This window comes from Phyllopteryx taeniolatus, chromosome 6, assembly GCF_024500385.1.
Source record: "Phyllopteryx taeniolatus isolate TA_2022b chromosome 6, UOR_Ptae_1.2, whole genome shotgun sequence".
Lineage (NCBI taxonomy): Eukaryota > Metazoa > Chordata > Actinopteri > Syngnathiformes > Syngnathidae > Phyllopteryx > Phyllopteryx taeniolatus.
Genome location: NC_084507.1, coordinates 31,304,609 through 32,425,765, shown reverse-complemented (window position 1 = coordinate 32,425,765; position 1,121,157 = coordinate 31,304,609). Strand labels below are relative to the sequence as shown.

The 1,121,157-nt window shown below is 46.6% G+C and overlaps 67 protein-coding genes and 8 long non-coding RNA genes across 211 annotated transcripts in view; 45 read left to right on the top strand and 30 right to left on the bottom strand.

Annotated features, from left to right (window-relative positions):
• Positions 1–5,442, top strand: part of prkd1 (protein kinase D1) — a 30,552-nt gene extending 25,110 nt beyond the window's left edge. For all 3 annotated transcript variants that reach the window (XM_061777107.1, XM_061777106.1, XM_061777105.1), the window contains 3 exons: positions 359–465; positions 4,284–4,369; positions 4,615–5,442. In XM_061777107.1, coding sequence (XP_061633091.1) covers positions 359–465; positions 4,284–4,369; positions 4,615–4,818 — 397 coding nt within the window. In that variant the 3' untranslated portion in view covers positions 4,819–5,442. The remainder of the gene's footprint in view (positions 1–358; positions 466–4,283; positions 4,370–4,614) is intronic.
• Positions 5,443–59,726: 54,284 nt separating this feature from the next.
• foxg1a (forkhead box G1a) lies at positions 59,727–63,116 on the bottom strand. Its single transcript, XM_061777792.1, has one exon. The coding sequence runs from the start codon at positions 62,330–62,332 to the stop codon at positions 60,812–60,814; it is 1,521 nt and encodes a 506-aa protein (XP_061633776.1). The 5' UTR covers positions 62,333–63,116; the 3' UTR covers positions 59,727–60,811.
• A 2,755-nt stretch (positions 63,117–65,871) lies between these two features.
• Positions 65,872–108,378, bottom strand: sptbn5 (spectrin, beta, non-erythrocytic 5). 3 transcript variants are annotated; one of them, XM_061775343.1, is made up of 79 exons: positions 106,942–108,378; positions 105,667–105,834; positions 104,657–104,773; positions 103,799–103,953; positions 103,500–103,728; positions 101,967–102,053; positions 101,774–101,881; positions 101,620–101,704; positions 100,909–101,042; positions 100,628–100,848; positions 100,405–100,543; positions 99,660–99,794; positions 99,490–99,578; positions 99,267–99,420; positions 98,969–99,172; positions 98,557–98,763; positions 98,364–98,490; positions 98,136–98,272; positions 97,858–98,067; positions 96,723–96,875; positions 96,483–96,613; positions 95,025–95,291; positions 94,124–94,199; positions 93,862–94,055; positions 93,185–93,431; positions 92,988–93,127; positions 92,509–92,608; positions 92,269–92,439; positions 92,009–92,173; positions 91,335–91,424; positions 91,139–91,275; positions 90,811–90,997; positions 90,066–90,175; positions 89,916–90,006; positions 89,710–89,826; positions 89,473–89,630; positions 89,256–89,388; positions 88,868–89,013; positions 88,673–88,787; positions 88,097–88,207; positions 87,591–87,770; positions 86,303–86,506; positions 85,585–85,734; positions 84,644–84,748; positions 84,387–84,575; positions 84,122–84,277; positions 83,848–84,039; positions 80,571–80,666; positions 80,363–80,484; positions 79,665–79,779; positions 79,320–79,433; positions 79,123–79,244; positions 78,891–79,053; positions 78,629–78,817; positions 78,176–78,253; positions 77,928–78,100; positions 77,763–77,853; positions 77,224–77,370; positions 77,012–77,149; positions 76,707–76,874; positions 76,093–76,181; positions 75,829–76,015; positions 75,554–75,622; positions 75,344–75,487; positions 75,017–75,213; positions 74,733–74,937; positions 74,473–74,652; positions 73,685–73,840; positions 72,444–72,661; positions 72,070–72,274; positions 71,454–71,630; positions 71,284–71,391; positions 70,135–71,211; positions 69,993–70,067; positions 69,830–69,913; positions 68,383–68,483; positions 68,043–68,171; positions 67,837–67,961; positions 65,872–67,702 (listed from the first exon to the last, which is right to left on the bottom strand). In XM_061775343.1, the coding sequence occupies exons 1-79, from the start codon at positions 107,053–107,055 to the stop codon at positions 67,584–67,586; spliced, it is 12,396 nt and encodes a 4,131-aa protein (XP_061631327.1). In that variant the 5' UTR covers positions 107,056–108,378; the 3' UTR covers positions 65,872–67,583. The 3 variants fall into 3 exon arrangements, with proteins under 3 accessions (XP_061631327.1, XP_061631325.1, XP_061631324.1); XM_061775341.1 differs by having other exon boundaries at positions 99,490–99,794; positions 106,942–107,075; positions 107,670–108,378; XM_061775340.1 differs by having other exon boundaries at positions 99,490–99,794.
• Positions 108,379–108,507: 129 nt separating this feature from the next.
• Positions 108,508–119,922, bottom strand: ehd4 (EH-domain containing 4). The gene is made up of 8 exons (XM_061775352.1): positions 119,491–119,922; positions 115,952–116,128; positions 114,214–114,311; positions 111,564–111,730; positions 111,367–111,500; positions 111,167–111,278; positions 110,371–110,535; positions 108,508–110,296 (listed from the first exon to the last, which is right to left on the bottom strand). The coding sequence occupies exons 1-8, from the start codon at positions 119,718–119,720 to the stop codon at positions 109,739–109,741; spliced, it is 1,641 nt and encodes a 546-aa protein (XP_061631336.1). The 5' UTR covers positions 119,721–119,922; the 3' UTR covers positions 108,508–109,738.
• A 3,463-nt stretch (positions 119,923–123,385) lies between these two features.
• scfd1 (sec1 family domain containing 1) lies at positions 123,386–139,226 on the top strand. 3 transcript variants are annotated; one of them, XM_061775349.1, is made up of 24 exons: positions 123,395–123,503; positions 124,175–124,245; positions 124,781–124,869; positions 124,940–125,030; positions 127,894–128,016; positions 128,103–128,190; positions 128,267–128,412; positions 128,658–128,743; positions 128,819–128,918; positions 129,998–130,137; positions 130,211–130,301; positions 130,374–130,447; positions 130,650–130,731; positions 131,539–131,635; positions 132,391–132,461; positions 133,512–133,591; positions 136,473–136,535; positions 136,681–136,756; positions 136,943–136,996; positions 137,265–137,317; positions 137,395–137,428; positions 137,937–138,002; positions 138,094–138,162; positions 139,005–139,226. In XM_061775349.1, the coding sequence occupies exons 1-24, from the start codon at positions 123,473–123,475 to the stop codon at positions 139,026–139,028; spliced, it is 1,899 nt and encodes a 632-aa protein (XP_061631333.1). In that variant the 5' UTR covers positions 123,395–123,472; the 3' UTR covers positions 139,029–139,226. The 3 variants fall into 3 exon arrangements, 2 of the variants coding, with proteins under 2 accessions (XP_061631332.1, XP_061631333.1); XM_061775348.1 differs by lacking the exon at positions 137,395–137,428 and having other exon boundaries at positions 123,391–123,503; XR_009788799.1 differs by lacking the exons at positions 137,395–137,428; positions 137,937–138,002; positions 138,094–138,162; positions 139,005–139,226 and having other exon boundaries at positions 123,386–123,503; positions 136,681–136,811.
• Positions 139,227–141,759: 2,533 nt separating this feature from the next.
• Positions 141,760–147,005, top strand: coch (coagulation factor C homolog, cochlin (Limulus polyphemus)). The gene is made up of 14 exons (XM_061775350.1): positions 141,760–141,848; positions 142,178–142,207; positions 142,787–142,828; positions 142,952–143,117; positions 143,413–143,546; positions 143,620–143,760; positions 144,193–144,340; positions 144,499–144,602; positions 144,921–145,147; positions 145,212–145,326; positions 145,555–145,698; positions 145,776–145,932; positions 146,002–146,096; positions 146,604–147,005. Exons 2-14 carry the CDS (start codon positions 142,186–142,188, stop codon positions 146,774–146,776), a joined length of 1,668 nt encoding a protein of 555 aa, XP_061631334.1. The 5' UTR covers positions 141,760–141,848; positions 142,178–142,185; the 3' UTR covers positions 146,777–147,005.
• Positions 147,006–147,145: 140 nt separating this feature from the next.
• ccdc65 (coiled-coil domain containing 65) lies at positions 147,146–151,542 on the top strand. 2 transcript variants are annotated; one of them, XM_061775354.1, is made up of 9 exons: positions 147,146–147,686; positions 148,233–148,411; positions 148,517–148,684; positions 148,761–148,933; positions 149,146–149,266; positions 149,339–149,488; positions 149,573–149,791; positions 149,866–149,976; positions 150,926–151,542. In XM_061775354.1, the coding sequence occupies exons 1-9, from the start codon at positions 147,614–147,616 to the stop codon at positions 151,139–151,141; spliced, it is 1,410 nt and encodes a 469-aa protein (XP_061631338.1). In that variant the 5' UTR covers positions 147,146–147,613; the 3' UTR covers positions 151,142–151,542. The 2 variants fall into 2 exon arrangements, with proteins under 2 accessions (XP_061631338.1, XP_061631337.1); XM_061775353.1 differs by having other exon boundaries at positions 149,146–149,488.
• strn3 (striatin, calmodulin binding protein 3) lies at positions 151,205–166,871 on the bottom strand. Of its 2 annotated transcripts, XM_061775347.1 has the most exons (16): positions 166,602–166,871; positions 161,360–161,463; positions 159,113–159,186; positions 158,712–158,790; positions 158,474–158,629; positions 158,264–158,399; positions 157,671–157,809; positions 157,458–157,597; positions 156,708–156,886; positions 155,915–155,962; positions 155,722–155,843; positions 154,275–154,442; positions 154,056–154,196; positions 153,457–153,564; positions 152,583–152,669; positions 151,205–152,488 (listed from the first exon to the last, which is right to left on the bottom strand). In XM_061775347.1, exons 1-16 carry the CDS (start codon positions 166,869–166,871, stop codon positions 152,319–152,321), a joined length of 2,121 nt encoding a protein of 706 aa, XP_061631331.1. In that variant the 3' UTR covers positions 151,205–152,318. The 2 variants fall into 2 exon arrangements, with proteins under 2 accessions (XP_061631331.1, XP_061631330.1); XM_061775346.1 differs by having other exon boundaries at positions 154,056–154,442.
• ap4s1 (adaptor related protein complex 4 subunit sigma 1) lies at positions 166,863–170,028 on the top strand. The gene is made up of 7 exons (XM_061775355.1): positions 166,863–166,995; positions 167,960–168,061; positions 168,314–168,499; positions 168,637–168,723; positions 169,550–169,618; positions 169,694–169,705; positions 169,774–170,028. The coding sequence occupies exons 1-7, from the start codon at positions 166,870–166,872 to the stop codon at positions 169,900–169,902; spliced, it is 711 nt and encodes a 236-aa protein (XP_061631339.1). The 5' UTR covers positions 166,863–166,869; the 3' UTR covers positions 169,903–170,028.
• A 1,173-nt stretch (positions 170,029–171,201) lies between these two features.
• Positions 171,202–216,404, bottom strand: hectd1 (HECT domain containing 1). 2 transcript variants are annotated; one of them, XM_061775344.1, is made up of 43 exons: positions 216,167–216,404; positions 212,224–212,362; positions 208,849–209,000; positions 208,543–208,777; positions 207,066–207,293; positions 205,703–205,984; positions 205,021–205,291; positions 203,944–204,020; positions 203,777–203,875; positions 203,585–203,699; positions 201,330–201,504; positions 200,599–200,737; positions 200,336–200,506; positions 198,503–198,725; positions 196,609–196,872; positions 195,330–195,541; positions 195,109–195,255; positions 194,920–195,014; positions 194,273–194,378; positions 194,053–194,187; positions 193,841–193,980; positions 193,563–193,775; positions 191,991–192,101; positions 191,742–191,908; positions 190,582–190,758; positions 188,457–189,365; positions 187,256–187,477; positions 185,548–185,684; positions 185,312–185,468; positions 184,143–184,213; positions 183,917–184,068; positions 183,768–183,822; positions 182,426–182,639; positions 179,670–179,880; positions 178,722–178,923; positions 178,518–178,655; positions 177,296–177,747; positions 173,643–173,801; positions 173,384–173,462; positions 173,211–173,304; positions 172,823–172,973; positions 172,584–172,728; positions 171,202–171,687 (listed from the first exon to the last, which is right to left on the bottom strand). In XM_061775344.1, exons 3-43 carry the CDS (start codon positions 208,986–208,988, stop codon positions 171,550–171,552), a joined length of 7,608 nt encoding a protein of 2,535 aa, XP_061631328.1. In that variant the 5' UTR covers positions 208,989–209,000; positions 212,224–212,362; positions 216,167–216,404; the 3' UTR covers positions 171,202–171,549. The 2 variants fall into 2 exon arrangements, with proteins under 2 accessions (XP_061631328.1, XP_061631329.1); XM_061775345.1 differs by having other exon boundaries at positions 188,457–189,215.
• Positions 216,405–219,475: 3,071 nt separating this feature from the next.
• heatr5a (HEAT repeat containing 5a) lies at positions 219,476–252,713 on the bottom strand. 15 transcript variants are annotated; one of them, XM_061775834.1, is made up of 43 exons: positions 252,132–252,713; positions 251,899–252,009; positions 247,581–247,755; positions 247,098–247,309; positions 246,910–247,018; positions 244,640–244,789; positions 243,960–244,131; positions 242,550–242,713; positions 242,195–242,444; positions 241,776–241,922; positions 240,422–240,672; positions 239,536–239,647; positions 238,318–238,470; positions 237,367–237,466; positions 237,167–237,276; positions 236,928–237,097; positions 235,356–235,510; positions 235,179–235,284; positions 234,350–234,540; positions 234,109–234,268; positions 233,370–233,559; positions 233,135–233,304; positions 231,403–231,429; positions 230,341–230,485; positions 229,646–229,840; positions 228,476–228,715; positions 228,114–228,292; positions 227,965–228,033; positions 227,672–227,851; positions 227,422–227,611; positions 227,251–227,355; positions 227,006–227,140; positions 226,807–226,934; positions 225,406–225,553; positions 225,175–225,348; positions 224,982–225,083; positions 224,780–224,863; positions 224,441–224,647; positions 224,221–224,369; positions 223,808–223,915; positions 223,632–223,734; positions 222,256–222,424; positions 219,476–221,384 (listed from the first exon to the last, which is right to left on the bottom strand). In XM_061775834.1, the coding sequence occupies exons 3-43, from the start codon at positions 247,704–247,706 to the stop codon at positions 221,222–221,224; spliced, it is 6,198 nt and encodes a 2,065-aa protein (XP_061631818.1). In that variant the 5' UTR covers positions 247,707–247,755; positions 251,899–252,009; positions 252,132–252,713; the 3' UTR covers positions 219,476–221,221. The 15 variants fall into 15 exon arrangements, 12 of the variants coding, with proteins under 12 accessions (XP_061631818.1, XP_061631819.1, XP_061631817.1 ...); XM_061775835.1 differs by lacking the exons at positions 251,899–252,009; positions 252,132–252,713 and adding an exon at positions 248,930–249,065; XM_061775833.1 differs by lacking the exons at positions 251,899–252,009; positions 252,132–252,713 and adding an exon at positions 248,192–248,369.
• hikeshi (heat shock protein nuclear import factor hikeshi) lies at positions 249,194–249,997 on the top strand. Its single transcript, XM_061775846.1, has one exon. It carries the CDS (start codon positions 249,194–249,196, stop codon positions 249,794–249,796), a length of 603 nt encoding a protein of 200 aa, XP_061631830.1. The 3' UTR covers positions 249,797–249,997.
• Positions 252,714–252,988: 275 nt separating the features above from the next.
• On the bottom strand, positions 252,989–257,911 carry LOC133479617 (SUN domain-containing protein 1-like). Its single transcript, XM_061776826.1, has 7 exons — positions 257,719–257,911; positions 256,183–256,235; positions 255,943–256,093; positions 255,293–255,411; positions 255,052–255,225; positions 254,898–254,987; positions 252,989–253,829 (listed from the first exon to the last, which is right to left on the bottom strand). Exons 2-7 carry the CDS (start codon positions 256,210–256,212, stop codon positions 253,716–253,718), a joined length of 678 nt encoding a protein of 225 aa, XP_061632810.1. The 5' UTR covers positions 256,213–256,235; positions 257,719–257,911; the 3' UTR covers positions 252,989–253,715.
• A 3,158-nt stretch (positions 257,912–261,069) lies between these two features.
• mdga2a (MAM domain containing glycosylphosphatidylinositol anchor 2a) lies at positions 261,070–282,035 on the bottom strand. The gene is made up of 17 exons (XM_061776825.1): positions 281,424–282,035; positions 275,459–275,598; positions 272,399–272,573; positions 272,019–272,215; positions 271,802–271,934; positions 270,347–270,619; positions 268,509–268,838; positions 268,099–268,425; positions 267,660–267,932; positions 266,339–266,487; positions 265,886–266,063; positions 265,779–265,799; positions 265,140–265,295; positions 263,393–263,536; positions 263,174–263,304; positions 262,320–262,419; positions 261,070–261,965 (listed from the first exon to the last, which is right to left on the bottom strand). The coding sequence occupies exons 1-17, from the start codon at positions 281,497–281,499 to the stop codon at positions 261,877–261,879; spliced, it is 2,892 nt and encodes a 963-aa protein (XP_061632809.1). The 5' UTR covers positions 281,500–282,035; the 3' UTR covers positions 261,070–261,876.
• A 2,073-nt stretch (positions 282,036–284,108) lies between these two features.
• Positions 284,109–293,202, bottom strand: LOC133479631 (amino acid transporter heavy chain SLC3A2-like). Its single transcript, XM_061776850.1, has 9 exons — positions 293,102–293,202; positions 290,259–290,650; positions 288,623–288,813; positions 287,988–288,161; positions 287,790–287,887; positions 287,547–287,689; positions 285,044–285,353; positions 284,692–284,754; positions 284,109–284,567 (listed from the first exon to the last, which is right to left on the bottom strand). Exons 2-9 carry the CDS (start codon positions 290,564–290,566, stop codon positions 284,217–284,219), a joined length of 1,638 nt encoding a protein of 545 aa, XP_061632834.1. The 5' UTR covers positions 290,567–290,650; positions 293,102–293,202; the 3' UTR covers positions 284,109–284,216.
• LOC133479633 (uncharacterized) lies at positions 290,590–294,559 on the top strand. The gene is made up of 4 exons (XR_009789027.1): positions 290,590–290,682; positions 293,047–293,269; positions 293,594–293,707; positions 294,424–294,559. It is a non-coding gene; the product is annotated as an uncharacterized LOC133479633 (long non-coding RNA).
• Positions 294,560–294,649: 90 nt separating this feature from the next.
• On the bottom strand, positions 294,650–299,039 carry LOC133479634 (uncharacterized). Its single transcript, XR_009789028.1, has 3 exons — positions 298,762–299,039; positions 296,179–296,265; positions 294,650–295,880 (listed from the first exon to the last, which is right to left on the bottom strand). It is a non-coding gene; the product is annotated as an uncharacterized LOC133479634 (long non-coding RNA).
• Positions 299,040–299,099: 60 nt separating this feature from the next.
• Positions 299,100–301,804, top strand: zgc:109986 (uncharacterized protein LOC553566 homolog). Its single transcript, XM_061776851.1, has 8 exons — positions 299,100–299,345; positions 299,492–299,613; positions 299,990–300,128; positions 300,206–300,327; positions 300,592–300,710; positions 300,861–300,968; positions 301,395–301,485; positions 301,611–301,804. The coding sequence occupies exons 1-8, from the start codon at positions 299,249–299,251 to the stop codon at positions 301,722–301,724; spliced, it is 912 nt and encodes a 303-aa protein (XP_061632835.1). The 5' UTR covers positions 299,100–299,248; the 3' UTR covers positions 301,725–301,804.
• A 5,073-nt stretch (positions 301,805–306,877) lies between these two features.
• On the bottom strand, positions 306,878–313,046 carry cfl2 (cofilin 2 (muscle)). Of its 2 annotated transcripts, none has more exons than XM_061777348.1 (4): positions 312,889–313,046; positions 310,669–310,980; positions 309,624–309,700; positions 306,878–307,572 (listed from the first exon to the last, which is right to left on the bottom strand). In XM_061777348.1, the coding sequence occupies exons 2-4, from the start codon at positions 310,929–310,931 to the stop codon at positions 307,460–307,462; spliced, it is 453 nt and encodes a 150-aa protein (XP_061633332.1). In that variant the 5' UTR covers positions 310,932–310,980; positions 312,889–313,046; the 3' UTR covers positions 306,878–307,459. The 2 variants fall into 2 exon arrangements, with proteins under 2 accessions (XP_061633332.1, XP_061633333.1); XM_061777349.1 differs by lacking the exon at positions 312,889–313,046 and adding an exon at positions 312,652–312,823.
• Positions 313,047–315,104: 2,058 nt separating this feature from the next.
• Positions 315,105–333,921, bottom strand: baz1a (bromodomain adjacent to zinc finger domain, 1A). 6 transcript variants are annotated; one of them, XM_061777301.1, is made up of 29 exons: positions 333,434–333,921; positions 333,049–333,179; positions 332,319–332,597; positions 329,564–329,713; positions 329,392–329,493; positions 329,221–329,308; positions 329,023–329,139; positions 327,445–327,651; positions 327,048–327,143; positions 326,842–326,980; positions 325,938–326,069; positions 325,307–325,627; positions 324,102–324,267; positions 323,914–324,029; positions 323,470–323,567; positions 322,112–322,350; positions 321,623–321,843; positions 321,169–321,299; positions 320,974–321,089; positions 320,324–320,424; positions 319,480–319,554; positions 319,281–319,363; positions 319,016–319,180; positions 318,756–318,955; positions 316,940–317,053; positions 316,741–316,862; positions 316,379–316,575; positions 316,211–316,298; positions 315,105–316,067 (listed from the first exon to the last, which is right to left on the bottom strand). In XM_061777301.1, the coding sequence occupies exons 2-29, from the start codon at positions 333,159–333,161 to the stop codon at positions 315,892–315,894; spliced, it is 4,152 nt and encodes a 1,383-aa protein (XP_061633285.1). In that variant the 5' UTR covers positions 333,162–333,179; positions 333,434–333,921; the 3' UTR covers positions 315,105–315,891. The 6 variants fall into 6 exon arrangements, with proteins under 6 accessions (XP_061633285.1, XP_061633284.1, XP_061633286.1 ...); XM_061777300.1 differs by having other exon boundaries at positions 333,049–333,921; XM_061777302.1 differs by having other exon boundaries at positions 316,741–316,850; positions 333,049–333,917.
• A 3,008-nt stretch (positions 333,922–336,929) lies between these two features.
• Positions 336,930–342,022, bottom strand: LOC133479853 (cofilin-2-like). Its single transcript, XM_061777347.1, has 4 exons — positions 341,804–342,022; positions 338,190–338,458; positions 337,233–337,309; positions 336,930–337,157 (listed from the first exon to the last, which is right to left on the bottom strand). The coding sequence occupies exons 1-4, from the start codon at positions 341,804–341,806 to the stop codon at positions 337,051–337,053; spliced, it is 456 nt and encodes a 151-aa protein (XP_061633331.1). The 5' UTR covers positions 341,807–342,022; the 3' UTR covers positions 336,930–337,050.
• A 4,162-nt stretch (positions 342,023–346,184) lies between these two features.
• On the bottom strand, positions 346,185–348,101 carry LOC133479852 (mucin-1-like). 2 transcript variants are annotated; one of them, XM_061777345.1, is made up of 4 exons: positions 347,994–348,101; positions 347,572–347,909; positions 347,045–347,149; positions 346,185–346,573 (listed from the first exon to the last, which is right to left on the bottom strand). In XM_061777345.1, the coding sequence occupies exons 1-4, from the start codon at positions 348,034–348,036 to the stop codon at positions 346,553–346,555; spliced, it is 507 nt and encodes a 168-aa protein (XP_061633329.1). In that variant the 5' UTR covers positions 348,037–348,101; the 3' UTR covers positions 346,185–346,552. The 2 variants fall into 2 exon arrangements, with proteins under 2 accessions (XP_061633329.1, XP_061633330.1); XM_061777346.1 differs by having other exon boundaries at positions 346,185–346,570.
• A 281-nt stretch (positions 348,102–348,382) lies between these two features.
• tg (thyroglobulin) lies at positions 348,383–365,337 on the bottom strand. Its single transcript, XM_061777289.1, has 49 exons — positions 364,966–365,337; positions 364,584–364,683; positions 364,108–364,205; positions 363,869–364,024; positions 363,541–363,709; positions 363,349–363,455; positions 363,118–363,261; positions 362,828–363,013; positions 362,028–362,518; positions 360,909–361,293; positions 360,652–360,690; positions 360,349–360,579; positions 359,884–359,988; positions 359,743–359,820; positions 359,532–359,638; positions 359,241–359,352; positions 358,716–358,877; positions 358,298–358,492; positions 358,092–358,219; positions 357,744–357,894; positions 357,511–357,666; positions 356,275–356,418; positions 356,028–356,192; positions 355,298–355,402; positions 355,110–355,213; positions 354,934–355,039; positions 354,689–354,868; positions 354,096–354,266; positions 353,856–353,942; positions 353,729–353,785; positions 353,503–353,640; positions 353,243–353,419; positions 353,008–353,122; positions 352,854–352,930; positions 352,644–352,790; positions 352,512–352,577; positions 351,978–352,112; positions 351,389–351,565; positions 351,048–351,258; positions 350,911–350,989; positions 350,677–350,827; positions 350,387–350,580; positions 350,140–350,304; positions 349,931–350,074; positions 349,657–349,847; positions 349,332–349,430; positions 349,122–349,262; positions 348,681–348,859; positions 348,383–348,607 (listed from the first exon to the last, which is right to left on the bottom strand). The coding sequence occupies exons 1-49, from the start codon at positions 365,036–365,038 to the stop codon at positions 348,516–348,518; spliced, it is 7,170 nt and encodes a 2,389-aa protein (XP_061633273.1). The 5' UTR covers positions 365,039–365,337; the 3' UTR covers positions 348,383–348,515.
• A 316-nt stretch (positions 365,338–365,653) lies between these two features.
• On the bottom strand, positions 365,654–369,457 carry LOC133479850 (uncharacterized). Of its 3 annotated transcripts, XM_061777341.1 has the most exons (8): positions 369,012–369,456; positions 368,223–368,245; positions 367,898–368,147; positions 366,978–367,244; positions 366,326–366,413; positions 366,188–366,242; positions 365,968–366,098; positions 365,654–365,870 (listed from the first exon to the last, which is right to left on the bottom strand). In XM_061777341.1, exons 1-8 carry the CDS (start codon positions 369,154–369,156, stop codon positions 365,810–365,812), a joined length of 1,020 nt encoding a protein of 339 aa, XP_061633325.1. In that variant the 5' UTR covers positions 369,157–369,456; the 3' UTR covers positions 365,654–365,809. The 3 variants fall into 3 exon arrangements, with proteins under 3 accessions (XP_061633325.1, XP_061633324.1, XP_061633323.1); XM_061777340.1 differs by having other exon boundaries at positions 365,968–366,095; positions 367,898–368,245; positions 369,012–369,457; XM_061777339.1 differs by having other exon boundaries at positions 367,898–368,245; positions 369,012–369,454.
• Positions 369,458–370,579: 1,122 nt separating this feature from the next.
• Positions 370,580–377,713, top strand: LOC133479843 (synaptotagmin-11-like). The gene is made up of 4 exons (XM_061777321.1): positions 370,580–370,880; positions 372,104–373,029; positions 374,333–374,453; positions 375,015–377,713. Exons 1-4 carry the CDS (start codon positions 370,847–370,849, stop codon positions 375,323–375,325), a joined length of 1,392 nt encoding a protein of 463 aa, XP_061633305.1. The 5' UTR covers positions 370,580–370,846; the 3' UTR covers positions 375,326–377,713.
• Positions 377,714–378,370: 657 nt separating this feature from the next.
• Positions 378,371–381,372, top strand: tmem242 (transmembrane protein 242). Its single transcript, XM_061777350.1, has 4 exons — positions 378,371–378,858; positions 379,099–379,199; positions 379,614–379,751; positions 379,838–381,372. The coding sequence occupies exons 1-4, from the start codon at positions 378,765–378,767 to the stop codon at positions 379,946–379,948; spliced, it is 444 nt and encodes a 147-aa protein (XP_061633334.1). The 5' UTR covers positions 378,371–378,764; the 3' UTR covers positions 379,949–381,372.
• A 614-nt stretch (positions 381,373–381,986) lies between these two features.
• Positions 381,987–387,009, bottom strand: zgc:153896 (uncharacterized protein LOC569930 homolog). The gene is made up of 5 exons (XM_061777335.1): positions 386,674–387,009; positions 385,370–385,515; positions 383,490–384,113; positions 382,436–382,664; positions 381,987–382,362 (listed from the first exon to the last, which is right to left on the bottom strand). The coding sequence occupies exons 1-5, from the start codon at positions 386,939–386,941 to the stop codon at positions 382,292–382,294; spliced, it is 1,338 nt and encodes a 445-aa protein (XP_061633319.1). The 5' UTR covers positions 386,942–387,009; the 3' UTR covers positions 381,987–382,291.
• A 1,739-nt stretch (positions 387,010–388,748) lies between these two features.
• Positions 388,749–391,577, top strand: mrps12 (mitochondrial ribosomal protein S12). Its single transcript, XM_061777352.1, has 3 exons — positions 388,749–388,902; positions 389,266–389,319; positions 390,742–391,577. The coding sequence occupies exons 2-3, from the start codon at positions 389,268–389,270 to the stop codon at positions 391,122–391,124; spliced, it is 435 nt and encodes a 144-aa protein (XP_061633336.1). The 5' UTR covers positions 388,749–388,902; positions 389,266–389,267; the 3' UTR covers positions 391,125–391,577.
• Positions 391,578–391,708: 131 nt separating this feature from the next.
• Positions 391,709–401,668, top strand: LOC133479842 (zinc finger protein 883-like). Of its 4 annotated transcripts, none has more exons than XM_061777317.1 (8): positions 391,709–391,882; positions 393,960–394,018; positions 394,348–394,697; positions 397,115–397,393; positions 398,665–398,719; positions 399,265–399,671; positions 399,776–399,938; positions 400,934–401,668. In XM_061777317.1, exons 1-8 carry the CDS (start codon positions 391,761–391,763, stop codon positions 401,596–401,598), a joined length of 2,100 nt encoding a protein of 699 aa, XP_061633301.1. In that variant the 5' UTR covers positions 391,709–391,760; the 3' UTR covers positions 401,599–401,668. The 4 variants fall into 4 exon arrangements, with proteins under 4 accessions (XP_061633301.1, XP_061633300.1, XP_061633302.1 ...); XM_061777316.1 differs by having other exon boundaries at positions 399,265–399,677; XM_061777318.1 differs by having other exon boundaries at positions 391,865–392,005; positions 399,265–399,677.
• tmem116 (transmembrane protein 116) lies at positions 401,660–406,986 on the top strand. Of its 8 annotated transcripts, XM_061777326.1 has the most exons (11): positions 401,660–402,646; positions 402,756–402,802; positions 403,231–403,297; positions 403,356–403,481; positions 403,625–403,729; positions 403,813–403,853; positions 403,926–404,009; positions 404,097–404,226; positions 404,786–404,930; positions 405,781–405,863; positions 405,938–406,983. In XM_061777326.1, the coding sequence occupies exons 1-11, from the start codon at positions 402,421–402,423 to the stop codon at positions 406,237–406,239; spliced, it is 1,356 nt and encodes a 451-aa protein (XP_061633310.1). In that variant the 5' UTR covers positions 401,660–402,420; the 3' UTR covers positions 406,240–406,983. The 8 variants fall into 8 exon arrangements, with proteins under 8 accessions (XP_061633310.1, XP_061633318.1, XP_061633317.1 ...); XM_061777334.1 differs by lacking the exon at positions 403,231–403,297 and having other exon boundaries at positions 401,810–402,646; positions 405,938–406,218; XM_061777331.1 differs by having other exon boundaries at positions 402,468–402,646; positions 405,781–406,984.
• A 280-nt stretch (positions 406,987–407,266) lies between these two features.
• On the bottom strand, positions 407,267–414,311 carry LOC133479839 (gamma-aminobutyric acid type B receptor subunit 2-like). 3 transcript variants are annotated; one of them, XM_061777306.1, is made up of 15 exons: positions 413,918–414,311; positions 413,679–413,816; positions 412,649–412,813; positions 411,879–411,980; positions 411,332–411,406; positions 411,070–411,255; positions 409,967–410,206; positions 409,837–409,897; positions 409,348–409,428; positions 408,986–409,281; positions 408,380–408,778; positions 408,110–408,313; positions 407,922–408,011; positions 407,706–407,839; positions 407,267–407,603 (listed from the first exon to the last, which is right to left on the bottom strand). In XM_061777306.1, exons 1-15 carry the CDS (start codon positions 414,173–414,175, stop codon positions 407,483–407,485), a joined length of 2,550 nt encoding a protein of 849 aa, XP_061633290.1. In that variant the 5' UTR covers positions 414,176–414,311; the 3' UTR covers positions 407,267–407,482. The 3 variants fall into 3 exon arrangements, with proteins under 3 accessions (XP_061633290.1, XP_061633291.1, XP_061633292.1); XM_061777307.1 differs by lacking the exon at positions 412,649–412,813; XM_061777308.1 differs by lacking the exons at positions 412,649–412,813; positions 413,679–413,816.
• Positions 414,312–414,461: 150 nt separating this feature from the next.
• Positions 414,462–424,360, bottom strand: pbx2 (pre-B-cell leukemia homeobox 2). Its single transcript, XM_061777338.1, has 8 exons — positions 424,009–424,360; positions 422,492–422,565; positions 421,734–421,978; positions 418,788–418,978; positions 418,583–418,718; positions 416,716–416,857; positions 416,346–416,425; positions 414,462–415,078 (listed from the first exon to the last, which is right to left on the bottom strand). The coding sequence occupies exons 1-8, from the start codon at positions 424,251–424,253 to the stop codon at positions 414,998–415,000; spliced, it is 1,194 nt and encodes a 397-aa protein (XP_061633322.1). The 5' UTR covers positions 424,254–424,360; the 3' UTR covers positions 414,462–414,997.
• Positions 424,361–425,412: 1,052 nt separating this feature from the next.
• Positions 425,413–432,097, top strand: LOC133479851 (G-protein-signaling modulator 1). 2 transcript variants are annotated; one of them, XM_061777344.1, is made up of 5 exons: positions 425,413–425,678; positions 426,953–427,227; positions 427,635–427,809; positions 429,636–429,862; positions 430,711–432,097. In XM_061777344.1, the coding sequence occupies exons 2-5, from the start codon at positions 427,018–427,020 to the stop codon at positions 430,849–430,851; spliced, it is 753 nt and encodes a 250-aa protein (XP_061633328.1). In that variant the 5' UTR covers positions 425,413–425,678; positions 426,953–427,017; the 3' UTR covers positions 430,852–432,097. The 2 variants fall into 2 exon arrangements, with proteins under 2 accessions (XP_061633328.1, XP_061633327.1); XM_061777343.1 differs by having other exon boundaries at positions 425,415–425,678; positions 427,014–427,227.
• Positions 432,098–432,654: 557 nt separating this feature from the next.
• On the bottom strand, positions 432,655–435,271 carry LOC133479857 (uncharacterized). Its single transcript, XR_009789088.1, has 3 exons — positions 435,167–435,271; positions 435,007–435,037; positions 432,655–432,795 (listed from the first exon to the last, which is right to left on the bottom strand). It is a non-coding gene; the product is annotated as an uncharacterized LOC133479857 (long non-coding RNA).
• Positions 435,183–440,062, top strand: dnase2 (deoxyribonuclease II, lysosomal). Of its 2 annotated transcripts, none has more exons than XM_061777337.1 (7): positions 435,183–435,382; positions 436,395–436,492; positions 436,662–436,824; positions 437,346–437,424; positions 437,520–437,684; positions 437,760–437,957; positions 438,444–440,062. In XM_061777337.1, the coding sequence occupies exons 1-7, from the start codon at positions 435,323–435,325 to the stop codon at positions 438,818–438,820; spliced, it is 1,140 nt and encodes a 379-aa protein (XP_061633321.1). In that variant the 5' UTR covers positions 435,183–435,322; the 3' UTR covers positions 438,821–440,062. The 2 variants fall into 2 exon arrangements, with proteins under 2 accessions (XP_061633321.1, XP_061633320.1); XM_061777336.1 differs by having other exon boundaries at positions 435,183–435,460.
• Positions 439,191–461,840, bottom strand: rgl2 (ral guanine nucleotide dissociation stimulator-like 2). 7 transcript variants are annotated; one of them, XM_061777309.1, is made up of 21 exons: positions 461,231–461,811; positions 458,213–458,367; positions 453,776–454,030; positions 452,201–452,248; positions 451,586–451,660; positions 451,111–451,280; positions 450,987–451,043; positions 450,470–450,666; positions 449,666–449,775; positions 448,873–449,088; positions 448,104–448,207; positions 447,282–447,366; positions 445,717–445,764; positions 445,233–445,325; positions 445,129–445,161; positions 443,624–443,745; positions 442,382–442,474; positions 442,216–442,309; positions 441,757–441,981; positions 441,262–441,376; positions 439,191–440,699 (listed from the first exon to the last, which is right to left on the bottom strand). In XM_061777309.1, exons 2-21 carry the CDS (start codon positions 458,348–458,350, stop codon positions 440,512–440,514), a joined length of 2,466 nt encoding a protein of 821 aa, XP_061633293.1. In that variant the 5' UTR covers positions 458,351–458,367; positions 461,231–461,811; the 3' UTR covers positions 439,191–440,511. The 7 variants fall into 7 exon arrangements, with proteins under 7 accessions (XP_061633293.1, XP_061633294.1, XP_061633295.1 ...); XM_061777310.1 differs by lacking the exon at positions 445,717–445,764 and having other exon boundaries at positions 461,231–461,810; XM_061777311.1 differs by lacking the exon at positions 453,776–454,030 and having other exon boundaries at positions 461,231–461,778.
• Positions 461,841–462,234: 394 nt separating this feature from the next.
• Positions 462,235–492,879, top strand: phf1 (PHD finger protein 1). Of its 4 annotated transcripts, none has more exons than XM_061777324.1 (15): positions 462,235–462,504; positions 467,675–467,753; positions 467,828–467,909; positions 470,463–470,549; positions 472,307–472,401; positions 475,112–475,260; positions 475,342–475,437; positions 476,703–476,771; positions 476,858–476,981; positions 478,250–478,317; positions 478,541–478,672; positions 482,058–482,136; positions 486,912–487,027; positions 487,957–488,043; positions 489,020–492,879. In XM_061777324.1, the coding sequence occupies exons 2-15, from the start codon at positions 467,676–467,678 to the stop codon at positions 489,327–489,329; spliced, it is 1,572 nt and encodes a 523-aa protein (XP_061633308.1). In that variant the 5' UTR covers positions 462,235–462,504; position 467,675; the 3' UTR covers positions 489,330–492,879. The 4 variants fall into 4 exon arrangements, with proteins under 4 accessions (XP_061633308.1, XP_061633307.1, XP_061633309.1 ...); XM_061777323.1 differs by lacking the exon at positions 462,235–462,504 and adding an exon at positions 466,937–467,324; XM_061777325.1 differs by lacking the exon at positions 462,235–462,504 and adding an exon at positions 466,937–467,324 and having other exon boundaries at positions 467,675–467,909; positions 487,957–488,036.
• A 1,703-nt stretch (positions 492,880–494,582) lies between these two features.
• Positions 494,583–580,225, top strand: syngap1b (synaptic Ras GTPase activating protein 1b). Of its 10 annotated transcripts, none has more exons than XM_061777294.1 (22): positions 520,497–520,844; positions 520,927–521,171; positions 522,664–522,769; positions 540,602–541,029; positions 541,810–541,931; positions 543,133–543,286; positions 543,399–543,497; positions 547,822–548,061; positions 548,382–548,720; positions 549,630–549,774; positions 551,048–551,192; positions 552,078–552,314; positions 554,300–554,501; positions 554,938–555,116; positions 555,429–555,633; positions 556,818–557,390; positions 558,442–558,903; positions 561,087–561,260; positions 561,701–561,912; positions 570,359–570,434; positions 573,720–573,781; positions 578,825–580,225. In XM_061777294.1, exons 1-22 carry the CDS (start codon positions 520,754–520,756, stop codon positions 578,943–578,945), a joined length of 4,617 nt encoding a protein of 1,538 aa, XP_061633278.1. In that variant the 5' UTR covers positions 520,497–520,753; the 3' UTR covers positions 578,946–580,225. The 10 variants fall into 10 exon arrangements, with proteins under 10 accessions (XP_061633277.1, XP_061633276.1, XP_061633275.1 ...); XM_061777295.1 differs by lacking the exon at positions 578,825–580,225 and adding an exon at positions 576,877–577,036; XM_061777299.1 differs by having other exon boundaries at positions 520,499–520,844; positions 540,602–540,693.
• Positions 580,226–583,782: 3,557 nt separating this feature from the next.
• smg5 (SMG5 nonsense mediated mRNA decay factor) lies at positions 583,783–606,388 on the top strand. Its single transcript, XM_061777665.1, is given in 23 exon segments — positions 583,783–584,220; positions 585,068–585,166; positions 586,525–586,648; positions 586,862–587,018; positions 587,379–587,468; positions 589,020–589,109; positions 590,643–590,721; positions 590,792–590,917; positions 592,745–592,813; positions 593,399–593,634; positions 596,733–596,870; positions 597,157–597,441; positions 597,444–598,010; positions 598,553–598,722; positions 598,804–598,879; positions 598,975–599,150; positions 601,130–601,288; positions 602,275–602,334; positions 602,418–602,577; positions 602,768–602,858; positions 603,776–603,850; positions 604,041–604,176; positions 604,493–606,388. Coding segments are annotated over 23 exon segments (3,312 nt in total). The 5' UTR covers positions 583,783–584,155; the 3' UTR covers positions 604,577–606,388.
• Positions 606,389–608,444: 2,056 nt separating this feature from the next.
• On the top strand, positions 608,445–629,176 carry paqr6 (progestin and adipoQ receptor family member VI). 11 transcript variants are annotated; one of them, XM_061777681.1, is made up of 8 exons: positions 608,445–609,421; positions 614,460–614,703; positions 619,305–619,432; positions 619,866–620,071; positions 623,170–623,296; positions 624,310–624,406; positions 625,467–625,611; positions 626,145–629,176. In XM_061777681.1, exons 2-8 carry the CDS (start codon positions 614,473–614,475, stop codon positions 626,393–626,395), a joined length of 1,185 nt encoding a protein of 394 aa, XP_061633665.1. In that variant the 5' UTR covers positions 608,445–609,421; positions 614,460–614,472; the 3' UTR covers positions 626,396–629,176. The 11 variants fall into 11 exon arrangements, 9 of the variants coding, with proteins under 9 accessions (XP_061633665.1, XP_061633667.1, XP_061633666.1 ...); XM_061777683.1 differs by having other exon boundaries at positions 609,004–609,421; positions 614,555–614,703; XM_061777682.1 differs by lacking the exon at positions 608,445–609,421 and adding an exon at positions 609,427–609,489 and having other exon boundaries at positions 614,555–614,703.
• A 3,563-nt stretch (positions 629,177–632,739) lies between these two features.
• LOC133480041 (S-phase kinase-associated protein 2-like) lies at positions 632,740–651,700 on the top strand. Of its 2 annotated transcripts, XM_061777689.1 has the most exons (9): positions 632,740–633,120; positions 634,753–634,867; positions 635,165–635,362; positions 639,359–639,493; positions 649,301–649,399; positions 649,488–649,615; positions 649,718–649,769; positions 651,066–651,167; positions 651,240–651,700. In XM_061777689.1, the coding sequence occupies exons 1-9, from the start codon at positions 633,000–633,002 to the stop codon at positions 651,442–651,444; spliced, it is 1,155 nt and encodes a 384-aa protein (XP_061633673.1). In that variant the 5' UTR covers positions 632,740–632,999; the 3' UTR covers positions 651,445–651,700. The 2 variants fall into 2 exon arrangements, with proteins under 2 accessions (XP_061633673.1, XP_061633674.1); XM_061777690.1 differs by lacking the exon at positions 649,301–649,399 and having other exon boundaries at positions 632,768–633,120.
• Positions 651,701–656,874: 5,174 nt separating this feature from the next.
• Positions 656,875–676,267, bottom strand: LOC133480038 (S-phase kinase-associated protein 2-like). 9 transcript variants are annotated; one of them, XM_061777672.1, is made up of 9 exons: positions 675,776–676,264; positions 672,205–672,319; positions 670,274–670,417; positions 666,618–666,872; positions 663,833–663,931; positions 663,624–663,757; positions 663,470–663,521; positions 657,660–657,767; positions 656,883–657,585 (listed from the first exon to the last, which is right to left on the bottom strand). In XM_061777672.1, exons 1-9 carry the CDS (start codon positions 675,894–675,896, stop codon positions 657,357–657,359), a joined length of 1,257 nt encoding a protein of 418 aa, XP_061633656.1. In that variant the 5' UTR covers positions 675,897–676,264; the 3' UTR covers positions 656,883–657,356. The 9 variants fall into 9 exon arrangements, with proteins under 9 accessions (XP_061633655.1, XP_061633654.1, XP_061633656.1 ...); XM_061777675.1 differs by having other exon boundaries at positions 666,738–666,872; positions 675,776–676,263; XM_061777671.1 differs by lacking the exon at positions 675,776–676,264 and adding an exon at positions 672,526–673,043 and having other exon boundaries at positions 656,875–657,585; positions 663,624–663,931.
• LOC133480044 (uncharacterized) lies at positions 658,505–663,849 on the top strand. Its single transcript, XR_009789159.1, has 3 exons — positions 658,505–658,688; positions 663,593–663,663; positions 663,764–663,849. It is a non-coding gene; the product is annotated as an uncharacterized LOC133480044 (long non-coding RNA).
• A 1,485-nt stretch (positions 676,268–677,752) lies between the features above and the next one.
• On the top strand, positions 677,753–695,389 carry LOC133480043 (S-phase kinase-associated protein 2-like). Of its 3 annotated transcripts, XM_061777691.1 has the most exons (10): positions 677,754–677,941; positions 678,026–678,235; positions 681,342–681,456; positions 683,556–683,699; positions 685,185–685,319; positions 688,942–689,040; positions 689,132–689,259; positions 689,962–690,013; positions 691,089–691,193; positions 691,266–695,387. In XM_061777691.1, exons 2-10 carry the CDS (start codon positions 678,115–678,117, stop codon positions 691,501–691,503), a joined length of 1,137 nt encoding a protein of 378 aa, XP_061633675.1. In that variant the 5' UTR covers positions 677,754–677,941; positions 678,026–678,114; the 3' UTR covers positions 691,504–695,387. The 3 variants fall into 3 exon arrangements, with proteins under 3 accessions (XP_061633676.1, XP_061633677.1, XP_061633675.1); XM_061777692.1 differs by lacking the exon at positions 688,942–689,040 and having other exon boundaries at positions 677,753–677,941; positions 691,266–695,389; XM_061777693.1 differs by lacking the exons at positions 691,089–691,193; positions 691,266–695,387 and adding an exon at positions 690,547–691,082 and having other exon boundaries at positions 677,753–677,941.
• Positions 695,390–696,949: 1,560 nt separating this feature from the next.
• On the bottom strand, positions 696,950–735,018 carry ntrk1 (neurotrophic tyrosine kinase, receptor, type 1). 3 transcript variants are annotated; one of them, XM_061777667.1, is made up of 17 exons: positions 734,725–735,018; positions 729,955–730,029; positions 723,561–723,632; positions 720,276–720,344; positions 719,061–719,215; positions 718,224–718,366; positions 717,338–717,476; positions 712,963–713,295; positions 712,056–712,073; positions 711,917–711,975; positions 711,736–711,838; positions 709,523–709,678; positions 708,527–708,657; positions 708,108–708,280; positions 705,189–705,429; positions 704,221–704,379; positions 696,950–702,944 (listed from the first exon to the last, which is right to left on the bottom strand). In XM_061777667.1, exons 1-17 carry the CDS (start codon positions 734,916–734,918, stop codon positions 702,759–702,761), a joined length of 2,406 nt encoding a protein of 801 aa, XP_061633651.1. In that variant the 5' UTR covers positions 734,919–735,018; the 3' UTR covers positions 696,950–702,758. The 3 variants fall into 3 exon arrangements, with proteins under 3 accessions (XP_061633651.1, XP_061633652.1, XP_061633653.1); XM_061777668.1 differs by lacking the exons at positions 729,955–730,029; positions 734,725–735,018 and adding exons at positions 720,424–720,493; positions 728,868–728,955; XM_061777669.1 differs by lacking the exons at positions 729,955–730,029; positions 734,725–735,018 and adding exons at positions 720,424–720,493; positions 728,559–728,691.
• On the top strand, positions 728,728–757,057 carry LOC133480045 (uncharacterized). The gene is made up of 3 exons (XR_009789160.1): positions 728,728–729,080; positions 729,172–729,263; positions 756,974–757,057. It is a non-coding gene; the product is annotated as an uncharacterized LOC133480045 (long non-coding RNA).
• A 7,080-nt stretch (positions 757,058–764,137) lies between these two features.
• rbm8a (RNA binding motif protein 8A) lies at positions 764,138–768,077 on the top strand. Of its 2 annotated transcripts, none has more exons than XM_061777538.1 (6): positions 764,138–764,284; positions 764,612–764,671; positions 764,744–764,821; positions 766,170–766,306; positions 767,512–767,648; positions 767,731–768,077. In XM_061777538.1, the coding sequence occupies exons 1-6, from the start codon at positions 764,191–764,193 to the stop codon at positions 767,777–767,779; spliced, it is 555 nt and encodes a 184-aa protein (XP_061633522.1). In that variant the 5' UTR covers positions 764,138–764,190; the 3' UTR covers positions 767,780–768,077. The 2 variants fall into 2 exon arrangements, with proteins under 2 accessions (XP_061633522.1, XP_061633521.1); XM_061777537.1 differs by having other exon boundaries at positions 764,194–764,290.
• Positions 768,078–768,946: 869 nt separating this feature from the next.
• otud7b (OTU deubiquitinase 7B) lies at positions 768,947–794,214 on the top strand. 6 transcript variants are annotated; one of them, XM_061776220.1, is made up of 13 exons: positions 768,947–769,174; positions 774,631–774,831; positions 778,209–778,271; positions 778,348–778,518; positions 779,643–779,873; positions 781,686–781,787; positions 782,714–782,841; positions 785,211–785,317; positions 785,398–785,525; positions 786,634–786,783; positions 786,912–787,026; positions 787,680–787,758; positions 788,243–794,214. In XM_061776220.1, exons 2-13 carry the CDS (start codon positions 774,786–774,788, stop codon positions 789,653–789,655), a joined length of 2,733 nt encoding a protein of 910 aa, XP_061632204.1. In that variant the 5' UTR covers positions 768,947–769,174; positions 774,631–774,785; the 3' UTR covers positions 789,656–794,214. The 6 variants fall into 6 exon arrangements, with proteins under 6 accessions (XP_061632204.1, XP_061632205.1, XP_061632210.1 ...); XM_061776221.1 differs by lacking the exon at positions 774,631–774,831 and having other exon boundaries at positions 778,038–778,271; XM_061776226.1 differs by lacking the exon at positions 774,631–774,831 and having other exon boundaries at positions 768,948–769,174.
• A 3,249-nt stretch (positions 794,215–797,463) lies between these two features.
• mtmr11 (myotubularin related protein 11) lies at positions 797,464–822,809 on the top strand. 3 transcript variants are annotated; one of them, XM_061775764.1, is made up of 18 exons: positions 797,464–797,982; positions 798,425–798,510; positions 804,560–804,629; positions 808,616–808,752; positions 808,829–808,898; positions 810,013–810,152; positions 810,236–810,320; positions 810,793–810,940; positions 811,634–811,721; positions 812,024–812,112; positions 813,151–813,278; positions 814,383–814,461; positions 814,605–814,675; positions 815,988–816,160; positions 816,490–816,660; positions 817,146–817,364; positions 818,002–818,319; positions 819,860–822,809. In XM_061775764.1, the coding sequence occupies exons 2-18, from the start codon at positions 798,484–798,486 to the stop codon at positions 820,220–820,222; spliced, it is 2,376 nt and encodes a 791-aa protein (XP_061631748.1). In that variant the 5' UTR covers positions 797,464–797,982; positions 798,425–798,483; the 3' UTR covers positions 820,223–822,809. The 3 variants fall into 3 exon arrangements, with proteins under 3 accessions (XP_061631748.1, XP_061631747.1, XP_061631746.1); XM_061775763.1 differs by lacking the exon at positions 798,425–798,510; XM_061775762.1 differs by lacking the exons at positions 797,464–797,982; positions 798,425–798,510 and adding an exon at positions 799,000–799,214.
• An 11,561-nt stretch (positions 822,810–834,370) lies between these two features.
• sv2a (synaptic vesicle glycoprotein 2A) lies at positions 834,371–859,005 on the top strand. 4 transcript variants are annotated; one of them, XM_061777050.1, is made up of 14 exons: positions 834,371–834,509; positions 837,809–838,536; positions 845,029–845,209; positions 845,277–845,428; positions 846,053–846,186; positions 846,596–846,685; positions 847,869–847,976; positions 848,455–848,543; positions 848,656–848,820; positions 848,899–849,032; positions 851,941–852,147; positions 853,035–853,194; positions 853,702–853,916; positions 858,672–859,005. In XM_061777050.1, exons 2-13 carry the CDS (start codon positions 837,930–837,932, stop codon positions 853,883–853,885), a joined length of 2,211 nt encoding a protein of 736 aa, XP_061633034.1. In that variant the 5' UTR covers positions 834,371–834,509; positions 837,809–837,929; the 3' UTR covers positions 853,886–853,916; positions 858,672–859,005. The 4 variants fall into 4 exon arrangements, with proteins under 4 accessions (XP_061633034.1, XP_061633033.1, XP_061633036.1 ...); XM_061777051.1 differs by lacking the exon at positions 858,672–859,005 and adding an exon at positions 834,591–834,714 and having other exon boundaries at positions 834,380–834,509; positions 853,702–858,180; XM_061777049.1 differs by lacking the exon at positions 858,672–859,005 and having other exon boundaries at positions 853,702–858,180.
• A 329-nt stretch (positions 859,006–859,334) lies between these two features.
• On the top strand, positions 859,335–861,279 carry bola1 (bolA family member 1). 2 transcript variants are annotated; one of them, XM_061777054.1, is made up of 2 exons: positions 859,335–859,483; positions 860,644–861,279. In XM_061777054.1, exon 2 carries the CDS (start codon positions 860,679–860,681, stop codon positions 861,114–861,116), a length of 438 nt encoding a protein of 145 aa, XP_061633038.1. In that variant the 5' UTR covers positions 859,335–859,483; positions 860,644–860,678; the 3' UTR covers positions 861,117–861,279. The 2 variants fall into 2 exon arrangements, with proteins under 2 accessions (XP_061633038.1, XP_061633037.1); XM_061777053.1 differs by having other exon boundaries at positions 859,370–859,483; positions 860,648–861,279.
• Positions 861,280–873,824: 12,545 nt separating this feature from the next.
• LOC133479175 (uncharacterized) lies at positions 873,825–942,153 on the bottom strand. 3 transcript variants are annotated; one of them, XR_009788858.1, is made up of 3 exons: positions 924,029–925,222; positions 922,685–922,838; positions 873,825–874,158 (listed from the first exon to the last, which is right to left on the bottom strand). It is a non-coding gene; the product is annotated as an uncharacterized LOC133479175 (long non-coding RNA). The 3 variants fall into 3 exon arrangements; XR_009788860.1 differs by lacking the exon at positions 873,825–874,158 and adding an exon at positions 942,094–942,153 and having other exon boundaries at positions 921,571–922,838; positions 924,029–924,138; XR_009788859.1 differs by lacking the exon at positions 873,825–874,158 and adding an exon at positions 926,162–926,992 and having other exon boundaries at positions 921,571–922,838; positions 924,029–924,138.
• nr2f5 (nuclear receptor subfamily 2, group F, member 5) lies at positions 892,826–913,628 on the top strand. Its single transcript, XM_061775768.1, has 4 exons — positions 892,826–893,985; positions 906,807–907,087; positions 907,334–907,580; positions 910,857–913,628. Exons 1-4 carry the CDS (start codon positions 893,583–893,585, stop codon positions 911,177–911,179), a joined length of 1,254 nt encoding a protein of 417 aa, XP_061631752.1. The 5' UTR covers positions 892,826–893,582; the 3' UTR covers positions 911,180–913,628.
• On the top strand, positions 941,775–954,022 carry il21r.1 (interleukin 21 receptor, tandem duplicate 1). 2 transcript variants are annotated; one of them, XM_061775767.1, is made up of 9 exons: positions 941,775–941,934; positions 943,612–943,698; positions 944,822–944,948; positions 945,618–945,793; positions 946,888–947,024; positions 949,129–949,321; positions 950,259–950,343; positions 951,040–951,133; positions 952,968–954,022. In XM_061775767.1, the coding sequence occupies exons 2-9, from the start codon at positions 943,644–943,646 to the stop codon at positions 953,550–953,552; spliced, it is 1,452 nt and encodes a 483-aa protein (XP_061631751.1). In that variant the 5' UTR covers positions 941,775–941,934; positions 943,612–943,643; the 3' UTR covers positions 953,553–954,022. The 2 variants fall into 2 exon arrangements, with proteins under 2 accessions (XP_061631751.1, XP_061631750.1); XM_061775766.1 differs by lacking the exon at positions 941,775–941,934 and having other exon boundaries at positions 943,490–943,698.
• LOC133479174 (uncharacterized) lies at positions 945,225–951,138 on the bottom strand. Its single transcript, XR_009788857.1, has 5 exons — positions 950,504–951,138; positions 950,223–950,405; positions 950,071–950,150; positions 946,394–946,473; positions 945,225–945,860 (listed from the first exon to the last, which is right to left on the bottom strand). It is a non-coding gene; the product is annotated as an uncharacterized LOC133479174 (long non-coding RNA).
• Positions 954,023–954,483: 461 nt separating the features above from the next.
• LOC133479173 (uncharacterized) lies at positions 954,484–958,742 on the top strand. Its single transcript, XM_061775770.1, has 4 exons — positions 954,484–955,147; positions 955,749–955,967; positions 956,934–957,009; positions 957,199–958,742. Exons 1-4 carry the CDS (start codon positions 954,790–954,792, stop codon positions 957,602–957,604), a joined length of 1,059 nt encoding a protein of 352 aa, XP_061631754.1. The 5' UTR covers positions 954,484–954,789; the 3' UTR covers positions 957,605–958,742.
• Positions 958,743–960,862: 2,120 nt separating this feature from the next.
• Positions 960,863–966,954, top strand: LOC133479039 (protein rapunzel-like). 2 transcript variants are annotated; one of them, XM_061775472.1, is made up of 4 exons: positions 960,863–960,964; positions 962,764–962,841; positions 963,784–964,278; positions 965,190–966,954. In XM_061775472.1, exons 3-4 carry the CDS (start codon positions 963,802–963,804, stop codon positions 965,397–965,399), a joined length of 687 nt encoding a protein of 228 aa, XP_061631456.1. In that variant the 5' UTR covers positions 960,863–960,964; positions 962,764–962,841; positions 963,784–963,801; the 3' UTR covers positions 965,400–966,954. The 2 variants fall into 2 exon arrangements, with proteins under 2 accessions (XP_061631456.1, XP_061631457.1); XM_061775473.1 differs by lacking the exon at positions 962,764–962,841 and having other exon boundaries at positions 960,887–960,964.
• A 2,084-nt stretch (positions 966,955–969,038) lies between these two features.
• LOC133479036 (protein rapunzel-like) lies at positions 969,039–973,720 on the top strand. Of its 2 annotated transcripts, XM_061775469.1 has the most exons (4): positions 969,039–969,129; positions 970,910–971,406; positions 972,081–972,399; positions 972,543–973,720. In XM_061775469.1, the coding sequence occupies exons 2-4, from the start codon at positions 970,913–970,915 to the stop codon at positions 972,813–972,815; spliced, it is 1,086 nt and encodes a 361-aa protein (XP_061631453.1). In that variant the 5' UTR covers positions 969,039–969,129; positions 970,910–970,912; the 3' UTR covers positions 972,816–973,720. The 2 variants fall into 2 exon arrangements, with proteins under 2 accessions (XP_061631453.1, XP_061631452.1); XM_061775468.1 differs by having other exon boundaries at positions 969,040–969,129; positions 972,081–973,720.
• A 6,909-nt stretch (positions 973,721–980,629) lies between these two features.
• Positions 980,630–986,196, top strand: rpz5 (rapunzel 5). The gene is made up of 2 exons (XM_061775470.1): positions 980,630–980,752; positions 983,655–986,196. Exon 2 carries the CDS (start codon positions 983,721–983,723, stop codon positions 984,900–984,902), a length of 1,182 nt encoding a protein of 393 aa, XP_061631454.1. The 5' UTR covers positions 980,630–980,752; positions 983,655–983,720; the 3' UTR covers positions 984,903–986,196.
• Positions 986,197–989,187: 2,991 nt separating this feature from the next.
• On the top strand, positions 989,188–993,603 carry rpz4 (rapunzel 4). Its single transcript, XM_061775471.1, has one exon. It carries the CDS (start codon positions 989,188–989,190, stop codon positions 990,358–990,360), a length of 1,173 nt encoding a protein of 390 aa, XP_061631455.1. The 3' UTR covers positions 990,361–993,603.
• Positions 993,604–993,935: 332 nt separating this feature from the next.
• On the bottom strand, positions 993,936–996,581 carry LOC133479040 (uncharacterized). Its single transcript, XR_009788812.1, has 4 exons — positions 996,353–996,581; positions 995,227–995,335; positions 995,052–995,127; positions 993,936–994,802 (listed from the first exon to the last, which is right to left on the bottom strand). It is a non-coding gene; the product is annotated as an uncharacterized LOC133479040 (long non-coding RNA).
• Positions 996,582–998,156: 1,575 nt separating this feature from the next.
• Positions 998,157–1,003,561, top strand: LOC133479183 (uncharacterized). Of its 2 annotated transcripts, none has more exons than XM_061775785.1 (6): positions 998,157–998,313; positions 998,928–999,233; positions 1,001,029–1,001,085; positions 1,001,255–1,001,473; positions 1,002,283–1,002,450; positions 1,003,243–1,003,561. In XM_061775785.1, exons 2-6 carry the CDS (start codon positions 998,937–998,939, stop codon positions 1,003,297–1,003,299), a joined length of 798 nt encoding a protein of 265 aa, XP_061631769.1. In that variant the 5' UTR covers positions 998,157–998,313; positions 998,928–998,936; the 3' UTR covers positions 1,003,300–1,003,561. The 2 variants fall into 2 exon arrangements, with proteins under 2 accessions (XP_061631769.1, XP_061631770.1); XM_061775786.1 differs by having other exon boundaries at positions 998,187–998,317.
• Positions 1,003,562–1,003,710: 149 nt separating this feature from the next.
• Positions 1,003,711–1,009,688, top strand: LOC133479186 (uncharacterized). Of its 2 annotated transcripts, XM_061775790.1 has the most exons (7): positions 1,003,711–1,004,460; positions 1,005,502–1,005,631; positions 1,006,354–1,006,464; positions 1,006,551–1,006,607; positions 1,007,006–1,007,161; positions 1,007,393–1,007,503; positions 1,008,578–1,009,688. In XM_061775790.1, the coding sequence occupies exons 2-7, from the start codon at positions 1,005,503–1,005,505 to the stop codon at positions 1,008,707–1,008,709; spliced, it is 696 nt and encodes a 231-aa protein (XP_061631774.1). In that variant the 5' UTR covers positions 1,003,711–1,004,460; position 1,005,502; the 3' UTR covers positions 1,008,710–1,009,688. The 2 variants fall into 2 exon arrangements, with proteins under 2 accessions (XP_061631774.1, XP_061631773.1); XM_061775789.1 differs by having other exon boundaries at positions 1,007,393–1,008,719.
• Positions 1,009,689–1,009,761: 73 nt separating this feature from the next.
• LOC133479180 (mucin-5AC) lies at positions 1,009,762–1,018,132 on the bottom strand. The gene is made up of 9 exons (XM_061775777.1): positions 1,017,865–1,018,132; positions 1,017,507–1,017,560; positions 1,015,883–1,017,205; positions 1,014,120–1,014,259; positions 1,013,422–1,013,523; positions 1,012,469–1,012,631; positions 1,011,839–1,011,891; positions 1,011,598–1,011,696; positions 1,009,762–1,010,701 (listed from the first exon to the last, which is right to left on the bottom strand). Exons 1-9 carry the CDS (start codon positions 1,018,091–1,018,093, stop codon positions 1,010,444–1,010,446), a joined length of 2,421 nt encoding a protein of 806 aa, XP_061631761.1. The 5' UTR covers positions 1,018,094–1,018,132; the 3' UTR covers positions 1,009,762–1,010,443.
• Positions 1,018,133–1,020,701: 2,569 nt separating this feature from the next.
• Positions 1,020,702–1,022,168, top strand: LOC133479184 (H-2 class II histocompatibility antigen, A-Q alpha chain-like). The gene is made up of 4 exons (XM_061775787.1): positions 1,020,702–1,020,903; positions 1,020,990–1,021,250; positions 1,021,520–1,021,804; positions 1,021,883–1,022,168. The coding sequence occupies exons 1-4, from the start codon at positions 1,020,846–1,020,848 to the stop codon at positions 1,022,011–1,022,013; spliced, it is 735 nt and encodes a 244-aa protein (XP_061631771.1). The 5' UTR covers positions 1,020,702–1,020,845; the 3' UTR covers positions 1,022,014–1,022,168.
• A 1,657-nt stretch (positions 1,022,169–1,023,825) lies between these two features.
• LOC133479185 (H-2 class II histocompatibility antigen, A-Q alpha chain-like) lies at positions 1,023,826–1,025,226 on the top strand. Its single transcript, XM_061775788.1, has 4 exons — positions 1,023,826–1,023,961; positions 1,024,048–1,024,308; positions 1,024,578–1,024,862; positions 1,024,941–1,025,226. Exons 1-4 carry the CDS (start codon positions 1,023,904–1,023,906, stop codon positions 1,025,069–1,025,071), a joined length of 735 nt encoding a protein of 244 aa, XP_061631772.1. The 5' UTR covers positions 1,023,826–1,023,903; the 3' UTR covers positions 1,025,072–1,025,226.
• A 140-nt stretch (positions 1,025,227–1,025,366) lies between these two features.
• LOC133479181 (H-2 class II histocompatibility antigen, I-E beta chain-like) lies at positions 1,025,367–1,029,741 on the top strand. 7 transcript variants are annotated; one of them, XM_061775780.1, is made up of 5 exons: positions 1,025,367–1,025,533; positions 1,026,651–1,026,879; positions 1,027,140–1,027,424; positions 1,027,979–1,028,089; positions 1,028,248–1,029,741. In XM_061775780.1, the coding sequence occupies exons 1-5, from the start codon at positions 1,025,435–1,025,437 to the stop codon at positions 1,028,328–1,028,330; spliced, it is 807 nt and encodes a 268-aa protein (XP_061631764.1). In that variant the 5' UTR covers positions 1,025,367–1,025,434; the 3' UTR covers positions 1,028,331–1,029,741. The 7 variants fall into 7 exon arrangements, with proteins under 7 accessions (XP_061631764.1, XP_061631763.1, XP_061631762.1 ...); XM_061775779.1 differs by having other exon boundaries at positions 1,026,585–1,026,879; XM_061775778.1 differs by having other exon boundaries at positions 1,025,367–1,025,940; positions 1,026,616–1,026,879.
• Positions 1,029,742–1,031,832: 2,091 nt separating this feature from the next.
• On the top strand, positions 1,031,833–1,045,664 carry msh5 (mutS homolog 5). 3 transcript variants are annotated; one of them, XM_061778021.1, is made up of 25 exons: positions 1,031,833–1,031,988; positions 1,032,282–1,032,367; positions 1,032,477–1,032,573; positions 1,033,258–1,033,338; positions 1,033,575–1,033,628; positions 1,034,094–1,034,215; positions 1,034,322–1,034,431; positions 1,034,518–1,034,553; positions 1,035,935–1,036,017; positions 1,036,108–1,036,153; positions 1,037,420–1,037,558; positions 1,037,641–1,037,703; positions 1,037,787–1,037,915; positions 1,038,001–1,038,073; positions 1,038,539–1,038,648; positions 1,038,790–1,038,870; positions 1,040,714–1,040,801; positions 1,040,876–1,040,943; positions 1,041,331–1,041,449; positions 1,041,525–1,041,651; positions 1,042,822–1,042,971; positions 1,043,161–1,043,235; positions 1,044,420–1,044,566; positions 1,044,722–1,044,933; positions 1,045,003–1,045,664. In XM_061778021.1, exons 2-25 carry the CDS (start codon positions 1,032,290–1,032,292, stop codon positions 1,045,118–1,045,120), a joined length of 2,406 nt encoding a protein of 801 aa, XP_061634005.1. In that variant the 5' UTR covers positions 1,031,833–1,031,988; positions 1,032,282–1,032,289; the 3' UTR covers positions 1,045,121–1,045,664. The 3 variants fall into 3 exon arrangements, with proteins under 3 accessions (XP_061634005.1, XP_061634004.1, XP_061634006.1); XM_061778020.1 differs by having other exon boundaries at positions 1,032,450–1,032,573; XM_061778022.1 differs by lacking the exon at positions 1,033,575–1,033,628 and having other exon boundaries at positions 1,032,450–1,032,573.
• On the bottom strand, positions 1,045,236–1,053,808 carry LOC133480219 (sperm acrosome membrane-associated protein 4-like). Of its 3 annotated transcripts, XR_009789223.1 has the most exons (4): positions 1,053,679–1,053,808; positions 1,046,748–1,046,915; positions 1,045,589–1,045,885; positions 1,045,236–1,045,359 (listed from the first exon to the last, which is right to left on the bottom strand). XR_009789223.1 is itself a non-coding variant. In XM_061778024.1 (3 exons), exons 1-3 carry the CDS (start codon positions 1,053,752–1,053,754, stop codon positions 1,045,662–1,045,664), a joined length of 468 nt encoding a protein of 155 aa, XP_061634008.1. In that variant the 5' UTR covers positions 1,053,755–1,053,808; the 3' UTR covers positions 1,045,536–1,045,661. The 3 variants fall into 3 exon arrangements, 2 of the variants coding, with proteins under 2 accessions (XP_061634008.1, XP_061634009.1); XM_061778024.1 differs by lacking the exon at positions 1,045,236–1,045,359 and having other exon boundaries at positions 1,045,536–1,045,885; XM_061778025.1 differs by lacking the exons at positions 1,045,236–1,045,359; positions 1,053,679–1,053,808 and adding an exon at positions 1,050,404–1,053,098 and having other exon boundaries at positions 1,045,536–1,045,885.
• On the bottom strand, positions 1,053,809–1,055,649 carry LOC133480218 (transmembrane protein 200C). The gene is made up of 2 exons (XM_061778023.1): positions 1,055,352–1,055,649; positions 1,053,809–1,054,563 (listed from the first exon to the last, which is right to left on the bottom strand). The coding sequence occupies exons 1-2, from the start codon at positions 1,055,362–1,055,364 to the stop codon at positions 1,053,809–1,053,811; spliced, it is 768 nt and encodes a 255-aa protein (XP_061634007.1). The 5' UTR covers positions 1,055,365–1,055,649.
• A 3,698-nt stretch (positions 1,055,650–1,059,347) lies between these two features.
• LOC133480216 (serine/arginine repetitive matrix protein 1-like) lies at positions 1,059,348–1,069,200 on the top strand. Of its 6 annotated transcripts, XM_061778015.1 has the most exons (16): positions 1,059,364–1,059,615; positions 1,060,142–1,060,209; positions 1,061,860–1,061,933; positions 1,064,205–1,064,265; positions 1,064,335–1,064,485; positions 1,064,553–1,064,624; positions 1,064,717–1,064,770; positions 1,064,870–1,065,025; positions 1,065,128–1,065,570; positions 1,065,867–1,066,268; positions 1,066,753–1,067,215; positions 1,067,303–1,067,355; positions 1,067,884–1,068,042; positions 1,068,239–1,068,399; positions 1,068,484–1,068,574; positions 1,068,967–1,069,200. In XM_061778015.1, exons 1-16 carry the CDS (start codon positions 1,059,587–1,059,589, stop codon positions 1,069,047–1,069,049), a joined length of 2,520 nt encoding a protein of 839 aa, XP_061633999.1. In that variant the 5' UTR covers positions 1,059,364–1,059,586; the 3' UTR covers positions 1,069,050–1,069,200. The 6 variants fall into 6 exon arrangements, with proteins under 6 accessions (XP_061634003.1, XP_061634002.1, XP_061633997.1 ...); XM_061778013.1 differs by having other exon boundaries at positions 1,059,361–1,059,615; positions 1,066,753–1,067,355; XM_061778014.1 differs by lacking the exon at positions 1,059,364–1,059,615 and adding an exon at positions 1,059,710–1,060,063 and having other exon boundaries at positions 1,066,753–1,067,355.
• Positions 1,069,201–1,071,252: 2,052 nt separating this feature from the next.
• Positions 1,071,253–1,082,945, bottom strand: l3mbtl1b (L3MBTL histone methyl-lysine binding protein 1b). 8 transcript variants are annotated; one of them, XM_061778002.1, is made up of 22 exons: positions 1,082,660–1,082,779; positions 1,081,306–1,081,434; positions 1,080,352–1,080,574; positions 1,079,954–1,080,149; positions 1,079,735–1,079,864; positions 1,079,609–1,079,660; positions 1,079,194–1,079,288; positions 1,079,026–1,079,130; positions 1,077,556–1,077,691; positions 1,077,377–1,077,468; positions 1,077,130–1,077,281; positions 1,076,606–1,076,709; positions 1,075,797–1,075,882; positions 1,075,029–1,075,139; positions 1,074,849–1,074,963; positions 1,074,537–1,074,633; positions 1,073,621–1,073,818; positions 1,073,444–1,073,545; positions 1,073,301–1,073,365; positions 1,072,343–1,072,515; positions 1,071,618–1,071,680; positions 1,071,253–1,071,537 (listed from the first exon to the last, which is right to left on the bottom strand). In XM_061778002.1, exons 1-22 carry the CDS (start codon positions 1,082,765–1,082,767, stop codon positions 1,071,409–1,071,411), a joined length of 2,661 nt encoding a protein of 886 aa, XP_061633986.1. In that variant the 5' UTR covers positions 1,082,768–1,082,779; the 3' UTR covers positions 1,071,253–1,071,408. The 8 variants fall into 8 exon arrangements, with proteins under 8 accessions (XP_061633986.1, XP_061633987.1, XP_061633989.1 ...); XM_061778003.1 differs by having other exon boundaries at positions 1,076,633–1,076,709; XM_061778005.1 differs by lacking the exon at positions 1,082,660–1,082,779 and adding an exon at positions 1,082,810–1,082,945 and having other exon boundaries at positions 1,079,026–1,079,288.
• LOC133480215 (putative transmembrane protein 244) lies at positions 1,081,545–1,087,598 on the top strand. Of its 5 annotated transcripts, none has more exons than XM_061778009.1 (7): positions 1,081,545–1,081,790; positions 1,083,701–1,083,926; positions 1,084,579–1,084,774; positions 1,085,212–1,085,285; positions 1,085,359–1,085,484; positions 1,085,563–1,085,607; positions 1,086,923–1,087,598. In XM_061778009.1, exons 3-7 carry the CDS (start codon positions 1,084,605–1,084,607, stop codon positions 1,087,015–1,087,017), a joined length of 510 nt encoding a protein of 169 aa, XP_061633993.1. In that variant the 5' UTR covers positions 1,081,545–1,081,790; positions 1,083,701–1,083,926; positions 1,084,579–1,084,604; the 3' UTR covers positions 1,087,018–1,087,598. The 5 variants fall into 5 exon arrangements, with proteins under 5 accessions (XP_061633993.1, XP_061633994.1, XP_061633992.1 ...); XM_061778010.1 differs by lacking the exon at positions 1,081,545–1,081,790 and adding an exon at positions 1,082,374–1,082,515; XM_061778008.1 differs by lacking the exon at positions 1,081,545–1,081,790 and adding an exon at positions 1,083,040–1,083,626.
• A 2,078-nt stretch (positions 1,087,599–1,089,676) lies between these two features.
• ptpn3 (protein tyrosine phosphatase non-receptor type 3) lies at positions 1,089,677–1,101,806 on the top strand. 5 transcript variants are annotated; one of them, XM_061775552.1, is made up of 27 exons: positions 1,089,705–1,089,815; positions 1,090,509–1,090,655; positions 1,091,242–1,091,357; positions 1,092,110–1,092,244; positions 1,092,343–1,092,385; positions 1,092,509–1,092,590; positions 1,092,971–1,093,015; positions 1,093,126–1,093,178; positions 1,093,552–1,093,669; positions 1,093,757–1,093,844; positions 1,093,951–1,094,039; positions 1,094,134–1,094,197; positions 1,094,315–1,094,517; positions 1,094,594–1,094,719; positions 1,094,810–1,094,962; positions 1,095,557–1,095,635; positions 1,095,710–1,095,787; positions 1,095,872–1,095,928; positions 1,096,260–1,096,416; positions 1,096,503–1,096,678; positions 1,096,900–1,096,990; positions 1,097,089–1,097,150; positions 1,097,224–1,097,370; positions 1,098,743–1,098,871; positions 1,100,808–1,100,953; positions 1,101,026–1,101,161; positions 1,101,237–1,101,806. In XM_061775552.1, exons 3-27 carry the CDS (start codon positions 1,091,289–1,091,291, stop codon positions 1,101,309–1,101,311), a joined length of 2,601 nt encoding a protein of 866 aa, XP_061631536.1. In that variant the 5' UTR covers positions 1,089,705–1,089,815; positions 1,090,509–1,090,655; positions 1,091,242–1,091,288; the 3' UTR covers positions 1,101,312–1,101,806. The 5 variants fall into 5 exon arrangements, 4 of the variants coding, with proteins under 4 accessions (XP_061631537.1, XP_061631535.1, XP_061631539.1 ...); XM_061775553.1 differs by lacking the exon at positions 1,090,509–1,090,655 and having other exon boundaries at positions 1,089,677–1,089,815; positions 1,095,713–1,095,787; XM_061775551.1 differs by lacking the exon at positions 1,090,509–1,090,655 and having other exon boundaries at positions 1,089,677–1,089,815.
• A 1,068-nt stretch (positions 1,101,807–1,102,874) lies between these two features.
• Positions 1,102,875–1,120,198, top strand: epb41l4b (erythrocyte membrane protein band 4.1 like 4B). Its single transcript, XM_061776434.1, has 20 exons — positions 1,102,875–1,103,566; positions 1,107,179–1,107,285; positions 1,108,815–1,108,984; positions 1,109,365–1,109,485; positions 1,109,750–1,109,837; positions 1,109,917–1,110,005; positions 1,110,754–1,110,823; positions 1,110,922–1,111,091; positions 1,111,872–1,111,981; positions 1,112,331–1,112,367; positions 1,112,594–1,112,615; positions 1,112,724–1,112,830; positions 1,114,999–1,115,126; positions 1,115,638–1,115,732; positions 1,115,828–1,115,947; positions 1,116,043–1,116,098; positions 1,116,622–1,116,774; positions 1,117,549–1,117,669; positions 1,117,768–1,117,901; positions 1,118,698–1,120,198. Exons 1-20 carry the CDS (start codon positions 1,103,312–1,103,314, stop codon positions 1,118,759–1,118,761), a joined length of 2,217 nt encoding a protein of 738 aa, XP_061632418.1. The 5' UTR covers positions 1,102,875–1,103,311; the 3' UTR covers positions 1,118,762–1,120,198.
• Positions 1,120,199–1,121,157: the final 959 nt, after the last annotated feature.

Here is a 1,121,157-nt window from a genome sequence, read left to right as displayed (position 1 = left end):
GCTTGAAATGTCGCGGCGACTCGACTCGACTTGCTTGAGTCGGCCCGCCGTGACTTGCGACTTACTTGAGACTTGAAGGTTATGACCTGAGGCTTACTTGTGACTTGCACATATGTGACTTAGTCGCACCTCTGTTAATCGGTCAGTTTGTTTGTTTGTAAGTTTGTTTCTTTCTTTGTTTGTGAAGTTACTCCGTTTGTTCAATAGTTAGTAAACCACCTTTGCTGTTACTTAGTTGATGAGTTAGTTTGTTAGTCAGCTCCTTAGTGTGTGTGTTTGTTAGTTAGTCAGTCGTTCAGTGTGTTCATTCGTTTGTCAGTCAGTTTGTTCCCGCCGTGTCATGTTTTGCTGTCTTCAGCCTCAGTGGAACGTTCCCGTTTAACGAAGACGAAGACATCAACGATCAGATCCAGAATGCCGCCTTCATGTACCCGCCGCACCCCTGGAAAAAAGTCTCCCCGGAAGGTATGTTACATCCCGTTTTAAAAATGGACACCATACCTCCTTTGTGTATTCCCCCAGAACTTTCGAGAACTTCACATCCCAAAAATACATCTCTATGACTCACAAGACTTTTGGGAGAGTATTACATGGACTGACGAGATGAAAGTTGAGCTTTTTGGAAGGTGTGCGTCTCGTTACATCTGGCGTAAATGCAGCAGAGCATTTCAGAAAAAGAACATCATACCAACAGTCTAACGGTCAAGTGGTGGTAGTGAGAAGGTCTTGGACTGCTTTGCTCCTTCAGGACCTGGACAACTTAGTGTGATTGATGGAACCGTGAATTCTGCTATTTAACAGAAAATCCCGAAGGCGAATGTTTGTGACCTCAAGCCGAAGCGCACTTAGGTTCTGCAGCAGGATAACAATCCAAAACACACCAGCAAGTCCACTTCTGAGTGGCTTAAAAAAAACTAAATGAAGGTTTTGGAGCGGCCTGGCCAAAGTCCAGACTTGAATCCGACTGAAATGCAGTGGCATGACCTTAAAAGGCCGTCCATGCTCGAAATCCCTCCATTTTTGCTGAATTCAAACAATTGTGAAAGGGGGAGTGGGCCAAAATATCTCCACAGAGATGTGAAAGACTCACTGCCAGTTCTAGAAAATGCTTGATTTCAGTTGCTGCTGCTGAGGATGGCCCAACCAGTTCTTTGGTTTACTTTTACTTTTACTTTATTACTTTATCACACAGGGCCAGGTAACTGAATAGTTTTTTTCCTTAAATGAAATTGACATTTCAAACATCATTTTATGTTCACTTGGGTTATATTTGTCTGTTATTTACATTTGTTTGATAATCTTAAACATTAAGGTGGGGAAACTGCCAAAATGTACGAATTTGAGAAGGGGGCCAATATTTCTTCACGGCACTGTATCTTGTTTCTCATCAACTCATTAGCTTTTCGTTTCCACCTGGTCTCGTCAGCCCTGTTCCCTGTGTCAACCAATCAGCTCTTTCCAGTCACTCGTGTCTTGTCCAGGTGTGCCTCGTTGTCTCGTCAATTTCTTTGTATTTAGTCCCCTGCTTTCTTTCAGTTGGTTGTTGATGTCACGTAGCCTTTGTTGTCTTCGGTGTTGAGTGTTTTGGTTCTTCCGTGTTACTTTGTTTCATGTTTTTGGACTTTTAGTCTACTATTTTTTTTTAAACATGTTGTAGCACTTTTTCTTTTGCCTTTTTTCTAATAAATCCTTTTGAGTACATCCTGCACTCTTGCTTTGCCTCCCTGCTTCCCTGCGCTTGGGACTTCCACTTTTGCATCCACACCAAAACCCAAATCTCTGACAAGTAGTGATTCTAAATCACTGACATTTGTACGTTAGGCAGAACTTTGGGGCAAGCGTGGACTTTTGAGGAACACCAAATGTGACCACAGTAGGTTCTGAATTTGTATATCCGATCGTTACAAACCGCATCCGCCTATTCAGGTACGCCTTAAACCTTTCACCAGCATGACTGTTTGATGCTAGCGTATGCAGAAGCTTTGCAATAATATTCATAAATCCCTTCTTTTTTTTTTTTTTTTTACAGCACTTTTCTTGATACTTTGCCAATTTCATACCTCAATGTATTCTGAGGTGAAAGATCGGAAAAAGCACTTTACATGACCTAAAAAAGAAGGCTTTAAACAATGGATCTGTGTTTGATATGTTGCTCCGAGGTGAAGCTAAAATCACTAACGTGACCTCCTGAGGTTAAACATTAGTTTGTTGATGAGCTTGATCTTTTGTAGTTAGATTATTCTTAGTTCTTACACTAAGTATGTAGTCAGTCAGTTAGTTAGTGTTGTTCTGATGCTAAGTTAATCCCGCTAACGTGAGTGCCTGTGACAGAATGTAGCATTTGACGTCGTGCGGTTTTGTTTGTTGCCGTGATGCTAAGTTAATCTCGCTAACGTGACTTCCCGTGACAGACTGTTTGACTGGTTTGTGACGCGGTCGAGCGTAACATGAATGAAATATGAAGGGAAGGACTACGCGGACTTTGCGTTCGCCTTTGTTAGCCGGCCTCCCTCCCGCTGGCTTTAATGAGCAACTTTCACATCCGCCGAGGTTGGTGTTAGCGTTAGCGCGCTAGCCCATTTCACGCCGCCTGTCGACCACCATTACGCTCATGCCTCCATCTTGTCCCTCTGAGATGCTTTGGTTTTGTTTTGTTTGATCATCGCGGCGACCTCCACTCATGGTCAACTTTTTTTTCGAGAGTAGCGTTAGTGAGTGAGTGAGCGAGTGAACAAGTTAGTAAATTGGTAAGGAAGAAAGTTAGCGGGTCAGTTAGTTGGTTCTTCCTTCATGTGTAATTTTGTTGGTTCGTTTCTTGGTTAGTTCGTTATTTTGTCGGGGTTTTGGTTTGTTGTTTTGTTCATTTAGTTAGTCTATTCATTAGTGAGTTTGTTATTTGTGTTTGTTTGTTAGTTAGTTAGGCCGTTAGTTAATATTATTTAGAGTGCTAATGGTTTTGTTTGGCTGTTTGGTTGGTTGTTTATGCGGTAGTTAGGTAGTTTACAGTAGTTTGCAGATTAGTTTGTTAGTTCGGAAGTTAGGTTGTTCTTTCGTATTTCGTGAGTTCATCGTTATTTCTTACATGAATTAGTTCGTAAGTTAGTTGCATTTTGTTGCATATCGTTTGTATCGGTGTGTGTGAACGGTGGAAATCGCTCGGCGTTCTTCTTCGGCTTTGCGTCGTCGCCGGCTCGTCTGCCTCGCGGTCGTTTTGGTCCCGAGGAGGCGGCAGGAAGTCAGAGAGCGAGCAAGCGAGTGACTCACGGGCGTTTAAGTCGGACGAGCGAGCGAGATGACAACAACAGCGTGACTCACGCGCCCAAATAGACAAAGACAAATTGATGTGGCGAGCAGGTGAGGACGTCGTCTCCGTGCGCTTGGCCTCCTGCGTCACGTCGAACGTTTTCCATGACTGAAGGCGTCGCTGCGGCAACAAGTCACTTGACGCAAAATGTCGCTTTAACTCTTCATGTGGTGGGTGAGGGTCTTTGCATAAATGAGTGAACGAGTGAGTAGTTAGCTAGCTCCTTTGTGCATTTGTTAATTAGTTGATGTCTTAGTTTGACTGTTCGTTAGTTGAGTGAGCTCGAAATGTTTTCCTAGTTAGTCAGTCAGTGAGTTAGTTGCATAGTTAGTTAATTTTTTTATTGGTGTCTTAGACAAGCTCATCAGTCAGTTTGTTAGCTTGTTAGTTGTTGCTTAGTTTCTTTGTTAACATAGTTAATGAGTTAGTTTGTCTCTTTTTCTCATCTTTTTTGTTTCTTAAGTTAGCTAGCAAGAAGTCGGAAAGAGAAACTGATGCGGTGAGCAGGTATGCGTCGAGTTTAATGTTTGACTGACTGTGTTGCCACGGCAACAAGAAATGTGATGCTGCGGACAGAGCCCAGAAAAAAACATTTTGAAAGTTGCTTTAATTCTTCTGCTGTCTTTGGGCGACATGATTGTTCCTCACAGCGCCCAAAAATGTGCGAGCGCTCGCAGGAAGCGGGGCTTTGGGGGGTCCATTGAAGCGGGGGTGCATTCATGTGCAAATAACAAGCCACGCTGACCCCACCCAACCCAGCCGCCCCCCACCCCTCGCCCCCACCACCACCACTGGGGGCCCAGCGCTGCCGGAGCCGCTCAGCGGACCGCTGACCCCTGAAGAAATGTTAACATCATGTTAGCTTTGCTCATTAGCCTCTGCTGACCCTCATGCCGTGGGGGGGGGGGTGGGGACACGACGGGGTACCCCACATCCTCCGTCTTGACCCCCCACCCCCCTTCTTCTTCCACTTCTACAGCCATCGACCTGATCAACAATCTGCTGCAGGTGAAGATAAGGAAACGCTACAGTGTGGACAAAACACTAAGTCACGCTTGGCTGCAGGTCAGAACCGTCCGGCGCCAGTGAACGAGTGAACAAGTCAATGAGTCAGTGAGTGTGTGAGTGAGTACATGAATCAATAAATTGCACGAATAACAGCGACCCCATGAGTGAATGCGTGAAATACTGAGTGCGTGAGCAACAAGTAAATGAACGGATGAATGAGTGAGCGAGCGAATGAAGCAAACATCCCACAGGTGTTTTCCTTCAACTTGTCGTCTGGCGTTTGTTTTGTTTGGCGTTTGCAGGACTACCAGATGTGGTTGGACCTGCGCAGCCTGGAGAGTCGCGTGGACGAGCGCTACGTCACGCACGAGAGCGACGACCTGCGCTGGCGTCATCACGCCAGGCTCGGCGGCGGCCACGCGCAGACCTACCAGCAGGGGGCCACGCTCTACCCGGCCCGCCAGGACGAGTTGGAGACCCTGAGCGAGCGCGTCAGCGAACTCTGAAGCCGGCAGGAAGTTCGCACTCACGCAACAGGAAGTTGATGGACACAAACAGGAACTTCTAACTAAAACAGCAGGAAGTTGAAAGGTAAACAAACAGGAACTTTCAATAAAAAATAACAGGAAGTTGAAAGGGACACAAACAGGAAGTTCCAACAAAAAAACAAGAAGTTGAAAGGTAAACAAAGAGGAAGTACCAACTATACCAACAGGAAGTTGATGGAAAGAAAATGTGCCAACCGACCTCATGACTCAGAGACTTTTCTCCTTGTTTTTATTGTTTCTTTTTTTTGACGTAAACAAGCAACCAGTAGCAGCTCGTCTGTGTGTGTGTGTGTGTGATGCTAACTCAATGCTAACTTCAGGCTAAACTGTTTTGCTGTCTCAAGCACCTGTGTATCAACACCATTAGCAATCCATGCTAACAGCACGTGTGGCTGTTTCTCTTGTTTTTTGTTAGCAATGCTAATGCAGGAATTTGTTTCATTCGAAGAAAATCCAAAAGTATGTTGTTATAGTGACATGCTACGTGTTAGCGTGTTACCTTTGAAACGACAAACGTTCGATGACAAACTCGATACACGTGGGATGAAAACATTTTTAAAATAAACTTTTTTGGTGTTATGACCTCTTTATGGATTTTGGATTTTCTCGGATTCTTTATGAGAGAGAAGGCGAGTTAACAGATTCTCACTTTTGCTCAAAGTTCAGCCTTGCCAAGGTCTTTGCTCTTATTTGGCGACGACATCATTTATTGTGCATGAGCGTGTGAATAAATCAATGAAAGAAAATCTGCCTTGTCATCAAATGGTCCTCGTTCGCTCGTACCGCTACGCTAGCTCATTAGCACGTAGCACGCCGATGCTACGTCAAGTTGCTTTCAGGAGAAAAGGTGCCGTGACCTTGGCTGAATGAAAATGGAATGAAATGAGTTTCCTTTCTGATCGGGAAGCTCTTTGAACATTTATTCGATATCCTACTAGTGTGCGCTGAACTTACTATGCTCTTTGTCTAGTAGAAAGACTTTCTAACTAGTGACGTTTTTTTCCATTACCAGTAGCACGCAGAAGTCAACTAGTACTTCGTTTTTTCTCACTAGTAGTATGTGTTTGTTCTACTCATGTGCTGAATTGCCTTACTAGTAAGGACAAAAGCATACTAGTACATGAACAATTCGGTGCACTAGTAGCATATCGAAAAAATACTTTTCATACTACCACTACCCATGTTGTTTGTGTTATTGTGTTGGATATTTTTTCTTACTTTGAATTATGATTTGTTTTGACATTATTATACACTTATGTATTTAAAACAAGAGTAGAAGATTTATCAAAATAAAACTGGATATTATTAAATATGTATGTAAAAAACATGAAATAATACACCGAAGTTTTTTTATTAGGTACTATAAATATATATATATATATATATATATATATATATATATATATTTGCATACATACATGGAAGAAAATGACAATAATATTTTTTATATTGCCATAATATTTTGAATATTATTGCCATATATTTTTATTGTTAGTTTTTTTTTTTTACTGTATTGGATTTTTACTTTTAATAATGATTTTTTTTAAACACGAGTAGATTTTACAAGTAAAACAGAATAATATCAAATATTCAAATACGTACTTAATAAATAAGATACGATTACATATATAATAAGATTTACATTATGTACTGTGTCTGTGTGTGTGTGTGTGTGTATATATATATTTGTCTATATATATATGTGTGTGTGTGTGTGTGTGTGTGTGTGTGTGTGTGGGTGTGTGGAAGAAAATGGCAATAATATTTTTTATATTATTGCCATATATTTTTATTTTGAATATTAGGTTATTTTTTAATTAAAAATATTACTATAAGAAGATTTAGTACAACTTATGATAATTAGAGTTAAAAAAACAATGAATCAAATATTTAAACACAACAAAATACACACACATGTTTAGGATTGAACACAATTCATGATGACTGGAGTAACATTTGAATTCACATTTCAAAAGAAACAAACAATAAATAGCAGGAAGTGTTTCTATTGATTTGACCATAAATCCTGTGCCGCTAGATGGCGCCCTATGAGAGGACACAGCTCCACGTGCGCGTGCGTGGGCGTGTGCGCGTGTGTGTGTGTAACACCTACCGCGGTGCTTGTTGGGACGCGGCAGGCCACATGAACACACACACACACACACACACACATTTAAGAAAGAGCAGACAACAACAACAAACACGTCCGTGTGACCAAACACACACACACACACACACACACACGATTAAAACAAAAAACAAAAAAAAAACGTAATTCAAGATAATTACAAGGCGAAAGAAAGCGAGCACGTGCGCACAATTTCATCTTTCATAAAACAGAAACCAGAAAATATTACAAGCCAGAAAATCATCGACGCAACTTGACCAACACGCACGCACGCACGCACAAACATGCACACGCATTTCTTGCAATGATCTTCACCTTCATAAATCTATTTTTACATTTGAATATTCAAGCTTTGATCTAGACAAAACGTAGTCACACTTAGTTTATTCATTAGTACATATTAGTACAAATAATGTATATTAGTACAAATAATGTATATCCTTCATAATAATAATAATCAGAATAATAATAATAGAAGAAAGTAGCATATTAATACAAATATGAAAGAATGACATGGTAAAACAGTTTGGACAAGAAATACATCCAAAAGGACAAATCAACTTTTATTCTAAAAGATTCCAGATCTGTCGCGTATAAATGCAAATCAATAAATGAACCTTTTTCAAACGCATATTTGCACTTTTGTTTGGTAAAATCACGCTGATGAATAACGAGGAGCTACTTCCAATAGCAACGCAAGCGATACTTGCATTGAACCCTTCAGAGGTCATATTTCACTATTTGTCATAAGAACATGGCCGCTATTTAAAGAAAAAGACCAAATACAAGCCTTTGTCGTTTTGTAGAATTGAGAATTTTGCACTTTTGAAGTGCCAAGATGAATCAAAACAACAAAATGGTCAGATTGAAAAAGATATTTGCATTATTGATGCTTATATTTGATGCGCAATCATCTGCCATTTGAATGCATATTAGCTCATATTAGCCAACGTGTTTCTATTGACGGCATAAAACATTGTTGCCATCCATGTTTGTTAGGAATATTCATGTCATAAAAACATTTGTGATGGACACGATGAAACGTCACGTGTTGTCGTTCCATTTTTGCTCCTATTCGTCATTTCCCAGAAAAGCGCGATATAATATCTAAAATGACATTGCCTTACATTTGCCTGACGCAATTCTTTGAGGTTGTTGCGCAATGAATTCCTCCGGGCGACCTTTTGGACAAATTCAACCTAAGAAATTCATTGGAATGCATTTGTAGGGATCCTGTTGCTCATTCGCTTTTATTGACAGCAAGAAAGCTTCCAACATTTGACACGTGATGAAAAAAGGATGATTTGATTTTGTTTTTGTCTTTTCATGTTACCTGCTGCCAACGTGCTCCTTTTTCTTCTTCTTCTTCTACTCTTCCTTTTTTGTTCTCCTTTTTCTTCTCGTTCTTGCGTTTCAACTCTCGGACTTTTCTTGTTTCTCTCAACTTTCTTTCTTTCTTTCGTTCTTCCTTCCTTCCTTTCTTTGTGTTCTCGCCGCTCGTTCGCGCTGCGGCTTTTTTTTTTCTTTTCTTCTCCTTTTCTCCCTTTTTTTTTTTTCCCCCCCAAACTTTCTCTCTCGCCACGACAGCGACGCTACAAATCATCGTGGAAATAAAAATGTCGCTCGAAACATTCGAAATGCCGCCGCTTGTTTGTGACAAGATTTGGTTTTGTAAATATAAGCTGCGATCTTTCATCTACTTTTGACGATCCGACGGGAAATTGCATTGAAACGCAGCAGACGATCGTTTTCATTGACATTTTACGAGGACAAATGTTTGGTATTTCGATGAGCTTTTGGGATGTTTTGCGCGGATGAAAACAATTGTCTCGTTATTTTATTTTTGCGCCTGCAAATTTGTCTTGCCGTTGTTATTATTACTATTTTGGATTCTTGGAGCACATGTTTGATTTCATCTTTTGAAGTGGAATGAAAAGCAAGTGAAGGCTTCGTTTGGCGCCTGCGCGAGGTCCTCCAATCAGCAAGAGGCGAGACTCGGGGTCAGGGGTCAGGGTTCGGGTCCGGATCCACGACGGAGGACCCGCGGTCGTCCGGTCGCCGTGGAAACAAACCTTCATCCGGTGGAACGCGGACTCGGATCTTGGCTACGGCGTCCGCTCGATCGGGCCCGCTCTAAACATAGCGCAGTAGCGTAGTGATGGGACATTGTGATTTCCTCGGAACGGTGACCTTTTGAAAATGGGAACAAACTGTCATCACATTGACGACAATTTTGAATCACGATGAATGATTATGAATTATTAATTATGAATGTGATTGGAGGAAATGTTTCGCGAAGAAGTTGCTCTCACGCGCGCACGCAAACACGCACACGCACACTCACTCTCGCACTGTCACACACATAAACACACATTCACAAACACACTTTCGTCAACACGCGCACACAAACAGTGCGTCAGGCGCGCTGGTGAGACGATGTCGCGGTTGCCGCGGTAACCGCCGCGACCGCTTCCTGTCTGCGTGTTGAATGACAAACACGTCGGCGTGATTGGTGTCGGTGTTTGGGCAACAGAAGGCGGCGGCGGGCGGCGTCCCTCCGTCTGTTGATGACACAAACGAGACGCACGCCAGACAACAGAGCAGCAAAAACAAAACAAAAAAACGAACAATTAACACGCCGCGTCTCGCGCGTCACGCGTTCCTCGGAAACACACACCGCAAAAAACATTTCTTGTCTTTCCCACTTCACACTCACGCATTTTGCTGTCCTCTGATTGGTCGTTCACAGCAAAACCGTTCGACGAGCAAATCCGTCTGTAGCGACGGGGGAGGAGCCGGCAGGCGGCCACGGGGGTCCCGAAACTGGGCCGCCAAACGTTTGTTGACGGGGTCGCCGACGGATCGGAAGCTAATCATCGGCCGGCGGCGGCCGCTGTGTCGGGAACTAAGCCGTCGGCGGGGGCGAGTGTCCCGATCGGAGCGCGGCCCGGTACCAAATGTCGGCGGCCAGATCCTCAGGTGAAGGACCTTGTGGCGCCTCTTGAGAACGATCTCCGAGATTCGGTGAAGTTTGGGGTCTTGCTATATGGGCTTTAGCTTGTTTGGCTCTTTTTTGCGCCGTCTCCTCATTCAGCTCCCCCTCGGCGTTGCATGAGGAGCAACTTGGGGTTCGGTCCTTCTCACTCAAGGACACTCGGACGCGGTCCGCAGGATGGAAACCGCAACCTTAGGGTCGGGAGACGACAGCTCTCGTGGACCTTGTAGTCGATACCATCGGGAACGATCTGGTGGAACGTGCCCTGATGATCTAGGTGATGACGTGGTGGATCTTCAAGATCTTCAATCAGATCCTCCAAGGAATGATCTAGTACATCGCCGTGTGGATCTCTAGTCCTTGATCGAGTCGATCCTTTCGTGGGCGAACCGCTGGAAGTTCTAGGGCATCCCCTACTCAATCTTCTAATGGATTTGCTCATCAATCAGCTATCAGATGATCAATGGATCCACTGTCAGATCCCCTTGTTGATCACTAGTGGATTAGTGGATTCGCTTGTGGATGAGCAAGGGGATCTTCTAGTGAATCTTCTGATGGTTTCTTCAGTGAATCATCATAGAGGATAATCAATGCTAGGACTCTCCCATCCATCCGTCCATCCATCCGTCCATTTTCTACCGCTTATCTGAGGTCAGGTCGCGGGGGCAGTAGCTTTAGCAGGGACGCCCAGACTTCCCTCACCCCAGCCACCTCATCTGGCTCCTCTCGTACGGCTCTACTCTGAGATCCTCCCGGATGACCGAGCTTCTCACCCTCTCGCAAAAGGAGAGCCCGGACACCCTGCGGAGGAAACTCATTTCGGCCGCTCGTATCCGGGATCTCGTTCTTTCGGTCACGACCCGCAGCTCGTGACCATAGGTGAGGGTAGGAACGTAGATCGACCGGTAAATCGAGAGCTTCGCCTTTCGGCTTAGCTCCTTCTTCACCGCAACGGACCGATACAAAGTCCGCATCACTGCGGACACCGCACCGATCCGCCAGTCGATCTCCCGTTCCGTTCTTCCCTCACTCGTGAACAAGACCCCAAGATACTTGTACTCCTCCACTTGGGGCAGGATCTCAGAGGGCACGCCACCCTTTTCCGACTGAGGACCACGGTCTCAGATTTATAGGTGCTGATTCTCATCCCTGCCGCTTCACACTCGGCTGCGAACCGCTCCAGTGAGAGTTGGAGATCATGGCTTGATGAAGCCAACAGAAGCACATCCTCTGCAAAAAGCAGGCGTAGAGGGGTCCAGTTTGGTGGCCTCGGTATTGCTAGGACTCTCCCGTACATCATTTTGTGGATCTGTTTGTAGGTGAACTAGTGAATCGTCTGGTGGATGAGCTAGCGGATCCTCTAGTCAATGTGTATGCAGTGGATTGTCTCGTAAATCTTCCCGTGAATGATCCATTTGTCCACTTTTGAATCCTCTAGTAAATCCTCCAGTGGCTCCTCCAGAGAATGATCTATGAAATCAGCGGGTGGATCGCTACAGTGTAATTTCGTTGATCCATTAGTAGGTGGTCTAGTGCATGATGAGTTTCAGGCTATATTGCATCTCCTAGTGGATTCTCTAGTGAATCATCTGGCGGACGATGTATGGATGGACTTTCAGATCAATTTGTCCATCATCTGGTGGATGAGCTACTGGATCTCCTAGTGAATCTTGAAGTGGATTCACTAGGGGATCTTCTGGTGGATCCCCTACTGGATCTTAAAGTGGGTTCTTTCAGATGGTAGATTCATCCACTGTCGGATCCTCAGGTAAATATTCTAGTTGCTCCTCAAGTGGATGAGCTGGTAGATCCGCCGGGGGATCGTCCGGAGGAAAGTCTGTTTCCATGGCAACCAGACAACGAGCAATTCAATCGACGGTTCTCTTCGGACATCTCGGTCATCTCGTCGACTCTGCGGTCGATCTCTGAGCGGGATTGAATTTTCCGCCGCCACCTGCGCCGCGGCGTTGGCCTCCCGAGAGAAGATTTGAAAAAGAATCTCCCGCAAACACACAAACACATCTGCGTGAAGGCGAGGGCGGGAAGCGGGCGGCGTGCTGGGATAATGATGCCGACATTAAAGCACCGTACACGAAGCAAACAGCCGCGAGCGGCCAGGAAACGCAAAGCGAGTTAGGCCACAAGCCATTAGGAAACGGCAAGAGTTCATCGAGTTGACAGACACGTCAACCTGACGCCGACCGGCAAAACGGCGTCAGTCGCGACAAGGCGCTCGCCGTTAGCCACCTGACCGGTTAGCGTCGTGTGTGTGCACGTGTATCCTTGTATGAGGGCGTGTGTCTTCATGTGCATGATAAAGTGTGCGTTCGTGTGTGCGTGTTGATGGTGTCACTGGTGATATTGGTGATGACGGGCGTGGGGAGGGTCGGGGGGTCATCACCATCCGAATCAGCTTTAATCAAGGCGGCGGCTGGCATCAAATCAGACAAATGATTGCCGCCTTTGAGCCGCCGATGGAGAGGGGGCCACCGCGCCGCAATCAGCTCGCCGCCGCCGCCGCCGCTCACTTCCTGGAGATTCTTTTGCCAGCTGATCGGCGGATGACTGACGGGCGCCGCGGAGGGAACTTGTGCGTTTTGCCGGCGTTTTAGATCAACATTCCCCGCCACCATCGAGTTCATTTTTACAACAGCGCAGAAGAAGATGAGCGCCGCAGAGATATTTTTCCCCCCCGCATGTTAGCATAAACCAGTCAAGTGTTCGATGCACATTTCCGGTGGTACGTGGGCTCCCCTAGTGGTACGGGAAAGAATCGCTGGATTCCATGTTGATGCTGTGCATACCGGTGCAGTGGCTTCTACGTTTTGTTCAAGATGGTACAATCCATTTGTAGTCGTCCAGTTCAATGAGATTTCCCTTTGAAGTGTGATCAATTTGCATTGAATCTGTTGCAACTATTATTTCAAACGTGTATATTTGGATCTAAATCCTTTGAATGGAATCGTGTCAAAAGTTTGACATCCTGAAGTGTAATTGTTACAGTAGGGGGCAGTGGAGAGCAAAAAAGAGGACGTGAAGGAGGAGGACAAAGAAGCCGCCTGACGACAAACATGGCAGGAGTGCGAGCGTCATTTGAAGCACGCGACACACTCGTTCGTACGTACGACTGTTCTTGAATTGGACGCGACACTTTTATTCCTTTTGCTCGGGCGCATATTGTGTGACGAGCGTGTTTTTACTGGCATTGGGTTCGTTCCTGAGGACGTGCAGACTCGCCACTTTTCTGTTGGCACGTGGTTTTTGTTCAGGCGCACGTTTTCTTGCATTGTGTTCATCCCGTAGGCCGTACAGGCCCGAATGTACTTGACAGCGCTTTCCTGTTGACGCGTGGCTTTCCCTTTATGCTACCGACGTGCAATATTGTCCTCCTGGCGTGATGTGCTCATTCCCGAGGACGGCGGCGCCACTTTTGCGTCGTGTCGTCACAATTGTACTTCGGATCAAGCAAAAGCTCCGATCCTTTTGCGAGCGTTGCTTTTTCCCACGCTCCACCCGCTCCCGCCGGAGCCGGCGCCGCCGCCGTCTTCCCCGGGGACGACGACGGCGGCGCTTTTTGTGGCAATTCGGCAGCTCGCAGGTCTGGGAAAGACCCGCGCCGCTTTTCCCAGACGCGGCGGCTCGTACGTACGCCGCGGCGGGACGACAGGCGCGGGCGGGCCGGGGCAGATCGGGTTTCTGGCTCATTGTGGGATCAGTGAGCAGAAGATGCGGACGCCCACGCCACAAAAGTGCATCAAGTCGACACGCGTGAATGCGCCCAAAATTCACGCTTCCTGCCACATTTCCATCGGAACGATTGAGTCCTTTCCCAACTGCGACTCGTCCTTCCGTTTGGCAAACCATTTCAACGTCACAAAATGTCCCCGTTTTGCCGGTATTCCACATTTTCTGTGCCAATATTGCCAAATATTGGACATATTGACTTCCTCCTTCCACATTTCTGAAATTCAAAGCATTCCAACTTCCAAATATTCCCAACATTCAGGTCATCTTGGTCATCAACTCTTTTTCCACATTCACAAAAATTCCCACATTTTTGCAGTGTCGCACGTTTTCCATTGCGACAACACAAACATTGGACGTCAAATTTCCGACTTGAAATTGTTCACGTGATTCCGGACATCGTTTCAATCGTTTCCACGTTCTCAGACGTTCGCAGTCCAATAGTTGGAAATTCGAAATCAATCATGAATATTTCGCAAGCAATTCAAACGCACTGTTTTGTGACATCACAAGGCGGATTTCTCATGTTTACAAAATGCTCCCATTTTTGGACTATTCCACATTTTCCATTACAAAATTCCCAAATGAAGGATACATTTAAAAAAAAAAAACAAATCTGCTTTTTGAGTCTCATTTTAATGATTTCCACAGCATTTCAGTTGCAGTCAGGAAAATCATATTTAGACATAAACACCATGATCATAACATGCTGCTGGAAATGGGATTCAACAACGAAGCACAAAGTACCAACAGGGAAAAAAAGAAAATCTAATCATGAATTCTATATTATTGTTTTGAATCATGGTTTTTTTTCGTGTGTATTGTCAACATTTCCACACTCAACATATTATTATATTATTTCAACAGTCACAGTTAAACAATATCAATAATTCATCAAAAACAGCAGGAGTCCAACTTGATTTCATTTTATTTTCCAGCTCTCCGCGAACAAGACGCACGGCGTCCTGATTAAATCTTGGATTTGGATTCGTGGTGTCGCGAATGTCAAAGGTTGAATTTGACGCATAAATGTAAAGTTCAACAAAGTGGCCCACCGCACATGAACAAACAGGTTTTTGGTCAATTGTCTTCAACAATATCAATCACAACTAACGTGTGTGAACATGTGAGAAGTTAGCTCACGTCAATATGAATAATAAAAACATTTCCAAAAGAGACGCACAGCTGGCCGATCAATAATCAATCAGGAAGCCGAGCGCCGCGCGACGGGCGGACGCGCGGCTCGGGAGCGCGGCAGGGACGTAAACAATCCCACGACCCGCCGCGCGGCCCCCGGCCCTCGGGCGGCGGCGACGGCGGCGCGGGCATACCTGCCGGCCCCGCCCCCTCCTTCCACGTTGACAGATGGCCGCTCCATTAGACGAGAATGATAAGTGGCTCTCCATTGGAGGAAAGAGCTTCCTCTTGACCCCTGACCCTCCGCGAGTATGACTCTTGACCCCTCTTCGGGTTCCGCTCCTCCCCCGCTCGCAGGTGCGAAACCTTTTTCAGGAATAAACACCAGAGTGACTTTGCAGTCGGCGAGGTGGCGGAGAGCCGACGCGCGGAACCGCCGAGCGTTCGGCGACTGGCGACGGACGGGCCCGGAAGGATGAGCCGCATGCTGCGTCACCACACACACAAGGCAACGACCGCAACGGAGAAACAACAATAACGGGCAAAGACGTAAGGAAGGAAGGAAGGCTGGGAGGAAGACGGGAAAGAAACAAAGGAGGTAGGAAGTGAAGAAGGCAAAAAAGAAATGAGGCAGGAAGTGAAGGAGGAAGGAAGGGAGGAAGTCAGGAACTGTCAGCCCGAAAATGGCGAAACGTCTTCAAGAAGAGTCCAGCTGCCTCCGTTCAACCTTTGCCGTAAAGTAACTCGGAACGCAGCCGTAGCCTTGCATCGTGAGCCACGTGCTGCTTCACCGAGACAAAATGCTTCATGAAAACGACGAGCTGATCACATGAAGAAGACGAGTTCCAAATCGGTTGTGGTGGCGCTGGGCGTGGTGCTCGGGGCGCGTGCTATTAGCGCTAGCGCTCGGCGCGACGGCGGCGGAAAGGAAAGGAGGCAGGAAGTGAGGGAGTGAAGGAGGAAGAGACGAACAAGAAAGGAAGGAAGGGAGGTGAGGAAAGAGAGAGAGAAAGGAAGGAAAAAGACAAAGGAAGGAAGGACATGAGGGAGGAGAGAAGGAAGGAAGGAATCGCAAAACAAAGTTGAAACGTCCTCAAACAGAAAGCGTTTGAAGAAACGCAACTGCGACCCTTCGCGGGGTCAAAGGTGAGCGCTGCAGTGGACGGCGTCACACTGCTGGAAGGTCAAAGGTTACATTCAAACAGGAAATCAGCTGTCCGATTGGCCCGACGACATCAAGGTGCTCATTTGAAACGCAGCAAGTCAGTCAAGAAAGTTTGGCCCCTAAATCGACCCCGTGACCCCCCATTAGCCGCAGCTTTGCCGGCGTAGGGAGTCGTTAGCGCAGCCGTGAGCCTCTCGGCTCCAAATATGGCCGCTTGTCACCACTGCGCTTGATTGGCAGGAGCCAGGGGGCGTTTACGTGATGGGAACGCCACTCGAGATGTGAATTGGCTCGGCCACTCCAATCAGGCCGCCGGATGACAAATGAAGTGTGTCTCCCTCGCCCAACCCCCCCCGCCCCCCCCGCCCTCGTTCGCCCCCCCCCCCCCCCCCAACCCCCCCACCTCCTTCTTCACACTTCTGGGCCGTCCGGGCTCAGGAAGAAAAGGCGAGTTCATGCGGGAGTGCTTGACAGCAACACAATCACATTCCCATTCAGCCCCCCCGACCCCCACCGCTCACCGCTAGCCCGCTAGCACGCTAAAGACGGCGACAAGGAGGAGCGGCGCGGCCCAATTAGAATCTGTGAAAGACACAAAAGGTCTTTAGAGGTTTGGACAGGTGTCTCATTTTGTCTGCTTTGGCCGCAGGACACTTTGGCAGCTTTTTCAATCGCGTTTGTGGCCAGCAAACGTGACGGAGTGGGAGGAAGAGGTTATTTGTCTCGCTGTCACGCCGCTCGTCTTCCCCGGCCTCCGTGGGAACGGCGGCGCGGGGAAACGAAGTCGTCTTCGTGTCGCGTCGCATCGTGCCGCACCCAAAAATACAAATCCCAAAAAAATACAGAAATAATTCAAGCTTGATTTGGGATTTGTTTCGCCTCCGCAAATATGCTAATTTTACGACAGACGGGAGCGCTAACCCTCCAACGGGAAGTACAAAAGCTCCTCTCGGGATTGTGGTTTTTGCTCGGGAACGTTCCTTTCCTATCTGCTCGAGACGACCCGGAAGCACTTGGAGGAAAAGCTCGTTAGCATAAGCAACCTTCGCCAAAGGAGAGGAGGAGATGTATTTACTAGACTTCACACCGATTTGATCGGGCTGATCGGCATCGGCCCGTATTGAGCGTTTTACGCCGAACGGCTTCGATGTCATAATTCGCCGATCCGATCAATGACGTCTGATCGGCTGCGCGAAAGACATTGACTCCGCGTCGCCGCGTGCACGGTATATTTGAATCCAAAAGCGAATTTATTTTTCGCCTTGTCGCGTGTCTTTTGACGTAGCACTGCAAATATCTGACGGCCAAAGACGTTATTTAAAACAAACCAAAACAAAACAGAAAACCTCGGCGGTGTGGGACCGACAACACGTCGGAGCCAGACGACACGTAACGCCCGGACCCAAATTTGCTCTTTCAGAATCCGAATCCGAATCCGAATCGTCTTCATTTGCCAAGTACGCAAGGAATTTGTCTCCGGTCGTCGGAGCCGCTCGAGCGCCACAACAGACGGTCGATTGACACGGAACGCTTGGTCGGACGTCAACATGCCGTCGTTCTGTCCAATCGCGGGTGAGCTCATTTCACGACGGTACGTTAGCACCCGTTATTTCCGTCATGTTGCAATGTTGCTTTGACCCCACCGATGAGAATCCACGAACTGACTCGAGCGGTGATTTCCGACCCTTACGGAGCCGAGGAACAGATTTGACAATTGAAAAATCTCACGGAACACCGACAAACAAAAATGTCACAAAACGTGGATCCGTGAACTTCCTGCCATCTAATTTATCCTTTGTCGTGTCTGTCACGATGCCTCACTGTGGCAATGTCAACATGAACATTTGCCTCAATAATTGGAAGATGAACACTAAAAACAGCTGTAAGCTATGTGCAAATATGTCAAATATGGACGAGGGATAAAAAAAAAACCTTCGAGACTTTTTTCATGCTTCAGAAAACACAGAAGACACAAACACAAACGCCTGCAGATTTTCACCTGATGAAAATACATTCGAAAGAGCAAATAGTTCCAAGGTTTGAATGGCGCTCGCTGTGTCTAAAGGTCCTCATATTGACTTTGACTTCTTTTTGCGATTTCTTTGGATTGAATCGTTGTAGAAACATTTGACAAGGGCAGAATCGCTGAATTATTGCTCATTTTCCTATGGAGGAAAAATCCGCAGGCTAGAGACTTAGGTCAGCAATCGTCGGCACACTCGGTCCCAGTTCGGAATAATCGATGAATTCTCATCAAAAGATCATCTTTTTTAATATATGTGTGTGTGTGTGTGTGTGTGTGTGTGTGTGTGTGTGTAGGGCAGCATGAATATGTTTGCGACCTCATTGTTGTTGTTTTTAATTAGTATTGAGGTGCTGTTGTTTGAGTCAGTTTTGATGTCGCTTTTGATTGTATAATCAACAAAATTGAAAGATCCTCAAACAGGAAGTAGAAATCTCCGATGCCAGGCAATAAAAGGAAGTACAAAGCCCCTGAAAGCAGAAATATAAGAGTTCAAAAAGTCCGGAAACAGAAAATCAAAGCTCCTGAATCACACAGTGGAAACTTCCTCAAACAGGAAGTCACAAAGAGCACGTCACAAGATCCGCAGAAAGGAAGTCAAAGTCCCCTCAAACAGGAAGTGGAGCGCTCCTGCAAAGCGGGTGCAGGACTCGATGCTTGTCTCTCGCTTCCTGCCAAATAGTGAGCCACCACACGCGTGTGACGGCCGCCACGTTGGAGCGACGGCGACGCGAGCGGGCGAATTGCAGGCCTCTGGCCAGGATAGCGGGGGCGGGTGCGGGTGCGGGTGCGGCGCGGGGCAGGGCGGGGCGGGGCGCGGTGGAGGGGGAGGGGGGCCGGGGGGTTTGAGAGGAGGAAATGTGAGAACGCTGGAGGTGACGGGCTTTGTGTGAAGGTGTGAACGCTGGAGACAAGAGCACAGAAAGTTGTTCTTGTCCTGAGAGGAAGAGGACATTCACCCCCTCAAAGACCCCCTCCGGATCCCCAACCCCTCGCGGCCCCCCCGCCCCAATTAGACAAACATTAAGGTCGATTAAGGGTCCTCACGGGAACGTTGGCTCTATATAATTACCTTAATGGGCGGACTCTTTCTCTCTTTCTGTCTCTTTCTTTGGACCCTCAATGTCTTAAACAAACTTTGGAGGGCCTGAGCGGGTGGGGGGGCTGGGGGGGGTCAGACAAACGTTGATGGGCAGCGGGGCTGGGGGCTGGTTTCCCATTAGGCTTTGTGGCAGCGCTCCATCACAAAGGCCTCGCTTGAATTGAAGCTATTGGCCCACAAACAAGGAGCCGTTCCCACCGAGGGAGGGGAAGCGAGGGGGGCACGAAACAGACCCCTGACCGGGAGGGGGTCAGGGGAGGCCAGTGATAAAGATGTCAGATTCGATAATGATGTCACTTGTGAGCGCCTCAAAATCGACTTCCTGTCAGCCATCTTGCTTCAAACGGCGGTGACGTGTCACATGACTTTGTGATTTGATTGATAGGTCGAGTTTTTGCCTCGTTTCATAACGACTCTTTGAGATTTTCACGTTTTCTGGAAAAGGAGGTTTCCACATGATTTGGCCCAAAATTCGATACCCATGGTCCCAGATTAGCCCAACAAGTCCTGAAATATGAATAGAATAAGGAATTATATTGGAACCTTGATAGAACGGACTAATAGGGGCAGGGGGTCGTCCGATATAGCCGATTGTGCCACTTTTGTTTTTCTTTTGAGGCCATATGCACCCATAGTACTGTACAGTTTTTTGTGGCCTAAAACTCCCAGTACAGTACAAGTAAGTGGAAATAAATATTTTTTAAAAAGCTTGAATGTTTGAAAGTTTCACATTTTATCCAAACTTACCACGCCGGCCGGTGTGCTTGGCCATGGTGACATTGTTGACGTAGACGACTCGTCGTAGGCGAGTCGCTTTCATGCGCCGCGAGGAATTAGTGCGCTTCCTTGTTCCAAATCTGTTGCCAAAGACGCACGGCTTGACAAAAAAAATGTTACTGAACCAAAAATAGCAAGTCAGAGACTCCAGAGACTTGTCGTCTCATGTCTCTTCCGTTCTGCCTCATTTTCGGTCATGTTTCGTGTCTGACGTATGCCGCTTGATGCCTCATTTCTTGTCAGGTCTCACGTGTCATTGTGTCTCATCACGTGGGATTTTTCACGTGCTCGTGCGTCATCGTGCTTTATGCTTCACGTGCCTTACATCACGGTTTCACCATGACTCACCCGCCGCGTCGCATCAAAGCCCGTCACGCGTCGTGTCACGAGGTCATCGTGTCGTACGTCTCTTACTTTAAGCCTTGTTTCTTCTCATGTCTTATTGTTTCAGATCTCATTTTGTCACGTCTAATCATGTTTTCGTGTCATCGTGTCTTATTTCATATTTCATATTTCATTTCTCATCATGTCTCACGTGTCTTGTGTTACGCCTCATTTCTTCTCATGTCTCATGATCTCAGGTCTCATCGCGTCTTATAACATTTCATGTTTCATTTCTCACGTCAGAAGTTCTCTACCGACCCGCAGCCACGCGATCGGGCGCCGTCGCCAACTTGGCCACCGCGCGAAAAAAAGTCTGTGTCAATCCAGAGAAGAAGTGTGTGGCGTCGGCAATGGCGACGGAGAACAAACAAACATTTGAGGTTTTCTGGCGGCTCGCCTAGCGCCTCGACGCTCGGCGGCGCCGCTGATTGACGCGCCGCAGTCCATTGTTGCGCCGCCAGCTGTGGCGGGAAAGTGAGCGGCAACCGTGGCGTCTGTTCGGGTCGGCGACGGTGCGAATCTGTTGAGTTTTTTTCCTCCGCGTCGGCCGATCGGAGACGAGGACAAAAAGCCCCGTGTTTGAAGGAGACGCGCTAAAAAGTCGCTTTTCCTGAAAATGCACGTCATTTGCATCTTGGAGCGACCCAGCCAATAGCTTCGCGGCGAGACTGGACAAAGTCACAGAAAGAAAGAACTACTTTGATGCCAAAGCGCTAATATGGCAGCACAGATTAGCATTAGCGGCATTAGCTTCTGAAAATAATGTTCTAATAAGGTTGCCGTCTCTTTGTATCTCACGTGTCGTCATATTTCATGTCTCGTCTTGTAACATTATGTCTCATGTTCCGTGTCTCATCATATCATGTTTCATGTCATCGTGTTGAATGGCTCATGATTTATTATTATTATTTATTATCCCCGAATTTCTCATCGTATGTCTCACGTCGTGTTTCGTGTTTCCTCAAGTCTCGTGTTTTTATGTCCTAATTCCCCATCGAACGAGCCAATTTCACCACGGCAAGAAACCTGCTGTCAAAATCCGTCCGAGCGGCGACCAAATGGCGACTGTCGCCACTTTAAGCTGTCGCCGCTTTTAACTCGCTTTTATGCTAATGTTTCACTCTTTTTGCCATGTTTGAGCACGAAGGTAATGAGACTTCTGCGCCAACAAAAGAGCGCCGCTGACGGCCTACTTTGACACCGCCTGCCCGGGACGCGGCGGGGGGGCGCCGCTACGGGGGGGAAAAAAAAACACAGCGCTGACAGGAAGTGACGGCGGCGTGCGAACCTTCGTTTTGCTTTCGGCGGACGTCGATCCGGCGATGATGTCGTTAACGGCGACCGAGTGCGGTTCCAAAAGTGTTTTTTTTCATTTAATTGATCAGTCAACTATATCGCCCACTTCATCCAAATCCCTATACGGCTCTTTTCATATCATATATATATATATATATATTTTTTTTTTTTTTTTTTTTTTTGGCCGTGTGTTTGTTTTCAATCTAATTGATCAATTTCTTGATGCCGCTTTGTTTTTCTCTGGGTTTTTTTTGGGTGTCCCATGTTGAAAGAATCCAGCTTAAATGAAATATTGTCGGCATTCCTAATCAAGGCAGCCCTTATTGACGGAGCAAACGGAGATCGACTTCTTTTTCCAACAGCAAAGACCAAAGTGCATAACGGCAAAGACGCAAACAGCTTCCTACAAACCCTGCGGGTGGCCCATCAAACTCTGCCGATACAAGAACATAAATGATCCCAATTACTCAGCCAAGCCGTGACGCTCAATCCAAATAACGGGAAATCAGAATCAGAATCAGAATCATCTTTATTTGCCAGGTATGTCAAATGGTGTGAGTGCAAAATGGCGGCCGCATCACAGATCCATCAGGAGCCTCCCTCCAGTGGCGATAACGCAAAAGACAGCTCGCGTCACATTTGTCAAAGAAGGCAAAACAAGGAACTGCATTTGTGTTCCGCCAAGTATTTGCTCAGCTGCCTTGACTCACATATGATTTCAAGCCACATCCCATTTGAGCTCCATTTGCTTCCCTATGACGCAGCTGTAACAGCTTCAACTCTTGTGCGAAGGCTTTCCACAAGCTTTAGGAGTGACTTTATGGCAATTGTTGCCAGAAGCGCGTCAGTGAGGTCACGCACCGATGTTGGACGAGAAGGCCCGGCTCACTGTCCGCTCCAAATCAGCCCAAAAGTCTTCTATGGGGTTGAAGTCAGGACTCTGTGCATGCCAGTCAAGTTCTGAATCAGAATCAGAATCGGAATCGGAATCGGAATCATCTTTATTTGCCAATTCTGTTCAAAAAACACACACAAGGAATTTGTCTCCGGTCGTCGGAGCCGCTCGAGTACGATTGACACAGAACACTTTGGGGACAGAAAGACATTGACACAAAACAAAAAACAGTCACTGAGCAGTAAATGGTTGGCGAGTTATCTGGTAATGCTGGTACCTTTTTATTTTATTTTTGACAATTGTGCAACCACACCAGCCACACCAAATGCTCTCATCCGAGTCTTTATGGACCTTGCTTTGTGCACTGGTGCGCTGCAGCATTCAGATTTCCTCTATTTATTATGTTTTGGACATTTCCAACTTTGTAGGAACAGTTTGGAGATGGCGCCTTCCTGTTCCAACATGCCTGTGCACCGATGCACAAAGCGAGGGGTCCATAAAGACCCGAATGACGAAGGAGTTCGGTGTGGATGAACTTGATTGGCCTTAATGCAGTCCTCGCCTTGAGCCGATAGAAGACTTTTGGATGAATTAGAGTGGAGACTGCGAGCCAGGCCTTCTCGTCCAACATCGGCGGGTGTCCTAGCCAATGCGCTTCTGGCAACAATTCCCATAAACTCACTCCTAAACCTTGTGGAAAGTCTTCCCACAAGAGTTGAAGAAGTTGGACCAATGTCATCTTAAATCTGATGAATTAAGACGAGGATGTCACTTCAATTCATATCTGAGTCAAGGCAGGTGAGCCAATACTTTTGGCAATATCGTGTAGTTTTCATGTACAAGAGGAGAAAAATCCGATCCATCCAAAAATGTCGTTAGCATCTTCAGAACGTTGGACCAGTAGAATACTGACATATGGAGATACAAGTACGTGGAGATGCAATAATATTGGTCGTTCCTCGCAAAGGATAAAGAATATATGCCTGTGAGTATTGCTTGTGCTAAAATATCCTTTGCTTAAAGGGATATAACACCACCACACTGACGCTATATGTTAGCTTTTCTATGGCGTTTTGCATGCTTTGTTAGCTTTAAGCTAAACCTTTCTAAGACAAAACTATGTGTTTTTTGTTTTTTTTTAATACATACTGTGTAATTCTCTTTGTTTGATGTTTAGTTTGACAGTAAACTTGAACTGAAGATTTGGTGAGTCGATGCACACACACACGCGCACACACACACACACACACGCTCGTCACATTGACAGCCAATCGTTGACCTTTGACCCGGGCATCATCGCTGACAATGAAAGGAAGGAAATGAGCAGTTGCACTTTTACAGAGTGGTTGTTTTGCGACACACAATACAACACAAAACTGCGTTGAAAACAACACAATACTACATGCACAACTGACACGACGCTCACGCGACACAAGGGTCACGTGGCGCAACACTGTTGCTAGGCGACAAACTAGCAGACAACCACTCAAATGGATGCTTTTGATGTTTGGAAAACGTCTGGCGTCCTTTGTCAAGCGTGTTTGCATGTTCGCCGATGCTTGTTTGTGAGTTGCTAGCTCCGCCCCCTCCTCCCTCTCTGCCTGCACCTGAGTGCGGCCGTCAATCATCCGTGGGTGAAAAGGGGGAGGGGGAGTGGGGACAGATGGAAGGTGAGGGAGATGCTGCCATTTGTCTATCTCGTCTGTCTATAAATACATATACATATACTACACACACACACACACACACACACGGAAATGCGCAGACAGTAATGTACGCATTTGACGCCTGCAGATGGAGAGCACGGCCAGGTCATGTCGCCATGGTGATGGCGCGCCACACGATAGGGAGGACGTGTGTGTGTGTGCGCGCACATCATTTGTTTTGTGTGCGTGTGTGTGCGTGTGTCTGTGTGATGTGGGCGCACGTTGTGTGCATGTGTATGTGATTTGTGTGTGTGTGTGTGTGTGCGCCAGATAATATCTCAAATCAACCGACGATCAATGATCTTCCTTATCGATGCGCAATCATTTAAGAGGAGTTTTCTTTACATCATCTCCGGCATTGTTGCTAATTTGCTAACATGTTCAGCAGTGGTGGCTAACGCTAAACGTGTGCTAGATTCATGAGTTCTGAAGCTCGCAGCCAGAACACGTAAAAACAAAAGAAAGACGGAAGAAAGACTCATGGAAGACGGCGAAGTTCAACACACACACACACACACACACACGCGCGCGCGCGCACACACACACACGCACACACGCGGCTGTCAAGTGAGGAATAATCGTCACTTCCAGAGTTTATTTTCTCAGCCCAGATTCAACTGATGGACCGCTTAGATCAACATCCACATGACCCCAAAACGTGCGAGTGCGTGTGAGAGCGAGTGCGCGCTGTTTAAAATAAACACACATACACAGAAACAGCTGGAAAGACGCACACATTGCGGGGAGTGCCGACAGCTAAGAGAACATCTGCTGATGCCGGGCTCATAACGTGATTTTTGTTCTTTTCAAGACACTTTGCCTATAAGAGGGGGCTGCTCACTTGCGGTTAGGTTAGCATAATGCTAATGCTAACTATCGCTAATGCTTCGCTAACCGTGTAACAAGTCTGCCCAGTTACACGTTGTTACTCAAGTTGAACTGTGTTTGTGTGTGTGTGTGGGTGTGTGCATATGTGTGTATGTGATGTATTTGTGTGTGTGCGTACGTACGTGAAGTTTCTGTGAGTGTCATGTGACTGACCTCTGACGTACATCATGCATTCAAAAACATCGTTGTCCAAGACACAATGGCACAACTCAAGTTCTCACTTCTTAAAGCAACGTGTGTGTGCGTGCGTGTGCGTGCGTGTGTGTGCTCTTATCACCTTTGCATCTAACACACCTCAAGGCTATCACACACACACACACGCGCACACGCACGCACACACAAGAAGAGCCCAGATGGCCTCACAATCATGTCTCCTGCCAAACAGATGGACCTGGATGCATTCATTCAACGAAGGACACACACACACTCACACACACGCGCGCACGCACATACACTTACATTTACCACACACACACACACTCACAGTTACACACACACACACACACTGCGGCGGCCGACCAATCACAGTGCCCTCTACGCACAGTAACAAGCACACGCCGACACACGCGCGCACACACACAGTGGCTGGTGTCCAGTCCCAGTGCCCTCGGTGTGTGTGCGTGCGCGTGTGTGTGTGTTACATGTGAAGTCTAATTAGCAGATCAGCATCAATATTGATGAGGGCCATTTTATTACAGTACATCCATTCACGCTCACAATACTCGCACTTCCTCTCAATACTTTACAATTTCTTCAGTCCACTCGGCGTGTACTTTGCGAGTACTCCAATTCTCATCCACCTCACACACACTTTTGCACTCCTCCGATGTACGCACGTCCCGCGCATGCTTTATTAGCGTAGCCTCTTTGAATCTTAAAAATGCACGTTTTGCCAATGAGCAGGCAAAGCGGTGTCTTTCCTGCTTGTGTAAACAAATCAAAATCCACAATATTGGAAAACCGTGCGATATGCGATATGGGTGTTGAATCATGTGATATTGATATTGTTGCCATATTTAACATGATGATGATATTTTTAGAATCGAAGGACACGAATCCATTCGTATTCGTGCATTCCTCTTCCATATCGCGTGCCGCTGGCGCCTCTCCCAGCCTTTAGCGGTCTTCCCTCGTTTTTTCACGGTTAATGGGGACCAGAACCCCCCTCGAATTAAGATTTGAAAAAATATCGTCATTGTGATAATAGCACGTCGTCTGTCTGTCGTCGGGTGAAAGCTCCTGTTGTCGATGTATATTTACAGCGGCTGAAATAAGTATTTTGCACGTCAGCATTTTTCTCACAAAACATATTTCCAAAGGTGCTATTGACCTGAAATTTTCACCAGATGTTGGGGACAACCCAAGTAATCCATACATGCGAAGAAAGTAGAACAAATCAGATCAGAAATGAAGTTGTGTGTCGTAATGTGAGATGACACAGGGAAAAAGTATTGAACACATGAAGAAAGGGAGGTGCAAAAAGGCACAGAAAGCCAAGAATCGAATATCAGCTGGTTCAATCCGACTTGATGGCCAACAAAAAGGTCTTATTGCCAAGGTGCGAGTCAAGACGCATCTCATCATGTCTCGAGACCATCGCAAACCAATTGTTGCAAAACCTAACAATGGCATTGGTTACAGGCGCATAGCTAAGCTTCTGAACGATCCAGTGAGCACGATCGGGGCGATAATACGGAAGTGGAAAGCCAATCGGACCACCATAAACTTGCCTCGATCAGGTGCTCCTGGCAAGATTTCTGACAGAGGAGTGCAAAGAATAATCAGAGCCAAGGAGCACCTGTGGAGCGCTTCAAAAAGACCTGAAATTAACAGGCAGCGTTGTCACAAGGAAAACAGTGAGTAACGTACTCCGCCGCCATGGCCTGTATGCACGCTCACCACGCAAGACCCCATTGCTGAAAAAAAGGAATGTCAAAGCTTGTTTAAAGTTTGCTGAACAACATTTAGACAAGCCGGTTAAATACTGGGAGAATGTAGCCGGCTAGGATGAGAGCAAAATTGAACTGTTTGGATGCTATAATGCACACCACGTTTGGACGAGAAATGGCACTGTACATCACCCTAAAAACACCATACCCACAGTCAAGTTCGGAGGTGGGAACATGAGGGCTGCTTTTCAACAAATGGTACTGGTAAACCTGACATTATTGAAGGAAGGATGAATGGGAAAACGTACCGAGACATTCTTGACAAGTCTGCTGCCATTTACGAGGATGATGAAAATGAAACGAGGGTGGACATTTCAGCATGATAATGATCCAAAACATTCTGCCAGAAACTCTCAGTTGGTTTCCAAGAAAAAAAATAAAGCTGCTAGAATGGCCCAGCCAATCAATCACCTGACTTGAATCCAATCGAAAATCTATGGAAAGATCTGAAACTCGAGGTCCATAAAAGAAGCCCACGGAACCGTCAAGATTTGAAGCCTGCTTGTGTGGAGGAATGGGCCAAAATCACACCAGAGCAATGCATGCGACTAGTTTCTCCATACAGAGGCGTCTTGAAGCCGTCATTGCAAACAAAGGCTTTAGTTCCAAGTATTAAATAAATACCAGTTGGCGTGTTCAATACATTTTCCCTGTGTCATTTCACATTATTACACACAACTTAATTCATGATCTTATTTGTTCTACTTTCATTGTATGGACGGATTATTTGGCTTGTTCCCAACATCTGGTGAAATTTCCATATCAATAGCACCTTTGGAAATATCATTAATGAGCCGTGTTAAATACTTATTTCAGCCGCTGTATAGGAAAGAGTTGCGATGTACAAATGAAAACTAAAGTAAAGATTGTCGTCGCAGTGACTTTGTTGTGACCAATTGAGACGCGTTGAAGTGACTCCACTCGGGAGCGCGATGAGGTTACATAAAACAAACAGCACTTAAGAAGTTGTTTTGTTTTCCGCGCTGAGGTGTTGAGCTCCTCAAGCTTTGAGCTGTTGAGGCTTTGCTTTGACACCACACGCACGCTTTTCCCATAATCCATCAGCACGCACACACGCGCACACACGTACACACGCACGCACACACACACACACACACACACACACTCGCCATCCATCCGTCGACGCGTCTGTCTTGTGGGACAAATGTGAAGTAATGCAGAGCGACCGGGAATTAGCAACGTTTGCTTTTTTCGCGGCTCGGACGCACACACACACGCACACATTCGTGTTGGCTGACACACACGCAAACACACACGCATGTGCACACGTACAAACATATACACATTTTTAAAGTCTGCAGAAACATTGTGTTCATACATTAGCTTAGCATGTCGATTGCATTGCGTGTGTGTGTATGTGCACTTTTGTGTGTGTTTGTTCTTTCATACGTGTGTGTATGTTTGCGTACGTGTGTGTATGTGTTTGTATTTAGGTGTGCGTGTGTGTGTCTGCCCATGTATTTGTGTGGATTTAGGTGTGTACGTGTGTGTTTTTACGTGTGTACGTGTCTGCATATGTGTGTGCGTGTGCATGTTTGTATGTTTGCGTGTGTCTGTGTGTATTTGTGCCTGTGTGTAATTGCAGTGCGTTGAAAGACGAGAGTGTTCATTTTCAGGCGGGCCGACACTGGATCGCGTGTGTGGGGCGGGGAGGGGTGCGCGGAGGGGTTGTGGGTTCAAAGTTCACGAGCCATCCTTCAAGCGTACCTGCCGACTGCGATGATGTCGTTGGCTCTGACTAAACGCTGGAGGACATTCTTCAATTCTTTCACGTCACAGGATTGTGTTTTTTTTTTTACTGACCCACAGCCCCCCTGCACGCATCTGGCTCCGCCCCCTTGAGTCCCCAGGGGTGTGCGATTGGTGGGCTGGGCGCAGATTAAGATGTCGCAGGAGAAAAGACGCGTTAAGGAACACACGTTCAGATTTAAGAGGATTAAGAGTCGCTATCGCAGCAAATAGACGAGGTCAAAACAAACATGCGCTAACATGCGAACAAGCAGAGGCGGGTCGAGTAGCCAAATATTGTACTCAAGTAAGAGTCAAAAGTAGTCCTCCAAAAAAATTAAAAGAGTTAGAGTAAAAAGTACACAGTGACAAAACTACTCAAGTAGTGACTAAATGGTAAGTAACTTCTGATTTTATAATCAGAGCATGAACATCAATAAAATGAAAATAACAAAATAAAATGGAAATGTCCAAATTCTGATATTGCTGTGTGTGTGAGCGTGTGTGTGCGCACGCGTGCGTACAGTGCGAGCGAGGTTAGCACGTCCCCCAAGCGATGATGATGTTTTACAGTTACTTGCGATCAAATCGGGCTAATGTGGGCTGATATGCACAGCCAAAACAACAACAAAACATCTGCAATTTTCTCAAGCTAGGCGGCACGGTGGACAACCGGTTAGCACATCTTTGCCTCACAGTTCTGAGGAGCGGGGTTCGATCCCCGGCCCCGCCTGTGTGGAGTTTGCATGTTCTCCCCGTGCCTGCGTGGCTTTTCTCCGGCCACTCCGCTTTCCTCCCACATCCCCAAAACATGCATGCTAGGTTCATTGAAGACTCTGAAATGTGAGTGTGAATGGTTGTTTGCGTCTATCATTGTAGCGGAGTAAAAGTACTGTTTCTTCTTAACATAAATACTCAAGTAAAAGTAAAAAGGATACAGTATTAAAACTACTTTGACAAGTACAATGTATCCAAAATGCTACTTGAGTAAATATAACAGTAGTAAATGTAGCACGTTACTACCCACCTCTGCTAACAAGCTGCACATGTGACAAATTAAACAAATCCAGCAAATTCTGGCAGCGGCGTGACGAGAGGCTAGCTAGTGGCACAGCTAGGAGTGAGGCTGGTAGCCAGGTTAACGGTGGGGCTAGTGGTAAGGGTACAAGTGAGGACAGAGGTGAGGCTAACAGTCAGGCTAGCAGCAAAGATAGCAGCCAAGCTAGTAAAAAGGCTAGCAGCCATGCTACAGGTGAGGTGAGAAGTGATGCTAGCAGCCAGGCTTGTAGCTAGGCTCGTGACGAGGCTAGTGTGAAGCCTAACAGCCAGGCCAACTAGTGTACACTTAACTATATTCTAAACTAGTGTAGAGGCTAGCAGCCAGGCTAGCAGCGAGAAGAATGGCAAGGCTAGCTCACTGCTAACAATAACTTAGCCCACATGAATCTTGTAGTACATGTGCTAACATGTATCTGTGTGTGTGTGTGTGTGTGTGCGTGTACATGTTTTACCTTCGCTAGCATTAGCAGGTTAGCACAGTGCGAGTTATTTAGTGTGGCGGACGGACACAAAGAGGCCAAACAAAGGCTAAGCTACGACTAATCTCTTGAGCGCTAATTAGCCCGGCGACAACAAACTAACATGGCCTCCTGCTGGCTCACTTCCTGAACGGGACACACGGGGGCAGAGGTCGCAGGTCAATCACTTTCCTCTCTGCGGTCATTGGAGATCGAACCTCGTCAAAGGAAGACTGCGGGCCGCTCGCCGGCATCCGCTCGTTCGTCTCGAGGGTCACGCCGAGGTCACGCAGGAAGTCGGCTGACCAATAGTGATGATGTCATCACAGTAAGCTCTCGACCGTGTTGCTTTTTACTTTTTCTTTTGTCTTCTTTTTGTTTGCTTTTGTTGTTTTGTTGTGTTTGATGTTTTTGTTCCTTTGTTTGTGTTTTTCACATTTTGTATGTTGCTCTTTTGTTTTGTGGTTCTTTCTGTACCTTGTTGATTTTTCCGTCTTGTTGATTGTTTTTTGTTTTCCTGTTTCTCTTTGGTTGTTCAGGTTTTAATGTATTATTTGTCTTTGTTTTTAGTGTCGCTGTTTGACTTATTTTTTTCTTTCTTGTTGATATTTTGTTTGTTATTGACCTTAGTTGTTTCTGTTTTTGTTTTTGTTGATGTGTTCTCTTCCAGGCACAATGTATTGTTAGTTGCTTTTCTTTTTTGTTTTGTTTTTCATTTGAAGTTTCCTGTTGTTGATTTTTTTGCGTTCTTCCTGATTTTTCCCGATTGTCGTATCTCTCCCGTAGTTTCTTTCCTTTTTTGTCGTCGTTTTCCTGGTTTGCGGCTCTCGTCGGCGTCCGTTTGCCGATGTTTGTGTTTGTTGTCCGTCCTCGCGGTGGCTTTCCGCTTCCCGTGTCGCCTTTCGCCTTTCGTTATGACGCCGACGTCTGATTGGATCAGGCGGCTCGAGTATCGCCGGCGAGGAGCCAATTAGCCACCTGGGTTGACCCGGCGCTGGCCCGCATCTGTCCGCGTATTAGCTGGCCGCCATTAAAAATGAATGCGGGCTTTTAAAGTGGAAAATATTGTTATTGATCCAAAGTTCTTAGACGTAAGAGGATCTCGGCCGCTTCCAAACATCCATCACGACGAACTCGACACCGCCGGAACGTCCCGGCGGCCCGGGTGGGGCGAAAGGGGAAGGTGGGGGGCGGCGGGGGGCGCTTGTTGTAGCGGCGACAAGGACGATGAGTGCAGTTATGAAAATGAAGTGGGCCTAATTGATCGGCTTGGTTACGTTTTTATTCCTGCGTATTGATTGGTCGGCAGCCACGACAACAACAACATGGCCGCCGGCCCACGAACAAGACGGCAAACATAAACACGGGGCGGGGGGGCGGGGCCACCGGCGCAGAGGACGCTCAAACGTGCCCAAAAAATTCTAATCAGCAGTCCAACTTGATTAGATTTTTTTTCCGGTAAATGTTTTTTCTTTTTCTTTCTTAGCTTTCTTCTTTGCTCTTTTGTGGTTTTCTTTTGTGTGCGTTGGTGACCTTTCTCTTTGCTGTCTGGTTCTTTTCCTTTTTCTTTTTGTTTTTTTGGTTGTGGTCATTTTTTTTCTTCTTGATTTTTGTTGTTATTTTTCCACGTCTTTGCTGTTTTTTCATTTTCTTTGCTGTTTTTGCTCTGTTTTTAATTGATCATTTTCTTGTTTCCTTTTCTTTTTCTTTTTGTTCTTTATTGTTGATATTTTTTAGTTTTTGTTTTCTTTTTCTCACTTAGTTTTGTTTTTCATTGTTTTTTTTGTCTTGCTTGATAATTTGAATGTTATTCACCTTTATTGGTTTTTCTTTCAGTTTTTGTTCATTCTTTGTGTTTTTTATCATTTTCGTCGTTGTTGTTTTACTTTGCAGGTTTTAGGGTTATTGAAGATTTGTTCTTGATATTTTTTCTCTTTTTTGTTTTGTTTTGTTTTGTTTGCGGCACGGCGGACGACTGGTTAGAGCATCTGCGTCACAGTTCTGAGGACCGGGGTTCGATCCCCGGCCCCGCCTGTGTGGAGTTTGCATGTTCTCCCCGCGCCTGCGTGGCTTTTCTCCGGGCACTCCGCTTTCCTCCCACATCCCCAAAACATGCATGCTAGGTTCATTGACGACTCTAAATTGTCCATAGGCGTGAATGTGACTGCGAATGGTTGTTTGTTTGTATGTGCCCTGCGATGGGCTGGCAACCGGTTCAGGGTGTACCCCACCTCCTACCCGATGATAGCTGGGATAGGCTTCAGCACGCCCGCGACCCGCGTGAGGAGAAGCGCGACAGAAAATGGATGGATGGATGCTATTCTTTGTGTTGATTTTTTTCTTCGTTGTTGATATTTTATCTCTTTGTGTTGATATTTTTGTGCGTGTAATTTTTTGTCATCAGAATCATCTTTCTTTGCTAAGTATGTCCAAAAACACACAAGGAATTTGTTTCCGGTCATTGGAGCCGCTCTAGTACGACGACAGACAGTCAAGTGACAGAGAACACTTTGGAGACAGAAAGACATTGACAAAACGAAAAGAAAAAAAAACAGTCATTGAGCAATAAAGGGTTGCTAGTTATCTGGTAATGCCGGTACAATATTATTATTTTATTTTTTTGATAATTGTGCAAAAGATGCAGAGTCCTCTAGCACTTAGAGCAGTTCGAATGACTAATCTCGCAATGAGCATTGTGCAAAGGGCGCCGAGACTTCAAGGAGTGGATGCGGTTTAAAGTGACGAGTCGCGCGATCATCTGCGACAATGTCGATTGTGCAAATGTTGCAGATAGTCCTCAGTCAGTGTGCAAATGGAGCAGATGCGACTCTGGCGTGAGTGGCCAATATCGGTCAACAACAGATATGCAAATAGTGCAGCGTGGCGAGACGACTACAGTGAGTGCACCGGTAATATAGAATTGGCCCCACAACAAACTCAAAAGACAAAAAGACCAAAAAATTGCCAGCATGTTGCAATAGAATTGTAGGTTAGCTGTTTAAGAAGTTGATCGCAAGATCTGCTAGTTCTAGTTTGCATCGATCGGTAGCGCCTACCTGAGGGAAGGAGCCGGAAGAGCCGGTGAGCGGGATGCGGAGGGTCCGAGAGGATTTTGCACGCTCTTGTCTTCGTTCAAGTTGTTCTTTTTTGTAATGATTTTTGTTTGTTGTTGAACTTTGTGTTTGTGACGATGTTATTAATGTTTGTATTTGGGGTTTTTTTTTGTTTGATGTTCAACATTTTCACTGGCACAAAGGTCGACCAAAATAATCAAATGAACCCACTAATCAATCAAATGTGTCTTGACCAAAAAATAAATGGACTAAAATGCCCCCGTTCTATTGAAACATCGAACTGACTTGGTCCTCATCGTCTGCGTGCGCGTGCGTGATTGCAGCTTAGGATTCCGTCCTGATGGTGGTCTTCATCATCTCGCCATCCTGCCAGCCAATAGCGGCGACTTTCATTTTCTTCTTTGATGCTTTGAGTGTTTCTGCGCTCGATGTAAATCTCATCTGCGCGCCACAGCACGCATTAAAGCTTCTGGAAGGAAGCGAGGAGGAAGAGTAAATATGGCGTCGGGTTTCAGTCGTTTGGAAATGTTGCAAAATTGGATCAAAAATGCGCAAAGTGACTCCCACAACAAGTTCATTTGGATGTGTGTGTACCCGGGCGCGCTTGTGTGTCTGTGTGTGTGTGTTAGAACCTGCTGTCAAAATTCGTCAAGGCGAACAGGAAGTGAGTGAAAAATGCACACGCGTGTGTGTGTGTATATATATATATATATATATATATATATATATATATATATATATATAAAACATTTCATAAAGCACAACCATTGTGTTGCATTATTCTCCGAATGTTAGTTGTTGAGCTTGGCTGTTAGCATGTTAGCATCGCGCTTGATGCAACATGGTGGACATTGTCAGGACCAAGGTTTTTTTTTTCTCAGAACATGTTGTCTTTGTGTTGTTTTGTTGTTCTTATCATGTTAGTAATTGATTACATGTAACGAAATAATATAATTGAATCACAAAATGTATGCAATTGTAATCCGTGACTTTACTGGGTGCGAAAACATGCCAGTTGCTTGTGGAAATTTCCGTGATTCCAATTTGAGTGTCATTTAAAAAAAGATGTATTTTTTTTTCATGTCACTTCCCCCATCATGTGATTGGTTGTCTCTGGTCATATGTCATCTGCTGTAGTCTCCAACGTGACATACGTTTACAAATATGACCTCCAAGTGCCACCTGCTGGTGCAATTGATTAGTTTGTCTTACAGACTTCCAGTTTTTGAACTCAGTCATTCAAAATGAAGAAAAGTCATCCAAATATAATCAAATGTATAGTTACATTACTTTGATAAGGTCACGGAAATAATTCCACCACTCTGACATTTTCAACCGGCTAACTTGTCACTGTGTCCTGCTTCCACGTCATCATCGTGAGCTTCGATGAACATGATCGTGTTAGCATGTTAGCAGTGATTCCGTGGACATCTTCTGCATTCAAAATCGTCATCGATCATTTAGTCGCAACAAGACAACACGACATGCTTGTGTTGTTGTTTCCAATGAAGTACACACGCGTGTTCTGTTGCGTGTGCGTGCGCTTGCCTTAGTGTGTGTAATGGACCCCCCCCCCGCATGCCTAAGTAGTGTGTAAGTAGTGCACGTGGCGCGTGATGAAGTTGCGGCGGTCGATTGGCCGGCCGCACTGTTGACTTCCTGTCAGGGCTGCACAAGACATTTATTAAAGCGAGAGAGCGGGAAATCAATGCTCATCGATGCTAACGGGACTAGCGCCACATTACTGCCCGGCTACTCGCTGTGCGTGTGCGTGTGCGTGTGAGTGTGTGTGTGTGTTACAAGTGCCTGTATGCATTTGTGTCAAAATCAGCATTGATGTAAAAATATTTTTTTAAAGGGCATTTCAAAAAATATTTCCTCCCACATCCCAAAAACATGCACGCTAGGTTGATTGAAGACTCAAAATTGCCCGTAGGTGTGAATGTGAGTGCGAACGGTTGTTTGTTTCTATGTGCCCTGCGATTGGCTGGTGACCGGTTCAGGGTGTACCGCGCCGGGATAGGCTGCAGCACGCCCGCGACCCGTCAGGAGGATAAGTGGGATGGGAAATTATATAAGATGCTTCTAAACATATAAACTTGCATATAAGATGTTACTAAACATGTGAACAAACCTGTTGCTAAACATGCAAATAACCATGCTAGTAAACATGCTCCTTAACATAATAATAAACACACTCATCAATGTGTTTCTAGCAAGCAAGCAGATAAACATGATTGCAAACATGCTAATAAAAATGACACTATAACATGCTAACAACCTGCTGCTAAACATGCAAAACAAACATACTGCTAAACATGTTTCTAAACATGATAATAGATAACCTAATAAAAATGCTATTAAACAGTCTTAAAACATAAATTAGTTGCTCCTAAAATGATCAAACACGGTCATGAACACTAAGAAAAGTACTACTTAACAAGCTTGTAAACGTGCTGTTAAGCATGTCAAAATACACGGCTAAACATGCTAGCAAACATCATAACAAAAAACAAAAACTGCTATCATTTCTTCTGTTCTTTATTTGTTTGTTTGTGTTTTTGTTTAGTTTTTTGCAGGGTTTTAATCGCGCACACGGGCAAACTATCGCCGTCGGTCACCTAGCAACAAGCTCGCCGCCGTCCTCCCGTTTACTTGAGATGTTTGTTGTCGTCGTGAAGCGGCAGCGGCGGGCGAGGACAGCCGCTAAGCTATTAGCAGGTGACAGTGAGTTCGAGTGACCCGTGCCCGCAAATCTATTATTATCCAAAACAAAGCACTCTCCAGACCGCCGCGGAACTCGCAGACGGGCGGTATGGTAACACCCCCCTCCTCGGACCCCCGACCGCGGCGAAGTAGCATTCGCCAACAACTTGTGATAATTAGCACTCTGAAATGCCAGAGCACGGCGGGGCGACGCTAGGGCGGCGTGCTAGCGTGTGCTAATGGCTAAACAACATGATGAATCCTTCAGGGACCACGCATAATTACAGCCTAGCTCACACAAACGCCTAGCATCGACGCCAGCTGGTTAGCCATTAGCTCGGCCTTCGTGCGGTCATCAGCGTTTAGCTTCTTTTTGCGTTAAGGTGGCGCCAATGACCTCGTTAAAGAGCTAAATGCAGGAAGTCGCCACCGCTGGCATGTCAGAGCTGACACATATGCAGCATCGGGGATTTTTTATTACCTCCACCAAGGAAAATAATTGCATTTAATTGTTTGATTTTATATATTTTTGAAGTCTAAAGACACTGTAAATGAGTGTCAAGTGGCCTTGATGGAGGTCTCTACCTTAGCGTTAGCATCAGCTGGTACTAGTTGTCATTAGCGCTTAGCATTTTCCATCAGGAAGCTTTAAATCTTTTCAAATCTCTTAAGTATGTAAATGTGTGTTTCAAGCCCTTGGGGGAGGTTTCTGGCTAAGTGTTAGCATCCGTTGGTATTGTTAACATTAGCACTTAACATTTTCCGTCAGGAGTCTTTTATGACCTCCGCCAAGGCGCCGTGTCCCTGCTGCAGTTACCTGGCAACCGCAGAATGCTGGCTGGCTATTGGTGCGCATAATTAGCATTCATCTGGCTAGCGTTAGCATCAGAAAAACTAGGACAGGTCGCAAGAAGTTGGCGTAAAGTTATGCTTTCATTGTTCTGTTTGCTTAGGGTTCCTGGATCCTTTTGGTTCAAGAATCCTTTTGGTTCTGGATCATAGTTCCATTTTGTTCTAGTTTATGGTTGTGATTGGTTCTTGATCATGGTTCTGTTTGGTTTTAGATCAAGGTTCTGGATCATGGTTCTGGACCATACTGCCATCTGGTTCTGTTTCATGGTTGTATTTGGTTCTTGATCATGGTTCAGTTTCTGGTTCATAGGTGTGTTAGGTTTTAGATGAAGGTTCTGGATCATACTTCCATCTGCTTCTGGTTCATGGTTCTGGATCATAGTTCCCTTTTTGTTCTGGTTCATGGTTGTGTTTGTTTCTGGATCCCGGTCCTGGTTGCGTTTGGTCGACTGGTTGTGTTCTTTTCCCGCCCACCCGCGTGTTTGTGTGTACCAGTCGCTGTGTGCGTCCTCGCCATATTTATTTGATACATGGCCATATTTGTGTGTGCATGTGCGCGTGTGTGTGCATGTCAATCTTTCTGGCAATGAGTGTGCATGTGTGTGTGTGTGCATGTGCGTGCGTGTGCGTGTGCGTGCCAAGTGTGAATTGAAGGAGCGGCGAGCAGATGGGCTCTGGAGATCAGGTTACCTGTTTATAGAGCAGCATCTGTCCATCCTGTCAATCAAACGCAGACATGAGGGGGTGCGTGGATTCGAAGTGGGGGGAGGGCTTAAGTGGCGCAATCTCCAAGCAGTCACACCCCACGTCAGCAGGGGGCAGCATGTTGCCAGAAAGTTGTCGCTTACATTGCTGTCTATCTTTCAAAGCGCTTCATGAATAAAAACATGCTATTAATCGTGCTAAGAAGCAGGGTTTAGCAACCGCTAAACACCCTACTCAACATGCTACTCATTTATATAACGACATGTGAAGAAACACGATCCAAAAAATGCTATGATGCATGCTAAAAACATGCTAATGAACAAGCTACTATACATGCTAATTAAATATTCAAATGACCATGCTGATAAAATGCTATCAAACGTACAGTACTTCCTGATGTGTGAATAAACATGTGATTTACATGCTAACAAACATATATATATACATATACATATATATAATTAAATGATTGATTGATACAATTCTTTATTTGAAACAATGATAATAAGAGTAATTGCAAGTATTCTGCTGCCGAACACGCCAATAGCATGTTGCTGCTAAAGTTTCTGTTCATCTTTTCCATATTGATTTTCCGGAAGCGCGCGCATATATCGGCCTCCGCCCCCTAACCTCCTTGAACTGCCCCCCCGCCCCCATGCGTCCACCCCCCCCACCCCCCCCGCCGCGCGCTCCATCATTATGCGGCTGATTGCTGCGTTTAGCCTGGTAATTGAAATAATGAGAGAAGATTACCAGCACGCTTTTAGTCACCGCTCTAATGCACCAATCAGCTGTCAGCAGATCAACATACAGCATGTACAGTGTGTGTGTGAGTGTGTGTGTCTGTGTCTATGCAACGTGTGTGTGTGTGTGTGTAGCGTGTGTCATGTTTGCCATGTTGCTGTGTTTGTATGTGCAGAGGCCGGAGGAGAAAAGGAGGAAATCGATGCATTCGCTGCCTTTGCTCAACTTGAAACAAACCGGTTGTGTGTGTGTGTGTGTGCGTGTGTGTGTAAACATGTTTTCGTGGCCTTGCGGAAATAGCCGAATGTTCACACGATCAGCACTGATGATGGACAGATAAATGGATGGATGGATGATGAGTAAGTGAATGGAGGATGGATGTTGGATGAATAGTGAATGAATGAATGGATGATTGCATGCATAATAAGTGGATGAATGGATGATGGATAATGGATGGAAGATGAATGATGATGAATGAATGGATGACTGGATGGATAGATGATGGATGCATAACAAGCGGACGGATGGCCTGGGTCCCCTTCGGTTGTCGGGCCGCAGAGAGATGGGGGTCTTGTACCGGCATTACCAGATAACTATTAACCCTTTATTGCTTTTTTTTTTTGTCAATGTCTTTGTGTCTCCAAAGCGTTCCGTGTCAATCGACCGACTGTTGTCGTACTCGAGCGGCTCCGACCACCGGAGACAAATTCCTTGTGTGCTTTTTGGACATACTTGGCAAATAAAGAGGATTCTGATTCTGATTCTGATTCTGATTCCGATTCAGATTTTCTCACATCCTGTCCTGTCCTTTTCTGTCCCCTCGGTTCGTTGTTGCATGTCCCTCGTCCACAAATAACGACACGATTTGACCGCTGTAACGTTACTTGTGCTCAAATATCTCGACTGTCCAACTGTTGTTCGCACCCCTGCTCCCCTTGTCCGTTCCGTCCCTCTGTCTGTCCCTTAAAACCCTTTTCTGTCCGGCTGCATTTTCAGTAAACATCAGAATAATAACAACAATTGTAAAATAAGCAGAAGGAGTATTTCAAACTCCCCTGTTGCGCAGCAAAACTGTTCCAGCACAAAAGGCATACAGAGCCGCCATTCTGCAAGGCCATGCAGCTAACAGGACAGGTTTAAAAAAAAACCAAAAAAAAACAACACTTCATCATCAAGTGGATTGGCATCATCATCATCATCATCATCATCATCACCAAGGTTGTGCTTGCAGTTTGAGACAGTTTGAACTCAAACGATATCGTGGAAAAAAGGCAAACAAATGGTCGCAGTGCGTTGATGACTTTTTGCCACTTTGGAGTCCGGCGTGCGTGCGTGCGTGCGGTCACGGCGTCCTCGCAAGCGTCCTCAGGTCGAAGGTTTTTTTCTTCCCTTCCTTCCTCCTCCTCCCCGCGGGGAGGAAGCTTTTAGCCACACGCTAGCCGCACGTGGCTAACCTCGCGCTAGCGGCTCTGAAAGGCTTCTGACTGTTCAGCCAAATGTCGACAGCCATCGAGGCGTAATTAAGAGCACGCGACGCCCGACGCAAAATGCGAAGCACTTTGAGGCGAGGCGAGAGCGCCCGCCCGGGAGCCTCCATCTAATTGAGCCGTATCAATTTATTTCACATTTGCCAAATATCACGCCTTGATGGCAAGTCATTTGCATAAGAGCGCAGCGTGTTGTTAGCTCGCCGCCGCGTGTGGAGCAAATACGCGCCGCCGCCACAAATAAATACACGAGGGCCCGAAATGCCACACCGGCGAGGCGTTTGCTGAGTGCGTGTCCGTCTCATCTTACATCTCACGAGTAGCGTCCACGTCTGCCAATCAACTCCCGTCATGACGCCACGATTCCTCCGGGATACTGTAGGAGGCGCTATAAAAGCACAAAGATTAAAACAAGTAAAGAAACACGGAGTGCAGTGGAACCTCGATTTAACGGACCCCGATTGCTGTTAACAAAGTCTCCTTTCCAGAATAGGCCGCGGTTGTTTACTGGCGCTGTGGCCCAATGCAGGCAGAAACTGGGACTGACATCGTTCCGGGTCACAGATATACAATAAGGCTAGATCCAGCCAACAGACGTGCCTGTGCCTATGCCGTTCATCTATGGCATCTAATTAATGGATTTGGAATTAGGAAGCACACTAATTCCTCGCGGCTCATGAAAGTGACTCACCTATGACAACGTTGTCACCATCAAGCACACCAATGTGGTACATTTGGATCCAATTTGAAACTTTACAAGCGCTTATTTACAATAACTTTGTATTGTACACGAAAAACAGTATAAAGCAATCATTTTGTACTGTACTAATATGGGAGCATATTGCCAAAAAAGGAGTGCTTCAATATAACGGACAATCGGCTGTACCGGACGACACCCCGCCGCGATTAGTTCATTAAATCGAGGTTCCACTGCACACAGCAGCCTAACTGTGCAAATGAACATTCTACTGAAATTGTCATTAAACATGATAATACTACTAAACAAGCAACCAAGCATACTAATAAACATGATACTGAACCTGGCAGTAAACACGATAATTAACGTCATCCTGTACATGCTATTAAACATGCTACTAAAATTCTCCGTCACATATTACACATGCTAGTAAACATGCAATTAAACACATACAATATACGTGCAAATAAAGCAGCCATTTAAAGCAGGGGTAAATATGTTACTAAACATGTGACCAAACATGCTAGTTCACATCAACTTAAACTAATCATGATGGTAAACATGCTAATCAACATGCTGCTAAATATGACTAAACATGCTAGTTAGCATAAACCTAAACATGCTATTTGTAATGCCCCTAAAATGCTATGTAGCATGATATTAGACGTGCTACAAAACATGCTTCTAAACCTACTAAAAACTTGAACATTCTAAAAAAAAACATGATACTAAACATGCTAATATACGTGTTAGTAAACGTGACTAAACATGCTAAGTAACATGATTATTGAATGTGCTACTAAAATGCTGCTCAACATTGTACTCGAAATGCTCGTAAACATGCAGCGAAACAAGCTATTAAACATTTGTGTGTGCGTGCATGTGCGCGGGTATGTTTATGTCGAGCGTGAGTGTGGTCAAGGTGAGGAAGAGGAGCGCGAGGGAACATTCCAACAGGACGAAGACGAAGAAGAGTCAAATGTTAAAGTGCTCTTAGGAGATGTTTGCTAAACACTCGCCGTAATCGCTTCACTCACGACCACCAGACGAGCACGCGCGCGCGCGCACACGCACGCGCGCACGCGCACACGCCAGGCTGTGGACAGAGTAGGCCACGACGTGCAAAAAAAGAAGGAAAGAATGAAAAAGAGAGAAAGAAGGAGAAGTCTGAGACGCACCACATCACACTGACGCATCAAACCGTGCGACATTTAACACGTTACAAGTTTGCGTGGAACTAGTAAAAGGGAAATCTTGCTGCATGTTACATCTCGTTGAAAGTTACATCTCATAACAAGTTACATCTCGTTGAAAGTTACATCTCATAACAAGTTACATGTCGTTACAGCCTGCAACTACGAAGCCCATTCCCAAACAAGTTGGGACGTCCATGCAAATGCAAATCCTTTTCAAGCTATAGTTGACTTTGTCAACAACTGCGTGGGCAAATAGTTTAAGACCAACATTCCTCAACGTACAATTGCAAGAAATTTAGGAGGGCTTGGGGGAAAAAAAATCGCATGACTCGGTTATGTTGATTTCAAAAATAGGTCGACGCAGAATTTCTGCCTCGAAGCGCAGCTGAGACCCCCCAAAAAAAAAAAAAAAAAAAAAAAAGCCCGGAACCATGTTTGGCCCACCGGAACCGATGTTTCACAAGAACATTGATTGCAGATGGACGCAGCGTTGGGCCACTGATAAACATTGCCCAAAACGACGTCTGTAAGTGATTTTTAAGTAACTGTTTGATGTGTAATGTAACATATAACATGATATATGAGTGAGCTGAATGGTAGTTAGTGTTTCTTTAATCTAAAATGGTCATCGCTAGCGTTCCATCTTGTAACGGGTTCAAGGTTCCAAATGTCCAGATGGGTCGTCTTCAGTTACCAGACTAACAAGTTACATGTCGTCGGACAAGTCCGGGAGAAGTCTCACATTTTGCTGCTCTTTGTGCTTCTTCGTGTCGTCTTTGAAGCTGCGCCGCCGCCGTACGGGGAAAGTCGACCCCGACGTGACACGACGAGGTCGCCCGGGAGCGACACGTGGCGCGCGCACGTGAGATTGGCCAAATGTTCCTCTTCGATGTTTTCATCCAGAATTTTTGTCGGCGCGTGGAGGACGTCACGTTAGCGTGTTAGCATCGAGCTGGGCGATGCTAACGATTCTGTCGGCACGCGCGCACTCAAACGTTCTCGCGCCTACAAGTCATTATTATCTTTGGTCATTCCAGCAGTTGAACACACACGCACACACACGCACGCACGCACACGCACACACACGCACACCTGTGCGCATACGGATCAGGTTCAGCTGTTGAGAAAGTCGACGTGTCAGATCTTTTCTTCTCCCCCTCCCTCAAATTCATCCTCCGACTCTTTTGTTGTCCAACTTTCCTCCTCCAGCGCATACAAACATGACCCCGACACACACACGCACGCACGCACACACACACACACACACACACACACAGTGTTACCTGAGCGGCTGTAATTACATGCAGGGTGCGAACAGCGATTCTCTCACCTCATCAAGATGCGACCAGCGTGCGTGCGTGTGTGTGTATGTGTGTGTGTGTCACATTTTTTTTGTGAACTTGGTTTGTGTGTGCACAACTTTGGAATGTTGTCTTTTGCGAAGAATCGCAAAACCAAGCGCTCGCTCCTTCGGTATCGTGTACATGTCGTGTTGTTTGTTGTCACACAAAGTTTGTGTTTGTGAAAACATCGCATCGTGTGTGCGTGTGTTTGCATGTATGAGTCACATTTGTTTGTGCGAACTCGCGTTGTGTCTGCACAGCTTGTAGCGAAGAACCGAAAATGAAGTGCTCCCTCCCTCACGATTGTGTCCATTTTGCGTTTGCGTGCGCACCTCTTAGTTCCCGACGACATCGCGGCGTCAACTTCCTGTTTGCGGCCCGTCGCGCGTTGCCGCCCGGTGGTCGCGCTCGCTCGAGGCCTCGAAGTTCACGCGCGTCGTCCTTCGCCGAATCGAGCGCTCCTTGTTGACATTCCGCCTGTCACTAATCACCTGACTCAGCTCAGCTACAAAAAAGTCTGCGAGTGCGTGTGCGTGTGCGTGTGTGTGTTTACATACTTGCTGTCACTAATTTGCCTGATTAATACCTCCAACAAGAAAAAGGAGAAACAAGCGCTCCCTTTGTACGCGTGCGTGTAGGTGTGTTAGTTCTGAGGGCGTGCGTGCATGTGTGTGTGTTGACATACTACCTGTCAGTCATTCACTTGACTCACACCCCCAACAACAACAACAACAAAAACAACAACAAAACATACGCATAGTTTGTACTTCATCACTGTCAGTACGTGTACGCGTGTGCATCTGTTGCGTGAAATTGTGCGCGTTTGCGTGAGTGTCAGCTCTTCAACGTGGCAATTTGACACACACATGCATGGATCGCACGCACACGCGCACGCACGCCCGCAGACCGAGGCACGAGGAAGTAAGTAAGCAAGCAAGTAGGCCCGTGCAAGGGGAGCGCTTGTTTGGTGTTTGTGTTGTCGCGGGAATGAACCGGAAGTGGGTTGACACACCCACGCACACACACACAAACACAGCAACACACAAACTCGCACACAGCTGCAGGGACAAAGCTTGTGTTGCTTTTCAGGTGCTCGTGTTACCTTCTTCTCTTCGAGTCGTTTGTAACCCCGCCCCCCGCCCCCCCCCCCCCCCCCTTTGCCCCCCAGCACCGTCATTAACAGCTAAAGTTACAGCAAAACACACTCATCACTGTCCCGTGTGTGTGTGCGCGCGGGTGCACGTGCGTGTCAGTATGTGCGCCCATGTGCAGCCATGCGATCGTGCGCTTGGAAAATAGGACATTACAAGTTTCAAAAGAATTTACCAAAACTGTCGTTAATCTTGAAAACTCACGAAGACGTCCTCATTAATATTCATCAACTTTTAGGAATATTCCTGAGCAAGGAGGCGGAGCCTGTAAAGACGATCAAGAAGCGCCTCCTACTGGAACAAATTAGGCTTTCAAAGTAGGGTTTTAAAAGGGTTAGGTTTCAAGTTCAGGTTACGAAAACGGTTTAGTAGAATTTCAAAATGGGATTAGGGTTTCAAATTCGGGGTTTTAATACAGGGTTACGGTTTCAAAGTACCGTTCCAAAACGGTTTGCATTTCAAGCCTGGGTTTAGGGTTTGAAATGTGTCAGGGTTTGACACTTTGATCGTGGCTTCAAATTAGGGTTTGAAGACTCCATTTAATGCCTGTGCGGTTGGGTTTGGTTATGGTTTCAAATCTTGGTTGCAAACAACGTTCCGTGGGAATCGTGTCAAACGAGAACCTGAAGACTCGACCGTCTTTGGAATTTGGTTCCTTGGCAAGATTCCAAAAAAAGGAACGAAGAAGAAGAAAGTTGATGAGCGAAGAAGAAAATCCAGTTTGATCTTTTCAAACACGACAACACGCAAAACGTCCCGCAGCGCAAAACACTTTGTGTCACGTACAAACGTCTTCAATCCACACACACACACACAACGATGATGATGATGACAATAAAGGTCAGCGCTAATCTGCTGTTTTTCTTCTCTTCTCTTTCTGTTTTGACTGCGTTAATCCTCAACACCTGCAGCGCCGCGACCGCACGCCCGACACACCTGAAACGCCGCGCTCGGTGCGGCCACGCCCGCGCCGCGCCCCCGTGCTCATGCTTTCTGTTAGCGCCGAGTTAGCCGCCTGGAAATCCCAACGCGGCTTCAAAGCGCAAACTCCAACTGTCTGCAGTGTAGCGTACGCGCGTGTGCAAGTGTGTGTTTGTTTCCATGCGTGTGTGTGTGTGTGTGTGTCGGAGGATTGCAAATGTAGGCCAATATACGCACACACGCAAACACACACACACTAATAGGGCAGGGTGATTTTGTGCGTGCGCGTGTGTGCGGCGTTTTTCCCTCCATCCTGTCGTCAAGCGAAGTCGCAAGATGAAAAGCTTTTCATTTAGCGGGTTGCCAACTTCCCGACACGCTCCACGCTAACACGACGCGCTAATGCGGCCGCGGTCGGACCGTGACGAGAGCCCGTCGTGCGACGGCGCCGTCTTTAGCCGCTAATTGCGTGCAGGGAAACGGGATTTCCGGGACGCACGCGGTAGACGTCTTTGCAAATCAAGTCTTTTCCGATTGTTTTGAAAGTGTTGCGTCGCCTCTGACGTCACTTCCTGTCCGCTCATGACACACAGGAAGCAGAAAATGTTGCTTGTTAGTCAGCTCGTTTTAAAGCCTTGCTTGAAACCTTAACGCGCGCTTGCTGGAAACCCAACCTTGAAACCTTCCCGATGACTTCAAACTCTTGTTTTGAAACCCTAATCCTTGTTTAAACCCTTGATTGGAACCCCTAAGCCAGGTTTGAAATCCTGACTTGATACCCTCTACCTTGTTTCAAACCCTAACTCTGGCTTGAAACATTAAATTGATGCCCTTGTCTTAAACCCCAACACAAGCTTGGAACTCCAACCCAACCCTAATTTTATAGTCTTAACGCTTGTTGAAAACCTTAACCGAAACCGAAGGCCACATTTGGCTTTCCGCTGATCGGTTGCCTCCGCTGTTTGTTCCGTCTCGGGAGCGGAGAGGTCGGCGGAGGTCTTCGCCGCTGACGTCAGTAAGCTCGAGGAATTCCAATCGGCTGATTTCAGGCCTTTCGGCACAAAAGTTCAGAATTCATATTTCACCTTTGCCGGGGCACCAGAGAGACAATATTACATCCCAAAGATTCGGGACCTTTCAGTATCGGTGGCTGATATCGGCGGCCTTCAGGAGTACCCGATACCAAACCGGAACCTGCTATCGGCGTCGCTGATCTAATCGCTAATAGCGATGATGATGCCGGCGACGCCGATGATGAAGACGACAAATACGACCGGCGACAACAATAACGACGATGAAGGCGTCTACGATCAAACGCACGTCGGTGTGTGCGTGCGTCTGCGGAGGTTTGATTGACAGCCGTGTGACAAAAGGCGCCCAGGAGAGATTTTTTTTCCCGCCGCCGCCGTTTGCGTGCTGTCAGCCGCTCGCATCCCGAGCGTGGAAAGCGTCTAAAGCGGCGCTAATGCATCAGCCCTCTGCCCCCGTACGCCATCCGAACCCCCCCCGCCGCCCCCAGGAGCGAGAGTGATCTGAATAGTCGCGCCATCACAATGCGGCGGCGAGAAGACGAGGAAGAAAAGCAAAGAAATTCACTCGATAATGGCGGCGGGAAATAGCGAAACATGTTTAGCGGGACAAAAGGGACGACGCCTGACAGACGACTCGCACGCGCACCAATCTTCCACGCGCCGCCGGGCGCCGAGACGGCGACAGACTGCGGCCGCCATCATCACCATCATCGCAATCACCATCATCGCCATCATCATCGTCGTCGTCGTCGTCGTCGTCGTGCCTCCACGTCTTCAAGCGCACGACAAACAATCCAAAGTTTGAGGATGGCGGCGTGACCGACATCACGATTTAGGATGAGGATGGTGATGACGACGATGATGATGATGATGTCATCCATTTTGTGTAGCTTCTCAAACACAAAACGACAGGCACCTTTTGACCCCATCAACGTCTTCAAATATTCATGTATTCACTGACTCATTCATTCATTCTGTATGAATTGATTCATACGTTCAGTCATATCCGCCAACGTGACGGCCGCGGTGTCCTTGAGCAAGACGCCGATACCCCGAAGTGCTCCAGTGTGTTCCACGAACAAGTGTGTGTGTTCACTGTTGATGGGGAAAATGCAGAGAACACATTTGGTGTGCATGCATGCAAGTTCATGACAATCAAGGTGATTGTCTGAGGACGCCAATTGTTGAAGCTTTGCAGGTGGAATTCTTTCCCATTCTCGCTCGACGTACAGCTTCAGCCGTTCAACGGTCCGGGGTCTCCGTGGTCGTATTTTACGCTTCATAATGCGCCACGCATTTTCAATGGGAGACAGGTCTGGACTGCAGGTAGGGCAGTCTCGTACCCGCACTCTTTTACTACCAAGCCACGCTGTTGCAACACGTGCAGGATGTGGTTTGAAATAAGCAGGGGCGTCCGTGAACAAGACGTTGCTTGGATGGCAGCGTATGTTTCTCCAAAACCTGTATGGACCTTTCAGCATTAATGGTGGCTTCACAGATGTGTAAGTTACCCATGCCATTGGCACTAACACAGCCCCGTACCATCACAGATGCTGGCTTTTAAACTTGGCGTCCGTTCTTTTCCTCTTTGGCCCGGAGGACACGACGTCCACAATTTCCCAAAAACAATTTGAAATGTGGACTCGTCGGACCACAGAACACTTTTCCACTTTGCGTCGGTCCATCTTAGATGAGCTCGGGCCCAGAGAAGCCGGCGACGTTTCTGGGTGTTGTTGAGAAATGGCTTTTGCTTTGCATAGTAGAGTTTCAAGTTGCACTTACGGATGTAGCGCCGAACTGTATTTACTGACATTGGTTTTCTGAAGTGTTCCTGAGCGCATGCAGTGATATCCTTTACACATCGAAGACGGTTTTTGATGCAGTGCCGCCTGAGGGATCGAAGGTCGCGGGCATTCAATGTTGGTTTTCGGCCTCGCCGCTTCCATGCAGCGATTTCTCCAGATTCTCTGAACCTTTTGATGATATTATGGACAGTAGATGATGAAATCCCTCAATTTCTTGCAATTGTACGTTGAGGAACATTGTCCTTAAACTGTTGGACTATTTTCTCCCGCACTTGTTCACAAAGAGGCGAACCTCGCCCCATCTTTGCTCGTGAATGACTGAGCAATTCGGGGGGAAGCTCCTTTTCTAGCCAATCCCGGCACCCGCCTGTTCCCAATGAGCCTGTTCACCTGCGGGATGTTCCAAACACGTGTTTGGTGAGCATTCCTCAACTTTCTCCCTCTTTTTTGCCACCTGTCCCAACTTTTTTGGAACGTGTTGCAGCCATAAAATTCTAAGTTCATGATTATTTGCTAAAAACAATCAAGTTGATCATTTTGAACATGAAATAACTTGTCTTTGTCGTGTATTCAAATAAATATAGGTTGAACATGATTTGCAAATCATTGTATTCTGTTTTTATTTATGTTTAACACAACGTCCCAACTTCATTGGAATAGGCGTTGTAAGTTTTGTGTGTGCGTGCGTGTGTGTATTTTTTGCGTGTTCTCATGTTTCCATGTCTGTTTGTGTGCGTGCGTGTCTGTGTGTACATGTATGTGCATGCACATGTGTTTGTTTTTGTGTGTCTCTATTTTTTGCGTGTGCGCATGTGTGTGTGTGCGTGTGTGCGTGTACGCTGGCCCCACACTTTCCCGCCAGAGGCCTCCATCCCCTCAGTCGGGGCCTGGAGACGGTTGCCGTGGAAACGATGCTGGAGGCTGCGCACCCGCCGTTGATTGGCAGGCTCTCTCTCTCTCTCGCTTTCTCTCTCTCTCTCGTTTGTTCGCTCGCCCGCTGTTTAATGCTCTCGATTGACAAAAACGCAGCGTCGTCTTCGGCGTCGTCGTCTTCCTCGTCGCTGACGTATTTGTGACCCCACGAGTGTTTGACTTCATAACAGGAAGCTTGCAGGAACGTTCAACACGCACATGCACACTTGCACGCGCACACACGCTTGCATGCACAGCACTCTGTACACTCATTGTAATACATTGATTGTTTGATATTAGTTTGTCTCAGTTGCTTGTTGTATAACGTGCAAGCTATACTAGCTTGTACTGCGCTATACTAGATAGCCAAGTATTGCGCTATCTTGACGGAAATGATGCTAGCTTGTACTATATCATGCCAGACTGTTCTAAATTCAAATCCATTGGTGTATATTTTACAAAATTGTGATACTAAATTGCTCCATATCATCCGAGATTGTTCTGTATTATAATAGGTCGTTCTCGATGATACTGGGTTGTTCTGTATCATGCTAGATTGTTATACACACAGACATAAATAGGTCGATACGACACGCCCTTTTTGGTGCTGTGTGCTGATGGCGACGCTAAGCTAGGGAGGTCAAAGAGGACAGCGCATTCCACGCGTCAATGGCAGGAAAACCGAAAGACCAAAAACATGCCGGCACATTGCGCTGCATAAGGTAGCGTACATCGTACAATTATGACAAGGGAACTGGCAGCAACCTCACACGGCCAAAAATTTTTGTTGAGCTTTTTAAAATGTTCAGTATTGATAGCACACACTTTGGCGTTGCCAAAAAAGTAAACCTCATGAAAATTGGTTGGGAAATGAGTAAGTTCCGACTGAATTTCAATGGCCGTGCTGCGCCTTCAATGATAACGTTGCCCCTCCCAACATGGCCGCCACATCACTATCGCGTCTCCAAATCTATGGTTCTATATCATAGGAGGTATACTAGCTTGTTCTATGTTGTACTACGTTGTACATTTCGCTGTATCATGCTAGCTTGATCGAGATTATAGAACCTCAATTCCAATGACGTTGGAACTGCCCCAACAGTGCGTCCGTCTGCCACAAATGTCCGTGCGGTAAACGTGGACAGTGGCCAGATGGTTCCGGGGGTCATAAATATGCTTTGATTCCTCTTTTTTATTGAAATGCTGGCGTCGACCAATTTTTGTGCCAAGTTAGACGGGGTGTTTTCAAACAGCCTTACTAGATTATGTTTCATGTTGCAATATATTTTCATGGTGGCACGGTGGGCGACTGGTTAGGGCGTCTGCCACACAGTTCTGAGGACCGGGGTTCAAATCCGGCCCCGCCCGTGTGGAGTTTTTGCATTTTCTCCCAGTGCCTCCGTGGTTCAGTGGTGTACCCGAAGATAGCTGGGATGGGCTCCAGCACGCCCGCGACCCGCGTGAGGAGAAGTGTCTCAGAAAATGGATGGATGAATTCTTTTCATCATACGAGATTATACTAGCGCGGACTCCTGCACATTTGTGGTTCGGCATTGGCAGATTCATTTGTTTGCAGATTTTTGGCGGGGAGCGTATCCCCGTCGACCTCGGAAACCCTCGCTTATTTGCATTTTTTTTTCAGGAAAAAGAAAATGTGATGTATTTTTCGTGGCGATTATAATGAGTGTCAATTATTCCCAGATTGTTTTTGCCGAACCTCTGCGTAGTCGTGGAATTTTTCCCGTAGTAGCATTTTTTTTCAAGGGGGAAGAAATGAGTAAAAAACGTTTTGGGTTTTATTTGTCATGGAAATGATCATGAGTGTCAATTATTTGTGGATTTTGGCAATTTGCAGTCGAGGGTGTTCAATACTCCCCACGAACTTCTGCAGTTATCATAGAACTCGGTCTACAGTTTACTCGGGTAGGAGTCAGCGTATGAAAAATGTACCAGCATTACCAGATTTACCAGATAACTATTAACCCTTTATTGCTCAGTGACTGTTTTTTTTTTTGTCAATGTGTTTATGTCTCCAAAGTGTGTTTTTTGGGACATACTTGGCAAATGATTCTGATTCTGATTCTGATTCAGATAAGGCTACATTCGGCCAGCAACGCTCAATGAGGAGTTTCTGTGACTTTGTTCCCATTTCCAATGAATTGAGACTCCCGTTTGAACCTCGTTCTGATTTTGCATCGCGTCTAAAGCACACTACGTTACCGTACGAATTGAAATGCTTGTTTTCCTCCGACTAGTCTTTCGATAGCCGACATCGTGTCCTACCGAAAGACAGCGGCAAAAAAAAAAAAAAAACTTCACCTTCTTTCAACTGGCATGAGGATGAGTAGGTGATGGAAAATTGTCAAGGAACCAAGAAGGAAGTACAGGGGGGATGAAGGAAAGGAGGGCGGGAGGAAGGGAAGAGGGGAGGAAAGCAGGAAGGAGAGAGGATGACAAAAAGATGGAAGGAGCGGAAGAATGAAGGCAGGAAAGGAAGAAGGGAGGGAGGAGGGAAGAGTCAAAACAGAATAGCTCATTTTGACCCTGTGAAGGTTAAATGGAGAAATGGGTATTCGAAATGTATCTTGTTGACCATGTATGGCGAGATTGGGGCGTGCGGCCTTTGAAAAGCTTTGTCGGCGTGTCGCCCGCTTCACGTCGAGCGCAGAGCTGCCGTTCGAACGCTCAAAGGACTTTGACCTGCTGGCGCACGTGCAGCCGAGCGTTTGCGCCGCTATTCTATGTCCGAGTGCTCCATTGGGCGTCAGTTACGACATCGAGCCGGACGCTTTTTTTTTTTCTTTTTTTCCACATACTTTGTTTTTCTTTATAATAATTGTATTTTCTTTTTTATTATTATTATTCAACATGAATATCTGCAATTGGTGAAGGCAGAAATACAGAATTTCTTCGTTAGCCTCACGGGATTACCCAAATTAGGTCAAGAAGAAAATCCAAGTTGGCGGAACATGTAAACAACAGCAGGCAAACAAAATGTTGCTTTTTAGGGGCTAGCCTGGCTAAATGCTAACCAGCGAGCGTCTTGTATTGTCCAACAAAAAAAAAACACTGTTGTTGTCGTTGGTGTTTTGTTGTTGTTGTTTGTTTGCATTTTTGTGTTGTAACACAAAGCATCACGGGAACACACAAACACAAGCACAAACACACAACAATACACAACAAGAAAAGTGTGCGTGTGTGCGTGCGTGGCGGCGTGTGAAAATTCACACAGTCGCACAAACAACAGTGGCAAGATATAATATGGCGTTGAGGGTATTGAGGGTGTGGATGTGTGATTTAGGGGGAGTGGGAAACCAGGCCGCCGCCACCTCTGGTGGATTGGATCATCAAGCGCATCCCGAGACACATACACGGTTATTAGCGGGAGCGGGTACATCTGGGACTTTAAAAGTCGGCGCCACCTGCCCTCATGCTCGCCTCGCGCTGATGAACACGCGCACACACAAACACGACGACGACGCTCCACTTGTTTTTTTCCACAAAAACAACGTCTGGCATGTAGCTCGTGTGTGGATACGAGCTAGGTGGCTAAGTGGCGAACTTTCTACATGGCTAGGTGGCTAAGATGCAACCGGGTCCACACCAGAAGACGATGGGCCCGTCAGAAAACGAACCTCCGAGCCGATCCCGCGGTCCGAGTGGATTCGTCCCGATTTCGGGCCGGCAATCTCAAACCGTCACGCGTGCGGCGAAAGCCGACGTCTTGAGAATCGTCACGCGGAACGGAGCGTGGCCGATCAAGAAGCCGCGTGACTCGGGGAAAACGAAGCCGATGAAGGATATTAACGGCGACCGTTCGCCTCGTTCGAGAAGTCCCCTCTCGCTCGCTAAGCAGACCGCAAAGTCCGCTTTCCGCTGTCTCCGGGATCTTTTCTTTTTGGGCTACGGGATTTTCCGGTTAAAGAACATTTCTTCTTCTCGTGTGTCCTCTTGTTTTGCAGTTGTTGCTACGTTTCTTCTTCTTCTTCTTCTTCTTCTTCTTTGTTTGGTCCCATTTGATCAAGCGAGATTTCTGTTTCGATTGGCGATTGGTGTTGGAGCAGAAACTTTTTCTGTGTTATGTGTTGAGATTTTTGGAGGACACCACACGCAATGCAACCCAAAGTGCTACATTTTATCGTCATGTGTGGGGTCTATCATAGATTTAAAAAAAATAAAGATTTGAAAAAATCCCTACGCGCGTACTAGGCCAAAGATGTCCAGTGGTGAAGTTGTAAGATTTGACTAAGATGCTCTGAAGCTAATTGACGAGAACTCTATGCAGCTGATTGTTTCAGATCCCGAATAGCGAGCGCTAAGTCGCATGTCCCGATTGTGCGAGCTACTGGTGGGCGTGCTACGTGCGATTTAGGAGGATTGCGCCGTAATTGGCCACAGGTGTAAAACAGGACCAAAGCGGTGGATACCGCCCTATTTAAACAAGAGCGCCATAATTTAGGGTGAGCGAAATGAAGTTTGAACTGATGGAATTGGAAGTGTTAGTGGAAGAGGAAAACAAATCGATTACTTAGTTAACCAAAAGAAATCTATGATTCTGAACATTTTGGGGGCGCCAGCAAACGCGTAAAAGCTTTTTGTCCTCACCTGAATAGGATTGTTTAGCAGCACGCTAACGTTAGTGTACTAAATAATAAATGGCGTGTGAGTGGTTGTGATTGCTAATGGGCTAATTAGTCGTTGCTCACATTAGCTGATATCGGACACTTGGCTCCTCGATGCTAACGTTGACGTCCGGGGCCCACTTTGGGGGGTTTGGAGACGGCGGGGGGGATACCATCATTTTCTGCTCCGCTGACGTGGAGGAGGAAGGGGAGAACACCGAGGGTGGGGGTGGACAAGTGGAAGTCTTTTCAGGTATCAAAGCGTCCAAATCGGAGCAGAAAGTGGACAAAGTGTTTTGGCGGAGAGGAGCTGAGGGGGCGGGGCCAATACAGGTGAAGCTTTGTTTCGGGACCGAGATCCTATCGGGACAGAGATCCTGTCACGAGCAGTTTCTCCCGCCGCCGGCCACCAGGAGGATCGCTTTACCGCAACGAGACTCACTGACGCCCGTGACGGACGGGCGGGAAAATGACAGGAAGCCGCACACAGGAAGTGTGTGTGTGTGTGTGTGCGTGTGTGCTAAGATTCTGGGTGGCTAATGGCTAAGATGCTAGGTAGCTAAGAGACTAAGATCCTAGAGGGCTAAGTTTCCTCGATGTTGGGCAGTAACTAATGACATGTAATGAGATTACATAATTAAAGTACAATGACAAGATACATTTGAAAAATGGCCGCAAAAGTTCCGACTTTCCTTTTTTCATAGCACTTCCAAACGTGAGCTCCAAACGCCACCTTGTGGCGCAATCTATGAGTTTGAAAAGGTCTATGTGGTTTGAATGCACTTGTTTCGGGGGAAGGGTCCTCAAATGTCATCAAAGCTATCAAGTTATATGACTTGGAGGAAGTCGCCGGCGCTATTTGATTTGCAAAGTCATCTTCTCGACAGACACTGGCGAGAGGCTACGACACTTGCAGCGAAGTGGCTCAATTGCTAAGAGGCTAAGCTACTTCCTCGCTCACATGCTAAGCGGCTAACATGCTGGTCGGCTAACTTGTTGAGTTCACGGTTCCGAGCGTCGCGGCTCTGACGTCAGAACGGTTGCCGTCAAAACGCGCATGATTTTTACTTTTTTCCTTTTTTTTTTTTTTTGTTTTTTTTGTTTTTTTATGTCCAATCATTTAGAAACAAAAAAAAATGGATCAACTTGAGACAAGTTTTCTTCTGATCGGTCAGCAAAGGCGGAAGTCCGACAGGCTTTCCGTGTGCCATGTGACTGGGGTCATGTGACTGTGTGTCGCCGTCAGCCCTTTTTTTTTTTTAAATCTCCAAGTTGAAGCGGAGCCATCGAAGCGGTCGCTCGCTTCTGCACCGCCCGAGCCGCCGCGTCCTTCTGACGGGCAAAGCGGACCCCCGCGCGGCGAGACAAAACGCGTCAGATCACAAAAACACATACCGACGTCATCGCTGCAAAATGATCGCCAAAAGGTGGAAGACGAACATTTTTTTTGTCAAACATTGTTACTAAATAAACGTTTACTTTTACTAACTTCCTTTGAACAAATATATTTTAGCTAAGAAAAATGTTGGCCATTTCTTTTTGCCCCCCCTGAGATGACCCTGTCAGCGAGGTCGCATACATACAGACAAAAGCAGCCAGAAATACTCAAATATTCCAAATACAACTAACAACAACAATAACATGTGCTCATTGCAGAATGTTCACAAACTTTGAAAACATTTGAGAACAAAAGAAAAAAAATGGTCAGAAAATGTCAACGCGGAACCTTTGCAAACATTTTTGCAAACGACTTCCGAACAAAAAAGTACAAACCTTTTCAACTTTTGAAAACTAACCTTACCTATAACTTTAAATATAATAATAGTACGTTTACCAAAACTAATGTTTCGCAAGCATTTTTATTTTTTTTTTCACTAGCAGCGTTTCAAAAACCACAAACAACACAACAAATTCCAAAACTAAACGGACTAAAAGTTTACGAACAGCGGTTTTACAGTGAATCAAAACGAAACATTTTCAAAATGTCTCAAAGCTTGTGCTGACGAAGAGATTGAAAGACAAAAAAATATAGGATTAGAAATAATAATAAGAGGAAAGATTTGGACTCGATTGAGGGGTTTCGATGAGTACTGATGATGATGACAAAGGTGGCGGAGGAGGAAAAGGATTTTTTTTTAAAAAGGACAAAGGAGGAAAAGGTATGGAAAATGAGGAGAAAGCGGGGGGAAACGGGGAACAAAGGGAAGGAGACGAGCGAAAGGGGAAATCGTTATAAAACAGTGAAAAGGGAAGAAAGGAAGATTGGAAGGGAAAGCGGAGGCTGGAGAAAAGGAGGAACAAAGGAGGAAGAAGGGAAACGAAGGCCGGCGGGGGGAAAGGGAAGAAAAAGGACGGAAGATGAGGCCCAAAAGGAAGAGAAAGGAGCGAGGCAAAGGTGGGAAAAGAGGAGGCGGAGAAAGGAGTGGAAATGTACGAAGGCAATCGGCCTGGAAAAGCTGGAAAGGATGAAAAGGGGGAAATGAGGAAGCACAAAAAAGGAGTCATGACTAACAAAAATGGTAGGGAGGAGAAAGAGGGAAAAGTAGGAAGAAAAAGGAGGGAAAGGAAGGAGGAGAAAGGAGGCGCAAAATGGAAGAGAGGGGGACAAAGTTGAGAGAAGAGGAGGAAAAAGGGGAAATGGTGGAAAAGGAGCAAACAAAATGGAAAAGAAGACAAAAATGCGAAAATCACGACAAAGTAGCAAGAAATACTTTCAATGATTCATGTAAATTAGTGTAAAAAAAAAGCGAGAGAGAGAGAGAGAGAGAGAGGGAAGGGGTGGGAAAGGAGCCAGAGGGAAAAGGGAAGAACAAGGGTGCAAAAAAAGGAGGAAAGAAGTCAAAAGAAGGAAGGAAAGGACTGAAAAGAGGGAAAATTGTGGGCGGGGCTCGCGACGAGTAAAACGAGGAAGCGCGGGCGCGGTTGTGCGTGCGTGCGTGCGTGTGTGCGCGGTGGCGGCGGCGCCACTTTGCACTCGGACAAAAGGATTAGTCGAGTTTGTTTAACCCGACAGCTGCTTTTCACGAACTCATTAAAAACATTTTTCACGAGCCGTCGACTATTTGCGCGCGCGCCCCCGCGCCCGCGCCCGCGCCCACGCGCTTCCTGTTGCAAGCACGTGACAACGATTGTTCGACTTCATCGAGGCTTTTCTTGAGCTCGTCGGCGTCTTCGCTCGCAAATATTGATCGCAAGTGCCCCTTTTCCCCTTTTTTTCCCTCCTTTGGCCACGCCGACGACTTCCGTTCGCTTGTGCGTTTCCGCGGCCCGAGGGAGGAGAAGCGCGAGACAAAATGGCCGCGTACATTCGTTCAAGTACAAGTTGAGCCGAGCGCAAGTGACAAAGTTGCAAATAGTCCCCTTCCGTGACAAAATGTGCCATTCCGTACATTAAACGCACGTCGAATGCTCGCCCAGTGACTTCCGCTCGGCCGTTTTCCTTCTTTTCCGTCCGCCAAATCCACGCGTGACCTCAAATATCTGAAAACTTGCCGTTATACGCAATCATCTTGTCGCTCCGTCCTTTCGACTTCACACTTTTTTTTCCCCCCTTCGTTGGTGAAGGTCGCTATTTTGAACTCACGCTTGCAAATATTTGTCATCTTTTTCCTTCCTTCCAGCCCAAATGTGGCATTAAATGCCACGTTAACTAATATACATGAACGACATACGTTGTTGTTTGTTAGCATGTTATTTAGAGCTCGCACTTGCAAACATTTGCCCCGTTTTCCTTCGTTTTGTGACTAAATGTGACGTTGCGTACATGAATTCTATAAATGACATACACCTGGATATATAGATATTTTATTTAATTTTTTTGTGTGTGCTCGTTGACCCCACCCTCGTCGGATGACGTCACGGCCAAGCTCGCCAAGATACAGAAGAGCTTCTGATTTTGAAAATGTGCCAAACGGAATTCAAATAAGATCATGAGATGTTTCCTCAATGTAAAAAAAACAAACAAACAAAAAAAAATGTTGTAAATATTGTTTTTGTTTTTTGTTTTTGTGTGCGCGCGTGTTTGAAGTTTTTGTTCAACGAACTCAAGTCCCGAATAAAAGCGATGGAGATGTTTCTTATGATTGCGTCCAAATCTCTTCAATCCCTGCGAGGAAACTCAAAATGTTCACTCGGCTCTTTGTTCATCTTTGAAAAAAAAAAATCACTTTTTTGTTCTTGACAAAAATCAAATTGCCACCAGAATAATAAACACGACGCAAAACATAATCATTGCCTTTGATAGTCTGCTTGTAGCTCGAGCTAAAAAAAAAAAAAAAAAAGAGATTTCTTTGACTCATATCTAAAAAGTGACAGTTAAGAAAAACTATGAATGTACTTTTTGTTGTATGTATTTTCATGACCAACAAAAAAAAAAAATAATAATAATAAATCAGCCTGACAAGAAGACAAACAAGCTGCTGCTGTTATGATGATGATGATGATGATGATGGCGATGGTGGTGATGATGATGATGATGATGAGCGGCGGGCGTACCAAATCAAAGCGTGAACGTTGTGATCTTGCAAAGTTCAGGAGGACGCCAGGAAGTACGACAGCGACCTTTGAACCCGGGATTTAACCCGTGACACCTCCACCACCGAACACCTGACCCCCCCCCCCCCCCACCCCCGTCCCACACGCACGCACACACGTACGCGCAAGAGTTCGACAACGTTTAACGAGGTGACAACAACATTTGAAGAAACGAGTTGGCGACTTGTATTTCAATTCCGAACATCGCCGTCCTCAAAAATGGGGACCAATCATATTTGGCCTTTTTCACATTTAGTTGGAGCATCGAAAATGAAGAATAACAACAGCGCTGAAATGAAATCAAATTGCAACATTTCTATTTGTTTGTAATGATGTTAATGTTCATTTTTCACATTTGACATTTTTCATATCGTGACTGCGTCGATTTGCTTCACAAATGAAATGCGATTTATGACGATGAGTTATTTTGCTTCAAAACATGACATTGGGAAATAATAATATCGATCATAATAATAATACGCTATCTGCGTTTATTGACATTCGACATATTTAATCCGATCAGGATATTACATACGGCACGCGCATTTCACATTTCATATTCATTATTAGTCATGACTTATTTTGGATGTAACCTTTATGAAATGCAACCATCGAAATATATATTATATCATATTATTACTGCTTTCTTGACGACTTCGTACGCGTGTGTCCTAAATCGATTCTTTTCGTACGCGTGGCATTGAATCAGAAAATCTAAAATAATCCCCCTTTCCCCCTTTTTTGCACATTTGTAACAATATTTGTACTCAAAGAAATCTATGACTAATTGCGGATTGCTGCGGAAAACGTCGACGTCGCCCCAAAGAAAAGCAAAAAAAAAACAACCACAAAAAAACATTCTTGCGCTCATCATCGCGTCGGAACCGATAAAAGCAGCAAATATCGCTTTGGGTTCGGCGCGCACCCCGAAAACCACCATCAATAATATTCATCAATAACATTCGGATTATCATTCGACTGAACATAATCTATAATAGAAGCTCGGCAAACTCGCTTTTGTTTCAACTCAAAGTTGCTTTTTGGTTAAATTCGAAACGAAAACGCGGGAGCAAAAACACACAAGTTCCTTCCCGGTAACGGAGAGCAAATGGGGAACCATTGACATTTGTCTTTCTTCTGTTATTTTATTTGACAGCAGCCTCGCGAATATTCAAAATATACTTTTACAATATCTACCAATAAGTGACTCCAAACATCATCATAATAATAATAATCATCATCATCATCATCATCATCACAAAATGTCTCGTTGAATTGCGACGTTTTACGTCATTTGTGAGCCTGAAATCAAAAGTTTCTGTTTGTTTTCATCTTTGGAAAAAAAAAAAAAACGACTTGCTCAAATGTTTTCTTTCAAATCTCGTTGGAACTTTGATATTTCTTCTCGTTCTTTAGCTCTTCCGGTATTTTTTTAAATGCATCATTTACATTCCTCGTCATGTCGACATTTTGTGGTGTGTTTTTTTTTTGTGTGTGTGAAAATCAGCAGACAATTAAAAATGCAATTAAAAGAACAAAAAAAATAATAATCCGATGTGGCACCGTGAGACAAAAAAAACAAAAAAACAAGTAGAGATTTGAAGTAAATCAAATATTTGAAGTCACAAAAGATACATTTAGATTTGTTTTATTCGGGTAAGTCAGACAAAATGTATTAATAATGTATTTTGTTTAGTAGCAAATGAATGCAGAATCATTCCAGAAGAAACTAAATCTATTGATTTTATTTTCAAGCTCAGGACAAACTATGTTGACATCAAGGACAATACGAATTTGTGAACAAAAAAATTGTCATAAGAGCACACTTTTGGAAACATTTAATTGTTTTGATTTCTGCAAAAGACCCCAAAAAGAAATAACAAGGTGACGTCATCACGCGGCGCAAATGCTCTTTCTTGCTCACTTTTTTGTTTTGTTGTTTTAATGTAGAAATAGGCTGACACAAATTCACGCGCACGCGCGCGCACCGAAACCGAGCGAGCGCGCGCGTTTTTTGTTCCACAAAACAAAACCGGAAGCCGTGTGACACACTTTGATGTGCCGCTAACCTACATACGAGGACGCGCATTGTTGATTTCTTTCTCGCTTGCTGAAACAAATATCAACATGCGCGTGCACGTCAGCCCAAAAAAAAAGGAAGAAGACAGAAGAATTTGAACAAGGTCAGCTAGCTTTATTTCGTCAAAATTGCAACATTTTCCGCTCCTCTCTCTTGTTTTGTTTTGAGGTCAAAGCGACACGAGACGAAAAAGAAAAAAGAGAGAAAAGAAGAAGACGTCGAAAGACAAGCAGAAGAACATTTGGGGGTCCACGAGACCAGCAGACAAAAAAGAACAAGAGGCTCGCTGCGCGTGCGTGTGAAGTTGGACATTTCTTCAGTCACAAATCGGAACTTGCCCAAATCCGAACTCCGCGTCACGTTTAATACTGAAACATGTTCAAGTGTAAATGCCGGGGGGCAAAAAAAGCACACGAAGCAAAAGTAACATTCTAGGAGACGCGACGCGACGCGCGCACTATCAACACACAAGTCCAGAACAGCAACAATAACATTAACAATCATTAGAATAATAATAATATTACAAAATACCTGGAAACTTCCCGGTTGTTTGTTTGTTTGTTTTTTTTTTTTTTTTTTGTTGTTGTTGTTGTTGTTGTTTCTAAATGTTCCACTTACAGTTGCCGGTTCCGTTCCGTTAGTGGATGAGCGGGTTGGGCGCGGAGGCCTGGTTCTGCTGCGTGAAATAGTCAGAGAGTCCGGCGGACAGTCCGGACGGGAAGGCCGGCAGAGAGGCGCCCATGGGCGGCCTGAGGGAGTCACAGGAGGCGGCCTGCGGGGAGCCCGAGGCCGGGGCCCGGCCGATCTGGGTCCCGCCGCCGCCGCCGCCGCCGCCGCCGCCGCCCGGCGTGCCGCTCACCGGGACGTGCGGGAAGAAGTAGCCGGTCTGGCCGGCGGTCAGCAGGTTGACCGAGCACGGGTTGAGGGAGTAGGTGGCGCCGGAGCAGGGCACCGACAGGCCGCAGGGCACCGCCGAGGCCGCCAGCGCCGCCGCCGTCAGGTGGTGCGTGGCGGCGGCGGCGGCGTAGGGCAGCTCCCCGCCCACCAGCCGCTCCACGCTCAGGCCGTTGGGCGGCGGGGGGAAGGGGTGCCCGGCGCCGTAGGACATGGGGTGGCCCGGGTAGGCGGCCGCCGCCGCCGCCGCCGCAGCCGCCGCCGCCGCCGCCGCCCCGCCGTAGCCGCCCGCCGCCGCGGCCGCCGCCGCCGCCGCCGCCGCCCTCGGGTGGTGCAGCGAGAGGAAGGGCGACACCGGCCAGTAGAGCGAGCCGGCCCGCTCCATGAAGGCGAGGCCGCCGGACGCCAGGCGGGCGCCGCGCTTGAAGGCCAGCTTGGCCCGCGAGGTGGTGGAGCGCCGGCGCAGCTTGCCGGTGGTGCCGCCGATGAAGACGTCGTCGCTGCTGGGGTCCAGCATCCAGTAGTTGCCCTTGCCCGGGTCGTCGTAGTGGCGCGGCACCTTGACGAAGCACTTGTTGAGGCTCAGGTTGTGGCGGATGGAGTTCTGCCAGCCCTGCTTGTTCTCGCGGTAGTACGGGAAGTTCTTCATGATGAACTCGTAGATGCCGTTGAGCGTCAGCCGCTTCTCGGGACTCTGGCGGATCGCCATCATGATCAGCGCGTTGTACGAGAACGGAGGCTTCTCGAACTTGCCGCCGCCCTTCTTGTCCGCCTCCTTTGCGTCTTTGCCTTCCTTCTTGTCTTCGGGCTTGTCCGCCGAAGCCGCCGAAGCCGCCGAAGCCGCCGATGCCGCCGATGCCGCCGATGCCGCCGATGCCGCCGATGCCGCCGATGCCGCCTCGGGCGCTTCCGGGCCGGCCGAGCCTAATTCGGGCCCCGCTGCGGGATCGCCGTCGGCTTCCGCCTGCTGCTGCGCGGCGGCGGCGGCGGCGACGGCGACGGCGACGGCGGCGGCCACCGGCTTGTGCTCGGCGTCGTCCCCGCGGTTCTGGTTGTGGTTGTGATTGTGGTTCTGGTTCTGGTTGTGGCTGTGGCTGTGGCTGTGGCTGTGGAGGTTGTGGACGTGGTTGTGCAGGTGGTGATGGTGGAGGCGGAGGCTGTGGTTGCGGTTGTCGCTCTGCACGGCCTCGGGCACCAGGCTGTGGATGGTGAACGACGGCTTGGGGATCATTTTCAGCTCTTTGCGTTCGCCCATGTCCAACATCACCGAGCGCGCCGAGTCGGAAGTGAGCCGCCGCCGCCGCCGCCGCCGCCGCCGAGTGCGCGAGCGAGGAGGCGAGGAAGAAGGTGGGGAGGGAGGGAGGGAGGGAGGAAGGAAGGAAGGACGGACGGACGCATGGACGGAGTAGCGAAGTTGTAGCCCAACAAACTATTTCATGCGCGCTTTGGGGAGAAAAAGGCAAACACGCGCGCGCGCGCGCGCGCAGAAGGCAGCAGTTAATTCGGCAGCCGCAGCGGCGCAACGCATCGGTTGGCCCTTCCTGCTCCTCGGCCAATCGGCGCCGCGTGAGCTCGCGGTCCGCAGCCAATCGCGAGCCGGCCGAGGAGGCGAACGGTCGCGCACGATGAGGCCGACGGAGTCGATTCGGAACCGACGCCGGGCGACCGAGTCGTCGGTTCCGAAAAAGAGCTCCTCGAAACGAGGAAAGCGCGTTCGTCTGATTCGACACGATGGAAGTTGCGCGTGCGCGTACGCGTGCGGGATGATGTCAAATCCGAACGCGGCGCGCGTGCCTGTGACGTCAACGCGGCCGCGCGCCTCTTCGGAACAAAACTTTGGACGGCTAAAAACTGGCGCCGTCATTTCTTGCAGTGAGGGAAACAAGCGATGACGTGCCGAACAGGTCAGACTCGGGAGTTCACAAAGTCCAAGTACTCATTCAACTCTTTATGGAACACCCCCCCCCCAAAAAAAAAGTCCAAACTCAGAAACCGATTTTCGACGGATTGAAGTTCTGAACTTTGAGAAAGTCAAACGTGCTCATTTGGAAATGTACTTCAGTACAAATATGTTTTCTAACTTACAGAGTCAAAGTAAAAAGAAAATAAATCACTCAAACTTAGCATGAACATGAACAATATATATATATATATATATATATATATATACATATATAAATTCATTTGCTAGCACAATGTTGTTGCTATGACAACTTCCCACTTCCTGTGTACACCTTAAATGTTTCCTCCGAGTTTCGTTCCCGTCGGAGGGCCTCAAAGGTCGTGCGTCGTCATGGCAACTGACGCGAGCACGGACGAAGATGACCTTTGAACCGTGGCGGCACGTTGCCAAAAGGCGGGAAAAGGTTTTCAAACGTCTCCACGAGGTCCGAAAAATACAAAATCCAAATCAGTCGGGAGGCGGTCCAGTCTTCGTCTTAAGTTTCTAGTCGTATTCGCTGGAACGAAGGGTTTTATGCCCTGGTTAGCTACAATAGAATTTAATTTATTGTAGTATTGTAGTAAACAATAATAATCAAAAAGATAACAGCAAATGAGGAATAGTGTCAGAAAGAACAAACATCATGTCCACGACGTCATTTTAGAATGTTTAGGATCATCACGAAATAAAAAATATATCCATCCATCCATTTTCCGTACCGCTTCTCCTCCTTAGGGTCGCGGGGGTGCCGGCGCCCGTGCCGGCAGACTCGGGGCGAGAGGCGGGCGACGCCCCGAACCGGTCGCGGCCAATCGCGGGCCGCACTCCTCAAAATCATTCAATCCCAGATTTCTTTTTTTGTTTCATTTTCTAAAACAAATCTAAACTTCTACACGTACCTTTTGTTGAGCTGAAGTCGTAGTTTGAACTCCGAACAAATGAGAAATGTGAATTGGGACCGCCCCTTGCGCGCTCAGCTCGCTTTCTTTCGCGACATTCGACAATTTGTGGCGGAGAAAGACGGCTGTCGTTTCCCCCCCCCCCCCCCCCCGGTGAGTACTGATTGTTTTCATTTGTTTTTTTACAAATAAGCTTTCCCAAAAGAGCGCGAAGACCGTTATGGGCTCGCTGGCTAGCTAGCTATGCTAGGTTTAACTGCTAAGATGGTCGACACTCGAACGGAGTTGGAGTAGGACTACTCGTGTTTGTGGTCACTCTAACTCGTGTTTGAACTGCAGAACGTGCACACGTACGAACGGGAATTATGAACTCATTTTATGCTGAACTTCTTTGGGCCGTATGAATGCAAGGCGGGTCGGGTCGTTTGTGGGGCATTTCTAGTCCAGTATATTGTATATAGCAGATTTTGTGTTGCGTGAAATATATCGGGGCGCAAAAAGAATTGATTTGAGACGAAGAAAACGGGTTTGGCTGACTCAATTGTATCACATTACACGCGAGTACTAAGTTTGAATTGGAGTTACACAAATAAAATGGATGGAAAATGTGCCCAAAATGTATTTGTGTTCATCCAATGAGTCATTTTTTTTGGACTGTAGAAACAAACAATCATTCACACCTACGGACAATTTAGGGTCTCCAATCGACCGAGCACGCACGCTTTTGGGATGTGGGAGGAAAGCGCAGCACCCGGAGAAAAGCCACGCGGGCACGGGGGGAATATGCAAACTCCACACAGGCCAGGCCGGATTTGAACCCCGATCCTCAGAACTGTGAGGCAGATGAAAACACACACACACACATATATATATATATATAAATAGTTATATACATATATAACTATATATATATATATAAAACTATATACATATATAACTATATATATATATATTTTTTTTTTTAAAAAAAGTTGTGCATTATAGCTTTAAAGTTATGTTATGTCCTTGTATTAAATCTTCCTAAGTCTGTAAAGTCTTCATATTGAGTCTTTGTAGTCTTCGTATTAAGTTCATATGAAGTTTAACTTTATATTCGGTCTTCCTTTGAGGAGTCTTCATTTTGAAGTATTTCGATGTGGTCTCTTGCATGAGGTCTTAAGCATTTTTCAAAGGTTAAATCTTCACATTGAGTCTTCCTGTTAAGTCTTCATCCACATGTTAAGCCTTTGAGTTAAATCGTGTTCAGTATTTGTGTCAGTGTTGATATGAAGAGTAGATTTCATTTCATCATCTTGAACATGTTCGGCCTCCATATGAAATATTTGCATTCCAACATTTGAGTTGAATCTTCGTGAAGTCGACTTCCGTGGTTTCCTCAAATGTTTCTTTTCCCACCAGGGCGTCGTTTCGAGCACAGCAACGGCGCCTCCCAGCGGCCAACGGAAGAACAACGCGCATCTTGGGTTCGACACTTCAAAAATATCATTGTTGATCAAATATTTTGTTCAAAAATATTTATAGATGTGAACGTATGCATAAACATGTGACTCCTGCAATTGTAATCACAACTTTTACTCAAATGATTATCATCTGGAATATAAATGATCCTCTTTCTGTCACTGAACATCACATTTCAGTGTTTCTCTAGCAACGTTGTGTTGCCTTTGTTTTAGATGCTCGAAAAATGATCATAAAATATGAAAAGTATGTAATATGTTTGCGTTGCCTATGTACAAGCGTCACCCAGGAGCTTCTGCAAAGGGCGACACTGACATCATGTGGCCAAAGGCTGAACTACACCCTGAAATGGACTTTTTGTCGTTGTTAAATATGGATAAAGACTGCCAAATAGCTAAGTTTCTTAAAGAGACAAAAGTGATGAAAAAAGCTGTTGTGATGTCATTTCTATGAATGATGATGTCACCCATGTGATTTTTGTAAATGAAGATTTCGTGACAAACGTTCAACTTTCATCTATGTTTATGAATGACAGGTCACGTGACCACGAGCCGATGACTACACAGGCGTGTTCCATTGGCACCGCCCACCATATTTGATTGACAGCGACATACACAAAGCCCGCTCAATAAAATCTTTAGGAGCAGTCTTACTAATAATGATAAGGATGATAACTATCGAGCGAGTGCATGAATTTTCATGGTCCGACTTTGGCAAATGTAACGACTCAGCTTATTTAAAAAAAAAAAAATAATAATAAAACATTTTAACCTGCCCTCTGATATTGGCTGGAAAACTGCTAGCTTGTTTCTGTGCTCATAGTCTTATTTTGGTGGCATCTCAGTGTCAAGGAACTATGTTGAAGTGAGTTGAGGAGTTCCATTCAGACACAAGTAGTGCCTTGCCGCCATTTTGAGGCATCTTGGTTCCGAGGAACAATGTTGAAGAGAGTTGAGTTTCATTTAGATATAAGTAGTACTTTGACAAAGGTAATTAAATTTGCGAGGAATAAATGCTGAAAAAAAACCTCGAGCTGTCACCTTATCGTGGTGGAGGGGTTTGTGTGTCCCAGTGACCCGAGGAACTTAGTTGTCTGGGGCTTTATGGCCCTGGCAGGGTCACCCATGGCAAACAGGGCCAAGGTGAGGGACCAGACCAAGCACAGCTCCAAAAACCCCTATGACGACAAGCAATTCAGGAAGATGTTTTCCCTTGTCCGGACGCGGGTCACGGCCTTCACGGTGGGGCTCGAAGGCGAGCGCCCGGTGGCCGGGCCTGCACCCGGAGGGCCCGGCCGGGCACAGCCTGAAAGGGTAACATGGGTCCCCCTTCCCCTGGGCTCACCACCTAGGGGAGGGGCTACAGGGGTCAGGTGCAATGCAAGCCGGGATGAAGCTCGGTCATCCGGCAGGATCTCAGAGTAGAGCCGCTGCTCCTCCGCATTGAGAGGAGCCAGATGAGGTGGCTGGGGCATCTGATTCGGACACCTCCCCGGTGAGGTGTTCAGGGCACGTCCCATTGGGAGGAGACCCGGGGACGACCCAGAACACGCTGGAGAGACTACGTCCTTCGGCTGGCCGGGGAACGTCTCGGGTTCTTCCCCGGAAGAGCTGGATGAATCGGCTGGGGAGACGGAAGTCTGGGTGTCCCTGCTGAGGCTACTGCCCACACGAACCGACCTCGGATAAGCGGTAGAAAATGGATGGATGGATTAATGGATAAATGCCAAAAACATTTTTAAAATGTTTTAAGTTTGCTTATATATGCTACAGGATGGCGCCAAGGCACTGCTTTTGTATTAGACAGGGGTTTGTCCTGAGCACAAAAACAGCAAAATTGGTGAGTTTTTCAACAAATAACAGAGGCTAGGTCAAAACAAAACAATGTACTGTCGTTTTATTGTTATGAATCATTCAGGCACTTGATAAGCTTTGTTGAAGTGAGTTGAGAAGTTTCATTGCTTTGACACTGCAATTGAAGTCAAGCTGACTGAACAGCAAAGATTTGCGAGTAATTAATGCCAAAACCCCTTAAATAGGTTTAAAATTGCCCCAAAATTAAAATTAAAAGCACAAATTTTGCTTCATTATGTGAGGTTTTCAGTGAACAATGAAGGGTGGGTTTAAAATAAAACCCGCATTGTTATGGTTAGGAAATCAGGAAGGCACTTGATGAAAACGTGGCTCATGTTTTAGACGGGTTATCGTCGGAGAGTTCTACTTCTTGGTAAAGAACCGCTGGAAGGCGGAAATCTTGGTTTTGCCAGCGTTGTCGTCGACGACGGGCTGCTTCGGCGGCGTGGGCGGAGCTACTGAAGGGGGCGGGTCACCTCGCCCTGGTGATTGACAAACGACAAAATACGCTAACACATTAGCATGCTAACACCCCCGCCTCTGCGGATACATGAAAGTCGCAACGACTTTATTCATGAATTAGCCGTTAGCCCGTGGCTAATCTCAGCTGTCCGACCTTCGGCGAGGGCCTCGCCGCCCTGCGGGTAGCGGTGCGTGCGGTAGTACGTGTGGGGGGGCTTGGGGGGGCCTCGGCCCTCCGGGAACGCTCGTCTCTCCGGGCTCTCGTCATGTCCGTGACGTCTGGGAAGGAAAAATATCAAGAAAAAGCAAAACAGCCGAGGAGACGCACTCGCCCATTGAATGAAAGTTACGGGTCGTCACCTCGAGGGGTCGGAGGGCTCCGAGGGGTCGGCGGGGTTGTGACGACTTTGGCTCTGCAGCGTCTTCAGCCAAAGCTGCCGGAGGTCCCGAGAGGACGCCGCGAACACAAACTGAGAGCCGTCGTCCAGGCTGGAGACACATACGCAACCGCGCACACAAAACAACACAACACACACACACAGAGATGCGCAGACACACGCACGGATCCACTCACAAATAGACAAGCGCGCACACACAGACACATGCATAAACATGAGCATGCGTGCACACACTGACAAAGAGACACACATATTGAAGGCTCTTGTGTGTGCGCGTTGCGCGGTTGTCGTGTTGTACTGACGTGACGGTAAATGTGTTGTCTTTGCTCCTGAATTGAGCAGCAACGGAGTTTTCCTTGCAGACGGCGCCCGGCAAGATGACAGGAGGCCACCTGGTGGCACCCTAAGGAACGACAGCACACACGTCAACACCCTGGCAGCGCCGCCATCGCTAGCCAGGCTAGGCTAGGAGGGGCGGGCTTTCCAACCAGGGTCTCAAATTTGGGTATTAAGAAAGGGTTCGGGCGTCAAATTAGAGTTTCAAGCCTGCATTAAGGTTTTAAGGGAAGGTGAGGGTGTGAAATTAGGGTTTCAAATCAAAGTTATGGTTTCAAATTAGGGTTTTAAATCAGAGTTTCAAGCTTGGGTAAATTTTTCAAACAAGGGTTACGGTTTCAAATTAGGGTTTCATGTCAGGGATAGGGTTGTGGATTAGGGTTTCAAACCTGGATTAGGTTTGTAAACAGGAATTGGGCTTTCAAACAAGAGTTAGCAAGGGCTAGGGTGAAACATTAGGGTTTCAAATAGCGGTATAACGATTCATTCGTTATATCGACGCATCGATTTCTATTCCTACGATCCAATTGGATCGGTCCGTGCTCAGATAGTTAGTCTTCCGGACGAAAAGGTATACATTTAAATCGTGTTAAAAGACAATCTATCGATTGATTATCGATTAGCATTTAAGCACGGCAGACTTGAAGACAGATGCGTGTGTGTGTGTGTTTTAGCACTTTTAATGAGAAAGACGTCACCGTTAAATTTCGTGTCTGTGACGTCACAGGGGATCGTGGGAGTATCAAACAGTGTTGTTTTTTTGGGGGTGGGGTGGGGTGGGGGGGGGGCGCTATTGAGTGGCAAACCACATCTCGCTGCACGGCGCATTGATCACAGTGCTAAACTTGACTAAAACATCCTGCGAAGCTTAAATCGGATATTCATTATATTGGTTGTTTATTGTATATCCGTAATTCATTTTAGCTGATACCTTCACAAGAAACAAAAGGAATTTAGGAAATTTCACCTGCACTGCCCAGGTATTTATTTCACCGTAACACTGCTTGAATTTTGGGCTGGAAAGTTACTTGAATCGATTTCAAGCCACTGAATCGTTTCGGCACGGATCGTTCCAAATGAACCGAGATTGTCCTTGAATCGAATCGGGAACCACGAATCGTGACACGGATCAAACAGTTGTTCAAACGTTTCGTTACACCCCGAGTTTCAAATTGGGGTTCTGTTTTAAGACTTAGTTAGGGTTTGAAACAAGGTTATGGTTTCAAACAAAGAGAGTTTCAAATGAAGATTTCAAGACAGGTTTGGTGTTTAAAATTAGGGTTTCAAGCCAGGGATAGGGTGTTAAGGAAGGTTTTCAAATTAGGTTTTAAAAGTTAAGGTTAGATTTTCAAATTAGGGTTTCAAGCAAGAGGTAGGGTTTCAAATCAAGGTTTCCAACTCTGGTTACCCGACCTGTTTGGCGGCCTCTCGGTCCTCGAATAAACGCAGTTGGTCTCCCTGCAGCACGGCAAACACTTCCTCCCAGTGGCCCCGCCCCTGGCACACCAGCAGCCAATCACACTCAGAGTCAAGCGGGCCAATCAATAAACAGGCTGCGTGCATAGAATGCTCTCACCTTGGCTCCGCCTCCTCCTCCACTGCCTCGCTTCAGTTTGATCTCCAGAGTTCCCTCCAGCATCCTGCTTGTTGCCTAGGTAACAACAGCTAAAGTGATGCATCTCCATGGCAACGAAAGCATCACTCAAATCCTGACTCACCTCAGCAGCTTTTTCTTCGGCTTCTTCTTCAGGAGGAACCTGAGCAGAATCCAGCAGATCAGGAAGTTGTCCGCCGAGTGCATCCTGTTCCTGGAGGTGTCTGCTAGTCGGACGAGCAAGGAGCTCTTTGATAGGCCCAGGGGAGTCAGGCGGGAGGGGAGGAGCCTCCCGGTGGATCGGAGGCTCACTGCGGCATCTCCACGCTGGAGGAGACACCCTGGGCTTGGGAGCCAAAGGAGGCTTAACTGAGGGACGAAGAGAGGAGGAGTGAGGAGGTCCAGGAGGTGTCATTGCGGATGGAACCAAAGGGCTGGTGTCCTCCTCGACCTTCTCCTCCTGGTCAAATGTCCAAGGTGGATTGGAGGGAACTCTGGAGGAGGCACTGGTCTCGCTTACTTGCGAGGAGGACAAGCTCTGTGGAGCTTTTAGATCGAACGTCTTCCGGCTGGCAGTAGGTCTTGTATCCGGCAGCTCCGCCTTGTCAGAGTCGAGAGTTGGACTGGACGAGGTACTGAAAGAGGTGCTGGTCTGGCTGACTTTGAACGAGGACATTTCTGGAATTTTTGGGTTGGATGCTTTCTGGAGAGATTGAACTCTGGCAGGAGGGCTTCTCTCAAGGTGATCCTCATGATCAGATCTGCAAGGTGGACAGAGGGCACTGGCGTCCTCCTCCATCTCTTCCTGGTCAAGACTGCCAGACCCACTGGAAGTAGTTCTGAATGAGGTGCCGGTCTCACTGACTCTGGAGTAGGAGGAGATCCCTGGAGTTTTTAGATCAGACATCTTCCGTAGAGATGACGTTCTGGCAGGAGGGCGTCTCTCAAGGAGATCCTCGTGATCAGATCTGAGATGTGGTCTGGAGGTGCTGGTGTCCTGCTCAACCACCTCCTCCTGGTCAGAGCTGCGAGACCAACTGCATGACGTTCTGGAAGCGGCGCTGGTGTCACCGACGCGGGAGGAGGAGATCCCTGGAGTTTTTAGATCAGACACTATCCTGAAGGACGAAATGCTGGTCGGTGGTCTTCTCTCCAGGATCGCCTTCTCCTCGTTTCCACGGACACCAAGCCTCCTTTCTCTCTGGGATGAGAAGAGGAGCAAGTAGAGAAGAGTCCTACCGGATGTTTCTTGATCGTGACGTAAGGAACAAACCTGCGTGGTCTTCCTTTGGAGGGTATCGAAGCATTCGCTCTGCGCAGTGATCATGGCCTCCAGGTCCTCCTGACGCTTCAGGAGGTCAACCACGTCTGACACGGAATCCTGGAGGAGGAACAGAAGACGTGAAGGAGATGACGGTGGTGGACTCTGGTTTTGAGACTCACGCCGTAGTGGCCGCTGGTCAGGGAGTCCTCGTAGGAGCTGAGCCAGCGTTCGGCCTGGTCCAGATCCTTCTGGAGGCGCTTCAGCTCCAGGTCCTCCTCGTACGCACGATGCGTCTCCTCCCAGGTCTTCAAAATCACACACTCAAGATCCTCCAGCTCACGCACACGTTCTTCCACCTGTAGGGTTTCAAACCAGGGTTAGGGTTGCAAATTAGAGTTTTAAACAAAGATCAAGAGTTCAAATTTTTGGTTTCAATTGAGGGGTCAAAATGAAGATTAGGTTTCCATATTCACTTTTAGGTTTGAAAAAAAGGTTCAAATTAGGGTTTCAAACAAAGGATAGGGTTTCAAATTTGGGTTTAAAGCAAACGTTTGGGTCGAATTAGTATAATAGTAATAATCAAACAAAGGTTAAGGCTTCAAATGGTTGCTGGTTTCAAACAAGGATTAGGTTTCCACATTAGGTTTAGGCTTTTAAAGAAGGGATAGGGTTTAGGTCTTAAATTGTCAAGTTAGGATTTCGAGCCTAGGTTAGGGATTCAAAAAAGGTTAAGGTTTCAGATTAGGGTTAGGCGACGTAGTTTGGAGGGGTTGTGGCCTCGTGATTGCCTCTTACCTCTTTGGCCATGAAGTTTCCGTCCTGCAGGAGGCGCCGAGCTTCACTCTTGACGTGGCGAGTCTTGTGGGTGTGTCTCTCCAGGTGGACTCGGTACTCTCGGTGCCTCCTCAGGCTCTGATCCGCTTCGCACCCATCGCCACCCGGACTCTCTCCGAGCCGGCCTTCGCCCGGCGCCGCCACCGACGTCTCCCTCAGCCACGTCCTACACATGCACGCACGCGCGCACACACAACATCAGAACTTCAGGATGTTTGTTCTCGAAAGAAAGTCTTTATTCTCCTAAAATTCCAACTTTTTATCCCAACAAAACGAGTCTTTGTTCTTGTCAAGATTCCGACATTTGTGCTTGTTCTCGAGAGAAGAGGACCTACATGAGCTGGCCCCACAGGGCCAAGAACTTGCGCGCGTCGTGGGCCTGCACCAGTACGGCGCGGCGCCGCCGGGCCTTGTCCTGGACGGCCGCGCAGGACGACCGAAGATCGTCCAGCCTGCGGCTCACGGACCCTTCGGAACCAGGAAGACTGCCCCGCAGAGCGGCGCTCGCCTCCCCGAACCGGGTCACCTCGGCAGAGATGAGCACAAGGTCTCGCTGAAGGAAACAAGGTTGGGGTATCATACTGGGGTGCAAACCGGGATTAGGGTTTCGGGATAAGGTTTGGGTATCAAATTGGGCTTTCAAACAAGTGTATCGGTTTTAAATTAGGTTAGGGTAAGGTTTCATCCTAGGTTTAGAATATCAAATGAGGGTTTCAAGTCAGGTTTAGGGTTTAAAATGATGGTTTCAAGCAAATGTTAGGCTATCAAATTCGGGTTTCAAGTCAGGGTTGGGGTTTCAAAATAAGGTTTAGGTATCAAACTAGGGTTTCAAGTCAGATTTAGGATTTCAAAGGAGGGTTTCAAGTCAAGGTTAGGGTTTGAAATCATGGGTTCAATCCAGGGTGAGGCTAGCAAATTAGGGTTTTAGTTTTGTAAGGGTAAGGGTTTAAAATGAAGGTTTCAATTTAGTGTTTCAAACAATGATTAATGTTTCTAGTCAGGGTTGAGGTTTCAAATTAAGGTTAGGGTATCAAATTAGGATTTGCAACTACGGTTAGGGTTTCAAGTGAAGGTTTAGGTATTAATTTAGGGTTTGAATTTAAATTTAGGATTTCTAACCGGGTTTAGGGTTTGAAATTATGGTTTCAATCCACGGTTAGGCTAACAAACTAGGGCTTCAAGTAACAGTAAGGATTGCAAATGAGGGTTTCAAGTTAGGGTTTCAAAGAATGATTAAGATTTCAAGTCGGTGTTGGCGTTTCAAGTTAAGGTTCGCGTATCAAATTAGGATTTCAAACAAGGTTTTCAAATGAGGGTTTGAAGACGGGATTTTCTGTCTTCAAATTAAGGTTGGAGGATACAATTAGCCTTTCAAGCCAGGGTTAGGGTTTTGAGTTTTGAAATGAGGACAAGATACATGATGGGAAACCAACATCAAACATTAGCATGCTAACATCTTAGATTAGCTGTGGAGTTAGCATGTGGACACAACGCCTCTGACAGTGACTTCGGCGTCAGCCGTGTTTGTTGCTAGCATTAGCATACGGACCGACCCGACCGGCGTCCGGTTCCTGACCTCCAGAGCCTCGTGCTGCTGCAGGCGGGTCTGGACGGCACCGAGGTCCCGGTCCTGCTCGTCCGAGTCCAGCGCGGCCTCCTTCTCGGCCATCCAGATCTTCAGCTCGTCCGCGTCGTGATGGAACTGGTGCATCTTCCGAGCCGACTGCAGGTTCTGGAGGAAGAGACTTTTTCAATGTGGTGAGATAAAATGATCGTGCAGGATGATGGGAAGTCCTGGATAATGTGGCCAATTGAAACCCATGAAGACTGCAGTTTTTTAAATTCCTTGTTATTTATTTCCTGGATGACCCATACAATCTGGGGTAGAATGGGTTTCATTGTCGACTTTCGCTTTTCTTTGTTTGTTTGTTTGTTTTCTCATTGATCCGTATTTGAACAAAGGAGCAATTTCATGTAATATTTGCAGTTTCTGAAAGAGGCGTTTCATGCCTGACTGCACTTCAACAAAGCAAATGAAGGACATGCAAGAAGAAGTAGAAAGATTGGAGTATTAGCAAAATGAGGGGTGAAAAAGGTGGTACTGCAAACGTATACAAAATTGTCCAGACAGACTGGACTTTGAAGTGTTTAAAATAAAAATGCATATTTGATAGTGAGCTCGAATAACATTATGCAGTAAATAAAATGTCACTGGGATGACTATTTTGAGTGGTGGATTGGGTAGAGGATTACTTTTGGATTTGTGATATCCTTCAGGTGGGGGTTCAAAGATGAGTGACTGGAGTGAACTTCTTTGAGGAGCACTGTTCTTCTGATCTGGGACCAGGTCATACCGGGTAGTACCTGTTCTCTAGTTCTGATGGCATCTTCCAGGTCATCCCACAGTCGACTCAGCTCTTGGTCCCTCCTGCGGGTCTGGCTGTCCTGCTCCAGGCCTCCACTGAGCTGCTGTAACAAGGCCAGCCGATTCCGACCAACACCTGAGACCTCTGACACCAGAACCTCCAACTTCTTCTGCAGAACCTGCGAGAAAACGAGATCAGAGCTGGTCCAACTCAAGACCAATGAACACCAATGTCTTTCTATTTCTGATGGTCTCAAACCTCCACGTCCTCCAGGTCTTGTCCGCAGTCCTGCGAGTCCACCGCTGCCTTCCTGGAGTCCAGCCATGTTTGCAGTTCTTGGGCCTCGCGGTGGAACACAAACACACGTAGCTGCTCCTCCAGGGCGGAGCGACGAGACACGCTAAGACGCTCGATTGTCTCGAAGAGATCCGACACGAGCGGAAGACACTCGCTGACCGCGTGACTGAGAGGGTGACATCGACAACAAAAATGTAAAGACAAAAACATTTGGTCATGATGTATGTGTCTGAGACGTTTGTGACCTGTTGGGATGCTGCAGGCGGTGCAGAGTTCGCCCTCTGTCACGCAGCTGGTCAAAAGTGGTCCTCTGGTTTTTCAGGTTGATGTCCATGACGTCCAGACGCCTGCGCAGAGCTTCCGTCGCCTCCTCACTGTGACCCACCTCAGCGCTCTCTAACACCCGCTGCTGCTCTTCTAGCCACACCCGCAGCTCGCAAACCTGCACGGAGCAAAATTGTTATTTCGCACTTTGGGTGATTGTTACATGTTGTTGTTTTCACGTCTTGACTTTAACAAGAATCCTAAGGTAATATTTTAGCACATTTTTAACGAGAAAAAAGCGGCATGACCTCAGCTAGGAAAGCATGGATGCTGATCGCGTGCTGGAGGAGTTTCCCCTTTGCCTCCGCGTCTGTCTTCAGGTCACCGTGGAGTTGTTTGAGCTGGTCCACGCGACCTTGGATGTCACGCGACGCAAAATGGCGACCTCTGACCTATTGGCGACCAAGAGGTGAGGAACGTCATGCCGAGCAAATAATTATAAACCATGCTTCCTTTACCAAGCTATGCCCTGCCTCGAGGACTGCTTGGACCAATGGGGCACGGCTGGAGATCTCCTGCACCAGCACCTGGAAATGTTTACTTCAGAAGTTGAACATGTTGAGAGTGAGCAAGATTTGACTCGACTTGCTTGAAATCTAGTGGGGATTCCACCTGACTTGCTTGATTTTTGCCACAGTAACCTGAGACTTGCTTGAAACTTGAAGGTTAAGACTTGGGACTTACCTAAAACATACACAAACGCGACTTGCTCAGTCTAGAGGATGTTCCTGACCTGGTGCTTATGGAGGAGCTGCTGGCTACCGGTCAGAGAGCCTCCATAGTCAGAGGAGGTGACTGTGGTCAGTCGCTGCCTGAGCCAGTCCAGCTCCTCCTCCTGGTCACGGCTGAACTGGAACAGGAGCTGCCAGGCCTCCAGCGTCTCCCGGCGACTCTGCAGCGGCTGGGACAGGCTGTTGTACCTGCTTACAAACACACATACACATTACTCAACAAGTCCAAATATGTGCACAGGAAGGACTCCAGCGATGTGTCTGACCTGTGGATGGTGTTGGTCACGCGGTTCTGGAGCTCCTCAGCCCGGAAGTTTCCCCTCGAGTGAAAGTTCTCCACCGTCTCTACCAGACCCTGCAGGGGAAAAAAATGTAGAGTCATCAAACTTTGTTGACAAGCTTCGCCCACACGCAATAAAAAAAAAAACAGAAATAGTCTAGTATCTGTAATGTGAATTTGGTAGCAAAAGGACAAACTCTCTCGGGCTAGTTCATCTTTATAGGAGCCTTATAAAGAAAATGGCTGCTTGAAACCAAACAGGGCAAACATCCTGTGACTTCTCAGGCATGGTTTCTTGAAGCTTTTTTGTGGGCTACTCATATCTAACACAATTTCATCGTCAAACTCGTTTCAGGGGCTGAATTTTAAAAAACAATTCTGCCATGCTCCATGCACATGCAATACTGAAACCACATTTTTAAGAGCAATTTAGTGTTGTTCATCTGTCTAGAGGAAAATGATTGGACTAAATCTCGAGGACAAAGGGTTTTTTCAAGGATACCTGGAAAAAAATGACCCTAAAATGGTTGCTTCAATGCAAAATTTCATGTCGCTAAGGGAAACTGGCTTTGGGACCTTAATTTATAAAGAAGACAACACCTGCAGTCTCGGTCGGAGTCCATCAACCTGGTCTTCGAGGTCCTGCAGGGTCTTCAGGAGCCTGTTGACTGATGGCAAGTCAGTCCCGCAGTCATGGTTGGCCATGTTCCTTTCCACTGAGTCCACCAACTGGTCCAGGTCATCCAGGGAGCGCTGGAACTGCAGTGCCTGGAAAGGAAGCACTGGATCGTTTGGTTCTGATTCACTTTTTTGTGTACGTGTGTTTGGCTGTTTGTTACATTCAATAAACAGCTGAAATTCCATCGGCGACTGTTGCTTTTTTGTCTGTTGCAGTATGTCAGTACCTGGTAGGCCTCCTGTAGTCGGTTCTTCTTGTCCTCACAGTTCCTCACCAAAATGGCCCAGGCCTCAGTCGCCTCCTTGAGTCGTGGTCTCACCTTGGCCTCAAGAGCACCACCGTCAGCCAGCAGTTTGTCTGCTTCCTGAAAGGAAAGGGCACGTGATAATGCACTTCCTGTCACTTTCACAAATGTGTTCCTCAAAGATGGCGGCAGACCTCAGTGAGAGCGTCCACTCGGTAGCGGTTGGCTAGGATTTCTGCCTGGAAACTTTGATGTTTCAACACTTTTGCCTGAAGGTTGCTTGGTTCCCTCCATATCTCATCAGATGCCAATATGTTACGCTCATTCAGCCACGCACACACCTAAAACACATACACACACAAATACATATACACATAGACCAGATAACACAAGTCCACTAGAGTAAAGGATCAGTCTGGTCAAGTCCACCAGAGTCGCCCAAAGTCTGCCCCATTAGAGTCCATTATGGTCTGGTAATGTCCTGTCGAGTCCACTAAGGTCTCATCAAGTCCACTAGAATCCACTTATGTGTGGTCGAGACCTGTCGAGTCCAGCAAAGTCTGTTTAAGTCTAGTTGAATATACTACAATCCAGTAAACGCTGGTCCAGTCCACTAGATTCCATTAGTCTGGTAAGTTAGCAAAAGTCATGTGCAGTAGAGTCGACTACAATTTGGTCAAATTCTGAATAGTATACTAGAGTCCACTACCGTGTGGCAGAGTACAGAATCTACCTGGTAACTGTTGGCCAGGAAGTGCTGCAGTTGCAAGGAACGTTCCAGATCTTGATTACGAGAGCTGGTCTTTTTCTGGAGCTGACTCTGCCTAGAGACAGATTGACACATGTGAGGGGGGCATCACTCTGGACCACCTGAAGTCAAATAATTCTGGTTGGTTACTTAGCAAAGAGTGCTTTGCTTCTCGCTCTGATGTTGTCAGAGTCAAAGTGTTTTTCCTGGATCATCTTCTGGGCCAATTGCTCCACCTGGTCCACTTGGTCCAGCTGAGCATCCAGCGCTTCCTCAAACTGGACCTGCTTCCTCTGCAGGGTCTCCACCTCGACCACAGAGCTCTGCAGACAGACCAGAACTTCTTTGGCCCAAACTTGAAGACCACCCGTCAAAGTTGTGGTTGACATCCACGTTACCCCAAGATCCTGATTGGCTAGGAGGGCTTCGATGTTACTAATCCAACTCTCACACAGATCCACCGAGGCCAGGAAGACCTGCAGGAATCGTGAACCAGTCAGCTCCAAACGCTCAAGGATCCACTTATTCTTGTTGGGCCAGTTGTATACCGAGCAATGCAAGAACTAGTCAGAATTAGACAATCGCGAACAAATTACACTCGGCAACCGACCATCACACACCCGGCAGTTGACCCTAGAACACCTACCAATTTGTTACAATGGAAAAACTGCGACCGCTGATATTCTTATAGGGAAACAATGTTTTGAGTTGCCACATATACTCTATTATTTTATTGAACCACAAAAAAATTTCAAGGAAAAAAAAAACAGCCGCTGTAGCTCTATTATAATAATATAAAGAGAGGAAACAGTTGTGCAGTGGCATTTAGTTAATCAGGACCTGAGACTGACCTGCAGGGTGCACGCTTGCTCCAGCCTTGTGCTGCGGTTCTCCCAGGCTCGGTCCAGTCTATCTTTGGCATCGTCCAACTTCTTCAGAGCCTTCTGAATCTCTGCCTGACAACTGTGGCCTGACTGGATCAGACTGAGGCCAAAGTCTTGGACACAGTTGATGCGCTCAGCCCGGGTATCTATCTGTGTCTGGACAACCCAAAAGGAAAGTTCTGAAACTTTCTTACAATTCTGAATAAACCATAAGCTGGACTTTGCTTACCTTCCGGTCCTGATGCTCCACAAGGAGCCGGTCAGCCTCAGCTCGTGTCCGTGGGAGCGCTTTCTCTGCCAGTTCACTGCTTTGTTTAAGCGTCCAGTCCAGTAGGAGGCGATGGTTTGCTTTGAAGAGCTGCAGCTGATGAGCCTCCTGAAGCTTGTCCTTCCTAATAAATACATCCACTAAGCAAACTAACAGGAACCAGAACAGAACCACAACGGAGCCACAGTCTCACCTGTGCTTGACCTCCTTGTCTAGCAGCTCCAGAGTCTTGTGAAGCTCCTTCTGTTTGTCTTGCAGCTTCCCGTTCATCACAGACTGAAACTTCAGCTGGTGGCAGATGTCCTTCTCCAGAATCTACATGGAGGAAGCATTCATGCCTTGTTCTCATTTCTTATTAGGACCACCATCTCATCACAATCCCAAGTGTACCTTGGACCTTTCCTGGATCACCCTACTTTCCCTCTCGGTCTCCTCGTGGCGTCTGATCAGGTTCTCCACGCTCTCCACATCCACGCCGCAGTCCTGGTCCAGCAGAGGCAGCATCTGGAGATTTGATGAAATGAAGATCGGCTAGTACCTTCTTTCATGACTAGAACCTCTTGGGATGAGACCTATAGCTCGGAACAAGAACCTTCTATTGGGAAGAGAACAGCTTAGGACTAGAACCATCACTTGGAACTAGATCATGCACTTTGGACTCGTACCTTCTTATACCTAGTACCTGGAACTGTTTCCCCAACTACCCAAGGACAAAGAAGGAGTTTAACGACTGACCTTCTCACTAGCTCGCTCTCGGACCTCCTCCAGTTCTCTGATGAGCGCGTGGACAACCAGGGCATCCTCCATTTTTTTCTTGTAGGCGTTCAGGTCCATGTGGAACTTACTCCACCTAAATGAGAGACGGAAAACGGTTTGGTGTTTGAGTGACAGGCCACGGGTCCTCCCAGATGAGAGGTGCTATAGTGGTACCTTGACTTCTAAAATTCATTCGTTATGTGACCAAGCTTGTAATGCAAATCAATTTTCCCCATTTAAATGAATTTAAACACCTTTACTCCTTTCTAGCCATCAAAAAAAAGTTACGTTTTTAGAGAATAAAAATAGCACAGTTTTGTATAGTAACATAATAAAAGAGAATGTAAAGACAAACGTTAAAAAAGTGGAATTACTGTACATTGTGAAAAGCCGAAAGTCACAACAACAGTGTGCGCGTTACACTATTTGTGATTATTGACGCAGTCTTCCATTTTCCTACATTCATGGTAATTTACCAGTTACTTTCCACTATGACATAGTTTCCATTTGACCACTGTTAAAGAATTCACTCCTTCCTAGATGGCTCCTCTACATTTGAACGGAATCACCACTAGCTCCCGAGCTGCGAGCCCCCCCAGCCTCTCTAGGCTAGCAGAACAACATCAGTGAACAACAAACAAACAAACATCGACAGTCGAGCCAAGGTATCACTGTACCTGTCGTTGAGTTGGCGTCTCCTCCGTCTGATGGTCTGCATCTCGTCAGCGTTCTGCCGCTTCTCCAGCCGAGCTGCCAGCCGGTCCATGGCCGTAATGTGAGCATTGTCCACTGTCACCACCTAGAAATCGAACAGGAACAGTCATTTTCACCGTCATCATAATCAGTGGGACATTCAGGTTCCTGGTACAAGAGGAGCTTCCTCACCCCGCCTCCTTTTCCACGGAACTCGCCAAGTTTCTTCAGAAGCTCAAGACCGTGTTCATAGTCGTTCCCCACGTCTCCCAGGTTGACCATGACTTCCTGATGGACGGGACCACACGCGAGGCAAATGCAAATAAGGTTAAGGGTTCTTGAACTTTTTGCGTCCAGGGACCCCTTATAAGGTATGTGCTCTCCTTGAGCTGTCACCTTATCGTGGTGGAGGTGTGTCCCAATGATCCTCTGAGCTAAGTTGTTTGGGGCTTTATGCCACTAGCAGGGCAAACAGGTCCTAGGTGAGGAACCAGACAAAGCACGGCTCCAAAGACCCCTATGATGTTTAAAAATATTGGAAGACGTTTTCCCTTGGCCCAACGCGGGTCACTGGGGCCCCCCTCTGGAGCTAGGCCTGGAGGTGGGGCTCGAAGGTGAGCGCCTGGTGGCCGGGCCTGCACCCATGGCACAGCCCGAAAGGGTAATGTGGGTCCCCCTTCCCATGGTCTCACCACCTGTGGGAGGAGCCGTAGGGGTCGGGTCCAGTGTGAGCTGGGCGGTGGCCGATCCGATCCCTGGCTACAGAAGCGGGATCTAGGGACGTGGTATGTACAGTGGAAAGGAACCCGAGCTGGTGTACGAGGTTGAGAAGTTCCGACTAGATGTAGTCGGGCATATCTCCACACACAGCTTGGGCTCTGGTGCCAGTCTTCTTGAGAGGGGTTGGAGTCCCTTCCACTCTGGAGTTTCTCACGGTGAGAGGAGCCGAGCAGGTCTGGGTATACATATTGCCCCCCGGCTCGGCGCCTGTACATTGGGGTTCACCCCGGTAGACGAGAGGGTAGCCTCCCTCCGCCTTCGGGTGGGGGACAGGTCCTGACAGTTGTTTGTGCCTATACACCAAACAGCAGTTCAGAGTACCCACCTTTTTTAGAGTCCTTGGAGGGGGTGCGGCCGCATGTCTTGGAAAGAGGGGCAGAACTGTCAACTGATCACCATCTGGTGGTGAGTTGGCTCCGATGATAGGGAAGATGGCGGTACGACCTGGCAGACCCAAACGTATCGTGAGGGTCTGCTGGGAATGTCTGGCAGAATCCCTTGTCAGAAGGAGTTTCAACTCCCACCTCCGGCAGAACTTTGCCTACGTCCGGGGGGAGGTGCGGGACATTGAGTCTGAGTGGACCATGTTCCGCGCCTGTTGCCCGAACAGAGCTGTGGCCGTAAGGTGGTCACTGCCTGTCGTGGCGGCAACCCCCGAACCCGTTGGTGGACACCAGTGGTGAAGGATGGCATCAAGCTGAAGAAGGAGTCATATCGGGCCTTTTTGGCCTGTGGGACTCCTGAGGCAGTTGTTGGGTACCGGCTGGCCAACCGGAATGCAGCTTTGGTGGTCGCTGAGGCAAAAACCCGGCCATGGGAGGAGTTCAGTGAGGCCATGGAAAACTTGTCCTGGTTGACATGCCTCTGGAACATCGCGTGGACATCGAGGTCAGTGCCTCTGGATTGGCAGATTTGGGTAGTGGTCCCCCTTTTTAAGAAGAAGGACCAGAGGGTGTCTTCCAACTACAGGGGTGGCGCTGGTCAGGTCTATTCAGGAGTGCTGGAGAGGAGGGTCTGTCGGGAAGTCAAATCTCATATTCAGTGTCGTTTTCGTCCTGGCCGTGGAACAACGGACCAGCTCTACACCCTTGGCAGGGTCCTCGAGGGTGCATGGGTGCCTAGTTCACCCAACCAGTCTACATGTGTTTTGTTGAGTTGGTGATGACATTCAACAGTGTCCCTCGGGGGGTCCTGTGGGGGGGTGCTTCAAGAGTATGGGATACCGAACCACCTGATACGAACCACCTGATACGGCCTACTCTGTACGACCAGTCTCAGAGTTTGGTCCGCATTGCTGGCAGTAAGTCGGATTCGTTTCCGGTGAGGCTTGGACTCTACCAAGGCTGTCCTTTGTCACCGATTCTGTTCATAACTTTTATGGACAGAATTTCTAGGCACAGCCGAGGCGTAGAGGGGGTCCAGTTTGGTGGCCTCAGTCTTCCATCTCTGCGTTTTGCAGATGATTTAGTTCTATTGGCTTTATCAAGGCGTGACTGGAGCGGTTCGCATCAGAGTGTGAAGCAGTTGGGATGAAAATCAGGACCTCCAAATCTGAGACCATGGTCCTCAGTCGGAAAAGGGTGGCGTGCCCTCTCCAGGTTGGGGATGAGATCCTGGCCCAAGTGGAGGAGTTCAAGTATCTTGTGGTCTTGTTCACGAGTGAGGGAAGAATGGAACGGGCGATCGACAGGCAGATCAGTGCAGTGTCTGCAGCGATGCGGTCCGTTGTGGTGAAGAAGGAGCTAAGCCGAAAGGCGAAGCTCTCGATTTACCGGTCGATCTACGTTCCTACCCTCACCAATGGTCACGAGCTGTGGATCGTGACCGAAAGAACAAGATCCCGGATACGAGCGGCCGAAATGAGTTTCCACAGCAGTGTTTCCGGGCTCTCCCTTAGAGATACTCGCGCTACTCGTCACTTTAAACCGCATACATTCCTTTAAGTCTCGGCGCCCTTTGCACAATGGTCATTGCACCGGACTATTGCAATATTAGTCATTCGAACGGCTCTAAGTGCTTGAGGACTCTGTATCTTTTGCTCAATTGTCAAAAAAATTTAAAAATTAAAAAAATAAAATGTACCGGCATTACCAGATAACTATTAACCCTTTATTGCTCAGTGACTGTTTTTTGTCAATATCTTTATGTCTCCAAAGTGTTCTCTGTCAATTGACCGTCTGTTGTTGTAGATTGTCTGTTGATAGGGTGAGAAGCTCGGTAATTCGCGAGGGCCTTAGAGTAGATTTGCTGCTCCTCCACATTGAGAAGAGCCAGATGAGGTGGCTCGGGCATCTGATTAGGATGCCTACTGGACGCCTCCCTGGTGAGGGGACGCCCCAGGACACGCTGGAGAGACTACGTCTCCCGGCTGGCCTGGGAACGCCTTGGGATCCCCTCGGAAAAGCTGGAGGAAGTGGCTGGGGAGAGGGAGGTCTGGGCTTCCCTACTAAAGCTACTGCCCCCGTAACCTGAGCTCGGATAAGTGGAAGAAAATGGTTGGATAAATTCAATATGTATCCATTATTGCTAGCTGTCGCCTGTTCATAAATAAATATTACTACACTTTGCTTTTTGAATAGAGATAATGAAAAACTATCACTTTTCAAGAAATTATTTCTCTATTCCAGAAATTCCACAATCCACGCTAAATACACACTAAGCACACGCTTCCCCGCCATGTGTGTCCTACTTTGTGTCGGATCCAGGCCTCCACCTCCTCCACCTTCTGCAGGAACTCCAGGAAGTCTCGGCTGTCTTCCAGAACTTTCCCTCGCTTGGCCACGGCCGCCTTAAGCTGGTCCCAGTGGCGTTCCAGAGCCTGTGCGCTCCTCCTTGCCTCCTTGGAATTTGGGTGGTGGAGGGAGACCAGTTTCTCGCCGGCCTGGAGGCACACCAAGTGAAGATCTTGAAGACGCTACACTGGCTGACCTGGTTCCATGTCACAGAGGGGGTCTTAGTCTTACCTGCTGCACGTCGCTGATGACCTGTTCGTGCGCCATGATCTCTGCCTCAAACACCTGATGCTTCTGAAGGAGCTTCATCTTGGTCTGCAAGTTGCTGAGATCGGCTTTTGCATCCTCGGACAGTTTGAGCATGCGCTCACTCACCCACTCCTCCGCCTGGAGGACCACAACCAGGGTGAGCACATAAAATGACATAGTGGGCCTTATTTGAGTTGTACACCCACGGCCAATCCCCTCTGATTGGTGGGATTGGTGGTCTCGTTACCTCGGCGACATCTCTCTTGAAGACACACATCAGCCAGGACAGATCCAGCTCCTCCCTCCACTTGACGGACAGCTCCTTAATCTTATCACGTCGCTGAAGGAGGGCTTTCAGCCGGCTTTGGGCCTGCCCGCTCTTCTCTCTGCTGAGTGCCTTGTTGAGGCGAGCGCCGAGGTCCCTCAGGCACGACACCTGCACCCACCACAGAGAATTCAAAGTTCACCCTGATCGAATGTGGAGAACGTCACATGAGCGCAAACCTTGTCCTCCTGAGATGTAAGCAACTTCTCAAAAGCTTCGTGATGTTTGATTAGAGCTTCTGTCTCGTCCACCGTCTTTCCCAGAGTGCTGTTCTTCAACAACACCTGCGGGGACGGAGCAAATAGCACAAACATAATCCTCTTTCACACAGCGAAGTGCAAGTGTTAGAACCTTCACTTGGAACGAGACCATCTTCTATTTATCATCACAGTAACAGAACCTTGTTTTGAGGCTAGAACCTTATCTCGAAACTAAAACCTCTCCACACTAACACAATCTCTTGGAGTGAGAATCATCTTTTAGGACTAGAACTTTCTCTTGGGACGAGAACCTCTTCTTGGAATTAGATCCTTCTCTCAAGACTACAACCTTCCCTTGGAACTACATCATTCTCTAGGGGCTAGAATTTTATCTCAGGACAAAAAAAAGCCTTCAATTGCAACGAGACTGTTCTATTTTGATATTAATATTACAATATTTATCACCAAAGTAACAGCCTTCTCTCCTCTCTTCTGCCACTTTCTCTCGGGACTGAAACCTTCTCTTAGCAATAGAACGGTCTCTTGGGATAACAATCTTCTGTCTGGATTATAACTTTCTCTTGGAACGAGAACCTTCCCTTGGAACTAGAACCTTCACTCTGGCCTACAAGCGTACTTGGGACTCTCTTGGGGCTTAAGCTTTATATTGTGACTATAACCTTGTATAATGCTTTCTGCTCTGCTGCCCCTCAGACCAGGAACTGTCTCCCCAAGCACCTGATACACTTTTTATTTATTAAAAAAAAAAGGCCAAAAGACAGGTTTTCAGCAAATGATTTTCTTGCCTTTTTAAATCTTACTGTTGTATGGTTGATTCCGTCTTCTACTGCTTTTCTCTCTGTAGCACTTTGAGATTTCCTTTTAAATGTAAAGTTGCTTATAAATAAGGTTCGCTGTACCTCGTGCGAGCTGCAAGTTTTGTCCATGCTGCTGACGTCTCTGTAGAAGATCTGCTCCAGATGGACCTTCTCCAGCCAACTTTGCTTGTGGTTCCACTGGTCCTGGAGCTTCTCCCGCTCAGCCTGCAGGGCATCCAGCTTCTGCAGCACCTGCCAGGACACAACGCCACCGTGATGCCACCACATCGATCACGCAGACAAACGGGGCCGCTCGAGAGGCGCCCTCTTCCATAGACAACAATCAGTGTAGCCCTTTTCTGTGAAGGTTGCTCTGGTTCCCCACTGCTTTCTCAGCACTTTATCTTCAGGAAATCTCCATAGTATGAGAAAAATTAGCGAAGCAACCAACAACAATCAGAGTAGTTCATTCAGGGGACTTCAGTTCCATAGGAGTGTAAAATGGTTGCGAGTCCTCCAAGCAGAACATGAATGAGGCAAATTCCAATTCTTATTATTTTCCACATAATTTAACAAGGGGGCATTACTTTTTCCCCACATAGGACCAGTTGGCTTTGAAGAGTTTTTTTCCCCCCTTAATAAATAAAATCCCCATTTAAAAACTTAATTGAATGTTTACTTGGGTTATCTTTTTTCTGATATTTGTATTTGTTTGATGATTTTATACATTAAAGTGGGAAAACTCAGCAAAAAAATACGAATTTGAGAAGAGGGCAAATGGTTTTTCACAGCCCTGTATGTTAGACGTCTACGCCCTCACCTGGTTCCGGTTGCTGGTGTCCTGCTGCTGTAGCTGCTCCCCCATGTCCACGGCCTGATGGTAAACTTCCTGCCGGGCCATCAGCTCGGCCCACAGCTGCTGGTGCAGCGCCATCTGGAGGTCTGCCGTGGCCACGTCGCTGATGCGCTCCTTGGCCGCCATGACGCCGGTCATCTGACCGCACCACAGCAGGTAGTCCTGGACCTGGAGTGTGGTCGCAATGGTTACCACTAGTGCTCTTATATTTTGTAGATCGGTTAAAAGAACAGCAGCAACCAAAGGATTACTGTCCATAAACTGGGAACGGGTATTAATTACACTGATCTTTGATGTGCAGTATCCAAACACCACATTGGTTTTGCTCAATCAGGTCAACGATTTGAACTATGGCCACATGTTGCTTGGTATAGGAATTTTCATTTTAGGAGTTCAAATAATGGAGGCTCATACCTGGAATTTTGAACAATGATGACCCAACTGTCAATTTACAGATAGTAGACATTGATAAAAGTGAGTATTAAATTTACAGTACGCGAAGTTTGTAACATTTGATTAATAGACTGTTCACAACTTGGCATAAAAACCTGACCTGAACAAGGGAAATGGATGTCATGTTCGGATTCAGCAATGCAGAATAGTCCTTAATCAGTTGAGAAAAACAGACAACTTACAAAAAAATCTTTCTGTAACCCAGTGTTAGCTTTAGAACATTTCCAAACCAAAGATTTGAAAAGAGTGACTTTATTTTGACAGAAAAGACCTAAACAATCTTCTCTCAGGACGAGAACCTTCTCTTGGGTGGCGAATCTTCTCGTAACTAGAATCGTCTCTCAGGGCAAGAACCTTCCCTTATGATCAAAATGTTCTCTCAAGAGTAGAATCTTCTCTTGTGACTAGAATTTTCTCTCATGATAAGAAACTTCCCTTGGGATTGGACTCCTCTCTCAGGACTAGAACCTTCTCTCGGGAGGAGACTATTCTCTTTGGACAAGAATCTCCTCTCAAGAATTGCACCTCTCCTTGTGACGAGCCCATTCTCTTAGGACTAAAATCTTTTCCCAGGGCTAGTCTCTTCCCTTAGGAAGAGAACCTGCGATTTTTAGTGACGTACTGTATGCTCAGTCCATGTCTAAATTTAAGACAGTGGAGGTGTCGTATTTTGCCCCAAAAAAAGCAGACATGATTGTATTTTCACCTAAGAATTTGCCAGTATCAAGAAAAAACAACAACCCTGGTTAGCACCAAGTCATTCCTCCATTCTCCCCATCATCCTCGTCCCCGTTCTGACCGTGTTAAGGAACAAGTAGCGCTGGCACGCTAGCGTTAGCACCAGCTCCCTCTCCTCGGCGTGAAGCCGTAGCTCCTCCCAGCACTCCGCCACGTCCTGTTGCACTTCCTGTAGGCGGAGCGTCAACTGTGGCGAGCAGAGGTCTAAGATGGCGTCCACCGTCTCCAACTGCTCCTGAAGCTGAAGGCAGGAAGACGTTATCAGCTTATCTGAGGTTCAAGGTCAAGTTAGTGTGAGCTCTCGCCAGTCTATGTCCGGGCAAATATAGACAACCGCATTCACATTCACACCTATGAACAATTTCTCGGTCTTCAGAGACGCTAACATGCTAACATGTTTTGTAATGTGAGAGGAAAACCCCACACAAGTATGGTACAAATATGCAAACTACACACGGGAAGGACGGAACCAAGATTTGAACCCAGAACCTCGATACTGTGAGGCAGACATGCTAACCACTAGAGTACCGTAGTGTCACGGTATAAAAATGGAGTTTGTGTGCCAACCTGCTGTTCGGCAGCTGCGAGTTCCTGGAGGAAAGCCTGGTGCTTCCTGAGCTGTGACATGACTCCTCGCCAATCCTTGGCCACGTCGTCCGGGATGCTCTTCTGGCGCTCCTACGCACGCACACGTTCAAACTGTTTGTATGTGTACCTTGAGGATTTAAGTTTTCTGTTTTACTTTTACTCCCTATATTGAAAAAAAAACATCTGTAGTTTCTACTCGTTACTTTGTCAAAATAGGCTCGTTACTTTTCATTTATGTACAAAAAACGTAAATCAAGAGAGGGAAAGTCAACCATTTGACTGACGTGTGCGCTTTCTAGTCCACTAAATAAAAATCCCTGTGTCGTGTTTAGGGAGTAATCATTCGCTCATTCCCTACTCCCTAATCACGACAAAGGGATATTTTTTTTTATTACGTTGAAGGCACTAACTATCTTGGGCCACTTTATAAAAATCACTGTATGATGATTAGGGAGTAGGGAATTTTCCAGTGGTCAGAATGAACAAAGTCCAAACACTTCATTACTGCACTTGAGCAGATTTTTCAAGTATCGGCGCTGCCACCTCTGCGTGTACCTGGATGAGCGCCATCGCGTCACTCAAGTCCCGATGAAGTCGGTGACATCGCTCGGCCTTCTGTAGCTGCTTCTCACGCTCGTTGGCCACGCCCCTCAGGTCCTCCCAGCACGCACTGCGCACACATTTCCACTATTCCAAACTGTTCCCAGGTGTCGTATAACGCCAAACGCGTCCTATCTTTAAGGAGCCCACCGCAGCTTCTGCAGCTCTTCCCTGACGGCGGCGCTCCGCGGGTGTTTGCCGGCGACGAGTCGAGCCGCCAGGTCGCCACACTTGTCCAGTCGCTCCTCGGCCAGCTCCAACTGCTTCAGGAATGCGTCAAACTTCCTCAGGAGCATCTGCAACATCAGGAGAGCGGCATCTTCACCAGGAAACAAGATATTATACTTATCGGCCGCTATTTGGGTGGAGTCTCGTGAATAGTGAAAAACCGCCAATTATGGAGGCTCCCTTAAAAGTGGTTAGAATTGTCTCTCTCACAGGAAGTGTGATTTCAGCATAGTTCCTTGGCTTTTGGTGCCACCTTGTGGCATCTTAGGGCATTTCAGAGAGAAAAACAATGCGCGAAGAGGTGAGGCACCTGAACCTGCTGGTAGTCGGTGCCCAGATCCTGGGTCTGCGCCGTCTTCCTCTGCTGCTGCATCCACTCGTCCAACTCAGTGGCCTCTCGTGTGAACTCGTGCAGGTGGAGAACTTCCCTCAACTTTTGAAGTCTGGTAAAGGACGAGGGGCTTATGCAGCGGCGTTGGTGACATCACAGGTCATGCACCACTCATCAACCAATCGGCGGGGCTCACCTGAGTGCCGCATGCTGCTGTAGCTGCTGCTTCAGGCTGCGCAGATGGCCCACGTGTCTGCGCAGCTCCTGCAGATCCCAGCTGAGGAGAGCCTGCTCTACCTGGTCCTCCACTTCCTCCACCTCCACCTGCAGAACCTCCAGCTGGCCCTGGAGGACCTGTGGTGGAAGGCCATGTTTACAGATGACAACTACTAGTCCTCCTTCTCTGAGAGGAGAGGTCAGGTGATGGTACAACCTCCTGCTTGCTGAGTAGAGTCTGTGTGGCCAGATAATCCTTGCCCAGGTCATCCATGTTAAGAAGGTCCAAAGTCTCTGTGAGCCGGACCTCCAGCTCAGAACAGTCCCGCAGTAACTGTCACAAAAGATGAGAAAGACACCTTAAGATTCAGGAGGAGAACAACCGGCCAAGCATAAACTCCTCTTCCTCTTTCTTGTCTTCACCTGTGCTCTGGTGATGGCCTGGCTCAGGTGAGCTGCTCGCCGGCTGCACGCCGCCTCAAGTTTTCCCCATTCTTCACTCAGGTGTCTGCACCTGGAACAACAACAGGAGGAGGAAAAGCCACCATTGAGCTTCACATGAATATGACTCACCTTTGAAGAACTTCTTCTGCATGTGATTGGCTGGAATTAGCCAAGCTCCGCCCCTTCTTAAGGATGTGGTTGAGGTGCTGCGAATGGGCGTTCACTTCTGCCTGAAGTTCCTACACAAGCAGACAAGTCCACAGTGACCAAACATGACTACAGTCTGACAGTAGTTCTCTTTTTGTCCTCTCTAGTGCTCCTCTACTTATCCTTTAGTCCCTTTCTAGTCATATTCGAGTCAGCCTCTTGTCCTTCTTTAGTCTTCCTGTTGTTCCCTCATCTCATATCCCACTCCAGCCCTTCACTAGTCCTTCTCTAGTCCTCCTCCACTTCCTCTGTAATATTCCTTAAATCCTCTTTTAGTCTTTTTCTTGTCCTCCTCTAGTTCCCTCAAATCCCCCTCTAGTCCTAGTCCAGTCTTCCTCCAGTTTCCTCTAGTCCTCCTCCTAGTCATGCTCTACTCCTGCACCCGTACCTCTTTAATCTTCCCAGTCCCCTCAGGGTCCCCATCTAGTCCCAATTGAGTCCTTCTCTTGTGCTCCCCCATTTCCCCTTTGGTCCACCTTGAGTCCATCTCTATTCCTCTAGTCCTACTGTGGTCTTCCTCTAGTTCCCTTGAGTTCCCCCTCTGGCCTTCCTCTAGTTCCCTTGAGTCCCCCTCTGACCTTCTCTACTCCTGCTCTAGTGATCGACCATTACCCATTTGGTCCACTTCTAGTCCATCTCTAGTGATGTGGTGGGTGGTGATGGGTACCTTGTGCTTCTGCATGAGGCTAGTGGCCCCAACCAAAGACTTGTCGTGTCCCGTGGACACCGAGGAGGGGACGTGTTCCAAGATCCAGCTAAGCTCTAGATCCACATCGTGGTAGAACTCATAGAGCAGCACCAGCGCCTTGAGTTGCACCCGCCGCCGCTCCAGCAGCTTCTGAAGGGACTTGAACCTAAGACACAAAAGTACACTGGTATCTTGACTTATGAGTGCCCCAACTTACAAGTTTTTTTAGCTATGAGCCGTAGCTCAGTTGTGTTTTTTTTCTTTGAGTTGCGAGCTCAGTCACGGAACAACAAACCACCATGCTTACAGGGTCAGGTAGGTGTCGGTCTCCTGCAAGATTCTCTGCGAGTTGAAGTGACTGGACCCCAGATTCTTGGCCCTGCCCACGATGACGCCGATCTTCTCCGCCAGCTCCTTGGCATCCTGCTCCAGCTGATAGTGCTCCTATGGACACAAAATGGCCGTGACGGTGAAGTCAGCTGTCTTTGGCATCCGGTGCTCACCTTGAGCATCTGCCGGCTGGAGCGCCGGTCGTGGTCTGTGGGGGCGATGTTGAGCGTCCACTGGATTGATTCCATCTTGACTTTGGCATCCTGGAGGAAGGGGGAGGGACATTTGGTGTTCTTGTTTGTATTTCATTTGCATACACACACACAAATACACACAGACACAAAAGAGCTTCTCTACAGTCGTCCTCCTCTAGTCTTTCTTTAGTCCTTTACTCATTTTCCTCCAGAAGAAATTCTAGTCCTTCTTTAGATCTTATCTAGCTCCCCTCCAGACATCTAGTCCTTATCTAGTGTTCCTCTAATCCTTCTCGAGATCTTATCTAGTCTACCTTAAGTCCTTCTCCAGACATTCTCCAGTCCTTCGCTAGACCTCCTCTTTTCCTTCGCTAGTCTTCCTCTAATCCTTGTCTCGATTTTATATAATCCCAGTCCAGTCCTTCTCCAAACCTTCTCTAGTACTTTTCTAGTATTCCTCTATTCCTTCTGTAGTCTTTTTCTAGTCCTTCTCTAGTCTTCCTCCAGTCCTTCTCTAGTTCTTATCTAGTCCTTTTCTAGACCTCCTCTAGTCTTTCCCCTACACTGTAAAACAGACCCAGACACACACACACACACATTTAGTGTTGTGTGCATGTTGTGTGCGTGCGTGGGTGTGTGTTATTGCCCCTTACCCTGAGAAGGTCCATGAGTTGTTCCTCTTGCCCCGCCTGCCTCAGCTTGTCTCCGCGGTCGGCCATCTTGTCCCGAAGACGCCTCCAGCGGCCGGTGAGCTGAGACGACATCCTGCCGATGTGAGCGCCACCTACGTGCTCCTCGGCCAGCATGTCGTGCCCCAGCTGGACACGCACGCACAGACACAGACACATAAACACACACATGCACACACAGTGGGGACAAGATGTAGGGAGCGTCATGTTTTGATTTTTTTTACCTGAACCAGTCTCTCCATCCAGGCCTGGTGAGCCCGCATCTCCCTCTCGGCCGCTTCGTGCCGCTTGAGCTTGGACAGGATGTTGGCGGGCTCGCGGCACGAAGCGTCCTCGACCATCTCGGACTTGTCGTCCATCCACAGCAGAAGCTCGTCGGCGTCGCGGCGGAACTCCTGCGCGGGAATCGAACACGCGTCACTTTGCCGTCGCGGCGCCGTACGTGAACGGCGGATAATGATGACCTGATATTTCTTGGAGGCCAGCAGTCGACTCCGCCTCTCGTCACTACTATCCTTCAACTTCCTGTTGGCCTCGTGGAGGTTTCGGATCCTCTGCTGGATGCTGACACACGCAACACAACGTGTATATGAAATGTGCACACACGCAAAACACAATCAATGTGTAAACAACACAATGCCAACACAATACAAAATCAACACACACAATCACGGTGGACACAAAACTCAAGAGACAATCAATGTGCACACATCATAAAATACACAACATAAAAATACACGATCGGCACACACCATATGCACAAAACACACAATACTCGTGTACACAACCCACTACACACAATACATAATATACAATGAATATTTTTGAATTTGAGGGGTGTCGAGATTCATTTTAGGGGGGCTTCAGAACCCCCCAAAATAGGCCTATGGCGGCCGCATTATGTTGCTGTCAATCAATGGATATTGAATCGATATTTGCTTACTGTGCGGTGGCGTAATGTTGCTGGCTGATGAGTTGTTGGCTGCTTTTGGAGAAAAGGTCCACGCGTTGGTCCAAAGTCTTCAACACGACTTCCAGATCTTCCTGACGAGCCAGGAGACCGAGAACGCCGTCCACCGAGTCCTGCGACGGCACATGGTTAGCAACTGATCATTAGCAACCGTTCGTTAGCGTCCTCACCCCGACATCTTGTAGCCTGAGCCTGGCTTGGTGTCCGGCCAACGCTGCCTCGATGCGGTCCCCCTCCTGGTTGAGTCTCTGCAGCGTCACCTGCTGCTCCACGCGCTGCTTCCTATTGGTCCACAGGTGCTCCAGCTTGGACCAATCAGCTCTCAGGTCATCCAGCGTCCGCTGGACTTCGACGGCGCCCAACTTTCTGTCCGTAGAGCTCAGAAGAGACTCGCCCAACATCTCAGTCTCCTTCAGTCTGGGATGCCGACAGGAAGTGATAACGCAAACAGGAAGCGATGACGCAAAGGGGAAGTGATGAGTCCAACAGGAATTCAGTGAACATTACAGTAATCAGATGACTTTTTATTCAGGTGAGGCATTGACAGTATTTTTGGGAAGTTTTGTTCATCTTGAATCAGACCAACGCCGTCTATCCCACACAAGGTGATATCAGATTATCGTCTCTACTGAGCGGACTAAAGGGGAGTATATTTGAGGCGAGGCGTTTATTTCCTCAAATTTTGGTCATTTGAAATCAGACTGAATGAATCGACACCAGAGACATCGACCGCACACACAGTTATATTGGATCATGGTCATTATTACACACAAAGAAGAGTTTGTTTGAGGTGAGGAATTTATTTTCTGACATTTTGGTCCTCCAAAGAGATCACTTGTTGCAGTACCTCCTCCTGTGCTCCTCCATCTCCATCCAGAGCTCCTCGTGCTCCTCCAGCAGGTCGACGGTCGCGCCGTCCCGCAGCAGACCCTCCTGGGTGGCCGCCGCCCAACGCTGCAGCTCCCTGGCCTGCCGCTGGAAGCGGTGAAGCCGTCGGGCCTCCTCCAGGTGGCGCTGGCGCTCCGCGGCTCGACACGTCACCTGAGGACCGTCGGGATGTAGCTCAGCGGACAGGATGATGAACGTCGCATTTTGAGAATGTCGCTGACCTGCTTCAGGAGCATCTCCAGATCTCGCACCTCCTCCGCGATGGCCTCACTCTCGGCTGGACTGCAGTCCTGCTTCCTGCCGCACAGGGAGTGAACCACCTAGTCCTCATCCAGTCCTCCTCTAGTTCTTTTCAAGTCTTTCTCTAGTCCTTCTCCAAACTCCTGCTAGTCCTGCACCAGTCCTTTCCTAATTTTCTAGATCTGTCATCCTCCTCTTGTCTGTAACTTGTGGAGATTTTTTTCCCGTTTTTTGTTGTTTTTATTTTGCTGCAGCCTGTCTTGGCCAGGTCTCTCTTCAAAAAGAGGGATTTAATCTCAATGAGACAACCCAATTACATAAATAAACAAATAGAAAAATAGCCCTTCTTTAGTCTTAGTCCTTCTCTAGACCTCGAGTAGTCATTTACTCCTTCTCTAGACATTCTGTATTTCTTCTCTAGTCCTTCTCTACACCTTTGCAAGTGCTTCTCTACTCCTTCTCTAAACCTCCTCAAGTCCTCCTCTAGTTCTTCTTTAGTCTTCCTCTCGGCCTTATCTCGTCCCTCTCTAGTCCTTCTTTAGACCTTTTCTAGTCCTCTAGACCTTTTCTGGTCTTTCTCTAGCCCTTCTCTAGTCTTCCTTAAATCCTTCGCTAGGCCTTATCAAGTCCTCCTCTAGTCCTTCTCTACACTTCCTCCAGTTCTTCTCTAGCCCTTCTCTGGTCACCCTCTCATCCTATGCTACACCTACTTTATTCCTCCTCCAATCCCCTTCTTGCCCTTCTCTAGTCCTCCTCTATTCCTCTTCTTGTTCTCCGCTAATCCTTATCTAGTCCTGCACTAGTCCTAATCCAGCCCTCCTCTAGTCTTCTTCTAGTCCTGTAGCAGTTATTTCCTAGACCATGATGCCAAAGTCAACTTACATCTTGGCGAGGTCCCTCAGGTATGCGATCTTGGCTTCCAGGGTGTTGATATCTCGCTGAGTGCTCGTTTGCTGCTGCTCGTCAGCCCGCAGTGCAAACTGACCACCTCTGCCACCCCCCATGTTCAGGTTCACGGAGTCCAGCTGCTCCATCTGGGTCTGCAGCTCTGTCCTGGTGTCCTGGACTTGCTGGAGGAAAAAGCGCACATCGGCCGCGCTCAGCAGCTCGCGAGCCTTCTCGTCCTTATGCCCCTGGAGACACTCCCACCTGACCAGCCGCACACCGAGCAAAGCGGGTGAGCAACACCGAGCTGGACCAGCGCGAACAAATTACTGTGGACTGTGTGTGGACTTGCGGGTTTCAGTCGTTCCATGACAAAGCGCATAAAATCATTTACTTGTTTATCAAATAACCTTCCTCTAGTCCTGCAGTATTCCTCCCCACTTTAGTGCTCTGGTCCTCACCCAGTACTCCTCCTCTAGTACTGCTCTAGTCCTTAGCTAGTCCATTTCCAGTCCCATTACAGTATAGTCTCCTTCAAGGAACTCTTTTTTTTCTATTCTCTACTGTCCTTCTAGTCCTCTTCCATCCATCCATCCATCCATTTTCTGAGCCGCTTCTCCTCACAACGGTCGCGGACGTGGTGGAACCCATCCCAGCTATCATCGGGCAGTAGCCAGGGGTACACCCTGAACTAGTTGCCAGCCAATCGCAGGGCACATAGAAACAAAAAAACATTTGCACTCACATTCACACCTAGCGGAAATTTAGAGACTTCAATTAATGCATGTTTTTGGGATGTGGGAAGAAATCGTAGTGGGCAGAGGAAACCCACGCAGGCACGGGGACAACATGCAAACTCCAAACAGGCGGGGTCGGGGATTGAACCCCGGTCCTCAGAACTGTGTGGCAGAGGCTCTAACCCGGCGCCCACCGTGCCGCCTAGTCCTCTTCCCTTCCTATTCAAATCCTAATTCAGTCCCCCTGTAGTCCTTTTCAAGTGCTCCTCAAGTTCCCCTCTAGTTCACTAGTAACTCTCAAGTGGCAACGTGCTAGTATTCAACTACACCTCCTTTAGTCCTCCTCTAGAGAAGATCTAGTGCTAGTGTAGTCCTCCTCCAGTCCTTTTGTTGTCCTTCTTTAGTTCTCCTCTAAGCGTACCACTCTGGTCAGCACAAGTTCCTCATCCAGTCCTCCACTAGTCTTCCTGCTGTCCCCTCTCTAGTCCTCTTTCTTTAAATCTCGAGTCCCCCTCACGTCCGGCTCTTGTCCCTTTCTAACTAGTCTTCCTGTAGTCCTACTCTAGTCCAGCTATATAGCTCCTCTAGTCCTTCTCTTCTTGTCCTTCTCTAGCCCCACTACAGTCCTCCCGTAGTTCCCTCAAGTCTCTCTTGGGTCCTCGTCTAGTGCCTTTGTAGTCTTACTCTTGTCCAGCTCTACTGTGTCCCGCTCTGGTACCTGCTGGAAAGGCTGTTGAGGCGTGTCTGGATGTCTCTGTGTTTACTGTGTCGGTTCTTCCCCATCTCCTCCGCCACCTTGATGATGTCATCCAACAGGCCACGCCCACTCATCAGCTCGGTCACAAAGTTCTGGAACACCACTTATTATTATTGTGCTTGATATGCAGAGGTGAGAGTCAGTAAATCCTAAAGTTGCAATTATGGGTTATCAATATGGAATGTGTGGTGAAGTGTGAACCTCATATTTGGCCTGGATAACGTGGAGGTCTTTGGCATGTGCACTGAAAGTGTCGAGGACCTTCTCCTTGTCCTCCATCCACCACTCAAACTCCTGGCAGCGGCCGTGGAAACGATGCAGGAGCAGAGCCTCCTCCAGAACTTTCACCTTAGACTGAAAACAATGACACCCAAAGAAGACCACACCTCAAACTACCTTTACCATATACCCTCCTGCACTGGTCTTTCTCCAATCTGGACTAATCCTTTTATAGACCTCCTGTAGACCTTCTATAATCCCACTTTAAGACACCCTAGTTCAGTATGTCTCAAGACTAATCCTTCTCTAGACCTCTTCTTGTCCTTCTCTAATACATTTCTTGTCTTCCTCTAGTCCTGTATTATACTTCTCCATTTCCCCTTCAATCCTGCACCAGTCCTTCTCTAGTCCTGAACTAATTATTTTCTAGGATTCCTGTAGTCATTCTATAGTCTTATATCCTTCTCTAGTTCTTCTCTAGTCCTCCTCTAATCCTGCACTAGTCCTTTTTTAGACCTGATGCTGTCCTTCTATAGTCCTTCTCCAGTGCCCCTGTAATCCTCCAGGGGTACGTTTCAAGTCCCCCTCTAGTCCTCCTATACGCCTTCTCTAGTCGTCCTCGAGTCTTTCTCTAATACTTATGTCTTTCTCTAGTTTTGTATTTGTCTTCTGAAGTTCCCCTCTAATCCTGCACTAGTCATTTCTAGACCTCCTGTAGTCCTTTTATGGCCCTCCTCTCCATCTAGTCCTTCACTAGTCCTCCTCTAGTCTTCGTCTATTACTGTTTGTCTTCCACTAGTCCAGCACTAGTCTGTCTCTAGTCTTGAAGGAGTTCTTTTACTCGAATTCCTGCAGTCATTCTATAGTCCACCGCCAGTCCACCTGTATTTCCCCCAATATGTCGTATGTCCCCAGGCAGTCCTTTTCTAGATATTCTCGAGTCGCCCTCTAGTCCTTCCTCTAGTCCTGCCCTAGTCCTTTTGTAGGTTTCCTGTAGTCCTTCTATAGACATTTTCCAGTCTCCCTGTAAACTCCCTGGGTATGTCTCAAGTCCCCCTCTAGTCCTCCACTAGTCTTCTCTAGAGATGACAGAAATTTCCCATAACGCCGTGCTCACCTGCAGGAGGCAGCACATGGACGTGTAGTCCTGGTCCAGCTGGGTCTGGGTAGCCTCCACTGTGACTCTCTGGTACTGAGGGTCCGGCACCCATGTGCTTTGGATCTCAGCCGTGCCGGGACGGGTCGAGCGGCGATGCCTCGGATAGTTGAACTTTCTGTTCTGGGGGTCAGCCACGCCATTGGTGGAGGCTGGTAGGGTGGGAGGATCCTAAAGAAAGGAGGACGTTAGGCACAGACCCAGAGTTCTGATGAACACCGTCTTGGATAAAATCGGACCGGAGCTGGCAGAGGTGTCAGGTACGTGTTGGGAACACGTCGCTGGTTTCCTTGCGCGCCTTTGACCACAACTTTGTCGTGATCGGGGTCGGTCCTGATGACCGTCACCGTCTCGTTCCGATCCAGTGCAAAGTCACCTGGAAGTGTCAGAGAAGGTGCTAGAACAGGGGGGGACAAACCTTTGAGCTCAAATAACCCGTGGACCTCGAAGGTGTCAGGATCAAGTACCTCTGAACCAGACCTTGGCCTTAACTTCCTGGTGCACAGAACCGGTCCCACTTTTAGTCTTAGATGGTTCCTCCTCATCATCAGATGAGTCGCCGGATTGGACCATGGGACTCGGCTGAGGCTCCGCCTACACAGAGAAGTGTCCAATGAGCCTCCGGAGTAGTGAGTGGTCCTAACGGGGCGGGGAACTCACGGTGAACGCCGTGAGCTGGGCGGCTTCCCTGGCCTGCTCTGACAGCCTCTTCATCTCCACGCCGTAGGCGGTCATTTGTTTGTCCAGGCGCAGGTGGCGCTGGAGCAAAATGGCCGAGCTGGACTCGTCCTTTCCATAATCCTCACTCATCAGCAGAGGTTTCTTGTCCCTCAGCCACGAGTTTGTCTCCTCCACGTCTGCAAAGTACTAGTGCACACAAGGACAAGCAATCAACACATGGGAGCAAGCTTCTTCTCACCAATCAGAAGAGAGAGATCGGTCTCTCCCACAGAGGGCCACACCCAATGGTAATTATGTCAATAGCAAATAATTGACACCGTACCTTAAAATGTGCCTATAGATGCCACAAGATGGTGGCAAAGCGCTACTTTTGTTTCAATAAAACATGTACTTGTTTGATGGCCGAGGCGGCGTCCAGTCTCTGCCTTCGCGCGCCGGCGTCAGCGTTGACTCGCACCCAGAGTTTGCTCAAAGTTTTGATGCGTCTGTTGACGAGTCGCCGCTCGTCTGGGCTCTGCTCGGCGGCGATGTTCTCACCTTGGCGCAACGCACGATCGTACGCGCACTCCTGAGAGTGAAGCTCCGCCTCCAATGCCTAAACACACGCACGCACATCCGATTCAGAACAAGCCAAATTTTGTATGTGTGAGTGTCGTGCGCTTGCATGTGTCTATGTGTGTGTTGGTCACCTTGTGCTTGTGCAGCGCCATCGTCACGTGATCGACGTCGCGTCCGAGCGCGGCGGCCTGCAGCTGCATTTGGCGCTCGCGAAGCCACGCCTTCAACTCGTCGCAGTCGTGGAAGAACTGAAAGAGAACCAACACGGCCGACAGACGGCGCCTCCTGTGGGCGCACAGGAAGTGGCAAGTTCAAAGAGGAAGTTGATGACCACGAGCAGTGTGTGCGTGCGACCTGCTGCTGCTGTGCGACACCAAAGCCGTGTACCGACTACGCAGAGCTCTCACTCTGCTCTCAATCTCATGACCGCCCGTCACGTTTCCCTGGAAGAGGTAACGGCAGCAAGCAGGTTTGAGTGTCAAACGATGGGATCGTCGTGAGCTCTTGTCTGACGAAGAACAAACTTTGAGCGCCGAGGCGCTGATGCTGCTGATGGTGTCGCCGTGGGCTGAAATTTGCGCTTCCAGGAGGCGGTGCTTCTGGAGGAGAGACTGCGCCTCCGTCAACTCTTTGCCCAACTCGGAGGAGGATGCCTGGACCTGCGAGCAACCGAGTCAACATTTGTCAAACTTGCAATACAGTCGCTCATTGCAACGTCCCTAAAATGTCAGCAGATAGCGCCAAAGCCGTAACTATTGGGAAATAATCGGTATCGAGGAAGTAGACAGGAAGTAGGGAGCTAGTCCTGATGCGAATAGCGAAAATCAGCAAGCAATTGACACCCGCCTAAAATGTTCAGAATTGCCAATAGATGCCACAAGATGGCAGCAAAGCACTAGATGAAGCTCCTCAACACCCTTCAACATAGTTCCTCGGTACAAAGAGGCAACCAGATGGTGCCAAAGCAGGAGTGCAAGTGGCAAATGTGCGGGGGAACGCCATGTTGAAGTGAGGCATCTTGACTGCAAAAGTAAGATCTCTGCATGCTGGGGAGGAGCAAAGTTTAGCCTGGGTTGTTAGCGGAATGTTTGGACGTCTAATGTTGTCAAATGAGTTTAAAATGATATTGCAATGTTTTGGGATCACAGTTTGTGGTACATTTCCGGTTTAAAGTATTAATAGAGGCAATTCTAAACCTTTTAAGGGTCAGTTTGTCAAATTTTGGGGTTTGGTCCGCAACAATCGACAAAGTTTGCTTGTTGCACACACGTGAAGGTCTTTGAGTTCCTGGGAGATGACGTCGATGTCTCGGAGGAGACTGAGAGTGGAGATTACATTTCCCAGCAGCCCCCTCTGTTGCTGCAGCTGCTGCAGAAGATCCTTCCACGCGCTGCCGATCTCCTCCTCCCTGGAAAGCACGCACACATGCGGACAGAGTCGGCAACTAAGCGCCAGCTCGCTCGGGGCCCCGCGGAGTCGCGGTCCGGCTCACCTCCTGCTGACGAGCTCCTTGCCGTGGTAGTTTCCTCTCCGGATGGCGTCGGCCATGTCTCGCAGGGCGGCGAAGCGGGGCTCCCTGGCTTGAGCGTCGGCGGCGAGCGCCTCCAGACGCCTGGTGGCCGCCTGAGCCTCCTCAAGGGTGTTCAGACCGGCAAAATCTTGGCGGCGGATCAAGCGCAGCGTGTCCTCAACGTAGCCTGCCCTCAGGGTGGCCTGGTCATCGACATCTCCTTAACATCTGGTCGACATCTCATCAGATTCCATCTTGTTTACCTTTCTGCCGAACTTCTGGGCCAGCTGTTCCAGGTTCTCTAAGCGCAGGAGCGCCTCTTGCAGGGCTCCTTCGCGCTTGTGTTCCGCTTTTTCCAGAAGAGTCCAACCTTTCTCGATGTCACGGAGGGTTTTGCCTTCACGAAGAACACACGGCGCAAAACATGTTGGACTTCCTGGACAGTCACTCGCTAGAGTTCACTTAAAATGTACGTCGAAAACTTCAGGCATGTCCTCGAGACTTTGCAAGTGCTATCAAACTTTATCGATCACCCACACACAATTATGCAAACTCAAATCCTAGGCCATTTTGCATAAGCCCTTGGTCTGCTGGACAGGATTCCAATTTGGTAGCAAATTCGTCTTCGGAAACGCTAAAAGTGACGGTAACATGGCCTGTTCAAACCAAAGCGGCTGACTTTACAAGCATGGCTTTTTGACACATGATAGACATCTGAGCCCATCCCAGCTATCATCGGGCCGGAGGCGGGGTACACCCTGAACCGGTTGCTAGCCCATCGCAGGGCACATACAAACAAACAACCATTGGCACTCACAGTCACACCTCCGGGCAATTTAGAGTCTTCAATGAACCTCGCATGCATGTTTTTGGGATGTGGGAGGAAAGCGGAGCGCCCGGAGAAAGTCTTGAGACTTTTTTGTGAGTCTCCTCACGATTGACCTGTCTACCGAATTGCAAGTTTGTGTGTGTACCTTCAGGTGGTGTGTAGGCTTTCTGGTTGCTGGCCGCCAGCTGAGTCTTCAGACTGAACAAGTGAGCTTCGATGGCTCCACGTTCCTGAAGAAGAGTGACCGGAGAGGAAGTTGACGTTTCTCCAAAGGTTTCCCGAAGCATCTGACTGCTCACCTGATATTTGGGCGGTTTCTCCTGCATCCTGAAGGTCTTGAAGCCCACCATCAGGACCTGGAGCTCTTTCACCGAGTTGGGAAAAGTTCTGTCGTTGAGGCGCAGCACCTGCAACCGTTCATGATTCGTTTTTTAGAATCTCCACAATCCAAATTCATCGTCTTCATGTTGCTCTTCTTCTTCTTCTTCTTACCGTCGCGTGGATCCAGCGCAGAAGCTCGGACACCATCTTGTCATAATGGACCTTCATGGTGTCCACATCCATCAGCATGCCCACAATCTGATCAGCGACAGGCCACCAGTTCATTTCATTTTCTCTCATTTAATGTGCTCCGACAAAATGTTCTCTAACTTAATTAGCTCGACTTTGTTTTCGAATGTGAGATTCTCGAAAGTAATGTTCTCCAACCTGTTTTCAAAGTTGACGTTCTTTCACTTGATATCCTCTAACTTAATGTTCTCTAATTTGATGATCTTTAATTTGATCTTTTCCCATTTAAACTCCGAACATGATGTTCTGACTTGATTTTTCCCGAACTTGGTGTTGTTGAACTTGATATCCTATCCTGTTTCCCAAAACTTTTCCTGTTTTCCCAAACTTGATTTTTTTCCCTAACTTGACCTTCCCGGAATTTGAGTGGGAAATGGGGTTGAACAAACCTTGGGCAGGCTCCATGTGGACGTCTCTCGTCTGTACGTCCTCTTTACCCATAATGCACTGAGGCGGCCCCCCGCTGACATTATGGACCCCCCCAAGCCCCCCCGACCTCACGGCACACCCGCTGACATCTCTCGACTGTCGAGTACGTCGTCTTCGGCGTCTTTGCCGGCGTCCCGCTGCTGCAAACCACCTGATTGGCTAAATATCCAAGCCCCGCCCACAAAGACACGCTCGCCATGGAACGCTTATCACTTTTGAATTCGCTGTCTCGTCCGAGATGACTCGTGTGTGCTGCACGTCTTTAATCCACATCGGCCGACGGATTACGTGACGTCACTGCACTGTGTGTATGTGGCGGTAAACGGCAGCGGTGCATGCGGACGATGTAGGTGTCATTCTCTTTTCCACCAGGAGAGGGCCGCAAACACACACAGGCGACTCATCGCGATTGGCGACAAAAATCCAGATTAGATCTAAAGACCATTCAATTTTTGTGTGTCTTTGATGTAAATAATAATTATAATAATAATACAATAAAAGTGCGTTGTGCTCCCCCCCCGGTAGTGCACCCCTCCCCCCGGAGGTCAGGAAGTCCTCCAAAAATTCTCAACGTAAATGTAACGGGCGTCAAGTATCTGCAGATTTTCGCGATTGTTGGTCCAGCCAGGTCCCTAACTCTCCCGCGAATTAACTGCATAGGAATAACCACGGACGTGACGACACGGCACGACGGCGCGCGCTCGTGGCGGCCATATTGGGGAGGTCGTCGTTCCCATCAAAGGCGATGAAATTAAGACATAACTTGCTCATTTCTCAAGCGATTTTCACCAGATGTACTTTTTCTGTCAAGGCCAAAGCGTATGGTATCAATACACGTCCTTTTGTTTTTTGGGGGGTTTCTCGGTGTCCACGCGCACGAAATGCACTGACGACTTTGACCTCCTCGGCTTAGTGTCGCCGTAGGCACGGAGCTCGAAAGGGGCGTGGCCCAGCTACCTATTCATATCTGTGGAAATAATATTCTAGTGCGTGTTCTGGCGCCCCCTGGAGGACGGAAGCGGTCACCTTGGCGATCCTCTTCTGCCCGGTCTGCTCGTGTTTGACCCTGGAGAAGTGATGGTAGAAAAGCGAAACGTAGGTCATGACCGACTTCTCGTCGGGCCGCGGGACGGCGATGTCGTCCGCCTCCAGCAGCGGCAAGATGCCCAGCGAGCGCTCGGCCACGCCGAAGGCCTGCCGGAGGTTCGCGCGGGGGTCGTCGCCGCGGAGAACGGCGAAGTCCAGCAGGTCGGGCCTGAGGAGAGGACGGGCGTGAGCGCGGGCTTGCGTGCGAGGTGGCGTGCGTGTGCGTGCGCGCGTAGGACCTGTGCGCGTGTATGAGTGCGTTGAATGCGAGTCCGTCTCTCCAGCTGCAGGAGAAATCCTGGACATCAACTCCGACGTATCCGGACGTCTTCCTCTGACACCAAATCAACAAAGCTTCTCTCGCCGACACACGGACGCTGCTCGAACCCGAGCCCTGCACACGCACACGCACAAGTAAACAAACAGGAAAGGAAAAGAAAGGAAAAGAAAGGACAGGGTCCTGATCTTTGCTGATCTCTTTCTGGTTTTGCTTGAGAGGATGGGCGGAGCCTGCGGCGCCCACCTGCTGTGCAAGACGATTGGCGAGGTTCAAAATTGCCGGAAAGATCTCGCCGCGGAATATCGTTGACACTTTGTTGTTTGCCCCGTCCCACCGTGTGCTTTTTCTCCGCCACGTTTCACGGAAGCATTTCCGGTTTAGCCATCTTTAGTGCTCATTTCTACTCTCGTGTAGTTTCGATTGTTTGTTCCGTTGTTTTCTGTCTCGTGTTCGAAAAATTTGTGGTTTGAAATCTGCTTCTCATCGAAGACTTTGTCTTTTGCGCTATTTCGTACAATTGTTTGATTATTGCTTATTGCTGCGCTTCCAACCATCCTTTTTTTTCCCCACTTTGCGAGGTCGAGTGGCAGAGAAGGCGGCTTAAGCGGAGAAGCCCACGCTTCCCTCTCCCTAGCCGCTTCGTCCGGTTCTTCGGGGGGATCCCGAGGCGTTCCCGGGCCGGAGACGGGTGTCGCTCGTCTTCCTCACGGCGGGACCTGCCCGGAACACCTCGGGCAGGGGCGCGCGGCCGCAAAGTCGATCGTGGAACCGCGGCCTCGGACAAAAAAAGGGAAAGAAAGCGGCAGTGCGACTGTACCTCTTCCAGGTTGATGTTCCCTATCTGGAACCTGAGGATGATGATCCACAGCAGGCCCAGGATCAGCGTGCGGTCCCCGTCAACCACGTTCTCGGGACCGATCGCGTCCACTCGCACCTCGCGCACGCACACAGACACACACACACACAACTTTTAGAAACTTCACATAGTTGATAAAGGGTCATCAAGTTCGTTACACAAGGAATCCCAAAGCCGTGTCTAGTATAAAAATATTGCTTTGGCGCCATCGTGTGGCATTGAAAGACAACTACAAACCTTTTCAGGGTGGGTGCCAATTGATGATCAATATTCATAGTGACTATGAATATATATTGATTCATATCTCAAATCATTCTTCCTCATTAAAATGAATGGAAACGCAATTCATCTGTTTCAGCCCCACAAAAAACAAAATTGGTGACCAGATGATGTGAAGTTTACTAACGCCATCTAGCGGCGGGGCTATGAAGCGTATCTCAAGACAAAAAAACTCACTAACTGAGACAAACTAAGATTATGCTGATGTAATTCTAAAAGTGACCACTTGATGGCGCCAATCACCCATCCATTTTCAACACCGCTCAAATTCCAGGAAGGTCAAGTAAGAAAAAAAAAAAAAAGTTTGGGAAAACATGAAGTTACAGAATATCAAGTCAGAGCACATTAGACAACATCAAGTTAGGATATCAAGTTCAAGAACACGCTGGAGCCTATCCCAGCTGACTTCGGGCGAAAGGCGGACGACACCCTGAACTGGTCGCCAGTCAGTCGGAGGGCACACATAGATACGGACGACCATTCGCACTCACATTCACACCGTCACCCGCACCAAAATCAGGCGAGTGGACCAAGTACACCATCAGCGACCCGACGCCAATCATCAAATAAAATACACAATTGAGCCGCTTAGGTGGTGGTGGTGTGTGTGTGTGTGTGAATGTTTGGGCGTGTCTGTGTGCGCACGCGTGCGTGCGTGTGTCAGGTGTGATTGGTGACAAGCAGGAAGTCACCTTGCTTCTCAGGAAGTTGATGGCGATGCCATTGTTCTCCAGGAAGTGGACCCTGAGCCGGCGGCGGCTGGGCGGCGCCAGCGTCTTGCCGGAGATGAGCTCCAGCAAGCGGATCAGAACCACGCCGCTCTTCAGCTCCGTGTACACGTCCGTCAGCTCTGCCTTCTCCTGAACACACGCGCGCACACACAGACACGCACACGTATACAGACACGCACATACATACATGTATAAACACACAGACACGCACATGCAAACACACACACGTATATACACACAAACATAAATACACACACATACAAGCACTCGAAAAACACAACACGTGCACACACACACACACACACACGAATGACGTCAACTTTGATATTAGTCAAGGTTAGCCAGGATGCTAATATCTGCTCTTGAACATGTTGACAATTAGTTTGACATGTTTTGACGTTTCCTTTCAAAATAAAGTGCGGAATGTTCCCTGAAGAGTCCAACAGGAAGTTGAGCCGAGTCGAGGCGGTCAGAGGTCATCCTACGAGAGGCCGCCGCGGCCACACTTCCTGCCAGTGTTACACAACTTCCTGTTGGCACGCGTGTACGCTAAAAGCTAAACACATCTCAAAGGCGCGTTATTGGAATCCCACTCGTGTCGGAGGCAGGGCACGCCCCCTGCAACGTGATTGGCTCCCGGATCGCAGGAAGGGCAAGCTACGTAGATGAGACGATACGACCATTCCAAATATCTACCACTTTGTGGAAAATAAAAACAAAGAAGTCTGTTATGGTTAGCGTTAGGGCTACTTAAGGTGATTTAGGATGGGGGAAGGGCTTCTGGTGGGTTAGGGTTAGACTTAGTGGGATTCATAATAACGCCACCACACTGAGCCACATACTTCTTTTCCCATCAGGAAGCAGTAGGGCGTGTTCTACCGGGATACAGCAGCCAATCGTATTGCAGCGGCGCGCGTCGCACAGCCAGTAATATTGGAGCAGCGCGTGTCTTGCCGAGAACACCAGTGGGATTGTAATGCTAAAGTAACACTAATGTATGTAATGCAAAAGCAAAAATAATGTCATACATCAGATCCCCCCCGGAAGAGCTGGAGGAAGTGGCCGGGGGGAGGGAAGTCTGGGGCATCGCTGCTAAAGCTACCGCCCTCGCGACCCGACCTCGGATAAGCGGAAGAAAATGGATGGATGGATGGATGGAGGATGTTTAGTGTCTGCGCTAAAAATGCGAACAGACACGCACGTGTATAGACAAGAGGTAGCGTGTGTGTGAGAGACCTGGTTCTTGGCAAAGACGCTGTTGATCCACTTGGTGAAGGTTTTCTTCTGGACCGTCATCCTCTGCTGCTGAAGTTCTCGGACCCGTCCGGCGCCATCCTCGTCGCCCTCCATCCCGATCGGTGGCGCTGGTCCTAAACCGCATTATTGCCGTCAAGCGTCTTGATATCGGTGATCAGACGATGACGGTCAGGTGCTTTGAGCTGTCAGCTGACCTCACGCTGTCACCCGATTGGTGCTGAGCACGCACTTTCGCCGACATTACGAGCCTGTAAACATTCCTCACGCACACCTCGACAAGACCTGCCGTCTTGTCTTCCATATTTTATATATATATAGTCTCTCTTATAGAAGAGAGACTATAAAAGGGACAAGTACACTTCCTTGAGGAATGCCACCATTGTCTTATTTGCAAATTCTACATGTTCACCTCTGACACACACACTTTCACAACCATTACACACTTTCCAAGTAGAACCTGAGCTAGAACCACAGCTGTAACCTCAATTCAAACATTACTTGTGTGTAGAACCACAAGAACCTCAAGAATGAATGTCGAATAGAAGCACAAATAGAACTGTACATAGTAAGCCCAACTTTCGGGAAAAGCTCAAGAAATTCAAGTTGAATCACACGTGAAACACCAAAGAGAAAAATCAGCAACAAGTAGCGCAGGTCAAACTGCAAGCGCAAGCGGGAGCACAACCTGCAAAAGCAAACATTCCTACCTTTTCCTCCGACAGCACACACGAGCCAAAGATGGAAGCATCAAGTGACTGACTGTGTGCGAGCGAGACCTTTGCATCCGTTTACGGCACCGCCAGCATCACCTGACGCTACAGGCACACACCTGAGGGTCAAAGTTCACACACCGACACCGTCTAACTCCTGCACACGCACGACGTGACAAACGCTCTTTATGCGGGAGCAAGCCGGAGCGCCCAGAGAAAAGCCACGCAAGCGCGGCCGCGGCCAAAAAAAAATGCTTACGACAAAATATATGACGGTCGCCAGAGATGCTGATGATTCAAAGTATTCACGTGCGCGGACGGCGACCGACATGTTTCGCTAGTCGAGACGACAGACGACGGCAAAATGATGCCGGCGCGAGGACCGAAACGGGAAACGGGACTGCTTGAAGAAAAAGGCCCATTGATACTCCAGTTGACGTAGTGACACAGCCACGCTAAAATGCGATTGGACAAAACACATGCAGGGCGGCCCGGTGACCGACCGGTTAGCACGTCCGCCTCACAGTTCTGCGGTTCCGGGCTCAAATCCAGCCTCAGCTGCGGGAAGTTTGTATGCTTGCGTGGGTTTTCTCCCGCATCCCAAAAACTTGATTGAAGACTTCAATTGCCCGTAGGTGTGAACGCGCGTTTGTTTCTATGTGCCCTGCGATTGGCTGGCGAGCGGTCCGCGGCGCAGCCCGCCTCTCGCCCGAAGATGGCCGGGATGGGCTCCAGCACGCCCGCGAGCCGCGTGAAGATAAGCGCTGTGAAAGACGGACGGAAAACAAATCCAACATCCGCGCACGCTAGCAAATGAACACAAGACGCTAATGAGTCAGGCTAGTAAAGATTTGACATTTTATTTCACGCCATCAAATCTCTTACTGCGTACATCGCCGATCTTTGGCCAGAGGCAGCAAGAAGGCACGGACGGACGTGATGAATGCACTTCCTCAAAGAACTCCAAGAGGCGGCGGTCTCTTCATGGGAAGAAGACAAATTAAACAAGGCACTAAAATCCATTGGCGTCTTCAAATAAAAGTGAAATGGACCGAATGAATCATCGGGGCGACACTTAACACAACTCGCAAAAAGGGTCTCATTTGGCGCTTTGGCGTGGAATTGATGCTAACATTTACAAGTGAACTTCTTTCGAGCTTTGCAGGTCAACTAAATTTGACCTCGAGTAAACTTTTGAATGCACGTCGAACTGTTCAATGTTTCGATACGTTTTGACGTTTTGCACAACTTGCTTGCTTCGATAACAAGGAGCCAACTCCCGCCACTATTCCGGTTTGTATACCACGGAAATGACAACGCCAGGCCAGCAGATGGCGCCGGCGCATCACTCGGGATTTCAGATCAGCGCAGCTTTTAAGTCGAAGAGGAAGACGAGGCGCTGAATCGCAGCTTTTCGTTGCTTCGATTACCGAGCGCGAGAAATGCCAAGACGGAAGTCGCACGAGTTTGGGCACCTCGAACTCGACCGACGTATGAAACGGTACGAAACGGTACGTGTCGCAGTTGCTAGTGGAAGGTGTGACGGTGACAAATGAGGATGCAATTCAAAGAGCGAATGGCGGATGTCGGGCAAATGTCTGCGTGAAGGAGTTAATTGCTTATAGGTGCCACAAGATGGCGGCAAAGCTTCGGCCTAACGAAACGACGCTCACTTCATAGCAAAAAGTCGCGAGCAATTGAAGCGCCCCTAAAAAGGTGCCTGTAGATGCCACAAGATGGTGGCAAAGCACTATTTTTGTCGAAATGAAGCTCCTCAACCCACTTCAACGGCCCCCTGGCACCGAGATGCCACCACGTGGCGCCGACGCAATATTTTTATATGAGACGCGGCTTCGGTCCGAGCACCGAAACAGTGACGAAGCGAGATTTTCGGCGAATACCAGACGATGGCCCCCCCCCCCCCCAAAAAAAAATCAGCAGAATGGCGAATGCTTTGCGGTTGACGGCCGAAAGCCCAAAACTGCCGACTTTTTGTGATTAGCGTAGCAAATAAAAAGCATGTGTGATATGTTGGTTAGCATCAGCGGGCAAGCGCTTTCGAGCGTCTAGTCTCGGTCGTGGTTGTACTCGGCCTCGGCGTCGGGGTGCTTGCGGTGGGCGGGGGGCACCAGGTGCGGGGGCAGTTCGGCGGGCAGCTCGTAACCCTCCAGTTTGACCTTGATGAGGTGCTGAGCCAGCGCGAACTCCTCGTCGTCCAGGCTGCCGTCCCGGTCGCAGTCGGCCAGCTTCCAGATTTTCCCCAGCACCGTGTTGGGCAGCCGCGAGTTCATCATCTCCTTCTTGGCGTTGACGCCGCTGATCTTGCCGTTGACGGGCATGAGCGTGTAGAAGATCTCGTCGTAGCGGTGCTTGTCCCGGCTCACGATCCAGTCCTCGGCGTCGGCGCCGGCGCCGATGCCCTCGCCGTAGCCGCGGCCGAAGGGCCCGTCCTGGGCGCCCTCGAAGGCGCCGCCCGAGACCATGGCGGGCGGCGCCTTGGACTCCTCCTCGCGGATCATCGCCATCAGCCCGGCGATCTTGGACGCCAGCATCTTGTCCACCGACTCGATCAGCTTCATCTTCAGCGACGGGAACTTGCTGAAGTCGTAGTGCTGCAGCATGTCCTGGAAGACACGCCCGCACGACCTCACCCATGTGCGGGGCTGACGAGAAACCTCAATGACGTCACCGTACGCACCTGCATCTTGGTGACGTTGGGGAAGTCTCCAGGACTGATGTGGTGCTCCCTCTGCAGGATGGCGTAGATCTCCGGCAGCCTCGCGATGAGCTCCTCCTTCTTCTTCTCCCGGCCGAACAGCGACGGCATCTCCTTCTTCAGGTGGCTGATTATGTACGCGTGCACCTGCGGCGGGCGGACCACACGACCGGCGTCAACGCCGGCGAGGTCAAAGTTCATCTCCCGGCGAGGCGGCGCCGGCCGAGGATTAACCGCAGGCGGGAACGTCCTGCCGGCGCACGGCGGGATGGAGGAAGGAAGCGGCCCGTCCATCACGACGCGAATAGAAGCAGCGGCGGCCGACGCCGTCCTCCCGCCGGGAGACGAAGAGCGGGAACGCGCCGATAATGCATCTGCTCGCCCCACGTTTGTTTTCACGGGAATATCGCATGACGCCAGACCGCATTCCACAAGGTTCTACAAACATTTCCGAGGTCGGGCGCTTCCGAGCTCAAGACGGGCCGGCAAGAGAATTTTGTAAATCCACGATACGTGCTTGGGTAACAAGGCTTTCGAGCTGGTGTGGCCGCTGGCTTTAGAGCGCCTCGTTGTTGCGACCCGGCGGGATATATTTTTAAGCGCTTATATATATATATATTTCTATTTTCCCGGCTCAAACATAGTTATGCGTATCAGAAAGATGCATTTTTCCAGCTCATAGAAGTGCTATTTGATTGACAGTTGAGCGGGGCGTGCTAACAGCACATTCAGGCAACGTGACTTCCTCCCGCCAACATCCAGACGTCACTTCCTGTACCTTTGCCAGCCTGGCCCGCTTGATGAGGTCGTTGAGTTTCCGGAGCGCCGCGTTCCTCGGAAGACTCTGGATGTCCCGGAAGAGGTCCTGCGACTCGGCCTCGAAGAGACGTCTGAGGGCGAGACAAAGACGGCGTGAAGCTTCCGACGGCTCACGTGACGACGCCGGTTACGGACACGCCGGACCGGACCGGACCGGACCTGTTCTCTGTGTTCTGCAGAGGTTTGGCCCAGAAGGAACCCAGATACACCCGCACCACCTCCGGAGTGTTGATCACTTTCCCCAGGGACCACATGAGGGCACCGTACACGCGCATCAGCTGCTGCGTGTCCACCTGCAACCACAGGACCAAGTGAGGAAGGTGTTAAGGGGGCAAGACGGGGGGGGGGATGCTGACCTGGTCCGCCTTGTTGAGGACCACCCTGATCTTGTCGTCTTGTCCTTTGAGGGCTCGGATGGCCTCAGAGAACTCGTCCGAGATGTCCAGTTTGTGGGCGTCGAACAGCAGGATGATTCTGTCCACTCGCTCGCCAAACCAACGCAGAACCTCGGCAAAGTCGTAACCTGAACCCAAATGTTGAAGGAACGTTTACTTCGCGGAACCAAAAGGTTACAGTCCGTTCAGCGCTGGCGACCACACCCCAAAATGTCCCCGGATCTAGACGTGAAATATGAATCCCAATCGTCCTCGCATTCCTGAGTTGCTGAGGTTTTTTCTGCCGAGAGACCCGAAATCAGCGGATCGGAATTTCTCGAGCTGATCGACGTCACTAGCGAAGATCTCCGCCTACCTCTCCGTCGCCGTCGACAGAACAAACACGTGCTCGTCTACGCAGGCGGCAACCAATCAGAGGAAAGGGGGCGGTCTTAGACAAAGCGGATACATAAGTGGGTCAAACACAAGTAGCTGTCAGAGGGGCCTCGTCTGGACACTCGCGGGACAAAAACAAGGCGTTATTTGAAATGAAATTGACACTTTGACATCAAGTCCATGTTTGAGAGTCGCTACGGAGGTCGAAATCGACACAATACGGGACCTTTAATGCACTGTGTCAAACCCAAGGCACAGGGGCCAGATCTGGCCCACGATATCATTTCGTGCGGCCCGTGTAAGTTAATCATGTGCATCAACTTCATGAATTTCAAATTGTCTGAGAAATTGCAAGCATTTTGAAATAACAAAGTTGGGCGAGAGGCGGGCAGCGGATGCTTTCACCTTTTCCCCCCCCCACATTTTCCTCACTCGGTCCCCTGAACACCCCCCCGCACGTCCCCTTTCCATCTCCCACCGTGCTACCTTCGGGTCCCTCGCAAGTCGGGTCATCTTTTGACCCCCACAATTCAAATGAGACAACACTTTTGCACCGACGCGAACCTTCTCACGGTGGTTCCAGCATTTGGGGTTGGTTAGGGCGGGCGCAAATGATTTGAGCGCCCCCGGGCCGTGGCCACCCTGACGTGCTTGAGTGTCTCTTCTTCATCAATAAATTACGGACGTGACAAAGACGACGCCCTCCGGTGTCATCTGGGGCTTCAAGTTTGTGTGTGTGTGTGTGTCTATTACAGGATGCCGAGTGATGACTTCACAGGTTCCATTTCCCCTTGTTTTTTTTTTATTAAACAGGAAATGCCTTCAGTCCAACAATCCCGCTTCCTCTTTCCAGCAGCAGTGAAACCAAATCATGTGTCAGCTGTCAATGCGTGTTGATTCAAGAAAGAAAGAAAACACACACTCACACAAACATGGCATGTTTGTCGCCACTGAAACGCATCCTGTGTCAATCAGGACGCGGGAGGCGGAGCTTGCGGCGGGCGGCACGGCGACATGAGACGCGAGAGTCAAATGTCACCCACTCAGAAACGTGTTTAAACTTGTGATGTCATCACGCTTAAGAGTCATAGCAGAGATGGGCGCCTCGAGTCACGTGACTGGACTCCAGTTGCCAATTGGAAGGTTTGGAAATCATCGGTGACCAAAGACTCCATTTGACCAAATGCATACAAAATACACACGCAATGACGAAATGACATCACTATGTGTGTGTGTGCAATTCAGCTGACCGCCGCTAAATGTTTGCAGATGGCAGGAAGTGAACGGAACGGCCCCCCCCCCCCCACCCCCCACACGACTCCACCCGTCTGGCCGAGACCTAGAACCGATGATGTCATCAAGTCCCGAGAGCGGCACGCAGCCAGTCCATTTGGACTCGGGAGCCAAACGTTGCTATTGTGCGCGAGAGGTACCGAGGGGACAAAACACGGTCGGCGTGTAAGAGGACCGTCCGTGTACAACAAGTCATTTTTTTGCCCCGATGGCATCGGCTTCCGTGGCGCTGCGTGAAAGCACGCACAAAGCCCGTTTCCCAGCTCCCCGTGCCGTGTGGAGGGATGGGCACCGAAATTGCCACGAATTGGACCGACTTCAGCGTCAAATCAATCGCTACCTTGTTTGCGTCAATTCCTTTCCCTTATTTAACGACCTAAGCGTGCGAGTTGGCCAATTTCCGTGGCGCGCGAGAGCGTAAAGACATGACTCGCAACAAACGAGCATGCGGATCCAACACGCTCAAGAGTGGAGGGGTCCCGCTCGAAAAGGTCCAGAGACGCAACACCTGGAGTCCAAAGCCGGTCGGTCGGCGCGCGGGCAAGGTCGTCTCCGACCGCATTCATTCGCGGGCAATGCGGGTGAAGCGTCTCGCCCAGGGGCCACGCCGAGCCACGCCGCCCGCAATTACAATTAGCGTGAACTGCCAGCATACCGGCTCACGTGTGAAAGGCACGCATCCCTGCCTGCGTGCGACGCACCAACGCAGAATTCGGAGGACAAATTTGCGGAGCCGTTTTCCCCTTTTCCCCCCCGTGTCTCTGTCCTGTGCGGAAGCTACAATTGGGCATGGATGTATTTATTGTTATTAATCAAATAATAAACACTAATCGTTTTATGTTGGCTATTTAGCATTTTGTTGCAGCTGCAGTTGTTTTTCGAAAGCGAAAAAAGAAACGTTGAGCGGACTTGTGAGTGAGACGACGCGAAAGACGGCGGCCACCTCTGCTGATGCGCTGCTTCTCTCCGGAGAGGATCCCCGGCGTGTCGATGATGCTGATGCTCTGCAGAACCTGATTGGGCATCTGAGAGCAGATAAACCTGAACACACAAGCAAATCATTTGTTAGCTTAGCTTCCTTAGCTTGTGAGGAGTCTCTGCGACATGCGCACAATCGACATTGTCCCAGATTGTCGCGCTACGCGTCACTTTAAACTGCATACACGGCTACCGGAGACAAATTCCTTGTGTGTTTTTTGGACATACTTGGCAAATAAAGACGATTCTGATTCCGATTCCGATCTTTTTGCACAATTGTCAAAAAAAACAAACAAACAAAAAAAAACCTTGTACCGGCATTACCAGACAACGAGCAAGCCTTTACTGCTCACTGACTGTTTTTCTCAATGTCGTTACGTCACAAAAGTGCTCCCCGTCAATTGGCCGTCTAAAGACGATTCTCATTCTGATTGTTACCCAACTGATGTCCAATTTGTGTTAGGCACCGATACACATACGAAAAAAGGAGTGAGGATTTTGTGACCCCGCCTGACATTTGGTTATTATAAATTGAAAAACACCTGTGGTGCTTTGTTAGCTTTAACGCTAGCAATTAAATTAGCATTCTTTCATTCTTTTCATTAAAACGCTCCGACAATGCTTCTTCAAAAACAATTTGGGAAGCTAATGCTACACTGGCTAGCAATGAGGAGATTGTTGTTACCATGGCAACTAAGGTACGGGTGTGACGTTAGCTTTAGCATTGAGTTAGCATTGCGTGTAGTTACACGGTTTATTGGTGCTAATGGTAAATGCTAATTAATTGAATTGTAATGACTTAAACAATTAATCATGTCATGTAAAAATTACGTACAATTATTCATTTTACTTTTTCATTTTTCACCAAATTATTTGATGCTAAGAAATTAATTTTAAAAAATGATCAAAAATAAATCAATGCATTAACACTCACCAAGTGTGTGGTAACAAATTGCGATGTTAATGCTACAAATATTACAGGACTCTTAATCGTGTAAATGTTTATTAATGCTTATTTTGACTACGCAGCTGTTGGGGGGCACAAACAGGAAGCAAAATTCTCCCGCGTCGACCGTAAATCACGTCTCGACCGTAAATCGAGCGGCGGGCTGGCAGGCGGGAAAAAGCAAGAGCGCTATGCGGCTGCGTGTGACGCACAAACACTTCCCCCTGGAAACAATGGCGACAATAGCTTATTGTCGGTGGGCCCTCGGTGGCACAAGATGGCCGCACAAATCTTTCTGGACGCCACGCGTCAGCTAAATTTTAAGGCTGCGATGTAAAACGCTGAGAGGCGACGACGCACGGTGATGACGTCACATCCTGTGGTGAGCGGTCAGGGCCAGCGAGGCCTTCACACCTGGCCTCTACGCTAAGTTTACAAGCTAAATTCTCATATTTATTCTCAATAGTCTATTTGTTTCTCTTTTAACGTTATGGTGGTACTTGGAGAGCCAAATTTGTTTTTAGGTGCTACTTGGTGTCAAACGTTCCAGAACCACTGCATTAATACCTTTAATAATCAGCGAGTATGACGCATTTTATTTGATGTGTTGGCGTTTTGTCATTTTCTAAGCTAAGGATTGATTGCTATATCGCGTTTTTGCGTATTTGCAAGATGACAGCGGTGGCATCAAGAAGCCAACCGAGTCGGGTAAGACTTCGCCGAAGGCCGGGTACCGACCCCACGGCGCCGCGGTTACCTGTTGAGGAAGGAGTTTCCGAAGGCGTTGAGCTTCCTGAAGGGCTTCTTGGGGTCCACCACCAGGGCGTTGCCGGGGACGACGCCCTCGCTGTCGCCGTGCATCACCGCGATGAAGCCGTCCGTGGTGGGCTCGGGTCCGATCCGCATGCCCGGGAAGTCCTGCTCCAGAAGATACCTGCCGGCAGAGAAGCTTCCTGTCGGTTAAACATTCCCAACGAAAGCAAAAAAAATACAAATAAATCAAAATCGGCGGCTGGCTGCGGGTCGGCTCGTCGGCCACGTTTTCCCCACAAGCTGCCGAACACCCGAACGTTACGCTAGCTTCCCTCCGGCTGACGCGCCGACAATAGGATAAGCAATCAGTTGAGCGGCCATCTTGTAGGCAGGTGACGCGACCCGTGACGCTCCGTCGCCGTGCGTGACGTCGACAAGCCGGTGCCCGTGTTCGCGCCGCTCCTCGTAATCCTTCTGGTTCTCACGATTGGCCGCATTCCTCGCGACAGGGTGGGGCCGCGCGGGCGCAACACAACAGCAGCTCATATTTCTCTGCAGCTGCTGTGCAAAAAATGTTAACACGCACACACGGATGGGATTCCTCCGCTTAGTCGGCAAAAAACTTTTCACTTTCTGTGTCCCAGTCTAGCCACAAATTGCACTCAAGTGAGAATGTTGTTACTTGACAATCATACGACTGCAATGATCTCCAAATAATTATTTAGGTTTTGAAAACTTTGTTCCTCGGCGACCGATCCAAATTTCATTGGGATTTCGATTTCGGCTTCTCACGATCACAAAAACGTTAGTCGAAGGAAAACGATGAATGTTCACACACAAACGCCGTAGTAACACATGCAGACAGACACAGTAACAATACTCACGGGCATGTATTACTTCTAATCTTGTCAAAACAAGTTTAATCAAGTTTTAGTGCAACTGTCTTCTTCTACTCTTTTTTTTTTAGCTTCCTGTAATACGCAGCTCCATGCACGCATCGTACCACACTGCCCCCGAGAGGCCAAAGCGCGCACAGCGGGAACAGCAGATTGTGTCTTTTTTTATACAAAGCCGTGACTCTCAACGCCGACTGTCTGACATGAAATCAGACTAAAATGTTCTCGTTTTAGGTCAATAAGGATTAACAACATTCATTCTATTTGCTAAACGGCAAAATATTGCGAGAAGGATTTTTTTTTTTTTTTTTTTTTAATATATATATAATAGACAGCCATCCCAAAGTTTTTAGCCATGGCTGTATTGATTTTTTTTTTAATTTATTCATTATTATATTATTTTACGGAGACTCTAAATTGCCCGTAGGTGTGAACGTGAGTGCGAATGGTTGTTTGTTTATGTGTGCCCTGCGATTGGCTGGCGACCAGTTCAGGGTGTGCCCCGCCTCCCGCCCGCTGACAGCTGGGATTGGCTCCGGCACGCCCGCGACAGATGGATATTATTTTACTTGCTAGTAACTTATTTTCTGGCTTTTCTATTAAGTTATATTTGAAGTTGAGATTTGGTCGTTAAATAAATACAAAGTTTAGAAATCAATGACTAATCGTGCTCATGAATCATGATTTCAATAGCAATCAAAATAACCGTGATGGTGACTTTGTCCATCATCGCCCAGCAGATTGATGAAACGGAGTCACGTGACAGCGTCCAGGCTCTCTGGCCAACCAAAACGTAGATTGCAAAAGCAATAACAGATGATTGGAAATCAAAGTAGCGAGCGGAACGCAACGCGGCTCAACGCAACGGACGCGAAGTAGCGTTTCCTCCGCGGCGTAACAAAATGTGCTCATGTAACGTACGTTAGCATTAGCGCAGTTAGCATGAACTTGAGTAGCTTTAGCTTAGTGCCGTACTTACCCTTTTATCGGAGACGTTCTCAAATGATCATTTGTACAGAATTCCTAGGAAATCACAATGTCCCTGGGGCCACCCGGTGCCCACACACACCATGTCGAAGACAGCCGGTCCAGTCGCGACTGAAGCAGATTACCACCAATGTCGAGGCTGCTTCGGGTTCAACTACATTTACGATTCCACGATATTCATACGACAGCTGCAAATATTTTTGGGGGTCATAAGCGAGTCCGCCGACTTCTTCCTTCCATCAACTGAGGAGGATTCCGTTACTGGTTTGGTCTGCAAAAATGTCGCCCATTGTTTTTGGGAAAAGCAAAAGCAGATGTTTGCAAATGTGACATTTGGATTCGGCGCAAACATCACCCATCCGCTTTCACGGACGACCGAAATCGGAGAATATTTACTGGTGAGCGGCTGAAATTCCGAGGATTTTGACGCGAAACCAGGGGTGTCAAAGGTACGGCCCGTGGGCCAGAACCGGCCGGTCAGGTTGTCCAATCTGGCCCGTGGGGAACGAGAACACACGAACGGCAATTTTTCAATCATTGCCAATTTTGTCCACTGGAGGTCGCGGTGACAACCATTCCGAAACTGGCCGCTACTCGGGATTGGACGCCTTGAGGCTAAAAGATGCCGACTTCATATAGAACGCTGCGCCACCTTTGCGCCGTGAACAATAATACAGTTGCGTTCAAAGGTATACTTGCGGCAGGTGTGTGCGCGCAGCTGCGGACGTGCGTGTGTGTATGACGGGCGGGGGCAGATTCAAATTATGTAACGCGCTGACTTGCATTTCTCTGCTTGATGAATACTATTTGATTGATAGCAAAAATATTTTCATGCATTGAATGTTGCAAAATGTTAGTCAACAGCCTCAGTTCCAAAAGGTCGGTTCGGCGGGAGGAAGTCTATTGTATTTGGAACGCTCATGAGGAGTGACGACGGCGGTCCGACCCTCGAGGGATCAAATCGGGCCGAACGTGGCCCCTGAACTCAAACGAGGAATCTCTGATCAAAATAGTTGCCGCTTCATTTGATAATCGATGAACGGATTCATTTTTGCACCTGTAATAGTCACGTCCACTTTTAAGGACGCTTTGTCCCAGTCAAGAAGCTGCTCCAACGTATAGTCGTACCCGGTTTCCAATGTATAGTCGTACCCGGTTTCCAATGTATAGTCGTATCCGGTTTCCAGTGTGTCAGTCAGCTTGCGTCAATGCGTCACATGGTGGAACTGTCTATAATGTGTCCCAGTCGATAGTCAGGTCCACTCGATACCGTGTCCTGCTCCAGTAAGGTCCGGTTTACAAACGCGTCACATCGAGTCCACCGTGTCCACTAAATCCACTTTGAGCCAGTCGGTTGCCGTTTACGATCAGGTGCAACGCAGCGGTCGCGTCCCGTCGAGTGCACGCGCGCGACCTTCGGGAGGTGGGAGACAACGAGGGCGTCGCGACCCAAAAGCCCAAACAATCCGCGGGAAGAGTCCACGTGACGCGCGCCTCTTCGCCGACGGCGACGCAAATCGCGTCCAGGTCGGAGATCTCGTCGAAGCAAACGCGGCCTCGAGCCCCGAGTTTCAGATCCTTCACCGTTGCGACTCGCCACGCGGCAATTTGCCCAATCCCAATCCCAATCCTAACCCTAACCCTGAAATAAGCGGCGTACCTGATGAAGGTGGTCTTCCCGGTGGAGTACTGGCCCACCAGCAGCACCATGGGCTTGCTCTGGAAGTCGGCCGGCTCCAGGGCGGGCGAGTGGAAGTCGTGGAAGAGGTAAGTCTCCTCCAGCGGCAGCAGCTTCTTGCTGTAGAGGCTCTGCAGACCCTCGGTCACCGTTTGGTACATCTCGCCCTCCTTGTTGCGGCCGCCTTGCTCCTGCCTCACCCAACTGAACATCGCCGCCCGCCGAGCACCGAAAGAAAAACAGAACAAGAAGAAGAAGAAGAGGAAGAAGAGCGGGCCACTTCCCCACTTTCCACGACCTCCGAGCGACTGGCCACCTGTGCACGCGCGCGCACACGAACAGTGGCGCCTCTGTCACGTTGTGCCCGCGCCTACCTGATGGCGGAAGGGGCACCGCCCTCCTCCCCCCCCCCCCCCCTCCCCCCAACACGGCGGTTGTTTCCGGAAACGCAGTGGATGTGTTCAGAATGCTCGCATGCGCCCACCCCAAAATATGGAAGCGCTGTTACGTCACCACGGTGACGTCACGATGAAAACACACTTTCGCCATGGCGCTTTTGACATCATCCATAACCGTTAGAACTTGTTGAAAGACGTCTCGGCGTCCCCTTTCGCCCTCTGCAGGACGAACAGGGGAAGATACGGGGGGAAAAAAAAAACAACGATTTTAATTGGTAACTTGAATTGCGTCAATGTTTAAGAACAGTTTTTATTTTTCTATATTTAAACACAATGTGAATGTTGTAACTGTGCATAATGTCACGGTGGCTAAATATTAAATATACTTCGTAGGGGGGGGGGGGGGAGGGAATAGAATAGAAACACCTTAATATATATTAAGTAGAACAGGTCCATGTCACTGAAAAGTGGAACCCACCAAAAAAATGTACTGTTTAAAAAAAGACTTTTATTAGGTTGTACGCATGTACCTAATGTTGTGGCAATGTCTATGTAAATTACGATAGACTAATACAGTTTCTTCAATTAAATGATGAGAACAAAATACTTTCCAGTAATGTCAGCTAAAAACGCCAAATATTCACCGCGGACGTGTCTTGACGTGTGTAATGATGACATCACAGACGAGCGACGCCGCTTCACGGTTTCTCTTTGTCACAATAACAACATAATTAACCCCTTTTTCGCCGCTCTGGTCATGTTCGTTGAGAAAATACTCTTCTTCGTATTTAGGGATCATTTCGCTTCAGAGCAGCGCCATCTGGTGGTTCAATTGCTCAACGTTCATGTCAAAGCCATTAAGTTCATCCATCCATCCATTTTCTGGTATTTTGCTTCTAGATAAATGTTATTTATAATAAATAAGGTCATGAATATGAACATTTTACTGAATATATTGTCAAATTACGTAATGTAAGGTAGTTGTTCGTGAGTTTCCAAATGGACGAACCTGATCTGTATTTCCTCTTTTCTTTCACAATAAATTACAAAGACAATGAACGACAAACTGCCACGTAAACTTTGGCTGCTGATGGCCGGATAAAGAGACTAACAGGCGTAAAATAATATAGCCATATATATTCTACAGATAGGCAGTACGTCGACTCGACAGATGGCGCTAGCGAGGCGAAAGCAACCCCGATCATCCGAGCTAAGCGGCGGAAGCGGAAATGAGTCTCTCTTATTTTGAAAGAGCGACATTTAAAAGCGTTGCCCGTCAAAACAAAAGCAAAAAAAGCACGACTATAAAAGACAACAAAATGTCCCCAGAAATGAATGCAAAGTGACAGATTCCGCACCGAGACTTAAAGTCGCTCCACTCACACTTCGTAAACTTAGAAACGCACATGTCGGAATACACTCAAGCCAAAAGTATTTGCGGTTTGGCATTTTTGGGGGAACCCGTCGTCTGTTATGTGCTGAAAAACACCGATTTGTATTATTTGTGCTTATGCTTTGGCCCCATCTGGTGGCGTTTATTAGCAATTACAGTACAGCTGCAGTTCTCAAACTTTTGACACCAAGTACCACCTAAAAAAAATTATTTTCTCTCCAAGTTCCACCGTCCTGGCCAGCATTGAAATACAGTCGCGTAGTAGGCCTAAGTGTTCGTCAACCGAGGCAGAGGTTTTAGTCCTAAAAAGTACATTGAATATTATTGAAACCCCACTGTAACATTATGCACAGTTTCAACATTAACACTGCGCTTAAATATAGCAAAAGTTTAAAAAAAAGTAACAAATATTTAAATGATTCATTTCAACAGTAGATAGTGTACAATACAGTGTACATCTACATACAACCTGTACATAAGTTATATACAAAATGTACATCATAAAAGTTTAAAAACAAACATTTTGTATTTTTTTCCAAAACACAATTTTGAGGGAAAACTGATATTTTCCATCCAAAAAAAGTCAATCTTACGGAATGAAAGTCGTATTGTTTTTTTTGTTCAAGAAAAATGTAATCATAAAATAAATTGCTTTTTTTTTTCTTTTTCTTTTTGCAGATGTAATTTTTTCCCAACAAAATAATAATTTTTTAGCCATATAAGCACCAATATTTCTCGTAAAATAAAGTCTTTTTATGACAAAAACATACATTGTCATTCACTTTAAAAACAATTTTTTTTTTGGGGGGAAAATAGTTTTTTAGGAAACTTTTTTGCGCACCACTGGAGAGCACCCGCGAAATCGCCGGTCGAAATGAAGCTCCTTCATTCACTTCAACGTAGGTCCTGGGCAGCACAAGATGGCGCCAAAGTATTACTTTATTCCTTTGTCCTGAGCATAAACAGCAATAGGTGAGTTTTTGGTGAATAATGGAGGACAGGTGGAAAATCAGATTAGCGAATGCAAAACCGTTCACTGTTCGATTTGTATGAATTGGATGCTTTTCTTTCTTTGATAACGTCTTCATCGGTCGGCATGTTTTGACTCAAGTGGCTTAGAAAGACACAATTCCGGAGCTCTAAATCCAAGCTTCTCAAACTGGGGTCCGCGTGCCAGCAATACATTTGGGGACCGGCGGCCAAAGAAGAAACTTCCACCGACGCTAAGCTTGGGATCTCAGCTTCGGGCCATTTAAAAGCGCTTATATGATTCTGACATCGGCGCATGGTATTATTGTGTGGTTTTTGTGTTTGTTTTCACAAAATGCATTTATTACAGGAGTAACGTCCTTTTTGGAGCAAAGGATGTATTGTTTTGAGAATATAGTCCTGTTTTTCAGAGACTAAAGGCATCTTATCTGCAATTTAAGACATAATATTAAAATATTAAACTTGTAGCGTGGAAGTCCCTTCATAAAATGACTTGTCACATTTTGACTTAAATATTATAATACTGTGACTTTATCTTGGAAAAAATGCTTTATTCTCAGAAGATTACGACTTTTTTTTGTGATAAAATACATCTTTGTTCTTGTAAAAGGTACTTTTTTCATGAAAAAAGTATGACTCCAGATAACTTTATAAAAAGTTTTTTATTGTAACATTGCAAAAACCTCGGAAATTCGCAACGTTTAAACTCATGGCATTTAGGACTTCTCTTTTTTTAACTACACATTGTAGTTATGTTTAAATGACGTTACGGTTATGAGAATATTAGGGGCAAAAATAATTCCCTTGTAAAGTAAAAAAGTTTGAGTACCCCTGATCTCGGACTACAAGAAGGAATTCTGAATCTATGTTTGCCTATAAATGAGACATCTGTCTCTCATTTCGGAAATCTTTTGAGGATTCATGTATGTGTATGTCATAGTGTTGTTTATTATGTAATGTGTTTTGAAATAATAAAGCCTAGTTTACACTTTTCTCAGTAAATGAAAAGTTTTCAAGTCACGCGTCAGTCGTTGTTCAGGGAAAAGGCAGCTGAGTGAGACCTCTCGCTCTTTAGGGCACGCTTTTGATGGTCCACGCAAATGGCGTCCGAGTGACTCATCTTCACTTTTTGTTTCTTTTTGTCTTTGTGTTGACACGTCATCTAAACGCCACAACATCCAAGATGGCGGCGTCCGTACGCGAGAAGCAGACAGGTCTGTCAGTCTTTCATTTGGCTTTTTTCAAATCATTGAAAATCTCTATCAGCCGCCGAGTTCCCCGCAGTCACACTTTTGACATTTGAACCCTCAACTAGAACGGAAGGCAAATTTAAAGGCGCTTCCGGCCTCGCTTGACGTCGAATTAGCCTCCGTTAGCTCCTGAACGGATGCTTGGTGTTGACGTTTGGTCTCCAAACACTTAAGATGGTCCCCACTGGACGTCAACATCAGAAAGGGAAAGTGAAGCCAAAAGCGACCTTGTCGAACAAGTCACAAAACAGTGATTGTGTGCCGGCTGTCACTTTCACGAGAGGAAAGGTTGAGAGTCCCAAATGAAGACGTCGCCTCATCAATTGAACAATTCGATTCGATTCGATTCGATTCAATTCAAACTCATCATTTTATGCGGCCCGCAAAAGCAAATTATGTGTATCAGCTTACGTCACCTTTTCTTTGAACAACGTTCAATAAACGTTTGGGAACCGAGGACACTAATTGTTAAGGCTTTGTAGGTGGAATTCTTTGCCATTCTCGCTCGACGTACAGCTTCAGCTGTTCAACAGTCCGGGGTCTCCGTTGTGGCATTTTACGCTTCATAATGCGCCAGGCGTTTTCAACGGGTTTGCCTTTTCACCTATTTTTGTTTGTGTTTTGTTGTCGTTCAGTGGCCCTGAGGCGCATGTTGAACTTCAACGCTCCTCCTGTGAAGAACGCCACAGCCGAGCCAGTATGGAAGGTAACTCACCAGATGCGGCAAAAGTCTTCTTGCTTCCTTCATTTCTCCTGGCTATTTTTTGCCCCACGACACGGCCGCGGGTGCAGCCGTCCCCGCGCGGGTCGCCGACGTAGTCGCGTTCTTGCCTGGAAACCGAGTTTTACCGTCAAAACTGATACCTTTCAAAAGAAATTCATCGGCGTCACTGCATGATTCATGTGATCCTTTTTGGGGTGATTTAGCACATGCGTTCACTTGTTCATTTTGACAGCGCCGTTACAGACGCAACATACAACACGTTCCTGTTTTCCAAAATGTTCTCCTTTATTATTTATTGAAGTCGACAACTAAGAGGACAATCGGCCGTTTTTTTTTCTTGCTGATTTTTGGGGGGAATTTCTCTTATGTTGTAATGTCTACAAAAAAAAATACATAATAGTAATAATAATAATATGCCATTTTGGGAAGGGCTAATATCGGCCGATTAAATTGTCCATTTATGAGCAATTTCTTCCAAAGACGTGCGTATAAAGCATGACGTTGAGTTGTTTTGCAGGTGTTGATCTACGACCGTTTTGGTCAGGATATCATCTCGCCGCTGCTGTCCGTCAAAGAGCTCAGAGACATGGGCATCACGCTGCACCTGTGAGACGCACGCACGCACGTGTATGACATGACGTGACGTGACGCGGCGCGGCGCCCTTCGTGTGTTCAGGTTGCTTCACTCCGACAGAGATCCGATTCCCGACGTGCCGGCCGTCTACTTCGTCATGCCCTCGGAGGAGAACGTCGACAGGATCTGTCAGGTGCCCTCACGCGCAAACATACATTCGGGTCTGGCTTGACCAATCAGGACACCCGGTTCACATCAGGTGACATCCTCTCAACTCGTTTACTGCCGTGGACGTTTCTATTGGAATCCAAGCGTTTGCTCGTTTTCTCCACTTGGGTCGGAAACCGGTGTTTTGGGTGCAACCAGCACACGTGCTCCTGCTGGCCCAAAACAAAGTTTGCGACTCTTTCGCACGTTCGGTTGGTTGGGTGCTTCTATTTTTGCAGAACGCAATATTGAAGATCCATCAAAATAGTCTTGACGCGGCTTCTGGCAATGTGAGGAAAACGGCTGGCAGTAAATGAGTTAAAGGAGACATACAAGTGCTATGCATTGCTGTTATTATTATTATTATTATTATAGTATGCATTTTTTCACAATTTAAAAACGTTGTTCGTTGCAGGGAAATAGTCCCATTTGGGTTAATTAGTCCGAGAGGTCTGATTTATTTACCACAAATAATGTGTATTGGTTGATACAAAGACAACATATTTCATGTTCAATCGGATAAACTTTGTTTTTTTAGCAAATAATCATGAACTTAGAATTTGCCGGCTGCAACACGTTCCAAAAAAGCTGGGACAGGATCGTGTTTACCACTGTGTTCATCATCATCACCTTTTCTTTGAACAACATTCAATAAAGGTTTGGGAACTGAGGACGCTAATTGTTGAAGCTTTGGAGGTGGAATTCTTTCCCATTCTTGCTCGACGTACAGCTTCAGCCGTTCAACGGTCCGGGGTCTCCGTGGTCGTATTTTACGCTTCATAATGCGCCACGCATTTTCAATGGGAGACAGGTCTGGACTGCAGGAAGGCCAGTCTCGTACCCGCACTCTTTTACTACCAAGCCACGCTGTTGTAACACGTGCAGAATACGGTTTGGCATTGTCTTGCTGAAATAAGCAGGGGCGGCCATGAAAAAGACGTTCCTTGGATGGCAGCGTATGTTTCTCCAAAACCTGTATGTACCTTTCAGCATGAAGGGTGCCTTCACAAATGTGTAAGCTACCCATGCCATTGCTACTAACGCAGCCCCATACCATCACAGATGCTGGCTTTTGAACTTGGCGTCCATAACAGTCCGACGGTTCTTTTCCTCTTTGGCCCGGAGGACACGACGTCCACCATTTCCAAAAACTATTTGAAATGTGGACTCGTCGGACCACAGAACACTTTTCCACTTTGCGTCGGTCCATCTTAGATGAGCTCGGGCCCAGAGAAGCCGGCGGCGTTTCTGGGTGTTGTTGAGAAATGGCTTTTGCTTTGGATTGTAGAGTTTCAAGTTGCACTTACGGATGTAGCGCCGAACTGAATTTACTGACGTTGGTTTTCTGAAGTGTTCCTGAGCGCATGCGGTGATATCCTTTACACACTGATGTCGGTTTTTGATGCAGTGGCGCCTGAGGGATCGAAGGTCACGGGCATTCAATGTTGGTTTTCGGCCTTCCCGCTTCCATGCAGCGATTTCTCCAGATTCTCTGAACCTTTGGATGATATTATGGACCGTAGATGATGAAATCCCAAAATTCCTTGCAAGTGTCCGTTGCGGAACATTGTCCTTAAACTGTTGGACTATTTTCTCCCGCACTTGTTGACAAAGAGGCGAACCTCGCCCCATCTTTGCCTGTGAATGAGCGAGCAATTGAGGGAAGCTCCTTTTCTAGCCAATCACGGCACCCGCCTGTTCCCAAAGAGCCTGTTCACCTGCGGGATGTTCAAACTGTTGTTTGATGAGCAGTCCTCAACTTTCTCCGTCTTTTTCGCAGCCTTTTGGAACGTGTTGCAGCCATAAAATTCGAAGTTCAGGATTATTTGCTAAAAACAATCAAGTTGATCATTTTGAACATGAAGTATGTTGTCATTGTAGTGTATTCAATGAAATATAGGTCGAAGACGTTTTGCAAAGGATTGTCTTGGGTTTTGATTTATGTGGAGCACAACGTCCCAACGTCATTGGAATTGGGTTGGCGATGGCAGGAGGCGCAAAGAACCTGCGGCCATTCATACAACTGAATTCGAGAAAAGTCTTCGGCGAAACACGCCCACATTTCACACCGCTTAAGTACATTTGTGAGAAAATCGATCATCAATATTTCAGTCTATACATTTTGATCTTTATCAATTTTGTTTGTTGGGAAGCAGTGCACGGGCCCGTGTCTTGTTTTTGTCCTGAAGGTGGCGACAAAGAGTCAATTTGCTATCAGCGAACAGTCTTGAGTTGCAAGTTTCCTTTTGATCCGTGTTTGCAGTTGACTTGTATCTCAAATCAGATTTTCTGTTCCGGCCCACCCCCTAAAAAACGTTATGTATTTTTAATAAAGGAAATACATCGTATTATAAAATATAAATGTAAAAACCAAATCAAAGAATAGAAAAAGAATGTAAATATAATAAATTGTTATTAAAAGGGGCGTTAGCATTTTTTGTTTGTTTCTTAGAAACCTTCATGCCCAGCAGTGTTGGGAAGATGACTTTGGAAATGTAGTTGCTTAGCATTACAAGTTACCCTGTTAAAAATGGAATGGCGATGTAACTATTTCAATTACTTTGAACCGATTCCATTGGAGGACATTTCTTTCAAGATGAAACCGTTCCAAATGTAATCTTGGATGTGTAACTTCAGTCTTACCCTTTTTAAAATCTCCGAAAATCTCATAGATTCGCACCACGAGGTGGCGCGTCGAGGTCACATTTGGAAAAATAGGACGCGTTTGATACGATGGCAGAAAGGCACACATGACCGGAGCGAGCCAATCGAGGAAACTCCTAAAGCGAGGCATTTGCAAGTCAGGGCAGGACTGTTCTTCCCGATGTCAGCGGCCTTGTGATGTGCAGGACCTGAGGAGCCAGCTGTACGAGTCCTACTACCTGAATTTCATCTCGGCCATCAGTCGAAGCAAACTGGAGGACGTCGCCGGCGCCGCGCTGGCCGCCAACGCCGTCGGCCAAATCGCCAAGGTCGCCGCGGTTACCCTTTCATGTAGTCAGCCGACGAGTGTCCCTTTGTGAGGAGTGTGTGTAAGTGGCGCGCGTGTGTGTTTCAGGTGTACGACCAGTACCTGAACTTCATCACGCTGGAGGACGACATGTTCATCCTGTGCCATCAAAACAAGGAGCTCATCTCCTACCACGGTCGGTGAGCCGCGCGCTTCGCCGCTAAATTGTCACGTGACCGCCGAGCGACTGGACTGACGCCGTCGCCCCGCAGCCATCAACCGAGGAGATGTCCAGGACACCGACATGGAGGCCATCATGGACACCATAGTGGACAGTCTCTTCTGCTTCTTCGTCACGCTGGGCGCCGTGCCCATCATCCGATGCCCCCGCGGCAACGCGGCCGAGATGGTCGCAGTGGTGAGTGGACCGGCACGCGCGCTTGAAGAAGCCCTTTCACGGCAAACTAATCAACATTTCTTTACAAATGCGCAATCGATGACGTGATTGTTTGAAGGCGAATAACCCGAAGTTGTTTTCTTTCTTGATGGCCGGTGTCCTGTACATGGATGTATGTACATGGATGGCATATCATTTATGTTTTGAAAAGTAAAGAAATGAGTAAGAGGTGAGTCATGGCGCGGCGTGCCCGCGGTGTTTCGTAGAAGTTGGACAAGAAGCTGCGCGAGAACCTGCGCGACGCCAGGAACAGCCTCTTCACGGGAGATAACATGGCCGCCGGGCAGTTCAGGTAAGCGCACGTCAAGGTCAACGCAGCGCCCGCTCCCGTGACGCACGGTGCCCGCGCTTGTCGTTCGCCGCGCAGCTTCCAGAGGCCTCTCTTCGTGCTGGCCGACCGCAACGTGGACATGGCCACGCCCCTTCACCACACCTGGACCTATCAGGCGCTCATCCACGACGTGATGGTGAGCTGTCAACCGTCTGCCCACAAGTTACATTTATTATTTGCAAAGAGTCGGTTTGTTTGTAAAAAAAAAAAAAAAAAAGGTTATTTTTAGTTATTAGTTATTGTCATGTTAAAATAAACCATTTTACATAAAACAATGTGACTTTAAAAAAAATATATTAGTCAAATTAAGTTTTATGCATTTAAGTTTAGCTATTAATTATTAAATTATAAACAATAGAAATAGACAAAGGAATTAGTTTATCAAAACCATTCATTTTTCATTTGTTATTTAGCTCTTATTTATCTGCTTGAAATAGTTTTATTGTAAATAAAATTGAAATAGATTTAGCGTTCATTTATTTTTTTCAGTTGTTGTTCAATTGTTCAATTAAATCAATTAGAAATCATACAAATAAAAGTTGAGACTGAATTCATTATTCAAAAAAGTTGTTTTTATTCATTTAGGGTTAATTTATGGTAAACTAAGTATGAGTAAAATTAACAAATTTACATTTAACATTTGTATTTGTGATACCGTCAATTGATTGTGACAAACTTTCATTTTTTAATTTATCGAATTAAATAATTGGTTAATGTATTGTATATAATAATCGTAATAATTATAATTTTAATATTATTAGGAAACTTTTTATTCATCTAATATATTTAAATTGGTTAATTGATTTCTTGTGAATAAAATATAAATAACAAAATGAAAAAATGTACACGTACTTTCAACAATTGATTTAATGATTGTGATTAAATAATGCAAGTAAAATGTTTCCATTATTATTAAGGTAAAGTAAGTTATTTCACTTCATGCTTTTATTGCTTTACTGTAAATAATGACATATCAGTAAACTAGACAATTGTACATGAGTTTAAATTTACAATTCAATAATTGGTTAGTCATTATTAAATTACAATGAACATTTTTTAAAATGAACTCTGTTACCAAGACTTTCTTTAAAAATTTTTTTGTTACTATGAATAATATTCTCTCGGAACACACTGGCCCACCTGTCCCGGTTTACAAATTCTCGAGCACCAAAGCGTGCAGTCTGAGCGAGCGGCACGCCTGCTTCCGCCCGCCAGGACTTGCACCTGAACAGGGTAATGCTGGAGGAGGGCGCGGGCGCCGAGGCGTCCCCCGCCGGCGCCAGACCCAAGAAGAAGAGCAGGCGGACGTACGACCTGACGGCCGCCGACAGGTTCTGGCAGAGGCACAAGGGCAGGTGAGTGAACCGCCCGCCCGCCCGCCCGCCCGCCCGCCCGCCGGCGGATTTTGAAAGCGTGTCCACGCCGCAGTCCGTTCCCGGAGGTGGCCGAGTCGGTTCAGGAGGAGCTGGACGCGTACCGGGCGCAGGAGGACGAGGTCAAACGTCTCAAGAGCATCATGGTAAGAAAGGCGCCGACGGGCCGCCCTCTCGGTGACCTCTCCCCGACCCCTCGGTGACCTCTTTGCGGGCAGGGCCTGGAGGGCGAGGACGAGGGCGCCATCAGCATGTTGTCGGACAACACCGCCAAGCTCACCTCGGCCGTCAGGTAACATTGTTGTGTTGCCGACTCGCTTTATTTGGGTTAGGGTCATAACAGCAGCTTAATAAAACGTATTCAATTATGCCTTCATAAAAAGATACATTCACATATATATATATATCTATCTCTCTATATATATATATATATATATAAATATACAATATTTTCGATACCTTTCACGCTGGCAGTATTTGTTGCCGTTGTGTAGTTCTCTGCCAGAGCTGCTGGAGAAGAAACGTCTGATTGACCTGCACACCAACGTGGCCACGGCCGTGCTGGACCACATCAAGGTACGAAAGCCTCGCACGTGGAACGCGTCGTCGTCCTTTAGTATGCCGGGGGACATAACATACGGGATGTGGGACGCAACAAGAAAGTCCCCAAATAGTACTTTGTGAGACACAAAAGTAACTATTGTTAGTTGGACGAAGTAACTGTAGTCTGGTTACTTGCCTTACTTTCCTCATGACTCAAAATGGCGGCGTAACGCGTCTGTTGCGTAACGCGTAGTCAAATACATCTGGTAACGCGTCGTGTTGCGTCTTATTTGGCGCTTTACACGAGTGTCCTGGTATCTGGCGTGTAGTTTGTCTGTAACGTGACGCCAAACGTGGCATGTAGTCGTCTCGCCGCGCTGCACTAGTTGCATATCTGTTGGTGACCGATACTGCCCACTCATGCCAGGGTCGCTCGCATCTGCTCCATTTGCACACCGACTGAGGAGTATCCGCACCATTTGCACAATCGACATTGTCCCAGATGATCTTCAAACCGCATCCGCTCCTCGAAGTCTCGGCGCCCTCTGCGCAATGCTCATTGCACCGGATCTTTTTGCACAATTGTCAAAAAAATTATCATAATAATTGTACCGGCATTACCAGATAACTAGCAGCCCTTTATTGCTCAGTGAGTGTTTTTCTTTTTCTTTGTGTCTCCAAAGCGTTCTGTGTCAGTCGACCGTCTGTTGTCGTACTCGAGCGGCTCCAATTACCGGAGACAAATTCCTCCCTTGTGTGTTTTTTGGACATACTTGGCAAATCAAGACGATTCCGATTCCGATTCCGATGTAACGTTGAACGTGTCACGTGTCTTTTTAGACTCGCAAACTGGATGTTTATTTTGAGTATGAAGAAAAACTGATGAGCAAGTCGACTTTGGACAAATCGCTGCTGGACATCGTCAGCGACCCGGACGGTACGTGCGCGTGTGGCCGTCTTGCAGGATTTGTGGCGTCTTTGTGCGTGATTTTACTTGAATGGTGTTTTGTTGGATTTATTAGTCGACGTGTATATCCATTTGATGTTTATGTGGATATGAAATGAGTCTTTGTGAAGCCCTTTGAGTCGCTCGGGCACCAGTGTCAAACACAAGGCCCGGGGGGCCACATCTGGCCCACTACATCAATTTATATGGCCCGCGAAAGCAAATCATTTGCGTCAACTTGTGTGATTATTGTAATAAATGAATAAACGTTGAGATATTGCAAGCATTTTTTTGGGTTACAACCCCCTTTTTTCAGTGACTTGAATAATCGTTGACTTGGAATTTCAAAAGTAGTTGTCATCAATAAGTTATCATCATATATGTAGTACTACGATGAGGCGATGAAACATCGATTTGACGGTTTCGCAGTCATAACGGATTAAGGGTATTATAGTATGTCAAATAGTTTGTTTTATTAGAACGTGCTCATTTTTCATTGTATTATATATATAGTTCATTTCATTATGACTAGCCAATTAATTTCATATAAAATTGGACTTTGAATAAAATAGTTTAGAAATAATTGAATGAACCAAAAAGTATTTTGAAATTGTGAAATCCATTTATTTCCCATTATTTGTTTCCATCTTGCAATGGATCAATAGCGGCTATTTTGTACGCTTTATAAGCTGTATTTGTCGGGCTGCTCGTGAGCCTTTTTTGAAATGGCAGTTTTGTGTTTTCAGCGGGGACTCCCGAAGACAAGATGCGACTCTTCCTCATCTTCTACATCACAGCTCAGCAGCCTCCTTCGGAGGTAATACCACCGCCCGCCACCAGCGGGCACTCCTACTTTGAATTAGTCAATCATCAAATCAATTATTTGAAAGGCCGCTGAAAAACAAAAACCACACCAAACATCTTGTTTGTCATTTTTTTTAAATCAATTTGACTGTGTTGGTCAAATATTTAAATACTTTATTTTATGACAAAAATATTTGTCATTGTATTATTTAAAATTAATAGTAACGAACCAGTTATTTAATACAGTGTTACCCTGCTTTGAGTGGCGGACGGAGCTCTGTCCTCAAACGATTAACCCCCCCCCAAAAAGATTAATTATTGCTTAGAGATGCCACAAGATGGCGGAAAAACGCTCCTTTTGTCGAAATGAAGCTCCTCAGTTCACCTCAGTATAGTTCCTTGGTACCACAAGTCAGTGCTAAAATGATTCTTGTATTGCGCTGGCAGCACGTAACGGGTCAAAAATCAGCAAATGGGTGAATGCTGAGCCACCAAAAAATTCACTGGGCAATCGGATCAAGATAAATACAGTAGAATACATTTGCAATCAATCATTTGAGCAATTATTGAGTGAGATGCATCGACTGAAAAGAAATGAATGGAGACATTTGAAGAAACCATGTCAAGGAATTCAACAAATGTGTCAATAATGAACAAAGTGTGCGGGCTTCCATGTTGGGCCGTGCTGGTCGGCGGGGGCCATTTTGTCTCCTTTTTGCGCTCACGTGGCGCGACGCTTGCGTAACGCACGAAGGAAACAAAAGAACTGCATCTGCATCTGCGTGTGCGTCCGGCTGTGTTGACGTACGCGCGCGCGCGCCTTCTCGTACGCGGCTGCGCTCGTTCGATGATGCGATGTCGATCGCAGGCGTCGCGCGGTCGTCCGCCTACGACGAAAGGCAGCGAGGCCGTCGTAAATCTCGTCGACTCGGGCCCAACGTTTCCGAAGCGCGCGGGAATTTGTGATTATATTCTTTGTTTTTCCTCGTCCTATTGACCTTGTGGTCAGTCCAAATATGCAAATGCGCGAGCAGAGCTGCACGTCTTTGTTCTGTGCCCGCAGTCGGACTTGGAGCAGTATAAAACGGCTCTGCTGGACGCTGGCTGTGACCTGTCGCCCCTCAGCTACATCAAACAGTGGAAGTGAGTGTGTGTGTGTGTGTGTGTCCACATCTGTGCGTGTACAGTGCTATGAAAAAGTATTTTAACCCCCCTTCTCAAATTTGATTTGCATAGTTTCCCCACTTTAATGTTGCGGATCATCCAACAAAGATAACCTATGGAAACATAAAATGCAGTTTTTAAACGATGATTTTATGCATTTGGAAAACAAAATATTCGGAGTGACCTGGCCCTGTGCGGAAAAGTCAAATCATGAATTGCTTGTGGCTAATCCCAATTGTTGGGCGATTATCACTGATCGCACCCGGCGGGGCCCGTTCAATCGAGAAGTCGCTTCAACAGAATCCGTCCCGACAAAAAGCCGCCACAAAATGACACGATTCAAAGGAATTCCGGAACGGTTGCGAAATAACGTCACTGACGTTTATCAGTCTGGAAAGAGTTACCAACAACATTTCCAAAGTTTTAGGATGCCAGCCATTATCCTCACATGGGGAAAACACGGAAGGCAAAGATTAGCCCGAGAGGACAGCGAAGACTCATCCGGGAGGCCGCAAAAGGAACCCGGGGCAACCCGTAAAGAACCGCGGGCCTCCGTTGCCTCAGTTAAGGTCGGAGTTCATGACACAACAGGCGGGAAGAGACCTGGGCAAAAATGGCATCCTGTGCAGAGTTCCAAGGCCAAAACCACTGCTGATCAAAAACATACCCGTCATACTTTTGCAAAAAAAAAAAAAAAAACATCTAAAGGATTCCCAAGACTTTTTGGTCGAATATTACACGGAGTGACGAGACTTTTTTTCAATCGTCCTTTGTTCTTGTGTGGCCTAGTAGCTAAATTGTTTCTTGGTCCTGTCCGATAGGCCGAGACCCGAAGCAATCGGATCCTGTCGTGACTCGGTCTGAGGCGCATGCGAAAGCAATGCCTCATTAAGCTGTAAACAAATGGGGAGGGAATAAGGGAAAGAAAGAAAGAGCTATTCACAAAGCGGTCTTATTTTGTCCTTGAGGGAAAAGGGAGGTTGGTAAAGCCACCGAGAAAGTATGACGGAAAGGAGCAAGAAACCGTTTAGCTCCTCGGCCACACAAGAACAAAGGACTATTCAAGTCATCAAATCATCAGCCGCGGCGTGAGGGAAGAGCGATGACGGATCAGGATGTGGGCAAGGCGCAAGATGCGGCTTTGCGGCGGCATGCGGCACGAAGGAACAAACGAAGGGCGTCAAGAAAGCCAACGGTCCGACCGTAGGAGGTGGAACGAGCAGAGGAAGTGGCCATGGCGTGCGACCGAGCGAGCTCGTCGCGCCAGGCGCCGAATTAGGTCGGCTGTCAAAGCGCACATTGATCACAATAATTACAGCAGTTAGAGCTCCAGCGCAGACGAGGAGTTGCAAGAGGAGCCGTCATCTTCTTCTGTTCTTCCGCTCACTTGCGAAAGTGCGCCCGTCAATCCGGACAACAGACGATTGGTCGTTGCTCGACTTTTATCCACGTGCGATCGGTTACCGGCGCTGATTGTAGCTAAATGTGTACGCGGAGGCCGTGACTTAGCCTCGTTAGGCCGCCGTCCGTTCCAGAAGGTGGAGGAGGAGGCGCCGGGACCGTCTTGCGGTGTGATCCGTGAAACTAGGAGATAACGTAAGAAAAGACGGGATTTTGTCAGAACACTGGCCCAACCAGCTTTTGAGCTTCTACTTTTTCACACAGGGCCAGCTCACTTTGAATGAAAAAGCACCATTTCAAAACAGCCTTTTGGGTTGACTCGAGTTATCTTTGTCTGATATTGACATTAGTTGGATCATCTTAAACATTCGAGTGGGGAATCTATGCAAAAAAAAAAAAAAAAAAGTCCGAATTTGAGAAGGGGGCAAATCCTTCTGCAATGTTCGTTCACTCGCGGCCTCCTGGAAATCACGTTAGCGCTTCCCCAGAGGCGCGCTGTCGACGTAAACATGTTCAAGACGAGCCGCCGGGAGGAGATTTCCAGCCGAAGACCTCGCGCGCTCTCCCGAAAACGCAGTCTGGACACGTCCTCAGAAAACGCCTGCGGCAAATCACGACGACTGCCCGACCGGGCCGGCCGGAGTTCACTCGTCCTTATTGGCGCTTTCGCGGCTACGCGCTAACAGGAAGTGCTCATGCGCATTCAGATAGCTCCTGTTACGCTGAAAACCTTCAAACCAAATTCCACTCATTTGTCACGGTTAATATTTTGGCTTTGATTTAGTCCGAATAATTCATTGAGTACATGGAGAAAGTTTCATCGGAATCTTTTTATTTCATGTGAACCATTTTTGGATGATGGAACAAACATTACCATTGTTAGCCAAAATGTTAGCTCTTCCTTACTCCCCTTAGCTTAGCTTAGCTTATCTTACAAACCAGGCAGTAACGTGCTCATACAAGCTTCACACAACGTTGTTATATTCCAACGTTGCATTTTTTTTCTCCTTTATGGGAGCGAAATACGGAGTGTACGTTTAAGCGGTAGCTCCGCCCCCGCCCCCCCCCCCGTAGGCTGACGTCTACCCGGCCTGCGATCTCCGCACAATAATGCGTCGGATTCGCGGGCTGAATATTACATCCGCTCGGGGAATGATATATTTTTTTTAAAGTTGAAATAACCGGAAGGTTAGCAAAATGCAAAGTTGATTTCTTTTTCGCATCCATGTCTTCGTCGCTCCTTCCGGTCTAAAAGAAACATTGAAATTTCAATAGTGCTTTTATAAATAAAGAAAAGGGAAAAGTTGTTTTTTGGTGGACCAAAAAAAAATGGTAGCATAAAAAGACAAGTTTATTTTGTCAATGCTGGAGACCTCCAGGTAGCTTGCGGTTGATTTTGCAAATGCGTTGCCCGAGAAAGCAGAGGAAATGACGCTTTGATTTTTGTCCCGGTGCGCAGGGCCTTCACCAAGATGGCCGGCGCTCCCGCCAACTACGGCAACAGTGGAGTGAAGCCCCTGGGGTACGTTGAGCATCTCCTGAAAAATAACAACAACAACATACTTTGTGCCGAACCCGATTCCCGGCCTGACCTCGTCCTCCCGCTCGTCTCGCCGGCGCTCTGCCCCTCCCCCTCCCCCTCCCCCTCCATCTCTCGCTCCGCTCAGGCTGTTTTCGCGAGTGATGAATAGCGGCTCTCAGCTGGTGATGGAGGGAGTCAAGAACTTGGTGCTCAAGCAGCACGTGAGTCGGCCCGTCTGACGGAAAACAACAAAACACCTGTCCAAGTCGTTTACAGGCAGCTTGTCCTTTCTTTGAGCGCCCGTTGCACTTTTTTTGCAGTCTTATGATAAAAAGTTTTTTTTTTTTTTGTAGCTAAAAATAATGTATATATATATATATATTTTTTTTATTGTTCGTGTCTTCCAGAACCTTCCAGTTACTCGAATTCTCGACAACCTGATGGAGATGAAGTCGCACGCTGTGAGTGTGACACACGCATACACACACACACACACACACACACACGCACACGAACAAAAGTGATGTTGTGAAAAAGGAAGTCGCGGGAGAAGGAATTTGGAACGAGGATGAAAGAATTTCCTGGATGGCGCGCTGGTGTGTGCGTATTGTTCGATTGATTTTTCCCTCCTCGACTTCCTGCGCTCATGCTAGCCCATGCTAACGTAGCATCGTGAGTTGACTCCGCCTCCTGTCTGTCAAGTGATCTTTTTTTTTCGTCACCTTCTAGGAGACGGACGACTATCGATACTTTGACCCCAAGATGCTGCGCGGCAGCGAAAGGTAACCCGTGAGCGCGCTTCCCGTTAGCCGTGTGATGTCATAGTGATGTCACGTCAGCGTTTCCGTGTCTTCCTCAGTTCCATTCCCAGGAACAAGAACCCTTTTCACGAGGTCAGTCCATCCGCCTGTTGATTATTTTCAATAATTCAAAAGCAAACGCGCCGCCGCCGTTGTTGTCGTCTTCTGGCGGCGCCACAACTGGATTGTTCAAGCGGGACTAATGGCCTGCCATCTGTCAACACCGATCGGAAAGAAATGGTCCAAAAATTATTACAAATTCTACTTTTCTATTTAAAAAAAATCCCCCAATATTGAAAAATAAATTCAGTGGAAAAAAGTGTAAAGTGACTCTTAAAGAAAAAAATAAGTTCTTTAAAAAAAAATCATCATTGTAAAGAAAGTTTACCAATAATGTCAAAGTAAAAAGCAGTAAAAAAAAATAAATAAATAAAAAACAAGTCTAAGTCAAAAAGAGTAAAATAAATGGGCAAAAATGATAGTTTTGTAAAAATAAAACATCTAAAAAATGAATTGTTGAAGTGTCATACAGATCTGTGGGTCGATTAGTTGATTATTTTGACTGACTGAAAAGTAAAAGTATTGTTGTTGTGGTCTCCAGGCGATCGTTTTCGTGGTGGGAGGAGGAAACTACATCGAGTACCAGAACCTGGTGGACTACACCAAAGTACGAAATCTCCGTGGCCACGACGTCGTCTTGCAACAACCAGCAACTCACTGTGTGTGTTTTTGTGTGTGTGTGTGTGCGCGTGTGGCAGTCAAAAGCGGGCAAGAAGATCGTTTACGGCTGCAGTGAACTCTTCAACGCATCGCAATTCATCAAACAAGTCGGTGTCAACTTTTAATGTCACCCGTGTCAAAGTCAACCATTCAAAAAGCTTTATTGTCAATGCTCTAAATACAGACAAACACAGCAACAAAATGCTCTTTATAAACGATAAAAAATATGCAAAATTTAAATTGAATATATATATGTAAAGAACAATTCAGATGTCACTTGTCAGGGAAAAGATTGATTCTTTTTAACTTGTTTTAATATTTTTCATTCATTCATTCATTTTTTTGTGCAAAAAAGTAACATTTTTGTCGAAAACGATTATATATTTTTTAAATTGAATTGTTTTTTAATCCTATTTGAGGAAAAATAATTTGGATCTCTTTTTTTATTTTGTCTTTTTTCAAGTAAAATTATCGAGAATAATTTTTTTTTAAATATATTATTTTGGAGGGGGAAATGTACTTTGATAGTACAAAAATGCTTTCAAATAAAAAACATTAAATCTTCCAAGAATATTCATTATTTATTTGTTAAAACAACATTTAATGTGACTGAATGCGCGCGTGAGAGAAAGTCAGATACACTCTCACAAAATCTTTTAAATGTAAGTTTAAATTCAAAAAAAGTTAACATTTTTTAAGTTTTCTTTTTTTAGAAAATTAATCTTTTGAGAGTAAAAATTATATATTTTGTCCAGTAAAATTGCATTTTTTTTTCAAGAAGTTCTTACTAGAAAATACATATTTTTTTAAATCACCTTTTTGACATTTTTTTTAATATGTTTTGGTAAGTAAAAAAAGCTGTACTTTTGTGATATTTATTGCTTCTACACTTCACTACAACTTAAAATTTCATGTGTGTGTGTGTGTGTGTGTGTGTGTGTTTTTGCAGCTCTCCCAGTTGGGCCAAAAGTGAGGAAGTGGACGGATGCGGACGAAAACTTGTTAACGTGTTTCCTGTCAGCGTGAATACATTTGACCAGTACAACCAGCCCCCTTTTGTTTTTGTTTTTTTGGTAGTTTAAAAAAAACTAACTTCTGTCAATCAAAAACAGACGCACACACCCCTCGTGCCGTGTTGCCATAATAAACTTTGAGCTACATCAAGTCCAAACACGTTGTTGTTTGTTACACACACACACACACACACACACACACACGGATGGGCACGTGTCATGTGACCGACCACATGAGCTCCGACAATTTGAGGATTATTCCGCTCGCTTTAACCTGCACTCACACGCGCTCTCTTCTACGTATGTGCGAGCGTGCATGCGTGAATCGAACTGCAGTGCATGATGGGAGCACGCTGATGTCATTTTATAAGGGAAAAATCCTTTTCAAGGATAACGCGTGTATCAATTTTTTTCTTTGAAAATATATTTGAAAAAATCAGGTTTCAGAATTTGATGAAAAAAGTCGTTTTAGGGAAAACGTGTGAATAATTTTTGGGGGTTATTTTCGGAGAATAGTATGCAAAAAAAAAATTATTTAAAGAAAATACAGGAAAAAAATAATTGAGAAAAAAATTGAGACTGGTTAGCACATGTGCCTCACAGTTCTTGGGACCGGGGTTGCCCCGCCTGTGTGGAGTTGGCATCTTCTCCCCGTGCCTGCGTGGCTTTTCTTCGGGTACTCCGCTTTCCTCCCACATCCCCGCCCCCTAAAAAACATGCGTGCTAGGTTGATTGAAGACTTTAAATTGCCCGTTGGTGCGATTGGCTGGGGACCGGTTCAGGGCGTACCCCGCCTCTCGCCCGAAGATGGCTGGGATGGGCTCCAACAAGCCCGCGACCCGTGGTGGTAAAAAAAAATGGATGCATGGATGAAAAAAGTCATTTGTTGTATCTTTTCATGTTACATTCTGAGAAGAAAAATAATTCTGATCACATTTTTCAAAGTAATTTAAAATGAGTTTGTTTGTTTTTTAAACAAAACAAAATGCTCCATTGCTTGGAGAAGGTCAAAGCTCATTTGAAAACGTATCTTTCGGCCTCTTCTGATGATGTCATCGGCAGCAGCAATGAGGAGTTTTGCGTGCGCGGATGAAATCCGGGCTCTTATTCTTATTCTTATTGTTATTGTTATTGTAACCTCGTCACCTCGCAGCGAGGAAGAAAGACGGCGGGTGTGCGCAGCCGAAAGCCGCTCGCTCGCCTGCTAGCCTGCTAGCATTAGCATGGTAACCGAGGAAAATCACCGGCGTGATCAATTTCCTGTCCTGGAGCGACATGACAGAAATTCTTCCACTTGCTTTTGGTTTTCGTCTCGGTTGGAGACGCAGCGGGAGGAAATCGTCCTCGGCAACAACATCCTGGCTCCCGTTGATGACGTCATCGGGCCAACAGCCACGCCGCTTTTTCATTGGCGCATGGCCCATTTTCTGGAGTGCTTCTCCTCACGCGGGTCGCGGGCGCGCTGGAGCCCATCCCAGCTATCATCGGGCGAGAGGCGGGGTACGCCCGAACCGGTCGCCAGCCCACCGCGCGTGTTTTTGGGATGTGGGAGGAAAGCGGAGTACCCGGAGAAAAGCCACGCAGGCGCGGGGACAACGTGCAAACGCCACATAGGCGAGGCCGGATTTGAACCCGCAACCTCACAACTGTAAGGCAGATGTCGTTGGCACTACATCATCATCATCATCATCCTATTTCTTAGGGAAGAAAAACAACAATCAAATAATCAGATGAAAGTCGCATTTGTCGTGGGAAATAACAAAGAAATCTTCTGAGCAAAGCAACATTTGTCATTTGCACAACTAAACGAATTTTAATTTTCGCATGAATTTCAGAATTTGGGGTGGTTTTTTTTTCTAAAGTTGAAAAATGCAGAAAAAGAATGTGAAAGGAAAAAGTTAAGAAAAAAGACAAAATCTCCAGTAAAATGATGTTTAAGAAAATATATCGAAAAAGTACCCCCAAAAAGTAGAATGTACTATCAAAAGATTTGTTTTCAATTTTGTGGAGACATCTTATTCTTTCAAGGAAACAATCTCATGCGAGAACAATTTGTCCAAATCCAAACTTTTACACAAGAACCTGAAACGTGTTTTCAGTAAAAAGTACTTTTTCATGTCAAAATTATTTCTTTTCATAAAACCAGAATGAGTAATACACGCATTTTGTTTTGACTTTTCCTCAAGTGAAAATGTTACAATTGGAGGAAAATGAATTCCAATTTGTGTAGAAAGCTAAGAAACGTATGAAGTCTCAAGTTAAAATGGGACAAACAAGTGGGCGGAGTTCCAGCAACCTTTCATTTCATGCATTTTTTCCTTTTTCACTCACTTTGTCTACACTGCAAAAACTCTTTTTGCTATTTGTGATTGCACTTCAAAAAAGACCATTTTCAAGCAAAACGTCACTTTGTAATTCACAAATTGGTCATTGTTATCAGAAAAAGAAAAGCAGGTTTTTCCACATCTTTGACATCCAAATTTCCAAAAGTGTCAATTGTCTGGAACGAAGTTTGTACTTTTCTTCCTTGAAGTGCAATCCGATGACTTTGAAATATTCCCGCTAAGCTTTGGAACTTTTGTGGCGTCGACAAAGAAGGCCAAGTGTTGTTTTTCTTCTGTCAGGTTTTCAAAGCCCCGCCCACCCTCGCCGTGCGCGCGCCCGCGCGCGCGCGCGCGTGATCTTATTTAAAGGTCCAGTCGGCCTGTGTTCTTCATCATCGTCTTCGTCTTCCGAGGATTAAAATCACTTTTGGATCGAACAAAACAAAACAAAAACCGGTCAGTGTGATTTTGAGGATTTGGACATTTTTCTGCATTTCAATTGATTGATTGATTGACTGATTGATTGATTGATTGAGTTTGCCTCTCGCATACATTCGAAGGCGATGAAGACGCGCTGCTCCTCTTCTGTCTTTTCTGTCCGAATGACGATTTGCGTATCATTCGCATAAATCCGCACCTTTTGTTCTCGCGTCTTTTGGACATCGGGTTAGTAATGACGACAGCTCATTTGCATACGAGCGTAATCGAGTGAAACGCTTGACGGCGACGATGTCATCGGACGTGATGCCGAAAGCATTTGCATATTTGTCTTGTTTGTCTTTCAGGCGGCGACATGTCGCTGCTGATTGCGATCGGTACGTTGGACTTGGATCTTCTGTTTTCCTCGATTGTGTTCGATTCCACTCGATTCTCCTTCGAGTCTGTCCGATTCCATTTGACTCCTACTTTATTGTACTCTGCCCCCCTGTAGTTTGTTCCCCTCTTCTATTGCACTTTGTTGATATTTCTATTCGACTCGATGCTACTTTATTGCACTCTATTCGACTTGCTTTTACCGTACTACTATGTTGTATTCAACTGTACTCAATTCTTCCTTTCATCTGCATTTCTGTTTGAGTCTCTGCTGCTTTATTGGACTGTATTCTAATGTGGCTTCTCTGATTTTCTTCGACTATGTTCTAGTGTATGGGATACTAGTTTCTTCGACTCTAATGTCATCTACTGAGTTCCACTTAATTGTAATGTAGCGGTCTCTCTTTTCCTTAATTCGGTGTAACTCTACCGTGTTCTCTTCTACTCTCTGCCACGCTATTCTTTCTATCCTGCCGCGTTTCATTCTATTCACTTCCACCGTCTTCTATTCGACCGCGTTGGATTCTGTTGCCGTGATCGGCCGATGACTTTTTTTTGTTTCTCTCTTTCTTTTGCTCCAGGCGTTTTCTACGCGATCTCGTCGTCGTCTTCGGAAAGCTCGGGTGCGTCCTCGCTGCCTTCGTTTAGCGCCATCATCCAAACCTCCGTTGACTCTCTGTCGGTTTGAAATGTTCCACCGTGTTCAAAGTTGTCGTGTGATGTCGTATTTCCCGCCGGCCGCTCAGCGACGCGGCCGCTTTCCTGCAGCGCCCGCGGGGCCGACCTGGACCCGGCGGCGGACGGCGCCGTCCTGGTGACGTGTCCGCCGGACTGCGGACGAAGGCCGCTTGCCGTGTTCGGCGCCGACGTCTACGCCGACATCTCGTCCGTTTGCGGCGCCGCGCTGCACAGGTAAACTCCGGCCAACGCCTTCAGTAGTGTGTGAGAACATTTCAGTAGTCGTGTCGGTAGTTCACGTGAGAGGCTCGTTTTCCTGTCGTGTGTGTGTGAGAGTTTCAATAGTGGACGTAGGTGAAGAATCTTTCAGTCGTGTCGCTAGTGTGGGAGAGCAAAGAATTTGTCAATAATCCCGTGAGAGCGTTTCTCTGGTGTTGCGCAAATTGAAGGCGGCGTCGAGGAATGCGAAGATTAAGCCGACGAGCGCGGCCTCGCTTCCCGTGCCGTGACGCCGCGCGTTTGTGTGCAGCGGCGCGGTGAGACACGCCGGCGGCGAGGTTCGCGTGGAGCGGCTCCCCGGGCGACACGGCTACGTCCGCTCCTTCGCCAACGGCGTCCAATCGCGGGCCTTGTCCAACTGGAACGCCTCCTTCCGCGTCAGCGGTACGTGTCGCCGTGGAGACGGGCCGCCGACCCCAGGCGCCGTAGAGGACTCACGAATGCTTTTGCGTCACAGAGCCTGAGAAGCAAGGACCTCAGGAGCTGATGCAGGACTCCGCCGCCGCCACCGACGCCACCGCCGCCACCGCCCCCGCCACCGCCCCCGCCACCAGGGAAGTCGAGAAGAAGACGCCTGTGAAAAAAGTTGGAAATAAAGGTGGCGCTGTCCTGTCTCTTCCCGTCCTGTCCCATCCCCATTCCGCCTCGCCGCATCCCGCCCGTCCCCGTCTCTTCCGGTCTTGTCCTTTCCCACCCTGTCCAGTTCTGTCCCATCCCGTCTTGTCCCTTTCTGCCCTCTTTCAGCCTATCCCGTCCTGTCCCTTCTCGTCCTGTCCCAAAGTGTCCCACCCTTTCTCGTCCTGCCCCGACCCTTCCGTCCCTTTCCACTTTGTCCCATCCAATCCTGCTCCGACCCGTTTGACCACGTCCTGTCCTGTCCCCTCCCGTCCCATCTCGCGCCGTCTTGTTTAGCTGTCCCGTTCCGCCTGGTGACATCCCAGCCGGTCCCGCCCCCTCTGGTCCTGTTCTGTCCTTTCCTGTCCCGTCAGGTGCCGTTCAGTCCTTTATCCTCCCGTCCTGTTCCGTCCAGACTGTCAGATGGACATCGTGGTGGTGACCGACAGCAGCGCCAACTTGGGCCGGCGGCGCTTCAACCTGCAGAAGAACTTTGTCACCAAGCTGGCGGCCATGTTGAAAGTCGGAGTCGACGGACCCCGCGTGGGCCTCGTCCAGGCCAGGTCGCGCATGCGCACACACACACACACACACGCGTGCAAGTGTGCACATGGAAACAGGCACGCAAACACACACACGTTGACATGAACACGCGGGACTCAACATTTGTCTCTCATGTCCAGCTGCATACAGAAATGTTGTGCGTTGTGCGTGTGTGCAGTGACGTTCCCAAGACAGAATTCCTGCTTAGCAACTATACACAACCCAAAGACCTTCAGTTTGCCATCAAAGAGCTCGCACACCTGGGAGGGGAAACCAACACAGGTACACACACACACACACACACACAATAAATCTGTGCACATTGTCAGTCACGCGAGTCACGTTAATAGGAAAACGTCGGATGGGGCAGCCGGACGTTCCTCATTATGACTCCCAGCATTCGTTCATCTTTACATCATGGACCTTGATAGTCCACTCAAATTAATTTCGGAACGATTCGGGAGTCGGGAATGAGCCAACGATTCCGAACGCGGCCGCTGCGGAATCGTTTGCTCATCATCCTCATCCATCACTCATTCCCAACTCCTGAATCACGCTAAAGTTTGAGTTTTTTCTTGTCTCTGTGTTGCGCGTCCTCAGGAAAGGCCATCACACACACGGCGGAGAATCTGTTCACTCAGCAGAGCGGCGCCCGTCGCGGCCGGCCGCGCGTCATGCTGGTGCTGGTCGACGGGTGGCCGTCGGACGACCTGGAGCGGGCGGCCGCGTCGGCGCGGGAGGCGGGCATCAACGTCTTCCTGGCCGCCGTCGCCAAGCCCGTGCCCGACGAGATCCCCGCCGTGCCGGACCTTAACTTCGCCAAGAAGGTCGGTCGGCCGTCCCGTTCGCGTGTCGCGGCGCTCGCGTGTTTGACGCGTTTGTTCGCTGCAGGCGGTGTGCAAGGACGACGGTTTCTTCAGCTATCAGATCTCCAGCTGGTTCGGCACCACCAAACACGTCAAACCTCTCGCGCAGAGACTCTGCTCGCTGAACGCGCTTCTGTGCAGTACGACACGCCGTCCGCCCGACACCGACGATACGACAAATCGACGCATTATGCGACTTCGACATGCCGCCAGCACACCGATAAAAAGCCGTCACGTGGCCAACACGCTATCGACACGCGGTCAACGCGTCATCGACACAATATCGACACGCGGTCAACGCGCCAGGCGAATGGTGCGAGTGCGTGCGTAGCGACGGCGCTGGTCCCGTTGTGTTTTTGTGGTTTCAGGTCGCACGTGTTTGAATTCGGTCAACGTGGTTTTCCTCATCGACGGCTCGTCTAGCATGGGCTCTCCCAACTTCCAATTGGTCCTGGAGTTCGTGGCGGCCATCGCCAGCAGGTTGGACGTCTCAGAAGTCGGAGCTCACGTCGGTCAGTCGGCCGTTCGTCGACCCGCGCGCCGATCGGCCGACGGACCGACTGACGGACCGATCGTGTGTCGCGCTCAGGCGCCGTTCAGTTCACGTACGATCAGCGCCTGGAGTTCGACCTTTCGGAGCACGCCAGCAAGGACGCCGCGGCGGCCGCCCTGAGGAAGATCCCGTACATGAGCGGCGGCACGGCCACGGGGAGCGCCATCACCTACGCTACGCGGAATGTCTTCAGGTGACGACGCCGGGCGACCGTCGCCGCTAGCTGGCTAGCTAGCGACATGATCGGCTTCTCGTGTGACAGGAAAGCCGCGGCCGGACGCAACTTCTTGATCGTGGTGACTGACGGCCAATCGTACGACAACGTGGGCGGGCCCGCGCTGGTGGCGCACAATCAAGGTGTGTACGTGTGAGAACAAAATGATATTTCTTCAATGTTCGCTCGCTATATTGCGCTTGAGCTATTACGGGTTCAGTTCATTGCAGATTTGTTCTCATATTCGCCCAGTCGTCCATTGTCGACACGGCTTTTGCTCACTCATAGCTTGCGTTTGCTGTCATTTTTGGTGCTAAAAGAAACACGTCCGAGCCTAAAACATTCAAACTGACTAAAAAACAAAAGAAATATTCATTAAAACGCATCCTACAATGGATACAATGTACAAAGCAATATCGAGACGTTAAGACTTCACTGTGGTCTCATAAGATTCAGATTCAACTTCAGATTTTGCGATGTCAGTATGACTTTTTTTTTTTGTCCTTCCCAAATATGACCTTTTTCTCATCACTCCACTTCCTCTCAAATTTGCTGTCGGAACATTTTTCCTTTATTGTAAATTGGCAAAGGTTGAATTGGTTGAATTGACGGGCGCGCCGAAGGTAACGTCGGCTTGTTGCGCGTGCCAGGCATCACCATCACATCGGTGGGCGTGGCCTGGGCGCCCATGGACGACCTGCAGGTGATGGCGTCCGCGCCCAAAGAGAAGCACACCTTCTTCAGCAGACACTTCGAAGGCCTCCAAGACCTCGTCGAAGACATCATCCGCGGAATTTGTCACGACTTCAACGCCAACAACTGAAAGCGTGCGCGCGCTGTACGATACGCGATGACGTCATCACTGAGTCACGACATGTAGTTGATTGATTGACAGGTGGCGTCACGCTAGAACACTTTGTCTTCTTTTCCATGTGTAACTTTTCCAATCTCATTTCATATTTTATACTTCAACAAACTGTAAACCTGTGACGATCTCATGATCTATTTGACCTTCTTATGTATTTATTATTAAATTGTTTACAAAAAAAATATTCTTTGACTATTTGCTGTTTATTAACCCGTCACACGAGAATGACTCCAAAATGTCTGCTGCCGTCTGGTGGACAAACATTTTACACGCTCACACTCAGGAATCATTTCAAAAGTACAAATATAAACAACAACTGCGATTGGCTGGCGACCGGTTGAGGGCGCACCCCGCCTCCCGTGTCCCGCCTGCCGCGTCCCGCCTCCCGCGTCCCGCCTGCCGCGTCCCGCTTCCCGCCTCCCGCCTCCCGCCTCCCGCCCGAACATAGCCGGGAAAGGAAAATGGATGGATGGATGGAAATATAAATATAAATACGATCTTCAGCAAATAAATCATGAATGTCAAAAATAATCACGTAGCACATAATAACAATAATAATAATAATAATAACGTTATAAACTACGGTTGTGGTCACTTCAAAATGTATTAAAATTTTATTTTTAGTTTTTTTATGACGATAACAAATTGATCATAAATACAGTGTACACATTGCTAATGTGTTTAAAAAATAAAAAAAAAAGTGTATATTTTGCCCCAAAGTGTGTCAGCGGACCGGAAGTAAAAAAATATTTTATTGTGGTTGCTCGGTAACGAGGATAAAGTCGCACCAAGATGGCGGATGGTGTGCTCGGTGGTCACCATGGAAACGAGACGCAAACATTGCAAGCCGGAGCGCGTGGACGAGGTAAGCTGACGATCACGCGCATTTGTTTTCCACACAATTGTAAAAAAAAAAAAAAAAAAACGTTTCTTCATTATTTTGATATTTGACTGCAAGTTGCAAATCTTGTATCACACTGCGGCCACTTCATTAGGTACACCAAAAGCACACGTTCGAATGACATCACGAGGCTCAAAATGAGAACCTTTAAAGACAACTTCTCAACATGCACAGTAATAAAGATGATACTGAAACATGTATTTTCAGTATATTTCATCTTTTGCTTCGTATATTTTCTAGTAATTTGACTGTACATACAGCACAGGATCACATATCATATTCTCTATATTTTCATACATCTCAATGTTGTCGAATATGCTATTAGTGCTTGTACGCACGATCTGTATTTTGTTGCTTTGTACTTGGGAAATGTAATAATAATAAAGTTGAATCTTTTCCAATCTTACTGTACTTACTTTCTGATTGGATGTCATGAGATGGTGTACCTAATGAAATGGCCGTCCACCGTGTTAGCTTAGCTCATGTTAGCATGATTCAACTAAAAAAAAGATTTAGGAATTGGTTGCGTAACAAGAGTGAGGAAGAGGAAGATGCCGAGGAAGGGGAAGAAAGGAGGCGGGGCGTCGGAGGAGGAAGGGGAGGAGCTTCTGCTGCGACGTCGCCGAGCCAAAGAACAACAAGCGGAAGTGAACAGGAAGAGGGAGGAGCTTCTCACACTCTTCCTAACAGTAAGGCTCAACGTGACGATGATGACGTCATGTTCGCGAGGACAGTGATGTCACAACTGGCGAATTCTGCACAAGGGTCTGAAGTGGGCGTGTCTGTGCGGGCAGGTCAAAGTGCAGAAGGAGGAGCACAACTCCCGCCTCAACCAGGCGAAGATCAAGCAGACCTGGCGCGTCATCCTCCGCCAGGCGCGCTCGCAACGGCTGCGCGATGACATCATCATCTCGAGACAGAGCTTCGAGCGACAGCTGGACGGCCTGGATGACGTCATCAAGGTGCTCGCGTGCTCGCTGGAGGAAGATGAGCGCCACACCGTGGCTCGGCATGCATCACTTCCTGTTTGTGTGACAGAGCTTATCAGGTGACCTCGAGGAGGCGGAGCGTCAGTGTTGCCGCGTGCGTCGTCTTCACCTTCATCACGTCGAGCGTCTGCGGGCTTCGCTGGACGAGCGCGCGGCGTCGGTGCGGCGCCGCTGGGAGGGAAATCTGCGAGACGTCTGCCGAGGCTTCGCGGCGGAAGAGAGGTCGGCGACGCCGTGTGTGGTTTTCCTCTCGCATTAACATTACGTAGCATGGCGACCAGTCAGTTTCTCATCCATATGTGACTTGCCGTTGACTGGCGACCAGTCCAGGGTGTACGCCGCCACTCATTCGAAGTCGGCCGGGAAAGGCCGCAGCTAATCTGCGAGCCCAATCAGGGCAAACGTGCTAGAAAGTGGTATGCATGCTAATTCAGGAACAAGATGGCGTCGCAGCGCGGCAGTCTGGAGGACGCGGCCGTCACGTTCGTCGCGCGTGACGTCCACGCAGTGTACGGCGACATCGTGGCGGCCCATCGCGTCGCTCAGCGGGAACGAGTGCGTCGCCGACCGCTTGCACTTCACGTCTTGGCGGCGGGCCGGTCACGTGTCGTTGTGGCCTCCGGCCAGGTGGCGGCGCTGCGCGACGCGGACGACGACGAGCTGTGCCAGAAGCGGGAAGCGGAACGAGCGCGCAGCCCCGCCCGACTTCTGATGTCCGGGAACCAAAGACTGCTCGACGACACCGGCAAGGACGTGGCGAGAGTGCGGAGGCTGCAGGTGGCGCGTGGCGAGCGTTCGGTAGCGGGGATCTCCACGTAGTCACGTGACCCATCCCGAACCGCCATCTCGTCTCCCCGCCAGGCCGCCGTCACGGCGCTGCGTGCGAAGCTGAGCGCGTTCCAGACTGAAACGGCGTCCGAGGAGCACGCGCTGGCGGCGGCGAGCACAGACGTGACGGCGAAGACTCACCGTCTCCGTGACGACCTGAGCGAAGCTCGCCAGGCGTCCAGGAAGCGTCTGTCCGTCCTGGCCCTCCGAACGGACGCCGCCGCGCGGAAGCTGCGGACGGTCGTCGCAAAGGTGGGCCGGCCCGGCTCTGGTCGCCGTGGTTACGGAGAGCGACGCCGCGTCGCTGACGTACGTTTTGTCCGCAGGGCGAGAAGGTTTTGCAGGCCGCCTCCGTCTGCAGCAAGATACAACGCGCGACGTCTTCTTGGCCACACGGTGGCGAAGACGAGCAGCCGGGAGCGGCGCGACCGCCCAAGGTCCGAAGTTTAGCCCGTTGCGGGGTCGTCGTGGCGACACATACGGTCACGAAATGTTTGCCGCAGCGCCGAGCATTTCTGTGTCCTTAAAGTGATCGTGACGACTGAAAGTTGACGTCATGAACTGACGTTCGGCAGCGTGGCGATGGAAGACATTTTGATGACATAATGCGTCATGAACTTCAATTTGCCGTAAACCGTGAACTGACGACGTACGTCATTTGCTGTTGTGAACTGCCGTTTGCCGTCACGAGCTGATGTTTGACAAAACCACGCATCAAATCTTCAACTTCAATTTGACGTAATGTGTCATGAACTCACTTAAATTCCAAACGCAACATGACTTCCAACATCAGATCTCAACGCCTCGCTGTGTCTGATTCAAGGTTTGACACGCCGTTACATCAAAACATCTGGTCATGACATGTCGTGACGCCAAATATTAGTTTCTGACGTATTCAACATCATTCACGACGAGTGAGTTGTTCAAGATCTGACGTGCCGTCCAAAATCAGGTCACGACACCACATCACACATCGTCCAAGCATGACGACGCGCCGGTGCGGCAAACGACAAGCAATTTTACGTCTTGATGTGTCACGCCTCTGCCGTCAAGGGTTTTACGCAACAATGTGTCATGAACTCATTTTTGACACAACACGTGAAACTTAAGCTGGAACAACTCGAAGCGAACTGATTTTATACATCACGCTGCGTACGTAATCCCGCATCATGAACAGTTTGCGTGTCGTGGCGTGTCGGACAAAACGGCGTGTCAAACCTTAACGCGTTTTGAACTTAAATTTGACGTTTTGCAAACTTAAAATTGATGTAAAAACGTGTCACGATGTTCAAACTCAAGTTTACGACATGACGTCTAAAACCAATTCACGGCTCGTTACGTCAATTAAGTCCCGATTCAGGACGTTGTGACCTTTTGCGTGTGCAGACATTTCCAGAAGTTCATCAGCTGACTCGCCGCCTCAACCGGGCCCTGCTGCAGCGAGACGCGCTCACCGAACGCGGCAGGGAGCTGCGTCGAGACAACCGTCAGCTCAGGGATCTGCTCCGCCGGCGCCTGGACGGCGTGACGCTCGGAGGAGGGCGCGCCCTCGTCGCCGTCGAGGGCTCGGCCGACCGCGTCGTCAAAAACTCGCTCGTGTAACGTGTGACGAGGCGGGCCTTTACTGTGGCGGTGCGACGTCCTCGCAATGAAAACAAATGCCAGTTGGAAGACTAGAAAAAATACTTTAATTGTGGTAATCATGCAGGACACCAACAGGAAGTAATAACGCGTCACGTGGTAAACGTGCTGCTCGCCACACCAGCAATCCCTCAAGTTAAAACAAAATACAAGCCAATCGGGAGGCAGCGTGGGCTCCAGGGTGGCTTCTGATTGGACATCTCCTCCTGGAGTCTTGACTGCCTAATAAGGACATCGAAGCGTGAGAATGGCGGCAGTGAACGACGTGGCTCCGCCCCCCAAGGCGGATGCTATGCGGTCAACCGATCGGCAGGGGGGGGCGGAGGGGCTCGTTGGAAAAATAAAATCAAATAAATAAAATATCAATGAGTTGGCAGTTATTTCCTGGATGTTGACTGACAGTTGCCATGACGTCGTCACAAAAACAGGAAGTAGATGAGGAAAAAGATTGTTTTTTAAAACGTCAAAAATCCATCAAATACTTGTGATATCGGTGACCGAATGGAGACTTGTGATTGGCCGCTAAAGTCCTGAGTCCCAAATCAATCAAGTCCAATCGTGACAGCGTCACACCGACTCCTGAGCGACTCAACAGAGACGTGCGATTGGCCGGCTGCGCGTGACGGCGGTTCTGAATCCCGTCCCGACCGATCAGAATCGTTCGCTTCAGGAACAGAACGGAGATGCTTTGAAAATATTTGAAAACCCTGCGCGCACTCGTGACGTCGGCAACTGAACGGAGAGCCGCGATTGGCGGGATCACACGACTGCGGTCCGAAGTCCCGTCGCCACCGATCAGATCAAACGCTGCTGCGATGTCATCGCGCGGATGTCGAAAAACGTTCCGCTTGGCCGGCGGCAGTCCCGAATCCTGTCCCGATCGATCTGGTCTGTACGTTTTATTCGCCGTCGTGTTCCGGGAAGCTTTGGTGAAGAAACCTCGCCGCCGTCGGCGGAGAGAGCCTGAGGACCGCCTAGCGACGGGATCGGACGCCATTTGGATAAGCGGCCGATCGGCGGGACGGGTGGCGTAGGAGGAGGGGCTTTAGTGTCAGGTGGACTGATGATGTCATCGGTCAGCTGCCCGAGGCGCGAGCGGCGGCCGTTCGGCGTCACGTCTCTACACGCGAGGGTCGCCCTACACGTAGACCCTGGCGAGGGCGTCGGCGCCGGCCGAGGCGATGTAGGCCTTGGAGGGGTGAAAGGTCACGTCGTAGATGGCCTCGTCGCTCTTCTTGCGGTGCGCCGTAATCTCCTGCACGCACGTCTTGGAGTCAAGATTCCACAAGCGCAGCGAGCAGTCGTGACCTGTAACCACGGCAACGACAGCCTTCAATCAATCGGAGGTCCCGCGCCTTCAACTCGGAGCCGCGACCGCTTTTAAAGGGACAGGCGCACTTACTTCCAGACATCAAGTAGATCCCGTTTGGATCCACCGCCAGGCTGGTCACGGCGTCCAGGTGGGCCACCATGGTGTGGATCACCTTACCTGCGCGCGCGCGCACACACACACGCGTATTCCAAACCGTGTGTGTGACACACAAATATGCATAACCATTCACACAAACCATGTATACACAAACAAACATGCACGTACACACACAACATGCACACAGAGTCACATGTCCAGTGGGTACGGAAAGTATTCAGACCCCCTTCAATTTTTCACTCTTTTTTATATTGCAGCCATTTGCTAAAATCATTGAAGTTCATTTTCTTTCCACATTCTTCCATTTCAGGATTACGGAGGCCACTGTGCTCTTAAGAACCTGAAGTTATTTTGTGACCTTGGCCAGATCTGCGCCTTGCCACAATTCTGTCTCTGAGCTCTTCTGGCAGTTCCTTCGACCTCATGATTCTCATTTGCTCGGACATGCACTGCGAGCTGTAAGGCCTTCTATAGACAGGGGGCGTGGCTGCTTTCCTAATCAAGTCCAATCAGGATCATCAAACACAGCTGGACTCCAATGAAGGTGGAGAACCATCTCAAGGATGAGCAGAAGAAATGGACAAATACTGGGCGGAATACTTCTGGCTGTGTGATATTTCACTTTTTTAATAAATCAGCCAAAATGTCAACAATTCCTTTGTTTCCTGCCAATATGGCTGCTGTGTGTGCATTCATGAGGAAGAAAATGAACTCAAATGATGTTAGCAAAAAAAAAATGGCGGCAAAGGAGTAAAACATTTAAGGGGATCTGAATACTTTCTGTACCCACTGTGTATATATAGGCGGGCACGCACGCACGCACGCACCTGGAGAAGCCGCGCGTTACCTGACTTGTTGTCAAAGAACTTGATGTTTCTGTCCTCGTGCGCCGTGATGGTGACGGGCAGCGTGGGATGGCTCGCCACCTTGTAGATGTGATGGCAGCCCGGACGGCCTGCACGCCAGACACAACGTGGCATCAGGAGACAAACGGCCGCTTTGTGCGCGCGCGCGCCGGGAAGTTACATTTAAGGGTGTAATGAGGCTCCAAATCGTATCGAATAATCCGAACGCTCCCAGACTGAAAGATATCTTTTTTTTTTTTTTTTTTTAAATCGAATCGCGACCCGTGTATGTAGAAATGAATCGGATCGGTCTCGTGGCACACGTTGCCAACGCGACGGGAGCAGATTTTTGCCACGTTCTGAATTTATGCTTGACACAACCCATCATGAACTGATGTTTGGCGTTTATAAAAAAAAAAAAAAAAAAAAAAGCGTATCGTGAACTGCTTGCCGTTTTGACACGTCGCAAAATAACGCTCGTCACGACCCGTCGACTGATGTTCTGGCAAAAGTGACGCCACGTGGCATCGTGACGACGTGTCGCCAAGTGACTTTTGACGTGACGTGTTGTGGACTCTTCGTTGAGCGTGTGCGCACTTACTTCCTTCGCCCTGGCCCTTGAGCACCAGTGCATTCTGGGACGTCTCCAAGTCGTAGACCACCACGTCGCCGCTGTCGAACGCCGCCGCCACGCGGGCGGGGTCGCAGCCGTTGAAGTCCACCGACGTGGGAACGCCGTGTTCTACACACAAACACGCGCGCGCGTGCGCATAACTCGACCGTGTCGTACTCGTAGGGGGCGGCGAGCTCGGCGGCTCACCTGCGGCGGTGTTGAAAGTGCTGATGCAGGGGTTCTCCTCCCGCGGGTTCCACAGTTTGATCGTCCCGTCGGCCGAGCAGGAGAGGAGGCGGTTCTTGATGCCGCTGTACGCTAAACCCCACACGGCGTCCGTGTGCCCCGTCCACGTGCCGGCCAGCGCGCTGGCGTCTAAGAGCGGGAAAAGAAAGTCAGCTTCCCGCCGTCGCCGGTGAAAAAAACACGAGGAATTGACGGTTACAACCATAAAGTAGCACAAACTGTCATCCCTGAACACCATTTCTGATTTTGTCGGAACTTCCTCTGCCGCTCGTTTCGGAACCACACCGGCACGACTCGGCGCCATCGGGCGCCCAAAGCGTTCATCTCCATAAAACGTGCCGGTCCTGTTTTCGGGTGTCTGGACCCGCTTCACCGAATGCACGTATTTTATTCGATACCCAAAAACTGTATTACTTCCTCGACACAATTTGGACACGTTCGCTTCACCGACATCCATCTGATCGAATATCAGAAATAATCCTTCATACTTGACTTACGGAAGGTTCGAAAAGGCTTGATGGAGTGATATTACTCGGACAGACAATAATAATCAGTATTAGTAAAGTATGAGAACAACGGACCCGTTTATGATTAACCAGTGGTTACATAAGCTAGCTTTAAAAATAAGAAGGCACTCCAATGGAATCAAATAAGTAACGATATTAGAAAATCCTGAAAAATTATTTGGTATCAAAAATATGTTTCAATAACTACTGCTTAATGTAAACAGAAGCATATTCTGCATTTGAATAAATGAAATGAAATAAAAAGAAACGAAATTGCCCGTCGGCGTGAACGCGAGTGCGAACGGTTGTTTGTTTCTATGTGCCCTGCGACTGGCCGGCGACCGGTTGAGGGTCCGGCACGCCCGCCACCCACGTGAGGAGAAGCGCGACAGAAAATGGAGAACGAAAACCAGGACAAATAACCAGTACATACAAATGATCCTCTGGGGGGCAGTGTGGTGCACGCAATGAGGAACAAAGAAAGAAGTCCCAATCGAATACGTTATTGGAAATCGTCTTTCACAGAATACATTCCAGATAGTTGTTTGTGTGCAAACAGTTCCATGCTAATTTTCGTTAGCTTGTCAATGGTGTTTATCATTCATTGTGTTAGCTTTGAGCTAGCGATTTTTGTGACCAAAACCGGAGAAAGTCGTTGAACCTGTGAGTTGAGTTAAAGTGCATCGAAAATGCGCTATAACCTATCGAAGTCAACTTATTTCGACGTTCCCTAAACTTCCCGTTTCTGTTGGGAACGGTCACGTGATACAACGCGGCATTTTGATCATCTGCGATGTCGCGATGCCGTTCAAATGTGGAATTTGACCAGCAGCACGTGACCGGCTCCTCGTGAAAACTCGGCGGCAAAACAATAAGACGAGCGAGGTCGGCTTCGCGCGTACCGTACGTGTCGTAGGGGTCCACGTTGGAGCCGGGAACGTTCCACCACTGTATGGTGGCATCCACGCCGCCGCTGAAGCACTGCTCGCCGCCGGAAGTCACGGCCAGCGACAGCACGGGGCCACTAGAGGGAGACGCACTGAGTTTAGGCGGCAGCAAAGGCGCCGTGACATCGACGTGCGTCGCCAAACGTACACGTGAGCTCTGAACGTGTAGACCGGCTCCACATCCAACGAGGCACTTCTGCTCAAACAAAGAGAAGTCACATGACATACCACAACCAATCACCTTTCTTTCCAGGGTGCGTCGCGTACTCACGTTGAACGCGACGGCTCGTGAATGGACGTTTGATGTAACGCTTTATCTTAATGTGCAACAACGCCTCATAAAATGTTTTATGTATATTTGATGCGGCGATGTTTCGTGAAATGATGTTGAACACGACGACTAGTTAATAAGTAATGGTAGTCGTGCGAAGATATCGTAAATTGATGTTGGGTGTAACGTGTCATGAAATGTTTTCACTCCGATGTTTGATGAAACGACATTCAGTTTGTTGCAACGACGCACCGTGAAAGGATACGTCGGCATAAGCTGCCGTTTCGCATTGTGTCGTGGAATCACGCCGACGCGTGGCGTGATGACGTCGTTGAAGGATTTGCGTCATAGACGAGAGCGCATCGTAAAATGTTCGTCGTAACAACGAGTTGTGAAACGACGTTTGGTGTAATAACGCCGTCGTACAATGAGGTTTGTTATAACGTCCTAAAATGGTGTTTGTCATCAGGCATTGTAAAAGAATGTTTGACGTCATAGCGCTTCGTAAGACGATTTTTGTTGTCAGATAAAGCCTCTAAAAATTGTTTACGCATTTGGAAATATTTGTCATCATGCAGCATCAAATGATATATATATAATAATGCTTCCTAAACAGATTTGTGTGGTTCCAGAGCTATTAGTGGTCATGAATGACGTGTGCTCGATGTACTTTTTGGCTGCGACGGTCTTGGTGAGGTTCCACAGCTTGAGCGTGTGGTCCTCGGACACGGTGAGCAGGCACGGCTCCGCCGGGTGGAAGGCGAGCGCCCGCACGCCGTCAAAGTGGCTTCGCAGCGTGTACTTGGGGTTCCACGTCTTCCGGAACGACGACTCCTGATTAGACAACAGCTGTGTGCGGGGGAGGAATGGGGGGGGTCAGTCAGCGGCCATGTTAAGGAGCGTGATGGTAAACACGCTGTACGGTTACTTGTGTTGACTCAATCACTCGTTGGTTAAGGCCGACATCTAGCCAAACAGTCGGTATAATATATATCTCTATAGACACAGGAAGTCCTCGACCTACGACGCCCGTGCCCCGTCCGCCATTTTGTCCCAGCGCCGTAGTGATTCAGCTTAGCTAGCGCATAGCGCCCGTCTGTGTTTGTGTGTGCCTTTTTTCACACTCTCAGCAGTAATGGGAAGTTCAGCATCTTACTTTATTTGTATTTGAGTTTCTTTATACGAAGCAGTCACGTGACCGCGGTCGGGAGACGCCTTCTCCAGGGCCGAGGTCGTCCTCCTCGGGGTTAACTCCCTTCTCAACAACAACGAAGGCACAAAGCGCCGATTCGCTGCTCGAACGGCTTCATGAGCGCCTCTGCGCATTGGACGTCGACGGGTCCTCCGCTAATCGCTACGCTTCCCCGCTCGCCGTCACTACACTTGCTACTGTGCACACTCCTTCCTCCTTCCCACTCACGTCATAGTTGAAGTCGACGTCATCGTTGGTGACGGTGAGGTCGGCCAGATCGCCCAATCCCAACACGCTCTCCAGCACGCGGTCGGCCCCGCCCATCAGGAAGTTCTTCCCCCCCCCGGGCGCGAACGGGAGCGGCTCGGCTACTCGTGACAAAACAGGTTAGCGTTAGCGCCGATGTCCGATCGGGGGAGACGGAACGCTTCTCGATCTCACCCCACTCGGTCCCGTCCCCGGAACTCCGCGCCTCGCCGGCGCCTTCGCCATCCTCCGCTGTCACCAAGAAGTCAAACTCCTTCAGCGCCTCCTCCGTATCCGCGTCGTCCTCCTCGGACGCCAGACCCTCGTTGCCCACCTGGGGAAGAAGACCGAGATGAAGATTAGCAGAGGAACAGGAGGTGATGAGAAGGACAAACAAGAAGATGAAGAAGAGGAAAAGGGGAACAGGAGGAAGATGAGAACGACGAAGGGGAAGAGGAAGAGGAGTAAGTAGTACGAGGAAGACGACGATAAGGAATATGATGGAGGAGCAGAAAGATGAGGATGAAGAGGAGGAAAATGAAGAGAACAAGGAGAAAGAAGATAAAGGTGAAGAGGAGGGGAAAAAAAGAGGAGGAAGATGAAGCTAAGGATGAGGAGGAAGAAGGGTGGAAGATGGAGGAGGAAGGGGAAGGACGATGAAGCGTGATGGACCGAGGCAGAAGATGGTGAGGAGGAAATGAAAAAGGAGGAAGGAGAGGACAACAATCGGGAGGTTGAGGACGATGAAGAGGAAGATCAGGATGTTGAAGACGAGCGCTGTTGTGGACCTTGTTCTTGGGTTTTTGCGGATGTCTGACGTCATCGCTGATGTCATCCATCAGCTCTCCGTCCTCATCCTCATCTTCGTCGCTGTCGTCGGCGTTCTCCAGGAAGTTGAACGTCTCCAGAACGTCACCCGGACCCCTGCACGCACACACGCACGCACGCAGTAAGCGTTCTGGTCGTGGCGGTCCCCTTCCCGCGTCGCCGTGGGTTACCGCTTGGCGTCGTTGCCGTTGATGAGCTGCTGCAGGTTCTTCTTCTTCTTGTCCAGCGAGCCGTTCTGCTCCGACGCGTTCAAGCCCAGCAGCGAGCGCACCCGCTGCGTGCGCACGTCCAAGATGGTGTCCGTGTAGCCCACTTCCTGGAGGTACCTAGGCACACGCGCGCACACGCACACACAGGGGTGAGCACTTCCTGTCGCCGCCAGATGATGTCACCACGATGTCGCCGTACTGTCTCAGGAGCTGCCGTCCTTGTTTCCACGTCAGCTGACTGTTGGCGGGAAGCGCCGACACTTCTGAGTCTTTGGCGTCTGGAACACAACACAACACAACACACACACGCGTGTAGCGACATGACACAACACACACACACACACACAACAAAGAAACACACACGCACATTTACAGACGCACGTGTGCACAGACACACAAATGTACACAAACACGCACGCACGGAGATGCAAGAAACACACACATGCAGACACGTACAGAGACAACAAACACGCACAAGCGTACACAGACACACGTGCATAGACCCAACACACACACACACACACACAGTTAACATCTGAATGAAAGGCAACATAACCCCGCCAAGCGGAAAGCGAGGGGGCGGGGCCCGAGTGATTTCACCTGGCTCAAAGCTGGGCAGCTTCAAGTCGCCTTGGTTCAACTCCGTCCCATAGTTCAACTTGTGATACTTGGCCCTGAGGAACACCAACACACACAGTTTACCCACAGTGCAACGCCACTGCAATGCTACTAGCGCAGAATGCTAATCAGGCTACAACACGCACACGGACACACACAGGCATGTCATGATCATTTTTTGAAGACAATATATTTTCCCAAAAGCTATCACCATAAATGATGACGTTGCTTTTTTGAATGCCTCTCAAATCATGAATAATAATAATTATTATTTTTTGCTTTTTCATCAGTATTGTTATTATTATTATTCCAATTTCCTGTCCTGCTTCTCTATTCAATTGTTTTTCTTGACTCGGTGGCGATAGACCCTCGTGGGTCTGAAATAAGGAATAAAGAGCGACAAGGCGAGCCTGGTTTACATGAAGCCTTCCATTCCTTTTTTTTTTTTTGGTTGGTCCTGTTCGGCGGTGAGGTCAAGCACAATGGAGGAGCTGGAGCCCTTTTATGCCGAAACAATTTGACTGTGTCACAGTGGAGTTTCAAAGCTTCCGCTGTGGTTTCTTCGGATTATAATTGATGTTTATTGAGAATCAGAATCGATCAGAGCAAAGTTTCTCGAGGAGAGAGAGAAACCAAGACAAAAGACACTAATTTACTAATTGTAAATAAGATGAGAAAAGTAAATCATGACACATGTACAACAATGAAACATTAGACGAGTGTCGGATGGGGCTGTAGCGCTCCACCCTGTGAGGGACGAACAGGACAGGAGCAGAAGCATGCAGGACCCGTGCAGTCGTGAACCCGACTGTACAACTTAAGTGTGGTGGGAGTGACTATGTCAATGAGAAAAGTCTGCAGGACGAGAGTGTGAGTGAGGGGATATACAAGCGAGTCACATATTCATGAGTTATTTGTCGCAATAAGTGCGTGGCCCCACACCCAGTGAAGGAGTCCCAGGGGTGTGCGTCTGCGGACACGTGCAAGTGAACTGACACCGGTTCGCATGCACGAAGACTGACAGAAGCGTCCTGTAATGGCTGTGGCCGCACCGCGGGGGCCGAGGACCCCGCCCGATCAATCGAGTGGCGGGATCGGGCCCAGGGGTCCGCCCGAGAGCAGCCGGGCGGACGGGACACGTCCCACACCGAGGGACCCGGGGCGGTCCGCCGGCCCCACCGAGGTGCCCTGACAACTGGCCACCCGGCAGAGGCCGCAGGGTCCCAATGCCTCACCCAGCACGGACGTGCTGAAACCCGGTCCGACACCCACCCCCTCCTGACCCCTACCAGGTGTCAGCTGGCAGCCACGGAACATGGCGAGTCGCCATCACACCACCAATGGTCCCCGGGAGGTCACCCCAGCGGTTCCCCCCACCCCCGAGATCGGGAAGGCGTGAAGAAAGTCCCGCCCCCCACAGACGCGGGAACCGCAAACACAGGGACTTCTATTGTGATCGACTCAAACATGTACAGTTTGACGATCCCAAGTGCAGTTGGGCGACAGGGCTACGTCGAAATCCTCCTCCTCATATTCCAACACTTTGCTCGCCATTGCGTTTAGTGTGTAGCGTGCCCTGTTTGTCACTTCTGGAAGCCCTCGTGGTGGCTCGAGTAACCGGTGTCTTGAGCTTCGGGGATGTTCGGGGAGGGCTCAATAGGAGTCAGAAAAAACTCATTTTTACCCAAACGATGGTTGAAAACCTGCTGGAAGTTATGTATTACATATCATATAAACAAAGCTAAAATCCATTTTAACAGACCCCATAACATCTTTGTCATCTGAACTTTAACTCATTAGCTCATAGGCTAGCTTGTTATCTGACGAGCTAGCGAACACAACAATCCGTTTGAAACATCGCCACAGTGAAGCGAGCCCTTTAGTTCCTTAACTCGTTAGCTCACAGGCTAGCTCATTACCTCCCGATCTAGCGAACACAACGTTCAGTTAACTGTCTATGTTGTGTGAATTTACACACTGCACGTGGCGCACGACTGCGGAATATTGGACGCAGCCAACACCGCCAAGCGTGTCCCGGTCTTCGGGGTTCCATGACCCCGCTAGCGGCTAATGACGCAGCCGTCAAACTGTCGGCTTGCCACAACAACGACAACTTATCAAGTCTAGAAAAACTATCGTGTCCATTTAATTTATCAAACGATAAGTCGATACAGTAATTATCATGACAAGCCTACCCACACACAGACACACACACACACACACACACACCTCTCTTGTTTGAGAGCGTACTCCAACATCTTGATTCTTCTGACCAAGTCATTCTTTAAGTTCTCTTGACCTTTCCTCTCACCCTGGAGGAACGCTATCCTTGCCTGAAAAAAAAAAAAACACACACACACACACACACAGAGCTGATGATCATCACACACACGTCAGTCTGACAGCAGCTGCTCCTGAAAGACGACACTAATGGTAGCTATTTATAAACATACTATTTTATCCACACACACACAGGGGGTGTCCAGAGCAACAGGTGGATCGAGAGGCAAAGCAGAGATGCGCCGGTAGCCATGGCGACGGGGGGAAACAGCCAGAGGAAGTGAGCGCCGGCCACCCGTCACACGTGTCGGCGCTGTCCAATTATCAAGACAATGTGCGGGAGAGTTTCCGAATTAGCCGTTACTCGATTCATCGTTTCAGCCCGAGACTCCACTGTAGGAAAAAAAATGTGATCTTGTAAACAAGATTTTTAATCTGAATGAGGTTGAGGGAGGAGAGAATGAGTGAATGATTGCGAAGGCAGTCTCCCGAATCACTATGTCACAATTTTTATATAGTAGACTACAGTGGAACCTCCATTTAACAGACTGATGGGGAGGGGGGGAGGGGGTCATCTGTTATAGCCAATTGTCTATTATATTGTTTTGTACTTTTTTCTTGGCCTAAAACACCCAGTACAGTACAAAGTTATTATGAATAAATATCGAACAAGCTTAAACTGTTTGAAAAGTTTTAAATTTGATCCAAACTTACCACCCTGGTGTGCTTGTTGTCATAGTGACTAGCGGCATGTCGAGGCGGGTTGCTTTCATGAGCCGCGAGGAATTAGTGTGCTTACTAGTTCCAAATACGTTGCCATAGACAAATGCCTTGACAAAAAAAAAAAAAAAAAAGTTCCTCTACCAAAAACAGCATGTTCCAGACTCCAGAGATTTGGGAGTCGAATTCTTCTTAACAGCGTTAACAAGTTAACGGCGCAGCCATGTGCGCTCTCTCTGCGCAAAGCTCTATGCCACAATAGATAGGACTCCTGCCATCACGACCGCCACTTCAATGCATTGGCTGGAAATGTCGCCACATTCAACATTGCCCCCACTTACGGGCCCGTCTGTTGGTTGGCTCTAGTCATATGGTGTGAGACCCAGAAATACGCGTCCCCCTTTCTCTCCGATATATTGCACCACAGCGCCTGTGCACAACAGTGGCCAATTCTGGAACTAAAAGACTTTGTCAACGCCGGTTTAAGTGACTACTGGAAACTATTTTTGAACACATGTCCAGACCAGGGTCTGAAATTAACACTCGCCAGGCGCCAAATGCGACTTAATCATCGATTCGGTGAGTGAATCTCAGAGGGCTAACACGCCACGTGGCGAGTGAATCTTTGTGCCCGCATACACAAACAGAAATGCAGCGGCGTGTGTCCTGGAGCCAGTAATATTGGCGCAGAGCGCGCCCTCCAAGGAAAGTGCATGGGATTCCTAATAATGCCAATCTCGGTTATCAGCTGTGTGCGTATTACCTCGATCTAACATGTCGGGAATGTGCGTGACAACAGCCAATCAGAGATATCCTTTTTCCGCTCCACTTCCATTTGCAAGTCGCGGGAGTAAACAGAAGTCGCGTAGTGGGACCGAGACGCCGACTTAGCCCTCGCCGTTTGTGTCGCAGCGTCTCCAAAGCGACATGGGGAAATGCCATTATAGCGAGCCGATGCGCAAGGTATTTGAGCGCCCTCAAAAACGGGCAACACTGTTTGTTCATTTGAAGTACCACCACCACCCAAGTGATAATGTGGAATGCAAAAATGTGACTTCAGTCAGTACAGCCTGTCACTCTCTGTTACTAGCATAAGCAGCATAAGCAGTTAGCCACTGCTAGCAGTGAAGCCACCAGCAACAACAATCATTATTCAGGTGGTTGGTAAAATGGCAAAACTAGTTATTCTGTATTGTTCTGAAAAATGATGCACATTTGAAAGTAGCAATAATGTTAACAGGGTATGTAGCATCATAATTGGAGAACGCGCCATCCATCCATTTTCTGTACCGCTTCTCCTCAATGCCTATCTCAGCTAACCAGTGGCGGGGTACACCCTGAACTGGTCGCGAGCCAATCGCAGGGAACATATAGACAAATAATCATTCACACGAGTTAGCACATCTGCCTCACAGTTCTGAGGTTGCAGGTTCAAATCCGGCCTCGCCTGTGTGGAGTTTTATGGCTGCTTGTTTATATGTGTCCTGCGATTGGCTGGCGACCAGTTCAGCGTGTACCCCGCCTCTCGCCCAGTCAGCTGGGCGACCCATCAGGACGATAAGCAATACGGAAAATGGATGGATGGATGTTACAGATGTTTGGTTCCTTTCGATATCCGTTAAATCCAGGTTCCACTGTATATAGTTGATGCTTGGGCTGAAACGATTCATCAAATAAGAGCTACCATAGCCAACGGAATCTCACTAAATAACTGGCGGCGTTAGGAATCATTCATTATTTCCTAATCACTACCATCAGGATTTTTAAGTAGGGTTGGGCATTGAGAATCGAGAACCGATTGGAACCGGAACTAACATTCCGGTTCTCCCGAATCGTTCATATTAAAACATTTCCGTTCCCAGTTTTGATGCCTAAGGTCCGCCGACCCCGAAGAAGAAAGTGGTGAAAACCAACGAAGAGGAACGCCTGCGAAGTCGTGCTTGTGCCCAATGGCGGTGAACAAAAGTGTCTTAACTTTTGATTCAAATAAATAACCAGTCGCCTCAGTGCAAAAATAAAATATTAATTATTTTACCATACTGGAAAGAAAGTACAGAGGAGTTGCATTACAAGCTTAACGTTGAGCTAAAACTTCAAAGCTCATACTAGCAACTATACATCACAACGAATTAGGACAAAATTCACATAAATGTTGTCTCACAGTGTCACAAACACCGACCTTGTTCATCATCGGTGGGTAGGTGAAGGAATCAACGATTTACACAGCATTTGGTTCCATTCATGACTCTTCTTCATGCAGTCGAGATTTACTTTTGTTTTCACCGGTGTCGTGTGAAGTTAGTTACCTTTTGTACCAAAATGCCGCGCTCCAGTGCGTACCCTACCAGAGAGAAGGCTACATCCTTAAAATTAGGCTTTAGACGATGAGGATTTTTGGGGCCCATCACCAAGTTTAAAAAGACAATCACCCGATCCGATCACAAGAGGGAGCAATGTGTCGATTTACATGACTTGTTCATTTATTGTATATACTTGTGTACTGTATCCTGAGTATCTTCAAATTTATTCTCTAGCATTTTAGACAAAAGTTACATCATGAATGACTTCTAGGGGGCATTCAAGGATTGGCCACTGACATAATTTTAGTTCAAATCAACATCACAACATGACAGAAATAATTGGTGCTAACTTATTGAATTAAATTACTTTATTGTAATTAAAGTACTTCACACACACTGAAACTTTACAGCATGATTCGACAGAACGCCGGCATGTTTACGTACAACCGTTAGTGCTAACACTAGCTTGCTTGGCTACATAACGTTTTGTTGCCTGCTTGCGAGCCGTATCGTATTCAAAGTACGTGAACATACCTCAAGCAATCGTTGAATTAAAGTCCCCTACTGAGCACCGGTGACCACCACCACACGTTTTTCCTCATTTTGTTCTTATAATACACGCGGCTCGATCCGGTGTTGTTGTCATCACCATGGTAACGAGTGTATACGGTGGCGTATGAGTTGATAAGATGAAGCCCTGTGATCGTAAAAGACGGGATGCGCTGGTATCGGAATACAAGATTGTATTGCAGTAGTCTGACAGAGTGCGATCGTGAAAGACCAATTTGTCTTGTAGTCTGAGCCACGCATTACGTGTTGTCTGTCGCACACCGCTGATATGTTTTTTTTTTTTTTTTTTAAATAACTTCATTGGCTGTCAGATATTTACAGTACTACGTCAAAAGACACGCGACAAGGCTAAACGTAAACTAGCTTTTGGATTTAAATATACTGTACACGATGGCAACGCGGAGTAAATGTTTTTTGCCGATTTTTTTTTCCAATGACGTCACTGATAGGATCGGCGAATTATGACATTAAAGCCGATCAGCATAAAATGCTAATTATTGGCCGATCAGATCAGTGTAAAGTCTAATAAATACTAAGCCAACTGGGTTAGTTCCACACGCATTGCTTTTTAGAGTTCACAGGTTTGATAATGATTCTGGTTATAGAGAACCCTGAGTCAAATCTTCGTTTTAGTTTATGCTGCGGGCTGCTAAGAAAATGGATGTTCATAATTTGAACACCCTTAATTTAAACCATGGAAACTTTTTTGACCCAGCCCCCTAAAAGAATCGGAATCGAGTATCGTTTGGAGCCAGAATCGAACTGAGGAACCGGATTTGCTCAAACTCACACGATGCCCAACCCTAATTTTAAGTTACCTACAAAGTCCACCATATCAAAAATGTCAATAAAGTGAACCAAGGAGTCTGTTTATAATACATGGATTAAAAATAGTAAATAACTATGCATCACTCAATCAAAAGGGTCAAAAGACGTTTAATATTAGAGTAATAAGTGGTAATTTTTCAATGATCATTACTCATACCGTACGTAGGTGGGTAGTAATGTTATACATGTCACACAGGCCCAGCTGTTGCCCGGCTAGGCTAGGCTAGCCTAGCCTCAAGCTAGCGTGACCAACCAAAATGGTTTGGCGTGTGCAAATTCGCGGACAGAGCACCGCGATATTCACGTCTCTCGGTTGAAACTGATCGACCTTCATCCCGAAAGGTCACAAGTTGAAGTGTTGGACGCACACGATTGTGTTGAGAGAGGTGAAATCATGCTAACGGCTACCGCGGCTCATGTCCGACGGTGACCCAGCGCCTCTCACGTTAGCTTAGCTTTAGCCCTCGAGCAAATGAAGCTTGAAAAAGAATCATCATTTTACTTTGGAGTTATCGACCCCGCCGTGTGCTGTGTATTATTTTGAACACGTGGAAAGTGTTGTTATTCGTGGTCTGTCCGTCACCCGCGAGGCACTGCCTCATATAGTCAAGAAATAGCGCACATCCAATTGATACTTCCGTAGTATTTGTCTTAAAGGCTCAAATGCTGCTTGACCTACTTTGTGAGTGTCGTCACGTCAGTAACAGTAGTGTCACGTCTATTATTAGCGAGGATGTTGACATGATCTCCCGTCCGTCCCCACCGAGGCTCACCTGCAGCTCGGCCCGCTCCACCTCCCAGTGGGCCCGCTCCATCTCGAAGCGGGCCCACTCGTGCTGGATGTAGTGCAGGATGCCCGGGACGGTGTACTGCTGCTGGGGCCGCGGCAGCTCGTCGTTCTGCTGCGGCCCCAGCAGCGTCCCCGGTCCTCCTGCGCCGCCGCCGATGGCCGGGTGAGCTCCTCCGGCTCCCCCCAGCTGGAGCGGCTGCTGCTGGGGCAGCGGCGGAGGTCCGGCGGCTCCTCCGCCGGGGTGCTCCTCCATGTCGGACTCGTTCGAATGTGTCCGCCGAAGAGAGGGAAAGCCGTGTCCGCTGCGTCTCTGGCTAGATCCCGCGGGTCCACCCGGGCTCGGCTCGCTGCTCCCCCCCCCGGGGGACTGCGGTGAGGTGAGTGCGGCCGATGACGGAGCTGCTGAGTGTGTGGAACTAACCCGCCGCCATTACTGCATTACTGAGCGAGCCTTCCCGCAACCGAGAGGAGCCTGCCGCGGTGCATGCCGGGAAGGGACCTCGCAGCCATCGAGCCGCGTTCAGGACATGAGGCGAAAAACGGATATCACAGAGCCGAGCACACTGAACAGAACACACGGGGAATCGACATGCGTCTGTCTGTCTGTCTGGCGATTGAAGTGTAAACATTTACAATTGAAAGGTTTCAATCCTGTGGTTAGCGACGTAAATTCGCGCACAGAACAGCCACCACCTACAACCTTACTTTCGTTGGCAATAACCCCTCACCAAACAAGATCAATTTCAACGTTTTTTTGTGCTACAGCAAAAAAAAGAAAAAAGGAATGTATTCATCAAACAAACATTGTAATCTTACTCATTTCGGAGGAAAGACAACTGATTTTGATACAGCAGCACCCCTACATACACATTAACCACATGGTTTTTTTTCTTTCCCTAAAGTAAACCAGCAACCCAAAGGGAGCGCTAGAAATAGCAAAAATTGACCTTATTTGTGGGACGTTTATATAAAGTGCAAGGCACACGTGAACACAAATGGACCTTTTCCAATTCTTTGACTACTACTAATATCTCAAATTTCAGGGGTGCCAAACTTCAACGCTGCTAATAATGAGCTCATGCCAAGCTCGAAAGCTCGATTGTATTTCATCAATAGATTTTTGCCACTTGCTTTCCAGTCGTTCACACGGACTTGAACGCCTCTTCAATGAAGCGAACGCGATGAGAATGAATGGCCAAACGACCCACTATTTGCTGTCCTTGAATGCACCGCGGGCGCGCGCTCAGGCTTCGGCTACACACAATCCGCGTTTTGACCCAATCCTTTGCTCTCAAATCAATCCTGATACTTCGTACAAACTACGGAATGTCTTTATTTTAGGGCACCCCAAAAACAACGCGGTACGAGGTCGACTGTCGCCCCCAAACCGCCACCGAGTCGTCTGACGAAGCTAATGTAGCCGCTGTAAGCTACCAACTGACCGTAAGTTGACAGCGTTTGTCAAATCAATGAGCCAAACTGTTGTTAATTATTATTACTGAGGATGTTTTGATCACATTCAGGTGGACCTGTAAATTAGCATTAGCATTGCGTAAATGTCCTACTTTTTATTTCTAAACTCGACAAAAAAATACAAAAGTAGAACTAGCCAAATTCCACTCAAACATGTATATAAAGTAACAAGGAAAATATCAAAACCCTAAAAAAAAATCACTTCCTGTTTGAAGTTGACAGGTGACGTCACAGGAAAGGTCAGACGGTTCCAGCCAATCGGCGTTGAGCATGATCACCTTCGTCCTGATGGTCAACCGCCAGGGTCAGACCCGACTCAGCAGGTACTACCGAGCGGTCGACATGCGCCGCAGGACGGCGCTGGAGGCCGACGTGGTCCGGGTGTGCCTGAGCCGCAACAGAGACCAGGTGACGGCGACACATCGCTTCCTGCGTGGGTCGTCAGTCGAGTGACGCCAAATCACATTTGGGAAGACGGTCTGGTCAATTTTTGGAACTATGGAGGACGGTCTCCAATGTGTGTTTAACGTGGCTGTCTTTGTTAGTGTTCCTTCCTGGAGTACGACGACTCGAAAGTGGTTTTCCGCCAGTACGCCGCTCTCTACATCGCCGTGGGCGTCTCCCACGACGAGGTGGGTCGTCTTCGCCTTGAAAATGCTGCATTGCAATCCAAAAATATTTCAATTGTATTATTTATGATACATGGATTCATAATTAAGGAGTGGATGATGGCATAAAGCAATATTAAATGCGTGTCAAATAGTTTAAAAAAAGTTTTCATTTTATCAAATTTTAATAAGTTAATCAAACCACTAAATTTCTCATTTTTAATGAACAGAACAGACATTGTTTTCAGTATGTACAATTTACAATAAACCAATTTTGAAATTAAATACATAAAACATAAATGCATGTCATTTTTACAATTTTAGTAACAAACATTTTTGATTTTTAAAATGATTATAATTGAGCATTTAATAAAACAAAATGATCATTTTTTAAATTCATATTTACAATAAATAATAACCAATGATCAAACTAAATACATTTTGGGGAAAAACGTAATGACATTTTTTTTTTTTACAAATGAAATCGTTTAAAAAATATTTACTAAAACCAAATAGTTCATACAGTAGGTAAAACTGTATTGTACTATTTTCATATTTACAACTAATCACATAACCAGTTCTCAAATTCAAAATATGGAAGACATTTTTTAAATGAAATTTTGTAAAATTATTTATACTATAACTGATCAAAACAAATCATGTGTGAAAGAGATAACTTTACCTGAATATTAATTTACAGTAAATCACTCAACTGATTCCATGAGATGACTGCAAATACATTTTGCGCAACCAATTTTACAGGAAGAAAATGTATCAAATTATTGCGGACTTTTGATAGCGCGAATGTGATTATTTTGCCGGACTGATCGTTTCCCGTCATCTCCCGCAGAACGAGTTGTCCGTCTACGAGCTGGTGCAGAACTTCGTGGAGGTTCTGGACAAATACTTCAGCCGTGTGGTGAGTTGAAAAGATGACATCATAAATACCTGAAGGTGGCGCGCTTGTTTACCACTTCCTGTTTTGCGTCAACAGAGCGAACTGGACGTATCCTTCCTGGTCACGTGACCTAAACCCCACCCAAAAAAAGTGGTATTCCTCAACTCACCGGGCAGATCATGTTCAACCTGGACCGGGTGCACGTGATCCTGGACGAGATGATCCAGAACGGCAACATCGTGGAGACCAACAAGAGCAACATCCTCGCGCCGCTCAACGCCCTGGACAAGATGGCTGACGGATGACGCCAACATGTTGATGTTACAAATCTTTTTTTTTTGTTTATTGGATAAACTGAGCCCCCGTTTATTGCTTTTTTACTGAATTAGTCCCTAAATTATTAATTTACTCCAATAAATATATGTATGGTAGCGATGACATGAACAATTCATTGCGCTTCCACTAGAGGGCGGAATAATTAACCGGAGTTGGGCAAAGCTCATTATTTTAGTACACAGTAACTTATTGCTGCATGACTTCATCAGTGATTTTGCATTGAAAGCAGAAGAGGGCTGATTCCTGGTACTTTGCAAACATTTTAGTCTGCATTTAAAACATATATATATACATATATCTGTTTAATATGGAGCCACTACAACGATATTTTTGGGTCACCAAGTGACAGAAAAAAAAGCTGAGACGTGATTTAAAGGAGACATTTTGCCGAAACCAACTTTTTCTAGTATTTGGGATGCACTATTGTCTCGATGGTGCCTCGGTAAACAATATGAATTAAAATCGTCCCCGCATTCCTGACTTGCAGACATTTTTGTGCCGAGAGGCCTGACGTCACTAGCGAAGATCTCCGCCTACCTCTCCCCTCCTGAGCCGGCACTGTCGACATAACAAACACGAAGGCAACCAATCAGAGGAAAGGGGGCGGTCTTAGCCAAATCTGGACAAAGCGGCTCAAACACAAGTAGCTTTTAGAGGGGGCCTTTTCTGGACACATGACAAAAACAAGTTTTTTTTGTTTTTGTTTTTTTTTTTTTTAAATGAAATTTACACTTTTATACTAAGTCCATGTTAGAGAGTCACTCTATGGCAGTTGAAATAGACAAAATACGTGACTTTGAAAGTCAACAATTGATGATCGCCCGGTAGATACGCTCTTGTCAATTGTTATAGGTTAACTCCGTTAAGCGGGAATCTCACGCCACGATGACTTTAAACCACGTCTCAGCTTATATTTGTTTCCCTCTCACTAGGCGACCTTGACGCCGTCGTAAGCCTCAAACATGACATGGGAAACTTTCAATTGTGGCCATGAAACTGGTATCTGTGCACAAAATACTCATTTGTGCGTTCAATCTTGGACGTCCGGCTAACCGAATGGAGCGCACCTTTGCTAGAAACGCCATGTCGTTTCGAAGCAAGGTGCGCTCCATTTGCTTCCCCAACTGTCCGGGAATGAGCATTTGTATTTTGTGGAAACAAAATCGTATTTCATGCACACCTAACCACTCATATTGTAGAATGAAATTCAGTGTCAATCACAATGACAAAGATTGTGTATCCCAAAGAAGAGAATTGAAGCTTCTTGGTACTTTGCAAACATTTTAATGATTTTTTTTCTTTTTTCGGAGCAAACACATTTTTGAAAATATTTGTTTAGCTCAAACTGCAACTTGAGTTAAATAAATGTTTATAATATACAAAGAAAATACAGGATTTTTTTTTCTTTTTCCCCCAGTGTTTGTGTCTCTGGAAAGAACCACGACGCACGCACGCACACGCACACACACACACACACAGACGCGCGCAAAGCAATAAAACAATAAAAACAAAAGAAAAAAAACCCAATATGGTCGCAGGACAACACACTGAACGCACGCACGCACACACACACACACACACCAGGTGGGTGAGGATGACGGCGGGCACGGGGCGGGTCAGTTGAGGTGGAAGCCTTTCTCCATGGTGGCGGCCAGCAGACGTTCCCTCATGATGTCCTCGGACGAATACTCGGGAAGCTTCAGGTAGTGCACGCACGTGTTCACCGACGGGTAGCTCGAGTCCGTCGCGTCCACCTCAAGAGGTCAAAGTTCACAGATCACGTACGCGCAAAAGAGCTCGTTCGCCTAATTGAATATCTATGCCAGTGACGTATTGTGACTAATGCAACAAATAAATGCTCTTCTTCCATTAGATGGCAGAAAGTCGAAAAGACGTTTTGTTTGCTGGTACGCTGTGAGATTTTTCAATTGTAAAATGCGTGCCTTGGCGTCACTGAGATTAACAAATACATTTTAATTGGAGGGAAAAATGGCTACATTCAAACAACAAAATAACTATTATTTATGATTATTTTATTATCTTAAATGTATATTTTACTCTTTAATTTGTTTTACAAGAAAACGTTTTTTCATCATAAAAATGACTACATTTTAATAAAATGTATTCTCATTTTCATATTGCTGAAAGCTTTTTTTTTTTTTTTTGCTAATATTTTCCTATTTCATTATTTACAGTAAATCAACAAAAGTAACAATGAAAAAAAAAAAAAGAACAAATACATATGATTGATCCAATTTTAGGGAAAACACCCCCTAAAACGACTAAATTAAATATTTCATGAAATTTGATGATAATGATCTGTGGTGCATTTTGCTGACACGCTACGTTTTGCGTTTTCACCCCCGCTCGTCGGACCGCAGACATCCGGACACACATCAAATTGTATTATTGAAAAACAATACGTGTACTGTGCATACTTTCAGAGTCGAGCGGCTGAATGTCGCTTAACACCTGGAAACATTTTGTCTTTTAACGTGATACGAAGCGACTTTTGATCAGCCGCTACGTCTGCGACGTTACGACGCCGCTCGCCTCCGATTCAAATTCGGAACGGCGGCGAAGCGGCGGCCGGCCAATCGCGAAAACGATTCGTCGAACTCCGCGAGCGGCCGACGGAGAAGCCGCTTACCTTCCTTACGATGGTGAGGCGGGGGTGCAGGTTGGCCAGGCCTCCGGGGGGCAGCGTGGAGCAGCCGGTGGTGAACTGCAGGAAGGCTTTCCTTTCGTCCGACGACATGCCGCAGAGGACGCGCACGAAGCGGAGGAAGCCCGCGCTGGAGTCGGTCGGGAAGGAAAAAAGAAAACTTTTACAACAACAAGATGACGATGCAGAAAAAAGCGTGCGGCGCTGCGCGGCGCGGCACGGACCTGTCTCTTGTGTAGCCCAGCTTTGGCTCAGTGTAGTTGATGATGTCGTCAGATGTCCACGAAGGTGATTGGTTCCCGCAGAGGATCATCTGAACTTCTTTGTGGCTGAACGAGCTCAACTTCTCCATCGGGAACACGCCGTTGAAACCCTCTGATGGCACAAGCGCACCAACAACAACAGTAACTATGTAAACAAATAAGTCACGAAGAAAATAAGTGATAAAGAAACTAAGCAAGAATCTAACGAATCACGGAAATAAGAAAGTAACTAATGCATGACGAAATGTATTAAGGCAGTAATAAAGTAAGAAACTAAATAAGTAAATATGTCGGTAACTAACGTCATCATGAAGGCCCTAATGAAGAAAGTAATGAAGTGTGCGCGCACCTCTGAAGGCCTCCATCTGCTCCTGGATGCCCGTGTGCATGCAGAAGTCGAACATTAGCTCCACGTAGTCCTCGGCGTTTTCCATGGTCACCATCTTCGCACGCGCACAAACAATAGTTACTGTTATCGTGGTCAGTGTTACCGCGGCAACCGGGAAAGGAGCGCGCCCTGACCTCGTCGTCTCCGTTGGGTTTGAGGTCGACGGCGGAGAAGCCGTGGACTTTGGAAGAGGGACAGAACTGGAAGTTCAAGCTGCGGGGGCGAGGACACACAAGTTGAGGCGCAATTTGGCCGCGAGCTCCATGCTAACACAGCGTAAACAGGCTAGCAAAACTAGCATCAACGTTGCAGTCGCTCGAACCAACCACAGGCATCCATTTCTGATACTGCACGCGAGTGACAGTTGTGCGGACCCATTTGACGGGGTCTTACCCGAGGTCTTCGATGCTGAGCGGGGGTCCGGAGCCCAGGGGGTTCCTGAGCATCAGGTCCTGCAGTCGCGTGTTCTTCTCGTCCTCGGACAGAACTTTACTGCTCAGGATCTGCCTCCTTTTCACCGCCAGCTCCTTAACCTCCTTCAGAAAGCTGGCCCTGTGATTGGCCGAGAGGGGTCAAGGGTTACAGTACGTCGGCTGTGTCTTTCCCACTCAGTCAGTTAAGAACTGTGTCCATCCATTTTTAGCAAAACAAGCTTACTCAAATGTACCTCACAATTTTCACTCGGTATTGTCTACAAAAAATCCAAACTTTCAATCTTGAGGCGACAAAACTGCGCACGGCTCCTGCAGAGTTTTACTTTATCTCAGTCAGTTGAGCGTTCGAGAACTAATACATTTGTTCTTGAGCTGTTTTTTAACACTTAATTGGTTCAAAAGACCGAAAAATTAGGGCCCGACCAAGATGGGCTTTTCAAGCCAATGCCGATTCCGATTATTTGGCAGAATAAATTCCGATAACCGAGTGATCTGATGATTATATATAAAAAAATAAATCAAATCAAATAACTTATTTTTGGGTCCTTTTAACGCTTACGACAATCAAGATCTGAATTACAAGCAGATAACGTGTCTGTTTTACCGTACATTGTCTTTTAGTATTTGTTAAACTTTACTATGGAGAGAAAAAAAACAGCCAAAATATCGGCTGATTTTTTTGGACAATTTTGAAATGTTTGTTAAATGCTATTTCCGTCTCCACCCGACAGCAACGAAATGTGAGACTTGTTTTTGACACCTGTACGTCACAAACGTGACTTCCCCCGCCCTAGAAAGACAGATGTACACAGTCGTACCTTGATTTCCGAGTTTAATTTGTTCACAACTTCATTTCCCCATTGAAATGCCATTCATCTCTTCCAGCCCACCAAATGTACAAAAAACGTTTTGCTTTGTTTTAAGAGACAAATAGCACTATATTGTATACAAATATTGTAAAAACAAAAACCATCTATAAAATTGCTTTTATTGTTTGACGAAATGCAATCAAGTGGAAAGTCCCAAACATGCTGTAGCATTTGTGCTGATGGGTGATTTTGAATTCTGCTCCTTGCGAATATCGTCATTGTGTGTTTGACCGTTTGTAGCGGTCAATAAATGTCTGAATTCGGTCTGCACAATATATAGTTAATAATATTATAACGTCCAATAATGTACGTGTGCGCAATAGGCACATCGCACGGTCCTGCGCAAAGTTGGTGTGTCGATATGCAGTCAATCAAGTGACCAGCAGAGGAACCTGCTTGGACATGTACACACACATTTAGACGTACACGCGCACATATACAAACAACCCCAATTCCAATGAAGTTGGGACGTTGTGGTAAGCAAATTAAAGCAGAATACAATGATTTGCAAATCATGTTCGACCTATATTTAATTGAATACGCTACAAAGACAAGATATTCAATGTTCAAACGGATAAACTTGATTGTTTTTAGCAAATAATCATGAACTTTGAGTTTGATGGCTGCAACACGTTCCAAAAAAGCTGGGACGGGGTCGTGTTTCGCACGGTGTTCATCATCATCACCTTTTCTTTGAACAACGTTCAATAAACGTTTGGGAACTGAGGACGCTCATTGTTGAAGCTTTGCAGGTGGAATTCTTTCCCATTCTTGCTCGACGGACAGCTTCAGCCGTTCAACGGTCCGGGGTCTCCGTTGTCGTATTTTACGCTTCATAATGCGCCACGCATTTTCAATGGGAGACAGGTCTGGACTGCAGGTAGGCCAGTCTCGTACCCGCATTCTTTTACTACCAAGCCACGCTGTTGTAACACGTGCAGAATGTGGTTTGGCATTGTCTTGCTGAAATAAGCAGGGGCGTCCATGAAAAACATTGCTTGGATGGCAGCGTATGTTTCTCCAAAACCTGTACGTACCTTTCAGCATGAATGGTGCCTTCACAAATGTGTAAGTTACCCATGCGATTGCTACTAACGCAGCCCCATACCATCACAGATGCTGGCTTTTGAACTTGGCGTCCATAACAGTCCGGACGGTTCTTTTCCTCTTTGGCCCGGAGGACACGACGTCCACCATTTCCAAAAACAATTTGAAATGTGGACTCGTCGGACCACAGAACACTTTTCCACTTTGCGTCGGTCCATCTTAGATGAGTTCGGGCCCCGGCGGCGTTTCTGGATATTGTTGAGAAATGGCTTTTGCTTTGCATAGTAGAGTTTCAAGTTGCACTTACGGATGTAGCGCCGAACTGAATTTCCTGAAGTTGGTTTTCTGAAGTGTTCCTGAGCCCATGCGGCGATATCCTTTACACATTGATGTCGGTTTTTGATGCAGTGCCGCCCGAGGGATCGAAGGTCGCGGGCATTCAATGTTGGTTTTGGGTCTTGCCGCTTACATGCAGCGATTTCTCCAGATTCTCTGAACCTTTTGCTGATATGATGGACCGTAGATGATGAAATCCCTCAATTCCTTGCAATTGTCCGTTGAGGAACATTGTCTTTAAACTGTTGGACTATTTTCTCACGCACTTGTTGACAAAGAGGTGAACCTCGCCCCATCTTTGCTCGTGAATGACCGAGCAATTCGGGGGGAAGCTCCTTTTCTAGCCAATCCCGGCACCCGCCTGTTCCCAATGAGCCTGTTCACCTGCGGGATGTTCCAAACACGTGTTTGATGAGCAGCCCTCAACCTCCTCACTCTTTTTTGCCACCTGTCCCAGCTTTTTTGGAACGTGTTGCAGCCAGAAAATTTGAAGATGATGATTATTTGCTAAAAACAATAAAGCATGTGTTCAGTATGTGGACAGTTAGGTTATCATTGCAGTATGTGAATCACTCGATTATTAATACTCTTTTTTTATTTTTCTCTTTCTGGAGCTGTACTTTATGGTTTTGTTCTTTCATGCACTTTCAATATGTGCAGTTGATAGCTAGTTTAAACGTTGGTGCCAAATAATAGTTCAGCATAATTACTATTAATTAGATCAGAATATTTATAGCGTGCTTATTTTGCCACATTAAAAACGTATTTCATTCGATAATAAAATGTCCTCTTTACGTACATGTCGAATATCGCAATATCGAAACTGCCATACTCAACACCGATATCACATATTTTTTCCAATATTGTGCAGACCTCGTCTGTATTATATGCTAATTATAAATGAGAACGTTTACTGCATCTCTCGTTAGAATGCGATGAACGAACCCATGTGGCAACAGATGACACGTGGGGGGAGGGGGAGGGGGAGGGGCAACGGCATTTTTGAAGGGATGAACTTCAGGTGTTTTTGCATAAAAACTAATGCACTCAAATATCGAAATGCTAATGCATATGTAAAATAACTGATGAAAAATAAATTTGAAGACGTCTGGCTGTGCTATTGCTCAATACTACAGTGCATTTAAATAATGGTAGAGCTCATACAAATGATACTGTATACTTTTGAACTCTACCGAGCAAAGTAGGGAAAAAGAAATGTGCTGGTTTTCACGTGACATGTATGTTATCCTGTATCTTTATTGTATTTCTTTTTTTAACATCGCAATATATATTGCAGGGTTAAAGAAAATCGAAATATCGCGCAACCCTCGTCCGAAAGCAACGGGACGCAACAGCTGACCTGTGCGGGTTGACCAGCTGGAAGTCGTCCCAGGTGAGGATGCCGTGGTACCAGGCTGGCGGTTTGGGCTTGGGCGGGTCCATGATGAACTCGGACTTGGAGTCGTCGTCCAAGCTCCCCACGGAGAAGGTCTCCCGGCTCTCCTCGGTGGACGCCTCGGAGCGCACGTCGGACGGCGGCGGGCGCTCGGGGTCGCCTTGCGGCGAGTAGAGCAGCTTGCTCATGTTGGACTTGATGTCGCCCATGCAGAGCAGCTTGAAGAAGGGCTGCGACACGGGTAGGTCCACCAGGCGGTTGTCCTGGATGCACTTGGCCAGGAAGACGCCCAGGAAGCGGAAGAGCTCGCCAATGCGCTCCAGCTCCTCGCTGTCCTGCGGGAACGGTGCCGGGAACAGGCCGCACGAACGCTGCACGTAGAAACCGGGGGGCTTCAGGCCGCCGCCCAGGTCCACCTGACGCACAGCGGAACACAACGTGCGCTGTTAGCTTAGCGTCGCTCCATTCACACATCCGCCACTCAACGAGTGAAACGTTTGAGAGCAAGTGTGAATGTTGGAGAATAAATGAGAAGAAAAAGTGAATGTGTGACAATCCAAGTGAGGGAGAGTGAGTGAGAAAGTGTTTTTTCTTATTCTATCTATATTTGCCAACTCTTGAGACTTTGGGCTCACCTGGCACCTTGGGTGTGAGATTTGGCGCCCAAGTCATGTTGAGGTGCAATGATTTAGCGATAACTAATCGTCTATCAAATTAATCGATAATGAATTTTGATCATCTTAACTTAATTGTCCAAATCCTCCGAATTTTAACCTCTCAAAAAAATTTTTTTTTAAATGTTAGATTTATTATAATAAATAACAGCAGACTGATTATCTTTGTAGTTTATCAAAATAGGAATTTTGCAAACATCGACTGCCTTGGGAAAATGATCAGCATTTGGCCGATTTTCTGTTTTGTGCATTTTCTGCATTGTCAATTTTGGAATAAAGGGAGGGACATTTTATTTATTATTATTTTTTTTTAAAAATCCAATTCATCAAAAAAAAAAAAAATAATAATAATAATAATAAACAGACTAGTGGATGATTCAAATAATGGTTAGCTGCAGCCCGTAATATGGTGTCGATGTGAACCGCTTGACTCAAATGACGAGGACACAGTTTTCATCTCAGTGAGGTTTTCCTGGCTGAATCAAGATGAAATGGGAATGCGTGCTAGCAACCTGTCTGGACTCGTCGTCGGGGAAGTCGTCGTCGCACAGCCACATTCCCAGCGACGTCCTCTGGAACTCCGCCGCCACCAGCGCGTAAAACTCCAACGTGGGCCCCAGACCGGTTCCCTCCTCTCCCTGGAACTCCACCTGGAGACGACAAACGCGCGCCGACGTTAAACATCCCGAGCGTCCGCTTTGGCGGCAACGGCTCACCTCCAGCACGGACTTCCTGTCAGCGTGAACGCGCATGACCGACTCGGCCCACTCCATGGTGGCGTCGCCCCGCGGGACCTTGACGCGTTCGTGCTTGAGGCGACCCATCCGGAAATCTCCGGGGTCGTCCCTGCGCACCGTGGCGGACGCCCGCGACCGCTCCATGGTGGCCTCGCGACGGTTCTGCAGCCACACGATGGCCCTGCGCGCCCCGGCAACAAAAAAAAGTTAGGGGAAGTTTAGCGACGGTTTGTCGCCTTCACACAATTCACAAAACATGACAATATTCCCAAACCAGCTCACACTTTTCCCATTTTGACTTTGTACATGCACATTTCTCAGCAGATTCAAACCATTCCAACTTCAAGCTGTTCACTTTATGGAATAAATTCACATATTGCATTGCAGAGTTTTTTTCATATTCATATTGCGCATAATTCCCAATATTTTGAGTGGATGCCTTAATTTTTGTGCTTAAAAAAAAAATGCCCCAGCCTAAAAAAAAAAAATTACCCAGGTCCTTTTTTTTTAAAGCACTACATACACTGATCTCTGGGGGTCAGGGGGGTAAAATGTACATAGCGTACAGTACTACTGTGCATTACTGTATGTGTAAGAGTTTCAATGTTTAATAGTAAACAACATGTTTCTAAGAGTATGGTACAAGTTACAAGGAGTGTGGTGAAGATTCATAAGTGTGTGAGGAGGTTCACACAGCATTAAAATGTATAAATGGCAAGAAAATGGTCTCTACTTCACAGATTTCACTTATTGCGGGTGTGGTCTAGAACCTGATAAACGAGGGATTATTTGACATATTTCACTTATTCTTCCCCATTTCTTGCAATACATTTGATTCTCGGGTGGCAATTGGACCGCTCTTGCTGTACGATTCAAATTCTTACGTCGGCTTGGAGACGGCGCATTTGCGGCCTCCGAGGGTCTTACCTGGAGGCTCCGAAGGCAGTGCAGGTGAAGAAGAGCTGGCGGGTCTCGAAGGGGATGAGGAAAGGACACTTGGAGGTAAGCTGCTCGCACCAGTCGGGCAGCGCGCCGCTGGCCAACGCCAGAGGTTCCTCGATCTGCTGCAGGATCTTCGTGGTGATCTTCTTGCTGGTGAACTCCTCCGGGGACGCGTTGAACTGCAGCTCGTCCGCATCTGCACACAGGATGTCGGTCGGGTGATGTCGCATTCAGGCGATGTGCTCATAGGATGTTTTGTCATGAAAATGAAAGATGATTTGAATGAATTTGTTTGTTTATTTATTTGATTGCTCAGACCGATAACATTGCATGCCGGGATGATCGCCGCCATTGTCTGGTCATTGCTTATCGAAAAAGCAAAATGACAATGACATTATTCAGATTTGGGGATTTGCTTTATTTTTCCTGATGACAAACAAGCTTTGAAACCATGTGGCCCTGAAATAGGTATAATGTGCAATTGATTGCCGTAACATGCGCACAAAATAAATTGTGACCAGAAAACCCAAAGTTGTCAGCGCCAAATGGGTATAACGGCCATGAAATACTACAAACCCAATTCCAATGAAGTTGGGACGTTGTGTTAAACAAATAAAAACAGAATACAATGATTTGCAAATCCTGTTCAACCTATATTTAATTGAAGACACTTAAAAAGATATTTCATGCACAAACTGATCAACTCAGCAAATAATCATGAACTTCGAATTTTCTGGCTGCAACACGTTCCAAAAAAGCTGCGACAGTTGGCAAAAAAGAGTGAGAAAGTTGAGGAATGCTGATCAAACAACAGTTTGAACATCCTACAGGTGAACAGGCTCCTTGGGAACAGGCGGGTGCCATGATTGGCTAGAAAAGGAGCTTCCCTCAATTGCTCAGTCATTCCCGAGCAAAGATGGGGCGAGGTTCGCCTCTTTGTCAACAAGTGCGTGAGAAAATAGTCCAACAGTTTAAAGACAATGTTCCTCAACGGACAATTGCAAGGAATTGAGGGATTTCATCATCTACGGTCCACAATATCATCATCTACGGCGCTCCATCTGAGAGTGCAACTTGAAACTCTACTATGCAAAGCAAAAGCCATTTCTCAACAACACCCAGAAACGCCGCCGGCTTCTCTGGGCCCGAGCTCATCTAAGATGGACCGACGCAAAGTGAAAAGTGTTCTGTGGTCCGACGAGTCCACATTTCAAATTGTTTTTGGAAATGGTGGACGTCGTGTCCTCCGGGCCAAAGAGGAAAAGAACCGTCCGGACTGTTATGGACGCAAAGTTCAAAAGCCAGCATCTGTGATGGTACGGGGCTGCGTTAGTAGCAATGGCATGGGTAACTTACACATCTGTGAAGGCACCATTCATGCTGAAAGGTACATACACGTTTTGGAGAAACATATGCTGCCATCCAAGGAACGTTTTTCATGGACGCCCCTGCTTATTTCAGCAAGCCAATGCCAAACCACATCCTGCACGTGTTACAACAGCGTGGCTTGGTAGTAAAAGAGCGCGGGTACTAGACTGGCCTGCCTGCAGTCCAGACCTGTCTCCCATTGAAAATGCGTGGCGCATTATGAAGCGTAAAATACGACAACGGAGACCCCGGACCGTTGAACGGCTGAAGCTGTACATCGAGCAAGAATGGGAAAGAATTCTACCTACAAAAGGTTCAACAGTTAGTGTCCTCAGTCCCCAAACGTTTATTGAACGTTGTTCAAAGAAAAGGTGATGATGATGAACACAGTGGTAAACACGACCCTGTCCCAGCTTTTTGGGAACGTGTTGCAGCCATAAAACTCAAAGTTCATGATTATTTGCTAAAAACATTGCAATTAATCAGTTTGAACATTCAATATCTTGTCTTTGTAGTGTATTCAATTAAATATAGGTCGAACATGATTTGCAAATCATTGTATTCTGTTTTTATTTATGTTTAACACAATGTCCCAACTTCATTGGAATTGGGGTTGTAGTTTGTGCTCATGAAATACTGAATTGTGACACCGAAATAGGTATAACACATGAGGATGCACATTGAGGTTGACATTTTCCGGGATTGCCACCGGGTCCCACGGGATTCCTGCGGGACGGGAGTGAATTTCGCCATCAATCGCGGGATTGGGCGGGAGCAGGAGTGAGGGTCATCGGGAACGGGGTGGGAGCGAAAAACCATGAAAGCAAAGTCGCCGGGAATGGACGGGAGCAGAAACCATGATGTTTGATTTTTCATCAAATTCATATTTGAACATTTCCCCTCAGCATCGAGCTAAACATTGCTACACTAAGGGACTAATATGGCTTTTGTTTATGTATTGATTATGGTGACGAAGGCCGACATGCGCTGGGACTCCCGTGTCAGCCTCTCGTGCACATGAAATTCTAAACTGTGGCCAGGACAAAATAAGTGTGACCACAAAATACTAATGATATAACATGCGCATGAAATACTAATAATGGAGTGCACCTTTGGCTGTGAATATTCTCATTTCACTCAGGTCATTGAATCGATTGCGACCGGACACTTCCGGTTGTTCCGGTTGCGATCGATTCAATGTCCAATATCCAATATCGTCCAAAATCCTCGACTTTAGCATTTCAATATAAGGGGCGCTTCATTTGCTCGCCCATTGATCCAGGAATTAAATGATACTATCCGGTGGAAAAAGTTCGGACGTGGTGTCAGCGAGGAGGCACTTTGAACTACAGAATTTAAAATAGAACTTTGACCTTCTTGTAGCGTGCGTGCATTGTAGGCGGCGTCTCCCCCGATGATGTAGAGGATGCGCAGGAGCTGCAGCACGTCCTCCACGCCGCACGCGTTCTGACCGCAGCCCGCCTTGGCCTGCGCCGCCTCCCTGCCGCAGCCCAGGATGTCGCTGCTCTGATTGGTCGGCAACGCGGCGGGACTCGAACCGCCTCCCACGCCGTGTTCGCAGAAGTCCTGAACGCGACAATGCCAACATTATCACTGTGGCACCGCGACTCGGAAGTTTCCTTCGTACAGCGAACGAGCCCGTAACTAGGGCAGTCCCGATCACATTCTTTTGCGCCAGAGTCTAAAGGCTTCTTTAGACTCGCGCAGATGGCGACCGCGCTGACGTCACTGCGGCGATAAAGAGTCCCGATCCGATACCTCGGCAATGCATTGAGCAAAAAAAAAAAAGAGAGTACATCCGAATTGTCACAACCATCTTATTTTTTTAAATCCCAATAAATATATCCCAACATGATACCTTTTTATAGGGTTTAAGTCAGTAGTTAAAAAAGTAAAAAAAAAACGGATGAAACGAAAACCCATAACTGGAAAACCTCGTAAATCGGGGCACCCATAAGCCAAGGTGCCCCTATAGAGAGACCGAGCACAACCGTGAATTCCAAAACATTGATGCTCATCATCACTGCCATGAAAATGTCTTGTATCCAAATAGAAATTGAAATAACCGAGGAAATATTTTGTTACGTGACTATTTCTGAAAACGTGTCTATAAATGAGCCCTTCTCAGTTTCCTGCCCACTATGACAAAACAGCATGGCTAATTTACATAATCCCGGCCGGCCCATTACTTGGCATCTAGACTGCTTGAAGATTAAGATTATGGCTATTTTTCATGCGATGACACAAACATGATCATGTCCAAGATAAACAGGTAAGCAGAGCTGCGGTGCTAACGCAAGCTTCTGATAGAGGCCGCATTCGAAAATATTCGGCCGAGTCGTCGACATGACTGACAAAGTGCAATCGCGTGATGAAGTGCTGTCTCCACCAGTGAAAATACAGTGGACCCCCGCATCCCTGTGGTTCGGCAGCCGTGGATTCACCTAAGCGCGCGTTTTTCTTTTTGTGGGGGAAACCAATCCTAAAAATGCTTATTGACAGTTTATACCCACTTATTCAAGATTTTTTGGGTTAAAAAAAAAACAACAAAAAAAAGTCTCTTTTCCCCCAGTGCAATTAGAGCCGTCAATTATATGCAGATTTTCGCTATACGCGGTCCCGCTCAGCCCCCCCCCCCCCCCAAATAGCGGGGGTCCACTGTACAATTAAAAATTTGTGGGTGCTAATAGTTACCATCTTGTCGCTTTCCTTCTCCTTGTCTGCGTCCTTCAGCTCTCTGTACATGATCCTGACGCAACGACAAAGGCAATCAACACACACACACGCGCGCGCACGCACGCACACACACACACACCACGGGACATTCTGGGCGGCGGCCTTACGTGTAGGTGGGCTCCCAGATCCGTCTGAGTTTGTCCATCTTGACGGCACCGTTACACGAGAGCTGTAGCAGCCGTTGGACGTAGAAGAAGATGGTGGACTTGTAGTTGGACAGAGGAAGTTCCACCTCCCGCGTCGTGCCCAGGCCCGCCACCTGCATCCCACAAAAGACTTTTAAAAGGGCTACAAGCCCGACTTTGGCCTTCGAGGCACGTTAGAAAGGGTTACCTTGAGGGTGAGGGCCAGGTGGGGGGAAGGAGCGCACTCCACCTCCTCCTGAACCTCCGAGCGAGGAGTTCCTGAAGGCAACAAGTCGATGAATACAGATGCTAACATATTTTCAGACATTCCGGTTTCAAACTTTCGGGGACACGAACACGCGCGTTTGCTCAAATGCTGTCTTCCTCTGCATCCCCGCAGTGAACACTTGGGAGCCTGCGCTCAGCGGTTCTTAAACGCGGATGCCCCCGTACTCCTGGGGTCTGTAAAATACTGTTTCGTAGCCTGGCTTGGCACCCGATTACAGGACAATCGGTTTTTTTCCTTCACGTTCTGGCACCCAAAAAGAGCTGATCTGAGATGTGACATTTGATCAAATAATTGAAAACTATTTTGATAATCGATTGTTGAGAGACCTTGTTCAACTTAAAATTGTCCAAATTTCGGAAATTCAGCCTCTCAACAGTTCATCTCTGATTTCTGTCGTCCTTCCATTAAAGCAGACTGATTGTTTTCATGCTGAATAAAATTAAGACCTTTGCAAACATCTGCTTTGAATTTGGTGGACAAAAAGATGGACATTTTTTGCCCATTTTCTGACTGATGTTACCGACCAAACCAGTGACCGGATCATAATCAATTTACGTGAATGCATTTTCTGCGCGCTCCATTTTGACCAGCCATCTGGACTACTGCTATGGGGTCCTGTTCGGTGTACACTGGAACTCAGCTGCCAGGATTCTCACCCACAGCAAGCCCTGGCATGCCATGTAGTGGAAGATAAAGGTAACTTTCTTACTTTAGTAATAATGGTATTCATCATCAAATATGCGAAATGGCCCCCCGTCTCTTCTTTAATGCCACACAGTTAATATAGCATTTTTGTTATGAAGTAGTGGATTAGGTCCCTGAAGGCCGAGGTACGAAATTGGCCGCCCGCCACTGCCGTACGGTAAACATGGTGAGTGACCAAACGGGTTTCGGGGGGTGCAATTTTGCAAATATGCTTTTATTCATATTTGTTCACATTACGAGGGGCTCCTTGGAAATAAAGGGTCCCCGAATAAAAAAAAAAAAAAAAAAACACTTACAATGACTTCGAGAGACGAACAGCATTCTGGAACTTGTTTGTTAGTCGGGTCGTGTCCGTCAATAAAGTTGGGGTGTGGGGGTCTTACCTGGCGGGGGGATCTCCAGGTCGGTGGTCTGCTGCACGTTTGTTCTTCCGGGTCGTGGGTCAAAGGCGGGAACCAAAGCGGAAAACTGCCTCTTGAGGACAAAGTCGTCGTCCCACGTCCTCCTGCGACCCCCTTTTGTCTCGTACTCCTCCTCCTCCTGCAGGATGCCGGCACAGCACGCTTACTTCCCGTTTGCTAGCTCATTTCTTGTTTGTAACAAAATGGTTTCTCCGTACCAGGACCTCCTCGTACTCCTGGTCCTCCTGATTGTCGTCCTCGTTCTCGTCGTCGTCGTCGTCGTCGGGCTCCGGAAGGTCCTCCTCGTCTTCCAGCTCGGCCAATAGCGTGTTAGCGCGGCAGCTGTCCAGAAAGTCTGCGCAAAAAGCAGCATTTCATCAAAACAACTGAAAGGATTCCGAAAAAGGGAAGTTTTACAATGGTCCAATTCTGAACTACTGTTGCTAACATGCTAACGGCTGCTATGCTAAGATATAGCAAAGTATCAGTATGGCTGTGTTGTGTTTACGTACAGATATGTGCTTTTTCTATATGGCTAAAAAAAAAAAATTAAAAAATACAAAATAAAAATACAAAAAGTTCATGAGTAGAACCCTCATTGAAATCGTAAATTTAGATTTTTAGAATTCATGATTGATTTTTGGGGTCGATCGCCAATCAGCAAGTTTAAAAAAAAAAAAAAAAAAACGATAACCGCTCACGAGATGGAGCAATGTGTTTATTTACATGCCTGGCTCATTTAATGTATATACTTGTGTACTGTAGCCATCCATCCATTTTCTGACCATCTTATCTTCACAAGGGTCGCGGGCGTGCTGGAGCAGGTCCCAGCTCAAATTATTCTCGAGCATTTGAGACAAAAGTTCAAACACCGATGACCTCTAGGGGGCTTTCAAGGATTGGCCACTGACGTAAGTTGAGGTCAAATCAACATTACAACTGACAGAAATAATGGGTGCTAACTTACTGTAATTAAATTACTTTATTGCAATTAAATTACTTCAATAAACTACTGTTAATGACATGCTTACTCTAACCTCCTCACTGTCTATATATGGACTATATATAGTCCATATACTCTGGTGTTGTCCAGAGTTTGAGTCCGTTTGACGCTTTTCTTCCCCCCCACGCTGCGTTGCTTGAACGCGGCACGCTCCTCCTCGTGTACATTCTTCAGGCGCTCGATCAAATTTGCGTTGAAGCATTTAGATGACGTTCCCCACGACGTACTTCAGTTGTGCACAGACTGCAAATAACTTGCGTGTTGTTTGTCTGAGACACCGCAAAATAGTCCCACGCCGACATGTGGTTTCCCACCCACAAGATTGAAAAAACTTTACTGGCCGTCAGATAGTTAGAGTACTGCGCAACAAGTCTAAAAATTAACTAGCTTTTGGATTCATACGTGATGAAGACGCGGAGTTAAACGTCTTGTGCGGAGCCGATCGATGACGTCATTGATCGGATCGGCGACTTATGACATGAAAGCCGAAGAGCCGATCAGCATAAAATGCTAATTATCGGCCGATACCGATAAGTCTAATTGAGACCAAGATAAAGATCGGAAGCGTGTTGTTGATTACTGTAAGCCAGAGAAGCACGCCTGAGAAAAAGCGATTACTTTCAACAGCGCTCCATTCATTTCCAATGTAAGCTTAGTCATAGTTTCTTGGGGGAATTGGGTCCCAATTGTAACAGAATAAAAAGAATATGATTAAAAATATATATATCCTACACCAAGCGCAGCAAAAACGGCAGCATAATAAAGAAAAATATAAATTGCGGCAATGTTAATCTGGGCTACTTCGCGCCACAATTGTCATCGATGCCAATTTCCATTTCGCAGGAATACATAAAAAATAAATAAATAAATAAAAAAAAAAATTGGGTAAAAAGTGTCTTTTAATGAGCTCAACTACCACTGACCATAGAGCGAAAACTCAGCCTCCTGTCCCGTGTCGCTCTCGCTGGACGTGGACGTGAGGCTGGCGGTCAAGGTGTTGCTTAGCATCTGTCCCACTGACAGGCCGGTGGTTGCCGTGGCGACGTTGTTGCTGCTGGTGACAATGGAGGTGGACATGGTGACGGTGGAGGTGGTGCCGGTGGTGGTGAGGTTGGGGAAGCTCTGGGCGCCCATGAGGGGAGACGCTGGAAATAAACATGACACGCATTAGTATCCACATTTCTTAACGGATTCAAACTATGCAACTTCAAAAATGTTCAGAATTCAACATCTCTCGAACCATTTTTTCCGCAATCGCCAAATTCCTACTTTGCCCATAACCGCACATTTGAAATGAAAATAAATCCCCCTGAAGTGACAGACATTTCACAAATTGAACTCGATTTTCCACATTTCTAAATCGATTCAAACCATTCATTCTTCTAAATATTTTTTACCTTCCCAAAAACACACACATTTTCAGTATTTTCACACATTTTCCAATTCTTATTATGTATATTTAATTGCTCAAAAAATATATATTTACAATCAATAATGTATCTTTGTTCATCTATGTATGCCAGTGAGGCATAGTGACAGACAGAACAAATGAATGGTCTTCAACTAGATAGTAGAAAGTAATTCATTCAGTAATTCATGGATCCACTTTTTTGTGACATTTTTGTTTGTTGGTGTGTAAAATATGTTCTTGGCTCCATCAAGTTTGGAAATCACTGCTCTAGTCACATCGTGTATTCTAATCAGTCAGGTCAAACCAACATTACAACATGACAGAAATAATGGGTGCCAACTTACTGTAATTAAATGACTTTATTTTGAATTAAATGACTTCATCCACAATTTTTAATTGAATGACTTCAGCATTCACAAATCACGTGACTGCTGAAGAGCTGACGCTGAACTGAAATGCTGTGGAATTCATTGAATTGTAGAGTGGGTGACTAAGTTGAATTGGTTAAGAAATGTGGCAAATATGTAAATGAAGGAACTTTGTTCCATTCATGTCTTGAATAAGCGTAATTGGTTTCAAGTTGGAATGCTTGGAATCAGTAATGTGGAAGGTCAACACGTAAAAAGTTTTCTCTTCATTTTCGAGGTGGCAATGTGGATGTTCAGTGGATAAGCTTTCAGAAATTGGGAGTTCTTTTGATGACTGTAACTTACTGGCCGTGCTCATGACGTTGCGGCCCAGCGTGTTGGTGTTGTTGTCGCTGCTGCTGCGGCTCAGGTTCATGTTGTTGGTGGCGTTGGTGCGCGACATGTTGGGCGCGCGGCGCACGAACGACTCCATGAGGCTGGCCTCGCGCGACGACAGGTTGGGCACGCTGGCGCTGGAGCTCATGGGGGCGCCGGCCGCCAGCAGCGAGCTGACGGAGAGGCGGGCGTTGGCGGCCGAGCACAAAGGCCTCTGGGAGGGCGCGTCCTTACTCGGGGACTCAGAGACGGAGCTGACGTCGGGCGAGCTCACGCTGACCAGGCCCATGGAGATGGCCGCCGCCGGGTCGGAGGAGTCATTGGGGGCCTCGGCGCCCGACGTGGAAGGAGCGCCGCCCTCTGTGGCGGAGGAGAGCGCCACGGCGGGTTCCTGTTGTTGGCTCTCGGAGCCGGCCCCACCTACTGCGACGCCGCCCGCCCCGCAGCCCTGGTCCAGAAGCGGCCCCTCGGCTCGCCTGTCCGGCCGCGCCCCGGTAGGAGGGCCGAGGGACGAGCCCAGGCTGATGTCCGAGGAGGAGGCCACGCTGCACACGGAGCTGTTGCTGCCCTTGCGGCTGGACGAGCCGGCTCCGCTTAGCGACGAGGCCCCGCCCTTGTCTGGACAGTTATTTTTCACCAGACTGCTCCACGAGGACGGCGTGGACGCGGCGTTGGCGGTGCCGCTGGCCGCCGGGGTCGGGGAGGGTCCCAGCGCGGCGAAGGCGGGGCCTGAAACAGCGGATGAGACAGGTTTGGGTGACTGCGCTGAGGCAGCCGACTCAGGGTCGTACCCTGGAGCAAGCTTGAGGTCAAACTTCCCTTCGGCACCCATACGGTAAGAGTTTGAGCCGCCGGCATCCCAGGTTACATCAATCCAGCCTGGATGGACAGAGACATAGGAGGACACGCACGCATGGATGTCAGAGACCCGGCAGAGACAGCGAGAGAGAGAGAGAGAGAGAGAGAGAGAGCGAGCGAGAGAGCGAGGGAAAGAGAAAGAGAGTAGAAAGAAAGAGGCGGACACGGCCGACACATAGCCGCGCACCGGACCACGGCGCCGGCCCTTTAAGACCGTGACCATAGATGTATACGTAGACGCTTGGCCCGATCGGATTCGTAATATTAGATGAAACTAACGCAAGTAAATTCAACTTCATAAATAGACAAGTGAAAAACTGCACAAAATGAATGAATGCCTCTCAGTCATTCATGGACAATGTTACCTTGAAATACGAGTGACCCGACGTTCTGCCCATTATTTTGCTTTGACTTGAGATGGTTAGCTGTTGGCAGCAAACTTCAAGACAAGCAGCAGTTTGGCAGATAGTTAACTTCGTCTTGTTTGTTGCCACTCAGTTGAAAATCACTGTCAAACTAAAAGCAAAGCAAAGAATTATACCTGCTATGTTAACTTAATACTAACAACCAAGCAAAACAGCATTGATAGTCGCGGTGTTAAAACCCTTTATGCAACGGATATAATAATAATGAATGGATTAATGGCACTTTTATTCGTGTTTGCATTGTACTCAAATATTTAATCTGCGTCTCTAATGACCAGATCCTGCAGATGATGCACTGTTTACCTTGAACGGATTTCAATATTCAGTGATTATATGAATTTTAATAACAATTGCAATCAAGAGAGAAAGTGTTATTCATTATCTGTTCATAGTGTTAGCCACAAAGTTATTAAAATGATATTATAATGGCCAAGTGCAATAAAGTCATAGCTTCTTCTTGAGTGTAAACTGGTTGCTACATGACTAAACTGCAAATGAGGCATCTTCACCCATCGTGCCGTGCCACTTGGCCACATCCAATATGGCGTCGACGTACGCACGTCTGCGGCCTTAAATAAACAAGCGGCTCGAGCGCCATTTTGGTCCGGTGGCGAAGAACGTGAAAAAAACACAGCAGTTCAGATCATCATTCATGACATAGCTGACCAAGAGGAGGAGCCTGCGGAACACAAGAAAAGCGGGCGCAGCTGATTGGCTCGTTACAATCGCATGACCTCAGCAGCCAATCGTCTTCTTTTCTTTTCTTTTTTTGCTCCGTAAACGTGACAGACCTTCATCCGAGTCTGCCTTACCGTTGTGGGCCTCTCCGGTGACGGTGCCCTCGCCTGCCGGGTTCCCGTCCTGGTCGCGCCACTTCCAGTCGATGCCGCGCACCACCCGCGCCCCCGGCACGATGTACTTCATCACCTGAGAGCGGAAAAGGCGGCGCTGGCGGCGCAGGTTGGCCTCGGCCTCCTTCACGGCTTTGCCTGCGGGATTCTCGAGTTAATTGATGGATGCCATCTGGAAGTACACGCTGTTCAGAAAGCTACGGTGCACTTTCGCTACTCACTAATCATTTGGGGTATCGGGCTTTTGGGTGAAATTTCAATATCACTTTTTGTGAGTAGTCGTACGTTTTTATTAACAAACATGTTTCAATATAGAATACGGGAGGTACAAGTGATACGAATGAGTGTTGTGGTGAGCCGGGAGTGAGTAGGACAGCTGTGCCATTAGCCGCTAGTGGACTCTTGGAACGTTGCCGGGCTGCCGGTGTTGGCTCTGTCAGATACGCCCACAGCTTTGCTTCGTGTGCAGCGCGTAGCACTCAACAGACACACTTCAGGGAAAGCTCACCGTTTATTCGGTTTGCTAGCCTGCAAGCTAATGAGTTAGCCCGCAAGCTAACATGCTAACAGCTTAATAGCTCGCTCCACCGCGGCGACATCATGTTGAACATCACGCCTTGCTCCAAGTTGTTGTCTGTGTAGTCCACACTCAACACACACACACACGGAGAAGTTTAGTGTTTATTATGTTCACTAGCTTACGAGCTAACAGGCTAGCGAGCTTAGAAGCTAAACAACATCCTCCACTGCGTTGTTTGAATCGTCAACAGTGGCATCTCACTCTGAGTTCTTGTGTGTGTTAGTCCACAATTAAGTGGTTTTGTGAAGTGTTATAAGTGTTTAACGTGCGTGTGCAGAGAGGTTTGGAGGTGACTCCAAACTGCACAAGTACACTCTTGCACAGTCTTGCAGCTCGAGGGCACGCCTTATTTTCATGATTTCAGAGGCATAAAAAACAACAATGTTATTGCTTATCAAGATATTTTTTTAGGAAAATTTTTGTTATCGTGAGAAGCCAAGTGAAAAATGTGGCAAATGTGGCCAGCGAGGAATGAGTAAAATTGATGAAGGTTTTTGTAAAGTGTTATTTCTCTCAAGGTTTCTTCATTTTGCGCACTCACCTAGTTGGTCCTCGCACACGGCGGTGACTGTGCCATAGAGCTCCAACCCCGACAAGGAGAGGTAGTGTGTCTGGGCGCTGGCGTTTTTGCCCATCTGCTTGATGCGGATGTGTCTCCAGCCCTGCTTCTCTTCTTTGGACGGGTCCAGAGGCCACGTGGCCGTTGACCTGGATGACGACAAATTTGTCACTGACACAACCTGGACGGTCATGGCCGGTGACACCGATACCGCTGGTGAAGAAAGCGTACCCTGGTTCATTGAGGCTGCAGTCGTCCACATGCGTGTAGACCGTGCTCCAGTTCTGGCCGTCCTTGGACACCTGGAACACCCAGTTCCTCAACGCCGAACGCCCATAACCCCTGAACGAGGACAAAAAAAACCAGGTGATGATGAGGAGGAGAAGACAGCATGTGACACTAAACAACAGCGTGTCTGGAGTTTGTTTCATGACCTGGAGTGACTCAAAGGGTACGCTTGGTTATTTAAATGGTGTTATTCTCTACACCTTTTTTTTTTTTTATTACATGGCGTGTCTCGGGGTATATGTTTGTTTTATCAGCTGCTGTGTTGTGACGGAAAATGTAATTACAGTAGAGCCGGCCTGGTATTGTTAAGAATAGAGGTCCAACAATTGATGAATAAACAACAAATCAATTATCAAATGAATCAACATCTGTTGGATAATCTGTTAACCGTTTAGGCGGCACGGTGGACAAACTGGTTTTCTACACCGCTTAGCCTCACGCGGGTATGCTGGAGCCTATCCCAGCTAACTGCAGGCAGGAGGCGGGGTATACCCTGAACTGGTCGCCAGCCAATCGCAGGGCACATCAACAACCGTTCACACCTCTGGACAATTTAGATTCTTCAATCAACCTAGCATGCATGTTTTGGGGATGTGGGAGGAAACCGGAGTACCCAGCGAAAACCCACGCAGGGACAGGAAGAACATGCAAACTCCACACAGGGGAGCCCGGATTTGAACCCGGGTCCTCAGAATTGTGAGGCGGATGTTCCAACCAGTGCCGCCGATTTCAATTCTTTACATCGCAATTCAATTCAACTTAAATTCTTTAAATCAATATTGAATCGAATCACAACTTAAATGCTTTGATATTGATTCTAGGAATGCAAATAACGATTATTTGAATACTGAATTAATCTGTCAATTATTTTTTGGATTATTCTATGAATAGAATGAAAAAAACCTTTTTGAATTTCCATCCCTTCATTCACAAATAGGACATAAATTGATGGTGATTCGGTTACTGGTTTGGTCCGTAACAAAAAAACGTTGATCATTGTTTTCAAGTAAAAGCAGATGTTTGCAAACGTCCTCTTTTGATTAAACACAACAATAATCAGTACGCTTTCATGGAGGACTACAAAAATCGGAGGATAACTGTTGAGAGGCTGAAATCGGAAGATTTGGACAATTTTATGTTCATCGATTAACAAAAATAGTTGATCAATTTGATAATCGATTAGTTGTCAATCAATTAATTGTTGCATCGCTAGTGTATTTAGTACTTATGCAGTATACTGCCGCCTGGTGGCCAAGGAATCAAAGCCAGAAATCAGAATCATCTTTATTTGCAGAGTATGTATCAAAAAAAAAAATGATGAAACACTAATTCTTTGCATTCTTTTTAATTATGTTATTACTGTATGATTTTATAAACTACAAACTACTATTTTTCTTATTAAAAAACCCCAAAACATTGACTGGTGTTTTTGGAACAGATTCATGGCATTTCCATTCATTTCAATGGGGAAAGATGAATGGAGAGGATTTGATTCGGGTACATTTGTTTCTTTACCTGGCGTGTCTCAAAGTGTAAGCCGAGGGGATGACCCAGAGGCCGAGGTCAACAGCGAACCAGGCATTCTTGTCGTCGTTGGTGTGACAATTGAGGGCGGAGCTGTCCCGACTGAGGATGTCCTCCAGGCGCCCGTAAGGCAGGTTTCGCCCCTCCGACGAGGTCACCACCACCAGACCGTAGGCGGCGGGGTTCACCCACTCATAGGCTGTCCTGAACGCAGAGAGTCCTCTTACACCGCTGGCGTCACGCTCGAGCGGAACCGGGAGCGGACTTACTTGGCGTTGGTTCCGACCCAGTAGATAATGCCGTTCTCGTCGAAGTCGTGTTGGTGTCTGAAGGTGAAGGTCTGTCCTTCCCTCAGCTTCCTGACGAAGACGAAGGAGGAGCGCTCAAAGTCGTACCACTGCTTGGCCACCTGCGGGGAGAATAAAATGAGAACCTCCCAAGGTTCCGGTTCTGATCGGCGCCAGGTGGACGACGGGCTGACCATCTTGAGCAAGTATTGCTCCAAAGACTCGACGGTGGCCAGAGGTTCCATCTTCAACATGCGGCCCGTCCGGTCGATCAGCGCCGTCTCGCCCGGCGCTCGCTCTAGGCGGAAGCGGAGCCTCCTGGTCAGGATCTGGAAAGACGAAGGGGAGGATTACGACGGCGACGGTGATGCAAAGTCGAGCCAGCGAGCGAGCGAGCGAACGAACGGCACCCACCTGCAGGTTGTAAGAGGAACCGGGAGTGTCGTAAAGGTGCAGAGGGAGACGCTCGATGGACTCCAGGACAGCAATCAGTTTGCGGATTAAGGCGACGGCTGGTCGGCTGCATAGGAACACGACGACGTAATCTTCACGGCAAGATTGTTCACCGACATTCACACATTCAATTGTTTAAAGGGACATACAGGTACATCTCAATCAATTGGAATATTGCTCTTCTCATTTATTGAGATGATTTACCGAAATAAATGCAGATGACTACAGATGTGATTTATTAGCTGGAAAATGCAAGCAGGACATAGCCTGAAGCCTCCCACATTTCCCCTCCAAATTGGAGAACAGGAAATCCCATCTATAGTCATCCGCAGGCTTCTGTCGCACTATTTCTTTAGGTATGTCATTCTATCAGCCAAAGTGCTGCTTGTTGTCAAGCGAGTGGAGCCCCCTGCTGCCATACAGCACTCCTTTCTCAAGTTTGGGCTCGCAAGTCAGAGCAAAAACTCAGCCAATCGACGGCTCGTATCTCGAAAACCTCCGAAGTCAGCTCACTCGTATCTCCAGCCACCACTGTATGTTCACATTTATTGAGATGTACCCGTATACGAAGTCCAAATGACTTCAGTTTTGTGTGATGACGTCATTACCTTTCGTCGTCTTCATTCTCGCTGAAAGCCGCCTTGAACACATTGATCCTCTCCATTAAAGGCTTACAATCGGCTTTCAGGTCCATGTCCACACTCTGAACAAGAACACAGCACAGCACAGGTCTGAGTGACTGACTGGGAGTGTCCGAAACTGACAACGTGAGCGCGCGAGTGAGCACAATGACCGACATTGTTGAGCACGGTGAAGAGGGCCTGAACCAGGCCGCTGCTGCACATCTCGTAGGGGGAAATGGTGTTCTCGTCTTTGAGCACCACAATCAGGTTCTCCAGGGCCGTCTTCATCAGGTCCCGCCACGTGTTCTCGCCTTCAACGCACTGACACGCACGCAAACAAGCACTTGATGACAAAGTCCATTTCTGTCAGTCGGCGACCGCGTCTCTGCGCGTACCTGTCTGTTGGTGTGCAGCTCCCAGGAGGACTCGAGCTGCGTGGAGATGTTCCTAAGGGTGACCACCACGCCCCTGGGCATGCTCTCCACCGCCTTGAAGTGGTCGTCGTAGAGCTCCCGGGCCATGCTCTTCACCTTTTGCTTGGTCTTCTCCAGCTTGGACTTCAGCTTGCGGCCCCGCTTGCCCGTCCAGCCCGTCACGAACTCCGAGCCTGGGCAAAGAGAAGCCGGAGCACCGAGCGGGTTAGAGGAGGCGTCGAGAGACAGAGGCTAAAATATTTGATGGAGAATATGTGGCTACTCTGTATGAATTGCTGCTCCGTGTGTATTAAAGTGGCAACTGTTTTCAAGTCCAGTTTTAACCTTGCAGCCACGCTAATTTCCGTTAGCCAGTCTACGGCGTTTTACATTACATGTTAGGATTAAGCTCATGGTGCTTTCCGTGGTTTGGTTGATTTTCCTCAAATCGCTTCAACTTCAAAATATTCAGCTCACTCAAGACAACAACAGAACTATTCGTATTCCCCAAATCTTCAAACTACAAGTCCCACAATTAGGAAGTTTGACACAGTATTTCCAACTTGTACATTTCTTGTCCGATTCAAGCCATTCCAAGTTGAGCTGGTTCAGAACATCTCGGGAACTATTCCCATTACCAAAAATGTTGGAAATAAAGCCCCAAATCTGCCGTATGCAGAACGTCACGTGACCAATGCGGAACACGTAATAGCTGACTTCCTGTGTATGCTTTGCTAATGATCATAACCAGGATTAAATGACACGATGGCTTAAAGCCCAACTTGATAAAATGGTCGTTTTCTTTATGGCTGGTGTCTTTGGACAAAGTTAAATACATGTATATCGTTTATTTATACAAATATGGTGTACTGGTTCTTTGAAACGGTCCCCTTCCCCATTAAGCCGAGCGAGGAGGAAGTGCTTTTACTCCGTTTAGTTTGTGCATATACCGAATTAATTTGTACCCATTTTTCTCCATTTCTTGACCGATTCAAACCATTCCAACTTCAAACTGTTCGTTTCAATCCTGTTCCCCAAATTCAAAATAAAAGCCCCAAATGAATGTTTTTGTTTACCTATCTGCCTCAATTTCCACAATTAATTCCACAGCATGTCAGTTCAGCTTCAGCATTCACCCGCAGTATCGACAGAAATTGCATCATCTAGTTTGAAATGTTTTGTTCCAATGGCGGCCAATCTAAATATTGCTCTACGTGAAAGCGAACCGTGGACCACCGTTTTGAATCCCTCTTATTCTTACCCAGAGACGTCTCGGCGGTGAACGAGTGTTTGGTTCCCCGGTTGGACTCGAAAACGAAGCCCGGCAAGTCCTCCTTCAAGATGGTGGCCTGCTGGCCGTCCGAGTTGTGGATGGCGATCTCGCCGTCCTTCAGGCATGTCAGGGACCAGTTGCCCACCGTCAGCTTGGTGGGACCCAAACTGGACAGGACGGGCTGGCTGGACGTGATGGGCTTCACTTGACTCCTGGCGCGCTGAAGCTTCTCCAGGAACTCGCTGCGGGACTCTGGGAGGCCAACAAGTTGAGTTGTTAAAAGTCAAAATCCCGCAATGAGCCTGTATCTGTGTTCCGTGCGTGTTGACTGTATGCGTGCGTGTGTGTGTGCGCACGCAATGGTAAATGGACTGCATTTACAGTGGGTACGGAAAGTTTTCAGAGCCCCTTAAATTTTTTACTCTTATATTGCAGCCATTTTTTTAAATCAGCAAGTTCATTTTTTTCCTCATGAATGTTCACACAGCACCCCATATTGATAGAAAAAAAAAACAATTTATTAAAAAAGAAAAAGGGAAATATCACACAGCCATAAGTATTCAGACCCTTTGTTGTGACACTGATATATTTGTCCATTTCTTCTGCTCATCCTTGAGATGGTTCATTGGAGTCCAGCTGTGTTTGATGATCCTGATTGGACTTGATTAGGAAAGCCACACCCCTGTCTATAGAAGACCTTACAGCTCACAGTGCATGTCAGAGCAAATGAGAATCACGAGGTCGAAGGAACTGCCTGAAGAGCTTAGAGACAGAATTGTGCCAAGGCACTGATCTGGCCATGGTTACAAAAAAATCTCTGCTACACTTAAGGTTCCTAAGAGCACAGTGGCCTCCATAATCCTGAAATGGAAGACGTTTGGGACGATCAGAAACCTTCCTAGAGCTGGCCGTCCGACCAAACTGAGCCATCGGGGTAGAAGAGCCGAGGTGAGAGAGGTCAAGAAGAACCCAAAGATCACTGTGGCTTCAGAGATGCAGTCGGGAGATGGGAGAAAGCTCTAGAAAGTCAACCATCACTGCAGCCCTCCACCAGTCGGGGCTTTATAGCAGAGTGGCCCGACGGAAGCCTCTCGTCAGTGCGAGACACACGAAAACCTGCATGGAGTTGGCTAAAAAATACCTGAAGGACTCCAAGAAGGCGAGAAATAAGATTCTCTGGTCTGATGAGACCAAGATTGAAATTGTTGGCCTTAATTCTAAGTGGTATGTGTGGAGAAAACCAGGCACTGCTCATCACCTGTCCAAACCAGTCCCAACAGTGAAGCACGGTGGTGGCAGCATCATGCTGTGGGGGAAGTTTTCAGCCGCAGGGACAGGACGATCCAGGTGTGAAAAACCTGTTGCATCATTTTCAAAAAGACTCGTGGCTGTATGAGCTCAAAAGCGTGGTGCTACTAAATACTCAGCAAAGGGTCTGAAGAATACTTATGGCTGTGTGATATTTCAGTTTTTCTTTTTTAATAAATCTGCAGAACTTTCAACAATTAATTGTGTTTCTATCAATATGGGTTGCTGTGTGTACATTGTGGAAAAAGTGAAATTATCTTAGCAAATGGCTGCAATATAAAAAAAGAGTGAAAAATTAAAGGGGGTCTGAATACTTTCCGTAGCCACTGTATATAGCGCGTTATTTACACCATCCCAATGCCCAAAGCGCTTTGCAAAGCCTCACATTCACCCATACACACATTCATACACCAATGGGCAGCTGCTGCCACGCGAGGGAGCAAATTAGGGTTCAGTGTCTTGCTCACACGCCGACATGCGGACAGTCGGAGCCGGGATTCGAACCGGGGACTGGACGACCCGCACTACCTACTGAGCCGCAGCCACCCATGCGCGTCGAGCACGTGCGCGTTACCGGAGCTGTCGGAGCCGCCCTCGGGGCTGCCGCTGGAGTACATGGTGGCCAGCTTCCCATCCAGAATGAACCGGAACCACCCGTTGGAGCCGTTGGACAGCTCCAGGGCGGCGGCGTCCGACCAGATGTACAGGCAGTCCCGGCCCCTGATGATTGACCAGTCCCGCCAATGGTACGGTTTCCCCTGCAGGATCTCCCGGGCGTCATCCTGGGGCTCCTCCTCCTGCGCGCACACATTTACCAGTCAAATTCATGGCCTCAATTCCTCCCACCTCACGAGTGGACCGAGATAGTGCCGTCAAAATCCCTCGTGATGATTAGGGAATGAGGAAATGATTAGGAACACAGTCAGTGGTACCATTTGTTCTGTGCCCCCGCTCTCAACTCAAGACACTCAATCTCCATTAATAAATAAATAAATTGTTGCAATGTGTGTTTTAATGATGAGGAAAAAAAGCACTCCATAATATTTGGGTTTCTTAAAACAGACTAACAAGTAGACTTGAGATAATTAGCATTTTATGCTGATCGGCTTTAATGTCATAATTCGCCTCCGCGGCGCCATCCTGCACAGTATATTTGAATCCAAAAGCTAGTTTATTTTTAGCCTTGTCGCGTGTCTTTTGACGTAGTACTGTAAATATCTGACTGCCAATAAAGCTATCTAAAAAAATAAAAAATAACGCGTCGACGGCGTGGAACAGACAACACGTCTGAGAAAGACAACACGTAATGCGTGGATCAGACGACAAGACAAATTTGCTCTTTCGCGATTGCACTGCATGTCAGACTACTGCAATAAAATCTTGTATTCCGATACCACCGCATCCCGTTTTTTACAATCATCGGGCTTTATCTTGTCAACTCAAATGCGACCGGATACACTCGTTACCGTGGCGACGAAAACAAGAGTGGATCGCGCCGACTGTATTATAGGACAAATGTGGAAAAACATGTGTTGGTGGTCAGCGGTGCTCAGGACAGGAGTGGAGGTTCGTTTTAGGCATGTTCACGTACTTTGAATACGATACGTGCTAGCAAGCAGGCAATAAAACGTTATGTAGCCTAGCAAGCTAGTGGTACCACAAACGGTTGGACGTAAACATGCCGTCGTTCTGTCGAATCGTGCTCTAACGTTTCGGTGAGGGTGAGGTCATTCAATTACAGTACGTTAGCAGCCATTATTTCTGTCACGTTGTAATGTTGGTTTGACCTGACCGATTAGAATCCACGATCTGACTCGAGCGGTGATTTCCAACCTTTATGGAGCCAAGGAACATATTTTACAATTGAAAATATTATGGCACACCAACAAACAAAAATGTCACAAAAAGTGGATACATGAATTACTGTATGTACTTCCTGCCATCTAATAGAAGACCGTTCCATTGTTCGGTCGGTCACGATGCCTCACTGGCATACATAGATGAACAAAGATACATTGCTTACTGTAAATATCTTTTGCTTTTGCAATTACCCATCAAGATCTCCCCTCTGGACGTGTCCAAACCATCCAAGTCTGCTCTCTCAAACTTTGTCTCAAGAACATCTACGCTCGGCTGTCCCTCTGATGAGGTCATTTGTAATTTTACCCAACCTGGTCATTCTGAGAGCGAACCTCAACATCTTCATTTCCGCCACCTCAAATTCTGCTTCCTGTTGTCTCTTCAGTGCCACTGTCTCTAATCCGTACATCATGGCTGGCCCACCACTGTCTTCATCCTAGCAGAGACTCTTCTGTCACGTAACATACCTGACACCCCTTCCTCCACCTGTGATTCCCAACACCGCCTTGGACTCCAAACTGAGACACTCGCCGACTACGTTACGCACCTTCTCGGGTTTGACCTCGTCTTCGTTCTCGTCATCTGACGCGGGTCCGGCCAACGTGGACACCTTGTTGATGACGCCTAGGCGGGCCAGCTGGTCCAGGAATACATCTCCCCCTTTGTCCACCAGGTCTCGGATGATCTGCAGGGCCAGCAGGTGTCCGTCGTCGTCATCCTAGGTGGGGAGAAGAAAATGTGTTTTCGTGAGGGGCCACTTGATTAGGTCCAGCTGCGAATCGACGCAAGGTCCGAGATGTACATATGTACCTCTTGGTCCAGTACGGTGGCGCTGATCTCCACCAGAACTGTGGGCAGGTTGTGGCCCACCTCACTGTCGCAGACCTCCTTCAGGAGCAACTCGCTGCTGTAGTGGACCATCTTACGGATCAGGGCAAGACTGGCTTTCCTAAAAACAAACAAACAAACAAACCTGAATGAGCGAATAGCCATGTTTACATGGAAACGTTTTTTTGTCATTCTGATTGAAGATTTCAGGTCAACTGTTGACATGACAATCTATTCCAATTGGTTGTACACGTGTGCACTATATGTAATCGGAAGAGCCGTGAACGTCACGTCATTTATCCGTCGTCAATTCAGCACTGAAGTTGGGATTGTCTTTCAACACTTATTAAAACCACCAAGAGAAAAACAAGTTACGAGATCGTCGCTTACGAGCTCTGGTCCGGAGCCGCCATATTTACGAGGTGCGTAAACGATGTCGGCGCGCATTTACGTTAAGACAAAGCGCTTCTCAGTTCCTTTCCAATTCAGCGTTTACATGACAAAAAATGACTTCTGATCAGTTTGGCCAAAAAGTAATATTCCACCACTGTGAAACTGAATGTAATTCCACTTGCATCAAGGTATTTACTGTATATGGAGCATTTTTATACGCTTTGGGCTTCTAGGCCAATTCTAATCGGAATAGAAGGCTCCATGGTAACCTCCCGAGTGAGCGAGGACAGGAGACGCGCTGGTCGTGTCGGCCGTGTCACCTTATGGAAGGCAGCATGGTTTGCTGAAATGTTTGTGCAAAAACAGGCAGAAGTCTCTTCAGGTAGATGGGCGCCATTTCGGGGTCTCCTTTGGGCTCGCCTCCTTCGTCCTCCTCCTTGTTGAGGTCCTTCTTCTTTTTGTCGTCGCTCTTGTTCACTGGACACATCCAGTCACCTGACACACACACACCACAGTGTTAATTTCGTCAAACCCTCACAAACACTGTGGGTGAGTCTGCTGAATGCGCTGAAACCATGCCCTGCTCAACAGTCAATCAAATACCGCGACTGCGACCTGGAAAAATGGATGAGACCTGTAACATGTAGTTTCCACAAAACTACATCCTTGAGCCACGAATATATTTTCACTTAAAGCCGCCGGTGGTTGGAATACCATGCCATGACAACGAGGCGCTCCAAAGCCCAAATCTCCGAATGCACTTGAAAGTGAGTCTCTGTGCATCTATATTCAAACTTTCATTTCATTTCATAAAAAGGTTAATAGATGTCATTTCATCCAAATGTAAAAAAATGACTTCAGAGATTCAAGCGCAGTCCCGATGCTACACAAGGAAACTTTGCCTTACACTTTCACTTTCAATGGTTGTTGACTAAATTTACAGTAGATTTAGTCAAGTGACACACATCTAAATTTAGTCAACTAGAAAGAGTTACAGCGGAACCTCCGTTCTTATGATTCATCCATTCCAGAAAGTCTCACTAAAACTGAATCATACAAAATCCAAAGCAATATTTCCCCGAGTAAATAATGGAAATCCAATTCATCCACTTGAGACATCCAAAAATATTACAAAAAAAGTATATTCAAGGGATCTCCTTTGATGCGCGTCTCGCGTCTAAGACGCATTCAAAACCCTGTACATACACTCACACCGGCGCGCACTCCTTCCTCCTTCGCAGTCCCGTCTCGCTCACACATCGACGCACACGCTGAGCTCGCTGTCACAATCGTGTGGGACAATACCCGGAACAGAAGCATTTCGCCGTAAATTTCGACTTGAACGGTGAAATCCGACTTACGCGGAAAATCGTGTTACGTTGCCAGCGCAGGAACGGAACTCGTTCGTAAATGGAGGACTTCCTGTACTACGTCAAAAGACGCGCGACAAAGCTAAAAATAAACTAGCTTTTGGAGTCAAATATACTGTGCATGATGGCGACGCGTAGTAAATGTCTTTCGCGGAGCCGATCTCAGCGGTCAGCATAAAGTGCTAAATATCGGCCGATACCGATCAGCCCGATAAAATCAGTCTAAAGTCTAGTGTGCACAGTCAAACCTACAACAAACCATCTGCAATTTACTACACGGTGAGCTGAAATATCCACGTTTGGGCAGACAGTACCAGACGGATACAATACATGAAATCTGTTGTTTTAGTTGGTCTAAATAGCGCGCCGTTGCCTTCACGGTCATGACGACCTTCCTAACATGGCGGCCATGTAGGCACGACGATCGGCCGGGCTGGCTTATTCAGTTTTAATACTTTAATACTATGTATTTATCTTGAATTCTTAGTGTTTCTCACCTTCTGTATCACATGCCCGGCACTCGGAACTTTCAGTCGTATTGTGTGAAATGGGTTCAACTAGCGGCAAGGTGTATTCCACAAAACGAGTTTTTATTAACACCTCAAGGCAATAACAAGTCTCCCGGTAAGCTCGGCGACAATCTGACTAATTGAGGCGACATCAGCGTAACATTGTGTTAAACGTCAGGCCTTCAAAATAAAGGCACGCCATTAAAATAGTTTCACCACACTTTATTTGGCCATATGGTGGCCTATTAAGAAGTTGCACTCAAATATTTTGCGCTTGTTCATTAAGTGTGATTGTAAAATAAGCCACCACGTGGCCCAAGAAACTATTATACTGCAAGCTTTGATTTTGAAGGTCCAACTTTTGACAGGATGTATTACGCAGATGTTGCCTCACTGAACTTAAGAGATGCTTTGAATGAATGTGCATTGATCCCAGGAACTGAATGGCTGACTCACGCATTTTTTTGTTTGTTTTTGTTTTGTTTTTTTGCACAGAAACCGAGCAGATGTGCAAAAACTGGTACAAAATAGAGACAAAGAAAATCAGTGCAAACCAAACCCTATGAAAACTACTGCATCCAAAAATGTTCCACCATATTCAGTGGACAACATTTATGACTCAAACTAAAAACCATTTTCGACAAACAACAATGACTGCTGTCAAAAGGAACAGTGACACACAAACACGAGACTGACCAGGAGACTGCAGTATGGCCACCACCTCGCTGTGTCCCCGCTCCCTGGCCTTGTCCAGGGGGGTCTTCCCGTCCTCGTCCCTCAGGTCAGGATTGGCGCCGTGACGCAGCAGAGTCTGCTCGCACACACAAACAACATTTAGCCCAGCGGCTGTTGACTGCCATCCTCCACCGGCGTGCGCGGGAGCATTGCCTTAGCGACTTGCGGCCGCCCGAAACAGGCGGCATAGTGGAGCGAAGAGGACCTCTGTCCTCGGTTGACATCGGCGCCGCGCTCACACAAGAACTCCACCTGATGGGGGCGAAAAGGAGCGGGATCAACAACCGGCGAGACTTTCAAGATGTTTGGGCGTCCTTTACCATTTCCTGCGTGCCGAAGGCCGACGCCCAGTTGAGGAGGGTCTGACCCACGTCGTCCATGAAGTTCACCTCGAAGGCTGCGAACAGTTTTCAAATCCCGTCAATCACAACAACATTTGCCTGTCCGTACTATTATAGTGAACACTCCTCAAGTAGTGCTTCACCAATGCCGGTGCCAATGCTGTAAGGTATCACGGCTCGTCAAAATCCACAAAACTGGGCCCAACGAGTTGCGGTGGCGGTTGCCGTCAAGCTCTGCGACGTTTTCATTACGATTGCAAGACGAAGGGCATTATCAAATATTGGTACTCAGTATCTGTGATGCAAGTTCATGTACTCGGTCAAAAAAAAATGATTATAATTGCCTAGAATAGATTCAACCCGAAACAGATCCCAAAATACTACAATATTGTTTTCGACCCTTAATCTGAAGTGCATTATACATTTAAAATACATATACCTGCACATACCAAAATAAATAACAAAAAGCAATATCATTACAAACATCTTATTCTTAAAAATAAATGGCCAACAGATCATTTGGTTTGGGAAGAAAACAAAAAATAATGCCCCATAAGTGTGAGAATACTTGCTGGTATCTGTCTTCACAACCTGTAAAAATACCAATTACTACTTTCCTATCATAGCGTCCCAGGTGCCAGGGCTTTTAAAGCCACGCTTTGGTTGACAAAATCTTTTCACAGAGCCTATAAAAAAAAGACTAAAAAAGGTTGGGGAAACAAAACCCTTCTGCAGGATAATGCAAACCCTTCCCTGTCTCTAATGTACTTGTGGGTCATTTGGTTTGGTTTTCCAATGAATGTGTCTTACTTAAGATGTCTCATTTAGAATATTTTGTATCTTTTAGAGCGACCCAACAGGGTCAGTTAATTTTCTCCAGTCACATGTTCAGCGCAACACAACGCTGTCACCTCTTGACTACGTCATCCTTGTGCCTCTGCATACTATGACACCATGAGGCACCATCCTGCGGCATCTTCCAGCATTACAGACAGAGCACAAACATAGGCCTGTTGATACTTTGGGTGAATAACTGAGGTGCTGCGGAGCGCTTACCTCCCGTGTCAATGGCGTCGATGAGCGCGTCCGTGTCTTTGCTGCGTATACAGTCGATGAGCTGTCGGTGGGAGCGTTCTCCCGAGCTGTCCAGGCGCCGCAGGCAGGGGATGCGGCTGGAAGAGCCCGCCGTGGACTTGGGCAGCGCCTTGCGGCCCTCGAACAGGAGCACCAGCAGCAGGTCCACCAGACGCATGGTGTCCAGGACGCAGCGCTCGTCCCCGCCCAGGGCGCACTCCATGGAGTTGGGCAACGCCGAGCGCAGCAGGTCCTGGAGGGGCACGGCGGGTACTTTGATTAAATTCATTTATATCCCGCATATTGGCAATATGAGTTGCCTCAATAGAGCAGAAGTCAAGTTCCTCGCACACCGAGGGGTTCAGGACAAGCGAACCCTCGTAAGTTCACAGGTTTGATATTGACACTGGTTAGAAAGAACCCCGAGTCAAACGTTCATTTTAGTGCTACAGGTTGCTCAGAAAACGGACGTTCGTAATTTGGACAAGCCTTATTTAAACCATGCGAACTTTTTTTGACCCAGCCCCCTAAAAGAATGGGAATCGAGAATCGTTTGGAACCGGAATCGCTCAAATTCAAACGTTGCCCAACCCTTGTGACAAAAATGCCAATTAAACCCCTCAAACAGGAGCAAGAAGAACACCGACGACACGGCGTGACGTACGTGCGTGACGAGCGGCGAGCCTCTGCACAACGTCGACAGCAGGCTGACGATGGTGGACACCTGGTTGCTGAGCTTGGAGTCGGGGGCGGAGGGGGTGGCGCCTGCCGACGCCCGGCCGGGCTTGCAGGCGGAGGACGGGCCCGACGCGGCGCCGCCCGCCGCCGCCATGCGCGACAGCAGCTCCTCCGTCAGACCGTGTTTGGCCAAAGGGGCCGGGTCCACGCCGCGCCGGGTGAAGCGGTCGGCCAGCGAGGCGAAGCAGCGCAGGGCGCCGTCCGACACCTGACGAGCAAATGGGAAACCTTACTCAGTAGATTGATTGATACGACACTTCTCACGGAAGGGAATCACAATGTGATTTACGAGATGAAAACAAAATCTAGAGTCAGAGACATTATACGGTCCGACCTTGGGGCCCCCCCCCTCAGCCATTTTTGTACATGGCTGTTAAATCATCATAAGTCAGTCAATATTTTTACATTTGTCCCTTCGATAACTTCATTGAGGATTTTATTTTTTGGGTCATAAAAACTCAATTCAAATGCCATTTCAAGTGTTAATTATATCTATATATCGATATATCGATATATATATAAAGGATTTAATGCAGGGGTGTCAAACTCCTTTTGGTCGTGGGCCACGTCATAGTTATGGTTTCCCTAAGAGGGCCGTTATGACTATGATAAAACACACTGATATTGCCCGACTGCAAATTATGCTCAGCAATATGGATGCAAAATTCTTTTTTTCCACTTGTGGTATTCACAAAAAGCAGTTTTTAAATTCTTCTACGTTCTCTTGTCTCTTATCTACTCTATGTGCCTACATAGTGCCCCCTAGTGTCTAGACTGAGACACCACATAACTGAAATGCTCTGTGTTAGAGGGTGCAATTGAGAGAAATGTGCGGCAAGACTGAAAAACGTGCAGTTGGAAATTAAAGTGTCAGTAATGACAAGTTGTGATCTAAAATGGATTATATTTGAGTCAAACTTGGGTCACTTTTGAGCAATATTTGCTGAACATAAAACACATTTTGATCACAAATGCAAGTTGTCATGAAATGATCAAGTATCGGCGATTACTCATCTGCAAGTACTTGTACTCTGTCTAAAAAAAATAAGTGGTATCGTTTATTTTTGTGAGTATCTTTAAGCCACATACAGTAGTAAATGTGAGGAGGAGTAAAGGTTCAAGCAATATTGATTAGACTTAACCGATGAATGGATTGAGAAAATAGTCGATTGGTTTGATATTCAACTAGGTGTCGATTAATTGTTGCACCTCGAGTAAAGCCCCTTGGGAGCTGGTTTAAATTGCGACGGAAACGGCATAAAGTGGCGGCGTAGCGCGAGTCCCGTTACCTGGTGGTCTTCGTGCTTAAGGAGGCTCGACAGAGACTCGACGCACGTCTCCAGCGAGGCGTCCTGGGGCTCCATCTTGCTGCAGAGGCGCGACACCACGGCCATGGCCGAGTGCAGCGTGTCTTTGTGCACCAAGTGCCCGCTGTCCCGGATGAAGCTCAGCACGCAGTTCAGGCCGCCCGCCTCGAACACGGCGCCAGACTCCCTGGTGCAGATCAACTCCAGAACCTGAAGACCACGCAAATAGCGTTCACTATAGCAAATCACCTCAAATTCATCAATAAAACATAAATCACCCAACCCCACTGTTGGGGTTTTGAGGCTCCACATGCAATACACTGCAAGTTCAAATATCAATGACCTCTAGGGGGCATTCAAGTTTCGGGCAAATCAACATTACAACATGACAGAAATAATGGGTGCCCACTTACTGTCATGAAATGACTTTATTGCAGTTCAATTACTTTAACAAATACTGTTAACTTTCTCACTTTCCCGGCTACGCGGACGGGTGCCGTCCAGATCGGCCGATCGGCATGAAATGCTAATTATTGGCCGATATCGATCAAAGCCGTCAGACGGGTGCGAAGTCGAGAATTAACCAATTGTCCCAATCGCTGACTGCACCCGTCCGGTGCATTTCGACGACGACTCTCCGTGCTTCGCTTTGCTTTCCAGCCACATGAAAATATCAATATGTTAAGTATTTTGGGAAAACACAATGTATACTGTATGTACTGTTCATTCTGATTCTGATTCGACGCTGCCGGCCAGCTTGGTCTCGCTTGCGCTTAAAACCTCAAATCCTATTTTTTGGTTTGTTTGCGAAACCTCATGGAATCGTAGCAAAACGAGTGGCCATTCTCTCTTCAAATGTATTTATTTGTATCTTATGGACTAATGTGATTGTTCATTGAAATCATTGATTCTTAACTGTTGTCAGCCATTTTCTTCTTGTGGCTAATTCACAACCCACTTTTAAAAGCAAATCAGAGCAACTAAGAGTTTAGCAGTGTGAATTATTATGCAATAAAACCACCAGCGGCATTTTTGAAGTGAGAGGCTCTTTCCATGCTGCAGCAGCTTAGACTACTTGAATCACTCGCACCCCAAGCCGTGCTTGCGACGCGTGCCTGTGACAATCACGCAATACAGTGGACCTCCGCTATTTGCGGGGGATGCGGACCGAGCAGAAATCCACGAGGTGGATGGTGGTGCCGAAGCACAAGTATGTGGGGGGTCCGCTCTCTTCCAAATAGAAGGCAAATCTGGCCTGCAACGCACGTCAAGTATTTCACTGCTCTTACAACGAACAGACCGTAGCGACGTAGTCTATCACTAATCTCATGTTAATGTTACAATTCAAAAGAGAGAACACATTCTATCAAAATGAAGCTAAATGTCTCCCATTTAACTACAAATGAGGCCATGTTATTACAGTACGTGTCATTTTTGCGACACATGTAAGCCCCCCCACCTTGACACACTGCTCGGCCAGGTCTCTGCTGGTCCTGTTGTTGAGCTCGACCACCACCAGGCGGTTGCACAGGGCTTTAATGGCGCCGTCCACGCCCACGATCCTCCGCGTGCACTCGGCCGACACGTCCAGGTAGTAGGTGATGGCGCGAGCCGTCACCTCCAGGACGTTGTCGGGGGCGCTCTCGTCCAGGAAGATCTTGCACAGCGCCGGGAGGAAGGTCCGCGGGGGGCACCTGAGCAAAAGAGCCCGTACCGGTCAGTCACGTGATTGCGTACGCGGTCGGCGAGGTCGGACGCGACTGACGTCTCAAAGCATCGATCCACGTTGTCGGACATGAGCAGCAGCATGCACAGCTGTTCGAGGGCGATGAGCTGCATGTCGCGCTCGTCGCCCTGACCCATCTGGAGCCACTCCAGCAGGGTGTCGGGGTCCACGTCCGCCATGATGACTCGCCGCTGAAACAGCGAAGACACGGGTCACGGTTACCGTTGGGGTTTTTGGGGCCACATCTGACTTTAAAACAGACGCAGATGCAAGCTCATTCATTTGAAAATAAACACAATTTTAAATTGTATTATTTACCATTTTTTTATAACATGTCAAATGTATATGTAAAATTGCGATTAGTTACAAGAAAGAATGAGCAAATGATTTCACGCGATAAATGAATACAAAATACATTTTGCCGAACCAATTTTAGGAAACATGACAAAATTAATGCAACAAATCTTTTTTTTCTGGGGAAAAGGAAAAGAAAAAGAAAAAAAAGATGGCACCTCCCCGAGTGGACACGTCGGTAACGCACTCTCTATTGTCGTCCGTCTTTCTGTCAACAGCGAACTCTCTAATTACAAGCAGCACATTGACTGTCCCACAACATTGTAGACCACTGCAACAGCACGCTGAAGGACTCGCACCGTGCACGTGCAGCTTTGGATGGAAATCCAGTTTGTTGCTAATGACTCTGCGTCAGTTTGGCGAGGAATACAATCGCAAACCAGCTCCAGGCGATTATCCCCCAAGCGGAGAACAACAAAGGCAACTGACAACTTGAATAACCTTTGACTGCAGATTCGAAAAGGACACATTCAGCCAGCCCGGCCGCAACACCGATGACCACAATCCCACCACTCCTCTCCTCCGGCTCAGCGTCTCGCCTGCCATCTCCCGGTGGATTTACAGCTTCCTGACAGGCAGGACACAGCAGGTGAGGCTGGGGGACACCACCTCATCCACATGCACCACCAGCACTGGGGTGCCCCAAGGATCTGTCCTCTTTCCACTGCTCTTCTCTCGCTACACAAACGAGTGCACCTCAACGCACCAGACTGACAAAGTTTGCAGATGACACCACGGTCATCGGCCTCATCAAAGACTGAGGTGGGGCGGCTGGAGCTTTGGCGTGGCCGACACAACCTGGCGCTAAACACGCTCAAGACCGTAGAGATGATCATGGACTTCAGGAAACATCCTTGCCCACAGCTGCCACTCACGCCGTCCAACTGCGCTGTGTCAACCGTCGAGACCTTCAAGGTCCTGGGAATCACAGTCGCTCAGGACCTCAAGTGGGCGACCAACATCAACTCCATCCTCAAAAAGGCCAAGCGGAGGACGTACTTCCCGCGGCTTCTGAGGAAGCGCGGCCCGCCACGGGAGCAGTTGAGGCAGTTCTACACAGCGGTCATCGAATCGGTTCTGTGTTCATCCATCACAGTCTGGTTTGGTGCTGCCACAAAAAACGACAAACTCAGACTGCAACGGACAGTCAAGGCTGTCGAAAAAACGATCGGTACCCATCTACCCACTGTTGAGGACTTGACAAAATCCTCTTGGACCCTCCACATCCTGGTCACCATCTCTTCCTTCCCTCAGGTCGGCGCTATTGATCAATGCAAACTAAAACCAGCAGACATTCCAACAGCTTCACCTCCAGGAAAGAATGGCTAATTCAGTCATAATTAATAGAATAAAGTTATCATGCAAACAAGGGTACATTAATGCAACAAATACAATTGTTAATTTTTATACAATAATGGAAGCTAATTGTTAAATTATATAATTTGTAAGTAATGTTCTTCTAATTTATTATTTTCGAAAATAATGCAAATGACGAATATGTAAGAAACTTCAAAAATACTTTCAGATAACCCAATAAGAATAGGAAAAATGCTTTTACCACTAGCAGGGGGGGCCGACTGGTTAGAGCGTCTGAGGACCCGGGTTCAATCCCCGGCCCCGCCTGGGTGGAGTTTGCATCTTCTCCCCGTGCCTGCGTGGCTTTTCTCCCACATCCCAAAAACATGCATGAATAGGAGACTCTAAATTGCCCGTAGGTGTGACTGTGAGTGCCAGGGTGTACCCCGCCTCCTGCCCGATGATAGCTGGGTTAGGCTCCAGCACGCCCGTGACCCGCGTGAGGAGAAGCGGCTCGGAAAATGGATGGATAAATATTTGAGCTAACCAATTTGAGGAAAAACAGCCAAATTAATGCAACTATTAACAGGATTTCTTTTTTTAAAGCAAATTTTGAAATTTTATTTTTGCAATTAATTCAACGATATAGTAAAATGTATATTTATACGCAAAAAATATTTATAAAGTAGTTTTACTTCATGCTTTAATGAGATGAATACAAAAATTAACATTTTAGGGCCGGGCGATTCATCGAAATGTAATGGTGCTTTCGATTTTGGCTTCTAACGATTCCAAAAACAATTCACGTGCAGCGGCGTGGGTTGCGCATGAAAGTCCAATGGGAAACCCTATTGAAGGGCTAGTTAACATAAGCGTGAGATCACGGGAGGGATTTGCCTTCAAATAACGAATATTCACACACAAACACCGTAGTAACACATGCAGACAGACAATATAACAAAACACACAGGCATCTAATCTGTGAAAAAACAGTTAAGAAAACTTTTATTGGGACTTAGCTGACTGTGTAATATGCAGCTCCATGCATGTGTTCCACCACACTGCCCCCAAGAGGCCAAGGCACGTACAGCAGGAACAGCAGATCCGGTCATGGCTTTGACTGTCTGACATGAAATCAGACTAAAATGTTCCTGTTTTAGGTCAATTAGGATTACTAACATTATTTCCATTTGCTAAATGCCAGAATATTGAGAGAAGGATTTTGTTTAACAAATATACTTTATGTGATAGACACAGTCATCCCCGGCGTGCCAATCTTTTTAGCCATGGCTATATAAATTTTTATTTATCGGTTTTTTCTCTCTTTTTTTATTGTACTTGTTACTGACCTATTTTCTGGTTGTTCTATGAAGTTATATTTAAAGTTGAGTTTTGGTGGTTAAATAAATACCAAGTTTCGAAATCAGCAAATAATCGTGATTTCAATAATCAAAATAATTGTGATCATAACTTTTTCCATAATCACTCAGCCCTAAAACATTTTAATTAACCAGAAGAACAGTCATATATTTAATGAGGAATTTTTTGTATTAATTTTTTTTTAATCCATTTTAGTTAACCAACTTTAGGGGGAAAAAAATGGTTTTAATTTTTATGCAACAAACAAAATGTATTTCTTGCATTATTTTTTTTGTAAGTTGAATTGAATAAAACAATTTATGGTCACTTTAATTGTATTATCTATAACAAATTTACTCATAATTTGACAATTCGGGAAAAAAAAAAGTTCAGGTGACCACTGACCTGGTTGGCCGTTGGGTAACGTGGTCCGGCTCTGGGCCAATCAGTGCTCGCAGTGGACCCGCTGTTTGGGATTCATCCAAGCACGTAAGAAGCGGGGAGTCGCTCTCGCACGGGATCGTGGGACATCAAGTGTGCGCGTCTGTCGTAAAAAAAACACACAGAGAATTATTTCAAGCTTCATCTTTGACTTTGAAATCGGAGGACATCTGCGCACGAATCAGCAGCGGGGCATGCTGGGAGTTTTGGATGGCGGCTTAGTTGATTCAGGACCGATTACAAGCTGATGCCCAGACAGATCCTCTTATTGCTACCCCCTCCCCCCTGGCAGACGCTAACATTTTTTTGATATATATATGCACACAATGTACTATTTCAATCATTGAAACCAAAACTATACCACAATGATCCCAAAACACTTGAATATCTTTTCAAACTCATTTTACATTACTAACCCTTCAAAATAAACCACCTACAGATGATTAAAACAGACACATGCGACAAAGTCTCTCAGTAATTTCCACTAACAACCCAGGCTAAACTTAGCTCCTCCCGAACAAAAAAAGTTTCTCGGGCCTCTTTGGGAAGCCTGAAGCTTGCCGCCGCCGCGTTCCTTAATCTTTGTCGGAATCCGTCACGGGGCGATGGAAAGATGAAAAGGTGCTTCCTTCCTTTTGACGTAGGAAAAGCAATTCCTAAATGACGTCGTCGCGCGACGTACGCCGACGAGTGCTGACCTAGGCCTCTTAGTCCAATATTTACTCCATAGGAAAATGAAAAATAATTCACAGATTCTACCCTTGTCAAATGTTTCTACAGCGATTCAATCCAAAGAAATCCCAAAATGAAGTCAAACTAAATATGAGGACCTTTAGACACAGCGAGCGCCATTCAAACCTCGGAACTATTTGCTCCTTCGAATGTATTTTCATAATGTGAAAATCTGCAGGGGGAGTGCAGGGTGGCGCTGTGGTGTTTGATAATTGATTTCTATCCTATTACATCATATACTCATGCAATAACTGTCCCGTGGTAAGTTTCTTGACATAATTCTAAAAATATGGAAATTCAGATATTGTTGTGGAAGTGAATTTCTATGAGTTGGCAGCTCTGCAGTCATAACCATAAAGGCAATTTTACTTGTAAGTGGCATAGTTTCATAATTATTAATTGGCAGATTTGATTTATTTGTTTATTTTAATGTAACGCGTTTTGTGTTGCATTCATGTATGAAAAGCACTTACAAATAAAGTTTGATAAGTCGATCGATAATTTCTTTCGGTGTCTCGGTTTTGGTTTTCGGTTAAAAAATGTCATTTCGGTGCATCACTAGTTCCAGAGCGTTTCCCCCCCCCCCTTCACTCGTACAAGCGATTGGTGGATATTTGTGAATGTCAGCCTATCGGCGAAAGGGTCCCCCCCCCCCCGAGTAGCAGACGAAACAAGAGAGAAGGAAATATGTTGCAACATAATCAAGTTACGCTGCTTTCCTCTAATTTGAAGGCTTTTTTTTTTTTTTTAAACCTGATTTCCGGTAGGCGCTATCACAAAAAAAAATAAAAAATTAAATCCCAAAAAGGGCATTTTTTTACTGACACACAAAAAAATAAATCCTTTTCCTGAGGGAACGTATCATCCGATTTTCTAAATTCTTGCTGCGCTGGACTCAGGTTCCAACCAGACTCAGCATTCTGACAATTATTTGGGGCAAATCTTATCACTAACACAGTCTGAATTACAGTTAATACGCCCATGAGTAGAAAAGCAATCAAATGGAAATCTGTAAGTCGTACAGCTATAGTGTCATAGACCAAAAACCCCCTGTAATTTTTTTTTATGGATTCAGCGATGCAATACAATATTTCTTCCCGCAATTCAATATCCATCCATCCATTCATTCATTTTGTGAGCCGCTTCTCCTCACGCGGGTCGCGGGCGTGCTGGAGCCTATCCCAGCTGTCATCGGGCAGGAGGCGGGGTACACCCTGAACTGGTCGCCAGTCAATCGCAGGGCACATACAAACAAACAACCATTCGCACCGACGGGCAATTTAGAGTCAACTCAGCAAATCTGCTGAATCGATTCGCGAGCTGACCACTGCGAGGGGCTTGTGCGTGCAGTTCGCGTTGTATGCTTGGACAAGTTTGTGTTCACATACTTGGCAAAGAAAGAGGTTTCTGATTCTGATGGCTACTCCAGCATGAAGCCAGCGACTTCTACTTTGAAATCTGAATTTTGAGCTCATTTTGGATTCCTCTGTAAATCCGGAACACAGAAACGGACAAAAGACACTCCAACCGTGATACGCAATTCCGACACAAAAACACATTGCCGTCCCGGAACTGTACACTGAGGTAAGATGGCGGTTTTGGAGTCATGAAAGTCGAGAGAAAGACCAACTGACGCCTACGTACGCAACTATAACTTGTTCGTGTCAAATATACTCCAGACTCGAGCCGCCACACAGCGAGGGAGCAATATTGACAGACGCAATAAATGAACTAACGGGCTTTGACGAAGAAAATAGCGCGATTGGCTTGTCTCACAATGCTGCAAACATGCTACTTCATTCGGTATTACTTAAATACCCCGCAAAAAAGGACCCTATTTAGTCAAGAAAGATTGTTTAAGTATACATGCATTTTACATTCTCATTACAGAGCTATCATCACATTTATTTTTGTATTCACATGAACAAATAAGTTATTGTACATTTTTATTACAATTTCTAAGATGAAATAAACAATTTAAGTTCACATGCACTTTACCTATTCAGTCTTTATACACAACCAAGATTTTCTTATTTTGTACTCCATGTATACAAATAGGTTGTGCGCACATTTTTATTTTCTGTTTTATTGCTTAAAAATGTGATGAGACAAACGACATTTTGTTACATGGCATCAAAAATAATTCAAAATTTACTCTTCGTTACCTGTGAATTATTACTTCTTACTGTCTTGATATCAGAACATTTAAATCAATATCGAGTCAAATTGCAACCCCAGAGAAACGATATTGAATCGCAACCCAAAGGATCAAAATCGAGTCGAATCGTGAGTTTGTTAACAATTCCCAGCCCTAATGTCAGCAAGCCACCAGCTGACAATCTCTGCTCTCCACGATTATCAAAATGATAACTGAACCTCTATACCCAACCATGAAATCAGCCAGGACGTGTGGCGAAGAACCAGAAATCCCAAAGTGTAACCATCCAGAACCAAAAAACCCTTCCAAGAAGCTCCAGAACTTGTTCAAGTGGCCTGATTTTGTCAATTGGATGAGATTAAGTATTCCATAGAAAGCACGCAGCCCCAGAAACTGGTGTAGTTATGCTGGCAGATTTTCATCATGTGTGCCCCGACCCCCACCGCCCACCTTCCCGTGTTCCCCTGACCGAGATCGTGATGTTTATATTGGTTCCAAACAAGCTTCAGCAGGCGTTTAGCTTTAGCAAGTTAGCATCTCAGCCTGCCAGGCCGCTAACGAAAACAAACAACAACCTGAGGTCAAAATCGGTTATATTACACCGCTTAACGAAAGTACGTGAAAACACTTTAAACAGCCGACGAGGACGATGGAACAATATTTTCTCTTAGGACATTTGAGGGCTGGCCGCAAAAGCCTTCTGTTAGCTGGTTAGCTCGCGGCTAGCACCACGCTAGCTTATCCGGCAGTAAGCTGACTTAACACTTTTGAACACTACGACGTAGATTCAGCACATTAGTGTTTAAAAGGCACGGTTGGGTTTTACCAGACCTGCCGACAACACCGACTGTGACCGCGACATTTGGCAGCGTGGAAGCGGTCACCCCCACGAAGACGACGAAAACACCCGCGGCCTCCGGAACAAGCCTCGGGCCTCGAGTTCCAAGAGAGCCGAAAGGCCGGGACGCAAAGCGGGATAGGAGGCACGAGCCGGCCCGGTCTCCGATGAACACTCACCGTGGCTCATTTCTTGACGGCGCTGGCGTGTGTGTTTGTGTGTGTGTGCGCGGGGCGGTGGGTTGTAGGTTTGTCGGTCCGTGCGCGGGGAACCAAAACTATCACGGACAGTTGGGGGTCGCGTCCATTTCCAGCGAACGGGTCCAAAGAGGTCAGAGGGGACCGACTGGATAACAGTGTACAACTACACACAAGTAGTACTCGCACACACAAACACACACACCGGGGAGGAAATGGAGTGGAGCACACTGGCCGTGTGACGTTCACGTACCGCCTCTCCGCTCGGAAATAATAAACACAGTGAACATCATCGATTATCGATGTGTCTTTACCTACTCAATTTTTTGAATAAGCGCATTTTAATACCTAATCTTGATATTTATCCAACGGAACAATGTGTGTGCCGGTAAGCAGTTGCGTCGTTCTTAAGCACCTTAAAATGATTTGTGGTTTTTTTTTTTACCCAAAACAAATCTTGAATAAACGGGGATAAGCCTTTCTCGGGATTGCCTGACTTTGAACTTTTACCCAGTATTTTATTGCTTTAAAATCTGTCCAAGAACATTACAAAGCCATTTCTAAGCCCCCCGCCCCCCACAACCCAGAAAACCAAGTGACGCCCCTGCCGGCAAGTAAACTTTTAGCAATATGTTAGCAAATTTGGGAGTAAGCATTGACACGTTGAGATTCATAATAATTTTTTAAAGCGTGTGTTTCATTATTGCGTGAAGCGGTGTGCTTATTGTGAAATTCAGACTAAATTTGAGCATGCGTGCTTTGCCTTGTGTTGTTTTACGGATGTATGGCTCTCTATTCAAGAGGTCAATTCTCCGACAGTACTTGAATGCAGCCTTGGACGTGATGTCAGCAGAGAAAAAAAAGTTGAAGTGATCAGACAAAACAAGAAACCAAAACACTAAAAAAAAAATAATAATAATAATAATAATTCCTCTCTCTCTTGTGCCTTTTCCCACTTTATTTCCCTCTGGTGCAAAAAATTAAAATAAAATAAGCGGTTCAGAAAATGGATGGATATTAATATTAGTCCTTTTATGTCAGTAGGTATGCATCTAAAAGTTTCAAAATATCCTTATATGAAAATAGGCGATATCATTAAAGAGAGGCGTGTTGCACAAATGAAATGAGCCTTAGTTTGTAAGAATCGGATAAAGATGAAGGATTTTCCAAATGTGCCCATTTTATCTGTCCAGAAATCGGTGGAAATCAATAGGAAATGCGGGACCCAAACTTTGACTCTTGGGTAGAAAATGCTTGCATGTTTCTGGCTGAGTGAGAGAATCGTTCTCATTTTTCAATGGCGTCCTCTCGAGCCTTCTCATTTTCCGCGTCCAACTGAGCAATTGCATCGCCGGAATGACTTCAAACTATCCATCCATTTTCTTCCGCTTATCCGAGGTCGGGTCGCGGGGGCACGCCCAGACTTCCCTCTCCCCAGCCACTTCATCCAGCTCTTCAGGGGTATCCCGAGGCGTTCCCGGGACGTTGCCGCTTCACACTCTGCTGCGAACCTCTCCAGTGAGAGTTGGAGATCACGGCTTGATGAAGCCAACAGGACCACATCATCTGCAAAAAGCAGAGACGCAATACTGAGGCCACCAAACCGGACCCCCTCTACGCCTCGGCTGTGCTTTGAAATTCTGTCCATAAAAGTTACGAACAGAATCGGTGACAAAGGGCAGCCTTGGCGGAGTCCAACCCTCACCGGAAACGAGTCCGACTGACTGCCGGCTAGGCGGACCAAACTCTGACTCCGGTCGTATCAGGGGGTTCGGTACCCCATACTCCCTAAGCACCCCCTGCAGGACCCCCCCGAGTGACACGGTCGATCGCGTTCTCCAAGTCCACAAAACACATGTAGACTGGTTGGGCGAACTCCCAGGCACCCTCGAGGACCCTGCCGAGGGTGTAGAGCTGGTCCGCTGTTCCACGGCCAGGACGAAAACCACAATGCCCCTCCTGAAGCTGAGATTCGACTTCTTGACGGACCCTCCTCTCCAGGACCCCTGAATAGACCTTACCAGGGAGGCTGAGGAGTGTGATCCCCCTGTAGTTGGAACACACCCTCCGGTCCCCCTTCTTCGAAAGGGGGACCACCACCCCAGTCTGCCAATCCAGAGGCACTGTCCCCGATGTTGCAGAGGCGTGTCAACCGGGACAGCCCCACAACATCCAGAGCCTTGAGGAACTCCGGGCGAATCTCATCCACCCCCGGGGCCTTGCCACCGAGGAGCTTTTGAACCACCTCGGTGACCCCAACCCCAGTGATAGGAGAGCCCGCCTCAGAGAACCCAGACTCTGCTCCCTCATCGGAAGGCGTGTCGGGGGAATTGAGGAGGTCTTCGAAGTATTCTCCCCACCGACTCACAATGTCCCGAGTGGAGGTCAGCAGCGCCCCATCCCCACTATACACAGCGTTGATGGTGCACTGCTTCCCCCTCCTGAGACGCCGGATGGTGGACCAGAATTTCCTCGAAGCCGTCCGGAAGTCTTTCTCCATGGCCTCACCGAACTCCTCCCATGCCCGAGTTTTTGCTTCAGCGACCATCAAAGCTGCATTCCGCTTGGACGGCCGGCACCCATCGGCTAGCTCAGGGGTCCCACAGGCCAAAAAGGCCCGAGAGGACTCCTTCTTCAGCTTGACGGCATCCCTCACCGTCGGTGTCCACCAACGGGTTCGGGGATTGCCGCCACGACAGGCACCGACCACCTTACGGCCACAGTTCCGGTCGGCCGCCTCGGCAATGGAGGTGCGGGACACGGTCCACTCGGACTCGATGTCCCCCGCCTCCCCGGCCTCGTGAGCAAAGTTCTGTAGGAGGTGGGAGTTGAAACTCCTTCCGACAGGGGATTCCGCCAATGTTCCCAGCAGACCCTCACAATACGTTTGGGCCTGCCACGTCGGACCGGCATCTTCCCCCACCATCGGAGCCAAATTGTTTGACAGCTCCGCCCCTCTCTTCACCAGAGTGTCCGAGACACGCGGCCGCAAGTCCGATGACACGACCGCAAAGTCGATCGTCGAACTGCGACCGAGGGCGTCCTGGTGCCGAGTGCACGTGTGGACACCCTTCTGCTCGAACACGGCGTACGTCATTATGGAAAATCCGTGATGAGCACGGAAGTCCAATAACAGAACACCGCTCGGGTTCTGACCGGGGGGGGGGGGGGGGGGGGGCAGGTCTCGCTGTCATTGCCCACCTGAGCATTGAAGCGTGACAAAATCCTTGGAGTGTCCCACAATAACCGCTTCTGGAAAGAAAACAAACAAAACACCATCACTGCCATGTCTTAAGTTTGAGCCATTTTATTCAGGTTTACAATGCAAAGTTTGTGTGTCTGAATGCTGAAATGGAATTCTATCACCAGAATTTAACTTCCCGTGAAACAGCACAAGTCATAAATAAATAAAACAACAACAAAAGTAGGAAGCAGAATGTAGCTCAGTTCCTTCTGAACAGAAATACTCAAGTGTGTGCTGCATTCAAACTATTCTGACATGTACAATTCCCCCCCCCAAAAAATGGGTGGTACTACCCACCTCTGGTATTCAATAGAATTGATCATCATAATAATAATAAAAAGTCTTTACTTTTGTGCCCTGGTACATATTTCAGACTCAGTCCTTTTTTTATTTTTTTTTATTTTTTTTACAGTAGTCCATGTGAAGACAGAGCCATCCATCCATCCATCCATTTTCTTCGGGTCACGGGGGCAGTAGCTTTAGCGGGGACGCCCAGACTTCCCTCTCCCCGGCCACTTCATCCGGCTCTTCCGGGAGGATCCCGAGGGACGTAGTCTCTCCACCGTGTCCCGGGTCGTCCCCAGGGGTCTCCTCCCGGCGGGACGTGCCCGGAACACCTCAGCGGGGAGGCGTCCGAATCAGATGCCCCGGCCGCCTCATCTGGCTCCTCTCACAATTCCCCCCACACTACTCAAGCAAGGAATTATTGTTATTATTATTATTATTATTTTCCCTCAAACACTACTGGCAACGCTGCTCGTAAGTTACTGTAAAAACCCCTCTGAAATGTCGACATGAATTTTGAGTGGGTTATTTCTTTCGCTGAAGAAGCCACGTTACAATCAATCAACTTTTTGATCAAAGTATTTATTAGACGAGCTTCAAAAGAATAAATGAGGAAAATAGCATTATGGGACGCAGAACTTGAACGGGACGCCTATTTGGGGACAAGGAAGCCGGCTCACGACAAACGTTCTGGGAAAAAAGATGATTTGAATGTACTGCACTCAAAGATCACCATTTGGAAATCCAACTTGATGTTTGACTTATCTTTGATGATCTGAATAAACTGCAAAAAAGTCTGAATTTGGGGAGGCTTTTTCCCAGCACTGCAAATGCAGCTCGTGCACGCGACGTCGAGGAAGTTGAAGAAATGAAAACAAAAGGGAACCAAAAAAACGCGACAGGATGAATTCCGCACGTGTTCAGTAGGAATTTGTCCAAAATGGCTGCTTCAACTTGGCGTTTCATTTCGGGCATTTTCCATGCGTCCCGCGATGATAGACGTACGGCAAATTTCACACCACCGCCACGAAACCAGTCCTGGGGGCTCTTCTCCCACCCCTCGAAGTTCCCAGGGGACTCAATAATCAAATTCACCCATAATGGCTGCTTCAAAGCAAAATGGCTGACTTCCTGTTGCAACTTTCATGACAGACATGTCCACATCATTTCGTGTCAATTGTTGAAACTGCTGCCGGGGCAATTTTTTGTCTCACCTTCCAGGGGGCGCTACTGAGTGAGTTTTGGGACGCAGTGTTGCGGAGCCCCGAAATCAAGAAACGTACACCGGCATCCACGTGGCTAGTTTTCGAGCATGTTGAAGCCCCCGACAAAAACATGGGAGCAATTCCAAGAAAACACAATCAAAGGCTCCTGACAGGAAGTCGGCGTCGTCTTCCTGTCAAAGACGAGTTGCGTAACTTCCTGTTGGACAGGGCAAGTAGTGTATTGTACAAGGGAGCGTGAACACATCGCGGGAGGCGGCCCACCAATCGGCCTCCTCGCCGACCTCACAGGAAGTTGGTTTTGAGCGTGATGGTGGGCGACGACTTGACCGCGCCGCCGGGCGAGTCAGCGGCTGCGTTAGTTTTAGCGTGGCTAGCGCTCTCCTGGCTTGCCTTGAGGGCGGCTTCCAGGCGGGACTTGAGGTCAGGGGACGTCGACATCAGAGACCTGATGCAAGAAAACAGCAAATTGGAGCTTTTTAGCTTACGCTAACAAAATGCCGAAAATCTAATACAGACGAGCTCGCAAACAAAAGCGCAGTCAGTGTTTACGCGTGAGCGATTTGGGCGAGTGACAAACTCAAAGTGACCCAATGCCGCGTGTTTCAAAACCTGATGAATTTCACGACGCGCCCACCCGTTGAAAAAACGAATATATTCGTCGGTGGCAGCAGACGCTTTGATTCAAGTTGAGCAACACGAACATCCACCGCCGTCAATGAGTTCTGTTTCATCAAATCCGCGTACACCTTTTTTTTAATTTTTTTTTTTATTTCTGTCGAAAAAAGATCTTAAAGCTTGTTTGTCGTCAGGAAAAAAAAATACCTACATTGAATCTCAGAAGGCAAAAGAAAAACAAAAAGCAAAACTTGATTCGAATGATGTCATTCACGTTTTGTAAAAGCAGCGTGGAATCAAATTGAGCCAATGAGACAGAATATTTTGAAACAGCTTATTGTCGGTTGGTTCGTATTAAACTCAAATACAAAAAGACTCGAAGGAGCTGCTGTAGGCCACAAGTCGCGCGCGCACGCTCAGACGGATTGAGTCCACCTCGTGACATCATGCCGGAGCCACGCCCCTTAAAGGCACACATCCGACACGCGGATAATGCAGTACGTGCAGTGATTACACGTAAAAACTGTTTATTTCTTAACGTTCCCATTTTCTACAACACAGCGCTGTTTTTCTCTTATAAAAAGATTGCCTTTTTGTTCTCATTCTGCATTTACATGTACGCAAATAAAAGGTAAAAACATTTTTTTTTTAAATATCACGTCACTGTAAATCAGTGTTCCCCCCCCCAATTTGTTGCCCACCTGAAGACGGCCGAGTGTTGCGGTCCCAGCCGCACGAGGTCCTCGAGCGCCGCCCGGTGGAGCGAGCGGGACGGCGCGGGGGCCGAGCTCAGCGCATTCTCGTCCAGCAGGAAGGCGATGAGCGCGGGAAACAAGATGGCCACCAGCCCGGGACCTGCGCGGGGACCAACTGCGACACGTTAGTGCTGCGACGTTTCCTCGCTTTTGAGTTCGTTTCCCCTTCGCTTCTCGAAAAAGAAGTCCATTGCCGAGAGAAGCCGCAAGACGCTGCCAAAACACTACTTTTACAGGAAGTCCTCGAGTTACGACGTTTCGACTTTACGACGCCCGTGCCTCGTCCGCCATTTTGTCCCAGCGCCGTAGTGATTCAGCTTAGCTAGCGCATAGCGCTCGTCTGTGTTTGTGTGTGCCTTTTTTCACACTCTCAGCAGTAATGGGAAGTCCAGCATCTTATTTTTGTATTTGAGTTTCTTTATACGAAGCGTTAACCTTTCCCGCTACGGTCACGTGACCGCGGTCGGGAGACGCCTTCTCCAGGGCCGAGGTCGTCCTCCTCGGGGTTAACTCCCTTCTCAACAACGAAGGCACGAAGCGCCGATTTGCTGCTCGAACGGCTTCATGAGCGCCTCTGCGCATTGGACGTCGACGGGTCCTGCGCTAATCGCGACCCTTCCCCGCTCGCCACTGTCCACACTCGCACCGGCGCGCACTCCTTCCTCCTTCGCAGTCCCGTCTCACTCACACATCGACGCACACGCCCACGCACGCCGAGCTCGCTGTCACAGAAGCATTTCGAGGTAAATTTCGACTTGCGCGGAAATTCGTGTTACGTCGCCAGCGTGGGAACGGAACTCGTTCGTAAATGGAGGACTTCCTGTATATGCTCCCTTCTGGATTTAGCTTTATTTCTCCTGATAGCAAATAATCTTTGGAACTGTGTTTATTCCACGAGTTAAGGATTGTTCTATTGTGGACCGAGATAGTGATCCTCAAGGGACTGCGTTCCGAATCATTCCCGTAAGCATTTTTATATAGTGGACAAAAACTGCTTAACCACTATCAGTGAACAAACAAATGTATATATATATATATATATATATATATATACATACACACACACACTTCTGTTCCTAGTTCACTGAAACGATGAATAGAATACTCCCTTTTTATATAGTTGAGGCCGCAGTCCAATGAAACTAGTTTTGGAACATTACACGGGCACCGTTTACCGATTCATGGTTTTGTTGAGTTTTTTTTTTTTTTTTTTTTTTTTTTGTAAACGAAGGACTCATCCTGGCAAACGAATGGATAGAAACCAATAACCGCCTCGCCACCGAGACAATTTCTCCAGAAGACGACGCGCTCGCAACTCTTACGCTGGTGTCGGTCCGCCGCCAGGACCAGAACCTCCAAGGCGGCCACGCCCTCCAGAACCGCCCGCAGCTCCTCGGGACTTTGAGGCCGGCGCCGCGCCACCTTCTGGCGAGCGAACGCAAACGTGAACGTCGACAAAAGGTCGCCACGCGGGCCGCGGGCGAGTCGGGTCGCGCACCTGAAGGAATTTGAGCAGCGGCGGTCCCAGCGTGCGGATGTACGGCACGGAAACTTCCGGCGTCGCCCCGAAGAGCGACGCCAGCAGCTGGAAACATCGACACGACACCTGGAAAACATCCACAAGAAAAGAAACAATCACTCAATCAGTCCAGTCGCTTTGGGTCCATGCAGAAATGGACGCTATTGCAAGAGTAAGGTTTTAAGGACGAGCAAAAAAGTCTGCTTTTATAATCATACGAGAGGGGACATTTATAAGAGAGTAAGGTTTTAAAATAAGGCTCCTTTTGTAATCAGATTTGGTGACAGCTTATAGAACTATACTTTTCCAAATAAAAGAGTTATGGTGCCAGGCCCATTTCTAGGAGTACGCTTTCAACGTGTCAAGTGTATGCGAAGGTCGCTTGCGCTCACGTCGGGGTCTTCGGCGTCCATGGCGTCGCTGAAGCGCCGCAGCGCGAGGGCGTGCAGAGAAGGCGCCGCCGCGCACACGTCCGGACCGGCGCTCAGCAGGAAGACCGTCAGGGCCGTCAGGAGGACCGTCGGGGCCGCGACGCTCGGCCCTGAACGCAACACGCGCACGCAATAAATGGCGACATTCCGGAAAGAAGAAAATAAGCCGACGTGCGCGTACCGGCGTTCCACATGTCGAGCAGCGCACGGAGAGCCGAGCGCAGTACGGCGTCGCGCGCGCCGCCACTTTTCTCCCGCCGAGCCGTCGCCGGCGCCGACACAGTCTTAAGCGCCCGCAGAAGCGCCCGCACCACCCGAGGGGGTCCGCTCCCGCCGTCGCCGGAGCCCGACGCCTCCGGGAGAGGACACGTGGGGAGCTCGCACTTCGCTGGAAATACACACACACCTCATACTCCAAATGCGTGCGTGTTTCTCACCGGCGTTTGTATTGGTGGCTTGAGTCACTCGTGTATTTGTGCGTGTACTGCAACTAGTGCGGTTTTGTATGCATGTGTGTTACCATTGTTTGCGCCGGGCTGTAGCACAATTTCTCTGAGCACTCCCAGCAGCAAGTAGAGGATTGCGGGTAGGACGGACACACTTCCTGCGTGACAACCAGCAAATCAAAGGCAGTCACGCACTCCGAGCGTTCTATTGGCCGCTCGGGATAACGACATCATCGGCATGACGACGACGAGGATTGTCAGCGCGTCGTTTGTAACCTTCGGGCGAGCAGACCGACGGCAGCTGGGAGAGGACACGCAAGGCCGACGACACCAGATGACAATCGCAGTCGCTCAGACGCCACACCGAACCGCCGGGACCTGCGTGCACGCGCACACGTGAACAATGTGCAGGCAGGCACGCGCACGCACACACACACACACACACGCGCTCGCACAAAGAGTTCCTGACCGGCACTGGGGGTCCCGGCCAGTTTGGGGCTGAGCGCGGGCAGTTTTCTGAGCAGCACGCTGAGGCAGATCTCCAGCGCTCCGAAGACCAGCGAGCGTCCCGGCACCAGGCCGCCCGTATCGCGGCCCTCCCCGAACTCCGGCAAGGTCTCCTTCTCCGACGCGCCGTCGTCCGCTGGGGGCGACAAGGTTCGGGTCCCCGTGCTTCAACCCGAGCGAACGCGGGGCTCACCTTCGGCGCTGTGTCGCTTCTCCCTGACGTGCTCCTGCGTGGCCCTCACGATCTGTCCCAGCAGGTCCGCCACGGCCGCCTGGACGGACGCCGACTCTCTGGTGACCAGCAGCCTGTGGAGCACGCTGAGCAGCTCCACGCTCAACAGCTAGCAAGACAAACACGCGCACACGCGCCACGTTAGAGCAATCGGACGGCTAATCGCCCCGGCAAGCAGCTGCTGAAGAACCATTCGTGCCCAGCAACATTTGACTTCAACAATGCGAAAGATGCAAGGACTCGGAACTCACTTGCTCACCGGTCTATTTCATGACTCACTGACATTCATTGATCAAGGTGATGATTTAGGCCGCGCAATTGGCCTTTGAATGGACTTCATTTGAACATGATTACAATTGTCTTTAGGAGAAGAGAGGTACATGCTGTCCTTTGAAAACATTTTAATCACATGTTCAAATGAAGTACATTCAAAGGATTATTATTATTTTTTTTTTTTAGCGTTCGCTTGTTGTTAACGCCGGTTTTCTTGCGCACCTCCACTTCATTGAGCAACTTCCCATTCAGACAAATGGTTTTTCTTCATGACCTTGCAGATTTTCCTTTTTTTCTGATCATGCGGAGATCGGATCTCAGGCGCGGGGTTCATTTAAATATGATTTGCATATTTGAATGTGGGAGGGGTCAGCTCCTCCGACACGTGCGCCAAGGAAATGTGCTTGGATTCATGCGTACGCGCAGATTTCCTACATCCGGATGTTTTTGCGCGTACGACGTTTTCTGGATTTGAACGTACGCCGTGTTTCAGGAGGAAGTCTTTGTACAAGAGGCGACTGACAATCGGTCTGAAAAGGGTTACGAAACCATTTCGAAAGCTTTAGGACTCCAGCGAACCACAGTGAGAGCTATTATCCTCAAATGGGTAAAACATGGAACAGTGGTGAACCTTCACAATGGCCGGCCTTCAAAAATGACCCTAAGAGCGCAGCAACGACTCATCCGAGGGGTCACAAAGGAACCCAGGACAACGTGTAAATAACTTTCATTCATGACTCGAGTCCGCACCTCTGCTAAAAGGCACACAAGGCAGACAACGGTGGAAAGCAGCAGAGGCAGTTTTGAGGCAAAAACAAAGCTTCAAAATCATAAATGATGGCGTTGATTATTCAATTGTCAATGATTTTGACTCATCTGAGAAGTTTCCTCACCTGCGTTGTCTGTGTCCAGCCACAGGTAGCTAATTACATTCGTTTGATTTGGACCCGCGCGTGGGTGGATGAGTGGCAGAGGGGGATTGATAGCAACTATGTAAAGCACCCGAGTTGCAGAAAAAGGGCTTTATCAATAAAGTTTGATCGACTGATTGAATCTCGGCAGCCCGACTGCGAGCGGCGAGGGACCGACCCGGTCACTCGCGATCTTGGCTCGGGTCCACGGGACGTCCAGCAGCGCCTGCAGAGCTTGCAGACAGGAAGCGATGTTCTCCATCTGCTCCTCCGAGCGAGGGGAACACAGGAAGTGCACGCTGAGGCCTGACGCAACACACAAGCGGGGTGAGCGAGCAGGCGAAGGCCACCGCGCGCGCGCACGTCGCACATCTTACCCAGGATGAGGTGCAGCCGCTCCGCGTTGACGTCTTCCGGACTCTCGGCGTCGTCCGCTGAACCGCTGTGCCCCATGGAGTTGGGCGTGACCGGGCGGGACAGGTTGCCAGGGGTGTCCTCGTACGTCACGAAACCTGGAGACACACGAAGATACGCGCGCACACGCATTCACGCCGGGCGCCGAGAAGAGGAGGAGGAAGAGGTGCGGGGGAGGAAGGGGAGATTCTGACGAGTACGACGTGACCTGTGCTGTGCAGCCAGAGCGCCGTGGCGTGCAGGATGGGCGCCCAGGAGGAAGCGTAGTGACTCCTGGCCTGATTGGCTGTCTCGGCCGTGAAGAAGGAACCTCCTGTGACGAGGAGGACGTTTCAAACGTGACCGCTAGGGTCCTCCAGAGCGCACCCGAGCCTCAAACCTGCCGCCGGCGCTCGCGGGCCGTCGCAGTCTTCCCGGGGCAGCGTCAGCACGCTGTAGTCCTGCAGCGCCGCCAGCCACAGGCGGCTCAACTGGGGCAGATCCGATTGGACCAGAGCCAGAAGGCCCGCCCCTCCCGACCCGGAGGGTCCGGCCTCCCGTCGGCTCCTCTGGACGGCCACGATGTAAACCTGAGACGAGCGCAGTCAGACTCCCTTCGCCAAAACTCAAGTCCGCTCAGTTTCGTTCACCTGGGCCCAGGCCTTCAGGACCGCCAGGGTCTCCATGGTAACCGTGGCCTCATTGTACAGCCGACCGCGCGGCTCGCTTCCCGTCTGGACCTTGGCCAACGAAGACGCCAGCAGCTGGTGCACGCGCTTGACGTCGCGCAGATCGCTCAGCACGCCGCTCGACAGCCACGTGCTGCAGACCTGCGCGCGGGCGGCGAAGAGGAGAAGGGAGGAGCGAGGGCAAATGAGGAAGAGGAAGGGTGAGGCGGCGTGCGGACGAGGAGGAAGATAGTAGAAGACGGAATGTTGGCCACCTGACAGGCTTTGGCTGTGACGTTAGGAGGAGCGTCTGCACCGAACGCCGGTCTGAGAGCGGCTCCGACCTACGCACAAACACGGTTCAGTTGGCTTCCATCCGCGCGCCCGCCGTTCTTATGAATGTGGCGCGTCGTGCGGCAGTCACGTTGGCCTGGTACTGCTCCAGGATGACGTGGCCCGGGAACTCGGGTTCGGCCACGTTCTCGAACGGCACGATGACGGCCAGCAGCGCCCGCAGCCCCGCCAGGCGCAGACGCTCGGCGTGGTCCGTGGCCGCCATGAAGGCCACGCGCACCACGTCGCCCAGGTGGAGCACCAGGAAGTCTGAGGGGAGCGACACGCACAAACGGCTCAGCGGCGCGCCCACGCAAGAAATCACGACAGCATTGAGGAGAGTTTACGTTTGAAACCACAAGTTTGAATTGGAGTTTCTCAGTTTACATTTTTGTTGGAATCTGAAATGAATCTCCAAAAATTCTCCCCGATAACCTTCCATAGCGGTCTTACCGGCGGACGCGTGCCGGCGTCTGTCCTGCGCCAACGCCAGGTCAAAGTGCGCGGGGTCGTCTTTCTGGCACCGCGCGACGATGCCGCACACGCACTCCACGGCGAAGCAGCGCGTGGAGCAGCGCAGCGCCGGGAACGGGCCCGCCGACTCCGCCTGAGCTCGGAAGGCCGACGAGTCGTCGTCACCCCTGGGGTCCCCGTCCTCGTCCGCTTGACCCGCCTCCGCGCCGGCGCTTCGATCTATGGGGGGGAGGGCAACCAATCAGGAGAACCCAACGGGTCCACTGCGGTCATTCACAACACTTTCTCATTCCGCTGTGTGACTTCGTGTTCCAGATGTGCGATTGGTGGGACAATTAGGAAATGTTCTCGTTTTACTCTGTGACACTTGTCGTTTTCGTACGATTCTTGGCGTCAGACGTCTGTTCTCGTTTTACTCTGTGACCTACTGTTTCAGATGTCGGATCAGATGGACAATGATGACATTTGCTCGTTTTACTTTGTGCCGTATTGTTTTGGGTGTCAAACATTTGATTGGACAATCCCGACATTTTCTTGTTTTACTCTTGGACTTTTACCGCTCTAGATGTCGGACGTTAGATGGCCAAATTGTGACATTTTCTCGTTTATATTGATTCGCGTGTTGGATGTCGAAGAACGGTTGTGACATTTTCTCATTTCAATCTGTGAGTTATTGTTCTGGGTGTCAGAGGTTGGCGAGACCATGATGACATTTTCAGGTTTTACTCCGTGATTTCCTCCTCCATGTGTCAAAACTTTGGCTGGACATCTATAAAATGTTCTCATTTTATTCTTTGACTTTTACGGTTTCCCGTGTTGGACGTTCGAAGAACAGTTGTGACATTTTCTGCTTTTTCTGCTCCAGGAGCCTCATTTGTCAAAGAGTGCTTAGAACGACTGAAATTTAGAAAGTGTGCACGCGCGAGAAAATCGGTATATCGTCAGACGTGCGGACGTGTCGCACGTTCTGGATGGCAAAGAGAGAGTTCAGGCTCATTGTTGCTGGTCAGACTCCGCCCACTTTGGTCACTTCACCAGCTTCATGAAACTTTTACGGTTTACGGCTGAGAATTTCTTTCCCCACGCTTCATTTTCTTTCTTTAGCGTGAGGCGACTTGGCGCTACATACAATCAAATTGAACGGCTCACCGTGAGCCCCAGCGCCGGACGCCGCCAGGACGTCCTTGCAGAGCTTCAGCCAGCGTCCCAGCATGCCACCGGTGACGCTGGACGCCATCATGTGGACCAAAGTCTCCTGGATGTCCCGCCGGAGTCCCGGCTCCGACTCCTGGTCCAGCAGGGAGAAGAGCGCCCCCTCCAGGCCCACCTCCTTGATGGCGACGTCTGTCGCCCGTGACGTCACAGCGCAGCAATATTGATGATGTCGTTAAGTCGCGCTCCCAACATTAAGGCCGATAATCACCGCAGCATTCGGATTGCTAAAACAATGCTGCAACCTCTCTCTCTCTCTCATCACTATCGCTCCTCTTATCTGTGTCTGATCATTCTTTCTCTTATCTACCTACCTTATCTCATCTCTCTCTCATCTTCGCTCTCTTCTCTTTCTATCCCTCTATTGTATCTATCGTAAGGCTATCATCTCTAGCTTAGCTTTTTCCTTAAATCTTTCTCTCTTACCTCATCTCTCATTTTCCTCTCACGCAACTATCTTTCTCTCGTATCTCTCGCTCATGTTAGCTCTTTCTTACCTCCATCCTATTGCTCTCTCTCTCTTTTTCTTCTCACACACACACCTCGCTCTCTCTCCGTCGCATCTAGCTCATCTCTATCAAAGAAATGACATGAAGTGTGCGCGCGCGGGCCCGTGTGTATATCTTACTGACCCAGTCGAGTGTTGTCCCGCCTCTGCGGTTCCTTCGCCTGCGTCACGGCGAGCTCGCACACCTGCGGCGCCTCCCGCTGGACCAGCTGCCTCAGGCACGCCACCGCCGCCCGACGCAGGCACAGGTGCGAGCTGCACAGGTTGGCCTGCGCGTCAAACACAGCGAGTTCATCGCGTGGACTTTGCGAGGTGATCAGAGGAACATGCGCTCCTCCACACGCTCGCTTATTAATTGTCTTAATCAACGCATTCATGAGGGCTAATTAGTGACAGCAGTGTGAGCATTTGCATGCGTTTGGTTGATTTAGAAACACTAGCAGCCGTGAGTTGGTTATAACATTTTGTTAATGGAAAAAAACTAACTTAAAGGAGACATATTATGCTACAGTCTTTGGTCCAAATACCCCAACAAGGAATACCTTAGTTTTTAGGGCTCCCAGAACTCAATCTGTTTTGATGACCGGAAGTGGAGCGAGCGACTTCTGATTTTTTTTAAGCCAATATTAATGCGATGAAAGCCTCGTCGACTCGTCTCTGACAATGTCATTATTATTATTTTTTAAATTTCATTTCTAAAAAACAATCATGTTTAAATCACAAAAGGAGGGAATGCTTTGCAACAACCAATTCGGTCGCTTGAAAATCTTCCTCATGTGTCGTCGGCAGGATCCGTTTGAATTGACCCCGCTGTTTCACCAAATTGAGAAGGTGCCACTCAGACACATTTTGTGAAATAATCCCATAACAAAATATGTACTCGGTTCTTTAATTTTACACTTAATGGGTGGGCGATTTGCTCCATTCCCTTTTTTTCCCCATTTTCATCACCGCTTGTCCTGGTTCCTATCCCAGCTGACTTCGGGCGAAAGGCGGACTACGCCCTGAACCGGTCGCCGGTCAGTCGCAGGGCACATCTAGACATGGACAACCTTGGGCTATTTGTGTGGAAGATATTCAAAAGTCACTTTGACATAATATGTCCCTCTAAGTGTTGATTTGTTGTAACGCAACCCAAACGTTGTGAATGTTTCCTCTCGTGAAGCAGCTCAGAGAGAGAACCTACCAACATGGAATATTCCAGTAAGATCTCCTGGAAGAGATGATACAGGTTTTAACACACACACACACACACACACAGCGTCTGACTTGAATCAGAACAGCAAATTGACCATCCCTTGGATAAGTGTATGCTAGCAGCCACATTACCATGGTAACGAGACCATTCTACTTATACCATTATATAAGCAGAAATCCGTGTTTCGTTTCTAAATACATTACATTTGTTTGAAGTGCTGAAAACATATGCAAAGACGAAACTATTGTGCTGGATTGTCGGGATATAGCAAAAGCGTCTTTTTCACCGTTTGAACTTTCCGAATTTTGTGGGCGGTGCTAAAACACAGCCCCGGCGTATACTTTCTAGCGCAAGTTCCATCCCCCACCATATAAGGACGGTTTCGTATGCTCAGTTGTGAGTTAGCTGTGCCTATTAGCTTCCATAACAAGCCTTATTTACCACTCCTGCATGCAGTTCGCACACTAACGATGGCTACGCCTCGAAAATGCGTCTTCGCCGGATGCCTCAATTTACAGAACAGCTCGGTCCCGTTATTTAAGCTCCAAAAAAACTGATGAAAGAAACAACACTTTTGCTTCGGTAGCAAGCTCCAGAATTTCTTTTTTAATTTCATCAGTTTGATTGAGCAACATGAAATTTGGTGGACATGTCCATGACGAGCAGACCCACAAAAATGTCCCAAGAACCGATGATCAAAAAGTCGGCCATTTTGGTTTGAAGCAGCAATTTTGGTTGGGTGGTACGCTCCAAAATTTGGGGGGGAAATTCATACCCTGAAGCCAGTTTTAGGAAGCAATAAGAAATTTGGTAGTACTAGACAAACCTATCAGGAGTCGACCCACAAACAAAAATACAATCTCAAGAATCGTTGACCAAAGAGACAGGAATTTAGCAATCAAGGAAGTAGCAATTTAAGTCATAATAATTTACGTAATGCCTTCTAAGATTTTTTTGTAATGAAAATTCCTCCCCTGAAATCAGTTTCAATTGAGCAAAATGAAATTTGTCAGATGTATATCATGAATAGACCCATAAAAAAGGTATCTAAACGTATCCCTAAGAAGACCATATCTTGGTTCGAAGCCACAATCTTGGGGCGGGTGTTGCTTTTTGGAAAATTCACCCCTCAAAGCCAGTTTGACTGAGCAACATGAAATTTGGTAGAGCTGTCTATCAAGAGACCCCCAAAAGTCTAACAATCCGATGACCAAAAGACACATGAAGTCGGTCATTTTGAATTCAAGAAGCAATTTTGGTTTGGGAGCGCCTTCTAGAATTTTGGGGGGAAATTCTTCCCGTGAAGTCAGTTTGACTAAGCGACATGAAATTTGGTAGTGTTGTCTATCGTGAGTAGACCCACAAAAAAGTCTCGAGAATCTACGCCCAAAAAGACACAGCAAGTTGGCCATTTATGTTTGAAGCGGTCATTTTGGTTTGTTAGCGCTCTAAAAAGGATTTTAGCGGAAAATTCATGCCCCTAAACCAGTTTGACCGAGCAAAGTGAAATTTGGTACACATGTCTATCGGGAGTGGACCCACAAAAAAGTCTGAAGAATGAAAGCCCAAATAGACACAGGAAGTGAGCCATTTTGGTTTGAAGCAGCACTTTTGGTTTGGCAACACCCTTTAGAGTTCTTTTGGAAACTCATCCCTCGAAGCCAGTTTGACTGCGGAACACGAAATGAGATTTGGGTGTTGTGTGCACGTGCGCGCTTACACAGAGTGCAGGTACGAGGCTGGCCAGGTGAACATGTTGCGGGCAGAACATGTGCAGCTGCTGCAGGCAGGAAATGGCGTGGGCCTGAACCAGACAGTGGGGCGTGGCCTGCATGGCGCCGCAGGCCACCAGACAATTGGAGCGCATTGCCGCCACGCTGGACCCCTCCCCTGACAAATAACAAAGGTAATGTCGTCTGTTTCCACCATGTGGCGCCGGCGAGCCGACGTCCTACCTTGCAGGTCCGGCCCCAGGCAGGCGATGAGGGCGTGCAGGCAACGTCCCAGGCTGCGATGCAACTCGGGGTGCGTGGGTGGCGCCAAGAGCAACAGGCGCAGCACCAGGGTAAAGGAGGGCTCCGCGTGGGCGCGGTACAGACCGCAGGACAGGTCCACCAACAGGGACAGACTGTGGAGAGACCATGTCTGAAACAAACCAAAATTAGTAAAGAGCTTGAATGTTGTTTTTTTAAGCATTCATCTTTGGGATGGGCGAGTGCTGCTACCACGTTTTATAGCGAGTACTCGTGAAGGCTGTCGACGCCAGCCACAAATACTTAAGGCAAAAAAATCTGAACCCTTACTTTGGATTCAGACAGTCCTCCCTCAAAGGTCTCCAGGTGGTTTGAAAATGAAGCTGATCACCTCTTAACCGGAGGGAGCACGCGATGAAAGTGTTATCATTGAGCGTGCAAATTCTTGCAGTCTTCAATTCAGTGTTTACCGTGACCATGAATTTTTAATAAACTCAAACTCAGACTGACAGACAATTGAAACTATGAATAGCGTTCTGGAGCGTAACTTGTTAATAAGACATCAAGAAGCACGTCGAGGATGATGAGCACGTCGCAGCTTTTAGGAACTGTGAGTTCTTAGATGGCTGAACAGGCCAATTGTGACCGGCGCGTCGGCCGATGTGGTATGTCGACGCATTCGCCGTTTAAGTAAGGTTCTGTCCGGCTTGCGTCTGCGTACCTGAACCTCGGGTGAGGTGGCGTCCTGACTCAGCGTGAAGATGACTCCCAGACACGTGGAGAGATGCTGAGGAGAGCTAATGCCTCCCACGTAGCGGTGCAGCGCCACAAGAGCCAGAGCGCAGCCGCTGCGAGACGCCGCGTCCCGGGCGCTCTTCAGCCTGGACGCACCACGTGGACACTGTGAGCTTGCTGACGCACTTAGCGTGACAGCGTTAGGAAATTCTTCAAGTCGCTCCCACCTGTCGAAGCAGAGGAGCGAGACGGCGACCGTGAAGCCGGCATCTCCGACGACCTGTACGAGCCGCGCCAGCCCCTCGGCCACCGCGCAACGCAGCACAGGGCTGCTGCTGTCCAGCGCCCCCAGCAGGAGAGACAGCACGGGGACACGAGCCTCCTCCGGGCCCAAAGAACCTCGGGTGGCGCACGGGTCCTGAGGACAACTGTTTGATTAGTATTTATTTCGGGTTAGGTTTAGTGTTGCACCAAGTACCGTTACAAGTACCGCACTGAGGAATTTTGACGTAAACAAAATTGCACAGTACCATTTCTTTTAGTACCGGTAGTTTAAAAAAATAAACTAAAATAAACATACATGAAAGGCCAGTACACAAAAAGCCAACAGTCAGGTCATTGGCTGCCTTTGAGTGTGGAGGGAGGGCTCGCGAGAATCAAATGGCTTCAAACTGCTGCTAACACGCTGTTAGCACGCGTTAGCTTTTTGCCCACCACCACGAAAACTCAGAGTCCGCAGCTCACGAGGCTATGTGAGTAAAGTCAGTGGATTCTCCCATGATGTTATAGGGAAATTTCATTGCAGTACCAGTATTGAGGTACTTTATGCGGGTATCGTATCGAGGTCAGAATTTTGGTATTGTGATACCAGTAGCTAGGTTTATTTATTCATTCCTTATTTATTTTAGTTTTATGTTGTATACAGTGTTCCCCACTGCATCACAGATTTTCTATTAATGTTAATGGGGAAAGATGATTTGAGATACAAGTGTGTTCACAGAACAAATACTCGTACCTTAAGGGACCACTGTATGGAATTCAAAGACAGCGTAGTACCTTGAGCAGACTACAGAGGGCAGCACAGACATGCATCTGGACCGTCTGCTGCCGTTGACTCCTCAGCTGCTTCAGCGCCTCGACAAACTGTTCCAGAATCTTCACCCTAGTCGACGGCACATGAAGCGTCACACTAAAACGCACCCGTGCTGCGATCTACGAGGACGTAAGACAAACCTCTGAGCGGCGATGATGTGTGGGAAGAGGAGTCCGAAGAGGCGACTCGCGGCAGCGGTCAGGGCGGCGGCGGGAAGAGTTGGCACGGGAGCCTCGTCGCCTCGGTCGCAGAGAGCGAACGGGTCGTCGTCCAGGGACCCTCCGGCGGCGTGCACCTACGAAACGTCATCGCATCATCGAAGCCGACAGCTAACTTAAGCATGTACTAGGGCTGCAGCTATCGAATATTTTTGGAATCGAGTATTCTGATTGTCGGTAAGAATTGATTTTTCATTAATAAACACAATAGCGTGCATGTGAGGTGTTTGGCAGAATGAACTTATATGTGAACCCACAGCAGAGAGGTTAAGGTCACTTTGCCGAATTGTGTAATTCTATGTAATTCTATTTACATGGCGAGCTTCCTTTAGCTGTATATCCACTTCATTGTTTTGAGTGTCCACACACTTCCAAGAATGCGAGCGGTTTCCTAGAAATGTTACTGAGCATGTACAAGAGCCTCCGTGGTCGCTAAAGAAAGCAGATCACTGACTGCAACCAGGTATGATTTGCGTCTACATCCTCACATTCTACTGTAGTATCTGTGACTTTAAGTGCATATGTTTTGATAAGGCGGGGCCAGGCCTGGTGAGTGACACGGGCGTCACCGAATGAGAGCGTAGAGTTGGGCGGCTGTTAACTGGCTAACTGTTCAAGTGTTTATTACAACACCTAACTGGCGGCGGGAGGCTGTATTAAATTAGCTAACCGACAAGTTTCTTCGTGTTGGCAATCGTAGATGTGCTGCTGTGGTTCCTATTCACTAACCCTTTAACGCCTAAGCCTCAAAATGTCTGCCTGGACTTTTTGGCTTATTTTGACTACGAAAGGGTCATAAAATGTCCTAATAATGGATAAGTGCGTTTGCCCGTTTTCCCAGAAAACTTGGACTTTTCAATATCCAGCAGGTTAGGGTTAGGTTATACCTGACGTGTCGCCGATGGAATACAAGTGTTTACTGCCACAGACGAAGGTATGTGTCAAGTACGTTTTTCAACAGGTAGGCGTGGTAGAGGGAGGGTCTTGGCTCGTCTGAAATTCAAGCTTCTATCTAACTGTAATGCTGGACAGACGCCACTAGATGGTGGCGTTGCATCTCTTTGGATGTGAGATCAGCACAGCTTTCAAGTAGAAGACAACGATTAGGTGTAGAATCTCAGCTCGTCACGTCGATTATGAGTGAGTGAAATCGCAACACGTTGGAAGTAGGACAAGTTAGGCACCTCCCACTCCAACGCAGTATGGTAGAAACAGACGGAGTATGTATCACAGTAGGTAGTAGAAAGTGTGTGTCATGATCGTGCTGATGCAGTGAATGAAAAACGCCGTGTAAAAAATCTCGAGCCATGCCGTGAGTCAGCATCGCTCAAGGCGCGTTTCATAGTTGTACAACTTTTTTTTTTCTGGTGAAAGAACAGAGTCTCGTCTTTCTTTTGGCAGCTTCAGTTCTTTTTTTTTTGGGTCACAGAACGCAATATTGTGTGGGTCTTGAGAGATCAGTCCAAATCCTGTTACACGGCTGCTGACCCTCACCTGATCTTCAATGTATCTGTGGCCACTTTCGCAGAGGGCAGGGCCGAGGAGCGGCAGGTCGTCGCGGTGACAGAGGGAAGGCAGGAAGGCAAGCTCCGAGCACGGCTGGTTGAGGTTCTCCTGCGCCAGCAGGTCCGACACCAGCTGGTTCATCACCAAACCGAAACTCTCTGACGAGCACCAACAAGACGATTGAACAGTGAGCGGATGAGGAGAGTGCGAGAAGATGGAGGCGCTACCTTGGTAGACATGCGGCGGCAGCGTGGCGAGCAGCTCGTACACTCGCAGGCGGTAAACCGGCGTCCACGCCGCCACGCGGGAACCATACGACCCGACGAGAGCGGGAAGTCTGCGGACACCGGGAAAGAGTCAGCGCGGTTCCGGTTCCGACTCGACTCGGGTTAGCGTGGACTCGAAGGATGAGCGAAGGGCGACTGACTTTGGGAGGAGGCCGACGGCGCACGCGATGGGCGTCAGGAGGTGAGCGATGACGTCGTTCGTTAACACATCCTGACAGTCGAGCAGCAGCTTCTTCATGGCTGACCACAAATACACACGCAGCATGGCAACAACAACAACACGTACGTCTGTGTGCGTTTGAGTCAGTGTTTGCATGTCTGTTTGTGTGTATACACTGTAAAGTGGAACCTCGATTTAACAGACTAATGGGGGCGGGGCTTTTTGCGTTACAGCCGATTGTCCGTTATATTGAAGCACATTTTTTGGAGCCATATGTACCCATATTACTGTACAGTACAAAATTGTTTTGCACTTTTTTTCACGGCCTAAAACACCCAGTCCAGTACAAAGTTATTGTAAATAATTGTAAAAAAAAGCTTAAAATGTTTGAAAAGTTTTTAATTTGATCCAAACTTACCACGCTGGTGTACTTCTTGTCGTAGTGACTAGTGGCAAGTTGAGGCAGGTCGCTTCCATGAGCCGCGAGGAATTAAGTGTGCTTCCTAGTTCCAAATCTGTTGCCATATACGAATGGCTTGACAAAAAAAATGGACTGTACCAACTGTAGCACGTTCCAGACTCCAGAGACTAGTGGGTCCTAATCATCTTTAAGTTAACAGCGCAGCCGTGTATGCTCTCTCTGCGCCACCACTGGCAATGCATCGGCTGCAAATGTCACCACATTCAACATGGCCGCCATATGTCTCGTCATGTTGTGTGAGACCGAGAAATTTCTCTCCAATATATCGTGCCACAGCGACCGCAAACAACAGTGGCCAATTCTGGAACGAACAGACTTTTCAACGCCGGTTCAAGTGACAACTGGAAACTATTTTTTGGACACAGTGTTCGGCCCCGATGGTCCGTTACAGCCGATATCCGTAATATCTGGATCCGTTTAATCGAGGTTCCGCTGTATAGAAGTACTGACCAGAGAGAGCCCCGGCTCGGCCCTCCAGCGTCACCTTCCACGTAAAGTGGTCCCCTCGCCTCAGCTCCATCTCTTGCTCCCGGAGGGAAGCGGGAAACACGCAGCGCCACAGTAGGAGGAGGCGTGGGAGGTGCTGATCCACAACGGCCGGACCTGAACACGCAAAAATGTGCGCACGCACACGTAAAATATGGGGAGAGACATGTCTCAAATTTATTTGCACGTCTTTTTCAGATCCACGGATATAGTCATGGATTTGAAAAATGGCGGATATCTTTGTGAATTTGAAAAATACATGCAAATAATTTTGATGCGTCTCTCTCCCCATAGTAAAACAATTTCCATAAAAGTGCAGCGCAATCAAACAAACACCCTTCCCCAAAAATGAACCTCACCCAATTGTGATTGGAACATAAGTGCAGTGCAAATTGAAAATTAAATTGAAAGTATTTCTTGTCAATTTGACCGACCATAGAACAGTGCTTTGTTAACAACCCCCCCCCCCCCCAAATTTCAAGGATTACAAAAAAAAAAAAAAAAAAAAAAATCAAGTTTATAAAATGAGACTTGAAAATCGTAATAAAATCAAGCCAATCTCAAACTCTGTGGGCGTGTCCACAGAGTGCACTCAAATCACAGCCCGCTCAACTGTCAACTTTCAATCAAATAGCACGACTATGACCTGGACAAATGGATGCCACTTTGTCGAGCATCTTTCTTATCCCTACACATAACTATACATTTGAGTCAGAAAAAAAATGACAAAAAATCTGCTTAAAGCCTCCGGTGGTTGGAATGATATCGCGTTGTCGGTTGGGGCTTTTCCTCACGGTGACAACGAGGCGCTCTACAACAGCCATGCCAGCGCAAAGGTCCAGTCCACATTCTGCCTGTTAAGTCTGACTTTTTTGTATTTGCTCTCCTCTCCTCACTCTTCCGTCTGTCTCTGAATGATGAACGCGTACTCATAGCCAACAATGAGGCGCTCTAACACGGACGGCCATGAAGACGCATTTTCGGAGTGTAGGTGCCGGTAGCTGGTTAACGTCATGTGGCAACTGCGCTGGATAACCGTTGATGCAAACAAAGACGCAGGAAAACAGGAAAACACACGATCGCCTCAATTCAGTTCTACATACTTCTCAGTCATTGCACATTTTCTACCCCTATCAAATTAACAAATCAATAAACACAATGAATGTCAGTGAAGTGCAGTACCCAGAGTGCAGACGGACGAAATGAGCAGCCAGCCGGATTGCGTCCTCTGCAGAGCGATGCGACTGTTCTGAGAGGCCGAACGCAGCAAGTCTTCAGCGAGATCCACCACCACCTGCACACATGCGCGCCCGTGCGGGATTAGAATGGACGTGGACGATACTGACGTTACAAACTAACTTAACACTAGGACCGATATGGAGTTTTGAAGGCAGATGCTGATATTCGGCAGGAAAAAAAATTCTGATGAACAATTAATTTGTGGATTCAATCAAATTTTTTGGGGGGGGTCAAAAAAGCTATTCGGTGTTGGTTTGGTCCATCAACCTACTGTGCATGTTTTTGGAAGTTGGGAGTACCCGGAGATAACCCACACAGGTGAACCCAGGTCCACAGAAAAAAAATAAAAGGGCAAAAAAAACAGGTCAGGGACGACAATCTTAAATAATGAACGTGTTGAATATTTACGACCAAAACACTTCATTGTGTGTGGGGAACACCGACAACTTCCGAATCAGGATGCCGACAATGGTGACGCGACACAAAATGTAGCCAATCAAAGAAGCACCAAAGACTGACAAACACGGAAACGAACGTAAATGAAAACAAATACGTCTCCACCGATGTCGATTTTTTTGGGAGAAAAGTGGCTTCCCCAGACGGCAAGAAGCATTTTCCAAAGCAAGTGGTTTTTTGAAAAACATTTTTTCAAGGCTCCTGGCTCCAGCAACCTCTGAAAACACTCGCAAAACATTGGCGCGGATCCGGAAGTGTTTCGTCTTCATTTTTTTTAGATCACGAGTGATCACACAACATTTCTAGATTTAAAAAGGGCTAATATTGGCCTTTCGGTCAGGCCCAACCTGACACAACCTCGGTGGCGACCAACCGTGCCCTTGGCGTGCGGTATCCCGGGGGGGCAGTGCTGCGCCGCTGCCACCAGGGCGGCGAGGGCGGCTGCGTATCCGGCCACGGCCTCGGGGCAAGACTTGAGCGCCGCCAGACGCTCCGCGCAGCGATCCAGCAGAGGGGAGCACTGGGACGGCATCGCCGTGGCGACGCAGCGCAGGCACCAAGCGGCGGCCAGGCGGACCGAGGACGTTGGGTGGAGGAGGACCGAAACCACCACGTCCGGGAGCCCTGCGCGCCCACACACACACACACACACACAAACTTTAGATATAAGCGCTGTACAGTGGAAGTGAACTCAACTGACTTAGGCAGCGAGACAACAATTCTTCAAAAAAAGAGGCTTTAAGCCGTTTATTGCCACTCCTAGTTGACGTTTGCGGTCAAATGAAACACTCAACAGATACATACACAGAAATACACACACATCGTGAATTTAAAACAACTAAACGGCTTTGCTTTCGAGAAGACTATTTAGCTTAATGCTAACACACAATTTAAAGCGCAACAGACGGGCTACCAAAACTAGCATCAATGTCTGTTATAACTCTAAGCAACAGATATTTGTTGCAAACAATATAACAATACTCACAGCCATATATTCTTTATTCTTTAAGATCACTGCGGCTTCCTGAGGTGTTGTGACTGTTTGCCTACCGTGGATGCGCGCTATTTGCAGGGGAGAGGGACTGGGCCAGACCGCAACTGACAGCCTTTATAATTGCATTACTGCGAACATTTTTGGTTTTGTCTTTTTTAAACCCCCACATTTCTTGAACAAGCAGGGATAAACCTCCAGGAAGTGTTTTCGGTATTGATTCCCCACCCAATAAAAGAGAGATTTGAACGTAAAATTCATGTCCACTGTGTATTAGTATATACTGTCCCCCAGATGGCCAAGGCCACGCGCACAGCAGCACACACAGCAGGACGATTTCGTCTGCGTGTGTGTGTGTGTGCGTGTGTGTATGCGTGTGATTCGGTGACGAGTCTGCATATCGACAGGAAGCGGAGCGGCCGGAGGTGCGGTGCGGCCGACACAACTTGGAGCTGAAAAGGCTCAAGACTGTAGAGATGATCGTGGACTTCAGGAGGCCCCTACCCACCCTTGAGGACTTGTACCGGCATTACCAAATAACTAGCAACCCTTTACTGCTCAGTGACGTGTTTTTTTTGGGGTTTTTTTGTCAATGTCTTTCTGTCTCCAAAGTGTTCTCTGTCAATTGACCGTCTGTCGTCGTACTCGAGCGGCTCCAAATTCCTTGTGTGCTTTTTGGACATACTTGGCAAATAAAGATGATTCTGATTCTGATATACGTGTATGTGTGTGAGACCTGTGCTTCCGTCACTCAAGAGAGGGGCAGCAGTGGAGCCCAAGCCTTGGATGAGAGCTCCCAACTCCAAAAGGCAGCAGACCAACCCGTGTTGACTGGAGGTGACGTCCGCACAGCCGAACTTGCCCTCCGTCTTCCCATCAGCCACTGCACCATCGAGACACACACACACACACACACACACACACACACACACACACACGCACGCGCACGTACGCAACATTACTAGCATGCGATTTGCTTAGGAGTGTCATTATTGAATATTTTTAGAATTTATTATCCTATCGATTAATCGGATACAAATTCATTTTACATTCAAGTTTATTTATGGCAAAATGTATTTTTTTAATGACTGTTTGTTAACCTATACCACGGCACTAAAGGAGAGGGCCACGTCCCGTCCGCTGACACGTCCTCACCAAAAGCGTGTTTGTGCGTCTCCACGATGGCGCACAGGTGTCTGGCGGCGTTACCCTGCGCCTTCTCGCTGAGGAGCGAGCCAACCGTGTTCCTCAGGATGAAGGAGAGGCAGCGGCGGATGACAGCGGCGTCGCCCGCCGTGGGTGTCGCCCTCGTGTTGGACGCCAGCGCCATCGACAGCGACAGGAAGGACGCCAAGTTGGCTTCCAGCCAGGCGCCGCCCATCGTGGACACAAAGACCACGCACGCCTGCAGAGGAGGAGGAGGATTGGCCAATCCAGTCTGACGAGTCAAGCCACGTGATCGCCTCTGGGGAGGACGCAGAGGGGGACGAGGAAGAGCGCAGACAAACACCTGTGTGACGCCGAAGCGGACCTCCTTGCTCACAGAGCTGGTCCCCTTCAGCATGTCGCCGCTGGCCCGCAGGAAGCCGGCGCCGCCCCTTACGAAGCCCACGGACAACAGATCCATGACTTCCTCCAGGGCTCTGCGGCCTCGCCCGCTTGGTCTGGGGGCTGCTGGGGAGAGAAAGAGATCATCAGAAACCAGGAGGAGTCTCTGGCTGTGTTGGGAATCACTCTGCCGACAGAACGGAGTGCAGCATACAGTAGTGGCTTGAGATACGGGTTTCATTTATTTTGGTTTTCATAAGGTCAATTGTAATGAAATACTCATATGGTGATACATTTTTTTCAGCCATACCACCCAGCCCTAATTGAGCATTGAGCTCGTCTTTCTGGTGTGCGCGCATTGGCTAATCCGGTATACGCGCAACCAACTTGGTCCGCATTCGGCAAAACCGGACGAAGCGCTTGCTTCCTGTTTGGGTGAATGGCGAAGGGAGCCGTGATAAAGCACGCGTAAAAACTAAAGGTCACGATAGGTCTTCAAGAGCTAGCAAAGATGACAATAGCCCATGTTTAGGCTTGTTCGCTTTTCCATATAACACCGTTAAATAAATAAATGATATACTGTACGTGTTTAACTTTTGTCCTAAGACACCAGCCATAAATAAAACAAAACTTGAGCAAGTTCAGTTTCAAACAATCATGTCATTAAAACCGTAGCCGTGCTCATTAGCGTGGCATACACAGGAAGTCCGCTCACCTGTTTTCTGCATATCGCGGATTGTATAATTCAAGCATAAACATTCTTCTACATTCTGTGCGCGGAGACGCTCTCAGCGCCACAGTAAGCCACACTCGTTCTTCGCAGAGGATAAAGAATACATGTCCGAGTATTGCTATATTATCCGTCGACACAAGATCAACTTTACGAGTCCCAGAAAAAGGGATATTTGAAATGAAAAACGTGTTAATGCACCATGTGTTCAAATATCCATTGAATAACTAGTGAGGCTAAGTGTTAGCCCGCCAATGCCGTTTTCCATTATTTGTTACCATTCAGCTAGCACGGGTATTCTTAAGGCACAGTTGTTTGGTTGTTTGAAATACACAACGTGCAATTGACTTAGTTTTAAGTTGACTTTTCCAGTATACTTCAACTGGGAGTGGCAATCGAGAAGAATTGTTCACAAACTGCTGCTTGTCGCGAAGCCAGTTGAGTTCACTGCCACCATGCAGCGCTCATGCAGGGACTGGGAACGAGTGAATGATTCAGAACGCAGCATTCGCTTATTCCCTACTCCCTCATCCCTATAATCAAGGTTTATAGTGGACTTTTGAAGTCATCCATGTAGTGCACTATATTAAAATCCTTATACAGTGAACGGGGATGACGACTATGACTAACTCGCTGTCGTACCGCCGTTATTCCTGGGTTCCAGCGCCGCCGCCAGCAAAGTTCCCAGCAGCTTGGCGACCGACACGCGGGCGTCACGGTCGGAGCCCTCGAAGGCCCGGAAGCACAGCGTGGACGCGTTCTCCAGCTCGCTGGTCCACAGGAACGCCGCCTCGCGCTGCAACTCCAGCAGGCACTGTCGGCAGAGCGGAGTGCTGAGACCGTCGACATGCAGACGCAGACGCCGCCTTTCGTGCAGAATTGCACGTCGATGTGGCAAAATGGAGCGATAATCATAAAAACCGCTTTACACTCAAAGATTATTTTTTGTCCATTTCTAACATCTAAAGATAAGAAAAGATAAGGTGCCGAGAAAGCAGTGAGAAGGACTGGAACAAGGGAGGGTTTGTCTGCTAGTTCCAACGTTCAAGTCCCACATAAGTCATAATCGTCTTTTGTTTCGAAGTACATAAGTTTAAAGTGTTGAAAACGTGCACACTGAACAATTTAGTCCTGAAATTGCTGAGGTATAGCGTCAAACATGATCGTATTACATTTGCTAGCCCGCAAACTAACACGCTAAGGAGCGCGCTCGACCGCAGCGAGGTCATCCAAACAGACACGCTGACATATCGCAGCAACGGGCCAACCTGCTCAATGAGTCTTGTATGCACGTCTATGAGGAAGACGTCCCCGGCGCTCACCCTGGCGGCGGCGCATCGCACCGCCATGGAGCGGTCCATCAGGCAGGTCCGGGCCGCCTTGTAGACATCGCGGTGAGCCGACACGGCGCCGGCGCCTGCGCCTCGCAGCATCCTCTCCAGCGAAGCCACGATCTCGTAGCGACCTTGAGACTGACACGACACGCTTTTAGAAGTGAACATCTGCCGGACAGGTGCAATGGAAGACCCGCCCGTGAAAGTCCACGACATAAAGAAACCATACAGAACTACATTTTCATACACACTCAAAACTCTTTTAACATCTTGCTTAGCGCTTGCCTCTTCTCACTCTGACTGCCAAGAAATGGCACAGAATATCATACATTACTTTGACGGAACAAAAAGACCGTCTCACTCACAATATTCTCCAAATAAAATATTTGAGATTTTATTTGTCACTCCCAGTCGATGTTTACTGTAAAATTGAAACATTGTGTATTCAAACACCAAAGTGTTCAATCAAACCATATCATTTCGTCAAACAAGTCCACGAGCTTGATGCTATCATACAGTGGGAAACGCCATAGACTGGCTAATGGAAGTAAGCATACACTGCCGTGAAAAAGTATTGGCCCTCTTCTCCAATTCTTAGATTTTGCAAAGTTTCTCCACTTTAATGTTTAAGATCATCCAAAGAAAGGTGAATATCAGACAAATATAACCTAAGTGAACGTGAAATGCTGTTTTTAAATGGTGATTTCATTTATTAAGGGGGAAAAAAACTATTCAAAAGTTACCTGGCCCCGTGTGAAAAAGTAATTACCCCTTTGTTAAATCATGATTTCACTGTGGCAAATGACAATTCTTGGTTAATTCTCACTGATCACATCCAAGCCTGATTAGCTCCAGACCTGTTCAATCAAGAAATCGCTTTAACAGAAATCTGTCCTGACAAAATCAAGTCAGACAAGAGATCTAAAAAGCCTGCAACAAAATTCCAGAACAGTTGAGAAATAAAGTCATTGACAGCTGTCAGTCTGGAAAGGTTTACAAAAGCCATTTCTAAAGCTTTAGGATTCCTGTGAACCATAGGGAGAGCCATTATCCTCACGTGGCGAAAACATGGAACGGTGGTGAACCTTCCCAGGAGTGGCCGGCCTACAAAGATTAGCCAAAGAGAACAGCAATGACTCATCCTGGGGGCCAGAAAAGGAACTTGGGACAACTTCTTAAGAACTGCAGGCCTCCCTTGCCTCAGTTACGGTCAGTGTTCATGGGACAACAATAAGGACGAAACTGGGCAAAAATGGCATCCGTGGCAGAGCTACAAGGCCAAAACCACTGCTGATCAAAAACAACATAAAGGCTCGTCTTACTTTTGACCTTGTTGATTTGACCCTCTAAATGATTCCCAAGACTTTTGGTCGAGTATTATATGGACTGACCAGATGAAAGTTGAGCTTTTTGGAAGGTGTGTGTCTCGTTACATCTGGCGTAAATGAAGCACAGCATTTCAGAAAAAGAACATCATACCAACAGTCAAACAGTCAAGTGGTGGTGGTGGTGTGATGGTCTTGGGCCGCTTTTCAACTTCAGGACCTGGACAACTTGTGATTGATGGAACCATGAATTCTGCTCTTTAACAGAAAATCCTGAAGGGGAATGTTCAGCCATCGGTTGGTGACCTCAAGCTGAAGCGCACGGGTTCTGCAGCAGGATAACGATCGAAAGCACACCAGCAAGTCAACTTCTGAATAGCCTAATAAAACAAAATGAAGGTTTTGGAGTGGCCTAGTCAAAGTCCAGACTTGAAACCTTAAAAAGGCCGTTCATGCATTTTTGCTGAATTCAAACAATTGTGCAAGGAAGAGTGGGCCAAAATACCTTCACAGAGATGTGAAAGACTCGTTGCTTGTTCTAGAAAACGCTTGATTTCAGTTGTTGCTGCTGAGGATGGCCCAACCAGTTCTTAGGTTTAGGGGGGAATTACTTTTTCACACAGGGCCAGGTCACGTTGAACAGTTTTTTTTGTTTTTCCGTAATAAATGGAATCACCATTTAAAAACAGCATTTACATTTCACTTGCGTTACATTTGTCTGATATTTATATTATATTAAACATTAAAGTGGGGAAACTATGCAAAATTTGCCACAACACGGCACACAACTCGAAATTCGGACTTGCCCGTATGCTGTACAAACTAATATAAGTACGGTCGCTTTAAAATCTGCAATGTAGCGCGGGTTCACTGTATTTATTTTAAGTGCTCTCGGTATTACAGTGTTTAAGTGCTTCTTTCCAAAACACCAACCTCGGCGTGCTTCAGGGCTTTCAGCAGGTTGGCCAACGTGTCCTTGAAGAGACCGCCCAGCATCCCGCCCAGCTGCTCGAACATGGCACCAAGACACGCTACGGCGGCCCTAACGCAAAGCCACACACACGGTCTCAAGACAGCGTCTGGAGTAAACCTGTCTGCCGTTTTGTGGCGGCGTGGCTCACAGTCTGTTGGGGAGACACGACGGCGAGTCGTCCTTGACGCGGATGATGTCATTGCACCGCTCCACCAGTAAGCTGGAAGGGACGGGGTCGCCAAGGCGAAACAACAGCGCCAAGCAGTGGCCCAGCAGCCTGCGGGCGGGCGGGCCGGGCGAGCCCACCAGAACGCCCGAGAGCTGGTCCACGAGGCGGCGCTGGTTCTGTTTGATGACGGCCTTCGGTAGAGGAGAGATGACATCCGACGATTATTCAGATCAAAATTTATTTCCTGTTATTAAACAATACCAACACAAAACCCGCTTGAGGTGCAGGTATTTATTTTTTTGTCCACTCGGGGTGGCCATCCTCACATTCTCTACTGTAGTATGTGTGACTTTGAATGTGTGCGGCTTCGGAAGGCGGGGCCTGGCCTGGTGATACGATGTGGGAGTTGGCAAATGAGAGTGTAGAGTTTCGCTCCGACTTGTTTTCGCATTTTGCACTCACCCTGTCGCTGGAAGGGAGGCGCTTCTTCAGGCGGCTGAGCCAATCAAAGATGAACTCGGCTCGCTGATGTTCACTCAGCTGACTGCATGCATCCTCATTTAGCAAGAGACTGTGGACGCTCGCCATTTTCTTTTCTTCTTCTTAGGAATCAGCAACTCACAGCCAATCACGTTGCCTACATTTCCCACAATGCAACGCACACGATTTGATGTTAACAACTTTACTTCTTTAACAGCTTGTTAGTATCAACGTTTCGTGTTGCGCAGTTAATTCGACTCCACCGGCAACATGGTTAAAGTCATTCTTTCTTGACACAATAGTTCATTATTTTAAAATGAAGCAAACACCTCATGAAGTCCATTCATTAAAAACATCGATTCTTTCATGACAGATTAACATCAAAATAGTAGCACAAACAAGTCATTAAACCTTTTCTAAACTGTGCCAGTCCTGGACATAACAAGACAACGACTTACTGCACAGAACTTGGGGACTTTTACGAACTTATGCCTTGACAAGAGCAACTCGCGTCAGTTAGCATCGAGCGGCTAACAAGTCGAGCTAAAGTCCAAAAGCTGACACACACGGAACAAAAAATGACGTGCAATTACCTGCGAGTCGCAATAAAACAATCCCCACAGGAGGACGTTGATGGTACACAAACGGTCGAAAAGAACAATTTCGCTTATTTACAATTGTTTTGACGTTGTAGTTGGTTTAAAGAGCAGCAGTTGTAGCAGGACCTGGAACACCGTGAACTTCCGGCGGCTTTTCGCCCCTTCAAAATAAAAGCATCATCAGCTTGTCGTAAAGGCCCCATAAAAATACAATAACACAGAACTACTAATACATATTATTTGACGTTACTTGCTGGACTTGTTTGGAATGTATATATAGCATTTGCTGAAAATATTACAAGTCACTTTTATTGCATTTCGTTCCTTTTATTTTGTTAAAAGAAGTGACAACAGCGCATATAAACGACCGAATAAATTAAAATAACGATTTTGCTTCAGTACTTACATCATATCTTATATCCAATTAAGTCATAAAAACAAACCTCAAACCTGAAAAGGGAAAATACTACTTGAGTTTTTTTTATGCATGTTTCTGAATAAACCGTATTCAGCACATTAAAATGGCTGTTTCATATGCATTCAAATAATTTAGAAAGTTAAACTTGTACAAATATATAGCTTTTAGAGCCTTTACTAGTCATAAGTTTGATGTTGGCAACAGTGTCATCGTGAAAGTGTGTTAAAGTAGGTTTTCAGATGTCCATATTTACATTTATAAATACAATATTTTGCCCTTATTATTATCATATTAATGATGACAAAATACATCACATTTATTTTCCCAGGGCGTGTAATCGATAGCCGAGCACAAGCGACAGTCAGCAACCTGGAGAGCTTCTGGAACTCTCCACCGTCGTTTATCGGTTGTGTGGCAGTCCAGCGAGCTAGCAGTCCTGAGTCCATGCGGAGCGGACGGCGGCTAGCTGTTAGCAGCTAATAATGCTAGACCCGTAGCTGAGCTACTATAGCAGGAACTCAAGCGGTATCTGACGTTAGCGGCTAAGCTAAGGCGGGGCACCGGGCAAGCGGCTCGCCATGTTCGGCTGCTTGGTGGCCGGCCGCCTGGTGCAGACCGATGCGGTCCAGGTGGCCCCTGACAAATTCGTCTTCACCCTCTCGGAATACGAGAGCGTCAACCATGTGGTGGTGTTCATGCTGGGCACCGTGCCGTTCCCCGCCGGCATGGGCGGCGCGGTCTACTTCTCCTTCCCGGACCCGGAGAGCGGCGGGCCGGTGTGGCAGCTGCTCGGCTTCATCGCCAACGACAAGCCGAGCGCCATCTTCAAGATCTCGGGCTTGAAGGCGGGCCAGGCCGGGGGGGCGCACCCCTTCGGCACCGTGGCCTCGGCCGCTCCGTCCGTGGCGCAGGTCGGCGTGTCGGTGGAGCCGCTGGAGCAGCTGGCCCAGCAGACGCCGGTGTCGGGGGCGGCGGCGTCCACCGCGGACACGCTGCGGCTGTTCACGCAGAAGATGTTGGACAGTTTGTACAACTTCGCGTCGTCGTTCGCCGTGACGCAGGCGCAGATGACGCCCAACCCCAGCGAGACCTTCGTGCCGTCCAGCTGCATCCTCAAGTGGTACGACAACTTCCAGAGGCGCATGAACCAGAACCCCAACTTTTGGAAGAACTCAACTTGAACACATCACCAGCAAAATCGCTTGACGTATTTTCACACCCAATGTATTCGACCTAATGTGCCAAAAGGAGACGGACGGACGAGTTCGGCGAGAGTTCGACTCTCTACGTGTGTCAAATCCAAAGTCAATGCTGAATCATGGAATTCCTTTTCCAAATATATTTGGGCCCAAGCACACTGTGCGAACGCCCTCTTGAACTTCCTTTGTTGTTGTTTTTTCCCTCAGGCTAAATAAATCCATTATCATAGCTTGCCCCTTTCTCACGAAATTGACCATTTTTCTCCATTCATCCTAACTCTTAAGTACGCTCAATTTATTTGGAAAAATTCAGCCCGAGAAGCCAGCCTGACATGAGTTGACTGACAAAAAAAGTCTCAAGAATCCATCCCCGAAAAGACCCCGGAAGTCTGAAGGGCCCATTTTCAGATTGCCAGGGTTTCTTCAAAAGCAAACTTGTCACTTTTGTCCCGATTGCTAGCAGACTTGTACAGTGGCACGAAGCAAAAGGCTGCGCTGCATTGCGGGAGTTGGCGGCCATTTAGGGCTAGCGGTGACCCCAGCGGGGTCGGCGCCGAGAGCGTCCGACGGGCAGACATTTGGTTGGCGTGGGGGCGCACGTTTATAACTCTCCAAAAAGGCGCATGCACACACAAAATAAGTTAGCCACAGCGCACAAGTCAGAGCCAACATTGAAACGGGTTTACAGTAAACCCCCGCTATATTGTAAATCATGCTTTATGGTCCTTCCTGCTATTTTGAGGTTTTTTTTTTTTAATTAATATTATTCTTCTCCTTTGTGCTTGTCCCGTCACGGGCCGCCACTGCGCGCCATCCTTTTCCACGTAAGCCTGTAAGTCTCCTGCATCCTCCTCTCCAACACCGACTGCCCTCATGTCTTCCCTCACGACATCCATCAACCTTCTCTTTGCTCTTCCTCTCGCTCTCTTGCCCGGCAGCTCCATCCTCATCATCATCCTTCTACCAATATACTCACTCTCTCTCCTCGGGACGTGTCCAAACCACCGGAGTCTGCTCTCTCTAACTTTTGTCTCCAAAACATCGAACCTCGGCTCCGAGAGCGAACCTCGACATCTTCATTTCCGCCACCTCCAGCTCTGCTTCCTGTTGTCTCTTCAGTGCCACTGTCTCTCATGCGTCCATCATGGCTGGCCTCACCACTGTTTTATGAACTTTGCCCTTCATCCTAGCAGAGACTCTTCTGTCACATAACACACCCGACACCTTCCTCCACCCGTTCCAACCTGCTTGGACCTGTTTCTTCACTTCCTGACCACACTCACCATTGCTCTGGACGGTTGACCCCAAGTATTTCAAGTCCTCCACCCTCGGTATCTCTTCTCCCTGTAGCCTCACTCTTCCCCCTCCACCCCTCTCATTCATGCACGTATATTCTGCCTTACTTCGGCTAATCTTCATTCCTCTGCTTTCCAGTGCATGCCTCCATCTTTCTAACTGTTCCTCCACCTGCAGATCACAATGTCATCTGCAAACATCATGGTCCACGGGGATTCCAGTCTAACCTCACCTGTCATCCTATCCATCACCACTGCAAACAGGAAGGGGCTCAGGGTTGATCCCTGATGCAGTCCCACCTCACTCGCACGCGCACACTAGTGATGGTATGATGACACCTCAAGGAGTGTATTGACACACTACACCAACTGTGTCAGCACTGTATTGACACTGTGTTGGTCACTCAACAGTGACCCCTGCAGTAGTTCTAAAATAATTGCAGGTAAACAAAATGAAAATAAAATGGACAAGCTTACATGCAGCAAACCCAACATCAGCCTGTCAAATCATATTTAATCGCTAATCCTTTACTTAAAATATGATCTCATGATTGTATAATTTCATTTGCTGAATTTGTTTGCTGATTTTTTTTTTACGAGAAGAGTTTCAAATTTGCTTCAAGCCTCAGCCTCATCCACTGCTCGCTTGTTAGGAACTGCACGCCAAAAGCAAATATTTTGTTCAAAGCTTATTAAAGGACTGTCATTTTTTACAAACAATATATCGCCTTTTGTGTGCAAGAAACTATTAGTGAAAATTCAAATTTTTGGGTGAGAATTTCAACATACCTGGGGTACTCACACGAGTATCTGCCAATTGTTCATTGGCACGCCGATCGGGTTCAATAATGCCTCGGCATCGATGAAGTGCTCTCATTGGGTCTGTGGCGCTCACTTCACCTACAACAAAATCTAAAGTTCATTTATCTGAAAACAATTCAAACCTCTTACCAGAAAAGAGTACAAACATATTTCGTGAAAAGAGTAACAGTAAACAATACTCAACGGAGACAAAGATTGACCTTATTTGGCGTCAAAAGATCCAAATGATTCCAGACGGGGAAAAGTTCTTGGAAGGATCCATGAAGTCAGTGGAACAAGGCGAGGCCAAGCAAAAGTCCAAAATCCAACAAATCCGCCACATGTCGACAGTTTGTTTCCTGAGCAACACAATTTGGCGCGGCACATCCAAACGACACACTCCCTGTATCGGTCACGTGATTTCTTTTTCTCTTAACGCCATACACGCGCCAATACGGGCTTTCACTCTTGTGCGCTCGGCACCGGCGTTGTCCGTCCCGTCGCTAGCGCACACACGCATTCAACATGAGGCGTTGGAGAGCAAAAGTTCACCGGGGTCAATTATTCTTAGCTTTAGCAGTGTTGAGCGGGCGTAGCGGGCATTTCGAAGCACACAATGATCAAAATGAGGTCAATAAAACGCCGTTGCGCGGCTGCAACGGATTCCTTGCGTTTCCGTTCATTCCGGCGGGAAAAACGTTAGCTCGGTTTGCAAACGTTTCGGTCCAGAACAAATGGAAATTGGTAACCTGAGGTTCTGCCGGACGGATGAATGTCCCCAAATTGCAAAATATTTGAGTTTCACGACCGCCGGGTCGTACGCGGACGGACAAAGCGATTGGGGAATTTCGCTAAACGAGTTTAGCTCCTATCCGGCGGACGCCCGCTATTGGCCGCCAATAACTGACGTCTGTTATTGAAAAAAACAAATTATTGAATAAGACAGGTATATATATATATATATATATATATATATATATATATATATATATATATATATATATATACCTGTCTTATTCAATAATTATTTATATATATATATATATATATATAAATATATATATATATACCACCGATAGGTGTTTCACACTAAAAATGGGGGTCGTGCCCCCCCTTTAATTCATTGTTGTTGTAATCCACCAATAGGTGAATCTACTGGTTTCAAAGCACAAACATGCTACATTTGCTAATTGGGGTCAAGCGCGACGTCTCGAATTTGGAGGATTTGAAGGAAACCACTGACAATCACCATGGGACTGTCTTTATTACACATGAAATATAATATTACGCCTGTCGTGATCGTGAGCAGTCCCACTTTATGACCGAGGTTAAAAAAAACTATGTACGACTACAATAATATAAACGTGCGAATACACAGTATTGCACGCGTTGTGTGTAAAGTGCAGCAGCGTTGGTGGCGGCCTGAACCGAACATCATCATCATCATCATCATCATCAGCATCAGCATCATCATCAGCATCATCATCATCATCATCACCATCATCATCATCAGCAGCAGCAGCAGCAGCAGCACCATCAGCATCAGCATCAGCATCAGCATCATCATCATCATCATCATCATCATCATCAGCATCATCATCATCATCATCATCATCATCAGCAGCAGCATCATCATCATCATCAGCATCATCAGCAGCAGCAGCAAAGCATCATTGGGACTTTTGAAAGTGCTTGTAGTGCATCGCGGGAAGCGTCGTGTCTTTGTGTGTGTGTGTGTGTGTGCGCGCACTCGTGCGTCCACGGCTGCGTCGTGTGTCCACAGCGTGTGCGTGCGCGCGCGCGCCTCAGGACGCCAAGCGGCCGTGCACCTTGAAGCTGTACACGCACGTGTAGGTGGCGTCGCCCCAGTTGCTGTGCACGCTCAGCGTCACGTGCGTCACTGCCGCATCCGATTGCTCCTGAACACAACAGCAAGTCAAGCGACGTCATCGTTCGACCGGCTTGTCATACTTTCAAATCAATACATTACGAAAAGACATTTCATTCTTTTTAATACCGTTGTCATACTTTTCATATTTTGTCATACGTTTTTCAAACTTTTTCAAAAACTTCCAAATCCTTTTTTGGAAAACTCAAATTATGTCAGATGTTTTTCATACTTTTGGTATAACTTTTGCTACTTTTCATATTTTACCTACTTATTCCTGATTTAAAAAAAATGCTTTTTCATATTTTTTAAATACATATTTTTACCTTAGGTATTTATTTAGTAATACATTTTTTTCACACTGCATACATTTGTCATCCTTTTAATAAGTTTTCACATTTATTATCATCTTTCGTCTTAACCTTTCTTGTACTTTTTAAATACTTTTTCATACTTTTCTTATTTTTGTCATACTTTATCATACTTTTAAAAAAATACTACGAATAATAATACTATACCAACTTTACCAGCATTTACATACATACCTTTTCACATTTAAAAAAAAACATTTTTTTAATTTACTTTTTCAACTTTTACATTTACACCCATAAGTTTTTCATATTTTTACTTTTAGGATACTTTTTTATACTTTCCTTACATTGGCATACTTTTTCATGTTTTCAGTCATTTTTCCATAGTTTACAACAAGTTAGCATCCCTTGATCATACTTTTTTCTTTCATACTTTTTTTTAATACTTCTTCATTTTTTTCAGACTATTTTTAAATACTTTTTTTCCGACTTTTATCACTCTTTTGCAATTCCTACTTTTTGTCTTACTATTTTCAAAAATACTTGATGATACTTTTATCATACGTTTTTTTCAAACTCTTTCCGACTTTTTTCATACCAGATTGATCCCGTTTTTGTCATATTCCTGAGGACTTTTTTTTTTATTTTTTTTTATTATTTTATTTTTTTTCTACGGCTCATATTTGAGAATGGAATATTTTCTGTGGCAGTTGACGCAAGTTAACGTCGGCAAAAGCGCCCGGGCCGTGCGTGCGTGCGTGCGTGCGTGCGTTGGCGACTCGACTCACAGATATGTAGAAGTTCTGGAACATGGGTCCGTTCTGGTTGTACTTGAAGGTTCCGAGTTTGATTCCGGGAGCTTCCTGCGACTCCATCCCCTAGAGGGCGACACCGGACGTCAGCCTCCACGTGGAAAACGCGAGCGGGGGCTGTCGGACTCACGTAGACGGAGAAATCTTTGGGCGCGTGCGGAATCTCGCCGGTGGGCGAGATGCTCTTGGACACGTGTCCCAGCGTGACACTCTTGACGACCACCGGGTGCGAGAGGACGACGGTCAGGTTGCCCCGCTGGCCCGCGAACGCCCAGCAGTTACCCGGATTCAGCTCCGACTTGCCCTGCGACGGGAGCGGCGTCGGCGCGTCAAGGAGCGGGCGCAGGCGTGAACGTGCGCGCGTTCGTTACCTCGATGACCACGTGCGACTGCACGGCCTTCTGGAAGCCCCACTCCAGGCCAAGGATGGCGACGCGAGCGGTCTTCAGCTTGTAGGGCGGCGACGTGGCGCTGCACAGCACGCTGGCGCCTGCCGACGCAAAGAAAAAAAAAACCCACCCTCAACAACACGGATGCCGCTGCGGCTTCACGCATTTAGATAAGCGGGCATGTCATACTTTTGTCACACGCTGTGCTCGGGAGTAACAGAGTACATGTCATTATGAGATCATATGTAATAATTGTAATCCATTACATTACCGGGAGAAAATGTGTAATTACAATGATGATTGTCGATGATTACAATTTGAAAAATATCCGCTTTCGAAGGAGGAAGTGATATGATTGTGTTTTGTACTAAAATCGTCATCCTGGGAATTTCCATTCGCAACAAGTTTTCTCCCAGTGAGTGAATTTTCTCATCAAATTGCGCAATCTCCTCCCACGGAATTCGTTACTCCCCCAAATCGCACGTCGTGCGTTCGTTTGTTGAATGTCTGCCACGTTTGTTTGTCTTACGTTCGGCCCAGCGCTTCGTTCACAGCTGTGGCGGCTTCGCATATTCGGATAATGAGAAGCGTTGGCATAATGAGATGATCGTTAGACTCATTGCGGTCCTCACCCGCTGACTCGAGGGCGTAGTTGGGAACGGTGGCCCAAAGTGGCGCTTTGCCGTCTCTGCGCATCATCTCTTCGTAGCTGTTGAGGCGTGCCTTCAACTCGTTGTACTTGGCGTAGAATTCCTCCAACAGCTCGTTGCCGCGGCCGGAAATCTGCCGGGGCAGCGGGGTCGTTAGAGGGGGTGGCGCGATACGATAGAGGGGCGGCCGGTGAGCGTGCCAAAACAGGAAGCGGGTCGTACCATGTTGGAGGGAGCGCCGCCGCCCTTCATCTGGCGAATGAACGGCTCGCACACTGAAAACAGGAAGTCGAACGCGCGTCACGCCTTCGACATACGTAGACAGATTGCGCGTTGATGTTGACGCCGTACTGGATGTGGAAAAGAGGATTGCCATCGCTCACGACTACGTCATTCTCCCTGGACTAGACAAACATCTCTCTAGCCTGGACTACAACCTTATCTCAGTACTAGAACCTCATCTCTGGACTACAAACAGTTCTTGGGACTAGAACCTTATCTTACTACTAGAACCAATTCTTAGGACGAGAACCTCATCTCTGGACTACAACCATTTCTTGGGAATAGAACCTTATCTCAGTACTAGAACCAATTCTTGGGACTAGAACCTCATCTCTGGACTACAAACAGTTCTTGGGACTAGAACCTTATCTCAGTACTAGAACCTCATCTCTGGACTACAAACAGTTCTTGGGACTAGAACCTTATCTTACTACTAGAACCAATTCTTAGGACTAGAACCTCATCTCTGGACTACAACCAGTTCTTGGGACTAGAACCTTATCTCAGTACTAGAACCAATTTTTGGGACTAGAACCTCATCTCTGGACTACAACCAGTTATTGGGACTAGAACCTTATCTCAGTACTAGAACCTCATCTCTGGACTACAAACAGTTCTTGGGACTAGACAAACATCTCTCTAGCCTGGACTAGAACCTTATCTCAGTACTAGAACCTCATCTCTGGACTACAAACAGTTCTTGGGACTAGAACCTTATCTTACTAAGGTTTTTGTTTTTTACTAAGACATTTTGTCAATGTCTTTATGTCTCCAAAGTGTTCTGTAAATTGACTGTCTGTTGTACTAGAGCGGCTCCAACTACCGGAGACAAATTCCTTGTGTTTTGGACATACTTGGCAAATAAAGATGATTCTGATTCTGATTCTGATTCTGATACTACTAGAACCAATTCTTAGGACTAGAACCTCATCTCTGGACTACAACCATTTCTTGGGACTAGAACCTTATCTCAGTACTAGAACCAATTCTTGGGACTAGAACCTCATCTCTGGACTACAACCATTTCTTGGGACTGGAACCTTATCTCAGTACTAGAACCAATTCTTGAGACTAGAACCTCATCTCTGGACTACAACCAGTTCTTGGGAATAGAACTTTGGCTTTGGAGTACAACCATTTCTCCAGACGCCAACTTTCACATTGGACTAAAACTTTCAGTCTGAACTATAACCTTTTTTTGGATGAGCTTTATCTTGTGACTAGAAGCTTTTACACTGATGTTGACGCCATATTGGATGTGGAAAAGGGGCTTAGCATCTTCTCGCAGGACTCGATCATTCTCCTTGGACTAGATCTTTCTGGACTACAACCTTCTTCCAGGACAATAACTTTTATCTTGTGACTAGAAGCTCATCGCTGGACTACAACCATTTCTCAGGACTAAAACCTTCACATTGGACTAGAAACTTGTCTCTTCAGACGAGAACCTTCTCTTGGGCAATTGTGTATACTCACAGATCCAGAGTACGGGGATGCAAATGGGGATGAGGTAATATCGTGCCAAACGCAGCACTCCGCTTCCTCTGCGCGCCGGTCTGACGTCTCCAACGGGACCGTCCGACAGCGGGACGTCGTCCTTGACGTCGTCCGTGGTGACCCTGCGGAGGCGCTGCTGAGTGCGACTCCGAGTCCACAGCTTCCTGTGAGGACCAGGTGAGCGGCGGCGTAGATAGCACATGCGTACATAGACACCGCCTCCATCGCTGTGATATGTGAGTGCGTCTGCCATATTGGATGTGGCAGATCTGCCCCATAAAATCATGCAATTAATGGATTTAGGAAACAGAACAACCAAAAAGAGTTTATTTCATTTTTCATCTGGTTCTTTTAAACGTGAAAAGCCCTACCTGCAGAAACTGGAGCGGCAACCGCTGTAGAAGTGTTTCAATCTCGATTGAAGACTTATTTTTATAATTCATACTATACTTTGTACTTCAACTACACGAAGGCCTGTTTCACCGCCACTTCTCCTCTCTCTTGCCCCCCCCCCCCCCCTCGCTATGTGGCGACGACTGAATCTGACGCTCTTGCTCTAAGGGTTCTGCGTCGACCGGGACAAGATCCGGAGTGGACCGCTTCCCCGGAGGCATCGACTGACCGGGTCAGGAAGAACCACTTTCCCGAAGGAGTCTACCTGCGGCGCTTCATCTCACGATATGGACTCTTATGCTGTCTTAACAAACGTTATAAAGGAACCGTGCTACAATACGAGATAAATGCTGCCCACTCAGCATCCACTGCGGGGGATCCTCAAGTTGCGCTCTCTTCTCGAGGGGTCAGGGGATGCCGGTGATCTTTTTTCTTTAAAAAAACCTGCGAGACTCTTTTTGTGATGAAGGGCTATCCAAATCAACTCGACTTGAAGTCAGAAAATTCTATTCACAAAATCACATTACAATGCCAAAATACAATCAAAAGTCATTGAGCACTCTTCTTGTCGTAATTTTCTCTCGGGATCTTTGCCCATCGCTCCCCTTTGCCACATCCAATATGGCGGCGACAACGCCGCTCAACATGTGGTCTGCGTCTGTATGTATGTCTCTGTCCGCCAACATGAACACACCTGCTTACCTGTACGGCGTCTCCTTGTACGAGATGACGGGCTGACCGTCACTGCTGTAGTAGCCCGACGACTCCAGGCGTGAACTCTTTCTTATCATGGCTGCCGGACAGCGGGCACAAACGGGACACGAGGGTTACGCCAATTGAGAAGGAGGGACCGCCCCTAACGGGTGTGCACTCTCACTGGCCTCTTTCACACCCGCTTCCCGGAAAACTGAACGGTGCGTAACGGGTAGAACCGTAGATTTAAGAAATGGAAGCACAACTCGCACAGCCGTTGCGGCTTCACCTTTTCAGATGATTCCACGCATAGCGACGACGGTGACAATTGCATACAACACAAAGGGGGAATAGTCAGGAGATAGTGGGAAGCCAGCGTGCGGACCGAGCCGTCAGACCGGCATGGCCGCTTTAGAGCGAGTGCCCCGTTGTCGGCCGTGAGTGCACGCACGTCACAACGATAAAGGCGGGATTGCCAGGTAGGGGGATTGTATTTGTTTTTCCCAAGTCCGACTTGACGGCCAGCTCGCGGCCGGCTGCTTCAGAGCGCCTCGTTGTCACGGGATGGAAAGAGGAGGAGTTGAAGGCCTTGAGTAGCGTAATGGCAATATGTGTCGCGCCGGTGGAAGAATTGACAATTAAATCTTTACACAACATCCTGTACATTTGACACTTTTCAAATCATACTCGCATCGATGTTACTCATGAGCAACACTCATCTGGAATTGTGTTTTGGAATTCCTGAATCTCGATTTGAAGGTTTTTACACTTTACACTTTCATCAAAACACGGCGCAACGTAAGCATAAATGTGAGCACACGTCAACAAAGTACCGCTTACATGAACACGCACACCCACCAATTAGAAGAATTAGCATCCTGATGACTGCAATGCATTCTGGGAACATGTTTTAGTTTTTTTACAGCCACTGGATTATTTGTGTTTTAGAACAACTATCTGTAAATTCTACGGAGAATAGATTCTCTTGATTTCTAATGTAAAAACGGCACGTGGAACTCGTCATGAATCCGAGATTACTGTGTGGTGAACACCGTTTCAGTGTTTTTCTACTTTGTCATGATTTGACAGCGTTTTGTTGTCAATTTTTGGAGCCTTGACAACAATTTCAAAAATGTTCACCGACAGCTTGGTGCTGGTCCATGGACAATTTAGCTCAATAGTAGGAAATGGAATCAATGTTCAGTTTGCCATAGTGTAAACGCCAGCTGTGAGGTCATCCGTGACGCCCCGCCCCGCAGCTCAACGTGCCAATCAAACCTTGAGAAAGTTCCGCAGGTTTTTGCAAAGTGTGCGTTCTTTCGACTCCCAGTTCGACTTGATTTGTGAGGTTTCGTCGCGTTGTGAACTTACTCAACCGGGAGGGGGCGCCATTTTGTGCCTGCCGGTCGCTCGCTCGGGAGGAAGAAGCTCGTCGGCGTCGTGGTGGACTACAAAGGCCGCCGGCGCCGACGCCGCCTCACCTGCCGCGCGTCGATGACGTCACGACGCGTCACCGCCAGTTGGCAGCCCTGTGGCGCGCGACGTCATCTCTTTGGCTCAAGGCGCGCGGCCGTTTCCATGGCGACCGAGCCACTCGGCCATCATATGTCAGCGAGCGGACACTGTGGAATCTGTTTGTTTGTTTGTTTGAAATTCCATCACCGTACTTTCTTCAGGAGCGAAAACGAAAATGGATCTTTACACGTTACGCAAGGGCGAATGACGTCATCACGGGAACGCCACTTGTTTTTCTTCTCAACTGTCATGTTCCTCATTTGAACAAAGTTTTTGCAGGAACGTCACAATGTATCTTGTTTTCGAGCGAAACCTTTTGTTTGGTTTAAGATTCAAGATGAACACACAAAAAGCTGGCATTTCAACGGGGGTGTGTACACTTTCTATAGCCACAGCAGCCGCGTTCCTGGTTTTGTAATCTGCCTGGCGAGCAGAATAGTTCAAATCATTTGGGATTTGGTGCAATTGTATTGATGATGTTTGAGATGCCAACCGGTGAGCACGTCTGCCTCACCGTCGTGAGGTTGCGGGTTCAAATCCGGCCTCGCCTGTGTGGAGTTTGCATGTTTGCGTGGCGACCGGTTCCGGGCGTACCCCGCCTCTCGCCCGAAGATAGCCGGGATGAGCTGTCGCTTTCCCCTAGTGGTGGGAAATGGCCATGGCCTATTCCGTCGTTCCGCGTTCGCCATTGGCGGAGATGTTCAAGAGATGACATCACGGCCTCAAAACTTGACAAAAATCCCTTTTATTGTCTGCAGTCCAACACTTTTTGTTTGTCAAACATGCTGAAGGAAGGAAAAGAGACGCAATCAAACTTAGCCGCCGTCGTCAACTTCCTGCCGAGAGAGGAAGTTGACATTTTCTTTCCTTCTGGCAGGATTGAGAGGTGGGAAAAAACTCTGGCGTTTGTCTTTTTTGTGCTTGTTGAAAAATAAATTCCACACTGTGGACTTTATCGGAGTGGCAACGCCCACTTTGGGAACGTCCGACCAATCGGGAAGCCTCGTTTCGGAAAAACGTCCTCACGTGTCGGAATCATCCTTTCGGGCTTTCTCCACGTCTTTCTCGCCGCCGGGATGTCCTTCCCCAGTCGCCGTGGCGACGGCAGACTCCCGCTCGATCTGAAGGCACTTGAGTGTCATGGCGGACGGACTCCGAAACAACAAAAACGCTCAAGACCCCGCAAGTACTCCTTCAGGATCTGTGTGTGTGTGTGTGTTTTGTGTCCGCCAGCAAGTGTGTCTGTGTCTTCTCGTTTGTGTGTTCAGGTTTGTGTGTGTTAGTGTGAGTTTGTCCCTGTGTGTGTGTGTGTGTTATTGTGCATATGATGTGTATGTGTTCTGCTGTGTGTGCGCGTGCCTTCTTGGCGGTCATCAAGTTTGACAGGCTCACGGTGGTCCGGGGGGGTGACTGGGGGTCAGCGGGGTCGCTGTTTCCAAATACCTGGGAAGGAACGCTAAGCTAAGCAAACAGCCGTCAAGGCGCGGCGGCCACGTCGCCGTCGATCGGCGCGCGAGGCCAAAGGTCATCGCGACGTCACCTCTGTCGGCCGATCAGAGTCAAACTCAGAGTGACGCGCAGCAGCCATAAAGCGGGCCGGCGGGGCGGGGCGTGCGAGATCAGGTCTGAAAGAGAGCGAGAACGAGAGCGACGATCACGTCGGCGTCTTGGGGAAGGTGAGCGAGAGCTCGCTTTCTTCGAGGTCCCTCCCGAGCCCATCACCCCAAAAACATTCCAAGGCCAAGAAAAAAAATGGCAACAAAACAGACAACGTTAAAAAAAGTGGGCAAAAACTGCAAAATAAGCTACTAAAAAAGTGTGGTTGGAAATTGGCACATGCAAAAATAAATTGCTAAAAAATATAAAACAAAACACACACACAAAAAACAAACAAATAGAAATTGGCCCCAAAAGAAGTTGGTCCAAAAAAAAGTGGCCCAAAGGGTCACACAGAGAAAGGACGCGGCGCTCTCGCTCACTGTTGGACGGCGGATCCTGGCATCGGCCCTCCTGGATGGTGACGTCGTCGACGGCGATGTCGCCCTCGATGCCGGCGCCGCGCACCCCCTCCAGGACCACCTGGCGAGCACGAGCGCACGCGCGCACACACACACACGCACGCACGCAGACAGGTTAGCTTAGGCCTGCAACACACGAAGATTTTCCAAACGCTTAAAATATTTTTTGATCTGCTTACATAACCCACGCGTACAAAAATATCGGGCTGGTTACTTTTAAAACCTAAAGTTAACGTAGACGCGATGTAAAACGCAGAAGGCCGGAAGTCGGCGAGTCAAGCGCATCGTCGCTACTTTGAGCCTACGGTGACGCTAAGCTAGTGGGGGCAAAGTTTCCTTGTTGGTGGAAACCAAAGGAAGAAGAATGCCTGTCGCACGCGTCGTACAATCACAACAAGGGAACGTTTTTGTTGTTATTTTTATTTGTGTTGTACATTTATAAGCGTGTACCTTTGGACTGTTACTTGAGGGCGTGTCCTCAGCACTTTTACCAGAGTTGAATTTTGGACAAATATAAGTACTTTTACTTCAGTACTGCATAGCGATACATCTCTGCTTAGATATGTTCAAAAAAGAACCCATTTTATGTATACATACTATTTATGTGGTTGGTTTAGTTTGTACTTACAGTACATTAGTAAAATAAAAAGACATATTTCATTTGGGCAATTCGTTAAACATTAAGGTAAAGAAGATGTTTTGTGTGCACATTTCTTGTTGTTGTTGTTGTTGTTGTTTTTGGGACCTGATCTTCGAGCGAGTCCGTTTTAAAAGTTCCCAAGTAAGCGGAGAGGCGGAAGCGGCTCGAGTCGCACCTGGAAGTCTGCGCTGGGGTGGACGTCGACGGCGGCGCGGCGCCATCGGTCGCCTTGGTTACCGCTCAGACTCCACACCGAGGCCTCCGACCCCGCGGCTCCTTTCTGGCGCAGGAAGGCGTTGAGCGCGCCTGCGTCACCAAACAGGAAGTTGAGGAGAAGTGTCGTCCCGCCCCCGCCCACTCACTCCCTCACCCCCTCACCCCCTCACCCACTCACCTATGTGCTTGCCGTACATGTGGTAGTAGAAGGCCAGGCAGTAGGTGGCGCCGCTTTTGGAGCCCGCGTTGAAGGTGGGCGACAGGAGGCGGGCCTGGTCGCCCTCCATTCTGGGCCGGGACGTCTCGATGTAAACGTAATGCCCTGCGGGACGCCACAATCGCCATCTCACGTTATTCGAGTCATCGCTTTTGCCCAACAAAAGACGCTAAAAAATATTGACTTGTTCAGCACACGATTTAAAAAACAAAACAAAACAAAGTCTTGCAGGTGTTTTTGCCACCCGAAGGGGGCAGTAGACACCAAAAGAAGGGCAGCCCTCTTTTTCATGGCCGCGCCTCGAAACAGGACAAATTACGATTACATTAAATCGAAACACTTTTTTCCCTTCACAAAATGACATTTTGCTTGTAAAATTAAAACTTTTCTCATATCATAACTATTTTTCCTGATTACATGAAGGCAGTTTTAATGTAAGATGACGTGTGAACTTTTTTCTCCTGTACTTACAATTAGTAAGTAAAATGAAGTCTTCTTTTTTGTCATATAAAACTGAAACTTTTTTTCTTAAAATTATGACTTTCTTCTTGTAAAGTTGACATTTTTTTCCATGTAAAATGACAACTTTTTTCTTGTCAAATTGAAATATTTTTTTCCTCATAAAATTAAGACTTCTTTTCCTGTAAAAGTAATTTTTTCTGTAAATTTGTTTAAAGAAATGTCACATATATTACAACTTTTCTCATGAAATTATAATTTTTCTTTACAGGTAAAACATAAACTTTTCTTGCAAAATGAAAACTTTTTCATATAATTACACTTTTTTCCCCCTCATAAAATTGTTTTTTTTTTTTCAGTAAAATGAAACCATTATTCCACCTGAAATGACTTTTTTTTCTCTTTCTAAACTCCAAAATGTTTTCTCGTAACATTTACATTTTTTTAGGACGTATAATTATGCCTTTTTTTCACGTGAAAGGATAACTTTATCCTGGTAAAATTCAGGCTTTTTTTCGACATGCCCCCCCTCCCCAATCTCTCAAATCAATTACGATAACTGGTATCGTTTTTTTCTTTTTACTTTTCCAATATCCTGGAAATGGCTTTGACGCCAGGCCCCAAAATACAAATCCGTTCACCGAGATACACGCGTTTGGCAAAACGCCTGACTTTTCGGCCGCGCTGAGCCCCCGATTCCAAGATTCCGATTGTCGGACTCGAAAAAAGTGGACATGTCAAATGCGAACGGGATTATCGGGACAAGGGAAGTGAATTCGATCCCAAAAGGTCTGCAAATCCACCCAAATCTTCCTCCTGTGTTTGGGTGTCATGTGACTCAACCGCAAAGCGTGTTTATAAGAGCAGGCGGGGTTAACATCAGCACGATTTAGCAGCTAAATCGGAAGTGATTCGATAACCTCAGCGCGTGCGTGAGCGAGATTAAAGTCCTCGCATTGTTATTTTGCTGCACTTAATCCCCTTTCGCAACACAATCTCACAGCCTTCACGTTTGTTTTTTCCTGCGCTCACACACGCCGGCCCGCTTTCAATCGCTCACGTTGACCAAAAGAGTTGCGATTCTTTGCAAAGGTCGCCGCCGGTGAAATTTGGGAGCTGCAAAGAAACACGAAGTCTTTCATTTTGGTGCCATTTTAGGCTCATTTTGAACATTTCCAATTTGTCCTTGTTGATGTTCTCCAATTGCAAGCGGATTCGAAGGCCGTGCGCGCGCGCTCACGTGCCAGACCTTGCTTGGAGCCACGACGGTCGGCGCCGGGTCCGGTGTTGGGCGTGTACTTGGTGTCGCGGGAGGCGGCGCTGTGGCGGGTCCAGTCGAAGTCGTCGCTTTTGTCCTGCGAGAAGAGACACAAGGTCTCGTCCTCGAAAGCACACTGGAACTCCCCTGCGAACGCGATAACGTCATCACAAGCAGAGCCGTGGAAAAATGTCTCCCTAAGAAGGATCCGAATTATTAACAGTCAATCTTAACTGTAAATATAACAAAATGATCATCCCAAAACACTTGGACGTCATTGCCGCCGTGCCGCTCATTTGCCGCTCATTTTTTTGGGAAAATGACAAATGCGCAAAGATATTTCCACAAAGTTGACGCTTAGCTCCTCCCCAATACACGAAGCTTGTGTATTAGTTGCGATGTGTCACTTCAACATACTTCCTTGGACCAATTAGTGTACTACTTTCCTATTTGCACGCCTTTGGCGCCATCTTGTCACACTTGAAAGTTCAGAGGGCGCGCACACACACACACACACACACAAAAGGTGCATTTTTTGGCAATTCACTGAGAATTAGTTTTCAAAAAATGCAAATAGTGAACCGTAAATGTGTGGGAATTACAGTCATCGGATTACAAAGGAGTACTCACTGAGGTGTGGATTCACTGGAGCTGCGGAGGAAACACAAAACTGGTTAAACGCACACACAAATGGCGTCGTGGTTGAGTCTCCGGGCTCTCATGCTAACAGGAAGTACCGCTGTAGGCGATGCTGCGCTCGGTGGCGTCGCCCTCGCCGTAGCGCGTGATGGGCGTCAGGCGGACCAGGTAGGACTCGGGTTTGACCAGCTGCGTCAGGTTGTAGGTCAAGAGCTCCCCCTTGTGGATTCCGGCCTCCACGGGGATCTCCTGCTCCCACCAGCGGCCCTGCCCCACCTGCCGCAAACACGCGTCGGATATAGTTAGCGTCAGCCGATACTACAGTGCGCGTGTGACTTTCTGCCTAATTCCATTTTATAAAACCAGTTCTTTGTATTGTATTGTTAAAATGTTGTTTTGCAAATCAAATCAACGTCATTAAGTTGAATTAGTACTTGGACTTTTACCAGGTTTTGTTTCCCCCCCCCTCCACACGAGTGTCTGCACTCGTACTTGAATACAGATTGCGAGTGCTCGTGCTCGTGCTCGTGCCCGGCGCCGGTCAGACGCACCTGACGTATGCCCAGCCTGTAGGCCAGGATGCGGTCCACGCCGGCGGGTTCCATCTGGGTCCACTGCAACTTGAAGCCGTACGAGCGAGGCCGGTTCTGCCACAGGGCGCCGCGCGTGTCGTAGTAGAACTCGGGAGGGTACGCCTTCCCTGGGGGAGGTAGCGGCACTGACGCTGGCTTTTCTATTCATACACGGCGCGCTGCGTAGTAGCGGCAGGCTCAAAGTCAGTTTTGTGGCGGGCCGCATCGCACAGTAGTTATGCTTTTCCTCTCAGGGCCCTTATGACTATGAAAACCATATCAACATAATATGACTGGCATTCTGCATGCGCACCAACGGCATCATCGCAACCGTCACCCGACACTCGGACCCGCATCGTAACCATCTTCCCGCACGGTGACCTTCGGCCCGCGACGTGACTCCGATCTTACGCGGCGCACGACGGCCGCGGACGCCACGGAGCCGCCGTCGGTCGCGTTCGGTGACCGTCCTGGCCTTCATCCGGCACGTGCGCTGAGACAGCTTTCTCCTCTTCAGAGGAAAAAGCTGCGCTGCGGTGCGCGGCGTTAAGAAGCTTAACTCAGGAAGTCTCTCAGCGCGCTGACAGGCGCACTCAAAAGCGCCTTCGCGGGGGGTCGCGGGCGGGGTCGGCGACGGGGTGTCGGCGTCTTGCCGAGACGGGACGCGCGGAGACGTCGTCGCTCCCCACATGAAAGCGAGCGACGACTCAAATCCTCGCGCGTGGAGCCGCAACGTGTGCGTGTGCGTGATTTAAGCCCCCCCCGGATAAATGTCGGATCTTCCGTTATGGATTTCCACGGAGCTTAATGTTCATCGTCAGCTAATGACCCGCTCGTGACGCTGTGTGTCACTCGTGAAGGACGCATCTCATTGGTCCAAACCTTAGCTCGCGGTCACGATTCATAAAGTCCCAACGAGGACGCGCTGAGTCAGAAACAGGAAGTTAGTGGAGTCAAACAGGAAGTGTGGAGTCACGAGCCGCAAGCGTCACAAACACGGTTATAAATAAAACGAGAAATGAGCAGTGTCTCAAACAAAAGTGGGAGGAGTCACAAACAGGAAGTATGACATCACAAACAGGACGTGGTCAGTGTCAATCAGGAAGTTTGCGAGACACAAACATGAAGTCTCGAGTCACATGTAAACAAGCAAACAGGAAGTTCTGAGTCACACACGCAAGGAAGTGTGCGGAATCGCCAACAGGAAGTGTCCCAAACAGGAAGTGTGTGGGGGCAAAAAACAGGAAGTCGAGTCAGAGTTGACAGTTTCCCATCATTCATCAGTTGCGTCGTGACTCACCCGTGACCAGGAAGGTACATCTGCCCGCTCCGGCATCATTGCTGATGTCACACGTGTACTCGCCGTAGCCTTCGCGGTTGAGCGCTCGCACCTGGTAGCGCGTGTCGTCGCTCTGCTCGTCAAACTGGCCCACGGTCAGGAGGCGGGAGCCCAGCTTCCACTCGTAGCGCAGCAGGCGGGCGGGGTGGGCGCGCAGCAGGCGGCACGTCAGGGTGAACGCCCGACCCAGAGCCTGGCGCACCTCCGAGAACACCGGCTCCACCACGGGCGGGACTACGCGACACACAGCGCGCCGGGTCATTGACAACAGTACAAAATAAAGCGCTCGCTACTGCTTGTAAACACCGGACGCGCGCTTCCGATCTCGCCGGGCATCGGCGAATTAGTTTCCGGATAACTTCCTGCTTCGTTTCATCGCGTGTACGAGTGAAGTACCCACACTGCACTGCGAGCTGTATGAGCGCCTCTCGGGGTTTGACGTTGAAGCCGTTGTACTGGCTGGTCCGGCAGCGGTAGGTCCCGCCCATCTCCCGCGTCACGTCGGCGAGCCTCAGGATGCCGTCGTAGCTTTCGGTCTGCGCGGCGTCCTCGGCCGCCGGAGGCGCCCCCGCCGGGACCTCGTCCGCCGCCTCCGGAGTGTCCTCCGTGCGGGACCAAAGGATGACAGGCTTGGGTTTGCCCGACACCAGACACTGCAGCTCCACTGTGTCGCCCTCCCGGGCGACGATGTGAGAGCGCCCCCTGGGCACCGTCAGCTCCGGAGGAACTGCAGCCGCACGCAGGAAGTCCAGGTAACGAAGTCCAACGAACAACTCGACGCACCCGGGCTGACCCCGCCCCCTCCCTCACCTGTGGTGGACGAGATGTTGACGTCGATGCTGATCTCCGGACTTCCTCCGTCCCTGAGCGACGCCGCGCACGTGTACGTGCCGAAGTCGGTGAACTTGAGGTCGATGATGTCCAGGTTGGTGACGCCCGGCGACATCTCCGCGTCCGTGTGCGTGATGACCATTCGCTCGGAGCTGCGCAGCGGGCGACCGTTCTTCATCCAGCCGAACTGCAGCTCCTCGGGGGGCGTGGCCTCCACCTGGCAGCTGATCTTCACCTCGCGTCCGATCCGGATGTGGTCGTCGTTGTGGTACGGGTCCGGAGTGATCCAGAAGCGAGCCTTGCGGAGACCTGACGGAGAAACAAGTGTGTGAAGTCACAAACAGGAAGTGGGTGGAGTCACACACCGGAAGTGTGTGTGGAGTCAGAAATGGCAAGTGTTCGGTCCTAAACCGGAAGTGGGTGGAGTCACAAACCGGAAGTGGGTGGAGTTAAACAGGAAGTGTGTGGAGTCAGAAATGGCAAGTGTTGACTCCTAAACCGGAAGTGGGTGGAGTCAGAATGTACTAGTTTGTGTGGTGTGTGTATACGCACGTGTGGTGTGTGTGTCAGTGTCTTTTGTGTGTGTATACACTTACAGTGTGCGTGTACGTGTACAAAAGTGTGAGTTTGTCCATAAATAGTTGCAAACGCCTGCAAAAAAAAGCGTGTGTGTCACTTGAAGGTCTGTTACATAACACGCGAAGACTTTGACGCATTCGTGGAGAAAATGTGAAGGATGCTAGGGATGCAGCGGGTTTTCCAAACCGGTCGGGTCGGATTACCATTTCTTTCTTTCTTTTTTAAATCGTAGCTACAAACCAAAATAAAGTCCATATTATCACAGTGTGATTGCAGCGTTTTAACTAAAGCATTCTCATACAAATAATCATTTCCCCATCATGTAGCGCATTACCAAACAACCAAAGAACACATTCGCTCTCATTTACGCAGCGTCCCTGAACGCACCTGGGGACCGAACGGCGGCTGCCAAACACGGCGTTCGTCCGCCGACATACGGAGCCTCGTATTCGCCGTGTTCAGACGGGCTTTTCGTGGACGTCCCGAACAAAAGCCGGCACTCTTAACTAAAAAGAAACTTTCATTCGTTCACAGACGGCAGAATGAGCGCCTCGTCGATTACGTTCGTCGGGCAGAAATGAATTAAGTCGAGTTCACGTTCGCCCAAAATATGAACGAGTTCGTGAACTTTCCCCCATCGAAGTGGTTCGGGGGCAAGACGAAATGGCGACAGCTGGACACACAGCGTGGCTGCGCCTTTCGCCATCCTGTCGCAAAATGCCGCTCACGTACCTAGACAAAAAAATGATTTCAATATCATACAAAATCAAACAATTATAACAACGCTGCCATGTGAAGATGTACTTTCAGTATATGAAAAAAAAAGTAGAAAAGAATAATGGCTAAACCGGAAACCGATACGAACCGAGCCGTGGATTTTGTGAACCGGTCCGCCCCGGAAGGGCGCCCGCAGCGGAGGACAGCGCCGGCATCGCGTCCTCCTGCTGGCCAACTACGGTACGACAACCTGCGTGTGCACGCGTAGACGTTTGCGTGAGCGTGTATCCGTGCATGTTAATAATTGTGCACGTGTGTGTTTGAATGTGTATTTATGTACACGAGTGTGTCTATGCGTGTATGCGTGTTTGTTTATGTTTACGCGTTTGTTCGTATGCACGTATGTGTGCGCATGTGTTTATGCGCTCGTATGTTTATACGCATTCGTACACACGTGTACGGCTGCTTGTGCGTACCGAACGCGTGTGTTTGTGTGTAATTAAGCACGCGCGCCGTCTTACCTCTGACCAGGATGTCGGTGGACTTCCTGGCCGCGTTGCCCACGTTGTTGTCGGCCAGGCAGCTGTAGGCCCCGCCGTCGTCCACGGCGACGGCGGGGATGGTGAGCGTGCCGGCCTCGGCCACGCTCCCCTTGGGGAGCGCCTCCCCCCCGGGGCGCACCCAGCGCAGGGCGGGCGGGGGATCCCCGCCGGACGTCACGCACACCAGCGTCACCGTCCGGCCCGGGTCGACCACCAGGGGGTCGTCCGGGAGCAGCTTGACGGAGGGCGGAGCTGCAGGGGCGAAACCCACCGTCGCGGCAGCGCGTGTGTATGCGAGTGTGTACGGACTGTGCGGAAGCAGCTGAAACCAGATGTTTACATAAAACATGGCCACTTTTCTCTCTCACTGTCCGTCACACGAAATCAGACGAGACACTTCCTGTTTGACGTCACTTAGGATTAGCAGAAAGACGCCAGCATGATGACAAAAGGATTTCGAACCCTCATCCTTTGGGTCGGGAGAGGACCGCTCTACCGGGTGATTTCTGTGATTTGTGAGCAGCCAACGCGCTGCCACCAAATCCACCGTCGGGTACAAAGAGAGTTACCTAACCTAACCTTCTTTGCGTAACATCATGAGAAAGTCAAAAGAAATCAGCCGAGATATCGGGCGAACAAATGCGGACTTGCACAAGAGCGGTTTCATCCGTGGGTGCAATTTCCGGATGCCTGAAGCCGCCGCCTTCGTCTGTTCAAACAATTGCGCGCAAGTATAAACCCGGCGATCACAGGAAGGAGACGTGTCCCAAATGTGCACGTCAAGCCGAGAAGAAAAGCAAAAACCCGGTGAAGATGCTGGCCGAAGCTGCTGTGAAGAGTGGGTCATTAGCCACGGCGAAACAAGTACCGTACCGACGTGGGCCGAAAGGCCACTCGGCCAGGGAGAAGCCATTAAAAACACGAACAACATTAACAAACGTTGAAAAGTCAGAATTCTCTTTGCAGTGCACACAAGGACAACGACTGCCATTTTGGGGGGGGCATGTCCTGCGGTCTGACAAAACTCACTTTGAACAGTTTGGCCAGAATGAGCATCGTTACGTTTGGAGGGGGAAGGGGGAAGCTTGCGAGCCCGAGAACACCGACCCAACTGTGAAATACGGAGGTGGCGGTATCGTGTTGTGGGGTTGTTGCGCTACACGGGGGACTGGTGCACTTGACAAAATCGTGAGGGAAGAACATGAAGTGGAAATCAGCCAGGAAGTTTGGGCGCTGGAATGGAAAACATTTGAAAAAAATAAAAAAAATCCTTCTCTTATTATGCTGGCATGTAGCAAATAAAAATAGTTTTGCTCATCAAAATTGACCTAAAACAGGAACAATTGAGTCCGATTTCATGTCAGACGGAGAAAAATCGATAGCACGCGTAAAACATCAGGTTTCAACTGTGTGTGCGCGTGCGTGTGTGCGCACCTGTCCGGTTGCTGAGGCTGAAGTGCGCCATCTTGTCAGCGATGTCGCACGCGTTCTTGACGGAGGCGACGCACGTGTAGTTGGCGTAGTCTTGAGGGCGCAGGTTCTTCAACTTCAGGATCTTGGTCTCGCCCTGCGCCCGAGAGAGTGTGGGGGTGAGCGAGAGGGGGAGTGTGTGTGTGTGTGTGTGCGCGCGGCGGGTGCGCGTGTTGCCCACCTGCGTGAAGAAGGGCTCATAGATGTCCACTCCGGCGTCCGCTCCCTGCGACAGCGCCTGGCGACCTCTCCTCCAGGTGTAGGCGACGGGCGGATTGGACGCGGCGACGCAGCGCAGGAAGACCGTCCGCTCCGCGTAGAAGCGATCCTTGGCGTCGCCCGCGCTCTGATGCACCGTGATCAGCGGCTCGTCCAGAACTGACCGCGCACACACACACGCACACACACGCGCCCATCATGCATCGCACGACAACGAGGGTCCCTGAAGGCAGCACGCCGCACACGCGATGCGTTCAAGAGCCTCACGTGGAACTAAAAGAAACCTCGGGAGACTGTCGAGGGGTGCGTTGTGTGTGTGTGTGTGCGTGTGTGTGTCCTCACAGTACACGTCAACTCGTATGGATCGTAAGGCGGGCGTCCCGATGCCGTTGTCCGCCTTGCAGTAGTAGCGCCCCCCCTGGTGGCGGCCGATGCTTTCGATCTTCAGAGTGTCGTTATGCGCCCAAGAGTCGCCTTGGCGCTCCCAACTTCCGCCCGCCGTTTTCGTCCAGTGCACCTGTTCACAAACCAAACGGGAAGTTTTGGGATGCAAAAGTGTCTTTGTGGCACTTTTGGCATCACTGACTTTGATTTCACTTTACACAAATGATTTGTGTGTGTGTGCCAGCAGCTGTTCTATTTTTAGCTCCAACACACCCGCAGAGAGAAATTCAAAGGCGGTAAAAGAGGGACGAAAAAAAGACGGAGCAAAGACAATCGTGGATTTCTGATTTCAAAAGTAGCAACGCATCAGTCGGTTGTGTGTCGTAATACGATGATGCGTCGCAGTCATAACGAGCGTCTGGCGGAAATCGGAACGACGGTGTGGCCCGCAACAAAAATGACTTTGACACCCCGGCATAATTCCAACACCAACCCACCGTATTCCCAATATGATTGCGCAACAATCCCACGATATTCCTACTATTGTCTACAATGCTCCCAGCCCGATCCCGCTACATATTCCCAGCATGCTCCCAACGTATTCCCATTACATCACCACCAAGATCACGCGACATGCCCACGATATTCCAAACATGGTCCCAGCATACTCCGGCATCATCCCCGCTATAGTCCCACTCTACGGCCACGACATTCCAACTCAATCCCACCGTATTCCAGTACTTTCCCAAAATGATCCAACTACATGCACACAACATTCCCACACCTATTGTCAACAAAACACCACCATAATACCACTATATTCCCAACTAAATCTCACTATAACACCACATTCCCATGACATTCCCAACAAAATCCCACCACACTCCCATGGTATTCCCAATAAAATCCCACCATAATACCATTATATTCCCAACTAAATCTCCCTATGATACCACATTCCCATGACATTCCCAACAAAATCCCACCAGAATCCCTCTATACTCCTATGATATTCCCAATAAAAACCCACTATAATAACACCCTGTTCCCGTGATTTTCCCGTAATGCCAACAAAAGCGCATTATAATCCCACTATATTCCCCCCAAAATCCCACCATAATCGCACTCTAGTCCCATGATATTTCCAACAAAATCCCACTATAATACCAACAAAATCCAAGCATAACCCTGTAGTGCGTAAGCGAGTGGTCGCCTCGGTAACAAGCTCTCTAGTACTGCCTATGTTTTTGTGTTTTTCATCCGTCTTTGGAGACATGACGCAATTTACTGACTTACTTGCTAAGACTACTCCGGAGTTTCTTTCAGGAACTTTCCCAAATTTCTTTCTCTGAGTTCCTCAGCGGTTGTGATCGAGGGCGCATGGAGGCGACACCACAGCGGGAAACGAGTCGGCGTTCAGATCAAGAGGATTCCGAATGCCGCTCAATTTGCAAATCTACGCTCCCTACCCAACAAAACGGACGAGCTTCATCTTCTCCCAAAGACCAGTAAAGACTTTGGACGTTCGCGGAGACGCAGCTTTGTGAACGCGTCCCCCATGGCGCCATAATGCTTCCGGGCCTTCCAACTACACCGAGCGGATCGTGTTACGGAGCACATCGACTGTCCTACCAGGGAAAACAACATTTTAGACCACTGCTATACGACGCTGAATAACGCATACCGTGCTAAACCTCGTGCAGCCCCGGGCTCGTCTGATCACTGCTTAATTCACTTAATAACAACATACAGGCAAAAACTGTAAACGTGCGAAGCCTACGGTGAAAACAGCGAAGAAGTGGACACATAAAGCAAAGTTAGAACTTCAAGACTTTAGATTGCACAGACTGGAGTGTCTTTGAAACTTCAACTGGCAGCCTGGATGAATATACGGACACTGTCACATCCCATATCGCGGATGTCACACTGTGACACACACGCGTGGACCAGCTCGCTCCAGTCTTCACACAGATCTTCAATAGATCTCTGGAACTGTGTGACGTACCATCCTGCCTCAAACGCTCCACCGTCATCCCAGTCCCCAAGAAACCTACAATCTCGGGTCTGAATGACATCTGTGGTCATGAAGTCATTTGAACGTCTCATGCTGGACCACCTCAAGAACGTCACGCGTCCCCTGCTGGAGTCCCTGCAGTTTGCCTACCGAGCAAACAGGTCTGCGGATGAGGCAGTCACCTACGCGAGGATCCTGTTCGTGGACTTCAGCTCTGCATTCAACACCATCATCCCCAAACTCCTCTCCTCCAAGCTTCTCCAGCTCAGCGTCTCGCCTGCCATCTGCCGGTGGATTTACAGCTTTCTGACGGGCAGGACACAGCAGGTGAGGCTGGGGGAGGCCACCTCATCCACCCACACGCACGCAGAAAACATCCTTCTCCACAGCTGCCCCTCACGCTGTCCAGCAGCCCCACGTCAAGCGTCGAGTCCTTCAAGTTCCTGGGGACCGGAAGTGGGAGATCAACATCAACTCCATCCTCAGAAGGGCCCAGCAGAGGATGTACTTCCTGCGGCTTCCGAGGAAGCACGGCCTGCCACGGGAGCTGCTGAGGCACTTCTACACAGCGGTCATCGAATCAGTCCTGCGTTTATCCATCGCAGTCTGGTTTGGTGCTGCCACAAAAAAGCACGAACTCCGACTCCAATGGACAATCAAAACTGCTGAAAAGATTGTCGGTACCCCCCTACCCACCCTTGAGGACTTGCACGCCGCCAGAACTAAGACAAGAGCGTGCAAAATCCTCTCGGACCCTCCGCATCCCGGTCAGCGGCTCTTCCAGCTCCTTCCCTCGGGTAGGCGCCATCGATCAATGCAAACTAAAGCTAGCAGACATTCCAACAGCTCCTTCAGTATTTATTGTCAAAATGGCTGTCTATTGTTGTGTTGTCAACCCAAAATCTGACCGTACACCGGTGACCCCCGTTTCAGGCGGCAACGGTCGCCAGCGTAATCCCACAACCTTCCCAGTCGCTTCCCAATGTGCGAGCGAGCGTGTTGACCTGCGGTCGAGGGTGTCCGGTGACCAGGCAGACGAGTTCCAGAGTTTCTCCTTCTCGGATGGTGTAGACTCGCTCGCTTTGCCGTTCCTCCTCCACGTCGCACGCCGGTCCGGAGTGCACGATGCGAACCGTAGGTGGCGCTGCCGAACACGTACAAGCATGGTTAGAAATGAGAAATGCTTCTCGCTCTGTGGAGACATCGCAGAGGTTTTTCCTATTCACCCGTCGCCGTGGTAACGTAAAGCTCATTTCCCGGAGGAGATAACAATCATCATTACGACATCAAGGACACGCCCCCTATGTGGCGTCGCCACGGCGACCGCACAATCCGAACCTCGGCGAGATTCGCCGTCATCGGGTGCAAAAAGTCAAGTTGACGGCACACTGAGACAGGAAGTGACTTCACGGGGCAGGAAGCAGAGAACACACGCAAACATGAGCACGCATGTACACGTGCACACACACACGTATGCACACGCCGATAGACACGTGCACACTAATAAAAAAATTGCACACACCAACAAAGAAATGAACACAAACATACACACACAATAGAAACACACACACATTATACACATGGACACACAGACACACAAAAAAGCCAGTGCACACATACGAAGACACAAACATACAAATGAAAACACAAACACACACAACATAAACACAAAAATGTGCACATGGACTCAAACACACATGAACACGCGCACACACACACACACAAATGAACACACACACACACACAAACACGCAGACACACAAAAACACAAATAAATGAACACATGCACACATAAACACACAAGCAAATGGACACCCACAAAGGCGCGCGCACACATACAAACAAATAGACGCACACATACACACTGACCTCAGGCTGACACTCATTGTGGGGACACACAAATGTAATATAATCCATGCATCCATTTTCTGAGCCGCTTCCCCTCACGCGGGTCGCGGGCGCGCCGGAGCCCATCCCGGCCGTCATCGGGCAGGAGGCGGGGTACGCCCTCAACGGGTCGCCAGCCAATCCGCACTCGCATTCACACCTACGGGCAATTTAGAGTCTCCAATGAATGCATGTTTTTGGGATGTGGGTGGAAACCGGAGCGCCCGGAGAAAAGCCACCCAGGCACGGGGGCAACATGCAAACTCCACACAGGCGGGGCCGGGGATTGAACCCCGGGCCTCGCAACTGTGAGGCAGACACTCTAACCGGTCGATCACCGTGCCGCCGGGACACACCAATGTAAAATAATATAATATAGGATAATGTACTGACGTGAGGAAGAGGAGGAAGGTGAAAGTGTTTGAAAGCAGGTAGGGGAGGGGCTATGAGGAGAGGATGCCCTAGTTTGCTTCGTCTATTTTTAGATGAGGAGTTTTTTTTTTTGTCTCCTCTGACTGCTGATGTCATCAAACACACACGCACGCACGCACACACCTGGCGTAAAGCGGCATTTCCCATTGTCACACAATTTGCGGGCGTGTGTTCACGATGCAGAATATGAGCAGCAGTGTTGTGCGTGCTGATCTGAGGTCAGATGCTTTCCTGCTTTTATGGGCGTCACACGTTGGCCTTCGTCTGTGGCGCCGTTACATAAGATGCTCTGACCCCCCCGTCTCCCCACCCACCTCCTCGACTCCCACCCCCCCCCCGCTCACTCTCATCTTTCTATTTGTGGGCCGCGGACGCAGTCAGTCAGTGGGCCGGACAAAAATAACCACTGGCGCCCTATTGGCCGGCAGCGCCGCACGCTCACGCATACGTAATGAGGCCACCGGAGGACCGAACGATGAATGGAAGCAACCCGACGGCGCCGTCGCATCACCGGGACGCGCGCACACGATTGGGTACAGCGGTTGGCCAATCAGAGAGCAGCTAACCCTGCACTGGCAAACACAGGATGAAGGTCAATGGATAATTGAGGTGCATTGATTGATTGATTGATTGATTGATTGAGCCCACATCAGCAACGTGAAGTACTCGACCACCAATGATCCTGCTGTGGGAGCCAATCAGAGCAGAGTATACTCGAAGCAGCAGCAGCAGTAAGTGAGTCACGCTCGAGAGCGGCGTGTTGATGCTGCAGGATGTTTCCTCTGACTCATGTACGCCTGTGCGTGCGTGTGCGCCCGTGTGTGTGCGCGTATCCCCCTAAAAGTTGGACCCATTAACACTTCGGAACACTATTTAACGCAAATGAACACGCGGGTCACCGGCGTTGTGCCCACAGGACCCAGGTAGCCCCCGAGGACCGCATGCCCGCGGTCCAGTTCCAAAAATAGCTCACGAGTGAAATGGTCTTTCTGCGTGCGTGCGTGTTTTATTGTGCCACTTTCCAGTGAGCTGCAGCTTGTTTATTTTGGAAATCAAGTTTGCAAATGAAACTGATCTTTGAAAGAAAATCAATTTTCATCGGTCACGAAAAGCACGCAGCTCCTTCGCCATCTTCGGCGACAGCCGAAGCTGAACGACCGCGTCGCATTCGACACTTTCGGAGGACTTTTCTCACTGCAAAAAGGCAAAATCGTACCGAGTGAATTGATCCCACTTCGAGTGAAAACATTCGTACTGTACTGATTTGAAGAGCGTTTTGACTTGCTTCAACAAGACAAAAAGACGTCTTTTTTAGATGGTGACACAACACCTCAAGTGAACTGCAGTCATCCGGAGACTCTGCCAGATAGAACTGCGCCACACCTGCACAGCTATCATAGCCAACATGAAGGTTCTAAAGAATTTGACCCTGGGTAGCATATACAGGCTGAACAGGACGGGTCCGAGAACCGACCCCTGAGGGACCCCGTAGATCATTGCCATACAATGAGACTGTACACTTCCAATGGTTAATGTTAAATAACTCCTTGCCTCCAGGTTGGACCGGAAACATTCCAGAACCGTTCCATGGTGTCACACCCACGTTTCCAACCTGTTCAGCGGCAGTGTTGATTATTTGCTGCAAATCAGCTAGCGCAGACGTCGCAATCGCTTTGAAAAAGTCAGATGGTATTGAGTCACGAGTCACTGATGGTGCAGTGGTACACTCGCCTGACTTTGGTGCAGGCAGCGTGGGTTCAGTTCCCACTCAGTGACGGTGTGAATGTGAGTGCGAATGGTTGTCCGTGTCTATATGTGCCCCGCGACTGACTGGCGACCAGTTCAGGGTGTGGTCCGCCTTTCGCCCGAAGTCAGATGGGATAGGTTCCAGCGTCCCGCGACCCTAACCAGGATAAGCGGCGTTGAAAATGGATGGATGGATGGACGGTATTGAGTCAAGACAGCTTGTTGATATCAGGTTTCAGCTGCTGAACCGTTTTCTGGTCTCTTTTGGTCAACTGTATCAAATTCTGGCACGGTAATCGAGTTTTTGCTGGGTGGCTTCAGCGTCAGCGTCGCGTCATCTTGCTTATTTAACCTGGATTGTATTTATTCACGAAAATCTTTGATCTGCTATGAGGAGTTCTGGAGCGATCGGATTTGGGGTTTGTGAGCTTGTCAAGCACAGCAAACAGAGGGTTCAGGTTCTTCAGAAAAGTGTTGCTGTCTTGCCCTGACTAACTCTTGGTTCAAATTACAAAGGCTTAGAGAAAAAGAAAAAAAACATATTTTGTCCTGAATATCAGTGAGGAAATCTGAAAATGGAACTAGCATGAATTGACTTGATAAGAGTCTCAAAATAATATTTTTGTCTTGATTTTCTTCTTCTCCTTTGTGCTTGTCCCGTCACGGGCCGCCACAGCGCGCCATCCTTTCCCACGTAAGCCTGTAAGTCTCCTGCATCCTCCTCTCCAACACCGACTGCCCTCATGTCTTCCCTCACGACATCCATCAACCTTCTCTTTGCTCTTCCTCTCGCTCTCTTGCCCGGCAGCTCCATCCTCATCCTCATCCTTCTACCAATATACTCACTCTCTCTCCTCGGCACGTGTCCAAACCACCGGAGTCTGCTCTCTCTCTCGAACCTCGGCTCCGAGAGCGAACCTCGACATCTTCATTTCCGCCACCTCCAGCTCTGCTTCCTGTTGTCTCTTCAGTGCCACTGTCTCTCATGTGTCCATCACGGCTGGCCTTCTGTCACATAACACACCCGACACCTTCCTCCACCCGTTCCAACCTGCTTGGACCCGTTTCTTCACTTCCTGACCACACTCACCGTTGCTCTGGACGGTTGACCCCTCTCATTCATGCACGTATATTCTGCCTTACTTCGGCTAATCTTCATTCCTCTGCTTTCCGGCGCATGCCTCCATCTTTCAGTGCATGTTCCTCCAGCTGCTCCCTGCTTTCACTGCAGATCACAATGTCATCTGCAAACATCATGGTCCACGGGGATTCCAGTCTAACCTCATCTGTCAGCCTATCCGTCACCACTGCAAACAGGAAGGGGCTCAGGGCTGATCCCTGATGCACTCCCACCACCATCTTAAATTCATCTGTCACACCTACAAGCACACCTCACCGCTGTTCTGCTGCCCTCGTACATGTCCTGTATTCTTCTAACATACTTCTCTGCCACTCCAGACTTCCGCATGCAGTAGCACAGTTCCTCTCTGGGTACTCTGTCATAGGCTTTCTCTAGATCTACAAAGACACAACGTAGCTCCTTCTGACCTTCTCTCCACTTTTCCATCAACACCCTCAAGGCAAATAATGCATCTGTGGTACTCTTTCTAGGCATGAAACCATACTCTATCCATCCATTTTCTCACGCACTAGAATTCTATTGAACAAGCTGGTCAAAAACTCCACAGCCACCTCTCCTAGATGCTTCCATACCTCCACAGGAATGTCATCAGGACCAACTGCCTTTCCAGTTTTCATCCTCTTTAATGCCTTCCTAACTTCCCCCTTACTAATCATTGCCACTTCCTGGTCCTCCACACTCTTCTACTCTCATTTCCCTCATGCATCAACTCTTCGAAGTATTCTTTCCATCTAGCTAGCACACTACTGGCACCAGTCAACACATTTCCATCTCTATCCTTAATCACCCTGGCCTGCTGCACATCCTTCCCACCTCTCTCCGGCCAGCTTGTATAGATCCTTTTCTCCTTCTTTAGTGTCCAACCTGCCATACATGTCATCATATGCCTCTTGTTTGGCCTTTGCCCCCTCTACCTTTGCCCTGTGTCGCATCTCAATGAATTCTTTTCACCTCTCCTCGGTCCTCTCGGTGTCCCACTTCTTCTTAGCTAACCTTTTTCCTTGTATGATTTCCTGTACTGTGAGGTTACACCACCGAGTCTCCTTCCTGCCAGAAGATACACCAAGTACTCTCCTGCCTTCTTCTCTGATCACCTTGGCTGCAGCGGTCCAGTCTTCTGGAAGCTCCTCCCGTCCACCGAGAGCCTGTCTGCATTTTTGTCTTGATTTTAGATTTCGAAAAGAAGTCAAAAGATTGTTTGTTGCAAATGTGCACTTAATTAGCACCGAATCCCAACTATGGAAATCATGCGATAAATTGCGATGAACAAATTGAACGGATTGACAGCTGGAGTTAGCGCACCGCAAGCATTTTGTCCTGTTAGCTTGGCTGCTAGCGAACACTTTGAGGATCCCGGGTGATGATGATGATGATGATGATGATGATGATGAAAATGCTAACTTGTTGTCGGAGTCACACGCGCGCGCGGCCACAGGAGGCATCTGCCGACTGGTCAACGCACAGATGTTAGCACCTAATCCCCTGCGCCCGCACACGCGCGTGACGTAGGGTGACATGTAATCCACGTGTGTCACCTGACCTGACACCGGAAGTGCTCAGCTGTCCAGTTGTGTTCTGCTCCTCTCTCCGCGTGCACGCGCATCACGGCCCACTCCACTTCCGGTGTGTGACAGGTGACCTTGACAGGTGTGTGGCCACGTGACACAGCGGAAGCGGCTGCCCTGTGGGCGCCGTGACGTCACAACGGGGATGACAGGGGCGCGGGCGTGCACAAGGTCACGTGCGTGCGTGTGTGGGCTTACCGTACACGCCCTGCGCGTGCACGCCGTGCACGAAGCCGCTCGCGAGCCACAAAATGAGCGCCACCAGCGGGCCCATCTTCACATCCTCGTCTGTCCGGCCTCGTCCTGCAGCCGCTGGGCCCCCTCCGCCTCCTCCTCCTCCTCCTCCCCCACCTCCCCCTCTTCCCCCTCTTCGTCCTCCTCCTCCTCCTCCTCTTCCTCAGCGCAGAGTCGTGCCCATCGTCGGCGTCTCATGCAAACATCCGAACCGAACCGATCGCGGGACCCCACGTACACGCCGGTCAGGTGGTCCTGCAGTCAGGAAGCCGGCGGAGAGACGCGCGAGGTCGCTGGCATGGTGGGAGGGGAAAGTGCCGTTCGGAAAAGCTGTCGCGCCGAGCCGCTCCGTGCATCCCGGCCAGCCGGATGAAGAAGCGGTACCGGGCTCCGCTGCGGATGTCAGCGGCTCGTCGCGCTCCGTCAGGCCGCCGAGGGGCGAGCGGAGTCGGCCTGGAAATGGACCAGCGTCCGCTCGCTCGCTCGCTCGCTCGCTGGACAATTTTACCGGTGAGACGTCGGCGAGAGAGCGAAGAGGCCAGCGGTGGGCCACCGACGTACTTCCGGGCTGCGCTTCCAAAATAAAAGCCACTTTCTTTCATTTGGAATCTCCTCCAGCGAAATGGCTGGACATTTGCGTTAGGCTCGCGCTCATTTGATGTTGCATCGAGGCATGACGTCAATAAACACATCGCTACATAATTAGCAACTAAAACCCAAATCTAAAAACACCATCATCACTGTCTGAAACGCTAACGGTGGTTTGAAAGCGAACTTGAAACTGTAACTCTGGCTTGAAACCTTATTGTGAAATCCTAATTGGACCCCCTCATTGTTAACTGGGCTTCAATCCAATTCTTGCAAACCATTTGAAACCCTAACCTGAAGGCTGGAAACCAGAATTTGATACGCCAACCCTCAACTGTGCTGGAAACCTTCATTTGAAACCCTAATCCTTGTTTGAAAGCCTACTTTGAAAACGTAACCATTTTCGAAACCGTCAGCCTCATTTGAAACCAGCACCCCTTGTTTGAAAACCGAATTCAAAAGGCTTGAAATCATCATTTGAAACCCTCATTTTTCCTTGAAACCCCAACCCTTGTTTAAAACCCTAATCTCGTTTTGAATGAAATCCTCCTTTGAAACTCTTGTTGGAACCCCTAACCCTGTTTTGAAACTTTACTCGCGTTACGAGACCAATCCTAATCCTGGTTTGAAACCCGAACTTCAAACCATAACCCTTGTTTGAAACCCTCCTCCTTGTATTTAATCAGACATTCCACATCAAGTTTGAATGGAGCGCCGTCAGAGCGCCACGATTATGACGACCGTCCACGCAGCCGTCAAAAAAACACTGGTGTCCAACTCAAGGCCCGGGGGCCACATCCGGCCCGCCACAAGATTTGATGTGGCCCGCAAAGGCAAAATCATGTGTGTCCACTTCCAAGATTCTTCTTCAAATCTGTACCAAAGTTTCATAAAGGACAATGTGGAGATATTGCAAGCATTTTTGTGTTAGCAAACATTAATAATAGTTGAAAAACCCATAACCCTTGATTTCAGATTCCAAAACCAGTTCATACATTCGGTGTGTAAATATGATGAGGCGATTCAACATTTTTATGGTTACACAGTCATAATGAACCTCTGAGGGAAACCGTAACAAAAATGAGTTTGACGCCCTGGTCGAAAAGAATGTGCACTGCCACTTGCTGGACTATTGGTTGAATTGTTTCCATGGTAACGCCAAGGCGGCAATTCGTCGTTGTGAGCGCTTGCAGCATCTTTACACAGGAAGCGTCTCATCCCAAAAAAAGCCAGAGGGGGAGGAGCCAAAGTACAAAGGAGAGGTGATGACGTCACGGACGGTGCTGCTGCCGAAGATGAAGATGAAGAACTCTTTTCTTCTTCTTGTGCTCTTGGCCTCTTCAAATCTTATTTGAATGGCTCGGGTTTTTTTTTTTTTGGTGAAAGGTGAGGTTATTTGTTTTCATCATTTCTAGACCTCCAAGACACAAAAGAAAATGTAGGGAGGAATTTCCAGAAGAACTATTTTGTCATCACAGTCGACTTCAACATTCCCATTGACACGTTTTTCCAAAGAACTCTCTGCTCTACTGGATATGCTTGGCAGCGCTCTCGACACGCAGAGAGTCGCGGTCGCATCTTCGTCTCGCTCATCTCTGAGGTTGTTGAGATTTCATCTGTCGACATTGAGGACTTTGCAATTTGTGATCATTTTTGTGTTCTTTGAATGACAGATTCTCCCGAAATTTCAGGCAACCTCTCTGCTTATTATTATTATTATTATTATTTTTTTTTTTTAAGTACACAAATGAGAATACCGGCTCTAAGTTTACGGAGTCCTGTGTCACAAACTGCGAATGCAGAGACAGTTGATGAGCGTTTGGATAAATTCGCCTGGAAAATGTCAAAAATATATAAAATATATAAACGTACGCTGTTTTTGTAATTGAATAAGCTGTACTTACTGTGAAATGTCTTTTGCTTGAAATGCTTTGAATCATGTAAAGCGCATCGAGTTAGCTTGCGTACGAAATGAATAAATCAATTGGCTTGACAGACCAAAACGTTCCCGTCAAGGATGAACATTGACGGGTGCCCGTCAAATGAACTCAAGACGACAAGTCGGCGCCACCGCGAGGTCGCATTAACATTTATTTGTCATTCTTCACAACGCAAACACCCGAAACCAACACGACGACATCACGCACACGCCGAGAGGCGTTTGAGGTTCTAGCCGGCGAAGGGGAACTTGAGCAGCACCGCTTCCCCGCCGCCCAGACGCAGCCTGGCGGGGGCCACGCGGGCGCCCGCCTTCGGGGCGGCGCCGGGGGCGGCGGCGAGGACCACCTCGGCCAGCGGCGGAAGCGTCGGGTGGCTCGGCTCCAGCCGGGCCTCGCGGGGGTCAAAGTTGAAGGCGGCCAGGAAGCGAGCGTTCCGGTCCCACGAGCGGACGAAGGCCAGCGAGGACGACGAGTTGGCCAGCGGCACGAAGTCGCCGAACAGCAGGGAGCGCTCTTTGGCACGCGCTTCGCTCACGCTGCGCAAGAACGCACGAGAGGACGTTCGGCGGGCGCGAGCCTCCTGCCACACACGGGCATCTTCATCATCAACCTCATCCTCATCGTCGTCCACACTGTGGACTCCACAGCTTCATCATCATCATCACTATCGTCATCGTCATCTTTTTGCGTTTGCGAGAGTTTACCTTCAGGGTTCCGTTAAGCTCGTCCTCCGGCGAGTCCCAAATCATTCTGGGAAACTTTGTGCCCTTCAAAAGACAAAAAGAAAACATGAAAACACATCTCGAGCGGCGACATCGTGCTAACCGGCAAATTCAATTCACTGCGTCGTCGCAATTTGGCTCATTTACATAGCCCCGCCCCCACAACGAGCTTCTCCGTCTGTGACTCGGCGAAGATACGACATTTGCGAGCTCCTACGCAGACACTATCACAAGACAAAAGGTAAGCAGTGCCGCAGCGTTAGCGCAGATCAGAATCGCCGACGAAGGGGTCCGACTCGTTCCGCCTTGTGGCGACACCAGGAAGCGCACTTACATCATCCGTCAGCCCGATCTCGTCGCCGTACTCGAGCACGGGCGTCCCGGGCAGCGTGAAGAGCAACAGCTGGTAAAGCGGGACCAGCGCCGGGCCCACCAGCGAGGCCAGGTGACCTCGGCCGCGCCCCCCCAGGTTCCAGGCCAGCCGGGTCTGAGCGTGGGCGGCGTACAAGTCCCGGACGGACCGCGCCAGCTCGGACGCGTCCCCGTCCAGGAGGAGCCCGGACGTCAGGAGGTCCACGCCGGTGGACGACAGAAGGGCCGACACGTCCGTGGCGGCGCGGCGCTCGGTCACGCCCATCAAAAGTCTGCAGGAAGGAAGTCAGAATGGAACCACGCGTCGGACCGGCGGCTCATTCGCACTTCAGGACATGTAGTAAAGTCGCACCCCGACATAATCGGGCATTCTCGGATTCACCTTTTTGGGGGGGAAACATATACATTGTTCAGAAAGTATTCAGACCCCCTTTTTATATTGCTAAAATCATTGAAGTTCATTTTTTCCCCTCATTAATGTACACACAACACCCCACATTCATCCATCCATCCATTTTCTGAGCCGCTTCTCCTCACGCGGGTCGCGGGCGTGCCGGAGCCTATCCCAGCTGTCATCGGGCAGGTGGCGGGGTACACCCTGAACCGGTCGCCAGCCCGTCGCAGGGCACAAAGAAACAAACAACCATTCGCACTCACAGTCACGCCTACGGGCAATTTAGAGTCTCCAATGAATGCATGTTTTTGGGATGTGGGAGGAAAGCGGAGTGCCCGGAGACAACATGCAAACTCCACACAGGCGGGGCCGGGGATTGAACCCCGGTCCCCAGAACTGTGAGGCAGATGCTCTAACCCGTCGGTCACCGTGCTGCCACACCCCATATTGAGAGGAAAAAAAACTGAATAGTTGAATTTTTTTGCAGCTTTATTTAAAAAAGCTTCTCCTCAGTGCGAGACACATGAAAGCCCGCATGGAGTTTGCTAAGAAACACCTGAAGGACTCCAAGAAGGTGAGAAATAAGATTCTCCGGTCTGATGAGACCAAGATTGAAATTGTTGGCCTTAATTCTAAGCGGCACGTGTGGAGAAAAGCAGGCACTGCTCATCAGCTGTCCAATCCAGTCCCAACAGTGGTGGCAGCATCTTGCTGCGGGGGTGTTTTTCAGCCGCAGGGACAGGACGACCGGTTGCAATCGAAGGAGAGATGAATGCGGACAAGTACGGGGACATCCTGGACGAAAGCCTTCTCCACGTTGCTCAGGACCTCCGACAATGACCCAAAGCACACAGCTAAAATAACGAAGGCGTGGCTTCAGAACAACTCCGTGACTGTTCTTGAATGGCCCGGCCAGAGCCCGGACTTAAACCCAATTGAGCATCTCCGGAAAGACATGAAAATGGCTTCCCACCAACGTTCACCGTCCAGCCTGACAGAACTGGAGAGGATCCCCAAATCCAGGTGTGAAAAACCTGTTGCATCATTCCCAAAAAGACTCGTGGCTGTATGAGCTCAAAAGGGGGCTTCCACTAAATACTCAGCCAAGGCTCTGAAGAATACTTCATGGCTGTGTCATATTTCAGTTTTTCTCTTTGAATAAATCAGCAGAAATTTCAACAATTGTTTTTTTTCTCTCAATATGGGGTGCTGTGTGAACATTCATGAGGAAAAAAATGAACTTCGAGGATTTGAACAAATGGCTGCAATATAACAAAGAGTGAAAAACTGAAGGGGGTCTGAATACTTCCCGTAGCGACTGTACATTCACGCACACACAACCCATTTGTCAAGAAAGAAGGGCGTTTCGGCAGCGTGGCCATTTGGAGAGGCGACACTGCCGCATTCCCGGACTCCACACATCGGATCCTTTTATGAAGACATTAACAGCTTCTTAAAAATGGTGCGAGTTGCACAGTTTAAGTGTTGTCCTTCAAACTCTGAGGATACTAGTGCATAAATGGTCCCAACTACTCATCTTTATGCAATTGGAATAACGGCAAAGACACGCAATCGCTCCGACAAGTCAAACGTATTCATTCATATCTCAAGAACAACAGCATTTATTTTGCTGCCCGCTATTGTGTGAATGCAAAAATGGCCGCCTCATCCCGGCACTTCGGCTCACAGATCCCTCTGATGTATCGCGACATCGTCACGGTAAAGACGGCTTGAGTCACGTTTGCCAAAGAAGCAAAGAAAGGAACTCTTCGGACGCGAAGACGCATTCGTGCGAGTTTCCAAATTAAGCAATCGGAGAAAAAGCCCCAAAATGTCGTGATTTGGGACACCTAACGGTAAAGACATGTTGGCATTAAAAGAATGAAAAACGTAACCTCTCCTCGAAACAATTCGGACCTTTCGATGGATAACAAAGTGGCAATCATTCAGTCAAAGTCATTGATTTTCAAAAGGAAATTGCGTGACCAAATGACGCACATGAAAATAACCCGCCAACACTTTCATAAAGTGACGATTCCCGCTTATGAACACCGATCGACGTCGCTCTGACCTCCTGGCGGGCCGCTCGTCGGTCCCGTTTTGGACGATGGCCCGGATGTCGGCCCACAGAGACGGTACGGCGGCGGCCACGTAGTCCACGTCCGCCAGCTGAACGCCGTCCACGCCTTCGCTGAACCAGAACACCAACGCAGACTGACCGCGCACACACACACACACACACACACACACACATATACACGGGGTCAGGGCCAGGCGGCGCCACCTGCTGGCGAGGGCGCCCCCTCCTCCTCACCTTCAGCTTCTCGGCCACCACGGTCACGCTGACGTCGGAGAACCAGGACCCGCTGGAGCCGCGGTAGTTCGGAGTCAGATCCAGAACCACAGACATGCCTGCACAACCCCGGAAAGAACTTTGAGACGCATTTCAAAGCAAAAGTTCTCGGGGAACAATAAAACGTTGAAAACTTCTGCATCGTGTGTTTGTGCTCACCCTTCCTGTGTGCGACGCGCAGAAGGTCCTTGAACTGCTCCAGACTTCCGGCCTCAACCGCGATCTCCTGCAAGCCGAGCGCGGCGGCGTCGTCGGGCGGGGCCACGTGGACCGGCCCCAGCACCAAACCGCTAAACCTCAGCTGGGACAAGGCATCCACCTTCTCGCTCACGCCTGACACGCACAACAACCTTAGCTTAGCACGAAGAAGGCTAACACGGTCGCTCCGACCAGGCCTCATTGAGTGGTTTGGCCCGTTGTTGCGATACGCCAACGCATCCACCATATTGGATGTGGCAGATCCAACGACGGCCCAAAGCGTGTACAAAGATAATACCTCTCATTCATTTGTACTGTATATTTGGGAGCCAAAAACGGGATACACTATTTTCAATATGACGATTAGAAATGTTGAGAGGACTTATAGGGAAGCATCAAACTAACGTGTGCATTTTTCAAACCATTTCATGAGTGTTAGCAGCTAGCAATGTGTGAAACACACATATAGAGAGAGAGAGAGAGATTTCCATGTAAAGCAGTCTCCAAGCAGCACATGAATGCCACATCCAATATGGCCGCCACATCAACCTACGCTTCGGGCGCTCAAGGCGGGGTCAACGCTGTGTGACGTCTACCTTTGATGTCTCCGGCGTCGGTGAAGGCCCGCACGCTGGGCACGCGGTAGAGCGCGCCCCGGTTCCACCAGTGGGCGGCGGGCAGGTCTCGGCAGCGCGGCGCCTGCAGGATGAGGAGCGCTGCGCCCGCCAGCGTGCCCAGCCAGCCCAGCCAGAACAGAACGAGCAGGGCCCAGCGAGTGCGCACCCACCTGCGGCCCGACACACAAGGTCACGGAACTCGAAAATCAGGACGGCAATTCAAAAACAAAAATGTTAAAAGTCGTATTTCTCTGTAGGATTTACAGATAACAGTTATAAAAGAAAAACAATCCTGTGAATCTACGCAGTTCCCAGAATGCATTGCGCCACGTCATGTTGAATTATTGCAATGAATAGAAGGATGTTCATTCTTGTCGTTCACGCAAGCAACACTTTGTTGACTGTCACATCTATCAACCGCATCTGTGGTTCAAAAGCTCCTCGGTGGAGGAGATGCGCCCGGAGTTCCTCAAGGCTCGGGATGTTGCGGGGCCGTCCCGGTTGACACGCCTCTGCAACGTCGGGGACAGTGCCTCTGGATCGGCAGACTGGGGTGGTGGTCCCCCTTTTTAAGAAGGGGGATCCCACTCCTCAGCCTCCCTGGTAAGGCAGAGCCGCTGCTCCTCCGCATCGAGAGGAGCCAGATGAGGTGGCTCTGGCATCTGATTCGGATGCTTCCCAGACTCCTCCCCGGTGAGGTGTTCCGAGCACGCCGGGGACGACCCGGGACACGCCGGAGAGACTACGTCTTTCGGCCGGCCCGGGAACGCCTCGGGTTCCCCCCGGAAGAGCTGGATGAAGTGGCTGGGGAGTCCCTGCTAAAGCTACGACCCGACCTCGGATAAGCGGTAGAAAATGGAAGGATGGATCTATGATTGATTTACGTTTGACTGCTTTTTTATGAAATGCGACTTTAGCTCGTGTGATATAGCGACCTCCTGCTAAATTCCACTTCTCAAGGCAACTAACTGTTCCAATCAAGATTCAGAATTCTAGCTAACTGCTACTCATTAGTAAGTAAGATTGATGCTATTATTTCTTTGGACAGAATGTATCATTTCCTGTATTGTAGCTCATTAGAATGCCATAATCTTTGTATCATGTTTTACAGGGTGAGTGTAAGTAAAGAACAAATATCAGCAAAACTTGCCAATTTGATCACCCTGCACTATTTGCATACCGATTGATTATCGATTACCACTGGCCGCTGCGTTGGAGAATTCTCTGCACCATTTGCACAATTGCCATCACGTCAGCATCCCCACACTCATTTCTCAATGACTCCCCATACTCGTGTTCTTCATGTCCTAAACGTATATTTTGTCAGTCGCTCCAATTAACGGAGACAAATCCCGCCCGGCCCGGCCCGTGTGGGGTTTGCGCGTTCTGCCCGTGCCTGCGTGGCTTTTCTCCGGGTACTCCGCTTTCCTGCCGCATCCCCAAAACAGGCGTACGAGGTCGATTGAAGACTTTAAATTGCCCGTAGGTGCAATGGATGGATGCGACGGTGGAGCCAATGAGCCAATTCCTCATTTGGGGTCATGATGCAAAGCATTTGTGATGACGCCCGAGTGGCGAGTGGCGACGTTGGACTATGTCCAGGGAGGGTTCTTACCCGGGTGTGCCGGCCACTCGCAGCAGCTCCTCCTTATTCAGCCCGGTGAACTCGTCGTCGTCCATCTTCAGCTTGACGCAGCCGTTCTTCTCCGGCTGCTTTCCTCCTGCTGCGCCTGCGCCTGCGCCTCCGGTCATGGGCTGCTTCTGCGAGTCGTCGTCGACGTCCTGCTGGTCCAGAACCACCTCGCTGACGTCGGCCTCCGTCGCGTCGGCGTCCGCAGCCTCGTCACGCCGAGCCTCGGGCCGCTTCGGTGCAGGCGCATCTTCTTCGACGGCCTGCCGGTCCCGGTCTGGGTTCTGGTCCATGGCGGCGGAGAGGAGACGCTGGCGGTGCTCGCTGCTGAGCGGACGATGAGGATGAAGACGAGCTGAGCGGTGCTGCGTTCACGGCTATCGGGAACACGCCAATCATCAACAATTGGGTCATTTCTGTCAAACATTTACTTTTTTTTTTTTTTTTTAATGTGACGACTAACTTTATTCATAACCCCTGATTTATGTTTAGTAATTCGTGGTAACTTAATTCGTTAACAGTAATATTACAGTGATGCTGCAAATCTATTCCGATTTACGCCTTTCCTTGAAGGCATCATTGAACAGGCTTGCAATTTAGTAGTTTATAATCATCATGACGTCACAACATACATTATAGAACTTGCAAAATTACCCGCCCACGACAAAGACTCCAAATAAATGTCATTGCATTCTGAACACATCCAATGCTGTGAGACCTCTAGCGGCAGCAGGATGAAACTACACTGGGGAGATTAATAACAGGAACGATAGCAAAAACAAACAAAGGATTTTTTGATGCCGCATTGGTAACATCAACAACAACAGTACACAATCAAGAGATAAAAACAATGTCATGGCGGTCCAATGCAAATATAATCTGAACAAAATTTTTTTTTTTTACTCAAAATACTCAAAGCGATCGCACTGTTGTCTTCATACAAATCACAATAACGGTAAAGACACAATAGTAAGCTACACTTTCACAAATTCATATGGCAGAAATAACAGCATTTATTTTGCGGTCTGCTATTGTGTGAATGCAAAATGGCGGCCACATCACATCACACGCTGGTGTATCGCCGTATCGCGGCGAGGCTCTCTCCGGTGGCTTTTAACGCTCAAGACGGCTTGATTGACATGTATAAAAGAAGCGCCCCCCCCAAAAAAAAAAAAAAAAAAAGAAAAAACTCTTTCAGCACAAAGATGCATTTGTGTTAGTTTCCATGGAAAAGGAAAATTAAGCAATTGGGAGAAAAAACTAAAAACAAAAAATGTGATTAGTACCTTCAGAAAGCATGTTGCAAATCATGAAACTTCATTTTGCCGCTCAATGCGCAAAAAATATGACTAAGTCATTATTACCTTTTGAAAAACAACTGCCAATAATTCAAACACGACTCATTCCTATCAATCAAATGACTTGCTGAGCAAAATGAAATTCCGTGGGGTATGTGGTCACCGTTATTCATCAAACTGGGATGAAAATCACGCATATGTATTTCAAAAATTCAATTGATTACAAGAAGAAAAAGGACAGAAAAGGGCTTGGCGGCCGGTGAGGTCACGAGGACGAGCTGTCACTCGACAGGCCGCTACGTGCGTCCTTCCATCGAAAAAGCTGATTGGCCAGCGTCTCCGCTTCGGAGGCCTGCGCTAAGAGCTCGGCGACGCACGTGTTCTGAACAAAATGACAAAATATACATGAAAATATGTAATTAAAAAGTGATTACCGTAATTTCTCTCTTTTCTTTCAAAAATTGTACCCATCTTACAAATTCTGCCCAGGTAATCAAACATGAGCACAACTGTGTTTTCTCATTTACTAAATGAAAGTCGGGCTGTGAATTTCAAATTAAGAGCAAGTAAATAAAAAAAGGATTACGTGTTCAAATAAAGTGCTTAACTTCAGAATAATTATTTGAAAAAAAAACTAACAAAATACAGAAAATACTTAATGTTTTGATCATATGGGTAGAAGCAAAATCATGCATTATACATAGGTAGAAGGGTTTTCCAGAATTTTGAGGGAGCGTATTATACATGGCTGCGCATTATACACGAGAAATTACAGTAATACTAAATACAACAAAACTATTGATAAAATAATTTTATATACAGCCATGGAAAAAAAAAAAAAAAAAAAAGATTATTGCACCCTTGTTTCTTCAATGTTTTGTTCATTTTTAATGCCCGGAACAACTCCATAAACATTTGTTTGGACCAATATAATGATGACAACAATAATAGCTTAAGAGTTTCATTTAAGAGCTGATAGTTCAGCATTTTCCATGGTTGTCTTGATGATAACCCAAATTACTGGGAGCACAATTACTGTACATTTAGGCATTTCCAACAGGACAAAGAATGACGGACTCCGCTATATTGTGTCGTGTTGAGTATATTCTTCAGGTAATACACCTTTAGCAGGCATTCAAAGGAACAAAAAAAATAATAATTTAACAAACTTTTTTTTACATTTTTTCTGGTGACTGTATGGAAATATTTTGTAGGTTAAATTTTACTCTATTATAAATCAAATTGTAAAATACATTTTATATATATATATATATATATATATACAGTGTATGTAAAAAAAATTTAAAAAAAAAAAAATTAAAAAAAGTTTCATTCTAGGAGATAATTGCTTTATTAATTATAATTGAATTATATGTCTGATTTAAAATGCTTACTAAAATAAACTATTATACATACAACTTTTAACTTTTTAAAAAATGTATTATTATTTTTTTTTAAATCAAACTGCACAAAAGCTTTCGCACGACGACGGCCACCAAAGAGCTCGCCGATCGTCGGGCCGATTCCTACCAGCTGTTCCAGGTCGTCTTCTGCGGCGCCGGCGCGTCTGCGGGCGGCGCTTCTCTTCTCGTCCAAAGTCTCCACGAAGTCCATCGCCCCGTGGACCACTTCCACCACGAACCTGGCACGACCACAGCCACGCAAAAGCCAGGTGGTCAGAATTCAGATCAGAAGCAGGTACGTCTCCTTTTGTATTCCTCCAAGGTCGAAAGAAATTCATTGCAAAATACTGAATGGGATTAATCCAGGTCATGATTTTCTACATTAAGGTGTAAGGTACGTTTTGTACTTCAGACATTGAAACTTTAGCCCCCTTTTTGTTTTTTTTTGATTGCGATGAAATTTTTACTTGTTGCTCTTCAAACGAAGAACAGAATTTCGGGACAATAACTAGATCATGTTGGCATATCTATTTTTAATCACAAATGCCGTTTTCTGAATACCAGCCCAGGATTTGCAGCGTACATAAATGAAGTGTAAAATACTCAAAGCTTTTTGTAGCCAGGGAGACGGACGGTACCGGCGCAGGTGGGCCGGGACGGGCAGGTCGGTGCGGCCCGGCGGCCTGGCGAGTCGGCGGGCAAGAAGATTGTGGTCCTTCAGGACGTCCTGCAGGTGAGCGCTGAAGGTCTGCAGCGCCTGCAGCCTCGTGGCTGATGTGGGAAGGAAAAAAAAAAAAAAAGTTCCAATGAAGTTGGGACATTGTGTTCAACATAAATAAAAAGAGAATAAAATGATTTGCAAATCATGTTTGACCGATATTTCATTGAATACACTACAAAGACAAGATATTTAACGTTCAAACTAACAAACTTGATTGTTTTTAGCAAATAATCATGAACTTTGAATTTTATGGCTGCAGCTCGTTCCAAAAAAAGCTGGGACGGGTTCATGTTTAGCACTGGGTTGCATCACCTTTTCATAAATAGATTTTACGTTTGTATTGTTGAGTTTCAAGTTGCACTTCCGGACAGAGCGCCGAACTGGATGTTTACTGATGTTGGTTTTCTGAAGTGTTCCTGAGTCCACGCGGTGATATCCTTTACACATCGATGTCGGTTTTGGATGCAGTGCCGGCTGAGGGATCGAAGGTCACCGGCATTCAATGTTGGTTTTGGGTCTTGAAATGACATGAAATATCTTGTCTTTGTAGTGTATTCAATTACGTATAGGTCGAACATGATTTGCAAATCATTGTATTCTGTTTCACACAACTTCATTGGAATTGGGTTTGTAGATGGTTCTGATCCAGAAACCCAACAAATGTGCGGGCGTCGCTCACAGAGGTGAACCGCGTGCGTGACGTCGGCGCTTTTCTTCTCCTCTTCCAGTAGCGCCGCCTCCAGTTGCAGCTGCAACACAACGAGACACGTCGATGACGTCACCGGGTAGAGCCCGACCGACCGATGGATCGAAAAGCGCTGCGCTACCTGCCGCAGCTCCTCCTGCATTCTGAGTCGCTGCTCGGCTTCATGCAGGCGAGAGGAGAAGACGGGTCGCTGGGATGAGGACGCATGTTCCAGTTCCTCCTGAAAGCAACGTCAGTTCGTCGACTGTTAACAGCTGCTCATACGAAGGGCAGTCAAGAAGACATGAGCCCAATTTTCTTATGTAGTAAGAAATATAATATAACATACGCATAGAAATCAAACCCAAAAAGTGGGAATTTGATGGCTACTTTTCAATGTCTTTTTTCTCAACACCAACTGTCCAGCCATGAACCATCATGCGTTTGCCAGCCTCGTCAAAGTCACTAGGCTGTGCATTTAACATGTTTTTTGTTTTTGTTTTTTTTGTTTTAAAAACAGCTTCCTTAACTTGTTCATCAGAGAAGTGCTGAGCTCCTCCTCTTAAAGGGTCCAAAAAGCTGATACGATCGGGTGAGCAGTATGGGGGATGTGTTCCCGTCGTCCAGCCAAAAGGACCTGATGACTTCACGAGCTCCTTTGCTCGTTAAGGCCTCGGATTGGCCCGCGCGGCCCCTCTGCGTCGCTTGACGCGCACACGGCTAAAATTGTTGCTGCGCGTAGAATGCTGGGAGATCATCTCTCGTGATTGGTGCGTTTTAGTCACATGCTGCGAGAACTGCAGCACACTTAAAAAAACAGCGCGTGTGGGTTGCGCTCGAGTATAAAGGCAAACTGCGTGCGGGATAGCCGCAGTGATCGTAGAAAAACAATTAATATGCCGCGGTGCGGGTTAGGTATGCAGGTTCCTGCGTTGTAAATGCACCCTGAACGCACCCTGTGTTGCTTGTAGCAAGTGTGCGGCGCGTGTTCTTTTGTTTTCCCCGAGCATGCTTGAAGCTGTTAATGGACACCCCAGGTGGAGTTGACTGTAAAACTAAACGCGCAACAAAAACCAATTGCACACGTTGTATATTTAAATACTAGATGCACATCGTTTTAGAAATCGGCAGCTTATGTTATCAGTCAACGGAAAAGACTATTGAAGGGCTCGCTAACATTAGCATTAGATCACGGGAGGGATTTACCTTCAAATAAAATATTCACACACAAACGCCGTAGTAACTCATGCAGACAGACAATAAAACGATAATATATATTTTTTATTTTAAAAATGTAATATACTGTCCCCGAGTTCAGAGGCTATTTTTTTTTTTTTTTTTTTTTTAAACAAACAAACAAAAAAAAAAGATTGTTCTTAACTTCGATGAAGGCGAGTTGTGACTTGGCAACAAAAGGAAAATGCGGGTCCCCAGGATGACAACAGTTGAGAACGACCGCTGGAGCCCATTCCCATTTTGCAATGTTTGGTGGTGGTTCCCCTTCCAAAGCAAGAAATTCAATCACAGCTCTGCTTATGACGGGCATCCAACAATAAAGTCATTTCCAAAATGGCTAACAGGCAGCAGAAAGGCTTTAAAGTTTTTCTGAAATCAAACTTCAAACAATTATTTTAACGACTAAACGTAGAAATGCCCCCCACCCCATCCCCCACATACACACAAAAACTATTGTAAGTAAGTTAAATTAATTTGGGCTCATTACTTTTGACTGCACCTCGTAGTAACATGCGAGAGACCTGGTAAAGAGTCAATAATAGCAACATGCTAACATGCTGACCTGAGACACGCCCCCACCGGACACCAATGCGGACACCAGCCTGGCCGATGACGTCACGAGGAAGGGAGACGTGGTCCACTGAGGCATCTTGGGGTAAAGACTATATTGTGATGTCACGCCCAATCACATACGCACGTCATCAGTCGTGTTTTTTTTTTTTTTTTTAAATCTTTATTAAACATTTTGCACGTGACAGTTAATCTCACATTTGCAATAGGGGAAATTTGCACATTTGGAGCACAACGCTGACAGGGGACATGGAAAAATATTACATTTTATTCTACATATACAAATATCATTTTACACACTGAAAATCTTTCTGGCCTTATTTTGGCAGATTTTGATCGATTGTAAATATAAAGTCCTTGTAGGATACTGAAAAAAGCAGTTTGTGATTCACAAATTTACATAAATTTGCTAATATAAGATTTATCATGTACTTTTTAATTGTCCCTTTTGTTACTCTTTACACAGAAATAAAAAAAAATTCTCAGAGTTTATCGCAGATAAATCTTGCTACATCCTTCCATAGTGAGCTCACAATGCCAGAAAAGAAGGGAAAGTTTCAGGACAAACAGAGCAAACCGAACAATAATCAATGCCAGCTTTTAAAAAAATAAAATAAAAAATAAAAAGATTTTTTTTAAATTAAATAAATCAGGAAATGCTTTACAGAATAGATTTTTTTTTTTTTTTTTTTTTTTTATAAAGGAAGCCCTTATTTTGTTGGTCATCTCAAACTTGTGGGCCAATAACAAAATCTTGGACCAAAGTATTTTGTGATGTACAACCCCAATTCCAATGAAGTTGGGACATTGTATTAAACAAATAAAAACAGAATACAATGATTTGCAAATCATGTTCGACCTATATTTAATTGAATACACTACAAAGACAAGATATTGAATGTTCAAACTGATTAATTGCAATGTTTTTAGCAAATAATCATGAACTTTGAGTTTTATGGCTGCAACACGTTCCAAAAAAGCTGGGACAGGGTCGTGTTTACCACTGTGTTCATCATCATCACCTTTTCTTTGAACAACATTCAATAAACATTTGGGGACTGAGGACACTCATTGTTGAAGCTTTGGAGGTGGAATTCTTTCCCATTCTTGCTCGATGTACAACTTCAGCTGTCCAACAGTCCGGGGTCTCCGTTGACGTATTTTACGCTTCATAATGCGCCACGCATTTTCAATGGGAGGCAGGTCTGGACTGCAGGCAGGCCAGTCTAGTACCCACACTCTTTTACTACCAAGCCACGCTTTTGCAACTCATGCAGAATGTGGTTTGGCATTGTCTTGCTGAAATAAGCAGGGGCGTCCATGAAAAAGACGTTCCTTGGATGGCAGCATATGTTTCCCCAAAACCTGTATGTCCCTTTCAGCATGAAGGGTGCCTTCACAGATGTGTAAGCTACCCATGCCATTGGCACGAACACCATCACAGATGCTGGCTTTTGAACTTTGCGTCCATAACAGTCCGGACGGTTCTTTTCCTCTTTGGCCCGGAGGACACGACGTCCACCATTTCCAAAAACTATTTGAAATGTAGACTCGTCGGACCACAGAACACTTTTCACTTTGCGTCGGTCCATCTTAGATGAGCTCGGGCCCAGAGAAGCCGGCGGCGTTTCTGGGTGTTGTTGAGAAATGGCTTTTGCTTTGCATTGTGGAGTTTCAAGTTGCACTTACGGATGTAGCGCCGAACTGTATTTACTGACGTTTGTTTTCTGAAGTGTTCCTGAGCCCATGCGGTGATATCCTTTACACACTGATGTCGGTTCTTGATGTAGTGCCGCCTGAGGGATCGAAGGTCACAGGCATTCAATGTTGGTTTTGGGTCTTGCCGCTTACATGCAGTGATTTCTCCAGATTCTCAACCTTTTGATGATATTATGGACCGTAGATGATGCAATCCCTTGCAATTGTACGTTGAGGAACATTGTCCTTAAACTGTTGGACTATTTTCTCACGCACTTGTTGACAAAGAGGCGAACCTCGCCCCCATCTTTGACTGAGCAATTGAGGGAAGCTCCTTTTCTAGCCAATCATGGCACCCACCTGTTCCCAAAGAGCCTGTTCACCTGTGGGATGTTCAAACACGTGTTTGATCAGCATTCCTCAACTTTCTCACTCTTTTTCGCAGCCTTTTGGAACGTGTTGCAGCCATAAAATTCGAAGTTCATGATTATTTGCTAAAAACAATCAAGTTTATCAGTTTGAACATTAAAAATCTTGTCTTTTTAGTGTATTCAATTAAATATAGGTTGAACATTTCCAAATCATTGTATTCTGTTTTTATTTGTTTAACACAACATCCAAACTTCATTGGAATTGTAGAAAACTGTTTGAATGAGTTCCATGTAGATTCCACAAAAGCCTTTTCTTGAATATATATTACCATTGCCAAAGATATTAAATATCGTATCGTTATAAAGTTCAGATGAAACTAATGACTATGAATATTGACAACTTAACTACTTGCCAGAGATACAATGACAAGTTCACGCTTCGTCTGAGCGTTTGTACCACTTTCAACATTATTTATTCGAAATAAGAAACATAACAAACGACTTACTGTGAAAACAACAGACTTGTTGGTTTGCCTGAAGAGCTCCAACTTGAAAACCTGACAACCATTTGTCGAAATACGAGCGCGCCCGACGGCTTGAGTTTCCGGTTCTTCTTCTTCGTGGATTTCAAGTGCCTGTAGCTGTTCCACAGCGCCCCCAAAGCAAAAGACTCCGTGAAAACTACACCGTCGCGAATGAAGTGACGTCAACTCGCACAGCTCTTTTCACGACGTGAACGAACTCTCTGTTGAAATTAAAACAATTGTGTTTGTGAATGTGCGTTAATGTGTCTATGATGTATTTGGCTGCTTATTTGGCAGGGAGGTAAAATTTTGCGCTGTTGTTTCATACTGCCTGTGATCATCCGGGCCTCTTTGTGTCACTATTCGGAGCTGACGAGCTTGGTAAATGGGGCCATCCGATTGGTCCACCAAGTGCAGCGGCAAAGAAGCCGGAAGTGTTGTCACATCTGCCTGGTAGTGGTGGCGCACGATGAATTTGTGTCAAGCTCAAAGTGAGCTACGGCAGCTTCTGAGCAGGGTTGAGCCTTCTCAGCTGCCGAAGCTGCTCGACTGGATCCGCAGCTCGGGTACGGTACGCTTCCCTGTCATGTCTTCTGCTCTAATTGTTTAGTTTGGCTAGTTTGTTTAGTAGCGTCACATGTGTGGAGTCGTCGGCAAGTGAGGTTCTCGTTTTTGACTACATTACCCACAAGGCCTTGGTTTGCTCGTGCAGAGGACCTGGACGAGCTGCTGGTGGACAACAGCAAAGTCATCCTGAGGTCCATCGCGGATGAAATAAGGGAGAGCCTGCCTCTGGACGCCATGCTGCCATGTGAGGCCATCGTCCAGCAGAAGGTTCCACAAGCACACGTACACCCTTTCAAACTGATATAGTCCCTCTTTTCACTAACATATACCCACTAAACATGTAACCGCTTGCACTTTAGGGTCATTCCCTTTTCACAGCGACCCCTTTCATATCATTCTGACAGCCAGCCCCTTTCACACCAGCATGCACCCCTTTTACGCTGGCAGATCCCCCTTAAAACATGTAGTCCCTTTCACACCGATCTCCACCCTTTCACATTGGCCTACACCTGTTTCACAACTGCATACAAGGCTGGAAAGAAGTGGTTTCGCATCGCAATTTGCGAGTCACAATTTAAATGGACGGACCGCGTACCCCTTTTCCACAAAGACGAGAACAAATGAAGATGTCTGCGTGTTTCAGATGCAGCAGCTCTCGCGTCCGACCGCCCACGTGGACGCCTTCCTGTACGAGGACGAGCACGTGGACGCCCTTTGCGAGGTGGGACGGATGAGTCGCTGCTACTGTCTCAAGTGCGGCTCCCGCAGCACGGCGCCTCTGGGTGCGCAAAACCGTCATTGCCGTCGATGAATTCCGCACCGTCGCTGACCCGCCATTCTTTGCTGTGCGCGCGGGCAGACTTTGTGTCGCACTCGTTCTCCATGTGCGAGCTGCTCTTCCTGTTCCAAAACGTTCTGCCGGATCTGAGCGGCCGCACGCTGGTGGACGTCGGATCGCGACTGGGGGCCGTGCTCTACGGGGTCAGAGGTCACCACACACATACAGTATACTTTCACGCTGAAATGCACTTCTTGCATAACCCTAACCCTAACGACGTCCACTTGGGTTATCTTTGTCTATTAATTTATTTGTTTGTTGATCTTAAACATGAAAGTGGGGAAATTTGAAAAGCGGCCAATATTTGTTTTCGCGCCACTCTTTTTGGCCTTCAAACCAACGTACTGCATACCCCTTTCACACTGGCCCGTACTTCTTTGAGACCGATGTAGCCTGGTGTCGCGCAGGGCTACGTGTACAGCTCAGCGTCCCGGCTGGTTGGCGTGGAGCTCAGCGAGGAGTTTGTTGACCTGCAGAACAAAATGGTGCACAAGTACGGGATGAACGTGAGAGTGGAGGTGGGTCCGTCTTCACGCACCGGTGCCGTAGTTCAGGTTTTCACGGGATGGTTTATTTATCCTAGATATGGGATATTACATTTACCTATGGGATTAGTTATTGAAATTTTTTATGTATTTGACGTCTTACCGGGATTTTGAGCGCGTTTGTGCTGCAGGTTGTCCACGGCTGACGTGTGCACGCAGGACGCTCTGCTGCAGAACGCCGACGTTCTGGTCATGAACAACGTCTTTGAGTATTTCATGGAGCCCGGCGAGCAAGTCAGGTGACGGCCAGGTCACACACACACACACACGAACAAACGATGACGATGATATGTTCAATTAACACAAGTCCAGATACTGAGTGCGAAGTGGCTAACGTAGCAATACTTGACTGCATATGTTGCGACTGAGCGAGCGTGTTTGACCCGCTGAACCCAAGTCCGACTTACTGCCGGCAATGCGGACCGAAATTCTGACACCGGTCGTAAAGGCACCAAACAGCCCGCATTGAGGGGTCGGCTACCTCATACTCCCGGCCGAGCGCCTTCGCAAAGTCAATAAAACTCGTGGACTGGTTGCGCGGACTACCGTGCACCCTCCAAGACCCCGCTGAGGGTGTAGAGCTGGTCCACGGCCTTTTTGAATTGCTATTGAGACTATTCAAATGTATTGAGATGCACCTGTACTTGTGACTTGCTCCCGTTCAGGGCCTGGAGGTTTATCATGCAGACGTTCAGGAAACGAGGTTCTCTGCTGGTGACGGTTCCCGGTCTGCACGACTCTCTCCAGCCTCTGCAGGTGAACTCGTGAACTTGATGCTCCTTGATTGACAGCAGCTTCAGGGATGGGGGCTTCAGATGGACTCCCCCCACATACACACACACACAATTTTATTTTCTGCGCTTCCCATTTTTGTACATCAGGAGGCGCTGCCGGCTGGCTGGGTGGAGGAGCTTCCTGTGGACTACAACGTTTACGTGGGTAAAGATGCGGACCCCGAGGATCTACGACAGATCCACCTGTACAGGGTCTTGTGACTTAAACTGTTTCTGTATGTGTAGTGTGCACGTGAAGTAAATCTCCCCAAATAATAAAATGTTCATGTTTGCGACTTGAATTTCGTCTTTTTCATGGACGACAGAAGTGTTAAAAATGATGCTGCCCATCCAGCGAACGGCTCGGGAGGAAGTAGGTGCTGCTCAATGTCCGTGAATCTCGATAGAACTGATGTGTATCCACGTATCCAGTTGGACTGCATCTATAGCAGCTTCTCTGGAGGGATCCGATCTACAGTATATTCACTCTCGATGAGACCGATGTGATGACATGGAGGCCGTTTCATAATGTTTGTGAACAATAGTGACTGTGGTACTTCTGGGTGACAGAACACAACTGCTGACCTGTGCTGAAACGAAAACAAAAACTTTTTGCGCTTGGTTGAGGTTGCGCTGCCTGACATACATCATTTTTTTGGGGGCTTTGTTTTTAACCCCCCCCCCCCCAAAAACAAAAAAAAAAGACCATTGTAACCAAAGTGTGAGGAGGATAAGGTGAGTGGACGCTATAAACAGCTTTCAGAGAAGAGCACAAGATTGGAACCCTAACCTCATCATTGGGTTGAAAGTTGAAGTTTGAAGCAATTTTGGGTTTCAAGTCGAATCCCCCCGACCCTCAGAAGTGTGAGGTGGAGGCACTAACCACTTGGCGGGCATTTAACAAAAGTCACAAATATTTTTTGCATTTTCCCAAAATTTGGATTCAATGTATTTTTTCCATTTGATCTATTTTGTAATCATTTCTCATAGAATTGGTAAAATGATTGAATATTAATACAATACATATAACGTTTATTTTTAAACCATTTCTTAATTTAGCTTGATACTAAATAATTACATTTTAAATTGAGAATTATTTTTGAAAATAAACATTTTTATTCATCAATATTTTGACACGTGGCTGAATGATTACCCCACAAGGTTAATACCGGGTCTTTTTAGAACTCACAACAAACGTGTTCATACGGTAACCTACGCTCAGCCCTGTGGGATCAAAGGTCATGCGGAAATGTTGCATGTATGGTATTTGTAATCAATCTTTTCAATTCAAATGGAAGCACATCAGCATATCAAAGAGGATATCAAAAACTTTGAGTCCTTTTTGATGACTCAATTTCTTATTTTAATACAGGACATGCACACTGAAAAAAAAAATTACGTTTTTTTTTTTTTTTTAGAAGAGGGGTAAATTAGGTCATTTAAAAAAAAATGTAATCATGTGCAACCAATGTACATGTTCAAATGAAGTCCATTCAAAGGACTCTTGTGAGGCCAATGGGCGGCATAAATGATCAATCACCTTGATCAATGAATAGGCGTCCTCACAAATATCAGTGATTCATGAAATACACTGGTTAACAAGTGAATTCCGAGTCCTTGCATCTTTTACATTGTTGAAATCAAACGTTGCTGGGCATGAATTGTTCATCAGTGCCAATTGTTCGTGTGTCTCTGATGTGCAGATTTACGATAAGTTTCCCAACATCACCTCGAAGTGTCGCCAATGCACCAACAGCTGCAGAAACGTGCGTACGCCAGCCACGCACTTGGCGTGAGGCACCGCACGTTTCCACGCTCATTTCACTCTTGATACATCTGAACTTTGCTGTGAAAAAGAACGGACGCCACGTTTTTGTGCGTGCGCACCTTTTGTACACGAGGCCCCTGGCCCATCTGTCCATTTTCAAAATCCAATGTAATCCTTTTGCTCTCCCCTAATTGGATGTCTTTTTTTGGCTTCCAAACGTAGCCCATTTAATTTACGCTCTATTTTTGAGTCTACAAATCAATGACACAAGTATGTAAATAAAATGATGTTGAATGATTTACTTTATTAATAAATGTCAATTGTATGATTAAATTGAATGCATGAAACTCAGTATTCACTTTTTTTTTTTAATAGACTATATTTTTATATAACTACACACCTTCATGAGCATGTCAAATTCCAAGGACGAAGTCAGTAACTGACATGTTTCTATCGGTTTCCACGGTGAATCGACATTTCGGGGCTCCATTGATGATGCCTTTTGGTTCAGACCAGCAGTTCTGGATCTGAATGATCCCAGTTTTGGAGTTGAGGGGAGGTCAAGGCGGAACTCGGGCTTAGATTAAGAGCATTTTGTACATTCTGAGCCTGCTGGCTGGAATGCAGTTTCAGTTTATACAACACCTTCACCGTGTCGATCAATCGTCAAAGCTGGACCCAACTAAAGTACTCGTTATTTTTAAAAGACGTCTCTGAAAACGGCCAGAAGCTTGTGTCACATGTGCTTTGATACAAAGGAAACAATATTTACCAGTTTGAAAAGCCACCAAATGGTTTGAACGCATTTGCAGGCGGAAAGAAAATCCAACTTTCGCGGCACTTTTCTTCTTCGACGCTCGTAGGAGTGACTTCTGTTTCAGCTACAGCGCCGCCAGTTGTCGTAACAGCGCAATTGCAGTTAAAATGACTTTCTTTTCAACCTTTACATTTATTCCAAAAATTTGCAATTAATACAAGCAGTTTTAATAGTCTTTTGTTTCAAAGAATGTCTTATTGAATATGTTTGAACTCGTTATTGAGCGCAATAAAACATGGCTTCCTTCTTCCAAACTCACTTTGATGGATATGAAAATTAGACTTTATAATAAGCAGATTAACCAAGTACAACTTTAAAATGACTTCTAACTTTCCCGGCTGAGTTTTTTTTTTTTAATCAAGTCAGAGGTTTTGTTTGTTTTCTCTCTTGAAACCGCACACACGTTCACTTAAATTTCATATAAATTAATAATTGATGAAAGTAGGCACGAGCATTTTTTTTTGAAACGCTGCTCAATGAAGAACATGCATGACTTGTGAACAAATATGAGCATGTTTATAATTCTAGCGAGCCTGCGACCACTGACCAGCACGCATGCGCAGAATTCTGGGAGATCAAGTCTTCTCTCTTGTGACTCTTTCACCACGAATTATGCATCATATTTATATTCTTCGAGATGACATTACACCTAAAACACATGCGCGCTAAAGTAGGCCATACTTGATGATTTATGATGTTTCTCATTTAGGTCTCCATTTGGGCATTTCGAGGTGACGTTAATGTGCTAAGCTAATGCTGCTAAATGTGAGGTTTGAGTCAACGATGAAACGCGTAGCAAGCTTCAAGGCGGTGTCGGTGTGCCGCGCCGCATTTGGGCCGCAAATAGAAGCAGGATCACATTCAGTCCGCTGCCGCCGCTCCATCTAAGGGCAGGAATGTGCAGCTAGCTGGGCAGGAAGTGACTCGCCTCACGCAGGAAGTCTGGACTCAGCTGTTGGCTGAGGTTCTGCTCAAGTCAGAGGTCACAATGAGGTTCTGCCTCAGAGAAAATGCTGTTCCACTCGAGGCCATTCCAATGACGTTCTTGTGTTTTGTCTATTTCCACCTCCACAGAGTGACTCTCGAACCTGGACGTAGTATCAAAGTGTCAGTTTCATTTGAAACAACACCTTGCTTTCGTCATACCAGAAAAGGCCCCTCTGACCGCTACTTGTGTTTGAGCCACTTTTGTATCCGTTTTGTCCGGAGTTGGCTCAGACCGCCCCCTTTCCTCTGATTGGTTGCCTCCGTCTTGCGCGAGCAGACGTGCTCGTTACGTCGACAGCGCCGAGGTTGGCGCAGATCTTCGCTAGTGACGTCAATAAGCTTGAGAAATTCCGACGATTTCAGGCTTCTCGGCAGAAAAACGTCTGGAACTCAGGAATGCGGGTACCATTTCAATTCATATTTCATGTTTACTGAGGCACCATAGAGACAATGTAACTCCCAAATACTAGAAAAGGTTGGTTTGGTCAAATATGGGACTTTTAAGTCAAAGTGGTTGTACCAAGGTTCTCCTGAAGTCAAAGTGGCTCTAATGAGGTTCTACTACAGTCAAAGTGAGTTTAAGAATTATCTGCTGAAGTGGTTCTAATGCATGCTGCACATACATCTTAAATGGTTCTTATGAGGTTCTACTGAAGTCACAGTGGTTCTAACAGGGTCCTACTTAAGCCAAAGTAGTTCTAATGTGGTTCGACGCAAGTCAAAGTAGTCCAAATGAAGCTCCAGTAACATCATAGTGAGTCTTAAGGTTCTACTGAAATGAAAATGGCCCTAATGAAGCTGTGGTCAAGTCAAAATGGTTCCAATGAGGTTCTACTGCACCCTTGATGATCTACTAGAGTCATTTCTAATGAGGTTCTACTGAAGTGAAAGTACTCAAAATGTCAACTCTAAATGGTTCTAATAAGGGTCTACTGAGGCCTCGGTGAGCCTAATGGACTTGTACTTACGTCATTGTAGTTTTAATGAGGTTGTACAGCACTCGTGTTTTTGCTGAAGTCAAGAGTCCGAATGAGGTCTAATGCAAAGTTCGGCTAAAGTCAAAAGTGGTTGTGACAAGGTGCTACTGACATTGAAGGGAAGTCAAAACTGCTCTGATGAGCTTCTAGTGCAGTCAAAGTGGTTCCAATGCAGCTGTGCTGAAGTCTACAGGGTTCTAACGTTGTTCTGAGAAGGTTCTACTGAGGCCAAAACCATATTCCAATGATGTTCTACTCAAGTCAAAGTTATCAGAATGAGGTTCCAGCCAAGTTCAAATGGTTCTAATGAAAATCATGTATTACAGTTATACAGTGCTAGGCACTCCAAGACGCTTTACAATTTCACACATTATTCATTCCCTCCTCGGCTACCCGTGTAGCCACAGCTGCCTAAGGAGGTTCTGGTACTGCCAGTGATTCTGATGATCATCTTCTGAAGTCAAAGTGTTTCCGATGCAGTTGTACTGAAGTCTCTAGGGTTCTAATGTTGATGTTCTGCTAAGGTTTGACCTAAGCCAAATCCTAACGAGGATCTACACAAGTCAAAATGATCAGAATGAGGTTCCAGTTAAGTCCACATGGTTCTTCTGCAAAGTGGTTCAACTGAAGGCAGACTGGTTGTAATGAGGTTGTGCTGACGCCTACGTGGGCCTGGCGGGCTTGGGGTTCGAATGAGGTTCTCCAGCACTCAGTGGGTCTACTGAAGTCGAGGTGGTTCTGACATGATTCTAACTAAAGAGGACAGATGTGTGCAGTGGGCGGGTCCGCGTGTGATAAGTGGAGGGAGGCAGAGACGAGGCAGGAGGCGGGGCCACAGGCTTTTATTGCAGAGTGGCTTCCTGTGAGCTCACAAACAAGGTTCCACTTTAAGGCTGCAGATGTTGTCGCGTTCGGTCATCTCACACCGGGACTTGAGGAGGGGGTCGTGGGGGTGCTTCCAAAATCAAAGTAGCCTCTAACGACGTGTGGTGGCGTTTACAATCCAAGCAAAACGTAAGGCGGCCAGGAGGGAGCTAACGCTAACAGTTCTGTGATGCATCGTGGAGCAACGCGGCGACAAGAATAAATTAAAGTCACGTTAAAAAAAAAAGACAAAGAAAAAGCCTCGTCATGGGAGGCGGAGGTCTTTTTGGCAAAACTCGGAGACGACCTTTCCTGTTGGGTCAACGCAAGTCATGTGGCAACAAAGTGGGAGGGGTTTGCATATTTGACCTTAACGAGATCTCCTTCATTTTGGGGGGGCAAAACAAACCAGAAGAAAAGCAACAAAAAAAAAAACGAGAAAACAAAAACGGGGCCTAACGACGTCGACTCCTTCACCACACAGACACACACGGCAGGCGGCGGCGCGGCGGGCTCGGGTCCAGATGGCACGGCGCCGCCGACGTCACAGCGGCTTCCCCTCCAGGGACACCACCACGTTGCCGCCCAGCTTCTCGGCCAGCGTGCTGCGGTCCTGGATGTCGTCCAGCCCGTTCACTTGCCACTCGTGCTTGATGCCTGCGGGCGGGGACCACAGCGTGACATCATCATCACGAGCCGACGACACGATCAGGAGACGGCGACATTGCCACGAGACAGGGGCGTCATCGCGAGACATTGACATCATGCAACAATGTATTAGTCACGAGACTGTGACATCACGAGACGGTGACGTCATCATCACGGGGGTGGTGACATTGTCGTGACCGATGACGTCGTCATCACAAAACAGTGACATCATCGCCACAAGACAGTGACACTGTCGCAGGATGGTGACATCACAAGACAATTACATCATTGTCGCTAAATAGTAACATCATGAGACGGTGACATTATTGTGGGTTGGTGACATCAAAAGATGGGGACATGGTCATGAGCAAAATGACATCATCATCATGAGTCGTGAAACGGTGTCTTCGTCATCACCAAATAGCGATGTCGTCACAAGACAGTGACATTGTCGCAGGATGGTGACATCACTGACGATGACGTCACTATTTGGTGACGATGGCATCCGAAAGCTTTAGAATTGGCTTTTTTTTTTTATTTTAAACTTTCCAGACTGCTAGATGTCAAAGACTTTATTTCTCGACTGTGCTGGAATTTCTTTGGATCGTGTCAATTTGTTGCAGCTTTTTTTTTTTTAAATCTTTTGTCCGACTTGATTTTGTCGGGACCGATTCTGTTGAATCAGACTTGGGTGTGATCAGTGAAAAGTAATCCAAAATTGTAATTAGCCACAATTAATTCATGATTTAATAAGGGGGTAATAACTTTTTCACACAAGGCCAGGTAACTGAATAGTTTCCAGTAATGTTCTTGACATTTTTAAATTATGGAAATGCAGACAAATTGTTCTGGAAGGGAATTCTGATAGGTTGGCAGCTTCGCAGTTGTCGCCATAAATGCCGTTTTTTTTTTTTTTTACTAATAATTGGTAGAGTCACTTCTTTGGGTTTTCGGTCAAGAACTTTCATTTGGGTGCATCGTCGTTTTCTTTTGATTTCTCCTCAACAAGTGGCAGGCGCGTTATTAGCATTCCCACATACCGTATTTTCCGGACTATGAGCCGCTACTTTTTTCCCCCCCACGTTCTGAAGCCTGCGGCCTACGTAACGATGCGGCTAAAATATAGATTTTTTTTCCGCTAACGGTTATCAAGGGGCGCAACAAGTGCAAAAACAAGACAGGCCCGACTCGTTTAAACGTACAACAAAAACATGTCCGAACGTAATGCTTAAAACATGACCGCTTCCGGGTTTGGGCATGCGCAGATGCCTCCTGCGTGTAGAAGACGACAACGCTACTTTTTGTCGCGTTCGACGCAAAATGCAGCGCGACACGCACGAACGCACATTTTTTTCCCCCCCACACCGTTCATCATGGAAAATACAAGAAGAAAAGCGTATGATGCAGCTTTTAAGTGGGAAGCCATCGATCGGTAAATATCGAATTTCGCAACATGTATATCTCAGAATCCGAATCCTCTTTATTTGCCAAGTATGTCCAGAAAACACACAAGGAATTAGTCTCCGGTAATTGGAGCCACTCTAGTACGATATCTGCGGCGTATAGTCCTGTGAGGCTAATATATGCAAAAATATATACGCAAAGTGGGCGCAGCTTATAATCCGATGCGCTCCGTAGTCCGGAAAATACGGTAGTTTCCAGGCAGGACATGCGCCGCTGCACTCTGATTGGCTGCTGTATCCCTGAAGAACACGCCCTCCTGCTTCCGGACGGGAAAAGTAGTATGTGACTTAAGTGTGGCGGCCCAGGAGGCGGGGTTTCTGTTCACGCCCGCAGCCCGCAAAAGGATCACTCTGATTGGCTGTTGTGCCGCCCATTCATTCCCTCCATGTTAGATCCAGGAAATACACACACAGCTGATCACCGAGATCGAGGGGAAATTTATCGGAAATCTCTGCTCTCGGTCATATAAATCGCTTCAGACTTAATCACCACATACGCATTTTTGGGTGGATCTTTTTCATGAACGTACATCAAAACACGTATCCAGTGAGTGACTGATTCCCACCGATGGCGTCAGAGGACAGGAAAGTGCTCACCTGTAAACTTTTTCTTGATGGCGTCTTTGGAGCTGGCGTAGATCATCTTGCTCTTGAGGGGAGCGCCCTCGGGAGCCCTGCGAGGAAACCAAACAGGAAGCGACATCAGGGGAAAGCGCTTCGGCCGCCGAGATGCCGGCTCGCTAACCAAACTAGCCTGTTAGCACGCGGATGCACAGCAGACGTCCAATTCTTGGTCTAACCAGGTTCTGCTGGTCCAAAGTGATTCTAATTGTTGCTAATGAGGTTCTACTGAAGTCAAAGTGGTCCTGTGGCGGTTCTAGTCAAGTCAAATTGGCTCAAATGAGGTGCGACTCAAGTCATTTGGTTCCTATTAGGTTCAACAATTGCCAAAATGGTTTTAACGAGGTTCAAACGAAGCCAATGTGTTTCTAATGAGGTTCTACTAAAGCCAAAGTGTTTTTAGTAAGGTTGCTGTCAAGTCAAAGTGTTTCTAATGAGTTTATAGTCATCCAGGTTCTAATGAGGATCTCCCACAGTCAAAACGGTTCTAATGAGGTTGTACCAGTCATTTTGGTTCTGATGAGGTTCTACTAAAAGCAAAGTGGTTCTAAGAAGGTTCTACCAATGAAAGTGGTTTTAATGAGGTTTTACGGAAATCAAAGTGGTCCTACGGAAGTTCTACTGAAGCCCTTCGGTTCTGTTAATGTCCAAACAGGTGTGACAAGGTTCAAATGAAGCCAATGTGGTTCTTATGAGGTTCCTCTCATGCGGTTCCAGTGGTTCTAATGAGGTTGTACAGGAGTCATCTTGCTTCGAAAGAGGTTCTACTACAGTCAAATATGTTCGAATAAGGTTCTCTTGTATGGTGTGAATGTGCTTCTAATTAGGTTCTACTGAAGTTATTTTGGTTCCAACGAGGTTCTACTGCAGTCAAATAAATTGTAATGAAGTTCTCCTGATGGAGGAAGCAAAAACCAGAGAGGCAGTGAAGTAACTTCGTACAGCCGGGAAGCACTTCCTGTTCTGACGAACGCCATGACATCCCCTAGCCCAATTAGCACGTTAGCATGAGGACACACACCAGAAGATGAAGACCAGGTCCTCCTTCTTGGACTCCTTGGTCTCGTAGGTGGCGTCGTAGAGTCCGTATCTGCAGTCGTTGAGGGGGAGGAGCTTGACGAAGCAGGCGTATGGGTCGTCCACCGTCTCGCCGATGTCGCCCACCAGGATCTGTTTGCCTTCCTCCACCACGATCTTCTTGCGGTCGTCGCTGAGACAGAAGAGCACCGCCTTCTTGCGCTGCTTCACCTCTTCGGGCGTCCGGTGCGACTTGCGCACCTTCATGTCGTTGAACACCTTGATGACCTCGTCGTTCACAGGTCACGCCTGACGCCTGGAAAAAAAACAAAAACACAAATTGTTGCATCGTGCTTTTCAGAAGAAAACCCTAACCATATTGTACTTTATAAAAACACAAAGTGATAACTAAATAGAATGTAGCGCATCCAAGCGTTTGTGCATCATGATTTCATGCTTCAATGCGCATTGATCTTGTGGGGCGCCCTCTAGTGCAAGCCGTGGCCACCAGGGGGCAGTCAAATACATATACAGTAATTAAGATGTTCACAACTGCTCAGTAAGCTGTAGTAATAGTTGCGACGGGAGCCGTGATGCCGGCACGCTAACCAAATTAGCGTGTTAGCTAGACTTTACACCGATCTTATCGCCCTGATTGGTATCTGCCGATACTTACCATTTTATGCTGATCGACTTTGTCATAATTCACCGTTCCGATCAATGACATCACTGATCGGCTGCGCAAAAGACATTTACGCTGCGTCGCCATCGTGTACGGTATATTTGAATCCAAAAGCTAGTTTATTTTTAGCCTTGTCGCGTCTTTTGACGTAGTACTGTAAATATCTGACCACCAATAAAACAATATAAAACAAAAAAAAAAACGTCGGCGGTGTGACAAATTTGCTCTTTCACGATCGCCCTGTCAGACTACTGCAAAAAAATCTTGTATTCCGATACCACCGCATCCCGTTTTTTTTTTACAATCATTGGGCTTTATCTTGTCAACTCAAATGCGACCGGATACACTCGTTACCGTGGCGGCGAAAACACGAGTGGATCGCGCCGACTGTATTATAGGACAAAATGTGGAAAAACGTAGATGAGCCATTAAGTAAATGAACAAGTCGTTTTTTTTTTTAAACTCGCTGATCGGTCCCAAAAATCCTGATCGTGTCAAGCCTCGTGTTAGCTTGGGGTCGCACGCACACGCGCAATATAACCTCTTGGTTTGAGCAGGTTCTGCTCATCAAAGTGATTCTACCAAGGTTGTAATTACGTTCAGATGCTGCTCGTAAGGTTCTGCTCAGGTCGCAGTAGTTCGACGGAGGTTCTACCGAAGCCATTTTGGTTCCATTTTGTAAATGTGGTATTTGACTGACAGTTGCCAGTTGAGCGGGCGTCGCTTGAGCGCATTGAAGACACCCACGCCCGCAGCAGTCGCATTCGAGAGGGGAGAAAATAGCTTTGGTTTTCACCATTGGGAACCTTTCATTCCAATTTGGCAGAGTTGTTAACAACACGCTCGAAAGCGTCCAGAGCAAAAATCTTGACCCATAAATGTGCTGATGCCAACTTGTTTTTCCACTCATTTCCATGTCAGTTGAATTAAAGACTTGAATGCTGCTCGCCTCCGGACTGGAGGTATTATTAGCTGAATATCTATCTGCACGGCCGCCGGAGGTCTGAGTTCTGCCAGACTGGGCCAGGCCTAAACCCCTGAAATCAAAACACTTTTCCAGGAGCTTTGCATGGCTCGAGTGTACGATTTCTCGTTTCTCGTACGAATTTGACCGGTTTGGCTACTGAATATGATGGCGACGTGACTTTAGTTGAAGTTGAGACTTTCCCAGCATGAAGAAGTTACACGCGCGGACATGCCCGGTCGGCTCCGGCCCGGCTAGCGCTGCCCGGGCTGCGGGGCTAAAATGGCCGCCCCGGGGCATAACGGCCCGAAGCGGCCCCGCGGCGTGGCTGGAAAACCCACCGGCGCGGACGGGTCCGGAGTGGCGCCGGTGTCGGTCAGCGGTCCGACCGCTCGAGCCGCGTTCGGTCCGGTGTTGACGAAGCCCAGCGACGGCCATGCTGGCTAACATCACGCTGACCGCCGCCGCTCAAGCTCACGCACACGCGCAACGCCGCTCACGCTCGGAACGGGAACCCGGGAGGCGTCACACCCCGGCCGGTGCCGCTCGGCAGCGGGCCGTCGAAGGCCGGTTCTTACCATTCTGTCCCGGACTTCGTCGGCCTAGCTGCGCCGTCACAAGGCTTCGGTGAAGGGGGGGAAGGGAGCGACTAGCAAGAGTTTGGACAGCGGAGAGGGCGGAGGGGGGGCCTGACTGGGTTTGGGCGGAGGGGCGTGGCTTCAGCGTAACAAACAGCAACTGATTTCGGAATATTAATGAGGCGCTCGTCCAATCAGTGCACAAACAACCTGCTCGTGTGTGTGTGTGTGTTAGGGTCAATTCAATAGATCAGGGGTGTCAAACTCACATTTGGTTCAAGGCCACATTTAACCCCAATTTGATAATAGGTTAGGGTACAAATAACTTCCACATTTTACACTTTGTTTTGGTGGAAATAATTACATTATGAAACGATTCAAATGTATTATATTGTTGCAAATCACATGCGCACTCTGAAGTTTCTCAACAAAAATGAGTGCAATCTCAATTCATTTCATTTCAGTGGCCATTGGGTAAAATTAGCAACAAGTTACTTTTGTTGAAAAAATGCAGTTCCAGCAGCGATTCATGATTGATGCGGAGGGCTACCAATTGATACACCCTTCGGGAAAAGCTAATTTGATCAGAACAAATCATTGGGGGTGAATCATCTTCTAAACATTGTCGTGCCTGCTAATCTGGCTCCACAACTACAATACTAACCTTTGAACTTTTAGTTTTTTCTTTCGGATAGCAACACAGAAAAAATTAAGACACGTCACTGGTGAGGCGACTGGTTAGCACATCTGCCTCACAGTTCCGAGGTTGCTGGCTCAAATCCCGGCCCGTGCCTGCGTGGCTTTTCTCCGGTTTCCTCCCACATCCCCAAAACATGCGCGCTAGGTTGATTGAAGACTCTAAATTGCCCGTAGGTGTGAATGTGCGCCAACGGTTGTTTGTTTCTATGTGCCCTGCGATTGGCTGACGACCGGTTCGGGGTGTACTCTGCCTCTCGCCCGAAATCAGTTGGGATGGGCGTCGGCACGCCCGTGACCCATCAGGAGGAGAAACGGTACAGAATATGGATTGATGGCTGGATCTCACTGGTGAGCTATTTTTATTTTTTTTTAAATAGGCACGCAGGTAACTCATGTGGTCACGGGTACCACGTTGGCGACTAGGCATAGGACGGCATAGCAGATTCTGACAGTATAAGATAACCTTGGACAAAAATACTGCGGTATCACAGTATTTTAAATACAGCCCTACAATCAATTATTTTGAAAAATTTGGGTAAATTAACTTATCCCCCCCATTGAACACACATTTTTTTTTAAACAATATAGAACATTTGGTACATTAACAAACATGTTCCATGTTAAATCTAAATAAATATGAACACTTAAGTCAATCTATTTTTAGAACGAGAGGCGTCGGCTCCTCGTGTTCCTCGGGGGCGACCTGGTGCCGGTGGGCACCGTGTTGGTGAGCCCTGCTCTTACACAGTGCGACAAAAAATACACATAACACAAAAACAAATGTCTTGACAATTCAACTTAACTTTTTTCCCTACTAAAATTTATAATGAAAATACAATCGCTACAAAACAAGAAAATATAATGAAAATTCTGTAAAAACCAAAGAAAACCGCCCCAGCATCCAGATAACTTGGAATTGAGAAACAACAAGTGCCGAAGTTGAACACTTTGACCAAATCTTCCTCACGGACTGGATTGGATACACCAACGGGCTGGTCCTGGCCCCGCGGGCCGTACTTTTGACACCACTGCCTTAGATGGTCAGGTGATTTTGAAAGTTATAAGATGTATACATCATTTAAAGTCCTTGTCAAGTAGAAACAAAAGTCTTGTAAATTTGACCGGCCACAGAGAAGTGTTGTTAACAACCCTGCCAAGTCAAGCCATTGTCCCTGCTCTCAAACCATTTTACACATAGGCTAAATATGTTTGAGCTGTGAAAATACTGGATATGCGCGTAAAGCCTCGGTTTGCTGGAATATACCGTAATCCCACCGGGTCGTGGCAAGGGTTAGGGCTTTTCTACGCCGCGACGAGGCGCTCTACAGGGGCCACGGCCACATTCCACTTTTTGGAATCTTTTTGCTGAAATTGCTTCAGATGCCAATTGTTGCGCAACTCGTGATTTTAATGGTTTGGTTGGCAGTGCCAACATGTCATCGAAGTGTTGATTACTTGGCCACATAAGACAGTTCATGCGTGAAGGTGCGGTTGATTGACAAGCTGAACGCAACACGTCATTTTATAAAAAGTTTTATTTTCACAACAAGGGGGCTGAACAACGCGGCGGCTCGTCTATCAGTCATAAATAAATAATAAGGGGGACGAACATCAACATTGAGCTGCGCCCCCGAAAACACTCGCGCCCAGAACAAAAGATGAAAGGAAGAGTTCTCATCAACAACAAGTTGGGCTCAATGCTAAGCTAAGCACCAGGATGCTTCCGAAGAACGTAAAGCAAGTTTTCAACATGGCGAACGCGAGCTCGTTTATGGTTTGAGGCGCACAAAGACCAAATTAAATGTTTATTTTTAACACCGACACGTGTGATTGACAGCTTGCGTCGTCAGTGTCATTTCGCCGTAAAATGATCACTTTGTCGTTTCGGGAAAAAATAGACAAGTCAAACGGAAGGTGGAAAAGAAATAGGAATTATGTCAGTGTGGTAGTCAGAAAGATCACGATTCTTTTTTTTTTTTTTTGTCGTCCCTGAGAAAGAAGACATGAACGTGTTTGGTGTCAGTGCAAAAACATTCCACAGTTTTGTTGTTGTTGCAGGAAACAGGAAGTGAGGCACCACAGGAAGACAACACCCTGAACATCAGTAGGTCAGAGGTCAGTAGTTGCAACTAGGCGAGCGGGGGCGACGCGCTGTAAACAAACCAGTGAAGTCGCGATGAGCTCCGACCCCTGAGGTCCCTTTAAATGTGGTCAACGAGTCACCTCGGTGTGTGCGTGTGTGTGTGTGTGAGGGGCGTGGGGGGGGGGGGGGGGGGGGGGGGGGGGGGTCAAGGAGCGACGAACTCAGAGGCGCGCTCGCTTGGCGGGCGGCGTGACGGCGCGCTCCGTTAGGCCCAGCTTGCTCAGCTGGGCGCGGAAGAACTGCTGCAGGCGGAGGCCGGCCTTGGCCTCGTTGCTGTTGCGAGCGTTGTACCGGAGGCAGTTGGAGAACATCAAGTTCACGTCCGAGATGAACGCGCCTGCACGCACAAAAACAGAAAAGCCCATCAATGAGGCTCGCCACCATGTTGTCACTCAAGTGAATGTTGCGCGAGTGTCGAGAGCGAGCGGGTGAGAGTTGTTTGCTGTATGTGAACGCGTTATGTGAGCGCGTTAGCGAGACCTGTGTTGAGGTACTGGCAGTTGTTGACTTTTTCTCTGATGGTGCTCAGCGCGATGGGTTTGCTGATGATGTCATAGTAGTCGGGCACCTGCGCAAAGAGAGCGAGACAGGAAGTAGCGTCGCGACGTCAAGGCCGCGAGCTCGCGGTCGCTCGGCAACCAGGCTGACCTGCGCGCGGGTCACCAGCTTCATGAAGGGCCAGCTGTCGTCGTGGCGCACCAGCTCCACGATCAGGAGCTCGCACGCCGACAGCTCGTGGACGCCTCGGTTCCTCCCGGACGAGCGGCGGGTGCCGGAGGACGCGGCGGAGGCGCGAGAGAGGGAGGGCAGGACCGGCTTGCGGGGTTGGGATGTCGGCGGCGCGTCTGTGGGACGAGCAGAGGAGGAGGGGCGTTAACGCTCGTTGACCGACTGAGGGTGTACCATGTAATACTTGACAGAAAAATTCTTTGAGCCAGTGGGGAGCAAGTGACGAAGACGTTGCCCTTCTTCATCATCTTTTGACCTCCAGATCGTCGACACGAGCGTACCTGCGGGAGGCGGTCTCTTGCGACCCGCCGACCGTCCGTCGCCGTCGTCGTTCTTGCTGCCCGACGCGGCGGCCTTGGACTGAAGGGGCGTGGCCTTCTTACCTGATGACCTAAGAGCAAAACTGCACGTTTGCAAAAAGTAGGACAGCGGAGCGCAATACACTGCGACCGCAAATGCTCGCCCACGAATGATACTCACTTGGATGTGCTTTTCCCGTTTGACGGCGCGCTGTTCTTGGGCGTGGCCTGATTGCTCTTGCCTTTGGGAGGCACGGCCTGACTCTTCTTGGTACTGGCGAGGAAAAATCGGGTGCTTTCAAACGCAGATAAGATAAGGTCATCATAGCAGCCGACAAAAGCAGCTAATAACCTAGAAGTGATACCGGGCATCGGTATCGGGCTCATTTCAAGACAACAGAAAGAGAAGGAATAAACAGTCGTGCTCAACATTACCGGCACTACGGTTGGGCATCGAGAATAGATTGCAACCGGGACGAACGCTCTGGTTCTTCCCGGAAACGTTCAAATTAAAACATTTCGGTTCCCAGTTCCGATGCCTAGTCCTCCAGCCACGAAGAAGAAGTGGCGAAAAGCAACGAAGAAGAACGTGCGAAAAAAAAAAATGCCCCACTGGTTAACAGTTCCACACATCTGAAGAGGCCTTTCACAAGAATTAGTATAGCGACTCATCGTTTGATAAATAAAATGGGCACAATAGTTTTTCAGGACTCGATAAATTGTTATTGTCGTGGTGACCCGACAGTGTTGGACAGCTGTGTCATTAGCCGCCCGCCGGCGGCGCTGTACACTCTTGGTGGTGTCGGCTCCGTCCGATACGCCGCAGCCTTGCTCCATGCGATTCACACGACACAGACACTTCGGGGAAATGGAACCGTTTGCTAGCCCTCCGGCTAACGAGCTAGCGATTTAAGGAGCCAAACGGCTCGCTCCGCCGCGGCCATGTCATTTAAAACGTCAGCACTTCGCTCAGAGTTCTTGCGTGTGTTATTCCCCAATTAACACACACGAAAGTGAACTGTTCATTATTTTCACTAGCTCGCTAAGGAGCTAAACGGCTCGCTCCACCGCGGTGAAGTCCTTTAAAACGTCAGGGCCGTGCTCCGAGTCGTCGTGTGTGTCAGTCCCCAATTAACACAAACACTGGAAAGTTAACGGTTTATTCAGCATAACCTCAGTGGCGCACGTTATTCAGGTAGTAGTCGGGTTTATGCCCCGGACGGGGGGCGGGACCTCCGGCAAAATATTTCTGGGGCCCGCACTCGCCATGGCGTCAAGGCTTAGATTTGTGTAAACGCTATCTGCCAGTCAACGAAACGGCATGCTGAAGCAAACAAAAAGCGCTACTGTCGATCATTGACGTGTACCCGGACGGCACACGGCACCACCGAGCAAAGCGGGGGTCAGGCAAAATGAAGAGCAGAGAACCTTTCCGATCGTACCAACAAAAAAATTCTATTTTGGAGCTTGTGGATGAGAATAAGGCCGACTTGGAGCCAGTCGGTCACAAAGAGTCCAGCCACGCTACCAAGTCACGTAAGTATGACGTAACGCCTTTCAACCGCGCATCTCTGTGTTTTTCCCGGTTGGCGGAGGAGGGAGGCGGCGGCCCCACGCGGAGAGCCGACGGCAACAGACCCCGGGTCGTGGCTCCGCGTTTGTACGGCGCCGACAGGCGTAATACGCAACGCTAAGGTCTTTCTTTCGACGTACACACACGGTCACGTGGGTACGCGTCCAGTCGGGTGCGCTTGCGCTGGAACGAGGACGTCAAGCGCTCTCGCAGCCCGGCTAAGCGGCTTGGCTTCGTATCGACGCCGCAAAGCGGCATTTTAAGCACAGCGGCTCATTATTTGATCCCGAGACATAACCGTGACAATAGAGCCGCAGATTTTTTTCACCCGATCTCGATTAGCTGAAAATAATGTAAACGACCCCGACTTTCGATCACGTGATCAGATTGGGATATCGCTACTCAAAATTGTCTCTATACTGACCTCACAACATCTTCGGGTTCTTCCTCTTCTGACTCCTCTTCGTCCTCTTCTTCCTCAAACTCGTCCTCGTCCTCCGCAGACTCTTCTTCCTCTTCCCCATCTTCCTCCTCATCCAGTGAAGAACGCTGGCGAGAAGGAAGGCGGCCGGATCTCTTTTTGGGCCGACAGTCGGGACAGAACCAGTCGCCCTCTGGAACACTCTGGGGAGCGGAGGAGCAGTTAGCACGCCGCTAACGCGCACACGGTCGGCCGCTCGGCACCTTGAGGCGTGGCCTGAGGCAGTGGGTGTGGTGTCCGCGGTCGCAGTGGTCGCACAGCAGCATGTTGTCGGCGTCGCCTTTGCGCCGGCACACGCGACAGCGGGCGTTCAGGATGGAGCGGGACCATAGAATGCTTCGCTCCAGGATGGATAAGTGAACAAATACCTGCCCGCGTAAACACAAACGCACGCTCGCAAGTCAAACGGGCCTATCGGAAAGCACGGGTACAAGTCGCCGATGAGGGCGGAGCGGCGGGAGCGATTACCTGAGACAGACTGGAAGACGACAGCAGAGATTCTCTCCAGCGCTCCAACACAGACTTCGTCGCACGACTGCTGTCGCTGCCGTCTGAGAAAGAAAATGAGCAAAAGAGAGCAAGGGAGAAAGAGAGCAAAAAAAGCAAGTGAGCTGTGGGAGGGGGCGGGCCTAGGTCACGTGATGGCGAGTGGGCCTGTCAATCATACCGTCGCTGGCCTGGTCTTCGTCTTTCTTCATTTTGCTCTTTTTGCTCTTCTGCTCTTTCTTGGGCTCGTCTTCACCTGCAGTGGCAGCAGCAGCTACACGTTACGCGCACGACGTTATCGCCCGCCACTTGCGCTAACATTTCTGTCGTCGTACCCGTCGAGCTCTACGCCGAGCCGCACAATAGAAGGTTTGAGCGGCATCGTCGCAATGTACGTGTTGTGCGCAATTGTCACATCACTCACACAGGATCCCGCGCAATGTTGCTGTATTGATATGGAGTCAATCAACTGTAATATTAGTAAGTGACCAGCAGAGGGACCCGGTTGGACATAATGAGTTGAGCACTGATGTTACGGTAAATTATAAGGCATCAACCAACACGCGTGGAGCAGCCGAGAGTTATCGTTATTTTTTTTTTGTATGATAACTGATAATCAATGAGGACACGGGAAACAATTCCACCCCTGCATTTACGCCATCTCTCTTTAGAATGTGACAAAACATGTGCGCGTCGCAACAGATCACGCTCGGGGGAGGGGAAGAGCAGCGGCCTCATCGACGGGATGAACGTTTTGCTTCAACTGATGCAAATATAGAATGACCACCGCATATGCTAAAACATAGGTGTATCATGCTCGAAAGTTTCGGCGTGGGTGAAGTCATTGAATGAAAAATAAAGTAATTTAATTAAAGTCAGTTAGCACCCCTTATTTCTGTCATGTTGCTTTAACCCGACAATATATATCACAGGGTTAAAGGTCACCCCCCCCCCCCCCCCCCCCCCCCCGAGTCTTCGAATTGACCAAATGAGTTGGTGGGGAGAGGTTGGACCTTCAGACCTACCTAGCGGAGCTTTGAGGAAGCGTCTTTCGATGCCGTGCTCGATGTGGGTCAGCGCCTGAGCCAGGCTTCTCACTGCCGCCATCTTGTCCGCCACCAGCAGCCTACGCAGAAAGACACACCCGCGCATTAGCAGCTCATCGGGGAGACTTGAGATATGTTCTTCCATTTTCTGATCCGGTTTTCATACCCGTCACTCCGCCTTCATACGTGACCGTTTCAAATGTTTTCACGCCTGTCTGTCTGGCTTTCCCCACATGTTCATTCTCTCGGTCTCCATACCCAACTCTCAACGGGTACGTGCCGCTCCAACGTTTTCACTTCCGATCTGATACCAATATTGCAGCCTTGAGTTTGTACGTGCTTATACAGCATTCGTTGAACAATATTCATTATTTTGAGAGAGAGTTCGATGCAAATGTTCATTTGCTTGTCTATGGTGTTTTTCATTGATTGAGTGTTAGCTTCGAGCTAGCGAAAGAAACAAAGTCGGATGTATTTGAACATTCAATTAAGTGTCATTCTTTTGTTTATATACCCGTCTTCATAACTACCTCTCTCTCTCTCTCTCTCTCTCTCTCTGTCTTCATTGCAGTCTGTATCTCAGGTTTTTACAGTCTTTGTTTTAAAAGCCATCTTTTACGCCTTCGTACCGGTCTCTGGCCTTCGGGTGTGCGGAGTCCACCTCCATGGCTTCGCTCGCATCGGGACTCAGCAGCTTGTAGCTTCCCGCCTCCAACGCCGCACGCCACACGTGTCTCTCCATCACCTGGAAGCGAGTCAGGCCGGTGTTGAGTGTGACATGATCAAATTGTGACCTCGGCACAGGGAGACCAAACGGGACTTACCTTGAGCGTTCCTAGAGTTCCTTGGTGGATGCGGTCCTCGATGTCCAGCAGCAAGTCTCTCAGTCTGACTTCCATGAGGGTCTCGGCTGCAGCGGTGCATTCCGGGACGGATCGGGAGGACTCGGGATCATCTGGACGAAGGTGATGAGAGGTGGGATAGTTCCGAGGGAAGGTTATCGTCACAAGAAATAACGTTCTAACGAAGATGCTAGTCCAAAGGTAAGGTTCTTGTTCCAAGGGAACGGTTCGTCCCAAGAGAAGGTTGTAGTCCAGAGGGAAGGTTCTAGTCGAAATACATAAGGTTCTAAGGAAGTTTCTTGCCCTGAGAGAAGGTTCCAGTCATAGTTCAGGCTTTACCCCCTGAGCTCTGGCTTTGACTGTAAAATGGTTGCTTAACGATTGACGCCACCGAGGTTTACACGTGCGTGTGTGTGTGTGTGTGTGTGTTTCGTACCCGTGCATGTGTACTTGCTGCGCTGGCAGTCCTGCAGAACCTCCTGCAGACGCTCACGCTCCTGCAGCAGCGCCTCCTTCAGGCCGCTTTCACGATGGCCTCGTGGGTTCAGCGCATCCATCAGCTGGTCCAACTCCTCCACCGAGGTGTAGAAGAACCACTGGTTCGGACGGTTGACCGGCGGGCCGCAGGAACGCAAGGGGGCCGGGCTCGAGCCGACGCTGCCGGGATGAGAACGGAGGACAGCTGGGTCATTTCGGACCACAACCAAAAGCAGAATTCACTTACTTGGTGACTTCTCATCTTTATCAAAACCAAAACCTTTTCAAACATTCACCATCTGTAGAACTGTATTTTTCCCCCAAGTTATTTTCTGTTAAGCTACTCATACTTTTTTTAACATACGGTATCGCTTTCAGGTACTTTATACGAGACTGCTGCAACGGGTGCATAAATGTTTACTTTCCGATTGACTCGCAGCCAGCCCACCTTCCCTCCGCAGGCTCCTCCTGGACATGATCGCCGTCCTCCATCTTGGTGGGGGCGTGTTGGGCGGGTTTAGGACGGGGTTGCAACATGTCCTCCGTCAGGCCAAAGCTGTCCTCCTCCACAAAGAGCGCAGAGGCCGAGGGGAGGAGCCAGTAGCGGCGATAAAGGCGGTCCCGGCCAAGCGGATGCAGGCTGGTGCACGCCGCCGCCTTCTGGATGCGCTCCTGTAGCTCGCGTACCTGCACGAGGGAGCGGACGAACACGTGAAGCCTCTTTTCACGATGCCCCACACGACAGCCCTCCCCGTCGGTTAAGCCTCCGATGCTACCGGCGTAACCGTCAACTTCAACCCGCATCCTTGAGTTCGTGTGGATGCCAAAAGGCCCGGTCCGACTGGGTTCGCCTCGGACCACGCCGCAGTGCTTAGCCAGTGACGGCCAGCCCACATGAGCAAATTGTGATGATATTCAAATACAGATGCTAATGTGCAAGCCACCTGCGCAAAGTTAGTCGCCGGAAAGCCTCAAATGTATGAAAATCTCCTTTTGCTTGCTTGGTATTTGGGCAACTACGGGTCTGTTGGATTTATCTTACCCAACATTATAAAAAATAGACACAAAATGACTTAACATCATCAAGTCCTGTCCACCTGTAAACGTTGCTGACTGCTGCAATAGGGCATGAGCCACCGCTAGTCTGCTGTAATTTGTGCTATGTCCTAATAATACTAGCACACTATTTTAGTGTATTTAGTGCATAGAGTATAGGCACTACATTACACAGACGTTTAGTGTATATCGTTGTGTCGTGTGGTTAGTGACAATATAAAGTCTATCTGTAGTGTTCTGTAGTAGTGACATGCATACACTCCTCTTGTAGTCTACTAATTATAGCAGCGACTGTTAGCATAACACAGCTACTATTTTGGACTAAGTACTCTCCATACACTGAAATATTGTGGTATTAGTATTTTGAGGACATACCATAGCATCAAATATACCAGTACTTCAAATTATCGTGCTGCTATATTCATCTACTCGTGTATCGAGGTGATGAATAAAGCAGGTTTCATTTCTTTCCTTCCTTCCTTCGTATCATCACATTTTCACACTGTACTTTAATCCTCAGAAATAGCGGGTGATAGTATGAATACAATATCATGTAATAACATGATAATACTTAGGATGTATCAGTCAATTGTTCCTACCGCTATATTGAACTGCATCAACAACATTCATGTTTATAGCTTTAACGGTCCCGTATTTTGGCTATTTCAACCTCCGCAGAGAGACTAATATAAAAGTGTCCATTTCCTTTCCAGTGCCCCGAACACAAGCTGGCTTCGGTGTGCATCTCACCTTCTCCTGTTCTTCCTCCAGTTCGTCCGCGGTCAGGCTGGCGGGGGCGCCCGTTGGCACGTTGGCATCCGAGGTCCTGGGTGATTCTTTGACTTCAGCTGAATAGAGACAAAGCAAATGAATATCGGCTCCAAATATCAGCTTTCGCCCTCCTCGACTGCCAATCATCGGTATCGGTCCATCTCTGCTTTTAACTCTTCGAATGGCAAAGCTAACAGTCTGAAATGTAAAGCAATGCCCAATGACGACTACAAATGCTTTCGTGGTGGTAATGATGCTTTCTTTCTTTGTTGTATCTCCGTGCGTTGCCTGCTTTTAATAGTCATCAGAATCATACATTTACAAATTGAAAGCATTGCTAAATATGAAGGCATCCAAAGGTTTGAAATGGGATTTTTTTTTTTTTTTTTTAATCTTCTTTCAAAGTCCTATTTGCAGCCCTACCGTTGGTGGTCTTCTGTTGTGACGAATCAGTCGCCCCGCCGTCCTGGAGTTCCTGCTCTTTCATCTTGAGGCGCTGCTCTTGCTCCCGCAGACGCTCCTCTTTGCGAAGACGCACCCTGGAGGACGCAACGCACATCAGTCGCGCTGGCTTGCCGTCGGCACGGCGCCGCGCGCGCGAGCGCGTATACCTGCGCGCCGCCTCCTCCCGCTCTCTGCGGTGTTGCTCGGCCCGAACCTCCCTCAGCTCCTGCCTGGCGGCGCGCTGCTCCTCCACGCATTCCTCGATCAGATCTCTGCTTGATGCCAATGTCAACAGCTTGCCCGCCAGCGCCTGCAAGATGCTCAGCTTCTCACCTGAACACAACCGCACAAACACAGGCTACAGTTACTTGTTATAACTAAGGCCCGACCGATTAATCGGTCAAAATATCATATCATCATATCGGACAGAGTTTTGCCGATTGAATGGCAATATATTCCGACTTTCTCATGAAACACTCAACGCTGTTCAGTGTCGGAGTCACTCTGAATTATGTCTTTGCGTCGTTCATCCACTGGATGGAGCGCTGCCTCCACGCAATGCAGTAAGCGTCTTTCCCGAGACAATGACGTGTTGTCCTAGTTCGTGCGCAAACACCGCCAACGTTTACAACGATTAACAACAGAAGCTCCAGAGACCGATATTGCTTTTACAGGAAAATCTTAAGTTAAGAGGGAGAAGAGAGCACATATAACACATGTTCTTAAATCAGTGTATAAAAGGGGAAAGTTTTAGGTAAGTTTCAGCTTGGCGTGACTGCGGACAACATTTCTTGATGGGAATTGTTTTTTTTTTTTTTTTTTTAAACAAGTAACCAAAGGATCAGCTGCCATTTCAGTTGAACTCTTCGTACATAGATTTCAAATGCAACTCTGTCAAAGATCACCTTTTGACATTCAAGAAAGGCGTCTCTGGTTTTTATCTTGACCTTATCACTTTATGGCAAAGAACATAATGGAGTACAACAAATGTGATTTAACGTTAAAGGGCATCATGAATAAATGTGTCAAATATAAACTGCAGCCTAATTAGTTGCAAACTGCTGGCCACTCAGGAAAGCTCGCTGCAGCTGCTGTTGTATCAGGCTACCAAAACGTTGGCACGTACATTTGCAAGAACTATTTTTTGCTGTCTGTTCCCAAGTCCGGCTAGAAATGGGGAAAAGGAGCTTTTTGAGATTATATAGGTTTATTTATATTTGTAGCTTTTTGGTGTTCTGTGACTACTTGGTGTCTTGGATCAGGACACAATTGCAAAGGAGATTTTTAATCTCAATGAGGCCTTCCTGGTAGACGGTAAAGCGATAGTTCACAAAAGAAGCACACTGGATTGCGTGACGGGCGGCCGGCTCACCTGGCGTCAGGTCGTACACGGCCGTGTGGGCCAGCCTCCTCACCAGCGCCGGTCGGGTCGAGCAGAGCTCCACGCACGGGTCATCCGTGGACGTGAAGCCGCCCTGCTTCTGGTAGCGGAACTTGGGGTTGCCGTGGTTGCAGTCGGCGCCGGACGCCAGGATGTGCAGACGCAGGATCTCCGACAGCGTGCAGCTGTCCAGGTCCACTTCCTGAAGACTGCAGCCCAGATGGAGCTGGGACCAGGCGGCGGCCGACGACACGGCGGAGCTCTCGGCCCGCTCGGCCCGCTCGGCGTCGTCGTCCGGAGCTTCTGGCAGCTCTGGCGCCACGTGCACACACACACACGCACAAAACATCTAAAACTGTGGTAAATTGTCCAACGCGACCTACTTGGTGCTCTAAAAGTGATAATAAATGATGCGTGGTTGTTCGTCTGCCGCACATGCGTGTATGCCAGTGACGGAGTGGCAAGCAGAAGAATTTAACAGATGACAGAAAGCACATTAGTCTGTGTGTCCACAGTTTCGATGCGTCAAGGTACCACTTGACGTACTTTGGGTCGGTAAAGCAGCACCGGTGTAAACATGTTGCACTTGAGCAGGCCTGATCGGGTTCAGAGTGCGTCTCACCTTCGGGCGCATCTTTGGCCACCTCCTCTCGCTCCTCATCCAGAGCCTGAAAGATGGCCGTGATGAAAAAGAAGAGCATCTCACAGAGAGGACCTTCCGGATCAGAGCCCACGAGGGCCTCCTCCAGAACCTCTGCAAATGGGAGAGAAAGCGAGAGAGCACTTTAGCACAAAACAATCCTGTAAAGCAGGAAACAGCAAACATTTCTGGCTCAGGGACTTCGAGCTGGGGGTCTTACCATTTTTCCTAGGTCCCCCTCGTATCCCCGACACCGATTAAACATAAATACCACATGTAACACTAAATGACACGAATGACAAAGTTGCCCATACACTTTTTTTTCCTCTCTGTCTTTTTTTAGAAAACGTTTGCAATTGTTATGAGAATAAAGATTTTTTTTATTTTATTTTGTCAGCATAAAAAGTCCTAATCTTACAAGAAGTCCTATTTTACCAAGATTAAGACAAATGAATTTCAAAAGCCCAACTCTGTTCCTCCCAACACAACAGCTTTTATTCTATTTGCATTCTCATTCATCTTTCTCCATGGAAATGAATGGCAATGCTATTAATCGGTTCCAGAGCAGAACCGTTCCAGTTCCGTGGTCTGGTTTAATGAGGCAACGTGCAATGGTCCTGGTTTTATGTTGAACTTTTTGGGAAGAATTGCTCACTGGCTGCAACTTGTGAAGTTCGCCGCCACCATCTCATGCTCGCAACGGCTGGAAAAGCTCGTCAGTCAGGTCACTTCTTAGGTCGAGGTACCGCTGCATGCACCTTTTTTTTTTTTTTTTTAAACGACGTAATTCAAAATGATACTGCGGACCCCGTAGCTCCAGCGACCCTAGTTTAAGAACCACCGCTTCAGAAGATCGGACGTGAAGCTCCGTGGACAAGAAGTGTACCGAGAGAGACTCCGTCCGGGAATTCGTCCTTGAGTCCAAAGTCCTCGCCAAAGGCCCGCAGGAACTCCAGGACCATCATGGCTTCTCCGAAGAGCTCCGCCGGCAGACGAGTCCTGACGGGCGTCGGAGTGGGCAGATCCTGTGAGGAGCAAACGAGAACGTGAGGGACCGGCGGCGCCGGCGGGACGTCGGCTGCGTTCACTGACCTTCAGATCTTCGCACTCCATATCCTCGCGGGGTTTGTTCCACAATTTCAGCCTCTCTGCGTATTTCTTCTTCTCCTCCTTAAGCTTTTCACGCTCCTGCAAAAGTCCAGTTGAGGTACTCTTAACTTTTTGTTCCCTTCATCGACAGCAGGAGAGAAAAAGTATGTGAACCCTTTGGAATGTTTTAACTGTCTGCGTAAATCTGAGCTTCAGTGAGCATTTTTAAAGCAGCTTTACCACACACACCTGCAAGCTTTTCTCATTGGTTAGACTCCTGGTTGGCTCACACCTGACCGATTAGCTCTCGGAGAATCTATACAAGATTTTTGTCCCTTTCCCAAAAATGCAATGTGGCCTTCAAGCACCAAGGTTTGCCCAGGCCCGGTCGAGGACTCACCAGATCCTTCTCCTGCTTCCTGCGCTCCTTCTCCTCTCTCCTCTTCTGCTTCTCCTCCTCAAAGCGCCTCCTCTGCTCCTCCTTCAGCTTCTCCTTGGCCCCGTGCGCCTCCTCGTCCCTCTTCAGCTTTGCCTTGGCCGCCATTTCCTCCTTGTGCTGCAGCAGTTTCTGCTTTTCTTCAGCCGCCTTCAGCAAAGACGTGCTCGCCTGACGTTTCACACAGTCGTGAACAAATTACAACAAACACCCCATTAACGTGTTTTTTCAAAACATCGGTGTTTAAGCTGGAAATACTTTCTGTAAAATGTAATGAAGTAAAACTGTTGAGGAATAAATTAGGACACCCCCACTTCAATTAGCTGAAGTTACACACAGCTGTGTCACATCAGGTGCACCCGGTTACACGATTGTTAATTATTGCCATGTTTATAAGCTCAGACATTCGGTTTAGTGCGCTGCCAACTGTGAAGACCATCTTGTGTGCTAAAGACCTGTCTTGGGACTTTAGAAAGAAGATTGTTGCCCGGTGCAGGGATGTAAAAAAATAAGCCATTCCACTGTCCGGAAAATAGCATACAAGTGGAGGATATCCAAAACAATTACCGACATGCCCAGGCCCGACCGCGAGATGCAAAAAGAAGTCTCCAAAAGAGCATGGGGGCTTGGACAGATGAGTCTAACCTGTAACATTTATCTACCAAACTGGAGGAGAAGAAACTCAGACCAACTGTGAAGCGTGACGGTTGTAAGTGTGACGGCGTGGGGATGCTTCGCCGACGCAGGTCCTGGACCGATCACCATCATAGAATCTGTCACGAATTCTGTAGTGTATCGGAGAGCGCCGAAGCAGAACTGGAGCCCCACAACATGACTACTCTCAAAATACTTGATCAATTCATGAAGGACTTGCTGGAACTTGAGAACCGGAGAGTTCTGGGATGGCATAGGCAAAGTCCAAAACGGATTCCCATTGGGATGCTCTGGGATGGCCTGAAATAAGGTTACAAGAAGAGTCCCACTGAAACCATTTCAGACAAAGGGGGTAACACTAGGCATGAGGGGCTTGGGGGTCCCAAACTTTTACCGCAGTAAGAATATGCATTTGTTGTCTCTTGCTTAATTCGTTAAACAATGGCATTGTTTGGTTTTTTCCCCTCAAATTAGATTACTTTCTAGTCCAGAGATAAATGAAAACGTTAGAAATTGAAATGTATAAATGTCTTCCTGAATAACGGAATATTTCATATTTAATTTCCTCATTTTTCACATGACGACAGTATGTCTCCTGATGGAAAAGTCAAGTCTATCTTAGTAGTTGGTCTGAGAAGTTAGTCTGTCTCAGTGGTTGCTCTCAGTAGTTGATTTGTCTGGTAATTAGTCAGTCTTAGTGACTGGGCTCAGTAGTTAGTCTAACTGCGTCGTTAGCGTGTCTTAGTAGTCAGTCCGTTTTAGTAATTAGTTAGGCGTTAGTAGTGGTTTGTCAAGGAATTAGTCGGTCTTCGTAGTTCTTGGCCGTCCGTCTTTCGGTCGCTCGGCCTCGGCGGCTCCTTGCGGAGTTCCCGTGCAACTTCCTCTCACCTGCGCAGGCGAGCCCCGCCCCTCCATCTTGACACCGCAAGGGAACCGGGGCGGCTCATCCGGGAAAAAGTGGGAGAAGTTCTGCTCGGAGAGCCGGTACTTCACCACGCTGGACGCCTGCCGCACGCAGAGGAAATCACATCAGACGAAGCAAAGCGTCGCGGTCGTGAAAGTGGGAACGCGGGTCGAGCTCCTCACTTTGAGCCGAATGACTCCGTTAGCGGGCTCGCAGTGCTGCTTGAGGAGCAGCTTGAGACGCTCGCGGGACATCACGTTCTTCCTGCGACTGAACACAACAAAGCCACGGTGTCAAACAGACGCCCGCGTCACCGCTTTTGTCCAAATATGGAAAGGTGAGGTGCGCGTCACCTTATCTGAAAGGCTCTAGCGATGAACGGCTCGCCGTGCCCGTCCTTCACCATCCTCACCTCGTACTTGAACGCCGACGGGTTTAGAGGCTTCTTGCTTTTCCTGTTTACACACACACGGTCATGTGACCCGTCGATTCATCTTAGGACTTCATGATGTAACAAACTTTGACCTGCTGGGACTTTGAAAGGCAGCGGCGTCTTCATCGTCGCTGTCGCTGATGACGATGGTGTCGCCGTCAGTCGACTTGTGTCCGTTGACAGCCGGCGCTCCGCCGGTGCTGGAATGCGGCGAGTGGACCTTAAGGACCTCGCATGTGTGTCTAAAAAACAGACGCATTTTACTCAAGGTTGCCATGTGCAAAAACAGGAGCAAACTCGATTGCACGTGTGAACGAGGGCTGGGGCTATGAATATCTTTAGAAACGATTATTCTACAGATAGCATCTGTGACTTTGAATGTGTGCGGCTTTAAAAGGCGGGGCCCGGCCTAGCGATTGGCATGGAAGTCAGCGAATGAGAGCGTAGAGTTGGCTGTTGGGAGCTCGGGTTAGCGGCCGGCTCTAAACTGGCTAACCGTTAGCTAGTCTGCACGGCGAGGGCCTGGGCATCGGTTGTGCGCAACACAACACTACAATTATTACATTAACAAAAACAACAACCCATTCATACAGTGCCGTGAAAAAGTATTGCCCCCCTTCTCAAATTCTTAAGATTTTTACATAGCTTCCCCACTTTGTTTAAAATTAAACAATGTAAATGTAAATAGACAAATATAATACAAGTGAACTTAAAATGCTGTTTTTTTGGTAATTTCACATAAGGGGGGGAAAAAAAAAATATTCAAAGTTACCCAGGCTTGTGTGGATAAAGTAACTGGCCCCTTAAACCTAAGAACTGAACGCCATTTTTAAGCTCATGCCACTGCATTTCAGTCGGATTCAAGTCTGGACTTTGACTACGCTACTCCAAAACCTTCATTTTTGTTTGTTTTTTTAAGCCATTCAGAAGTTGACATGCTGGTGTGTTTCGGGTCGTTATCCTGCTGCAGAACACATGTGCGCTTCAGCGTGAGGTCACGAAGTGAAGGCTGAACATTCGCCTTCAGGATTTTCTGTTAAAGAGCAGAATTCATGGTTCTATCAATCACAGCAAGTTGTCCAGGTCCTGAAGGAGAAAAGCAGCCCAAGACCATCACACCACCACCACCATGTTTGACTGTTGGTATGTTGTTTTTTCTGAAATGCTGTGCTACACTTGCACCAGCTGTAACGAGACACACACCTTCCAAAAATCTTAACTTTCATCTCGTCTGTCCATAAAATATTCTCGGGAATCATTCAGACGTTTTTTTTGTTTGTTTTGTTTTTTTTTGCAAAAGTGAGACGAGCCTTTATGTTGTTTTTCGTCAGCAGTGGTTTTGGCCTTGGAACTCTGGGGCCATGGATGCCATTTTTGCCCAGTCTCTTCCTGACTGTTGTGTCATGAACTCTGACCTTAACTCAGCCAAGGGAGGCCTGCAGTTCTGTACAAGTTGTCCCGAGATCCTTTGTGGCCTCCCGGATGAGTCATTGCTGTTCTCTTGGGCTAATCTTTGTAGGCCGGCCACTCCTGGGAAGGTTCACCACTGTTCCATGTTTTCTCCACGTGAGGATAATGGCTCTCCCTATGGTTCGCTGGAAACCTAAAACTTTGGAAACGTTATTTGTGACTCTTCCCAGACCGATAGATGTCAATTTCTTTATTTCTCAACCACTCTGGAATTTCTTTGGATCGCATCATCGGGTTGGAGCTTTCTTTTAGATATTTTGTCAGGACAGATTCTGTTGAAGTGATTTCTTGATTGAACAGGTCTGGAAATAATCAGGCTTGAAAATTTGCCAGAAGTTGTGATTAGCCACAATTATTTCATGCTTTAACAAGGTGGGTCATTACTTTTTCATACAGGGCCAGGTAACTAAATAATAAACGAAATCATTCAAAAACAGCATTTTAAGTTCACTTGGGGTATATTTGCCTGACATTTACATTTGTTTGCTGATCTTAAATAAAGTGGGTCAACGACGCAAAAATATAAGAATTTGAGAAGAGGGCCAATACTTTTTCACAGCACGGTAAATGCTTCCATTATCATTTTTACACTGAAGCTTATATCGCAACATATACCATTACCGTGAAGGGATTCAATTTACAGCGCGCGGCGTGGGAGCCACGGACGACAGACGGCGAACACAGCTCGACTAGGACGAGGAGGCAGCGCCGGGCGAGTTACGCCGCAATTCGTCAATGGATGGCGGATGCTTGTTGGAGCTTTCGCACGGCAACGAGACTGACTCGAACCCGGCGTGTTTGACGGAGAGCTTGGCCAGCTGTTCGTTTCGGATACAGAAGATGAGGACTTTGATGGATTTGTGGATGAAAAAAATAACGCGAGCACGTTGTTAAATACTTCAAGAAAGTACAACCGACCTCAGTTTTGCTCCCGCTGCCTTTTTAAAAACATCGTTTTCGCGTGCGTGCATGTTTTAAGCTAGCGCATGTGTCACCATGCCTGCGCCCAATAATGCGGCGCGCCTTATGTGTGTGTTAAATACAGAAGTCGAGCCCGTCACCGAGTCTGCGCCTTTGAATGCGGTGCGCCTTATGGTCGCGAAAATACGGTAGCTGACATAAAACAGCATTTGATTTGATTTGATTTGATTTGCGACGACGCTAGGCATGCTGGAAAATACCCCGACCCCGCATGGTCATATTGTGAAACGTGGCAGCTTGCGATACTATCAGACTATTTCTCGGCCAAAGCATCTTCTCCACACGTGGAAAAATGTTTGAAATGCCAGAAAAGAAACACGTGGGCGACATTACGTATTACGTGTTCGGGATGCCGGCGAAAAGGCCCGACACGTTGAGCTCCCGACCCGGTTGTACCTGGCCCCGGTGCGTCCACTGACATCCACCGTCTCGCCGGGGAAGAAGCGCTCCTTGACGAAGGCGTAGACATCCTCGCAGAGCTCGCTGAGGCGGCCGCGGCGACACAGCGCCGCCAGGTGCAGCAGCGGCCCGACCAGGACGGACGGGAAGTTCCGGAGGCTCCGCTTGGCCCGCCGCTCGCTCTCCGCCGCCTCCAGGTAGGTGAGGCCCGCGCGACCCGTCAGCGCGCAGCTCCACACCAGGCTGTTGCACAGGATGGTCCGCTCGAAAAATTCACTGTGGGGAAGACGACGAGCACAAAAAAAGTTTCAAGGCACCGAAAGACACTTACTAGCTCGTTGCGTGTCACTAAATGGCGACCAGATGGTGCTCGCCCGCTTTTGGCTACACGCTTCCGTTTCTCGTCAGCCATCAAACTAGGAAGACGAGCGTGCGTTCGTGCATTCATTCACTGTTCGGTCAAGTTACAATGAAGTGAGTGAGTGAAGAAAGGCTCTTGTTGTCCGTCTCCAAGGCGCTTGGCCTGTTAGCAGCTAGCGGCTAAAAGTAGCCAACAAGTGACAGCTAACTCGATAACAATACAACTGCCCTCAACTGCGTCCGTGCACACGCAGACTCGTACGATTGTACAACTACTTTTTTTGTGGAAGTTGATAGTGGACCTGCGCGCCGTGACGTCACGGCGCCGGTCTCGGGTGATGTCGGCGGCGGGACAGGTGAGACTCACTCGTAGCTGCGGAAGATCTCGTGCGTGATGCGGCAGAGGAAGACCTCCTCGTCGGGGCGCAGGTCGGCCGGAGGCTCCTGGCGGACGAAGGCTTTCCTGTGGAGGAGCGGCATCTCGAGCAGCCGGCCGCTCTGGAACGAAAAAAAGGGGGGGGAGGGAGCCGGGGACTATAAGCGGATGTCCCGGGCGGGGATTAGGGTTCTCCGGGCCTCCGGGAAGCATCTCGGCGGCTCTTTTGTTAACTAGGCGGCCGCGTGGAGGCCAACTATTGGCTCCGTGCCGCTTCTCTCTCTCTTTCTCTCTCTTTCTCTCTCTCTGTCTCTCTCTCTCTCTCTCTCTCTCTCTCCCAATCAAGCCCGGAAGAGCTCCCCGGCACCGGACTCACCTGTTCGTGCTGGGTAAAACAGCGAAGGTTCGGTTGTGTTGCTCCTCCTCACCGAGTGTGTGTATGTGTGTGTGTGTGTGGCGACGCCAAGCAACTGAGCAACTAAGCAACCGAGCAACTGTCCCGGGCTGAGCGGCTCACTGGCGGCTTGTTGACCAAGTTTGCATCCACTTCACTGACTGCAACAAAGCTCGGATATCTGTGTACTGTTGAGAGGCTGCGTCGCGTGACCAGTCAAGTGACGACCAAACGCCTCTTTGAATGAAAGCAGTGACGGTTTGGACGGCACCAATTGTCACGCTTTAGTTCATATATTTTCAAGACTTTTCACCCCAACACACGACCCCAATAACACAAACGAGTGAGCCTCCTTAACTGCACTCGAAACGACGTCGTGTTTCAAAATGTCCATCCTTATTTGGCTGTAATTAAATTAAGTAGTTGCTGTAACTGTCACTTTTCATATATGTAAACGTCTTCGGCAAACCGAAGATTTGATTAATCGTCAAGTGTTCACAACACAAGCGCTCATTGAACATCTTTTATTTAAAAAAAACAAAAACCTCTCACCTTGTCCGAGCTGTTTTGTGTCTTTTGAACACACCACACCGTGTGAATCAGTAGGCGGGGCTTACTCGCTACTCATAGCCGCGATTGGCTGGGCGCGCGGCCACCAACGCGCCACGCCAATGGTTGCTCGGGGAACCGCGATAATGAAGAAACTCCAGATAAGCATTGGTAGGCACGACACGACCATTTTGAGCGCCGTATCGACTGCGACGCTAAAACTAGGGAGGGCGAAGTCCTCAACGTATTCACTGTGTGTACGGCAGGAAAACCAAAAATGACCGTCCATTGGGCTGCAAAGGTTGCGTAAAAGGGAACTGTGAGGCCCTTTCAGTTAAAAAATAAAATTAAATATATATATTTTTTTTTTTTTGAAAATATTTATTATTGATAGCATACGCTTTGGTGTTGAGAGAACAGTAATCCTCATGAAAATCGATGGAGGAATAAAGCAAGTTACGACTTAATTTCAGTGTCCATGCATTGCCTTCTATGGGAAGCTCGACCTTTCCAACATGGCCGCTATATAGGCACGTTGATTAGCCATGCTGCTAGCGGACCTGCCCATTTATATCTATAGAAGAATCACGGTGGCGGTGGTGACGTAGTAAACGGCAAGAAGAGACGCGTTTCCTCAAAGACGGACATGACGAAACCGAGTACGCCCTACTTTAACTTTTAGAATGATGACAATAACATTTTACTGCACTATATTATTCTTTCGAGTGATTGTACTTAAAAAAAATTTTTACACGTTTGAAACAAATTTGGGGAGATCACCATCTTTGTGTCTGTTTAGCCCAATACCAGTTAGTCAGCATTCAACTACGCTTCCTGGACTGACCCCAAGCAGAAATTGATTTTTATCTTTATTTTCTTCAGTTACAATTGAATTATTTTGCATCGATTTTGTAGCAGTCTGTCGAATGTCAGTACCTGTCAGGTCCGAAGAGGGCGCTGTAACGCCACAATGGATCTCAAGGGAGAAGGTGACCGGCGGCTCACACAAAACAAAACAGGGCCTGAGCAAAGTGCGAGGTGCGGCCTGCCATGATGTTTTCACGGTGATCTTTGTCCACGCGGCGTCCTATTCAGCGATCACCTTTTTGCTCTTTCTGCCACCCTTTCTCAAGCTGTCTTCGTTTTTTTCTTCGAGAGGATGGAGGGATGTCGTTGGTTTTTGTCGACTGTGCGCCAGTCAAGCCCTTTATTGTGTATTAAAAATAAGATCGGTTAGCTGAAATTGTTATTCAGCCTAATGTAATCATAGCCTACTGAAGAGACATTGACAATTTCAGAGAGAGGCTTATATACAGCGCTTGCTCAACTTACGAGTGAAAAAGATTCTTCAAGATATTTCCTGGAAAACAAAGAAACACTACACGCATATCGAAGCACACTAAACGAACTTCGACGCTAACACACTATGCTGTAGGTCATTTTTGTCACGGGCCACATCGTAGTTGTGACTTCCCTCGGAGGGCCGCTACAATTCTGAAGCCACATAAATGAAAGATTACCTCCAATACTGTAATTACATACAGTATACACAACACATTGATGAATAGCCAGTTTTGAAATCAGAAGCCTATAAAAACCTGTTTTTCAAAGGGGGATTGGTAACGAAAAAAATGCTTGCAAATATCTCAATGGCATTACGCCAGGACACAATGAGCAATTTTGATTTGCTTTCGCGGGCCACATCAAATGTGGCGGGCCAGATCTGGCCCCCGGGCCACCAGTTTGAAAACCGCATCGAACGTCACGTCAATGTTGCGGCAATTACACACCTTGAAACAACTTCTACCTGGAAGACTTACAAACAGCGCATACGGCAATATTCACAGGTATTCCGTTTGTTTTTAAACGCTTTTAGTCATGCAAAGCACATTGAGTGTACGACACGTGCCATGTAAATACATTTGCTTTTCTTAATGAATCCTGTGGATCGTTTGTGCACTTGCATCTGCAGAGTTTGAAGGGCAACACGCGAATTGTGCAACTGAGCCGATCCTTATGAAGCTGCTTGTCTTTACCGTTATGCAGGAAGTACATTTCAATGGACATAACTGTTCGAATGAGGTTCCGCTCATTGCAAAGTGCTTCTAATTCCATTCTAGGGCTGTCGCTATCGAATATTTTTAGAATCGATTCTACAGATTGTTCCATCGATTCATTGAAGAATCTGATTCCAACTTTCTGTGCATTAAAGTTGACGGTGAAATCATTTTTCTGATTAGTTTATTAACCGATTATTGTTTAATGATGAAACAAAAGCAAATAAACGAAGCAATATCACACGAGAGGAAATGATTTTGTTCTCACCAACCTTTTTGAAACTGACAACTACTTCACCCCAACGAAGGGCTTCGAGTTTGATCTTCACTTCCGAGGCTGCTTCGGGTTCAACGACCGGTCAAATAGATTATTTTCCTAAGCGATTGAAGTGAGTCATTTTCCCATAAATTGATGACAATTCAGTTCCTGGTTTGGTCTGTAACCATCATCAGAAAATCTGCAAAAATGTTAACCATTGTTTTCCAAAGTAAAAGCAGATGTCTGCAAATGTAGTTTTGGAAAACAATAATAATAATCACAAAAGATGATCCTGTAAAGCGATGATCAAAATAGTTGTTGATCAATTTGATGATGGGTTGGGACGCGTCTATTCGATTCTTTTGTCGTCCAAGTGGTTCTAACGGGCTTTTGGTTGAGTCATTGTGGTTCCAATGAGCTTCTACTGAAGTTTAAATTGCTTCTACGAAGTCAAAGTGCTCAAAGCCAGCTTCTACTGTAGTCACGGGGCTTCTGACAAGATTCTACTGAAGTAAAAAAGTTTTTCTAATGAAGTTTTATTGAAGACAAAGAGGAGGGTTCTGCGGAGCGGGCGGGTCTACGTGCGATTGGGGAGGCAGAAACGAGGCGGGAGGCGGCGCCACAGGCTTTTATTGCAGAGTGGCTTCCTGATGTCACAAACGAGGTTCCACTTGAGGGGCTGGAGAGGACGTCACGTCGTCGCCGTCGTCCGTCGGGGGTCCGGCCGGCTCGCGTCACGGCGTCCGCCCCTCCAGGGACACCACCACCCCGCTCAGCTTCTCGGCCAGCCCTCGGAGGTCTTTGGCCTCTTCCAGGTCGGTAATCTGCCACTCTGTAACCACTGAGGAGGACAGGCGACAGTGACATGGTGGTCACGTGACAACGACAGGATGTGCACGTTGACGCCGCGACTCACATTGCAACTCTTTCTTGATGTAGTCTTTGGAGCTGGCGTGGACCATCTTGCTTTTGATGGGAGCGTCGTCGGGAGCCCTGCGTCGAAACAAAGCGGGAAGTGACGTCAGACCGAAGGGAAGCGCTTCGGCTGCCAGCGCTTCCTGTTGTGACGGACGCACGCCGTCGCATTAGCGCGTTTGAACGTGGAAGAAGAGGAACTCTTGGTACAAATGAGCTTCTACTGATGTCACGTGGGACCTCATGATGATCTGATGGTCAAAGCGATTCTAAAAGAGGTTGTACTGAAGTCAAAATGTTGCTAATGAGGTTCTACGTCTAAATGCTTGTAATTAGGGTCTACCGAAGTCAAAGTTGTCCTAAGGCTGTTCTATTGGAGTCAGAGTGGTCTTAACGAGGTTGTATGAAGTCAATGTGTTGCTAATGAGGTTCTAGTGGTCTCAAGCAGGTTCTGTAGGACTCACAGTGGTTCTCATGAGGTTGAACTGAAGTCATTTAGGTAACAATGAGGTTCTACTCGCCAAAGTGGTTCTAACAAAGTTCCAATTAAGTTAAAGTGTTCTACTGAAGTCTACGTGGTTGTAATTAGGTTCTAGTGAGGTCAAAGCAGTCTAAGAGAAGTTCTATTGAAGTTTTTGCAACTTGCCCCGCCCGAGTAAGATCAACCAATCAGAGACAGAAGGCGTTGGCCTACGAGGTGTCAATCATCTGTCGCGCGCCCTCGGACAGTCCGGCCACGGGACACACCCGCGGCCTCGCGCTGACGTGTGAGCTCGGGCTTCGGGAGCTTTGATGACTACTTGGGGATTAGTCACGTGTGGCTCAAAACTGCAATCTGGCCCTCGTGAGGAACCGACAAACAACTAGGAAGTGATGTCACACGGAGGGGAAGTGCCTCAGCTGCAACGCTTCCTGTCGCGACAGTTTAGCATTAGCATGTTAGCACGCGGACACCCACCAGGAGACGAAGACCAGGGACGCCTTGTCACTGGACTCTTTGGTCCTGTAGGCCACATCGTACACGGCGTATCGGCACTCCTTGAGGGGTAGCATCCCGATGAAGGTGGCGTACGCGTCCTTGTCGTCCGCCATGATCTGTTTTTCCGTATCCACGATGATGCTCTTGCAGTCGTCGCTCATGCGGAAGAAAACCACCTTCAGCTTCTTCTTGAACTTGAGCGCCTCGAACACACTGACGACCTCGTCTTCCACGGTCACGCCTGACGCCTGTCCACATGGGCACAGTTACCAAGGCAACCGAGAAGCTCCACCGGCGGAACATCCCACAACAAAAGAAGCCGTCAATAAAATAAATAGCTGCAAAATCACGTGGATGCACGCGCGTGAACGGGCAATTTGATTGGACCTGAATCAGCGCTAGTCCCGCCTACTGCCCGCCCACTGACTTTGATGCACGAGAATGACAATTATTTCACGAGGGACGGGGGAACAGGAGTGCAAAAATTGAATCGCTAATGGAATAATTAAATGTTGACATACATAAATATTGCAATAAATAGTGAAATACTGGCATAAATATTGAAATAATTCAAGCTTCAACCCAATAAATGAACACCCAAATAACTAAATACTAACATTTATTTATTGAATGTCGTCATTCCCGTGCTGGAGTAGCCTTTTAATTATTTTAGGGCTAAAAAAATATACAATTGGATTTTTTTTTTTTTTTTGGTACAGGAAATGTGGCCAGCGCTGACACTCGGGGTGGTCCCTTGATTCATTTTTTAAAATGTATTAAAAAGTTTCCTCGACCACAGCAGAGCAATTTGAAGTTGTGATAATATCATCCAACACTAGATAGCAAACATCGCTTGATGAAAAAAGAGCGCGTAATGACGCAATGGCAAAAAAGCTGCGGCAAGAGAAAACTTGAGTCGATAAAGGGCATTCAAAAAAATGTGTTCTATTCTTTGTTCCAGCCACGTTGCTCCGCACACGACAAAGATGTCTGCTTTTACTTTAGTGAACAAATAATCTGCCTCCCAGCTGTCTTGGAAGTGAACCGTTTTCCATCTTTCGTTTGGCCATTTTGGGAAAAGGGAAGTGTAAATTTGCCCAAGGAGATCGGTAGCATCGTCGCTAACGACAGCAACAGGAAGGGAAGGGGCGATCGCCGGTCTCGACCGATGGGCCAACACACTAGCAAAGCATTCTGGGATTTGGCATACGAGTGGCGCATGTGCTATATACTGGGGGGCCAGCTCTAATACACATTTGATACGGGCCTGAGGTCGACATATGCGCTTGACAATAAGCGGCGCTTTGGCAAAAAAGAGGCTTCAAGCTGTTTATTGCCACTCCCAGCTGAAGTCTACTCAAGAACAAAACCCAAAACAAAGAGAAGTACGCCCTTGTGTGTTCCAAACAACCGCATAACTTTGCCTTTTACTCCGCCGGCTGAATGCTAACGCTAACAGATAACTGGAAACATCCATTGACGTGCTAATGCTAGCATTAAGTAGCATTTATGTTGCAGCGTTGCAACCCTAAATGGCCTCTTTATACTCCCGCATTGCATCACGTGACCGACGCGTCGCCCCGCGCGGCCCCTCTGCGTCACGTGCCGCGCACGCGGCAAAAATAGTTGCTGCGCGGCGAAGATCATCTCTCGTTTTAGTCACACGCTGCGACGACGTACTCGGCGTGCCCATCGGTTCTCCAAACCATCTACGCCGCCGCCGTCTCGATCGACTTTGCAGCATCATTAAACGCATCATCTGGTCATCTAGGTCCATTTGTTCTCGCAGACGCGGTTCCACGGTCGCCATTGTTGTCGCTTTGTTCCTTGTTACTGAAAGGAAAGTAAAAACGGCTACCGGAAACGGCCCAAAAAAAGAGGAAGCGGCAGCCGGAGCGACACTCGGCCGACGTGGAAGTGAACTACCGCGCACTTTCAAAACTGCGCGCGTGCGTTGATAAAGAAGCCTTTGAAGATATTTGAACACAAACGGTGCAGTAACACACGTAGCCAGACAATTTAACAGTGCCCACAGTCATATATTCTTTATCCTCTGTGAAGAACGACACATTTTCGTGGTGTATTGAGCAGCTGAGAGCTCCATGAACAGAAAATCCATGTTTTATACTGCCCCCGGGTGGGCAAAGCGGGCACACCAGAAGAGCAGCATGTTGGCCATTCAATTAGTATAGAGTGAGAATTTTTTTAAATTACAAATTTTAAAGTACAATAATATGGAGAGCTATTTTTCACATTAAAAAAAAACCCCATCAAAAAGTGTTTTTTTTTTTTTAGAGGGTTGGCTAATATCAACTTTATGGAATGATCTTTATCTGCAACGAAGAGCTGGTTTCAGCATGCGGAAAAAATGCATGGTAAAGAATGTCATGGCGGCCGCTGCATCCTTTGGCGTTTCCGAACGCAGCCCTCGGCGGAAAAGGTTCGGACCGGCCGGGACATGCCTGGAGTCGGGAGGGCCGCAATCCAACAGTTATGATTCCGTGCACTTCCTTTCATATCGCAGAGAGAATATGTGGGGAGGAACGCACTTCGCTTAATCTGTTACATTTACTTTCGTCGTTTCGGGGATAAATTGTGCACGTCACAGTAGTTTCAGAGCAACAGACTTTGTATTTCCACTTGAATACTTCTGTTGAGACGAAACCCAACTTTTACGCGGTTACATCGAGCGCCATTCCGCTCGCTACTTTTATTTTTTCGTCGATCTCGCGCAATCGATACGAAGTTTTCAACGTGACTAATTGACGTCAAACGGAGCACAAACTGAAAAGAACGACCATGTAATCGCTACCCGGTGAATCTGTTGCGCTGGTTCAGCATTGACGATCATTTCTTGTGGCTACACGTGACTTCATCTTTTTTTTTTTTTTTTTTTTTTATACAAATGGAAGTATTGTTTTAGCTGACGTGATTTTGTTGGGGCATGTCTGAGTTTGCTCAATCCTATTTGAACTTTTTGTCCATTTGACGTTCATGCTTGGATTAAAAAGATCAATCCGAAGTGACTCACCAGTTACTACTCGAGTAGTGTTTTTTTTTTTTTTTTTTTTTCCCCACTGAAGACTTTCTCACTCAAGTAGTTACTTGAGGTCTGCATTTGAGTCGTATTAACGGTAATCTTATTTGAGTACATTTTGGGTCTCCTGTCCACACACACACACACACACACACACACACACACAGAGACACGCACGCGCACGCACACACACACACACACACACATACACACACACACACAGACACAAACACACACATTCATACATAAATAAATACATACATACATAGAGAGAGAGAGCGCGCGAAATCCATATCGCAAACAGCAATGGAACCAGGCGGCTCCACGTCACGTGAGCAGCTAGCCGAACCAGTTCGACCGAAGCGCCAGCTAATGTCTAGTTAGCAGCGAGCTAACGCTAACAAGTGGCGCTCAAGCTAACGAGTTCAAGTCGAGCGAGGCCGTCGCCTTCTTTTCGAACCGTCGAAGTCCCCGTCGAAGACCCCGTCGAAGGCCCCGCCGAAGGCCCCGCCGGTCCCGTCGACGCCGACGGTCGCCACGCAAAGGGCCAACTCACCATCTTGTCTGCTAACGGCTACTGGTGGCACGTCTGCTGCGGAGGCTTGGGAGCGTGCTGCCAGATCCAGGAAGTAATTTGTGAAGCGCGTCTACAGGCGTGACATTGCCGCCCCGGGGAGTGGTTTTGCCCGGCCGACTGGAATGACTCCCCGCTGCCTTGTGCCGACTCGCAGGCCACACCTCTGCGCCTCTCGCCCGAACAGGAACAGGTCCGACCGCTCCGAATGTCGGGGGGGGGGGGCGCTCGCCGCTCGCCGTTCGCCCCGCAATGCCGTCGAGTAGTTTGTCAGGCCACGATGCGGCGGTGGGGAGGAAGGTCGACACAAGTTGATTTACAGCCCCCCAAAAGTCTTTCTTTGTGGTCCGCAATGGATTGACACGTGACGCAGGCAATTCTGAGGCCTTTTGTGTGTTTTTTTTTTTTTTTTTTTTTTAATTATTATTATTATTATTTTTTTAAATCTCGTGTCTGTCCCTGCCAACAAGGCGCACCTGGATGCCAATGGCGATCAGTCATCGTCTTAAGCTCCTCTTTTCCACTTTGGAGCGTGTGCGAACCTGTTTGCAGGAATTCCTCTCAGGTCCTAACTTGGTCTCGGTGCTCTTCTGCTTTCTCGCCCCTCCCGAGAGTTTGCGTTGGATATTTGATCACTGTTCCTTTGTTCTCCAGTCGTCGACATTGTGGCGTTTTCTATTCTTATGCCGACCTGTTATCAACATTTTGGGTTCTTTTACCCGTTGGTCAGTGGCGCTTTCCGTCAAACACTCTTTTGTTTTGTACTTCGCCATTTGAGTTTCTCCTCATCCCCCCGCCACCTCGACCGCCGACATGGATTCTCGATGTGTGTTGCTTACGAGCTGGACAGCTTTATTTGCCGAAGTGCGAGTGACTCGGAGTTCCACCGACATGATTGTGTTCCCCTTTTTTTTTGGGGGGGGGGCGGTATCCTGTTGTGAAAAGCGCTAGACATCTTTCACTTTGGACGCTGGGGGGCGGTAGAGCGCTTGTGGAACTGAGGACCTGACGGACTGATGACTTGTCATGAAACTGACGACGTTTTCATAATGATGACTTCATTATGAACGGATTAACTTTCGTAATGATCCGACTTTTTATAATGAACCGATGACTTGTCTGAATGAGCTCAAGTCTTCATGACTTCATAGTGAACGGATGAATTTTCTGAATATATGTTCTCTTTATTTCAGACACAGGTCCCTATTAAACAAGAGCATACAAGGATAAAGAAATAAAACGGAAAGTCAAAATATACAACATAGAAAAGGCATGTTCAACTTTATACAAATATTGTGTTGTCGAGTCTCGACTCGGAGATCTAACGGAGAAACATCGTGGGGAAAAAATAATTGATCGACAAGGCACACCCATCTCGAACTTGTTCTTGTTCTAAATCAATAAATACTATCGTGTGATTACAAATATTTAGTGAACACATTATATAGTGTATAAAATACATCCGCCGTCGTGTACATTTGTCAAATACGTTTTTCAACGGGAAGGCGCAGGAACGTGGGTCTCGCCCAAGTCGGGTCCAATTCAAGCGTCTTCGTAAGTGTAATGGTGAACAGATGTCAGTAGATGGCGGCATCGCATCCCTTTGCATTTCAGATCAGCGCAGCTTTTGAAGAGAAGACAAAAAGATTAGGCAGCGAATCTCAGCTCGTAACATCATGAGAGCGACAAACGCCAACATGTCGGAAGTCGGTCAAGTTCAGGCACCTCCCACACCAACCGAGTATGTTTATGTCGTGCTGTAAACAGAGCACGTGTCGCAGTCGGCAGTCGAAAGCGTGAGTGAAAATAGATGATGCGCTTCACGGCTCACGGGGAGGATGGCCCCCTGACATTCAACTTGGTCAGCGTCGCTTATGGCTTAGTTGTTTATCTGTAAATACTGCCGTCAAAGGCCATCAAAAGCCCCTTTCCCACTCTTGTGGTATTTTATAGTTTGAGGTGTCAAATAAGCAAAATATGAGTGTCACAGTCCCTGTTCTGCTTGACATGTTTCTTTTCACACACACAAAAAAATCAGCTTTTTGGTGGTGAACCCGTGCTTCTGCTAGCTCGAAACCAACTTTTTGCGGGGTGAAAAAGAAAAGCGTCGACTCTAGAGTGGGTCTCTAAAACGGCCGCTGGCAATATGAGGAGCGCAGAACGACTAAGAATGAATGAATGTCAATGTAAAACCGAGTTGAGCTTTGTATTCCTGTCTACATTCTGTTCGACTACTTTCCACGGAGGGATTTTCTTTCTCGACTGCGAGTTGTGTTTTCTAATGTCGTTTGCCCGCCTTTTGCCATCAATTCCCATTTTGAACGACCGCAAGCTGTCCGCGCAACAGCGCCACTTAGCGTCTCCTGAGAGAATTGCCTCCGAGCGGCCACCGGAAGTGCCGGGAATACACATGCTGCGGGAGGTCACACGACTCGCTGAAAGAATTTGAAATGTATTTTATTCACCCATAATTGGCAAATACAGCTTGTAATTGCTGTTAAACCATAAACGAAGAAGAAGAACCTAACGGGTACACCAGTCGCCCGGCGTGCCACCCCACCAAAATATCATCAAATATCATGACTTATAGTACTTTGTTTCGTTTTTTTGTCAATTCCATTGGACTTCCGGTGTCCGATCGGTGAGCACGTCTGCCTCACGGTTGCGAGGTTGCGGGTTCAAATCCGGCCTCGCCTCGTCTGTGTGGAGTTTGCATGTTCTCCCCGTGCCCGCGTGGCTTTTCTCCGGGTACTCGGAGTTGACTTGACCTCAAGGCTCGATTGAAGCGTGTCGCTAGAGAGGGGGCCGGCTGAATTTCAACACTCGAATTTGGTGAATAATGAGGGAAAATAACGGCCGGCGTAGGCTAAGACGTATCGTTCCGTGCAATCCGTCAGCCGACAGGTGCTAGCCACTCTCAACTAGCGCTTTGACGTCATTTCAGCCCCGCAGCTGATAATGACTTCATTCTTCTTCCACAAACGCAATGTTTACGTGTTTTACGATGCATACTTGCTTGAAAGTGTGAACAAACCTTTTTTTTGCCCTTCGGTCACTGGACAACTCTCTTGATTTCATGTCACTGCTGTTACTATTGATGTAACTGTAGAAAAGGCCAGAGGCCCACTTTGAAAATATTGAATAAGCTGTACTCTATGTTGATTTCAAATGGTAATTACTTCTTTGTTATGAGACTAAGTTTTCGCTATTTTAAAAAGGAGAGCCAAGAAAAAAGAAATGTTTGTCGTGAAAGTCCCGTTTTCCTACAATGAGCCCGCCGCATGTGACGGATGGAGTTTGGGCGAATTCGATTTACTGGCGAGCTTCTTAAAGTTTCAAAACCTTTCCACGTGACTCAATGTTTGTTATTACGAGTGAAATGGAAAAAAAAAAAAAAAAAAACAATCAAGCTTTACACCCGCACGCACGCACACACTCGTAATATTGAAACGGTGACGTCATGACCTCGGCAAATACGATTTTATTCGCGGTGGCAAGTTTAGGAGCTGGCAGTGCAGTGTTGAAATAAGTAAAGCAGTGGGTGATGTGTGACGGGTTAGTGAACTATTTACTTTCAAGGTGTGGCAGTGGGACTATGTGAGCTAGCGAGCGAGCTAGCGAGCTAGCTCCTCCATTAGCCTCACCGGCAGTCGGGATGACAGGCATTTTTCTTCATAAATGTCATCCAAAATGAATAAATCCTCCGGTGAATATTTGACCAAAACAGCCACGTCCGTAATTGGCGTCACGTACATCGGCCGTGTCACTTTGTTGGCCGACAAAACAAAACAAAACTAACGTTTGCCTGCTTTCCTTTGAGACTCAAATCAGAAACCAGGAAATATTTCACCGAATCCAGAAAAAAACGCCGCCATTTTCTGCCCCTTTTTTGTGAAGTGAATTTAGCCAAAATCGTGTTTTTCTCGTTGTTTTGCACAAGGTAATACTTTTTATCATAGAAAAGGCCTTTTCCCACCTCAATTAGGATTTTTCAATTCGGTTGAGATTTTCTGCGGTTCTGACAACGATGAAAATGTTCCCGGATTGCGTTGCGGAAAACGACACGTTCCTAACATTCGCATCCACAATTGGAAACGGCCTGTCCTTGATTCGCTATGATTCCGATTCTTGTTTTCAGTTTGAAGTCATTCCGGCGATGCAATTGCTGTCAGTTTGACGGCGAAAATGAGAAGGATCGAGAAGACGCCATTGCAAAATCGGAAAATGGCCGGTTTCAACATCACGTCGCCGTCACGTACTCGTGGCGCTTTTGTCGCTCGTGACACGTTCCCTCAGGAACGCTCACGCACGTGGCGAGCGGACAAACGGGAATGTCGTCGTCGTAAATGGGAACGGCGAAAGCTCTGATACAAAAGCGCTTGTTTATTTATTGATTGATTGATTAACACGGTTGTCAGGGAGACAAACACCAAAGTCGACACGTCCGGAGTAATTCGTCAGCCGGCCGCTGACTCACCGAGCCGAGCCCGCTCGGAACATGCGGACTTCAGACCCGAAGAACACAAACAAACGCCTTCTTCATCCAAACCTTCTTCTTCTTCTCCTTCTCCTTCTTCTTCCTCTTCCGCTTCATCTTCTTCTTCTGCTCGTCAACATTGTCTCTGATTATCCTTATTACGTAATCTCAAGATCTGAATGAATCATTAGGAATCGATCCGAATCATGTTTTTGTTTCGTGGGCTCAAGCGCCGTCTCCTCGCTTGGTCATCTTCATTTTTTGTCCACATCCTGCTGGAACAAGAACAACAGCGTCAACCGGCACACGTACGACCTGTCCTAAGAACATCGACGGCACATTGTGGGACGCGTGACGTTGCGACATTTTCTTTTGTCATGTGACGTGTCCCGCAGCCACCTATGACGTGCGGCGTGTTGTCGTGCGCCCGGAGACACGTGGTGAAGTGACCTTGTGGTTTGGACGATCAGTTGTAGTGACGTGTGACGGCTCGACATGATCTTTTAACATGCGGGGTGCCCGAGTGACGTGTGGCATGACCCGGCGACATGTTTTGCTTTCTTGAAGCGTGGGAAAGTGACGTGAGGTGTTTCCTTGTGACGTGTTTGCCCTTTTCTGTGACATGACACGTGGCGCGTCCTAATGACCCGTACGACCTGCCGAGTGTCCCCGGGGACGTCTCTTCGTGACGCCGCGTGGCATGCGGCCTGTCCTAGTGACGGCACGCGACGTGCGGCGTGACTCACGTCGGCGAGGGCGGATTTGGCGTTCCAGAATCGAGAGTGCGTGGTGTAGAGCGGGATGTCGTCGGGGGAGTTGTAGCGCCCCCTGTTGCAGCAACACCACAACATCTGACAGGAAGAAGAAGAAGACGCCGTAAGCGGAAGTGACCTCCTCATCATCATCATCATCATCGTCATCATCATCATTACACATCCGTCTGTCCGCTTTATGCAGCGCTTCCCGCGACGGGTCGCTTTTGGGCGAGCTGCAGCCTCTCCCAGCTGACTTTGGGAAAGGGGCGGGCTACGCCCCGGACTGGTCGCGGGTCAATCTCCGGGCATGCGTCCTCACTCACATTCAGACCTTTAAACACATGCTACATGCTAACAGGTTTTGGAAATGCACAAGGCCAACATACGAAGTCCACACTGGGAGGCCAGAGTCCAGATTCCGACCCAGAACCAAAGAGCTGTGAGGCAGACGCGCTAACCACGTAATCACCGTGCTGCCAATAATAACATATAAATCCAATAAAAACGGAGGCGCTGACCGTGGTGACGAGCATCAGGAGGAGGAGCGTGAGGAGCACGGCGGCCAGAACCAGAAGAGCGATCCCCCAACCGGGAATGCCGCCGCCGCCGCCGGCTGGAGGAGGAGTCTTACTCGCAGCGCCCCACGTGGCGTTGCTCCATGTCGGCGTGACGGTCGTCACGTTGGCGGTCGTTGCCGTGGAGACAGGAAACGGGGTGTACTGTTGGGTATTGTTTGCCCGCCGTTGTGTCGTCATGACGCCTGTCGACGAGTCGGTGGACGCGCCGACCGTCGCCGAGCCCCCGGTCGACGGCGCCGGGAGCGTTGTCGTGGAAACCCCGCCCGTGATGATACAAGCTGCACACGTTGACAAACGGCAAACTTCACACACACACACACACACAGACACAGTGTAGCGTGAACTTTGACCTATGTGCTGACCTGTGATCCCCACGGCAAGCAGTCTTGTGGTCATCGTCCACATCCTTGTGCAGGGCGTGCGTCTGTGCAGGTGTGTGTGCGCGCGTGAGTACTCGGGTTTTTAAAGCCGTCACCTGCAGAGAGGCGGAGCCTGAGGGTGCGGCTGGGGCCACACCCCCATCACACCTGCAGGAACGGAGCGCCTCGCGGCGGACGGATGTGCACCTTCATGCGCATGCACACTTATAGACGCGTGCGTGTGTGCTGACACCACTCATTAGTGTGTGTGTGTGTGTGCTCAATAATGTGTGTTCACGCCACTTTTTTCACCGCTCTCGCGTGTGTGTGTTTGTGTGTTCACACCATTCATCCCCATGTGTTTGTGTGTGACAATGATGACAATCACCAGGTCGATATTTGTACTTTTTGTTTATTTGTGAATCGATTGAAGACAGAATTGATCATCAAAAATCATAACGTTGTTCTGACATGCGATTGGACGGAGAGCAATGACATCACACCGTGGCGACGGCGTCGTCATCCTCAGTTGTAGGCATCTTTGTCGCTCCGCGATTGGCTGTCGGGCGCGTCCACCGGAAGCTCGGGGTCGAACTTAGGCTCCGCCCCCGGCCGGCCTAGGAAACAGAAGGCGGTCGGGGTGAGAAGTCGTCTCCGCGCGACGGGTCGCCGCGGAGCGACGCGACCGACCGTGCGGCTCGAGCGCCTTTGCCAGATCGTCCCAGAAAGAGCAGCTGCGATCGCGCGGGCCTCGCTTCTGGACGAGGGCGGGGCTTAGCTCCAGGAAGGCGGGAGGGGCCAGAGAGGGCAGGACCGGTCGCCAGCGGGGAAGAGCGGTCGCCGGCCACGACGCTGACGGGTTTGGATCGCTGGCAGAAGAGAAAAACGCTCACATTGCAGACGGACGGGCCATTTCTTCGTGTTTGTCGGTTAGTCAGTGAAGTCGAGAGACAGACGGCGAAAGTTAGACAGTTAGCTAACCGACCCGTTTGTTCGTCAGTAAGTGAGAGAAGAAGAAAGGCAGGCACGCAAACTGACAGTCAGTCTTTCAGGCTATCACTTCGTCGGCCAGACAGACGGACAGACCGTGCGACAGTTAGCCGGTCGGCCTGTCTGTCTGTCTGTCCTCACCCGCTGGCGACAAAGTTGGCCACGTAGGTCATGGCCGCCAACGAGAGGCGGCGCTCGGCGGCGGTGAAACGGCGAGAGCCGATCGGCCGGTGAGGAGCCCCGAACACCAACTGCACGTCCAGCGGGACCGAAACGTCGGCCCTGCAAACAGGAAGTCGGCCTCGTCAGGACGGGAAGCGAGCCGGGCGCGGCGCGGGAAACGCTCTGCACCTGCTGCTGCCCGCCGGCAGGTGGTACATGAAGACGTTGGCGCCGCTCTTAGCGAAGTGGCGACCCATCCGCCGCGCGGGACACACGATGAACATGTCTCTGCAACACACGCAACACAACCCAACACACTAAGTTTCATTCAAGACTGCAAAACTCATTTGCTTGTAATGGGAAAAGCAATATGGAAGTAAGGCTGCGCGATATTGGACAAAAATGGCAAACGCGAAGACCTCTCTATGTTGTTCGGGCAGTTTACACTCGGAAATAAACGAAGTTCATCCGACCTCAGTGATACAACACACACGCGCACACGCACTGCTCTGACCTTGTGGCGTTGTCGAGTGCGCGGGAGAAAAGGTTGTATCCGGCGGGGGCGGAGCTATGGTCCAGCGAATAGAACCAGGCGGCCGCCTCCCTGAGCGGCGGACTCTCTGAGGCTCCGCCCAGCGAACGATTCAGCGCCTCGTAAAACGCCGCCTCGGCACCGCCGCCGCCGGGCAGCGTGGCCGCAAAGTCCTAAGAACACAACACGCACGCGTGTACTCGTGTGTCTGCGCTCACGTGTTGCTACGATGCGCCAACACGCCGCGACCTCTGACCTTGACACCGCGCGCTCGTCCAATGATTCCGTCCTGCTGCGACGTTCCGAGTAGAAGGTCGACTCTGCGCAGAGACGCCGGCGCTTTGGCGTCTTCGCGGCGCGTGGGCGACCAGGATCGGAACGGCCCGCTGGCGGCCAGCAGCTGAAAACGCAGGAAGTCACGTGACGAACGCCAACACGGACGCGGGCGGGGCTCGTGAGCCGTACCTTGGTCTGGGCGGCGTTGAGCGTGTGCACGGGCGCCGCCCTTAGGCACGCCGCCATCCGCCGGTCGTTATCCGCGGCGCAGTCGAGCTCGGCGGCCAACGCCAGCGTCTGACGTCTGGCGGCGGACGGCGTTTGGAACAAAGACGGCGAGAACAGAGAGCCGCCCTGCACGGGGCACACATGCAGGTACACACAAACACGTGTTAATAACACACAAAGAAATACACGCACGTCACATACAACTGACCATGAGCAGCATGCGTTGGAAAAGGGGCGTGTGATGCATGAGTCGCAAGCTGATGATGTCAGCGCCGCCACGCTCCGCCCCCACAGTCACTCTGCTCTTGTCTCCGCCCAGTGCTGAAATGTGGGCGTCGACCCAGACGAGCACCGCCTCCTGGTCCGACGCGCCCCAGTTGCCGCACGTGCCCGACGACGCGCCTGAACGCACGCAGAACAGATGCGGACACGCCATTCACGCGTGTGCGTGGGAACGCATGTTTGTGTACACGTGTGTGTCAGAGGGGGCGTGTCGACCTGCGCAGAGGAAGCCGAGCGCGGCCGTCCTGTATCCGGCCGTCACCACGACGATGCTCCCGACCGCCGCGAGGGTGGAGCCGTCCAGGATGGCTTGACTGTGATTGGTCGACGGGTTGACGAAAAAGACCAGCACCGGCACACGCCCCCTCTGACACGCACGCACACACGCACGGAAAGAAAGGTCAGCCGATGTCACGTGACCGCATTTGCATATCAGTTGCGAGGCTTCACCGTGGCGACGGGCTTGAAGACGTTGAGGTAGAGGCAGTCCTCGCTGGCGTCGGCTCGGCCCGGTTGGACGCAAGCGGACCTGAAGGACACGCGTGCGTCAGCCGTGTCGAGCGCGCATCGGGCACGCTCTCGCTTACCGCGCGTTGGTGGCGTCCCACGTCCCCGTCCAGTCCGCCGGCTGCGCGTCGCGAAAGCGGAGCGATCCGATTGGCGGGCGGGCGTACGGAACGCCGAGGAACTGAACCACCGACTTCCTGTCGGTGCCCAGCGCCGTTTCCGCGGCGACGCCCCGTAGGGTGCCGTGACCCGCGATGGTCACGTTCGTCACCGGGGGTGACGACGACAACGCTGACGACGAGATAACGGGGTGAACACACGTTACTAACACACACGTACGCTATACACGCACATATATGAATAACACGACACACAAACACCTGTGAAGTACACGCATGTACAAAGAAAGACACAAGCTCACCTCTCTTCAGGTACACCTGAGGGGCGGGCTCTCTGAGCACCAGCCGGCAAGAGGTGGCGGGGCTTGGCGAGGCGGAGCTTAGGCCGCACACGGTGGTGTCCGGGTAAAGGACGCAGCGGGTGGCCGACGCCAACTCGGCCAATGACACGGCAGCGCAAGACTCCGCCTCCTGGCAGACTGAAATGGGAAGTCGCGTGACCTCATTCAACATGGACGCTTTGGTACTACTGTCATGTGACACATGACTTGGACTGGCTTCCAAATCACTCCCTCGCCACTACATCGTCCACTTGGGAGTATTCATTATTAGTACCGATTCATCGTTTCACCCCTGAAGTCAACGATGTAGTCCACGATATAAAAATCCCGTTGTCGGGATTCAGGAGTATTCGATTAAATTGAGTGTCGTGATTGTGGAGTCAGGAATGACGAATGATTGGGAACGCTCGTTTTCCTCGTCACTACAAAGAGATTTTTACGTCGTCGATTCTACCAAATCGAAATTGTCAGCGGACACTTTTGTGAACTATCTAGGTCCACTATAGTCCGGTACATAAAAATCCCTTCATAATGATTAGGCCTGGGTTACCGTGGAGACACCAGTCTCTGGTCCGGACCGGGTCGGTGGCGATGTCGCGGCTGATGTGGATGACATCATAAGAAGGAGACGACGCGTCCAGCAGAACCGACGACTCGGGCAGCACGCTCCACTCGTCCATGGACACTGATGCGCAACAACACAACTTACACAACAACACACGTGTACTGCAAAAATAGAGCGAAAGTCAAACTTCTAATGGAAGCTAACCTTATTTCTCTTCCCGCCTCAGAAAAGTGGCTGGACAGATTGAGTGTACTGATACTGACTAGTAAGGACTTGTTAGGATAGTAACTAGTACTGACTCCTGGGATGACTGGCAGCGAGTGCACTTGACTCAGTTTGTCATTAACTGGCGGCAACTGACGCTGACTTGGCAGCGTCCGGTAGTGACTTGGATCCGACTTGGGCAGAGAACGGCGGTGACTTGCTGTACACTGGTATTAACTTGCCACGTACTGCGAGTGACGTGGCAGCGACCGGCCGTGAGTGGATGCCAACCTGTGTGCCACCGGTCCATCTTACCGTTATTTTGCAAAGTCGGCAGACTGAAGGCAGGACACAAGGCTGGAGATGAAGTCCACCGATTCACTGAAAACACACACACGGAACTCAGTGTGTGTGTGTGTGTGTGTGTGTGTGTCCTGTGTGTCTTACCAGGTTTTTGGTACCACCCAAAGGGTTGTGGCGCGGTGTGGACGTCATTTGGTGCACAATCTCCAACGGTCCAAGAGCTCTGCGGATCTTCAGCGCACGTTTGAATCCCGAGACTGATCAGAATCACACACGCGACCCCCGTGCCACCTGCACACGCACACACAGTTACGCGTGTGTTACAGATGTGTTACGACACACGTCGCGTGCTACCATTTTTGGAGTCCGCGATGAAGCCGAAACCACGGCAACAAGCATCCTCATCGCAACGACGCTCGCAATCCATGAACCTGCAAATACACACGTGAAACATGTGTTTGTGCACGTGTGTGTGCATAAAAAATGCGTGTGTTTGTGTGTGTGTTACCCGTCAGGCAGCGGTGTGTTTGCCTTCACGTTAACTCGATTGCGCACCGAATAAGAGACCATCTTTTTGAAGGAAACTCGCTCATAGAAGTTCTTCACCGGACCCCCGAGGTCCACTACATTTAGGACCAGGTACACACGCACACACACACACAGACACACACACACACACACACACACACACACAGAGAGCTGGTGTGTGAAGACATCACGCATGACATGTGACATGAGCGTACCATTCTTGCTGAAGGCATTGTTGGGCTTCCTGTCCAGCAGGGGGCGACAGGGGCGCCTGAGCGGCGCGTCGTAGGCGCCGCACACGCGACTGTCGGGAAACAGGAAGCACTTGAAGAAATCGGACGAGTTGGCGTCGGTCAGCTGTGCCACCGAGCAGCCGGGCTCGCCCTCGCAGCCTAACGCAAAAACACAAGGTTTGTGTTTGCGGGCTGTGTGTGTGTGTGTGTGTGCGTGCGTGCAGGTGTGCGTGGGCACACACGTGTGAGGCACCACAGCAAAGCATTCTGGGATGTGAAGATCTTCTTGTTGAGCAAGAAGGACAGCGCAGGAAGTGACCTCTCGCTGTCCACCGACACGTCGTCTTCGGACAGCGACGCGAACTTCGTCAGCACCGAACCTGGACACGCGCACTCACGTTATGCACAAACATGTACACGCGTACACACTAATACACACACACACTCTAAATACTTGAAGTTACCGACCATCAAGCGGCGGAGTCGAGTCAGCAGCAACTGCGCAGGAAGCAGCGTCTGATTGGTCTGCAGAAAGAGGAGAAAGGTCACACGACATCACGTCGTCGCGCGGTGTGAGGACAACGTGGCACTCTACCCGTCTTCAGGTAGACAGCTTGGAAGTCAACGATGGATGCCTGGTAGTCCTTCTTGTCCCCACTGGAGGCAGGAAGCGCCGACTCGGCTGTTGGCAACATGTCACACTTTTGTGTGCCTGTGTGTATATTTATTTATATGTATATGTACAGCTATAGATGTATAGACTCAACTCTTTGAAAATATTATTTTTGCTATACAGAATGTAGATTACGTGTCGTTGTTTGTGAATATTTCTCACTGATGGTGAATTGTTGTCCTCCAAAGTCAAACAGGAAGTGACGCCGGTGCTTGTTGTAAGCGAGCCCCGCCCCACAAATGCGATTGGCGGCGCTCCGTCCGATCACGTCCCAGTCGCGCTGGCCGCACGTCAGGACGGGTGGCGCTCTCAGCCAACCGCAGAGCAGAGAACCTGAGGGGGCGGGGCAAAGAGGCTCAGATGGACGACTCCGCCCACAAGTCGCGTCTCCGTGGAAACACACAGCGCAAGACAACGCCACCGGACTGCAACACAAGCGCACAAAAACAACAACAACAACAACACAGCCACACAACAACTACAGCTCATGACAACACAAACAGACCACAGGGACACAAGCAGCGAACAAAACATACACACAACTACAACACGAATACACAACCACTCAAAAGCACAACCGCATAACACAACAAGTACACCGTAACATAAGTACAAGCACAAAAGAACTAAACAACTCAAGTACACAAGCACACAACACATTGAACAACAACACAAATATATAGCCGGTCAAAAACACAACAACACAAGCACGCAACACAAAACAAGACGCACATCACACACACTTGATGTCGTACCGCCGTTCAGGCTGTTGCGGTTGAGTATGAAGCCGTGGCAACAGTCGTCACGACGACAGCCCAGCTCACAGAAGCGACGGGCGTCGGCCAGCGACGCGTCAGCGAATACCGACGTCCGAAACACGCCAGACTCCGCCTTCGACATCGATGACCTCATGAAGTCAGCAGTAGACTCCGCCCCTAAAACACACCTGACTGTGTAAAAACACGCACATGCATGCTGCCTGGTTGCCATGGTTACTCACCAATCTTCCTGATGACCAGCATATCGGAGGCCCCGCCCCTCACCTTCACAAAGCACCTCAACCAATCAAAGAGCTCGGCCTGACTGTTACCCAGAAACCCTTTCACCTACACACACGCACACACGCTCAGTGTTTGGTGTGTGTGAGTGTGTGCGTTCGTGCATGTGTGTGCGTACCTGCTCCGAAGTGTTGCAGCGTGTGTTCAAAGTGTGTGTGCTGTACACTTCACACTGGCTGCTGGACAGCGCCACATGGTGGCAGGATGCGTCCATTGCACATGCTGCAGAACAAACACAACGCGTGATTACACGACTGTACAACAATGCAACAACTGCTATTTGTACAAACAGTGTGTGTGTGTTACCTTCAGCACATGTTCTGAGGTCAGAGGTCATGCTCTGCAGGACTTGTGTGTCTTCAGCTCCGAAGGTGACCTCCGACTCGGGGACAGCCTGAAACCTGCTGAGAACTACACGAACAAAGAGACGCACGATACGCAGATGAGCTGGGCCCACTCGTTCCGAAACCGGATTGTATTTCTTTGAAGAATCAGAAAGAACAGAAAAGATCAATATTGTACCTAATTTTAAATATCTTTTACCAGCCTAAGTGCTCGAAATTCAACCCTGAACCCTTAATGGAGCTTTTGAGCATTGAAGTGGAGTTGCGAAGAGGCGCTTTGCGTTGGTCGAGTGCTGGCGAGTGGAACGCGTCTCGTCTCCATCTTTCATCTATAATATCGTCTTATAATTTCAACTGTCTCGTTTAGAAATCATCCGGAAAAACATCAATAACTAAATGGATATCGACTCCATGATGAACGTTGTTCTGTATTTAACTTAAATCCCAATTTGTTCCTGAAATCCGCTCTGAATCCACCTCACTGCTGGGATCAGAAGAATCCTGAACAACACAAATTGAGGGCTCGATCCAAAAAATTGCATTCTGTGATCTAATCCCATTTCGGAATACGATTTGGATTTGAAACAAGCAATTGGGAATTGATCCAATCCATCGGCCAAAATCCAATCAGATTACTTTTGAACAACGGGGACAAAGTAAATCCTCCCTCTGATTGGTTGTTTGTTTATTACCTGAGCACTCGTCATCAGTGAGGGCCGTGTCACTTGTGGTCCAGTTAAGCTCCGCCCCCTCGCCGGTAAAGCAGCTCCACTTGCCAGACAGGAAGTCAACCTGAGCCGGCAGGAAGTCGCCGCCGTCAGAGCACCGGAGGCCACGCCTCTGACAGTCTGTCTCACCTACACACACACACACACACAATCACTCACAGAATGAGTTCGTGCATGATGGTGTCAGTCCTGCAGATGATTGACAGCTCACATTGATGGACGGCGAAGGCTCCGGGAGAGGAGGAGCCTCTGGGACACTGGTTGCATAAGTCCCGCCCTTCTGTGTCCTGATAGGTTCCCTCGGGACACAGAAGACACGCCCCCTCGGCGGAGTAGCTGCCAGCCGGGCAAACAACTGCGCACAAAGATGATGTCATCAGATATTGTCGTGATTCCTGATGAGTCGGGAACGAGTTTGCCATTCCGAGCCAAACCGTTATTTAGTGGGACTCTGTTGGCTATTACGAAGATGTAATTCGATGAATCGTTTCAGGCCAAGTGCAGTCAACTATGTAGTCTACTCACTATCTCGTGATTCCAGAGTAAGGAATGAGTCCGAGCTTCCCCGACGCAGCGACTTAATGAGACGTTGTTGCCTATTTCAGCTGTTATTCGATTATTCGTTCCAGCCCTAACGTCAACTGGATATAGTCCATATATATACAGGAAGTCCTCCATTTACGAACGAGTTCCGCTCCGACGCTGGCGACGTAACACGAAGTCGGATTTCACCGTTAAAGTCGAAATTGAGACGGGACTGCGAAGGAGGAAGGAGTGCGCGCCGGTGCGAGTGTGGACAGTGGCGAGCGGAGTGACGCCGACCGGGGAAGGGTAGCGATTAGCGGAGGACCCGTTGACGTCCAATGTGCAGAGGCGCTCATGAAGCCGTACGAGCAGCAAATCGGCGCTTCGTGCCTTCGTTGTTGCCGCCGCCCGGCTCGGCTGTGCGACGAGAGAAGGGAGTTAACCCCTGCGTCTCCCGATCGCGGTCAGGTGACCGTAGTAGGAAAGGTTAACGCTTCGTATAAAGAAACTCAATTACATTCAAATAAAAAAATAAGATGCTGTACTTCCCGTTACTGCTGAGAGTGTGAAAAAAAGGCACACACAAACACAGACGAGCGCTATGCGCTAGCTAAGCGGAAACATTACGGTGCTGGGACAAAATGGCGGACGAGGCGTCGAAAGGTCGTAGGTCGAGTGCGTCGGAACACGAGGACTTCCTGTAGTCGGAATCATTCACTGAATAGGCATCAAAAAGTGAAATACAACTGAATAAACTGTGAAAATTTCTTTGTTTTTGGTGGATTTTTTGAGCGCTAAATATAAACAAAATATTAAATAAATATAAACAAAAATATTTTTTTAAATCTCTGCTGTGGTCATGGAGTAGAGAATGAGCGACCGATTCTGAACACATCCGTGATGTCGTCACCATCGAACTCACCGCAGCCTTCGCCGTCGTCGCTCAGGCGGTAACCACGGGAACAGCCCACCTGGGGCGCCGTCATGGAGACCAGCTGAGGTCGTGAGGCGACGTCGATGCGCTGAGTCAGCAGACGCTCGAAACGCTCCAAAAGACGCGAGACGTTCAGGAAGGCCGCTAGCGCAACGGAAATCATGGCGTGACGTCACAGGAAATGACATCACGCCACACGCGCCTCGCAGACGTCGACTCACCGATGTCGTGGAGGTCAGGCAGTTCAGAGGTCGGGAGGTCAGACATCAAGGCGGTCCAGCTGACGGTCACGCTCAACGACGTGTCGCCATGACAACGCACTCCCAATGAGGAGTCATCGCATAGAGACACACTGCGCCCCGACGCGGGGAGCTATACACGCACACGCATACAGACATGCACGCACACACAAACACTGTGTTATTCACTGTGTGGTTGTCGCGTTTGTGTGCATGTGATGTCACCTGACCTGTGTCACATGGCCAATAGGAAGCACTTTTCATTCATTCCTTTCGTGATGTTAGCGTGTCTACATGTTTGTGTTCGTGTGTGTGTGTGCGAGATGAGACCTGAGCTGAGCAGAGCCCCCTGCTGGTCATGTCGTGCAACAGCTGGGAACGTATCGCTTGAGGGTTCAAACATGGCGCCGCCAACGACCAATTTTGAGACGCCCACAGACGCTGAGGAGGCGTAATCACTACACGCACACACAATGAGTACGACACACACGTGAGGACTGTTCTGGAAAACACTCGGTCAAGTTCAAAGGTCGTACTCTGGCAGGCTCCAGGCAAAGGTCGGAGGTCGCCTTCCCACCGGCGAGCGGTCGTGTCGCACGTGAAGCTGCGGACAGCAAGCGAGTTGCGGTAACCGCGGTGACACACGAGATCACAGGTCTGGCGGCCGTTTTGCGTGGGGCGGCAGACGAGGGCGCCGCGGGCGACGGCGGTGGCGGGACAAACGTCGGGACCTGGAGATGCAAGATGCACTTCCTATCAGGTCCACCAGGTGGTGCTGGCCTCAATGTACACTTGGATTCATTTAGCACAATGCTAATTAGACGCTAGCACATTTGCTAATCACGTCTTCACATGTCCACTAGAGGGTGCTACAATGTGACTCAGCACAATGCTAATTAGGTGAACAACACTGCCGATGTCATCCAATCAGCTGACAGTTCGGGGAGCACTCACGGTCACAAGACGGCGGGCGTCCCGTCACTCCGAGTTGCCGGGTCGCCTCCACTTCCTGTCCATCCTCAGACACACACCAACAGGAAGTGACATCACACTGAAGAGGGACGAAGGAGCCGTCGGGACGGCACTGGCGACCCTGAAGCTCACACCGGCTGGGACCTGAACGCGACACACAAAAACAGTTGATTTCTTTACATTGAACTCACTCGTTAGAAAAAAATTTTGCTTTTTTTTTATGGGGGGGGGGGGCTGGAATGGATTCATGAGCTTTCACCTGTCTAGCGCTTTTCTACCTTCAAGATCCACAAAGCGCTTTTTGTGCCGTCTCCTGATGACGCAGCATCAGGAGCGACCGGAGGTTCAGTATCTCGCTCAAGGACACTTGGGCCGAAGGTCGAACCCGCAACCCTGGGGTTGGGAGGCGACCACTCTACCGCCTGAGCCGTGCTGCCCCACACCTGCTATAATGCCACACCTGTCTGTTGCGTGCGTGTGCGGGTGTGCGTGCGCGTGTACGCGTACACGTGAGCCGTCCATCCGCGCCCGCGACGGCGTTCCGCAGTCTCTCTCCGCTCACAGGGTGGACGCACCAGCCCGTGGCGCCCGCTGTCTGCAGCACGGAGAAGCCACCATCCTGACACACAAACACACGAACACTTCCTGTCACATGGTTCAGCTCTAGCCAATAGGCAGCCATCTTTCATTCTGTCCTTTCTGTTGAGGCTCTCCTTTGTCATTACCCACAATGCAACTCCAAAGAACACTTTGGACAAGTGCTTGTGTGTGTGTGTGTTTGTGTATGTGCACGCTAACCTTGTCACACTGCGGGCGGTACCCGGAGGGAGTGGCTGTGCTGTCAGAGGCTTTCATCCAACCAGAGAGCAGCGAGTGACTCTGAGCTCTCTCACAGCGTGTGAGACCTGCACCACAAACACACACACATTTTTATACCGTTGTGTCTGTGTGTGTGTGCGTGTGTGTGCGCGCGCGCATGCACACCTGTGTGTATTGTACGTGCGCTTACATTTGTGCAGAGGTCGTGAACGGCTGCTGAGAGATTCAGGAACATACTCGCCATCTTCATCAACACACCAACACTGACCTGAACACACACCCAAATACGTGAATGTGTGTGTGTGTGCGTGCGTGTGTGCGCGCGTGTCACCTGTGCTGCGGTAACACTGCGTGGGCCGCCATTCCCCGTTGTTGTCACACTGCGGACTGAACGGCCGATAAGAGAGACGTCCTTCAGGCTGCAACGTCCGCACGGCTGAAAAGCAGCCAGGAGAGATGTTCTTGAGAGCACCGAATGAAATCGCCCTCGAGTCCGTCACCTTGATTGGATTTCATTTTAGTCTATGTCTTAAAGCGCAACTTAAATCAACAGTACAATCAAAAATGTTGTATTCCTAAAAAGCATATTTAATATCATTGGAAGCCTCTGTACAATTTCAAACGTTAACAGTGGGGAAAAAAACTGCACTTACATAATGATTGCATTCAAAAATAAGGTACCCAAAAGTAGAAAATGTTTTGAAATCCGACACAGATCCCGCTGTGGAACGGTCAACTTGAACTCGATTTGAAGAAGACGCGATCAGCGTGTCACGCGTAGGAGGGCGGGACTCACTGGAGTAGGCGGCCAATCGCAGCGCAGCTTTGGAGCGGCTCAGGAGCCAATCGGAGAGGCGCGAGGCCTCCTCCGATATGGCCGCTCGCAGCTCCTCCGGGGTCAGACGCAGACCCTCGGCCAATAGGAAAGCGTATCCGGCGGGGAGGTGGGAGCAGTTGGAGAGCGCCACGATGTTGCTCACTTCCTGTCTGAAGGCCGTCACTTCCTGAAACGCCCGCGAGCACTCACCTGCGTGTGAGCAGGACAGGAAGTCAAGAATACTTTCAAAGTAATACAATCGTCAACGCTTCGGTTTCTGACCTGAGGGGGAGCGAGGCTGCTGAGGGTTTACGCCTGGACCTGGAAGACGAGAGGAAGAGGGAGAAGAAAGAGGAGGAAGAGGCGGGGAGAAAAAGAGAAGAGAGGATGAAGAAGAGACAGAAAAGGAAGTGACAGGAGAAAGAAGAGGTGGGGGAGAAGAAGGAGGAGAAAGAATTGGTTGGAGGAAAGAAGAACAAGGAGGATGAGAAGGAAGAAGAGCAGAAAGAGTCGCTTGCTAAATGTGTCTCCTGACTCACAGGCAAGGGCGCCCCCTGGTGACGGGCTAGTGATCGGCGCCCCCTGTTGGTCAACACAGAAGCACGTCGAGTGTCCGCACTGCAGCGGGAGAAAGCGCCCGTCGTCGGCGCACGCCGGAACGTGGACCTCGGCCCCCGCCGCCATCTTGTCCTTCACGTCGAGGGCGGCCGCCCTCGCCCTCTCGCAGCGCGACGGACATCGGGGCCGGCCGCCGGCCGCCCGCGTGCCCGCCACCTCTCGGCCTCGCGGGGTCACGCACCAGCACTCGCCGCCCTGGCACTGAACCTCCCGGAAGGACCCGTCGGACATACAGCTGGGAACGAAGACGGACGTCGGGGCGTCTTCGCTGCCGGCGGCGCAGGAACGCAACACAGGCGTCAGCACCTGGAAGACGGCGCCGCCACGTTACGATGGAGGCGGATTTACTGAAGGTGATCACACGGATACCTCGCCACATTAGCATTATTATTGGTTTTAACCACAACATTTCATTAACTACACAACTCCACCTTTCATGTTGTCATTGCCGATAGACTCACCCATAAGGTTTCTATACTACAGGCACACCACAAGGATGCGTCCTCAGTCCCAAGCCTCTACAACCACAAAGCTAACTGTGTCTAAGAATGGTTTCGCATTAGCATTAACATTAGCATGATTATTTACCATCTAGCAGTAACTTTAGCACGATTACAGTTTTTTAGCATTGACCTTTACCTTTGGCATTAGCATTGGTATTAGCATTACCATGAACATTTTACGTTTAGAATTTTATATTTAACATTAATTTTAGAATTAGCATGATCATTTAGCATCTAACATCAACAGTAACGTTAGCATTTAAAAAAATGCATTGGTGAGCATTTCATTAGCATTTTGCATTCAACATTGAACAGTAATATTAAACCTAGCATTATCATTGGTGTGATTATTTAGCACGTAACAGCAGTAGCTGTAGAATTAACAGTGGCAAAGGCGTTAGCATTTAGAATGAACATTTAGCATTGAAAATGTTTCATGTAACATGACCAGTATTAGCATTACAATTAGCATCAGCGCTAGCTTTCCACATTCAATCAAGTTGTGCGTGTTTTGTCGTATTTGTAATTCGCGCGCACCTGCCGCAAGGAGGCAGACCCCGAGCTGCCCGTCAGGGCGAGTCGGAGGCCGGCCAGGAAGTCCTGGTCCTCCAGGGCACGGCTGACGGCGAGGACCAGCTTCTGATGCCGGCGGGGGCGGGCGGCGGCATCCACGCGCACGACACCCCGCGTTCCCACCGCACCGCTGAGGTTGAAGCTGGCAGCGTTCTTCAGGAACTTTCCGCCAAAGAGAAATTCCTGCAGACGACGAGCGGACGGGCCGGCCAGAGCCTCCGAAGCCCCGCCCGCCGAGGGGAAGAGCCCGTGCAGGACGTCCGCCATGACGGACAGGAAGGACAGCGGGTCCGCCTCCGCGGGAAGGAGCGCCTCGATCGGTCGCAGGAGGGCTCGACAGGAAGCCGAGCGTCCCTCGGACGAGGTGGCGGGAAGACGAGCTTCGAGAGGACCCGAGAACAAGCGAGAGAGCGCCGCGCGACGAAGCGAGGCGCAGTCCTCGGACACGTCACCTCCTTCGCAGACAACAAGAAGAAGAAACATCACTTTCGTTGCTATTCACGACATTTCCATCCGCCCGTTCTTTTCCTATGGACTCTGTCCTGGTTAGAGTCACGGATGTCACGAGCTATCCCGGCAGCACACCCTGGACTGGTCGCCAGGCACATTAAAAATCCTTCGATGAAGCTAAAATGATGAGACGGCTTCGGCATGTGGGAGGAAAAACCCACTTAAGATGGAGGACAACCCAAACCCTGCCTCGGGTTGTCACGATGCGTTGAGCATTTTGACCCGGTTCCGAATCCACGTGGCCAGACACTCACCGCAAACCAGGAAGTCTCCGTGCTGCCGCGTCCCAGGAAGCTCCGCCCCCGTGGGGTCCACGCACCAACACTGGCCCCCCCGCTGGCACTGCACGGAGGAGAAGGCCCCGTCCTCCTCGCAGGACGGTACGAAAACGCCGGACGTGGCCGTCGCCGTCCTCCGCTCGTCCTCGCACGCCGACGGACCTGCCGGGATCGAAGCATTGCTCGGAAAGTCTGCCGCACTGTGAGCAACAGGACCTTCGGGATAATTAAAGCGGCGAGATGATATTCGTCTCTGCCTAACTTACATCGGAATCGTCCGCCGACGGCGAGGCGGAGGCCCAGCATCCTCCTGTGAAGAACTTTGAACACGGTCGACTCGGCGAAGGATCGAGCGACGCCGACGCCAGAGAAGGCAGAGTCGTACACGTCGGACAACAGGAGCTCCACACCTGCGGCGAAACGTCAACAAATCTCAATATCGTCGTCGTCGTCGGAGGAGGAGGAGGGGCGGGGCGAGGGGCGGGGGCGGGGGCTACCTGTGGCGGCCATCTCGCGCCCCCTGCTGTCAGAGCAGAAGCAGTAGGCGGAAACCAGCGGGAAGAACTTCCGAAAAGCTCGGAAGGTGGAAAAGGCCTCTGGGAAGCTGCAACAAATGAGGCGGACGAGTGCGATGAGCGTGTTTGGCGTTTACGTGAGCTGAGCAGCGTGCGCGTGGCCGTGCGCGTTACGTGTTGAAGGCGCGCAGCACGTCCAGCTCTCGCCCGTCCGTCACGTTGACGAGCCGACACTGAACGGGGAGGAAGTCGCCGTCTTCGGAACACTGCGGCAGCGAAGACCGAGACGACGAGACGGCCGCGTGAAGGAGACGACGAGCCAGCGCCGAGCAGCTGCCGGGACCTGCGGTGGGCGTCAGGTGTGCACGTGTGCGTTTCGGTTTAGGGATTTTCCAACACACACGGGGTAAGTGAACGCAGCACTGGGCCAATTAGTGGAGTGGAACGGAGCACACTGAACAAGTGTGTGTGTGTGTGTTCGCGTGTGTTCGCGTGCACGTACAGCTGTGCGCCTTCCCGGTCTGCCTGGTCCCGTACAGCTCCGTGCCGTCCTGGTCCACACACCAACACTGCCCCCTGCTGGAGTCGCACTGCACTGGCAGGAAGTGACCCGATGGCGAGCATCGCAGGGTCGACTGCAGGTGGCACGGCGACGCGCCTGTTGCCACGGTGACAGAGACACGTGCAACTTTCAGCCTTGGCCATCGGCTGGCGAGCAAGTCACGTGACCATCAGTCTTACACTGTGGAACGGATCCGTTGGTTCGAGTCCCAGCCACTTCCTGTCCTTCCGCGTCCACGCACCAACACCGCTGGCCCCGCCCACTGCACTGTACAGGTCTAAACGCACGCACACGCACGCACGCACGCACGCACGCACACTTTAAACATACATTTCATGACATTTATCCAGTGAACATATAGAAACATATAGAACGATCAATCAATAAGCACTACAGTTTTCGATTCATTTGAACATTGATTCAATTTCCACTATTCGATTGACTTGCGCCTCTACTATGATTACTGTACATATTCTAGTATTCATTTGTTGGGTGTGCGTTGAAGGGGCGTGGCCTAGCCGGCGACGTCAGGAGCCGAAGTCAATTAGTTGGCGCGTGAGCGTCTAGGCGTGAGTTGTGGCCCACAGCAGCCCCTGGCGAGTGTTGCCATTTTGCGTTGCGCGTCGGCGAGTGCGGCTCTCCCGCTGTCACATACCGAAAGCGTCCATCTTGTGCGCATTGCGGCCCGTGGTCCCGTCGCTCGGCTCCGCCCCTCAGCGCCTCGCACGCCGTCGCCGTCGAGTCCAGCTGATACTCTGAACAACAGCAACGATGAAAATGGCCGACCCGTTTGCACACAACTGACTCAAACTCTGTATTGGCGTAAAAGCATTGTCGTCCCCAAAATAAATACTCGAGTTAAGCACAGATGCGTGAAAAATGTACTTAACCCTTACACGCTACTCTTCACCTCCCACCGACCCGTGAGAATGCGCGAATGCCGTCGCTCACGTGACCTGCCAGATTCCCGCCACTTCCCGCCGGCGAATCTCAAATCCGTTTCACCCTGACCGACAACTCGTACTCGTGAGGCTCACCTGAAGGCCCGGCACCGAGTGTCGCCCAGCGGCACATGGCCAGCGCCAAGGCGACGCCCAGCGATCTCGCCATCCCGCTCGTCTCCGTGCCGACGGCGCCGCCGAGGGCCCCTTTTTAAGGTCTGACGAGCGCCGAGTCAGCGCGGTCCTCGTGCGTCCGTCCCAGCGGAACCGAGGGTCGGCCGACGGCGTGACGTCTCGCCATTGGTCCGGAGGGTCGAGGGCCGGCTCGGGATTGGATGAGAGCGTTTGAAGAGGAGGATGAAGAGTTCCGCAGGCGAGCACATGGAACCTGTTTGTTCAGGCCACTCGGGTCAAATTTGGTTTTTGGAGAACTGTGCACTTTCTGTATTTTGCTATTTTGACCTTTTCCATTTTGTGCCAGCGAACGCTCAAGACGGAAAACATTGGTACGCTGGCGCCCCGAGATACTGATACCGAATAACGAGAAGTGTGGCGAGAAGTCGGATTCCAGCGGCTGAGGCGTCCTGTCTCCGGTTCAAAGTTCACATCTCCCCTCTGATGGAAACTACGGGAAGGCGAGCTCGGCGGTTAGCTCGTTGGCAAACTTCCTGTTTGGATGAGGTTAAAAGGAAGCGAAGTGTTGACGAGCACTTGTCGTAACACGCGCCAAAGAGGAAGTCAGCGGGATGCAACAGGAAATGATGTCATGACAAACAGTCAACACTTGAATTATTCAACTTTATTGACACTCCAGTGTTGTTTGTTTTTTTTTTTTTGTTTGTTTTTTTTTTGCGACTTTCGCAAGTGCGGCATCGCGGTCGACGTGCACGTGACGTCACTTCCCGTTGTCGCGTGACGTCGCTTTGTGCCGGCCGAGCGCTCACACGGTCGAACGCGTGACGGACGAGTAGACCACGTCCTCCTCCTTCGCCGCCGCCGACCTCAAACAACAACAGCGACACTTCAATACCGACACAACAGGCGTGTGTGTTTGCCACTGAGTGTGTGTGTGTGTGTGTGTGTGTGTGTGTGCAATACCTGCTCACAGCCTTTGGTTTAAACTGAACGGCGGCGTAGCTAACTTCCTGTGCACTCTGACCCACTTCCTGTCCGTCGGGACCGCCTCGCTCGGGAGTCGGCGGTGTGTTATTGTACACGTGTTCACACTGCTACACACACACGCATTCCACGCACACGCACACACACTATGTGGGTGGACAGTTGTCCCAGGTGCATTATGGGATGTCAGCGACCTCACCTCGTGCTCGTTTTGTGCGCGTTTGACATCGTGACGCGACTCCGGCCGACGCCTCCTGGCGGAACAACAAACGCGTGCTAACTCCGCTCATGCTAACCGCTAGCACGGGGCTAGCTAATATCAGGCTAGCTGGCGCACCGTTTCACGATGAACAAGACGATCCCGACGACCAGGACCAGCGCCGCCGCGAGGCCGAGAATCACGGCGACCGTGGCGTCTTCGGACTCTGAAAGCAAATCGACATGTTGACGACTCGCCGGCCTTTTCGTGCGCGAAGGGGAGAGAAAAGCTTTTTAATTTGGGCGAAACACACGAACGGTGGCATTGAAAGCAAAATATATACAACAAGAGACAAATAGTCATGGAAGAAGGTAAAGAACAGAATCTAAAAGTCTTTTACACGTTAATGCATGGCGACGCAAGACAAAGGAAAATCGTTTATATATTAACATATTGCAACACAAGACAAAGATAATGAGATTCAAACCAACATTTTTGCCCATTTTTCTTTCTTTTGTAAAGTGAAATACTAAAGGACATCGTATTATCGTCAAATCTTCTGCCTGTAATTCATAAATTTATTGTAAGTGTTGAAGGACCCAAAAATGCATCGTATAGTTTTCAAATTAATTGGTTATTGGAATTTTATTGTGCCAAATCTCGGCCTCATGTTGGTCATGAGGAGCACATGAAATATTGCACAATGCTGTAGCGTTCCAGAAACATCTGGGGTCAGGGGTCAGACATCGAAGAAGAAGAAACAGCAGTGAAGGGCATCAGCGTAATTTACCAGAGCGCCGTTGTTCCACGTCGAGTCTGAAGGGCGGCGACATGGTGCGGGCGTCGACGGCGAGGACGCAAGTGTAGTTGGCTGAGGTGCCCGCCGCCAGGGGGCCCAGGCGCAGGGCGGGGCCCGACTCCGGGAGGGCGCGGCCGTCGCGATGCCAGCGGACCTGCAGACCGTGGAAGGAACACGTCGAGGCGCAGCTCAGCGTTACCGTGGCGCCATCCGACACCCGCCCGGGGGCGGAGCTCGACACCTTCATCCGCTCGCCGTCTGGAGGAGGACACTGTTACCGTGGCGACGACTTTCTTGGCCACGGCAAAGACCTTTGACATGTTTACACGGTTATTGAAAGTCACTTGAAAATACCGACTTTTGCTATCGGCCACTCCAACGTGGGCTTGTGTGTGTGTGTTGATGTCACATTGGTTTGTGTGTCTGTATGTGACGTTTTTGTGCGCGTGTGAGCGTTTAAATGTGTATGTGACGATTGTGTGTCTGCGCGCTGATGTGTAACAGCAAAGTTGCGCGGTTCTCGCTGCTTGGCAACATTTCACCCGGCTTCCAATAATCTCGGAGAACAATTCCAGTCAGATGGTGGTGTCCCCCAGGGCTCTGTCATGGGCACCTTTCTCTTTATCACCGACATATTTTTTTTTTTTTTTTTTACCAATTTCTCCATCAATTCAACTTATGCATGCCAGGGCATTACTGTACCTTAATTGCTCAATATTTTTTTCCTTCTCACACGGCTTTCGGCGTATCTGAAGCTTGGTGATTACTAAAAGTTTGGCTTTTAACACAGAGCAAAAATTGGAGCAAGTGTCAGCTCATACCTATAGAAACTTGTAAGTCGGGGCACTTGTAAGTCAAGGTACCTCTGTATGAAGTTTACGGTAATGACTCGAGTGACGTAAAGGTCATACCAATGACGGTGACCTGTACCCCCGTAGTGCCAGTGAAATGTCCGGCAGTGTTTTGCCCTTCCATCCGGAACCGGAACGTGGTGTTGTCAGCCTCCTGGACGTTGTGGATCTGCAGCGTGCAGTTTCCCTTCAAGTCTCCCAGGTAGAGGTAGCGGCAGTTGTTGCACCGCGGCGCGGCGCTGTCGTAGACGGACGGCGTGGTGCCTTGGCAGATGAGGTGATTGATGCACCAGACCGCCCGCACCACCGCCTGGGAAGGCGTGAAGGAGCACAAGAGCATCACGGTGGAGCCGCGCACCGCGCACGTCGCCGGCGTGTAACGCACCTTCTCCACCGCGCCCATTGAACCTGAAAAATAGCACTCTATAATATCGTACTTTATAAAACACACAGTAACGACATCGTTGACTAAAATGTCGAGCATTTGTCGTATATTTCGAGAGTACTGAAGTCAGACTTCCTTTGAGAGGGCCAAATGTTTGGACATCTGTATTCACGCCAATCATCTTTTCTTTGTAGTTCTGCCTCAAAGGACTTTACGAGGGTTTCCTTGTCCTCCCAGACCGTAGTAACGGCAAGTGTCTCGATCTAGTCTTCATTCAGTCCTGCCCAACGAAAGCCGAAGTTCTCCCGGGTGACCTCCGACTCGGGGAAAAAATAATCCACCTCCCATTCAACAGTTTCTGCTCAGTTCAATTGCCGTCGCGTCGCTCCTTCCGGTGCGTGAGCCTTGGCCACCAGGGGGCAGTATAAGACTGACGTCGTGGACACGGACGAGACGGTCACAAATCCTCAGTGAGTTGCAGTAAAACGTCTACATGTGTGTACATATACATAGAGGACTGAACATTTCTTATTTTGACTAAAGATTGTTTTTCCAAAGTGGAAACATTTACCTTTACACTCTCCGAAAACAAATATACATTTGTATTGTTTCTGTGAAAATGCATCAATGTTAATGCTGAGGAAAAGAAAAAAGGAAATACCAGAAGGGGCGAAAAGCTTTGTTTACGGTAACCTCATTGTCATTTGCTTTTTATTTCAGCAAAATCAGACCAAATGTGGAAGGGGGGGGGAAACAAAAAAAACCGATTAAAACCCAGAAATCACTCACCTGTCACAAGCAACAAGACCAACACGTTTGCCTGCGTCGGAAACATCGAGAAGTGAAGAGACGACAAGACGACAGGAGGAACTGACCGGAGAGAATGAAGAAGACCGAAGAGAAAAAGTTTGAAAAGTTCTTCCTCTTTTGTCATCTGGGTTAACCACACGGGAAGAGGGAAGCCAAAGGCGGCAGAAGGTCAAGCTGATGGCGACGGCGGGAACGCGGTGACGAATCTCATGTGGAAAGCAGCGAGTTCGCCATTAATATTGGTCATTTTCAAAGGCACACTCTTATTCATAAGAATGAGAATAATCGTGCTCACGTGATTAGCGGTGTGACGACGCGCCAGAGGGCGGGGCTTATGTCCTCTCGGTCCCAATGTTTGGAGGAGGATGTTGCGGCGAGGTCTCACTCTGCTGAACTTTCATTGCACCGCGGGGAACTCCAAAACAAACTGAAGATTTAAATGTTTGAAGAAATAATAAAGCATAGCGCTCCGTTATGGGCCTGAGGTTGCTCATTATACACAATAACATTTTCATGCTAGGTGCTGTTGTGTTTCTTGTAATTGTTGTCTTTTGTTGAATTACTTTTTCAAACTTGTATTTTTTTTGAAAACAATTGTCGACAACATTTAAAATTGCTGATAAAATGTCAAATAATGGTAATAATGGGACATAATGGGAGATAACAGGGGACATTAAGGGACACTGTGAGACGAAATAGGACACGACGAGTCACAATAGCTTACGTGCAAGGGCATTATGGGCCATAAAGTCACAGCTGCATTAATTAACACAATGGGACTCAATACAAACATTTTAAACAGAATAGACGACATTATAGGAAACCGTGCCCCAAAATGGCACATTACGAGACACAATAGGGGACACTGCCGATGAAATTGAATTCAGATTTTGTTTTTTACTGAGGAGACATGATTGGGTTATCATCCATCCATTCCGAGGTGGGGTCGCGGGGTCAGTAGCTTGAGCAGGGACGCCCAGACTTCCCTCTCCCCAGCCACTTTGTCCAGCTCTTCCGGGGCGATCCCGTGGGACGTGCCCGGAACACCTCACCGGGGAAGCGTCCGGGAGGCGTCCGAACCGCCTCGTCTGGCTCCTCTCGATGCGGAGGAGCAGCGGCTGAACTCTGAGCCCCTCCCCTGCGCAGGAAACCCATTTGGGCCGCTCGTATGCGGGAGTGCGACCCCTCTGTAGTTGGGACACACCCTCCCGGGTTCCCGTCACCCCAGTCCGCCGATCCGGAGGCGCTGTCCCCGATGTCCAAGCGATGTTGCGGAGGCGTGCCAACCGGGAGCGCAACATCCAGGGCCTTGAGGAAGTCCGGGCGAGCTTTTGAACCGCCTCGGTGACCTCCACCCCAGAGACCATCTCTATTCTAATCTATTATCTCTCCATTACAATGTATGTTTCGATCTCTTTTACTTGTTTCTGTCTTACATTGTGTTGGCATCCACGTGGACGACAAAGCAGGAATGTCGTAGCAGCAGAAACATGTTTTCGCCCTCGTCTGAGACGAAAAACTGGCCGCGAGTGAGATGTCTGCGCAATAAAGCATCTCGGGTAGGCCTCAGTGCGCAGACTCGCTGCATCCTTCGACGCTCGTCTGCGCTCGAGCATCACTCGGTCAAGAAGAGAAGAGACGACGCCCGATCCGAACAGGACCGGACCGTACCGGACCAAGCCCAACCAGAGCGCCCGGCGTCGTGTGGAGCTTTTGGGGGACTGGCTCGAGAGTGCGGATGTGAAGGAAAGCGAGCCTTCCTGGCCTTCCTCTTTCCTTCCTTCCTTCCTTCCTTTTTCTCTTCCCGTCACGAAATGGCGGACATGACAGAGCTGCGAGCCTCCTACGGTGAGTGAATCCGGCGTCGAGCCGGCCGGGCGTCGCCGTGCGGGGTGCCTCGGACGCCTTTGGCCTGTTGTCGTCTTCCCGGCTCGTTGCGCTTTGCGTCTGTCACGGGCGCCACCCAGTCGACGACCAGCCGCCATTTCGCCTCCCTTGTGCTTTTTTCGCAACATTTTTTCATCTCCTCGTCGTTGGTTGAACATCAAAATGTCGTCCAGATCACACAAGAACGCTTTGGGAGCTACATTGAGATATATATATATATATATATATATATATATATATATATATAACTATATATAGATTTATATATATATATATATATATATTTTTTTTTAAACCACCGTCGCTTTATTAGCTTCTCAAATGGCGGCTGTCAAAGGCAGATAATATATATTTCTTTCTTTTATTGACCCGCTCCGCACCTTAAAAATGTCGTCGTGGGCCTCGCGGTGACGTCATGTCTGTACGCGGCGGTCCCAGTGCGGGCGGCCATGAGCATGACGTCACCGTCGCTACTACACCGGGTGGTTTGTGCTGGCAATTATTCTCTCATTCTTACACTCCCCAATCACTAAATTGGCATTTTTATAAAAAGTGAGCTGCAAAGATGAAGGACAAAAAAGTCCGTTATGTATTTTGTTTCAATAATAGTTCAATAATAATGTCCACTAAAGTCCCTTTGTCGAGATGAAGGCGTCGGGAACGAGTGACTGATTCCGGTTTTATACGCACTTCTAAAAGAGCAAATTTGCGGAAATGTCCACCTAAAAAAATATATATTTTTTTTTGTGGCGACTTGGGAGTAGGAAATGAATGAATGACTGCGTTGGCAATCATTCACTCATTCCCTACTCCCCAACATTCCTAGGAAATCCCAATGGCGCATGACTGGTGAGTGTGGCCAGGAACCAAACAGCGGCGTGGAAAAGGGATGTGTGTGTGTGTGTGTGTGTTGCTAGGCAGCGAGCTGGCTCTTTGTCAGCACTTTGCAAAACATGTGACCGTGAATGAAGGAAGTGCTTGATTCTGATAGGCCGCAGACAAACTTGGTTTTGTGTGTCCGTGTGTGTGTGTGTGTGCTTCGCAAACGCATTCCCATCAGATTCAGAATCCTCTTCATTTTCCCGAGTTTGTCAAAAACACACGAGGAATTTGCCTCCGCGAGTCGGAGCCGCTCGCGTACGACACCGTTTGACGTCCCGGCTGACTTCCTGTTTGTCCCGCAGCCATGTCGCCGGTGCTGGCGGGCTTCCTGGGCGCGGGCGTTCTGGTGGCGGTGGTGATCGCGCTGCTTCTGCTCTGGTCCTTCTGCCAGCGCCGCTACCTGCGCGCGTCCGGACGCTACAAGCTGCACAGCGACCGCTACTGCGACGCCGAGGACCCCCCCTACAAGTTCATCCACATGCTGAAGGGGATCAGCATTTACCCGGAATCGCTCAGCGGCAGCAAGAGGATCGTGCGCGGCGGCAGGCGGGCCGAGCGGGACGGCGAGCGAGGCCGCGCAGGCGCGGCGGGGGGCGCGGTGCCGGCGGACGCCTCGAACAACGTCCTGGACGTCCGGGGTCAGCTTCAGATGAGCCGGTTGGCGGCGCCCGGCGGATCGGCCCGCGCCGGGTCCGGCCCCGCCCGCCTGGAGCGCGCGCTGCCCGTGCACGCCGACTACTTCCGCCAGGACGGCGGCTCGACCGGTGGCAGTCAGAGTGGCAGCGAGACGGCGTCGCCCTTCACGCCCGCCTCCTCGGAAGCGGAACCCGAAGCCGGTCTGGGCGCCGTCAGCCTCACCGTGGACTACAACTTCCCCAAGAAGGCGCTGGTGGTCACCGTGGTGGGCGCCCGGGGCCTGCCCGCTATGGACGAGCAGGCCGGCACCTCGGACCCGTACGTCAAGATGACCATCCTGCCCGAGAAGAAGCATCGCGTCAAGACCCGCGTGCTGAGGAAGACCCTGGACCCGCTCTTCGACGAGACCTTTACCTTCTACGGCGTGGCCTACAGCTCGCTGCCCGATCTCACGCTGCACTTCCTGGTGCTCAGCTGCGACCGCTTCGCTCGCGACGACGTCATCGGCGAGGCCGTGGTGCCGCTCGAGGGCGTGGACCCCAGCACGGGCCGGGTCCACCTGACCCGGCGCATCACCAAGCGGAACATGCAGGTGAGGAGACGCCGATCGTCGTCGCGTTCACGCCGACTGTGCCGTCTGCTGGCGCCTAGCTGCCTGTTCCCGTGGCAACCGTCCTCGAGTGACCAGACGATGTCGGGGTCAGACCGACGGTCTCGGTGGTCTCGGTCGACTCACCCGTTTGCGCCGATGACGCCCGATGCTATTGGACGGAACGCAATCGCATAAACAGCAGAAGTGACAACATCAGGCAACCGCACGCTAACCAGCAACCGGCTAACGAGCCGCTGGAAAAACGCCGGCGACCTCGTGCATCGAGAGCCCCTCGAACGAACGTTCCTCCTACACGCACCCCGACCCCCAAAGCGGCGCGTCGGCCAGTACGTGGAATGTTTTGAAAAATGTAAAAATGATGATCATAATAATAATAATAATAATGCGCTCAACGGGTTGGTTTCTACAATGATCGAGAAGAAATCCGTCCGACGTCCAGCACACGCGTCGGCGGAGCTCGCATATCCGTCTGCCCGCGTGCGTGTGCCCCCATCGAGTTCACCAAAATGACCTTAGATCACCTGCACCAAAAGGGGGGCGTGGTCCCGGTAGGGGCGAGTTTACACCGACACTGCCACCAAAATCTCACCGTGCCAAGCGCATCTCTGCGGGCATAACCTCACATGCGCGCCCAGCTCAGCGCAGGCCGGTCTGCCAAATTGGTAAACTGGCACGACAGCGCGACTAAAAAATAAGGTCTTTTTTATTTCACCAAAACAACAGCGCTCAAAGTACAAAAGACACTTTGAACACATTTCTGCAAGCGTTGCAACGCACGGGCCTTCGCGTTTGGCTTTCAGCAAAAAAAAAAGATGAAATAAGCATTGAAGCAAAATAATAACAATAATTGAAGCATATGACGAAATGACCGAAGTCGCTCGACTCACGGGCGCCCCAATTTACGAATTTTGGCAGTTTTGAACTTTTGCTTGGTTGATTTGTTTCGCTTTGTGTGGCGATGCCCTGGCGCGTGGGCAAGGAGAGCCGCAGTCGCGTTGATTGACTCATGAAGTGCTGCTGGAGGCCACAACTCACACCCAGATGCTCACACAAAGACTGAATCCACTTCCTGATGTCACTCACTATGCCACGCCCCTTAAAGGCACGCATCCAACAACGATCACACTTCATAAAAGCCGGTTTACGTCTCCGTGTTCTTTTTCGTGACATTGACGGCGGTTTGCGTTAGCGTCGTCGCGACGGCAGCGCTAACTCGTCGGGTCGCTCGCCGATGACATCGCGGAGACGGGAAGTGACTTTTTGTGCCGCGTTGTGTTGTCAGTGCGAGAGTCGCGGCGAGTTGCTGGCGTCGCTGTCCTACCAGCCGGTGTCTCATCGCCTGAGCGTGGTGGTCCTCAAGGCGCGACACCTCCCCAAGATGGACATCGCCGGACTGTCGGCCAGTGAGTCCGAACGCACACGCCTGCGGGAAATAAGATTCTGTCGTCCTCTGTGAAAGCAGACTGAATATCTTTTGTGTTTTTCAAAAGAAGACATTTGCGATTTTGATGTACCGGTGAAAGGTTTGGCGTACCTGTCGACAGTTTTGAAAGACTTACTTTCATGCGCATGTCAACCTATGTGGTAAGTCACGTCACCTTTTTGAGTAATTAAACATCGGAAAACAAACGTTTGTACAATAATGAAAGTAAAAAAACATTAGAGTTGAAAAGGTCAAGTGCATGTCAACTTAAATAATAAGTTTCTTTCCTCGTGGAAATTGGGATGTGAAGACAAATTCTGAATCAAATCCAAATTCCAAATTCTTTTGTCTATTTCGGCTTTTCAATAGGCGCGCCAAGCGCCCCCCGCTGGCCGGGAGGTGAATGGATTCAGAGGATTTGCTGAGTTGATATCGAATCGGGGGAAGGCGATATTGCAACGCGCGGACGAATCCGTATTTCGGGCCAGCTCGAGTCGGGAGCCCCGGTCGTCACGCTAACACTTCTCGCTGGCCTCCGCAGACCCGTACGTGAAGGTCAACGTGTTCTACGGCCGCAAGCGCATCGCCAAGAAGAAGACCCACGTGAAGAAGTGCACGCTGAACCCCGTCTTCAACGAGTCCTTCATCTACGACATCCCGCCCGAGCTGCTGCCCGAGATCTCCGTGGAGTTCCTGGTGGTGGACTTCGACCGCACCGCCAAGAACGAAGTCCTGGGCCGCCTGCTGCTGGGCCTGCACGGCGCCGCGCCCTCCGGCGCCGCCCACTGGCGGGAGGTCTGCGAGAACCCCCGCCGGCAGATCTCCAAGTGGCACAACCTCAGCGAGTTCTGAGTGCCGCGCAAAAGACGGACCGCTGTACAGAGCCCAGTGTGCGGCGTGCGCACGCACACACACACACACACGCACACACGCGCACACACACTTGTGATCCTACTCCTAAACACTCCACACACTCAACAAAATGCGCTTGTGCTCAGGAAGGTGTGTGTGTGCGCGTGTGTTGAAGAAGAAGAAAAGCAAGTCAGTGTTGTCCTCATGCAGTCGATTGCATGTCTTCATGAAGAGAAGAACAACATCCGCCCCCCACAAGCCCCCCCCACCACAGTCCTGACAATTCCCATCACGCTTTGCTGACGCCTGTGGTGAGCGTCGTTTTCCGAGCCCTTTGAGCATTTATCCGGATCCAGCTTAAGGGTCACGTACTAGTACACCCTTTGTCCTCACTAGTAAGACAGAGACTCTACAACTAATCGATCGTCAAATGAACCAACAGCTATTTTGACGATCGATGAATCGTTGACAGACCTTAACTTAAACTGCTGAGAGGCTGCAGCAGGAAATAGCCTCCGATTTCTGCACCGTCTTTTTTGTGTTTTTTCAAAATACGATAACATCTGCTTTTACTTTGGAAAACAGTGATCAACATTTTTGCTGATTTTCTGACATCTTACAGAGCGCAGCAGTCAAATTCATGCAAAACTAAATGTGATCTAAATCTGGTTTTTTCTTCTTTTTTTTTTTGCTGCCATCACTGTGAATAATGTAGTTCGTATTCGTACTAGTAGCCAAGAAGTCGCTCTCAGTTTCCAAAAGGTTACAAGGTCAAAAAACTCTATTGTTTTATTATACGATAAGATCAGATAAACAACAATAATCGGTTTATGAACAGTAATAAAAAAACAAACAACTTGAATGCAAAATAAATGTTGATCTGATCAATCGATGGAGTAATCGAGTGTAAAAATATTGGCTTGCCGCAGCCGTGTTTCCTCTCGTTGCAGTCGCACAACGTGGCGCCCGTTTCCTTACGAGTGAGGTCAAAGAGCGCGCTAGTACGCGGACATGGAACTGGATTTCCGGATAAATGCTGCAAGGGCTTTCGCGAGTGTCGGGTCTCTGGCGCGCAGGTAACAACGACGTGTAAATAAATTCCTGCGTGTGCTTGTTTGTAGCATGAATGACTTCCTCTCCGCTTTCTTTGGTCGCTTGTGTCGCAGCAAAGTTCGTCCGGGGCGCTCGGGGTCGCGAACCGCGATGCTAGTCGCCAGGCTAAGCTAACATCGCACGCGAACCCGCTCGTGAGCTCAAGGACAACTGGGGCGCCACCCGCAGGCGCATGACGTGACATGACGTGACTCCAAAGCTCATTAGACGCCCCTGTTCATATTGCGATGATGCTGTTGCTGATGATGATGTCATGACCGTGCGTGTGATGTAATGGCGTTGTTGATTCACTTCCGTGCTGACGAGCGGCGACGAGTCTCGGCTCGTGTGGGGAATCATTCCCTCGCCGCGACATCTTCACCGCTGTTGCGATGTGTAGTGAGTGTACCGGATACAAAATCCCGCGTAGTGATGAGGGAGTAGGGAATGAGTGAATGATTGCAAACACACCATCGAGAGATTTTGAAAGAGTGAATTGACGCTAGGGCTGAAACGACGAATCAAATACGCTCTAATCACTATAGAGGGATTTTTACATAATGAATCGAGGCTCGATAAGACTAACTGAGTTCAGTGGACCCCGCGTACTCTTGGCAAACATACTTGGCACAGAAAAGATGATTCTGATCCTGGTAAGGATTTTTCCATAGTGGACGCTAGGGTTGTAACACTTAATCGAATACTGGATTTTGACCGGAATACTCACTATGTCGGGATTTGGAGTGGACTTCGTAGTCACCTGTATAGTGCGCTATATAAAAATCCTCATATAGCGGTTCAGGAGTATTCCATGAATCGTTTCCACCCTCGAGTCAATTCGATATATATCCTGTTGTAGTGATTTGGGATTGGGAAATGAGTGAGCGACTCCCAACATCATTTGCTCCATTTGCTAGTGCGGCTCCAACGACCGGAGACAAATTCCTTGTGTGTCTTTGGGACATACTTGGCAAATAAAGACCATTCTGATTCCGATTCTGATGAACATTGTGCCAGCCGGTGGCGCTGTTCCCCTCTCGAAAAGCACACCGCGGCGTCTGTCCGCGCTCCCGCAAACATGACATCATCAGTCATGTGACTCGTGTTGATGGGCCTTTAAGCTCCTCCCCTTCCACGTGAGACGTGAACATAGAGACTCGACGTGTCGATTTTGTATCGAAGTTCTTCGAAACGCCTGATGGCCTGAAAGCTTTCCGTGCGTTGGAGCGCCCCCTGCTGTACACCCGAATGACGCTAACCTCCCCATTGACGTGCAAATAAAACAAGTTAGCCTGATGCCTCCTTTCTTCTTCTTCTTGCTCTTCTTTTTTGGTTTGCTCTGAGCGAGCCTATCTCAGCAATCTTCGGGCGAGAGGCGGGGTCCACCCTCAACTGGTCGCCAGCCAATCGCAGGCCACATCGAAACAAACGCACCCACATTCACACCTACGGGCAATTTAGTCTTCACACATAAACACACATATAATTTAAAAAAATAATTATTATCTGAACATTAAATTGATGGATAACTAGTTCTGAAATCGGAAGCCAGTAACAACTGGGCCACTATTATTCAATTTATTTAAAAAGGGGTATTGGTAACAAAAAAAAAAATGCTTGCAATATCTTATTATTTTGGCAAGTGTAAACAGTTTGCAATCTTGCTGTTTCAGCACAAAACATGAAGCCGATGCTGTCGATTTGCTTTTGCGGGCCACATAAAATGATGTGGCAGACCGGATCTGGCCCCTTGGCCTTGATTTTGACACCTGTGAGTGATCTGACCTAGTTTGTATTAACTTGGGTTGTTGTCCCCTTTAAATGCGACAAATATGCAAACAGAACAAATCAGAAAGGGCGCAAATACTTTTCACGGCGCGAACATAAGTATGACGCGTCAAGCTGAGATGTGAAAAGTTTCAAGTCGATTCGACGATCCATGTGAGGGGCGTGGCCTGACAAAGTGTGGCATCTCATAACAGCGCCACCCCGTGGCCATCGATGGAGTTACCATGTTTTGCGGAACGTTCCCGTCACGTGTGCATGCAGCGCTTCAGCAAGACGAAGTGATGAAAACAGTGGCCAGCGTTGCATCATGGGTAAAGCAAGAGGAAGTCAAGCCAACCAAGAAGATTGCGCGATGTGAATGAGCGAGCCCGCCACCCGCGGAACGATAACATAGCATACACGGTTTGCGTGTATCTGTCTCCTTTAGTTTTTTCCGTGAAAATTAAGGGTCAATAACGGTTGTTAGAAAAATAAATAAAGAGCGAGAAAGAAAGGAAAACGTCGGATTTTATTTTCATTTTCTATTGGTTCCGGGCTCTTGTTTCTGTCCGGTGACGTGATGCTGACGGACCAACTCGACATGTCTGCAGCGGATGAAAAACTCGTCAAAGTGTCTCAAAATGAGGACGAGGACAAACTGCAGCTGATTAAAGGTGAAGATTTACACGTTGAATGTGTGTGTCGGTTCTAAGGTTGACAGTTTGCTGCTCTTTGTTGACGTGTATTATTTTTGCGAAAGGTTAGCAGTGTCGCTCTTGACGTTTTCCATTTATTCTCGTGACACACACGTGCAGACGAACAAAAGCACACTTTGAGGAGACCTTGTGTTTTCAAAGTCGACGTGTTGTCAAAGGTGGTGAAGGTGTGCCACGTTTTGTGCTTGGCGTGTGCAGGTGCCGTCTTCCTGGGCACGGTTTCGTCTTTGGGCCTCATTGCGGGCTTCGGATCCACTTTGGCTTTGGCCAAGAAGAACAACCCCGACTGCTTCGCTAAGGTAACACAACTTGGATGCTGCATGACCACTTCCGGTTCCCAGCACGCCAGCTTTCAACGCCACTTCCTGTTTGGGTGAAACTTCTCGATTATTACCGCAATAATTAACGTGATCGTCACGATCATCATCGTCATGTCTGAGTAGTTTTTTTTGTCAGGATGATTATTATTATTTTTTTAAATCTATATTTTTAAGTGGGTTCCATAGCTCAAAATGTGTCCCTGCTGACGTGCACTTATTACACGAACAACATGGCTGCCAACAGAGTGGAGGTAGTTTTAAAACATTTTTAAAAAATTATCCTATTTAGTCATTGACTGGCAGCCATTTTCTAAGCAGGCTTCTCCATATTGCCAGCAGTTCTGAGAGATTTTGACCCACAGAATATTTTGTTCTGTGCGTTTTCCACGGCAGGGCGCCACGGCCACGGCGGCGCTGCCCGAGAGCGGCGCGGCGCTGGCCCTGCGAGCGCTGGGCCGAGGCTCGTTGTACGCGTGCTGCGGCGTGGGCCTGCTCGGCTTCGGCGTGTGGAAGCTGCTCGGCGTTCGCGGCGTACGTCGCCGTCCGCCTCGTCAACATTCCTGCGAGTTTTCGCACGGAAGGGAAACGATGACATGAAAATGTCCCTGTTCTTTCAGCTGTCCGACTTCCGACAGAAAATGTCGTCGTTGTTCCCGCCCGTCCCCAAGTCGGACGCGGTCCCGGGATCTGATCCGCAAGAATTGGACTCGCTCTTCAAGTCCAAGTGACGGAACCTGTTGGCATGCATCTGAAAGTGACTTATGAGAAGACTGGTGGTGCTTTCGAGGACTCGTGGTGCGTTCAAGGACTCGTTTGAGGACATTTTCTGTTTGTGGTTAACTTCACACCTGTCACACATCAACCCTTGGTTGCTTGTTGATGTTATCGTACAAATACGCGGAATATGAATACATCACTGTATACTTTGCAGTGGATATAAAAAGTCCACACACCCCTGTTCCATGCCAAGTTTTTGTGAACTAAAAAAATGAGACCAAGAAGAATCATTTCAAAACTCTTTCCTCCACTGATGTGACCTTTAACCTGTAGTACTCAAATATATTTTCGAGAGGGAAAGTATTGTACAAGTGTACACACCCTCTTATATATGTGGCAGTCTTCAGAATTAACCAATCACATTTAAGCTTCAGTTAAATGGCTGTCAGCCCACACCTGCCACCGTTTTAAAGTGCCTCGGATTTATCAAACTTTCTTTTACCCAAATGCTTTTGGGAGATTTTGTCCTTTTTTTTTTTTTGCCACCTTACCTACTTGGTTGCCCAGACATGAAGAAGACGGGAGATTGTTGTCACATGTAATGAATAGCCAGTTCGCCTTCTTGCCAGACATTTCTGCAGCACCTTCAATGTTGCTGTCGGCACCTTGCCAGCCTCCCTCACCGCTTTTCTCGTGGTCTGTCCATCAATTTGGAAGAGACGTGGAGTTCTTGGTAATGTCACTGCTGTGCCATATTTTCTCCACTTGCTAATGACTGTCTGTTTTCACTCTGTCCCATGGTCTATGTAACGCCTTTGAAATTATTTTGTATAAGGACCGTGGCTTGTGCTGTAAGGTGTGACTACAAAAATGTAAGGAAAAGCCTACCTGAACATCTGAACTTTAGTTGGGGTTAGGCCAATTATATATTACTGGTGCACTCACTGTAGTAGTCTCGCCACGCTGCACTATTTGCATATCTGTTGTTGACCGATACTGGCCACTCATGCCAGAGTAGCATCTGCTCCATTTGCACACTGATTGAGGAGTATCTGCACCATTTGCACAATCAACATTGTCCCAGATTATCGTACTACTCGCTTGAAGTCTCGGCGCCCTTTGCACAATGCTCATTGCGCCGGACTGTAGCTATACGAGTCATTCAAACTGCTCTAAGTGCTAGAGGACTCTGCATCTTTTTGCACAATTGTCCCCAAAAAAATTATAATAATTGTACCGGCGTTACCAGATAACTAGCAACCCTTTGTTGCGCAGTGACTGTTTTTCTCAATGTCTTTATGTCTCAAAGTGTTCTCTGTCAATTGAATGTCTGTCGTCGTACTCGAGCGGCTCCAACTACCGCAGACAAATTCCTTGTGTGTGTTTTTTGGACATACTTGGCAAATAAAGCCGATTCTGATCAAAGGCACTGTAATTGGTGGCAGATGTGTGCTGACTTTGATTGGTTAATTCTGAACATAGCCACACCCCCAGTTGTAGGAGGGTGTGTACACTTGTGCAACCACATTATGCCAGTTTATTTTTTACTGATTTTCTCTCGCAATTGAATTAGGTTATAAATCACATTTATAGTGCAAAGAGTTTTGAAATCAGTAATCTTGACGAATTTGATATGACAAAAAAGCTGGCATTTGAACAAGGGCGTGTAGACCTTTTCTATCCACTGTAGTGGCGGGCAAGTGAAGCCTCATGAAGCACTGAGACTTTCCTAACAATTGTGCCGCAAAAGATTCAAAGCTTCAAGACTTCAGTGACGGTGACATCTGGTGGACAACTGAAGCCATAGCAACCTCTAACGAGCACGACTGAAGCACTGCTGCTGCTGGCACCGCTTCCCATTACAGAAGTCAAAGTTCAGAAAAGTCTGTATGCTCATTCGTTTTGTTCAGTCATACCAAATAATGATTATATCGTCATTACAATAAAATATGCAGACGCTCTAGAACGTCGTCGGTCACGTGACACTGGTGTTTCGATACAGCGTTTTGAATCACGCCGCTTCAGGAAGAGTGACACAAGCTCCAAAGCCTCGCTATCATTTGCCCAGCGCAAAACAGCTGTTTTTATCTGCAACTTTGTGTACAGGAGTACCAAATAAATAATAAAAATCATACAAATCTCATTTCTGTCTTCACATTTGACAGCTCTTCACATGCAAACTTGTTCTGCTTGTTCTTTGATTGTTAGTCGATTATGTCCAGTAGATGGTGGCGTCATTGCGGATCTTTTGTTGGAATCTGGATCTGGAGAAAGGACTTCGGATCTTGCAGACTGGACCAGGGTATGGTAGCATCATCCTGGATCTGGAGATGGGATCTCGGAGGTTTGGCGTGTTAGAGCATCAGCGTGGAAATGAAGATAAAGGTTGTCATCATCAGTGACGTTTGAGTCATTTGAGGTCCTCCTGCCAGACAAGAGACAAGATTAAGACGGTTTTCATGAAGTGGCCGCACGTGGTCTAGTTTCCTGGTCCTCACCACTGTGGGACGTGATGAGCATGTTCGCGATGTGCTCCAGGGATCCGTTGTTGGGCTCTGCTCGGATGTCGAGCAGCTGGCACATGAGCGGATAAATGTGAACGCTGTCGAACGGCTCGGCCAGGAAGTTCTTCTTGAAGTCAGGTCCGAAGGCCCTGAAGATCATCTTCATGTCCATCTCGCCGTTGTGGAAGCCGTGGTCGCCTTTGTTCACATACACGATAAATCTCTGGCACGGGAAAAACGCCGTTGAGCGGTTAATGACGTTAGCGTTCTCAAGGCGAAGAGGCTACCTACATTAGCATGTTGATGTCAGAACAGTTAGCTACATTAGCATGTTGACATGGAAGCAGCTAACTACATTAGTATGTCTACATTAGCATGTCCACGTTACAGCAGTTAGCTACATTAGCATGTTGACATTTGAAATCAGTTAGCTAGTTAGGGGATGCAGTTAGCTATAATAGCATGTCTACATTAGCATGTTGACGTTGAGCAGTTAGCTACATTAGCAAGTTGACAGGAAAGTAGTCAGCTAGATTAGCGTGCAGCATTTTGAGGATGACACTGTTGTTAGGATGTTGACATTTTACCATGTTGACATTTTACCAGTTCGCTCCATTAGCTTAGCTAGAATGTTATGATAGTAGCATGTTGACGTGGAAGCAGTTTGCTGTATTAGAATGTACACATTAGTATGTTGCCATGAAAGCAGATAGCTACATTAGCATTTTGATGTGGTAAAAGCAGTTACATTAGCATGTTAACGTGGAAGTGGAAGCCCTCAGCTCCACTAGCATGTACACTACAGCATATTGCCATAAAACAGTTTGCTAGAGTAACATGTTGATGTGAAAGTGGTTAGCCACTTTAGCAGATTGATTTGAAAGTGAAAGCAATTAGCATTAGCTGACTGAAAAAGTTGAGGTTGAATGCAGCATGCTAATGTAGCTAACTGCTTTCCATTTTGACACGCTAATGTGACTAACTGCTTCCACATCGTGCAAGCCAACCTGAAAGTGAACGTAGTTAGCATGAGCATCAGCACACTGACCGAGTTGAGGTTGAAGCCGAGGTCCGCTACCACGACGACGGGCGGCAGGCGTCGGCTGCGCGCCAGGTGGAAACTCTCGGGCATGTCCTCCTTCCTGTAGACGGTCAGGTTGGGAGCCTTAGCTAGCGCCTCCAGTACTTCCCCCTCCTTCCCCGGCCGCGGCGTCAGGATCCCGAATCCGCCGTAGTCCAGAATCTCGAAGCTGGCTAGCTTGAGCAGATTCAGGTACTTGTTGAGCACAATTTCGTCCACCAGGGGGCGCTTCTTGATGGTGGTCATGCCGTGGTCGGACGTGATGATGACGTTGAGGCTGGCGTCCAGCTTGTGCCGCCCGATGGCTTCCCGCAAGTAACCCACCGTGCGATCGATCTGCCGGATGATGGCCTTCCGGTCCGGGTGGTCTGGACCCCGGGTGTGGCCCACATTGTCGGGCTCGCCGTAGTACAAGGTGACCAGGTCAAAGTCCTCCTCGGAGAACCAGCTCAGAACCGTGTCGATGTTGTGCTGCCACTCTGTCTCGTTGTCGTCGGGGTAGCCCTGCTCCTCCACGACGGCCCGGTTCACCGCCTGGCCACTGTAGTTGGCACCACCTCCGGGGTAGTAGAAAGAGGCCGTTTTCAGACCCTGGGACACACGAAAACTTTCATTTATGTTGCTTAGCATGCTAACTTGATAGGTTCAACATGCTAATGTAGCAAACTGCTAGCCCGGTACCAGACACATTCAGCATGCTAATGTAGCTTACTGTAAAACAGTGATTCCCATCTGGTAGGCCAGGAACCAAAGTGGGTCGCGGACCCATTTTCAGCGGGTTGCGGACAGTTAGTTAAAAATGACATGTACAGGAATCTTAGTTTGATTTCTCGAGTAGCCTACAATACAGAGGTGTACCAAGTCTCCACATGGGACATATTAGCTCAGCGACAGACATTGTAGCTGCCTCGCCCTTTGCCCACTAGTTTACGCCATAAACAAATACAGTGCAGCCTAGCCTCCGGCTAGCAGAGGTTATGGCGGGCAATCTTCTTTTGGCGGTAGCCTAAGTCAAACTCAATTTGAAACTGCATTTTAAAAATATATAATGTACTGTACATGTGTTTTTATATGCTATTTAAAATAAATAAATAAATAAATGCTTTACCTTTCTTAACTTCTATAAAAGTGGGTCATGACTTTACAACAATAGGAAAATGTGGGTCCTATGGTGACAACAGTTGAAAACAGTTCAGTTACGTCACTGAATGTCATTGGCAGGCTAATGTAGCTAACTGGTAGCCTTACACCAGTTGTTTTGCTGGTAAGCCAGGAGTGTAGAGTACATCTCGCCGCCTAAAACATCAGCAGTTGCCTCTCGTCTGGCAGCTGTCGATGTCCATTATAAATAGCCGAAGGTCAACACAAGTTCACATGGCTGTTGGATCATTATTGTAAAGAAATCCACTACACTAACATCATGCCATCAGCATGCTGCTGTTGCCATCTTTGACATGCTAATTTAGCTAACTATTAGCCTAGCTACAGCATACTGTACTGTCAACCTGCTAATGTGTCTAACATCATCATCTGACACGTTCATCATGCTAATGTAGTTAACATTATCATCATCATCATCTTGACACGATCATCATTCTAATATGGCTAACATAACATCCTCTTCTGACATGTTCATCATGCTAATGTGGCTAACAGAACATCATCAGACATGTTCGTCATGCTAATGTGGCTAACAGAACATCATAATCATCTGACACGTTCATCATGCTAATGCGGCTAACGTAACATCATCATCATCATCATCCTCTCACATGTTCGTCATGCTATTATGGCTAATGTGAGTCATTGATTGAGCGGTTAATGTTAGATTGACAGCTGTCTGTCACCTGGTTCTGCGCCGTTATCCAGAGTGGCAAAACGCCGTTGTCCCACCACTCGGAGCGCTTGAGGGTCTCCTTGTGAGGAACCTTCTGGTTGGTCCGCGGGTTGAACATCATGTTGTGGACCACCTCGTGGTCCTCCACCCAGCGGCCTGAACAAGAAGATGATGAAGAAGATGGACATGGTGATGAACATAAACCGAGGAACATTTGGGAGGTGCACATGAAGCTTGATGATGTCACACTTGTAAACCAATCAGTTAACACGGTTGATTTTCATTTGTTACCAAGCTAAGCTCACAAATCAAACCGCCAGGACAGGACAGGACAGGGCATGAACAGACAGGACAGGACAGGACAGGAGAAGGACAAATCTGATCAGAACACAACACAACAGGAGCTGGTGTGATGACAGGACAGGACGAGATTTGACACGACAGACAGGAAAAGGTGTGTCATCATATGACAAGATACGATACGTTTGATCATATTACTCCGATACTGTCCAACTTGCTTTGGCTGCCAGTCCACTTCAGATGCGATTTTAAGGTTTTGTTACTGACCCATAAAATATGACATGGCTTAGTACCCTCTTACCACGCTGATTTAGTTGTACCGTATGTTCCGTCCCAAAACCTACGCTCGCAACGTGCTGGGCTTTTGGTGACTGAGAGCCAGAAAGAAGTCTGCAGCTTCTCGAGCCAGCAGATATTAGAGCTGCTACCTCAGTAGAAATGTTTCAATCTTGACTTCAGTCTAATTTTTACACTTTGGCATTTAGTTAAAGTACACGGAGGCCTGCTTTCCTGCAGCAAGTCTTATCTCCACCCCGAGGTGACAATGACCGAATCCGAGGCTGTTGCTTCACGGATTCTGCAGCCACCATCTGGGACAAGATCGGTGGTGGACCACTTCCCCGGAGTCGCTGCTGCGGAAGATTCTGCTCCGAACGACTGGAGCGACCTGGTCGTCCTGAAAGAGGGGATCCGTCCGCCTGGTCCCCTCTCTAGCTTCAATCGTCATGCTTCAATCGACCCTCGAGGTCAAGTCAACTCCTGACAAGTTCAAGTCTGCTTTGTGGAAATGGCTTTCTTCTCTCTCTCTTACCCAACCGGTCTTAGGTCTGCTTGAGGTTTCTTCCCAAGAGGGAGTGTTCCTTGCTCATGTGAGGTTCAGTGGGTCTTCATGTGTAAAGTGCCCTGAGACAACTTCTGTTGTGATTTGACAGACAACCGGAGAGGAGCGGATATGACGCCACAGGACAGATGACAGAACGGGACAGGACTGAGTGCGTGAGATTGTGGGCCGACCTGTGATGGTGGTGAAATGCGACGGTGAGGTCATGGTGAGCATGGGCGGCGTGATGTACTTGGCCTTGACGCCGTCCCGCGCCAGCCGGTCCAGGTTGGGCGTGTCCACGTCCTGGTCGTAGTCCCAACGGAAGCCGTCGAAGGAGATCAGCAGAAGACGCTTCCCGGTCCCGGTCCCGGTCCCGGTTGTGCTGCCGGTCGGGTTAGCGCAGGCCCCAGCCAAAAAAGTGGCGAAGAGGAGAACGGCTCGCAGCCTGGCGCCCGCCATTGAGTTGCGATTGTGAGCGGGCGCGGCGGCTCACTGATAAATATCTGCTGATGATTCAACCGGACCTTGGACTCATCTTTGCAAGCACGCACACGATGACTGCATTCTCTTTGCACGTGAATCATCCATCAATGCGATGATGTCATAACCATTAGCCTTGACTCCGTCTCAAGGTCAAATTTGGGCTCCTTCCTTCACGTTTGAAGTTCATTTAATGTATTCATTAATGGCAGTTTCAATAATGCAATTAGGATTAATATTTTACATTTACAATTAAAATACCCAAATTAGGTTCTTATGTAGCCTTGACGCATTTCATTACATTTTAATGTATGAAATTATGATCAATTAAAGTTGATGTGATGCAAATTAAGTTTCTCACAATGGATTTGACACTTTTCCCATTTTAATATACAAAATTATAATTCATAAAATAATGTCATACAAATGAAGTTCATGGAAGTAGGTTCAAGACATTTGTAGTTACATTTAAAATTCTTGTTAAAAGTAAAAACGTGATCTTAAAAAAAAATCACACAAATTAAGACTAGATTCAACATAATTAAATGCGCTTTTAGTTTAATTAACATAATTCGTAGGGATGTCCCGATCCGATCGCGTGATCAAAAATCGGGTCATCGCGTGATTTTCACCTGATCGAGATGAGGTGAAAAAGGTTTTATACAAAACAATGTAACTTTTCGGGGTATTTTTAGTACCGATATAATATATGTGACTCACACACAAACATAGTCTCTGCCCTCCCTGAGTTAAACTGAACGCGCAACAAAAATAATTACATCGCATATTTAAATACAAGACACACATGATCGTTTTAGAAATCGCCGGCATAACGCTAACAGTTGAAAACCCCATCGACGGAAAAGCTAGATTTAGCATTAGATCACGGGTAGGATTTACCTTGAAATCACAAATATTTATACACAAACTCCGTCGTAACACATACAGGCACGCAATATAACAATACTCACTGGGATTTATTATTCCTAATGTGTGAAAAACTAGTTAAATAATTTTTTTTTATCGTGACGTTTTATTTATTTTGTTTTTTATTTTTTACTGCAAATGTAGCTCCATTCTTGCATCGCACCATACTGCCCCTGAGAGGCCAAGGCACGCACAGCAGGAACAGCAGATACAGTCATTTTCCCCACTGAGAGAGAGAGAGAGAGAGATACATATATATATATATATATATATATATATATATATATATATATATATATATATATATACATATATATATATATATATATATATATATGTGTGTGTGTATCAGATCAATAATAATAAATGTCTTAAATGTTTCTTTAAAAACTAGTTGAGACGTTATTTCCATAGATATGAATGGGTAAATACGTCAGCGCAAGGAATCAGCCCGGGAAACAGACGTGCCTATATATCGGCCATGTTGGAGAGGTCGAGGTTCCCATAGGAGGCAATGCATGGACGCTGAAATTAACTTGCCTATTCCTCAATCGATTCTTATGAGGGTTAATATTTGTCAACGCCAAAGCCTATGCTATCAATAAACAGCATTTTGTTTTTAAATAAAAAAGATTAAAATCAAATATGTTTTTTTTCATGACTTACAGTTCCCTTATCGTAATTGGGCGCCGTTTTACGCCATGCAGCGCAATGAACCGGCATCATTGGTCTTTTGGTTTTCTTGCCGTACACGCAGTGAAAACTTTTGCCTCCTGTTGCAGTCGGCGCGGAGCTCGAAATGGGCGTGTCGTATCTAGTACCATTATATATCTGTGGTTATTCCACTATGAGGCCATGGTTTCCTTTTCGCAATGACCCGGAAGTCATCGTGCTTTGACGACTGATTTCCGGTAACTTTCTCACTCGGCTTTCCCGGTCAAAGGAGACTTATGTTGTGTTTGGAGTGTGGACGTTTGATCGTGGTTCGAGTCCTGTGTAGACGTCACACCAAGGTACGTTGGTGCCGTTAGGACGACTTCCCTCGTCCTCAACACGAACAGAATATCAAAAGTACTTTGAGGACATTCCGTGAGACATACGCTCTGCTATCTTTTCGGAACTAATCATAATTGGTTTAGTAAGAGTAAGCGCAAATATGACATTTGTGATGAAATGGGATTCATTACGAGAATGAATGATGCAGTTTCTGACCATCTTTCTAAATTATGCAATGTTATACAAACGTTGCATGCCGCAGCTTGGATATGTAAATTGTGTATAAAACACGAGTCGTTTCATCGAGTAAAAGAAACACAATGTATCAATTAGTACCAAATGGAAGTTTGTGTGATGAAACCTATTTTGGTGTCTTCTAGTGATGTCGCTGTTGCAAGGTTTCCGGTTGACGGCGCTCACCACCTTCCTTCAAGGCAAGTCGCAATAGTCTGGCTTTTAATACTCATAATGTGTTCATCCTCATAATTGGTTTTTGCTTCATATAATATTTATGCAGCGGTACCTTGACTTACAAGTTGAACTAGTTCTGTGACCAAGTTGGTCACTCATATTAGCCGTGTGTATAAACTCAAATGTACACATTGCAAATAATTAAAATGCCATTCATCAAAAAAAAAAACACCATGACAATTAGTTTTTTTTAATAAAGAGAAATGGCAATGTGTTATATTAAAACAACAAGAGAGGATGTAAACAAATAAACTGGTTTATAAACGGTGATTAAGCCAAAAGTCACACACACTGTGATGTGTACCTTTAAGGGGCGTGTCCTAGTGAATGACATCAGGAACTAGGCTGGTTTGTCGGCATGTGAGGTCGGGTCGCGGGGGCAGTAGCTTTAGCAGGGACGCCCAGACTTCCCTCTCCCCAGCCACTTCCCCCGGCTCTTCCGGGGGGGGTCCCGAGGCGTTCCCAGGCCAGCCGAAGGACGTAGTCTCTCCAGCGTGTCCCGGGTCGTCCCCGGGGTCTCCTCCCGGCGGGATGTGCCTGGAACACCTCACCGGGGAGGCGTCCGGGAGGCATCCGAATCAGATGCCCGCGCCACCTCAGCTGGCTCCTCTCGATGCGGAGGAGCAGCGGCTCTACTCCGAGATCCTCCCGGATGACCGAGCTTCTCACCCTATCTCTAGGAGAGAGCCCGGACACCCTGCGGAGGAAACTCATTTGTATCCGGGATCTCGTTCTTTGGGTCACGACCCACAGCTCGTGACCAAAGGTGAGGGTAGGAACGTAGATCGACCGGTAAATTGAGAACTTCGCCTGTCGGCTTAGCTCCTTCTTCATCACAACGGAGCGATACAAAGTCCGCATCACTGCAGCGATCCGCCAGTCAATCTCCCGTTCCGTTCTTCCCTCACTCGTGAACAAGACCCCAAGATACTTGAACTCCTCCACTCGGGGCAGGATCTCATCCCCGACCTGGAGAGGGCACGCGCCACCCTTTTCCGACCGAGGACCACGGTCTCAGATTTGGAGGTGCCGATTCTCATCCCGGCCGCGTCACACTCTGCTGCGAACCGCTCCAGTGAGAGTTGGAGATCACGGCTTGATGAAACCAGCAGAACCACATCATCTGCTAAAAGCAGAGATGCAATGCTGAGGCCACCAGACCGGACCCCCTCTACACCTCGGCTGCGCCTTGAAATTCTGTCCATGAAAGTTAGGAACAGAATTATTGGAACAGAGGGTTATTGTTGGTTGTTTAAATGTCATAGTCTTTTTCTCATGTTTTAATGTGTAAAAAAAATAAATAAAATTGTCCGATGAATCGTTCGGGCCCAATTTGTAAGTCAAGGTACTGCTGTATTCATGCGCGTGCGTGTGTGCGTGTGTAGCATCCCAGCGTGGCTGCGCGTGGACACGCCCCCTCCTGAGCCGGCCCATGGCCACCCTCAACCAGATGCACCGGCTGGGCAAACCCAAGACGCCCCCCAAACCCTTGGGCGCCACCTTCGGGCAGCCGCAGATGAAGGCGGTCATCCTGAAGACCATGATCCGCAAGCCCAAGAAGCCCAACTCGGCCAACAGGAAGTGCGCCCGCGTGCGCCTCTCCAACGGCAAGGAGGCGGTGGTGTTCATCCCCGGCGAGGGGCACAACCTCCAGGAGCACAACGTGGTTCTGGTGCAGGGCGGGCGCACGCAGGACCTGCCCGGCGTCAAGCTCACCGTCGTCAGAGGAAAATACGACTGCGCGCACGTGGTCAAGAAGAAACAGTGAACGTGGCGCCGCCGCCGCCTGGATGCATGGAGAAACACTCAACTTGCAAAAAGTTGGGGAAATTGAGTAGAGGGGTGCGATAAGTCATCGATTAATTGACAACTAAGTCATTATCAAAGTAATGGACCACTATTTTGTTCAGCAGTTCATTGTTTCGAGACCCTCTCAACAGTCGCTGAACTTGTGTGTTTGACACGCTAAATAAACAGGACAACGTTTGGATGACTTGATGGTTTGAAGCCAATTTGTTTTCTTTATGGCTGGTGTGTTCAAACTTAAGTTTAATACATGTACTATATATGATTTATTTATACAAATGTGATGTATGTAAACACGAAGGAAGCCTAAATATCGACTGTTGTCATGTCATGGTACTTGCCGATGGAGCTGGGGAAACCCCTTCATACACACACGCACGCATTTTTGTTATGTGGTAATAAAAAGGTGACAGTTTGCTATGTAATTAAGTCATTATTATAAAGTCCATATAACGTTCCCTGCCATTGAATGGAGACCAGGCCAGGGTGTACCTCGCCTCTCACCCGAAATCAGCTGGGATAGACTCCAGCCCCGCCGCCGGACTGTTTACAAAATGGCTGGGCTACTAAACGTTAATATTGCACACTTGTAGAATTGATGGCGTCTTATCTGCGCGCGTGTACGTGCGCGCGAGTGGCACCGTGCGTGGAACGTGGCCGCTCACGAGCCGATGACGCGTCCAAACATTTCGTCCGCGGACGTTGCGGTGCGAGCCCAAGGTAACGATTGCACCGAGAAAAGCAGCAGAATCGCGAGTTTACGGCAAAGTTGTCGTCTTTCTTCTTTTTGGCTTGACTTGCACTTCGCGACGCCTTCAGCCGAGCTTGCGTGTGTCACGATTCGTAAGGAAAATTCACCTTGTTCTTTTTTTTTTTTTGTTTAAATTCCCTTTTGTTAGCTGCATTTTCTAAGGCGTCTTTAACCACGCATCGTCTCCCTTTTAATCAGCTAGAAACTAACTACATCTGGTTAGGAGCTGCCTTGAGCTGGTGTTAGCTCCCATTTGGTTTTACAAAGTTTTTTTTGTGCTCACATTAGCCGCTACTAGCTGGACACGGTTAGTGGAAAAGCTGATTTAAGGGTATATAAGGCAGATATTATTATTTTTACTAGCGTTAGCTCCCTTTAGCCATTGCTAACTGTCTGTGGTTGGTGTATTAGCCGAATTAGCTGGTGTTAGGTCCCATTAGGTTTTACAAGACGTTTTTTTTTTGCTCGCATTAGACGCTACTGACTGGCCGCGATTAGAGGAAAAGCTGTTTTAAGGGTATATAAGGCAGTTTTTTTTTGTTTTTTTTAACCAGCATTAGCTCCCTTTAGCCATTGCTAACTGTTTGTGGTTTGTATATTAGCCGAATTTAGCTGGTGTTAGCTCCCATTAGGTTTTACAAGACGTTTTTTGTGTTTTTGTCCGCTCGCATTAGACTCTACTAACTGGCCACGATTAGAGGATAAGCTGTTTTAAGGGTATATACGGCAGATTTGGTTTTATTTTTTTACTAGCGTTAGCTCCCTTTAGCCATTGCTAACTGTCTGTGGTTGGTGCATTAGCCGAATTTAGCTCGAGTTAGCTCCCTTTCGCTACTGCCAAGTTGTGTGGTTAGTGTATTAGCAGCCAGTAGCTAGTGTTAGCGCCCTTTACTGTCGTTAGGAGATTGGCTGCTCATGAAATCAAGAGTGCGCCTGTGTATGATTTATTAATTCCCTTTGTGGAAGCTTTAGTTTCGTCGTACGTGTGTCTCAGGCTCAATTTGTCGGTATGTGTGTCAAATTTCAAAGATTAATTGATTCACACGAGACAAGCATTATCTGACAGATGTTTTAACGAAGATCCCAGTCATTTATCAATTTCCAGAGACGTATTAAGAAAGTGCTGACTCTTTAAAACCGGCGAAATTGCAGCAATTTCTGGTCAACGTCTTAATACAAAGTGTCGATTTTTGGTGTGACCTTTTTTTTTTTTTTTTTGTTGAATCCGAGTTTCAGACTTTCATAACTTTCTTAATCTTTATCCTATCTTTAAAAGGTTATTGTTGGAAAGCTTTCTAAACACAGAAACAGACAATACATAACATCATAATGATGTATTTAAGAAGTGATCACAGAAAGCTCACGGGCCCATGTTTGCAAAAGTAATGATGAGCAGAGTTAAGAGGCATTTGTAGTTGATAAAAATTCATGAAATAATTGTTGGAAGATATGAGCCATCACAGCAAGTTTCATAACATCACAAACAACCTGGCCAGTGGAGGATCCCAAAAATGTTTGCAAATTAAATCCAATTTACATCAAATTTTGAAAAAAGAAGCTGAGAAAAATATATGTATAATACAGATGCGTTTATGGATTTGAAAGATGATCCTACTAACCCAGATGTTTTTGAACAATAAATTCAGGAAATGTTGCCCGACCTTTGTAACGCGTGTACTTGGCCGATAGGGAAATTTCAAAGTCGTGGGTAAAACTAGGACACGTGCACTTCCGACCGCCAGCCAGCGACAGATACACGCGTATGTACCTAAATCCAGAGGAACACAAGCGTGTGCTTGAGTACGATTTGTCTCACAAGCTTCCCTTTGTGGAAGCTTTTAGTTTCACCTAAAGTGTTTGGCAAGGTCCGTTCATGACTTTCGGCTAAGTTTACCGTCAATATTACAGTAAAATAAAACATTCAAACGTGACCAGGTACTTTAATTGGCTCATGCAAACGTGATGTGCTGTCGTTAGTCAAAAAGGTTGCAAATGAACATTTCCCGTTGTTGACGACTTCTTTTGACTGCTCTTCCTTTTGTCCAGAGTGGAGAGGATGGAAGAAATCAACGTGGAAGAAAAGCTTGCTGAATTGCTGGCTGCAGGTAATGGCTGAATCACTCCCCATCTGCCTCGACGGCTCCCGTGGCAGCTGCAGGAAATGCATCCTCTGCTCGGCCTTTTTCGGGGTGGAGTTGATGTTGGCCTGCCAACCGCACTCAGTGTTTCGACAGACTGTCATTTTTGTCAATTCTTGTCACGTTGCTAATTTCAGTGAGGAGGGAATGATGAACGATTGCTAACACAGCAATCGTTCTCGAATTATTACAAAGGGATTTTCAGTTGACATTTTAGGGAACTCCAGAGGGATTTATTGTGGACTTTTTAGTGCACTACTAAGTGGTTTTGTGTGTGTGTGCGTGTCTTCCCGCAGGCGACTCTGTCTCGGTCACGATGGCGGCACATCCCAAGCGGCGGCACCACTGCACGCTTTGCGAGCGGGACTTCTCGTGCCCATCGCGCCTGTCCGACCACATGGCGGCGCACTTTGGCGAGAAGCCACACGCCTGCCCCGTGTGCGGCAAGCGCTTCAGCAAGAAGATCAACGTGAAGGTGCACCAGCGCGTGCACACGGGCGAGAAGCCGTACGCGTGCCAGGACTGCGGCGCCTGCTACGCCCAGCTAGGATGCCTGCGCCGCCACCGCCTGCGCCACGCCCCGCAGAAGCAGCACGTGTGCGAAGAGTGCGGCCGCGCCTTCCTGCAGCGACGCTACCTGCTGCAGGTTTGGAACTTGCATACACGAATGACAAAAGGTTCGGGATACAGTGAACCCCCCGCATATTCGTGCTTTGGCATTCGCGCCACTTTCGCTGTTTTTTTTTAATTTATTTATTTTTTTTAAAGGGGACCTGTCCTCTGTTATTCGCTGTTATCTTAGATTTTGTTGTTAAGCATAAGTCATTGATGGTATTTTTCATCTGCGCGTGATGTCCTGTTTTGTTGGCTGTCCTTGAATGCATCTCGTGCACAGGCCAAAGTGAAAGTATATTTCCGCTTCTTTCCCAATGAAGCTACTATTAGCCCGTGCAGTTAGTTTGCTTGCATTCCCTAAAATTTATTGTGTACAAATGCCAAAAGATGACTTGGTTTGCTTGCTAATAATATTGATGACCCTCAAGTTAGTCATTTGTTTGTGTTGAATAATTTAACTACTGAATGCAGTAGTTTAATGTAACGTGGGTTCGTGATTGTATACATGGTAGATCATGGGTCACCGACATTGGTACCCAGTGAGCTGCATCTAAAAAAAAAAAAAAAAAAAATGTTTGGTTGCTATTTTCAGAATGACACTTGTTTGTTTAGACTTATACACAATACAATACACTATTTAAGAATAGTATAGTTCAAATGTCAGTGTTGTAGCGCATGAACAAAGCCAAAGCATTTGAGACAAGCAAGACAATAAGATGACATACCCTCTAATCATTTCAGCAAACCTATTTCAGAAGTGTGTCTTAAACTAGTAGCACTTCACAATCAGTACCTAAAAAGTAACTCTCACTTTGGAAAAAGGTTGGTGACCCCTGTGCTAGATGCATTGTGTTGATACTTTATGATCCTACCCGTTTTAAGTGCTTGGCCAACATCTTGATTCCTCTCTACACAATTACAAGCAATTTTTTGGGTGGGGTGTCAATTATTTGCAGCAGGGGCCGGTCCCTGTACCCCACGAATAGGAGTGGTTCACTGTATTGGGCTTTTGGGTGAAATTTCAGGATCAAGCTAAGGTGAAATAGGATAATTCTATTTATTTTTATTTTGTGAGTCGGGAGTATGAAATGATGACTGATTCTGAACACAGCCGCTAATCACGACAAAGGGATTTTTTATCACAATATTATAGTTGACTCAGGGGCTGAAACAGTTAATTGAATAATGGCTCATGTAACGAAATAAATGACTGTGTTGGTAATCATTGACTCATTCCCTACTCCCTAATGACTATATAAGACTTTTATGTAGTAGACTAGAAGAGATCTGCCTCGCCGTGTAAATCCCCATTTGCTAGCCGTATTGACAGTAACTAATGACTAGCGAATCACAATCGAATCGTTAACGTTTTGTACTCTCCTGAAATAAAGAGATTGTGCAGCAAATGAAAAATCCAATTTGATGATTTCAAAACTATATGTAGCCCCCTGGTTACCTCCTGGCAGCTTTTTTTGGGGGGGGATGCAGATTTTGTCACAGCACCAGAAAGAGGGTACACTGACGCATTTTGCAACTGCCAAAAGGAAGTTGCCAAAACACTTCTTTTTTGTTTAACATGGCTTACTTTAACCAGGATTCCTCGCTGTGTCTTGGCCGTGGTTTGTTTTGCCCAGTCTCTGTGGAAAATAAAAGTAAAATGCAAAACTCCATGCTGGCTGAGAACGTTAGCTGCGAGCTATGCAGTAAGTCGAAAAAGATTGTAAAAGCATCTATCCATCCATTTTCCATACCGCTTCTCCTCATTCGGCTGACTGGGCGAGAGGCGGGGTACACCCTGAACTGGTTGCAAGTACATGGAAACAAAGAACCGTTTGCACCTTCGGGCAATTTAGTCTTCAATGAACCTAGCACGCATGTATTTGGGATGTGGGAGGAAACCGGGGTACCTGGAGAAAAGAACATGCAAACTCCTGGTCGTAAAATAAAGGAATTAAATGCGGCGCGGCAGCATCTTGTCATAGTGTGTTGTTCAGTCATTCTTTTTCATTCAAATCCGTAAATGCAGACTTGGCGTTTTTTTTTAGCCCCGATTCGTTTATAGCACTATATACTATATATTGTTGATTCTAGGGCTGAAACTATTAATAAAAAAAACATCTAATATAGACAGACTACGTTGGAAGTCATTGACTCATTACCTACTCCCTAATCACGTTATCGGGATATCGGGATATTGAGTTGGCTGCGTGGCTCACCTGTTTACATTTTGCTGTTCAGCTCCTGGATGGAGAAACGTGCAGAAAGTACTGTAACATTCAACAGTGGGACAAAAATGTAGTTGACCTGTAAAGGTTAAAAGTGCATCTTAGGTTCATCCTGAAGCTTTACCCCAAAGCCCAACCTGAAGTGTTTTGAATGGTGCATTTGCAAACGTATCTAATAATCAGATTAAGGTGACAGTTTTTATTTCTTTTCCCTCGGCCGCAGCACCAGCGTGTGCACACGGGCGAGCGTCCGTACGCCTGCGCGCTGTGCCCCAAGCGCTTCGCCTCCACGGCGGGCCGCTCAGAGCACCAGCGCACGCACTCGGGCGACGCCTACACCTGCGCGGTGTGCCGCAAGGTGTTCACCACGCCGTCCGCCTTCCGCGACCACGCCACGCTGCACACGGGCCGCAAGCCGCACCCGTGCACCGTGTGCGACAAGAGCTTCAACCGGCCGGGCCTGCTCCAGAAGCATCTGCAGAAACATCTGGAAGACGCCATGGTAGGTCGCTACCGTGGCGGTGGTGATGTAGTGGGGGCGTTAGCCATACGCAAACACACGTAGACGCCGTATTGAGCGCTGAATTGTACGTCAATGCCTTATTGGATGTGGAAAAGTGGTTGAGTAGATGCGTCAGCCTCAATTTTCTTCCGTTTCAGACTCATGGTCACATTTTTGATTGGAATAGAAAAATTCAAGAAGGGAGATTTACAAATGGGCAAAATAAAAAAACATGTATAGGGTTAAAAATGAAATGGCAGAATCAAGTGAGAGGAAGCCCTCCCACGATAGAATTTTTTTTAAACAATTGTATTCGTTGACAACTGAGCAAACGGAATACTTCGTCATAGGTTTTAGTCAGGATGTGCATTTCGGATAGTACATAAAAATTGAAAATGAGTCAGATACATGAAATTTCAATATTTACATGAAAATGTTACAGTATGAGTAATGTGGATCAGGATAGATATTTTTCTAGGAGGGAGTTTGTTCAATTTTAGATTTGAAAATCGGACGATTTAATATTTTTAAATTGCGGTGTTGGTTCATTCCACAATGTGGTTCCATTAATTGGAGTACAGTGTGAGTTTAGTGCTCTGACACACGTTTGTCGGAGTTGGTTGAGTTGTGGTAGGGCTGCCAACATCAGCCGAGTAGTCACGGTTACGTTCAAAATCGTCGACACTGAATTTAATAGTCGGTCTTTTTTTCTTTTTTTTTTTAAGCTTTGTTTTTCTCTCAAAAGTTCCCGCATACTCCTGCAGCTTGCTTGTTGTCGGCCTTCTGGCTGTGACGCACGTGCGGCGTAGCGGGCATCCGGGTAAGCACGGTAACCGGCGTTAGCAACGGAGGCCGAAAATTTGCATTTCACCAAAAACGCTGCAGAGGAATGCAATGCAAAACCTGCGAGACAAAACACTTGCCACGAAAGGCAGCACAATAGTGATACACGAGCATCGAAAAAGGAACCTTGTGTCTGATTCCATTTCTGACGAAGAGGAACGGTCATCTCTCAGTAACTGTTACATATATTGCTAGCTTTAAACAAAAAAATATATAGGTTGCTTTGGTGCTTATCTATATTCTAAATATAAGTATGTATATGAGAGGCATTTAAGTTTGTGCAGTTTACAAGGCAGATGTGCCACATCCAATATGGCTTACACACTGCCATGTTGCCGCATTTGTCCAACCCGCTCAGTGACGAGTGTTTGTATGCGTCACCCATTTAATGTCACTAATGGTGACATCACGTTGTCACATGTCGACAGGATGACGAGCAGGACGGCGAGGAAGACGAGCGTTCACAGGACGGCTCTTCGCCAGGTGAGACGCACCACCGTGCTAACGCTATTAGCTTCATGCTAACTCGGCCTGCCTGAGGAGCCTCACTCGCGTGTGTACTACAGTAGCTTGAGATGACATTCTGATAACCAAAATCATCAAAATTATTGCTATTATCACTATTACTAAAAGAAATCACAGATACATGCCCTAACAACATTGTAAGAACAGTTTCTTTTAAATACAACAGCTACATCAGAAACCCTATGTACTTTTTGGCAGTTGACAAGTTCCACCATAATGACCAACATTAAAATACAGTATTGTTGTAAAAATAAAAAACAAGATGCATATTCAATTCCCAAAAAGAATTGTTACCATTATTCTAAGTAGAGGTGCAACAATTAATTGACAACTGTTTACCAAATGAATCAACAACTATTTTGCAGGGGTGTAACCATTCGTTTTAACAACCGTAACATGCACAGTTGGAACATTTGAGTGATGCGTTCACATTGCACTAGAGGGAGCCTGCGTACCGCACGTTGAGAATCAGTGCCCTAAACCCGTTTGGTTGGCATCTGCAGCGGAGCCTTCGTCCCGCATGAAGAAGAAGAGCAAGAAGAAGAAGGTAGTCCACAAGTGCGAGCTGTGCGGGCGCATCTTCTCCAGGCCGTACAAGCTGAAGGAGCACCTGGAGGTTCACGCCGCCACGCGGCTGCACGGCTGCTCCGTGTGCGGCAAAAGCTTCGCCAACGCCACCAACCTGAAGGCCCACGAGAAGATCCACACGGCGGAGCGGCCGCATCGCTGCCACGTCTGCGCCAAGTGCTTCCTCAGGCCCTACGAGCTGCGCAAGCACGTCAAGACGCACGAGCGACAGAGCCTCCTGGACCTGCCCGCCATACCCGCGCCCGCTACGCCAACGACATCGCTTCCTGCCCACGATGCCAACATGGTAGACAGAGACACGCAACCTCGGGTGGAAACACAGGTGGGGGTAAGTCGTGTGTTTGTCGACCACTAAAAGTTCGCTAAAAATCTTAGCGTGATTTTGAGCTAGCCGCACAGCTCAAGTGATGATGTCATCCTCAAAAGGAGGAGGAGCTTCCCAAAAAGGAACCTCCCCCTGGTCACCATGCCAACAAGGACAGCAGGGGGGAGCAGGAGGAGGGGGGCAAGGTGGGGAGCGCGGACGAAGCTGTGAACGGTCTCATCAACTCTGACGGCGAAGAAGAGGATTGGAAGCCCACGCTCATACGTACGTACGCACGCCGCCAAAAACCTCTTTATCTTCATGTTTGTCCCACGTGGATTTTGGGGGGATGCGGATTCCCATATTTGCCAGAAAATATTCCCCGAACAGATTAATCGGCCGATGAAAATAACTTCCTTTTTGCTCCCTCGATAGAACGGACTAATAGGGCCGGGGGCGTCGTCCAATACAGCCGATTGGCCGTTACATTGAAGCGCTTTTCTTTTGAGGCCATATGCACCCTTGTTACTGTACAGGACAAATTTTTTTGTAGATATTTTTGTGGTGTACTAAAACACCCAGTACAGTGCAAAATTATTGAACGTATATTAAAAAAAAGTTTCCCATTTTATCCAAACTTCCCACGTCGGCGTACTTGGTCATAGTGACATTGTTGACGTACAGTACTCGTCGTAGGTGAGTGTCTTTCATGAGTTGCGAAGAATTTGTCGGCTACCGAGTTCCAAATCTGTTTCCAAAGGCGAACACCTTGACAAAGGAAAACAGCTTTCAGACTCCAGAGACTAGTTTTGTATTCCTCGGAGTTAACGCCGCAGCCATGACGCTCTCTCTCTCTCTCTCTCTCTCTCTCGATGTACAATAGGCAATAGTCAGATGGCCGGCACGTCAATGCCCCACATTCAACATGGCCGCCACGTAGGCACGGTGCGAGCTAGTCATATTGTATAGCTGTAACCTGGAAATAACAGCAGTCCCATTCTCTGCCTACGTTGCCCCACAGCGCCAGTAAACAACAGCGGCCAATTTTGGAACTGACAAGACTTTGTGGAGGGCATTTAATTGATAAATGGAAAGTATTTTTGATCACATTTTTTTTGTTTTTGTTTAAATGTCTTCCTCTTTGTCTTATGTTGAAATGTGTTTAAAAAAAAATATAATAATAATAAGCAAAAAAAACAAGTGATTTGAAACTGGTTAATATCAGCCGATTAATTCGGTGCTAATCTTCATCACGTTTGTTCTCTTTATGTTATTTCCAGAATCGGACGGCACGACGTCAGCGTCTACGGACAAGCGCGGTTTCGTGTGCCCGGTGTGCGGGCGCGACTGCTTCAAGGCGTCGGCGCTGCAGAAGCACCTGCGCATCCATTCGGGCGAGCGCCCGTTCCAGTGCGCCACCTGCAAGAAGACCTTTACGCAGCGGGTGCACCTGAAGGAGCACCGGCGGATCCACACGGGCGAGAAGCCCTACGCGTGCCCGCTGTGCCCCAAGACCTTCACCTTCTCCAGCGCCCTGCGCCGCCACCAGCGGCTGCACGGCGACGCGCGCCCCTTCGCCTGCCGCGTGTGCGCCAAGACCTTCAAGCAGGCGGCGTCGCTCAAGAGCCACATGCTGGTGCACTCGGACGTGCGCCACCACTGCCCCGTGTGCCACAAGGGCTTCAGCCGCCCGCTGGAGCTCAGCTACCACGTGGACGTGCACGACGCCAGCCGCCCCTATTTCTGCCACCTGTGCCGCAAGAACCTGAGCGGGGCGCGCGCCTTCCGCAAGCACGTCAGGAGGCACCAGGCGCGAGAGGGCGCCGCGGCAGAGGCCGTTGCCACGACAACCGGGACTGACGCCGCCGATGCCGCGACTGAGGACGACGCAAACGACGTCGCCGCGAGTGAGGAGCCGCGCCGACGGGACGGCGGGGGCGAGTGACGCGCCCATCTCATCTTTAAACGCAAACGTCAACGTTTCCTTTCTTCAATAAAATGAATCAGCATAGCGACCTTTGAGTTTTTGATTTGGGACGGGAATGTAAAACGTCGTCGTCGTCGTCACTTGCTCCGACTTGAAACCCGACCCCTGAAACCAAATTTGAACCAAGCGTCAAACTGTGACTTGACCCCGAAAACGGTCTAAAAGCCCTACCCTGGCTTGAAACCCGACCTTGAAACCTACACTTAACCGCCGATGGAAACTTTCATTTGAATCCCTAACTCTATTTGCAAGCCCTAATTTGAAACCATAACTCCTGATTGAAACACAAATTTGAACTCTATACCCATTTGAAACCCTACCTTGAAACTTTACTGCTGTTTGAAACCGTAACCATGGCTTGAAGCTGTCATTTGAAACCCTAACCCCTGATTCAAACCTTTACTTGAATCCCTAACCCCGTCTTGAAGCCAAACTTTAAAACCCTAACCCTAATTTGAAACCTTGACCTGTGTTTGAAACCCTAAGCCAAGCTCGAAACTGCAATTTGAAAAAATAACCGTGCTTGCAATCCCTGATGTTGCTTGAAACTTGAACCTGAATCACTAACCCTGGTTTGAAACCCAAACTCGAAATCTTTAACATGGCCTTGAAGCCGTGTCTTCAAACCCTAACCTTCGTTTGAATCACTAACCCTGCCTTGAAGCCCTAATTTGCAAGTTTTACTTAATTTCACACAATAATGTGACACTGTTTAAAAATCTTGTCTGAAACCCCGAATCCAGGCCTTGAAACCTCATTTGAAACCCGACCCTACCATTTATGTGTGAATGTGTTTGCGCGTGTGGAGCACTCGGCGTCCACCGGGGGGCGCCGCGGGACGCTTTGTCCTCGTGTGGGCGGGGCCACGGGCCGTTCAAATCGGCGGCGTGCGCGCACAGGCAGCAGGCACACGGACCGGACCGGACCGAACCCGACCCGACCCGACCGCAGCATGGAGGGCGCGTTCGCGCAGCAGAACGCCAGCGGAACACAGGACTGGACCCGGGTACGGTGGTGGGCGGGGGCTTGAGAAGAACGAAAGAGGAGAAAATATGAAGCTGAAAGAAAAAGTTGAAGCGAGGGGCCGGTTCTGATCCGGTTTTGTCTGTGCGCAGGTTGGGAGCGCGCTGCCGTGGATCCACGTCATCACCGCGCTCGTCAGGTGACTTTCCGATTGGTTCCGATGATTTAGCGATTACTACGCACGCAAGCAGGGGTGCAACTCATGATTCATTTCATCATCGAGTCATCTGTTGATTCATTTTTCAACTCATCGATGAATCGGATGAAAAAAGAAGTTCTATCATTTCGATCCCTTCATTCAAAATCAGGCTATTGTTCCAAATTGATGACGAGCCCGTCACGTCGGGCAGAAAATCGGCCGAAAAAAATGTTGCTCATAGCAGATGTTTGCAAATCAATACACGGCAATCATCAGTCTGCTTTCACGGAGGACGACAGAGAGTGGAAAAGATTTACAACCATTTGAACAACGAGTTCTCTAAACAATTCTTCACTGATCCAAAAAGTTGTGGCTTGATTTGATCATCGTTGAGTTGTCGATGAACTGAGCCTCCGCTGTCATTGCAGCGCTCTGGGCTCCGCTTCCGTCATCACCCGTGTGATGTCACAGCGTGTGGGCGGGGCCACGTCCGAGGTAAGCGTCCGGGTCGAGACGGTGAGCCGTCGTCGTGACCTGTGCGGTGTCGTTGCAGGTGCGAGCGCTCTTCCTGCTGGCCGCATCCGACCTGCTGCTCGCCCTCTGCGGGCTGCTCGGGGGCGCGATGCTCGTGCGCCACGCCGGCGCCCTCGCCTGGTACCGCCTGCACGCCGCGCGACAGGTCCAAACCGCGCGTCGTCCAATTAGACGCGTGCAACACCCACACAAAAACCCGCCTGAGCCAAATGTTTTTGTATCTGCCACACGAATTGTCACATTGTTGTCCGCCTGACGTGCGCGTGCGTGCGTGTGTGCGTGTGTCAGGTTGTGTGTATTGCGTCCTTCTTCTACACACTCAACTACGTGTGGAACGTGTACGCTCGGCTGCGTCTCAACCTATGGTGCGTCCCTCACCCGCTTTCTGCGCAGGTAACCACATGCCACCTGTCGCGCACACACGCACACACACGTTCAAAGAAATCACGTGCGATTTTGCTCTGACGATTTCCAAGCACGCGATGCCAAGTGGCAAGATGACCGCACTGCTTTCTGGGTGAGTTGGAGCTCCTTAGCACGCTAGCGTGTTAGCGTGTGACGTGACGATCTCCCCTCGTGCCACGCTCAGCGTGGCTCCGCCTCTCCTGATGGCGCCCGTCTTCATCGGAGGAAGCGTCGGCGGCTGCGTCGCCGACTGCAGCGCCGCCTACAGGTGAGGAGGAGGAGGAGCCGCGTGGGGCCCGGCCTCACGTGCGGTTAACGTGCTTTTCCTGTCGCATACACGCACGTGCGATCGCAGATGTCTGTTGACGCCAATCGGCGCGCCTCCTGTCGCCGCCGGGCGACCGATCGCGGCCTGCCGCCCGTTGCGCGTCTACGGCGGCGCCGTCTTCCTCGCCGCCTTCTTGCTCACGCTCGTCGGCATGTTGGTGAGTCACGTGTCCCGTATGTTACGCGACACGGCGTGCGACGTCGTGCCGATGCGACACACGCTAACGTCTCGTGTGATACTGCAACACGGGTGTCAAACTCATTTTGGACCCCCGAGGGGGCCGCATTGTTCCCCTCGGAGGGCCGCTACAACTGTGAAACCGTTGAAATGTTTCATCACCTCATGATAGAAATACATATATACAACAAATTGATGGGTAACTTGTTTTGAAATCAGAAGTCAAGGATAACTGTTTGTCCAACTGTTGTTAAAGTTACTGTAAAAGGAGCCCGGATGCAAAAAAAAAATGCTTGCAATATCTCAACGTTATTATTTGTTACATATGACGATTGGAGATTTTGGCACGGATTTTAGCAAGAATCATGGAAGTCGACACAAATGATTTGCTTTGGCGGGCCAGAGAGAACGACGCGGTGGGCCAGATGTGGCCCCCGCGCCTTGAGTTTGACACCAGTGCTCGAACATGTCATTTGACACGCTAACGCACCCCAGGAGTGCATGCGTGCTAACTCCTAGCCGTGCTAATGCTGCCCCAGGCGCTCATGGGAAAGTGTCGTCGGACTTACCGGCGCGTGGTGACGGCTCACGGTTACCTTGGCAACCGGCAGCGGGCGTCCCTCCGGGCGCTGGACTTGCGGATGCTGGCGCACTCGCTTGTCTTCGCCGTCTGCTGGGCACCAAGTTCGTCTTCTTTTATTCTTTGGATTTCATGTATGAGGGTCACTTTCATATAGTTTAGTTCATAACGGTAAAGACACTTGAGCAACAAAAAGGTTGCTTGTAATTTAATAATGTTTTTTTTTTTGATGTCACCTCGGTTTTCCGTGGGTGAACTCTTCCCATCAGGGTACGGAAAGTATGGAATTTGAGTTCATAAGTTTGCAAGCCTGGAGAAGTATCAAATCAAATGGAAACTATTTTATGGGGAAACATTTTTTCAAAAAGGGGTTACGGTTTCAAAGTAGGGTTTTGAAACAGGGGTAGGGTTTCAAATTATGGTTTTAAGACAGGGTTAGGGTTTCTAAAGAGGGTTAGGGTTTGAAATTAGGGTTTTAAAACGGGGTTAGGGTTTCAACTTAGTTTTTCAAAATGGGGTTACGGTTTCAAAGTAGGTTTTCAAAATTGGTTTAGGGTTTCAAAGTAGCGTTTCAAAACAGGGCTAGGTTTCAAAATAAGGTTAGGGTTTCAAATTGGGGTTTTCAAATATGGTTAGGTGGAACGGTGGAAGACCGGTTAGAGCGTCTGCCTCACACTTCTGAGGACCGGGGTTCAAATCCCGGCCCCGCCTGTGTGGAGTTTGCATGTTCTGCCCGTGCCCGCGTGGCTTTTCTCCGGTTTCCTCCCACATCCCAAAAACATGCATGCTAAGTTCATTGACAACTCTAAATTGCCCGTAGGTGTGAATGTGAGTGCCAATGGTTGTTTGTTTGATGTGCCCTGCGATTGGCTGACAACCGGTTCAGGGTGTTTTCGTCATGACGTGGTCGCACGTCGATTGCCAGTCAGTGATGATGTCATCTTGTCGCGTCAGCGGCGTGCCTGGTGGCCGTGCGCGCGACGACGTCATCGACGGACGTCGGCGGCGCGTCCGTGGTCGTCTTGTACGTCGCGCAGGTGGGTTGCCTTCACGCGACTTTTGGTGTGAGCGCTCGGGTCAAGGGTCACCTGTACGTACGTGCGCACGGCAGGCCGTCACGTCGGCGTCGCCGGGCGTCCTCCGCTTCGCCGCGCTGGCGTGCGCGCGCGGCCCACCGGGACGGATTCCGGCGCGGCGCGACGCCGACGCGCAGACGCCGCTGCTGCGAGCGCAGAAGACGAGCGCGAGGAGCTACCGAACTTGAGGACCGCGCGCCGCCCGTCCGCCGACACCCGCGAGATTCGGCTCCGCTGCGCCGCTGTTACTGCGAGTGACAGGGGTGTGAAGACTTTGTCTTATCTAATTATTTTTCATTTTATTCAACACACTAAAACAATCTATCAGTGTAGCTAAAGCAACAATCTATTGCTTTTTATACATTCTGTGGCGGGGCCGCAAATGGCCCCCCGGGGCGTAACTTGGACACCGCTGCAGTGATTGTGTTGCTCATGTGTCACGTGATGAATAAAGTGAAAGTACTTTGTCATTTCAAACACTGAATGCGTGTGGCTTGATGTGGAGCACACAAACTGACCTCGATTTGCTTGCGACACGTTGAAAAAGGGCGCTGACCCGCGCAACGCCCGGACACGACCTCACTAGACTCCGCCCCCCTCCTGCCAGGACAACAAAGAACTTCCTGTTGAGCGGCGCCACCGGTGGACGCCGGCCATGTTGTCACGGCGACCCACGAATTAGTGCTAATGAGCCGCCCGCGCATACGTCACGTGCTGTCGCGAGCAGTCGGGGCCTGTTACGCAATTGCCATCCCACAATAAAAGACTCGTGCGACGGACAATGGCGCGCATCTCCGTGGTAACCACGTCGACCGCTCAGCCAATCGGTGCCGTTGAATGAGCTTGTGGCGCCCTCCAGTGGCGCAGGTTGCACAAGGCACATTTTCCAAAGCCTTTTCTGTCACATTCGCAATTCCTGTGCTTCGCATATATGACGATATTAATGATATATTACATGACTGGGACTAATTATTCCCACGGAACATTCATTAAACAGTCAAACATGAGTAATTTACTAAATAATAGATATTTAGTAATCATATCACTGAATAATTACAGTAAATACTAACATCAAAATTAAATGGCTGCCATATCTACTCATAAATTGTGTCACACAAAAATCAAATCATTTATTAATAATCAACAATTACTAATAGTAAACAAAACAATCAGTAATTTAATATTTATATAATACTGGCAAATATTTAACCCAATAAAATAGTACAAATATTCAATAATTAACAGCATCATTAAATAGAATAGTCACTCAATACTTAATTAAACTTTATATTCAAGACTTTATAAAATTGTTAATAAATATTAAACAAATATTTTTTAATACTAAATAGAAATAAACAGAAGAAAACAGTACAAATATTTAATAAATAAATGATGATAAATAGAACATTTGGAATATTTACTGAATATTTACCCACTAATTAAATTGTAAGAAAAAAAACAACAACTTTAAATAACAAAATCATTGAATAACCATGATGCAATAATAGCAAAAATGAAATAAGAAATATTTTTGCAGCTGCAAACGAAAAGAGGAAGCAGACGTCTGGGCGGTCCGGCGGCTAAGCGTCGGCGGCGTCCCCGCCGGCGAAGCGGGCGGAGCTACTGGCGCTGACGCCGCCCACGACGGGAAGGTAGGAAAGGTGGAGGATCGGAAGCTGCACCGACAGACGCCGACGCACGCTGAAAACAACAAAAAACAGCATACGTGCAAACGTCAATAACGACAGGAAGTTACGCTTCACGGGAAGTGACGTGTGACAGGAAGTCTGCGTGCGTGCTTACAGCTCAGGAGAGTTGACGTCGCCGTCGGCGAGGTCATGTGACGTCGTGTCGCTACTTCCTGTCTGGTGCTGGACAAGCTCCGCCTCCCGCGCGACACAGAGCTGTGTGGTTAGCGTGTGTATTTGTGTGTCCAACTGCCAGATACACACACACGCAAAGCGCCGGTCACTTCCTGTTTGTCGTCCACAATGCCAGCGGCCATCTTTGTTGCCTCACCTCAGCGCTTTGATGTTTCAGCAGCCGATTGCGTTTCTCACGCGGCCCGCCCCCCGCAGCCGGTGGGCTGTCGGCGCCCGAGTCGACCGGCTGCGATCGGATGACAAAAATCAATCAAACGATCCATCGATCGACGGACCCGCCAAACAATGCAAAACCGATCCCCAAACCTTGCGGCGTTCGCTCACATTGCGTAGGAAGGCGGCGGCGAGGACAATGATGTCACAGGCGAGTACCAAAACGCTGACGACACAGAAGTCAAGCGAAGGGTTGCGGGACAGCAGAGGAGGCGCCGAAGCCACCGACACGCTCGCCCACAAAGCACACGCCGGGCACGCGCACGTGCCGCGACTTCCGTCAGGCAGCAACCACGACAGCAAACAGCCGACAACCTGAAAACACAACACAGTTCTAGTGTGTGTGTGTGTGTGTGTGCGCGTGTGGGTGCGTGCGTGTACCACGAGAGGCGCTTTGTATGCGCATAGGGCGGCGGTCCAGGCGTCCCCGTTGTTGCCGCCGCAGCGTTTGGACGTCGTCCACGCGAAGGCGTCCGGTTGGGCCGAGTCGCTCTGAAAAAGAGGGTCGACGGTTTGAGGCGCTCGACAGACGCCGGGCGAGCCGAGAAGCTCCGCCGCCGCCGCCGCCTTTCCGGGGGGACTGACGTGTCGCGTCGCCGCACGCCCGAGAACTTCCGGCGTCTGCCAGGCGCACAGAAGGAGCGCGTCCACCGAGGTCATGAGGATCGCCAGGCGGAAAGCAGACGGGACCTCGCCGCCGCCGGACGCACGACGCCACGTCCGGGCCAAGAGCGACGCCGACGCCAGAGTGTGAGACGCGCACAGCAGACACGCTCGCAGCTGCAACCGCAAACACACAAATAAACAACAACAAACACTAACCACAATCAAAACAACCAAAACACAAAAACATTTTACAGAAACACGAAAAACAACAAACACATGCAAACCGAATATCTGTTAATTATCGTCAAACGTTAAATACTGCATGTCAAACGCGTTCGACAATGTCAAACACGAGAAAGTCGTGAATGTGTTCGGCGTGACCGAGCAGAGCGCGTCCGCCGTCTCTCGGGCCAGGAAGTCGTCGCCATCGGGGCCGGCGGCCACGACGGACGAGGCGGAGAGGAAGACGGCCATCGTCGTCGTCATCGGCGCATCCCGGGACGCCGTCGCGGAGGCGGCCGAGCCTTCGCCGAGGCGACGCCGCTTCGCGGCCGCGCCGCAGAGGACGCCCAGCGAGACGGCGGCCGTTACCGTGGCGACGGCAGACAGGACGCCGTAGACGAGGACGCCGACGCGGCGCCGCTCTCGGATGCCGCCGTCGGGCACCGAAGACGGACCTGCGCGACAAACCAGCCGTCAAGCGGGATTTACGACGCCGACCGATCGATCGAAAAGCCCGTCACCTTTGAACTTCAGCAGACGCTCGGAGAGTCGCAGCTGATCCGTCGTGGTGTCCACCTCGCCCACCGTCACGCCAGCGGAACCTGACAGCCAACACGCAAGGTCGACACGCATGTTTAGAGGTCACGTAGGTCAGCTGCGAACGAGCGGCTCAAAATTCTGATTCGCTCGCGATTTCGCTTGAAAAAACAAATCCCGAATCAGAATCTTCACAAGCGAATGAAATTGAATCAAAGTAACTGTTTCATTTTGCTTTTGTTTATTTCCGCCGCCATTTTGAATGACGACGCATGCGCATATGCGCAGTTGCACAGTTAGCCGCGTTCGTACCCGATCGCGCGCGGGCAACAATCACACCGCGTGTCACCGTGCATGTTAAACAATCGCATCGACATACAATCGTACGTGTCAGCAATCACGTCAACATATGAACGCGTCGGAGATCACGTAAAAAATGTGAGCCCGTTCAACAACCGCATCAACACACGCACCTTGAGTCTGGAAGACGAGCACGGAGGAGCGTCGTCGGCCACGGCGGAAGGAAACGGGCCCCTGAGAACGAGACGTCGCGTCATCGCGGTCACGTGACACGACCTCCGACCCCGCGAGCGAGCTCCTCACCGTGACGCCTTGGAAGTGCGTGCGGGCCACGGCGTCCCTCAGGGCGCCGGTCGCTTCCTCCTCGCCGATGTCGGCGTTTCTGTGGAATTTACGGCGCCGCTCCAGCGCCTCCGTCAGGCGGCTCAGGGCGATGGCCGCCGCCCACGCGGCGTCGTAGGCGTACGCGGCGAGGGGGCTGGCCCGGAGCCCCGGGCGGAGCCGGACCTCCCGCAGGTAGGCCCGCTCGAAGTCTTGACGAGTCTGCCGGCACGCGACGGCGGCCGCGGTGAGGAGTCAAGACCAGAAACGTAAAGCTGAACTAACGCATCATGCGAAACGCCATAAATGGACTCATTTGTGCTAAGTAGGGCCCGGCCGATTCATATTAGCCCCCCAAAATCAGCAAAACATCTGCTGGGGATCACATTCGCAAAGATACTGACATTCCAACAAACACAAGCACAATCCTCGACATTGGATTGTTCTCTCGGTTGTAAAGTGAAACAAATGCGAAGGGACAAAGTATTGCAAAACAACATTTGTCCGCCTTTTGAAAATGAAGTATATAACACGCATACAAACAGAGCGTCCGATCGTACTCATATCGGCATTCATTCGCTCTGCGCTGTTTTGGTTTGCTAAATTCGCAATCATCTTGGATCTTTTTTTTCTTTTCACACTTCCTGTTGGCCGGTCGCTTTATTTTGAAGGCACACATCAATTCACTTTTTACACGGAAAATGGAGATTGACAATATTTAGCCCGCTTGAAAGTGGCGACAAGTGAAAGACTAAATCAAGTTTCTCGACATTTAGGTTTGGGATCGGATTGTTTGGTTATCACGCCACGCCCGCGTGAAGCCAAACGTGCGGCGTTGTATAGACTGATGTTTGCCTTATTTGCTTGTTTGCTTGTTCTACATGAGAACATGCAAACTCCACCCAGGCGGGGATTGAACCCACACACACATACACACACATATATATATATATAAAATTGGCAAAAGAAAACGGCTTTTATCGGCCAGTTAAATCAGCCAGCCGATTCCAATTAATCGGTCGGGCCCTACATCTTTTTGTACATGAAGAACTGCGTGTACTGAAAAGTGTGCGCTGGTGACCAACCCGTCCAGAAACTCCCGGCGTGTCAGCGTGGGCGACATGCGTGCTCAGGAGCCAGATGGCGCCGTCCGCCGCCGCCGCGACGTCACGGGACCCGCAGCCGGGAACCCGCGAGCCGGACCTCCGTGTCGGCTCCGCTCCCGCCACCATCCACCGATGGCGTGCGCCAAACATCTTCAGCCCGGAGGCCTGAACACGCCGGGGTTGGCCGTCAACACGCCGTCGTCACCGTGTCGGGAACGCGTGCGAAGAACGTTCAACTTACGCAGCAGAAAACTCGAGCGAGGGAATCTTCGTCGGCTCGTGTGAGGACGATGACGACGACGCGCACATCGAGTTGCTGTAGAATCATTTGTAACTTCGTTACGTAACACTGTCGACGTCACAGTAACTTCTTGCAACATGTAGTAACGGTGATATACTGTGAAGCACAGGCGTCAAAAGTAGTCCCGCTCATAACTCAAATGGAAGCATAGAAATTCATATTTAAGAAGTAGAGACTCGCGCTAGTTACGCAAGTAAAAGCCTGAAAGTAAGTCAAGTCAAGTATAGTACTATTAGCACACTTTGAGAATCAGTGCGAGTTTCCAGAGTGACGGCGTCCCGACTCGTTCCCGCGTGAGCGCGTGCGCGTGAGTTGTGGCCCACAGCAGCAGCTCCTTGCGAATGCGCTCAGTTGGGCCGTCTGTCCCGTTCGATACCGTACGGCCGGTTTTGTTTTTTTTCTCTGTCCCAATTCGCCCGTTGCAACTTGAAAGTGCAAAAGTGAAGGTGGCACCGTGCACAGTATGAGATAGCAGTTGAACTTTGACCTTCATCTCCACGAGGCCGCCGCAGTCGTGGTCCGGGAGCGCCGTCGTGGACACCGGCTGGACTCCGGCCGTCGTCATGCGATTCATCAAGTCCTTCGTCATCTAAGCCGAGGAGGAGGTCAAGAGGTCAAGAGGTCACGGGGCGCTTGAACATCACACTTGTTTTCATCTTTCGACTTTATACACATTTCCCATGCAACTGTTTGGATCCAAAACAGAATTTGGGCATTTGAATCCAAACTCGTCAAAGAATCAAATACTCCTTACTTTTTTCTGACGAGCGCTAACGCAGCCGCGTCCGTTGTTTGCGGCCGCCGCTATTCTGACTCGGCGCGCATTGTCGCGTCTCCGTCTCTCATTCTCGTCTGGCAGATCTCCATAAAATTTTAAAAACTAAATAAAAAGGAGCTCTCCGCAGAAGGCGGCTTGCGTTTAGCGCCCCTTCCGGTTCCTGACATCGCGCGGCCGCGGGATGTTCCGACGTGACCGCAGCGAGGCTTGCCTGTTCAAATTGCCAAAGGACCCCCGACTTAAGCGGGAATCGACAAGACACTCGTGAATTGGTTTTGTTAACGATATATCGCGGGTGCGGGATGAGTCGCCGGGAGCGCGACGATAACCACGCGAGGTTTCCGCGCGGTTTTCGAGGCCGGAAGCAAAACACGAGGTCAGATCTCGCTTGTCGACGAGTCCAGACGAGCGCGACGTCGGCGCCGCCGCTAGCCTGACCTTCATCGCGCCGCACGGGGGCGCCACAGGGCCTCGCTCACCTCCGAGGACGTCTCTTGCGCAACCAGGCCGACGCGCGTCCACCCGAAGCGCCGCAGCAGCCGCACGGCCGCCCGGTTGACGGCCCGACCCGACGGCGTCGCGTCGAACGCGTTCCCGTATCGCTTCCGGTCGGACAGCCAGGTTGCCTCGGCGCCGTAAGACACCTGGACAGGAAGTGACACGACGAGATGACGTCACGACTCCTGAACCGGGCGCGTGCGCAGACATTGTTGGGGGCAGGTACTCAAGCTCAAAAAAAGGGCACCCATCCCCAAAATTATTCAGACAATTAAGAAAAAACACTAGTAATGGTATAAAGTTAACTGTTCACACAACCAACAGTCAACGATACAACTACTAACAAAAGAGGGGGACTATTAACAAATGTCACTTTTTTGTGGCATACAAAAAATCATTTTGAACCTTTTCTCCATTACTAGTTAACCTTTAACCTGCACAACTCCATCCATCCATTTTCTGTACCGCTTCTCCTCGCTCCTGGAGCCCATCCCAGCTGCCTTCGGGCGGGAGGCGGGGTACGCCCCGAACCGGTCACCAGCCAATCGCAGGGCACATAGAAACAAACAACCATTGGCACTCACATTCACACCGACGGGCAATTTAGAGTCTCCAATCAACCTAGCGCGCATGTTTTTGGGATGTGGGAGGAAACCGGAGCGCCCGGAGAAAAGCCACCCAGGCAGGGGGAGAACATGCAAACTCCACACAGGCGGGGCCGGGATTTGAACCCCGGTCCCAAGAACTGTGAGGCAGATGTGCGACTGCCCTGTACAACTCAGTTGAAGGTGGTTGCACAGCTAATGTTAAACGAGGGTCAGCACACACCTGCCACCATTGAAAGTGCCTCTGATTAACCACAAAAAAATGACGGTGGGCGCATATGTGCAATTCCCTCCAGAACTCAAATGAACCTTAAACATCAAAACATGCTGGGTGCATTTTTTAAATATTGACGAATGCAAAAGGGCAGGCGCTTGAGCACCGCTTCGGCTGTGTGTGTGCACGTGCCTGAACCATCCGGAGAGCCGGCAGAGCGCGCGCGAGCCGCGTCGCCACCGAGGGACACGCCCCTCCCAGCAGGAGCCGGTACCTTGGCCCCGCCCACATCGCGTCAAAGAGAGATCGGAGGGACGACGAAAGGTCGCACTGAAACGAACCACAGCACAGACGCCGCCATGGCTGTCACGTGGTCGCGCTAACGATCGTTCACGCGGGAGCACGCACGTCGGCAATGACGTCAGCACTACCTGCGCGTGTATGACGTGCGCTCGTATTCGGTACCGTCCCAGGGGCGCCGTCGCTCGTCCGTCGAGGTCGTCGAGCGCCATGCGGACGGCCAGCGCCAGCGCCGTGCCGGTCCCGGCGCTGGCGTTGGCCCTGCCCCCTCCAGAACTTCCCGGAAGCATCCACAGGACGGGGACCGGCGGCGGCGGCACCGAGCCCGCCGCAGCGCGCCACACGACGAGCAGGACCCCGAGGAGCGGCGGGACCCGAAAGAGCGCCATGCCCGGACCGACGACTGGAGCGCAGGATCAAAGGATCAGGATGAGGATGAGGATCAGCGCAGTTGCCCCGGCAACGCCGCGCAACGCCACCTGGACGTTCCCAAATCGTTTGCTTAAGCCGGAAGTCGACCTGTTCCTTTATGAACCGTGAACGGCGGCGAGTCCGTCGTTTGTCGCTCGTGCACGTCGACGCGAAAGCCGTCGGTCGTCTCCGAAGTTGCGGTGCGACTCGAGGCGGCGCGTTTTAGTCCAAAATTCTCTCGAGCTTTGTCGTCGTCGGCGGCGCTTGTGAATACAGAGTCTTTATTGTCAAAGAGGTAGAGAGAATACAGGTGTTTCACTGTACAGGAAGGGAAAAAAACACGACAGACACACACACACACACACTCCTCTTGAGAAAACGAATAAAGCAGGAACGAAAAAAGAAACGAGAGAAACAAACATACAGTCTTTGGATTTTCTCTATTGGCCTCTCATTCTCGCTCCTCAGCCGTCGAGTCGGGAAACAGCAAACGCGGATTGGATATTTGATCTTCTAGTGTGCTTCAAACAACAATAATGCAATCATCCGTCACGCACGCACACGCAGTGGAAAAAGACAAGCCCTGATGCTAATAGTAATCATACAAATTAAATCACACCCTGCATGCACCAAAAAAAAAAAAAAAAAAAAGCCAAGAAGGGGAAAAAGTCAAACAAGCACAGCCGAGCGGGGAGTGCGAGATCATTCGTTCGGTCTTTGTCGCGCCTCAATCTTTTTGTCCGGCAGGGGGCGAGTGTTCATTTTTGTTGTTTTTTTTTTTTTGGGGGGGGGGGGGTGAATCAGTCCGAGTTGTCCGACTGGTCGCTGTGGGGGGAGGTGCCCAGCGGGGGCGAGCTTCGAGCCTGCCAGCTCCCGTTGGCCTGGGGAGGAGGCAAACATCTTAGCAGGTTTGCCCATTTCGACACACACGCACTTTTAATATACTTGTTCTTGCTTCATTCACCTTTGCTTTTGTTGGGGTTTTTTTTTACCCAAGAAAAAAAATTATATCTGTATAAATTATTTTGTAATATTGAATTCATTCAACTTACATTTGACATTTTATGCATTTATTCCAATTTTTTATTTATCAGAATATTTTTTTGTGTTTATATAGAAACTCCATTTGTATACACGTTTATATAAACTGCTCAAAAAAATAAAGGGAACACTAAAATAACGAGATCTCAATGAATGAAATATTCCAGTTGAAAATCTTGCATCAGGGAATGCGTTGGGAACAAAATCAAAATGATCCCACGGATGTCTGGATTTGGAATCGTAGACAAAATCAAAATGGAAAATCACATCACAGGCGGCTCCAAATTCCCCGCGACAAGTGGAGATGAGGCTCAGTGGAGGGCGTGGCCTCCACGTGCCTGTACGACCTCCCTCCGCGCTCCTGACGTTCTCCTGAGGGATCTGGATTAAAGCATCGGCCGGCTCCCGGACAGTCCGCGCCGCGAGGCGGCGTCGAGACATGACGTCCCAGATGTGCTCGACTGGGTTCAGGTCTGGGGAACGCGCAGGCCGGTCCGCAGCGTCGATGCCTTCATCAAGCCGCGTGAGGCCTCGCATTGTCACGCATCAGAAGGGACCCGGCGCCGGCATATGGTGTCGCCACGGGTCTGAGGATCTCATCCCGCCGCCGCACACGGAGGGCTGTACGGCACGCTGAAGAAATGCTTCTTCAGCCTCCGTCGCGTGCTCAGTGTGAACCCGCTCTCCTCAAAAGGCCCAGCAGAGGATGTAGTTCCCGCGGCTTCAGAGGAAGCACGGCCTGCCACGGGAGCTGTTGAGGCGCTCGTCGAATCGGTTCTGTGTTCATCCATCGCTGTCTGGTTTGGCGCTGCCACAAAATAGGACAAAGTCCCACTGCGACGGCTGGAAAAATTGTGGGTACCCCCCTAGCCAACCTTGAGGACTTGCACGCTGGCAGAACTCAAGATGCAAGCGCGTGCCTCTCAGCACCTCTTCCAGCTCCTTCCCTCAGGTAGGCGCTATCCAACAATGCAAACTAAAACCAGCTTCGTCCCTCTTGCCGTTCAATTGCTAGAGGCTAGGTGGTCCCTTTATTTTTTGGAGCAGTTTATTTTTGTTCTTGATGGAACAGGGGGCGTGTAGATGCTTGTGGTCGTGCTGAGGTACCTGCACCCCCATTTGGTAGGCGGCCTCTCCGTTGACCGGCGGCACCCCGAGGAACAGGTCGGCGGAGAACGAGCCCGACCCTGCACGCATGACAACACGGCTCTCAGACTGCTTTTAGGTTACACAGTAACTGGACGGATGACAGTGACATAGCAACACAGAGGCTGAAATCTGATTGGACTCCCCAAAATTGAACATACTCGTACAAATAGACTGTCGGGAATAAACGGATCCAGTTTCATGGAACAAATATTCCGGTTTAGGTTGTAAATGTAGCCGAGTGCTACATGCGATAGTGTTTACAAGCACCCGCCACTGTGGAGCAATATCACGCAAACGTGTAGGCGTGAGGACGACGGAAGCGGGGTACCCGTGGAGTTGGGGGTGTGCGGCGAGTCGTCGCCCTGTCGCGCCCCCAAAGCGTTCTTCATGGCGTACAGGTTGGCCTCCTCCTGGAACTTGCCAATGTTTTTCTTGTAGCGGATCCTCTTGTTGCCGAACCAGTTGGAGACCTGCGAGGCGGAAGGAACAAAGCGCAGCTCACAGCCAGCCCGACCGACGCTGACCGGGTTTACAAAGTTTGTCACGAGTCCAACTAAAGTCACATTTGTCTTGCAGGACACCAACATCACAGGCAGAAAGTGCTTTTTGGGGGGGGAGGGGCTTCCGTTAGGTTCGGAGTCAAATTGTTGAACACTGAAAGTCTAGGGAATATTTTTGGAATAAAAAAAACACTGGATAAAACTGGACGTGTAAGTTTTTAATATTGTTTTTATTTCTTTACAAATTTGCAAATATGCCTACATGAAATGTTAAATGGTTTTGAGGTTGTTTTTTGGAATTTTTGTATATTTTTAAGAATTTTGGAATTTGCAAATACTCATACATAATGTATTTTCCACTATTAAAAACAAATCCCGTTCTAGTGATTAGTAGTGACGTTAGGAGATGTGCAGAGTCTTCGAGGCGCGTGTCAAGTCATGGAGGGGGCGTTTCCGCAAAGCGCGTATCGAGGCTTGCTTCATTTAGGGGCGGACCCGGAAGCGATGACGTCCGGAGTCTCGCTGCCCGGCTGTACCACGTGACCGATTCGGGAAGCGCTTCAGGGTTTTCCGCGAGGTTTGACAGCAATCTAAGCCCCCCCCCCCTCATGCAGGCTCCATTCAAACTGTGGGTGTTTTTTTTTTTTTTTTTATAAACAGAGTGGCGGTCAGCTCAGTTTGGATAAAGACTGTAGTTGGTATAGGCTAGTTTGGAGAGTGTTGACAGCAGTTTGGACGTAGCTCGGCGCTAACCCGTCCCCTAGCGGTTGGCGCACTCGACTCTCGACCCCGGGGGTACGGCGGTCGCCCGAGTTCGAAGCCCAAGCAGGACCGCGGCGCATAAGGAAATATCATTGAGGCTTATCAGCTACCTTTGTTTATCAAAAACTGCATATTCACCGTTTCTTATTTTAATTCATGGGGAAAGTATTTATTGTGTTCACAGAAAGCAAGGTCAAATAAAACCTCACCGGGAGAGGAGAAATTACTGTACCACAATTGAAAAATCTTGCCCCTGAAGGAATCACTTAACACAAAAATGATGATAAACTGTTATTTCTAAATAAGCACTTTCAAAATCCTCAGCCCTCTTAAGCCCCGTGCCATTTCCCCAAAGTGACTGAAAAACATTATACAACCCGCCATACCCGTGATGAAGAACATGTTAAGCACACAGAATACCTTCAAAAATAAGATCTTTTACACATTGTTTTGTAATACATAGTCATTCACGAGGGGCAAAAATGCAACGCAGCACATACTGTATGTGGTCGAGATCCAGCTGCCTGTGATTATGCACATGGCCAGCAGGGGGTTTCGTGTGCAAGGGACCATTACTCCAACCAATGGCTGAAGTGTTACAATGCTTCATGAAGCTTCATCGTGCCATCGCCAGTGATTAGGGAGTAGGGAGTAAGTCACTTAGTTATTTAGTTGGACTCCGTTGACTATGTTAGCCGTTATTCGATTAAAAATCAACTATACATTCCACTATATGAGAAAAATCCCTTCATAGTGATTCTGGAGTAGGGAGTGACGAATGAATGATTTGGAACGCAGTCGCTGCATTCCGAATCATTCCCTCCTTCTCTACTCCCAAATCATGACAAATGGTTTTTCTGACGACAGAAGCTATCTAGCTATCTAGCTCCGCTTGATCAAAATCTTTTAGCAGTGATTGTGGCTATGTTGTACCTGAGAGACGGTGATCCCGCACTGTTTGGCGAGTTCTTCTTTGGCTTCTTCGCTGGGGTACGGGTTGGAGAGGTGCGAGTAGAAGTATTCGTTGAGCACCTCGGTGGCCTGCTTGCTGAAGTTGCGCCTCTTGCGCCTGACGGGAGCCAAAACCGCAACGTTTGCCAACGTGTCCATTACATTGCGGGAGAGCGAGCGAGCTCACCTTGCGTCCAGGAAGCGTGACCTTAGGATCATGACGGCCTCGCAGGTGCTCTGCTTGAGTTGCGTCTGGATGGAGCTGAACTTGCGGTGGATGATGCCCACCATGCGCTCGATCTCGCGCGGTGTAACGGGACGTGTGCGTGATTGCTCCCGCAGCAAGTTCATCACGTGGGTGGTGAACTCTGTGCACGCCTGCCAGGGACCACAAATATTCAGGCGCATTATGCACGTCCCCTCACAAAACAAACACACAAACTACAAACGCCATGGCCACGAGGGATGCGCGCACTAGCTAACGGTTAGCCAGTTAACAGCCAGCTGCTAACGGCCAACTCTACTTTCATTGGCTGACGCCCACGTCACTCACCGGGGCTAGGCACTGCATTTTAAAGCCGTACAAACACACACTCAGTCACAGATAATACAGAGTAGAACATGACTACGGTGACTCCAAGTGAACAATAATAATGGCTGCCACCTGGCACACATTTTGCTGTTTCATCATGAAATTTCTATTTTGATCCAGTTCATTGGTAGAATAAAAATTCTTAAAAAAAAATGCTAATGCTCTGTTTGTACAGTATATGTTGCTGCTTCATGTGTAATAAAGTAGCTGTTGTATTAATGGCACCGGTTAGCACCCAAGGATGACATGAGTAGCCCACGGGCCCGTTCGAAGAGTAACTCGCCAGTGACGGGACGGACATTGTGATTTCCTCGGAATGTGATTCTTTTAAAATCTCAACGATTGCCAAGCTTCATAGAAATAAAGTGTTGCATATTGATACATTTCCTACCTCGTAAAATAATTGTGGGTAATTATTGGGAGAAATCATTATCAAGATCAGTGGCGCCACATATATGATTATTCATAACAAAGCAAATTTGAGCAAATGAGCTATTTCAGATGTATCACACTGGTAGCCCTTCGCATTCATCAGAAGCCAAGAAGTAGCTCTCAGTTTCAAGTTCAAACATCAAAAACAATTCTATTTTAAAATTCACAAAAAGATTAAATGTCTTCTATCTGAAACATTTTTTTTTTTTTTTTTTTTGCAAACACCCCTAAATATATTTGCCATTTTTTATTTTAAAAAAATATATAAAAAGGAAATAGAACTTCTTGAAAACACCCACACATGGCACATTAAAAATATTTGTAAGCACTCAAATTGACCCATTTTAAAGATGAAACAAGTATATATATTTTTTTAATGTAAAGAAAATTGACCCAAAGTTACAAAACCTAGAGAAAAGATTTAAAATGTAGGGGGGTTGAAAAAAATGACAATGTTTTCTCTTGAATATATATATATCCATCCATCCATTTTTCTCCGCTTATCCGAGGTCGGGTCGCGGGGGGCAGTAGCTTTAGCAGGGACGCCCAGACTTCCGTCTCCCCAGCCACTTCCTCCAGTTCTTCCAAGGGGATCCCGAGGTGTTTCCAGGCCAGCCGAAGGACGTAGTCTCTCCGGCGTGTCCCGGGTCGTCCCCTGGGTCTCCTCCCGATGGGACGTGCCCGGGAGGCGTCCGAATCAGACGCCACCTCATCTGGCTCCTCTCGATGTGAAGGAGCAGCGGCTCTACTCTGAGATCCTCCCGGATGACCGAGCTTCTCAGCTGTTCTCTAAGGGAGAGCCCGGACACCCTGCGGAGGAAACTCATTTCGGCCGCTCGTATCCGGGATCTCGTTCTTTCGGTCACGACCCGCAGCTCGTGACCATAGGTGAGGGTAGGAATGTAGATCGACCGCTAAATCGAGAGCTTCGCCTTTCGGCTTAGCTCCTTCTTTACCACAATGGATCGATACAAAATCCGCATCACTGGAGACGCCGCACCGATCCGCCTGTCAATCTCCCGTTCCATTCTTCCCTCACTCGTGAACAAGACCCCAAGATACTTGAACTCCTCCACTCGGGGCAGGATCTCATCCCCGACCCGGAGAGGGCATGCCACCCTTTTCCGACCGAGGACCAGGGTCTTAGATTTGGAGGTGCCGATTGTCATCCCGGCCTATTCACACTCGGCTGCGAACCGCTCCAGTCAGAGTTGGAGATCACGGCTTGATGAAGCCAACAGAACCACATCATCGGCAAAAAAACAGAGCTGCAATTCTGAGGCCACCCAACCGGACCCCCTCTGCGCCTTGAAATTCTGTCCATAAAAGTTATGGACAGAATCTGTGACAAAGGGAAGCCTTGGCGGAGTCCAACCCTCACCAGGAACGAGTCCGACTTACTGCCGGATATGCGGACCAAACTCTGACTCCGGTCGTACAGGGAAAGAACAGCCCGTATCAGGGGGTTCGGTACCCCGTACACCCGAAGCACCCCCCACAGGACTCCCCGAGGGACAGGGTCGAACGCCTTCTCAGAATCCACAAAACACATGTAGACTGGTTGGGCGAACTCCCACGCACCCTCGAGGACCCTGCCGAGGGTGTAGAGCTGGTCCACTGTTCCATGGCCAGGACGAAAACCACACTGCTCCTCCTGAAGCTGAGATTCGACTTCTTGACGGACCCTCCTCTCCAGGAACCCTGAATAGACCTTATCCAGCCTCCGGTCCCCCTTCTTAAAAAGGGGGACCACCACCCCAGTCTGCCAATCCAGAGGCACTGTCCCCGATGTCCACCCGATGTTGCAGAGGTGTGTCAACCGGGACGGCCCCACAACATCCAGAGCCTTGAGGAACTCCGGGTGAATCTCATCCACCCCTGGGGCCCTGCCACCAAGGAGCTTTTGAACCACCTCGGTGACCTCGACCCCAGTGATAGGAGAGCCCGCCTCAGAGAACCCAGACTCTGCCCCCTCATGGGAAGGCGTGTCGGTGGAATGGAGGAGGTCTTCGAAGTATTCTCCCCACCGGCTCACGATATATATATATATATATATATTCATATGCTATTTGCTATTTAGTGATTTTCTGCCCCATGTAGCGCACATACCTGCTCGTATTTCTCCAGCTCGGTGTGGTAGATGCCGCGTATCTGGCTCAGCTTGCTCTTGTAGTCCGAGTGCTCCAGGGAGCTGTCGGGCGACATGCCGCCCGAGCTGGTGGCCGCCGACACGGCCGCCGCCGCCCCGCCGCCCTTCTCGGGCCCAGCCACGCCCTCGGCCAGCAGCATGTTGTCCAGACGCACCAGCTGGGGGTCCTGGGGCTCCTCTTCCTGGTTGTTCCTCATGGACAGGCCTGTCCACAAACCACTCGTATGGATCCTCAACTGGCATTATTTTCCGTTCGGATACACCGAACCCCCGTTTATCGCGGGATACGGTACGTTCCAGATCGTTGGGAATCATTCACTCATTCCGAACTACCTAATCATTATTCCGGAATTTGTATACAGTACACCAACAGCATACAGCTGAGTCAAATGAAAACCACTTGTCGTCGACTGTTTTTCAAGACGCATTGTGGGATACATTGAGAGCACTATATAGGCGATAACCTGTGCTCACTACACATTCCAACAGCACTACAGAATGGCCGACTCACTATATATAGTGGATGCGAGTGATTCCCAACATAGCCGGAAAGAACGAGTGGCGGCCGTCTCGTGTTTGCATTACGCTCCAAGTCTGTTTATCCAGCTGTTGCCTATTTTTAAAGCTTGCGGCAGATACAGGAAGTAGTGGAGCTTTTTGGCCAGTGACGGGAGAGCACCACAAACACACACAAGCAACAACAGCGTGGTGTGTCTACCTGTTTTTTCTTTAATCTCGCAGAGCACGCTGAACAAGGCGGGCTTCATTCTGTGACAGTTGAGTGCGTGTTTCCTGTAAACGCAACGGCAAAGACACAAGTCAGTTAGCATTAGCAGCAGGCTAACACAACACAGTAAGTGATGTGGTCAATTTTATTGACAGAGCACTTTTCAAAGAAAGCACTCCAAGTGCTAATGCTTTTTTTTAATAATCAAATATTCTGTCAATTACTTTATTAATTGATGAATCGGATAAAATCCATCCCTTTATTAAGGAACAGGACATTATTTCAAATTGACAGTGCATTACTGGACAAACACAAATGAACGATTATTGTATTACTGCTTTAGTCCGTAATATCCGTCCGAAAATCGACAAAAACAGTGTTGATTGTTTTCCAAAGTAAAAGCACAGGTTTGCAAATGTCTTATTTTGATTACGCACAATGAGTCTGCTTTCATTAAGGACGACAGAAATCTGAGAAGATTAACTGCCGACAGGGTGAAATACAAGGATTTGGACAATTTTAGGTTAGGAATAATCAGTGATGAAAATCGTCGTCGGTGAATTTTGACCCCTCGGCTAGTCGTCGATGAATTTTGACCCCTGGACTAGCCACATCGGCCTATTGGAGTTGCTCGGGTTGTTTTGGACGGATCGATGTCGTTGCTGTCAGTGCCCAGTTGTCGGGACGTCGCTCGCTTGTTTTCTGACGAATGGACGTGCTGACTATCGAAGAAAACGCAATATAAGTTGGGCAGCGTTTGAAGCGGGCGAAGTAAGAACTCGTTCTTATTTATACATTTGGTACGCCAACAACTCGGGCACTGACAGCCAGTGCTGAGTGGGCGAATTTGGCTAGCAAGCTAAGCGCTAGCGAAGTCACTGGATTTTCACAAAATACGAAATAAGTACGGCAGCATTCGCAGCAGGTTAACGCAACACGGCCGCGAACAGGACGCCGCAATTGGGCTGTTTGCTTCGCCAGTGAGGGGCTCACTTCGCCGCCGACATAGCAAACAACTTGTTAGCATTAGCAGCGAGCTAAGTGCTAACATCACGGACACTGACAGCAGCCGAGCGGGACGTCGTCGGTACGCCAACACGCTAAATACGACAGCCCAGACGCTTCATTAAATGACTTATTTCGATGAATTGTCTCACATTTAAAAGATGTAAAGTCAATAAAATGATGTTTAATGTAGCTGGGCAGCCTCCGTTCGTGTTTGTAGCTTTCGGCTGTAAGCTTAGCCTCACCGGCTAACAACGGCTAAAAGAGCCACCAAACTAATTAAGCAACAAATGGAATAATTATTCAGTTTATTGTAACATATTCGCGTTTAAATGGTTTACTCTGCATGGTTACAAGCGCGCTGTGAGCATGTGGCTATAGGCTGCAAACACTAAATGTTAGTTGGAAAAACTTTGCCACTTAAGACTGTTTATAAAAACAACAACAACAACAACAAAACAGCGCAGATAAAGTTTGCAAAATTCAAATGGAATCCGACTGACTTAGCCTGCGCCTCGTCCAGACTTTGGTCGGTGATGGTCATAATCTGCTGCAGGATGTCGCCGATGTCCCGGCGGGCTTCGTGTCCGTTCTCGGCGCCGTTCTCCAGCAGGCCCGCCGGCTCGTCGGAGCGCTGCGGCGGTGGGGCTCGGTGCGCCATCCCGGGGTGGCCGCTCATGGCGAGGCCCCGGCCGTTCGAGGCCCCGTTGGCCGTCAGAGGCTGCGGCGGCTGCTGCTGCTGCAACATCTCGTCGAGCGACGCGCAGTGGCGACGGCGACGACTGCTGCTGCTGCCCGACTGAGAGTGAGGCGAGCGCACCCGCGCCTCCACCGCCGACACCAGCAGGGGGGGGGGGGGGGGGGGCGGGGGGGAGAGCGAGAGCGAGACAGAGCGAGAGAGAGAGAGCGAGAGAAGCAAGCAGCGCCACCTAACCACCAGCCAACACGCACCGTGGCCGGGAGGGAGGGAGGCCCCCTAGCGGCGGATAAGAGGATCTACGCGACGTGCAACACAGTCCCGCTCAGTCACAATAGTTTATTTACTTCTGCAAATGTACGCATTACAAAATATGATTACATTACGGTAGATAACCTTTTAGTCCCACAATGGGGAAATTTGCATTGTTCCAGTAGCAAATTCTAGCAATAGTGGATACAGCACAAAGAAAAAAGAAAGCGTGCTTAAACTTAATTTCCTCGTCTACATTAACACTACAAGCATCAACACTGGACAAAATGTATTTCGTTAACCCTCAAATTAGTGAACAACAGTGGGTGTGGAACAGTGGGCGACAGGTTATCACATCTGCCTCACAGTTCTGAGGACTGGGGTTCCATCCCGACCCCGCCTGTGTGGAGTTTGCATGTTCTCCCTGTGCCTGCGTGGGTTTTCTCCGGGCACTCCGGTTTCCTCCCACATCCCAAAAACACGCGTGGTAGGTTCATTGAAGACTCTATATTGCCCGTTGGGGTGAATGTGTGTGTGAATGGTTGGTTGTTTGTATGTGCCCTGCGATTGGCTGGCAACCAGTTCAGGGTGTACCCCGCCTCCTGCCCGATGGTAGCTGGGATGGGCTCCGACATGCCCGCGACCCGCGTGAGGAGAAGCGGCTCAGAAAATGGATGGATGCCAATTATCAGAATCGGCTTCGGGCTGAAAAACTCCATTTGGGTCGGCCCCTAACATCCATCTGCTCGTATCTCCAACCTCCATCCATCACTGTGCTGCCATCTTAAATACTTCTTGTAGTGAACACACAACTCCTCTTAACTGGTCGACTTCTCCTTTTTTAAAAATAAGCTGCGATTCAACAGGAAGCGAGGCCAAACCGCAGAAGCATCTTGCGCGCCTGTTTCAACACGTCTCTGAAACGGGGGCACGGGGGGGCGGGGGGGGGGGGGGTTGTTTGTCGCTTCTGCTTTTGTTCGACTGCTTCTCTGCCCCTCCGCCTCCAACAGGGGGCGGGCACGGGGGCGGGTTGCGTGCAGCCGAAACAGGAAGACGGCGAAGAGAGAGCAGAAAGAGAGAGTGTGAAGAAAGTCCCACACTGGGAAACGCCAGCAATTTGTTGTTGTTGTTTTTGTGAGCTCCGTCAAGGTTCCGACGAGATGTAAACTTGGTCCACCGTGGTGACTGCAAGATGTTCTAGAAGAGGTCACACAAGGCAAGAAGGTAAGATTTGATTGACTCACACGAGCCTCTCTCGGTCAACAACAAGGCGGGAATGTCAAAAGTTGCATTTTGCTGGCAACAAATGTGAGGCGACAAGCTCCGACCTGCTGCCGTGGCCCGCTTTGGGTTTTGCAAGAGAGATAGGCGAGCCTGCGAGGCTCATCTATGCCACGCCGGCTGGGAATTCCTCTTTATGATGTGGCCATTGAAGACTTGCACTGTTGAGAGGACTTTTTATGGGGCACTCTGTTCGCTGTATGATGGCGTTGTTTAAGGCAGAGATGACACATAAGCCAAATGGGAAAACTCACAGAGCACTACACTATACCGTCATTTGTGCTGTCGGGGAACATCGCCACACAGAAGAGAAAGGACAGGGAGAGGCGGCAGGAAACGGCAAAAAACGCCTCTGTTGCCATCTTGCGGGCATCTATAGGCAATTATTTGGAGGGGCGTTCATTATTTTGCACCATGTTGCTTGGTCTCAACACTGTACGACAAAATATTTGATTGAAACCTCAAATCAAATCCAAATTTGACCTGCGCGATGCCACAACCGAGTCACATTTGTGCCACAACTTTTGTACTTTGGCACAGTCAAATTCACAGTGCCGTTTCCCTAGCAACTTAGGGCACTGCCCCGCACTGACGACAGAGGACACGGTGAGCTCGTCGCAAATAAATGGAAATAAAATTTCCCCCCCCCCCCCATCGCAAAACATATAGCAGCTTGTTGCTCAGCAGAATTGATAGCGCTCCATCATTTGTGCCCCGAGTTCGATTATCCAACTCAACTTGATTTCTAGAAAACTTTGAAACAACCACAGCTGTACATTATATCAAGATAACACGTAAAAACAAACATAGCTCAAATCAAAACAAAACATTAATAGCGATGGTAAAAACAATACAAACACTAAAACAGTGCAGTCTCACGCTGAGTTGAAAGCCAAAGAATCAAATTGGGTTATAACATGAATTAAAATGGATTTGTTTAAAAATAATGATCATGAATCATTTGTTTAATTTCTATAAAAAAATAATTTGATTTAAAAAAAAAAAAGCCCTAAAGAGAAGTGATAGAGAGAGTCTGCACAAAAAAATAAACACACTTGTTGCTAGGCAGAATCCACGGGGCACCATCATTTCTGCCCCCAAGCCCAGTTTAGTGCCAAAAACGAACAAACAAAAAAAAAAACCTCTTTTGAGGAAGATCCTATTTGTAAATGTTCAAACTTTTTCAAGTCACTGCTCTCCATATAATGTAAAAACAGCAACGTCTGGAGGTGCACCCCGACCCTCCTTGACTCTCCTTCGTCTCCCGCTCGGCTCCAGATCGATGGCGTGCGCCGAGCCGAACGTGGTCGACATGTCTGAAGGTGCGGCCCGCACGGAGCGAGAAGGCGGGGCCCAGACGCAGGCCGCCGAAAAAGTCACAAATGCTGAAAAGAGCTTCAAACCCCACCCGGTGGACCAAGACGAGCGCCCAGAGGGGGAAAGTCCGGATGTGGCGTGTGACTTGTTCCAGATCCGCGTGGATCACGCGGAGGTTAGTGTCATCGCAATACGTACGGTAATCATCGGGACGCCGTCGCTGGCAAGTGACCGAGCAGGAAGAAAAATCACGTGGCATTCATTTGGAAGTATGCACTTAGAAATGTAATTATTGTTGAAAAAAAGACTCACAATCATGGTTGTAAAACTGCTTATGTAGCGTAGAGGGGCAACAATTAATGGTCAGCTCATCAATTATTAAAAAAAAAAAAAACAATAATCTGCAATGCAGCGAATCCACAATAGGTGAACCGTGATAGAGTGCGGGAACGCTGTATATTCAGAATCAAATGTCACTTGACGTGAAAGAGTTGTATCAGTACTTATACTTTTAGCCTTTGTTTTGTACTTGTGAGTATTTTTGCCATGTCAAGCCTCTTACCCTCTCAACGTGCCCGCCAGGCGGGCCTCCTGACGCCGGACTTCCCGGAGTCGCTGTACGAGTTGCTGTGCACGCTGCAGGAGGGCCGACGTCTCAACGACCAGCGCTGCTCCTTCACGCTGGAGGGCGGCGGCGCGACGACGACGAGGAGGAGATGCCACTCCGAGCCCAACGCCGCCAAGCCGACGCACAGAGGTGGCACGCACAGGGGGCGACACTAGGTTTTATGGATAGGATTTGAGCAAATGTAGCGCATCGGCACAACATTTCACATGCAGCTAACGAAGACTGAGAAATTGCTTTTGAACGCTTCTGGACAGATTTTTGAAAAAAAATAAAAATAAAAAATAAAATACTGGGTAAAAGTTCAAAGTCAGTTAGTCAGTAAGTGTTATTTCAGTCTCAGTCTAAGGTACACAAACACAGGAAGTGCTCTATGTTTCCAGCATTAACCACAAATACATTTACACATTGTTACAGTGTATGCGAAACTGTATGCAAAAAAAACAAAAAAAGTCACTGTGTTGTCACAAAGTCAGCCACGCTCATCATTTTCACATTACAAAAATGACAGCGAATCATTTCCCTTGGAGGAGTTCAAAAATGTCACGGAAATCAAATTAACAGCTGCAATTGCATCAACGACTGCCATCTGTTTTTAAGGATGGCAAATTGGGTCTATCACTCTGTTGCGACTCAGATGCTGAAATGTAAAAACAGTCAAGTTAAAAAACTGCTCCAGGACTGATTAAGTGGTGACAAAAGGCTTCTTTATACTCGCGCGGACGGCGACCGCGGTGACGTCACTGCGGCTGCCCCACGCGCAGTTTGCCTTTATACTCGAGGGCAACGCATGCGCGCAGTGTGGAAAATCTACTGCAGTTCACCTCCAAGCCGGGGGTGTCGCTACGACTGGTATTGGATAGGACACCACAGGGCGGAGTTTCGTCTACATTTTTGGGCCACTTCCGGTAGCCGTTTTTTACTTTCTTTTCCGTAACAAGGAACAAAGCGACAACAATGGCGACCGTGGAACCGTGTCTGCTAGAACAAATGGACCTAGATGACCAGATGATACGTTTAATGATGCTGCAAAATCGATCGAGAAGGCGGCGGCTTAGATGGTTTGGAGAACCGAGGGGCACGCTGAGTACGTCGTCACAGCATGTGACTAAAACGGACCAATCACGAGAGATGATCTCCGCGGCGTTCGACGCGCAGCAACAATTTTTGCCTCAAGTGACGAAGAGGGGCCGCGCGGGGCGATGCGTCGGTCACGTGATGCAATGTGGGCGTTGTCGGCCGTGCGAGCGCGGGAGTATAAATGAGGCCTTAACTTCTGATTTCTTTTTTTAATCAAAGCATGAATGTCAAATAGACAAAAATATAAAATAGGAATGGACAAATTAAGATATTAACCAACAATATCACTAACTAAAATGATAATTCAATTTTTAGAAAATAAATTCTGCTACAGAAAATGGTCTTAAATGAGCTTTTATTTCTCACTCATGAAGCAGCAAAATGGGCTCACCAGGCACAGATGACAAAGCCGATCTTTTCTGTAGCTTTCCAGTTTTCCAGCTCAAGAAAATGTCACTTGAAAAACTTTGTAGAGACGACGTGTGCGGTCATGTGACTGCCTGGCTCCCTTTGATAGGTCAACGGTCACTAGTCGTTCCATTAGATTGGTGAAACGCAGTCATGTGACACACTGCTCCGTGTCTAAAACTAAAACAAAATTCACGGAAGCATTAGTAGCTTAATAAAAGTAGCTCAAAGTGAAATTAGTGTTGTACAGTACTTGTGTGTACTAGTAGTAATTCATTCACTACTAGTACTACTACTACTGCTGCATAGTTGCGGTTTAGTACATTTTCAAATAGTTTCTGGTTTGTTTCCAATTTTGTTTCTTTTGTTGCGGAGAATGCTTTGTGGCAGTTCATCCCTGCTTATTCAAGAATGTTTTTGCTTTAAAAAACTGTCGTCGTCGCTGTGTTAATTGTCGTCTCCCGTGGCAGTGATCTTCTCGTCCATGACGTCGCTTCAGCGAGAGGAATTTTTCGAGCTGGTGGCGAAGGCGCAGGCTCGTCGCCTGGACGAGCAGCGGGCGCAGCTGCAAAGGTCGCCGCGAGGCAAGCAGAAAGGTCGGAGCTTCCGAGGAAGTCTCAAGCAGCTCTCGTTGACCAGGAGAGTCCCCAAGGCGCCTGCCAAAGAGGAGCTCTACAACATGATCCTCACCACGCAGGTACTGTCGTCGTTATGGGACGTAGTGTGAAGAATTGATATCATTTACAGTATTTTACCATTTTTTTAAATGTTTTTTTTACAGGACAGGTATCTATGCAAATTTCCATTACCCCATCTATGGCATTTCTAATAATATATTACAATGAAGCTAGTGGACTTTTGTTCGATGATATGGTTTGGTTGAACATTTTGGTGTTTACAATTTCGAATTCTTTTTTTTTTTTTTGCGTTACGAGCCAGTTTTGGACTCAACTTCAGCTCGGAGTGGCAAACAAAGAGCTTGAAGCAAGCGCACTGTGCCTCTTATTTGGAGAACTGTGCGAGTGGGGGTCTTCCTGTCATTTCCTCAAAGGGATACAGAAAATACTCTCCCATTTTTGTGACAGTGACAGAGTGAGACTCGGCGCTTAAGGAATACTTGAAAAAGTGTCCTTGATTAAGTTGAAACGTGTTGAAAGTGCGTGTGAGTCGTTAAACTATAAACCATGTTTTTTTAATATGGGTGTGTGTGTGTGTGAATATGAGCGGCTTCAACGTAGAGCAACAGCTAGCGAATATTGATTATTCCATTGATTAATCGGATACGCATTTATTTTGCGTTACGTTCTTGCCCGATCTTTTTTTCCCCGAAGACTTAGTTGGTATCGTTTAATGATTAAACCAAACCAAATCATCAACAATTGCGCAACATCACACAAGAGGGTCAGTTACAGGTTATTCATACTACGGCGGCCAATCATTATGTGACAACGGATTGAACATGTAACAAGATATTCCGATATTTCTGTAATGGATTCAACAGACGTGAATTTGTTTGCGTGTTCCCCTTGCCGTTCTCCCGGCAAGGCTCAAGGCAGGCTGGAGGATCAGCGCAGCAGGCCTCCCGGCCCCATGGATGACGACGACTTCTTCTCGCTGCTGCTGAGGGTCCAGGGGGGGCGCATGGACGAGCAGAGGACTGAACTGCCTCGCATGCTGCAAACATGAGGAGAACCAAAAAAAAAAAAAGCTTGAATGTGAATGATCGTTTTGCTTTCTTCCCAAGTTGCGCAGGTCACTGAATGTCGGTGGGGGGGGGGGGGGGGGGGGGGGGGGTTGTCTGGTGCCCTCCCGACTCCGAGGATTGTTCGCTGCCTAAAAATTCATTAAAGAAAAAGTGCACCCCAGCCGCTTGCTTGATTTAGAGATATAAAGTCACCCCTCGACATATCGCGGCTCACTTTTTGCAGTGTTGTGGCTATCTAACTTATAGCGCACATTTTTCACGACTGTATATCGCAGTCATTTTGCCATAAATACAAACGTCACTGCAGCCTCATTGTTGACATTTTTGCAGATTTATTAAAAAAGAACAACTGAAATATCACAAGCAGCACGGTGGACGACCGGTTAGAGCGTCCGCCTCACAGTTCTGTGGTCCGGGGTTCGATCCCCGGCCCCGCCTGTGTGGAGCTTGCATGTCCCCCCCCCCCCCCCGTGCCTGCGTGGGTTTTCTTCGGGCACTCCGGTTTCCTCCCACATCCCCAAAACATGCATGCTAGGTTAACTGAAGACTCTAAATTGCCCGTAGGTGTGAATGTGACTGCGAATGGTTGTTTATACTGTATGTGCCCTGCGATTGGCTGGCGACCAGTTCAGGGTGTACCCCGAACTCCATGCAGGTTTTCGCGTGTCTCGCACTGACGAGAGGCTTCCGTCGGACTGGTGGAGGGCTGCAGTGATGGTTGACTTTCTAGAACTTTCTTCCATCTCCCGACTGCATCTCTGAAGCCACAGTGATCTTTGGGTTCTTCTTTACCTCACTCACCAAGAGTCTTCTCCCCCGATCGCTCCGTTTGGTCGGACGGCCAGCTCTCGGAAGGGTTCTGATCGTCCCAAACGTCTTCCATTTCAGGATAATGGAGGCCACTGTGCTCTTAGGAACCTGAAGTGCAGCAGAATTGTTTTTTTTGTAACCTTGGCCTCTTCAGGCAGTGCCTTTGACCTCATGATTGTCATTTGCTCGGACATGCACTGTGAGCTGAAAGGCCTTCTATAGACAGGGGGCGTGGCTTTCCTAATCAAGTCCGATCTGTGTCATCAAACACAGCTGCACTCCAATGAAGGTGGAGAACCATCTCAAGGATGAGCAGAAGAAATGGACAAATATATCAGTGTCACAGCAAAGGCTCTGAATACTTATGGCTGTGTGATATTTCACTTTTTCTTTTTTAATAAATCTGCAGAATTTTCAGCAATTGTTTTTTTTCTATCAATATGGGGTGCTGTGTGAACATTCATGAGGAAAGAAATGAACTTCAATGATTATAATAAATGGCTTTCCGGATCCTCGGGGACCACATGGCACTTCCTGCCAACCTTTGACGTTCTTTTGGATTTTTTGTCTTTTTAGTGCAGTCAGCTGACAAGAGGAGGAAGTCCTGGGCCATCTGTTGGTCACTTCCTCAAATCAAAATGTCAACAAGCACATTCATGTTGTTGAGTGACAGCGACACGGCAGATAAAACAGTCACTCTACCAGCTCATCTGTCATTTCCTTGAAATCGGGCGTTAATATGCAATAAATCGTCAAAGGGGGCGAGTGTAAATACAGTTTCAACAAGAAAGAGGAACATGAGTGGGATCAAAAGTGGCAAGCAACCACATAGAAACGAAAAAAGAGGAAGCATCGCATGGCCTTAAAGGTCTCATGCAGTTCAATGATTTTATTTGCGCAGTAACATGAAAAGTTCTGGTTAAAAAAACAAAAGACAACATTATTGAGCTCATTTTTGGGCTTTTACTCCTTGGTAGGCAACTGACACAAAAAGGAAAACTTGCGCTGTTGAGTGAGCAGTCTCGCTTCCACTTGTTGACCGGGACTGCCGCCGCTGTGTGGGACAAGTCGAAGTTAACCAGCCGGCGTGCGGCCTTTGGAACAATTTCGTTTTCCTACACGCACACACACAAACCAAAATCAAAATAACAGCTGTGTCATGGTTAAGATATAATACAAAACAAATAAATAAGCAGACCCTCGCCAAGTCCAGGTGAAAATTATATAGCATTGCTAATCTTATGAGGAAATGTCCACGTTCATAAGTGTCTTCTTCTTCTTCTCCTTTGTGCTTGTCCCTTTAGGGGCCGCCACAGCGCGCCATCCTTTCCCACGTAAGCCTGTAAGTCTCCTGCGTCCTCCTCTCCAACACCGACTGCCCTCATGTCTTCCCTCACGACATCCATCAACCTTCTCTTTGCTCTTCCTCTCGCTCTCTTGCCCGGCAGCTCCATCCTCATCATCATCCTTCTACCAATATACTCACTCTCTCTCCCCGGGACGTGTCCAAACCACCGGAGTCTGCTCTCTCTAACTTTTGTCTCCAAAACATCGAACCTCGGCTCCGAGAGCGAACCTCGACATCTTCATTTCCGCCACCTTCCTGTTGTCTCTTCAGTGCCACTGTCTCTCATGTGTCCATCACGGCTGGCCTCACCACTGTTTTATGAACTTTGCCCTTCATCCTAGCAGAGACTCTTCTGTCACACCTGCTTGGACCCGTTTCTTCACTTCCTGACCACACTCACCGTTGCTCTGGACGGTTGACCCCAAGTATTTCAAGTCCTCCACCCTTGCTATCTCTTCTCCCTGTAGCCTCACTCTTCCCCCTCCACCCCTCTCATTCATGCACGTATATTCTGTATATTCACCACTGCAAACAGGAAGGGGCTCAGGGCTGATCCCTGATGCACTCCCACCACCATCTTAAATTCGTCTGTCACACCTACAAGCACACCTCACCGCTGTTCTGCTGCCCTCGTACATGTCCTGTATTCTTCTAACATACTTGTTTGCCACTCCAGATGTCCGCATGCAGTACCACAGTTCCTCTCCGGGTACTCTGTCATAGGCTTTCTCTAGATCTACAAAGACACAACGTAGCTCCTTCTGACCTTCTCTGTATTTTTCCATCAACATCCTCAAGGCAAATAACGCATCTGTGGTACATGAAACCATACTGTTGCTCGCAAATACTCACTTCTGTCCCGAGTCTAGCCTCCACTACTCTTTGCCATAACTTCATTGTGTGGCTCATCAACTTTATTCCTCTATAGTTCCCACAGCTCTGCACATCACCCTTGTTCTTAAAAATGGGCACCAGCACACTTTTCCTCCATTCTTCAGGCATCTTCTCACGCACTAGAATTCTATTGAACAAGCTGGTCAAAAACTCCACAGCCACCTCTCCTAGATGCTTCCATACCTCCACAGGAATGTCATCAGGACCAACTGCCTTTCCAGTTTTCATCCTCTTTAATGCCTTCCTAACTTCCCCCTTACTAATCATTGCCACTTCCTGGTCCTCCACACTCTTCTACTCTCATTTCCCTCATGCATCAACTCTTCGAAGTATTCTTTCCATCTAGCTAGCACACTACTGGCACCAGTCAACACATTTCCATCTCTATCCTTAATCACCCTGACCTGCTGCACATCCTTCCCACCTCTCTCCGGCCAGCTTGTATAGATCCTTTTCTCCTTCTTTAGTGTCCAACCTGCCATACATGTCATCATATGCCTCTTGTTTGGCCTTTGCCCCCTCTACCTTTGCCCTGTGTCGCATCTCAATGAATTCTTTTCGCCTCTCCTCGGTCCTCTCGGTGTCCCACTTCTTCTTAGCTAACCTTTTTCCTTGTATGATTTGCTGTACTGTGAGGTTCCACCACCAAGTCTCCCACGTTCATAAATGTAAATTATAAAAATAATCCTCACTACTTAAGTTATTTTTAATTCAACTAGATTTTATTTTAGATCGCTTAAATTAATCACAAAAAATAGATGCTTTGATGAATATTCACCCAAAGTTTTTAAACAATAATTCTCGTGGAAATCCAGTCAGCCACGCCCTTTTTTTTCCTTTGTATCTTGATATTGCCGTCATAACTCATGTTATTTCCCAATCAAGCTGCACTGACAGCTAATATAAAAAAAAAAAAAAGACGCTTCCACTTCCACATTCTCTAGCATTTAAAAACTGAAATGGAAAAAAAAGTAATGTTATTTTTCTTAACTCAAACAACCACAGTGGTGCAAAACATGCAATATCATCAGAGATTAATCAAGTGGGTTAAGGTTGGAAAGAGACTACAAATACAACCACTCACCACTCGCCGGGTGGCAGTAGCGAGCAGTCACCTGTATTTCAAGATGAGTACAAGAAGAAGAAGAAGAAGAAGAAGGTTGTTTTTATTTTATTTTTTTTCAACTTTGCCTCGCTGTTTTTTTTTTTTTAAATAACGTTTTATTTAGGAACACGAAACATACAAGTTCAATTCGCAGAAGGTGAACTAGAAATACAGGAAGCAGCAGAAAATCAGACGAAGGTGAAGAACGCTTCACTTCCGCATTCCTTGGTGTGGTCATGTCCCGAATAAAAAAAAAAAAAACGCAAAAGATGCGCGATTTCCAAGCAGGCAGCTGATGATGATGATGACGAAGCCGTCCACCGACCACGAAGAGCAACGACGCCGACATTTCGAGGCAAGTTTGTGTCATGAAGTGCAGAAAAGTGTTCATGGTCGCAGGCGGGCGGGCTGGATGGAGCGAACCATTTTGCAGGTAACAGAGGGGGATGTCGTAGGCTTCTGGTTCGAAGAGTAAAGTAGTGTGTATGGTTCTGTACACTTTTTGGGAAAGTAAAAGGCTTGAAAATATAAACGCTAATATGCCCTAAATTGGGCTTTGCGACTTGTGCGTACTTGACTTTGGTGTATGTTCTTGTGTTTGTGTAGTGACGTGAATATTGATGAACTGTTTGCCTTTTTTCGTTGCTTCCTGCTACGTCGTCGAGGTGGGCGTGGCTCGCCTTGGCCGGGTAGCGCGCGCAAATGCGGCGTTGCGTTGTGCGATGACGAGTGCAGAATGTTTGCATGAAAATGTTTCCTTACTTTTCCACGAGGGGTGCAAAAAATGAAGGTCGCGTCACCGGCACGCACCCGACGGGACCAAAGTCCTGTGAAAATAATGCCACGCGGGGTCAGAGAGTTTCTTTGTTACCGCAATTTTACATGCAGCAAATACAAGTTGTGAGATTTGAAATCAATTGAAATCTTGTCACGATTTCCATTTTGTGCACACGTACAGTCTGCAAAAAAGGATTCCACCGCTTTGTTCATTTTACTGCAGGCACCACGTCGCGCCTGGTACGCTCATGAGGATTTTGCACATTTGAAAAAAGGTTGATCGGCGATTACAGAATCAAATCTTTTTTTTTTTTTTTAAAGAAAATATATATTATATATATGATTTGACCGATTACTAATTCACTTGCTGGTTATTCTTTTAAGTTCGATTTAAAGTTGAGTTTTCAAATCAATGCAAATAATCATGTTTATTGATTGTGATTTCAATACGGGTCCAAATTGCTGATGATTTTGCAAAGCCCTCGGCCATTGTCACAAACGGAAATGTTACAAAAGCTTGCTGTGTGCAAACATTCAAAAGTCCCGCTTCCGTCCTACAACCTTTCAGAGTCTCGCGTGTTGCTTTCCAGATGTTTTACTTGTTGCTGCTGCTGATGTCCTGCTTGCCGCACGGGGGCGCCACATCCCCAATAAGTTGCTACAACGACCAGGGAGAGGCCACCGACTGGTAATTCCAATTCATCCAAACCATGTTGTTGTTGTTGTTAGCAATGTGCGCAAAAAAATAAATACAAATAAATAATAACAATTCCAAAAAAACACGCTTGTGACGGCCCCATGTTCAAGCATCACGTTCTTTTTTTTTTTTTTTTTTTTTTCCCGCCCTAATGAATGAGGTTTTACGTATACAAGCTGCCGAAGGAGCACGGCAACGTTTCGGGTTTGACGTACTTGCTGATGGAGGCGGGCGGCGCCGGCTGGGCGCCCGGCAAGGGGACCGTCAACGACACGGCGGGCGCCCTGGGCAGCACGCTCGGACAACTCTACTCGCAGGAAAAGGTACTTTCTTTCCCTACATTGATTTTCAAATTCCTCTCGATACACTTGTACAAACCCTAAATTCCCTTTTAACAACAACAATAACATTGAAATTGCAACATAAATACATTACATTTAATTAAGTAGAGTCTAATTATCGGGCGATACCGATCAGACAGTTGAGACGTCTTAAAAATGATATTTGAAACACACGGGGAGGCAATGCAGTGATCTTAACAATTGTGAGTGAGACGTTCGATGCTGAGCTGCGCTGCGTTTGCTCACCCACTCGATTGTCTGTGGGAACCCGCATCATCGCATCCCATAATCGCCTTTGCATTTGATGATGATGATGATTATTTTTATGACGCGCAAGTTTTGAACAGAAGTCCAAGAAAAGGTGTCACAAGCGTTCACGGGCCACGTAGAACGACACGGAGGACCGGGCCTGGCCCGCGGGCCTCGTGTCGGACACCCGCAATGCCGGCGACTTCCGAGTGCCGCTCAAAATGCGCCAAGTTCTTTTTGTCGTCGTCGGACAGAGCACGGAAGTGGCGTACGTCCTTTACAACGATCAGGATCGACCGAAATGGCGTCGCGGCAAAGGAGGACACACGAAAGGTGAGCGACGCCAAAATGAAATGAGACTTTTGAAAAGCTGTGTTCCCCCCGTTGCTATGACGATGACGAGGACGCGTTGGTGGCCTTTTGTTGAGGTGCGGTGCTGCTGGACAAGCGTCAGGGTTTCTGGCTGCTGCACAGCACGCCCGTCTTCCCCCCGATGCGCCGGGCGGGAGGCTACAGCTACCCCGACAGCGGCGTCACCTACGGACAGAACTTCCTGTGCGTCACCTTCCCGCTGGAGCGCTTCCACGCCATCGGTAAAGGCGACCCCCCCTCCAAAAAAAAATAAATGTGTGCGCCAAAGCGCCTTTTCTAACGCCACCCTTGTGCAGGCGAGCAGCTGCAGATCAACCAACCCAACGTGTACGACTGCGACGTCCCGCCGTCCTTCGCGGCGGCCGCGCCGGCTCTGGCCGCCGTCTGCGATAAAGGCGGCGCGCGTGTCCCGGCCGCCAATCGCAGCGTCGCGCTGATGTCCAAAGGCGGCGCCCGCTTCGTCAGCTTCGCCAAGGGGGCCGCGTTCGACGACGGTAGGCCGCGAGCTCCTTTTCACCGCATTTCGGAAACCCGATTTCACTGAGCGACATCGAGTTCGGTAGCCGTGTCCGTGATGAGCAGACCCACCGAAAAGCACCAAGGGGGTCGGCCATTTTGGTTTGAAGCAGCCACTTTGGGCCTGTTTTCCCGCCTGTCCAAGGATAGCAAGGAAGTAGTGTTTGGTTTTTGGGAAAATTCAGCCCCTGAAGCCAGTTTGACTTAGCGACTTGAACAGTGGCAAGACCCAGAAAAAGTCTCAAGCCGCCGTGCCCCAAAACACACGGGAAGTCTGCCATTTTTTTTTTTTGTTGCGGTCATTTTTCGGGGGTTCTTCAAAGACCGACTTGCGCTTGAGATTTGATCTGTTTGCCGCCAAGTTTGAAGCTCGTCCGCTAGCCAGATGGACGACGCTACTGTAACTCGCCAAACGGGAGATTTTTGGCCAGTTGGGCTTACGTCTTCTTCTCGTACCGGTGTAGACCTGTACCACTCGTGGGTGGCCCCCGCCCTGCAGTCGGACCTCCTGGTGCAGTTCTGGATCCACTCGGGCGGCATCCTCCCGTCCGACTGCACGCTGGGCTGGAAGGTTCTGGACATCACGCGCCTTTCCCCGGGCGGGCTGGCGGCCTACAGCAACAGCAAGGACCACTCCAAGTGGGCCGTCAGCCCGCTGCCGGCGGCGGCGGGCGGAGGCTGGCTGTGCGTGGGCGACATCAACCGCAACGAGGCGGAGGAGAAGCGAGGCGGCGGTGCGCTTTGTCAGCGCAACGCCGCCGTGTGGAAAGCGTACCGGGCCGCCGCGCTCCAGTACCAGCCGTGCGGGGACCCGGGGAACAAGCGCCTTCAATTTGCCTAACACTTTTTTAAAATTATTTTTTTTTTAAAACAAATAATCAATATTTCTACGTCAATTGAAAAATTCAATGAAAATATTTTATATTTGATTATAAAATCTGCTGTTTTCTCTTTATCTGAAAAAGTGACTTTTTAGTTTTTATATTTAACCCCCCACACCAAAAAAACAAAAAACAAAATCAGATGTGTGAAATCATCTCTGCAAAAACACCACTGGCTTGAGGCGGCCATCTTCCGTTGAACTCTTGACCCTTGCAAGGGGTGCACACCAAAGCGCAGTAGCCATACCTGGCCAGTGGGTGGCACGCTATGCGATGCGATGGTCTATAGGCTTCCACAGTACTTCAATAAATACTTCTCAATTGTAATAATCCATTTCTTTTCATTTTGACTTTATTTCTACAGCCAATCATCCAAAGTTCTTCACATGAAAACACAACAGCCAAAATGACGACAAGCGTTGTCGGCAGATGTTCTTTTAATGGGCGGCGTCCAAAATGTTCCGCTGTGGTAGAAAGTACATTTGTCGTGTACAAAAATAGGACATTTATTTGCAATATTTCCGCGCGGGTGGAGGTGGTGGGCACCTTGTTGAGGAAGGCGCAAAGAAAAGCATCGCTAGCAGAGCTAGCGTACGTCATTTAGCTTCACTCGTATCAGAATGATCGGAATTCGCTCCTCGGCGCCGCGGTCGCCTCAGCCAATCGGGAAGCTTCAGTGGCAAACGGGCGCGCGCGAGACCTCCGCCGGTCCCGCTGGGACTTTGACTTGGACATTTCCCAGAGCGTGTTGTGTTGAGACACGAGCGGAAAAAGTTCCGTTTTGCCTCGTTGACTTCAGCACACGTGATAATTGGATATTTAAAACGCCATCAAAACCCCAAAAATCGTCAGGGTATGGAGAAAAACAAAACAACGTTTTCAGGTAACAAAAAGTTGGAGATAATTATTTGGATATGGCCAAAAAAAAATAAAAAATAAAATAAAATAAAATATTCGACATACATCAAAAAACTAACACATTTGGAGACACATTTCCTCACAAAAAGCTTCGCGACTGACAGCCCAAATCAAAACTTTCTTTTTCTTCTCCAGCGCAGCTGCTGCTGCTGATGATGATGATGCTGATGATGATGCTGATGGGAAGACTTAAAGGAAAATGTTGCCGTTTCCAACACGTTCCAAAACAAACAAAACAATTGTATTTGATGGCTGCTTTGGGAAAAAGCTTCGCCATCCCCCCCCCCCCAAAAAAAGTTCAATAAATTAAAACAGGAAATTAAAAAAAGATGTACAATTAAATTATACAAAATACAGGTTGCTAGGAGGTGTGGAGAAATATTTACAGACAATAAAAATGAAAAAAAAAAAGATAACATTTGGTAGGAACTGTGGAAATAAAAGGACAAAATAAAATGTGGTAATATTTAAAAAATGAAACAATTGCTTTAAATAATAATAATAATAAAAAAAAAAAAACAAGATAAAAACATCCAGAGAAAATAACACAAAAATAAAATAAGAATGATGAAATAAAATATATTTGGTACAAGCTGTAAATTTTTTTTTAAAAAGAAAAATAAACTCAATTTCATTGATAATATGAAGGAGTTCCAATAAAACGGTGGAGGAAAATGACTTTCCTCTCAAACCAAATCCAAATCCCAAATTCAAAGACGCTCCTTTGTTTCTTTCAAAAGAGATTTCGGGCCAATCTCCTTCCCTTGGCTTTGATTCGAGGATACGTGGCGGCGCCGCTCTCCGATTGGCCGACGGCCGGCGACCCGAGCGACGCGTCGCCGGCTTTCCGTTGCAACAGGAAGTCCACGCTGGACGACGTCATGGCGTAGAAAACGTTTCCCGTGGCCGGGATCAGCAACTCTACGGAAATGAATTCTGACTGTCAATTTTATTCAATACATGTTTTCATAACTTGGCGGAAAATGGCGTGGGAACGGGACGGAGCCTTGCTGCGAATAGCCGAAATCCGCAAGCGATCGACACCCCCTAAAAGGGGTTACAATTGCCTATAGAGGCCACAAAATGGCAGCAAAGCGCTACTTTTCTCAAAATGAAGCTCCTCCCCTCAGTTCGACATACTTCCTCGGCACCGAAATACTTACACAATAATTATACCTTTGTGTGATTTCCACAGCCAAAATGGCCTTGCGAGGGAAATCACAATTATTCCAAATGCTGGCCGAAAAGCCACGAGTCGCTGACAATTGCATCGAGATGCCACGAGTTGGCGGCAGAGCCACGCCTACTTTTCTCGACACGAAGAGCCTCCCTTCCGTTCAACATACTTCCTTGACACCAATGACGCCTTCCCTGTTAGCCAGAGCTTTGCGCCACCTTCTGGTTGAGAATATGTTGCACACAAGAAACAAAGACAATTGGGTGTATTTGTGATGCGCAAGGGGCGGGGCTTAACTCCCGCTACCTTTTCCTTCAGGCAGAAGTTGGAGCAGCTCGTACGCGGACGCCTGCGCGGGGTCCTGATTGTGTTTCTCCAGGGCCGAGCTGATGGCGGTCGGCGTCTTGTCGTCGCTGGTCACCTGAGGACGGACGGACGGACGTCAACTCCTATTTTTCATATCGACTATTCAAGGGGCAATAAACTACTTCAAATTTGTTTTGAGAAATAAATATAGATTTTAAAACCTAGACATATCAAACTTTGCGGTTAGAATAACTGAAAAGGGCCGCAAAGTCAAAGTGTGGGACTCGCCCGTCTCGCCTCAGGACTCGAGACTTGCTTGTGACCCACCCACCGCTCATTCGGGATTACATCCCGATCACTAGCCTCTCGGACTCGACGCGAGGTCACAAAGGAATAATCGAATCCGCGCTAATCGCTTGAGAGGGATTTTTGTCTTTTTTGTCGTCAACTATTCCATCGTAACGCGTGGCGATGATTATCTGCGACTCCACTGACCAGGATGCTGCGGTACAAGTTGCCGTCGTGCAGGTCCATGCGGATCCTGATGATGCGCATGTCGGGGCCCGAACTGCCGGCGGCGGCGAGGGCGGGGGCGTTGCCGCAGGAGGCGGAGCGGCGGTGGGATTTGGGCGGCGTCCCGGGAGCCGCAGAGCCGTCGACGGGCGGCGGCGGCGGCGACGTGTCCACGTCCAGACACGACACCGACGGAGATCTCATGTGCTCAAAACAAACACACATGGATACATATTGGAACCATTACATAATAAAAGCATACACGCATAGAATTTATAATAACGGTACGAGTTGAATCGTAGCATTTTCACTTTTTCTCTCCAAAATCTAAGCAAGGCCGCTTGCCCGTGCGGGCGTCCGAAGAAAAAGCAAAAGACACAATCGTCTGTCAAAATGAGGCTGCGCGCTGTCGGATGCGCGCGCCCTTGTCGCCGCGGTTACCTTGGTGAGTTTGGAGAGCAGGTTGTTGACGGGCGACGAGAAGTCGAAGGGCGCGTCCGCGTCCGACGGCGGGCTGCTCGCCGAACCGCCCAAACTGGACACAACGTTTGGCGTGAAAACACTCGCAAGGAGCAGCGCCAAGCCGACGGGCGGCGCCGCGGCTTACTCGGGACACTGCGTGATGACGACCGTCGGGGGGCCGCCGCGGGGGGCCGGCGCCGCTTCGCAAGGTGCTTCGATCTCGTTGGACAGGCTGTAACTAAAACACACGCACACGCACAAGCACAAGCAGTGTTACAGTTGTCATCTTGTATAGTTTTGAGGTCAAATGGCAGCCATTTTAAGAAAAATCAATTGTGCATTCAAGAAAAAAGGTGATTTATTTTCATGAATAAAGTCATACATTTAAAAAAAAAAAAAAAAAGAAATTTTATGGGAATAAAGCTTTAAAAGTACATATTTTATTTATTATTTCCAAGGGAAAAAAGTTGCATGAAGTTGTATATGTTTGAGCAGAAAAAAAAAAAAATGGTTGCAGTTTTTAGTAGAGTGTAGTAATCTCATGCCAATAAAGTTGTATATTTTGGGGGGGGGGGGGGGGGGGGGGGAAATGCTACTATGCAAGAAAATTTTTTTGCATATATTTGAGAAAAAGTTGGCAAATTAATGAGAATAAAGCTGAATATATTCAAGATTTGCGAGACAAACAGTTGCATCTTTTCCAGAAAGGTTTTTGAGAAAACAAGAACAAAAAAGTGAAATTGTTTGCAAAATAAAGCTGAGGAAAAAAAGGTTTTGCGGGGAAAAAGATATTTTTGAGAAATGTTCATCTTACGAGAAAAACATGGTTTATTTTTGGGCAAAATAAGACATTATATATTTCATTAAAAAAAGTTCAGATATTTGAGAAAAAAAGGTATATTTTTATAAATAAAGGTGTATATTTCTGTGATAAAAAAGGTCGTACATTTTCCACAAAAAGTAAAGATTTTGAGAATAATCATAAAACTTTTTTTTCCCCCAGAAATAATGTAGACGTTAGCATATTTTCACAGATAAAGTTAAAGTGGAAAAAAAGTGATATTTTCAAGACAAAAGTTAAAATTGTGTCACACTAAAGTTGTATGGAGGATTTTCAAGCTAAAACAATGTATATTTCCCAGAAATTAGTCTTTAAGTTTTATATATTCATGTATAAAATTCGATATTTGGAGGGAAAAAAATGTCCTACATTTTCTTCAATAAAGTTGTTTATCTTTTGTGTGAAAAAGGGAAATATTTGCCAGAAAAAAAAAAAAAAAAAAAAAAAAAAAACACAATCAGTTGCATCTTGCAACCCAAAAAATGAAGTCATATTTTCATGGAGCTGAAAAGTAAATCGTTGTATATCTTGCAAATCAAGTTTGACCTTTGCTCCTGGGTCAGCGTGGGTACGCTGCGGTACCAACGCAGGAAGGTCTCGTCCGGGACCAGCGCGCAGTTTTTGCACGACGACTGCAGCAGTCGGATTTGAGCTAAAACCTCAAATTCCTGTCAAACAGAAAACAAAAACAACGAATGATGGCGCCGCCCCCCCCCCCCAAAAGTCCTCCTGCCGTTCCCAGAAGAATGCGGCGGACGCCATCGTTATTTTGGCCGATGCCATCATAAAGCCTTTCTCCTTCAAGAAGCGCGTTCCCTGTCTTTTGTCGCGGCGAGTAAACAAACTTGCGACCCCGAAGATGTTTTGATTGAAACTGGAACTCGCATATTGTGGAATTGAAATTGTTCCATTGGGCGTTATACTTGCACTGATTGCACACCTGGATAAAGTTGTTGGTTTTTACTTCTCTCAACAGAAGTAAAAAAAAAAAAAAAAAAAACCCACAGTGGATCCAAAAATTCTTTGAATCTGGCAAAAGTAATGTTAAATAAAGAGCCACTCTTGGCTGTTCTGAGACTGAGACCAAGCTTTCATTTCTCTCCAATACCTTGATAGTCTTCAGATTTCATTGAATCCTGCACAGATTCAAGACAACCTGTGCCAGGTGCAGCAAAGCAGCCCCAGAACATAGAGTGTTTCACAGTAGGGACGGTGTTCTTTTCTTGCTCGTATGCTCCATTTTTGCATCATAGAGCAAAAAGTTCCAGTTTTGTCTTATCCGTTCTCATGATATTCTTCTCCCAGAAGCTCTGTGGCTCGTCAACATGCAGTTTGGACAATTCCTGTCTATCTTTTTGATGATTTCCCTTCAACAGCGTCATCGTCGTCGTCCTCGGTCGTCTCGCGCGAAGTCCACTTTGGTCCATGACGTACCTTGACCTTGGAGTTCCCCTATTCATTTCTTTGGAGGTCGTTCCGGGCTCTTTTGTTACCGTTCGTATTATCCCTCTCTTCAATTTTCATCCAGGGAGGTTGGCTGCAGTCCCGTGGATCTGCAATTCCCGAATAATATGTGCAACTGTAGTCACGGGAGCTGCACATCAAGCTGCACATTTAGCCTTGAGCTTTACCGTGCCGGTCTAGAATTCTCTTTCTAACCTTCCGAGACAGCACTCTGGTCCCTGTTTAGTTTCACCAAACAGGACCGCGATGACTCGTCAGCCTTTGCAGACACCAAAATGACGCTAATGAGAGGACACGCCGTGTTTCAACACATCCCTGCGGTCAAATTAGTTTCAGTCTTGTCTAGGCTACCATCATTTTTGTCCAGGCCTGTTTCGTGAGTTTTTTTGTTTTTTTTAATCATTCTGTTAAAGCACAATTTCAAAGAAATGCCTGATTTCCATCGGTTTATTTATGATTACTTTTGTCCGCGACCACTCGTGCATTTTCTCTCACGAAAAGAAGAGCGGCACCCACAATTGTAGGTCAAAGGTCGAGCGCCGGCATTCGTATTCGACGGCTACGACGGCACGCGGCGGCTCACTCACCCGTCGCCTCTTGTCGAAGTTGACGTAGCCGTTCTGCAACGACACAGCGGCGGGACAAGTCAAAGCCGGGCGCTCTCCGGCGGCGGCGACGACGGCTAACTGACCTCCAGACGGTCTTTGACGGCCGCGTCCAGCATGGTCAGGTCGGTCAGGAACAGGCCCAGGTACGGAACCGTGCCCTGCGCGCCGACGCTCCACTGGCACGGCAAACGCAAACGCAAAACACACATTAGTACACGCGTGTCTATTAGGGGACATGCAGTATAGGTGAAAATATAAACACATACTCGTCATTTGGAATATAAACGTGTACACATACTGGAACGTGAACACTAACGACCATCTCTAGCCACCTGTCGAACTTTCCATCTCGACTCATACGACGACTGCTTTTGAATCTGCTGCTATTCAAAATCACGTCACGGCTCGTTTGACGTCAAACAACTCAACACATCGATTTCGAGTTATGTGTTTCGAAAGCATTTTCTGAATTCCCTTTGTGGGGATCAAATGAAGGGCGAACTGAACGGGTGTGATTTCATTTCACGCTATTTGGTGAAATAGCTATCGCTCGGCAATCGGACTGACCGCGCTCGTGTGCTTGTCGTCCAGGTTGGCGCACTTGGAGGTTCCTTCCTACGCGACCGCAAAACAAGCAAACAAACAAACAAACAAGCAAGCAAACAAAACTTCAGTGGGTGGACAAGTAAATAGTATTTCTAAAATTGGGAACTGGGTACTGGGAACTGGTCGCTAGCCAATCACAGGCCACATAGAAACAAACAACCATTGGCACTCACAGTCACACCTACGGGCAATTTAGAGCCTTAATCAACCTAGCATGCATGTTTTGGGGATGTGGGAGGAAACCGGAGCGCCCGGAGAAAAGCCACGCCGGCACGGGGAGAACATGCAAACTCCACACAGGCGGGGCCGGGATTGCAACCCCGGTCCCCAGAACCGTGAGGCAGATGTGCTAACCGTGCCGGCTGAGGGAAACTAGTAATCGGTATGGCACTAATACCAGTCGGATAACGAATATATGACTGAGTACTGTTATATTGTCTGTCTACACGGTGTTGCTGCACCATTTGTGTCCAACCTGTTGCTTAAAGCGGTTCGAGCAGCCCAACGTAGATGCTCTTTAGCATTAGCATGAAGCTAGTGGACTGAAAGTTTGTTTTAAATACACAAACGCTGTAATTGCCTCTGTTTTTGCTTGTTTAGTTTTCAAGTGAACTTCCGCTGGGAGTGCCAATAAAAAGCTCGAAGACTCTTTTTGGATGAATTGTTCACTGTTTGCCAAAAACTCCTGCTAATCCGCTGTGTGCAGAGCGTCACGTGACCGAAGCCGGAAAAAACGGTTAGCGGACTTCCTGTGTATGCTACGCTAACGAGCGTGACTACAGGTCGGGGCTCATGATTGTTTGTAGTCCAGTTTTCTTTATGGCTGCTGTCTTTGGACAAAAGTTCAATACATGTATTTATCCAAAAGTGATATGACAAATGCAAACAGGAAACGAAAACTAAACATGAAATATTGTCATCTTGTGTTTGTAAAAAGAAAGGGTTTCAAGTCCCTGCAGGTGCTTTGTGGCAGGATTGCAGGACAACTGGTCCTCGGACGAGCGGCCCTCGGGTGTGACACCAGTTGACTGGTCGTCGGGCAGGATTCAAAGAAATTTACTAATTGACATCATTCCAAAAAAAAGTTCAGATTTTTAAATGGAAATGTTTTTTTTGTTTTTGTTTGGTAAGTTTGTTCAATGAATGTGCACTAACTTGACTCCAACACAACTTCTTGCACATATATTACATTTCCACTAGTAGAGTTAGGGGGAAAAAAAGCGATTTATTTTGTTTCCATTTGTTGACAAAACTAAGTTGTTCAATTTATTATGAGCACCGGTTGTCCGCCCACCTCGTCCCAGTCCCGTTTTGCCATTTCGTTTTCACGTGTCACGTTTGGCTGCGAACACGAGCCCGAACGATCAGCGACATCTTCCTCCCCGGCACATCCCAAAACTTTGGACCGAATCGGGCGAGCGTCAACGGCAAACGCCGTCGATGGCGTTCTGCTGTTTTGTTTTTCTTCAGCGGTCAAATGTGTGAGGGGAAGCGCGCTAGCGACGCAAGCGAAGCCGCGACTTCACCTCCTTCAGCAACTCTCGGCTTTGCGAGTAGTTGTCCTTGTCTGAGAAGATCTCGCACAGTTCCTCGAACCTCCTCGTCGCCTCCCTGAAAAAGCACATGCAGTATTTCCACATTATTTGGGGGGGAAAAAAACACACACGAAAACTTCATTTTAAAATTTCTTAGTTGTAGTAATACACATATATATATATATATATATATATATATGTGTGTTTTTTAACAAAATAATTAAATATATTAACAACAACATAAGTATTCAATACATATATCTATGTATTTATTTTTTATATTTTAAGATGTAAATGAAAAATGAAAAAAAAATTCAAATCAATTATATTATATTCTTTTTATATTCATTTTATTCACTTTTGCTACAAACAATATCAATGTAAATAAAAAGTAATGATCATGAATTATATTAAACTCTTTAAAAAAAAAAAAAAAAAAAAAGATTATAATAAATAATGATACTTTTTAAATTGTTTACTGACTGTAATCCATACTTACTACATTCAATTACTCGTGCTAATAATGTAGTGGTCATGATGTTACTTTGAACATAGATGAAAATAAACCAAATATTTCAATACAGAAATGTTTATTATGTATTTTTTTCTATTTTGCATTTTTATCAGTTTACAATTTATACAAAATAAACATACACTTTCTACAGTTTTGCCCCGTATGGGAATAAATAGCGAGGATAAGCGGTACGGAAAATGAATGAATGGGAATAAATGGAATGAAAATTGTTCCCAAGATTGCGCGGCAGGGGGCGCTATTGCCCCCGCACAGCGGAGAAGCTCGACATGCTCTCGTACCTGTCGGTGTCCTGCCAGGTCCTCCTCAGGCGGTGGATGGGGTTGCTCTGCAGGGCCGACACGATGGCGTACAGCGAGGAGAAGTTCTTCCTGGCGCGACACGCCTTCCCAAAGCGCACACGCAAATGAAAGGCGACACACAAAAGCACGTTCTGAAAAGCTGCACGCGTGACCCCGCGTGGAGGCGGGTTAGACCGGGTTTTCGGAATTTAGAAATAAAGAAAAAAAAACGCAGGCGGCTGAAAATATGGTCGCGGACCTCACGTACAGCGGGACCTCAATTTAACGGACCCCCGGATTTAACGGACGGAATAGGAGTGTCCGGCTGGAATTCAAAACGTGCTCTCGTGACATACAAAGAAAAAAGGGCTTCAAACTAACGAACGCAAAAAAGTGCTTCAAATTCCATCCATGCATTTTCTGCCGCGCTTCTCCTCACGCGGGTCGCGGGCCTGCCGGAGCCCATCCCAGCTATCGTCGGGCGGGAGGCGGGGTACACCCTCAACTGGTCGACAGCCAATCGCAGGGCACATGCAAACAAACAACCATTGGCACTCACATTCGCACCTACGGTCAATTAACCTGGGAGGAAAGCGGAGTGCCCGGAGAAAAGCCACGCAGGCACGGGGAGAACACGCAAACTCCACACAGGCGGGGCCGGGATTTGAACCCCGGTCCTCAGAACTGTGAGGCAGACGCGTGCTTCAAATTAACACTGGAAAAAAGCGAGCACTCGCGTACGTAGGTGTTGTCGTGTTGGTGCGCTCACCTGGGCGACGCCGATCCACTTCTCCAGGAGCTTGGCGCGCTGCTGGCCGCGCAGCCCGGCGCTCCCCAGGCACGACGCCAGCACGGCGTTAGCCAGACGGTTGAACTGGCGGACCGTGGCGCGCACGGAGCCGCACGCGCCCTCGCGACCTTTCTTGTCGCGCTGGGACCACACGCAGCCCAGGCAGTCGTAGGGGACCACGCGCACAAACAGGTCCTGAATCACGCACACAGGAAGTGGATTTGATTTCTGTCACACTTTCGCAGAAATGACCCACAAAGGGCGTTACATAACTCAAAGACATTTACGAAAAACAGTAGCAACCAACAGTGCTGGCGAGTCATTAATTACTAGTGCAGGGAAAGAATGATTCGGATTCACTAATTCACTAAAGAACCTAATTCGCGTCATCCTAATTTGCGGCAACTCCTTTTGTTGACTTCCAGCGCCATCTCGACTCAATGCGCAGTCGCGCGGGAGCTACTAGCCGATCACGTGGATCAACGAGCCGCCGAGCATCTCCGCGGGACGGAGCGTCCGATGAGGAACACGCATTTATCTGGTTTACATATGAAGTGATCTTGTCTAAATATTTGTCATTAGGTCAACACGGTGTCATGTTTTCCGCATGCTGGCAGGGGCGGAGCCAAGGGGCGGCCGGGGCGTCGGCCACCCGAGACCTTTACGAGGCTCCCGGCTCCGGCAATCTTCAGGAGTGGTTTTTCGTCGGCGTAAAGGAATCGTTGCACGACACACAAAATACCACCAAAACGCCACGAACGAGCTCGCTCACCGTCTCGATGCGGGTGAGCTGCTCGGCGACGACGGCCGACGGGAAGCCCAGGATGGCGGTGGCCTCGAACTTGCGTGCGTCCGCGCTCGGGACACCGGAGATCTTCGCGTCTGCAACGGTTTGCAAAACATCACCGAGCGCATTTGGCCAGAGATGAGGAAAACAAGCACGCAATTGTCCAGTTCTCAAGTCTCTACGCTGCCTCCAAGTCAGCTAGAGAATAGACTTTGCAGTTCTGCTACCGGTCTACACGGCACTCAATGGTTTATGTCTTGAATGCATGAAACAAATGCTAGTAGAAGACAAAGCCGGCAGAATTCTGAGATGTGCGGACTCGGATCAGATAATGGAGCGAACGCGTCGAAGCGGCTTTTAGCCGCCGTCATGCCGCACACAAATGGAAACCGTTGCCAACAGAAGTCAAGTGTTTTCAAAAACTATTCCTTTTGGGCGTGCTTACAATTGAAGTCTGTACATTATTCAAAAATTGTTGAGGTTAAAAAACTAATTTGCTCATTATGTTTTCGTCTATAATTTCATTGGTCTCTTTTTTAGTTCAAGCCGCAGGCTGCCAAAAAACGACACGAGCCGTGATTTGGACGCGCCCGGATGACAGGACCGTTTGCGTGTTTGGACCACTGGAACCACGAACATGTGACGTCGAAAGCAGCCCGGCAAAGTACATAAAACAGCGGCGCCTGGAGATGCAAGCTGAATTGCTTCCGTGCTCCGGGAATCTTGAGCACAGGACAAATTCAGCGGGCGAGTCGAGGCGCCGCCGCGTTTTTTTCGTCGTGCGGCAACCTCGGTACGCGTCGGGCAGCAGGGCTTTCTCGCTGAGCTCCTCGGCCACGCGGAGGACTCGAGCGCGAAGGTCGGCGGCGGACGGCGAGTCTCGAGGGAGAAGCGGCGCCAGTCGCAGGAGCCGCGAAGGATCCTTCAGGCGCCGGAAGTCTTCGGGGTACTCGGACAGCCAGGCGCTAAATACCGAGCACGCCGCTCTGCGAGGGGGACAGCGCAGGTCACAACATTTCCGCAAAAACGCTGCCACAGATGGATTCTTAGCCACAAGAGAGATGCAGTGAACGCCCGCTAAATGAGAGCTGACATTATAAGAGAGCTTACGTTTACTTGACAGCTAAAGTTTACATGAGAACTGACCTCCACTGAGAGCTAACGTGAATGAGAGCCGATGTTCATGAGAGGTAACGTTTATATGAGCGCTAATGTGTCTTGAAAGCTGACGTGGCGTGAGCGCTGACGTTTACATGAGAGTTGACGTTCACGTGAGAGCTGATGTTCATATGAGAGCTGACGTGACCTGTTGAACGATTTCCCGCGCCGGCTCTGGTCGCCGTCACCGGGCGGCCGCTCCAACCTGCACAAAACAAACATGGCGCGCGTGAGGCCGCATCTCCGCGGCGACGGGGCGCCGCGCACGCTACCTGTCGGCGAGGACGTCCAGCACTCTCTGCGTGGAGCTGAAGGAGCGATACGTGGCGAGGAAGATGTTGACGAAGGACGTGTCGCCCAGCGCGAAGGCGCGCAGCAGGTGCAGCGCCAACTTGTCCTCCGTGCCCGCCTTCGCCAGCCGGCAGCGGGACGCGCCGGCCGACTGCCGGACGCCAAAGCGCACGCATGTTAGAGCTCACGGTCTTACTGGAATGCTCTTGCATTAGATTTCAAATACTGAAATTCTCTCTCACACACGACACGACTGAAAATTTTCTCGCGCACACTGCTGAAACACTCTTACAGGCAAAAGTCAAACAATCAGACACACGACCGAAATACTCTCTGACACAGACGCACACTAGTGAAATGCTCTCACACACACACACAACTGAAATGCACTCATATAAAAGTGTTTGCGTGAATGGCGTCCCTGGCGGCCTGACTGATAAAGATGGCCGATCTTACGGTGGGAGAGCCGGCGGCTTGTTTGAGGACCGCCGTGTAGATCATTCCGTCTTCTTCCTCCTCCACCACTGTCGACTGCACACACACACACACACACACAAACACACAATTTCCAGAGGGACCTAAATCCGGTCTTCCACAAAACTTCCACGCATCATATTCTACTTGAATAACTCAATGATATGTATTGAACTTTGATCTGAAGACACCAGCCAGAAAGAAAGCAAAATTTGAGTAGGTTTGGTTTCAAACCATCACGTCATCCAGCCGTAGTCAAGCTCGTAAGCAGGACGTTTGCTAACCTGTTTTGCGGGTTCGGTCACGTGACCTTCCGCATATAGTGGATTGCCCTCTGACCTTGACAGGTGACCTTAATTTGACCAATTTTTCAAAAAGGGGGCAGGACATTATAAGCTAAGCTTTCTCCTTCGCCTCTTTTTTAATGCCATGTCATTTTTGCATTTACAAAAGTGTTTTACTGTACGTATGTTCTACGGTTGTTGTATTGTTTGATCCTCAACCAACGTAAATAACCAAAAGTGAAAATGTGCACATTTGAGTGTAAAGAAGCCTCCAAGTGTTTTCCTCCTTGTCGGGCGGGTGAGCGGGCCTCACCTGCTCCAGGGGGCAGTACCACGTCGTCTTCATGGGCGACGACGCCACCTGAGCCGCACAAACACAGTCGCTGCGTCACAAAGACGTAGATAACGCGTCCACAAGTACGTAGCTACCGGAGCTACCGTCACTCCAGAGGACGTATCGCCGGCGTCGGGCCCAGACCGAGGACTACGCCCAATCCATACTTTCCGCTGTACGCTAAATTGTGGTTCCTCGTTCACGTCGCAGATTTCCGAGTGGCCCTTTGTTTGGGCTTTCGGCGGGACACGGGCAAATCCAAATTCAAAGTTTGCACCTTCGGTGGAACGCCACACTGTGCCACAACATGCCAGGCACTCCTGCTGGAGTGCCCGCTTTGGCCACCAGGAGGCAGTACTGTATAATACACTCATGCAGACACAAACGAAAAAGAATCTTCCTCTGCTAACTGTAAGTTAGTCAATAAGTTGCTGGAATATAATATCAGGATAAAAATATATGCCTGAGTATTGTTATTTGAGCTGTCTGCATGTGTTGCGCCACAGTTTGTGTTCAAATATCTGGTGCGTAAAGGGTTGTAAAATCACGACTATCAACGCTAACCAGTAGCATGTAAATGCCGCTTGCCTTATATGTTAGCATTAAGCTAAACGGACTTCTGTACTGCAGCGCTACGCGACGTAATTTAGCGTTATTTGATTCTCTCTTTTCTGTTATTCATTTTCTGGGAGCGGCATTAAACTACTTGAAGCGTCTTTTTTTTTTTTCCCCCCGATGAATTGTTCACTATTTGCCAAAGTGCTGCCAGCATAAGGCACTTTTACCTCCAGTCTGTATTTGGACGTATTTGCAAGGCCGGGCGCGCCTTCGCCACCAAAGCTGACTGCCTGCATGCGCTTCCCACCGGTGAGTCAACAGCGAGCAGCGCCTTAGCGACACTCTCCAAACAAACAAACAAACAAACAAACAAAGCGCTCGCCGTGCGCTCCCTCCTCAGTGACGAGGATAATTTCATTCGGGCCGCACGCTTAACGAGGCGCACGGAGCGCCCGCTCTCGCCTCGACTTTTCTGCTCTTATGCCGTCTTCGTGAACATCGTACAGCGCCGAACTATTTGATCCATCCTGGTCCATCCTCCTCGCCCCCGGTTCAGGGGGTGTCGCAAGTCTTTGCCGACGCGTTCCCTCCAACATTACAAGCCGTTTTTGTAACGGCAACCACTGCGTCAAAAGATCAGATTAAACAAAAAAAAACAAAAACGAATGGGGCATCGTGCCCTGCAGTGAGAACGTAGCTCTAGTCTCGTCGTTCCCATTCAAGGATTCCCCGGACTGGAGCAAAGGTCAAGCGGGCCGACGCGCGACGACTTCCGTTTGCATGTCTGACAACATCAGAAACAGTTTTGCCACTCACCGCTTCCACGCGGACATTTTATTTTTTTGTTCATTTTTTTTGACTGACGCTTCCATGAAATAAGCCTACACACACATGCATGCACACGCATTCACACATACTCATAGTAAGACGCACAAACACACTTCAACAAGCAGACGCGCGCACACACGTCTGCATGTCGAGAAGACGCTGGCCGACCTTTTGCGTGGCAAGTCCCGACAGGAAGCAACAGCGTCGCTTCCGGATTATTCCCAGGACGGCGGCGGCGCGAGAGCCGCTCGAGTTTCGACGCTCGCCATCTTGTCGCGCGCGTGCCAAGGGCCTCGACTCTCCCACGTGACGTCTACACGTCCCGGGATGCTTCGCTTGTGTGTTGCGCACACCTGAGGCAAAGGCTGAGGCCCCGCCCCCACCTGCCTTTATCAGCCTGCGCCACAGCCTTACACACACACACTTGCGCACACACACGCATTTACACCACAAAAGAAGTTCCTCGCATGTGACTGAATCACTCTTTACAATAATAATAATAATACATGTGAACACATTCACACGTTTGGAATACAAATGCGTCATTATATTGACGTTGAAAATGTCCCCAATTTTCTGGCACCCCCTGGAGGCCACGGCGCTCTTTGCATTTGCCCATACACGCGCACACTCACTTTTTACAATCAAACACATGACTAAGTTGCGTAGGAAGTGTATTTACAGAGCGTTCACACTCCTAAACACACATGCAAGCAGTGGACCCTACACACACACACACACACACACACAGACACACACAAAGCCCAGGGGTTATTTCCAGAACAATACCCCCTCTCTTCGCTTTCCTGCTCTCTGTTAATGTGTGTGCGCGTGTGTGGACTTTGCCATGGAGATAAACCAGTTTGACCGACGACACTATTTAGCACACATGGGCTGTGACTGCGAGCAAACATGAGATCATATTATGGGATGAGCGAATGATTCCAAATGCAGTCCAAGTCGAATCATTCATCATTTCTTATACTCGCCGATCCCCATATACGGATTTTTATACAGCGGACTCAATAGTAGATTCTTGGACGGAAACATTTAATCGAGTAACGGCTAATATAGCCAACTGAGCCGAACTAAAAAAAAAAAAAAAAAAAAAAACGGTGTGTTGGGAATCACTTACTCACTCCCTAATCACAATGTGGTCATTTTTACACTTTAAAGTTGATTCTTGGCCTGAAACGATTAATTGAAAACACGGCTAATATATAAAGAGATTTTTTTACACAGTGGACTACAGGGACAACACTTTCTTCTCATGTTCATTTCTTGTAAGAATTATAGTTCCAAAATAAATTACAAGTATTGAAAAATAGGGAGTTACTTTTCAATCACCCGGTATATAAAACACTGTACTTGACTCATCCGTCAAATGAAAAATACTTTTGGATTCCTAGTCGGGCGCCATTGATGACATCCTTGCTTTTGCATAATTACAACGTAACAACTGTGGACTTTCTGGAAGCGATATTGGAAATATAAATAAATGATAAAAACACGATATTGGCTCATTTCTTTGCTTGCCTGACGATTCCTCAAATGTCGACGCCACGTGCAAGAAGCGTATTTTGGTTGTGAAATTCAAGCACTCAAAAGTCTGGTTAAATTTCACAAAAGGGGGGGGGGGGAAGTGGCGGGGTTGTCTGACAGTTCCACAATTGGCCACTGCTGTTTACTGGCGCTGCGGCGCAATCAACAGGCAGAGACTGCACACAAATTTCCGGGTTGTGACGCCGTTGTCGCAGATATACAGTATGAAAACTAGACGTGCCTACGTGGCGGCCATGTTGAATGTGGCGTTCTTCCACCATCCATCTATTGCTGCCATTGACTGGAAAGAGCGACATTAGTCCATGAAATTGAGATTCCGCTCTATCGGATTTTCCTCCTATTGCGTAATTTACCTTTTCCATCAAAACTATCTGAAATGTATCTTTGTGGCAAAAGAGTTCCTTTCTTTTTTGTTTTCACATAAGTCTTTTGAGTCTTCAACGATAGACGATTCGTTCACTTCGAGAAGAAGTGCGTCGGCGCAACAACGGCACACGCAAACGTGGTGTCTGTTTGTTGTTGTGCTGCACAACTCAAAGTTCCCCACCGCCGCAAGCAGGATACAAGACAGGAAGTCCAAAATATGCGGACACAAACACAGGAAGCTGAGCAGTGCTGTAGCCTGAATTATTTTTTTCCCCCATTCGTCTTCCGTTCTCCTCCCGTCACCAAAGCGAGACACAGTACGTACATCCTGCACTGCATTTGTCCACAAAGGAAATTCACTCTTCCAAAAGTCGCCACAATAAGAACGAGCCAACAAAACACTGTAAAGCAGGCATGCCAAATTAATGCACACACTTAGGAAAGGAACTTCCCTGAATTGCTCAAAGATGGGGCGAGGTTCACCTCTTTGTGAACAAGTGCGTGAGAAAATAGTCCAACAGTTTAAGGACAATGTTCCTCAACGTACAGTTGCAAGGAATTGAGGGATTTCATCATTTACGGTCATCAAAAGGTTCAGAGAATCTGGAGAAATCACTGCATGGAAGCGGCGAGGCCGAAAACCAACATTGAATGCTCGTGACCTTCGATCCCTCAGGCGGCACTACATCAAAAACCGACATCAGTGTGTAAAGGATATCACCGCACGGGCTCAGGAACACTTCAGAAAACAAACGTCAGTAAATACAGTTCGGCGCTACATCCGGAAGTGCAACTTGAAACTCTACTGTGCAAAGCAAAAGCCATTTATCAACAACACCCAGAAACGCCGCCGGCTTCTCTGGGCCCGAGCTCATCTAAGATGGACCGACGCAAAGTGGAAAAGTGTTCTGTGGTCCGACGAGTCCACATTTCAAATTGTTTTTGGAAATTGTGGACGTCGTGTCCTCCGGGCCAAAGAGGAAAAGAACTGCCCGGACTGTTACGGACGCAAAGTTCAAAAGCCAGCATCTGTGATGGTATGGGGCTGTGTTAGTGCCAATGGCATGGGTAGCTTACACATCTGTGAAGGCACCCTTCATGCTGAAAGGTACATACAGGTTTTGGAGAAACATATGCTGCCATCCAAGCAACGTTTTTCATGGACTTCCTTCCTTATTTCAGCAAGACAATGCCAAACCACATTCTGCACGTGTTACAACAGCGTGGCTTGGTAGTAAAAGAGTACGGGTACTAGACTGGCCTGCCTGCAGTCCAGACCCGTCTCCCATTGAAAATGTGTGGCGCATTGTGAAGCGTAAACTACGACCCCGGACCGTTGAACAGCTGAAGCTGTACATCGAGCAAGAACGGGAAAGAATTCCACCTACAAAGCTTCAACAATGAGTGTCCTCAGTTTCCAAACGTTTATTGAATGTTGTTCAAAGAAAAGGTGATGTAACACAGTGGTGATTATTTGCCAATAACAATCAAGTTGATCAGTTTGAACATTAAATATCTTGTCTTTGTAGTGTATTCAATTAAATATAGGTTGAACATGATTTGCAAATCATTGTATTCTGTTTTTATTTATGTTTAACACAATGTCCCAACTTCATTGGAATTGGGGTTGTACTCCAGCATTATACCGCCCCCCGGTGGCCAAGTCGCGCACACCAGTCCGGTCGCACGAGATCTGACTTTATTTCATCTGAACGTCGCCATTGAAGATCAGCAAGAGGTCGTATCGGATTCCATTTTTGAGTGGAAGCGGATCCCGCCGTGAACGGAGCCGGGCCGCAGGTGTCGCATTCATTATTTAGCGTCGCGCCTACGGAGCGTGGAGAGGAAAGGGAGCTGTTTGGAGGGCCGTTTCGGGCCCGAGGAGTTCCTCAGGGCACCAGCCAAAGGCGCGCGCGGGTCTGTCCACTCGGGTAAAAAGATCACGCTGGGCATCAGTTCGCACAGTACAACTCTGATTCAACATTTATTTCTTAACGTTTTTTTATTACATTTTGTGGAGACAGGCAAACAATCGAAATCAGGGTTGGGAAAAGTACAAGGTATACTTAATCGTAATTGGGGTGCGGCGACTATTCGAGGGAGGACTATTATTTGAGAAACCATATTTATATATATTTTGTTAGGGTGAAGTCAATGGTAAAGTATGAATGTAAAATACCTGCCAAAGACAGTTAAAAATGTATTTAATTTGGGTTTTGGAGGTTCAAATTGTAATTTAGGGAGGGAACGACAGTGGGGGCGCTGGACTGTGAAACTCTCGACGAAATCAAAATATTGAGTAAAATCCTTCCCCTTTTCAAGTGTGGCGAAAACACGCAAATGCTAAACAATACTTGAAAAAAAAAATCCAGGCTGAAAAAAAACAAACAAACAATACAAGAATGACAAAATCCTTGCTGGAGACTTCCAGCTTCAAACTACAGGAAATAAAATACGCCGTTGATTTTTAGTCATGATGTCCAGTTCACACTACTTCACATCATCATCATCATCATCATCATCATCAGGTGGGTAAACATGAGCAGAGTTGAAAGGTCGTGGGAAATTCACACGCGCAGCCGAGCTTCTCGCTTCCTCCCGTCGGAAAGTGGAAATTGTTCCGTGTTCTTTGGGAACGAAGCTAACCACGCTCAAACGTCTCCAATCAAAACTCACCTGCAGAGCAGCGTGCGGGTCGCCGGCGTCGCCCGACGGGCGGCGGCCGAGAGGCCGGAAGCCGACGAGGGGAGCGGCGCTGGACTCGGACCCCGGCAGGTCGTAGGCGCCGCCGGCTCGCATGTGACGGGGCAGCATGGCGGTGGCGGCCGAGGCTGAACACGCACGCACGCACAAACACGCACACACGCCTTAGATTTGATCGCAGGATATTAAAAGCCGACTTGCACAATGTAGGATGTTCCACATCTTTTTAGTTATTAAAAAAAGGGAAGAAAATATATATTTTGAATTTGGGGGGGGAAAAAAAAAAAAGAGCTCTGAGGTGGGATTGGTTCCATCTGAATGGAAGGAATAAAAGTGAATGAATGAAAAGATATTTTTGAATAAAACTAAAAAGATTGATTCGCCTGATTTCAACTGGAGTCGGAATCAAACCTTTTTTATCTTTAGCTATTACCGGTAGTCATCGATTTTCCATCCCATTTCACCCCCCCAAAAAGTCAGATTAAAAAAACAAATGAAAATAATAAAAATAATGTTCAAAAAAAATACAATTATTGATGGGATTGATTTCACTTGAAATCTTACAAAAGATTCTTAATGTATGCTTGCAAACAACAAAATAAAGTACAAATACAAAATCTATGTATTATATCATAAAAAAAGAAGCTTCACAGCTGAGAGCTATCGAAGCTAGACTTTACAACGATTTGATCGGGCTGATGGGTATCGGCCGATATTTTTAATGTCATAATTCGGCGAGCCGATCAATGACGTCATTGATGGGCTCCGCAAAAGACATTAACTCCGTGTCGCCTCGTGCACAGGATATTTGAAGCGAAAAGCTAATTTATTTTTAGCCTTGTCGCGTGTCTTTTGACGTAGCACTGTAAATATCTGACGGCCAATAAAGTTAGTTTAAAAAAAAAAAAAAAACATGTCGGCGGTGTGGGACAGACTACAAGACAAATTTGCTCTTTCACGATGTCAGACTACTGCAATAAAATCTTGTATTCCGATACCGCCGCATCCCGTTTTGTACGATCATCGGGCTTTAGCTCGTCAACTCAAATGTGACCGGATACACCCGTTACCGTGGCGACGACAACAAGAGTGGACTGCGCCGACTTTGTATTATAAGGACAAATTGTGTCCGGTATGGTCGGAGCTGCTCTTGTACTACAGCAGACGAGCCACTCGAATTAAAATATGACTTTTGGACATAAACGCGTACACGTGCTATTAAGAAATATAAAGCGTCCAGCAGTGCGGGATTATTGATCGAAGCATTCTGCGAACAATGCAAAGATTGTTTATCTGCATTTGTTGATACGAGTTGATTTCATTTCAGTCCGTCAGCACAAAAGAGGACAACAACTTGCAGTGACGGTTATCCATTTTTATGCTCATCTTAAATCAAAGATCGATATTAAGTCCAAGCACGGACACACACACACACACACACACACAGAGACAACACGAGTGCAGAATTTGCATAGCAAGCCCTCCCCTCCCCCCTCACTGGCTGCAACATGAAGATAGACATCGAGTAAACATTGTCCCAGGAGGGGCAGGGGTGGCGGAGGAGGTCCGGGGGGGCCCAACGGAAGAAGGCTAATGCTCGTGGGCGTGAGACGTGAGCGAGCGGCATGCTAATGAAACCGCTCTTGCTTTTTTTTTTTTTTTTCCCTCATTACTCGCTCGCTCCTCACATACATTTGGACATTCCACCTCTGGCGAGCTGCATAAAGAGAGAAATTGATCGACGGATATCCAATCGATCGATTCAGCCGTAGACGAGAGGAGAGCCCGAATAAAACAACAAGGTCGACATATCATGTGTTGTGTACGTACGTGCGTTAAACTCGAGGCCAAGCGTGTTCGCTCGCGTAGGCCGCATTTTCATACAATTTCATATCATTTCATTACAAAAATTCTCATTTGGAATTGATTGGAGTTTTTGAATTATTGACAAAATGTCCGATAGTGATATAAAATGTCTTTCCCGTTAGGAGTGCCAAATTTGCAACCCGTTTTGTGAAGATGCAAATGACACTTGGGGACTTGGGCTGCTATGAATTGTGGAGAAAAAAAAATAATAACAATTGCCTGCCTCAGCTTACTAAAGACTACTTTTCCATTTCCCTACTTCCATTTTGTTATCGTTTGGGCGAATGTGGCCTTCATGCACGCATCGCGACTCACACGCAAAGCGCCCCCCGCTGGCCAGGAGGTCAATCGATTCAGCGGATTTGCCGAATGGATATTGAAACGACATATGGATTCATCGATATTTTCCCCCAGCTCTACTTTATTAAGAAACTAGAGATGAAGATGACAAATGTGTGGACACAAGCCAACAGAGTTACAAAATGCTGACGCAAAATTTTCCGCCGTTTTGCGCTCCTTCCAATTGAATCCGGTACTCTACATTTTACACTTAAAGCTTGAATGAAACAAGAGCTGTTCATGTACATCATGGAAAAGTGCAACGCTCTACATGAAAAGTGCAAAATGCACTGTACTGCACGTGCTTCACACTTGAAGCTTCATGTTAACGTCGGATTGCATTTCATGTTTGAAATGTAAATTGGACTTGTATTGAATTCAGTGATTCTGTTGCAAACCGCTAGAGGGCGCCCGCGTACCACGAGTGCTACTCGGGAGCACAAACTGTTTGGCGCTTTCAACTGCACAACGTTGAGTTTTGACACTAAACTTCAGCTGGGAGTGGCATTAAACATCTAAACATTGCTCACTCGTCGCCAAACGGAAGTTTGCTGTCAAGTTGTTTCGTCTTGCAAAAAAAAAAAAAAAGATCATCTTCTTTCAGCGTATCTTATTGCGACTGAAGTCATTGGAACGCACACTCACGTGACCCACACAGACAGCAGGACAGACGATGACGTGACAACAACAAACGTGACGGAAAAGAGGAAGAGGCTATCAAAAGAAAAGAAAAGACAAGACAAAAAAGAGCAAAAGAGAAGGAGGAAGCAGCTGAGCTCAACTTACGACATGTGGCAGCTCTCTCAGGAGGCTGCGCGACGAGCGCCCATCGGTAAGCGGAGGCTGACGGTGTCGGTGCCGGTGCCGGTGCGCGGGGGAGGGGGCGGAGTCGTCTTCCTTTCCCTCCTTTCTCCTTTCATCTGCGTGGCCGCTGCGCTCCTGCGAGCAGCTGATAGGCGATTCGCTCTTTTCCGCTCTCTCTCTCTTAATGTGACGTCACTGCCGCTGACAACAAGCAACCGACCGCTGGGGGACGCTAACGCATCCATCCGTTTTCTCGCTCGCTGATCGTTGACGCTGACTTCCTGCATTCGTCACGTGCTCCTCTTTCAGCTTAAGAAACAAAAGCAAACTTGCTGACTGAAAATGTCGCCAGACAAGACCAGTATGGAAACAACTTGCTTTGTGCATTACAACCATACAAATAAAACATTTGCGGGGTCTGCTGAGTGAACATTTTCATCTCGGGCGGCGTACTTTTCATTTTTTAGGCTGACTTGAACCAAACCTGTGGGGGGCAATCACCGTGTTTTACGGGGGTACTGCCCCCCCCCCGCCACTGCCATATTGCCGACGGGGTTCCCTTTATTCTTATTATGCTAATACAATTTAAATTGGGATTAGAAAGGAATAATTCACTCTACCTATATCACCGAAAGCTAAAAATCGATCGATCTATCTTTCTCATGACAAGTTGAAGGAAAATAGTGACTGAGTTCGGCAAGTTTTAATGAAGGAAGTAGGAAAAGGAAGTGAAAGTTAGCAATTTGGGAACGATTTCGGAAACTGCACTTTCGGATTGCAATAAATCATCAATATGCCAAGTTTGAACTGTTCATCAGAACTGTTTGAATTTCCCGCCCGACTTGCCCTTTAAAATGACCACTAACAATTTGGTGGTCATCACGTGATTCAGTAAATGAAAACAACAATAGTTTGTAACTGTGTGGTTATTATTAGAATAACCACACAGTCTTTAGTTTGCATTTGTAACTGTGTGGTTATTATTAGAATAACCACACAGTCTTTAGTTTGCATTTGCCAATCTTCTGAGCGCTGAGCGGGGTTCGCACGCCCCCTGGTGGAGACAATCGCATTGCAGCAGCGAGGACCACCGCCGATTGGGAGAACGCGCTTGCTGGCAGCCGGGGGGCCATTTTGAAACACGCGCGCACGCGCTTCTCGCCGGGTGGCGAAACTCACGTTCACACCGACGCGCACGCGACACGTGTGACGTCCTGTTCTGTCTGCCAATGAAACGGCGGCTGACGTGTGTGAGTGTGAGTGTGAGTAGACTCGCCATTGAACTTCAGTCGCAGCAAGTCAACATATTTTGCAGGTTTCATATCTTGCTAAGTTTTTCATGCTGTGCACGACTCAGTTCTGAATCATTGTTGGCCGACCTTTCTTGAGCCAAGCGACACAAGCGTTGGAAGAGAAAATCTCACAGCCCGCCACCAAACCAAAGTCCATTGCAATATGTAGCCTCCCTCGCGCAAGCTAGCGGGAGAGCGTTTCATTGTTCTGCTTGTCACTACACGTTGCCGGCATAGATAGGTTGATGAACGACGATGCGTTATTTCTAGTCAATCGTTTTGGGAAGACGAAAGTGAAATTGGATCATTTCCCACAAATGATGAACTACAGATCCTTTCAAAATGTACTAATAGCGTAGGATGATTCCTCTCTGACTCTAATTTGAATTATTATTTGAGAACTTGTCATGGCACAACAAGAAGTGCCAGTGAGAGACCGGTGCCATGGCCAGATGGTCCGTCTATCATTTGCACACAGCGGGCGCACGCGGCAGCCTCGCGCTCGGTCAGACTTTTTGGATTTTTTCCCCTTCCTGGTTAGCAAGAAAAGTTACAGAAGAAATTGGACAACTCCAGAGACAAAACATGTGTAACGATTGACGTTGGTTAGTGAGGGAGGGGCGTGGCTTCAGTCAGGGACGCGAGGGTAGGGGGTGGGAACAGTGAAGTGAGGCTACGTTCGAATCTTGCTAGCAGTTTGAAAACAGCAAACGCTACCTTGAAACAATTGTTCAGAGGAAAGTTAATTGTAATTTTGAGCATTTAGAGCTCTCATTTTTTTAATCCAAAATGGTGATGAGCTGTGCGCATATTTACTCGATCAAACTTGGCGGGAATGTGAGTGACAACAGCCAATCAGAGTCGAGCGTTCCGTTTGCAAGTTGCGGAAGCGGAGCGGAAACCCCGCCTCCTCGGCCGTCCTCCCGCGGAGCGCGTCGCCTCGCCCCGGGTCTCCCCCTGGCGGCAGAGGCCAGCAGACACAAGCAAAGCGGCAATCACTCGCGTCCTGTATCTCGGGCTTAACATGAACTTTTTGACGCACTAGTGGTTTCCCAGAGTTACTAACCACTCAGCAATTATTTGTTTTTTTATTAGCCACAGTTTTGGTTTCCAATTGTCAACAGAGGATGCAGATGGAAGTCTTTCCATTAAAATGTTCTTTTCCGTTTCCTCTTCCTTGGTCTCATCAGGTTTCCTCATTTTCTTTCGACGTCAGCAAAAGGCTTCATGTGGGAAAGCGGCGCTTATGGGAGTTGTAGTATTGCGGTCTCGCATTGCTATTGGTTTGCTATACAGAAAAACTGCAACGTACACAGGATATCAAATTCATCCATCCATCCATCCATTTTCTACCGCTTAGCCGAGGTCGGGTCGCGGGAGCAGACGCCCAGACATCCCTCTCCCCAGCCACTTCCTCCAGCTCTTCCGGGGGGATCCCGAGGCGTTCCCAGGCCAGCCGAAGGACCTAGTCTTACCAGCGTGTCCAGGGTCGTCCCCGGGGTCTCTTCCCGGTGGGACGTGCCCGGAACACCTCACCGGGGAGGCATCCGAATCAGATGCCCCGGCCAGCTCATCTGGCTCCTCTCGATGCGGAGGAGCAGCGGCTCTACTCTGAGATCCTCCCGGATGACCGAGCTTCTCACCCTATCTCTAAGGGAGAACCCGGACACCCTGCAGAGGAAACTCATTTTGGCCGCTTGTATCGGGGATCTCGTTCTTTCGGTCACGGCCCGCAGCTCGTGACCATAGGTGAGGGTAGGAACGTAGATCGACTGGTAAATCGAGAGCTTTGCCTTTCGGCTTAGCTCCTTTACCACAACGGACCGATACAAAGTCAGCATCACTGCAGACATCGCACCGATCTGCCTGTCGATCTCCCGTTCCATTCTTCCCTCACTTGTGAACACGACGACCCCAAGATACTAGAACTCCTCCAACTGGGGCAGGATCTCATTCCCGACCTGGAGAGGGCACACCACCCTTTTCCGACTGAGGACCATGATCTCAGATTTGGAGGTGCTGATTCTCATCCCAACCGCTTCACACTTGGCTGCGAACCGCTCCAGTGAGAGTTGGATGATGGCTTGATGAAGCCAACAGAACCACATCATCTGCAAAAAGCAGGGATGCAATACTGAGGCCACCAAACTGGACCCCCTCTACGGGGGGGTGACAAAGGGCAGCCTTGGCGGAGTCCAACCCTCACCGGAAACAAATCTGACTTACTGCCGGCTATGCGGACCAAACTCTGACTCCAGTCGTACAGGGACCGAACAGCCCGTATCAGGAGGTTCGGTACCCATACTCCCGAAGCACCCCCCACAGGAACCCCCGAGGGACACGGTCTAACGTCTTCTCCAAGTCCACAAAACACATGTAGACTGGTTGGGCGAACTCCCAGGCACCATCGAGGACCCTGCCAACTCTGCTCCCTCATGGGAAGGTGTGTCGGTGGAATTGAGGAGGTCTTCGAAGTATTCTCCCCACCGACTCACAACGTCCCGAGTCGAGGTCAGCAGCGCCCCATCCCCACTATACACAGTGTTGATGGTGCACTGCTTCCCCCTCCTGAGAGGCCGGATGGTGGACCTCGAATTTCCTCGAAGCTGTCCGGAAGTCTTTCTCCGTGGCCTCACCGAACTCCTCCCATGCCCGAGTTTTTGCTTCAGCGACCATCAAAGCTGTGTTCCACTTGGCCGGCCAGTACCCATCAGCTGGCTGCCTCAGGTCAAAAAGGCCCGATAGGACTCCTTCTTCAGCTTGACGGCATCCCTCACTGTTGGTGTCCACCAACGGGTTCGGGGATTTCCGCCACGACCTTACGGCCACAGCTCCGGTCGGTCGCCTCGGCAATGTTGGCGCGGAACACGGTCCACTCGGACTCGATGTCCCCCGCCTCCCCCGGAACGTGCAAAGTTCTGTCGGAGGTGGGAGTTGAAACTCCTTCCGACAGGGGATTCCGCCAGACGTTCCCAGCAGACCCTCACAATACGTTTGGGCCTGCCATGTCGGACCGGCATCTTCCCCCACCATCGGAGCCAACTCACCACCAGGTGGTGATCGGTTGACAGCTCCGCCCCTCTCTTCACCCGAGTGTCCAAGACACGCGGCTGCAAGTCCGATGACACGACCACAAAGTCGATGATCGAACTGCGACCGAGGGTGTCCTGGTGCCAAGTGCACGTGTGGACACCCTTATGCTTGAACATGGTGTTCGTTATGGACAAGCCGTGATGAGCACAGAAGTCCAATAACAGAACGCCGCTCGGGTTCTGATCGGGGGGGCCGTTCCTCCCAATCACGCCCTTCCAGGTCTCACTGTCATTGCCCGCGTGAGCATTGAAGTCCCCCAGCAGAACGATGGAGTCCCCACCGGGAGCGCTCTCCAGCACCCCCTCCAAGGATTCCAAAAAAGGTGGGTACTCTGAACTGCTGTTTGGTGCATAGGCACAGGCAACATTCAGGACCCGTCCCCCCACCTGAAGGCGGAGGGAGGCTACCCTCTCGTCCACCGGGGTGAACCCCAACGTACAGGCGCCGAGTCGGGAGCAATAAGTATACCCACACCTGCTCGGCGCCTCTCACCGTGGGAAACTCCAGAGTGGAAGAGAGTCCAACCCCTCTCGAGAGGACTGGTACCAGAGCCCAAGCTGTGCGTGGAGGCGAGTCAGACTATATCTCGTCGGAACTTCTCGACCTCGCACACCAGCTCGGGCTCCTTCCCTGCCAGACAGGTGACATTCCACGTCCCGAGAGCCAGCTTCTGTAGCCGGGGATCGGATCGCCAAGGTCCCCGCCTTCGGCCACTGCAACCGACCCCTATGGCCCCTCCCACAGCTGGTGAGCCCACGGGAAGGGGGACCCACGTTACTCTTTCGGGCCCCATGGGTGCAGGCCAGGCCACCAGGCGCTCGCCTACGATATATACATAGCAAATTCAAGCCGCCCAAGTGGCTAGCGGGTGTTGCGGTGTTAGCGGCTCCTGCTGAAGTTCACGCGCATTTGGCGAGTTGGCGGGTGTTCACGCCTGCAGGTGTGGCGCTCGAATATCGACCATGATGAGTGTCGCTGTGAGCTATTTTGAGTATTCAGTCCTCCTCATTTTTAGATTGTTAAACGTTTCGTGAATTGTGTTCTACTTGGACTTGAAACGATGTAATCATTATTTTTTTTAAAGATGATGCAAATTTGCAAGGAGCAATAATGTTAACACCGCATGACCATAGCAATTAACGAGGCCTTTCGAGGCTCCCTAATTGGCCGCTTAATTGACCGTTGGGAGCGAGTGCGCTGCCCCCCTCCCTCATCCGTCATCATCATCATCATCTTCCCCCAATTTGGGGGACCGTCCAGCCCTCGCCTCGTCTGTTTTCGCCCTCCCTCTCGATCTCCGCGTTTTATGTCTGCGTCACAACAAGTCGCTCAGAGAGAGACAGAGAGCGAGGAGGAGGAGGAGGAGGAGGAGGAGGATGAAGATGGCGTCTCTGGCGGCTCCATATACGCTGGCGCTCGCTCTGAATTAAACGGCAAACGCGATAGGTAGCGTTGAGGGGACGGGAAAAAAAACGAAAGGAGCTGCAAGCACGGCGGCGGAGGGCGCATGCTAGCTTCCTAGTTGCTCTTCCTCCTCTTCCTCTTGACTGACACTTGCACGCATGCACAGGCAGCCAGCGGTGACGATGATGATGGTGATGCACATGCAGCCTGGCCGGGAATCGGCGTGACCCCCACGGGAAAGGACGGAAGGAAGGAATTAGGAAGGAAGGAGTCGGACTTGAGCGAAGGTAGGCGAGATGTTGGCCGGGCAAGTTTTGCTGCTCATCAAAGTGTTTCGTCATCATCATCATCATCATCATCATCGTCGTCATTGTCGTCATCGTCATCATGCGGCGGCGGTCATCTTCGCTCGTCTATTCTTTCTGCTCATCTAAAAAAAAAAAAAAAAAAAAAAAAAAAAAGAGAGAGGAGGCGTTTAACCCCACTGACGACGTATCCAGCCAGGAGAAAGGAAGGGGGGGGGGGGGTGTGTAAACACCTCCTCTTCCTCCTCCTCGTCTTCCTCCTGGCACATCCTCTCGTCATCTAAGTGTTGAGCGCATAAATCCGATTTTCCATTTGCGTGCGTGTGTGTTAGGATGGGGGGAGTGAGCGAGGGGGACGACGTGCTGGCCAGATGGAGCGACGGGCTCCTCTACCTGGGCAACGTCAAGAGGGTAAGTGCGTGTGCGGGTTTTGTTTGTTGCCGTTGGAAGACCGCCGACCGGTGTCGATCGCTGTTCGCCCGCAGGTCGACGGCGTCAAGCAGTGCTGCCTGGTGAGATTCGAGGACAACTCCGAGTTCTGGGTCCTGAGGAAAGACATCCACTCCTGTAAGGAAAAACTCTCGTCAGCTGCCGATTATCAGCCCGAGCGATTTAATCGGCCGATATGGGCTCTTGGCACATAGCGCCGTGTCGTCGTATCCTCTTCCGGTTTGCCGAACTACGGCGGCCGTGTATTCGTAGTCGAGTAGTTGAGGAGAAGCCTTACAAAAGATCCATTTTTGGTGTGTTATTTTGAAAGCAGCACAAACAATACCATCAACATTGCGTTTCAATGTGCGAATGGTCATCCATCCATTTTCTGAGCCGCTTGTCATGACGCGGGCCGCGGGCACCTATCCCAGCTATCTTTGGGCGAGAGGCCGGGTACGCCCCGAACCGGTCGCCAGCCAATCGCAGGGCACATACAAAACAAACAACCATTCGCACTCACATTCACACCTACGGGCAATTTAGAGTCCTCAATTAACCTGCATGCATGTTTTTGGGATGTGGGAGGAAAGCGGAGCGCCCGGAGAAAAGCCACGCAGGCACGGGGAGAACATGCAAACTCCACACAGGCGGGGCCGGATTTGAACCCCGGTCCCCAGAACTGTGAGGCAGATGTGCTAACCGGTCACCCGCCGTGCCGGCTCAAATGGTCATGCGACCACCCGTTTCCCAGCGCTTGTACGCACGCATAGTGCTCGGTCATTCCACCTGCTTTCCTGGACAAAGGAGAAATGAGCCTTGTGTTCCGATTCGGATCGGTTTAGAAGCCCAAACCCAATGAAAACGCTCCAAATAAAAAACTCAACCGGAATAAACAGGCCGAATCTGAATGGAATTTCATTTGGATTCACATCGGCGGAATATTCCTATTTTTGTCATTTAAAGCGTGAATCGGAACGGCGCCGGGCTTCGTTCTGTCTACGCGGTGACGTCACGGTTTACGCACTTGAAAACATGGCGGCTTCCTACCAGAGCTGATCTGCGACGGAGATGTTTGAACCACTTGTTTTTCGTCGAGCTGTTACTCTCATAAAAGTATTCAAAACAATCACAACTACTGCGCTAACTAGAGGACACGATGTTTTACCTAAATCTGCGCCTGTAAAATGTCTGTTCCGATTCAACGTGTCAGACGTTTACACCCGATGGGAATCGATCTCGTCACATGTCAACAGTTGAGCAGAGATCTGCAACCGGAACGACAAGAACATCTCCATGTAAACCCGACAAAAGACTCGTTAAAGAAAGCAATCCAGCAACTAAGAACGAATTCTTCGTTGATTCGCCGTTTTCGATGACGACATTCGCTTTTAACAGGCAAGTTTATACGAACATTTAATAAAATACACTAACCGGCATCGTTTGTTAGCGAATTGATAACCTCATGTATACCTCACGAAAGCGCAGCATTAGGAAGAATTTTGACTTCATTTTGGCGGGCGTAAAAAGAGGAATTCATATTCTGGCGCTTCTCTGAATTGCCGATCGGTGCTTCGTCTGTGTTGGATAGTTGGTGTAGAACCACGCAATTGTTCAAAAGCCGGAAAAGACCGCTTTTAAAATACCCGTTTAGTGCAGGTGGAGCAATTTTAGAGCCCAGGCGGGGACAGGTGGGAGGGATTGGCTGGAGCAATGGGGGCTGCTGTGTTTTTGTTGTTTCAAAATGACATTTCAACCAAGTACTGTACGGTTGGACACTTCTCTAGCTTGTTCAAAATGGGCACACTGGAAAAAAAACATACAAAAAAACTTTTTGGAGTCGGGCAGTAGCAGTTATGATGCTATATACGTTACTATATTTTCTGTATTATTAGTCATTTTTACTAGGGATAACGAATATATGCATAAGTATTGTTAAATTCTCTCTCTACATGTGTTATGCCACCATTTGTGTTTAAATAGCCGTTGCTTAAAGGGTTGGAAAACTGCGACTATTCACGCTAACAATTAGCATGTTAATGGTCATTTCCATTATATGTTAGCATTAAAACACATACATACCAAAAACAAGCATGCTAGGTTCATTGAGGACTCTAAATTGCCCATAGCTGTGAATGCGAGTGGTTGTTTGTTTCTATGTGCCCCGCGATTGGTTGGCGACCAGTTCGGGGTGTTCGTTTTTTTGCGCCAAGAGACCTGAAATCAGCACATGGGAATTTCTCGAGCTTATCGACGTCACTAGCGAAGCTCTCCGCCTACCTCTCCGCCGCTGTCGACATAACAAACACAGAGGGAAGCCATCAGAGGAAAGGGGGCGGTCTTAGCCAAATATGGACAAAGCGGATTCAAAAGTGGGTCAAACACAAGTAGCTGTCAGAGGGGCCTTTTCTGGACACTCACGGGACAAAAACAAGGTGTTATTTGAAATGAAATTGACACTTTGACACCAAGTCCATGTTAGACATAGACAAAATACGGGACCTTCAAATACACAATGTGTAATTACAAGTATGCACGCATGAAAAGAAGCCATGAAAGAGGTGGTGCACGTGAAGAAATACTTACTGTACATCATCCTTTTTCTCCCCATGCACCTTTCTTTCGCTCTCTTTCTGTTTTGGTCTTCTTCTTGCTCTTTTTCTTCTTCTTTTGTTTCTTGTTCTTCTCCAGTCGCAGCCGGCGTGGAGGAAGTTTGCTGTATCTGCGACGCCCCGCCTCTTAAAGAGCCCCTCGTAAATTGTCTGAAATGTCGCCACGGTAAGGAGGAGCACCTAATCACGCGCCGTCAACTTCTCGCCGCGCCGACCTTGAAAATCTGACTAAGAAAGGAAAATAAACAAGGCGCTGTCATAAATGATCTATATGCCCCCCCCCCCCCAGAAGGGAGGCCAATGACTATAATATAAATAGGTAGAAACAGACGTAAATGTTGACTGTGTCAAAGTACAGCGATAGCTGAAGATGCGCAGACGCCTCAGCCGCTTGCTAGTTGCAAATCATCGTAAAAAATAGTCGTAATACATCTTTATTAACTCATCCACTGCCGAGCAGAGTTGCCCAAATTGCCTGCAGCTGTTTCGCAGCATTTGGACTCGACCTTCAAGGGCGACACGACCTTGTCTTCTTTGACAATGTGAAGCTACCAAAAGCAAGACCAATTCACATAATGAATCCTTCCTCTCTTCTTTCACTGGGGGAAAAAAAAGTTTATTTTGTCGCTTTTTGTGTTCTTTAGCGATCAGCAGTAGAACTTCACCCAAAAACACCGCTTTCTGACCAAAAAGTAGAGAAAAAAAACCAAAACCATGTCATGCACTTCTGTTTTTGGACAGGCAGAAATCGCTCGCTTAAAACCCGGAAATGTATTTTTAGAGTGAGTGGAAGCTTATGTGCATTTTGATTGGCTCGTTGCTACATTGTGCACCGGCGATTCAAATTTGGAATGGTGACAAAACCGGCGGCCGACTGACCGGCTACTCACGAAACCAGTTGCGGAACTGTGCAGTCGGATTTGGCGGCCTTGAAGTTGTGGTTCTCAACGCTTGTCATCCTGGCACCCCCATTTTCCTGTTGTTAAAGAAGTGAAGAGCAATATGCAAGACTTCTTTCGTTTAACAGCCTCTGACAACGTATGTATAATGTATATTTTTAATTGCTGTTTCAGATGAGTTTCCTCTTCCGCCAAAAAGTTATACTGCGTTCCACGATGTCGGGCAACCATTTGTTTACAGAGTAAACTAGTGGCTAGAGCGACTTTGCGACTATGTTCCCTGGTGGATCTTGGTATGCCGCTGTACTGTGCTGAAAAAAACAAACAATCTGACGGAATATATGTCATTTTCTTACGAGCTGTCTGCGCCCAGGGCTCGACAACGCGCCCGATGCGGGTGAATTTCGGCGGTGGCGGTGTTAACACGCCACTCCCACTCGCCACTCGAAGGGGTTTTGTTCGTGAATATATTCTGATTGGGATGAATTTCTGTCAGCACCTAACCCCTAAACAACAAGAACATTGTGGCTATTGAAAATGCTGAGTGGCTAGCAACTCTGGGAAACCACGAGTCACAGTGACTGGTGAGCTCAAAAGTTCACGTCGAGCCCTTTCCGTGACCCCACCCAAAGTGGGTCCACGGCTGCTCTGAACGATTAATTGATTCTGATCAAAATAATTTCGGATTCATTTGATAACCGATTAGTTGTTGCTTCTCTAATTGTACGTGTGCTATTGGAGCAAATCTAAACAAGGACGATAAGAATATAACGTTGCGCATGAGACTGCAAAGGCAGGAAATAAGCTCAGGTTTTGTCATCTGACAAACATGGCTGCTGCCAGCTTGCGTGTGTGTGTGTGGTGGGGGTAAAGTGATAAATAGACTTCCTGCTCCCAGGACGCAAATAGTGCTGTAAAAGGATGCGACGCGGCGCTAAACACGGGAGCCAGCCGCTCTGCCCTTATTGCCACTCAGGCCGTGTGTCATGCAAAGCGCCAATGAAACGTTGTGCCCTCGTTACAGGTTATCACGCCGAGTGCCACACGCCCAGCATCGAGCCCGAAGCTGACAGCGAATCGTGGATTTGTCGCCAGTGTGTCTTTGCTGTAGCAACCAAGGTCGGAACGCTCATCTCACACATTCGACCTGTAAATGCCCTCGCATTTGCTACACCCGCACGAGCCAATCACGTACGATACAAGAAGGGCAGCAGCAGCAAAAATACGCAAGATAATAATCATCTATGTAAGCACAATTCAGGACGTTTACTGTCTTGGTTGGTTACCTTATTTATAGACTTTACACCGATTTTATCGGCCTGATCGGTATCGGCCGATAATGAGCATTTTATGCTGATCGGCTTTAATGTCATAATTCGCCGAGCCGATCAACGACGTCATTGATCGGCTCCGCAAAAGACATTTACTCCGCGGCTCCATCGTGCACACTATATTTGAATCCAAAAGCTAGTTTATTTTTAGCCTTGTTGCGTGTCTTTCGACGTAGCACCGTAAATATCTGACGGCCAATAAAGACAGACAACACGTAACGCCCCGATCAGACTACAAGACAAATGTCAGACTCCTGCAATAAAGTCTTGTATTCCGATACCACCGCATCCCATTTTTTACGATCAGTGGGCTTTATCTTGTCAACTCAAATGTGACCGGATACACCCGTTACCGTGGCGACAACAACAAGAGTGGCTCGCGCCGACTGTATTATAAGGACGGAATGTGGAAAAACGTGTTGGTGGTCACCGGTGCTCAGGACAGGAGAGGACGTTCGTTTAAGGCTTGCTTGAGGTATACGATACGGCTCGCAGGCCTAGCAAGCTAGTGCTAGCACTGACGGTTGTACGTAAACATGCCGCCGTTCTGTCGACTCTTTCTCTAAAGTTTCGGCGTGGGTGAAGTCATTGAATGAAAAATAAAGCCATTGAATTACAGTCAGTTAGCACCCATTATTTCTGTCATGTTGCAATGTTGCTTTGACCTGACTGATTAGAATCCACGATCTGACTCGAGCAGTGACTTCCAACCTTTATGGCGCCAAAGAACATATTTTACAATTGAAAAATCTCACGGCACACCAACAAACAAAAATGCCACAAAACGTGGATCCATGAATTACTGTATTTACTTCCTGCCATCTAATAGAAGACCATTCATTTCTTCTGTCTGTCACTACGCCTGACTGGCATAAATAGAGGAACAAAGATACATTATTGATTGTAAATATAGTTTTTTGAGCAATTAAGTACACAAGTATATACAGTAAATGAACAGGTCATTTCAATAGACACATTGCTCCATCTTGTGATCGGATCGGTGATCGGTTATCATTTTTTTTTAAACTCGCTGATCGGTGATTGGCCCCAAAAATCCTGATCGTGTAAAGCCTACTTATTTCGGATGAAAGGGACAAAATATTAGCAATGGCTCTCATTAGGATTGTACGGCAGCGCGTTACTACTGCAACCACAATAAAAAGACTAAACTTGTTATTATTTCAGTCGTCCCTTGCGATATCACGCAATCAGTCAGCATCGTTGACTAATTGAATATAGCCTAGCATCGCTAGGTAGAATGCACTGTAATCGGTAACAGGTGGTTTGGATAGAGGGAGGATGGAAACAGCCGCTGGTGCGCTTTCAATCGCTTTATGAAACAAACGGTGACAAAATACAGGAATCAAATGCACGTTGTCAGCACACCTGCCGTTAGCTTCAGCGGACACCATCACTGAACACCACTTTGGCTAAAGCTAAAGCGTATGCGCTCAAATGTCCACTTCTACGTACCTCGACGGAGGACAGCTGCCTTCAAAACACGTACAAACATCCACAGTCTTAGTTACTCCGGTCAAGAATGTGTAGCTGGTGACCCCAAGTGGACAGAAAAACAATTCCTGCACCTCGCGTGCATACATTGTTTGTTTGCATGAAACTTGAAAGTATAAATAATAACATAAATACTATATCAGCGGATCGATTAATTGGTGCCTAACTACCAATAAGCAAGGCAGCTAAAGTACTCACGCTCTGTACGTAAGTACAAAGACAGGTACAAGTGGTACCTTGACTTACGGTCCCCTCCAAAAGTATTGGAACGGCAAGGTCAATTCCTTTGTTTTTGTTGTATACTGAAGACATTTGGGTTTCAGATCAAAAGATGAATATGAGACCAAAGTGCAGAATTCCCGTTTTTATTTCACGGTATTTACATCTAGATCTGTTAAACAACTCAGGACAGAGCAGCTTTTGTCTGAAGCCACCGATACCAAGTACGGATACCACTCGCACTTTTGATGCATCGAATTGCAGTGAACACAATGACAGATAATTGTGAAGGAAAACCTCTCTTTCTACGTCACCTGACTTTGGTGCGGGCAGCGTGGGTTCAGTTCCCGCTCAGTGACGGTGTGAATGGGAGTGCGAATGGTCGCCTGTGTCTATATGTGCCCTGCGACTGACTGGCGACCAGTTCAGGGCGTAGTCCGCCTTTCGCCCCAAGTCAGCTGAGGTGGACTTAATGTCCGATTTGTTTGCCTTAAGTATCGGTGGACTACCTGATACCTTAACTAAGGCCGGTATCGGCCCTATACTGATTGATACCTGGTACTCGCCCGTCCCGACTGTAGTCACATTTTTTATGTCACGTCGCCATCTAGAGAGGTTGAAAAAAGGACCCAGTTAATTTTAACAGAGTAAAGGAGTATAAAGTAGTTTTCAGTGAATCCTCAAGTACAGATTCTGGAAAATTCTATTTTTGACCCCCCCAACCCCCTCCCTTCTTCAAATTGCATTGTTGTTGTTGTTTTTTCCAGAGAGGCGGTGCCATCAAGCGTGGCCGCTTCGCCCGCCTCATGCACTTCATGAAGCTGCGGCTGCCCTATCAGCTGATGTCTTTGGACTGGGACGCGCAGCATCTGTCCAATCAGCAGCAGTGTTACTGCTACTGCGCCGGACCTGGAGAGTGAGTGAGACAAAAGGCTCGGAAAGTTCTGCAAATTCTGTGGAATGAAATCCATCCGTGTTGGTTTTTGCTGGAGTAAAGGTGGAACCTGAAGATGCTTCAATGTGGAAGCTGTGGCCAGTGGTTCCACGAGGCCTGCACTCAGTGTCTCAGCAAGCCTCTACTCTACGGGGACAGGTAAGGAAGTGGACCGCAATCCCGGGCTTTGGCTTTCCCGCGTGGAGTTCGCTGGAGTACTCGGGCCTCCTCCCACATTCCAAAAACACGCAGGCTCGCGTCGCCGGCGATTTGAAATTGTGCCGAGGCGGTCGTGTGTCTCGCCTCCAGCTCGCCCGCCGCTCTCTTTTCCCATCTTCGCAACATCACGGATTTTTGCGGGGGAATCACATTTACAGGTGCAACGATTAATCCACAGCGGATCGATGATCAAATGAAGCGATAATGATGTTTCATAATGCATTCATTGTTTCGAGAGTCCTCGGAATTTCAGCCTCTCAACAGTAAATACGAATAATTGGATTTATTCTAATCATCATTATATAAAGTCGACTGATTCTTTGTTTCGTCAAAATAAGAAACTTTCAAACATCTTACTTTGGAAAACAACGATCAACAATTTCTGCCGATTTTCCGACAGTTTGTCTTTGACGCTCCGAGCAAAAGGAGGAGCGACAACGCGTGCGGGCTGCATCTCTCGTTCGCCCATTCAATCAGCCAGCCGGGTTTCGTGCCCGCCTCGGCACGCCGTTATTAGCCGAGCGATCGGGAGCCCCGCTTGTCGTCGCGTTCTGATTGACAGCCAGAGAAAAGGCGAGAGAAGGCGAGCTGGCGTTTTGCGCCAACATCTGCCAGGCAGCTGATGGAGGAAGATTGAAGCGCGAGTCCCAAGCGGAATAGCAAACACGTTGCCGTACATCACGTGCGTTTCATTTGCCCCCGCCGCGTGACCTTCAGCCGACGCGTGCATTAATGAAGGTCTGATGCAACGCAACGTTGTTGCCATGTCAACCGAGACCCAGGGTCACCCGCTTGACGGTTGAAATCGAAGAAAAAGAGCAGCTTTGCGAGCGGGGTGATCTCGTTGGGCCGGAATGATGACGGCACCGCTGGGATTGAACTGAAATTGTTTTGAAACATTTACAAAACGCTACGGCGACCCCCCCCGCCCCCCCATGATGCTGCGTTCAGTGTTGAAGCCGTTGTGGTTTTATGGGATTTTACAGAACACAGCATGTTTGTCCAAAGTCCGGCCCGGGGGCCATTTGCGACGCGCTGCGTAGTTTTCATTGGCCTGCTGAATAACAAATGACATCAGATGGTTGTGAGAAAAATTTTAAAGATGTCACCTGATCAGTTTTAGGGTCTCCTGTATGTAGTTTTTCGTTGTTGTAAAATCCTAAATTTGATTGTCTAAGTGGGTGCTTTCTATGCATTTCTTTCAGGTTTTATCAGTTCCAGTGCTCAGTGTGTAATAAAGGACCAGAGAGCGTCAAAAGACTTCCCATGACCTGGTGACGTTGACGAGTGGATCACGTGACTGTGCGGCCGACCTCCCGTATATTAACCGTCTCGCCTCCTTTGTTTATTTGCCGCGCAGGGTGGACTTGGCCCACTTGGTGCTCTACCACCTGTCCCTGTGCTGCAAGAGGAAGTACTTTGATTTCGACCATGAAATCTTGTCCTTCACCAACGAGAACTGGGACTCGTTGCTTCTGGGCGCGGTACTGTGAATCCTCCGCTTAAAAGCAACATGATGAAATCGTGTGAAACGCTGCGGGCCTTGGTTTTTGTTTTTCTTTTGCAATGGAGACTTGAAGCGCATTAACTGTCATTAAAGTTGAATTCAAAGCATTATAAAAAGTGCAAACTTGACATCAGCTTAAAAAGAGAAAAATAGACCGTTCGGGGACGAACGTTTTTATCAATTTATTTTGGGAGGAATAACTCAAACAAAAGCCGTGGTTTTCCACCCTTTTTGGTACTACAGTTTACATACTCTAGGTAGAGCGCACGCACCCAACTGTGACGCTAACACCAAGGTATGTACCCAATTGAGACCCAAAAATCAGGGGACGTACCCAAGTGGGACTTCGCGACCAAGGGACGTTCCCTATTGGAACCCTTACACCGAAGGTCGTACCTAATCTGGCCCTCAAAACCAAGGTATGTATTGAACAGTGACCCGAAAACCAAGGGACGTCCCTGAACTGGACCTTGAAACCAACGCATGTACCAACGGCTTATTTTTGACTTGGCGTCCCACCCCCTCTCTCCAGTTATTTCCAGGAAATTCAGAACAAGTGACGCAAGCCCGTTTATTGTGGGGGACGCGTTCCACAACCACTTTTACCCCTCTCACACACTTTAAACACATTCAACACTTTCCAGAAGTGTTCCTTAGCCCACGTTTTCACTCGCTCACTCGCCGGTCTCCAAACGAGAGGTAAAGTGTGCTTGCTTCAAGCGTTTTCCTTGTTGGTCCAGTTGAACTTTACTCGAAACTGACCCACAAAATAAAAGACAGTTAAACACTGTCAAATTAAACATCAATATGTTCAATCCAAACAAATGTCATTGCTGACACATAATGTGAAATGTCATTGACGGGCTCACGGACATTAGCATAGATGTTATGGTAATTGTAAACCTTGTAAAAACTGCTGCTTTAACACGAACAGAGCAGCAACACATACGAACAACAAAACTGCCTGGCATATTATTCCCCCTGTGACATGGGATCTATTACTGTCGCTTGGTTGGGGACCTTCTCTGCCTTTTCTTTTCGCTCTAAACTTATCTTGCCGCCTGGCATCTCGTGGTGGTACGACACCGAAGGCCCGCAACCCTAAATTGGGACTCGCTCCTACTTGTGCGGGGGGGAAACGCCGTACGATAAACGTTCACGAGCCGGAAAGACGACGCTCGGGTTGTTTCCAAGGATGCGCTTTTTGGTCCGTGTCGAGCGTTTGTTTGACTTTTGTCTGCGCAGCTCTCCGACACGCCGAGGCAAGAACGATGTCACAACCTCCTCAACGCACTCAACTCCCACAAGGAGCGGTGAGACGCCCGCCGCATCACAACGTCAATTCTCACATTCTGCGATATATCTCAACAAGTCAAGGATGTCGGTTGCGAATTCACAGGCAATTTCGACAGGAATTGTTTCTCAGTGACGCAGTCGCAACGTCTTTTGCTTTGCGGCTTCGCATGTGTATGGCGTTCGAAAGAGAAGCGGGATCCGGATGACTGTGGCGACCTCACAAGCTGTTTTCTCACACAGGTTCGTCTCCGGGAAAGAAATCAAGAAGAAGAAATGTCTTTTCGGGCTCCAGGTCCGAGCCCCGCCGCCGCTGACGTCCGATGCGTCGCCCCTCATAACCGAGCCGCCCATCAACATCTCCCACCGCAGAAGGTCGCAGTCTGTTTTTGTCGATCCTAAAATGATTTCTCTGCAAGAGAATGCTTTTTGCGTTGTCCGAGAGTTAACATTGCAGCTGCCGTACTTTTCCGTTGAGCCTCCTGCTAAACTTGCTCTTGTACAGTTTTGCAGTGTAGCAACACAAACCAATGGAGAAGCTGCCTCAGCTTCAGTGATTACCAGTTTCCCCATATTGGCTCAATGTCTGGGTTTTTGCACGAATTTGGCACCCTAAAATTAACACACGGCAGCCGCCAAAAGTGAGTAAATTCACCATTTGGCATGTACAGCGCAGAGGGCCATCCGCCACATAGCGAGTCAATCTTTGTACCATCCATCCATCCATTTTCTGAGCCGCTTCTCCTCACGAGGGTCGCGGGCGTGCCGGAGCTAATCCCAGCGATCATCGGGCAGGAGGCGCGGTACACCCTGAACTGGTTGCCAGCCAATCGCAGGGCACATACAAACAAACAACCATACGCACTCACATTCACACCTACGGGCAATTTAGAATATTCAATTAACCTACCATGCATGTTTTTGGGATGTGAGAGGAAACCGGAGTGCCCGGAGAAAAGCCACGCAGGCACGGGGAGAACACGCAAACTCCACACAGGCGGGGCCGGGGATTGAACCCCGGACCTCAGAACTGTGAGGCAGATGCTCTAACCGGTCGTTCACCGTGCCCCCTGTTTGTACCATATTATTCATATATTTTGTCATCATTTTGGTGGATTTGTCCTTTGTTCCTCTGCTGTCTGCACATAACTGTAATTTCTCGTGTATAATGCGCACCCATGTATAATACACAGCCCCAAAGTGGACCGCAATATTCTGGAAAACCCTTCTACCTATGTATAATGCATTTTTACAATGCATCATTTTGCTTCTACCCACGTGATCAAAACATCTGTATTTAATTTTTTTTAAAAAAGAATTCTTCTGAAGTTAAGCACTTTATTTGAACATACAATACTTTATTTTTATTTACTTGCTCTTATTTGGAAATCCACAGCCCTACTCTTATTTAGTAAATGAGAAAACACACAGTTGTGCTCATATGTTTGATTACCCGAGCAAAATCTGAATGAAGGACCAGGCGAAACATTTAATTTTACTTTAATGGGATTCCAATTGAACTGTCAAGCATTTCAGAAAAGCACAAAACATAACCATCTAGCAATTAATGACGGTTGTTGTTCAGTTAAAAAAACAAAACAACATTTCACAAATTCTGCCAGGGTATGTAAACTGATGAGCACAACTGTACATCTATGCAGTCATACGTAACCCTGTCATTTTGGAATTAAAGCGTAGGCTACACCATTTTCATAACCTCCAGATGGTGGTATACATTTATAAAATGTGAGTCCCCCCCCCCCCCCATTTTCCTTATTTATACCTATGTATAATGCGCACTATTGACTTTTGACAATTTTTGCGAGGAAAAAAATGTGCACTGTACATGAGAAATTACAGCATATGAACGATGCGCATGTACACAAACAGACACGCATAGCGTAAACAGACGCACGTTCCAGACGAGGCTAACTGAGTCGCGGCGGGAACGTGGACATTTTTAGCAGGAGGCTAGCGGCCACGGCGACGCCCGTCCCTCGCGGCCGTCCGCAGCACTTCCACGCCGGACGCGAGCCGCCGCCGACCTGCAGAAGACGACGCGAGTGCGCATTGATTGTGCACAAATAACTCCCGCGATCAAACTCTTGCGGGATGCTAGTCTGAACTAGCATCGAAGGACACGACATCTAGCAGACGCCGTGATATGGACCAATCAGAGCCAATGTTTCCATATTTAACTGAAGGAAGATGAGCGATCCAATCAGGGAGTATGATCCCACTGAGGCTGTAATGCTGTGAGTCAGGAGCAAGAGCCAGACTTCATGGACTGCGTGAAAGCCAGTGGCCTCGTTAGGCCCAATGCTCTTCTTCAGCTCCCCACCCCCCGAAATGAAAAGAAATGAAGTTTTTTTTCAAGCCCCCTACAAATCTTGAATACGTGGGGATAAACCACCAATAAGCCTTTTAAGGGTTGCTTCCCCCACAAAAAAAAAAAAATCAAAAACATTGTAAAATTCGATTTTTTTTTTTAACAGTTATTGTGTTGTGAGCCAAAGTCATTTCATTAGTCTCCATATTCATCAGCTATTAATTGTTAGCTGTGAAATGATATATATATATATTTTGAACATGTTATAGTAATCGTATATGTAAAATGATTTCATATTTTCTCCGGTAAAAAATATGCTCGGCAGGGTGGATTGTTTTCATTTACCGGCCAAATCAAACAGTTAAGTTTGAACACTGCTTGTCATATAACATTTCAATTCAAACATAAATTAAATATTCAGTCTATACAGTTAAATAATACAAAGGAGGCCATGGTCCTTTCTCTCTCTCGGGTTTTAAACTTTACAATAACAAGAGGAGGCGTTTAATTAGCTCAAGCTTTTTGGTTCTTTTGGTACAATGAACTCGTGTGAAGACGTCATTGTGACCTGCATGAAAACATTTTTACTAGCGCTGTCACTATCCAATATTTTTACTGTGAATTATTCCATTGATTACTAGAGTTTAATATTTAATCATGTTTTCCGATTTCTTATTTTGTAACCGTTTTGTATTAAATGATGTTGAGACAAAACCATACGAACAACAATTGCGCAATATGACGAGAGGGAGCGATGTGGTACTCGTTAGCCTTTTCGAAACTGAAAGCGACGTCTTGGCTACTGATTAATGCGAACGAATGGCTACTAGTTCGACATACACTTTTTTTTTTTATTTTTTTTACATACGCTTCAGGTTCAACTACATGTCAGTTACCCGTTATTCATAATACGTCTGCAAATGACCATTATTTTCATAATCGATTGACTTTTATTTTTTTCCAGAAATTGATTAGGATTCAGTCCCTCCCTGTTTGGTCTGAAAATGGGCAAAAATGTTGATCATTGTTTTACAAAGTAAAAGCAGATGTTCGCAAATGTCTTATTTTGAAAAAAACAAAAAAACCCATAAAAGAATAATAATATTTATTGATCTTCTGAAGTTTGATTAATCAATTAACAAAATAGTCGTCAATTATTTTAACCAATCAATTGTTGCACCTCCGTTATCAAATGAAAAAAATGGCGTCTCGGTTCATTGTGTGCTATTCGTAACTTTGTAAGCGTCGCATGTCGACACCGGCGCGAATGGAAAGCCCCCGCGAACGAGAAATTGTCAGTCCGTATTTTCATCGTCATGCCTGGTACACAAAATAGGAGAATGTCTTTCTTCTCCCCCTCCCCGGGCCTCTTATTAGCATAGTAATGAATGTGCGTGTTGCTGTTTTTGATTTGGTGCGTTTGCGTTTCAGCCCGCTGTCGCTGCCCTGCCAGAGGAGGTCGTCTGGGCCCGAGTCACGCAAGTCAAAGCGGCGCATCGCGGAGACGCAGGTCAGTGCCTCGGCTGTCCAAATAAGCCATCAATCCGTCAGACGCGGCTCCTTTCGCAAGCCCCCCGCCAAGACTGATGCGCCACGCTTCTTTCGAGCGTTCGTCCGCCTCCGTACCGCCACAAACATCACGTCAAATTATTCGACAAAATGATTACAAACCATCAAATAGTTACCGTCAACTGGAAGCCGACTACTGCCACCAATGTATATATTCGTCAAGTAGGTCTTTTAACGGGTTGGCCGGATTGTTTGTGAAGTTCTAGCTTCTGCATAACTGTTATGACAAACGGATGCCAGTAGATGGTGGCGTTTCATCACTGTGGAAGCAAAAGTGGTGGTGGTGGTGCTTTTGAGGAGAAGCTCAAAATTAGGCGGTGAATCTCGGCTCGTCACGTCGATTTGTGCGGTTAGAAGTCAAACGGGCGAAGACCCCCACCCTCTCTTGGCTCTCTGCTCACCACGCATACCACCACCCACACTCACCCTTGTAGCAGTTTTATTCATTTTTGGTACGTCTTCCTCTGAATTTTCTGCAACAAACAATAAAACTCACCTCATTCGTCCCACTATCATTGTTAACAAAGTGAGTGAGGCAAAGGTTACGTAGATAAAATAACAAAATAAACAAACAGATAAATAAATGTTTCATGTAGCGAACGGCAAACGGCGTGTAAAAAAGCCGTTGACGGTCAACTGGAGCCACGCAGTGAGTCCCTGTTGCTCAAGTCACGTTTCCTAGTCGCATATCTGCAAATAAATAACGTCATTTCATGTGTGTAAAACACTTTTGAGTATAAGGCGCAACCCCAAAGTTGACGCCAGAAATTGAGATGTCTTCTACCTATGTACAATTGCCATGCTATAAATGAATTTGTCTTTATACCTCTAATTAATTCGAATCAGTTACACTATGTCAAGCTCCCGTAACTCCTGATGAATGTATTTAATATTGCGCCTGAGAAGCACTCGAGAGCAGTTTGATACTGCGGCTTCAAGGTGGCGGTGCAGTTTTCATTACATCGCGCAAGTCGTCTCATGTGTCAACGCTCACGTGGGACGGGTAAGCCCCCGCCTTAAAGCCGCAGTATCAAAACTGAACTCTACAGTGAACCACAGACACAATATTAAATACATTCATCAGGAGTTACGGGAACTCCGCATAGTGTAACTGATCAGAATTAATTACAGGTATAAAGACGAATTACAACTACCGTAGCTACAATATTCAACACATTATTCAGGAGTGAATAATTATCAGTTTATGATTAATTTTATAAAGGAAACAGATTACAAAGTGGCAGGATCTCAATATGAATATATATTGTTCAATGAGAAAGAGAAGAGGAAAGCACAGAGCCTAGAACTGAATGTGGGGATTTTGAATGTTGGGACTATGACGGGAAAAGCTCGGGAGTCGGTTGACGTGATGATTAGGAGAAAGGTTGATATATTGTGTGTCCAGGAGACCAGGTGGAAAGGCAGTAAGGCCAGAAGTTTAGGGGCAGGGTTGAAATGATTTGACCATGGTGTACATGGGAAGAGAAATGGAGTCGGGGTTATTTTAAAAGAAGAGTTGGCTCAGAATGTCTTGGAGGTGAAAAGAGCATCAGATCGAGTGATGAGGCTGAAACTTGAAATTGAGGGTGTTATGTGTAATGTGATTAGCGGCTATGCCCCGCAGGTGGGATGCGACCTAGAGGTGAAAGAGACATTCTGGAAGGAGCTAGACGAAGTAGTTCTGAGCAGAGAGTCGTGATTGGTGCAGATTGTAATGGACATGTTGGTGAAGGAAACAGGGGTGATGAAGAAGTGATGGGTGAGTACGGCATCCAGGAAAGGAACTTGGAGGGACAGATGGTGGTAGACTTCTCAAAAGGGATGCAAATGGCTGTAGTGAACACTTTTTTCCAGAAGAGGCAGGAACATATGTGACCTACAAGAGCGGAGGTAGAAGCACACAGGTGGATTACATCTTGTGCAGACGATGTCATTTGAAGGAGGTTACCGACTGTAAGTTAGTGGACAGGATGCTGGTGTGTAAGATGACTCTGGTGGTGGGGAGGAAAATTAGGAAGACAAAGGCAGAGCAGAGAACCATGTGGTGGAAGCTGAGACAGGACGAGTCTTGTGCAGCTTTTCGAGAAGAGGTGAGACAGGCTCTCGGTGGACAGAAGGAGCTTCCAAAAGACTGGACCGCTGCAGCCCAGGTGATCAGAGAGGCAGGCAGGAGAGTACTTGGTGTATCTTCTGGCAGGAAGGAGAGAAGGAGACTTGGTGGTGGAACCCCACAGTACAGGAAATCATACAAGGAAAAAGGTTAGCTAAGAAGAAGTGGGACACCGAGAGGACCGAGGAGAGGCGAAAGGAATTCATTGAGATGCGACACAGGGCAAAGGTAGAGGTGGCAAAGGCCAAACAAGAGGCATATGATGACATGTATGGCAGGTTGGACACTAAAGAAGGAGAAAAGGATCTATACAGGTTGGCCAGACAGAGGGATGGGATAGACATGGGAAGGATCTGCAGCAGGTTAGGGTGATTAAGGATAGAGATGGAAATGTGTTGACTGGTGCCAGCAGTGTGCTAGCTAGATGGAAAGAATACTTCGAGGAGTTGATGAATGAGGAAAATGAGAGAGAAGGGAGAGTAGAAGAGGCAAGTGTGGTGGACCAGGAAGTGGCAATGATTAGTAAGGGGGAGTTAGAAAGGCATTAAAGAGGATGAACAATGGAAAGGCAGTTGGTCCTGATGACAAGGTCAGAAGGAGCTACATTGTGTCTTTGTAGAGCTAGAAAAAGCCTACGACAGAGTACCCAGAGAGGAACTGTGGTACTGCACGCGGAAGTCTGCAGTGGCAGAGAAGTATGTTAGAATAATACAGGACATGTACGAGGGCAGCAGAACAGCGGTGAGGTGTGCTGTCGGTGTGACAGAAGAATTTAAGGTGGACGTGGGACTGCATCAGGGATCAGCCCTGAGCCCCTTCCTGTTTGCAGTGGTGACGGATAGGCTGACAGATGAGGTTAGCCTGGAATCCCTGTGGACCATGATGTTTGCAGATGACATTGTGATTTTCAGTGAAAGCAGGGAGCAGGTGGAGGAACAGTTAGAAAGGTGGAGGCATGCCCTGGAAAGCAGAGGAATGAAGATTAGCCAAAGTACGACAGAATATATGTGCATGAATGAGAGGGGTGGAGGGGGAAGAGTGAGGCTACAGGGAGAAGAGATAGCGAGGGTGGAGGACTTGAAATACGTTCTGCTGCTGATTATGAAAGAAGACAAAATGCTAAAAAAAAATTATAAATGTTTTTCTTGTGAAAAAGGAGAGTCTACTCTTTCTTTTGGTAGGTTTGGTACTTATATTGTCACAGAATATTCTGTGGGTCTTGAAAGATCTGTCAAAATGCTCTAAAGCAGTGGGGAACTGTCAAAAACGGCCAAACAACCAATCAGAGGACGTAAAAAGGCTGAATGTGATTGGTTACAGAAACATGGCAAATACAGTTTACCTTGGGCCAGCAGTACTGATCGTGGAGACAGTGGGCAGATTAAATTGACATGGCAACAGACAGGGACTGAAATATGATTGGACGAAAAAAAAAAAAATAATAATCCAACATCCACATACAGGAAGGACTGCAGCCAAGAGAACCATGACCAAATGAAGACAATGGACTATTGGAAATAAATGAACACAATTTTATGGAGCAAATTGTTGGTTGTGAATGTAGGTCAGTGCTTTTGATCGCATTTCGGGCGAGCTACATCAGACGTTTCATTTCAACGCAGAAAAAAAGCCGCCCGTGTGCGCTGCGCAACATCTCGTCGCCTTTATCATCAATTCCGCCCGACTCCCAGGTGACCGCGTTGACGACTCCACACGTCGGCTCTTCTATTTTTACAAACTTGTTGTTAACCGCCGCGCTTGACGTCCTCCCACACGCCGCTGATTGTGCTCATGCGGTAATCCTGGAAAAAGGCTCCCCTCCCTCCGTCTGGCTCCAAGCAGAAGATTGTGATGGTTTCAGTTTATAATTGCCTAGAGATGCCACAAGATGGCAACAAAGATCTGTTTTTCCTATTCAACAAGGCTATGGCCTGCCTAAATGAAGCTCCAAGCCTCACGCCAACATAGTTCCTTGGCACTAAGATGCTGTCAAAGCCATATTTTTAGACAAAGAGGTGAGTTTTTCAGCAAATAAGAGGATGGGGTTCCAAAAGAATTCCGCAAACTGTCCAAATTGCAAATATGCAGGGGATCACTGTATTTGTTTCATGAAATGTTATTGATTTTGTCTCTCTCTTCATTCCCTAGCATTTCTCTTGGCTGCACTGCTTCCAGTGTGGTGTGGATCTTACATTTTGTTGTCCAATCAGATTCCAGCCTCCTTGTGTTGCCACGCCAATCTAAACTGCCCTTGGCCTTTACAATCAGTTGTGCTGGCACGTGGAACATTTCTTTAAGCGATCACATTTCAAATTCATCTTCACGGGGCCGGAGCGCTGGCCATTGATGACATCATATTGTTTCCATCCTCTGATCGGTTCCTCGAGGAAGAACAGAGAAATAAAAAGTTTAATGTTTCCATTGAGGTAGTTTATAGTATTTTTTTCCCCCTTTGCTATACGTTTTGGGTCTGGAACGTACCCCCCGCGATAAATGGCTGTCGACTGTCTACGCAAATCTCCCCATTGCAAATATCGTCCCGTGTGCGCACGATTGACTGGTGTGATGACGATGCGTAATTCGTGTTTTGTCTATCTCCCTTCAAGGCTTGTCCGCCCCCAGTTTTGTCCAACCCCATGGAGCTGCTGCCTTGTTGCCATGGCTACGTGGGAGGGGACGGCCTGTACACCCCCGGGAAGTCTGAGGAGGAAGTCCACCTGAGGTGATGCGCGTTCACCTTCTTGTTTTAGACGCCTCGCTCACTGGCCTGGAGACCAGTTGGCCTCCACTGGTGACATCTCGCGGAGACTAGCCGCGTCGTGGCGAGATAAAACATATTCCATTTCAGTGGAGACCGTTTGGCGTTACCGACACAGTTTTCCAGGGAATTTTTCAAAGGATTCCTGCAACGTGACCAACATTTAACAACAGAAAATGTCAGCTCCATTTTCAAGGAGTAGTCGTCCCTCGTTTATCGCGAGACGACTGTAGCGACCATGTGTTAATTTGATTATTTATACATATATTTTTAAAGCTTTATGCATAATACCAATACAAAATATGCCTGCGAGGTGCAGAAAGGATTTTTGTCCACTTTGTGTCGCCATCCTCACATTCGACAGTGTCGTATCTGTGACTATGACTGTGTGCGGCTTTAAAAGGCGGGGCCTGGCCTGGCGAGTGACGTGCGCATCAGCGAAATTAGGCTTAGTCTATCCTTGACCATCTGTGGAGGGATTACAATTCCTTCTAAGTAACGGGGGGTAGGCGACTATATGTGTTTACTTCCCTGTCGACGCGCAGCTGTATAAGCCAGTTCTGCTTTGCAGTCGACAAATTGCGCGTTGTTGTCTTCTTTCTTGAAGTGTCAAATGATCCCAAACTTCTTAAAAGCGATTAGATATGAGATGATTCGATATGATGGCTTTCAAAATCCACCGTAACGTGAAAAGTCAACTGCAATATGGCCACTGTGTAAATAAAGTAGGGTCTCAAAAGTCATAGGAAAAGAACAATCACTGAGGGAAAACGGTCATCGCTGAAGCCAGCTTTTACGTTGATCCGTTTCCACTCGTAAAGTACCAAATGAAAAGTGAATTTGTGTACTTGCCTAATTGGATGGCGTGTAATTTGTCAATTTTCCTCCCGCAGTTCTCCCCCGAAGCGGATGTATGCGCTGTACCACACGGCGTACAACAGAAACACGGCGCTCTCCAGAGGTCTCCATCACTGTAACAGGTTTTTGCTTTTATCGTCATGCGTCATACCGTACGTGAATGTATGATATCTTACTAGTATATGGTTCCATGATGGTTTTAGACGATGAATCCGTGCAAAATTCCTTCTCCTGGTTTTCCTCATTTGGCAGACGCACGCAAGCCATTGTATTTATTAAAAGGAGGAGGGGGGGGAAAAAAAAAAAAAAAAAAAAAGAGGCGGTCTGCGGCATAGTCGGAGTGAACACAGCCACCTTGATTTGCCGCCAATCAAAGCGGCTCCTCTCATTCCCTTGAAACGGGGAGCAATGACGGTCTCGCATGGAGACGTCTCAGTGCGGAGGGGGACCATGCGTAATCGCAGCGATCCGTGCGTGGCAGACAACCTTAGCGGGTCCCCTTATTAAATACACAATGAGCTGGTGAAAACCGCTGGCGACTTGAACATGTCTGCGGACTTCACGGATCTATCCCCGCACCGGATCCTTCGCGTGCCCCCCGTGTCGGTCGGCCAGTGGGATGATTGAAATAATATGAGGAAAATGCCTTCACTGAATTGATTTCTGCAACGATTCAGAGTGTTCGATGCCCGCTGTTGAAATACGTCGGACATCCACCACACGTCCGCGGGGCTCGCGTGCCGGTCTGCCTCCATGTCAAATTCGCCAACATTGCATCAGACCAGCAGTCTACCTACTGCACCAGACTTAGACATGGTCCCAGCAGGCCTAGGTTTAGACTGACTTTCAGCCACCGAATTGTCAGATCCGCACCCTCCTTGCGCCAGTACGCCCGACTTGTTGCAGACCGGTCTGCCAAACTGGCAAATACGCGCAGCGAGCCTTGCGCTTGCAGGAAAATACATTTTTGCACTCCGCTGTAGATGCGCCAACTAGGAAAATACAGCCCATAAACTCGCTTTGCTGGGTGTACCGTACCGCTTGGTGGCCACTTCAGTTTTTCAGTTTACGACTCCTTTGGTTCCCCCCCCCCCCCAGCATGGATGACAGCTGCAGAGTCCCCCCGCCCTGCTTCCCGTACCCCCTCGACTCCAGCGACCACATCCACCACCCGCACCACCACCAGCCGGGACAGAAGCAGCCAGAACCCATCCTGCTACGCGATTTGCCGCCTCGGCCCCAGGCGGATGCCGTCGGAGGCGGCGGCGTGGCCGGGAACGGGGCGGAAGACGGGACGCTTACCAGGAGCTGGGGCGGAGGCGAGGCGGTGAGAATCCTGGCCAGACGGGTCACGCCGGACGGGAAGGTGCAATACCTTGTGGAGTGGGACAACGTGGGCTTGTACTGAACTCCACGCACGGACTCTTTTGTAGTCGCCACGAGGAAACGCCGGCTTTAAGATACTAAACGTGGAAAAGATGGGGGGGGAAAAATAGCACACGTCGCAAAATCCAGGTTGCTCTCATGGTACCGTCTCGATCCCACGTCCTTTTAACCTCACGACTCTTGACTCTATGTTCCTCTCGCTGGTGTTTCTTGGATATTTGTACTGTTAACTTTGGAATATGCCTTTGCATCTGCCATCTTTTACCAGGACGGGATTGTGTTCAACCTCCAGCTGGTTCGTTTACGTCACATCAAGCGGGGAGCTCGACTCTTAAGTTTTATATCAACCAACTGGTGGTCAAAAGCCAAACCTACTTTCGAAAGCTGATTATTTGGGCTCGCCTTGAGATATGAGATGAATTCATTCTGTGACGCTTGTACCTCAAATCATTTTTCCTCATTGACATGCATGGAAATGCCCAAAATTCGTGACAGCCTCCCTAGTAAAAAAAACCTAAACATTTTTATGTCTAATGTTAAAAAAAACGCTAAAATATTGAGCTTTATAGAAACATACAGGAATGACATAAGTGGAATGAAAACAATGGAATTTTGCCACACCTTGGCTTAATATTACTGCGCCAGTAAACCGCAGTAATATTAATCGTTCTTTGCAGAGGATAAAGCATATATGCCTGTGAGTATTATTTTATTAACTGTGTTTCTCCACCGTTTGTGTTCAAATTATCCGTTGCTTAAAGGGTCATAAACCCACCACATGGCTGTTATTCGTTAACCCATCAATGGCGAGTCAGGTCACTCGTATCTCAAGGCACCGCCGTATTAGCGCTCGGACCTCACGGGTCAGAAGGTTTCTGTGATGTTAAGAGGAGTTTTTGAAAGTCCGTTCAAGTTTGAAACCACTCGTGCTTATCTTCCATCACTTCACTAAAGTAGCGTTGACCTCATTTGGTGTCCTCGGTTTTCCCATGGAGCTCCGTTCCTACGGCGACGACGTATCCCCGGTTTGTTGTAACGTGCCGTTATGTAACAGAGTACTGTAGTAAAAGTTGGAATGACAGTAAATACTTGACTCACAAAATGTTTGGGGTATTGGGCTGAAATTTCAGGATAAACCTAAAATGAACTATAACCTTTACAGGTCAACTTGATTTGACCTTGCGTAAATGCACATGTCCAATTGTTCAATGTTTCACTACTTTTGAACAATTTTCATGGCAAACTTCACAACAGGTGTTTGAGCCATGAACACTTCCACTTCTATGTCTTTCTGTGACTCTTCTAGTCTCTCTGTAGCAAGATGCCGATGACCCTCAGCAGTTCAGTAGCCCTTTCCGGACCCGTGAGGCCAAAAATGTCAACAGCGTGATGAAGAGAAAAATAAGAAACATCAATTCTAATTCCAGTAGGAAATGTCAATTTGGCGCTCAGCTCTTTGTTGACAAAAAAATAATAACAAATCTGAAACATGCAACATTTGGACGTGCATTGAAATGTTTACACCGTCATCCTCAAATTTCACCCCAAAGCCCCAAATCACAAACTTTTTGTGGGAAGTGTACTTCTATAAAGAAGGAGAAGAAGAAGAATCACCTTGATTGTCATGAACATGCATGCATGCGCGCCAAATGTGTTCTCTGCATTTTAGCCACCACAGTGAACACACACACTTGTTAGTGGAACCGACACACCGGAGCAGGGGGCGGCTGAAGAACACTGAGGCAGGCCAATTAAATGGAAGAACAGGAAGTACGCGTGATGGACGTTTTCTTCTCACGTCGCGCGGCAAACTTGTTCCTTCCGCGCCATTCCCAACGTCCAAACATCGTAAAGCGAGGACCCCCCCCCCCCCCCGTGTGTTGGAAAGAAAACGAGTCACCTGGAGGTTCACGTACAGTTCTCTCGTTGTATTATGTCACTGAGATTGTAGCTTGCTTAACCAATATTTGATAGATTTTTGTCATACATCATTTACATTGAGTCTAATGTATTTGTCTTTTTTTTTTTTTTTAATTAATTTGGGTTGTGCAGTCACATTATACTGCTTTTTTTTTGTATTTATTTATTTTGCACTGGTTGCTTAATGGTTCTTCGGGTTGGACCAATCAGATCATCTTGCGATAAAAGACAAACATTGATTAAAAAAAGCTCGACTTTCCAAATTGATGAAAATATTTCTGGTTGCAGGAAATTATTGAGGATTTTTTTTTTTTTTTTTTTTTGTATTCGATGTTGGACACCCACTAACTACAGTGGGTCACTTTTTGTTTTGTTTCACCACTTAGCTATTTTGGTCAACCACATTGAACTCAAATACTCAAATTGAAGGCAACAGATTGTCATTTGCCGGAAGTTTCTCGGACCGCAAGTAGCAACTTGGTAATACTTCCAATATTAGTAATCCCGGGTTTGCAATCAAAAATGGGGGATTCAACCCGTAAGTGTTCTTTCGAGGGACACGATACTATCAAGGACCGCCTCTTTTGTCTTCAGGTTTGAAATGCAAGTGCCGGGGTTTTTTTCTTTATTTTATATTTTTGACTTTAGAGGTGAGAAGAATGTGGTTCAAAAGTTCCAGAGTTTATATTTTATACAAAAGCTTTATTTCAGCACTGAGTTTGATACAGCACGCGCAATGTTGATTTGAGTTCCCAGTTTCATCACCTACGTACGTATACAAACAATGGACAATTGGCCGTTTGTTACGACACAGCCCATTGCGTCGGTTTCCATCCCACTCGAGTGTCTTTGTTGCTTTGTTTTAAAAAGGGAAAAGGCGGCCGAGCGGGGCGATGGTGTTGAATGTATTGAGTGTTTTCTAATGGTAAATTTGTACCCGTCAAGTGCTCGTTTTAGGTTGTACTCTCACCGGAATGTTTCAAAAGGAGGAGGGAATATGGACACACGATTTATTTTGGGAGCCTTCTGTTGTTTTTGATGAGCTGTCAAATCCAGGAGCAGTTTGGTTTATTTTTGAAGAAATGACCTTTCTATAAATGCTCTCTCAATACACATAAGAAGAATAAATGCTTTCCCTTCATACGGTGCTTTTCCCCCCCCCCCACTCTTTATTCATGTGTAACTGGCGCTCCCCACAAAAAGTCTCGAATGCTTTTGTGAGCCTTCAAGTTGAGTCCATGCAGGTTTCCTCACAAAATATTCTCCCGTTTGCGAACGTCTGGAAAGGCCCGCGGCTGCGCACTTGCCTGGCCGCAGCCGAGACTTTTGCGTTGGCCAGATGACGACTCACGATGATCTCGCGAGGTCGTTATCGCGAATCCAACTCGCCGCAAGAGGATTGACCCGCCGCGTCGCTGGAAGGGCATAACGCGGATGGCGTGTCCTGCCGAGAACTCGAGTGGGATGCGGGACAACAAGCCGCCATCTTGGCTACCATTAGCACGACTGTAAACTGCTTTGCCAAATTAGTTAATGTGAACCGAACCGTTTATTTCCCTAAAGTCGATGCAAATCACAGTCGGCATCATTTTCAAGTCATCAAGTGTAATTTCCATATTTTTCAACAAACAAAATAAAACCCTTCCAAACTCCGTGGGTATTCTGACAGCCTCCAAAGAAGTTCAAGAAGAAACTCTCCAAAAACGTTTAAGGGACGCAAGACGTTGAAATGTAACGCGGCCCACGCTGCAATTTCAATTAATGACGATTATCGGTTCGTTCAACCAAAGCCTTCATTTAACCAGGAAAGTAAAACCCACTGAGACCAACGTCGGTTTTTCAAGGGTGATCTGGCCAAGAAGGCGAGTACAAGGCAGACGTCCGTTCTGTACACCGCTTTCCCAGTTCAGAGTCGCCGGGTGCTGGTTCCTATCCTGGCTGACTTCGGGCGGACTACAACAAACCCTGAACTGGTCGCCAGCCAGCCGCAGGGCACTTCTACAAACTGGCCACCATTCACACCGTCACTGCGGATTTTCGCTACTCGCTAATAGCGGGGGTCCACTGACTATATATATATATATATTTAGAGTTAAATTAATTCGAAATAATAAAATACAAAATGTGGATGATTATATATTTTCCCTCTAAAATTTTAGAGGGAAAATATATAATTACATTTTATTTTGCATTGATTTCTCTAAATAAATACTGTAATTTGTTAATTGAGTAATTAAAAAGGAAAAATATATTAACTTTGAGTAAATGATTTGCTTAAATTATTTACTTTAATTATGAAGTAAATAAAAATAAACAAAATGTAATTTTATGATGTACTTGCATCTACTCAATGTTTTTCTTTGTAATAACTTTTGTTGGGGTTATTTTGTAAAATACACAATTTCTTTCACGATTAGTTACTTAATGTTAATTAATTTAATTTAAAAAAAATACATATATATTTTTCAATATATTTTCAATATATTGAAAAACAAGTTGTATATATATTTGCAATGGCTCAGTCTCGACTGTGACAGTTTCTTACTTTAACATTTTTTTGTACCCTTATTTAAATGTGCTGCTGCATTTGACCGCTGAGTGGCAATCACACTTCAACAAAGCCCCATGCTGCGTTTACGTTCCCTCCAAAAATCGACGTTCACGTTGTAAATTTCTTGAAGCTACGTCATTTTTTAAATTCAAACCAAAATTTAAAAAAATTTGACTTCCGATTCAAGCCAGTTTCCCTTAACCTGTTTACAATTACATGTTTTTATTGGCAGTCCTACCTGTGGAAAAGCGACTCTCCCACGTCCCCCAAAGGCAGCACCACTCAAAGAAAACGACGCCATTTTGGCTCTTCTGTTTCTTTCGCCAATGGACTTCCGGTTTCACTCAAGCGTTCAAACGGAGGCAAAAAGCGGTGATTTTAGTCTTTGAAACTCCTGTAGTGAGTCAAGTGCACGAGTATGGCTCCTAACACGACACAATCCTACAATTTTACTGGCGCTAATGAGCTCTTTTTCGACAGCTGTGGCGAGAAAGTAGCCTCCTCCTCATTGCTGCTGGCAAAAGTCACCGATGAAACACTCACCGTGGTAACTGGACACTCTTATAGCGGCGCAATGTGAAACATGTCTGCTCCGTTGGTTATTGTGGAAATATCGACTGCTACTTCTTGGTTTAGTGGCGGGTGCCACCTTCTGTGGCGGCGTGTAGGTCAGACTCGGTTGTGACCGCGTTCAAAAGCAAAAACTGTTACATTCTCTTTATCATTCCAGTTTCTCTGAAAAACGGAAACATGATATAGTTTTTCAGTCTTCAGCACATTTTTAAGATAAAGTACTGCAACCCTACTTTTTCTTTCTTTTCTACCTCAGACGGCAGGAAAAACGCGCGCCCACTTTAAATCCATGCGCATGCGCAGTCGTGTCTCTCGCCCACTCGTGCCCCCTCCCTCACGCACACACATTTGTGCATCCCGTCTATTTTTTTTTATGCAAGGGAGGGAGCCGCGCGCGCTTTCGGAAAGCGGTGGTGGATTATTATTATTATTATTATTATTATTATTATTAATATGGTGCTTATTATTATGATGCCGATGTCGAACACGGCGGACTATTGGCATCATCATCTTCATCATCATCATCATCGGCTCCCATAGGAAGGAGTCCGCCGCCTGTTTTTTTTTTTTTTTTTTCTTTTTCTTTTAGATTAATTTTCTTTAGAATTTTTTTTTTTAATTTTTTTTTAGTAGAATATTTGCTTCCTGGAACGCCGAGACCTGCCGCAACCTCCGCTCAATGCCGTTGGAACATGTCCTATGTTCCCATTCAAGGTACGGCTCATTTCGCTCATTCTTATTCTTGCTGCATGTGGACATGTCGTACGTGTCGTCGTCCGCCCATCCTCCCTTCCTCCTCCTCTCCGGCTGACATGACGTCCTTAATATGCATTTGAACGCACCAGCACAGCCGACAGGTGCGTTGGTCCACCAAGACGTGCACGCGGCCGTGTAGTGCCTTTGCAGGAAGAACGGTGCACGCGCGTGAAAACGCAGCGTGGGTCCATGCGGCATTCGTAGTGATGCGTTCAAGTGCTGCCGCTGCTGTCGAGACGACATTCCGTCGTGTTCCTAGAATGACAAAGTAATCAATGAATACACGCAGACATGCATATGTGGATAGTTTTTGTTCAATCAACCCTGCCGCCTGAGAAGGAAGAGAATTTGCAGATCGACTTCAATATCAGATGTTCGAAATGTAATCTCGGGCATATGTGGAACGATCGATAGTTGGGGGAGGAGGGAGTACGTTCCAAGTCGATGATCTGTTGTAATGCCGATATTGGCTCCGAGTTCACCTCTCGGAGCAGGCCTCATGGCCAGCGGTGGCGAAAGTACGGATTGAGCTCCTTGACTTAAAAAGTCACAAAGTACTGACTCTGAAATGTGCAAAAGAACAAAAAATAAATAAAAAATCAATGTTTACTATGCCAATATACACTGGGGGGGGGGGGGAAGAAAAAAAAGAGTCCTTTAAATTGACTTAATTTGAACATGAACATCGGGTGCACATGACTAAAATGACAATTTGTTTTTAGGGGAAGAGGGTAAAATGTCATTTGAACACATTTCAATCATGTCCAACCGATGTACACGTTTAAATTAAGTCAATTCAAAGGACTTTTTTTTTTTTTTTTTTTTTTTTCCCAAGTGTACAGTACTCAAGCAAAACAAAACAACATAACAGAAAATGTTTTAGGTACAACAATCGACCCAAAAAAAAAAATCCAATTCGTCGATGAAGCGAAAAAATAATTGATTGTCCAAATAATCTTTAGTTGCATCCCTAAAGACAATTTAGCACACTAGTAGAATCACTAGGGTGCACTAGAGAAGAACTGCTTCCTACAACTACCGTGCGATATTGCTGCACACTAGCAGAACCAACTACGTTACTAGTGAGGCAAAACTACTAGTGGGCATTTTTGTGCTACTAGTAAGGTCAAGGCGGCTACTACTCTGGTGTGTGACATGCGTTAGTAGCTGGGCATAGTTGTGTTACTAGTGCAAAACAATAGTTTGCTAGAAAGGTTTTCTTTCATACGAGTAGGCCAAACGTGGCACTAGTAATGGAAAACACATGACTAGTAAAACGGGGATTCTGCTAGTGCACTGAATTGTCTTTCAAGTGAGGACAAAGCGCATACCAGTGCATCAAATTTAAACTGGATAAATCAATGCTTAAACAGCTAGTAGGACAATTAGCAGAAAGACTAGAGCACACGAGAAGAACGACTGTTACTAGTAGTGTTTCCCCCCCCCCACTACTGTTTGACATTTCTGCACACTAGTGGGGCAACTTTGGCATGCAAGTAGGACAACTGCATGTTACTAGTGAGGCGGAACTGTGCCCTTCTTGACATCTGTGCGCTACTCGTACCACTATGGAGGTGCCAAATGTTAACTGGAAAGATTCGATAATGTCACTAGTTGTATTATTAGCATCCAGTTGGCAACTAGTGCTCAGTTTTGCCTCACTAGGAACATGTAGTTGTGCTACTAGTGAGGAAAAATAGTGTACTAGTACAACCCCAATTCCACTGAAGTTGGGAGGTTGTGTGAAACATAAATAAAAACAGAATACAATGATTTGCAAATCCCGTTCGACCTATATTTAATTGAAAACACTACAAAGACGAGATATAAAATGTTCAAATATCATCAAAAGGTTCCGAGAATCTGGAGAAATCGCTGCACGTCAGCGGCAAGGCCCAAAACCGACATTGGATGGCCGTGACCTAAATATGGACTATTGTCATCTTTGGCTGCTCTGTGCTGACATCTTGTGTTAAAAAAAAAACAAAAAAACAATGTCGATGTAGTAGGCGGTTGCGCATATAGCGGATTGCGCAATATGAGGCAAGCAGGAGCGACGTCGTTCAACTTTGGGAAAGTGAGCGCGATGCGACTTCGTGGCTATCGGCCAATCCCGGCCCAGGGCTACTAGTTTCATGTCGACTTCTCAGGCTGCCCGAGATTCAAGCGCATGTGAACGACACATGAGTCAGACCACGGCTGCAAGTAAATTGTTTTTTTTTGTTTTTGTTTTTTTCCAAATAGATCAAACGAGGTGCCACCATTCATCGACAACTAATCGATTATTGAATTAATCAACTATTTTAATAATCGGTTAATTGTTTAGAGCCATTGTTTAATTTGAAATTGTTCAAATTCTCATTATTATTATTCTTTCCCCATGAATCGATTCTGATTCAGTTGCTGGTTTGGTCTGTAAAATCTGTCAAAAAAATCGGCAAAAATATTGCCGATTGTTTTCCAAAGTAAAATTTGTTTGCAAATTTTCTCATTTTGATTCAACATAAAAGTTAGTTCGGACAACAGAAATCGGAGAACATTTACGGTTGACATTCTGAAATTTCCAAGATTTAGATGAAACAAGGTCTCTAAACACTGAATCTATTATGTAAATAGCTGTCGATTCTTTGATAATCGATTAGTTGTCAATGAATCGATTAACTATTACACGACAACGACATGTAACTTGCGAGGCCAACGAGCGCACTAGTACATGGATGCGTTACGAAGCGGGAAATCGAGCGTGTTCACTAAACGAACTCAAGCGGCTGCCGCCGGTTCCGCCGCACGTGATTGTGCCAAAGGTGAAAGGTGAAGGCGGGTGACGAATGTTGGATGTGAGCAGGCGCGCTGCTTGGTTTGGTCACCAAAAGCACCGGTTTGTGACCAAAGCGTGGAGAAAACAGTGTTTTTTGTGAAAACAAACATGTCAACAAGAAGAGTGACATCGTCACGATTTTTGCTTTTGTGACGCCTCAAACTATAAAACAACAAAAGCAAGATTGACAAACGGCTTTTGATGGCAAAATAATTAAAAGCAACAACAACAAAAAATTCAAATTATTCTTTCAAGACAGGGTTAGGGTTTTAACTTAGGGCACGTATCAAACTCAAGGCCCGTGGGCCAGAGCCGGCCCGCCACATCGTTTTATGTGGCCCGCGAAAGCAAATCGTCTGCGCTGACTTCATGTTTCTTGCTAAAATACCAAAATTGCAAATTGTCTTCACTTTTAATAATGTTGAGATATTGCATTTAATTTTTTATTTTTTTTAACCACTCCCCTTTTAAAATAAATAGAATTATTGTTGAAATAAGAGTTTTTTTTTTAATTTTTATTTTTTTTTAGTGGCTTCTGATTTCAAAAGTAGTTATTCATCAATTTGTTTCCCAGTCATAAAGGCTCTCTGAGGGAAACCATAAGAATGATGTGGCCCGGAACAAAAATATGTTTGAACCCCCTGATTTAGGGGCTCGAGTCGAGATTAGGGTTTCAAAGGAGAGTTTCAAGCCTGGGCTAAGGTTTCAAGGTTGCTTTTAGGTTTTTAAATGAGGGTGTCTCAGCCAGTGGTATTTTTAGTAGACTTTACGCGATCAGGATTTTTGGGGCCGATCACCGATCAGCGAGTTTAAAAAAAAAAACGATAACCGATCACCGATAAGATCGCAAGATGGAGGAATGTGTCTATTTAAATGTACTTGTGTACTTAATTGAGATTTTTCAATTGTAAAATATGTTCTTTGGCTCCATAAAGGTTGGAAATCACTGCCCGAGTCAGATCGTGGATTCTAACCAGTCAAGTCAAACCAACATTACAACGTGACAGAAATAATGGGTGCGAACTTAAACTTTAGAGCACGATTCGACAGAACGACGGCATGTTTACGTCCAACCGTTTGTGGTACCACTAGCTTGCTAGGCTACATAACGTTTTATTGCCTGCTTGCGAGCCGTATCGTATTCGAAGTACGCGAGCATACTTCAAGCGAGCCCTAAACGAACGTCCTCTCCTGTCCTGAGCACCGGTGACCACCAACACACGGTTTTCCCCATTTTGCCCTTATAATACATTCGCCGCGAACAAAAAAAACATGGCGGCGGTGTGGAACAGACAAACAACACGTAATGCCCGGATTCACGTTTGCACTATGTCAGTCTACGGCAATAAAATCTTGTATTCCGATACCACCGCATCCCGTTTTTTACGATCATTGGGCTTTATCTTGTCAACTCAAATGCGACGGGATACACTCGTTAGCGTGGCGACGACAACAAGCGACTTTGTATTATAAGGACAAAATGGGGGAAAACGTGTTGGTTGGTTTGACTTGACTGATTAGAATCCACGATGTGACTCGAGCGGTGATTTCCAACCTTTATGGAGCCATGGAACATATTTTACAAATGAAAAATCTCACGGCACACCAACAAACAAAAATGGCACAAAAGCTGGAGACATTCATTACTGTATTTACTTCCTGCCATCTAATAGAAGAGCAATTATCATTTGTTCTGTCTGTCACTACGGTGATCGGTGTCGGTGATCGGTTATCGTTTTTTTAAACTCGCTGATCGGTGATCGGCCCCAAAAATCCTGATCGCGTAAAGCTTAATATTTACAGTACTACGTCAAAAGCTAAAAATAAACTAGCTTTCAAATATATTGTGCATGCGGCGACGCGGAGTCAATGTCTTTTGCGGAGCCGATCGATGACGTCATTGATCGGATCGGCGAATTATGACATTAAAGCCCATCAGCATAAAATGCTAAATATCGGCCGATACCGATCAGCCCGATCAAAATCGGTTTAATGTCTAATTGTTAGGCTTTCAAAATAGGGTTCTAAACCTGGGTTAGGGTTTCAAACACAGTTTAGTGTTTTAAATTACAGTTTGAAACCACAATTAGGGTTCACACTCTACAGACCAAACTATTTCGACACTATAATTCATAATGTAGCGATAAAATTTACCTCATTTCCTGGTTCTGTCTTTTTATTTTTTTTTTTGTAGTAACCGTGACAACCCAAGCCGGAGATATCTTCAGAAGCCTCATCAAGGGCCTCCTCGAATGAATCTAAACGGGAAAAGTCCGACGACATCGGAAGCGCTCATAATAAGCCATCGCGCTGGCAAATCGTTCTCACGACATTTAGCGGCCGTGAGTAAAAGTTGAAGATGGCTGACGCGTCCCGTCCGAGCTTTCCAATTGCACTTTCGAGACAAGGTTGGAGGGTTAGAGGTTCAATTGGGGTTTGAAACACACTTGCAACAATGAATCCATGAATGGACAACTATTTTCCGAATCAGTCAATCGTTTGGAGACCTCGTTTAACTTCCAACTGTCCAAATCCTCCAAATTTCAGCCACTCGTCCAGTAAATATCTTCTGCCATGGAAACAGAATGATTAGGTTTTTTTTTTTCCAGAATAAGACGTTTGCAAACATCTGCCGTTTCGTTGGAAAACAATCATTGACATTTTTGCCGATTTTTCAGGCTGCCAAAACCAGCAACTGAATCCTCATCAATTCATGTTTGTGTATTTTCGGCATTGTCAAGTTGTAATAATGTCCTGTTTTTAAATAAAGGGATGGGAAATAAAAAAAAGATTTGTATCCGATTCATCGAAAAAAGAAGATAATCCAGTTTGAAGCCCAGGTTAGAGTTTCACCCTCCAGAGACCAAACCATTTGTACACAACAATCCGTATGTATCCATAAAAGGAGTTCCTTAACCGTAACAACCAAACCTGGAGCTATTTCGAGAAGCCTCAAATAAATCCAAGCGGGGAAAAAAGACGGAGGCGACGTCCGACGCGCTCGCCATAAGCCATCGTGCTGGCAAATTCGCGTCGGTCCACTTTGTGGGGGTCAAAGGTGAAGGTGACAGACCCGTACAGAATCGGCGCCATGGTTACCTCAAGTCGTTATGAAGATGATGAAGAAGATGAAGACAATAAAGAAGGAGGAGAAGAAGATAAAGCATAAGAAGAAGTAGAAGTGCACAAAGAAGATGAAGAAGAATTAGAAGCCGACAGCTGATTTTGCCGAAGGTGGGGGCTGGGATGGATGTCGGTCGGGGTGCTGGCCATTGATCCGTGACGCTGGCGCTATAGGGGGAGGGAGAAGGCGAGCGCCAGGATCTGGCAGGTGCCCACGTTGCCGTGTGCGCGTGTGTGGGTCCATTTGCAGCCATGCCAAGTAGCGAGTGAACAGGCAGGCAGTGGGAGGCAGAAAGGCATTCTCGCATTTCTTGCCTTACTTGCCATCTCCGCATACACGCTTGTGCTGTGCCACCCACGCACACACACACACACACACACACGAAAACACACGCACGTGATCCTGGCCCAGCGGCGGGCGCTCACTTTGCTACCCGGGACTTACCCGACTTAATCCACCTCTTAAAGGGGAAGGTAGCAGTTGGTAAAAAAAAAAAAAAAAAAAAAAGAGTCATTTTGTCCTATTTGTAGCGGTGCAACAATTAATCAATTCATCGACACCCTAATCGATTATCAAATTACTACTTTGACTGATTAATTGTGTAGAGATTCTTGTTTAGAGAATTTTTTTTCAAATCCTCCAATTTCAGCCTGTCAACCGTAAATATTCTCAGATTTCTGTCGTTCTCCATGAAAGCAAATTGATTATCTTTGTGTTTTTTTTGTTTTTTTTTTGCGGGTTGGAGAAACAGTCCCAGTGGCGACACGGTTTGCGTTCCGCGGGTCAGCGCTACCGTGTCACCGTCGAGCTTCTCGTGCTGTTGGAGGGTTAGACGAAGACGTGGACGCAAACGCAGGGAAGCAAGGCGCTAGTTCAGGGCTCTCAAAAAAAAAAAAAAGAGGCATATGATGACATGTATGGCAGGTTGGACACTAAAGAAGGAGAAAAGGATCGATACAGGTTGGCCAGACAGAGGAATAGAGACGGGAAGGATGTGCAGCAGGTTAGGATGATTAAGGATAGAGATGGAAATATGTGGACTGGTGCAAGCAGTGTGCTAGATAGATGGAAAGAATACTTCGAGGAGTTGATGAATGAGGAAAATGAGAGAGAAGGAAGAGTGTGGTGGACCAGGAAGTGGCAATGATTAGTAAGGGGGAAGTTAGAAAGGCATTAAAGAGGATGAAACATGGAAAGGCAGTTGGTCCTGATGACATTCCTGTGGAGGTATGGAAGCATCTAGGAGAGGTGGCTGTGGAGTTTTTGACCAGCTTGTTCAAAAGAATTCTAGTGCGTGAGAAGATGCCTGAGGAATGGAGGAAAAGTGTGCTGGTGCCCATTTTTAAGAACAAGGGTGATGTATTTGTGAGCAGCGGTATGGTTTCATGTACCACAGATGCGTTATTTGCCTTGAGGATGTTGATGGAAAAGTACAGAGAAGGTCAGAAGGAGCTACGTTGTGTCTTTGTAGATCTAGAGAAAGCCTATGACAGAGTACCCGGAGAGGAACTGTGCTACTGCATATGGAAGTCTGGCGTGGCAGAGAAGTATGTTAGAAGAATACAGGACATGTACGAGGGCAGCAGAACAGCGGTGAGGTGTGCTTGTAGGTGTGACAGAGGAATTGAAGGTGGAGGTGGGACTGCATCAGGGATCAGCCCTGAGCCCCTTCCTGTTTGCAGTGGTGACGGATAGGCTGACAGGTGAGGTTCGACTGGAATCCCCGTGGACCATGATGTTTGCAGATGACATTGTGATCTGCAGCTGGAGGAACAGTTAGAAAGATGGAGGCATGCAGTGGAAGGCAGAGGAATGAAGATTAGCCGGAGTAAGACAGAATATACGTGCATGAATGAGAGGGGTGGAGGGGGAAGAGTGAGGCTACAGGGAGAAGAGATAGCAAGGGTGGAGGACTTGAAATACTTGGGGTCGACCGTCCAGAGCAACGGTGAGTGTGGTCAGGAAGTGAAGAAACGGGCCCAAGCAGGTTGGAACGGGTGGAGGAACACCTGACGTGTGTTATGTGACAGAAGAGACTCTGCTCGGATGAAGGGCAAAGTTCATAAAACAGTGGTGAGGCCAGCCGTGATGGACGCATTAGAGACAGTGGCACTGAAGAGACAACAGGAAGGTGGCGGAAATGAAGATGTCGAGGTTCGCTCTCGGAGTGACCAGGTTGGATCAAATTAGAAATCAGAGGGACAGCCAAGGTTCGATGTTGTGGAGACAAAGTTAGAGAGAGCAGACTTGGATGTCAACCCAGACTGACAGAAAACGGGGAACGAAATACAGGCAAAGTGACGAGACAACAAGGCACACGTGGAAAAGACACGAGTGAATGGAGGGATCCGATCGGTAGGAACAGGGTTAACGAGAAAACCTAACGAGCAAGCCCAGAGATGAACGCGGGTCACAAGAAAACCAAAATATAATCGAAACCACAAAAACACAAATCATGACACTACTGATTTGGAAGTTCCTGGGCAGATTACATTGACATGGCAACACAGATTGACTGAAATCCGATTGGACAAATTCCATAGAACAACTACTTGAGTTTGGACTGTAAATGTAGGTCAGTGCTTCTCATGGCCGGCAGAAAAGGCCTCACTCACTGCCGTCCTCGACGCGCTCCGACGACGACGATCCCCGTGCGGCCCGCTTCTCTAGTGCAGTAGAATGAACGCTGATGTCAAGCTGGGGCAGCGTGAGCGCCATGCGCATTTTCCACCCGCCACCAGGTGCCAAGAGCTGTTTTGTGTTGACGCGGGGCTGTCAAACGCATTTTCATGGCAGGCTGCGCCGTCGTTCTGCCATCGCGAGCGGGAAAATCGCCTGCAGTTTGATTGTTACTACAGTGAACCTCATCTACAGTTTGGCGCCGTTTGCGCCCCCGCTTTATTACACGCTTTTAAGCCTTTAAAAAAAAATACATATATATATATTTTTTTTTAACGTGCACAGGTGTACTGAGTACACAGGCAAGGCTGAATTTAGACTAGTGTGCCTTCAGTGTAGTACCAAGTTGTGCCACAAAATTGGGGGGCAGCACTGAGCTCAACTGGAAAAGGCGCAGTTGTAATTAACTGCAAGAAGAAGAGACAGAGAAGGTCCCCAATCAGTGACATTAGTCGTTCCCACAGAGCAGAGAGAATAATACCCGTGAGTGTTTTCGTACGCTCTGTTTGTATGTTTGTTTTTGGTAAAGTAGCAAAACTCACCCAAACATCTATGCTCACTTCTGTTAGCCTGTCTATGGCATTTTGCATTGTTAACTTTAAGATAGCAGATTTTAAAAATATATATTATTGATGGAACATTTGGTGCTTCAATATACAATGTTGAAGTGATTGACTAGCTACCCGTACTTCCATAATGCCAGCTTTTAAAAATATATATATATTGTTTTACAGCGTTTTGGCTAATCTTTCAAGACCCACGAAATATTGTGTCCTGCGCGTGAGAAAGAAGACTCCTCTTTCACCAGAAAAGTTAGCTTCTCGCGTTTTCCTTTAGTAAGCAGCAGTTTCTGATCGAAAAGCGGAGAAAACGAACTTTTGGTGAAAGCAAAAATGTCAAGCAGAACAGTGGCTGATGCCCATATATATATATATATATATATATATATATATATATATTTTTGTTTTTTTGTTTTGCATTTCTGACACCTCAAACTATGAAATAACAAAAACAAAACTCGAGAATGGGCTAACAACGAGCTAATGTAGACTTTAAAAAGGGTCTTTGAATATGTTTAAATGCGTTTAAAGCATATGGGAGGGGTGAAACAATTTTAAAAAATATGTTCTCTCTATATTCCGGGAGTTGAATGCATCCGGTACGAAATTGTGTTGTATTTTCCATCACGTTTGAAAGGAGGAAAATATCTGCTTGCGTTTTGTTTTTCAATTTTTTTGCTGCTGGTGTGATGCATATTCCAATTATGCCAATTGAGAGCAGGAATTCTTTCTTTTGTCACTTTGCATGCAGTGAGATTCGCCCACAAAATAAAGTTTTGGTCCACATTCATCTGGGAAGTAGATATATATATATATATATATATAAAAACAAGTTCTACTATCAGGAGTGTATTATGGGATGTGTGTTAGATTGCGGCGAGGCGTGTGCAGCCAAGGGAGTGATTGAAGCTGGATTGACACTTTGGCTGCTAAAATGTGGGCACTGGAGGACCTGTGAAATAAGAATCAAAGTCCTCAACCCAGTAGAGCTGCCGCTATCATCGACAGAATATTCTACGGATGATTCAATCCATTCGTTGTATGCAAATTGATTTTGCATTTAAGTTCACAAAATCCTTTTTTTTTTTTTTTTTTTCTCCAATGAGCGAAGATGACTGAAGGTTCAGCGTTCGCACGTGACGGAAAACGATGACATCAACGCGCGTGGAAATGGGCCGCTTTGGCAAAAGTAATATTTAGCCTTTGCGCAACCAAATGAAACTCCGATGGGATTCTGCCTGTTTGTTCCGATTGAGGTGTTTCTGTGGAGCGTTTTCATTCGGTTTGGATCTTCGAAACCGATTTTGAATTGGAGCAGAAGACTCCTTGTAATTTCTAAATTGGGCAACAGTAAAAATCCATCAAAAACATGGGCTTGAAAATGTGCCATACAGTCGGAGTGCCATCGAGGGCCCCGGGTATTGTTAAGAAGGACAGATTGAATTTTGATTCCTGACGTTGCGAGCCGAGCGGTTTGATTTTGGTTCCCCATGGTGAGATTCGATTTGATTCGATATTGACTGAAACGCTTTTTCGATTCAGTAAGAAGTGGAAACACCTGTTAACAATTTTGGGAACACGTGTTAGGTCACCTCACAATCAAGAAACGTCTGAAAACAAGTAACTTATTTGTGAATTTGGATAACAAAAGTCATAAAAGTGCTTGTAAAGTGAAATGTTTTTCCTCTTGGAAATTGTGATTAATAAAGAAAAATTTTGCCGGACATTTTTTTACCCCCCATTTCCATTTTGTTGTTGTTGTTTTTTTTTATACGCGGCCTTCGTCCATACGACGCGAACACGCGACGCAAGGCGCCCCCCACAGGCCAGGAGCTGAATCGATTCAGAGGATTTGTGCAATCGATATTGAACCCGCAACCTCAGAACTGTGAGGCAGTTCGCTACCGTTCCACTTTGTTTCTTGTGAAATTGTTTTTTTTAATTTTTATTATTTTGGCAGGAAATATGTTCCAAAATCCCCCCCCCCCCCCCCAAAAAAAAAAAATCACTTTTAACAAGAATTATTTCCCACCAAATCATTTTAAATGGAATTTGGTGTTAAAAAAAAATATAATAACAATTAAAAGGAGAGGCACTTGTGTATCTTAAGGTAGGGTGTCGACATTTAAACAAAGAACAACAACAGATAAATCTCTTAATGTGTGTGACCTGGAACTTGATTTGCTGCCATTTAGTTTGGAGACACAATCCCCCTTTTGTTGTTAATCACTCGCTTTAGGGGAAACTAACGAGCCGAATGTTATCAGACGTGAAACGGAATCATCCGCACTCAGCCCAACTGAATTCTGCGTGTCAAACGACTTCACTGGAGAAAGTCCACACAAACAAACAAACAAACAAACTCCAAATGCTTTTCAGACAGAAATAAAGCATCAGACATCTCAAAATTTAAAAAAAACAAAATAATTTTTTGGATGGGAAAAGTCGTTTGGAAAACAGCGCAAATGGAATTTGGGCAAGCCTTTGAGCTTGCGCTGCCAAGGTGACGTTAGCGTTGCATCGCTTGTCAGCCGTTCTCTAAAAGAAGACCCTAAAAAAAAAGGGCGGCCGCCGTCAAAATGTTTTTGGAGGGAAATGAATGCGGCGTGCTGCGTGCTGTGTTTATGAGCTCCTCTGATGCGCAGCAGAGGAGATGAAGGATGCTCATTCTGCTGAGCCCCCCCCCCCCCCCCAAAAGAAAAAAAAAAAAAAAAAAGGGCCAGGTGGCAAGTGGCGATGTCCAAACAAAGCGGGACTCCGCTCACTGTCGGCGGCCTGGCAAAGATGACAACGGGCCAACCCCCCTAAAATGTTTACTCATTGACTGGCAGCAGTTTTACAGCGTTTTGACTCATCTTTCAAGACCTGCAACAATAGAAACACCAAAACTACGACTGCTCTTCTTTCACCAGAAAAACAAAAAAGTTTGTTTCTAGCTTTTTCCAATCTTGAGTAATCAGCTGCAGAACATGAGCTCCTTTCACCCAAAAGCAGAGAAAAAGAGCTGGTTTCTTTTTGGGGAAATGCAACTTGTCAAGCAGAACAGTGACTTTGACGCTACTATTTATTTTTTTTTTTTTGCTTTTGTGACACCTCAAACTATAAAACAAGAAAAACAAGACTGATAAACGGCTCCCGATGGCAAACGAGTCGTTTACTTGCAGATATCCAACTAAGAAAGTCTGCGTGAGCGACACGGACTCGCCGAATGACTCGAGTTCAACGTCGGCGGCTTTTATACATTTACTCCATCAACTGCGTCATCTTTTGTGACCATGGCGACGCACGCTTCCTGCTAGCTACCACGACACATACTCTGATGAAAGCACACATACCCTTAGTTTCAGGTGCCCGATGTTGTCCGACTCGCCTAATCGTTGTCTTCTACTCGAAAGCTGTGCCGATCTCCAATCCAAAGCGATGCGACGTCGCCATCTGCGGGGATCTGTTCGCCATTACAGTGCTTTACAAACCTGAATTTCACCGACAAGCCACGAAAGGGAACGACTTGATATTGTACAAAAGTAAAAAATGACCTCTTCAGCGTCAAGTATTGTTAAAACATACCTGTTTGATAACTTGACACAAAAAAAAAAAAAATAATATATATATATATATATATTTTTTTTAATTTATTTTTATTTATTTATTTATTTTTGTTTTTTTTTAAACCAAGCTCTATCCGGTGCTGGCTCAGGCTTTTATGCTATATTTGCAAACTACATCACCTGACTAACAAAAATGCTAACTTAGCTAAAAATACATAAAAAAACTCACCTGTAAGTATTTATCAGATTACACACAGAATGTTTGAATGCTTTGTGCTTTTTTGTTTTCCCCCCATTACGCGTTCGCCACCAATTATTCTTGCAGCCGACAACGTGAAGCAATTCTTTTAAGCTCGGCAACGGGTGGGGAATATCTTGCTTCTCCCAGCCGTCGTTAACGCTCACCGGTTCAACTTCCTCCATCTGGCCAAAATGACCTCAAGTTAAAAATACGATTTTCTTTTATTTTGTATTTTTAGGACCGCACAGGCTTTGAATGGTTTCTGATCGGCAGTTGAAAAGTTGGCTCACATGTTGCACATTTTCAAACTCTTTATCTTATCTGCGGTTCAGAGAAATGCGCTTTGCAAGTGAATTTGCCTCAAACTCAAAGTTCATGATTATTTGCTAAAAACAATCAAGTTGATCAGTTTGAACATGACATATCTTGTCTTTGTAGTGTATTCAATGAAATATAGGTTGAACAGGATTTGCAAATCATTGTATTCTGTTTTCATTTATGTTTAACCCAACGTCCCAACTTCAGTGGAATTGGGGCTTGTAGTACCACGTTGTACCACAACATGCCAGGCAATGCTGAGCGCTACTGGAAGAGATGCAGTGTAAATAAGAGAAGAAGAAGAAGAAGAGGCAAAGAAGTTGTCTTCTCCTTTCATACCCAGTGAGATGTTGACGCTTTTATCTTTATTTTTATTTCCACTGGTTTTATTGCCCCTTTAATGACCCCTTTAATTTTGTGTCTTTTAATTGTATTTATCCATTTGCTTTGTTCGTATTTGTTGCTAGTCCGTGTGTGTGTGAAAGTTAACACGAACAAAGTTAAAGGTTTTTAAATGGGGGATCATCCATGCTAATTTCCATTAGCCCGTCTGTCCTTTCACTTTGATGTTACCAGTAAGCTAGCGGACTTTTGTTAGACAATGATATGTTTTGTTTAAATATATCGTACAATGTTGTACTTTTTTGTTGTACGTGTTGCTGCTCCATATGTGTTAAAGCGGCAGTTATTTGAAGGTTTATCATTACCCTAACCTCTATGCTAATTTCCTTAGCCTGTCTATGGTGTTCCACGTCATACAAAAGCATTAAGGTACGGGAACCTTCATTTTTATGTGTTTTTGTCGAACAATTTGGTGTTTAAATATATAGTGCTTAATTGTCTTTTGTTTTATGTGCCAGTTTCACAGTAAACTCCAACTGGGAGGGACAAATAACTTGAAGCAAGCACACTTTGCCTCTTTTTTGGAGAACCATGCGAGTGGGAGTGAGAACAGGCGCTAAGGAATACTTTTTAACTCTATAAATAAATTGTCCGTCTTTTACAAAATTTCAACCCCCAACTCTCAAATGCCTTGAGAGTTTTAGCCACTCCTACTTCTGCCTATATGACATGACATGATTTTCCCTCTTTCGAAATTACGCCGAACCAGAATTGTGTACTTTCCTTTTTCTGTAGCACCGCCATAATCTTTTCAGCTCGAGGAAGCCACTACGACGGCCACTACTCCACCGTAAACCGAGGACCCGGCGGTGTACTGTACTGTAAATAAACCGCACCCACTGTACGTCCCCGTCGCTCCCCAAACTTTTGTCCATATTGTATCCGTTGTCTTACGCCAGCATTTGCCAAACTTTCCGAGCCCCTTCCAACTCCCGACGGGGCGACAAGAATCCATGAAGGCCTCGGAGGCCGAATATGCCGATTGGCGCTTTGGCTGCTGAGCTGAGCTGAGCTGAGCTGGATTGTCTGTCTGCTGCGATGGCTGCCGCATCATCTTTCTGGCCGTTTAAAGCACACGGCGAAGTTAGCCTGGATTAATTTAACGTCAGCTTTTCGTTAGCACCCGCTCTCGCTCTCCCCCGACGGCCAGTCGTTTAGTCAGACAGTGGCGGGGCGGCGCGATAAGGCCGCCGAAGTTTCCACGACAACCCTTGGGTAATAAGGCATTGACACACTTTCTTCGTCTATCTCTGGATCCAGGACGCCGGACTATAATTGTTCTTTATCTCTTTGGGACGGCCTGGCCCGGCCTGCTTTAAGGCAGCCCGGGGAAACTAAAACACAAACAATGAGTCAATGAGTCGGGATCCAACCGGTGTCGCCAGGCCAAGTATCGGCTCGGTCGCACGCCGCCAACCGGTTTCACTTAGCAACATGTACGTTTTCAACCATTTGTCAACCTTTTTAGTGTCACGTTTGTCATCGTCAGTAGTCCTGCAAAAGGAGTCACGGTTTCAAAGGCGAACTTGATCACGACCACGTTTGAACCACGTGCTGTCTACTCGACCGGACGGGTGGTACCGAAATGTGTCATTTCATGTGGGCGGAGCCAAATGGACGACTCGCCACAAAACACCAAACTCTTACTTTGTTGGGCCTGTCTGTCATGAGTCGACCGTAGACAGTAGACAAACGCTGCACAAATAGGCCAATTTAGAAAAAAATATTTGTTTGACTGTAATTATCTTTGTCTTATGTTGTAATAAGTTATTGTGGGGGGGGGGGGGGGGGGGAAACCTCTGCAATGAAGATTTTGTATCGGTCAATTAAATCAGCCGGCTGATGAATTGGTCAGGCCCTATTTAAGTCATTATTCTTCATCAATCTCACACATTCATCATGGTAGGTTGTACTACTACTACTACTACTGATGATGATAATAATAATACATTTGATTTATAACACACTTTTTATTCCGTAAAATGTCAAAGTGCATCGGAAAAAGGCAAAAATGTACAGTCAGTTCAAAAAAAAAGAAGGGGCGGGCGCTTCGGGTGAATTAAAAGCCTCCTTAAAGAGGGGGGTGTTTTTTTGAAGACGTCCCTCGGCTGGTGGGCTCCGTGGTGGCTGGGCGGGAAGTTCCACACGTGTGGTGCGGAGGCGCAGAAGGCCCGGTCGCCCACGGCTCGAAAGTCGGTTCCGCGAGTGTGGAGGAGGTTTTGCTGTGTAGAACGAGAAAAGGTAATAGTGGTTGTGGATGACGATTGGACCTGATGAGGGATTCCGATAAGCAACGACTTCAGATTTAGAGCAGTTGAGGTGAAGGAAATGATAACTCCTCCAGGCAGGCGGTGGGTGTTGAGAGTGGTGTTGATGTTGACGGTGATGGAGCGGTGGAATCCGTCTTGAGGTACAACTGGGTGTCGTCGGCATAGCCGTGGAATGATATTCCATATTGACTGATGATATGACCGAGGGGGAGCGTGCATGGGACGAGAAGCATTGGACCAAGTACAGACCCTTGCGGGACACCACAGGTGAGAGGGAGTGTTTTAGACCTTGCAGGTCCCATGCTGACAAAGGGGCATTTTGCAAACCGGTCCAGAGCAGAGCAGAGTTTGAGGGTCCAATATCTTCACGGAGGCGCTTGAGAAGAGCGGGGTGGTCAATGGTATCAAAGGTAGCCGGTAAGTGGAGGAGGATGAGGAGGGAACGAGAACCGGCACGACACGGACCTGAGCGGTTTCAGTGCCGATTGAATGTTTTCACGTAGGCCGTGAACATGCAACAGCGTTTTCCGGCACCTTTGAGATGAACGGGAGATTACAGATGGGCGTATAATTGGCAAAGCCTTCTGGGCCGAGGGAGGTTTTTTTCAGAAGTGGCTTGAAAACGGCTGGAACATGGCCAGATTGTAAGGAAAGCTTTACTAGTATGATCGTAGCGACGAGAGGGACTATGGCAGAGAGGTCTCGGGCGCAGGTGCTTGGTTTTCATTTTCTTGATGAGGGCGTCCCGTGTCCCCGTGCGAGACCACAGAGAAGCACTGGACCGGGGAAGGTACCGTAGGCTGTGAAACGGATGACCGGTGTCGTTGGAGCCGGATGACTGAGGAGACCAGGGTAAACGATGTCGAGAAATTAGTTCCGTTGCCCCGCAGAGTAGACTGTGTTTGTTTGTGTGTTCTCCAGTTTAAGGAGAAAAGTTGCTTTGAATTTCCGCTACCGGTAGTAGTATTCTTCTTCTTCTTCTTATTATTATTATGGGCAACATCCAACAAAACCAGCGAGCCGTGCATTGTATCACTTTGGAACGCGGCCCGTGTTTTTGTCGAAAGCAGACGGCTCAAGCGTAAAGGCGACCGGCGCATTTGCGGCAGTGTGTAACACAGTCGGACCCCGAGGAAAACGTCGTCAGCCGCGGCGAAGGGGCTCCCGGCGCGCGTTTGAACCGAGCGAGGATCTCGAGGTGTCGCGCAGGCCTGCGAAAGTTCGGTGAACATGGCAGGCGAGCTGACTGTGAGCGTTGTGCCATCCAAGGCGAACCCGGCGGCTCGAGTGCACACGCGGTGACGATGAAGAGGCAAGTGGCACCGATAAACCTCCCCTGCTCCTTCGTACTTGATACCAGCTCGAATTTCTTGTTTATGGCAGCTGCGGAAGGTTATTGTGTCTCGCCTTCAGTGCCTCCATCAAGTCCCATTATGGCTCGCCAATGACAGCAGCGGAGCGTTTACGGGGGCCGTGATTTAAGCTTCGGGCAGGCCCGTTAGGCTGTCTCGGCTCATACGCGGCTGGCTTTTCAAAGCAGAAAAACAACAACAAAACCAAACACTCCCCTGATTCGGGATGACTCTCATACATATTTCTCAATAAAGCGTCGTGCAGCCATCTCTTATATACGGTTCAAATTTGGTCGCAGTCGGACAAAATCTGTGCGTCCGCTTTTGTCGGACCGTAGTTGAATGGCCAAATTGACTCTCCAATGGCCACTTCAAAAGCACCAGATGAATGGCCGCCAAAACGGCAGACCTACCGTGACTTTTCAGGCTCCTCCTCGTGTTAGACGTGCCCACCAAATGTCACGTTGCTCAGGGAAAATAGCTTTGGAATGGACCTAATAGAATGTACTTTTTTATGCCGCCATGAGCGACACGCACGCAATGGCAAAAATTCAAGATCCTTGCCGTGTGGCTTCGCCCATCTCTCGAGTATATGTGCTTCAAATTTGGTCGCAATTGGAAAACCATGGCAGGACTAGTTCCCTGACGAGGACACGTAGAAATGGCCAAATTGAGCTCAAAATGGCCACTTGGAACCAAAATGACAGCCTCGCGCCTTCTCGGGACTTTCTTGTTGGTCTCGTCATGATAGACGCCGCGCCTGCCGCATTTCATCTCGCGACGTGAAACTGGCTTCGGGGGCTGAATTGAAAAAAATCCCCAGAAAGGTCGGGTGCGTCTGAGCCCGCTGAGCGTAGAATTGCCGCTTTCGACCACAATGGCCACTAAAAGTTTATTTTGCTAAGTGAAACTAGCTTTGGGGGCTGAATTAAAAACAAAATCCAGAACTGAGCCAAGCGAGCCAAAAATGTCGTCTTCAACCAAATTGGCAGACTTCCTGATCCTTCCCCTGGATGGCATTTTAAGACTTTTTTTGATGGTCTCCTCATGATTGACATGCCTCCCAAATTTCCCTCTGCTAAGAGGAAATTGGCTTCAGGGCAGAATAAGGAATACAATGCGGGTAGCGGGTTCTGCCGAACTACTGAAAATGTTTTCTTTTCGGGCATCGCATCTTGATGCTTTTTTTGTGGGTCTACTTGTGATAGACGAGCCTACCAAATTTCATCTTGGGGGGCCGAATTTATTAAAAAAAAAATCAGGTTAGGTGCAACTGAGACAAGCGAGCCTAAAATGGCCGCTTTGTACCAAAATGGCTGACTTCCTGTGTCTTTTCGGATATGGCTTCTTGAGACTTTTTCACCGGTCTACACGTGATCGACTTGCCCACCGAGTTTCATGTTGCGAAGTGAAACTGGATTCGGGGGCTGAATTTTTCAAAAGGCTCGAGCGAGTACGTGTTCGGAGTCCGGGCGCGTGAGGCGTGCTAACGACGCGGGCGGTCGGCTAGGGAGTTACGTGAGGCGGCGCAGGGGAGCCGCCGCCGCCGCCGCCGCCGTCGTTTGAACAGCTTTTACGACACTATGTGGCGCCGGGTAGCGTGGCTATTCAGAGGGGATGCGGCACGCTGAAGCGACATGAAACCAAGGCGCGTCGCTTTCACGAGCCGCGAGGAATTAGTGTGCTTCCTCGTTCGAAATCCGTTAATTAGATGCCATCAACGAGCGGCTTGACAAAAAAAAAAACCAAAAAACTGTTACAGTGCCAAACCATAGCACGTTAGACTCCCGGGTCTTACGTGTCGTATTCCTCTCAAAGTTAACAGCTCAGCCATGCGCACTCTCACACCGCAGAGCTCGATGCGACAACAGCGAAAACTCCTGACATCATGGCGGCCATCACGGCAATGCTTGGAAATGTCGTCACATTCAACATGGTCGCCACCTAGGCGCCGCGGGCACGTTCGTTTGTTGACTCTCGTCAAATTGTATCATCTGTGACCCGGGACTACGTCCGTCCTCTGGTCTCTGCCTATATTGCGCCGCAGCGCCAGTAAGCAACAGTGGCCAATTCTGGAACTAACAGACTTTGCCAACGACGCTTTAAGTACCAACTGGAAAGTAGTTTTGGACACATGCGCCGTTACTTCCGATATCTGTTAAATGCGGGTATGTTAAATTATGGTCCCACTGTATCGGTTTCTACTTTATACATTTTGTCTATTATTGACAGTTTTAATTTTTACTTTTGTAGTTAAGTACATTTCAAAGATTTTTTTTTTGTACATTTTTTGTTATTACTAAAGTAAAGAATTGAATCAGTACTGTAATTTCTTGTGTATAATGCGCATGTTTTACCCCCCAAAATGGTCAAAAGTCATTAGTGCGCATTATACATGGGTATAGGTGAAAATGAAAAAGACTTTCACGTTTTATAAATGTATGCCGCTCCATAGAGGTTAGGAAAAAGTTGTACACTTTCATTCTAGTATGCCATCTAGAGGTTATGAAAAAACTTTCATTCCAAGATGACGTATGACTGCATACATGTACAATTGTGCTCATAAGTTCACATACCCAGGCAGAATTTGTGAAATATTGTTTTGTTTAGTTTTTTTTTTTTTTTTTTTTTTTTAATTTTAAATACGACTACGGAACTTTTGATATTTCTATTGTGCCGTGAAATAGTGTCCACACGTGACAAGTGATTGACTTGACGAGATGAGCTCCGAAGAAATATGAAACGAGAAACGCTGGCCGGGGACCAGGGAGGAAATAAAATGGCAAAGTGAGTGGGAGCCTGAGAGCGAGCAGAGGAGGATGCGGAGGAGGAGGAAGAGCAGGAGGTGGACGAGGCCGCTTTGCAGCTAAAAGCGGAACTTTGCTTTTGGCCAAAGCTCCAACGGCCTCCAGCCGTCGCCGTCATTCGCCGCTCGTTTATTTGCGAGTGGACTTTGACTGGCAGGATGAAATGCACAGTGATGAGGATGAGGATGAAGCGAATGGAGGCAGTCGTGACGAAGGCCGGCAATCGCCACATTTGGGCTTCTTTGCGTACACTCGGTACTTGTGCTACATTTTGAAACCATGAATAATGTCCTGTTTTGAAATCAAAGGAATGGAAATTGAAATGTCACTTTCGATTTGATTTATTGATGAATTGCAAAAATGATCGAGATCTTAATCGATGATTGAAATAATCCTGAGTTGCGGCCCGGCTCTGGCGCCGTGTGGACCAATTAGAAATCGGATCGGTTAAACACAGTCTCGTTATCCACATACGGCACATTGGCACATCAATTTTGGACGCGGGGCGCACAAGTGCGGCGTCAGCCTAACGGCGGCTACGACCTCGGCCGTCGGCGACATCTCGCCCCGTCGCCGCAGATGCTAGCACCCGCCCGCCGGGGATCCGCTAGCACCTCTTCTTCTGAGGCTTTCAGCGCCATAGCACACATTTTTGGCCCAAGCAGAAGCGCCGACTCAGTGTGAAAGTCAGATTATCGAGCGACCGCCCCGCGTTTGAAAATGTCTTTTCTATTTTGTGGAGGGGGAAGTTCTTCACAACTTTTTCTTTTCCCCCGTTATCCGTCGACATTTGCCCAAAGTGGTGTGCCACGTGTCAGACGAGTGGCGAGAAACCAGGTTTCGCGCTACAGTGGACCCCCGTTGATCGCGGGGGGATGCTTTTTAGACCCGTGGTCCTCGACCGTTGTCGCCCTGGGACCCGCATTGTCTGATTGTCCCCAAGTCGCGACCCTCTTTAACACAAGTCAAGAAGTAAGCGTGAATGTTACTTGCTTGCTGTCAAACTAAACTCACATAAGAAAAGAATAAATCAAAGACTTAGTTTCTGTCTTCATTTTTGTTCACAAAAATCGCTAGCTCAAAGATGACGCAACGAATGAAAAACACCATCGGCAAGCTAACGGAAATTAGCATTGAAGTCGCAGCACATATCTCTCTCAAAATAATGAATATTGGTACACAAATGCTGCATAAACACATACAAATAGGGAATATAACAATACTCTCTGGTATGTAGTCTTCAAACACTGTGAAAAACGAGTTCTATTAATAATATTTGATCGGGACTTGCAAGTGTGTATCTCATTGCGTGCACCGCACTGCCCCTCAGAGGCCAAGACGTGCACAGCAGTTACTTTACGTAACCCGTTGGTTCATATCAAATTGCTCATTTTTTTTTTTTTTTCCATCTCGTGTTGCTGATTATTGTTCTCTGTGCGACTAATAGCACTTGATCAAGCCTTTTCTAACAATCCATACTATCAAATAAGTAATGTATGTATGATTGTCGCTTAACTCTGATCGGTTCGATATCGGTATCGGTCATAACGCAAGGCTGCGGTATCTACTAAGTAAATAAGTATCTAAAAGTGAAAAAGTTAGATCGGGACATCCCGAAAAATCATGAATACCGGACCAATTGTTCTGTTGTAAGTGGGCATAAAAACGGAAATACTCATTCATTTTGGTGACGATCGCTCGCAGTTTTGGGACATTGAGCGACGTCACGCTTTTGGCCGGAAGGACCCTCGTCATCCGACGTTACGACGGCCAGAAAAACTCCCGTCTTGTTCAACCAAGCGATTGAAAGAGACTGTTTCGATCCTCCTCCTATCCAAACCACCTGTTATGGATTACAATGGGTTCTAACTGGCAGCTGAATGGTGTGTTTATTTTATTGTGTAACGTAAGCCAACAGGCACATTGCACTTAAAGTTTCTTTGAATGAGTGTGAAACGATCCCAAATTCGGACATTTGCCGTTGCAGTCGAAACGTTTCAAGAATCGGCGGTTGACTTCCCATCGAAGGGACGTTTAGCGCAGCTCGGATTCCAGCACCCTCGCGCCAACTTCACGCTACGTGTGCATGCGTTTATATATAGTAAGCGATGGAGAGATGAACGGGGAGAGACGAGCGAGTCGTCGGTATTTCACGGATGGCTGCGTTGCTATGGGAACAAGACACGGGCACCCTATTCCCCAAATCTCTCCTCCCTCCCTCCCTCCATCTATCCATCATCCCTCCCTCCCTCCCTCTTTTTCCCACCCTCTTCATCCCCTCTTTCCTCCGCTGCCCACTCTCCTCTCCTCTGTCCCTAATTCTCCCTCCCTCTCTCCTCCCCCCCCCCCCCCCCCCGTCTCTTCAACGCTCACTTCTATTCTCTTCTTTTCTGGGTTGTCATGGCGATAGGCTGGGGGCGTGCGAGAGCGAGCGAGCGAGCGAGGGAGAGAGCGGGAGTGGGCGTATCGGAAGTGACATCTCTCGGGCGCTAACCTCGTTTCCTGTGCGCCGGCGTCGGGGGCGGATCGGAGCCGGCCGTGCGGCAGCAGCGCCGCCGTGTGGACGATGATGGTAGAGCGGCGGGCCTGAAACGACAACAAGGAGCAAAAAAACCACAGCGCAGATGATGCGACCGAACCTCCCCATTTGTTCCCGTGACGATTTCCCCCCCCCCCCCCGTTGGAAACAATGGAGCAATTGTGGTTTGCGTGTCTGCCTCGCAATGCTGAGGTTGCCGGTTCCAATCCGGGTCTCCCTGGGTGGGTTTTCATTCCAGGCCCAGTGAAAATCCCAAATATGAACAAACTAGTTTTGCCCCTCCCACATGCTATAAACTTCTTTTACACTTATTAAAACATATGGTTGCCGCTCCGTCAGTCTGTCTCTGATATGTTGTTCTTCCTCGAGTGCGCTGGTTTCTTCAATTAAAACGAACTGGAAACTCCGCCTCAAAGCTTTTTTTTTTTTGGTTAAAACTTTTGGAAGTATTCATTAGCGTTCGCCACGGCATTATTGAAGGAACTAACTTCACAACAAGGTGTTTTGCTTGAACTAATGCGCTCAAATGCAGAAAGACTAATGCGTATGTTAAAACACAGGTGTAAAAAAAAAAAAAAAAGACTAGTGTTAGGAATGTGCTCATGGCTTTACAATGTAACTGGGCATGAGAAGAAATGTTTTGAACATCTCGATTCTCAGCTTGCTTCACGGTACGGCGTTCCGACGAATGGAAGTAATCGGCGAGGGCGCCACGAACCTCTCGGCCGCCCCCCCTGCGACGTATCGCCAAAACGCTCGTTCAGCAACAACGCTGACGTCCTCGCTGCTGACACCCGACAGGCTGTCACGCCCGTCAGGTCCGTTGCGACAGCAGCCCGACGCTACGGCACAACCGCGGCGGCTGTCGGCGGGTCCGGTGAAATCAGAGGGCGCGTGTCGCCTGGAAGGGAGGGGGCGCTCTTGCGCGGGGAATGTTGACGACGTGCGTGCTGTCCCGCGCGAAACGGAGTCGTCCTCATCCCGATGTCGCTAACCCCGCTAGCTGCTTTTTTCCCATGCCGACATGCTGCAAAATTGCCGCGTCAGAACTCGGAGCCCAGACAGGAACTGTGCTACTTTGACTCGGCAGTCGAATTTGTTCAACATGCTCATATATCAAATGAAGTGTTCTTATTGGAGTGACTTTAAATGCCGTTAATCGATCTCAGTGTTTCTTAACATTCAAGATGTTTATTTGTCACAATAGTAGCTCGTAGCGATGAAATGCGTACATTGCTAGCTTCCCTCCACTTCTACAGAGAATATAAAAAGATGTGGGGGAAAAAAAGAACACTTTGAAATCATGAAAGATCAATTCTGAAGGAAGGCAGCGGAAATTTAGGATTCCGATTAAAATTCGCTGAATTGTGCAGCCCGAGTCTACGTCCTCCCGTCTGGAAAGCGAAGACGGCGTTCGGACGCGGTCGGACCCGCGGGCCCCGGGCAGAATCCGGCCGGCCGGGCGGAGAGTGCCGTCTTTATTTTTAGCCGCTTTTTTGTGTGCAGATCGACATGGACCGAGGCCGCGTCGCCGCTTTGCTTTGTGAACTGCGAAGGATGGCGGAAAGTGTGCAAGGAGCCCGCGGGGAGGGAAAGAGAAAGAAAGAGAAGAGAGAACAGAGGATGTGAAGACGGAGGGAAAAGAGGCATCTCAGCGTTTGCGCCCGCGTCAAACGTGCGGAGCCGCGACCGTCCCGGACGAGGCCGCTCATCGGAATTCCGCGCTCGGACGGCCCGAACGAGAACCCCGAAAAGGGTCGGCCCGACAATCTAAACTATTTCACGTGTTCGACGTTTACCACCGAAAATCTGACGGCGAATCGTGCCGTGAAATGGAATGTGGCCAATCGAGAAGCGGCTGTAAATGAAATGGAAGCTGGGCGAGTACCGATACCCGGTCTTCCGTCCCGATCTTTTTTCAACGTATCGAGTACTCGTGAAGGCTGCCGATACCGCCCGCTGATGTGTGATGCAAAAACAAAATACCAAATCAATCAATCTGACATGGAGTACGTCCTCCTCGCCAGTAGTTGGCGCCACGCTGTGGCCAGTGTTCCACCTGAACCACGGCAATGAATTTCGATTGATATTTCCATTTGAACTTTGAACTAGTCAGTCAGTCAGTCAGTATCTGCACGTGATAGCTCTGTAGCAGATAACAAAGAAAAAAAAGGTCTTCATGTTTGGGTTTAGGCCTGGCACACACAAAATCCTAATCTTGAAAGATTTTCCATGTGCGACAGACTCGGCGGGCACGCGCCAATTTCCACGCCCGATGATGCTGCAGAATGTCGGATTTGTTCTTCTTCTTCTTCTTCTGCATTTTTAGCGTGTCCCAATTCACTGGAGTGAATTCTCTTAGTTGGAGTCGGTCAAAGTGCGCGAGGTCGTTCAATCGTTCAGCGGAGACAAATCCGCGCTGAAGTTCTTAAGTGATTCCCCCCCCCCCCCCCCTCCCCACTCCCCCCCCTTGCAATACTATTAGAATACTATTATTCTGTCCCCGTTGCTGGCAGTTATTAAGAAAATCCGCCGGCGCAGCTCATCAAGTTTTAATGCGTCCAAATGAGCGCGCCGTATTCGTGAGCGGCGGATGATTCGTTTCCAGGCGCGTCTTTGCCAACACGAGCGCTCGGATTAACCTTTTCCGCAGCACGCCGAACCTTCCCCTCGTTTCCATTTCGAACGCTTTATCCGTGAGTCCAAATAATAAATAATCAATGTCTCGCTTTCGGGGCGTGACGGCGGCGTCTGCCGTCGAGCTTACTTTTCTCATCTGTGTTTCTCTTTCAAAATCGTATACATCCCTTCATTCATCATTCTGTCCCCCCGCAAAAGGATTTTCAAGCAGCCGTCTACGCCAGGGGCGGTCAGACACGCAGCCCGCGGGCCCGACCCGACCCGCTGCGCTCGCAGGTGCGGTCCGGCCCGCGGGAGGAATCGGAAAGCGCAAAAGTACACGAGTGGGGACGAAGGATCATCGTGCAAATGATTCTGCTCGGGCTGTCAGCCTTTGAGGGGAAGTTAGGCCGCGCGTTGCCCCCTGGATTGCGACGAGTGTGTCGGATTGCAGTATTCGGTATTTGCAAAGGATGTCGCGTGGCCAGCAGGAAAATGTTTGCCGCTACTGCCGTGACCCGAACCCTTTTTGTCCCCCCCAGATGCAAGGTGTGCCGCCCCCCCCTCCTACCACCAGCACCACCGTCACCTCCTGCACCTCCACCACCACCAGCAGCGCTCCCAGCAGGTCCTGGCCTTCCACGGCGCCCCCCCCGCCTACGAGCGCCCCCCCTACGGCCGCCCCTCCTACGAGCACCCGTCCGACGAGCGCCCGCCGCCCGACCGCTGGAACGCCCGTCTGCGCGTGAGCCCCGGAAAGCCCTCACACATGTTGGACCAGGAAGAGGTACGGCGCCCGTTCGTAGCAATATTCATATTTTGCCCTCCTTAATACAAACGTGCGGTTTGTATCGGACTGCAACAGTAGCGATATTTGACGCGGGTGTATTGATACAGTATCATAAAAAAAGTCCATTTTTGTCCCATTCTTAATAGATGTTTACAGTTTTGGACTGTGACAGTATCAATATTGAAAAATAACGAAACAAGTGATATCATGACGGCAAGACTGTAACGCAATCGTGCAGATAGCAAAACAATTGCGATCGATATTCTTGTCCGGCCGATTGGGTTAGCAGGACGTCCTCGGGCGAGGGGGGGCGTGGCCGCTGAGCTTCGAGTGTCATTGGCAGGTTGCGTCAGAGAGACTGGAAGAGTCACAGAAAGGAACACAAGTATCAAAAACACCTGTTGTACATTTTAGCGTGGAGAAATTTCTCCGCCAACGGCCGACTAACTGTTTGGCACTGGTGTATTTCTGTACAAGTTGCTATCCCTGCTTTTGTCCTCCAGGGGGAGGAAGAGGGCCATGAATAATGCAAGGCTTCGTTCCGAAAGTGAGCTGCTTCTTCTTCTTCTTCTTCTTCGTCTTCGTCGCTCTCCAAGTAGCACCGTCCTGACAAACATTCAAATCCAGTATCGTAGTAGGCCTTAGTGCTCATCAGAAACATTTGGATTCCTAAAAAAAAAAATACATTTGATGTTATTGGAAGCCACTGTAACATGAACACTGTGCTTAAATGCAGGGAAGAAAAACGGATGCAGTTACACAGTACATGCAATGTACATGCATGTATAAATTGGACTGAAATAAAAATGTAACAAGTATTTGATTATTTTTCCGGAAAACTCGAGAAAAAAAAAAAAAGTCATAGTCAGAATTGTGACAAAAAGTCAATCTTATGAGATGTAATGTGTATTTTAATTCAAGAAAGGCGTAATATGTTTTTGTCAAGACCGTCATAATATTGAGGGGAAAAAACTATTTCACAAGAAGGAAGGTTACGGTGTGAGTTTAAATTTGTCCTCCAGGGGGAGGAAGAGGGCACACACACACACACACACAGTGGATGGCGGACTGCACATGACTCGCGGGCCATAGTTTGGACACCCCTCTATTAACGCATATTGCAGAAAAAGTTCAATCATTTACATTGCATTCAATGTTGTTATGACTGCAAGCTTTCAGTCATCCATCCACTTTCCGTACTACTTGTCCTCACTCGGGGGGCGGGCGTGCTCGCGCCCGTGCTCGCTTCCGGCTTCGGGCGAGAGGCGGGCTACACCCCGAAATGGTCGCCGGCCAATCGAAGGGCACATGGGAACGCAACAAACTCCGAATATAAAGTCGAACAATAACTTCCTAAGTTAAGCGTTTTTTGTCAACACGCGTACAACGACGTTTGTTTTGTATTCCGACAGACTCGGTTTGTGGCCGAACCTGAACGTGTTTCTGGCGCTTACGGTATTGTTTGCTCTTGTCTCGTGTGCGTGCGCAGGTGCACCCTCTGCTGATGCGCGAGCGGCGCTCCGAGTCGCACAGGAACAAGCTGCTGCGCCGCACGGTCAGCGTTCCCGTTGAGGGCCGACATCATCCCGAGATGGGTGAGCACGCGCCGCGGCGTCCGCGTTCACCGCCCTTCGCCCGTCGTCGCCTGGCAAAAGAAACACTGCCGAGCCTAAAGCCTTTTTCAAAGTGTAAAACGGAAGAGAAATGCATTCCAACTCACATAATGGACGGTACTACTGTGCATGACTGTATTCTTAGGCGTTTGAAAGGTGTTTAAGAGGATGGAAAGTGTTTCTTAGAGAGATGGTCGAGGTTCATAGGAATGCGGGGAAGATGAGTCAAGAGTCAATCCCGAAAAAAGATGCGGTCGCCGCTTCACGGGTGTCACCCGCGTGCGTTTCCTTCATGAAACTGAGTGAAATTCAAGTGACTAATCCGCATGAATGAATTTGTCCTTTCAATGTGGCGTGCGCGTGTGATTGTGTAAATGGACTTCTTTCTTTTTTTTGTAGTTATTACGAGAGCCGTAACGCGACGCAGCTCGCTGATTGTGCTGTTTCTTCTTATCGCTCGCATATTCTTTAACTTATTAATTGCATTTTTTTTTTTTTTTTTTTTTTTTTGGTGCCGCCTTTGACCTTCACTCTTTTGACATATGCCGCGTTGCAGCCTTGTAGTTTTTTTTGTCCTCATGTATGCGCAGCGAGGATTGTAAATATGCACGTCGGAAGCCCGATGAGTCATCAGTGCAATCTGTCATCTGGCAAAGTGGAGCACCAAAGACAAAAGGACAATTGACTTTTGTCCCTGGACGCTAACTTTTTAAAACTGCGCTTAAAAAAAGCAATATGTGTGTGTGTGTGTGTGTGTAAAAATTAAATAATGGTGATCTTGAAGCATTCTTTTTTCATTGCTCATGAAAAAATGTGTGATATCTATAGCATTCATCTGCTTTAAAATGTAACATTTTAAAATTGTTCCAATGAAATTAGTGTGATGTCTTTAACAAATATTAAGAAACAAAAATGTTACCATTAAAAATACAGTGCGATATCTTATTTTTTTACTTCAAAAAGTCGAAAGTATTATGAAAGTATGTTTTTTTTCTGATCCACCTAACACTTTTTTTTTGTGCATTTTTTTCACGTATATATTTTGTATTTTCTATATTTTATTTACATTTTTATGTTATACAGCATTTTTTTTTGTAGTTATCTATTTATTTGTGGTTTTTATATTTAGATTTTTGTCTGTTTTAATTAATTTTATAATTGTATTTTTAGATTGTATTCATTTATTTCGGACACTCCAAATCCCCATTTACCTGCTCAAATAATAATAATAATAATAATAATAATCATCATCATCAAGATCCCATGTTCGGGACCGTGTTCAAAAACAACGTTTAGACACTTTTTAAAGTGTCTTATAATAAGTTGAAATGAGTTGGAACCAAAACTCTGCAAGTCATTTTAAGATGTTTGTCTCAGATTTCCGACAGTTAATTGATGAATCGACAACTAAACGATCATCAATGACTCGTTTCCCGATGGGTGTTGCAGACCAAATCCGGGAACTGAATCATAATTGATTCAGGTTGGTTTGATTTTCGCCACTGTCAATTTAAAATAATGTGTTTTTGAATAAAGGATGGGAATTTGAAAGATTATTATTGTTTTTTTTTTTTGTTTTTTTAATTCCGATTCATTGATTCATAAAATAAATAAATAAATAAATAGTGACAGATGACTCGACTATTTGAAATATTGTTCGTGGCGGCCCTACATTTTATATCGAAATACCCAAAATGAAAACTGTTTTGTCTCATGAACACAAACGGCGCAGCAACGCATGTGAACGACAATACTCACAGGGTTATCTTCTGTCTACTCTGTGGCAACGCTTACTGGAGATTAGTTGGAGACCTTCTCTGCCCCTTCTTGCTGTAATTGACCCTGCGTGTCTGCAATTCGAGCTCAGCGCTGCCCCCGCATGGCATGTTGTGGCACAACTCGGTACTGCACTCGGTACTGTTTGCATGCTGTAAAAACCCAGAAGAAATGCAATCAAAGTCAGCGTGCGTCGTGCGTGGTTTATGTAAAGCGTGCGCGCGTTACATAACGAGGCTCGTCTTTGGGCTGCCTGCGATGTTATCGGACTTTAAGTGGGAAAGCGAGTGACAGCTTGACGACGGGAAAAAAAAACAAAACAAACCCCAGCGCATCTTCTCGTCGGCGAGCGCTTCTGTTGACTGGCTGGCTATTTGTGAAGCCTCCTTTCATTTCGCGGCCTTCATGGAGTCCGTCTCGATTGTATCGCATGAGACGGCGGTACGTTATATGACTTGACCGGGCGCACAATATGGCCACTATATACAAATCCCCTTTGCAGCCATTCGGGAGTCGAGAATGAGTGAACGATTCCGCCGCGCTCGCAATCATTCACTCGTTCCCGACTTCCCGTGGACGTTTTAGGAACTAACGAAGTCTGCTCTATAATAAATCTCGTCGTCGTCATTCAGGAGTCAGGAACGAGTTGAACGATTCCGAACGCGGTCCCGGCCACCGATTAAATAAATCAATCAAATCAAATCAAATCAATCCTCCTCGCCAGTAGTTGGCGCTCTAGCTGATATGTGTTAGAAAGTGTCTTTGTTCACAATGATCTCTTATTGACCATCCATCCCGCCATTTCCTGTCCCGCTTGTCCTCAGGCGGTTCGCGGGCGCGCTGGAGCCTTTCCCGGCTAACTGCGGGCAAGAGGCGGGGTACACCCAAAAGTTGTTGCCAGCCAATCACAGGGCACCTATATATACTGTACACAGTGTATACATATCACACTCACATTCGCACCTATGGGCAATTTAGAGTCTTCGCTTAACTTAGCACGCATGTTTTTGGGCTGCGGGAGGAAACCGGAAAAGCCACGGCTGGCCGGATTGGAACCCGCAACCTCACAAACGTGAGGCAGATGTGCTAACCAGTCGGCCGCCATCAGTGGTATCGCTATTGGTATGATGTGGTTTATGTGGCTAGCGGTGCGCTTTATCGGTGACAACTCGTAGCGCTATCGGTCTGAACAATAGTTTTTTTTCCAGACTCTTTCCGTGATTGTTATTCCTACCGCGGTGTGCTTCCACTGCACGCAGTTTGCATGAATGTGCACGTAAAAACACTTTTTTTTGTGCGGGTATTCTGTGAATTCACTCTTTTAATATTCTGGACGCCATCTGAGCAAAAAAAAAAACAGCTGAGTCTTGACTCTCTGCGCTGTCACTCAATTCTTATGCGAGCGCGCACACACGAACAGCGACTGAGTTTGCCGATTGGTGAAAAGATGGCATAAATTACAGTTTGTTTTTCTGCTGCCGCTGTACATATTCTTTTCAAGAAGTCTCCAGTGTGCCTTTTGTTTTGTTTTTTTATGGTACAGTACGAATCGTGATTTTATGAATCTCAGGCTGTGGAGGGAATTGTTCTCACATTTCAAACTCCTTCATCACGATGGCGTGCAGGCATACGGAACTTTATGCGGTGGACCCAGGTCGTTTCCGAAAATGTCCACTGAAAGTCACTTCGTGGTGATTGCGGAGTCGGCGACGAGTCTGTGATTCTGTGTTCGGAATCATTGACTCATTGCCGACTCCCCGATGATCACATTGATTTTGATATTGTGGACTTGAAGGTTGAAACGATGAATGGAAATTGAATCATTTTGTTAATTCGGGCCAAGTCGATTATCAGTAATGCAATTTCAAAAATGAAACATTCAAGTTCGAAGCGCCACACAAAATGGACGGACGGACTTTTGTCGACGCCGAAAGGCGACAAAGGCGTCCGACCTCGACGCGGCCGCTCCCGTCCGTATCCGCATCCGCTCGTTGCAAAAGAAGAATGAAAGTGGAGCAGGGGAGGCGGAGGCCTCGGATGCGGTCGGCATGACGACGGCCGGCCGGCCGCGGTCGCTCGGAGACGTCAAAGGATGCTCGTTTGCGCAAACGTCTTCGAGTGCAACATTCGCGCGGCTGTCATCCGCCGGATAATATTTACGCACACAGACTTGCACGGACTAAATGATTCTCCACTTTTGATTTGATTTGAATTCATTCAAGTAGATTGAATTAGAAACGATTTGATGGAATGTTGAATGTAAAACAATTATTTTTCCTCATCGTTTAATTTTTATTTTCTATAAATCAATTAACCGTTGTTTCTTAAAATCAATGAAAGTTGTTCAATGCAAAATTTCAAATGTTACTAGTACATTTCTTATTTTATTCATGTTGTTTTAAAATCATCAATTTTACAATAATTAATTAGTTAATAATAATTTTTTTATTTTATCCATAACAAAAATTTTTTTTTTTTAAATGTGACGTTACACTCACCCTCCAATGTTTTGAGCTTATTTTTACTATTTGATATCATTTAAAAATAAAATCGTTTTTTTTTTTTTTTTTTTTGCTAATATTCTTTCATTTATAATTGCAATAAATAAAAAAAACAAAATAGTTCAATTACATTGAAAAACGAAATTTGTTTGATCTTATCCATAATTCATCTCCGTGTGGCCCCAGCCCCTTTCTCGCATACACCACGGTACGGTACAGTACGGTACGGTACGGTACGGTACGCGAGTACAGCGGCTCTGCGGACTCTCCGATTGCAGTGGCGTCTCGGCGACAAATACCTGATTTCCACATCTCCCTGTGCGCCCACCGCTGTGCGATAACGGCGCCGTGTCATCTGTGTGTGTGTGTGTGTGTGTGTGTGTGTGTGTGTGTGACCATTAGATGTTCCAGTTTGTCGCAAATTAAAAGACAGCGCGAGAAGGGAGGAAGAGGAGCAAAAGAGGAAGGCAGCAGTTGTCAGGCCAACACAGCAGCTCCGTGCAAAGCCGTCACCTCGAGGCACAGCACACTCATGCGTGGTCAACGCGTGCGTGCGTGCGTGCGTGCGTGGAGGTCATTTGTGCACTGTAAGGACATTTGGACCTCTCTCGCTCGCTCTCTCTCTCTCTCTCTCTCTCCCTCTCTCACTCCTTTGCTCGCGCTTTGCTCGGACTGTACAAAGCGCGTTTTGCACGACGGCCATCGCGGCGGACTGTTGCTCTGCTCGTCATTCAAAGTGCTCTCATCTGCATCTTTTTTTTTTGCACAATGGTCCCCAAAAAATGTTTTTAGAAATTGTCCCGGCATCACCAGAGTACTCGCAACCTTTTATCGCAACCAGTTTTTCCTCAATGTCTTTCTGTCTCCAAAGTGTTTTCTGTCAATTGAGCGTCCGTTGTCGTACTCGAGCGGCTCCAAATTCCTCGTGTGTTTTTTGGGACACACTTGGCGAAATAAAGATGATTCTGATTCTGATTCTGATTCTGATTCCGCAGGGCCTGCGGGACACAATATTAGGTACACCCATGCAATTCAGCATTTTGCACCAAATTTCTGCTGTTTATTTGTTCACCCGCAGCGTGGACCGGTTTTTCTACATGGGTTACGGCGTTACTATAATTCCCCCACCACCACAACAAATAAAATCAATCCAATACAAGAGCTGTGCGATAAAGTCATAATTCAATTCAACTCAAAAGTATTCCAATGCTGCCAATACAAGCCAGATTTTCATTTAGTCCGCTGCAGAGTTTACCAGGCGTCTAATTGGGGTAAGGCATTTACTGACGAGTTTCTGTTATCCCCACCTTAAAATCCCAAAAGGTGTTAAACTGCTGCCTTGACAAGCCTTGTCATGATAGCTTATTTAGCCAGGTGCAGAGTTTACTCGGGGGGTAGGGCATTTACCCCTCCCACACCCACAAATAAATAACGAGACTTAAATTGACGAAATCCCGCACATCCAAATAGTGTTAAAACCTTAACTTTACGGGCCAAACCCTAACCAGGCACTTTATTTAGGAGGTGTTTCTTCAGGGTAAGGTGCTTGGATTTTCTGTCAATTTTTTTTTTACTTTCCCCCCAAAATTGACAGTTTGTGGTGCGTATTTGTGGGTGGGCTTTTATATATATATATATATATATATATATATAGACTCCAAGGTGTTTTCGTAGGCGAGCGTTCAACATATGTCACGGCAACTCGCGCTCACATCTTCAACTTCAGTGTGCGTCCCGCAATGGAGTGCGGCGCCACAGGATTAAGATGTCAGCGTGGAAGTTACACTGTTGGTCTTTGTCCCAAAGTGTCGGAAAGAAGGAAATGAGGTTTTCCTGGGCATTGGCTGCCGCTCAACTGCTTTGGCACGCTGACATCGTTGGAGCGCATCCCCGCCGTCGGCTGCAGCCGGAGTTGATTTTGTCGTTTGTCAAGAGAATTGTTCGGCTGCAATCTCGAAGGCGTCGCTGTAAAAAAAAACAAAATACACTTTTTGTAGGTTTCCCTAAGCTAGCTCAGTTAGCCCATTGGCCGCTTTCTTTGACATCGTGAACGGCGTCCTCCGCATCACCTTCGTTTTGTTCCGGTTGGTTCGAGCATGTGAACGTAAGGAGGGTTCGTTTTGAGCCTCAGGTTCTGCTCGCCTTTTTGGTTTGTTTTTTTTTTAAATTTCCAAATGCGTGCATCCGTGTCCTTATAAATGTCCCTTTTTTTTTTTTTTTTTTTTATAGCAGATCGCACACACAAAAGAGAGCGAGGGCGATTGCTTCCTAGCGTAGTACATCAGGCTTAATGGTAACCATGGAAATAATTACCGAGCAGGCACACAGTGTGAAGAGTGAGCGCCGCACGCACACGTCACAGAGGGAGAACGTTAACCCGATTCCGGCGAGCGTGTGACGGGACAGAGGCTTGTCGCTGGCCAATTTTCATTTTGCGCCGCCTGCGCGCCCTCGCTGCGGTAAGTCAGCAAATCGACTCGAGCCTCCCTCCCATCCGCGATGTCGTCATGTGGACATTTTGCGCTGCGTTCGGAATGTCTCGCGATCGAGTCGAAGGCGGTTCTCCGTCACGTCACACGTGGCAAAAACGCTCGAGCGGGGTAGCGCCGTTGCGACAACAGGCCAAATCGCCGGAATGGCAATTTTAGCCTTCTCCGCTTGGCGAAGTTTGAAAGTGTGACGTGTCCAGGATGAAGGGCGAAGTGCAGGACCGGGAGTTTGTCACTCAAAGCGAGCTGTTATTTCCGCCTTTGATCCTGGACACCCACTTTTTTTGGGGACTGCGCTGCATGTAGCCTATCGCAGCAACCTTGTGAAAACGCATCCCTCATACGGGCTGGCACGCAGCTACGTGACGGCGCGTGAACCATTGGGTGTCGGGTAGAGGCACGAGGCCGGCGGCTCACGGTGTATTTGATCAGGGTACCCGCAGCGGGCCGCCAGCGGCGACAAGAATCCAGTCGGGCGCGGATCGTTGCGTCCTCTTCCGCTAAGCGATGTCTCCGTGCGAGACTGTGAGCAGAAACCATGAATCGAATTACGGGTCTGAGTCCATCTTAAAAAAATGGTCTGTGTTGGGAATCATTGACTCTTTTCCCGACTCCCTAATCGCTATACGGTAAAAGGGATGTTTACGTATAGAGCAGAACTAGCTACTTCCAAAAATCTCCACGAAAAGTGCTTTTGTAATGATTCGGACTCCCGAATCACTACAAAGAATTTGTTATATCGCAGCTCGATTTTGTTCCAAAAATGTTCACTGAAACTCCCTTTGTAGTCATTCGGGAGTCGGGAATGATTCGCGTTTGGAATCGCTCAATCGTTCCCTACTCCCTAATTGTATACTTTTTGTATCGTGTATACTATCGTTGCCGCGTGGGCGGAATCGATTCTCCGAATAATGACTAATGTAAAGGCTAACGAAAAGAAGTGGATGTGGTTGGACTTACGCCGCTCATTCCTTATTTTTGTAAAGGACTTTTTAGTGAACGACTATATAAAAATGCCTATATCAGGGGTGTCAACACAATGGCCCGCGGGCCAGAGCCGGCCCGTAAGGGGGTCCGATCCGGTCCGTGCGGATGGAGAACACATTCACTGCTTTTTTATTTTTTATTTGAATTTTTTTTTTTCGATAAAAATGTGGCTGATTTTGTCCAATGGAGGGCGCACCGATGACACTGAAATGACATTGGCGTTTGGCACTGGAGCGGGCCAAACGATGCCAAGTTTCAGGAGCACGCGAATGTAAAAGGCCGTGCCACCTTCGCACCGCAGTTCTGTGAAAAGAAATACCTCCTGTAGAAATAATTGAAGACATTGAATATGACAAAATTTCAATCAAAAGCTTCCGTTTCAAAGAGGTTGGTTTGAGTTTTGTCTGCCACAACCCTTATTTTGATGTCTACATTTACATGAATGGTGCACGCTCACTAATGCATAATCCTGTTGAAATTGTTTTGGTTACACATTTCAGGTTGCTTTTGTATCCTGCATAAAACCAATTGGAAAAAAACAACAATAAAAAAATTGCAATATAAATATATATAAATATTTTCTGAAAGTACTTGTAATTCTTTGCAGCAAAACAATAGGGAACATTTTGAAGAGTTTTTTTTTTTTTTTTTTAAGGCTTTTTAAGATGCAAATATTGTGGTCCGGCCCACTTGAGATCAAATTGGGGCGAATGTGGCTCGAGAACTAAAATGAGTTTGACGCGACCGTGATGAGTGAACGAGTGAAGAACGAGTGAAGAATGAGTGAAAAACGAGTGTATGACTCCCAACATAGGAAAAGCTGTCGTCATGGAAACTCATCTTAGAGAGCCGTTTAGCTCTTCCGAGCTCAGTCCATTCCAGTGGAATCGACTTTTTTTTTTTGAATCATTCAAATTCAATTAACATATTTGGATGTGGATTCATCCATGCATGAATGTATGTATGAATTAAAAATGGGAATGATGTGATTGGTTTGTTCTTAAATGACTGGGGAGAGGAAGGGGAGGAAATGGAGGTTGGGAGTAAGCAAAACAGTTTGGGATGCAGCCCCGCCCCCATCCCCTATGGCGCGCGCGCGCGAGCGAGCCGTTGTAGTTGCGCCGGAGTTGACCTGTGCGGGATGCCGCCGTGCACGCAGACGGCTGCCGGCGGAGGACGAGCCCGCAGCCTCGGCAGCTCACGGGCGGATCGCTCGCGGTTGCGCTCGCCGGCCGAGCCGAGGGACTGAAAGGCGCGAGCGCATTTTACGCACGCAAGAGGACGAGCGCTTCATCTTTTTACACGTTGTGCCGGTCGCCCGATCCCGCCACCTCGGCGGACGCCCTGCGGATGGAGCTCGGCGAGAGGCCGGCGAGGAGGCGCTCGGGGCCGGGCAGGCGAAGGCGGCGGAGGGCGAAGCGCAGTGGCCGCGCCGCCTCCTCGGCGTGACAATTGAACGTCTCTGCTCGTGCCTTTGGCCGACTGCTCATTAAGATGCCACAGAATGAACAGTGGCCTACTTAAAAAGCGGGGAGAGGAGGTGTCGACGCGCGCCCTCGCCGCCGAGGCACTTTGGGGTCACCTCAATTTGCGGAGGTCTGCGGCTGCCGATGCACGACCTGTCCTGTCCTGTCCTGTCCTGTCCTGTCCGATCACACGTCCGCCCATCCGCAGCACTTTATGAACCTCTTCATATTTCTACTCATCCTTACGAGCCCTCTATTTTCTCTTATTTTTGTTGGAGAGAGCTATCAAATATTTGCTGCTGAATTGCAATCATCCAGACGCACTTTTTGGCGGTGCCTCGGAAGCGGAGGCTGGAGGTTTTCTCGTTTTTGCGCCCAAATTGGCGGGTGTGCCAGCGTGCAGATGAGCTGTCGACGCGCTGCAGTGTGGCGGAATCAAAACGCAAACTTTGGAATTACGCCGACCGCTAAAAAGGAAACTGTGGAACAAGTCAGTGACGGCATCGCCGCGCTTTGGACACCAAAACGAGCGGCACCTTGATCTCGAGGTAGAATTTTTTAAAATGTGTTTTATCATCGCTTCAATATAAAATGTCTTCTTTTCGAGAGAAGTGTAATTTTTTTTTTATGTCAAATCATTTTGCGGGGGTGAAGTTGTCTTTTTGAGAAAATTCACCTTTCCAAGAAAGTTGCAATCGTACTTGAGAGGAAAAAAGTGCCATGAATATATATTTTATATTTTCCCGATCAGACATGAAAACTCTTCGTTGTTTCCTCATGTTGGCAGGAGCGCTTTAAGAGCATTTTGACGGATCTGTCAATGTGAAAAGAAAAAGTAAAGCGCATGTACTGTAAAATGAACATTTTCTTTCTTCTTGCATTCTATGTTCCGACGTTACCGGGAATCCAAAACGTCGTATTTAAAAGTTGAAGGCTGGAAAAAGTGCTGTATTTTCCAGATGAAAATTGCAATCCTAAGAGAAGAAAATCATTCATTTAAAAAAGTAATAGTCCTATGAAAATAAAGCTATACATATTAGATGAAAAAAAAAAAAAAATCCAAATATATTAAAAGCCAAAATAAAAAGTTGTCTTTTCTGGCGGCCAACAGCACATCATCACACATTTACAGCCACGCCGCTCCGTCTTTTAAAGGCGTACGCGTATTCACGGTCGTAGTGGCTACAATGTACAGTGTGTGGATGGCGCCCTCGAGTGGCCAAAAAGAATACCTGCACCTCACATGCATATATTGTTTGTTGGCAGTGAAGTGCATGAAACTTTAAAATACGTCTAATAATAATTATTGCGGGGCGTGCTCTGTTTATGTTCTTATTTGTGGAACCTTCAGGTGTGATTGATAAAGTTCCAGGTGCAGCTGTGCCCTATTTCTTGGCATGATTCATTTGCAACTCATTTGCAGGACCGTTCGGCCCGCGTTTGTTTCCGTCCGCCGCTGACTCTTGCAGCTTTCGTGACTTTTTCCCGCCGCGGTCCTGCGGGCAAAGTCAGACGATTGATGGCAGGCGACACGAGCGTCTTTTCTGCGATCGGCGCCCACCGCGGCGCCCGCTTGCCGATCGGTTGCGACAAAGCGAAGCGGAGAACAAAAAAAAAAAACTCTGCGTCCTCCGTCTGTGCCGGGAGTTCAGCCGCCTCCGCTGTGGTAAAAGCCAACAAGTTTGCAATTCGTGACATCCGGTTCTAGTTTGGCATTCGGTTACTTTTGCTTAAAGTTCAGGGTTAAGTTTGGTTACGGTTGGATTAGAGGGGCAAAAAATTAGTCGATTAATGGACAACTAATCGATTATCAAAAGAATCGACGACGATTATGATCATCGATCAATCGTTTAGACTCGAGTCCTTGTTTAACTTAGCGTCTCGACAATAAATATTGTCCAATTCCTGTCATCCTCCATGAAAGCAGACCAATTATATTGGTGTGTTTTTGTTTGTTTGTTTGTTTGTTTGCGTTTTCAAAATAAAACATTTGCAAACATCTGATTTTACTTTGAAAAAGAATCTTACAAATATTTGCCGATTTCCTGACGGATGCTACGGACCAAACCGGTAACTGGATCATGATCAATTTACGTTTGTGCATTTTCCGCACTGTTAATTTGAAATCATGTCCCGTTTTGGACAGAAAGTAGACAATTTCTTTTGAATCCGTTTCATTGATTAATCGAAGACAACAAATGAATCGTTTTTTTAAAATAATATTTAGTTTCAGCGCCGGTCACGTTCAGTTTTCTTCATTTTGGTTTGTTAAGTTTGGTTATGTTTGGTTGCGTTTAGGCTAAAGCTTGGTTAGCTTTATCTATGTCAAGTTAGATGTGGTTCGGGTTAGTTGGTTAGGTTAACTTTGGCTAGGTTGGGTCAGCGTTCGCTTGGGTCGTGTTAAATTACGTTTGGTTACGTTGGGTTACGTCAGGCAATGTAAAGTTTGTTTCGGTGAGGCTAGGGTCAGGTTCGGTTACGATTGGTTATGTCTGGTTACGTTACTGTTTGGTAGGGTTAAGGTTCACTTGCACTGTCTTAGGGTTAGGTTAGGATGATTTAGGTCATTAGATGTGGTTCGGATTAGGCTAATTCTGGTTAAGGTTCTGATACGTTGGCTTAGGGTTAGGTTAGGATTTGAGAGAGATAATCACTTTTCACTCCTCACACAAATTTATCGGTTAACTTATTAAGTTGCTTTAGGTTGTGATATTTCAGATTGGTTGCAATTAGGCTCATGTTGAGTTCAGTTTTTCGGTTAGGTTAGACGCAGTTTGGGTTAGGTTTGGTTCAGTTGGACTCTATTAGCGATGGTTTGATCCGGGTTAGGTCAAACTCAGGTTAGCACTGGAATCGGCGTCTGAGAAATTGAAAAGCTCCCCGGGATCCGCTTGGGGTTCTGTCACTCGATAAAACTCGACCGGATGACGCGTTTTGGCCGCCGCACTAGTAGCCTACTGTCTTTGTCGTTGTTTTTTTTTTTTTAGCTTTTTGTTTGATGAGTATCGCGTATGGCCTGTTCTTTGTGTTGTCAACTTATGTTGTCACTGAGATCTTGCATCTCAGTGGGGAAATAAAGGATAAATAAGAAAATAAAAGCACAGCAAAGGCAAAAAAAAAGACAAATCCCTGAGCGCTTGGACGCCATGAAGACGCCCACAAGCTCTCCAGCCGCCATCTCTGCCCTTCCTCACCCGTCCGCTGTGGTAAAGAAACGCTTACCAGTTTGCTTTTTGTCTGTTTTTCACGACCTGACACTAATGCCGTCTTCAGTCCCCGGTCCTCCTACACAACCAAGCGCCCCTAAACAAACATCCACTCCACGCGTCCCCCTCCCACTCGTCCCTCGCTCGGCTCCCTCCGACGTTTGAGCCGGAAGCCGCCGGAAGCCGTTCGCCGCCCACACCTTTCCCACTTCAGCCGTTCCCGGCTCGCTCGGCAGCGCATTTGCATAAACACCAAAGCGCGGTGGCGCTTTCGCACGTTTCCCGGAGCATTTGAACGCGCCGTCCGGGCTGCTCGCTGCTGCCATGCCGCCTTCAAGACGGCGCCAAAGTACGGAAATAAAGCCGGCGGGAGCGCGGCGGCTCTCGCCTCCGAGGCGCGACGGTCAAATGGGAGCAAAAGACAGGAGCTCCCATTTTCTTGGTTTGTTACAAAATAACATCCTCCATCTTTGTGGGGTGTTTTGAGGTCATGTCCACCATCTTTCTGGAGTGTTTTGGAGTCGTGTCCGCCATCTTTCTGGAGTGTTTTGGAGTCGTGTCCGCCATCTTTGTGGAGTGTTTTGAGGTCATGTCCGCCATCTTTCTGGAGTGTTTTGAGGTCATGTCCGCCATCTTTCTGGAGTGTTTTGGAGTCGTGTCCACCATCTTTGTGGAGTGTTTTGAGTTCGTGTTCACCATCTTTCTGGAGTGTTTTGGAGTCGCGTCCGCCATCTTTGTGGAGTGTTTTGAGGTCGTGTCCGCCATCTTTCTGGAGTGTTTTGAGGTCATGTCCGCCATTTTTCTGGAGTGTTTTGGAGTCGTGTCCGCCATCTTTGTGGACTGTTTTGAGTTCGTGTCCGCCATCTTTCTGGACTGTTTTGGGGTCGTGTCCGCCATCTTTGTGGAGTGTTTTGAGTTCGTGTCCGCCATCTTTCTGGACTGTTTTGGGGTCGTGTCCGCCATCTTTGTGGAGTGTTTTGAGGTCAAATGGGAGCAAAAGACAGGAGCTCCCATTTTCTTGGTTTGTTACAAAATAACATCCTCCATCTTTGTGGGGTGTTTTGAGGTCATGTCCGCCATCTTTGTGGAGTGTTTTGGAGTCGTGTCCGCCATCTTTGTGGAGTGTTTTGAGGTCATGTCCGCCATCTTTCTGGACTGTTTTGGGGTCGTGTCCGCCATCTTTGTGGAGTGTTTTGAGTTCGTGTCCGCCATCTTTCTGGACTGTTTTGGGGTCGTGTCCGCCATCTTTGTGGAGTGTTTTGAGGTCGTGTCCGCCATCTTTCTGGACTGTTTTGGGGTCGTGTCCGCCATCTTTCTGGACTGTTTTGGGGTCGTGTCCCCCATCCTTGTGCAGTTTGTTGCTGCATATCCGCCATTTTTGAGGACTTTGACCTTCTCAGATGTTTGGAGAAGGGTCTGCCATCTTTGCGGAGTGTGTTGCGACTAAGTCTGCCATCTTTTGGAGTGTTATTTGGTAATGTTTGCTATTTTTGTGCAGTGTGCTACCATCTTTGTAGCGTGCGTTACCATTAATGTCAGCCATCTTTTGTGGAGTGTCTTGCGGTAATGTCCGCCATCTTCGCGGCCTACGCTACGTTAGTTCCGCCATTTTTTGCGGAGTGTGTTGCAACCGTGTACGCCACCTTAGTGGACTGTGTGGAGACGTGTGCCATCTTTGTCGGGTTTGTTGCTGCATGTCGGCCATTTTTGTGGAATGCTGTGTTGAGGAAGAAGCTGATACAACATTGAGTTTTATGAAACGAGTGACGCATAAATGCCCCTCGTGGAATAAACCTGAAAACGCTCTTTGATCGTCCTCTCCAAGAAACTCCAAATCATGTTCACGAGCTTTGTAAGGGCAACGAGGACAACGGGGTTCGGCGCCGTTCCCAAGACGTCGCTAAATAAACGAAGCCAAGTCGTCTGCCGGCTTGAATACGAGCGCCTTGCTCGCTCCTCCTCGTCCTCCCTCCTCGTCTTCCTCATCTCCCCCCCCCCCCGCTGAGCCCTGCTGCCAATAGTGAAAATGCGCAAGTTGTTGACTCTGAGGAAAAAAAGGCCTGTAGGTGCCACAAGATGGCGCCAAAGCACTAATTTAGGATTCTGGCATCTTAAGGCGTTGCAGAAGGACCCCCCAAAAAAAAGAATACAACTATGAAAAGACTTGACTTTTTCAGCAAATAACAAAGGATAGCTTCCAAAAAAATGGGGATTTCCACAAGTAGTGAGTGTTATTGTTTGCTTACTACTCCTTTTTATGAATGAACTGCCATTGGCTGGCGTCCAGTTCGGGCGTAGCCCCGCCTCTCGCCCGCAGATAGGCTCCAGCACGCCCGCGACCCCGCGCCACGAGAAGCGAAAAACGGAAGATGAATGAATCAACTTGAAGTACTTTAGTCCATTTGAATTGTATTTGTGTAGTAACAATCAGGGTCGCTACTAACGTATATTTGAATAATCAATGAATGTGTTTGGCGGCACGGCGGACGACCGGGTAGCGCACCCGCCTCACAGTTCCCGGCCTGGCCTGTGTGGCGTTTGCATGTTCTGCCCGTGCCCGCGTGGCTTTTCTCCGGGCACTCCGCTTTCCTCCCACGTCCCGAAAAAACATGTTTTCTTTCCAAAGTAAAAGCAAATGTCTTCTTTGGAAAAAAAAACACAAAAATCTGCTTTCACGGACGACGACAGAAACGTGAGAATATTTCCCGCTGAGATGACAAATCTCGAAACGCCGATTTGATTCATCGATAAATCCATCTTTGTGGAGTGTGTTTTAGCACATCGGACATTTTTGTGGACTGTATTCCAGAATGTCGGCCATCTTTGCGGAGTGTGTTCTCGAACGTCCGCCATCTTTGAGGAGTGCGTGGTGTCTACCATCTTTGTGTCACGTCCGCCATCTCCGTGTCGCGTTTTGTGGCGTACCCGCTAGATGCTCGTCTCCGTGTCGGTGAAGGCGCGTCCCGTCGTCGCAAGCGAGCCGTCGGCCCGGTCTGAAGCGGGTGTTGCCATGACAACCCAAGTAGAAAAGGCAACGAAATGCAGCAGATTGGCGCTTTCCCTAAAAGGAAAACTTCATGACTCCGACTAATTTGCGCTGACGATTAAGGTGGTCATCAAGGTCAAGTGAAAAACATTTTTGGGGGGCGGCGGGTTCGGGTGCGCTTTGCGATTCTCGGGGTTCAAATGTTCAAGTCGTCGTCTTCGCTCTCTCCGCCGGGAACGCGGCGGCCTGGCCTCTTCGGTGATTTTCCAACCATTTTTATGCTTTTGTTTTTTTGTTAAACCCCTCCAAATAAGGCGTCGTTAAAAAGGAAAAAAATGTCAGCGGTAATTGGACGTCGCCGGCGGCGCGTGGGCGTGAAAGCCGGCCGTCTGTCCGGCTGTCAAGAACAACGCCGCGCTTAATTTAATAGCGGCCCGATGTCGAGTCGGAAAAGAAACACGGCCGTAATGACACGCGCGCAATTGCCGCTTATCGCGCTGTACTCGCCCGCTCGGGCTTTGAAAGCTGCAAATTCCCACGTTTACGCTCAGCTGTGAACTGGTCTTTAAACTTGATTGGTTACACACACATTGGCGTTGTATTCCTTTTTTCTCCTTCCATTTTGCTCCTCCCAGCTGGTGCGCAACCGGAACTGGGAGACAAGTGCACTGCATCACCCGGTCCCCTCCTTTGCAGTTTTGCGGCTTCCTTTCGCGATAGCTTAGCAATTAGCACGGCTTCTCCGGGTCCTTCCTGTCTTCCTTTGGTGATAAGAAAACTGGTCCCAAGTATTGGAGGATTTCTTTCTTTCTTTATATACTTACTTACCTATTCATGTAATACGATGTAGTGTACACGAACGCAGTTTTGTTTTTTTTACTTGCGTCATCACAACATCCTGTTCTGGCCATCTTGTTTCGGTGACAAAAGTCTTTCGGCCCAAAACCAAAAATGCATTTTCGCCTGATGAACCAATGGAAGGTGTTGAAAGTAGCCGGAGGGCAAATCCATGAACTGTCTCGTAAGTGTTGTAAGACTCCGCCCCTCGCCTCGCGCTGCCGGAGGCGCGCGGCATGACGTCGAGATCGAAAGACAATAACAAGTTGAAATAGTTTGTGTAAACCTGTTTTGTTGAAAATGGATCGCTGTAATACTCGGGCGCAGAAGGAAGCGGTCAGCCCCGAAGGTCCGAGTAGATTCCTTTCGTCCTATTCCATTGCCGTCATCTCATCCGATTTCGAGTGCGATGCGAGGATTCTCCCGACGGCGACAATATGTATTTTTCAAATGTTTGCATGAGCGTTTACAGCTTCCAATGTATGGAACACGGTTACCGCGATAAGAAATATTCCAACACGCAGTACGTGGGAGTGAAAATGCACAATCATCAGGTTGAACTTTACACGCGTTGCTCTGGTATCTGTTTCCGAAACGTCTTCGTGTATGAATGAGAGGCGTCCGCTTTCGTTTCGTCCTTTGACTTGCATTCGTTTACAGGGCAGCTCTGCCACATTCAATATGGCCGACGCACCGATGTATCGCAGCAGCCGTGTTTGGTGGCGAAGCGGCACGTGGCTCGGTTACAGAGACATTCGGGAGGGAATCTGCTGTGTCAGGACCGTGGACAGTTCCCCCCCCCCCCCCCCCCCCCCCCCTCCGCTTGCACTCTTTTGCAAAAACAGACCTGAGCCAGGTCATTCGGAGGTCGGGTCAAACATTCAACAATCAAATAAATGTGTGGCAAATAGTCAACGCAATTCCATGCAACTATTTATGGAGCCATTTCAGGGCGACTGTTGGACAAAAGTGACTCCCTCGGCGGCCTCTGGCTTGTGTACGTTTTCGACGCGGAGCCACTGACTCCATGTCTCGCATGGTGTGTGTGTGTGTGTGTCTTTAAACGCTCCCGGCGTGGGCTGCAGAGAATGTTGGAATCGACGCGAGAGAGACGGAAAGAAAGAGAGTGGCGGCTGAAAGGAAAGCCAGTCAGGTGGGTGTTTGGGGGAGCGCAGATGCGTGCACTTGCAGCAGAAAAGGGAGCCGCGCTGCGTCGGGGGTCGTTCTCGACTCCCTGGTCGACAGGCGCGCGCAGACATAGAGCCCGAGTGGTGCTCAAGCACCTGCCCTTTTATCCAAGGGGAAAAAGTGCCTTCTTTTTCTTCATTCATTGATATTCAAAAAAATAAAATAAAAAAATCCCTTTCATCAATTGCACCCAAAGTGTTTTAATGTTTGAGGGGCATTTCTGTGAGTCCGAGGGAGTCCAAGTGTACATAGGCTCCCACCTTAATTTACTCGGGGTAATCGGAGGCACTTGAAATAGCGGGAGGTGCGTTTGAATGCCATCGGCGTTCTGTTGTTTCACTTTTCCTAACGTCTTTCTCGTCTTTGCGGTGCCGCCAGATCACCGACCTCGGCGGAAGAGCATCGCCACGGGGAAGCAGCCCAGCATGGACGTCCCCCCCACCGCCCCCCTTCAACCCTTCCGACAGTCCGTGAGTAACCCCCCCGCCTGTTCCCTCTCGCTGCCCCTCGCGCCCCCCCGCGCCGCCGCCCGCGCTCGGGGCCGGCGGGCCGGCGGCACCCCGCCGCTCGCCCCCTCGCCCCTCTCCCCGGCCGCGTCGTCGGCCCTCCGGCTGCGCCGCGAGAAGGACGGCGGCGCGCCCCCCCTTCCCCGCTCGCTGCCCCTCTCCCCTTGCCTGTCGCTCCCCCTGCCCCGCTCGCCCTCCTCCTCCTCCCCCCCCTTCTCGTACTGGGGCGGAGACTGGAGGGCCGCCGCTCGGAGTCCCGCGGCGGGAGGAAGCTTAACTGCAGCGCTGCCCCCCACGGAGGTATGTGCCCCCCCCCCCCTTCTTCGACTTCTTCGTGACTCGAGCCGTCTTTACCGTTAACGCCGCTCGTGATGTTGTCGCAGTGCACCAGAGGGATTTGTGAGCTGAAATGCCAGGATGAGGCCTTCGCACAATAGCAGACAGCAAAATAAATGCTCTTATTTCTGAGATATGAATGAATGTGTATGAATTTTGTCTATTGCATTTCTTTAGCGTTATTCCGATTGTGCAAAGACGAGCGTGTGACGGCTTTGGATCATTTGTGCGGTTTGCGTCCGCAGAGTTCGAAGGGCAACGCGTGGAAATTGTGCAACTCGCCCTTTGCGTCTTTACCGTTACGCAAGAAGTGAATTTCAATAGGGCCGCCACCATTTGCTCAGTCAATAAGGATTGCCTTGGCTAGAAATGCGACTTCCAACAAAAATGTTTTGGTTTTTTTTATGGATTCAATGATATGAAAATGACCCATAAATGCTAATGCTGTGCTAGCAAGCGGTCTTGTACAAAGTACCGGAAGGTGATACGTGAGTGCAAGTAAATGCATCTTAGAAGGCAACAATTTCGGTAGAAGTGAAAGTCTCGAAGTATCTGACATTTCCTGGGAATGAAGTATCCCAAAGACCTTTTCTCACGTTAAACCAGCTTGGGTGTTGCTAGTAAACGTACAAATATTTCTTCGCACGTTATTTGGTAGTCATGACGATGGTTATCATTTCCTGTTTGGCTACGTCGACAGGAAGTGATGCGTGTATCTTGTGCTCTTTCCCGTCACGCGCGCAGAGTTTCCTGAGCAGGAGGTTGAAGGGTTCCATCAAGAGGGCCAAGAGCCAGCCCAAGCTGGACCGAACCAGCAGCTTCCGGCACATGATCCTGCCTCGCTTCCGCAGCGCCGACCAGGACAGGTCGGTCCGTCCGTCCGTCCGTCCGCAACGGCGGCGCTTTTGCCGCGGTGAACACTTTGCCCACATTTGCGACTTGGACCAAATGGAGCACTCTTGCAACAATGTCATGCACGCTTTGGGTACTTCGATTTCCCGCATTTCACACTTAACCATATTTACGGTTTGGGTTAGGCTGAGGGTCGAAGTAACTTTGGGTTACTGACCCCCCCCCCCACGTGGTTAGTTTTGGGTTTCGGGTGAGAGTTGAGGTCAGGGTTCGGGTGGGTGTTATGCTTTGAGTGAGGCTTGCACGCTTCCACTTTGTGACTTTCGATGTTCACGTCATCCGTGCTGTCCTTCTATAAGCCACGCCCCTTGCCCTCCAAGGGGTGTTCCCTAATAATCGCGCACGTCTTTTCAGCCCTCTTCGTCCTCATCGTCATACGTGTGAAAAGTGTTCATTAAGTCTTAATTCATTGATAGAAAAAATATTTGAACATTTCTTACTGCCATACAAGTGTCAAAATAAGTAAACAACTGTTAACATAAAGACCATGAAACGCAATTTTACTCATTTACATTTTCTGGTGAAGCCTTTTATGTATTTTTTTTACGAACAAAATGGGACAAATGTCCTTTTTTTAGCAATGGAGTAAAAAAAAAAAAAACTATTGTTCAAAAGAATGTTTTGAAATTTTAGGACCGTGAATAAATTGCATGCCACCTCATTTAATTGCACTTTTTCACGCATTTTGAACTCCTGTAATTTTGCTGGTTTACACTTTTCTTACTCATATTGCTCTTTTGACTCATTGATCTTGTTTTTTTTTTTTTTAATTATTATTTCCACAAATAACTCTCCTCATGTTATTTGAACAAATGATACTCATTTCATTTGACCAACGTCCCAATACATTTGTACTCATTGACTTTTTGAAATGATTTGTACAATTGTTTTGATTACTTTAGAGTTATTGTGAATCCATCCAAGAGAATAATCATTTCCTCCCCAGTCAACAAAAAGTAACACATTTTCCTATTTTGGTATGAATGGCGGTTCTATTTTTCTATTTTACCTTATCGGTCTTTTCCGTATTATTTTCATCCAACATTTGTCTTTTTTTTTTTTTTTTGGTCCCTTTGTAGTGGGCAAGCAAAGAAGGGAACGCGTTGAATGTTTGCACGGTTTGCTTTGACGAGCGGCATCTCCTCATGCGCGCAGGACGCGTTTGATGCAAAGCTTCAAGGAGTCGCACTCGCACGAGTCGCTGCTGTCGCCCAGCAGCGCGGCCGAGGCGCTGGACCTCACGCTGGACGAGGACGCCGTCATCAAGCCCGTCCACTCCAGCATCCTGGGCCAGGAGTACTGCTTCGAGGTGAGCCCGCCGGCCGGCCGCGCGCCCCTCCCTCCCTGCCTCCCTCGCCGGCTCGCCGTCGCCACGGTAACTGCGCTAACTAACGGCTGTCGTGGGCGGGCGACCGCCTCAGGTGACCACGGCGTCGGGAACCAAGTGCTTTGCGTGTCGCTCGGCGGCCGAGAGAGACAAATGGATCGAGAACCTGCAGAGAGCCGTCAAGCCCAACAAGGTGAGGCGAGAGAACGCCACCGCCGTCCGCTCTCTCGCTCTCTCGCTCTCTCGCTCTCTCGCTGTGTCGCGTCCCACCGTGTTGCTCTCCTTCCTCTCCTCCATCTTCTTGTCCTCGTTGTCCTCCTCGTTTCGTGCGTGTCACCTCCATCTTCCCGGAACGCAGCGCGACCTCGTCGGCTCAAACGTTTACAAATAGCCCCCAAAATTCAAATTCTTTAAGAATATAACCTTATCCTCAACTTTTTTGTACATTTCTTTGAAAAAGAATAACTTTTACAAATGAATTGTTCTCATTTTACAAGTTAGTTCAGTTAGTTTTTGTTTTTGTCATTTCTGCTAGTTTCATTTTACTCATTGCGTAAGCTATACAAAAGTTTTTCCCTCGAGTTTTAGTACTCTGGCACACTTTTCAACTAGAGGTGCAACAACGACTCGATGAATCATGCGCAACTCATCGATGATCAAATGAATCGAAATGAACTATATTGATAAAACAATTGTTCAGAGAGCTTTTTCTTACTTCAAATTCTTCAAATCCTTGGAATTCAAGCCTCAACAATAAATATCCTCCGATTTGCTAACGTCTGCTTTTTACTTTGGGAAAATGATGATCATCGTTCTCCTGGATTTTCTGACGGATGTTGCGGACCAAACGCCAGTCATCTGATTCGTGGATTAATGGGAAACAATAACGGACAGGTCATTGATTGAGATTTTTTTTGTATTATTAAAATAATCATTAGTTGTAGCCCCATTTCAAACGTATTCAAACCTCCCTCTCGCTGTGAGGAAATGCGAGCCAATGATATAATATCACTTTGAGAACAAAAAGAAGACTCTCATGTTCTGTAACGGAAAGGCGACGCGTGCTTCAAGCTGCTTCCTCGTCACTCCCAGTTGAAGTTCACTGTGAAACTGACGTGTCAAACCAAAGAGAATGAAATATTTGAAAATGTTCAAGCAGACCCTATCATTTTGTGTAACTGAAGCTTAGCTAGCTTCATGCTAAACGCTCGCGGTAATTCCAACCCATCAAACGGCGAAGCGGCAGCACGTACGCTACAAAGCACAATACCGTATTCTCTCTACGCTGGCCGAACCACTAATACTGGAGTTTAGTTTGGGGCCTTCTCTGCCTCTTTTTCTTGCTGCTAATTACACTGCATGTCTTCCAGTAGAGCTCGTTGCTGCCCCCCCCCCCCCATGTTTTGGCACAACATGCTACTACACGGAATGCGCACAAATCTGAATTGAACTCTAATCTTGCTTGTATACTATTAAAAAAACAAACAAACAAAAAAACCACTTAAAAATCTATGTTATAGCGAAAGCGCTAACAGGTTCCATTTCCTGTCCTATGGCTCTCCTCGCTCTGTTCCTCTTTGTGTTAGCAGCACACACAAAAAACGAAAACAAGTCATTGTACAGGAGGCACGTACGAGCAGACTGTATCAAAATCTTCCTTCGGTGGAAAGCGGACACCAGAAATCCAAATCATTATTCAGATGAAACCGAGCTGACCAGATGTTCGACCGCGGGGGTCCCGACTCGCACACTCGCACACACGCAAACATCAGTCCGATCCCAAGCGGAGCTGAGAGTCACGGCAAAGACAAACAGCGTGAATCGTATTTGTGCAGCCTTTTCAGATGGTTCGTCGATCTCGGATGGAGAAATCACGTGACGTGCGCCTGCTCTCATCTAAGGAGCTTACTGGGACATGTGACTTAGATTTTCAGACACAAATTCAACAAGTAATACAAACTCTAAATCAAATGTTTCAATATGGTAACGCACTCATACATTGTAAAAAAAAAAACCATCTCCACCGTGGGCAGCATGATGTCGGCAGGACATGAATCCAGGTAGCTGGAGAACATCTGGAGAAGCTCCGAGCTCCAGATGGCCTTCCTTGGAATTCCCTCTCACTTTGACCAGTTTCCTCACGGTGACAGCGGGCGGGCACGCCGGCTTGCCCGCTTTCCTTATTGTTTTTTTTTTTATACATTTCAGCTGCGGTTTTACTTGTTGGGTTCTTTATTTTCATTGTTGTTCGAATCATGAGGGCGTCCTCGGGAAAAAGGTCTCCGCTGTACGGAGTCCCGAGCTGGACCCCAAAGTTTGAGAGTCCCTGTTGTAAACAGATAAATACTCATGGCTAGAAACGAAGCACTGTGAGGGTTTCACGATGAAAATCTTTTCGAAGGAGAAAGTTGCCTTTTGACAGTGCTAACTGCTTTGTGCTAACGGAAACAAATCAAGCAAAGTAAAAGGAATTACAAGCGTTTTTCTTGAAAATACAAACATACACCCCTCACCACACCAAAGCCTGACGTACCTAAATCCAGTGCGCTATCTCCTAGTATCGATGCGATCGATTGATAACCTTTTAAAACAATTTGAATCGATATAGTTACGTCCGGAAGGCTAACTTGTCAAGCGCGGATCGATCCAGTTGGATCGTAGGAATCCATCCATTTTCCGTACCGCTTCTCGTCACGCGGGTCGGCGGCGGACTGAAGCCCATCCCAGCTGACTCCGGGCGAGAGGCGGGGCACACCCCGAACCGGTCGCCAGCCAACCGCAAGCCACATAGAAACAAACGACCATTCCCACTCACATTCGCACCTAGGGCTAATTTAGAGGTTGCGTTTAACCTAGCACGCATGTTTTTGGGATGTGGGAGGAAACCAGAGTACCGGGAGAAAACCCACAGAGGCACGGGGAGAACGCCATAGGATATAATTCAGTAAATGGATCTAATGAATAAATGGTTACACCACTGGCAGATAACCTCCATGAGGGTGGTCAGCCCCTTTGCCGGAATCCCAAAGAAGATTTGAGAAATGAGAGCATAAGGAATTGCTTAACTTTTGAGATGGTAGGATCCGAGTCGAGTTCTCTCCCTTACGAATAAAGCGACCGGCCACTCATCAGCGGGAAAGTCCTTCCTCCGCGCTGTTTGATGTCAAATATATCAAAGATGTCATATTTATGCAGCGTTGCAAATAAATGAACACAAATTGAAACAGAAAAGGACCCATTCAAATCAGTATAATGAACGGAAAAGATCACGTTTTGTTACTACCACATCACAATCGTGTTGTGGCCTTGTAAGTGCTGTAATTAGTGTGAGCTAGCAGATGGCAGTCTCCTTTCAAACTATTAATTATTCATTCTTAATTACGCCAAAAGGTCCCGCGTGCAAATGCCTCTAATGCCTTCGAGGGGCGCCAACAGCAGCAACGATGACATTGCCGCCTAATTGACTTGACTCGGCCCCCACGTGTCGAGAAATAGCCGCGGGTCTTTTGTCATGGAGACGCCACGTTGACCTGCCGAGACTTCGAAATGCTGTATCTCGTGACTGCGATAGGTCTCGTTAGACTTGGACACAGCTCGTGAGAGTACGTAGCATATCTCGCAAGACCTCGACATACAGTGTCTCATGAGACTTCAGCATATCTTGTGATCGTTTGACAAATCTCACGAGATTTAGGCATCGTCTCGACATTTTGACATACCTCATGAGATTCGGTGTAGCTCACGGGATTTTGATCTCACGTGACTTCGGCATACCTCGTGAGATATGGACATTTCTCTTGAGACTTCACCGTGTCTTGTGAGATTTTGACATATCTCATGAGACTTGAATCTTGTGAGAAATCGGTATAACTCTATGACACTTTGGTGTGTCACAGAACACTGACATATTCAGTGAAACTTTGACGTCATGAGACATGAGGTCCCTTTCCAACGAGGCCTTGACATATCCCGTGAGACTTTGCCGTATCTCTCGCTATTTTCAAACATTTGTGAGAGTTTGACATCTGGTATGACACGTTGACATATCTCATGAGACTTTGACTTATACCGTGAGACTTCAAACCACGTCGTGGGACTTTAACGTATCTCACGAGACTTTGACATATTTCACGAGGCTTCAACATGTCTTCTGAGACCTCGACATATCTCGTGAAACGTTGACATGTCTCAAGAGACCTCACTACAGCTAGTGAGACTTTGACGTATCTCATGAGACTTCAACCTATCTTGTGAGACTTCGACACCTCTTTGTCCCCGGTACTAATGACGCTGACAACAACAAAAAGGACATTTGTGCCTAACTCAGCCCGGCGTTTTTAAAAATAGCTCAGCGTGTGTTCAAAATAGCTCAGGGTCTTTTGTGATGGAGCTGTCTGTCTGTCACCATCGTGTGTGTCCTTCTCATCTTGTGAGCCACTGCTCATCATATGCTGCGTGTCTCACGGCCTCGCCTGAGATCATTCGTACCTACGTAGCATGTCACCTCCCTCTTCCAGGACAACAGTCGGCGTGTGGACAACGTGCTGAAGCTGTGGATCATCGAGGCGCGCGAGCTGCCCGCCAAGAAGCGCTACTACTGCGAGCTGTGCCTGGATGACATGCTGTACGCGCGAACCACCAGCAAGCCGCGAACCGACACGGTCTTCTGGGGGGAGCACTTTGAGTTCAACAACCTGCCCGCCGTGCGAAACCTACGCCTGCACCTCTATAAGGAGACAGACAAGAAAAGACGCAAGGTGAGACTGCATCTAAGACCAAGAAAAGACGACTACCTGGTTCAGATGATGATGGAAGGAACTGGTGGGAACTTTGACATATTTTATGAGACTTTGACATACATTGGGTACGGAAAGTATTCAGACACACTTTATATGGCGAGACTCCTATATTTCCTGAGGCGTTGTTCTATCTCGCGTGAGTTTGGCAGGTCTCGTAAGACTTCTACACCTTGCGAGACTTCACGGCGAAGCAAGCTCTAACCATACCGACCGTATGATTTTCATGTACACACCGTATTTGATGTTTAATGACAAGTCTGTCTTGTGTTCTCTTCAAGGAAAAGAGCACCTATTTAGGCCTGGTGAGCATCCCCATCTCCAGCATCACGGGGCGTCAGTTTGTGGAGCAGTGGTACCCCGTCATCCAGCCCAGCGTCCTCACCAAGGGGACGGGCGTGGGCGGCGGCGGCAAGATCATCAACGCCTCGCTGCGCCTCAAGTCCCGCTTCCAGACCATGAACATCTTGCCCATGGAGCTTTATAAGGAGTTCGCAGAGTACATCACCAACAACTACCGAACGCTCTGCGCCGTACTGGAGCCCGTACTCAGCGTCAAGAGCAAAGAGGAAGTGGCCTGCGCACTGGTCCACATTCTACAGAGCACCGGAAAAGCTAAGGTACCCCAGAATTCCCAGGCTTCTCTTTGTTTGAGGCTTTTCTTTTTGGACATGACTGGGCGCATCACTAATTGAGCTCTCTCAGGGGATATGTCGAGGAGGATCACGAAATGTGTGGAATTCTTACGACATATGTCATTCCATGAGACATGTTGAACCCTCACGAGACATGTCAGTCTTATGAGGTGTGGGAAAATCAAACAATTCCCCCGAGATACGCGGAAGTCAAAGTCTCACAAGCCTTGTTGAAGTCTCACAAGATACATCAAAGTCTCATGAGATTTGTCAGTCTCATGAGATATGCCAGTCAAATGAGAAGTCTCATTATATACATTATGCCAAACTTTAACAAGATACGTCAGTCTCATGAGATATGTCAAATTCTCATTCTCATACATTAAAGTCCCGCAAGATGCGTCAATGTCCCGAGTTATGTTGAAGTTTGACGAGAAGTCTAATGAGATATATTAACCTTTCAGGAGACTTTTAGAAGCCTGAAGAGATATGCCAAAGTCTCACTAAAGTCTCATGAGGTATGTCATACTGATGAGATGTCATAGTTTCATGAAATATGTCAAAGTCTCATGAGATATTGCTTGGTCTCATAAGGTAGGTCCAAGTCTTTCTGGAAATGTCAAAAACCTCACAAAATTTGTTGACGTTTCAAGGGATATGTCGAAGTCTCCCAAGCAGTCTCATGAGAAATGTCAAAGTCTCACGAGATTGTCAGTCTTTCAAGATATACCAAGCTTTCGCAAGATGCAGTATGTCAAAGTCTATTGAGAAGTCTCAACAGGTATACGGAAGTCTCATATGTCGAGTCTGACTTGACATGTTGAAGGCTCACGAAAATGTTTTTGATGCTTGATTGTTTTTTTTTAAAGCCTGTATTTAATTTGGTACATCCAGGACTTCCTGTCGGACATGGCCATGTGCGAGGTGGACCGATTCATAGACCGGGAGCACCTTATCTTCAGAGAGAACACTCTGGCCACCAAAGCCATCGAAGAGTACCTCAAGCTCATCGGACACAAGTACCTCAAGGATGCCATCGGTTGGTACATTCCCTGCTACTTGTGCATCTTCAAATGTCACCTTTTCAAGCTATGCGGCACTCCGCATAGTCATCTTTGTCTCAAAAATCAGTAAGCACACCTCTTCCCAAGGTTGTTTTGTTCCCTTTCCAAAAATCTAAACTTAGCAAAATAAATAACAGGCTCTGGATGGAGCAAGTAGGCCATCCACAGCTATTTTTGTGTTAAAAACCCAGCAAACCTTTTGTGTGCTCCAAGGTTAACGATGTCTTTGTATCGTCTGTATGCTGCTGTTAACTAAAATGCTAACATTAGCTATGGTACGCGACTAGCTCTCTGCTCCCGTTTCGCCTCCGTCTCCATCGCCAGCTCGGCATTTTTGCTCTGCGAGCCGTATGCTATGTTAGCTTAGCATCTTAGTCTCGTGGATTTGCGTGATTTGATTGTGTGACTTGTGATGTCAACTTCTGTTTCAAAATAGTCAAAACTTTTATTTGGAGGAGGCATTTTCTAGGAGGGTCTGACAGAGAGGCGACTTGTGGCGACTTGTGTTTGATTTTCCAGCACAGTCAAAAGCTATTTTTACACATTTCTCCCTCGGGGGGGTTGACCGCAAATTGAATTAGGCGATTATCACGCCTCAGCACAAGTGGCAGATGTTTGATAGGAAGGCGAAAGGAGGCGCAAGGAACAGAAAGAGAGTGAGGTGCTCTTTTGTTTACATTCGTTCATTTGTATACAAACACATTCAACCGACATTTGAGTGAATTAGCATATTTCCTCAAAGAGACGTCTTAATCAGTCGCCGGCTGCCACGTGGAAAAAAATAAGCGCCTCTCCCCTTTTATTTGTAAAAATTGACAATTAGCATTAGCACGGCTAATTAACCAACTAAGCAACATCAGTGTGTCAAGCTCCACATGGATACTTGTACTACTAAACACCTCCCTCTATTAGAGGGAGCCTTCTTTCAAATAGACACTTGGTACAGCTGGCGACTAAGTAAATAAACTCCTCCCTTTTATTTTTAGGTGAGAAACAAAACATCAACCAATCATCAGCTAACATTTTTTCCGACCAAACACCTCCCACCATTAGATGCCTTCTTTCAAATTGGCAAATGGTACGACCAGCACTATTAATTTAAACATAAGGCCAATGATGATAAAAATAAATGAAAACTGAACTCCTCCCTCAAATAGATGCCTAGAAATGGAGTCAATAAAGGCCTGGAGCCACTTTTTGAGGAAATGTTTTGAGTTCGTTGGTGACGATCGCCTGCCGTTCCTCCAGGGGAGTTCATACGCGCCTTGTACGAGTCGGAGGAAAACTGCGAGGTGGACCCCATGCGAACGCCTCCCTCCGTGCTGCCCGACCACCAGGCCAACCTGAGAATGTGCTGCGAGCTGGCCCTCTGCAAGATCGTCACTTCCCATTGGTGAGTAACTCAGTGGCGGTTCGAGACCGTTTCTAGTGTGGTCGCCAGACTGGAGCCGAGGGCCGGACAAACCTTTTGCCAGACAAGTCCAGTCAGAAAACAACTTGCTCGGTCCATTCAAACCATGCATGTTTGGTGCTACATTCGAACCATCCAAATTCCATTTCACCAATGGGGGGGAAATTTGAACACACAACTACGGGGTCAAAACATTTTGCTTGCTGCGTCGAAATCGATTCACAGGGGGGCCAAGCACGGCGCTACTGGCGAACTCACCAATGGCGTGACGTAAACGGGACATTCTACGATTGGTGATGACGTCACAAGAAAAATTACAGGGTCGTTTTTATTTTTATTTTTCACATTTGTCTCCATTTTGTCTAATTAAAAAAAAAAAAAAAAAAAAATTTTTTTTTCAAATTTGGAATCTATTTGTCAAACGTTTGTTTTTTGTCACATTGATCATTTTCTGTCACATTTTTTTGTTTTGTCACATTCGGATCCGTTTGTCAAGTTTTATTTATTTTTTTGTCACATATCCATCGTTTTGGGGTCACATTTAAGATTATTTCTCACAATTTGACCCCCGTTTGCCCATTTGTTTTTTTTTGTAGCCTAGCGTTGAGTTGACTGATGCGGTTGAACTTTCGAATCTGTCCCTCGATGCTAGACGCACCATTTCCCTGTTATTTAACTAAACTGATGGATTAATGGAAAAGGAACATTGGCACCGTACTTCGGGGGCCCGATAACCAGTCCTCACCATCGGGGGTGGGGGGTTTCGCCACCCCTGGACCTAATGTTTTTGGGTTTTGCTAAATGGCTCGAAGACAACATGAGCAAAGCTTTTGTGCGTAGCCGTGAACGCCTCCCGTGTCCCAGCAGCGTGTTCCCGCGCGAGCTGAAGGAGGTGTTCGCCTCGTGGCGAGTGCGCTGCGCCGAGCGCGGGCGCGAGGACATCGCCGACCGGCTGATCAGCGGCTCGCTCTTCCTGCGCTTCCTGTGTCCCGCCATCATGTCGCCGTCGCTCTTCAACCTGACGCAGGAATACCCCGACGAGCAGACGTCGCGCACGCTCACGCTCATCGCCAAAGTGGTGCAGAACCTCGCCAACTTCTCCAAGTAGGTGAAAGCCCCGCGCTTTCTTCCTGCTTCGGCATTCGCCACTTCACACGCATTTAGGTTTTATTTTGGCGGACTTACGTCTTGTGTTATTCACTGAAGAACTGTTTTTGTGCTCTGGCCAAACACGGCCCCTTTTGGATATTTTCTGGTCACATTTTGCTGCCAGATTTTGATATTATTGTCAAATATTTTCTGGTCACATTTTTTTGTCAAATTTGCTAGTTTCTTTTGTCACCTTTTGTTGTACCTTCCAGATTTTGATAGTTTTTTTGTAGGCTTTTTGGAGGGTCAAATTTGCCTTATTACATTACATTACATGGCTTTACATTTCTGGTTTTGTTTTTGTTTTTTGCAAGAAAAATGCTACATTATCAGAATTGGATCTTTTTTGTTAAATATATTTTTTTGTCAAATTTAGATTTTGGGGGGGTTGGGAAAAATTCACATTTTGACAGTTTGTTTTTATCATTTTTTTGTCTTTTTTTTTCACTGAAACATAGACAAACGTTTTCACTTGGAAGCAAAGCAAATGTATTTATATAGCACATTTGAACACAATGTGCTTTACATGATTCAAAGCATTCAAAAAAGCATGAGAAAAGAGAAGTTTTTAACCTGGACTTCAAAACATGCCCACTTGGGGCTGACGTCACTTCTGTTGGCAACATAATCGCTAAATGCTGCTTCACCGTGTTTGCTTCTGACTCTGTGCTCCACTATTTGACCCGAGTCTGTCAATCTCAGACCCCTACTGGGTTTATATTCCATTAGCATTTCATTCATGTATTCAGGAGCTAAACCGTTTAGTGATTTATAGACCAGTAGCAGAACTTTAAAATCTATTCTAAAGCAGACTGGAAGCCAGTGTAGAGACTTTAGAATTGGAGTAATATTTATCTGACCTCTTTGTTCTGGTTAGAACCCGAGCTGCGGCATTCCGAATGAGCTGCAGCAGTATAATGCTCTTTTCAGGGAGTCCAGTCAGAAGACCATTACAATAGTCAAGTCTACTTGAGATAAACGCATGGATGAGCTTCTCGTGGTCTGCTCGACAGATGCAAGCCTTCACTCTGGATATGTTCTTCAGATGGTAAAAGGCAGTTTTAGAAATTGATTTGATATGACTGTTGAAAATCAGGTCAGAATCTATCAGAACACCAAGGTTTCGGACTTGGTCTTTGGTTTTTAAAGAGAGTGACTCCAGGTATTGACTAACAGCAATCCTGTTATCTCTGTTGCCAATTATCTCGGTTTTGTTGTGGTTTAAGTGAAGAAAGTTTCGGTTCATCCAGTTATGCATTTGTTTGAGACGGTGACACAACACCTCTATTGAACTGTAGTCATCTAGATATAACTGTGTGTCATCTGCGTAGCTATGATAGTCAAAATTAAAGTTCTGAAGAATTTGACCCCAGGGTAGCATATACGGGCTGAACGGGAGGTGTCCAAGTACTGACCCTTGAGCTACCCCTTAGGTCATTGCCAATCGATGAGATTGAACACTCCCAATAGTTACAAAATAACTCATTTACTCCAGGTAGGACCTGAACCATTTTAGGACTGTTCCATTTAGTCCTACCCACGTTTCCAACCTGTTCAGCAATATGTTATGATCTAGCAAATCAAAAATCGCACTGAGTTCCAACAAGACCAGAATTGAAACCTTTCCCGAGTCAGTGTTCAACCTCATATCTTTTAGCACTTTGATAAGAGCAGATTTTGTACTGTGATGAGTTCAGAAACCTGATTGGAATTTGTCAAAAAAGTCCATTTAAGTTCAAGAAATGGCTGAGTTGATTAAACAAAAGTTTCTCGACAATCTTGGGGGGGGGGGGGGGAAAAACGGACACATTTTGAAGAAAACGTAAACCTTTTCTTGAGACGGTACAGAATAGACGTTGGGCTATTTTTGCGGTGGTTCTGTCCAAGACTAAGAGCAGTGATGTATGTGCGCGTGCGCATGTGTGACTGCTCCCGTTGAGGTTCGGCAACAAGGAGGAGTACATGTGCTTCATGAACGAGTTTGTGGAGATGGAGTGGGGCTCCATGCAGCAGTTCCTCTTCGAGATCTCCAACGTGGACAGCGTGAGCAACGCCGGCGGCTTCGAGGGCTACATCGACCTGGGCCGCGAGCTCTCTGTGCTCCACAGTCTCCTCTTGGAGGTCATGGCCCAGCTCAGCAAGGTAGCCGCCGGCACGCCGGTACCAACGGACAATCGGACAAGTGGAAACATTTTTATGTCTTTCATCTTTTGGTGACATATTCATTTTTTGGGTCACATTTGATCAGTTTTAAAATGTTCCATTTTTTGTCATCTTTTTGTCACTATTTTCTTTTCTTTACTTTTTGCTGTCATGTGTTGATCCATTTGTCGATTTTTGTTGTTGTTGCATGTCGATCTTTACTTTTGGTAACAGTTTGTCAAATCTTTTTTGGTCGTATTTTGATACGTTTGTCAGGATTTTTAAACATTTTTGTCACATATTCATCTTTTGATGCATTTGTCAAATGTTTGTTTCTTGTCACATATTGAACGGTTTGTCTTTTATATTTTTTTCACCTCTTGCTGATGTTTTTTGTCCCATTGTGATCGGTCGGACGCGGGTACCCGTCCGCCAGGACGCCATCATCAAGCTGGGCCCTCTGCCGCGGCTGCTGAACGACATCAGCATGGCTCTGCGCAACCCGCACCTGCAGCGGCAGCCCAGCCAGCAGGCGGAGCGGCTCCTGTCCCGGCCCGCCTTCCACCGGGGCATCTCGTCCGAATTCCAGAACCTCCTGATGAGGGACCTCAACAGGTAGCTGCCCCTTCGCAGTCTCCAGTGTCGGCAAGTCTGGATGGATGCAAATGTTTATAGTTTTAATCTTTTTGGTCAAATTTGTGATTTTTTTTTTTTTTCCCCCTTACATGTTGATATATATCTGTTGTTATTATTATTATTATTATTATTTTTTTGTTTTTTTGTCAAATGTAGCTATTTGTGGTTAAATAGAGTTTTTTTTTCTCTCGCCAAATCGTTATCGTTTGTTGTGAAACTTTTGTCCCACGTTGATAGTTTTTCTCAGTCAAATGTTGCCTTCTCTTTGTCCGATTGGGACAAATCGGCCAGCTCCATGGACATCACCCGCCTGCCTTCCCCGACCTCCACCGGCGGGGTGATGCCGTCCCGCTCCCAGATGAGCTTTCAGGACCGCGACCGCCTCCTCCACCGAGCCTCGTCCAAAGACGTGTTCTACGTGTCCCGCCCCCCGCTGGCTCGCTCCAGCCCCGCCTACTGCACCAGTAGCTCCGACATCACCGAACCCGACGCCAAGGTGAGCGGCGTGGGCATCGCTCGCCATCCCATCGACCGGGAGATGAGTATGACCAGCATGCCGTCATACTCTGTGGAATCTCCCGTGATCGAGTCCACAGTGAGCCCCCGTTAATCGGAGGGATCCGTTCCAGGTTCACGTGCGATGTAGCACACCGTAAACAAAAAATACCAAAAACGTTCCCCCTCTCACGAACTTCAAACACATTTAAATTGATTTCAAAACACTTTTTTTAAATGTTCCTGAGCGCTTGTTCTCATGCTCACTCAAGTAGTTCTCCAAAGAAGAGGCAAAGCGTGCTCGCTTCAAGCTGCTCAATTGTCACTCCCGTTTGAAGTTTCCTGAAAAACTGACACAGGAAACGAAAGACGATTCAACATTGTGTACTTGCACACCAAAATGTTCTACCTAACCATATTATTGGAAATGCCTGCTCAGGTCATGCTAAAATCTAATGCAAAATTGATATCAGCATGGATGTTACGGTAGCTTGAACACAGAAAACAAAACAGAATTAGACATTGTATATTTAAAGAGCAAAACCGATCAATCAAACCACATCATTTCATAAGGAAATAATGAAAGTCAGCTAGTTTTGTGCTAAAATATAATGCGATCGATGGGCTAACGGAAATTAGCGTAGCTGTAATGGTAAACCTTCAGACAAGTCCTCCTTTAACATATACGGTGTTCGCGCTGCTCTGTACGAACGACGACGATGACTCGTCGGGGACCTTCTTTGTCTCTTCTTCTTGCTGTTAATTTTGCTGCACGTCTTCCAGTAGAGCTCGGCGCTGCCCGGCACGTTGCGGCACGACGCGGTACCACACTGAAGGCGCACACGTCCGAATTTCAAAACCGTCTCACCTAACACGGACGCGGTCATAAGTCTGAATTGTTTAGTGAATTTCGGGAATTGCCCGTAAACTCTAAAAGCGATCGCCGAATAGCGGGCGACATTGCGCGATATAGCGGGGGAACACTGTATCATGACATCTGCTTGTTTTTTCATCCCGGAGGGTATTTGCCGGCAAATACTCTGAGGCCGTAGCGATATCAGGGCCCGGCCGTGAACGCGCCCGCACCACCCTCACCCATATCACCCGCGCTCATGTCAAAGTTCGAGGGGCGGGGGCGGGGCGGCTCAGTGTCAGTAAAAGCCTATCTATATGATGGACCTCCAGGATTCCCGAATGAACAGCGTGTCTAACCTGCAGTCGGTGGACATGCTCAACTCCTCCCAGGCCTCCATCGCCGGCATGGGCAGCTTCGGGGGGCTGAGCGGCGGAGGCGGTGGCGGCCTGGGTTCGGGCCTCGGCGGCCAGCCGCGGGCCGGCGGCAGGCTGTCGGGCGGCTCCGGCGTGTCCGGCGGCCTGCGGCCGAGCCGGATGAGCGCCGCCGACTCGCTGTCCCAGCAGCAGCAACAGCAGGCCGCCGCCATGCGCTACCCGCTTTCCTTCCAGAATCCCCTCTTTCACCTGGCGACGGCGGACGGGCCCCGGCACCCGCACCGGCAGCCGCAGCACGGGCGCGCTCAGCCCCCCGCGCCCCTGCTCCTGGCCCCCGAGCCGGAGCCCTCGCACCCCAGCTACGTGCCGCAGTTCGCCCACGGGGGCTTCTCCCGCAGCGAGGACCTGTCCACCCTCAGGACCCGCGACGGCCACCTGGGCCAGCCCAGCATCATCCACTCGCACAGCTACAGCGACGACTACGGCAGGGCCGACTACGCCCGCCGGCAGATGTCCGTGCACATGCAGGTGCGCTACGGACGTACCGCGAATTCCCGTCGCCGCTGCGACGTCACGAGGACAAATGTTGTTTGAAACGTCACTTAAAGGCAAAAAGAGTCCAAGAAAGATCCATTCAGAGAATAATAATAATACATTGCGCAAAAGTATGCTGTACATTAGAAAATATGGTCCATTTTTTTTTCTCGTATACATTTTGACAAAATCTATTTTACTCATACAAAATACAGGTACAGCTCAATAAATTCGAATATATTTCTTGAACTTTATTGAGATGTATCTGTAATGTTGCATGTTAGACTCATTTATAAACTCAATTAAAATGTGTATCTTTTAAATATATATATATATGTACGTTGTAAAATCAATGATTGAAAACAGGAAACAGTCAAGTAAATCTTACATTACACATTTGGGAAAATTACAAAATGTTTGAAAATAAATATGAATTACGGAAAAAAGAAATGATTTCACTCATAAAAATAGTAAATACATAAGAGGTTGTAATTATACACTTACATTTTGAAATACATGCTGTATTTAGAAAATTATTAACACAATATATATATATATATATATATATATAAAATGGATGACTATGAAAAAATATTTTCAAGTGCATTACAATTATTATTTTTTTTAAATGCATCTTTTTATGTGGGAGAATGTACGCTACGTAAATTAGGAAACATGCAAATGAATGCAGGAATATATATAATAAGGTTAATTCTAAAATGAATACAAATGAAAATTATTTTAAATAAATATTTAGGGAATTAAGGTATACATATTCCATAGGAATATAAATGATGAAAACATTTTTTTTACATACTAAATGTCCCAAAATAGCAATATTGGGAAAAATATACATTGGGGAAAAAAATAGACATTTTGATCTTTGAGAATGACAATATAAATATACAATAATAATGAGGTGTTTATTGGACCTCCACATTCGAAGTGGAAGTACTTAAATTCAAATCTTTCGAAATGACGACGGTCTCGCTTTTGAGGGATGAAGCTAAGATGCTAACAAACCATTTGCTTTGTCCTTCGTCAGGACAACATGCAGCAGCAGCAGCAGCAGATGATGGGCCTGACCTCCCAGACGGGCACCTCCCACTCGTCCTTGGCCGCCACGCCTCCCTCCACGGTCCAGCCCCGAGGTCCGCCGCCTCCCGCCCAACGGGTCAAATCCCAGACGTCCCACCAGCTGTCGGTCAGCGCCGCCGCCGCCGCCGCCGCCCCGGTCAAGTCGCGGCCGCAGAGCGGAAACCTCCTCCAATCGCCCGAGTCGGCCTACGGGGCCGGGAGGCCGCAGCACGGCGGAGGCGGCCGGCAGCTGTCCGTCAAGGACAACGCGGCGCCGGGGCTGCCTCGCCAGCAGAGCTCGGTCCGGGAGTCGGGGAGCCCGCAGGGCACCGGCAGCCCCGCCGCTCAGACGTCGCCCCAGCAGCAGCAGCAGCAGCAGCAGCCTCAGCCGCAGCAGCAGAACCTCCTCAAGCCCAACCTCGGCAAACAGGCCAGTGAGACGGCGCTTTTCCATCCGGTATTTGCAGGGGAACAAATCTTTTGGCTAATTAGCTACACTACACCTCCACTGCAGTAGGTGGCGCTTGACGGAAAAACAATGATGCTGTTGCTGTGGACAAAGATGCTCATTTCCATAAATTAGTGTGTGTTTAATCCTGGAAGAAAAAGCTTCCTCGGGCTGATGAAGTAACGGCACTACACCTCCAATGCAGTAGATGGCAGTAAAAAACAGAAAAACGGTGATGTCGTTACTAGGGTCAGGACGCTCCTTTCAATAAATAACTTACAGGAAACAAAAGACGTCCAGCTCATCCCTCTCAGACAGAATTCGCCAAAATGCAAGTTCACATAGCCGTTGCAGCTTCACGCGTTCAGATAATAAGTTGTGTGGCAACAATTCCTTTCGACACAAATTCATCCATTTTCTCCCGCTTATCCGAGGTCGGGTCACGGGGGCAGTAGCTTTAGCAGAGACGCCCAGACTTCCGTCTCCCCAGCCACTTCCTCCAGCTCTTCCGAGGGGATCCCGAGGCGTTCCCGGGCCAGCCGAAGTGACGTAGTCTCTCCAACGTGTCCCGGGTCGTCCCCGGTTAGCCACCTCATCTGGCTCCTCTCGATGCGGAGGAGCGGCGGCTCTACTCCGAGATCCTCCCGGATGACCGAGCTTCTCACCCTACCTCTAAGGGAGAGCCCGGACACCCTGCGGAGGAAACTCATTTCGGCCGCTTGTATCCGGGATCTCGTTCTTTCGGTAGGTGAGGGTAGGAACGTAGATCGACCGGTAAATTGAGAGCTTCGCCTTTCGGCTTAGCTCCTTCTTCACCACAACAGACCGATACAAAGTCCGCACCACTGCAGACGCCGCACCGATCCGCCTGTCGATCTCCCGTTCCATTCTTCCCTCACTTGTGAACAATACCCGAAGATACGGCTGTGAACCGCTCCAGTGAGAGTTGGAGGTCACGGCTTGATGTAGCCAACAGAACCACATCATCTGCAATACTGAGGCCACCAAACCGGACCCCCTCTACGCCTTGGCTGCGCCTTGAAATTCTGTCCAAAAGTTATGAACAGAATTGGTGACAAAGGGCAGCCTTGGCGGAGTCCAACCCTCACCGGGAACGAGTCCGACTTACTGCCAGATATGCGGACCAAACTCTACACCATCGAGGACCCTGCCAAGGGTGTAGAGCTGGTCCACTGTTCCACGACCAGGACGAAAACCACACTACTCCTCCTGAATCTGAGATTCGACTTCCCGACGGACCCTCCTCTCCAGCACCCCTGAATAGACCTTACCAGGGAAGCTGAGGAGTGGGATCCCCCTGTAGTTGGAACACACCCTCCGCGTCACCACCCCAGTCTGCCAATCCAGAGGCACTGTCCCCGATGTCCACGCGATGTTGCAGAGGCGTGTCAAGCAGGACGGCCCCGCAACATCCAGAGCCTTTAGGAACTCCGGGCGAATCTCATTCACCCCCGGGGCCTTGCCACCGGGGGACCCCTATGGCCCCTCCCACAGGCGGTGAGCCCATAGGAAGACACAAATTCCACTTCTGAAATAATCACAGAAAAAAAAAAAAAACCCAAAACTTCCAGAAACCTTTCGCCCTTGAATCAAAAGGTTCTTCATGACGAAGGTGCCGCAGAAGTAATTGCGCTAAACCTCCAACGCAGTAGGTTTGCAGTCAAAACATTGGAAAGCCAATGATTTTGTTACCAGTAAAGCGATGATCACACGTTCCTGCGACTTGCAGCTCACCGAAATGTGTGTTCACACGGCCGTTGCGGCGTCACACATTCACATAATGAGATGTGTGACGATATATCCTTTCAACACAACTTCCGCCTCTGATAGGCGGCAAACACCCGGGTCAGATCCACCTGACACAACCTCTGAAGTTGGCAAATTTTGCGGGGTTCTGCGTCAAAAAGCCCATCCTGTGCGCGTTCCAGCGGCCGGCGCGGCTTTGCGCGTTCACATAATTAGATGCGTAGCGGATCGACGTTAGCGACTAAAAATGTAGCGGCAAATGCGGCAAACCGATTCACTTGCTCGCCCCTCTCAGACAGAACCGACGTTCACGCAGCCGTTGCGGCTCGTCTCTCGCAGATAATCGGATGTCCTCCGCGGGTTCCCGCTCCCGGCGTTGACGTTGTCTCTCCTCGCAGGGCTCGCAGGCGCCTTCGAGCCTCAACCCGCCGACGCCGGCCAATGAGCGGACGGTGGCCTGGGTGTCCAACATGCCGCACCTGTCCGCCGACATCGAGAGCTCGAGAATCGACCGCGAGGACTTCAAGCTCAAGGAGTACTCCAAGAGCATGGACGAGTCGCGCATGGACAGGGTGGGTCTCGCCGTGCCCGCCTTCTCGTCGCCCTTTGGTGCTGCCAGATCGCATTTCTGTTTGTTGTCGCTGCGCTCAAATCCATCAAACCGCATCGTTTTCATTGTGCTGCTGTCAGAGCAGATTTATGGGATGTCGATTTATGGTGCAGTCAGAGCACTTTTTCTTTTGGTTTTTGGTGAGTTCCAGTCTGTCAGAGGATTCTTTTTTTTTTGGTGCACTCAAGTATATCAAACTACATTGTCGTAATTTTGGTGCTGTCAAAGCTGTTTACTGTAGTCTGTTATTCTTGCTCCACACGCATCCGACGTATTCTTGCACAAAGAAAAAAAGCAATTGTAGGTTTACTTCCCTTTCAAAAGGTGGGCGATGAGTGACGTGTGCGTCAGCCGATGAGAGTGAGGTTGTCGTGCATAAAAAGAGTTGCCGTCGTCCGGCAGGTGCGCGAGTACGAGGAGGAGATCAACTGCCTGAAGGAGCGTCTGGTGATGTCGCACAAGAAGCTGGAGGAGTACGAGCGCCGCATGCTGACGCAGGAGCAGCAGACCAACAAGATCCTGCTCCAGTACCAGAACCGGCTGGAGGACAGCGAGCGGCGCCTGCGCCAGCAGCAGCTGGAGAAAGACTCGCAGATCAAAGGCATCATCAACAGGTAAACGGCTCGCGATGTAGGCCCGCGGCCACGGGGGGCGCTGCGGAGCCGGAGAAAGCGGGGACGGACCGGACCGCGCACGTGCCTTGCCTTAGGAGTTGACTTCCTCCCGTGATTAGGCTCGTAACCCAATGGACTCGGGCCGGGTCCGGAGCGAAACCTGCGAGCCGGCGGTGTCCAAACTACGGCCCGGGGGCCATTTGCGGCCTGCCCCCCGGCATATACTCCAAATAACATTGCGCATTTACAAAAAAAAAAACATTCTCCACGTACGACGCCCCTGACAACCACAACTATTAGCGTTACGGATGAATTGGTTTCGTATCGTTTTTCCAGAGACAAAGCAATCAAATTTCTCCATGACGGTGAATCAAGTTCATTTCACAAGCAAAAATGTTTTCCTCCGCTTCCTGCTCCGCATCAAGTTTCAGTTTGTAAACATATCCCGTTAATGAGCGGGATGGTTCAAATGTGTCAGCTTGACTACAAGTTACTCTCGTAAAAGATGACAGTCAGCTGCTGCTCTGCGCATTGGCGAATCTGCACCCCAAAAAAACCCTCAACCGTTTGCTTGATCACCCCTAACACAAAACTGTGACTTGGCAGTTTTGCAAAAACATATCCGAACAACGTGTAATTGCTTGACGGATTGCTTTGAGTGTGTTGAATACCTAAATGAAAGTTATTTTATAGTGGCCCTTGCACCGTTCCATTTTTCTGAATGCAACGAAGGTTTGGACACCCCTGGTTTCGAGTGTCATCGGCAGGTTGCGAGACAGAGACTGGAAGAGTCACAGAAAGGCACACAAGTAGACGTCCTTGCAAATGCATTTTGCACCTTGGGCAAAAAGTACTCAAACAATCGGACATTCAAAAGGTCAATCCAAAATTGACCCGGTTAACGCTTAAAGCGCATTTTAGCTTGATCCAGAAACGTCAACCTTTTTTGGCCGTAGTGCAGCTCACAGTTTCCTGTGTGAATGCAGCTAAGGAACTCTTCACAACTTTTCCAGTTACAGTAGCACGTGTGGATGCCTCCCAGTCGGATTTCATTGTTCCCGTTTCCACATTTTCCTCTGCGAAGGAGCCTTCGTGAAAGTTTCCTCGGCGTTTTCTGTGGAACCAAACAGATGCAAATAAAACAGCAGACTGGTTGAAACCAAAGCCTTTCCCTTGTTTGGACTTTGAGCGGGTTAAATCCACTCAAGCGGTCGCGCTTGTCCTTGCTCAATGTAGCATTGGAAAGGAATATGGGGAGCGACGGCGCCCTTGGATAGAGCCGCAAAAGTGCTCATTGAATTGTCTTCAAAATGGACTATTTTCTCCAAATGTATTTTTGGTTTTTGTTTCCTCCTCAAAAAGGATAGAAATTGCCTATTCTTATACAATAACCATTTTTCTTCTCCAGCAACTTTTTTCTCCATTAAATCTTAATTACATCTACCAAATTTACAGTTTTAAAAATAGTTTTACTTTAAAAAAAAAAAAAAGTATATTATTATTATTATTATTATTATTATTAATATTACCATATTTTTAAAAAAATGAAATTATCTTATTTATTTTCTTCCAAAGAAACATTTTCTCAATACAATCCTACATTAGTCTTGTAAAAATCTAGTCTTTTTTTGAGAAAGTATACATTTCTCCAAAAGCATGATGACATTACACTTTATTCCTAATAAAACATTGATATAATGCGACTCAATTCTCGAAAAAGCTGAAGCATACGTGAAGCTTTTTTTTTTGTTCTTTTTTCAGTGTGACCTTATTATTGTTTTGTCATCAAGACAGAACTCATCGATCATTTTCGATCAATTTGTATGCAATTCTGATCTGAAATTTCAAATGTTTGAAGTCAGACTTTAGAGTGCAAATTTTGACCATAAAGTTCAATATTTTTGTATTGTTGTATTGTGTTTATTTGCAGTGCAGTGAAAAGTATTGGCCACCTTCTCAAATTCTTGTTTTTTTTTTTTTTTTTGCATAGTTTCCCCCACCTCAATGTTTAAGATCATCAAACAAATGTCAATATCAGAGCAACATATCACAAGTAAACATAAAATGCAGTTTTTCAATTTTACAAACCCCAATTTCAATATTTGAATGTCCAAAGTGAAAAATGTGATTGTTTTTATCCAGATATTTTGTTCATTTTGAATTTGATGCCTGTAAAACATTCCCAAGAAGCTGGCACAGAGGCAACAAAAGACTGGTAAAGTTGAGGAACGCTCCAAAAACACCTGTTGGGAATATTCCACAGGTGAACACATGTTTCGGAGAATCTGGAGAAATCTCTGCAAGTAAGCGGCCAGGCCGAAAAGCAATATCGAATGCCCGTGACCTTCGATCCCTCGGGCGGCACTGCGTTAAAAACCGCCATCGTGTTCGGGATATTGCCTGCACGTGGGCTCAGGAACACTTCAGAAAACACACTTGGTCGCTATATTTACAAATGCAAGTTGAAACTCTACCGAGGCAAAGCAAAAGCCATACATCAATAACACCCGGAAGCTTCTCTGGGCCTGTGCTCATCTGAGATGGACTGAAGCAAAGTGGAAAAGTCTGCTGTGGTCTGACGAGTCCACATTTCAAATTGATTTTAGAAATCATTGATGTGGTGTCCTCCGGGCCAAAGAGGAAAAGCGGCGGCCGTATTGTTATTAGCGCAAACTTCAAAAGCCAGCATCTGTGATGATGTGGGTGTGTGTTAGTGCCCATGGCATGGGTAACGTGCACATTGGTGAAAACACCATTCACGCTGAAAGGTACATACGAGTTTTGGAGCAACACATGCTGCCATCCAAGCGACATCTTTTTCAGGGACGTCCCTGCTTATTTCAGCAAGACAATGCCGAGCCACATTCTGCACGTGTTACAATAGTGTGGCTGCGGAGTGAGTGAGTACTGTGAGCACTAGACTGGCCTGCCAGCAGTCCAGACCTGTCTCCCATTGAACATGTCTGCAGGCGCATTATGAAGCGCAAAATACCACAACGGAGATCCCGGACTGTTAAGCAACTGAAGTTGTGCATCAAGCAAGAATGGGAAAGAAGTCCACCGTCAAAGCTTCAACATTCAGTGTCCTCACGAAACGCTTGAGTGTTGCTCAAAGGAACGGTGACGTAACACAGTGGGAAACATGCCCCCGTCCCAGCTTGAGCAACATTTTGCAGGCATCAAATTCCAAAATGAAAGAATATTTGTAAAAATAAAACAAACATTATCAGTTTCAACATTGTCTGTGTACTGTATTCGGTTGAATACAACTGGCCCCGTGTGAAAAGGTTATTGGCCCCCTAAACCTAGTAACTGGCAGCAACAACTGAAATCAAGCGTTTCCTATAACTGGCAATGAGTCTTTCACATCTCTGTGGAGATATTTTGGCCCACTCTTCCTTGCAGATTTTTTAAATTCGGCATTAACTGGATTTCACTTTTACTAGCTGGTGTGTTTTGAATGGTTGTCCTGCTGCAGAGCCCAAGTGCGAACTGATGGCCGAACATTCATCTTCAGGATTTTCTAGTGAAGAGCAGAATTCGTGATTCCATCAAACACACCAAGCCGTCCAGGTCCTGAAGGAGAAAAGCAGCCCCAGACCATCACACTACCACCACCATGTTTGACTGTTGGTATGACGTTCTTTTTCTGAACTTCTGTGCTTCATTTACACCAGATGTAACGAGACACACACTTTCCAAAAAGTTCAACTTTCGTCTTGTCAGCAGTGGTTTTGGCCTTGGAACTCTGCCATGGATTCCTTATTGTTGAGTCATGAATCGTAACTGAGGCACGAGAGAGGCCGCCTGCAGATCTTCAAATGTTGTCCTGGGTTCCTTTGTGACCTCCTGGATCCATTTTTGTAGGCTTCACCAATGTTCCATGTTTCCTCCATTTGTGGATAATGGCTTTCACCGTGGTTTGCTGGAGTCATAAACCTTTAGAAATGAATCTGTAACCCTTTCCAGACTGATAAATGTCAACGACTTTATTTCTCGACTGTTCTGGAATTTCTTTGGATTGTTCATTTTGTTGCAGCTTTTTTTGTCCGAGGTGATTTTGTCGGGACAGATTCTGTTCAAGTGATTTCTTGATTGAACCGGTCTGGAGGTAATCAGGCTTGACATTGTGATTGGCCGCAATGAATTCAGGATTTTACTTTTTAACACGGGGCCAAGTAGCTTTGAATATTTTTTTTCCCTTAATGAATACAATTACCATTTGAAAACTGCATTTGATGTTTACTTGGGTTATCTTAGTCGGATATTTACGTTTGTTTGACGATCTTAAACAGCAAAGTGGCAGAAACTATGCAGAAATCTAAGAATTTGACAAGGTGGACAATCCTTTTTCACAGCGCTGTAATTAACGAGTAGGGCAAAAGCTGTCTGTAGGATTTCTTGTCGTTTCCTCTTGGCCTTAATATATCTTGTGTTTCACGAGGTCACTGTTACCCTTAATTGCATTTTTGCAGTTATACATAAAGATGAATAAGTATTTATCATATCATAAGTAGTGACTATTAAATACAAGTGTGTAGTGTTGAATCAAGGAGGGTGTTTGTTGTGTCGCAGTCAGATATAATCTATTTTTAAGACATAATCTATAGCACATATTGAAGTGTGTGTGTGTGTGTGTGATGCAGGAGCCATAACAATAGTAGTACTGTATAAAATGTGTGTGTGTGTGTGTGTGTGTATATATATATATATATATATATATATATATATGCAACAATTGAAATTTTGCAATAGACAACTTTTTAGCCGCAATAATCCATACAAGCCCAACTAGTTTTTGTGACTTGAAATAATTTTTAAAGACTGCACATAATATTTATTGAAGAGAAAATGATATGACTATAGTATATGTGTGTGTGTGCATGCGTGCGTGGCGGTTGTTGCCCCGAGCAACAGCCGAGGGTTTCGACTCAGGCCACGACATTAGGTAGACGCTCAGTGCGATCCTGTACTCGATGCTGGGAGGTGTTCCTAATGATTTGTCCCTGTCCTATAGAAACGTTAAGAAGCAGCTCTCAGTTTGATGCATTATTTTGTTGTTGTTGTTAATAGTTATTGGGAGGCCGGTGTACCTAATGAAGCGGCCCTTTCCATGTACATCCTCTTGTCTTATTTCTCTGTAGCCAAAGTCTTCCGACATTGTGACGTCACGACTTGAAAAGTGCTCATGATGATGACTTTGTGGTTGTTTTTTTTTCATGTAACAAACGTCACCCATATGCATCATTGCCCTTTTTACGCTCATGTCAAAACGCTTTTCAGTGACATTTTCTGTGTGCTTGCTTGATGACTTCTTTCTTCTTTCTTTCTCTCTATCTTTTTTTGTGAAAACAAAAAGTCTCAACGCTGTTTCTCCAATAAAACATCCAAACGCTCATGTTTGAAACTCCGCCTGTGGATTTTTTTGGTTTTCTTTACTTTGTGTGTCTTCACTGGAATTTATGTGTGTGTGTGTGAGTAAAATATAAATGCAGACCTCGGCCAAGGACATGCCCTTCCACTCTGATCCTGTAGGTGGCGAACATTTGAAGGACAGCATCCTTTTTGTTCTCCTCAGCTCCTTTATTTGAATCCTCATTCCAATTGGATGTACCGTGATATTATAATAAAAGACGATTCTTCTCAATCTTCAGTCATTCTAACACTGAACGTTTTCAGTAGTTTATTTTTGTGTTTTAGGGCACTTTTCCATATAATATTTTCCTTTCTTTCTATTTAAATGAACCAAGCTCCGTGGTCAAAATGTAAACAGACATAAAAGCGAATCAGTTAATTCTGTGCACATTGCAGGTTGATTTGAAACAGAATCCACTTCACTTTGTGATTCACTTCTGGTCTGATGGAGGCAAATTCAATAGTGAAGTGAACCGGAACCAATTTATGTTCACATTGTAAATGGATTTATAACCAGATCCATTTCTGTTTCTAGCCACTTAATCTAAACGAGCCTCGATGGATACAGTAAGAAAACAGTGCAAAAATGAACTTGGCCACTTTGCATTCCCATTGCAAATTGATTTGAAACAAAATACGTTTGTCTTTCTCGTCCACTTCAGGTCCAAATGGTCCCTGGTCAGTTCAATATAACGTAATAATAACGTGAACCTGGAGCCCTTTGCATTCCCATTCATCATTCTCATCAAAGAGGATCCACTTCTATTTCCAATCCGCAATGGCAAGTCAAGGCAAATGTCAACATGGACAACTTTGCATTTACATTGAAAACTGATTTGAAACAGGATCCAGTTTCATTTCTGACTTACTTCAGGTGTGAATTCAAGGTGAAAGTGAGCCAGGACCACTTTGCGTTCACACTGTAAATTGATTTGAAACAGGATTCAGCTCTCTTTTTGGTTCACTTATAAATGGACTGCTTTCAATGGAATGACAATACAAGGTGAAATTGAACCAGGACCACTTTGCGTTCACATTGCCAGTCAATTTGAAACAGTGGCAATCAAAGCATGGTTACATTGAAAACAATTTGAAACAGGATCCAGTTTAATTTCTAAACCACTTCAGGTGTGAATCAGTCAGTACAAGATGAAAGTGAACCAGGACCACTTTTCATTCACATTGCATGTTCATTTGAAACTGGATCCATCTCTCTTTCTGGTCCTCATAAGTTCTGTAGGGTCCTCAATCACCACAATGGTACTACTTTGCATTTACATTGAAACTTGATTTGAAATAGGATCCAGTTCTCTTTCTGGTCTCCTCCAGCTGTGACTCAGTCAAAGCAAGATGAAAGTGAATCAGGACCACTTAGCGTTCACATTTTGAATTGATTTGAACCGTGATCCAGTTCTCTTTTTGGTCCACTTAAGTTCTTAAGGGGTCTCAATCAACAAAGTGTCAAAAAAAATAGCTGAAAAGTAAAATTTGTGTTTACATTGAAAATTAATTTGAAACAAGATCCAGTTTGATTTCTGACCCACTTCTGGTCTGAACCGCTCACTAGAGGGCGAAAGTGAACCAGGACCACTTTGCATTAACATTGCAAGTTAATTTGGAACAGGATCCAGTTCTCATTCTGGTCCACTGAAGCTCAGAAAGGACCTCAGTCAACAGCGGTCAAGAGCAATACACGTACAATGCAAAAGTGAACTAGTACTACTTTGCGTTGACATTAGAAATGCATTTGAAACAGGATCCAGTTTTCATTTCTGACACACTTTCAGGTGTCAATCAATCTCAATACAAGATGATAGTTTTCAGTCCAGATGAAAACTCCTGCATGAGGTGATTGAGAAACTTCCCCGGTTGGTTTTTAGTGCTAACCTTCCTCTCACCCCTTGAAATTCAAATCCTTCCCTGGCACTTTGGATTATCTTCAGGCCTGGGAAAATCGGAGAATTAGTGAGGAGGGGGGGGAAAAGTGCATCCGTCAGCTTTCCGGGATCTTTGAAACGATTAAGATGAAGGATTTATTTATTTTATTTTTCTAAAACCCGCGAGCACCAATTCCCAGGGGACGCTGTTGATCCGGCAACCCCACAGTTGGTTCTTTGAAAAATATTGGCATCGCCTGCCACGTTTTTTTTTTTTTTCCTGATGAATCTGTTCATCTGTCACTTTTTTTTCCTCTCCCTCTGTCAGCCCAACCCCCCTTCTACCCTCTTCTCGCCACTTCTAGCACCAAGATGCATAGCTGGGGAGGATAACATACGGGAAGGACACGTCTTTGGGCCCAAAAGACCAGATTATTTCATACTATGCAATCGCGAGATAGGTTTTTTTTGTTTTTGTTTGTTTGTTTAAATTGTTGCCTAAAAAAAATGACTAGCATATCCCTTTGTGGTGATTTGGGAGTACGAAATGAGCGAATGATCGCTGCGTTCAGAATCATTCGTCGTTACCTACTCCAAATCACGGTAGTGGCATTTTCAAGTATACAGTATATATAAAGTTGTCTTAAATGATTCGGCGAATAATCTGAAATCACGAAATAGGGATTTTTATATTGTGGGCTAAAAAGTTGACTGGAAATCCCTTTGTAGTTCACGTTTGACGTTAGGGTTTCAAACCAGAATTAAGGCCGCGACACGTCACGCCGACGGTCGGGCCGATTCAACGTTGAGTTGGCAACGGCCATTGGTGACGATCGATCACTCTGATTGGCTGTCGTCGCTGACGTATCCAAGGACTCATCCGCCTGGTGCGGTTTCACCCGATTTTGCCGTATTCCTATTAGGAGTCCGCCGCCGCTTTAACCCGTCCCGACGTCGGCTGGTTCCGCATCAGCCCTTTCCGGTTTCAAATTCGGCTCCCGACCCTCGTTTAGGTTCTCAAGCCGAGGCGAAGCTTTCAAAATCAGTGAGCCTAAAATGTCGGCTTGAAATTCCAATGGTTTCCTTTTTCTCCCGTCATAATGCTGCCTCTCCTTTTGTTATCCCAACCCCTTCTACCCGCTTCTACTACCAAGACTCATGGCCGTGGAGGATGAGATTCGGGGAGGACACGTCATTGAGCCAAAAACAACCAGGATTTTCCCAGATCAGGTCTGTGAGCTGCCGCCTTGTCACCGACTCGTCTTCTTTCTTTTTCCCTTCTTCTTCTTCTTCTCTTTCCCAGCGTGGGCTGCTCTTGTTCATTTTGCGTGTGCGTGCTCCCTGGATTTTGGGCTTTTTGTGCACTGGCGCTGCGGAGATGCGTTTTCCCGTTTTGGCCGCCGAGCATGACTCCGCCCACTTCTTATTCGCACACACCGCACCGAGCGAGGCCGACACACACGCGTCCCGTGTTTCATTCCCCCCGTTTCGTTAACCTCCTTCACTGTGGCTGTGTTGGGAATCATTCACTCATTCCCTCCTCCCGATTCAACCGCCTGGACTTGCGCGTGCTTCCGATTTACGCCGATGCTCCCGACCGGACTTCTGTCGCTCAAAGCGCAGCTGTGAATGAAGGCGGCCTTACCGAAGAGGCCCGATTCATTGAGCGGGGTGTTGGCGAATGTCGTTGAAATCTGTGCAAGAGATAAAGACCCTGTTAAGTGAATTCCCAGATTTGCTACCCAATGCATTGCTGAAAGACTGAGAAATACGCGCTACTCAATTTTGAAAGTCATACTGTTTTCTCCATTTCAGTTTTCCAGATTTTTGGCCCGTGGCTAAAACGGCGCATAGCGACGCATTTCGTCCCGGGCGCGAACGTTCGCACTTTCATTCTTGTCAGCGGTTATCCGGTGCGATTGTGACATCCAGATAGCTAGCTAGCTAGGTCTAAACGCCAAAAATACATCTTCCCTTCGGATAGTCTGCTTGTGTCGCCGCTTTAGAGTGCCTCGTTGTCTGCCGCGGGTGTCCGCACGTCATGCAGAGAAAGACGTAAGAGTGAGGAGAAGGGAATGTTTTTGTTTTTGTTTTCTTTTTTGAGCCGGACTTGACAGTGAGTGTGTTAAAAGAGGCTTCAGGCTGGCGTGGCCACTTAAGAGCGCCTCGTTGTTGCCATGTGGAAAAGCCCGACGCGATGACCTGATGGCATATATTCCAACCACCGCAGGCTTTAAGCAGATGTATTTTCAGTGAGTGATGACAGTTGAGCGGGGCGTGAGTTCAGCAATTTTGAGCTTTCGTGGTCTCATTTTCAGAGGTGCAACAACGAATCAGGTCGTTGACAACTAATCGATTATCAAATGAACCGACAACTATTTTGATAGTCGATTCATCGTTTTGAGGTGTGGTTTAACTTACAGGCTCTCAACTGTAAATATTCCTCCACGAAAAGCAGACTGATTATCTTTGTGTTTCATCAAAATAAGACATTTGCCACCATCTGTTTTTATTTATTTATTTTATTTAGTTTTTTTTTTTTTTTTCATCATTTAAATTTGGCGGCGTTTTTAATCACACTCTTCTCTGCAGTGTGTCAAATTTACCAGACTTATTTAGCTTCACTTGACAGGGACTTTAAATTTCAAAAGGCAGTGTGACAAAAGGTACTTTTCGATTACCAGGAAGCGCTGAAAGCCGGCTTCCGCCCAAAAAGGGCGAGATTGTCGAGGATGTGGCTGCCGTGCACGGTCAGACGGCTACTGATAAAGAAAAAAACAACAAACTTTGCGGACCTCCGTGAAAAACAAAATCTCAAGGTGGCCCACCAGCGCCTCCGCTTGATAGGAAGAAGTAGCATCCACGCTAGCAACGCTGGATGTGCTCGGAGAGGGGCGTGGCGTAAATACAAATGAAGGTAAGCAACTACGGCGACAAATCCGAGTATAACATGTACGAGAACCTCAATAAAAGTTTGTATTTTTTTTGGGATTGTATTTCCCATTTCAAACAGTGGCAAGATAAACACACCTGGCAGTCTGCGCTACAATATTATTACCACGTGTGGCGTCAATTGTAACCACATGTGAACTTTAAGTGATATGTGAGGTTTTATATTGTGCATGAATGGAAAAGCGCAAACTGCCCAAAATCTCGTCGTAGCCATTCGGGAGTCAGGAATGAGCGAATGATTCCGGACGCGGTCGCTACTTTCTGAATCATTCGTTCTGTCCCGACTCCCCGGTCACAGACCTTTTTACGGGTAAGTCACATGTGGCAAAACCGCAAATGGCGCCATTTGTAAACAAACCCTTCGATGGCGTTGGACCAAAGGCAGAGACATTGAGAAAAGAAGGGAAATGGGGAATAGCCTTCTTGTCGTAGTTGGGATGTCGGTCGAAAAGATGTTACGTGAGGTCCGTTGTTTCCGGCGGAGACGTAACGCCGGCAGTGATTTCAATTTCAACGAGTGAGATGATTCAAAAATAGAAAGTTTGACATCTCCAGAATCCAGACAGGATCCACTTGCATTTCTGGACTACGACAGATATGAATGGCAGCGAAGTGAGTGCAATGGAAACTGTACTAAAGTGAATCTGGATCACTTTGCCTTCACACTGAAAGTTGATTTTCAAACAGGATCCAGCTAATGGTGAAAGTGAATCTGTACCACATTGTGTTTACATCACAAGGTGATTTGAAACGGGAGCCAGCTCAAGGTGAAAGTCAACCTGGACCACTTTGCCCTTTACATTCAAAGTTGTTTCGAAACAGGATCCAGCTCAAGGTGAAAGTCAACCTGGACTACTTTGTGTTTACATTACAAGGTGGTTTGTAACGGGATCCATTTCAAGTTGATTTGAAACACGATCCTGTTCACTTCAGGTGTGAATGGTGCCTCAGTCAAGAGAATGTCGATACGAGGTGAAATTCAACCTGGACCACTTTGAGTTCATCTTGTGACTTGATTTGAAAACACAATCCAGTTCCATTTCTGGGCCGCTTCAGATGCGAATGGCACCTCAGTTAGTACAACGGAAATGTCGAACTATAGTGACTTCGGATTGAAAGTTGACTTGAAACGGGATCCGGCTCAAGGTGAACGTGAACTCAATTTCCAGTGTAAATAGTGCCCCAGTCAAGGCAAAAGTGAACCTGGACCTATTTACATTCACATTGCGAGTTGATTTTAAATCAGGATTGAGTTCAAGAACATTTCCTCCCATTCTATCAGGGTGTGACATTCGTTGTGTTGCTGTTGTTGTTTCTTCTTGTTAAATGGGACCAAAGCATGTGGAGCAGATCTTTGGGTCATAACGGTCGGCCACCGGTTAGCGCATGTTGAGGCTGCGCCGCGCCGCGCCGCACTTCGTGCATGGCATGTCGTCTTGTGTTGACTTCGCTGATGACATCATCTGTGATTGTTGTGTTGTTGGTTTTGCGCCTTCCTCCTCCTCCTCCTCCTCCTCCTTGTATTTTCTCCTCTTGTTGACGAGATACGGTGGTTTCTCTTAGGGGAGGCGTCAGTCCATCCTAGTGCAGCCTCGTCTCGCCCCCGTCCCACCCCGAGTCTCCAGGTAATAACCCCAGCCGACAATCTCTCTTTCTCTCTGTCTCTCTCTCTCTCTCTATCTCTCTCTCTCTTTCTCTCTCTCTCTCTGTCTCTCTCTCTCTCTCTCTCTCTCTCGCTCTCTCTCTCCATCATACCCTGCAGTTCTCAGTGTGCGTCCCTGTTGTCACTCACTCACACAGTGTATTCCTCTCAAAAAGTCCCATCATAGAAACTTCTGGACGTCAGTTGTACCAACAAGAAAAAAGTTTGGAAGGTCCAGGTGTCAAACTCAGGGCCCGGGAGCGAGATCCAGCCCTCCACGTCACGAAAGTTTGCCACAATTATTGAAATCGAACCATAAAAATGCAAATATCCAACCCAGGGTTTGATTATGAGGGTTGTCACGTGGAACTTATGGTGGAACGCCGAGGGTTAGGGACCGCCAATAACGAAAATGTGGGTATAATTAACGCTCTACTATAAAAAAAAATAATAATAATAAGCAGCTGATCGGATAGAAATAACCACAAAGCGTGGTTTCCAAGAAAAACGGGATAGGTTCTCCCCCCAAAAATGTGAAAATAGGTGAATTTGTGAATCCCCAACCGCAAATATTTGTGCATCCACTTTGTTAGGTGAGGGACAAGAACTGGAACTCTCACGCAATGGCCAAACGCTAATTAAATTTGTTTTCTAATATTCATTTAATATAAAAATCAATGAATTGAATCCATTTGAGACCTAAAATATACTGTATAAATATTATATATATATATATATATATAAAATATTTTAGCAATACTAAGCTAGCTTTTGCACTGTTAACAAGCCGACGTTAGCCACGCCTGCTACATTGCTAGCATGACTGATTCGTAATAGAGTACAGTGTTAATACAACACCACTTTTTGTTTTTGTAATGTCCAATCACTTAAAAATCAAATAGCTGATTTAGGTTGAGCGTGAGGGGAAAATCGCTTGATTCGGCGGTGAATCTCCTCGAAGCGACTCGGGAACGAGTCTCATTCCCGACCCCCGAATCTTTGTAAAAGGACTTTCGGTGGACTAACTGGGTCTACGAAATCAAAATCCCTTTCGTAGTCATTCGGAAGTCAGGAATGAGGGAGTCAGAATCTTCGCATCCGACCCCGACCTCAACCTGGAGAACACTGATGGACGTGCACACGTTTTCGTGTCTTTGTGTCCTTTTTATGTCATTATGTGTGTGCGCTTGTGTGTGGGTGTGTTCGGCAGTCATGTGACCTTCTTGTGTTGTACTTTTAGTCGTATAAAAATTTTTTTTTGTGCTAATAAACAAAGAGCGGCGACCCCCCGCCCCCCGCCCCCCACCCCTCCCCCCCCCCCCCCCCCACGGAGTGTGAAGCTTACTTGGGTAAGTTTTGTCAGTAAACATTCCAAGCCAGCCGAGCGCCGCGCGTGTCTTTGTCCGGCGTCGCCTTTAATACGCATGTGTGCGCCCACCAACACACATCGGGTATTAAAAGCAATGCTTGTTGTGTTGAGGAAAAAACAAACAAACAAAGCAACAATTGCCGGCATCCGAGTTGGTTTGGTTCTGATTGAGAAGAGAAACTTGAATATTTGGAATTGATTTGCTCTGTTGTTTTCTGTTGCTAAAGCCAATGGACACACAAACACGCACACACCATCACGCCGTCAGATGATTTCATTTATTGATTTTGTTTTTTGTGATGCTTGTCCTTCTCTCCGCTGTACGCAAACCAACCCCCGCCTCCCCTCACGTCCTCCCCCTCCATCCCGCACCGCTGCTGCGTATCAGAGGCCGCCCTAAACCCGCCTTCAAGTACTTTTCCGTCTTCCTCTAGACGACGACCGCGCCGCGTATACCAAGTATATAAGGCAAGGGGGGGGGGGGGGGTGCAAGTTTGGGAACTACCACATCGTTTGGCCACAAACAAACAAAAGATTATTTTTTTCTCATTTCTTAAAGAGGGGAAGTCAAACCAAACAGCCAAGATAATGTGGTTGCACAAGTGTGCACACCCTCTTATAATTGGGGCTGTGGCTGTGTTCAGAATCAACCAACCACGTTCAAATTCGCGTCAGACGTTCTAGTAGGCTTTTCCTGTCATGTGTTTTGCTTTCTAGCAGAAGCTTGGAGGTTTTGTCCTAACACTGGCCGCTATTTGAAGTGTTCCTGACTATTCCTGATTTGTCTGGGTCTCATTCATGTATATAACCAAAAGCCTGCATTTGAACAGGGGTGTGTGGACTTTTTATAGCTGCTGCTGATGTAGGCTATCTGCGGTTATCAGAGCACATCTGTCTGAAATAGGATTGCAAAGCTACTCCACCCGCGAGGGAAATGAAAGAAAAGGAAATCAAGTTTAAAGTACAAAAAAAGGGAAAAAGGTGAATAGTGAATGACTTTAAATACGTCAAATTTCAAAAAAGGGGACAAAAACATAAAGAATCTGATTCAAATGAAAGAATAATCTTTGTTCAAATAAAACTTTTGCCACGAGCGATCATAGTGAGTAGATGACATCAAAATCTATGTGAAAAAGTTACAAAAACAAGTGAATAATAAAATAATAAAACTAATATTATAAGTAATTATTACAATTGATTAGAACGCTATAACAGCAGAAATGTTGTGAATATGAGTTGAAACTACTAAAAGGGGAAAGTTGAGAAATAACATTCGATGAAATCTCATATTTATAAAGAGGTGACAGGGAAACATAATTGAAAGGAAGGCTTAGGGTTAGCGCGCGCGCGCACGCACGCGTTGTTGTTGTTGTTGTTGTTGTTGCTGGTTCCGATCACGCGTCGCTGTGCTCGTTCTTCTTCTCATCCATCGGCATTTGTAACTCTTGTCCTCTTTCCCTCTCTCGCTTCTTTCTTCCTGTCTCTCTTTCATCGTTTGGTCGCGTCTGCCGGTTCCCGACCCGGACGGCCCCTCTTTGACTTCCGCTCTTCCCGTTGGTTTCCGTCCTCCCGTGTGGCGCGCCCCCTCGCCTCCCTCTCATCGCTCACCCAATGGCTTCCTCATCTTCTTCTCCTTCTCCTGTACGCCCCCCCCCCCGACCCCCGACCCCCGACCCCCGCCTCTCCCCTCTCTGTCTATCTGGCAATAGGAGAACCAGCTTTCCTCCTTGGGTTCAGCAGACCCCGGTGTGAAAAGCCACGAAGGAGGAAGCGGCCCTCGGCACCTCCTCGGCGTCTCTTCTTCCTCTTGCGACCGGCCGGCGGAGAGCTCCGTGGCGACCGGACCGCCTGACACGGCCCCGGGGGGGGGGGGGGGGGGGGGTCGCAGCGGGGTTAAACGCAGCACTGAGAGAGAGAGAGAGAGAGATGCTCTGAAAGTATTTTTCCTGCGCACACAAAAAAAACCAAAAGGGCTTTCTTCAACTTTGCGCTCTTGCGGGACAAGATAGCGACACACGCACACACGCGTTTCCCTGCAGGAGGTCTCGCACCCCTTGAGTGGTCCTCAGTGCCTTGAACTCGGCCAGTAAGACCCCCCCTGGTCCGCGTTTGACTGACAGCTGTCTGACTGACGAGCTTTTCTTCTCTTCTCAATATCAGAACCCAAACTGGTGCTAAACAACAAACGGTGCAATTGGTGTGTGCGTGCATGTGCGCGTACGTGACCGGCGCGCTTTTTGCGTTCATTCTGTGTCGTCGTCGTGAATCCTGTCGTGTCAAACGTGTCTTGTTTTGTCTTGGAAAACAAATCTGCTTGATTTGCTTCGCTTTGGGCAGCGGCGGCCTCGGCCCTTAGGGGGCGCTGAGCCAAATTGGATTTCCCACCAGCGCGTTGTCACCTCTTCTTGACGACAACTGAAACCGATATTGCGTCGGTGGAGACACACAACTGCGAGAATGTGCACAAAATCCACGAGCAATTTACACTTTAAAAAAAAAAAAAAAAAAGTGTTATAAAACCACTCGTTTTATATTGCACAGTGCGACAGCCTGATGAAATGAAATGAAATGAAGCTCCTCTCTTCACTTCAACATAGTTCCTTGGCACCGAGATGACACAAGATGGCAGCAAAGCAATGCTTTTAGATTAGACAGTGCTACGCACAACCTAAATGGAGCTCTTCAGCTAACTTCAGCGTAGTTCTTTGGCACCAAGATGCCACAAAATGGTGCCAAAACCCTACTTTTATATTGAGCAGCGCTACAGGCCTGACCTCTCTTCACTTCAACATAGTTCCTTGGCACCGAGATGACACAAGATGGTGCCAAAGGCAATACTTTTGCATTGGACACGTTAAACAAATAACAAAGGATAGGTTTAAAAAAAAAAGGGAATATTGAATACGCCGGGGGGGGGGGGGGGGGCGTGTCTAGGATGGTGATGTTTGTGGCACCTTTTTAATTTCTCGGTTTAGTGTGTAAAAAAAGACAAAAAAACTTTTTAGGACACTTTATAAGCAGCACCAACAAAATATAATCATAATAATGATTATTATTTTGAAAAAAACAAAACCCAGGATGTCCAATGTCCTTTTTCTCTGTTTTGTTCCAACGTGTTCCATGTTCATCGTGTCGTTGGCTTGTCGTTTGGAGCTTCACACTCTAGGGGGCGCTCCGGCAAAACGGGGTTGGGGGTTGGCTCGGTAGTGGAGTGTGGGTCGCCCACCATTGACCTTGGCTCATCGGATGAATCTTTTTGACCACCAAGGGCCACCGTAGTCCTTATTGCGCAATTCACAGATGAGCCAAAAAGGAGTCAAGAATGGATTTGTTTCAATACCATCAAAAATGTTGTTCATGTCAAATGTTTTTTTTGTTAGTTTGAAATTGAGCACTCCCTCCCCAAATTTGGAGCCCCGGGCGAGCGCCGCCCGTGTCACTCCCGACCCCAAATTGTGGTCAGCTGCTAAAATTGCTAACGGTTCTTCGGCTCCGAGGCATGCCACAACACGACACCGCTGAGCGTAAACCACCTCAGCGACTCACGTAACCAATCCTTAGGACGGAGCTCAAAACAAATTGAGGAGTTTTTGTTTTTGGGGAAGGATGCTTCATGAAATGACCCCCGTGCCACGCCCCCTCCCTGTGTTTCTTCAGCCACTCGCAAAGCTTCGTGGAGGACAGTGCGGAAGCTAACTGGCTGATGCGCCAACAGCGCCACGCGGCGGGCTGGCACGGCCAAATGTCTCGCGCGCTTTCCCGCGACGCTATTGGCTGACAAAGGGAGAACGCAGGCCACTGGTCCCGGTCTGTGCGCTGCGAGGACGGTCCGGAAGCCCAGCGGACCATGTGAGGAACCGCGGCGGGCTCCTTGCCTTTTTTGGGGGGCTGGCGTGACAGGACATTTGTGCATGACTATGCAGGAAAAGATTGAACCTGAGGGAGTGGAGGTGCATTGTGGGTATTGTATTTCCAAGGTGCTTGACCTCTCTTAACCCTAATGTTATGTTGGGGGTCAAAGGGACCCCTTTTTAAAGGTCACCAAGTCACCAATATGGCGGAGTCCCTGTTGAATTTAGCGCACGGCTCCTCGAGACTTTTTGGTGCGTTCTGTTATAACGCTCGCGTGTACAAAGTTTCGTGTGCCCGGGGGCTCATTTTTTGTTTTCAAACTTTCCAAGTCCCCTTTCCATGGAATTTCTCGGCAAAATGGCCGTTTCGCAGCAAAATGCCGGACTCCCTGTTGAATTTAGGCCGCGGGAACTTGAGACGTTTTGGTGGTAAACATTTGGTGTGCGTCGGAAGCTGAATTTGTCCCCAAAATGGCTGCTCCCAACCAACACCGTTGTCGGATGCTGGCTTCCGATTGGGGCTCGTTTGGGGCTCGTGGGAGTCCGCCGGAGTACGAGCCGTGAAATGTGTCCAAAATGGCCGCTTCCAACCCAAATTGCAGACTTCTTTTCTGTGCGTTCTGTTATGATTGACGTGTGTAACCAATTGTATGTCGATTAGCGAAACTGGTGTATGCGCTCGTTTTTTTTAACTTGAGTTTTGAGCAGGACCTGAAAAATAGAAATGTTTTCACCAGAATGCAAAAATTTCAAGTTGTTTTTTTGTTTTTTTTTGGGGGTATGAAACTTGCGTTTGGATGACTAAGCGTCCTCAGCAAATATGTACAATGGCCTTTTTTTGTCCTTTCTGACACTTTCGGGTCAAATTGACCCAGCAACATAACAGGAGGGTTAAAGTTGATTGACTTTCAAAGCATTGATGATTATGATTCTCTCTCTCTCTCTTTCTCTCTTTTTAAATGATCGCCCACGGAGGATTTGTCGCTATTTCATGGACTTTTCCGACACTTTTTTCTATTTCTAGCTACGACTTACTCCTGCTCTTATGCTAACGCTAATATATGGACTCGTCGTTTGAAATCTTCCAGAGAGTTTCTTTTATTGATGGATCTCTCTTTTTCTTCTTTTACGGAGACAATCTTGCCCACATGAGCGCCCGCAAAAAAAGGGACAAAATTGCGTGTCGGTCCCCAAAGACCCCCCCCCCCCCCCCCCCCCCCACCCAAAAATTAGCACATGACGCCGTCGCCATGGAGCTCTCTGTTTACAAACAACTGCTAGGACTGCTGTTTTCTACTCCGCCTCGATGAACTTTGGACGTTTTCCTTGCGGGAATTCCGACATTCCCGCTCCATTCCCGGACTGCTCAGAATGAAAAATTCCTCAGCCGGAATGAATGTGTGTGTGTGTGTGTACATATATATACAATATATGCTATGTACATGTTTGTTTGTAATAACATGCAGAGTGTACAGTTATTTTTCTCCCTCCCTCCACGCTCTCTAATGTTTTTCTTGTCTTTCTACCGATAAAGGTGATTAATGAAGATGTGGTGGTGAAAACACGGTCAAAAAATGGTCATTTGTGACACTTTTTTCTAACGTTTTTTCTTTTTTTTTTTTTTTTTCGATTGTAAATACAAACGTTTTGATTTGTCCATAATCAGTTCTGGCTTCCACTTGATTGGTGGTGGGGTTGTCGTTCAGAGATCTATATTTATTCCGACAACACTGATATACGATATTTAGTTATTATTTGGGATCTTTTTCATTTTTGGTGCCAATGCTTCTTTTTTTTTTTTTTTTTTTTTTTTTATAATACTAACTAAGTGTGCCTCCCTCTTATCTTATCTTATCTTATCTTATCTTATCTTATCTGATCTTTACTCCCTTATTTACTCCTCCCCGCCCCCCGTGCTCCCTTTTGACAAGCCATATAAAGCCCCACCCAACCATACGCCTCCTCTCTCGTCGTTTTTTTTTTTTTGGGACAGAATGGATATTTTTTGGTGTATATTATTGGAAGAGTGCTGTACATGAATGTGGGTGTTCTGATGATTTCATTATTGCTGTCATAACAATAATAATAATAATATGAATAATATTGATGATATTATTTGGGTTTTGTTGATTGAGTGGTTCGGCGCACGTGCGGTTGATGACGACGACCTCGTGATCCTTCTGATTTTTTTCTGTTTTTTTTTCTTTTTCCTCTTCTTTTCTTTTGAATACACCGGAAATGTATATTTTTCGGGTGGATGAATCTGGCGCTAGAAATGAAATAAATTGATTAATAAATGATTAAATTCTTAATTAATTCTGCTTTCGTGTCGTTTTCATGTTTTTTAGTTAACAGAATTATTTTGTGGCTACAAATAAAAAACCAAAAAAATGATCAAATGTAATGAAATGTTTTGATTTAACTTTGAATTTGAATCTAAGAATGTTTTGTGGAAAGGTTACTTTTTATTCTTGATGAAGTTTTTCAATTACTCTAATAACCTTTTTAATTTGAAACATGACAAACATTCAACAAAAAGGCACATGCATAATATATGACATGATATGAATATTATATGATGACTATCACACATATCAATATCAAGACAGTAACACTCATTTTTGATTATTAAAACCTTAATTTGACAACGTATGTATTATTGACGGTGTACCTAATGTTGTGGGCAGTAGAATCACTTCAAAGTTGAGCTTTTTTTTTTGTCACCGGTCGGATTATTTTCTAACACGTGAACACTTACTATTCCCCAATTCTAAATAACAACTAATGTGTCAGTCATAAACACATGACGCAAAACAAATGTGAGATGTTGGTGCGAAAACGTCACCGGCAACTTTGTTGTTGTCGCAAAGAAGAAGAAAAAAAGACGGGTCATTTCCGAAATTGCAGGGGAAAAGCCGTCTGTCCCCTGAGGGGATCCGTCGCCCTTCATTCGATGGCTCGAGGTCGTCCGCACAGGTGTTTTCATCACGCCGACGTTGACTGATTGGACGACGTCTGATGAGCTTCGGGCCAGCGGCGGCGCCGACAATTTGGGCAATTTCACATGCCAATCAAACGAGTGCATTTGTCAAAAATTGATTTTCGAGTTATTTCCATACACCGCCATCTTTATTTGGATCTTGGATCTGTCCAGATGGTGGCCCAGCAGACCCAGAAGTGGTCCGTCCCGAAAGTCCTTCCCAGCAGGTTGGATGACAAGATGCGACCCGTAAACTTCATATTCTCCGATATTATTCATGTCATCGTCACATATGCAGCGTCCGGTCAGGGCCGTGAATAGTCCCGGTTCTCGTCAACGCCGCCACAATGGATTGGAATTGAACGAAGCGCGTGCTTTAACTGCTGATTTCCAGCTTTCGTTTGCGAGTATTGACATGCAAATCGGGCGAGCGGTGTACGAATGACAACCGTTTGTTCGTGTGCAAAGTCCCACTTTTTCAAGGCCGCAAAAGTCAAGGCACCCGTGAACAATCCCAAATCAAACTTTGAATTCCTGGCACTCGCTTGCAAACGCCTCGCTGTCGCGTACGTGCTGAAGCGTGGACCGCGTCGCTGACGTTAGCAGTGTTGCCGCAGTTACTTTACTGATTACTGAAAAGTAACATCGTAACTTCACCGATTACTTGATTAGAGTAACTTTTTAGTGACTTTCCTCAGCTGCCGAGTGGCAGGAATATCACCGATCCACAGTACAAAAAAACCCAAAACATTAGCTTTACCGTACCCATTACTTGGTCAAATACGCCACACAAGTTACAGAATGATGTCATCGACGTCAACCAATAACCCAAATATAGCGATTATTAGTGTAGTTGAAGCCACATTAAATGAAGAATGAAGAATCAGCAGATGCTGAATTTCATCCCTGCAGACGCTCTGCCAGAACTGTCTTCACTTCCTGCTTGTCGTCGCTTGGGGCCTTTTCCCCACTTAAATGCATGCTCAATCGGATTCGGGTCAGGTGATTGACTTGGCATAACATTCCACTTCTTTGCCTTCAAAAACTCTTTGGTTGCTTCGGGTCACATTGCGAAACGCCGTCCGATGAGTTCGGAAGCATTTGGCTGAATATGAGCAGATCAGCGCATTGCCCGAATCGCTTCAGAATTCATCCTGATGCTTTTTGTCAGCAGTCACATCATCAATAAATGAAGGATGGTAAAATAGAACAATGTCAACATATATATAAAGAAAATCTTTTGTATAGGTGTAAGTAAATACAAGTCGCTAGTTTGCGCCTTTCTATGTGACGTTTCCTTCCACTTCCCGCTTTTCATTGCGGATCTGGCAACCCGCCGTTATACTGCGTGATGGACGGTGAATTAGCAAACTAATTAAAACACATTAAAATTGTTTTGCCAGAGTTTTCAAAAAATATAATTCATTCATTCTGCTACTGAATACATTAAATGTACTGAGAACGCGACTTTCTCCGCCGAAAGTCTTTCCCTCCTCTTCGCTGTTGTTCCTAGCGGATTTATTGCACCTGGCAACCCACCGGTGTCCTCTCACCGGGCACGCATTATTACCATAACTTGGTAAAGGATGTTCAATAGGAAAATGGTTCCAAATAGTAACAACAAAATAAAAATAAAATCATCACTTATTCTGCAGCTTATTCTGCCAGGAAATTAATTTAACATACTTAAAATGTTTGTACGAGAGGTCTCCTCCCGGTGTGTGTTAATTTGCGGATTTTAAGTATTCCAATCTGGCAACCCTTGGTGGGCGCATCGCGCGTTCTCCCAACTCTCGCGATAGCTTGCCACTGCCTGCGCGCTGTTCGGGAAGAATGGCCACCCTCGCATCACTGGCCGGAACCGAGCTCGGCACGAGAGGCACGCCAGGCCGCTTTAGCTGACCGGGGCGAGCGTCAATCAGCGGGCACCCCTCCTACCCGGTGCCCGGAACGGATGGGTAGAGGGGAGGCCGACAGGAAAGCGACGAGATTCGGGAAGGGAGAAGAGCTAACGCGACACCTCGGTAGGCTAACCGCGCTAGCTGGCCGCTTGTCACTACCGGGTCGGGCAGGGGGGCGACAAGCCCGGGGCAGCCGAGGCAATTGCGTGACGAGCGGGGCGTTTTTCACCCAAGAGTCGCAGACTCCAAAGTGGACATGAGCGGACCTGGACAGGACAGCGAACCGGAGGCCAAAGTCCTTCTCATCAAGCGCTTGTACAGGTAATCAATCACGAGGCCCTGCTAACGGCCGCTAATTGGACCTCATTGTGTTCTCAAGGCAGTTCGGTGCCTTTATTATGAATTATGAGACCAAAGGCTTTCTTGTCAACTCCGTTACGACGCCGATCTGGGAACGTATTATACTTCGCGACAACAATAGAGACGCAAATAAACATTGCCTCGTCTCCATTTCCTCCCAAATGTGGCTCTCTTTAGTTGAACGCTGCCATTAATCTGTTGTATGAATGGCAACAGGTTGGTTGTTTTTTTTTTTTGCCTGTCCAGCTACGTCGCTGGCATGCTAACAAAGCTACACGATTTCGACTTGGGTTTGTAATATGGGAAACCTTCTGTGGGAATTTATGGGAGTGAACGGCAATAGAACTGGATTTTTAAAATGTTATTCATTGACCAAATTGAGGGTTAGTGATTTAGAAGACTTCAAATGCTGTTTGTATTTGAGCATAGTCCTGAATAAAACGAGATGCTGTGCAAATGCAGAATTTGACTGTGCAAACCAACATTTGACTTGCGAGCAAGCTTCGGAAGTGAAAAGAGAGGTACTGCAATTCCCATAAATTCCCACAGGAAGTTGCCAAATCACAAATGTTTCCAAAATTCCCTCTTTCTTGAAAATTCCCTTCCCACCCCTTTGCAACTGTATTTATGCTAAATAAATAATAATTCGTGGACCAGTTGAATTAAATTGGATCATTTTGTGCGACACGCCCGATGAGCTCTCAGGGCAAACTAATGTGCTTAAAAACGTCCTACTACTCATGGTAGCTACCACGGCAAAAGAGAAAAGAGGATTTCTTCCCCCGTGCTAAAAAAGAATGCTCCGCAGGGCGGTGGTGGAGTCGGTGCACAAGCTGGACGTCATCATCGGCGGCAAGGCGTCATACAGGGAGGTCTTCAAGCCGGAGAACATCAGCCTGCGCAACAAGTAGGTTGCATCTGCCGCCGTACGTCCTGCCCTAAAGGAGACTCGTGCGTTTCCTGCACAGTTTAGTGGCTTCAAACAGCCCCGAGTGTTATATACTTGTCATGACGACTACTGATGAGGACTGGGCGCAATGCTCTGCGGAAAAAGGCTTTTTGGTGCAGTAATGCCTCACTTTACCTTCGCCCGAAGAATAGCTAATGCACATACTCGTAACAATGTTGACAGGCACAAATGCAAGTGAATAACAATGTTTAGCTTGATTTTCTACCACTTACAGTATTGTTGTTGAAAACATCATCACAATGAATTGTGGGTACTATAATGCTTTTTGCTGACTACCTGGCCAGGACTGGGAGTGTTGAGGAACGGCGCAAATGGCGGACCCAGGAAACGGCGTGTTCACACCACGTTCTTCATAGGCTGTCATTGCCCAATAGCCTTTTGTTGTGGCCACCTCAAATGGAGAAATAAGATATCAGCGCGCCTGTGCAAAGTGCACTTTCACAAATTAGTTTTGAAATGCGGATGCGAAACAAATCCAAATAATGGGTGGCTGCATTGCAGATTTCGTTGACCGCGGGGTTATTCTGGAATGTAACCCCGCGATAAACGAGCATGATAGACGCTATGGCGGGCAATCGGAAGGTTGCCCACTGGGGTACAACCGGAGACCTTTTGGGGAGCAGTTTTCTGTGAAAATGTTGATGAATGAAATCCGTCGAAACGTCAGTTTTAGTTCTTTCATTTGATTTGATTTGATTTTGATTTGGCTTTATTTTAAAATCTATTAAATCATTAATTTGATTTGTTTTTGTTTTTATTTTAGTTGTTCATTTCATTTGAATCGTTATATTTTAGTTTCTTAATTTTATTCTAATTTAATTTATTTGAATCTTACTTCATGAATGTTATTGTATTGGGTTTTATCTCTTAATTATTTCATTTGATTAGATTTCGTTGATTTATAATATCAAGAAATCAAATAGTTAGCGCTTTCGATTTTATTTGGCTTCATTTTATATTGTATTTACTTTTATTCATTTTTTGATGTGGTTTTATTCATGTTTAGTTTGTACTTTTTATTTTAATTTGTTCGATGTCATTTATTTGATGTTCCATTTACATTTGATTTGATGTTTTTTTTAATTTTAGATTTTCAATGTTATTTAGCTTACTTTGTTTTTTTAAAATTTTTTTTGAATGATATGAATCAATTTTCATATATCTATCTACGTTTCTCCTCATTGTACTTTTGCTTTTTTACTATTTGAAAAAACGGTTGCCTTCCCAGCCCTACCTCATTCTTGCCTTGACGGGATTCTTCTTCTTCTTCTTGGCTTTCTTGTTGTTGTGCTCAGGCTGAGGGAGCTTTGCGTCAAACTGATGTTCCTCCACCCCGTGGACTACGGCCGCAAGGCTGAGGAGTTGCTCTGGAGGAAAGTTTACTACGAAGTCATCCAGGTCATCAAGACGAACAAGAAGGTAACGTGTTTGTCGCGTGCAAGGCCCGCTGGGCAAGTTACTTCTTATTTGTTAGTAAATGACTACTTGGAAACCCTCACGCTGTCTTTAAAACCTTTTTTGACATCTTTACAATTTTCAAAACTTGAATTCACAAGATGAAAGTGTGTTTAATAGTTGTAAAGGTGTTTAGTTACCGTTAGTTTTTTGTGACGTGACCTCGTGTCTTTTCAGCACATCCACAGCCGCAGCGTTCTGGAGTGCGCCTACCGCACGCATCTGATCGCCGGCGTGGGCTTCTACCAGCACCTGCTGCTCTACGTCCAGTCGCACTACCAGCTGGAGCTGCAGGACTGCATCGACTGGACGCACGTCACCGACCCGCTCATCGGTCAGCAGTCGCAAACACGCGCTTGGGCGCAGTCAGGGAACCAAATGCAAAGTACTTTTCCGCACCACTTTTAATAGCGTTCATTTGAGAACGGCAAATTGTGCGAAATGTAGTGAAACGTTGAACGGTTTGCATGTGCTTTCAAAGGGTTACACAATGTTCAATGAAGTTGACCTGTGAAGCTTAAGAGTGAATTTTAAGTACAGCCAGAAATTGCAGCCCAAAGCCCAATAGCACAAACGTTTTGTGACTATCGTACGAGTGCGGTCGAATCCTTACTAATCACGGCGCCATGCGGGTGTTTCTTTTCTGCTAGCTAAGTAGAGGTTTCCTAAGTGCACGTTTCCATGTCCCCCGCAGGCCGGAAGAAGGCGGTGTCGGCCTCCCCCAAGGAAATGGAGTGGGCGCAGATGGCCTGTCACCGCTGCCTGGTCTACCTCGGAGATCTCGGTTGGTACCCTGGACAATAACCGCCTCCGTTCATCCATCCGTTTTCCTTTAGCGCTTATCCTAATTAGGGTGGCGGTTGAGCTGGCGCCGATCCCGGCCGACTTGGGGCGAGAGGCGGGGTTCGCCGTGGACTGGTTGCCCGCCGTTACGTCAGCTAGCATGAACAGCGGACAGTCTGAGCCGGAAATCGAGCAGCCAACTCTTCTGTCAGTCGACGACCCGCTCTAGCAACTGAGCCACAGAAAGGGGAGGGAGGAAAAGAAAAATGAGGGGAAACCACCATGTTGCCCAAATAACCACCAGACAAGTAGGGGTGGGCAGAAATATGGATGAATTCATGCATGGCAGTATTCCCCCCCCCCCCCAAAATCAATATTGATTCAGCAAATCCTCTTAATCGATTCACCTCCGGGCCAGTGGGGGGCGCTTTGCGTGTGATTCGCATATGGACGAAGGCTGCATTCAACCAAAACACAAGTAACCGATTAAATCAATATCAAATCAACTCACAATCTAAAAAATTGAAATTGAACCGAATTGTGAGGTTCTTAACAATACACAGCACGACATTTGCATTTCGTCCAAAAGTGGTGCTCCTTTTTTTTTTTTTTTTTTTTTTACAAAATACAGGCGGTACAAAACGGGTAGTAGTTTGAACTCCTTTGCTAACCAAAACAGCAGCACATAAACAGTCTTTCAGATAAATAAGAATATGGCGTCTCACCACGTGTTGTCAATAAGTTCCATTTCCAGTTAGTAACGATCTTGCGTTATGTCGAGGAGACGTCTTAAACTACGGCTCTTGTCATTTCTCTCTAATGCTTCTTTTTATGTCGGTTTCACTTGCCAGTGTCATGCACAGTCACGGGGAAAAATTTTTATAGCGACCTTGTTTCTTCCATTTCTCGTTCATTTGAACATCTGCTACCGCTAAAGTAGGTTACCTGAAGAATACAACAAACACAACAAAATATATCTGATTGCAACCCAATTGATGTCCTATTTGACATGCTTAAGCCTAATTGTATTCCCAGTGATTTTGGTCACTATAAAAAAAAAAACAACGCAAAATGGTGAGATATCAACTCTTAAGTTATTTTCGTTGTCATCATTGTATTTGTCCAAACAACTGTACATGTCGCTGTACCAGGCATTAGAAATGAACATAACCCTGTCCCCGCCTCTCGGTTGGACGGGGTGGGGTCCCTAGCCCCCGCGATTACAAGACACTTCTGACGGTTGCTGCGCATGCGAGTCGGTGTCATTTCACGTGCACGTGTTCGCGGACACACAGCCCTTGGACTTATTCGCCGGGTGTGAGGCCACTCGCTCATTGCAGCAAATTTTTCGGTCAGTCCCCTTTAAAAACTGTTGCGGCCTTAAATCCTTTCTGCTTTACCAAACGGCAGAACAGGACAAAGAAAAAAGAAAAAAAAGAACAATAAACTGAAGAAACAAGGGCGGTCTAATCGTTTTCCCATGACTGTATGAAGTATCTTTATTCATCTGTGACAAAATAATGAGTCTTAATATGTGGCCGCTCCTCTCTAGCGCGCTACCAGAACGAGCTCGCCGGTGTGGAGGCCGAGCATCTGGCCGAGAGGTTCTACCACCAGGCGCTATCCGTCATGCCGCACATGGGTGAGTGCGCTGTCATAAGGCGTCCGCCGTTTCAGATTTCAGATTTTTCACATCTGAACCAGTTTTAAAGATGTGAGAGAACGCACACATGACAAGGAAAAAATGGGTTAGTGTGTGCTCTCGCTCTTCGGCGCCCTCATTTATCAAAGTGTGTAGGAGTGAAATTTAGTATGTGAGTAAATACCAAAAAAAAAATGTGCATTTATCAAACGCGCGGGTCATCTGTCGCACGCACACCAGTAAGAAACGAGTGTTGATGAAACCCACCTGTTCTAAACCGCCACATTTGAAATCAGATGGTCCATGTAAAGTAGTAATGACATAATTTGTAAACTAATCGTATGCAGCATATTGTAGGCATCCAAAAGTGTGTGTGCGTGTATTACACCGGGTGATTGAAAAGTAACTCCCTATTTTTAAGTACTTGTGATGTATTTTAGAACTACAATTCTTCCAAGAAATGAACATGAGGAGAAAGTTTTATTTCAAATTGGATACGGCGCCAGCATTAGCCACCAGTTTCTCAACCGCATGAACCGATTTCACAAGGAACTCTTGTGGGATGGAAGACATAACTTCTCGTATTCGCCCTTCAAGTTCTTCCAAAGTCGTTGGTTTGGTAGAATAGACTTGCCCCCTTTAATCATATTACAACATAGGAATAAATTAATAATTAAAAAAAAGTTTTGTTTTTTTTTAAATTTTATTTTATTTATTTTTTTTCTTGACCTCTCTCACCAAGGCTCTTCTCCGCCGATCGCTCCGTTTGGTCGGACAGCCAGCTCTCGGAAGGGTTCTGATTGTCCCAAACGTCTTCCATTTCAGGATTATGGAGGCCACTGTGCTCTTGGCAACCTGAAGTGCAACATCATTTTTATTTTTTTTGTAACCTTGGCCAGATCTGTGCCTTGCCACAATCCTGTCTCTGAGCTCTTCAGGCAGTTCCTTTGACCTCATGATTCTCATTTGCTCGGCCATGCACTGTGAGCTGAAAGGCCTTCTATAGACAGGGGGCGTGGCTTTCCTAATCAAGTCCGATCTGTGTCATCAAACACAGCTGCACTCCAATGAAGGTGGAGAACCATCTCAAGGTTGAGCAGAAGAAATGGACAAATATATCAGTGTCACAGCAAAGGCTCTGAATACTTATGGCTGTGTGATATTTCACTTTTTCTTTTTTAATAAATCTGCAAAAATGTCAACAATTCCTTTTTTTCCCCCTGTCAATATGGGGTGAAAAATGAACTTAAATGATTTTAGCAAATGGCTGCAATATAACAAAGAGTGGAAAAACTTAAGGGGGGTTTTCTGCGTGAAGATTATGATTTTTTTTGTTTTGTTGCCTTATTGTACTCTTTAGACTCTTCCAGATTGCTTAATTTATGTTAAAATCCACAACATCTGCGGGGGATTCCCCCCAGGTGCCCCCCTGCATTTTTTGGGTTTTGTTTTGTCCCCTTTTTCATGCCTTTGATGTTTGCATGTCTGGTATATGTGTACCCCTCGTAAGGGTTAAACACTTTCCTACTGCAGGAATGCCTTTCAACCAACTGGGGACGCTGGCCGGAGGCAAGTTCTACAACGTGGAAGCAACGTACTATTACCTTCGCTGGTGAGTGGCGCTCGCCCTCGTCTCCCCTATGTGCCTTTTTTAGAAAGCTCTTTTTTTACAACCTCCGAAGTATCCAATCGGAGAGCCCCTTCGAGGGCGCCTACGGCAACCTGAAGCGCCTCTTTGACAAAGCCGCCAAGATGTACCAGCAGGTGAAGAAGCAGGAGATGAAGAAGCTGTCACCGTCTCGACAGAGGTGAGGACGCTCGCAATATGGCACGGTTATTTCCGCTGCAGTAAAATATTATTATTATTATTCAAATCAGTGGGGATTCGGATTCTCTCGGGCATCCCCATTAAAAAAAACGAATGCAGAATCAGGGTTTTTGCATTCGACTCAAAAGTCAAAGAATAAAATACGGCTGCAATGCTGCCCTGTCCGTTGTTTTACGTCCGCTGCCATTTTGACTTAGTGCGCATCGCTTCTGCGCATGTGCGCCTTCTAGCTTCTCCATCTCTCATTCTCGTTTTGTAGATGTCCACAAAGGTTTTTTTACAGTACACATTATATATATATATATATAGAGAGAGAGAGAGAGAGAGAGAGAGAGAGAGAGAGAGAGAGAGAGAGAGAGAGAGAGAGAGAGAGAGAGAGAGAGAGAGAGAGAGAGAGAGAGAGAGAGAGAGAGAGAGAGAGAGAGAGAGAGAGAGAGAGAGAGAGAGAGAGAGAGAGAGAGAGAGAGAGAGAGAGCGAGCGAGAGAGAGAGAATGAACAAGTCATTTCGACTCATTGCTCCACCTTGTGATCGGACCGGTCCAAGCTTGGCCACCGAGCAAATTAAACTCGTAAGTCAAGTACGGCTGCAACGAACACTCGAGTATTTCGAGGACTTTGAGGACAATAAAATGATTTTCTCCCTCTGAGATATGCCTATTTAACTCATTAACTGCCAGCCCTCTCACTTTGACACTATTTGTATATACAGTAGCTGCCTGTTAACGGCAGGAAAGAGCAGCGCAAATGCACGACGACGACGTGCTTACATCATCAATGCTAGGCGCACTCATTTGGTTTAAGGAGCAAAAATGCACAATTATAGTTTGCGTTGTTTCGCGTCGTTCCAAGCTACACATTACTATTAAAGTATTGGTTCGTGTTATGCCATTGTGTCACTTGTATATATTTGTGCTCCCTCTCGAGGTGCGTGCTTTCAATTGAGTTTAGTCAGCTGGTCTGTAAGCTCATGAACAGCCATGAACCTATACTAATTATATCAAATGCTAAAATGCTAGCTGCTCAAGTGAAGGTGCACAACATTAAGGCTGTTTATCCCTTTTTTCATTAATGCCTTATGTCTTTTATACTTACAAGAAATTCTAAGTTTAAACGGAAAGGTACTTTATTTGTATGAAATTGCCTCACTGAAAATGTTGAGACAAGAAAATAGTTTGCTGCTCAATGTGAATTGAAGGGGAAAAAAGTGATCTAAAAAAGAAAACCAATTGGTCGCTAATTATTAAGTGAAATGGGTTTTTTTTTTTTTTTTCATAATTGCTCTTTAACCAAACAAAAATGTAAAAAATACATTCAATTTAAATTAAAAAAAAATCTAAATTTTTCAAATACTCGATTGCTCTAAAATTTTTGGTAGGGCAGTCGAACACTAAAATATTCAATAGCTGCAGACCTAAATTCAAGATACCACTGTGTTTGTATACAAGCAATTAAGATTTTCCACATCTCGCATGTAAAACACGGCAACATTTTCATATACTTTGTCAAAATTTCTTAGGTCTTTATTGAGCATTAACGAAGGAGTTAATATCCAAATGTATGGGGGACCCCGAGTGTTAAGTGGCACCCACGGGACTAACAAGCTTCTAATGACTTCAAGATTGAACGTGACCGCCGCTCTTAAAACTCAATGGAACGGAACCCTACTTAATGTTATGGTTAACATCTGTATCTGGCCTCTGTGCTGCCTTCAACGCTACAAAAAGCCTGTCGGTCTGTGTGAAATCAAATGGGAGATATCAACTCTGAATCTTTTCTTTTTGTGCTCATAATTTTCGTTTCTTGCAGATACAGAGACATCAAGCGTCTCCTGGTGAGCTTCATGTACCTGACGAGTCTGCTGCAGCCCAAGAACAGGTGAGACTTGTCTTGCGACCCACATGCCCGCAATAGAAAAATTAGACACCGAGACATCTCTGCAGGAGGCTTTCAAAATGCTCCCCACTCAGCCCGAAACCTCTAAGCCGGGGCGGTCAAAGTCATTTTTTGTCACGGGCCACATCGTCGTCGTGACTTCCCTGGGAGGGCCGCTACAACTGTGAAGCCATATAAATGAAAGATTACATGCAGTATACACAACACATTGATGAATAGCCAGTTTTGAAATCAGAAGCCTATGAAAACATGTTTTTCAAAGGGGGATTGGTAAAGAAAAAAAATCTCAATGGTATTACACCAGAACACAATGAGCAATTTTGATTTGCTTTTGCGGGCCACGTAAAATGATGCGAGGGGCCGGGTCATCCAGTGGAGCTCCACTGAAGGTGCACGTCTCTTTCGGACTGTAAAAACCCATAAAACACCGTTCAAGAATCGGTGCTATAGCAAACGATGAATCGCTGTAATCCATTGCGATGCTACTATGGTTCTCTGTGAGCAAACAGAGTCCGTTTCGGAAATGAAAGTTTTCCCATTGTGGCCCGTTTCATTATGTGCCTCCAGCCTGATGGAGTCAGAGTTGACCTCGCTGTGCCAGTCGGTGCTGGAGGACTTCAACCTGGTGCTCTTCTACTTGCCGCCGCACGGCCACAATGCCGCCGTTCGCCACTCCCTCAGCGAGGAGGATGACGAGCAGCAGCAGCACGCCGCCGACGGCTCCTGTGCGGTGCTGCCAGACACGCTCGTGTTCAAGATGGTGGTGACGTGCCTCATGGTGGTGCACAGCCTTAAGAGAGGAGGTAAGACCAGTGAAACCATAGACAGATAGATAGATAGATAGATAGATAGTAGGCCTCCAACTAACGATTATTTCAATAATCAATTAATGTGTCGATTATTTTTTTTTCTAGGGATGCACGGTAACTATCGGACCGCTATTGGGGAAAAATGACATCACACTCTTCGGTCCGATTAAAATAAATAAATAAATAAAAACTGGACTGATAACAAGCCTATCATTCCGATATCATCCGGCTGCGCACTGGTCGTCGCTCGCCCGCCTTTTGCATTGGCTCCTTACAGTCGTGGATTTTATGAGCAAAATTCTTCGCCTACGACACCAAAGCAGTCAAAATCTGTCGTAAATTATCTTATGATCACCCGCACTTGCTGAAATGACAACCATCCAGTGACTTTGAGTTCGTAACTACGACCCGGCAGCCTACCAAGCAGCGGACTCGCTGAAGCACCTCAAGCCGACTGAGGAGCAGCGGGGGCGGCTAGGTCGGTTGTCGCGGTGCGCTAACAGCTAAGGTAACAACAGCTAACCCCTGCAAATGCCGCTCCTGCCTGTGCATCTTCCTTGACAACTTTGCCTCACTGGACAATGAATTAGATCAAATAGAATTAACATCAAAACACTCGGGATGTCCCGATCCGACTTCTTCCCTTCCGATCCCATACTGATATTGCAGCCTTGAATTTTGGCCAACACAGATATCGATTCAATATTAGTAATAATCATACATACTTGTCTTATTTTGTGGTATGGAATGTTAAAAAAACAGCTTGATTAAATGGTATGTATTACTCAGAGAACAATAATCAGCAACAGTAGGTATGAGAAAAACTGTCATTATTAACCAACGGGTTATATAAAGTAAGTAAATATGAATGTACTACAGTTGAATAAAATGTGTTATTAGGAAATCCTGAAGAACCAGTAACAAAAATTGAAATTGTAACATAACCACTGCTGAACTTCTTTTCTAACTTATATATTCTACATTTGAATAGATTCAAAATAAATTTGAAAACCAGGAAAAATAATTTCGATGAATACAAATTAGAGTTTTAAAGTGCAAAATAACATTTCAATTGTTTTGTTTTGTTTTTACTGTGAGTATATGGTGGGAACTTTGTCCACGTGTGTGGCAATACACATTCTTTGACAATCGCTGTTCCTGCTGTGCACGGTTTGGCCTCTGAGGGGCAGTGTGATGCACTCAATGAGACGCACACTTGCAGTAACGAAGAAAGTCGAAGTCATGATCGAATATTATTATAACTCTTTTTTTCACAGAGTTTGAAGAATATATGCCAGAGAGTATTGTTATATTGCCTGTTTATGTGTGTTTGTACAGCATTTGTGTACCAATATTCAATATTTTGAGAGAGAGAGAAGTGAAGAATTTTCCTTCGTTCGTCGGTGGTGGCTTTCGTTCATTGTGTGTTAGCGTTGAGCTTGTGATTTTCATGAACAAAAACGAAGACAGAAACTCCTTCTTTTCTTAGGTGAGTTTAGTTTTACAGTGAACTCCAGCTGGAGTGTCAATGACCTCAAGCAAGCAACAGTCACTCTTACGTCTTGCTAATATGTTAGCGCCTTAGCAAGCTGTTGTGATCACATGGGCTCTGCATGCTGTCCGGAGGTTTTTGATCCAGTCCGAGCCGATACCCTTTTTAAATGCATTTGATTTATTTTTGATGACGTCAGACCGCTAGCCCATCTCAAAGATCGGATCGGTACACTCCTACAAAACGCACGACGGCCCTCCTGCATTCGGCAGGGAAATGTGCGAGCGCCAATCCACTAATACTCGGCGCAACTGCTGGCATGCTCGATCAGCACCAACACTCCCTCGGCCACTCTTCGCCAGCCACAAATTCAAATGTCTTTAAATCAACATTTACATGAATGATCGCCCCTTCTTATATTGTTTAAAAATAATAAAAGACATGAATATTGGAACCTGTGTATTATTCAACTTTGAGAAAACGTTGTCGATACTGTAGTATTGATTGCACAGTAACAAAGCAATAATAAAAAAAGCATTGCTTTATTCTTACATTACGTTATATTTAGTACATATATATTAATAAAATACTATTTATTTTAATTGTTTTATATGAATAAAAAGATATTCTGTGATATGACCAGTGTAAGATAAAATACAGTTATATACATAAGTAGGGGGTCACCGCTCCAGCTTCCCATCAGTTTGGGGGTCCTCGGTCTGGAAATTGTTGAAGGCCCTTGATATCAACCATTTAAAAAATGATCAGTTATCGATATCGGCTTGGAGAAGCAGCAACTTATCAGTTATCGTTATCGGTAGAAAAAAAACGTCATGCAGCCCTAATTTTTTTCAATTAATCAATGAATCTTTTTTTTATTTATTATTATTATTATTAATTTCCATTCCTTTATTCAAAACAGGACATTATTTCAAATTGACCATGCACAAACATAAATTGATGATTCTGTTCCTGTTTGGTGTGTATCATCCGTCAGAAAATCGGCAGAAATGTTGATCATTGTTTTCCAAAGTAGAAGCAGATGTTTGCAAATGTCTTATCTTTGAAAATAAATAAATAACACTGGGTTACCAAAAAAATAAAAAATAATAAAAAACATTTTGTAAGTTGCCTGGTGGGATGGGGTGGGGTGTGACGTCCACATGTGAGTTTCTGGGCATGAGCTGTGGCTGACAGCTCTCCTTTCCCAAATGCGAGGGCATTACAGAAAGTATAGAGTCAAAACACTTTGAAAAACAAAACGAGTTGCACGAAAGATGAGCTGTGATCTTTTTGCACAATTGTCCCCCACATTTATTTTTTTACCGGCATTACCAGATAACTAGCAACCCTTTACTGCGCAGTAACTGTTTTTTTATTTTTTTTTCATTTTTTTATTTTTTTGTCTGTCAATGTCTTTCTGTCTCCAAAGTGTTCTGTGTCAATTGACTGTTGTCGTACTCGAGCGGCTCCAACTACCAGAGACAAATTCCTTGTGTGTTTTTTGGACATACTTGGCAAATAAAGATGATTCTGAAAAATGGCAAAATGAATGTTGATTTGTACTGACTTTAAATGCATATTTGTGTTTGTGTTGTAGGCTCAAAGCAGTACAGCGCGTCCATCGCTTTTACGCTGGCGCTCTTCTCGCACCTGGTGAACCACGTGAACATCCGGCTGCAGGCTGAACTGGAGGAGGCGGAGAGCCAGGTGCCGCCGCTCAACACGGACGCCACAGGTGAGACTTTACATCCGCCAGTGAACATGTACTTTCACTGCGAGATAACAAACGTGAACTGATGGTGGCTGAATGTTGTGAAGTTCACTGCTGCCATCTAGTGGCAGGGTGCCTGAAGCTCATTTGTAAGTCAAATTTTCAACCAAGCAACAAAAAACTCAAGGTGCCAGTGTACAACATAGCCTCTTGTGCTTTTCACACATGGTGGAGGAAATCACAGCTAAAGATGCAGAAATATTGTCCTGTGATGCTTCCAATGTCACGAAATGTCTTTCGTCTCATGTAGATGACGTGGGCGTGAAGGACACGGACGGCCCGAGCGAGCGACCTCTGCAGAACGGCTCCCTGGAGCGAGAGGAAGAGGAGGAGGAGCACGCCATCGTGAAGAGCTGCGTCAAGGAAGAGCATAAGTCGGGCGAAGACAAACAGAAGCAGCAGAGGAAGTACGCCCGCCTGTCACGCCTGCGCAGACGCCGCAAAGACCGCGGCGGTGAGGACGAGAGTGACCTGAGCGAGGGCTTTGAGAGCGAAGATGATGAAGGCGAGGAGGAGGACGTGGGCCCCCGCGGCGAGAGATCGCCCCGCTTCCCCCGGTTGCCCCCCAGCCCGCCGCGGCACCGAATCTGGCCGCCCTCCGGAAGGAGACGAAGGAGGCCTGCTGGGGGAGCGGCTCCGAGGAGGAGGAAGAGGAGGGCGGCACGGCATTCGACGTGGAGACGGACTCCGATATGAACAGCCAGGAGTCCCGCTCGGACCTGGAGGACATGGACGAGGCGGAAAACTGCGAGCACCAACAGACTCCGATCCGGGAGCGGCGGGACGGTGAAGATGAGGAAGCCAAGGAGGAAGGCGACCAAACGCCCCCCGCCGCCAACGGGCCTCTGGGGGCCAGCGACGCCAGCATCAGCAGCAACCTCCAGGCCATGTCCTCGCAGCTCTTCCAGGCGAAACGCTGCTTTCGCCTGGCGCCCACATTCAGCAACATGCTGCTCAGGCCTCAAGCCGCCGCCTCGCCCTCCGCCAGGCCCCCTCCCGCTGACGACTCCGCCGCTGCTGCATCTTCCCGGGAGACCCCTGCCGCCGCCGGTCAATCACCCTGCGAAATGAATCAGAGCGCCCCCAATGGGACCAATGAAAATGGTAACATCCTCTTTTTTGATGACAACTTTAGTCAGCGCTTTTTCGAGATTACAGTAAGTCCCAAATTGAAGAACGTGTAATTTTTCTGCCCGTCACTATACGTCGCTGTCATTCATAGATGAATAAAGATACATTTATTTGTAGGAAGTAAACCCTACTTGTGAAATAGTATGATTTCACACCTGCTTATCTCTCATGGCGTGGTTGTTGGAAATCACTGCTGTAAGTAAAGATGAAACGATTATTCAAATTACTCAAAAGATTTTCTTACAAAAAAGTCAAAGCAAAATCCCTGCTACAGAGCACTCTTCGAATTTAACAGTCAAACAGTGGCAGGCGAATAAATGTCGCTAGTGTTACATCTGTGATGCGGCAATTTGCTAGCAAGGCAGAAAATGGACGGATGGCGATGTTTTATAGACCATTTCGTTGGGTAGACAATAGGTGCCAGGGTACTTCTGCATGGCTCCCACTGACCTGAACTGAAACTGTACTCTATGTTAATCTCATAATGGAAATGAAGAATTATATTGCTGCTGCAGACTTGGACTCGGACTCGGAAGGAAGCCAGCTCAGCGCCCCGTCGGTGCACAGCGAGAAGACGCTCCTGGAGAGGCTGGAGATCCTGACCAATCAGGGCTTGATCCAGGTGGTGAAGGTGTTCATTGACTGGCTCAGGACCAACACCGACATCATCCTCATGTGTGCGCAGGTAAGCGTGGCGCCGGGGTGGCGTTTCCCCCTCCCGAGGCGTCCGCAAATCCACACCCACTCGTCTGTAATCTCTCTGCAGAGTTCCCAGAGCCTCTGGAACCGCTTGTCTGTGCTCCTCAACCTGCTGCCAGATGGAAACAAGATGCTCGAAGCCGGTGAGTCTGCGCCCACCGCAACATGTCTTCCCGGCCCGAATTGAGGCAGAGGCAGCACCGTCCTAAATTCTGCATCCGATGGGTGTGCTCGGCAGAGGCGGACTTGAACCCGGAGGTGACGGAGCTGCTGGGCGAGTGCGAACGTCCCGCGCTGGTCCAGACGCTGCTGCTGCCCGAGGACGTGGCGCTGAGGCACCTGCCCGCCCTCTGCGTCCCTCACCGCCGCCTCGACTTTAGCCGGCGCGGCGCCTCCCTCAGCCCGCTGCAGGAGGTACAGGCGCATGATACAGTCATACGCGCACTGCTGTACAACTGCCGCTACATTTTGAGCCCCTGAATTGCATCTCCGAATATGGAGCGCCAATCCTTTGGATAGACTATAGTTAACATAAGATTAGATTTAGTCCTGTGCAGGGAGCTCATTTACACAATGTGGAGCCCCTCTTCTGTCACCATATAAAATAGAAATGCAGTGGTGCCATCTCAAAGTAATCTTTCCTCGCTGAAATGAAGGCACATGCCTCTAATGCGTTCCAGCCTCACACACACACACAAAATATATGTCATGTGTTATTGAATTGCTTTTGCATTATTTTGGTTCAATTCAGTGGACATTGTGCTGCTCCTTCTGGTGTATGTGCCTTGGCCCCCTAGGGCAGTAAAAGCCAGACATACGCACATACATGGAGCCAATCAAAACTCCTCAGAAAGCTGCAGTAATATTAGTCATTCTTCACAGAGGATAAGTAAAATATGTATTGTTGTATTGTCTGTCTTCGTGTATTTCTCCACCATTTGTGTTCAAATAACCATTGCTTAGAGAGTTATAATACTGCTATTTGTTAGCACATCTATGGCATTTTGCCTTGGTGTTAGCATTTGGCTAAACGGACTTGATTATTATTAGTTATGTGGTTGTTTGGAAAACGTGTAATTCTTTGTTTTATGTTTAGTTTGACGGTAAACGGCTTGACGTCTCTTTTTGAACAATTCGTCACGATCTGCCAAACTGCGACTTGTCAAGTTGAGTTCACTATCCGCTATCCAGCGCTCGAATCTCGCATTTTTGCTCGCAAGTCAAAACAAATAAACCCTCGCCAAAAAAAGCGAGGAACAATGGCTCGTATCTCCAAAAACTCATTGGTCGGGTTACTCGTATTTTAGGGCGCCAACACCTGCGTAGTTTTCCTGCAGTGCCTCTGGGAAGTAGTCACAGCGCTGGACTTTTTGCACATTTTGATATGTTACAACCTTATTCCAAAAGGGAACACCTTTTTTTTTTTTTGTGTGTGTGTTTTGACTCAAAATTCGACACATAACGGCCCACAATGACGACATGAAAACAAATCTTTTTGGAAACGTTTGCATATGTATTACAATTTATTAAATTTTTTCCGATACAGTCTCTGAAATAGCCTGTACATACAGTCTTCACATCCTTTGCGCCATACTTTGTTTGGCAGCCTGAACGCTTCTTGTATATGATGCCACAAGCTTGGCACACCCATCTTTTGCCAGCTTGGCCCTTTCCTTTTTTTTTTTTGCTGCACCTGTCAAGCTCCATCAGCTTGAGCGGGCAGACATTTTCACATCTGTCCACAGACCTTCAGAGCATCAGAAATTGTCCGTACCCTTTCCTACATCTGCCTCCAGACAACCCTGTCTCTGTGGTCTCCACACAAGTCCTGGTCTGACATGTACTGTCGCCTGTGGGACCTTGTAAAGACAGGTGTGTGCCTTTCCAAATCATGTCCAATCAACTGGATTCAATCCAGTTTAGCTGTAGAAACATCGCAAGGTTGAGCCGTGGAAACGGGATCAGCACCTGAGCTCCATTTTCAACTTGGCTGAGAATGCTTTTTTTCATGTTGTCATTATGGGTTGTTTTATGCCGAACTTTGGGAGGAAAAATCATTTGAATCCGTTGTGAATCAGGCTGAACAACAAATTGTGGAGAAAGTCAAGTGCTGTGAATACATTCCATAGGCATTCTATGTACATGTGATTTCTTAGTTTTTGTTTCATAGATTTGCTCAAATCTCAAGGTTGTTTGTTACAAGCGGGGTTTTGTGAGTAGAATATTGAGAGGGAAAACAATTTGCAATGTCTTTTTTGCAATAAGGCTAATAGTGAAGCGCTTGTGGACAAACGTCTGTAAGATTAGGATGGATTCAAAAATCTCCCACACAAACCAACATGTTTCATAAAAGTCTGCTCCCTTTCTTTTTTTCTTTTCTTTTTCCCCTCCAGTGCGTGGTACGCGTGTGTTGCATTCGCAGTTTTGGCCACTTCCTCACCAGTCTCCAGGGCAACGTGCTGCACTTCAACCCGGAGGCGGGCATCTTCACCAGCGTCAGCCAGTCGCAACCAGACGACCTGCTGCAGCAGGCCAAGGCCCAGTTCCGAATGGTGAGAGACCAAATATGGGCGTGGTACTTGAAGGGAAGTGTTACGTCTAACACTGTGGGCTTGGAACTGGCCATTTGTGTCCACCTTACTTCCCTTTTTCCAACCGTTTTAGCTGTGTTAATGCCAATGGAAGGAAAGTCCCACAGGATGGGGATTTTTGTATAGTTTTGTCATTTACGACTTCAGCTCTTTAAATATGTCAATAATATTCGGATTGCATCACATCGTACCTTTTGGACTCTATCGTGGCTACCTTCGGTCAATTGAAACTGCATATGTTTTTGTTGTTGTTTATATCATAAAATTTGGGTATAATTCGTTTCATTCTAGATTTTAGTTTTTAAGATTTTCTACCGGATGACACCATTTATCCACTTTTGGTTTACGTTCCAGAAAACCCCCACAATTAATGGCAACCAATTATGTATTCTATTACGATATATATGTATAGGTTTCTTCTAGGCAGTTCAATGCCAATATGCGAAACTTTTGTTAACCATTGGCACCTGTCCCTCAGACTGACAAGTCCTGGCAATGTCGTCAGCAAAAGGATTTATGGGTACCCAGAATTCATTGCAGTGATGTTTTAAACTACGGTACTGTAGTTGTAGAAAATCAAGCTAAACATTTGTCTTTACTCTTTACAGACTGCAAATAACCTACGTGTTGTTTGTCTGAGACGCCGCAAAACAGTCCCACACCGACGACGTGTTTTTTCACCGACAATATTGAAAAAACTTTATTGGTTACAGCACTGCGCAACATGACACGTGACGAGGCTAAAAATTAACGAGCTTTTTTGGATTCATACGCGACGTAGACGCGGAGTTAAATGTCTTGAATGATGGATGACGTCATTGATGGGATCGACGACTTATGACATAAGTAAAGTCTAGTCAATAGATGAGTCAAATTCACCAAGGCCTGAAGGTTAACTTGACAACTGATGTCCTTTTAAGAGCGCTTTTTGCTTTGTGCGGATGCAGGCTGAAGAGGAGGCCCGGCGCAATCGGCTGATGCGGGACATGGCTCAGCTTCGACTGCAGGTTTGACGACCGTGTGACAATTTGCCGTTGGGTTTTTTTGAACGTCGCTCTAGCAGCTGACTGGCGCCCCTGTGCTGTGGCAGTTGGAGGTGTCGCAGCTGGAGGGCAGCCTTCGGCACCCCAAGGCGCAGTCGTCCATGTCGCCTTACCTAGTGCCCGACGCCGCCGCCCTCTGCCAGCACTTGGGCATCGTCCGACATCTGGCGGGCAGCGGCTGCTTCATCGTCATCATCCCGAGAACAGGTCTGACGTGATTGGCCGGGGTTTCCCCAGGCGCATATTTGACATGGGGACAGTTATTCTTTTTTGTCCATTTTGGGACCAATTGTGTGAAATTGGATCATTTCCTGCGGCACGACGCAGTGATTTGGAAATCACCGCATTAGCTAATATTGAGATCGTCTTTAGGTCACGTGGTCTTTGTGTCTCGCAGTGATCGACGGGCTGGACCGACTGAAGAAGGAAAACGCCGGCGCGCGTGACGGCATCCGCTTCCTTGAGTCTGAGTTTCGGAAAGGCAACAGGTTTGTTAGTTGTTTGTTTGTCACGTCAATTTTTCCAGTGTTTTATTTTTTCTTGTTCAATTACAAAAATGAAAAAATCTTTTTTCGGGGGGAACAACCCTGAAATCGCTCATTAGCGGTTTATCCCCACTTATTTAAAAAAAAATGGGGGGGGCGGGGGGGGTGTTAAAAAAATATATAATAAAGAGCATATATATATAATTTTTTTTTCTCAAAGCAATTATAAGTGGCGTGAGTTATCCCCCACAAATAGCAGGGGTACACTCTATGTAGACTTGGGCTCGCTAGCTTCCCACAAATGCTTCGCCGTTTTTCGACTGCCCCCAACATGCCAGACAAGGTTTGAATTTTAAGGGTCCAAAACACCAGGGGCCTCATGTACAAAGACTTGCGTGGATTTCCGCCTAAAACTGCAGTGGTTAAATACACTGGTTAAGAAATGAATTCTCAAGCCTTGCCTCAATTGCATTGTTGAAATCAAATGTCGCCGGGCATGAATTTGCTAATTATTCATGCGTCTCTGGTGTGCAGATTTATGAGAACAGTCGCCAAAGCACCAAAAGCTGCAGAAACGTGCGTACGCCAGCCACTTTTCCACGGTCATGTCACTCTTGATACATCTGACCTTTGCCGTGAAAAAGAAGCGACGCCACGTTTTTGTGGGTGCATGAGGCCCCAGGTGACAAAATCCAAAACTCGCTGAGTAGAAACTCCTGGAAAGTTCGAAGAACCCTCGACACCAGTATCGGCACAAAACTATCACAACAGGATGCACCAAATTGTCTCAAGGACCTGTGCCCAAAAATGAAAGGAGAGGTTGACCATTTGGGCAAATTCCACGGCTTGTAACTTTTACAAAATCCAAAAAGCGACTTTGCCCAAACTGCGACTTTGTGTTCTAATTACTTATGTTGCAGGTACATCCGCTGCCAGAAGGAGTCGGGCCGAAGTTTTGAACGAGATAAGCTAAAACGTCAAGACCTCGACGCCTGGTACGTCTTATTTCTTTATTTTATACATTTTGTTTTGCCACATTTGCAGTCATTGTTCCAGGTAGCATTCTTAACTGTCATACAATGAGTGAAGCATTGTATAATAAAACTCAAATATAGCGAGACTACTCACCCAAAGAAAAAGTTTCCTTTCGTAATGAAGACTGAGCAGCGAGTGCGCGTCTCGTAGGCATCTGTACAAGATGGTGGACAGCTGCCGCCAGCTCAGCGTCTCCCAGAGCAACGACGACGACACGGCCGGCATGGTGACCCTTCTCACCGGACATCGAGTGGACGAGCTGTGCGGCCGCTCCGCGGCCATGAAGGTCGGGCGCCACCCAAAAAAAACCAGAACACAAACTTCCAGCATTTGATTTGTCGCAGGGCTTGGCCGCATCTCGGGTCAGAACTTGAAGAGCTGCTCAGTACCAATTTGTCTTTTTTTTTTTTTTTATTATTACAAAAACTTTTTTCTCAAACAATTTTTCTTCCATATCCAACCTTTAAAAAAAAAAAAAAAAAACTTTTTCCCCCCAAAACAAAAATCTTCAAATATAACTTTTTGTTTGTATTTTCTACAAAATGTATGTTGTTGTTGTTTTTGATTTATGTATTTATTTTCTGTGTCTTTGCGTCCTTCAGTCTGCCGTCCAGGCGGCGATCTCGGCGGGCGTGGAGCTGAAGAACATCGCCGACTTCTACCGGCAGTGGAAGGAGATCGGCTGAGAGCGGAAAACGGAAAACGCCGCCAATGTCGGATCGATCGCAACACTCGCTCCCTCTCTCGCTCTCTTTCTCTGTCTCTCTATCTCGCTCTCGCTCTCTCTCTCTCTCTCTCTCTCTCTCTCTCTACCCCTTCCACTCTTTTTGCTCTGTGTGTATCTGCGTCTCCCCCCAAAAAAGTCAACATGAAGTCGGACAGATGAAAAGAGTTGAAGCTTATTAAGGGAGTTGAAAGACAATAAGAGGAACACGAAAGGGCAAACGCCTTCTTCCAAAGCGGGTGACGCCAGGCTCCGCCCCCTTGCGGCGGTTCGGCGGGCCAGAGTGCCGCGACGCCAAGCTAACTGGCTCGCTCGCTGGCGCGCCGCTTCCTTCCCGGCCGGGAGCGCACTCCGTATGTTCGGAGAGAGAGAAGACGCACACACACTCGCACACATACACAGATGAATTGAAGTCAATTAGTGTTCCCTCCCTCACGTTGTTTTTGGCAGGAGGGCGAGTGACGAGCATCTTTCCAATCCAGAGAGAGAGAAAAGCACAACCCCACTGCAAAAATGAGCGCCAGGCTGCGGTGGTGGCCCGGCAGGAAATTAAACCAAAAAAAAATTCGAAAAACAAACAAAAAAAAAAAGAGCTCCTGGAGGGTTGTTCAAGAGGTATACTTCTCTTGTCCTTTTTGTTTTTTTGTGCTGTTACTTTTTGTGACCAGCCTCTTAACAATATTCACTTGATGTTTGCGGCCTGATTTGGCTTTGGGCTGAAATTTTCAGGATGAAGCTCAAATGTATATAAATGTAAATCATCTTTACAGGTAACTTCATTTGACCTTGTGTGAACTTTGGAACGCACATCTCCAACGTCCGCTTGTATGCCTTTCTGTGACTCTTCCAGTCTGTAATGTAGCAACCTGCTGATGGCGCTCGTCCTCATGTTGGGAGAGGGAAGAGGCCGCTGAGCTTTGAGCATCATTAGCGGGTTGCAACAGAGACCGAAAGAGTCACAGAAAGGCAGACAAATGGACGTCCTTGGGAATCTTCATGGATCAAACGCCTGTTGTGAATTTTGCCATAATGATCCAGCCAGTTGTGCGAAAAGTACTGCATGCCAGAAATAGTTTCTCCTCCAAAAATAATTTCATTGTTCTAGGAAAAAAAAAATCAAACTGACATCAATTCCAATTATTGTTCTTAAGTACTTTTTCCCTCTAAAACATTCAACTTCATTCTTGAAAAAAAATGTAACGTTACTTCAAAATGTTTTCCTCAAAAATGGAACTTTTGTTCTTGGACAAATGATCCACATTCTTCTCAAAATGAGCCACCTTTATTTTCATAGGGATCATTCTTTCTAGTTGGAAAAACAACTTTTCTCTCTCAATATAATAAAGATTTCAAGTTTACGCAAGGTCAAATTAAGGTGACCAGTTGTAAAGGTTTTTGTGCATTTTAGGTGCGTCCAGAGATACAATATCCAGATTTTGTTTGTTCTGTGCTCTTGAGAAAAAGCAAACGGCAACCCTGTGATGAAGCTCATTTGGGTTTTATTTTTGTACCCAAACAATAATGGTGTTAATTATGCTTTATTTTTTTTTTTTTTTAAATGCAAGAATGTCTATGGGAAAGCCAGTTTATTTATCAAGGTGTCATTTTGTGGGGCGAAAAACAAATAATGGGTTTTGTAACCTCCAAGAAAGGTTTGAAATGTCTCCCGTCTACATGATGACTGTCTCCATATCCACGGTGAGCGTCCCGTCGTATACAACAAGACAAGCGGCATACGTGCGTTGAACAATTAAAACAAAGATCATTGAAATGATTGGATTGGGCTTTTTTTGTTCAGGTTGCAACACAAAGGAGAAATTGGAAGAATGAAAAGTTGTTTGTGGTCTTCCCGTAAGGGGGCGCGACGTACGACATGGAGTAGAGTATTTTCTATCAAATATGACATTATGCCATATAGCATATATACAGTGTCTGTATGTGCACTGTATATATGCAACAAATGGATACATACAAATCGACAAATTTTGTTTCCCAAGGTCAATTAGAAAACCGTTCTCATTAATTTTTAAAGGCCAGAAATATTTTTTAAGAGTAATAAATTCCTAAAAGGCCATATTAAAAATGGTGATATAATAAGTAACATTTCTAAGGGCCAGAGTAAAAACAGCTATTTTAAAAAAATGTAATGTAAATATACTGCTCGTGAAAATCCCCGTTTGTGCTGCATCTGCATTTTAGTATTTTGCATCATGACCCCCCCCCCCAAAAAAAAGGAAGAAGAGGTCAGCTGCTTCATTCGTCGCCCGTCCGATGTAACCGATCCGAATGTGTAACAACATTGTGTTGACTTGTTGCAGGGCGCCCCTTCTTCAGAAAAAGTGGTTCTGTAGTCCTTTCTTTTGTCCTCTCAGCGCGCACGAGCGTGGCGGCCAATCAGATGACAGCAGGGTGTGCGCGCGCCAGCCGGGACAGCGACTGTGCAAGCGTTCAACACGCAGCTCGCGGGCTGGGATGAAGAAATCGTGCACGGCGACTCGAAGTGACTTTTTGATGAGAAGTTTGACAAGACGCGTCGTGCGCCGAGAGACACGGGTGCTCGCTGGCCTCTTCGCACTTCACGTGTGAGTAGCGTTTGATTTCCTCTCCTGTTGACGACTTGTTTTCAAGTGCTTTGGCACCATCTCGTGGCGTCTCGATGCCAAGCGACTGCGTTGAAATGAGGGCAGGAGCTTCATTTAGTCAGGTCGCTGCGTTCCATTGACCTCTGAAGCAGGAAGTGGGCGCTGGGAACGACGTCACTGCTGAGTTACCGGCGTTCCAATGGACAAATATGCTGTCCTGCAACCTGCAAAGACGGTGGATCAGGAGTGCTAAACTCATTTTTGTTGAGAGCCACATTATAGTTTTGACTGTCAAACCATATAATTGCTCAGTCGCTTCTCTGTATTATTGCAAACGCTACACAACAAATTGATGGCTAAATGTTCACAAGTCAAGGATAATAGTTGGTTGAGCTGTTGTTCAAGTTACTGTAAATGGGTTTTGGTAACGAGATGTAATTATTCGTTACGTAGGTCAATTTGAAAATTTTTGGACAGATTTTAAGCAAGAATAATGGAAGTTTGCACACATGATTTGTTTTCACGGGCCGCATAAAATGATGCGTTGGGGGCCAGAGCTGGCCCCCAGGCCTTGAGTTTGACACCCACGCGGTAGCTGAGGAAACACAAAGACAAGGTGGCCTCGTTTTTTGTTTCAACCTATTTCATACTTTCATACATCAAATCAAAGGGTGTTTGTGTTGCTCTCTCGCTTTCTTGGCGTAGGTTTCAAATGTTGTCGTTTCATATTGTTCGCTGAAATATGTTTTGTCTCCCCATTCTGGAATAATTGCCGCACGCACAGCAAGCCGAAGACCACAACCGTGTGGGAGATCATGCCGAGTGCTGACCGCGGCCAACCAAAACAGCTGGCGGCGTGAGAGCTCTCTCGACTTCCTCATAATCCTGTAGAACTAGGACTTTATACAGCATCAATATACAACTCCGATTCCAATGAAGTTAAACATAAATGAAAAAAGAACTGGGGTGGAGGACTTCCACCAGACTGCAATGATCAGTATCCAAGGGCTGCCTGACAAGCCCGAGCAGCTCCAATTGGGAAACACGTGGGCAACCTCAAGTTCACCGTGTGTTAGCGAAGGAAGGAGACGGTCTCCTTCAGTCCCGCGATTCTGGACCCAAACACGGCCGGTCAACACTTCAGTCTGTGTGAAGATCTGACCGGTGTTAGTTTTGGAGGCGGACAGCAGCGTCCAAAGAACCCAGAGAGGTCGGACTGGAACGGTGCGCTCGGTTCTGCTTTGGTCTCGGGAACGCGCACCTGCGATGTCGATGTGGGAGGGATGAAACTCTGGGAAGTGGGGCTGGCACTCGGGGACCCTTGTTTGCCAGATTGAATGTCACTATGTTGGAAGCATAAATAGTCACAAATAAGTGACTAGACTATGGATCCTGGAATCCACCAATGAAACGGCAGAGGATCTGAGTTCATGAAAGATCAGTTTCATTCTTTGACTCTCTTCCAAACACGGAATTAGGTCAACTGAATCTTTCCGATTGGCCGCCTTTATCTGCTCCGATGAAAATGTTTCCTTTCCTTGACACAACAGAACTTCCTCTGAAAATAATTCCATGCACACTTCATGTTATGACTCCCAAGTCGGTCACTATTTTGCTCCCGCTATTGTTTTACGTGCAGCAACACCCAGTCCAGTAAAATTGAGAGATTAAAAATACATTGAAATCAGATGTCAATCTGTTTGAGAGATTTTTCTCCCGCACAGAGATTCTTTGCATGGATTGACCAGCTCAATTAACAACAATCAATAAATTAAAAAAACAACAACATTTGAATCACAATCGCTTTATTGTCATTGTCAGTGAAAGGTACGCAACAAGAAATTTGACTATAAAAAAGAATATGAAATGCGATGTATCAGTTCAACTTAAATGTATGCAGTTTTTTCCCCAGTGTAGCATCAGTCGCCGCTGCTGTGACGTCACCCCTTTCCACGCGCCTTTGCGGTCCATCCCTCCCGCCGTAGTCGTGACGTCGCCAGCCACAAACGTGGAATTCCACGAAGGCGTACGCGCGCACGTCTTCGCCAGGCGCGCGCACGCACGCACGTGGGTAATGTTGCCGCCACCGCCCTGCTGCTGGCAACACGTGGCGCGGAACTCGCTTCCCATTGGTCGACGGGGGCGGGGCCAAACTGCGACGAGACGCAACGACGGAGACTGAAGAAGCTGCTTTTCACGTCACGCCTTGATGGCCGACAGCCGCGGTAAGTGCACGCGCAACTGACGAAGATGATGATGATGATGGTGGTGATTGGCTCTTCTCACTTTTTGTGTTGAGTTTCTTTCCCTGATCCTTTTCTTCGGCAAAATGTTCATTTGCTCTGCTTTTTGAGTCTTGGTGGAAAGTCGTCCAAACTTAGTGACGGCTGCGCGCGCGTGTGCGCGTGCGCCTACCTAGAATGGTCGTGGACTCACTTTTTACACGACTCACGTGACAAATGGAATCCGTCCGCGTTTGCAGTTTCGTTGAAGCTCTCGTCGTGACGTCATTTTTGTCGTACTTGTTGATTGTTCTTGTCGTGAATGTTGCTGATTGTTTGAGTGATTTTGGCTGCAGCGAACGTTGATGAGAATCCAGCGTTTCTCGAGCTTTTGACACCAAGTCCCACAATCATGACCAACGTTGAAATACAGTAGTGTCATAGGTCCAAGTGTTCCTCAAACACAACACAGAGGTTTCATTCCTCAGGGGTGCATTTAATATTATTGTAAGCCACTCTAGCAATACGCAGTTTAATGAACACTGTGCTTCTATATCGGCAAATAAAACAAATATACTTAACTAAAGATGAGATTAAATTGTATTGCGCAAAAAAAACGTTTTAAATATTAGACGTTAAATACTACTGAATTGTACTTTTGTTTTCTTTCTCATTTTTAAATTCTTTTGCATACCACTAGAGGGACCACTAGTACCCTTACCATACTTTGAAAATCACTGTTTTAATTGATTGAGCTGTCAATTATTTTTCAATGAATCAGATAAATCAGGAAAAAAATGTTTTTTTTTCAATTTCCATCCCTTTATTAAAAGCAAGACGTGATTTCTAATTGACAAAACAGAAAATGCACAAACATAAATTGATTACTATTCAGTTCCTGGTTTGGTCCGTAGCGGCCATCAGGAAATCGGCAAAAATGTCGATGATTGTTTTCCAAAGTAAAAGCAGATTTTTGCAAATGTCTTATTTTGAAAAGAAAAAGACAAACATAATGGAGGACTACAGAACTCAGAAAATATTTCCTGTCGACACGCTGGAGTTTTTCCGCTTTGGACAATTTGAAGTTCAACAAGGTCTCTCAACGATCAATCGATGATCCAAATAGTTGTCAGTTTATTTTTCATAATCAGTTAGTTGTCAATGAACGGATGAAATGTTGCACCGCCATTATTGGCACTTGTCGATGAGTCTTGAGATTTTTGCTCCAATTGCTTTGGAACAGCTGCCGCGCTGATGCAATCGCGATCGAGTCGTTCCATTAGTGTTTCGCGAATGCGCGGACAAAAAATAACCCACGACGCATCGATCGGGTTTTCGTCTCTAATATTCTTTTCTTTTAACTCGACTTGTTTTCTGAAACTGTACAACTTTTTTCTTGACTTTTTCCTCAAACTGCAACTTTCTTGGTAATTTTATGCACACTTTTGTTATTTGTTAGAAGTGTACAGATTTTGTGTTTTCAAAAATGTCCAACTTTATTCAACTTCAAGCAAATGTATTGGTCTTCCCATATTTTTTTCTCAAACGTCTCAAACAACTTTCTGGAAAATGTTTCCACAAAAATATATAGTGTCTTTTCCCTGTATTAACTTTCTTCACTATGATTTATTTTATTTATTTTTTCTCCCCCATAAGATATACACCCTTCTCTCCAAAATATGTTTTTTGAACATATACAGCCTATTTTTGGAAATACTTTTTTCTCAAACAAGACTCAGAAATATACTACAAAGTTGTTTGCAAGAATATAAAATGTTTCCCCCACATGACCCTCTCCTCCCCCCCAAAAAATATCATCTACAACTTTTTTGCTCTTTGAATGTGAATCAATTATTTTCAGTTATGCGTTGGTTTTTAAATTTTCTCAATTTTATGATTTATTCATTAAAAAAAGAAATACATTTGGGTTTTTCCACTGTGCTAAATAACCTTCAATCTCCATCCATTTTCTTCACCGCTTCTCGTCACGCGGGTCGCGGCCGTGCCGGCGCCCATCCCAGCTATCATCGGGCAGGAGGCGGGGTTCACCCTGAACCGGCCGCCAGCCAATCGCAGGGCACATAGAAACAAACAACCATTCGTACTCACATTCACACCTACGGGCAATTTCGAGTCCTCAATTAACCTAGTGTGCATGTTTTTGGGATGTGGGAGGAAACCGGAGCGCCCGGAGAAAACCCACCCAGGCGCGGGGAGAAGATGCAAACTCCACACAGGCGGGGCCGGGGATTGAACCCCGGTCCTCAGAACTGTGAGGCAGACTCTCTAACCAGTCGGTCACTGTTCCGCCTTCAATCTACAAATGATCTAAATATACGGAGCGGACATATTTTTGGTCATTTTAACACTTTGTGAGTGTTCTCTGTGAAAAGTGTTGGATTAGAAAAACCCTCGACTTCGTTTGTTCGTTTGGCGGCAAGATGAATGAATTTGGGACGTCGCGAGGTGTAGCCGGTCGACCTTTGAGGAGCACTGGGCGGGCTGCGTTTGCGGAACACGTCGCAACTTTCGTGGGGGAAATGTCAACACGCGTGGTCGCAGGTGAGCAGGAACACCTTTTACGCAAACACGCCCGAAAGAGGAACTCGCTCGACCGCGCGCCCCTTTCGATGTTTTTCTCCGCCTCGTTATCGGAAATGCACCGAGAGTAGTGTTGGAGCCAAACGCGGTAGAAATCTCTTCCGGAGCCGCATGGAGATGAAACTCTATCGAATTCTCTTTTGGAGATAAATACAATTTAGAACATAGATAGATAGTACGGTCAAAAAAAGAAGCGCGCGATTGGCGGCGGGAGGTGTTGTGCATTTCTCGTTTTGGAAGAAGGCACAACGTTGATCTCGTGCTGGCCGGAAAGCAGAAAAAAAGCTCGTCACACCTTTTTGTCAAATATAAGCCCTCTCTTTTTCGAGGGTGGGGGGGGGGGGAAGTATCTCAAACTTAACTCAAACATCAAAAATACAACTTGAAAAATACCGGACTATTGTAAGATGTGTATTGACTTACTAACAAATGTACAACTCTTTTCCCTCAACAATAGAGAACTTAAAAAATAGGGGACTTTTTGAAAGTACATTTTACACAATTTTTCTTGGAATATAAAATGTTTGTCTCAAAACATTTAGTCTCCAAAAAATAGAACTTTTTCTTAAAAAAAACCAAAAGAACTTTTCACTAAAATATGACCCTTTTATACAACTTTAAAAAAATACTTTCACAAAGAGTTTGATTTGGAAATTAAATATAAATAATAAATAAAATAATCAAATAAATAAAATATGAATAATTATATAAATATATACAATAAAAAAATAAGTAGGTAAACAAACAATCTCAAATAGCCAACTAAAAAAAGTAAAAAAAAAAAAATGTCTCCAAAATTACACCTTTTCTCAAAAATACAAGTTTCATTTGTAATTATGCCTTTTGCAAAAAAAAAAAAAAAATAATAAAAAAATCATCCTAACCAATGTATAGATTTTTTTCTTGATATCAACTTTTGACGTTGAATGTTTCTGACTGAAGCGACGTGCCGTGTCTTGTCGGACAGGCGCGACTTTGGAATGTCGCTCGGCGAGCTACACGACCGAACGTTTGTTTGTTTGTTTTTTTCCATAGGAAATAACGTCGTTTTAAAACCTTCGTTAAGTGTGCAAAACGAAGATTTGTTCAATTTTGTTTCCTGGTCTGTGGTTGTCGTCACACTTTTTGCCCTTCTGTGGTGACATTACCAAAAAAAAAAAAAAAAAAGCTAAAGATTAAGACAGCGATATGATCATTTTAGTTCATTTGTGCCTTTTTATTTTTGTGTAGCACTTTCCTTTTTCATTTTTGTCAAACGGTTGTCGTCACACTCTTCCACCTTTGCCATTTCCTGTGAACATCTGTGCTGCCGTCACGAAAAAGCAAAAGATGTTTCGATCATTGTTGTATTGAAAGGATGTCAGTTAAGTCGAGTCTAAAATGCTTTGCGTATTTTTAAGCAGCAGTCAAATAACTTTGCATAAAAACATTTCAAAGGGCTCGATTCAAATTCAGTCACGCAGGACTTCACGACATTCAAATTCCTCATCCCCGACCGGCCCGCATTTTGTTTGTGTTGTCAATGCAGTGGCTTGTGCGTCCACACAAAGATGACTTTGTCGCCGACAAAGAGGTCGCAACCAGAACCAGGACAAGATGTGGGGTGGGTTGAGGGGGGGAGGGGGGGGCCGGGCTCAGAGAGGCTCACACACAGACTCGGCCCCCGTCGCTACGCGATTTTGACGTCCTCTATTTTCTTGATTATTAATCATTCGTACAGCACGCACAAACCTATGAAGAATATAGGTTAAAGAGGGTTTGTGAATAATTGTTTTGTTTTGATTTGTTTTTCACAACATCCCGACTTCATTCAAATTGGGATTTGTTCATTTCAATTACAAAAGGGGGGGGGGGGGGGACGGGGGACGATGTACGATGCCTTTAAAATGTCGTTTTGACAGAATCGGAATCCTCTTTATTTGAAAAACACACAAAGAATTTGTCTCCGGTAGTTGGAGCCGCTCGCATACGACGACAGACGGCCAATTGAGAGAAAATACTTTTGAATAGTGCAGCGTGGCGAGTGAGTGCACCAGTAATATAGAATTGGCCCGACAGAAATGTGACAACAAAGTCAAGACAAAATTGGCAGCATGTTGCAACGGAATTGCAACATTAACCGTTTAATAAGTTAATGGCCACAGGGAAGAAGCTGGTGGAATTGTCTGCTTGTTTTAGTTTGCATTGATCGATCGCCCCGACCCGAGGGAAGGAGCTGGAAGAGGCGGCGACCGGGATGTGGAGGCTCCAAGAGGCTTTTGCATGCTCCTGTCTTAGTTCTGGCAGCGTGCAAGTCTTTAAGGGTAGATAGGGGGCTACTGACGATTTTTCCGGAAGTCCTGATTGTCCGTTGCAGTCGGCGTTTGTCCTTTTTTGTGGCAGCACCAAACAGACTGTGATGGACGGATGACTAATCTGTCTGTCTGTCTGTCTGATGTAGTTGTACTAGAGCGATGAATTGTCCTACTCGTGAGTACAAGAGGATACTTGTACCTGGAAAGCTGGCATGTAACGGCGACTTCTCCCGTGTTGCAGTGTTTCACCCCGTCTGGCTGCTCATCTGCCGGCGGGGCGCCGCCCGCCTCGGGGAAGTTTGCCGGCGGGGCTGTGCCGCCGTCGGGTCGCCGGCCGCCGTACTGGGCGTTGAACTCCCGCCGCTCTTTGACGTCCACCAGGTGCCCAAGGTGAGCTCCTTAGCGTTTGTCCTTCTCATGTCACTCAATAAATGTTTTCCCCCGTAATTAACTCCTTCACTGCCGTGGAGGCTTATCTCGGTCAACGTTTACTGCCATCAACGAACATATTCGTCAAGTATGTTTTTCAGCGGGCAGCCCTGGAGGAGGCTATTTCCCAGCTTTCAGTTTTTCAAAAACTTGATTTAACTGACCCGGAACAACGAACTTTGAATATAATGGACAGAAAATGGTGTCAGGTTGGAACTTAAAACGCCCCCTTTAGTTTTAGTTTTAGAGTGTCCGCCGGTGACGTCTCTGTGACGTCTCCTGGAGACTAGCCGTGTCGCAGAGGAGTCGCGGTGAAATGGATTCCATTGGAGACCTTTTGGCGACTCCTCTAAACGCTCCCGATTGAGACAAATCTTAATGTCACAATCAGTCGTCATCAAAATGTATGTGGACATCTTTCCTTATGCCCACTTCAACCTCTGGCAATATCAGAACAATACCAATATTTTGGATTTTATGGACGTTAAAGCGTTTTCATGACATTTGACACTGCACGCACACACAAACATGCATAATACATGTTATATATTTATTTAAAGAATATATGTATAGTGTATATAGGCATACGGTGGGGCAAAAAAAAAGTATTGTCAGCCACCAATTGTGCAAGTTCTCCCACTTAAAAAGATGGAGAGAGGCCTGCAATTTTCAACATAGGTAAACCTCACCTATGAGAGACAAAATGAGAAAAAGAAAATCCAGAAAATCACATCGTTTGATTTTTTAAGAATTTATTAGCAAATTATGGTGGAAAATAAGTGTTTGGTCAGAAAATGGAAGACATACAAGACCGCTGATAATCTCCCTCGGTCTGGGGCTCCACGCAAGATCTCACCCCGAAAATGATTACAAGAACAGTGAGCAAACATCCCAGAACCACACGGGGGAGGGGGGACTAGTGAATAACCTGCAGAGAGCTGCGACTGAAGTAACAAAGCCTACCATCAGTAACACACTATGCCGTCAGGGACTCAAATCCTGCAGTGTCAGACGTGTCCCCTGCTTAAGCCAGTACATGTCCAGGCCCGTCTGAAGTTTGCTAAAGAGCATTTAGATGATCCAGAAGAGGATTGGGAGAATGTCATATGGTCAGATGAAACCAAAATGGAACATTTTGGTAAAAACTCAACTTGTCGTGTTTGGAGGAGGAAGAATGCTGAGTTGCATCCAAAGAACACCGGACCAACTGTGAAGCATGGGGGTGGAAACATCATGCTTTGGGGCTGCTTTTCTGCAAAGGGACCAGGACGACAGATCCGTGTCAAGGAAAGAATGAAGGGGGCCATGTATGGTGAGATTTTGAGGGAAAACCTCCTTCCATCAGCGAGGGCATTGAAGATGAAACGTGGCTGGGTCTCCAAACACACCGCCCGGGCAACCAAGGAGTGGCTTTGTAAGAAGCATTTCAAGGTCCTGGAGTGACTTAGCCAGGCTCCAGATCTCAACCCCATAGAAAATCTTTGGAGGGAGTTGAAAGTCTGTGTTGCCCAACGACAGCCCCGAAACATCACTGCTATAGAGATCTGCATGGAGGAATAGGCCAAAATACCAGCAAAAGTGTGTGAAAACCTTGTGAAGACTTACAGAAAATGTTTGACCTCTGTAATTGCCAACAAAGGGTATATAACTATTGAGATGAACTTTTGTTACTGCCCAAATACTTATTTTCCACCATAATTTGCTATTAAATTCTTTCCAAATCAAACAATGTGATTTTCTGGATGTTTTTTCTTTTTTCTTATTTTGTCTCCCATAGGTGACGTATACCCATGATGAAAATTACAGGCCTCTCCCATCTTTTTACAACCCCAATTCCACTGAAGTTGGGACGACATCATGTGTTAAACATAAATACAAACAGAATACAATGATTTGCAAATCATGTTCAACCTATATTTAATTGAATACACTACAAAGACAAGATATTTAATGTTCAAAATGATAAACTTGATGGTTTTTAGCAAATAATCATGAACTTCAAATTTTATGGCTGCCACAGGTTCCAAAAAAGCTGGGACAGGTGGCAAAAAAAGTTGAGGAGAAGGTTGAGGAATGCTCATCAAACCCCTGTTTGGAACATCCCACAGGGGAACAGATGGGTGCCGTGATTGGCTAGAAAAGGAGCTTCCCTCAATTGCTCAGTCATTCACAAGCAGAGATGGGGCGAGGTTCACCTCTTTGTCAACAAGTGCGTGGGTAAATATATTGTCCAATAGTTTAAGAACAATGTTTCTCAACGTACAATTGCAAGGAATTTAAGGCTTTCATCATCTGCGGTCCATAATATCATCAAAAGGTTCAGCGAATCTGGAGAAATCACTGCATGGAAGCGGCAAGGCCCAAAGCCAACATTGAATGCCCATGGGTAACTTGCACATCTGTGAAGGCACCATTAATGCTGAAAGGTACATACAGGTTTTGGAGAAACATGCTGCCATCCAAGCAACGTCTTTTTCATGGACGCCCCTGCTTATTTCAGCAAGACAATGCCAAACCACGTGTTACAACAGCGTGGCTTCGTAGTAAAAGAGTGCGGGTACTAGACTGGCCTGCCTGCAGTCCAGACCTGTCTCCCATTGAAAATGTGTGGCGCAGTAGGAAGCGTAAAATACGACAACGGAGACTCCGGACTGTTGAACAGCTGAAGTTGTACATCGAGCAAGAATGGGAAAGAATTCCACCTACAAAGCTTCAACAATTAGTGTCGTCAGTTCCCGAACGTTTATTGAATGTTGTTCAAAGAAAAGGTGATGTAACACAGTGGTAAACATCAGAATCCTCTTTATTTTGCCAAGTATGTCCAAAAAACACACAAGGAATTTGACTGCGGTAGTTGGAGCCGCTCTAGTACGACAAGAAGAAGAAGAATCACCTTTAATTGTCATGAACATGCATGCATGCATGCACGTGAAATTTGTTCTCCGCATTTTACCCATCACAGTGAACACATACACATGTTAGTGGAACACACTGGAGCAGGGGGCAGCTGAAGCGCCCGGGGAGCATTTCGGGGTATCAGTGGCAGATGGTCCAGTCGGGGTCTTGAACCTAGGTCCCCCACGGTGGCAGGTGATGATCTTAACCATTGGGCCACGGCTGCAAAGGCCCAACAGACAGTCAATTGACAACAAACACTTTTGAGACATAAAGTCACAGTCACAGCAATAAAATGTTGCTAGGTATCTCGTAATGCCGGTACCATTTATTTATTTATTTTTGACAATTGTGCAAAAGATGCAGAGTCCTCTCGCACTTAGAGCAGTTGGAATGACTAATATAGCAATAGTCCGGTGCAATGACCATTGTGCAAAGGGCACCGAGACTTCAAGGAATGTATGCAGTTTAAAGTGACGAGGAGCGCGATCATCTGGGACAATGTCGATTGTGCAAATGTTGCAGATAGTCCTCAGTCAGTGTGCAAGTGGAGCAGATGCTACTCTGGCATGAGTGGCCAGTATTGGTCAACAACAGATATGCAAATAGTGCAGCGTGGCGAGACGACAACAGTGAGTGCACCAGTAATGTATCATTGGCCCCACAGAAATGTGACAACAAACTCAGACAAAAGAAATTGGCAGCATGTTGCAATGGAATTGTAAGTTAGCGGTTTAAGATGTTGATGGCAAGAGGGAAGAAGCTGTTGGGAAGTCTGCTAGTTCTAGTTTGCATTGATCGGTAGCGCCTCCCTGAGGGAAGGAGCCGGAAGAGCCGGTGACCGGGATGCGGAGGCTCCGAGAGGATTTTGCACGCGCTTGTCTTAGTTCTGGCAGCGTGCAGGTCCTCAAGTGTGGGTAGGGGGGGTACCGACAATCTTTTCGGCAGTTTTTGCCACCTGTCGCAGCCATAAAATTCTTAAGTTGATTATTGGCTAAAAACAATCAACATGAAATATCTTGTCTTTGTAGTGTATTCAATTAAACGTAGCTTGAAGATGATTTGCAAATGATTGTATTCTGTTTGTATTTGTTTAACACAACGTCCCAACTTCAGTGGAATTGGGGTTGTAAGTGGGAGAACTTGCGCAATTGGTGGCTGACTAAATACTTTTCTGCCCCACTGCATATGAGCGGCTTCCAGGTGAATTGCTTGTCACGGTGTGTGGAGACGTCTTCCTGGTGAGCGCGCAAGCAATATTTTGCTCTCTCGTGTCTCTCGTGGTGCCCGCGACTGATCGCTCTCGGTGGTCTCGGCGATGTCTCCGTCAGTGAGACGGGCCCTTGAAGCTCAAAAAGCTCGGAACAACCTTTGGTTGGCGATTGAAAATGGCTGTCAGTCACGGAGTTAAAGCTACGTAACAACAAAAAATGGTGTTCCCTTTTTGGGCGAGACGCGACAGATATGACAGTGTTCCCTTTCGTATTTGGATTCACCTGTTCGTGGATGTCTCATGGGAACCTATCCTACGTTTTTGGCACAATTGGACGTAGATGATGCAGAAAACAGTCCCAGTGACCCATGTTTGGAATTGAACGAGAAGTGGGCCACTTTGCGGGATGCTGAAGCGGGCGTCCGTAGTGACGACGGTGGTGTTTGCCCGTCAGGTGTTCCGCGAGGACGGCATCCTGACCGGCTACCGCCACCCGCAGAGCTCGGCGCTGGACTGCGTGCTCAGCTGCTTCCGCTTGAACAACGAGACCGTCAACATCTGGACGCACTTCCTGCCGACATGGTGCCGATTCGACAACTCCTACTTTCACAAAATCCTAGTCGGAAAATACTTTCTTTTGTTAAGTTTGACCACTTCCACACACTTTTGAACACATTTAAGCTATCAAAGCACACAAAGCAACAAAACAAATGAGAATTATACATTGCATATTTAAACACCAACATGTTCAACCAAAGCTTTTAACGTCATCTTACAAAATTCCACGAGCTTAGTCAATTGACAGAGAATACTTTTGAGGCATAAAGACAAAAAAAAAAAAAGTCACTGAGCAATAAAAGGTTGCTCAGATAAGATGACAATAATAAAAAAAGAAAACAAAGTTTAAAAAAAATTGAGAAATAAAGGGGGAACAAATTTGGCTTTTCGTGGTTCACTGTAGCGTGGTTACGAACGATGAAGAACGATGTTGACTGCAAACGTGTGTGTGCGTCAGGTACTTCGTGTGGAGGCTGGCCTCGCTGTGCCGCGGCACGAACTTTGCGAGCGACTGCTACACGTGGCCGCTGCTGGCGTACATGCTGCTGGTGTGCGTGTACCCTTTGACCTCCTGCGCGGCGCACACCTTCAGCGCCATGTCGTCCGAGTGGCGCCACATCTGCTACTTCCTCGACTACGGCGCGCTCAGCCTCTACAGCCTGGGTGAGACTGCGGGCACGCCGCAATACTTCTCAACAGCGACTCTACAGAACGCGTCGACAGTTTTAGTAAGCAAACAAGCTTGGATAGTGATGATCATCCGTCCGATAGTCATGATCGTCTGTCCGTCGCTACACCTTCTTAAAACGTCGTTACGTAATCCGCAGAAGTGTCCAAATTCATAGCTTAATCCAGAAATGAGCAATCATCAAATGAATCAACCGCTATTTTGTAGAAGCAAAGCACATTTATTTATATACAGTAGCGCATTTCCTACATAAGGTAACTAAAGGTGCTTTACATTAATCAAATCATTTAAAAATAAGAGAGTTTAAAACATTTAAAAAAAAAAAAAAAAAAGAAAATATATATAAATAAAGATAAGAAACCTACAGTGCAAGAAAGATCATTTAAAAGTGGAAATCCTGAAACTAATCATAAGCGTGATGGGGAGGAAAAATACATTTGAATCTGGTTTTAAAAACCTTCCTACTGACTTGCCTTCTTTTGGCAACTTATTCCATTTGCATGTAGCAGAAGAGCTAAATGTTGCGTCACCATGTTTGCTTTGGACTGTTTGCTCCATTATCTGATCTGGTCCTGCAGATCTGAGCCCTACTGGCTTTATATTCCACGAGCATTTGTTTCATATATTCAGGACCTCCAGTGTAAACCATTAAATGATTTATAGACCAGTAGCAGAACTTTAAAGTCTATTCTAAGGCTGACTAGAAGCCAGTATAGAGACTTCAGAATTGGAGTAATATGTTCTGACCTCTTGTTCCGGTCAGAATCCGATCTGCAACGTTCTGAATGAGCTGCAGCTGTTTAATGTTCTTTTGGGGAAATCCAGTCAGAAGACCATTACAATTGTCAAGCCTACTTGAGATAAAAACATGGATGAGCTTCTCCTGCTCTGCTTGGCACATGCAAGCCTTCACTCTGGATATGTTCTTCCGATGCTAGAAGGCAGTTTCAGTAATTGATTTGATATGACTGTTGAAAGTCAGGTCGGAATCTTTATCAGTACACCAAGGTTTCGGACTTGGTCTTTGCTATTTAAAGAGAGTGACTCCAGGTATTTGCTAAGAGCAAACCTATTTTCTTACCTGCCAAAAACAATTACCTCTGTTTTGTTGTGGTTTAATTGGAGGAGGTTTTGGTTCATCCAGTTATTTATCTTTTTTAGACCGTGTCACAACACCTCAATTGAACTGTGGTCATCTGGAGAAACTGCTAGATATAACTGTGTTTCATCTGCATAGCTATGATAGTCAACATTAAAGTTCTGAGGCTTCATGGCAGCTACGTTGAGAGCTTTAGGAAACTCGCCTGACTGAAGTGAGCAATTGATTATTTGCTGCAAATCAGCTAGCATAGACTTGGCAATAGCTTTGAAAAAGTCAGACGGTACTGAGTCAAGACAGCTGCTGAACTGCTTTCTCTGCAGTTTTTTTGGTCCACTGTATCAAATTCTGGCATGGTAATAGAGGAATTCCTGGGAGGTATCATTTTTCATTTTGATGATTTGTGTTGATACTTGCAAGTTGGCGACTCTTCGCCGAGCACCGAGCGATTGAGTGCAGAATGTCTACAGATGACGTGGCTTCACGTATACTGTACTGTACTCTATTAGTCTTTTATTGAACCACAAAAACATGGCGCAATTGTCTGGAAAAGAGAGGAGAGAGCGTGACTTCTGGCAATGGTCGATCGCCCCGTTCGCTGACTCCACTCGTGCGTTTCGGTGACAGAGACTCTCCACGATTTGCTTCGGTAAATATGAAATTATAAATATGGTAAAGTATTACAGTAAAAGTATGTTAGTATTTGACTGTATTGGTACGGCTTTGGCTGGGCCTCACATACACTTGACATATGGAAGCTCATGAGTATTTTTCATTGGCTTTTACATCTTTGATGTTGTGATTGAAATTTCGAGTGTGTGTGTGTGTGTGTACTCGTACTGTAATGTACAAACGCACGTCATACTACACGTTCTAGAATAACATATGGACACTTCATTAGGTACACATGCAGCATCAGATGGGGTCCAATATTGCCAAGATGATAATACTCAATTTAATTAGCATTATCATTAGCTTATTTAGCAACACTGGAGGGTCAAAATATTAGAAATGTTGCTGTCAATACAAACTGAGCATATATTTGTTTCATTCTTATGTTTGGATTGAATGTCATTGGCTGGTGTCCCTAATAAAGTGGATTTACAGTATTGGTTTTTAAGTGTCTGCAAATCTTTGTCTTAAATTGTAAAAAATAAAAATAAAAAATGCCATATAATTTACAGTAGTATTTAAGACATTTGGAATTAGTCATACTAGATGTAGTGTCACGGTTAGTGTTTTTGTAGGCGAGGAAGGCAAGGCAAAAACGTGGAGGACCCAAGTGCAGGGAAGCAGGGAGGCAAGGCGTCTCCAAAAAATATTGAATTCCCAAAAAAAGGCAAACAAGGAACATGGAAAAAGCTAACTAAACAGAGTTCCACAACTGTTAATCAAAGTAACAAACACTCAAATGAACCTAAAACTGGAAACAAAACATGACTGGTGAAATAACTGAGCGACAACTGGCGACTCCGATGCGGCACAGACAGAGACAATGACACCAGACGACGACGAAACCAGGGAACTTAATACAAACAGATTGACGAGACGACGACGAACAACCCGGACGAGACGCCAGTGGCCGGAGAGAGCCGATTGGTCGACGCAAGGTTAGGAGGTTGACGAGAACAGGTGGACACAATAACTAGCACGCGATATGAACAACACGGAACACAGGAAACAAAACTAAACACAACCCAAACCAAAACACAGACCATGACGTATAGTATCAAAAACTAGAACCAAATCTGTTTTTAAAAAGCGGAGCATCCAGATGAATCGAAGAATATATCCAATAACATCGTTGTCTGCTTGTAACGGCGAAGGAGAGGTCTTACATTTGATTGAACCGAGACTCACTGTCGCCCCTATTGGCCACGTCGTGCTATTACATGAGGGGTTGACTTGGTGAAGCAGCATGCGACTCCTTCCCCAGTCCAACTCGTCCCTCTTCTTTTTGTTTTGTTTTTCCAGGCACCGCGATCTGCTACGGCTGCTACGTGATGCCCGACGGCTGGCTGAACGGCTGGCTGCATCGACACTTTGTGCCCATCGCCGTGGGCAACAGCTTGCTCTGCACCAGCCTCGCCTGCTACTCACGGTCAGCAAAAAAAAAAAACATTTTATTGTAATTATTATGCCGAGCTATGTGGATGTCGCTACGTTCCAAACGAGCCAAACCGGATAGATGTGGAGCTCTCGTGCCGGATGGAACCGGTTCGAGCAATGTGCGCTGCGCCAATATTGGCACAAACCTGAGATGACTCATCAAATACTCAAAAAAAGAAACATTTTTTTTTAAAATGCTATTTACCTTTTTGCTTAATTTTCTGCTAATACCAGACAATCTTTGAACCTTTTTTTTTTTTTTTAACTTGCATCAACTTCCACGGGAAGAATAGAAATCTAGCGAGCGAAAGTTGTCAACACTGACGCAACTTTTGCTGTTGGCAGCTACGTTGTTAGTGTCAGCAGTGACTGTCAGCCAGGACACGCTGTCAACTGGTTTTGTCAACCTATAGCTCATCTTCATATAATTGGATCAATAACGGTAATGACACCAAAAATCAGATTAAGCCCTTTTTTGGGATGCTGGAAAGTAATCCGATAGCTGCGACAAATTCAGGAATATTCATTCACATCTCAGAAATAACGACATTCAACTTGCTCTTTGCTATTGTGTGATTGCAAAATGGCTGCCTCATCCTGGCAACTGCATGGCAACAACATCGTTAGTCGTTAGCAGTAGAGAGAGTTGGGTTGACATTTGCGAAAGATGCTAAACAACAAAAAACCAGAACTCTTCGGACACTAAGATGCATTTGTGTTGGTTTTCATGGAAACCAGATCCAGAAATGGCACAAAACATCTTGCAAATCATCCAACTTCATTTTTGACAGATATTTGGGCATTTTAACTTGATCAAATATTACTTCAGAAATGTTTGATTTCTTTTTTTTGTCCTGAGAAACAATTATTGCCATTTGAATAATACCAAGTGGCAATAATTGAAATGGTCACATGGTTGAAATGAATTTGATTTTCCAAAGGCAATTGGTCGTTGCCCGTTGTGGGCGACGGGCATCTCACGCGAGCCGTGCGTTTCCGTGGCAGGTTGGTGGAGGTGCGCTTCCCGCAGAGGAGCAAAGTGCTGCGGACGCTCGCCTTCGCGGTGCCCTTCGTCTTCGACAGTTTGCCCGTCTTCTACCGGGCAAGTCACACGCTAACATTTTCCGCTTTCTTTGGAATATTTTGCTTCGTGATACGCTGCCAACTTACTAGTTTTAGGAGTAACGGGCTGCCAATTTTTCACCGTGTCTTGTGAGCCAAAATTTGAGTTGCCCGAGTTTCAGATTCGCTGAAGCGAAAGAAAAACGTTAGCAAGTAAGGTCACGAGATGCCCCGGCACGCGGGCAAGGGGAGCCGCAGTTGCCGTTTATTGAATACGAATGCAAACAGTAGGGCTTGACCGACTTCCGATTTTTTTCTCCTCGACGCCAAGGTGATGATTGATTCGGGTACCGTCGGAATTGATACACCTCCAACGACAATTCACGTAACACAACAGGATCGCTACCTGCTACATATGTGAGAGTTTTGAAACAAAATAAAAGAGGAGGCAACGGTTTTCTGCAATGTCTTTTCGAAAACCTTCAGTTGTGTCACAGGTAATGTTGTGGCGAGAGCTTTATAAAATCCGACTTTCTTTGACAGTCCCTGAATGTATCGGACGCACACGCGCAACCCGCGAGCGGGTTGAGACGAGCGGCCAATCTTTCACGGACACGTGAAGCGTTCATCCTGACAATCAAGATGTTATTCATCCATCGTGCCGCTGCGCAAGCAAACGCCGCAGCATCGGCTGCTCGAATAGCGTTAGCTTTAGCTTTAGCCTCTTCAGCTAAACACGTGACTGGCGATTGTTCGACCGCAAGCGATAACCGTCGTCCACTGTCAGCGCAGCCTCGATCGCTCCACTAATTGTTTGACACCTCGAAAAAACGCTCGCGAGCAGCTGCTGTCGACGAGGTCTCGCGCGCAAACGCTCACACGCGGACCAAGCGGCGAATCAGACTCCAGCTCCTGACATCGCTCACTCGGCCACGCCCCTTAAAGGCATGCGTCCAACAGACCCATAATACAGTACATGCAGTAATTACATGTATTGTTTCTTTACATTCTCTTTTGATTCTACACAGTAAAGTGCTATTTTTCTTGGTTGACAGCCTTCCGCTTTCTTTTTTTTTTTTCATGTTTTGGCGCACGTGTAGCTCCTCCTGTGCTGCGGAGGGCGCTGCAGCCCGAGCGAGGCTCTGCTCAGCCACTTTTACCAGGTGACCTTCGCCCTCCTCACCTGCTTCCTGTTCACCTCGCACCTGCCCGAGAGGCTGGCGCCAGGACGCTTCGACTATTTTGGTACGACCCACCAAATTCCTTTTTTGAATTTTTTTATTTTATTTCCCCCCCCCCCCCCCCCCCATTGTTTGCGTCTCTCAGGCAGGAGGCGGGACACACCCTGAACTGGTTGGCAGCCAATCGCAGGGCACATAGAAACAAACAACCATTGACACCTACGGGCAATTTAGAGTCTCCAATCAACCTAGCACGCATGTTTTTGGGATGTGGGAGGAAGCCGGAGTGCCCAGAGAAAAGCCACGCGGGCACGGGGAGAACATGCAAATGCCACACAGGGGGGGCCGGGGATTGAACCCCGGTCCTCACAACTGCGAGGCAGACGCTCTAACCAGTCGCCCGTCGTCACGTCCAGTCATCGTGTAAGATACGCATGTAAGCTGTCACGGCGGAGACGGCACACGTGACAGTCATCACAGGTGTCAAACTCAAGGCCCGGGGGGGCCAGATCCGGCCTGCCGCATCTTTCGACATGGCCCGTGAAAGCAAACCTTGGATGACAACATATCTTGCATGTCTGTTTTGTGTTTGTGTAGGCCACAGCCACCAGCTGTTCCACGTGAGCGCGGTGGTGGCGACGCACTTCCAGTTGGGGGCGGTGTTGAGCGACATGACCTCCCGCCGGGGGCGGCTAGAGGCCACGGGGGCGCCGCCCTCCCTGCCCGGCACGGCCGGCGCCGTGGCCCTCGGCCTGGTCCTCAACCTGGGCGTCGTCGCCCTCTTCGTCGCGCCGCTGCTCAGACGGTCGCCGAGGCGACCGGCGCCTAACCACGGCAAAGACCAGTGAGTCTGTTACCTAGGTAACTGCCCCCCGGTGGCAGGGAGCACCTGACAACGTTGACAAAAAAAAAACTCCTTGAAAAACATTTGGACTGACTGGCCGCCAGTACACTTTCTGGCCACCAGTCGGTGCTGCTGAGTCAAAAAACAAACCCAAAAAAAAGGACCAGTTTGTGGATTTTCGCATTCTGATGCGCAACAATTTCGAATCCCGCAGCTGTTGAATTCATTCCCTGACCAAAAAGTCTCATCAATCTAGTCAAAAGTAAGAACAATATGAATAATTGAGCCCCGCTTTAAAAGGTGTATAAATGCTTCAATGCCATAAGATGGGGCCAAAGCACTACTTTTAGATTAGCTTGAGCAAAAAAGAGCAAGCGGGTGAGTGCTTCCGTGAAAAAGAGAGGTTCCCAAAAAAAACATCAGCAAATAGGGGAATCCACACATCGCAAATATTTAAAACATAATAAAAGTGAATATCAAAAAATAGTGATGCATACAATACAAAAAAAAAATACTCAATATTTCTTCTTGCAAATGTGTTCATTTTGGGCCACTGGTAAGTCAGGGTGGAAATGTTGGCTATTTGGAAGCGGCAGTACACTCCTCATCCACTAGTCGGGGCCAGCGAGTTCCATTGATTGGTCATTCCTGCGTTTCCCCGGCAACTGAGTTTGTTGTCTTTGCCGTCGAGAGTAGAACGTTTCGATTTCATGTTATAATAATAATAATTATTATCCAGTGGAACTTCCGGCGATGATGTCATGCTGTGGAATTCGCACAAAATGTCGAATCGTTTCAGTTTAGTATTCCTGCTTCTGATTGGCCCAATTTCCTAATCAGAGTTTGTCCAAAATGGCCGACTTGCAGTCCCGTTCGGGGTAGGCGTCCGTGAGACGTTTTTGATTTGTGCGTCCATTTGTGAAACTGCTGTCGGGGCTCATTTTGTAACTTTCCAGGGGGCGCCACTGAGCCGCTTTTGGGTGTCTGCTTTTGCCACTAACACGTTTTCCTATTTATTGTTTTATCAAATGTCGAATGTTTACGTCAGTGAGAAACGACCGTCTTGAGTTTACGTTCAAATGTGCGATTCGTTGAAGACCCGGAGAATTAAAACATTTGAATTTGACATATTGTTGTGTAAAAAAATGTGCACGAAAATGTACAATTTTTGCTTTAGGGGTTTTGGCCCAAACTAAGATTTTTAAGAATTTAAGAAACATTAAGAAATATATTCTCAGGGTTATGAAATCCAATATTTGTGTTTTTGTCTTTTTCCACTGTCGAGGAGCGCATAAAAATTACTCAGATAATTTGTGAAGTAGTCCCAGGTTTTTTTGAAGTTTTTTGTTTTGTTTTTGTTTGTTTGAAATTATGAAACAAAATATAATTTGGGGTTCAAATTTTTGGTTAAATCTTATTTGGTATTTTTAAAATGTTTAGCCATCCCGATTAAAAAAAACACTGTTGACGTTTTATTTTTTCATACATACATTTTTTTAGTCAATCGTTAAATGAAAATAATGTTGTTTTGTTTGTTTCTTTGTTTGTTTTTCTTGAAAATACGTCAGCTACTTTGGTTTTTAGTCCAACATGTTACTTTGGGATTTTGGTCCAAACTTTTGTTCTTTAAGACTTTTAACATTTAACCAACAGGAAATAAACTGCAGCAGTGCCTTGACCTATGACCTAAACTCAATGCGGGACCATGCGCTGAACTCCGACTTCATATTTTGCCTTTGTTGAGCGAATGTTTTGGGGCGCTGGAAAAGTGCCAAACGAAGAATCGCTTTTATTTCGCAGAAGCGCCGCCGACGCTTCTGGGACTCGAAGCGAAGTTTATGTGAGCGATTCGATAACTTTTTGCCACCGCGGCGTCACTCGCACTTGCGGCAAGCAAAACGCAGATGACGCCGTTTGCGCGCAGATGCAAAGATTTGACACTTCTTCTCGTCTGCCGTCGTCGTTCGAATGTGTGACGCGTCAGTCGACGAGAAGACGTGAATTTCGGTAAACACCGAACTAACGTTTGTCATCGTTTCAGCCGTTGTCGCCCGTTCTTTGCGCCAGCCGGAAGTTGCCCGCACGCCGGCTACCGCATCTCAGGAAATGCTTTCAAGACGCGTGACAATTCCTTTGGGAAACGCGTCGCATGTATTCTGCACTTTCCGAGAAGGTGAAACGCACCTACCAAAAAAAAAAAATCTTTTTTCTATTCTTCCCATATTTCTTTAATTCATCGGCCGAATAATCGGAGATCAGAATTTCACGCTGCCAAATATCGGCATCGGCCTCAAGAAATCAGACGGGTGACGGCCGAGTTCAAAACGAGCATATTAGAGCACGCTTTGCAACCAAAACTTGCAGATTCAAAGCCAAAAAGTTCCCGGAAAAATCCACTTTGTATTAATATTTGCTAATTATTTATAGATTTGACAAACACTGTTGTTGTTGTTGTTATTATTATTACACATATGGAATGGGTCAGTCCATTTAGTGTCAATATTTCTGACTCGATCACAGTTACCTCCTTGCATGTATCCTTATACATTTGTGTTATAAATATGAATATTAATTGCGGGATGTCTTGACTGGAAAGAACCAAGAAAATAACTATGGGTGCTTTTTAATGTTTTATATGCTCTGAAAGTTAAAAAAAAAAAAAAAAAAAAAAAAAAAACGTCGAATGTATAAATAAAGACCTGTACGTGCTTTGTATACTGTGTCATTGATGCACTAAATTTGTGTAATAAATGCAGCTTCTTAAAAAACAAAACAAAAAAAAACATTTCAAGTTGTCCGTTCATGTTTGGAAAAACACTTCAAAGTTGATTATTATCACGGGGAGAACATGCAAACCCCACACAGGCGGGGCCGGGATTCGAACCCCGGTCCCCGGAACTGTGAGGCGGACGCTCTGACCAAGTAAGGTTACCAAGGTAAAGAAATAATGTGAATTAGTCTATTTCTACAAATAGAAACACTCTCCCAATACAGTCTTAAATACATGAAATAGGAGTGTACAAATGCGAATAGAACAATGACACTTTGCATCTTTTACCAAAACTGTACTAAAAGATCCCTCGTAGGAACACTAATACCTTAAGTTAATGCACAGTGTAAAAATTATGTTCTGTATGTAAATAAAATACATTTTTTTAAAAATGACTAGTATAGTGTAATAAGAAAGTTGTAATATACTGTAATAAATTAAAGTGCCCTTTTACAAAATAAACATTGCTAATATTATACTAAATTCGATATACCCTAAAAATACTGAATATATTCAAACACTTAGTGAAACACAAGTAAAAAAAGTTCATTAAATTTCCATTGCTAATACGAAAAATATTTTCTGACATTAACACTGAACTAAATAAAGATCTTTTATTAATCCACTGCAAATGTGAAAATACTATCAGAATATGAATATTCATCAAAATGCTGGCAGTTTTTTGTTGTCAATGATACATGACTGGTGAACTCGCTGCAGTCGTCTCGCCACGCTGCACGATTTGCTTATCTGTTGTTGACCGATGCTGGCCACTCTTGCCAGAGTCGCATCAGCACCAATTGCACATTGATTGAGGAGTATCTGCAACATTTGCACAATCGACATCGTCCCAGATTATCGAACTACTCGTCACTTTAAACCGCATCCACTCCTTGAAGTCTCGGCGCCCTTTGCACAATGCTCATTGCACCGGACTATTGCAAAATGAGTCATTCGAACTGCGGGTCGTGACCCAAAGAACGAGATCCCGGATACGAGCGGCCGAAATGAGTTTCCTCCGCAGGGTCTCCGGGGCTTTCCCTTAGAGAGAGGGTGAGAAACTCGGTCATCCGGGAGGATCTCAGAGTAGAGCCGCTGCTCCTTCACATCGAGAGGAGCCGGAAGAGGTGGCCGGGGCATCTGATTCGGATGCCTCCCGGACGGTGAGGTGTTCTGGGCACGTCCCACCGGGAGGAGACCCCGGGGACGACCCGGGACACGCCGGAGAGACTACGTCTTCCAGGTGGCCCTCGGATGAAGTGGCTGGGGAGAGGGAAGTCTGGGCGTCCCTGCTAAAGCTACTGTCCCCCGCGACCCGACCTCGGATAAGCGGAGGAAAATGGATGGATGCATATTTATATTGAATCATTACGCCAACATGAATTCTCATTCAATTAAACATTACATTCGATAACAGCACACACACATACCAGTAATTGGGGGGGAAAAAAATCACTTTACCACACAGAGCCATATTCCGATGACACGACCGCAAAGTCGATGATCGAACTGCGACCGAGGGTGTCCTGGTGCCGGGTGCACGTGTGGACACCCTTATGCTCGAACATGGTATTCGTTATGGACAAGCCGTGATGAGCACAGAAGTCCATTAACAGAACAGCGTTCGGGTTCTGATCGGGGGGGCCGTACCCTCCCAATCACGGCCTTCCAGGTCTCACTGTCATTGCCCGCGTGAGAATTGAAGTCCCCCGGCAGAACGATGGAATCCCCAGCGGGAGCGCTCTCCAGCACCCCCTCCAAGGACTCCAAAAAGCGTGGGTACTCCGAACTGCTGTATGGTGCATAGGCACAAACAACATTCAGGACCCGTCCCCCCGCCCGAAGGCGGAGGGAGGCTACCCTCTCGTCCACCGGGGTGAAACCAATGTACAGGCGCCGAGCCGGGGGGCAATAAGTATACCCACACCTGCTCGGCGCCTCTCACCGTGGGAAACTCCAGAGTGGAAGAGAGTCCTACCCCTCTTGAGAGGACTGGTACCAGAGCCCAAGCTGTGCGTGGAGGCGAGTATGAGTCAGATATGATTAACCACAATGATGTTCCGTTTTTTTCAAGGGGGGCAATCACTTCTTCTTCTTCACAGGGCCGTGAAGGGTTAGATAGTTTTCCTCCTTTAATCATACAAACCTTCAATTAAAAACAGCATTTTGTGTTTCCTTGTGTTCTCCTAAGTATTGAAATTTGTTTGAAGATGGGAAATTGACGTGTGACCAACATAAAACAAAATCACATCACTGTGTGTGTATATAAACATTTTTTTTTTAAATGTCCATTTCCTAAAGCTACAGAACTATTTATACCCTTATAAAGCATCCTAATATAGCCAATAAATCTAGCACCAAACCCAAAATAATCTTAAAGTCCTCGGCTTAAAGAGGTGCTCAACTGAATCGAACGCCTTGTGAAAATCGAGAAATATAATAAATCCCTCCTCCCTCCTGAACCTCCTTTATTCCTCCTTCAAAAACCGGATTGAGTCTCACTAATTATAGAGGCTAAGCCCTCCTTCAACCTAGCAGCAATTGCTCCAGAGAATATTTTATAATCCGTATTCAGTCAAGTTATCGGTTTCAGGTTATCAAGATATCTTTGGCCCTTCCTCGGTTTGAAATGAACGTGACTAAACCTTGTTTCATTGTCTGCATCAATTGCTGATTCATTCCTTCAATGCCTTGTACAAAAACTCTCTCAACCCCCCCCAGGAAAAAATCTATAAAAATCACTTGTGAGTCCATCTGTCCCTGGAGATTTCTTCGGAGCCATTTTCACACAGATTGAATCCAATTCCTCAATGTTCAAATCTGCCTCACACAAATCCTGAAATAATTCATGAATGCAAGGAATATTGCTTTTAAATCTCTCAAAGAATGCATCAGCGTCTTCTGCGGAATAATTGGAGGAATATAAAGTTGAGTAGAATGAGAGAACCTGTTCTTTTATCAACTCAGCATCTCTGCTTTCGATACCGTTTATCATAAGACTTCCTCTCCTGCTTACTCTTCTCTGGACTACAAAAAAGAAGAATTTCTTTCCCCTCCTCCTTCCATTTCTCCATTTCGCACGCGATCTTATATGGGCACCTTGAGCACGTTCCAGATGAAGCTCATCTAACTCTGTTTGCAACATCATGAATGTCATCTTCCTGAGAGCGAAATCCAGCATTACGACAACATTGGGGAATTTCCCAATACAAATAACTTTCACGTTCCCCTTTTTCCCTGTTCATTTGAGTCCATTAAGTTCGGTGTGTTTGCATTTTAGATTTTGTTATTCATGTGTTGTTGTTGTATTAGGGAAGTTCATTTTTGTGCAAATATTCCAATCATTGGTTGGACGAGTCTCTGCTTCGGTACAAAGCTTTGAAGTTTGTAAAGAAGAAGAAAAGCCTTCAACTTCTTCCTCTTCTTGGTAGATGTAACTTATATACAGAAGGTTTTTTTTTCTTCTTCCTGGATTCGACTGCAAAATTCCACATACGGCTCCTGATGTACAGTTTGTGTGATATTTTAGGAATGCCGTACGTTGTTCATTGTTTCTATTTGTTCTCCATTAAAAAAACAAAAAGTTCATGGCGATCGTTCTCTGCTCGTGACTTTGAAGTTGTACGACGTGTCGCGTCGGACGCATTCCTTTGTGACAGCGACTTCGACGACGCTGTGTTCTTTCAAGACTGATGTGAGCAAAGCTCCTTCGTACATTTGCCGTCCGTGCTTGGATGAACGTACTTGTTGTTTTCGCCATCCTCCGCATCTGGTAGCAGGCCACCTGGTTTACAAAACCAAAAAAAGCCCTTAAAACAACGCAAGAAGGCCGAACAAAATGGGGAAGAGAGGAAATAACAGCAAGAAACGCCGACGTACATCTGCCGAAGGTGGAAAAGGGCCAAAGAGAAAATTCCCCGTTGACAAAGCGGAAGACGACAATGCAAAAGAGGATGGAGGTAAAACAAAAAAAGGGAAAAAAAGACATTTAATCATACAAACAAGCTCACTGTTCGAGAACTATGAAATGAAAGGATTAAGTTATGAAGTTAAGGATAAAGTTACACCAAGACTTATTGAATATCTTCTCAAAAAGATTTCATGTTTAGCTTTAAGAAATAAAGAAATGAATATCAAATGTCAAATCAAACGCTCTACGCGAACTCTCTAGATCTACAAAGACACAATGGAGCTCCTTCTGACCTTTTCTGTACTTGCCCATCAAGACCTTCAAGGCAATTAATGGTTTTCTTTCAAGGCATGAAACCATACTGTTGCTCGGGCACCAGCACACTTTTCCTCCATTCGTCAGGCATCTTCTCACCCGCTAGAAATCTCTTGAACATGCTGGTCCTCGAGATGCTTCCTTACCTCCATGGGTATGTCATCAGGACCAACTGCCATTTTGAACATTAAATATCTTATAAGTGTATTCAATTAAATATAGGTTGAACGTGATTTGCAAATGATTGTATTCTGTTTTTTATTTGTTTAACACAACGTCCCAACTTCGTTGGAATTGGGGTTGTATGATTTACTGCACCGTGAGGTCCCACCACCAAGTCTCCTTCTCCCCTTTTGTGCCAGACCATGTATCAAGTGCTCTCCTGCCTCTCTCTCCCATCACCTCGGCTGTCGCGGTCTCGTCTTCCGGAAGCTCCTCCTCTCCACCGAGAGCTTGTCTCACCTCTTCCCGAAAATCCGCACAACACTCTTCCTTTATCAGCTTCCGCCACATGGTCTCTGCTCTGCCTTTGTCTTCTTCATCTTCCTCCCCACCACCAGCGTTGTCGTCTTTGCTGTGTAGCCACACGCTTCCCTACCACCACTACCGTAAGAGTTTTTAACCTCCTTCAGATGACATCGTCTGCACAAGATGTAATCCACCTGCGTGCTTCTGCCTCCACTCTTGCAGGTCACTTTGTTCCTGCCTGTTCTGGAAAAAAAGGGTTCACTACAGCCATTTCCATCCTTTTTGCAAAGTCTACCACCATCTGTCCCTCCAAGTTTCTTTCCTGGATGCCATACTTACCCATTACTTCTTCATCAAGGAGGCACTCCTGAGCCATTTTTTTAAATTGCGCAAAAAACTCACAAACTCAGAAACTTTGTATTGTGACATCACGAAGGCCTCAACAGTCTTCTGTGCAAATCTAAGGTGGATCGGCTTAACCTCTTAGCAGGAGAACAACAACATTTGAAACGGCATTTCCTTGTGCCCGTAGGTGACGCTATCAGTAAGGTAAAATTTGTTCCTATCGATGACTCGAAGCGTAGACCTTAAGTGTGTGAAACTTTGACAAGATATGACCATCTGGAGTCAAGCTCCATTCCTCGTTTGCTGTGGCTCAACATGTAAGTAACCTTCATCACATTTGGTGGTTGAGTCGCAGCCTTTCCCAAAAAGTGTTATGCTTTGCTTTCATGAAAATGTACAAAACGGGGAACCGGTCTGGATCTTGTGACCTTGCCGGAAAGGACCCCTGAACCTCTGAGCTGAGTGTCGCCCCTGGAACAGATCCTCTCTTAAATCATATCGACTGCCAACTGGTGTTAAACTTTCATCACGTGTTGAATATGTCCTTCTGCAGGCGTTCCAGCATGGGACCACCTTCAAGATGAGTTGATCCTCAGGATCTTCTTCCTCCTCCCTTTGCGGGACCTCGTCAGGACATCGGTCGCTTGCAGACGCTGGCATCGTTTGGCGTGAGTCTCGAGTTTTTTAAGGTTCCGTTTTTTAGGGCTTTTTACATGGCACGTGGCAGCAACGGCATGAAGAGATCATTGTTGTGATGAAGAATACCATTTCAGATCATTCAAATGTATTGTAAAAAAGTAATTAGTACCAAAATAAACATTAAATGCAACTGTATTGAATTTCAGTGAAGTGAAATACAACTCAACTGTCCCAACTCAGTGATTGTCTTGCATGCCACAAAAGGAAGCCCAAACTTTTGAGAATCACTGACGATGGTCTCACACTTCCCTGCGTGTGTGTTCTAGGTTTGATCAATCGCTGTGGCACAGTGTGGACTTGCACGGGGTGATCAATACGGGTCTAGCGCTGGAGCAGGTGCTGAAGGCGGGTGTGCGCAGGTTAAGCTTGCGGGGGGTGATCAATACAGCCCCAGAGCCAAAGGGAACCATTTTACTCTTACATAGCAAGAAGATGGACAACACCCAACACTTTGAGATCATGTGGTGAGTTCAGGCATTGATGTGGCCAAGTGTGCCTCACAGCCCGTGTTTTGCTATGGGCAGTTGCCATGTATTCCGCTGTTAAGGGGAAGTTAAAAATGTTGCAGCGAGGACGAGACAAATATGTGCGGTAGGTGAACTTTGAGTTCACCGGTGAGCGAGCAAGTGGCTGTCGCGTAGATAACAAGAGAATTCACTATTGGTGGCTTTGTAGACCTTTCAAAAAAAGCATTTGACAGTATTGATCATGTTATCCTAATGGAAAGAGAGATGGCATTCGAGGTCTGGCACCCCGTTAGATTAAAAGTTAAGTATGTGCAATTTAATGATGAATACTCCAATAAATGAAAGATCACTTAGGGGTCCCCCAAGGATCTGTGTTGGGCCCCAAGTTATTGATAATATACATCAATGATCTCTGCAATCTTTTCAAAATCGTCGAATGTGTCTTATTTGCTGATGACACGACTCTGTAAAGCGATTCCTGTTCCTCATTTTGTCTCTGGTTCCGAACAATCTTTTACGGGGCTGGGTCAAAAAGGTTTGCATGGCTTAAACAGAGGGTGTCCAAATTATGAACATCCATTTTCTTCGCAGCCCGCAGCATAGACTAAAATGAACATTTGACTCGAGGTTCTTTACAACCAGTGTCAATATCAAACCTATGAACTAAAAGGCAATGTGTGTGGAACTAAACCAATTGACTTAATTCTCATTCATTAATGTTTTAGCGAGCAGTTAAATATAGCATTGTTAAAATAGTTATTTGGGACTATTTTATCACGTCAAATGGTTTCTATGTGTAAGTTTGAACTTGTCCCCCTGTTTTAAGCTTGTCGTCTTTTTATTTTGAAGGGTACGCAAAGGAATGCACGAAAAGTAACTTCCCACAGCACAGGTGAATTTTGAAAAATCGAGAAGGCAAGAAAGAGAGTCATGAATGGAACCAAATTCTCTGTAAATTTCCTCCAACCACCACTAACCATTCAACTCGAGGCTAACATTTTCGGAGATTCGCACCGTATCCCGTGGGAGTCCCCCGGGATGGGAATGAATTTAACTATCAATCTCGGGATTGGGCAGGAGCGGGAGCGAAGTCATTGGGAGCGTGCGGGAACAATGAAAACAAAGTCACCAGGAATGGATGTGAGTGGAAACAATGATGGCGGGAGTTGACCAGAGTGGAAACCGTGATGGGAGTGAAGCCATGATGCAGTGATATTTTTAATTAAATCGATAATTGAACATTTCCCCTCAGCATCTGGCTAAACATTACCAAATGGAGTAATACGGCTTTTCTGTTTTGTTCCATGATCATTCCGGTAATCAATCAATCAATCAATCCCATCCCATCCCATCCCATCCATCCATCCATCCATCCATCTCCTACCGCTTATCATGAGGGCAGTAGCTTTAGCAGGGACGGCCGGACTTCTTTCTCCACAGCCACTTCCTCCAGCTCTTCCGAGGGGATCCCGAGGCCTTCCCAGGCCAGTCGGGAGACATTGTCTCTCCAGCGTGTCTTGGGTCGTCCATGTGATCGCCTTTCGGTGGGACGTGCCCGGAACACCTCACCGGGGAGGCGTCTGGGAGGTATCCTAAACAGATGCCCGAGCCATCTCATCTGACCCCCTCCCGGATGACTGAGCTTCTCATCCTCTCTCTAAGGGAGAGCCCGGACACCTTGCGCGGTCCTCATTTCAGTCGCTCGTGTCCGGGATCTTACTTCCCACAGCTTGTGACCAAAGGTGAGGGTAGGAACGTAGATCGACCGGTAAATCGAGAGCTTTGCCTTTCGGCTTAGTTCCTTCTTCACCACAACGGACCGATACAAAGTCCGCATCACTGCAGACGCTGCACCAATCCGCCTGTCGATCTCCCTTTCCATTCTTCCCTCACTCGTGAACAAGACCCCAAGATACTTGAACTCCTACACTTGGGGCAGGATCTCATCCCCGACCCGGAAAGGGAACGCCACCCTTTTCCGACTGAGGACCATAGTTTCAGATTTGGAGAAGCTGATTCGCATCCCGCCCGCTTCATACTCGGCTGCGAACCGCTCCAGTGAGAGTTGGAGATCACGGCTTGATGAAGCCAACAGAACCTGTAAAAGCAGAGATTCAATATTGAGGCCACCAAACCGGACCCCGTCGACACCTCGGCCGACGTTACTGCCGGCAATGTGGATGTCAACCAGGACAGCCCCACAACATCCAGAGCCTTGAGGAACTGCAGGCAAATCTCATCCACCTCCGGGTCCTTGCCACCGAGGAGTGTTTTAACCACCTCGGTGACCTCAGCCCCAGAGATAGGAGAGCCCGCCTCAGAGACCCCAGACTCTGCTTCCTTGTGGGAAGGCATGTCGGTGGAATTGAGGAGGTCTTCGAAGTATTCTCCCACCGACTCACAACGTCCCGAGTCGACATCAGCGGCCCCCCATCCTCACTATACACTGTGACGATGGTGCACTGCTTCCGCCTCCTGAGACGCCGGACGGTGGACCAGAATTCCCTCGAAGCCGTCCGGAAGTCTTTCTCCATGGTCTCACAGAACCCCACCCACACCTGGGTTTTTGCTTCAGCGGCCGCCAAAGCTGCATTCCGCTTGGCCGGCCGGTACCCATCAGCTGCCCCAGGAGTCCCGCAGGCCAAAAAGGCCCGATAGGACTCTTTCTTCAGCTTGACGGCATCCCTCACACGGGCTCGGGGATCGCCGACAGGCACCGACGACTTCACGGCCCTAGCTCCGGTCGGCCGCCTTGGCAAGGGAGGCGCAGAACACGGTCCGCTCGGACTCAATGTCCCCCGCCTCCCCAGGGGCGTGGGTGAAGTTCTGCCGGAATGGGAGTTGAAACCCCTTCTTACTGGGGTTTCTGCCAGACGTTCCCCAGCGGACCCTCACAATACGTTCAGGCCCACTAGTTCGGACTGGCATCTTCCCCCACCGTCAGAGCCAACTCATCACCAGGTGACTAAGGCAGACATGTACTGCATATTTTATACCAAAGAATAAAAACGGAGCAGAGTTGACTGGGGAGAATCAATTATCAAGTATGACTCGGGATCAATCTTTGGATCAAAAAACTCGTGATTGGGCAAAATGTTTTAAAAAGACTTAGGATTGGGAGTGACCTCTGGGAGTGGCAGGGAGCGCGATTTTTTTTTAACACTCACTTGGGATTGGGAGGGAGTGAGATGAACCTCTGCGGGAGTGTGGGAGAGACGAAGTCAACGTAGATTCCCGTGTCAGCATCTACAGCCAACCACATTCATTCACGGGCAATGTGGCTTCCATGTCTCGCCCAGGGACACGACGACGATATGTGCTCGGGCTCCGGGTGCACACTTAGCCTCTGCAACACGCCGCTCACATTTTCATGGAACAACACTGAAGAATTGAGATATTGCTACAATTTAAAATGTTTCAGTTTTCTACTTGCATCAGTGTAGCTTTACTGTGCCGTGAAAATAACTCAACACACTGCCGTAAGTATCTCTGCCGCTGGCAACATAAGTGAGTACTGCACACTCCTATGTGAAAATGTGACCTTGTAACACTTATTTGTAACGTGACACTCTAGTGTATGTTGAATCCAGTATATGTGCAAACTGCTTCGGGATTCGGCAAATTGGGTCATAGCACTTACACCTTTTAAGCATATGTCCGTTACTTCGAATGTTCATTAAATCGGGGGCCATTAAATGTATATTTGCGACTCGGGAATGCATGTGTCCCAGTCTCTGCCTATACTGCGCCACAGCGCCAGTAAACTGTGGCCAATTCTGGAACTAACAGAATTTGTCAAACTCTTTATCAACACATGTACTGTCCAGACAGTCCGTTACTTCCGATATCCGTTAAATCAAGGTTCCGACGTACCTACAAAAACGTGGACTCACTTTTGTGATATACTGTTCATGTCTGTTATCTGCAAGTGGACTGTAATTGTCACATAGTTGTCTATACTTGAAATAACATTGTTGCATGTTGTTCTCTCAGCAGACTGAAGATTACTGAAATGGACCTGTCCATGACCCCAATCAACACACTCACCCTTGAGAGGATCATCAGTTGCTGTACTCGTTTGGAGTGTGTCAGTCTGTCTGGCATGAAGCTCTCCTGCGCAATTTTCCTGTTAGTTCTCTCCTCACTGCGTGTAGTTGTAGGCGGCAACATCTTGCTACAGGTTGTATTTGAAAGAGATGCTGTATGCCTTAAATGGTTGGAACTCAAAATTTGCACATGGCGTCTAAGGTGAGGCATTAAATTAAGAATGATCGATAGAACACCCGCTATGTATACCTGTCCAAAACTCTTGTAATCAACTACATGGCTGTCCAGATGCGCAAGTGACCATGCAATGACAACCTGGTATGCAAACACTAGATACAGTTCAGAATCAGAATCATCTCTATTTGCCAAGTATGTCAAAAACACACAAGGAATCTGTCTCCGGTAGTTGGAGCCGGCGGCACGGTGGCCGACTGGTTAGAGCGTCAGCCTCACAGTTCTAAGGTGCTGGGTTCAATCCCCGTCCCCGCCTGTGTGGAGTTTGCATGTTCTCCCCGTGCCCGCGTGGGTTTTCTCCGGGCACTCCGGTTTCCTCCCACATCCCAAAAACATGCATTAATTGGAGACTCTAAATTGCCCGTAGGCATAACTGTGAGTGCGAATGGTTGTTTGTTTCTATGTGTGCCCTGCGATTGGCTGGCAACCAGTTCAGGTTGTACCCCGCCTCCTGCCCGATGACAGCTGGGATAAGCTCCAGCACGCCCGCGACCCAAGTGAGGAGAAGCGGCTCAGAAAATGGATGGATGGATGGATGGATAGTTGGAGCCGCTCTAGTACGAGAACAGTCAGTCAATTGAGAGAGAACACTTTGGAGACAGAAAGGCATTGACAAAAACAGTCGCTGCGCAATAAAGGGTTGCTAGTTATCTGGTAATGCCGGTACATTTATTTTTTTTGACAATTGTGAAAAAAGGTGCAGAGTCCTCTAGTACTTAGAGCAGTTCGAAAGACTAATATTGCAATAGTCTGCTGCAATGACAATTGTGCAAAGGGCACTGAGACTTCAAGTGAGTCATGCGATAATCTGGGACGTTGATTGTGCAAATGGAGCAGATGCTACTCTGGCATGAGTGGCCAGTATTGGTCAACAACAGATATGCAAATAGTGCAGCGTGGCGAGACTACTACAGTGAGTGAACAAGTAATATATAATTGGCCCCACAGAAATGTGACAACGAACTCAAGTCAAAAAAAATTGCCAGCATGTTGTAATGGAATTGTAGGTTAGGTGTTTAAGAAGATCGCGCGAGGGAATAATCTGTTGGAATGTCTGCTAGTTCTAGTTTGCATTGATCGGTAGTGCCTACCTGAGGGAAGGAGCCGGAAGAGGTGGTGACCGGGATGTGGAGGGTTTTGCACACTCCTGTCTTAGTTCTGGCAGCGTGGGTAGGGGGGTACCGACAATCCTTTCAGCAGTTTTGATGTCCGTTGCAGTCGGAGTTTGTCCTTTTTTGTACCAGCACCAAACCAGACTGTGATGGGAGAACAGGACTGATTCGATGACCGCTGTGCAGAACTGCCTCAACAGCTCCCGTGGCAGGCCGTGCTTCCTCAGAAGCCGCAGGAAGTACATCCTCTGCTGGGCCTTTTTCAGAATCAGAATCAGAATCATCTTTATTTGCCAAGTATGTCCAAAACACACAAGGAATTTGTCTCCGGTAGTTGGAGCCGCTCTAGTACAACAGACAGTCAATTTACAGAACACTTTGGAGACATAAAGACATTGACAAAAAACAACAACAAACAACAATTGTGCAAAAAGATGCAGAGTCCTCAGTTGGAATGGCTAATAACGCAATAGTCCGGTGCAATGACCATTGTGCAAAGGGCACTGAGACTTCAAGGAGTGTATGCGGTTTAAAGTGACGAGTACTGCGATAATCTGGGACAATGGTTGTGCAAATGTTACAGATACTCCTCAATCAGTGTGCAAATGGAGCAGATGCTACTCTGGCATGAGTGGCCACTATATGCAAATAGTGCAGCACGGCGAGACAACTACAGTGAGTGCACGAGTAATACATAATACAGAAATGTGACAACGAACTCGTCAAAAAATTGCCAGCTTGTTGTAATGGAATTGTAAGTTAGCTGTTCAAGAAGTTGATTGCAAGAGGGAAGAAGCTGTTGGAATGTCTACTAGTTCTAGTTTGCATTGATCGGTAGCGCCTACCTGAGGGAAGGAGCTGGAAGAGCTGGTGACCAGGGTGGGGAGGGTCCGAGAGGATTTTGCACGCCCTTGTCTTAGTTCTGGCAGCGTGCAAGTCCTCAAGGGTGGGTAGGGGGGGTACCGACAATCCTTTCAGCAGTTTTGATTGTCCGTTGCAGTCGGAGTTTGTCCTTTTTTGTAGCAGCACCAAACCAGACTGTGATGGAAGAACACAGGACTGATTCGATGACCGCTGTGTAGAACTGTCTCAGCAGCTCCGGTGGCAGGCCATGCTTTCTCAGAAGCCGCAGGAAGTACATCCTCTGCTGGGCCTTTTTGAGGACGGAGTTGATGTTGGTCGCCCACTTCAGGTCCTGGGAGATTGTAATTCCCAGGAACTTGAAGGTCTCGACGGTTGACACAAGGCAGCTGGACAGCGTGAGGGGCAGCTGTGGCGAAGGATGCCTCCTGAAGTCCACGATCATCTCTACAGTCTTGAGCGTGTTCAGCTCCAGGTTGTGTCGGCCGCACCACAGCTCCAGCCGCTCCGCTTCCTGTCGATATGCAGACTCGTCACCGTCCTTGATGAGGCCGATGACAGTGGTGTCATCTGCAAACTTCAGGAGTTTGACAGTCGGGTTCGCTGAGGTGCAGTCGTTCGTGTAGAGAGAGAAGAGCAGCGGAGAGAGGACACAACCTTGGGGCGCCCCAGTGCTGATGCTGCGTGTGGATGAGGTGGCCTCCCCCAGCCTGACCTGCTGTGTCCTGCCCGTCAGAAAGCTGTAGATCCACTGGCAGATGGCAGGTGAGACGCTGAGCTGGAGAAGCTTGGATGAAAGGAGATCAGGGATGATGGTGTTGAACGCTGAGCTGAAGTCCACGAACAGGATCCTCGCGTAGGTCCCTGCACTGTCGAGGTGTTCTAGGATGAAGTGCAGTCCCATGTTGACTGCATCATCCGCAGATCTGTTCGCTTGGTAGGCAAACTGCAGGGGGTCCAGCAGGGGACCTGTGACACTCTTGAGGTGGTCCAGCACAAGACGTTCAAAGGACTTCATGACCACAGATGTCAAAGCGACAGGCCTGTAGTCATTCAGACCCGAGATTGCAGGTTTCTTGGGGACTGGGATGATGGTGGAGCGTTTGAAGCAGGATGGAACTTCGCACATTTCCAGTGATCTGTTGAAGATCTGAGTGAAGACTGGCGCGAGCTGATCCGCGCAGACTTTGAGGCAGGATGGAGACACGTGGTCCGGGCCTGCCGCTTTGTTAATCTTTTGTTGTTTGAAGATGCGTCTCACATCCTGTTCATGGATGGTTAACGCAGAGGTCAGAGGTGTGATTGTGGTCGCGGGTGCGGCCGGGTTGGTGTGTGGTGTGAAACTGTCCTTTTCAAATCTGCAGTAGAAGGTATTCAAGTCGTTGGCTAGTGTGCTATTGTTCTCAGCTTGGGGGGATCGTCGCTTGTAATTAGTCAGCGACTGGAATGCATGCCAGACTGATTTAGAGTCGTTTGTGCTAAACTGTTTTTCCAACTTTGCTGTATAGATCCTCTTTGCAATGTTAATTTCTTTAGTCAGCTGGTTTCTAGCTCGATTATACAGGGCCCTGTCCCCGCTCTGATATGCGTCCTCCTTAGCTTGGCGAAGCTGCTTAAGTTTAGCAGTGAACCACGGCTTATTGTTGTTGAATGTGCGAAATGATTTTGTTGGAACACAGACCTCTTCACAGAAACTGATATAGGATGTAACAGTGTCCGTATATTCATCCAGGCTGCCAGCTGAATTTTCAAAGACACTCCAGTCTGTGCAGTCTAAGCAGCTTTGAAGTTCCATCTTGGCTTCATTTGTCCACTTTTTGACTGTTTTCACTGTAGGCTTCGCACATTTAAGTTCTTGCCTGTACGTCGGTATTAAGTGAATTAAGCAGTGATCAGACGAGCCCAAGGCTGCACGAGGTATAGCACGGTATGCGTTTTTTACCGTGGTGTAGCAGTGGTCTAAAGTATTATTTTCCCTGGTAGGACAGTCGATGTGCTGCTTGTATTTAGGGAGTTCGTGGTTGAGTTTAGCTTTGTTAAAGTCCCCGAGAATAATGAGGGGTGAGTCGGGGTGTTTTTTTTCAATTTCGTTGACTTGATCGGCGAGCGTTAGCAATGCGGCGTTCGTGTTAGCTTGAGGCGGAATATAGACGGCAGCGAGAATGAATGATGCGAACTCACGTGGGGAGTAGAATGGTTTACAATTTAAGAATAGCGACTCCAAATGCGGGCTGCAGTGTGTGCTGATCACCGTGACGTCCGTACACCATTTTTCGTTGATATAGAGGCATATCCCGCCGCCCTTTGTTTTCCCCGATGATTCCATGTCGCGGTCCGCTCGATGAATGTGGAAACCGGGAAGCATAATGCCGGCATCAGGTACAGCGTCGCAGAGCCAGGTCTCCGTGAAGCACATGGCCGCGGAACGTCCGAAGTCTTTACTTGTCTTTAACAGAAGATGAAGCTCGTCCATTTTGTTGGGTAGGGAGCGTACGTTCGCGAGGTGGATCGACGGGAACGCCAATCTGTGTCCTCTCTTGCGGAGTTTCACCTGAATGCCGGCTCGCTTCCCTCTGTGGCGCCGCTTCCGTCTCCATGCGCCGAAAACCGCGGACGCCGCTCCGGTGAGTAACTCGGGGAAAAAACTGAGCGGATATTCGAAAGTTGGTGACAGAAAGTCTGGAGTAGACTCCTTGATGGTTAGCAGGTCTCCCCTTGTGTAAGTGAGTCGTGTAAGGTCTCCAAAGACGGACGAAAAACACAAAAACAAAGACAATACTAGAGAGCGCGTTACCGAGGCGACCACACTGGTAGGCGCCATCTTTGCGCCATTTTTGAGGACGGAGTTGATGTTAATCGCCCACTTCAGGTCCTGAGAGACTGTAATTCCCAGGAACTTGAAGGTCTCGACGGTTGACACAAGGCAGCGTGAGGGGCAGCTGTGGCGAAGGATGACTCCTGAAGTCCATGATCATCTCTACAGTCTTGAGCGTGTTCAGCTCCAGGTGGTGTCGGCCGCACCGCAGCTCCAGCCGCTCCGCTTCCTGTCGATATGCAGACTCGTCACCGTCCTCGATGACGCCGATGACAGTGGTGTCATCTGCAAACTTCAGTAGTTTGACAGCCGGGTGCGTTGAGGTGCAGTCGTTCGTGTAGCGAGAGAAGCAGCGGAGAGAGGACACAACCTTGGGGCGCCCCAGTGCTGATGCTGCGTATGGATGAGGTGGCCTCCCCCAGCCTCACCTGCTGTGTCCTGCCCGTCAGGAAGCTGTAAATCCACTGGCAGATGGCAGGCGAGACGCTGAGCTGGAGAAGCTTGGAGGAGAGGAGTTCAGGGATGATGGTGTTGAACGCTGAGCTGAAGTCCACGAACAGCATCCTCGCGTAGGTCCCTGCACTGTCGAGGTGTTCCAGGATGAAGTGCAGTCCCATGTTGACTGCATCATCCGCAGACCTGTTCGCTTGGTAGGCAAACTGCAGGGGGTCCAGCAGGGGACCTGTGACACTCTTGAGGTGGTCCAGCACGAGACGTTCAATTGACTTCATGACCACAGATGTCAAGGCGAGAGGCCTGTAGTCATTTTGACCCGAGATTGCAGGATTCTTGGGGACTGCAATGATGGTGGAGCGTTTGAAACAGGATGGTACTTCGCACAGTTCCAGAGATCTGTTGAAGATCTGTGTGAAGACTGGAGCGAGCTTGTCCGCGCAGATTTTGAGGCAGGATGGGGACACATGGTCTGGCCCTGCCGCTTTGTTAATCTTTTGTTGTTTGAATATGCGTCTCACATCCTGTTCGTGGATGGTTAACCCAGAAGTCGGTGGTGTGATAGTGGTCTGTGGTGCGGCTGGGTGGGTGTGAAAGGACACTTTCAAATCTGCAGTAGAAGGTGTTCAAGTCGTCGGCTAGTGTGCTATTGTTCTCAGCTTGGGGGGATCGTCGCTTGTAATTGGTCAGCGATTGCAATGCATGCCAGACTGATTTAGAGTCGTTAGCGCTAAACTGTTTTTACAACTTTGCTGCGTAGTTCCTCTTTGCAATGTTACTATCTTTAGTCAGCGGGTTTCTCGCTCGATTATACAGGGCCCTGTCCCCGCTCTGATATGCGTCCTCCTGAGCCTGGCGAAGCTGCTTAAGTTTGGCAGTGAACCACGGCTTGTTGTTATTGAACGTGCGAAATGACTTTGTTGGTACACAAACATCTTGACAGAAACTGACATAGGATGTGACGGTGTCCGTATTCATCCAGGCTGCCAGCTGAATTTTTAAAGACACTCCAGTCTGTGCATTCTAAACAGCTTTGAAGTTCCATCTTTGCTACATTGGTCCACTTTTTCACTGTAGGCTTCGCGCATTTAAGTTCTTGCCTGTATGTCGGTATTAAGTGAATTAGGCAGTGAGCAGACGAGCCCAGTGCTGCATGAGGTTTGGCACGGTATGCGTTGTTTAGCGTAGTATAGTAGTGGTCCAAAATGTAATTTTTCCTGGTAGGACAGGCGATGTGCTGCTTGTATTTATGGAAATTTGGGGTTGAGTTTAGCTTTGTTAAATTCAAGACAAAATTGGCAGAATTTTACATCCATCCATCTTCCGTTCCGCTTCTCCTCACTAGGGTCGCGGGCGTGCTGGAGCCTATCCCAGCTATCTTCGGGGGAAAGGCGGGGAACACCCTGAATGGGTCGCCAGCCAATTGCAGGGCACATACAAACAAACAACCATTTGCACTCACATTCACACCTACGGGCAATTTAGAATCTTGAATGAATGCATGTTTTTGGGATGTGGGAGGAAACCGGAGAAAACCCACGCAGGCGGGGCCGGGATTTGAACCCCGGTCCTCAGAACTGTGAGGCAGATGTGCTAACCAGTCGTGCCGCCCAGCATTTTACCATGGAATTTTAAATCAACTCTTGGAACTTAATGGCAAGAGGGAAAACGCTGTTAGAATGTCTGCTAGTTTTAGTTTGCATTGTTCAATAGCGCCTCGCTGAGGGAAGGAGCTGGAAGAGGTGCTGACCAGGATGTGGAGGCGCCCAAGAGGATCTTGCATGCTCTTGTCTTAGTTCTGGCAGCGTGCAAGTCCTCAAGGGTGGGCAGGGGGGTACCGACAATTTTTCCAGCAGTCCCGATTGTCCGTTGCAGTCGGAGTTTGTCCTTTTTTGTGGCAGCGTCAAACCTGCAATGGATGAACAGTGGATCGATATCATGACCGCTCCTGTGGGAGGCCATGCTTCCTCAGAAGCCGTATGAACTACATCCTCTGCTGGGCCTTTTTCAGGATGGAGTAGATGTTGCCCTCCCACTGCAGCTCTATGGGGGGCGCAAGCCATTGCAAACTGTAGGCCGATCCCAAGCCCGGATAAATGCTTAAAACTTTGCCAAACATCCATCCATCCATCCATCCATTCATCCATTTTCTGAGCCGCTTCTCCTCACCAGGGTCGCGAGCGTGCTGGAGCCTATCTCAGCTATCATCGGGCAGGTGGCGGGGTACACCCTGAACTGGTTGCCAGCCAATCGCAGGGCACATAAAAACAAACAACCATTCGCACTCAGTCACACCTACGGGCAATTTAGTCTCTCCAATCAACCTATCATGCATCTTTTTGGGATGTGGGAGGAAACCGGAGTGCTCGGAGAAAACCCACGCAGGCACGGGGAGAACATGCAAACTCCACACAGGCGGGGCCGGGGATTGAAGCCCGGTCCTCAGAACTGTGAGGCAGACGCTCTAACCAGTCGCCTTTGCCAAACAAATAAAAAGAATTCCATACCAGATCGTTCGTTCGTTAACGACGCCCAACTCCGGCGGAACTTGGAGGGACAGATGGTGGTGGATTTGCAAAAAGGATGGAAATGGCTGGAGTAAACACTTTCTTCCAGAAAAGGCAGGAACATAAAGTGACCTCCAAGAGCGCAGGTGGATAACATCTTGTGCAGACAATGTCATCTGAAGGAAGTTAGGGGCGAGTGTGGCAAGACAGCAAAGAAGATGGATAACTCAGGAGGTGGGGAGGAAGATGAAGAAGAGAAAGGCAGAGCAGAGAACCATGTGGTGGAAGACTGGACGGCTACAGCCACGGTGATCAGAGAGACAGGCAGGAGAGTACTTGTATCTTCTGGCAGGAAAGGGGAGAAGGAGACTTGGTGGTGGACCCTCAACGTACAGGAAATCATACAAGGAAAGAGATTAGCGAAGAAGAAGTGGGACACACAGGATCGAGGAGAGGAGAAAGGAATAGATATGCGACGTAGGGCCAAGGTAGATGTGGCAAAGGCCAAACGAGGCAAATGATATGTATGGCAGGTTGGACACTAAAGAAGGAGAAAAGGATCTATACAGGTTGGAAGGATGTGCAGCAGGTTAGGGTGATTAAGGATAGAGATGGAAATGTGTTGACTGATGCCAGTAGTGCGCCAAACAGATGGAAAGAATACTTTGAGGAGTTGACTCATGAGGAAAATGAGAGAGAAGGAGAGTAGAAGAGGCAAGTGTAGTGGACCAGGAAGTGGCAATGATTAGTAAGGGGGAAGTTAGGAAGGCATTAAAGAGGATGAAAAATGGAAAGGCAGTTGGTCCTGATGACATTCCTGTGGAGGTATGGAAGCATCTAGGAGAGGTGGCTGTGGAGTTTTTTACCAGCTTGTTCAAAATAATTCTAGCAGGTGAGAAGATGCCTGAAGAATGGAGGAAAAGTGTGCTAGTGCCCATTTTTAAGAACAAGGGTGATGTGCAGAGCTGTGGGAACTATAGAGGAATAAAGTTGATGAGCCACACAATGAAGTTATGGGAAAGAGTAGTGGAGGCTTGACTCAGGACAGAAGTGAGTATTTGCGAGCAACAGTATGGTTTCATGCCTAGAAAGAGTACCACAGATGCATTATTTGCCTTGAGGATGTTGATGGAAAAGTACAGAGAAGGTCAGAAGGAGCTACATTGTGTCTTCGTAGAGCTAGTGAAAGCCTATGACAGAGTACCCAGAGGGGAACGGTGGTACTGCTTGCTGAAGTCTGGAGTGGCAGAGAAGTATGTTAGAATAACACAGGACATCTATGAGGGCAGCAGAACAGCGGTGAGGTGTGCTTGTAGGTGTGACAGAGGAATTGAAGGTGGAGGTGGGAGTGCATCAGGGATCACCCCTGAGCCCCTTCCTGTTTGCAGTGATGATGGATAGGCTGACAGATGAGGTTAGCCTGAAATCCCCGTGGACAGTGATGTTCGCAGAAGACATTGTGACATTGTGATCTGCAGGTGGAAGGACAGTTAGAAAGGTGGGGCCATGCGCTGGAAAGGAGAGGAATGAAGATTAGTCCAAGTCAAGCAAGATATGTGCATGAATGAGAGGGCTTGAGGGTGAAGAGTTAGGCTACAGGGAGAAGAGAGAGCGAGTGTGGAGGACTTCAAATACTTGGGGTCAACTGTCCAGAGCAATGGTGAGTGTGGTGAGGCAATGAAGAAACGGGCAAAGCAGGTCAGAACGGGTGGAGGAAAGTGTCAAGGTTTGTCATGTGACAGAAGAGTCTCAGCTAGGATGAAGGCCAATGTTTATAAGACAGCGGTGTGTCGATAAAATGTTCATTTCTTCGATTTAGAAGGCAGATCAAGAAATCGAACTGTAGACTACCCGTCAATAATGTTTTTGAAATGGTGAGATGTTGACACTTGAATTTCTCTTGCAGAGGGCTGGGCTGTAATCGCCACCTACGGCAGCTCAACCTCAGTAAATGCAACAGCTTCTCGCTGTACTCTCTCTGTCGCATGTTACGATCTTGCTCCAGGTCCCGTCTTCGTCCGGCTCCCCACCGACCTTCCCCCACAAGCAAAGCAATCGTCATCTTCATTAACTTTTTTGTCTGCTTCCTGCAGAATACAACAGTTGAACATGTCAGATTGCATCTTTCACGATAAATTTACGAAAACCGTATTGAATAATGTGAGTTCCACTGTTACACACCTCGACCTCAGTGGAAAACGTGGCATCTTCTCAGTAGATGGTGAGTAAAGGAGATCTGTCTGTTTAAAGTCCCCCAAAACACATCCAAAAATGTCATGTCAATTTGACACCTCATAGAAAAGACTGTTTCCTCTCTTTCTAGATTTGAATGCCTTGGTGAAGAGATGTCCTGATATTCGCACGCTACATTTCAAGTACGTTTGTGTTCATCCTGAGGCCTTCACACCAAGTATTTGCAGCCTCGCGTCTATATTCACTGAATGAGAAGATCAAACAGCCACACACTACCGGTTCTTGTTAATGCAAAGGAGTATTTTGGCCAAACTGCAAAAATCCCAAAATAGCAAAACAATTTTGTTGGTGGCTTGCCACGCCCTCCCCTCCAGAAGCATTGGAACAATGAGATGTAACTTGTTTTCACAGTCAAAAGACAAATGAGACAAGATGTCAGCATTTGAGCTCGTTGCGACTTTCGGCCCGTCCCGTCAGTCGGGGGTCGCCGTGGCGAGTTCCGTGTACGAAAGGCGGCGGCGTGTACCGCTACGCTGCAACCTTTTAGCATTTGGTTGCATGTGATGTATGTAAATCTGGATCTGAGACTGCAGATTTCAAACTGCTAGCAAGTTGCAGCCTCATTTCACGATACTTGACCAAAAGCCACGCCCTTCAGTTGTTTATATTGAAGAGCTGTCCCAATTCTTTCTTTATTTATTTTTTCTTTTGCTGTTAACTGAAGGTGAATAATCCGGCCAAATGAAAAAGTCTGCGCCAGGCTGCTGCCGCACCGACAGCGAGGCTGCGACGTCTCACGCCTTCTGTCTCTACATGCAGCCTAAGTTTGAAAATAATAATTCATTTAGAGGCATAACCGAGGGCCAAAGGGGGACAATTTTTCAAAAGATCATTTTAACATCCATCCATTCTCAACACCGCTTATCCAGTTCAGGGCTGCACGGGCGCTGCAGCCAATCCCATCTGACTTTGGGCGAAAGGCGGACCACACCCCGAACTGGTCGCCAGTCAGTGGCAGGCCGCATATAGACACGGACGACACTTCGCACTCACGTTCACACCGTCACGAGTGGGAACTGAACCCACGCTGCCCAAAGTGTACCACTACACCATCAGTGACTTCAGTTTTAACATGCATGACAAAGAAAGTCGTGTTTTTGTTGTTTTTTTAAACTGCAAATTCCGCCGTGGAAAATATTTGTAATCCTTTTCAGGAATCAAAAATGGTTGTTTTGCGTCCCTACAGTTAGAGAGTCAGGATTTATTTATTGAGTGAGTTTGGAATGGTGGTATGTTGAAAATTTCCCAAATAGCTGTGCGGGTTGCACAGTTGAAACGAGGGGAATGGGCAAAGCCCGAACCACCGCTGTCCCACATGAGAAAATGCTGCAGCATCATGTTGACTAAGCTGTAGTGGTGCAGTCCACGTACTGGAATTTTTTTGTGCCATGTTCTTCCTCTCTGTTCATGCGTTCCAGTCACAAATGGCACTTGACCGTTAAGTTCTTGCCCGCGCTCTACAAGCTCAAACATCTGGAGCATCTGTCCTTGAACGGCTGCTATTACCTTCACGCCATGACGTAGGTTCCGACTGCCTTCCACACGGCTCTCATTTTGAGCAGCCGTGGTGACTAACTTGTGTTCTGTTACAGTGACGCCAGGAAGACATTCCCCTCGCTGAAGTACCTAGATATGCGGGATTGCAAAAATACCAGCGGGATTTCCTTGATTGAGGCAAACCCCGGCGTTTGCATCAACCACTATCCTTCATTTGTCGTCGCCTCCCCCACGCAGCCATACGAAAGTGGTGGCGACCTCAGGATGTGGGACAGAAAATTTCGATTGAGGTTCCCATGAGGGCCTCGCGCCTGAAAATAGCTGGGCTCCGGCAGGCCCGCGACCCACGTGAGGAGAAGCGGTACAGAAAATGGATGGAAATTGCTTCACTAGAAATTTACACTTTACACCGATGTGATCGGTTTGATCGATATCTGCCGATACTTAGCATTGTATGCCAATCGGCTATTTTTAGCCTTGTCACGTGTCTTGTGGGGTAGTACTGTAACTGACGGCCAATAAAGTTTTTTCTATTTTGTCGGGGGGAAAAAACACATCCTCGGTGTTGGATTATTTTGCGGTGTCCCAGACAGACAACACGCAAGTTTTTTGCATGTCGTCGGGAACGTCATCTAAATGCTTCAGCAACAAATTCTAATGTACACGAGGAGGAGTATGCCGCATTCGAGCAACCCAGCGTGGAGAAGAAAAAACGAAGCCAAATGGACACAAACTATGGACAACGTCCGTCCATATAGCTGGGACAGTGAGAAAGTTGTTCTTAACAGTATTAAAGTAATTTAATTGCGATAGTCATTTAATTACAGTTAGCACCCAGTGTCAGTGACCAATCCTAAATGACCCCTAGAGGTCACTCATTGTACAACAGGACACAAGTTTAACCTATAAGTGAATAAGTCATGTAAATGGACCAGCGATTTCCAACTTTTCTGGAGCCAAGGAACATATTTTACAATTGAAAACTCTTCACGGCACACCAACAAACACTGTCACAAAGTAGCTTTAGGGGGGGGCGCCCAGACCTCCCTCTGCCCAGCCACTTCATCCAGCTCTTCCTGGGGGGATCTGGAGGCGTTCCCGGGCCAGCCGGGAGACGTAATCTTGGCGTGTCCTGGGTCGTGAGCATTGAAGTCCCCCAGCAGAACGAGCGGAACCCCAATGTACAGGCGCCAAGCCGGGGGGCGCAATAAGTACACCCATCAGTTCCTGCGTTGATTGGCTGTTAGCATAATTGGCTGTTAGCATAAGGACACCCATCAGGTCCCACGTTGATTTTAGCATAAGTACACCCATCAGATCCTACGTTGATTGGCTATTAACATAATCAGCATGCCAATAAGTACACCCATCAGTTCCCGCGTTGATTGGCTGCTAGCATAATCGGCATGCTTGGTAAAAGGGTGACGGCTGATGTATTCCTCTAAAACCGCAATGCTTTAACAAATTAGACATACGGCCTTTGACCGGACTTCAGTGAAAAAGTAGTCCTGGCATTTTTGTCGCATGACTTGTTCGGGGACACCTGTCGGCTCCATTAGGTGTCATATGGGCAACAAAAGGCATTTGTGATCATACCTGTGAATATGGTCCCCGTCCCGCCACGGCTTTTGGCAAGGCACCTGCAAAGAATGAGGTCGTCACGCGGCTTGTGCGGGTCATGTCCAGAGGTCACAACCCCACACCTGTAGAGAATGCGACACTCACATGGCTTGTGCAGGTGAGATGTTAGAAGATCTAAAAAAAAAAATGAGTAGCCAAGAACATGTTTTCGCTGACCAATGGGTTGTGGGATACGTTGAGCGGACCATCAGTCTGTGAAATCCCCAAGTCCACACATGGTCAGTTTCAAGGCTCTTATCAAAATACATGTCAAGGTCTAAACCATAAACATGAGTTTTAGATTTCGTGTGGGAGTTTCCGAGGTTCTTATCAAAAAACAAAAACCCGACTAGTTGGATGAACGCCGTTCGGGGTGAATGACGAAAGGTTCATTTTGCTGGACGAATACCTTTCTGCTCATCCATAATCATGGGAAATGTGTTGAGAAAGCTTTCGATTCTTCACTACAGGCGATGTCATTGGACAGACATTTTGGACAGAACCATCAGATGCAGATCTATATCAGATAGACATTGAAGTTGAGAAATTGTCATCAATTATGCAAAAAATCAGATCGTTGTATTCATCACTATTCCACCAACCTTGGGAATCTTGTGTGACTCAAGTTATCCAAGTTATAACCATGAGTAATTCATGTTTGTGTGATACATTTAAAGACATTATGGAAAATTGGGGCATTCAATGTTGGTTTGCTGCGATTGGCTGGCAACCAGTTCAGGGTGTACCCTGCCCTCCTGTTGATCTCCCGTTCCATTCTTCCCTCAATCATGAACAACTCCTCCACTTGGGGTAGGATCTCATCCCCGACCTCGAGAGGGAACGCCACCCTTTTCCGACTGAGGACCACGGTCTCAGATTTCGAGGTGCTGATTCTCATTCCAGCCGCTTCACACTCGGCTGCGAACCGATCCAGTGAGAGTTTGAGATCACAGAACCACATCATCTGCAAAAAGCAGAGATGCAATACTGAGGCCACCAAACCGGACCCCCTCTACGCCTCGGCTGTGCTTTGAAATTCTGTCCATAAAAGTTACGAACAGAATCGGTGACAAAGGGCAGCCTTGGCGGAGTCCAACCCTCACTGGAAACGAGTCCGACTTACTGCCAGATATGCGGACCAAACTCGTACAGGCGCCGAACTGCCCATATAAGGGGGTTCGGTACCCCGTACTCCCGAAGCACCTCCCACAGGACCCCCCAAGGGACACGGTCAAACGCCTTCTCCGAGTCCACAAAACACATGGAGACTGGTTGGGCGAACTTCCCATGTTCCCTCGAGGACCCTGCCGAGGGTGTAGAGCTGGTCCACTGTTCCATGGCCAGGACGAAACAACACTGCTCCTCCTGGATCTGAGATTCGACTTCCTGACGGACCCTCCTCTCCAGCACCCCTGAATAGACCTTACCAGGGAGGCTGAGGAGTGTGATCCCCCTGTAGTTGGAACACACCCTCCGGTTCCCCTTCTTAAAAAGGGGGACCACCACCCCAGTCTGCCAGTCCAGAGGCACTTTCCCCAATGTCCACGCGATGTTGCAGAGGCGTGTCAACCAGGACAGCCCCACAACATCCAGAGCCTTTAGGAACTCCGGGCGAATCTCATCCACCCCGGCCTTGCCACCGAGGAGCTTTTTAACCACCTCGTTGACCTCAACCCCAGAGATAGGAGAGCCCGCCTCAGAGAACCCAGACTCTGCTTCCTCATGGGAAGGCGTGTCAGTGGAATTGAGGAGGTCTTGGAAGTATTCTCCCCACCTGCTCACAACATCCCGAGTCGAGGTCAGCAGCGCCCACAACATCCCCACTGTACAAAGTGTTGGTGGTGCACTGTTTCCCCCTCCTGAGATGCCGGACGGTGGACCAGAATTTCCTCAAAGCCGTCCCGGAGTCGTTCTCCATGGCCTCACCGAACTCCTCCCACGCCCGGGTTTTTGCCTCAGCCACCACCAAAGCTGCATTCCGCTTGGCCAGCCGGTACCCATCTGGAGTCCCACAGGCCAAAAAGGACCGATAGGACTCCTTCTTCAGCTTGACGGAATCCTCACTGTTGGTGTCCACCAACGGGTTCGGGGATTGCCGCCACGACAGGCACCGACCACCTTACGGCCACAGCTCCGGTCGGCCGCCTCAGCAATGGAGGCGCGGAACATGGTCCACTCGGACTCGATGTCCGCCGCCTCCCCCGGCACATGAGCGAAGTTCTGTCGGAGGTGGGAGTTGAAACTCCTTCTGACAGGGGATTCTGCCAAACGTTCCCAGCAGACCCTCACAATACATTTGGGCCTGCCACGCCAGACCGGCATCTTCCCCCACCATCGGCGCCAACTCACCACCAGGTGGTGATCAGTTGACAGCTCCGCCCCTCTCTTCACCCGAGTGTCCAAGACATGCGGCCGCAAGTCCGATGACACGACCACAAAGTCGATCATCGAACTGCGACCTTGGGTGTCCTGGTGCCAAGTGCACATGTGGGCACCCTTATGCTTGAACATGTTCGTTATGGACAATACGTGATGAGCACAGAAGCCCAATAAGGCGCAGAGCTGGCGGGCAATAAGTATACCCACACCTGCTCGGCGCCTCTCACCGTGGGCAACTCCAGAGTGGAAGAGAGTCCAACCCCTCTCGAGAGGACTAGTACCCGAGCCCGAGCTGTGTGTGGAGGTGAGTCCGACTATCTACTCGGAACTTCTCGACCTCACACACCAGCTCGGGCTCCCAGTGAAAGAGTCCCTGGGGTGCGCGTCTGCGGATACATGCAAGTGAATTGACACCGTTTCGCATGCACAAAGACTGACAGATGTGTCCTGTAATTGCTGTGGCCGCACCGCGGAGGCCGAGGACCCCACCCGATCAATCGAGGGGCGGGATCGGGCCCAGGGGTCCACCCGAGAGGAGCCCGGCGGACGGGACGCGGCCCCCACCCGGACTTTTTTCTGATACGAAGACTATATGATATGGTTCGACCTCTCAAAACAGCTTTCCCGGTTTCCCACAACAGAGATGAGGATATGGTTGGGGAGTCGTTGAATTTCAGAAACTCATCCCATTCCTTCCTTACGAAAGAATCAAAATCCGCATCCTTCAATAGGGACGTGTTGAAGCGCCATGTTGGTGGGGGTCCCAAATTGGATTCGCGAACTTGGTGATTGGATGTGTTTTGGGAGCAATTCTTTGAGCTGCCGAATTGTTTGAAAGAAAGACATCTATTCTTGAGACGAGAAAAATGTGTATTTGTTTTTTGTGCAGTTTTACGGCCTCCATATGTCAACGAGACCAAAGACATATATACTGCTCTAGTATATTGGAGCATTGTGGCTGATTGCTATTTTTGAGATGTGAGCGATCTATTCGGGGATTTAGCGTAAGGTTACAATCACCTCCCATAATAATTGTAGAATTGGCTGACAAGTTTAACAAGTGTGAAAAGAGCATGTGGAAAAAGGCTGGATCATCGTTATTTGGAGCGTATTATACATTGACAATTGTGTAAAGCTTGTTAAATATTGCAGCCTGCATCATTATCTATCGGCCTTCTGGATCTGCTACTGTACTATTTATTGTAAAAAGTATCGTCTTTTATGGACTAGTATTGAGACTCCTCTTTGACTACAGTTATAGAAGGCAGACGTAACCTGAGTGAAATTAGTCAATGAGGCATTTTTCTTCTTTCTTGTAATAGGAGGAGGTCTGTTTTAAATTTAGTGGTATAATCCATAATCTTAATTCTCTTTGCCTGTGATCGAATGCCATTGACATTCCACGACACGAACGTTAAGTGTGACATATCACAATCATAATCATAATTTTAAATAGATTCAGATTTAAATAGATACACATTTAATTTCATGTAAATTTAGATTTAAATAGATAATCATAATTTTAAATATGGTACTATGCATTCTTTGTTTTTTTGACAGTTTTCGTGCCCTCAAGATGTCAAGTCTAACAAAGTGCATACAATAATTAATGTCGCCACTTTTTGTGACATTGTTTGTTTGTTGGTGTGCCGTGAGATTTTCCAATTGTAAAATATGTGCCTTGGCTCCAGAAAAGTTGGAAATCACTGGTCCATTTACATGACTTGTTCATTGATTGGATAAACTTCAGTACTGTACAGTATACAGAGTGAGTAAAAGTTAAAACCATCAATGACCTCTCGGGCGCACTCAAGGATTGGCACTGGGTGCTAACTTATTCCAATTAAATTACTTTATTCCAATTCAATGACTTTACAAATACTGTCAAGGGCATGCTTACTCTTCTCCACGCTCCTCCTTGTGTACATTCTAATTTGTTGTGTCGAAGCATTTAGATGACGTTCCCGACGATGTACTGCAGTTTTGCAGACTGCAAAAAACTTGCGTGTTGTTTGTCTGGGACACCGCAAAATAGTCCCACACCGAGGAAGTTTTTTTTTCCCCTGACAAAAACTGCCGATCAGCATAAAATGTTAACCGATCAAACCGATCAGAACGGTGTAAAGTCTAAATTTCTAGAGAAGCAATTTCCATCCATCCATTTCCTGAATCGCTTCTCATGCAGGTCGCGGGCGTGCTGGAGCCTATCGCAGCTATATTCGGGCGAGAGGCCATGGTGTGAACCTCAATCGAATTGTTCTGTCCCACATCCTGAGGTCGCCAACACTTTCGTATCGCTGCGTGGGGGAGGCGACGACAAATGAAGGGCAGAGGTTGATGCAAACGCCGGGGTTTGCCTTCTCCAAGGAGGACATCTTTCTGATATTTTCAGCGGTCATCACATCTAGGTACTTCAGCGAGGGGAATGTCTTCCTGACGTCACTGTAACACAACGCGCAAGTTAGTCACCATGGCTGCTCAAAATGAGAGCCGTGTGGACGGCAGGTGGAACCTACGTGATGGCGGCAACGTCAAGGCCAAGGCAGCCGTTCAGGGACAGGTGCACCAGATGTTTGAGCTTGGAGAGCACGGGCAAGCACTCGATGCTAATTCTCCAGTTGTTACTGGAACGCATGAACACAGAGGAAGAACTTGGGCACAAAAGATTCCAGTACGTGGACTGCACCACTACAGCTTAATCAACATGATGCTACAGCAGACGTCAGATTTTCTCATGTGGGACAGCAGTGGTTCGGGTTTTGCCCATTCCCCTCCTTCAACTGTGCAACCCGCACAGCTATTTGGGAAATTTTCAACATACCACCATTCCAAACTCACTCAATAAATAAATAAATCCTGACTCTGATCTAACTGTAGGGATGCAAAACAACCATTTTTGATTCCTAAAAAGGATTACAAATACTTTCCAAGGCGGAATTTGCAGTTTAAAAAAAAAAAACAACTACATGTTGAAATCCAAGATGACGCCTACCCATGTTCGTTCGTCTTTGGAGGCATTACACCACTCACCTACACAAGGGGAGACTTGCTAAACATCAAGGAGGCTACTCCGGACTTTCTTTCACCAACTTTTGCAAATCCGCTCAGTTTTTTCCCTGAGTTACTCACCGGAGCAGCGACCGCAGTCTTTGGCGCATGGAGGCGACGCCACAGAGGGAAGCGAGCCAGCATCCAAGTTAAGCTCCGCAAGAGAGGATACAGATTGGCGTGTCCGTCGATTCACCTCGCCAATCTACGCTCCCTACCCAACAAAATGGACGAGCTTCATCTTCTGATAAAGACCAGTAAAGACTTCGGACATTCCGCCGCCATGTGCCTTACGGAGACCTGGATTTGTGAGGCTGTACCCGATGGCGTCGTCATGCTTCCGGGCTTTCATCTTCACCGAGCAGACCGCATCACGGAGTTGTTGGGGAAAACAGAAGGCGGCGTGATATGCTTCTACATCAATGAAAAATGGTGTACGGACGTCACGGAGCTCAGCACACCCTGCAGCCCGCATTTGGAGTCGTCGTTTTTGAACTGTAAGCCATTCTACTCGCCGCGTGAATTTGCCTCAAGCTAACACGAACGCCGCACTGCTAATGCTCGCCAAACAAAATTACATTGAAAAAAACCCACCCGGACTCACCCTTCATTATTCTCGGGGACTTCAACAATGCTAAACTCAACCACGAACTCCCTAAATACAAGCAGCACATCGACTGTCCTACCAGGGAAAATAACATTTTGGACCACTGCTTTACTACGCTAAAGAACGTATACCGTGCCAAACCTCGTGCAGCACTGGCCTCGTCTGATCACTGCCTAATTCACTTAATACCGACATACAGGCAAGAACTTAAATGCGCGAAGAGGCAAAGACGGAACTTCAAAGCTGTTTAGACTGCACAGACTGGAGTTTCTTTGAAAATTCAGCTGGCAGCCTGGATGAATATACGGACATTGTCAGATCCTATATTAGTTTCTGTGAAGAGGTGTGTTGGATCTATCTCGCCCAACACCTATAAAAATAGACACAAAAAGAATGAAGACGCTGGTTTCTTTTTGCTCATGAGCAGGACGTATGGGAGATTGCTCAGCTCCAGTCTCCCATCACGCTCTAAACAATCTCCCCCGTTGCTCCTGTATTTTATTTGAAATAGGGTGGTATCTAAGTTACAAGACATAACATACTAAGGGGAGGGTTTCAAGGTGAAGACATGAGACCAACACCGGCAACGTGTCCTTGGTCAAGGCGCCCTTCTCTGACGATTCCCGCTGAGGCATCTTCCAGAAGGCGAGACATCTTCCTTTCCACCACGGTCAGCAAGCAACCATCAAAATCGTCCATAATACTAATGCAAGCTAAGCAAAACAATTATAACTTCTACAATTTATTTAACAAGGTGTGTGTACCAACAAAGTCATTTCGCATGTTCAGCAACAACAAGCCGTGGTTCACTGCCAAACTTAAGCAGCTTCGTCAGGCTAAGGACGACGCATATCAAAACGGGGACAGGGCCCTGTATAATCGAGCTAGAAACCAGCTGACTAAAGAAATTAACATTGCAAAGAGGAACTGTGCAGCAAAGTTGGAAAAACAGTTTCGCGCTAACGACTCCAAATCAGTCTGGCATGCATTCCAATCGCTGACTAATTACAAGCGACGATCCCCCAAAGCTGACACACTAGCCGACGACTTGAATACCTTCTACTGCAGATTTGAAAGTGTCTTTCACACCCACCCAGCCGCACCACCGACCACTATCACACCACCGACTTCTGCGTTAACCGTCCGCGAACAGGATGTGAGACGCATCTTCAAATTAACAAAGCGGCAGACCATGTGTCCCCATCCTGCCTCAGTCTGCGTGGACCAGCTTGCTCCAGTCTTCACACAGATCTTCAACAGATCTCTGGAACTGTGCAAAGTACCATCCTGTTTCAAAGGCTCCACCATCATTCCAGTCCCCAAGAAACCTGCAATCCCGGGTCTAAATGACTACAGGCCTGTCGCCTTGACATATGTGCTCATGAAGTCCTTTGAACATCTCGTGCTGGACCACCTCAAGTGCGTCACAGGTACCCTGCTGGACCCGCTGCAGTTTGCCTACCGAGCAAACAGGTCTGCGGATGATGCAGTCAACATGGGACTGCACTTCATCCTAGAACACCTCGACAGTGCAGGGACCTACACGAGGCTCCTGTTCGTGGACTTCAGCTCAGCGTTCAACACCATCATCCCTGAACTCCTTTCATCCAAGCTTCTCCAGCTCAGCGTCTCACCTGCCATCTGCCAGTGGATTTACAGCTTCCTGACAGGCAGGACACAGCAGGTGAGGCTGGAGGAGGCCACCTCATCCACACGCAGCATCAGCACTGGGGCACCCCAAGGTTGTGTCCTCTCTCCGCTGCTCTTCTCTCTCTACACGAACGACTGCAACTCAGCGCACCCGACTGTCAAACTCCTGAAGTTTGCAGATGACACCACTGTCATCGGCCTCATCGAGGACGGTGACGAGTCTGCATATCGATAGGAAGCAGAGCGGCCGGCGCTGCGGTGCGGCTGACGCAACCTAGAGCTGAACCCGCTCAAGACTGTAAAGATGATCGTGGACTTCAGGAGGCATCCTTCGCCACAACCTACAACTAAATGAATTATTATTTTCAAACTTCGGCTGCATGTAGAGACAGAAGGCGTGAGACGTCGCAGCCTCGCTGTCGGTGCGGCAGCAGCCTGGCGCAGACTTTTTCATTTGGCCGGATTATTCACCTTCAGTTAACAGCAAAATAAAAAAATAAAAAATAAAGAATTGGGACAGCTCTTCAATATAAACAACTGAAGGGCGTGGCTTTTGGTCAGGTATCGTGAAATGAGGCTGCAGCTTGCTAGCAGTTTGAAATCTGCAGTCTCAGATCCAGATTTACATACATCACATGCAACCAAATGCTAAAAGGTTGCAGCGTAGCGGTACACGCCGCCGCCTTTCGTACACGGAACTCGCCGCGGCGACCCCCGACTGACGGGACGGGCCGAAAGTCAAATGCTGACATCTTGTCTCATTTGTCTTTTGACTGTGAAAACAAGTTACATCTCATTGTTCCAATGCTTCTGGAGGGGAGGGCGTGGCAAGCCACCAACAAAATAGTTTTGCTGCCCCTCACGCTGTCCAGCTGCCTTGTGTCAACCGTCGAGACCTTCAAGTTCCTGGGAATTACAGTCTCTCAGGACCTGAAGTGGGCGATCAACATCAACTCTGTCCTCAAAAAGGCCCAGCAGAGGATCTACTTCCTGCGGCTTCTGAGAAAGCACGGCCTGCCACGGGAGCTGCTGAGGCAGTTCTACACAGCAGTTATCGAATCAGTCCTGGTTTGGTGCTGCTACAAAAATGGACAAACTCCGACTGCAACAGACAATCAAAACTGCTGAAAAGATTGTCGGTACCCCCCTAGCCACCCTTGATGACTTGCACGCTGCCAGAACTAAGACAAGAGCGTGCAAAATCCTCTCGGACCGTCCGCATCCCGGTCACCGGCTCTTCCGGATCCTTCCCTCAGGTAGGCGCTACCGATCAATGCAAACTAGAACTAGCAGACATTCCAACAGCTTCTTCCCTCTTGCCATCAACTTCTTAAACAGCAAACCTACAACTCCATTGCAACATGCTGGAAATTTTTTTGTCTGCCACATTTCCGTCGGGCCAATGATACATTTACTCGTGCACTCACTGTAGTCGTCTCGCCACGCTCCACTATTTGAATATCTGTTGTTGACCAATACTGGCCACTCATGCCAGAGTAGCATCTGCACCACTTGCACACTGACTGAGGAGTATCTGCAACATTTGCACAATCGACATTGTCCCAGATTATCGCACTCCTCGTCACTTTAAACTTGCATCCACTCCTTGAAGTTCAGTGACTGTTTTTATCAATGTCTGTTGTCGTACGAGAGCAGCCCCAACTACCGGAGACAAATTCCTTGTGTTTTTTGGACATACTTGGCAAATAAAGATGATTTTGACTCTGACTGATTGAAACTGAAGTCACTGATGGTGTGGTGGTACACTTTGGGCAGCGTGGGATCAGTTCCCACTCGTGACAGTGTGACCGTGAGTGCGAAGGGTCGTCTGTGTCTATATGCGCCCTGCCACTGACTGACGACCAGTTCAGTTTTGCCCAAAGTCAGCTGGGATTGGCTGCAGCGCCCCGTGGCTCTGAACTGGATAAGCGGTGTTGAGAATGGATGAATGTTAAAATGTGATCTTTTGAAAAATTGTCCCTCTTTGGCCCTCAGTTATGCCTCTAAATGAATTATTATTTTCAAACTTAGGCTGCATGTAGAGACAGAAGGCGTGAGACGTCGCAGCCTCGCTGTCGGTGCGGCAGCAGCCTGGCGCAGACTTTTTCATTTGGCCGGATTATTCACCTTCAGTTAACAGCAAAAGAAAAAAAAAAAAAATAAAGAATTGGGACAGCTCTTCAATATAAACAACTGAAGGGCGTGGCTTTTGGTCAGGTATCGTAAAATGAGGCTGCAGCTTGCTAGCAGTTTGAAATCTGCAGTCTCAGATCCAGATTTAAATACATCACATGCAACCAAATGCTAAAAGGTTGCAGCGTAGCGGTACACGCTGCCGCCTTTCGTACGCGGAACTCGCCGCGGCGACCCCCGACTGACGGGACGGGCCGAAAGTCAAATGCTGACATCTTGTCTCCATTTGTCTTTTGACTGTGAAAACAAGTTACATCTCATTGTTCCAATGCTTCTGGAGGGGAGGGCGTGGCAAGCCACCAACAAAATTGTTTTGCTATTTTGGGATTTTTGCAGCGGCACGGTGGCCGACTGGTTAGAGCGTCAGCCTCACAGTTCTGAGGTGCGGGGTTCAATCCCCGTCCCCGCCTGTGTGGAGTTTGCATGTTCTCCCCGTGCCTGCGTGGGTTTTCTCCGGGCACTCCGGTTTCCTCCCACATCCCAAAAACATGCATTAATTGGAGACTCTAAATTGCCCGTAGGCATGACTGTGAGTGCGAATGGTTGTTAGTTTCTATGTGCCCTGCGATTGGCTGGCAACCAGTTCAGGGTGTACCCCGCCTCTTGCCCGATGACAGGTGGGATAGGCTCCAGCACGCCCGCGACCCTAGTGAGGAGAAGCGGCTCAGAAAATGGATGGATGGATGGGATTTTTGCAGTTTGGCCAAAATACTCCTTTGCATTAACAAGAACCGGTAGTGTGTGGCTGTTTGATCTTCTCATTCAGTGAATATAGACGCGAGGCTGCAAATACTTGGTGTGAAGGCCTCAGGATGAACACAAACGTACTTGAAATGTAGCGTGCGAATATCAGGACATCTCTTCACCAAGGCATTCAAATCTAGAAAGAAAGGAAACAGTCTTTTCTATGAGGTGACAAATTTACGTGACATTTTTGGATGTGTTTTGCAGGACTTTAAACAGACAGATCTCCTTTACTCACCATCTAGTGAGGCGGAGCAAAATGCTCCACTGACGTCGAGGTGTGTAACAGTGGAGCTCACATTATTGAATATGCTTTTCATAATGTCATTGAAGTGGAGGAAGTGGCACCCTGACATGTTAAAATGTTGTATTCTGCAGGAAGGTGACAAAAAAGGTAATGATGTGCTTGCGGCGGAAGGTCGGTGGAGAGCCGGACGAAGAAGGGACCTGGAGCAAGATCGGAGCATGTAAGTGAGAGCGGACACAGAGAAGCCGTGGCATCCACTCAGGTTGAGCTGCCGTAGGCGCCGATTATAGGACAGAGCTCTGCAAGAGAAATTCAAGTGTCAACATCTCACTATTTCAAAAACATTAACGTGTGGTCAACGGTTCCATTTCTTAATCTGCCTTCTAAATCTAAGAAACGAGCATTTTATCGACACAATGCTGTTTAATACATTGCCCTTCATCCTAGCTGAGACTTCTGACATAACACACCTGACACCTTCCTCCATCCGGTCCAACCTGCTTGGACCCGTTTCTTCACTGCCTTATCACACTCACCATTGCTCTGGACTGTTGACCCCAAGTATTTGAAGTCCTTCACACTCGCTCTCTTCCCCCTGTAGCCTCACTCTTCACCCTCAAGCCCTCTCATTCATGCACATATCTTGTTTGACTTAGACTAATCTTCATTCCTCTCCTTTCCAGTGTATGCCTCCAACTTTCTAACTGTTCCTCCACCTGCAGATCACAATGTCATCTGCGAACATCACGGTCCACGGGGATTACTGTCAAACCTCATCCTCGTCAGCCTATCCATCACCAGTGCAAACGGGAAGGGCTTCGGAGCTGATCCCAGATGCACTCCCACCTCCAACTGTTCTCATTCATCAACTCCTCAAAGTATTCTTTCCATCTGTTCAGCACATTACTGGTACAAGTCAACACATCCATCTCTATCCTTAATCACCCTAACATGCTGCACATTCTTCCTAGCTCTATCCCCCCGTCTGGCCAACCTGTATAGATCCTTTTCTCCTTTAGTGTCCAACCTGGCATATATGTCATCAAATGCCTCGTTTGGCCTTTGCCACATCTACCTTGGCCCTACGTCGCATATCTTCTTTTCTCCTCTCCTCGGTCCTGTGTGTCCCACTTCTTTGCTAATCTCTTTCCTTGTATGATTTCCTGTACGTTGAGGTTTCCTGCCAGACGATACACCATGTACTCTCCTGCCTGTCTCTCTGATCACCGTGGCTGTATTGGTTCAGTCTTCCACCACTGGTGGTTCTCTGCTATGCCTTTGTCTTCGTCTTTCTCGCCGGCGGCACGGTCGCCGAGTGGTTATAGAGCATCTGCCTCATCTGAGGAGCGGGGTTCAATCCCCGGCCCCGCCTGTGTAGAGTTTGCATGTTCTCGCCGTGTCTGCGTGGGTTCTCTCCGGGCACTCCGCTTCTCTCCCACATCCCAAAAACATGCATGGTAGGTTAATTGACGACTTTTGCCCGTAGGTGTGAATGTGAGTGCTGCTGGTTGTTTGTTTGTATGTGCCCTGCTATTGGCACGACCCTAGTGAGGAGAAGTGGCTCAGAAAATGGATGGATGGATCTTCCTCCCCACCTCCTGAGTAATCATCTTTGCTGTCAAGCCACACTCCCCCCTAACTTCCTTCAGATGACATCGTCTGCACAAGATGTTATCCACCTCCGCTCTTGTAGGTCACTTTTCCTGCCTTTTCTGGAATAAAGTGTTTACTCCAGCCATTTCCATCCTTTTTGTAAAGTCCACCACCATCTGTCCCGATCCTTTTCCACTGGTGCCCTCCAGGTTAACGGCGTCGAGGTCGGGCGTCAACCCGGGCTATGTCCGATCCGGTATAGAATTCTTTAGATGAACACTCCGGGCTTGGGACTGACCTACAGTTTCCACTGGCTTGTGCCCCCATGGGGCTGCATTGGGAGACTCCATCCTGAAAAAAAGGCCCAGCAGAGGATGTACTTCCTACGGCTTCTGAGCCTGCCACAGGAGCTGTTGAGGCAGTTCTACACGCCGGTCATGGATCCACTGATCATCCATTGTAGTCTGGTTTGCCGCTGCCCCAAAAAAGGACAAACTCTGACTGCAACAGTCAATCGGGACTGCTGGAAAAATCGTTGGTACCCTCCTACCGACCCTTGAGGACTTGCACGCTTCCGGAACTAAGAAAGAGCATGCAAAATCCTCTTGGGAGCCTCCACATCCTGGTCAGCAGCTCCTTCCAGCTCCTTCCCTCAGCTCTGCGCTATCGAACAATGCAAACTAAAACTAGCAGACATTCTAACAGCGTTTTCCCTCTTGCCATTAAGTTCCAAGAGTTGATTTAAAATTCCATGTAAAATTTTGTCTTGATATTGTTGTCACAGCTCTGTCGGACCAATTACACATTACTCGTGCACTCACTGTAGTCGTCTCGCCGCTCTGCACGACCTGCAAATATCTGTTGTTGACCAATACTGGCCACTCATGTGCTTGAGAAATATCTGCACCATTTGCACATTTGACAATGTTCCAGATTATCGCACAACTAGTCACTTTGAACTGCATATAGCACAATATTGCACAATGGTCACTGCACCTGACTATTTGTCATTTCAAACTGCTCTAAATTGCCAGAGGACTTGGCATCATTTGCACAGTCAACATTTTTTTACTGCATTACCACATTACTGTTAACCTTTTATTTCTCAGTGACTGCGTTTTTATGTTTTTTAAGGCTCAAAAGTATTCACTGTCAATCGACTGTTGTCGTACTAGAGCGGCTCCAACTACCGGAGAAAAATTCCTCGTGTGTTTTTGACATACTTGGCAAATAAGAGATGATTCTGATTCTGAACTGTATCTAGTGTTTGCATACCAGGTTGTCATTCCATGGTCACTTGCGCATCTGTACAGCCATGTAGTTGATTACAAGAGTTTTGGACAGGTATACATAGCGGGTGTTCTATAGATCATTCTTAATCTAATGCCTCACCTTAGACGCCATGTGCAAATTTTGAGTTCCAACCATTTTAGGCTTACAGCATCTCTTTCAAATATAAACTGTAGCAAGATGTTGCCGCCTACAAATAGATGCAGTGAGGAGAGAACTAACAGGAGTGTTCCACAGGAGATGTTCATGCCAGACAGACTGAGACACTCCAAACGAGTACAGCAATCGATGATCCTCTCAAGGGTGGTTGTGTTGATTTCGGTCATGGACAGGTCCATTTCAGTAATCTTCAGTCTGCTGAGAGAACAACATGCAACAATGTTATTTCAAGTATAGACAACTATGTGACAATTACAGTCCACTTGCAGATAACAGACATGAACAGTATATCACAAAAGTGAGTCCACGTTTTTGTAGGTACGTCGGAACCTTGATTTAACGGATATCGGAAGTAACGGACTGTCTGTCAAACTCTTTATCAACACATGTCAAATTCTTTTAGTTCCAAAATTGGCCACAGTTTACTGGCGCTGTGGCGCAGTAAAGGCAGAGACTGGGACACATGTATTCCCGAGTCGCAAATATACATTTAATGGCCCCCGATTTAATGAACATTCGATGTAACGGACATATGATTAAAAGGTGTAAGTGCTGTGACCCAATTTGCCGAATCCCGAAGCAGTTTGCACATATACTGGATTCAACATACAGTTATTTTCACGGCACAGTAAAGTTACACTGATGCAAGTAGAAAACTGAAACATTTTAAATTGTAGCAAAATCTAAATTCTTTAGTGTTGTTCAATGAAAATGTGAGCGGCGTGTTGCAGAGGCTAAGTGTGCACCCGGAGCCCGAGCACATATCGTCGTCGTGTCCCTGGGCGAGACATGGAAGCCACATTGCCTGTGAAGGAATGTGGTTGGCTGTAGATGCTGACACGGGAGTCTACGTTGACTTCGTCTCTCCTACACTCACGCAGAGCTTGATCCCACCCCCTTCCCATCCCAAGTGAGTTAAAAAAAATCACTCCCAGAGGTCACTCCCAATCCTAAATCTTTTTAAAAAATCATGCCCAATCACGAGTTTTTTGATCCAAAGATTGATCCCGAGTCCATCCATCCATCCATCCATCCATCCATTTTCTGAGCCGCTTCTCCTCACCAGGGTCGCGGGCGTGCTGGAGCCTATCCCAGCTGTCATCGGGCAGGAGGCGGGGTACACCCTGAACTGGTCGCCAGCCAATCGCAGGGCACATCGAAACAAACAACCATTCGCACTCACAGTCATGCCTACGGGCAATTTAGAGTCTCCAATTAATGCATGTTTTTTGGGATGTGGGAGGAAACCGGAGTGCCCGGAGAAAACCCACGCAGGCACGGGGAGAACATGCAAACTCCACACAGGCGGGGACGGGGATTGAACCCCGCACCTCAGAACTGTGAGGCTGACGCTCTAACCAGTCGGCCACCGTGCCGCCTGATCCCGAGTCATACTTGATAATTGATTCACCCCGGTCAACTCTGCTCCGTTTTTCTTCTTTGGTAGAAAATATGCAGTACATGTCTGCCTTAGTCACCTGGTGGGGAGTTGGCTCTGATGGTGGGGGAAGATGCCAGTCCGAACTGGTGGGCCTGAACGTATTTTGAGTGGTCCGAACTGGTGGGCCTGAACGTATTTTGGGTGTCCGCTGGGGAACGTCTGGCAGAAACCCGAGTCAGAAGGGGTTTCAACTCCCACCTCCGGCAGAACTTCACCCACGTCCCGGGGGAGGCGGGGACATTGAGTCCGAGCGGACCGTGTTCTGCGCCCCCCTTGCAGATCGGTGCAGCGTCTGCAGTGATGCAGAGTTTGTATCGGTCCGTTGTGGTAATGAAGGAACTAAGCCGAAAGGCGAAGCTCCCGATTTACCCGTCGATCTACGTTCCTACCCTCACCTATGGTCACAAGCTGTGGGTCGTGACCGAAAGAACGAGATACAAGCGGCCGAAATGAGTTTCCTCTGCAGGGTATCTCCCTTAGAGATAGGGTGAGAAGCTCGGTCATCCGGTAGGGGCTCAGAGTAGAGCGCTGCTCCTCTGCATCGAGAGGAGCCAGATGAGGTGGCTGAGGCTTGTGATTCGGATGCCTCTCGGACGCCTCCCGGTGAGGTGTTCCGGGCACGTCCCACTGGGAGGAGACACCGGGGACTACCCAGGACACGCCGGAGAGACTACGTCTTTCGGCTGGCCCGCGAACGCCTCCGGAGCTGGAGGAAGTGGCTGGGAGTCTGGGCGTCCCTGCTAAAGCTACTTCCCCCACGACCCGACCTTGGATAAGAGGAAGACAATGGATGGATTGATGGATGGATGAATTCACGGAATGATCAAGGGACAAAACAGAAAATCCGGATTACTCCCTTAGTTTGGTAATGTTTAGCCAGATGCTGATGGTAAATGTTCAATTATCAATTTAATTAAAAATATCACTGCATCATGGTTTCACTCCCATCACGGTTTCCACTCTGGTCAACTCTCGCCATCATGGTTTCCACTCCCATCCATTCCCGTTGACTTTGTTTTCATTGTTCTCGCACGCTCACAATGACTTCGCTCCCGCTCCTGCCCAATCCCGTTATTGATAGTTAAATTCAGTCCCATCCCGGGGGAATCCCACGGGATCCGTTGCGAATCCCCCAAAATGTTAGGGTCGAGTTGAATGGTTAGTGATGGTTGGAGGGGCCAATGTTTTACAGAGAATTTTATTCCATTCATGACTTTTTCTTGCCTTCTAGATTTACTTTCGTTTTCAAAATTCACCCGTGCCGTGGGAAGTTATTCTTTTCGTGCCAAAATGCGACGTTCCTTTGCGTACCCTTCAAAATAAAAAGACTACAAGCTTAAAACAGGAGGTCAAGTTCAAACCATTTGACATGATAAAACAGTCCCAAATAACTATTTTAACAATACTATATTTAACTGCTATCTGAAACATTCATGAATGAGAATTAAGTCAATTGGTTTTGTTCCGCACACATTGCCTTTTAGTTCATAGGTTTGATATTGACACTGGTTGTAAAGAACCGCGAGTCAAATGTTCATTTTAGTCTATGCTGCGGGCTGCGAAGAAAATGGATGATCATGATTTGGACACCCTCTAGTTAAGCCATGCAAACTTTTTTGACCCAGACCCTTAAAAAATTGTTCGGAACCAGAATCAAAATGAGGAACCGGAATTGCTTTGCAGAATTGTGCCATCAGCAAATAAGACACATGAGAAGATTTTGAAAATATTGCAGAGATCATTGATGTATATTATCAATAACCTGGGGCCCAGCACAGATCCTTGGGGGACCCCGTTGTGATCTTTCATTTATTGGAGTATTCATCATTAGATTGCACATACTGAACTTTTAATCCAACTGTATGCCAGACCTCGAATGCCATCTCTCTTATGTTTCCATTAGTATACCATGATCAATACTGTCAAATGCTTGTTTGTTTTTTGTTAGGTCTACAAAGCCACCAATTGTGAATTGTTATCTGCGTGACGGCCACTTGGTCGCTTCCCGGTGAACTCAAAAGTTCACCTACCGCACATATTTGTCTCGTCCTCTCCACAACTTATTTAACTTCCCCTTAACAGCGAAATATATGGCAACTGCCCATAACAAAACACGGGCCAAACCTGCACACTTGGCCACATTAATGCCTGAACTCACCACATGTTGCTTAAGTATCTGTTGTCTATGTGCACGCCAGGGCAGCTTAACCTGCGCACACCCGTCTTCAGCACCTGCTCCAGCGCTAGACCCGTATTGATCACCCCGTGCAAGTCCACACTGTGCCACAGCGATTCATCAAACCTAGAACACACACGCAGGGAAGCGTGAGACCATCGTCAGTGATTCTCAAAGGTTTGGGCTTCCTTTTGTGGCATGCAAGACAATCACTGAGTCGGGACAGTTGAGCTGTATTTCACTTTGAAATTCAATACAGTTGCATTTGATGTTTATTTTGGGACTAATGACTTTTTTATGCAATACATTTGAATGGAATGATTAAGTACAGTTTTTTTCTTTTAAAACTGTGTTCATGTTCAAAGTGTGCATAATGTTACAGTGGATTACAATCATACTTTGTGTTCAATCTACTTTTTAGGAATGAAAACTTCGTCGGCCTCCTACACTACTTTAGTAATGTTGGTTATGATCAGTGTTGCCTCAGTTACCTTGAAAAAGTAAGTTACTTTACTGATTACTTCTGTTTAAAAGGAACTTAGTTACTTTACGGATTACTTGATTTCAATAGTAACTAAGTTATAAAAAAGTTACTTTTTAGTTACTTTCAGCAGCTGCCAAATGGCAGGAATATCACTTTTCCGCAGTCCAAAAAAACCGCAAGAACTTAACCGTACCCCTTACATGGTGACAACATTACGCAACTGTTTAAGTCGCAAGTCCGTGGGTGATTGACGGGGGGGAGAAGCACTTACTTACGTGACGTCAGCCGTGCAGCGTGTTCAACCGGCTCACAGTCCAAGACCAAGGTCAAAGTTCTCACTTTTCATTGTAAATATTATTTAAGCCAAGTATTGTAAGTCCTTCAGCGAGTCCGTCATTATTGTATGACGCGCACTTCGGTATGAATAATTAACCCACAATGCATTGCGAGTTTAACACGCCAGTAAAACAATTTTTCCATCCATCCATCCATTTTCTGTATCGCTTATCCTTACGCGGCTCTCGGGCGAGCCTATCCCAGCTATCTTCGGGCGAGAGGCGGGGTACGCCCTGAAGTGGTCGCCAGCCAATCGCAGGGCACATAGAAACAAACAACCATTCGCACCAATTTGGAGTCTTCAACCTACCGCGCCTGTTTTTGGGATGTGGGAGGAAACCGGAGTGCCCGGAGAAAAGCCAAGCAGGCGCGGGGAGAACATGCAAACTCCACACAGGCGGGGCCGGGATTTGAACCCGCAACGTCCGAACTGTGAGGCAGATGTGCTAACCGGTTTTTCACCGTGCCGCCCTAAAACTGTATTCTTAATGTGTAACTAAAAAAGCAACAACAATCAATACACCCCTGGTAAATAACAAAATTAGTGGGGCGATAGTGAACAATTTTATGGTACTGTACCGTCACTGTGCATTGTACAATCAACAATCACCTCCCAGTCGCTTTCTTGGGTTTGTTTAGAAGTACGCCGTCGACGTGACCTGTGAACTGCTACTTCAGGAAAGCCGGGTATTTTTTGAGGCAGTACTTTGTTAAAATCAGTCGGGTGGTCCTGTGACCGAAGGGTCACCGGCTCAAATCCTGGCTCCTCACTGTCTCTGTGTCCCTGAGCGAGATGCTGAATCCTAATTTGATCCCAGTGGATCTGGCAGCAGTCGCCCATTAGGCCCATTGGGCACTGTGATAGTGTCGATAAAGTGCTATCTGTGTAAGCGCGGTCCATTTACCAGTTAGAATAACGAACTAACTCACGTCGAGTTTCATGAAGGCCACGTCAGAATTTTGCACTCAGATTTGAGTGCAATTTTGATCTGAAATGTGATTCTTCATCACAACAATGATCTCTTCATGCCGTTGCTGCCACGAGCCATGTAAAAAGCCTTAAAAACGGAACCTTAAAAAACTCGAGACTCACGCCAAACGATGCCAGCGTCTGCAAGCGACCGATGTCCTGACGAGGTCCCGCAAAGGGAGGAGGAAGAAGATCCTTAGGATCAGCTCATCTTGAAGGTGGTCCCATGCTGGAACGCCTGCAGAAGGACATATTCAACACGTGATGAAAGTTTAACACCAGTTGGCAGTTGAATGATTTAAGAGAGGATCTGTTCCAGGGGCGACACTCAGAGGTTTAGGGGTCCTTTCCGGCAAGATCACAAGATCCAGACCGGTTCCCTGTTTTGTACATTTTCACGAAAGCGAAGCATAACAACCATCAAATGTGATAAAGGTTACTTACATGTTGAGCCACAGCAAACGAGGAATGGAGCTTGACTCCAGATGGTCATATCTTGTCAAAGTTTCACACACTTAAGGTCTACGCTTCGAGTCATCGATAGGAACAAATTTTACCTTACTGATAGCGTCACCTACGGGCACAAGGAAATGCCGTTTCAAATGTTGTTGTTCTCCTGCTAAGAGGTTAAGCCGATCCACCTTAGATTTGCACAGAAGACTGTTGAGGCCTTCGTGATGTCACAATACAAAGTTTCTGAGTTTGTGAGTTTTTTGCGCAATTTAAAAAAATGGCTCAGGAGTGCCTCCTTGATGAAGAAGTAATGGGTAAGTATGGCATCCAGGAAAGAAACTTGGAGGGACAGATGGTGGTAGACTTTGCAAAAAGGATGGAAATGGCTGTAGTGAACCCTTTTTTTCCAGAACAGGCAGGAACAAAGTGACCTGCAAGAGTGGAGGCAGAAGCACGCAGGTGGATTACATCTTGTGCAGACGATGTCATCTGAAGGAGGTTAAAAACTCTAAGGTAGTGGTGGTAGGGAAGCGTGTGGCTACACAGCAAAGACGACAACGCTGGTGGTGGGGAGGAAGATGAAGAAGACAAAGGCAGAGCAGAGACCATGTGGCGGAAGCTGATAAAGGAAGAGTGTTGTGCGGATTTTCGGGAAGAGGTGAGACAGGCTCTCTGTGGAGAGGAGGAGCTTCCGGAAGACTAGACCGCGACAGCCGAGGTGATGGGAGAGAGAGGCAGGAGAGCACTTGATACATGGTCTGGCACAAAAGGGGAGGAGACTTGGTGGTGGGACCTCACGGTACAGTAAATCATACAACCCCAATTCCAACGAAGTTGGGACGTTGTGTTAAACAAATAAAAAACAGAATACAATGATTTGCAAATCACGTTCAACCTATATTTAATTGAATACACTTATAAGATATTTAATGTTCAAAATGAAAACTTTGTTTTTAGCAAATAATTTTAAGGCTGCAGCACGTTCCAAAAAAGCTGGGACCGGGTCATGTTTACCACTGTGTTACATCAGCTTTTCTTTTAACAACATTCAATAAACGTTTGGGAACTGAGGACACTAATTGTTGAAGTTTTGTAGGTGGAATTCTTTCCCGTTCTTGCTTGATGTACAGCTTCAGCTGTTCAACAGTCCGGGGTCTCCGTTGTCGTATTTAACGCTTCATAATGCACCACACATTTTCAATGGGAAACAAATGGACTGCAGGCAGGCCAGTCTAGTACCCGCACTCTTTTACTACGAAGCCACGCTGTTGTAACACGTGCAGATTGTGGTTTGGCATTGTCTTGCTGAAATAAGCAGGGGCGTCCATGAAAAAGACGTTGCTTGGATGGCAGCATGTTTCTCCAAAACCTGTATGTACCGTTCAGCATTAATGGTGCCTTCACAGATGTGTAAGTTACCCATGCCATTGGCACTAACACAGCCCCATACCATCACAGATGCTGGCTTTTGAACTTTGCATCCATAACAGTCCGGATGGTTCTTGTCCTCTTTGGCCCGGAGGACACGACGTCCACAATTTCCAAAAACAATTTGAACTGTGAACTCGTCGGACCACGTAACACTTTTCCACTTTTCATCAGTCCATCTTAGATGAGCTCGGGCCCAGAGAAGCCGGCGGCGTTTCTGGGGGTTGTTGATAAATGGATTTTGCTTTGCATAGAGTTTCAAGTTGCACTTACGGATGTTGCGCCGAACTATTTACTGACGTTGGTTTTCTAAAGTGTTCCTGAGACCATGTGGTGGTATCTTTTACACATTGATGTCGGGTTTTGATGCAGTGCCGCCTGAGGGATCGAAGGTCACGGGCATTCAGTGTTGGTTTTCGGCCTTACCGCTTCCATGTAGTGATTTCTCCAGATTCTCTGAACCTTTTGATGATATTATGGACCGTGGATGATGAAATCCCTCAATTCCTTGCAATTGTACGTTGAGGAATATTGTCCTTAAACTGTTGGACTATTTTCTCACGCACTTGTTCACAAAGAGGTGAACCTCGCCCCATCTTTGCTTGTGAATGACTGAGCAATTCAGGGAAGCTCCTTTTCCACCCAATCATGGCACCCACCTCTTCCCAATTAGCCTGTTCACCTGTGGGATGTTCCAAACAGGTGTTTGATGAGCATTCCTCAACTTTCTCAGTCTTTTTGCCACCTGTCCCAGCTTTTTTGGAACGTGTTGCAGCCATAAAATTCGCAGTTCATGATTATTTCCTAAAAACAATAAGGTTTATCAGTTTGAACATTAAATATCTTGTCTTTGTCGTGTCTTCAATGAAATATAAGTTGAACATGATTTGCAAATCATTGTATTCTCTTTTTATTGATCTTTAACACAACGTCTTAAATTCATTGGAATTGGGGTTGTGCAAGGAAAGAGGTTAGCTAAGGAAAAATGGAACACAGAGGACCGAGGACAGGAGATGCGACGTAGGGCAAAGGTAGAGGTGGCAAAGGCCAAACTAGAGCCCTATGATGACATGTATGCCAGGTTGGACACTAAAGAAGGAGAACAGGATCTATACAGGTTGGCCAGACAGAGGGATAGATGGGAAGGACGTGCAGCAGGTTTCGGTAATTTAGGATAGAGATGGAAATGTGTTGACTGGTGCCAGTCAGATGGACAGATGAAAAGAATACTTTGAGGACTTGATGAATGAGGAAAATGAGAGAGAAGGAAGAGTAGAAGTGTGGTGGACCAGGAAGTGGCAATGATTAGTAAGGGGGAAGTTAGAAAAGCATTAAAGAGGATGAAAAATGGAAAGGCAGTTGGTCCTGATGACATACCCATGGAGGTAAGGAAGCATCTAGGGGAGGAAGCATCTCGAGGACCAGCTTGTTCAAGAGATTTCTAGCGGGTGAGAAGATGCCTGGCGAATGGAGGAAAAGTGTGCTGGTGCCCGAGCAACAGTATGGTTTCATGCCTTGAAAGAAAACCATTAATTGCCTTGAAGGTCTTGATGGGCAAGTACAGAAAAGGTCAGAAGGAGCTCCATTGTGTCTTTGTAGATCTAGAGAGTTCGCGTAGAGCGTTTGATTTGACATTTGATATTCATTTCTTTATTTCTTAAAGCTAAACATGAAATCTTTTTGAGAAGATATTCAATAAGTCTTGGTGTAACTTTATCCTTAACTTCATAACTTAATCCTTTCATTTCATAGTTCTCGAACAGTGAGCTTGTTTGTATGATTAAATGTCTTTTTTTCCCTTTTTTTGTTTTACCTCCATCCTCTTTTGCATTGTCGTCTTCCGCTTTGTCAACGGGGAATTTTCTCTTTGGCCCCTTTCCACCTTCGGCAGATGTACGTCGGCGTTTCTTGCTGTTATTTCCTCTCTTCCCCATTTTGTTCGGCCTTCTTGCGTTGTTTTAAGGGCTTTTTTTGGTTTTGTAAACCAGGTGGCCTGCTACCAGATGCGGAGGATGGCGAAAACAACAAGTATGTTCATCCAAGCACGGACGGCAAATGTATGAAGGAGCTTTGCTCACATCAGTCTTGAAAGAACACAGCGTCGTCGAAGTCGCTGTCACAAAGGAATGCGTCCGACGCGACACGTCGTACAACTTCAAAGTCACGAGCAGAGAACGATCGCCATGAACGGAGGATGGATTTTTTGTTTTTTTAATGGAGAACAAATAGAAACAATGAACAACGTAAGGCATTCCTTAAATATCACACAAACTGTACATCAGGAGCCGTATGTGGAATTTTGCAGTCGAATCCAGGAAGAAGAAAAAAAAACCTTCTGTATATAAGTTACATCTACCAAGAAGAGGAAGAAGTTGAAGGCTTTTCTTCTTCTTTACAAACTTCAAAGCTTTGTACCGAAGCAGAGACTCGTCCAACCAATGATTTAAACAGGGTTTAAGGTGCTCATTATGGACAAGCCGTGATGAGCACAGAAGTCCATTAACAGAACACCGCTCAGGTTCTGAACGGGGGGGCCGTTCATCCCAATCACGCCCTTCCAGGTCTCACTGTCATTGCCCACGTGAGCATTGAAGTCCCCAAGCAGAACGATGGGAGTCCCCAGCGGGAGCGCTCTCCAGCACCCCTTCCAAGGATTCCAAAAAGGGTGGGTACTCTGAACTGCGGTTTGGTGCATAGGCACAAACAACATTCAGGGCCCATCCCCCCACCCGAAGGCGGGTACCCCAATGTACAGGCGCCGAGCCGGGGGGCAATAGGTATACCCACACCTGCTCGGCGCCTCTCACCGTGGGCAACTCCAGAGTGGAAGAGAGTCCTACCCCTCTTGAGAGGACTGGTACCAGAGCCCAAGCTGTGCGTGGAGGCGAGTATGACTATATCGAGTCGGAACTTCTCGACCTCACACACCAGCTCGGGCTCCTTCCCTCCCAGAGAGGTGACATTCCACGTCCCTAGAGCCGGTTTCTGTAGCCGGGGATCGGATCGCCAAGGTCCCTGACTTCGGCCACCGCCCAGCTCACACGTCACCAGACCCCTATGTGCCCTCCCACAGGTGGTGAGCCCATGGGAAGAGATGAAAGTCATACTTTTGAAATTAAATCTTATAAGAACAGGCAGGTCCTAGTTCGGTGATTTCTTGATTGAGAACTGGTGTGGCAGTATCAGGCCTGGGTGTGACTCAAGAAATTGAAGTCAGATATGATTAACCACAATGATGTTACGTTTCAAAGGGGGGCAATCACTTCTTCACACAGGGCCGTGAAGGGTTAGATAGTTTTCCTCCTTTAATCATACAAACCTTCAATTAAAAACAGCATTTTGTGTTTCCTTGTGTTATCTTAAGTATTGAAATTTGTTTCCCTAACCCTAACCCTGTTCATTTGAGTCCATTAAGTTCGGTGTGTTTGGATTTTAGATTTTGTTGTTCATGTGTTGTTGTGGTATTAGGGAAGTTCATTTTTGTATTTTTTTTGTACTCACAAGTGCAAATATTCCAAGACAAAACCCTGTTTAAAACATTGGTTGGACGAGTCTCTGCTTCGGTACAAAGCTTTGAAGTTTGTAAAGAAGAAGAAAAGCCTTCAACTTCTTCCTCTTCTTGGTAGATGTAACTTATATACAGAAGACCCTCGTTTGTGTGGTTTTTTTTTCTTCTTCCAGGATTCGACTGCAAAATTCCACTTACGGCTCCTGATGTACAGTACAGACTTTGAAGTTGTACGACGTGTCGCGTCGGACGCATTCCTTTGTGACAGCGACTTCGACGACGCTGTGTTCTTTCAAGACTGATGTGAGCAAAGCTCCTTCGTACATTTGCCGTCCGTGCGTGGATGAACATACTTGTTGCTTTCGCCATCCTGCGTTCATCCGAAGATGCAACGACTTGACTGAAGCTAACCCCAAAACGTCCTCGTTTGCACCAGAGGACGAAAGAAGTTGCAACTGAAAGGGGAGGAGGGTAAAGCTGTCAATCATTTTCAACTACTAAGTGCTCGTATCGTAAGTTAGACGCTAATGTGGTTATTGGCATGTCTCTCCATAGAGATTCTCCCGGGACAGCATCTGGTAGCAGGCCACCTGGTTTACAAAACCAAAAAAAGCCCTTAAAACAACGCAAGAAGGCCGAACAAAATGGGGAAGAGAGGAAATAACAGCAAGAAACGCCGGCGTACATCTGCCGAAGGTGGAAAAGGGCCAAAGAGAAAATTCCCCGTTGACAAAGCGGAAGACGACAATGCAAAAGAGGATGGAGGTAAAACAAAAAAAGGGAAAAAAAGACATTTAATCATACAAACAAGCTCACTGTTTGAGAACTATGAAATGAAAGGATTAAGTTATGAAGTTAAGGATAAAGTTGCACCAAGACTTATTGAATATCTTCTCAAAAAGATTTCATGTTTAGCTTTAAGAAATAAAGAAATGAATATCAAATGTCAAATCAAACGCTCTACGCGTTCGTAGCACTGGATGAGTGAAGTGTGACGTCATTGGCATACCGTAGCTTTGTATATCATAAGGCTCGTTAGAGCTGCAAAATATTTTGCTGTGATTCTCAAGTCATTTTCGGAAAAACAAGTAAATTGATACCTGCAGGATCGAATATTATGACATCCACAGTCCCCTCCACAAGTATTGGAACGGCAATGGCACTTTGTTTTTGTTGTTGCGCGAAGCCTACAGTGAAAACAGTGAAGAAGTGGACAAATGAAGCAAAGATGGAACTTCAAAGCTGTTTAGACTGCACAGACTGGAGTGTCTTTGAAAATTCAGCTGGCAGCCTGGATGATTATACGGACACTGTCGCATCCTATATCAGTTTCTGTGAAGAGGTGTGTGTCCCAACAAAGACATTTTGCACGTTCAACAACAAGAAGTCGTGGTTCACTGCCAAACTGAAGCAACTTCGCCAAGCTAAGGAGGACGCATATCAAAACGGGGACAGGGCCCTGTTTAATCGAGCTAGAAACCAGCTGACTAAAGAAATTAACATTGCAAAGAGGAACTATGCAGCAAAGTTGGAAAAACAGTTTAGCGCTAACGACTGATTCTAAATCAGTCTGGCATGGATTGCAATCGCTGACAAATTACAAGCGATGATCGCCCCAAGCTGAGAACAATAGCACACTCGCCGACGACTAGAATACCTTCGACTGCAGATTTGAAAGTGTCCTTTCACACCCACCCAGCCGCACCACCGACCACTATCACACCACCGACTTCTGCGTTTACCATCCGCGAACAGGATGTGAGACGTATCTTCAAACAACAAAAGATTAACAAAGCGGCAGACCATGAGTCTCCATCCTGCCTCAAAGTCTGCACGGACCAGCTCGCTCCAGTCTTCACACAGATCTTCAACAGATCTCGGGAACTGTGCGAAGTACCATCCTGTTTCAAACACTCCACCATCATTCCAGTCCCCAAGAAACTTACAATCCTGGGTCAAAATGACTACAGGCCTGTCGCCTTGACATCTGTGCTCATGAAGTCCTTTGAACGTCTCGTGTTGGACCACCTCAAGAGTGTCACATGTCCCCTGCTGGACCCCCTGCAGTTTGCCTACCGAGCAAACAGGTCTGCGGATGATGCAGTCAACATGGGACTGCACTTATCCTAGAACACCTCGACAGTGCAGGGACCTACGCGAGGATCCTGTTCGTGGACTTCAGCTCAGCGTTCAACACCATCATCCCTGAACTCCTCTCCTCCAAGCTTCTCAAGCTCAGCGTCTCGCCTGCCATCTGCCAGTGGATTTACAGCTTCCTGACGGGCAGGACATAGCAGGTGAGGCTGGAGGAGGCAACCTCAGCACTCGGGTCGGAGGAGGCAACCTCAGCACTCGGGTCCCCCAAGGCTCATCGAGGCTGAGGCAGTTCTACACGGCGGTCATCGAATCAGTCCTGTGTTCTTCCATCACAGTCTGGTTTTGTGCTGCTACAAAAAAGGGACAATCAAAACTGCTTCAAGGATTGTCGGTACCCCCCCTAACCACCCTTGAGGACTTGCACGCATATATATTACTGGTGCACTCACTGTAGTAGTCTCGCCACGCTGCACTATTCGCATATCTGTTGTTGACCAATACAGGCCACTCATGCCAGAGTAGCATCTGCTCCATTTGCACACTGACTGAGGAGTATCTGCAACATTTGCACAATCAACGTTGTCCCAGATTATCGCACTACTCGCTTGAAGTCTCGGCGCCCTTTGCACTATGGTCATTGCACCGGACTATTGCAATATTAGTCATTCGAATTGCTCTAAGTGCTCGAGGACTCTGCATCTTTTTGCACAATTGTCAAAAAAAAAATGTACCGGCATTACCAGATAACTAGCAACCCTTTATTGCGCAGTGACTGTTTTTGTCAATGTCTTTCTGTCTCCAAAGTGTTCTCTGTCAATTGACTGACTTTTGTCGTACTAGAGAGGCTCCAACTACCGGAGACAAATTCATTGTGCGTTTTTTGGACATGGCAAATAAAGATGATTCTGATTCTGATTCATAGATGCTTCCATACCTCCCCAGGAATGTCATCAGGACCAATTGCCTTTCCAGTTTTCATCCTCTTTAATGCCTTTCTAACTTCCCCTTTACTAATCATTGCCACTTGCCTCTTGTACTCTCCCTTCTCTCTCATTTTCCTCATTCATCAACTCCTCGAAGTATTCTTTCCATCTATCTTGCACACTACTGGCACCAGTCGTCTCAATCCTTAATCACCCTAACCTGCTGCACATCCTTCCTATCTCTATCCCTCTGTCGGGCCAACCTGTATCGATCCTTTTCTCCTTCTTTAGTGTCCAACCGGGCATACATATCATCATCATATGCCTCTTGTTTGGCCTTTGCCACCTCTACCTTTGCCCTACTTCGCATCTCCTGTCCTCGGTCCTCTGTGGTTCTTCTTTGCTAATCTGTTTCCTTATATGATATCCTGTACTGTGAGGTCCCACCACCAAGTCTCCTCCTTCCCTTTACTGCAAGACAATATGCCAAGTACTCTCCTGCCTGTCTCTCCCATCACCTTGGCTGTCGCGGTCCAGTCTTCCAGAAGCTCCTCCTCTCCACCAAGAGCCTGTCTCACCTCTTCCCAAAAAGCCGCACAACACTCTTCCTTTCTCAGCTCTGCCTTTGTCTTCATCTTCCTCCCCACCACCAGAGTCGTGGTCTTTGCTGTCTAGCCACACTCTTCCCTACCACCACTACATTACAATGTTTAACCAGATGACATCGTCTGCATAACTACTACCCTAAACCTCTGAACTGAGTATCGCCCCTGGAACAGATCCTGTCTTAAATCATTCAACTGCCAAGTGGTGTTAAGCTTTCATCACGTGTTGAATATGTCCTTCTGCAGGCGTTCCAGCATGGGACCACCTTCAAGATGAGCTGATCCTCAGGATCTTCTTCCTCCTCCCTTTGCGGGACCTCGTCAGGACATCGGTCGCTTGCAGACGCTGGCATCGTTTGGCGTGAGTCTCGAGTTTTTTAAGGTTCCGTTTTTCAGGGCTTTTTACATGGCTCGTGGCAGCCACGGCATGAAGAGATCATTGTTGTGATGAAGAATCACATTTCAGATCAAAATTCTGACGTGGCCTTCATGAAACTCGACTTGAGTTAGTTCGTTATTCTAACTGGTAAATGGCCCGCGCTTACACAGATGGCACTTTATCGACACTATCACAGTGCCCAATGGGCCTAATGGGCGACTGCTGCCAGATCCACTGGGGTCAAATTAGGATTCAGCGTCTCGCTCAGGGACACAGAGACAGTGAGGAGCCAGGATTCGGTCGCAGGACCACCCGATTGCTTTTAACAAAGTACTGCCTCAAAAAATACCCGGCTTTCCTGAAGTAGCACCCATCATAACCGGTGATGCCGGAAACGCGTTACTCCGAAATGCCGCCGTTTTGAGTTACGAGCAAAGTAACGCGTTACTTTTCCCTCAAGATACGCGAGTTTTTGCGCTCCGGTGCAGCTATGCAAGCTATGAAAAAAGAGCCCATTGTGTTCGTATTGAATGAAGAAATATTTGCCAGACATTCTTTGAGTGGTATATCTGGGAGACTTTGAATTTATGATACATACAGACACTCATGTCCCACAACATTGACTGACTTTTCCCTGGCGTTACCTTTCGACTGCAGTTACGTCTTCAAACCAGCAAGAGTTACTTTTGAGTCATCAATGTCTGTCACCAAGGATTCATTTGAGGCTGGTGAGTTCACAGGTCACGTCGACGGCGTATTTCTAAACAAACCCAAGAAAGCGACTGGGAGGTGATTGTTGATTGTACAATGCACAGTGACGGTACAGTACCATAAAATTGTTCACTATCGCCCCACTAATTTTGTTATTTACCGGGGGTGTATTGATTGTTGTTGCTTTTTTAGTTACACATTAAGAATACAGTTTTAGGGCGGCACGGTGAAAAACCGGTTAGCACATCTGCCTCACAGTTCGGACGTTGCGGGTTGCCTGTGTGGAGTTTGCATGTTCTCCCCGCGCCTGCTTGGCTTTTCTCCGGGCACTCCGGTTTCCTCCCACATCCCAAAAACAGGCGCGGTAGGTTGAAGACTCCAAATTGGTGCGAATGGTTGTTTGTTTCTATGTGCCCTGCGATTGGCTGGCGACCACTTCAGGGCGTACCCCGCCTCTCGCCCGAAGATAGCTGGGATAGGCTCGCCCGAGAGCCGCGTAAGGATAAGCGATACAGAAAATGGATGGATGGATGGAAAAACTGTTTTACTGGCGTGTTAAACTCGCAATGCATTGTGGGTTAATTATTCATACCGAAGTGCGCGTCATACAATAATGACGGACTCGCTGAAGGACTTACAATACTTGGCTTAAATAATATTTACAATGAAAAGTGAGAACTTTGACCTTGGTCTTGGACTGTGAGCCGGTTGAACACGCTGCACGGCTGACGTCACGTAAGTAAGTGATTCTCCCCCCCGTCAATCACCCACGGACTTGCGACTTAAACAGTTGCGTAATGTTGTCACCAAGTAAGGGGTACGGTTAAGTTCTTGCGGTTTTTTTGGACTGCGGAAAAGTGATATTCCTGCCATTTGGCAGCTGCTGAAAGTAACTAAAAAGTAACTTTTTTATAACTTAAGTTACTTTTGAAATCAAGTTATCCGTAAAGTAACGAAGTTCCTTTTAAACAGAAGTAATCAGTAAAGTAACTTACTTTTTCAAGGTAACTGAGGCAACACTGATCATAACCAACATTACTAAAGTAGTGTAGGAGGCCGACGAAGTTTTCATTCCTAAAAAGTAGATTGAACACAAAGTATGATTGTAATCCACTGTAACATTATGCAGACTTTGAACATGAACACAGTTTTAAAAGAAAAAAACTGTACTTAAATCATTCCATTCAAATGTATTGCATAAAAAAGTCATTCGTCCCAAAATAAACATCAAATGCAACTGTATTGAATTTCAAAGTGAAATACAGCTCAACTGTCCCGACTCAGTGATTGTCTTGCATGCCACAAAAGGAAGCCCAAACCTTTGAGAATCACTGACGATGGTCTCACGCTTCCCTGCGTGTGTGTTCTAGGTTTGATGAATCGCTGTGGCACAGTGTGGACTTGCAGGGGGTGATCAATACGGGTCTAGCGCTGGAGCAGGTGCTGAAGACGGGTGTGCGCAGGTTAAGCTTCCCTGGCGTGCACATAGACAACAGATACTTAAGGAACATGTGGTGAGTTCAGGCATTAATGTGGCCAAGTGTGCAGGTTTGGCCCGTGTTTTGTTATGGGCAGTTGCCATATATTTCGCTGTTAAGGGGAAGTTAAAAATGTTGCGGAGAGGACGAGACAAATGTTCGGAAGGTGAACGAGCAAGTGGCTGTCACGTAGATAACAGAGAATTCACAATTGGTGGCTTTGTAGACCTAACAAAAAACAAACAAGCATTTGACAGTATTGATCATGGTATACTAATGGAAACATAAGAGAGATGGCATTCGAGGTCTGGCATACAGTTGGATTAAAAGTTAAGTATGTGCAATTTAATGATGAATACTCCAATAAATGAAAGATCACAACGGGGTCCCCCAAGGATCTGTGCTGGGCCCCAGGTTATTGATAATATACATCAATGATCTCTGCAATATTTTCAAAATCTTCTCATGTGTCTTATTTGCTGATGACACAACTCTGCAAAGCAATTCCGGTTCCTCATTTTGATTCTGGTTCCGAACAATCTTTTACGGGGCTGGGTCAAAAAAGTTTGCATGGCTTAACTAGAGGGTGTCCAAATCATGATCATCCATTTTCTTGCCCGCAGCATAGACTAAAATGAACATTTGACTCGAGGTTCTTTATAACCAGTGTCAATATCAAACCTATGAACTAAAAGGCAATGTGTGCGGAACAAAACCAATTGACTTAATTCTCATTCATGAATGTTTCAGCTAGCAGTTAAATATAGTATTGTTAAAATAGTTATTTGGGACTGTTTTATCATGTCAAATGGTTTGAACTTGACCTCCTGTTTTAAGCTTGTAGTCTTTTTATTTTGAAGGGTACGCAAAGGAACACCGCATTTTGGCACGAAAAGTAACTTCCCACGGCACCGGTGAATTTTGAAAACGAAAGAAGGCAAGAAAGAGTCATGAATGGAACCAAATTCTCTGTAAAAAGTAGACCACTCCAACCACCGCTACCCATTAATTAAATTGATGATTGAACGGCGGCACGGTGGCCGACTGGTTAGAGCGTCAGCCTCACAGTTCTGAGGACCCGGGTTCAATCTCCGGCCCCGCCTCTGTGGAGTTTGCATGTTCTCCCCGTGCCTGCGTGGGTTTTCTCCGGGTACTCCGGTTTCCTCCCACATCTCAAAAACATGCATTAATTGGTGACCCTAATTTGCCCGTCGGTGTGACTGTGAATGCGAATGGTTTGTTTGTTTGTATGTGCCCTGCGATTGGCTGGCAACCAGTCCAGGGTGTACCCCGCCTCCTGCCCGATGACAACTGGGATAGGCTCCAGCACGGAGAAGCGGCTCAGAAAATGGATGGATGGATGGATGATAATTGAACATTTGCCATCAGCATCTGGCTAAACATGACCAAACTAAGGGAGTAATCCGGATTTTCTGTTTTGTCCGTTGATCTGCAAGTGGACTGTAATTGTCACATAGTTGTCTATACTTGAAATAACATTGTTGCATGTTGTTCTCGCAGCAGACTGAAGATTACTGAAATGGACCTGTCCATGACCGAAATCAAGACAACCACCCTTGAGAGGATCATCGGTTGCTGTACTCGTTTGGAGTGTCTCAGTCTGTCTGGCATGAAGCTCTCCTGCGCAATTCTCCTGTTAGTTCTCTCCTCACTGCACCTATTTGTAGGCAGCAACATCTTGCTACAGGTTGTATTTGAAAGCGATGCTGTATGCCTAAAATGGTTGGAACTCAACATTTGCACATGGCGTCTAAGGTGAGGCATTAGATTAAGAATGATCTATAGAACACCCGCTATGTATACCTGTCCAAAACTCAAGTGACCATGCAATGACAACCTGGTATGCAAACACAAGATACAGTTCAGAATCAGAATCATCTCTTATTTGCCAAGTATGTCAAAAACACACGAGGAATTTTTCTCCGGTAGTTGGAGCCGCTCTAGTACGACGACAGTCGATTGACAGTGAATACTTTTGAGCCTTAAAAAACATAAAAACAGTCACTGAGCAATAAAAGGTTACCAGTAATGTGGTAATGCAGTAAAAAAAAATTGACTGTGCAAATGATGCCAAGTCCTCTGGCAATTTAGAGCAGTTTGAAATGACAAATAGTCAGGTGCAGTGACCATTGTGCAATATTGTGCTATATGCAGTTCAAAGTGACTAGTTGTGCGATAATCTGGAACATTGTCAAATGTGCAAATGGTGCAGATATTTCTCAAGCACATGAGTGGCCAGTATTGGTCAACAACAGATATTTGCAGGTCGTGCAGAGCGGCGAGACGACTACAGTGAGTGCACGAGTAATGTGTAATTGGTCCGACAGAGCTGTGACAACAATATCAAGACAAAATTTTACTTGGAATTGTAAATCAACTGTTGAAGTTAATGGCAAGACGGAAGAAGCTGTTGGGAAGTCTGCTACTTTTAGTTTGCATTGTTCGATAGCGCCTAGCTGAGGGAAGGAGCTGGAAGGAGTTTCTGACCAGGATGTGGAGGCTCCCAAGAGGATTTTGCATGCTCTTGTCTTAGTCAAGGGTCGGTAGGCGGGTACCAACGATTTTTCCAGCAGCCCCGATTGTCCGTTGCAGTCGGAGTTTGTCCTTTTTTGTGGCAACGTCAAACCAGACTGCGACGGATGAACACACGATCAATTCCACGACTGCCATGTAGAACTGCATCAACAGTTCCTGTGGCAGGCGGTGTTTCCTCAGAAGCCCTCTGCTGGGCCTTTTTCAGGATGGAGATGTTGCTCTCCCAATGAAGCCCTCCCAATGAAGCCCTATGGGAGGCACAAGCCAGTGCCAACTGTAGGCCGGTCCCAAGCCCGGATAAATGCAGAGGGTTGCGTCAGGAAGAGCATCCGGCTTAAAACTTTGCCAAACAAATAAAAATAATTCCATACCGGATCGGTCATGGCCTGCGGGGATTAACGACGCCCAACCCTGGCGCTGTTAACCTGGAGGGCGCCGGTGGAAAAGGAACTTGGAGGGACAGATGGTGGTGGACTTGCAAAAAGCATGGAAATGGCTGGAGTAAACACTTTCTTCCAGAAAAGGCAGGAACATAAAGTGACCTACAAGAGCCATGTGGTGGAAGACTGGACCGCTACAGCCACGGTGATCAGAGAGACAGGCAGGAGAGTCCTTGTATCTTCTGGCAGGAAAGGGGAGGAGGAGACTTGGTGGTGGAACCCCAACGTAAAGGAAATCATACAAGGAAAGAGATTAGCGAAGAAGTAGGCATATGATGACATGTATGCCAGGTATGTAAAGGAGGAGAAAAGGATCTATACAGGTTGGAAGGATGTGCAGCAGGTTAGGGTGATTAAGGATAGAGATGGAAATGTGTTTACTGGTGCCAGTAGTGTGCTGAACATATAGAAAGAATACTTTGAGGAGTTGATGAATGAGGGAAATGAGAGAGAAGGGAGAGTTCAAGAGGCAAGTGTGGTGGACCAGGAAGTGGCAATGATTAGTATGGGGGGAAGTTAGAAAGGCATTAAAGAGGATGAAAACTGGAAAGGCAGTTGGTCCTGATGACATTCCTGTGGAGGTATGGAAGCATCTAGGAGAGGTGGCTGTGGAGTTTTTGACCAGCTTGTTCAAAAGAATTCTAGCAGGTGAGAAGATGCCTGAAGAATGGAGGAAAAGTGTGCTGGTGCCCATTTTTAAGAACAAGGGTGATGTGCAGAGCTGTGGGAACTATAGAGGAAAAAAGTTGATGAGCCACACAATGAAGTTATGGGAAAGAGTGGTGGAGGCTAGACTCAGGACAGAAGTGAGTCTTAGTGAGCAACAGTATGGTTTCATGTCGAGAAAGAGATGCGTTATTTGCCTTGAGGGTGTTGATGGAAAAGTGGAGAGAAGGTCAGAAGGAGCTACTTCCTGTCTTTGTACAACCTCAATTCCATTGAAGTTGGGACGTTGTGTTAAACATAAATAAAAACAAGAATACAATGATTTGCGAATCATGTTCAACCTATATTTAATTGAATACGCTACAAAGACAAGATATTTAATGTTCAAATCGATAAACGTTATTGTTATTATCTTATATTATCTTAACTTAGAATTTTATGGCTGCAACACGTTCCAAAAAAGCTGGGACAGGATCTTGTTTACCACTGTGTTACATCACCTTTTCTTTGAACAACATTCAAGAAACATTTGGGAACTGGGGACACTAATTGTCGAAGCGTTGTCGATTCTTGCTTGATGTACAGCTTCGGCTGTCTGTTACTGAGGCAGTGCCGCCTGAGGGATCGGAGGTCACGGGCATTCAATGTCGGTTTTCGGCCTTGCCGCTTACGTGCAGCGATTTCTCCAGATTCTCTGAACCTTTTGATGATATTATGGACCGTAGATGATGAAATCCCTAAATTCCTTGCAATTGTACGTTGAGGAATATTGTCCTTAAACTGTTGGACTATTTTCTCACGCACTTGTTCACAGCGAGGTGAACTTCGCCCCGCCCCATGTTTGCTTGTGAATGACTGAGCAATTGAGGGAAGCTCCTTTTCTAGCCAATCCCGGCACCCGCCTGTTCCCAATGAGCCTGTTCACCTGTGGGATGTTCCAAACACGTGTTTGATGAGCATTCCTCAACTTTCTCACTCTTTTTTGCCACCTGTCCCAGCTTTTTTGGAATGTGTTGCAGCCATAAAATTCTAAGTTCATGATTATTTGCTCAAAGCAATCAAGTTGATCAGTTTGAACCTTAAATATCTTGTCTTTTTAGTGTATTCAATTCAATATAGGTTGAACATGATTTGCAAATCATTGTATTCTTGTTTTTATTTTTGTTGAACACAACGTCCCAACTTCATTGGAATCGGGGTTGTCGATCGAGAGCAAGCCTATGACTGTGTACCCAGAGGGGAACTGTGGTACTGCATGCGCAAGTCTGGCGTGGCAGAGAACTATGCTCGAATACTACAGGACATGTATGAGGGCAGCAAAACAGCGGTGAGGTGTGCTGTAGGTGTGACAGAGGAATTGAAGGTGGAGGTGGGAGTGCATCAGGGATCAGCCCTGAGCCCCTTCCTGTTTGCAGTGGTGACAGATAGGCTGACAGATGAGGTTCGACTGGAATTCCCGTGGACCGTGGTGTTCGCAGATGACATTGTGATCTGCAAGTGGAGGAACAGTTCGAAAATTGGAGGCATGCACTTTCTCTTCGAAATGGAACCGTAGACTACGCATCAATAATGTTTTTGAAACGGTGAGATGTTGACACTTGGAATTTCTCTTGCAGAGGTCTGTCCTATAATCGGCACCTACGGCAGCTCAACCTGAGTGGATGCTACGGCTTCACTGCGCCCTCCCTCGCTCGCATGTTACGATCTTGCTCCAGGTCCCTCCTTCGTCCGGCTCTCCACCGACCTTCCGCCGCAGGCAAAACGCAATCTTCATCTTCATTTACTTGTTTTGTCTCCTTCCTGCAGAATACAACATTTGAACATGTCAGGCTGCCGCTTCAACCGTCACATCGTGAAAAGCATATTCAATAATGTGAGCTCCACTGTTACAGCCCTCGACCTCAGTGGAAAATATTGCTACTCCTCGCTAGATGGTGAGTAAAGGAGATCTGTCCGTTTACGTCAATTTGGCACATCACAGAAAAGGGTCTCGTGAACAAGCTGAGAGAGCATTAGCCGTGGCGCCGGGACAATTTTTCCTCCCTTGAAATTCGGGGAGCAAAGGCAAAGGGGGGGCTGAAGGGGCCGAGCGGCGGTGCCCGTCCTTTTCGCTCGTGGGACCGGAAGGCACAGAGACACTGTAGCCCCAAATAACACAAAACACACAAAACTTTAGGGGGAAGTTGTGTTTTTCGTGTTTTGGGGCACACTTTGATGTCTTAATGCACGTTCTTCTGGTAGAACTGGCTGAAGTTATTTCTAAACAAGGAGGTATCAACAATTTGGGACTATATCGGAGCTCACACCCGCGTCGCATGACAATAACTATGGATCAGCTTTTACTGAAAAACAAGATATTGAAAAGAGTTCCAATCACCCAATATAATTTCTTTACGCTGAAATCAAAGACTTAAAACTGTCAAGTCGTTCCACCGGCGTCATTGTGACGTTAGCGGGTGTTTAAATGTGTTGAGCGTGACCTTTTTGTGTACCGTGCCGTACCCCTAACCAAAAGATGTGAAAAACGGCGGCGTTGATTTTTGTGACAGCGGTTCACGTTGTCCGCTCCAGTGGTCTCCTTGTTGAAAACAAGATGGATGGTGCACTTTTGAGCTGACTCTTTTCTCTCTTTCTAGATTTGAAAGCCTTTGTGAAGAGATGTCCTGATGTTTGCATGCTACATTTCAAGTACGTTTTGCGTTCATCCTGAGGCCTTCACGCCAAGTATTTGCAGCCTCGCGTCTATATTCACTGAATGAGAAGATCAAACAGCCACACACTACCGGTTCTTGTTAATGCAAAGGAGTATTTTGGCCAAACTGCAAAAATCCCAAAATAGCAAAACTATTTTGTTGGTGGCTTGCCACGCCCTCCCCTCCAGAAGCATTGGAACAATGAGATGTAACTTGTTTTCACAGTCAAAAGACAAATGGAGACAAGATGTCAGCATTTGACTTTCGGCCCGTCCCGTCAGTCGGGGGTCGCCGCGGCAAGTTCCGCGTACGAAAGGCGGCGGCGTGTACCGCTACGCTGCAACCTTTTAGCATTTGGTTGCATGTGATGTATGTAAATCTGGATCTGAGACTGCAGATTTCAAACTGCTAGCAAGCTGCAGCCTCATTTCACGATACCTGACCAAAAGCCACGCCCTTCAGTTGTTTATATTGAAGAGCTGTCCCAATTCTTTATTTTTTATTTTTTTATTTTGCTGTTACCTGAAGGTGAATAATCCGGCCAAATGAAAAAGTCTGCGCCAGGCTGCTGCCGCACCGACAGCGAGGCTGCGACGTCTCACGCCTTCTGTCTCTACATGCAGCCGAAGTTTGAAAATAATAATTCATTTAGAGGCATAACCGAGGGCCAAAGAGGGACAATTTTTCAAAAGATCATTTTAACATCCATCCATTCTCAACACCGCTTATCCAGTTCAGGGCTGCACGGGCGCTGCAGCCAATCCCAGCTGACTTTGGGCGAAAGGCGGACCACACCCCGAACTGGTCGCCAGTCAGTGGCAGGCCGCATATAGACACGGACGACACTTCGCACTCACGTTCACACCGTCACGAGTGGGAACTGAACCCACGCTGCCCAAAGTGTACCACTACACCATCAGTGACTTCAGTTTGAACATGTATGCAAAGCCCGGACCACCGCTGTCCCACATGAGAAAATCTGAAGTCTGCTGTCGCATCATGTTGACTAAGATGTAGTGGTGCAGCCCACGTACTGGAATTTGTTGTGCCTCTGTGTTCATGCATTCCAGTAACTGGAGAATTACCATGGGGTTCTTGGCCGTGCTCTCCAAGCTCAAAGATCTGGTGCACCTGTCCCTGAACGGCTGCCTTGGCCTTGACCTTGCCGCCATCACGTAGGTTCCACCTGCCTTCCACACGGCTCTCATTTTGAGCAGCCGTGGTGACTGACTTGCGTTGTGTTACAGTGACATCAAAAAGACATTCCCCTCGCTGAAGTACTTAAGGGTGATCCCTGCTGCACATATCAGAGAGATGTCCTCCTTGGAGGAGGCAAACCCCAGCGTTTGCGTCAACCTCTTCCCTTCATTTGTCATCGCCTCCCCCAAGCAGCCACGCGAAAGTGTTGGCGACCTCAGGATGTGGGACAGAACAATTCGATTGAGGTTCACATCAAGGCCTCTCGCCCGAATATGGCTGGGATAGGCTCCAGCACGCCCGCGAGAGAAGCCATTCAGGAAATGGATGGATGGAAATTGCTTCTCTAGAAATTTAGACTTTACGCCGATCTGATCGCTTTGATCGGTCTCCGCCGATAATTAACATTTTATGCTGATCGGAAGTTTTTGTCAGGGGGAAAAAAAATTTGCGGGTAAGTTTTTTGCAGTCTGCAAAACTGCAGTACATGGTCGGGAACGTCATCTAAATGCTTCGACACAACAAATTAGAAGGAGCGTGGAGAAGAGTAAGCATGAAGCATCGCAATATGCTTCAAGCTCAAGATGATTCTCTCTTCATGTAACACAATATTTGATCATTGTTCCGTTGGGAGTATCGTAGAACATGTTTAGTCATTGTTGTTCATTTGGTTCTTTCAGGTCATTGTGTGACAGTTTACTGACGATCCAACGAAGGCAGGTCTTATATGATATGTCATCACATATATCAAACTGGGTATTAACAGGTGTACTGGCATTGTCAATGTTTTGTTTTTGCTCACAAGGTGCCAGCCTTGCTTTGCAGTCAGACCTGCCAAATCTTTCCGGTATTTTTGTGCTCCCCTTGTTCTGTGAAAAGTCAATACCAAGTAAATGTTTTGAGCATGCAAATATTAACATCCATCTGATGTGTAATATATCATATTGAGCTGCCACTTGCATCAAAGTACGTACAGATGTCATGTTTACAGTTGGGACAATGTCTCCCTTGTAATCTCTTCCTTCCACCTGATTGTAGCCTTTTGCCACATGTCTCATCTGGTTTTTCTTTGATTGTGTGAACCCACCTGCCGCCCACTGTATGGTTACGCTCTGGCAGTGTGGGCAGTAGTTTCCTGAAGGGAATCCATTTCATCCTTCATAGCCTGAGCCCAAATGTTTGACCTTGGCGACTGCATGGCTGCACTGTCGACTTTTTTGTTGGTCCGCTCATGGTTGAAGGGTTCAGAGCAAGTCAAATGTATCACTACCTACTGCGCTACCTGGTGGAACCACTGGGCATTACAGGAGAAGGTCAAATGAATGCCGCCATGATTTGGGCAATTCTGTACCAATCTTTGGCGGGCCGGATGTGGCCCGAATCCCATCTTTTGCTTCTGGTTCTATAGGGCCAGCCAAATCTGTGTGCACGAACTTGAATGTGGCCTTGGCGCTCATCGGGCTCCCTGTTGACCAAAGGTGCCCTTTGGTAAATCTAATCTACACTGTGACGCTTGCACAATCTTACCCTTAATTTTCATTCCCTTTGTCACACGCTCAAGCTTTGACACATCCTCGTAATTACAATGACCCAGAATTTCGTGCCATGTTTGAATATCTAAAGTTTATGACGTAGATACAGTCGACAAGATGATTTTTTCACCGTGTCCACCGATTGGGAGGCCCTCGCCCAGGAAACCGACCACGTCCCATCATTGCAAAGCTTGAACACTTACATGAGCAAAAAGTGTTTGTAAAATCCAAAGGTCGGGAACGACCAGTTCCCCAAGGAAATCAACGAGAGGCATCAAATTTTGTACCCGTTGATGAGGATTACCGCGACAAAAGGCAAACGAGCGTGGTTACGGCCAACTGTTTGATGTTCCCTACTGTTTGGTGTGATCTATCCGAATGTCGTGACTTTGCAGTACCGAAATATAGCGTCTCTTATCACCCTCTAAATAACCTTCGTCAAAACTGTCAAAGAAAACTAAGAAAGCATGGTACCAAATCAATTTAAAATTATGATTATCTATTTAAATCTAAATTTACATTAAATTCAATGTGATTATCTATTTAAAATCACGATTATGATTGTGATATGTCACACTTAACATTCGATCACAGGCAAAGAGAATTAAGATGATGGGTTATACCAATAAACCTATTACAAGAAACGCACCTTAATATGGCAATGCCTCTAATTTCATTCAGGTTACGTCTGCCTTCTATAACTGTAGACAAAGAGGAGTCTCAATACTAGTCCATAAAAGACGATACTTTTTACAATAAATAGTACAGCAGCAGATCCAGAAGGCCGATAGATAATGATGCAGGCTGCAATATTTAACAAGCTTTACACAATTGTCAATGTATAATACGCTCCAAATAACGATGATCCAGCCTTTTTCCACATGCTCTTTTCACACTTGTTAAACTTGTCAGCCAATTCTACAATTATTATGGGAGGTGATTGTAACCATACGCTAAATCCCCGAATAGATCGCTCACGTCTCAAAAATAGCAATCAGCCACAATGCTGGGGGTGTGGCATTGGGTCCCCGCGGCCCGCCCCCGGGTCCCTCGGCGTGGGACGCGTCCCGTCCGCCGGGCTCCTCTCGGGCGGACCCCTGGTCCCGATCCCGCCCCTCGATTGATCGGGCGGGGTCCTCGGCCACAGCCATTACAGGACACATCTGTCAGTCTTTGTGCATGCGAAACGGTGTCAATTCACTTGCATGTATCCGCAGACGCGCACCCCAGGGGCTCTTTTCACTGGGGGTGGGGCCACGCACTTATTGCGACAAATAACTCATGAATATGCAAATCACTTGTGTATACCCTCACTTATACGCTCGCCCGCTAGACTTTTGTAATTTACATAATTAACCCCACCACACTTCAGTTGTACAGCCGGGTTCGCGACTCCGGTCCTGCATGCTTCTTCTCCCGTCCTTGTCCTGTTCTATCTTGTGCGTGTACCCTTTGACCTCCCGCGCGGCGCACACCTGCAGCGCCATGTCGTCCGAGGGGCGCCACACCTGCTGCTACTTCGCCTACGGCGCGCTCAGCCTCTACAGCCTGGGCGAGACTGCGGGCACGCCGCAATGCTTCTCAGCAGCGACTCTATAGAACGCGTCGACTGTTTCGGGGCGGGATCGGAGGTGCGACAGTCGGTTGCTTGGTTTTAGTAACCAAACAAGTTTGGATCGTGATGATCATGTTTTGAGCCAATAACGCCTTCTTGCCACGTCATGTTACACCCTGAACTGGTTGCCAGCCAATCTTAAATACTCATAAGGATGAGAAAACCTGGTTTTACAAAGGTTCCCGCTTGGGGCTGACTTGGTTTCTTACTACTTGACTTATTCCATTTGCATGCAGCCTAAGAGCTAAATCCTGTTTGCATTGGACTCTCTGCTCCATTATCTGATCTGATCTGAGACTGCAGATCTCAGAGCCCTACTGGCTCTATATTCCACGAGCTTTTGTTTCATATATTCAGGACCTACAGTGTAAACCATGAAATGATTTACAGACCAGTAGCAGAACTTTCAAGTCTATTCTAGAGCTGACTGGGAGCCAGACTTTCAAGTTGGGGTTTCAGCTGCTGAACTGTTTTGAGCGCCGAATGTCTCCCGATGACGCGCTGCCCCACAAAGAAACAACCTTGTATCAGGTTTTGAGGCTCCACATACATTATCTTTTTTTAATGAACCGCAAAAACATGGCGCAATTGTCAAGAAAAGAGGCGAGAGAGTGACTTCTGGCAATGGCCGATCGCCCCGTTCGCTGACTCCACTCGTGCGTTTCGGTGACAGAGACTCTCCACGATGCGCTTCCGTAGATAGGAAATGATCAATAGAATAAAGTGTTGCAGTGAAAATCGATTTGTATTTGACTGTATTGGTACGGCTTTCGCTGGGCGTCACCGACATTGCAAATCTGCAAATGTCTTTTTAAAATTGTTGATGAAAGCTTGTGCACTTTTGATTGGCTTTGACGTCTTTGATGTTGCGATCAAAAGTTCGGGCGGTTGTGGGTCAAACGCACTTTGTGTGTTGTGTGGTAAAAGTCAAACATGCAGTATATATTTTGAAGTGCCTGCAGAGCTTTGTCTTAAATTGCACAAATATCCCCCCCCCCCCACCCCCAAAAAATTGCTGTTCATTTTTGAAATGTAATTTAGAGTAGTATTTGAGATTTATTCGTCTTACTAGTTATCAAAAACTATAACATCTGTTTTTCTAATGTGTAGTATTCAGATGAATATAAAAATATATACAATAAAAAATATGATAATATAATAACATGAAAAATATGTAATTGTCTGCTTGTAACAGTGAAGGAGGTCTTAAATTTGATTGAAGAGACTCATTGTCGCTCCTATTGGCCACGTCGCGCTATTACACGATGGGATGTTTCGAGAAGTCTTTCGATTTGGTGAAGCAGCATGTGACTCCTCCACAATCTAACTTGTCCCCCGTTTTTTTCCCCCCCCCTCCCAGGCAGCGCGATCTGCTACGGTTGCTTCGTGATGCCCGACGGGTGGCTGCAGCGACACTTTGTGCCCGTCGCCGTGGGCAACAGCTTGCTCTGCACCGGCACAAAAAGATTATTTGACCGTAACTTCTTCGTCAAGTGCCTGTTGCTAAACAGGACAAGAAAAAAGTGTCGAGCCACAATCTGTTGGGCAGCATTGAGCTCGACGGCGTTATTTCCTCATTGGCTGTCGTGGACGTTTTCATCGGTCAAGTGAAATCCGAGCGTTTACCGGCACCGACGTCACAGGTGCCCTTTTTAGCGGGCAGGCGTGCAAGTTGGCGTCGCCTTTCTTAGTTGCAGATGTGTAAACAAATGATTCGTTTGCCGTTTTTCCTCATTTGATGGTTCCAAAATGTTAGCGCTGAGGTCGCCGTTGTGAGAGTTTGTGCTCGTATTGTGACAGAAGACAAAATGTTCGAAAGATCAGCCCAAAAGCGTAAAGTTCAAGTTCAAGTTTAAACCTGGAAAGTTCGCGGGGAAACATGCTCAGCGACCTTGAAAGGTCACACGTACATGAATTATTCTTGTGTGTGGAGGCCACAGCCGCCAGCTGTTCCACGTGAGCGCGGTGGTGGCGGCGGCGACGCACTTCCGGTTGGGGGCGGGTGTGAGGCGACGTGACCTCTCTGCCCGGCAGGGCCGGCGGCCTGGCCCTCGACCTGGGCGTCGTCGCCCTCTTCGGTTGCCTCGGCGACCGGCGCCAAACCACGGCAAGGACCGGCCGTGTCTGTTACCTAGGTTACTGCCCCCTGGTGGCTAAAAAAAGCACCTGACCGCGTTTACAAAAGAACAAAAAAGCACTGGGTGCTGACTGGCTGCCAGTTCACTATGTGGCCACCAGTAGGTGCTGGTGAGTCAAACAACAAACAAACAAAAAAAGGAGCAGCTTGTGGTTTTTCGCATTCCGATGTGCATTTGTCAGCACGCACACCTCCCGCAGAACTGTGAGGCTGACGCTCTAACCAGTCGGACCACCGTGCCGCCTCTAAAGAAATAGTGATGCATACAATATAAAAAAATACTCAATATTTCTTCTTGCAAATGTGTTCATTTTGGGCCAGTGGTCAGCCAGGGTGGAAACGTTGGGTATTTGGAAGCTGCAGTACACTCTTCATCCACTAATGGGGGCCAGTGACTTTCATTGAGTGGTCATTCCTGCGTTTCCACGGCAACTGAGTTTGTTGCCTTTGTCGTCAAGAGCAGAAGGTTTTGATTGTATCTTATAATAATAATTATTATTATCCAGTGGAACTTCCTACGATGACATCATGCCGTGGAATTCGCACAAAATGTCGAATCGTGTCCATTTAGTATTACTGCTTCTGATTGGCCCAATTTCCTAATCAGAATTTGTCCAAAATGGCCGGCTTCCAGTCCCGTTCGGGGTAGGCGTCCGTGAGACGTTTTTGATTTGTGCGTCCATTTGTGAAACTGCTGTCGGGCTCATTTTGTAACTTTCCAGGGGGCGCCACTGAGCCGCTTTTGGGTGTCTGCTTTTGCCACTAACACGTTTTCCTATTTATTGTTTTATCAAATGTCGAATGTTTACGTCAGTGAGAAACGACCGTCTTGAGTTTATGTTCAAATGTGCAATTCGTTTAGACCCGTGGAATATGAAATTTTGAATTTAACATATTGAAAAATGAGCACAAAAATCCGAAAATGTTGTAAAATTTCTGCTTTGGGGATTTTGGCGCAAACTAAGGTTTTTTTTTTTTTTCTTCTTGTTAGGAAATCAAATATTTGCATTTTTGTCTTTTTCCACTGTATAACAAAAATTACTCAAAATAATTTGTGAAGTAGTCATAGTTTTTTTTTTTTGTTTGCTCGAAAATATGACAAAAAATACCATTTTGGGGTCAAATTTTAGCTTAAATCTTATTTGGTATTTTTAAGATGTTTAGCCAGCCTGATTAAAAAAAAAAATTTTTCATACATGTATTTTTAGTCAATTGTTAAAAGAAAATAATGTGCAGCTGAAAGAAGTGTTTTTTTTTTTTATTATGTAAAATATTTTGGTGTTTAGTCCAACGTTACTTTGGCATTTTGGTCCGAACTTTCAATCTTTAAGACTTTTAACATTGAACCAACAGAAAGTAAACTGCAGCAGTGCCTTGACCTATGACCCTAATTCAGTGTGGGACCACACTCTTAACTCAAAACCCCAAAAATGCTGTTATTTTCCTCAGACTTCATATTTTGCCTTTCAAGTTTTTTTGCAGTTGTTGAGCGAATTTTTTGGGCATTGGAAAATTTTGGCAAATGTTTTGCTTGTAATTCATATCTTTATTGTTGTACGCATTTTGATTCTTCCTATATTTTCGAAATCGATCGGTCGAATAATCGGTGATCAGAATTTTATTCTGCCAAATATCGGCGTCGGCCTGACGAAATCCAGATGGGTCAGCGCCTAGTTAAAAATGAGCATTTTACATCACACTTTACAACCAAAACAAAGAAAAATCTACTTTGTCTTAATTGCTAATTATTTGTAGATTTGACGCACACTGTTGTTGTTATTATTAATATTACACATATGAAATGGGTCAATACATTTAATGCCAATATTTCTGACTTGATCACTGTTACCTCCTTGCATGAATTTTAATTCTGGGATGTCTTGACTTGAAAGAACCAGGCAAATAAATATGGGTGCTTTTTAATGTTTTACATGCTCCGAAAGGAAAAACAAACAAACATTTTGAATATATAAATAAATACTTGTACGTGCTTTGTATACTGTTTCTTTGATGCGCTAAATTTGTGTAATAAATGCAGCTTCAAATTGTCCAATTGTCCATTCCTGTTTGGAAGAAAGTTGCAGTGTTAAGCGTGACCAACAGAGGGCAGACTAGTACAACAAAAAGACTTGGCGCACGAAACCTAATCGTTTATTATTATTATTAGTAGTAGTAGTATTTCGTAAAGTTATGCGAAATATGATGGCCCAAACAAACATCAAATGTCTGACAAATGATGGCGTAGCAGATAGTCAGTGGCCACAACATTAGGAACACCTGAACACTTCCCATCCAACGCAACATTTGCATATTAAACATTGCTGAAACACTATCCTAATTTTTGATTAATTAGGATTTCTGATAAAAAAAAAATAAAAATCAATTGCTATGCAACATTATTCTGTCTGTGATAAACTACTTAAGGCTTAAAAAAATATTTTTTTGGAATTGTTATATACAAAATTATGATTGTCAATATTATAATATAGTATAAAAACAAACACAAAATAATTGAATAGCACAATACCTGTAGAAAAAATCTAAATAAATAAAACAAATGAAAATAGTCTATTTCTACAAATCATCCTGAAAACAAAACATTTTCCCAATACAGTCTAATGCATTACTTTTCATAGTAGTGTAGAAATGATGATTAAAAAAAAAACACAAAAAAACATTGCGCATCTTTGGCCAATACTGTACTAAAAATAACATTCACTTTAATAAACACTTTTTCACACAGGGCCGTGTAGCATTTGGATTTTTAATAATACAAACCTTCAATTAAAAACAGAAATATTGAAATTTGTTTGATGATGGGAAATTGTAGTGTGACCAACATAAATGTGTGTGTGTGTGTGTGTATATATATATAAAATAAAATAAAAATACATGTCCAATTGGTCAATTTTCATATTGAAAGAAAAAAAAAATCATTTTTCATCTCCTCATCTTTGTCCTGCTTGGATTGAGGGCTCATCATGGAGAACTTTGATTTGGAAAAAGCACAAATGGAGCCTGCGCACGCACTGCGCATGATAGCATTAGCGACCATCCATTAGCAGTCCCTGGAGACGTTTGTCGTGTTTCGTGTCTCGGGTTAGGGTTCTTTGTTCATTTGCAAACTGTTCAAATGTTTTGGTTTTTTTCGAGAAGCGGAAGACGACGAAGCAGAAGAAGCAGAACACAAAGCGGAATAAGAAGCAGACAAAGCGGAATAAGAAGCAGAAGAAGTGGAATAAGAAGCAGAAGACAAAGTGGAATAAGAAGCAGACAAAGTGGAATAAGAAGCAGAAGACAAAGTGGAATAGGAAGCAGACAAAGTGGAATAAGAAGCAGAAGAAGTGGAATAAGAAGCAGAAGACAAAGTGGAATAAGAAGCAGACAAAGCGGAATAAGAAGTGGAATAAGAAGCAGAAGACAAAGCGGAATAAGAAGCAGACAAAGCGGAATAAGAAGTGGAATAAGAAGCAGAAGAAGCAGAAGACAAAGCGGAATAAGAAGCAGACAAAGCGGAATAAGAAGCAGAAGAAGTGGAATAAGAAGCGGAATAGGAAGCAGACAAAGCGGAATAAGAACCAGAAGAAGCGGAATTAGAAGCAGCAGAATCGTGCATGCTCCTCGACGGTCATCACGAAAACGAGACGACCGCGTCTGGAAGTCGACCTCAAATCGACTTTGTTCCTTGACACTAAGACGTAACACGGTGGCGTCAGCGCACTACCTTTTGTCTAAATGAAGCTCCTCCGCTCAGTCCAACTTCATTCCTTGGCACAGAGAGGCCGCACATGGCTGCAAAGCGCCACTTTCGTCTTCATGTAACATGGCAGGACTGCGCCAAAGCACGACTTTTGGTCTCCACGAAGCTCCTGAACTTCTTTGCGTCAGTACTTTTGCGTTGGCCAGCATTTCTTTGTACTTTTGCCAGCGATGCAACCACCGACCAATGGATCGTCTCGTTCCAAATCCACTTTATTGTGAAGAGAAAGCACGCAGCATTGACAAAGACGTACAAGACACATTGTCTTCTTGTCTTCCTGCAACTCTGCAACATCTGCACGTACTTACATCCACTATTTACACGTGAGGCTTTGTACAGCTTTTATTTGGAAAATCTTTTCAACCCTCCGCACAATTTTGAAGGGCTTCACACTGTTTTTGGAGGGCTCGGCAGTAGCGCGCCACATTTCGTGCCCCATTTGGATGCGGCGCTCTTATTTTGAAGGGCTTTACAGGGGAATGTCGCACCTACCCGGTTTCACTGTCAGGCTTTTACTTTGAAAGCCCTTGCACGAGCACGTCACCTCGCTCGCCAGCCCTCGCTGCAGCGCTTTTATTTACACTAACGTCACGTCTTTCACAGCCGCGCTTTTATTTTGAAGGCCTTTACACTACTAGCATGTCACATCTAGCCAGTTTCATGGATGAGCCTTTATTTTGAAGGTCTTCTTCTGACCAAATTTTAACACGGCAGAAAAGGCTTTACCATAACAAGTCACACCTGTCATGACATCTTGAAGGTCTTAACACTGCAAAGCTTTTATTTTGAAGTGTTTTACACATTTCTAACTCCATTTTCACGGCTGCGATTTTCATTTGAAGGTCACGACAGCGCTTTTATTTAAGTCCTTTACGCTAGCTTTTATTCTGAAGGCCATTACACCCGCATGTGACATTTCCTATGGAATTTCAGAGCACTTTTATTTCAAAGGTCTTTACAACTGCAGCGCTTTTATTTTGAAGGTCTTAGCACTTTTTTTTTTTTTTTTCAAAAAAGCTTTCCACTGCAGCAATTTTATTTTGAAGGTGTTTACACGAGCAAGTCACATCTTTTGCCCACTTTCAACTGCACAACCTTTATTTTGAAGGTCTTTACAGTAGCAAGTACCTCCCTGAAATAATGGCCTCCACTCACCTGAATAAGTAAACACACCTCAAATAAAAACTTAAAGAACAGGGGCAAGTTGTACAAAATAGCCATGTACCCGCTGCAGTTGAGTAAATAGTCAATTGCACTAACACAAACAGGAACAGCTGAACTTTAGTACGTAGGTTTTTTTTTTTTTTTGGGGGGGTGGGGGGGGGGGGTAATATTTGCCTTCAAAAGTGAAGAAACGAATGCACACATTCTGCTAATATTGAAAAAAATAATCACGTGACACAAAGTTGGTTACATACACAAATTGTCGTCATCATCATCATATGAAAACTTTGCGTTTCAATAACTCGGGTGTCCTAGTAGAACTTCATTCTTGTAAAAAAAATTCCGCTCCTGCCTTCCACTTCTGTATGACATCTCTGCACACTAGTAGGATAACTTTGGTATACTAGCATGACAACTACCTGACTAATGAGGACAAAGAGTGTACTAGTACATGGATGTACCAGCCTACTAGTGCGCTGAATTGTCTTAATGGTGAGGATTTATTCGATATCCTTAATATCCATCTTAAGGTACATGTACTAGTATACTCTCTGTCCTCACTACTAAGACAATTCAATGCACTAGTAGAATGACTATGGTGCACTAGTAGCACAAATGTCTTCCTAGTAACATTCTTCCACTACTGTATGACATTTCTGACCACTAGTAGGACAACTCTGGCATCATAGTCGGACAACTACATATTTCTAGTAAGGCAAAACGACTAGTCATCATTTTGGTGCTACAAGTAGGGTTCAGGAGGCTACTAGTGCGCAGCTTGACACATGCCTACTTGTTGGGCCTAGTAGTGGATACAGTAGTTTACTCGCCAGGTTTTATTGCATACTAGTAGACCAAAAGTGCCAGGACTAGTGGAAATTTTTTTTACAAAAAAAAAGCATACTAGTGCATGGACATTGAGCTAGACATCAACGGACATCGAATAAATGCTCAAATGGCTAGTCAGGCCCTTTAGTGCACTAGTAGAAATACAAGGGCGCACTTACTAGTAACATTTCTGCTTTCAGCTACTGTATGACATTTCTGTATACTAGCAGGACAACTTTGACATAGGAGGACAACGACTTCCTGTAAGATAATGGTGAATCCAGGAGGCTACTAGTACACATCAACTGCTTACTCTTTGGGCCTTGTAGTGCAGCACAGTCGTTTAGCAGGAAGGTTTAATTGCATACGAGTAGGCCGAAAGTAGCGTTAGAAAGTTGTGGAAAAGACATTACTAGTACGACACAGTGGTGGTACTAGTGCGGCGAGTGGTCTCACTCGGCGGACAAAGGACAAAGAGCGCTAGCGCACGGACGAGGCCGGTGCGGCCTAAGCCAGGATGCGGAGGTAGACGGGCGGGTTCTTGACGAGGGCGAGGAGGCGCGCGTGGATGTCCTTGATGAGCGTCCGCTGCTGAGGTTCTCGCTGCCAGCAGCCGCGCATCAGCGCGTAAACTTGTTGCGGGCAAGTGCGCGGGCGCTCCAGCTCGCGGCCCTGCGTGATGCACTCGATGGCCTGCGGGGGGCGGCGCAGCGCAAGTTAGCCACAGGGAATTGTTTCGGCTTTCGTTTCAAGCCTCCGCGTGAAAACACGACAACTCCAGACCTTAACTCGAAACCCTAACCCTAGCTTGAAACCCAAACTAGAAACACCAACCCTCAATGGAAACCCTAACCCTATCTTAAAACTGAAACGTGTAACCCTAACCTGGTCGAAATGGAAACCGGAACACTATCTTCAAACCAAAACTTGAAAAACCTTAACCCTAATTGAAAACAAAACCTGAAACCCTAACCCTCAACTTTTTGTTGTTGTGTGATTCTCTTCGTTGTGGCTTCGTGAACGCTCGGCGGAGCCTGGACTTTTTGGGGCAATTGTGCGAACGAAGCAACAAGACCGAAACGGATCGAAGACTCAGTCGCTTTGTTTGAACCCGTCCCGATTCCCGCAAGATGGCGTCCCCCGGATTAGTGGGATTAATGGTGCCGAGACGCGAGGTGATCAGATTAGGACGCGGCGCTCGGGGAAGGCGATCCGGTCTGCCCTCGAAAGGCGAGACGCCGGCTGCGCTTCGCCCGCTCTCGAGAAGGACACGGCGGACTCCGCGGGGTTACCGCAGTCCACGTCGCTGTTATCCGACGGACTTAAGAGCCGCCGGAGGCGTCCGAGCGACACCTGCGCAAAACTCCAACGATCGGGCGGATGATTGCCATTTGTAGCTTGAGATTCTCAAACTCTTTCAAAACTGCTGAAACTTTCCATCTCTGCTATGAGCAGTTTTTTTTTTTTTAAGGTCGTCAGTGGAGGCGAAGTGACACGACCCCTGACCCTCACGCTTTTGGTGCGAGCAGTCAATGAGCCTGACGAAATTCCCCTTATGGAAATGCGAAATGTGCTGCTCCAGGAGGCCAGTATAATTTCCCATCGATGAGAGCGCCACCCGCCAAAGTTGAGATCACGTCGTAACGCCGGCTGTCTTGAAATGAACGCTTACATCTTAACCGTTAACGGTGTTAGCCTGCCGAGTTTTTTTGCTGTCGTTGTTTGTAACGCTAACACTTGATTCCGCCACTTTGTGTTGGTGGCAGATGTTGCCGGTAAAGCGCCATCGGTCCGTTCCGTACATCTCGGGCCTCACAAATTACGCCGAGGAATCCGAGAACGCCGCCTTCAAGTTTCAGCGCTACGCGTGAAAATCAAAAGTTCTCAAAGGGGATATTTGAAAAGACCAAATTTTGCGCTTTTGTGATTCTCGGTTGAAGCGATTAGCGTGCGCGTGTGCGCCACCCACCTCGCCGTTGGACAGCTGGTACCACGGCTGTTTGCCGTACGTGAAGATCTCCCAGAGGACCACGCCGAAGCTCCAGATGTCGCTCTCCGTGGTGAACTTCCTGTACATGATGCTCTCTGGCGGCATCCAGCGGATTGGCAGCATGGTGCGGCCCCCCACCTAACAACAAAAAAAGTCCACACAGCATCTGGAAGTGCTCCTGTAGTCCCACTTTGCTCCTCCAGGCGTGATTAAAAAGTCACGGTCACCTGACAAACTTGTCTTTCATCTATATTTAAAGCATTCCCACTCTATTTTGCAATTCATGGTTCCCACAAAACTAACCAAAACCTCCATCCCACTAACTCTAATCCTAACTCCAAATCCCAAAGATGAACCCACAAACACTCATCTTAATCCACGAACCCTACTCCTAACATAAACCCCCAATCTTAATCCCAAACCTAAACCCTGTAACTCTCGACCCACAAAGATTTACAGTAATCCCATCCTACCAACGCTAACCCCCTGAAGCCAATTCCAATCGCAGGCCTTACCCACGATCTCCAACACCTGAACCCTAACACCTAAAATCAATCCATAACCCTAAACCTAACACCAAATCCATTCACCCTAACCCACTTACTCTAATCTTTCTCCTAAATCGAACAGTAACCTTAACCGAGCGATCTTAACCCAAAAGCCCTAAACCTCATCAGAATCCAAATCCTAGGCTAGTAACCCCGAGCCCAACTGGAAACCACCATCTCGAAGCTTAAACCCTTGAAACCAATCCTAACGCAAACCCCTTAACTCTTAATACCAAATAAACCTGCGGTCCGCTCGAGGTGCATCGTTGCCTCCGTCGCCGGAAGTGAGGAGTGTGCTTCCCTAAACCCTAATCCTAACCCGAATATAAATCTGAATCCTATCTCAACGATGCTCATCCTCACCCACCCGGCGCATTTGTTTTCCAAGCCCTTCCTCACCCGATAGTAATCGGTGCTATAGATGTCCCGCGACATGCCGAAGTCTCCGATTTTGACCACCAGGCCTTCTCCCACCAGGCAGTTGCGCGTGGCCAGGTCTCTGTGGACGAAGTGCAGCGAGGCCAGGTACACCATCCCTGACGCGATCTGCGCCGCGATGTGCAGCATTTGAGGTACGGTCAGTTCGCCCAGCGCCGCCATCTTGGACTCCTCCAGGATGCGAGCGTCGGGACCGTGAGCTCTGCGGGACGCCGGCAGAGAACGGGATTTTGAACAACATCCGAGACAATTCTCCAACGTACAGTTTCTCGTCGACATCGGAGGCACGCCCACTTCTCTCGAACATTTGGCGACGTTGGGCTTCGGGTGAACTTTCAGGATGAAGCCAAAATGCACTAAAACCTTCGCAGGTGAACTTATTTGACGTTTCAGCTCTTTTGTTCTTTAACAAGTAGCAAAATTCACTTGAGGAGTTTGATCCACGAACCTTTCCAAGGATGTCCACTTGGATGCCTTTCTGTGACTCTTCCAGTCTCTCTGTCGAAGCTCGCTGATGAAACCGTATGACACTAAGCTCAGCGGCCACTTCCGGATTGGAGTCTCGATCGCGAGTGCCCGCAAAAAATCTCAGCAGCATCGTGAACACGACTATTTACGTACCGATTCTAACGGAACCAGCGAATTCATTGGTCCGTCCGTCCGTCCAGTCAACAGTCGGACATGCATTCGAAAATCGACACAAGGTCCAATTCAATTCACTTGTGAAGGTTGTAGTGCATTTCGGGTTGACCCCAAAGCCCAATGACCCTAAATTGCACAGTACAGTGGCTATTTGTTTTTTTTAACCTATCCCCCGTAATATGTCCCTTTTTTTCTTACCCACGCCCCCGTTTATTTGCATTTTCTTTTGACCCCCGCCCCATGAAAATGATAAGGGAGTGTCAACAATTTGCACATTTTCACGATTCGTAGGTGGTCTCGGTCCCTAAAGTACAACTGAGTGCTTTTATAACTGACTTCTTTGTTCGATAAGTATCGCGGAAGGTCAACCAGCTGAAGTTGAGCCGCTATGTCCAAATCATCAACGGTGTCCGAAAACCGTTTTTTTCTGCCTGATGACTCAACCGCCGAACGTCGTTCACGCAGTCGCTGCATTTGGAATCATTCGCTCGCTCGCTCCCGACTCCCGACTCACTCCAAAGGGATTTTTCCGACGTAGCAGCCCGAGTTAGTTCCTAAAACAGCCTCCGAAAATCCCTTTTCAGCGGACATTCCGCACGGTTCGGCAGCGACTGCGTTCGGAATCATTCGTCATTCCGTACTCCCTGATCCCTGAAACGGGATTTTTCGTCGTCTTTTCTGCGAACTACTGTTTCGAGTCCTCTGACTGAGTGAATGATTCCCAACACGGGCATGAAGTTTACATCGGTAATGAAGGTGGAGAAAAGGGGCTAAGGCGTAACCGTCACCCCACCCTATTCCGACTGATTGTCGATAATGCGTCCGAATGCGCTCGCTATTAGTTTAGCGGGCAGGTGGCGGTCGGGAAAGCAGCTGCACAGTGGGGCGTTCGAGGCCCAAATGTGATTTTTTTTTTCCCGCCTCGCGTCAGAGGACACCTGGCGTCGAGAACGGCTGATGCCGTCGACGTTTCCCAGGTGATGAGCTGTAATTGGCCGAGGTTGGAGATTCGCATCTAATGTCGCTAATGAACGGCCCGCCGCTCGCCGTCATCTGCTCCCTGACGCGTTGCCGCTCGCAAACCTCCACCCGCGTTGTTGTTTTGCAGGCCTTCGTTCGTCGGTGGAACGACCGAGGCCAAAATGACCCAAAACAAACTCAAAAATAGTGTTTGTATACAATTCAATGGCTTATGTTACCCTCGTGGTTGATTAAAACGCTACAGGAGCGAGTTTGCCAGAAATTCAGCCTCCAGAGTTGGTCTTGAAATTTGGTAGACATGTTTATCATGAGGAGACCCATCAAAAAGAGGATCAAAAAGAGCCACCAAGTTTGCCATTTTGGTTTCAAGCTGCCGTTTTCCAGGAAATCAAGTCAAAGTCCGGTCTTGCTTTGTCAAATTTCTAATTGGGTAGGCGAGACCATCGTGAGCAGACAATTGGTGAGAATTCTGCGTTGCAATGTGGCCGCACATGCAGGCACAAAATTGGCTGCAGAAATGTTTCACACAAACCTGCAGTTGCTTTTCGTCGTTTGTGTTTTTGGCGAAGGGCACAAATACAAAGACCTGCTAAGAAATAATTGCAGTTATTAAGGAGATTTGGAATCATTTTAGTACGCGTTCGATTCCTCTTAACGCGTTTACTCAAAATTCATAAATGTCTAGCAAAAAAAAAAAAGAAAGAAAACCAAACTTAATTAGCTTGCAAATGGCAAATACAATTCAATAGCTGGGCGCAAAGTTCTTCCATGGGATATTTTTTTTGGTATGATTTCATTTCTGAATACTACTTTAATCAAGTTTATCCTGAGCACATTTTTACATAACGTTTCACCTTGAAAATGTATTGATTAATATATCTTTTTTTCGTTTAATTGGGACAATTTTGGACATTTATACGGAGAGTTTTTTTCCATAGAAATCCATAAATGAATAATTACTACATTCAATTTCTCTTACTTTATTGTATTTGTGAGTAGTCCTTTGAATTGATTGTTTTTTTTCCAGGGATATGAATTGTTGAATCATATTTTAGGGAGCATTTTATTTTAGTTTATTAAAAATTGGGAAAAATTCATATTTGGTTGGTTGATTTTATTCTATTTGCAAATAGTACTTTAATGGAGTTCATTTGTGCAATTTTGCAACTCTTTCCCTATTATTTATGCACGATCATGAATTTCCCAATATATTGATTGACAGTTAATAAGTGAGGGTCGGATCCGGTGCGTCCGTACCGGAGGAAGCGGTTCAGGTCCCCGTGCCGCATGTACTCGAAGACCATGGCGAGCGGCTCTCCGTCGGCGCACACGCCGTAGAAGCGCACGATGTGCTGATGCTGCAGAACCGTCAGGAGCTCCGCCTCCCTCTGGAAGTCCTGCCGCGTCGACTCGTTGGCGTCCTTCAGGGTCTGGCGCCAAAGTGTATGTTTACCACGGGCGGGTCGGGCTCAGCTATAGCGCAGATTTTTCAGCAACTATTTTTGTTTTACAGCATACAGTCAAGCAAATCCAAGTTTCGAGGTGCGTGCCTTCAGTGTAGTACCACATTGTGCCACTACAAGCCGGGCAGCACTGAGCTCTATCGGAAGACATGCAGCGTAATTAAGAGTAGGACGAAGAGGCAGAGAAGGTCCCCGACTAAACTCCAGACTCACCTTGATGGCGACCAACATCTTGTCACTGTCGAGGCTGAGGTCGGCGCACTCGGCCAGGTAGACTTTGCCGAAAGCGCCTTCGCCCAGCTCCCACTTCAGCACGATGTCCGCCCGCTTGATGTGCTGCACACCTGAACGCACAAACGCATGCTTGGGAAAAGCAAGGGTGTTGAAACCTTTCAACAGACTAAATGTGGATATTCAACTCTTACATTGGGAAGAGTGGGGGTGTTGCAACACCTGCCCTGGCAAAAGTGCGGGTATTGAACCTTTTCACCAGGAAATGTGTGGGCGATGAACCCATTTAAAAGGAAAAATGTGGGTGCCTTTCACCAGTCAAAAGAAGGGTGGCGACCCACAGTCAGTCCCTCATGGGTGCAATGCCCCTAGGAAAAAGTGGGGGTGTTGTACCCTTTCAAAGGGAAACAAAATGTCGGTGTTCAAGCTTTTTACTGGCACAAGTCGAGGTGTTGCGACACCAGAATCCCCCACAGGTGCGACAACCCCGGGGAAAAGTGTGGGTATTGAACCCTTTCACTTGGAAAAGTGGGGGTTAGGGTTGAACCTTTTCACCGAGAAAAGTCTGGGTGTTGCAGCCTTTCAATGGAAAAGAAATGTGGGTTGCTTTTAACCACCAGCATCTCTCGTGGGTGCTACGCCCCAGGGGAAACTGTGGGTGTGGAACCTCGTCACTGGGGAAAAGTGGACCCTTTTCATTGGAAATGAAATGTGGGTACTTTCGACACCAGCATCCCCCACGTGTGCGACAGCCCTGAGGAAAAGTGTGGGTGTGGAACCCTGTCACCGGGAAAAACTGGGAAAGTGAACACCCAAGGGAAAAGTGCAACCTTTCATTGAGAGAAAAATGCCGCTCGCTTTCAATACCCGCATCACGCAGCGCAAAGTTGAGCTATTGCGACGGCAGCGTGCGTCCCGGGCGCGCCCGCCGCCCGGTCCGTAGCAGGTCCCGTTTTGAAGTGAACGTGAGGGACTCACACATGTCTTTGTCTTTGATGATACCGCAGAAGTACTGCGGGTTCTCCACGAAGCCGGACAGACCCGAGTCTTCGTCCGAGGACGGCGGGCTGCTCCCGAAGTTCATGAAGCGCAGCGACACGGCCAGGTCGTCCTCGGCGCCCAGCACGGACGAGCCTGACGCGCAACGAGACGGCGACACAATCACGCACCCGAGCAACAAAGTGCTCATACTTTTCAATTTGACACATTTCAATGTAACAAATCTTAACAACTGAACCGTTTTAGAGGTCACGTTTGTCCCAAACCTTTTGTTTTTGGTTCAGAACGGTGTTTGGCATACAGTAGATGCACTTTTTGTTTCCGAATGGGACCGTTTCCGGGTGCGGACGTGGACCGCGGTTTCAAACGATGTCGCCACGATCGATCGGGCCGCAGCGAGCCGTTTTAGCTAGTTAGCTCCCGGGCTAGCGAACGTAATCGACTTTCCCGAACGTCTCCAGAGCCAAAGCCGTTCCGCCGCCGGTTGTCTCCTACGCACATCAAACGAGATCCCTGGAGGTGCAACAATTCATTCGACAACTAATCGATTATCAAATCAAATTTTGATAAGGGATTCATCGTTTAGAGACCTTGTTTAACTTAAAACTGTCCAAAACTCTTCAGCCTCTCAACAGTAAATATTCAGATTTCTGTTGTCCTCCATTAAAGCAGACTGATTATTTTTTAAAGTCTTATCAAAATAAGACATTTGCTTTTACTTTTGAAAAAAAAACAACAACATTTTTTGCTGATTTTCTAACATTTTATGGACCAAACCAGTAACTGAATAATATTAAATTGATGTTTGTGCATTTTCAGCACTCGATTTGAAATATCAATAGAAATTGAAAAAACGTTATTTTATCTGATTGACCGATTAATCAAAATAGACAAAGGAATCAATTATGAGTTAGTTGCAGCCCTACTTGGTAGCATAAAAGATTGAGCCCTGGGTAGGGAGCTCTTAGTTTAAAAATAAACAAAAAAATGGTGGCAACTGAAAACAGGAATTGTATATTATTATTGAAAGTACTTTTTTTGTTTTTTTTTTGTTTACTTTTATACTTAAACTTTCAGGCCTTGTTTGATTTTTGAAGACTTTCAGCTTGTTCGTGGCCACATACAGACGATTTTTTTTGTTTGTTTACTTTCCTTCTACGAGTGCCTAACTGTCTACTTGTACATAAGCACCAAGTGCGAGTCCGTTCGCCACCCGACGTTGGCGATTGCGACGACGGCACGTGGCAATTGGGCATCGATTTCCGAAAAATGCGCCACCCGGCCTCGCTTTGTTGGCGCGGCGCGAATAATGGCCGCGATCAGTGTGGCAATCAGGACGCCATTGAAGCAAAAAAAAAAAAAAAAAAAAAAAAAAAAGATGTCACGCCGAGCCCGTAAAAGGCCAAACGAGCCTGGCCTAAACAACCTCCAGGGTCCGACACGCTCGCAAATGGAATCAACAAAAGCGAGCAGATGGAGCGGGCGGACGGACGGAAGGAACCACGCGCACTCCACTTAGGCAATCACAGCCACTTAGGCACAAGTGTAAATGCACGAGCGAGGGTTGGGCCGCGCGCCCGTCTCGCCGTCCGTCCATCCATCATCTTTAATGGCCCCGCGCCGCACGGCCGCAGCCGAGGGAGGTTTTCTGCTCTCTTACAGTAATTAAGGCACTTTAAAAGGCCAGCTGACGCAAACTTACAGCTCGGCCCGATATTAGTCCGACTCGCCACGCCGCCGGCCTTCGCCTACAATCTGACACTCGTGAAGACCGATTTCATCACCAACCTTGTTTTCAACTCAATTCCACAATTGAAAGTTGAATAATGTTACGTGAAGTAGGCGCATTACTTACTTCGCTAATCAGGCTTCTTACAACCGCTTAAGTGGAGCATTTGGAGCATATTACACTTGATATTATTTCCCGCTGAAATCAGACAGGCCTAAATTGTTGAACTTACGCTTCTTTCAACCACAAAATTCTTATATTTTATACACTTATTCCTGACAGATGCTGTATTCGTTATATCATCTTCTAGGGAAAAAAAAAAAAAAAAAGGCATGTTAAACGATTCTCATACAACCGCACAAAAAGTTTCAAATCACACTTCCGTTCTGTTACGTATTCTGAGATCCTGATCTAAATATGTAGATACAGAAGAGCGGAGCATAAAGTCGAGGCGTCGACTCACGGTGAATGCCGAATTTGGAGTTGTGTCCGCATTTGTTGATGACCAACACGGTGACCAGCAGGAAGGTGCACGCGAACAGAGCCAGACCCACGGCCGCCGACACCTGAGACGGGCAATGCACCAAATGAAGAAAAAGACGCACGCCATTTTGGGATCGTAACAAAGACGAAGGAAAACGGACCACAAAGACTCGACTCTCCAGGTTCTCGGTGACGTCCGTGACGGATTTGTTGGTGGGAACTGGGCACAAGACAATGGGGCACATTGGCATGCTTTTACGGGAGAAAAAGCAGTCGGGAAAAGTTCGCATGGAGACTCACTTGCGTCCACGTCGATGACTTGCATGTGGGGACACAAAGAACACGAGTAAGTGGACAAAACGCACGCGCACAAATGTCGTTCAACCAACAGTTTTTGTGGCAATAAAGGTGCGAAAACGTTGTTTTGCCATGAAAAGCCAAATCAAATTTGGTGTGATCTTTATCGAGTTCAAAACTTGTTTTTTTTTTTTCCATGTTCCACATTATCGATAATCTGCTCCCTCACTTGAGTAATTCTTGCTAGAATCACGACAACCTTTTATCCACAATGTGTCTGGTCTTTGGTGGCGTTTAGCGGGCACCAAAGGGGTGCTCGACTGGCTTAAAGGGGCGTGGCCTAGTGAGTGACAGGATCTGGATTCAGTTTGTCTGCGTGTGAGCGTCTGGGTGTGAGTTGTGGCCTACGGCAGCAGTTGGGTTCTCATTTTGCATTTGACCGTTTGTCCCGTCGGATGAACGGCGACGGTGGCTCTCCTTGCCCACATGCCAGGGCATCAACGTCATTTGATGGGGGGCACTTAATGGGGGCATTTGGCACACTCCGGTCAACGGAGTGTTATGGGATGATGAAAAAGATCGAAAGAATTATTATGGCAGGCCACCGGAACACTTTTAATCAGGCATTTTCGCTCGTGTCATGTCGCTTCATCGTTTGTCAACATTTAATTATCGAACCAAATACCAAATAAACAATCGTAAACCGCAATCACTCCGATCCAAATTGATTTTGCAACAAACTTGATTGCAAAATCAATTTGTATTCGATGAATCGATGGAATAATGGATTAATCAATCGATTCCACAAATATTCAATAGCTGCAGCCCTACGTTCAAGTATTTATGCGAGGATGGAAAAAAAAACAAAAAAAAAAACCTAAAAACAGCTAGGACACACGTGGGAACCCACCGGGAATGAGGCCCTCGGGATCGAAGAGTCCGAAGGGGTTGTCCATGAACATGCCGGCGGCGCTGGCCTGGTCTTTGCCCAGCTTGTTGTCCACCAGCAGCGTGTAGCGCCCGTTGTTCATGTGCGTGGGCTTGTCCAGGAACAGGCAGCCGTGCTTCTTGGAGCCGTCGGCCGAGTCGGGGAAGAGCTGCGTGTACGCGAAGGCCGTCTCCTTCAGCGCCGAGCCTTCGTACTGCCAGCTGATGTTGGCCTCCGGGTTGCCGTCCACGGCGAACGGGAAGCACCAGTGGTGCATCGGAACCGCGTTCCTCAGGTACAGGATCTTGGCCGGGACTGGCGGGGATCGCGTGGGCGGCGTCGCCGCAAAAAGGATGAAGAAAAAGCAAGACGCACTTTGACTCTTCTGTATGTTTCGTTACCTTCCAATATTTGTCTTGTTTTCAATCTTTGATATAAGTGTTTGAACACATAAAGGTGTTTTGTTTTTGTATTGACAAATGTATTGTCTAAGAGTCTTCAGCTGATTCGGGACAATTTGGATGTGCAGAATCCAAATGTCACATTGGTTTTGCTCAATCAGGTCCACTTGTTTTTGTTGACCTTTTCACTTTGGAGGTTCAAATTAAAATGAGGCAACATTCAGTGCACACGTATTGACGGTTATCAACGTCGATGGCAACAAAGATCCAAGAAATCGTAACCCACTCTTATCAAATGAACGTCAAGAAGCGTTAAACTACCGCAACTCCTTCCGCCTCGATTCAGCACGAGCTACGACAACGACAGATCGAAAAGGGCACAAGCGCTCGGCTGCCTTCTCCAGTAGGATCATGAACTTTGAACTTCCAAGCTGAGCCGAAGTCTCTTCTAGGAGATGCTGAGGAATTTGAGAAGAAATTCTTTGCGGTCAGACCAGCTCGGACTCGAGCCGCTTCCCTCCTGTTGGACTTTGGATTTCTTCTCTGACTTTCCCGACATCAGGACATCTTACAGCGATTCCGTCGCTTCGTTTGTCACGACATGACAAAGCTCGTAACGTGTCGCTTTTTGCCATCACCGTAATCAATAAGACGAGGAAAAGCTAAAGACACTTTCATACGACACCATACGCTCAATTTTGAGCATCTTTTCAAAAAAGCCACTTTACGACAACATTTCAAGTGTTTTGTGCCGTATTTCCCGATTGTGCACTTTTGCCTTTCGGTTTTCCGTGAATCGATGTTGTCCATCCGTGTTTTCAGACATGCGCTGACCCCGCCATGAATAATGAAGGCCGCTCAACACGTGGACGTGCAGACCGCAAAAAAAGCGCACCGTGAACTTTACAGGAAATGATCCGAGGGGAACCTCGAGAGACCCCCCCCCCCCCCCCCCCCCCCCGCCTGGGAAAAGTGCTGACGACTGAAGCAAGTGCGTGTAATGCAGAAAAGAGTCGAAAGAGCACGATTCGGCGCCGAATCTCCGCTCGTCACGTTGATCGTGAGGGAGAGAAAAGTCAGTCAAATTTTAGGCGACTAACACTCCAACAGAATACGTAAATCAATGATTATTTCCGTCTTGTTTTGGTTCTTTTACAGTTTGAGCTGTCACAAAAAGCAAACATATTGCATTCAAGTCGCTGTCACTCAACAAGTTTCTTTTGACAAAAAGCTCTTTTTCACCTTTTATTTTGGGGCGAGACAGCGGTGTTGTTGAAAAAAAACAAAAACTTTGTTATTCTAGTTAAAGAAGAGAGTCTTCACTTTCATTTGGTGGGTTAAACTGTCACAGAAAACAATATTTTGGGGGGTCTTGGAACAAAAAGCTCGAAAAACAGCGGCAGTGGACAAGTTGACGAACCGTGTCGGTGTTTCTTGCATCAGTCCCGCATTTAACTCGTGACCATTTCTCCGCAGCGTGAAAATGGAAGACGACAATTAGCTCTAATGAGCACGAAGAGTGTAAAGTTCTTATTTCCAAGTTTAAGGGAGAGAAGCGTGGGGGAAAAAAAAACCAAAAAAAATGGGTGCCGTTTGATGAGCAGCGGGCGAGCCGCAACGCGCGTGCCGATCGATGACCGGGCCGGCCGCTCACCAGGAAACGCCCACGCGGCTGTTCTGGGGGGTAATTAAGGGTAATTAAAGGGCCGGCGGTTAACGAGCGTCCGTCCGCCGAGGGGGGCCGCGTTGATGGATCGCCAGCATTTCCCCGCCTGCCAATCACGGCCAGATGAAGTTTTTTTTTTTTTTTTCTCCCCTCCGGAGTGGGAGGCAAGAGTCCATTAAGGGCGAGGCTCAAATCGGATCTGAGCACCGTTATCGGAGACATTCTTTTTTTCTTTTCTCCCCAGTGCTGGTTATCTGTCCCCGGGTGCTCGTGCACACGGCCTTCAGTCTATTGGCGCCCCCCCCCCCCCCCCCCCCCTTTTGGTGCTTTTGCTTTCCTGATGAGCATCACTCACTTGATGAGATATGACACCACAGTAATGCAGCACACTAATGAACGGCTTTTGGCTTTCCAAAGTCTCTGAGAGGAAGCAAACAACAACAAACAGCAACACTTTGATCTGCCGAAATATATGCACTGGCTGTTATGGCAGCCTTTTAAAAAAAAAAAAAAAAAAAAAAAAACGCCACGCCAGCCCTAACTCCTGATTCAACACGCTGGCTGTTGCGTCTGACTTAAAAAAACAAACAAAAAAACACCTCGCTCTACAGCCTACTCTCCGTGACATGCGCACACATAGGGCTGACAACGAGGCGCTCTAACACAGCCACACCAGCCCGAAGCCCTGATCAACACACTGACTGTTAAATCCAGTTTTTAAAAAAAAAACAACAAAACAACTTCTCTCCTCAGTCTTCTCTCTGCGACGTGCACACACTTACGCCCGACAACGAGGCGCTCTATACTGGCTACGCCAGCATCACTGAGTGCTGTTACTGCCACAAGTGAGTAGTACATAGTTGTTAGTCTTTGCACAGGTTTTACACTATTATCTTCATACATCTAGCATTTGTTTTGGAGGGTTTTAAGTACAGGAGTTAAATCAGTTCTTCTCCTGTATCTGTGTCTGTACTTGTACTTAAGTACAGAGTGCGAGTACTCGGATCAAAAGCGATGCAACAGGAGGTTCTTTGAGAGCGACAAGAGTCCAGTTGGCATTTCCCTTTCTGTCCTTTGCTTGCAGCCCGAGCATGAAATGTCTGCCGGCTCCACTTCGGATTTGTGCTGTTGTCTGGCATGAGTGGCGGACCACAGAGAGCTCCATTAGAAACACTTAGATTTGCGCGAGGGCCATTTGCTCCAGAAGCCGAGCGCCGCGCCGCGTCTCGCCTTCGTCTCGGGGCCCCTCGGAGAGAGCGCCATTGAGCTCTTCAGAGTGCGCATTGAAGCCGCGGCCGCTTAAGGAGAAGTTGCACAATCGGGAAAAATAAGCCTTGAACGTCGCACGTGAACCTCATGGCTGCGTTGGTATCGTTTGCTCATTCACGACTTTCCAATCACTATATACTGTCGGACCTTTCTATAGTGGACTCAAATAGTTCGACAAGAAATCCCTTCGTAGTGAGTCAGAAATGAGTGAATGATTCTAAACTGCATTCGGAATCATTCGTCATCACGAACAAAGATATATTTGTCATCAATAATCAGGGTTTTTGGATTTCCCACGGCAACCCTGATGCCTGAGAATAGAAAAGAAAGCCTTTGATGTCATTGTATGGTGCATTTGCAACGCAATTGCAAGTTGTGTGTTTTCGAAAACAGAAAAATACAGGAGAGGGTTTTCTATGGCCACTGATTCCCAAACGCGGTTTTGCGGCACGTAGGTGTGCTTGCGAGAGATCAGCAGGTGATCCCTGATGAAGTCGAGACTTTGTAAGCCTCGCCAAAGCATTGCAGCCTCTTCTAGCGGTACCACGGCCCAACCGTACTCAAGTAAGCTATACTGTTCCTCCTCGTCTGTCCACGCCGCCGCCTGCCAACACATCCAGGACCACCTCCAGAACCTTTCCTCAATAAACTGTTCATCGTTTCACATCTGCCTCCGCCTGCTCTTGGGTCCAGCCACTCCCCGCACGTGGCAGAATTACCTTCATAATTTTGCACTCTGTCACTTGACATGCAGTCAATCACTGTGTGACCTCATTTTTTATTTGAACACTTCTAACAACGCCTCGTGGAAGAAATCAGTTCTGCTGGTAATCGTTACATAACAGGCAGGGGGTCCAAAACGAAACGCAAACGTTACAATTTCAATGCACTTCATTATTTTTTTTTTTCTCAAGCGGCCTCTAAAAATATAGAAACCCACTGCTGTTGCAGTGCATTGTGGGACTTGTAGTCTCAAGAGTGGCAGGCATTGACATTTACACCCGGGTTGGCGGTTCCTTACACTCAATGTCCAGCTGCACGGCGTCCTCCCCGGGCCCGGCCTGGTTCTCGGCCTCGCACGTCAGGTTGTGCAGGTTGTCGCCGGACGAGACGTTGGTCAGGTACACGACCGCCTCCAGCGTCGAGCCCCAGATTCTCTCCTGCCGCACACGGACGAGATGATTGCCATCCTCAAAAAAAACTCAACAAAAAAATCGCTTTTTTTCCTACCCAAAAAATCTGATTTCTCTTGTTAATGGATTTTTGCTTATAGAAAAAAGAAAATTACGTTGACATTATTCAAAACGACTTTAGCTTTTAATATTGTTTTATTTGTTCCAAGCGCTGACTTCTTTTCAGCATTTTCCCCCCCGGCATTAACTCCAACCTCCACAGAAATAATAGAAATATGTTTTCTTTACAGATTATGTTGAATAAGTACACCACTGAATAGAAAACAAATAATAATAATACAAAAACATCTGACACACCCCTAAAATTGTTAACAATTTCCAGATGGATGGATGGATGGATAATCGCTTAAACCAAATTATTCCACAAACTCTCATCCCAAAACAGTTTGATATCATTTCAAGCTCATCTTATAACATTCCCCTAAAAAAAATTCCCGGATTTTTTTTTTCCTATATCAATTTTTGGCTGAGATAAATAAATAAATAAATAAAAAAGTTTATTAATCAAAATCAAACGCAGTCATTTGGTACATTTTTCTATTTCGTATTTTTGATCTGAGCCCAAAATTTAAATTTTCGTTTATTTGTGTGCGTGCGTGTGTGAGTGTTTAGTTAAAAAAAAAAAAAAAAACAACTGTGAAATAAAGTGTCGCAAAAAAAGCGAATTAATAGCTAAAGTGGATATAGTGGATATAGTATGTGCGTGTGTGTTACCTGAGGAAAGAAGCGCGAGTGGAGAGCGTCCGTGCGCCACTTGACTTGCGGGGTGGGACTTCCTGTCACGTGACACTCAAAGGTCAGGTTGCCCCCCTCCTGTACCTTGTTGTTGGAGGGCAGAATGGTGACCTCGGGCAGACCTGACAACAGCACACAATCCACTAAGACGCCTCTTTTGTTTCCTGGCAACAACATTGTCATTGGCCAGCAACCGTGCAAGACCTGAAATCCTTGTTTTATTTCTTCTGTGTTGTCATCCACCGCATGTATCAAATCAAATCACGTTTATTTATACGGCACTTTTCATACATTCAAATGCACCACAAAGAGCACGATTTGGGCATTTGTTTGTTGCCCAAGAACATGCGCCCGAAGAGTTTTCCTCATTCGCGCCTCCATGGCTCAGATAGTCTGTATTAGTTTTGATTGGAAAGACTCTTATCGCAGTTGTTTGTTTCCATTCAAACTTCAGCCTACAGCCAACGCGAGTGACGTCAATTCAATTTCAATTTCACCATCCCGGCGGCCCCGGAGATCGTTACTATTATTGTTGTGTTTTATGTTTGAATTTATGGACAGAACTTGGCTGTTTAAAGGGTTGTGGAAATGTTGAAAATGAGCCCGCAACGGCCACTTTAAACCAGAATGGCCCAATTCCTGTGCGTTTTACAGCATGGGTCCTCGAGACTTTTTTGGAGCGGGTCTACGCGTGATGGACATGCCTACCAAATGTCAAGTTGCCAAGCGGAACTGGCATCGATTTTGCAAAGCGATGCCGCTACGCGTGACGCCCGTGGCGCTCGCCGGATTTCCGACAAAGTAGCAACAACTCACTGCAGTTGTCAATGACGAGCGAGTCGAGCGGTACTTCGCGCCCGGCGGCGACGCACGTCAGCAGGTGGTCGTCCGGGTCGGCGCGCTCGCTCCGCTGCCGGCGCTGCAGCCAGTGGAGGTCGCACGAGCAGACCAGAGGGTTGTCCAGCAGAACCCTGGCGGGAAAATGACTTCTTCAAACGAATCTAAAAGCTTGCACGCAATTACCACGAGAAAAATGTCAACGCCGTGCGCTCAAAAGCCGCCTGTCAATCAAGCGCTGCGCTTTTTGTTGGAGGAAAAAAAAAGCGCAGCGAGCTTTCCTTAGACTTAGTTTAACCTTTAATTCGCTACTTGTTGTTTCTTTTGCGCTGCACTTAAAAGTCGGCGGTGAGCGGCAAAAGCTTCAGGAAATGACACACATGTGCTTCAAATTATAGCCACCCTTGCTTTTTTGCAACATTTATGGACACTCTTTCAACTATGACGGTATCTAGGTTAGATGGAATAAATACAATATGATTTATTCCAGAATTACACATATGACCTTTGGTGGGTGCAGCACTCTTGACTGAAAGGAACTCAACTCAAGTTTCCTTCTACAAGCGCTGCTTGTACAACAAAGTGTTACACATAAACCACTTGAAATATAAAATAATAATGGGCATTAAATTGAATAATCAAGAGATCAATGATCAAATTCTATTTTCAAATTAAAATGGATTAAGAGCTCCGTTCACATTGGCATTTGGCGTAGTCAAATGAGTAAATCAAACAAAAAGGATAATGATTCAGAAACATCACTGTAAAAAGTCAGAAAATGTAATCATTCGAAATATATTGGAAAAGTCACAAAAGTTGAATTTGTATGTGGATGTTAAGAATTGTTTTCAATATTGAATTTTGACTTTGTCCCCCCAAAAAGTGGGTGCAGCACTTTTTACTGTAAGAAAAGACGAGGAGAGAAAAGAAAAGAACAAGTACTGGGAAAAAAAGTAACAAAATTAATTACAAATATACTGAGTAAAAACACAAAAGTCGCAAAAGTGCGTTTTTGGGGGGGGCGCTTACAGTATGTCAGTATTTTGGATTCTGCACGACAATTCGTCGCTCAAAAAAAAAAAAAAAAGGCAATTAGTGGGAAATCATACAATATATAAAAAGCTGTTCAGGGTCGACAAATACTTGAGTCAAAGAATCCGCGAGTGTGGCGCTTGCGAACGGCGAGGGACTCACAGGTTGAGCAGGGGCAGAAAATGAAAGACCCTCCACGAGATGTGCTCCAGGGAGTTGGAGGCCAGGTTCCTGATCGAAGGACCACAAACAAACAATTACGGCAACTATTTCACGCCCCCCTTTTATTCAAAGTACACAGCTTACTCACACAGGGACCAAAATAAGGATACGTAATGGTGCAGTCCAGTCGTCTTCAAAGAATGTAAAAATACTGCAAACTACACAGGAAAAGAATTCAACGCATCTCCATATACATGCGTATTTATACATTGTTTTTTCTCCCACATTTTGTGTGTATTGTTCATTCAAAATGTGAGCATTGTGTAATATTTAGTATTATTGCCTGTTTTAGTACTTTTCATTTTGTCTTTCGAATCCATATTTTCCCCCCTTAATATTTTGGCCTTTTTGAGATGTTTCAGCGTGCGAGGCTCTCATAGGAATAAACGCATTTATACGCGTAATAACCCCGCGGCCTATGAAACGTCACCGCTTAATTTGTCCTCGTGTGCTGTAAGTCAAGCGTGAGTGAAGATGATCGCAACGGAGTAGAATACAAGACCGTACATATTGACGGCAATATGATCCAATGGAGTAGAAGTCAATACCGCGCGTAAGATTCAGCGAGGCGGCGGCCGGGGCCAAAGGTTCAACTACTTGTTTTGCTTGCTCCCAAAAAGTTGGTGTGAAGATGGGCGCGCCGCCGGGGGGCGTATCCGTTACCGGCTCGCGGGATAACGTTTCAGAAGCTTTGTGTCACCGTCTCAAATTGGAAGGGGCGTATGGCGCGTCGCCGCCATTGCGGTTGTCTTTTCGCCTTCGTGGCGAACAAAAAGAAAAAGAAAAAGAAGAAGAAGGAGAAGATGCAGCAATTAAGCGCACAAGAAGAATAACAAGTCAGACGCATATGTTACGCCAGCACACATAGCAAAAGGGTTTTTTTTCCATTGTATTTTCATCTCATATTTGGGTAATTTAGTCAAATATTTGACCTTTTTCTTAATTTTTTAAATTTTTGTCTACTATTTTTGGCTAACATTCAGGCATAATATTTTGTGTGTGTTTGTTGTGGAATAGTTTTCATTATTTTCTCATATTTTACCATATTTTATCCCATATTTTATACATATTTTTATACAATATGCTTATTGTTTTTGTCAAATATTTGGAATTATTATCGAATATGTACCTCTTTAATTTAAATTTCGACATTTTCTCACAAACATCATTTTTGTATTTGATTCTGCTGTTTGGTTAATATTTGTGCGTAATATTTTGTATTATTCTTGAAAATGTTTCTTATATTTTTCCATTGTTTCTAAATATCTATATTTCTCATCTAATATGTGTATTTATTGTGTAATCTTTTCCATTAGACGATACTACTTATCACATATTGGCTTTTTGTACAATATTTCTTTCTTTTTGTACAAAAATCCAATATTTTCTTCCTTAATCTAATTTTCTATATTTTCAGCTGTTTGAGGTTTATATTTGCGTAATATTTTGTATTACCGTTGAAAAAAAAAACAATCAAATATATATATTTCTTCCCAGTATGTCAATATTTATTGATTTATTGTGTATTTTTTTAGTATTGATAATATTTAGTATTTTTGTCCAATATTTGTTGTATTGGTTTTTTTTTTGGGGGGGGGGGGGGGGGGGCGTTCTATTTTGGTTTAAGTTTTTTGCCTAAAATGTCTGTATTCTTCCTAATTTACTGCCCATTTCATGTTTGTGTGTTGTGTTTTTGACTTTTATTTGTGTAGTTTTTCATCTAAAATTAGTTGGGTTTGATCTAATAATTTGTATTATTTTAAAATAATTTGGAATACTATTTTTGCATTTTTCATATATAATATTGCGTACAATTCTCTCATGTTTCAGTTTCTTTGAGATGTTTCTATTTCCCCCCAATATTTATAGAATATTTTTTTTAAAACAATTGTGCCTCCTTGTTTTTGTCTATTTTGTATTATTCCTTTTGCGTTTTTCCATCTGTAGGCAAACAGGAGCTGAGCAATCTCTCCCCCCCCCCCCCCCCCCCCCCCTCCCCCCCACTGGAATTATTGATTAAGCGATAATGGAGCCTGAGTGGAGTGTATTTATTATGCATCACTTGTCAATAATCCGCCAAAGCGAGCGAGTAAAAGGTGACTGACTGACTGCCTGCTGGATGCCTTCGCCGCGCTTATCATAAAAATGCAATCAAAACCCAAAGATAAGCCATAGCAAACATGGAAAAACAAATCGACAATATTTATTCTCTTAGGCTGCTCTACGTTTCTCAACTGTGCAAAAAAAAAATATATATATATTTTTTTTAAATCAATGCAGAAAGACCATCTGGCTGGCGTCTTCGTAGCTTTAACGGAGGTCAAGTTTCACGCACAATTTCTTGTCAAGAAAATGTAATAAGAGCGCAACAAATGATATTACCTGATGATGTGAAATATGATGTATATGATGTCTGATGGCGTCTTAACATCATAACACACACATTTTCTTTTTCAAATTGGAGTTTCTCATCTTCAAAAAAGATTTGCTTGTTCTTCATGTTTGGATTTTTTTCACGAGTTTTGATTATTTATCTTTGCATTATTTTTGTAGTCGTTATCTAATTACGTATTTGTATTTCTTGAATGTATAGTTATTTATAGTCTTTTTAATTTGCTATTGATATCATGTGCAAAAAGCAATGACGCAATTCTGAGGCCACCAAAGCGGACCCCCTCTACGACCTCGGCTGCGCCAGCACGCCCGCGACCCGCGTGAGGACAAGCGCTACGGAAAATGGATGGATGGATGAATTATAAACTCTTAGATATTTTTGGCGGCACGGTGGACGACTGGTTAGAACGTCAGCCTCACAGTTCTGAGGACCGGGGTTCAAATCCCGGCCCCCCCTGTGTGGAGTTTGCATGTTCTCCCCGTGCCTGCGTGGCTTTTCTCCTGGCACTCCGGTTTCCTCCCACATCCCAAAAACATGCGTGCTAGGTTGATTGAAGACTCTAAATTGCCCGTAGGTGTGAACGTGAGAGCGAATGGTTGTTTGTTTGTACTGTGTGTGCCCTGCCATTGGCTAGCGACCAGTTCAGGGCGTACTCCGCCGCTCGCCCGAAGATAGCTGAGATAGGCTCCGGCACGACTGCGACCGGCGTGAGGAGAAATGGAAAATGGATGGATGGTTATTAAGATTATATTTGATCTAGTCAACTTCTGATTTGTTCCGATTTTGTAACTTTTCTTCTTTTTTTTCCGCTAATCGGAAGCGACACTTACACATACTGCAGCTTGAGGTTGTGGCGGAAGGCGTCGGCGGCGATGCGTCTCAGCTTGCATGACGTCACCGTGCTGCAAAACACCCAAACATCAACGGGATTCATAATAATACATCAAAAATGTATTATTAGGAATCCTTTTGTTAACAGCACTCCCGATAGTCAATATTTAAAACAATGTCGATTTTAGCAATGAAAAGGGGGCGTCGTTCCAAAGGCATTTAGTTATTTACCAATTGCTCTAAAATGGATTGATGTTATTGGAAATGCCAGTTTCATTTTCTGGAGCAAAAAAAAATTAAATACATGAAATCAAATTGTTATTGAAATATGGAGCATTAAGACCCCAAACCTCCTTTCACGATGAGAAAAGGTGTTCAACTGATGATGATGATGATGATGATGCGAGAGCAATATTCGCGCCTCCTCCACACTGAGTAAAATGGACCGAGCCCTCCAGAATATTCCAAACGGAACTCCACAGGAAATCCACTTGACGGCTTTCAAAGGTTCTTATGCCGCGTTCCACACAACTGGGAAATATCGGCTCTCGTTACGGACAAACGCAAACGACAACATGTTTGTGAACGCTGGACTGCTGGAAGCCGCTTGTGCATTTAGTCTGTACCCTTAAGGTCCGAGTTAAGACAATTCAGCGCCTGTGTGTTCCTATTCACTTTTTTTTTGTATCCATTGCTCTATGACATTTGGGCACACTTATTAGGCAGAGATGTGGACTTGAGTTACATGACTTGGACTTGAGTCAGACTCTAGTCATGAATTTGATGACTTTAGAGTCCACTCGAGAATATGTTAAAAGACGAACTCGACTTTCACACACTGCCTAAAGTAATGGTTTAATTTTTTTAAAAAAAAGTACAATATAAAAACATCAATAAATGTGACAGCTAAATAAGGTATACATTCCAGGAACCGCTGTTAACACACAGAAATGACAACACAACAATCTTCTTCTTCTTCTTCTCCTTAGGGCTTGGCCCGTTAGGGATCGCCACAGCCCGTCATCCTTTCCCATGTAAGCCTGTAAGTCTCCTGCATCCTCCTCTCCAACACCGACTGCCCTCATGTCTTCCCTCACGACATCCATCAACCTTCTCTTTGCCACTGTCTCTAATGCGTCCATCACGGCTGGCCTCACCACTGTTTTATGAACTTTGCCCTTCATCCTAGCAGCGACTCTTCTGTCACATAACACACCAGACGCCTCCCTCCACCCGTTCCAACCTGCTTGGACCCGTTTCTTCACTTCCTGACCACACTCACCATTGCCCTGGACGGTTGACCCCAAGTATTTTCATCTCTCTCATTCATGCACATATATTCTGCTAATACTTCGGCTAATCTTCATTCCTCTGCTTTCCACTGCATGCCTCCATCTTTCTAACTGTTCCTCCACCTGCAGATCACAATGTCATCTGCAAACATCATGGTCCACGGGGATTCCAGTCTAACCTCACCTGTCAGCCTATCCATCACCACTGCAAACAGGAAGGGGCTCAGGGCTGATCCCTGATGCAGTCCCACCTCCACCTTTAATCCGTCTGTCACACCTCACCGCTGTTCTGCTGCCCTCGTACATGTCCTGTATTATTCTAACATACTTCTCTGCCACTCCAGACTTCCGCATGCAGTACCACAGTTCCTCTCTGTCATAGGCTTTCTCTAGATCTACAAAGACACAATGTAGCTCCTTCTGACCTTCTCTGTACTTTTCCATCAACATCCTCAAGGCAAATGATGCCTCTGTGGTACATGAAGCCATACTGTTGCTCGCAAATACTCACTTCTGTCCTGAGTCGAGCCTCCACCACTCTTTCCCATAACTTCATTGTGTGGCTCATCAACTTTATTCCTCTATAGTTCCCACAGCTTTGCACATCACCCTTGTTCTTAAAAAGAGGGCACACGCACACTTTTCCTCCATTCCTGCAGCATCTTCTCTCCTGCTAGAATTCTGTTGAACAAGCTGATCAAAAACTCCCCAGTCACCTCCCCTAGAGGCTTCCATAGCGCCACAGGAATGTCATCAGGACCAACTGCGTCTTTAGTGCCTTTCCAACGTCCCCCTTACTAATCATTGCTACTTCCTGGTCCACCACATTTGCCTCTTATACTCTTCCTTCTCGATCATTTTCCTCATTCATCAACTTATTTCCATTGATCCAGCACACTACTGGCACCAGTCAACACATTTCCATCTCTACCCTTAATCACCCTAACCTGCTCCACATCCTTCCCACCTGTATAGATCCTTTTCTCCTTCTTTAGTGTCCAACCTGGCATACATGTCATCATATGCCTCTTGTTTGGCCTTTGCCACCTCTACCTTTGCCCAACGTCGCATCTCCATGTATTCCTTTCACCTCTCCTCATTCCTCTCAGTGTCCCACTTCTTCTTAGCTAACCTCTGGCCTAGTATGATTTCCTGTATTTTGAAGTTCCACCACCAAGTCTCCTTCTCCCCTTTCCTACCAGAAGATACACCAAGTACTCTACAGCCTGTCTCTCTGATCACCTTGGCTGTAGCGGTCCAGTCTTCTGGAAGCTCCTCCTGTCCACCGTGAGCCTGTCTCACCTCTTCCCGAAAAGCCGGACTACACTCTTCCTTTCTCAGCATCCACCACATGGTTCGCTGCTCTGCCTTTGTCTTCTTAATCTTCCTCCCCACCACCAGAGTCATATTCTTTGCTGTCTAGCCACACTCTCCCCTGCCACTACCTTACAGTCAGTAACCTCCTTCAGATGACATCGTCTGCACAAGATGTAATCCACCTGTGTGCTTCTACAGCCGCTCTTGTTGGTCACCCAATGTTCCTGCCTCTTCTGGAAGAAACTGTTCACTACAGCCATTTTCATCCTTTTTGCAAAGTCTACCACCATCTGTCCCTCCAAGTTCCTTTCCTGGATGCCGTACTTACCCATCACTTCTTCATTAGCCCTGTTTTCTTCACCTACATGTCCATTACAATCTGCACCAATCACGACTCTCTCTCTGTCTGGGATGCACAGAACTACTTCGTCTAGCTCCTTCCAGAATTTCTCTTTCACCTCTAGGTCGCATCCTACCTGTGGGGCATAGCCGCTAATCACATTATACATAACACCCTCAATTTCAAGTTTCACAGCCTCATCACTCGATCTGATGCTCTTTTCACCTCCAAGACATTCTGAGCCAACTCTTCTTTTAAAATAACCCCGACTCCATTTCTCTTCCCATGTACACCATGGTCAAATCATTTCAACCCTGCCCCTAAACTTCTAGCCTTACTGCTTTTCCACCTGGTCTCCTGGACACACAATATATCAACCTTTCTCCTAATCATCTCAACCGACTCCTGAGATTTTCCTGTCATAGTCCCAACATTCAAAGTCCCCGCATTCAGTTCTAGGCTCTGTGCTTTCCTCTTCTCATTCTGCCTAAGAACCCCGCTTTTCACCCCTCCTTCATATTCAGCCCAAAGTAGCTGTACAGTAGCAGGTTAACGCGGCGGTAGTGAACGTTGTTAACCCGGGACCGACCGATCCGGTATGTAAATCTTCGGACGAACGCTCAAATTTGTTTGCCAAAGTTTTAAGCCGGGTGCCCTTCCTGATGCAACCCCCTGCATTTATCCGGGCTTGGGACCGGCCTACAGTTTGTACTGGCTTGTGGCCCCCATCGAGCTGTATTATTTCAGGTAACAATAAGGATGTTAATTATTGCAACAACAACAGGAAAAATCCACATTGCATTGTGGGAATCGCGCGGCTTGATGTAACGCATGCTTGTTTTCATTGGCATTAGCAACTAGCTTTGTGAACGATGACGCAAATAGTTACACGGCGGGCCTGCAGTGCACTGCCTGGAGGTCCTGTTCATTGCAGTTTGGCTTAGTCAGTGTAGTGTTCTCAAGAATATGTCTTGTACTGTATTTCTTTTTTTATTCACTTTATTTACCAATCGATCAGCACACAGCTAGCATCTATTTGACATGAAACTACATTCTTCATCGTGTCCTTTTCTTCGCCTCTTTTTGACGTCATATTTTTACACAGTGCCCCCGAGTGTTCCGACTGAGATACCACACTTGGATAAAATTGCACCTTAATAACAAGATGACAAACGTATGTTCCTCTTCTTTTTAAATGAATGCCTTATGTGTTTGATACAACAAATGCCTACTTTAAACTGACATCAATTTATACTTGTGCTTGAAATTGCCTCACTAGAAATGTTTGTAGACAGGAAAATAAAGTTTCAAGAATTCAAGAAAAAACAGTTGATTATCGAAAAGAGTCATTCATCATTCAGTGAAATGTTGCCTTTTTCTTGTGTATTCATAATTGCTCTTTAAGCAAGCAAAAATATATTTTATTCTTTCACTTGATTATTCTGATAGAATCGTGAGTAGAATACTCGATTACAAATTGCGGCACTGCTGGATCACGGATGAGGCAAAACTACTATTGGGGCCTGGTAAGCTACTAGTGCGTGACCCATGCCTACTAGTTGAGTCAAGCTGTTGTTGAAGTGGAGCACAACAGTTTCCAAATTAGGTCAAGTTCCCGACTAGTAGGCCAAATGTAGCACTAAAAGTGGAAATAAACTTTATTACGAAGAAGCAGTCGTTATACTACGGCGCTTTATACTGTGGACAAAGAGTATACTAGTACATGGACCTTAAGCTAGAAATCAAGGATATGGACTAAAGACTCAAATGGCTTTACACTAAGCTTTGCGTCCTTCATTTCCCAACACAGAAAAGGTTGCGTTAAATGCACAAAATGATTGTTTTTGTCGTCATTCGTGACGTTATTGAGGGGCGTCAAAAAGGTACTTGGTGGTGTGTTCCAAAATGCTCGGAAGTTGGAAATTGTATACCTTCCAGTAGGAAACGTACATTGGAATTTGACGTGCACGCAAAACGTCAGTTAAAGAAAAAAATGAACCACAGTCAAGTTATCTCAACAAAATGAGTTCGTCAGCCATGTTGTTTACCTCCAACCAGAACGCCGTGAGGCCGGAAGTCGTAAGCTCAAAATCAGATATTTCCTACTACTTTTCCAATGGTCATGAATGCAGCATGAGGCTGAACGCGACGGCTCTTCGTCCGGTATTTACATGCCTGTTTCTTAACTTGTTCAAGACGTCAAATTGCGCATGCGCATTAGGTGTCTCGCCAGCGCGCGAGAATAGCTGCAAGTCAGAAAAGGCGATCAATTCTTCTCCTGTCTTCTGCATGTACTATATTGAACCAAATATATATATATATATTAACTTTATATGTAACTATAGAGGTGTTTTTACCAGTTTCGAGTTTCCAACGTCTCCGTTGAGCAAGTGTGTGGCAATTATTTCGTCCAGTTAGCAAAACACCGCATGGATTGGATTATACCATGTCATGAGCTAAGCAAAGGGGTGTCTTTTATTATTATTATTTTTTTTATTTGTTATTTTTATGAGCTTGCCAGAAATGCGTTTTAGCACCGAACAGGTAGAATACGTTGATGACATGTTAAGGTAAAGGTAGTTAAATATACTTTTTGATATGAATGTTCTGCATGTTTGTTGTGGCTTATTTTGCTGATTAAATGTGGTTTGCCACGTTTAGGGGGAGCCACTAAAGTCAAGCAGACGGGCGAAAGCCTCAACTCGACCAAAACTGTCGTCGAAGAGCTGACCTGCTTGCGTGTGTCAGTTTTGGTAAGTTTGCAGCCAGAACAAGAAATATGAAAAAATGTTTCGTGAAAACCCAAATGGGTGGACATCTGGTGCCCCATTTAGGCAAAAATGTACGCTTTGATAATAATGATTATAACCTTACGATATTGAAGACATAGTGTTTTGAGAACAAACATTTATTCAAGAGAAAATTCTTGTTTTTGGGAGAGAAAAAAGTGTAGTCTAAGAGAATATAGTTTTTGAGAAAAAGAAGTCTTTTTTTAACAAAAAGTTAAATATTTTTTTTCCTCTCAGAAAAGGAAGTCCTAATCGTGCGGTAAATCAGATTATTATTCTTATTTTGTATTATTTTTTTTTTAAGTAAGTAGAATTTCTTTCGAGAAAAATCATTATCGCACGAGATGTAAGTTGCATTTTTAATTTAGAAAGAATTTGGTTTTTTTCTGGTAATGTTATGAAAATCTCAGATTTTTTGGGGGGGAAAAAAATAAAACTGTTCAACGTTTAGAGAGAAGTAAGTTTTATTTAAAAAAATATATTTGTTCTTATGAGAATAAAGTCATATTTTTTAGAGAGAAACCACAACTAGCACACAAACGAAAGACTTGCCAACAAATTGTGTCGGGCATCCTCAAAGCCTGAGCAGTTTTGCCTGTTTTAGTTTTATAACTTTATGAATGTATGAAGTAGGGAAATAAATAATAATACTTACAGGTTTTTTAGCTCTTTGTAGTTCATCAGTTCTGCTTGCGTTATATTTTCCAGGCCCGCTTGGTTTTCAATGTAGCTGCGAACAAAGCAACAAGTGGCAATTTATTGTGCAGGCATGAAACAAAAATGAAAAAAAGTCAAACTTCAATGTTATCCACTGAGTAACCGCATATGACTCCTCATCCTCCTCCTTTCGTATTATCACTGTTTTTATTTGTCTGCCACCCAGCTCGTCTGTTCTATGAAAGCAAGTGGGTGGGGGGTTGAGATCACAACAATGCCCACTGGAGAATTGGAAGACGATCACACACGAACACTTCTTATCTTTCACGAGTGAACATGGGGGCCAAACTGCAAAGGGATGACAAAACGTGACGATCCACAGGAATTCATTGGTTACGGATGGTTTCAGTGTCATTTGAAGTGCTCGTTCCATGTTTTTTTAGAAAATTCCACAAAGATGGCCACCGCTTGCCATGTCGCGACTAGGAAGTATTTCTTGAGGAAAACGCTGTACTACAGTATATGGATAGCGAATACTTCTATGCAGTGTGAGCCGAAAGAGCTGCGAAATATGCACACAAATACCTCCGGCATGTAGCTTAGTTGCAGGCGTCCTGCTTGTTCGCAGCAGGCCAAGCTTTTTGTGTGTGTGTGTGTGTATTCCTGTTTGATGGGCCCACGCACGCGGCCGTAATGTGATTACAGGGGCAGGTGGGCCCAGGATCGCCCGTCGCCTTTACTTATTGGATTGAGCCAATTGGGTTGTATATCATCTATTGTTCCCGGGGGAGGGCGGGGCGGGGGACTGCTCATTGACTGGCAATTCGCAAAATTGAATTTATAACTCTGCGTATGATGAATCTCTGCCTGCTGTTAATGGCCTCTCCTTTTTGTTCCACCCCTAATATACTGTGCGTTGTTGTTTTTGAAAATGCACACTTTACGATTTGCCGGCCCCAGCGAGCGCATGCCGTGCGAGGGAATACCGACGAGGGGGAAGGAGATGGCCGCCGCGACGGCCGTGGGTGGCTTAGATTGACAGCGATGATGGAGGTGTGAGTCATGCACTCGCGCCGCTCAAATAGCGTTTCAGAAAAGTTCTCGAGAATTGCTCGGCCGCCTAATTGCGCCGAACAAAGCCCGAAAGCAGCGTGGCGTTGCCGAGAGCGACATTTACAGCGAGACTTGCTGCTTTCATAACAATATGCTGACGGGGCCCTCCCGCAATCCCTTAAGTACACCTGAAAGTCTCAAAAAGCAACTGTTCATTCCGTCTCCGCAGCAAAGCAACTAACACACATTTTTTTCATCAATACTGTATTTTTTTTAGAGAGAACTTACTCTTACAAAAATGATGTAAAAAAAAAAAAAAACAACAACATAAATATATATATATATATATATATATATATATATATATAAATGTGTGTCTTAAGTAGTTTGAGATAAAGTATTTTTTCAAGAGAAATTTTTTTTCGGAAAAACATCATAGTCTTCAACAACTACTGATATTTTTCTAAGAAAAACAAATCATGTCATGTAGTAGTAATTATGTATTTTATTTTGAAGAAAAAAAGTCTTTGGAGAACAAAAAAAAAAAATCTTATTTTTTAGGTCGAATTAAAAAAGTCCGTTTTGCAGAAAATAGGATCTTTTATTGAGTCACATTTTCTTCGAAAATAAAGGCATTTTTGGGGAGAGAGAAAATCATGAGTTTACAAGAATATATTTTTTTCCCCAGAATTCATTAGTTAGAGGGAAAGCCAACTTTTTTTTCAAGATAATCAAAAAAACAAAAATATGCATGCTAGGTTTATTCAAGTCAAACAAACTGTCCGTCGGGGAATGTGAGTGCAATTGGTTGGCGACCAGTTCAGGGTCATGTACTTCGCCGCTCGCCCAAAGTCAGCTGGGATGGGCGCCAGCACGCCCGCGACCCTCCCGCTACAGGGAATGCATGGAAAATATCCCCCTCCCCCCCAAGTATGTCTTATTCTTATGCAACTACTCTAAGAAAAAACAAAAAGCATTTTTCTGAGAGGGAAGTCGTAGACTAAAGTGATTCAAGATGTTTTATTTTGAAGAAAAGGCATATTTCTATGAGGGGGGGAAAAAAAAAGTCTCATTGTAGTTGCAGTCGTCTGATAATTAAGTCCTTTTTTAAAATCAAATCAAAAGATTTTTGAATAAAGACATAGACTAAGCTAATTAAGGTCCTATTTTATTTAAGAAAATAAGTAATTTTTAACAAGGAAAAAAAAAGTCATTTAAAAAGAACAAAATTTCAGGTTGTATTTTTTTCAAGAAAAAAGTCAGTTGTCAAAAATATTTTTTTTATTGTAACTTTTTTTTAATAAAGTTGCATTTTTCATGAATAATATGTGAGAAAATCGTAATCTTACAAGAATGAAGATCATTTAAAAAAAAAGTCTCTCTTATGAGAATGAGGTAGTTTGAATTAAAAAAAAATCTCCGTCATCGTGTTATGTAAATGGTCACGTTTTTTTCGAAAAAATGTATCATTTTTCCGAGACTAAAGTTGTAGATGAACTTGAATAGAGTCCTATTCGGTCCCCCAACCCCCTCAAAAGTAACCTTGTAAGAAAAAAGGTCATTTGAGAAAAAAAGTTGACTTTGAAAAAACGGCATTCACATTTTCCTTTCCGTGTTGAAGCGACTTTCATAACAACATCCATCCGCAGCCCTCCCATCCGCAGCAATCACAAATTAGACAACTAACTAACTAACGAGGATTCCTGTCGGCGTGGAGAGCATCATTGCTTTTGTGTAAAATTAAAATTGTGTAAAAAATGATAAAATCGTAATCTTACTGCGCTTAAATCAGTTTAAAAAAGAAAAAAAGTTTTTCAAGAGAAAAAAACTATTTTTGAGAAATGGTGCAGTCTTATGATCATTTCTTTATTTCTGATTTTTGTTTTTGTTTTTTAAAGAAAAAAAAGTCTTACTAGAATAAAGTTGTTAAAAATATAGTTGTATACTTTGATAAAGTTGTATTTTTTAAGAAGTCATAGTCTTTGAAAAATGTCCTTTTTTGAGAAAAAACTAGTAAAATAATGTGATTAAAGTCTTATTATTTCAATAAAAAAAGTCATAGAAATGAAGAAAAATGTTGCTTTTTGAGAATGTCTTATTTTTTAGGTCAAATTCTTTTTTTTCTTTTTTTTTTTTAGGAAACGTTATCATTTTTCATTGTCATGTTATTTTTTAGAATGACGTAAAAGACGTAGTCTGAAGACAGTCATATTTCTCAAGAAAAAGGTGCATCTTTTATGAATAATTTAGCATTTTTTTAAAGAAAATAAATTCATCTATGAAAAGAATGTGCTTAAAAAGCATTCCAGTCTCATGACTATGATGTGAAGAGAAATGTTTGTTAGTTTGTTAAGAAAACTGTTTTTTTCCCCCTCCTTAGTATGTCATGTGTTACATGATTAGTCATTTTTATTCCAGAAAAACAGTAGCATTTTCCCCAGAATAATGTTGTAGACGTATGCGAGTATAGTCGTTTTTTTTTTTCCAAGAGAAAAGTCGGAATCTTTCAAGAATAAAGTCGTTGTATGAAAAAGGTGTTTTTTGTGGGGGGGGGGGGGTTCACAGCCAAATGAGAAAACAGTGTGGCGTTGATGAGTGACATTTCCATTTCCACGTTGGAGCAACCTTCATAACAATACGCCACCGGAGCCCTCCTGCAATCGCAATGTTGACTACTTATTAACATAACAAGTCCCGTTGATAGGCTTATCCCGAGTGCGGATAAGCGGCTCAGAAAATGGATGGATGGATGGAAATCCTGTTGATTCCCTCTCATCATTGGCAAAGCTATGAAACCCGAGCTCGTCTAAGAGTCACCGTTTCTCGCTATCGGTCCGAGCATATCCTGCAATGGAACAAACAAGGTCAGAGCAAACTTCAGCGGATTGTTTGCCAGGAATTCGCATCAGTCTCAGTAATTGAAAAATAGTTTTTGTATCAAAAATCATTTGTGCGGCGAGGGACCCAAGTAATGATCCGCTGACCTGAAGGAGTACAATCTATCCTACGAACGGCTCATAGGGAAAGGCTTCCCAAAATAGTCTCAAGATCACGTTGCCATCACAAAAGGCAACTTTGAAAGTTCACGTAACTCTCCTTGGAGAAAACTCTGGGCAATTTTCAAGAAGGGCCTGTGACACCAGAGGATGCACAAACATTTTCAACCCCTTGGGATGGATTTTCTACATGCGTCCGATATTTGCAACGATGACCGCAGAAGCTAAGTCACGCAACTCCAACGTGACTGCGGATATGAATTTGTGGAAGTTCACTTCAGAAATGACAATCGCGTCCATCAAAGTGGCGAAGTATAGATTGTTATCTACGCCGGTGATACACACATCTCCGTTATGATCGAGAATGTTGGAGTCGGCCCTTACAACTCCAAGACCCTAATCCCAAATCAACCGGTCGCTCCTAAAAACCCAAAGTAAATATAGGTACAAATCACAAACGGTTCCTTCAAAGTGGTCATTGGGTGAACAATCCATCTTCATCTTGGGTTTCGTCAACCACGCCAGCGATACACCTCCGTCACGTTGGAGAAAGTTGGACTTAGCCGTACCAACTCCAAGACCCTAATCTCAAAGTCACCAGACACTCCTCAAAAGCAAAGTGACTCTTCGTAGTCATCACTAACGCTCCTATCAAAGTGGTCATCGGGTAAGATTTCCATCTGGGAAAAAGGTTTGTCAAGCACGCCGGCGATACTCACATCTCCGTCACGTTCTCGCTCTCCTGCGGCACCAGGGCCGGGACGCCGGCGATGCCGTCGGGCTCCAGGCACTGCAGCATGGCGAAAGAGCAGCGGCAGGCCGACGGGCACCCTTCCGAAGTGGGCGCCGGTGCCAGGCTCAGGAGCAGGGGCAGCGCCAGCGCCAGAGATGCTGCGCCCTTTGCCACGGCCATTCTCGCAAGGGAGGGGGCGGGCGGGGGTCTTCTCTCCCCTCGCTCGGGTCAGGTGTTTGTGGAGAGTCAGCAAAGATGAGCGTTCACAAGCGGAGATTCCGGCCAGTCGGGGTCCAGGGCGGAGGCACGGCTGTACTGAGCAGCAGGAGGGGCCGGCTGGCGGCCAGGCAGGGAGGCGGGCGGGCAAGGGGCCCCTGGGGACATGGTGGGGTGGGGGCGGTGGTGGTGATGGGCTGATGTCTCTCTCTCTCTCTCTCTCTCTCTCTCTCTCTCTCTCCCTCTCTTTCCCATGGAAGGGAGGGGAAAGAGTCACCAGACACCTTAGAAAATAAGGGAGCGGGATTGTTGGGGGGGTGGGGGGGGGAGTTGGTCAGGGTGTGTTGATGATGAAGCTGAGGACATCTCGTCTCGACACTTAAATGTTCGCTGTCGGAAGGACGGATCGAGGAATCAATGTTTATCCATCCATTCTCAATACCGCTCATCCTGTCGAGGCCTATCCCCGCTGACTTTGGGCGAAAGGCGGACTACACCCTGAACTGGTCGCCAGTCAGTCGCATATCGACACGGCACAACCATTCGCACCGTCACCGAGCGGGAACTGAAGCCACGCCGCCCGCACCCAAGTCAGGCGATGGACCACGACATCATCAGCGACTCGAGGAAAGAATGTCAACTCGTCAAGTAGTTGCAATAGTTGTCGGCATTTTGAATGAGGAACGTTTTTGTGTGATATCGCCTCTAGAACATTCGGTCAAAAACACTTTCAAATTTGAGAAAAACAAACTAACTTGATTTTTACATATTACCTCAATTGTTTGCTCCTTGGGGAAGCCCTTCTCCGATTGGCTGACAAGGTTCAGTTCAAAATAGCCACCAATAAGCTCGTATGGGCTTAAATTCCAATGGAGCGCCTCACAATGATCGTTTCAAACGGAGTCCCTAAAAACTCACTTAAACAGCGCAAATGGGACATTATGGACGAGAATCGGTCATCAGTTGTTCTTTCGTGAATTCATTTGCCATAAAGTGTGTTAGAGGCCTCTGAAGTGCCGAGTCCACGCTTTGGAGAAAACTCGTCACGTTGTCATTAACGGCATTTCAGTTGATTTCAATGAGAAAATGAGTTTGGATTTCAAAGGAAATCGAGTTGAATGGCGCTCTCAAGTCAAGGTGGCGCCGTACTTATGCGCTTGTGCGCTCCCGCTCAAACAGCGACCAACATTTCCTCGGTCGAGGCTAAAACGGAGTCTCGTTACAAGCTCTTTGAGCAGCAACGGATGTCGAACACAAACATTCTGTCTGACAGATGGCCGCCGCATATTTCCCAGATCTTATCCGTGAGCGTCGGCTTTGGATTCTGACGTCGAGCTCCGCATGGGATCGAACACGTGAAGCGCGCAGCCGAAATGGAGCGTTAACGCCGCCGCAGACATCTATCTGATCAGTGCAGCGCTCCCAACGTCGTCTCCGTAAGTGGATGCTGCGTTTCCCCTGGGGACAAATGCGTTGCCCCTCCCGCTCCCTCCGCTCGCCGGCGAGGTCGCCGTGTCCCGACCACAATTACTGAGCGGGTGCTAAAAACCCCTTTTTTTTTTTTTTGCTGCTGTCATCAGGATTATCTGATGGCTTAATTACTCTTCCTTTCACACACGCTTCTCTTTTTTTTTTTTTTTTTTTTTTCTTTCTCGGCCTGAGCTCAGCAAAGTGCTGCGGGACAAAGTGCTTATTCACAGGAAAAGTGTTGCGAGAGACCGCGAGGAAGATGGAACGAGCTCCAGCGAGCGCGTTCTTCATTTGTAGAATGGAAAAATCCCGGGAAATTATCTTGACGTCTTTTACGCTACTCACAAAAAGTTTGGCGATTAGGCTCGGCGTGGAATTTCAGGATGAACCTAAAATGCACGTATCCATTTTGGTCTTGTTCTCAAAGGAACACCAGAGCTTGTTGCTTGCTGCTCATTGGATGAACTAAAAAGGTCCCTTGCCTTAAATGTTTCTTGTTATTATTTTCTATAAACTTTGATGTCCTTTTATCAATCAGGTTTACAAGATTCATTTGGGTTGGAAATGCCCACATTAATTAATGTAATCTGCCATATGGGTGTTGAATATTGTGATATCGATATTGTTGCGATATTTCACATGCCCGTAAAGAAATGATATTTGTATCTAATGAAATAAATGCATTTTTAATGCGGCAAAAAAAAAGCATGCTATATGTATTCTCCTATATTTCAGACGTGTTATTCATTTTAGGCACAAGTTGTTTGTTGTTTGTTGTTTGTTCCGTATCTGCCCGCTGCTGTGAGTTTCTCACTGTACGCCTATGGGTCCGCTCTAGCCAATAGGAGACGAGTATCTAGGGGGGGTGCGATGGCGATGCATATTTAAGGTCGCATCTGGTCGGTCAAACTCAGATAAACGCCACACGTGCAACAAAGCATACAATACTATATATGTGTTCATTTATTGCGATGCGCATATTGCACGCGATATTATCCCGATAACGATATTTTTTCGATATATTGCGCAGCGCTAGCCCACACTGCAAAGTCAAAATCTCACCAAGAATATTTGTCTTCTTTCTAGTTTCCTTCTGATGACGCCTTAAATAAGAGTCATCAGGCGAAAATTGTCTAACAAGTTACTTTTTAGGGGACGATTGTTATTTTAAATTTCATCCGATTATTTTTGACGAGAATTATTCTCGGCATATTCTCGATGGCGACGCAGGATCGCGTGAATTTGATTGAGCCGATTGTCAAAATTCACAATCGGTGTTCGATCCATGAAGATTTCCAAAAACGTCCACGTTGTTTGCCTTTCTGTGACTCTTCCAGTCCCTCTGTTGCAACCTGTGGCACTCCAAGCGCAGTGGCCACTTCCTGTTTGTTGGCGAGGGGACTGTTCATCGATTGTTAGGCGTCGTTTTGCTCTCGTTATGTTAGGTTAAAAAAAATATCTTACCCATAAATATGCCCCAAAAAGTTTGGGGAAAAAAAAAGCGTAAACAATGACAGTTTGAAAGGTACAGAAGTCTTTAAAATACCAAGATTTAAAACCAAAGTGATGGAGATGAGTATGGTAGTAAAAAGGAGTCAACTTATGGAAAGAATCACGAGTCAAGGTCGCCAGCCAATGGCAGACGGATTTAAATAGAGGCTGAAAGGGAAATTTCAATTTTTCCTGTAAAGTGGTGCAGAAAATGTTTTTCTCGACGCTCTTTTTTTACGGAATTGTATTGGTCTATTCATTGTGAATTTTGCTGTTCACCTCCTTGTTGTACCGAAACAGTGCTTGAGTGCATTTTAGGTTCACCCTGAAATTTCACCCTAAAGGCCAACATCCCCAATTTATTGGGCGAAGTGTATTTTTCCTTCGGATCAATCCCATGAGCCCATCTCTTGTGTTATTTGGAGGCCTTCAGAGGCAGACAATTGCGTGTGAAATTATTCATTTTTTTCTTGTCAATCTAACAACAACACGTGTTAGTTTGTGGTGGCGGGCAAGAAATGCGGCGTGGGCGTGGGTTGTTTGACGACAAGGAAATATGTCCGATAACGCGGATCGACTGGACGACACGACAATGAGCGCGTCTGTTTCCTGCCGGTGACGTCCCGAGCGGCGTATTTATCTTTACCGTGACAGCGGGAGATTGATTCAAAAGCCAAGTGTCGTAATTAACCCCTCCTACGGCCATCAATCATCGGGATGCACAAAAACGCTAATCTGGTTAAATACGCCAGGAAAAATGAGGCGGCCGTTATCTGTCGATCGCCCACTATTACCAGGAGCGAGCTTGTGAATTACTGCGAAGTTCTGAGCAGAATAGACCATCGCCACAACAGTCGTGACCATTTATTTCGCGATCACTTGACAATCAGACGGCAATCGCATAATGCCGGAATATTCCACGTATGCGTCGTCGTCGACAACACAAAACGGTGTACTGAAAGCTTTTCACATACTTATTCTGCTCATATCAAGAACAAGTACTTGGTTACAATATAGTTTGCTTTACAACCTCTGAAGGAAACTGGAATGAAGAGAAATGAGACTGTGCATTTATCTTTTTGTTTTTTTCTTGTCCTTTGTTCTGCCGCTGCCGTTAAACAACAGGCCGTCATTTTTCATTTTGATAAACGGCGACGAAGGAAGAGGAGGGAGGAGGAAGGAGGGGAAACAAAAAGCCAGGTCGTAACTCAAGTGACGAGCGGGGCGAGTAAAAGCTCTTTTGGACCGTGTACAAGGAAAGGCTTTTACACTCGCACAGCGCTAAACGTTAACAGGCTGCCATTAAGCGGCTGCGCCTGTATGTTACTAGCATGCGTGCTTGTACTGCGGCGCGTTCCTCCAAAAGTCTCCGTCGAGGTAAGCAAAAGTCGCGGAAACTCTTATGGGGCTCCGCTGCTCGTCATTACATTTCTTTGCTTCTCAGGTGTCCGCAAATGGCTGCGCTCGTTGCGCGCGTTTTGAAAGGCAGAGCGGGCCTCGCGACACTCAACGCATGCTACTCCCGACGGTGTTTTCCCAAAATAAAACCGTAATCCGCGGCCACGGGATTCGGGTCAAGTCAGCTGTGAAGCAGCCGTTTTAGGCTTCAGAAATTCAGCCCCCCCCGAAGCCAGTTTGACATGGCAACGTGTCATTTGGTAGGCATGTCTATCATGAGTAGACCCGCCGAAAAGTCTCAAGCGGCCGTGCGGGGAAAAGACGGAGCGAGTCTGCCGTTTTGCTTTGGCCACGTCTGCTGCAAATTTAGGAACGACCTGGAGTCCTTCCAAGAGATTCCCGAGATTCACAGGTGATCGGTGCCGGAGAAAGCGATGCTAAAAAAGCGGACCTCGGTCATGTTGAGCACATGTCAGCCAACACGTCTTATCAGATGAGCCAAGTACAACAAGCTCATGGAACAAGATCCACACAGTTTCTCCTTATCTGCGCATCTGAACATGGCCAAGCACGGCCCCCCCCCCCCCACCCCCCACCACTAAATTGCCCCCTCTAAGCCCTCATGCCGCCTCCTTTCTCCTCATCGAGCGGCCGTCTCTGATTCTTCATCGCTCCTCCTCTTCATCTTTTTTTAAAACACCAGCACGTCATTGTTTCCTTGGCATCGCAGGCGGAATCCACACCCTCCCTCTAATGCCCGCATTAGCCTGTGTTTATTACTGCGTTTGTGTGTGTGTGTGTGTGTGTGTGTGTGTGTGTGTGTTAGATCATTACGCTTTGGGCAAACCCAGAATCAATGAGGTGCGCACGCGTGAAACCCGATCGTCCCGTCCCAGAGCGTCATTAGTCGCCGTCCTGTGGACACCAGAGGCTCGCGTAGATGAGCGGAAACCCGAGGAGGAGTTTTGGGGGGGGTCACATTTTGGAGGGCTGCTGCTCAGTCACGCTTACATCTCACCTCCCACCATGCAGTATGCAGCCTGATTGCATATAAGCACTACAGAGAAGGGATGGATAGAAAAACGTACCGTAATGAGATCATTCAATAGAAAGTCAAGAAATTCAACCGTTTTTACATTTTTTTTGCTTCCATTCAATGGACATTGTGCTGTTCCTTCTGGTGTGTGCACCTTGGCCGCCTGGGGGCAGTGTAATACACACAATACAGATACACTCCACATGGAGACGGTCTCAGAGCGGCTGATATATTACTGTAGTCGTTTTTTCGCAGAAGATGAAGTATACAGTAATTTGCGGGCGTCGGGCGGAATCGGTGGCTCTCCAAAACCGTCACTTGTCAGGAAACCCAAAAAATGTTTTTTTTTTGTTTTTGTTTTTTTTGGACTCATTAACGTTACATTGCCAAAGAGAGCAAGCCATTTTCAACACTAAAGTGTTTGGTTAGCAATTTGTAAAAATAACATACCCACATGAGGGTTGACCAACAGTATCAATTTGGGGGCAAATTTAGAATTGACCAAATTTGGACACACGAGGTTTCAGCCTGACGCCAGTCATATGCCTGTGATTATTGTTATATTACCTTCCTGTCTAGGTTGTTGCACTGTTTGTGTTCCAATATCTCTTGTTTCAAACGTCATGAGTCCATTACACCGATGCTAGTCGTTAGCCCAGCTATGGCGTTTCCTTTTATGCGTTTCACATTCAACTAGCAGAAGGCAAAGTTGTGTGGTTGCTTTAAATACACAATGTGCAATTGTCTTTGTTTTGTTGATTTTGACAGTAAGTAACTTAACTGGTCGCGGGAGTAACGAGCTTGAAGCCTCTTTTTGGAACAGTTGTTCACGATCTGGCAAACATCTGCTTGTCGTGAAGCGAGTTGAGTCGAGTTCACTGCCACCGTACAGCGCTCGTATCTCAAGTTCTTGTGCGCAAGACGGAGCAAAAAAAAAAAATCATCCCAACGATGGCTCGTATCTTGACAAGCCCGCATCCCGAGGCTGACAGAAGTAGTAGTGATTTCCCCAAGCGCATAGTGTTGGGGGTAGAATTCCAAATGACAAAGCAACACCAGGAAACAAAACTTTCACCAAAACAGGAAACATGACGAATCTAGAAACGTGACATACAGCAGCAAGAATGAGCCGACGCACACCGAACAAACCCAGAGGACTGAATGCAAACAAAGTTTCGCGACAACGAGGCACACCCGGACAAGACACGGGTGGCTGGAGGGATCTGATTGCTTGACACGAGGAGCGGGGCTGACGAGAACAGGCGGAGTTGAAAACCATGTGAGCTGACGTGAACATGGGACACAGGAAAACTTGACAAAACATGACAAAAATAAATCTAATAACAATCATCGCCGTTATCATTGCTGTCATTATTTCCCTCTGTGTAAAAGTCAAAGATACATCATTGGACGCTCTCGGGTACAGGAAATGTTGTGCAGGGGCTGTTTGGGGGGGTCTTGAAAAGGCCTCGCGAAGTCGACAGTGTGATTTTGAAAAGAAAGAAAAAAAAAAAAAAAAAAAAAAGTCTGTACAACAGCACGCTAGCCAGCAAAGAGCGACAGACAGACTTTTTCAGTCGTATTGATTGAAGTTCAAGTCTCGCCTGCACAAGCGCGGGCTTGTAGGTTAGCGCTGATCCGCTATTGGAACAAAAGTTATTAAAAAAAAAAAAAAAAAAAAAAGGGTGTGTTTCTTTCTCGTGACTTTTACAGGACGGGCCTCTTAATATGACACAATTCGTGCGAAACCAAACAATGTAAGTACACGCATTAGCTGGGAAACTTATTGGTGCGCATTTCTTAGTCGTACTTCTGTCAATAAATGATTATATTTTGCCATCAAAAGCACTTTCTCACTTTTGTTTTTGTTCCTTTCTAGTCGGAGGTTTCACCAAAGCAAAGAACATTTGCGTCAATGTCTGCTTGACGTTTGTTTGTTTTTTTCACTAAAAGCTCATTTTCTCCGCTTTTTGGCCATAAACCGAGACCTTTTGGTGAAGCCAACCCATGATCTGCTGCAGGGAGGGTTTTTGTGTACTCTTTCTTTCGGCGGCTTCGGTGCTTCTACTGTAATTTCATAGGAGCCATTCTGTGGCTCTTGAAACATGAGTGAAAATGCTCTCAAACGGCTGCGGGCAATGTGTGCAACTCCGCTTTGAAAGCGGCTGCCAGTAAATGAGCGACTGATGAATATATCAAGATGAAATCATAATGAAATATATCATGCAAATATAAAATGGACATGAAAGCTTCTTGCTTTGCATTTGACCAGTTTTTCGAGGCACGCTCGGCACTGCGTTTTTGCAACATTTAGTTCAGAATTTCCCCTCAAATTCACCGCCCCGTTTTTCTTTCTTCCTTCGAAAAAGCTTCTTTTCAGGCAAACCTTGTCTGCGGTGCAGCATCCAATTGTGGAAAGGCAGTTTCAGGTTGTACAAAGTGCTCGAAAGTTCCCAGAAGTTTGCCCTTTCGTGCACATGGGAGGCGTTAATGCGCGCTCCGGAGTCCGTTTAGAGCTTTCACGGGCGCTCCGTCCGTCTGCAGCTCGAGGAAAGTCGATAATGAAACGCGCAGCGGGAACATTAAAATCGTTGGCCGCTTGCGCTTATTAGCGGAAAATACAGAAGAAACAAGACGGACGAGTGGATCGCAATCACACAGATGGAGCAAGCTTGCGTCCTCTGGGAAAATTGCATTTTTCAAAAAACGCCATTTTCTTTGTCAGGTTCGCTCTTTAAAAAGTGCTAATCTTACTGATGATTGGCCTTTCATTATCCGCACAGTTTTTTTCATTCCCATCTAGATATCATGTCAACTTGAACAAGCTACATAGCAAATAGGAAGAATCCAAACTGTTGCCTTGGTTATGAACTGTTCAGACAGATTTGATTAGAGCAATTTTAACTTTTTATACAAATGTAAAAAAGAAGTTGACCACTGCAGATAGAGGTTGGGGGAATATACTGTATGTAGATTCACAAATTCCACATTTTAATTCAATTTAAAAAGATACAAGATACTTCTGAGACACTTAAAAAAAATATTTTTTTAATAAATGCAAAAATACTGTTAACTAAAATTTGATGTCAATACACAAATATTTAAAATATTAATGTATAGAACATGGGGATAATAGAGATTCGCTATATTAAACAAAGACATCTACTTTGTATTTAAGTACACAAAAATAGAGACAAAAACAATTCCGACAATATAAAAAAGATCAAGTATACAAAGTATAGAAAAATAAAATTTAATCCAATCTTTTATAGAAATAAATGTGTGTGTGTGTGTGTGTGTATCAATGCACAAAGTACAACAATTTAACTTAAAAAAAAATGTAAAAGAAAATATTACAAATACATTAAATGTAAAAAATACACATTTTATTTTAACAATTTTTATTATATATTATTGCACAATTTTGTATGCATAACAACAAAATCTTGAAAAAGGAGTATGAAAAGAAAAGAAACATGAAATATCAAACAAATGGAGGAAGAAAAAAAAAGAACAGAGCCTCTATGTGTTTCTGGGTCCTCAAGAAACATGTTTTTCTTGAATGTCAGCCATTTTCCCCAGTTTTGAAAGAAAAGATTTTCTTTCGAGTTCAGTCTGTACGTAAGACGTTCCATGGCAAGTACGTATCTCGTCCACGATTGACAGCCATTGTTGGAATGATGGCGCTTCGGTCTTAAGCCCCGTTTTTTTCCTCTTCCCTTCTTCCCGGCCACCGCAAGAATATTGGCGAGGTATCGGTCTCCGTTATGTTCATCTTCATCCAAACGTTTTGGAGAGCTGAGTGACCCCTCCCCCCGCAAGGCTTGGATATTTGGGCACTCCCAAAACGTGGGTGTCATCCGGAGCCGTGAATTTAGCACGACTGTCAAGTCAGCGATTCTCAACTGCTGGGTCGGGACCCAAAAGCGGGTCGGGTCCATTTTGGGCGGGTCGTGGACAGCTAGTAAAAATGACATTGGTCACATTTTATATTCTGATTTTGCGTTTTTGTTGCATTACAGAGGCGTACCAAGTTCCTACATGGAGCATGCGTATTAGATCAACGACAGCAAATGTTATTCGCTTGTGCTCTCGTCATGATTTGACTCTGTAAACAAATACAGTGGCTAGCGGGCAACATGGCTAGCAATATGCTTTTGGCGATATGTCCAATTCATTTGAAACGCCATTTACAAAAATATAACTTACCGTACATGTTTTTAGAGGCTATTTTTAAACCAAAAAAATGCTTTATTGTTCTTAACTTTTGGGTTAAGTCACGGCCATTCCCGGCGTGATACCAGTTGAGAACCACTGCCTCAAAGCGCCAGTATAGTTCTCGTGCGCCGGTTCAGATTCGCCAAATCCGTCTTACATCAGTCGGAGAAGAAAAAAATTGCAAGACAAATTGGGTCTTTGTCAGACAGCTGACAGATGATTCAATGGCAGTGAATGAGATAAATGGGTTAGGCGCGGTTAAATGGATCACCAGGTGTGCCGCGGCAAATCAAAGACTTCAAACTCAAAAGCCGTTGAGACAAAAATAGAGCCACGCCTACTCGCAGACTGTCTATCAGGGCATCGTTCCGTGGTGCATTTGCTAACCCTGCAAAACGCGGAGCTCAAAATCTGTCTGTCTGCCTGTGTTGCGCTGAAATTCCCCAAAACCAAGATAGGAAATCAAATCTAAACCACGTTTTGAAACAAACACTAGAAGGAAACCTTCCGGACAGCACTTAAGAACCTGACTGATGGCCATGCGGATCCAGTGTGCGCAGGAGGCTCCGCCCATCCACACAACCAGGCAGCTGAAAAAAAAAATAAAACACAGCAGCCAACAGAATCACACAATCATGACAGTTTGCATTCATTCATTCATCGTTATTTTAGTGTATAATACACTTTTTGTGACGGTTTTGTTTGATGGTGTAGCGAGAGATTTTTCGAATGTCAAATATGTGCCTGACTTCTTTCAAGGTTGGGTAATCACAATTCACTAGAGCAGCGTGCTGCCCTCGACTCAAATGTATTTCTCATGATGAAATGTACAATTATAACTCTTCTCCAACATTGATTCATTTCCAGGACAATCCATTCCGCGCGGTGTCACGTTGTCATGTTTACCCCAGCGCTTGTTAAACCCGAGTCAGCCAGGTCAGACCCTTTCAACCCCGGCCGACAACGCTCGGGCTCTTCGGCCTCAGAACTCGGAACGCCACGACGACGGCTTCGACATCCAAACGGATCAATGTCAGACCCGAATCGATTTTGCTCCGAAATAGCATCGCGGCACGGAAAGAGAAGAGCGGCCACCGTTTGGTGACATTCATGAGAAGATGAACTCATCATTATGGCTGACTCATCACATTTGCTGTGGGAGGGAGGATTCAACTTTTACATCGAGCCGAAGTCGACATGAAAAACCTAAGCAATCATTACTTACCTCCTTCTGCGCACAAAGAAATCAATACACGAGAAGTTGTTTTTAATGTGATCCGGCACACAAATGAACAAATATGTCAATTTCAATGAAGTTGGGACGTTGTGTTAAACATAAATAAAAACAGAATACAATGATTTGCAAATCACGTTCGACCTGTACGTAATTGAATACACTACAAAGACAAGATATTTAATGTTCATAAACTTGATAGTTTTTAGCAAATAATCATTCACTTAAAATTTTATGGCTGCAACAGGTTCCAAAAAAGCTGGGACAGGGTCATGTTTAGCACTGTGTTACATCACCTTTTCTTTGAACAACATTCAATAAACATTTCGGAACTAAGGACACTAATTGTTGAAGCTTTGTAGGTGGAATTCTTTCCCATTCTTGCTCGATGTACAGCTTCAACTGTTCAACGGTCCGGGGTCTCCGTTGTCGTAGTTTACGCTTCACAATGCGCCACACATTTTCAATAGGAGACAGGTCTGGACTGCAGGCAGGCCAGTCGAGTACCCGCACTCTTTTACTACGAAGCCACGCTGTTGTAACCCGTGCAGAATGTGATTTGGCATTGTCTTGCTGAAATAAGCAGGAGCGTCCATGAAAAACATTGCTTGGATGGCAGCGTATGTTTCTCCAAAACCTGTATGTACCGTTCAGCATGAATGGTGCCTTCACAGATTTGTAAGTTACCCATGCCATTGGCACTAACACAGCCCCATACCATCACAGATGCTGGCTTTTGAACTTTGCGTCCATAACAGTCCGGATGGTTCTTTCCCTCTTTGACACAACGTCCACAATTTCCCAAAACAATTTGAAATGTGGACTCGTCGGACCACAGAACACTTTTCCACTTTGCGTCGGTCCATCTTAGATGAGCTCGGGCCCAGAGAAGCCGGTGGCATTTCTGGGTGTTGTTGATAAATGGCTTTTGCTTTGCACAGTAGAGTTTCAAGTTGCACTTACGGATGTAGCGCCGAACTGGATTTACTGACATTGGTTTTCTGAAGTGTTCCTGAGCCCATGTGGTGATATCCTTTACACATCGATGTCGGTTTTTGACGCAGTGCCGCCTGAGGGATCGGAGGTCACGGGCATTCAATGTCGGTTTTCGGCCTTGCCGCTTACGTGCAGCGATTTCTCCAGATTCTCTGAACCTTTTGATGATATTATGGAGCGTAAATGATGAAATCCTCAATTCCTTGCAATTGTACGTTGAGGAACATTGTCCTTAAACTGTTGGACTATTTTCTCACGCACTTGTTCACGAAGAGGTGAACCTTGCCCAATCTTTGCTTGTGAATGACTGAGCAATCCAGAGAAGCTCCTTTTCTAGCCAATCACGGCACCCACCTGTTCACCTGTGGGATGTTCCAAACAGGTGTTTGATGAGCATTCCTCAACTTTCGCAGTCTTTTTTGTCACCTGTCGCAGCTTTTTTGGAACGTGTTGCAGCCATAAAATTCTAAGTTCATGATTATTTGCTAAAAGCTATCCAGTTGATCAGTGTGAACATTAAATATATTGTCTTTGTTGTGTATTAATTTAAATATAGGTTGAACATGATTTGCAAATCATTGTATTCTGTTTTTATTCATGTTTAACAGAATATCCCAACTTCATTGGAATTGGGGTTGTCGTTTTTACGTAATCCGGCACACAAGCAAAGTAATAGATGAGCTCTTAGTAGTTTTTAATCTAAGCAAATAAAGAGATTGTTCAACGATTGCAAGTTTTTAACGTAACCCTGCACACAGACCAAACATTTGTTACACTGTTTTTCCATAAAAGTTTTTTTTTACATAAGTGACTCTGAGTTCCAGCCTAGCTACAGCGCTGTCCCTTTCACCATCCAAACGGGCACGTCTGCGCCATCAGCATCAGAAAATGTCCTCACCGTCTTCGCTACGGAACAGGCGAATCGAGCGTCTCGCGTAGCCAAACGGCATCAGTGCCCAAAAGAAGCACTCAAAGCTAAGCTAGGCTAGGCTAGGCTCATTTGCAAACGATGCTAATATGAGTAGCGATCTGGCGCATCCCAGAACAGAAATACGTCACAAAGTCAGACAACAGGGATGAGCCATACGACTTAACTCATCATAACTTTTTATCCGACTCGTGTAGATTATTATTTAGAAATATTTTTATTCTATTCAGGATATTGTCCACTTATTGATTTTTGTCTTAAAGGAAAGTGAGGCAGTGAGCACCGCGGGTCCTGTTGATGACCCAATCCTCTCTCAAGTTCTCTTTGGGTAGCTCAAAAGCCCTCCAACACCCTCGCCCGCCTTCCTCCTGGCGCCTGAGGTGCGACGTTGCAAAGGATCACCTCCTTTCAAGTCTTTGCAAGTCCACCAGTGAACTTGGATATTCTCGTAGTTGTGTCGGGGGCGGGGGGGAGACAAAACAGAGCGTTGAAGAAAGCGCTCGCGCCTCGGTCTGGGTGTTATGGCTGAAAAATGTAGCACAATAGAAGTATTTCATATCAGTCCATATCCATCATTATCTATTGTGTTGTTTTTTTTACCGACTCAAAATAAGGACCTGGAGAAAAAAAGGTGAATTTATATCATTTTATTTTAAAATGTAATCTATTACCTTTAAAAAGAGGCAATTTAGTAATAGGTCATTTATTATGACATATTTTATTATTATTATTCTTTTTAATAATAGCTTTGGTATGGCAAGACCTGTCTAGTTCTGGGGGACACTAGATTATTCCAGGACTCCACCAGGCCTAGTGTCCCCCAGAACTGGGCTGGTCTTGCGACACCCGCCGCACACTATGCGATCTCAAACCCGATTGGACCAGACCGACTGACCCCCCCCCCGAGTGTTGAGCAATTGGATATGTGGCCACTATGAACACTGAGCCTTCATGCGGTGTGGTTTTGTTTTTTTTTAAATTATTTTTAGTTTTTGTAATTTATGTTTTTAAATCAGACAGCTGCTGTATGAAGGAAGGGGTACAAAAAGAGCCACCATTAAGGAGGGGAGAAAAAAAAGGCAAAAAAAGAAAGTGGAGAGAGGAAAGAAAGTCTTGAGAAGAAGAGGAAGAGGTGGAAGGAGGCCAGCGAGAGAGCAGTTGCTGATTTGTCGCCGTGCGGCGCGTGGAAGGGTTCTCCAGGGCAGCGTGAAAATCCTCTTGATTGTCGGGAGTGCTCACCCAAGTGCCGCCGCAACTCTTCTCTACATTTTGCCTCTCCGCAGGAAAAACAAAGAAAATCATCAATATTTTACAGCACAGTCGACTACCGCTGTATCGCGTGGGATCCGTCCCACACACATTTGCAAATCCGCGATGTGGAGACCGTTTTTTTTTGTTTTGTTACTCTTTTACCCCTCCCGCACATTTAAATTTTCAATTTTAAATTGCTGTGAATAGGAAAAATGTGTGAGTAATTGACACCTGCCCAAAAAGGTTTATAATTACTGATAGATGCCACAAGATGGCAACAGAACACTACTTTTATATTAGACAGGGCTATGGCCTGACTAAATGAAGCTCCTCCCCTTTGTTCAGCACAGTTCCTTGACACATTATTAGGAATCGCACTGCTGCAGCCATGCTGCAACATGATTGGCTGCAGGACACGCACCACTGCACTATGATTGGCTGTTGCGTCCTGGTAGGACACGCCCTACTGCTTCCAGATGGGAAAAGACGTATGTGACTCCCACTAACCCCGACCCACCCTAAGCCTAGCCGTTACAAACACGATTGTTTTGATTTTGTACAAAAGTTAAACGCATTTAGAATGTTCATGTCGTTATATCTGCGTAGGCTGCCATTCCCGCAATGCACGAGCCAATTATATCGCTTCGGGGCTTCCTAATAGCGCTTCCCTGGCACCCAGATGGCTCCAAAGCAGTACTTTTATATTAGACGGGCCAAAGCAACTTCTTGAACTTAAATGGACTTTTTGACAAGTTTCAATCAGGTTTCCGTACTCCGTACTCACAGTACAAAATCTGCTCTTATCAAAGTGCAAAAAGATGTAAGGTTGAACACTGTCTCGGGAAAGGTTTCAATTCTGGTCTTGTTGGACCTCAGTGCGACTTTTGATGCGGTAGATCATAATATACTGTTGAACAGCTTGGAAACTAGTGTTCAATCTCATCGAATGGCAATGACCTATGGGGTCCCTCAAGGGTCAGTTCTCGGACCCCTCCCGTTCAGCCTGTATATGCTACCCTTGGGTCAAATTCTTCAGAACTTCTATCATCGCTATGCAGATGACACACAGTTATATCTAGCAGTGTCTCCAGATGACTACAGCTCAATAGAGGTGTTGTGTCACTGTCTGAAACAGATAAATATCTGGATGAGCCCCAAAAAAATTCAATTAAACCACAACCAAACTGAGATAATTGTTTTCGGCAATAAAGAAAAGAGGATTGCTGTTCGTAAATACCTGGAGTCACTCTCTTTAAAAACCATAGATCAAGTCAGAAACCATGGTGTTCCAACCTGACTTTCAACAGTCATATCAAATCAATTAGTAAAACTGCCTTCAAGCATCTGAAGAACATATCCAGAGTGAAGGCTTGCATTTGCCAAGCAGACCAGGAGAAGCTCACCCATGCTTTTACCTCAAGTAGACTTGACTATCGTAATGGTCTTCTGACTGGACATTAAACAGCTGCAGCTCATTCAGAATACTGCAGCTCGGGTTCTGACCAGAACAAAGAGGTCAGAGCATATTACTCCAATTCTAAAGTCTTTACACTGGCTTCCAGTCGGCTGTAGAATAGATTTTCAAGTTCTGCTACTGGTCTATTAATCACTAAATGGTTTAGGTCCTGAATACATGAAAGAAATGCTAATAGAATATAAACCCAGTAGGGCTCTGAGATCGACAGACTCGGGTCAAATAGTGTCGCACAGAGTCCAAAGCAAACGCGGTGAAGCAGCATGTGGCTGTTATGCTGCACACCAATGGAAGTGACGTCAGCCCCAAGTGGGAATGTTTTGAAGTCCAGGTTAAAAACTCTCCTTTTTTCCTCATGCTTTTTAGAGCATTTCCACTTTTAAATGATAATTCTTGCACTGCATGCGGTTTTAATTGTACTTTTATTTATTTATTTTTTCGCTTTGTTTTAAATGTTTATAAGCTGTTTTTCCCCCCCTTTTGTTTTTAAATGCTTTTAATCATGTAAAGCACATTGAGTTACCTTGTGGATGAAATGCGCTATGTAAATACATTTGCTTTGCTTTTTGCTTTACTCCGCGAGAACTATTACTGGAACGCCGTTGGGCACCTTCTGTGCTTTTTCGTCGCCGCATCTCTTCCAGTCCAGCTCGGCGCTGCCCGGCACGCTGTGGCACAACGTGGCACACTGCACTCGACCTAAATGTGGACTTGCCCGTATAATTTAAAAACCCCATTTAAAAAAAAATAATAATAATTTCTACACGTCACGCATCGGCCACCTCGCCTGTTGTTCTCCCGGCGGTGCGGCAAATGTAAAAACGAGCGGACGTCTTTCGTCTTTCGAGGTTCGCGTCCTCCTGCGTGTAATCAATGGCTATTTGGCCGATGTGATTGCATTACGCCGTCTGATTGAGCGCACAACCGCGTCTCGCCATCACCTCACAATTCAAAAGCGCGCAATTTATTTTTTTTTATTAACCAACGATTATTTTAATAAGCGATGAGTCTGTTGATTTAGTTTTTTAATTGACGAATCGGATTTAAAAAACAATTTCCATCCTTTGTTCAAAGACAGGACATTATTTCAAGTTGAAGATAAATGAAGATTCAGTTTCTGGTTTGGTCTGTGACGTCCATCAGAAAATGTGCAGAAATGTTGCTCACTCTTTTCCAAAGTAAAAGCGGATGTTTGCAAAGGTCTAAATGTGTTTTTAAAAAAAACCAAAAAAACCACACACACACACTAAGATAGTCAGCCGGCTTTCATGGAGGGCGATTGTGAAAATGTGGTCAACAAGTTACACAAGGTCTTTGAATGATTAATCCATGATCAAAATAGTTGTTGATTAATTGGATGATCGATGAGTTCTTAATTGATTACATTAGTGACAGAACGTAGTAGTAGGAAAGGAGGATGAGTGAATGATGTGGACCACCGTGTGCGAGTCTTAAGTGGTGCACACAAGCACTCCGTCTGTCCGTCCGTCCGTCTTACCTCTTGTCTCCTTCCGCCACTTCGGCTCGTGACAGCCATTAAATATGAATTTAAAAACCGCACAGGCCTCTTTGCCTTCCAAAATGTCATTACACATCTTCACGGCGGCCGGCTGTTGAGTAAGCAGTTTGCAGGGTTCCCCCCCCGGGGGCACGAGGGGGGGCAAGGGTGTGCGTGTGTGTGTTGGGGGTGTACAGATGGGCCAAGAAGACGAGCGGATGAGTGCATTGCGCGGCGGCGGGGGGGAATCGTCCAGAGCGGGAGGACGAGCCGCGTGGCGCGCGCGCGGCCTAATAGCGTCTGAAATGGAATCCGCATTACGGCCGAGTGCACCACTCCAGCGCCCGCTCCCCGAACGCACCGCCGTGCGTCCTGCTAATAACGCAAGAGCGCCCGCTTGCTGCGCTACTCAAGTGGCTGCTCGTGAGCTACTAGTGTACACCTTTTATTGTACAACCTGGAGGCCAAAAAGGAGACAAACATCCCGTGCGCGTACTGCATCCATTGCGGCCCAAATCCAAAATGTCCTTGGGCCGTTGAACGCACCGTTTGTCAGCAATTCTATCAGCTTCTTTTCATTGGAGTGCAATGAGCACGTGCGGCATGGTACAGTACCGTACGAGGCTAAACCTGGAGGCAGATGTGAGCAGGCTCAATACGTCACTTCGTTTTGCAACACAATCCGCCCAGATCAGGTTGGCAAAAACAACGCACGCACCCACACGGGGAGGAGTGGAATTTACTGGCAGTAGGACAATATTATTATTATTATATTATGAACAACATTTTGGGCTCTCAAAGCATTGAAGTCGTAATTGTCATCTTGACTGCACTGGCACGTGCGCACACATTTTTGGGGGCAGGTGCTCAAGCCCAACAAAGGGAACCCATCACCAAAATTGTTCATACAGTTGAGACAAAACAAACAGTCGTTGATACTTATTCGTTTCTGTCAACGCAATCAACGCAGTCAATGAAACAACTCTGAACAAAGGAGGTGAAGGGAAGCTATCGTAGGTATAAAAAGTCTACACACCCCTGTTCAAATGGCAGATTTTTGTGGTATTCAAAAATGAGACCAATCTAAATCATTGCAGCTTTTTCCTCTATGACTTACTTAACCTACAAACTGTACAACTCAACTGGAAAAAAACATTGAGAGGAGAAGTAAAAGGAAACAACTGAGATCACGTTGCACTCTTGTAAATGAGAATCTGCCTGTGTTCACTATTAAGCAATCACATTCAAACTCCTGTTAAATGGGGCTCAGCACACATTATTGAAAGGACTCAAATAAATCAAGGTGGGAGCGGATCGACAATTGACTCAAATAAATGACCCTCAAATATCAAAACACTTCAATTGGAATTGATGACAGAAAGGGTCATTTTTAATTTTTCTAATATATGAATGAAGCGGGGCGGGGGGGAAGGGCTGCAGCAAAAAGGGCACTTTTTTCATCCAGGGCAAAAGCGCAGGTGCTTGAGCACTACTTGGGGTCTATGTGTGCACTTGCCTTGTACTACAGTACGTTCATCACTCATGGTGCCTTTCTTAGTTGTATATTTGTACATAAATGATCTTTTTTTGCCTTCACAAGCCCTCTCTCTCTCAGTCTCATTGTTCTTGTTTTATAGTTTGACATGTCACAAAAGCAAAGAATGCATATTTAATGACATCTACAAGGGATCTAGAGGGAAACACACAAAGCGCTCTAACTAAAGAAAGAAAATAATACTAACTGTGGCAAAAAGAAGGAAATTAGGCACACGAAAAGGGAACTAGAACGCCGTGTGTCGGACTAAAGTGGAAATTAAGCAAATAGTTTGTTGCTGTCGATCGGTCCCTTTTGGCCTGTTGTGAGTTCAAACGCAGAAAGGACATTTTTGATGACTGTAAACCAAGATTTCGAGGGGACCTGCTAATCACTTGAGGGTCCGAAGCGCCTTGTTGTGGGAGTCTCACAGCAGGGCGGCTTCGAAAAACCGCGGGGAGCCACGGTGTCACCTCCGTTTGCGCGGAGCATGTCCGCTACGGCGTGTGTTCACCAGAAGGCAAACGCGTTCAAGCCCGTCTTCGCTCGCCTGCAGGCCGCCAAAAAGCACCGCGACTATTTCACCGCTGTGTGTGTGTGCGTGTCTGTGTGTGTGTCAGTCCACTTAGAGGCCTTTGGTTTCCGAGGAGGCCATTGTGTTTCCCGGTCGCCTAGCAACCGTCACCAAGGCCAGCACTCCATTGTTGAGACCTGAATTGCTCGCTGCCTGTTTCTACTTTTCCAAATTGTGCTGTAATTTCACAAAGCGGCGTTTGGCCATTAGAGAGAGACAGAAAGAGAAATGGAGAGAGAGAGAGAGAGAGAGATGGAGAGAGAGATATAGAGGGAGATGAGACAAACGGGAAGGAGGCGCTCGAGTGCTGATGACGAAATGTAAACAAAAATGAGGTGCTCCTAATATATTGGCGCCTCTGCAAATGTTTGGAAAAAGACGACAAAAAAATGTGCAAACATCTCTCGGTGAGGTTTTGTGGGTTCATTATTCATCCTTATGCTTCATGCTTTATAATATTTTGTATTGTTATTGTAACTTAATATTATATTGATGTGACTTTTTCGATGAATACATTCATGAAATATTATGGCGGCACGATGGGTTCAGGGTGTGCCCCGCCTCTCGCCCACGCCGGCTGGATGGATGAAATATTATTTTGAAATGAAAACACGTCACAAAGTACAGAGATAATTGATTTGAAGATAATACATTTACATCTGTAGATTCATATATTAAAATAACTCATTTTAAAATGTATTATTATTGCTTAAAGTTACATAGAACCTTTTTATCAATGCAATAATGTAATATTTTGAAATGAATATATTTTAGAACATTAATTGATCATTCATTCTAAATTAATACATTTACAATATCGAGATTTATATATTGCAATTAAGTCATTTTGAATTAATAGATTTTACAAAACTAATGCATTGATTCAACATCAATTTGAAATTAGTTTTTACATTTATTGAAATAAATATTACATTCAGTTTTAAATGAATAAATGATTACAATGATTTCAAATGAATTAATTTACAGTAAATGTATTCATATATTAAAGTACTGCATGCATGCATTTTACAAATAATAAATTAACAATTTTAAAGTAGTACAATTTACCCAAATGAATTTAAACAGAATTAAAATACATTATGTTTACAATAAATAAATGAAACATCAATTTTAAATTAATACCATGCAAAAGAAATGTCAACAGTATTTTATCCTTAATCAAAATATTTTTTTAAATAGTACATTTGCAAAAATACATTGATATATTAATTTTAAATCAATATCATTTGTAAAACCTATGCATTAAATTGACAAAATTATTAATTTAAAATTAATACTATTGACAAAAAATAAATAGCTACATAAATGTACCCTTTAAATTGTTATATTTGCAATATAATCCATTTCACAAAAATAATCAAACGACTACCTCTCTGGCTGTCAATCAAAAGTGAGCATTGGGACTGTTATAGAGCATATGAATGTGCAGGTGCACCTAGTTTATTCAGCTCAAATCTTTCAATCCGATCCCGTCCCATTGCCTCTGGCGTTCCCCAGGGCTCTTTCCTTGAGCCTCTTTTATTCATCATTTACCTCCTGCTCTTCGGCAGTATTTTCTGCAAATGTCGTATTTTTTCCCCCTGCTTTGTGGATGAGACCCAGCTCTCCATTTCTGTTCAGCCAAGTTCAACACTTCCTCCTCCTTCCCTTACCTCATGTCTTTTAGAAATCTAATCCTGGTTCACTTCCTATTTCTTGAAACTCAATAGCGATAAAAGTGAATTTCTCCTCATCGGAACCAAAACCTCCCTGTCCAAAGTTGACAGTTCCCCCTCACAATTGCCAATTCCTCGGCAGCTCGCTAACATTACCTGGTCATCATACTGTCACTTCCGCAACATCAAGCGCCTCCCTGACCCCCCACACTGCCGCAGTTCTCGTCCTCATCGCTCACCGCATGGACTATTGTAATTCTCTTCTTTTCGGTCTTCCTCAAAAATCCCTCCGCTTTAAAACTCTGCAGCCCGTCTGATTAGCCAAACACCCCAGCACCACCATGTTGCCCCCACCGCACAGCAACTTCATTGGCTTCCGCTTACGGACAGAATTCAATTCAAAATTCTTGTGCACACATTTGTGGCGATCTCCGTTCTCCTTATCTTCTCCGACCTTCGCCATATCGTCATTTCTGATCTCTTCACCTTTCTGTTCACCCCCCCTCGGCATCGCGGGAAGCAAAACGTTGAGCCGCTCTGCTCCCCAGCTCTGGAACATCCGCTCTTGTCTTCTTTTCAAAATTCACCTGTTCAAGACTGCTTATTCCTTTTCCTCAAGCTGCAATTCTACTGCTGTGTAATTCTGTATAGTTATTTATCATCTGAATGTATGTATGTTCATGCATATTTCCATGATTGTATTCCTTTTCTCTCTTTTAACCACTATTTTATTGTTCAGTGTCCTTGGCATCTCTGAAAGGTGCTTGAAATAAAAAGCATTATTATTAATATTGCGGGCCTGGCTTTGTGTGCGTGCGTGTGAGTTTGGTGAGTGTCCTCTGTTCAAATGTACCCGAGGACGTGGACAGGATCACATCTGGCTCACGCGCACACAAAGACGAGACGAGGGCGAGCAGAAAAAGAAAAAGGGAGAAAATTGAAAAATCAGAATTGAGCAACATGTGGTGGGCGGAGCACGCAAATGCCCACAAGGGCTCCGTGTTTCCTTTCGTTCGTGGTGACGTCACATTCGCACACTTCTTTTTCTCCTTGAGCAGCACCTGCGAGTCCGCGTGTCAGTCAGTCGCCAGAAAAACGGAAACCGGGTGGACACAAACGCCCCGGCTCGCCCGGCCCGCTCTTGGTCTTCCTCTTCTTTCTCCTCCTCCTCCTCTTCCTCTCAAATTGGCCTCCCTTTCACTGTACGTCCTCCCAACATTTTCTTGTGTTGATTTTAACAGGCGGCGTGTCGTCTTTGCTGCGGGGAAAAATTGCTCCTTTGACGAGGCCGACCCCCCCCGCCGCCGGGCGCCCGTTCACCCGGGGTAAGTGTCAATCATTTTCTGTCCAGCATTTTTTTTTCTCCCCATTTTGTCTCTTGCAACAGTTTGATTTCGAAGGCTATTCTGCATTGTGGTCAAAACATTCGGTACACCTCCTCAGATTTTACTGGCATATGGAAATTCTGCCCAGACAGAGGTAATAGCACAAAATGCAAAATGATTCAAATGGGCTACCACGGGTACCTAATGAAGTGGCGCGCATTGCGTTCAAGGCCAGTAGGAATTTGTCATTGTAAAGGTGCTCCCTGATGACGTCCTTTCTCGGGTTATGACAGGACCGCTCATATTACACTTGACAAAATGACAAAAAACGGATTCCTACTGACCTTGAATGCAGCGCGAGTCACCAGGACACTTCATTAGGTACCCCTGCTCGTCTCATTTCAATATTTTTGATCGCCACTTTTTCAATGTTTGCGATTGCAAGTGGTGTCCAACCAAAGCCAAAATGTCATAAACAACGAGTTTATGACATTTTGGCTTTTCCACATGAAATGGCAAATTATTGCGTCCTCTATAAAGGCAAAATATTTATAATATTTGTATAAAAATGACTCGCGCTGCATTCAAGGCCCAGTAGGAATGCGTCATTTTGTCTGTTTGTAGGAAGTCTTTCCTTATGATGAGATGCACTCACTGGGCCATTTCATTAGGTACACCTGCTGTACCTGAAGCGCTCCGATACAAAGAAATCTGCCTTTACAAAAGTGAAAATGGGGGCATTTGGTTGAAAAATGTGAAACCAAAATCTTCGAATAAGCTGCTGGTATGACGATGCGCTAATTTGAGACTCTTTATTGAACAATATACAGCCAAAATATCTGAAACAGCTAATGTGCTGTATAAATATCCATCACTTTAATGTGTCCGCGTATTAACAAGAATGGCAAAAAGCCAGCCAGAGAAGAGCGGTCGGCTGGCTCTTTGCCTTCAGCCCTATCATCATCATCATCATCATCATCATCATCATCCTCATTATTAAATGATTGATCATTATTGACCGCTTTTGTGTACCTGTGGAGTGGAATTGTCACGGAATGCAACAGGTGGCAGATCTTGGGGGAAGTAAGTCTCAAGTCATCTTGTTGCTATTTAGCGGCTATTTGAAATAAATATGCAATATGTATGATCTTGAATATGTGTAACAGACAACACGCTCCTGAAATGAAAACAATTATGACTTACATTGCCAATAGATAGCTTAATGCTAACATGTAATGGAAAATTCCATTTACATGCTACGCAATGGATATTTGAAGACAAACAGTGGAGCAACACGTAAGACAGACAATGTCTTAATACTCACAGTCATATATTCTTTATCCTCTGCGAAGAGCCGCTAGTTTTATTGTACAGCATATCTGTATTATACCGCCCCCTGATGGCCAAGCAGCCGAAGGAGCAGTGCGATGTCCATTCAATTGAACCAGAAAGTGTGACAAAAGAGTTTCATTCTTTTTAACTCTATTTAATGATGTCATTATTTTATGTTTTTAAAAAATATATGTGAGGAGATTTTTTTTTTCATTTAAAAAAAAAAAAAATTACTGTTGGCTGGGACAGATTGATGGTCTTTCCATTGGTTTCAAAGGGGAAAGATGTTTTCAGATAAGTGTCTTGAGTTACGAGCATGGTCACAGAATGAGTGGAACTCGTATCTCAAGGCACTACTGTATAATATATTTTTTCCGATAGTCTCTGTTTTGTGTATTTTCTCCTATGTGTGTGGAACGTATCCCACACGATGTAAGGGGGTAGTCCCGACCGATGTGGATTTTTTTGAGCCCGATTCCGATATTTGGGTCCACTGTACATTTAAAAGGCGATGTGGAAGCAATTAAAAGTGGCATATTCATCTCGGCGGCACGAGGAGAAGGCCGGGCCACGCCTTCGAGCGAGACCGACCCGGCCCGCGTAATCCTCGCCCGCCGAACTGTCGACCGACACGAGTGCGGCGGCCTCGCGTAGCGACACGGCCGCGACGGCGAGGGAGACGGTCCAATGGCGGCGTGGAAGACTAGTGATTTTGTTGTTTTGTCTGGGAAAGGACAGCAAGTCATTGTCTCCCGCACCGCTGTGGAGACAACAGCGCCCGCTCACTCGCTCGCCCGCCCGCCATGAAACGATCGTCAGTTTGCTCCACTTTTTCCTCTCGAATCAATACAAAGTGGAGCCTGCCCATCGATCCGGCACCAACACGCTATTTTTCTGCTAATTGTCTTTTTTTCTTTGTTTTGTTTTTTGTTTGTTGGTATCTGTGCACACACTCTGCAGACTTTAAGTGATTTTTTTTTTTTTTCTCTCGAGCTCCTTTATTGTCATTCAAAGTGACGCCATGTTTTGATTGTTGTTTTATTTCTGTCAAGGTAAGGTAACAAGAATGTGGGGAAAATCAGAACAATTCAAAGTGATTGTATTAATTTTTTTTAAATAATGTATATTTTTTATTGTTTTGTTACTGTCAAGATAAGGTGATGCAATTGTGGAGAGATTGAAAAATTAATGTTATTTTGATGTATTTTTTTCACTTAATTTTTACCAATTTTAAAATATTGTATATTTATAGTTTTGATTGTTTTATTACTGACAAGGTAAGAAGACGGCACTGTAGGATAAAAAGGGAATTTAAATTTAATGATTTGTATTTATTTTAAGTATTTTTTATTTTAAACTTTTTATTGATTTATTACTGTCACGGTAAGATTGCGGGGAGAAGTCAAAAAATTTCTAGAAAATTAATTGCTTTTATTTCTAGATTGCATTTTATTACTTGTATTTTTATTGATTTATTATTGTCAAGGTTAGAGTAATGTATTGTTTTATTTATTAATTGATATTTATTTACATTTATATATTTTCTATTTATAATACGGTCCAGGTCTGGTGCTGTGGAGAAAGGTAAAAAATAAAATTCTAAAATTAATTGGTTTTGTTAAAAAAACATTATTGTTAGTAACTATATAGTTTTTGTTTGATTGTTTTATAACTGTCCGAGTAGAATGACGACATGTAGGTCGGAAAAACCCTACCATTTTGGTGTGTTCATTTATTTATTGTTAGTTTTTAGTTAATGTATTTTGAGGTCAGGTGCTGGTAAAAAGGTACAACCCCAATTCCAATGAAGTTGGGGTGTACATAAATAAAAACAGAATGCAATGATTTGCAAATCAAAGCAAAGATGGGGTGAGGTTCACCTCTTTGTGAACAAGTGCGTGAGAAAATACTCCAACAGTTTAAGGACAATGTTCCTCAACGTACAGTTGCAAGGAATTGAGGGATTTCATCATCTACGGTCCATAATATCATCAAAAGGTTCAGAGAATCTGGAGAAATCACTGCATGGAAGGGGCAAGGCCGAAAACCGACATCGAATGCCCGTGACCTTCGATCCCTCAGGCGGCACTGCATCAAACACCGACATCAGTGTGTAAAGGATATCACCGCATGGGCTCAGGAACACTTCAGAAAACCAATGTCAGTAAATACAGTTCGGCGCTACATCCGTAAGTGCAAATTGAAACTCTACTGTGCAAAGCAAAAGCCATTTATCAACAACACCCAGAAACGCCGCCGGCTTCTCTGGGCCTGAGCTCATCTAAGATGGACCGACGCAAAGTGGAAAAGTGTTCTGTGGTCCGACGAGTCCACATTTCAAATAGTTTTTGGAAATTGTGGACGTCGTGTCCTCCGGGCCAAAGAGGAAAAGAACCATCCGGACTGTTATGGACGCAAAGTTCAAAAGCCAGCATCTGTGATGGTATGGGGCTGTTAGTGCCAATGGCATGGGTAACTTACACATCTGTGAAGGCACCATTCATGCTGAAAGGTACATACAGGTTTTGGAGAAACATGCTGCCATCCAAGCGACGTCTTTTTCATGGACGCCCCTGCTTATTTCAGCAAGACAATGCCAAACCACATTCTGCACGTGTTACAACAGCGTGGCTTCGTAGTAAAAGAGTGTGGGTACTAGACTGGCCTGCCTGCAGTGCAGACCTGTCTCCCATTGAAAATGTGTGGCGCATTATGAAGCGTAAAATTTATGTCAACGGAGACCCCGGACGGTTGAACAGCTGAAGCTGTACATCGAGCAAAAATGGGAAAGAATTCCACCTACAAAGCTTCAACAATTAGTGTCCTCAGTTCCCAAACGTTTACTGAATGTTGTTCAAAGAAAAGGTGATGTAACACAGTGCTAAACATGACCCTGTCGCAGCTTTTTTGGAACCTGTTGCAGCCATAGAATTCTAAGTTAATGATTATTTGCAAAAAACAATCAAGTTGATCAGTTTGAACATAAAATATCTTGTCTTTGTTGTGTATTCAATTAAATATAGGTCAAACATGATTTGCAAATCATTGTATTCTGTTTCTATGTATGTTTATTACAACGTCCCAAATTCATTGGAATTGGGGTTGTAGAAAAATCCCTCAAATTGTTCAATTTGTTATATATTTTGTTTTTATGTATACTTTCTTGTTAAATTTATATTTCTGTCCCAATAAGTTGATTGCATTGTGTAGAAAATGGTGGTAAGATCACTAAAATTACATTATATTTTTTGTGATTTTTTTTGTTTTTTTGTTATAATTTTCAAATGTGTCATTTATATTTTTTGAGTGCAGGTACACAGCGTTGTCATTGAGAATAATGCCACATTTGTAATTCCTTTTAATAAATTTTAGTTGCTCTTTTTAGTATTTTGTATTATTATACAGGATGTATGTGTTTATTTTTATAATTTATTTATTTTAAAGGCTTTTTATCGCAAACGTGTTTAACCAAATCTGCTTGGAATGTATTCGTTGGTGCAGGTGTACCTAATGAAGTGTCCCGTTGAGCTGCGTTTTTGTGCTTGAAGAATTATCGGCTTTAATTCCGTTAATTAACGGGGCTAATCTCAAACGAGACGAACCTTCCGTCACAATATTGACGCGTGACTGATGGCGAGTGACCCAAAGGTTAAGCAATGCATTTCTGATTCCACTGGCTCGCTCGGTGCTTCTCAAACTTTTTACGCCTCAAAATTAACATACTTTCTCGTGTATAATGCGCACCTGTGTATAATACCCACCCCCAAAGTTGACCTCAAAATTCTGGAAAACCCCTCTACCTATGTATAATGCATTTTTACAATGCATCATTTTGCTTATACCCATATGATCAAAACATGAAGCATTATCTTCATTTTGTTAGTTTTTTCAAAGAATTATTCTGAGTCAGTGGGGGTCACTTTTGACGCCACGTGCCCCTGTGTGTGCGCCTCTGAAAAATATCGTGCCCCCTCCACATTAAATAGTTCATTGTCGATCAGTCCCCCCGCTTGGAAAACTAACAAATTACGTTTATTTATAACAAATGTAAACTAATCACAGACAATCATATAACATCGCTTTGATCAAACGAAAAGCCAAGCTCACGGTTGACCAAGTAAGAGGCAAAGCGTGCTTGCTTTAAGTTGTTTGTCACTCCCAGTGGAGGTTTACTGGGAAGCTGACAGATAAAACAAGACTTAAACGTTGATTATTTTGCCACTTAAATGTTCATCCAAACTATATAATTACAGTCCTGATATGTCTTAAAGTCCGCGAGCTTGAACCCACATGGAGCAGCAACGCATACAGATGGATTGTTCGATACTCAGGCATATACGGTATTCTGTTATTCAACAAAACCACGAACTTCGCAATAAGTATTTCATGGAACGTATCCTACAAATCCTCTTACTCTATTATGTCTTACCGTGGGCCAGAGCCAGGAAAACGGCGAGAGCGGTAAACATGGAGAAGTTCATGACTGCTGTGGTGGGAGTCGGTGTTCTTCCTGGACCTGGACTTAGCAGTGTCCGGGGCATTTTATGGCCCTCCGAGGATGAGTGAATCTCGGCTAATCGGCGAACCATCAGCGCTAAAGACGTGATGGGATTAGCCCGGGGGAGGCCTGAGTGCCACCATCCTGTCGCGTGACCCTTGATGCGTGCTCGCTGACAGTCCACGACTCCAGTCTGTCGGGACTCCACGTATGGTGTTGCACTCACGAGAAAATGGCAGACGGCAAAGACCCCGCTATATGGTGTTTGTCGCACGGAGGCTGTTTGTATTTGCTGTTTCGTGTCGTGTGAATCGTCGTCGAAAAAGTCGACTGCACGAGAAGTCCGTTTTTAGCGAAAGGGACTCGGAAATTAGTGAATGATTGCGAACACAGCGACTGATATCATCATTACTCCGCAATTACGATCATGGGGTTTGTATATCGTGGACCATCTAGGAAATAACTAGATAGGGTTAGGGAGTTTTATATAGTTGACGCTAAGGCTGAAACGATTCATCGAATAACGGCTAATATAGCCAACAGAGTCTAAATAACTGTCTCTTTTGGGAATCATTGACTCATTCCAGACACCTGAATAAATAGACAGGGATTTTCATATACCAGTCTATATAGTTTTGACTCTTGGCCTGAAACAATGAATCAAATAACCACTAATATTGTCAATGGAGTCTAAATATCTGGCTGTGTTGGCAATCTTGTCTTATTCCCAAGTGCTTAATTGCTACAGTATACAGGGATTGTTTTATAATCCTACATTGTTTCCCGAGGGAGGGTGGGAGGGATGTTAACTCACCGGGTCATCGTCCTTAAAAAGGATGATACAATCAAAAACAAGAAACAATTAAGGGAAATGAGTTTAAACAAAGAAATCTTATTTAAGAATAATCCAAACACTTTTTTGTGAGTTTAAAAAAATTAGATATATATCGAGTATAAAAAATAAAAATGAAACAAAAAAAGGACATAAAAATAATAGAAAATGAAAAAATGACCTCGTTTTCCACTAATAAGAATACAAATGCAATTCCCTAAATATCACAAAAATGAGACTTTTTTTTTTTTTTTTTTGATGCAGTAGAAGTAATGCGAGCATTCATAAAAACCAGTCAGGTCAGCCAGTTGCGCCAGACCGCAACCGGCGGGCCTGGAGCCTGATGCAGGACCGGAAGTGGTGCTATAGGGACCTCTCCTGGAGAATATTATTATTTCTAAACCGAAACCTGCGATTTTCGTTCCTTCGCTTCCTGGCTGTGCGTGAGAACGTCACATTTTCACGCCGCGCATGCGCACTAACTCTCCCTCACTCGCAGACAACATGGCGGACGTTCTGGAACTTCACGAAGCGGGATGCGAAGACTTTCCTATGGATGAGGATGGTGATGGTAGCCTTCATATTTGCGCTCGCTGTCGAGCGGAGAATAGTTTAGTTTACCAGCGGTGTGTAAATACGGAGGAGTTGTGTCGCGAAATAAGACGAAAACGCAACGCGTGCGCGGAAGAAGGCCCGAGCTAACAAGCTAAAGCTAACAAGGCGCTGCCGGCTATTCGTTCAAACCGTGTTGGCTTTGCTAGTACACGTTTTACTTCGTGAGCGCGTTAAAAAGCCGACAAATTTGAATCTACTGCTAATAGCGCGCTTACGTAGGCTAAATAGTGTTGCAGTTAAACCTTGTGGAGTAACACGTAAACCTTTGCTCTCCCAGAAAGCATCCACAAGCTGAAGGAGAAAGCCAAGAAGAGGAAAGGACGAGGTTTCGTCTCTGGTGAGCAATGACTGCTAAACGTTGAGATCAAGCCGTGCGAACTGAGTGCCCACTGTGTGCTTGTGTGTGGAGATGAAGGCGCCAGGTCCCGCATGAAAGAAGACTACGACACCGTGGAGCAGGATGGAGACGAGCCAGGTCCTCAGAGATGTGAGTGCTGCAGGGTGACTGCAACAATGACATGGCTCCAAGGGGGAAAGTTGCTTTCTTACTGCTTGGAGACTAGTAGCTGGCTTTCTGGAGTGCCTGCCCACTCATTTAGTACGAAATTACCCCCCAAAAAAAACAAGTCAATAGTTTGCCAGCTGCTTGAAAGCGAGCACTTCTGCAATATGGATTACGGTCATACGCCATCGTATGGATCATTTGCATATTCACGTCCCCACGCTGTCTGTGCATCTATGATTTGGAAGCTCGCCTGGGTGATGCTTCACCATTTTCAAGCACTAGGATGTGGAAACTAAACGCTAAGATGAGCTTCACTGCTGTTGGATGCATAGACCGGTGTGGAGACTCGGCACGGCTCCTGATCTAAGCGTCGTAGTTTTGAGCGCCACATCGGGCGACTAGCTCAATTGTAAACCAACTTGTTGAAAATGGCAACCCGTTGTGGGAAATATGCTAGTCTGCCTCCTGACTACTGTCAAGGTGTCCTTGAGCAAGAGGCACCACTTTTTTTGCGCTCTGATCTGGTTCTCTGTGTGGTGCGGACTAGAACTATACAGCAGAATTTGACTTGGACATCTCTTGAGGGATTATAATTAGAGTAATAAATTAAAATCTAATTAGGTACAGTGCTTCGATTATGGGTTAAATTTATTTTGTGACCACGCTCGTAACTCCAAACAATCATGTGCGTCTTAAATTATCTGTCCCCATTGAAATGGTTAGAAAAGCCATTGATCCGTTCAGTGCCAAAAACAGATTTTTTTTTTTTTTTTTTAAATAAGAAAATAGCACCTACAGTATTGTACAAAGTATACGCGTAGCGTACTAACCTAATTAAATAGAATGTAAAATATTTAAACAGTTTGTGCATCATCATGTCATGCTTTAATAATTCAAAGGACATTTTGCGGGTCCTTGTGGTGTGTGTGCCTTGGCCACCCTGAGCAGTATAATACAGGTATAATAAATATGACTGTCCCAAAGATGTGACTCAGTAAGCTGCAGTAATATTGGTCATGCTTTGCATGAGAGTATTGTTACTGTCCATCTACGTGTGTTGCAGCAACATTTTTGTTCACATATCCCCTGCTTACAGGATTCGAACTACCGTAACATCGATGCTAGTTTCGTTAGCCCGTCTGTTGTTTTTTTTGCGTTGTGTTTTAGCATTAAGCTAGCAGGCGTTCGTAAATCCAAGTTACGTGGTTCGATGAAATATACGTTAGTCTGTAGTTGTTGATCATTTTGACCTCCAAAACGGTTTGAAATTGTGAAATAAATGCCTAATTATATACCTTAGCCCACGCATACGACTTGTTTTGTGTGTCAGCCGTGGAGGGTTGGATCCTTTTTGTGACGGGTGTGCACGAGGAGGCCACGGAGGAGGACATCAACGAAAAGTTCTCTGAGTTCGGCAAGATCAAGAACCTGAACCTCAACCTGGATCGCAGGACGGGATACCTCAAGGTGAGACCGCACGGATATACAGCTCATTTCCATCACCCTTTTAGTTCACTCAAAATACCTTTGGAGGGAATGATTCTTCGCTTCGTTCGGAATCTTTCATTCTCTACTCCAGAAACACTCCAAAGATTTTTTTTATATATAGCAGATCTAGCTAGTTCCAAAAATGTCCACTGACAATCCCCTTGTAGTGATTCAGGAGTAGGGAATGAGTGAATCACATTCGGAATCATTTGCTCATTCCCTACTCCCAAAATCACTAGATGGGGATTTATTTTATTTTTTTTGCGTGGGCTCGAGTTGAAAACAGTTATGGACCAGTCTTCTACTTCAGCGCTTCCACTTTGGAGCACAAGAGGGCGGCATTGCCTTTAAAGAAGACGTAACATGGGGCTTCTCGGGTGGTGGGGATATCCAGTCATGTCAACGTGGCCTGACCACTCACTATATTTGATTCTATTGACCATTATGGAACATCATCCATCCATTTTCTGAGCCGCTTATCCTCACTAGGGTCGCAGGATTGCTGGAGCCTATCCCAGCTATCTTCGGGCAGAAGGCGGGCTACACCCCCAACTGGTTGCCAGCCAGTCGCACTTAAATTCACACCTACGGGCAATTCAGAGTCTTCAATCAACCTACCACACGTTTTTTGGGATGTGGGAGGAAACCGGAGTGCCCGGAGAAAACCCATGCAGGCACGGGGAGAACATGCAAACTCCACACAGGCGGGGCCGGGGATTGAACCCCGGTCCTCAGAACTGTGAGGCTGACGCTCTAACCACTCTATTTTCCACTCTTGTTCCAAGATGTAGATTATTTTGTAATGTTTGCAAGCAATAGAGGGGGTGGCTACAAACTGGTGACAGAAAGTGAGTGACTACTGCTGACTTGAGCTGAAACATGACAAAGTCATGACTATTTTCCAATCAATTTATCTGATGAAATGTAAATTACAGCCTGCTTGAGCAACGTCTTCTTTACGACTGATACTTCACACATTCAAATGTCCAAAGTAGAGAAAAGGGCTAAAATCATCATTCAAGCCATTTCACCTGTTTTCTTAATGGCTCTGCTTTGGTCAAATGACTTTAAAAGTTTTGTTTCCTGGTGGCGCGATCTTCATTTTTTCCACCCGGAAGTACATGTGGTGTCATGGTGAAAAATTGTATCCATTTTGTTTTCTTCCTTCGCCTCCCTCCCCCCAGGGTTACGCTCTGGTGGAGTACGAGACCTACAAAGAGGCCCAGGCCGCCATGGAGGGCCTCAACGGCCAGGACCTGATGGGCCAGCCCATCAGCGTGGACTGGGGCTTTGTTCGCGGACCTCCCAAAAACAGACGCAGGTGAGTCCCGGCTGGTGGATGCTTGCACGAGGCTCTGGGGGAGTTTGTTAATCCACGTTTGTGCTTGTGTGCTTATTTTTAGGACCGGCGGACGGCGACGCAGCAGGAGTCCCGACAGGCGGCGGCGTTGAACAAGGAAATTAGCGCGGTACCGGAAGGGCTCTGGCATCTTCACGCCAATTTCTCCGTTTCTGTTTTCTTTTCCTTTCTGTTTGTACACAACTCTCGTCAACAGTTAAGTATCTCGATTGGCAATCTCAAACACTGAGATATAATCCACTTGAGCAATTTTTGTAACTTGATCCATGGGCTTCAAAAGGCTCCATTGTCATGTTGATTCCCATTTTTTGGATTGCATTGTGTTTTAAGGCAGTGTTTTTGTTTTATATGACTTATGAGGTGTATTAAAAGTTTTCAAAAGGAAAAAAAGTGTTGCCAAATGTTTTATTTTGAATAAATTTAAAGCAAACTATGAATATGCATAAAGATTACAACATAGCATTATGTAAGATACTATTTATTTTCTGTGAATGATTTTTTGGGGGTGAAGTTTTTTATAGAATTTATTTAGTTTTTCCTAGAATATTTAGGATAGTACATAGACTATTGTTTTTATAGAATATTTATTTTGTATACAATTTTATTTATTCATATCTTATAAAGATTAACGGCTTATTTTTCTTTATAAAATTCTTACTTTTTGGGGGGGTTAGGATTTCTATTTTTTTATTTTTAACGTGCATTTTTTGCGTCCAGTCCAGGCTGTACCTGGGATAGGCTCCAGCACACTTGTGACCCTTATGAGGACAAGTGCTAAAGAAAATTTATTTATATATATATATAAATTATTTTTTATAGAATTTTCATTTTATATAATTATTTTGAATCCATATTTTAATGAAGTAGTAGTTGAAGAAAAAACAAAATACATGTACTGCATTTTTTAAAATGTTGTCTGATCAATTTTATTTTCTTTCTGTTATTTAAAATAAATGGGATTTCATTTTTCAACTGGCGACGTAGCATTTGCATCATCCAGGATGACCTCACCGCCCGGTCCCGAAACACCTGCCTGTCATTCTCCCCGCAGCAACGCGCTCATAGGCTGGTCACGGAAAAACACCCACAGGCCCTTTTTTTTTTGTTTTTGTTTTTGCTCCGAGCCAATCAGCAGACACTCGTTCGGATCTCTCCCGTCCCCATTGGTCAATCACGACGTCGATCAAAACGATAGTCTTTCAGCCACTGGCTCGTATCGGTGTCACCGGAAGATGTTCTCGTCTCCGATTGGCCGTTTCACAGCGTGGGCGGGCTCCTCTCAGATTCGGTTGACGTTGTTGTTGTAAGTGGAGTGGAAATTACTTTGTGGCTGATGATGGTCCGGCTTGTTTGGGGATTTAACGCTCAGTTGCCCCACGACAAGATGCTCCAAAGTTAAACGCTGTCCATTTTCACCGAGTGGGGAAAGTAAGAGGACGGGAAGGATGGAAACATCTGCGAAGCCGCTCAAGCGAAAAAGCAATTTGGTGAGTAAAAGCTCTCGTTTAGCACGCGGCTAACGCTAGCTTCCGATTAGCCGCGGCTTCAAGTCGCCACAAAAACGGCGATGTTCAACCTGAACTAAAACCTTTGTCTTTTGGGGGCCAATTGACGCGTACGGTGGTGTTTAACGCGTGTCGGTAAACTTGTAAGACACGAAGAGGACGGCCACATGCACTTCAACGCCTCTTTTTATGAAAGCATTGTTCCTCCACATTCCTCCACCCGCCAAGCTCCAATACAAACATATCGGTTAGCATTACAGGTGCTAATTTAGCCAAGTTAGCTTCCGCGTGTGTCCTTTGTCGTGGTGCGTTTGGGTGCTTTTCAAATGTCCCCCAAATCCGAGTGGACGTCGACTGGGATGTGTCCCGATCACGCAGGAGGTGTGAGCGGCCATGTGTGTACGCATTCGTCTGCCGGTGATGTAATCCAGATTTAAGGCGAGCATACCCTGAGAAGTCTGTTTGTTTTTGACTCCAGGCAATAAAACAAGTGCACCCTCGCTTATCCAGTTATTGAAAAGTTGCGTTCACTCGTTGACTCGTGTGTCGGGGACGCCAGGACACACCGAAATGAGAAAACAAAACAAAAATAGGGACCTTGAGTCATCAACAATGCGCAGAGTGAGAGGAGGGTAAAGGTGCTGGTGTCACAACAAGCATTAAACCAAAATAGTATTTATTGTAGTAAAAACTGTTAATAAATCACATTTTGGGCATTCATTCCTTGACTGGCAGCCGTTTTACAACATTTTGACTTACACAATATTGGATTTTGTGACAATAGAAGAAATAGAAAAAGTAGACTCTCCTCATCTCAACAGAAAAACAAAGTTTTATTTTGAGCATTTTTTAGTGGTTACTTTTTTTTTCAGTAAGAACATGTTCAAAAACATGGGTTGGGCTCACCCAAAACACCGATTTCTGATCAAAAAGCAGAGAAAAATGAGCTGCTTGTGAAAAGAAATATATCAAGCAGAACAGTGACTTTGACGCAAATATTTTTTGCTTGACACTTCAAACTGTAAAACAACAAAAACAAGACTGGGAAAGGGCTGTTGGTGACAAAATAATCCTTTATTTGCAGACGTACAACAAACAAATGCGCTGGGAGCGACTCGGACTCACTGCACGGCACGAATCGAACGTCATTGGCTCTTTTGCATGGCGTTCACTCTGTCAACTGCGTCAGCTTTTCTCACGATAACATCTCTTTAAATCATACAGTGCTGTAAAACCTATTGCCCCTCTTCTCAAATTCTTATATTACGTTTCCCCGCTTTGTTTAAGATTGTCCAAAAATGTTTTTAAATATCAGACAAATATAACTCAAGCGAACTTAAATGCTGTTTTTATATGGTGATTTCATTTATTAAGGAAAGAAAACCTATTCAAAGTGACCTGGTCCTGTGTGAAAAAGTAATGCCCCCCTAAATCTAAGAACTGGTTGGGCCTTCTTCAGCAGCAACATCTGAAACCAAGCGTTTTCTAGAACTGGCAATGAGTCTTTCACATCTCTGTGGAGATATTTTGGGCCACACGTCCTTGCAGAATTGTTTGAATTCAGAAATAAAAGGGGTGGGCGGTTTGAGCATGAAACTTTATTATCATTATTATTTTGAAAGCCCTTCAGTAGTTGACTTGCTGGTGTGTTTTGTATCGTTATGCTGCTGCAGAACTTCAGCTTGAGGTCGCAAACTGACGGCTGAACATTCTCCTTTTAGGATTTTCGGTTAAAGAGCAGAATTCATGGTTCCATCAATCACAGCAAGTTGTGCAGGTCCTGAAGGAGCAAAGCAGCCCAGGTTTCTGAAACTTTAGGGTAAGAGAGAAGAAGTATGTACACGTGGGAGGTTTTGCGAAGTATGACTTGCGGTGAGTGAGTTAGGATCCAAGTTAAGGTCGGGCTGTTTGTTGTTTTGCGGTGGTTAACTTCTTTTACACTTGTGGACATATGCGAAAGTGTTCGCTCATCATTATTGTCGAAATAGTTTCCCTGAGGATACAGTATAAAGGTTTTTGAAAGGTGATAGCACACAAAAACTTTCCCCAAAAAGGGCATTTTCGATTCAATTGCCTGATTTGTCAACATTTCTGCTGCGTTGAAGTACAAATTCCAACCAGACTCAACTGTCATTTTTGGCGAATGTTGTGAAATAAGCTCCTGCTTGTCCGAGACACACAAATTCATCCGAAAAAGTTTCTTGCGGGTTTTGCATCATTTGATGGAATTCTTTCTGATGTGCGTGTGTTCACTAAAATCACATTAAGCGGAAACTTGGCTGCTTTGATGTAAATATAGGAACACTTTCAAAAATGAAAAATAAAGTAGCTCGCAATGCAAAATGGGGCAGCGACTGTTTGATGCAGTTTGGAGATGTCTTGTAAATAAGTGTAAAGGATACCAAAATAATGCCATTTATTTACATATGAAAACATCAAATGTCTTCCTATTGGAGGACTTTGAAAGCACAGCAGAAGGTTTTTGCTTTGCCTTCCGCAAACTATTTGAATGATAGCTCGCTTCCAAGTCAAGTGAACTCCTCGCTGCTCGGAATGTCAGCTCAAATTCGACACGACTGACACAATTCGTATCAGTCAAATACGGACCAATCGAGCGCATCGGCTCCTCATCACGTCGTGGACTTTTCCCAGCCAGTCACGTAATTGGCACACGTCGGACTGGTTGTTTTTGCTGCCACGGCGTCGACGAATCCACACCCAAGCTTGGCCGCATAGCTGGCCTAACCCTAACCCTAACCCTGATAAATATGTCGGCAGGCGGCCTCTCCACCCTTCCGGCCAGGGCCGTGTCGCGAGAGGCGGAAGTTGGGCTTGACGAGACGCAGCCTCGACCAAATTGTGCGCGAGCAAGTAGTCTGCGTTCTAGTGACCGTGTATACCCCCCCCCCCAAAAAAAAAAAAACTGTTTTGAAATGAATGTATTGTTATGAATTGTTTGATTAATGTGGTCTGCAAAGTACTTGAGGCCAACAATCGAGTGTGCTGCCTAAAGAAGCCAACGTGACAAGGCCCACTGCGGGATATTACGCTACACTCGCCAACACCTCCGCTAGCGCACAACTCCGCTTGGCAGTGCATCCCACGCGGCGAAAAGGGAGTTCATAACAGTCACGAGAGATTTTCCCCACACTGCTAAGGTAATAATGACAAATATTTTGCAAAGGATTTCTGACAAGATAATCGACCTGACATCATGTCCTGCATGAGCAAAAAAACAACTTAAGGTCTATACGTGCCTTGCCATCGTGTACCCCGCCTCCTCCGCAAAGTCACCCGGGACGAGACCCTGCAAATTCGTCGTCTGGAAAATGGATGGATGGATGGTCCTAATCCCATTTTCTTTGTCAGGAAAGAAGATTTTAGCTCCCAATTGTTCAAGTTCCCTGCTCCTTTAGCCAACGTGGACTTGGTGGTGTGTGCAGTACACGCGCGGAAACACACTGGAGTTGCACGTCTTGTGTCCTACTAACCCGAACGACTGGGCTGCTTACTTATTAATCTGCCGGCCTTTGAGCCTTCTGGCGGGAAACGCGGTCGAATGGGCCCCGACTCGGAAAGTGACACTGGATTCCTCGCGCTCGCAGGCTGAGCCAGCAGCTGTTCGCGGGTGTCCGTCGAGAGACAACTTTAACATTTTATAGCCTAACGCTTCCCCTGTGAAAGGCAATACACCAGCTGTGGCTTGTTATGTTATCATATTTATTACCAGAAGACAAAACACATTAGCCAGAAGAGACATGCTTTGAGTCCATTTAAATAACACAGTTAGTCACCCCCCCCCCCCCGAAGTATCATTTATTCTTTCTGTAGCTGCAGCCTCAATTCAAATAAGTCAGTCCTGTTTTCCTCTCAAAATGCTCATGCGGGACATTGAACAGGAAGTCAGCCATTTTGAGGGTGAATTTTAGGGCTTGTGCTTTGACAAACTCCTACTCGGGTGATTTGCCCAAAGGAGCCCCCATCGGAAGCGGCTCCCCTCGACCAGCGGTTCTCCAAATATGGTATGCAGGCTCCCTCTAGTGGTACACAAAACAATCACCGAATTAAGTTTTCAAACTGTGCATAATGTTTACAGTACATTTGGTACAGTACACTTAAGTTGTGTTTAACTTTTAAGTACAATACCTTTGCATTTAATCTTGTAAAACAGTTTTTAAACATTTGTGTACAATTTGTATTTAACTGTATGTGCACTAGATTTGAATTGAAACTGTTATTTTCCGATATTTAAGATCAGTGTTTTTGTTCAAAATGTGTTGGAGTGGTTTACAATAATATTACTTCTTTAGGAGTAAAACATGTCTTTATTTTTCAATGAACAGTTGGACCTATGACACTACTGTATTTTAATGTCAGTCATAATGATGGTACTTGGAGAGCTAAGTATTTTATGAGATGGTAATTGGTGTAAAAAGTTTGACAACAACTATCCTAGACAGATGGGCGAGGCTAATTTGCCACATTTAAAAAAAATATATATATTTTTTTGCTGATCCTGTCTAATATGGATGACATCGAAATTCGATAACCATTTCGAGGATTGTTTGAAATAATCATGCTGCGGCACACGTTCCGCCGATGGACATGAAATTGTGTGGGTGTGTCTCTCGTGACAGGACGCACCAAAAAGTGTGAAGGGCACTCACCCAATATTGAACAGCACATCTTCATTCGAAGTAGATTTCCAAGGCGTGTACGTTTCCAAACTCCCACGCTGGAATTCACCAAAATGAGCCCAATTGGAAGCAGGTCTCCGGGACAGATGGACAACACTAAAAGGCCGAGCCCCCACGCCATCTGATGTGGGCCAAGCACGGACTCGCATGCGGGCCTTTCACCCTCAACGCGCACAAAGCCATTTCAGTGCACTTGTTGAACGACTAGGGTGTACTAGTAGAACGGGGGGAGTGCTAATGTACTGTTAAATATGCAATACTTTATTTCTATAAATCTCTGCCAGTGTTTACATTTTCAAATAACCACTTCTACAACATTCCTAGAAAATCAAAATGTCCCATTAATGGTGAGCTATTTTGAGAACATTGCCGACGCCTTGTGTTGGCGTATCCCGCTTTAAGATTTCAGTTCTTGTCGCTTGTGGTTTTCCTGGCAGACTGGGGAAGAAACGCGACTCCACACACCAAGATGATCGCTCAGGATCATCTTTTAGATGCCGACTTCTGCCGGAAGGGGAAAATGCTCAACTTGGACCCAATTGTCAATTTGCGTGTGTGCGCGTGTGTTTCCCAGCCATCAGTGCGGCTAAGGAGGCCGCGGTAGGGAAGTTCCACTTGGCAGATTAACGTGTTCTGACCCAGCTGAAGCCTCGTTGGCATGCTGCAGACCGACAGTGGGTGTGTGCGGAATCTCTGACATCAGCCTGGTGTGTGTGTGTGTGTTTGTGTTTGCCGGACCAGGAACGCTACACGCTACATTTGTCACGCCGCCAGAGACGGCAAATGTTGTTCATCATGATTGGCGGAGAGGATCGGGGACGGGGCGGACTGGAGGGGTCAGCGAGGGGATTCTTGGTCCACATGAATGTGTTGACCCGGTCCACTAGCTTGTTCGCATGTCACGCTGGACTTTCTCACATCCTTCCGTGTTCCTCTGGCAAGGTACAGCGGCGGTAACCTGACTCACGACTTTCTTTTGTTGCCTCACCAAGCTAATAAGTCCAGTTACGCCATTTTCCATTGAAATGAATTGAAATGCTATTAATCCGTTCCCCCCCAAAAGCTACTGTATTTTTTTCCCCTTCATTCTTCAAAAGAGAGAACAATAGCATGGTATTAGGGCTGCAAGTAACAATTTTTTTTTAAAATCATCTCAACTCAACTTTATTTATAGAGCACTTAAAAGGGACACTGCGTAACATTTTCAGTTGTTTAATGGCTATAAGCGATGTCTACGTTTATATATGTGTTATCATTGGTTTATTATGACCTCTGCTAATAACCGGCTACATTCTCGTAAGCGAACAATACATAAGAGTGGTGACCCAGTAGGGGAGTGCCATGACAGTCTGCCGTCTTGAAACTGAAGTCTCCAGCTTTCTCCCCGACAAGAAATTCAACGCTGCCTAAATTAGCCTAAAGCAAAGAAGCTAAGCTAAAGAAAAAAAAAAAAGCTAACTTTTTTCATTGGGTTTTGTTAAACGGCGTCGTCGTTCTTCAAGGTTTTTTGAAATACGACAGCTACCGTTGTCGCAATACGTGTTTTGAAAAACTGAGGGTCCAAAGTGCACGATTTGTTTGGATGCAAAACACAATTTCAACGCTAGATGGGAGTAATTCCTACACGGTGTCCCTTTTAAACAACCACAGCTGCACAGAAAGTGCTGTACATTATATAAAAAAAATAAACAAATTAAAACATTAGGTTAATAGCAACATTAAAAACTATAAAAAAGACTAAAAGAGCCCAAACTCTCATTCTGAGTTGAAAGCCAAAGAATAAAAATGGATTTTAAGACAAGTTTTTCCAAAGTGAGGGACCGGCAGAAGAAAAAACTTGATCCCCTTTGCGCATCCGTTGAGTCCTCGGTACCTCCAGGAGCATCTGGTCAGCTGACCTGAGGCACCGGGCGGGACTGTAGGGGTGGAGCAGGTCAAGACCATTTCAAGATTTAAAAACAAATGAAAGAATCTGTCTATTATTTTCTCGATGAATTGGATATTTAATAAAAATAAAAATTCCCAAATTTTAAATTCAAATTTATTTAAAACCTGGACATTATTTCAAATTAACAGTGCAGAAAATGCACAAACATACATTGACAATGATTTAGTTACTCATTTGATCCGTAATATCTGTCAAAAAATCTGCAAAAATGTTGATCACTGTTGCTTTAGTTGCTTTGCATGTGAGCGTCTGGGCGTGGGTTGTGGCCTACAGCAGCTCATTTCAAGTGTTGTCATTTTGTATTTGTGCGCCTTACTGTTTGCCCTCTTCAAAAATCTGCAAACAAATGTTCTGTTCTTTTTAATAAGAGAAATAACACGCCACATTATTGTAATTTATAAAAACACACTAATGACATAATTAGATACAATATAAAGAATTCAAGTAGGGATGTTCGATACCACTTTGTATTCACTCTTGAGTACTCACCGATACCAAGTACAGATACCAATAGTACTTTTGATAGATCCAATTTGAATGAACACAATGTTGTGAAGTGAGTTGAGTTGACTGTCGCCGTACAGCACTCCTCTCAGATTTTTGCTGAACGGCAGCTCGCGTCTTGAAACTGAGAAATTTCACCCCTAAGGCCAATTATCCCCAACTTTTTTGTGGATTGACGGGGTGAAACCCGTTGCCAAATGGTTTATTTCGTCTCTCGGAGCATTCAACGGGCAGCCTCGCACCCTCTAAGCCTCGGGCACTATCCGTGGGATTATGTAAACCGTCTGGAAAGTCGCACGTTGTCCCCTAATCACCCTACGGCGCACACTCGTGGACAGAAAGTCGTTCTCTTGTGTGGAGCCTGTTTTGTTTTTGACCTTCCAAAAGTGTCGCAGTTGTGGATTAAAGACACCCGGTGGACAAACGGCTGGTCAGACATTCCCGAACAGGCCTACGCGGCGTTCATCCCGTAGCGTCCCGGTTACGTAACGACTGACGGGGGAGGGGGGGTGGGGGGGGGGATCTGAGCGGTTAACCAGATTAAGCCCAAAGGCGGCCAACGCACTCCACGCACCTTTTCTTGCTTTCTTCTTCCTGCTACGGTTTCCCTCAAATCGAAAACAAGCGCTACTGACAAGCGGTGGCCGGCGTGCGTTTGATACGTGGGCCTTCACTGCAGACTGATCTGACTTAATCAATGGCAGCACAGCTATACGAACCATCAATACTATTCAAAAAAACAAACAATAGAACAGCACACAGCTGTGCCACCTACATCGTTCACAATCAATACGGTGCTAATAACATGACGGAAACATCAAGCATTTCAATACAATGCATCATGCTCACGACAGATGCTGATTTTGAAATGTATTCTTGTGTGCAGATCGCGACATAGGAGAACAGTTTTGCTCTGACCAGCCAATCAGAGGACAGACAAATGCTGAGATCATTGAGGGCCAGCGCAATGGCCTTGTGATGACAAATTTGAAATGTGATTGCTTAAAGAAACGGTCCCATTGCTAATCTAGTTTTGCGTTCCATGTGTTCGACAACAACTCAGGACAGAGCACATTTTGTTTGAAGCTACCCACTTTTCACGTGAGCAAAAGTATTGCAGCACGTGACCGGTGGGTGTTTCTAGTTGCTCAGGTGTTGCCTTTTAGATTGATTACTTAAACATGAGCTTGGCTTTGGGTTTCACCTGTGAAAACTGCATTTGCTGTTAAGCAAACATGAAGGTTAATCTTGGTCTCGTTTGTCCATAAAACTTTGTTCCAAATGTCTTTAAGTATACAACAAAAACAACGGCATTGACCTTGCTGTTCCAATACTTTTGGAGGGGACTGTATAATACATATAATTTCCCTCACATGATTAATGAAGCATCTGTCCATACTGTATCTCTATGGCTTCCATTAACATTCTGACATTGCCCCCCAAAATCTTTCTTCCCCTACATTTTCTTGCAAATACAGAACTTTATTCCCATAACATTACCACATTTCGATGCAAAAATACAATTATTCAATACATGACTGTACAGGACTAAGGGAATTATAAAATGCCCGGACAGGGAGGGAAGTTTTTCATTTTTCTTGGACTATTGTGATACTTACGGGGAAAAAAGACATAAAGTGTTCCAAATAAACGCTACGGTAGTAAATGTCTCGTTTTCTGTCGTTGTTCTTTCCAGGTGTGACGGGAGACGTCCATTCGGCCTCCCGTGTCTCCCCACACTCCTCTGTTTTTGTCCTCCCTGTATTTTATTTTATTTTATTTTATTTTTTTCTTCTCTCTCTCTCCGGCCGGACTCCGACCACCACCGCGTGAATTCATGATCACATGACCGTGGATATGGACACAGTCCTATCCCACTTTGTCCAGTCCACAGGAGCAGAACCAGGATTAGCCAGAGACCTGCTCGAGGGTAGGTAGGCCGAGGCACACGGGTGTGCCTAATCTTGTGACCACATTGAAAAAAGTCCATTGTTTCGCTCCCGCAGGCAAGAATTGGGACCTGAACGCCGCCCTCAGTGACTTTGAGCAGCTGCGACAGGTGCATGCTGGGAACTTGATGTACTCCTTCACCCAGGAGAGGACGTACCTGCCCCCGGAAAAAGAGATGGCCCGCCTCGGACGCCTCGCACTGCAGAGACAAGACGATGTGACCCAAGGTGAGGCAAATAATAAAATTGACGTGATGCAACCCACCGCCACAGGTGACAATCAGGGAGCACACACACATTGTACGTTATTAAATGGAGACGACTGTATAACATCACTTTGAGAAAGCAAAAAGAAGACTCTCACTTGCACAGCGCTCCAAATAAGAGCATTGAGATGTTTATTGTTCACTCTCACTTGATGTTTACTGTCAAACTGATGCAAAAAAAAGAAAAAACGGAATTAAACATTGTATATTTAAACGCTAAAATTCAACTAAACCAAATAATGTTGTCTAACCAAAGTCTGTTAGCTTAACGTTTACATATAGTGTTCCCCGCATATTCGCATATATTTTTTAACCTATCCTCTATTTGTTGAAAAACTCACCTGTCGTAATTTAAAAGTAACAATGATAATACGTTTGATTGATAATGCACATCACATTTTAAATAAATCTCAGAGTGCGACAAAAAGTATTTAGAAATTACAGCAAATCGGAAGAGCGTGGTTATGACTGGAGATTAAAAGGGCTAATCGTTTTTCTTTAAAAAAACATTTAAAAAAGAGAGAAAAAGTATTGCTTGTCGCCATCTTGTGGCATCTTGATGCGAAGGAGCTAAGTTGATGTGAGGGGAGAAGCTTCATTTCGCTAGGTGCAACAGAAAAGTCGCGCTTTGCAGCCATCTTGTCACATCGCTAAACAATTATAAACCTTTTTAGGGAGAACACTGTAATATAAAATGCCGTAGACAGGCTCACGGAAATTAGCTAGATATTACAGTAATTCATCTTAACCTGAAAAAAACTGCTACTTTAACACACGGGGTGCAGCAACACATACAAACAGCATACAAAAAACTCACAGGCATATATATTCTCTGCCAAAGACTGGAGTTTAGTTGGGGTCCTTCTGCCTCTTTTTCTTGCTGTTAGTTATGCTGCCTGTCTTCCAGTGGCCCTCAGTGGCGCCCATCTCGTAGTGGCACAATGTGGTACTACACTGAAGGCTCACGACCCGAAATCCGGACTTGCCTGTATACTGTAAAAATAAAAAATGAGTTTGCAGTATAGCGGGCACATCAGCAATGAACGGCGTCACTGCCTGAGCCTCTTTTTTGAATTTTTCCCGCAGCTGCCGAAAAGCGTCAGCCGAGGGGGGTCCCGGCCCGCGCCGCCTCGCCCGTGGTTGCTTCCCTGACGCGCACTTATGCCTCCGGCCCCGCTGGGGGCAGCGACGAGCAGCTGCTAAACACGCCCGAGTTCACCTTCCAGCTGCCCGACCTCAGCATGTACCAGGACGACTTCCGGGTCAACGAGCGGGACCTGATTGAGAAGTCCATGATGGTGGCGCTGGAACACGCCGGTAAGACCGCAAACGCTGGACCGCCAACAACACTTTCCGTACCAACATTTGCAAAAATGTACGCCAAGAAATGTTTAAAAATTGAAATTATACCATATGGCTTCATTCTCCAAACATTTAGACTTTTTTTTTTTTTTTTTAAGTGACTTTAATCCTGTACTATTGTGACTCCTGGCAAAAATTCGACCTTATTCTACTAAATTTGACTTTCCTAATATAATATATATATTTCAACTTTTTCTTGAAAACAATCCACTAACTTTGACGATTTTATTCCCTTACATTCCGACTTTATTCTTCCAACATAACTACATTCTCTGGTAAAAATCCAACTCCTATATAACACTTTTTAGAGTAACAATTTGTCATTACAGCATCACAAGACTAACATTGAATAAATTCCATATTACAAAACAAAATGAATTATTACAACTGTGGTACAAATGTTAATTCAGCCTTGTAATCCGTTTGATAAAATTGTACAGAAAGTAATAAACACTTGTTTTCCGGGTGTTACAAGTGTTCCTGAACGCAGCTCACGCAGCCGTTATGTGACTGCTAGTGTAAACAAGAATGGCGGCTAAACACAACTGCAATCCAGCATTAACTACACGACAAACAAACAAAATCCAACAGGAGTGACACAGAGTTGCATGGAGTCACCTGCAACCAATATTGCCACAGTTACCTTGAAAGAGTAACTTAATTACTTTAATGATTACTTGATCTTAAAAGTAACTAAGTGAAATCACAAGTAACATTTTCAGTTATTTTGCCAAGTGGCAGGAATATCACTTATCCGGAGGACAAATGGAGGATTAGCTTAACCGCCGTCCCCATTACCTGGTAATGTTGGCCAAATGACGTCATCAACATGAACCAATAAATGAAATAATAGTCTAGTTGAAGCCACATTAAATCAGCAACTTAGTGCAGACTTGACAAAACAATGCAAACAAGCACACATTTCTCAAGTACAATTTAGCCGATAGACAGACTGGAGCCACCCTGCATATTTTTTTTTTTACTTCTGTGTCACGCGACAAGGCTAAAAATAAACTAGCTTTTGGATTCAAATATACTGTGCATGCGGCGACGCGGAGAAAATGTCTTTTGCGGAGCCGATCAATGAAGTCACTGATCAGATCGGCGAATTATGACATTAAAGCCGATCAGCACAAAATGCTAAACATCGGCCGATACCGATCAGCCCGATCAAATCGGTGTAAAGTCGATGAAAAGTAGCAACAAATCCACTTTTTACGAAGGGAAATAAGAAAAATGCTGCGGCAACAGTGAAGCCGTGTATTTCTTTTCACATGAGTTGAACGTGGCAAAAGTGCATCTCCGTGCGCAAACTGTCACTTGAAAGGCGACACGAATAACAACGAATGAAAGCTGTTCTGAGATCATTACGCGGTGAAATACAAAACCCAAACGAATATGAAGGAGCTCATCATCAAGTGTTGTCATCCTTTAGTGCCCTTAAAGTACCGGACAAGCGTTCTGTATGTCAGGCTGGTTATGTGCTGTTTGTTGGTGTGTACAGTAACAGACAAGTTTTCGAATACCGATACTGTACGGAAGTACAGTCTGCACCGATGCTTGTATTTCCCCAACATTACCACTTCATTCCCTAACATTGACTTTTCCTTGCAAAAATTGCAAATACGACAACGACATTTTCTGTATAACTTCATTCCTTTACATTGCAACTTGAATTCCCTTCGGTGACAACTTTTATCTGTGACAAAATCTGAATTGTTCCCCATCCATTTGCTTGTGAGTATAGTTTGTGGTGTTTGTGTGCAGGGCGTCTGAACTGGTGGACCAAAGTAGTTCCCAACTGTCAGAGTTTGCTGCCCCTGACGACCACGGGAGACGGAAACTGCCTGTTACACGCCGCCTCGCTCGGTCAGCTCTCGTTCTTGCGTGTGGCGTACACGTAGTTACTTTCAGTATTTCCATACTTGGATTTGGCATAACAGTGTTGCCGTGACACACAGCTGACCCGACTTACGGCCGACCTCAACTGACTTCACAATAAGCAGCAGTTTGGCAGTTAGTGAACAATTCTTAAAAAAAAAAAAAAAAGGCTTCAAGCTCTTTATTGCCACTCCCAGTTGGCGTTTACTGTCGAACTGAACATAAAACAAAGAGAATTACACCATATGTATTTAAAACAAGCACATAGCTTCGCCTTAGGACTGTCTGCTTAGCCTAAAGCTAACAAACAATGCAAAACGCATTTGACATGCTAATGGTTAGCATCGGTAGTTGCACTTTTAGAAGCAACAGATATTTGAACACAAACAGCGCAGCAACAAATGTAGACAGCATAATATAATGACACTCACAGGTGTAAATTCTTTAACTTGTGCGAAAAACAGCTAACATCTTACTGAGTGACACACAGTACTGTAGTTGTCTTTGTTTGTGTTCATGACAGTATTACACTGGACCCCCACCCCAGTTCAAACACCAGAAGGAGCTGCAATGAATTCATCATGACCCACAAACTGTTTCGTTGTTTACACTGTGTTTGTTATTACTAAATGTTTTTTTTTAATGAAGTACAATACTATAGAGTGCTAGTCTGAGTATTAAAAAAACAAAAACACATTAGAAGAATAGTTTTTTTGGGGACGAGGCTGAAACCGATTGAATGTCATTTCCATTCACGTGAGCGGGGAAAGATGACTTGAGACACGAGTGTTGTGAATTGCGCGCATGATCACGAATTCAACTGGTATCTCGAGGCGCCCGCGCCACATCTTTACATTGGTCATAATCCGAGACTATAACCACAATTTGTACTTTTTGGGGGGTTTGCGGCTTAGGCATGTGGGGCTGTCACGACCGCGACCTGTCATTGCGCAAGGCGCTGCGCGAGCAGATGGACCACGGTGCCGAGCAGAACGCCCTCAAGCACCGCTGGAGGTGGCAGCTGACCCAGCAGAACAAAGAGGTCCGTACCAACGGGCGTACGACGCCGCACGACTCATTGTCTTGTTTTGACACTTCATAAGTACACGTGCTGCTTGCCAAATAGTGAGCATACTTTTTGTTGCCTTTAAATAGCAGAAGCTCATTATGAATGATGACAGGTTTTCAAGTTAACAATTTGCTTGTAAACGCTGGCAGTTCACCGTGAGTGCAGTTTGCATGTTCTCCCCGTGCCTGCGTGGCTTTTCTCCGGGCACTCCGGTTTCCTCCCACATCCCAAAAACATGCGTGGTAGGTTCGTTGAAGACTCTAAATTGCCCGTAGGTGTGAATGGTTGTTTGTTTCTACGTGCCCTGCGATTGGCCGGCGACCGGTTCAGGGTGTACCCCGACTCCGGCCCGAAGATAGCTGGGATAGGCTCCGGCAGCCCGTGACCCGCGTGAGGAGAAGCGGTTCAGAAAATGGATGGATGGATGTCTGGCAAAAAGACAAACGTATCCCCTTTCTGCGTGACTTTTTCCTGCAAAAATACTTGATTCCAATACCATTCTTTTTCCCCAAAATATATTTCCCTAAAATGAATTTTTCCAAAACTACAAAAAAAACATTATATTGCAGTTTTTCTTTTGCAAATCTACTGTTTCCACTCATTTTAACTTTTTTTTTTCTTAATAAAAATGTAACATTTTATATCTGGGGAAGAAGTAACAACTTTCTCAGAAATGTTTTTTTTTTTATTATTCCCTGAGTCTTCGTTTTTTTTCTGCAAAAATACAACTTTGTGCCACTAACGTTCACCCCCCAAAAATCTGACTTTATTCCACTAATGCTAAATGTTCTTGCAAAAATGCAACTTTATTCCCCCACCATTCTGACTGAAAAAAAATCCCTAAATGAGTCTTTCTAAACATAAGACTTAATTCCCCTAACATTGCAATTTTTGTGGCAAACAAATTTATTCCACTGACTTTGACCTTTTTTCTCTAACTTTTTTTTTTAATATGAAAAAATGACTTTCTAAAGACCACAAATTTATTCCCTTAGCATCACTATCTTTCCCAATTTTATGCCACTAACTTTGTGACTTTTTTTTTTTATTATTTCATTTTGCTGTCAAAAATGCCACCCAACAATGTGACTATTTCTCCATTAAAAATACAAAATGTATTGCCACACATTTTGACTTTATTCCACTAACCGCTTCTTCTTAACATTATAAAATGTGAGGGCATTTTCTCAAATAAATAAACCTTTATACCTGTAATGTAACAACTTTTCTTGTAAAAATGAGACTTTAAAAAAAACCCAGCAGAAAGATAATGGAATAAAGTAGCAAAAGTAGTATATGAAAATTCCAAAAATGGAGCCCGTTTTAAATGTTGTTTTTTTTTTTTTTTTTTTACAATGGATTATTTAATTATAAGAGGTTATGATTTTAAATCGTATTTTTAAGGGTGGCCTTTGAGTCAAATGACAGGCTAAAGTGAATTTAGCCTGTGCGTGCCGTGCCTTTTGTGCTTCTTCAGTTGGCTTGTGGCGTCGCAGCAGCAGGTAATTATTGACTTTGAAAACGTTGTCTCATTTCCATTTTAAAGGCCTCCTAACGCCCGCCACCACAAAAATGATAAAAAGTTTGCGCTGCAGGTTGAGCAGGTCTTTATTGTGGCAAGCTGCCCGCTCACACGTGTTTGACTTTGTGTTTGTTCCCGCAAAGTTTGATCTTATCTGTGAACGTAGATATGGACGTCTACTACTCACATTACCGTTGGACGGCTGCCTTTACAAAAATATAGCCGCTTTTTTGTTTTGGTTTTTGGGGGCAGGAAACTAGGACTCCTTCTAACAGCACATTTGAGTGAATGAGTCACAGAGGACATTAACTCCTTCACTGCCGTGTACTTTTCCCAATATTTGTCTACAGGAATCCCAGCGACGTATATACACTAATCATCGAGTCCATTTTTCAATGGGTAGGCGTGGAAGAGGAGACCCAGGTTGATACTCGTGACTTGCACATACAGTATATGACTTACTTCCCCCTCTGGACTCTTGAGGGCTCACAAAAGCACAAAAATAGCATGAAAGTCAAAAAAGCTCTTTTTCTCTGCTTTTTGGTCAGTGTTTTTGTTGAAATCAAACCTTGTTCTATTGCTGAGTAGTAAAGAATGGAAAAAGCTAGAACCAAACGTTTTCTTTCCTCTTTGGTGAAAGAGGAGAATATACTTCTTCTTTTGGTAGGTTCGGAGCTTGTTGTCCCAAAGCAAAATATTCTGTTGAAAAATATACGAGGCAGAATGCTTTCAAACGGCCGGCGGCATGGGGATCTCCGCCAGTGACGGGGTTGATGAGTGTCGGGGATCGATGCCGTGAACGTGCGCGTTTCTTTTGCAGTCGGGCCTGGTCTACAGCGAGGAGGAGTGGCAAAAGGAGTGGAACGAGCTCCTGAAACTGGCCTCCAGCGAGCCCCGAGTCAACTACAGCAGCCACGCCAACAACAGGTGAGCGAGCGGCCACGAGGACGGCCGTCGATCCGTACGTCTGCGGCCCGCCCGACGCTAAAGCCCGCCGTCGCCTCCAGGGGGGAGTCGTCGGACGAGCCCGTGTACGAGAGCCTGGAGGAGTTCCACGTGTTCGTCCTGGCGCACGTCCTCAAGCGGCCCATCGTGGTGGTGGCCGACACCATGCTGAGGGACTCCGGAGGAGAGGGTGAGATGTTTGCGCTCGTAACGTTTGGCCACGCAAAAGGCGGGGAAAACAACTTTCAAAGATGTGCTCATATTTTGCTACGCCACTGTCATAAAACATGACTAACATTTTTGGATGGCTATAAAATTGTAGGCAAAATAAGCTTTATCATATTAAGACATTAGGTCATGTCAGTCCTAAACGGCGAGAGAGGGGCATCACGTCTCGATTTCTACCGTTCTCGCCAACGCAAGGCTTTATGTATATAGCATATTTCAACTCAATGTGCTTTACCTGGTTAAAAGTACAACATTTAAAAGCATTTTAAAAAAGACCAAAAGACATTTTGAAACAAAAAACAGACTGAAATGATTAAATGAACCTAGAGTGCAAGTAAAAGATTTTAAAAGAATATGAAAATGCTTTAAAAGGGCTCAAACGTAAGCATGAGAGAAAAGAATCGTTTTTACTGGGATTTAAAAACATGAACACTTGGGGCCGTCTTCTCTTCTGTTGGCAGTTTATGCCACCATTTTTTTACCATCATAAAATAAAAAAACAAAACAATGTACGCCTTGTTATATTAAAACTTCAGGGAACGTCGGTCTTAAATGGAAAGAGAGGGGGCCTCACAGTTCTCGATTTGTAACATTACACTATTTATAATCATGAAAGTGTCAAAAATAACGTAAGCCTTATCATATTAAAATGTAAGCCAAAAACATCAGTCTTAAATGGTGAAACGGGGTCCTCGTCACAGATCTCCATTTGCAGCATTCTACCATTTTTAACCGTCGTAGAAATAAAAAAAATAAAAATTAGTCCAACCTTATCCTATTCAAATTTAAGGTAATGTTAGTAAGAGAGGGGTGTCACCCGTCACTCATTTGTAGCATTCTACCGTTTTTAACCATCATACACGTGTAAAATGAAGTCAACCACTGCCACCTCGCCACGTTTTTCCATCCAGTGATTGTATTAGTCGGGCAGGTGTACTTAACACATTCACTGCCATTGACGGCTTTAGAAGTCAAATATCCATGTTAACTGGGAAGGCTGGCAGTGAATGAGTTAATGCTGTGGCCAGTTTGTAGGCTGTTTAGCCACGTCCTTGTTTGTCCCGCCACAGCCTTTGCCCCCATCCCGTTCGGGGGCATCTACCTGCCACTGGAGGTGGCGTCCACCCAGTGCCACCGCTCTCCGCTGGTGCTGGCCTACGACCAGGCTCACTTCTCGGCGCTGGTGCCCATGGAGCAGAAGGACGGCTCCGACGAGCAAGGTGCTTCATTTTCACGCTCCGTCTGCTCGAGTACTGCTAAAAGCGGACGCACCGATTCAGTCAAAGAAAAATAAATACAGATTACAGAAAAAGTAATGAAGTATTTGTACTGGGTTTTTGCGTTCCAGTGGTGATCCCGCTCACCGACTCTGAGCACAAAATGCTTCCTCTGCACTTTGCCGTGGATCCAGGAAAAGACTGGGAGTGGGGCAAGGACGACACCGACAACACCATGCTTGGGAGGTACTCGCATTATTAATATCATTGTTGTTGTTATCAACTAACCTTGAAATCCTGTTAATAAAATATGACTTCCACTATTGTAGCGTATGTTCCGTACGAAACAAATCAGAATTGGAATACATGTTCCGTTAGCCCCCCACTAGGCCTACAAAAAAACTAAAGCAATGAAATGTTTGGAATTTGAATACAAAAACCCTTCCCTCACCAGTTGAGCGTTGAAAATAATCAGATAAAAAAAACACCTCGAAACTTTCCAGTGCATAAGGCCGTAGTGTGTCCCTATTTAGGGATTGATCGCCGACTCCAGATTAGCGCTACTCGCTCACCAGATTAGCTCTAAGTAGTTTCTATGAATGGAGCAGAGAAACTAGTAGCTTGGTAAATAACCTCAGGCTTTATCTTCCTTTGCCTGAGAGCACACTTGTTGTCCATTACAGATGATTTAATACTTCCTTTTGGAGCTGAAACGATTCTTAGCAAGTGTCTTGACACACAATTCATCAGAATCGATGGCAACTGGACTGTTCTGGTTGCCTTAGACGTTTGGCTTCTCATCCGAGCGGGCTTCATCAGTTTGTGCAACAAGGCTTAGTTAGGACAGCACTAGCAATTCCGTAGAATGTAATAACAGTGACAAATCTTCTTCTTCTTAGCGTGGCTTTGTCATTGGAGGCAAAGCTCCAGATGTTGCACAGCTACATGACCGTCAACTGGCTGCCGCTGCCCTGCGAGGTAAGGATGTCCGCAGGCACATTTTACACAGTCCGGTCTTAGTGGAGATACTTGAAAAATCGACATGTACAGTAACTGTAACAGGTGCGTGTAGAACTCAAACGCAGTCCGCCAAACCACAGGAATAGTTGGTAACAACTAATATTCTAATATTGTCTTCAACAGGTCCCAAAGCAAACGGGTTAGTAGCTTTGCAGTTCGGATAAAGAGTCTGTGCAGGTTTGGTAGTGGTTCAGGGCCCTGGACAGATAAGTGTCATAATGCTCTGGAATCCCCAGGTCACGAGACAGGGAAACTCGTACTGAGATGTTGTTACAGCAAAACACCAAACAGATAGGAGGAAAAAAACAGTGGGGGAGCAGTACACTGGTTAACAACGGAGCAGAACTGTGCCAGTAACCAAGTATTTGTACTTGGTTACTTCCCACCACTTCACCCTTATTCCCCCACCTAGTCCACTAACCTGCATTTGCTCTCCTTCCAGCAAGCGCCACTGGCCCAGCCCGAGTCGCCCACCGCGTCTGCCGGAGAGGACGCCCGTACGCCTCCGGACTCCGGCGAGTCGGACAAGGAGTCGGTCAGCAGCAGCTCCAACGGCAACGGAGACGCCGCCCCCGCGGGACCCACGGTCAACGGTTGCGGACACCCGGCCAAGAACAACTCATCTACCTCGTCCACGTCATCCAACGGCGGCTCGGCGGAGAGCGGCGCGCCGGCGGCGAGCGCCGCGCCCGCGACGGGTCAAAAGAACAAAGCCAAGAAAGAGAAGGATAAAAAGAGGGCCGAGTCGGTGGCCAACAAGCTGGGCAGCTTCGGCAAGACACTGGGCAGCAAGCTGAAGAGGAACGTGGGCGGTCTCATGACGGGCAAGAACGGGGGCGCCGGACACGGCAAGAAGGAGAGCGGGATCAAAAAGAAGGGCTCGTTCCGAGCTGAGAAGGATGCCAAGGAGGGCTCCCCTTCTTCACCCCACGTGTCTGAGGACTCCGGCAAGGGCTCGCCCTCTTCGGGCAGCGAGCGTCTCAACGGGACAGGCGGCAGCGTGAGCAGCAGCAGCGGCACGGAGGGCGAGGTGTACAAGTACAGCGCCGACGTCAAGGTCAGCCTCGGCATCATGAAGGCGGCCATGCAAGGCGAGAGGAAGTTCGTGTTCGCCGGCATGCTGACCACCGACAACCAGCACCCGCTGCGGGAGCAGAGGATCCGGCGCTACTTCACCGAGGTGGAGGAGCGCTACCGGGCCGAGCAGGAGCAGCGGCGCGAGGCCGAGCGCAAGGGTGTCGCTTACGCCGTCGCGCCGCCCAAAAATGGGGCAGCGGCGGGAGCCGTTGAGCTCGCTCAGAACCCGGCGCCCACATTCAACCAGCTCAACACCACCCTCCTTAGCCCGTCCATGTACTCTGGCGTGGTGCCCATCCCGCGGCCCTCCCTGACAGATCAGCCGCCCTCTTCGGTGCCCCTCCACGTGCACTACACGGAAACTCGGCGTCAGTTGGCCGGCGGCTCTTCCGCGGCCTCCTACCCGTCGTACGCCACCCTTCCGAGGCACTGCTCCACGGTACAGGGAGGCGCCCTTAACACCCCCAACGCTCAGTGTAATACCTCCCAAGGCCCCGCTCCCCTTATTCCGGCCCCCGTGGCACCCTCGTACCCGCCCGAGCTCATCCCGCCCGACTACCCCAGGTGTCACCCCTCCAACGGCTTCCTGGAGCCCGGTAGCGGGCTCCCGCCGGTGCGCCACTACTCCCTGGGCAGCGTGGGCGCTCTACCTGGCATGCCGTCCGGCCACTGTCGGACCCCCAGCTGCGACTTCTACGGACACCCCGAGACGGGCAACTACTGCTCCTGCTGCTACCGCAAGAAGAAGGAGACGGAGCCCACCGTCCAGAGGTTCTGATCCAGATTCCCCCTGACGAGTGGCCTTCTTCAGTTCAGTCGGGACTCAGTCGGCTACCGCTTCCTGGCTCGGGAAGAGACCCGGTCCCTAGAATCAAACAGGGCTGTCTCAGACCCATAGAAAACTGCACTTCTGTTACATTTTTGCTGCGGCTCTTATGCAAGTGTACGTGTGTGCGTGAAAGTGTCTGAAAGTGTGTTTGCTGCATGGTTGCCCTCCCGATCCGAGTTCAAGTCCTGGCCTCTGTCACCTCCTAGTGGAGAGAATGTAAACGACAGGGCAGGCGCCCCACAGTAATAAGCGCGGAGACACAGGGATGCATGAAGATTGTCTCCGCAAGGTTCTAGCAAGCCCTTTGAGCGGTTTTCCAATACCCACCAAAGCTTAACTGCAGCCGCTGCAGAATCCTCCAGGGACAGGAAAGAGTAAATGGCTGCTTGCACTGAACTGTCTTACTGGTGAGGACAAAGAGTGTACTAGTGCACAGACCTCGTTCTGGATATCTTTTGGAATAAATGCGCAAAAGGCATTGTGGAAAGCCGTTTGAGCATTTATTCGATATCAGAATCATCTTTATTTGCCAAGTATGTCCCAAAAACACACAAGGGATTTGTCTCCGGTAGTTGGAGCCGCTCGAGTACGACAACAGACGGTCAATTGACACAGAACACTTTGGAGACACAAAGACATTGAAAAAAACAATCACTGAGCAATAAAGGGTTGCTAGTTATCTGGTAATGCCGGTACAATTTTTTATTTTTATGTTTGTGCAAAAAGTCCTCTAGCACTTAGAACAAACAGTTTGAATGACTAATATAGCAATAGTCCGGTGCAATAAGCGCCGAGACTTCAAGGAGTGTATGCGGTTTAAAGTGACAAGTAGCGCGATCATCTGGGACAATGTCGATTGTGCAAATGTTGCAGATACTCCTCGGTCAGTTTGCAAGTGGTGCAGATGCTACTCAGGCACACGAGTGGCCAGTATTGGTCAACAACAGATATGCAAATAGTGCAGCGTGGCGAGACGACGACAGTGAGTGCACCAGTCATGTGTCATTGGCCCCACAGAAATGTGACAACAAAGTCAAGACAAAAGAAATTGGCAGCGTGTTGCAATGGAATTGTAAGTTAGCTGTTGAAGAAGTTGGAATGTCTGCTAGTTCGAGTTGGCATTCATATCCTTGATATCCAGCCGAAGTTCATACTAGTAGGCAAAAAAGTGGAAAAATATGTTACGGGTAAGACACTTGTTCTACCGGTGCGCCCTAGGCATTCTACTAGTGCGCTGAATTATCTTACCAGGACAAAGCGCGTATTAGTACATAAACCTCAAGATGAATATCAGGGACATTAAATAAATACTCAAATGGCTTTGCGTCCAAGAGGTAGGTTTTATACTACTGCTTGTGAAAAATGCACCATGGAAAAGGTCTCGAACCGAAACACAGAAATGACGACGATGGCTCTCCGCTGATCGTACTTGGTGATCGAGTCCCGCTCGACCGGACCAAATGATTCATAGCTGCGGTTGTTCACGACGCGGGTCCAGTCTTCCGTCTTGGGCCAAGCCAAGGGTATTAAAGTCACGTTTCCACCGAGAGGTACACTTCGGTGCACTAGGTTTGGCGAGGCTTGGAGTACTTAAGGTGGGTCCTGGATGTAAAATGGTCTGCAGAGCACTTTGGCAGGGTCCAGATCGCAGCGCAGAATTGGGATCGGACGATCAGACCAGACTCAGGGTTTATTATCAAGACCATGGAAGACTTGATAACTTCCAAAGCTTCCAATCCTAAAAGTGTCGGTCTCAAGTCTTCAAAGTCGTGGTCTTGACTCTGTCACAAGTCCTCAATGTCGCTCTGGACTTAGTTTTTAGTCCTCAGTGTCTTGGTCTCAAGTCCTCAAAAGTTTTGATCTTGAGTTGTTCTCGAGGCCTCAACGTCTTGTTCGCAAGTCCTCAAAGTCTGGGCCTTGACTTAGTCTCGAGTCCTCAATCTCTTGGTTTCAAGTCCTCAAAATCTTGTTTTTGACTGTCTCAAGTCCTCAAAGTCTTGGCCTTGACTTGGTCACGAGTCTTCAAAGTCTTTGTCTCAAGTCGTTAAAGTGATCTTGTTTTGGCCTCAAGTCCTCTTAAGTCTTCATAGTGTGTCGATTGAATTTGTGCTCACTTTGATTTATTTGGCAATGAAGTGATGGTACGGCACATGAAACGAGAAACAAGGCCCGAGTCTTCTCCCCCCCTAAGATGAAAGAATACAGTTTGATAGATGGATGGATAGATATGAGGGCCAGTCAAAAAGTAAGAAATCCAATTTAATTAAACCTATTCATGATTTTTTTCAGAAATGTTCACACTGTGTATAAGTGTAAATACTAGTTTGAACAAGAGTTTTGCACTATTTGCGGGATCTACTGCTCCTTTGCTTTGATCCTGGACACCCACTTTTTGACACATTTTAGTGGCGGTTCCGCTTCCAAAGCCAGAAATTCAGTGGCAGCTCTCTGCTTCTGATGGGAATCCAACGATGACGTCATTTCCAAAATGGCGGACAGGAAGAGGACAGGCTGAAACAAAACCGTTTTTTTTTAATAAACCATAACAAGTTTTCAAACTAGAAACGGTGAACATTTCTGAAATCATTCTCAAATATTAGTAGGTCAAATTAAATTGGGCTCATTGCTTTTTGACCGAACCGCCCCCATTTGGAGCTCCTCCCACTGGGATTTTCTGACCGCCCCGCCCCCATTTGGAGCTCCTCCCACCGGGATTTTCTGACCGGACCTCCCCAAGGCTTTGGAGTGCCTTCCACGTGGGCCCGGATTCTTGGTATCCATCTTCAGCTCCATGCACTAGTGCACTCTTTGTCTTCACTTTTCACCGCACTAGTAGAACAACTAGGGTTCACAAGTGGAACAACTGTGTCCAAAAAATACATTTTTTTTCTACTGCTTTATCTTTCTGCACAATAGTTTGACAACTATGATAGGAGTAAGCAAAGGTTACAAGTGGGCATTTTGGTGCTACTAGTAGAGTCCAGGAGGCCACTAGTGTCTTACTAGTGATCACAAAGAGAGTACTAGTATTAAAACAGCATTGTGGAAAGCTGTTTGTGCATTTATTTGATATCCTTGATATGCAGTTTTAAGATTCATGTACTAGTAGACTATCCTTACGAGTAACACAATTCAGCACAATAGTAGAATGACTAGGTTGTACTAGTAGTAGAACTTTTTCCCCCACTCATGTATGACAAATCTTTGCACTTCTTGGCATCTGCATGCTATTAGTACCACTAGTGAATTGCTAGATGTTAGCTAGTAGATTTGTATGGCACTAGTAGTACAAATAGTGCACAATTGCCAAATGGTGTAGTTTAGTCTCACTAGTAACATAGTCGTGTTACTGGGATGCCAAATTTGGCCTCCAAGTGCGGAAAAAAAGTGTACTAGTACATGAACTTTCAGCTGGATATCCTTGATCTGGAATAAAAGTCATTTAGGCATTTATTCCAAATCAAGGATATGGAATAAATGCTCAAAGAGCTTCCTGGAATTAGTATGCCAAAAGTTGTCCTACTTGTCAGTACAAAGAGCGTACTACTATCGTCATTAGTGGACTCTACTTTTTGTGTGGGCCTTTGGGGGTTTGAAAGCACAAAAAGCAAAAAGGCTAGCATGCGGTTCACTGCCACGCCTAGCAGGGGGCGCTGTTGTGCTTTTGTGTGGTTGCGTCAGCCTCGTGGAGTATTTCAAGCGACAGTACGCCCGTGTTTCAAAAAACAAAAACAAGAAAAAAATAGCAAAGTTAGCGTTTGCTGTGTCTTGTGTGCGTTTTGTTAACCCTGCACTAGAGTTTGAATCACTCACGGGAAAAGTGAGGGCTGTTCGTTGTTTTGTTTTGTTTTGTTTTGCTTTTGTGAATACTCCAAAGAATGAGCAGACGTTGGAAGGACTTTGCAGGCTTAATGAAACAAATTATTGTTTTGTATTTAAGTCAAAAGACAACAGAGAGCGTGTGTGGTTATTTTTGTAAGCCCAAAGTTTTCCAGTGTTTATAAAATAAAAGAATGGTAAAGAATGTATTTTGTTGGATCCTATCAAGCGGTACAAAGAGCAGACAGCAATTTCAAAATATATATTTATAGCCAGATCTCTTTTAAATAGCTTTCCTTATGGTGTTTTTTGTTTGTTTGGTTTTTTTGCTTAGTGCTCTGCCTTTTTATATATTTTTTCCTTTCAGTGGCATTTGTATTTTTTATTTTTTTTCCTCTTTCCCCCTGCAGTTACACAAAAACAAAGTGGCTGCAAATCGTTTCTATTTTTCTACAGCAGAATGGACAAACTGCATGGGAACGGCGACCCAACTTTAACCAAACGTGTGCATTATTTTTAACACATCTGGGTTTTTTTGGTTTTTTTTTTTATGCTTTTGAGAGTTCTCCCACCCTCATGAAGGCTGCAGAGTGTGCAATGTGGATGGAAAAAGCATCAGATTTTATTTTGATTATTATAATTTTTTTTTTTCTTTTTGCACCATTTAAATAAATTGTCATTGTATTTGAGGACTGCTGTGTGCGACTTTTTTGTCTTGCGAGTTGAAAAGGCGACTTTTGCGCCTGTGTGGGCCGACTCGGCTCCTGTCCAATGGAAGCGGCTCCTCTCGTTCCTTTTAAAGGTCCCATATTTTACCAAGCCAACTTTTTGTAGTATTTGTAATATTGTCTCTATGGTGCCTCAGTAAACGTGAAATATGAATTAAAACGTTTTTCTGCCGACAGGCCTGAAATCAGGCCATTGGAATTTCTCGAGCTTATCTACGTCACTAGTGAAGATCTCCGCCTACGTCTCCGCTCCCAAGCCAGTGCTGTCAACATAACAAACATGGAGGCAACCAACCAGAGGAAAGGGGGCGGTCTTAGCCAAATCTGGACAACCAACCAGAGGAAAGGGGGCAGTCAAAGGTGGCTCAAACAGAAGTATCTGTCAGAGGGGCCTTTTCTGGACACTCTCATGACAAAATTATTTTTTTTTTAAATGAAATTGACACTTTTATATTAAATCCATGTTCGAGAGTCACTCAATAGAGGTCGAAATAGCCAAGCGCGCTGACAGTCTTCGACAAGGCGGAAGAAGAAATGGATTTGCACGAGTCCGGAAGGTCGAAGCGCACTAAGTACTTTTACAGTAAACCCTTGTTCATCGCGTTACCGTCCAGAAAACCCTCACAATAAGTGAAATCAGTGAAGTAGCAAGCAATTTTCTCATTATTATATACTTTTATACAGTTCATATATGCAATCCAATGCCAGTATGTGTTACTTTATTGAGGTGCGTGTGTTTTATTTGTCCACACACTTTACACAAGCACATGCCTTTTAAAAGGTGGGTGTGCGCTGCTTACATCACATAAGTCACAGCCCATAAGGACATGGTCTGAACAGGCGATTTCCTGCCTTAGGCATTGGCACCGTTCCTCACACTGACAGTCTTGGCAATGCAGTCAGTAAATAGCGATTTGGGAACCCAGAATTTGTTGCGGAAATTGTTTTTAACTACACTACTGTAGTTGTAGAGAATCAAGCTGAACGTTGCTCTTTACTTGCATTTGTCCCTGTCGATATTATGTGTGTGTGCATTAGCTATTATAGGTTTAAGATTGGTATTTGTGACTTTATTTAAGAAAACTTTTTTTTTGTTTTAGTCATTGGAGTGTGGAGTTTGCATGTTCTCCCCGTGCCCGCGTGGGTTTTCTCTGGGCACTCCGTTTTCCTCCCACATCCCAAAAACATGCATGTTCGGTTAATTGACAACTCTAAATTGCCCGTAGGTGCGAATGGTTGTTTGTTTATATGTGCCCTGCGATTGGGTGGCAACCAGTTCAGGGTGTAGTCAGCTGGGATAGGCTACAGCATACCCGCGACACGTGTGAGTTTAAACGGTGTAGAAAATGGATGGATGTATGCAATACATATAAATATAATAATAACATAATAATTCTATATTAAATAGGAAGAGCGACGCCCCTGCTCCATAGAACAGGTGCTAATGAGTACTCTAAAAGGTTTTTTTTAATAAGTTTAAATGTGGTTGGCGCATATATTGCAGTTTTCCACCAAATGTGAGGGGGCCTGGTACGTATCCCCTCGCGATCAACGGGGGTTTCGCTGTATTTCCATCCCAATCCTGGAAGCGTCCTGTGCTTGTGCCGATGCGTCGCCGGGCCTCATTGAAGGTTTGAATGCGGCTCACGTGATGCCTGCCGCCTCCTTTGTTTGGCATCTGAGAAATCCGAGAGCCTGATGCAATATTGAACGGGCACAAATCCAAATCCTGACGACCCTCCCCATTAGCGAGCGTCCTCACACACGACACTAGAGACAAAGAAAGAAAGAGAAAAAGAAAGAACTCGCTGGTCTCACCTGTGCACCAGGACCTGGAGATTATTGGGGCCACTTTTCCTTTCATGTCTGGGAAGTGCTTTGTTGTTATCCGTGCGCAGGAGGACAACATCAGCTTCTGGAAGTTTCTTCGGGTGAGATACGAGGAGCCAAACTTGCCGAGGGCTCCCAAAAAGGTAGCGAATGCGGATTTGGGCGCAAAAGCCGTCGGTGTGAGTGGGAGTGCGAACGGTTGTTTGTCTTTATGTGCCCTGTGATTGGCTGGCGACCAGTTCAGCGGGAAATAAATGAATGAACTTTCTGTTATTATTTTCTATTCTATTTCCACTTTTTATGTTCTACATCACCGGAACTGCATCCTAAAAACTTTGACGATTGATTTTGTCGTGAATGTGAAACAAGCTTTGGTTGCTGTTCAAGTAGGTCAAACATAGAGTTAGTTAGTTAGCTCCCCCAAAACAGTTGAATCAAAATGGACTTTTCGGGGTTTTGAGGCTATTACGTAATGCAAGGAAAGTGGGGGTTGTACATACTGTAGATTTACTGATACTGATGCATTTACCTTTTACATTAGTAGTATTCGTCCATCCATTTTCTATACTGCTTATCCGAGCACAGGACTGGTCAATCGGAGGGCACATACAGTAGTTATAAAAAGTCTACACACCCCTGTTTAAATTCCAGGTTTTTGTGATCTAAAAAAAAAAAAAAGAGACCAAAAAAAGCACTTTTGTTTACATGAGGCAAACGCGACGACCTGACTAAATGACGTCGAATGTGGGTGCTTGACGCCAAGATGCCGCCAGATGGCGACAAAGCAACATTTGTATATGAGATACGGCTTTGGCCTGAGCGCGCACACGCACACACACAAAACGCAAACAGGTGAGTCTTTCAACCATTAATGGAGGATCGGTTGCTCAGACGAATTTCCAAATAAGAAAATTCACGAAGGCTGAACTGTAAATATTCCTGGCTTCACTGTATTGCACAGGATGTGACATAAGTGTGTGACATTAATATGAATCCTAACTTTAACCCATCCTAAACCGCTTTAGCCCCAAGCCTAGCCCTAAACCTAACCATTAACGAAGGTTTTTGTTCTTATTTAGTACAAATCTGATCCATGTTTGGCCAATCGTGTTGCAGCGGGGGCGTGTCCTGTCAGGAACGCGCGTGGGATACCTAATAACCCTTAAATAATAAGAAAAACACCGTTGCCAATAAACTTTGCTTGAAAAAGAATAAAATTAGTTAGAAAATCAATAAATTAAAAAAAGAGAGAAAAAAGAAACTGTTGCCACTGTTTTGCCACTACTTCCGGGTGTGCTATCCTTTTAAGACGCTCAACGTCGCTGTTTTCCTTTCGTCGTGTTTGACGATGGCAAAAAGATGACGAATAAGAAAAAGAAGAAACAAGAAGAAGAAGAAGAAGAAGGCGTCAACACTCAACAGTCACTTCAAGTCAGCTTCCACTTGGTTCTGCGTGGAGGCAGCAGCAGCAGCAGCTGCAGCGGCGCGGCACTCTTCGCTCCTGACGAGACTTTCTTTTCTTTTGTTTTGTTTTGTTAAATTTTGTTGCCTTTGCGAGCGTCCACGCGCGGCGATGACAAGCGTTGTCGCGGGCTCGGCGGCGCTGACGTGCGCGGAAGCCGCCGCCGGTGCCGACGCCGCCGCTGGATGACCGCCGCACATTCGTCAATTTGTTGTTGTTGTTGTTGTTTTTTTCCCCCTCTCACGAGTTAACGTGAAGCGAGGACGGCACTAGCGACACTTTTTTTTCTTTGAACTTGCTGTATTTGAATTTATTTATTATTATTATTATTATTATTCTCCCCCCCCCCAATAACTGGTGTTTTTGAGGGAATTTGAACCATGTTGGCTGGATCCAAAAGCACGTTCAAAGTCAGACAAATGGAGACGGACATCAAGGTAAGCGAATAAACAAGCGAACCAAATCGAGATAACTGGCATTCAAAAGAAGGTTTAAAATAAATAAAAGAAAGAAAGAAAAGCTTCGAATTGGTCTCGCCGAGATGTCGGTGGGTGTACCAAATAGGCGTTCAAGTATTTAAACTTTGGTTAAATCGGTCTTGAATCACACAGCGTTTTCAATTGATTTTTTTGCCTCCATTTTGTATTTGACAGATGTCCATATAGTACAACAATATGGAAAATAATTTTACCGACATTCACTGCTACTAAAACCATTACATGCACCGTCACCATAGAAATAATTCATACTAACAATAGATGTGTAGGCGTGTATGTACGTGTAGTTGTGTTCATGCGTGGTAGTCTGTGTAGGTTTGTCTTGATGCTGTATGTACATGTTTCTGTACATTTATCTTGGTGTGTGTGTGTGTGTTTGCAGTCACTGTCTGGTGGAAACTTCCCATCTCCAAATTTGTTCAATTTCATATTTTCCCCCATATGGATATACTATTGGTCAGCCCCCACGTGAGTCTGTTATGTTGAGAAATGATTGACCGATGGAAAGTGTTAACTATGTTTGCTCGATGCATTGTGAATGTCTGGACAAACCTTCCATTTTTGGGTTTCCTGAAAAACGATGCTTTTGGACATGTGAGAATTGTTCCAACACGGCCTGTTCATGAGAGCAGGTTCAAAAAGAGAGCCAACATATTCTGAACACCCCTCACCCACTTCAACCACAAAAATATTGTAATATCTCGGCATTTATTGTTATCGTTATTTGTCAGCGTTTAGTGTTGGACCAGATGATGCTAACTGGCGCTATCGGGAACTGTCTTGAGTCGCCTCTGGAAGCAAATTTGGAGCTTCGATCCAAATTTAGTTTTTTGTTTGTTCGGGAGCAGAAGACGACGAGGAAGGAGCAGGAAGAGATGAGTCAGAGCCTAAAGAAAGCAAGCTGTCAAAGTTCCTTTTTTTTCTTCTTCCTCTCTGCTTATTTTCAGCAGCCGCAGGGGAAACGCTAACAGATGCTCGTGTACGCTAACCTTAGGAGTCGTGTGTGTGTGTGAGGAGGGGAAGGGCACATCTGGCAGTCGCCATGGAGACTGCAGTTGAGGAATGTATTTTTTTTTTAAGCATTCGATTACCTCCGAAAATGAGCTGCGTGGATGCCAATTTCCAGGCGTTCCTGTTATGCTAATGTGGCGGAGAGGTGTTCACGTGATTTGGTAGGAGGCGACACAGACACACGCACACGCACACACGCTTGTATGAAGGCAGAATTTGTCCCAGATGGCTTAGCAGTTTTTTTTAGTTTTTTTTTTTTTTTTAAATCTCCTTGTGCTGAGGCTGAGAAGCTTCTGTTTTCTCATGAAAGTGCCGCAAATATCATTCTTAGATTTCAGATTTTCCTCTTTTGAAATTTTCCTCATGTATGACAATGGAAATTGAAATATTGTTCAGGGTTCTCTGCTATATTTCAGATTTGTCTGTGGAACGTATCGCCAGTATCTGTTTGTCGAGGCAATCTAATTAATTCTGCTGCATAGAGATATTTTGTTAAATGTATTTTTACAAGTGGGAAAGGAGAGCCAAAGTTGCCTATGCACTTTTTGAATGTCAGTAGAGCAGTTTAAAAAAAAAAAAAAAAAACCCGCCAAGCTTTCTCATGCGAGAGCTGCTGTTGGCCACAGCTCACACCCTGACACTCACACGCTGATGTCACATGTCACCCAACTAGGCTCCGCCTCTTAAAAGCAACGCATGTACCCAGACACTATTGTTTTAATAGGTTTCAATCTGTTGAAAGTGTGTGGGAGGGATAAAATATTTTATTTTTTATTTTTTTAAATATCATTGTTTTGAAGTACTGTAGATTTTCACCCACATAAATTCGACTCCTGAACGCACGTTGACTGGAATCCGGTTTGGGGCGTGGCTGTCGCCATCGTAACGACGGCCACGCGTTCAGCAGCGAGCCGCACGGCGGCTAGTAGGCGTCGTTGCATCTTGCTGTATGTATGCCTCCTAATGCGAGCGTAAATGTCCCAAAATGGATGCTTTGAACCTCCCAGTGGCCAGAGGATCATCATCATCATCATCGTCGTCGTCATCTGAGCTCTTCCTGATGAGACGATAAACACAAATCCTCGCCCATTCCCACAGGACCCCCGCGTCAAGCTTGGGAGTCTTTTAGTACAACAATGAGAGCAGATTTACGGGTCCTCGTTTAGCGAGGCCGTCTTGATCGCCAGACGAGCGACAGATAACGAAGCAGCTGTTAGTGTTCGCCAGGGAACGGGCTCACGGTCGTTTGTTCAGAGCGGTTAAAAAAAAAAAAAAAGCACTGATTGTTCTCAAGAGCTAATTAACAGCCACTAAAGCGATTTGCACCAAACCACAACTAAATACTTTAGCTTGTAAGCAATTTGTTTGGTGTCAAGCTGGATTTTATTGGAATGAGAACACTTTGGCTGCTGGGATCCACGGAGGAGGTCCGCTTATGTTGTGCTGGTGCTGGGTTTCTTGAATCTGTGCAGGTTACGATGAAATCTCAAGAATATGAAGGTATTTTGGAGCCAAATATTTTGGCTCTGAAGCTGTTTTGCCACATCCAGTGCAGGATTTCTTGAAGCTGTGCGGGTTACGATGAACCGTCAAGAGCATCGAAGCGAAATATATGAATGATGTGGGGCTGGTTTCGCTGCATCCAGTACAGCGTGTTTTGAATGTGTGCAGGGTGCAGTGAAATCTCGGGACTATTGCGGCCTTCGAGGGACTTGTGGAGTATTTGAATATTTGGGTGATGTTTAACCCTTGTTATCCCTAAATTGTTGGTCTATCCTACTTGGAATTCCTCCGAAAACAGAATGGAAGACCTCCACCAAGGCTCAGGGAACGTGTCGTGAATTTCGGAATGTGTACATTTCCTTCTGTAAATATTCCATCCTTGTTTTGTTTTTGCCAGCCCAAAAGTAGCATCTGGCTTAAAATAAAAACATCAACTAGCAGCTTTCCTCCTTTATTCTCGCATAACCGTCGTGACTTTTTGTCATTCTTGAGGAAATGCGTGTGGACTGCATGTGACCTTTTTGTGAGCGCTAGCAGCTAGCGGCTGCTGATGTGTATTTAGGTGGAAATACTGAGAACATAGTAGTTCTCAGTTGTGGAGATATCATTTGAAACTTTTTCAGCATTTCAGTTTTCTGGATATTTTTTTGGGGGGGGGGGGTCTTTCACGCTGGCATTCCCGCTATAGAGCGCCTCGTTGTCCGCTGTGAGTGTGCGTATGTCACAGGGAAGGTGGAATAGCGAGGAGAAATTAAGAAAAAGTACGACGTGACGGTCAGCGTGTGGACCGGGACTCCGTGCTGGCATGGCCGCATTAGAACGCCTCGTTGTCACGGGGTGAAAAAACCACGCGACGACCCGCAGGGATACAGCCCAGCCAGCGGAGGCTTGAAGCCGATACATTTTCCTGCGTCAAACATTTGTAAGAAAGGAAGATGCTAGACAAAGTAGTATCCATTTTTCCAGTTTGTAGTCGTGGTATTTGATTGACAGTTGAGCGGAGGTGTGGTTTCAGCACCTTCAGCGGACACGCCCACAGCATTTGACAGCAGAGAGAATGGCTTCATTTTTCTCCATTTTTCCATTTTAGTGTACATACTTTTTTTTTTTTTAATCATTCAAATTTGACAGGGTTGTCAAAAACACTCTTTTCTCTGCTTTGTCAAATTTTAGAAGACATATTTGTTTGTCACTTTACAGTGGCTAAAGGTAGGATATTTGCGTATGTACAGTTAACATCAACGCTGCCAAATGGGAAAACCAGGAGAATGTTCCAGAATGCCGTGATGCATATTTCTGGTTCAGCAAGAGGGAAGACATGAGCAATGGAAAGTGCAAAAATAATAATAATAAGCAAGCGGTGATGGGCGGCTCCTCGAAGGCATAAAGGAGGCCCGCCTCCAATGTGACGTCAGCAAATGGGAATTAGCGGCGGAGGAGGGGTGGCGTCTCTGCACGTTCGGGAAGGCCCCGCTTTTCGTCCCCGGCAAACTGAGCCCTTATCGCGGTCGTGCCTCCCAGAATGCAATTTCGTGGTTAGACGCGATCTGTTTCAAATTCAGCCCCCGAGGCCGGCGTCACTTCGCACCCTGGAATTTGGTAAACATGTCTACCATGAGTGGACCCACAAAAAAGTCTCAAGTCCGCCATTTTGACTTGAATCTGCCATTTTACGGTAATTTGGGCCATTTCTAGCGGTCCTCCAAAGCTAAACTTGTCCGCAATTTGACCCAATTGCCTCCAAATTTGAAATATGGACAGTATCCGAAACAGAGAAATCATGCTAATTGGCTAAGGATTTGGGTTATTATTACCATTGCGTGTGGGCGGTGCATGCCAGCCAAGTTTCATGTCTCGCTGTAGAAAACACTCGTAAATCGGCTCCAAAAGGTCAGAGTCCACGTTCATCGGAGGCATGTGACTTTGGAAGTTAGCAAGCCATACGTAAACCAGGAAGTGAGGATGTGCGAGTACGACACGGGGATGCATTTGATTGGTTAATGCAGTTGACCGACGCAACTCGGACAAAATGGCAATTGCGGGAAAGTTGAGCCAATTGCAGAAAGTCAAGTTTGCTGAAAATTTGCAGGGATCGATTGGTTGAATACATCAGAATCGCCACAAAGGCACACTCAGTTCATTCATATTTACTCTTTTCATTTCATTTTAGCCGAATAGCACAAGTTACGTTTAACTTACCGTCACAATATCAATAAAAAGAATGCAAAGTTATTGTTAGCAATTTTTTCTTTTTCACGTCATTCACGTCATGGTAATCCGCAAAGGTTTTTATTGTCTTGTTTTCTGAAAGACGTTCAAAAATGACTTGGGCAGCTAAGCTATTAGGCTAACGATTTGAATGTTTTAATTTATGCGCGTTATATCCTTATGTAAGTGTTTTGTTACTCATATGAACTGTAACTCTGACTTTTGTGTTAGTTTTACTGCGCGTTGGGATAATTTTGGACTCCCGAGGCGCTCGCGAAGCCATGTTTAGTTGCCGTGACAACGGTCCTCCGTCTCGTCCAAGGCCAAGAAAGAAATTGCTCCGGTCTGACTGGCCTGCGATGTCGTCGCCTCCGAGCTTGCGTCGGTGCCGCATTAAGGACAAGGCGAGGAAGTCTGCGAGCCAGATGGGCCAACATCAACAACGTGGCCAAAGAAAATCTTACTTTGTTAAGAGCTGTAGTTATTTTGGCTTTTCACAAGCGTAATTCATCACAAGCTGTTAGCATAGCATTGGCCAATGAATGGACTTCTTGCTGGCTCGGTGCATTTTGCAAGATAAAGGTGGCGGCTAAAACGGAACTGATGTTTTTGTTCGTTTTTTTTTTGTTTTGTCCCCCCCCCCACCGTGAACCAGAACTGCTCTCAAACGTCAACTTTTCTCTGCCGAGTTTTTGTCTGGCCACTTAAGTAATCAAACTGTGGCATTACGAGCCTCGCCGTCCGTATCCAGGGCGTTCTTGCTCATAAATGAGAAAGCGCTTCTCACTGGGGGTTTGTAGTAAACCGAAGTGTCTCCATATGTTCTGGCAAGGGGGCTCGGGGGTTATGGCTTTGTGGTTTTGGGTTTTACTAAGAGAACGAAACTGAGAGAATGTATCAGGATCATTAGCAGCTGAGCTAATTTGATGTAATTTTACATTGAATTTGACCGAACCTTACAGTGGAAGCTGATTGAACATTTTGGGATCCTACAAAAAATTGGGAGATTCTTGGGCTACTCGTTTCACCGATCGACGTGAAATTGGGTGGACATCGGGAAAAAGTCTCAAGAGCCAATGCCCGAATGTCACCGGGAAGTCGACAGTTTTGGTTTGAATTCCAAGGCTCGTACTTTGACAACCTCCTACTAGACAATCCGCCCAAATGAGCCCCAGTCGGAAGCGGGGATCCCAGACATACAGTGGGTACGGAAAATATTCAGACACCCTTACATTTTGCACTCTTTGTTCTATTGCAGCCATTTGCTAAAATCATTTAAGTTCATTCCCACCCCCCCACCCCCCCCCCCCCCCCCCCCCCACCCCCTCATTAATGCATGTACACACAGCAGGCCATATTGACAGGGGAACAAAAGGAATTGTTGACATTTTTGCCGATTTATTAAAAAAAGAAAAACTGAAATGTATTCCGGTTTTTATTCTGTCAATATGGGGTGCTGTGTTAACATTAATGAGGAAAAAAAATGAACTTTTTAAAGGGGTCTGAATACTTTCTGTACCCACTTTTTTTTGCTTTCTTCGTATAGTGTGGGTGGATCATTGTGTCAAATGATTATTTCAAGAATTCTCAGAAAGTAAAAAAGGCCCCAAACACCCGTTTCACTGATCAACACGGAGTTGGGTAAGCACGTCTATCATGACAGGACGTCCGAACAAGTCTCGAGGACACATGCCCAAAATTGAACAGGAAGTCATTTTGGGCAAATTCCCGAGCTCGTACTTTAGCAAACTCCTATCGGGAACGCCGTTGAAATGAATTGTACTTCTCTCCACAGGAGAGGCTGCTGAGTCAGAGCGGGATGAACGCGAGGGGTCGAGATGTCTTCGAACTACGTTGTCTTCCAGGTAAATAGGAGCCGCTTTGGTTTTCAAATGAACAAGTTGCGCTACAGTGTTGTTTTTGATCCTGGGGACTGACGCTCCCCGTGTTCACACGTTGGCTCGACCTTGAGGAGGACGCCTCGTCAAACCTTAATCTCATCTGATGGCGACGCACTGACGATCCATGCCAGCGCTTGTCTCAGTCTCCCGGTCGCTATTTAGGCGGCAGCCGCCAGCGACGGGATAATGGCGCGGAAGACGGCCTCCGTCAGGGCGGCTCAAACGTCCTTTCACGCGAAGCCCAGACCTTGCGTGTACAGGCAGAGTTGCGTCTCTTTTCACACAGAGAGCCGTGGAATTTCTGTAAGAGAAAACCAGGCGTTTATTCTTTCAGACCGAACCCAATGTTTTTGCTTTTGTTTTGTTTTCCAGATGAGAGAATTTTTGAATGCCAGTTGAATAACTGATAGTTTGCAAGCATTTGCCATCAATCACTATTGGAGCTGACAAGGCGACAATAGGGGGGCGCGGTATTTGCGTTAGACTTTTGCAAGCCTGGGGGCCTGGGGGCCAGATGCGGCTCACCGCATCATTTTGTGTGGCCCACCAAAGCAAATCATGTGGGATTTTTGCGAAAATCTCTTCCAAAATTGCAAATTATCTTCACTGTTAATAACGTTGAGAGAATCCCAAGTGTTTTTTTGTTTTTTTTTATCACCAAACCGCTTTCTAAAATAAATTGAGTAATAGTTGAACAAATTGTTTTCCTTCGTATTTCAAAATACTGTATGTAGTTATATGATGAAGCGATTTATACATTTATATGGTTTTACAGTCATAATGGCCGTCGAAGGGAAACCATAACTACAACTGAAATGAGTTTGACACCCCTGCATTAGGCGATATAAATTTATCCTACGTTACAGATTTGGATTCTACCGACCAATCACGATAACGCTTGTTGTTGATGATATTGTATCTGTCTCAATGTGAAAATGGCTTCCGGCACAACTGGCCAGTGAGCTGGAGGGGCAGTCGGCCACCCTCCATGCTGCTCGGAAACTGCCGGCGGGATGCTAGTCGCTGAGATGCGGCTAGCTAGCTAGCGCTCCTCTGAGTCCCTAATTCTCATCTCGACGGCGGCGAATAGGCGACACTTCTGACAAGTGTCGGTATCACTTGAGGAGGGCGAGGAGTTGATAATCATGTCACACCGAGAAAGGAGACGACGGAGAAACAATGCTAACTGCTAAGCTAAAGTGACATGTAGCCAAACACCACAACAAGCGTTTAGGTGCTACGTTACGCTTTTAGCAGAAGCGTGGCTAGCATGGCGCTACACTGGAGAGTAATAAACTATGAAGAGCAAATTAGCGAGTAAATTAAGAATTGTCTCGAGAGAAAATAACAGCTACCCAGCATGAAAAAAAATGTTCGCGCATGTGTCAGCCTGGAGAATAAGCGGTAAAGGGAATGGATAGATGAATAATATCAGCAATGTCATTTGTTTAACTTTGCAACATTTTGCACTATAGTGCCGAGTTTTAACTTTTGAGTTTTTTGAGATCTTTAATTCAATAAATATTCTCTAAATTACATTATAGTGTTGTTTTTCCCCATTTCATTCAGAAATACTTTCATTGCAATTTGTACACGTCGCCCATGTTTTGTCTTCATCTTTGAAAAAAAGTAATGAGCCCATTTTGACTCCGGAGTAGAAAGTACAAACATCTTGTTTGAAATGGGGATTGAAAGTCCAAGGTTGGCTCGACTCAAGTACCGTAAGCACTGCTTTTTGTACCGTCAAAGCCAACGTAGGCTGATGCTGGTGTTTACCGCAGGTAGCCCGCAGCGGGAAGCACAAAAACGGGGAAATATGCCAATGCGGATAAACAAAAGCGAGCCGAGAGAATACGCCTGCGCTGTGTTTTGTCAAGACGAGTCCTCGAGACGGCGCTCACCTTGCGACCGCAAGATCAACAGAAATGAAGAGAGCTCTTAAAAACACTAGTGTGCTTGTTTAAACTTGGCTTTTAGAGAAAGCACATGTTCAACAGCTTCCTGAGCTGCTCGAAATGTGCTTATTCAGCATTTGGTGAGGGCAAACTTCTCCCAGAAGAACATAAGTCGTACAGAATTGTGGTTCATCGCTCGCGCCCCTGACCAGTTATGGATTTACTGTAAAATATCTTGGCTCATTTGCATAGCCCGTCTACGGGGTTTTGCATAATAGGCTCGTGTTACGCTTGCGGGCTTTCATTAGACAAAATATGGTGTTTCATTCTTTTTGTTTTATGTGCCAGTTTTACTGTAAACCTCAACGGAGAGTGACAAATAGCGCTTTTGGAGAAACGGATGCCAAGGAATAATTTGGGAAAATGTCCCTCATTGTGGGCGGGTCCGGAACGCATCACGCGGCTGCGATGAACAGGTTAGGTTGGCTGTAATGTGATTAAGGGACATCCGGCGAGCAAACGCCTTCGCAGCGCCTGTTGGCGCTTGTCGAGCCTCTCCAAGGCCGCACTCGCTTTGGCGTCGTTCTTTGGCTTTGCCGTCCGGACGTCGAACACCGATGGCCCCCGACGACGTTTCCTTTATCCTCTACGAAACGATCGCAGCATCTTACTAGACTTACAGTAATAGTAGAAGTACTATTCTTCTTGGTTTGTCTCCGTATGACTCTTATTATACTGCCTCCCGGTGGCCAAGGAGCAGCACAATGAATTGGACCGCGGTATTAAATCATAATGCACAAACTGTTTAATTATTTGTTCCATTTAATTGTGTTATTACTCTGTTTTTATAAAGTCCTATATTACAAAGTGCTATTTTTCCACCGACATTTGTTTTTGGGCATTTATGGCATTTCAGTTCATTTCGATGGCGAAAGTGTTTTTGAGTTGTACCGCCGTGCTCCGAAGGTGTAAAATTGTCTGGTTGGGTTGCTTGTTTTTACGTAAGCGCGACATGAGGGGGGGGGGGGGGGGGGGACAGCAGAGAGGAGAGCGCAAGGCGCCATTGAATTCAACAAAGAGGAGGAAGGCCTCACAATAAACAAAGGACAAACACGGACGACAGTTGGTGTTCTTTCTTCTTGGCATGTGGCTCTTTTTCCTCCCGCAGTATAAACAAGAGTTCCACGAGTGGCAAAAATGAGCGTTTTCCTGTTTGGGTTTTGGTATTCCCTCAAGCCCGCATTGAGTGACGATCATTCCGCACATCTCTCCCGTTTCTTGGTCCTCACACGTGTGCTGGAGAAGAATTTCATTTTTCTCTCCTCGCGAACGCCGACGTCTGCTTTATTCATTTATTTATGTATCTGCTTGTTGTTTGCTCCCGTTTTTCCGCTTTGCGCTTCCTGTTATGTATCCCAACGCGGCTCATTTGTCACCTCCACCAAGGAGGCTGCGTTTCGGTGCTGACATTCCCGGGGATTTTCTTTCAGCAGGTTCCTTCATTTCTCAGGGAATGACCACAAAGTTCCTGATTTATTGTTTTAACGTGCAACAACGAATGTTGATCGGTGATGCTTGTGCCGGGGGGGGCTACGTTTTTATTAATTTAACTTTCCGAGACTTCTCAGCTCGAGTGTCAAACTTCACCAACATTAGTCAGCGTAATTGGGGGGGGGGGGGGGGGGGGGGAGGTGGTGGAAGCTTCGCCATTTAGCATCCTCCCTCAGTTTAAGATGCCGGCTTGTGATTGGTGCTCATTTGGGTGAATTCCGTAGCAGGAGGGCGTTCCAGCATTTTGCAGCCCTGGAATTTGGGCCAATCACGGGGTGGGTGCTGTAAGCCAAAATGGCCGACTTCCTGTTCAGTTTCGAGCATGTGTCCTTGAGAATTTTGGCTGCGTCCCGTTACGACAAGCACGCCCACCCAATTTTGTGTCGATGGGTGGAACTGGTGTTTTTTTTTTGTTTTTTTTTTGTCCTTTTTTCCTTCCAACTGTCCAGGGGGCGCTACTTAGAGATTTTTTTTGTTGTTGTTGGAACCTTTTTGTGTCCAAAGGCGAGTGCGTGCTGCAGCGGGCCGTCATGGTGAGGAAGAAGCTGACGGCGAGCGAAGGGAGAGGTTGGCTGTCGGGAACGCTCTTCTGCACTCACTTCCGAGTCGCCTTCGTGCCCCAGGATGCTCCCAAAGCCGACGTGAGAACAATTTGTCCTACGCGACGTGAAAATAAGAAAAGTCAATATCCATTCCAGAAAATGTTGTCTGTTGCAGGACAATGCCGACCCAATTCTTTTGGGGGATCATGACGTAGCCTTGGCGTCGATAGAGAAAGTCGTCGTCGGTGAGTAAAGCATCAATCGCAAAGCTATTACCGCTAGCATGTTTTTTTCCGAGGTAATCGTCCTATCTAATTGTATTACAGTATAATTGATGATAATTTATGATTAGCATTATAGTGGATTAACAGATTTATGACATTTTTGTACCTTATCCTCTGTCATTTACAGAAAAACTAGCCTATTCACTTTTTTTCAAGTCCGATGAATCATTTTCTTGTCATGGCCAAATGCTGTTTAAGCATTTGTGTGTTTTGGGATCATACGTTGTGGTATATTTACCAGTAGGTTTGAAACGATTCATATAGGCGAGGCAATTCGAATCACTTTAAGGGGAGCGTCAATTATTCCGATATTATTACGTTATTTTTTTTCGTAACGTTTTATTTTAACCACAAATGTCTATCAGATGGAAGTTATTTGATGGCGAAACATTTTCTAATTAAAAAGGTTTTTCTCAAAAATATTTCATTGTATAATGTACTTTAATTTCTAAATATGAAAATATATTATATTTGGCAATGCTGATGTATTTATTATTTTATTTAACAATGAAATTATTTTACGTAGAACGTGTACTTGTATACAGTCATGTAATCCCTTGCCATCGCGGGGTTGAGGTTCCAGACCCCCCCCCCCCCCACCATAAGTGAAAATCTGCGATATTAAATACACCCTAGGCATGTTTTTATATTTGTGACGCTTAATTTTGTTTTTTAAAACGATACAATCACATTTCAACACGCAATATATTGAGAGAGAGCAAGAGCAATTGATAACACCAAAATATTATAATACAAAAAGTACAGAAAAATGAAGTAATAACAAAAATAAATAAATCTGTGAAACAGCAGGACCGCGTTATAGTGGGGGTTTACTGTATTAAAATATAAATGTGCATAAAATTATTTGCTTTGGTTATTTTCTATTAAATAGATTCATGGGCTTTCCCTATACAAGTGAAAACCCGTGAATTATTATTATTTTTTTAAAATGTCTCTTATTCAACACGATGAAGTAAAACGCTGCATTCAAATGATGAGGAAAAAGGGATACGCAAGTATACGACTCAAAGGGCGCCTCCCCCCCCCCCCCCCCCCCCCCTTGATGTGTTTGCAGTGGGCCCCAACAGGACCAAGTTGGTGACCCCAAACTCTTCGCTCAAGTTCACTCCGGAGGAGCTGGTGCTTTACTGCCGCGACCTGAGAGTCGTCTGCTTCCTGTTCGACCGCCTCACCCCCGACGCCCAGGTCATCGAGGTGCGTCCCGTTCGCGTGCGGTCCACGGCGGGCGCGCCGACTTGCCGCTCGTTCGAGGCTGGCTGTCGTCTTCTCCTTTTCAGATAACGCACGCCATCGCCAAAACCTACCAGCCTCTCAAACCGGGCTCCGTCTTGTCCTTCCAGAACGCCGCCCTCGGTAGCGTAGGTATGCAAGCTTGCATTCGTGCTGTTGCTGTATCGCGGGTTTTTAAGCAATCCTTTTTCGGATTGGAGGCAAATCCCAATTTCGAGTTGTGTGGCGTCCGTGTAGTACCACGCTGTGCCACAACATGCCAGGCAGCACTGAGCTGTACCGGAGGAGAGGCAGTGTAATTAAGAGCATGAAGAAGTGCAAAGGTTTGATGTTCTTTGGTTTTGTGTGTCGCTTGGAGCCAGGATGCTTTGCCTCATTTTTGAAGAACTGTATGAGCGACTCTTTTTGTTTCCTCAAAGTGACATAGTGATCGATAATCAGCCATTTCTTGACAACAAGAAACTGAGAACAGGCGCGATAATAACAAGTTTAACTGTGTTTAAAGCACGTTAGAGGGGTATCGCCATTAAAAGCGACTTGACTGTACGATCTTTCCTCGGTTTTCTGTACGCATATGTCACTGAGCCGTGTTTCCTTGCTCCAGAAATGAAGCAGTTTCTAAGCAACCGGCGGCGGGACGCCCACATGAACTGGCACGAGTCGGCGGCGGACTGGCAGCGCGAGCTGGAGCGCTGCGGCGCCACCGGCTGGAGAGTCAGCTCCGTCAATGACCGCTTTGAGATGTCCACAAGGTACAATTCCAATATATACAGTAAACCTCCCTCCATCGCGGGGTTACATTCCAGACCCTCCCGCCGTAAATGAAAATCTGCAATATAGAAATATGAAAAGAGAATTTTTAAAATTCATTTGTTTACTTGAAATTGTTTTAGGGTCTTCAAACACACTTTTAAAATAACAAACACACATTCCAACGGAATATATTGAGAGAGAGAGAGAGAGAGTGCAATAGCAATGGATTAAAAGAAATAGCGTCAAAATCCAAATTAATAACACAGTATAAAAAATGTTTTGCATCCCGCAGAGTTTACCTATCAATTGCCTTAACTGGTTAAAAAAAAAAAAAAAAAAATGCACTGTGATATAGCAGGGGTTTACTGTACTCTGTAAATTATTATTTTTTTTAAATCCCCCCATGTTTTTTGTTTTTTTTTTGGATGGTATTGTGCAATAATAAAAACCGCAAAATAGCAGGGCCGCGAAGTGCGGACTGCGATTATGGTGGGGGTTGGCTGTGTTGCTTTTTTTTTTTGTCTCTCTCAGTAACGGGATGGAAATTAAAAACACATTTCCGTAGTCTGATGAATCGAAAAATAATTGTTAGTTGCAGCCCTAGCACACATGCAACTGAGACTTAGCATACTGTTCCACCACTAGTGCATATGATAACATTTTTTATTTTATTTTATTATTTTTTTTTAAAGTCTTCCAAGGTTCATCGTTGTTCCACAGAAGGTTCTAGACACAGAGTTGAAGAAAAGCTTCGCCCACTTCAACGACGGACGCATCCCTGTGAGTTTTCTTTTCATCGTAACAACACTGGTTCCTTGATTTGCGAGTGCCCCAAATGATTTGTTTCTCTACCTTGAAGTCGTCCCTTGGTTGATTTTTTTTTTTTTTTTTTTGTTTGTTTTTTTTTGTTGCGCGGCAAAATTGAAGGTTGGAGCGAGCTTCGGTTTCTCTCCAAGGAGAGCCACCGTGGTTGATGCACTTTCAACCTTTTATTGAGTGGGACAAGCAACCGCTGCTGAACAGGTCCATCAGACCGGAAAGCTCTCCAAACTGAAATCCGATTTGTTTGTTTGTTGTTCCAGCGCTGGTGCTGGCGACACCCGCGCGGCAGCGACCTCCTGCGCATGGCCAGCTTCCAGAACAACATCTACCACGAGAAGGACGACATCAGGTGCCGTAGTTGTCTCGCCCGTCCGGAGAAGATGATCGCTATCCACCATATATTCAATCGAAAGGAGTCAATAATTCCAACACATTCAGTTCAACGCCATTGGCTAGATTAGCCGTTATTTCAGCCCTAGTGCCTTAAGTATATAGTTTTCCACATTTGATCAATAACAGTAAAGTAAAAGAGCAAATCTAATTTAGCAAATTTATTTGAATGCTGCCTTGGTTTCTGTGTAAATGTCTCCCATGCTAAAACAGGCATGCTAGGTTCAAAAAGTAACCTGATGATTTTTAGTTTTAGGCAATCATAGGAAAGGTACCGTATTTTCGCGACCATAAGGCGCACCGTACTCAAAGTTTGTTTTCATTTTCACGGAAAAGGGGAATTAAGCCACAGGAATAGAAAAATCCAATATCTCCCAAAAAGTCAATTAGCATCTTCACAAAACTTGTTTTGGGACACATAACGGTAAAGACATTTTGGCATTAAAAGTTTGAAAAATATTACTTTAGAATATTGGAAACACATTGAAATAATATCTGCCAATAATTCAAATATTAATCAGTAATTTTTGCTTTTTAAAAGCAAATTCAGTGGGCCATGTATTTAACGTTATTGATCAAATGATATGGAAATGATCCATACGGTCCGGTAAATAAAAACCCCATCTAGTTGCGAATGAGTCAATGATTCCCAACTCAGCCATAGATTTAGTTTTAGTTAGTTTAGACCCCTTTGGCTTGATGAGACGTGATTCGATTCATTGTTTCAGCACAAGAATCAACTATATAGTCCACTATAAAGAAATCCCATATACAGTATATATAACTGACTGTCGGGAATCATCACTCCGTAATCGCTGTGTAGGGATTTTTATATTATGGACTATATAGTTGACTCTCTGGTTTTGTGTGTGTGTATTTTGTTGAACTAGACATGTATATACAAATCCCTTTATAGTGGGTTGGGGGGGGCGTGGGGTGGGGAAGATTGCCAACACAGTCGAAGACTTTAGGACCGGACTATTGTTGTGGTCCGTAGGAACCTGGAGCTCATCCTGTTCGGGTGCCATTCGTCCCTGTGCGTGGTGGTGGAGCTCGGCGAGGAGCTGCCCTCGACGGCCGACATCCAGCTGGCGCACGGCCGCCTGCGAGCGCTCTGTCTCGGAGGTGGGGGCGCACGTGCACGCTGCCACGCGGACTTAGCCCACCGCTTTTCCCAGTTACAAACTGTTGCTTGGCCAATTTGTTTATTTTTTTGCATTGTGTTGCGAGCCAAAGTTTGAGCTACATGCGAGCTTCAGCTACGCTGCCGTACGAGCGACGTATTAATAAAATTAAGGTACTGTCATGCCCTGGGCATGTGGGCAAGGAGAGCCACCGTCGCCGACGCACTTTCGGATGCTTATCGAACGGTTCAAACAGTCAAATACCGAACGGGAACACTCGCAAAGCGCAGAAATAACCGAATGACTCCAGCTAATGACATCACTCACTAGGCCGCGCCCCTTAAAGGCAAACATGCAGCACACAGTGTCAGTGGTGGGAAGATTACTTTTACGGTCGAAATTGCAGTATTTGGGTAACTATTTCATTACAAAGTAAATGACAAACATTTGATTATACAGTAAACCCCCCTCCATCGTGGGGGTTCAATTCCAGATAAGTGAAATTCCGTAATATAGAAATGCCTAATAGAAATAAAGATTTTTTCAAAAGAAAAAAAAAAATATATATATTTCTTTTACTTTAAATTTTTTCGGGTCTTGAAACAAACTTTTAAAACAGTACACCCACATTTAAACACAGAACATTTGGAGAGAGTGCAAAGGCAATGGATAAAAAAAATGGTGACAATAACACATACAATACAAAAAATACGGTGTTTGCATCCCAGAGAGTCTACTTGTACTACCTTTTAGATCTGATCCCCCACTTATGTTTTAGTCAATATGTATTTATTTCTTCCATGGCAATTGTAAGGGATCATCAATTATACGCGGAGTTTCGCTGTTCGTGGTCTGTCTCGGTCAGAACCCCACGAAAGAGGACGCCGCTGAAACCCCTTTGGGAGAAAGGACTTCGTGGTTGTTTTTGTCACTCGGGACGTGCACACGCGGCACATTCCTCGGCGCCGGGTCGAGACGCAACACACGCACGCGCCTGCACAAAAAGTAGACGCGTGTCGCTTTCCGCCGGTTTTCTCAATTAGGGTTCGCCTTCGTCTTATTAAGGAGTCACGAATGACTCTCAGTGATGCGTTTTCCTGCGCAGACATCTCCACGTCCGTGACCGTGCCGGACGACAAGTGGCTGTCCACGCTGGAAGGGACTCACTGGTTGGACTACACCAGGTAACCGCCACCATCGTCATCCTCCTCCCCCCAAAAAATCAAATGAACACTGACGCCCTGATCATGGTGTGTGTGTGTGTGTGTGGGTGTGTGCGCGTGCGATTCTGACAAGGCCAATAATGCGCATCGCTTCTCTCGTGTAGGTGGTGCCTAAAGAAAGCTTCGGAGGTGGCGTGCCTCCTGCGCGGTGGTCACATGACTGTGGCGCTGCAAGGTGAGTCACGTGACCTCGCCCTCATCGTGAATGCCCCGTTAGCCGGCGGCCCACGTGGGCACGCCCCCGTTGCGCCCACGCGTGCCGCCTCGGTCAAGAAACGAGGACTCGCTGTACGGCGTTCCCCCGTCAAAATGCCCGCAAAAGGTTTAGAATTGCTTATAAAGGCCACAGGATGGCACTACTTTTGTATCAACAAAGCTCCTCAACTCACCTCAACATACTGTAGTTCCTTGGCACCAAGATGGCACCAAAGTGATTACTTTTGTGTAACTGTCTGACTTTGGCTTGAGCACAAAAACTGTGAATTGGTGAGTTTTTCAGCAAATAACAGCGACACGGTTCCCCCCCCCCCCCCAAAAAAAATCTGCGAATCTGTGAAAAGTGAAGTAGTGAATTTGGGGTATCATACAAACCTACGCAAATTAATCAAAATTCAAAAGAAGGTAATCACAGTAATTTCTAATGTAGGCTAATAAGAACACACAACTCATTTAGTCAGTAAATTGACTTTTACATTTTTGAGAGATTGTAAAACTAAAAATGTCTTTCAATGTACATAGTTTTTGTTTTTTAATAAAGAAATGCCAGAAAATATTTGGCCAAAATTTCAAGTTAAATATTGCAATTACTCTACCAGGCAACTCAACCAATTCCAACAAACATTAGAACAATGCTAAAATTGCACTGCATCATCATCATCATCATCATCATCATCATCGTCGTCATCATCATCTGTATTTCAATGAAAGAACCCCAATTATGGAATGAACTAATAAATCACATCCACTTTTCAAATCTGAAATGAAAAAGATCCCGACTGGAAAATATCTATCCTCATCCCCATCATTCATACTGTACAATTTTCATGTAAATATTCAAATATCCAATTTTGGTTTGTTTCACTTACTCCTCATTAAAACCCATTATCAAGTATTTTATAGTTGTTTACTCAGTTGTCAATAAAATGAAATATTGCGGAAGGACTTGATTCCATAAACTTTTTTGTTCCCCTTTTATTTTGAACCTGTACATGAGTTTTACAGTAACCTTGGACTGGGAGTGACAAATAATCAGCTTGAAGCAAGCACGCTAGGCCTCTTCCCTGGAGAACTGTTCGAGCGAGCGTGACCGCAGGTGTTAAGGAAGACTTTAAGAAGCGGCTTTTTCTCACTTTAAATGTTTAAAGCGCGTGTTTCAAAACGTTTTTTTTTTTTTTTTTTTTTTTTTTTTTTTTTATATTTTCTTCGGCAGAGCGGGGGTGGGTCTCGAAGGCGATCATCGGTCTGTGTTTTATTTTTTATTTTTGCAGAGGCGGAGGATCGAGACCTGAGCTGCGTGGTGTCCAGCCTGGTGCAGGTGATGTGCGACCCTCACTGCCGCACCCGCCGAGGCTTCCAGAGCCTGGTGCAGAAGGAGTGGGTGACGGCGGGCCACCGCTTCTACAGCCGCGGCAACTATCACCGCGACAACGACAAAGAGGAGGTGAAACCGCGTAGGCAACGTCTCGGGCCTCGTGTCTCGTTCCCTGGTGATAGCGTTTTTAGCGTTGCGAGGACGCGTCAGAGATGCTCAAGTAAAAATAAATGAATACAAAAATAAAGCCATGAATTTACTGTAATGCCCCGGCACGTGGGCAAGGAGAGCCACAGTCTCAGATGAACTTTTCCGCTGTTATTGACTGCCTGGAGAAGAGTAGAAAACACAATGAACACAGTCGTACGGGAGCGGCTGTGGGCCACAGCTCACGCCCGACCCTCACACGCAGACCGGTCGCCGTCTCACGTCGCTGCCGGCGTCCGGTGTGTGCGCAGGCTCCCGTCTTCCTGCTCTTCCTGGACTGCGTGTGGCAGCTGTGGTCTCGGTACCCGTCTCGCTTCCAGCTGAGCGATGACTTCTTGCTGGCGCTGCACGACAGCGCCCACCTGCCGCTCTTCTCCAGCTTCCTTGCCAACTCCCAACGGGAGAGAAGCAGAGGCTCACAGGTACTGCAGAAAGTGCTTTATTTATGTATGTATTTATTTATTTATTTTTATTGTGTGTGTATGTGTGTGTGTGGGGGGGGGGGGTTGCCTTTTTGGAGGAACGCTTTTGTGTGACATCGCCTGTAGAAAATCTGGTCAAAAATTGCCTTCAAATTGGAGTAAAACAGTATAACTTGATTATGTTTCCACATATCACGTGAACCCTTTCATCTTCAGGAAAGCCCTTCTCCGATTGGCTGACAAGTTTCAGTTAAAAATACTTGACAATAAGGTTGTATGGGTGAGTTTAAAAGGTGTTTAAGAGTATACAAAGTGTTTATGTAGAATTGAATAGGAGTGGGGGCAAGATGAATAAGAATCTATATACTAATATAATGTGTGGTCGCTACTTGGTGGATTTCAGCTATTGCGGAGGTGGTTGGTAACCTAATCGCCGGCATAAAAACGAGGGATTCCCGTACTACCTTTGCCACCTCTGCCCTTAGAACCTGGGCCAGTGCTACACGCCCGTCAACGGCTGGCGAGACCCGCTTCACCCGGATAGCGGCCCGGAGCCGCCCGACCCGCCGTTGCCGCCCGTGTGGGACTGGTCGCTGCGGTACAGCGAGCGGCGGCAGGCCGGGTTCACGCAGCCCGTCCCGCCCGCGTCCGCGCCGCGGCCGACGCTCAACGGGAACCTCAACGCCGACCTGGAGGCCGGCAAGGTAAGATCGGTGCAGCGCTGACACCTAGCGGTGCTGCAGTAAGATGTCAGATGACGGCTGTAGTTCACCCTAGTGTCCACTGGAAGCACTTTTGTCGTGATTCCGGAGTCTGAAATGATGAATGATTAAAAACGCCGTCGCTGCATTTGGACATTCGCTCATTCCTGACTCCTGCATTACGACAAAGGGATAGTCCCTAAAATGTTCACTGAAAGTCGAGAGGCAGGAATGACGCCTTCGGACTCATTCGCCATTCCCGACTCCCGAATCTTGACAACGAGCTTTTTATATGATCTGTTGCTCTGAATTTGTCTCGTCCTGAAAAGCAAATACCTGAGTGATGGAAAAATGATTTTGGTTTCTGCGCAATGCGTCATGGGATATATAGTTTCTATAGTTGTTGGTGACTTTTCACCATGCCGTCATAAGATGGTAGCATTAGTAAACAAACCTTTCTATGTCATTTGACCGAGGCAGTGCTATTGAGAAACCAGCGGGAAAGGCTTGAACGATTTTAGTTTTCGCTGCTTCTTTCTCTTCTTCGTCTAGAAAGAAATTCCGTCAAGGTTTTTCCTTTTCTTTTCTATGTTAAATTTTATGATGAGAAATGATTTTCCCGTGCCCTTGAATATTTCAGCCGAGCGACGCCAGCCCCGGGTCCGTGTTCCTCCTGTCCCGGGGCGTCTTCTCCTGTCCCGCCAACCTGCTGCCCTGGCGGGGCGGCGTGGGGAGCGGTATTTCGGGCGTCTACCGGAAGAGCCACCGGAGGGCGCCGTCCTCGGAGAGCGTCCCCGGGTTGGAGAGGCTGCTGAGGGCTCGGTCCCTCACCGAGGCCCCCTCGGGGCCGCCGCCCGACCCCGTGCAGGACCCCTACGAGCCCTTGCTGCCCCTCCTCATGGGGCCCTGCGTGGGCCTGTGGAAGGAGTGTTACCACCGGGGGGCGCTGCATGCTCAGGTACGTGGCGAGGTGGGAATTGTGACAGCAACTGACGCAAATTCAACACGTTTTCCGAGAGGCGTTCTTTTTTTAATTTTTATTTTGAGTAGTGTTGATGAAGAAGAGAATAACAGAAAAGTTCATAATCGTTGCATCATCAGTGAAAGAAAAACTCCAGATATTCGCCACTTTGGTTTTGTTCATACTACAAAATTAATCCAAAGCGCCTAAGATGAACGATGAGGAACATTGACGAGCCTGACCGCATTACTCCCTAAACGCACTGATCCTTCTGCCTTCAGCGTAATTAAATACGTGACTCTGAAAGTCATGACATATTCTGCATTGTAAATGTTATACGGAAAGTTAAAGCTTTTCAATTAGCCACACAAACGTTTTAAGTACAATGAATTGGACTATTAACTAATTATTTACTGTAAACACTTTTCAATTTCTGAAAAATATCCAATCCAATCCAGTCCCATTGTCTCTTGGAGTTTAATAATGCCTCGATAATTTTCCAGTAGTTGTATGAATGATTAATAAGCCAAATTATTGAGAGAAAATGGGAAAAAAAATTCCTCCAACTTCCACGGCTGTCTGGGCCGATTCCGCATGTGCAGTTTGATGAATTTGATCGTAGAAGCGTAAAGCACGTCGGCATTCTTTTCAGCTGTCAATCAGCAACACATTTTGGGGACGCGGCCCCGCCCGCCGCCACTCCCCCCCACCTGGGTGCTGTTTCGCGCGGGCTCTCCAGCGCCGTCTCCATGGCGATGCGAACGGCGAGTCTCCGCGTTTATTTTGAGGGGGCTGACGGGTGGAGAACGGTAAGAATTTTGCTCAAATGCTGCTTTAGTGGGGAACCTTCAAGATTAACTTCTTTTAGCAAATCTCTTGCACGACGGAAATCCGATATTTGCTTCAAACTCATTCACTGCCAATGACGGCTTTTGAAGTTAACTGGGAGGGCTGGCGGTGAATGAGTTAGGTCGCCGTCCCTCGAGTGGACGCCGCTGCCCATTTAGTCGCCAGGTACAGCATCAACTTAAGACAAATAAACGCCTCCCTCAAATAGATGTGCGCTTCTTCCCAACAGGAAAGAGAACTGGGAGGAACTGAAATGTTAGTTTATTTTTTCCCCTCAGTTTATGTGCTTGGCCCATTTGAACTCTGTCGCTAACCAAAACAGCGGCGACTAAACTGTCTTATCGAATGACTGCGTGGAGTTTTAGCGAATGTCGTCAATGTGAAGACGGCGTTTAAAATGCCACTGACCTAATAGCGGCAAACATTTGAATGACTTGTCGGAATAAAAACGATGATAAGCAAAAAAAGTTTGAATGATCTTTCGGAATAATAATGAGTAAAACAAAAACAAAGCAACGCTGTGCCGTGACAATTTTCAATCGGTTTATCAATCGGCCGGAATAGGAAGAAACTTCTTTCATTTGTGGCCATTTCAAGGATTTTGTGCAACCGAGTCAAACATTTTCTTCCGGCTTTTCGGTGCCTCGTGACTGTGTGGTAAAGTTTTGCCGCCCTTGTGGTCCACCAGGCTTTCTCGCACCCGCTCAGCGCCAACCACCGCCACCCCGTGGAGCTCCTGGGCCGGGAGGTGCAACGCCTCCAGGAGCGGCTGGCCCGGGCGTGCCCCGCCTCCTCCTCCGCGGAGACCCCGCGGCCGCGGCCGGCCGGCTTCGCCGACCTCAACCACAACGCCAACAACGGCACCTTCCTCTTCCCCAGGCATCACGGATCCGCCAGCCCCCCCAAAGCGCCCCCCGCCCCCTCTGCCGCGCCCGCTCTGGCGGCCGCGCCCAAAGAAAATGCCAACAAACACACCTTTCTCTTCGGGCACGCCACGGACGCCCGCCTGGGACGCGCCAACTCCAAAGTGCCCAAAAGCAACGGAAGTTAGTCGTGTGCCCCCCCCCCTCCCCCTCATCCCCAGCTTCTTCTTCTTTTGTGGTTTTTGACACCTAAAAATACCAGATAAGACGATGACGACGACCCACAATGCACTTGGAGACCTCCATGACACATTTTCTGCATGAAAGGAGGCGTCTATTTTTAGGCTGCAAATGGAAAAAGGGTGTCGAGATTGAAAAGGTGCTTGCAAAACTTTTCACAAGTGGAAACTTTTCATGGGAACTCATTCACTGCCAGCCATTTTCAAATCAGCGTTGCCCATGTTTGCAGCCATTTTACAGCGTTTTGAATGACACCTCAAACGCTAACAACAAAAACAAGACTGAGAAAGGGCTACTGATGGCAAAATAATTTCATCATTTATTTACAGATTTCCAACTAAGAAACGCGACGCTGACTCGGCGCCTGGCTTAAGTCGAGCGTCAGTGGCTTTTTTACGATGTTCGCCATTCATTCTGTGAACTGCGTCATCTTTTCTCACCATTGTGGCACACAGTTTCTACTACCTAGCGTGACACATACCGTTTATATCGCACATATACAGACTCTGTCGGAGTTTAAGGGTGCCTAACTTGTCCACCGTCCGTGTTGGCATTTCTCTTCCTCACGATCAATGTGACAAGCTGAGATTCACTGCGTAATTTTTATCTTCTACTCAAAAGCCGTGCTGATCAAAATCCAAAGCGAAGCAACGTCGCCATCTGCAGGCAATCATGTCGTCATTAGTTATTTACAAACTGGAATTTCACAGACGAGCTGGGCGACACCCACTTCCACATGTACCCCTTGAAAACGTATTTGACGAATATAGTCGTCGGTGGCAGTCAACGGCTGGATTGAAATTGACGAAAATAAACGCCCGCTGCAAAGAATGCGTTAGTAGTAAATTGGTGAAAATAGATTCTAGCCTCACCTTGACGTAAGGGGTGTCCCAACTTAAGTTTTTCCAGTTAGGAGGTTGCTTTTTTTAAATTTTACTTTCTGCTGCAAGCTAAAATTTGAGTTTTGAATACGCCGCCGCTCAAAGGTAATGGAATCCCCTCGCATGTGGGCAATGAGCGCTATCTATTTTGCACAGATGTCTGCTTATGACAAAACAATCTCAATTAGAATAGTGTCCAAAAAAAGTTTCATTTAGTTAGGTGCTTCACTTTAAAAAATGAAACTCATATTACAAATGTAATGCACACGCTCCAAGTGAAGTTTTTCATGATTTAAAAAAAAACTAGAATATTACCCAACAAACAATGAAAATAATTTTTTAATTCAGAAATTAGGCAGGAATTTGCCTAATCTGAAAAGTATTTTCTTGAGTGATGAATGAATCTATATAATGTATGAATACTGAAGTAATGGAACTTTTCGACCATATTCTCATTTCTTGAGATGCGCGTGTATTTATGACTGAATTTTCCATTTCATTAAATTAGCCTTCAATTCCCAGTTAGTTCCCATGAAAAGTCTCGAACTTGGAGTATTTACAAAAAGGGCCCATTTTTAAAACTCACATGAAAAATTTCCCGGCATTTGCGGCCACACTTGCGACTGGACACTGCATTAGGTACGCCCGCCGACCTGCACTGACAAAGCATGCCAAGGCCAAGTGTACCTAATGAGGTGTCCGGTGCCTTTCAGGTTTTATCCGAGGAGGAGGAGGAGTGCCGTGCCCACTGACGTTTCCTTGTGGAATTTGGGGCATGAGAGTTATTTTGGTATTCCGCGCTCACTGCAGCCCACACATGAGCGAGCGAGGCCCACATTTCCCTCGCACAACATAACGGCCTTATTTTGAGGGGGGGCGGGAAAGTCCTACCATGTTCGCATCTTGGACCAAATGTAGTATTATTATTTGAAAAAGGTGTTCAACCTTTGAGGTGATTTCCTTCTTTTGTTTACCGTTTTCTAGTCAGTGTTGTGCTGAAAGAACAAAGCAAGTTCCTGAAGGAAAATTCCATTTTCCCACAAATTTGTTGGCGAGGGCTCGGCCACCCTTTTCCGCCACTACCGCCAGAAAAATAGGTACGGCTTCCCAGGATGCACGTTGGCAAAATTTGGGGAGCCCTCGAAACAGCATTTTAAAACAAAGCAATTCCAATAACGACAAACAACAAAGTGGTTTCAATTCATTTGTGGAGCAATAACGGTAAGAAACCAATTTCAATTTGTTTCCAGAATGAGAAAAGCTCTATTTAAATGAGTTTCTGGAATAATAATAGTCATCAGAAACAAAGCAGTTTTAATTAGTTTGCAGACTTAAGTTGATACAAAACATTATATGCTGGAATAAGAACCACAGCCATTTTCATTGAGTTTCTATAATTATAAAAAGAAACAAAGTCTTTTTCCGGAAACGATAAGAAACAAAGCAGTTTGACGAGTGACCAAGTGAAGAAAATGGCCACCCGTGTTTTTGAATGACGTTCGAGCATCGTTGACGCCTTTATACCATTCGTGGAACTTCTTTTCCAATTCAAGACATTTTGGTACAAATTTACCAGACGTACATTTTGTATTTGTATCAGCGTGTTTTTGTTCTCATTAAATAAAAAAACAGCACTGGGACTTGTGCAACACAGCTCACAAAACTTTATTCTTTCCTTTTCTTAAACAAAATAAATATGATCTGGAACAGTTAAAAAGTAGCACAGCACTCAGTGTACAAGAAACGTTTGTTTCTCATCAACGTCACAAATATCCCGCGACACAAACGTTTACAAAATGCGTGGATGGGGCATAAAATCCAAACAGGTTAAAAAAATGCTCCGATCTACATCTCCTTTAAAATTGCACTTTGACCTTGTGTAAACTTAAGACTGTCAAACTGTAAAATGTTTCGCACAAGGAACTCAACGGCAACATTTACAACAGCTGTTTGATAGGTGAACATTTTCGAGGACTTGTATGCCTTTCTGTGACTCCTCCAGTATCGCTGACCCTCTGAGAACATCTTGTGTGAAGCCTTGCAATCAGCAGGTGGCGACAGAGAGACCGGAAGAGTCACAGAAAGGCAGAGGGGAAAATTCATCCTTTAAAAAGTTGTCTCATGCGTCCGGCACTTGCAGACGCGAGCAGTTCGCCCGTCACCCCGACCAGCCGGCGGGCTCCACCCGCCCGCCGCGGGGACCCCAGAAGCACCCCGTTGCCACGGACGACGAGGCCCACGGCCCGCCGGGCCGGCTCAGGGACTGGCACATGGGGCAGGGGTAGTCGGACAGGCCCTCGATGTCCCGGAAGGCCAAGTTGACGATGCGGTGGCAGCACGGGTCGCAGTAGAGGTGGCCGCACGACAGGCGCTTGAGGCGCGCCTCGTACGAGATGCAGCACTGGCAGTGCGGCGCGTCGGGCCCCAGCGACAGCGAGCCCGTCAGGGAGCTGCTGTCCAGGCTGCCCGGCTGGCCGGAGCTCAGCTTGGTGGGGGACCTGGCGGGGGGGGGAGGGTTAGGACGGGTCACTTCAAGCGAGGAGCAAACCAAGGCCCTGACCGATTCATCGCTCCATAGTAGCCCTTTTCGGGGATTTTTTTCTTTACACATTAACATAAAAAAACAATAATGACATTTAAAAAAAAAAGGCAGATATTTTTCACGTAAAGTTAAATAGGAAAGGACAAAATTACAGTAGAACTCACGATTATATAGGTTGTTTTTTTTCTTTTTGGGGAGGTAACCAATCCCCCAAACTCTGTTTATCCCTGCTTATTCAAATTTTTTTTTATAGAATTATTTTTTTTTTCAGTGCAATTCTTAAATTTTATGCGGCTTTCCGCTATTCTCAGTCCCAAAACTGCGGCAATATCGGGGACCACTTGTAAAAATCACATGTTCTGCCTGTAATTAATCTTATTTTATTCATTATGTATTTGATAAATCAGCCTGTTAATCTGTTATCAAATTCATCCATCCATTTTCTACCGCTTATCCGAGGTCGGGTCGCGGGGGCAGTAGCTTCAGCGGGGACGCCCAGACTTCCCTCTCCCCAGCCACTTCCTCCAGCTCTTCCGGGGGGATCCCGAGGCGTTCCCGGGCCAGCCGAAAGACTTAGGCTCTGCGGCGTGTCCTGGGTCATCCCCGAGGTCTCCTCCCGGTGGGACGTGCCCGGAACACCTCACCGGGGAGGCGTCCGAATCAGATGCCACCTCATCTGGCTCCTCTCGATGCGGAGGAGCAGCGGCTCTACTCTGAGATCCTCCCGGATGACCGAGCTTCTCACCCTATCTCTAAGGGAGAGTCTGGACACCCTGCGGAGGAAACTCATTTCGGCCGCTCGTATCCGGGATCTCGTTCTTTCGGTCACGACCCGCAGCTCGTGACCAAAGGTGAGCGTAGGAACGTAGATCGACCGGTAAATCGAGAGCTTCGCCTTTCGGCTTAGCTCCTTCTTCACCACAACGGACCGATACAAAGTCCCCATCACTGCAGACGCCGCACCGATCCGCCTGTCGATCTCCCCGTTCCGTTCTTCCCTCACTCGTGAACAAGACCCCGAGATACTTGCACTCCTCCACTCGGGGCAGGATCTCAGCCCCGACCCGGAGAGGGCACGCCGCCTTTCGCCACCACCCGCCTTGCCACCGAGGAGCTTTTTAACCACCTCGGTGACCTCGACCCGTTTGTTTTATAGCATTTACGGCACTTACATATTTTAAGGTTATTAAACACTTAATACAGAGACATTTAAACAAAAAAAGTAACAAGTAATAAAATCTGCGCTATAACGAGATCGTGATATAGCGGCGGATTACTGTATAACAATACTCGGGCATATATTCTTTATCTTTTGCAAAGACTAATACTACTGCGGCTTACTGAGGAGTTGTGAGCGTCTCCGTGTCTATCCCCGTCTGTATTATACTGCCCCCAGGTGGCCAAGGTGTGCTCACCAGCAGGAGCAGCACAATGTCCATTGAGTTGAAGCAAAGAATCTGGCAAAGTGGTTTCTCTCTACAAAAAAAATTAAAAATCTGTAAATGATTGATGCCCCAAAAAAGTTTTTAACTGCCTATGAATGCCTCAAGAAGCTAAATGAAGCTCCTCAATTCACTTGAACATAGTTCCTTGGCACCAAAACAATACTAGGATTGCTGTTGCGTTTTATTTTTGTACTTAAGAAATTCCCGGTTTGCACATTGCCATTATTTTAACCCCAAAATAATCAACCAGATGACACTTTGACTTTTGTTAACTTTTAGCAAGCCTAAATGATCATTCCAATCACTCGCATAAATTCAACAATAAACGATCCATAATTAATCGTATTGGCAGAACGAGACGGGATGGCTCGCTTTTGCCATCGCAGTGTTTCTCATTTTCGAATATCATCGGAATCCGAGTGTCACATTTGAAGTTTCGAGAAGTGAACAAGACGGAATCTTCCGGGAAAATTTGCATCATTCATTCAACCGTCTCTTGAAATTAGCGGCCCAAGTAATAATTCAAAACAAGTTGGCCGAACTATAAGAAGCAAAGCGGATTGCAGTCGGTTGACGGAACGACGACGACAAGCGACGCAATTTCAATCCGTCGCGCAAATTGCAAACAGAAAAAAAAGAAGAAATCAGTCAAATTCGTCGTGTCCTAGATTAGTAAAGATAAAACTGTTTGAGTCAACTGCGGGATTAGTCACGAGAAAATATGATAATAAAGATGCTGCAACGGCAACAATACTAAAATAAATCAATCAAAACATTTCAGCCAGTTTTCTAAAACCAACCAAAAACGTTTTTGACACCAACGAGCACAAGCTGAGCTCAATTAGCCCCATTAATGACGTCACTGGGGACCCCAAATCTCAGAAATTGCAACAAATGTCAAACGGATCCAGACGCGCTATTATTTGTCATTCTTTAATGTCCGATTAAAACGTGACATCATTTCGAAATGAAAGAAAACGGTCCGGTGGCGAGGCGACCAATTTTCTTCAGCAGACAAACAAAACATCACAACAACGCCAAAGACGCCGGTGAGGTGTCCGCGACGCGAGCAGAATCCCGCGTGACAACATCCGAATGGATTTATGATTTCAAAAATAATGATGATGGTGATGGTGATGATGGTGGTGGACCTGCTGGACGAGGACGACTTGAAGCAGTCGAAGGTGAGCGCGGCGAGGATCCTCCACAGAAGGTCCATCTTCATGTTCGTCCACGGCCGCTCGCGCTCGCGCTGCCGTCCGCGACATGTGCAGCGCGCATGCGCACAGCCCCATCATCATCATCATCATCATCATCAGTCGCGTTCCCCACGACGAGACCGCTGGCACGAGTGGGGGAGCCGCGTGCGCGCACGCGCGCTCCTTATGGGAGGAGGCTGAGGTGGGCGGACATTTTGGCGGGATTCCCACGGGTCCCGCCAAGAAATGTCACTCAAGTCGGAATCACGTGATTGGGCAGAAGCCCCCCCCCCCTCCAGAACCGCCACTGCAATCAAGCGGGAGTGGGAGTGGGAGTTTTTTGTTGTTTTTTTTTCCCCTGAAAGACTCGCTCGGGATTGGAAGGGAATGATGTCAGTCTAGAGTGGGAGTGGGAGGGAGCTTTATTGATTTATGGATGTATTTTTGAAACCGACCCAAGGGATTGGGCGGGACTGGGATCGTGGGAGCGGGAGGGAGCCGGAGTGCAAATCCACTCCCGTGTCTCGTGTCAGCCTCGAGGACAATGGAGTCGCGAACCGGGACCCAAGAACGCTTCAAGTCCGACCTGAGCAGCAAAGTCAGGAACCGGGACCCGTGCGTCAAACTCAAAGAGATTCGGGGCAAATCGGCCATTTGCGGCAAGTTCGCGAGAATTGAGTGCGACGGCGTCGACACGGATTACGCCGCTTGTCGGACGTGCGCGGTTCCGGTCAAGTACACGAGTGACTCGGGCACGAGCGGCCTCATTCGGCACAGATGTCCGACGACGCCGAGTGCCGCCGACAGTCCCGAAAACGGTTCGGAAGGACTCGGCAAACGCCCGAAGTTGCCCCAGGGCGTCAAGACGCGCTTGGCGGCCAAGGTGGCTCGCATGTGCTGCCGGGATTTGCGGCCGCCGGCGTTGGTGGACGGCCGCGGCTTCGCGGAGGTGGCCCGGGAGCTGCTCGTCATCGGAGCCCGGTTCGGCGGAAATGTTCCGCTGGGAGAGCTGCTGCCGTCCGCTCGCACCGTCTCGCGACACTTGGAGGAGGACTACGAGAAAACCAAGCGAGACGTCGCGGACGAGCTCCGCCAGGTCATTTTCGTCGCCTGCGTTTCGACCGCTTCGCGTCCAAAAGGTTTAAATCGGTCCTCCGTTTAGCACGGAACAGCAACTGCGACCTCGTGACAATATCGCGAGGCCAAAGAAGCTATTTTTTGCATTCCCACGCAAGTTCCAGGCAGGACACGCCCCGCTGCAACATGATTGGCTCCTGCGACGCCAACGTGTATGGAACTCATTTGTACTAAATTAGAATGAAGACGTTTGTTATGCTTCGGTTTAGGGAATAGGTTAGTGTAGGTTAGGGTTTGTGCCAGGCGAACATATTCACGCCGCCACACCTTGAGTCGCTAACTTTCCCTTTCCCTTCTGGGAGCAGTAGGGAGTGTTCCACCGGGATACAACAGCCAATCACAGTGCAGCGGCGCGTGTCTGCAGCCAGTAATATTGGAGCAGAGCGTGTTCTGCCTGGAAACTATGTGGAAGTCCTATAACGCTCGGGGGGGGGGAAAAGGCAGCCGTAACCGGAAGAGAACCAAAGTCCGGCGCAATAAACTATCCGTGTCGGAACCAGCAATAAAGTTTTTTTTGTTTGTTTTTTTTGGGTTTTTTTTTCGTGGGGGAAATTACTTACTGAACGTCAAACCAGAACAATATGAGTACATTTCATTTCAGTTGATCAAAAACTGTAAGGACACGGCCCACTGAATTTCCTTTTGAAAATCCATTCATTTTACTGATTATGAGTATTTCAATTATTGGCAGTTGATAGCTATCAAAAAGTCATAAGTAAAAACAAATCATATATTTGTTTTTAAACTTTTAATGCCGAAGCGTCATATGTCCAAAATGAAGTGTCATGATTTCAAATTTTTGTGAAGATGCTAATGACATTTTCGGATATATGGGATTTTTCTCCCCCCCAACTACCCCAAATGCATCCTAGTGTGAAAAGACTTCTTTTGTGTGTGCGCTCCTTTTACAAACAAACGCTCCTTGTTTGTCACTCACGCTGTCTTTAGCATTGACAGTTTCAGCAGGGGAGACATTGACACAAGAGTTCAATGCAACGTCACAAAATTGCTAAATTAGAATTTTTGATGACATGAAAGTGAGCCGTACGTTCTTTTGTCCCTTCAGTGCCAGGGGCACGCCGTGAGCACGGACGTTTGGACGGAAGAGAGGACGGGCAGGCGCTACCTGACCGTGAGGGCCCACTACATCCGCGAGTGGCACGTGGTCAATCGGGTCCTGGCCACGAGAGAGCTGCTCGGCGCAGAGGACGTCAAAAGGACTGCGGAGGAAATCCTTCAGGTACGCTCCTTCTCGCTCGGGATCGTCTCGTCCTGTTAAAGTGCTGCATTTGTTGTAAACTGCTGTAACTTGCGCGTGACTTGCGATCTTTTGTCGGCCTACGGTAGAACCGAATGGCCAGTGGAGCCCTGCGTACTCGCGCTTCCATGGATCCATCCGTGGATTTATTTCCCCAATTCAAAATATAGTTGTTGTTTTTTTTTTTTTTCATTTTTCTATTAGTTTTTTCTTTTTTTGTTGAGGAGCACCAGCGCCTAAAACACAAATTAGAAGTTTATCCAAGCTTATTCAAGATTTGCGGGAGTTTAAATAATACATATATATTTAATGCAGTTATAATGGCGTCAACTATTAATCAAATTCAAATCAACATCGCAATGTAGTCGAATGCAAATGGGGGGGGCGGGGGGAGGAAACAAACTACTTCATTTCTGTCGGTCGGTGGGCTTTATTTTTTCCATATGTGTTATTTATTTATTTATTTATTCATTTATATCCCGTCTAGATAAGTTCAGGGCTTAAGTGCCATCCACGGTTTGCATGTCATTGTTTCATGAAACGTGAAAAGTTGACGTGATAAAGCCAGAGATTCGTTTGCATTATTGCTGTAATCTGATTTATGTTCACGTCCGCACTCGTTCTGTCGAATTTTGTGGCGTTGTCGTCCAAAACACTTCAAAGACTTCAAGTCAAAGTGTTGAGGAAGTTCACAACTCTCATGGGCGGAGATGAATAAAATGTCTTTCATATTCATTCGCTGGCACTTTGCCTTTATTTGAGCGTAAACCTAATTTATCAAACATTTTTGTATAATCTGATATTGTCTTTTGTAATACAGATTCATTTATTGCTTGTGTATGTTATAAAATACCTGGGAAGAGGACCTTGAAAAAAAAATAATGGCATATTAAATCCCAATATTGACGGGAAAAAAAAATTATATTTTTCAAAATTGTTCAGCTCTAGTCAATATTGTTGTATATATGTTTGTAATATAATTATTATTATTATGAATTTTTTTTGTTGGCGTGATTGTTAATGTGGTCGTCCTTCACTGCAAAGCAAATGTCACAAATGACTCCGACTGCAGGAATTTGGCATCCCGAGCGAGGACGTCGTCTTCGTGACGGACGACGCGGCGGCCGCTTTCACAGATTGCATCGTCGTGTCGTGTGCCGGCCGTAACATCACCTCCATCCTCCGAGACGTTTTTGAGCGCCTGGACGAGAAGAACCCGCTGCACGGACCCGTCGTCGAGCTGCTGGCCGCGACGAAGATCCTCGTCGGCCACTTTAAAAGAGCGGGGTAAGAAAAGCCATCCTGCTTGTCTTTTAAAGCCCTCAAAAACGTTTTACAATGTGAGGGGGGGGGGGGGGGGGCATGTATTTTTTGAACGGGAACATTTTGTCAGGAAGGTTTTTGTAATCAAGAATTTGTGGTCAATGTGGTCGTGCCGCATCCCCGAGTGTATTTGGGCTGTTTCGTAACGAGTAACAAGCTCCCGACGTGTTTTGCGTCGGCCGAATTTTAGACTGGAGAAGGAACTGGAGCAATGTTTGCAACAAGCGGCGGAGACCAGATGGAATTCCAAACTCGCCATGCTCAAGTCGGTCCACGACGCTCTGAAGTGCGGCAAGATCTACGATATCCTGCTCCGGCGAAACGAGCTGCGTTTCCTGGACGACGTGGACACGGCGCTCCTGGACGACGTCGTGGCGCTCCTGACGCCGTTCGACGAGGCGACGCGGCACCTCTCCTCCGAGACGCCGACGCTTCACCTGGTCCTCCCGACCAAAGCGACCTTGCTCAAGGGCTTGCGCCACCGCGATGAAGACGGTCCCATTGTGACAGAGGTAATCCGAACGGACGTATTGTAACGCAGTCGACATGCCCGAGCGATCCCCTTTAAAAACGAAAACAATCTGGCCTTGTAAATTTGACACACCGCAGAGAATAGTGTTGCCGACGAGCCTGTCAAATTAAAGTACAGTAAACCCTCGTTGGTCACGACATAAACGGAGCAGGCGATTTCCCGGATTAACAATTGGCACAGCTCTCCCCGCACTCACGGCCCTGGCAATGTAGTCAGCAAAATGCATTATGGGTACCCAGAATTCATTGCGATGACGTTTTAAACTACAGTACTGTAGTTGTAGGAAATCAAGCTGAACGTTGCTCTTCGCTTATTTGTTATTATTGGCGCGAGGCCAATTCGTCGGTCACGTGATGCAATGCGGGCGCGGGAGTATGAAGAGGCCTTTAGGAATTCAAAATTGCTGCAGATCGCTGACGGCGCACAATAATTATACAGCGGGGAACGGCCGACTCATGGTCAGAAGGTACGCCCCCCCCCCCCCCCCCCCCGGCACGCATCATAATCGTGGTTGTAATGCACGTCTGGCCTGCAGCTCAAAGTCAAGTTGGCCCAGGCGGTGGACTTGAAGTTCCAAATTCATCTGTACCACAAGGTGGCCACAGCTCTCTGCCCCGGCCTGAGGAGTTTCTTGAGGAAGACTGTGAGCGCGCAGGAATACGAGGAGGTCGTCGGCACCCTGGCGCGGCTCACGGAGAAATTGGAGGCGCCGCGGCAAGCCGCGGTCGGTGAGTACGAGGCCCAACTGCAGCGGTGCAAAAAAAAACAAACGACAACAACGTTCCCTTGCGCTCTTTTATGTACACAGCGGGGCCCTGCATACTCGACATTTTTATTGGAAGGGAAAAAAAAATTCAATCTTTCTTTTTTTTCCCCAAGAATATTTTGGGTTAAAACAAGCTTTTTATTATCTGGTTAAATAAAGGTGTTAATTGATTGATTGACTGACAGTACATTATACTAACACCCGACCGATAATGGATTTTTTATTTATTTTTTAAGGCTGATTCCAATATTTGGCAGAAAAAAGTTTTGATACAGCACGAATCGGCCGATTTAACAATAATAATTAAAAAAAGACTCCAAATAACTTCTTTATGCTTAATGCTGATAAAAACAAAGATAAGAATGTCAGACAAACCATTTGACTGTTTTACACAAAAACGATTTGTTTTCAAAGTCATGAATACAATTTCACGTTGCATCATAAATTTGAAAACTTACATTACAGTAATACAGAGAGAGCACGGGAGGGCTTGAAACAAACCAAGTTGAAAATGATAAAGGATGGAATGTTTTTTTTAATTTTTTTTTTTAAATGTGTTTAGGGCCGGACTACGAATAACATGGACATCCTGGGTTTTGATTTTAAGACATTTGCAAAATGTCATTTTTGTTATTGTGCTGCCGCATGTGTGCATGCAGTTGCAACAAACACACATTTAAACACAATATATTGAGAGAGTGTGCAAGAGCAATGGATAAAAAAATGCCCAAGATATTAAAATTAATAACACGTACAGTACAAAAAATAAGATGCTTGCACCCCAAAGAGACAATCGCCTCAACAGGTTAAAAAAGTAGGGGAAAAAGGTATTGCGCAATAATAATAATAATTAAAAAAAACAACAACAAAAAAAACAACTTCAAATAGCGGGACCATGAAGCGCGATATGGCGGAGATTTACTGTATTCTTCAATTCCTGTATTAATGTTGTTTGTTTGAATATCGTTTTCTTTGCCTCATGTTTTAATGTGTGGAATTTCCCACGAAGAAAACTGTAAATCGGCAAAAATCCAATCCGATTCCACATTTTCTGAAAAGGGCTAATATCTGCCTCCATTGCACACGCACACGGATGCGCACACTCGCACGTGGAGGCGATTCAACAAGTAAGCTTCTCTACATTTGCGATCACAAAGAAGTCAAGAGAATCGTCCGTAACAATCGGTGCCGGTCTTTGTGTCAGGTCAACCCCCGGCGGCGGAGGTCTCGGCGGTTGACGACTTCTTTGCGGCCTGCGTCGAAGAGGAGGAGGAGGAGGAAGAGGGGGGGGCGGAGCGGTCGTGGGGGCGCCACTTGGTGCAGCATTACATGAGCGAAAAGATAGCCGCCACCCGCTCGCTGCTGGACTTCTGGAAGGACAGGTCTGGCGCTCTGGCGCCCGTTGCCAAGAAATTGATGGCCATCCCGGCGACGAGCGCGCCGTCCGTGCGGTGTTTTAGCGTCGCTGCGGGCGGACTCGCAGAAGAGAGACGCGCCACGCTCGAGCCGGAAAACGTCGATGCGTTGTTGTTCCTGCACAGCAACATGTAGACTTCTGGACTCCTCTTCTCTAGCGCTGGGATGTTACATTCTTCTTCTTGTTTGAACTAAACTTCTGGACAGTGCACTTGTTCAAATGTGCTGATGAGTCGATAACTTTGTTAATAAAGTTCCGGTGATCCAGTGTATTTATTACAGTGACTCGGGCCCGTTCGTCATCTACCGGAACCTCCGATACGAACTTAATTTGCTCCACGGCCCCGTTTGCAAACCGAATCGAGTTATCGCAACGCATCGGAGTCACGGCAGAAGCTCCGATTCGCGAGTGACTCTCTGCGGACTCGTGCTTGCGCGCCTTGGACCTGCGTGTACCGTACCGCTTCAACGATGGTAAGGCACGTCATTGGTAACACACCCGATTTTAGCTACTGTGGTTTCAGACTGTGTACTATCCTTCAAAAAGTAAGCCTATATCGTTTCATGCAGCAGGTGAGTAATCGATGAACTGGACCAGGTCTTATTGGAGGGCTGTCCAACGTTTCAAAGTTTTTGTCACGTCGTCGGTGCGGTTTCCCTCGGGGCGCCGTTATGACGGTGAAACCTTACACAGAACTTTCAATCTTTCATGGCCTCATATTATTCCAAACGGCATGCACAAGAAATTGATAGATACCTCGTTTTAAAATCAAAAAGTCAAGGATAATAGTTTATTCAACTATATATCAAGTTATTGTCAAAGCGGCTTGGTAACCGACAAATGCTTTCAGCAAGAACCACGGAAGTTGACGTAAATGATTTGCTTTCGCGGGCCACATAAAATGAAGTGGCGGGCCGGATGTGGCCCCCCGGCCCTTGAGTTTGACACCGGCGGCCTATGGGCATGATTTTCGTAAGCTCGCAATGACGCTTGGCGTCGCTCATCACCGGCTTGACCAAAGCAGAACGAGCGTTTCGTCGTGCGCCGAGTTGACCTCTGCGAAATGCGTCGTAAAACAACAGGCCTAGCTAGCTGGCTACATGTTGCCCGCCATGATGGAACCGAAGGAAACAGAAGGTTTGTCACTTTTTTGTGACGCCGCGGACACACCACGATGAGTGTTAGGAGGTGCTGCGGTTTGATTGCGGGCTTCCCTCGCTTTCCAGTTCCGACGTGGTCTCCCACAAAAACCCTTTTTTCCTTCCTTCCTGCCATCCCTCATTCCTGCCTTGCTTCTTTGAATCCATTCTTCCTACTACATGAACCTTTCGAATTTGGCTCACCGTGCACGTGCTGTAAGCAGGTGTCCACCAGGGGGCGCCTCCCAGAAGCTCCGACGTGGGCAAATAAAAAAAAAAAAAAAAAAAACACGAGCCCGTCGCACGTGCGGCGTGCACGCGCCACTGCGCCAAGCCGGGCCGGTGCGCATGCGCAACCACGCACGCACCACACACCTCACTTGTTCTTTTTATTTTTTTTGTTTCCATGATGAAGGCTGGATTGTGGGGGGGCGGGGGGGCGTGGCCATCTCCACGACGTCATCAGCCATCGGAACGTCGACCAGTAAGGGAAGAGAAGAAAAAAAGAAAGAAAGTGAGGGGAGCGGAGCGGAGACGGGAGAGAGGAGCCGCTTCACATTGCCTGCACTAAAAGAGACATCAAGAATTAGAATAAGGTAGGAACATAATTTCATTATTATTCATACGCATAAATGCACATGATGTATTAAGAAAAAAAATAATAATAATAACTTTAGGCAATGGGGGATGATTGAGAGGAGGAGGCTCATCATCATCAATTGGCTCCATTGAATTGGAAAGAGAAGAGACGTCGTTGTGCGCGTGTGGGTACCTCCGCCAAGGAAAAATAAAAGAATAAAGGTAATAAATCATTTTAGAAGGAGGCTTGAGGGTGAACGTCGAGAGCACGCTTTCATTTTGTATTGACCTGCATTTCTACTAATTAGTAATAACCGCATTAGATGATTACTATCAATTTCTCGTGACACATTGCGGGGGGGGGGGGGTCCCACGCTCTGCGTCGTGCCTCAAAATGACCTTGTCTTGTGCACTTGTGCATCACTGCTGCTGCTTCATCACCCCCCCCCCCACCCCCCACCCCCAAAAAAATACATATTTGATGGGAGAATCATGAAAAATCAAATGCATGAAATATTTATTTATATTTCTACACAATGGGGGCGGTCGATATTTGGCAACTTTGTCTCCCCCCCAGGCCGCTGTCGTTGTTGCTCATTTGCATCCGAGCTCGTGCTCATCTTCACACCAGCACCATCGCCATCATCACCATCATCATCATCATCGCACACACGCGCACACGCGTTATGATGTCACACTCAATGGCGGTATTTGGCAGCAAGTCCACAGAACACAATGCTTTCTGATTTAAAGTCACGGTGCACCCTTCCCAACCCCCCCCCCCCCCCCCCCAATTCACTTGGTAGCGTCCAGCCTATCTTTGTAGACTATTGCTTAGAAAGTAGGAGAGCAAAAATACAAATCATCCCAATTAAAAAAGTGATGTTTCTGTTCACGAACAAATGGCGAAAACACGGTTTCGAAACCGCTGAAACTTTCCACCAGCGCTGCGAGCTGACCCGGCTTCTCCCGTTCCCGTTGTTGGCGCAAGCGGTCGGTGAGCCCTACCGCTTTACCCCCAGTGGAAAAAGTCGGCTCTTCTGGGAATTTTGGGGGGGTTTTCGGTTCACGGCTTGCTAGAAGGAAATGCAAAACATGTACTTCCAGTACGACATCACATTTACGAGCGCGCCACTCGTCAGTTCAGGGTAACCTTAATATAGTTGTATAACGCTTTACAACTAGCTGCGAGAGTTAGCATGTCTACAATTGGTGAAATAAATACGAGACTCGCTACCAAAGCAGCGAACTAGCATGGTTAAAACTCATTCGCTGCCAGCCTTCCCAGTTAACATGGATATTTGACTTCTAAAGCCGTCAATGGCAGTCAATGTGTTTAACAGCAGCACGTTTCCGCTTTGACCTTAGCTCACAAAGTGAGAGAACAGCAGAGATGTAGCTACCCATCTTCGGATTACTTTTACTGTTCTACTACATTTGGATTTACTTATACATTTTTTTTTTTTTTTTTACAAAAGTTAAAGTATTTTCTTTGTATGTTTTGTTTACTAATGTACCAAATATACTATGCTTCAAAATAAAACAGATTGCGTACAACCATGTTGGAACAAAAACTGTCTTCCAGGGTTGCTAGCCGTGAGCTTGATGTGTGTCCCCGCGGTCTTCGCGAAGTCGCCCTAGCGCCAGCTCGACGGCAGCAAGAGGAAACGGAGCGCATCTTTCGGCGTCTCCTTTCGGCTGTCCGCGTGAATTAGCGCACTCTGCTACCCGCTTACCCGCTATCGTCGCAGCTGGCTGGCGGCAGCGTAATGCTGTCATGGATGTGAGCGCGAGCGTTAGCGGCGTGGAGCAAAAAAAGATGTATTATATGTTTTGCGATCAGTTTATTTTTGGTGTGTAATGAACAAATATTACAAAAATAATTCCAACATAGCGAACTATGATTTGAATCCACCTTTTCGACGAAACATCCGAGAGTCATGTCGATGCATTTTTTTCAAAGTGAATGAAAAAGTAATCCATATGTAATTGTCATTTCGGTCCTCAAACTGCCTTAACACCCAAATTTCTGTCCTTAGCCACCTTAACACTCAACTTGGGAGTCATTTTGCTGCCTTAACACCCAAATGTCGGCGTTCTCTGCTGCCTCTGTGCCGAAATGTGTTTCCTTGTGCCACCATTAGACCAACCGTTGGTCCTTTTACCACCTCAACACCCACATTGGTGTCCTTTCGCCTCCTTCACAGCCAACGCGAGAGTCGCTTTGCTGCCTCGACACCCACGTTGGCGTCCTTTCTTTCCGCCGCCGACATAACGACATGAAAGGAGGCAGGATGAATCGGTTGCCGCGGTAACACTGAGGCTAGTGCTAACGGGACGACAGTGCTACACGGTGTTGAGAAGAAAGCCGATCGCAATTGATAATAAGAAATAGGATCAAATGCTGATTATTACATTTGTAGTTCCCAGAACAGCAGACGCGCCTCACGTGCCTGCAAAATGTCAGCGGAAAGCGCGGAAAGCGAATTAGTGCGTGTGCGCGCGCGCGTGCCTGGGCACGGGTGTGGAACGGCTAACGCTTGAGCTCAGCGCTAACCTCGCTTAGCCGAGGTGTGAGCTGTCTCGCTAATGAAATGAATCCTTTTTTCGTTCCCCGCCGACTGAAGGCACACACATGCCGCCTTTGTGAAGTACGAGCGAAAGCCATCTACTGCACTTTGATTACAGCGTTTAAAACCCGGACCCTTTGAAATCCGAACCCAGGCTTGAAACCCGAACCCTTGTTTGAAATACCAGTTTGGAACCCAAACCCAGACTTGAAACCTAAAGCCAGACTTATTTAAAGCCCCTAATCTTGTCTTGAAACCCTAACCCTAGTTTGAAACTTATCCCTGGCTTGAAACCATAATTTATTGTTAAAACTGTCATTTAAAACCCCAACCTAGTCTTGAATCCCGACTGAGAAACCCTAACACAGGCTTGAAACACTAATTTAAAACCCTAGCCTGAGTGTTGGACTGTAAATTTAGTATCTTAGCATGACTTGAACATGTACCTTGAAGTGCTAATTTGAAACCTCAACCTTGGTTTCAAACCCTAATGTCAAACCTTAAGCATGGTTTGAAACCATAATCCATGCCTAAACCCTAACTTGTAACGTTAGTTACATCCCTACGTCAAGTTTGAAAGCCTCATTTCCAACCCCAGCTCAACTGAAAACCCTCATCCCATGTGCGTGGCCTTGCTATTCTGTGGATTTTCAGTATTTGCAGGTGGGCTAAGAGTTTCGGGTTCACTATATAACGGTTTCAAATGGATGTTTCTGGCATCAACTCCTTCCTGTTTGTTTGTTCAGGGTTGGGCGCACACGAGCAGGAGTTCTCCGTGTCGCCTTCAGGAGTCAACGTCACCCCTCATGCGCTTGGACCACTCCTGATCCCGAACGCAACGAGTAGCCAGCAGCTCCGCATCCCGAGATGGACGACGACGGCCATTACCGAGACAACCGCTCCGACTTCATCCGCGGTGCCAAGGACATCGCCAAGGTGGCCAAGAAGCAGGTGGGCAAGAAGATGGGGCGCGGCGTGGACAAGATGGCCGACGAGTACACCCGCCGCTCCTACAAGCGTTTTGAGGAGGAAGACGATGACGACGACTACGCCGGGGTGCCGGGCGGCGAAGACGGCGGCGGAGGCTACTACCGCAACGACAGCCGCGCCAATGACGACGACGCCCACAGCGACTCCACCGAGGGCCACGACGAGGATGACGAGATCTACGAGGGCGAGTACCAGGGCATCCCGCGGGGAGACTCGGGCAAGGCGGACGTCGCGGCGGCGCAGGCGCAGCACCTCCGGGACCTGTCGGCGTACGAGGGCGAGCGCAGGAAGGACCAGGAGGAGCTGGCCCAGCAGTACGAGAGCATCCTGCAGGAGTGCGGCCACGGAAAGTTCCAGTGGACGCTTTACTTCGTGCTGGGCTTGGCGCTCATGGCCGACGGCGTGGAGATCTTCGTGGTGGGCTTCGTGCTGCCCAGCGCCGAAAAGGACATGTGCCTGTCGGAGCCCAACAAGGGCATGCTGGGTAAGAGTTCGTCGCGTTTGGCGGAGGCCAAGGTGCTTTCCACCTGCGGAGGTTTGTTTCTTGTGGACGTATCTACCTGGACGTTCCCAGTACTAACCCTGACCCTTTCCCAAAATGGGACCATTGTATTTAGGCGAGAATCCCTAACCTTGATGCTAAACACAAACCCTGACCCCGACCCTAACCTAAACCTCACCCCCTCCCGAACACAACCCTTCCCACATAATTCCCGTCTAATCTGCGATGTACCTGGAGAGGGCTTCTTCCAAGGATATTCCCAATACTAACGTTAACACTTTTTAAGTATGTTTCCATTGAATTTAAGCAGGAATTCCTAACCCCACCCAAAATCTTAGTCTTAACCTCTCCCCGTGCCCCTTGTGGCCCAGTTGGTAGAGCGGGTTGTCCTAAGGGTTGCCGGGTCGAATCCCAGCTCCGACTGTCCACTGGCCTCCCCACCACTGCCTTGTGGTTGCTTCAGGAGAAGCAAAGGCTTCAGGAGCCAATCCAGACTGAAAAACAGGAGTGGAGCCCCTAAAGGCATTTGGCCAAGCATCGCAACATCTTCCGGAAAGTCCTGCAGCTGCACTGAGACCGACACGATCGGCTCGCCTTTTCGACGGTCTCTGCCAGGAGGGCACTAATTATTAATAACCGAATTACAGGATCACTATCAATTTCTCGTGACACGTTTTTTTGCGTGAGTTGCATGCGCGGGGGTGGGGCAGGGGCGGGGTCAAAATGACATTGTCTTTTGCACTTGTGCATCACTGCTGCTGGTTCCCCCCCACCCCTGCCAAATACAAATTTGATGGGACAATCATGAAAATCAAATGCATGAAATATAGATTTATATATACACAAGGGGAACAGTCGATATTTGCATTTGCATCCCAGTTTGCGCAAGGCCAAGAGGGGGGTCCAGGTGACCGGACACACCGGGACTTCCATAATCTTCATCTGGAGCGATCACGCACGCGCTGCTGTTCCAGTGACAACGCAACACGGGAGACCCTCCTGCATCGGGGTCTTCGGCTCAGCAAGCGCTGCGACTCAACTATGGACTGACCCAGATATAGACTCTGTTGTCTCTTCAGACAGACTGATGCCACAAAGCTCGAACCCCCTCCCAATCCCAAACCCTAACCGTAACCCTGTCCATATAATTCAGACAACAATCCACACCTAACCCTAACCCTACTCCCGAATCCCCAAATCTCCAACCTACTGTACAATTGACCCCCATAACGCTGAATCCCAAGCAACAATAACCCCAACCCCATCTCAACCCTAACATCTAATGCGACCCCAAACCCTAACCTTAACCCTAACCCCTAAACATTCCATATAATTTAGGCTAGAATCCACATCTAACTCTACTTAAATCCCTAACCTTAACGTTAACCCCACCAATCCCAACTCTCTTAAACCTTAAAACCCTATCCCTATCCAAAACCATAACTTTGTTACCCCTAACCGCTAACTCTACTCTTAATCCGTAATCGCTGATCCCCAACCTATAGCCCCAACCCTACCTTAACCCTAACCCCTGAATTTACCAAAAACACCTGACCCTGGCCCCCTTCAAACCACAACCCTCCAACCCCTAACCTTACTTCAAACCTAACGCTAAATCCTAACACTTGAATTTAGGCAAGAATCCACATTGACTGACCTAACCATAGCCCTAACCCTAAACCCCAACCACCTACACGAAACACAAATCCGAACCTACCCAAAACCAAAACTCTGACCCTTCACCTTACCCCAAAAGCCGGTAAACCTGACCACACTTTAACTCTAATCCCCAAATTTACCAATGAATTTGGGCAACAATCCACGTTAAAATGACCCCAATCATTTCCCCCAAATTTTACCCCAAACCCTAAAGCTAGACGTCATAACTAAACAAGAGCACTCAGTGTAGCGGAAACCTCCACCGAGGCCGATTAAAATAACAGCGATGGGTGAGCTATACAAGTCACGCTACCGGAAACCAAAAGCAGTCTTGACATGACTCACATCCCACCTGCTTCATCCCTGCCGCTATCTACCATCTCATACACACGCGCGCACACACTTATTGACAAGCTGTCAACAGTCTCGAGGCTAACGGAGCGTCCCGTGTGTCCCAGTGAGCTCGTCGGCACAAAAGGCCGAGTGGGTGTTCGCCACCTTTGCGGCTCGCGAGTGCCTGATCTCACTTCTGACCAAGTGTGGCGCTTTTGATTGTCAGGGCACAAATCATGATGATGATAATAATAACCAGCAGTTTCCACGACGACAGAGCAAAGTCTATATGCACCGCTGTGAAAAAGCTGAAGTAGTCGGCACTGTGGTCGGGGTCTAATTCGTTTTCTGACTTTCCCCAGGGGCACGACTGAGTGACTCATTATATTTCAATCACCTGAACCTGACCCTAAACACCTAACCCGTAACGCAAACCCTAACCCTACTCGCTAAACATCGAACCCTAAACCTTACCAAACTCCTAACCTCAGCCTAACCCCTTACTCTAGCTCCAACCCAATCACCAAACCCGAAACCAACCCAAAACCCTGACGCAGAAGTCAGCCCCCTTGTTGAAGCTGAGCTATTTCTCAGGAACTGATTGTGATCGAAGGGCTACCATTTTCATACAAACTTCGGGAGTCGCCATTGTGCCAGCTAACTTGTCTCCTCCAATGCTACAGCTCGGTCACGTGCTACAGTAAGGACCTTTGAACTGTCCAAATTTTGGGGGGGACGTGTTGACATGCTGTTCCCTGCCCTAACCCCAACCAATATGCTAACCAACCCTGAAATAGCTCCTTCGAACCAAAATGGCCAACCACCTGTTCTTTTTCATTTTGTGGTTATTTTGAGAGCAGCGTGGTCACGTGTTGCGAACTAGCGTGGATGAGGCGAGGCAATTCCACTTGCTAGTACGCCTTAGTTTTGTTTGGTGATGAGAAAAGACCGGTGTCTTTTCGAGGCTTCCTTCAACTGGAGCGGCTGACGCAGCCGCCGTCGGTGGTGCAGTGCCGGAGTGACAAGGTGACTTTCACTCTCCTCCTCCATCGATTGCCGTCTGCGCGCCGGAGCCGGTGTTTCCACGGCGACGGCCACGCGTTTTAGCATACTAGCTTGTGCGTGCGTTGGTGTGTGTGTGCATGCGTTGGTGTGTAGTCCCTGAGCTGTGTGTATGTGTGTGTGACTCATGTGCTTCACTCGAGCGTGGCAGAGAAACACGGCGAGACGTCGCCGCAATGCAGCAACGTGACGGCAAGAGGAGCACGCTGACCAGATGCACACTGCTGGTCACGGGGGGTCGCGTCACTCTGAAACTGGAGCAGCTACGTTTCTAGCTACGTTACCAAATGATGGACCGCTTTGTGTGGTCCAAAATGGCTGCTTCGAGCTCAAATGGCCAACTTCCTGCTCAATTTCAGCCACGGGTCCTCCGACCCTTTCTGTGCGACATGTCCACCCAACTTTGTGTCCATCGGTGAAACCGGTGTTGGCAGCTCATCATTTTTAGCGTGAAACTACGAGCCCTGAGATTCGCCCATATTGAACTCCCTGTTCAATTTTCTTCCGACTTTTTGATGTGTTTTGTTCTGATACACGTCTATCCAGTAGCATGTCCATTGGTGAAAGTCGTGTCGAGGGCTCATTATTTTTAAAGTATGAGCCATGGAATTTGGCCAAAAGGTCTGCTTTGAGCCAAAATGGCCGATTTCCTTTTCAATTCAGTGCATGGATCCTTGAGACATTTTCTTGCGTCCTGTTATCATAGACATGGTCACCAAATTCCGTATCCATTGGTGAAACGGGCGTCAGGGGCAGAATGTTTCTTTCTCGGATGTTGTTGAAAAATACGTATGCATCCATATTTACCAGGATAATCACATTTTTGGGCTTGTAAAGACCTCCCAAAAATCATCTCGGACAAGAAAGCACCACCTGCACAGGCTGACGAAAAGAGACAGAGCAAATAGTTGCGATGACAAGAGCAGGATGATGGAGGGAAGGTGGGGGCAAGACAAGGGCTGAGCATCTCTGTAGGCTTGGAGAGGAAGGAGGGGGAGGGGAAAAAGAGAGAAAGGGGAGGACGATGGAATATCTGTGACAACGATGCTGGAAAGCTCCGGGCTTTGTGTGTGTGTCTCACTGTTCGTGTGTCATGCACACATGGGGGGCGGGTATGTGCGAGGGAGAGGGGTGACTATAAATAGCATCTGAGTGTTCCCTCTCTCCCCGGCTTCCGGAGGTCGCTCGGCCGTCGTGGCCACGCCGGGCCCCGGCGAGGGCGACTCAAAGGCGACTTTTTGAGTTTGGCTTTCTAGTGTGCGAGGTCTTCTGATTTACACAGCACAGGTCTGGGCGATGAAACGATAACAATATGTATCGCCGTGGATGTGATCAAAATGAATAGAATAGATCGAATATTCAAGAGGAAGATCTCGAGCCGGAAGTCAAGAAAGTCCGTAGCGAACGGCGCAAGTCGTGGGGAGGCGATGTCGGCTGAGCTACCGACGAGGGGATCTTGAGTCTCGCAATTTAGGGGCTACGACGATCCGTCAAAATCAAAATGACTTTTCCTTTAACGATATGAGACGCGGTTGAGAGATTGCAATAGATTGCATTTGTCCGGATGACATCGCTGACAAGAAAGGCCCGAAAAGTTTGGCAGTGCCAACTTACTGTATTTTGGTTTTGACAAGATACACGGTAGCGTGCGCTGCAAATTATGTCAAGTGTATGTTTATCCAAAGACAGAGAATGTTTTTTACCGCCTGAAGCAGTGCCACCGGCTAGCGCACGCTCAGTGCAAGACTTTACAATCCCAGAGCGTAGAAGCGGTAAAGCCCCCGAAAACAGCAAATTGTATCGCAAAAGACATGCTACTAGTAGGCGCCGTTGAAAATAAGGGATTCGAGTGGATGGTGCCAGTAATGGACCCTCATTACCAACTCCCTCGGCGTAATTGGTCAGATTGTACATGTTTACAAGTCGGCTTTACACGATCAGGATTTTTGGGGCCGATCCGCGAGTTTAAAAAAACGATAGCCGATCACCGATCCGATCGCAAGGTGGAGCAATGTGTCTATTTAAATGACCTGTTCATTTACTGTATGTACTTAATTGCTCAAAAAAATATATATTTACAATCAATAATGTATCGTGACCGACCGAATGAACGGTCTTCTATTAGATGGCAGGAAGTAAATACAGTAATTCATGTATCCGATTTTTGTGGCATTTTTGTTTGTTGGTGTGCCGTGAGATTTTTCAATTGTAAAATATGTTCCTTGGCTCCATAAAGTTTGGAAATCACTGCTCGAGTCAGATGGTGGATTCTAATCAGTCAGGTCAAAGCAACATTACAACATGACAGAAATAATGGGTGCTAACTGACTGTAATTCAATTACTTCAGCCACACCGAAATCGACAGAATGGCGGCATGTTTACGTACAACCGTTAGCGCTAGCACTCGCTTGCTAGGCTACATAACGTTTTTGTTGGCTGCTTGCGAGCCGTATCGTATTCAAAGTACGTGAACATACCTCAAGCAAGCCTTAAACGAACGTCCTCTCCTGTCCTGAGCACCGGTGACCACCAACGCACGTTTTTCCCCATTTTTGCGGAGGGAGGCTACCCTCAGACTTTGGACGTCGTCGTTCTCAAAGGAACGACCCTTTTTTTGAGATGAAAATGAATTGCAGACTCTGGACCCGAATACAGTGCTCGCCCATGTTGTGCTCTGCGCTTGTGTAAAGGCTGCTTGGTCTCTCCAATGTAGAGGTCATTGCATTCCTCACTACACTGCGCTTCTCTGGATTTTGTCCTTGGAGTGAAGCAGTTTTCGTCTGATGGTGTTAGTGGGTTTGAAATGCGTCTGTATTTTGTTTGTTTGTATTGAGTTTCGCTGACAAAGCAGCCACACAGGAGACCACCACATTCCGCCTGTGTCTATCTTTAGGCTCGGGTGTCGTGGCCGTTCTTCTTCTGGCAGATTTAACAAAGGTCCAGAAACTAGTAAAATGATAACTGAAAAAGTAAGCCTTATCTAATCAAATGGAGACTTTTTGATCAGAAGGAAGTGGTGCGTTTTATGCGCAGATGAAACACAACACATTTGCCACAAATTATTCTTGGAGCCGACGACATCAAACAATTGTCTTAAATAAATGGATGGGGGACGTGTTGCTTTTCCGAATCTGTTGCTTCGTTGTCAGTGATGTTCCGTGATTCTCATTCCTCCATGTGGCTGATGTCCTTGTTTTTACCTTTTTTCACTTTACGAGAATCCTGCGGAGAATGTGCCCCAAACCAAAATGGTGGACCTCATGTTGAATTCCAGCATGAGTCTTTCAGACGTTTTTGTGTCCACCCAATTTCATGTTGAACAGCTATACTGATGTCGGCGGCTAACGTTTGGACTCTCCATCCATATCCTGTCGTCCAACCACACTGCGCTCCTTCTCCTTCTCCTCTCCCACCTTCAGGCCTAATCGTATATCTGGGAATGATGGTGGGCGCGTTCGTGTGGGGCGGCCTGGCCGACCGGATCGGGCGGCGGCAAACGCTGCTCATCTCGCTGTCCATCAACAGCGTGTTCGCCTTCTTCTCGTCCTTCGTGCAAGGCTACAGCTCCTTCCTCTTCTGCCGCCTGGCGTCTGGAGTCGGGTAAGAGAACGCCGGCAATGTGCACCTCACCTGATTTCTGAAGTTCTTCTTGTTGTTTCCGTGGCAGCATCGGAGGCTCCATACCCATCGTGTTCTCCTACTACTCTGAGTTTCTGGCTCAGGAGAAGCGAGGGGAGCACCTCAGCTGGCTCTGCATGTTCTGGATGATCGGCGGCATCTACGCCTCAGCCATGGCCTGGGCCATCATCCCACACTACGGTGAGATTTCTACTTTTCCACTATTTTTCTGGAAATAAAGGGTGGCCAGTCTCTTTCCAAAAAGAAAGGTTTTGTAGTACCTCAATTTAGATTAATTAATGAATCCGTATTAGATTAATGAATCCGTGTTAGATTAATTATTTGAATTTTGTGAAGCCATTCCCATCCCCCAATAAGTAAACTATTTTTAAAGTGTAATTACTTTACGTGTTACGTACTGTAGTATTTCTTTGATGTGTGCCTTTAAGGGGTGTGGCCTAGTGATGTCAGGAACTGGAGTCAATTTAGTTGGCGGGTTATTTCAGTGTGAACGTCTGCTCCTTGTGAGTATTCTCATTTTGTACTTGACTGATTGTGGTGTTTAATTCATGGCTGAAAGTGCATCAGCAACTACGGTTCTCCTTGCTCACATGCCAGGGAATTGCAGAACCCTAACATGAATTGCTACATTTTTCACCTCACTTCAGCAGCGGCGGATCCGAACTCACCCCAACTTAGTTTTTCGTGAATTCAATAGCTACTCATTTTGTCATAATTTTCAGATTTCTCCTTACTTCTGTCAACTTGTAAAGAGGCTACTCTAAACTGACTCCGGATACACGATTGCTCTCTCGCCACCTTCAGGCTGGAGCTTCCAGATGGGCTCGGCCTACCAGTTCCACAGCTGGCGCGTCTTCGTGCTGGTGTGCGCCTTCCCCTCGGTGGCGGCCATCTCTGCACTCACCACCATGCCCGAGAGCCCTCGCTTCTACCTGGAGGTCAGGCCAACGTTTTAAGTCATGAAAATACAGTAAAGCTCCTCAGCGTGTGCGGGGGCGCCATAAGGGGGTGGCCAGGGGCGATGGCCACCCCACTCGCCAGTCAGTAACTTGGATCCTCGTGTAAGCTATGTGTTTCATTAGAGCCAGGCTCGAATCAAGACCCCACGCCCCCAACACGATTGGTTTCGTGGGCTGAAAAGTTCTATCGACAAAAATATATATGAGGGGACCCCTGAGCATTTGAAACCTGACACACCGAGACACAGTGGGTTAAATACAATATGGACCTATTGTAAATGATTGACTTTTAGCTTCATGCTGCTCCACTACGACACCGTTGGCTGGTATGACATACCCGGTGTATATGGTGTACAACGTATGATCGTTTCTTTCTGCACGTTTCCAGAATGGGAAACACGACGAGGCCTGGATGATTCTGAAGCAGGTGCACGACACCAACATGAGGGCCAAAGGATATCCGGAGAGGGTCTTCTCTGTAAGTCGGAATGATTCATACAATACTCACAAAAGAAAAGAAAAAAAAAAACCTAGCAAAATTCACAACAGTTGTTTGATCCATGAACATTTTCAAAGACGTCCACTCGTATGTCCCTTTGACTCTCGATGTTGCAACCTGCTGATGGCACTGTACACGCTAAGCTCAGTCGCCGCTTCTTGTTTGCAGCCTCATACTGATCAATTGTACAGCCCGGTACACACATGAAGACATTGGGGATTTTTTTTCTGCAGAGTTTGCACCTTCCCGACCAAGGACGCCGAATGCCAGACCATCTTAAGTCTGAGAAGGTTATCCTATAAGATTGTTTTTTCGTCTGAAGTCTGTTAAGAGTGATTTTGTCCCCATAATTGAGTCCGGAATGGATGGAGGCCGACAATCTTAAACACTGAATGCGCTCAATAATTACGACCAAAGCCGACTTCCCCTTGACACACCCGACCGATGTCAGGCCTCGCATCAACGCGTGTTCCCCAGAAGGCAAGAAGTATTTTCCAAAGCAAGTCCTTTTTTTGACAACATTGTCATTTTACACCGCTCTGGCCTCCGGTCCCTCCCACAACACTTGGCAAACATCGGCGCATACTTCGAAGTGTCTGCTCGTCCTCGTTTTTGTGAGCTTGTGTGATCCCGCGGGATTTCTGCCTCGGAGGTTTTTCGTGCAGTGGTAGAACAGAATCTTTATGAGTAGTGCCGTGTCGAGATTATTGGAGCACAATACGACCAAAACTGTTAAATGCCCGATTTTGTGTATGGTCTGTAACATATTTTCAGATTGGAAAAATCCTTATGTGCGTACCAGGCCTTACCTTACCAGGTGTCATCTTGGTGTCATGATGTCGAAATGTGAACAGCCAATTTGAATTGAGCCAGGAAATGTATCGGTCCGTTCATGATTCGACCAACGTGTTGTGAATTTTGCCATTCAGCTGCTTGTTACAGAACAGCAGAAAAAAAAAAGCGGCATGGAAAATGGATGGATGGATGAACAGTTGGACATTTGCATTCAAATGTCAAATTCAGTTCACCTCCACAGCTTATAGCATATTTTAGGTTCATCCTGAAATTTCACCTGAAAGCCTAATTGGGAGAAGTGTATTTTATAATCCCAATCTTATCTATCATATTTTCTTTGGCTTCAATTGAATTCAAATGATGTCAGGTGACCACCATCAAAACGGTGAAGCAGATGGACGAGCTGGTCAACTTGGGAGACGGCGCCGCCTGGCATCAGAAATGGAGGATCAAGCTCACCTCCCTTTTCCATCAGGTATGCGAACAGTAATCACGGGAAATGTGCGTGTTGTTGGACAGAAAGACGGACATTTGATTTGAAGCAGCCATTCTGGGCCGATTTCAGAGGTTGACGAACTCCTGCCAGGGAATTCGCCCAAATGAGCCCCAATCAGAAGCAACGTTTTTAGCTTATGCCGCCTAACGCCAGCAGATCATGATCATTTTGAGGATTCTTCTCAAGTAAAAACAAACAAACAAACAAAACGAAACTCATTTCACCGATGGACATGCTGTATCTATCATAACAGGACAAAAAAAACAAGTTTCAAGAACCCTTGCATGAAATTATTCAATTACAGTCAGCCGTTTTGGGCAAATTCCAGGGCTTGTACTTGGACGAACTCCTCGTAGGGATCCTCAAAGAACCTCCAATCAGAAGCAGGTATCTTAGACAGATAGGCTACTTACAGTATTAATTGATATTAATATGCTCTGTCCATGTGATCTTTCAGGTGTGGAGTAATTTCCAGACGGTTTTCTCCCCTGAGTACCGCCGCACCACTTACATGATGATGGCCGTCTGGTTCTCCATGTCCTTTAGGTAATCTCACCACAGTAGACTCTATAATGACCGAGGAACATAGTGTACGATCTACTTCAGTGAGCCTCGTTTACCAGACTTTTGAACAGAGCACTTTGTTTCTCCGTCACAGCTACTATGGTCTGACCGTATGGTTCCCCGACATGATCAAGTACATTCAGAAGCAAGAGTACGCCTCGCGCACCAAAGTCTTCGTCAAGGAGAAGGTGGAGCACGTCACCTTCAACTTCACCCTGGAGAACCAGGTGCACCGCCAGGGGGAGTACTTCAACGACAAGTTAGTCAACGACCGCCAAAACTAGTGCCGTCGGAAAGATTTGGGGGAATAAACCGGCCTGGCTCTACTGCTTTCCAGATTCATGAATCTGAGAATGAGGTCCATGGTGTTCGAGGACTCGTTGTTTGAGGAGTGCTACTTTGAGGACATCACCTCCAGTAACACTTTCTTCAAGAACTGCACCTTTATCGCCACCCTCTTCTACAACACAGGTAAGGGAAGCGTGGCTACAGTACCCAATTCCGTAGCAGAAAGTAGACCTGGGGGTCTTGGTGGCTCACGATTTATCCACCTGACCCACAAGTTTTGATCTTGTACAGTTAGTAGTTGTGGAGGGCACTGGTAGTGTAGTGGTTCATGTTGCTGGATATTATGGAGCCAGAGCGGATTCTGATCCTGTGCTTTTAACACCCAACCATTGGAGCTGTGCCTGTCTCAAGGTGGGGGAACCCGGTGGACAAACTAAGCCCAACAATTTGTGAGAGTTAGCAAAAGCGCTCACTGGTGGCAAAATTCTTCTTCTCGGGTCATCACAGCTTGACGTTGTCATGTTGATGACAACGTGGCGCCACTCTCTGATGTCATGGCAGAGCTCTCATGTTGCGACCCACCAAAGCCGCCAGCGGTGTCTGATGGTCACCGGAATTATTGTTGATTGGAAAAATTTAGACAAGTTGTACTGGACTGGACAACACAAGAATTTGACTGCACAATGCCAGTGTTGATCTTAGGTGCCCTGGTCGGGTCTGTGGTAACCAAAGCTGCTGGCCAGTATCTGGGCTCTCCTGCTTCTAAGGACTGCGTATCACTTTTGGAGACACTCTTCGAGATCCCCTGCGAAGGAAATCTCCTGATTCTGGAAGAAGACAGGCAGGATTCCCTTGACCCATTCCCGTCTGTGGCCCACACTGCCGACCCGGACCCGGACTTGGGGAAGCTTCTACGCCTTGCTTACCCGGCTGATCCACGGGAACCCAACTGGGATGAGGAGATATTCTGGGGTAAAAGGGTGTCGCCTGAACCACGCGCGCCAGTGCCAGTTATCAGGAAGTCATTGGAGACTGCCAGAACTTTTCTTTCTCCTATCGCTGAAACCTCTTGGAGGAATGCTACCCTGTGTTACGACCACCTGAAGACAACAGATCCCTGCATCCGTTTCAACAACTGGTTCACGAGGTTCTCGACGCCTCCTCGGCTCGCCTTCCTTTGCGCCACTACCGTTGTTTCATTTTACTTAAAGAGAGCTGTGGAGCTTTTCCACGGCTCCCGGGTGGAAATGTTTTTGTTGACGCACAAACATCGCCTGCTTGCTTTTTTGTTCTTCCCGTCCTCTATCCTGTTTCCTCTGCTCTACTGTTTGCTTCCTTGATGGACTCAAAGCACCGCAAAGTCCACTTGTCACAGACGAGTCTAATTCTATTAAGCTATTCAATTCAATTGTATTTCTATAGCGCCAGATTATAATAGACGTCTCAGGGCACTTTACACATGGAGCAGGTCAAAGACCAAACTCCTCCCTAATTAAAAGATCAACTGAACCCCACATGAGCAAGCACTAGGCGACGGAGGGAAGGAAAACTCCCTCTTGGGAAGAAACCTCGAACAGACCCAAAACTCACTCTGCTACCTTCTGTCATCAAACGTCTTGACAATATTGCACCATATAAAACAAAACCAAAATGCCAGTGTGGGTTTTGGTTACTGAGCATTCCGTTGTCCCAGCTTTAATACCTATCGTGACCTTGGGTTCCCTGGTGGGCTCTGGGGTTTCCCAAGCTACTGTTCATCACTTCATCTCAGACGTGGCACAAAGTCCCCCTTTAGTGACCCGGGGAACACCATTCCAAGCCAATCTTGTCCAGAATAAGAACGCTACAGATCATTCCACTGACTCAGTTTTGAGACACCAGAATACCAATCTTGATTTTGGTTAGTTCTCCTTTGGGTTCTTGAGTCCCTAAATCTACCGACCACCACTTCAGCTCTGATTTGGGACAAAGAAGTCCCTCTTAAGAGACCTGTGGAATGAGAACAAGAAAACCTACTTCAGGCTCAATACCCTAACAATCATCCCATTAACCCAGCTTTGAGGCACAAGAATGCCAGTCTTGTTTTTATTCTCTTGGATGTGGCAGAGAAAAGTCCCCCTTTCCACAACCATGGACGGTGGAACACAATTCCAGGCAAACCTCCAGAATCAGAATGCTACTAAGCATTCCGTTGTCCCGGCTTTAATGTCCATCTTGACTTTGGCTTCTCTGTTGGGTTGTGGGGTCTCCAGAGCGACTGTTCACAACTTCATCTTTAATTTGGCACACACTGCCCTCTTCACTCTCCAAAACTACCGTCCACCGCTTCAGCTCTAATGAGGGACATAGAAGACCAATTTGAGAGACAGTGTGGAGCACAAAACCGAGAAAAGCTCCAAAATCATTTACCCTGCTTTGTGACACCAGAATGCCAGTTTTGATTTTGGATTTCTTTTTGGGTCCTAGCTACTGTCCACTGCTTCATCTTGGATCTGTCACAAACAAGTTCCGTGGAACACAATCATTTCGTTGACCTAGCTTGGAGACACCAGAGTACCAGTTTTTACACTTTTGTGGGTTCTGGGGCCTCCAAAGCTACTGTCAGCCAATTTAGCTCTGATGTGGTACACTTCGGAAGTCCACTCTTCAGCTCGATCCCCTTTCTCCGTGAGGTTGCTTCTCTTTTTTACTATTAGGCTAGAATCACCTGAAGGACAAGGCAATTTATACAAAAATTTAGACATTACCTGTGTGCAATAACTAGTTTATTGGCATGTTTTCTTTTTTAAATGTGAAAATAAAGATGTGTATGTTACCTTTTTACCATATGTTTCTTTCCTACCCCTTTTGACTGTTTGTTTTGGGTCCTTTCTGCTGCATTGACATCTCTACATTTGGTACCTTTTGCTGCCTTAACGCCCAAAGTTTGCATTTTTCTTTCGCCCATAGTGCGGTCCATAAAGTTACACCTCAACTAATGTTACTTGTTGGAACTCGTACTGGTAGACTTCCCCGAAGTCCCTCTTCTCTAACCACCCATCTGGTCTAACACTTTCCGGTATTTGTGGTTCCCACCCTACCTTCCCCCCAGACCTGTTCAAGTACCGGTTGGTCAACAGCCGGCTGATCAACAGCACCTTCCTGCACAACAAGGAGGGCTGCTTGCTGAGCGACGTGAGCGACGAGAACAACGCCTACATGGTCTACTTTGTCAGCTTCCTGGGTACCTTGGCCGTGTTGCCGGGCAACATCGTGTCGGCGCTGCTCATGGACAAGATCGGCCGGCTCAGGATGCTCGGTAAACACGGCTTCTGCTCGACTGGCGTCCGCCGATACTCTTTGTCGGTGGCGTGACGGCCGTGCGTTTGGTTCCTAGGCCTTCAGCGGAGACTGACCCGACTCAATACAACCACTATCACGTTGGGACTACTTTGTAAAAAAAAAAACTGGGCCACATACTTTTTCTGGAGCGATTGACTTTCAATATTTATCTAATGATGTGAGTAAACCACAACATTTAAATCAACTCAGCGGTAGTAATGTGTCCAGAGTGCTACAGACATGTTTTGCTATTCCGACTCTGCTGTGACCAGTTTTGCTCTGAGCAACCAATTAGAGGACAGAACAGTGCTGACGTCATTGAGGCTCCCGCTCTGACTCTGTGAGGATGAATCTGAAACGTGATTGGTTGAAGAAGCACTTTAGCATTCACAGATTGCTTTGGTGGGAATCTTCTGTTGTGCATATTTTGGCTATTTTTGTGCTCAGCCCAAAGCAATAAAGTAATAAAGTGAGTTGAGGAGCTTCACTTGGCATCTATGGACAGTCATCAACCCTTTTTAGGCGGTATGCCAGTTTCTTGCGAGTGTTCCCAAATCGCAGCAGGGCTCGGTGCACATTCCCCACCTGTAGTAGTGGTTCCCTGTAGCGTTGCGGCTCCCTCCATATGGGCCGGCACTGGTTCTGAAGGCCTTGGGCAGATTACACTGGCACGGCAACACATCGAGGCTGAAATCCAGTTGAACGAAACATTTTTAAGATCGACACGGCCGTGAGAAACGCAACCAAATGAACGCAATGCAATGCTGGGAGCCAATGAGAGTAAGGAGAGAAGGCCTTGCTGGCCTTGATGCTGTTTGCCCCCGCCCCGCTTCCAACGTTTCTGATCTTTTTTTGCTTCTGTAGCGGGGTCCAGCGTGATTTCCTGCGTCAGCTGCTTCTTCCTGTCGTTCGGCAACAGCGAGTCGGCCATGATCGCGCTGCTCTGCCTGTTCGGCGGCATCAGCATCGCCTCCTGGAACGCCCTGGACGTGCTGACCGTCGAGCTCTACCCGTCCGACAAGAGGTACGTCAATGTACGGACGACTCTCCTTGACGAGCCGGACGGCTGAAGTGACGTCATGGTCGGTTGGGTGTTTTTTATCTCCTTATTATTTTGTTTTTGTAGTTATGCTATTCTGCTGCTACCAAGTGGCTCGACAGTGTATCGCGAGATATGTATATACAGATTTTTTTCTATTTATACAGATAAATAGAAAGATCTGCAACTTACGGCCAGGTGTTTTCTCAAGTGAGAAGCGGGCTGAGTAAATGTAAGTCGTTAGTAGCCACCTCTGCCCGAGACAGGTGGAGGGCTCATTTTCAGCAGAAGTCCCTTCGCCTGATCTTACTGGGCGTCCTCGAAAACTGAGTAGATGAGTAGATGGATTGCTATATTCATAGATAATAGATGGATGGACAGACAGAAAGAAAGAAAGATCGATTTATAGACACGTAAAGGTAACGTAGCAGTCGTAGCGCTTATCTGACTTGTAACGGATATGTTTCACTAACGTCCACTCGTCGCATTCAGGACCACGGCCTTCGGCTTCCTCAACGCGCTGTGCAAGCTGGCGGCCGTGCTGGGCATCAGCATCTTCACGTCCTTCGTGGGCATCACCAAGGCCGTGCCCATCCTCTTCGCCTCGGGGGCGCTGGCGGCCGGCAGCTTCCTGGCCCTCAAACTGCCCGAGACGAGGGGTCAGGTGCTGCAATAATCGAACGCCACCCACCGGGGCGCTTGCGCAGGTGAGGCGGCGCTTTAGTCACAATTGGTTTGAATGGAATCATGACGCAATTTGTAGACCCCCCGAAAAGAGGCGGATGGCGGGGGGTCCGAGAACCGGGAAGGCTCTTGATGGTGAGCCGTGCAAAATCCAGTAGCCACTCACACGCACAAATATTTACTGATTTGATGCCTCTCTTTTTTGTTGTTGTTGTTGTTGTTGTTTTTTTTTTTTTTTGAGGTGTTTCATTGGTGTTGATTCTGTTGCCAATGAAGCATTCGGGGTCTCTTTTGTTGCGGTGGGCGCAGCGCTAAACGAAGCTTCCTTTTGCCCTTTGAAAACTTGATTTACAATCGTTACCGTCGCAAGTTGAAAGTCATCGAGTGTCCGTTCAAAGCACAAGCGTAGCGTGAGTGCGCGTGCTCTCATGTCGTGAATCCCTTTGTGAAGAAATGCCTTTTTTTTTTTGGGTACCTCTCCCGCCTCGTCTTCTACATGTCCGAGTGTACGTATGTATGGACATGTGCTGCATGTACATGTATGACTATCGGGAGCTCCAAAAGCATCCAAACCATGTGAGGACAGGCACGTTCAAAATGATGCTTTTCCACTGCAAAAGGGAAACCGCGAAAACCACGCGACGTTGAACGCATCGCTCGTAACGAGGCTAACGGACGACAGCAACGGAGGAAATCAGGGGAGGTCGCTTTTGTCCAAGAGGAGACTGCGGACGGCAAGATGTAACAGCATTAGAATCCAGGAGAGGCGTAATAATTCATCAATTAATCGATCATCATATTCATTGACGACTATTTTGATCATCGAGTCATCGTTTGGAGACCTCGTTTAACTTCAAATTTCAGCCTCTCCACAGCAAATATTCTCAGCTTTCTGTCGTCCACCATGAAAGCAGACTGATTACCTTTTGTGCTCAATTAACAGAAGACATTTGCAAACATCTGCTTTGACTTTTGAAAACAATGTTCCACATTTTTGCTGATTTTTGACCTCTTACGGACCAAACCAGTAACTGAATCATCATTAATTCATGGCAAAAAAAATAAAAAATAGTTTACTCTATGATGACAATGATGGTTATTTGCAGGTGTAGTATGAAGAACGTGTAGTTGAACCCGAAGCCGCCTCAGAAGTGTACACCAAACTAGTAGCCGTCGCTCTCACTTTGAAAAAGCAAACCGGGACACCCTCTCGCATCAAATTGCTTCACTCTTGTTTGTTTGATTTAGTTTCATCATTAAACAATACCAAATCAACAACCGTGATCGGTTCAGAAACACTCATTGAAAAAAACCAAAAAGGTTTTGCAATAAACAATAAATAAATGGAAGTTAAACTGTGATCTGATTATTGGAATAATCGCTGGAGAAATCGACAGAATAATCGATTCCAAGCATTTTCAAAAGCCCTACTCCGCAGTCTCTACTTTGCTGCAGCATTCAGAACTAAGACAAAGGTAAAATTAGCGTGCGTGTTTATTCTCCTCATTAGCGATGCGTGAGAAACAAAACCCATTTTACCCAGGAAGAGACTGAGGGCAGCCAAGTGGACACTGTGGAATACAGCTAAAGCTACGCTAACGTTAGCGTCTCCTCTTGGACCCAAGAAATACTGTCGTCCCTCGTACGTGATGGCGTGGTGGGAAAGCCACATTATCGCCTTGTAGCGCAAGGTATTTGTAACGTATGTCAGCCGTGACAGAAAGGCTAATATACAGTATAAAATCATAATAATGATGATCATGACCTGTGTGAAGTGAATGTTGAATGTTAGCGTGATTATCGTGCACTATTTAACCCTCCTGCGCAATATCCCCCATCGTGTTATTTTATTTTTTTTCAGATTTGTTTTTGGGGCAAAATTACAGCAACGAATTAGACGTACCACGTAGGGCTCGACCAATAGGTGGCGCTAATCAAGTTTGTAAATGAGATTCACTGCCAAGGGCTGAGAGCATAACAGCACAGGGTAGATTCAACAACAAAAAAAGTCGGCAAAGCTCATTCACGTACGTTCGTTCACATCGTTTATGTCCGAACTGCCATTTTGTAGGATAGCAGCCATATATGATGAACGCGACTTTATATACAGGGTGGCCGCCAAACTCGCAAACTCGCAGCGCTTCACTTTAGGCACATTTTATTATGTTACAGCCTTACTCCAAAATGCATTCCAATCATTTCCCCCTCAAAATTCTGCACAATAATGACAGTATGAATCAAGATTGTCGTTTATATCTATTTTTTTAAATTGCATATTTGTCATCAAATATTGGATTGGATTGTTCCGCTGACTCCAGGTACCCAGAGCTTATCATCGACTTACATTAATGTCGTTCTGGAAAATGTTATGACTTCATTTGCCCTCCCTCAAAGTTCATCACACAACACCAAAATTGGAACCAAAGTGTCATTTCTTAGTTCGTGCATCTTAAGCGTCAGAAGTCCATTTTGTTATGCAGGGTCATTCTGGGCTCAAGAAAAAAACTCTTTGAGTAGAATTTTTGCACATGTATTGAAAACAAAATTGTCACAATGGGGTGTTATGTGTCCAATTGTGAGGTGGGAAAAAAATGAATGTATTCAGTTTTCTAGAACAAGATTTAAATGTAAATAGAAGGGAGACAATCTGAAGGTAATGTTCATGGGACTTTTAGTTCTCGGTACTGGGAGGTTGGCCAAATCAATGCTTCCAATGAAATAGGTTGGTGGCAAATGCGCAAAATATATATATATTTTTTTCATTTTGAAGAAAAAATAAAAAAAAAAATCAGAATAATGGTGTCATTCATGGATGATGTATGCGCAATTGTAAGGATTTAAAAAAAATAATAAAAATCCGTTTTGGCAGGAAGCTGTAACATGAGAAAATGTGTCAAGTGTGGTGTACGAATACATTGCGGATGCTTTGCAAATAAAGTTCGAATCCAGCCAGACAGACGGCCCGTTGCACTAAACGCACATGCGTACACGCACACGCCAAAATAAAAGAGCACAAATTCTACCAAACGAGACAATTGAATCACAGTTGCAAAGCAGCACTGGACCCGCCGCTTCCATTTTTGATTGATTTTTGAAAAAAATCATTATTTTAGTGTGCCATTTGTCATGTCGTTATTTCTTGCCAAATGTTTTCTACGCCACACGCCATCTGTGCTCTATAGATATGAACATATGTACATACAAATGATCATAATAGTGTAACAAAACAACAATAAGATAGCTCTTGGAACCTTTTTTAGTGTGCGCTTGTCAGTCATGTGACCTCTAGATATGGGAACTGTCCGTTTTCACAGATTTCATCTCAAAATGTCCACAAATTCAAATACAACAAACGTGAAAGGCATCGAACGGCGAGCAGGATTTCAAGGTAACTGTCCATTTTGATTGTTCAACAATAAAAATGTTGCAAGTCACTTCACACCAGAACTAGGAACTTTTGAAGGCCCCTGCCAGTCCTTTTGAACCAACGTATCTGATTGGATCCGTTGAGTTCCGGGAACCGCAGCTAGCGAGAACCGAATGTCTCTGGAACTTTAGCTTCAGATTGTCTCTGGTCTGTTTAAATCGAGTTCTGGGGTAGAAAGAACATCCCGCTTGTACGAACCAACGTATCTGATCGGAACCCTTTAGTTCCCGGAACTTCGGGTGCCAAGAACTAAAAGTTCCCGGAACCTTGGCTACCTAACTTATGTTCAGGGTTTATTTTGTACAAAGAATCTGTTGCCACGGCAACAGCAGCCAGTCACGAGCGCAAAAAGCTAACAAAGCAATAAGTTGTCTGGATATTTTTCGTCCGCGAGCGTCAAAAAACAACACTAAAAGTCCTTGAAAGACTTTTTTTTTGTCCAAATAGATTGCCATTGTCATTCAACGTAGCAAAGTATCGATCGCCTTTGTCAGTGTGTATTGTGCCGTAGGATGTGTAGTTTCATTGTAAGCATAGCCAACTGTGTGTGCAGTCATAAATATCAAGGTTGAAAAAAAAAAGTGTCAATTCTGTATGTTGTCTTTGCTTTTGTGTGTGTGTGTGTGTGTGTGTGTGTGTGTTTTGGGTTTTTTTTTTTTTTTTTTTTAAAGAGAATGGAATATATAAGTAAATATGTCAACGTTATGGATCATAGTAAACCCAAGTGAGACTTTGCTTTTGTTAAAAAGCTGTGTGATATTTTTCTGAAATCTCATCATGGGGTTTGCACTTGTTGCGCAACCAACCCTTTAGAATCACAATGGAAAAACCACAAAGAATAAAAGTTATGCTGAAAAGAGCGTCTTTGTCTGTTCTCTTCCCTTTTTTGCTTTGTTTCTATTTTATGATGACTATTTTCTTTCGCCTTTTCCTGTACGCGATAGATTTTTATCGAATCGGATTTGTGCCAAAAAAGAAATACACAAAAAACAAGACTATCGTACAAAACTCCTTGAATTGCAAGCAAAAACTAAGACATTGTGATATGTAATCGAATTCAAGCACAAAAAAAAAAAAAAAGTTATTACATGCAATGAAAATCTGTTTTGCTTGGGATGACGATTGTCACATGTGTGCTGTTGACTTTTTTCTTTTTCTTTTTTCTTTTTCTTTTTGGCACAAAGCGCTCGGATGGGCGAGCTTTATGAGGACTGCATCCTCATTGGCTAATTCGTTTTGAGTGACAGCTAATGCCCCCGTATGTGATTTATTTATTGATTGATTTTTTTTTTTTGTATTGTTTTCCATCCTTCCATCTTCTGTACCGCTTCATCCTCACGCGGGTCGAGAGGCGGGGCACACCCTCAAGAGGCGGGGCACACCCTCAACTGGTCGCCAGCCAATCGCAGGGCACAGAGAAAGAAACAACTAGTCACACCTCCGGACAATTTAGAGTCTTCAATGCACCTACCATGCATGTTTTGGCGATGCGGGGGGACACTGAAGTACCTGGAGAAAATCCACGCAGGCGAGACCGGATTTGAACCCACAACCTCACAACTGTGAGGCAGATGTGCTATCCAGTCAACCGCCGTATTGTTTTTCATTTACTAATATGACTATTTTGAACATTACGGTTGAGGCGCGCACAATAGAAACCTGAGTAATTTATGATAACTGCATCTCGAAGTACAGTACTGTAGTTTAAAACAGATATGAAGATATTAAAGATTAAATTAGAGATTAAAAAAATTAAAGTCGTTTTTTTTTTTAGGATTTTGGCGTTAACAAAAAAAAAGCAAACCTCATGAAAATCAGTTGAGAAATTAGTTTCGACTGAATTTCAATGTGCATACGTTGCCTTTGATGGGAACGTCGACCCTCCCAACATGGCCGCCACGTAGGCACATTGGTCAGCCGGGCTGCAGCAGCGCCCTGGCGTATCAAGTCTTCATAAGGGAAAGAACGTCTCCCCCTTTTCTTCCTCGCTTTGCATTAACAAATATCTATTATCATGATTATTTTGAGGAACTCCACAAAGTCACACAACCACACACAATCACTGTTGAATTTCGAAGCAACAGACGGAAACTACATATACCAACACTTCCGGTGCGACTGTTACATCACGAGAGCGACGGAGTCGGCGTCAAAAGTAGCAAGGTGAAATTGCGACGTTCATTTTTAATGCTTTAATTATTCATCTTTATTCGAGTCGCCCATATATTCACTGTTAGTTTGATGTATAGTGTCGTTATGTAGCACAATTATGTCAGATTTATTATCGGCGTTAACCAAAATGGGTGAACGCTAGCAGCTAATGCTAGCCTAACAAGCGACTGGTTTGCTAATTGACTTACTGAGTGCCAGTTACGTCCAAAAATGAAATACAAATAAAAATGTTGGTGCCTTTGAATGGCAACCCTACGAAAATAAAGCTGTAAATGTTAACGAGTGAATGACATTTACAAAGCCTTAATTGACGCACGTTGATGCTCCTAATAACGTTTTTCTTGTTCCCTCAGTAAATGATAGTTTCACCCTTGTAATATGAGCACTTTATTTTCTTAAAACTGCTACTTGATTGCTTTACGATTGAGAATTTTGCCCCCCCTAATTTATAAAATTTCAACTTTTTTTTCTTGTCAAGATTGTAATTTCATTCTTCCAGACTTTAACTCTTCCCCCCCCCCCCTCATTATTCTTATTACAAATGTCTTGTAAAATTACACATTTATTCGCATAATATTACCAATTACCAATAATATATATTTTTAAAAAAATTCTGTTTTATTTAAAAAAACAAAACAATTTTTGAATCATAATTCCTTGTAAAAATGCAACTTATTCTTCATATTCTGTATGTTATTTATTTGGTCTTGTAAAATGACAACCATTGTCTTATGAACATTTCACTTTAGTCCTATGAACGTTTAACTTATTTATTTGTATTTTACATTTCATTTTCAAACTTATTCGTGTGAAATTTCCACGTCACTGTATATTTTATATTATTGTAGTTATTCATACTATACATACACGAATGACTTCCATTTTATCGTCATGTTTTATTTTTCATTTGTTTTTCTTGTTTTATATATTTTTTTCAAATTGCAACATTTCACTTAAATATAGAACAAAAACAGTACTGAAGAAATAAAAGTTAAATAAAAAAAGTAATTAGATGCAAATGTATTATTGGACTAAAAAGTGAAATACAACTGAACTGAATTGAGGCAGTGATTCTTCTTTCTCGTACCACTAGAGGGAGCCCGGTACGCATAGTACAATTTGACAATATATATGTATGCGTTATGTGCTAGGTAGACATCAGGCGGCCTCGAGGGCACATCGTCCGATGTTGCCCGCCATCCTTCGCTGCTCTCGGCCCGTCCCTCTCGCCCGGTCCCTTCCCGTGGCCTGCTTCGCGGCCCGCATGGACCCCGCCCGGCCCGTGGAGGGCGCCATCGTCGCCAAACTCACGGCCGCGTTCTGTCCCGAGCACCTGGAGGTGCGCAACGAGAGCCGGGCGCACGCCGTGCCCCCCGGCTCGGAATCGCACTTCCGCGTGCTGGTGGTCAGCGCCCGCTTCCGGGGCCTGACGCCGCTGCAGCGCCACCGTCTGGTCAACGAGGCGCTGAAGGCGGAGCTGAGCGCTCGTGTTCACGCGCTGGCCATCCAGGCCAAGACGCCCGAGCAGTGGCGCGAAGATCCCGCCCTGGCCGAGAGCCCCCCCTGCTTGGGGGGGTCGCGAGGGGACGGCACCGTGGAGGACAAACTGAAAGTGGGACGTTGACGGCGGCAGGGGACACTTCCCTTATTTGAATTTGTCACCGTCTATTCAATGGAACGTTAGCCAAATCAAGGATTATGTTAATGGGGGAACATAGACTGTGTGTTTTTATTTTCACGCAAGCTGTCAAAATAAAATCATTCTAATAAAATGTTTCTTTTTGGAACTATTATTGCGGTGGGTGGCACTGTGGAGACTGGTTAGAGCGTCTGCCACACAGTTCTAAGGACCGGGGTTCAATCCCCGACCCCGCCTGCGTGGAGTTTGCATGTTCTCGCCTGTGCCTGTGTGGGTTTTCTCCGGGCACTCCGGTTTCCTCCCACATCCCAAAAAACATGCCTGGTAGTCCAATTGGAGATTGCCCGTATGTGCGTATGGTTGTTTGCTTCTATGTGCCCTGCAATTGGCTGGCGACCAGTTCAGGGTGTACCCACCCCTCGCCCAAAGTCAGCTGGGATGCGCCAGCACGGCCGTGACCCTCGTGAGGATAAGCGGAATGGAAATGGATATAATTGTGGTTGGAGGACTGCAACATCCATCCATCCATTTCCCGTACCGCTTCTCCTCACGCGGGTCGCGGGCGTGCCGGAGCGTATTCCAGTTAACTTCGGGCGAGAGGCGGGGTACACCCTGAACTGGTCGCCCATCAATCGCAGGGCACAGAGAAACAAACAAACATTCGCACTCACATTCACACCTACGGGCAAGTTAGAGTCTTCAATCAACCTATCACGCATGTTTTTGGAATGTGGGAGGAAAGCGGCGTGCCCGGAGAAAAGCCACGCGGACACGGGGAGAACATGCAAACTCCACACAGGCCAGGCCGGATTTGAAACCCGGTCCTCAGAACTGTGAGGCAGACGCTCTAACCAGTCGGCCGCCAGACTGCAGCATACACAGTGGAATTTGTAATATTTAAAAAATATTTGTACATGTATTTTTTTTCTTGAAATAATCTGTTTCGCCCTAACAGAAGATGTGGAATATGTTGGCCTTCTGTTTATATAAAACCTGATCTATATTATATTTTCTATTTAAATATTTTTTTTAATTTTAAGTGTATATACAAGCACTTCTTAAAAAAAGGATCATATACACAGCAAAGTATTGAAATAATGAATTAACAATCGTGTTATATATGTGTGTGTGTGCCGGTGTTCATGTGTCACAAGATTCTGAATTTATCAGCTGTTGCCTTTTATTGTACATCTATCCATCTATTTATTTTAATGTATTAGATAAATAATAATTTATTTACAAAACATATGTTCAATAAGCCACGAGTGAGCCAAAATATTAGACCAAGAAGTGAGTTTTGGGCTGTGTGAAACTTGCTGTCACAATAATGTCAGTACCGCTACTTGACCACGCGAGGGCGGCATGCACACAAACAACTTGCCTATATATGGTGTGACGTCTTCATGATTATGTTTCTTATTCCCAAGGAATGAGAAGCCCTGGTCCCTGAAGTCATACCAACATAAAGTGAACACTTATATAATATTGTATCAACTCGGTAGTCTCATTACACGGTGTGATCATTAAAGGATATCTGAGATTTTATTTACTGCAGGACAAAAGTACAAAATGTGCTGTACTTGGATTCGTGTGTGTGTGTGTGTGTGTTTGACATGGAAGGTCTCGCTGTCTTTCCCACACGACGAGCAAAGGCGTCAGTTTTGATTCCGCATTAATATTCCCGCAAATGTCGCGATGCCTCTCGTGACCGCGCTGTCGTCACACAAGTCGAATCTTCAGTCCTTGCATAAAATAAACAAACATTTCATGACCCTCGCCACGACCCCAAGGCCTGGCCGGCGATCTTGTGCTCTCGTGCGTGCATGCGGGACGTAACCAAGTACAAATACTTGGTAACTGTACCCGTGTAGATTTTTTTCCCTGCTGTCTGTACTTTTTATTCTTCTGTCGTATTTGAACTTTGACCCCGTACCTTTGTAGATATTCCAATGTACTGAACAAGTGAAACGGCTCACGTAAAACCGGCGGCGAGACCAAATGTGCTCAAACGCGATGTACAGTTGTGCTCATCAGTTTACATTTGACATAAAAAACAAAACATGAGTAATGTATAACAGGGATGCGTGGCCCCTCTATTAATCCCCTTTTGAGGTGGGAAAATGATAAACATGTTTCCTCTACTCTACCTGGTCCGTTCTAAGTTGTAATAGTACCATGCAGTCACCACTAGGTGGCGCACATCGTTTAGTTTCGCTCCCGCTGGGTCTTCTCCATCAGGGAGTCGACTCGGGGGCCTATTTCCGGTTGATTTCGGCATCTGCGTTCCAGGCGCGGTGCCGGCGAGAGGTCGAGCGGAGTCGTGGAGGTGCGACGACCGGGCTTGTCTGGAGCCGTTTCACACGGGACACATCGAGCGAGCGGCACTTGGGGGCAAAATAGCCAAGGCGGGACAGGTCAACCCACATGGCCTAAGGTGGAATGTCACAAATTACCACAGATTTTTCAGATACTTTTACTTTTGGTTTGATGTCACAAGACTAGTCATTTAGTCACAAGCGTCTTTTGCTTGGGAATTTGACAAGAATAGCCTGCGGTGATGCAATTAAGCGCTAGTGAGAAGAAGAAGATGCTTCGGGTGTCGACCTGCTATTTGACACGTGACACTTTCTCGACGCACTCTGTAAAAGTTCCCTTTTGACAAAAAAGATACGACATGTCGGTCTTTCATAAGCGAGATGCAGTTTAACGGTGTACAGATTTCTGAACACGTTTCTTTGGTGTCAACAAAAAAAGCATTTCATGCAATTTCCAACATAACATGCAAACTGCAGTATCGTTATCACCACGATATCGTGGTTCGGCGTTCACTTTTTTTGAAAATAGTTTTTTTTTACAGTATACAGTGGACCCGCGTTTTAACGGACCGATTGAACAGGTATCAGAAGTAACGGACTGGCGCTGTGAGTAATTGCAAGTGCAAGTGTGTGCAATTGTATGCAAATTAGCCATGTGCTTGCTGCGCCCTTAAAAATGGCAGCCAAGTGTTCGCTTGCCAGTTGGACGAGCTGAGTTTGGATCAACTTGAAACCTAATCAAACATTTCCAAGCATTTTTGACAGTAAGGGAATAGGCAAGACAAATTGTGTTTCAAGTTTGTGTGAGGGTTAAACTAAAACGGTTTTGATGAGGTGTCTGTTTCGCAGATTTTCACCGGTAGCGGTTGGGTCGGAAAAGTGTTCCCCGAGATAAACGAGGCTTTACTCCATTCCTGTTTTTAATATTGGAACTACGCCATAGTAGTTACGCACTGGCCGTAAACTGCGCCAGCACGCCGTGACCCGCCGACGACCGATCCGTTTGCGGTCCCAGGTGGGACCCGGCGGCGGTGTAGGGGGCACGCGGGTCGCTGGGAACCCACCTTGTCCGCCACGTCCCCGCGTCACCGCCCGGGCCAGGACAGACGGTGCCAGGCTGGGACCTTGGGCAGCGCGGAATTCCCGCGACGGAGATGCCGCTGATTTATGGCCACGGAGAACTCCCGGGGAGGGGGGGTACGACAAATGGGGCCGGTCGGTCTGGTGGTCCCGAGGGGGAGGGGGGGGGGTCAGCATGTTTCAACAGAGCAGCCTGCTAAACACATTGAAGCGCTTTTGCCTGGACAGAAGCTAAAATGCTGCATCTCAACACAGTTGTTTTGCATTAGGCGGATGCTAGTAGGCTAGTAAGATATTTTAATTGGAAAGACCCCCCACCCCATCTAAGCCCGCACCTCGGACTAATGAAATGAGTGAATAGGCGGCTTGAAAGCGAAGGACAAAAGCAGAGATAGAGGGAAGACAATATCCTTGTGAGGGAGAATTAGTTACACTCACTAGTCTAAGTATTCAAAGCCGAGGGAAGAGGCGGTTGGGGGCGTTGAGAGGGATTAAGAGCAAAGTCCACACAGGTGGGTCGGGTGGTCGGGGGTCACATGACAAGACGTTACCTCGTTTGATGAACACCAGCCGGGGAGGCCCCCGGGAAGGAGGAAGGGGTCAGAGGATTTTGAGAGGCGGGATGAACCGCTCGCCCCGCATCGGGTCTTCGCAAGGCCGCATCTCCCGGGCGCGCCGTGCACGCCCGCAAAGACGCAAAACGCAGTCTCGCAAGCCACCCGGGACCGCGCAAGAAGTGAACGCCTCGACAGCTAGTAGTTCCTAAGAAAAACAAAATACGAAGAAGGCTCCGATTTTGGTAGATGGTGATGACCTGTAGTTAGCCACGCATTTCGGGGATTCCGGCGGTGCCTCGAGTTACGAGGGACCCGATTTAGATACGCAGCCTCAAGTCACGTGACAACAAGTCGCACTTTGGCAGAATTACTGAACGATTGTTCCAAGAAGAGGCTTAAGTTTTTTTATTGCCACTCTCACTTGAAGTTTACCGTCAAACTAGACTGTGTATTTAAATGCGATAGCCACCAGCTAACAATTAGCATTCACTGCTCACGGCGGAACTTTTTTTTGCTCAAACGCTGGCAAGTGGCTTCCCAGAGTTGCGAGCCACTCAGCATTTTCACCAGCCGCAATTTTGCGGGCGCCGGCAAGGAAATGAAATGAAATGAATGAAAACGCGACAAAAATAGTTTCCCTCTTGATTCTATTTAATTATTCATTACTATTTATTTTTTAGTTTTTTTTATGATGTATCACATTATGGAGTGCTATTTTGCAGCGAGATGTTTGACTCCTTAGCTGGCTAGCACGTTAGCTCGTGGGCTAGCAAACATAACGTTGCTGTTTATGTTAATTGGGGACCAACAGACACAACAACTCTGAGCGAAGCGCTCATGTTTGCAACGCAGCGGAGCGAGTTGTTTAGCTCCTTACCTCGCTAGCTCGTTAGCTCGTCGGCTAGCGAACGCAATAAACAGTTCATGTTCCCCTAAGTGTCTGTTGTGTGAATCACATGGAGCGAGGCTGCGCACTATTGGACGGGTCCAACACCGTCCATGAGCTCACTAGCGGCTAATCACACAGCCGTCCAACTTTGTCGGCTCACCACAACAATAACAATTTATAAAGTCCGGAAAAACGTTTGTGTCCATTTGATTTATCTAACGATAAGTCAATATAGTAATTATCGTGACAGGCCCACGTCCTGGGTTTTAAGTAACTCATTTTCTTGCATTTAACGCAAATGTCCTCGTGTAGGAGCGCTTTTGTGGGGTTAATTATCGGCCAGTATCACACACTGCCGTTTTGCGACCCCCCCGCCCCAACACCGAGATGTCCCGCCTTGAATCACGTTTGTGACGAATCGGCTGACGTTTCAGGTTAGCGTCCGATTCATGATGGACATACAAAAAAAAAAATGGGGTTTTTCCCCCTCGACTCGTCGGGCGGGTTTTCGGAGGGCCGAGCACTTCGCCGTGACACAAACCAGAGGAGCCTGCACGTCAAGGAGGCAGATGACTCGCAGATAACGCTCCCTGCGACGCTTCTCCAAACTCCCCCGCGAGCCTTTCGGGCCTGCCGGCGTAATCGTCCGCTTCGAACCCGCGCCGCCGCCGACGCCGCCATTCTCGCCGTCGTTTCAGTGTCAGCCGCTTCGCGGTGCCTCTACGGAAGGGTTCTCAAACTGGGGTCCGCTAGCCGTAGCTGGGGGGGTCATATGGAGACCGGCGCGCCAATAAAACTGACATAAACGAGACATAAACATGAGGAATTATGATGAGTGAACTCAATGTAATGCTTTCTGACCAAAAGCCGGAGAATTGAATATATTCTACTATATACAAATCCCATTGTAGTGATTCAGGAGTCGGGAATGAGTGAACAATTCCAGAATCATTAACTCATTCCCAACTCCTGAATCACTATCACAGGATTTTAATATTATTTGTTTATTATTTGCTTATTCTTTCTTTCTTTCTTTCTTTCTTTCTTTCTTATTATATTATACATGAATCAATATTAATAGCTAGGAAAAGATGCTTGCAACAGATTTAGCAGAAAGATAATTTCCATCTGTAGTTCAAAACAAATAATATAACAAACAAATCTAAAAAATACAAAAAAACATAACCCCCGCCCAAAAAACATTGGGGTACACAACATCTAGCAAAGACTCATAAAAATCACAACGCATCGTAGCTGATGATGGAAACATACAGCGCAACGATAGGGACAATGTGAAAAGGCCAAATGAAAAACAGTCACACGATATCGATGACTCGATGGCTCGAGGGCTGAAACGATTCATCGATTAACACGGAATATAATCAACAAAGTCTCACTCAATAACAGTTGGTGTTGGGAATCATTGACTTCTTTCCTACTCCCGAATCGCTGTAAAGAGATTTTTAGATCGCGGACTGAAACGATGAATCGAATACTTCCTAATCCCTGTGTAGGGATTTTTCTAGTGAGCTATATACCGCCTTATTGCACAGTTGGCTTTTCCTCCCCCCTCCCATGCCGTGCTCTTCCTTCCTCTATTGAGATCCTTGGCACAAACCGCTCGAGTTGCACCTCCACTTCCTCCCGAGTGGTTTCTCCCTTTCTCGGCTTTCTCGCTGTTTACCAAACATGTCCTCCTCCTCCTCCTCCTCCTCCTCGCTTTTGTTTGTGCTCATCTGTGGACAAAATGTCTCTCAACTCCTCATCCTCCTCTTCTTGAGGGGAGGATGGCTCAGCGGAAGGAAATGTTCACACTTGACCATTTTGGATGAGTTTACAACCACCCGTGATTGTTTTCCCTTTTGTCGTTCTCGGGCGTACAGGCCAAGTTGGAAGTCATATTTTCTATCATTGCTTTGAAAGGGTTCCTTATGTTTGAAAGGAAACACCTTTTCATCTCTCCTTGACCCCATGACGTCTTGCGACAAAGGTTAAGGAAAGGTGGCGCAAAGGTTAGGCCCACTGACTTATGACTACAGCTTAGTTGGGGACCTTCTCTGCCTCTTCGTCTTGCTTTTAATTACACTGCATGTCTTCCGGTGGAGCTCAGTGCTGCCCCCCCCCGTGTTGTGGCGCTAAGCGTTACTACACCGAAGGCCTTAAAACTCTCAATTCCGAATTGCCTTCATACTGTAAAAACCAAACGAAAACGATCGCCTAAAATATGTGATGGCGGGAGGGGGGCATGAATGATGAAACGTGATTTTGCCAGGGGTTTGTACTGTATACTGCAGCTTTACGGTGTAAACAACATTTGTTTTGTCGGCGTTTGGCCAAACAACTGTCTGGCTTTGTATCCTTCACTCCACCTCGAAACTCACACATGCCTCACTGCGTGTCCGCATCCCTTCGGGGGGGGGGGGTTCTACGCAATGTGCTGTGTGTGCGTGTGTTGGGGGGGGTGGGTATTTCACGCTTGACCTTCCCCACGCTTGCTTTGTGCGTGCCGTCACTCCCGCCTTGAGTCTCTTGACCTACTTGGTCATGTCGGAGCAAGCCACTTATAATACTTCCCATAATACGTACCTCCGCCGTGCCTACTGCGTCGCGCACATCCACATCTGTCTGCCCCCCCTCAAGACCACCCCTCTCCGACATGCAAAAACACACAGCTAGAGATTTAATCCCCCCGCGACGATTGTTGCTTTTTATTGAATTCTGGGAAATCCGTTGCCGGGGTGCTGTCCAATCCGTCTGTTTATTTTGATTTAATCCAAATCTCCCGAGATGGGCTGTGTGTTTTTGCATCTGCGCACGCACGCACACACACGCACGCACACACTTATATAACGAGCGCTTGCTTCCGACAAACAAAAGCAGGGAGGATATCATTACGCCGATGTATGTAAGCTCGAACGGCAAAGGCTGCAATCATGGCCGCTGTTTTCGCTGGTTGAAAATATATCTATGTATATTGTAAGGGGCGTGGGTTTGCTAATACTTGCTAATAATACTCGGCTTCACTTTTAAATAAGCTATACACAATGTTGGGCAGATGACTTTGGTGATGTACAATTACAAGTTGCCCTATTTGAAATGTAATTGCAGTGGAACTTTTGCTATTCCGATTAGAGCTCGCAAAAGTATCAAAATGTGGCGCAACGGCAAAATGAGTGGCGATTTCTCGCCTCTTCTGCGCTTTGTGAGGTGACGCCAGAGCGGTAAACGAGCTGATGTCGGCCACGCCAGTGAGCCGGCTCGGGAGCGAGTCGACGATTTGCGGTGGGCCATTCTCTTTGACAGATCGCCGTCATCGCCGTCATCGCCGTCATCATCGTCATCTAACCCTCGCGGCGGCGGTTGTGAAGTGAGCGACGACACGAGAACGCGAAGATCTTTCTCTTTTGTACGCCGCCGAGCACATTTTGTGATCTTTGGCAGCTACTTGACACGGAACACATCTCGCCCAGTCGTCGTTTTTTTGTTGGAAACAAATAAATTGGTCAAAAAAGATGCTGCTCAAAGCAGTTTTGCTGATAATAATCATCCTTCCATCCATTTTCTGAATCGCTTCTCACGGGGTGAGTTGGGGCCGATCCCAGCTGATTTGGAGCGAGAGGCAGAGTAGCACAATCAACAGGTCTGATGATTGTGCCAATCATATGCAATAATCATCATCGTCATTAAAAAATAAGAACACATAAATAGAAAAACAAATGTAATTTGATTGAATAAAACATTTTCTATATGATTTATAATGAGAAATATTTTGTAGTATTGTAGAAGTAAGTCCATCCATGTTCTTCCAACTATCCGAGGTCGGGTCGCGGGGGGCAGCAGCTTAAGCAGAAAAGCCCACACTTCCCTCTCCCCAGCCACTTCGTCCAGCATTCCCAGGCCAGCAGCGAGACGTAACCCGGGTCGTCCGCGAGGCTGCCTCCCGGTGTGGACGTGCCAGGAACACCTCACCGGATGCCTGAGCCACCTCATCTGGCTCCTCTCTATGTGCAGCAGCGGCTCAACGGCGAGCCCCTCACGGATGACCGAGCTTCTCACTCGGTCTCTAAGGGAGAGCCCGGACACCCTGCGGAGGAAACTCATTTCGGCCGCTCGTTCTTTCGGTCACGGCCCGCACCTCGTGACCATACGTGAAGGTAGGAACGGAGATCGAGAGCTTTAACGTTCGTCTCGGCTCCTTCTTTACGATGACGGACTTATTCAGAGTCCGCATCACTGCAGACGCCGCACCGATCCGCCTGTCGATCTCCCGCTCCATTCGTCCCTCACTCGTGAACAAGACCCCGAGAACTCGGGGCAGGATCTCAGAGGGCACGCCACCCTTTTCCGACCGAGCACCACGGTCTCAGATTCGGAGGTGCTGAATTTCATCCAATCCGCTTCACACTCGGCTGCGAACCGCTCCAGTGAGAGCTGGAGATCGCGGCTTGACGCAGCCATCAGAATCACATCATTTGCAAAAAGCAGAGACCCAATAATGACGGAGCCAAACCAGACCCCCTCAACACCTCGGCTGCGCCTAGAAATTCTGTCATAAAGGTAATGAACAGAATCGGTGACAAAAGACAGCCTTGGCAGAGTCCAACTCTCACTTGAAACATAGTCGACTTACTGCTGGCAATGCGGACCAAACGCTGAACAGCCCGTGTCAGGGGGTTCAGTACCCCATACTCCCGAAGCACCCCCCGCAGGACTCCACGACGGACGAACGCTTTCTCCAAGTCCACAAAACACATGTAGACTGGTTGGGCAAACTCCCACGCACCCTCGAGGACCCTGCCGAGGGTGTTAGAGCTGGTCCAGTGTTCCACGGCCAGGACGAAAACCACATAGCTCCTCCTGAATCTGAGGTTCGACTTCCCGACGGACCCTCCTCTCCAGCACCCCCGAATAGACCTTACCAGGTAGGCTGAGGAGTGGGATCATTCGGCTTGGCCAGCCGGTACCCATCAGCTGCCTCAGGAGTCCCGCAGGCCAAAAAGGCCCGATAGGACTCCTCCATCCAGCTTGATGGCATCCCTTACTGCCGGTGTCCACCAACAGGTAGGGGGATCGCCCCCCACGACAGGCCCCGACCACCTTACGGCCACAGTGCCGGTTGGCTGCCTCAATAACGGAGGCGCTGGGTATGTTCCACTTGGACTCAATGTCCCCCGCCTCCCCTGGGATGTGGTCGGAGGTGGGAGTTGAAACTCCTTCTGACGGGGGATTCTGCCAGACGTTCCCAGCGGCCCTTTCGTCTACTGGGGTGGTCCCAACGGCGGGGGGGCAATCAGTATGCCAATACCTGCTCGGGGCAGAAGCGAGTCCGACTCCTGTCGAGAAGACTGGTACCGGAGCCCGAGCTGTGCGTTTAGGTCAGCCCATGTCCAGTCGGAATTTCTCTCTCATTTTTCTTGTTTGTCACATGCGCCCCAAAGGCTTCGAGTCGATTATTTGTCACGTGCTTTTAATTGACACCTGTCAGTCAAATATTTAGGCAGCTTCATAGCGGCCAAAGCTTTGCAACTATAGAGACAAAACATTTTTCCCCTTGAGAACTCATCTGTTGCTATCTACAAACATGACTTGTACCAATTGGCTAGTAAGACTTCAAAACAATAAAACAGTGATGACAAAAAAAAAAATGTTTTTCAAACTTATTTGGAGGGATATTTGCGTATGTGTCGCAACATTCTCAGCTCCGGTAAAACATTGGTCGCGTGTGTGTGTTACTGAAAGCGTACCTGTGTGTGGATGAGCGCGAGGGAGGCGGTGTTGTCGTCGGAGCGCGGCGGTGGGCCGGTGGCACCCGCTCCCTCCCGCTCGGGGTGGGGGTGTGTGTGTGTGTGGGGGGGGGGGGGGGGGGGGGTGTATGAAACCTGTCATTAGCGGAGGTGCGGGCGAAAGAGCCCTCGGCGGGGGTGGGCGGCTCTTTAGTGCCTCAAATAACACGGCCCCCGGCGGCCATTGTGTGCCCAGTGAAAGGGCCCGATCGCGAGGGGTCATGGGGGGTGAGGGGGCAATTCTTGAGCAGTGGGAGAAAGGCGTATGGGGAGGCATCAGGGGGGCTTTTATACACTTGTTGTCCTCCTCTCATCCAGAACAAGGAGGTGTCACTTTTTTTTCCTCCAGCAAAAGCATCTTGCTCAAAGAAAAGATAGCAGGGGGGGGGGGGGGGGGGGGGGGGGGTCTATGAATGGCGCTGTGTCGAGTCAGGACCTTTCGGACCTTTGGGCGGCAGGTCCCGCAGCTGAGAGAAAAGGAACAAAATCATGCTCAATCACAAACAACAATAAAAAAATCATTCATTCATTTTGTTGCCAAACACGCACATCAAAGTCTGCTTTCGTGTGTGTGTGTGTGTCCCCCCCCCCCACCACCACCCCCCGCCCACCCGACCACACAAAAAGACTTACCGATACTTCACAAATGCAAACCGCTGTGGTCACAAAATCTTTCACAAATATTTCCCAGCCGCGGGAGGTGCATTAAATAAAATGATGAGCTGACGGAGCCGTCTAATAGGCGGGCAGGAATCTTACCTTTGCGGCTGACCGGTTCCTTCTGCATGGAAGAATTGCGGCGATCCGTTTTGAACAAAACAAACGAACTTCAACATATCTCACTGAACTATTTTCACTCGTTATTGTCTTGAAAAAGCATCCTTGAGTGAGTTAACAGATTTGCTCTCAAGCTATTTTCAACACTTTAATAATATGTAAAAATAATAGACAACGTGGGGGACGGACCAATCGTAGCGATTTTTTGAATTATTTTTTTTTTTTAAATCTGTCTATCTGAGTCTATTCTTACGTCTTTGCATGTTACCTAACTACATCTACGGGACGCATTCCATCTATCCATCCAACCATCTTCCCATCCATCCGTCCGTCCGTCATCATCGCCAATGCTAAGTCGACATTTGCGTTAGCATTGGTGCGCTAATGAGGCACACGTTAGCATTAGCATGCTAATGAGCGACACGCTACCTCCTCGCCGGCCGAGGCGGTTTTACCGCAGCTCATCGACACCAATTACCGACTCCGTTAGAAGGAGGCAGAGCACTGATGACTTTAGAGGGCCAATAAAGACCTTAAAGGTGCGGGGGCAGCAGGGCCGTGACACCGGGGGGGAAGGGGGGGGGGGCCACAATCCGGCACCATGTGAACGTGTGACAGCTGTCCAACAGATGAAGGATATATACACATACACCGGGTACAATATTATATGTATATATATATATATATATATATATATACACTTCCAAAACAAGTTACAAAGGGCTTAACAATAACACATAAATAATAAAACAAAGCACATGTATGTATTTATTGTTCCTTTCATCAAACAAACAAAAACAACAACAAAAAAACAATCCTTAAGAAACCACGCAGATGTCATGAATCCATCCATCCATTTCCTGTCCCGCTTTATCCTCACGCGGGTCGCGGGCGTGCCGGACCCTCGCCCAGCTATCTTCGGGCGAGAGGCGGGCTACACCCTGAACCGGTCGCCAGCCAATCGCAGGGCACATAGACGCAAACGACCATTCGCGCACACGCTCACATCTAAGGGCAATTTAGAGTCTTCAATCAACTGTTTAGGCCCAGAACAGACCCTTGAGGTGCCCCAAGTGCAATCCGATGTGTTTCCAGCAAGTTGCACTTACTGTATTGTTGTCTGTTGTGTTGGAAGACACTATCTACATGTGTACTTGGGTGTGTACCCAATCATCCGTCTCGACTTTCCGACCCTTTTTTAAGATGCACATCTTCAACATCGTGACACGGACCCCCCCCCCCCCCCCCCCCCCCCGCAGTTCGGTAACTCTGGAGCTTTCGGTGTGTCCGATAAAAGGTTTATTTGGAATGAGCATCGAGCCTGGCTCGCTCGCAGAGGTCCTGAAAAGTGTGAAAATGCACAGAATGAAGAGGAGGGAGAAGAAGGGTCTGCTAATCACTTTCCCTGATGCCTTCACAGGGGGGGCATCGGTGTAGAGGTGGGGGGGGGGGGGGGGGTGGTTGCGGTAAAGATCCCAGCTCCGACGGCGCCGCCTCCTCCTCCTCCTCCGCCTTTGATGGAGCGCCGCTTCACTCCTTCGGGGCTTTTCAAGGCTGATGGATCGCGTCATAACAACAAGATGACGGAGAGGGCGAAGAAGATTCCGTCCATCCCAACTAACTCCGCTGCAAAAAAAAGATTCAAAGAGAAAACTGCTATTCAGAAATAGAAAAAGGTCAGGGGGAAAAAAAAGAGGACTTGACTCAAGTAAACAGATGTTACAATTGGGCTTGGAAAAAATAAGAAAAAAGTCACGAAATTAGGGCTACGTTACTTCATTGAAGCAAAATTGAAAATGTTCTGAAACAAAAATACACTGCATAAACGGGCCTTCAAAAACGAGCGAAAACGTCATGAAATAAAGAATGTGTTGCTTCATTTATGCCAAATGATCTTCCAACATTACAGCAAATGTAGACTTTAAGATTTCTTTTTCCTGTTCCTTTGCCAGAGAATTGTATTTTAACGAAGTAATACGTCCCCTTTTTTTTTTCCCCCCCGTTGAGCTCATTTTTTGTTGTTCAGATGACGTCCTCGTCTTTCTCGTCTTTCTCGTCTCGCAACGGAGGAATGTCACGTTCCCGCTGTCCCTGGGGCCCGAGGCGGAGGACAGATGCGGAGGCCTTCCTTTCCCAGCATTCCCCGGGGAGGGCAGCGACAGGTCTTAACACCCTCTTGGAGGCTGGGGGGGGGGGGGGGGCTGGGGGGGGGGGGGGGGCTGGGGTGGACCCGTTGTCCATGCGGGGGTCACGTATTGCCGGTCGGGTGATGCATAAGTAATGCTTTGTTTGGACCGATCCGGGGGAAGGAATTTACTGGATTTGCCCGTAATTAGGTTATTCCTTTTGAAATGCCGAATGAAAAGAGAGGGCAATGCATCATGGGAAGCGTTTGCTACATTATTATATACGTGACATTGTATATTGTTCAGTATTGTACAAAAGTGCCAAGCCGCAAGGATTGTTTCATGACTGGCTCACTTCTGTTAATACATAATATGATAATCTCGTTTAAAAAAAACAACAAAAAAAAAACGATATCGATTGAGTTTCCTTATGACATGGCATTCTGTAAATTCACGGCTAGTATCGCAAGACCGATATTGATATTTGTCATATATTAAGGTGGCTGCAGCGTCAAATTGTTCAATCTGACCGAATGTTCCAAATGGCAACCTCAATGGAATGAATCAAATTGAATCGCAACCGAAAGAATCACAATCAAATCGAATCGTGAGGTTTTTAACAATATCAGTCCCGATGCCTGTCATCCATCATGGCAAGAATTGATTACGTTATTATACTGCATACATTACGTACATCATCTATGATATTTCATGTTTGAATGCAAAACCAAATGAATATTCCACAATGTTAACAGCAGTACATTGTGTATTTTGCCGAATGAACATAAACATTGCAGTTTATGTCCCTCCATGTTGTGACGGGTTACTTTTTCTGTATCAGCACAATGCATCATGGGATATATCTCAGTTGATCTCTACTTTTCAAGCTGCATGGTGGGATAGATACACTGAGGGCATAAACTACACTCACTACGTGGGCTATGCATACATAGCTAGTGACTCGAATTAGCATCTGAGTGGGTGTGGCAAAGCGATCATCGAATCAGAATCAGGAATCAGATCTACTCTTAGAATATCATACGACTTCACTTTCCGGAACACAGAAATCAAATTCATTTCGGACATCAAATTGTTCACAGCAAAGGTCAAGTGTTGGCTCAAAAGAAAAACAAAGCTGTATTAAGTCTAACTCAATTAACTCTAACTCGAAGGTGATTTTATGTATTGTGTTTCTGTGTACTGTAGTTTTAGCATATTGAGCATTTGTATTCGTTTGTGTTGATGACCTTTTGCATGTGCAAGCCCAACTAGGGTCAAAGGGTTGAAAACTAGTATGAGCTATAAACCTTCTGTACAGTGCATCAGTCGCATATTTGACTCTTTGACGATACAGATGAACATAGTTGATGTTCAACCGATTCGTCCCGATTCAAATGTGGTCTATTCATCCATTCGTTCAGTCAAATAGTTTTCAAATAATCCAATTGGATTTTTCATTTGTTGGACGATGAAACATCTTTATTTGGGAATAGTACACCAAGGGATTCGTTACTGTCCACACGAATAACGAAATCGAGATTTAGCGGGCGAATCCGAGCGCCGGTAAATGGCCAACGAGGGGCAACTATTCGCAAAACAGCCGAGGTCTTTTTCTCCTTTTTGTCATCTGTCTTGCACGGGTGTTCGGACATGAACTAAATGTCGGACAATTTGACCTTCTGATGACGCGAGATGAACAGAAAAAAAAAATATCGGGGTTATCGCTCCCTTCCGGGCAGCGGCAAAGACAACGTGCAGCAAATGTCACGGCACTTCATCATGGCTCTGGAGTTATTTAGCCAGACAAGACAGCGCCGAGCCTGCAGCGAGCGAGGCCCGATCCGTCTCGGTTGACGACACTGACGTTCACGTGGAAAGTCAGTAACGATAAAAAAAAACACAATTCGTTCTGCTCCCGGGCTCCCTCTATTGTGGTCGAGTGGAAGTCAAAGTCAGAAGCCAGCAAACGTGCGTTGTCGGATTACGTTGGACAACTTTGCGTAAGCGTTCATTTCGGCAGGAACAGTAACGTCATAGCATTGAAATTTGAATACTACTCATCACGGTTACCATGTTATCGGAACTATTATTGAACTTTATGGCTAAATCTCGAGTTTTCTCACTCAAGTTCCATTTCACCCGGTTTTCTTTTCCCGCTTCTTCAACATTTGGATCAAATTCGGAGTTGTTCCAACGTTTTCGCTGCATTTTTGGGTTTGGATTCTTTTCCGATGTTTGTCCAAGTTTGCTGCATCTTTTGTTTTCAATTGCAGCATATTCTTATTGACGTTTTAGGGCATATCCTGAGTTGTTCCACCGTTGAACCATCCAAATTGGTTTGATCTTGTTTTGCCACATTTTCAGTTTTTGGATTCTTCCAATTTTTTTAGACCCCTGATCTGTCCATTTCCGGTTTTCAATTCTTCAAAATTTGGACCGTATTTTCCTGGAAGTTTTAGGTCAGTGGTTTGACTCTCCTCGTCTATCTGTCGAAGTTTTGTCTTGTCCCGTTTTGCCCGATTATCCGTTCCCAGTCCTTTGTAGTTGTTCGACTGCCGATTCGTCCAAGTTGCCGATTCAGCCAATGTCTTTTCAAAACATTTTTGGTTTGGGATCGTTCTTCCACTTTCCTGAAAGTTTAAGATCAAATTCGTGGTTGTTTGCCTGCTCAACTGTCCCAGTTTGTCTTTTCAGTTTTTGATTTTTCAATATTGGAATCGTATTTTCCTTGACGTTTTAGGTCAGTGTTCATCAACCTTTGACATTTCTAATCCCGTATTTCTCAACATTTGGGCCTTATTTTCATGAAAACATTTGGGACATTTTCTTTTCTTTTTCAAACATGTCATTTTGTCGGATTGTCATCGTTTTGATTCTTCACCATTTTACAAAGTATCTTTTGCTCAATTCTGATTTTGTTTGTTCGACCGCTGCTCCGTCGTCCAAGTTTGTCACGTCCCGTTTTCGGTTGCTGATTTTTGGGACAAATTTCCCAGTTTTGTCCCGATCTGTCCAAGTTTTGGTTTTGGACTTTCGTGTAATATAAAGCTAATGCATCGGAATACATCTTGTCCTGTTCTGAGACGTTTTTGCTTTTAGATTCTTCAACATTTGGAACGTATAATTCATGAATATTGTGCTGAATGTATTATCAGAAAAATGATCAAACTGCTTTTGGCACATCACGATGAGGACATTTGAAATTTGATGTCAAATCCGATATTTGGCTCGCCTTGTTTCATCCCATTTGTGTTTTGGAATGTTTTAAAATAAACCCAAAGTAAAATATGTTTTTCCTCGATGTTGGAGGACAAATTCCGATTAATTAACGTTGATGTGGGAGGAAACCGGAGTACCCGGAGAAAACCCACGCGGGGGAGGGCGAGAACGGGCAAACTCCACACAGGCGAGGCCGGAGTTGAACCCGGGTCCTCAGAACTGTGAGGCGGATGTGCTGACCAGTTGCGAAACGTGCCGCCCTCGTGTGCAGTTTTCGGGGGTATCAAAGTTCGAGCCCCCCCCCCCACCCCCCCCCATTGCTTTGATTTCGCCAGCGTAAAAAATCTATCCCTCCGCCCCTGGCAGCACCGGAGCTTTGCGTGTCACTGATACCGACACACATTTAAACAATATAGCACAAACGTTGATAGCCGAGGTCCCGGATATCCGCAAAAGAAGTACGTGACCCCGCCCCACCCCACCCCACCACCCGCTTTTGTCAGAGTTCTGAATTCCAGGTCAACTTTAAGATCATATTTTGCTTGTTGTCAATAGCGTTTGTGTTTACGACTTGAATTTCAGTGCTCGGGGCCCAGAACGGCTCCATCAATCACGTCCCCCTTGTTCCCCAAACCCCCAAAACCTCGGATAAAGCGTCCGATTGTTCCGGCGGTGTCGCCGCGCACACTGCTGCGATTCTTCCGTCGCGTCTGTACATTAGAATTTCAAGCTTACGGCCACGGCAATTACGGGCGGGCAGTACAGCGAGGCCACAGAGGACCGGAGGTGACGTTCACAGCGCACTCCAACAAAGGAGTCCATCAAGAGGCCGTGACACATGCTCGCTCGCAAGGCGGCGGCGGCGGCGGCGGCGGACACTCGGCCGTTTGTCAGCGTGCGTGAACGCGGCGGGCCGACGGGCATCGGCGGGACGCGGCATAACGGGCCTTTTCACGCAGCCGCAACACTGAACGCATTGTGCCCGGGTCAATCAAAGGCTTAGCGTGACCGGAGCGGCCGCGCACAATGCACAAATGGTGCCGCGGATATTTGGAAACATGCGCTCGCGGGACAGCGAGACCTTTAGGCCACGTCGGATTTCGCGATGGCCTCGGGTGGACGCTTTTCCTTCCTGACCCGTCCGTCATTTTGGAACCCCGAAACAAGCTTTCAACGCGTCCGGTTGATTAAAAGAAAGCTTTTAATTCAAAGACACCTTTGAAGGTATTCCATCTGTTGGTGTCGAGAAATGGGAGACTTCCCGAGGGCACCAAACAGACTTCAGCGCACACGGACGAATGTTCGCGGGCACCCTTCTGCGCTACGGAATGGGTCCGCGGGCCTCATTGACCTATAACCCCTCAAACCATCGTTTTCACCCTCAGCCCTCTTTTTTTTCGTAAAATACGTTTTTATTCCACCGACTTTACGGCGCCTTCCCCCCAAAAAAAAGACTTGATTTGCCTGACATATTCGTGTCTCGCATCATTGAGACCTTCCGCTTTCGTTTGCTAAAGTTGGAAAAATGATTTGATTCCACATTTTTTTCATTAATGCTATGACTTTTTTCCTTGATAAAAAAAACAAATACATATATTCCACATAACTTTGAACTTAAAAAAAAAACTTTATTCCCCTGATAAGACTTTTTCTAAAAAAAAGAAATAGTTTTCACTAACTTAATGCCTTCTTCAATCAAAGAATTCCCCTGCTACACTATTGTCTTGTAACTTTATCCCATGAATCTTTTTAAAAAATACAAATACTTTATTCTGCTAACGTTGGTGTTTTTTCATTAAAAAAAATAATCCTCACTTTTATTCCACAAATGTAACTCAAATGAGTTTTTCTCATAAAAACAAAACTTTATTCTGCGAACACAGGTCATTTTTTTTTTTCTTGAAAAACAAATATGGCTTTATTCCATGAATGTAATCGTTTTTTTGTACAAATACTTTAATACATCGCAACCTTTGGAGGATTCCAAAAATGTATTCTTTCTTTCTTCTAAAAATACAACTTGATGGCCAAGTTGTAACTTTAACTCACCAAAACAAAATAACATGAAACTTGACGTTTTCTGGTCACATTGCAACTTTTTTTTTACGAACGTCCCAAATGGTCATCAACGTATGTGCGTGCGTGCGTGCGCGCGCGTGTGTGTGTGTGTGTGTGTGTGTGTGTGAGAGAGTGTCTGAAACAGGGGATTTTTTGTGCGGAGGCCGAGAGAAGCTCGGGCACTTCATCTACTCCTGTGTGCACTGCCAAAAAGGTCAAAGGTGAAAAGTCAGGGCGATTGGGAGAATTCCGCGCTGCATGCCGACAGATCGAGTTTCAAGGGTGGGGGAGGCCCCCCTCCCCCACCCCCCCCCGCCCCCGAGGGCCCTGAAGGGATAGGTGCTCTCTTTGCATGTTTGTGTGTTGCGTGTATGCGTGCACATGTTGTATGTATGGACAGCCGTTTTTGTTTTGTGTGTTTTTCTTTTTTTTTTCCCCTTCTTTTCACCCTTCCGCGTGTTGTCACGCCGTTAGCGCTCGCAGCATTCGTTACTTTCTCTTGATGTTTTTCCCGCCGGCTTTGCGACCGCGACCGCTCGGGACGCTGACCTCGGCGCGTCGCATTGTTTGCGGCATCTGGAGGCGCGCTGCCAAATTGCAAATATGCTTCAGATCCATTTTTGGGCCGGGAGCTGTTACAATACGGCGACTTCTGGCCTCGTAACCGGCGCGACTCGCGTGCTTGCTTCAAGTTGTTTTACTGCAAATCTGACACATAAAACCAAAAACAATGCTCACTTTTTTTTAACGTTTTTTTTCCATGCAAAAACATTTCCTAACCTTGCAAACGGAAAACGTGAGCATTAAACACGCCTGTACCTAATGTTTTGTCTTTCCGTTCTTCTTCTGTGGTGTTTGTTGGCAGTTGGCAGAGCAGCTTCGTGGCACGTCGGCGCCACCGGCTGGTGTTGCCTTTCCGCCGCGACGAAACCAATGTGAACTGATGATGTCGTGAAATGTGCCCCGCCGTCTCGAGGTGAGAGTCTGACACACACTCGTACCTCGCATTTTTTGCTCACATATCCATCCGTCCATCTTCCGCACCGCTTATCCTCGCTAGGGTCGCGGTGCTCACATATCCAGAAAAAAGTGAAGCGCTCGTAAGTCAAGGCACTCGTAGCTCAAGGCACCACTGTATATTGAAAGACCAAAAAGTTCAACCAAACTGTATCATTTTGTCTGACTAATGTCTGCTAGCTTAATGCTAACGTGTATTGTGAAATGCCATAGATAAGCTAGTAGATATGAGCAAAGTTGTTGCAGTAATTTGAAAACTGCTCAAATACAACCCGAAATTCAGACATTTTTTTTTGACTGACATGGACATGATTTTTTTGTCCGAAATGTTTATTAGTAGCACAGTGGACCCCACGTCTTCCTGATTTGACACCCACAAATTCACCTCATTACGGATTTGTTTTCAAATTTTGGGACGTTTTTTTGGGGTTGGGGGGGAGGGGGGGGGGGGACCAAACGCTGTTTTTCATCAGAAACACTTATTGGTAGTATTTCCCTGCTTTGTCAATCATTTTCCGGGCTTGATTCATCGCAAATAATCACAAGTGCAACTATACCACACATAATATCACATTTTGCTTTAACATGGTATTCGAAAGATGTTGTCAAAAGATGTTTAATTTTGACAGCCCTAATTAAAACAAACGAACAAACAAACAAACTAAATATATATATATATATATATATATATATATATGCACATATATATTTGTATTCATATTTTTTTAATTTCAACATATGTACCGTATATCGGCTGTCAATCGATCTTGGATGTCGGCTATTCGCGGTTGGGCCCGTAGTAATATTTCAAACCTGCGTACTCCCAAAACTGCTCTTTTGTCGCCGACTTGGCAGAGGAAGACAAAAGCAGTTTGGGGACTGAAGCCGGGCCGGGCCGCATCGATCTGCTCTAACAAAGACGTCTTTAGTGAGCCTTAAAGCGCCGAGCCGGGCGTCATCCATCAACCGGGCGACGCGTCCCGCTCGAAACATTTAGCAGAAGGTGCGCTCGTTCAAACGGTGGCACACACGCAGCGCGGCGACACTGTGGGCCTTTTGTCAGCCGTCATTAACCGCCATGTGCTCCGGGGGGGGGGGACCGAAGGGGGGACGGCCGGGGCCTCCGTCGGCTCCCGGGGAGCCCGGACTGATGACCACAGCTGCGTCTGCATTGTTGCCCGAAACACAACACAACACAACACCCCGGCCGTGGCTATGTGCTGGAATTTATTGTATTGACCTCCCAAGGCGTTAAAAAAAGAAAAAAAAAGTAGCAGTTGGTCGGCTGCGTAGGCAGGAGCTGTAATCTGCGTCTTTTTGCGAGACAGTGCCTAAGCCAGAACCACCTGTGGTAGGCAACAATCCGGTTCAACTTCTTCAAACACACTTCGGCTCATTAAAAGACCCTTGCGGCCTCTTCGTACTCCCGACAACGCCCGCATTGGACCGCGTGACCGACGCGTTGGCCCGCGCGGCCCCTCACGGCCAAAATAGAACGCCGCGGAGATCATCTCCCGCGATTGGTCCGTTTTAGTCACATGTTGTGACGACGTACTCGGCGTGCCCCTCGGTTCTCCAAACCGTCTGCGGCGCCGCCTTCTCGATGGATTCAGCAGCATCATTAAACGTATCGTCCGGTCATCTCGCTCCATTTGTTCTCGCAGACACTGTTCCACGCTCGCCATTGCTGTCGCTTTGTTCCTTGTTCCGGAAAGGAAAGGAAAAACGGCGACCCGAAATGGCCAAAAATGCAGCGGAAACTCCACCCTGCGGCGTCCTCGCCAATAGCAGCCGTAGCGACGCCCCCGACGTGGAGGACAACTGCAGTACAAGATTTCTTTTTTGTTGTTAATTACGCTGCATTTCGTCCGGGCGAGCTCAGTACTGCCCGGCATGTTGTGGCACATCGCGGTACTACACCGAAGACTTCAATTCCGACTTACAAATACGAATCTGGCCCATGAGTACTTCTGCACTTTTACTTTTGTATTTAACCTTAAATCAAATGAAAAAATACAATTAAATTGAATAAAATATTTGACAACTTAAATGAAGTTAAAAAGTGTATTTTGAAGTGGAAATGAAAGGTAATACAACTGATCATTGCAAAACGCAAACGAAATCAAATATTTCAAAAATCTATTTCGCTTGAATTGAAGAGAAATATAAACAGAGGTCAAATGTTTCCGGCTCCGATATGAGTTCGAAACTATTCCAATAATCCCTGCAACTATCCTGTCGTTTCCTGCTCGGCGGTCCTGTCGTAGCGTCGCGGGTCGGTGGAAACGACGGTCACGCGGAACGCCCGTGTTGCCGCCTGCCGCTCATTTGCATACCGAAACGGCGGCGCACAGAAAAACGTCTGTGCTCCCCCGTTGCCTCTTTGACCTCCTGTGAGAGAGCCGTTTGTTCTCCAAACGGCTGCCGACGCACAACTCCGCTTCCTGTGCCCACCGCACCACAAAGAACAAAAAAATGGATTCTATAGGCCACGCGTGTCCAACTCGCAGCCCCGGGGCCAGACCTGGCCCCGCCGAATCAGTTGACGTGGCCCACGAGAGCCAACAACGTCCATCTACTTGGTTTTTTCTCGTGAAAAGATATTTGTTCTTTTCATTTCGGCAGAAAATTGGTTCCAAATTTGCACATTTTCTTCAGTTTTACTGGTTCCTCCGGCATTTTTTTTTCCCACCAAAGGCTTAAGGTCTTGGCCTTTAAGACCCGGTCAAGTGAATTCAGAAATTTGAGTGAAGGGAGCCACGCGCATCGATAAGCAGTCAAACGCACAAAGAAATACAAATCATTTGGTTTGGAATCCTTATTTCTTTCCGAAAGTCGCTATACAAAGAAACGTCTTGCCCGAGGTGACCGGTACTCATTCCTGACTGTCTTTTCTTTCTCCGCTTGATCCCGGTCGCGGCTCACACAAGAGAGCAAACGAGTCATTGACGGATGGCCCGGAGCCGTGTAAAACGTGGGACTTGACCCCTGCAAACCCGTAACCGCCCCCACCGACTCTTTTTGGGTTGTTTGGAGTGTTGGGATCAGCGCATAATGGAGGCCACTCATTTGCCAAGAGGGGGCTCGTATCTTTGATGCCAAGTCCCCCCCGGCTAACAATGCGGCCTTTCTGTGCCGGGCGAGAAACGGCCAGCGGGGGTTCCGGGCGAAAGGGGGAAAACGTAAACGGGGGATTAGCCGGACTAATGGCCCCCCGACTTGTCAGTGATGTTAATTAGCGTTAATTAGGAAGCCCTTCATTTAGCGCCTCGCACACCAAGGTGCGGGTGTTTTGCAAACGTCCCGGCTCGTGGTTTAGACACTTCCAACGACTTCTGTGGCTGTACAAAATGTGACGAGTCCACTCCAAAGCCTATTGCAACGATTCGGACGTAGAGAATGCCGAGCGATCGTGTTTTGGAATCATTCGCTCGTTCCCTACTCCCGAATCACTACGTAGGGATCTTTGGTGGACATTTTTGGAACTAACTCGGTCTGCTATTTTACAAGATCTTTGAGAATAAGTCAACGATTCCGAACGCAGATCATTCACACCATTCCTCACTCGCTTCTTATCGCTACATCAGCATTTTTAAATAGCGGACAATACAAGCTGACTCGAGGCCGAAACGATTCATCGAATAATAGCTAATATAGCCAAAGGAATCCAAGTCAATAAATTGCTGCGTTGGGAATCAGGGACTCATTCTCTGCTCCCGAATCACAGAATCACACAATTTCACACACAACAGTTTAGTCGACGTGCGTCCATTGATCCATCGGTGGGATCGGAGCTCCCTTCGCACCCGCGTGCGTTTCCTCCGCAGAGACATAATCGGCCACTTTGTCGGCTCGGTTAACCCCGTATTGTCCCGGAGGCCCCTTTAGAGCTGCGCTTCCATTCGGCTGGGCTATAGAATACCCACCGAGGGGAAAAAAGACCCCCCGCCACTCCCTCGTTCTGCTGGCAGATTTACATACTACACACGCATGTACACTTTTGGGGAGCGGCTTCCCGGACTGACCTGTGAGACAAAAATACAAAGCAGTAGTGGACGAAAAAGCCGAGGGTGAAAATAAAGACTCATCGAAGAGGAAGAAGAAGCGAGGCTAGCTGCGAAGAGCGGCGTGTGCTGTCCCCAAAACCGGAAATCTCGCCCTATCGAGCTTGCGGCGTTGTAGTACACGAACTGACCTGCGAGAGGCAGTGTGGTGCCACAAAGCAAAACACAGAGAAGTACGGCGAAGCCACGCTATGTGGCGGATTTTGACACGATCATCGTTCCTGGGTTTTTACGAGGAGCGGAACCGACGAGTTGACTAGTCGACGTGCCGACTCTGCCGCTCCGCGACGGCTGTTGTGGATCGAGGTTGCGTCATCGCCAATCACGTGTTTTGGCAACAACACGGACGCCGTGCTGAAATCAACAAGACAACCGCAGCTTTGCTACGACGCGCTGTTGCCAATCATTCCCTCCTCCTGTTGCGAGTAGCGACCTTGCAGCTATTGTTTGAATCGGTGTCAGTTCCGACAAGTTGCGACTGGCTGCGAGGAGCATGAAGATATCTGAATGCGATTGGATGCGCGAGTCGGTGGGCGGGGCCTGTCGAACTCAAGACGGCTTGTGTTTGCGAGTTAATGACTGCAAAAATCTAAACGATGTCATCGTTTACTCGACTATCGACACCTTAACGTCGACTACAAACGATCCAACGTCGTTCAATTCCTAGTTTTTACAGTGTGCAGACGAGTCGGAATTTAGAGCGGCGGAGTACTACGTTGTTCCACAGCATGCTGGGTGGTAGCACTGAGCATTAGACTTGCCGTTGCATCCGATTTTCCGTCAGCGAAGATGAGAGGCTGGCACGGGATTGGATTTCGGCCCCCTCTGCCAAAACATTGTTCCCTATTCCGTCCCAATCCCGGGCCAAAATTTGACAGAATCCTGCGAAAAACCAAAGTTTCTAACGCTGCCACGGTTTCCACTCCCGGTGATCTTGTTGTCGTAGTTCCCGCTGTCGCCCGCTCCTGGTGACATTCGCTCCTGCTCCCGATTAAGAGTGAAGTTCACTCCCATCCCGCGGGAATCTCGCAAGAGATCCCGGAAAATGGCAGCCTCTCCCGGTGATGTCCCATCAGGGTCCTGTGAAATGGGGCCCGCAGTAGAAGAAGAAGAAGAAGAAGGGGGCACAGGGAGGGGATGGGGTGCTTCTCTGTGGCCAACACCTGGTATCACTTTATTAACCCTCGCCTGTTTTGACCCCTGAGAGCCAGGGAACAGCAGACCCCAAAGGGGGGGCGGGGGGGGGGGGGCGTCCAAAAGGTGTACGGACGTCACTGCGCAGCCTTTGAAGGGGGAGGCAATGCGATGACTTTACCAGTACTCTGACCCCCCTTGACCCCGGAGCCCCTCCCCCAATCCCAATCCAGCCGAGCTCCCGCGCCCGTCGCCTTTGCCGTGCGGCATCGCGGCGAAGGCGAACGCAAGAAAAGGTCAACGGTTGGTCAGAGGTTTTTATTGGGGAGGGGGGGTCAGGGGAATGTGTTAAAGACCACCGTCTGCGTTTTTAACTGCAGGGAGGGGAATGGGGCCTTTTTTCCACCCCTCCACACATTTGGCAGTGAGAGGAGTTGACCTGGGCGCTGGCGGCGCCGCTACGTTCAAGTGCGGAGGAGTTAAGTGAAGCGAAGCGACGCCCGCCCCCTCCACTTCTTCACACCTTTCCGTGGGTTCATTCACGATAGACGGGCCGACCCGATGTTCACGTCGCTGTATCAAACCGGAATTGAAAAGTTGCTACTGAGCCAAAATGGCAGACCCCCTGCGTCTTTCCGGGCGAGGCTTCTCGAGACCCTTTTTTGTCGAGCAAATTCCACGTTGCTGAGTTGAACTGTCTTTGGGGCCGAGTTTTAAAAAGAAAATCCCCAAACGCGGCAATCGAGGGCACTCGGCACGACCTCACCTTATTCGGTTTTCTCGGCGGGGAATCGTCGTCCCGCGGCGGCCCGTTTTGGAAATTCCGGCGGAGGACGTCACGGCCGACGGGATTAGCGCTGATCCGATCTGACGTCACCGTCCGAAAACCCTCAACGAGGCGCCGATTAGTCACCGGCACGCTCATCCGGGATTTCCACAAATAGGACGTATAAGAGCGGGCTGACTTTTTCATGAAGGCCGACGTCACCGCGGGGGCCGACGCGGGGTCTCGGGCCGCAAGCGCGCTCGGCTTGAGGGGGGGTTTGACACTCACTTATGGGAATAATGATCTACGACGGCGTAGTGCGTCGCAAAAAAGCATATTCGAACGTGGTCGGCACATACGCACACGCACGCTCACAGCGGCGTCGCGTGTCGCCCTTCACATTTCTGAGCACATTTCCCACAAGGGGCAGTAGCGTCCCTTTAGTCGTCGAGTCCGAAGAGTCCGAACATGCGGGGAGGACAGATTAAGGGCGGAGTCGGGCAAGCGTCCGAACGCCGCTGATGTGAAAAAAAACAGATGGATGGATGGATGGATGGATGGATGGATGAATGGATAGATCGGTAGATAGATAGATAGATAGATAGATAGATAGATAGATAGATAGATAGATAGATAGATAGATAGATAGATAGATAGATAGATAGATAGATAGATCGGTAGATAGATAGATAGATAGATAGATAGATAGATAGATAGATAGATAGATAGATAGATAGATAGATAGATAGATAGATAGATAGATAGATGGATGGATAGATAGATCTTTTTGTGCAAGTGACATTCCTGTAGTGGTGGAAACAGAAGCCCTTGTTTAAAGGTGAACCCCCCCGGCGCCCTCCTCTCCCCCCGCCTTTTTTTCATCTTCCTAGTTTTGGAGCGTGGGGTGAAAGGTCGAGACCCCCTCCAGCTTCAGAGACATGTCAGGTCATGCGAGCCACATAGCTTTCCCTGTACAGCCGGCCCCCTCGCCTCCCCCCCCCTTCATCCTCGCCGCTGACAAACCGTCTTACACACGGGGTGTGAGAGCGCGTGCGGCCCGGCGAGCGAGCGAGCGTGCGTGCGTGCGTGCGCGTGACGCCTTCAGAGTCACTTGGAATTTTGGGACTCAAAAGCATTCCACATCAAGTTGACTTCAGTTAGAGTTCAATTTTGCCACTGTGCTCCAAGCACAGTTGGCCTCAATTTCGGGTTGTCCATCTGTCTCGTGTACGTGCTTCAAATTTGCTAGCAAAAATTTCAAACCAAAACGGCGGACTCCCCTGCGGTTTAGATTTTCTTGCAATAGACGAGCCGACGACTAAGTCAGAGACGAACCTCACGTCCAAGAGATTTTGTTGATTTAATAGTTCACATTCCGTCGCAATCGCACAAGAACACCAAAACTCACATTCGTTCCATCCGTCACTCTTGTATGCACAGTTGGAATTGGACAGGACTCAGAAAACCCGATTCAGAGGCTGACTTTTCCCCAAATTCCAGGCGGGTTGTGCTTTGAGAGCCGCCGCCGCCGCCGCCCATCGGCGAACGTAAATTTCCACCGGCATGGACGTGCTTGAAAAACTCACAAGAAGAATTCCCAAGCAAGGACGTGAGAATCCCAAATTAGACGAGTAAATAGAGCCAAATAAGACGGATGCTCCGACGGCGCCGGCGCCAGTCAAAATAGACTACCGGCCGGCGTAATAAATTGATAGCGACGGAGTAAAAGAAAACATCAGCGAGTTCCTACGTGAAATGATTTAACTGAGGCGGCCCCCGAAGCCTTCGCGGAAAACCAGGAAATCAACAGCGATAAATCCGAAGTGTCAGGAAGCAATTAGGGCAAACGCCATCATTCCTCCAAACGAGGGCCGAAAAAAAAGACGTGTCATGAACACAAGCATTTTTGGGTGGTGGGGGGAAAGGGGGTAAATCCGCTGCCAAATGTCACAGGTCAGGAGACCGGCCGGGGCCGGGGCCGGGGCCGTCGCCAGCGCCAGCGCCAGGGTCCTCGGCGCTGAGTCGGCAGATGGGACCGGAACACGGCGGCCCAATAGACAAATAAATCCCGGCGGGATCGGGGGCGTCCGAGTACCTCGCTGCACCGGCGAGAGGTCGGCCTCGTGACCTTAGCCCGACACGTCGGCGGCCGTTGCGGGCCGATCTTCAGTACTAGTTGGTGCTCGCGAGCACAATGAATCCGATTTTGGGGGTCTCAGGACTCCAAATGAGTCTGCTACTGAAATTGTGTATTACGCTCTTTCTGGAACAACGAGGTTTGAGCTTCAAATAATTTTCTGTAGCTTGAGGACACTCTACACGCTATTTACAGCGCTTAAGCCAAAGTGTCAATTAGGACAAACGCCGTCATTCCTCCAAATGGGGGCGCCAAAAAAAAGACTTGCGTGGTGGGGGTGGGGGTGGGGGAGGGAGAGGGGGCGCTGGGCGGCGAATCTGCTGCCAAGTGTCACAGGTCAGGAGACCGGCCGAGGTCTTCGCCAGCGTCCTGAGCGCTGAGTCGGCAGATGGGACCGGCCGGCGGCGGATAAACAAATAAACGAATAAATCCTGGGGACACTGGGGTGGGAAAGCCCACCCCCCCCCCCCGCTTCCCCCTCGAGGGGGTCAGAGCAGGAACAGATAAATCTTCCCTGCGCTTCGCCACCGTTAACCTCTTAATCAACCCCAATCGGACCCGAGGAAACGCGGACGGCCGACTGAACACGTGCCCAGGAAACGCCGCGATGTGGACGCGGCCTCCCCGCAACCAGGATAAGTCGCAAGCGCCTTCTAAAAGTCCTGCTGCTAGTGCTACGCGGGTTTTCTCTAGTGGTATCAAAGTTGAGGTGGGGGGGGGGTACCCACAATCTTCATGCACGTTAATTCCAAAATAGATGCGGTGGAAATTCCAACATAGTCAGCATGACGATATTTGAAAGAACCGACATTTCCGTTCCTCGGATTGATGGCACAGACGACACTCGTTCGACACTGAAATGGAACGCTAGCTAGCGGGGTCGCCATTACGTTTTGCTGAATTAATAAAGGTCAACCCGACCGAACACATGTCGTAAATACATATTTATTTCAACCAATTGAAGAAAGGAGATTTACATTTGTCGAAGTGAGAAATGAAAGAACAAAACCAAATCTTATGAAATCAAGCCCCCGATACATTAAAAAAGGCAATGTTTGATTTACATACAAACGAGTGTTGTAGACAAGAAGGCTACGCGGAGGGGGTGGGGGGTGGGCGTCCGGGCGGGTTTGGGGCGGGCGGCGTACGTCGCCGATTAACAAACGGACGGAAAGCTATTAGCAAACATGTCATTCTGAGTTTTTGCTTTCTATTTGGGTCACACGCTCAAGTTACGTACGTGACTTCCTTTTTAGGGGGGGGGGGTGGCGTCCCCCCAACCCCCCATTAGCGGGTGCTGCACGCCGATTATGTGGGGTCCGCTGCATGATATATTCAAATGAATTGACTGAAATACGATGAAAAGACATCTGAATGTCCGCCATCAAGAAAAAGAAAACTATTTTGTTGCGGTTGGCGTTAGCGTTAGCATGAATATTAGGGCTGACGTTAGCGTTGGTGTCGGTCCGCGTTCAGCTTGGCTGTCGTTCCTTTCAACAAATCATTGCTATTTGTTTACCTTTCTGCTCGTTTGCTACTGAAATGCGAGCCATTGGCGCGCGCACATCTTTTTGTCTCAGCGGTTCTCCTCGGCGTGACGCCGAGAGTCGGCCCGCTGAGCGCGTTACCCGATTTCGGGAGCTTTTCTGCCCAACTCGATCGTAAGCCTCCGGCGTATCGAGTTTCACTTTAATTATTGGCCCGCAAAGCCCTCGAGAGGCGGACTCGGTCAGCGGGCCGCAGCGGAATCCCCCTAATAGCGAGTCAGGGGGCTAATTGGCCGCCAGGTAAGGTTACATGTGACAGCAATTAAGCCGAGCGCGGGGCCAACTTTATGGCCTCGGGGCAGCTTCGCTCGGGACCTCCAAAGTGGCCTTTACGGCTTCTTCGCTCGAAGGAGGCGCTCCGGCGACCGAGTCTTCGCGCGCGCTTATACGGCCGCTCGCGTCATCGAATCGGAGACGTCGCGAAACTCCAAAATACCACTTTCGCCGAATCGATTGGACGTGTCGGGCGGGATAGGATGCGCGCAAAAATCGGAAGGAGCTAGACTCAAAATTGAACAGGAAGTCCGCCATTTTGGCTCGAAGTGCCCCCCCCCCTCCCTTTGCAGGCCAATTGGAGGGCTCGTACTTTTATTCTTTGACGCTTCGACATCGCTTTCACGAGTCAACGTGAACTTTGCTGAACGTAAAGGGACACGCAGAAAAGCCTCGATAACATTTGCCTGCAAGTCAGCCATTTTGGATGAATTCCGGGGCTTATATTTTGACGCAAACAAATAATGAGCGCCCGACGGCAGGTCCACTGATGAGCACGAAATCGGGCGAGCGTGTCGATCGTAACAGGACGCACACCAAAAAAAAGCCTCAATAACGTTGGAACATTTGGACTTTTCGACTTTTCCAACACGATCGTGATCGGAAATCGGAAAAGCTTGACGCCATAGTTGAAATGTGGGTACTTGTTTGCCGTCTCTTAAGAAGCAGACTTGGTCTCCTCCGTGTGACAAACCTGGAAAAAGAATCAGCGCCACCGACCCCAGCTCCTCGTTCGTGACCTTTGCACACAATAAAGTCCCCGGAAATCGACACGGTCTCAAATGGCCGACAATTTTGCGTGCTCCCCCCGGTGACGGGACCTTTTGTTGTTTGCTCGTGTTGTTCTTGAAATACTTTTACAAAGAATGGTGTCTTCTATCTAAGGACTTTGGACCACCACAGCCCCCTCCCACCCCCACCATCCCCCCCCCCCTTCCCTCACACCCAAAAAAAAAAAAAAAGTGAACAATTCAGGGACGGTGAAATAGAAGAGAACAATTTGCACTTCTTGGAAGTCAACGTCGAATTGTAACGTGCGTTCGTATGATTTGACTTCATTTCGATAGCTTCAAAGGGCAAAGTGCACGCAAACGCGCACGAGGAACTTCGACCTGACTCCAATATTTCAAGGTTTTGATTTATTTTAGGGGGAGACCCCGTTAACACGAATCATGTTTTCTTTACATTATAGCCACACACGCACACGCACGCACGCGCGCACGCACACACACAAGCGGAACTTTGGGGTACGTATTCTGGCTGCTTTTCAAGGCATTATGAACATTTGAATTATAATGTGTGTTGCTTTTTTTTTTTAAATAGACATTTCAAGGAACTTGAAGCTGTAAAGAAAAAAAAAATGATTATTATTTTTTTTAAAGTAAGGCAAAACCACTAACACTTTTCCATTTGTTCCTTTGATAATTCTTTTTTTCTTTTTTAAATTACAGTATTTCAATTTCGGAAACTTCTTCCAAAGCTGTCAAGTATTTGATTCATGAGATAATTCAAGCCCTGCGATTGGCTGGCGACCGGTTGAGGGCGTACCCCGCCTCCCGCCCGAAGATGGCCGGGATTGGCTCCAGCGCGCCCGCGACCCGCGTGAGGAGAAGCGCTGCAGAAAATGGATGGATGGATAATTCAATTCTTTTTTCTTTCTTACATTATTACATTTAATAAAAAGGTCTTCAAAAACTGTGAAAAAAAATGTTTCATGAAAAAAACAGTAGAATAATAGAAAGCAAAACCAAACACCTTCATTCGGTATTGACAATGTTTCTCTTTTTGAAATTATTTTCTGACAATCAAACATTCAAGCTACTTGAGAAAGCGTTTCAAAAATTTTTTTTGAATTAATAATATTTCTTTACTTTTTTGTCCCTCCAAAGTGCTGGACCGCGTTTTGCCGCGTGCGGTCAGTCAGCATGACCTTATTTGGCACTCGTGCCCTTATATGGCCCCCCTCCCCCGGCCGGAGGGGGCGGAGTGACGGGAGGGTCGGTGCCCCTCTCCCCGCAAATGTGCGCCCTTCCTCGGGGAGGGCAGCGCGCGTGTTGTCGTGGGAGCTCCGCGGACGCTGCGTGTTTTTCGGCCCGTGTTCCCTGAATGCACGCTAGAGAGCGCACAGCCAGCCAGCCAGCCAGCCAGCCAGCCAGGCTCCGTCGGGCTCCGTCGGGCTCCCACTCGCGCACTCGCGCACCCGCTCAGTCAGTCGCCAGCGAGGAGTGTCAGCCGCGACGTGGACGTGGGACGGGAACAAAAAAAAAAAAGAAAAAAGAAATGTGCTGAAATCGAGCGTGAATCCTTTGGACTATCATCATCGGCGTGGTTAAAAGTCGCTTCGAGCTTTCTTTTCTTCTTCTTCTTCTTTTGCCTTTTTTTTTGGGGGGGGGGGGTGTCGGGTGGGGTGGGGTCGGGTGAGAGACTCCTTTTCCCGGGACGCCGGTTCCACGCGGAGGACGTGTTTATGGATCCGCGCGCGACCGTCGGCAGAACCCGGACATCATCCGCCGCTCACCGGACGCCCCTCGGTCATGACTCGCCGCTTCTGCCCCGCTTGTGAACTTTGATCCAGAAAATTCTGTTGTTGTTTTTTTTCCTCTCTTACCCCCCCACCCCCCCACCCCCCACCCCACCCTCCTCATTTTTCGTCCTTCCTCCTGCGTCCTAAAAAAAAAAAAAAAAAAAAGTGCGTGTGGGGGGGATAGCATGGCAATGGTAGTAAACCAGTGGCCAGAGAACATTTCCGCCGACCCGGGCTCGCAGCTGCAGATTTGCGGGCAGGATCCCGGCGGCGGCGGCGGCGGCGGCGGCGGCGGCGGCGGCGCGCCCGGGACGCCCGCCGGCTCCACGCCGGGCGCCGCGGACGCGCTGTCCGCGGACAAGCTGCAAGCCAACGTGGACTGCATGGTGTGCGGGGACAAGTCGAGCGGCAAGCACTACGGCCAGTTCACGTGCGAGGGCTGCAAGAGCTTCTTCAAGCGCTCCGTGCGCCGCAACCTGTCGTACAGCTGCCGGGGCAACCGCGACTGCCCCATCGACCAGCACCACCGCAACCAGTGCCAGTACTGCCGCCTCAAGAAGTGCCTCAAAGTCGGCATGAGGAGAGAAGGTAAGGCCGGGCGGGCGCACCTTTGCTGCTCGTGCTGCTTGCTTGCTTGTTGTTGTTGTGGGCGTCTTCAAACGTAGAAAAGTGAGCGAGCGCATCAGTCAACAACATCTTCTGAAATTGGAAGCATTTTCAACTTTTGCTTATTGTTGGACCCAAATGAGACGGAAAATAGAAATATCGCCGTGGTTCACACGTCTTGCAATATTTCCAGCCGCTGGAATAAAAAAAAAACAACAACAACAACAAAAAACACACAAAATAATACATTTGAATTTGTTACTTTTTCTTTTCATCGTTATTAGGGTCTTTTTTTTTTCTTCAACCTTTTGATGGAGGTTCATATTAGAAAAGAAAATATGGAATTTTGTTAAATCTGCCTTAAGTCAAATGCAAAATGAACACTTTTTTTTGCATTGGTTGTTAAAGTATTAATTAGATACGTGAGCACATTTAAAAAATAAATGTAAAAAAAATGTCCCTAACTTCCTCCCTATACACGTATAATATTGTCGCTTGTCATACCGGGACAAATATCAGCACTTTTTATGCAGAAATGAAAAAAAATATATATTTTTCTGGGGTGCTTGTGTTTCGTTTGAGACGATGCCGCCTCATCGGTCCGACATCGGTCCGACATCGGTTCGACATCGGGGCTACATCGGTACTTTGGCGTTGTATAAACAACGGATCACTTGGCGGCAAAAAGCGAGTAATGGGTGAAAAGGGGCGAAATTGTTCATTATTAGGAATCGGCACTCTTTCGCAGTGTTCGTGAGGGTTACGCACATTCAAAATTCGAGACAGTATGTATAATCATCTCATTATTTGATGACGTATTCTGTTCGCCCTTGGTTTGATGATGATGCAGCTGTGGGGAAAAAATGAATAGACAAGAAAAAAAATTTTTTTTTTTTTTTTTTGCTGTCCCGAAACAATACAATTTCAAACTCACTTTCCAAGATTATACTTCAAAATAAACGCAAAAACAGATGATTTGATTCAAAAAAAAATAAAAAAAATACTTTCTGTAACTTCCACTGACAACCCAGGCTAAACTTGGCTCCTCCCCGATGTACAAAGTCTCTCAGTGGAGATGCGTCACTTCAACGTACTTCCTTGATACCGATGACTTCTGTCTAAAGTCATGGAAAATCGCGGCAGCGGTGATGTTCGCTTCCTGTGTGGCGTTTGCGCGCCAGCATGGCCACCCGCGCTCGCGTGGTTTTTCCTCCGGTACTCCGGCTTCTTTCCACATTTGGATAAAAATGGACGGATGGAGCATAGTCACTAGCTTTTTTTTTTTTTCCCTTAACAAAAGATGTAGTGGGTGAAAAAATGCTGTAAAAAGGGGGCGCCATGCAATTTGACTCCCGATTTGTTTTCCTCCAACGTGGGGGGCCAGATTTGGCCCCAGTGCCGTGAGTTAGATAGCCAGGGTCAGCAGGGGTTGCTCAAGGACACCTCCGCAGTCTCTCTTAAAGGGACGGCAGCCTCTGTTTTTCACTCTGGCTCCATTCAAAGGCGAGAGAGTCACCTGAGATGATCTCTGCTGGCTTACCAGGTCACGCACTGCGCCTCGCCTCGTGCTTGCTTGTGCGTGCGTGCGGGCGCGTGCGTGCCCGTGCGTGCGTGCCCATCTCCTACATTGCCCACAAGCCACACCAACTCGGTCATGTGAGGAAATCTCCTGATGAGCTGCAGTGTTAACAGTGTTAAAAGTACATAAAAAGCATCCATAATCTAGCCATGTGATCAAAATTTTTTATGGGAGCCTTCAAGTGAAAAGATTGTAAATAAGAAGCACCTCCCCCCCCCCCCCCACCCCAAAAAAAAAATCGTACTCGCGACATTTTCTTGCTAAAAACAATCAAATCCACTTTTTTACACTACAATTATTCAAACGTAATTCAAAGTGTATGCCACCAAAGTTGGGGGGGGGGGGGGGGGGCAGAGGGGGCAGAGGGGGGTCATGCCCTTGTCCTCAGACGCATTAGGAGCAGTCTTGGAGCATCTTACCAGATATTGTCACTGAAAATAGTGGCTATTATTTTGAAATGATATTTTCAACTGAATTTTACTTATAATTTCCATCAGTTTTGAAAAATGTCTTTACTTTGGTGTAATGTTTTGAAAAGCAAGTACTGTCAAATCAAGACAGTGAGCTTATTTTTCTTTGCTTTTTTTTGAATCATTTTTCTAAAATGATATTTTTCACAGAATTTTTCTGTTCTAACTGACATAATTTTTGGAACAAAGTTTGACATATATTTATTGCAGTTTTTTTACATTTTATTTTATTTTATTTTTTACACGAGGAGAAAGCCGCTAGTGTATTATTTCATGACAAGGTTGTGTTCAGTGTGAATCCAGTGAGAGTCCAGGCCTAAATCCAACCAGATTTTCTGTTGCGCGGGAACGCCGCGGACGCCCTCGCCGCCGGACGCAGTTGTGGCGCACTCGCATGGAAGCGTTGTCAAAAATTGTCCACTCGTACTGCTCGGCGGCCATCTTATTGTACACGGCTGTAAACTATTTTCATGTCGTTTTGACAATTATATGATCAATTGAATTTTACAGGTTATTATTAACGTGATTAACGTTTTAGATGTGGGAGGTCTTGCGAGACACAATTCCGAAATGTTGTCAAGGTGTAGCATTGTACATCATTTTTACTTTTTATACGTAATCATATTTTCAGTGCAATTTTAGCATTTATGTTTCACATCATTTGTTTTAACATTTTTAAAAATGCATTCATTGCGGTGTCATTTTTACATTTAAAAAAAAGTCAACATTTGACATCCTGATCAGCCAAACAGCAAATTTTGCATTTTAATTTTTTTGTATATCATTTAAATCAAAGTGCAATAAATAAACAAATCTTGTCAAGATTTGTCATCCAGATATTGTACTTTTTTTTTATGCACGGTATAGCGCATATATTTTATTTGAATTACACCGGTTTTAATCCACCTACGTTTTGTTTTTGTTGTTGTTGTTTTCAAAACAAAGCTGCCATGTTAACACGTTGACTGGAAATGAGGTCACGGCGACCGATCGCTTCGGCGGACAATAAACCAGAAACCACTTCAAGCAGTTACAAGTGGACAGTAACGTTGAGTTCGCGGTCCCGTTGGAAGCGTCTCGTTTGGATTAGACGGATTCACAAAGGCCGCAAATCATTTTCCGTGTATTTTTATTACTTTTTCCGGCTCTGTATGCGCTGGTGCGTTTCAGGTCAGCGGGATTAACGGCTGCCCTCAAATCCTCTTTGCCGTCCCGCCGCTCGGCCCGAGGGACAAACGGACGTGTTGCTGAACAGGAAGCGCGCTTTGAAACCGCCACAGCGTGTTCCGGGGGAAATAAACGACGTCAACACGAATGCTGGAGCACTCCGGCGCCGCCATGATTATTTTATGGCGGCATCCGTGGGAAATTCAAGCGCGGCGCGACTGAAGATTTTTATTTTTTTTTATAGTCGACTATTACGCGAGCGAAGTCGAGCCGATGAATCGATGACATCATCGATATTGTTTCAGCACAGTACGCGCTGACGTCACTGTCGCCATGTTGTGTAGCGGTGGCAAAAAAGTAGCCACAAATTTGACTCAGCTAAGAGTACCGTGGCTTTAGAATGATATGACTCAGGAAAAAGGAAAAAAGTAGTACTCGGAATAATTACTTGAGTGAGAGTAAGTATTCAGTAAAAAAGAACACCCCAAAAAAAAACTCCCCAAGTACGGAGTACCTGGTGACTAACTTGTCATTTCGTTTTTTCATCAAAGCATGAATGTCAACTCAACAAAAATATACATCGGGAATGTGCAAATTCAGATATTGCCCGACAATATTACTTGAACCCAAACAATAATACATGTCATCTTTGTAAAATAACTTACATTCAGGCAAATTTAGCCACCAGAAATCGTCTCGAATGAACTTTCTTTGTTGATACTCGAAACAACAAAGAACAAAAGGCTCGCCAGGCAGAGATGGCTTTGCTGTTGCTTTAAAGTTCTTGCTAGCACACAGTTGCTATCCGTGCACAATTGGACGCAACATTTTGGCGAACAAGATGGAGCTTCACTCCGCGCCGCTATCCTCGTGTTTGCAATCTTTCATCATTCCCTACTCCCTAATTGCTGTATAGACATTTTACAGAGTGGACTACATAGATGACACTAGGGCTGAAACCGTTAATCAAATCCTCTGCAATCACTATGCAGGGCTTTGAATCGAGTGGACTATATAGTTGACTCTCGGGCTGGAACGATTAATCGAACGCTCCTTAATCACTCTTCAGGGATTTGAATCGAGTGGACTATATAGTTGACTCTCGGGCTGGAACGATTAATCGAACGCTCCTTAATCACTCTTCAGGGATTTGAATCGAGTGGACTATATAGTTGACTCGCGGGCTGGAACGATTAATCGAACGCTCTTTCATCACTCTTCAGGGATTTGAATCGAGTGGACTATGTATAGTGAACAAAAATATAAACGCAACACTTCTGTTTTTGCTCCCATTTTTCGTGAGCTGGACTCCAAGATCGAAAACTTTTTCTACGTACACGAAAGGCCATTTTCCTCAAATATTGTTCACAATCTGTGTCAGAGAGCATTTCTGCTTTGTCGAGATAATCCATCCCACCTCGCAGGTGTGGCGTATCAAGATGCTGATTAGACAGCAGGATTATTGCACAGGTGTGCCTTAGGCTGGCCACAATAGAAGGCCACTCTGAAATGGCTTATATTTATATTAAGTGTTGCATTTAGTTGACTGTAGAGCTGGAACGATTAATGGAACGCTGCCTAATCACTCTATAGGGATTTCGATTGAGTGGACTATATATTTGACTCTAGGGCTGAAACGATTAATCGAACGCTCCCTAATCACTCTACAGGGATTTTAATCGAGTGGACTATATATTTGACTCTAGGGCTGAAACGATTAATCGAACGCTCCCTAATCACTCTACAGGGATTTTAATCGAGTGGACTATATATTTGACTCTAGGGCTGAAACGATTAATCGAACGCTCCCTAATCACTCTAGAGGGATTTTAATCGAGTGGACAATATAGTTGACTGTAGGGCTGAAACAATTAACTGAAATACATCTTACTCACTATGCAGGGATTTTGACTCAGTGGATTACTTAGTATTTGCACTTGGTTCTTTCCCACCACTGATCTTGCAGGAACGTTTTGCTCCTTCGGAAAGGCGTCAAGCGGCGTGTTGTCCAGAACCCGCCCCGGGGCAGCCGGCCGCATAAAGACGGCGGCGTTCATCAGCTGCAAAGTGCGACGGATTTTGTCTGTTAAATCATTTGAATTTACAAGTGTTTGGTTTGATATCGCCTTGACATTCCCAGTAGACACGCTAAGTTTAATGACGTCTTCGCATGAAGAAGATTCGGGTTTCTTCTCCTCCTTCCCACCCGCCCCGAGGGGCACGTCTGACCTCGTCATATCATCGGACGTCACCGAGTCGGGAGCGACGGCGTGTCTGCGACTCCCCCGAGGCGGTGCGGCGTTCCTTGTCTAACCTCGCACAACCGCCGCTTGTTCTCCTCTAATGTTTTGCGTTTGCCTTCGAGAAGTGGACAAAGGCGCCAGGCTAGGAAAGCAAAAGTTGGCATGACGACTCGAAGGGAAGCCGAAGTAACAAATGCCAGGCTTCGAAATGTTGCCATGATACGAACATTTCAGTTTTTACGCTGTGCAGATCAATTAAACAAAATACGTATGTCGGCATGTTGGCCGGCACGGTGACCGACTGGTTAGCACATTTGCCTCACAGTTGTGAGCTGGCGGGTTCAAATCCGGCCTCGCTTGTGTGGAGTTTGCATGTTCTCCCCTTGCCTGCGTTGGTTTTCTCCGGGTACTCCGGTTTACTCCCGCATCCCCGCTCACGACGCAGCGAGCCGCTGGCGAAACGGCTTCGGCCCCGCAGATGCACACAACTGGAACACCTCGGGGAACGTACATTATTTATTACATTCCCTAGCCCGGGAGCTAACTCGCTCATGAGCTAAGAGGCTAAACAATGGATAAAAAATGGGCAAAATATCAAAATGAATAACACATACAGTTTGCATCCCAGAGAGACTCCCTGTACTATCGATCGCCTTAACAGGTTAAAAAAGGAGGGGGGGAAAGGTATTGCGCAATAATAAAAAATATTTTTTTTTTTTAAAACGCAAACTAGCAGGGACCGCGAAGTTTGAACCGCGATATAGCGGGGGTTTACTGGATATGTGAAATGCAATTATGAACCAAAACAAAGGTTTTCACCAAACAGAACCTCTAAAATGGTTCCATTGTTCAGATTTGTTCAATTCAAATATGGGAAATTGTTGGGGACTTAACTGTTGTGGCCAGATGCCAAACAGAACAAAATATATTGTACTCCAATATTTGCTATTGTGTCAGGCCGAAACACAAACACAAGAGCAATGGATAACACAAAAAATATTGTATAAACAGTATAAAAGAGAGCAACAGCTGCAGGTATTGCACATCGCGCCACCGAGATGTAGCGGAGGGTTACCGTATTTGTATTCTGTGATGATACAATGCAGGGACTCATTGCTCCAGGGCTGGGACTCATTGTTTCCAGGACATGCGCATCCCCGGAAATGATCCACGCCAATGTCAGGACTGGAAATGTTTCCCTTTTGGTAACCGTTCAGTTTTTGTGATGTTCTGATCGAGTCAAGCGAGCATGAAGATAGGAAACAAAAAGATAGCATGGCGACTGGACGGGAAGCCAAAGTATCAAAACTGCATTTTAGAATACAACATCAGGATTCGAAATCTTCGCCTTATTGTCATTTTTTTGAGTTACAGGTGCTTATCGATGAACTCAAATGTGTGAGGCTAGGAAACAAAATTCTAGACGGGAAAGCCAAAGAAACAAACAGAAAAGCTTACAACCGCTTTTGAAATGTTACTTGTATTGTCACGTTGTAGTTGCTGTAAAGTGCTAATCAATTCAATCTGACACGTGAGGCTAGAAAACAAAAAGATGGCTTGACGAATAGATGGGAAGCCAAAGTAGGAAATGTCGACCTGATGGTTACATTAGTTTCAGTACCGAGCTAATCTCTAAATCGAAAATGTCGGCAGCAGCCTGCAGAGGGCGCAAGTAATCCAGACACGACAATTTGCTCTGCTAAACAAATCCGAAGGAAGGCGTCGTCCGTGCTTTCTAACAAACGAGGGAATAAAGAATGTTTTGTCGTTAAAAGGGGCGCAGTCGAGGGATTTTACTCAAAGGCAGTCACCAGCAGATCAATCCTGACCCGACTAGTTGGAACAAAGGAAGTCAAATTGTTTGGGAAGCTCCAAATGCAACAACATACACGATGGTACACGATCATCCGAAAGTAGAAGTTCTTAGTAAATAATCCCTACGTTACTGTATACTAGGTACTGTATACTAGATACTAGGGCCTGGCCATTGAACTCATTCACTGCCAGCCGTTTCCTGAGCAGGGAAAGGGTTCGACTTTCATTTTCATTTTCGAGCAATTTCACTCATTTTTCAAGCCCCGCAGAATATTATGAATTATGACGACGTGAACAACAAAACCACCAAATGAAAGATCAGACTCTCTTCTTTCATCAGAAAAAAAACAAACTAAAACGTTTGTCTCTAGCTGATACTGGTCTTTAGTACTCAGCAGTCAAATATAGGCTACTTTCAGCCAAGTCCGTTCCTGGAAGAAACGGATTTCTTCTCGAAGCACAACCTGTGCAGTTTAAAAAAATATAGCTATTACTATAAAAAAAAATACATTGTTGAAATTGCTGTCGTGGGACGCGGAGGAAAAAATAAAGCTTCCAATGACCTTTTTTGACTGCACTGCGTACTGGAATGGGAGTCGAACGTCTGCTGGATGCGTCACGTGTAAGTTTCAAAAAATAGTTACCATTACTAGAGAATACTTTTGATTGATGACGTGTTTTGCAAGGGTAATTTAAAAAAAAAACATTACTTTTCTTCATCGCCATCGTAAAAGACGTTCGACTCGCGGGTGTTGAATTGGACGAAATGGAAAATCCGCATGAGTACTGGCAACAGATGGCACATTGTAATGTGAACGAATGGGACTAAATTATGTTTTGATGTAACAAGGGTTGAAGGAGCGCGTTTGCTCGCTAAATGTAGCTAACGCGAGCTGCAAACGAGTTAGCGTCGTCGATCTCCATCGGAGGAAGCTCGGGATGAAGCTCGGCCGGCTGTTCGCTCATCTGACCATTTCGGATGCCGTACGATCAGCCGACAAGCGGCCGAGAGCATCTCGCCATATGTATGGCCGCCATTTTGCTCGCTGCGTCCTCCTTTATTTTTTTTCATTTTGTCTTCTCTCTTTTCCGCCATTATGTTTGTCTCTTCTCATTATTTGTTGCACCCCGCCGGACCGCCCCCTCCTTCTTCTTCTTCCTCTTCCTCTTCTTCAATCTGAGGAAGGGACGTTCACCTCGAGGCATTGTTGCCCCCTACAGGGTGCCATTCCTCATTGCAGTTATCCAGAGGCATAAACTGCACAAGACCCTCCCCCACCCATCCCCGTTAAAAAACGCCATTGACGTCTTTAGACGGCATTGGCAGGGAATAGATGGATTCTTAATGACGTCTTTGGACGGCATTGGCAGGGAATAAGCTAATTGGCCAGCTATTTTTTTTTACTTATTGGCTCTTTTCAAATTTCTAAAAATTGGCCAATTTTTATTTTTTGTCAAATTTTGTTGTTGTTTTTTTTTTTTTTTTTTTAACAAATTAACACTTTACAAAGATAATAACGTTAAAAAAAAAATGTAATGGTGAAAATCAGTGACATTTTTCACTCTGTTGTAAAGTTCAACAAATACTAAAGGACAAAGTATTGTAAACCAGTTCTGCCTGTAATTCACATTTTTGTTGTTGAAATACGTTAAGGGACCAGAAAATAAATTATTTTGTTCAATATATTTTTTTTCGAATTAATCGACCGATTAATCGGTTATTGGAATTGTACTCTGCCTCGAAAACACCATATCGGTCGGGCCCTACCTCCAGTGGTGACCTCTAGTGGTGAAAAGTGGATGGACTGCGGTCGCCCAGGGAGCTAAAGTTTGCGTGTTTTGTGCGTTCAGTGTCGGCGTTGTGACTTAGCCGCTTTTCAGTTCCCCCACCGGAGTTGCCAGGCTCGTGTTGTTTTATTGGATCACACTTGACATTTAAATGTGACCAGATAGAGCTCGGAGCCTCTGGCTTTTTTTTTGGGGGGGGGGGGGGGGGGGGGGGGGTTCTGCTGCCGTCGTGCTTCGTCTTTTTTGCTTTTTTTTTTTTGTTTGAACAGGGAAGTTAATGTTTAGCTGTTTGGACGCTCATTTCTTCTTGGAATACATGCGGATAAAACCAATTAAATCAAAGGAATGAGTGGAATAATTGTCGATGATCAATCCAGGAATTTGTTCATCCCGTCGCTGAACTCGCGCGACCCATATTGAGCAAACAGCGGTGCCGAATATAGGTCAAGCAAAACTAAAACATCCGTAGCACACCCAGCCGGGTCCAAAGTCCACATGGAAGAGTATCATCGCCGGGAGGGGGTCAGGGGTTTCTCTTCTCATCCCACCGCTATGACGCTAATAGTTGTTAGCTGGCTCGTTTAGCCTGTGACAAATCCCGACACTTAACCCAACTCACATTCCCCCTTCGTGTTGTTTTTTGTTTTTTTCCGGATAACTTCAATTTAGCTCAATTTAGCTCAATTCTGCCACGAGCGCCCCGATACAGAAAAGGCAGCACGTCTCAACACGGACGGACATAAAGTGCTTTGTTTAGATTCGTTTTGTGAAATACACTCAGAGTTATTTGTTCTTGTTTATGAGAGAAGCCGGACCCAACCAACCAAAGAAATCGAGATTCTTTTTTTTTCCAAGTTGTCTTGCATTTATAACATGTAAGCCAATTTAAAATATAAAATCAAATTTGAAACAATTGAATTATTCGAATTTAAAAATACAAAAATGAAAAACCGAATAGTTACGTGTTGTCAACTATCCACATATATTTTTTTCTGATTTGCAAATAAGATTAGATTTATCAATACGGCGAAATGTTGATGGGCAGGAAAAATGTTAACTGGTCAAGTAATCCGTGTTAGCGTTTCCATTTTGGGAGTTAATCGTAATAACCAGTTCTAAAACGATTACAGTTTATTGAAGGCAATTACGTTTCCTGAATTTGTGACGCCCCCTGGAGGCCACTGTGCCCTGAGCATGTGCCTACAGTATATTGCGTAATTGGCGAGCCGGATCAATGTTGTAATCATGCAACAGTAAAACATAATTAATGGCATAATTACTCATGTGATGAGTGAGCTATATTGTCCACGATATCAAAATAAATCGGGAATGAGGAATAAATTATAGTCGGGAATGAGGAATAAATTATTCACACATTCGGACACCCGAATCACTGCAAAGGGACGCAACTCGGTCAATGGTTCCCAACAGTTATTTACTTAGACTGCATTGACGATATTAGAAGGCATTCGATTAATCGTTTCAGCCCTACAGTCAACTATATAGTTCACTACATAAACATCCTTATATAGTGATTTTGGAGTTGGGAATGAGTTCATAAATGCCAACATCGACAGATATTTAGTTAGAGTCGGTTGGCTATATTTGCTGTTATTCAATTAATCGTTTCAGCCCTAGAGTCAGCTACATTACCCATTATATAAACATTTCGATATAGTGAGTAGGGAGTCAGGAATGATTGCCAACATAGCTAATTATTTAGTTAGACTCCGTGGGCTATATTAGCCGTTATTCGAGTAATCGTTTCCGCCCTAGCAGTCTACAACATAGTGCACTATATAAAAATCTCTTTGTAGTGATTAGGGAGTTGGGAACGGGTAAATTATTCCAAACGCAGTAACTGCATTCGGAATCGTTCACTCATTCTCAACTCCCTAATCACTACGTAGAGATTTTAAGTGGGCTATGTTAGTCATTATTCGATTCATTGTTTCATCCCTAGAGTCAACTATACGTTGCACTATATAAAAACACTTATATAGTGATTACGGAGCAGGGAATGAGTCAATGATTGCCATCACAGCCAATTATTTAGTTCGGCTCCGTTGTATATTAGCCGTTATTCGATTAATCGTTTCAGCCCTAGCGTCGACTAGATAGCGCACTATATGAAATCCCTATGTAGTGATTAGTCGTAGTATAACACCGTTTTTTGAAGGTCAGTCTTTATATTTCACCTTTTTATTTTTTATTTATTCATTGTTAGCTACCGGGCTTTTGTTTTTTGCCATGTTGCTTTAAATTTGCAGCTTCCTGGTTTTCGCTCCTCAACTGCGGCATGTTGTCGCGTGCCACCTTCAAACAAACGATTGTCCGGCACTTGCCGAAGCTGCACGAGCGTGTTTCGGTGGAGCCCGTTTAAAAATAGCTGCGTTTTGTGTGCGTGCGCTTCCCGCCGTCAGACATCTCCGAGCATCGCGTGAATCACATACAGCCGCTCGCTCGCTTGACTAATTAATTCAGGAAGTGCCTCATCAAAGTCTCAGACGGAGGCAACGGCAACCTCGCAGCAAAAAAAAAAAAAAAAAAAGAATTTTTAAAAAGAAATAATTCATATTTGGGCAGGCGATGCTTTCTCGTCTGTGTCTGCGTCACAGCGCCCCCTCCTGATTCGCTTCTTCTTTTCACCGACTGAACGCGTAGCACACGACTAGAGTGAACCCCCGTTCATCACGGGCAAATGTTCATTAAGAACCGTCTCATTACGGGCTCAATTGTTACATATATTTGCTCGAAATTGTTTTTTGTTTTTTTTTGGTCTTTTGAGCAGACATCTGTAAAGAAGGCCGAAGCAATGGCAGTTTTTTGTTTTTTTTTTTGTGGGTAAAAATTGCAGTTTTACAACCAGTGGTGTCAAACATACGGCTCGCGGGCCCACCGATAACACAAACGGAATTGCCTCCGGGTCGTCATCGTCAATGAGAAACGGTTCTCAATTGCTTTACAAATTACAAATACAATTTTTAGTACCACATACAACTCTGAACAGTAGTGTTCTTGTTAAAAGGTGTCCTGGCTGGTCCACCACGAGCACATAATGTTGAAGTTGGGAATCGGCGGTCGCCATGGCTGCGACGGGCGTCGTCGCGCAAGCCGGGGTAGCATCAATATGACTTGGACGCTGTTATGTCGTCAGAGAAGGACATGGAGTCGCTTCCATTTCACCATTTTGGCTCGGCGGATCACTTCGGGCCGAGTGCGTTGCTGACTGTGGGCCGCAAACGGCAGCAGGAGGCCATCGGGTCAAAGATGACTTTGAAGCTGTTAAGTGAAGGTCACACGGCGTGGTGTCCTCGCCTTCCTGGAAGCGACTTCTCCTTCCGAGAAAATGAAAAGCATCGCTGCCGTGCTCTGGCGGCGTCGCCCTCGCTTCGCGCAGCTGCGCCCTCGCTTTGCCGCCCACGGCGCGCATGTGCGTTTGTGTAACACGAGACCGACGAACAGGTGTTTTCCAAACACTTGCCATCACCACCATCGTGAACACTCGGCCTCTGGGTCGAACCCTTTGCCAGCGTACACGGCGGGTTTTTCCCTGACGTGCCCTGAATGCAGCACAGAAAAATGCAGGCCGCCGTTTACGATGGAGTTGTTTGGCCTCAACAGTAACGGCAGGCATACTTTGAAATCCAGACCCCCCCCCCCCCCCCAAAAACAACAACACCATTTTTTGTGCTGAAATATGACTACTTTTACTGTTCTGCTTCATTTTGCGTCCCTCAGCCGTCCAACGAGGACGCACGTCCAACTCTCAGAGCAGCCCGGGCCAGTACCTGAGCAACGGGGGCGACCCGTACAACGGCCAGCCGTACCTGTCGGGTTTCATCTCGCTGCTGCTGCGCGCCGAGCCCTACCCGACGTCGCGTTACGGCGCGCAGTGCATGCAGGGCAACAACCTGATGGGCATCGAGAACATCTGCGAGCTGGCCGCACGTCTGCTCTTCAGCGCCGTCGAGTGGGCCAAGAACATCCCCTTCTTCCCGGACCTGCAGCTCATGGACCAGGTGAGGAGGGAATTTGATCGCCACGTCGCCGTAACGACTGTTAGCGTTATATCCATCGCTAATCTACGCGGCTTGGTCGCCATCTTGCTAAATGTTAGCATTTGAGCTATTCCCTTTTATAATACCACAGGGCACAACGTTAACGTTTGTTCCATCTACCTTTGTGTTTTCTGTGCTTTTTAGTGACTGTTGTTCGAAAAAAATGTATTTTCGCACACTCCTTCTATTGCGCTCGGTCGTCCCCAGGTGGCGTTGCTGCGCATGTCGTGGAGCGAGCTGTTCGTCCTGAACGCGGCGCAGTGCTCCATGCCGCTGCACGTGGCGCCCCTGCTGGCGGCGGCCGGCCTGCACGCCTCGCCCATGTCGGCCGAGCGCGTGGTGGCCTTCATGGACCACATCCGCGTCTTCCAGGAGCAGGTGGAGAAGCTCAAGGCGCTCCAGGTGGACACGGCCGAGTACTCGTGCCTCAAGTCCATCGTGCTCTTCACGTCCGGTGAGTCACGGAGAAATATTTTCGGACGATCTCCGGCCGAGCGTCTGCTCGTTTTTCTTCAGCTTGTAAATGTCCACTTTCACTTGATCATCAAAGTTGGGAATTCCAAGGTTTGCCGCTCCGAAAACATTCCTCCGCTCGGCTGCGATGAAATATGCGGTGTAATTTACCACCCGAAATAGTAGAAACGGCTCTCGGTACGACGCGATGCAGTTGTACGCCCGCTGCACCGTAACAGCCGTTAAAAGTAACAAGGAAACAAAATCACGCCATTTCGCACTTAACATCGCCTGTACCTTCATCAAAGGTCAAATTCAAGGTGGCATCATGCTGACCATATCCTATTTCTGCTGAAATACGAGCGTAGTGTAGCATTTCCACGGTAATCAAAGACAACAGACTGAATCGGTATTGTTTGCGAGATTGTAGCTCTTGGCTGCAGGGGCGGAGCTACGTGGTGGCCAGGGGGGCGCGGCCACCTCGGACCGAAGGTGGGCGTGGCCACTATAGTGTTTTCCAAGGCCGAAAATTTCGATCAACTGCCCCCGTGTTGACAATTGATTTCGGCCACCCCACCCAAAATTTTCAGGCAACGTCGTACAATAACGTTCATTAATTTGTCACGCAAGCAAAGATTCATTCATTCGTTCATCGTTTAGCGTCTTCAATGAACCTAGCGCGCATGTTTTATAGAGCAACGATGGCATTTGGCCACTTCGTACTAAAGTCCAAATAGTTTTCATTTTTCTGTATAAAACCTTTGTTCCTGAAAGTCTAGCTAAAACCGAATTGTTACGTTGCTGGGTTAAAACTTGGCGTTGTTCATCAAAGCTTGCATCGTGAAGTCGGCTTTTATGCACAAATTACGAACGCGCATCGATTCCGGGGCGCGAACGGCCGAGTCGGGCATTTTTTGTACGAAAACCAAGCGGATGCACCGAAACCGGGACAAAAATTGAGATGACGAAAATGGACGCAAACCAAATCTTACAAAAAAGTAGGGCGTACCAAAACCCAAGTTCCACTGTACAATATATCATCATTGATTCAAATTTACAAAGTACTGAACGAGTACTTGATTGCATGTAGCATGTAGAGAATTATAGCTTCTTTGATCACTTTATACTATAATATATGAAATGTATGATTTATCAAATACATACATCCTGATAATGAATACATTGTGTTTAGTTTTTTTGACTGTTCTTCTTCACGTCGCGTTTTTGCTGACGCTGATTGTGTGGGTCACTCGGCTCCCGTCGCCTCTGACGTGCTGTCACAAGCCAGACGCCTCGCTGGGAGATCATCATGTGAACAAGTTAACAGAAGACCCCCCCGCCCCCCCCCCCCCCCCCCCCCCCCCCCCCGCCCCGCCGCCCCCCGAAAACAAATGGAAAACGCCACCGACGCCCCCCGTGCAACGTGGATCTTTTGCTTGCTCTGTGATCCCATCTATTATTCAGCCGCCTCCCCCCCCCCCTCATGTCGGTGGTTAAATTATGGATGGCGGCGGATCGGCCACAGCGCGGCCGTGACCTACATCGTAACCCCCCGTCGCCTTCAGCCTCCCATGTGACGCGCACGCACACACAAATCCAAGTCAATCAATTGAAATCGTTTTTAGCCTAGCTATTTATATATACACCATCCTGTTAGCATATATAATTATTTAGATGCACTTTTGTGCCTGTAAATGTCTGTTTTGTTTATTTAAAAAAAATAAACAATGGAACATTTGAAAAGTAAAGTAACAATAAAATATATGAACTATTTGCAATATTCAGGTACTATGCATACTATTGTATCATATACATATTATTTAACAATATACTGGCCATTCAATAGAAAACAATGTAATTCGCCGCTAACGTCCTTCGTTCGCTTACACACTTTTTGGGGATCGGTCAAACAAACAGTCTCCACTGTGATTGGCCAAATCCTTTGGCGAACGACTCAGCTGAAAATAGCACCCTTAGTCGTGGTCAACATGTTGAGGAAATGGTGACTGATACACCAAATTATTTGGAGTGGCCAATAAACATATTCATTCATTTATGGATTTACCCCCAGAAAAAAAAAGCCCGCGCCGTCTGGGTGGCTTGGCGCGGAAAAGCGCGAGCGCCCGCAGAGCTGTCGCTTCGGCACGCGAGGCCCGCTTTTTGGGGCGGCGGAGGACAGCTTGGCTAATCTCCGCCGCTTTGTCACAAACATGGCCGCCCGACACGCACGCACAAAAAAGCCGAGGGAAAAAAAGGAAAGACAAGAAAAGCAGTCCAGCTGTCCTCCACGCAGCAGAGAAATAGAGCAGTGATTCACACAGCTTGACACGCTACATTTTGGGGGGGGGTTACATCAAAGCCCGCCGTGACAAAAAGGAGCCCCGATGCAAGCTGACAGGTTCAAACGAACGCGGGGGAGAAACACGAGGGGTCGTGCGGGGGTCACGGGCAAAAAGAGAGGGAAAAAAAGCGTCTTTGTTTGGACTTCACACGGCGGCAAATCCCTCGTGCCTCCCCGCCACAGAGGGTGTGAAAAGTGTAGCGCGCAACGTAACCTCAGCTGTGCAGTGGGGGGGGGGAAGCGTGCGAGGGGGGCGTGGGGGGGACGACGACGAGGCGCACGTCAAGGCCGGAGTGCATGCGCACTTTGCATTTACAAACATGAATTAGGAATTATGCTCTTGCCATAATATCACCACCGACAGACACAGCCCAAACCCTAAGTACTAACCGTAACCACTACCCGCTAACCTTGACTTAAACCCTGACTTAAACCCTAACGAGGCCCCAGGCCTAACTACCAACCTAAGCCAAACTACCAACTCTATACTAAAGCTGACCCTCACCCGAAAATGCACTTTTGGGCCATTTTCAGCAGTGCGTTTTCAGTGTCTGAAAATTCTGTGTTTATATCTTATAGTGGTTTCAGATGATTCTGATTCTGATTCTGATATTCCAACATCACGTTCAATCGCTTATCTTCGTGGCTGACCGGTTCCCTCTGCACCGAAGCCTTACATCGATCCATTTTTAACAAAACAGTCGTACTCAAATATAGCTAAGCTCACCATTTTTACTCGTTATTGTCTAAAAAAAATAAATAAAATCCAGACGCTCAATGTTGAGGCGACGTACCGCCATACGACTCCCTGACTTTGAGGGAAGAGGCGGAGTTTTACACAATCAGTTGAACGCTCGAGATGTGGATCGATTTGCTCTCAAGCGGTTTTATTCGCTTCATTCGCTAACGTCCTGTTTTGTGTCGCCTTCGGCGTAGACGCGATGGGTCTGTCGGACGTGGCCCACGTGGAGAGCATCCAGGAGAAGTCCCAGTGCGCCCTGGAGGAGTACGTGCGCAACCAGTACCCGAGCCAGCCCAACCGCTTCGGCCGGCTCCTCCTGCGTCTGCCGTCGCTGCGCATCGTGTCGTCGCCCGTCATCGAGCAGCTGTTCTTCGTGCGGCTGGTGGGCAAGACGCCCATCGAGACGCTGCTGCGCGACATGCTGCTGTCGGGCTCCAGCTACAACTGGCCCTACGTGCCCGCCGCCGTGCCCCGCGAGAGACCCATCTCGCTGCACTACAACGACAACGGGCCCTGAGGCCGCACCCGCGTCGGGGTCCCGACACCCGCGCCCGACCCCCCGGCGGAGCGTTTCGAGTTGACCCAGACGAGGGCTCGCCCGAAAAAATACATAAATAAATACAAAATTGAAAAAACTGGACGAAAGCAAAGAGCCATGAAAACCGCAAGCCATTTAAAACAAAACAAAAATTGAAAAAACAAAAACAGTCTTTTAGGACCTTTTTGTCAAGGTTTTATTGTGTGTTTATACGACAGAGAGAAAAGTCATGATTGTGTCCATATGTACAGTATATCGTCGACTCATAGCACAGCGGGATTCCACTTGGGGGAGAGGGGGGGGGGGGGGGGGGTTCAGGCTCTAAAGTGGGTGACTAGATGGGCATGGGTCAAAAAACAGGAAAAAATGACATTTATCATGCCAAAGTCAAATTCGACGTTTTGTTTTTTTTTGTTTGGGGGGGGGGTGGGGGGGGGGGGTTGGTAAACACAGTGGACTAGCGGTTGTGAGGTTCAGGGTTCAAGTCTGGGCTTGAGTTTACATGTGGGTTTTCAACAGCCAACGTTCCAAAAAGGCGCACGTTGGATTCATCGACGACAGTGTAAATAATAAATCACAATTTCCTTTGTTGAAGCAGGTAAGCAATCGAGACCAGTTTCTCACGTTCGAGGCAATTTGAGGTTCAGTGTCTCGCCCGAGGGCACTTCGGCAGCAGACAGTCGGCGCTGGGATTCCAACTGCCGACCCATTGAAGACTCAATTTTGCATAGGTGGGAATGTCTGTTTGTCCAAATGTGCTCTACGATTGTCTGGTACCCCGCTTCTCTCGCCAAAATTCCTTTCAGCTTCATTGAGGACTCCAAATTCTTGCTATCTAGCGACATGAGTACAAATTTGGGGTTTTGCAAAAGTGCTGGCGAGTGGCGACTAATCCAAGCTGTACAAAAGTCCATTTAGGTTGATCGAAGACTGGAAATTGCCCTTTGGTGCAAGTGTTGTTTGTCTACACTACAAAACTCAAAATCATACTGAGAATATTTTTACTTGAAATAAGTCCCCAAAAAATTGCCAGTGCAGTAAGAAAAGAAAAAAAAAAACTACTCCACTTTTTTTTGTTTTTTTAACTTATTTCAAGTACAAATGTGCTTGAAACAGGTAACAATTATAAAAATCAACTGTTCGATTAATCGTCTCTCGTGATTAGGGCGTATTCGATGAATGGTTTCAGCCCTGGTATTGTCCACTCTATAAAAATGTCTATATAGCGATTAGAGAGTATTACGAACGCAGTCGCTGCGTTTGCAATCATTCATCATTTTCCGACTCCCCACAATGAAAAAACCACCGATATTTGTTCTATTTCTAGTCAAATTAGTCCAATTAAAATAAGAGAGTACTTAAAAAGCCAATTGTTTTAAGACACTTTTTACTTGAAATACTGTAAGGAGAAAAACAATTGCCAGTGGAGTAAGGAAAAAAAAGTCGACTTATTTCAAGTAAAATTGAGCTTGAAACTAGTTAAAATGTCTTAAAACAATTGAACATGTTTAGGTGATGTCTTATTTTAAGTGTAACCAGATTCTTTTTAAGACTTTTGACTAGAAATAAGACAAATATTCCTGATAAGATTTAGTTTTTGCAGTGTGGGCACTGCTTTTCTTCCCAAAAGTCAGCTCGTAGCTAGCTAGTAGCTGTCAATTGCCCATAGGTGTGAATGTGAATGTTTGTTTGTTTGTTTGTTTAATTGCCCTGCGATTGGCTGGCGATCATCGCAGGATGTACCCGCCAAAACCAAATCCAAATAAAAAGCCAAGGCACTTGCATGGTGAAGCTGATTTGAGAAGCGCAGCCAACGGAAACTCCTCACGCTCACTTTTCTACGTTACCATTGTCGCCAATGGAGCTTTTTGGGGGAGGGGCTTTTGTTTATTCCGGGGTGGTGGGTGGTTTTCCGAAATGACCTGTACTTGCCTTAGAACAAAAAAAGACTTTGTCACATTTATCTTATGACTGTGCCATAATCTGTCGTTACCTGTTATAACAGGTATTAAGTCCAACAACAACAACAAGAAAATCGGAGTTTATCAGAGTTTATCGGCCGGCGCTTATCGGAGCGTGGAGTGTGTCACTAATGTGTGAAAATAAGTCTTTATTCCGTTCTGATGCGGTTCTTATCCTGATCCTGCTCGGACTTGTGGCCGTGACTTTTAGCGTAGGACTAGTTTCAAGTTGTCCGCCCTCCTGCTCGTCTTCGCTCGCGGTGGGAAAGAAACTTTGAGAAGATTTGGCAACAGACATTTCCGACACGGCGCTCGCTGTGTTCTAAGCGTTTCGGAGAAACCGTTGATTGTCGTCCGTGTATTTGGTGGTTGATGACGTGACACAAATGTTCCTGGGAGTTTGTTTTTACGAAAACCACAAATGGACGATCCCATTTATTGAAATAAAATTTTGTTGTTCACACTGACTTTGTGCTTGTCCTTCACTCATTGGAGCCGGAGTCAGGTTTCCATTCGGGTTTCAAATCAGGGTTTTAAAACCAGCTTTGGGTTTCAGACAAGGCCTCAGGTTTTAAAGGAGCGCATTTTCCTATTGTCGCTAGACGCAACCCACATTTTTCAAACAAGGAAAATGAAAATAACTGAAGATTGAAAACTTGTTTACAGAGTAAACGAAAGCAAAGACTTTAGAATTGGAGTAATATGCTCTGACCTCTTTGTTCTGGTCAGAACCCGAGCTGCAGCATTCTGAATGAGCTGCAGCTGTTTAATGTCCAGTCAGAAGACCATTACGATAGTCAAGTCTACTTGGATGAGCTTCTCCTGGTCTGCTTGACACATGCAAGCCTATTGAGCTGTCGTCATCTGCATAGCTATGATAGTCAAAATTAAAGTTGTGAAGAATTTGACCCAAGGGTAGCGTATACAGGCTGAACGGGAGGGGTCCGAGAACTGACCCTTGAGGGACCCCATAGCTCATTGCCATTCGATGAACACTTCCAATGGTTCCAAAATAACTCCTTTCCTCCAGGTAGGACCTGAACCATTTAAGGACTGTTCCATTTAGTCCTACCCACGTTTGCAACCTGTTCAGCAGTATGTTATGATCTATCGTATCAAAAGCCGCACTGAGGTCCAACAAGACCAGAATTGACACCTTTCCCGAGTCAGTATTCAACCTTTTTATCATTTAGCACTTTGATAAATTAAATTTGTCAAAAAGTCCATTTAAGTTGAAGAAATTGCTGAGTTGATTAAAAATAACTTTCTCAACAATCTTGGCTATGAAAGGGAGAGTTGAGATGCGTCTAGAGCTTGCTAACACGGAAGCTTCCAGCGCTCTATTTTTTTTAGCAGAGGCTTAATGGCAGCTACGTTAAGAGCTTTAGGAAACTCGCCTGACTGAAGTGAGCAATTGATTATTTCCTGCAAATCAGCTAGCACAGACTTCGCAATAGCTTTGAAAAAGTCAGACAAGCACAATGCCACATTGATAATACTCACCACAAATCGTCTTTGTCAAGTCCACAACGAGTCCCGCCCTCTTGCCAAGCTCGTACCTCGATTTTGTTGGACCCATATTCAGCTAGCAAAACGGTCAAACAAAGGCAATAAAACACTGAAAAGTCACACAATGACGCGTTACGCAAAGTAGCCACCGCCTGCTACAAAATGGCGGCATCGCCCGGCATAAAATGGATGAACGAAACGTTCGCAGACTGCGACGAGGTTCTATTTTATGTCATATTTTTCTTCGATCTGCGGTGCGTCAATGGAATAGTTCCAACATCGAGGTGCTCGTCAATCTGGGTTCCACTGTATTATTTTCCAAGTTAAAAGTCCTCGTCACGGTAAATAACAGTATTTATAGTATATTCTTACAGTGTTCATTTAAAAAGCATTACGATAAAACGAAAAAACAAGTCGTATATGGGTACCGTCATCAAGTAAGGAACCTGTGTCATTTTTTTTTTACCACGTGTCGGCGGAATCCGCGACCACTTTTGGGTCGCGACCCACCGCTTGAGAAGCGCTGGTGCGGAACGCGGCCCGACTCGAATCGCAAAACGAATCGCGAACGACGTGACCGAGCCGTCGGATTCTGCTCAATATTGCCGGCGGGAAAAAGAACGATGAACGATTCTTCCGGTTCGTCAAACGCTGACGAAGAAGAAACTAAAGACCCGACGGCTTCCTGACACAACCAAACAAACCCTCTCAGCATGTGTGTGCGTTTGCATGCCAGAGGAGGAACACACGTGCTCTTTAACCTTTGGGCTCAAGGTGTGTCACTGTGGGCGTCGATGTGTGTGTGTGTGTGTGTGTGTGTGTTTGTGGAATCTCTGACTGTGATGAAATAAAAACAAACACACGCACACACGCGCGCATGCGTGTCCAGTTAAGCGACCGTGTTGCACCTTTTTTAAAACCCTAACCCTGTCTTGAAACGATAACATGAAATTCTAACTGAGATTTAAAACACGAGTTTGAAACCCTAAGCCTGGATCTAAAACCTTAACTTGAAACCCCAACTGTATTTAAAACCCTAACCCTAACTTGAAACAGTAACTTGAAGCTTTTACTCTTGTTCAAAAGCATAACCGTGGCTTTAAACCCTAATTTGAGACATTAACTCTTGTTGAAACCGTAACCCAGTCTTCAAACCCTAATTCAAAACCCTAAACTTTGTTTAAAAGCCTAATTGAAACCTTTGCCCAGTCTTGAAACCCTAATTCAAAACTTTTACCCTGTCTTTAAAACTTGAAACGGGAACCATCCTTGAAACCCAAATTGACGCTCGGGGGGAATGCCACAGCCAATCGGGCGGCAGATGCATCCTGACGCCGGCGGCCATGACGGTAATTGTCAAGCGGTCGCCCTCCATTTTGTCATTGTAGCACACTTCCAATGCTGCAAAATGGCAACTGGGCAGCCACGCAGATCGATCTCGCGGAATGGAGGTCACGCTCTTGTGTACGAGTGCGTGGGGGGGCGGGGCGTCAAAGCAACGTGTTGATTAGCTGAGTGGCTTGGGTGGGATCGATAAGAGGATGTCGTCGCTAGCAAAATGCGAAATGCGCGCTCACTCGCACGCTCAATTGCACACCGCCGTACGACAGTACAACATACAGCAGTATACAATACACACCAATGTAGTACCGAGTCCTTAACCTTGGCTTGAAACCCTAACCCTTGTTGGAAACCGTACCCTTGGCTTTAAACAAGAATTTGAAACCCTAACACCGATTTTAGAAACATAAGCCTTCCTTGAAACCCAAACCCTCGTTTCAATGTTTTCTTAGCATTTAACACTCATTTGAAACACCAATCGCGAATTTAAAAGGAAAAAATTATTATTGTAAGAAAATTTAACCTCAATTTAAAACCGTTATTGGAATCCCAAACGCTGGCCTGAAATCCAAACATAAAACCCTGACCAAGGCTTGAAACCTTAAGTTGAAACCCTAAACCTGTTTTGAAACCCTAAATTGAAATCCTAACACATTTTGAAACCATAAATTGAAACCCTAACCCCATTTTGAAACCCTAAATTGAAACCCCAACCCACATTTGAAACCCTAACACTTTTTAAAACCGTAATTTGAAACCCTAACCCTATTTTGAAACCACTACCCTGTTTTGAAACCCTAAATTGAAACCGTAACACGTTTTGACACCCTAACCCTGTTTTGAAACCCTACTTTGAAACCGTAAACCAGGCTTCAAACCCTAATCTGAAATGTTGCGGCGACCAATGACCTCTACGTCAGCCCGACCGGTCCTGTCCTGCTGTCCTGCCCCCCCCCCCCCCCCCCGCCCCGTCCGTATTCAAGCAGCGCAATGGGCCGCTAACCCCCTGGACGAGACGTCTTTGCATTAGCATTCGGGGTGCCCGGGCGGCCAGACGCATCAATATTAATGCTCGGCCAGCGAGGAACTTTGTCCGGCATCAATATTGATGCTGTTGCCATACATTGCAGGCGAGGCCCTCTCAAGGATTTATAGCGAGGGGAGAACATTTTTCCTGCACAGCAATTTCCACGGCAGCGAGGGAGGGGGAGCGGCGCGGCGCGGCGCGGCGGAGCGAGCGGCGACCCGCGACCGACGAGATCCGAGCGGAAAGCGGGATCGGCCGATCCGATTCCCCTGGCGACCGCGGTAGTTGCCGGGGAAAATGAATGTTTCATCCGATGACGGCGGCCGAACGAACTTTGGGAAGAGAAGAAAGTTCATTGAAAATGCAGCCGGAAAGTGTTCGCAGCGCTTCACTTTTGTGTTATCGCTATACATACACAACACTCCATAATGCCAATATGAAAAAAAAACTCGAGATTTTGGCAAATGGATTCAATTCAGTTTTTTGCCCTCAAAATTTTACATTAAATAACGCATAATGAAAAAAATTTCTGAGATTTTGTATGGCAATTTATTAACAATAAAAAAATCGGAAAATCACACGCACATGCAGAAAGTATTTACAGGCCTTCACTTTCTCCACATTTTATGTCACAGCCTTATTTCAAAATGGAGTAAATTCATTTTTCACCCACATTTTACACACCACTGGCCTCAATGGAAAGTGTTTTTTTTTTTTTTTTTTTTTTATAAATGCATACAAATAAAACAATAGTTAATATTCACAGCACTTGACTTTTTCCACATATATTAGCGATTTTAGAGAATGTATGAAAGAACAAAAAACATCCATCCATCCATTTTCTGTAGCGCTTCTGCACACGCAGGTTGCGAGCGTGCCGGCGCCAATCCCAGCTATCTTCAGGCGGAAGGCGGGGTACACCCACAACTGGTCGCCAGCCAGTCGCAGGGCACATACAAACAACCATTTGTACTCACATCAATTTAGTCGCCAATCAACCTAGCACGCATATTTTTGGGATGAAACGCCACCCAGGCACGCGGAGAACAGGCGGGGCCGCGATTTGAACCCCCGGTCCTCAGAACTGGGAGGCAGGTGTGCTAACCGATCGCCCACCGTGCCGCCTATGAAAAATAATGTTCAATACGAATAAATAAAACTATAATGTACATTTCAATATAGAATATAGAAAAAAAATATGATCCATTTTGCATGTATCTGAACAAAAGTCCAAGGTGTGCTACGTTTTTGTCACGCATAAACTTGCATCCCGGAAATCAGGTCTTCATACATAATTGCGATGATTGTTTTTTACGTGGAACGGACGTTTGGTTTGACGCGTTATTAGCGACGCGAGCGGCCTCATCATATCATGGCTGTCGCGCTCGGCTTGTACAAACATGCGATTACGCTGGGGCGCCTTTCTGGGTCACTAAGTTAAATATTTCAGATGGTTTATTTTTAGTGCCTTCTGCTTCTGCACACACACACACACACACGCGCGCACCCACGCACGCGTACACAAACACACACACACACACACACACACACGAGCACATGCTCGAATGCATGTGTGTTGTCTGCAGGCTGCGTTTGACCCACTAAGTCATGTTCACATGGCCCCCGGGCTTTATTGAGTGTTTTGCTTTGGCGGGCAAGTGTCATAACGGGCCGACAAATAACAACCACGACGGCTCACGCTTGACGACGTTGTTTCTCCGAGAAAAAAACAAAACAAAACGCAACAACCCATAATTTACAGTATGATTTATTCCCGTTTATGTATCCCAGTTGTATGAAACAAATCAACGCAGCGGAAATCGAGCAATAACGTAGCGCATGCAGGGTGGGAAAAAAAAGAACATGCACATAACACACTCAAGTGACAAGTACAGCGAACTTTATGGCGGGAGATTTGCTACAATATTTATAATCTAGAGAAATAATCTGTGCGCGTGTGTTCAAGTAGCAATTGTTTGAACGTTTATACTTACTACTTCTATGCTCATTTCCGTTAGCCTGTCCATGGGATTTCGCATTATAGTTTAGCATTAAGCTAGCAGACTTTGGTTGCACGGAATGAAGGTCTCTATTCTGTGATTGAAAAAAAAAAAAAAAGGGTAGGTGCAGTACTACTTTCCCTTTTAGACAGGGGTTTTGGTGCCCTCTTGTGGCATTTCAGAAAGACCACACAGAATGCAAATGGGTGAGTTTTTCACAGAAAATAATAATCCAGTTGGTGAACCACAAATATGCAGAGGATTACTGTCTACTGTATACAAATATGTATCGTTGCTCAACTGCATAATGAGTCTAAATGTCATTATTTGTGCCACATTTTTCAGCTGCATGCGACACGAAGTGAACGGCCGTCGCGCGTGTGCAGACTGGATGTCGTTAGACCGGGCGCGGCCCGCCATCGTGCAAATAGGACGACGTAATTGCGGCTGAAAGAAGTTTGATTGGAAGGTGCCCCGAGGGCGGGCGCGGGTCCCGTGACGCTTTTTGACCTGGGCGCACGTGCGCCATCAACAGCGAGTCATGTTGCCGTCTCGTTTGTCGCAACGTAACTTCAGGCAGGAAATAGAAGAAGGATCCTGGTGTTAAGGGACACTGGCTTTAGGGGCTGAATTCAACAAAACGGAAACAAATAAGCCTCATTTTTATCTTTTCAAGGAGGTTGGGCTTAAGGGTAAGGTTAGCAGGTTGGTGCGACCGGTTAGGTTGGGGATTTGGTTGAGGTTAGTGTTAGCTTAGAGGTTGTGGGTTCGCGTGTTAGTAATTGGGTTCTGGTTGAGGGTTCGAGTTCCGGTTAGTTCTGGGTTGTTATTGTTATTATTTTCTTCTTTTCTTAATAATAAGACGAGGCACACATTTTGCATGAGAAAATCTCACCGCATACACCAAACAAAAAAAGTGTAAAAAATAAAATAAAATACAAAAATAAAAAAGTATGAATACTGAAATAACGATCATCTCGTCTCGGTGTGAAAGGTGGGCTTTGACCTATATACTACTTATATACTTAATCTTTTCAGACATGAGCTGGTTTTTTTTTTTTGTCTTGAGTTGCAAGCAAAAATGTGCGTCACGAGGGCTACATGGTGGCAACCGCTCTTCAAAAGAAGCCAAGTGCCTTGCTCAAGCGCTTTATTGTCACTCCGGCTCGAAGTTTATTTTAAAATTAAACAAGAGAATTTCACATTGCGGATTCAACCGCAATGTGATTCATTAAGAGGGAAAATGTGAAAAAACTACCAGAACCCAATTTCCACGGTGTTACGTCACGTTGGCAGGCTCTGAAAGGCGCGGGGCTCTTCCGCAACGCATCGCCTGCGAGGGTCACAGGCGATGCGTTGTCCTCACATTGTGCGGGTGGAAAGCGCGACGCCCGGACCCGTCCAACTTCTCACCTGCGCCATTGTGCGCCGCGCCGCGCAGCGCCCTCGCTAATTGGGAGCACGCATTCCGGGACAACTTTTCCTTTTGTTCCGTTGTGCTGCGAAGCGCTGACCCGGACGTGTGAGGTCACAGCTGCGCTAATTGCCGCTGACGATGATGATGATTGTGTGTGCGTGTGTGTTTGTGAGCGTGTACAGTACAGTACGGTGTGTGTTGTCAATTCCACTTGCTGCACACGAACAATGTGAGCCGTCTGTTGTTGTTGCTTTATGTCATTTAACGTCTTCACACACAAAATGGCCTCCCCGAAGCAGACAGGCGCTTATTAATTGCCGCATGCAATTACATATTTTACAAATATGCCATTATAGTATCATTTTATATGACGCCTGGCACATTGTGGCACAAGGTGGCATGCAACTCTAAATTAGGATGAGAGGGCTAAAACTTCATTCCTATCTTTTGAAGCACCCCTGGAAATGGACAAAATGACCCAAAAATGTCCACATCCAACCAAATTGGCAGACTTCCTGTGTCTTTTCAGGCATTTTCCTCATGAGACATCCATATCAAATATCATGTTGCTAAGGGAGGCAGAATTTTCAAAAAAAAAAAACAACTTGATTGCTATGTTTTGAAGGACTCCTGGAAATGGCGGAAGTGACGAGAAAACGGCTGCTGCAAACAGAAAGTGAACTTTTTTTCTTTCTCTTTTTGGACATGGCTTCTGGAGACTTTTTGGGAGTCTACTCATGACCCGTCATGACGATCACATTTCGTGTTGCCAAGGGAAACCAGCTTCGGGGGATGAATTTTAAAAAAAAACAACAACAACTTTACTGCTATCCTATGAAGCACTCCTGGAAATGAACAATTCCAGCATAAAATGGCCACTTCAAACATATAGTACACTTCCTGTGTGTTTTCGGGCGAGGCTTCTGGAGGCCTTTTTATGGGTCCAATCCTGATATATATGCAGACCCAACTTCATGTCACTAAATAAAAGTGAGTTCAGGGGCTGAATTTGTTTTCATTGATATCCTTCGACGGTCCCGAACACGGGCAAATTGACCGCCGCGGACCAAATGAACACAATGAACACGCCACTGTGTGAAGCAATGATCCACAAATCGTTGGCTTTTCGCCCGCCTGGTGCACAACTTGCCCCCGCCCCGAGCCAACACGCCGTCCCTAATGGACCGGCCTTTAGTCTGAATGGTGGCCGTCGCAAAGCGGTCGAAGTCAGGCTAAGTACGCCGTCGCCCTTTGGCCCACCGGCGTTCTCTGGCTTCCACAATTGTGTCAAAAAAGTCACCACGCGCGCGCACACACACACCACGACACAATCACACCCTTTGCCACAGTAACAGTAGTTGTGTTAGCGTTTGATCTACTCTCTCCCCCCAGCGAGCGAGGAGGGAAGGCAGAGTGCAGAGTTGGGTCACGGACAGGTCAGCGGCGAGCGGAATGGGTCGGGTTCCGTCTCGTGTTGAGCTGACAGCCAGACGGATTCAACGGGGGTTGGGGGATGGGGTTTGACATGACGAGCGATAATGTCAACGCAGCACACCGCGCACACAGAAAGTTTTTGTTCCACCCCCGAACGAGAATCCGATCTTCCAAGACAATCACCCGTGACCAAACGTGGGCTAACAAAAATGAAGAAGAAGAAACATACAAGTCACAACATGGAAGAAGACACGCGAGAGCAGGGAATGATGTTAGTCTTGGGATTATTTTTATTAATTTTTTTTTACCGAAAAATCTCGAAATAATACAAAAAAAAAAAAAACTGTGGAAAAAAACCTGGACTTTATAATCCATCGAGCAAGATAGAGGTGAACGCCCAAATGATGCTAACAGCTGCTGTTTTGTGCTAGTTTGTTGTTGTTTTGGCTGCTCCTTTGCTCCTCAGTCAGGTCGCGTCTTGATTGGCTACTTTCCGTTTCACGTCTCGATGCACGAAGTCGGGAGTCAGGACTAACTTGTTAGGACTCACGAGTCGTCGTAAATAGTGGACATGTTTAATATTTGACGCCGTCGCCTCGATCTGTTTCAGACAATTCATTCTCAACACACCTTGGACCACAAGATCCTTTTATCGGATAATAAGATGACTTCACTTCCCTTTATTTGTCTTTTTAACATCTCGTTGAAAAACCAAGCAGTAGAAAGTACAGATATGTTTTTAGGAGGGAGTCAAAGTCAAACGTTGACAGAAAAATACATTCTCAAGAAAAGTACCTGAACATCCGTAATGGAGAATTCCCGCTGTCCCTGCGGGCCGTACTGAAAGATCCAAACACGTTTGGTTTCGCCCTGCCATCCATTTGCAGGCGGCCAGAAGGGTCAAGGGCGGCTTGACGCCAGTCGTCGGTCGGCCACAATGACGCTTTGCCTATAAAAACATGGGGAATAATTACCAGCTGGCTTCTGTTACGCTTTATGGGACACAACATGGCGGCCATAAAGTCAAGTCCCCCCAAATACGCACCACGACATCTGTAGGCTGCTTATTCTTTACATTAGAGAGACCCCACATGATGGGGGGGGGGGCTTCAATTTGGCCCGATCATCATCAAGAATCGACACTCCTGAACCGGTCGCCAGCCAATCGCAGGGCACAGATAAAAAAACAACAACTATTCACACTCACATTCACACCTACGCGCAATTTAGAGTCGCCAATCAACCTAGCGTGCATGTTTTTGGGATGTGGGAGGAAACCGGAGTGCCCGGAGAAAAGCCACGCGGGCACGGGACAACATGCAAACTCCACACAGGCGACAAAAATGAGTGCCAATAGTTTGGTGACATTCATTTGAGTGAGCTTGTTTTTCTCAAAATGAATCGTTGTAATGTTTCAGTGCAGAAGGAAGCACAATGCGTGCAGATTCATTTCCGCCTATTAACTCATCTTTTTTTTTTTTTGTTGTTGTTGTATTGCATCACTCATGGCTCTTAGACTTTTGGAATAGAGTTTAGAAAAGTTATTGATTTGCGGGTTGTGTTGATGTTGCTGCGCAACAATAGAAGGCATAATACCAACTTCAATGATGTCATGTTTGCTAACTCAAGCAACATTGTATTATTTTTGGGGGGATTATTTCCTGAGAAGTAGTCATTTTGGAGACAGTGATGATATATTGAAATGTTATCATTGTATTCAAACTTGCTGTCATATGGTGGTGTTAGCTTTATTTTTTGAATAAAAAAAAAAAAGGACCTGGACTGGATGTTCCATCAGAGCTCCCAGCCGGCGCATCGATGTCCGTGACCGCTGTCTGAACTTTTTACCGACGGTCAATTGGCGCAAACCGAGGGTCAAACAATTGTCAATATCCGTGTTTAAAAAAAAAAAGTCAGCTCCTCTAATGAGAAGAAGGGGATTAGCCTGCGTCTGGGAAATCATGTCTGTGGTCGCGGTGACGGCCGTTGGACGGGAGAGACCACCAGAAAGCAAAGGGGGTTGGGGGGGATGTTTGGATTTGGGCCTCCCCTGAGGTCAGGACGAGTGACGTTGGGCTCGGAGACGGCGTGATTGACAGGTGGGCAGGTGGGGGAGATGTTGGGGACAGCGCCACCTACCAAGAACTGCACTGGGCTTCCACTCACTGCTTGGAGATCAACTCGCAGTCTTTCAGATTCACCATGAACCTTATTCTGGACTTTCAGGAATAATGACCTCGATTTCATTTCTGTTGAAAAAAAACAAAAAAAGACTTGTATAGATGCGATGTTTAAAATGATTTGTAATGACATGCCAGCTTTTGCTTGATTTGTTTCCATTTCCATTGCGGCTAAAGATAAGATGCTCTGTTTGTATGTGATGCTGCTCCGTGTGCGTTAAAGTAACAGTTGATTGACGGTTTATGATTTCCATCATCTTTGCTAATTTACATTTGCCCTTCAATGGCCTTTCGCATTATATCTTATCATTAAGCTAGTGGACTTTCATTCGACAAAATGATAAGGTTTGGTTGAACATTTTGATGTTTAAATATACAATATTGAAATGTCTTTTGTTTTCTGCGCCAGTTTTACAGGAAACTTCAAACAGCTTGAAGCAAGCATGTTTTGCCTCTTTTTTAGAGAACTGTGCGAGCAAGAGTCTTCTTTATGTTTCCACAAAGTGATGTTATAATATAGGCTCCCATTTCTTGACACTGAGAAAGCGAGGACAAGCGCTAAAGTGTTTCAAAGTGTTGTTTTTTTTATAACTTTAAAATGTGTATGAAGTATATGGAGGGGTAAAACAATTTTTCAAATGACTCAGCATCTAAATCCTTCATCACTATTTGTCGCATTGACAGTAATAAACGACTAGCAAATCAGAATCGAATCGTTAGTCCTTGTCCAACGAATGAAAAATGCAATTTGATCATTTGAAAACTATCGACAGCTCCCTGGTTATGTCTCGGCAGATTTTCGACGGAAAGCCGATGCAATTTTGGAAACTGCCAAAAAGAGAGGTTGCCAAGAAACTCCTTTTGACTTTAAAATGGCAATCCGTGCGCCGTGGTCTTTTTTTGCGCCAGTCTCGGTGCCTTAAAATGTGTAAATCCACACTGCGCCGGCGAGTTAACTTAGGGCTTCGCCGCACTGTGCAAAAGTGTTGGGACACTATTCAAAGACCAGGTAATGTCTATTCTTCTCAAATCGAGCATGTATGAGGTGTGATTGCACTCTAAGGGCATTGACTGTAAGCACAGCAGCGTGTGTGTGTGTGTGTGTGTGTGTGTGTGTGTGTGTGTGTGTGTGCGCGCGCGTGCGTGTCACTCTCCAGGCTCACCGGGAGATCCACGAGTGTAGATCGTCAAGTTTAGGGTTCATCTCGAGTTCAGAGGGAGGTTCAACGGGCGGTCAGCGGGCCACAGCCAGAGCAGATTCATTCGCTTGCTCGCTTGCTCACTCAACCACCCACCCCCCCCCACCCAATATGTCCCCACACCTACTACTACTACTACACACACACACACGCGCTCTCACACTCTCTGTACTCTCATGCCTCCCATCTCTTTTTAGCACTCAGCTGATCGTTTGTCTCCGGTTTGACCCGGGTTGTGGCAGAATCAGCCGGCTGTATTAAAACTTGCCATTATTTTTAGCCTCTTGTGCGCAAGGCATTTTTCGTCATTCGTTTTTTTTCTTTAGATCATTTTGTTATCTCGACTATCAAGACTTTGGCATAAATACACACCGGTAAGAGCACCGTATGTTTGTTTAAATCATTCATTCATCTGTTCATTCATTTTTAATGTGAGGAGTAAAACAAACCGAGTGTGCAGGTTAATGATGTGGAAAACCAGGTTTTAATATACAGCATACACTGTACGTTTGACAAAAATAAAGAAAAGTCATTCCTGATTCCATTACACAAAAAGGCTTTATAAATCTGGTTCTTCTGTAGGTTAATAATTATAGAATGCATTTTAGGGGACGGGGAACACAACGCCCCCAAAACTCACTCAGTAGCATCCCTGGAAAGTTAGAATAAATCCTCACAAAATCGTGCGCTCATGTCTATCATTATAGGACGCGCGAAAAAGTCTCAAGGACCCATGTCCGAAATCCGACAGGAAGTCAGCCATTTTGGTTTGGTTTGGGTGGACATGTCTATTATAACAGGAAACTTCTAAAAAAAAAAAAAAAAAAAAAAAAACGCATGCCGGAAATTGAAATCATGTGTGTCCCGTCTGGGTCTTGTGTTCAACTCCCTACCTTTTCCGGTGCCGCATTATCCCAGCTGGTTTCGAGCCAACCGGGCCGACTTCAACGAGCCGGACGGCATCGGAGCGCAGAATCGGGCGCCAGAGAAGACCGATCAATCACGGCAAAATGTGTACAGCGAGCCCCCGAATTGCATCGCAGTCCATTGGTCGCTGGATTGCTGATTTTTAACGCTTCTGGAAAAGATGCAGCGTAATTAAGAGCAAGAAGAAGAAGAGGCAGAGAAGATCCTAACTAAGCTCCTGTAATAGTTGACGTTTCCAAAGAGTAGAGAGAATCAAATCATGCCTGTGAGTATGTGTCGGTCAAAGTGTGGGATGACCCTTAAAACAACAGGAAATGTAAAAATAATCCCCCCAAGGATTTGCATTCCTAGGGAGTTAAGCTATGTGTATGGAAAATCAGTGATTAAGATGCAAGTCAATATTTTGGTTAGATTTGTTGTGTGTGTCTGTGTGTGTGTGTGTGAGCGTGCATGAGTGAGCAGACAGGACACAGCTGCTCGGTCGGTACGCCATCAGTCCAAAATGATGACAGAATCAACTGTCGACGTTTATCCTCGCTTTATTTGAGGCCAGCCGTCAACGTGAAGGTGATATTATTTCCCTTCAAATTACATTTTCACAACAGAAGCTCTGAGGCTAATCTACGCAACGTGTTTTAAATTAATCTAAAGAAAAGGGATTAACACTGAGCCTATTCATGGCACACAAAAAAAAGGATAATTTAAGAGTCGAAATTGTTCATGTGTGCCGAAGTGAGTGTGAATGCCTGTTTGAGTATATGCGCCCTGCGACGGGCTCCAGCCCACCCAGCACTACAGAAAACGTACAGTGCCCAGAAAGCGCATCGGCTCGCTTCTCAAATTCTTATACTTTTGCACAATTTCCCCACTTTGTGTAAGATCATCAAACAAATGTGAATATCAGACAAATATAACCCAAGTGAACTAAAAATGCTGTTTTTAAATGGTCAATTCATTCATTATGAAAAAAAACCATGGCCCTATGTGAAATAGTAATGGCCCCCTAAACCCAAGAACTGGTTGGGCTATCCTCAGCAGCAACAATTGAAACCAAGCGTTGTCGACAACTGCCAATGAGTCTTTCCGCAACTTCAGGATTTTCTGTGAAAGAGCAGAATTCACGGTTCCATCAATCACAGCAAGTTGTCCAAGTCCTGAACTAGCAAAGCAGCCCAAGACCATCACACTACCACCACGACTGTTGGTGTGATGTTGCTGTGCTACATTTACGCCAGATGAACCGAGACACACATCTTCCAAAAAGCTCAACTTTCATCTCGTCAGTCCATATAATACTCTCCCTAAAGTCTTGGGAATCATTCGGATGTTTTTGTTTTGTTTGTTTGTTTTTTTTGCAAAAGTAAGATGAGACGTTGTGTTCTTTTTGGTCAGCAGTGGTTTTGGCCTTGGAACTCTGCCACGGATGCCATTTTTGCCCAGTCTCTTCCTTATTGTTTTGTCATGAAAACCGACCTTAACTGAGGCCAAGGAGGCCTGCAGTTCTTCAGAAGTTGTCCTGAGTTCCTTTGCGGCCTCCTGGATGAGTCATTGCTGTTCTTTTGGGGTAATCTTTGCAGGCCGGCCACTCCTGGGAAGGTTCACCAGTGTTCCATGATTCGCTGGAATAGAAATGGCTTTGTCACCCTTTCCAGACTGATAGATGTCAATTATTTTATTTCTCACCTGTTCTGGAATTTTTTGGGATCGTGCCATTTGGTTGCAGCTTTTTCCAATTTTTTGTCCGACTTGATTTGGTCAGACAGGTTCTGTTTAAATGATTTCTCGATTGAACAGGTCTGGAGTCTTATCAGTGATAATTAACTGATTAGCCATAATGAATTAATGATTTAACAAGGGGGGTAATTACCTTTACACATAGGGCAGGTCACTTTGAACACCCCCCCCTAATGAATGAAATCTCCATTTAAAAACAGCATTTGAAATTCACTTGGGTTATATTTGTCTGATAGTTACATTTGTTTGATGTTCTTAAACATTGAAGTGGGGAAACTATGCACAAAGTTCAGAATTAGAGAAGGGGGCCAAAACCTTTTCACTGCATTGTATGGATGAATGGAAAAGAAATGACAGAAATGACAAGATCGATGCATATTTTTTTGCAGTTTAGCGCTGTCCATGTGTCAAGGAGAGCTGCTTCTGATTGTCCTCATTTGAGCGAATTCCCCAGTAGGAGTTTGTAAAAAGTACGACTTGTGGAGTTTGCTTCAAATGACTGATTTAACCCAAAACGGTCAACTTCCTGTTCAATTTTGGGCCTTCAGACATTTTTCGTGCTCCCTGTCATGATAGACAGGGCCACCCAATTTCATGTCGATGAATGAAACTAGTGTCAGGGGCAATTTTTTTTTTTTTTTCCCCCCCCAAGAATCCCCAAAATAAAAACTTTGAGGCCATGCTCCACCCACATTAGACAGTGTATTTGACACCAAGATGTTTTTCGCCAATCGGTCTAGGATATTTGCTTCTGATTGGATCTCATTTGGTTCTATACCCTCGTAAGAATTTGTCAAAGTACAAGCCCTGGAATTCACCCAAAAATGACTGCTTCAAACTAACATGTCAAACTTTTTCACTTTCGGACACGGGTCCTTGAGACTTTTTCGTGCGTGCTGTCACGATGACTCGTCTGAGCTTTTTTTTTTTTGCCGCTGGGTTAAGATCGAACCATCTTTGAAAGAAAATCCATGCTGGTCTATTTCAAATGTTGTCGAGGAGGTAAGCAATGACCAACGTAGCCAATGACATCAGCTTAGTTTAATACAAGCCTTTCGTCACGGTATTGATATTGAGTCATGTACTTAATAAAAACAAATTCATGCGGGTTCAAGCACCTGGCAGCGTAGCGGCCATCTTATCGGGGCTGCATATTGCTGAGTCGCACTTTGCATGAGAAATCGAAGCGGCGGCGGCGGCCACGGCGGCCGTCTTCTTTATGGCCGAGCGAATTAAGCGAGAGGCGTATCAGCTTTTTTTGTCTCTGAGCCTGTGCCATTTAAACGTCAGGTCACGCTTAAGTAACCTTATCTTGTAATTGGGTTCAAGGTTAAGTGACCCCGCCGCATGGAGGTCTGGGGGTTAAGGTCACCGCGTCAGGGAGAAAGAGTGAAGCGAGGGGGGTTGCAAACACTGATGGGGATGGAAATCAAGGCTGGGGATGGTACCTTGTGCCCCCCATGACCTTCAGACTCACAACCGTTTACAAACAGCGCTCACAAAAAACAAAGTGGGATTACAAAAAAATGAAAATGGCACTTAGCTAGTTAGTAAGATACTTAGCTAGTTGGTGATTTGCAGGGGATAACAAGAAAGGAAAACGGTAGCTAGCTAGTTAGCTAGTTGGTGATTATCAGGGTTACAAGAAATGAAAATGCTAGTTAGCTAGTTAGTTAGCAAGTTGATGTTTTTTTTTTCCCCCCCCCGTCACATGAAATTGAAAAGAAAGAAAAAAAAGAAAATATGTGTGGATCGGGTCAAAACAAACGTGAATAAGGGGGTTTTGCAAATAATGTGGGATAGGTAAAAAAATTAAAAAACAATCAGTCAATAGGTGAGTTTGCAAATGCCGAATTACAACGATGCGGGGTTCCACTGTGCTTCCTTGACACCAAGTACTACTTTCCTATTGAGACGCTTGAACGGTATCTTCTGGCATTTTGAGTTGTTTCACAAAAGAGTACAAAAACCGCAAAAGCTGCGTTCTTCAGTGACTAGCTGGGGATAAAATAATTTTTTTTTTTGTTGAAAAAAGCAAAAATGTGAATCGTCGTCAATTATGTGATTGAGGCACACCGTGCGGACACCCGCTTTATTCTTGCCCCTGGTGGTCGGACGAGTCTGGATAAAAGGGGGGCCACGGGGGGGGGGGACATGGCCGTTGCCTGGCAACGCGCACTCAAGCCAAGGTCTCGCAAGCTTTTAACCTCGGATCGATCTCCACGCCGAGTGGGCTAATATTCACCGAGGAGCAGATGGGAGAATTAGGCTCAAGTGCGCCCGCAGGAGATGAAGGAGAGCGGTGCGGAGGGCCCGATCGCCCTCGGCCGCCGCCGCACGCCGAATTAAAACGAAAAAGCGGAGAAGGCGGACGGGAGAGTGGAGCATCTGACGAGCGCTTGAGTGGCCTCTTCATCACGACTTCATCGCTGCACGAGTGTATAACGCCTTCCTCTTCCTCTCCTCGCCCGACCTCTCCACAGGATTAAGTGCTCACGCCGCTTCATACCTCCGCCCGGCGGCAGAGAGCGAGAGGCTCGGCATTTGTTAGTTGGACAATAGTTAACAATAGTTGGCAAAATAACTAATTGGGGAGTAGCTAACACAGTACCTACCTAAATTGCTGACAGACGTTTTCATTTTGTGCAATCCGCTTTTCGGTTTAGTAACTAACTAACTAAATGCAGGATTTCACAAAACAAAATGGGCAGTTGCAGATTGGTAGATTGGTTGGTGGGTTTGTTGGTAGCTAGGTAGGCAGGTCGGTCAACCGATCAATAGATAGATGTCAGTTAGTTTGCTCCTTAGTCATTCAGTAGGATGAGGATGAAATAACTAGTTTAACTACTTACTTAGTGTACTCCTGTAACTAACTAAACTATCTAACTAACTGCCATTTTATTTAGCAAAATCCTGCATACTGCTTATCATCATCCTACTATCCAAGTAACTAACTAACTAAGCAAAGCACCACCAGTTTTCCCACCGGGATTGTGCCAGGAGGAGCCTAATAAATGCCAAGGGTTGCGCGTACCACGCTCCGCCAGCACAGAATTAAATAAAAGCTTACTGGTAACATTTGGACGAACACTTACGCAATGGCCGCTCAAAGTTTGGACGCCACATAAAAGGCCGACGTGAGGCGGCCGAACCAATTAGCCTTTGTTTGCGCTCATTTGCCACCTGCAGTTTGGCACCGGCGCAGCGCCGGTACCAGGGGTCCGTCGACACGAACCCAACCTGCCAGCGGCCGGTACCCACGCGAATCGCGGGGGAGCGGATGGCAGCCGAGAAGCTGACATGAAACGCGCCTAATCACTACAAGGTCAGGGAGGCCCGCAACTCTAATCATTAGCTACTTGCTAGCGATAATAGAACACAAAAAGTAAAAGGAAACTCAAGGAAGGGAAATAAAACCAACCAACCCGCCCCCACTGTTGTCTTGCGAACTACGTAGTGAACCAACTAGCTTATTCCCGTTTCCATTTCCTGCAATACCGTCTCCCGCTGATTTACGTCCCGCTAACTAACTGACTAACTAAGGAGCCAAATAACTAGCTGACTGCCATTTTCATTTTGTCCAATCCTGGTAATTGACTAAGTAGCTAATTAACTGCCATTTAGATGTTTCTAGAATCCTGCATTTTGCTAATCATCAACTAACTGCATCTTTTTGTCCTATCCTAACTAACTAACTGACTAACTAACTCTAAATCTTATTGCCGTTTCCGTTTCCTGTAATTCTGCATCCCGCTAATATAGGTCCAGCAAAGTAACTTACTTTGTCTAATCCTGCATCCTGCAAATTGCCAACCAACCAACAAACTAGCTAAGGTCAGTTAGTTACTTGCTGCATCCTGCTAATCATCAATTTACCAACTGCCGTCACAATTTTGTCTTAACTTTTCTAACTAACTATCTAACTTAACTGACTAACTAACTGACATTTTTATTTTATGTAATGGAAGCAAACCCAAGGAAGGAAAATGAGAGCAATGCTCCCCCATTGTTGTCTTTGGGTTGAGTCATGGGGGCTGTGGAGGCGATGGGGGGGGGTCATAAATGAACTGTACATGACCCGTGGGTCAATACAAGTGTTTGTTTGGGTTGGAGCGAGTTTGCTGGGGATGATGCATTCAAGGCGTGCGGCGGGAGAAAAAGGAGGCGAACAGATGGGGAGCGCGAGATGGATTGGGTCGGCTAACGGGCAGATGTTTATGGGCCATTATTTACAAGCTCTTTAATCTGGCCTATTTCCTCGCCCTTGGCAATGGACGGCTTCGCGGGTCACGCCGCCTGAACCCGAACCCACCGTCGACGACGCTCATCCATCTCCCCGAGACGGGCGAGGAGGAGGAGGGTTGTTACCAAAATGAAAGGATTGACGCTTTTTTTTGCCGCGTCTGAATGATGGCGTTGCCAGGAAATGTCAACTTGCTGTAGGATGGGGCCACAAAGGCCTTCTTTTCTTGCCTGAATACAATCACAAGCACTGATCCACATTTACAATTAAGGCTTCATTTATTCCCAGCAGTCTGCTCATTTGGTAGCATTTCTCTCTGATGCTCGCAGTGCATGTTTGTGGATGTTAGGTGTTTTTGTCCAATCGGATTCAAGTCTCTGTGTTGCCATGTCAATGTAATCTGTCCACCACCTTCACAATCAACTCGATGAGCAATGGGACTGTTTCTTTAATCAATCACATTTCCGATTTGTTCTCTCGCTGGCCCTCGATAACGTCAGCATTTCCCGTCTTCTGATTGGTTGGTCAGAGCGATTCAAGTACTGACTTTAGTTAGTTAGTTCGTTAATTAATAGGTTAGTTAGCAGGATTTGACAAAATTAAAACGGCACTTATCGAGTTCCATTACATTCAAAATTTTACGAGCATCCACAGATTAACTCTGAGTTTTGCTTCTTCTCTGGCTTTTTGTGACGACTATTCCAGTGTTACTTATTGTCTAAGTTGAGATCCAGGCTTTTTTTTTTTCTACCTTCTACAATGGTTAACTTATTTTTGAAATTGTACGAGAGTTAAAATTGTTGCGTTACTTGCCTGTACAGTTAACAAAGGCTTTGTGTTGAGAATTTTGTTCCCAGAGTGAATTATTATCATGACTTCCAATAGAGAAAAATCTTAGCATGATGTTAGTTTGGGTGTTTACAAATAGTTGAAAAGACAAACGATACCTGGTTATTGATTTCCGTCCACATGTAGATGGCGCGCTGTATCAATTTGCATTGTGCTTCGCTTGGCAAGTAATTGTTATTTGCAAGGCAGGCAAGCATTGAAAATGAAAGCAAAGCAAGCGTGGCTGTTCATCAGATCAAGTATTGATCCCATTCAACTCCTTCATAGTGCAAGTACACAGTCAAGCACGGCTATATCGATGATTTTTCAGCGATCGTTTTTTTTTTTTTGTGGGGGGGTTACAGTATACGGACGGGCAGGTCCTAATTTAGAGTTGCACACTTTCTGTGTAGTACCACATTGTGCCATAACATGCTAGGGAGGCAGCACTGAGCTCCACTGGAAGAGATGCAGCCGAATTATGAGCGAGAAGAGCGTCTGTTCTTGAAAACAGGCGCTAAGGAATACTTTTTTCGAGTGATTTTTAATCACTTAAAATGTGTTTTAATAAGTTTCAATGTGTTTGAAGCATATGTAAAGAGGAAAATAATATTTTCGAAAATGATATGGTCTCTCTATATCGCGGCTTTTCACCAAAGGCGATAAGCGGCGGTTCTGTATACTCGATAAACATGACCCAGTGTGATTAAAATCAAAATCTACTAGTGTTCATCATTTTTAGTGCCCCATGAAAAAGTGTTTTTGTAACCAAAGCCCTGCTTGAAAATAGTCTGAGAACTCCCATCACGCTACAAAAACCTTTTAAAAAGGGAGATAAATGAGCCCCGCCGGTGCAATTTACGGCCATAAACATGAACCGTGTGGCTCACAGACACACACGCACACACCATCTCAGTGTCATAAAAGCACAAAGTCCGAGGCCAATAACTCCGAGTGCTATTTGTTAATTCCATAATTCCACCAAAGAGTTGTTTGGTCTGTTTGCAGGATTATACTGAAAGAAAAAAAAAAAAAAAGCCTTTTTCCCCAAATTTGGTAAAGGGATGTAGCATGTGGCCTGGTGTTTTTGCTCTTGGTTTGCCCTCTCTTTGGAGGATTACTCACATGATTTCAGTCACATTTCATTGCCAAACGGGGCTCGTTATTTCTTCCCAAAAAAAATAAAAAATCTGACGCAAGGTAGGTTTCTCACATTAACAGCATAAAGCAACTTTACGACAACAGCAGTTTGTGGGTTTACGGTTAAGCTGCAACTACGTCCATGCTCACATGACCACAACCAATGTTTTTTTTCTTTCGCGTGTTTGAAAATGTTCGCATACAAATGACATTGAAGACACTGTCATGTGCATGCCAGAGCAGTAGGTGGCAATGCCACTTTGTAAAGCAACAATGCAGGGTTTAGAATTGTAATGTTCGGCAAGCTACGTAGCGAATAGAATATGATTGGTATATTGGTTTATTTTAATGGAAATTTAGTAGAATATGCTGTTACATGATCAGATAATGAAGTCTTGGTGAAGCATTTGTGTTTTTTTTCCATTTATTACAGTCATTTAGGAACATTTACATTTTGCTTTATTCATTTCCAATATGATGGGATTAATCTTAGATGTGACTCAACTTGGCGTAGCGAACGCAATGTTCTTCTTCTTTAGCCCCGCAATCGGCGAATCGCAGTTCACGTTGTACACGTTGTACATGTTGTACTTTTTAAATGCTGCTGTCTTCCTCCTTCGCCGCCTCCTTTTTTTTTTTGCGGTTTAAATTCACGAGCTGCCATTTTGACCTAGTCCACGGCCCCCCACCTTAAGCGCATTCCGACGGCGCTGAGAAATTTATTTGGCGGATAAATCAGTGCTTACGAAACGCTGGTGGACGCGCAAGGTCGCCGCGGACGGACAGAAGGTTTTTCACGCTATGGAGGCAGGGCGAGCAAGTTGACGTCACGACTTGCGCCAAGTACAAGATGTGCACACATGCACCTCATCTGACGCTTTACGGGCGGCCCGCTGAGAGCGGATCAGCGGGCGGGGGGGGGGCTAATTTGACTCGTCCGATCTGTCGGCCAATAGGGCGGCTTAGCCGTGACCTCCGAACCTGGGACTTTTCCAGTTGGCCGATCGGGAAGAGAACCTTCACTTGACCCCCTCGGCCCTGTATGCTAATGTTTGGGAGGGGGAGGGGCCGTTCTCAGGGGTCCCGTATGAATACGAGAATGGACCTCTGCCAAGGTCGAACAAATGTAACGAGCATCAAATTGTACACCTTCAAAAGATAACATACCAGATACATACGGTAGTATGCCATCAATAGACATGCATGTATTGAGAATTATATTTTTGGGGACTTTTTAATATTTTCTATTTTTTAGATAAAAATTGTAAATAAAAGATTCATGCATTATTTACTGAGAAATTACCACTTTTTTGTTAATTCATATTTATTATACAAATCAAAGATTTTATTTACTCAGGACAAATTTCATGTACGTTTTCAAATTTAAAAAAATATTGCGCAATTACTAAGAATATATATTTATATTTTGTATTTTTAAATAGTTTTTTTAAAAATAAATATCTGAATAAATACGCTCAATGTATTATTTCCAGATTCTTATCTATTTTTTTCAAATAATGGACAAAATCATAATAATAATTTCGTGCATTTACTGGAAAATATGTATGTTTTTTTATTTCTAATATTCTATTTGTTAAATGTAAACAAAAAAAGATTCATGCCATATTTACTGACAAATTACTGTTATTGTTATTTATATTCATTATTATTTTTTCAAAAGAATGTATTATTTACGCAGAACACATTTTACTTATAAAATTTTAAATGAAAATATAATTATGCATTTAGTGAGAACACACAGATTTAGATTTTTCAATTTTGTATAAATTTTAATTATTTTGTAATTATTTATAGTCTTAGTATTATCTACTAAGAAAACATTTGTATTTACATTTTTTTGATGCATTTACTGACAAACATATGTATGTTGAATTATTCTTCTTTTTTTATGTTTAAATGAGCATCTCCCGGAAGAGCTGGACGAAGTGGCTGGGGAGAGGGAAGTCTAGGCTTCCCTGCTAAAGCTGCTGCCCCCCCCGCGAAGAAAAAGGATGATCTTGTCATGGTCTCGTCTTGCTTCGGTCTCGATCTTGTCGTGGTCTCGGGTTGTCTCGGTCTTTGTGTTAACTCGGTCTCGACTCTCAAACGTCTTGGTCTTGTCCTGGTCTTCAGTTCGCAATTTGAGATGCTAACAGTTAGCAGTGACGACGTGACTCTCAGTTGGCTAACGTCCAATCCAGGTATTGGTAACGTTCTTAGTGAGACAGTAAAGAGATTTTCCGCTGCGAGCGGTGACACGGCGCAGGGCTTTACATGGAAGTGGCGCGATGCCAGCGCAGCGCGGCGCGGCTCAATTAGCTTGTGTTGTGGGTTCGGCTGTTTGAGAGCCAGCGAGCGAACGCGGGTCCAAATCCTCTCCTGCGGGCCCAGCTGGGAGGATTAAGACGGGTTCCTGTCCCGTGGTTGACCTCTCCAAAGCCCCAACAGATGTCCTGATTCCCCCCGCCCCCGTCCCCCTCCCCCCTCCCCCCTCCCCGACCACCATCCCATCGCACACTTCCACCCACCGCTCGTCTCGAACCCTCTCTTGACCCCGCACTCAAAACACATCACTCGGGTGATGTCTCTTATCACAAGAACCCTTGAATGGGGGAATATCTGCCGCTATCTCCGCCGCTTTGTTCCGCATCTTCCTTCGGGGTCGCCCTCCACACACGAGCCCCACCCCCTCTTTGGTCGCTGGCCCTTGAAATAGGACATACCGTGTTCCCCCACTTAGTCACCGTTCAACATTTGCACCAATGCTATACCACAGCTTTTTTTTTTTTGGGGGGGGGGGTGATTTTGTTTTTTATTGTTTTCAAACAAGCATAACAAATACAAAATAACAGGAGCAAGCAGAAGGGGAGGATCCATTATTTAGCCCACGTTGTTATACATTTAATTATTTGTTTATGTTCAAATGAACATCAACCCCCCCCCCCCCCCCCCCCCCCCCCCCGGTAGAGCGAGGCAAAATGGCTGGCGAGAGGGCAGTCCGGTCTTCCCCGCTTCAGCTGCTGCCCCCGTGACCCGACCTCGGATAAGGGAAGGAAAATGGATGGATGGATGAAGTTCACCTTTACATCTGTGTGTTCATATGTCCTTATACGCTTTGTTTTTTCTACACATTTGGTGGAGTAAACGGTTTGATTCCAGTTAAAAAAAAAAACATATGTTAAACGGGCACAGCAGTGAATGAGTTAAGAGCAGTTAACTTCCTTTTACACTGCTTGACAGTTGTTAAAATGTGTTTTTAAACATTGTCTGTACAGTTACCAAAGGTTTGTTTGAGTTTGATTTCCATTTGTTATTTCCGATAGGAAAAACGGCTTACGCGGTAGCAACTGTCTAAAAGTTCTACATTGACGCTTAAATTGATTTCAGCGACACTTTCCCATGGAAACACAAGCTGATGTTGTGACCCCCTCGACTGTTGTTCCATTTTCAATTTCCAACATACCCGTCTAGTCTGCTCCTCCATCACAACACTCCTCCCTCATTCTTTCCACGGCTCACCCGCCAACTCGCTGCCGCCGCATCCTGGCGCCGCCCCGTCAGAGCCACGCCAGCGCGCGGCTGTCAAGAGTTTTAGGGATCCGCTGAGCTGTGAAATCGCACAAATTGCTGTTGCTTGCGCGTCTGGCCCGGCAACAGAGGGGCGGAGGACAGGAGGAGTGATCGGGTGGACAGTGAGGCAGAGAAATGTTATGCTTCGACACTTCCCAACCTGTATTTACCCCCTCCCTGCTCTCACTCTGGACCTTGCACCCTTTATTTGCACAGACACGGACAAGCACGCGCACAGCTGCAACCCACTTCACCAACACACACACACACACACACACACACACACACACACCATCGACAAGAGGTGGCAAAGGTACTCACAATCTCTACTGAAGTAGAAGTACAGATACTTGCGTCGAAAAAAAAATGGTCAGTACTGATTCAACTCCTTTCTTGAGAAAAAGTTAAAAAAAAAAAAAAATCTAATTAAATTTTTAAAAAAAGTACTGGCTGTGAAATGTACTTCAGTACAAAAACGACAGAAACCCTCGTTAAAAAAAAAAAAAACTTTCATGTCCAGTGTGAATTTAGGCCACAATCAGTCGGATGTGAGAGAGATTTACAATTGTGTGTGTTTGTGTGCGCGCGCGAAAAAAAGCAATTGCATTCAGAATCATTCCAGACACCCTATAATCACAATTTAGGGATTTTTACTAGGGTGCGACCGATTTCATCGGCCGATACAAGCCATTTTCAAATCGGGAAAAATTGATGATTTTGTGATTTTGTTTTATTTTTTTTTTAACATTAACACTTTACAAGACAAAGTTGACATTTTTCTAAAAATCGGCAAAAATAAGCAAGGAATTGGCCAATTTCTGCCAATTTTGCTCTGTGTCTTTTTAAGGACAAAAAACATTCAAATGCGCTGCTGTAATTCAAATCGTTGTCGTTGGAAGCATTACGTTACCAAAATAAGTTATTTTATTCAGCATATATATCGACATTGGCCTAAAAAAAAAAAATCCATATCGACCTGTCCCAAATTTTTATTCAGCAATTTCTTGAACATAAATTTCAATCAGGTTTCCGTTCTCATCACAGTACAGAATCTGCTCTTATCAAAGTACTAAATGATATAAGGATGAATAGTGATTCAGGAAAGGTGTCAATTCTGGTCTTGCTGGATCTCAGTGCAGCTTTTGATACGGTAGATCATGATATACTGTTGAACAGGTTGCAAACGTGGGTAGGACTAAATGGAACAGTCCTTAAATGGTTCAGGTCCTACCTGGAGGAAAGGAGTTATTTCATAATCACTGATAGTGTTCAATCTCACCGAATGGCAATGACCTATGGGGTCCCTCAAGGGTCAGTTCTTGGACCCCTCCCGTTCTGCCTGTATATGCTACCCTTGGGTCAAATTCTTCAGAACTTTAATTTTCTTTCATTTAATTTTGACTATCATAGCTAACCCAAAACTGAGATCATTGTTTTTGGCAATAAAGAGGATTGCTGTTCGTAAATACCTTGAGTCACTCATTCAAAAACAAAGACCAAGTCTGAAATCTTGGCGTACTGATACATTCCGACCTGACTTTCAACAGTCATATCAAATCAATTACTAAAACTGCCTTCTACCATCTGAAGAACATATCCAGAGTGAAGGCTTGCATGTGTCGAGCAGACCAGGAGAAGCTCATCAATGTGTTTATCTCAAGTAGACTTGACTATCGTAATGGTCTTCTGACTGGACTCCCCAAAAAGAGCATTAAACTGCTGCAGCTCATTCAGAATGCTGCAACTCGGGTTCTGACCAGAACAAAGAGGTCAGAGCATATTACTCCAATTCTAAAGTCTTTACACTAGCTTCCAGTCAGCTTTAGAATAGATTTTCAAGTTCTGCTACTGGTCTATAAAGCATTAAATGGTTTAGGTCCTGAATACATGAAAGAAATGATAATGGAATATAAACCCAGTAGGGCTCTGAGATCGACAGACTCAGGTCAAGTGGAGCACAGAGTCCAAAGTAAACACAGTGAAGCGGCATTTAGCTATTATGCCGCACACAAATGGAATAAATTGCCAACAGAAAAGACGTCAGCCCCAAGTGGGAATGTTTTTAAGACCAGGTTAAAAACTCCTCTTTTTTCTCATGCTTTTTAGAGCATTTTCACTTAAATGATATTTCTTGCACTGTACGCTGTTTTAATTGCACTTTTATTTTTTTCTCTTTGTTTTAAATGTTTCTAAGCTTTTTTTTCCCTTTGTTTTTTAATGCTTTTAATCACGTAAAGCACACTGAGTTACCTTGTGTATGAAACGCGCTATATAAATTCATTTGCTTTGCTTAGTGTATTATATAGGAGTGAAACATACAGATATCTGCTGCTTGCAAATGTAGGGAGCAGAGGTGAACAATAGCACTTTTTTCGGAGCGATATCAGTACAAATATTCCCTGGAGTACTCACCGATTCCGAATACCGATGCTGGTAGCACGTTTGATACATAAAATTGTATTCAACGCAATGACATACAATTGTGAGCAAAAAATGTTTCTTTTTTTCTGACTGCAGTGGTCTCAACAGCACCGAGGTTACTCAGTCAGCTCAACAAAGCGTTCCATAAATCCAGTTGAAGCCGGAACTTGTTTTTGGATGATGCGCCGATGTGTTGGACCGCTGCAGTGGAGCGCAGATTACTGGCGAGGAGGACTTAGTCGTTGTTAGATTTATTTATTTTTTTGCCTGAAGAATCGGTCGCTGGTATCGGCAGCCTTCACGAGTACCCGATTCATTGAAATAACGCCGGTATCAGGCCGACCCCGATACCTGGTATCGGTACTACTCGCACATCCCTAGTAAGGAGCAAAAGTAAAAATTCATCAAAAATAAATAAATACTCAAGTATAGAAACCTGAAAAATGTACTTACGTACAGTAACAAACTATTTGTACTTGGTTACTTGCCACAACTGCCATCAACACACACACACAAACCATCAACAGCACCTCGGAGCGTGTAAACGGTACCAGACTCCCCTCGGCCTCGCCCGCCTCACAGCACAGACACCTCCAGCACATTATTTCGGCGTGTGTGGGTCACTTCACACGACAACCCTCCGGAGGGATAAAGTACTCCCCGAATCCCACCCCCTGCGCATGCACGCGCGCACACGCACGCAGACCAGTGCTCATACCCGTGGAGACACCTCCTGAAAAATGACAAAAAGGTCACTGACAAACATGTTTATGCACACACACGCGCACACACACACACACACACACACAATAGGAATTCTTACTGTTTTACGTTCTGCTCCCCACAAGGTGTAGATTACTCTCATAACCTCAAATAAGCAGCCATTGAATAATAATAATAATAATAATAATAATTGAATTTCCATTGGTAGGATTATTATTAGCACAATACATTTAATTTAAAAAAAAAATAACAATTGGTGCCCTGCAATTGGTTGGCGACCAGTTCAGGGTATACCCCGCCTCCTGCCCGAAAATAGCTGGGATAGGCTCCAGCACGCCCACGGCCCGCGTGAGGAGAAGCGGTACAGAAAATGGATGGATGAAATAACATTTGGAATAAATATAAATAATTGGCATATGTAATAATTTGTGCGCATGTACAATAAGCATGTATCCTACATTCTCCTTGGTTGTCAACGTGTAAGAAAAAAATGACAAATTAATAAAGAGCAATGAATGCCAATGTGTGTAGGTAAACAATCATCATCATTGTCCTAATTAGAAATAATGCATATATGCAAGAGTTTTGGGGTGGGTCTTGTACATGTACCATATATTGGCCACATGATGACGTGTTAGGAGGTTTACATGGGAAATTAAAACAATTATACTAAATAAACAAAAACATAACAAACAATTCATATGACTCCAACCCTGGAAGCTCAAGCAGAAGAAGAACTGATGAATTTCATTGTTAACATTTGATTTATTTGGGTTGTAAAATGTCCCAAACTATATTTATTTACTCAAATTCTGAAATGTTTTTTTTTAACTTGAGTTGGTAAGAACTACACGACACTTGATTTCACTTTACGGCACGTCGATAAGCTGCAGTTAAATTAAGTATAATACTTCCCGTTTTTGTCATCTTTTCTATGCCCCAAGTGGACTCATTATCTCTCATGGCTGGCCAGCTACGTTTATTTGCATACGTATCCGTGTTTATTTCGTAGATTGTCGTGTATTTAATCAGTTTGGAGGAATACGTTGGTGTGGTCTATTTCCTGGCGATGCCGGTGACGTACGTTGACTTCTTATTGGCGGGCAAAAGTTGGCAAAATGGCTTTTGTACGTTTGTGCTGTATTTAAAGTAATAATTAGGTCTGGCAGGCAAGAAGGCAGAGTACCTAATGACCAATTCTGTCCCCCAAAAAGCAAGCAGTAAAAACCAAAGACTCACCTTTCCGGGGGGCTTCGATGAGAGCCTATCAAACAACGACGCTGAGGTAGTGACATCTAGTGGCACAAGAGTGTAGCTACAATAGTACTGTCCTCCCAATTTGGACTGAAGACCATGAACACAAAAACGTCAAATAAAAAACAATATATTCAACACTTTTTACCGAGATCACTTAGAAAGTGCATAGAATATAGAATTACAATCAACATTTTTACAGTTAAGACAGAAAAAACCAAAACTGAATACATAAAATAATCAAAACAATCTCGTCTGTTCCCTCGGCATTGTGATTGAAAGTCTGGATGTTTTGGAGACTTTAAAAGCCGGGGGCCTTTTCAAGCCGCACACATTCAAAGTCACAGATACTACAGTGTAGAACGAGAGGATGGCGACCCCAAGTGGACAAAAATATGCACATTTTGTTTTGGCATTTGGCATCCGCTCTTTGCGGATTTTCATTTGTCGCTGGGCTTTCTATGTAACCCCTGAGGTAAACAAGGAACTGCCGTTATACCAATTTGAATGATACGCTGTTTGATTCCTCAAGCAAGATGGCATTTTTAAAAATGTTCCGAAAATGTCGTTTTTTTTTTTTTTTTTAAGATTCCACCCAACAACAACAACATTCTCATGGCGTTCCTAACCTCGAAACATCATGTGCCGGGACCGCCATAAACCGACGAGGACCCACTGTACTTTTTATTTGTGGGCGTATATTATTGAACTGAATGACTCTAAACTGTTTTAAAGCTGCAATGCACACACTTCCTAGTCCATCATTAATGTAAAATAGTATTAGGATGAGTTCAACATTGAAGTGAGGGGTTTTACGGCCCTAAACACACTGGAAACCCCTCATAAAGTGCTTGTTGCAGGCATGCACGCTCATCATAAGGGTCTTTTTGTGTGTGTGTGTGTGTGTGTGTTATTATTCGGATCATCTCAGTAGCGAAACTGCTGTGGTTTTATTTTGAGTCATAGGGCAAAATTTACATGCCATGTGAAGATGATGTGCTGGAGTGTCGCAAGCGTGTCTGCTGCGAGCTGCGTTTCTGAAGCGCTCGTGTTGTCTCTTGAGTTGTGGAGGCTCTGTGAAGGAGAAACAGGCAACAAAAGGCAAGAAAAAAAAAAAAAAAAAAAAAAGGATGTGCTAAGTCTATTTGCGGCGGCGGCGCGGCGAGGAAGCCACGTTGCAAAAAAGGCGATGTAACCACATTTGACATCACAGCGGCGGACGCCACCGTGCGGACCAAATTTGGCTTATTCACTCGCACATCATCGGCTTTCTTTTTTTTTTTTTTTTTTTTTTATGTCTTTAGGGTCCAAAATAAAAAAAAAAAAGGTAAGCTTTTCCTTTTGTGTCAGGGTTATACAAATGGCTTTAAAGTGAATAGAATTCACTTTAAATTGATTTCTCCCGCTTTGGCGTTTGTCATTTTGAATGTTGTGTATTGTGATGTCTTTTCAAAATGTTTTTTTGCGTTGCATGTCAGCTACTGTTGCTATATTCACTTCCAGTGGCTGCCTTTCCTGCTTTTGCGAGCACCTTCATGGCTGCCGTCTTATTGTCGATGCTGTGGAGCCTCAGACTGCTCATCCAAGGCGGTACGTCATTGAAGTCACAATAGTGACAATATTTCTCCACCTTTTTATTCCCACATTCTGTGACGTGCAATGAAAGTTGGATCGAGGCAAAGTCAACCCGTCAATTTTCCGCCATTGGGAATAAGTATTCGAATGCGGAATCTTACTGTTTGTGTTGTTTTGTGAATTAAAAATGGACTAATTAAGGTGTTTTTCATACGACTTCCCGGAATTATGAGGTGGGATACAGGCTAGTTAGCAAGCAAACACGTTAAAAACAAATTTTATATATATATATATATATATATATATATATACACATTGCTGTTTTTTTTTTTTTAATTAAAAACAAAATGTTTTGTTCCATTATAATTGAACGACAGGTGGGGGGTGGGGGGGGAAAGTTGCTGGTCCGTTTTTGATACGGAAAAGAGGCGCAGGCGAAGACAGCCTGTCAATTTTCTGCAGTCCGAAATGTGTCTTAGAAGGCGTGGCAATACGTTTTTTGTTGTTGTTGTTGTTGTTGTTTTGCAAATTGTAAACATACTCAATGTGATGTTTGTCTTATAACTGCGATGATCATGATGATAAAAAAGACACGAGGAATTTCTCTCCAGTCGTACAGTGCAAAAAAGAAGGCGTTTGCATCCCAGAGAGACTACCTGTACTATCAATTGCCTAAACGGGTTTTTACCAAAAAAAAGAAAAAAGAAAGGTGTTGTGCGATAATTTGAAAAAAAGATCGAAATAGCGGAACTGCGATATAGCGGGGGGGGTTCGCTATATGCGCAATATGAATATTAAGAAATTCTGCAATGCACTGAATCTGCATTAAGTGAATGGTGATATAGCAAGGGAACACTGTAAGCGTTTGAACTTTATTTTAATCTCCTGTACGAGCGTATGAATGCAGTACAGTGCACGGCAGTGGCATCGCTAGGCCTATTTTATATACATTTTGGGTAATATGTGTTCATGGAAAAGGTTCATTCACGGTTCAATATTGGTCTTCATGGAAAGATGTTTTGGGGCAAAAAAGAAATTGTATCAGTGCTCCCCACACCTCCGTCGACAAAAAAGGTCAAAACCTAGCGCACGACGAACTTGACTTTTCGCACTCCTGGTCTACCGCATGTTGTCAAAGGCTCGTCTGTGGCCGCAGTCGCCTCCTCCACCTGCGGCGTCACCTGCTCCACCGACTACAACGTTCTCATCAACTGCTCCTGCGCGTCCGTCCCGACGCACCCGCTGCGCCTTGACGTCAACTGCAGGTAATCCCTACCTGACGCCATCTGGAATATTTGTTCCGTGAACTTGTATTGCTTTCTTCCCAGCAGTCCATTCGTCACTCTTGTCTGCACTGCTTCCAGTACGTGTATTCGGATGTTCGATTTTTTTTCTTTTTCTAATTCATCCTCACAGGGCCAGAGCGCTGGCCCTTGCTGACGTCAGCATTTGTCTGTCCTCTGATTGGTCGGGCTGAGCCAAGCTATTCCACTAGCAAAACACGTCCGTAGTGACCGACATTTAAAAATCAGCGTCTCTCCTGAGTTATGATGCATTTTATTGAAATGTTTTGGCCACTGAGAACACATTCTCAGTTGCGATGCTGACCTGGCTGCATACTAGTACAAACAGGTCCATCTCAATACATTTGGATATATTGATTCTAATTTATTGATATGACATAACTAAATAAATTCTGGAACAGAGGCTGACTGAAGATGTACTTTATTAGCTGGAAAATGTTCCGCTACAAATTTGAAAACAATACATCTATAGTCATCTGCAGGCTTCTTTTGCACAATTTATTGAGGAATGTCATCTCAATAAATTACGAGAAATATATTCTGATTTAATGAGATGTACCTGTACTATTACAACTGGTAACTAGCTACATTTCCAAAGTCATCTTCCACAAGCTGCTTGTGCTTTCGTAGCGACGGCGAGCTCCACGTGGCCGGCAGCTGCCCGGTGACGCCTCCTCAGTCCTGGTGCGTCATGTACCCGCCGGCGCTCTACGACGTCGCCGTCGTCGGGACCGAATGCACGGCGACGGTCGGCCGACGGGGCGGCCCGGAGAGCGAGTTGTCCACCTGGGCGCTCTACGACGTGGGTAAGCCCAAACTGCAGACCGGGACTTGTGGTTGACAGGAAGGCAGGTTAAGATGCTTCCGGATGAACTTTTATTCAATGAATGACAAAAAAAAACGATCTGGTGAGATTTGAGTCGGAATATGTTAAAAGCGTATTGCCAAACGTGTATTCTGGAGCCGCTCCGGATTGAACTGGCTCATAACTTCTGATGCTGCAAAGACATTTCTTTTTAATATATATCAAATGTATAGTAAATCTATCTATCTATAAAATATATACCGGTAATAAATAATTATATATCTATATATATATATATCTATAAAAACATTCTTTATCTAACCAGACAACATTTTTCCTTACAATGTCACATTATCATATTCTTTTTTTAGGGAAATATTGTGTAATTTTTAGGGGGAACATTTTTTTTTTGGTTTTTTTTGTGACATTTTTAGAAAGAAAACAAAATTGCTAGAAAATGTCATTAAATCATTTCAATCATCAATATCTAAATTATGAAATGCTTATATACGTTATAAATATATGTGATGAATATTTTCATAATTATACAATTTCAAAAATATGTATTAACATTAAATATCCATCCATCCATTTTCTGTACCTGTTTATCCTCACGCGGGCCGCGGTCGTGCTGGAGCCTATCCCAGCTATCTTCGGGCGAGAGGCGGGGTACGCCCTGAACTGGTCGCCAGCCAATCGCAAGCCACATTAGAAACAAACAACAATTAACATTAAATATGTTTTATTTTTCAGATAAAAATGAAATCAGTTAGTAATCAGTGTTTTTATATTGGAGTGTGATGAATAAGGAAATCGCTGTTAAGTCAACCATACAATCATTTTAAACAAAATTATTATATGTTTTCATCATTTCATTATTATTTGAATGTATTTTTATTAAAAAAAAAAAAACAATATTAATACAAATAAAAGATAGCTATAAGACCATCCAGGTCAGGATCAGGATCAAGTGTAGGCATGAATTTGTACACAAGTAGCCTAATGTAACGACATAACAAATAGAGACGATCATCCAAAAAATGTGAATGTGTCGCGCAGCTTGTTAGCATTCAGCTTCATTTGCATTGATCCCAGTGAAACCTCCGCCGCCTTCCGACGTCCGAGTGACGAGCGCCGGCGGATTCTACAACATCACGTGGGACCACGGCCACGACCGCAACGATTGTCTGACTTACAGGCTGCGCATCCGAGCCAGCCCAGGTTTCTCGCAGGTAAACTCCATTTTTGATGGGCTGTGCTCGGAATCACTCGTTGAAAATTCCTGTACTGTATAGTCATTCGGGAGTAGGGAATGATGAATGATTCCAAACGCATTCATCATTCCCTACTCTGGAGGGAGCAGGGAATGCTTACTTTTAGTCAGCTACTGTGTATAGTCCGTCCATCCATCCATCCATCCATTTTCTACCGCTTAGCTGAGGAAACTCATTTCGGCCGCTCGTATCCGGGATCTCGTTCTTTCGGTCACGACCCGCAGCTCGTGACCAAAGGTGAGGGTAGGAACGTAGATCGACCGGTAAAACGAGAGCTTCGCCTTTCGGCTTAGCTCCTTCTTCACCACAACGGACCGATACAAACTCCGCATCACTGCAGATGCCGCACCGATCCGCCTGTCGATCTCCCGTTCCGTTCTTCCCTCACTCGTGAACAAGACCCCAAGATACTTGAACTCCTCCACTTGGGGCAGGATCTCATCCCCGATCTGAAGAGAGCACGCCACCCTTTTCCGACCGAGGACCACGGTCTCGGATTTGGAGGTGCCGATTCTCATCCCGGCCGCTACACACTCGGCTGCGAACTGCTCCGGTGAGAGTTGGAGGTCACGGCTTGATGAAGCCAACAGAACCGCATCATCTGCAAAAAGCAGAGATGCAATTCTGAGGCCACCCAAGCGGACCCCCTCTACGCCTCGGCTGCGCCTAGAAATTCTGTCCATAAAAGTTGTGAACAGAATCGGTGACAAAGGGCAGCCTTGGCGGAGTCCAACCCTCACCGGAAACGAGTCCGACTTACTGCCGGATATGCGGTCCAAACTCTGACTCCGATAGTACAGGGACCGAACAGCCCGTATCAGGGGGTTCGGTACCCCATACTCCCGAAGCACCCCCCAGAGGACCCCCCGAGGGACACGGTCGAACGCCTTCTCCAAGTCCACAAAACACATGTAGACTGCTTGGGCGAACTCCCGTGCACCCTCGAGGACCCTGCCGAGGGTGTAGAGCTGGTCCACTGTTCCACGGCCAGGACGAAAACCACACTGCTCCTCCTGAATCTGAGATTCGACTTCCCGACGGACCCTCCTCTCCAGCACCCCTGAAAAGACCTTACCAGGGAGGCTGAGGAGTGTGATCCCCCTGTAGTTGGAACACACCCTCCGGTCCCCTTTCTTAAAAAGGGGGACCACCACCCCAGTCTGCCAACCCAGAGGCACTGTCCCCGATGTCCACGCGATGTTGCAGAGGCGTGTCAACCAGGACAGTCCTACAACATCCAGAGCCTTGAAGAACTCCGGGCGAATCTCATCCACCCCCCGGGGGGGATAACCACCTCGGTGACCTCAACCCCAGAGATAGGAGAGCCCGACCACCAAAGCTGCATTCCGCTTGGCCAGCCGGTACCCCTCAGCTGCCTCAGGAATCCCACAGGCCAAAAAGGCCCGATAGGACTCCTTCTTCAGCTTGACGGCATCCCTCGCCGTTGGTGTCCACCAACGGGTTCGGGGATTGCCGCCACGACAGGCACCGACCACCTTACGGCCACAGCTCCGGTCGGCCGCCTCAGCAATGGAGGCGCGGAACACGGTCCACACGGACTCGATGTCCCCCGCCTCCCTCAGAACATGGGCAAAGTTCTGTCGGAGGTGGGAGTTGAAACTCCTTCTGACAGGGGATTCCGCCAGACGTTCCCAGCAGACCCGCACAATACGTTTGGGCCGGCCACGAGGCGCTCGCCTTCGAGCCCCACCTCCAGGCCTGGCTTCAGAGGGGGGCCCCGGTGACCCGCGTCCGGGCAAGGGAAACCTCAATCCATTAATTGTACTCGTCATAGGGGTTTTTGGAGCCGTGCTTTGTCTGGTCCCTCACCTAGGACCTGTTTGCCATGGGTGGCCCTGCCAGGGGCATAAAGCCCCAGACAACTTAGCTCCTAGGATCATTGGGACACACAAACCCCTCCACCAAGGCTCAAGGAGGGGTGTGTATAGTCCGCTATATACAAATAAAAGTCTTATCTCGAGGCACCGCTGTATCGTGAATGATTGAGTGATCTCCAACACAGTCGCAATTTTTGAGATGTTTTTACTATTTCCTCTGTCAGGATCCAGGGCGTTCCTTCTTGGTGGACGAGAGGTTCCTCGTCATACGCCACAAGGAGCTGCCACCCCGCGCCACGTGTAGCGTGGCGGTCCAGGCCAAGTTGTGTCCCAGTAACCCGTCTCAGGGCCCGTGGAGCGAGTGGAGTTTCACGGTCAAGTGGACAACCACGCCGACAAACTCAGCGGACGTCGCAGGTAACGGAGAAGCGAGTCTCTATTTTATTGATTGTTACGCAGGGAGATACTCATGTACATTGTAAAACCTGTTTATATGTAATACAGAGTAGTGATTCAGCTCTGACATTAAGCGTCTCTTATTGTGTTCCTGCCGACTCTTCCTGCCCTTTTTCTGCCATGATTTGCAGTGTGGCCAAGGAGACCGCAAGGTTGCTGGGCAGAGTTCGTAAAAAACAGAGTAACAATTCAGTTCCTGTTTGTTGCTAGGCAGAATTCGTAGAACAGAGTAGCAATTTAGGTCCCATTTGTTGCTAGGCAGAATTCGTCGAACAGAGTACCGTGGTATCTGGTATTGTAGCCGGTAGTTTACCCAATCTTTACAATATTAACCCTATGATTGTCAAAGACGGGATATGGTGATACTGTAATATTTGTCGTGTAGTGTTGCCAGTGTTCTCGGCAGGATTTTATAGCAGTAGTCTGATATGTCAAATTTGTTGTGGTCCGATCCAGGCATTAGTTGGTTTTTTTTATTTTTTTATTTTTTGCTTTTTGTTACAAGCCAAAATTTGAGTTACGCTAGCTCCAGATACGCTGCCTCTCGAGTGAAGCGAAAGAAAAACCTGGAGCAATTATGGTACTGTAATGCCCTCGCCGGTGCACTTTCAACCGTTTATTGAACAGAACAACAGTTCAAAAACACAAATACGAAATGAGAACATTCACAATAAGCTGCTGTTGGCCACAACCTACACCAAGATGCTCACGTGAAGTCCAACCGCCCAAGTTGGGTCAACCGGACTTGCAGTCTTGATGTCTCACTTGGCCACGCCCCTTAAAGGCACACCTACAACAGTGCAACAGTTGTTGTTGTGACTTTCGGCTTGTCCCAATGCACAGTATTTACACTGGATAAAACCTTTGAATTGCCTGATGATTTCCTCCTGCGCATTAGCGAAAGGATCCTGGCTGTACGTCCTGCTAGCCGTCGTCGTCGCCGCCGCCGCCGCCGCGCTGCTGCTGGGTTGCTCTCGAAAACCGTGAGTACTCAAACAAACACGGGGATTTGCTGGCTTTTCTCCAACTGACTTCATTTATTAGGCTGTTCGCAAACATGACCCCCCCCCCCCCCCCCAAAAAAAAAAAAAGCGAAAGTCAATTCGGACACAGCATGAATCATCGCCAGCGCCGCCAGCTCACCTCCCGTACACGGCGGAGGATGATGATGATGATGGTGGTGATGTTTCTCCTCACCGCTTCAGCTTTGCCCTTTCCCGGCATCACCACCTGCAGAGCGAGAAACCACACACACACACACACACACACACACACACATGCACGCACGCACGCACGCGCGCGCACACTGCGCTTAGAAGGGAAGCACGCTTCGCTTGACAGGAAGTCACACGCCGCAGTTCTGCAAATGCAACACCCGACTCAACTTTATTCATGGCGCACTTTACAAAGCAAACCACAGCCGAAACAAAGTGCTGCACATGAATAGCAATCGAACAAAAGACACAACAATTAACAACAATCAAACAGTCACAAAGTTACAAATATTAAAACATTAACACAAGGGAGCTCATGATGTGTTGAAAGCCAAAGGATACAAAAGGGTTTGAAGCTGCCATTTTGAAAACTCAAACGTGCCCCCTTTGAGCGCCATCTTCCAACGCCAAGCCCTGGTCGAGTCCGTCAATATATTAGGTACAGCTGCACGTGTGTCTTCCCAGGTTGTTCCTGAAAACACTCCAGCTGAGCACGTACGTGTCCAAGCCGCACGACTTCTTCGAGCCGCTCTACCTCAACTATCGAGGCAACTTCAAGGTGAGAGGGTGTAGTTTGCACTGGTGGCCAGGAGGCGGCGCTCCTTGAGGGTGGTGTGGAGGGGGGGGGGCTTTCAGCAAACCCTCGCTGCCTGGGACTTTCCGTCAAAGTCACAGTGAGGGGCCGCCGAGATGGTGGGAATGTTTATTATGCGCGTGCTCAGAGGGGTCCGCAGTATTATTTTGATTTTTTTTTGTAGTGACGAGCTGTCATTACAAATGACGACAATGACTGTGGGTTGATGACGACACAAACATACGGCCCGCAGGCCAAAACCGGCCCGCTAGGGGATACAATCCGGCCGGGGATGAATTTTAAAATGAGAAAAAATACACAAAACATGGTGGTGTTGGGGACTAAGGATAAATTTGAGAATTATTGTGTTAATTTAGAACGTGGAATGGTAATAATTCCTCAGTCTTCATAAGACGATTTAATTTTAAAGTGCAATACTGTATTTTTCGTTTCCAAATATATGTGACTTAAAGTTGTGTGCCTTCAAATACAGTCAGTGTGATAAGTTAATATGCACACATGTAGATGACAAACTAAGGCAACATCTTGTTTTGTAAAATAAAAATGTCCTTCAATCTGAAGTTTCCCAATGTACTGGTTTTGTTTTGCACTAAAGCAAAGGCAAAAACTTGTTGTAATGTATCATTATATTAAGTATGGCATTATTTTAGTGGTCCTGCCCCCCAATTAACCTCAAATTAGGCCACTGAATAACAATGAGTTTGACACACCTGTCCTATAGTACGGTGAATTTCGGTTTCGATACTACAGTGGGTACGGAAAGTTTTCAGACCCCCTTAAACTTTTCACTCTTCGTTAGAGTGCAGCCATTGGTTAAAATCATTTAGGTTCATTTTTTTCCTCATTAATGTACACACAGCACCACGTATTGACAGAAAAAAAAACGGAATTGTTGACATTTTTGCTGATTTATTCGAAAAGAAAAAGTGAAATATCACACAGCCAAAAATATGTATTCAGAGCCTTTGCTGTGACACTGATATATTTGTCCATTTCTTCTGCTCATCCTTGAGATGGTTCTACACCTTCATTGGAGTCCAGCTGTGTTTGATTATACTGATTGGACTTGATTAGGAAAGCCACACCCCCTGTCTATAAATGACCTTACAGCTCAGAGTGCATGTCAGCGCAAATGAGAATCATGAAGTCAAAGGAACTGCCTGAAGAGCTCACAGACAGGATTGTGGCAAGGCACAGCATCATGCTGTGGGGGTGTTTTCCAGCTGCGGGGACAGGGAGAGATGAAGGCGGCCAAGTACAGGGATATCGTGAACGGAAAGCTTCTCCAGAGTGCTCGGAACCTCAGACTGGGCCGTAGGTTCACCTTCAAAAAAGACAATGACCCTAGGCACACAACTAAAGGACCAAAGGAGTGGCTTCAGAACAACTCCGTGACTGTTCTTGGATGGCCCAGCCAGAGCCCGGACTTAAACCCACTTAAGCATCTCTGGAAAGACCTGAAAATGGCTGCCCACCAACGTTCACCATGCCACCTGACAGAACTGGAGAGGATCCCCAAATCCAGGTGTGAAAAACGTGTTGCGTCATTCCCAAAAAGACTCATGGCTGTATGAGCTCAAAAGGGGGCTTCCACTAAATACTCAGCCAAGGCTCTGAAGAATATGGGGTGCTGTGTGTACATTAATGTGGGGGAAAAAATGAACTTAAGTGATTTTAACAAACATGGCTGCAATATAACAGTGGAGAGTGAAAAATTGAAGGGGGTCTGAAAACTTTCCGTATCCACCTAATACTTACACATCGCGTTTGCTTTGCTTCCTGCTCACGTCCGTGGTAGGACTGGGTCAAGCCCATGTTCAGCGAGCACGACTTTTTGGAGAACCCCTCGCGCGGGGAGATGATGCTGACCACCACCAAGAAGCAGCTCTACTGCCACAAACGCGACGCGAGCGCAGAAGCGGACGAGGAGACGCGAGGCGCGGGACGCCTCCTCGTCCGCGCCCCCTTGGCACAATTGGAACACGTGTCCATTCACACGGTGACTCTGTGCGGAGAGGAGTGCCAGGAAGGGTCCGGTCCGAACTACGGGGAGCTGCCGGACCGCGAGCCGGCGGAGCCAGAAGTGGACGAGCAGGACGAGGAGCAAGAGGAGCAAGAGGAGCAAGAGGAGCAAGAGGAGCGAGAGGAGCGAGAGGAGCGAGCCTCGCTGGCCTCCGGGCAGCGGTCGGACGACGGCTACCCCGGCGTGGACTTGGACACGGTGGACAGCGGTTTCGGGGAGTGCGCCAGCCCGTCCCATTCCGGCTCGGGAGACCGCTGCGGAGATTTCCCACCCGAGCGACTAACCTCGCGCTCCAACTACGTCAAGCAGTGGATGATGTGTAGTGACGCTGGGGAAGACTCGGAAAACGCTCCACGTTGAACAGTCGAGTAGTTTTACTCTTCATTTTGTAAACGGATTATATATGTACAATATACAGAATGTTCTTTGTAGGTCACTAATAACTTCATCTCACTGAAGGAAGTGCAAAGGGTGACATTTTCTACATATTTTTTTCATCTTATTCTTGTTGGAATCAGAATACCTTGTTAAAATCTTTAGGTATTTATTTTGTCCCCTTCAGTACCAACAATGGGTCTAGTTTCATGTATTATTTTTAGATATTTTTTTGTTTTGTCCATTGACTCAAAAGGCCAGTGACACTTTTGATTTTGTGAAACCATTCCATTGTGTCAAGTCAATCATAAGGATGTATTTTTTCGTATGCATTTTGCTCCTTTAAATCAAAATATTAGGATAACTTGTCTTTTTTTTCCCTCATAAACATTATTTGATTTTGTCCATTTATTCAAAATCTCAGAATGGCTTATATTCTTTCTTCAATCAAATCATTGGGGTACCTTGTTTTTTCAATTTTTGTTTTTTATATTTTATTTTGTCTCTCCAATCCCCCCCAAAAATAATTTTCGTATTTCCCCCTTGAATCAAAACATCTGGATATTTGTTCTGTGTATTTTGTCGCTTTTATCAAAAATCAGGTTGCCTTTTTTTCATGATTTTTATAAATGTTTCTTTTTTTCCTTCAATCAAGTAATCATGATGCCTTATTTGTTTTAATGTTATAATTATTTATTTTGTTCCCTTTCAATCAAAACATCACACCTAAATTATTTTCTTTTTTTCAAATCAGCGTGCATTGTTTTATTTTTTTAATATATTTTTATTTTTTCCCTTGAATCAAATCACCAGGCTCTGTCTCATTTGTTACATTATCTTTTTCAAATACAAATATTTTGTCGCTGAAATAATCCCATTCACCGTCACCACAGTTGATGTATTATTGCCTAGCCACCAGTCACACGGGCCTCCGGGTGGCGCTGTGGTGCCGCCGGGCCAGTGGGCAACCGTCCGACCGCCGACGAAACGTCACGAAAACAGACAGCGGCCGGAGGCGAGCGAAAGTGAACGCAAAGGTCAAGTTTTCAATCAATTCCACGGTTGTGTGTTTACTTGACCAAACTTTGTTTTCCCGTCGATGACGAGCGTCGCTTTAGCGTGTTAAATGTGACTTTTAGCGCGAGCGTCCTTGGTGTCCGACGGGTAGCATCCTCGTGTTAGCCACATTAGCTGCTAGCTCCTGGCCAAAAGCAAAACGGGGATGAATTTGTGCCAAAACGACAGCCTGCGGCCGGAGGAGGCGGTGGTGGTGGAGAACGCCATCCGACTCGCGATAGACTCCGTCGTCAACGTACTGTACGGCGTCAACAGCGGCCGCAGTCGCGAGTACCAGCGGATGGTGGCCGAAAGGGACAAAGAGATCGTCAGGTTGCAGCGCGAGGTGTACGCGCTTCGCCGGCGGGGATGCGCCTCGTGCACGCTGCTCTCCGGGAGCGAGCGCGACCGGGGGACCCCAGACCGGTCCCCCCCGGGCACCGGGGAGCACAGGGACCACGACGGCGGTGGCGACACCGACATGGACGCCGGGCAGCAACAGCAGTGTGAACTAAGTTTCTCCTGTACGTAAGTTCACCGTTATGTTTATGTATCTGATCTATCAAGTTAATTGAGTGATTGATTACTCATTTCATTTTGGTTGTTGCAGTGTTAGTAAATACTGTAATACTGCGCGTGTTTGATTGACAGCTGAGAGTTCCGGGAAGGCGGGGTTTTCAAAACACTCAGCGACACGCCCACAGCGTCTGCAAGCTGAAAGAATGTCTCCATTTTGCACTTTTTTTAAGTCTGATTTTTACATACGTTGCCTTTTTTTAATTCATTCTTCCCCCCCCCCCCCCATCATTGGTTCATCTTTAAAAAAGGGTGCAACCCAATTTTTGTAGAAAACAGGGCAAACTGCATCTCCCAGTCTTGTCAGCCGCTACGTACGCTCACTAGCGTTGTGTTACACTTATAAAAAAAAGGACTTATCGACAGATAACAAAGAATAACTGAGCGCAGTTTTGCTTTTGGAGCAATTAGAAAATGATGCGGTTGCGAATGTGTCAGTACAGCTAACGAACACGAGTCCAGATCATCGAGCGCGAAACGGCCGATGTGCGAATATACCGAGCAAGATTTCTTGACTTAGCCCACCTGTGCCGTGTCCTCCATCCGCAGTGGGTCTCTTTGACGGCCCCCCGTCGCACATCCCCTCGCTGGCTCTCCCCTCGCCCCCCCGCAGCCAAACGGACCCGTCGGGGGCTTCGGAGGCGGGCGGCGTCGCCGTCAAAGAGGAGCCGTGCAACGTGGACGCCGTCCTCGTCAAATGGGAGCTGAGCGAGGAGGAGAGCTCGCGGGAGCGACAGGAGCCGACGGGCGGTCCCCCTTGGGACGCAGGTAACGCCGACCTCCTGATTTTTCTTTCACCGACTACAGTGAACCTTGCTATGCGCGAGTTACAGGGACCCGGCCCTGCGAAAAGCAAGACGGATGTGTGCGAGGCGGGTGTTTATGCCGCACCTCCGTGCGACCGCTGGTTTAAATGAACCGTATGTGCAGAACATGCAACGCATGAATAAAAACACATTTACAGTTTGGATTCTTTGATTAAAAATACTGCATTACAGCTGACAATGAAACTAGGGACATAACAATATGACTTTCCTGGATTGGCCTGAAGATATATTTCTCAATGCAAGCATGTTGATAAATGTTTATTTTCGCCAGGCAGCAAACTTTACACTAGGTTATTTGGTATTGCCTTCAAATCACACCGCTAATATTAATAGATTTATTTTGCTGTTAAAGAAGCACATATAGCGGGCCAGACGCAAACTTTGATTTTTGAAAACTCAAAAGATGGCACCGCCGCACCGGCATCGAAGCATGAGAAACGAGGTGCACTGCACTTTTGTGAAACTCTGCCCGCCCCAAAAAGGTGACTTGTAATTACATATGGATGCCACAAGATGGTGGCAAAGCATTTATACATAGAAGAGAAAAAAAACACATATATACAGTATATGTATGTATGTGTGTGTGTGTGTGTTGACGCGATCTACTCTTGTTGTCGTCGCCGCGGTAACGAGTGTATCCAGTCACATTTGAGTTGACAAGCTAAATTCCAATGATCGTAAAAAAACGGGATGCGGTGGTATCGGAATACGCAATTTTATCGCAGTAGTCTGACAGTGCACACAATCTTACACCCGTGTTACATGAACGACTGTATTCAGTAGTTAAATTATCCAAACACGAGCAAACCACCTCCGCCCGATGCTCATCAACAGTATGAGCGAGCATTATGCCAAACAGCGAAAATGTTGCGGTACAAAATAATTTGTTTGTTTTGTTGTTTTCAAGAACGGGAGTTCCGAGAAGCGATGGCCTGCGAGGAAGCGGACGGGCTGGCGCGTGCCACAGAGGCGGACCAACTAAGGTTAAAACCTTCAATAATTACCAGGAATGTCCCCATTGCGTCACTTGATTTTGAGTATCGTGCCGTCGCGATACTCGGCATTGCATTAAGAAAATGAAGAAGAATTGGAAGATTGAGAGCTGTTACGTTTTTATCCTCGAAAAGCGGCAGACGCGACTAATCCATCACGTACGTCGTCGTCCTCCTCAGGAACAAAAAGAAACGAGTCCCCACGGCGGAGCTGCCCGAGGAGGCCCAGCAGCAGAAGCGCGCGGCGTGGCGAGCCGCCTCCCGACGCTACTACGCCCGCAAGGTGGCCCGCCAGCAGGCCGGCCCCCCGTCGCGCCACGCCCGCTTCCACCGCCCGCCGCCGAACTCGCGCTTCCCCGCGTCGCACTGCGGCCCTTTCGCCGACGACAGCGGCAAGCGGACGCCCGTTTGCGCCTCGCCTCAGGACTCGCAGGCCCGGCAGAGGGAGGCGTGGCGAGCCTCCTCCAGGCGCTACTACCACGCCAGGAAAATGGCGCACCAACAGCAACACGGACCCCCACAGTACCGCGACGCCGAGCCGCCGGGGCAGGACAGAGGAGGACTGGAGGGAATTTTGTGTCGTTGATCACGAAGAACTCCGAGACGTTGTGTTGGGAATCATTCACGCATTCCCGACTCCCTAATCACTAGATTGGAATTTTTATTTAGAGGACTATGAAGTTGACTAGAAAGTACATTAAAAATCAATTTATAGTGATTAGTGAGTATTTCAGCCCAATAGTCAACGATATAGTCCATCGCTTTTTAATGGACTTTTTGGTCAACTTCTATAGTCCACTAAATACAAATTCCTATATAACAATTAGGGAGTTTTCGATTCATCGTTTCAGCCCTACAGTCAACTATACAGTCCGTCGCTGCGTTCGGAATCCGTCGCTCATGTGCTACCCTCTAATCGCCATATAATTATTAGGATATGGAAAATCAATAATTGTAGTGGGGGTTTTTTAAGAAGAAAATAGCACAATAATGCTGTATTTTATAAAACTATCAACAGTGTAAAAAAAATGTTTTGCTTTGTGCATCATTAATTAATTTAAGTCCTTCCGGTTGTGGCCACCAGGTGGCAGCATAGCTCCGTCAACGAGGTTTGTTTCGTCCTGCCTGTCAGACGAAGGCAGGTGTCATAAAATAGCATCGTGGTTAGAAAAGAGAGTTGCCTTCAGAGCTGAAATGATCCATCCCATAATCTCGAGTCACTTTATCGCTATTTTTTACAGAGTGGACTGGACTGTGTCGTCGACTCAAGGAGAAGTAGTTTTGGGAGCATCATGGGATAGCTTGCTTTCCTCGTGACTGTGGGTCACTCACTATTTTCGAGATGCATTGTGCAATGTTTCCCAAACGCAGCCTGAATTCATCATCAGAGTCGTCATCCGTCCTCAAATGGAAGCGCTGCAGCGCCCCTATCGTCCCTTATCCGCAATTACATCAGGAGCGAGACATTTTGATTGCTGACGTTCGAATTAGGAAGTCAAGTTTTCCCAAAATCGTTCCGCTTTTGATTCTAAGCACATGAAACACTACAAAAGATCAACGTGTAGGCTTATGGCAAGTAATAAATGTTTTGTATCTTTAAAGGGAATGCTGAGGACTTGGAGGCAGGCGTGCTGATCTACTTTAAACATCTTTACATCCGCTTTCTGTACCACTTGTCTTGATCGTGTTGGATGAAAATCATTGAATTAAACGTGTTTCTTGTATGCTTTCTTGCACATTTTTTTTCAAGTTCACATCCAAACAATTATTTAAAAAAACACACACACACACAAAGATGACATTTTGCACATTTCGTTTATTCAAGTATGTATTATGCACTACACAGAAGAAGTAAAAACTTACAAAGAAATTTGATTCATACATTATCTATATATTATCCATTCTGTTTCAAATAACAGTAATAAAACAAATAATCAATTCAAAGCTAATTTCTCGTTAACAAAAGGAATGAATGAATAAAGGCACGCATATAATGCAGGGGTGTCAAAGTCTTTTTTTTTTGTAGTTATGATTTCCCTCAGAGGGCCGTTAGAACAGTGAAACCATATAAATGTTTAATCATCACCAAAACATTATTACTATTACACAACAAACTGAGGGATAAACTCGTTTTGAAATCAGTAGACAAGGATAATAGTTCAGGTATTGTTTAAGTTACTGTAGAAGAAGGATTTGGTAACAGAAAAATGCAACATTATTGTTTATTATTATGACAATTTGGAATTCGGGTACAGATCTTTGCAAAAAAGTCACAGACGTTGACGAGCATGATTTGCGTTCGCGGGCCACATCTGACCCCCGGGCCTCGAGTTTGACACCGAAGGTATAATGCATGATATAATCATTTCAAATAATACATGTCAAGCTCGTTTCTCATTAGAAGACATTTGATAATGCATTCTTACATAAGATTATGCCTTAAACTAAAATTTTGCGAACGATAATAAATAAAGCCAATAGATCGGTGGGGGGGACTGAATTTCTCACTGCAGGCACTTGCAAGTGTTGAATTTGCTCATCGTTGCACCAGCTGCCGACTCGCTTGTGGGCGTTGACGCAGAAGCCCACCGCCCCCCCCCCCCCACACACCCGCTGCCCGCAACTGCTGTTGGCGAATTTGGTGCGCACGTGCAATCGGATCCGCGACTCAGCTGCCGCGGGGGAACAGGCGCGCAGCGGATCTTCTTTACCTTCCACCTGAATCGGATCGGTCAGACCTCAACACGCAAATTTTCACGCAAGTCCTCTGTCTTCTTCTTCTTCTTCTTCTTTAAAGGCACGCATACACGACGCTGTATTCTGCGCGCAGCTTCTTTGCGAGTTTGTTTGGGGGCAAAACAGCTCCAACCGCCGAGATGGAGCGTAGGATTTATATACCGTACGTGCTTGGTTTTGGGAGCTTTTACGGCACGGCATTTATTGGACGCCTTTTGAGAGCGTGCAGCGCCGGACAAAGACTAGAACAAAAAGAGGAGGAGCAGCTGGCTGCATGCGCGCACAACTTCTGAGCGACTGGCGCGTTCAAAGGCTCAATTGTGTCCCATTATTCGCTGGTGAAGCAGTTAAACGCTTCGCAAGCAGCACTAATACTTTTTTTCCACGTTGATTGGAACAACTGGAAAGCTTAAGGGCGATAAATGGATGTTGTTTGTACTTCCCGTGCCGAGTGCGCCTCTTGGTGCGCTGTGCGTTAAATGGGACTCCATTGTTCACTTTTTCTCCGCGGAACTGGCAATCTGACGGCAAAACATGCATGTTTAGTGTATTTTCCGAACATGTATTTGATTTTTAGTATGTGTACTCCCTTTGAGCCAACAAAGGAGTCCTTTTGCGTCAGGGCGCACCTGTGCACCTTTGGGGAGATGCTTCCCGTCCACGTCCTTCTCCTCAACTTTGTCGACTTTTACTCGTTTGGAAGTTGTCCGCTTGCCGCTTCTAAAGGCCAAAGCGTCTCTTGGACTTATAAATATCATGAATGGAGTGTTTATTAGTCTCTGAAAGATGCCGCGGGGCTTGGCGAGCCGCTGAAAGTTTTTTTCTTTTTGGAGCTCGGCTGCGCGCAGATTGACAATCGGGTCTTGGTTTCAACTATTTGAATGGGGGATGGAGCAGAATAAATTCAAAACAAAGGGGGGAGATCACTGTGAATGTCAGGATGTGTTTTTCATATTTCAGACATTTAAGGTGGCGTTTTGAAGTCGCACTTTGGAGAGTGGCTGTGTTTTAGCTCCAAATGACCATTTTACGCGTTCTGGGGCATCTGTAGGCCCTTAAATAATGGTTTATCCCATGACGTTCACCCCCACACGTTGAACGTACATGGACGTGTCCTTTTGCAGGGCTTGCTGGGAAGAAGAGGAAGAAGAAGCCAGTCGACGTCGGGCCGTCGGACGCGTGAGCTAAGGTGGAACATAGCCACAGAAAGGTGAGAATTAAGCGGCCTCTCCGTGGCCACCGGTGCCCAATATTGCCCGGGCTCCCAACTGCAGGGGGTATAGTCCGCGTTGAGGCCGAGAAGGGCGAGTTTTCCTCGGAAATGTGATGCGTTTGCCGCATTTCCAAGCGGGCCAGGCCGGGCTGCGCGTCAACAAGCGAACATGGAGGCGCGGCTAGAGGGAGCCAAAGCAGCCGCAATTCCACTCTATTCGCTCCCCAAGCGGAGGTTTGACCGAATTCAAGCATCCGCACACACTCGACATGTCCGGAAGACTCTTTATTGTTGCATTTGCGCCTCAGTCGTTGGTTATTTCCACTTTATTAGCCTCAAGGGTGTGTGCTTCCCGTGGCCTAGACTGCCTCACTGGTACTCCATGTTTTTGTCTTAACTGACAGCAAACTCTCCGTATAAATGTTCATATGGAAGAAACATGTCAATTAAAGTATAAATGATTAGCTTTGACGGTGGAATTTGAGGTTTTTTTTTAAAATGAGCTTAGCTCGTTGCTATTTTCAAGATGGCCGTCGAGCTGTTCTGCTAGCAGGTGACGTCAACGGGAAGCTCTTCACTTCCTTGTTTGGGATTGGAGACAAAAGTCAACTTTAAACACCATTCCACGTGTTTTCTCTGTAAATATGGCTCCATGTTTAGTAAACAAATCGACATTTCGTCTTTCATCCGTCCCGTTCGTGATGATGACGGTGGACGCACACCTGCTAGTACACAAAAGTCCATTAAAATGACATTTAATTTAACTACATGTCAAAATTGTACACTTAGGACTACTAATTTCACCAGCTGAGTGTCAAAGCGTAAAACAAATGAATGGCATCTTGAGTTAAAACTCTTGCGTTAAAGCATCTTGAATTCTGCTCACCTCATTTGCATTACACTAAACTCAAACTATATTTTTGATTTTATTTACTGTCAGTCTTATAGTCTTAAATGGCCCCTCCCCAACCCCCCCCCCAAAAAAAAAAAAATCATTGTATATAACAGTTCCTTATAACATTTTTATTCCATCCATTTTTGTCTAACTTCCTGTGTCAAAATAACATAACTCGCTGCCGTCATGAATTTGGCTCACCTGCTTGCCGTCGTTTGGGATTATGCTCACTTCCTCTGCGTCCAATCGTCTTCAATGGCGGCCATCAGGAGTTATTGTCACTGGACCACAACCTCATCATCACCTGTGTACACAAGAACACAATTACATTAATACAGCTATCATACTTTCAGCTATAAAACCAAGACAACAGACTTACAAAAAGAATAAGTGATAATTTAAACAGATTTCTCCAATGAATGAGGTCATTTTGTGCTGTTTAAAGGGCTAATTTGGCCACTAAAGGCTTGCAGCGTGCGCTTTCAGTCCACTGGCGGTGGTGCTGAAATGAAGAGACACTTTTGCTCCCCTCTAGTGGCCATGAGTGGCAACACATGCAGAACACACGCGGCCTGCAGACTATTGTGGCATGGAACTGTTAGCGTGACACATTCATGAGGCGCTATCACGTATCACACGCGACTCCCACTTCAGTCACGGATTGCTTTTCTTGTCTGTTAGCTTAGCTTAGTTTAGTTTAGGGACACGCCCCCCCCCCCCCACGAGGAGCCTTCGTGTCGGCCCGTGGACGCGGGCTCAGAGCAGCCTGGTGCTGAAAAGCCGCAGTGGAACGAGAGAGGCTTGCACTTAACTCTTTCCTCAATGGAAACCAAAAATGTCTCCACGTTCCGGTTCACCGAATTAGTTTTTTCTCTAAACGTTGGCTTGCGTGTCATTGCAGCACGGCGCCCATCCCGTCCGGACCGCAGACGTTTCTGTTCCAGTTGGAGCTCGAGGAAAGGGGGGAGAAAAAAAAGACGTAAGCATCTGTCCCGCCGAGGAATGCTCCGGGAAATGTTTGCGACGGCGCCGAGGCTATCGGTTCGCCACGCTCGGCTAACGTCTGCCGACGTTATCTATAACCTTATCTATAAATCTAAAAATACGGAATTTCTTCATAAAACTCATAAAGGTTTTACAGGAGAGTGAATGTTGCAATAGATTCTGATTCCAAACGGTGTCCAACAGGGATCAATTTTGGGACCCTTTTTCAGACATCAGCCTGGTAAACAAGCATTTTAAGAGATTTTTGTGTTCTTTAAAACCATTTAGTAGAGCTACAGTGATCAATCCACAACAGCATGTTAACGATCGCCAACACAAGGTAACGTATCCGTGTTCGCAAACGGCTGAGCCGTTTAACAGCAGCCAAGTCAACGCGTTCATTTGCTGGCACCCACATCAGTCGCTGTGCAGGGCCAGGCCCCGCCTTTTATAGCCGTACACACTCACTCACAGATACTCTAGTGTGGAATGTGCGGATGACAAATCCAACTGGACAATAATAATAACCGCAACCCTATATGCGCAATGTTATTGTGTTTAATCATGTAAAATCTGTTTTTTTCCCCCCGGATACTCGATCAATCGATGGGATAATCGGTTGAATAGACTATTCTAAAAATATTTGATCGCTCTGGCCTTGGTGTTATACTGCATCATTAGTCAGTCTAGCTCTATTTGCAAATTCACTTATTCAGATATTGTCAGGCAACCAATCGTCAGATATTTGCTCAATCCGCTTTAGTGCTCCTTGTCCTTTCTGAAATGCCCGAGTATGCCGCAAGATGGAAACAAAGTCCTCTCTATAAGAAACTAGTACTTTGGCGCCCCCTCGTATCCATCTTGTCCGATAATGCACGTGTGATTCCACGCAAAGGCGGGGCCTACGTGTATTTGATGTTTATGTCGGTCCCTCCAGCCGCCTCCGCCGGCAGCCATGATGGACGAGGAGATAGTGGAGGACCGCGCCAAGCTGAAGCAGGGCATGGTGAAGGTCCTGCAGTGCGTGGCCACCATCTCGTCGGCGGCGGCCGTGGTCAACCCCATCTTCGGTGTGGCGGGCTCCCTGATCCGCGTGGTTTTGCACCACATCGACGACGAGGACATCCGCACGCTCAAGCGCGAGTTCGGCTCCGTCAACCGGGCCCTGGACGAGCTCTCGAACAAGAACCGTCAGGCCCTGGTGGCCATCCAGAAGGAGACTCTGGACAGCCAGTACGCCTCGGTGGAGGAGAACCTCAAGAATCAGTTCCGAAAGTTCATGGAGCTGGTGGAGGTGAAGCCGGAGCACAGCGAACGCAAGAAGGAAGACTTCATCCAGAGCTATGCCAACGACCTGGGAGACCAGAACCTACACACGCTCTACGACGGCGTGGTGGGAAAACCAAAACTCTTCAGCCGGCCCGTCCTGGAGGTAAGTCACCAAGTACGGTGAACCCCCGTTTATCGAGGGGGATATGTGTGTAAAACTAGCACCACTTGTTTGAAATGTTCTCACTACCGTAACATGTTTGATCATTTTCATTCAAAAGAGCACCAAAAAAATGCGGATTCACAAATTGGAACGAGTGCATAATTCTGAACGCAACATCCATGCATCTAGCATGTGCACAGTCATGAACCCATGTTACATAAACTGTATTCAATAGTTTGGAGTATTTAACGCAATCAAACCACATTCACACGAGGCTCGTTAATAGTGTTAGCTAGCATTATGCTAAACCACGAATATGCGGGGGTACAGTGTATATTGTTGTAACTAGGCCACTAAAAATGACAGTCTGGCGATTCGGGAGTAGGGAATGACAATGGTTCCGAACGCACCGACTGCGCTGGGAATCATCCATCATCATTCGCTACTCCTGAATCGCTACGTAGGGTTTTTCAGTGGACATTATTGGAGCTAATGAGGTCTGCAGTATAAAAATGCTTGTGTGGTGACTGGCAAATCACTATATGGGGATTTTCATATAGTTGACTTCTACTCCACTCGGAATGGCCGTGACAGCGACTGTATGCTAATTTCTGTTAGCCTGTTTAAGGTGCTTGACGTTATGTGTTAGCTTTAAAGCTAACGGACATTGGTTAGACGAAATGATAGACTGGTTGAACATTTTGGTGTTTCAATAGAAATGCGTTCTTCTTTTCGTGTCTATTTTGACAGCAAGCGTGAGAACAGGCGCTTTGTGTCTTTTCGCAAGTCGAAGTGTTTGAATAAGTGGCAAAACATTTTCTTTTTAATACGGTTTCTCTATCTTGCCGATTTTCACCTGTTGAGCGAAATTGTCAACGTAGTTTTGAGGCTGTGCAAAATGTTGTTTTCAGGTGTACCTGAAGCACTCGGGGGGCGAGCGTCGGGCGATGGAGCGTCTGTGCACGCGCCTCACCTACTTGTTCTGCATCGGCCTGATCGCCCTGATGGGCTACGCCGCCGTCATCGGCGACGACGACGCCGGCCTGAGCGAGGAGTGGGCCGAGAAGATGGAGAACGTGCAGGACAAGATGCAGCAGGCGCTACGCATGTGCCGTCATTAGCTTCACAGACGCGCGTCGTACATACATTGAGGACCAGTTAGCATTTACGTTATCAGAAGTTTGGAATATTGCTTGTGTCCCTAAATTGGTTAGTTCACTTTTTTTATTTGTATGTCTCATTCAATAGTTCATTGATTTATTGTCAGTAATGAAAGATTAGTCAAATACGATGGAACCCCGCAAATTTGCAATGCGGCATTCACCTATTTGGGGGGTGGGGGGGCGCTACGTATCTCTTATTTCTCAGGGAAATTCCCACTAAATCTTTTTTCCCCAGATTTGTTTTCTATTTACAAGGGATCGTCAATTATTCCCACATGTTCGCTGTCTGTCGGGTTCGCTTCACAAACTGTGCGGGTCCACTGCAAATGCAGGTTTGATTTGCTTAATTGGCCAAGGAATTGGAAAGAAACTCCGTTTCTTTAAATAAGTCGTCAAATCGGGACCTGATTCTTGAATACAAACAAATCAGCAGTTCTCAAATTTAGTGTGACATCAATAAAGATCAGTTTAAAAATAATTTGAAAAACATTGTTTTGCAAAAAAAAAAAAAAAAAGTTGACATTCTCACTACAAAAAAATTCTCATACTGCATTTTTTTTCTCATAAAAAAATAACTTAAATGCCATTTGTTTTGAAAAATTCGGATGTCTCCATTTGATGATGCTATAAAAAATATATATCTAATAAAAACATACTAATGTCAAGAAAACACTTGGAAAACTGAAACGTTAGAAAAAAATTCAACTGGTTTCATAAAAATAAAATTCCCTGATTGCAAACTAAATTGGCACTTTATAGTATGAAATTGAATTAACCAAATAATTCTAATTTAGCAACTTTCAGAAAAAGTGCCAATTGTGGATTCAGACAAATTTACAGGAAAGCTGTGAGAAGATTTTTTCCTCTTAAATAGATTCCAACATTATCCTAAAATTTATAGTACCAATTGCAACTTTCTTTTCCATTTTTTTCCTCGTAATCTTGCCTTCTCTCATGTCCATTTTTTTTTTATGAACTCGTCCTTTTGTAAAATGATATTCTCATACAATTTACATTTCTTTTGTCTTTATGGCAACGTTTGGCGAAAATTGCGACTTGCAAAGTGAGTGCTTTGTTTTGGTTGACTCGTAGAGTTTCAAATTGTTTTTATTTATTTTTTTTGTCTTTGCAAATTGCAGCCAGTTCCTCCATAAAAGCTTCACAACCTTTTCCTGGTTACTGTACGCCTATTTCTTTCTTTCTGGTCATTTGCATATTTTCAGCGTGGCCTTGATACTCCTTGTTGGCAGTTGTTACATATATATATATATTTTTTTTTATGGGGGGGCAGTGAGGATAAGCGGTACGGGAAATGGATGCATTTTTATTTTGTTTTGTGAACTTGGCGCGTCCACTGAATGTTGCTCATCCGAATCCCGAAAGGCTGCTTGAAAGTTCCCAAAATGTTTTCATTTGAGAAACACTTTCTTTTCTATTGTATTGGACCATGTATGTTGCTTGTTTAGTTGTGCGTGTTTTTAAGCACCACCACCAATAAATAAATCATACGTGATTTTTTGGAGTCATTTTTTTAGCTTCCCTGCCTGCTGATGTCTGGTCTTATGGGACATTTGATTAGGGACACGTGCTGCCTTCAAAATGATCGTATACTAGTGCTTGCTCGTCACTTTAAACCTAATACTATACATATATACATATGTATATATATATATATACATATAGAAGTCTCGGCACAATGGTCATTGCTCTATTAGTCATTCAAACAAATGTTTTGCTGATTAAATGCCAATCTATTTGTGTCCTTTCACACGAAACAGTAAATGCAGTTCAGTAGGGAATGGCGTGACGTAAACAACATGCGTGGCTCACAGTCTCAATTCCCTCCTTCTCCATACTCATCGTATGATGAATTTCTGCATTATGGTATTTCATGCATATATTTACATGCTTGCATCAACTGACCTTAAGAGAATATTCTTTTTATTCAATGCATTAATAGGTATATTTTTCCTGTTGAATGCAGTACAGGCAACATCGCAAGTTTACCTAACTGTGTATTATACAGAGTACTACACTCCCGTTTTTTGTACTTATATATATATATATATATAATATTTTGTGTTCCAGTTTCACACTGTTCAGTAAAACATAAGTAAATATAGTTTTTATTTTGAAGTCATCACTTCATTGCAAAGAAAGTAATGGTGTAGAAGAAATTGCATTGTGCATAAATCATGTTTTGTCAGTACCTTCACTCATAATTTCGCTTATGTCCTGCATACGTTTATGACCTAAATTTGTTAATTAATGCTTTTTTTTGGGGAAGTTTTGTACTTGAAAATTCCTCTCTGTTGTAAAGTTAAACGTACTAAATGTCAAAGTATTGTAAAAGTCTTTGTTTTTGTCAGTCTTAAAGTACCCCAAAATTATTTATATTATTCACTATGTATTTTTTTATTTTTTTTGTGAAATAGGCCAATCAGTATATATTTTTTTTCCTTGCCAAATTTCAAAATCGGCATCAACAAATCCATAACGGTCGAGCCCTAATATACGAACCATATTCGTCAAATTAGCAGATGAAACCGAGAGTGCAGGTTGTCAATGCGTCCAGCAGATGTCGCTGTTTCCCACAACTCAACAGTCCACCTGTTTCCACGGACTGTCCGTCACACATTCACCGACCCTCTCACTAAGTATATTATCCATCCATCCATCCATCCATCCATTTTCAACAGCCCTTATCCTGGTTAGGGTCGCGGGGCGCTGGAGCGCCTATCCCAGCTGACTTCGGGCGAGAGGCGGACTACGCCCTGAACTGGTCGCCGGTCAGTCGCGGGGCACATGTAGACACGGACAACACATTCGCACTGTCACTGTGTAAGAAGGTCAAGCGGGTGTGTCCCTGACTGAGGCATCGCCGTCACTTTCCAGATGAACCGGAATCGCGCGCAATCTTTTCATCTCCTGACTGGCAAATGTAGCTCTGAGCCGCACAATTCTGCAGGAGCTCACAGGAATCACAGAGGCGCCGACATTTGGTTGATAGATTTTCTTACATTTGACGTCAACGGTTGCCTGACGTTTTCTTGGATGTCGTGTCGGAATATCTCGCAGGATTTGCGTCCCCATCGTGATTTGTCATTTGTCATTTTTGCGCACGCAGCATTTGCGCAATCATCTCCACATCTCCTCCTTGCCACAAATAAACATGCATTTTCTTCCATCTTTGAAATGCAGCTTTTTTTTTTTTTTTTTTTTTTTTAAGTTCAGTGCACAATTGGGGAGAAAAAAAAAAGAAAAGAAAAACAAACAAATCCCACCAAAGCTCCTTGACGGACATACGCAGGCATGTTTGCTTACTTGATGACGATGATTCGAACCTGTGCGCCATCACATACGAAACCTCGACGAGCTCATCTTCTTACCTTCATTTTGTTGTCCAGCTCCAAGAGGCTCCTCGAGGTGTGCAAACCAACACATTAATCAGAACCCAAACATTCAAATCCTCCTTAGTGTCGACGAAAAACGACACCAAGGTGTTGGCACGTCTCCCATCTTCCGCTCTCCTTCCTTTCCCTCCCTCCTTCCCTCGCTCCCCCCTTTTCCCCCCTCTTCTTTAGGACCCCTCCCCGCGCATGCAGCTGAATTTTCTCACGCAGACGCATCTCGGTGGGAATCTTCAACTGAAGAACTTGTCCGACGCGTAAAAGAACAAGGAGCGCAGGTAAAAATGTGCCGAGTTCTTATCTGGCCTGGAGATGATGAGTGGCGGCGGGTGGGCGGTGGGCGCGGGGGGGGGGGGGGCACTTGTGCGTAAAGGCGCACATCCACTGCGCATTTCGACATCATCTACTGATATTTAGCCACCGGAACCAGCCCCGCTTTGGATTATTTGTGATGATTTATGGATGTCAAGGAGCTTCTTCCTCTTCTTCTTCTTTTTTTTTTTTTTTTTTTGCATGCAGACTCGGCCTTGGATGCTTCAAATGAGTCACGCACACATCTCGTCAAGGACGCACACGCACACACGCCCTCCATTTTGTGTGCATGACATCATTGTTTTATTTACGAATTGTATTTATGGAAACATCACCTGCACTGGAACACCATGTCCAAATGTGTCTTCGACTGTGGTGGTTGCAGCTTGTGTAGTTCTGTAACACAGCACAGAAACGTAATAGCCATGTAATGAGGCCAAACCACACCCCGCTGATAAATGGCCGCAACTTCATCCGGCAACTTTCTTATTATGTTTGAGCCACAAAAATATATCGGCTTACTCTAACCCTAGTCAACCATAAAGTCCACTATATATATATATATATGTAAAAAAAAAAAAAAAAAAAACTCTGTAGTGAGTTTTGCTTTTTGCTTTTGTTGTTGTTGGGACGTCTCCACCACAGAGATTTACCCAGAATGGCGAGAGGCAAAGCGTGACGATAGCTTAACACATTGACTGCCATTGACGGCTTTAGAAGTCAAATATCCATGTTGACTGGGAAGGCTGGCAGGGATTGCGCATAGGACGGGAAGTTGAACTGTTGGGCTAGCCTAGCAATCTATCGGTCACCAAATAAGCTTTTTAGTGGTCGTTGTTGTTTTTGCTTTTTTTTTTTGGGTGATGTCAGCACAAATTTGCCACAGGGCGGGAATTTGAATCAATGGCATCGCAGCGGTAAGTTAGTGATTTCTAAGTGAGCCAAGCCAAGCTTTTCTCGCAGCACGCTGATTGGCTGATCGAGAGGGCAGCCACTTTCTGAGTCCACGGCGGCCGCCTGTGGAATTTTGCCGCCGGCGTGAATAATGGATGCCGAGCGGAAAACGCTGTTGGGAAAATGGAACAACAACATCACAAGGAGACGCTCACTCTCCTGCTGTTCTCAAATTCTTCTTCTTCTTCTTTCTTTGGCCTTGTGGAGCTCGGCCGTTGTCACGACGACGCCTGATAGCTACCGGTTCTCATAGCGCCTGTTCTCACTTTGTCGCTGTCTAGAAACAGGAGCATATCATCGTATCACACCACTTGAAGGAAATGAAAAGAAGACTCGAATGAAGGTCCACTAGCTTGATGCTAACATACGACACGAAACGCCAGAGATGGGCTAAAGGAAATTAGCATACAGTAGATGACATGTTATTGTGAATCCCCCCCCAAAAAGGTTTGCGGTCCGCTGTCATTGTCTGTAGATGCCAGAAGATGGCGGCAAATAACTTTAAATGCAGTTCAAGTCACTTGTGCACCCTATTTGACCAAAGAACCGTCGTCGCTCGCTCTTCTTCTTGCGTTTAATTACGCGGCGTGTCTTCCAGTTGCGCTCACTGTTGCCTGGCATGTTGTGGCACAATGTGGTACTGCACTGATACACGACTCTAAATTCAGACTTGCCTGTATACTGTAAAAACCCATCCAAAATATTTTAAAAATCTGCAATAAACAGGGATTTTCTGTATTCGTACGACGGGTTTTGCATATTTACCATGGACCTTTTTGTCCCGTTTTGTAGACCATGAGCAGTTCCCTGGAGAAGGTAGTGGCCCAGAAGAAGGAGGCCATCGAGGCGGCCATGGACATGTTGGAGCGCGGCGCTGAGGTCGTGGCCAGCGCCGTAGGCGAACTCTTCCCGCTGTGCGAGGCTGCCGCTCCGGTCCTCCGTCTGGCCCTGGACAACGTCCAGAGCAAGGAGGTGTTCTACGTCAAGGAGCAGTTCCTGACGGTCCGGAACAGTCTGGACCTTCTCTCGGGCCAGCTGGAGGACATCGACTGCGAGATCAAGAAGAGCCGGCTGGACTCGCAGTACTTTGGCGCGGAGGAGAACCTCCGGAACCAGTTCAGGAAGTACATGGACATCATTGAGGCCAAGCCGCAGTTCGGCGAGGTGAAGACAAAGCTATTCCTGGAGCATTTCTCCAGGAGCGGCGGCGAGAAGAATTTGTTTGTGCTCTACCACGCGCTCATGGGGAGCAGCGGCTTCGGAGACTCCATTCTAGACCTGGTGGAAAGGTACGTTCAGTATAGTAGTTTATCATTTGAAATGACCGCAATAGTGTTATGGTTGTCTGGTTCACTTGCATTCGGTTGCGTCGTTCAGTGTGAAGCGGGCCTGGGTGTTCGGGGTTAGTGAGTTGGGGTTAGGGTAGAAGTTAGAGGTTCAGGTTCAACTTCAAGTTAGGATTAGGGTTTAAGATTGGAGGGTTTAGCACTGGGAGTTTGGTTCAAAGAATAAGGATTAGGATTAGGGTGAGTAGGGTAAGATTACAGGGAAGGGTTCGGAGATTAAGAATTTGGGTTGGGTTATGGTTAAGATTAGAGGGTTAGGTTTAGGATTGGGGGATTTAGAGGATAACTGGCGAGGTGTAGGATGTGGGGTCAGGGTTCAGTTTAAAGTTTGGAGTTGGGATTAAGAGGTTACGGGTGAGGGTTTCCGGGAATAGTGAAGCACAAGGGAAGGGTTGTGAGGGTTCGGGATTTGGGCCATAGGTGTTTGGGCCATAGGAATAGGGGGTAAGGGGTTAGTGTTGGGGTTTTTAGATAGGGTTTTAACATTATTTAAATAGCGGTGTGAATTGAATTTAGGAATTATGGCCAGGAGAAAGGTTTCGAGTCAGGTTTTGGGTGAGTGCTGTGTCGTGCTGAGTTTGAGTGTCAATGCTGATGACGACGTGATGCGTTATCAGGTACGTCTCCAGGAACCGCCGCCTCCTGGAGGACTTTTGCGTGCGCATGAAGGAGCTTCTCTGCTTGGGCCTCATCGCTCTGCTGGGCCACTCAGCCTTGACCCAAAACCACCAGGAAGAACAGGACAAAATCCAAGAGTGGAGCCGCAAGATGGACGAGATCGAGCTCCGGATGAAGACCACCGTTCGGTCCTGCGTTGACGCCTTTCCGGAGCAGGCCAAACTGGATGCCCAGCACCTCCTCCAAGAGAAGCAAAGTCACAACCTCCAGGAGACCACCCAGCAAGTCCTGGACTTCCTGGTCAAGAAGTACGATTGGGTGAGCTGGTCGGTGCGCCTTATCAACCACTCGGGGAGCACCTACCGTAACTGGAGGGCTGGGGAGCGCTTCCACCACGTGGCGGGGCGCAACTGGTTCGAGGTTCTGCAGGTCAATAACATCAACCTGGTGGTGTCCTTCAGTACCAAGCCCCAGACGGTGCCCAGGGACGTCGTCCTGGGAGTTATGGAGGGGGCCGCACGCAAGGGCAACGCACCCGCAGTGGTGGATGTCCTGGAGAAGCAGATGAGCGGGTTTGTGGTTCACGCCGTCAGCCGCCACAAGGAGTCGGCGGCCGCCTGGAGTTTCCCAGAAGATCGTCACTACTGGGAGAGGCACAAGAACGTTGCCGTGTGCGTACACTCCGACTGAAAACATTGCAGAGCGGGGTGCGAAACAATCACTGCCCAGTATAGTTCCGTCGTATTTCACTTCTCACCTCTGCTCCAGACATGGATTTATTCAGCTTTACCGGTCAAGTGTCATGCAACCAGATGACGTAGCGCTTCAAATACGGACAATTTATCAGATTGTGGGCGGAAAAAGCAACTTTTAGTGGCTAGATTTTGTTTTTGTCTGTGATGTTAGCTTTGGTTAAATTGGGAAAACACGTGAGTTGAAATAAGGGTTAGGGTTAGGGTGTCTCGACTTCCGCCGTACCTCCCAGACTCACCGAACTCTTGGGGTTCGATCAAACCCAGATTAAACACCACTGATTAGGATACAACACGGGGATGTGCTAGTTTGCAATGCTCAGCACCACCACCTACAGGCCTGGAGTGGAACAACAAGGGCCAGAAACTCCCCCTAATTTCTTATGCAGTTGATTTGAGGACTTCAAGGTTAGCATTCACTCTAGCACTAACCCCTAAAGCCTAAACCTCAAACCCTCACCTCCTAATCTTAAAGCTAACCCTAACCCCTAACCTTAACTCCAAATATGGAAGCCCAACCCACTTGTCCTCACACCGCAATCCCAAACCTAACAGTCGAAAACCAAAGACTAACTCTAACACCCCAAACCGTTTTCCTAACCCCGAATTCCCGAACCCTGACTCACGAACTTCAACCCCGGGCACCTCAAGGCCTAAACCCGAACCCACTAACCACCTAACCCGAACCCTAACACCACCAAATGTAACCGAGTGTCCTACATGAAAGAACGGCAGATGTTTTAACCACACGATGAGGATGATATTCAAGTGCGGAAGAGACTTTTTTTTTTTACGCGCATATTTGTGTTGAAATGGCATTCCCAATTGCAACAAAGTATTTATTGATCGCTTTGTTCACAGTGTCAATAAAGCGAGCGCATGGCGAACCTTGTGTCGTTTATGGGTGTGGGGAAGCGTTTAATCTAATCCGCCGCTCCTTTTTCTCAGCGCAAATGTGATCGACGGCGCACACCGTTAGCATCTGCGGCCGCTAATTGAATTCCCCTTTGTACCCGCGTCAGCGTTTCCAGACCGCGGCGCTAAAAGCCCCCCCCCCCCCCCCCCCCCGCCGCAGGCGCGGAGCAAAGTGCTTAGCTTAGCACGCGTGGCGCTCACGACCCGGACGGCGTTTGGAATCGCGGCAAGTCTTTAGCGGGCCGTAAAAAACGGACGCTGACCAGTGAGAAAATAAAAACGACGGCGTGCTTTATTGCGGGCGTTTAGTCAGTGGACCATCGCCAACGGCAAATATGAACAAACGAGCGTCCACGGCGACGCCTGCGGACGCTCAGTGTCGCTATGTATTGGCTCTCTCTGGTCACGTGCTGTTCTGCCGTAGTCTCAGCGATGACACATTTTGGCAAATATGTCATCGGAGCGCCACCTCGTGGTGCAAACTATTCGTTTTTTTTTTTCCTGCAATTTTGAAACGCTTCGACTCTTTGTTCCACTTTCGGACACATAAGAGAACGTTGATTTCTGAGCAGTTTTGTCTTCATAATTTTGGACTTTTTTTTTATGGAACGTTCACTTATCTGGTTTGTCATATGAGGCCATATTGTCTCATATAGGGTCCGCATTTGTCATTAGGTCAGCATGGTATGATATGGCGCTTTTCAAAATGCAACCAAGGCATTTTTTTTTCTAATGCATTTACAATTGATCATATTCTCAGTTTATTATTTGGGTGAAGATCAAATATGTGGCTAATACGGAAATAACGATCTCTGCTTCGAATCCCCTTTTGCCGAGGAAACATTCGTTCAACATGCGTTCAAGAAACGTCATGAAAATGTAATCCGATGTAGTTTGTCACATTGTTCCGAGGATGTGTTGCACTATTCTCACATTTGCAACAGGCTAACTTGTAGCTAATTGCAAGCCATTCCGTTTCCGAGGTCACGTTCCCAACAGTGTTGCCAATGGTTCTTTGAGCCTCTGTATATATAAAATCTAAAAAAAATTTTTGGGGGGGGGACTGAGGGGGTAACCACTATGGCGCCGTGCTGCCTCCCATGTTGTATCGTGTTAAAAGAAGAGAATGAAAGAATATTTGTGCGTTTCGGTCCGAGGTTGGAGGCGTATATTTGGGGGGGGGGGGGGGGGGAGAACTCGAAGTCATTTATATTAAAACACTTCTCATTAATTAACAGCAATGACAAGAAAAAATCTGCACTTCATGCACTGTTTCTATGAGTTCTATATTTCGTCACCAAAATATACAACCTCAATAATGAACAACTGTTTGTTTTATTATTCAATGAATTCATTTGATATTTGTGTTATATTTAGTTGTAATTCTTCTGTATGATATTTATCCTCCAATTGATTCCGTTTTGAATGATGATTTCGACGTTTCCATGTCAATTTGACCTGCTTTTTTCTTATTCCCTTCTGTGCGCCGCAAGCAAGCAGATTGATTGGCGGCGGTGTGACCTTTGGCCAAAGGTCACCAACATCGATCGGCGCCAGGAACACTTTGCGCATCCTGACGGGATCTCCAGCCACAACCGCCTGGAAAGATGAAGACTTTTAGTGGGCTGACGCGTTTGTCGAGTGTCTGCGGGTGAAAGTGTGGCGCGGATCATTGGCCGACAGGGGGCGCTATCCAACTAGCGCCGAGACATGACGCACGCGCTCGCGGCGGCCCTCCATCGCGAAAAAAGAAGATCTGCCACTCGCAAACAGACAGGAAGTCAGCCCAACCCACGTGACAGAATCTCCCCATCCGCGGCAGGCATCAAATACAAGTCAATATCAATATTTCATAAGCGAAATCGATGCTATGCTGTCAGGATGATCTTGTTAGGCATCCGTCCTGCTCTTGGTCTGATCCAATCGGATAAAGAGCCCACGAGACGTGTGGACGTGGAGCCGCCCGCTGGTGACAAATGTACAATTGTGTACGGCTACTTGGAACGAGTGCTTGAAAAGGAATCCTGGATCGGGAGCCGCATGCTGCTGCACCTCTGGAAGGAAGAGGACAAGCTGGACACGGAGGCGCCTGATGGTGACAAATGTACAATTGTTGATAACTATTTGGGGCAGGGCGCTCAAAACGTTTTGGGGATAAGAAGCCACGTATAGTTTTGCAAGTTGTATGTTGCGCCACCTGCTGGAGACACACACACACAACACACACACACAAACAGTTGTGTACTTTGAACCCCACCGCAAAAACGACCTCGAGCCACATGCTGCTTCACAAGGACAGGTTGAGGCAAACGTAGAAACGCATCTGCGTTTGCCTTTCATGCTTTAATGCTGCAAAAGCACAAACTCGCTAGCGCTGCCGGTCGTCACACACACACACACACACACACAAGAACCCGCGCACGAGTGCGCACACACCAAAGCAAAAAAGAAAAGCGTGAGAAACAGGAAGTGCAGAAGCAGGCCGAGACCTCCACTGGGATCATCTCGCTTCTCTCGGCCAATCAGATGGACTCACTGGGAGGGCCCGGGGGGGAACCCCGAAAAAGGCCCCCTGAATCTTCGTCAACATGTTGTTTATCGGAATATTTACATACAAGTTGTTTCTTCTTTAGTACGAAGAAAAAGCAAGATCCGCATTGGGCATTATGGAGACGTCGACGCCCTAAAATGACGTGTGCGCCGTACTTCCTCTTGCGATGTCATAAAAGTCAAATGCTTCACCGCTGTCCGGCTTATCGGGAGATAAAAGATAATAACGTCAATGATGACCGTTGGCCAAGGGAAGCTATGCAAAAAAAAAAAAGGCTGATGACTTGCCTGATGTTGCATTTAGGGGGGATGGGAATTCTGTGCATTGTTGGAGAAGGTGACGATTTCAAACACAAAAAGCTGCCCAGCGCGATTTAGACACACATTAAACCCAAAGTCTGTTAAATCAAAGTTCCGCTGTACCTAACAATGATACATTTGTAAAGTTGTAAAGTTGAAAATTGTAACGTCAAAAGTCGTACATTTTCATTGACATTTCTCAGGGGAAAAAAAGTTATAATATGCAGTAAGAGAATAATGTTATAGTACTATGAGGAAAAGTGGGAGAATATGCAATGTTGAGAGAACGCAAGAAATAAGTCGTGGATATGTGAGAATAAAGTTGTACATTTTTCGCAAATTTGGAGGAAAAGAGTCGAAAATGAAATCCCAAAATTTGAAATACTACGTGAAATGTGAAAAGGGTTGTCATGAAGTGGAAAAAAGTCTGAATATGTTATGATAAAAATGGCAAGAACAACACCGTAAACTCCCTTTATCAAAAAAAAGTTCGATTTCAATGACACATCTGACGAATATTTTGTTGTCTTTTTACGCCCTTTAGCAGCTTTATTTCGGTAATATTTCGACTTTATTCTTTTAATAAATGTTTTAAGTTCAAACATTTTCAGCAAAATATTCCATTTTTTTTAAAAGCTAAAAATGACGATTTAAAATGAGGACAATTTTTGGGGTCAAACTTTTACTGTCATTGAAATTCAGATTATTATTATTTTTTTTGTAACCACAACTTTGTTCCTATATTAAAGGAAATTTTCACCCCAAAATTGCGACTTTATTGGCTCAATATTTCAACATTTTTGAAACTTCAAAATGATTGCCTCCTAATGTTGTTATTATTTCTTTCCAGCCGGGCCTTAATACTCCTCTGTAATTCGAATAACGGAAAAAATGAGCCTTTCTGCATGAAACGGACATTTTGCTGACACATGCGTAAATGTCAGGATCTCGTTTAAGTAATAGAAGGGAGTGGAACATAAATAAGCGCATCTAATCTAACATTTAATGGAATTAACTAGCACGTCCGCCATTGCGAGTAATTGGATTGCGTTCTCTCGTGGAGCCGGAAGGCGGTTTTGATGGCAAAACCGGCGGGGAATCGATACCACTTCCCTCCCGGCCTTTTTATCCATTTCCTCGCACGTCGCTCCGTATTGACCCGAGAGGCTGACGGATGACCGGACGGCGCGCAGGAAGCCTCCTCGTCTTCCCTCTCGTCCTCTGCTGACCCCTGCGGGCCGAGCGTGTCGCTGCACGTCCTGTTCCGCGTGACCCGGAAACATCTGCAGGGACGTCCTCCCGTAAAGCGGTAACAGGTTTCTGTTGAAATAATTCCTATCGGTGCGGTTACAGCGAGTACGGTGAACCCGTTCATCGCGGATTCGATACTTTCCAGACCCGCAAAGTGTGAAACTCCGCGATGCAGACCAGAGAAAACTTTTCTGTTAGTTTACCGCTAAGTTTACTGTAAAACCACAAACACATACAGCAGAAAACAAGAGAATAAAAAAATTGTATATTCAATCGAAAAGTGAAGTCCGCTAGGTTAATGCTAACATATAATGCGAAACGCCATAGATAGGCAAACAGAAATGAGCATAGATGTCATTGTAGTTGTAAACTGACAAACAACTACGACTTTAACACACGCGTATCATCAACACATACAAAACAGAGCAAACGGTAATACTCACCGACATTACTCCTTAATACTTGGTGAGAGTTTAGTTGGGGACCTTCTCTGCTTGGTGTTAAAGCGGTGCCTCGATATAACAAAAGAAAATGCATACAAAACCCCCCAAATTTGTTTTTTTTTTTTTTATGATTGTAAATCTAGACATTCTTGCATTTAAGGGGAAAGAAAACAAACAACTGTTGGAGACTTTTTTTTTTTTTTTTAAATAACTTTTTTTCTTTTTTACTGCAGCCACAAACTGGTTTGTCCAGTCCAGTATTGACAATAGTCAAATAATATTTGTGTTTGATAGCTTTCTACTTACCTGGTGTGGTTTGTTTGCACCGATCTTTCCCCGCAGGAGATATCCGAAAGCTCTTTTGACATCGGTACCTTGCACATTTGAAATCAACACGACCACTGGAAATAGAAAAAGAATAAAGTTCCCAATTAAAGTCAGTGTCATCACAAAACCTTCAGGCTTCGGCGAGAAAGCACAAGAAAAAGTCAGGGAAAGCCTATTAGAACAGCTGCACTTTATTCGGGGTTAATCGAAGGCACTTTCGTGTGCGTCGACTCCCATTCGACGAGTTTGAATGTGATTGGTTAACCGTGAACGCAGCCACATCACCCGTTGTTAAGAGGGTGTGCGCACTTGTGCAATCATATCATCTCATTTGTTCATTTCTACTTCCCCTCTCAAAAAGATGAATAAGAACTTTCAATTGAATTGCATATGTTATAGGTCGCTTTAATGATTCCCCCCCCCCCCCAAAAAAAAAGTTTTGAAATGGTTTTGTCTTATGAGGAGGCTAAATTAATAAAGGCTAAGTTAAAAAAATAAATGAAAAAAAAAAAATCTTTTTCAATTTTTCTTTTTTAAATCAAGACATTAAACAGGCACTCGTTGAGCCAGGCTGTGAGTGGGGGGCGGGGTCAGCACACTTCAACTTATTCAAAAGACAAAGTATAATCGTGCCTTGAGATACGAGTTGAATTTGTTCCATAACCAAGCTCATAACTTTAAACACTTCACGCATCTCAAATTATCTTTCCCCATTAAAATGAATGGAAAGGCCATTAATCCGCTCCAGCCCGCTCAAAAAATTGAAACGCTTTTCAGCTATAGAATATACTTTATGAAAAAAACATACACTATTAAATATAATAAAAAAGAATTGAACAGTTTTTGTCTGACTTTTTGTCACACTTCCTGGACATTGTGCTGCTGCTTCTGGTGCGCGTGCCTTGGACACCTGGGGTCAGTATAAGAGGGACATATGAATATACATGCATGAACACGGAGGGGACGGTCACAACTTCGCAGTAAGCCGCAGTAATATTATTTATTCTTTACAGAGGTTAAAGAATATAAAGCTTGCAAGAATTGTTATGTTTATTCAAACAGCAGAAGGCAATTTGCACAAACTTGTCATGTCGCGTGACGTGCAGCCGCGCCGCCTGTCACGGCTCGCTAGCACAGACAAACGCGACCCTTCATCCGGCCGCGGCGCCGTGACCGACCGATTGGCCCGGCGACCAATCGCCCGCCGTCGCTAATTTATGCCTTTGAGGCCGAGCGGTCGTCGTTGGTAAGGCGCTAGTGGGCCAAAGTTGGCGGGAGTGTGAGCGGTTGCCGTGGCGACCGGCTCCCAGCCACAACAAGGCCGGTTTTGTCTCGGGGACGAGCGGCTTCAGCGGCTCGCTTTTCACTCCCAGTCAAAGCAAAAGGACTGATTCTGCTGCTTTCTTACGTAAAAGCAAAACAGTTATAAATAAATAATAATTTTTAAAAAGACTGGTAAAAGTAGAAGCACCTATTACTTTCTTCAAGTAAAAATGTACATAGTGGAAAAAAATAACGGCAAAAGTACTACAAGTACTGCAGAAGTACCACAAAACACTCAAGTGGTAGTGTGTGCATACCAGAAGGAGCAGCGCAATGTCCATTGAATTAATGAAAAAGGGTGACAAAAAAAGTGGATTATGTTCAACTATGACATTGCAAACTGCACGGTTATACACTTTTGTAGCTTGTTTGAAGAGGACATAGAAGAGGATTTGAGATGCAAGCACGGTCAGAGAACAAATTCAAGTCGTATCTCAAGGAAGAAACAGCTTCTACACACACACACACACACACACACATACTCTGGGTGTTTCTCCCAGCATGTCCCTGCACGGGGGGGAGTGTTTACAGGATGTTATCTCTTTCTTCCCCAGCGGGCCTCTCCATCCATCCGTCCGTCCGTCCATCCGTCTCTCTCTCTCTCCATTCACCCTCTGGAATGCTGCGAAACGATGGAGGAGTTTCCAGAGGCGGAGTGACGAGACGGGCTGAGGTGGAGGGAGGGAAGGAGGGAGGGAGGGAGGGAGGGAGAGAGAGAGAGAGAGAGAGAGCACAAATACATCCGGCGGAGGCTGGTGCCGGCTTTCCCTCCCGACTGGATTACTGGACCAAGTTGGAGGCAGTCTGAAGGTGAGCTCGGCTTGAATTCTCCATAAATTCATAAAAGCTTTAAAGCACATTTTTTTGGGCTTCGAAGAAACGGAAATGGAAATGGGAAGAATTAAAAGCCGCTTGTCGCTCTGAAAATGGATTAGGATCGTTCAAGTTGAGGGTATGACGGTGATCTTGGATTTAATCCTCCCTTAATTGATGCTTTCGAGCACATGTTTTTTTTGGGGGGGGGGGGGGGTGCGGGGGAGGGGCTGGAGAAAAAGAGTGAAATAGAAAGAATGAAAGCATTATTTTTGCTCTGCCAATGGATTTCCAGCCTTCAAGTTGAGGATTTGAAGGTGAGCTCAGCTTCAGTTCTCTAACAATTGAGAGCACATTTGGGTTGGGAAAAAAATGAAAGCATAAAAGCGAAACAGAAAGAATTAAAGGCCCGTTTTGCTGAAGGTGAAGATGAATTTCGACCGTTCGAGTAGGGAATCTGAATGTGAGTTTGTTAACTCATTTTGGTAAAAGGAACAAAAAGAAGAAAAAAAAAAAAAGGGAAAAAGAATTTTTTTTAAAAAGAATGTGAAATAGAAAGAATGAAAGCATTATTTTTGCTCTGCCAATGCTTTTAGAACATTCAAGTTGAGGATTTGAAGGTCAGCTCAGCTTTAATCCTCTATTATTTAACACTTTTAAATCATACTTGGGTAAAAAAAAAAGAAAAGAGGGAAAAGTGAAATAGCAAGAATTAAAGCCGGCTGTCGCTCTGCCAGTACACGGAGACCATTCGAGTTAAGGATTTGAAGGTGTGTTTGAGTTCAACGAGCTCTTCGTTTACGCTTTGTTGCATATTTGAGCACAAAAGAAAGTGAAAAATCAGACGAAACGTTCGGGCGGCGTCGTCAAGGCCGCGCACGGCTCGGGCGGAGGAGCGGCCCGATTGGCTGCGTTTGTGAGCTCCTGCGAGCTGCAAAAAAGGAGGGGGTCGAACTCTCTCGCCAGGGCCTCGCCCTTTCAGAACATTCCACCTTAAAAGACCAAACTTCTGGTTGCGTCTGCGTGGCAAACTTTTGTTGGAAATATTCGACAATCCCCGTTTTTTGGCTGCTCGATTCCCGTCGCAAACGTGTGAGACGTGTTCGTGGGCGTGCAGTAAAATTGACGCCGGGTGACCTCATCGCTGCAGGCGTGCGCATCAAGGTGCCATCGGTTAACCCGCCCGCTATGTTGGGCTCCATGAAACCATCAAAAAGTGCTTAGGGGTCAAATGTCACCCGCTCTACGTTTAACCAGCAAAAAAAAAAAAAAAAAAAAAAAAAGAATGAAATAAAACATGATGTCACGTACAAACATAGAAATTGGACATTTCTTGCCCCATTTTGCCCACTTGTGTCACTGACTGTCAATATTTAATATACTACGTACATTAAAAAAAAAAATAATAATAATAACAGGGATTTTAAAATATACACACAAAAAAACAAGTGCCTCCTTATTGATTTAATCCATAATTATTTTACAGAATAAAATAATTTAAAAATATTTACAAAAAGGAAGAAAGGAGGCCTCTTAATTTTTAAATAAATATATTTTTGTTGAATAAACATTTTTTAGTATGTCCTCCCAAAAAAGAAAAAGAAAACATTTTTAATTACAAAAATATTTATATATACAAACGAGGGCCTCCGATTTAAACAAATAAAAAAAAAAAAAAAGCTATCCAAAAGACAAACAAAAGATAAGGGCCTCCTTATTTTGTGGAAAAAAAGAAAAATGTATATATATATATATATATATATATATATATATGTGTGTGTATATTAGAAAATGTGTGTAACTTTGGTGAGAAAAAAATCTATCTATATAAGAGCAAGTATAAAACATAAAAGGAATTAAAATGACAATTGTGTTTTGCAGCGTTTTCAACTTGAAAACGGGTTCGACCCGCAACACGACAGAAACCCTCACTTGTCTTTTTGTCATACAAAAACACACACAAGGCAATGTACACTGTGCGTGCGTGCGATTACAAGGTTGCACAAGTGCGCCAGGCTTGGGTGTGCCTTTTTCCCCCTCAACACAACACGGACACCCCAGGGAGTAAAAGCGAAACTTAGATCATCTCCCGGGTGTGTCTTTTCTCAAGTTGACACGATAAGTGACGTGCTAGCGCAGTAAAATCCCCCACCTAGTTTCCTCCTCTGCGAACATCTGTGTTTACATTGGCTCCGAGCTTTTGTTAGAAATGAGCGATCGTAAAGACGACATTAGGTTCATGTGTGTGTCTGCATGTGTGTGCATGCACTTTTGCGGCGCGATGCCGACGTGTGCGGACACGACCCGGAGGAGGTTTTGCGTGTCGGGACGAGGTCCGGTTCTTGGCGCTCGTGCCTGCCAGTGACGTTAGTGAGCTTCTTAAAAGCGACACGTGATGGGAAAAGTGACGTGTTTGAGCGCATATTTTGGTGTCCGTCCGCCAATCAAGTGTCATCCCTTTGGTTTTGAGCTCAGCACAGCTTTTGAGTAGAAGATCAAGTTCAGCCAACGAAACTCGGACAGAGGATGCATATGTAAGGCATAAACAGAGTATGTGTCGCGGTAGGTATTAGGAAGTGTGTATAACGGTGGCGAGAAAAGACGACGCAGTTCACGGAGCGAATGGAGAACAGCATGTACAAAAGCAGCTGACGTTCATCGCTGACGGCGTGTTTCTTAGTTGTTTATCTGTAAATAAAGGATTATTTTGCCATCAAAAGCCCTTTCTCAGTCTTGTTTTTCTTGTTTTGTAGTTTGAGGTGTGACAAAAAGCACATAAAAGTCACTGTTGACATGTTTCTTTTCGCAAAATGCTTGTCTGGTGTCTTCGCTTTTAGGTCAGAAACCGGTTCTGGCATAAATGTCTCCTTTAAGGGTTTCCCCCTTGGTCTCCTTTCAGGAACGTCTCCGGCTGTGGCAGAATCATATTGTCGCCGTTAGCTAGCGGCCGTTAAATCGCGCAACCATGAACAGCGTAGCGAACTGGCTGGTGGACAACAAGGACAAGATCGAGAAAGGGGTGGACATCATGGGGCAGGCGTCCGAGGTTCTGGCCGCCACCGTGGGCCAGCTGCACCCCATCCTGGAGGCGGTCTTCATGGCCTCGGCCGAGATCCTCAGCAACCCGGAGAGCAAGGAGGCCATCTACCTGAGCCAGAAGATCGAGCAGGTCAACCAGAAGCTGGTTGGGATCCAGAGCGAGATCGACCAGATCGCCCTGGAGCTGCAGAGGACGTCGATGAACAAGCAGAGCTTTGATCGCGAGGCCCACATGCTGGGCCAGTACGAGAAGTTCCAGGAGTTCATCAACGCTAAGCCGAGCATGAAGGAGAAGAAGAAGGAGAAGTTCATCAAGTATTACGAGAACACCGAGGCCGACTTGAACTTGGACGCCCTCTACAACGCCGTCGTGGGGGAGAACACGGCGGGGGACCCCATGCTGGACACCGTGGTGACCACGGAGCAGAGGAGCCGGAGGGCGGTGGAGGACTTCTGCGCTCGGCTCAAGAAGCTCTTCGTGGTCGGCCTCATCGCCGTCATGGGCTACGCCGCCCTCAAGGAAGGCGTGGTGGAAACGGGCATGATGACCAAGTGGCAGGACAGGATGGAGGCGGTGGAGAAGCGCATGAAAGCCGCCGTGGACCACTGCACGGAGACCTTCGTGGACCAGGCCAAGCTGGACCTGGAGGACGTGCTCAAGGAGGACACGTGCAGGGTCGGCGAGGACTTCACGCGTTCGCTCCTGGCCACGCTGGTCAAGAAGTACGACTGGGTCAAGTGGTCGGTGCGCGCCTTCAACAGCCGCGAGCGCATCTTCTTCTACAACTGGCTGGCGGGACGCAAGTTCCACGGCAGCGGCGGGGCCAACTGGTTCGAGCTCGTGACCGGCAACAAGATCAAGGTGGTGGTGTCGTTCTGCGTGGACCCGCAGCCCATCGACAAGACCCGGATCTACGAGCAGATCGAGCAGCAGAGGCTGAAGGGCAACATGATGGCGGTGGCCCTCACGCTCAACCGCTGCTTCCCCGATTGCCTGGTGCACGCCGTCAGCCACTACAAGGAGGTGGTGGAGTCCAACAACTTCAGCGTGGAGTCCTACTACTACGGCAAGCACAAGCGGGCCTTCCTGTGCATTCACCCGCAGTAGAAGCAGCGCCGCTGCGCGCGCCGTGTCCTCCATGAATGTTCAACGCAATGGACTCTGAAGCACGAAGTCAATCCACTTTGAATGTCTTTCTAAGGTCCTTATTTCATCTCAGACTACTTAGAGCAATGAATCTGAATCAAAGGGGGACATATTATGGAAAATGCACTTTTTATTTGCTCGTATTCAAATTGTTTGAAGTCAGCTAAGTCGCAGGCGTCAAACTCAAGGCCACTCTAATTGTGTGAACGCTCAACGGCATTCAACATAAAATGTTTCCTTTCATGGTCCGATATTTCCAAGTAAAGTGTACGTCAGCCAAGTCTGTTGTTTCGTGAAGTGACAAAAATCCATGTTGCAAAAGACCAGCATGTTTTCGCTTTGCGAGAAATAGCCCAGAGGCAGCTAGCGAGGCTTCCCGTTTATATAAACAAAAAGTCACAACGCAGCGAAGACCCCAAAGAGAACGCCCCGCTGACTTTGTTGTGTCATAGAGCAGGACCCCCCCCGATTGATTTGGAACATCAATCTGACATGCTTGAATCACTGTGATGTTACTTTTCTTGTCAGTCTTTCAACCTTGCCATTTTTTTATATTTTTACTGATTTTCCTTCGTGGGTACAAATTTTTAGATGAACAAAAGATGTCCCCCCCCCCGCCCCCCCTCCCTCAGGAATGTAATGTACAAAACCACTACCTGTGTAGAAAAACATATTCCATCGAATATTTGACAGCTGGACTAAAATTGTGTTGCAGATGTTTAGAATTTAAGATATCTACATGTCCATTTTCAGATATCTTCAATTGATTTTTGACTAAGCGAAATGACGTTGTCGATATCTCAAACTGGATTTACAGATATCTGCAACTGAATTGTGAATAAATGTAGCGAGAAACCCCGTACACATGAACGGCAAAAGTAAGTGACGTCATTGGTCGGAGGCGATATGGCGTTGCGCTTTGAACGGGTAAAACTGAAGTACAGCTATCGCTTGCTGTCCTTTCGACGAGTCACAGTTGCAGACATCATGAATGAAAATTCGAACTATCCAAAATGTCATTTCCACGACAGTAATCCCGCGCTATATCGCGGTTCATGTTTCGCGGTCTCGCCATGTCACAGATTTTTGGGGCAAGTGTTAATACAGTTGTTCATCTATTTTCTTTTTTTGGGGGGGTAAATTGTGCAAATGTTTTGTGCCATCCATTGCTCTTACTGTCTCTCTCAATATATTATGTGTTAAAATGTGTTTTTATTGTTTTACAAGTGTGTATAAAAGACCTTCCCAAATCAAAGTGATGTAAATACTTGTATCGGCCCACACTCAAGAGTTCAGGCATTATACTATGTTAAAATGCTAATTCTGGATTTTCAAATTTGGCTTTCAAATGTTCAATCCGCTTGCTATATTTATTCAACGTGAGTTTATAATATATAATCTAACAGTTTTTAGTTTGCCAAGTGGGTGCGGGAGGGCCGAGTGTGAATGACGTCACTTACTGTCACCGCCCCAATGGGTGTGCCTCTATCACGTGACGGAGAGACGGAAGCTCACGGTGGTTGAAGTTTCTGACGTCTTTTCTTTTCAACTAAACTTCTTTTTGTTTCTTTTAGAGGAGGTGAGTGCTACTAAATCCCCAATTGGGCCAATATTTCCACGCTTATGCTCACTTTCGAGCTAGACGACTCTGATTCGTTATCCCGTCGTGTTGTGCTCTCAAACGCGGCTTGTGCTTCCCTGGCCTGTAAAACGAATAAAAAAAAAAAATAGATTTGAATTTGCTAGCGTGGCTCCTTCTTTTGCTCGTGTTAAGTGGTAAAAGTCAGCCTATTGACAGTAAGCCGACGTTAAAAAAAGTGTTTCGTCCAACTTTTCTGGGCGTTGGTCACTTCAGCGCTTGGCGATGACGTCAGCTTCCGGGTTCGGTGCCTGCCGGTGGTTTGTTTGCCAAACGTTTAGCAAACGTTTTGCTCGTGTGCGGTTTGAAGCTTGTTAACGTCTTTTGTTTGCCTCTCAGCTCGTCGATCGATACGTCGGCCGTTCTGAGAGCTCATTAACAGGCTGTTTGCTCAGCTCTCCCTTAAGTGTCATTAGAGATTGTCTTTCCACCCTCCTCACTATATAATGCAGTGGAAATTTGTTGCCCGCCACTACTTAAATTGGGAAAATAGATGATAATTTCTGGGGAAAATATATAATAATTTCTGGGGTTTAATTTAAAAAAAAAATGGGTTTATTTAAGTGTATAATACTTGTCAGTCACGCTTGAAAATTAACTATTTATTTAACGTATATCTTTTAATTTTTTTACAATGCATGTAAAAACTCTTAAAATTTATGACTGGAATATTTCTTTGAATTTTGGCGCATAATACATTTGTTTGAAGTATTTATTGAGTAGTTTTCCCTATTATACTGGTAAACCCTTAAAAATGAAATATTGCCCATCAAGTGTTTAAAAAAAAAAAAAAACTATACTGGTAAATGAAATGATGGTAAATAAATCCTTTGGACTGGAATACATTTTTGGGTTTTAAATGTTTTATCAGTATCAATTATCTACGGTTAATTACTAAAATGTTATAAAAAAACATTTCTCAAATTGTGAAAATGACTAGTGTCCCCCCCATATATCATGTGAGGCAAATGTCCTGTTAAATTTGTCATCTTGCAATGTTAAAAAAAAAAAAAAAAAATCCTGCGCCTAAAATCTCCTGTCTTGTGTCATATTTCAATCGTATCATATTTCAGTGGAGACTTGACGTCTGGATCATAATACGCTCCGTGTTCATGATGAGAGTTAACACTGCAATAACCGCAGGATCGAATGGCAGCCACACACTGCAGACTGGGGGGAAAAAAAAGACCTGGGTGCTGTTGTCCGTCATTAAATCCCCTCGAGCAATGTGGCCAGAAAGGTTATTTTCCATTGCCTAGTTGCCATGGCAACCTGCACCTTTCGGTCCAGCGGGTTTGACCTCAGGAAAGCTGTGACATTTTGTTGGGACGGAGGATGCAGGTTACTTAACGTGACATACAAATGTACAGTATAGCGTGCCAATTGCCAAATTTAAGGCCATTGAAAGTTGGTCTCGATTTTTACATGAAATTAAAATTAGGATTTTTCATCCAGCCATTCTCTAAACTGCTTATCCACAAAATCATGATAGATTGTCGCATTTTAGTTAAACATTGAGACTGGAAACAATTGGACGGATTTTTAGTGTCGCTACTGGAAACCAAATTGTTTTTCATTGGACAGTGACTGTATAGCAATGTAGCATGTTAGCTTAGCATTAGGACTGGAAACAAGTGGACAGTTGGCCCTAGAGGTGGAACAAATCGATTAATCGACAACTGCTTCACTATCAAATTAATCCACGACTATTTTGATCATTGGTTAATCGTTTCGAGACATTGTTTAACTTAGAATTGTCCAAAAACTTCAGCCTCTCAACAGTAAATATTCTCCGATTTCTGTTGTCATCCATGAAAGCAGACTGATTATCTTTCCCCAAATAAGACATTTGCAAACATCTTTGCAAAGAAAAAAACATTTCTGCGCTGTCAATTTGAAATGTGTTTTTGAATTAAGGGATGGAAATCGCTTTTAAATTAGATTCATCAATTGATCAAAGAATAATTGATAAATTGATTCACTGCCAGTCCTCCATGTGAACATGGATATTTGAATTCAACAGCCGTCAATGGCAGCGAAAGAGTTAAAATAATAGTTAGCTGCAGCCCGAGTTGGTTTGCTTAATTACAGGTAGCCGACCCCCTTTTTTTTGGGGGGGGGGTCAGTGTAGCATGTTGAATTAACATTAAGTCTAAAACAATTGTGAATTTTATCTTTAATATTGTTTTGCCTTCATTACGATTTATGAGGATGACTATTGTTTTTAAAAGCTGGCCGAAAGATCGCAGAGCGACAGATGTTATTGATCAGAGATCGTTGTGGTATTCGACAATGCAAATTGGTGCATTTATCCTTGAGATTTTCAGCACTTTTTCTGTATGCTGAAGCAAGTATATTATTGTTTTTTTTTTTTTTTTTTGAAATGGTATCTGATCTGATATGCTTTGAGGTAGCTGCGCTAGATCACCGCTCGTCACAATTGTACAATTAGCCTTAAGATTTTGCCGTTATTGACTGAGCAGCGCTCCACAAGTCAGAATTTATTCATCTTTAAACCCTCAGCTAGTGTTGCTCTTGATTGAAAACTGGGGCCAGCAGACTTTCAACTATATTTTCATCTTGGACAGAAGCACAGCGACACCGGAGATGGCCGACCAGCTGCAGAGGCTCGTGGCGGAGAAGAAGGATTTGGTGGAGACTGTGATGGAGGCCTTCGAGCAGGGCGCCGAGGTGGTAGCCAGCATCGTGGGCGACATCTTCCCGGTCTTCTCCATTGCCGCGCCCATCGTCAAGCTGGCGCTGGACAATGTGGAGAGCAAGGAGGCGGCCTTCATGAAGGAGCAGTTCCAGAAGGTGCGCGACCGCCTGGAGGCAGTCTCCGACCAGATGCGGCGCATCCACGATGAGATCAAGAAGAGCGGCATGGACGCCACCTACTTCTCAGTGGAGGAGAACATTACCAACCAGTTCCGGAAGTATATGGACATCCTCAACGCCAAGGCCAAGTTCCGGGAAGTCAAGAAGAAGCTCTTCCTGGAGCATTTCGACAAGACTGGCGGCGACAAGAACCTGCACGTGCTCTACAATGCCGTAACCGGCGACAAGTTCTCGGGCGAGTCGGTGCTAGAGATCATCCTCAACTACGAGGAAAAAAGCCGCCGGCCCATGGAGGATTTCTGTGCCCGTCTGAAGAAGCTCTTCTGCTTGGGACTCATCGCCCTGCTGGGCCACGCCGCCCTGAAAGGCTACGATGAGGAGGACGCTCTCCTGAAGGAGTGGGGTGAGAAGATGACGGTGGTGCAGGACAAGATGAACGCCGTGATCCGGGACTGCGTGGTCAGCTTCCCCAAGCAGGCCGAGCTGGACGCCAGGCGGCTGGCTAGGGACAATCCGGGCTGGACCAACCAGCAGATGGCCGACGCCCTCGTCGCCAAGCTGAAGAAGAAGTACGACTGGGTGGGCTGGTCGGTGCGCATCTTCAAATCGCCCACGGGCCTCTTCGCCCCCAAGAACTACCACTGCTCCACGGGGAGGAGCCGCTTCCAGGTGTCCGCGTCGGATGACAAACTCAACGTGATGGTGTCCTACAGCGCCTCGCCCGAGCCAGTGGACGGCGCCCGCGTGCGCCAGCTGATCCAGAGCCACAAGAAACCGGGCGCGGTGGCCGTGGCCGAGATGCTGTTCGAGAAGATGCCCGGCGAATGCGCCATCCACGCCGTGAAGACCAGCAAGGACCTGGCCTGCGCCTGGAGCTTCGCCGACGGGCTTCACTACTGGGAGGAGCACAAGAACTTGTACGTGTGCCTTCACTCGGCATAGCGGCTCGGTCGCATCGAGACGCAACGCCTTCACGCTGCCGGCGACACTCCTCACCTTTTGCGCCTTAACACAGCACTCGCGTCTCGATTGGGCCCCCGAAGGCAGTTTCACTTGGCACAAGACATTACTGAAGCAGTTTATCATCTGAACATTTTCCTCATATTTACCAAACATTGTCTTAAATGCATCTATTTAGCATATTTCATTACCGTGTGTTTCACGGTAGATGTTATTCCAATTGAATTCTCAGAATAAACACAAAAAAAAAAGATTTTTTTCCCCCCCTTTCTTCTATGTGATTAATGAAACCATTGCAGCGGGTGTGCTGGATTTAAATTGCTCATATTTCCGAAATGGAGGAAAAGGCTATTTTGGGGAGCGTGGAAACACCCTGGCTGCCCTGTAATCACGTGGTCGCGGCTTTTCTATCTATGGCACAGAAAGGCAGGCGTCATGTTCAAAAAGTGCAAAACAAAAAGTTTTCTTTCCGGTCACAACCCGTCATGTAGAGACATACCGGGTTTGAAATGGTGTCTGACACTGAGCACTTTTGTTAATAAGATGAGGAAAAGAACAATTAGCTATCCGCTCATTTGAAGCAAGACAACAATGCAGTTTCGTTCGAGATTTCTAATCCTCAAACTGTACCACCAAGCTCAAACATGCATGCCGAGTTTCGAGTTGATCCGACACACTGGTGCAATATTTTACAACACTTTCAACGACAATGGCAGACTTACCCTGCGTTTCACAATATAGCTAATGTTTAGATATTTGTGAGTTCTGTCATGAGCAACACGTGGCGGATTTTGCCTCAATCGGACGCACTGGTGCCGGATGCGCTAGTACTCATTTTCCGACGCTCCTGGTGTTGACAAACGGCAAATTCAAATGTTTGACTAAATATTCCTTGCACTCCACAGGTTATACTTTGATTTTCGTGTGTCCTGTGATAATGAAAATTTGCCATTCAAGCGCACTGGTGCCAGATGCAAATATTTTCTACCTCTCCGCTCGTTGTTCGGCGTTTCCCGGCCCTGACAAAGCAGACATTGGTAATGTTGTATAGGTGCCGTGATGCTTTCCATTTGAGCGCACAGTTGCCGCATTGAGCCGGCGTCAGTCGTCAGGTGACCGCAGGAACGCAGACAAACATCACGAGGAATCGGGAGGATGGGCCCGCCCGCCTTGCGGGACGCCCATTCTGCGAACGCCCGCTCGGCCCGCCCTAACCTACGACTCGGCTAATTGGCTCTCAATGGCCAGACGTTTTTTTGTCGTTTGGAATGGCATCGCTTCGGGCGGTTGTGATTGGCTACCTCGCACGTGGGTGGAGCCAAGTGCAACTAAGTGGCATGGGTACTAGTCGTCGTCATGGGCTGTCTTTGGGAATCACTCCCTATCCACTAGTGCCCCATGTAGCTCTGTTGGAATGTGTAGCGAGTATCGGTTATTGTACTCATTGGCCATGTTTAGTGTTTCTCGACTGGGGTCCACCAGCTCGCACGAAGGCGCTGCCGCACTCCGCTCTGCTCAGCAGCTACATGATGTTTTCATCGTCTTTTCTAATTGCAACTAATTGGGCGTTGGGTATCGATGTGTTGGTCCTTTGTTTTGTTAAGCACGTATGTTGCTTTGTACGTTTGAAAGGTGCTATAATAAAAATAAAGGTTTGATCGACGGGAACTCACATGCTAATACACTGAAGAAAAAAAATAAAGCCGTCACGTTTATTTTAATTTTTTCAATTGTTGAATATTTGTTTTATGTTGCGATTTCAGTGTATTTTTTTATTGTAATTTAAATTGACAGCTTGGTACCAAAGTGTAATATCTAATTTTGACCAAAGGATTGAATTGAATGTGATTTGCGCACGATTTAGTGGCCAGCTCGGGAGGGGAGGAGCTGAATCTTAAATGTATCGAATTCTTGTTAAGCCGTTAAATAGCAAAGGTAAAAACCTTTGTGCCTTCCTTGTGTGAAGCTTGTATGATTGTGGATATGAGCACCGAACAAGCAAGTTAGCAACAGCTAGTGTTTTGGCTAACAGTGGTACGCTGACAAAAAATCATCTTGAGCATTTGGAATGGTTACATAGTGTTATAATGGAATATCAACCATGAAAATATAGTTTGAGTTTTACACCGAAAAATCCAATTCAGAATTCCCGTTTTTGTTCAAAACACAAGAAACTGGGGACGGTCTTCTTAACAAGCGCTTTTTTACATCACCACAGTGAGCCATGTTAAATGCAGCCCTGCTACGCATATGATGCGTGTTGTATTTACTCAACCGCGAAGTGGGAGGGGTCACAGGTCACCACGGCCGGTGCATGATGGGATTTGTATGATTCTTGTCTCATGACAGCTTTATTTGGCACCGTCTTATATCTTTGGGTTTTCTCAGTGCACCCAATTAGTGACAATTAATCTAACGTGTTACTTTTTATATTAGAGTACTCAGATTACAGTTACTTTGATTTCACTGCCAATAGTAACTTTTTGTTCAATGCAGCCCTATGGGCGGCACAAGTCAGTGCAAACTGTAGGCCGGTCCCAAACCCGGATAAATGCAGAGGGTTGCGTCAGGAAGGGCATCCGGCTTAAAACTTTGCCAAACAAATATGAGCGTTCATCCAAAGCATTCCAGACCGGATCGACACTTTTTTTTTTTTTGTATACACACAACTATTAGTTATTTTGCCTTACAGTTCCTGTTAGAGAAGAGCAAGTAGTGGATGAAGTTCAGTAACATTGAACAGTTGTACAGTTTAAGTACTGTATGTATGAGTGTTTTTTTTTTTTTTTCATGAGTAATATTTTGAAAAGCACAAAACTTAGCTAGCCAAATACTGTACCTCATAAAATGGTTACATCCAAATTAGGCTTTACACGATCAGGGTTTTGGGGGCCGATCACAGCGTTTAAAAAAAACGATAACCGATCATCGATCACAAGATGGAGCAATGTGTCTATTTAAATGAGCTGTTCATTTACTGTAGATACTTGTGTACTTAATTGCTCAAAAAATGATATTTACAATAAATCAATGTATCTTTGTTCCTATATTTATGCCAGTGAGGCATAGTGACAGACAGAACAAATGAATGGTCTTCTATTAGATGGCAGGAAGTAAATACAGTAATTCATGTATCCACATTTTGTGACATTTTTGTTTGCTGGTGTGCTGTGAGATTTTTCAATTGTAAAATATCTTCCTTGCCTCCATAAAGGTTGGAAATCACTGCTCGAGTCAGATCGTCTATTCTCATCAGTCAGGTCGAACCAACATTACAACATGACAGAAATAATGGGTGCTAACTGACTGTAATTCAATGACTTTATTTTTCATTCAATTACTTCACCCACGCCGAAACTTTAGAGCATGATTCGACAGAACGGCGGCATGCTTACGTCCAACCGTTACGTTTTTCTTGCCTGTTTGCGAGCCGTATCGTATTCAAAGTGCGTGAACATACCTCAAGCAAGCCTTAAATGAACGTCCTCTCCTGTCCTGAGCGCTGGTGACCACCAACACACGTTTTCCCCCCCATTTTGTTCTTACAAACACACCTATTTTATTTTTTTAAATAACTTTATTGGCCGTCAGATATTTACAGGTCTACGTCAAGAGACACGCAACAAGGGTAAAAATAAACTAGCATTTGGATTCAAATATATTGTGCACGATGGCCATGCGGAATAAATGTCTTTTGCGGAGCCGATCAATGACCGGCGAATGATGACAAAGCCGATCAGCATAAAATGCTAATTATCGGCCGATACCGATAAGGCTGTTAAAGCGGCGTAAAGTCTACTAACTACATTTGGTTCAATTTTGATAAGGTTTCTGAATTTGGAATAAATGCATCAACAGGATGTTTCCTCTACAAAAGTGGACTAAAAACATGGATCATTATTATTTTGGAATTAACCAAATATTTGCTCTGTACACAAAAACTGATAAAAACGATGACATGCAAATACAATCATAAAATGTCTGTTCCGTTATGTGTACAGCATGTAGAAAACCACCGTACACTACAATGTTGACCTAATGACAAATTGAGACAATATTGCTTTCATTTGACAAACCAGATAAGTAAATGTTTCACAAAAAAATATATCTATCTATATAAAAATAAAACTGTTCAAAAGTCAACGATGAGCAGCATCATCATAGTGTTAAACATCTGGTTGCTCCAATGGTTAAAAAGTCAGTTCATACCAAGTTGCATTTCTGTGAGGAATTTGGTAGTTCTTTAAGCCACTCCTCATGGTGTTCCACCTCCTCCAGTGAGCCAAAAGGTCACCGAATGGCCTCGGGTACTTCTGGTCAACTTTCATCCACCATCCTCCCAGGAATTAAGTTTACCATGGCAGTCAGCTGTGTTAGCTGGTGCTTTGTTTGTTCCATCAGTGTAAGCATGTGAAATTCAGCAGCTGAGAGAGAAAAGTATCAACATTGTTGTCTTTAGGGTTACTCATTACTTTGAGGACTAAATGATATGCCAGTCAGTGATTAAAAAAACAATGGTTGATCATGAGAAGCAAGTATTTGCGGGTTAGTTGTTTACGGTCCCATATAAACAACATTATCTATTATTAAAAAGGAATGCTAGATATGCAAGTGACAGAAGAAATGATCATTACAAAGACATTCAAGCTGAAAGTTTCATTGTGGAAACTTACGAGAGCAAGGTGATGCTGAGCGATGAGGTGGGGACACTGGGCGTGACGAGCGATGAGGGTGGAATCTGGCATCTCTCTAAGGGATTTCAAGAAACGAGAAATATGAAGACAAGTTGAATTTCTACATTTTGGGGACCGTAAAACAATGCACACGCAATATTCACATTTTATTTACCTTGGAGAATATGTCCAAGGGGATGATAGTGGTGATATTGATGGAACCGACTCCTGTGATGATGACCAGCCAGGTGATGGGAGTGACGGCAATGCCGACATAGAATCACCTAAAACAAATATTTTAGGGTAGTAACACATGAGGACTTAATCAAGCCAATGTTGCTGTACCAAGATTGGCATCACCGACGCACACTACTTTGCATCCAAAAACTGGACAACAAGAAACATCCAGTAAATGAAGCAAATCAACCAGAAACACAAAAATAAAGCAAAAATATATAGTGCGCATTTCCGACACAAGGTAATTCAATGTGCTTTACATAACATTTTAAAACAAGAAAAATGTAGAAGGGTACATGATATAAAAATGGGGGGAAAAAAAATGCTTATTTGCTCTTCCAAATCCCACACCACAGACTGCTCATCATTGGACAGAGGGTTACGCAAATAAAATACGGATACGGACTTGGGATTTCATCTTTATCTGCCCAAGAAATCAATGGGAAACTTGTTACCGAAACCTTGACTCTTTAGTAGAGGTTTCTTATTAGTTGAGACAGAAATGCGACATTTAAACACATATGATAATCATATTAATATAGTTTTTTTTTGTGTGTTTTTTTTTTTTTTTTTTTTTTTTTTAGAAAGGGCAGATTCCTGTGAATGTGTGATTTTTTTTTTATGCCGAAATCAGGGGACATTTTGATCTTTGTCAGAAGGAAAAGTTCAACCTAAATTTAAAAATGTTAAAATGTGGTAAGGGGATTTCCCAACGACTAAAATTCGAAAATTACAAGTATTACCTTGCAGGAAACATTTAGAAAACGTGACCTGCAACCATTTACTGCTCAGTGACAGTTTTTCTCAATGTCTTAACATCTCCAAAGTGTTCTCTGTGTCAATTGACTGTCTGCTGTCGTACTCGAGCGGCTCCAACGACCGGAGACAAATTCCTTGTGTGTTTTTTGGACATACTCGGCAAATAACGACGATTCTGATTCTGATATGCTAATTAGCTAAGGTCATAAGCATGTATAAAGTTCGAAAATGCTACAGGTAGCATTCAGTTCAGCGTACATAGACAAGCTACATTCGCTAATAATTCTTATCATTGAGGCACTTACTTGCTAATTGACGCACACATCGTGATTTTCGACATTTGACGGGGGAATTCCACCCGATTCTGTTCACTTCCATCAGACTTCGGGTGGGTCCTCAAAAATGGGGGGGGGGGGGCGAAGATATGCCCAATTCAAATGACAATACACTCACAAACTTGCCACCAGGTGGTACTGGAACTGCACGAACAAACAACCTGGCATTTAATTTGAACACTATACAACAGAAATGTCGGCGCTCTGTACCAAGCAAGAAACATTTGCAGGCAGGCGCGGGTGATATTCATCAGGCGATCATTCAACCCCCAGCAGCGACGCGCGCGCGCGCGCGCGGATACGTACACGTACACGCCAGCGACAAGGGAGGCAACACTTCCAGTCTGCACAATATTCGGTGACGAAGGTCTTGAGAAGATGTGGAATGGCAAATTTGAAAAAAAAAAAAAATGTGTCCACTATAATGTTTATAAATGTGGGGCCTGGAATAGCTGAATTTTGAAGCCGTAATGCTATCTAAGATTTATTTGAATACAGAATGGAACAACAGTGTTCCTTAGTCTTATTTTGGATAAAAGACAATGAGTGTCATTTTTATTTACATTTTTTTTGCTACTGATGTCCTCCCATTTCATGCATACAGATGATTTGCTCGGAAATTAACCGACATTTGTGAAGGAAGCCATGTTGCATATTCAATTAACTGCAACAGTGGGAAGAAAAATTTATCTAGGCACAACTGAACTATTATTTTGCCAACCACCAATACAAAACTGAAAATGGTTACAAGGGTTAAGAAGTTAAGAATAACGGTTGGGATCTCGCATGCAAAACACTTGAGATATTTCTGTACAATAAGTGTCAGATTGTCCTTTACTGTGAGATGAGAGATTAATTTCAATTAAAAGCCCCACTGTGGATGTGCAAGCCAGATTCCCCCCCAAAAGAAAAAAAAAAAAATTTCACACTAATAAAATGCTAAAGAGTCGGTATATTAATTGGGTGAGTCTAACTGAAAACAACTGATTTTTAAAGACATAAGCATTGTTAAAACACTTGAGTCGGTGTACGGGAGTTTGTTGCAAAAAGAAAAAGTTAGAATTGAGCTAAATCAGAATCAGAATCAGAATCATCTTTAGAAATAACTGTATACATGTAGTACGATCCTATCCAGACAGATGATGTCATGCAATCATCCTGCGATCTGACACCCCGCAAACGCAGTAAGGGCAGCTGTAGATGGCGGCCACGGCGCAAGAGTCGCCTTTAAACCGGGCGTCGAACAACGTGGCGGCCGTAGACAAACGAGCTTCATCGAAGCGAACGTGTTTTGGGAACGTGGGTAAGAAAAAGCCAATCCGCGTATTCGTGAGCAAACGTCTTAGCGGACTTCGCGCGGACTCACTTCCCAGCAGCCAAGAGAGGAAAAGGGCAGGGTCTCGAGCCCCCTTTGACGTCTATGTGTGCACGAGCCTGCAAAGCAGCTGTTTTGCCTTCAGACGAGTGAGCGACTCATTGCTTTGCAGGGCGGTCGTTTCACCAACAACAACAACAACAACAACAACAATATTGTTGACCACCACTAGGGAACACACCCACACACGGAGGCACACCGTTTGTTGCCGTTTTCAACAAAAAAACATCATCTTTATGGGATGAAATTAATATCATTCGAGAAAAGAAATTGCAACATTACACAATAAAGTACAGTGTATAGGCTCCTGTACTTTTATGTCGGTCATGATAGTGAATGGTTCTTGTGGAGTTGAGTATTTTGGGATTGTTTTGTTTTTTTGGTGGTATTTGCCGGTGAAAGAAGTTTGAGAAGCACTGCGCGATTGTGATCTGAGGCGGGCGCGTTAAAGGGTTAAACATTCGGAGGAGGTTTTCCGGGAACAACTCGAAAGTCGTCCTCGGCCCTCACACGTCATCCAGGACTTGATCGGCTTTGTTCCAATCTCCACACGGAGGCAAGTGAGAAGCATTATGTTGCGTTTCTCAATAAAAATGAAAATGGATTTTCCGCGTTGTCGTCCTCGCGTGTTGTTGGTTTAGAAAGCGAAACAATGGCGCAGCGTGTCTTCCGAGCTCACAAACTACACGTCGGCGAAAATATTTGCCATAATTGGAGTGCTACTCATGGCTGGTGCTACTAATACGAGATTATAGTTGAAGCTTTTGTGTGTTAAAAGGCTTTCGAAAGCCATGCTTTGTAAATGCAGTACACCTTGTGACCATTGGTGGCAGCACTGTGTGCTCTGCTGCTAAAGTCACACCCAGCGCGACTTCCGCCGGCAAGGGAGGAAAATAATGTCGCCTTCTCATCGAAAAAGACATGGATTTTTGTTGTACGTTTCCACATTTCAAACTGCCCGGTGTACAAACCGTCTTCTGCTAACAAGCTCGTTCTTTATTTTTTGGTTTGTTTTAGCTTCGTGTGTGCCACACCGTAGACATTATATGCGTGTGCGCCTCATTGAGCATGATGGCCCGTTACTGCAATACGTCAACGCGTCTGCCATATTGGATTGGGCAGATCTGTTCTAAACTAGTGCAAATAAATGCCTCTCATTCATCCATTCAGACACACAGGATGTCGGTGACCATGACCAAGGCGGACGGAGTGATGATACTGACGCTGACCTCCAACCCCAAAAGTCGCTTCCCCCCCCTGTGCCAAATCTTTGGGGGCCTGTGCTACAGCCCCGCGTGCTGCTCAGTGTCCCGCCACCTGAGGGGCGTCACGGGGACTTCTCAGTCCGTTCTGGGGGCGCTGCACATCATGGTGGGCTTGCTCAACATCGGCCTGGGCGCCATCCTCATGTGCAGTGGGCATGCCTCCAGCTGGGAAATGGATTCAAGCGCCTTTCCTCACTGGTTGGGAGCACTGGTAAGACGCTGCAAACGGGACAGATGATGGAAAAGTGAAACAAAGTTAATTGGGGGTCTGCCCACCCGTCAAGTTTGAAATTCATCCCAAAAAGTTATTTGTAGCTAAATTATGTATTTACCCCAACAAAACAAAACAAAAATCCAATTTACAAAATAAATTGTCATATTTCTTCGACAACCCCAATTCCAATGAAGTTGGGACATTGTGTTAAACATAAATGAAAACAGAATACAATGATTTGCAAATCATGTTCAACCTATATTTAATTGAATACACTGCAAAGACAAGATAGTTAATGTTCAAACTCATAAACTTTATTGTTTTTAGCAAATAATTATAACTTTGAATTTTATGCCTGGAACAGGTTCCAAAAGAGCTGGGACAGGGTCATGTTTACCACTGTGTTACATCAGCTTTTCTTTGAACAACATTCAATAAACGTTTGGGAACTGAGGACACTCATTGTTGAAGCTTTGTAGGTGGAATTCTTTCCCATTCTTGCTTGATGTACAGCTTCAGCTGTTCAACAGTCCGGGGTCTCCGTTGTCGTATTTTACGCTTCATAATACGCCTCACATTTTCAATGGAGACAGGTCTGGACTGCAGGCAGGCCAGTCGAGTACCTGCACTCTTCTACTACGAAGCCACGCTGTCCATGAAAAAGACGTTGCTTGGATGGCAGCATATGTTTCTCCCAAACTTTCAGCATGAATGGTGCCTTCACAGATTGTGTAAGTTACCCATGCCGTTGGCACTAACACAGCCCCATACCATCACAGATGCTGGCTTTTGAACTCTGCGTCCATAACAGTCCGGATGGTTATTTTCCTCTTTGGCCCGGAGGACACGACGTCCACAATTTCCAAAAACAATTTGAAATGTGGACTCGTTGGACCACAGAACACTTTTCCACTTTGCGTCGGTCCATCTTAGATGAGCTCGGGCCCAGAGAAGCCGGCGGCGTTTCTGGGTGTTGTTGATAAATGGCTTTTGCTTTGCATAGTAGAGTTTCAAGTTGCACTTACTTTTTTTTTGCCACCTGTCCCAGCTGTTTTGGAACCTGTTGCAGCCATAAAATTCCAAGTTTATGATTATTTGCTAAAAAACAATCAAGTTGATCAGTTTGAACATTAACCATCTTGTCCTTGTAGTGCATTCAATTAAATATAGGTTGAACATGATTTGTAAATCATTGTATTCTGTTTTTATTTATGGTTAACACAACGTCCCAACTTCATTGGAATTGGGGTTGTTGTTAAAAACAAATATTACAATCTTTATCTTAGAAGAATGAAGTCATTATTTTTAGACACATTTTATTTTCTTCATGAAAAATCATAATAACAAGAGAATAAAGTTGTATTTAAAAAAAAAAAAAAGTCATTATGAGTGAAAAGTCATTTTTTAATACTTTTTTTTGATAAAATATTTAAAATAAAAAAAAATCTTAAGATAAATTGTAAAAAAAGAAAAAAAATCAAGTTAAAATGTCTTACAATCTTCATATTGTGAGAATGAAGTCATATCATTTTTAGATTTAAAAACTCATTTTATTTCACAGAACAGTTGTATTTTTTGTAGAATGTCATATTCCAAAAATGAATTCATATTTTCCAAGACGAAAAGCATTTTTTTTCCCAAAGAAAAGATGCAATCTCACAATAATAAAGTTGTACTACAGAGTTATATGTCATGATTGTAAGACACTATGGAACTGTTTGTGAACAAAAAGCGCAATATATTTATTTCCCTTTAAATGTTGATGTCTGTTCGTTGTCTTTGTCCTTCGCAGTTCATCGTCTTCGGCATCGTCTGCATTTTGTCCGAGAAGTTCCCGAGTCCGTGTCTGGTGAGTGGAAAAAGAAAAACAATTGGGAAACAATAAGATTTAAAAAACTGAAAGAAAGTAAGAAAAAAAATAAATAAATCCACAAACAGGTTAATCGGGTGCCGAACTGCCAGCATGTAGTATTTTTTTCTTGATTTATTTCTATCATCTGTGCCTTTTTGTCTTTTAGGTGTTGGTCAATGTGATTCTGAACTTCTCGGGCATCGCCTTCGCTATCGCCGGCATCGTCCTTTACGCCAAGAACGTGGCCTACGTGTACTTGTGGCGAGAGTGCCGAGATTACGACGTTTACGACGGTTACGAGTCCGGCAGGCTCACCGCGACCACCCCGAGTCCCGCCGCGCAAAATTATTTGGAGCGCTGCAGGGAGGGGAAAGCCCTGACTCTGGTGAGTGGCCGCCCATTTTCACGCCCCGTGCGCAAATCGTTGGACAAGCGCATCCACGATGACGTGAGAGGAAAGTCATGTTCATTTAAAAAAAAAATAATAATAATAATAAATAAAATAAAAAAAGCAGTGACGCTACGAGAATAAAGTCAGATTTTTTTCGTGAACAAAAAATGTGATATTGCGAGATAAAAAGTTGCATTTCCAAAATAAAAGTTTGAAAAAACAAATTGTATTACAAAACAAATTTAGTTTTTATCAAATTTCATATTTCTTATATATTTTTCTTAAAAAGGGTTGTACACATACAAGTATAAAGTCGTAATCTTGGGGGGGGGGGGGGGGGGGAAATTCAAGAGAAAAAGTCATGTTTTGTATGAGCTAAAATACTTTTTTTTTTTTAAATGAAAAAGAAAAAAAACCTAATATTTTCAGAATAAAGTTGTATTTTTTTAGAGAAAAAAATCTTGTGAGATCTTGTGAGATAAAAAGTTGTATTTATGAAATGATAATAAAAAAAATTATAAAATGTTTTTTCAAAATAAGTCATATTGAAATAAACAAATAAGACAAGATAAAGTAGTACTTTTTCAAAAAGAAAAATATGTATTTCCGTAATAATATTGTGAGAACAAAGGTTTTTTTTTTTTAGATAAAATGTATTTTTTGTGGGGAAAAAAAGATGTCATATGATGAAAATCTAACAATATTCATTGAATGAATAAATAAAAAAGCGTAATTTATGAGAATGATTTTTGTTCGTTTTTTTTTTCGATCAAAAGTGATATTTTTTGTGCACGGCGGTGTAGATGTTGCTGAGAGGCGTCAACGGCGTCGCCATCGTGCTGTGCGTTCTGGAACTGTGCCTGGTCGTCAGCTCCTGCGTGCTCGCCATCAAATCTTTGTGCCGCAGCGGCGACGACGACGACGACGACGACAGCGACGGCGACGGCAGCTGCGACGACCGCTGGCAGCAGGTAACGATCGACCGCCCGTTGAGATACGTTTGCCCGCTGGCGTGCTTGGGAGATGACGTCGACACGTTGACTGTTGCTAACGACTATTAGCGCTGCAATAAAAGCAGAAATATTCATTACACAATGAGATCAAAGTCGGAATGTTGTGAGAATACTTCACATTTTTTTTTATCCAAGAATGAAAAAGGGTGATTATTTTTATTTATTTTTTTGTTTTCTTTCTTTCTTTCTTTCTTTTTTTATTTTTATTTTGTTTGTTTTTGTTTAAGATAAAGTCGTAATTCCTTTATACTTAAAAAGTTATACATTTTTGGGGGGGGGGGGGGGGGGAAGGTTGTCTATTATGATTATTTTTTGAAAGTTGCAAAAGAAAATAATTTCAAGAAGCAAATTGAAGTAAGTAGATTCAATCATTAAAATTGAATTCAATAATGACGTAAAAATAAATTGAAATAAGTAGGAAAAATTGTTAAATTAAATGAAGAAATTAATTAAAAACTGAGAATAAAGCTGTATTTTTTGAAGAATTATTCAAAATTATTATTCCAGAATTATTATTATTATATGAGAATAAAGCCATACATTTTTACACAATAAAAGTGACAAAAGTCTAAAACAGACGCAACTGATAAACACTATAAAAGGTTAAATATGAGCATTTCCTTTATTAAATACATTTGCAGTTCCAAAACAGTCAAATTGACGTATGATAATGCATTTTTTTCCCCGCACACTTTTTTGTGTGAGAAGAAATGAGATGTTGCCTTGCCTTTTTTTCTTTTTCTTTTTTAGAGCCGCGCCAAAGCAGACGGAGGATACGAGCCGCTCCCGGAGGAAGTCGTGGCGTGAACGCGCCGCATTCATTCATTCATTCATTCATTCATTCATTTTCATAGATTTAATTAATATTAATAATTTGTTTATATTATATTTTACAGTTCATTTGAATTGTATTTCATTTATTACAAAACATTTTATTGCTCCATTTTTGTAATAAATATCAAAACTAAATTAGGTGATTTGAATGAATTGTCCAATTAACTCATTGTTTTTTTTTTTTTGATGACTCATCTGAAAAAAAATAAATAAAAAGGCTTGTATTATCTTTTGAGTTTAGCTTTTATTTTATTTATTTGATACTATTTTCAAAAAAGATTTAAACGTAGTGTAGCAAATATGTTCACATTTTATTGAATAGATCCTTCAATTGACTTTGAAAAAATGTCTTTTTGTCTTCTTTTGAAATAAAAAAAATAAAATGCAAGTTTGATTTGCTTGGATGTAGCTCATAAAAAACAGGACGGTCGCTTCCGTCGCCAGGCCGGAGCGACCGAAGCCCCCCCGCACTCGTGTGCCTTTCTGTGATTCCTCCAGTCTCTGTCGCAGCCTGGTGATGACACTTTTAAGTTCTCTGGCCACTAAGGTCTCCCAACTGTCCTGTCCTGTCCTGTCCTGTCCTGCCCTTTTGTGTCCTCTCTCATCTTGTCCTCACCGGGTGTCGTACAGGGTTAGGGGTTATTGTTTTTCTAATACAATGGACCCCCACTATTAATGGGCAATAATGACCGGGCCGGACCGCGAATAGTGAAAATCTGCGGGTAATTGACGCCCCTTGCAATTTCGTGGAAGGAAATGTATTTTTTTTCTTTAAATCTCAAAAATTGGTGAATAAACGGGGATGAACATCGACTAAACTTTTTCAGGGTTGCGTTTCCAAAACCACAAAAAGAAAAGACAACATACCCCCCTGAAATTGAAGAACATTCTGAAAAAGTGAAAAAAAAAATCAGCAGAACGGGCGGGTGCCAAAGCGCGAGTATGTGAAGGTCCACTATATTTGTTTTTCGACATCCGCTTCCATCCAGAGAAACACCAGCGAGCTTTTAACGGGAAGAAATCAAAGCGCAGACAGGGATTTTCCTTTTCACCGGCCGCTTGTTGACCTTTGACATTTGCCGTTGTCGACTTTATCGGTCAGACGACGGCCGCTCGACAGCCAAGCAGCAGCCGGTAAGATATGAACGCATTTTAACCTCGCGAAACTTTCAAGTCATTTTGGGAGGCGAGTGAAGGACGGATGTCGCTCAGAGGAATTTGGACGACATCAACTTTCAGCTTTGTGACATTTAACACTTTTTTTTTTTTTTTTAAACAAAATTCCACTTTGTTTTTTCTGTTTTTTTTTTTTTTTTTTTTTTTTTTTTTTCATAAAGTGAAAATATTTGTTTTCTATAATTACTTTTTTTCTCGAATTATACAAACTCATACAACCCTTTTCCTTATGTTAACTAAATATACAACTTGGTTCTTAAAAATTTGTACACAAATTTGTACTCAAAATTTTTGAAAATATTTTTTTCTCAGAAAATTATAGTTTTCTTAAAAACATACAACTTGGAAAAACAACTCAAACACCTTAACTTTTATTTTAATCAACAGAACATTTTTTTATATTATTATTATACTCTTGAAAACACTTCTTTGTTTTTTCCTCATACAGGCAAATGGATTACTTTTTCTCTAAAAAAATTACACATTTCTCTTGGAAATATATACTATATAATAAATATAGTATGACGTTTTAGAAATATAAAATAAGCAAGTGTTTTCCCTCCAAGGTCTCCAACTTTTTTCATAAAAATATGGATTTATTTTCCCCTGGAAAATATGGCTTTTTTTTTTTCAAAAACATGAAAGTGTTTTTCCTTCCAAATAATCAAGCTTTTTCTTAAAAAGGTCCAATTTTTGCGGGCTTCCAAAAAAAGAAATATTTGTGGGGTATTGCAGCGGCAATCCCCTGAGCTCCTGCATACTTGTGGCACTTTTTATCGTGCAAATATTTGAGCGCACACCGAAAGAGAACGAAGAAGAATGTTATCTTTAAAAAAAAAAAAAAAAAAAATTTTACTTCAGCAAAGCAAACAGAGGGGGGAAAAAAAAAAAAAAAAAAAGGTGGTACTCACCTTTCATTGACACAACGATTGTCTTTGTACCGGGTGTACCTAATGAAGCGTCTCCACCCCCCCCCCCCCCCCCCCCCCCCCCCCACAGGATGTCATCGAAGGTGGTCCTCGACGACGACGTCGCCACGGCGACGGTGGCATCCAATCAGACGAGCGCGTCAGGTTGCTGCTGCTCACCTTGCGGGGCCATCAAGGGCGCCGTCGCCGCTGTCCTCGGGGTACCAAAAATCACGTGGACTGCAATTTCCTGTTTTTTATCTTAATATGACAACTTTATTATGACAATTTTTTTTTTTTTTAACTGGGTATTAAAAAAAAATTACACTTTTGAAATGCATGACTAAACTTTTTATTATATTATATTATTATTATGATTTATAGAATAAAATAAATATATATACATAATATAATTATTATTATATTATTTATTATATTACCATTTATTCTGTTGTTTCGTAATATTAGTCTTTCTTTCTCGAAAAAATATGATTTTAAACTTCTAAAATTATTTCTTTGTCTATATAAAAAAAATGAAAACTAATGACTAATCTTGGAATTTTTTTTCCTTCCTAAAACTTTGTCATACATTTTACATCTTTTTTTCTCACAGAAATATCTAGTTAATATTGTAATATTAACACTTGTTTTTTTTTTTTAAATACCATTTATAATCTTGTTGTATTATTTTTTTTAATTCTCATAATATGAAATCTTTACAACTTGAAGCTTAGATATTTTTTTGCATTTTTGTCCAACAAAAAAACTTCCGAAATGCACAATTTTGATGCTAACCGATTCCACGCCAACTCGAGTTTTCTGCGTTCCCATTGGCTGGAGCCTCTGACATCATCCCCGACTATAATCGGGTGCGCGAGGCTAGCTAGGCTACATGCTAATTGGGGTGTTGCTATGATGTGCGGACATACTGGTCCCGTTGCAGACTGTTCAGATCCTGGTGGGCGTGGCCAACGTGGGCTTGGGGGCGGGCAGGACGCGGACTCGTCCCGGAGATTTCGCCGGTCTGGGAGCCGCTTACTGGATCGGGGCCGTGGTAACAATCGCAGCCGACACTCGAACGCATCAAACATCTTATTACCAAATATAATCATTCTCTTTTTTTTTGTTTTTTGTTTGCAGTTTGTCACGACGGGAGTTTTGTCGGTTTTGTCAGGCCAGTGCCCATCCTGCTGCTTTGTGAGTCCCCCCCCCCCCCCCCCCCCAAAAAAAAACAAACAAAACAAAAAAACATAAACAAAAATACAAACATAAAAGTCAATAGTAAAAAATGTACAAGTATTAAAGTACAAAACATAACAGCCCAAGTTCAATACAACTGAACTGGACTTTGGCAGTGATTATTTTTTTTTGCATACCACTAGGGGGAGTCCATGTACGATACTTTGAGATCATTGCTTAAGAAATGATATGACTTATACAAAATTAGATTTCAAAAGATCAGAGTGAATGATTTTTTTTTAGAATTATACAGAAAGTATAGATATGTTTTAAGGTAAACTATTTTGCAGTTTGCGCCGGATGTTTGTATATGAACATGATTGTTTTCTCGTTTTGTTGTGTTTGTCGTCGAACAGAATAGCTTGACGGTGACCGCGAACGTGTCGTGCGCCGTCCTGTCTGCGGTGGCCGTGGTTCTGTACGCGTTGGACCTGGCGGCTCTGTCCGCGGATTTGTTTTGCGGCGACGGGTGGTACGACAACGGATGCCGAGAAGCGGCCTCGTACGCCGTCGTAAGGCAACTTCGTCTTCCCCGCGCTGTGTCCAGTTGCTCAGATCATGGCTTTCAATCATTGCATTCATGTCTTTCATCGTACAAAAAGAATCAATCAAATAAATACAGAAAAAAATTGGAAAGAAAATTGAAAAATAATGGGAACGAAATTGGGCAGCTCGGTGAATCCGCGGTTTCTCGATCAAAATGAGTTGAAAGTGTCCATGTGATGTTTTTTGTCGCTGCTCAGAGGTTGACTCGAGCGATGGACATCACGCTGCTGGTTTTGGCACTTTTGGTGCTTTGCGCCAGCGTACTTGCCGCCATCGCCGCCGCCGTTGCCGCCGCGCCGCCGGCTCAGGTGCGCACGCAGCATGCCACAACTCCAACACTTGACCGGAAAGTACACGATTACGACTGGAGAACTCTTCACAACAGTGCAAACTTCCAGTCCTTCTTTTCATTTTCACTAAATAATGCAAACTGCTTATTACTCACAGAATTCTAGTTGATTTTTTTTTTAAATAGTAACGTTAAGAGATGAAATTATGAGATTAAATGTTTCTTTTTTCCAAGAAAGAAGTGTATCATATTGTCAAATTAAAGATGGATTTTTTTTCAAGAAAAAAAGTTTGTAACATTAAAATCATGTTTTGTTTATTTAAAATCTTTTTTGGGTGAAAACAAAACAAAACATAAGATTACGAGATTACATTTTTTAACATTGTTTCTCGTGTGATGATGAGCAATTTCTTTTTTCAACGTTTTGCGACGTTTGGGTTGACATTTATTTTACATTAAAGTAATATTTTATTTCAAATATCAACTCATGATATTACGATAGAGGTATTTCGTTTAGGACAAAAAAAAAGCTTTAATATTGCCAGATTAAGTCGCATCATTTTAAAGAAAATAAAAGTTGTATAATTACAACATTATTGTCATAATATTTTAAAGACAAAGTGGTAAGATTAAAAATGTATTTTTGTTTAAAAGAAAAATGTCGTATTAGATTTCAATTTCTTTTCAAACATAGTTGCAATAATAAAAGATTAAAATCATTTTTTTAAAAAAAAGAAAAGACATAATTTGAGAGTATTAGAAAGTTTTCATATTTGAAAAGATATATAATAAGAATTTTAAAGAAAGTCATTTTAAAGTAAATGTAACGATCCTAAAGTCATAATACTGAAAAAATCTAAAGTAAAAAGTCATTGTAATACAACATTAAAAATTTTTTTTTATTTTTTTTTTAGTATTGTGAGATTAAGTTGTACTTTTTAAAGAGAAAAATAGTCAGAATATAAAAAACCAAATCAAATTGTAAGACTGTTGAGGTGTTGGACTTTGGAGGTCGCCGTTATCCACGGTAGTGGCTAAAATAACCTCAACTCAACTCGAGTTAAGATAAACTCTCCTTGTTTTGTGGCTGCAGCGTGATGAGGAGGTTGAAGAATTCCACCCGGGGGTGAAGGTGTTCCTCCTGGACCTGGACCGGGACCACCCTGCTTTAAAGCTACCACAACGACCGCCGGGAAGAATCCAAATGTACAATCTCGCTTCGTAAATATATTACTGGCTCAAGCAGAATTCGACGGCGCATGAAAACCTAATTTGACTTTCTGAGCTAATCACCCAATCACCAAAAGCGTACGAGATTATTTTCGTATTCCTTTGGAGAAAAAAAATATATGGCGAGGTTAATGACAGAGATTTACAGACATAAATTGTTGCATAGTGTAAATGAATGTCATTAATTATTCATCATAACATAATGATCATTTATTATTATAGGTAATTTGAGCAAATGTGTTATTTCAGAAGTGTGTATCAAACTGTAAGTTTCAATAAAAAAAATGCACTTATTAAAATTGATCAGAAACCAATGTTTGTTTGTTTGTTCACGGAATTAAAAACAATGAAATAACACTGCAGATGTTTCACAGTTCAGCGGTGGTGGGTTCAAATCCGGGCTGCGGCCTTCCTGTGTGGCGTTTGCATGTTCCCGTTCCTCTCCCGTCCATAATGACGCCCCCGATTTCCACATATATGATATGATATATACGCCACGGGAGAGCCGGCTAGACTGTGTGGTTGTACAAGAAAACAACAATCCTGACGCAAACCAGAGCTTGTTATAAGCCTATTCTCGACAAACAAAGTGGAATAGTCGAACAGAATTCGCTTGCCTTTCGACACGTTCCATGTATTGTCATTAACTCGTTCGCTGCCAGCCTCGCCAGTTAACATGGATATTTGACTTCTAAAGCCGTCAATGGCAGCGAAGGTGTTAATAACGCATGATTCTTCCTTCGTTCATCAACGCGCTACTAAACTTGATACAAGTGATTTCATCATTTCTAATCACGTGCCGAAGACACCAAACAAGTGATGTCGTCACGGGCAAGTAGCGTCATTAGCCGGGTGCAACGGACATTACGTGGAGACCGGAGGAGTCACTGAAAGACATCAAAGTGGACGTCCTTAGAAATAATGACGCTTCCAAAAAAAAAAAACACTTGTGAATTTTGGCATTCAGCTCCTTGTTAGAGAACAGCAAGTAGTGCAAAAAGTGCTGAAACATTGAACATTGTTCAAATTAATAATCAAGTAGTGTACGGTCACATTAATACCACTCGAAACTCAACATCCTCTATACTCACAAGTATTTATTCTCAATCCTCAGCGAAAAAAATGACTCGTATTATTGCAGTTTATTGCGTCACCGAGAGCGGTGCTGCGTCTTCTTCACTTGTCTGTTTGACTGTATTACACTGCCCCCCGGTGGCCAATGCGGGCACACCAGCAGGAGCAGCACAATGAAATGAATTCGAGCATTCACGCATGATGGGAAAACCGTTTATTTCTTTACATTCTACTTAATGGTGCTATTATTCCGTTTTTATAAAGTGCAATATTATATGATATTATATTCCTTATTCAAAACACATTTGAAAAGTTTTTGTTGTATCTCAAGGCACCGGTGTACTGCATTGTGCTAAGCGATCAACATTCATTAAGGTTGTCTTCCTTATCCGAATCTTAAGCTGTAAGGCACGTTTCTTTTTAATAGAATATGAAACGACGTAGGACGGGTTTCATGTTGCGTTTTACAAACTAAATGTAATATGATGATGTCTCTTGTAAATACTTATTCAATCAAATTGTCATTGGCCTTTTAACTGGGGGGGGGGGGAACGCTGCCAAGTGTGTGTGTGTGTGTTCCCAAACATTTCGTAAGATACAATCAGCAACGTAACGGGCGGGGTCGTGCACACGCTTCGCCGAAGGGACGGCCGCCTCACAGCAGGAGCCCCGACGCCAGCAGCAGGCACAGCGAGGGCGCCGCCAGTCCCGCGAGAGGACGAGGGCCCGCGGCTCGGGACGACACGTGGTTGAGCGTCCCGTTGAGCCACAGGCAGGACGCGTCGGGGGCGGCGTCGCAGCACTCCAGGTGGCAGGGAGGCGCCGCGGCGGCCTCGCACGGCGTCTGCGCCGAGCAGTTGGCGGTGCAGCCCGCTGTCCACTGTGTGGCGGAGCCCACTGTTTCTTTCATCAGCTGGGGGGGGGGGGGGGGGGGCGAAAAAGATGGCGCAGGGCTCAGGAGCCAACTACTGAATACCGTCGTTTATGTAACATGAGCTCATGATCGTGTACATGCTGCACGTATGGTGTTGATGCTTTGAACACCTGCAAAAGATCTTCCAAACCGAAAGGATGTTTTTGCTTCTCCTCCGATGTAGCAACAAGTAGCTGTGCAGTCTACGTTGCCGTTACAGTTTGCCTGTTGTATTCCATAACATTTGTTCATGTGTGTAATTGGCAAAAGGTGAGTTTCATGACTGATATCGTTTGTGTAAAGTGCTAAAGCGTATCCAATTTGTTTGCTCGTGTGTGAGCTCACGTCAGCTTGTGCTAGCGTGTTATTCATGCTAGTATGCTAGCTAATATTGAGCCTTATGTGAAAGTGGTTCGTTTGCGTCGAAGGATTTCTCGACTGAAGTCAACCGTTTATGTATCGTCGGTTCATGATTGTGTACATGCTAGAATAATCCGTGGTTCTCAAAGTGCTGTTGGAGTACCACTAATGGTAGGTGGGCTCCCTCTAGTGGTACGTGAAAGAATCACTGAATTAAATGTTAAAACTGTTTTTATGGCATAATCATTTACACTGTTCAAATTGTTACTGTTACACTCGACTCCATCGGTCATTTCCTAACAAGAAGAAAGCACTTAAGCCGTTATGTACTATTAATTATTATTTTTAAAAAAATATGATTATATTGTCAATGTTTATTTGAGAATCATTCCTTTTTGGGAGAATTGACTGCTATCAGTTTTTTTTTTTCCATCTGGCCTTTTAAATACAATGGTGTGTACACAAATGTTCTACTTTACTGACTGTAACCAAAGCGAACTGAGCCGCGCCCTTGACTGGTGTGTTCTGGTCCTCACCTGGCAGTGCACCTGCGTGGAGGCGCACGTCTGCAGCGTGTTGCTGAAACCGGCGTAGCAGGTGGCACCGGTGCACGTCCCTTGGCGGCATTTGTTACCCTGAGAGAGCGAGAGCGGGGGGGGGGGGGGGGAATTAATGTTCGATACACCACAAACAGCCGGTCGCGTTTTCCACTGTACAATTTTGAAGTGGAAACGCGACCAACGTCTGTGCAGTGGAAAGCAACTTGATTGTCCTTACGTGGGCCGCCGTAGTTTTCTGGGCGACCGTGGTCGCCGTGGTGCTCGGAGCAACTGTTTGGCAAAAACAACGAGACGCCATCATAAAACAATGACGTTGAGAATAAGATGTGTAGAAAGTGGACGGAAGGATGATTTTTTTTTTTGGTTTTGTACACTGTAAACCCTGGCTAAGTAGATTTAAAAAAAAATGCTTTATGCTTTACTACTCTACTACTTAAAGTTACATAATCGAGCCACTGCGCGTAACTATTGTGGCTATGATTGGTTGCACCAGGCAAATGGAGGCTCATCTCATTTATGCTCAAATGAGAAACAGTTTACAAAGTCCACAAGCTACCAGGTAACGTGCAAAATAGCCAACGTGCTCAAGAGGTCGTTGTTCATCATACAATCCACATTCAGGGTTTTATGAGTTAGAAATGCTACACTATTTCTATTGTTTTGCTTCCTAGAAACTATTGATTGGTCTTAAAAAAAAAACGAAATGACAATAAGCACATGAACGAGTTCATCGTAATCAGAATGAACAAGTAATGTCGACAAATTAGACATTTAGATGACATATGCTCGTCGAGTTGAGTTCAATGTGAATGTGGGTTTCCGGTTCCGAGCGTTACGTGTCGGCTACCCGTGGTCGTCGTCGTCATCGCCAGGGACGCGAACGCGTCGGCGAGGCAGCCCGTGCTGTTGCAGCAGGCCACGGCGCAGTTGGCGCGAGAGGCGTTGGCGCAGCCGCCGTCACAGGGGGCGCTGCAGTTGGCCGCGTAGTCGTACATGTCCATCTTCAACAGCTAGCGCGTTACACCACAACACCAGAATGCAGTTTTAAACTTCTGGACTTTCGTAGAGGCACGTTCGATCGTACAAACGCGGTGCTACGGGCATGATCATCGATTAATTGAGCGTTAATGATTTGATATTGTGGAACCGATTCATCTTGACGCAACAGGCATTGCAATCAGGAGTTCAGAACATTCGGAGAGATGTTTTCGTGTCCCATTAAAAATGATAATCTAACCTTTTAATTCAAATGTCACCACCACTAGATGGCAAAACGTACAATGAACAATTAAATAAAAGTCAGGCACCCTTTCGTAATCCATAATGCAAATTAAACACCAATGTAACCTTTAATGCCAGAGCAATTAAAATATTGCCTATTTTTGAAAAACAAAAATATCATAGAGGTATAATAACACCGTAATATTTTTTAAATATATATATTTTTTTTTATGTTTTCAGAATGTAGTTGCGTATAGTCAGGGAAAAAAAGTTATGATCTTTACAACAAAAGAGATGAAAAGAAAAAAGGGAAAAAATAGGATAGCCCCCACCCCTGAAAATCTTTCAATGTGTTAATATATACCAAGTTGTAATATTATTATTATAGATTTGTTGTATTTTATTATTATTATTTTTTTTTTTTACATATTCTTTTTGAATGAAAATCCTCTCACAGGATATTCTGAACTCCCGTTTCCATGCCAGCGTTATACCAGTCGAAAAATGAATGATGAAATACGGTTCCTGTCTCATTCCGCACGAAGACGCGGAGGTTGGCGCGCGGTTTGGGCCGCCTACCTGACACCATTCGCCGCTGGCACAAAGGGTGGCATTATGACTGGCGTACATGGCGTCGCATTCTGAGCAATTACACGAGAATACCGGACAGTAGATCTGCACCTGGGGGGGGGGACACATTTCAAAAAGCTGAGGATATGGGAAAACGATGTCTACAGAGAGACAGAGCGGATATAATAAGTCTGCACACCCCGATTCAAATAGCACCTATTAAAATAGGTGGCAAGATAAGATCCAGCTGTTCTAGTAGGCTTTTCATGGCATTCATTTACTTTTCTTTTCATTTTAAATCACAAAATGTCATCTTTTTAAATGGTTTGCACATCGAACTGGCTAGTGAATGAATTTTAGGGAGGTAGATGCGAATTTTAGTTTCCTAGTCGTTTACTCCGTGTCAGCAGTTTATTGGATTACTTGTCACAAAATGTTAAAGCCCTCGAGAACCGCTCAATACAGCCTCGGTCAAGGTGGAGGGAATTATGAGCAGTTCCAAATAGTAGTCTGTCTTAGCGCAAGACCTTTAGGCTTTTGCTAGAAAGCAGCATAAATATCAGGAAAAGCTTACTAGAACATCTGAACTTTATTTGGGGTTAGTTAGAAGCACTTTTGAATGTTGGCACAAAAATTTGGCATTTCAACAGGGGTGTGTAGACTTTTTCCATCCACGGTTGCTCTTGTTAGATTTGAGTTGGACTTGCCATGTTCATTGTGCTTGTTGTCATACCGGACACGCTCCCTCCCGTGTGTGCGGACATCATCATCATCATCGTGGTGGAGTGCCCGGTGGCGGCGTTCCGACTCACGGTCGTGATCGTGGCGGCGCCGGACGCGGCCGTGGCTGTGGAGACGCGGGATTGTTTACGTGGAAAAGCAACAACATCATAAAACCATGAAACGAGATGTACTGGCAGAGGAAACGCTTACAAAAAAAAAAAAAATCTTTCATCTTGAAATTGTTTTTCTTTTCCCAGAAAAAGCAGGACTTTTTCCCCCAACCAAATTAAACAAAATTAAGATATTTAACTTCAAAAAGTAACACTATTTCATTCATTTACGAATTTTTCTTTAATAAATATTACTTTTTTCATCTCTATGAAAATTGCATAACATCATCATCATCAACCTTTAGACATTTGTTTAAATTGTCTTGGAACCCTTTTGTTGGGATTTATTTTTTTTGATAGGATACTTTTTTCTCCTAAAGAAACCTAACTTTTTTTTTCTTGAGGGGGAATTAAAAAAAAAAACCAAGCTTTTTTCTTCAAAGAATTAACTTTTGTCTTGGACAAAATGAAACTTTCATCTTAAAAAAAAAAGAAAAAAAAACCCCATGAAAAAACATTTTAAAAACTGTTTTGTTGAATTTGCTGTCAAATCTCAGATTAAGGAGGAGCAGTGTGTTTTTCTTCCTGGCCCTGGAACAGTGGACCAGCTCTAAACCCTCAGCAGGGTGCTCGAGGGTGCGTGGGACTTCGCCCAACATGAGTACCGGAGTCCCTTTTACGGGCTTTTCGGTCCCTGTAAGTCGAATTCGGTTCCAGTGAGGGTTGGGCTCCGCCACGGCTGCCCTTTGTCACCAATTCTGTTCATCACCTTCACGGAGGGAATTTCTCGGCGCAGCCGTGGCGTTGAGGGGCTCTTGTTTGGTGGCCTCAGCATTGCGTCTCTGCTTTTTGCAGATGTGGTTCTGGCGGCTACATCAAAGCTGTGATCTCCGACTCTCGCCGGAGCGGTTCACAGCCGTGTGTGAAGAGGTTTGGATGAAATTCAGCACCTCCAAATCTGAGACCGTGGTCCTCAATCGGAAAAGGGTGACGTGCCCTCTCTGGGTCAAGGAAGAGATCCTGCCCCAAGTATCTCAAGGTCTTATTCATGAGTGAGAGAAGAATAGAGCGGGAGATCCGCAGTGACGCGGACTCTGTATCGGTCCGTCATGGTGAAGGAGGAGCTGAGCCGAAAGGCTAAGCCCTCATTTTACCGGTCGAGCTACGTTCCTACCCTCACCTGTGGTCGCGAGCTGTGGGTCGTGACCGAAAGAACGAGATCCCGGATACGAGCGGCCGAAATGAGTTTCCTCCGCAGGGTGTCCGGGCTCTCCCTTAGAGATACAGCGAGAAGCTCGGTCATCCGGGAGGATCTCAGAGTAGAGCCGCTGCTCCTTCACATCGAAAGGAGCCGGATGAGGCGTCTGGGGGAATTTGGTTACGATGCCCCCAGACGCCTCCCTGGTGAGGTTTTCTGGGAATGCCCCAGGATACGCCGGAGGGACTTGTTTTTCAGCTGACCTGGGAACGCCTCGGGATCCCCCCCCCCCCCCCCCCCCCAGAAGAGCTGGACGAAGTGGCTAGGGAGTGGGAAGTCTGGGCTTCCCTGCATAAGGTGCTGTCCCTGTGACCCGATCATGGATAGAAGAAAATGGATGGATGGATGGAACAACATGAACCTGTAAACCAAAACATACTGGTGGACGTGGACACCTCGGCGGTAGACGATATCATCGGCATTGTCTTCATGGTCCCGGAGTTGCTGTTTGGACTCCAGGTTGTGCTAAACATGAAGGTGGTGGTGGAGTAGGAGGAGGAGGAGGAGGAAGCAGAGATGGTTCCTGTATTAGGAGCACGGACTGAGCTAGCAGAAGTTGTTTGTGTAGAAGCAGCAGCGTTAGTTCCAGCGGCCGACGGCTGCATGATGCCGCTTCTTGTTCCTGTGGATAAAGGTGTGCCTGTGGCGGTGGCTGTAGTTGAGCTGCCGCTGGAGGACGACCACGGCATGGGACTTGTTCCTGTGGATAAAGGTGTGCCTGTGGGCGAAGCTGAGCTGCCGCCGCCGCCGCTGGAGGACGACCACGGCATGGGACTTGTCCCTGTGGATAAAGGTGTGCCTGTGGCGGTGGCTCTAGTTGAGCCGGCGCCGCCGCCGCTGGAGGACGACCAAGGCATGGGACTTGTTCCAGTGGATAAAGGTGTGCCTGTGGCGGTGGCTGTAGTTGAGCCGGCGCCGCCGCCGCTGGAGGACGACCACGGCATGGGACTTGTTCCTGTGGATAAAGGTGTGCCTGTGGCGCTGGCTCTAGTTGAGCCGGCGCCGCCGCCGCTGGAGGACGACCACGGCATGGGACTTGTCCCTGTGGATAAAGGTGTGCCTGTGGCGGTGGCTCTAGTTGAGCCGGCCCCGCCGCCGCTGGAGGACGACCAAGGCATGGGACTTGTTCCAGTGGATAAAGGTGTGCCTGTGGCGGTGGCTGTAGTTGAGCCGGCGCCGCCGCCGCTGGAGGACGACCAAGGCATGGGACTTGTTCCTGTGGATAAAGGTGTGCCTGTGGCGGTGGCTGTAGTTGAGCCGGCGCCGCCGCCGCTGGAGGACGACCACGGCATGGGACTTGTTCCTGTGGATAAAGGTGTGCCTGTGGCGGTGGCTGTAGTTGAGCCGGCGCCGCCGCCGCTGGAGGACGACCACGGCATGGGACTTGTTCCTGTGGATAAAGGTGTGCCTGTGGCGGTGGCTGTAGTTGAGCCGGCGCCGCCGCCGCTGGAGGACGACCACGGCACGGGGCTGGTTGCTGTAGATAAAGGTGTGCTCGCGGCAGCTTGCGGTGGGGAGGTTGCGGGTGCTCCTGTGGAAGGCGAGGCGGCGGGGGTCATGGTTGTACCTATGGACGTGGAGGCCGGCGTGGAGGCGGGCACCCCGGTGGTCGGGGGAGACGAAGGGGCCGTGGAGGTGGCGCCGGACATGGTGACGAGAAGTAGACCGAAAAAGAGGTGTATTGGCATGACGCTGGTGCAGCCTGGAAAAAACAAAAACAAAAAAACATCATTCAAAATCAAGAACATTTCACCGTTGGCAGAGGTTTTATCCCTCAGAGCATATTCAATATTATTGTCAGCCACTCTGATATACGCGAACATCTCGACATCTCGTAAATCAGGTCGTACGTCGAGGCGGAGCTGTATCCAGTCAAAGTACAAACATGATTAAAGGATCGAATTTTCCTCCATTGAAAGATGCTGGTTATATAATCTGACAAAACAAGTTCAAACAAGGAACGGCCAACTCTCAATTGTTTGTCGAATGAGCGAACCTGATACCTGTGCGCATTTGCAAAATGGTTGAGGCCGTTGTCGCTGTGGCAGAAAAGGAGCCTGGAATGACAAAAAAAGAAGTAAACATGACGCTCCCAACGCGCAGCATAAGCAAAAGATGTTCTTTTGGGACAATGCAAACGCTCTACTGGTTCTAATGACTTTCTTTTACGGAAGGCGCGACGCCATCTGCGCAAATATCCGGCGTGAGAGCTTTGTCACGCTCTCCTGTACAATCGCACCGATTGTTTGGGTGAATGTGATGCCGTAATTGTTTGGTGAGTGGCCGTGGAGAACAATAACAGGGGACCGACCGCATTGGAAATAGCGACCTTTTTGGGGCCAATTTGTCTTCTCGCATTACCTGAACACTTAGAAACAGCAGCATGATTCAGCAGCAGGTCCATCCTCCAGGCTTGTGGATTTGTTGAGACATACGGGGCAGTGCTTGTTGCACGCGTTTTAGCCGTGCACATGACAATTAAAATGTGTTTGTTCTTGGACGGGGCCCGCCGGGAGTTGCGTGGTTTCCCCCCCAGCTCGGCCTCCTCTGGGTTGCGCACCCTGGAAACCCAACGACCACAGCGGCCCATGATGATGCTGATGATGATGATGTCGTCATGTGCTGTAAATCTAACCCGTTCGTAAAGGGAGGGGGGGGGGGGGCGTGTTGCCGTAGTAACAAGAGCCCAAGATTGAACCAAAAACAACCCGCGGCAACTATAAGCTAAATGAGAAATGCGGGGAAGATGAATTGGACCAAAAAGTGACAAAAATTGCAAAATAACACAACAATGCTAAAAAGCGTTAAGAACAACATTTTAGTCACAAAAAAAAATAAAATAACACAAATGGAACAAAACAACATGAAATTACACACACAAACAAACAAAACATTTAAAACAACGCTAAGAATAACAATATGAAATTATTAAAATCATATATAAAATAACAAAAAAAAAATACATAGAAGTAATAAATAAATAATGTAAAATCAAATACCCAACTGGGAAATTAATAGAATAAATACATATTAATATTGAATTCACATTTTCAAATTACAATGGATTATATAACAATTGGAATATCAAACAGTTCTAAAATTGGGAAAAAAATAATACATTAATCTCATTCAAAACTGATCATAATCAAAATAATACAATTCAAATAATGAATTAATGCATATTATAATGTTATTATCAATGTACTATTATTAATCAATCAATTGTGCTCATAGCAAACATTTTACAGATTGTATGTAGTCATAAAATAATATTTAATAATCTTTATAATAGTTGATAAAAAATGATCATTAGAACAGAATAGAATTAATACTCAACATGACATTTTAATATTTTTAAAACGAAGTGCTCGATCCAACATAAACCATAAAAGACAATAAAAACAAAGGAGTTAAATAAACGAAACATTTCAAAAATACTCCCTTAAAAACCCACTCCAGCGCCAAAACTGCACCAAACTGTCACAGTCCTGAGCTAATATTATGTATTATAAAATAGATATGAATATTATGAATATTATAATAAATGCATTCATCGCTCCATCAAATTATCTGAAAGTTGACGACAACAAAAGATGCACGCCATAATCGCGGTCAATGTACACTTTCAATGATGCTGTTTTAGTTTTAAAAAAACAATCAAGTGTAAAGCAATAAAGAGGCCCAACATTTGTCGGCAACACTTCAAACGTAAAAATAACACGAAGACTAAAGACGCCAATGAAAAAGATTGTTCGAATGCGGCTGCACTCACCTGGCTGGTGTCGGCCGCAGATGGAGTGAACGAGACCTTCCGCTCCCCTCTCCCCTTTGGCTGGCTCCCTGGTGATGTCACTTGGAGGCAGCCACTTAGGCCGAGGGCGCCCTCACCTGTGTTAACGTATACCGACGGGCCGCGCAGTTGTCAGTTCCTTATTGTCATCATAACTTGGCCCGTTGCTACCACTGCAGCTCTCCGCCGAGCCATCGAGCTATGCCAGCGCTTCTCAATTGTTTTCTGTTACGACAGTCAGACATGCAAGAAGCTACAACAAGACTCAGTGAGAGTTCTGTCTGAGAACATTTGCCTGTTGCTGTCCCCGTGGCCGTTAGGGATTCTGCTCCAAGGTAAGAGTTTCCCCCGTTTCTGCTCTCTGTGAATCGTGGATTAAGACAACAGTGAAATCTGAGCATTTGTGGATTATGGAACATTGCACCCCTTTGCACCAAGACAATTTCCCTATACATCTTCAAAGCCTGACCATCTTTTGCCCGGTGGTGGTGGGGGGGGGTTGGTGTTTTGCAGTTGGGTTCTTCTCCACACTCTCCTCGTGTCACAATGGCATATTCGACGACATCGCCGCCGGTCTAGTTAGCTCCGATCCGGATCGGATGGATGGTTTTTGGTTTCGGTTGAACACAACGTGAAGTTGTGAAGTACACAACACACACAACAATTGTGCCTTTGTGTCCAACACAACGTGGACTTCTCTGCTGGCGACACAAAAGACACTCCACGAATCATTTGCACCAGCTCTTTGCACCATGCTGTCAATGTTGTCCATTTTTTTTGTTAGTTTTTTTTTTTTTTTTTTAAGATTTACAATTAAAGAGAGCTACAGTGTTTGCAATTGTTTTTTCGTTTGACATATTCACTTTGTGCTGCTCCACAAGACAATGGTACACTCCAAACGCTTAACTACCTGTTACATGATCACATAGAAACCAAGACTTGACTTCCATTGTTCTTTTTTTGATGCTGAAGTTTATTTTTAGAAGATGAATATGGAGGTTGGATATTGGACACCTTGCTGGAATGCGAAAACACGAGTTTCCCCCAAATTTCACGAGTGCAAGTGAGCGCCTGAGAACTTTGAAGACAACTATTGTTATTCGACTAACCTCCGATTGAGGTCAATTCATTACAGACTAATTAATGATGTGCATTTTTTTTTTTAAATCGAGTCCCACCTTGAGTTGAAAGACCTCATTGGGTTCGCGGGCGTGTGTGCAGAGATTGTACAACAAGTGTGTGTGTGTGTGTGATATTGTCTTTTTCTGTCCAGGGTAAAAAAAAATAAATAAATAATAATAATAACAATTTCTGGTGTGCGCTTTTGAATGAGTTGCAGTTTCACACCCATGACTTCCTCGTCCAAATGTTCAGCCGAGCGTCGCGGTGCCTCGAGATTGCGCAATCCCTCCCGTCACACTGGAAAAGCTTGCAAAAGGATAAGCAGCTCGTAAAACCTGATTCACGAGCTTCATCGTGCGGGAGTAGTCAACTTGAAGATTTTTGAGCGGTTCTTTTGTTTCAACGCTGAAGATTATTTGCCCGTTGAAATATGAAGCTGTCCACTTGCATCATCCTGATGCTCAACTGCCTCGGCACTTGTTCGCAAGGTAAGAATGACATGAGTAGATTTTCACGTGCTATCCTCATCTGAGTGGCAGCGTGATGATTTGACACATGGTTTCTTGTCTTTCAGTGCTTGTCAAAAGCTGCTTACTCCTGTCTTGTTCCGCCAAGACAACTTCTGAAGTGGCGACAGTCAATGGCAACGAGTTCACATATGCGGATTACACCCAGAAAAAGTTCGTGTTCACTATTCCCAAATTTATTATTTTGGATCCAGCCTCGGTGCTCCAGCATTTATTTTCCCCAAAAGCCTTACAGACAAACGCCCGACACTGCCACGCGGGTTGGCCCATTGCAAAGGAAGAGATCAAGTATTCAGCAAACATAGAAGGTAACAAAAATATTTTCTTTCAGCTTCCTGCGTTCATACAGTTAGATCCAGAATGATTTGGACAGTGGCGGGAGATTTCAGGTTCTTTATATTCTATTACTTCCTGTCAAGACGGTCTTTTTGGAATTGGAGTTGTTGCGATAATGCGGAACAAAACAAAAGAAAGAAAAGACATTTCTTTGTCCAAATACTTCTGGCCCTAAGTGTCATTGTAGTCACGTTAGCTCTCCGATGACGAGGGTTTTTTTTTCTACCCGGCCCCCCGCCAGACCCCCCAGAGAGTGCCCTCTACCCGGCAGACCAGCTTCAGCCAGGTCAAGAAGAAAACACCTTGATTTGCTTCATGGATAATTTCTCCCCACCCGACATCCGAGTTCACTGGAGCAAAAATGGCGTCGCGGTGCCGGAGGAGGGCCCAGCCCGTCGTTACTACCACAACGAGGATCTCACCTTCCGCACGATAGCAACGCTGACTTTCACACCAAAGGAAGGCGACGTTTACGGCTGCACTGTGGAGCACTCGGCGCTGGACAAGCCAAAAACAATGTTCTTGGGTAGATGATTTCATCCATTTTTGTACGGCTTACATGTTGAGCAACAAATGTTAATTGCGTCTTTTTGAAACGTCGCAGAGGTGAAGTTCAGTCATCCCGGCGTCGGACCGGACGTCTTCTGCGGCGTGGGCCTGAGTGCGGCGTTGCTCGGAGTCGCTTCTGGAGTTTTGCTGGGAGTCAAAGGACGCTACGCAACATCTCTTTTGTGATTTGATTGCATGTATTTTGAATCAGAGCTTCGCCGGTTTTGTCACGTGCGACTTGCTTGCCAAATCCTTCAGAAAGACTTGACTTGATGTTTCACTAAGAAGCAGCGTGTTTCAGCTGTGTCGAATACAAATGCGCCCACGGGTATGTGACTTGACGTGTGCATGACTCATCTCGTTTTGAGTTGCAAATCTGCTTTTTTTTATCCCTGGAAAGTCCGAAAAAAAAATGGTGTTTTCGGGGCTCATTCGCGCCAACCTGCCGACGCGGTCTGCGTCGTCGCGCACTTGGCAGTGTGACGTAGCCGCCTGCATGAACAACGAGGGAGGGACTTCCAAAGAGAATACAATTTGGATTCAACAACTATGTCGTCGACGAAGTCCGCAAAACGGGTTTTGCGGCATAAAAGACATAACAAGGACCGCGTCGAACTTCATCCGTCGCTGCAAAACCCACAAAGACAGGTATGCTAATTTCACAGTTTAGCTAGCTGGTCCAACATGAACGTTCGTAGACCGGTTTGGGACGATTCAAAATAACGACTTGCTTAAACCAGGTAATGACTCGACTCGACCATTTGTACCCGTCCAGTTCTGCCGGTTGGTCACGCTTTATGGCGGATCTGGATCGATTTGAGCTTTTTAACAATAAAAACCAAAATGGAGTCCCAACTGCTGAATCGGACACCATGTGTTTCCACTGCACACTTTAAGTGGCATGGAACAGCACAGCACTCCCGATTTGGAAGGCCGCGGGCAGACGTGCCAGCGGCGTACATATGAAGTGTGCGTTTCTCCACACACCCGACAAAAACAGGAAATTGATAAGCAACCACGTAGAGTGAACAGAAAAAGGGAAGGAGAGCGCAAAGGTGGGACTTCGAAAGCGGTTGTACTCGCACTCTGGTTTTCATGTCGGTCGCACCGCGAACTCATTTAGCGGAACACGCACTTTGGGTCTTGTGAACGAATACTAACCTGTCAATGAAATGTCATGTCTCCAAGTCATCTTTGGATGCCAAACCTGAACGCTTTCATCAATCATCGACACAAATGAAGAAATTGGTGACAATATTTTTGGAGTCGAAGTGATTTATTTTGGTGTGCATTTGATTCGCGGTGTGTTTATTTGTGGTGCAGCTGGTCCGGTGAGATTTTGATGAGAAACGCCTGAATTTGCCACGCCTTAAAAGTGTCAAACCTTGTTTTGACTTCACTTGCACTTTGATTCCACTTCTTCGCTTCTTCTTGCCGCCATGCAGCTGCTCACACAATTGTGTTTTTGCGTGCAGGCGAGTACATTTGAAATACACAGAGAGGGTCATTTGTAATTTGATTGTATTTTTTTTATTTTGGTTTTTTTTGGAGGGGAAAAAAAAGGCTGCAACAAAAAAAGGGCACATTTTCTAACCTGCCTGAGAACTTTGAAGACAACTATTGTTATTCGACTAACCTCCGATTGAGGTCAATTCATTACAGACTAATTAATGATGTCCATTTTTTTTAAAAAAATCGAGTCCCACCTTGAGTTGAAAGACCTCATTGGGTTCGCGGGCGTGTGTGCAGAGATTATACAACAAGTGTGTGTGTGTGATATTGTCTTTTTCTGTCCAGGGTAAAAAAATAAAAAATAATAATAATAATTTCTGGTGTGCGCTTTTGAATGAGTTGCAGTTTCACACCCATGACTTCCTCGTCCAAATGTTCAGCCGAGCGTCGCGGTGCCTCGAGATTGCGCAATCCCTCCTGTCACACTGGAAAAGCTTGCAAAAGGATAAGCAGCTCGTAAAACCTGATTCACGAGCTTCATCGTGCGGAAGTAGTCAACTGATAGTTGAAGATTTTTGAGCGGTTCTTTTGTTTCAACGCTGAAGATTATTTGCCCGTTGAAATATGAAGCTGTCCACTTGCATCATCCTGATGCTCAACTGCCTCGGCACTTGTTCGCAAGGTAAGAATGACATGAGTAGATTTTCACGTGCTATCCTCATCTGAGTGGCAGCGTGATGATTTGACACATGGTTTGCTGTCTTTCAGTTCTTGTCAAAAGCTGCTTACTCCTGTCTTGTTCCGCCAAGACAACTTCTGAAGTGGCGACAGTCAATGGCAACGAGTTCACATATGCGGATTACACCCAGAAAAAGTTCGTGTTCACTATTCCCAAATTTATTATTTTGGATCCAGCCTCGGTGCTCCAGCATTTATTTTCCCCAAAAGCCTTACAGACAAACGCCCGACACTGCCACGCGGGTTGGCCCATTGCAAAGGAAGAGATCAAGTATTCAGCAAACATAGAAGGTAACAAAAAAATTTTCTTTCAGCTTCCTGCGTTCATACAGTTAGATCCAGAATGATTTGGACAGTGGCGGGAGATTTCAGGTTCTTTATATTCTATTACTTCCTGTCAAGACGGTCTTTTTGGAATTGGAGTTGTTGCGATAATGCGGAACAAAACAAAAGAACGAAAAGACATTTCTTTGTCCAAATACTTCTGGCCCTAAGTGTCATTGTAGTCACGTTAGCTCTCCGATGACGAGGGTTTTTTTTTCTACCCGGCCCCCCGCCAGACCCCCCAGAGAGTGCCCTCTACCCGGCAGACCAGCTTCAGCCAGGTCAAGAAAAAAACACCTTGATTTGCTTCATGGATAATTTCTCCCCACCCGACATCCGAGTTCACTGGAGCAAAAATGGCGTCGCGGTGCCGGAGGAGGGCCCAGCCCGTCGTTACTACCACAACGAGGATCTCACCTTCCGCACGATAGCAACGCTGACTTTCACACCAAAGGAAGGCGACGTTTACGGCTGCACTGTGGAGCACTCGGCGCTGGACAAGCCAAAAACAATGTTCTTGGGTAGATGATTTCATCCATTTTTGTACGGCTTACATGTTGAGCAACAAATGTTAATTGCGTCTTTTTGAAACGTCGCAGAGGTGAAGTTCAGTCATCCCGGCGTCGGACCGGACGTCTTCTGCGGCGTGGGCCTGAGTGCGGCGTTGCTCGGAGTCGCTTCTGGAGTTTTGCTGGGAGTCAAAGGACGCTACGCAACATCTCTTTTGTGATTTGATTGCATGTATTTTGAATCAGAGCTTCGCCGGTTTTGTCACGTGCGACTTGCTTGCCAAATCCTTCAGAAAGACTTGACTTGATGTTTCACTAAGAAGCAGCGTGTTTCAGCTGTGTCGAATACAAATGCGCCCACGGGTATGTGACTTGACGTGTGCATGACTCATCTCGTTTTGAGTTGCAAATCTGCTTTTTTTTATCCCTGGAAAGTCCGAAAAAAAATTTTAGTTTTCGGGGCTCATTCGCGCCAACCTGCCGACGCAGTCTGCGTCGTCGCGCACTTGGCAGTGTGACGTAGCCGCCTGCATGAACAACGAGGGAGGGACTTCCAAAGAGAATACAATTTGGATTCAACAATTATGGCGTCGACGAAGTCCGCAAAACGGGTTTTGCAGCATAAAAGACATAACAAGGACCGCGTCGAACTTCATCCGTCGCTGCAAAACCCACAAAGACAGGTATGCTAATTTCACAGTTTAGCTAGCTGGTCCAACATGAACGTTCGTAGACCGGTTTGGGACGATTCAAAATAACGACTTGCTTAAACCAGGTAATGACTCGACTCGACCATTTTTACCCGTCCAGTTCTGCCGGTTGGTCACGCTTTATGGCGGATCTGGATCGATTTGAGCTTTTTAACAATAAAAACCAAAATGGAGTCCCAACTGCTGAATCGGACACCATGTGTTTCCACTGCACACTTTAAGTGGCATGGAACAGCACAGCACTCCCGATTTGGAAGGCCGCGGGCAGACGTGCCAGCGGCGTACATATGAAGTGTGCGTTTCTCCACACACCCGACAAAAACAGGAAATTGATAAGCAACCACGTAGAGTGAACAGAAAAAGGGAAGGAGAGCACAAAGGTGGGACTTCGAAAGCGGTTGTACTCGCACTCTGGTTTTCATGTCGGTCGCACCGCGAACTCATTTAGCGGAACACGCACTTTGGGTCTTGTGAACGAATACTAACCTGTCAATGAAATGTCATGTCTCCAAGTCATCTTTGGATGCCAAACCTGAACGCTTTCATCAATCATCAACACAAATGAAGGAATTGGTGACAATATTTTTGGAGTCGAAGTGATTTATTTTGGTTTGCATTTGATTCGCGGTGTGTTTATTTGTGGTGCAGCTGGTCCGGTGAGATTTTGATGAGAAACGCCTGAATTTGCCACGCCTTAAAAGTGTCAAACCTTGTTTTGACTTCACTTGCACTTTGATTCCACTTCTTCGCTTCTTCTTGCCGCCATGCACCTGCTCACACAATTGTGTTTTTGCCTGGTGTTTTTGCGTGCAGGTGAGTACATTTGAAATACACAGAGAGGGTCATTTGTAATTTGATTGTATTTTTTTTATTTTGGTTTTTTTTGGAGGGGAAAAAAAAAGGCTGCAACAAAAAAAAGGGCACATTTTCCAAAGCGGCAGGCGCTTGTATTGACCAATTGAAGCTGTTTTAAAACTAACTGAATGGTTTTAATGGTTCTTCTATTGCTAATTTCCTTTTGAAGTCATGGATTTTTGCTCTTTTTTCTGCTGCAGACGCGCAATATATTCATGGTTTGTTGCAATGCCAGGGAACCTCCAGTGATGAGCGCGACGTGACCTTCCTGCTGCAGCTCTACTATGACAAGATGCTTTATCTCCAATACAACAGCACCTCGGGAAGGTTTAGCGCCGACACAGAGATAGGAAAGCAAATTGTGAAAATTCTCAACCTGGACCATTATTTGAACAATGTCCAAAAAAAGATGGAAGACTGCAAGAAGTGGATGAAACAAACATACGACATCTTTGACCGGAAAGGTGATCTGCTTTATCGCTTACTGTCCATTAGATTATAAGAAGCGTTTGTAACAATCAATTGGTCAAGCGGTCAGGCTAGATGCCTTAGCGCCTCTTGAATTGTATGTTTTGACATTTCGCACGCTTACAACTCTGTGGGAAGGCCCTTGTTCTGTTCCGGCAAAACTAAAACAAAAAAACAAACATTTTCTCTTCCTCCCCACCACGTCTCACCTCTCTATAGTTCAACACCGTCTCATTGCCTCGGCATTTCGTTGCAGTCGAGCCGAAAGTCCGACTGCGGTTGGCCGAGGGCACGTCGGACGGCCGGCATCCGGCCGCCCTCGTCTGCAGCGTGTACGACTTCTACCCGAAGGACATCTCGGTGACGTGGCTGAGAAACGGCGTGAAGGTGACGTCTAACGTGACGTCCACTAAGTCGCTACCCAACGGCAACTGGCTCTACCAGAGGCACTCGCACTTGCAGCACACGCCGACGCCCGGGCACACCGTCAGCTGCATGGTGGAGCACGGCAGCCTCCAGGAGCCCAGGATTTACGACTGGGGTATGTCCACATGTCACGTGACTGGGGAGGTCAAAGTTGCCTTCGACGGAAATGCATGGACATTGCGAGGATGAAGCGGTACAGAACATTAATTGCTCATTCCTCAACCGATGTTCATGAGGGTTACTTTTTTTTGTCAACCCCAAATTGTGTGACATCAATGCATTATATTTGAATTTTTTTTTTTTTTTTTTTTTTTACCTGTGAAATGTTACGACTTTTTTGCGACTGCGGCTCCCCTTGCCCACGTGTGAGGGCATTACAGTCGATTCATTTCTCCATTTAAAAAAAAAAACAACAACAAAATGTTTAACTTCCCTCGAGCAGCTTGCTCATAGTGCAAATTTTGGACTACAAAAAAAAAAAAAAAAAAAAATGCTGATGGCTTGTGACTTGAAAAACTTGTTAGCTGGGGCACAGTCTTAGAATAAATTTGAACGTCCATCTTGTTGGACAAAATGTTGGACATGCGCTGCGACAAAAAACTTTGGTGACATTCATACCTCACTTGACCGTTTAGCATGTCAATAAATGTGTTCTGCTGGTATTTCCAGAGCCAATGCCCGAGTCTGTGAGGAACAAGATCATATTGGGAGCAATGGGGCTGATCGTTGGTCTCCTTTCTTTTTCTGCTGGGCTGATTTACTACAGAAGGAATGTGCCTGGTGAGTGACTCGTGCAAATTGTACTTTTAAGACAGACTTGCCACAAGCGACTGGGGCTTTTTATTTCTTGTCACTTCCGTGTGCAATACAACAGTTTCTTAGCTGATATTTTATAACAGCTGTGTGTATGTGTGATATTGTTTTGTTTTTTTCGCCAGCATGTGAGAGAGTCTCAACAAGTGGTGACAGCACGGGCGTGAGGTCAGGGGAGGCCGAGCCTCAACTGCACCATGAAGAGTGAGGGGGGGAAAAAAAAAAGAATAATAACAATGAATACAATTTGTTTCAATTTGCTGCTTTGTGCTTGATTATGATTTTCTATTTGAATCCAATAACTTGCTGGATTTGCGCGTTTCCTCGTTCGGGATTGCCGACGTGATCCCACCGTGTCGAGTTCTCATTGGATGTCTTCCTGATTGGCTGAGGCTGAGGATGATTTGAACAGACTGCACTGTATTGTCCTGAATCGTGTTTGTTTTCTCTGTTAATATCAGCTATCTTCTTCATTTTCCAATCTCGTTAGATCTGCTAAGATCTAATTGAATAGAACTCAAATGCTGAGGCTTTAATATTTTGGGTTTTTTTCCCAACAAAGAACCATATTAAATTGCATTCTAATAGTATTTTATTCAAATACAATTGAAAACAGATGTTTGCACACACAATATAAAAAGACATTTTTTTTAATTCACTGTCTCACATGAAATCAGACCAAAAATTTCAGGTTTCAGCTCAATTTAGATGATCGAAATTATTTGCATTTGCTAAATGCCAGTATAATAATGCGAGGATTGTTTTTTGTTGTTGTTGTTTTTTTTTGGCAATTTTTCATTACATTCTTCAAAGTCAGAAGTTTACATACAATGAGATTACTATGTCTTTAAACAATGTGGGAAAACCAAGATGATGACATCATTTCTTTAAGCAGCTTCCGATAGGTTCATTGACAACGTCTGTGGATGTATTTGTACTAGACACATCTGAAACATACTGCTTCTTTGCGTAACATCATGGCAAAGTCCAAGGAAATCAGCCAAAACATCAGGAGGAGAATTGTGCACTTGCACAATTCGAGTTCATCCTTGGGTGCAATATCCAGATGTCTGACATTCAGGCCAGGAAAGCGATGAAAAAAGGATTTCACCGCTGGAAGGCAGTCCAAACGTGACTTCATGATTGCGTGATTGTGGATGACGGACGGGCGGGCTTCTAGGACGTGACGAGGATGCAGGCTGCACTTGTGGCGTTCGCCGCCTGCTGCGTGAGGGCGTTTTGTGCAGGTGAGCGAATGAAGATTCACTTGTCACAGGGCGCACAAGAATATGGCAGCACAAAGAAATCTTTTTGTTGTTGTCACCATGACGACCATGATGAAAGTACAAAAATGTACAACGACAACCCTGCCCTTGAATGTGGCCCACTAAGTGTTAACATTATGAAAAGTCCTGGAATTTAATTGATTGTGTTGGAAGGAACCCTGGAATGAAAAAAGTCCCGCCCCCACTGACGCTGGAACCGCAAACACAGGGACGTGAGAAGATCCACACACAATGCATGTGTCCTTTCACCATGCAACCCGATCGAAAAGGTGGGAAAAGAAAAAGAAAATAGAAAAAGAACTATAATAATAATAAAACAACAATAACAACAAATACAGAAGACAGAATTCCATTGTTTACTTTCACACTTATGAAAATAGTCTTGCTCTTGTCAAATGTCGAATGGCAACCTACTCAGGCAAAGGAATCAAGAGTCTAGAGTTAGCATGTTGATTATTTTCTTATATCAATTTTTATTAAAAGAAAAAAACTTTGTGACAAAATGCGCAATATTTGCCTCAATACACCGTCGTCCTTACAAACGAACCCAGAATAGCTGATCGCCATCCTGCCTGAAAGTCAACGCTGAGGGATAAAAACAAACAAAAAACAAAAAACACATCAGTTCCGCGCATGCGCACCTCAGGGGAGGGGGGAAAATGAGCCGCTTTGGATTCTATTTCATTTTTCTCGTCTTGTTAATTAAAAGTCCGAGTTTGCTCCTCCTCTTGTGTTTCACCATTTATGTTTATGTCCATTACCGAACGCGGTAAAGCGTGACGGTCTTAAACAGAACAACGGGCTCAAGTCTGTTTTCCTGTCGTCAAAACACGTTACCGGGCGGACGCGCCCGGTAAGAGGCCTTTGAAACGGACACAAATGTGAGCCCTCCATCCATCCATCCATCGGACGGACGGACGGAAACGAGTAAGGACGCCACCATCCTCGTTGATGTGATGATGTCGGCAAAAGTCATGATTTCATGATTCCATGATTTCACGGCAAGGGTGGATGCCCCCCCCCCCCCAATGTCGACGTTTCACAAGTCGAAATGCACTTTTTTCCTCACTTTTGAGTACTTGCCTCCGCCGATATCGAAAGCCCATTTCGTCTCATCGAAACCTGTTGAAAACATTCGCAAAATGCTCCTCATCGACAGCACGGTGGCCTAGCGGTTCGCTCGCCTGCCTCACAATTTCATTCATGTTCTGATGTCTGTTTTATTTCGATTTCTTTCATTTTTACAATTGATTTTCATCTACAATTCATAGTTATGAATGACTGTGTCAAATGGATCAAAATATGGATATGGGCATTTTTGAAATTGCTCTTTTACGACTGTCAAACTCAAGGCCCGGGGGCCAGATCCGGCCCGCCACATCATTTTATGCGGCCCATTGTGACTGCATGTTTCTTGCAAACAAAAAACAGGAAAAATTGCAAATTGTCTTCATTTTGAAATGTTTTTTTTAACATTGAGATATTGGAACCGGTTTTTACTGGCTTCTGATTTCAAAAGTAGTTATCCATCAATTTGTTGCGTAAATGTAATAATATGAGGCCATCATACATTTATATGGTTTCGCAGGGAAACTATAACTACGATGTGGCCCGTGACAAAAATGACTTTGTGCTAAGGGCGAGGATGCACCTTATTTCTTTTGGTGTGGCAGTCTGGAGCAGCTCTGCAGAGTTGACACAATCAGTCCCGTCGAAGAAGAAATGATTTTCTTTAAATGTACCTAAGACATAATATGCAGTATTTATTACAATGTAACATAAAGACAATGTTTCAAAACAAGTGTCTGTATTGGAGATTTACATTGTTCCTTTTGTTTTCTATGGTAGAATTATGTTTGTGCATCCAAAATAAATGACCCATAAAGGTTCCACTTGTATGTCATTGCTTGAACTTACATTTCAGATAAGCCACGATGTGCAGTATAGTTCTTCCCGCGCACCAAATGCAGTAAGGTGCAAAGGTAATTTAGGATGATTTCTCCTGAATGAATTTGCCTTGATGTGTTTAACTGATATTTTTGGGCAATATCCGAATTTTCGGTCCTGTTTTCTATTTTTGTTTAATTGACGTTCATCTGTTGATGAAAAAAAAAAAAGGTCATCACTTACTCATTACCATACTTGAGTAGTTTTTTTTCACTGACTACTTTAGTTATTTCGAGGACTGATTTCTACTTCTCCTTACCTGATATTATTCTAAAGTAAAAGTACTCGAGTACAATTTTGGGCTATTCTGCCCACCTGGTAGTGTAGAATATTCTTAATTTTCATTCTATAAACAAAGCCGTAGATAAATCTGTCTTTGCGTTTATTAGTTTGACATCGTTACATACATTTTAAAAATGTAGTAAATGTATTTCATTACTCTAACGTGATTTGAGCGCAAGGTGCGAGTGTTGCTATGACAACCATGAGAAGTGCCGTAAAGCGGCCCTTCCGTGCGACACATTTGAATGTTAGCTCTTAGCCAAGCTAAACAGCAACACAATATGAACAATATTTTCGCTTTTCCCACAACGCTACGTGATTAACGCTGACATTTATCTGAAAGTTCACAATGTAAGTTGTTTTTGACATGAGTTTATTTCGTTCTAAATTAATTTCCAAGGACGTAAAGTTGTCTTTTGATTCCATTGCTGATTAGCGGCTAGCTTAATAACTAGACTGCCGGCCCAAATTTTCTTAAACACCCCGTTTTGTCTCTTTCTTTTTTTCGATAATATTCTTCAGATTTGTCAGCAACGCAATATTAACAATATTTTCGCTTTTCCCACAACGTTACGTGGCTATCTGGCCCAAATGTTGTGAAACACCCTGTCTTGTTTCTTTCTTTTTTCGATAATATTATTCAGATTTGTCAATGGCGGCGATGGACGAGGTGGGGGGAGGGAGAGGTGCCATCTTTGCTTCCACAGAGGAAGAGGAAGACTCAACTGAGGTTTTAAGAATCCAACCTCGTAACTTTCAATTCCCTTGAAATGAAAATATAGCAGCACTTGACAAGATTGTGTTTTCCTTAGATTTTATTGAGTGTTTTGGCACAACAGGACCAAGTGGGCCTCTGCTTCTATGACAGCAAAGACTCGTCGGTTCACTACATGGTGGATACGCCAGATAACCACGAGCTACACCTGCTGGCCAGAGGTAAACACGGCTCCTGTTTATCCTGAGGCTCCATTGACCAAAGCAACGTTAACCTACAATCAATTATTCAAAACACCCAATGCCAGACATAGTGATGGTGGCAGCAGTGTACTTTACGTAGCCAACTTCATGTGTCACTTACTGTGTTTGTTGACTACTTAAGTAGCCCTAAACATATATGTTTCCGACAGCCGGAAACAGGCCCGGGTCAAATTGACCAGAATAATTTAAACCTTCAGAAAATGACTATAGGTACTCCAATGTATGTGTTGTTTACTTTATGTTTGTTTGTTAACTACCTAATTCACGCTAAATATATTTCTTGCATGTTTTATCCAGCTAAAATAGCCACAAGTCAAATTGAACCCAGCAATTCAATGTTAGTTTTTGTATCCCTAAATATATTTATTATTATTATTTATTATTTTATAGAGCTGAAACAGCATTGGGTCAAATGGCCCCAAACAAGGCTAATGCATACAAGATGTACAGAACACTGTAAAAACAGACCATTGAATAATTTGATGTTAACCCGATTGTCCCTATTTAATTAGAGTCATTAAATATTCATTGAGCGATGATGAGCGTTAAATGGGGTCAAATTGATCAAGTGGGTGGTTCAAACTACAGATTTGTGCCTAACTTCTCCTTTTTTGTTCTCATCACCATTCTTCAACCATGCAGTCATCCAGGAGATTTGTCCTCAAGTGATTATCACCAGTGCAAAGCAGGAGCGCTGCATGACCCGCTTCCTGCTCCAGCTCGGTGAGTCCGTGGGAAGAAAGGTGCTCTGGCAAAGACAGAACAAAGTCAATATGTGCCAGAGGACTCGTCGTGCTGTTGACATAGTGTATCAGGCAAGCGCTATCTGGGTCAAGGGAACGATATGTGGATCAGTGCAGCTTGGCAGTGGCTGCCTGAAACTGTGATAAAGGAGAAGATATGCTGTTGTACACCAACTCCAAAGACCTACATCATGATTTTCGTCAAATTCTTCTCAGGTTCAAACCCGGACTACAAACCCGAGGTGGTTTTTTATCCATATCTTGACTTTGGTATGAGTACACTCCAGATGGCCCTCTTTTAATTTCATTGTATTTTTTATTTTTTTTAAGAACGTTTGTACAGAGACCCAAACATGACGTGAAAATAATTTTTAAATTGTGGCCACAACATGCACACAAAATGCTAATTTGTCATAAAATATGAAAGTTGTGGCCACGCAATAGTTAGAACCTGTGCACAAAATACAAATCTGTGGCCTCAAGTCTCATGCACACGAAATATGAATGTGTGGGTTAGATATCATTCCTATGAACAACTTGCACGTCTGAATAAGCCACAAAATACTAAATTGTGGCCACGAATTCTGTATCAGGTGTGCACAAAATGACTATTTTTTGGTCCACATTATACCTATATTGTGGCCATAATTAACCCCCCCCCCCCCCCCCCCCATGTCATGTCTGGGGCACCGTACGTTTGCATCAAATGTACAATTTTAACTTTGAATGTGACAGGTCTGGAAGTCAGTAGGACGAGGCTGGTTTCAGCCCATCTGCCTTTCCTCCCCGCCTCCATCTCTGAGAGAGACAAGATGGCCTATCTCGCCTCCTGTATCTCCTTTGACGCGCCCCTCACGGTGAGCCAATTGTTAATGCTGCATGCCAGCTCGTTAAGTGCCAGTTTTATAGCATTTATGTCTTGGTGCGTGTGTGTGTGTGTGTGCATCGGGTGGTGGGACATAGCTGAGGGCATTGGGCGGTCTTCTCAAATGTCTGGACCGGAGGAGAGTAGGAGTTGAGCTGGAAGACAGCAGTGTTGCCGTTCCTATTATGAACTTCAATGCCTACACACTGTAAGGCGCGCCTCATCAACACGCATACACACAGAACATGATTTTTCTATGACAATGACAGTTGTTCATTATTTTCCCCAATACAGTAAGGGTGTGGTGTACATCGACAGGGAAGCATACAGGTAAGTGGCCTCTATTGGCCTACATTAATCCAGCATACTGTATAACCGTCCAACCAGTTGACAATGGTCTTTAGCCTCGTAGTTAGTTGATCAAAACAAAATAAATACTTGAATATATCACATTTATTTGTGTTATTAAAATATGCAAGCGTATTGCTGCCACACCAGAAAAAAACGTTCAGTATGACATTGAAACGCGATAAAGTTCCCGTCTTAACGTGATGAATTCACGATAATGTTATAACGCAATGAAGTTCACGTTTTAATGCGATAAAGTTCAGTACAACGTTATAGTGTGACAAAGTTAACGTTTTAACGTGATAAGTTCGGTATAACGCAGTGCTTCTCAATTGTTTTCTGTTACGCCACGCAGGAAGAAGAAAACATTTCGCGCCCCCCTCTCCCCACTCTCCATATATGAATAGTATCACAGACCGTGTCTCATGAAGCACAATGAGCGCCACTGCCACCTACTGTAGTGGACGTGCAATTGCCCTTTTCTTTTAGTACTGTACGGCATAAATGGAGAGAGCGACGCGACCCACGATTTGAGAAGAGACTGGTGTAATGTTATAACGCGATAAAGTTCACGTTTCAACGTAATTTCACGTTTTAACATGATACGTTCAGTATGACGTCATCGTGTGATAAAGTTCATGTTCTACTGTGATGAATTTCACATTAAATCATGATAAATTTCATCTCTTCATCTTTTAACGTGATACGTTATGACGTCATAAGTTTCACTTTCGTGTTCGGCAAAACAAAACAAAGCAATTCTTTCCGGTTCAGATCATTGGTACGTGTGTCTTCTTTTTGTGTCTTACAAATCAAAGTTACAAGCTACGTAACGAACCTGCTTTCTATGATACTGTAAAAAAATAAGAGAACATGTTTGAAAATATTTAAAAAGAAGACACACACGTACTGCACGTTCATATAGGGCTCCGACAGTGACCGAAACCGGAAGTAACTGCTTCGTTTTGTTTAGTTGAACGCGGAAGTCAATCATCACGTTTTAACGTCTGGCGTGGCAGCAATACGCTTCCGTATTAAAATATATGCTTCCCTTTTTAACATCTTGAAAAAAACGTTCAGTCACTATAATAACCTCAGTTAAAAGACATCTATGATTCACACAGAGACAAAGAGTTAACCTCTGAACCCTGGTGCTAACCAATAAAGCAGCACTCACAGAGGCACGAACAGTCTGTCAGATGAATGTTGTAAATAAGCTCCCTATGCAGTATTACCACGATCATATATTACGTAGCGATGTCATCTCAAACAATGTTGTCCGCAATGTTGTGTAGAGTATAGTAAAGTATATGTAGAGTTGGTGTTGAGTGTTGACTGATCAAATATTGTTATCATTTTCAAGTGTTCTGCAGATCTTCAAATCAGAGCGTCACCCATCAGTGTATAAGCTCCATTCGGGCGAAAAAGAAGGATTGAGTCTTTACGGTACAGTGCCACAGAAACAGGCTCTGGCCCAACGTATTAACACTCAGTTTACAAGCAACTGTCATTGCTTGTCTTTGTTGTTCCTTGCAGGAATATTGAACTGCTGCAGTTGCAAGTTTGGATCCCGACTGCTACGGTGAGAAATTCCAGTCACGTCGACAAAATAAGGAGCCTTTAAACGTTAAACTGTCCAGTAAGTGCACCTGCACAATCCAACAAAAGTTGTATGCTGCCTATACAAAGAGAGTGTTGCTCAGTTTTCATTTTGATTGACTCTGTCCGAGACCCCTCCTGGAAGCCGTCACCTCATCGTGGTGGAGGGGTTTGTGTGTCCCAATGATCCCAGGAGCTAAGTTGTCTGGGGCTTCACGCCCCTGGTAGGGTCACCCGTGACAAAACAGGTCCTAAGTGAGGGACCAGACAAAGCACGGCTCAAAGACCCCTTATGATGACGACAAACGATGGACTCAGTTTTCCCTTGCCCGGGACGCGGGTCACTGGTGCCCCCCCTCTGGAGCCAGATCTGGAGGTGGGGCTCGAAGGCGAGCGCCTGGTGGCCGGGCCTGCACCCATGGGGCCCGGTCGGGCACAGCCCGAAAGGGTAACGTGGGCCCCCCTTCCCGTGGGCTCACCACCTGTGGGAGGGGCCATAGGGGTCGGGTGCAGTGCGAGCCGGGCGGTGGCCGAAGGCGGGGACCTTGGCGATCCGATCCCCGGCTACAGAAGCTGGCTCTAGGGACGTAGCATCTCACCTCTCTGGCAGGCAAGGAGGTGTTTCCTCCCACATCCCCAAAACATCCATGGTAGGTTAATTGACAACTCTAAATCGCCCTTAGGTGTGAATGTGAGTACGAATGGTTGTTTGTTTCTATGTGCCCTGCGATTGGCTGGCGACCGGTTCAGGCTGTAGCTCGCCTCTCGCCCGAAGATAGCTGTGATAGGGTCCAACGTGAGGAGAAGCGGTACAGAAAATGGATGGATGGATATTTCTGTAGGAATTCCGGTATCGCAGATTTTCACTTATCGCGGACGGGGTCTGGAACGTAACCCCATGATGGAGTGGGGTTTGCTGTAGTACCACTTAGAAACATATAAAAAATCCTGCAGCCCATTATTATAGATTGATTAAATGATTAAAAATGAATCACCTATTGTATTTTATACACAATATACAGTATCTTATCTATATACCTCATGATAAATGCTTCCTACTTTCCCACCTTTGTTTACACCGCGGTACTCTGATTACATTTTAATTTCATCCTCTTTGCATTTTCAATTGGAATGTGAATCTTCTTGATGTAACTTTTACTTGAGCGCACAACTATCTGAATTGTAAATATGAAATAGTTTACGGAACTGTTCAAGCGGACTTGTACTCTGATGTCCTTCTCCGCCCCAGTCAGTGGTTCCTGCGGCCAACAGTGGACCTCGCTGTGTTACGCAGGAGACAGGAAGTGATCCGCTTCTTCACGTCACCTCGGAATTCAGACTCCTTGAACACTTTGCGGATGTCGCTACGTAACATCAGAAACATCCCAGTACTTAAGACCCACATGGTCCTTTTTGTTGCTCCATCTGGGATCGCTTACCGACATCATAAAGCCTGTTTGTATGTTGCAGACTCTTCTGCGCAGGATGTCTCTCTCACATACCAAAGTGACAGACTGGCAGAGTCTCTACAAGGTAAAACCACTTTGTACGGCTCATTCATTAGATAGCATTGTGCTACTGTAGTTTGTGGAGCTGACTGTGTCTTTTTTTTGAAGACGGTGTACAGTGCAGTATGTGTCAGAGATACGGTACGCCACCTTCCTCAGTCCATTCAGCTTTTCCGGGACATCAGCGAAGGCCTCTCTGATGACCTCCACCACGTCGCCTCTCTCATCAGCCGCGTGGTGCCCGACCAGATCTTCCTTCGTTCAAGTTGCGCTGAAACACACGCACTTCACGAGCTTTATGCTTCTTGTTGCCGACACGCAGGTGGACTTTGAATCCAGCGTGGCCGAGAACCGCTTCACCATCAAACCAAACATAGATCCGGCAATCGATGAGAGTGAGTGTGGCACTAATTGATTCTCTTGGTCGATCCCCACGTAGGTCTGTTCTTTTTGCATGTTATTGACCAATCTAAAGTGTTGAAAACGGTTTGCTGTCTTTGACAATGGGATGTTAATGACTCAACAAATGACCCACCAATCTTTTCCTGAAAAGTGATGGTTTTGGAGATGCAAGAATTCTGCCTCTGATCTCATCTCAGTTTACCCACAAAATTACTTGAACACAAAGAATATTCTAATGTATGGATTGTAACAGTTGGATGCACGGGTTTGTTGTACTGTCTGCCATATAGTGGAATAGCATTTAAATGTTCTTCCAATCATTACATTACCATGTCACTGGCATAGCTACATGAACTTTGAACAAGGATACATTATTTGAGTGAAATTGGACACACAAATATTCCGTGGCAGAGAGGCTGGGAATCACTAATCTTGTGTCTGCTGCTTTTCTCTGCCAGAGAAAAGGCAGATGGCGGGCTTGTCTCACTTCCTGACGGATGTTGCGAGAAGAGAGCTGGCGCACCTGGATGCCAGAATCCCCTCCTGCTGCGTCATCTACATCCCTCTGGTTTCCCTCTTCTTTTTTACTTCCTCTTTCACCCTCCCCAAAACTTTTTTTTGATTCAGTAGCAGAGCTTGTGCCAGCGTAAGCAGCATAATAGGCTGAATGCGCAGACATATTGCCACTCATACATTGCTGTCCCACCAGATTGGGTTCCTGCTCTCTATCCCTCGGCAGGCTAACATGGTGGAGAAAGAGGACTTTGAGATGGTGGGGCTCGAGTTCATGGTGGGTTTATTTACACACGTTTGTTAACATGTTTTCATTGCTCTTCAAGGGTGCTACAGTATTTGCGTGTAACTTCCTGTCCACAATTTTTGAAACATCAACATCATCAACGACAACATCCTGATCAACTGTGGGGGAAATTAACATTGAATCTATGAAATATTCTTTTTAACCCTGGTTTCCTCCCACATTCCAAAATGAAGAAAAAAAAATGTTACACCTCACACAAACAATCTGTTCAACCACCAATAAAGAAACAGAGACGGAAATCTTCCGTGATCAGACGTGATCTAACGAAGCCGAAGTATAAGAAACACTTCTGGATATGCGCCGTTGTTTGACGAGTGTTTCCCAAGGTTGCCGCAGTGTTGTGGAATGGCGAGGTCCTCAAAAATACTGTACTTCTTGCCGTCTGGGGAACTCACTTTTATACCAAATAACGACATCGGGTAAGACATGCTTGTTTTTTTGTTTCTTTGTTCCCGAGTCAGGTTGCTTCTTGCTTCTATGTCCAAATTCTCGGTGTCCTGACTCAGAGGGACGTCAGCTTCTGCCACACGTGAAGATTTGTGGTTGTAAATATTGAACGCGTTCAACATTTAAGATTGTCGGACTCGACGCGTTTCGGACACTATTATCGGGACAAGTCCACTCTTAACACACCTCAGATCTAACAATCTTAAAGGATAATCTTATAAAACATAAGATTGTCAGACATTTGACAGCCTTGGTCGGGAAGGGGCAAAATCAGCACAAAGAACAGCTGCGTAAATGCTATAAAACCAGGCTGAGGGTGTATTTAAATTGGGTATTTCTATATCACGGATTTCACTCATTGCGGGGGTGGTCTGGAACGTAATCCCCACAATGGAGGGGGATTACTATGTAGACTCCATTTTGATTCAACTGCTTCAAAGCAATATTAATCAACACTCATTTCCACATAATGGAAAGAATCGTTGACGTAGCCTCATCACTTATTATGTCCATCTCTAATAGGTTAGAATTTTCCAAGGACGTTCCCAGATGTCATCCATCCATCCATCCATTTCCTGAGCCGCTTCTCGTCATTAGGGTCGCGGCCGTGCTGGATCCTATCTCAGCTATCATCGGGCAGGAGGCGGGGTACACCCCGAACTGGTTGCCAGCCAATCGCAGGGCACATACAAACAAACAACCATTCGCACTCACATTCACACGTACGGGCAATTTAGAGTTGTCAATGAACCTAGCATGCATGTTTTTGGGATGTGGGAGGAAACCGGAGTGCCTGGAGAAAATCCACACAGGCACGGGGAGAATATGCAAACTCCACACAGGCGGGGCCGGGGATTGAATCAGAATCATCTTTATTTGCCAAGTTTGTCCAAAAAAACACACAAGGAATTTGTCTCCGGTAGTTGGAGCCGCTCTAGTACGACAACAGACAGTCCATTGACAGAGAACACTTTGGAGACATAAAGACATTGACAAAAAAAATTAAAAAAACAGTCACTGAGCAATAAAGGGTTGCTAGTTGTCTGGTAATGGCGGTACATTGAACCCCGGTCCTCAGAACTGTGAGGCAGACGCTCTAACCAGACGCCCACCGTGCCGCCTCCCAGATGTCATCCGATTTTTAATTTGTTGGATGTAGGATCTTAAATGCTAAAAGGAGACAAATGATTTCTAGGGGGGGGGGGGGGGGGGGGGACATCAATACCACAGTTGAAGCTGTTCACGCATTGATTTTGCAGTCGATAAATGTTTTGGCCCAAGTTGAAACAGTTGAGCGCGTTTATTGCGATTGTATGCTCAGGCACATATGTACGACTTGTGTTCATGCGTGTGACATGTGTGCTAGTTTCTATCAGAGGATCGCCTGCACTACAGAAGCCAGAGGACCAAGGAACTTGACAGCCTTCTGGGAGATTTGCACTGCGACGTTCGAGGTTGTTATTTCTCTCACACAAACACAAAACATTGGCCAAGATGCTCTGCTGATAGTAAACCGTCTCTTTTCCAGACATGGAGACAACTGTCATGACTCAGCTGCAGAACGCCATCCTGGAGAGGAGCGCTGCCCTGTATAAAGTAACTGTGCATCTCAGCAACATCTTTCAAACCTGCCTCCCTCTTTAACGATATGATGAGCACTCACTGGCCACAACATTAGGAACCCCTGCAAATTCCAATGGGAAGAGAAGGGAGCTGTCTCTAATATTCCTTCCTAGCTGGCTTCATGAGAGGCTAAATATTCCTCACCTTGTGTTGGAAAAAGATATAATACTCCAGTGCAAAGTACAGCCACTATAATAATATATTGTGAAATACTGTAGCTCTCTGACAGTATCAAACAAAAGGTAGAATGTTATAATTGGCATTCATTATTGTGCATGTCGTCGGTAAGTTGAATTTTCTTTTCATTTCATTGTTTTAATTACGGAAAGTTTCTCATCCCTGATCGTTCACAATTTGAAGGTTCTGGACCTGGCCGCAGAGCTGGACTGTCTGATGGCGTTGAGCAAAGCCTCCCAAGAGTACGGCTACACCTCACCCAAGCTCGTCAGCCGCAAGGCAATATCCATCACTCAGGGCAGGTTGGCACTTGTCAGACAAAATCAAAGATTTGAGCGATTGCAGTGTTAAAAGACGGCTGGTGTTTTCCCCACCAGACACCCGCTGTTGGAGGTGTGTTCTCCTGTGTTTGTGGCCAACTCCTTTGAGAGCTATGAGTCACAGGGTAGAATCAAGATCATCACTGGGCCCAACTCATCCGGAAAGAGCATCTACCTCAAGCAGGTAAAGCAGTCATTTGAAGGGGAAGGAACCATATTTGGAACTAAGACACAGAATAGAAAACCTTTATTGTGATCCTATGCTGCGGATACAACCATATTAGGGCACCAGGCCTTCATATTAGACACCACACCACATTCTTAGGCGATCGAGCCATGTAATAGGTCTTTGCGTGCAATCGCCTGCATTGCTGAAATATGGCTCAGTCTTTTCTCCTTTTGAAACATTGCGTTACTCTACATGCGGTGTTTACAGGACTTGCCCAAACTAACCATCACACATGGTCGTCGTCTTTTTGTAAGTCCTCCTCCAAAGCACTGAGCAGCAAATTATAGAAAGGCTTGATGAATGTATGCCTCTTCTTACATTCACAGATATGAAGGTATGAGTCAATATTCTTCCTAATGTTGAGGTTACGTTAGATATAGATTTTCAATATGCAAATAAACAATCCAGGTTAGTGATAGAAAATGCTTATGGAAATGTATTAATGTCAGTATGACCATCCATCCATCCATCCATCCATTTATTTTCTGAGCCGCTTCTCCTCACTAGGGTCGCGGGCGTGCTGGAGCCTATCTCAGCTGTCATCGGGCAGGAGGCGGGGTACACCCCGAACTGGTTGCCAGCCAATCGCGGGGCACATACAAACAAACAACCATCCGCACTCACATTCGCACCAACGGGCAATTTAAAGTTGTCAATTAATCTGCCATGCATGTTTTTGGGATGTGGGAGGAAACCGGAGTGCCCGGAGAAAACCCACGCAGGCACGGGGAGAACATGCAAACTCCACAAAGGCGGGGCCGGGGATTGAACCCCTTGTCCTCAGAACTGTGATTCAGACGCTCTAACCAGTCGACCATCGTGCCGCCTCAAATTGTCATATGTAATGAATTTATTATGTGTCGCCAGCAGAAGTACTAATGTTAATGTTGCTCTCCGTCTCTGCCTTAGATTTGGGATTCACCACTTCCAGCAACTTCCTCACAACACATGTACTGTAGATATGATGATAAAGCATGATGCTAGATAACCTAGTTTGTCAAATCTTATCAAACCTATCAGGGTTTGCAATCGCCATCCGTGTTGTGAAGTCCCCTACTCAGACTCATGATCTTGTGTTTAGACTATTGTTTTCCCGTACGTCATTTGTTGATATGTGTTTACTAGGTCGGTCTGATTGTGTTCATGGCTCTCATTGGCTCCGACGTGCCTGCCAAGGGCGCCGAGATAGGCCTGGTGGACGCAATATTTACCTGCATGCCGGGCAGAGAGTCTGTGTCTGTGGGCCTCAGCACCTTTATGATTGACCTAAACCAGGTTGATGTGCACACACGCACGCATGCATGCAAACACACGAATGGCACACGCATGTGGAAATAAATCAAATTCCAGAACAATTGTCATCCAGCTCTACTACGCCCACTCTGCAACTGTCAAAATATTTGGGCAGCCCACTAACCCACCCACCCACGCAACGTGACAACTCATTTATTTATTTTTTCCCAGATGTCCCAGGCAGTCAACAGCAGCACGGGCGGCTCATTAGTCCTCGTCGATGAATTTGGAAAAGGGACAAACACTGTAAGGAAAACAGAAACACATTCGCCTCATTAAAACTCTCGAAACCAGCACCAGCCAACATTTACTGTATTATTTCATGCTGAGCTGCAGCTTAACATGTGCCACCCACCATTCGCAACATTGCTGCGGGTCCGTCGTCCACTTGAATAAATAAACAGCAGCCCAAATAGACACGTAGAGAGCTACTCTTTTGTGAGTGAGAGGCCATAATACAATATATAATAACATACATCATCATATACTTGATCAATTACAATACAATGCAATACAATGTAGTTATATAGATTTTTTATGAAATATTTCTGTATGGTAAATGTTTTTTTAATAAGGTGTATTATTGAATATCAGTATAAAAATGCCTTCTTGACAATAAAATCAAGTAATATCGGCCTTAATTAACCCCTAACAGTTGCCTAGTACTCTCTTCAGTTGAGTAAATAAATGATACAAGTAAATATGGTCTCAATCATTCATGATTTTATTTAAACACGAGAACAAAGCTTCACACACTGTGACATTTTCATTTCCAAATCATTTGGTGTCGTCATTGCACAGGTTGAATACATGAGGCAGTTTTTGTTTGAGAGCGTGTCTTCTGCCTCAGAGCCAACACAAATGGGAGCTTTAATGCTTTATTACCGGCAAGTACTAAAACTATCTCGGAGGAAACATTTACGCCCAAATACTTGCAGATCCAAGTGACGGCAGACTGGACTTTTTATTGCATGTTTTGCCTACGTGTACATTCGCTTACTATTGTTAAAGGCATGCATGATGAAGGTATTTCTAGAAATTCCGAGATTTAAAAAAAACTAAGCTGACGATGGTGGAAAACGACCAGCTTTTCTCGAAAACCAATTCCACACATCATCATCTGTTGGCTATCTCACGTTTGAATTGTTGGGACTGTGCACAATGTGAAGCATTCAAGGCTTTGCGTGATGAGTTGAACTTGACTTTTGACTTTCAACATACTATATCGATGTTCTAAATAGCATTGTAATGAAGTAGAGCTAGAGGTTGGAGCAAATAGTTTTACTTCTTTCTACTCCTTTTTTCATATGTATAATTCGATTTTATCTAAATGTTTTTTGTTCAAATCTTGTTTGTTGTCTTGTTTGTTTGTTAACGTTTTCGAAATAAAGAATTCTATCAAACCAATCAGTCCCATTTCCCTCTTACAGGTGGATGGCTTGTCCTTGCTGGCCGCGACCATCTCTCACTGGCTGAGGAAAGCTCCAGTGGACGTTCCTCACATCCTGCTGGCCACTAACTTTTACAGTTTGCTTCAGCCGGGTCTATTACCCACTTCCAGCCTGCTGTCTCTCCTGGTACAGGCAGATCCTCTCACTGCAATATTTAAACAGCAGCCTGGATGAGGCTTTAAGCTATTGACATGATGTTCTGCAGAGCTTTGGAGATAACGGAAGGACCCGTTGACCGAGTCTTACCTGATAAGGATGTGTGCGTGTCGTTTGTGTTTCAGACTCTAGACACAGCGGTAGATGGGGATGAGTTGGTTTTCCTTTACCAATTGAAGGAAGGCGTCTGCCGGTCCAGTTACGCCGCCAACGTGGCTCGGCTGGCCGGCTTGCCTGCCAACCTCGTACAGAGAGGGCTGGAAGTGTCTGAGCTTTACAGGACGGGAAGAGCCGTCCAACGTATTGACAGCGTGTCGTCAGATGAGCAGGCCAATAGGTTGGTCCAACTTCTTGTTTAGCCAGCAGTTTGGAGTGTGTATTAGACATCCAGGTGTGTGTTTGACAGATACAAGGCTTTGGTGGAGAGATTTATGAGCCTCGACCTGGATGATGACAGTCTGGATGTGCAGCGCTTCATGAAAGAGGAGGTTCTGCCCTTTGCTGGACAGCTGCAGGACACCTGAACTGTTCGGCTCCGTCACCAAATAAGGTTCCAAAATACTGGACAACAATTCTGATGCTTTGTACTTACTGTTCATTTGGTTAACATACAAATTTTGAATTTGTTGTACTGAAGCACATGTTTTTCCACCACATTGACTTGAGTGCGTCGGTTTCTGAACTTGGGTGCTTTTATTGGTTATCCTTTAGCCCAGGGGTCGGGAACCTACAGTCCACATTTTATCTGGTCCACCATGTAGTTCTAAAAACCAATAAAACCTGAAAGGAATTGCTTTGAAAAATCCCCACAGATGCTCATATACAAATGAAACGTTTTTGATTGTCGCATATTTACTTTCATAAATTTATTGTGGGCCTTGATAAGGTTCCCCACCGCTGCTTTCGTCAGATGAAGTGGTTACAAAATAGAGACAAATGTATCTGCCAAAAGTATGTTTTTATATTTGTTTTGCAACTGTCCATGCAAATACCTGTGTCACTGGTGATTTGTTATCTTCCCCCCATATTGGCAGCACACACACACAATGAATAAACGTTGGCTTCTCAGTGTGTCGAGATCCCTGCGACGCACCAGGACATCAGGAAGGCTGCAGTGACGCTCGACAGCTTGTCAGCCGTAAGCTTAAATGCAGCGTTGCAGAAGGGGGTGTCGCAACAGTGTTTGGTCATGACAAAGACGGCGTTGTTGGAGACGAGCTCCACGGTGGTCTCCACATTACACTCCTCTGCTTTCACGCAGCCTAGTGTCTTTACATCCAGGACGTCAACTGAAAGGGGGGGGGGGAATGGCCATGAAACATCCCGGAATTGAATACTACTCCTTTACAGAAAAATGGTTCAAGCATTTGTATGATATGCTTGATCTCCAACTCGTGGGCCTATATAATCATTTGGGGGCCTTCCACATCCGTGTGTCCAACCGCAAACATTTAGAATATTTATCGATATCATCAATTTAAAAGTGTCAATTTGAGAAAGGTCTCCAATTCCCTAAACCCGATAAAATTCGAAATTAAAATCTTGGATTCTAATCTCAATGCTTTTTTACTGCAATTGGTAAGAATATTAATCAATAATGATATTCATTTTATATAGTTTAGCATGTAATACATTTTCGTGATGAAAAGCGTCACTTGTGTCTACTCCTTTCTCCTTGGCCGACACTGACAGCAGTGCTAATGCTACTCGCTGAAAAAATTCTGGATCTTGCTATGGTCAGTTACGCACATTCAGTATGGCGACAGGGCGCCATTCAAGCCAGCGCCGGTACTGCTAGCAAGACACAGTCGTCTTACTAGTGAGAACAAAGAATGTACTTCTACATGGAACATGTATGGAACACGGACTAGTTGAATAAGGAAATCTGCTTGTCTTCTGCTGCTAACGTCAAAATGCTCACGTAGTTTTGCACCTAAATGTGGACATACCAAAATCTGGCTGAAAATCAAATATGTCATTGGAAAAAAAAAAAAAAAAAAAGCCTAAGTCAAGTCTATTTTGGGGGGGAATTTTTTTCTGCAGACGTTTTTTTTTAAGTCCAGAACTGTGGAATAAGTGGCAATGTTCGCAGGATAAGAGCGGAATCAAGGATAGCGAACAAACGCTCAAACAGCTTTCCGTACAACACACCTGCCTTCCCGCGGCCCGTGAAGCATCGTTCCCCGAGGCTGCAGTTGGTTTCCGTGGTGTAGCATGCGTCCCAGAAGCCCAGGTCACAACGGAAACACTGCAGCGATTCCTCCTCTTCCCCGAGACCTGCCGCCTCCATCATCTGCTCCAGCTGCTCCTCTTCCTCACCTGAGCCCACACAGGTACTCTTTACTGACTCACTCTCACAGCTAGTGGCCGCAACAGCATGTAAACATATTATGGAACACTTCATTAGGCAATCTGCTCCAATGAGACCCAATAAGAGAGTTGTGCAAAATACACTTTTTCGGGCCACCTATGTTGACTTGTTTTAAAAAATCTTGCCAACTATAACTTTCTGGTTCTCTTAGCGAACCATTTTTCCAGGTTTGATATGTTTTTCTCATTTCATTCGCTTCCTATTGATTTTAAGCCCAGTTTTTGCGGCGCAAAAATAGTTAGGATTTTGCCCTTATGCACCACCACAATGGGTTCATTCAAGGTGTGATTGATCTAATAGGATTGTGCATTATGTGTCCCTAATGTTGTATATTGAAAAATACATCATATCATACATCTTTTATTTAAATAGTAGTATTTATGTAAAAAATAGTAGTATTTATGTAAAAAAAAATAATAATAATAATAATAATTCACATGACTATATGAATTGTTCTTTACATTGCTTTGAATAAACCTGTTTCACATGTTAAGTGTTTAAGTGTTAGTCACTTAAATCCTGTTATAAACAATATTTGTAGTTACAAAGGCCTTGAGTCATTCTGTTTTAGGACAGCAAGCCAAAGTCATTTTGTTCTTCAGCATCGCAGAGATATTTTGTTTATTCTCCAGCATTCTGGAATTTGTTCGGGTGATCCGTGTTGTTCGGGATGGCTTGTGGTCTCGTGGCAGCATCCTGTTTTAATAAGAATACAGATGCTGGCACCAAAACAGAAAAGAGCTGGCATCATCTAAGAAGACCTTTGTCCACAAAGAATGCACAAGATAATTGATCTGCTGTCATGCGATAGCTCCAAAAGTCCCAGGCTACTTCCCTTATAATTAGTCATTTATTGGCACTGTATGTGAGACATTTCAGCAACAATTAGGAACAGTTTGGGTTTTTCCCTGCGACTGTAAAGTGCAGCATATTACTTCCAAATACAGCTGTCTTACTCAAGGGTATAGAGACCAAGTGTGTGCGCACATTTCTATATACAACCCCAATTCCAATGACGTTGAGACGTTGTCTTAAACATAAGTAAAAACAGAATACATTGATTTGCAAATCATGTTCGACCTATATTTAATTGAATACACTACAAAGACAAGATATTTCATGTTCAAACTGATCAACTTGATTGCTTTGAGCAAATAATCATGAACTTAGAATTTTATGGCTGCAACCCGTTCCAAAAAAGCTGGGACAGGTGGCAAAAAAGACGGAGAAAGTTGAGGAATGCTCATCAAACACGTGTTTGGAACAGCCCACAGGTGAACAGGCTCATTGGGAACAGGTGGGTGCCGTGATTGGCTAGAAAAGGAGCTTCCCTCAATTGCTCAGTCATTCACAAGCAAAGCTGGGGCACACTTGTTCACCTCTTTGTGAACAAGTGCGTGAGAAAATAGTCCACCAGTTTAAGGTCAATGTTCCTCAACGTACAATTGCAAGGGATTTAGGGATTTCATCATCTACGGTCCATAATATCATCAAAAGGTTCCGAGAATCTGGAGAAATCACTGCATGGAAGCGGCGAGGCCGTGACCTTCGATCCCTCAGGCAGCACTGCATCAAAAACCGACATCAATGTGTAAAGGATATCACCACATGGGCTCAGGAACACTTCAGACAACCCATCCATCCACCCATTTTATTTACCGCTTATCCTCACTAGGGTCGCGGGCTGCTGGAACCTATCCCAGCTATCTTCGGGCAGGAGACGGGGTATACCAGCGAATCGCAGGGCACATAGAAACAAACAACCATTCGCACTCACATTCACACCTACGGGCAATTTAGAGTCCTCAATCAACCTACCACGCATGTTTTTGGGATGTGGGAGGAAACTGGAGTGCCCGGAGAAAACCCACGTAGGCACGGGGAGAACATGGAAACTCCACACAGGTGGGGCCGGGATTTGAACCCCGGTCCCCAGAACTGTGAGGCAAACATGCTAACCAGTCGTCCACTGTGCCGGCTCTTCAGAAAACCAATGTCAGTAAATACAGTTTGGCGCTACATCCGTAAGTGCAACTTAAAACTCTACTTTGCAAAGCAAAAGCCATTTATCAACAACACCCAGAAACGCCGCCGGCTTCTCTGGGCCTGAGCTCATCTAAGATGGACTGATGCAAAGTGGAAAAGTGTTCTGTGATCCGATGAGTCCAAATTTCTGGGGGAAATTGTGGACGTCACGTCCTCCGGGCCAAAGAGGTAAAGAACTATCCGGACTGTTATGGACGCAATGTTCAAAAGCCAGCATCTGTGATGGTATGGGGCTGTGTTAGTGCCGATGGCATGTGTAACTTACACATCTGTGAAGGCACCATTAATGGTGAAAGGTACATACAGATTTTGGAGAAACATACGCTGCCATCCAAGCGACGTCTTTTTCATGGACGCCCCTGCTTATTTCAGCAAGACAATGCCAAACCACATTCTGCACAAGAGCGTGGCTTCGTAGTAAAATAGTGCGGGTACTAGACTGGCCTGCCTGCAGTCCAGACCTGTCTCCCAATGTGTGGCAGATTATGAAGCGTAAAATACGACAACGGAGACCCCGGACTGTTGAGCAGCTGAAGCTGTACATCAAGCATGAATGGGAAAGAATTCCACCTACAAAGCTTCAACAATGAGTGTCCTCAGTTCCCAAACGGTTATTGAATGTTGTTCAAAGAAAAGGTGATGTAACACAGCGGTAAACATGACCCTGTCCCAGCTCTTTTGGAACGTGCTGCAGCCATAAAATTCCAAGTTCATGATTATTTGCTAAAAACAATAAAGTTTATTAGTCTGAACATTAACTATCTTGTCTTTGTAGTGTATTCAATTAAATATAGGTCGAACATGATTTGCAAATAATTGTATTCTGTTTTTATTAATGTTTAACACAACTTCCCAACTTCATTGGAATTGGGGTTGTATATATATTCATCCATCCATCCATTTTCTGTACGGCTTATCCTCACTAGGGTCGCGGGCGTGCTGGAGTTTACCTCAACTATCTTCGGGCGAGAGGCAGGGTACCTGAACTGGTTGCCAGCCAATCGCAGGGCACATATATACAAACACCCATTGGCGCTCACATTCACACCTACGGGCAATTTAGAGTCTTCAATGAACCCCGGTCCCCAGAACTGTGTGCTAAACAGTCGGCCACCGTGCCGCCACTTTTTATATACAGACACACACACACACACTGCATGTGCTTAAAGAAATTGGAAACTGAGAGTATAAAATACATTTTAAATTACTATTTGTTCCGGTATGTAAACGCAAATTGAAGTAGGCTTGTATTGTAATAGGATTAAACACAAATGTCACTTTACTACGACTAATATGTGCAGCAGGCTGTTTCCTACGAATACAATTCAATAACTCGCCTTGAGTGACGAAGGCCTGTTGATGACTCGTTTCCGGATGTTCGTTGTCTTACCTTGAGCATACATTAGCATCAAGACAGCCAAAAGACACAATATTCGTCCTCTCATTGTCAGCGGGATACTTTTGCTGCCGTTTCCACCGCGAGGGCACTAAATTAGACCGGAGGGCTTCAAATTGGATTAGTCAGTGATGCCTCCGCTTTTCCAATCAGCGCTAATCAGCTACCGCATACCTGGAAAAACAACAACCTGTCCAACAAGCAACTGCTTGACCACCAGAATGATGTTGTGTTGCATTGAATGTCAGAATTGCTATTTGTTTTTTGTTTTTTTTAGCATTTTCACCATGTGTGACACAGGAGAAATGGCACATTTAAGCTCCCGGTGAAGAGAAGGATGATGGCAACGCCTGTCTCCCATTATAGCAAATTGTTCAGTTGTGGGCGAAGTGAAATGAACATTTTCAGGCTGGCTGCTTCTCACCATCACACTTATTGATTTCATTTTTTTTCACGGCTTGTGTGTCTGTTTCAGAGCAGCAAAACTGCTTGTGTCCTGAGTCAGCGCTCAGTTAAGAGGCTTATATCTTACTGGCCGTCTGCTCAATACACATTAACTCATGCGCACGGAGGTGGGGGTTTAATTCAGTTATATCCACAATGCATTAAAACTTGGATTATACAATTGGCGGGCACACACGCATACATAGGAGACGACAGAGCATTTTTTTTTTTTTTTTGCTAACATAAGTTAGTGTTGCAACATTTACCGATGCTGAAATAGTCCAGTGAGTCAATTTTACGATTACTGCCCAGAGATTTGATTTGAAGCGTTTATATGGAGATGTACGGACAAAGAATCTGCTGTGAAATATTTGCTGGCACGGTGTGTGTGGAATCTGTGCTCTGGAGAATTTAATAGGATTTCATAAAACAATAAGCTGTGATTGTTTTATTGCCTTAACCCTATATATGGCAACTCAACTGTTCCGAAAAATGTAAAGCATTTTCAGAACAGGATGTCCACCAAGTCTCACAATTTTTGTGCGCTACTTGACATGCACAGAGCGGCACAGAGATGATTTGGAATTTTTGTAGCAGCTCTTGTATTTGTCTCATCAGATTTTGCAGGCTTACCCAATGTTTTGCAGTTGGTTCATTGACTCATGTGGAAAAGGTTTCTTTCTAAGCATAACAGTGTAATTCCTCCAATTTTGCACTGCTACTGCAGTACCAGGCGTTTATCTCGCTTCTTGTTAGCAAATTTCAAATCATTTAGAGCTTGTTTTTTTTTTTAGTACAGCTTTATTTTCGGGTTAGTGTTGAAATGTTGAGCGGCTGCCTGCAGCAGCTCTTTCTCCTCATGCAGCACTTTAAGCACCAGCTTTACAGATGCCATGTCTGCTGTGCAATCGATGTGTCTTGTGATAAACATCTACCATATCATTTTTTTAAACTAAGTACGCCTGCCAATTATTTGGGACAGGCCACTCTATCCCACACGGTGCTTAACTTTTTAATTTCCCACTGAACTCGAGAGAAATATCGAACTGGTTGGTGAACTGATAACTTGTGAAGGGATTTCTCGAAGGTGGCACAGTGTCCCACATCTCTGACTGAGAATGACTTATGTATGCGTGCGTCTGTCTGAGCAACTCGTGCGAAGGAGGCTGGCAGCTTGTCGCAAGATGCAGTCGCACCTTCGCCAACTTCGCGCTGCCGCGGAATCATAGCATCTCAGCACAGCCTGCCCACACAAAAAGCCTCCGCTCTGTGCAGAGATGCAAATGAGTTGTACACTTCAGCAGTGACCAAACATTCAGTGAGCCTAACGTGACTATTAAACACCACCCCTTGCACGCAGCAAGAAGAAAAGGCCTGCTGGATTTTGAAGTAAAGATGATAGTGAGATGAAAAGGTCAGGACGGTGCGAGAGTTGAGCTTTCCTCACTTCTGCTGCGTCAGGGAAAAGTCAATAGCCTCATTGGAATGTTTCCACCCTTTTAAATGCTATCCTTCTTTTGCATCCAAGCTCTCATTGAAATTCTTTAACACCTTGCCTGACCACACTGAAGGGAAAAAGAGAAAGCTGAACAGCAGACATTGTGAATTTAAAGAAGAATGCAGAGCCCCGGCTGGTATTTATAGCCTGGCTGTAGGTGTGGAGTGAGAGGAGTGTGGCCTTAACGTACCATCTCTTTTTTGGACCAAGAAACCATTTCCTCAGATAAAGACTAGATTATAGTACGCGTGAGATAAGATACAAGCTCCTTTGGCGCCTAAGCTGCCTCATCCTCTTAAAGAGAACCCGTCCGAGCAGACGGCGCAGGAAGTGTGCATCCTCCGACATGAAATACATTTCAGCAAAAACTCAAGTCCTAATATAGTATGACAAGAAGAAGCTTTTAGGGAGTTGGGGTCAGTCAAAAAATACAAAACAGCAGCAAAGCTTGGGTGGCTGAGGCAAAAACAGCCTTTCGCCAATAGCGAGTCTTTAGCTTGTTCTACTCTGCTTGTAAAAAGCGCCATTTTTCATTGTCGTTCTGTATAAATGACAGTTCAATTGAATGGGGCTGGTGAACTGAACCCGCAGCTTTCTGCCTTTGGAAGTAACAGTTGCCACTAAAACTAAAAAGAATGCCTGACAAAAAGCTACCATTTTTTGATGCCTCTTTGGACATGAACAACACTGATACACAATGAACGGAGATGAAGAGGCAGGACAGCGCAATGCCAGCAAACACCTGACACCCACATCTCTCTCTGCTGCTCCTTGGGGCGTTGAAAGTTCAACGTATTTTCTATGGCACTGGCACTGATCCCCTATCCCGCATCGAATGATCTGCGGGATTCTGTATTGCTGTGTGAAAGCCCAGACAGTTCCAGCAATATCCCGCTGTCAAGTGGGTTCTTTGTCAAATTCCAAAGCCGATAAATGGCAGGTCTTCTGTTACGGCTCTGATCCTGGAATTTAGGAGGGCTGCGTTCCAGAAAACTGGGAAGTCTAAAATTTCTGAGCAGGACCGGGAAAAAGGCCTTGAGTGGAAGTCGGTGTCTACCCCAAACCGAGTACCCCAACTTCCCCGAGAAGTACAAATCTGTTGTCACACGACTGTTGTCATCGGCCATCATGAATGTAAAAGGTAAATTCAAATATGATACATACTGTATTTATCACAAAGTGGTGTGAAACAGTCGGTCAAGGCTCACTGCTTGAATGGAAAAATAACTGAACAAGGATGGCAAAATGATAAGGTGTCTTGTTGGCATATCCACTAAGTGGAATATACATTTTGATATTAGACGACGCGCTTAGTTTTTTTCTTTACTTTGGACATGAACGCTCCGTGATCCGACTCGGTAAGTTCCACGTGGGATCTGACTGACTTTCCAGCAGACAAACATGTCCGTGGAGGATAGTGTTCGGTGTGTCCAATTCCTCTGACCCCGTGAAAATGTTCAGGGCTCAGGGAGTGTCTGAAAGTTCATCTCGCTGGAGTCGTCCGGGAAGGCGGAGGAGTGAGGAGCGGATGGGCCGGGGGAGGACGAGTGAGGACTTGGCTCCTGGTGGTGCAGAACTCGAGCCAGGAGTGTTGAACTCCCCTCCCTCTCGGCCCCGCCGTCCTCTGCGTGATCCAGATGACGCAGCGGTGATCGGTCCTCAAGGTTTTGGCAAGCCACGGAAAGAGAAGGGGGGTAGAGGGTCCAGTCCTGGTTGGAGAGAGGAGGCGTAACGCACCCCTGCTCCCCGCCTCTGATCTCCCACTGTTCCTGACTACTGAAGCTGGCCTGCTCTTGCGAGTCCTCCCAGCCGAGGTCCCCGTTCAAGTCCTCCAGGTCTTCGCACGTCTCCAACCTGTGGCCCTCCCGATCCCGGTTCTCGTAGAGCAGGGTGGCGGCGCAGATGAAGATGAACAGGCCGACACCCATGACCACGGGCCCGGCCAGTTTCATCCTGTCCACGTGGCCGGACCCGCGGCCGCCCGTGGGCCTCGGCGCCGCGGACACGTAACCCGCCGCGGCCACGCTCATCCCCGCCAGCACCACCACCACGCCCACCATCAGCCAGGCGCCCGGGGCCGAGCGCAAGTGCAGTCGGGTGCGGGTGGCGTCGCCTTTTTTAAGGTGACATGCCGGGAGGCAGGTGGGTGACGAGTGGGACGAGAAGGGGCTGCTGACAGGACTGCTGGCGGCTGTCATCATCTTGAGTCCAACTGCAAGACAAAGTGTGTAGCTTTAGTAAGAAGCAAGGGGGGCACTGTGTGGGTTTTGGAGGACACGACAGGAAATAGCTGCTTTAATAGGACATGTGGCTGACTTAATGAGATGCCTGTCCTCTGTGGGGCAGCAGCAAGATTCTTTCACTCGTACTGGAATATTTCAACCATTGCCCATGACTGCGTTAGATTCTGCAGATGGCTCTTTTGCACACTTTTGATTGGCACGCCCAGCGAGGTCTTCATTTTACAATGTAGCGACAGTAGCTCATCTGCAGCAATCCTAGGCCCGCTGCCCGACCAAATGTAAACATCGCAACTCGTCATTGGAGAGATGCTCGTCTGCTTCCTCGCTACTGTCAAGGTGCCCTTGAGCAAGGCAGTCCCCTCCGTCCCGAGACGTGGAGCACTGTTTGTACCGCTTGCACTCTGGCATCTCTCCTTGCAGCCACGGGGCACAATGTGGTTGAACGAACAAACACGTTTTCCCCATTTTTTTGTCAACCGTTCTACTTTCTCCTTGGAATTGTTCATCACTTTTCCTGGTCATCTGAAGTGCGCGCCACCATTTTTGCTCTCTTGCTTTACATGATTTGACCCCTTTCAGTGGTCATCACTTTACTGCAGTCATTCGCAAGTCATCATTTTTCATGTGTGTGTGCTTCAAGGGGACAAAGTGTGAGTGTGATGTAGCCATCGACGTGCTCTGAGCAGTGTAGCACTGTTGCTGGCTGCACTGCAGTTGTTCACCCCCAAAAATAAGAGGACAAAAAATGCCTACTTGCCTTGTTTGCTCATCGGTGCGAATCATGGTCCCCACTCAACAAGCATCAGTTGCCTCGTGCACTGCCACGCCGACGTCCTTTTTGGCTTTTCATGTTCTAATGGAGACTTTGCCCTTCCTCCCTCTCCTTGCCGAACTCAAGTGAAGCTCCCTTTTTTTTTAAAATTATTTCTAGGAAGTAACGGTGTTGTTGCAAAAGTGGTGCAAAGCTGCTCTGCCTCTCCTCGCTCCGTGTGCTTATGAGCGCGCGTGCGTGCGTGTGCGTGTGCGTGTGGAGGAGGGTCGTGGGAATCAAGGGCAGTCCCACGGTGAGTTGTGTTATTCTTGGTGGTTGACACATTCACATTGATTTAAAAATATGGACTTGGACAGACAAACGAACTGGACATAACGAAGTGGCTGCGTTTGCTCTTATTTGTATTCATATGCATGCACGACCAAAAGTCGATGCATACCGTATCTTACATTTCTGTGTTTCTCAACCTTTAATGGGCCAAGACACATTATTTTACATTAGAAAAACGTCACAAACAGTAGATACCGTACTTGAGTTATGATGATCTCGTCTCAATGAACTCAAATGTGCTGTTACTTATTGTGAAATGTGGGCCTGTTAAGTTGAACACAAACGCTATTATTCTTGTACACAAATGGCAACCGGTGGATAAACATGTTAAAAGTACCTTCTGCCACCTAGTGGAAGAGCAGTGAATTGTTCTGCCTGTGACTATATGTCGCTGGCATAGATAGATGAACAAAGATAGATAAATTGTAGTAGATATGCATCCAGCAATTTTCCGTGCCGCGGTCGTGCTGGCACCTATCCCGGCTGACTGCGGGCGAGAGGCGGGCACACCCCGAACTGGTCGCCAGCAATCGCAGGGCACATCGAAACAAACACACCTTTTGCACTCACATTCACACTTATGGGCAAGTTAAAAGTCTTCAATGAACCAACATTGCATGTTTTTCTGGGGATGTGGGAGGAAACCGGAGTACCCGGAGTAAAGCCATGCAGGCACGGGGAGAACCCGCAACCTCAGAACTGTGAGGCAGATGTGCTAACCGGTTGTCCACAGTGCCGCTTGCGGTGAATAATTTGGACTAATTAAGTGAGATTGAAAAACATCTTGTGGCACTATTCCTCACTGGAATCACTGTCTTGCATGCAGTATTCCTTTGGAAACTTCTGCATTTTAGTTGAGACTATCAGTTGGATCGTGGGTTTCACGTGTATTTGAATGTTATTGTTGTGTGGAGTCTGCCCACAACAAGGTACGTCAACCTGAAGGGCGCCGGTGGAAATTCAGCTACTGTGGGTCGCAGACGAAGAAGAAGAGGTGGAAAGCGGGTTCTTTGGCAGAAAGAGAAGAGGAAAGCACAGAGTCTAGAACTGAATGTGGGGACTTTGAATGTTGGGACTATGACAGGAAAATCTCAGGAGCTGGTTGACATGATGATTAGGAGAAAGGTTGATATATTGTGTGTCCAGGAGACCAGGTGGAAAAGCAGTAAGGCTAGAAGTTTAGGGGCAGGGTTTCAATTATTTGACCATGGTGTAGATGGGAAGAGAAATGGAATCGGGGTTATTTTAAAAGAAGAGTTGGCTAAGAATATCTTGGAGGTGAAAAGAGTATCAGATCGAGTGATGAGGCTGAAACTTGAAATTGAGGGTGTTATGTATAATGTGATTAGCGGCTATGCCCCACAGGTAGGATGCGACCTAGAGGTGAAAGAGACATTCTGGAAGGAGCTAGACGAAGTAGTTCTGAGCATCTCAGGCAGAGAGAGAGTCGTGATTGGTGCAGATTGTAATGGACATGTTGGTGAAGGAAACAGGGGTGATGAAGAAGTGATGGGTAAGTACGGCATCCAGGAAAGGAACTTGGAGGGACAGATGGTGGTAGACTTTGCAAAAAGGATGCAAATGGCTGTAGTGAACACTTTTTTCCAGAAGAGGCACGGACATAGGGTGACCTACAAGAGTGTAGGTAGAAGCACACAGGTGGATTACATCTTGTTCAGACGATGTCATCTGAAGAAGGTTACCGACTATAAGTTAGTGGACAGGATGCTGGTGTGTAAGATGACTCTGGTGGTGGGGAGGAAGATCAGGAAGACAAAGGCAGAGCAGAGAACCATGTGGAGGAAGCTGAGACAGGACGAGTGTTGTGCAGTTTTTCGGGAAGAGGTGAGACAGGCTCTCGGTGGACGGGAGGTGCTTCGAGAAGACTGGACCGCTGCAGCCAAGGTGATCAGAGAGGCAGGCAGGAGAGTACTTGGTGTATATTTTGGCAGGAAAGGAGAGAAGGAGACTTGGTGATGGAACCTCACAGTGCAGGAAATCATACAAGGAAAAAGGTTAGCTAAGAATAAGTGGGAGACCGAGAGGACCAAGGAGAGGCGAAAGGAATACATTGAGATGCGACATAGGGCAAAGGCCAAACAAGATATATGATGACATGTATGTCAGGTTGGACACTAAAAAAGGAGAAAAGGATCTATACAGGTTGGCCAAACAGAGAGATGGGATAGAGAGAGGAAGGATGTGCAGCAGGTTAGGGTGATTAAGGATAGAGATGGAAATATGTGGACCGGTGCCAGCAGTGTGCTAGCTAGATGGAAAGAATACTTTGAGGAGTTGATGAATGAGGAAAATGAGAGAGAGGGGACAGTACAAGAGGCAAGTGTGGTGGACCAGGAAGTGGCAATGATTAGTAAGGGGGGAGTTAGAAAGGCGTTCAAGAGGATGAAAAATGGAAAGGCAGTTGGTCCTGATGACATTCCTGTGGAGGTATGGAAGCATCTAGGAGAGGTGGCTGTGGAGTTTTTGACCAGCTTGTTCAATAGAATTCTAGCGCGTGAGAAGATGCCTGAGGAATGGAGGAAAAGTGTGCGTGTGCCCTCTTTTTAAGAACAAGGGTGATGTGCAGAGCTGTGGCAACTATAGAGGAATAAAGTGGATGAGCCACACAATGAAGTTATGGGAAAGAGTGGTGGAGGCTAGACTCAGGACAGAAGTGAGTATTTGTGAGCAGCAGTATGGTTTCATGTACCACAGATGCATTATTTGTCTTGAGGATGTTGATGGAAAAGTACAGAGAAGGTCAGAAGGAGCTACATTGTGTCTTTGTAGAGCTAGAGAAAGCCGATGACAAGAGTATCCAGGGAGGAACTGTGGTACTGCATGCGAAAGGTCTGGAGTGGCAGAGAAGTATGTTAGAATAATACAGGACATGTACGAGGGCAGCAGAACAGCGGTGAGGTGTGACAGACGGATTAAAGGTGGAGGTGGGACTGCATCAGGGATCAGCCCTGAGCCCCTACTTGTTTGCAGTGGTGATGGATAGGCAGACAGATGAAGTTAGAATGGAATCCCTGTGGACCATGACCTTTGCAGATGACATTGTGATCTGCAGTGAAAGCAGGGAGCAGGTGGAGGAACAGTTAGAAAGATGGAGGGATGCAGTGGAAGGCAGAGGAATGAAGATTAGCCGAAGTAAGACAGAATATATGTGCATGAATGAGAGGGGTGGAGGGGAAAGAGTGAGGCTACAGGGAGAAGAGATAGCAAGGGTGAAGGACTTGGAATACTTGGGGTCAACCGTCCAGAGCAATGGGGAGTGTGGTCAGGAAGTGAAGAAACGGGGAAATATAAATGTACAAATGAATACATAAATAAATAAATACATAAAATTGGGGGGGGGGGGGGGGGGGGGGGGGGTCAGCGAATAGTATTATGTTCTCTGTACGGAACCGCAAGTCCGCAGGGTCTACTGTATAAAGTATTTATTGTACGTGAATTTTATTTGTTACCTTCACTTCTTCACAGTGAGGGTTCACCCTTCATGAGTCCAGTGTGCACATGCGCAGTAAGAACATGGACTATTCCATCGCATGAGCTGGGGGGGGGGGGGGGGGGCACTTGAAACTATCATGAAATATTACGCATTTTGATGTGTTTTAAGTGCGCGAATGAATACTAAAACAATAACTATGCTTTTAAATGGAGGAAAACTTTATTAACCTGATTTTGGGCCGTTTGTAGATCCAGTCAATTCGCCAAATGGAAAAGCCGCCCCTCCGAGGCAAAACAGAGGAGGATGCGCGGGATATTTCCAAACACTACGCCGCCATTGTTACGCGTCAAACGTTTCAAACAGTCTTTGAAAACAAAAGCGTCTTGTGGGCTTACAGCTAGCTAGCTAGCCGTTTCCTTTGAAGAAGAAGAAATACATGACATGGAGGAAACCTATCGATATTTGGTGAGTTAACGTTTATATTTTTCCCCCAACTTTCGTGTGCGCTCAAGCTTGAGGAAAGAGACAAATGTCCAATAGTTAGCTTTGTGTGTAGCCGATCCGCCGTTGACTGGCTGTCCAATGTGGCCCCTCGACGAGACACACAACTAATCGAGCATTTTGAGTGGTTTCCGTGTTTCGCCTGACCAGCATAGCGCTAATGGTGACCTAAAAACGGGTACAGGATGCGAGTTTTAATCACGATTTGGACGGTACCAGAAATTAGAGTTAACAAACACCCCTCGAAATCTTCTAGGCGAACAAGGTCATTGACAATGCTGGTCTCGTGTAAATCAATCAGTCTTTGAAATATTACATACATATCTACAATAGTAAAAAAAAAAATATGTCTACCTGTCCGTCGACAGAGGAGACCAAAGAGGAAGCTCCGATTTTTGTCTAACAGGCAGAAGTAAGTTGGGTTGTTTACACAATTTACACATTTTTCATGCTTTGAAAGCTAATGTGCTAAATCTGCTAATGTTTCCAGTGCACCTAACGAAGAATGGCGACGCAAGCTATCAATGGGAGACGCCGACAGGATGTGTGATGACTTGGGTAAGTGTTCTCAGGTTATTATTTTCATCTTATGTTAGTTGTGTGCCATACTACAATATTTGCTATCAATCTGTTAGTATGCATTAAAGTGGCCCGGGGCCAGTATGCCACTTTGTCGGGGTGCTACGTATCTTCCAGACGCAGGCCCGACCAGGCCGTTCCAAAGTTCATAAATAAATATGATGAAATCAACACATTCGTACAGGTTGCGCATAAATAGGGTATTTTTGCTAGATGTTATGAATGTGGACAAAAGTTAAGATTTGCACATCTGTAACGTTTGTTGACGATGTCGTCAGTCGCATTCATCCTGAAATTCAAAATTCATCCTGATGGTTATGCACGTTTGATCTGCAACTACACGAAACATTTGCTTGAGGTTATTACTGCCGAAGGGTCCAGGGTCAAGAACTTATTCAATCCAAAGCGTTACTTACTTTGTCCTCCATGTTCAATGTTTACGTGTTATTCGCTATAAAAAATATGAAAACATTCTTGTTTGTGTGTTATTAGTTTAAGGAGACAGTTTATTCTTGTGATTTAGATGAAGATCGGACTACCGTATTTTCACGACCATGAGGCGCACTTAAGTCTTAAGTTTTCTCCAAAATGGACGGGGCGCCTTGTGATGTGCACATAGTTCCAAAATCTGTAAATGTTGTTGTGTGACTTTGATGGGCGGCGCCCCGCTTGACTGACTGGGAGCATTTCCTGCCGACACGCTGCTTATATAGAGGAAAGGCGGACGTGACTGACGACAGCACGCGGACGTTAAAATGGGGAAGGGTGCGTGTGAACGAGGACGCTAAAGGCACGCCCACAGTAGGCACATAGCGCCGGTATGTGCATTGTGCAAAAAACTACATCGGTTCGGCTGAGGACCCCCGGAAATGGCACCTACGAAGAGACGCGCTTACGAAGCACAGTTGTTCATTTCGGATACAGAAGACGAGGACTTTGATGGATTTGTGGATGAGGATTGATAAAAAAAAAAATAAATGTGTGTACATTGTTAAATACTTCAATAAAGTACACCCGAACTCAGTTTTGCTCCCGGTGCCTTTTTAAAAACATACGCTAGCATGAATGCTAGCATATGTTTTAGCGTGCATGCATGCTACTGTATGTTTTAAGCTAGCGTATGTTTTACCATGCCTGCGCCCAATAATGGGGTGCGCCTTATGGTCATGAAAATCCTTACATTTGATGACCAATTTATGCTGAAATTTGAGAAATTCCACAGGGTTCATCTACTTTTTCCTCAAGTGTACGAATCGGATATCTGCCAATGAGAGTCCGCAGATATACGTCCCCCGTCAATGCCAGCTTGACTTCATGAACATACACTTGATTGGTGACGTGTACGCGATGTATAATACGCCGCAGCATCTGCTCAAACCACACAAATAAGCACATTACAAATCATCCACTTAAGTGTCTCGCATCGACGTTGCTGTTATCGACCTTTCCATCAATCTGCCAAACACAATTTTCAGATTTGTATTTTCTTACTTTCTTTCTTATTGTCCCTGCACGGACTTTCATTCGTTCTTTATCTTCCCCCCCCCCCCCCCCCCCCCCCCCCCCCCCCCCCCCCCCCCCCCCCCCCCCCCCCCCCCCCCCCCCCCCCCCCCCCCCCCCCCTGCACAGACTTTCATTCTGATAGACCCTCATCTCTTCGACTCTCTGAATCGGATCCGGATCTGACGCCAGAACCTGCAGCGGTACTTATTATACATAACACGCATCGGGGCGGCAGTAGCTCATCTGTAAGGAATTGAACTTGGAGTATTAATAGGCCGATTATCGGGGTTGATGATTTGGCATTTTGACACACGGCCTTTTTTTTTTTTTTTACTCCCGACAGCCGATAATTTAATACTGGGTTTTTTGAGCTCTGATACAGCCGCGGCGAGCCCTCTTGTCTGTGACTTCTCTCCCCAGTATTGGTCCGCTCAGAGCAGCAGCTGATTGGCTACCTGTGCACAGCCACTGCACGGGTAAAAGCCAATCGGCACGCAGTAAAAGCCGTGCAATGCGTGCCCAATGCTCTCAGTCTCACCCACGGGACAGAGAAGAGAAAGCTTTACCAAATGGAGACGGTCCAGGGAGCAAGTATGTTTCAAAGGTAAGTTAAGGCAGCACACTCGACACAAATTGTAGTAAATCCGAGTCTTCTACGACGCACAACGTTACTGTGATTTCAATGCGCTGTCTAAATGAAGCGGCCAGTGCCTTGCCTTCAGCTAACCCCCGCTAGTAGACAACGTGGTGAGGTTAGCGCACAGGCTAACACCCAGCTAGCTGCTAATTTGCCACGTCAACCGTATGAGGTTTGACCACGGGAAACATGATTGCTAATAATCTTCATAGGGAAATAGTCAATGATACAAGAAAGGGTTTGTGTGTGCGCGAGAGAGTTGAAGAGTCAAATTCAAGGTCGTTTTATTGCGGGGAAGCATGTTGAAGGGATGGCTAGAGAATTGCGCGCGACGTGTTAAACTGTCGGCAAATAATGGCTGTTTAACTGTTTCTGCTGCTCCAGGCGGCTACGTATGAACACGCGAGAATGAGCGCAAAGGCCACGGAGAGAACGCGCTCCTTCCGCGGCCGCGTGGATGAGACGCTCGGCTCTGCTGGCACGTCGCTCTGGTGAGCCGCCGTGAGGATGAGCTGCGAGGAGCCAAGTCGTCGACGAGTGGAAAGGGGGCGCAGCGCACTCCAACTTGAACTCTCGTTTACTTACTTCACAGAACTTTTTATTTGAATTTGCAGTTAACTTTGTAAGACCCTGGAAACTACCTGCACTTTTTGTTTTTGAACTTTAAATGAAAATATTATTATTATGTACAACATTTAAATCATTGTAATTTTGGGAAACTATTTACTATCGAAAAACATTAGGGCGCTATTTATCTGTGAGTTTTGATTTGCTGCTGGGCCTGGAAATTTTAAAACAAAGATGCCTATTTTTTTAAGATATAAAAAAAAAAAACAACGTTGCAAATTTGAAAAGCTGTTAAATAAACGTGCTTAAAGGTGTTTAAACGAAGTCAAGTGTTGGGAGTTTTTTTTATTATTGCACATTTTGCCGCCAATAGTTTTATTTTTACCACAAAACGAATATCGGCTCCAATTAATTGATTATTGACCTCCTTGACAACTAATAATCGATAACGGTATCAGCCCTGGAAAAACAACAAAACAAAAACATCTCGGTCTATCACCACTTTGAAGTCACGGATTTGCGTGATTTTGGTGCAGATTTAAAAAAAAAAAAAAAAAAAAAAGTCAAAATGGCAACTCGTTGTTGGGGAGATGCTAGTCTGGTTGCTAGCAACTATAGAGGTCCCCCACTCAATTATTTCCATTTCATTTGTCGGGTATAGTTGTTGTTATTTTTTTTATCGATTGTATCCAAGCAAGTCCCCGCTGACGTGCGCCGAGAGGCGCTGGTGTACGAAAGCACAGTTAAGTGTTTGCACTTAGCAATTTGGTTGTTATACTTGCTGACTTTTTCCCAAAGAAACAACCAGTGAGTTTAATTCCCGCTAAGAGAAAAGACAACATGAGCGGAATCATTCTCACATTGTTGTACATACACAACCGCTCAAAGGTTGTTGTTTTTTTCAGCGTTTTAAAATTTCAATTGATGCAGTTTCCCCATTCTAGTCTGAAATTAAAAGCACAGAACAAAAAAAACTATTCAAGTTACAAAAGAAATGATGGAATCAATTTCCAAACAAAAATGTATTCTAAACCTTTGACTCATTAAAGTCGCCACTTTGGGCAGGTATAACAACTGAACGCACTTGTGGCATTATCTCAGAAATGGAACTCAAATATTCTTCAGAAAGTTGCTTTCACTCTTTTTAAAATGAAATCTGACTGTTGTGGGGGGAGGGGGGGGGGGGGGGGGGGGACTTCATTTCCGGCCATCTTGCCCAGCCTTACCTTAAACGAAACAAAACCTGTTTTCTTTTATGTTGCTGTAGCCTTTTGAAGAAGATCCGTTGCGCCGCGCGACACGCACGCCAAGCTGCGCACCCCGCGTCGGTAAGAGACGCGCACGCCTCTGAAGCGTGCTGAGCATTTAGTTTCAACATTGGAACGTTCCTTTCAAAGGGCCAGTGAGGACGTCGAGCCCGCGAGAGGAGAGCGCAGCTGGCAATTCTGCGCGGGCAGACGCTAACGACGAAGGCAAAATGCTGTCGCCGATCGTCTTTGACTCCGAAGAAGAAAAAAACGTGTCCGCGATTAAACCGTCATCTGACAAGTAAGAATTGATTGTTGTGCTTCTGCTTGCAATATTGCGAAGGCTGCACGTTTTGGTTTTTTTCTAGACTTGATGACGTGGAGTCTCCCCCGAGAAAGTTCGTCATCAGCGGCGGCAAGAACGGGTTGCGGGCACAACCGTACGTCCTAAAGTTTCTTTCATTATAAAGCGCTGTGTACACGGCAAGATATGGCGCAATTATTTTATGATCATGAATTGTTCCCTTTCCAGTCATGAGAAAAGTCCCGCGGCCAGTGACAAGACTCTCCAAATGCAAGCGTTGAGGTTGGTCATCAGCGACCGTTGCGCTCGCTTTTTTTCCCACTTCATTTGAGGAATAATAAGGTCGCTGTTTCAAATGCTTCTATTTGTTGTTGTCGTCAGCAAGTCGGCGCAGCAGCCGAGTGCGCCCGCTCCCGAGAAGGACTGTGAGGACGTTCACAGGGAGTCCACGGTGGAGAGCTCGCCTCCCCCCGTCAACAAAGACATCTGGACCTTCCTGAAGAAGGCTCGAGACGCCGGGCGGTCCAAAGCCAAACCGTGAGTTGAGCTGACATTTTTCCATAAGAAAATAATGGGATTTGTTACATATTACGCAAAAGCAAATAATAAGACCTTCCGTGTTTGTTTTTTCAATTTCAGGAAGACCCTGACGCCCTCACCCCCTCCCGAATTGGAGGACGATTTCCTGATTCTGGACGACGATGTGCCTTTTCGCTTTTCCATCCCCACTAAACCCAAAAGTAAGCAAGAAAGGAGCAAAAAGTCCAGCGGTGACAAAGGCAGCTCGCCGGACGGAGGCTCCGAGGACAACGGGCCGGAGACGCATCCGCCCGGCCGCAAGTCAGCCGAAGAGCAGACGGCCCGCAAAAAACCCCAAAAGAACGAGCCGGCGCATCGTGACGCCCCCCCCAAAAAGAATCGACAGCGTCCGCGTGAGGCGACCGCCGACCGGAAAGTCGGACGTTCTCCCGGGGTGCCGAAGTCTTCCAAAGCCGGCAGAGACGATCCCAAGAGCGGCAGGCCGGATGCAAAAGCCAAAAGAAGGAAGGCGCGGCGTCACGAGCGTGCCGATGCCGACGCGGGTGAGTTTCATCTTCTCGTTATGTCCGATCGGATACAAACTGCAACGCGGGAAAGGTCACAGCTGAATGTCAGAAGGACCTGCGCGACTAAAATCACGCAGAGGCAAACTTTTACTAGTCAGCCTCAAAGAGGTTCTGGAGAAATTGCCTGAAAGTGGCCCCGGATGTGCAGCCAGCCTCGCCCATTATATGCCTGCGTGGAGAAATTTGATGTCACTACTTAGTCATGTGAAATACACTTTGCAAATGAATTCATGTTTTAAAAAAAGATGACAAATGTATCTTTCATCCCACAGATTTTGACTTTGGGAAACTCGACCCTGCGCAGGATTCGGCGGCCGGTCGAACATTTGAACAAAACCATCAGTCTGCTCCTAGCGAGAGTTCCCCCGAAGCACATCAGGTGCTGGGCAAGAGGAAAAGAAACCCGCCCGGGGAGTGGTGGCTGAGCTGCCTTCGGAACGCGGAGCAGCCTGAGCCCGGAGACGCGGCGTCGAGAAGCCCAAAGTCGAGGCCCAAAAAGGACGGCGAAAGGGCCCAGGGGGGAAAGTTGAAAAAGAAAAAGAAAAAGAAAGGAGCGCTGAAGAACACGACCACCACAGATGGAGCGGAAGAAATGAAAGAGCAGGAGCAGGACTCTGCTCCTCTGCTCTTCAGTCCTCCGGAATTCACCCGACGAGACCGGAGCCGCAAATCGGGTACAACACACGCAGCCAAAAACCGCTGATGTCCACCCGTCCGGCAACCGATCACAGGGCGACCACCAATTTAGTCTTCAAAGAACCTAACGTGCAGGTTTTTGGAGCGTGCGAGGATACCCGCCAAAAAAAAAAAAAAAAAAGGAGCAAGCCCCGGGAGAACACGCAAACTCGAACCCAGATCTCCCGACTGTCGGCGGACATTTGAAACCCTTGCACCACTGTGCCGTCTGCCTCTCACATTTATTTTTAAAGGCCGTATTTATTTGACAAAAGAATCACATCGAGGTTTTTCCAATAGCTGTCGAGTCGACCCTGCACGGCGTGACATGACGAGAAAACATCGACGCATCGATTCGAACACAAAATACGCACAGCTGATCAACTCTGCAGTCGAGTCTTGTTCAACCAAGGCTGTGCCGCTGGAGTGGATTTGGGGTTGTTTGTTTTGACCCACTCAAATGCCAACATGTTTGTCTTACAGAGGGTCAAGCGTTCCCGCAAGTTTCAAGAAAGAAAAAAGTGTCCCGCGAGCCCACCCCGCCGAGTCCCACGGCGTCTTTCGAGCAGCCGGCGGAGAAACGACGAACCAGACCGCCCGGCGAGTGGTGGAAAGCCGCCGGCGCGCCGAAGGACGCCGAGGCGGAGTCCCGTCGGCTTCTCGACCCGGCTCGCGAAAGGGCCGGCCTGGGCGAGGGAGCAAAAGACCCCCGAAGCAGAACTCCGCCAGGATCAGACGGAGGTGCCGTCGGACGTCCGCCGCGGGTGCCCAAAAGTCTCAAGTCCTCTGTGGACCGTTTCACCGGCCGGACCTTACCCGGCAACGGAGACGCCGCCGGAAGTGATGACGTCGCGGTGCGGGTCTACACTCCCGACAACCACGGCGGAACCTTCAGCGCGGACGGAGGTCGAGCCGGCCCGGACGGCGTCTGCCCTTCGCAGGACATGTCAGGAAAACACGGCGCTTCCGATCACTCGTGCCATGTGTTTCTCATTTCTTCATGGTTTTGTCTTTTTTGGGTGCGGGGGAGCAGATTTCATAGCGGGCCGGTGTGCATGATCGATCTGGAACCGTACGACGACGCCGGTCAGTTTCAGCCACCTTTCGAACCAAATGTGTTTTTGCATGTGCCTTCATGGGCAAAATGTCCGAGGGCTTCCCCGGGCCACAGTTGCCAAAAGTCTCAGCGAGGCTGCTTAAGCGGGGAAATGAAGATTGAATCCAATCAAGAAAGCGCAGGGAGACGCCGCCCTCACTTGTCGTCCCGCTCGCTCGATGCTGAATCATCATCATTATCTAGTTCCTTCCCCGAGTTGAAGGACTTTTACCACAATCGTAGGCATCGGCAAAGTGCTTCGATGCAGGCTCTTTGAATTTTCTGGACTTTTTACTATTTTGATCCGGAATGAGCCATTTCGACTTGAATTCACTCAGTGAGAAATGAATCAGGCGTCATAATATCCGAACTCTATATCCTTCGTAAGGACAAATCTTGTCCTGTATTGGACATCTGTGTATAGAGCTGGGGGGGGGGGGGGGTGCCACCATTTTTGTCGACGCGCCAACACGCTCTCGTGATATTCAACGAGCGACTCGTCCTCGTCCTCGTTCCAGACCTCCCGTCGACCAGACAGCCTTCGGCCGAGCTGTCCGTCAGCGACCTGTGCGCTCCGCCCCTCAAGCCGTTCTCCCTGCGGGCCAAGGACGAGGCCGACCTGACCGAGTGGCTCCGCTATCTGTTCCCCACCACCCTGAAAGGAAAGAAGAACCAGAGTAAGAGCACAAACTTTTTCTTTGTCCACTTTCCAAGCGACAGGTGGTCTAAATTTGCCCCGATTGTTGGTACCGATTTGTGTGCCTACCGGCTTCATTCATTCACTGCCCAACCGGCTGACGTCGATCAGAGCATAACTTCTCGGGTTTAGGGTTTTCTTAATTGCTGAGCAGTTTTGGCAATTGTCCCCTGCAGATTTGGCCAACGTCTCCCCCGACCACTTTGACTGGTACTTCCACAAAGGCCGAGCCGTGGGCGTCGCGGAGGATCTGCGTTGTGCGTCCTTCTCCCAAGGGAAAATGCTGCTCGGCTCCTTCATGAAGAAACCTCTGTGGGTCGACCACAGCGCCACCACGGTCAGATTTGGTTTTTCTCCAAATAGCTAAAAAAACAACAACAAAAGCGGTCACCCTATTGTTTCTTTCCCCCCCCCCCTGAAGGTTTTTTTCCTGCTAACAAGCTCCGTCGGTGTCATCGTAGACAACATGGAGTCGTGTGTGCACGCGGGCAATTCCTTCATGGTGCCGTGCGGTAAGAACAGCCACTTGAGTTCCACTCTTACTGATTTGAGCTCTTCACTCCAGTTGATTTGTTTGAAATCACTGAGGGAGGTGAGTGGGCCGTACAAATGTGTTACATATTCGTGTTTGGACTCGTGCCGCCAATTCTTGATCAACTTCGACCTTGATTGAAGACTCGCGACGACGTGTAGGAGAGCACGACGAGATGTTATTTCTTGAAAGGGGAATGGGCCGTTTTCGTACTTGGCTGCGAGTTCTTTCGGGTCTTTGGCGGCTTTTAGAACAGTCCCGCTCACTCTCGAATGGCTCAAATCCCACATTTGGTTTTAAGGCCACATGGGCCAGCCCCACTCTGTCGACGCGTTCCTCATTCGCTCGTCTCTTCGCGCCGCTCGCAAACAGGCCACGCCTACAGCATCCAGAACCTGACGGCGCAGCCCGCCGTCCTCTGCTTCAACAGGATTCTCACCGAGAGCCCCGACTGAAGCGTCGACCCGCGCGGCCGACCTCGCCGTCGCTGCCGACGCCTCGTCTTGTCAGTGCGATCGCCGGACGCCTTTCGTGTGTGTATTTTATTTCACAGCATGGATTGACTTAGAAAATGATTGTGTGCAAATAAACTTACAATATTGTTGATTTTGGAGTCATTTCCTTGTATCTGTAAACGGGGGTAAATCCCTCCGATTCAGCTTTGAAGCTTTTCTTATTATTTATTAGATATTAGATATTTCAAACAGACGTCCTAATTCTATTAGTAGTTCACCTCAAATCATTCCAAAAGATTGTGACCAAAACAATGTCTGAAATTAATGGATTTCATAATGCAACATGGAAACAAAAAAAAATCATTTATGAATGAATGAAGGAACACAGGGATGAGTATAAAGATGGCTGACTAAATGACCCATTCAACAAAAAAAAGTGACTTGGAATGGGTTGCATACAAGTGAATGTTTAAAATCGAAGGTGCCTATGTGTGTGTGTGTGATATACATCAGTTCCACCGTCTTGACCTTGAACTTCTGAACTTCAGCAGCACTGAATCTTTCAGAGAGACAGGCAGGGGAGTACTTGCTGTATCTTCTGGCAGGAAAGGAGCAAAGGAGACTTGGTGATGGAACCTCACCGTACAGGAAATCATACAAGGAAAAAGGTTAGCTAAGAAGAAGTGGGAGACCGAGAGGACCGAGGAGAGGCGAAAGGAATACATTGAGATGCGACATAGGGCAAAGGCCAAACAAGAGGCATAAGATGACATGTTTGTCAGGTTGGACACTAAAAAAGGAGAAAAGGATCTATACAGGTTGGCCAGACAGAGAGATGGGATAGAGAGAGGAAGGATAGAGATGGAAATATATTGACTGGTGACAGTAGTGTGCTAGCTAGATGGAAAGAATACTTTGAGGAGTTGATGAATGAGGAAAATGAGAGAGAGGGGACAGTACAAGAGGCAAGTGTGGTGGACCAGGAAGTGGCAATGATTAGTAAGGGGGGAGTTAGAAAGGCGTTCAAGAGGATGAAACATGGAAAGGCAGTTGGTCCTGGTGACATTCTTGTGGAGGTATGGAAGGGAAGACATGAGAGTAGGATCCAGGAGACTACAGGCTTACATGGAAAAGGATGACGCGCTGTGGCGACCCCTAAAGGGACAAGCCCAAAGGAAAAGAAGAGGATACCGCTACATCAATGCTATTTGTTAGCTCGCCTATTGCGTTTTGCCTTATGTGTTAGCATTAAGCTAGCAGATGCTTTTGCTTCAATAAACATGTAATTCTCTTTGGCTTCTAAGTTTTGCCGCAAACTTTCCAAAACCAGCTTGACAGCTTTTCAAGAACTGCTTCCCATCAGACTACACTGCACAGTCAGGGAGAACACAATATGTGTGTGTGTGTGTGTGTATTATATATGTAAACACTATATGGAAGGTGTTGAAGACGAGCAAATTACATGAATGTTTGTGCAGTGTGTAATGAAATGACGCTGAGCATAGCAGGAAGGGACATTTAGTGTCTGAAGTCTCATTTATTCTGTACACACACTCGCTCGCACGCACTCCTGGACAGCGTACCATCAACCTTTAAATTAGAATACATAAATAAAAAGCTGTTTGCGTATAAACACTGGCTGATGTACACATTCCAAAATGTTGGCGGCCTCAAAATGACATTTTGTATCTTTGCATAACCAAGCTGGAGTGAATCCTTGTGTCGCTGGGTATATTTACAAAGACACAAGACTTTTTTTTTTTTTTTAAACATTCACGTGCCATCAAAACAATGAAAATGATAAACCAGGACTTTCCTCAAATTACGAGTTCAACCTGGGATGGGGGGAAACCAAGTCAGTTTCATCCGGCCCGCTGTGCACTTCCAACAAATACAACCGTAAATGTTCCATATATACATACAGTAATAATAAACATTTGTTGGATCAGTTCCGAAATTTCAAACAGCCCTCTGAGGACTTTATAAAAAGCGAAGTGGCGCCCGATGGGGAAAAATGTTCCCCAACCCTCACACACACACACACACAAACAAGTTTCAATTTGATCACATAACTAATACTGTTCTCAGCTCTCGGTTGCGCTCTATAAAATAATAATAATAAAAAAAAAAAAAAAAAAACAAAGATGCTTGATGAATCAGCTTTGAAAGCTGTAAAAGTTCTTTTTTTTGGGGGGTGGGGGGGGGGGTGACCAATCCACAAACGATTTAAGGAAAATTTTTGAAGGTGTCTGCAGTTATTTAACGTTTCAGTAAACATAATACAAGTAAAAAGAAGTCCATCGAGAAGACGAGAGCAACTTATTCAAGCGGACGACTTTTCCGTCGCTGGTCTTCCCGCTTATTCTTCGTCGGCACTTTTAAACATGAGGATGGAGTTGTAGATCTTAAGGGCGGGGCCTAACTTGATGGACAGGATCTTGACGATGTCCGATTGGGTGAGCAGCAGGAAGGCTTCGCCGTCTATTTGCTAGACAAAACAAAGTGCACGGATTTGACCAGGAAAAATCCAAAATTCAATCACGTATAGAAGCGGTTTGAGAATCTTACCTCTGTTTTAAATGTGGCCGCGTGTTCTTTACATCCTGGCAGTCCTTTGACAAAAGTGGCCACCTAAAAGAACAAACAAACAAATTGTAAGCTCCTTTCACGCAGTCGAACAAAATGTCAACTGGGCGTGAACTGTGGCCAACAGCAGCTGCTGCATGAGTGCGCTCATTGCGTTTGGGTTCAACTATGCATCGGTGACTGCGGTTCTCCTTTCCCCCCCCATGCGAGGGGACTGCAGTCGCCGGACTGGGTGCCCGACCAAATGAATTGGCCGATATTAGCCTTATCACAAAGATAATGACACTCAAAGACAAACAACAATAAGTTTCAGCGTTCGTATGGGTACATCGCAATAAATTTGAATGTAGTTTCTGTAATTTATTGAGATGACATTCCTAAATAAATCGTGCAACAGAAGACTGCAGACGACGGAAAATTTGACGAGCTGGAAAATGCAAACGGCGCCGAGCCTCGAGGAGTTTCACTCCAAATTGGAGAACGATAAAGCACATCTATCGTCATCTGCAGGCTTCTGTTGCACAATTTATTTTGATGAATCATCTCACGAACTTGCAGTAAATATATTCTTATTTAGTGACATGTACCTGTATATATTAAACAATTCAATATGGCAGTTGGAATCAAACAAACAAAAAAAACAAAAAAAGTGTACTCTTCAAAACGTCGTACAGTTGACGACAATGCGTGTGTGTGCAATGCGTGACCTCGTCGGTGCTCCATCCCGCCACCCTCTTGGCGCTCAGGCCCAGAACCTCGGGCAGCAGTTGACAGTGCTTGTCCCAGCACAGCGCCACCCGGTGGGGGGGAGCGGCGGAGATGCCGGGGGAGAACACCGACTCGTGGAGGGCCTGCTGCAGGGAAAGCGAGTCCGGGGAGGCTGAGCGCAGGATCACAGACGACATTAGCGTTAGTGACACCTCCTTTCGCACACCTACAATTTGACTTGACATTTTCCAAAAATACTTCAACAAAACATCAGCATACTTTAGTTTTGTCTTTTTCTTTGGCTTTTTTTGTGTGACAATTCAAACGTGTCTCATTTTTGATGGAAACGACCTTCACCATTAACGACTCAAGCGTCTCATTGTTATTACGTCTTAATAGTAACGGTGATTACAGTGTACAACGCAACACCGCAACATTAACTATCTTTTGTCTTCGATTATTGCCAAGATGATCGTTAGGTCTGAAGTTTGCTCAAAGCAGATTTGTCCCGACGATTGGGTCTGCAACGGGTCGGGACCGAGAAAGTTAACTATCGAACGCGTTCGATCTTCGTGTGTGGGGAAAGCCGACGGTTCAGTCACGATGCCGTGAATCGTGACGTGGAACGGAACGGGGCCGACCGAGAGGCGCCCGAGACTGACAAACACGGAAATCTTTTGGAGATTTTACAAAGGCCCCGCTTGCGGCAACCTTCGGAAACACCGCGGTAACATGGTGTTTCTTCTCTTCTTGCGAGATTCCGAGATCGGCGGTGGAGCAGAATCTTAATGTGTGGGGTCTGTCACGGATAGATAAATTATCTTTGGAAAAATTCCCAGGCCTAAGATTGCTCATCTTACTTAAACGTTGGTTTTATGATGGCAACAATTTGTCCGTTTGCATGACTTTGCATTGTTTGAAAATGTTCCACACCACCCATCCAGAAAGCGTACCCACCTTTCCCATCGGCAGACTCTTCTTTCACGCAGTGCATTTTCAGATATTTGGGAACAGGAGCAGCCCTGAAGGAACCACGTCACAGCTTACGATTATTTTCATTCCATCTGGTGTTTTTTTGTCGTCGTCGTCGTCGTTTTCACCGTTTGAGTCTCGTTCCGTTCGGGTTCTGCTCGCCGGCCCCCCCCGGCGGTTCCGGCTGGCCGCCGCGGGCCGAGAGGTCGGCCTCCGCCTCCGCCGGTTTCCTAGCAACAGAGACAAGCGACCGTCAGGTACGGGCCGCGGCGCCGAACGCAGAGAGGCGCCGCGTCGGGGCGGACCTGGAGCGGGAGTCGTCGGCCGCCTCGGGCCGGTCCGGCGCGGCGGTTGCCGGGGCGGTCTGCGTAGTGGCGTTGGAGTCGGGGCGTCGCCCGCGGGGGAGGACGCCGCCCAGCGTGAGGGGTCGCTCGCCGCCCAGACGGTCTGGGAGCAGGCTCTCTTTGTTCAGGTTCATCTCCGAGTAGGGACAGCTCACCTGACTGCACGTAGCGCACTCGGTTGGAGCGCTCAGACGGATAAACGCGCGGCGGCCTCAACGATTGCCAACGCCACGACATTAAAAGTACGACAGAAGTGAGCGGGGGGGCTCCCTCCCACCGTATTCGGCAGCGTTGCCCGGGTACGCGACCGGGCGCCGGACCGAGCGACTGAGCCGGGATGTCGCGTACGTTTCAATGAACCACACTGGAATATCGACATTTCATATTACGACAATCCGAATTGTCGTAATATTACTTTCCAAAATGGCTTTCCTTCACGTGCTTTCCCGCCTCTGTCACATTTTTTCCCCCAACTTCGTTAAACAAAGTCTAGCATTGCAATTTAAGAAACATTCCGCAAGGGAATATCGAAGGTCAAAAGGTGAGCATTCAGAAAACGTGTACAGAAATAAAAAAAAAAAAAAAAAAACTAGTGGGTGACATTTCATCAATCTGCATCATTCCCATTTTTGTCAAATGTTGCCTTGGAAAATCATTCCAAGCGTAGATATGGAAGGTTTGAAAGAGCTTTTGGGTCAATGGGTCAAGTGACAAGCTTTTCAACGGAAACCCGTCGGCAATACGAGTCCCGCCACTCGCTTGTGTTCTACCTTAATGTTGTTATGTCGTGGCGTTTGCAACTGTTGACCTTTTTCGGCCACCGTAAAAGCGCCAATTTCAAAACTTTCAAAAGTGAGAAAAAGTCAAGCGGACTGACGTGTAGTGTGTGCCGTAGCGAGGTCCTCTGATGTGGCCGACCCCGTTGCAACCTGGGGTGGGACATCCCTGTCCTGGAGGGCTCGCATCATTAACACCTGAGAGCACGCACACACACACACACACTTTCACTTGGAGGGTCATCTTCAGGAAATACAAAAAGCCGTCGAACTGTTCCCGGGCAACACGGTTGCCTAGTGGTTAGCACGTTCGCCTCACACTTCTGAGCCTCGGGGTTTGAATTTCAGCTCCAGTCTGGCTGTGTGGATTTGGATTTTGTGCAAGACAAAAAAAAGTAAGACGAGCGTCTCACTGTTGGGGTGCTGCAGAGAGTGTCCGGTTTTGTGACACCAGCCTACGGGGTGCAGGTCGGGGCAGTCGGTCTCCACCCAGAAGTCGTAGTCTGGATTCCAGCCGTCGAAATGGATCTAGAAAAGACGGCCGACGGCGGTGAGCGAGGAGACGAGCCTCGGAGCCGGCGGCCGTTTCGTACCTTCAGCCGGTGGTCGTCCGTGTCGGTCACGGTGGCGACGCGGATGAGCACGGGGTTCCTCTTGTCCACGGCTTCCACCTTCATCCCCACCTGGAAGCCGTGCAGAGGTCTCTGCCAGAGAAGACACCGTTACGCACATTCCACGCCACCGGCAAAATAAGAATTCACATTTTGGGTTTTTTATTATTACAAAAATCACATTTTTGATGAAAATGTTTTTCCCCCAATTTGCTTAACATTTTTTAAAAACAACTTTTGCTTTTTCGCAACCTTTGGGTTATTTCTCTCCCGCCATTAACTTGGATCGACGTCCACAGTAATAACAGAAATAAACTGGTTTTCTTACAGACAATAAGAAAATAAGTGCTCCCCCTTGGCAAAAAAATGTAAACATGATCCTTAATATCTTAATCTTGTGTTACGGGTTGTACAGGTAAAGCAATTAACTCCTTCACTGCCAGCCTTCCCGGTTAACATGGATATTTGACTTCTAAAGCCGTCAATGGCAGTGAATGTGTTCATCAAATTTGATTGGGAATTCAAGTCGCTCGTGACTTTTTTTTGGTGCAAAATAGTCGTTAGAGGGGTCAAAAATGTTCAGTTGGCAACACTGGCTGCGCTTTGTAAGCTAGCTCCTCCGTGTTGGTCGCCATGTTAGTGCTAGCAGTGCATGTCAAGATACAAATCCTCAGCAATATACACAAATTAATTGCTCAAATGTTGGATTGCACACCCAAAGGAGACCTATATGGGTGTACGTGAACTTACCGGTTTGAAAGCCCGGGCGGGCGCGGCCTGTGTGCTCGTCTCTTCCAGATATTTCTCCCAGGAGAAACTTTTTGGTTGCTTATATTCTGGTGAGAGCAAATGAAAACATTGCGGCTAAATGACGAGTTGTTCACTACTAACTAAGCGTACAGGCAGTGATTACAGCATGCATTGCTAACATTCCTAACTTGCAATAGGTTAAAGGAAACTAATCGCAATAGCCACAACACTAGGTGCAAGCCAACAATGCAGCGATCCAAAGAGCTGCATCAAAAGTTTTGCCTTTTAGCTGCGTTCGAATATTTTGTAGCGAAATATTAGAAACGCCTCTCATTGTGTTGCAGTGCAGTTCTACACCACCGCAAACTACAAACACATAATTAACATATTGTCAAGACACTTTGTGATGCATTCTTGTATTTGGATTGTTTGTTGGACCGTGAGTGTTAAACAAGCTCAAAATGATTTGAGTGAGTGATAATTTCGTAAATGGGTATCCTTCAGTAGGAAAAGACAATTTTAATGTCACATCCTTCAGAATGGTGCAACATGTTGTGTTTCTTTAAAACTGCCCAACAAGAACAGATCAATAAAACAATGAAATATTGAAATATATCCACTCTATATATTAGCCTCTTGCCACATTTTTTTTTTGTTTTTATCCCAACAAAATGATACCCATTTAAAAAACAGAAATGATCTTGAATTCAAAACTTTATCGGTACAATCAACATGTTAATAGCAAGTCAGCAGGCAACGATTAATATTATCTCCCTATTAGTTACAAGAGCAAAGTAGTTGATACTGACCCACGTGTGTCTTGGTCTGTGTCTTACCAGCTGGAGTGGTCAGCGTGAGCTCGGCCTCTTCGCAGTAGCCGACCGGGTGGATGTACGGACTGCTAGCGTCACACCTTCGTAGCACAAATTGACTCGTTGAATGTGACATTTAGAAAACCAAAAATAAAAACATGTTATCAATACAATTGTAGCGCCACCAGAGCTGTCTTTTTTGAATGTACACAAAAACTATTCTGCTACTGATTAAACATTACAAGCAACTACCCTATAAACTTCATGATCATTTTTTGGGGGGACAAAAATGTGCAAATACCTCAAGAGAAAAAGTTTCTAGTGATTAAGATTTGTTGTGCTTCTGCAGAAACTCAAAATATTCTGAATGCGGAAGTTACGATATTTCCTCCTTCCAGCAATTCTAGACTGCCGATGTAAATGTCGAAGCGGCGGACACACTTGTAGATGGACGCGCTCTGCATTCGCGCCGGAGCGGGACCGCCGCGGCGGCAGCGCGTGCGCCCGCCGGCCAGCCTCACCAGTAATCGTACGTGTCGTCCCAGTTGTCAAAGTGAACGAGAAGTCTGTTGTCCACCACAGCGGCGATGGTGGCCACGCAGATCAGCGACGGGTTCTTCCTGTCCACCGCCTCCAGCTTCATGCCCGCTCGAAAACCGGACGGCGTCACGGACTGGAAGGGGACACGCGGAAGCGGGGTGGAGGTGAAAGGCGAAAGGACGGCTCCGGAAGCCGACGACGGCGCGTGCGTGCGTGCGTGACACTCACGGTGTTGAGGCTCTTGAAGAGGTGCTTGGGCGCCAGCTGGCCTCTGCAGTTCTTCACGTACATGCTCCAGTTGAACTCTCCATCCTTACAACCTACCGCACAAATGTCACCAAATTGACGTGAAATAGAAAAGCGTGTAAACCTGGTCATTGTGTGTGTGTGTGTGTGTGTGTTTCTACCTTTGGGCAGTAATAATTTGTGTCCATTTTTCTCACACCAGCCTGCCGGTTTCAAATCCCACGAGTCGGCATTGGCCCAGAAGTCGTAGCACTCTGGGTAGCCGTCGAAGTGAAGCCTCACTCGATAGCCTTGGATCTGCCGATACAGTCCAGCAGTCAAATCAGCGATTTGCTTTCCGAGCTTTGTTTCCGCAGCACGGTCGTGCGAGAGATCGTCAGGTCTGCCGCGGGAAATGAGCCCATTCCCTTTCATTGGTCCAAAATGACTCTTGATTTATGGATAGAGACTGATAGGTGGGTTTTTTCCGATACCGAGAAAGCCGATAACCGATATTTGGAGCCCATATTCATTTGTAGGAAAATATTGCCGTCGCACTTTGTTCTAATGCTTTAAGCACGTGTTTATTAAAACAGCTTTTCCGATTTGCAACATGTTCAAGTTTTTTTTTTATATCTTCGACAATAGACATTTTTGTTCTCAAAGTTGAACAAAAGGCGCCGGGAACTCGCAGCCTCGGCAGCGTGTCCGTTAAAGTTCAATGAAAATAGCTCCCTTAAAGTTTGCTCCAGTAAATTCAGTTTTCCAAATTCATAATTCACTCATCTTCTTCAAGGTCAAACAAAAACAAAAAAGTGCAGGGAGTTCCCAGGCTGAGCAGAATCTCTTATAAAGCTCACTGAAAACTTCAATCTATAAAGTTGACGGAGTTTGAAATCTCATATTGGCCTTCAGCTATGTACGCATCCCTATTTATCCACGACAAATAATGTCTGTCTTTCTTCACCTATCTATATGAGCGACGTATAATGACAGGCAGAACAATGAAATGCTCTTCCCACTCGATCAGGTGTGTCAGTCATTGCGGCCGCATTGGTCAAAGGGGCCAAACCCCGACAATCACACCATACTTCATAATAAATAAGCTTTTAATTAGTACGTTAGGAAAATCTTGAGATGTAATTACTTTTTTTTAAGAATTTTACAAAACAAATTTGGCTTCAGTTTGTCAGCTACATGTGTGCTTAATAACTGATTGTAATTTAAAGGCACACAGCTTCAAGGCACAAGTATTTGGAAGTGAAAAATCAAGTATTGCACTTTAAAATTAAACAAACTTACCGAGAAAAAAAAAACTAGGAATTATTACCATTCCATTTTCTACACGGGCATAACAATTCTCAAAATTATCCTGAGTGCCCACCACCACAATGTCTTGTGTTTTTGTTCACGTTCAAATTCATCCTGCGGGCCAGATCGCACCTCCTCGCGGGTGGGTTTTGGCCCACGGGCTGTGTGTTTGACACCGCTGCGCTAGATGGGGAAAGGTTCGACGACCTCCTGTTGCCGTACATACGACAGCTTGCAATGCAAGAGCTTCGCGTTCAACAGGCCCAGATTTTACGCCGAGTCAAGATCATCATCATCATCGATTCAAGTATGTTGCTGGGCTCAATGGCGGTGGGCCTTACCTCTGCCGCGGTGAGCACACAAAAGAGGGACGGGTGACACGGGTCGAGCCCCTCCAGCTTCATCCCCACCTTGAAGCTGTTCCGGCTTTGGGGAAACGACTGGTGCTGCGACAGAAGGCGAACGATCGGTCGGCGGCCAAAGAACACGAAGACGTTTGGCGTCGCTACCTCTTTGAAGAGTTTGACTGGGGCGGCGATCGCCCGCTCCTCCTCCAGGTAGGCGGGCCAGCTCCACGCCCGCTTCTTACTCAGCGAGGCCGTGGCTGGGGGGCGGCGCAAAGACATACAGCGGCTGAATTCAGTATTTAACGCGTCACCAATTTTCTCACTGAACTGAAGTGAAGAAGGAAATCCTTTTGGGCCCATGCTGCGGGCTCAAGCCCCGTTATAAAAACATTGACTGGATCTTGATGCAATCCAGACAAGGTTTGTATTAAGCAACATTTGACGTCCTACGAAAAACCCAATTGGCGTTAATTACAAGCTGAATATAGCGTGCTATACTAGGTATTACACGGAGAATGCTGGTAGCGTGACATTTCCGGACACTCCCTCCCCTCGTAGTGCCAGCATACAAACGTACCGAGTTTGGCCATCTTGGCTCCTCTCCTGCCTTTGGTACTCTTGGCTTTCTCCTGGCCAAATTGAAAAGAGAACATTTGTGATGACGTGCTAGTGTGACTCTGGCATGCGGACGCTCCCCCCTTACTTCTGGTTCCTCTTGGTTGTCTTCCTCCTCGTCGCCAGAATCCATATAGATTTTCCTCTTTTTACGCACACGTTTACCCAAGGTCTCGCTTTCGGGAGCCGGGCACTCCCGGGCCTCTCCGGGTGACGATCTGATAAACAGAAAAAAAAGAGCTCTCGTAAGAAACGAATGCAATTCACGGCGGGGGGGGAAAAGCATAGGCAAACATGTGATTTGTACCTGCCGCTGGTGGGCTGGGCACAGTTGGCGCTGCAGAACTTTCCCTGTAGGAGGGCATCCCGAGCAACGGGACCACGACAGGTTCTGCACTGAGTAAGCTCCCCGTTTGGACCGACTTCCACACTTGGACCAACTTCCACTTTGGGACTTTCCAGAGTGGGGGTCTCCTCCAAAGACAGAACAACAGGGCCAGGGGCTGCAGGAAAGAATGCGACCTTGAACAGAGAACGCTCACAGAACAGCTTTGGTGACATTTTCGATACCAATGTCCTCAATGGGGTGGAGGGTGAGCTGAAGCCTACCCAAGCGGACTTTGGACACTCTGGACTGGTTGCCACCCAATCGCAGGGGCACATATAAACAAACAACCATTGGGCCTAAAAGATAAACCACCGTACCTTTTCTTTGAGACGATGCCGGCTGAATATCGCCGGCCGGTTCGGGTGCCGTTTTAGTCTGCGATTGGCCCTCCGGCGGAGGGGTGGGACTGTGAGACGGCACCGGGTCCGAGGCGTCCTTTTTAGGCGTCGGATGCTGCTGCTGCTGCTGCTGCTGCTGCTGCTGACCTTTAACGTCTGCGTCCGTCACAATCTCAAGTGTGCCAAATTCTGTCATGCGGAACTGAAGCACAGGGAAGACAAAAATATGATTCACCACGGAGAATGAGAAGATGAAGATGAAGATAAAGGGCAGGTTCTGATGAAACCAAATTCCCGTCAGTGTGAGAGAACATGTTGTAATCTTCAAAGAAATACGCCTTATGCGTGCGCAGAGTTCCAAAATCTGCAAATGTTGTTGTGTGACTTTGATGGGCGGGGCCCCCCTTGACTGGCTGTTTTTAAAACAGCTCACCAGTGAGAGGCCTCTCATTTTTTGTTTTTTTTCTGTGCCCAGATCCTGCCTATACATAGAAAATGGAATTGGTTAGAATTTGACAGACATGCATTTTTGTCCCGTGCCTGTTACAAAACATAAGGATTCTTTGAATTTGTTTCTTTGTCATTTTTCTATGACTTTTACCAATATGTGGATTGTTACCAAAACGAAAGGTGAACATTCCTGGTGGAGGCTGAGCCTTCCTGCATTTTCACCTTTACACACATTCGCAACTGCAAATAAGTTTTTGTTTTTTTTTCAAATCTTGTTTTATTTTATTTTATTTATTTTATTATTGTAGTGATATTTCACAAGTCTTGAGACTGATTGGGCTAATCCTTTCATGGAAAGGGGTGGGGGAGTGAACTTTTGAGTTTTTTTGTTTTTTTTTTGCCCCACACGGAGGGGGCGCTTTGCCTAAAGTGGAGGCACACCACAAGGCCACCATGTAAACTCGTGAAAGTCATTTGTTGTACCCTGATGTCACTTCCCGGCAATGTGGCAATGCCGTCCTTCCAGTCCAGAGCGCCCATCATGTCAAAGTCGGCGGCTTGCGAGGGGCCGTCGCTGGGTGGAGTGTCAGCCATTCCGGATCCTTGGAATTCCTTAAAAAAAAGACATTAGCATCATAAATACAGCAAAAATAATAATAATAAGGGTGTGAATATATATGAGCCTATATATCTATGACTTTTAGTAGTGCGTCTTTTAAGCCACTGAGTTGAGAATGTGGCTCCCGATGTAAATAAAGGCGAGGTGCACTTGTAAACAGCGATTTGCAACATCACCGCTTGATGGCGACTGTGTGTCGGCTCGCAGGAGCCACCATGCACTTGGATTCCACACAAAAACACTCTTTTTGCAGGCCAACTCGCGGGCAATTGTGTTGACAAAGCGGCCCATTAGGGCGAAGCAACACCCCGTTTAGTGGCAATCACGAGAAAACTGCTCCAGACTTCAAGTTAAGCACATAAGTTCATCTTTTGCTCGTTTTAACAGTATCTCTTAAAGACGGCTCTTTGCTTTCACGTAAACAGCCGTCGGCTGGGTTTGTTGAACACTTTCCACAAGAACGCCGCTTTCCTCGCCGACTGCCTCAACTTGTCGGCGTTTTGATCCAATTTCCACCGCGATATAACGTTTTCGTACTGACGCAGGGTCAAAGCTGGGAATAAGATGTTTTTGTGCTGTTTGAGGGCCTCGACCCGGAGAAAAGTAACTCACGATTGCGTGTGGATTAACTTTGACTTTGTACACGGCTACTCGCGTTTTTTTGAATTTGTTTTTTTCTTTTTTTATTCCTGCCATAAATAAAAGTGGAGGCAAGAGCGCCCCGTGATTAGCATTGGTCTCGGTACAAAATGGCGGCGCAATTGGGGGGCGGGGGGAAGAGGCCAACCAACACCTTTGAAACTATGTCAATTACTCAAGTTACGCCACCAAACAACACACACGAGACGGGCCGGCGCGTCGAACAAGGGCCGACGCTCGCCGGGCAATTTCCCGACGGCCTGTTTCCCGTCGCTCCGCTGATTTTCTTCACTTTGTTGTCACGGAATGTCAGCCCCAGCTCGGCTAGCATAGCTTAGCTTAGCTTAGCGCCGCCGACAGCAAGCTAACTGGGAGCTAGCATTAGCATTAGCATCGGCATCGGATGCAGGCAAGCCGTCAGAAATAAGTTTCCAGGTTAATAACAGTCGCAAAAAGACCTCAGCGCTATTCCGCCTATCAGCATTTAGACCGATAATAACGCCGCCTTACTGTCACCACCTTCGACATTGTTGCCCGATTAAATTCTTCAATAGAAACTTGAAAAACGATTATTCTCACCGTTTCACAAACCGGAGTGGGCAAAATAACGCAAACTGACGCCCGCGGGGTGAAACCGCACGGGATTTTATTCAAACAAAGCGCCCTTAACTTACAATAAATGACCATTAGTCAACCTATTGTGTTTTTCAACAAAAATGTGGAACTCACCTCGTTTCTCTTTTAACTCTTATTTGGAGCTGAAGGGGTTGCGCATGCGCGGAAGATGCGCTGCCCTGACAAGTTTGTGATCGGGGAAAAAAAAAAAAAAAAAAAAAAAAAAGTTCACTTTACGATCGCTGGTCAATACAACACACGCGCAAACACACACACACACACACGCGCGCGCGCTTTGAGCTGCGTGCGCTCGTGACACAGCCCGCCGAGGAGTCACTTTGACCGGCGTCGTGACACGCGAGCATCCGGTCGACCTGAGCGAGCTCATCGCGCTTGCTTATATTCGCATTGTCTGCCCTTAACAATAAACAAAACGACGATTCCCTCCTGTTGGATTCCACGCCACCTCCATTTTATAATCATTGCACGACAATGCATTGGAATCCGACCTTGTGGTATTCCTCAGGTTTGATGTGTTACGCGTGCACAGCACACGTGCAGTTGTGTGCATGCATGTGTAAAAAGCGGGGTGGGGGACGTGTTTGTTTGTTTGTTTTTAAAGGGAAAAGTCGACCAAAACAATACTTGTAATTCTTACGCAACGGGCTCGAAACGTAACCCGAGTGCAGCTCAAGCTCTCATTGAGGTCCAAGTTTGTCTCCAAATGAGGGAACGAACGTTTGTTTTAGCTCGCTCGGTTGGACGTGCGTCAAGCAGCGCAAGCGCCCGTTGAACCTGCACGGTCGTCCATCATGGCTGCAGATCGCAAAGACGCCTTTTAGCTTGTAGCATTGCAACGATGACTTGATATGCTTCACACACCAACACAAAACAGAAGACACACGTACACACGTTGTTGTCCCCATCCGCGGTGGGAACAAGTGTTTTTAGTGAACAAACGCCCGTGTCGCTTTTTTTTTCATTTGATTGCATTTTTTTTTCTAGGGTGAGGTGAGTTCATTTAGTCACAGTGAAGGGGAGCGGGCGGATTTCGCTCGGTCGCTTCACGCGTCGGCCTCTAGAGGGCGGCAGAGGAGCGTGGAGGGGCGCAGAGGATGAGGAGGACGGCGACGACGACGACGACGCGCGGCCGGATTAGAACGTTTGCGGCATTGTGCTGACCCGAAGACACCATCGGATGGCATTCAAAAGCAAAGCGCTCGACTCGGAGGTAAAAGCACAAACACACAACACTGCATGCTGATATTTACGACGGCGGTGAATGCGGCTGCAGTATATTGCAATGCAAATAGCAGGCGGCGGCTCAGTTTGGCTTTGACACGGTACAGATGCCGTCTAATAGGATCCAATACATAATCACGCTCAGTTTTGATTGACGTTGTCACGTTTTAGGGCGTCATGCGGACTGCTGCGGCTGATATTGTGGCGCCCCTGTTAAGCTTCACGACCGAAACCATTACAAATGTGTGATGCATTTTAGTACACGCCCTAGTGTCGTGTGTCCCAACCTTTATCGACAGAAGAAAAATCTAATGGCACGTCACCGAACAAAAAGGTCACATGGTATATACACTGATTTAACCCCAAAAAAAAAAAAATAATAATTCCTTACTAAATGTGAAATTTGGGCCACTTTGGTTGAACACGAAGCTGTTATTATTCTGTTGTTGGGATGGCAACAGGTGGCTACAGATTAAAGTGCATTTAATTGTTCTTCCTGTCACTGTACGTCGCCGCCATTGATAGATGAACAAAGATACAAGTGGAATAAATCAATCATCATTTTTGGACCTGCTAAGTGAAATTCCTTACATAGCAAAGTGATCTCACACTGCTGTATATTTTGTATTTATCTTACGCAGCAAAAGGCCGCAGCTCTCCTCCTAGCATGAATTGTCCATCATGGGAAATGTATGTCCATCATCCTACTCGTAGTAACCTAACTCCACGTTTGTGTCCGCCTGCCCGCCAGACCGTTTTCTTCAACCTGCTGCTGTGCCTGGCCATCTTCTACGCTCTGTTCTACATGATCGGCAGTGTTTGTTTCGGTGCCTTCAGGTGAGAACAAGGATATATAAAAAAAAAAAAAGAAAGCTTTAACAGGCACGCATGCATCGCTACAAGCTTCATTCAAGTATGTTTGATTCGATGATTTTTTTTTTTTTTGCGTACCATTAGAAGGAGCCCTTCTACAGTTGGTACACGCAGCACACTTTGAGACTCACTGGTCTATTACTAACACAGTAGTAAAGTCGGAATTGCAGTAAATATTTGTATGAAAAAAACACTTTTGAGGTCGTATGGCGGTAAGTTGGCGTGCTTTCTTATGCCGCGTGACCGTATTGTCACGCCGCTCCGGAAACTAGCTGCGTGCTGTTCTTAACCTCCCATAAATGTTCTCATCGCAGTAAATATTTGAATGAATGTTGGCCATAAATATAAAAGGAATGAAAACCAGTAAGTAAGGCACGAACTGAGCTTCCTTACTCACACAGGTTGGATGGCTTTGATGGACGGATACCTTTTGACTTCAAGACCAAGCCGGAGGACTCCATCTCGAAATACTTGGGTGGGCACACCGAAGGCAGCTCGCCAACAAGCCACGTGGTCTCCTGATGTGTGTTTTGTTTGCTGTGTGCCAGTCAACCTGCTGTCCTTGGAGCTGACTTACTTCTGCAGTGGCTTGCTGTTTGCCGCCGTGGTCAAGAGGAGGGTGTGGGACTACGCGCTCACGGTCACTTGTCTGCACGTCTTCATCACCAGCCTCGGTGAGTAGAGTCGTCTTTGGGTATGAAGCGCTTTAGATTGGACACCTTGCCGAATATTATTTAGGTTTCGTGTTGCAGTGATGCTGGAGTTTCCGCTGGCATGGCAGTGGTGGTTGGCCTTAGGTGAGACCGACGACCTGGCCTGTACACGACTTATTGTACAACCCCAATTCCAATGATGTTGGGACGTTGTGTTAAACATAAATACAAACGGAATGCAATGATTTGCAAATCATGTTCAACCTATATTTAATTGAACACACTACAAATGCAACATATTTCATGTTCCAACGGATGAACTTGATTGTTTTTAGAAAATAATCATGAACTTAGAATTTTATGGCGGCAACACGTTCCAAAAAGGCGGCATTGTATCAAAAACCGACATCGATGTGTAAAGGATATCACCGCATGGGCTCAGGAACACTTCAGGAATCCAAAGTCAGTAAATCCAGTTCGGCGCTACCGCCGTAAGTGCAACTTGAAACTCTACTATGCAAAGCAAAAGCCATTTATCAACAACACCCAGAAACGCCGCCGGCTTCTCTGGGCCCGAGCTCATCGAAGATGGACCGACCCAAAGTGGAAAAGTGTTCTGTGGTCCGACGAGTCCACATTTCAAATTGTTTTGGGGAAATCGTGGACATCGTGTCCTCCGGGCCAAAGAGGAAAAGAACCATCCGGACTGTTATGGACGCAGAGTTCAGAAGCCAGCATCTGTGATGGTATGTGGCTGTCTTAGTGCCAACGGCATGGGTAACTTACACATCTGTGAAGGCACCATTCATGCTGAAAGGTACTTACAGGTTTTGGAGAAACATATGCTGCCATCCAAGACGCCCCTGCTTATTTCAGCAAGACAATGCCAAACCACATTCAGCACGTGTCATAACAGCGTGGCTTCGTAGTAGAAGAGTGCGGGTACTAGACTGGCCTGCCTGCAGTCCAGACCTGTCTCCCATTGAAAATGTGTGGCGCCTTATGAAGCGTAAAATACAACAACGGAGACCCCGGACTGTTGAACAGCTGATGCTGTACATCGAGCAAGAATGGGAAAGAATTCCACCTACAAAGCTTCAACAATGAGTGTCCTCAGTTCCCAAACGGTTATTGAATGTTGTTCAAAGAAAAGGTGATGTAACACAGTGGTAAACATGAACCTGTCCCAGCTTTTTTGGAACGTGTTGCAGCCATAAAATTCTAAGTTCATGATTATTTGCTAAAAAAAAAATAATAATTTGATCAGTTTGAACATGAAATATCTTGTCTTTGTCGTGTATAGAATTCAATATAGGTTGCACATGATTTGCAAATCATTGTATTCTCTGTTTATATATGTTGAACACAACATCCCAACTTCATTGGAATCGGGGTTGTACATTGCGAGTGTGTGAGATTCTTTGTATTTTTAATGCAGCACATTTATGTTGTTCCACAGGTAGTGGCTTGTTTCTGATGATGTGCAATGGTCAGCTGATCGCTTACTTCGCCTGCCAGGATGACCAAAGCTACGTTACCTTCGCCGTCTATTAAATAGCATAATATCATCGCTTTGTTGAGTGAAGCATTTACCGATACAAAAGGATCCCCTTGGTTCGACAGTACTGTGCAAAAGTCTTAGAGCGCCGTTGGATTTGTTGTTTTAGCAGTGCAGTGGACCCTCGCATACTCGCAGTTTGGCACCTGCGGATTCACCTATTCGCAGATTAGTTTCCATTTTGTTTGTTCTTGTTTTGGAGAGGAACCCCTGAAAACGCTTACTGGCCGTTCATCCCCGCTTATGCAAGATTTTTTTTTTGGTTTTAATATTTAGACTTTTTTCCAATGCAATCATAGCAGGCGTCAATTCTCCAGGGATTTTTTTTGGCTATTTGCGTTCCGACCCGGTCCCTGTCCCCCGCCAACAGCGGGAGTCCGCCGTGTTACTAAAAGGTCACTCCGCCGAGGCCAACTTTGGAAAGAAAATATCTTTCCTCGTTGCTGTATTTCGATGATGGCGTACATTGTACAGAATTTCTTTCTACACTTTGGAAAGCTGTGAATGTAATAACAGAATGGGAATGTTGCAATACGCACTTGTATATTTTAAAAGAATTAAATGTGTCATAACTACATATTCTGACCTTTTTTTCCTACTCCCACTACATACAGTTATACCCAAAAGTATTTGGACAGTGACAAAGAGTTTTTTTATTTTTTTAAATTGTTTTTATTTTGCCTTAATACACCAGGAAAATGGAATTGAAATAAAGCATTTCAAATATTGAAGTGTAGATTTTCAGTTTTATTTGAGAGGTTTCACAACAACATGATATTTAGATAGAGTTGCAAAAGTCAAATGGGGTTATTTCGCTTAATTGCTATCGAAACGGGGCGAGTCGCGTCGAAATGGCAATAATTGACTGTGTTCTAAAATGCCACACTCAAGTTTGCCACCATATTGTTAGCACCTTCTGTATGACGTTCTAACCATATGACGTCATTCTCGTCGTCCAATTCAACGTCACCGGAAGTTGATCCCCTGCGCAGAAAATGACACAAGCCAACCTGATTTTGGCGCAGGTCGGCGCCACGCGGACCAAATGTGTCCAACAAATCATCCGGGCTGCTCTCAAAAGCACTTTGAGCTCCTTTTCACAGACCTCCGCCCAGATGACCGGCAGTGCTGCGTTCAACGACCCTCGGAGCTTTGCCGACTCCGTGAGAAAAGCTCAGTGCGGGAGGTGAGTGTCCATATTGTCATTGACAAAAACTGTATAATAAATTCAACCCAAATGATTTGTTTGATATGTTCGCAGAAGATGGTAAAGTCACGAGTTCATTTCCCGATCTTGTGTCATCATTGTGAATTCCCCCAACAAATGAAATGATCATTCATGCCCACTGGCAAACAGTACAAATACTTGGACTGAAATCATTCTTAATCGGGGTCCACCAGTGACCCTTGGCTGTTTTACCGAAACTCAAGAGAGCAGAATCGTAGGTCCAGTGCAGACTAAATATGGTGAATAGGTCATGACCTCGAGTGAGGGCATTTGACAACCGCGGACGAGTCCTCTCGTCTCAGGCCGAACAATCCGCTGGACGTGTGTGCGTCATTACTGGGCCACGCTGAGATTTAGGACCGACCGGAACTGCTTTAGCATTTACACTTGTTTACACTTACACTTGTTCAATCATCCTTGTAAATCTTCCCCTTTTTATGACCACGCGCGATCATACGATGAATGAAAATAGCGTGAGGTGCTATTTCGGGTCCGGCAGAGCGAGTGAGGAAAGTCTTTAGTTTTCCCTCCAAATGTTTCCTGTTGGTTTTGAGGTCACGGAGCGGCCTAGTCCCGCTCCGTGACCTCAATACGCCACTCCTCTCTTGTCGTGCCACAACACCCGTTTCGTGACCCATCTTCAGGGTTCTTGATGAGGAGAGGACATTTTCCAGTCCGTGGCTCCGTTCCATGCGATGCAGAATAACATCTGGAAACATGATACAGTATTTTCCACCACGGCCATGCTGTTCTTTGGCTCCGACTCGTGTTTTCATCCTCCAAACACTTTGGTTATCTGACCACGGTACTTTGTCCCGAGTCTCGATCGACTGTAGATGTTCAGTGGCCAAGTGAAGTCTTTCTGAAGAGGATTCGGCTCCGTTGTGGCAGCGAAGTGAGCGCGGAGTAGAGAAAGCCGATCGCGTCTTGACCGCATCGCCCCCAACGGCCCCGGTCGCCGTGACAAAGGCCCAAAGTGTCGCCGGCTAGTTTGGGGCATGCAGAAGAATTCTGCACAGCGGGATACGTATGGAACAGTCAGAATGTTGTATAACGTTCACACGGCAAATTTGTGGAGTGGACATTTTGCTATTTTTCCTTTTGTGTCATTAATATGGGACTTTTAGCTAAGAGCTTTATCAATTGTAATTCCTTAATGGGCCAGCTAAACGAACAGAAAAGAAAAGATAAAAACACACTTCTAAAAGGTTTAAAAAAAAAGTTAAGAAACTTCATTTCACTTTTAATTTATTTGTTGTTTTATATATATATATATATATATATATATATATATATATATATATATATATACAATACCAGAAAGTGTGTCGAAACGTGCACCACGGCTATTTATGATTTGCGTGCGCGCGCCCGTCCGGCAGCGTGACGTCCAGCTCTGGGCGGCGGGAGCGCGCGTCGCGAAGGGGCGGGGCTGCTCGCAATCAGGGCAGCCGGTGATGAGAAGTGTCCCGGATATTCGCCTTCCTCCTCCGCTTGGGTCGTCGGACGCCGTCGCCGTCGCCGCCGCCGCCGCCGCTCACTCGCCTCTGAAGCGGGACGACGGAGGTAGACGTGACTTTTTCCCCTCTTCTCTGTCCCGCCTCCCTTCCTCCCAAGAAAAGTTTCATGTCGGCCGAGTTGCAGCACAAGTTGACTCGTTTCTTCGTGCTTAGGGCGTGTAGTCAGGCACGCGCGCGGGCACGCGCAGGCTGTCAACAGGTTCCGCGTTCGGTTCAAAGTACGCAGAGGTCACCGGCCGCGATGTGGACCACAACATACTGTCGTTGTGGCTACTTCTTTAGAGAAGCCCCCCGTTGGCTCTGTTCTGTGTCTGTACTCTTTGTCGACGAGTCCACATCGGGCTGTTTTAAACCCCAACATGATTATTTGACATTTGAAAAAGAGACATCTCAGGGCACTTCATTATGCTTCATTATGGGCATTCTGCCATCTCGTGGAAGAGCATTGCATTGCCCTGCCTGTCATTATACGTCACTGACATAGATTGCATAAATATAATGCGATCTCTCATTGCGCACCAATGAGCGTGTCCCAGTCAACAAATCGCATCGAGATGCTGACCGGCATGTAGATGCCGATTATCCCGGTTATAAAACGGTGACTTGTAAGTAAGCCTGTGAGAGGCTTACAACGGGCCATCAAGTAGAGCTCAGCTCGGTTTTAATACATTCCAAGTGTGTCACCGTGTTCAAACATTAACTGGGAACACTGTGGGTGCTTGTGTGTGTGTTTTTAAAGTGCGATCCATTAATCGTTTACCTGGAAGCCAAGACAGGACTGGGCACACTCGCATGCATGCCGGGACATTCCTCCAGCACCCTTGACGAGTGCCAGTGAATGCATTCGAAGTGTACGTGTGCAGCCTGCAACTCCCAAAAAAAATGGGTGCGTTGGAGCTCGGGGGGGGGGGGGGGGGGGGGGGGGGGAAGGAATGTTTGACATTCTTCTCATTCAGCCATCTTCGCGAGAGGCGACGATGAGCCATTGTTTAACTTCATTTAACTTTTAACTTAACCTTTGCAAACATCTGCTTTTACGTTTCAAACCAGGAACGGAATCATAATCAGTTTATGTCTGCGCATTTTCGGCACTGTCAATTTGAAATAATGTCCCGGTTTTCAATCAATGAATGAAAATGAAAAAAAATGTTCCGCTGTACCCTCCAAATCGTGTGATTTTTTGTTTTTTGTTTTTTTTGTTTTTGTCGAATTATGCGCTATATGAATATGAACAATAATCCGCGATGCACCGAATCTGTGATCTAGCGAGGCAACACTGCATTTCCGTAACAGTTTTATCTGTTTGCGGTGTCCTCTCGCCCGACCGCATGTGGCCCACGAGCCGTCGGTCCGCCACCGCCCGCAGTCGCGCCGCGTCCGTGACTCTGCGCTGCGGCGCTGGCAGACGACGGCCTCGGGAGCGCGCCGCTCACGCTTGTTGTCGTGTCGTGTCGTGTCGTGTGTGTTTCCAGGTCCGTGACCAGCACGAGGGGCCGGTGTGGTTACCGCGGTAACAGACATGCCAAATCCGGACCTGCTCTGCCTAGTTCAGCTGCTGGACGGCACCATCGAGACCTTCCGAGTCAACGTACGACACCTGCCCCGTGTATATGAAGAGATCGTATGTTTGCCGCTATGTCACCGCGCTCTGCTGACGGTCCCCCATTGCTCCACATCTCCTGTTCACCCGGTGACCTCGGTGTCAAGGAGACGTTCAGCCCTCGCAGGTCGTTCCACGCTGAGATGCAAATGTTGCGCGTCCAGTTTGCTGCAAGGCAATCACAGTGTTGCGCTCTCAGGCGACATTTTTTTGCTCTGAATGTTCAAAATGCAACATAAGATCCCTCAGTCACATGATACATTGGAGTGAAAAAGTCCAAATTTCGAGTTGCGTTTTTAAATGTTTTTTTTTTTTTTTAACTGTACAGCAACGTTCATTATATCTATTTTTTTAGCTCGCCACTTTCATTTCTGCTGATGTTTGCTGCAGAGGTTAGTAAGGAAAGAGTATAATAGAAGAGCAGGGAAGTTGCGTCGCTCGTAACTTTAATTCATAAGAGACAAAAGAAGACACACCTGCCGCCGGTGACCTGAAGCAGAAGGACTTGCTTCGTTTTGTTTTGCCAAATGCGAAAAATGAAGCTTATCACGTTTTTTTTTGTTTGTTTGTTCCCCCCCCCCCCCCCCCCCCCTGGTGTGACCGCAATACAGTTCTTGTGTGGCGATCTTGCAAAATGTTTCCCGACATAATGAGAGAAAGATTGGGAGGAAAACAAGGAAAGCGCTTCGGGTAGGACAATGAGGTCTTTGTAGCGTCATCTGCGGCGCTGCTGTTTTCAGAAGCAAGATGAAGGTGTGGTTCTGTTGGACCGAGTGTGCGACCACCTGGGCCTGCAGGAGAGGCAGCTCTTCAGTCTGCAGATCAGAGAGTCCGGCACAGCCGTCACCTCCGTCGCAGCCGACGCGCACTCGCCCGTGAGCACATTGCACCCGCTCGTTTGCCGTTTTACCACAGGGTGTGCTTGCATTAATCCCCTCTCCGACATTATGTTTCATGAATTTCTTTCTCTCAGAGATGGTTGGAGCCTGAGAAACCCTTGAAGAAGCAGCTAAAAGGTGGCTACCGGGCAATTCACTGGCAATTTTCTCCCGTTCCAAAGTGCATTTGGATATCCCCGTTAGACGCCGCGCAGGCGATTGAGCTGACTGCGGATTTAAGATTTGAACATGTCTCCGCAGGTCTGGCGTGTCCCTTTTATCTAAACTTCCGGGTGCGCTTCTTCATTTCCGATCCCAACTCTCTGCAGCGTGAACAGACGAGGTGCTCTAATATTATTTTTTTTTTGTTTTGTTTGTTGCCACAAAACGTCTGCCTTTATCAGAGATAACATCGCTCACTTTGGGATGATTTTCAAATGTTTTACTATCGTGGTCGTCGTAGCAGTAGCGTAGAACTTTTTACATTCTTAGTCGACATGATGCGGTACACTTTGACCCCTCGGTAATAAACGTCGTGGAATCTCTCCGACGCACATTCTCTTGATCAAAGCGCTATTTTGGATACAGCACTCGTATCTTTCAAGATTGTGCAGGTGTACTAAGCGGTATCTGTTCAGCGGCTACGTTGTGAGCAATGACAAAGTGTTTCTTGGTATGATTTCATTCCCCTGTGCTCAAGCCTCTTTTATTCGGCCCCCGCAGGAACCTTTACTTCCTCCAGATCAGGACTGACATTAAAGAGGGCAGGTGGGTGCGCACGACGAGCCCGAACGCACGCGACGTCGCCCCCCCCCCCCCCCCCCGGGCCCGTTTGCGCACACTTTCATAGCTGTTCCGTTGTGTCACGCTGATTGCAGGTTGCAGTGCCCGCTGAGTTCGGCCGTCGTGTTGGCCTCTTACGCCGTCCAGTGTAAGTCTCCCGGGGCAACCGCCGGTGAATGACTTCAGAGCAACTGCGCGGATCGTCGCGCGCTGTTGAATGCGCTCTCCGGTTCTCTGCAAAAGTATTGGGACACCAGCGGATTAGGAGAATCATACGGAACTTTGAAATCCATTTATCCGTCGTAGGTTTTCCTCGTTTGACCTCCTTGCAGTTTGCCCCCACCCCCAGGCAGCACGATCCGAAATTGATATTTATCATACGTTTTCCGCAGTTTGTCGCCTTTACGATGAATTTGCTAGCAAAGGGGTGAATAATCATGAGGTGTGTCCCAAGACGTTTGCCAATATAGCGCACCGGCGTCATCCTGTCATGACCACTTCTCCTGCTCTTTGACCTCCAGCCGAGCTGGGGGACCACAGCCCGTCCCAGCAAAGCGGTTACTTGTCGAAGTGCCACTTCATCCCCGGGCAGGACGAGAACTTTGTATCCAAAGTGGAGGAGCTGCATCCCAAGCACAAGTAATGCGATTCGTGGCATCCGCTCGGAACCCTCGCTGCGCTCCGTCGTCACCTGATTGACGCGCGTGTCGTTGTGCGCCCATGTAGCGGTCTGACGAAGAGTGAGGCAGAGCTGTGTTTCCTCAACACGGCCCGGACGTTGGAGCTGTACGGCGTGGAGCCGCACGCCGCCCTGGTATCACGGCCTCCCGCGTTTAAAGCTCCACCCGTGCGCCGCTTTCCTTTCCTGGCCGACATTTCGTTGACACGCTCGCTTCTCTCTCTCTCTCTCGTGTTCTCAGGACACCAACCATGCCCCTCTCACGGTGGGCTTGGCATCAAGCGGCGTTGCCGTATTCTGTAATATGGTTTGCTCCAGTTTCTTCCCCTGGTGAGTGAGCGATCGCCGCGTTAATCGGATTGTCGTTTGCCTTTTTTCTCTTTTTGCGCTCAAGTTCACAGCGAAGGATGTCGCTCCCACGCAGGGGGAACATTATCAAGATTTCATTTAAGAGGAAGCGCTTCTTCATACATCTCAAGCGCAAACATGTGAGTCATTTCTTGTTGTGAATCGCCGAAGTGATCCAAAAGTCCAAGGCCGCCAAAACGAGTCGCTTCAGCGACACTGTAATGACCTCGCCGTGTCATGCGATTGCTGTTCCGCAGGGGGAGACCCGGGACTGCCTGGTGTCGCTGGTTCTGCCGTGCTCCAAGACCTGCAAGAACCTGTGGCGCTCCTGTGTGGATCATCACTCCTTCTTCAGCTGCAACCGCAGCGCCGGGAGCCCCAAACGCAACGAAAGCGACGTTCATTCCTACAGGCAGCTGATTACTCAGCACCTGGGCCTGGCGAACAGTAAAAACGAAAGGTGCCCCCCATCGTGTATCGTGTGTATTTCTGTCGTAAATACTGAAACATTACAGATCTTGTCGACATCTTTGTAGCGGTCCGGTTTGCCAACGTGTAGTGGGCGGGATGGTGTGGAACCCAGTCCTGCGCCGGTCCATTTCGTCAGAATATTTGGAAACAAAGAGTCTGCCGTCTAGATCGCCCCCCAGCGCGCCCAACTGGTATGAGCGCCGTCCAGTCTACAGTCCCAAGTCTCGCCTGACAGAATTTTCTAGAATCATCATCCTCCTCCTCCTCCTCCTGCGCGACAGGCGGAGTCCTCGCGTTCGCCACGGCGTCCGCAAAGTGCGCCCGTCGTCCATGGAGCTGAGCGGCGAGCAGAAAGACGCGTCGGAGGGCGAAGACGTCTTCTACACGTACAGGGCGTCCGTCGGCAGCAGCGAGGGGGACGCGTCGCCGCATCAGTGCGTGCTTCATCTCGAATCGCTGATTCACTTTGTAGACTTGAATTTTGGATGAGCTCCTCAAAGTTTCAAGTGCTTGAATTCACCCTCCTCGCAACAAATAGCCCTTGGTTTGAGTTGTTTGTTTTTGTTTGCATTTCCACATCCACCCTAGAGAGTTTTTTTTTTTTTTTTTTTTTTTTTTTTGTCTGTTCATAACCTGTTTTTCCACATTTAGAACAATTACATGCTCAATTGACTCGCTGTCAGAATGCATGTGACGATCTCTTAGGGTGGCGCGTTTCCGCTCAGGGGGGAAAAAAACCCCAAAACCGGTGGTGCCTTTCAGGTGGCTGAGTTACCTTAACGATAGCAACAGTTGAGTTTGGTTCACGTGGGCATGCGCCATCGTAAGTCTGCACTTTGAACCCTGTTTGATGAAATAAGGTACACGCATAACCACGTTTTAACCACAAAAAGGCTTCACGAACCCGCCCGTGAAACTGACTTGTTGCTGAAAATCTGACGTGCTTTTTGTTATGGACCGTACATGACGAACATGTAAGGTGATATGATTATGAAGGCGCTCACTCTTATCACAATGCGTAACCAAAGGTTGGGCGAGATCTTGTTGCAAGCTGATGACGGCGCAGCAGAAGACGACGGCGTCAGCGGCTCCGTCTACAGCAACAAGGTACTTCATGAATTGCCATCGCGTACGGTTCAGCGGCGTTGTTGTGTGCTGATTATGAGCGCTTGTTTATCCAGCAGGCCCTCAGCGAGGGCGACCTGCTGCTGGTACGCATTGCCCCTGATCACGAGGGCAAGTTTGGCTTCAATGTTAAAGTGAGTGCAAGACTGTCAACATGTCCTCTCGCGGCTGCTGTGGTGCGTTTCTCGCTCCATTCTTGCTATTTGATTTCCTCTTAGGGCGGGGTGGATCAGAAGATGGCTCTCGCCGTATCCCGCGTTAGACCTGACTCTCCGGTAAGACGCCAGCACGCTGCCGTTCTCTCTCTGGCCAGCAGGGAGGGAATTTGGCAGAATCTCTTGACTCGAAAAGAAGAGTTGAGTGACATGTTCCTATTATCCTGCTGCTGTCGTCGTCGTCGTTATTCATTTTATTAATATATCGGCAGATGAAAATGTTATTCTGTGATTGACTGTGATTGAATCAAACGGAATACTGTATATTAACATAAATAAAGAGGGCATTCGCAGGTCAGGAGTTTCTACACTTGTTGTTGAGGCCACGCCCCCTGAATGCTCCGGGCGGTTCGGAACTATTTACTGTTTAGTGACGCTGACTCGTCTTTAGGCCGGTCGATGTGAGCCCAAACTGCTGGAGGGTGACCAGGTGGTGCTCATCAACGGTCGAGACATTTCCGAACACACGCACGACCAGGTGGTCATGTTCATACGGGCCAGCAGAGAGTCGCACTCCCGGGAGCTGGCCCTGCTCGTCAAACGCAAAGGTCCGCTCGCCGACACGCAAATGGCAGATGAGCGCCGAGGCCGAGTCTCACGGCCGCGGCCGCCCTCGGGTGACCTTGCGTTCCAGGTCCCGGCCGAGCGGCGGCACTCCTGCTGCCGTCCCCGGCCCTCGCCCTCACCGCTCAGTCCCAGGGTGACGCGCCGCCGTCTCCCGGCCGCTCGGAGCGGGTCGCCACGCTGGACGAATCCATGCGACTGTTGGAGAGAGGAATTCAGTCGGGAACGCTGTGCTTCCATTTCGAGGTATTTGAGTTACAGAGAGCTTGACGGATGTTCAAAAGTGCGTTTGGGGTTGCGTGACATCAAATATTTTATTTTTTATTTTTTTTAAAGTGGACACTAATATGGAAGTCACAGTTTTTGGCAGATGCTGGCCCTAATGTTCACTAGCCCAACACAGTCTGGTATTTGTAGTTATTGTTTGTGTACGTGCGTTCACTCGTTTGCATTCTTATGATTCCCAGAATTTATACAGGAGGAAGCCCGGCTTGTCGCTAAGCTGCGCTCGGCTTCCCAAGAACATGGACAAGAATCGCTACAGGGACATTTTACCCTGTGAGTGCTTCCCTGTCGAACTTTGAACCGCTCGTCGTCGTCGTCGTCGTCGAGGTGCGTGGATATGCTCAGGTGCTCATGTCCTAGTCTGCTTGCAGATGACGCAACCAGAGTCACCCTCCAGGGCCAGGACGACTACATCAACGCCAGCCACGTCGCGGTGCGCGTCGCAGCCGTGGATTTACCTCTCGCGTGCAGTATGTCCCGCACTAAAGTGTGCGTTTGTTTCTTAGGTGGAACCTCCGGTGTCTGGGGTGTGTTTACGTTATGTTGCAGCTCAGGGTCCACTGCCGCAGACCTGCGCTCACTTTTGGCAAACTGTTTGGGAGCAGCAGTCGCACACCGTTGTCATGCTTACAACTCTGACGGAGCGGGGAAGGGTACGAGTACGACTCCGCTTCCCTCGCACAAACGCACACATTTGCTCAGGGATGACAACGCGTGAGCGGCCAGGGGACACCGCACATGCCAACGTGGTGTAGTTCCGCTTTTATGAGATGCGCGATGACTGCACGGGTAATGAAAAGGCTCATTTGTGATTTTTGCCTTATGTGAATGTGCCCACATAAGACAATTGTGTCACATTCACTCAAACACAGCGGAAAGGAAGAATCATTATTACCGTAATTTCTCATGTGTAATGTGCATGTTTTCCCCCCAAAATTCATCAAAAGTCGATAGGGCGTATTATACATAGCTATAAGGAAAATGAAAAGAATTCTTTCACATTGTATAATGTATAGCGGTACCTAGGGGTTGTGGAAATTAATACGGGTAATACTTTGTTGTGAGTATATGCATTATACATGGGTACGAGAGTTTTGGGGATTTTTGGGGTCGATGTTGGGGGTGCGCATAATATTTGAGACCGTATTATACATGAGCAACTACGGTATAACATGTAATTTGTCCCCACACTATCACATTGGTCCACTTTTATAACGGAGCGCTTTTCTTTTTGAACCTTTCAGGCCACTGTACTTCTCGCTAGTGCGTCACTTCCTCATTGTGACCACCCATTCAGTCCACGCGAGGAGCCAGCTGCAGCTTTCACCCTACAGTCTAAAAAAACATGAAGAAAATCTTGTTGCTTGAATGGACTTTTTTTTTTGTGGAATTAAACTACTACATTATGGACTGTAATCCATAATGTGGAAACACAAACGCAATCTGAGGTACGAAACTAAGGATGTACCTCAAAGTGCAATATTCAGTGCAAAACATTGAAACATTATTTATGTTTTCTGTAAGTACTGGCACCATTCCTCACACTGGCAATGTAGTTAGTGAAAAGATTATGGCAGCCCAGAATTCATCGCTTTGTTTTTAACTACGGTACCGTCGTCGAACATCAAGCTAAACATTGCTCTTTACTTGCATTTGTTCCTGTCCGTCTCGTTACGAGCGTGTGTGTTCGCTACTTGTCGGGCTAAGGTCGGTACTGTATAGAAAGGCGTCATTATCAAGGTCTTGAACAAACAAAGTGCGCTCCCTCGCAGCTCGCCTGTTGCTTGGTAACCTCAAACGCTCATTAATTGTTCGTTTTTCGGCTCTTCGCCAAGTGCCTTGACATTTTCCCGTCTTGAGGCTCGCGCGCGTTGACAAATCACTTCACAGCCTGCTCAAGATGAATCCCCACTGGTCCGTGGTCCGCAAACGTACAGTCACAGTTAGATTTCAAGAGCGTGGAGATGATATCGCCACTGGCGACTCGAGTAACGTCATTTGCCGCTCGCTGTGATGCATTTGCAGACCAAGTGCCACCAGTACTGGCCGCATCCGCCGGAAGGCAAGGATTACGGACACGTGCGGGTGAAGTGTCACTCGGAGGAGTGCAACCTGGCCTACGTGACGCGGCAGTTCACCCTCACGCACACTCAGGTACAGCAGGAGAACCTGACTTTCCTCACTTCACAATGAGTATTTTTGTTCAAATCTATTACACCCTGTGTTGTGTTTTTCCCACTTTTCCGCCACAAAAAAAAAAAAAAACTCCATTTCTCTGGAACCCATCAACCGATTTTCACAATTCTTGCTGCGTTGTACTCGGGTGGATGTCGCCGTTACGACCAAACTCGGCATTTTGACAGACGTCTTGTCACGTTGCTACTTATAGCGTATGTTATCAAAAATAATCAAGTCCTAACCTAAAGTTCATGCCCCCCCCCCCCCCCCCTTCTGTCAATCAACGCACTCCCGTTACGTCGTGCCCTCCATCGCGTTCTTTACGCTCTCAAGCCAGTAGCGCTCGCTGCAGTTGTCTACGTCTCGAAGCAGCCGTGCTCTTACAAATGTTGCCATGGTTACAGGTCGGGCGGTGGATGAATTTCTCAGGCAGTTTCAACTTGGGCTGAACTTTGGGTGCGACACACGCTTTTAATGTATACCCACCAGCCAATCGGGGGGGAGAAAAAACCGAGGCGCTGCTGTACTAGTGTTCCCCCGATTTGAATCCGAAACAGGTGGAATAGAAGTCACAATATCACAGCATGCTAATGATATTTATGTGATCCAACCGGGACATGTAGCGGCAGTGACACATGTTAAATGAGACACCTAAAGGACCACGGTGCATTTTGCTTTCATGCTAGGAAACATGCTAGGGGGGGGGGGGGGGGGGCTATTCGCTTGACTGCCAGGCGCCACCAAATCCCCCGCGCCGGCCCTTTAACGCCGACTTTCATAGCCGCACGAGCGAATTACGACAGCCGACGCGGCGCTAGTTTTCTGCGACGCGTGCCGCTTCGGCGCCATATGTCCCGTCTCCGCGGGAAGTTACCGGCAGCCAACACGCGCTCATTTCCGTGTAGGCGGGCCGCTGTGTGTGTACACAGGTGAGCGAGTGCAACACCCGAATGCGGGCGGGCGGGCGGGCGGGCTTACATGGCGCACGCTCGTCATCGTCAAATTGCTCATTTTCATATCACTTGATCGATAACGCTAAAGATAGGGCCCACTGAATTTCCTTAGCAAAATCAATGAATCTTACTGATGAGTATTTCAATTATTGGCAGTTGTTCTGCATTCAAAGGTCAATTGTTTCCAAGAAAGAAAAAAAAAAAAAAAAAAAAAACAACAAACAAATGAAAATGCCCCGTACAATGTGATGAGAATTTCCCGCTGCCAATGCACAAGGAGGCATGAAGTATGAACGTGCGCACACGCATGCGCAAATGCGCCCGTGTGGGCCCATCTGTTACCCTGGCGCTTGCCGTTAATCCCCGCATGGAGTCGCAGGCCGCATGCCTGTTTTAAACCCCCCCAAAAATAAAAAAAGAATAATCGACTCAGCTCTTCTGCGCTCCTCTCTCAATCCTCTCCGCCTGTTTTCCTGCTTTCATCCCACCGTCGTCACCCGCACTTTCTGATCTCACCTCAGGATCACGACGCACGGCAGCCATCTTTCTTTTTGTCTTCTCACACACCAAACAGAGTCACTGCAGTGCCAGCTCTTGTCTGGTTTATTAATGTCACTAAACAAGTTTGTACGCGTGTTTTGTTTTTGTTTGTTACCAATCTAACTCAGAAAGTTGTGAACGCATTTCAATGGAATATATTGTTTCCTTTCGATGAGAGACGAGGCGTTTAACGTTCAAACTTTGCGCAATTCCAACCTCCGTACTGTGAGGCCGACGTGCCTCGACGGCAAATTTGATTGCACGCTGTTTCTTTGTATAGCCGCTTTCCAAATCTCTTCAAGGCCAAATTTAAAAAAAACCAAAAAACAAAACCGTCTGTAGGAGGTGCGCTCTCGTCGAATGTCGCGACAGAGGTCGTGCGCTAGCCGCTACTGATCTTTTTGTGTGCGCCGACTCAGCGGGGCGAAGAGCGTGCGGTCACGCACCTGCAGTACGTGGCGTGGCCCGACCACGGCGTACCCGACGACCCCTCCGACTTCCTGCTGTTCGTCGGCTCGGCGCGGGAGAGGAGGCGAGCCCGAGAGCCTCTCGTGGTGCACTGCAGGTAACGCGCGCCTCCGCTAACTGAACGCGCGGCCCTCCGCCGTATCACTCCGGTCCGGCGCTTCCCTTCCAGCGCCGGGATCGGACGGACGGGCGTTCTGATCACCATGGAGACGGCGCTGACGCTGCTGGATCGGGGGCTGCCGGTGTTTCCGCTGGACATTGTCAAAACACTGAGAGATCAGCGAGCCATGATGATTCAGACCACGGTACGCTGGAGCAAACCTCATCCAGTTACCGCCCCCCGGCCCCCGTCTCAAGACTTCTCTTTTGGTCTGTTCCAGTGTCAGTTCCAGTTTGTGTGCGAGGCCATCCTGCGAGTCTACAAGGAGAAGCAAGGGGGCTCTGCGGCCCCGTAGCCCAAATCAGAACGAGCACCAGAGGAAATTGAGCCTCGTAACTTCCACTCGAGCGACTCCCACCGAGGGGCTGACGAGCACCGTGAGAGACGAACCTCTGTTGCACCTGCGGTGTCGCGAGGCGGTCTGGGTGAGAACGACGTCGCGTCCGAACGCAGCCGGATGTGAGCTCTGTAGCTGTGATCAAATTGGACCATTTGAATTTTAAACTCGTCCGCCTTAACGCTCTGCCTACGGCGCCGACCGACCTTGAATGCGACGCACGAAACGAATTGAGGTCGCGAAGCTCAGGAATAAGTTAGCCTCGTCTGCAGGACGGCGGACGGAAGAAGGCGGCGTGATATGTTGTAATGTGTGCTTTGTGTGTTTAAAAGGCCTTTTAGTAGAGGAGCACAAGTGTGTGTACTACACAAAATACTGCGTTGGGGTACTGTGGTGTTGCTGCCACTTTTCAATTAAATTATTCTCACCGTGAAATAAACACTGCTTTGTACACCCTTGGTCTGCTTTATTAGGATCCTCCTACAAAGAAGTCGGCCATGCGCCAGCATCTTAATAAACTTGAATGCAGTCTTTCGTTGATGCTGAGTGCACATGACAGTTGAGGTTACGAGTTCGCTTACGACCGGCTGCTGGCCGGCTGCCACCAAAGTCGGGGGGGGGGGGAAATGGAAAACAAAAACGTGCTGGTTTCCATCACTGATATAATTCCAAGTTTTAATGAACACACAGTGGCCGACTGGTTAGAGGGTCTGCGTCACAGTTCTGAGGACCGGGGAAAGCAAAATTGACAGTCTATGTAACAACTAATAACAAAGGAAGTGAAGGGAAGCTCCAGTGGATATAAAACGTCTATACACCCCTGTTCAAATGGCAGATTTATGTGATAAATAAAACTCCTAACTACCATAAATCATTTTCAAACTCGTTTAATTCTCGAAAGCACTCAAACAAATGAATGTCAGATATCAAAACACTGGTTGGAATTGTTGACAGACTATTTTTTGGGGGGGGTTTTCAATATTGATGAAGAGAAGAGAAATGGTACTAAAATTGAACCCTGTGGGACCCCCTCATCTACGGTGATTAGATCAGAGACAACATCACCAATACAAACAGTGGAACATGCATTGCGAATAGTGAAAATCAGTGAATTGATGCAATAATGGATGGGAAAAAAAATGTAATGTGTGCTTTGTGTATTCCGGGAAATACTGCCAATAAGCGGCTTATGCAAAAAAACAAGGCTGGGTTCCCCTCCCCCCGGGATAAAATAAATCGAATGAAAAAGTAATAATAATAAAATAAAACAGTGAATAGGTGAATGTATATATATATATATATATATATGAATATTTGGTTAATAACCTAGTTAACACTGTTTTTTGACGTATGCCACATAAAATAGCTTTCGGGTCATTTCCCCTCCCATCGGCCTTGTGCCAGGTGGGCAAGTGACCACCAGGTGTCGCTGTACGACCTGCGCGCGCACGCATCCTCGCGCAGACTCGTACGCGCGCGCGCGCAGGTCGCAGAAGTTTCAAGTGTTCGTACGCATGCGCAGATGTGGCTGTTTGTCCAGTTTCGCTGGTTTGACTTTTCGCAGCAGCGGAGTTTGCGGTTCCCTTCGCATGCGGCGCTTGTGAAGCTCGTCGACCCGCGGTGGGGGTGCTCCCACACCGGCCACATGCGCGAGACTTTCCTCCTCCCCCCTCCCCGGGACGTGTGACGAAGGGGTCGCCACACCGCAGAGTCCCCCCGGTGCGTCGGTCGGACGAGGCGGCAGGTGCACCCGGGAGAGGTCGGGCAGGAAACGGAGGGGGAGGGCAAATCAACTGGTTGGCTTCTTCGTCCATTGGCGAGCGCGTCTGTCGAGTCCCCGAGTCTCCTTCTCGTGCGCCTGCCGACCGACCGAGTGACTCCTCGGCCCGGGGAGACGACGGGGCTCTCCCCGGCCGCCGTCGCGGGACTCCGTCCTTTCACGGAGGAAGGAAGGAAGCATGATGGGCTTTTTGCGCCGGACGTTCAGCCTCCGCTCGAGGAGCCGCCGCCAGGCGAGCGAGAGGGACGAGGGGGACGGCCCGACCGGAGGAGGGAACCCCCTGCTCACGGCCCACCAGCAGCAGGTCGTCCACGCGCCCGCCGTGGTCACCGGCGGAGCGGCCGTGCACATCCCGGCCGCCGGCACCGCGAGCAGCGCCATCACCTGCCGGGTCCTGCTGCTGGACGGCTCGGACGTCAGCGTGGATTTGCCCGTGAGTGAGCGAGCGAGCGAGCGCGCGCGCAGCCTCCTTCGAACGAGTTCCATCCACTCCCGCTCATCGTTCTCTTCTTCTCGAGTTCCACTTTTTCAATCACTCTTTGTGGCCACAGAAAGACAGATGGCGGATGGATGGATGGATGGATGGATGGGTGGGGAAGTGCTCCCACCCAAATTTATACTCCCAAAATAATCGACTTGACTCCATCTATCTATGCCAGCGACGTATAGTGACAGGCATAACCACGAAATATTCTGTCACTGCACAATAATCATTTCGTGTTTACTTCAGATTTACACGGCGTAAGCAAATTGGTAACTACATTGAGACGAGAGCGTTATTATGTCAGAACGTATACTTTTTTTTGGGGGGGGGGGACATTTTTGTAAGGAGCTGTGCCGTGAAGTCAAATATGTGCCTTGCCTCAATAAAAAAAAAAAGGGCTGGGGAAACACCGAGGCGGCGAGACGCAGAAATTGATGGATGGGATATTTGGAGTAACTTTCTAGTTTATTCCGGCAGCGGTTAGCGCATCTGTTTCGAAAGTTCTGAGGTTGGAGGTTCCAATCCCGTGTGGGGCCTTCCTGCGTGGCGTTTGCACGTCGGCCCCCGTGTTTGCGTGGCTTTCCCTCAGGCTTCTTCACTGACGACTGCGAATGTGAATGATCGTTTGCCCGCGTGTGCTGTGCGAACCAATCGCCAAAGGGCCCAAAGTCAGCCGGGATTGGCCGCGGCTCTACCCGTGACCGCGATGAGGATCCAGTCTATTTTTTTTTTTTTTTTTTTTACATCCGGGGCGCTCGAACCTTCACCTATTGAATGGCAAAATCACTTTTAAATCTGACTCGAACTGCATGGCAGCAGGTTAAAAAACGAAAGGAAAATAAGAGTAGCACGGCGCTTTTGGCGTCACCGTCGTGTGTTGACAGACGAACGAGCGATGCGGGCAGTCGCCGAACAAGTTTAAGCGCCCGTGAACAAACCCTAACTTCACATTTGGCCCACTCGACTGCAAGCACGGATTCTTCCAGACTGCGACCAAAAATGTACTTTTTGGTGTCATACTGACGTATTTATGGTTTTATGTATACATATGTATAAAGGTCAAACCGCACACTGCAAATGATTAACCGCGTGTACGCCAACAATCACCTTTCTTCTGTACATTGGGTTTGAAGACCCTGTGAAGTGAATTCAAAGATTCGTTTGAAGATAATTGCCGTGGATGTGCCAAGACTGAGAAGTGAGAACTATTTGAAGATACAGCCTTAAACGGTTTTTCACCTTTTCAGTTTTCCAGATTTTTGTGGGCCCAGTGACACAGAAAGGAGGAGCTTAGTTTGGCCTGCTTTAGAGTGCCTCGTTGTCGGCTGTGAGCGCATGTCAGAGAGGTTTTTGCCTGATATTGCTTATTGATAATCTGGTCAGAAAATGCCTTCAAAATGAAGTCAAACTGAATCATTTCGCGACAACCGTCTCATTTCGTCCGCCACTCGGGGAAGCCCTTCTCTGATTGGCTGACAAGTTTCAGTTAGAGATTTCCACCAATTGCTTGCACGGGCCAAAATTCCGAGATGTCGCTGCGTCAAAAGTACCATAACATTTCTAACGACATCATTTACCCTACAAACCCAAGTTAACGTGCAATTGGAAGATTATTGGCGAGAGAGGGGGGGGAGGGGGGGGGGGGGCGCCGCAAAATAGGTCACGCACATCAGCAGTCGGTAGAATTTCTTCGCTATGTGGAATTTTGGGGAGAAAATCCCACAACAATGGCGGCCGCGATGAACAAAACGCGTTGGCCTTGTGCACCGAGGGGCGTGGCCTCTTCTGCTTCCCTGCTTTGACTTTAGGGAAATTCACCCAAACAACCAACTTCCTCACCCGCCTCGTTCTTTATTTTCCCCACCATCAGAATTCCCCTCGTCTTCCCTTCCCGTGCCATCTTAATCCTCCTCTTCTTCTCTTTTTTTTTTTTTTTTACACGCCGTCTTGCTCATGGCCACTTTCTCTCCTCCTCCGCCCATTCTCAGACTCCCTCATCTGCTTTGGCGTCAGCGTGTGTGGGTGAGCGTGTGGGTATGCGTGCGTAAGTGCCTCTTGGTAAGATGTTTCCATTTTGAAGGTTGCGTGTGCGTCACCTCACGCCGCTCGGGCTGTGTGTGTGTGTGTGTGTGTGTGTGTGTGTGTGTGTGTGCGTCCAGCTGGGACTGGCAGCAACAACATGGAGGCTCCTCCAAATAACGCAAAGTGACACACGGCTCGTCGGCGCCCGTCGGCTTAGTCGCAGATGTGTCGCAACAAGTTGGCTCACGTCCTCGCGTTTCCCCCCCGAGGCTGCGACACAGGTGAGCCCAGACCAAAAAAGATGATTAGACGCTCACCACGTGGGACTATTACGCGCCAGGCAAATTTTCTTCATGTGCACAAATAGGATCCAGGTCAGGACTTCAATCACCCTGTTGCAGAATGTCATATTTTTATATTATATATATTTTTTTATGATCCTCGGCCTTCCCCTCGTGTCCACAATCCTTTAATACCTCTGATTTCCTCACACACTCAGCAGGAAGTTTGTATTGGTTATCAGGGTCCAAAGTACAAGGCTAACATCTTTTTTTTTTTACACACGCGCACACACACACTTACGCCCCGTGGGTGTGAGTGTGCGTGTGGTTCACCTCCGGTTGTTTGTCATACGTGGCGATGTGGCCCACGTGACGACTGGGACGCGATATAAATATTTTTCTCGCCAGCCGTACTGTAGTCATAGTTTCCGTCAGAGGTTCCGTTACGACTGCGACTCATCGTATTATTATACATACACAACTAATCGACGGATAACTTGTTTTGCAATCAGTTTGTTCAACTATTGTTCAAGAACTGTAAAAAAAAAAAAAAAAAAAAGCCTATGGTAATAAAAATAAAATACTTGCAGAATCTCAACGTTATTATTTATTACGTATGCCAATTTAAAATTTTGGTACAGATTTTAGGCAGACTCATGGAAGTTGACGCACATGATTTGCTTTCGTGGGCCGCATAAAATGGTGTGGCAGGCAAGATTTGGCCCCCCGGGCCTTGAGTTGGAGATCTCCGCTACATCAAATATTTCAAAGATGACCGACCTTTGACATCTGAGAAAGCCGTCTCTGGTTTTTATTTTGAAGTCATCAAATAATGGAGTAGAGGAAAGTCGATCATGTTTGGCCGCTAACTTATTGTGTTGCTTGTATACTGTATACATTCATCCATATATCGATTCATGCTTTGTTGCAAGTTTGTAAAACAGTCAAATGCTGTGCCTGTAACTCATATGTTTGTGGTTGTAAGTGTTAAGGGAACAAAAAAGAAGGTTATTTTATTTATTATATGTTTTTTAAATCAATCGTCCCGATTCATCGGTGATTGGATTATTATTATTTTTTTTTTTCCCTGACAAATATTGAAATAAAAAAATTAGTTACAAGGGATTCTGTTGTGGAAACGTTGTACTTTGGCTGTTTCGGCAAAGGCTCACTTTTCCCGGGAAAAAAAAAGAAAACAAAAAAAAATCAGCTTGATCAGCACCAGGAAACAATTCACTTTTTTGTTCTTCTGTTGTAGAGCAAAAGCAAAGGCCAGGAGCTTTTTGACCAAATCATGTATCACATAGATCTGGTGGAGGCGGATTACTTCGGGCTGCAGTACATGGACCGGGGGGGGGGGGGGGGGTGGGTGGGGGGGGTGGTGGGGGGGGGGTGGGGGGGGGGGGGGGGGGGGACGCAGGTCTAGGGGTGGGAGGGGGGGTAAAAGGTAGAGGGGAGAATATTAGATAAGGTTTTTTGGAAAAGATATTTAAGGATTTGTGATAGTAAAGATATGGAAGGGAAGGGGTAATTGATTTATATTTATAAGTTAAGTGGGTGTGGAATATGGGAGTGAGTGGAAAGATATGAAGGTTGGAGATAGTGGGGAAGAGTAGAATGTTGTAGAGTAAGAAGAATGAGAGTGTGAGATTTGTATGAATATTATAGGTAGAGTAAGTTTTTGGAGAATAAGAGTGGAATTTTATTTTTTTTTTTAAAAAAAATTTTGTTTAGTATTGTATATGTTTTGGAAAGGGGGAGAGGTGGGGTATTGGGGGGGGGGGGGGGGTGTGTAATTGAAAAGAAATTTTATAAATGGAGATTTGGGTGAGTTAAAAGAGATGAAGGGAGGGTGGGGGTAAGTGAAGGGGAGTGGGATTGATTAATTAGATGTTAAGTTTGGGGGGGGGTAGGAGAGTTAGATTTGATGGGGGTTAGGTATGAGTTGTATGGTGGGAGGAATTTTTGTTTGTTGTTAGGATGTGGAGGTTATTGGGGAAGGAGGGAAGGAAGGAGGGGTGTGAAGAAGGTGAAGTAGAGGATGAAGTGGATTTGGGGTAGAGAAGTAATGGTTAAGGAGGGTGTTGGGTATTGTTGGTAGTAATTTTTTTTTTGGGTTGTTTGAAGGGGGAAGGTGAATTGGTGGGTTTTTGGTTGTGTGGGTTGGAATTTGGAGGATTAGTTGGTAGGGGGGAATGGGGTTGGGTGGGGGGTGTTGTTTTTTTGTATTTGTTTTTTAATTGGTATAGGGAGGTATATTGGGGGGGGGGGGGGGGTTTTGTTTTGGTTGTGTTTGGGGGTGGGGGAGGAAATGGTGAGGGGGGGGAGGAATAGTAAGATGTATGAGGGAAGACAAGTAATATTAAAAGATAAAAATATGGACTTTTTTTGTTGGTTTCTTTTTCTTGACACACTGTTTCGGACCGGCAAAGGCGCTACAATATTCAGCAGTGCCCGGTTCCAAATATGGCGAGTCAGCAAAAACCACTACCGCTCCTCGGTCGTTTGAGGCTGGAAAACGTCAAAAACAAGCGCTGTGCCTTAGCTGCGGCTGCCGCATGGAACTCCGCAGTCTCCGCTTTGCTCCTCCGTTTCCTTGCTGCCCTCAGTCTCCTCTCGAATGTTTTTTTTGTTTGTTTGTTTGTTTCCCCCCGTTTCCCGTGGTGCGATTTTGAAATGCAGGCCACGCTAAGCGGCGACACTTTTCAAATTGCTCCTTATTCGGTACCACTCATTTGCGCGGCTTCGCGACCTGCGCGACGCTCGCAGTCGTCGTAGACGCCCGCCCGCACGCGTTTCCCATCCCGACGTTCCGACTCTATCTGGGCCACAGGTCCCCCGAGTGCAGCTCCATTATAACGCTCAAGATCAGGATCTGAAGAGAGGTGATTATTTTGGGAAAAGGCTTGCTCCTCCTCCACGCACGCGCACGCACAGATGATTGCGATTGACTTGGCGAGTGTGCGTGGTGCAGCTCATCACACCCGTTTTTCTTTCTTTTCTTTCCTCAGATTGAAATGTCCGTATGATGTCTCAGTCGAGCTGGCTGCATATTGTTTGCAGAGTGAGTAGACGATGATTTTATTTCCTTGAACTAACATTTGGCAAGGAATGTAATGTGTCCTATTTGATTGCAGGAAAAGAATATTATGGGGGGAAGTTGAACGTGGGGTTGCATTAATCACATTCTGAATATGAATTGTCCGACTATGCATGCCGGCGGGACAAATAAACGCTCTTCCGCTCGATGACGGAAGCCGCATCCACTTTTGGTGACGTCTTGTTCGGATGCAAGTTAGGAAACACAAACAGTACAAATGAGTCGTGATAAAGCCGATGTTCAATATCGGAGTGCGTTGCAGTGAGCGTTGGCTGAAGTTGTCTGGAAATGCTCAGTGAGGCTTTTCCACGTTGATTTAAAAAAAAAAAATGGTTTTTGTGCAGGCGAGCTGGGCGACTGCGACCCTTTGGACCACTCGCCCGAGCTGGTGTCGGAGTTCCGCTTCGCTCCCAAGCAGAGCGCGGCCATGGAGGCGGACATCTTCGGCAGGTGGCTGGATCTCAGGTGAGATTCCGGACGTTTTTCGGCGTCGCCTCGTCGTCCTCTGCCGGTCGGCCGCCCTCCCGCTGCTCCGTGTGAAGGATTAAGCGGATTAATCCCCCGGGGGGCCGTGATTGATTCCGGGCAGTGTTTAACCCAGCGGCGGTTGCCGTCTGGGATTAGATGACATATGCTGTGCTTTCACTCGAGCCACGCGAGGACACGCCGGTCGGCAGCACGCAATTTTTTGGGAGCGAGGTCGTTACCCACGCGCCGTCTCGCTTTCAGGGGGACGAGTCCGTCTCAAGCCGAGATCTCCTTCCTCAACAAATGCAAGTGGCTGGAGCTTTACGGCGTAGATATGCACTTCGTTAAGGTCTGCCTCGTTTCTCCATCGATGGCGTCGGCGTAGGTGTGCGTTCCTTGAGTGCTGAACGTGCGTGTGGTGTCATCAGGGGAGAGACGGCGGGGACTACGCGCTGGGTCTCACGCCTACTGGCATCCTGGTGTTCGAGGGCTCCAACAAAATCGGCCTCTTCTTTTGGTAAGACATCTTCAACGCTCGTCTGATTCATAAGCAAAATGTCAAACATTTTTTCGCGGGGCGTCCCCTGCTGCTTTTCCTGCTCCGTTCTTACCGCTATTGAAATAGCGAGACGTGTCATAAATACCGCGGAGGCCGTATTTGAAGTCGTTGAATGAAGTTTTACAAGTTGCAAACTCGTTGCACCTCTCAAGCGAAGATCACGCCGCGGATTCCAGCCAGGATGAAAGTCAACAAATAACTCGAGAGAGAGAGCATGGCTGGAGCGTCTTGTTTTTTTTTTTTTACTATTTGCAGCGCCGCAAGATGGCGCCAGAAACCCTGGCTAATAGGAAAGTAGTCATTTGTGTCAAGAAAGTATGTTTAATTGATGCATTCCGACGTTGTGTGTTGGGGAGGAGCTTAGTTTAGCCTGGGTTGTTAGTGAAAGTTAGCCTTAGCCAAATGTGCACGTGCATTCCAAAACGAAATCATCTGTAAGCCATTTAATAATAATGCATTTGAAATGATGTTACAGCATTTCGGCGTGCTAGTTTGTGGTATATTTACAGTCTAATAGGAAATTATCGAAACAATGTTGTGTTTTTTTTTTGGGGGGCGGGGCGGGGCTCGGTCCTTATCCCCTGCGAAAAGCTGTCGATTTTCTGACTGATTTCACAGAGCCACTGCTTTCAAATGATTTGCAAAATGTGTGTTCATGATGGCTCAAAGTCAAATGTGACATTTGCGCGCTCTTTGTGACATTTAGGCCCAAAATCACTCGTCTGGACTTTAAAAAGAGTCGACTCACTCTGGTGGTGGTGGAAGATGACGATCGGGTACGAGCAGACAAACACACGCAACCGCACGCACGCGCGCACGTCACAATGAGGTCAGTGTTGGCCGGACTCCCAAATATTTGTTTTCCACATGGAAGGGCCGCGAGCAGGAGCACACGTTTGTGTTCCAGCTGGCCAGCGCCAAGAGCTGCAAGCACGTGTGGAAGTGCGCCGTGGAGAGCCACGCCTTCTTCCGCCTCCGCCAGCCGACCGCGGGCAAGGCGGGCCGCGGCGACTTCACGCGACTCGGCTCGCGCTTCAGATTCAGGTAACGCTCGCCTCGCCGAAGGGGAAGCGACGGGACCTCGTGGGAATTTCGGAGCAAATTGCACTCAAACCACCGACACGAGCGACGACTTGACCGCATCGAAGCAGATCGAGACAAAGCCTGGTCAAGTTATTATTTGCGTTATTATTTCCGCTAATTACAATACACTACTTTTGATATCGAATCCTACGAAGTGGGCGCTGTAGCAGCTCACCCGGGTCGCCGGTTTGAGTCCTGCTGTGAACAAAAACGTAAAAATTGCAACTACCATCATTTCTCTCTCTCGAGTATAATACACACCCCCAAAATCAAGAAAACCCTTCTCCCCGTGTAGAACACGCACCCTCAATTTGCTGCTAGCCACGCTCAAAAACATGAAGCGTTACCCGTATTTGGTTCTCCAGAGAGATGTTCTCTGTCGCCTCCGTCAGAAAGCGGCAGCGGCAATTCATGCGGACATCTCTGCTTATGCCCACTTCAACCTCCGAAGATATCTAAATGATCGCAAAAAATGAAGAATGAAAGTATTTCAAGACGTGCGCTTTGTGTAGCTATGGTTACGTGGAGGGGTTCCTATGGCGACAGAGATACGGCCTTCATATTGTTTAGCGTCTCACGTTTATCAAAGCAAATCATCTCCCTCCCATGGAATATTTATATTATCACCGTAAGTGAATTGAATTCGACTCCGTACGGGGAAATGCGTCAATTTCCGACGGCTAATGTTTGAGCTGCAGCTGCAGAAGATAATGCGTAATTCCCGCTTTCTGCCGATGTCAGCGGTAAAACGGAGTACCAGGCGACGCACGGAAGCCGGCTGAGGAGAGCCAGCACCTTCGAGAGGCGGCCCAGCAAACGATATCCCTCCCGCACGCAGTCGCTGGGCAAAGGTGAGTCTTCCGTGCACGTCCGCTCGCGCTCTGGCAACATGGCCGCCGTTCACAACCTTATGTGCATTTCTCCGCGTTCTCTTTTCAACACATTTCGCGTGTGGGATTTCATGCAGTTGTACACGTAATAAAGTGTCCGCTGCGTGTCTCATGGTCATTTTCCCGACAATAGCTTAGAAGAAAGATGAGGCAGCGCCGGCGTCTCGAATTGAAGTGAGCTGATTTGAATCGAGCGCTAACCGTGATCGCGTCTCGCGGCCATCCGACGCACACATCAACGCCGCAACATGCAGTACAGTACGTCTTTACTGACATTGTGTGTGTGTGTGTGTGCGCGTTGCCCTTTCAGTCTCTGCCGTTTCGCCAGCCAAGCCGCCACGCATCAGGTACCAGCACCGAAACCCTTACACGCATGCTTTTCACATGATAGCATTATGATGTGCTATTACATTAAATGGACGTGCTGCGTTCGGGGGCAGCAGGATCCTTCAGAAACTCCCAAAGTTGCTCAGGCTACGATTCGCATCGGGCTTAACTGTGCATGAAACCGAAGCGCTCAGGTTAATCCGCGATCGCTAATTGTTGTCATTTGTTTCTGCGCCTTCACGCCAGCCCCGATCCCGGCCAACATGCGGTGAGTGACCTCAGATGACCTTCTTGCACGCGCATCGGTCGCGCGCCCACGTCCGGCTCGGCCCGTGCGTCAACATTTCATTTTCGTCGTCTCTTCGATCCTCTGCAGTACCAGCACAACATCCCGCCGGCGGCGCACGAGGCGTGGCGCCCGGCCCACTCCGCCTACACGCCCGCCGTTTACCTGCGGCCCTCCGGACACACGGCGCCGCACAGGTCGGTGCCTTTTTGTATGTTATTATTCAAATCAAATCAATGAAACAACCATGTTTCATTGATTTGAAACAACAACCATGAACTAAATATAAAACAGAAGAGCTAAATTAATGCAACAAATATTACGGGCTTCCTTGTGTAAATGTAACTGCTTGGTGACCGATTAAAGAGCGGAGCGCGGGGCCATATCTGGCCCGCGGGCCGAACTTTGCCCACCGCGGCAAAATCGTCTGCAGGGTCCGTTTCTATTTTTAGACGCCATCGTATCTGTGTTTTCATCTCATCTCATGTCATGCATCGTCACATACAGAACGTGTGTGTGCGTGTGTGTGTGCGTGTGTGTGTGCACGCGCGCGCGTGTGTCTGTGCGTGCGTGTGCGTTCAGGCCTCCCGTCAGGGCCTCGCCGCCCTCTCGCGGTCCCGTGCCCGCCCACCCCGCCGTCCCGGAGCGAACCAGCAGCTTGCTCCACGCGCCCGTCGTCAGTGTCGTTCACAAGGACAAGGTCATGACGACACTTTGACCTCTATTTGACCTTGGACTTACACATTCCTCTTCATCATCATCATCATCATCATCATCGCCGTCGTCCGTCACATCTCCACTTTGTGTGTCCAGTGGACACCCCGAGAATGTGACCCGAGTCAGACGAGTATCTGAGTGTGTTTGTGCGTGGTTGGATTATATCCCATAATATCTTAAAAGAGGGCGTGCTTCGTGGTGCCTTTGTCGCAGGGCTGGGAAACTTAAGGCTCGTGGGCCAAATCAGAGCATTCAATCTGGATCGCCATGTAATTTTATATATATTGAAAAAAAAAAACCAAGAACCGAATGTTCGAGGCCAGTGGTTCTTCAATGTTTTATCAAAAATAAAAAATACAGTACCAGATCCTGACCCACATCAAAATACAATAGTGAAGTTGGTCCAATAAGTCAACATAAAAAGATGAGACCGAGGTTTTATTCCTAAAAAGTATATTTAATATTATTAGAAGCCACTGTAACATGATGCAGTTTAAACATGAACATTAAATGTTGAAAAAAAAAAAAATGTCTTTAATATTCAATTAAAATGTAACGCACATAAACTTGAAATAAAAATGTGGCCTAAATAAAAAGTTTGAAAACAAACGCTTCTAGAAGATGACGCGCACGTGTATTGTTCGGAAAAAAAAAAGTTAAATACAACTGAACTGTACTTGGGGAGTGGTTCTAGAATTTCCTCCCCCCCCCCAAATTTGTACTTTGTTCGAGCATATTGTAACACAAAAAATACATTTTAATTGCTGCTGAATGTCATTCTTCAACCTGCAAAAAAAAAAAAAAAAAAAGTACAACAATAAATTTGAGTTCATTTGAGCGACAATTGTCAAAAATATTATTAGACTTTGAATTTAGGTCACATTTTTTGGGGGGAACGCAGTATATAATAGAAACATTTAGAAATGTCTGACATGAATATATTTACCATTTGATAAACAAAAGAACATTTTGTGCGATCACAGATGACATGATTTTGATTGACATTTTTTATAACCCTTTTGAGGGTGAAAAAAAATCCTAATAATAATCAGTGTAGACGTGGCCTTCGAACGACCTTCAGAGGACTGAAATGGTCCCTGAAAGGAAAAACGTTTCCCAATTTCATTTGTTTCTTCAAGAACGTCATTTTCGGGATGCTGCACGTTTGCTGCTTTCTTTGTTTGTTTGTTTTTTTTTGCGAGTATAGTCCCCCGCGCCATCGCGTCATTGACCATCAAGCAGTTGTTTACGTACTTTAAACTGTAATGTGCTTTTGCTGTGATAGTGGGCGGAGCTCCATTCTGGAATCACATTGTGCCTTAATGAATTCATCAGTGGCTTTTTGCCATATTGCTTCTCAAATAAAGGAATATGAAGGAATTTCCATGTTCTGTTGAGTCTGTAATTGTCTATTTGTCTATCTCTGGGTGGGGGGGGGGGGGGGGGGGAGAAAAAAAATGGTGGAAACTTCCCATTGGAGTAATTGAGAATTTAATGGGAGCAAAAGGAATGAAATGGAAATGAATTTAACGTGCGTTTATTTTTGGTTCAAAAAGTCACAAAGATTCTGTGGAGATATGGAAAAGCAAAAACTCTCTCAGCATTTAGGCAGGCTTGACTGCTTCGGATGTGCTGTGTGGTCCCTCAGCTTCCCTCCGAGCGCTCCCGCTCGCGACCTCCAGCTGAGCGTGGAAGAGAACGAGGCGTCGTGTTCTGCCGAGCTCCGCCGCCGCCGCCGCCGCCGCCGCCGCTGCTGCCACGCGCACAGCGAAATCCGTGAGTACCGCGAAAAGGCCACCTTCGCTGTGCGGATAAAAAAGTGCTCAGTTGCCTCTGCAGTGGGTATCAAAAGTCTACACACCCCTGTTCGAATGCCAGGTTTTTGTGACAGAGAAAAAAGGAGACCCAAGACGGATCATTCGAAAAAACGTGGCCTGTCACCTGCACAACTCAACTTGGAGAAACAAAAGGTGTAATCTTTTCATGAACGTCACGGAAAGCCTACTAGAACAGCTGCACATTAGTCGGGGTGAATCTGAGGCACTTGACCTCTCGCTGGAGGTCGCCTGCATAGCGAGATTATTTGCAAATTCTAATCAATTGAATTTATTTTTTTTTGTTTCATCTTTATAATTTGGGACTTTTTTTTTTTTTTTTTTAACAGAACTTACACAGTTTTTTTTTTTTTTTAAATGATGTATTTAAATTTCATTGTGTTTTGTAATTGTCGAAAGACCCCCAAAAATATGCGGCTCATTCCAAATGTGTTCTTCTTGATGTGCGCTAGTGTGTCGGGCTTCGTCGGCGTGTCCGCGCGAGGCCGCCGAGTCGGACGGCGAGTGTCCCGCGTGGCCCTCGCTCTGCATCAACATGGACAACAAGGTCACACACACACACACACACACCTTTCCACACGTCGACTTTCTTCCTCTGCCGACAACATGAGACGTCTCCTGTTCCTCGTGCGACACCCGCAGGGAGAAGAGAAGCGGCTTTCGGAAAAATCTCTCCACCCCTCCGCCGCTTCCTCGCCGGCGCTGCTTCCCAACCACCTCAAATGTAACATTCTTAAGGCCCAGATGGAGGCGGCTTTCAGGGTGGGTGCCGTAGATGTTCTCGGGCTTATATACATTTGATATTGCCTTTATTTCCATCTTTTTTTTGTTGTTTTTGTACCTTCTCCATCAAATAGAAGGACGGCTCAATGAGTCCAAGAGGGAAGAACTCCGATGTGCCACTCAAGGACAGGCAAGCTCTATTCATCCTTTCTTCTCTCCCTCTGTATACATTCACCCCCCCCCCCTCACAAAAGTGAAGTTTCATCTTGTGCACTCAACATGCTTGCTTTGGAATCAACTTTGAACTTTTGACTCTACCGATCAGACACATGACGACAAGAACGTGACCATAGATAGATTTTTTTTCCCCAGGCAAAATGCTGTGGAGTCACTCGCACAATTACAACGCGTGAATCAATGCGCTTGGATGTTTGGCGGCGGCCGCGCTCGCGTCAGACTGCCCCCTGCAGGGCGGCTGTGGCCGCACAAGTACAAGTAGCTCACCACCACCGGGTGTGACTGTGGCGAGAATGACGAATGGGTTGTTTTGTTTTTTTTTGGAGGCTGACGAAAAATTAGTTTTCAAAGTTATAAAACATGAAAACATGCTTCTTTAGGTGAATTGAAGACTTTTAGCCTCTCGTTCCAGCTGACCCGCAACGCTAAATGGGATCAATGTTCAGTCCAAATATGCAACAAATTGCTGTCTTCAGGTATCAAAACTCTTCGCAAGACTCGTCCGCGTCCAGTTTGCCCGCCGACAAAATGTCCCCGAGGCCGGACGTCCGTTCGGCGTCCGAGAGGCTCCGGCCGCCGTCCGGCTCGTGCGCCAGCCGCAGGAAGCGTCTCGTCAGACAGTTCAGCTTGTGAGTTCACGTGCCGTCGCTCAAGTGCATAAATCATCTTTGATAAGCATGCTTGCTCACTTCGAGACAAAAATCATTTGTTTAAATGAAGAAATGCAAACAAAAGAAATGCTCCTAAAAGCTGACAAGAGTTTGACAAATTGGACTCACTGGATGCTCAGAATTTTGGATATCAAAACGAACGATTATTTCAATAATAGCTGAATCTGTCAATTCGTTTTTCGATTAAATGATGAATCGCATAAAAAAATGATCATATCTATTTTTTTTTTTTTTTTGGATCGCTTCATTCAAAAAAAAAAAAGGACATTATTCCACATTTGTGCAGAAACTGATGACGATGCAGTTCCTGGTTCGGTCCGTAACGTCGGACAATAGGCAAAATTGTTCATCGTTGTTTTCCAAAATAAATGCACATTTGCAAATGTCAGTGAAACGCACGGAAGACGACAGACATATGTGAATATTTAGCTTTGGGAGGCTGAAATCAGATGATTTGGAACATTTTTAGTTCAACAAGGTCTCGAAACGATTCGCTATCAAAACGGTTGTCGATTCATCGGTTAATTGTTGCGCTTGTACAAAAACGTCTTTTGAAATGAATGAAATTGCCGTTAATCCCTTCCAGTCTTCCATCAAATGCAACAAAACATTTTATAACTTGTCTCTTAATAAGAAAAATGGCACTCTACAGTACGGTACCTTATAAGGACATACAGTAATGGACGAATTGATGATTGATCTTTTTTATTTTATTTTTTTTTGGCTCCTCAGTAACCATGAAGATGAAGACAACCTTCCGGAAGCTCTCGCAGCCATCTCTTGTGAGAGCGCGGCCAAGTCCGGCTCGTCCGGCTCACTGGACCAACAGATCCAGCCGTCCATTTACCCGCAGGTGACCGAACACGCGCATGCGCGTGCGCACACGCGAACACCAACGCACCTTGAAACGCGCGACAAGGAAGTTCCAATGAGCATTGTCTTGGCGTGCAGGTGGACAACGTGCCAGCACTGGAAGTTGCTAGTCCGTGCCGTGTGTCCCCTTTGCCCTCTCCCCACCTCTCTCCTTCGTGCTACTGTAGCCCCCTCCCTCACTCGGCCCCTTACCTCGCAGCCCATCACGACAGGTAACCGACGAGTTGCATTTTGATGACTTTTCTTCCTTTTGAACAGGACCCCTTGGATGTTTCCTCTCAAGAAGTGGATGAAAAGCATAGCTCATTATTTTGGAATGAACCACATACTGCATTTTTTTCCCCTCCGTATACAAATAATAAACTCGTTAACAAAACATGATGAAATGAAAATAGGACATGAAAAATGTGTTTGTTGCATTATATGGAAAGCATGTGAAAAACATCATACCATGTTGACCTAATGACAAATGTGGACAATTAAGACAATATCGCTTCATGTGACAAGCCAATCACAAGCATCGGATAGGAACACATTTTGGGGAGGAGCTTATGCTGCTATTTGTCAAATGTAACTAAAATTGGAGTCATGGACATTTCCAAAGGCAACTACAACTGAAATAGATATTTTCCTCCCAGTAAGGTCGTGGATGACAAGTACATACATGTTGTAATTAAATGATGTATAATCTCTTTACGTGTAATTCGTTGCTCCCCAATTCAGCGCACTAGTAGAATGTTGTCATACAGTACTGGAAGGCAGTAGTCGGAAAAAAAAAAACGTTACTCGTAAGTCAGTCAATCTACTAGTGAGGACAAAGAGTGTACTAGTACATGAACCTTAAACTGGATATCAAGGATCTGGAACACCTGGTGAGGTGTTCTAACGGGAACTTAATCTTTGTAGACGTACCTAATGTTGTGTCTAAAATCGATGCTTTTCTTCAGTCATGGGAACGTAATTTTATTCTAAGTATGTGCGCGTGCGCGTGCGTATGTGTGCGTCTAGCGGAGAGGAAGCGAGGCTGGACCGAGAGAAGATCCTGCGAGCCCTCTTGATGACCGAGCTGTGAGCGCCTGTCGCCCGACGCCGTGATGTGCGAAGCGGGACACCCGAAGCGTCGACTGCAATCAACTTTTTTTTTTGGATGGATTCATTTGCAATATGCATTCATAACGCAAGAATGTGTAGAAGTACAGTGGCTACAAAAACTCCGCACTCTCCTGTTTTTTTGCAAGATGAATCATTTCAAAACCTTTCCACCATCACCACCTACTAGAGCAGGGGTGTGTAGACTTTTTATACCCACTGAATTTGCTTCATGTCTTTCGATTCGGGGGGGGGGGTTAATCCAATTCCTTGATTGATTGAAAAAAAAAGCATTAAAAATCCGAGTCATCCTGATTCATTATCAGTTCTACTGTTGCTCTTATGATTGATTTCATCAATCATAATAGTGACTGTCTTGTTAGTATTAAAACTTGATCAAAAGTTGCAAGGTCAAATGTAAATCAAGGTCGAATAAACATGAGTCCAGGGTTAGAATCGTAATGAGTCATTTACAAATAATGACCATCAAATTAGCTCTATTGTCAATTATAATGAATAATCCAACTTTTCATTTGACATGTTTTTTTTTGAATCAAATTGCTGTTGTCTTAAGTGTCCACTAGGAGGAGACAAACGCGCTCCACTGGTCAAAGAAGTGTTCAGTTCTGCAACTGCACTGTAGCCTGTCCTCGGTTTACGACGCAGTTGCGCTCCCACTGCGGCGACGCAACCCGACTTCGTACGTAAGTCTTGAAGCATCGCTACCGCAAGCTTTCCATATGTCCCTTTTCTACGCTGCTGCTTATCCTCGTTCGGTCATCTCCGCTAATAATAATGTAATCATGAATGTAGATGTAATAAAACCGTACGCCACTTACAGTTCAGAATCGATATTGATCTAAAATGAACATCCATGTCCTGGAAGTAATGGCACGTGCACGCATAGAACCCAAGTGGTGCTCAGCAGGCCTGGATGAAAAAAGGGCCCTTTTTGCTTTTTTATATGACAGTGATGCCTCTGTATTATTATTATTTTTTTTTTATGTCACGAAAAGCCTACTCGAACAAATGAAATTGATTTGGGGTTAATCAGGGGCGGCAGCTGTGTGTTGACTCCAATTTCTGAGTTTCAATGTGATTGCTCAATTATGAACAGAGCCACATCCTCATTTAGAAGAGGGTGTGTGCACTTGCACAACCACATTTCAGTTTTTTGGTTTATTTTTACTTACCCTCGCTAAAATGTTGTTTTGTTTTTTTTTCTATTGAGTTGGATAGATTACACGTTAACTAATAGTGGAAAAAAAGTTTTTAAATGATTCATCTTGGTCTCATTTTTTTCTCAACAGAGGTGTGTAAACTTTATTTCTGCTCTAGCTTCACGTCCCTTGTAAATAATTGTATTATTGATTATTGTGTTGACAATGTTAACAGAAATAAATAAATAATGCCTCATCCATATACGACTATTTTCTTTTCTTAATTGTTGCCTTTTTTTGGCTTGAGCCTTTTTGTGTGCGCACGTGCCTGCTACGAAACGAGCAAATTTGGGAATAAATAAATACTTACAATACAATTGCACAGAACAAATGATCAAAATTGTGGTGTGTAATGCTGTCATCATTTTGGCATTTGTTCTTTTCTATTTTCCCACAGCCAAAACGTTCGCCTATTGTTGTTTTTTCTTTTTATTTGTGTTGCCGATCCGATAAGGGCGAAGTCACCCAGCTGCCTTGGCACACAATCACGCGCCAACGCCTCCTTCTTTTTTGTTCTTCCTCTTCATTAACATCAAGAACACAAATGATCATGCAATTTGGATTCACGAGGTTGTTTTTAAATGTGCAGCCCCCCCCCCCCCCCCCCCCCCAACCCACAACCCCCCCTCACTTCACCTCAAACCAAACGGAGGCCACGTCATCGGCGCTTGGAAAAGCGCCCAGGAGCATCTGCGATGTGTGTGTGTGCTGACATGAGAATGTGGATCAGCCTCGCCCTGCATGCTTGCGCCTGTGTGTGTGTGTGTGTGTGTGTGTGTGTGTGTGTGGGCCTACCCTCCCTGTAAGGGAATGTCGCCATTATAAAGAAGAATATAAGTGATTGAGCTTCCCGGTAGTCTGTCAGTGAGTCACGCCGTAATTGCTGTACAGTACTGCGAGGTTAGGATCAATTTAACGCTCATACAAAAGGAATTCATGTAGGATGCTCCTCACAAGTCATTTCAATGTTTCACCAAGAGGCCCACTGAAAAAGAAACTACATTTTTTTTTTTTTTTGAATAGCATCTGGTTCTGTAACCTTTTCGAGATGAACCACAGGAATCCTAAACGGCCTCTCCTGATCAGGGAGCGGAAGCATGTGATTGTTCCCAGCCAATCACAGAAGTGGTGCAACCATGAAGGAAAAGTACTTGACTGT

What these genes read in the sequence shown, in the direction of transcription:
- foxg1a (XM_061777792.1), bottom strand. Translation starts at nt 62,332, where the DNA reads ATGTTGGACATGGGCGAACGCAAAGAGCTGAAAATGATCCCCAAGCCG.
- sptbn5 (XM_061775340.1), bottom strand. Translation starts at nt 107,055, where the DNA reads ATGGAGGGCGACGAGGATGGCGCCGGACGGGTCCGAGAACTTCAGCAG. An exon ending in ATGGAGGAGCACAGGAGGAG is followed by an intron (nt 93,432 to 93,861) that starts GTACTGCAACAA and finishes TCGGCATCCCAG; the next exon opens with ACTGAAGGAGACTGAGATGT. An exon ending in CGCCTGCAGCATCCCAACAG is followed by an intron (nt 74,938 to 75,016) that starts GTCACAAACGTC and finishes TCACCCTCTCAG; the next exon opens with TCACGCGGTCAGCGAGTGTC.
- ehd4 (XM_061775352.1), bottom strand. Translation starts at nt 119,720, where the DNA reads ATGTTCAGTTGGGTGAGGCAGGAGCAAGGCGGCCGCAACAAGGAGGGC. An exon ending in GGGAAGACCACCTTCATCAG is followed by an intron (nt 116,129 to 119,490) that starts GTACGCCGCTTA and finishes CTCTGCCGGCAG; the next exon opens with GTATCTTCTGGAGCAGGACT. An exon ending in GAAGCAGCGCATCAGCAGAG is followed by an intron (nt 111,731 to 114,213) that starts GTGGCCGCCGTC and finishes ATTTGGGTTCAG; the next exon opens with GTTACGACTTTGCCGAGGTT.
- scfd1 (XM_061775348.1), top strand. Translation starts at nt 123,473, where the DNA reads ATGGCGGCGTCCGTACGCGAGAAGCAGACAG. An exon ending in CCGTGCTGGACCACATCAAG is followed by an intron (nt 130,732 to 131,538) that starts GTACGAAAGCCT and finishes GTGTCTTTTTAG; the next exon opens with ACTCGCAAACTGGATGTTTA. An exon ending in ATGCTGCGCGGCAGCGAAAG is followed by an intron (nt 137,318 to 137,936) that starts GTAACCCGTGAG and finishes TGTGGTCTCCAG; the next exon opens with GCGATCGTTTTCGTGGTGGG.
- coch (XM_061775350.1), top strand. Translation starts at nt 142,186, where the DNA reads ATGTCGCTGCTGATTGCGATCG. An exon ending in GTCGTCTTCGGAAAGCTCGG is followed by an intron (nt 142,829 to 142,951) that starts GTGCGTCCTCGC and finishes CCGGCCGCTCAG; the next exon opens with CGACGCGGCCGCTTTCCTGC. An exon ending in GCTGGTGGCGCACAATCAAG is followed by an intron (nt 146,097 to 146,603) that starts GTGTGTACGTGT and finishes TGCGCGTGCCAG; the next exon opens with GCATCACCATCACATCGGTG.
- ccdc65 (XM_061775353.1), top strand. Translation starts at nt 147,614, where the DNA reads ATGGCGGATGGTGTGCTCGGTGGTCACCATGGAAACGAGACGCAAACA. An exon ending in GCCTGGATGACGTCATCAAG is followed by an intron (nt 148,685 to 148,760) that starts GTGCTCGCGTGC and finishes TTTGTGTGACAG; the next exon opens with AGCTTATCAGGTGACCTCGA. An exon ending in CGAGAGTGCGGAGGCTGCAG is followed by an intron (nt 149,489 to 149,572) that starts GTGGCGCGTGGC and finishes TCTCCCCGCCAG; the next exon opens with GCCGCCGTCACGGCGCTGCG.
- ap4s1 (XM_061775355.1), top strand. Translation starts at nt 166,870, where the DNA reads ATGTCGGACTCGTTCGAATGTGTCCGCCGAAGAGAGGGAAAGCCGTGT. An exon ending in CTGTAAGCTACCAACTGACC is followed by an intron (nt 168,062 to 168,313) that starts GTAAGTTGACAG and finishes TGAAGTTGACAG; the next exon opens with GTGACGTCACAGGAAAGGTC. An exon ending in TGGGCGTCTCCCACGACGAG is followed by an intron (nt 168,724 to 169,549) that starts GTGGGTCGTCTT and finishes CATCTCCCGCAG; the next exon opens with AACGAGTTGTCCGTCTACGA.
- strn3 (XM_061775346.1), bottom strand. Translation starts at nt 166,871, where the DNA reads ATGGAGGAGCACCCCGGCGGAGGAGCCGCCGGACCTCCGCCGCTGCCC. An exon ending in TACACGTTCAGAGCTCACGT is followed by an intron (nt 155,844 to 155,914) that starts GTACGTTTGGCG and finishes GTCTCCCTCTAG; the next exon opens with TGGCCCCGTGCTGTCGCTGG. An exon ending in GGACCCCTACGACACGTACG is followed by an intron (nt 154,443 to 155,721) that starts GTACGCGCGAAG and finishes TCCCGCTCTTAG; the next exon opens with ACGCCAGCGCGCTGGCCGGC.
- hectd1 (XM_061775344.1), bottom strand. Translation starts at nt 208,988, where the DNA reads ATGGCGGACGTGGACCCCGACACCCTGCTGGAGTGGCTCCAGATGGGT. An exon ending in ATCTGGGAGCCCACCTACAC is followed by an intron (nt 183,823 to 183,916) that starts GTAAGGCCGCCG and finishes TCGTTGCGTCAG; the next exon opens with GATCATGTACAGAGAGCTGA. An exon ending in CTGGGCTACACAAGAGACAG is followed by an intron (nt 172,729 to 172,822) that starts GTCCGTGCCGCG and finishes GACCGACTCCAG; the next exon opens with CGCGGGCTTCCTCCGCTTCG.
- heatr5a (XM_061775834.1), bottom strand. Translation starts at nt 247,706, where the DNA reads ATGGCGAGCGTCCACAGTCTCTTGCTAAATGAGGATGCATGCAGTCAG. An exon ending in TTCGTCCGTCTGCACTCTGG is followed by an intron (nt 238,471 to 239,535) that starts GTACTGCACTTC and finishes TTGCGTGTTCAG; the next exon opens with GTCCGGCCGTTGTGGATCAG. An exon ending in GAAGCGACACAGCGCCGAAG is followed by an intron (nt 225,349 to 225,405) that starts GTGAGCCCCGCG and finishes TGTCGCCCCCAG; the next exon opens with CGGACGACGGCGCGTCGGAG.
- hikeshi (XM_061775846.1), top strand. Translation starts at nt 249,194, where the DNA reads ATGTTCGGCTGCTTGGTGGCCGGCCGCCTGGTGCAGACCGATGCGGTC.
- LOC133479617 (XM_061776826.1), bottom strand. Translation starts at nt 256,212, where the DNA reads ATGAAGGGCGGCGGCGCTCCCTCCAACATG. An exon ending in GCGGCGCTCCCTCCAACATG is followed by an intron (nt 256,094 to 256,182) that starts GTACGACCCGCT and finishes CTGCCCCGGCAG; the next exon opens with ATTTCCGGCCGCGGCAACGA. An exon ending in CCAAAGATTTCTCCGTCTAC is followed by an intron (nt 254,988 to 255,051) that starts GTGAGTCCGACA and finishes GTCGCCCTCTAG; the next exon opens with GGGATGGAGTCGCAGGAAGC.
- mdga2a (XM_061776825.1), bottom strand. Translation starts at nt 281,499, where the DNA reads ATGGGCCCGCTGGTGGCGCTCATTTTGTGGCTCGCGAGCGGCTTCGTG. An exon ending in ATGAGCCCTTCTTCACGCAG is followed by an intron (nt 271,935 to 272,018) that starts GTGGGCAACACG and finishes TCTCGGGCGCAG; the next exon opens with GGCGAGACCAAGATCCTGAA. An exon ending in ACAGGCTGGGCATACGTCAG is followed by an intron (nt 266,064 to 266,338) that starts GTGCGTCTGACC and finishes TGTTTGCGGCAG; the next exon opens with GTGGGGCAGGGCCGCTGGTG.
- LOC133479631 (XM_061776850.1), bottom strand. Translation starts at nt 290,566, where the DNA reads ATGGACCAGAACCCAGACCGGGACCGGCAGGCCGTCGAAGAAGATGCG. An exon ending in GACGAGCGGCCCGCCAGGAG is followed by an intron (nt 285,354 to 287,546) that starts GTCAGAGCGACG and finishes TCCTTCCTGCAG; the next exon opens with ACTTTTGATGGGCGTGACCG. An exon ending in AGCTTAACGGAACCCTGAAG is followed by an intron (nt 284,568 to 284,691) that starts GTAAACTCTCGC and finishes CGTGTGTGGCAG; the next exon opens with GAGGCTCGCGCCCGCCGAAC.
- zgc:109986 (XM_061776851.1), top strand. Translation starts at nt 299,249, where the DNA reads ATGAATTTGTGTCAAGCTCAAAGTGAGCTACGGCAGCTTCTGAGCAGG. An exon ending in AGGCCATCGTCCAGCAGAAG is followed by an intron (nt 299,614 to 299,989) that starts GTTCCACAAGCA and finishes TGCGTGTTTCAG; the next exon opens with ATGCAGCAGCTCTCGCGTCC. An exon ending in TGGGGGCCGTGCTCTACGGG is followed by an intron (nt 300,328 to 300,591) that starts GTCAGAGGTCAC and finishes GGTGTCGCGCAG; the next exon opens with GGCTACGTGTACAGCTCAGC.
- cfl2 (XM_061777348.1), bottom strand. Translation starts at nt 310,931, where the DNA reads ATGAAGGTGCGCAAGTCGCACCGGACGCCCGAAGAGGTGAAGCAGCGC. An exon ending in GACCTGGTCTTCATCTTCTG is followed by an intron (nt 309,701 to 310,668) that starts GTGTGTGTCCTC and finishes GTTTCCTCGCAG; the next exon opens with GGCTCCCGAGGGCGCTCCCC. An exon ending in CATCAAGAAAAAGTTTACAG is followed by an intron (nt 307,573 to 309,623) that starts GTGAGCACTTTC and finishes CCCCGCCCGCAG; the next exon opens with GCATCAAGCACGAGTGGCAA.
- baz1a (XM_061777300.1), bottom strand. Translation starts at nt 333,161, where the DNA reads ATGCCGCTCCTCCACAGGAAAGCCTTCGTCCGCCAGGAGCCTCCGGCC. An exon ending in GGAAGCAGGAGAAGGATCTG is followed by an intron (nt 327,144 to 327,444) that starts GTGAGTCCTCGA and finishes GGACTTTTGCAG; the next exon opens with GAGCGTGAAAAGCTTAAGGA. An exon ending in ACAACAGAAGACCACCAACG is followed by an intron (nt 323,568 to 323,913) that starts GTAGGGCTGCAA and finishes GTCTCTATTCAG; the next exon opens with CTGAAGTCAAAGAATCACCC.
- LOC133479853 (XM_061777347.1), bottom strand. An exon ending in TCCCTGGTCTTCGTCTCCTG is followed by an intron (nt 337,310 to 338,189) that starts GTGGGTGTCCGC and finishes GTTTCGACGCAG; the next exon opens with GGCTCCCGACGACGCTCCCA. An exon ending in CATCAAGAAAGAGTTGCAAT is followed by an intron (nt 337,158 to 337,232) that starts GTGAGTCGCGGC and finishes TGTCCTCCTCAG; the next exon opens with TGGTTACAGAGTGGCAGATT.
- LOC133479852 (XM_061777345.1), bottom strand. Translation starts at nt 348,036, where the DNA reads ATGTGGACGATGACCACAAGACTGCTTGCCGTGGGGATCACAG. An exon ending in GCTTGCCGTGGGGATCACAG is followed by an intron (nt 347,910 to 347,993) that starts GTCAGCACATAG and finishes CAACGTGTGCAG; the next exon opens with CTTGTATCATCACGGGCGGG. An exon ending in CCAAATCCGCCCTCGCCGAC is followed by an intron (nt 346,574 to 347,044) that starts GTGAGTCACGCC and finishes TTCTTGTTCCAG; the next exon opens with CAGGATGTGGACAAAAAATG.
- tg (XM_061777289.1), bottom strand. Translation starts at nt 365,038, where the DNA reads ATGGCGAGATCGCTGGGCGTCGCCTTGGCGCTGGCCATGTGCCGCTGG. An exon ending in TTTGCCTGGAGCCTGCCAGA is followed by an intron (nt 358,220 to 358,297) that starts GTACGACCTTTG and finishes GTGTGCGTGTAG; the next exon opens with TGATTACGCCTCCTCAGCGT. An exon ending in GCTCGGCTTCCTCTGCGCAG is followed by an intron (nt 350,581 to 350,676) that starts GTCGACACGCCC and finishes GCGTGCGTTCAG; the next exon opens with GCGCGTCGTCGGGCACGTGC.
- LOC133479850 (XM_061777339.1), bottom strand. Translation starts at nt 369,156, where the DNA reads ATGACAAAAGAGGAAGAACTTTTCAAACTTTTTCTCTTCGGTCTTCTT. An exon ending in GGTACAGGTCACCGTCATTG is followed by an intron (nt 367,245 to 367,897) that starts GTATGACCTTTA and finishes GTCCTCCTCCAG; the next exon opens with ACGGCGAGCGGATGAAGGTG. An exon ending in GCGCACAAAACGAGCACGAG is followed by an intron (nt 366,099 to 366,187) that starts GTGAGGTCGCTG and finishes GTGTGTGTGTAG; the next exon opens with CAGTGTGAACACGTGTACAA.
- LOC133479843 (XM_061777321.1), top strand. Translation starts at nt 370,847, where the DNA reads ATGGCGGACATGACAGAGCTGCGAGCCTCCTACG. An exon ending in TCACCAAGCGGAACATGCAG is followed by an intron (nt 373,030 to 374,332) that starts GTGAGGAGACGC and finishes TTGTGTTGTCAG; the next exon opens with TGCGAGAGTCGCGGCGAGTT. An exon ending in CATCGCCGGACTGTCGGCCA is followed by an intron (nt 374,454 to 375,014) that starts GTGAGTCCGAAC and finishes TGGCCTCCGCAG; the next exon opens with ACCCGTACGTGAAGGTCAAC.
- tmem242 (XM_061777350.1), top strand. Translation starts at nt 378,765, where the DNA reads ATGCTGACGGACCAACTCGACATGTCTGCAGCGGATGAAAAACTCGTC. An exon ending in ACCCCGACTGCTTCGCTAAG is followed by an intron (nt 379,200 to 379,613) that starts GTAACACAACTT and finishes TTTCCACGGCAG; the next exon opens with GGCGCCACGGCCACGGCGGC. An exon ending in AGCTGCTCGGCGTTCGCGGC is followed by an intron (nt 379,752 to 379,837) that starts GTACGTCGCCGT and finishes CTGTTCTTTCAG; the next exon opens with CTGTCCGACTTCCGACAGAA.
- zgc:153896 (XM_061777335.1), bottom strand. Translation starts at nt 386,941, where the DNA reads ATGGCGGGCGCCAGGCTGCGAGCCGTTCTCCTCTTCGCCACTTTTTTG. An exon ending in GGATAACGGCGCAGAACCAG is followed by an intron (nt 384,114 to 385,369) that starts GTGACAGACAGC and finishes CGTGTGTCCCAG; the next exon opens with GGTCTGAAAACGGCCTCTTT. An exon ending in GCTCATCACGTCCCACAGTG is followed by an intron (nt 382,363 to 382,435) that starts GTGAGGACCAGG and finishes CTTGTCTGGCAG; the next exon opens with GAGGACCTCAAATGACTCAA.
- mrps12 (XM_061777352.1), top strand. Translation starts at nt 389,268, where the DNA reads ATGTCGCTGTTGCAAGGTTTCCGGTTGACGGCGCTCACCACCTTCCTT. An exon ending in GCTCACCACCTTCCTTCAAG is followed by an intron (nt 389,320 to 390,741) that starts GCAAGTCGCAAT and finishes GTGCGTGTGTAG; the next exon opens with CATCCCAGCGTGGCTGCGCG.
- LOC133479842 (XM_061777316.1), top strand. Translation starts at nt 391,761, where the DNA reads ATGGCGTCTTATCTGCGCGCGTGTACGTGCGCGCGAGTGGCACCGTGC. An exon ending in AGCGACGCTACCTGCTGCAG is followed by an intron (nt 394,698 to 397,114) that starts GTTTGGAACTTG and finishes CCTCGGCCGCAG; the next exon opens with CACCAGCGTGTGCACACGGG. An exon ending in TTGGAAGCCCACGCTCATAC is followed by an intron (nt 399,939 to 400,933) that starts GTACGTACGCAC and finishes TGTTATTTCCAG; the next exon opens with AATCGGACGGCACGACGTCA.
- tmem116 (XM_061777326.1), top strand. Translation starts at nt 402,421, where the DNA reads ATGTGTGAATGTGTTTGCGCGTGTGGAGCACTCGGCGTCCACCGGGGG. An exon ending in CTCACCCGCTTTCTGCGCAG is followed by an intron (nt 403,730 to 403,812) that starts GTAACCACATGC and finishes ACGATTTCCAAG; the next exon opens with CACGCGATGCCAAGTGGCAA. An exon ending in GACTGCAGCGCCGCCTACAG is followed by an intron (nt 404,010 to 404,096) that starts GTGAGGAGGAGG and finishes GTGCGATCGCAG; the next exon opens with ATGTCTGTTGACGCCAATCG.
- LOC133479839 (XM_061777306.1), bottom strand. Translation starts at nt 414,175, where the DNA reads ATGGCGCTCTTTCGGGTCCCGCCGCTCCTCGGGGTCCTGCTCGTCGTG. An exon ending in CGGCTCTCCGGATGGTTCAG is followed by an intron (nt 412,814 to 413,678) that starts GCACGTGCACAC and finishes CTTCCTGTCCAG; the next exon opens with GTGTCTTACGGCGCCGAGGC. An exon ending in GACGTCAACTCTCCTGAGCT is followed by an intron (nt 407,604 to 407,705) that starts GTAAGCACGCAC and finishes TGTTGTTTTCAG; the next exon opens with CGTGCGTCGGCGTCTGTCGG.
- pbx2 (XM_061777338.1), bottom strand. Translation starts at nt 424,253, where the DNA reads ATGTTGCAGCAGCAGCAGCCGCCGCAGCCTCTGACGGCCAACGGGGCC. An exon ending in CTGGACGAGGCGCAGGCTAA is followed by an intron (nt 422,566 to 424,008) that starts GTCAGTCGGATT and finishes TTGCGTTTACAG; the next exon opens with GAAACACGCACTCAACTGTC. An exon ending in CCTACCAAATGGGGGTGCAG is followed by an intron (nt 415,079 to 416,345) that starts GTACCTCAGCAC and finishes CCTCCTCCCCAG; the next exon opens with GCCAACGGGAGCTGGCAGGC.
- LOC133479851 (XM_061777344.1), top strand. Translation starts at nt 427,018, where the DNA reads ATGGCGTGCGCCGAGCCGAACGTGGTCGACATGTCTGAAGGTGCGGCC. An exon ending in CGCCAAGCCGACGCACAGAG is followed by an intron (nt 427,810 to 429,635) that starts GTGGCACGCACA and finishes CTCCCGTGGCAG; the next exon opens with TGATCTTCTCGTCCATGACG. An exon ending in ACATGATCCTCACCACGCAG is followed by an intron (nt 429,863 to 430,710) that starts GTACTGTCGTCG and finishes TCTCCCGGCAAG; the next exon opens with GCTCAAGGCAGGCTGGAGGA.
- dnase2 (XM_061777336.1), top strand. Translation starts at nt 435,323, where the DNA reads ATGATGATGATGACGAAGCCGTCCACCGACCACGAAGAGCAACGACGC. An exon ending in AACTCTACTCGCAGGAAAAG is followed by an intron (nt 436,825 to 437,345) that starts GTACTTTCTTTC and finishes GTCGTCGGACAG; the next exon opens with AGCACGGAAGTGGCGTACGT. An exon ending in GGAGCGCTTCCACGCCATCG is followed by an intron (nt 437,685 to 437,759) that starts GTAAAGGCGACC and finishes ACCCTTGTGCAG; the next exon opens with GCGAGCAGCTGCAGATCAAC.
- rgl2 (XM_061777309.1), bottom strand. Translation starts at nt 458,350, where the DNA reads ATGCTGCCCCGTCACATGCGAGCCGGCGGCGCCTACGACCTGCCGGGG. An exon ending in GGTACTGCCCCCTGGAGCAG is followed by an intron (nt 451,661 to 452,200) that starts GTGAGGCCCGCT and finishes GTGTGTGTGCAG; the next exon opens with TCGACAGTGGTGGAGGAGGA. An exon ending in GCCGAGAGTTGCTGAAGGAG is followed by an intron (nt 445,765 to 447,281) that starts GTGAAGTCGCGG and finishes GCGGTCGCGTAG; the next exon opens with GAAGGAACCTCCAAGTGCGC.
- phf1 (XM_061777322.1), top strand. Translation starts at nt 467,714, where the DNA reads ATGGAGCGACGGGCTCCTCTACCTGGGCAACGTCAAGAGGGTAAGTGC. An exon ending in GAGGAAAGACATCCACTCCT is followed by an intron (nt 467,910 to 470,462) that starts GTAAGGAAAAAC and finishes GTTCTTCTCCAG; the next exon opens with TCGCAGCCGGCGTGGAGGAA. An exon ending in TTGTCTGAAATGTCGCCACG is followed by an intron (nt 470,550 to 472,306) that starts GTAAGGAGGAGC and finishes CCCTCGTTACAG; the next exon opens with GTTATCACGCCGAGTGCCAC.
- syngap1b (XM_061777290.1), top strand. Translation starts at nt 520,754, where the DNA reads ATGATTCTGCTCGGGCTGTCAGCCTTTGAGGGGAAGTTAGGCCGCGCG. An exon ending in GAGCCGTCAAGCCCAACAAG is followed by an intron (nt 543,498 to 547,821) that starts GTGAGGCGAGAG and finishes TCCCTCTTCCAG; the next exon opens with GACAACAGTCGGCGTGTGGA. An exon ending in TCATGGCCCAGCTCAGCAAG is followed by an intron (nt 554,502 to 554,937) that starts GTAGCCGCCGGC and finishes CCCGTCCGCCAG; the next exon opens with GACGCCATCATCAAGCTGGG.
- paqr6 (XM_061777679.1), top strand. Translation starts at nt 611,860, where the DNA reads ATGAATGAATTTGGGACGTCGCGAGGTGTAGCCGGTCGACCTTTGAGG. An exon ending in GCTCAGCCTCTACAGCCTGG is followed by an intron (nt 620,072 to 623,169) that starts GTGAGACTGCGG and finishes TTGTTTTTCCAG; the next exon opens with GCACCGCGATCTGCTACGGC. An exon ending in AGGACGCTTCGACTATTTTG is followed by an intron (nt 625,612 to 626,144) that starts GTACGACCCACC and finishes GTGTTTGTGTAG; the next exon opens with GCCACAGCCACCAGCTGTTC.
- LOC133480041 (XM_061777689.1), top strand. Translation starts at nt 633,000, where the DNA reads ATGGGGAAGAGAGGAAATAACAGCAAGAAACGCCGACGTACATCTGCC. An exon ending in CTCTCCTGCGCAATTTTCCT is followed by an intron (nt 639,494 to 649,300) that starts GTTAGTTCTCTC and finishes TTTCTCTTGCAG; the next exon opens with AGGGCTGGGCTGTAATCGCC. An exon ending in ATTCGCACGCTACATTTCAA is followed by an intron (nt 649,770 to 651,065) that starts GTACGTTTGTGT and finishes CATGCGTTCCAG; the next exon opens with TCACAAATGGCACTTGACCG.
- LOC133480038 (XM_061777670.1), bottom strand. Translation starts at nt 675,896, where the DNA reads ATGGGGAAGAGAGGAAATAACAGCAAGAAACGCCGACGTACATCTGCC. An exon ending in ATTTGCACATGGCGTCTAAG is followed by an intron (nt 663,932 to 666,617) that starts GTGAGGCATTAG and finishes TTTCTCTTGCAG; the next exon opens with AGCTCTGTCCTATAATCGGC. An exon ending in ATTCGCACGCTACATTTCAA is followed by an intron (nt 657,768 to 663,469) that starts GTACGTTTGTGT and finishes CATGCGTTCCAG; the next exon opens with TAACAACTGGAGAATTAGCA.
- LOC133480043 (XM_061777691.1), top strand. Translation starts at nt 678,115, where the DNA reads ATGGGGAAGAGAGGAAATAACAGCAAGAAACGCCGGCGTACATCTGCC. An exon ending in AGACGCTGGCATCGTTTGGC is followed by an intron (nt 681,457 to 683,555) that starts GTGAGTCTCGAG and finishes TGTGTGTTCTAG; the next exon opens with GTTTGATGAATCGCTGTGGC. An exon ending in CTCTCCTGCGCAATTCTCCT is followed by an intron (nt 685,320 to 688,941) that starts GTTAGTTCTCTC and finishes TTTCTCTTGCAG; the next exon opens with AGGTCTGTCCTATAATCGGC.
- ntrk1 (XM_061777667.1), bottom strand. Translation starts at nt 734,918, where the DNA reads ATGGCCGTGGCAAAGGGCGCAGCATCTCTGGCGCTGGCGCTGCCCCTG. An exon ending in AACCTCAAGCTGCAGTATGT is followed by an intron (nt 720,345 to 723,560) that starts GTAAGTGTCGCT and finishes TCCTTCGATCAG; the next exon opens with GAACCTGGCCTCCAACTCCC. An exon ending in CGTGCAGCTGGACATTGAGT is followed by an intron (nt 713,296 to 717,337) that starts GTAAGGAACCGC and finishes GATCCCCGCCAG; the next exon opens with TCCCGGCCAAGATCCTGTAC.
- rbm8a (XM_061777538.1), top strand. Translation starts at nt 764,191, where the DNA reads ATGCGCACTAACTCTCCCTCACTCGCAGACAACATGGCGGACGTTCTG. An exon ending in AGGACGAGGTTTCGTCTCTG is followed by an intron (nt 764,672 to 764,743) that starts GTGAGCAATGAC and finishes TTGTGTGTGGAG; the next exon opens with ATGAAGGCGCCAGGTCCCGC. An exon ending in GCAGGACGGGATACCTCAAG is followed by an intron (nt 766,307 to 767,511) that starts GTGAGACCGCAC and finishes CCCTCCCCCCAG; the next exon opens with GGTTACGCTCTGGTGGAGTA.
- otud7b (XM_061776220.1), top strand. Translation starts at nt 774,786, where the DNA reads ATGTCACGCTGGACTTTCTCACATCCTTCCGTGTTCCTCTGGCAAG. An exon ending in TTCCGTGTTCCTCTGGCAAG is followed by an intron (nt 774,832 to 778,208) that starts GTACAGCGGCGG and finishes ATATGGACACAG; the next exon opens with TCCTATCCCACTTTGTCCAG. An exon ending in AGCCAGAGACCTGCTCGAGG is followed by an intron (nt 778,272 to 778,347) that starts GTAGGTAGGCCG and finishes TCGCTCCCGCAG; the next exon opens with GCAAGAATTGGGACCTGAAC.
- mtmr11 (XM_061775762.1), top strand. Translation starts at nt 799,155, where the DNA reads ATGCCAATTTCCAGGCGTTCCTGTTATGCTAATGTGGCGGAGAGGTGT. An exon ending in CGAACTACGTTGTCTTCCAG is followed by an intron (nt 804,630 to 808,615) that starts GTAAATAGGAGC and finishes TTGTGTCCAAAG; the next exon opens with GCGAGTGCGTGCTGCAGCGG. An exon ending in GCGAGCGCTCTGTCTCGGAG is followed by an intron (nt 813,279 to 814,382) that starts GTGGGGGCGCAC and finishes TTTCCTGCGCAG; the next exon opens with ACATCTCCACGTCCGTGACC.
- sv2a (XM_061777050.1), top strand. Translation starts at nt 837,930, where the DNA reads ATGGACGACGACGGCCATTACCGAGACAACCGCTCCGACTTCATCCGC. An exon ending in ATCCGGAGAGGGTCTTCTCT is followed by an intron (nt 846,686 to 847,868) that starts GTAAGTCGGAAT and finishes AAATGATGTCAG; the next exon opens with GTGACCACCATCAAAACGGT. An exon ending in CTCTACCCGTCCGACAAGAG is followed by an intron (nt 853,195 to 853,701) that starts GTACGTCAATGT and finishes CGTCGCATTCAG; the next exon opens with GACCACGGCCTTCGGCTTCC.
- bola1 (XM_061777054.1), top strand. Translation starts at nt 860,679, where the DNA reads ATGTTGCCCGCCATCCTTCGCTGCTCTCGGCCCGTCCCTCTCGCCCGG.
- nr2f5 (XM_061775768.1), top strand. Translation starts at nt 893,583, where the DNA reads ATGGCAATGGTAGTAAACCAGTGGCCAGAGAACATTTCCGCCGACCCG. An exon ending in AGTCGGCATGAGGAGAGAAG is followed by an intron (nt 893,986 to 906,806) that starts GTAAGGCCGGGC and finishes TGCGTCCCTCAG; the next exon opens with CCGTCCAACGAGGACGCACG. An exon ending in ACCTGCAGCTCATGGACCAG is followed by an intron (nt 907,088 to 907,333) that starts GTGAGGAGGGAA and finishes GGTCGTCCCCAG; the next exon opens with GTGGCGTTGCTGCGCATGTC.
- il21r.1 (XM_061775766.1), top strand. Translation starts at nt 943,563, where the DNA reads ATGTTTTTTTGCGTTGCATGTCAGCTACTGTTGCTATATTCACTTCCA. An exon ending in CAGACTGCTCATCCAAGGCG is followed by an intron (nt 943,699 to 944,821) that starts GTACGTCATTGA and finishes ATGTTGTCAAAG; the next exon opens with GCTCGTCTGTGGCCGCAGTC. An exon ending in CGCCTTGACGTCAACTGCAG is followed by an intron (nt 944,949 to 945,617) that starts GTAATCCCTACC and finishes GTGCTTTCGTAG; the next exon opens with CGACGGCGAGCTCCACGTGG.
- LOC133479173 (XM_061775770.1), top strand. Translation starts at nt 954,790, where the DNA reads ATGAATTTGTGCCAAAACGACAGCCTGCGGCCGGAGGAGGCGGTGGTG. An exon ending in GTGTGAACTAAGTTTCTCCT is followed by an intron (nt 955,148 to 955,748) that starts GTACGTAAGTTC and finishes CTCCATCCGCAG; the next exon opens with TGGGTCTCTTTGACGGCCCC. An exon ending in ACAGAGGCGGACCAACTAAG is followed by an intron (nt 957,010 to 957,198) that starts GTTAAAACCTTC and finishes CGTCCTCCTCAG; the next exon opens with GAACAAAAAGAAACGAGTCC.
- LOC133479039 (XM_061775472.1), top strand. Translation starts at nt 963,802, where the DNA reads ATGATGGACGAGGAGATAGTGGAGGACCGCGCCAAGCTGAAGCAGGGC. An exon ending in TCAGCCGGCCCGTCCTGGAG is followed by an intron (nt 964,279 to 965,189) that starts GTAAGTCACCAA and finishes TGTTGTTTTCAG; the next exon opens with GTGTACCTGAAGCACTCGGG.
- LOC133479036 (XM_061775468.1), top strand. Translation starts at nt 970,913, where the DNA reads ATGAGCAGTTCCCTGGAGAAGGTAGTGGCCCAGAAGAAGGAGGCCATC. An exon ending in ATTCTAGACCTGGTGGAAAG is followed by an intron (nt 971,407 to 972,080) that starts GTACGTTCAGTA and finishes ATGCGTTATCAG; the next exon opens with GTACGTCTCCAGGAACCGCC.
- rpz5 (XM_061775470.1), top strand. Translation starts at nt 983,721, where the DNA reads ATGAACAGCGTAGCGAACTGGCTGGTGGACAACAAGGACAAGATCGAG.
- rpz4 (XM_061775471.1), top strand. Translation starts at nt 989,188, where the DNA reads ATGGCCGACCAGCTGCAGAGGCTCGTGGCGGAGAAGAAGGATTTGGTG.
- LOC133479183 (XM_061775785.1), top strand. Translation starts at nt 998,937, where the DNA reads ATGTCGGTGACCATGACCAAGGCGGACGGAGTGATGATACTGACGCTG. An exon ending in AGTTCCCGAGTCCGTGTCTG is followed by an intron (nt 1,001,086 to 1,001,254) that starts GTGAGTGGAAAA and finishes TTTGTCTTTTAG; the next exon opens with GTGTTGGTCAATGTGATTCT. An exon ending in GCGACGACCGCTGGCAGCAG is followed by an intron (nt 1,002,451 to 1,003,242) that starts GTAACGATCGAC and finishes TTTCTTTTTTAG; the next exon opens with AGCCGCGCCAAAGCAGACGG.
- LOC133479186 (XM_061775789.1), top strand. Translation starts at nt 1,005,503, where the DNA reads ATGTCATCGAAGGTGGTCCTCGACGACGACGTCGCCACGGCGACGGTG. An exon ending in CCGTCGCCGCTGTCCTCGGG is followed by an intron (nt 1,005,632 to 1,006,353) that starts GTACCAAAAATC and finishes GTCCCGTTGCAG; the next exon opens with ACTGTTCAGATCCTGGTGGG. An exon ending in AGTGCCCATCCTGCTGCTTT is followed by an intron (nt 1,006,608 to 1,007,005) that starts GTGAGTCCCCCC and finishes GTCGTCGAACAG; the next exon opens with AATAGCTTGACGGTGACCGC.
- LOC133479180 (XM_061775777.1), bottom strand. Translation starts at nt 1,018,093, where the DNA reads ATGGGCCGCTGTGGTCGTTGGGTTTCCAGGGTGCGCAACCCAGAGGAG. An exon ending in CATTTTGCAAATGCGCACAG is followed by an intron (nt 1,017,206 to 1,017,506) that starts GTATCAGGTTCG and finishes TGTTTTTTCCAG; the next exon opens with GCTGCACCAGCGTCATGCCA. An exon ending in CCAGCGGCGAATGGTGTCAG is followed by an intron (nt 1,012,632 to 1,013,421) that starts GTAGGCGGCCCA and finishes GTAACGCGCTAG; the next exon opens with CTGTTGAAGATGGACATGTA.
- LOC133479184 (XM_061775787.1), top strand. Translation starts at nt 1,020,846, where the DNA reads ATGAAGCTGTCCACTTGCATCATCCTGATGCTCAACTGCCTCGGCACT. An exon ending in GTATTCAGCAAACATAGAAG is followed by an intron (nt 1,021,251 to 1,021,519) that starts GTAACAAAAATA and finishes GCCCCCCGCCAG; the next exon opens with ACCCCCCAGAGAGTGCCCTC. An exon ending in GCCAAAAACAATGTTCTTGG is followed by an intron (nt 1,021,805 to 1,021,882) that starts GTAGATGATTTC and finishes GAAACGTCGCAG; the next exon opens with AGGTGAAGTTCAGTCATCCC.
- LOC133479185 (XM_061775788.1), top strand. Translation starts at nt 1,023,904, where the DNA reads ATGAAGCTGTCCACTTGCATCATCCTGATGCTCAACTGCCTCGGCACT. An exon ending in CCTCGGCACTTGTTCGCAAG is followed by an intron (nt 1,023,962 to 1,024,047) that starts GTAAGAATGACA and finishes GCTGTCTTTCAG; the next exon opens with TTCTTGTCAAAAGCTGCTTA. An exon ending in GCCAAAAACAATGTTCTTGG is followed by an intron (nt 1,024,863 to 1,024,940) that starts GTAGATGATTTC and finishes GAAACGTCGCAG; the next exon opens with AGGTGAAGTTCAGTCATCCC.
- LOC133479181 (XM_061775778.1), top strand. Translation starts at nt 1,025,787, where the DNA reads ATGGAACAGCACAGCACTCCCGATTTGGAAGGCCGCGGGCAGACGTGC. An exon ending in AAGGGAAGGAGAGCACAAAG is followed by an intron (nt 1,025,941 to 1,026,615) that starts GTGGGACTTCGA and finishes TTTCTGCTGCAG; the next exon opens with ACGCGCAATATATTCATGGT. An exon ending in CTACAGAAGGAATGTGCCTG is followed by an intron (nt 1,028,090 to 1,028,247) that starts GTGAGTGACTCG and finishes TTTTTTCGCCAG; the next exon opens with CATGTGAGAGAGTCTCAACA.
- msh5 (XM_061778020.1), top strand. Translation starts at nt 1,032,290, where the DNA reads ATGGCGGCGATGGACGAGGTGGGGGGAGGGAGAGGTGCCATCTTTGCT. An exon ending in TTTGGATCCCGACTGCTACG is followed by an intron (nt 1,036,154 to 1,037,419) that starts GTGAGAAATTCC and finishes TCTCCGCCCCAG; the next exon opens with TCAGTGGTTCCTGCGGCCAA. An exon ending in AGAGCATCTACCTCAAGCAG is followed by an intron (nt 1,041,652 to 1,042,821) that starts GTAAAGCAGTCA and finishes TGTGTTTACTAG; the next exon opens with GTCGGTCTGATTGTGTTCAT.
- LOC133480219 (XM_061778024.1), bottom strand. Translation starts at nt 1,053,754, where the DNA reads ATGTTTGTCTGCTGGAAAGTCAGTCAGATCCCACGTGGAACTTACCGA. An exon ending in ACGGAGCGTTCATGTCCAAA is followed by an intron (nt 1,046,916 to 1,053,678) that starts GTAAAGAAAAAA and finishes GTGTGGGCTCAG; the next exon opens with GTGAGGAAGAGGAGCAGCTG. An exon ending in CACGGGCCGCGGGAAGGCAG is followed by an intron (nt 1,045,886 to 1,046,747) that starts GTGTGTTGTACG and finishes CCCCCCTTTCAG; the next exon opens with TTGACGTCCTGGATGTAAAG.
- LOC133480216 (XM_061778013.1), top strand. Translation starts at nt 1,059,587, where the DNA reads ATGACATGGAGGAAACCTATCGATATTTG. An exon ending in AAGCTGCGCACCCCGCGTCG is followed by an intron (nt 1,064,266 to 1,064,334) that starts GTAAGAGACGCG and finishes TTCCTTTCAAAG; the next exon opens with GGCCAGTGAGGACGTCGAGC. An exon ending in AGACCGGAGCCGCAAATCGG is followed by an intron (nt 1,066,269 to 1,066,752) that starts GTACAACACACG and finishes TTTGTCTTACAG; the next exon opens with AGGGTCAAGCGTTCCCGCAA.
- l3mbtl1b (XM_061777999.1), bottom strand. Translation starts at nt 1,082,767, where the DNA reads ATGGTCATTTATTGTAAGTTAAGGGCGCTTTGTTTGAATAAAATCCCG. An exon ending in GGCATCGTCTCAAAGAAAAG is followed by an intron (nt 1,080,150 to 1,080,351) that starts GTACGGTGGTTT and finishes TCTTTCCTGCAG; the next exon opens with CCCCTGGCCCTGTTGTTCTG. An exon ending in CGGGATGGAGCACCGACGAG is followed by an intron (nt 1,071,681 to 1,072,342) that starts GTCACGCATTGC and finishes TTGTTCTTTTAG; the next exon opens with GTGGCCACTTTTGTCAAAGG.
- LOC133480215 (XM_061778009.1), top strand. Translation starts at nt 1,084,605, where the DNA reads ATGAATTGTCCATCATGGGAAATGTATGTCCATCATCCTACTCGTAGT. An exon ending in CGTCTTCATCACCAGCCTCG is followed by an intron (nt 1,085,485 to 1,085,562) that starts GTGAGTAGAGTC and finishes TTCGTGTTGCAG; the next exon opens with TGATGCTGGAGTTTCCGCTG. An exon ending in GCAGTGGTGGTTGGCCTTAG is followed by an intron (nt 1,085,608 to 1,086,922) that starts GTGAGACCGACG and finishes GTTGTTCCACAG; the next exon opens with GTAGTGGCTTGTTTCTGATG.
- ptpn3 (XM_061775551.1), top strand. Translation starts at nt 1,091,289, where the DNA reads ATGCCAAATCCGGACCTGCTCTGCCTAGTTCAGCTGCTGGACGGCACC. An exon ending in CTTGAAGAAGCAGCTAAAAG is followed by an intron (nt 1,092,386 to 1,092,508) that starts GTGGCTACCGGG and finishes ATGTCTCCGCAG; the next exon opens with GTCTGGCGTGTCCCTTTTAT. An exon ending in CTGCAGCGTGAACAGACGAG is followed by an intron (nt 1,092,591 to 1,092,970) that starts GTGCTCTAATAT and finishes CGGCCCCCGCAG; the next exon opens with GAACCTTTACTTCCTCCAGA.
- epb41l4b (XM_061776434.1), top strand. Translation starts at nt 1,103,312, where the DNA reads ATGATGGGCTTTTTGCGCCGGACGTTCAGCCTCCGCTCGAGGAGCCGC. An exon ending in AGCCGTCCATTTACCCGCAG is followed by an intron (nt 1,117,670 to 1,117,767) that starts GTGACCGAACAC and finishes CTTGGCGTGCAG; the next exon opens with GTGGACAACGTGCCAGCACT. An exon ending in CTCGCAGCCCATCACGACAG is followed by an intron (nt 1,117,902 to 1,118,697) that starts GTAACCGACGAG and finishes GTGTGCGTCTAG; the next exon opens with CGGAGAGGAAGCGAGGCTGG.